Source organism: Mytilus californianus, unplaced genomic scaffold (assembly GCF_021869535.1).
Source record: "Mytilus californianus isolate M0D057914Y unplaced genomic scaffold, xbMytCali1.0.p SCAF_9, whole genome shotgun sequence".
Taxonomy (NCBI): domain Eukaryota; kingdom Metazoa; phylum Mollusca; class Bivalvia; order Mytilida; family Mytilidae; genus Mytilus; species Mytilus californianus.
This window is the reverse complement of record NW_026262745.1, coordinates 43307296-44451622: the sequence shown is the minus strand read 5'-3', so window position 1 is coordinate 44451622 and position 1144327 is coordinate 43307296. Positions and strand designations below refer to the sequence as shown.

The window sequence follows — 1144327 nt, the reverse complement described above, 5'->3', positions numbered from 1 at the left end:
CCCCCGAAAAACGAATATGCAATACAGTAACAAATGAGGACCTATGAATAACAGGCTCCCGAGTTAAGACATACATAATGTAGCGGGTATTAACATGTTCATATTAGCTTTTGCAATGCAAAGTATCGAAAAGGATGTAGATTCATCAGCGTTAATAGCAATGCGTATTCAGTTTTGTTTAAATTTATTGATTAGATAATCTATGTAATAAAATTGAGAATGGAAATGGGGAATATGCCAAAAAGACAACCCGACAAAAGAGCAGAAAACAGCCGAAGGCCACCAATGGGTCTTCAACGCAGCGAGAAAATCTCCCACAAGGAGGCGGGCCTCAGCTGGCCCCTAAATAAAAATGTGTACTAGTTCAGTGAAAATGGACGTCATACTAAACTCCAAAACATATAAATGAACTAAAATTAAAAACACATACAAGACTTACAACGGCCAGAGGCTCCTGACTTGGTAAAAAAGTAAAATAACAAAAATACCGAACTCCGAGGATAATTCAAAACGGAAAGTCCGTAATCAAATGGCAAAATCAAAAGCTCAATAGATATAAGAAGATGTGGTATGAGTGCCAATGAGACAACTCTCCATCCAAGTAAAAATTTATAAAAGTAAACCATTATAGGTCACAGTACGGTCTTCAACACGGATCCTTGGCTCACACCGAACAGTAAGCTATAAAGGGCCCCAAAAAATTACTAGTGTAAAACCATTCAAACGGGAAAACCAACGGTCTAATCTATATAAAAAACGAGAAACACTTATGAACCACATCAACAAACGACAACTACTGAACATCAGATTCCTGACTTAGGACAGGTGCAAACAAATGCAGCGGGTTTAAACGTTTTAATGGTACCAAACCTTCACCCTTCTTCTGAAACAATAGTGTAACATCACAACATAGAAAGACACCCTATAAAATATCAACTGAAATAGCTTAACTCAATCAAAGGACATATTAACACCATTGAACATACACTGAACAAATAAATTTGACCTATGACACAATGTAAATACAAAATAAATACACACTAAACGAATGGATACCAACTGTCATATTCCTCACTTGGTACGGGCATTTTCTTATGTAGAAAATGGTGGATAAAACCTGGTTTTATAGCTAGCTAAACCTCTCACTAATATGACAGTCATATTAAATTCCATTATATTGACAACGATGTGTGAACAAAACAAATGTTTAATTGATAAACTTTCATGATAAGTTTATTCAAACGATGAATCGTATAAGAATTTACGGACCCTAAAACTCCATCACCGTAAACATGGTAAACATTACGATATTTACCTATTTACCTCTTTACCTTGATTTAAATTAACATATACTTACTGTTTATGTCTCTTTTTCTCCAGACGGGTGGTGCATGTATAGCAGGACAAACTTAACTGTAGAGGCGCACGGTATCGTTCAGTTTAGAGTTAATACGATATCTATGTGTTTAGGTTTAAATTGGGATTTTTCGAACTCGTAATAGATTTGCGAGATTTTGACATTAGTAAACTGATGTTGTCGGTAATATTTTTATCCCCCATAGGCATGTTATTAATTTGCATCACTTTTGATATATAAAGTATTGACTCCATTGGATAATGTAGTGCATGTTATATACAGTACAAAAACAACAAAATGTATTATTTATGTCTTTAATTAATTGACTTAAATTTAAACAAAATATGTCGTTAATACGTTTGATGCAATCTTCATAGGACGTTATATTTATAAAACCGTCATAATAGATGTTATTGACAACTTAAGTAAAGTTGTCTTGAAATATAACTTTACAATAAACACAATTACTATGCATGCAGTGGGAGTATATGGAATAGAAGGACGATTCTCATAATTTCGAATCTTAATTCTCACCAAAAGTTTGGGATCAAAATCATTTGACCTTAGATACTTTAGTTGGGACGATTGTGAAAAAATCGCAATGTCTTGTTGACCAGTCTTTAGTTGTTTATATTGTGTTTTGTATACTATGGATTTTCGTTTTTGTCATGGTGCTGTCAACTTCTCATTGACTTGTGAGTTTGAATATCCCTTAGGTATCGTCTGCCTCTCTTTATCAAATAAACGACATTACAGGTAATGCATTCTTTTACTTTTATTGTTCGAAAAAGTTAAAGTAGAATACGCATAGAATGGGTTTAGCAACTGTGGACAATTCCAATTTGGCGAATATTGTGTAACAATATATTCATGATTGTGTGCTTCACATGAAGAATATTTCCATATTCAAGATTGCAAGGTTTTGTTTGAACACTCAGACACATATTTAGCAGCAGACAAACTATGAATTGACCTTCTCCCTATAGTCATGATTAATATACATTTCCTCTCTTCGTAACTTTTTTTAAAGTAAGCAAAGTGTAACGTTTTTCTGTAACTTAATTTGAAAATTCTAATTTTTTCCAATCAAACTTTTTATTCAAATGATACAATAAAAAATAAATACATACAAATACACCTAGAATTAGTCATATCACATACCTGGTGATAAAATGTCTTTAGAGGAACATAACTTAAGGTAACAGGAACAATCTTCATCTGTTGGTACACAATGACATTGCTGTTTTGGCTTAACTGTAAAATCATAACCTCTCGTATAATCGCAGCGACATAACCTATCCTCTTTTATGGTACCATTACTAAAAATCGTTTGACCTTCTCCGCTGCAGAACGATTTTTTAAAAGCACAGCGACTGTTCCCAGAAGACCAGAATTTATTTGGTTGATAAAAATCATTGTCACAATCAGCTCCTTGTATTGACCCGGCAATTGTTAGTTTTTGTCCTACATTTTGAAAAAAAAAAAGATTTTGTATTAACAACACTTTGCATATATAATCAACTTATAAGGGAACAACATGAGAATACTTAGTTTAATCTATATAAAACCAATATACTTAGTATTCCAGTGAATGCTCTTCGAATTCAATTCTAAAATAATACATTAGATCTGTTTTGACAAATAGGGGCTTCACTAGAAGTTTTGAAACATAATAGTATAGTGCCCTCACGAGTTAGTTTGCTTTCAATTTTACAAATGTTTTGATCATTTTCCTATATGTTTAAGTTAAGCTGTTTTGAAAGTTGACATTGACATATTGGAAACAAACCAAAAAATAAAGTTAAGATGAGCTTTCGTATATTAACATAACAAAACAAAAACTGAACGACATTTTATTAAAAAAAACTTCGCTATTATCATTTCTAGTAAGTGAAAACTACATGTAATTTTATAAAATGCACTAAACATGTTGACAGATATAATGTAAAGGTAAAATCACAAAAAAATCTGAATTCAAAACGGAAAGTCCCTAATCAAATGGCAAAAGCAAAAGCTCAAAAACATCAAACGAATGGATAACAACTGTCATATTCCTGACTTGGTACAGGCATTTTCTTATGTAGAAAATGGTGGATTGAACCTGGTTTTATAGGTGTTAAACCTAGTAAAACATTGAGAGATTTTGAAATATATTTGTTTACATTTTTTTACTGTTTTCACAAAGATCCTAAGTCTAAATGAATTGATATAATATCTCCTGCACTTATCTATATACAAATAACTTTGATATATGTATGTTTTGAAGGAAATATCAGACCTTCACCATCGATCGATCAGAAACATCCTGGCAAAGGTAATATAGTCTGTTTTAGCAGTTATTATGAACAGTCCTATGTTGAATTTTTCACTTTGGAATTGCATTTAAATTTAAAATTTTTACTCCTTTCTTTGTAAATATTATCTTTTTGTTATTGTGATACCTTCCAGTTTTGTTACATTATCTGCACCGTAAATCAAAATTTAATGACAACGTTCCAAATATCAGGTACACATAACTCCATGTGATCAATTATGTAAGGATAGATGAATGTGACATAGTGATGTTTACAGTTTAGGAGAATAAAAATGAGTGTATTACCAGGCGCTTCAAATTCTGGATTTTCTCTACAAAATTCGGTAAAACTGTTTTTATTTTGATCATACAAGCAAAAGTAATTGACCCAGGAATCACACAAGGCTTCTGATCTTTGTTTCCAGTGTGCCTTCACAGGACATTGAAAGCTATAAACAGCTTTAGATATCTTGCATAATAACATAATCTGAAAAAAAGAAATATGCGTTAGTTATGTCATTTAACAGATGCTGTTTGCATTATGATGTATGTACTATGTCTACATTTAACAATGTTTAACAGTAATTAAAAAAAAAACAAGAGTGCACACGCTGAAATGTCTCGCCTGCTTTAACGACCAATGCTTTTATGTTGATAGTCCTAAATATAAAGCTTTACTACAACTATCACATACAGTTAACATGATAAAAAAATAAGGTCAAGGTCAGATAAACCAAACGTGAAATACATGTATACCTCACAATCATTCGATACACCAAATATAGTTGACCTATTGCTTATAGTTTCTTAGAAAGGAACTTAAGCCAGGATAACTTATCATTGACCAATGAACCATGAAAATGAAGTCAAGGTAAGATAAACCATGCCAGACTGACATGTACACATAACAATCAGTCAATGCATTATATATAGTTGACATATTGCTTATAGTATCTAAGAAACAAACTTAACAATGAAAACTTAAAATTGACCTTGCAAGGTATGCACATACTAAATATAGTTATCTTCTTACTCATAATAATAGAGAAATTAATATTACAAAAAATCTTAACTTTTTTTCTAGTTGTCACTTAACCATGAAAATTGAGGTCCAGGACAATGGACAAATGACAGACGGAAACTTCATAACATAAGGCATCTACATACAAAGTATGAAGCATCCAAGTCTTCCTCCTTCTAAACTATAAAGCTTTTAAGTAGTTAGTTAACGCTGCTGCCGCCGACTTTCCCTATGTCGAGCTTTCGTCTCGACAAAAATGGCTCACTAGAATAGTAATATCGTGTTTAAGGGAGAGATAAATTATTTTTGGTAAACAAAAACACTCTGATTCAAACATGTCAAAGAAACAATTCTCTAAAACTGACATCAACAAAATAAATGGCTGTTTGGTTGACAAAATATCATTTTTTTTACATTTGGAGAAGGAGTACGTGTTTTTCAACACACAATTGGCATTCATATAAAAGAATAAAAAATGTGCTGCCCTTTTGCCCACTTGTTTTATTAATCATATAAGTCAAACTCCATACAGAAGCTTCTCATGAAGATTGAAAATAAGCTAGCATTATTCTTAAACTACACTTTGCGATATGTAGACGAAGCGCTGAAGTCCACACACTTATTAGTTTGGAGATTGATGACTATCTAAAACGCTGATCTCTATCTATTTTATCATGAATAAAGGACACTACAGATAGTTATGTCCGTCACATTTGCCATTTGAATAGGGACTTTCCGTTTTGAATTTTCCTCGGAGTTCGGTATTTTTGTTATTTTACTTTTCACATAACTTAATTTACATCCAGATATTGACAATATGATGTTAGCTTCCCACCTGTGACTTTTCATATCTAAGTGCAAATTTCGAGTAGTGCCCGCTGATGGAGTATATATTTCCCTGTTGATACGATACTCTATAGGCTGTCAAATGCACGCATAGCAGAAGACTTTAACTCTGTCGACGCATCTGGTCTTGTTTCTTTTTTTAAGTTAATGTGTTGTGATGTTAACTTAGTTGATGTTTGTAACTTTGATTTTTATCTTTCTGTCGATTTAAGAAATTCAAACACCAGTTAAATATGTTGCTTTCATCTATATCATCGACGCGTAAACGGACTTGCGAGCATTATTTGACCATTGTGAACGACTTGCCGTCTATATTTCAAAATGATTGAAATGTTCGAGCAATATTAAATCTTAATACATTTTTCATTTGTGAATATTTATACAATGTCATGTAACCCATAGATGTGTGATCCGTGTTAAGTCACCTGTAACATCCCTAAATACTATTCATATATATATATATTTAACATTGTTGTGCTGATATTTAGAGTAATTATGTGTGTGTACATGTGTATATATATATATATATATATATATGCGTGTAACCAACTTACCAGACAAACACTGTATAATTGCATGTTGAAGCGTAATGAAACCAGTCTGAATGCTTTGAATAAAAGAAAAAGAATGTCACTGAAGGAAAAAATTAAATGCTTCCTTTAAAGTTTACTGGCATTTGTTTTCATTTATCAATAAATTAAATGAATATTCAAAGAGCTATTTGTTAAAACAACAATGTCATAAACCAGAAATTTTATAGCTTACAAGCTAGCTTCCAAATATAACTTGATTTATAACTTGTTAAACCCACTACAAAATGTATGATTAACAAACTTGTCGAGACGTATGTTTATTTTCGACTAATTTTGCTTTCGCTTTGTGTATAGATTATGCTTGTTTTAGCTACATTCGGTGTAAACAGAAAATTCCAAAGCGTATAGAACTTTTTTTTTATATATATTCCTCTTTAAGGGAGGTTAGTAATTTTCTCATTAACACCCGCCAAGCATTGCCTCGTATGTATGAAACAAACACAACTTCAACGGGTCAATTATATTTATTAACGTTTAATTGTTTCCGATTGTGAGCAAAGTGTGGAATACAGTACCAACCAAAACAAACAAACAAAACTTACCTAGTAGACGTAACATAAAATCAGTCTTGTTTAATTATACATGTAGGTGGGTTTACCTGTATACCTGACTATAGTTCATTGATACGACACATATATTATATTTGTGTGCAACTGATAATTAAGGTATGCATACACGTTATAGCTAGTCTAAAAACCTTGTCGTCTTATAGCTGATTACATGGGACATTGTGTTTGCCTTGCAATTTCTGCTATTCAGAAGTCTTTTGCATATAATCTCTAGTAGGATAAGACACCTGGAAAACAGAGTTTAAGGTTTATAATATTCTTTTTAAGGAAATATGTTAACATTCAAAAGGAATTAAGTTCTAAATTATCCTCGTACTTGACCTTTCTCTATTTGTAGGTCATTTTGTTTATTTATATTCATTATTTTTTATCAGCATACATATAATGATTTTACTTTTTGTTTGTATGGGTTGGAAAAGCGTGGTCATTGTATTTTGTGTCTGCTTATTGCATATAGTCAAAATCGAAAATTTGGAAGAATTTGAATATAAAAGCGACTTATGAGTTTGAATGTCCCTTTGGTATCTTTCGCCTCTATTTTTAAGCATTCAAAAAATACATTAAAAAGTAAAAAATAATAAATAAAAGTGTCTCTCTTTCGAGAAAAATGTGTCTTGGGTTGTAGTGACCGTCGTCTTCATTTTACACAAAAAAAACAAAAATAGGAGGATTGTTAAAGTGTTCTTAAATTGGTGATTTTTGTTGACCGATTTTGTTGGTTAATTTGTTTTTATTCTTCTTTAAGGGGTGATTTTAAGTTGAACATAAATAGTTTAAGCACACTATAAGTATGCGAATGTTAAAGCGCAAGGTCAAGAAACTTGTAAGTTGTTTTCGATTGTTATATTATTGCCAGACACATTTTATACGATTCCGTAATGGTGATTGGACGACACATTCTAATAGTTATATGACATATACGTATAAAATGCAATATCTGTGACTGCGTATGCTCTCCGTGGAAATATTATATTGACTCAATCATGCTTTTTCGTTATGATCCGTATGTTGAAATCTACATTTTGTAGATGTTTTATGATTGCCGTCGTTTATATTAGAGAAGTAAACCAAGTATGTACGGGGAAACTGAAATGTTAAAGCAAAATATGACTAACCAATGAGTTGAACATATGATAATATTATCAGATAGACTTAATGCTTATTGTTCGAAAGATACGTGATTATTGTCTATTTCAAGAGACCATGGCCATAAACCCTTTACTTAACTACAAATTCAAGCATTTGTTAGCATTATTTACAACATCAATAAAGGTTAAGATATCTACCAAACGTTGTCAAAAATCCAACTAAGTATTACAGCGAAACCTGTAAAAACCGAACCCTGCTCAAATTTTAGTTTAAACCGAACAATTTCCAAAGTCTATTGACATCACCGTATTGATTAATGTAATTTAAACCTGAACAAACAGTATTTTTAAAGACAGAGTACCGTAGGGGTCCACGACAAAGATTTTGTTATGGAAGAGGAGTTGAAAGAAAAATATACTAAAAGTCAGGAACCTGTAATTCAGTGGTTGTTGTATGTTGCTGTATATCAGATTTGTTTTTCGTTCATTATTTTGTACATAAATTAGGCCGTTAGTTTTCTCGTTTGAATTGTTTTACATTTGTCATTTCATGGCCTTTATAGCTGATTATGTGTATGGGCTTTCTCATTGTTGAAGGTCCTACGGTGACCTATAGTTGTTAATTTCTGTGATATTTGATCTGTTATGGAGAGTTGCCTCATTGGTAATCATATACCACATCTTAATGTTATACAGTATTTCTCCCTTTCTATGTCTGAACATCAAGCGGGACACACGTGTTTAGAAAAAGTTGTTACTCGATTCAGTTTTCATTCATTTAAAGTAGATTGGTGACTATTATCTTTTAAAAGCACGACTTTTGTATAGAGTAAAAGCACGTTTAATGATTGCTGTTTCTCCTAGCATATTCTAGAAGATGTTAGCAGGACAGATTTGTATTTGATCGTTTGCACTTACACTTGATTACAGAACTTTGACTCATATTTACGAGGTATTCTTATGCAAAGTTTCAAATTGTTGCTGTTACCATGTCAACGGCACCCATTTTGAAAATTGCAAAAACAGATGACATTTCAATAACATTTAAGCGGATTTGATTGTACGAAAATGTTACTTTGACGTTGTATCCTATATGGGTCAATATTACACTTTTAGCGTTATCTCCATGGTGACAGCAGCAATCTTAAAATTTCCAATAAATTTTACATTTCATACTCTCATTCAGGGGTCGTATCTGTTACGGTGGATTGACTATAAATAAATTGAGGATCAGTATTCTTTTTTTCACATTTTGACTGTTTCAAAAGTGGCCATTGAATGACGAGTTATATTTCTTGAACATTTAATTTTTCGATTTTTCACTTTTTTGCCGTTTCCATGGTAACGCACATGGAGATGCACATTATGGTGCAGTTTTATCAATGTTCATCAAGTAATCTCCGAGAACTAAAGTGGTCAAAAAAGTGTGGAATGTAAAATCGTAGAAATAACAATATGTTTCCCGTGACATACACATGTGACTATAAAAGAGGTGGAGGATACTGTTGTGACATTCATAAGACGAAGAGAAACTGACAAAACGCCATGGCAAAAAAATTGTCTGACGCTGGAAATAGTCCACTAAACACTACGCATTGTTTAACATGTCAAAAGGTGAAAATAGCAAACAAATACAAACGTTTGTTAAGATTTATTTTCATCAAGTGTATAAATTGTTTTGTGGATAAACTTTATAAACATTATCTTACATGTTGGCCCCTTTAAACAGTAGCTCAACTTAAACAAGAGACAAAAATAAAATACAGTTGAAGGTAAACAACATGTATTGCTACATGTATATGAAGACACAGTGTAAGCGTATCATGTTTTTGTGTGCGCTAGGACTACTTTATATATTTTCCGTGAATACCTTTACATGCGTTTGGTGTCTCAAAATGGATAAAGACGATAAAAGTATACTCTCAATGCAAAAAATAGAAGAAAGAGATGTCGCAATTAGTGATTGTGTCGTTTCAAACTTTGTATTAAAATCAAATGTGTATTCAGATATATTCGATTTCAGTGCGGACAACGAAGATGATATAGTTATAGCAGCTAATAATGACAAGTTATATATATATATATATATTAAAATGTTGTCCTCTCCTATTACTTCCTAATGTCTTCTGTGGTTTTATTTCTTATTAGGTGAATGAGAAAAAAAGAAAAACATGTTCTCGTCGAAGAAAAAGGTTCAACCATATCGAGTGTACAAAAGTGAAAATTAATTTTTTTAAGGCAAAGAAAAATAAACACATGCGTAGCAACAGATAAAAATAAAGATCAGTTTTGAAAGAAAAAAAAAACATCTTCAAACCTACCCCTCCTTCCGTGGATGAAAATAAGCATACATATAGCAACATCTGAAAATAAATGATCAAATTCGGAAAAATATCCCTTTTCCCCCAGAATATCAAATGGTCGTCCCTTATTAGCGGTACTTGACAAGGTTTCAAAAGTCGTTTATATAAAAATGTAAATATCGAACAAGTACAATGCTTGGTCAAACAAAATCACTCTTGGTATTTTTGGATATATATTACTTGCAACCTTAGGCGTTATTATTTAAGCGATCAATCAGCGGTCATCGATCAGTCACCGATCAATCAAGTTCGCGTCAAACTCGCGTCACCAATCCGTCAGACTTATAGTAAAGCTTTTTGACTGATCGGACTTGTCGGACGGATCGCACGGATTGACCTTTCAGACGGATTGACCTCTTATGATGAACTCATACAAATTACGGAATCTTAGTTTCGTTTCATTTAATCAAAATGCCGCCATAGAAAAAATACGAAACGTTCAAGTACACAAGCTCATCATTTTTTTATTAATTATTCAGCAAAGTTTTTTGGGAATTTAATAAGAAGAGAAGACGCAGATAAAACTAAATTTAAATATTATTATAACAGAATGGTGATTTGAATTTTATTTAGGTTATATTTTTTTTAAACCCGAAAAGTAATATAAAATGGTATTTATCGCGATTGTTAATTCTTTATTTTACGAAAATGCTCTGAAAAATGAAATGAAATGATAATTTATTGCTATTTCGGTGTATCATTTTCAATATTTTAAAGTATTCTTATCCTAATTATATCAAAATTCTTATAAAGAATAATATCTTGAGGCCTTAAGTAGTGAATTACAAATAACATTGCTGAATTTTTTATAAAAAGAAGAAATATTGGTAATTTTAAACAATGTGAACAACATTTTAGTATCTATCCTCTGATATTCATTTAATTATGTGAAAAACAACCCATTATGCTGTAAAAAGTAATAAAATCCAATGGCGGGCAATAAGTTTCATTAAAATGAAGAAATGATTGCATTCTCATTGATCAAAAACAAAAGTTTATGCATATTTATCCTTAAATTATTCACATTTTATACAAAATTACTTATCTAAAGGCATTTTTAATGACTGATTGCAATTGATGTTGCATTCTTTCTGATATAAAAGAAGAGTTATTTGCATTTTTAAAAAACATCAACAAAAATTTAGAATCTTTTCCCTGAAATTAAGCATATTTTATGAAAAACAGCCAATCCTGATGTACAAATGTACTAGAATTAAATGGCAGTTCATAATATTTATCTAAATATAGAAATTATTGCACTCTTTCTCAACGCAAACAAAAGATTAAGTATTTTTATCCTTATTAAATTAGAGTTCTTATAAAAAAACTTATCTTGAGGCCTTTCAAATCACTAATTACAAATAACATTGCATTATTTTTATCAAGAGAAGAAAAATTGGTAATTTTAAACAATGCCAACAGCATTTTAGTATATTTTCTCTGCTATTATTTTAATTGTTTGGAAAACAACCAATCCTGAACTACAAAAAGTACAAAAATCCAATGGCGGTCAATAATTTCCATTTAAATAAAGAAATGATTGCATTCTTTTTCAACAAAAACAAAAGTTTATCCATATTCATCCTTTAATTATTTACATCTTAAACAAAATTACTTATCAAAAGACATTTATAATGACTGATTGCAATTGAAGTTGCATTCTTTCTGATATAAAAGAAGAAATATTTGCAATTTTTAAGCAACACAAACAAAAAGTTAGTATATTTCCTTGAAATTCAGCATATTTTATGAAAAAACACATTCCTGATGTACAAAAAGTACTGCAATCAAATGGCGGTTCATAATTTCTACCAAAATAAAGAAATTATTGAATTCTTATACAACACAAACAAAAGTTTAAGTATTTTAATCCTTATTTTATTAAAATTCTATAAAAAAAACTTATCTTGAGGCCTTCATAATAACTAATTACAAATAACAGTGCATTATTTTTTATAAAAAGAAGAAATATTGGTAATTTTAAACAATGCGAATAACATTTTAATATCTTTTATCTGATATTCTTTTAATTTTGTAAAACAAAACAACCCATTATGATGTACAAAAAGTACTAAAATCCAATGGCGGTCAATAAGTTCCATTTAAATGAAGAAATAATTGCATTCTCATTCAACAAAAACAAAAGTCACTGCATATTAATCCTTAAATTATTCACACCTTATACAAAAATACTTATCAAAAGGCATTTATAATGACTGATTGCAATTGACATTGCATTATTTCTGATATCACAGAAGAAATATTTGCATTTTAAAGGAACGCGAACAAAAATTTAGTATCTTTTCCCTAAAATTCAGCCTAATTTTATGAAAAACAACCAATCCTGATGTACAAATGTACTAAGATCAAATGGCAGTTCCTGATTTGTATCTACATATAGAAATCATTTCATTTGTATTCAACACAACCAAATTTTATGCATATTTATTTTTAAATTATTCACATTTTATAAAAGAAATAATTCAAAGGCATCAAAAATAACTGATTGCCAACAACAGTGCATTATTTTTTATAAAAAGAAGAAATATTGGCATATTTAAACAATGTGAACACGAATTTGATAATTTATCACTATTTGTGAAAAAAGACCCGTCCTGATGTACAAAAAGTATTAAATTCCAATGGCGGTTCATGATTTCCATGAAATAAAGAAATGAATGCATTTTTATTAAAATAAAACAAAAGTTAAAGTATCTTTATTCTTATATTATTCACATCTCACACAAAATTACTTATCTAAACACATTTATAATGAATAATTGCAATTGACGTTGCATTATTTCTTATACAAAAGAAGAAATATTTGCATTTTAAGCATTGCGAACAGAAATTTAGCATATCTTATGAAAAACAACCAATCTTGATGTACAAAAAGTACTAAAATCAAACGGCGGTTCCTGATTTCAATTAAAATAAAGAAATAATTGCACTCTTAATCAACCCAAACAAAGCTTTAAGGGCATACGATACAGTTAAGATCCCGTGATGAAAATTTGCATAAAGGCTATTTTTTACCTGATTAAATCAAATATGTAATAAAAAATATACCATCATGTGCTACTTTTTGAGTAAATTGCGGTTGAAATTTCAGATATTTCCTCAAAATTCGGATTTGTGGACGTATTTTTCCTTTCGACAGAAATACATAACTTTTTTGTTTTAAAAGATAAACACAAGCTGTTTTTTGTTAAATTGTTTGTAATTTCTGTTTTATACAAATGTTCTATAAATTTGTACATTTTATTTCTACAAATAACTCATATTTATCAAATGTTCATGAATGTAGAAAAAAACGTAAATTTTTGATGTATATTTATTAAATAAAAAAAAAATGCACTATTGACTTTTTCATGAAAATTGGTACACATAATCGTTATACGTAATCAAACCAAATGTCATTTTGAAAAAGAGGGGTCCATGAACTCGTTTTCAGGTTAAAACAGATTGAATGATAAAAATCAGTCAAAAACTGCATCTTTTCCCGATAAGTCACTGTTTGACGTCGCAAAAATAAATATTTATGTAAGCAACGTCATTACATCCCCTGTAACTGTATCGTATGCCCTTCAGTATCTTTACTGTTAAACTATTTCTTATTTTCATCATAATTGCTAAATAGGGTACTTATTTCAAAGGCACTGGCTACGGATACATGGAAATGTAACAATAATAAAAATATTATTGTTACATTGGAAACTAAATGCCGGAATGCATGGTTGGGTAAGGACCTGATTAATTACGAATGTAACAATAATTATTGAGGCTACGGTTACATTGCGTCATTGTTACATGAAAAACAGCAATGTACGATGGGACTAGTAATATGAACTAAATAATAAAAGTTGAAGACATTTATTTTATATTAACAATACATACAATTATTACATGCAATTTCTTTAATTTTTTATTTACAATGACATTTTCTACATATCCAGTAAGTGGTTTTTGGAGCATGTTTAAGTCCGACACATTTCTGATGAAACTACTATAGAATATTTAGATACAGCACAGACATGAAAAAAAATACTTTAAGCTTGTACTATCATTTAAATGTCAAGTAAGGTCATGGCAAAATATGTTTTTTTTTTGGTCAGTAAAAAATACTACTATGGAATGTTAGATTCAATGTTTCAATTGTTTTGTAGGTAACAACATATGCGTTGGATGTAGCAGGATGATATGCCGGAAGTAAACGTCATATTTGTCAGTCATCAAAAGACTCTCCGTCTTGTGTAGTCAACAAGTATTTCACTCTTTCTGGTGTCAGTACATGTATATACAGTGAAAGAATGAAGCTCGTTAGCATCAGAGATTCAAGCAGTAGAACTGAACAACGTTGTAAAAACATGGCTGCGAAATACTTGAAACTGATACTTTCACTGCATGAAATGATGCATTTAATATGAAATTAGATGCATATTTTATGCATAATAAATTTCAAATTGAAAAAAATTATATGCATTTATTTCAATGGAGAATTTCTAATTTAACATAAATTTAAACTAAATTTAATAATGCAAATAAATTCCCAAATTTCAACCTAGTTTAAAGATATTTTTAAATCTGAATACATTTCAAATTTAAAGAATTTTTAATATAAATTAAATTTGAATAAATATATAATTTAATTTGAATTAAATTTCAAATATAATAAAATAATTAATTCAAATAAATTTCAAGATTATCTAGTATGAAATATTTTTAAAATTTAATTATATGTAAATTCAAATAAATTTCTTATTTACGACTTATTTAAATCAAAACTTCCATCAAATTTAATACAATTTAAAGTCAATATAAATTTTGTATCTCTGAGGTACCTACAAAGCAATCGTGGAAAGAAAAATAAAGAAAAGGCAGAGTTGTTCTCTCTGCTTGTTTTTTTTATTGGGAGAGGGGTGTTGGGGATTATTTTTACTTTAACTCAAATATCTGGTTTGGAAATATCTAATTAAATTAAAAACCAAACTAAAGAAAAAAAGGAAAATTCAATGATTATAACTTTGAAGCTATTGAAATAAATCATGGATCCTCTAACTTTTCTTATCCATATTTACCAAGTATAAGACTTGAAATGCATGGATTGCTCCTCTGTTTAATATCAGTAGAATAATGTTTGTGGTTTCAAATGGCAACGTGCAAATGTATAATTTGTTAGTACCATTGAAGCCTGTAAAGATGAAACTACAACTATAATTTAAAGAATATAAATCATTCATTTGCAAAGTTCAATACCAGTTTGTAAGTATGCCTTGACCTATATGTAAAGAATGCCTATGCCTCTGAATTTATATAAGAACTTGAAGGGTTAGAATTTAAGACATGCAAGAAACACAAACACTAGATACAAACTACAGGACAATGCTATCTCTATGTGTGATTTGGATTTTGACAATTGCAACAATATATAATACAGATGATAACAAAAACTTTTGGACAAACATAACCATACACAACAATTTCCTGCATTTTCTTATTGTCATCCTGTCTTAGGCATAGCTATTTTTATCACTTCTCACCAGGTCAGAAAAATAAAAAACTTTTGATTTATCTCCCATTGTATATACTTCAATAAAAGAAATACAGTCTTTATCAAATTAATTTTATTCAGACACTGACAAAATAGAGTTGTTTTGATTATCAATAAAACAAAAACAACTGTCAAAATGTTTGTTATATCGATGAACTACAATTTTACTTTGCAAACAAATATAAAAATACACTTTTTTTTTTTTAAATAAATTCAGTTCTACATCAAATCCAAACTAATTTTCTCGATGCGTTGAAGACCCATTGGTGGCCTTCGGCTGTTGTCTGCTCTCTGGTCGGGTTGTTGCCTTTTTTACATATTCCCCATTTCCATTCTCAATTTTAATCAATAAAATTACGGTACATGGCAAAGCAACATGCTTACTAGTCTAGTTTGCTTGTTTAAGAATCATAACAATAGGATTATAACAAATAGCAAACATAAGCACTTTTTTTCAAGTTTGGCTTCATAAAAATATTAATGAATAATCTCCCTTGCTAGCACTATTTGTCAATTAAAAAAAAACCTTTACATCAAAAAGCAAAAAAAAACATAACATGATTGCTAATTTCAAAACCAGTCGTGCTGCTCAGACATTAATTAAAATTTTATGGGATCTCATCCCAAATGCTGTATGCAAGTCAAAAATAATTAAACGTAAGGTAAATTTTCAAATATGTACAATTGAATAGAATAGCACACAAATAAACTTTTATCAACAAAATTATGTAATTTCAAGCACAAAATTATCAAATACTATATGTACTAGGACAATTGAACGAAAATAATAAGTTTATTAAGATGAATAAGTTCATTAATTCGTAAATAGAGATAACATTATGAAAACTGTTAAAAAATAAAAAAGTTATCTCCCATTGACCAAGAGATATAAATAATGTGGTGAAATCTTACATGGAAAATCTTGACAGCAAATACCAGAGACACTCAAATGAGCCACACCCAAATTATCATTCAGCATTTAATTAATTAGAAAAGGCAACAGAAATTTAAAGTAAAAAAATGTGTAGGTTAACCAAACACAATAACATAATCTGATGACACAGATATGCTGCACCTGTAAATAATTTTGATAGTAAAATGCAAATGTTGAAATTAAATAGCAATAATTAATCTTGTATACTTTAAAAAATAATCAAAGTCAAATTCAATAAACCTAAATATTCCATTTGACTTATTTTCAGAGGTTCCCCTTAAACTGATCTACCGGTAATCTTTATATAAAACATGTAAACTATAATTCAAAAGTAAATCTTGAAGGTATTTTCTTTCTTTGCAAATCCCAACAGTGTACTTTTGCATTGGTCCTATTCAAAATTTAAAGAAATTCTCATTGACAGATTAATTTTTTGTCATATGCTCTAAAGCAAAAAACAATGCAAGGTCTGGAGATTTGTTGGGACAAGGCCTATCTGATGGCCTACCAACAACTCTCTTAGACCTCAGCTTGTTGCCCTGTGCATTCAGCTGTCTCTGGTATTTACTGTCTAGTTTATCCATGTAAGATTTAAAATCTTTAGACAGCCAAGTCAGAGGTCTTGTGCTCAGACGAGTTTCATCTTCTGAATCGCTGTCCTCACTTGACATGAAATCGATTTTTATGGCCTTCACTAGTTTGTCCTCTTCTGACACTGGTAGTTTCTTGGCTTGAAGGGCCTTAACTTTATTTTGTAGCTTCTGTAATAAAAAAATTGTTTAATGTGTTTTAAATTGACTAGTGATATCTATCAGACAAAAGCATAATTTTCTGCATGCAGTAATTCTAACTTTATGCAGTTGTTATCAAAATCATATGTGAAAAAAATATTTTAATGAGTGACCCAAAAATATCTTGTGGAATAATTAATATTAAAAGAATAGCAAGAAGGTGTGATTATCCCTGTGACGATGCATGAAATTTAGCTGCATTAAAAAACAAGAAATGTGTCCATAATACATTTATACTCTGTTCCCACTATGATTTTCTATTTTCAGTGGACCATGAAATTGGGGTCAAAAGACTCAAAACTCTTAATTTGGCATTGAATTAAGAAAGATCATAACATCGGGCACATGTGTATTAATTTTTAAGTTGATTGGACTTCAACTTCATTAAAAATATCTTGACCAAAAATTTAAACCAAAACTTAAACCTGAAGCGGAACAGATGAAAGGATGATCAAACGGATGCATAGATCGTTAAACATAAAGCCCCTCTACTATCGCAGGCCGGGCATAAAAATCTATTTGAGTATATTACAATTTTATCTCATTATGTAACTAACACATTTTGTGACTTATTCATCAACACCAAAAATTTTTGTATTTTTTTTTTTTGTATCAGTTTAATTTTTCATTGATATTAACTAACTTCTACTATCATTGTTTGGTCTTACGGTGTAGAATATATACAACTTTTATCATTTGTACTTAACCATTATAGAGGGTCGTAAAGGGGGTTTTGTGCATGAAAGAACGCAAAATAAAATGACCATTTCACGGAAAAAAAAAATAAAAACTGCTGTTTCTACCCATTTCACAAATTACGGTGAATAAGATAAGGAGCTTTATGAATGGAAACACTTGAAATAAAAATGGTAAAACATGCTGCACAAAAATAACACTTTACCAACCTCTATATAATTTGAAAAAAATGCAGTAGCATTTCATTTTAAAACAAATGTAACGTTAACATGTTGACTATAAAAAAAACTGTCAAATCTGAAAAAAGAAAGTGAAGACAGAAAAAAAAAAAAGAAATACGATGGTTTGAATAAAATGCAATGTGAAGTCAACACACTAGAAAAGTATAGATAAGCTTGTTTATCATTCTACAGTTTTTCCTCAAGTGTGACAATAATGTTTTGTACTTACCCTGTTCTTTCTCCCATACAAAACCATTTTTCTGTTGTGTGAGGCCTTTTTTCCATCCTCCTCCATTTGTCTCCTCTGTTTTATGGTACTGAAATATGTCAGCGTTTAAACACCAACAATCAATCAATGCAGCTAAATTTATAAACAGGGTATTATTTTTTTTGTAACTAACACTGTGCGGGACAAATTTGCCATTCTAGAATTGGCAAATCTGACTTTGTTGTTTTACAAGATATCAAAAATATTTTTTGGCCAAGTGATAGATAATTAAAAAAATTAAATTTCCCCATATGTGCCAACATGTCACTGTTGTCACTGTTGTCACCACAGCTGATTAAAAGGATATTTCACATAGGAAATTTAAAATTCCCATGGGAATATTAGAAGTTCCCATAGGAAAATTTAAAGTTCCCATCGGAAAAAGTACTTTTCCCATGGGAATTTTAAAGTAAAGTTCCCATGGGAAAAGAAGAATACAAATAGTTCCCATGGAAATTTAACTTTTCCGATGGGAACAGTTAATCTTCCAATGGGAACGATTTTTCTTCCCATGGGAACATTTATTTTTTCCGATGGGAAAATTTTTCTACCTATGGGAACAATTTTTCTTCCCATTGGAACAGATATTTTATGTATGGAACATGTTTTCCTTTTGATTGTTTTTCTCCTAGAAAAAATTAAATTTGTTGAAAATGCAGGATTCATGTTAAATTATTGCAGTATGCAGGTTTTCTACAAAATGTCAATATGGTTTCGTATCTAAAGTTGCACTCAACATGCAACTGCCATAAAACTCTGATTATCAAGTAAAATATAAAGCAATGACAAGTAAGTTTTCAAATTAAGTTGTGCGTATGTGTTGTGATAACAAAATATTCTTTTTTCTATTATTGAACTTTATTGGAAAATTGAAAAAAAATGTTTAAAACAAAAACTTTTCCGGAGCGTAGAAATACCACAAATTTTGATTTTGTTTTACAAAATACAAGACCCATAAAACAAAAACACTCTAACATGTTGAAATAATATATTCATGTACAATCTGTATACACGTGCGTAATGAACGGGTTCTGGTTGAATGAACATGAGTTTCAATCGATTACACACAGATGACGATCAATAGAGTGTGGCACGTGTCGATAAAACATTTAATAACACTGTCATTACTAAAAATATGATTATATAATTTGGAATTATTTATTTATTTATATTAACATAGTCTACTTTTATATTTCATGTCCTTTGTGCCAACTTTATCATCCCATCAAGTCCCTAGTGCGTAATATTGAGGTGGTCATTTGCGGTATTTCTACGGACGTCTTTATTTCAACATTTTGATTCCTTCCGTATTAGATTCTGTATAGGCAGTTTATGTAGATGAATTACAAGAACAGAAAATAGTGAATTGAAGTCATATTATTAGTCTCTGTTGTATTGTTTTAAAAACTTAACATTGACATGGATTAGTGATTTCTGCGACTGTTTTTCTTACATATACACGTACATGTACCAAATGTACAAGTTTTTTACTTTTCACGTGAGTTTTTATTTATTTATTTTTTTTTGTGACTTATTTCCAATTACCTTATTTCTGTTTTGTTTTTGTTTAAACACATTTTATTTCTAAAGTAGCAAATGGGATTGAACACAAGTTATAACACCTCTCCTTATACAAATATAAACACAAAATACATAAGATAATGACGAAAAAAAAGGAATGCATGTAATACAAACTATTAACAAAAACGAAAACGAAAATGCAATATAATATTTTTGAGAATCTGTGTAATTCTAATATGAGATTCAATAGATTCAAAAATTGCTTTACTTTGCTGAAATGTATAAAGGTCACCGTGATAAGCCAATAGAATCTCAATTGGTATAGCATATCTTTTTGAAATCAAAAACAATATTTCTCTTGCTTCATTGTGAAATGGGCACTCGAAAAAATTATGAATACAATCCCCAACAGCAAGGCTACAGCTGCAAGCGGGATTTAGTTTAATATCAACACGGTGCAGATCTGCATTTAAAGAGCTTCGCATATTTCTGAACCATGAATGATATTAAGTTTTCTAACACCACAAATAAAGTAGAAGTGTGGCTGTTTTTATATTTCGGGAAATCCATATGTCGGGGTTAAGACTTCCATTTAATTGTAGTAGATGGGAATAAAAGATGTTCTGGTTATATCTAGTCTATGACGCAGGGTACTACATAGTTGTTACTATTTTGTAAATCATTATTTGAATTTGACCAATAAGTGGGAGCATTAAATCGCAGAGATAATCAAGGGCAGTCTCGTTATGTAAAGAATATAACACATTGAGCTTTCTTGACTTTCTTCTCTCTAGTAGCAATTCCGGACTGACATACACAAGCAACCCAGTTACTATTCCTCCTGCTTCCAACTAAACATGTTCTAAATTATTAGAATCTTGTTGAGTACAACTATCCCGAAACACATATGCATATTCCATAATTGGTATAATAAATGTTAAGTTTATACGAGCAAGATTATTTCTATATAATGCATATTTCAATTTTTCAAGAACATTAAATCTTGCACAATTCATTATGTTCCGTTCTATATGCATAATATGTGTATTTATTTTCCTTGTTAATACATTCTGTACATATTCCGGTTCGGAGTTTTATGTGTTAAAACAATATCGTGTGATGATTTTAACTTATTTTACACTGAATATTGATAAAGATGTGTATTCATATTCAATTCATTCACCAAAAGTGTATCACTATCAACGGCGGAGAATATTTTAGCGAATAGATAGGACATTTAGCAAAAAACAGTCAGACGTTTATGCGCAAAAAAACAGTCCTTTTACCGAAAAGAGAAATTATCAATGCCATTTTAGACAATATTATTAAATATCAATGCTCTAAATTGTCTATTTTTTTTTAATAACTATGATCTGTCATTTTAAAACTTTTTTTAACTAACTTTATGAAACAAGTATATATAAGGGAATTAATTTAGAGCAATTTCTTTTATGGATTCTCTCATAGTTTAAAGCCATTATTAACTAGCGGTGTTCCGTGTAAAATTGTTTCCAATAATCTTATTTGTTCACAACTTTTTTTTATCTGGGACTATTATACAATATAAAATCTTTTTATGCCCAAGCCTTTATATAATACCTTTATTTAATTCCTTAACTTGACCATCAGCATGGCTAAAAGATTTATTGCCAGAGGCACTGTGAGGTGACACTTCGAGGTATTCAAGCGATTTCCTATCGGGCTTAAAAACTTTTTTTATTACACTTAATGCAGGTTCACGCGCCGCTTAACTGCTGATCAGTGTACGCGGACGGTAATTTGGAACTTTATATTTAAAAATTATCTGTTATATATTACTACAACTTGTTTATGAAATACATTTCTGGTAACCGGTAATGAATGATATTTAATTCCAACCAAAGAGATGAGGACGTAACAATTTATTGAGATATTTTCCATCTGTAAAATTTGTAAAACGTTAGTTTGTACTACTTGTCAATAATTATAATAACATACAAATTTTCATTTCACAAAAATGTACGCACTTGTCGATCGTTGGTTTGTTCAGATAGAAAGATACGAAACTAAGGGGACGACCATTTGATATTCTCGGGGGGGGGGGGGGGGGGGGGGGCAGGAGGATTTTGAAAAATGAATGGTTTGTTCTGTGGTAGTGTGAAAATAAATAACCTGACTTACAATGTATTGAAAATAACTTGGCAGGTCTTAAATAAATATTAATGTATTTGAAATGTTTGAAAATGGGTTTCATTTCACTTGAGGTAAATTGTCTTGTGAACATTTACCTCACTTTTAATACAGGGCCGTAACTACATTGAGGCAAATGCCTCATGTTGGAAATTTCAAAACAAAAGCTTGTCTTCATATCAACTTGTTTTCACGGCAAGTGTCTTGCAAGAAGCAAGTTCTGTTCACCCTCTGACGAAGCCCCTGTTTTTTGAGATCCATGTTTCTCGTTTATTTTTATTTTTCAGTGTTGATTATCTATAATGTTTGTCGTTTTGTGTTTTATCTGTTCCCGGGTTTGTCTTTTGTTCATTGATTGCCCTTCTTTATGACTATTCTCTTAGTGTTGCATTCTATTTGTAATTTAGTAACTATGTTTTAAACTTGAGTTTTATTATATTTAAGGACCTTCTGTCTATTACAAACTACTTTAAATTGTATCCCAGTTAGGAACTACATCAAGTTGTAATTGAAATGTGTTATAAAAACTGACTTGACATAGTTATATCAATGATAATCAGCCCCCTCTTAACTTAATTTGAAAAAAAAACATAATTGACAGGTATAAAAGGTTTTTCTGCAAACTGAAACATTTTTTGCTTTTTCTTACATATTGGTCTTTTGATGTTGTCCCTAAAAACAAAAATTCTTACACTGAATCTATATATTTTGCTTTGATTTAAACCAGAATATTGTCAAAAAATTAAAACAGAACTTGCGTTTCAGTTTAAGAAAGGGTCTGGGAAACGCTCATAATGCATGATTTTGCACCATTTTTTCTATAGCTTCTTGGGGCCTTCGGCGAACTCCAGACTCTTCGCTGATTTTTTTTTTCGCGAAAATGTTTGACAACGTTTAAAAGAGTCTTGTTACAGCCCAGCTTTAATACCTTGTACGTATGCAATATACTGTGGATTCATTTATTTTCGTGGCTACCAATTTTCGTGGATTGAGAAAAACTTACTCTTTCGTAGATATTTAATTTCGTGGCTTTACCAAAGTCTGCATACAGGCCAATGGAAAATATGTAAATCGTGGAACATTTAAATTCGTGGTTCACCTGTACCCATGAAATCCACGAAAATTGGTTTCCAACGAAAAATAATGAATCCACAGTATGCAGTTTGCAATTAAGAAGATTAACTTCCAGAGGATGATGATTAATTCTGATTGAATTAATTGACTATGTTATTTATTTAAGAATTTAAAAATTGTATGTTTTCAAATATTATAAATATAATTGTGAAAATAGATAATCTGTCCCTTTTTTTATGAAAATGAAAAATCATGCTTCAACAGTGCAGAAAATAAATAATCTGTCCTTTTGGTCCACAAAAATAAATAACCCATCCAAAACAAATCCTCCTACATGTTCTACGGTAAATTAATACTACGATTGGATATCGTTTTATGCTATCAGTCCATATCTATATCTAACTTGCTTTGCTTCGTCGAAGTTATGAATATAGAAAAATCACAGATTTTTATTTCAACTAGAACGGTCTAGAACAGTTTAAGAAATTCGTCAGCACAATTGTTAGTTATATTGTACATGTATAACTATAATGCGAACCTTGTGAAATAGCACGTGGAATTCCAACTAAGCGTGAATATTTTTGAAGCGACGGTTCTATTAATACCAATTGTCAATTTCAAGTTTTGTTTCGACATAAAAAGTAATATATGTCACTGGACGTTAAAATTCCATCATCAATTTCGTCTTCGTCAAATATTGCTGTTGGTTTTTTTTTTTTTTTCTTTTTTTTACATATACATGTATACATTCCAAGTTATACCTATGTTATCTCATTTAGATATTTAATGCAAAGTGAATTTTAAAGATGAAAGTCCAATAGGCTGATATAGTTCGATAATGCTTCGAACTAAATATGAACTGAGAATAAATATATATATAACTGCCATATTCCGAATCCCTGACATTCATTTGTGTAAAAGAAGAAAAGATAACAATGATCGGTACCTGAGTGAATCTACGTCTCAATCAAGCTTCATATAGTTATTACAGAATATTCAAGATTTACAACTTTTCTTGAATAAAAAGATGTGAGCTATGATTGCCAATGAAATAAACTAATTAAATTTTGTGTGTACTATAACAACTGAAACCGTAATTCCTCTGTAGTGCACGTCGATCGTATCTGTTATAACAGGAAGGTGCATGGTAACCATACTACCTGTAAAGAAGTCTAAGACAATACTAAGTAACTAGAATTTACAAAGATTCCAAAGATAGTTCGATAGTTCAATTTCACTGTGACACTGGCCGAGATCTGACGAATTCTGGTGTAATCGAATTGTCACGCGAAGACGTGATCGTATAGCGGTATAACTGTTCGGTCCTGATTAATTCCAGCCTACCCACGAGGGGGGAGGCCTTGGCGGAATCTCCTGTCGAAATATGCTGTTCTAGTCTAAAGCTGGATCTTATATAGTTCAGAGGTTCATTAATCAGCTTTCAACAATGGCCCATAACTGTTGGCAGTTAAGAGAGTAGTCTAGCTATTAAATAATGCATGTACTATATGTAGCTATAGGTTGGGCAGTTGACAATGCTATTAACATCTGCACAATGCAATTAACGTCGGAAGAATACATGTACGATACATGTCTGTAAGGTACATGTGCTTGTATCAATTATGCTAGATTCGAATACACCTTGTTAAATATTGTTCTTTCACATATTGTGTTACATAATGCCTTCCATCACAATAAGAGCGGAAGTTCGGTAAAACACGATAGTCCTTCTTCATTTATGCTATTATAAATTCTGTAGTTCCTTGTTAAGTTTTCGGTAACCGTCACCACATATATAGTTCATAAAATTCGGCAAGTCCAACATCTGGATACATAGAGTTCATAAAATTCGTAAAGATCAATATCTGGATATATATACATATAGTACATATGATTCATAAAGTTCAATATTTGGGTATATATAGTTTATAATTTTCCGTCACCATCATAGTATACTGTTCATCAATATTTGTTAGAAGCGCAATTTTTTATACAATTGTCGGTCCCTTCTATTTACAAAGTTCATAGGTTCGCTTTAAATTATTTACACGGTTCGTCATCTGCTAGTGAATTTGGTCATCAACGTTGTGAGGTTTACAATCTAGCCCCATTACTAAGTTGTTGACGTAGCTAGCTCTAGATACATCTTTCTCAAGAGACTATTAGCATCGGTCTTCGGTTTAGTTGCGTCCCTGATCAATGGCGCAGAGGAAGACATCTCTCTGGAAGCAGTAACATCTGTCCCAACCAATTGAGTTGACACCATTTTGTACCCATCGTTCATGACATTAGAACCAGAACTCACACCTTTCTTTCTGGCTAACCAAGATATATTCTTAATAATTTAACAGTACAAACTATGGCTATTCCAATGAAGATCGCACTTAAACTCAAGGATAAACGTATTCCACAATTTGGAAATATATCGTTTTCATTTGCCTTAAATTTCTTCAATTTATTAATTAAACTATTACGATGGTTTGTTTAATAGCCCTCAGTTCACTGGGTTATTCAAGCCTAGCAAAATTATGTAAATTAATTTCTATGTATGAATTAATACGTTATCTTAAATATCAAATTATCTGGTTAGAACCAAAAAAAAATGTTGTATACAACATCTACAATTTTGAGAAATTCTGCATAATGAAAACAAGATATGTTTATTTATACACGACTTAAGATATACATGTATATAAAGATTTACAATCAAATAAGTTAATTCAATCATTTTATGAAAACCCTATACCTACATGATACCCATAAAAAAAATTACTAAAAATTATGTTACTTTGTTACCAATTGTAATACTTTTACTTCTTCAACTTTAGTTTCTTATTACTTAATCTTAACACTTTTAACAGAAATTTTATCTAAAACTTCAGATTCCATTAATTGAAATTTAACTTTAATGTCTCTTGCACTTTGTTCCTGACTCTATATTTCTCATTTGACAACAACATCTTGTTGCGAAAAAAAGTCTTTTTCCTTAATCTATTACATTTTTTCCATAAATAGTGTTGTGAACATTCAAAAACGCGGTTTTACCTTTGTGTTAACGTAACGTCGTTCCCGACAAAATTGACAGTTGCCGATTTAGCGTTACGAAATTCCGCCAACATGTGCCATTCGAATAACATCTTTGTTTTCTAGCTTGTTATTAATCCTACATTTCTTTAATTACTTGTATGTATATGCTTTATATTGATAAATCGGTGTCGAGACGTATGAAATCGTGATTGCTTTCTTTATAATCCAATATTTACGTATGTAATGACAATGATTTATATGATTAACCTTGACCGATAGCGACCTATTTTCTTACACGCAAAGATAAGGCGTGCTAAGTATTATAAAAAGGGGATTTCGGACCGGCAAAACGAATTTGAACTGATCTTTACAGAAACTTAATAGGTAAATACTTCACACACGAAAATCACAGAAAACCGTTAAACATATTGTACTTTCATTCTTTGTAGTAATTTAAAGTTATAATAATAATTTCTATTTATTGGAATAGTAGTTTAGTTGTTATTTTAATTAGAAAATCTGGCTAAGGTATTTCTAAAAGCTATTGAATAAAATAATTATATAAAGACTAAAGGTATTGTAAGAAAGATTGAGAACAATCTTTACAAATTGTATATAAACAGTCTCCGGGACAGGTTTGCAATTCCGCTGAGTGCAAAAGTTGTCACCTTAACTTTTGAAGTTAAGTCAAAATGAAGTTGATAACTTGGTTGGTATTGGTTCCTTGATATTTGTCCTAAAAATGTTGGCATTAGCATCGCTGTTAAAAAAGTTATGCCCCTTTTTTCAACAATTTCCTCAGAGGAAAAGTAGTCTTCCTCAAGGGAAATCAAATTTCCCTAATGGAAAAAGATTTTTCCTCAAGGAAAATTGTTTCTTCCTCAAGGGAAAAAGATTTCCCTTAGGAAATTTGCTGCATAAATATTTCCTTTGAGGAAATTCTATTTCCTCTAAGGAAATTTGCGGCTTCAAATTTTCCTTTGAGGAAGTTCTATTTCCTCTGAGGAAATTTGTCACTTCAAGTTTTCCTTTGAGGAAATACTTTTTCCTGTGAGGAAATTTTGTCAACTACATTTTCCTTTGAGGAAATGTTTGACAAACACTTTTCCTTGAGGGAAATTTAAAGACTTCAAATTTCCTCTAAGGAAAACATTGTTCTCATAATTTCCTCTATGGAAATTTCTGTACATCAAATTTCCCCTAAGGATATGTTTTCCACTATTTTTACTCTATGGCAATTTTTTAACTATACAAACAGTATGAACATAATTTTTAAAAGACTGAATAACTGATACAAATGATATTCAAAACTTTATAAATTTTTGACTGAAAAGTATCATGACATACAAAAACAATACAGCCTGACTGTTTAGGTCTAGGTATTGTACATACTTTATATGACTTTAACTTTGATTTATAAAATGTGTTTTGTAGCAAAGTATTTTGTTTTCTTTGTTATTGTTTCAATTCAATACATTAATAAGCAACCAATTTGAATGTCATGCCATGTGTGGTGTTCTTAAGAATGCGTTCATATTTGCAGAATTAATAAAATAAACACTTTTCTTGTTAATTTAAATTTTCTTCTGTTGCAGCTGCTGTGTACAGTTATTCAATCCACTACGTAAGATTTCAGTGCATAAATTATTCCATCAACTAAACATTTTCCTTCAATTCTTAGAGAAAACAATTTTCCAATTTGTTCTTCAAAGATCTTCTTTGAAGTATATTTGATATAAGGGAGCGATGTAAATGAGTGGATAAAGCTGGTGTTCCTTTCAACAACAAAATACTTTTTTCGACGAATATATATAATATGTTGTTGTATTTATACCATTGTGTTTTTGTGCATCTATGATAGAACTCCATTTTGTTTATAGCCATTATCATGTGAGTATGATGAAATTTCCCATTTCTTTTTTGCAGGAAAGCACACATTCCATTTCACATTAATCCAATTAGCGCACCATGAAGATAAATATCAACTTTAAGTTTCCTCTTCAGTATTGACCTATTGATCATTAAAACAAGATGTCTGACCTATAAATACACAAAATAAACAAATAAAATGTTATATATGGGGAGAGAAACAGCAATAACAAGCATTCTGTGAGCATTGCATGGCAATACATTGTCCCCTACCGGTTAAAAATTCATTATATGGAACAAAATTCTAACTTGATCTATAACTTGTTATGGTGTAAACTATATAGCAAATATCAAATCAAGATCTTCAAGCATGACGAAAAAAAGTGCAGAAAACTGATTATTTGAGTGAATTTTCTAAGTCCAAGGACCATAACTCTGCACAAAATCATCAGACCAAAACAAAATTCGAACTTGATCTGTAACTTGTCATGATAAAACCATATACCAAATATCAAATCGATATCTTCAAAATGATGAAAAAAAGTGCGGAAAACTGATTATTTGAGTTATTTTTCTAAGTCCAAGGACCATAATCATGATAACTCTGCACAAAATCATCAGACCAGAACAAAACCCAAACTTGAACTGTAACTTGTCATGATTAAACTTTGTACCAATTATCAAATCAATATCTTCAAGAATGACAACAAAAAGTGCGGAAAACTGATTTTAAGTGACTTTTCGAAGTCAAAGGACCATAACTCGGCACAAAATCATCAGACCGGAACAAAATTTGAACTTGTCATGATAAAACAATAAATCAAATATCAAATCAATATCTTCAAGCATGAAGAAAAACAGTGTGTAAACTGATTTGCCGGAATGACTTCGACTTCGTCGGTAGGGGACTACAAAAGCTTATTTTGTCATGTTTATGAACATTTTAAGAATATTTCCTTTCTTACTTGTGAGTTCTCTTAATTCCGTGCTTTTTGTCTATGGTTTTTATATTAGTTGATTTTGTGCATTTTATCAATCTTTTGAGTTGATGCAATTGCAACGGTTATTAATTTTACAGTTTGTTCTTTATATGTTGAGCTGTTAAATCACTGTCCAAAGTAAGGGTAGGGTTGAGTGCTCACAAACCTGTTTTTTTTTTATTACATGTATTAGTTGTTATTGATTTTTAACACGCTGTTAGTAACTGTGAGTACTAACAGATCTGTGTGTCTTTTCGATTAAGGGGAATGTATAAATTTCCTGCTTAGTCCGGTCTGTGGTTTTTTTTGCAGAAAATCTATGCCATTTGTTGTCTGGTGAAGAGTTGTATTATTGGCAATCATGCCACATCTTCTTATTTTTATATAACCTTGCCATATTCTTATTGTGGTGTTTGTACAAAATTGAATTAAAAGATACCATGTTATGTACTTTATGTAAACTTGGCTTAGAAACTATTGAACACCTGTTTTTTTAATGCACAATAACTTTTCAATTGTGACAGTCTTTTTCAAATGTTGTAAAACTTTTTTTTGTTAATTTGTTCTATAGATAGAGAATGTGTTTCTTGGTTGCAACATGAAACTTTCTTACTGAATCTGTTAGTCATAATTACAAAGAATTATATGTATCTAAATGTAAATTAAATGAAACAAAACCAAATATGGTTGAGTTAAAGAATAGAATAAAGAAATACCGTAATAAGAAGATGTGGTATGGTAAATGAGTGAACTATCCACCAGAGTTCAATGCAGTGGATGCAAGCAATAAAAGGCCAATGACGGCCTTCGATAATGAGAAAACCCATACCTTATAAGTCCGCCAATAAAGACCACAACATGAAAAGATTTAAACAATCCAAATTAGTTCAAAGCCAAAAACAATTAATAAAAAAAATCATGTCTGTGAGTACTCAACCTTACCATAATCTAGGACAGTGGTTCTAATAGCACAACATACGAACAATCTGTAACAAGAGTGCACACGCTGAAATGTCTCGCCTTCTTTACTAATCATTGATATTATATTGATAGTCCTAAATATAAAGCTTTATTACAACTGTCACATACACTTAACATTAACCAAGTAAACTAAACATTGACCAATGAACCATGAAAATGAGGTCAAGGTCAGATGAACCATGCTAGGCAGGCATGTACAGCTAACAATTCTTCCATACAACAAATATAGTTGACCTATTGCTTATAGTTTAAGAAAAACAGACGAAAACACAAAAACTTAACACTGAGCAATGAACCTTGAAAATGAGGTCAAGGTCAAATAAAACCTGCGTGACTGACATATAGATCATAAAATATTTCCATACACCAAATATAGTTGAACTATTGCATATAGTATTAGAAAAAAAGACCAAAACTCAAAAACTTAACTTTGACCACTGAACCATGAAAATGAGGTCAAGGTAAGATGACACCTGCCAGCTAGACATGTACACCTTACAATCATTCCATACACCAAATATAGCTGACCTATTGCATGCAGTATTAGAAAAAAAGACCAAAACTCAAAAACTTAACTTTGACCACTGAACCATGAAAATGAGGTCAAGGTCAGATGACACCTGCCAGCTACATGTAGACATGTACACCTTACAATCATTCCATACACCAAATATAGTAGACCTATTGCATACAGTATAAGAAAAACAGACCAAAACACAAAAACTTAACTATAACCACTGAACCATGAAAATGAGGTCAAGGTCAGATGAAACCTGCCAGTTGGACATGTACACCTTACAGTCCTTCCATACACCGAATATACTAGACCTATTGCTTATAGTATCTGAGATATGGACTTGACCACGAAAACTTAACCTTGTTCACTGATCCAGGAAATGAGGTCGAGGTCAAGTGAAAACTGTCTGACGGGCATGAGGACCTTGCAAGGTACGCACATACCAAATATAGTTATCCTATTACTTATAATAAGAGAGAATTTAACATTACAAAAAATCTGAACTTTTTTTTCAAGTAGTCACTGAACCATGAAAATGAGGTCAAGGACATTGGACATGTGACTGACTGAAACTTCGTAACATGAGGCATCCATATACAAAGTATGAAGCATCCAGGTCTTCCATCTTCTAAAATATAAAGCTTTTAAGAAGTTAGCTAACGCCGCCGCCGCCGCCGCCGCCGCCGGATCGCTATCCCTATGTCGAGCTTTCTGCGACAAAAGTCGCAGGCTCGACAAAAACTGATTCAAGTGGCTCAACTAAAAATATCACTGCAAGGCACTAAAACAATTAATATTAAATCGTGGACACAAAGCACTGAAATAAGAGAACTCATAAGTAAGAATATCAAATAAAAGTTTCTCGAAATATTCATATTAAACATGATAAAATAAGCTTATTTTATATTGCTTTTCCTGGAAAAGGAAATAGGAAATTTCAACAAAATGGCTATAAACAAAATGGAGTACAATCATAGATGCACAAGAACACAATTGTGTAAATGCAACAACCTTCATATTCACTGAAGGATTAGGGAGAAATGTAGAAAAAAATAGTATTTTGTTGTCGAAATAAACACCTGCTTTATCCATTCATGTACATCGCTCCGTCATATCAAATATACAGAGGAAGATGTTTGAAGAACAAATTGCAAAAATGTATTCTCTACCAATTGAAGGAAGATGTCCGGTGGATGTAATTATTTATTCACTGAACTGTTATGTAGGGGATTGAATAGTTCTACGCAGTAGCCTAAACAGAAGAAAAGTTAAATTAACATGAAAAGTATTTATTTTATTTAATCTGCAAATATGAGCACAATATTAATAACATCACAAATGGTATGCTATTTATAACGTTTTCCTCATTACTGTATTGTCTTAAACAGCCAAACTATTGTTTTGTATGTCATGTTACTCATCAGTGAAAATTTTATTAAAGTTTTAATCATCTTTTGTATCAATTATTCTGTCTAGGAAAAATTATATTCATACTGTTTGTATTGTTATGAAATTTCCATAGAGGAAAATTAGGGGAAAACATTTCCTTAGGGGGAATTTGGTGTACAGAAATTTCCATAGAGGAAATTTGGAGATCAATATTTTTCTAAGAGGAAAATTGTTGTCTTGAATTTTCCCTCAAGGAAAAATGTTTGTCAAAAAATTCCTCAAAGGAAATTGTAGTTGACAAAATTTCCTCACAGGAAAAAGTATTTCCTCAAAGGAAATATTTAAGCAGCAAATTTCCTAAGGGAAATATTTTTCCCTTGAGGAAGAAACAATTTCCATTGAGGAAAAATCTTTTTCCATTAGGTGCTAGAGCCATTTTTGTTTAAACCAATATCAGGGAACCAATACCAATCAAGTTATCAACTTCATTTTGACCTAACTCCAAAAATTAAGGTGACAACTTTTGCACTCAGAGGAATTGCAAACTTGTCCCGGAGACTGTTTGTATTTTTCTCATCATAATAATCTTTCCTTTCTTTTTTTTATTATATATATATATATATATTTTTTTTTTTAAACTTGACTTACATCTTAAAAACCAAAACAATTTATTTTTGTTTGTTCTATGCTTATTTATGAACAAAACCCCTTGTTAAGACTCTATTAATTTTTTTACTCCTAAATTAATTATTTTCTTATTCTTATCTAAATTTCTGATAATAATCCTCAGAAGTGTTTATGAAAAAAATTTCAATTTTACTTTAATGCTAGTTTTCCTTTTATATTCATTATCTATTTCACTTACATTTTTGTCATTAGTCATGAAGTTCATATGTCTCTCATTTTTTACAAATATCAATCTACCACAACAATACTGTAAATCCCTTAGGGCAAAACATATCAATGTTTTTCTTTAATGTGCTATTTTCTGAAGATACTTCTCTTTATCTATTAACATTGTGTAATTTATGCGTAATCTAACACCAAAAACAACTAGCACCATTCAATTACTTAACATCACTTATGTTAATCCTCCGAAGAAGGGGTTGGAATATAAAATTATAGACTATTTGTTTTCTATAAACAAACGTGCGTAAACACTACCCAACTGCGTAAACCATAATCGTCAATGGCTATAGCATCGCAAACATATGTACCATCAGTATTCATAATTCTGAAATTGACCTATGCATTACAATAACTAACAAAAACTTTGTGTGAACAAACGGCTGATTTTAAGCCTTAAAAAATATGCAGCCAGACTTTAAAATTTACAACTTTACTTAATATGTGTGCCATCTCTTGAAAAGCCATTTCTACTTTTTGCGCTGACATAGAAATATCTTGATTGTCCATAAAGAAAAAAATGAAAGTAACTTAGTTCTTACGTTTTATATTCCTTTGCGTTGTTTTAGCTTGAATCCAAGTCGATCCTGGTCTAAACGGCATCAAAAAAAGACTTATGTAAAGAAGTCTAAGACAATACTAAGTAACTAGAATTTATTATGTATTTACAAAGTTTCCAAAAATAGTTCGAAAGTTCAATTTCATGAATTCTGGTGTCATCGAATTGTCACATGAACACGTGATCGTAAAGCGGTATAATTGTTCGGTCCTGATTAATTCCAGCCTACCCACGAGGGGGAGACCTTGGCGGAATCTTCTGTCGGAATCTGCTGTTCTAGTCTAAAGCTGGATCTTATATAGTTCAGAGGGGTCATCAATCAGCTTTCAACAATGGCCCATAACGGTTGGCAGTTTATAGAGTAGTCTAGCTATTAAATAATACATGTACTACATGTAGCTATAGGTTGGGCAGTTGACAATGCTATTAACATCTGCACAATGCAATTAACGTCGGCAGAATACATGTACGATAAATGTCTGTAAGGTACATGTGCTTGTATCAATTATGTTAGATTTGAATACACCTTGTTAAATATTGTTCTTTCACACATTGTGTTACATACCTTACTAAGTTCAAAAGTACATAACAACCCTTTCTTTGTGCATTATACGCTCAAGAACATACATCTTATTATTTTGCATGGATTGTTAGCAAATGCTACTTTTCAACTGTAGTCCTAAACCAAAACATTGTTTTTTATTCATCTGACAAGCTAAATTTTGGATTAAGTGATCACACAAGTATATATGCTAGGATTTATAATTCGGGTAGTCTGGCTGACTTCGTGCACTAACCCCGCTTCGTATTCATTAGTTTTTACATAAATCATTCAAATTTTAGATCCTTCAGTTTGCATATAAATATCATATTCAAATTTCGTTTCCAAACTTTCTATACCAGAGACGAATGATAACGTATGGCTTAGTACAACATGAATATATACAACATTTTATTTGATGTCACCAATTGTAAAAATGTAAAATGAAACAATAACTTACTATACCAACAAAGACTTTTGTTGTATGTTTATACAAACCGAAACCACTACTACATGAGGGGGTTGACACGCTCAAATTTACAAAATTGTGTTTCAGAGAACCAATGCACCAAATTAATTTTATAGGTTATAGTTTTACATTTAAACCTGTTCAAGGAATGTATTACTGGACAAGAACAATTTAAATGTAGGACAAAATCGGCTTACAACACGAAATTTGTTCAAAGAATAGTACCAAGCATGTGACATAATGACGGGTATGTAACATAGGTATCGCAATTGCAGATGGGTTGGTGGATAGTTGCATTTTGTTTAACGTTCAGTGGCAATTATTTCATGCATATTCAGGACCAAACAAAGATGGGCAGACAACAAAAGCGAAATGGTGACAAATTCATTGTTCAAAATTTATTTCCAATTGGCCCTAAAAAAATTAACAACAATACAGGTTTTAGTATTTTTAATAAAATTGAGAATGGAAATGAAGCATTCAAATGAAATGACATATAAGATAATTTTTACGAATAAAAAAAAAGCAAGTCTGCCCAAAAATGATTGATATTCCAAAAATAGATTTATAGAGTGTTTATAGTAAACTTAAACCAGAATACGTATAGATGTCTCTGCTTATAACAGTCATAAATCACTTCTAAATATTAAAAATCAACGATGTAACATTAATGCATTACTATTTTATCGAAAGTGATCGAGATGCGCTAATTGCGTAATTCAAATTCTCGGACATTTAATTTTTTTCCAAAACACGTTATAGTCAATATACATGTATTATATGTCTCTGTTAATATGCATCCTTCTTTTAAAGTTTTGTTTTTCCTAAACACTTTAAGAACGTATCTCGGGGACACTGCTGAAAATAATCTTTCAAAAAGCAAATTTAAATTTCCATCTTTAAAACTTGTATACCACTCTGGGGCCGTGTCAATGAAAGTATCCTAAGACATGTCCTAAGATATGTCTTAGGACATTGTTTAGGGTGGTCTTAGGACGTGTCTGAGACATGTCTTAGGATGTAAAACAAAGCTATCTTAGGACAGTCCTAACTACGATGGTCCTAAGACCATCCTAACATATTTATTTAATTAATAAAATATGAAGTGAATGAAATGAAATATTTTTATGCATTTCTGTATATATTTAAAGGTTTTTTGTTGGTGTTTTTTAGGGGAGGGAGGGGTCTCATCTGTAATGAAAAAAAAACACAAAATAAAGGTTTTAACATATAATAATAGAAACATAATATAAACTGTTAAAATGAAAGAATAAAATTCTTTAAACGATTAAATTAATTGTCTCAAAACTTTTTAGAGGCTATTGTCGTGCTGCAATTTAACTATATAAACTAGTTTTGTACTTAGGTCCAATCGATTTCAATTCGTATACTGAATCAACATGAGCAAGAAAAGATCTCCAAATTTTTCCGAAATCGAAATTCAAATTATGCTGGCCGAAGTTGAAAAACATAAAGGAATACTATTCAGCAAGCTGTCAAATGTTGCGACAAATAACATTAAGAAGAATACATGGGATGGTATTTGTACAAAGATGAATTCTTCAAATACCCACCACCAAAGAACAGTTAAAGAAATTCGAAAGAAATGGACAACATATATGAGCAACGCCAAAAAGAAAGTGGCACACAATAGACGAGAGGCAAGAAAGACAGGCGGAGGTCCTCCCCCAGAAGACATTTCCTCCATGGAAGATCAGGTAGTAGGAATTATTGGAGACACGCCTATAGATGGAATAGACGGAGGAGTAGATACAGCCTCTTTTAAAGAAACGTCGACGGATTTGTCGATGCCGTCATGTTCATCTTCAAGAAGGAGCTCCTACTCTTCAGCAGATGAATCAGGTAATTTGTTTATTTTCTTATAGTTCTTGTGTAAAACAGAGCGAAAAAAAGGGGGAGGAGGTGACGACATGATTGGTTCGACATGCCTGTCTTTGAACTTTCTCCGGTCGTGATGGGCTTGTAATGTTTGCCACTGGATGTGATCATCAATTAATCGAATTTTGGCTTGAAATACATTTATTTTTCCCGTTTTGAATGATTGTCCTTTTTAAGATTTGAAATATATTTAATAACCATCTGTTTTTGATTCAACTATTTGATAATACACTGAAAACTAAGAGATGTTGGTGTATATAGACCACAACGTCACACACACACACACACACACACAGTAATCGCCAAAATATGTCAATCAACGTTATTCTTTTCATGCATTTTGTCGATTCAAAAAATTGTCTTTATGAATTAGCTTAATGTTAAACATTCTATTTCAGAACCATCAATCAGCAGTGCTAGTAATAGAACTACGCCAACCAGAAATATTACCACCACTGCTTCGACCATGGACGATAGTGATTCTCAGCAGCTGATTCAAATTGAGAGAGGAAGGTTGAATATTGAAAAGGAAAGACTGCAGGTAGAAAAGGATACACTGAAATTGAAAGAAGAAAAGATGAGGCTGCTGAAGGAGAGACTTACCGTTGAAAAGGAAAGACTTCGCGTAGAAAAAGATAAGCTATATGTTGACCGCCAACGCCTTCAGCTGGAACAGGCCAAAGAACAGTTGCGTTTGGCCCAACTTGGTATCAGTTTGCATATTCCAGAAAACTCAGATCGAGCCAGTGATCACGAGTGATACATTGCTATTTCTATCATATTGATTAAATATACTTTTTGTCATAGTTCAATTTTGAATAATCATATAGTTATCATTTTAGTAAATAATTTACCTTATTTCCTTTGACAACTATAAGCTATACGTATACAATGATAATTTCCGTTGAAAACTATAAGTTTACAATGATAATCGCTATACTGGTTTGTTTTGTATACTCTTATTTGTCTTGGACATTTTCTTTTTCTTTTTTGCCATGTCTTTGTCAGTTTTATATTCGACTTGTGAGTTTGAGTGTCCCTTAAGAATCCTTTTCCTTTCTTTTAAACCTAAAAAATGTGAAATTCCTTTGTACCACCAAATGAAATTTTATTGGTTATATGTCTGTGAGATAGTCATCCAGGTATCAGAATACAAGAATACATGCAATGAACAACCCATTAGTGATTAAAAAAGAAGGATAAGAATATTTTTTTTATTAATTGTTGAATCTGTTATTAATCAATCTAGTACGAATAACTGCACCATCATTTTGGATACCAACATATTGCTGTCCACCAATGTTTCCATGATCTCTTGGATTATCGTTTCCTGGAGGCAATGGAATTCTATTGTCAATACACATGTTGTGTAGAACAACAACAGCTACTATAATGTCACAACATCTAACTGGGCTGTACAACAATGTTCCTGCAGTGGTATCGATACATCGGAACCGAGATTTCAACACTCCAAAACTCCTCTCAAATGCACATCTTGTTCTCATATGGCAACTGTTGTAACGTTGGTCTTGTCTTGTTGTTGGGTTTATGACTGGTGTTAGGAGCCAAGGTCGAAGTGGATATCCACTGTCCCCAAGAAGCCATCCACCGCTTATGTCTCCGTCTTCAAACATTTCACAAAGCCTTGAATTGCGCAATGCAAATGAGTCATGTGTACTACCAGGCCACTTTGCCACAATGTTTAAAAACTTCAAGTTTGAGTCACAAACTCCCATTACATTAAGCGAGTGGTACTTTTTTCTGTTTACGTACAAGTGTTCATCAACAGCTGGGCTTTTGATACGCACACGAGTACCATCAACAGCACCAATAACATTTGGAAAATTTGAAATGTCATAAAAACCTTGCTTTAAAGCTTGAAGAGATGCTTGATCTGTGGGCATCGAAATGTATTGATTGCATACATTTTTCAAACATTGTGTGACGTCACGTGTAATAGTAGAAACACTAGCTCTAGAAATACGATGGACATCAGCATTAACCAGTTGAAAGCTCCCAGTCGCATAAAATCTTAGGGCTGCCATTATTTGTAATGAGACAGGAAATGCATGGGAACTTTTAGTCGGCCTTGCGAGCTCATATTGGAACATTCCACAAAGTTCTAGAATCATTGGTCTTGAAAGTCTATATTTACGTACAATATCAGCATCGTCCAAATAGTCAAATGGATTGTCTCTGTCCCTAAACACTCTGTTTCGGCGAATATTATTCGCTCGCCGTCTTACATGAACATACACAGCGGCCATATTTGTTGTTTTTATTTCAACTTAGGACATCATAACTCTTAGGACTATCCTAAGACCATCCTAAGACACCTATTCATATATCCTAACTTTAGGACCAAATTTAGGACATATCTTAACTTAGGAGACTTTCGTTAACCTGACTTAGGACTAAGACGTGTCCTAAGACCATCCTAAGACACGTCCTAGTCCTAAGACCGCTTCGTTGACACGGCCCAGATAAATTTGACCACATGACAAGAAATACTACAATAAACATTGGTCACGCACGACATATTTCGATGTAAGACACGTGCCGTTACAATGTCATAGCCAGTTTTAACGCATCAGCGCACACAGGTTTGTCGAATAGGCCAGTTGATTGGAGGAACGTTACTGAAAACCACGCCTACCTTAAACTAATACCCAAGCAACCGCATTTGAAAAAAAAATTAAATCAAATATGGATAAGATTACAGAGATTTGGTAGCGTATTCAATATTTGAAAAAGTTTACACTCTTTATTCAAACTTAGAAGTTTAGAATATTCCCGTAAAGCAAGTTTCGCAATTTTACAATAAATTGTATGCATCATTGTCATCTATCTAGTGTGGAAAAAAACAAATTTGATAAAATTTGCAAATTAAAACTATTTCGAATTGTTCTCTATTCTTACAAAAAATCACCAGTAAGTATCTTAAATTAAAAAATCAAATAGTTCTTTGACCTGTATGCAATCGCAAGAATAATTCATTTTAGTCTTTAATCTAGATGCAAAAGACGACAATGATGCTTACATTTAAAACAGTCTACTCCAAATTTCATAGTGTATGCAGAGCTTGGCAGATACCCCATTACTGTGTCTGTAAAGTTGCGAATGATATAATTCTAGAGAAGACTTCTTAATGGAAAAGAAAGTAAAATTTGTGTTGTATTATACAAACTTGTGTTTTTATATTATAATGATAACGGAATAGAAACTAAGTGGATATCATATATAAAAAAAAATATTTTTGATAATTGCGGTATGATTATGTCCAATATATGGAATGCACAGTTTGCTGATAAATGTGTGTCAAAATGTATTGACCAAAAACTCAAAGACTAGTTTCAACAAGAATGCTTTGCTTTTGTTTCAGAATCGCATAAAACTTTATGCTATCGTATTTTTAAAAAGAGTTTACAATTTAAAAAAATACTTTTCATTTAACCTTACAAATTCATTTATACATAATGCAAATATAGATGTGGTAGTCACCACTTGCTGATTGAGTCTGGAAGGTGGCAGGGTTTACAGAGAGAACACAGAATCTGTCGTCTCTGTGACTCAAAGGACATTGGTGACGAGTACCATTACATTATGAATTGTGGAACATTTAAACTAGTAAGAAAAACATTTTTACCGAACTACTGTTGGTCAAACCCTAATATCTATAAATTTGAGCAACTGTTTAACTCATCAAATATTATAATATTAGAAATACTATATAAATTTATCAAAGTTATAAATGTGAAAGTCAGTCCTCCAACTTAATTTTATTGTATCGTTCACACATGCATGTAATAATTGTACCTTATAGTTATGTTTATGTATGTTCTCTATAGCTAGTAATTGAAGTTTTATGAGAAATAAAGTACATTGTATTCGTATTCCTTTAAACTATAAACTACATGAAGACAGCCTTAGGGTAAAATACAAGTGTATATACTACTATAAAGTATTTAATCCTCATCCGTCCTTGCAAATGCCAAACTCTGGATTCTCTTTGATATTTACCTGAGAGATCATAAAAGACAAATCTAACAAGACTTTCAAAAGTGTTTGCGAAAAATGAAACGAAATAAAAGATTGTTTTTGTAGACGAGTAACACATTGAATAGGAAATTTGACCGAGTGAATGAAATAAACTTTTTAAAAAAATCAGTGCACATCTTTCTAGTGGCGAAAAACACGCATATCGAATTACGTATATGAAAAAGAATAAGTATATTAATAATAATTATGATGTCAATTTCATAAATTCAAGGATTATAAATAGAAAACAATCTTAAACACGATTCGTGATTTCCCATGTATATAGATATAAAACAGATTTATAATTTTTATTCTTAAATTAAATTCTGAAATACACAGGCATGGCTCTGATCCTTGGCAATTCAGCGAACAATTTTAAATGAAATGCAGGATGTTTTTGATCGTAAACAAAGGTGAGAGATTCAAATTGTAAAATCACCTGCTGGACGTTAGAGTTTCTATCAATCATTCAATAATAATAAAAGACTTTTAAATGTAAAAGTATGATAGAAATACCTTTAATTTATTGTAATTACATAATTTTTTATTTTTTTTTATCAAATGAAATTTATGTTAAACTGCTCCAGACATGGTTATTAGTAACCGTCAGTCCATTGCGATATTTCATAGCTCTTTTACAAATTCCGAAAAATATAATAAAGGAAAAATTAATGTTCCCATGGGAAAAAATATATCTTCCCATGGGAAGAACTAATGTTCCCATAGGAAAAATAAATGTTCCCAAGGGAAAAAGGTGTTCCCATGGGGAGAAAACATAGTTCCCTTGGGAACAAAAATTCCCTAGGGAAATTTAGAATTTCCCATGGGAAGAAATTATCTACTAATCTTCCCATGGGAAATAGTAGTTCCGATGGGAACTTAAAATTTATATGGGAAAAGTACTTTTTCCGATGGGAACTTTAAATTTTCCCATGGGAACTTCTAATAATACCATGGGAATTTTTAAATTTCCCATTGGAAATGTACTTGTAATCAGCTGTGGTGAAAACAGTGACAATAGTGACATGTTGGGAAATATGGAGAAATTCATTTTTTTTAAATTATCTATCACTTGGCCTAAAAATATTTTTGATATCTTGTAAAACAACAAAGTCAGATTTGCCAATTCTGGAATGGCAAATTTGTCCCGAACAGTGTTAATTTATTTCCTCATACAGTTTTCAACTACATGTAACTTATGATCCTAATTCAAACTTCACTTAAACAACCCAGCCTTTTGAGACTTCTATTAATTTTTTGGACAATAACTTGTGTATACGTGTTTAGAAATCTTAAATAGAAAATGAATAAAAATCTTTTAACCAGTTTCAATGGGGAATAATTTAAACTAAGTTTGATTGAAAAAAAAAAAGATTTTCTTCGATATGCTGAATCTAAACATGCATTTAGATTTTTGATTTTGGTCCCATATTTTAAGTTGGTCCAAATTGGGGTCAACAATTTGGATTAAAAAAAATGAATGTATTTGGCAATTTGATATGCTGAAAATAATTGTGTATTTAGATTTTGGGCCTGTTTAATCGATTGGTTCATATAAAGAATCAAGAGGTTCAATATTAAATTTTGTTTGATTTCATTAAAAATTTTAAATGCTGAATATTAATCCAATAGATATAAGAAGATGTGGTATGAGTGCTAATAAGACAACTCTCCATCCAAGTCAAAATTTATAAAAGTAAACCATTATAGGTCAAAGTACGGCCTTCAACACGGATCATTGGCTCACACCAACCATGTATTTAGATTTTGGATATTGGACCATAACAGGTAAATGTCAAATTTCAAAATTTTACCTTCTTTCATTCATTCTGTGTCATATTTAATCACAATGGATGGCCTTCAGAGCTGTTTCAAGCTTGAATGGTGTGTGCATACTGTCCCGAACTGGATATAACCTCTGCTGTTGTATCTAGCTGACTCTGTGGATCATTTCAATTTATTTTGCAAGTTAATACAGTCATTCTCATTTAGATCGCAAGTCATCAGGCACTTGAATTTTAGTAGGAGAGGGACTTTTTTCTCTGGATTAACATTTTTTTATTTTTTTTTAGTGGAAGCAAACCTTTTTTATACCTGCTAGAAACCAATTGGTTTTTTTTTATTTATTTAAAACCCAAATTTGCAACAACAACAACAACTTGATTTGCCATTGCAAGCAATAGCGGATGTCACCCTTCCCCCATTGCCACTAAGCGGCAGCCATTTCGAAAATTTAAAACAGGGAATGCACATATGTGCATAGCTATACATCTTTCAGTACATTTTCAAAACATTTAGAGCATTTTTGATCATTTAAAATATTTTGACAAATTTTATTTTTTCACCTTTTTCAGTTTCCATGGTGATGGCAGCCATTCCAAAATTGCACTGAAACTCGAAAGTCAGGGTTCATTAATATAGTGAACCATCATTTAGATTGGTTCCTTTGGCTCTGAGAAAACTGGCGGACAAAATTAGGTGGAAGAAAAATAATAATAATAATAATAATAATAATAGGGAAAAAGAAACAGAGGAAAAGCAATATGTCACCCGACATTGTCGATCGGGTGACATAATAACAAATACATTATCAAAGAATACCAACAGAAAAGTAATTATTGACATTTATGTTAAATTCTCCTCAAACAAAAGATGAATATGATGAAAGGTTACTAAATTCCTTGGTTGTAATTAAAGATAAATACAAATTGTAGTTTATTTGCATGGTTAATTATATTGTATTCATTATCAAACAATACCAACAGAAAAGTTATAAATGACATAATTTGTTGACCTTAATTTTATACGAAGGTCTGTTTCAAGACTTAAAAGATGTCAGATGCAACAATTTGTTCGTAATCAATCCATTCAATAAATTCCAACCTTTTTTTTTAATTGCTTCTGAGACTTTTATTTGTTGCCATTATTTTCAATTCATTGACCAGTGCACAGGAGTTAGAAATAAGATGAATATTTGTTGATTTAGGTAACAGACAAATAAAATGCATGTTCATTGGGTCTCATGAATCTTTATTTTGCAGATCAGTAGATGTGTATATGCATAAATGAAAATTAATAAAGCGATATGTATCTATCATGAGTTTTAACTGATTATATTATATAAGTACTTTAAATGAAATCAAAGTTAAATACAGCACTTATGGAGAATACTTCCTTTTTGTTTAAATAGTTTAAAAATTAGCCTCAATAATTTATTCAGTTGTAACTATATATGCATTGACTAATGTTGGTACAATGGTATTGGTCTTGTTCTTAAATATTTTTTTTTTTCTTTTAATTTTAAGTCTTCAATTAAATTTACTCAGGGACACTCAAACTTGATTGGATAAAGTACATGTATACAGAGAGAGAGTCAACACACAAAAATATTCCCTTTTTAGCACACCTGTCCCAAAAGTGCCAAGTGAGCTTTTCTCATCACTTGGCGTCCGCCGTCCGTCGTCGTCCGTTAACTTTTACAAAAATCTTCTCCTCTAAAACTACTTGGCCAAATAAAACCATAATTGGCCTAAATCATCCTTATGGTATCTAGTTTTTAAAATGAATCCAATGACACCCTCTCCCCCCTTCCCCATCAACCAAGATAGCCGCCATGGCTAAAAATAGAATATGGGGTAAAATGCAGTTATTTCTCTAAAACTAAAGCATTTAGAGCAAATCTGACATAATAAAACTATTCATGAGGTCAAGATCTATCTGCCCTGAAATTTTCAGACGCATCTGACATCCCGTTGTTTGGTTGCTGCCCATAAATTGGTAATTTTAAGGAAATTTTGATTGTTTTGGTTATTATCTTGAATAATTTAATTGATAGAGATAAACTGTAAACAGCAAAATTGTTCAGCAAAAAAAGATCTACAAATATGTCAAAGTAACCAAAAATTGTCAATTGACCCCATAAAGAGTTATTGACCTTTAAAGTTAATTTTCCACATTTTTTCGTAAATTTTTGTAATCTATTACAAAAATTTACGTAATCTTTTACAAAAATCTTCTCCGCTGAAACTACCGGGCCAAATTAAACCAAACTTAGCCTAAATCATCCTCAGGGTATCTAGTTTACAAAATGTATCCGATGGCCCCGATCATCAACCAAAATGGCCGCCATGGCTAAAAATAGAACATGGGGGTAAAATGCAGTTTTTGGCTTATATCTCTGAAACTAAACATTTAGTGCAAATATGAGACGGAGTAAAATTGTTCATCAGGTCAATTTCCATTTGCCCTGAAATTTTCAGACGCATTAAAAAAAAATCCCTGGTAGGGTTGTTGCCCCTGAATTCGTAATTTTGCAGTTTTTGATTATTATTTTGAATATTATAATAAATAGAGATAAACTCTAAACATCAAAATTGTTCAGCAAAGTAAGCTCTACAAATAGGTTAACATGACGAAAATTGTCAATTGACCCCTTCTGAAGTAATTGCCCTTTAAAGTCAATTTTCATAATTTTTCGTAATTTTTTTTTAATTTTTACAAAAATCTTTTCCTCTGAAACTACTGGGCCAAGTTCATTATAGATAGAGATAATTGTAAACAGCAAGAATATTCATTAATTGCAATACTCATAGAAAAAGACCCTATATTAATACTGAACGAATAACAATGAGATGAAGAACAACGATAAAGAGTTGTTGACGTATTTTCTAAACTATGAAGTCCTTCCTTTAATCACAAAGTGATTAAAAATTGTTCTAGAGTTGTCTCTCTTTGTCTGTTGTTAATTGTTATTCACAAATACCAAAATTAAAATACTACAGACTTTCCGTATATAATACTCATTTGTGTAGAGGTTCCATCCTCTGTTTTTCATTTATAACTTTTACAACTTATACAAAAACAATCATTCTAATTACACATACATTTTATTACACCAACTTGTATTTACATTTTCATGACTAGAATATACGTTTTTACTTTGTGGCATTACTTTGGCTACAGAGTATTCTATAATACTTTGTTGAGGCGCCAGGGTGACTACCGATTACCTATACACAATGGCTATCAGCTGACCTATGTTGACATAGTGTCATAAAACCCCTGGTAGTTAAACACGGTTACACCAGCACCTACCATGGGGAGTGACCGGGGAAAACACTCGTATTACCAATGCTCCAGTTATTAGTGCCCCACCTGTTGGCAGGTGTAGGCCTCTCCTCTATAAGATGAGGTGGAGGAGGTCCCAGAGTTACCCATCTGTAGACCCCACCGTTACCACTAACCATATTTTCCAAACCTGCAAATTGTAGAACTTGTCAGGCCCAGAGCAAGGGCCGAGTGAAATAATCCCCCAATCACTACCAGTCTCCCTGGACCGCCACATGAGAGCCCAAGTCAGCTACCAAATCTGACTCGGGTTCTCACCTCCACAAAATTTTCATTATTGAAGCATTAGAAAAGTTGAAATGCATAGGAAAGACTCAACCCCCCCCCCCCCCCCCCTGTATATTATTTAAGAAAACCTGATTTCCAGTTTGTGATAATTGAGTTCCATCTGTTCTGTATAAAGACACCTCACTTGCCCTAATGTTCTCATGTAAAATAGCTTTCCCCCCATTTTCTATTACAAATTGTTTGACCACTGAATTCACTCTTTTTCTCTTCTGTTCAATTATTGCACCCGCATTCAAGGGTGCAAAATGCCAGTATCTGCGCCGCTGTAGCATTGAAGACCATATTATAATAACATTTGTAAATAAAGCCTGGTAACGTAGGATAGAACATTTTACATTTTCAATTAAACCCTTCCCTGTCAATTCTAAATCTGTCAAATCAACAGTTCCACAGTGAATAATAATAAAATTAGGAGAAGGTAAACATTTTCTTTTTGCATCCAGTAGGGAGTCCAAATCTTTAATCTGTAAACCTGGTTGCCCAATCCAGTATGTTGTAACACCTTTGGACTCTAGTCCCAGGTTGGTCCTACCATATTTCTTCGCCTCTACATTGGCCCAATGAACAAGGGAACTTCCAACAATCCATAAAATCTTGGGACCTGTGAAAACTTGTACCTTGTTAGCCTTTTGAAACTAGAAAAAATGCAACCTAATATAGCGAGAATAAGCATGCGATTTCCATCTGCCTAATTTCATAATTACCTCCTCTGAGACCCCCTGCCTGGCTAGTTCCGTGGCTCCCCATATTCTAAAACTATGTGACCTAAAATGACCTTTACTAATATGAAGAAAATGTAAAGCCTTTTCCAGTATACTGCTGAATTAGTATCTAGTTAAAGGCATACCATTATAATGAATAAACAAATCTTTATTGTTACAGGTAGGGTGTACCTTTAAGTATTTGTTAATGAGTCGTATCGGATAGTAGTTTTTTCTGTTCTCAGGTATCAATAAAGTAACGGACTTTCCCTTTTGGTCAGTTTTTGACCACCTTACTCTTAGCTCCAGGACTTTTTTCTTAACTAAAATATCAGAAATTGTTAAGTTGGAGCCATTTATAACAGACTTAGTTTTTGAAGTAGTGATTTCCCCAACCCTTAGCAAACCAAAGAAGGAAACTGAAAAAACTGCTGAAATTAAAGCAGCTTCATATTTATTCTTACATACTTTATCTAAACAACCTATCATATCTGCTAACAACTGCACTGTAATTGGTGCTCTAATGTCATTACGTTTCCCTCCTTGAATTCTTTTTATTCCTTCTAATGCCTTGCCAATTATAAAGAATTTTGTAGTATCCTGTATGCCTTGTATTTTATGATGGTATGAAACTCCTGATATATAAGATGATATGGTACCCCCAGAAAGACCTTGTACTGACAAAAAAAGCTATAACATTTAGCAAATCATTGGCTGGCACTGGCCAATGCTGTTTCAATTTGTAAGATGATCTAAAATTACAAAGTTTTGTCAGAGCCAAATTGTATGATTTTTGTGTATTTTTGGATACACCTTGATTGACAATATAATCCGCCACCTGACTTAAATGTTCCAGATCTGTATTGGAATTTTGGTTGACAACTGGTCTGCTTCTGGAGCTAGACTTCTGAACTTCCCCCACTGAGAACGAGAAAGGCAATCAGCAATTTGGTTTTGTTTTGAAGGGATATAAATTGCCTTAACTGACGTATTGTTTTTTAAGTTCATTAAAACCATTTGTCTTACTAAAGTCATAACTCTACTTGATTTGCTACTTTTCATATTAATGATGTGAACAACCGCCTGATTATCAACATGAAAAATAACTTTTTTGTTAACAAAATATGATTCCCAGGACATAAGTGCTGCTACAACTGGAAACAACTCTAACAATGTCATATCTCTGGTGATTCCAGTTTCAACCCAATGTTTAAGCCATATGCCTTGGGCCCACTGACCTGCAAAATAGATCCCATACCCACCTTTGGACCCCCCCCCCCCCCCCCCCCCCCCCCGCACTATGCGTGAACAACTCTATTTTTTTGTTTGAAACCCATACATTGTCGGTTATAACAGTGACACCATTGTATTGTGTTAAAAAGTCTAACCAAACTTTTAAATCTGCTTTCATCTGCTTGTTTACTCGAATTTTGTAATATGATTTTTACCCCGATTGTTGAATTTATGAGTCTGCGACAGAAGGTGCGGCCTGGAGCAACCACCTTACAAGCAAAATTCAGGAACCCAAGAAGAGATTGCATATCTTTTAGAGTTATTTTAGAACTGTCTAAGGTATCTCTGATTTTTTGTGAGAGTTTGACAAGGTTCTAAATAGGAAGCCGCATGATTAAATTGTGTGTATCAAATTCTATACACAAAAAAATGAGTAATGTAGTAGGCAAAGTAGTCTTGTCACTAGCAAGAGGAATACCTATATTGTCGCATACCTCTTGGAATATCTTCAAGGTATTGCCAACTTTTGATGTTTGGCTCGACTCAACAAAAAGAAAATCATCTAAATAATGGAGGATATTATCATTTCCGCTTATTTGCTGTATTATCCAATGCAAAGCTTTTGCAAATTTCTCCCACAGGGCACAACTTATTGAGGCCCCCATTGGCATCATTTTATTAAGATAATATTCACCCTGAAATTTTATCCCTAACAAGTCAAAATCCTGCGGGGCAATTGGCAACAAGCGAAAAGCCGCTTTTACATCACACTGACTAAAACGGGCAAATGTTTTGTGTCTATTAATCAAACATGCTGCTTCGTCCACTGAACTGTACTGCACTTAACAATGATCTTTATCAATAAAATCATTTATTGAATTATTCTCAGGATAGGATAAATGTTGAATAAGTCTAAAATCCCCATCCTTTTTTGGCACTAGTCCCATTGGTAATACCTGAAGTGTGGGAAAAGGCGGGTATCTGAAAGGATCAGCAATGCGACCAAGTTTACCTTCCTTCATTAATTTTTCTTTAAAAATGTTGGGTAGCTGTAATGCACTTTTTAAATTGGAACTCTTCCTTGGTTCCCTAGAGGCAAAATATTTTAATGGAAAACCATATTTGAAACCAGATATCATTTCAGGTGCTACATTGTTATGTGGGTAAAATTCTAAATAATTTTCCAAGACCGATACTTTAACAGGAGTATTTCCTAATGAATAAACATTAATACTTTTTGCTACTTCTTCCTTGGGCCCGGTTATTACATTGGGCCTTTCTGTGTTTGCCACTGCATATTTCACATACATGTTTAAACCTACAACGAGGGAAGTAGGGACAGTCATTACCATTATTATAGTATTTACATGACATATTTACACTTCCACTAGTTACCTGTGATTGTTGATGTGTTCTCGTGTTAGTGTTTGAAAGTGTAGCTGCATTTGAGTTATAATGACCACGATTTTGTGTATTTGTTCTATAACCCTGTGATTGCACTGACACATTGTTTTGTACTGTGGGAGATGTGATGTGTAATAGCCAATATTTACCGTGTATGTTTTCCCAAGATAAATTTGGATTCTTTTTTATTTTTAGCCTAAATTGCTCGTCATAGGTGGCCCAGTTTTCTGACCTCGTTGCCGCTAATCTTATATCGCGCATATATTTTAACAATTCCTGTGCCGTGTCCTGTATTTCTCAATGTAGACACTCATAAAAACCATGAATGCTGAACTCCATTCATTTATGGACAAATAAACACCCGACGATCTTTTTTCAATGCAAATTTCCCCCCTTTTTAATTTCAAATCGCCCTCGTCAACCTCCTCAATTTCTTTTTGCGTTCTCAAAAGATAATGAAGCTCTATAAACTTTCCCTCCCAAATCTTTTCCTTAATTTCAAAAGGCACGTGTTCGTTTTCGTTTAAATAATTTAACTAATTTCTGCAGCACCTGCTTTGTTGTCGACAGCAAATTAACAAGTGCCCTATACGGGAATTCCAAAATTCAGATTCCACCTGAGAGTGCCATCTATGGCCATGCCAAATATGGCAATGAGCTAAAGGCTGCATCACCCACACACCCACACAAATATTTGATTGAATTAAACCAGATTATTAAAAATATAAAATTTTGATAATCTCTAGTATTTAAAAGAAAGATCTACAAACAAGTCACCATCACCAAAACAGAGAATTTTGTCATGAATTCTATTCTTGTCTAAAATGTGTGTCCTTTGTTTAATATGCACACAGACCATGGTGAGCGACACAGGCTCTTTAGAGCCTCTCGTTTTATTTGATGAAAATCTGGTTATCTACATCTTTACTTCAAAATGTCAATTCTAACCAATACTCAATGCTTATAGTGGGCTTTAGAAATTGTAGTTCCTTTGAAGATATACCTATTATTTTAGGAATAGTCAAAAAAGTTTAGGGTCGTATATTTGTTTCACGTAGTGGTCGTCTTTAGTTTAGGTGTATGGAATGAATCTCTATGAAATTTATCCAAACGGTTCAATACCACAAAAGGAAGGTTGGGATTGTAAATGGATGTGATGGTACCAACCGTTTATAAATAAGGGGCCAAAAAGGGACCAAAAAACAAGCATTTTCTAGTTTCACATGTTTCAGGACAATAACTTGTGTATAAGTAATTTGATTGCTCTGAAATTCTACCACAAGGTCCAATACCACAAGTAGAAGGTAGGATTCATTTTGGGGATAATTTCCCAAACCGTTCAGGAATTAGGGGCCAAAAAGGGTATAAAACAAGCATTTTTCTAGTTTTCAGACAATAACTTGTGTTTAAATGTATTGATGTCTCTTAAATTGTGCCACATTTTACAAGAAAGCAAATTTTCTTCAAATGTTTTTTTTTTGTTTTTTTTTTGGAAAGGGAGGGGGTAAAAAAAACAGCACACTGTATTGCACAAAAGCAAGAAATCTTCAATTGAATATAAATTCAAATCATATTATACCAATTTCAAGTTATTTGACCACATTTATTTATAAATCTATAATGTGTCAAATATTAAATTACAATCCAAATTCAGACCTGTATCAAGCTTGAATATTGTGTCCATTTTTGCCCAAACTGTTCAGGGTTGGACCTCTGCGGTCGTATCTAGCTGCGCTCGGTGAAGCAGTTTATTCTCCTTATGTCTATGATAATGAAAAAAGAATAATAATAATGTTGAATTTCAAAAGCTTCCATATACATATGAAAAGGTAGAAATGAATAATTTGTCAAGGGGCATTTGTTATAGATTGAATGGAAATGTTTTATTTAGCTATACACTCTGCTATAGATATATTTTTTATATAGATATATGATGGGAACATTACAGCCATTGTGCATTACACTTACAGCTTTCAAACATGAATAGATTTGTCAAATGTTTTCAAAGCATAAAACAAGAATTTTACTATTTCTTTAAATTTCATATTCTGCCTCAAAAACGTACATGAAAAAAAATCATAAAGACAAATAATGAAATAATTGCAATTTTGTCTTTGTATCAGTCGAAATATAATGTATGCTTTATTAAATTAACTTTTATCAGTTTAGTTCAATTATTGAACCTACAGTTTAATTTTTTAAATATTTTTTTAGGATCAATGCATGTCTAAAAGAGGAGCAGAGCCCACTACTTCAAGTGCGCATATTGCCTTCAAAGAAAAAAAAAAGAAAAAAAAGAATGCCTAGGCTGCAATCAGTGGTTTGGTAATAGGCACTTCGAAAATCATAAACCAAAATATTTTTGGCATGAAAATTGGAGATGTAAAACTACATGTAGTACTCCTCAAGAATGTGAGGTTGAGAAGGATGTAATTTTATCTACGAATTCAAGTACAGAAGACATACATAAATCACCCTTCGTGTCAGTGATTAGAAAAAGAATACATCAAAAGTTAAATTCAAGTTGAATCCTGGAGATGAACAATCTGAAGATGAAGATGAAGAATTTTGGAACAATCTAACATTATCTGACATTGATGCAGACTTCAATGGGCAAGATGAATCAGCTAATGACACTCATTATTTAATTAATTTTTCACACGACGCTATAAATGATGACAATTTGAAAAAAAAACTTTTTATTTATTTGTTTGTCTGTGCATTTTTATCTGTACTTGGCAATCCAAAATTTATTAATGTTTTTATCTGATTTTTTTAATGCTCTATCACCAGAAGTTGTTGCCCTTGCTGGACTTCCGTCAGCTTTTCCAGCTACAATTTATAAGTTGTACAAATAAATTGGATTGCAAAAAAATGTTATAAATCATACTAGTATGAAGATTGTATTATAATAGTAGAGGGTCAACAACAATAAAAAAAAATGTAATAATGTAATTTTTTCAAATCATACACAGGTTGGTAGAAGGCCGTGTGGAGAATCTCTTCTTAAAGTTGTTCAATTACAAGGAACAAAATAGTTGTACCCATTTAAAACTGATTGTTACAAATCAATTGCTTTGACGTTGTCTAGTTTTGTACAAAGACCAGTTTTTGAAAAGAAATGTGAGATTTGGCGATCAAGAAGACAGGAACCTAGATTTTTGGCTGATGTATTCGATGGAAATATATGGAGGGAGTTTCAAAGTGTAGAGAAAAACAATTTCTTGAAAAACAAACACAATTATGGAATAATGTTGAATTTAGACTGATTCCAACCATATGAACATGTCCAGTACTCAGTTGGAGTAATGTATTTATTTTGAACTTACCACGAGAGGAACAAGTTAAAACTAAAAATGTTATACTGCTTGGAATTATACCCGACATGAAGAAAGAGCCAAGCGTGCAAACTTTTATTGGTCCATTGATAGATGAGCTGAAAGTTGGGTGGAAAGAAGGGTTTTTGTTAACATCATACCAGGAAAAGAACAAGGAAACCATATTCAAAATTGCTTTGATGTTTGTAGGCTGTGACATTCCAGCAACAAGAAAACTGTGTGGGTTTTTTTGGCCATGGTGCCACACTTGGGTGTTCCAAATATTACACAACTTTTCCAGGTGATGTAGGGCATACATGTTATAGCGGGTTTGATGTTAATGAATGGCCAAGAAGAAATTTACCAGAGCATAGACATAAAATTAATGTAGTAAAGAGTGCTAGAACCCAAACTGAGAGAGACCGGCTTGAGAGTCAGTTTGGGATAAGGTATTCACCTATCTGCGAATTGGATTATTTTGATCCAATAAGGATGTCAATTGTGGATCCAATGCATAACTTATATCAGGGAACTGCCAAAAAAATTATTAAAATTCGGCTTCAACTTAAAATTTTGTTACCATAACAGTTTGAAGAAATACAGGAAAGGGTTGCCTCAGTTAATGCAGCTAGCAATATTTGATCAATACTAAGAAAAATAGCTTCATCGTTTGGTGGGTTTACAGCTGATCAATGGAAAACTGGACAAACATTTTTTTCAATTTTTGCACTAATTGCATTTTGCCCTCAAATGATCTTGAAGTTTGGAGAGAATTTGTTCTTGCTAGTAATATCATTACATCAAAATTTATTACAGAACCAGATATAAGACAGTTCGAAAAACATATATTGAAATGTTGTAGATCATTTGAGCAACTGTATGGTACTGATAAAGTTACATTTAATACGCACCTTCACTCTCATTTAGCAAGCTGTGTGAGGGATTTTCGACCAGTGTATTCCTTTTGGTTATTTAGTTTTGAAAGGTACAATGGACACCTTGGCTCCCTTTCAAACAACAGCCGTGCAATAGAGTTACAGATAATGCGGCGCTTTACAAGAGATACATATGTAAATTATATTGAATTACCAGAAAATTTTCAAGAATTATTTTGAAAAAACTTCTTGGAACTGAACAGGTGAACGAATTTAATAACCGATCAAGAGATTCGTAATCTTTTATATTTGTCGAGAAGTGCTCAAATACCAAACCAAGACTGGTCACATATTTCAGCCTATAGGTTTTCACAGGTTTCCACTCATTGCCTTACTGCAGAAGAATACAGAGTTCTTAAACACACTTATAAGACTATATATTCTGATTTAGCTCACATGGTATTACCAGAATCCTGTCAAAAATGCAGCTTTGTCACACTTAGAAATGAAGTTTATGGTTCTTTGGAGTCTAGACATAAACGTTCATCATTTGTGGAAGATGTTGGTACGGGGGATCTGCTTCCTGGTAGTGTTCAAACTTATTACCTTCACAACCCCATTGTAGAAAATGAAGGTAAAGTTCACTTGTTTGCAAAGATCAACTGGTTAGCATCACTTCCTGATCGCTATAGATACCATTGTGGAAAGCCAGTAGAAGTTTGGTCAAGAGATATATATGATGCTTTTGGACCTTCAGCTTTCATACCTGTTTAAAAGATATATTGTAAATATGTTCGAGCAGATGGAAAACTGTCTGAAAAACTTGTGTCCTACATACATGTATGTCCTCTAAACAGTGGAATGAATATATGATATATACATTTTGGACTGAACTTGAAAAGTTTGTTATTGATTTAGTATGGTGCAATTAACATTTCTCATATATGAAATATGCACATGTTCTCTGAACAACACTATAATTATCTGTTATTCCAAGATTATATATGGGCGATAAACTTTCACTTCCGTACTCCGAACAACCAAAATAGTATATATAAAACTATCTGTTTATGGCTTGGCTTGCCTACAAATTTTTTATTTAAGGACATTTTGTCCCAGATAAGAGTTGTCTCATTGACATTCATGCTGCATTTTTTTTTATAACTACATGTAACGTCTATGTCATATATAAGCATCTGCGTTTTTATTTTGTATTTATATTGTGTCTCTAATCAAACTTATTCGTTCAGTATATGTTTACTTATTTTTGTTTAAATCATGTCTATTTGATGAGTTAAGCCTTCTTCAATTATTTTTTTATAGTGTGTCTTATCATGTTGTAATGTTACACTACTGTCTACGGTTAGGTTGAATGTTGGCGCGCCTGTTAAAACGTTTAAACCTGCTGCATTTTATATGCAGGTGCCTGTTGTTCAATGGTTGTCATAGTTCTTTCTTCTATTATGACTGTTTAAGTACATGTAAGTAAGGTCTCCATTGCCTGCTTAATTACTCATGATCATATATTTTTTCTTCTTTTCACTATATATGATTTTAAGTGGCTTTTTATTTATTTCATATGGCCGTGATTTATTATTTGATATGCTAAAAAAAGCCAAAAGATGATAATAAATGCTTTGTCTATCCGTCTTGCCTGTGTGTCCCAACTCAAGAGTTTTATGGATAGCTAGTAAATTAAATTGTCCGTGCTCAATTCAAATGAAACTCAACAAATAAGAAAAAGAAGCCTAATAATTATAGGGTCCAAATAATTGTCCAGCAAGCATTGTAGTATTTTTATGCCCCACCTATAATATAAGAGGGGTATATGTTTTCTGATCTGTCTGTCTCTCCGTCCTAGATCAGGTAAAAAAATTTGGTCAAGGAAGGTATTGATGAAGTGGTAGTCACATCAACTTAGTACACATGTCTTGATGATGAGGTTTTTCTAAATTGTATGCTGAAACAAAGATTTTTAACCAGATTGTATGGTTCACTGAACAAAGAAATGTGATTACATTCTTTGGGTAAAATTTTTGGTCAGGTACTGTTATGATGCAGTTGAAGTCACATCAACACATATCCCTTTTAATGTGATTTTTTTTATATTTGGGATGAATATTTCTCTTGTATAAAGTTTATTTCCTTTATTTTATGTATGTCTATTTTATTTGTGTTGCATATATTTTCTACATATGAGAACCATGAAATCACAAATTATGCTGAGCCATTTAGATTTACTATTGAGTAAACATTTCCATTGTAGTAAACAATATTTAAATTGATTATTATTATTACTGTTGCATATTAAAAAAATTAATTATGTATACCTGTGTTTGTTTTATATTATGAACAGACTTATATTCTACAAAGGAAATATAAAGCTAGACGACCTAGTTCCTATAATGATCATGACACTTGCTCTTGTATTGGCTTCACAAAATACTTGACTGAATAATTTACTAGTTATTCTAGGATTTCATTGAAATCGCTAACTTCACTGCAGCAAATAAGTCCATAAGGATAGAGGGGCAACATATATAAGATACTTTTTTAAATCACACTGTTAAGAGGTAGGTCTTTAATAAGTGAAAATCAGTTTATCAACCTTAAAATTAGTCTTCAGGGAAGTAGTTAATGTGGCTATTCAAAGAAGAAAAGTCATTCGTGCAGATATTAAAATTGCCTCCCCCTGAAAATACAACAAAAAACAAATTGATCAGTAATGTGTAAATCCGAATTGCTCACATCCAATTCATTTGAACTTTGGTGGATAGTTTTCTTATTGGCAATCATACCACATCTCCTTATTTGTATATATGTATATATGTATTATGGTTAAGGGTAAGCTAGGATTACAGTTATCAAAGCCTTTTTCAAAATATTTGTCAGGGGACTGGCCGGAAGAAGGGTTTAATGGATGAACTATTCATTCATTTTGCACAACATAAACAACACATACCCCTCCAAAACGATTTTTTATTTATTTTCATTTTGTCGGAATGTGAAATGTTCTATAGTCTTATAAACTTTATTGTCATATAACTTGTTACCTATAAATAAAATAGAGTATAAACAGTAAAAATTGAGATTGATTTCAATAAATATATTTAATATATATACTCAAGCAAAAATAACTCAATATCCTCTGTCCGGAGCTTCAAAGATTGTATTATAAATTAAAGGAAACTGTTTTTTTTACTTGGTTACGATATGATGGATTTAGTAATACCAATTTCAGTATCAGAAAAAAATGAAAATAATGGATTATCTAAGGTAATCTCATTAACATATTGTGAACGTAGATATAATGTCATATTTCAAAAATCAATTCAACATCATTTCAGCTCATCGGGTCAATTTAATTGGCCAGATATCTTTGCCTTTACCAATTATCCCACACTATTTACATTAATTTAACAAAAATTTCATACTGATTCAGAAGCATTGCCAATGTGCACAACGTGTGGTTTCCTTATTATAAAGTTTATAGGTCACTGGGTCACTATCAAACAAACCTACAAGAAATTAAACAATTTACTTGTCTTTGGTAGACAAGTCTATATACTATACTGAGTAGAATAAGTTAAGCAGCGCATATTTTAATTATATATTTCAACAAATAAACAACAGTTACACTTATTGTGTGTGTGACAAGTATGATAGTGATCTAATTATTGCAGAATAGAAAGTGAACCATTATGCGTGAATTTTTTACCTGAAAAGGAAAAACTTGGACAGAAATTAAGTAAATTTTGAATTTTTATAAAAAAAAATTTGACTTAAATATATTTGTTGTTTAACCTTTTTACTCAGTATATTTGTTGTTTAACCTTTTTACTCAGTATATTTGTTGTTTAACCTTTTTACTCAGTATATTTGTTGTTCAACCTTTTTACTCAGTATATTTGTTGTTTATCCTTTTTACTCAGTATATTTGTTGTTTATCCTTTTTACTCAGTATATTTGTTGTTCAACCTTTTTACTCAGTATATTTGTTGTTCAACCTTTTTACTCAGTATATTTGTTGTTCAACCTTTTTACTCAGTATATTTGTTGTTTATCCTTTTTACTCAGTATATTTGTTGTTACCCTTTTTACTCAGTATATTTGTTGTTTAACCTTTTTAATCAGTATATTTGTTGTTTAACCTTTTTAATCAGTATATTTCGAATTTGAATAATGGAGCGTGGGGTATAGATTTTTCATAAAAAATTTCTCCAATTTTAATGAAAACAAACATTGTGGTCAAGCAGATATCTTCCATACCGTATAGTTTTAAATTTTGAGAAAAATAATTTGATTGATAGCGTTGAAAAACTAAAAAAAGTTTGCACTTTGCGCAAAAAATATTTCTGACACGGACAAAAAATCATAACCCCCCTTTTTGAAGTTCAATGGTCAGTCCCTAACCACATTTGTAAATGTACCAACTATATATTTGTCAAATTAATTTTATCTTTCTATTAAATCACCGAGCTATACACTAGCTGCTGGTGCTCTTAAGGTTCATGTGGACCCTTTGGCTAAAATGGCTGCATTTTCACCTCAAAATTTACTCTGAGTACAGACAAACCTGCGCATCTGGAAAAGTTTTAAGGCATAGCATGCCCTAGATAAATAAACTTCTAATGCATTGTATGTTTTAGAAAATTTAAAACTTAACTGGATTTAGCAGTGCACTTTTTTTCGTCCCTGCAGAAGATGATAAAATTAACAAACAGTTGAGTTTCACTTGATATGGTCCACTCAGGTACACAGTTTAAATCACCAATTATTGTCAGGTATCTATTGTCCATCTATTGTCCATGTCAATCAAAACAGTTCACTTCAATTATTACCTGTGGGGAAGTTCTCAAACCTCTTTCCCAACTTAGTTTATTTTGGCACCTTCTGGAGGAATGAAAAAAAGTGCACTGCAAAATCCGGTTAAGTTTTTAATTTTCTAAAACATAAAATATATTTGAATTTTATTTATCTAGGGCATGCTATGCCTTAAAACTTTTCCAGATGCACAGGTTTGTCTGTACTCAGAGTAAATGTTGAGATGAAAATGCAGCCATTTTAGACGAAGGGTCCACATGAACCTTAATATTGGCATTATTTAACATTTGCACCTATTGTAAATAAATTGTAAACTTGAAACAATATTACTTTTCTTAAAAAAGAATTCCGCATAGTCAGCATCGTTTTTAGAGTGAATGGCAATATATTACATTTTTGCGTGAACCCCCTGAGGGGTTCACGCTTATATATTGGCGAGTTTTGGAAGCTTCTATGTGCCATCCGATATCGTCGGAAACAAGATTCTCGGAACGTCTCAGAAAGTTCCGATCATTTATACACTGTCAGGTAGTTGTTTATGTCTTTGATACGGTCCCTCTATGGATAGGCTACCACGTGACATTGTATAGTTCGACAATCGAAGTTCATTTGTAGATCGGAAAAAAAAATAAAGACTCGATTGCAATAAAAAATCATTTATATATTGCCACCTACTTGCCTTTTGGTACAACATATGCGTTTTAATAATGCGGACATAATCGGAATGTTTATTAAATATCAAGTATAATGATAACGCAATTATATAATTCATGCTTTGAGACGGCCCCTATGTGCGTTGTGTGTGTAGTATTTAATACAACGTGCTACTGTGCATTGTGACAATAAATCTGGGATTAGTATACTAATATATTATGTCTCAGAATAAACTCATTATTTCTTAACGTTTACCACGTGACATGTTTTACTTCAATCACAGCCAGGGCAAATGTCGGAAAGCAAGAAGAAAATTAACAAAACGATATATCTGTTATAAATATGTATCTTAGGTATGAAAGCATAATTATAATTAAACAAAACAATATTTCTGTCAAAATATTTGATTTCATTAAAATACACTAACAGATCAAGAAAATATTCATTAACATTATTAAGTTCAAACTGAAACTAAATTTGTCATTAGAATGAATTTCATAACAGCGTGGACATGGACACATAGTAATTAAATGTTATCGTGTATATCACTGGCTGTCGACAACAAAGACTTCACACACTTACAGTATGTCAGGGGCCTCTCAATGGGGATATACATAATTACTATCTTTACACATGTCCATTCATAAAATAAAAGTTTTTGCATGAAAGTTTATAGGAATTTGTTTTGAATATTTTTATATACTCACAACAAAAAGTTTCTTTTGACAGAATAAGTATATTCAGAGGTGATATCACCAAGTAATCGAGAACATGTAAAACAAAAGTTACGGGATCAATATTCTTTTACTACAAATTAAGCAGGTAATTTCAAAGAATTTGGTCTTACTCAACTACTTTTTTTTTGTTATTTGAGGACGCATATTTGAGACAATTCTGCATAAACGTTTATTTGCAATTTTATTCATGCTGATTTCAAAAGCCTCTTTCATAGCCACTCCCTTATTTTAACTGAATCAGGAATGGTCGTTCCCTTACAATTTGAAATTGTACTTACTTCTTTTTCGGTTTCTGTGTTTCAATATATATCCATGAATTTAATGATATGTTCAGTAATAGTTATACACCGAGGGATAGGTGTGTCTGGATAAGAAACCCCGTTCGGCCGGAGGCCGCAGGGGTTTCTTATCCAGACACGCCGTATCCCGAGGTGTATAACTAACTTACACCCCATTCTAAACCCAATTTTTGTTAACATTGATTATTAAATGAAAAAAAAAACCGATAGCATATTTATTGACAATATCAAACCATGATTTATAAGAATTTTTTTTTTATTACATGAAACCCCACTAGTAACCTTTCTTAGGGTATCTTTGTTCAAACTTTGACAAGTGAGTATATTTCACAAATGTCAAAGTTGTTTTGCATATTCCTGTTAAATCCATGTGCTAAAATGGATCAGCGGGTCAAGGTTGACCGTTTCGTGTATTCTTATTACAAACAAAAAATACATCATGCTCCTTGTATGCAGTTGTCAATATGGACGGGTATAAGACGGACGACATTTTGTGGCAAGCGTTGGATTTGGTAGAAGAGACTTAAGATAAAGGCTATATTATAACCCAAAGTACTTACCTGTATCAGTGTAATAAAGGTAATCATAACTGTATTTTATATCTTACGGTTTTATAACCACCCCCCCCCCCCCCCTCTTCTCAAAATAAACAAACATTCATATTCGGACATACTAAGGGATAGATGTGACCCGACTATCAGACACGCTCAACATACAAAGATACAGATTTAATATTTAGGAACTCCCTTTTTGGGGGCAAACAGGGGCTGATCCAGCTTGGGGTTCCCAACTCAAGAGAAAAAAAGGGGGGGTCCAACCATTCAAATGCATTGATCTTTTAAATAAAAGTCGGGTCCAAACCGCGGAACCCCCACCCCCAGATCGGCCAATGGGTAACCGGGGGAGGGGGGGTCCCGGGAGTTAGAATCCCCATTTTTTTTTAAAGACCAATGCTTTAGAATAGAGACATATGACTGGGATAAAAAAGATTACCTTCAAGCAAAGGAGTATTTAAAGGATTATTTTTGTATTTAAAATAGATGATTAATTTTTTTTCGCAATTGGAATTTCCTAAAATGTGTTTTTTTAATATCTTGAAACAATTTGTAGTGAACACTATTAGTAGTTTCTTATGTTCATGCTATTTAAAAAAAAATCAATTTCTATTGTTACGAATAACAATGGACTTTGTTTGCGGGATGTAGAAGCAAGGGTTTCCAGAAACCCCGCTCGTCACACCCTGTGGTCAAAATCCTTTGTTATTCGTAACAATAGATCTATTCAATTTACACTTGTTTCAGAAATAGAAACTATGAAGTATAACAATAGAACTGGGGTGTAACAATACATCTGTTTTGGAATAATAAATCATGTGCACAAGACTAAACTGGTCAACTGTAACACGAAATAATATGGAACGCCGACACTGTCTTATTATGACATTTATCATTATATGATGTTCATTTGCCATTATATGATGTCATTGTACCCTTATATGATGTGCAAATGACATAATATGATGTGCACTTGTCCTTGTATGATGTACACTTGTCATTATGTGATGTGAACTTGTCCTTATATGATGTACACTTGTCATTATATGATGTGAAGTTGTCCTTATATGCTGTCCAAACACGTTTATATGAGGTGCAAACATCTTTATATCATGTCCACAATTCATTATATGATGTGCTTTCTCCATTATGTTATGTGATTGAGTCCTTATATTATGTGATGCTTTCCTTATACGATGTAGAAACGGCATTATGTGATGTGCAATCACCTTTATACGATATGCAATCACCTTTATATGATGACAATTTGACATTATCTGATGTGCAAATTATATTATATGATGTGCAAATTATCTTATATGATGTGCAAATGGTCTTATATGATGTGCAAATTATCTTATATCATGTACAGATGTCTTTATATTATGTGCAAACTTCTTTATATGATGTGAACTTATCCTTATGTTATGTGCTAACATCGTTATATGATGTGGTAAGGTCATTATATTATGACAATGTAACATCATATGGTGTGGTTCGGTTTACATCTTTATATGATGTCAGAACATCATTATGATGATGTCGAAACATCATTATGATGATGTGCATTCATCGTCCTGATGGTCAATGAACATGATTACGATTAAAGCGATTACTCACTACGTCAGAACTGATTCCGATCTGCTTCTACGAAAAAAGCAGTTCTGTATCTATGTCGTATGAAAAATGGATGAGATTTTGAAAGAGTTAAACCTAGGCACGTTGGTATTGCGTTTTAAAGATGAAAAAATAACACCAGATATTGTCGGAAAATTGTCCAAATTTGAATTGCAAAGTTTAGGCTTAATCGATAGCTCTAAAATAATGAATTTACGGTTAAAGTGTTTAAATTATGGATCTTCTACTTTGTGCCGAGCACCTGGAAGTCGAATATTTCAGATACCAGAGGATATTCTACACTTTTTTCTTGAATGCCAATTTACTGTTACTGATATAGCAAAGCTCCTATCAGCTTCTGAGAGTACAGTTTATAGGAGAATGCGGCAATGTAATTTAACTAAAAAGAACGTCTCAAACATTTCGGATGAAGATTTAGATTCCTTAATACAGGAGATAGTTCAGGAATTTCCCCGCTGCGGCGAAAACATGATAAAAGAATTGTTAATGCAAAAAACAGCTATACAGGTATGTTGAATACTCTCTTTTTTATTTTTATATTTGATTTCCTTTCTTATACCAAATAAATCACACAGTCATGTGTTTCATAAAATTAATTGTTACCAGGTGGTGAACATGGGATCTAGTCGTTGTAAAAAAGGGGATGGGGTTGGGTGGTATTGCGGTTGGAATTTTCGATTTGAATCTTTTTGCTAAAACTGTTAATTTTTGTAGCATGGACATTAAAGTTCTTTCTTGTACACAACTACTTTTAGAACTGTTTTGCATTTTGAAAAGCAGAAGAATTTTTATTTTCAATTTGTCTTTTGCAAATCAACTTAATTTTTTTCTCCCGAAATCCTTTAGCCACTAGCCCGCCTCCATACCGAATGGTCATGCCATACATTTACAAGTATTACCTATTAAATATGAGTGAAAATGTAGCGGGACAGTAAACTCAACATAAAATTGTCACCAAACGAGCATCCACAGTTTTCGGGAATGGATAAAAGTGTAATTTCCCATGAATATTGTTTCACTTATAGAGCAAAGATATAAAAGATGATGGCAAAAAGAATAAAAAGTGGAAACGATGAAATCGTCAAAAAGATTACAACCCGACAAAAATTTACAAAACAACCCAAGGCCACCAGTGGGTCTTCAATAAAGCGAGAAATCCCACACCCAGATGCTGGCTTGAGAAGGCTCTAAAACACTTATATAAAAAAGAGATGTGGTGTGATTGGTATGACACAACTCTTCACAAGAGACCAAATGACACAAAAATTAACATCTATATAGGTCACCGTACGGCCTTCAACAATGAGCAAAGCCCATACCGCATAGTCAGCTAAAAAAAGGCCCCGAAATGACAATTGTAAAATAATTCAAACGAGAAAACTAACGGCCTAATTAAGAACCAAAAAATGAACAAAAAACAAATATGTAACATAGCAACAAACGACAACCACTGAATTACAGGCTCCTGACTTGGGACAGGCACATACATACATAATGTGGCGGGATTAAACATGTTAGCGAGATCACAACCCTCCTCTATACTAAATCAGGAAAATAGACGCCACTCTACACTTCGAAACACAGAGATGAACCAAAAGTATAAAACATACAAGAATAACAAATGCTTAAGGTTCTGGACTTAGGACGGTCGCAAAATACTAGTAAGGCGAAGTTAAACATGTTTAGTGAGCGCTCAATCTACCCGCTCACCTTGAGCCAATGTACACATATTTAACTTCAACGTCTACAATTTTGAGTGTCAATGCCAAAGAATAAATTTTGGGATCCCTAAAAAATTTAGCATTTTCACAATTTTATATTTTCCATTAATTCGAAAAGTCCGTCACAGCTGTTTAAGTCATACTTTAGATATTGAACGTAATCAAACTTTTCAGCCGAAGGTTTTATTTTGTTAAAACATGAATCTATGGTGGCATATATCTGCCCCTACTTGTCACTTAGTTAAGTCGTCATAATTAGCTAAATAAGTCTACTTGTCACTTAATTAGATCTACTTGTCACTTAGTTCAGTTCACTTGTCAGATATATAAGTCTGTTTTTACATGTCATGAAATGGGCAAAAACACCTAAAGATGTTTTTATTTTCTATACAAAATAGTGTCATTTTATTATCTGACAAGTAGACTTAATAAACTTTCTCAAAATGTGTTTCGGAACAGATTTTTTCCGAATGTGACCTACCGAATTAGACTTATTACAGGGTTTGTACTAACATGAGCTACAATACGGCTGCCACATGTGGAGCAGGATCTGCTTACCCTTCCGGAGCACCTGAGATCACCCCCAGTTTTTGGTGGGGTTCGTGTTTCTCAATCCTTAGTTTTCTATGTTGTGTTTCGTGTTCTGTTGTTTGTATGTTTCTTTTTTAGCCATGGCTTTGTCAGTTTATTTTTTACTTATGAGTTTGAATGTCCCGTCGGTACATTTCGCCCCTCTTTTACTCCAGTTTAAATCTCCGGAAAACGAAACATTGATATGTACATGTCACTTAAGTTAGAGCACCGTCAAGTATGCTGTTCTTTTTAACCGATGTTTTAATACTCAAGTAATCCGTAATATTAGTTCAAAAGGAGTAATGCATATTGTGTCTTCTACAAAACATCCTTGCCCAAGACATGCTAAAATAAATATGCTTACAAAATTTCATTTGTTTTTGTATTCATATACATGAAATATATACATATATATATATATATATATATATATATACATGTCTAAATTGAAAACGACGTTCAAACCTATGATTGCGTTGGATAAAAACCGCAATTTTTATACGTGTGCATGCAAAACAAATTTCTTGGTAGAGGGGTCTAAATACAGCACAAACAACATTTTCCAAAAGAACAAAAAAGTGAAAAAGTATATTTCAACAAAACGCACTTGACTAACAGGTCGAACAACTGATGTTCTTAAACCCTGCTGACTGCCATTGGCGATTGCCAAATAAACGGATCACAAGATGTAACAAAATGGATCTTTAAAAAATAATATCTAATACCAAACAGAAAACAATAAACTTGCGGAAAAGATGGTATACCGCAAACAAAAGGTGCAAAAATTAGTACACCATATCCGGATTTCGACAATTAATGTCTCTTCAGTAATGTTAGGGATCGAAACAGTATTTGGAAGGCCATAAAATTTACCTCAATTTAGGATAGACTCTTGAATATATATATATATAGATCTAACCACTTCATCCTTTAACAGGTGACTAGAATGCGTTTAAGAGAGAGCTTACATCGGCTGGATAACATTGGAATATAAGATAGAAAGAAGAGAAGGTTGCATAGAGGTATATACAACGTTGATGGTGTAAATCATATGTGGCATATTGACACAAACCACAAGCTTATCCGATGGAATTTTATTGTGTTAGGGGGAATTGATGGCTTTAGTAGATTTATAACCTTTCTCAATTGCAGGGACAACAATAAAGCTGTTACATTACTGGATTCCTTCAAAAATGGTGTAGCAAAATTACGGAATGCCTTTACGTGTTCGATCCGATAAGGGCCTTGAAAACTGCCTAGTTGCTGATTACATGATCAAAGATCGAGGTCCTAACCGTGGTAGCATGATAACAGGGAAAAGCTGTCACAATCAGAGGATAGAAAGGTTGTGGAGGGATGTTTTTGAAGGTGTATTGTGCTTTTATTATGATCTTTTTCATTTCATGGAGGAAGAAGGCTTTCTTGACAATTCACTTAGCGACCACATGTTCGCTCTACATCATGTATATATATGCAAAAAATCACGCGATGAAAAATTGAGCATATGGGCACGGGCGTGGGGAAAACACCGCCTTCGTACTGCAAAATCGTCTCCTCTTTGATTATTTACTGCAGGTATGATTAATAATCCACCCGATTTTGAAATTTTTGACATCGAAAATTACGGTACAGAGGGAAATTATGAAGATACTTTAAATGACTATACTGGCATAGATGATCCCAGGCCTACACTCGATTCACAGGCGTTTGTTGTAAATGAAACATGCCAAGAACAACTAAACTTGTATTGTCCAAAAAAATGGAGCTCTGTATATCATGGAATCGACGTATATCTACAAGCATTACATATTATCGAGAGGAATTCCGGAATTATTGAGTGATTATAAACGAGTTAACCTTTTTCAGTGTAGGACATATGTATATCATCTTCTCATTTTTCTTAAGTGTTTGGCAATACACTTTCAGACAGATTGTGAAATTGAAAGAGTTAGATAAAACCAAACTGGTTAAGCATTATGTTGTTGAGAAATAAGAATATAAAAAAAATGCTGTTACAGTTTACTATTTCAAAGATGATGACTTCCGAGATTGTTTTATTCCTTTTATGTAATTTGTACATGTCATTTTATGCTTTAAATACAAATGTTTATCGAACACTTTGATTGAATCAAGTATATAGTTGTGGTATGTAGTTTAACTCTTGTCCGTTTTTCTGTTTTTCACAACGAACAACTTTCAGGACTTCCGATATTCAGGCGATTTTTGGTATACATGCCAGTCTTTAAGATAACAATACACAGTTAGCAAACAAAGTGATAATTTACCCTCATGAATATTAGCCATCCTCTTTTCCTTGCTTTTAAATAGTAAAAGCTTAATGTGTGTATAAATAAGAAGATGTGGTATGAGTGCCAATGAGACAACTCTCCATCCAAGTCACAATGTATACAAAGTTAACAATTATAGGTCAATGTACGGCCTTCAACACGGAGCATTAGCTCACACCGACCAGTAAGCTATAAAGGGCCCCACATATCCAGTGTAACACAATTCAAACAGGAAAACCAACGGTCTTACTAAGTATCTATTTACAAAACGAGAAACATCTAATATATGTGCATATGTCTATAATCAGAATCTTCGAAAGATTCTATTTCCAATGCTGAAAATGGTGAAATTTTATTTATTTTTGGTGTATCCATGGCAATAATCTGCATGTATTTGCTATAAAATAGTGCTAAAATGGGGGTGAAGGTGTCGTTTCCCAAAAATTTTGTCCCGGCAAACTTGAATTTCAATGGCCTTGAGTGATACCTTTTCTGAATCTATTTACATACATATATCAAAATATGAAAGAAAAATCATATGTCTTTCGCCTAATTTTTTTCGTAAAATTGCGTTGAAAAGTTGGAATAAGATCCCAGTTAAGGTAACCAGTCAAGTACCCACGAATGTAGTACTTAAACTAGACAAAATGATGCCCCCCCCCACACTCCACTCTGAAGTAACTGTATTATAACAAAGTCAATGTAGGACTTTCTTTTGAGATATTATTGTGTATGGGAGACACAGATGATGCCCCCACAGATGCAAAGTGTTATTTCGGAAATGTTATGCACCTGTTATGCATGTATATACTCCAAATTTGACAAAGTTCAACGATCTCCCAAAAGAGCAAATATTGATAAAAATCAAAACCCTGACCACATGCACACCTTCAATATATGAGGGGGTGGACAGCTATTGAGGGAGGTGGGAGAAGGGGACGGGAGGTGGGAGAAGGAGGGGCGGGAGGTGGGAGAGGGGGAGAGGGGGAAGAGGAGGTGGGAGAAAGGGGAGCGGGAGTTGGGAGACAAAAAAAAAAGTGGGAGAGAAATTACTAAAAAAAAAGTGGGAGGTGAGAGATAGGGGGCGGGAGGTGGGAGAAGGATACACCCTGTCCACCCCCTCATATATGTACAAACAGCCAGCAAAGTGAAAACTTCTTAGCATTGAAACTGTAGGAGTTATCCGGAAACGATATGCACCTCTTGCAAGTATATACTCCAACTAGAGGCTCTAAAGAGCCTGTGTCGCTCACCTTGATCTATGTGCATATTAAACAAAGGACACAGATGGATTCATGACAAAATTGTATTTTGGTGATGGTGATGTGTTTGTAGATCTTACTTTACTGAACATTCTTGATGCTTACAATTATCTCTGTCTATAATGAACTTGGCCCAGTAGTTTCAGTGGAAATTATTTTGTAAAAATTTACAAAGTTTATGAAAATTGTTAAAAATTGATTTTAAAGGGCAATAACTCCTTAAGGGGTCAATTGATCATTTTGGTCATGTTGACTTATTTGTAGGTCTTACTTTGCTGTACATTATTGCTGTTTACAGTTTATCTCTATCTATAATAATATTCAAGATAATAACCAAAAGCTGAAAAAATTTCTGAAAATTACCAATTCAGGGGCAGCAACCCAACAACGGGTTGCCTGAATGGTCTGAAAATTTAAAGGCAGATAGATCTTGACCTAATGAACAATTTTGTTTTTGAAAGATTTGCTCGAAATGCTTTGGGTTTAGATATATGAGCCAAAAACTGCATTTTACCCTATGTACTATTATTAGCCATGTCGGCCATCTTGGTTCGCGGTCGGGGTCATCAGACACAATTTTTAAACTACCCTAATGATGATTGTTTACAACTTTGGTTAAATTCATCTTAGTAGTTTCAGAGGAGAAGATTTTTGTAAAAGATAACAAAAATTTACGAAAAATTGTTAAAAATTGACTTTAAAAGGGCAATAACTCCTTAAGGGGTCAACTGACCATTTTGGTCATGTTGATTTATTTGTAGGTCTTACTTTGCTGTACATTATTGTTGTTTACAGTTTATCTCTATCTATAATAATATTCAAGATAATAACCAAATACGGCAAAATTTCCTTAAAATTACTAATTCAGGGGCAGCAACTTAACAACGGGTTGTCCGATTCATCTGAAAATTTCAGGGCAGATAGTTCTTGACCTGATAAACATTTTACCCCAGATTTGCTCTCAATGCTTTGGTTTCAGAGATATAAGCCAAAATCTACATTTTACCCCTATGTTCTATTTTTAGCCATGGCGACCATCTTGGTTGGTTGGCCGGGTCACCGGACACTTTTTTAAACTAGATACCCTAATGATGATTGTGCCCAAGTTTGGTTAAATTTGGCCTAGTAGTTTCAGAGGAGAAGATTTTTGTAAAAGTTTAGGGACGACGGACGACGGACGCCAAGTGATGAGAAAAGCTCACTTGGCCCTGTGGGCCAGGTGAGCTAAAAATGACAAAGTTCAACTATCTCCCAAAAGAGCAAATATGAATAAAAATCAAAACCCTGACCACATGCACACCTTCAATATATGTACAAACAGCCAGCAAAGTGAAAACTTCCTAGCATTGAAACTGTAGGAGGAGTTATCTAGAAACGCTATGCACCTCTTTTGCAAGTATATACTCCAAAAATATCAAAGTTCAACTATCTCCCAAAAGAGCATATATTAAATCAAAAATCAAAACCCTGACCACATGCACACCTTCAATATATTACAAACAGCCAGGAAAATGAAAACTTCCTAGCATTGAAACTGTAGGAGGAGTATCCGGAATAACAATATACTCATAATGGGACAGACGGACGGACAGTGGTAAAACAATATGCCCCCAACTAATAGTTGTGGGGGCATAAAAAAGACAACTTTTACTCCAAATGGTGTAGTGTTATTATTTCTATGTCAATATACCTGGCATTTTGAGAATATAAAAATATTCATATAGAGACACTCGGGCCTACAAAGTATCTATATACGGAGGACGAGCGGACAAACGGACGAACAGGCAGGGTTTATTGATATGCCCCTCGGCATTTTAATATAGGAGCCTAAAAGTTTACATGTCAACAAAGACCCTGCTAGTGTATTTCTCAAATGAACTTGTGATTTCAAAAACATTGTTGTTTTAAACAAGAGTAGACACACTGAAATGTCTCACCTGTTCTAGTGTTGATAATTGAATTATGTTAGTTAAAAAAAGTTTATACCACAAGCATTACATTAAATTAACATTTAAATGATCAATGTACAGCAGTTCAATGTAAAATAAACCCTTACAGACAGACACCAAATTATCGATTACATAAAAATTCTCAGAAAGAAACCTCGGACACCTGCCAGACAGACCTATACACCTAATAACTATTCCAGACACCAAATATAGTTCTACTATTTCTATAAAGTAACTGAAAAACAGACCAATGAACCATGAAAATAAGGTCAAGGTCAGCTGAAACCGACCAGACAGATGTATCTACCTTACAATCATTCCATAAACCAAATATAGTTAACCTATTCCTTTTAGTATCTGCAAAAAACAGACCAAACAAGAAAAAATAACATTGACCAATGAACCATGAAAATGAGGTCACGGTCAGATGATTACTGCCAGACAGACATGATGAACACCTTACAAACATTCCATACACCAAATATAATTTACTGAATGCTTATAGTATCTGAAAAATACTAAGTAGACCTGAACACAAAAACCCAACATTGACCAATTAACCATGAAAATGAGGTTAAGGTCAAATGACACCTGCCAGTTGGACATGTACACCTTACAATCGTTATCTATTATCTATACACAAAACATAGAAGACCTATTGCTTATATATATAGTATCTGAGATATGGACTTGACCACAAAAACTTAACCTTGTTCACTGATCCAAGAAATGAGGTCGAGGTCAAGTGAAAACTAGCTGACAGGTATGACGACCTTGCAAGGTACGCACATACCAAATATAGTTACCACGTTACGCATCATAAGAGAAAAACAAGATTAATCTGACAAAGTCGGAAACTCAGGCTGTTATAGTAATTATAAGACAATAACAATTAAAACCAAGGAGTAAACAAAGACTCATAAAACCAAAAAAACATTTACAACTTACAGTAGAAATAAAAGAGAAACAACACAAACTCCACTGAAAACTGGGAGTGAAATCAGGTGCTCCGGAAGGGTATGCACCGTATATCGCACCCATCGTGTTATTTCTTTTTTCTATCCGGTAATGATAGGTTACTTATATGAATGAGGAAGATATAACTAATGCAGTACTCAAACAATTCACGGTACTTTTAGGAACTTTTTATTTATATTTATATGGACTTTAATGATTTTAAACAAAACATTAACCAAAATGCATTTTGTTGTTTTTTACTGATGAATATCAAAACATGAAGTTCCCGACTTTTTTCCCACTATGTTGGACAATTGTTGGTAATTGACAACATTTTTAAAGGTTCTCTGTATGACTTATCTATTTTGGATGATGATGCTGTTTCAGTATGAGTTCCTGGTTTGCTGACAATGGGGGGATTTCAGGCTAATTATATAAATATTTATAAATTTGGACTCGAGTTGTATGCTTAGCAAGATGTTATCTATTTAAACACGAAAAAGTGTTTTAGCATTGTTTTGTGTCAGTTTGAAAATAATAACAATATTATAGGATCTTGGATTATCCTTTGCAATCCAAACTTAGCACCAGACTCTCCTTGTGCCCAAGTAATTAACATAACAAAAAATAAAAACTTTTAATAAAGTACTTACTGAATACAAATGAGGTCAAGGACAATGACCATATGACAGACGGAAAGTTCGTAACATAAGGCATCTATATACAAAGTATGAAGCATCTAGGTCTTCTACCTTCTAAAATATTTAAACTTTTAAGTCAAGAGCTAACGCCGACGCTGCCGCCTGATCACTATCCTAAGTCTTACTGGCTGGTACAGTCGATACAAAAAATAAAATAAAAAATGTCATTGACATTCTACTTACACCGTTGAAGTCAGTTTTGGGTATATATTACCCCTTTTAGGCTTCGTAGAAATATACACATATTCTTATAATCAAATTCTTTGTCCACACAAGTAGAAATAAATATATCAAAAAGTTCAAACTGCTTAAAAGTCCTTTAATTTATTACATTTCGCCATCACTTTAGAGGAAATAAGTTTTGCTAAGGCACTAAGAAACACGAATTACTCATGATTGCCATTGTTGTTGCTCAATAATGACGAAATGAGGAAACGTTATAAAGGCTTCTTGTCAAGTTTGGTTCCATTTGGTTAATCGATTTCAGACGAAAAGATTTCTAGAAACAAGAATTGCGAAGTCATAAGGCATCGCCTTTACTTATCTAAAAAAAATGAAAAGAAATGATAAAGGATCTGAAAAAAATGCTAATGCTATCTGCCAAGTTTATTTCCTTTAGGCCTAGTGGTTTTAGAGTGTGAAATTTTACAGACGGACGCGTGGATGACAGCCACTAAGTGAAAACAAAACCTCAATAGGCCTTTGGTCAGCCCACCTAAAATTTGATCAACTATTAAAAATAGGTCATTAGTCCAATTCTAGGCTTTTATTTATCAAATCAAAACATTCAAATTTATCCTAATAATTGTATTCTTTCTACATTCATGTAACATGATTTATTCAACATACATGTCGTCAAAGATCTTCATCTTATAACATACGACACGTTGATATACTATCAACTTTGCCTTCCATAAACGTATCTATCAATTCTCCCAAATTAATCTGAGTCAAAACCCGTCTAACAGCGTCTGCTAACGTCGACGCCATTTTAAAATGATAGGTTTTCGTAGAAGCAGATCGGAATCAGTTCTGACGTAGTGAGTAATCGCTTTAATCGTAATCATGTTCATTGACCATCAGGACGATGAATGCACATCATCATAATGATGTTTCGACATCATCATAATGATGTTCTGACATCATATAAAGATGTAAACCAAACCACACCATATGATGTTACATTGTCATAATATAATGACCTTACCACATCATATAACGATGTTAGCACATAACATAAGGATAAGTTCACATCATATAAAGAAGTTTGCACATAATATAAAGACATCTGTACATGATATCAGATAATTTGCACACCATATAAGACCATTTGCACATCATATAAGATAATTTGCACATCATATAATATAATTTGCACATCAGATAATGTCAAATTGTCATCATATAAAGGTGATTGCATATCGTATAAAGGTGATTGCACATCACATAATGCCGTTTCTACATCGTATAAGGAAATCATCACATAATATAAGGACTCAATCACATAACATAATGGAGAAAGCACATCATATAATGAATAGTGGACATGATATAAAGATGTTTGCACCTCATATAAATGTGTTTGGACAGCATATAAGGACAACTTCACATCATATAATGACAAGTGTACATCATATAAGGACAAGTTCACATCACATAATGATAAGTGTATATCATATAAGGACAAGTGCACATCATATAATGTCATTTGCACATCATATAAGGGTAAAATGACATCATATAATGGCAAATGAACATCATATAATGAGAAATGTCATAATAAGACAGTGTCGGCGTTCCATAAAATAATGTACAGGTTATTATGTCAACACAACAGTAACAGTGTAATAATAATCTTTAAACTGGGCGCACTCGTTTAATTATTCTAGTATAAAAGGTTTTGTGAACATATTTAACTCATGGATAGATACTGAAATACAAATAAAAAAAAAAAAAAATTAAGTACAATTAAATCGCTGTGAACCGTCCAATCGTTTTTCAAATCAACAGAACAGCTGCATTTAACAGGTCGGGCACATTTGCTTATACGGACATGTATTATTTAGCATACGTATGTCCCGTCAATGCATGTTTTAGTGTTTGTTTACAAATGCAGCATTTTTTTTTTTTATTTTGGCGATTGGCCAATCCACTGAACGATTTGCAATGCATGATGGACTACTTGTCTATAACTGACACACTACTTAATTTTTCACTTATTGCAAGAAAAGAATTTTTCTTACTTTTTTTCTCTTGATTACTTTGTGATATCACCTCTGAATATACTAATTCTTTCAAAAGAATCTTTTTGCTGTCAGTATATAAATATATTCAAAACAAATTCTTATAAACTTTCATGCAAAAAAAAAATTTTATGAATGGACATGTGTAAAATAGAAATTATGTATATCCCCATTGAGATGCCCCTGACATACTGTAATTGCGTGAAGTCTTTGTTATCGACATCCAGTTACTGACACGATATCATTTAGATATCAGGTCTCCATGTCCACACTGTTATGCAATTCATTCTAATAGAATATAATGTATAATGTTATATTATGTCCGACATGTCTGAACAGTGAATATACATTTATGAAAATTATATGCAACATATTAGCACCAACTATCAGGGATGGGTACACATAAGTTAGTTAAATTTAAACTGTAGTGAATGAAAAAAAAATACTTCACAACGATTTTAAATCCTTGCATCTCACAAAAAGCGTATTTAATATTTTACAATAATCATTTAATTACTACGTTAATTATTTAATATCGTTTTAATATATATGGTTTTATAAGTCTCTGTTTATATTTTGTATAGCAATATATTCATATAATTGAAAGTCAGACTTGAAGAAGAGATTGATTTAATAAATAAATTGTCCATCAGTAAATACTTGATGTTTGTTTTTATTGATATTATATTTTTAAATTTTCGAAAATGATTCATTAACAGGAAAGTATGTTAATTAAATGTCAATTCTTTTGTTTTGAACCCCCCCCCCCCCCCCTTTTAAAAATGGCTGGATCCGCCCCTAGTATTCATTGTGTTGACCAGCTATCATACACCCGTCCTGATTTATTTTCATTATATTACACCCTGTTCACACGACACAACATCGATTTCCGTTTACTCAAATTTCGGATTAAATGGCCATTAATCCGGAGTCAAAACACTTGAGGTACATTGTAAGTAGTTTGACATCCGAATTCAACTAGCATTAGCTTTGAGCCTAGAATGAATATACGTGATGACGCAAATGCGTATTGTAGTCCAGAGTATCAGTGCGTATGCTTTCCACTTAGTATTTATTGCGCTGCGCAAGAAAACCACATGCAAGCATATAGATATTAATACCACTCGCGGACTGTGAATTTTCGCATTTCTTATCTAAATTCAGGACACGGCAGTTAGAGCTGGACATGTGACGTTGAATCATGGTCATCATAAGTTAAGGTATTCTGACCTCTAGCTGTTTTCTTTTCTTTTTCTCTTTGCTTGAGTGACTGTCCTATTATAAACTTTGAAATTTTCAAAGTACTAAGGACTTTCTTCCAAATGAATAAATAGTTTACCTTAGATGTATTTGGCAAAACCTTTGTTTCGAAATTTTGGGACTTCAATGCTCTTCAACTTTGTACTTTATTCGTCCTTTTCAACATTTTTTTTTATTCAAGCATCACTGATGAGTCTTTGTAGACGAAATGCGCGCCTGGCGTACAACATTTTAATCCTGGTATCTCTACATTTTTATATATCTACATAGGATACATATCTTTTTATTATATTAATTGGTTCTTTTGAGATCATATTCAGGTATTTGTAAATCTTCTTCAGAACTAAGTTTTTCCCATAGAATATTTGGATTGATTAAAGTAACTTCCGGAAATCCTTAAAATTTGAGATGTTTTTATAGACCGATATAATTGTCAGTTTATAAGAGGTCCCAATGTAGCTGGTGTTTTACTCTCAAAACTGAAATACGAAACATTGTTATAAGTTGCATGCCACAAAGTTACACTTCACATGGAAATTTGACTTTCAATTTCGCTATACAACATCCACCGTGAGTACAGACGACAGCTTCAATAATGAGTATAAGATTTATTTCAAGCAATCAAGGAAACAAAATATGAAGATATGACAGACGAAATAAATGCATCCAGATTATTTTAGCAAACTGAGTGCTTAAATTTATATTGCGATTGGTCTATGTAATTTGCTTTAGACATTCGGTTTGCAGAAACTAAGAATCCCAATAGGATTGGGACTTTGTATGTATATTAAACATGAAGAAAAACTGATGTACACTTCCAAGTATTAAATAAAATAGTCAAGCCTTAAAAGGTAAATTCATATAGTAGCTGTATACATTTTTTCTTTTTCCAACTAAAGTACAACATCGCTTTTAATTGACTTGTGTAAGAATCTACACACAATTACAAATGTTCAATAAAGGTGTTTTAACATCATCGGTTTATTATTCTATTCAGTCAATTATTATTTTAAATCTAAAGCCAAAAAAAAAAATTCGGGTTCACGTATTGCTTTTCTTTTTTTAAAGAAAGCAACTTATTTGTTAATAAATATATGACAGGGTATATATATATTTTTGGTGTGCACAATGAATGAAAAGGGAAGGGTTCGTGAAGTCTCAGCGACTCAACGGTACAAAAGAAAGAAAGAATTGAAGTGTATAAAATTGTTGATAGACGATTCAGGTATTTCGAATTATAACAGAAGAGTATCAATTTATAGGTTTGTCAATTAGCGAGTTAAAAATGTAGAATATCGAATTAGAAAAGTCAAAAATTGTCGAGCGTCGGGTAAAAAGACAAAAATAAGATATAAAAACGAGAGTAACTCATTTCCCAGTTCTGCTGTAATCTAGAATTTATAACTTATATGTTTTTCAAAAGTTTTTAAACACCGGGAACCAATCCTCTGGATCCTTTCTTTTGAAAAATAAAATGTACTAGTCTTACATGATTATAACTTTCCACTTTGAAATTTAAATTTATACATTGAATGTTAGATTGCAATTGGAAATGGTGTGTTCTCGAGTAACTAAAGCACATTATCAATCAATATTTTTGGCAGAGTTAGGCACACCGACAGCTACCTATCCGTTATCTGAGACGCTAACAGTAGTTGGCTCTTAATTTTATACCAGTGGTTCCATGTTCTTGGGACAAATTTATTTCACCATTAACTTGGATTTGTTTTCGTTAGTTACTCGAGAACACACCATTTCAAATTGCAATCTAACATTCATTGTATAAATTTAAATCAATCTAATGAATCTAATAAAATAATAGTCGTCGCGATATAGCATTTTTGTGCTCATGCGGCGATAAACAACCAACAATCAATCAATCTCCAATAAAAACTGATTGCATACATGCATACTTTAAGTAACTCTGAATTTTGTTACAAAAAGACAATTCGAAAAATAAAATTTAAATCCATGTAGCAATAATATCTAACCCTGGCCTCCGGTATGTAAAAAAGCTTGTCCGGTTTCAGGAAAGTTGGATATGGGAAAAAATATTACATTATAATGAACAATACAAATCCAATCAATACCACGAGTTTATGCAGGTGCTACACAGGAATAAACAGTCCTTTCATCTAATTATACATGTATCATTTGTCGTATTTTTTTGGTTTCTTCCATAAAATTATTACTAGTTTATTATACAGATAGAAAAAAGAAGATGGGATAGGATTGCCATATTTGCTACATGTTTCTGTTATTGTTGCCTAATTGAGACGTACGTAACTATACATGAAAAGCCAAAATCGAAAACTAACTTTTGTGCAAACTTTTTAATATTAGGTATTACTTTTTATGTTTATTATTCAACACTTATTCATATTATTTCATGATTAAACTTGGATCGAATCCTCCAAAAATAATAGATGTTGTTTAATTGCCGATCGGACACATGTACAACTATCCATGCACCCGTCGAATTAAACAAATAGGTCGACGTATAACCTTCGACAATGAGCCAACACATACAATGTGTATATACGTAGTAATTTATAAAATATCCCGATGCGACAAAATGTGAAACAATAGCCTAGAGTATGAAAAAACAAAAACAAAAAACCCAATATGACAGAAAGCAACCATCGGATCCCCGAAAATGACTTTTTATCCAGAGACTCGAATTTATTACGGTCTTAGAATTCGTAATCATAAGAAAATTGAGCACTATGAGGTTTTGATTGACGGAAGTTGATTTTTTTTATCAGTAACTGCAAATTCAAACTTATTTTATGACCCCTCTTTTATCGAGGGGTATATTACTTTGCCCCTCTCCGTTCGTCTGTCCGTTCGTCGGTTCGTCCGGATATAGATTCATGGTTTGTCCGGCTATCTCCTCCTACAGTTTTGGAGCTACAATTTTAACATTTTAAAGGTTGTGTACACATGATCAAGTCCACAGGATTTAGATTTTTGTCAAATATTCTCAAAATGCAAGGTAGTTGGACACATTTTTATTACAAGATGCATAAAGAGATCGTGGTTTGTCCGGCTTTATCCTCTTACATTTGTTGAACTACAGCTTTAATATTTTGTAGGATGTTTGAACACATAATTCAGGTGTGCATGTCTACCACAGTATTTTGATTTTTGTCGAATATTTACAAAATGCCAGGAAGTTGAACTTTGACATTTATGTGTATTGCCTGCATAAAGAGATCATGGTTTGTCCGTCTATCTAGAGCTACTCCTACAGTTTTTTTAGCAACAGACTTGATATTTTGTAGGATATGTATACGCATAATGGTGGTGTGCAAGTCCATATGATTTTGATTTTTTTTTCAAATATGCAGTCATTATAACTAGTAGTTGGACTTTTCAGAATAAAACAAATATGGCTGGAGCATTAAAACGTGCCTTACAGAAACACACAATTTACGTTTTACTTCTGTATTGCTGTTTGCTATATCAAATGTATGCAAACCTATATCCTTTTATGCAGTGGTGCCACAAGGGGGATCTTCTTTATATGTGGTTCCTAAAAAGGTTGTTCACATAATTTTAATCGAAATATATTCATTTAATCTGAATTGCCATGGTCTTTATAATTCATTCGATGAAAATCTTTTCATTTTCGCCAATATATTTTTTTGTTCATTTGCCCAAATTAACAGGTACATGTAATTTATTATTATATTCTAATGAAACTGAAAATTGTATTTTTTTTTAGGATAAACAACAATTTTACCTGGCGTAGCCGTTCATAAATGATTTTCTGCATTTATCTTCGAAAAATGGCGTATTTAATGGAATAGAACGTTAATACAGTAAACTTTCTCTTTTTTCTCCGCAATAGGCTATCAAAAATAATTTATCTAATGTGTATGTGGTAAATTATGTGAAAAGATAAAAAGTGGCAATTGTTACCTTTCATACCTTAAGTTTCGTTCATCTGATTCTGACCAATGCTTATATACTAAATATCTATTTATATGCCGCTATTATTGTTGTTGTTACCAATTATGTAAATCAATTGTATCTGATTTTATGCCCTTTATGGGCCCTGTAATTTGGGAAATCAAAAAAAAATCTATTCATTGATAAAACATAATATGGACTGGTCCAGTGTCCAGTTTGCAGGTCATTTAATTTTCTGTACACATTCATGCACGCTCTGATTTAATCAATATACTCGTACGAAAAGGCATGAACAGTTTGAAGGTAATCTGATAATAACTTAATCCAATCAAATTGCATAAGATTCAATAACAATGTCAAGTCCACATCATAATGAGTAATAGAGGTAAACTGGGTAGGGAGAAAATGACAGATATTTCAAGTTAATATTTATGCAATAACGAATTAAAATTTGTCAACCAAAAGTTTTGCTACAATTTCAAAAACATGTCGTTCTGTATGGGTATAATTTTCGGATCTTTCATTAGCGTATTCTGAGACTACTAAGGCTATAAAAAGTTTGGATTTAAAAGTTCACACAATTATTGACTTTATACAGAAAATTCGTCCTTGTAAAACATTTAATAGTTCACAAATGATACGCGATTTTAAAGTAAAATTATTTCTTAAAACACTGCAAAAAATTTCATTCATATTGATAAAGTGATATCGTCATAAAGTGCGTTGAAATGAACAGTGGTATAGCAAACATCGAATTCCCTCACAAAATGTTATCACACACTACAGTAAAGGGAGTCAGTTAAGTTTGTCTATTTTTAGATACTATACAGGTAATCTTTTGACACTACGTATACAACCTGTGTGACCTGTGTAGTGATTTTGATTTTACGATAAATTCATGAATGAACGATAATTTTATGAATGAACATGAGCACCTGACCTCTTTGTTAAACACCTATTTAACATATAAAACCGTATTTAATAAGGAGATAATTCAGTCAAATTTTCAGTACTAAATCAACAACTGAAATGATTCCATTTTTTGATGAAACATCGTACGAACAGAGAACGGAATCGCAGGTATAAAAATGCACTTTTTTCCCTTGTAATGACCGCGGATCTATAATTTTTATAGATCGGTTGAAATCCCAAAACTAATTTGCATAATGGAAATTTAGGCGATAGCAATACATCGGAATGACCTCAAGGTCATCCTCTGTAAAAAGGAGATGTGGTATGATTGCCGACGAGATAACTATCATCCAGAGTTCAAATGAAGTGGATAAGAAATCGAACAATTTTAATAATAAAACACTTACAATAGACAGCTCTCTCACAAGCAAAAAACCCTTAACTATTAGATAAAAGGGCATACACCACAAGCACGGGGACACATTCTACAGCATCTACACAGCACGAGCAACAAACCCTGCTATCAATTAAGAAAAAAAAGGAGATTGGTCATTTAGTTAACATTAATTCAGTGTCTTTATCATTTTTATCAAATGGGGTAAAATACAATTTTATAATTAAAATTATTTTTTTATTTTTATTTTGCAGTGTAATATGACAAAGGAATTTGAAATGGAAGAGAATAAGTGCCAGCAAAGACTATTTCGAACAGATCTGCCTATAGAATTAATTATCCATATATTGCAATTTTTACCATTATCTTCAAAATACAGAGCATCTATGGTTTGTCATAGTATGTATAATGTATTTTATGATCCAGAACTTTGGCGTCAGTACGAACTGTTCATAGAAGGCGATAAAGATACACCCATGTATAGTGACTATATGATCATGAAAGCAAAAAAGGCAAAGATACTTATATCAAAGTTTGGTAAATATTTTAAGATTTTAATAATAAATCTTCATGGCCATCTTAAAGGCATGCGTAAAGATTGGCATCCAGTATTATTAAAGCTCAGTAATCAATGCTCACTTGAAAAGCTGATTTTGAAAGTTGGCACATTTTCGCCGGGATGTGAAAGTTTGCGTAAAATAATACCAAGACCACCTAAAGAAGATATGATTGCATTATTATCCCTTATTAGAAATGCTGAGAGAATAAAGCAGCTGGATATACAATGTTGGCCATTCCTTCCAGATTATCCTGAGGACCAAGACATTATAAAAGTTATAGTCAGAAACCCAACATTTCATCGATTAGAGCATCTTAGTATCCTCTGGCCCGAATCCAGGCAGATGTTATCAGTTTACCAACCGACTCTGCCAAACAAAAGAATGGTTTTACAATTAGTAAGCCACTTGAAGAACTTAAAAAGCTTAGGACTTAGATCGACAATGTTGTCTAATGATCTTTTGAAAGAGTTTGCACACTGCGAGCGAGTTGACAAGATACAGTTAATGAAAATATACGTTACACATGGCAAAAGTAATCCACAATTCCACATTCCATTTATCGATCCGTCGTCAAGGAAACGCCTAACTGATATCAATCCGAATTTCTCTGTGAATTGCTGGGTAATACCCAGAGTACAAGTAGCTGTCTTAAGTAACATGTTGACATTTGACTGTCCACTTTCAAGAGTTGTCTTTCTTGAATGGTCCAGAGTAAATGATCTAATTCTTGAATCAATCACCACCAAGTACAGTAAAACCTTGAAAAGGTTTGAACTGTAATGCGGATTGAAAAACTATGACAGCTCCTTGATAAGGATGGTAGAAGAATGCAAATCACTGAAACATCTAGTTATAAAATCATGTACATGGTATTGTTTACACTACAGAACAGTCATAGAATTAGCCTTATCACGAGGAAGTGGATGGAAAACATTTCAAATTGACGAGAAAAATATTTCGCTTGTTGACCTGATCGATCATGCGGAAAATGAAGAAATGGTGGCTCATATAGAAAACAATTTAGAAAGAATTGCAATAGATCCAGAAAATGATGATAGGGAGATGAAACGAATGGAACTGAAAGAGTCTTTAGCAGCCATACTAGGTTCAGAGTTTGTTGACAGACGCAAAGCATTAATTATCTACAGAAATAAAGACGGAGTGCAAATATGATATGATACATGTTATTTGTTTGAGAATGAAACCCTTTACATTATTTTTATGTATTAAAATAATGAAAAAGTACATTTTTTAGGTCAGCATTGAGGTTATTTTTTTTTATTATTTAGAAGCATTTAAATGTTTTTGTCTAACATAAAATGTTTTTGACAAGCAGTTTTACTGTATAATGTAACAGGAAAGCCACCTACTGAAAATTTACGCATTTCATATTCATCTGGGAATCATGTAAAATCAAATAATTTTTATTTCCACTTGTATCTGTGACAAGATTGATATATTGATTGTTGGTTGCTTAATGTCCAGTGGCAAATATTTCATGAATGTTCAGGACGAGAGTGACAAGATTGAACAATTTTCTATGTTCAGTCATATAAAATAAGGAGATGTTGAACACAAAATGAAAACAACACATTATAAATGTCATACATCTGTTTTATGGATTTACCTACAATTGTCAATGAGACAACTATCCACCAAATATATCAAATGATGTAGATGCAAACAAATATAGGACACGTTCTGCCTTCAACAAAGAGCAAAACTCATACTGCATGATAATTAAGCTACGATTAAGAATATTTTGCAAATTACAAAAAAACTCCTTCTGACTTAGGTATGATAAGTTGTATCCCTGCCTATACAGAGCAAATGGAAAGGGCATGTTGTATTGAGGCGATACTATTTTCTTTATAAAAACTCCATCCTTTTATGATAAAATTGGGATTGCAAAATAATTGAATAATTATGCATTTATAACAGAACTACTAATTTATAAACTACATCATATTCATAAAAATTATTTACAACAAAACATCCTCCTTCCATAATATAAAAAAGAAGATATGGTATGATTTCCAATGAGACAACTCTCCACAAGAGACCAAATGACACAGAAATTAATAACTATAGGTCACCGTACGGCCTTCAACAATGAGCAAAGCCTATATCGCATAGTCAGCTATAAAAGGCCCCGAAATAACAAATGTAAAACAATTCAAACGAGAAAACTAACGGCCTAATTTCTGTACAAAAAATGAACGAAAAACAAATATGTAACACATCAACAAACGACATCCACTGAATTACAGGCTCCTGACTTGGGACAGGCACATACATACAGAATGTGGCGGGGTTAAACATGTTAGCGGGATCCCAACCCTCCCCATAACCTGGGACAGTGGTGTAACAGTACAACATAAGAACGAACTATAAAAATCAGTTGAAAAAGGCTTAACTCATCAATAGGATACAAATAGAAATACATATAACAAAAACACAGAGCGGACGTGGCCGGGTACTTGAATATCCCAACAACAAAAAAACACTAAGTACTGATCTGAGAGTACTCGCAGTTACTGACAGCTAGTTCAAAGCCACTAACAACTAATAAAAAAAATAATGCTTCTAAGACTAAATAAGGTTTGTATAGGCAGGGATACAGTTTGTTCTACCCAGAAATTGTTTCTCTTTACAAAAAAATCAAATTTGAAAGCATTTTGTTATTTTATCTATTTAGGATTGCTTAAATGCAGATACTACTACTTTGTTTTACTTAATGTGTGGAGGATGTGTCAATCAACTATACATAGTATAAATTCGCCCAATTTTCCAATCTTATGATGAGCTTAATTGGTCATAACTGGGACTAGATAAAAAAAATATGTGGTATGATACAACTCTCCATCCAAGTCACAATTTGTGAAAGTAAACCATTATAGGTCAAAGTACGGCCTTCAACACGGAGCTTTGACTCACACCTAACAGCAAGCTATAAAGGGTCCAAAAAATGACTAGTGTAAAACCATTCAAACAGGAAAACCACCGGTCTAATCTATATTAAAAACGAGAAACGAGAAACATATATGAATCACATCAACAAACGAACAACCACTGAACATCAGGCCTGACTTTGGACAGGTGCAAACAAGTGCACTGGGTTAAACGTTTTTTAGGCCATGTAGTTAACAAGTATGCTAATGTTTGTCCCATGTCATTAGTACTATCTTAATTAGTTTCATTAAAGGACACACCTTCCATTACAATGGAAACATGTTTTGTTAAAGACTAGATTTCAGTAGAAGTTAAAAAATAATGGAAGATTGATAAAAACAAGTAATAAGATGTTGTATAATTGCCAATAAACATAAAAACGAAAATTTATAATACTCGACACAGGTTGACAAATTAGACTTTAAATGCAGGGAATGTGTCAAAACATTGATTATCGATTCAAAAAAAGCTTGGTTCATTTATTTGTTTTTATTTGGAACGTCTCAGTGTGACATCGAACATATCAATCATTTTCTGATATCAATGATTTGATTATGTGAGTGATTGATTGTTGGTTGCTTATCACCCAGTGGCAAATATTTCGTGCATGTTTAGGACAGAAAACAAATTAATGAGCAAAATACTATAGGTAGGTCCTTTAGTTGACCCCGTCCAGAATGAAGTTCGGGAAATTTTGACTGCCCCTGGACAATTAGGATATTTTTGATAGGGACAGAAATTTTACTTTTCATTAGGCCATCGACGGACCTCTCAAAGAGTTATTTCAAGTACTATTAAAGTGCATAGTTTAGTGTGACGTCAATGTTCACTGAACTAGTACACATTTTTGTTTAAAGGCTAGCTGAAGCCCGCCTCAGGGTGTTGGATTTTCTCGCTGTGTTGAAGATCCATTTGTGGGCTGCTTTCTGCTCTTTTGTCGGGTTGTTGTCTCTTTGACACATTCCCCGTTTGCATTCTCCTCAATTTCATAGAGCGTGGCACTTTTTAAATAACACGAGGCATCGACTTTAACGTCCCACTTTTGACTGGACGTGGCTGCCTACTTGTACATCACGCACAGCCAAACGGACTCGCCATTTTTGCAAGGATTTTACTGACGATCGGAAGAAGACCAAAGATACCATATTTTTATTCCCTAATCACATGGGTGTAGGGGGATTATTGGACAGGAAAGGTGTACGTTTGTGCGGGTGAACGGGAGTGGAGATGTGGGATGGATGGTAATACAATTATACACTTCTATATTGATGAAATTTACATAGTAAGTAAGTCTTGATACATTTATCACAGTTCTTGGAAATGTTAAATCTGTCACTACACTAAACCCGCACAAAACTTTTTAGTTGATTTTTCTCTCGGATGTCTCCATTAATGCTTCAAATGACTTTGAAAGTTATTAAGTGCTTAATTAATAGCGTGTTCCACATACACTGGACACTGCAGTAATCGCAAGTTCAGTTTTGGCAGGTTGGGACGAAGTCCAAAACCGGCTTATAGTATGGTGATATTGGTGCTTGCGGGCGGGGAGGGGGGCGTGATATCGGGAAACTGGGGTAACTTATCTGTGTAATCAACGCCTCCTACAGTTTTCAACCAAAATCCCTGCAACTTTACAGGGAGATTGTACTTATATTGAAGTTTAGCACATGCTATTAAGGAATTATTTGAAGAATTTTAACAATTCATATTTTAAACATTTAAATATTCAGAATATTTGATTTTTTTTTTAATTTTCCAGATCTAGGGCTCTTAACAAGCATATCAATCAAGTTACATGTACATACAATGCAATACAATAGATGTGGTATGAATGGCAATGAGGCAACAATCCACCAAAGTTAAAATGAAGTGGATGTAAGCATGCAATTATAGAGCATTCTTTATATAGTTTACGAAACTTTCTGCGCAAACTGGCAATTTGAGTCTTTGATATATTTTTTTTTTTATTTTCTTCTTTCTGCACGTGAATAAGCTCTAAGTTTGAGTTTTTTAAAAGGGAAATTATGATTTTCCTTCGAGCTTTTCTAGAAGTTATGAGCAAATGTAATGACAGAGTATGGTTTCTTTGACTTTTTGAACGCTCCCTTAAACGCACAGAATGGCCTTATCGTGTCAAACGGATCAGTGTAAATGATAGAAAAAGAAGCGTCAAGCATGTGGAAGAGAAAGTGAGAGAAAAAGACAAAATCGGGGACAAAAAACAAACAATAGACAACTTCACGCTGAAACTAGTGACAAACAAGAAACACTTACGGTCTTTTTAAAAACTGGAGCACACATTGTCAAATCTTCTCTGAAACAGCAATGCAACATGTTTCAAGTATCTTGATAAACATATATGTATACGTAGGTCTCGGTTGGATGAAAAATGTTGATCCTAGCAGAGAACCAATAAACACTTCTTTCTTGTTTACCATATCCGTTGTAGTGAAAAGAACAAACATTGCAGATATATATATTCCCTAGTAAGTATTAAAATATGTTAATTATACTTTATACCGTTTGACAGGTCTTATGAGGGTTCGTGTGGCTGTAGAGATGCCAAATTTGGTAATTTGGATATTTTTGTCGAAAAATCACGAAGTTTCTACCTCCTGAAATCTGCAAAACATATCCAAAATAAATCTAAAATAAGAGGTGCACACGTTCAATGTATATGCATATACATTGTGCATACTTGAAAGATCTTAGAGTTAGAGTTAAGCGCCTAAAACACATTTTAAAATTCGCCCTAAAAACTTTAAAAGTTGAAATAAGTTACAGATAATAAATAAAATTATGTTAATTTGAAAATACAAAAAATCAACATTTGCCTTAGAAAAAACAATCGGACTCTGTACCATTGAAGGGAAGGAGTCATCATTAACCCATTAGTTGAAAGCAATTCTTCCAAATGTTAATGTATGTATGTATTTTATATAATATGTAAAGGAGTGTAAAATCATACGAAAAATATTTGAATAAGATTAGTGAAAGGGAAGGTAGAATGAACTGACTTTTCATGTACCAGTTCACATGTATTGAATATGTAATTTCTACTTATAATATCAGTATTTATGATCTGCAATTGAAAATCGTATCCATTCAAATATAAGAAAGGATGAACAACGGTCCAGTGTTCAAAGTTAATCAAAGCGAGCAAACTTTAACTTTAAATATGTGAAAAATGATGCAGGGTGGGTATTGATACCCAATCAACAATAGCGTCATTATGTATTACATTTCAATTGGAAAGTAGCATGCACTTCGCAGTATTAGTATATTACTGAATACATTTTTATTTAAATAATAATGTTTATTTTTAACAAATTGAATGTAGAATACTAATTTGAAAGTATTTTTAAATTGATTATTGAAATTAGATTTCAATAAAAATTGAACTGATAAATGAGTATAGTATAATACATTCTCAATTAGTCATATGATATGAACTGCTTCAGTAACCACCCGTCGTGTTATGAAGAAAATATGTAAATGCTATTTACATCATTTTAATTTATGTAAGGAATAACTGTTTGTTTGTTTATCTCGAAGATATCTAGATAGGACCCGTTTAGAATGAGCGGTACGGATTTTGTTGTGAAATGAAATTTTCTGAGTTCGGATTGTTTATTTTTCATATAGTTATACAGACAGGTGAGTTTTATTGTAATTAAAATCAAAGTGAAGAATCAAAGTAAAACATTTATTATTATTCCAAATTAATGTGTATAAAAAAAAGATGTGACCCGGTATGATTACAAATGATACAACTCTCCACCAGAAACCAAATGATGTATAAGGTAGTGTATGACTGTTTTCATATACCTTATGTATTGAAATGAAGCTTTAACTTAGTCTATATAGTATATGATTGAAAGCTTATTGACTAAGGCATATTTCTTGTTTTTGTAAAATTTAAAGCTATGATCGCTCTTGTCTCTTGTATTTACTAGAGTTTTGTCTCTGTTTGAAAGGTATTTTCTAAAGCTGAATTCGATTCTATTTGTATACAATTATGACTATTCAAACAAAGAAGATAACCTTTCACAATAATGATTCTTTCTCGAATCCATCCATTAAGTTAAACATAAAAAAAACCCAACTCTTTCCACATTATACAAGTCGGTTTCAAACGAGTGCCATATTTATAAAAACACGTGTAACAGTTTTAAATAATAGGAAGACACTAAAAGGGCGATAAAAAATCATAAATCAATGATAAAAAACATGGCCAACAGAAAAGAGGGTGCGGATGGGGATTTACAGAATAGAGAATACTGAGCAAAAAATATAAAGAATAGAGAAAAATGGACAAAAAAATAAATAAGAGGGAAAAATGAAGTGCTAAAATATAGAGAATAGAAAATAATGATGAAAAAGTAAAAAGAATAGAAAATAATGATTAAAAAGTATAAAGAATAGAGAATAATGAATTGTTAAAATATAAAGAATAGGAAAAAATGACAAAAAAATGAAAGAATACAGAAATGGATAACCCCCCATCCAGACCCTCAGAAAACTGACAATCAGACAAAATTAACGACGGTCAACACTACAAAAAAAAAAACGTTTTAGCGACATAAACACCATCTATAAACCATGTAGATGAAACCAATTGCGTTCGTTTACCGCCCCGCAGTTCATACCCACCAACCTTTTTAAATTGAACTCAAAGTTAACCTTGAGATGTTGGCTGTTCTACTTAGACTAAAAGTTTTTGGCTGTTCTGTCAGACCAATTTATATTCTAATGCTCTTAAAGAAGTTTTTCCATTTGTATTTCCGATCTTTTGATATCGACCCGGAGTACCATGGAAAGATTGTTCCATGAAAAAAAACCTGCCGTGCGCACAGAATTTTGTTATCTAGATGATTATATAAGAACTAGAAAAATTAATAGCAACGAAATATATGAACAGTCTGAGAAAAAGTCGTATACATAAATAATTTAAACTAAAGTTTTGAACTAAACGAATTTCCATCAAAACCGGAAGTGATTCAAAGTGCTTCGGAAAAGTAAGCTGGTATTCTACGAATTAAGGTACAACTGGTTAAAGTCCGTAATCAGTCAAACAAGGTAGCAATCAGAAAAGGTAATAAAGAACCTTAAGTTCTAAAACATTAAGTTAGCATTTAGGGAAATATAATGAACTTTATACAAATATATAGTAAATAATAAAAACAAATCAATTATGAATAAAGTCGAGGATTGTGACAAATTTATAAAAAAAAAGTACCGGTAGGCACAGATCTAGATTGTTAACTGGAAATAACTCCTTCTAACATGGATTATTATTTAAGAATTGAATGCCTCTTTTTGTAACTTCATTGGGGTGTAAAAGCGTTGACCGAAGTACATTTTGTATGAAGCGCGCGCACGGTCAACGCTTTTACAACCTATGAAGTTACAAAAAGAAGCATTCAATACTTATAATTACATTTTTTAGCTAGGATCATGAAAACACGATTTTAATCAAGTTTTTATTTAATTTACCTGTGCACTTTATTGTGGGACCTCGTGTCATCATGAATGATAAATTTTATTGTGTAATGAAGTTGATTAAGGAATAACGCGAGATTGTAGTGTAGCCAATCAGAATAACGTATTATAATGAAACATACGTCTAATGTAATTATAAGAAAATAGTAATAAGTGTACCAATGAATTATAAAAAGAGCATGCTGACTATGCGGTATGGGTTCAAGTGGTACTTATTGTTGAAGGTCGTACGGTGACATTTAGTTGTTTATTTCTGTGTTGTTTGGTCTCTTGTGGATAGTTGTCTAATTGGTAATCATACCACATCTTCTTATTTTTATATGATATTTAGGCCACATAAAAGATATAGTTGTCTCATTGGCAATCATACCACATCTTCTTATTTTTATATGATATTTAGGCCACATAAAAGATATATACAAATGTACGAAAATATTTCGCCTTTCATAAATATGTTTAATATATTTATTTTTGTTTGATATCTAGAAAGGTAAAAATCATTTTTTTAAATAGAAATAAAATGAACAGTACTTAATGATGTTTTAAAAAAAAACAACTGTAAAATTCGAGTGGAGAAACATCTGTTGAATCAATGGGCGGACCAAAATCTAAATCAAAGTACTGAAGTACTGAACATCAGAGGACCTCATGTTATGTTGGATTATTGATAAATGACAGGTGTTTATATAATACCTGCCAGACAGATGTTCACCTTACAATATAGTACACATAATATAATTTGCTATCATATCTGAGATACCGTCTTATAGTAAGAAACTTATTTTTGTGAATTATCCATGAAATGTTTACGTGGTCAAATGAGAACTGCTAGATTGGCATTAGGACCGTATAGTTGCACACATGCAAAAATCGTAAGCTTATTACTTATAACAGAGAATCAACATAGCAAATAATTTTTTGAGTAGTCACTGAATTATGAGAAAGAGGTCAAGACAATCATATTAAAACAGATAAATTGTAATATTTGGGTGAAAGATACCACATGAACAGTAAACTCATATATCGATAATAAGCTGACAATGCCATGTCTAAAACTGAAAAAGACAAATAAGAGTACACTAGAAACAACATAGAAAACTAAAGCCTGAGCAACACGAACCCCACCAATAGTTTGGGTGATTTCAAGTGGTCTGGATGGGTAAGCAGATCCTGCTCTACATTTGGCAATTTATAAACAATGTATGTAGTATCCAGGTCTTCTATTTTATGAAACATTTTGTTTTCGAATCAATTGCTAATGTTTACACAGCAAGATTACTATATCTTATTCTTGCTTATTCCAGATTTTGTTGCAGTCGACACAATCTTTTTAAATGTTATAAATAGCTTCACTGAGTTATCTTTGTTTTATTGTAACACTTCATATCATTTATTTATTATGCGAAAAAAAATCAGCAGCTATAGGTTCTGTTTTTTAATTATTAGATGGTTCATTGTAAATATTACAATGTATTATATGAGGTAGATAGCCTTTCACTAATGATGGTATTATTGTTAATTGAATCTAACAACATCTGGATAGTTTTTCAAATGTTCGTTTTTTTTTTACTTTGATCCGATTTAGTACTTTGACACCACTGGTTTTCGCAATGAGATGATTTTGCACCATACATATAGATCACAACTTCAATATGAATGCGTCGGTCCTTAGTAAGAGGCCTGTAAAACAGGGCTTGTAATTCTTTGGTGTATATCTTTTGATTTTCTGTTTGTACATTGATGTGGCCATTAGTTTTCTGATTTATATTGTTTAATATTTGTCATTTCATGGCTATTTCTAACTGATTTTAGTATAGTTTTTTTCTGATTGTAAAGATGTTGTATGGTAAGCTTTATTTCTTTTTCATCATTTTGTTTCTGTGTCTGATTACCAATCATACCTCCCTTTTCGTGTCTCTTTTTTAAATAATGACAACAGTTTGGTTTCAATTTTCATTTATATATGTAACAATATAAAACAATATAAAACAGTATATATATAATCTCATTACATCATTAATATTGGTCATTGTTGGAATATATTCATCTTTAACAATGTACTGTTAAAGTGCTATTTTCTAACAGGTACTTAGTATTATGGTTATTGTGAAATCACTTATTCAAAGGACACGGTTCATTTATAGCCCAGAGCGGTCTAAAATATAAATCTTACAATAAAACTCCAAATAGTTCACAATTTGGTTCGTAAATTGGTCGATTTCAAAATTTATTAACGCTCAATAAATCAGTTCTTTCATAATAGTACATTATATTCTCCAAATTAATAGGCCCATTTTATCCAAATATAATGATTTGGTGCAATTTTCAGACATGAAAGCTTTACGAAAATTTGGGCACCACCTACAATCCAAAATGTTTTGTAACCAAAAGATTCAAAATTTGATAAAGAATTCATCAAAATAAAAACTTTTTGGAATTGTATGGCAGCCATGGTTAATTATGCAAAAAACATATTAATTTCAGACAAAATTGACCAAAAATACAAATAATGTATAATTATGGGGTCATAGCTTGAAGATATTTAATAGTAGGTGCCAAAATAGTATATTTTAGTCTTAATAGAATTATCACTAACATTTCTATTTATTTGAAATTTGTAATTGCTTGACCAATTTAGGGCCATTCTAACCCTTTGTGAACCTCTCTTTTCCTATAATACGTTGTAAATTTCTATTTGATATTCCTTAAAATATCCACATATACCAAAATACGTTTTTTTTAATTTTACATGATCCCATATATTTGATTTAATCCAGTTATATGGTTTTAAAAAATATCGGATGCCTATATAATTCTTTCATTGCCTTTTGTAGTTGAGTGGTTGTTTTATTCAATTAACAACTTTTATTTTTGTATACAGGATATTTTAAAAATGTGTTGGCGGATTATAAAAAATAAATGGATTGTAATTAAATATTTGACACAGCATAGGTTTCTGACACAGAATGAATGTGGTCTAAGAACTTAAAAAATTTTAATTTACCTATTCAAACCATATCATTATTATTTGCTTTTATATATAAATCAGAAATAACCAATTTAAAATGGAAAATTTTAAAGAAAAAAAAGGAAAAAAAATCCCCCCTCCAAATTTTTTGAACCTCCTTATGATTCATCACCCACAAACTCAATCCCAGCCTTCCCTTTGTGGTATGGTACCTTGCAGTACAATTTCAGAGAGATCCATACACTTGAACACAAGTTATTGTCTGGAAACTAGAAAAATGCTTGTTTTCTGGCCCCATTTTCCTAAACGTTTAGGGCAATTACCCCCAAACTCAAACCCAGCTTTCCCTTTGTGATATGGAACCTTGTAGTACAATATCATAAAGATCCATACACTTACACACAAGTTATTGTCCTGAAACTAGAAAAATGCTTGTTTTTGTGCCCCTTTTTGGCCCCTAATTCCTAAAATTTGGAGGCAATTACCTCCAAAATCAATCCCAGCCTTTCCTTTGTGGTATGGTACATTGCAGTACAATTTAAGAGAGATCCATACACTTGAACACAAGTTATTGTCTGGAAACTAGAAAAATGCTTATTTTTGGCCCCTTTTTCCTTAACGTTTTGGGCAATTACCCCCAAACTCAATTCCAGCTTTCCCTTTGTGATATGGAACCTTGTAGTACAATTTCATAAAGATCCATACACTTACACACAAGTTATTGTCATGAAACTAGAAAAATGTTTGTTTTTTTCCCCTTTTTTTGGCCCCTAATTCCTAAAATTTGGAGGATTACCCCCAAAATCAATCCCAGCATTCCCTTTGTGATATGGAACCTTGTGGTACAATGTCAGAGAGATCCATACACTAACACACAAGTTATGTCTGGAAGTTACAAAAATGCTTATTTTTGGCCCCTAATTCCTTAACTGTTGGTACCATAACCCCCAAAATCAATCCCAACCTTCCTTTTGTGGTATTGAACCTTATGGTAAAATTTCATAGAGATTCATTCACTTAAACAAAAGTTAGAGTGCGAAAACCAATGTGTCTTGGGACGACGACGATGCCAACGTCATACCAATATACGACAGCAAAATTTTTTTGCGGTCGTATAAAAATTACTTGAACAATGGCATCATTGATATTTTTTGAAAAAAATGAAAAATTGCTATTGTAAAGGGGCATAATTCTAGAACAGTAAAAGTGATGCCACCATAATTCAAACTTGATCTGTGTATTGTGGTGATAAGCATTGTGTATAAGTTTCATAACATTTGGTTGAGGCAAACTTAAGTCAGAGAACGGAAATGAAAAATTTTGCAATTTTTCCATTTATAAAGGGCATAACTCTAGAAAGGTTAAAGTGACGCCACTAAAATTCAAACTTGATCTGTGTTTTGTGGAAATAAGCATTGTATATAAGTTTGTTTGAGGCAAACTTAAGTTAGAGAACGGAAACCAAATTTGGGACGTACGGACGTATGTACGTACAGACGGACAAGGGTAAAACTAAATGCCCCCTCCGCTTTGGCTGGGGCATAAAAACATGGAAATAGCATCTTCATCTTTGCAGGATGCTGATATGGCTTTATAAAGTTCCATATTGAACACACCATCATTTGGATGCTGGCATCTAACATATATATAGACTTTGATATACCTTTTGTTTGGATGCTGGCATCCCAATTACATGTATATGCATGCAGACTCAACTTTCTCTTTGGATGCTGCCATCCCATTAGAAAAATTGGATGTTCATCCTTAATCTCAGGGATGCTGGAATCCCAGTTGTAAGTAAAAGTTGTCTCAACACATTATAAATTGAATGCTGACAGTCATTTCCTTTGGATGCTGGCATCTGTTTCTGTGAAAGCCGGTGGCCGTTTTGTTTAAAGGCTGACATCTTTGCATTATATGTTTCTTTATATATATGACCAGGTGACTTAAGTTTAATCGCTCAATTGAAAAGTCTTTTATCTTTTAAAAAAAAATTCACATATTTGGTGTTTGTTTATTATTTATGGTACATATAAAAAATATATAGGAAAAGCGCATAAATCTAAAACTGGTGACTTTAATTGTGATGAATTACAAAAATACAAATAAAACGAAACAGTAATATACAATATTATATTGTATTAAAGAGTGTTTGGGGTTACTGAAAGTGAGCTTAACCTCATAGTCTGCTGAAATGATTGTTTATTATTTATGGTACATATAAAAAATATATAGGAAAAGCGCATAAATCTAAAACTGGTGACTTTAATTGTGATGAATTACAAAAATACAAATAAAACGAAACAGTAATTTACAATATTATATTGTATTAAAGAGTGTTTGGGGTTACTGAAAGTGAGCTTAACCTCATAGTCTGCTGAAATGATATCATAGACATACACTCTACTATTCAGATTGGTGACTGCACTTTATTAAGGTGCTTCATATGAAGTCTGTAAGCCTGCGTTATAATTTTGTGTCTATGACAAACCCCCATTTTTAATTAAACTATATATTGGCATTAAATATATAAGATATCATAAGGAGATTTGTCTTCCCGAGTTGCCTGCATACAATAATACAGTACTGGTTTAATAACAATGCAAAATCTTCTAAATTTTTATTTCAATTATCAGTACTGGTCTCTTTCATCTGTACGTACTGGATATTGTCAATATCACTGGACTTGCTATATGCACATCATGTCATGATCTGTTTCCATTTCACAAGGAGATCTGTTTTCCCCAGTTGCCTACATACAATAATACATGTCATGCATGTACCACTTTGATAACAATGCAAAATCTTTTAAATTTAAATTTTAATTATACGTACTGGATATTGCCAATATCACTGGACTTGCTGTATGCGACTTCCCATGGGTAGGCACATCATGTCATGATCTACTTTCATTTCAATCACAAAACTTACATTTTCAGTATTACGATCATTGTTAAGCTTTTTTCTGTATTCAATATTTATCAATCATCTAATAAAATCGGTTACATGAACTAGAGCTTTCTAACTTTCTTTTATCTTTTATTACTTATCTGAAATCAGCTGGAATCGCAAATGATCTTAATGATCTAGTGCTGTTTGGATGTTTTGTCGCCTAAATTCAACCTGTCCAGTAACTATAAAGTGTTACGATACATAATACACAACACATGAATAGTAACCGGAAAGGTACAGCCACTGCTTAAAAAACACTGAAACGAGAAATGAAAAACAGTATAGTTTTTAATACAGATAAATATTCTGACCAATATAAATGTTTAAAGAAATTGCTTAAAATGAGTTTCCTGTTGCTTACGTCTTTCATCCACGACAATTTGGGCTCATATTTGTCTCTAAGGCAATTATACCACATCTCCTTAGTTTTACATTCACAGTAAAATATAAACTGGCCTCAAGCAATCAATGATTCTATATTCTTCATATAAAATCTTGCAAATATATGAAAGATTGTCAACAATAAGTTTTTGTTGTAACATCACAATACTTTTAAAGTAGATATGCATGTAGAATATAGTGTTAAAAATATATTGCTTTCCTCCCAATGTTCAAAATGACTACTCGTGATCATTGAGATGGGAGCCATCTCTGTGGGCCCCGCTGTGAATAATGTGTGGTAAAAAATTTGTATCTTTATCATTGGACATGGGGTTGTCAACTGAAACTGAAGTTTATGACCTTGACCTTTGACCTAGGAAGTTGTACATAAATTATGACACACCCTCTGGTGTTGGTTTATATACATGTCAAGTATATATATATAAACTTTGAAATCATAAGGTTCTCAAGATATAGAGCGGACATGATCTTTACTATAGGACATGGGGTTGTCAACTAAAACCAAAGTTTTTGACCTTGACCTTTGACCTAGGAAGTTGTACATACATTATGACACACCCTCTGGTGTTGGTTAATATACAAGTCAAGTATAAACTTTGAAATCATAACGGTTCTCAAGATATAGAGCGGACACGATCTTTACCATAGGACATGGGGTTGTCAACTAAAACCAAAGTTTTTGACCTTGGCCTTTGACCTAGGAAGTTGTACATACATTATGACACACCCTCTGGTGTTGGTTAAAACACATGCCAAGTATACCTTTGAAATCATAACGGTTCTCAAGATTTTGAGCAGACACGATCTTTACCATAGGACATAGGTTTTCAACTAAAACCATAGTTTTTGACCTTGACCTTTGACCTAGGAAGTTGTACATACATTATGACACACCCTCTGGTGTTGGTTAATACACATGTCAACTATAAACTTTGAAATCATAACGGTTCTCTAGATATAGAGCGGACACAATTTGTTAAGGACGGACGAACAGACTGATCACTATAGGGCGTCCGCCATTCGGCGGGGTCCTAATGAAAAGATGACGCAAAGGCATACATATATATATATATATATAGGACTAGCTTGACCCATAAAAACATGTAGCAAATTAATTTCTTCCAAGTACAAAAATATATGTATTAGAGTAAATTTTATTTTAAGTCGATAAATCTATATGTGCTCCTTTCTTAAACATTATTTACATAGTATTCATAGTGACATTCACCCTTTAATATTCATACATGACAATGCAGTAAGGGTTTTGCTCATTGTTGAAGACCGTACGCGGTACCCTATAGTTGTTAACTTCAATGACATATGGTCTCAGGCTGGTGGAGAGTTGTCTCATTGGCAATCATACCACATCTTCTTATTATTATATATGCTGTAGCTCTGGTTCCTTAACTGATTTGGGTCCTTTTCAACATTTGTATTAGCTGTGGAGTCGCAGTCGCGGATCCAGGGGGGTCGGTGGAACCCCCCCCTTTTTTTTGACGATCAATGCATTTGAATGGGGACATATAGTTGGAACCCCCCTTTATCCTGGGTTGGGAATCCCCCTATTAAAAATGGCTGGATCCACCCCTGAATCATGACCCATATGATTCTTGTGATTTGATTCGACCCTCAGTTTTAATGATATGAACTATTAAATCAACCAACTTGCTAGATGAGCACAGTATTATCAGACTTTAAGGTAAGCCTCTATAGTAACTGGTGAAAATGAATGTTATGTCGGATAAATCCCTCCCCCCCTCCCCCACAAAGAATTTCAAATACTTGTTCCCTTCAGACCCGTGCAATTAAGATGCGAACAACATATTCAACTTTCTGGTAACCTGGATATCCCGTTCGCTATTTGTCTGTCATTTCTGGACATCACAAAGGTTCCTGTAAAATTTTGACTTCACAATACAAAATGTGTGACGCCACAAAGGAAAAGTGATTGTTGTATGACGTCAATACTTCAAGTGTAGCAGATTATCAGGTCAAGTGTTCTGATATTCAATTAGCGATATGGTCTATTGTCTCCTGGTACGAGGAAAATTCTCCCTTACAAACCTGAAAATCAGTAATTCATGGAATTTCTTTTGGTTTATATGGCTTTTTTTGGTGAGGCATTTTTTTCAGGGCGAATTCAGTCTTTGAAAAGCTTCTTGACTTTCTATACCGAAAATCAATCTTAAATCAAATTTCTTATACTTTACATTGCCTGTATTAAAATTGTAACTTGTAAGGCCTCTTACCAGTGATGAAATTTACTGGTGTAGGCTAGGTTATATGGCTAGTGGTGAACAAATTAATTTACCTGACTGATTTTTATATTGGCCATGGCAGTAGGGCTTGTGGTTAATCGTAATTAGAGACATAGTCTTGGTGGGGTGTCATGTGCATCAGATTTTTGTCAAATCTATTTATTTCTCTGCGGAACAGCTTAATCCCGCATTGCATGATACATGTAGGATACATATTTTTAAAATATATGAAAAGGGAAATGGATGTCCCAGATGCTCACCGCTACTACAAAAGGATCGAAGTGCTATATGCACATATCATTGGCCAAATGAACGACATGTCCTAATCAGTGTTTTTAAAACTTCTCAGACGGAAATGAGTAGTGAAAAATAAATGAAAACGGAACGACTCTGATTCTAAAAACGGATGTTAGATATACTGCACATGTATATTTGGGTTAAGATGCATACAATGTTATATTTTTGTCCAGTTTCCCCATGTTAAAAAATTAAAATGAGAAGGCATTTACCTTACAGCTTCATTTTCCAGCGATGCTGGAATGTATAAATGATATAAAACAAGGTAAGCTTCTTGGACCTACTTTATCTCTTTATTCGGATACTTGCGGATATCTTCTCAAAGTTCAACAGGAATATTAGAAAAGAACCCGGATAGAACCAAGAAGTTGGGTTTCTATAACCAAACAACCCGGATGTTGAACCAGTTACCATGTCCTAATTTGGTGTAGATAAAACTTCTAGAAAAATATAGACAGATAGGGATGAGTGGTAAAAAATAAATGAAACAGAGTTTCTTTCCGACTGATTTAAAAAGAAAAGGATGTGCGATATACTGTATACTTTCTTAAAAGTTGTTATGATATCACATGATGTTTGCTTTACAGATTGATTGTCTACAATCTTGTCATGTGCATTACCCAAACTATCAATTTTACACTTCTTCGACCCTATGGCTATGCATGTATTGTTATAAGGTTGCTCCTGATTGACTATTTCATAATCTTTACAAGGAATTTCTTGCAGAACAGTGTTCATGGTGTTGTCTAATGCTTCTGTGTTACTTTCCAACTTTCTCTTCCACCCCTGGTTTTTATACGTTTTATCGATTATTGAATCTTCAAAACTACCTAGACCTGTACATGCTGTACTGTTGTAATCATGATTATCCAATATATAAATTTGTTCTTTTTTTGAAAAAAAATAGTAACGCTCTATTTCAGCTGAGACTACTATAACACAGAGATTGGTCACTATAGATTTGTCGGATTATCTGAGTCTCCGGTAGTTAGCTACGTTATTTTAACGTAGTTTCGTATTCGACCGTAGCAGACGACATATATCACCTATCACTGAGAATACTATAACAGTATCGGATATTATTATTTTTCTTTTAAAAATAATTTAAAAACAAAATTGAATTAATAAAAAAAAAAGAATATAGTTTTATCTTTCAAATGCAGTTATCTCTATTCATATTTAAATTTTTGTTTTTAATCATTAATAATTTGTTAATAGTTTGTTATTATGCGGCCACTCTTGAAAATGTGAATGTGATTAATCTTATCAATCTTACAGTTACATTGTTTTGCTACACGTCCGTTAATTGTATCTAATATACAAATATTTTAACTGTAAAGATAGGTAGTCTCAAAAGCATGGGAGATGAATTTTGTTTCACAGCTGGGTGCCCAAGGTACACGAGGCTCCGTTTATTGCAGTAAACTTTTATTCTATACTTGTAAGGTATTTCACTGCTGAGTGCCCAATAAAAAAGTTTATTGTAGTAAACCTTGTCAAATATCGTCGGTGCACTTGTGGTAGGATTCAGGAGGGTGTGGATGGGGTTTAAAAATAAAATAAAGAATAGAGAACAGAAAATAATAAGTTATTAAGATTTAAAGAATAGAGAAAAATGGCATAGAAATTATAGGAAATAAAGAACCCCCATCCAGACCCTCATTCAGATTATCCAACGTAAATTTTTTTCAAACAAGTTTCAACCCCCCCCCCCCCCCACACTTTTTTTTAAATTTCCGTCTGATAATTAGGTCAAGTTTTTGCAAACAATGTAATAAGCGGCGATCACAGAAGAGAGAAAAAAATTCATTAAAGGTAAATGAGTAATTTCCTTACGTAACAGATCAGCAAAGAGGTTATAACTGCAATGGATACATAAAGCAAACATAAGCCCTACAAATTATATATATGTTCCCAAAATATCGCCGGCATTTTCATTTTTCAATTCACAATGTCCAGTAACATTGATTTTTTATCTTGGGATGATAGTGATCTCAATCTTGATCTTTTACGTGGTGAATATACTGCATCAGATATTGAATCTGAGGATGACTATACGTCCCTGCTGCAAAGACTGCAAAAACTACAAAAACTCCAAAAGAAGCATCAACCGCAAGTACATGTAAATGTAGAACGAAGAAGATTCAAAATTACGTGACTGAATAATCAAATTATCTCTATGTTAACATAAATAGAACCACATTAGTGTAAATTACGATGACATTTTTTCAACACCAGAAATATGTGCCCTCTTTCAAAATCCCAGACAAGAAATTTTGTGCTTCAATACAGAGCCGTAAAGTTTTTGAAAATTTGAATATTGTCTATTGTTAACGTGTCGTATGTTTTAGTTATATCGCTATACTTTTTGTAACCCTAATAATTGAGCAACTCAGATGAAAAGAGTTGTGATTTGCTTTAGTTTTTTTAGCCACAGCAAATATAAATGTGCTTGTTCAATGTTTGGTGACAAACCATGTTAATTGTTGTCGGCATGATGCTTTGTAAATAGGTTCCCTATAACATTTTTTGTTGGGTAACTGCTGACAGATTACCATGTGAAAATTCTGAGAATCCAAAAATAATGCGGAATGTATAAATACGTAGCAATGTCAGATCTAAACAAGAATGTTAAATATGATAGCATATATTGATGTCACCTTTTTGTAAATTCAACTTCGATTCACAACTGCTTGTCAATGGCAAATATTTCATGTACAGTCAGCCTGATTAAACCGAAATGAACTATTTTCAAATTATGTTTAAAGTTTGTTTTTATGTTATGTCGTTACACCAATGTCCCATGCTAGTGGTGGTGATGAGCGCCTAAAAATATTTAACATTGTCACATCCTTTATGTGCCCCTCTCAAGTCAGGAGCCTGTAATTCAGTGGTTGCTGTTGGTTCATGTCCGTCATATTTGAATTTTCGTAAATTGCTTTGTTATTGTAGACACTTCGTTTTCTCTAGTGAATTGTTATATATTTTCCATGTTGGGGACTTTTGAAGCTGACTGCACGGTATAGGTTTTCTCATTGTTGAAGGTAATTACGGTGCATTCCAATAACTTACATCCACTTCATTGAACTTCATTTGGACTAAAGGAGTTGTCTGATGATCATTAGCAAAAATATATAAAAATCTCCTTAAAGTTTGCTTCAGGTGGCTATTCCTTTAATATATAAAGATGTGTGGTTACTTGTTTTTTTTCTTTCATTGAACTGTTATCCAAACTGAGCGTGTTAGTGAATTTCTGCATTTCTGTCTTAGTTTTAATGTATATAATAATAAAAATGTATATTCAAAGACTTAAATATTTATTTCTCCATGTAAGACAAGCATGACAAATTCAATGAAATTAAAAAAAAATACTAAAAAAAGTCATTTTCTCCTGTAGTACTTCTCCCTTCTTCTAATGCGTGATTTCTTTCTGGGGGTATTCCTACAATAAAGAATATATTATAAATAAAAAGAAATAATCTTTGTCAAGTTATAAAATTGCATAGGCAATTCATTAATTTTTAAGACAGAGACTTGAGACTCAGCAGTAATTGACCAATCATGTCAATATGGATCAAAATAGTTAAACTGATAAAGGATGCAGACCAAAGGTGCATGTACTTTTTACATCATGTTTGGGTCAATTATTTAAAAAAAAATACGTCTATTTAGGAACTCATGATGTACTGGTATGTCACATGGTGACACATTTTCATTGCATAATATTATTATACTAGCATGTATAGACTGCATATATATTATCAAGGGAACCAAATATAAATCTAAATTTCTTTCACTAACAATACAAATTCACCTATCAGACCTCATGTTGTGTGTGCAACTTGTCTCGTGTGTTTCTCAGTTCTGCAGCGGGAACTTACTGATACAGAAAAATTGGAATTTCATATAATTACAAATTTTACATCATTACATCGGTTAATTACTAAGGCTTGCACATACATTATCCGGAAAACAGATTGTTCATCTGAATGTAAGTTATGGGTGAGTTGATCATTGACCCTGTCCCACGGACTGGTAATAACTCGAGGTTACTTTCCGGTTTGGTCGGTAAATTCAAGTCTATAACTGCACTTATTTTATTTAAAGTGCTTATAAACCAACATTTATGAACATGTCAAATCTTATATTCACACTTACCGGAACATAACACTCTTTATAAATCCACATTTGTTAATTATTATTTTCTCTTTCGCTGTCAAAAATGGCGGTCGAATCCTTCTTGTCAATCATTGCGAGTCACGTGCCGAGTCACGTGATCGAAGACTTACAATTAATTACTATTTGACTGGTCAATACGGGAAGTGACCAATCTCTGTGTTATAGTAGTCTCAGATTTCAGTCACTGATAAAAACTGACAGTTAAATTCTATTTCTTCAAGATCTGCACATGTAAGGGAACGAATTAAAGACCTTAGAAAACTACATATGCTGTAGACATCTCTATTTAGTTCAACCATTATCGAACTACCATTTTCAATGCACAAACCATAATTGCTTCTGCTATGGGAGTCAAAAACATAAACCCTCTCATCTATTTTTTTCAATGCAATTCCATAATCTAACACCACTAAGATCATATCTACACTAGCTTTGTAACGACTTCTCCCATGACCATAGTGTATAAAAAACAATAGCAGTTGTACACATGTTTCTAATGATAGAAAAGGATAAGAATCAACAAAATTGTCTATGTATCCAGAATATGTCTCTTTTAATGTTAAAGAAAAATATTTTTTCTGATAAAAGAAGTAAGTTGGTAGATCTGTCGGTAGCAAAAGGTTGTGTGCTAAACCTTTGTTTTTAATTGAGTTATAAAGATTATCACCACTAAACAGAACCTTATCTAAAATGTCACTTGACCACTGTTTGACGTCTCCTAATTTTGATAAAGTTAGAAAAACTAGAGAGTTAGCAAGACACTGTTTACCCCGAGAGATTAATATTATAGACAAATATGCTACAAACGGTTTAAAAAAGGTTACTCCAAATCAAATAATTGAAATATAATTACCTTTCTGTGTATAATTGCGTGAATTGATTTTCTCTCGTGTTTCTTCAAGTTCGCTCTTGCCCTCTTGATAAGTGCGCATTCGTGGTATTCATCCGCAACAACAATTTTTCGGTACGTCATTGATATTGAAGATTGTTTGATTAATATACTAATATTTCTAACGACAAAACATTTTCATATTATTACTTTGCATTTAAAAAAAAAAAAATCTGAGTATCCATTGAAAACATGAATTTAAAAGAAGCGATAAGGAATTTTATTTTGCACTATATAATGTCCGCGGGTCTATAATTTTTATAGGTCGGTTATCATTCCAAAACTAATTATATATGCATATATATGCAAATTAGGCGGAAATTTAGGCGATGGCAATACACCCGAGGCCCTCACGGTCCTCTGATGTAAAAACTGCATTTCATGTAGCCTTTATTTCCTCACCTTGAATGGACAGCATTATCAACGGGGTATCTTGTAATGACACTGTTATAACTTCCTAATAATATTCAAGTCATATGAATGTGTAGATATTTACCTATTTTTATGATTTATATATTTGTGTTTTTGTCGATCATATATTTAACTAGTTATTCTAAATAAGGAAACAGAAATTACTCGATTTTTTGTTAAAATAAATATTTGTTTAAACATCTTATGAATATTTCAGATGCACAGTGTACGTTTCCGGCAGACTTGAGAAGTTCTTGGATTAGTGCTGATCGAGGAACATTAACGTTTACAGCCAATACACTTTCTGGCTATTCCATACAGTTGTCTGTCGCAATTAGTTCGGTTGATTTTGAGTGTAAAACCCTGATCAATGATCAGTATTATCTAAGGTAACATGTTAATTATCTACCACCAGCAAATTTTCACGTTTGACTGCATCAAAACGAAAAGGGTCTTGGAGAACAAACAAAGCCAAAGGGACAATAAAAATTATGACTGAGTCGCAAAAACGGACAATATCATGACCCAAAAAGAGGGACAACAAGACAAACTAAATACTACACAGAACTCGAAAAATAAATCAGCACGAATCCCTTCAAAAGCTGTGGGTGAACCCAAGTGCTATAGAAGGGTAAATGCTTTAATAATAACACTTGCCGTGTTCATCATGACTAGAACATAATGTAAGTGGTATATTGTATTTGATAGTGAAGCAAGAACAGACAGTATGATCTAATTGTGTGTGGCAACGACAGATAAACTATATCTATGCCGTTCATTTGTGACATGAGACTCTAACTTCCTACAAGATTTATTCAGTGTTGAAAGACATGATGTCGATAACAAACAAAACCCTTGATCAATACGTTATATCTTGATAACTTCAGTTGACTTGTATATTGTTTTAATAGAAATAAATGATGACGAAATGGGTATACGTTTGTGAAATATCAACCCCATGAACACAATGCTATAAAAAAAACCTAAATGAATTTATAAAACATCTATCGGTCTTCAACATATAGGCACGCGAAGGCAGGTTGTGAAGTGTGAAGACTATCGCAAATCTGCGTTTCATTTTTTAGATATATGAATATATTCTTATTCATTCTCGTCACCAAATATATTACAGGTACAAAGAAGATATGCCAATCACTTGAAATATATCTGCATCAACTATAAAAGATAATTCATATTCAAACATATTCAAAAGGACTAACTCGGTGCTTGTGTATAATCCGTGTAATTTACATAAATTTAGAAGATTGGTCCTACTTTTAACAGACTTTACTTCAGTTTAGTGTAGGAAGTGAACTTGTATATAAATAGGTAAAATAGGTTAAGTTACTGATAACAAACACATGTTTTCTCGTTCCAGAGGTACTACCACTTTTAATGTTTTTGGTGTTACTCGTAGGCCACATATATGTCTTGAGTTTTACAACTTGACTTCTGACAAATATTACTATCATGTAGCAACAGGTGAGTGTATGTGGGGGAAAGGTGGAAAAAGGAGGGGGGTAAACGGAACATGCCTCCAGTTATTCCTGAGGGGGGTTATGTAAGAAGGAGCGTTCACTCTCCTCCTGCAAATATATTTGATGCCAAAACATACATTCATATGAATAGAAACATGTTAAAAATAGTCTATATATAAAGGAGAGTTTCACCAACAAGATATGAACAGTATATGCTTTCAATATATATAATTGTTTCTTGGGCTTAAAATGATGCTTAAAATGATGCTAGACTACTGTTTCGAAAATAATAACATAGAAATACCAATTATAGATATGATGGTGATAAAAAAAAGATAAAAAAAAAAGTGAAAATATATTCTCAGTAAGATTATGCCACGGTGGAGTCTAGTGAAAATGAATCAATGACTGCATGCAATAATCCAAAACGTCACATTTCTGCTTCAATTAAAAATTGTCTCTTTTTTCTTAATTTCAGCTATAGAAGCTACGATCAATGACAGAATTTACGTAGCTGAAGATGTAAACACAGTGACATACAGCGATGTTTGTAACAGACAAACCCCTTTTGAAGTGGGAACCTATGTAATGTTAATAAAGGACGGTATGAATTACAGAAAAAATCTGAAAAAAAAGTTGTGGTATTATTGCCAACAAGACAACTCTCCACAATAGACCAAATGACACAGAAATTAACAACTATAGATCACCGTACGGCCTTCAACAATGAGCAAAATTTGCATATATTATATTTATATAAAAAAAACTGAAAATCTTACTAAACGGCATGTTTTACAGAAAAGATCATTTGCATATAAAAAAAAATATTATATTCATATAAAAAAAACTTAAAATCTTACCAAACGCGCTTCGAATGTTTCTTTTGTGATACGTTCATGTTAAGATTACTTGTTTTGCATAGTTGTTGTCGAGTTCGGTCATTATTTTACGACAACAGTAAAGAACTTAATTACAACCTAAACCGTACCTGTGTTTACAATTTTCTGGCATGCACCTTTTAATTTCTAGCTTAATTTCGTCCAGCGCTGAAATCATTACTGCACAGCTTATCTCAGATGCATATAACCTTTAAAATATCTTAGGTTCGATTGTCGTCGGTTTTAAAACTTATCTAGATAATTTTGATACTTTACGATCTCTAGTGTAATTGAAAAAAAAATAGATACAAATTTTGAATGAATTGTAACAGACCACCAACGATCTGCACTTAAATTCAATGATCAGATATTAAATAAAATGTTTTGTATGTACTTTTTCAGATATTTGCGTAATTTGGACTGCTTAACGAAATGATACCATTTTCGGAATCAAAATTTATATTCAATCTTACGAACCCCAAATTCTTCTGAAAAGAAGAAACTTTTCTTAACTGAGATTACAGTAGTAACGAAGGTGCATTGTGTCACCATTTTGTTTTTGTTTAAACAGGCGCATCGGATGCTAGTTTAGCAGTAAAATGTCCAAGTGATATTTTAAGAAAGTTTGAAAATGTGCAGTTTCATTCGGCTGATGGGACTACTAACTGTTCTGGAAAATTAGACACATGTACTGACAAACTGAAAATGAATTATACATACAACTCATGTGATAACAGTCTGACATTTTCAGGTATATTAGTTTCATATATGGATGAGGGTGCGGGTGGGGGCTCATTTTTGTATTTTCAAATTTTTTATGCCATTTTTCTTTATTTTTTATCTCCCCAATTATTTTCTATAATTCTTTAGATTTTAGCACCCCATTATTCTCTATTCTTTCCCCCCAATATTTCTGTATATTTTGCCCATTATTTTCTATTCTGTAAACCCTAACCGTACCCTCATAGGATATAACAATAAAAAATGACAACGTAGATGTACAAGAAAACGATCGAACAAGGGCTTTACGGAGTCACTTGCATCATTTTAAAATTTGGTTGAAAAAAAACAACAGTAAAGTTATTGAGAAACTTTAAAGCTATTTAAGACACTTTATTATTTAATTCATGATGCTGGAAATTAATATGAATAGCACGAACTAAATGGTTAATGTTTAAAGTGACGTTTTAAAATATTTTATTTTATAAGTAGTAAATGACAGTTATTAACCTAAACATAATATAATTTTTATTTTATTTTAGCTGATGGACTCTGGCGTTGTTTATATTACACAAATTCTGGTAGCACGACCTATCTTGCCGCACTTAATATGGATGCAGCCCTTGTTAATGGTCAGACTTATAGAATGGTTTGCTATGTACGATATTTTATTATGAAAGATGATGTTTAGAAACATTGTCAAACTTTGTTGAACGTCTTTGTTTTTTATTTTCCATTGAAATCCTACCAAAATGTGGTCAACTGGTCTTTTCAAAGAGTGGTGCCGTTTGTCCGTCTGCAGGATGTATAAGCATACAGCTACGTGAGGTCGGAGTGTAGACGTAAAATCCGATACCGCGTGTAGATATACTAGACAATTTTAGTTTCCCGTATATATCCTGTTGCAAGGCAAAACTCCTACCCATTTCCAACATTCCCTTTTCCCACTTCCCACCCTTCACCACGGTAGGCCCTCTTTGCCAAATCTACTAATTGGATTTTTTGTTAATTTGTTGTGAAATTCTTTCCACAAACAAACAACAACCAATGAATTATTATTTGTCATTGATTATAAAAATAAACAGTTTGGTTTGGTTGATTGTGCCCTGTTTTAACAAAGCCATAACTCGGTCTTCTGTTGAATTTTTTTCATATTTTTCATATCAGGTCTGTTCTTTCATCGCTGTTAAAAGGATGCCAAGTATTAAAAATATAAGCATAAGTTGTAGGAATATAACAGTTTGTTAAGGGTACCAAACTGGTTGGAAAACAAGACTCAAAGCGATTAATTCTTTCGACTTTTATTTAATGAAATAAACTTTTAAAAATTTATTTAAATAAAGTTTCACGTTTTAGTTCATTGTAATACGATACGTTAATTTCACAATGCTGTTGATTTACAAAATTGTTTTGTATGTATTTTAACTTCTGTTACCCCAGCCTCCCCTATTAACGTTCATTTTGTTGCGAGTTACCGTTCATTGTTGTAGACAATGTAGTGTGCTTATGTTATGTATTTTATACGAAAAAAATCTATTTATTTTTATGAAAATGTCACAAAAAAATTTCGGTTCCATATCTGTAAATAGTTATCAAAGGTACCAGGCTTATAATTTAATACGCCAGATGTGCGTGTCGTCTACATAAGACTCATCAGTGATGCTCAGATCAAAATAGTTGGAAAGCCAAACAAGTACAAAGTTGAAGAGCATTTATGACCCAAAATTCCAAAAAGTTGTGCCGAATACGGCTTAGGTTATCTATGCCTGGAAAATCTTTAGTATTTCGAATAATTCATACTATTGAAAACAGCAAATTTATAAAAATGACCATATAATTGATATTCATGTCAACACCGAAGTGTAAGTGTTTATATATATTTGAGAACAAAATCGCTAAAAAGTTCACATAAGTATGCAATATCATGGCTAAGAAAAAAACGAATCCTTTCGTGCTCGCTTGCGGTCTTCAGAGTGTGATTTTCATGACATATTACAAAACGTATTAATTTTCACACTAACAGGGCATTTTGTAATTTTGGTCATATACATTGTAGCTTTTCGTGTGTTTCGGTTCCTGATGAAGATAACTCCAGAAAAGCGCTTTGGACGCATAACATTTAAAAAGTGATAATTTGATTTCCTGCTTACAACAGTATCTAGTGAACAAATATTATTAAGATCACGAAGGTTTTTGCCTTTACAACAGTCAAGTCTAAACACGTGAACACGGAAAATACCTTCTATTTGTTATTAAATTTCATTTTATTTTCTCGTATTTTTTTAAATCGATTTCAGACTTTGCGATGGCAAGACGATATATTGAAGGCGACAACATATCATGGATCTTGTTTACCCAATCAAACATCGTCATCGGTTGTTACACCTGGTGTTGTCATGACAATGTCGGATGTTTCAGGTAGGTAAAGAGTTTGTGGTTAAAATATTCAATGATACTCCTAGTATTTGTTCTGGATATCGTTTACGATTTAAAAATTTACACAAGATCTTATATTTCTACATCAGGATGCACTTATCAGATTGTTTTCCCTAAACCCCGTGTGGCACAATCTATGCATAGTGTAACTGTCTGCCAGAGGGGTCCGTAGGTAGCCTGTTGTAGAGCTAAATGTTTGCTCTTTTTTCAATATACCCCGTAGTTTACAGTGGCAGTACACATTTCTCGCCTTTCATTCCGGTCGACCTACCTACGAATTGTTAATTTGTATTCGTCTTTAATGTGCAAGATACAATCCATCCACCAATAAAATTCGCTATGTTAGAATAAAATACTTGTATTATTTCATAAGATATACGTGAACAATGAATTTCAGACTTTTGTTGGCTAAAAATGAGAATGGAAAAATAGTATTCCTGTATACATCCAACTTCTGAAAAAATAATAAGATACCAGTGAGATGACAATCAAATACCAAAAAAAACAATGAACAAAGACGAACAAGGAAATGGCCAAAAGAAAAACTACGGTCTAAAACAGTGCAAAAAGATAAACCAAAGATTGAGCAGTAAGAACGTTACTAAATATTGAGCAGTAAGAACGCTACTAAAGATTGAGCAGTAGGAACGTTACTAAAGATTGAGCAGTAAGAACGTTACTAAAGATTGAGCAGTAAGAACGCTACTAAAGATTGAGCAATAAGAACGCTACTAAAGATTGAGCAGTAAGAACGCTACTAAAGATTGAGCAGTAAGAACGCTACTAAAGATTGAGCAGTAAGAACGCTACTAAAGATTGAGCAGTAAGAACGCTACTAAAGATTGAGCAATAAGAACGCTACTAAAGATTGAGCAATAAGAACGCTACTAAAAATTGGAGCTGGACTGAAGTGATCCAGGAAAGTAAACGGTCCTTGTGCCACTAGTGGTAATCGTCATGTAGTTCATTACAAGTAAAGTTGTATTCGATGATGTCATCAACGGGGAAAGGATGGTTGGACTGTGGAACATGTCTGTGACATCTTTTACACAGATTATTCCTTAATAGTCAGCCAAATTGTGATGGATATGTAAACCTTTTGAAGAAATGACTTCATCTTCAAAATTAAGGTTCTTTGGTTAAGCTCCCTCCTGAACAGCAATCCTCGGTCAATGACATACTAACAGGAACCGAAAGCTTTGAAAGCAATGAAAACAATCTGAAAATGTTGCTGCTGATTAAGAGGGGAATCCCCTTTAAAGCCATTTCATCATTTCTGATTTTTACTCTCCACTTTTACCGTTATATAAAACTACCTCTCCCATTTTTTCAGTCCTTGGTCCACTCCTACAACTTTATGAAACTGTTGTACGTTCAAAATAATGTTTTAAAATGTTTTGTTTTATATATATTCGAATAGTGAACTGTGGTAAGTACATATGCACCTTACAATACTCTACATTTTATGATATATACTTGGCATTTGTTTAAAATTTTTCGTTATACCTTATGTATATTTTACATAATTTACAATATTATCAACTTATCTATTATAGTTTCCAATAATTTATCTAATTCCTCATTTTTCTCCTATGAATGCACAATTAATATTTCTTAGATTTAGTGTCCATTTTAAAACAATTTTCAAAAAAGTCGATTGTGTAATTCTATATGATTTGAATGGAATGTACAGTTTCTGATTTTTCAGGATTTTATCTCATAACCATATAAGTTTCAACTCCTTTCTGATTTCTGATAGTTATCTGCCATTAGTATTTGTATGATGGCACATACTAAGGTTTTAGTAATGCATGTGATTCCGTTTTAAGAAACGGACGTGTATGATAAGGACTCTCAAATCAGTAATTTTCTATTAAAAGGGATACACGTTGCATAAGGCCCTTTTTGCACACTTTATATTAACTCTGATTTTCTCCTTAAGAGTAATGATGACTAAATGTACCATCACATGCCGTTATACGAAATGTTGTAACTGAACTGGCATCCATCATTTCTTTATCTTCAAAACAACAGGCTTTGATCATATTCACTTCAGAGGACCAATAATTCTAGAACCAAAGTGATGAAAATATGGCAATATAGAATTATTACGCGTGACATATCAAGCGAGCAACGAAAATGTAAAATTTTAATATTTCGAGAAAGTAGTTCTTTTAAAATTGTCTTGCTTAAACCAATTATATATACTGCATTTACAGAAAGTGGTAGATTTAGAGAAAAGAAAGCTGTTGAACTTTTGCAAAAAGGTTAAGAAAATGTGACGTAAACGTTGATAGAAACATAAGTAGTACATGCATGGTTGTCTCTTAACATACATATATTAACATTAGTTTGGCATGCATACACAAACTTTTTAAATTTTTTTTTAATCTGGTCCGTAAAACATAGAATATTTAGTGAAACTCAGGCCGAATGAAATGTACAGAAGATTACAGTAATAGCAGTGTCTTTAAAATACTACAATCGTTCGTTGAGATGTCCGAAATTCAGACTTATGAATGGGCTCGATCCATGATTTGTGACTGCGGATAAATCTAGTAAAATATATGATTTTAACAGAAGTAGTGGAGCAATATAAATAAACTTTATCTGTAATGTGAAGGAATTGCATGCGTATATTATAGGAATAGAGCTTATAATATATTATTTCACGCATTCAGATAATATATACCTGCTAAACTATTGCTTTAGTTTTTTCATTGCAGAAATATGTATGCATGTATAATGGATATATTGACTTAGCTAGGTTTATGCAATATATTTTATTATACTTCATGTCAAAATATCAGATTTTGATTGTTTAATATGAGGGAGACAATTCACTCTATCCCATGGCAAATACTCTATTAATTACCCTTCACGGAGACGCTTGATCAAGTTTGCGCTTTATTAAACACGGATGATTGTTATGTACAAGACGCCATATATAGTTTATTACTTTAAATTTGAAATTTAATAGATAGACAGAACATTCAGTATAATAAATTAAATAACACATAGCTGACAGGGTGATAGAGTAGATTGTTACCCCTCGAAAAAACATTGTCAACCTTGGCTTCGCCTCAGTTGACAATTTTTCTCGGGGTAACAATCTGCTCTATCACCCTCTCAGCTATGTGTTATTTATATTGTGTGTAATTTGAGAAACTCTATATGTCTTAGAGGCTATACAAGGATTATGAGCTTTGGTAATGTAAAAAAATATTTTATTCCTTCCTCAAATGCAATAGGGTTGATCAATTCACGTCATGGTTAAAAACTGCCATTTCTGAATATGATATAACAAGAGTAATTTCGAAGTAGGTGTTAACTCGGTTTTGAACAAAAAATATGAATGGTTAGCAGTAAGAACGGGTACCATTATGCGTCAGTACTATTGTAGTAAAAAACAGAAAATTAGAAAAATATGAGTTCAGATCAATCAAAATTAAAAATGTGATCTCAATGTATCATAAGTGAAAGTGTAAATCCATATCCCATGGGTTTTCAATAGAATAACATAATTTCCATTTCAGATCCTGAAGATGGATTTGATTTAGTACCTTTTTATGTTGGAGCCATAGCTCTAGCTCTTCTTATTATTGGTTGTATAGGAGTCTGTGTGAGTTACCGCCACTATAAGAATGCAGACAAGCCAAACAGAGTTCATACTATAAAAGTAAAGGAAATGAATAATATACCCAAACGTGAATCAACTAGTGGAATATTTTCTTATGGTGAGTATATTTTGCATTTTTATTCATATTAAATTTTTATATTTCCCGTAAAAGTTTAAATGTTATCGCATTATTATTAATAAAAATATAAGGACTCCCTCTATTATAAATTGTCCGATGCCTAGTGTACCTGTTATATACTAAACTACATGTATATGCATCCCTAAAATGCGTGGGTAAAAGACGTTGGTTGGAATTTAGTCTCTTCAAAAAACAACATTTAACATTTCAACATTGTTAAAATTGAGGAAAGAGCCAACTATTAATTTGTAGAAAAGCTCTATTTATCTGTGAATGATTTACAAAATACGGAAATTTACATAAGTCAGACTTATAATTTAGAGCACCAGACGCGCGTTTCGTCTACATGAAACTCGAATCAAACTTTGGAGGACCACATCCATAACGAAGCTGAAAGAGGCTTCAAAAACCACAACAAAACTTAAGTTGTTCTAAATCTGACCACAAACGCACTGAGGAAGGAGGAAGTAAACTGTATAAGCTGTGTTGTTGTTGTTTTCTGATTGTTTAAACAAACGCATCACATCTGGTTCTATTTGATTATTCTTCTACATGTTCTAGATATTGAAACTTGACATATATCAAAAACTAGATGATGTACTGTGGGTTATTAACACTGTGTATTAGAGTTGCACAAGCTGTCTCATTTATGTATACCCCCCATTCCTTATATTTTTCACGTCACTGATTTTGCTAACCTCTATTTTTTATTTTGCTATATTTACAGTCTTTACGTAATTTTCCGAAATATGTAATTATAGGTTCAACTTCACTGGATGGAGATGATCATTTTAGAATATCTTCAACTCCTATACAACAGCCAAGGACACGAAAAATAAAACAGAACATTACGTCACATCCTGCAACTCTGTCTCGCGTGTTACAATATTACGGCGTTCCACCAAATAACCACAGAATTCACAACAATGTCAATGTTTATGATGATATACATTATGCATACGTTGATAAAAAACATTTGGATAAAACTCCAAATGTCCAAACGGCGGAAGATTTTTACCGAAACCAGAAAATTTTAGTAGATAAAGGACTACTTCCTAAAAAAGTTCTTCAAAGCAAACCACTAAAACCACAAAAACAAAACGTAGATTTGACAGTGAATCAAAATGTGTCATACGGCAGAAACAACTTTCCTGATGACAGATTGATAAAATTCTCAGAGAGACATAATATTTATGGGGAAGACAGGAAACCAAAAAACACCACAACAGACCCCAGTGTAAATGACGAAGGACCATCTGCCAGAGGAAGAGGAGATATTACAAACACGGTCCATTATTTTAATAGACGAATACCAATGCATTGGAAATAAAAGTATAACAAAACCATAGATTTTCTAATGAAACATATGTGAAATGAAACGCAATACTCGAATGCACTTGAGTGTAGTATATCGAGTTTTTGGCTGTTTTGTCTTTTGTCTTGTTTAGGAACGAAACCCCTTTTAGAGCAAATATCAAAAGCTCGCATTCACCATACTGGTTATATATTTAATTTCAATCAAACTAGCTAACCAATATGGCTACTACAGACTTTAGTCAGTATTTGGCAATAATGTTGAAAGTTTACTGACTGTTGTTTACAGGTGTTTGCGCACCATTGTTGGTTATGCATGTGACCTCTATTTGTCTAGGCTGTATTTCTTTCATTAATATGTGTAGTGAGCATTGAAATCGTCAGCATGCTTTTTTATATTGATAGATATATTTTTCTGGCACATTTTATTTCAATTAGCACAGTGATGCCCAAAACGAGATTATTTATTTTCCCATTGCCTATATTTGGCAAGTTTGTGGAGACCAAGAGTAATCAATAAAGGAATACCGCACTAGAAATTTCCTGTCAAATATGATTTGAACTGATTGCAGCGGCTCTTTTTTGTATATTTACTATAAAAGAGAGGCGAAGATACCAAAGGGACATTCAAACTCACAAGTCGAAAATAAACTGACAACGCCATGGCTAAAAAGAAAGAGACAAGCAACAGTACACAAAACACAACATAGAAAACTAAAGACTGAGCAACACGAACCCCACCAAAAACTGGGGGCGATATCAGGTGCTCCGGAAGGGTGCGCAGATCCTGCTCCACATGTGGCACCCGTCGTGTTGCTCATGTTAGTATAAACCCGGTGATAAGTCTAATTCGGTTGGTCACATTCGGGGAAAAGCTAACGGGATTGTAGTTACGACAATTGGAACATATCCGTTGTCATCTGTGAAACGGATATTCCATAACGGTCAACCAACTCGTGATGGCGTCTGTAAAATTTACGAAGGGACGATTTCAACTTCACCAATTGGAACTCTTGGTTTAATAGCTTGGCAATTTCTGACCTTACTGGTTTGCCAATAAGAACCACTATAAATGATGATGATGAAAATAACTCTGTACACAGTTAGTGCGTTACCACTGTAACAGGAACAAGGAATACCTCGTATTTAAGGACCGGTCAAGTCATATTTGATTATTCTGGTTAGGTAGTATTGAAAAATATGTTTATACGTTTCCTTATAGTCTCCAACAGATCTAAAATGTTTGATATTTTTCTCATTAATTAGCTCTTATTAAAAACCAATTACAGTTTAGCGAGTATATTGTTTGGCCAATCAGAACCAAAGTAACAACACCCTCTAGCTGCAAACTGCAAAACAAGAAATCTTATCATATTTGGTTTCATTTGGTTCAGTTGTGGTAAAGAAAAAAAATCAAGATATTTGTAGACATGAAAATGTAGAAGTACTCCACATGTAATACCCGTATTGTTGCTCATGTAAGTACAAATTCAGTAATAAATCTCATTCGGTGAAGTCACATTCGATATAAAAAGGACAAGGTTGTGGTTACATCAATTGGAACATATATATCCGTCGTCATTTGTGAAATCGATATTACATACAAATCAACCAATTAGTGATGGCGTCAGTAAAATTTTCGAATTGATGACATCAGCAATATCAATCGGAAACGCTGGTTTGATAGCTTTCTTGCAAGCAGCAACCTTCTTTCAAGGATATCATAACAGGAAACATAATTGCTGTTGAATACCGTTTCAACTGGGTGATATCTAATCCGTATGCAGGTGCTACAGAAATGTTGCTACGTAGAAATGGAAAGTTCACCACTGGGAAGCTGAAATCATCTCTTATGTCGTAAAGTTATTATCAATTTCTAGATATAAATTAAAATACGAGGAAGACTTGTCTGTATCTTGTGTATCCTTTATTACAAGTTTGATCGGATAAATACGTTCAACATAGTGTCCAACTTTGAACTATTTAGTGAGAGGACCTCATTTGTATTGCTGAGTGTGAAGTTAAAGGATAATAGTAGCTTATTTTCATTCTTCCCAAGAAACTCCTGTATGAATTCTTCCTCAATTGAATAAAAGAACAAGTTGACAAGAAGAGACATAGTTTGATTTCAGAAGAATGCCGAATGTTTGTTAAAAAAAACACGTGAAGACTGCGAAAGCATGTCGCCAGTGAGTAAAGAAACAGACATAAAGTATTTATCAACCAATTCTTGATGGTGACCGAAGACTTATGTAGTGTCGATTTCAGTCGTATCTTCGTAATAACTCTTTTGGGGCTATGTGTCATTACATCCATGTTAAAGAAGTCCGTATAGTGTGAATATGCACGAGCATAACGAATTAATTGATATATGTTAACGCTATACGATGGGACATACTATATGTTTATATGCTGGAAAATGTTAAGATGGCAATTGGAAAGTGATTTTCATAGATTATATAATATCAAGATTCTGTATGAATTCTTCTTCAAATGGGTACAAGAAATAGTCGGTCGGTAGGGTGCACAATTAGTGTCTATTTGAATATCGACTGTCTGTTGAAATATTAATCCATCAAACTCAACAAATATGGTCTCGATCCAACAGGACCTGCACTTTGATGATATGAGAATCAGTGGATTTGTTGTTGGAATCAGTGTGGTACTTCACAAAGTAAGATAATGCATGACCTGAACAAATAATTTGTATATACGATTCTTATTTTTGAAGTAAAAGCACTGTTTATGAGAAGTTGTCTGTAGTCGATCTTTCAATTGATTATAGAGAACAGTAGTGTAGAACGTAGAAATATCTAATGCTTTAATATCACTGTAAAATTGTCAAGATTGTGATTGAAGATTTCGGAATAGATGTTTGGAATTTGTTTAAATTCACAGCTGATTGACGCCACTTATTGAATATACTTCAATCATAATATTTCTGAAGGCCATCTTTTACTGTAGAAGGAATAGTAGTTAGAATGTTAGACACATATTAACGCATTATAAATCACTACTGATGGAACATATATCATGGAAAATTATGACAGAGCGACATACCTTTTTACTACAGGCACTTGTCCTGAAAAATAATTAAAAAAGAGGGACGAAAGATACCAGAGGGACAGTCAAACTCATAGATCGAAAACAAACTGACAACGCCATGGCCAAAAATAAAAAGACAAACAGACAAATAATAGTACAGATGACACAACATAGAAAACCAAAGACTAAGCAACACGAACCCCACCAAAAACCGGGCGTGATCTCAGGTGCTCCGGAAGGGTAAGCAGAAGCAGATCCTGCTCCACATGTGGCACCCGTCGTGTTGCTTATGTTATTACAAATCCGGTAAATAGTCTAATTCGGTAGGTCACATTCGTGAAAAGGGAAGGGTATTGTAGTTACGACATAAGGAACATATCAGATATCATCTGTGAAACGGTTATTCCATAACGGTCAACCAACTCGTGATGGCGTCCGTAAAATTTACGAAGGGATGATTTCAACTTCACCATTTGGAACTCTTGGTTTTATAGCTTCCTTGTGAGCAGCAATCCTCTATCAAGGAAATCATGATGGAAATACAAGCCCGGGAATATCGTATCAATTGGGAGATATATACTCCGTATGCAGGCGCTGCTTGAATGTTGCTACATAGAAATGGAAAGTTCACAATTGGGAAGCTGAAATCATCTCTTTTGTCGTAAAGTTTTGTTTTCAACCGACCCTCATTGTCAATTTCTAGATGTAAGTCAAGATATGAGGCAGACTTAACTGTATCTGTAGTATCCTTTATCTCTAGTTCGATGGGATAGATTCGTTCAACATAGTCACCAAATTTTGTATTATTTAGTGAGAGAACATCATCTATATAGCGGAACGTAAAGTTAAAGGATATTGCTAACTTCTTATCTTTCTTCCTAAGAAGTTCCTGTATGGACTCAGCCTCATAATAATAAAGAAACAAGTCGGCAAGAAGAGGGGCACAATTGGTTCCCATTGGAATTCCGACAGTTTGTTGAAAAACACGTCCTCCAAACGTAACAAATATGTTGTCAATCAAGAAATCAAGCATCTTTATAATGTCAGTTTCAGAGAATTTTTTTGTTTGAATCAGAGTGATTCTTTACAAAGTAGGATTTATTCCTCCCCAAGACAAGATACTTGTATCTACGTTCGCCATTCTTTTTAATGAAACAAAGTAATACCAACTCTTTCAATTTGTCTTTTAGTTTGGAATGGGGAATACTAGTGTAAAGTGTAGAAAAGTCAAATGTTTTAATACTATTGCAAGATGAGAGAGTCTTAGATTGTATGTACTCTAAAAGATCATTCGAATTTTTTAGTATCCACATCTGATTCACGCCACTTCTAGAATAGGCAGTTTCACAATAACTTTGGAGCCCGGCTTTGACTGCTGATAAAATAGATGTTAATAATTTAGAAAGAGGTTTCGTGGAGCACTTGGAAGACCCAGCAATATACCGTTGTTTGTAAGGACACTTAAGTAGTTTAGGTATCCGATACAGTGTTGGAAGAATCAGTTCTTCATCTTTAATATATACGAAATAATTTACGATTTTCCTTTTTGGAAGGACTGCTACGAATGATTCCAACAACAGAAATGAACGTGTCATACCTCATTTTGTAGATAATTCAATGTAGATTTACGGCATAAAAAGTTTCAGTGGGATAGATAACCGTGGGATTGAAATATAACGAAAATTCGCGACCGAGTGCAATTTCTCAAAAATACAAGTTGGGTACCTTGTGTTATGTTATGATATATATGAAAAAAATTATTCAGAGAGAAGTGCCTGTGCTTTCATCAATCTAATATGATCTTTGAGTAGTTTTAGGTCATACAGCCCACAACGCCTCTACGTATTTATATATCCCTGGCTTTCTAATGTTTCGGTAGTTTTAGGTCATACAGCCCACAACACATCTACGTATTTATACATCCCTGGCTTTCTAATGTTTGGGTAATTTTATGTCATACAGCCCACAACACCTCTAAGTATTTATACATCCCTGGCTTTCTAATGTTTGGGTAATTTTATGTCATACAGCCCACAACACCTCTACGTATTTATACATCCCTGGCTTTCTAATGTTTGGGTAGTTTTAGGTCATACAGCCCACAACACCTCTACGTATTTATACATCCCTGGCTTTCTAATGTTTGGGTAGTTTTAGGTCATACAGCCCACACCTCCTCTACGTATTTACTAGTATACATCCCTGGCTTTCTAATGTTTGGGTAGTTTTAGGTCATACAGCCCACAACACCTCTACGTATTTATACATCCCTGGCTTTCTAATGTTTGGGTAGTTTTAGGTCATACAGCCCACAACACCTCTAAGAATTTATACATCCCTGGCTTTCTAATGTGTGGGTAGTTTTAGGTCATACATCCCACAACACTACGTATTTATACATCCCTGGCTTTCTAATGTTTGAGTAGTTTTAGGTTATACAGCCCACAACACCTCTACGTATTTATACATCCCTGCCTTTCTAATGTTTGGGTAGTTTTAGGTTATACAGCCCACAACACCTCTACGTATTTATACATCCCATTACACCTCAACTTATTTATACATCCCTGGCTTTCTAATGTTTGGGTAGTTTTAGGTCATACAGCCCACAACACCTCAACGTATTTATACATCCCTGGCTTTCTAATGTTTGGGTTTGAGTGTTCCTGATAAAGGTAAAACCAGAAAACGACTTCTGACGCACGAAATTTATGAGGTGTTAATTTCATTTACTAGCACCAGGTTGATACCACTGCAGATGAACTGTTAGTTCACGTGGTTAGCATCAGCTCGGTAGTCAGTACCTTGGTACTGACATGATTTATAACATTTTTTCTCTAAAACTCACCGTTTGTTAAAGATTTACTGAGAAACTAAGGTTCCAACTCCCTCAGGCAAAGTTGATTTGTGATGAATTTGGCTATTCTGCTTATTTTTATATCATTCCATGGCTTTTAACTTTTAGGGTGTGAGCGTTCCAGAAAATCTTTGGATGAACAAAATTTGTAAGGTGGTATTTTTACTATAACATACATTGTATGGGATTAACAATTGATAGTGTTATGTTATGTTAAGATTTAATGTATACGTTTATTTATAACATTAATATCAATGGCATTATATTCATTGTTACATGTAGATGACATAACAAAAATAAGAATAAAATGCTCCGCTGGGCGCAGCTTGATACGACCGCAGAGGTCGAACCCTGAACAATTGGGGCAAGTATGGACAAAACATTCAAGCTTGATACAGCTCTGAATTTGGATTGTGATTAAATATAAAAAATGCTTGTTTTTTGGCCCCAAATTCCTAAACTTTTAGGGCAATTACCCCCAAACTCAAACCCAGCTTTCCCTTTGTGATATGGAACCTTGTAGTACAATTTCAGAAAGATCCATACACTTACACACAAGTTATTGTCCTGAAACAAGAAAAATGCTTGTTTTTTGCCTCTTTTTCCTACAATTTTGAGGCAATTACCCCCATAATCAATCCCAGTCTTCCCTTTGAGGTATGGTACCTTGCAGTACAATTTCAGAGAGATCCATACACTTGAACACAAGTTATTGTCTGGAAACTAGAAAAATGCTTATTTTTTGCCCCTTGTTCCTAAACGTTTTGGGTAATTACCCCCAAACTCAATTCCAGCTTTCCCTTTGTGATATGGAACCTTGTAGTACAATTTCAGAAAGATCCATACACTTACACACAAGTTATTGTCATGAAACTAGAAAAATGTTTGTTTTTTTCCCCTTTTTTGGCCCCTAATTCCTAAAATAAAATTTTGAGGCAATTATCCCCTAAATCAATACCAGCATTCCCTTTGTGATATGGAACCTTGTGGTACAATGTCAGAGAGATCCATACACTAACACACAAGTTATGTCTGGATGTTACAAAAATGCTTATTTTTGGCCCCCAATTCCTTAACTGTTGATACCATAACCCCCAAAATCAATCCCAACCTTCCTTTTGTGGTATTGAACCTTATGGTAAAATATCATAGAGAACCATTCACTTAAACTAAAGTTAGAGTGAGAAAACCAATGTGTTTTCGGACGACGATGACGACGCCAACGTCATACCAATATACGATGCGGTCAAAAAAAAAAATTTGAAACCAATTCAGGAAAGATTTTGCCAAGAAAGCCCTATGCACAGCTGATCTGGAATGAGGGATGATTGAAATAATTGTACCAAAGTTTGATAGTATTTTCCGAAATCTTTTTATTACATCGCCGGCCAAGTTTGATGGTGGTTATTGTCATCAACCAAACTTTTCACAAAGGATTGTTTGAAAGAGACACAAGTTTAGGATATAGCAAAATAACAAAATCGAAGTGACAATCTAATTACTCTGTTCTTGTAGCAGTATGGAGAGCATATGTTTTGTAGAAGCCTGGTTTACATTTGCTGAATGACATTCAAGTGTTAATAGAATTCAAAACTAATGGTTAAAGGATTTGAAAACATGACTAAATTCAAGTCAATCATATGTACCAGATGACTTCATCCTACATATCAAGTTAAGGATCCCTGATTTTGAAAAACTAGAGGCTCTAAAGAGCCTGTGTCGCTCACCTTGGTCTATGCGCATATTAAACAAAGGACACAGATGGATTCATGACAGAATTGTGTTTTGGTGATGGTGATGTGTTTGTAGATCTTACTTTACTGAATATTCTTGATACTTACAATTATCTTCATCTATAATGAACTTGGGCCAGTAGTTTCAGTGGAAATTATTTTGTAAAAATTTACAAAATTTATGAAAATTGTTAAAAATTGATTATAAAGGGCAATAACTCCTTAAGGGGTCAATTGATCATTTTGGTCATGTTGAATTATTTGTAGGTCTTACTTTGCTGTACATTATTGCTGTTTACAGTTTATCTCTATCTATAATAATATTCAAGATAATAACCAAAAGCTGAAAAAATTTCTAAAAATTACCAATTCAGGGGCAGCAATCCAACAACGGGTTGCCTGAATGGTCTGAAAATTAAAGGGAAGATAGATCTTGACCTAATGAACAATTCTGTTTTTGAAACATTTGCTCAAAAATGCTTTGGGTTTAGATATATGAGCCAAAAACTGCATTTTACCCTATGTACTATTATTAGCCATGTCGGCCATCTTGGTTCGCGGGCAGGGTCATCAGACACAATTTTTAAACTACATACCCTAATGATGATTGTTTACAACTTTGGTTAAATTCATCTTAGTAGTTTCAGAGGAGAAGATTTTTGTAAAAGATTACAAAAATTTACGAAAAATTGTTAAAAATTGACTATAAAAGGGCAATAACTCCTTAAGGTCATGTTGACTTATTTGTAGAACTTACTTTGCTGAACATTATTGCTGTTTACAGTTTATTCTATCTATAATAATATTCAAGATAATAACCAAATACGGCAAAATTTCCTTAAAATTACTAATTCAGAGGCAGCAACCTAACACCGGGTTGTCCGATTTATCTGAAAATTTCAGAGCAGATAGATCTTGACCTGATAAACATTTTTAACTCATGTCAGATTTGCTCTCCATGCTTTGGTTTCAGAGATATAAGCCAAAATCTACATTTTACCCCTATGTTCTATTTTTAGCCATGTCGGCCATCTTGGTTGGTTTGCCGGGTCATCGGACACATTTTTTGAACTAGATACCCTAATGATGATTGTGGCCAAGTTTGGTTAAATTTGGCCCAGTAGTTTCAGAGGAGAAGATTTTTGTTAAAGTTTACGGACGACGGACGCGGGTTGACGGACGCCAAGTGATGAGAAAAGCTCACTTGGCCCTTTGGGCCAGGTGAGCTAAAAAGAGAGCTCAACAAGGCAATGTTAACCTTTTTTGTCTGTTTGGGTTGCTCACCCAATTTTGTCAATATAATGGAACCATAAACAACTGTCATACAAGTGGGAGGTTTAGCTAGCTATAAAACCAGGTTTATCCCACCATTTTCATTCGAAAATGCCTGTACCAAGTCAGAACTATGGCAGTTGTTTTTTACTTGTTTCATTGATTGATAGCATCTGATTTTGTCTGTTTTTATGGATTTTCCGTTTATGAATTTGCATTGGAGTTCGCTATTTTTGTTATACCTTTTAAGGAGTAAGACTTGTAAAAGGTTATGCATTTACCATATGTGTAGCTGTCATAAGACACCCTTCCCCTAAATTCGCTCTGATATCAATTAAAATTTTACTTAATTTAAATATAAAACACTGAACATAATAATCAATTTAATAATTACTGTATAATATTCATTTATGGTTTCAAAGAACATCTTAAAACAAAAATAATATTATGTCTCAATTCTGAGGTGAAATGTATGTGATGTTCAATGACTTCAAATTAATGTGTAGATGATGTCCAACCTATCATATTTGAAGGGTTTTCATGGAATATAAATACATTTAATAATAATTGGACCAATTGAATTGGTTGACTTCAGGCCTTCCTAATAATTTTGTTCAGAAACAAATTCAGTTATATATATACCGATCTTTATGATAAAAAAAAGAAATAATACAAATGTATTACAATAACCAAATTTCACCATGAGGGGGTGGATAGGGGGTACCCTTCTTCCCCTCATGCCCCCCCTCCTCCCACCTCCCTCAAAAGCTGTCCACCCCCTCCACCATAGTCTTCTGTAATGTTTTTTCAATTGTATTTGTTGAATTTGTCACCAGTTTTCCTTGGAGAAGATTGTAGTTGATATAAAATTTAAAGACAACTTAGCTGATTTTGGAAGGAATCATTGTGACTAAAAAAGTTCTCTCTCAATTTGATAATATGTCAAGCAAGCAATATAGTAATATAAGGTAGTCTGTTAGTATCTCTAACTACATGTGGAACAAGTTTCCCCTTGTCAAAAAATCTTAAAATGAAAAACAAAGTAATTCTGTGATGTCTACATAAATAATGGAAATGGACCATTACATATATGAAATACATAATATTCATTTAAAACATTAGAAAAACTTATAAACATAAAGTATATATGTATGGCACTAGTATCTAATTGTTCATTCTTTCTTTTTTTGCATGATTCTTACGAAGACAGGTACTTAAAGCAAAAATATGCTGACAACTCAACGTGAGCTAGGTAAATCAAATATATTAATGTGCTGATAATCAAAAACATAAAATCTATAAATAATATATAATATTTATTAGTCAGGGGAATTACTTAAATGAGTGATCATAAATCACTGATTCAAGTAACATTTTGTCCAGAAATGTTGGAAGTAAGAGTTGTCTTTCTTTAATAATCACCTATTTAAGTAGTACAAATAAATCACTAGACTAAGTGATTTAATTTTATTGTAGCTTTAAATATACAATACTAATGATCCAGGGACTAATTATGTTGCTAAAATTATCAGAACCAACATGTGTTTATAGCATGACCGGTCATGTCAGGTGATGACCTTGTACTGAATCTGAGATAATGGCATGAAAATCACTTGTTAAAGTATCATACCTCTATTTTCTTCATGTTCTTCCAAAAAATCACTTCTTTAAGTATTATTATTTCAATTAACCCCACTTATTTCAACACCCCCCCAACAGTGAAATTTTGATCGCGAACAGTAAAATTTTATTACATAATCCTTAAATTTTACAGGAAAAATACTCCAACTGTTGGGAAAAATCTGTTAAGAAAGTACTGTAAATTCAGAAATTATTGCGATGTTTTTATTATTGCGAAAAATGCGACAGGGTTATAATCGCAATAATTTAAACTCGCATTTTGAAATTTTTTATATGAATTAAACAAGATTTTTCTCAATATCGCAAAAATTAAAATCACATTTTAGTCTAAAATGACAAAATCGCAATAATAAATGCACGCAATAATTTCTGAATTTACAGTATTAGTTCATTCCAAAAAGCCTTTATTATAGCATTTTTTCAACAAATATAGAATTTACAGCTGAATGATCGCACCAAAGGCATAAACCTTGCTACTTTAAAGAAGCAAAAGTTCATTTTTTTCAATTTAACTAATGTTAAGATATAATCTAAACCTGTATTTTTAAAATTTTGGTAAAACTACAAATTCACAGAATTTCTAATTTGCTACTTTTTAGTACTTAAATGAGTGATTTATAAATCACTTATTTCAATAATTCCCCTGACTGTTTATGCATATCATTTAATATCAATGAAAATGTAGAGTTACAATACATGTACATTGGTTCTAAAATAAATGATTAAAAGTAAGCTGCCAGTTACTGACAACTAAAAGTGTTATTAACAAAAATTTCTATAAATTGGAAATTGACCTGAATATGTAACATATACACATACAACACATCCTTAGCTTGTTAAATGAAATCATCTATTTTGAAACTTGGTATAATTTTACACAACCCTGTGTTTGTACACTTACAATGTATGCAAAATTACACATATCAAATAACATGATAATACTTATAATTCTAATTAAGTACATGAAGTAAAAGCCTCAAGAGTTTTCAGGTTGTTTAAAACTAAATAACTGTTTAAATCAAAACAACAAAATTTTGTCAAGTTGTAGCTTTCAAATTAATTATCTCCATTTATAACATAATGTACCACAGAAAAAAATTACATCAAATTTCAATTGAAGTTCACAGTCCAGTAAATGTATCATGATAAATCGCTGTGCGTCTTATTATTCATTATCTTAGTGATATACATAGACCTTGTTCGGAATTATTATGTAACAAATGTCATGTTTTTGTATGCCAATTAATCAATATATAGCAGATGCTGATTATTAGCTAGTACCTAATTTACCATTTTTATTTTTCTCTATTGATTGTCATTTAGATATTGAAAGGGGCAGACACCATATATTTCTGAATATTCCAACACAAGATAATTAAAAACTTAAGAAAAAGAAACATTATTTTCTTATGTTATACTCTCTGCTTGACCTTGCACCATATGCTTAAAAATAAAAAAATTGTAATACAATTATTATGACAATATTAATTGGTCACTATTTAAACTTCTTTTGAATAAAACGGTAAAGGACCTGTAATCTTTCCTCCATTTCCCAAATGAAATGCTTTGTTTCTCGAACAATAGTGTGTCCATATTCTTGACAAAACTTTTCCTTTTTCTCTCGCTCACAGTACACTGATATTACATATATCATTCCAACAATAAATATAGCTGTCATGAACAAGGATAACAATACCTTTGTACAAAGTCTGCCATCAGTTGCTGAAAAAGACGATAAAAGAAAAATAAAGTCTATTCATATATTGAACAATTCAGTTAAAATAGTCCTTTCTTTAAATGGTCTCATAATGCTCAGACTTCTCACACAAACAGCCCTTTTCAATTAAATTGTATGATGAGACGAGAATTTTTTTTTCTTCACGAGCGACAGTATACAGACAATTGTAAGCTGTGGCTCTCTTAGGTAGATTTTATATTTTATATTAGCCAGCACATTTTGACCCTGCTTTCCAAATTATGTGCTTTTTTGCCTTCTTCAAGTAAGTGGTTATCCCGTTATTTGCTGGACTATGCAGGTATTTTTATTGTAAGTTTTATGACATATAGTCTGTCTAGATGGATAAAGGGCAACGAATGTGCACTGGTAACCCAGGTTTAACGCCTTCACATTCTGTGCCTATACCATGTCAAGGTAACAGTACTGTGTATTGTTTGTTGTTGTTTGTCTTTGAATATTAAATAATGAGATGTGGTATGATTGCCTATGAGACAACTATCCACCAAAGTTCATATGAAGTGAAACATGTGAAAGTAAGCAAATGTAGGCAACAATGAGAAAAACCCATACTGTATAGTTGGCTAAAAAAGGCCTAATCTATAACAAAACAATTTATGAAAAACAAATATTACAGACATTAACCAACGACAACCACTAACCACTGTACTACAGGCTCCTGACTTGGGACAGGCACATAAAGAATGTGTGTGTGTGTGTTTGGGTGGGTGGGGAGGGGAGGGGGCTAAACATATTTGTGAGTGCTCAACCCTCCCACTAACCTGGGACAGTGGTATTACAGCACAACATTAGAACAAACTGTAATAAAATGCTCTGCTGGACAGCTTGATATGACCGCAGAGGTCGAACCCTGAACAGTTGGGGCAAGTATGGACACAACATTCAAGCTTGATACAGCACTGAATTTGGATTGTGATTAAATATTTGACACAGCACAGGTTTCTGACACAGAATGAATGTGGTCTAAGACCTTAAAAATTTTTAATTTACCTATTCAAACCATATCATTATTATTTGCTTATATATAAATCAGAAATAACCAATTTAAAATGGAAAATTTTAAAGAAAAAAAAATCCTCCCCCCAATTTTTTGAACCCCCTTATGATTCATCACCCCCAAACTCAATCCAAGCCTTCCCTTTGAGGTATGGTACCTGCAGTACAATTTCAGAGAGATCCATACACTTGAACACAAGTTATTGTCTGGAAACTAGAAAAATGCTTGTTTTTTGGCCCCTTTTTGGTCCAAAATTCCAAAACGTTTAAGGCAATTACCCCCAAACTAAAACCCAGCTTTCCCTTTGTGATATGGAACCTTGTAGTACAATTTCATAAAGATCCATACACTTACACACAAGTTATTGTCCTGAAACTAGAAAAATGCTTGTTTTTTGCCCCTTTTTTGCTTTTGGTGTGTATGTGTCTGTAATTATTTTAAGTTAAGAATTGATACACTAATTTTTTTCCATTACTGTGGATTCGTTATTATTTTTGTGATACCAATTTTCATCAATTGTGAGGGCAAAGGTCAATCACAAATCTAAATATTTAATAAAGAACAAATTTTATATATGCTTGTATGCAGAATTTGGAAAACAATGAAATCAAATATCCATGTAGATATAATTTCTCCTCAATTCACGAAATTGGTATTTGAAAAATAAAAGAACTAACAATACATGAAACATGTGAAAACAAAAACAAGTAACTTTAATTTGTTTACCTGTTTTTACTTTTATTGCACTTTTTCTATTTCCACTATCCAGTCTTTCACCTAAAAAAAAATAATTAAAATAACAGTTCATCTTATATCAATTTATTTAAAGAATGACTTACTATTTTTTCTGTCTATGAAGAAATCACATAAACAAGACTGTGTCCATAGTACATGGATGCCCCACTTGCACTATCATTTTCTATGTTCAGTGGACCCTGAAATTGGGGTCAGAACTCTAATTTGGCATTAAAATTAGAAAGATCATATCATAGGGAGCATGTGTACTAAGTTTCAAGTTGATTGGACTTCAACTTCATCAAAAACTACTTTGACCAAAAACTTTAACCTGAAGCGACCAAAAACTTTAACTTGAAGAGGGACAGACAGACGAATGGACGAACAGACACACAGACCGAAAAACAGAATGCCCCTAGGTGAGGAATAAATATGTGGTGCACACTGAATAACCCTCGTAGCGTGTTATTTAAAAGTGTGCACCACATTTTTTAGGTTATTTTAATTAGACAGAAAAAATATTATAGTCATTCCTTATAATCTAATTCTAATATCCATTTTTAAGGAGTAAATATTGAAAACAAACGTTGGTGACGTCACGGTCACATGACAAAATTATGTCTATGAGCTGATAGACAAAACACTTTCAGCCAATCAGAAGACGTGTTACATCCAAAATTAAATTATATACATACAACATCTACAAATAAAGAAAGTGAGGGGCAATATTTCACCACTGGACACAATTTTAAATTTTCTAATTTAAAAAAGTTAGATTAAAAAAAATTGACATTTCAGAATCTACAGGATATTAATCACTATGAGTAATTTGATTGTTTGTAAACCAAAATAAAAATGGTGTTAAACCATTGGTCAATTATACATTGTTATTGACAATCTTAACCAATCAACAACATGTTTGGCATATGCTTTTGAAAATATGATCAAGAATGCATAACTAAATTTGTATTCTTTTCGAAAGGTTTTTTGTAGGTATAAATACACATCCAGGTTCATTTTCTATATAGAGATTGCTTTATCTATTTATAACATTATACATATTTATTATAAGGTTAAATCCAAACTATCCTACTGCCTGTCGATACTTTAATTTTGGCATTGCACTAGTCATGTCTTCTTTGACTGTCCATGGCGTTAAAACACTAAATTCCTGGAATGTGTTTTAGTTGATTTTAGTCTCTGATGAATGATTTTTTATTATTAATTGTATTTGGCTTTTAACTAGCTTTCGGTAACTGCGAGTACTCTCAAATCGTACTTTTGTTTTAATTTGACCTGTTGACACAATTTGTGATGCATTTTTGTTATTCAATGTTTAATTATTTTGTGCTATATCTTGTCTCACTATAAGTATTTAGTATGACAATAAATTTTCACTGCTGTTCTCCTACTATGAACAACAAATTTATTAATTTTGTAAAAAATATCTCCGTACTCCTAACAACAAAATTATAATATTTAAATTTACCTGAGTATGTTATTTTATTTAACACCATTTTGTCCAAGGTTATAGTTGTCTTTTTGACATTGTTTTAAATTCCCCCCTTTTTTATTTAATATTGTATTTATATTGTGTCATAGATCAAATTTATTCGTTCAGTGTATGTTTAATTGTTTTTGTTAATATATTGTCTTTTTGATTGAGTTAAGCCATTTCAACTAATATATTCTATAGTGTGTCTTTCTATGTTGTAATGTTACACTACTATTTCAGGTTAGGGTGAAGGTTGGCACGTGTTAAAACGTTTAAATCCGTTGTATTGGTTTGCACCTGTCCTTAGTCAGGAATCTGTTTCAGTGGTTGTCGTTTGTTGATGTGGTTCTTAAGTGTTTCTCATCTTTTATATAGATTAGACCGTTGGTTTTCCTGTTTGAATTGTTTTACACTAGTCATTTTGGGGCCCTTTATAGCTTGCTTTTCTGTGTCAGCCAAGGCTCCGTGTTGAAGGCCGTAATTTTACCTATAATTGTTTACTTTTTACACATTGTGACTTGAATGGAGAGTTGTCTCATTGGCACTCATACCACATCTTCTTATTTCTATTAGATTTTGAAATAGGAAATTGTGAATTTGAAACCAGAACCAAAAAGTGACTTCAGTTGCAACTATTTTATTTGATAAAAATTAATTGTCGAAATCGTTTCAGTTTATACCAATTTGACTTCAGGTTTGTCTTATAGGTTCAAGAAAGATGAAAATGATATTTCTGAAAGGAGATAAATTGGAACCTATGTGGCATCTTAACTCCCATGTACAAAAATGTATACCACCCTAACAACGCAAGCAAACTTTGTACAGGTCTTCCAATATTCAAAAGATATTTCCTTGCTGGTTCTTATATTAAGAAATTGAGATTCAAACTAATCAGAGTGATGCACTGACATGATTTTACCTGATCTAAACAAATCAGTCATCTAAAAATATGGACATACAAATATCAATATGATTTTTTTTTTCACCAATTTGTGCACACAAATGTATCATAATTACCTTCTTCTGATGACTGTGTGTCCTCATCTTCCTCTTTTTCAGTCTGATACTTTTTTCTGCTTGCTTCCTTTTTCCTTTCTTTTTCAGCTTTTCTTTCATCTCTTATTTGCTGTCTCTCACTTTCTTCCTTTTCTTTCTGTAACGCTTCTAATTCTATATAAACAAACAGATCTTTGTGCAATCAAAATAAACATAGGAGAAAGATGTGCTTAAATGACATACATGTCACTGCATGTACAGACAACAATTCAGTAGCACACGTATCCAAAAAGAATATTAATTCAATGTTTTGTAATGCACTGAGAAAATTTGTTTCATGCATCTACAAAAATAGCATCCCTAAAAATTTAAGAAATCAGACCAATAGAGACAAACATATTTACTGCTACCTGGCTACTGAAAGCATTAAATAACAGTAATGCATTAAAAAAATCTAAAAACATGGCAAATTATTCCAACTTACAGTTTAATGCCATTTTTTTTTAACTAGTTAGTAGTAAGGGTCAAGGTCAGATGAACCCTGCTAAATGGACATGTACACCATACAGTCACATTCCATACACCAAATATAATTGACCTATTGCTTATAGCATCTGAGAAATGGATATAATCACTAAAACTTAACATATAACATGAACCGTGAAAATAACGGTCAAGCCCAAATAAACCCAATCCAACTGTACACCTTACAATCATATCATACAATAATTTAGTTAATCTGAGAAACAAACATTCTCACGAAAACAACTTTGATCACTGGTCCATGAAAAGAGGTCCATGACAAGAGAACCTTGTTTGAAGGATGATGATGGATGGCTGGCTGTTTAACGTACAGCAGCAGATTAAATGCATATAGTAAACCAACTTATTTTCGCTCATACTTTATTTCATGTTAACAATGGTTAAGTTGTTTCTAGCCAACTCCACGGCAATTTATGTTCGTCATATTCTCATTTTCTTGATATATTTATATAATGGAAGATCCTAGTTTGGCATATATGCATTGATTTAAATCAAAATTATTTTTCTACTTGTGTAAATAAATCACTTGCAAAAACTGGTTGGTTTTCAAGACGAGAACATGTAAAAGTAATATGAATGTTAACACTATACTTTGTACATGTCTGACACACTGAGCTGGATAATTTAATGTGCTGGTTCACAAAGTAACAGTTTGCAGGAAGAAATGTCATCCTACCCATAGACATCATTCTGACTCTGAGCTGACTAATTTTTTTATCTTATTCCTTAATGCCACATGCTTAGCTTGAGTGAAGAAGCAGCAATACCATTTATAGTCTTCAGTTAGACTTGATCAGGGTTTGATCACACTCAAGGCGAAACGCAACCAAGAGACTGTCAATCTATTTGACAAATGCCAATACTTGAAATGGTTCTACATACCAAATACAGTTGTCCTACAGCTCATAATCACTGATTTTTTTTTTTTAATCAGTCACTGAACTACAAAAATGAGGTCAAAGACAAAGGAAACTTAAGTTTGAGCAACACGAACCCAACCAAAAACCAGGGGTGATCTTGGGTGCTGGTTAGGGTAAGCAAATACAAACTGAGAAAACAATTATAAATATTTTGAAGATTTACCTCTTTCTTTCTGAAGCCTTCTCTGTTTTACTCTTTCTAGTTCTGAATTGAGATCTTTCATATACCTCAATATCTGGAAAATAAATGCATCAATAGATATATATAAATCCAGTGGTATGTGGGAAACAGAGTTAGGCAAAATACAACATGTATAAGAGGGTATCATGGGTATTGGACATTTGACAAAGTTTTATCATGTTAATGTATTCAAGACCATTACACAATCTTTAGAAAAAGGTGGAGGGTATTTCACAAGTGTACAGTCAGGGATATAACTCTATAGGGTTATTAGAGAAAATAACATACATTTGTTATTGTGGACTAAAAAATCAAAGAACTGTGATAACATATGTCTGTTACATTTTTCAAAGGGCCAATATACATCATTTGTTTTTGTATACAAGTTCTATTAATATTATTATTGTCTTTATGTATACTAAACTATAGAAAGATATCTCAGTTTATATTTTGCCAATCATGCATAGTACACCTATGTTATTACAGAAAAAATATGCCTGTAATAACTAAAGGGTGTTATAAATTACAGCTTCTCTACATCACTTCAAAGCCTTTGCTCAGACATACATCATGCTTAATCACAAAGTATTTTAATTTATTGTAAGAAATGATGATCAGAGCATGTAATGAGGTTCTGCGCAAGCATCCCAGTAATTCCCAAGTGTCTCATATAATACGTTACATGCCCTTAATAACTAAGCCTAGTTATTACAGCTAAGTTTATCATACATAATACAAGATGATAAATTTTTGTAAAATGGAAGATATGACCTGAGTGTTGTGGCGAAATAAACAGTTACATCTTTCATCCTCCTTGTTTAACATTCTGAAATATCATGGATATGTAGATGTACAAACCATGCTGCTGATTGGCCAAAACTTTATTTCGTTTTAACATGTTTAACTTGACACTTGAACACTGATGTACATTTTTAAAGTTATTTCTGAGGGTGGTGTGTATATGGTTATATACCTTATTATTTCTCATTAATAAGAAAATATTTATATTTAAATAATATGTAAGGGAGTCTTAAAAGTGTCAGAGAGTTGAAAAAAAAGTTGGAGATATTTTTCAGTCAGATTGCGTATTAAACAAAATACAGCCGACTCTCGTTATCTCGAAGTCAGCCGGACCAGAGAAATATTTCAAGATACCTGTAGTTCGACTCAAACGAAAACCGGAAGTTTGACAGACCAAGGGACACAACTCTTGCTTACCTTGGTAAAGCTAAAATAAATACGGATGAATATGGGAAGGGGGTCGATATTCTGGTCTCATATCGATGGATTTGTATGTTATGGTCTTTCATTATTATAATAACATTGTTTTCACTTATTTAATTATTTCTTTGAACAGTTACAATTTTTTCCTGTGGCTTTTATCCGAGAGAGTAATTTCCAATCGATCTTATCGTTATTTAAGTCATTTAAATTTGACAAAATTGTTTATTCTCGGATACAAGAGATTTTAGAAATTTAGATTTCTTTTTATTTTCTTTTATCTCAATCTTTCTTTTAAAGAAAAAATACAAAAAGATAAAAGATGTCGATTGAGTAGTTTTTATGTGATCACCAACGGAAGTCTTAATCCCCACTTTATACACATCCAAGCTCATCAGTGTAAATCACGATTAATTTAATTATTTTTTTTTGTAAACATTTTAAATAATTTTTTATAAACTTTAACAATGTATCACTAATTATTTATCATGGTGATAAAAGATAATCTTAGGTAAACACTCGTGGAAATAGAATGTCACAAATCAATACCTTGGTCAGTGATGGGAAATTTAATTACACGTGTATTGTCAGATTAACTCTTCAATCCATTTAAATCCTGGAGGTCATGTTTTGACATATGACATATTACACGTGTATTGTCAGATTAACTCTTCAATCCATTTAAATCCCGGAGGTCATGTTTTGACATATGTGTATTAGTTCGAGATAAATAATGAATTTTGAATGCTTTTGTTAACCTTAGGACTGTATATTTAGTTCGACTCAACCGAAATTTCGACTCATCCAATTTCGACTCATCAGGAGTCGAAATACATATATTAATATGGAACAAAGTTCGGGACCACGAGAAAACTTCGACTCATCCGAAATTTCGAGTCAACCAAGTTCGAGACAACGAGAGTTAACTGTATATATATAATGTGTTTTGAAGTTCTATACAAGGTTACTATTCAAAGTTTTGTTTTATGGTAATTATTTCTGAAGACTTCTTTTACTATAGATTCATTCATTTTTGTTGCATACAAGTCTATTGGAAATTTTTATTTTTAACTCTTAATTTCATGATCCACCGATACCTACTAAATACAATGAATCCACAATATATATTTTAGAATATCTATAAAGGCAGCCTACCTCCAAAATCTAAATTGTGTCCTAAGTTATGAATATAGATTAACAATTTAATTCATATCTTACAAAAATTCTTTTGATTGAAAGCCTTCTAGTAACGGAACAACAAAATAAATTGTGAATTCTTACCCTTTGTGCACATTTTTTGCATTCATTCTCATTCAAGCAGTCTCCAGCATTTCTCTTTAGCTCGTCTTTCAAAGGATTGTCTTTTAAATCCAACCATCGTAATTTTTCCAATCTCCAAAAACTTAATGGCAATACATTTAATTTGTTCCCAAGAAGGTCAAGATGTTGCAAATTGCGTAGATTTCCAAATTTTTCAGGCAATTCTGTTAGTAAATTTTTGCTTAGATCAATCTTGACTAGGTGTACAAGTGTGCAAAATGGATCCTAGAATAAAGATTTAAAATAATAGAATTATATTGTAACAAGACTTTTCAACTGATTATTACAATTTGTTCTTATGTTGTGCTGTAACACCACTGTCAGGTCAGGGGAGGGTTGAGCAACCAAAAACTTGTTTAACCCTGTCACATTCCTTATGCACCTGTCAAAAGTCAGGAGCCTGTAGTTGACAGTAGTTCAGTGGTTCATGTCTGTCATATTTGTTTTTCGTAAATTGTGTTGTTATGAATTAGGTCGTTAGTTTTCTCAATTGAATTGTTTCATATTTTTCATGTCGGGGCCTTTTATAGCAGACTATATAGTATGGGTTTTCCTCATTATTGATGGCAGTACAGTTGCCTATAACTGCTTACATCCACTTTGGTTGATAGTTGTCGCATAAGCTATCATACCACAGCTCCTTATTTTCATATACTCTCAGTACAGTAGGCCATTGAACTAATTAGTAATGCAAGCTATACCATGTATACATTTACCTTTAATCATGTTAATGTTGAACTGACTTTTTGTATATTGACTGTTTTAAATACCAGTATATATAATTACTACTACCAGTAATCATGCTAATAAGTTATGGTAATTTGGAAACAATGGATTCATGCACAGGTTATATTCAGATGACTTTTTTTTATAAAATTACATGCAATGTTCATACAATTTTCATTCTAACAGGGAATTTTAACATTTCTTTGTTTTATGTACTGTAAATTGTTTATATTTTATTTACAAGTTTGCCTTATAAACAAAATGTACTAGTTAATATTGGCATGAAATTGTTATTCTACATACCTATACATGTAATGGTGAGATGACAGTTATGTTAGTTACAGGTAATGTTGAGATGTCATTGTTATTTTACTAAAGTGTAATCTAATGTAAAAATGAATTTGTTATTTTACTAAAGTGTAATGTATGATTGACATTGTTATTTTAATTAAGTGTAATGTATAAATGACATTGTTATTAAATGATTCAAAAGTGTAGTGTATAAATGACATTGTTATTTTACTAAAGATTAATGTATAAATGACATTGTTATTTCACTTACAGGTAATGTTGAGATGCCATAGTTATTTTACATACAGGTAATGTGGAGATCGTTATTTTACTTATCTGCTTACAAGTAATGTGGAGATGACATCATTATTTTACTTACAGGTAATGTGGAGCACATTGTTATTTTACTTACAGGTAATGTGGAGATGACATTGTTATTTTACTTACAGGTAATGTGGAGATGACATTGTTATTTTATTTACAGGTAATGTGGAGATGACTGTTATTTTACTTACAGGTAATGTGGAGATGACATTGTTATTTTACTTACAGGTAATATTGAGATGACATTGTTAGATAAATCCAATACTGTAGCTTTAGGTATGGCTGCCTGTCAAATAAAATAAATATACATACATGTAACTATATATTGTCTCGAAATATAAATTAATTTGCACAAGGCTTAGAAACAGGTAGAATTCAAGGCTTTGCTTAGCATTTATATCTGGTTTCAATTGTATATGGTCTCTTTATACTGCAACACTTACCACTGTCCCAAATCTAACACTTTGGGTAAAAATCAACAATTTTGAATTTTAAGAGGATAACCTAAAATTCCACAAACCTGTATTCTTTATTGATGTCATCATGGTCATAAATAAACTTGTGGAAACACAATATCACCATCACAAACAAGGCATTATATGATCAGTGACCATGGTGACTGTATTTCACAAATATTGATATACATTCAATGCAATTTGACTGTGTACATGGTGTAACAGTTGCAGTATAAATGACAATACCTAAGGTAGAATGGGTGTCTTCCACCATCTTGGATTGTAAAATATAGAACACAATTAATAGGTCTAGATCTTTAAATTTGAGAGAGGAATGTGTTTCATTTGTAAGACTTTTTATCTAAATGAAGAAAACTGTGTTTTATTACAACTGTTTTTTAAAAATATAGAACATTTTTTTTGTTTGATTTTTTTTTTTAAAACTTTGTCATAAAAGGGTAGATAACTCAGATAGGCTTAATTTTATATGTAGGGCATTTACCTGTTTTGTTTCGTAGCAAGAAATCTAGTCATGTGACCCCATTTTTTTTTTTACTTTCTGAAAGCACATTATATGAATTATCTTCTCATATTTTATCTAATAAATAAAATTCAATCGTTTAGTCTTCTTCTTATCACACAATATTGGTATTACCACCTACAAACTATACAAAATCTGACAATTTTGCACAACAGCTCTGTCACCCACACTTTTTTTTTTATCATTTTTGAAAATAAAGCATGATATAAACTAAATTTTTGTATTTTATCATTTTTTTTTAATCAATTTTAATTTAGACCCCTGATCTAAATTTGTACCTAAATTATCCTTAACTGGAAATAAACAAGATTAATGATAAATCAAAACCAATATAAAGTTATATCATAAAATTACTCATTTCTTTGCTACAAATGTATGCTGTCAAGAAGAAGTCTTTCATTTTTAATTGTAATTTATCAAAAATGTATAAATCTACCCTCTTTCAATCTTTTGTAGATTTGGTGATATAGTATGTCATAAGATTTAATCCATGTGTTTCAAGATAGCTATGGAAACTGTGCATGGTTTTCAAGATTTGATTTATTGATTTTTTATCCAATATCTAATTAAAATTACTTAAGTTTGCTGTATAAAATGCAAAGTTCTACATTGTAGCTGAAATCAAATGGATTTTCAAGCTACTTGTACTACTACCTTTTCTCTTCAAATCTAAAAGCAACTCTGGAATCATATTTGTCTTGTTTTCTTTTTAATTTAATTTACAAAATCTGTTCCTTTCATGTACAATTGTAGTCAAATTAAAATTGACAGTTAGCTGGACACAGTTAACATACATATATATGCAATGTCAGGGCTCGACAATAACGCTTGTCCGATTGTCCGGTACCAGAGGAAACAAAGGTCGGACAAGTAAAAGCTATATCAAGCTTGTCCGACGGGACAAGTAAAATCATTCTGCAGAAAATAAATGTAATCCAACTTTGATGAACAAAGTAATTATAAACAAAAAACAAGAAAAGAACATAAAAACAAGTATTAATTTGACATGTTTACTTGCAATCGATAATTTAAAACTGGTTCTTTGTCAGGTACTTTTTAACAGGTTCTCGGAAACCTGTCTTACTGATCCAATATGCTGCGCTTTGTAGATAAGGTAACTTTACAAGACAGTTCATCACCAGCTCCGAAGCGATTCGGCTCCAAGTTTAATAGACAGTTTGGCACCGTAGGAGACATATTCAATAAACATAATTAATAGACAGTTTGGTAACGCAGGAGACATTTCAGGACCAAGACAAATCAGTACCTCGTTTTCCTACCTTATTCTGTTGCTTTATAACAAATACCATACCGGTAATTTTTTTAGCAAAAATATTTTTAAAATAAAAATGACCATAACATTCACAAAATCATATTTGATCATATGTCATGCATGTCATGTATGTAGAAAAAAACAATACTTGCAATACGGTGACCTATAGTTGTTAATTTCTGTGTCATTTGATCTCTTGCAGAGAGTTGTCTCATTGGCAATCATACCTCATCTCCATTTTTTTATTGATTGCATTAAATAAACTTTTTTCAAATTAAAAAACCAGGATACAAATCCAATGAGTGTACATTGGCAATCCTATCAGACGGTGCCTCATGTGCAGAGTCTGATGAGACTTTGGCATTGATGAAAACTAGAACCTAAGTCCTGTGACATGACTAGATTCAGTTGTTCTCGACTCATATTTTTGTAAAGTATTGCAAAAGATATGTTAAAATCAAATTCTGTTCTATTGTTTTAATTCAATCAACTTAAAATGCAAAAAAGGTTATTATTAAGATTTTTTTTGGACAATTACAATTTCATTCGGACAAGTAAGTTTTGGTATGTACTTGTCCTACTGGACAAGTTGAAAAAAAAGTTATTGCAGAGGCCTGAATGTACATGTAAGATCAAGTGTACTATCAATGATAATTCCCTTTTGACATTTTTCAGTGAAACTAGAAAGTAACCATGTAGATATCACAATCACCTTCTACTAATCATACCCTGGGTGAGCAGTCACAAATTGCTGGTGAATATTGTTTTTGTATCAATGCATGGAATGAAATAACTTAAAGCAAGGAACACAAATTTTGATTTTAGCCACTACCCATTCAGGTCTTGGTCAAAGATGGTGATTGCCAAATATTCATGACATTTATAAGGAACTGAAGTGCATAGGTTAAATATTTCATTGTCAAATGAATGCTATATATACTGATAATTATAAATAAGGCATTCTTGGGTAATACTTATACAAGTCGTGTTTATAAATTTACTTGAAGATGTACAGAATATTTAGTTGCAGAAGTAAATTTGTAAGATTTTAATTTTCATTTCAAGATAACAATAATCTCCCCTTTGTCTTCTCAAAAAAATTACTTATAAAAATAAAAAAATTTACGAGACTTAAGATTCTCAAGTTTTGGTTCACAGGTACATAATCAAGATTATGTAAATAATACATGCCTATCATGTCTATAACTATACCATGTATACATTTTTTTTCTGGTTTGCTAATATTTTTTAATTAGACATGTTAGAGTTCAACTTCTTATCTCAAGGACTAAACAACCCAAGTCAAAGAGGACAGCAGTTTATTAACATTCACAGTTCTTACTTGACATCTGTTCTTTAGTAGTTCATTATAATTAGCATTCACAGTTGCCAAATTCAAGGCAATGGTTAATTTGCATATAGGCATTCCAATAGCATTCCATAGCAGTTTCTTAGCAGTTTATTTAGCCTTCACAGTTATTTAGCAGCTATTTTTGATGAAAAATTTAAATGAGATACCCCAAAACTGTTATCTTCTCTGAATATTCATGAGAACTGCTATAATAATAGCTATCAATAATGAATATTCATACAAACTGCTAAGTTGTACACCCTAATATGGTTTTCTAAACTGCTAATAACTGCTATGGAATGCTATCAGATCTGTCAAAAGTTGGAATACAAAGGTACGGTACATGAATATACAGGGTACAAGATATTAATGCAAGAATAAAATTCTAATATTTTTTCTAGCTATTTAGCTAATGAAACCTAGAATCTGGCGTTTGTCCTATAACTGTAAGTCTTGAAATTTCAAAAAGTTGTACTAATTAACTTATATTTGTAATTTTGAGCAGTAACTGCAATCAAATGACTATTTTAATCCAATAACAGACATGTTAAGGGGGTGTAAACATGTTTTGTGTCAGAATACTGTACCTGGCCTTAGGCCCCTTATAATTAATTATGTCAGTGTCAGAACAATAGCTATAGGAACAGTTAAGAATGCAAAAAGCAACTTATTCAATAAGAGTGGTTACTAGAGACTATTAATTACCTTGACTATTAAAGCGATTTTCAGATTAAAAGTTAATTTTCTTTTTTATTTTAATTATTATTTAATTACCAAATGTTCTACTTATTTCTCTCTACATATATATAATTTATGTGGACCAAAAGACAACAGTTATCTCCTCTTTCTCTTTTGGATTTAAACAAAAAAATACTTAATACATGTAATATACATGATATATAGTGTTTCCATTTTCTGAAACAAACTTAAGTAACATATATTAACTTCATTAAATGGATTGTTTGGTCAATATTAACCAATCAGCTATTTGCGAACTAGGTTTCCCTAATATTCCCTCCCCCTTTTTTCAACTCTTGAATATGATTTGTTTTTTTTACAAAATTATATTAAAATATTTATATTTTTATTTTCAAATAACATCTTGCACTGTATCAAAGTATATACTAGTATTTTATAACAATCCTGTAAACATCAGATATTCTATGTGAATAAGCGACTATCCCCCTTTTTTCAGGCTTTCTGTATGATTTCTGTTTTCCCCTACAAAGTTATGCCAGAAAATACACATGTATTAACTGTTACTTCAACTTACTGTACTACAGGTGTGTGAAAGTAATACATTTAGCCTAAATTAAACCTTATAATTGACAAAAATACAGTTTTTCACCAGCAAGTATTTACACACAGCTTTGGAGCCAAAATGCACATTTGAAAATGATCAAATAATCTTCAAATAAAGGTTTACTATCAAGCTGAAAACACAGCCAGATCAAAGCATTTTTATAACAAAGATTAAAACCAAAACTGCTATCAAACTGCTATTGAACTGCTGTTATAACTGTTGTCCAATTGACAAATTGACAGCAGTTTTAGAAGGTATCCAAACTGCTAAGATGAATGCTAATTATAAGAAATGCTGAAATAAGGCAGTTTTTCAAACTTCTATTAGATGGACTGCTAAACATATGAAGAACTGGTAAATAACAGCTAAAAACAGCTAATGATAGCAGTTCAATTTGACTTGGGAAAGAATGGAAAGTAAAATGGGATATTTGGCCTTGTATCCCTGTTGCCAAAAGAAATTTATTTTTCTGGTCATTGTCACAACCACGCCATGCACACGCAAGTAATAGTTGACAAGGAGGGAAACATTTGTTACGGTGAAGGAGAATATTTAGACCATCAAAATGATGCACAACAGTATGTGATGAGACAGTTTAGACGAGATCAACGATAAATTTTTTGAAAGAATGTGATCTGCTAGGATATATAACAGTCAGGGATATAACTCTATAGGGTTATTACAGAATAATAACATACATTTGTTATTGTGGACTAAAATATCAAAGAACTGTGATAACATATGTATGTTATATGTTTCAAAGGGACAATATACATCACTAGTTTAGTTAAAATGCATACAAGTTCTATTGATATTACTTTTGCCTTTATGTATACTTAACTATAGAAAGATATAACAGTTCATAGTTTGCCAATTTTGCATAGTACACCTATATGTTATTACAGAAAAAATATGCCTGTAATAACTAAAGGGTGTTATCACAGCTTCTCTATATCACTCCAAAGCATTTTCTCAGACATACATCATGCTTAATTACAATGTATTTTAATTTATTGTAAGAAATAATGACCAGAGCATGTAATGAGGTTCTGCGCAAGCTTCCAAGTAATTCCCAAGTGTCTCATATAATAGGTTACATTCCTTTAATAACTAAGCTATGTTATTACAGCTAATTTTATCCCTTAAAAGCCTCGTCCTATTTGATTTACCATGGTTAATAAAAAATGTACAAATTTAATTAAAACATTTATTATCAAGGCTATGCATTTAGTTTCTGCGCAAAGTCTCAAGAGTTCCCTAGAGCCCATTATAAATTAAAATATTTTTGATTTATTTTACAAATAACTAACATATGTTATTGCAGATTTTGAAAATTTAAGGAATAAAGAGTAGACAACTCATGAAAGTATCTGTAATAACACACGCAAGTTATTTTCTGTAATAACCCTATAGAGTTATATCTCTGACTGTATAAGATTTCTCCAAATCGGCATACCGTAAACACGCAAAGTCAGCAAAGTCAGCAGACTTTAGTCTGGGAGAACATGATTTATTAATTTGTTGTAATCATGGTACATTCTTTTATGAGTACTTTGTGTCTTTTGTGTTTATTTTAGTTGTTTTTGTGTCTTGTACCGGTCGTTTTGAGTTTAGCCAATTGCAAGTGTTTTTCCAATCTTTATTGAATTAAATAAATCGTTGTGTAAAATCTTGTTTAACAGTTATCTTCAACTTTTACCTTGAAATGCTACTTGTTTAGTACTTTTGTTTATTTTGAGACAATCCCCTTCATTTTACCTGTCAAAGTTGGTGTAAACAGTCGGAACCGAGACTTTCCGCAAATCTCTGATAGTAGTCCCTATGACTCACATTCTTAGACTTGTCGCATAAAATTCAACAGATCCTGATTTCCAGTTAATATAATTCAAACATTCTGGAAATTAGAATTCTCATAAGTGTGGAAAAAAATTTTAAACAGAAATTGTTGAGTAAGTTGGGTAATGTTGAAACACTTTTAACAGTCAGGGGAATTAATGAGTGATTAAGAAATCACTGATTCAAGTAACATTTATTCAGAAATGTTGGAAGTAAGAGTTGTCTTTCTTTAATAATCACCTATTTAGAAGTAGTACAATTAAATCACTAGACTAAGTGATTTAATTTTATTGTAGCTTTAAATATATAATACTAATGATCCAGGGACTAATTATGTTGCTAAAATTATCAGAAACAACATCTGTGTTTATAGGATGACCGGTCTTGTCAGGTGATGACCTTGTACTGAATCTGGGAAAATGATGTGAAAATCACTTGTTTAAGTATCATACCTCTAGCATTGTCTAGTTTCTTAAGAAAAATCACTTCTTTAAGTATTAATATTTTAATTTCCCCACTAATTTCAACACCCCGAACAGTGAAATTTTGGTTATGAACAGTAAAATTTTATTACATAATCTGTAACATGAAACCTTGAATTTTACAGGAAAAAAAAATCCCACTGCTGGAAAAAATCTGTTAAGAAAGTATTAGATAATTATGTAAAACTTTATTATAGCATTTTTTCAACAAATATACATGTAGAATTTACAGATGAATGATTGCATCAAAGGCATAAACCTTGCTACTTGAAAGAAGCAAAAGGTTCATTTTTTTTCAATTTTACTAATAATTAGATATAATCTAAACCTGTATGTTTAAAATTTTGGTAAAACTACAAAATCACAGAATTTCTAATTTGCTACTTAAATGAGTGATTAATAAATCACTTATTTCAGTAATTTCCTCAGACTGTTTGAGAGATTATAAGACAATTTTTAAAACAGAAACCAAGGCAACACTTTTTTTCATCTGCAAAAAAAAAAAATATCGCTATTTGTCTGCCATTACTGGACATCACGAAGGTTCCCTTAAAATTTTGATGTCATAATAGAAAACATCTGACGCCACAATGGAAAAGTAATTGTTGTATGACGTCAATAGTTCATGTAGTTCAAGAGGCACAGATTCTCATGTCAAGCGGCGCAGATTTCCAAATATCGATAAGGTCTATTGACCTGGATGGTAAAAACAGACAAGGCAGGGTTAGTGGAAACAAACAATCATATTTATGGCATGGCCTGAAAAAAGTAAACAAGATGGACCATGTTCATCATGTTCATGATGTTGAACAGTTATATTTCTTTTGCCAAATTCTTTCACCAATAGCCAGGTTGGGCTCAAGTCAGGAAAAGTGGGGTATTCCCTGTTTTCAGGGACCATCCCAGTTTTCTGGTGTTAAAAAACCCTAGTTTACAGGGACTTCCTTTTTCTATTTCAATTCATGGCATGAAATTTACAAAAGCGCATGTTTTAACTGTATCAGTAGTATTTGTAAATACTTTAAGTATCATAGGAACAACAAAACATGAATAAGTGAAGCCTTGTTTTTTCTAGAACTCAAAAACATACAAATCTTTTGTTTAGGAATCAGTTGATCAAGCTGCATGCTCCAGGTGTAACTGATCATAACTGAATTATGTTCACTTCTATTGAAATTTTCTATTCATTGAATTTAAATGCCTAAGTGATTAACTTATCTGTTTGTCTTCTCATAATTGATGATCAAGGTATGAATTGGTGAACAAAGGAATTGTTTTGTTGTGAGTTGAGCATCAAATAAGACTTGAAATTAGCTTGATTTTTGAACTTATAAAAACACTTGCTATCATATAACATTGTTATCACATGTAGAAGGTGCACTTTTGTAGATTTCATACCATAAATTGACAAGGAAAAAAGAAGTCCCTGTTTACTGAGGTTTTTAACACCAGAAAACTGGGGTGTTCCCTGAAAACAGGGAATACCCCAGTTTTCCTGACTTGTGCCCAACCTGATAGCGAGTTTTAATCGCCACAATTTCAATTTTTTCCCAAAAAGCGAAAATGGCGACCCGCCAGAGGAAACCCTGCTGGGGCTTATACATAATGTATTAGTCTCAGCAGTCATTGAAAATTTCATGATAAAATTGGGTCTCATACTCGGAGTTGAGAGGGTAGGTTGATCTCAAAGTCTAGACAAAAAAAAAATAGTTGTGGCGTTATGACCTCGTAGGACGGCGTCACTGCAAAAGATTAATATAGTCTTTCATGACATCATACTTATTTGTGGACTAGACTTGTCTGAGCTGTGATGACACTGATGGCGTGATGCTAACCATTTGAAGAAACACAATCGAAATAACTAACCAGTTCTTTGACAGGAACAGTTGTCAAATTGCTCAAACCAAGATCTAATTCGTTTCCATCTAGTTTGTCTTTCAAATTTTCTTTCGGCATTCTGACAGCTGTGAGAAAGTGAAAACTGAAAGTTGAAATCGTCACCAGATTTCACCGGAAATGAAACCAGACATGTACTGTACATACAGAATACATCTAACCATCTTTTTCCATATGAACTAATCTTAGATATAGCCTATACCCGAAGAAGAATATTAACAACAACGACCATTTAAGACAAAAGAAATATGTCATAACTCAGTTTAAAATCCTGACTGAATGACAAAAAACTATAAAAAACATTGTACTAAATGATTTTATTGTCATTAATAAACTTTTCTCACCAGTTCTATATTATAGCACGTTCCGTTGAGTTGTTGGACAAACTCTCAGGCGGTATTTTGCGATATTATATAAAGATTTAAAGTGGAAAAATTCTAACCGAGCATTACTATTGTATATTTAGGAGATCTTAAAAACGTTTGATTGGAAAGAAGGTTTAGCCGTTAATAAGCTTCCTGTCGATCTTGACATGCGAAATGTGAATTTCGAGAAGACCCACACGCACATTTAGGCCGAATTTCTTATTCAAAAAGCTATTTCTATGGTATTTCAATTTATAATTCAATTTATGCAACTCCAACAAACATATGCCTACCCATTATCACACAATAATTTGAATAACAAAACTAATTAATGATGGTTTTCACTTCACGACCTTGAATACTGTTTCGTAATAAAAAAAATACGTAGCTAAGATCACGCAATCATAAAATTATTGCAGCATACTGTGTTTAATGGCGAATTTTTATATAAGTTACTTGTAAAGTATAACATTTAAATTATGTTGATGGTAAGTGAATTGAAACATGATAAAACAAAAGACACGAAAGTGGTGAAAAAGAAGTTAATACTAATAATAGACTTTTTAATTGATTTTTTCATTTGTGGCTTTTGGGCCTCTGTGGCAGTGTGGTCTAAATAGTTTATCAACTGTATCACTAGCCTGTCCACACTGACTGAGGTTGTGAGTTTGAACCTAGTCCATATAATTATGACGCCTTGAAAGGCTATTTTATTTTTTTTCTGGGACGTCTTCCTACGACAATGTAACGCTGAAGCCATTTTTTCCGTCTGGACTTTGAGAGAGAATTTTCTGTAGAACTTTGAGACCCAATTTTGGCATGAAACCTTTATTGACCGCTAGAAATTTTTGCAAAGATACAAAGTCTTACCTTTATTAAAAGATGAATTTTGGTCTGTTTTGTAGAGTGCTTATAACAAATCAATTTTCAAACAGTTACAGACTTTCCGTAGAGATTTGACAACCTGAATCAGATTAACAGATGTATTTATATTCATTCGCATAAGGTCGATTTTTTTTCCAAGGCAGCTCAGTTGTCTAAAGGTAGATAGTTCTTTATATGTTATAATAATATTGTCTACTGTTTGCTGTTTGTTTCAGGCAAAATACCTTATACAGATAGTTACTGCTGGGGCCCAAGTTGTTGGAAGGGCTTTTGTCAGAGCTGTGCGAGAGGAACATCAAGCTTACAAACATGCTGCCAGTCGACATGGAGGACAATCAGGTTCTTCACAATCTAAACAAGAAGCTAGAAAGGCTGCTATTAATGACACATTTACTGGAATGTCTTTACAGGTACATTATAACAGGGACATGTTTGTCATGAATGAGGGGAGGACTCTATAAATCATATTTAAAAACTCAACTATGATTTTTTTGGCTGAAATTTTTTTTAACCCAAGTGAAAATATTTTCATGAGATCATGAAATAATAGAATGTTGTCTCTTAAATACCATTAAATGCTAGGTATGTAAACTTGTAATGTGTATCATGAACATAAGTGATGTCATAAGTGTACACATGGATATGGATTTTAATACGACCGCAAACAAATTTTTGTGGTCGTATATTGGTATGTCGTTATCGTCGTTGTCGTCGTCCGAAGACACATTAGTTTTCGCACTCTAACTTTAGTTTAAGTGAATGGATCTCTATGAAATTTTACCATAAGGTTTAATACTACAAAAGGAAGATGGGGATTGATTTTGGGGGTTATGGTACCAACAGTTAAGGAATTAGGGGCCAAAAAGGGGCCAAAAATAAGCATTTTTGTAACTTCCAGACATAACTTGTGTGTAAGTGTATGGATCTCTCTGACGGTTACAACACCATTAGATTTTATGGGCGCAGCCATTTTATGAGCATAACATGGTATTCAGAATTAAGAGTATAGCTAATCCTGATTGGTTGATATGTGCGCCCGTTATTTTTTGTTATTAGAGACTTCGTGCATTCTGCATTATACCAAAGGCCAAATAAATTATTTTCCTTAGCCCTAACGGAACTGAGATGTCTTTTAAACGCTAGGATGAGACACGTATTTTTAAGTGCAAAATTGATAGGCATGGGAGATAAGTACAAATTACGCTAAGAAAAGCAACGCGAACCTATATTTTTTGGACCAAAAAATACTGTCCTAATAACTTTTCTTTAATTCTAGCAAGGTTTCGTTAAAAAAAATCAACTTTCTAAAGTCTGTATCTCGAAAAAGGCTATCATTGTCGCCTATGGGGAAATTAATTGTTTATTTCAATCTATACAGCGTCGACATTTCTTTATCATAGTGCTCAAAAAGTGTCAAAAACAGTAATTTTACTTGATATTTGAAGTGAAACCATATTTTTTGGTGACAAATGAATTATTGATTAACAAGTTTTTAAGCTATAGTCTGTTTCATATTTGTATTGCGTTTTACCTTAGAAACAAGGGTGGGTTCGACTTTTGACTTACTGTGGAGAGAATATGTCATTTTCTGAACTTCTGCTGATTTGTTTGAAAAAAGCACGTACACGTCTAGAGTTTCAATATGCAAATCGATTTTTAAACATGACAATCTCGATCCAAGTGCTGTTATCGAAATTACCAAATTCAGTGAAAATGTACAGAAATGATCCCCTTCGAACATTGAAATGTTCACTCGAATGGCAGACTATAAAAATTAGAATAGGCATGACATTTTGTAGTTAACGAATAGTTTTCGATGTTTAAACACAAATATTTACACATTTTTCATATTTTGAAATGCTATAGTCTGTTTCAAAAATGTACTTTTATACGAAAATGGTTTCATTTAAAACTGTTGTTCAAAATTCACCGTAGTAGTTACATATTGGATCGGTTTTGGTATCAATATAATCAGTACTTGATGACATATAAAGAATCATTGGAGAAAGTGGACATTATCTTCAGGCCCTTTTTAGCAGTACCGCATTTACTAAAAAAATCAGATAATTTTTTTTCACATTTTTTGACTCGGGTCACCTCTGATAAAAAATTGTGAAAATTCAGAGAGTAATGCCAGAACGTTTTGAAGATGATTTTTGTGTGGCATATATATTAGTGCATCTAACAAACTATGAATTGCATGATTCTAGAAAGTATTAAATACCGTATAGGTTACAATACACCATTAGATTTTATGGGCGCAGCCATTTTATGAGCCTTACATGGTATTCAGAATTAAGAGTATAGCTAATCCTGATTGGTTGATATGTGCGCCCGTTATTTTTTGTTATTAGAGACTTCGTGCATTCTGCATTATACCAAAGGCCAAATAAATTATTTTCCTTAGCCCTAACGGAACTGAGATGTCTTTTAAACGCTAGGATGAGACACGTATTTTTAAGTGCAAAATTGATAGGCATGGGAGATAAGTACAAATTACGCTAAGAAAAGCAACGCGAACCTATATTTTTTGGACCAAAAAATACTGTCCAAATAACTTTTCTTTAATTCTAGCAAGGTTTCATTAAAAAAATCAATTTTCTAAAGTCTGTATCTCGAAAAAGGCTATCATTGTCGCCTATGGGGAAATTAATTGTTTATTTCAATCTGACGTTGTACCACAAGGTTCCATATTACAAAGGGAATGCTGGGATTGATTTTGGGGGTAATTGCCTCCAAATTTTAGGAATTAGGGGCCAAAAAGGGGCAAAAAACAAGCATTTTTCTAGTTCATGACAATAACTTGTGTGTAAGTGTATGGATCTCTCTGACATTGTATCACAAGGTTCCATATCACAAAGGGAATGCTGGGATTGATTTTGGGGGTAATTGCCTCCAAATTTTAGGAATGAGGGGCCAAAAAGGGGCAAAAAACAAGCATTTTTCTAGTTTCATGACAATAACTCGTGTGTAAGTGTATGAATCTTTATGAAATTGTACTAAAAGGTTCCATATCACAATGGGAAAGCTGGAATTGAGTTTGGGGGTAATTGCCTCCAAGTTTAGGAATAAGGGGCCAAAAATAAGCATTTTTCTAGTTTCCAGACAATAACTTGTGTTCAGGTGTATGGATCTCTCTGAAATTGTACTGCAAGGTACCATACCACAAAGGGAAGGCTGGAATTGATTTTGGGGTAATTCCCTCAAAATTTTAGGAATTAGGGGCCATAAAAGGGCAAAAAAACAAGCATTTTTCTAGTTTCAGGACAAAAACTTGTGTGTAAGTGTATGGATCTTTATGAAATTGTACTGCAAGGTTCCATATCACAAAGGGAAAGCTGGGTTTGAGTTTGGGGGTAATTGCCCTAAACGTGTAGGAATTTGGGGCCAAAAAGGGGCAGAAAAACAAGCATTTTTCTAGTTTCCAGACAATAACTTGTGTTCAAGTGTATGGATCTCTCTGAAATTGAACTGCAAGGTACCATACCACAAAGGGAAGGCTGGGATTGAGTTTGGGGGTGATGAATCATAAGGGGGTTCAAAAAATTTGAGGGGGATTTTTTTTTCCTTTTTTTTTTTTTAAATTTTCCATTTTAAATTGGTTATTTCTGATTTATATATAAAAGCAAATAATAATGATATGGTTTGAATAGGTAAATTAAAATTTTTTAAGTTCTTAGACCACTGTCATTCTGTGTCAGAAACCTATGCTGTGTCAAATATTATTTACAATCCAAATTCAGTGCTTGCCCCAACTTCTCAGGGTTCGACCTCTGCGGTCGTATCAAGCTGCGCCCCAGTGGAGCATTTTATTTTTATTTAACTCATTTAAGCAAAAACTCAAATTTACTAGAGACAAGGTGTCATGTGCATTGATCAACATACATTTTTTTGTTAGGATCTTTATCTTTGACATATGCAACTTTCTATGACAAATATAATTATATCAATCCAAGACAATTATTTTCTGAAATGAAATAGATCTAATAAATGCATTAGAAATTTCTTGTTTCTTAAAATTCAAGATTTTTTTTAAAACATGACAACAATACTCACCATTGTAGGACAATATTTCAGAGAAAATAAGAACTTGAATCAAATAAACTTTCTGAGGAAAATCACAGATCAGAAATATTAATTTTACTGTCACAATTCCATATTTTCTTAATTTGTTTATTCCAGGAAGCCAGACAGATATTAAATGTAAAAGAAGATGTAGATTATGAAAGTCTAGTGAAGAATTATAGTCATTTGTTTGAAGTCAATGATAAAATTAAAGGAGGATCACTATATATACAATCAAAGGTAGGTCTCTATACACAGTGATCAAAACTAGGGAAATTTTCCATTAAAATTAAATTTGTTCATTAAACATATGACAATGTATGAGGACGTAAACCACAACATAGAAATAAAAATAAAGTTGCAATTGGGCAAAGAAATAGCAAAAGTGTTTAAATGAGGCTCAACTCTCTCATGATACTCATAGATCATTTTTTGTAGATGTTCATTCAATATATTTGCATTTTTTAAAACTCTCAGTATTGATATACCGGTAACTGTGCTTTCCAAATATTTGTCCAAACATTTGTCAACAAGACTATGTGAAGTCAAATTATACAAAGACATGTGTACACATTTTATATCAAGTACTACTTCCAGTATTTAAGTATTTGAACTCATTTGGATCTTGCACTATCTGATATTTTTTCAACTAAACTGGTATAGTCTTGATATAGAATAGTGGTAATAATACAAGAGTTATTTCCCTTTGACCAGCAGTTTTAGATATATAGTTAACTGTAAAATGGCTTCAGAAGTTATCACTAATTTTAACTATAAAATGGCTTCAGAAGTTATCACTAATTTTAACTTATTCTAACTACATGTTTTGGAATTACTACAATGACACACTTTTTGTTTTCTTTACTTAAAAAGATAAGTAATATTTAACCAATTATTATGTTAATCGAAGGAAAGTAATTACCCAGACAAATGTCAAACTCACGTGAAAATTCACATGAAATCAGTTCATATTATAGTTTTTAATGTAACATACATACTGTAGTTGAAAAAGTTTTGATTTCTGAAAAAAAATTGTAACAATTTTTCAATTTCAAAAAGTATAATAAACCTTAATGTTTTCAGGTTGTGAGAGCAAAAGAAAGATTAGATATGGAAATGAAAGACAAAGACAAAGATATAAACACTGAAACTAAACGAATAGAAACAGACAATAAAAAAGATAGTCAAGATGGTCCTTCTTGACAAAAATTATTTTAGTGTATAGTGAATCTACAACAATAAAGAAAATGCCTTCCGTTCAGGAAATTCTTAGAAAATACCATCGTTTGTTATCATATAAACAATTGTTGATGAATTTGTTCTTGAGTGAATGGAAGGATACATTGTACAACAAACATTATCATTAAATCTGTATGCATAAGTTTGACAAATAAAAAGGTACACACGTAGTCGACATTTGCTTTATAGAATTTGATTAGAAAGAGGCCTTTATACTGAAAATTTATAATATACAATGATCGGATGTCTGTTTATTATCCTTGACTTTTATGACATTGGGAATGTTTCTTATTCCTCAGTAACAATGGAACTTACATTAAAATAAACTAACCAAAAAATATATTTTCTTCATTAAAAATAAAATAGCTTTAGAAAGAAAGTTTTTGATAAAAAAAATAAAAGGCAGAATATATTCATAATATATTTGATCAGTGCTACACCCCCAAATTTCATTTTCATTATGAAATCCCTATCTGTATTGTCATTTTCATTAGACAATTCATCACCAGGGGCAGGTCCAGGTGAGGGCGTAATGGGCGTACGCCCCCCTTTTAAAAAAAAAACGATCATAATCTAATATTGTATTGAATATGGCAATTAGTGCATTTCACAATTATTTTATGTTTTTTAGCAAAAAAAAAGGGGTCCAAAAATTTTTTATTCTACACCCCCTCTTTCAAATATCCTAGAAACGCCCCTGATCACAACGATTGTTATGGATTATAATTTGAATTATTTTAGGACTGTAAATGAGCAGTGACAGAAAATCCCAGCAGTGAAATAAAAAAATCTCTCTAATTAAGCACCATTAGTAACAATATATGTATATATGTACTGTAAATTCAGAAATTATTGCATGCATTTATTATTGCCATTTTCGAAAATTGGACAAAAATGCCAGATAAAATATTGTGATTTCTGAAAAATCTGCATACTCGAATATGTACCAGATATTAAAATGCGAGTTTGTATTATTGCAGTACTCACCTAGTCGCATTATTCCCAATAATAAAAACCTCACAATAATTCTGAATTTACAGTATATATATATATACTACTTGAAATATACTTTCTTTGGATTCTGTATTTAGTTAGCAATCCAGACATTTATATTTAACCAATTAATTTATAATTGAAAAAGGTAAAATATGAAATAAAAATAGTACTTGTGGATTTTAAGAATTATTAACGAATAAATTAATTTTGAATGGATTCTTTAAGAATACTAAATGGCTTTGCTATCATGTTTTCTTTAGTAGTGTAAGTCGATACATATCACAGTGTGGTTATTTCTGAGGCTTGTCATATGTTCTAATAGTCTCTTTTCTGAATTCCATTTTAATTGCCTGTTTATTTTTAAAAATGTGTATTGATTATTTTAGATTATGTTAATCTGATGGGAAGTGATATGTTGAATCAATGTGTCAGTTACATAAGAAATAAACATGTTTTTTTAAGAAACCAGTTACTGTTAAATGCCTTGATATGTGTTATGATATATGAAGTTGTCAGAATATACATGTCCAGTAGAGAATATTTCAAAACGTCCACAAATATGACATTTATCATAGGTCAACACGGAAATTATGAGGCCAGTAAAACCTTAAACAATTTCTTGACAGGGTCATTTAAAAAAAATAAAGTGATCTTATCTAGAATTCACTATCATAGCTTAATGTGTGTACCCTGTACTTGATGCACTGATAGCAGCATACTGTATTTTGAACATGTAGTCAAAAGATTGCCAAATACTGCAATATGGACAGTTTTTTGCCAATTTTTAGTTTGTATCCAAAAATGAATTAAAAAGGAAACCTAAATACAATACCTCTGCTGGTGGACTGTTAGTCCCTGAGGGTATCACCAGCCCAGTAGCCAGTACTTCAGTACTGGCATGAAAATATGGATATTATGTTATTAAAATTTGCTGTAACAAAAGTTTTGAAATAATTCGAAATTAAGGAATATATATCTCGATCCCTCATGCAAAGCTCTGATTCCTTACCTGGCTTTGGTTATACTTTTTGTCCTTTTTGGTTTTGTTAGCTCTTCAATTTTGGAAGAAGTTTTGGATTTTCACATATTTTGTCCTAGAACTTCACTGAAGAGACATTAACATATCGAAATGAGCATCTGGTGCAAGAAAAATTGGTACCGTTTATGTATTCAGTTTGATTTGATATTAATTGTCTGCTATAAAATGCTAAATTTATTTAAATTGTCTACATCAATTTTTACTTGTGCATAAACACATGTTCCAGGAATAAGCTTCATTAGGTATGCTCAAGATCAAGTTTGAAATCCAAACAGGTCTAAACAGAGCCAAAATCATCTAAAATCAAATGTTAGTTTGCACTATACATGGCTATTATAAACCAAAATCAGTACATTCAATACTAAAAATTTCATGTTATAGAAAAACAAAGGATATGGGGTGTCCATCCATGACACAAAATCAGTACATGCACAGCAAAAAAACCCCACACAAAATGCAAAAGAACAGTGCTTTTATTGCTGTTTCTTCATCTCAAAGTCACTGAGTTTATATGTATATATATATATATGTTGTGTACAAGATGTAAGTTTGTACAAATTATAATTTGTACAGGGTTTTTGTACAAGTTATAAGTTTTTTGACACATACCTTTTTGCACCAGGTGATAAAAGTTTATCTTCTAACACTTATCAGCTTTATGTCTTAAATTCAAATTTATATACTTCAACCTAACATTTAGTGCTATTCTCCTTGTCCTAAAACTGGAAATAAGGACACCTGAATGGTTTAAATTCTATTTTTATTTTTCTCCTCATACCAAAGTCATATCCATAAAAAGTCTTTTTGTGTTCTTATAATGTTTTTTGTAGCAATGCTCAGTATAATCTGTATCATGTAGTCATGGAAATATAACAGAAATATGAGAAACAAAAGGCTGTGTGCTTGTATCATCCATTTTTGTTAAGCGGTTCATAAAAAACTGATAACTTGTACAAAAATTCTGTACAAATTATAATTTGTACAACATTACAATTTGTACACAACATATATACACCACCTAGTATTTTTTTGAGCTATATTTGTTTCATATAGAGGGTTGAAATGATAAACTTAATAAGGGAGCTACCATTTGATGATTTTTATGGGGGGGGGGGCTAGGATGAAATTTGAAAAAATAGGCAGGACAGGAGTTTTGAGGTGTAATACCACCATTGATTTTCCCCTATTAGTCTTTGTTAAATTTGCAGAATTTATCTTTGTTTCAAATAAAGAAATACTTGGCATGAGTAAAGTTTTATCCTGTCCAGTACTATAGAAAAAATTTCACATAACATTTCATTGCATATAAGAAAATAACCATCACTGGAAGTTAACCAATCAAATTTTCCCCCTTTTTTAACCTGTGTACAAGCTTTAGTAACCATGTAACCTCAAGTTTCCAAACTATTCTATAGAAACCCCAAATAAAAAAATAATGGTGCTTTGAAATACACAAGATATATGTTTATGACCCAGAAATGTTTTACTGCAATGAAATGTAGGATCAATTACCTACAACTGTCAAATTCAAGGGAATATTTTTTTCGACCTATTTTCGTATGCAACTGGATGTGACGTACTATGATTTGGTGGTATTACACCTTGAGTAGAAAAAAAAGGCAGGATGAGACACTTTGCCAAAAAAAGGCAGGATGACAATTTATGTAAAAAAAAAAGTCAGGATAAACTAAAAAAAAAAGGCAGGACCGAATAGAGTGAAAAATAAAAAGGCAGGACAGAGATTACAACTAAAATAAAATGCAGGACAAAATTTTTCATCCTAGCCCCCCCCCTTAAAATCAAATGGCAGCTCCCTAATATTCCAACACCTGATCAAACATGCACATATATCTATTCGATACCTATTTAAATGAAGGACAAATCATGATTTTTCTGTTCTTGCCCTTTTAGGGGATGACCATTTTGATAATCTGGGAGGGGAGGAAGGAGGATTTTATTCGGATTGACTATTTATTTGCATCTGTTGCTGCGCATGCTTATTTGTACACGATTGATTCCTGCCCATTTTGTGTTGCATTACATTCATTTACATCGAAAGGATATTTATTTTCAGCGGCTCTCACCAGTCCAGGATATTCCTCCCTTGCTTGGTTATATTGTTAGTAGCTGATTATGGCCTCTCTGATAAAAGTTACAACCTTTACATGGTTGGGACATTATAAATCGTTTTCTTTAGATGGATTTAAAATTAAAGAAACTAAACTGAAGGTGGCACGGTAGTATTTCCTGGCCCATAAGGGATAATGATAGCCTTTTTAGACTTTTCACCACTTTCTAGCACTGCCCAAAATTCTAAGTACACAGTTTACTGAAGTACTTTCATTATAATTTTCAGAAATTAATTTAAATATGTATCATGACCGTTTACTTTTTTTGCTATCTTTAAAAACCTAAGGCCACTAGTGCTTTTAGGTCTTTTATCATGCAGTGAATACAAAATTTAAAAAAAATCTCAAAAATTCATTTTCACCTGTATGTAAAATTATTTCATATTTTTCTACACCTGATTCATCCCTCAGTTTGGGAAAGTATGTTCAGTTGATACTGTATTTTTTGTCCAATCACACTGTTCAGATACATTGACTTAAGTAGGGTACAAAAAAAAGAGCAACCTAAATTCTGGAATGCAAATACTACCGTGCTACCTTAAGCCTGATGATAAGCCCTTTATTCTAACTTCAATTACTCTAAAGGTCTTATCCGCCAGCTAGTATTTTTGTCCTATCAAGTTTTATATTTTTCAGATGAAAAAAAATCTATTAAAATATCTACAATTTGCTACACAGCAAAATCGAAAGTTAAAGTTTAAATGAAAGCGAAAGTAGCATTTACAGGAAATTACATATTACGTAATACAAAGTTCAAAGTTAGGCATACTTATTGCATTATTTGTCTATGATGATGCGCACACACATATTTATTATCGTACCCGACATACAGTTTTAAAAAAGGTAACTTGAGATACGAAAATTTATCAATATTATCATTTTACATCAATTTATACATCAATCATGTTGCGGTCCATCAAGTTAAGACTATGGCCCATGGTATAGAATTTGGTTAATCATTTAAATCGACCTCAGGTTTGCAATATTCGTCCTTGCCAACGCCATATATAATAATTCACGATAATCAATTTTCGACTGTTTACTTGTGACGTCAAATTTATTCTTTGTGATGTCCCTCGAATCATTAAACAGTCATGAAATACGGATCCAGAATGTTAAAAAAATTAAACAAATTTACAAACAACTTTCGATTATAATGGACGACGCCTCGTCCTCTTGGATCTACAAGAATTGACCCATTGCCAGGGGCCGTGTTAATGAAGCTGTCTTAAGACTAGGACTTGTCTTAGGATGACATAAGGACACGTTGTAGTCCTAAGTCAGGTTAATGAAAGTCTCCTAAGATAAGATATGTCCTAAATTTGGTCCTTAAGTTAGGATATATACATAGGTGTCTTAGTATAATCCTAAAAGTTACGATGTCGCAAGTGGAAAAAATACAAAAAAATATTATGCACCACGACAAAATGTCGACTGGCATCTTAATTTACACCTGTCCGTCCGTCCGTCCGTCCGTCCGTCCGTCCGTCCGTCCGTCCGTCCGTCCGTTCGTCCGTCCGTCCGTTCGTCCGTCCGGATATAGATAAATGTCATTATGATATATCCGGCTTTCTCCTACAGTTTTTGAGCTACAGCTTTAATATATTGTAGGATATTTCTTCACATAAATAGAGGTGTGCATATCCATAGGATTTTGATTTTTTGTCAAATATTCTCAAAATGTCAGATATTTGGACTTAATCATTTTTTGGTACTAGCTGTATAAAGAGATCATGGTTTGTCCGGCTATCTCCTCCTACAGTGTTTGAACTTCAGCTTTAATATTTTTTAGTATGTTTCTACACATAATAGAGGTGTGCATGTCCACAGGATTTAGATTTTTTTTCAAATATTCTCAAAATGCCAGGTATTTGGACTTGGGTCATTTCTTATGGTCAGGCGGGCGCACTGTTTGTGTCTTACAGACAGCGCAACAATTTGAAGTTGTACTTCAACATCACTGTTTGTCAAATCTAAATTTAAGTATTTGGAACTATACTCGTGCATATGGCAGAGCAGATGGGGGCATCGTCCATATCTAGTTTTTATACGACCGCAAAAAAATTTGCGGTCGTATACTGGTATCACGTCGTCGTCGTCGTCCGAAGACATTTGGTTTCCGGACAGTAACTTTAGTATTAGTAAATAGAAATCTATGAAATTTAAACACAAGGTTTATAACCACAAAAGGAAGATTGGGATTGATTTTGGGGGTTATGGTCCCAATAGTTTAGGGGCCAAAAAGGGGTCCAAATAAGCATTTTTCTAGTTTCATGATAATAACTTGTGGAACAGTGTATGGATCTCTCTAAAATTATACCACAAGTTTTCATACCACAAATGGATGGTTAGGATTGGCTCTGCATGGGGGTTATGGCTCAAACCGTTTAGGAATTAGGGGCAAAAAAGTGAGAAAAAACAAGGGTGTCCTGGTTAATGGACAATTACTTAAGTACAAATTACAGTGTAAGGGAGGTAATTCAAACACAACTTTGAATTACCTCCCTTACACTGCTTTTAAATTATGTATTAAGAAATGTTGTATTGTCTTGAGGTGATTAGCTGTCAGTTCATTTTTAGGAGTTACTATTTTAATAATTTTAAAAATACTGATTAAGGTAAATTAAATTTAGCTATGATTATGTATGTCATTTTCTATTTTAAGACTTTTATGATGTATTTAAATGGGTTATTATGGTTGCAAACTCCATTGGAAATTTGAATTGAGATTATGACCATGTCTTGAGGGAAAGTTTTTTTTTTAAAAAGGGGGGGGGGGGGTGAAAAAAAATTGGGGGGGGGGAGGTAAAACAAAATTGGTGGGGGGGGGGGGGCAATTTTTTCTCCTCAAGATTTCAGAAATCAAAAAGAAAATTTCTTCAAATATTTTTTTTTTGAAAAAAGGGGGGGGGGGGGGGTCAATTCGCAACAGTATAGTGTATTGCACGAAAGCAAAACAATGAATATAAATTCAAATCATATAACCAATTCTTTGTTCTTTGACTACAGTTATTCTGTGTCAGAAACCTATTATGTGTCAAATGTTGAATTACAATCCAAATTCAGACCTGTATCAAGCGCGATTATTGTGTCCATTTTTGCCCCAACTGTTCAGGGTTGGACCTCTGCGGTCGTATCCAGCTGCGCTCGGCGAAGCAATTTATTTATTACTTTTTGTGGGTATTGCATTGCGACTATTATTGTGTTCTGGTACAAAAAAATGTATTTGGATGACTGTCTCGATAACATATAACAAATAACATAGAGTTTTATTTGTGGATATTAAGGAATTTACCAATTTAGTTTACATCATTGGAAAATCCTATCATTGTAACTGGACTTTACTGTTGTCTCGAACTTTGGTTTATTAATCTTATTATGGAAACTTATAGTTTACACAAGGGAAGTATGGTAAACAAATATGCAGACACCTTATGTTACGAAGTTTCCGTCTGTCATATGTCGAATGTCCTTGACCACATTTTCATGATTCAGCGACTGCTTGAAAAAAATATTATTTTTTTTGTCATGTGAATTTCTCACTTATTATGAGTAATAGGATAACTATATTTGTTATATGGGTTCCTTGCAACATCTACATGTTCGTCAGACAGGGTTCACCTGACCACGACCTCATTCTATATTGTTTCTGTACCTCCTAATCATAAGGAATCAAAAAACGAGAAAAAGAACGGAAAAAAGGATTTTAAATTGTTCAATTTTTTTTATGAAACAAACAGTGTCCTACGAAAAAAAAGTGGCTGCTAGCATCATTGGTATATAAAACGGATTGTCATCTTTTGAGAATCACGACAAGCCGTGAAAATATCGAATTCCGCTGTCAAAGGAGGTGCTTTTATATTTAACTAAGATTTTGAGATTTTTGGAACGTTTGAGTCTTTTACAGTTTTTTGGTTTTTATATCTTTATCATTAAATACGGCTGCTGGAAAAAAGTGGCTGCTATCTTGATTGGCTGCCAAAAGTGGTTGCCAGCTTGAGTCTGGTTTACATACAAGTATATACTGAAATACATTAAAATAATTTTCATTCAATTGTCTACATATTTCTAAGTGCCAATCTGCCTAAGAATCAGGCAGTGGTGAAAACATGACAAATAAAAACCCACTCAAGTGTACATTGATTTAAGCTCAAAGTGTGTAATGGTGCACGAATATAACGTTCGTTCCCTTTTCCAGTTCTGGTAATTCAAGATATAATTTGGTTGAAATGCACTAGAAATTACCAATTGAGGGGAGCTAACACCGTAATTTGCTATCATTTTAACCAAAAGTTATCTAGAGATTTCAAATTACCAGGCACGCAAAAACAAAAGACCTACCATTTCTAACTCAGGGTTATGGTTACGCTATCAATCAAATTATTTTTATTCAAAATTTAACACTATAAGGTATGGGGAAAATCTGGATTCAGAATATTTTTATTTTGTCATCTGCTTGACCACAATATTTTTTTTCCATCAAATTGGGGATCAGAATATTATTTTTAGGAAAAAACCATAATCCCCCCCCCCCCCCCCCCCCCCCCTTTTGAAGGTAAATGGTCGTTCCCTTACTAGGCAAAGAAGGCAGAGCTAGACAGCGAAATAACAACTTCTGAGATGGAAGTTATAGCACTGGTCTAAGCTCCTCCCATTCTTTGCTATTCCTATGACTAGCGACACACGGCGGGACTGGAGAGTGCAATAACTAAAATATCATTCAGTTAACGTACTCCTCTAAAAATAACCGAAGTTAACTCACTCGAAGATCAAAGGAAAAATTACCATTCATGTTATAATACTTTCTATTTCTGTTTGTTGTCTGATATTTATTTTTTACCTATTACCTATTCACTGTTTTTACTATCAATGTTCCGCCCGAGCATTCCAAAGAAAATGAAAATATAAGTATGAAAACGTTAAAAATGGAAACTGAACAGGAGCGGATCAAATTTTGATTTGGTAAGACCGGCTTTTCCTAGATATCTTATAATTTCTGACAGACTAAGTCACTAAACTGCCAATAATTATATAATAAGTCGAGCAGATTATTTTTCAGATTGGCTGTCTGACCGAATGTGTGGCACACTCTTTAAGAATTTCTATATTACGCGCCCTTGTCAATGATTATGACCAATATCTTTGTTGTACATATCGATCTCCGTTCGAATATATCTATCTGAACAGTTATAAAGTTTTAAAAACGGAAAATGCTAACGGGTTAGTATTCTCACTTCTCAAACAGCTCAGACCGTTCCACATATATCCCTTTTGACATTCTGAGTCAGGTTTTCTGATTTGGCCGCCCACAGGGTCCTGTAAAATACGAAGGATTTTCTATTCCAGGAATTATATACTACGTCACCTCGAACCGGTGCATTTTACGCCGACTGGACCATTCCGTACATCTGAAGCAGATAATAACGGAATAGTACACATATTTTCTTTTCAGAATCCGTTAATTATAATCTCACATAGACCTCTAAATTGTTGCAATAAAGAAGCTCATCATTTCTATTGCATTCAAGTGAAATCCTAGCCATTAATTGTTATTGCAGTGTAGGAACAACAATAATTTTTAATGCAAAAATCAGGACCAAAAATGTATTTTCAAAAAATTCCCCAAGTCCTAACTCTATGGAGCCTTCCAAAATTAGTTGGCACTCTACTACTAGATATCATAAATATCTAAATTAATATCGATGAAATGATTTAAATTTTATTGTTTGTCGATTAAAAAAAAATATTTCCAGAAAAATCAACAAATAAAGGGCAATAAATCTAATTGACAGTGTTCGTCATGTAACTACTAGTATACTGCATATGGAGTTTAAAGGGGCATTAGCTAACATATATATGATTTTTTGTTTGTTCAATCATTAATGAAAGTGAAATAGTGAAATAATAATTCGATTTTAGCAGCCAGTTTAGTTTAATTTTGTCAAAATAAATTAAGAAACATCGCTGATGAATTAATCACTTGCAAGTGAAAAATTCGACCTCATTGAATCCGTATCCATATTCATTTGACCTTCAATTTAACCCCTTAGCAAGAGATTTGTTACGCATGTATTATGCGTGTTCAGCCATTAAAAGGAAAAGAATGTCAACATTGAAAATGAAATAAATGTGAACCATTTTGTTGACTGATTCGATTCTAAAAAAATCATTCTTATACAGGTAAAAACGATGTTTAACTTATTTTTTTAACCTATAACATGAAATCAAACAGACCTAGAAAAATCCAATTGCACGTGGTCGCAATCTATTTGTATTTATGTTTATGTTTATATCGGGTTATGTGACCGTCAATAGTCTTCGTAGGTCATCTCGATGGTTAATAAGTTGGCGTCTAGACTAAAATACACACAAAATGCTGATATATATTATCGAGTCTATGCATTGTTAATTGTTTATTTCAGACTTATTGTAATTTGGATAAACGTTTTAGTATGTTATAAAACAAATATGTAAATTTGAGTCAAATCGGTGAACATGAATTTGACAGCTAATGCCCATTTAAATCTCCCAACAAAAAACATAGAAGACTTAAACCTGAGCTACATAAACCCCACCAAACCAGTGATGACCTCAGGTGCTCCAGAAGGGCTAGCACACCCTGCTCAACATGTCGCACCGTCGTGCTGCTCATGTAAGTACACATTTGGTGATGAGCTAAGTTCAGTGATGTCACATTCGCGGAAAAAGGGGCGGGATTGTGGTTAATATGACGATTTGAGCATATCCATCGTCATCTTTGAAACATACCGGTATATTCCATAACGGCCAACCAACTCGCCAAGGCGTCCGTAAATTTTCGAACTGATGACTCCAACTTTACGCTGGGTTTAATAGCTTCCCTGTAAGCAGCAACCCTCTTTCGAGGAAATCATGATAGGAAACATAAGCCCCTGAATAACGTATCAACTGGGAGATGTATACTCCATATGCAGTATAGTCACATGACGAACACTGTCAATTAGAGTAATTGTCCTTTATTGATGATGTTGAATTAACAAACATTAGAACTTAGATCATTTCATCGATATATCTGCTTAGTAGATCGCAAACTGATTTGAGGAGGCCTCATGGAATAAGGAATATTTTGTAAATTTTTGGTCCTGATATTAGCCTTAAGGATGATATGGTTCCTACACTGCAAACACAATTAATAGCATAGATTCCACTTGAATGCCATTAAAAATATGATTCAGGAAAAACTCTTATCGTAATAAAGGTAAAATTCGTTTCAAAATGGTATTATTTTTTGTCATGGTCGATTAGAATCATCGATAATCTTTAATTTTGTAAACAAATAATGTTGACACGTGCAAAGTACACACTCTTGTAATTATATATGTTTATTTTAGACTGCCCTAAGGATAGCAATTATTAACAATCAACAAAATGGCAGTTTGCAGTCCAGGCCAGGATATAACCGTAGATTATCTCCGTCATATGTGTATTTCGAATTTGGAAGATGAGCAAATACTTGAATTTCTTTCTACATCATCAAGAGAGCTACAACGATTCACAAATTCTGCTGAGCTCACGAATGAAGCTACTGAAATTTTAATACATCTTGTTGCGTGTGCATCACGGGTTGAATTACAATCGTCACGTCAAAAAGTTCTAAAGCTTCTTCAAACAATGACAGAATCACCAATCTTGAACAACAGTGGAGCAAAACTACTAATAATGAACAGTAGCAGTTGTAAGAAATACCATTCATACCAATGCCTTCTCGTTGATTTTCTGTCTATACTTCAAAAATTGAACGCAACAATTCCATCGGCAATAGATACGCCACAAAAAATTGGATTGGTCACTCTCCTTCAAAAACAAATAAAAGGATACGACGATTTCAAAAATAATCAACAACTTCTAGAAGATATCGACGAACTTCAAAACTGTCTTATAAGAAAACTCACAGAAAGAGCTGAAACCGCAAGAAATCTTAACAAGAAGGAAACGATTTCAGAGGATAAGTTGAAACCACCAGACGACTTCCGGTATCTCTCGGTAATGCCCAAGGAAGACGACATGCTTTACCAAACACTTTTTCTCCGACGGAACAAAGCTAAAGGGGGATACAATGACCTAGATCACTACTTAGATGTTCAGTTTCGACTGTACAGAGAAGACTGTATTATACCTTTACGTGAGGTCTACGAGGAATTCATAACAAAAGATATAGAAAATCAAAGATTTCGTTTAGAAAGTGGACGCATCTACAGAGATGTTAGAATACAGACGGCAACAAGTACTTCATTAGACCATGGTGAAGTTTTTATTATTCAGCTGGATGACGAACATCGAAAGCGTATCCGCTGGAACAATTCAAAACGACTGATATTCGGATCGGTTTTGCTTTTGTCATTTGACCGTTTCAAATCTTTGTTATTTGCATTAGTTTCAGACTCCAAACCTGACGAAATGAGAGAGACGGGTTCATTTAAAATTAAGATTTTCAAAACAAGGACGAATCAGCAGATACCCAGAGAAACCCCAGGAATACTACTTGAAGCAACCTCTGCATATTTTGAGGCATATCACCATGTTTTAACAGCTCTTCAATCAATCAAAGAAGACACTTTACCATTTCATCAATATATTGTGTATTGCAATAGCTCAGTTGATATGCCAAACTATCTTGCTATTGACCCTGATGTAAGATTTGATTTAAGACCAATACTATCTATAAACCAGGCACAAAATGAGTTAAGTGAAAGTTCGGAAGAAGATTTAGACGATTTACTAGTGGCATTGACAAAGCATGTGCAAAAATCAGCAATAAAAGAAAAAAAGATAGAGAAACCAGATGTCGAAAAACATATGATAAAGGTGACGGATAAAAATCGATGGCCTTCTGCAGAAGAACTTGGTATGGATGAGTCACAGAGGGCAGCATATATATCTGCCCTTACAAAAGAATTTGTCCTGATACAAGGACCACCTGGCACTGGAAAAACTTACATTGGTCTGCAAATTGCCAAAACTTTACTTCACAACAAAGATAAGTGGAAAATAACACGAAGTTATGATCATGATGGGGAAAGGTTGATCCAGAAGAAACAATGTATCTTAATAGTATGCTATACAAATCACGCACTGGATCAGTTTGTTGAAGGAATCATAGGATTCATTCCAGAGAGAGAATTAAATAATGATATCCCTGCTGTTATTAGAATTGGAAACCAAAGCAAAAATCCTGCTGTTGACAAATACTCTATAAAAAATCAACGGTATAAAGTTCCCAAAAGGAGGCATGCGCACGATGTAATGGAAGCAGCTGATCGTACCAAGTATGATGTTTTAACTATTCGGGCAATTTTGAAAATAATTCAAGGCCAAAATAGTGTTCTCTTTTTCCGGCAATTAAAGCCATTCATGTTAGAACATCATGTTCTGAATTTTCAAAAGGATCCCCTTAATGACTGGTTGGACTGGATTCATGTATCTCCAAAATCTTGGTTTCATGAAGTTCAGAGGAAAAAGTCGCAGAAAAAACGTAAACGAAAACCTATCAAAACTAAAACAAGCGCAAATTCACAACAACCTGTCATTAACATAGTGACAGAAGCCGAATATCAATACAGTGAAAGGTCATTAGACGAGAATGTAGAGTTCAATTTTAATGCGAACTGGATAGGTATTGATGTCAAAACCCAGTTAAATCAGATAATGATCGACGTGCAAGACGAAACGTGTCAAGAAATTTTACAGGAAGAGGCTGAAGTTGTTTCAAGCGAGTTAAAATCAATGCTTACGGCAAATAATTTTTTGATTGAGAAAACAAAAAATTTGTGGAACCTTTCGTTGGAGAATCGATGGAAATTATACCGCCATTGGCTACGGAAATATGTGGCATACCTGAAGGAAAGGCTTCAGATAGAAGAGAATAAGTTCAAGGAAATATTTGAAGATTATAAAAAGGCAAGGGCAGAGCTTGATGAAGAAATCTTACGACAGGCATCTGTTATTGCTATGACAACAACCGGTGCTGCAAAATATCACGAGGTACTGATGAAAATTGGTCCTCAGATAACTATCATAGAAGAAGCTGCAGAGGTACCAGAAGCACATATTGTGACTGCAATAAATCCGGAATGTGAACATCTTATTTTGATTGGTGATCACAAACAATTAGAACCGAAACCAGCTGTTCGGGAATTAGCGACAAGATTTAATCTTTCGATTTCGTTGTTTGAGAGAATGCTTAATAATGGTTTAAAATACGACTGCCTGCAAAGACAGCATAGAATGAGGCCAGAAATTTCAGAATTAGTAAGACACATGTATCCTAAGCTTTATGACAATGCAAATGTTTTAGAGTACGAAAATATCAAGGGCATTCGACAAAATCTTTTCTTCATTAATCATGAGCATCAAGAACACTACAATGAAGATGGGAAAAGTTTCTCAAATGAACACGAAGCAGAATATGTGAAAGAACTTTGCACTTATCTTTTGAAGCAAGGTTACAAGCGAAATGAAATTACAATTCTTGCTGCATACACAGGTCAGATGTTTTTGATACGAAGCAAACTGCCAAGAGCTCACTTTGAAGGAATTAATATAAGCGTTTTGGACAACTACCAGGGAGAAGAGAATGAAATTATATTATTGTCCTTGGTGCGAAATAATAAAAATGGGGATATTGGTTTTTTGAGACGTGAGAATAGAATATGTGTTGCGCTATCAAGGGCTAAGAAGGGTCTATACATCATAGGTAATAGTGGAACATTAATAAAAGATTCTAAGGAATGGAGGACGGTGATACAGAAAATAAAGTCAAATAACAGAGAAGATACAAACCATGCATGCCCAAGAGCAGATTGTGGAACGTCTTTTGGCCAAGCTTTACCATTGTACTGTCGCAACCATCCAGAACATGAAGGAATTCGGGCCGAAATACCTGCAGATTTCGCTAGAGCTCCAGAAGGAGGATGCGAACTATTTTGTGGATTAAGGTTGGAATGTGGTCATGTTTGCCGTTTGAGGTGTCACCCGTACGATAAAAACCACGTGGAATATGAATGTATGAAAATGTGCCCCAACGTATGTAAAGAAAATCATAAATGTAACAAACGGTGTCATTTTCCAAAATCTTGTGAATGTGAAGTTATAATGGAAAGGACACTCCAATGTCATCACACAGCAAAGCTCATGTGCCACATTGATCCATCAGAACACCAATGCCTTGTGGAAGTGAAGCGTTCCTTATTGTGTGACCACAACGTCATCTTGAAATGCCATATAAACTATGAAACATATTTGTGCAGAGAAATTGTTACTTGTACACGAGACGAATGTGGTCATGAGTATAAACGGGTATGTCACGACATTGATTTTGAACGGAGATACAAATGTGAAATAACAGTTGACAAAACTCTTCAATGTGGGCATATAGAAATAATCAATTGTTATCAAAATAGAATTGGTTCATACTTTTCTTGCAAAAAGAAATGCCTAAAACAGTGTAACAACAATCATATTTGTAATCGTGTATGTCATTTTTCTTACGAATGTGATTGTAACGTAAAGATAAATAAAATATTACCACGGTGCGATCATAATATTCTTATTGAATGTTCGAAAGAGGTTCACCAATTAACAAGATGCACGGAACAGGTAGACTTTATTCTGGAAATATGCGGACACCATAAGAAATTATCATGCAGTGAGAAGCACAAAATTGAAACAGCTGAACCTATGAAGAGAAAGTTGTATGAAAAGCACACTAAATGTAGTGAGATAATTTCAGTAGACTCACCTCTATGTGGTCACACAATACTTGTCGAATGCTGGAAGTCATTTGAAATTAAAGAGGCCAGCAAAAATATGTTGGAATGTATATTAGACATGTGTGACCTGAAATGTTCAAAGGAAGTAGTTCTTAATTTAGAATGTGGACATCCAATAACAACAATGTGTTACAAGAAATCATCTTACGAGAAGCACTCAGCATTAATGCAAACAATGGGAAAAGCTGGAATTGAATGTGAATCTATGGTTGAACTAATTTTAGAATGTGGTCATACAACCACGGTCAAATGCTTTGAAAGGTTTCGTCACGAGGAAAACAAGAGACGCCAGTTGATCTCATCTATATTTTTTGCCAGACGTTATATTAATATTACATGTACAGCAATGGTAGATATTGAGCTTACATGTGGCCATATGGGACAAATACAGTGTTGGGAAAAGAAAAAACAGATAAGAAACAGTCTTTATAAATTTGATATCGATTGCAAGGCACTTGTTGAAATACGATTAGACCAATGTGGGCACACGAAGATGGTTGAATGTTATCAAAGGCACAACAAAGTCAAATGCTATGAAAAATCTGTCTATACGTACCCGAAATGTGGACATGAAAGGTACTTCGAATGTTTTCAACATCCAGATATGCAAAAATTGCAACTTAAAGCCGAAATTGCATTGAGAAGGCGTGGGATGGGAAGGAGGTATAATTATCGCGATCAAGTCGAATGTAAAATACCCTTATGTGAACATCTGATGGATAAGCAACTGACTTGCGGTCATACGATAACTGTTAAGTGTAGAATGGCCGACACCGCAGTTTGCAATCAAAACTGTGAACAGATTTTGATTTGCGGTCACTCTTGTACAAATACATGTACATTATGTGAAGAAAACATTACTCACAAAGAATGCATTCGCAAATGTGGTAAACGTGTGTTCTGTGGTCATAATTGCAACGGTAAGACATGTACGCAATGTAGACCGTGTGACAAGCTTTGCTCTTTTTCATGTCCTCATGATATTTGCAAGCTAAATTGTAGAGACAATTGCGTTCCTTGCAAAAAGTCATGCCCTTGGAAGTGCCCGCACTTTCAATGTTCGAAATTATGCTCAGAAGAATGTGATCGACCGCTGTGTTTTGAAGTTTGTGAAAATAAACTGACTTGTGGTCATAAATGCCCAGGGTTTTGTAGTGAGCCATGTCCGGTTTCTTGCAAGGACTGCAATGCAACAAACTTTTTTGAAGGTGATGAAGGAAAAAACACCGTCACGATTAAAGAATGCGGACACTCCTTTGGGTATATATATCTCGATAGACACATGGAAAAGACTGCTATCGACTTAACCTCAAAATGTCCAGCTTGTGGGCTAGTGTTTAATTGGCATCCACGGTATAATAAAATACTGAAAAGGAAGAAATCGTTAACAGAAGAACTTAAGGAGAACTTTCAAAAGGTAACAACAAAATATAATTACACATTTCCATTGTGTGATTCAAAATTTGTCCAGCAATTCCACAATTATATTGGGTCATTTAATACCTATGTACAAATCATCAGCTACATATCTCGAGACAGGAACAATTTTCAGATCAAATCCCTTCAAACATCTGCTGAAAACATTTTGAAGGCAATGAGAAAGACAACAAGCAAATGCCTACAGAATTGGATAGATATATCTGATGCGATATTTCGCTTATATGTAAAGTGGATGTTACAACTTGTTACAAGCAATGAAAAACTTCTTGAAAGGAAATTCAATAGTAAAAATATAACCCAAAATCAAGAAGAAAGTGATAGCGAATATTCACATGATATTCCTGATGATAATATAGATTCCTCTTCTGAATTCATAGAATTGAAGACATCACAACCTGTTATAAAACGTATTAAGGGAAACGATGGTGACACTAAATTCGAAGTTATTGATCTATCAGCAATGTTTGAAGAAAAAAACATAGCCAGTCTGAATCGCGAGTCAAATTTAATGAAAAACGGATGTGATGGAGACACTTCCACAAATCAAAACGTTAAAGAGATATCACACACGGAAGTTGAAGAATGTCTAACTGGATTGGATATTGTGAGAAGGATCGAAGACACAATGATAAGTAATCAGAAAAGTGAAGTAAAAAGATTATTTAATATTATGATACCCTTTATGAGAAATGAACCTCATTTTACAGAAGCAATGCAATGTCCACAACTTACCTCTGTTACGGTAATTGGTGTCCACGAGAAAGACTGGAAAATATGCAAGCAAGGTAAAATATAGAGAAAGTAATATAATATATTAAATAATATTACATATTTTGTTCTTACCTGGTTATTAATGAAAACCTAGAGCGGTCAATACTTATATTAGTATTGTTGCATGTTTTTTTGTACAAACAAACCCCCCTAATGCAAAATCTCAGTGACAATCTGAAGACGATGTGAACTAATTGCATATATATGTACTGAAGGCTTATATTGCAATAGGTAATATAACTAGACCATCCGTTCTGTAAATAATTGACACAGGGCCTGCGATTTATGTGTGTCTTATATGTCACTTGGCGTTGATCAAAATTGCAGATGAGTTGTAAACACAACATGCATTTTATTGCTTAAGGCAGATGTTGATGAACACTGAGTAAAGGCTTCTAGAGTTGATCCATTGAAATTAAGTGTGTCGCTGAACCCGTTATGGCACGGTTCAGTGGTAACCGTTATTGTTTTTCAGTTACATGACCAGGTGATAGGATACAGCTTACACCACCTTCTCTTCATTATTCAGTGATCAACTACAAGCTGAAGTTATAGGTTGAGTTTCTAAGTGACCACGAGGAGCAGATGACGCACATCATGTTGTCTTTTGAGTACACCGTCAGTATAATAAGGGTCACGTGAACTTTTGCTCATTTGCATGCTTTTTGAATAACGTTATATAATTTCTTGAAGCATTAATTCACGTTCAGTCTTTTACCAAAAAAAAAAGATGTCAACAAATATTTCTATGATACTCCGTTGAATTAAAAAAGATACACTAGTAATGGATATTTTTTGAACGAGACAGAAACCGACACTTTCAAAGATTTACCAAAAATTTTAAAAAGAAGATGTGGTATGATTGCCAATGAGACAACTCTCTACAAGAGACCAAATGATACAGACGTTAACAACTATAGGTCACCGTACGGCCTTCAACAATGAGCAAAGCCCATACCGCATAGTCAGCTATAAAAAGCCCCGAAATGACAAATGTAAAACAGTTCAAACGAGAAAACTAACGGCCTAATTTATATACAAAATAATGAACGAAAAACAAATATGTAACACAGCAACAAACGAAAACCACTGAATTACAGGCGACTGACTTGGGACAGGCACATACAAAATGTGGCGGGGTTAAACTCGTTTGAAGGCTCCAACCCTCCCCTAACCTGGAACAGTGGTGTAACAGTACAATATAAATGGCTTAACTCATCGGATGGATATAAATAGATATACATCTAACAAAAACACAGAGTGGACGTGGACGGGTACTTGTACATCCCAACAACAAAAACACACTAAGTACAGATTTGAGAGTCCTCGCAGTTACTGACAACTAGTTCAAAGCCAATAACAATTAATAAAAAATCATGCATCTTAGACTAAATTATCAATCATTACAAATCCAACACCCAATGGATTTAGTGTAAAGACGTCATAAACAGTCAGAGAAAAACATGACCTTGTGCAATGACAAGATACAGGTATCGACAGATTGTAGAGACATGAATGTGCATATGTATATAACAATAATGTTTAGTTTGATTTTAATTTAGTGATAACAAAATCAATATTAATACCAATAAAACCAATATTCAAAGATCTAATTACAGTGTTGAATTGGTAAACTTTAAGAATAAGTATATTTAAAGGATCGATAAGTTTACCCGGATCGTTTCTAGATTGCCGGGCTCGGTAAATAACATCTCCGTAAAAATGATGATATGCCATCCCGTTGAAATAAGTTTTCTACAGGTACAACCAAACTTCAAAACCAAATCTTTATATCTATGGAAGAATTTAGTAAAGGTTTTAAGTAATTTGTGGTAACGAAATAACTGACTTCATAATTTACCAGTATTACATAGATTACGTTCATTAAAATTCAAGACGTCACAACAGACACGGGCATAGCGAACGAGTTGTGATATTTAAACACCGTAAGATGGTGCCAAAGGAACATCACCATCCACAAAAGAAAAATTAACAATAGGGAACGAAAAATCGTCCCTTTTGCCGTAAATGTTAGTGCCCACACAGAGGAGTTTCACGTGTAAAACTGAAATATCTAAATCTAGGAAAGGATAGTTATTACCTTTTATATTTGATGTATTTAATGTAAGTTCCTTTGGGTAAATTTTGGCAGTATATTTAAAAATTCTTGATTATTTAACGAAAAAATATCATCAAGATAACGGTAAGTGTTGTTGAATTTATCAATTAAATGCAATTTAGACGGGTCTTTACTGAGTTTGGTCATAAACTGATTCATAATAGTACAAGAACAAGTCTGCTATTAAAGGGGCGCAATTGGTGCCCTTAGGATTACATACAACCTGTCGATAAACTTTATTGCCGAAACATACATAAATATTATTAAGGAAAAAGTAAACAGCTTCAAGACCATATTCTAAAAATAAAAAAAAAGAAAAAGAAAACAGAATAAAAGTATTAGAATTTTTATTTCTTCATGTTAAAAATTACCATAAGAAAAATATTGAAAACCGATAAAATACATGATAATAAAAATAAACAAGACAATATTGTCAGCGTGACTGCCAATGGTTGCCTTCACTTTGTATAACATAACTTGCTGTTTAATTCAATATTCAATTGCATTTTTATTGGCTTTTATTTCCCAAATCAAAACAATGTAAATCTAATTTGTTTTCATTATAGGCCATCTTACATCGACCTTGATACATCAAAATTGTTATACTTGTTATGCTGCTTCGAGCTCAAAAGTGTCTGGAGAGTCAAAAGAAGGAGTTCTTTGGAAAACACATTTCCAGCCTCTAACTGAAAACTCTGAAAGTGATAGATACCATCAAGGCAAAGGAGGAAATAAAATGGGCGCACAGCAGGGCAGAAATAAACGAAACAAATCTAATAAAAATTGGATGTCTGAAACATTAGACAAGGATACAAAACAAACAAACATTCAAGAAGTTCGAACACATGTGCAAGGCAGTAATCATCCATCAGGTAATGGAACACTTCTGGATTACATACATACAAATACAGTTGGTACTAATAGAGGAAACAGTCGCGGACGCGGGCGTGGTAGAGGCAAGAAAAACCAAAAAACATATGAGGTGGCTGGAAGTTCATTTCAAACTCGTCCAGCGGGATATCAAGGATATAATACAGATTTTAACTCTTCCGTTGGACGACCACAAAGAGGTAACAGTGCTTCCAATTTTATGCAATCTAATTTTGGGCGTTCCACAGAAAACAGAGGGACAAGTCATAATGGAATTTGGCAGAGAAATACTGTTCCTCATCATGAGCAAGTTGTTTCTCATCATGATCCAGTAGCAGGTCATAATGGAATCTGGCAGAGAAATATTGTTCCTCATCATGATCAAGTTGCAGGAACATATGGAATACATATGCAACAAAGCACGATATATAATGAACCGAATGAAAACTTCAAACCATTTAAAGGAGGATTTGGCCGTCCGAAATATGTTCCTGGTTCGTCTGATTCACATCCTGGAAGAGGAGGTCGAAGAGGCCGCGGGAGGAGAGGTAGGAGAGGCGGTAGAGGCGAAAGAAACTGACAAATTATATTTATTATTTAATGAAAGTTATATCAAAACTTACTTTAGAGTAATGTATTTCATATTTAATGGATATACTTTTAGCAGGCAAAAGTATGAGAACCCTTTTATTTTGTCCTTTAATTAATACATGTAATAGTGAAGTGATTGTGTGATGTAGCCATCTATATTTGACAGTGATTTGTAATATAGCCATATATATTTTGCATTGATTTTATATATGTAATGTAGCCATCTACATTTTGCAGTCAACTGATACCCGTTTTTTACTTTGTATACTTTAAACAGTGTTGTGTTTTACAAATATGATTTATGAGGTGTTTGTAAGAACTTACTAATTTTCGGATTTTTCGGTCATTAATGGTCTTCAACTTCATATTTGAATTGGCTTTGGGATTCTTTTTTTTTTTGGCACCACTGATACGTCATATGAGGACGAAACGCGCGTCTGGCGTACCATAATATAAGTAACTTTGATGAGTTTTTTGTACATTTTGTACGTACTACAATGTGCCCTGTTTTGCTGCCTAGCTGTTTGTGTCCCATATGAATTAGATAAAACGAAATGTTTTGAATAATATATGAAAAAGAAAACAATCGGGAAAATACTTTTTGTTTCTCTCAGACGCAGTAGTCTAGTATTGGCAAAGATCGCTAGCTTGTGCATATAGATTCGGTACCCAGCAAAAATGTTTATCAAATCTATTTAAGTGTAAATAAACAAACATACACAGTTTATTTGAATTGTTTTTTCTGCTTTTTAAGAGTTTTGACAAACAAATGTATACATATACAAGTTTTATTCTTGTTGCTTGCGTTGGTAGTTTAGGGAGCTACCATTTGATTTTTAGGGGGGGAGGGGGGGCTAGGATAAAAAATTGTGTCCTGCATTTTTTTTTAGTTGTAATCTCGGTCCTGCCTTTATATTTTTCACTTTATTCGGTCCTGCCTTTTTTTTATAAGTTTATCCTGTCTTTTTATACATAATTTGTATGCCAAGTTGCTCATCCTGCCTTTTTTTTTTGACTCAAAACTTTTGTCCTGCCTTTTTTTCAAATTTCATCCTAGCTATTAGATGTTTGTATTTTTACACGTTGATATATAGTATGAAGATGTATAAGTTTTTTGGAAAAAAAAGTGGCGTTGCATTGTAAATAAAATGTGACCGAACGAAAAATTTTAGGTTATGAAAGAGGCAGAACATACCAAGGGGTCAATTAAAAATCTACATTTCATAACCAAAACAGACAACACCGTGACATGACAAATACATTCCCATAATAAACAGCTGCGCCATGAGCGCATGATACGCCCGTCGTCTTCTGTGTGAATTTTTATGCAATAATCATAAATAGTTTCTGACATACGAAAACTCAATATCTCTAAAATGAAATTTTGAATCAAAACCAAAAAGTATACAGATCTTTAGATTAATATAACTAAGAAGTGTGTAAAATTTTAAGCAATAATCATAAATCGTTTTTGAGATACGGCGCGACATGTGAAAACCCCCCTTTTAAAAAAAAATCAATATCTCTATAAAATAAAATTTTGAATCAAAACCAAATTGTATACAGATCTTCAGATTAATATAACTAAGAAGTGTGTGAAATTTTAAGAAATAATCATAAATTGTTTTTGAAATACGGCGCGACATGTGAAAAACCCCTCCCCTTTTTTTACAAAATACTCAATAAATCAAAAATAAAATTTTGAATCATCACCAAAAAGTATACAGATCTTAAGATTGATATACCTAAGAAGTGTGTAAAGTAAAGTTTTAAGCAATAATCATAAATTGTTTTTGAGATACGGCGCGACATGTGAAAAAAAACACACATCTGTGTTAGTTACTAAGTCCCGTAACTCAAAAAGTTTTATTCTTATTTTCACCAAAAAGTATTCAGATCGTTTGACCATCATAAGAAACAACTAGGTTAAGTTTCATGAAATTTGGATAAGTCGTTCTCAAGTTACGGTGCGACATGTTTACGCCGGACAGACAGACGGACGGACGGACGGACAGACGGACTGACGACATTTGTATACCATAATACGTCACGTCAAAATTTTGACGAGCGTATAAAAACTACCCAGAAAATTAAAGACTTCGCACGAGAAAAAAATGAAGATCAATTCTGCTTTGTAAGGATAAGTAGACAATCGCTCCTGCTTAAGGTTAAGCTATAGTGTCTTCCAACAGTGGCAACATCATCAATGTAAACCCTACTGGGTTAGCGTTCGATCTATGCCTCTAAATATACATTCTCCGGAAATGTCAATTAGACAAAATTGATGACAACCTTAGAATACTATGACAGGCTATCAACTCAAACCAGTTGTTTCAAGGTCGTTTTACAAGGTTGCGACATTGTTATAGGAATACTTTTTAGCAAAGACTGTTCTGTATTTATGTATACTAATCATTTAAACGCTTAATATTTGGTATATAAAAATTACATGTCTACACAGAGTTTTAAAGATTACATGTCTACACAGAGTTTAATATACTGAAAAGATGGATGATGTTATATAATTTTGCAGTGTGACGTATTTTTGTGAGATTTACTGGTTTTAGAATATATTTTAAATTTGTGTTTTTGAATTACTCATTTTGATACTTTGGGACCTTACTCATGTTTATACTTGGGGACCTTACTCATGTTGATACTTGGGGACCTTACTCATGTTGATACTTGGGATCTTCAAAAACTGTTGTCATTACTTCCAGTTTTTTCACATGTTTATTTTTTGTGAACAAAACAACGTGGGAACTCCCGTTATACTATCAGTGCAACTCGACAGGCCATACCTAAAATTAATTTACATTTACTCATCGATGTTTTAGTCTGGGAGAACATGATGTGTTTATTAGTTGTAATTGGCTTTGAACTAGCGTTCAGTAACTGATATTATTCCTATACCTTTGCTTTCGGTATATGTACTGTTACATGACTGTCCCAGGTTAGATGGAGGGTTGAGCGTTCACAAACATGTTTAACTCCGCCACATTCTTTATGTGCCTATCCAAAGCCAGGAGTAGTTCAGTGAGTATCGTAGGTTTATGTCGGTTATATTTATTTTTCCTAAATCGTATTGTTAAAGATTAGACCGTTATTTTCTCGTTTGAACTGATTTATTGATTGTCATATCGGAGTCTTTTATAGCTTAATATACGGTATGATAAAATTTTTATTCTAAAAATGCATAATTAAAATTCAATTATCTTTTATTTGTTTTCTATAACTATTAGCATTTACTTTTCTTTAGTGCTGGTTCCACATGCACGATTAGAATGATACATTTTTTCTCATTGGTTCAGTGAATTTCTTATTTTACCTGGCTTGTCCAGTTCAATTGGTACCCAATGGTAATTTCTACTCAGTAAAGTTTTCCTTTCAAATGACTGTATTCGTATGGTCATTATTCTAATCAGTTTTCTCTGAACAGGTCATAATTTCTATTATAAAGTTAACGCGTCGATCGACTTAAATTTATAATTCTTGAAATACCCGCCCACCCAGCCCTATTTAAAAAAAAAAAAAAAAATTCTCCCGTATGTTTAGCGGGTTTTTTGAAAGATAGGTTTTGTACCTTCTGTTTGAGTAAGTTACATGTACTTGTATTGTGACTGTCATTTGTTTTTGTATTGTGTGTATTGTGTATAGTTTATGTTGTGTAGACCTGTAAGTTTTTGAGACGCTGATCCAAGCCTGATAAATGTTTTTACATACTTTTCTTTTGTTGAGAGAGTTAAAAGATTGAAGAGTAATTGGGTTTGCTCATTGTCAAATATTTTTTCGGCAATGGAGTTTACTGTTTATTAAATTTGTTGACTACATGGCACGTCCTCACATCTATCTACATGACGCTGTCATAACGTAATTAAGCACAGATTTTTCTACTTGCAGGAATATATCTGTATCAGATTGTACTATTCCGTGGTTGATATATTATATTCGCGCAAACATTACTGTTGCTCTGCATTAGACAAGAGAGAAATGATTCTTACGTGGAAATAGCAAATCACGAATCGAATGAAACAGACAACACCATGGCTAAAAAAGAAAAGACATAAACAGCAATAAACTACACAGCAACACGAACTTACCAATATGATTTAAATTCAGATCTATCGTACATGTAACTCGCTTATTCTTATGAGATTTTGCGAGATTTACCGTGATACATCTCGTTTATCGTTTTGCGTCTACACTTTGAAGAGTAAGTTTATAACAGTTCTGATTCAAAAAACAGTTTATATCGTAACAATACACATTATCTGCTTCTAAAATGACTAGACATTTTATTTCTTGGTCATCGTAAGAATCCGGCACATATAGTTTTTGTTGTTGTTATTTTGATGGTTGTCTCAGATCAACCGTTTAAAATCGTTCCGTGCAAACTAGGATGGGCTTACAAAAATCATTAAAGTGCCACATTCGGTCGATTTCAACGATGTCTTCCCGAATGTTCAAATTAAGAATAATATAATACTAAATATATTTTAACTTTATAGAAGATTAAGTAGACTCCAATAAGACAAAAACTAAATTGAACAAATATATAAAGGACAAATTTAGAATTATATCAAGGATAAAATTAAAATAAAAGATGTGTTTAGAGAAAAACATAAATGTAAGAATAATTTGACATAATACAAAATTTCAGAGACTTGTTCTTAAATTGACAGGATTAAGACTGCTAATAAATATATTCATATAAAAAATCTGATCATAGAATTGTTCAGTCAAGTTTTCAATTCCAGAGACAAAAATTGGAAAAAGGTTTTTTGGAAAATCATAAACATATATTCAGAATGTGCAGCTATGTGAATTCTATAGATGTCTGGTCTAACATTACCACTATAAAAACAATTATCCCCGGCTGTGTCAAACCAAAGACTTAAAAGTTTGTATTTGCTGCTTCTCCGCTAAGCACGCAGCATTAAGGAGTTATAGCAAAGACGGGTCGGCTCGGAGTCAGAATAATGTGTCTGTTTAGGGTGTCATGACTTCCCTGTGGACTGTTATCTTGTGATCTAGCATATACGAAAATCTGACTCAGTGTGTCAGTCTAGTTAAAAGTATGCTTCATATTCATCGAACATCAATATGTTCTCGTCCTGAATATGCATTTAACCTGCCACTGGACGTTTCACATCCATCCTTTTATCTTTTTTAATAACATGATACATGTTTAGAGCAAACTGGTGACATTGCTTGGCCACATATACATCTTTTCCCTAAGTGAGAATGTAGGTGTGTCGCCTTGCCCTCTAATTATCTAAATTTTGTAAATTATAATTATAAGTTACAAAATAGCTTATGCTTATATAACATTGTGATTGTATATTTTTTTTCTCTTTCATATCAGTTTCCAAACCTCAATCTGAATGCTCATAACTACGTCAAAAAGAAGAAAAAAAATGCTTATTAATATTTTGATAAAAACCTAAAAGAAATAATTCTCCGAAAAGTGGTTGTCTCCTCTCCTCTTCATATTTGTTTTACAAATATACTTTACATTGCAGACATCTTTTATAACTTATATTATTTAAAACAAAATTGTATTTTAACAGATGATTAATTCAACAGTTTATTGGTACATTTATAAAATGTCATCTTCTAGTATCATCATGCAATAATTTTAATTTGATATTGCAAAACAAACAACAATAATAAAATTGTTTATTTTAAGAACATTTAACATGATAAAATAATGTGGGACAATCAAAACTTTTGATGTGGTACAATCAGAACTTTTGATGTGGGACAATCAGAACTGTGAAATTTCTAAAAGTGGCACAATCGGGAATAAACCATTTCAACAGTAAATCGTTATTATTTCATTAAAATATAGTTTGTTTGTTGTTCTTTAAATGGTCATGGTCAAATAAATTACGAAATTCAAAATATATTGGAATATAGTTACTACTTTCAAACAAAAACTAGATGATATGTCAACATACGATTTTACCCCGATTCCACTGTTTATTGAACATGGACGTACGATAGTGCGAGCTGGGCATGGTGTTCCATGGACACGAATTCTTGTTCTCAATTATTTTAGGACATTTCAGTTGAGATATTCGGGGCATACAACAAGTAAGGGAGATTCATGCTTTTGACCACATCTCGATTTCCTATAGAGAAAGTTTATATGTTTACAATATAATATAATTATATAGAACTAAAAAAACAGCAATAATTTTATCGTTGTTGGGTTATCCAGCAAAAAAAATAATATCTACTTTAATCAGAAACAATCTATTTTCAATACCATACGATAAATGAACGTGTTTTGTTAACTATGTTGAATACCCCCTCCCTTTTCGCCCCGAATTTTTATAGATACTAGCTTTCATTTTCCCTTACTGTGTGACATAATTTTGTTTCTTCAAGAAATTTGGAATCAAACATATTATTTTTACTTCCATTCCCTCAATAATGTCAAGTAACTTAAAAATCTTTACTCTTTTTTTATTCAAAATTAAAGTTGAAATGAAGTGAACGCAGGATTTAAATCAAACTGCATAATCACATAACGCCCATAACAACCAGTATTGCATCGATGATCATGACATGACAGTTAAAAGCACAAAAGAAGGTAAGATACAAAAATTGTACAAAAATACATTTTTGATGTTTATAATTAAACGATTTGGTAAGCCACGTTACTCTAGGATGTAATATATTTGGAACAATGAGACGACCACTTATTTTTCTGTGTGAGTGTTTGTTGGGAGAGGGATTTGCAATCAACATTTCTTTTTTTTAGGGGGGGGGGGGACTGTGAGGTCAAAATTATCTCCTGAATGTTGTGTGGAAGATAATTAGTTTTCATCCTCTTTGGGCAGTATTTGTATTTTCATTCTTATCAGTACAGGATATTCATTTCCATATTTCCAAAATCTTCCGAGCCCGGCCTCTCCCATACCTCCGAATATCTAATGATCATCCCCTTATTAAATTAATATTATTGTATTGTATTACACTATAAATAATCGAAGAGGTTTAAATAACATAAAAGTGGTGTAACAATACTCTTTCCCATACATTTCATACGAAATATTTGATAACAAAAGTTATGTGTAAGCATTATTCATTCGGCCGCCAGTTCCACAAAATTAGTTTCTGTTTAAAAATAGGCTGTCAATTCATAATTATCTTAATGTCTTTTTTTTGTCATTTGGATAATCTGCTATTAATGAGAGACATTTGTTAGTTTTCTTTTAAGATATTCACAACCTTTTTAATCTCGGAACTATTTAGAGCTTGACATTGTGTATAGACAGCTGTCTTTATTCAATGTTTTATAGATGTCTTTTCGTTGTGTGTGTCGATGAGTTTGTATCTCGTTGACGTATACGTCATATCTCCTTTTATTCGAATAGGTAAGTGTAAGACCCCGTTCACACTAGTGAAAAAAAAAATCTCATTGAACATTTGAATTTTTACCATTCAGTTGTATTTGATAAAGGAGTGCAACGGAAAATAATGGATGAAATTGTTTTCAAGAGGAGGACTGCGAGGGTATCAGCCGCTATGATATTCAAAGATTGTAGCTCTTTTAGATCATCCCATAGTCATCTCTTGGAAAAAGGAAACGGTCGACTGTTTAAAACATTATTTTACAAACTTATTTTGAATTCAAGACATATTTGCAGTTATAAATCATTTCAAATTTATTAAAAATTACTTGACCTTTGTAAATTTATACAAATCTATAGATTTGTGCAACGTACAAAGTGTATAGAATATTAAGATGAAGTAATAATATTACCTTATTGAAATACAAATATTCGGGTACAACAAATGCACGACCTTCACCAGTGTCGGTTTTATTTATACAAAATGAAAATTAAAATAGCATATGGAAATCCATTGAATTTCCTTATACATGTATTATGTTATTTGTTTAAGTGTTCATATCCGTTTATAAATGCAATACAAGTTTGAGCTTTCTTAAAAGCTGTGGACTGCTGCTCTATCCTTATTTAAGGTAATATGTGTGCATGTGGTTGTTGATTTAGTATTGGAAATGTGGTATTTTTAGATATTGATTGATATAAAATGGATTTCTTAGACTTGGAATATCATTTTTTGTACATATATTTAGATGAACTTTTCTGAAATTTTTTTTTGGCTGTTTAGTGTTTAGTTGTCAATGTGTTTTTGTGGAGTGTGGTTTTCTAGTTCTTTCAGCTGGTCATTGACTTGCGATTTTGATTGCTAGTTCCGTATATAATTTTTTTAGATATATATGAATGTTTAGGTATGTTAATAACATATAATTGTAAACAGCAATACATATTTAGTTTCAGTGAAAATGATGTTGTTCTACTTTAAGACTGTGCGTTACACACCCACGCTTTTAAAATTTTGTTCACTTTACTTGTTGAAAATTTAAACATTTACAAATAGACACGACTCTGGAGGTGTGCCTGTCTGGAGGTGTGCCTAGATTGGCAGAAGTTATAAAACACAGATAATGCATTTTTGTAAACATTGTATAGGAACATTGTTTAGCAAAACAAATCGTGCATATTGCAAATTAACAAAGCTAATAAACACGTATTAATAATTGATATTTCTATATTGAATTTCAGTGTGCAATATATGCATAATAAAACGAACATGAATTAATGACAGTTGATCGGAACTGAAATACACATGGTAAATTTTCCGGCATTTGATGTCTTATCCTGAGACGAGAAATATCTGTAATTCCTTATCTCATTTAAGCCAATAGCTGTTGCTCTATCTCAGCCGCATCATAAAGCAACCAATCAGAATCTATATGTGATAAGTAATTATTTCAAGGTGGCGTGTATATCGACTGAAACTAATAGCTCCGCACCGTGATGCGAAGCAATAAATATATTTATTTGTACTATAATAGGCCTACTTCTGTTTTTTCTGATTTTAAACTATTTATTTATGATTGATAATGAATCTTAATACATCTGAAATGAGTCATAATTGTAAACAAGTATATTTCTATTAAGAACCAACTCCTCATGTGTGCATTACTGAATATGATTATTTCTACAACCTGCCAAGATATAATTTGGTAGAAGACGCCACACGTTTAAATCACCTTTTTCAGAGGGACAACACAAAATGATACTATTAGCTTATAGCGAATCAGGAGTAGTATGGCGTTCATTCTGTGCTTGTGTCTATTTGTACGTAAGTCCGTCTGTTCTCACACTATTTTAAACAACTTCTCTATTCTGTGTATAGATTTAGTAAAATTTCCAGATAATTCAGTCTGGATGTAAGCTCTAAAATATTCTTGTGTTCTCAAATGGTCGTGATATGAGAGTTTTACACTCTAGGAATTGGGATGTATTGCAATTACTTCGTCTGTTCATCAGTCCAATAAATATTTTCGTCACACTTTTCTATGGAACCACGGTATAGCATGACTTCAAATCTCGACAACAGTTTTACAATGATGAGTTGAAAAGTGTGAGTATTTTTGGAGTCGTCAGACAAATATGTCGAGATTCCCGATTCTTAATTTTTTTAGATAGGTTGAACAAAGTATTGAATATTTTCGTCACACTTTTCCCAGGAACGATTGAACTAAATTAATCCATATTGGGTCATTAATTTTGCAGTGATGAAATGTAACGTGGGAACACTGGATTTGTCGGACACCTATTTCCGTTTTCTGATACTTTTGAATTACGAGTGGGATATGCTTATAGTTATAGCACTATAACGTACAACGTGCAACTTCTTTTTAACATTGAGTTTATTTTTTCTCAATTCTAGTATACATTTTCTAAATGAATTTTACATATGGTCTTCAATAATCGACTAGTGTCTGTACAGTATGTGATGCTCTAAATCGCCCCCAAGTCCATAAAAGTTCAATTAATGAAATAAGATCTCCACACGCGCGAAATACGAATATCTTATTTACATCAGATTGAGGAAGACTACTATGATCAGCGAATCTTTTAAACGGCAAAAAGCATAAAACAAAACTAGGAAAATTGAAGATATGGTTTCTGATTTGGGACCTGCATATGAACATTGGGTGGGATTAAATTAGCTTTTTGAGATTTTACATGATAAAATCAGTTAAGAAAAGCATTACAATTCAAACATACTGGTATGTATATAAAAAGACATTTACTCGCATGAACAAGATAAGCAATACGAGAGTATATGCCTGTCAAAAAATGCTTACCTAAAACAAACCTGTGTATTATTGAGATGATTCTTTTGAAGACTCAAATATCGGCATAAACAAGTAAAATATCATTACTATCGCGCCTTGAAATGTCATTTTGGAGAAGGGTTTTGTTTCCTTTCATTAAACAATTCTATTTGTTTTTTCGTACATTTGCATTTCCTCATCTGGTCAGTGTCATCATTTTGTAAGAAATGCCAGTATATGTCAAGTGTGTCTCTCTTTAAAAGAATATGAAATAACCATCAAAGGGGTTAACTGGCATTACTTGATGACAATCTTTAAAGCTAGTATTGGAATTGACATGTTGCCGATGTTCATATTGATAATGATGGGAGTGACACTACATCCGTCCGTCCGTCTGTGCGTCCGTTATTTCCTTCTTTTGCCTTTCGTCCGTCTGTCCGTCTGTCTGATCGTTCGTTTTTTCGTTCGACTGTCCATTCTTTTGTATCCATTAATGGACCGCTTGAAAGAATTTGTGAAACTTTGACCGAATCTTGGAGACTTATAATTTTTTACCTGGGAGGGAGGGGGTGGGTGTCTGCTGGTCATTTTGAAATCAAACATATAAAATTTTCTTGTCCCCCATTATATTTCACTATTTTTATTTTATCCCCCCTTATAAACATTTTTAAAAAATGTGATCCCCCCTCTATTTAACATGCAAAAACACTTACCTTTGACACACATGATATGTAGGATATACTTGAAGATTCAAAAGTTCACAAATGTTTCATAAGACATAAAAATTGATTCCCCCACTTTGAATTTATTAAAGAATTTCAACCCCCTTTTCCACTTACAGAAAAAAACTTGATCCCCCCTACTTTTTGACCAGCCCCCCTCCCAGGTAAAAAAATGATAAGTCCCTTACTTACCTGATGTCCGTTTGCACTTATTATTTCAATTTTTTTTATCTGAATTTTTTTTAGTTAATTTTGACATGACATAGACTAGGCTATCTGGAATGTGTGTTGTTCGTTGTTGTTTGTTCGTTTGTCTTTTTTTCCGAAAGATTTAGATGTGATATGTTTTATTATATTGTCCATCAATTTGGTGATTCCTGTCATCCAATAAATACACATGTCAGTTAACTGCTAGTAGTCTGTTGTTATTTATGTATTATTGTCATTTTGTTTATTTTCTTTGGTTACATCTTCTGACATCAGACTCGGACTTCTCTTGAACTGAATTTTAATGTGCGTATTGTTATGCTTTTACTTTTCTACGTTGGCTAGAGGTATAGGGGGAGGGTTGAGATCTCATAAACATGTTTAACCCCGCCGCATTTTTGCGCCTGTCCCAAGTCAGGAGCCTCTAGCCTTTGTTGGTCTTGTATTATTTTTAATTTTAGTTTCTTGTGTACAATTTGGAGTTTAGTATGGCGTTCATTATCACTGAACTAGTATATATATTTGTTTTGGGGCCAGCTGAAGGACGCCTCCGGGTGCGGGAATTTCTCGCTGCATTGAAGACCTGTTGGTGACCTTCTGCTGTTGTCTGTTCTATGGTCGGGTTGTTGTCTCTTTGACACATTCCCCATTTCCATTCTCAATTTTATTATTTGTCATATCCGGAAACTATGAACTCATTGGTATCCGCCTCTCCTCCTTAACTCATAATAAGAATTTAATAAACTTTTAGCAGAATCTTAACCATATATTGCCATGTTTCATCTCCTCTTTTGTTTCTTGATTCGTATACATTTTTCGAAGTATTTAGCAAACGATGGACTTTGTCATTGCTTTATTTGGGATGTTGAGGGGTACCTCATTTTGTATCTGCAACTCAGCTAAAACCCCTGCTAAAAATGCATTGAAACCTACCCTCAAACCTTCTCGGAATTTAAATGGAACAACTTTTTGATATTCTTGATGGAAGGGAGGACAGGAGGATTTTTTCTGATGAAATATTCATTTTCACCTTTTGCGCAACGCGTTAAAATTTTTAGCGCGGTTTTGCTGAACAAAAATTTAAGTTCACTTGTGTACACATTTATTTCTGTATTAAACTGGCCAAAATATTCATTTTAGTCCTGTCTAGGGCAAGGCCATGTCTTATACATTATACACACACAATCATTTTGGAGAGAAACATTTTAGTGTAATTAATAAACTGCTTTACATACGGTATGTTCATCGTTAGGCTCTAAGGACTATTTCACCCCACAACGCTGTCATATTTGTACTCACAACACTGTGATATTTGTACTCACAGCCACAGGTAGAAGAAGATAGGGCTGATATATAGCTATATAAAAATAAGAAGATGTGGTTTGATTGCCAATGAGACAATTCTCCACAAGAGACCAAATGAAACAGAAATTAACAACATTATAGGTCACTGTAAGGCCTTCAAAAATGAGCAAAATCCGTACGCATAGTCAGCTATAAAAGGCCCCAAAATGACAAATGTAAAACAATTCAAACGAGAAAACTAACGGCCTAATTTATGTACAAAATAATGAACCAGTAAGTCCTTCCACTCTATACAAAAGAGGTACTGTGAGCAAATCGGTTAGTAAAAGTCCCCTAGATTGCCAGCCGAAAAATATTTCCAGTGGATGCATCTTTAGTCTCTGAAAATACCATACATGTCCAGTATTCAGAAGACATGAGGACAATTTAGCATTTTTGAACACTCCTCGATAACGTTTAGATTAGTGTGACGACAACACAAAGGACAGGGCATGACTTGTTGAAAAGTGGTACCAATTCGATAGAGAGAGAAAATGAACTATTATGACGTCTATGACGCAATATAGGATATGACACTGATCTGAGGATAGACACAGATTTGAGGCTGTACATATATTTGGCTCTTACATACATCAGTCTGGTTTTTTGTTTCGTTTGAATTGCTTCATATTTTGTCAGGGTCTTTGTAGCAGACTATAATATGTATGTGTTTTTCTCATTGTTTAAGGTGGTACCAAACACCTTGACTTAATTTAATATGGCTCGTTTAATTTTCATAAAAGTTTGACAAAATAGTTACTTTGACCGTTTGACAAAAATATAAAAAAATTCAAAAAACTTGAACTACACACTTTATCGGAAAAATTTCATTGTATATATATAGCAGTTTGACAAACACTAATTTTGATCATTGAGAAGCTTAATATTTCCTTAACGATAGAACGCGATTAAAACATTCAACTGATTTTGACAGAGTTACATGTATCTCCCTGTAGTGTTATGTACCACTTTTAGGCCGTAATGTGAACTATAGTGGATAACGTCTACGTCATTTGGACTTTGTTGGATAGTTGTCTAATGTGGGTGGTAAAGGGTTATTTTCGTGCAACGTGTTTTGCCATTTTTATTTCACGTGCAGCCGTGAAAACGGTTCGTTATTCACCGTGTTTCGTGAAATCGGTAAAAAGATCAACATGCAAGAAATTTTTAATTGTTTGTTCATCGTGAGATGGCAGTTTTATTTCGCGTTCATCCGTACAGATACCCCCCCCCCCCCCCCTTTTACACCCCTCTCTAATGGCAATCATGTTACATCTCCTTATCTTATACAAAGGGCATACTAGTGCGATTTGCAGTCTACTGAGCTGTTTACACACATTTGCTATAGGCGTTATTTATAAGAAGCCACCCTTGTGCCACTGGCTGGATTTCAATGGATTGTTTTAGTGTTACCACAGTAACCGATGGAGTTGTGCACCTCAAGTTACATGTATTTCCCCTCCGAATGCTGTTAACTAAGGCTAACTAGCGGGAACTATAGCAAAATATGAACCATTGGCTGATTGATGCATAAGGTACCCCGGTATCTAGTATAATGATAAAGATCTTTATATGTTTCTGTCAATCAACCAACTTGGCCGCCATGGTTATAAAACGAACAAAATTTGAGTAATTTTCAAATATTTTGATAAAACATCTGACATGGCAAACATGCTCAGAATGTCGAAATAAAATACCTTGTTTTATGGCGACCGAAATGATCAGACGACGTCTTATAGGTGTAATTTAGCTTAAGGCGAAGTGTACGTAATTAACTAACTACTCCACAGATTTTCTTAAAATTTAACATATGGATTCTGCTTGTAAAAATACACCAGAAAAATAAAATAAATAAAAGGAGTAACCGTTTTCGTTTTTGAGATACGAGCTGTTGAAAAAATAACAGCATGATACGCCAAAAATACAAAGGATACATAGGGATAATTCTAAAAATCGGCAGATATTTTTACATTATCAAAATTTTCTATTTTGTTAGTCCACAGAATTTTTCTTAATAATGATATAGGATTCAAAAATGAACGACGAAAATACCGAACTCCAATGAAAATTCAAATCGGAAACTCCCTTATCAAATGGCAAAATCGAAAGCTCAAACACATCAAACGAATGGAAAACAACTGTCATATTCCTGACTTTGTAAGCGATGCAAAACTTTCGCAGTCAATGAACTATCGTCAAGGGGGCAAGGCCTTATTATCTCTATATGCCAATGCTAATACAAATGCATACCAAATATCCATTGACTTATCTTTAGTGGTCCCCATTTTAAAAAACTAACCTTATCACAAATTAGAAAAAAAAAATGTTGACGCCGCCGACGCCACCGGAAACAGCACGCCTCCTTTACTTCGTAGAGGCGAGACAAAAAAATATCTGTACTAACATTTTTTCTGGAATATCTTTATTTGATGTAATGTTATTGCAATTTTATCGAATTATACATCAAGATTAAAAAGGCCATTCGATAGGTTAAAATGTGTAAGGTAAGAACATATCTTTTTATAAAAATAAGGAGATGTGGTATGATTGCAAATGAGACAACAATCCACCAAAGTTCAAATAAAGTGGATATAAGCAATTAAAGGCAACCGTACGACCTTCAACAATGAACCCATACCGTATAGTCAGCTATAAAATGCCCCGACATGAAAAATATGAAACAGTTCAATTGTGAAAACTAACGACCTAATTTATAACAAAACAATTAACGAAAGACAAATATGACAGACATGAACCAACGACATCCTCTGAACTACAGGCTCCTGACTTGTGACAGGCACATAACGAATGTGGCGGGGCTAAACATGTTTTTAAGAGCGCTCAATCCTCCCCGTAACCTGGGACAGTGGTGGAACAGCACAACATAAGAACAAACTATAAAAATCAGTTGAAAAAGGCTTAACTCATCAGATCGATACAAAGCAGAAAAACATCAAACATAAACACAGACCGGACGTTGCAGGGTATATATCCATCAACATCCGTAACAACAAAAAGGACACTAAGTACAGATCTGAGAGTACTCGCAGTAGTTCGATAGATGTCTCAAAAGTTCATTTTGACAGTAAGCGATGGGGTAAGACTGCTACCTTATAAAATATGAAACGTATAGTAACAATAAAAACATACCACAACTACATTAAAAAATATCGCATCTACAATAAAATAAATAGCATTTAATTACTTATTTACAAAAGAAAAACGTAACAGTATACTTTTTACAAGGATATAAACTTTTGCTTTTATTTTGATATTGAGCATATTTCAAGACTTAATTTTCGTTTATATTTAAATGATAGGATAACAGTTCATATGTTCATAAAGAAATCTTACCTTGTTGCCGTTTAACTGGTCCATTTGACTTTTTTTCCTTTAAAAGGACCTCGAAAGCCTTGTAATAATCGATTCTATAAATTTCGTATGTCCAAAGCGCTTTTCTGGATTCATGCCTTCATCAGGTACGGTGCAGTCCGGTGTATCCGCTCACCTAAGACTTTTACCTACACTTCGGTAATCTCATAAATCCAATCATCGGATAATATTGTCAGAACAAATTCATGAAATAGCTAATTTTGAATTCAGGAAATATTTTATACTACGAAGTATAGTTCAGTTTGAACCAAACAGACTGCCAAGGATTGGGAGCAAAATTTATTAAAGTTTGACTTAAAATGAAACAATTTTATCTGTTGATGTTAATTTTTTAAAGGAAAATGGATAAATATGGTTAATCATGGGATTATAATTATAAATTTAAGCTTGAAATTATCAATTTTAATCGTTTTTGTCCCTTCGGAAGACTAACATAATTACAAGAACGATTCTATTTGTGTTACATTGCGGATATGACGAAATCAAGTAATGGATGAAAATCACACTTCTGCATAATATGACATAGTTTCATTTTTTTTGAAGAAAATTTAGGACAAACGCTTGATAGCTTGATAGATTTGGGTTATGATTGTTGTTCTGACTATTACTATATATATATTTTCACAATATACCATAAGGCAATCAGCAATTAATCAATTAATGAATTAGAAAAAACAGTATCTATTTCAATGTCACATCTGAGATATAATATATTGACAGTATACTATTCCCAGGTCACATTAAAGAAAAAAAAGTACATTTTTTACATTAAGGATGTTCGCTACTCTGTTTTGAAATAACAAGTTTTTTTTAAGACTGTTATAGATTGATAGTATATAAATAAAGAAACTAAAAAAGCAGAAAAAAATGTAGGGTCCGTGTGCTTGTTTTCGAGATATTAGCCATTAAAATTTTGGCGGGAAATAATTCTCTCTAGATTTTTCATACATTTAACATTGGCACCTTTTTTCTCAAAAACGATGAAAAAATAACAAAGATTTTGTAAGATTTTCAAAGATGGCATTTTAAATTATACGTTATCAAATTATGGAAAGAAAAGTAGGGGTAAGTGGGCAAAATCTTTAATGGCACTATATATATATATGGATAACACCAGAGGATTACGAATAGCTGGCAAAAATTCATAAACAAGAGGAGCGAACATCCTTAGGCATGGACCATTTGACTTTCGGGGGGGGGGGGGGGGGGCTGTTTTTTTTTAAATGAAATAATCTGGCCTCTATTTTGACAAAAAAAATAAAATAATCTGGCCTATTCAGTTGCTAAAAAAAATATTCTGGCTTCATCTTCAGCAAGTATGACATGTATTATGTTGAAAAAAAATTTCCTTGCTTTGGATTGACTGAAAAAAAATATTCTTACTCGGTTTGCCTCAGTTTGCATGATAAAAAAAATCTGGCTTTATATAAAAACCCAGGCCCCAAACAATTTGACATTTTAATGCATACATTGTGATAACTTACCAATTTGAAGCTATGCAAGAGTAAACGTTTGCTTAATGACATCAAAGTTATTTCATTGTAACAGTCTTTATAGGTTTTAAATCAATTATTTAAGAACTGTTAATGAGTCATGATGGGAAATTCCAGTAAATTTATAAATATGACTAGTCTAATTAACTGCCAAATAGTCTCTCCAGATATACAGGCAACATAAGTATCAAACTACTACCCTAATTTTAGTGTCTTTTCAATCTAATTGAAATATAGTTCTCTGATTTCGTTATACTCCTATATATACGAGCACGCGAGTTTATATGGATCAGAATTTTAATCAGATTGGTGTCTTTTAATTCAGTTTCCAGTTTTGATCAACTGCAATCAAGTCATTTATATTAACCAATTTTTGAAAATGGTCATATTTGAGGGTTTACAGAATAAAGAATAATGGGCAAAAAATATAAAGAATAGAGAATAATGAGGTGATAAAATATAAAGAATAGAGAATAATAGGAAAAAAGTATAAAGAATAGGATAAAATGGCCTAGAAAATTAAAGAATACAGAAATAAAGGACCCCCATCCAGACCCTCATATATAAATAAAAAGTAATACCTGTGTATATCATAAGAATATTTAATCAATTTCCTTTATAATAATAAAGTTTGAATGCATTTTTTTGTAAACTAAATGGTGGTAAAAATCCTTTTCTCAAATTAACTATGCTGTCACATAGTGGACCACTATTAGAGTGTAAGTCAATGCAGAGTACAGTGTGGTTATTTCTGAGGCTTGTAATATGTTATTATGGTCTTTTCCTGAATTCCATTTTAATTGACTTTATATTTTCATTGTTTACATTAAGATGTGTATTGATTTTTAGATATTCTGTTAATCTTTATGGAAGTGGTATGTTGAATCTTAATGTTGTGAAAATTTGAAGAAAAAGCGTATGTTAAAATGTTTCAGTACAAGAAAATTTTCACAAATTTAGTCATGAGAGATGTCTTTGTGACGTCATCCATTTAGTTTAAACTGAGGCTTTACATAATTGGGCCAAATTTTTGACAGTTTTCTGAAAAATTAACGATGGCGCCACCTCTAATGCACAAATATATTTGCTGAAGTATTTTTTATATACCATATTCTATACTTTGCAACCAAAATGTCAATGGCTGAGGGGTTGTGCCACATTTGAAATAATGAAAAAAGTGTGAAAAAGAAGACAAACTTCTAGAAAAATGGACTAAAACGAAATCTATTTCAATTTCAGGCTATTATATTTACAATATATGAAGAGGATATACATTTTATCTTATTACATGCACACTTTCAAAAGTAATACATTTTACAATACATACACACTTGATTTATTTTAACAATTAAAGTTAGAAAACATCTTTAATTTTTGTGTGCTATATTTGTTTAATTCAGAGGGTCAAAATTATACACTTTATATATAACAACACCTGCACATTGTAACCTGTAAAGGAAACGCATATCATACGACATAATAGAAATACTTTTAAATAAATGATAGTATATGATGTTCTTGTGATTTGTACTTGAACAGCGACATTTTTTTTTCAGACTTGCTTTGTTTGTTTGCATTTTTAGTAGCTGAATCTGGCCTCTCTGATAAAACAGATAAAGAAAAGATGAATTAATGATGTCGTGTTTTAAATAAAAAGACACTCAATTCCTTACTAATGATTCATCTATCAGATTGATGATTGTTGGTTGCTTAGCGTTCAGTGGCAAGTATTTCATGCATGTTCAGGACGAGGAATCATGCATATAGCTTATATGTTCTTATATGTCATTGTTGCAGATTCGAAAAATCAACAATATATCAATATGAATAGCAAATTTCAAATCGAAAGTAAAAATTGAAATGAATGCGAAAGTAAGGTTAACTGGAAATTATAACTGTAGAATAGAATATAATTTAATAAAATATACCTTCTTCCAAATAATGGGCCCACAAGGGGCGACACCATATCGTAACAATAAACAAATACAAAAGCACAATACTGAGGAAAATAATTACTTGATTGATATATATATATGGTTATATAATTATCAATATATTTATATTACGTAACGCCCATAACTACCAGTATTGCATTCTTACTCGGCAATGTGCCATCTGAGTGTGCCATATATATATGTACGATGATCATGACCTGACAACAAAGGTAATATACGAAAATTTATTCTTATTTACATTTTTCAAATTTATACAACGATTTCGTTTGTCATGTTACATTTGGGAACGACCATTAGATTATCTGGGGAGGGGGATCATGATTTTTTTGCAGACAGAATATTCAAATTACACTTGCCTGGTGCACTTGGGTTAATGTCAACATGATATTATTTTTAATATAATACAGTATGTTGTTGTTTTGTTGTTGTTGTAATTTTTTTTAATTACATGTATATGTCTATATTGAATCTATTATTGTTCTGTAAATGTTTAAATGCATTGTTTCACGGTGTTTTATATGGCCTCCTTGGGCACTAAATTGGAGAATTAAAAGATTCTATTCTATTCTATTTTAAATTACGTAACGCCCATTACTACCAGTACTGCATTCGTAGTCGGCAATAGGTCAATGTGCCATATATATATACGATGATCATGATCTGACAACGAAGGTAATACATGCATACGAAAATTTATACTTTTTTACATTTTTCCGTTTATAAAAGGTTTTCGTTCGTCGTGTTATGCGGCAAATTATACAGTTGGAAACGACCTGTTGATTTTCTTTGGAAGGAGAGGGTGAGGAGAATTGTTTGGCAGATGGAATATCTATTTTCATCCTCTTACGCTTGAAAATGTTTTCAGTTCTCACAATCAGACAGTGGAAAAAATCTGGCAGGGAAAAAATACTTCAAAATCTTTAATGGTGTTTGTGATTTGCGAGGATCGACGCTACTGATTATTAGTCCTTGTAAATGTTCTCATAAATAGTAGAGGGTATGGATGGGGGTACTTTATTTCTGTATTTCTTATTTTTTTCGCTCATTATTCTTTATCTTTAATAATAATGGCTATTCTGTAATTACTTGATAACTGTATTCTGGACATTGTTCTTTCTGTAATCAGTATATTTTTACCCAATTCTTTAAATTTTGCAGTTATTCTTTATATTTTAGTACCCCATTATTCTCTATTCTTTTTTTGCCCATTTTCTCTATTCATTATTTTTTTTGCCAATTATTCTCTATTCTGTAAACCCCATCCACACCCTCATAGTAATAATGAATTAAAATTCTTTATTATTAAATGTAGCAAGCGATGGAAGTTTTGTACAATTTTGCTATGGGAAAAGATTCTTCACCATTCAACCTCAATTTATTTTTCTACTTTCTGTATATTTACATGTAATACCTTAGCGGAACACGCCAATTCTCCAAACTGAAAGGATAATATAACATTATAAATGGGAGGGGGCTTTGTCCTAGATCATTTGTCCGACATAATATACTATTTTTAATTTTCAATTTTTTCTCCGTGAAACATAGCCAAAATAAGTTGACAATATGTATTGGAAAAGTGTGAATCCCTATCTATAATCAAATATTACCATGATACTAGGGTCGAGGACAAACGCACTCCAATTTGGCTATGTTTCAGGACGAGAAAATTCTATTCAAAATAGTATAGTGTGTGGGACAAAAGACTGACTATTATCAAATTAGTAACTTAAATGTAAAAGAAACGTACAGTATTAAAACACAAATTTAAAACCTAAAATATAGATCATACAAGATATTTGTGATTGCAACTTGACAAGCTCAACAACCCTTGTTTTTGTCCTGTTTCTACAACTCGTAGAAATAATTTTTACTGTACGTATATGGCACATGTATCTCCTCTTGAATACAATAATGAACATGACTATTTATTTGTTCGTCCGTCCGTCTGTGCATTGTATCAACAACTACACTAAATTCAGTGAATCACTGTCAAACTTACCGATAATCTTTATTAGGCTGGACGTAAGCACTAATATCACCTATTTTTGTTTTTCAAATTATGAGTAATACAACGTAGGACAACCATAGTTGGTATATAGATTTATCACAAAGTATAAATGTCCAAAAAATATTGCAATCTTGCGTTTTCGTAATAATGGGAGTTTGGCATATTTTACGTTTGCATTCGACATGAAGAGGTATCCAGTACATAAATTCTAAAGAAGTTTTAACATTTATTAAGTGTTTGTTTGAAGTGGAAATTATTTGAACCTGCATAAATTGATAGTATTTAATGTGTTTGGAATTCAAAATTATTTATTCTATAGAGATTTTATAGTTCGAGTCATTAAAATTTCATTAAAATCATTGAATCGTATCAACTATATATATGAGATGTCATTTTGTAAACTACTTATGAATTGTTACGCTTCGCATATGCTTTGTGTGGTAGAACTATGAATCAAAGATAATGTTAAGGAAGATTGGGAGGGTGAATCTAAATTAAAATCGATAGAATTTTTCAATAATTAACCAAAATGTAGTTTATATCATGTTTTTTTAATATAATAATAACTATTGGTCACTGGGCTTTTTATGAAGCTACAGTTTGCGCAAAATTGTCAGATTTTGTATGGATTATGCATGTAAAACATTTTTTTTTTTGGTGATAGAAAGACACTAAACGATAGAATTTAAAGATACAATATGAGAAGATAGCTCTTTTAATTTGCTTTCTGAAAATGACAAGAAAAAGTGGAGTCATGGGTCTCTCTTTTTGCTTCAAAACAAAATAAGTAAATTCCTAACACAAATTCCTATATAGAAGTTACATTATCTGATTTATATCCCCTCATATGGAAAAATTGATTTTTTTAATGAATCAAAAATATTCTGTATTTGTAAAACCAGTTATGAATATAAGATGAAACACACAATTTTCTTTATTTAGATGAACACTCTCACATATGTATTACATTCCTATCTCAAAATTTGCACTATCCATAAATATCTAGACTGATTGTTTTCTGTTATTTTACAATCAAATATGTAAATGATCATCATTATATGCAGAGGTGACAGCATTCCATGTGGCACTAACAACAACATTATATGCAATGGTAACAATATTATATACAGTGGCCACCACATTATATGCAGTGGTCACAATATTGTATGCAGTGGTCATGAGATTATATGCAATGGTCATAACATTAGATGCAGTGGGTCAAAACATAATATGCAGCATTCATTACATTATATGTAGTGGTCACAACATTATATGCAGTGGTCACAGCATTATATACAGTGGCCACCACATTATATGCAGTGGTCACAATATTACATGCAGTGGTTACAATATTGTATGCAGTGGTCATGAGATTATATGCAATGGTCATAACATAAGTTGCAGTGGGTCAAAACATAATATGCAGCAGTCATTACATTATATGTAGTGGTCACAACATTATATGCAGTGGTCACAGCATTATATGCAGTGGTCACAACATTATATGCAGTGGTCACAAATTTATATGCAGTGGGCAAAACATTATATGCAATGGTCAAAACGTTAACATTATAAGAAATTGTAACAGCATTATATGCAGTGGTCATAACATTATATACAATGGTCATAACATTATATGCAGTGGTGACAGCATTATATGCAGTGGTATCATCATTGTATGCAGTGGTCATAACATTATACATGTATGCAGCGGTCATGACATTATATATAGTGGTATAACATTATATGCAGTGGTGACAACATTACATGTGGTACTTAAAACATTATATACAATGGTCACAATATTATATGCAGTGGTCACAACACTATAGGCAGTGGTCACAACATTATATGCAGTGGTCACAACATTATATGCAGTGGTCAAAACATTACATGCAGTGGTCATAACATTGTTTGCAGCGGTCATTGCATTACATGCATTGGTCACAACATTATATGCATCGGTCAGAACATATTATATGCAGTGGTCACACCTGTCGCGACAGCATTAAATGCAGCGGTAAAAACATTATATGCAGTGGTCACAACATCATATGTAGTGGTCATTATATTTTATGTAGTGGGTCACAACATTATGCGTAGTGGTCACAACAGTCTTGACAGCATTATATGCAGCGGTCACAAAATTATATGCAGTGTTTACAATTTATATGTGTATATATATATGTTTTTTTTATATGAAGATCTTATTTAATAAAGCTTATGTTTTCAACGAAATCAATTCCCACTTTTGAAATTCGTGAAACATTAGTTGAAACTTTAAATCCAGAATTTAATATAAACTAAAGGTCAAATTTTGACCAATGCTAAATGCATATGGTCATTTAAAAAAAATAAATAAACAAACACACATGGATGAACACGTGACTATGGTAACATAGGAACGTGTTTTGAATACAGTTATAAATACATTTACTGTTTAGACTGTATCAGAATATTTGAAATGGCTATTCTAACCAACCAAATATCCAGTTTTCACAGTTTTGTAATGGTATTAGCTAAATATTAAGCTTATGTAAAAATATGGAAATGTGGTATGATTGCCAGTGATAAAAATATCCACCAATGCTAAATTGAAGAGAATATAAATGTAAGCAATTATAGGCCACCGTATATATTTATTTTTTTTTCTCTCTATTTTTACGGTAGCGTATTAGGACCATCCTTTTTTAATTTATTTTTTCTCAAATTGTCGACTTTAATCTTGGAATTTCCAACTTTAATCTTGGAATTGTCGGAATTATCAACTTTGATCTTGGAATTTCCAACTTTAATCTTGGAATCATCAACTTTAATCTTGGAATTTCCAAATTTTATCTTGGAACTCTCAACTTTAATCTTGGAACTCTCAACTTTAGTCTTGGAAATGACTGATATTTTACTTCTAGCTTATAGTTTATTATGTTTCTCCGTATACTTAATCTATTTATAACTATTTTCGCGGCTACATTTTTTTTAAAGTCTTGTCTTGTATGCTTCAATCACGTAGCCTAATATCTATGAAAAGGGAAGGGGGGGGGGGGGGGGTTACTTTCTATTAAAGGGTATACGTGGATATGCCAAAATATGTGCCATTATTTTGCGAGATTTTATATATACTACACTGTTTTTTAATGACATTCTATATTGAAATGCATTATTCATTCATAACTTTATATTGGTTTGGCATATGTTCAACATATTTTATAGAAATATGTTATTGGAAAACTAATATTAATGGCCTATTGTGGTATTTGAATCAACCAGGGACTTTATATCTACATAAATATAAAGTCCCTAAAACCAAGCATTTAAAATTGAAATATTGCATATAAGTAAAGATCATTCCTTGTATATATATTTATATTTAAATATGGGTACCAAATATTAGTGAATAGTTTTTAGGCAAAAATGGCAGACCCCTTTCAAAAAATCTCGGTGTTAATTTCAAAATTAAATATCCATTTGTAATCATGTATGCAGTACACGCATTTATTATATTATATTGCTGAATAGGCGGATGTGCATCTATGTTTACAGAAGCAATCACCAACAAAAAGTAAAATAAAGCACATCAAACTGAAGTGCACTGTTGGCCGAGGCAAGAGTCCAGTGAGCCAAAAGTCACGATGTTCTCAATTCAGAGATTCACTCGATTAATGAAAGTCGGAAAAATCAGTGTCGGACGAATGAAGGTCGAAAGATTAAAGTTGGAAATTCCAAGATTAAAGTTGATAACACCACGATTTATGTTGATAATTCCAAGATTAAAGTTGGAAACTCCAAGATTTAAGTTTATAATTCAAAGATTAAAGTCGACAATTTGAAAAAATAAAAATAAAAAAGGATGGCACTAATACAATTTCGTACTATTTTGTATTGCATTTATATAATGTTTCATTTATAGGCATTTTGTGTTATTTATATTATCACATTAGCATTATAAGTACCAATATACGGCACAATTTATTGAACTTCAACATATTTTGAATTTTTTTTGTTTCAAAATTTTAATTTTCATTAGTTAATCATAACTCATATCTTTCTGATAAATTGGTTTCGGGATAGGTGTAACTCATTTTTGGAAATTCTTCGTAATGAACTATACGCAAACTATAGGATAAATTTGTCAATTTCCTTTCAACGAAAAACACGGTTTTGTTGGCGTCTTTGTCAAATTTACTCTCTTCTACAACACCGTGGCATTTTTGTTGGGGTCTTTGTTAGTTATAATACTAGAACACACCCGCGACATCACGGATCAGTGACTGAATTATAGCACTTTTTAAGCCTTGATTTTTGGTACATACCGTTGAGAGCGGACGTGGACATTTTTGCAGAGAAATGTCTTCATTATCTTTGAAATTGCTTTTTTTTTATTTATTTCAGGAATGCAAGTATGTCCTTGCCGGTTTTCTGTTCGTTGCCATGGCATTTGTGCGACACCCGGGGGACCTTGTCCCTTATTTTGTATATAATTGCTTTTATATTTGCATTTCTTTATACTTTAAGGATGAGCGAATCGGATGAGTGTGTGTTCATATGTTTTATTGCATTGTACTTATTGTTTTGAGGAAGGATAACTTTGTGGTAGTAAGACCCGTCCAGGCTGAGAAACTGGGTAGGCAAAAGCTCACAGTAAATCTATACCAATACAGTGTGTTAAATGTTATCCTTTACACCATGACCGATGGTAGTGCTCTTTTTAAAGGAAAGACACAGAACATACATACATGTGACCTATACTATTGGTATCGGTATCGGATTTAACCCGGAACTTGTTAATTAGTGGCAATATTAATTATGTTGAAAACAAAAGGGCCTGGAATGGTGTAATTTTAATTTCTAAGAAACAAGAACTATTGATATATAAAGGAAAGGAAATAAAAAAATGATTGAACATTTATCAATTAAAAAAAGTAATAATCTGGTGTTGGAATGATCGTTATTTTGATATAAATTGATTGAATATCATAACCATAAAAATTTTCAACGTTCGAAAAAGTCATTAATCATAGTGTGTCTATTTAGTCTATCCTAAAGCGGGTCATAAATTCTAATTAAAAATGATTTTTTACAATTTGTTCTCATAAAAAGCTATCCCTGTGTTATTTTATTCCGTCTGCTGACATGACCAACAAAGGTTTTTTATTCCTTTTATTAACCATATTTGTACTTTAAAAAGAACTCATATTAGGACTTTGTTTATGACAATTGGAATGGATTAATTTGTCATGTCACCCAAAGGTGTGAATATGTTCTAAGTTGGTTAGAAAATGTCTGGTCCTATTCTATAAACATTGAACATAACATAACATTGGCAATCAATTGATTTCAAAATATGACACCGACACTGTTGCTTACATGTTTGATGCCAGAACAGATTTGTATTGATACTTTATTGTATATTGTATAGTGCTTCTATTGTGGTTTTATGATGACTGTTATTTTGCTAAAATTAATAATTTGGGACTGACACTAAAGAAAGATGATCTAATAACATAGATTTCAATAAAATGAACTTGAAAAGCTGTCATTTCAAAATATTTCAATTCTGGGAAAAATCCAATTTTTATCGGGATAAAGTAGAGGAGGAACGATAGCCCAGGTGCCATGTGCCAAAACTTTTCTGGTCACGTGGTTCGATTTCAGCTTCCGTTTGGCAATTTTAAATATTGTAAAAGATCGATTTGTTCATGTTTTAACTTCAAATATATTTTAATGCAATAATGAAGAATACAGAAATTTTTAACATGGAAAGATTTTTTGATGATCGAAAAATCACTCTTTCATAAACACCTTAGTAACTAAACATGTATATTGTAGACTGCCGGAAGTCGACCAACTAACACCAATCAACAAAATGGAGTCTTCAAGTGCTAACTTGGAGATAAGCGTGAAATATCTACGCCGTATTTTGAATTTTGAAGATGAACAAATACTTGAATGTCTTACTACATTATCAAACGAGCTACACAGATTCATGAATTCTGCTGAACTCACGAATGAAGCCATCGAAATTCTTATTCATCTTGTTGCATGTGCATCACGGAGTGAACAACAGTCGTCACGACAAAAAGTTCTTCAACTTCTCCAATCGATGACTGAATCACCGGTTTTGAACAACAATGGAGCAAAACTACTAATATCAAAAAGTAGCAATTGCAAGAATTTCCATTCATACCAATGCCTTCTTATTGATTTTCTTTTTATACTTCAAAAATTAAACGGGACGATTCCATCAGCACTTAATACGCCACAAAAAATTGGACTGGTTTCTCTTCTCAAGAAAGAAATTGAAGGATTTGATGATTTGAAGAATGATCAACAAGTTTTAGAAAATATCAATGAACTTCAGAAATGTCTGATAAGAAAACTTACAGAAAGGGCTGAAGCAGCAAGAAATTTCAAGAAGAGAGAAAAAGATTCCGAGGATTGGTTAAAACCACCTGACGACTTCCGGTGTCTCTCTGTAATGCCACAGGAAGAGGATCTACGGTACCAAACGTTGTTCCTCCGACGGAACAAAGCTAAAGGTAAATACAATGATCTAGACCACTACTTAGACGTTCAGTTTCGACTGTACAGAGAGGACTGTATTGTACCACTACGAGATGTCTATGAAAAATTCATTAAAAAAGATGCAGAAAATGAGAATTTCCGATTAGAAAACGGACGTATCTACAGAGATGTCAACGTACAAAGGGAAACAAGTACTTCAATAGATCATGGCGAAGTATTTAGTATTCAATTGGATGACGAACATAGACAGCGTATCCGCTGGAACAATTCAAAACGACTGATATTCGGATCAGTTTTGCTATTGTCATTTGATCGTTTCAAATCGACATTATTTGTATTAGTTTCCGAATCTAAACCAGACGAGATGAAAGAGACAGGTACTTTTAGAATTAAGATTTTCAGAACTAGACTGAATCAGCAGATACCCCGAGAAACCCCAGGAATACTACTCGAAGCAACATCCGCATATTTTGAGGCATATCATCATGTTTTGACCGCTATGCAATCAATTAAAGAAGACAACTTACCATTTCAGAAGTATATCGTTTCTTGCAATAGCTCTGTTGGAATGCCATTCTATCTTGCCATTGATCCTGATATAAAATTTGATTTAGGACCAGTGCTATCTGTAAAGCACACCAAACACGAGTCCAGTGACAGTTCTGATGACGAGAAAGTGTTTGACGTAGACATAAGTCCATTGCTGACAGGAAGAGAAAAAAGGACGAAGAAAATGTATTTCAAAGAATATATGATGAAGGTGACAGATAAAGATGAATGGCCATCTGAAGAAGAACTTGGAATGGACGAGTCACAAAGGAAAGCATTTATCTCCTCTTTAACAAAAGAATTTGTCCTGATTCAAGGACCCCCTGGCACTGGAAAAACATACATTGGTCTGCAAATTGCAAAAACATTGCTTCACAACAGAGAAAAATGGAAAATAATACGAGGTTATGATCAAAATGGAGAAAGGATTGAGAGGAAACAATGCCTCTTAATTGTTTGCTATACAAATCACGCTCTTGATCAGTTTGTTGAAGGAATTATTGATTTTATTCCTGAAAAAGAATTAAATAATAAAATACCATCTGTAATAAGAATTGGAAACCAAAGTAAAAATGCGGCTGTTAACAAATATTCTATAAAAAATCAGCGGCATAAAGTTCAAAGAAGACAGCATGCTCAAGAGGTGCTTGAAGCAGCTAATCGTACAAAAAAACTATTTTTTCTATTCGTGCAATATTAAAAATCATTCAAGGCCAGGACGTTGTTCTCCATTTTCGACAGTTGAAGAAATTTATGTCAGAACGCCATGTTCATAATTTTCAGAACGATACCTCAAATGACTGGTTAGACTGGATTCATATTTTTCCAAAATCATGGTTTCTAGAAGTTCAGAGGAAAAGGTCACAGAAAAAACGCAAACGAAAAGCCGTCAAAACTAAAATCAGTGCAAATTTACAGCAGCCTGTTATTAACATAGTGACAGAAGCCGAATACGAATACAGTGAAAGGTCATTAGATGAGAACGTAGAATTCAAGTTTAATGAGAATTCCATCGGCATTAATGTCAACAATCAGTTAAGTGAGATCTTAACCGACTTGCAAGACCGAACATGTATACAAATTTTACACGAAGAGGCCGAAATAGTTTCAATTGAGTTAAAATCAAGTATTACAGCAAATCATAATTTGATTGAGAGAACGGAAAACTTGTGGAATCTTTCTTTTGAGAATCGCTGGAAATTATATCGCCATTGGCTTCGAAAGTATGTCGAAGACCTGAAAGAAATGCTTAAGATGAAAGAGAACGAGTTCAATGAAATATTTGAAGATTACAAAAAGGCCAGATTAGAGCTGGACGAGGAAATCTTAAAACATGCATCTGTTATCGCTATGACTACAACTGGTGCTGCGAAATACCATCAGTTGCTGATGCAAATAGGCCCCCAAATAACAATCATTGAGGAAGCTGCAGAGGTACCAGAAGCTCACATCGTGACTGCAATTAATCCAGCATGCGAACATCTAATTTTGATCGGTGATCACAAACAATTAGAGCCGAAACCAGCGGTTCGTGAATTAGCAACACGGTTCAACCTTTCGCTTTCATTGTTTGAGAGAATGCTCAACAATGGTTTAGAATACGACTGTCTGCAAAGACAGCATAGAATGAGACCAGAAATTTCCGAATTAGTGAGGCACATGTATCCTAAGCTTTATGACAATAACAATGTTCTAGAGTATGACAATATCAAAGGTATTCGACAAAATCTGTTTTTTATTACTCATGAGTACGGCGAACAGTACAATAGAGATGGTAAAAGTTTTTCAAACGAGCATGAAGCAGAATATGTGAAAGAACTTTGCACTTATCTATTGAAGCAAGGCTACAAACGAAGCGAAATTACAATTCTTGCTGCGTACACAGGTCAGATGTTTTTGATACGAAGCAAAATGCCCAGAGTTCACTTTGAAGGAGTTAATACATGTGTATTGGACAATTACCAGGGAGAAGAGAATGAGATAATATTATTGTCTTTGGTGCGCAGTAATGATAACGGTGACATTGGATTTTTGAGACGTGGAAATAGAATTTGTGTTGCTTTATCAAGAGCGAAGAAGGGTCTTTACATTATTGGTAATAGTACAACACTGACAAAAGATTGTAAAGAATGGAAAACAGTGGTAAAGAAAATAAAGTCAAATAACAAAGAAGATACGAACCATGAATTTCCAAGGACAGATTGTGGAACGTCATTTGGTAAAGCTTTACCATTGTACTGTCAAAACCACCCAGAACAAGAAGGTATTCGAGCCGAATTTCCTACAGATTTCACAAGAGCACCAGAAGGTGGATGTGAACTGTTTTGTGGAATGAAATTGAAATGTGGTCATGTTTGTCACTTGAGGTGTCACCCATACGATAAAGACCACGTAGTGTATGAATGTAGAAAAATGTGCTTAAACGAATGTGAAGAAAGTCATAAATGTAACAAACGCTGTCATTTTCCAAAATCATGTGATTGTGAAGTTATAATGGAAAGGACACTCCAATGTCATCACACAGCAAAGCTCATGTGCCACATTGATCCATCAGAACACCAATGCCTTGTGGAAGTGAAGCGTACGTTAAAATGTGACCACAGCATCATCTTGAAATGTCATATAAATTATGATACATATATGTGCAGAAAAATTGATACTTGTACGCGAGACGACTGTGGTCATGAGTATAAACGGGAATGTCACGACATTGCTTTTGAACGGAGACACAAATGTGAAATAAAAGTTGAAAAAACTCTGAAATGTGGACACATAGAAATAATCAAATGTTATCAAAATAGAGATGGATCATACCTTTCTTGCAAAAAGAAATGCCTAAAACAGTGTAACAACAATCATATTTGTGATCGCGTATGCCATTTTTCTTCCGAATGTCATTGTAACGTAAAGATAAATAAAACATTACCACGGTGTGGTCATAATATTCTTATTGAATGTTCGGAAGAGGTTGACCAATTAACAAGTTGCACGGAACAAGTAGATTTTACCCTGGAAATATGCGGACACCATCAAAATATATCTTGCAGTGAGAAGCACAAAATTGAAACAGCTGAACTGAGGAAGAGAAAGTTATATGAAAAGCGTATCATGTGTCTCGTGATTATTCCAGTAGACTTACCTGAATGTGGCCACACAAAACTTGCCGAATGCTGGAAGTCGTTTGAAATCAAAGAGGCCGACAAATATATGTTGAAACATATACAAGATATGTATGACCTGAAATGTTCAAAGGAAGTAGTTTTTGATTTAGAGTGTGGTCATTCAATAACAACAGAGTGTTACAAGAAACTTAATTACGAGAAGAACTGTGCATTAACGCAAACAGAGGGAAAAGCTGGTATTGAATATGAAACTATGGTTGATCTAAATTTAGTATGTGGTCATACAACCGCGGTCAAATGCTTTGAACGGTTTCAATACGAAAACAAGAAAAAACTGATCGCCTTACCTAGAGCATTTGCAAGAACATATACAAATATTAAATGTTCAGCAATTGTGGATATTGAGCTCAATTGTGGCCATATAGGACAAACAACGTGTTGGGAAAAAGAAAACAAGACGACAAGCTGGAATAAACTAGTTAGCGATTGCAAAGCACTTGTTGAAATACGAATGGACCAATGTGGGCACACGAAAATGGTTGAATGTTATCAAAAGCACAACAAATTCGAATGTCATGAACATTCTGTCTATACGTACCCGAAATGTGGACATGAAAGGTACTTTGAATGTTGTCAACATCCAGATATGCAAAAACTGCAACTTAAAGCCTCAACTGCACTGAGAAGGGGTGGTTTGGGAAGGAGGTATGATTATCGCGAGGAAATCGACCGTAAAATACCGTTATGTGAACATCTGATAGACAAGCAACTGCCTTGCGGTCATAAGATAACTGTTCAATGTAGAATTTCCGACCAAGCAGTTTGCAATCAAAAGTGTGAACAAATTTTAATTTGCGGTCACTCTTGTACAAATACATGTACATTATGCGAAGAAAACATCATTCACAAAGAATGCATGCGCAAATGTGGTAGGCGTTTGTTCTGTGGTCATTATTGTGACAGTAAAACATGTATGCAATGTAGACCGTGTGATAAGTTCTGCTCTTTTTCATGTGCTCATGATATTTGCAAGCTAAATTGTAGAGACATTTGCGTTCCTTGCAAAATGTCATGCCCTTGGAAGTGCCCGCACTTTCAATGTTCGAAATTATGTTCAGAAGAATGTGATCGACCACTTTGTTCAGAAGAGTGTGAACATAAACTGACTTGTGGTCATAAATGCCCAGGATTTTGTAGCGAGCCATGTCCAGTTTCTTGCAAGGGCTGCGATGCAGCAAACTTTATGGAAGGTAATGAAGGAATAAAAACCGTCACAATAGAAAAATGCGGACACTCATTTGGGTATATGTTTCTCGATAGACACATGGAAACTACTGCTAACGACTTAACCTCCCAATGTCCAGGTTGTGAGCAAGTTTTTTATTGGCATCCACGGTATGATAAAATACTAAAAAGGAAGAAAATGTTAACAGAAGAACTTAAGGAGAACTTTCAAAAGGTAACAAAAAAGTCTAACTACACATTTCCATTGTGTGATTCAAAAATTGTTCAACAATTCCACAATTATATTGGGTCATTTAATACCTATGTACAAATCATTAGCTACATAGCTCGAGACACGAAAAAATTTGAGATTAAATCCCTTCAAGCATATGCTGAAAAAATGTCGAAGGCAATGAGAAAGACAAAAAGTAAATGCCTACAGAATTGGATAGATATATATGATGCGATATTTCGTTTATATGTAAATTGGATGTTACAACTTGTAACAAGCAATGAAAAACTTCTTGAAAGAAACTTCAATGATAAAAATATAACCCAAAATCAAGATGAAAATGATAACATATATTCACATGATATTACTGAAGATAATATAGATTCCTCTTCTGAATTCATAGAATTAAAGACATCTAAACCTGTCATAAAAGGTATTGAGGGTAACGATGGGGACACTAAACTCGAAGTTATTGATCTATCAGCTTTGTCTGAATTGCGAGTCAAAATCAATGGAAAACGGATGTGACGGAGACACTTCCACAAATCAAAAGGGTGAAGAGATATCACAAACGGAAGTCGAAGAATGTCTAACTGGATTGGACATTGTGAGAAAGATCGAAGACACAATGATAATTAATCAGAAAAGTGAAGTAAAACGATTACTAAATATTATGATTCCCTTTATGAGAAATGAACCTCATTTTACAGAGGCAATGCAATGTCCACAACTCACCTCTGTTACAGCTATTGGTGTCCACGAGAAAGACTGGAAAATATGCAAGCAAGGTAAAATATAGAGAAATTTATTTAATATATATAATAATTCAAGTTTTGTTCTTACCTAGTTGTGATTGAAAACCTAGAGCTGTTAATATTTATATTAGTATTTTTGCACGGTTTTTCTTCAAAACAAACTCCCATGATGTCGCAAATGTGCGTAACAATCTGGAGGGGATATTATCTTATTACAAATGAACTGAAGGCTTATATTTCAATAGATAGTATAGCAATTTATGTATGGCATATATGTCACATGGCGTTGATCAAGACAACCTACATTTTTCTTGCTGAAGGCAGTTAATGATGAACTATGAGTATAGGTCCACTAGAGTTGATCCATAAAGTTCACATGTATGTCGTTGAACCCGTTATGACACGGTTCAGTGGTAACCGTTATTGTTTTTATATGACCGAAAACATTTTACTGTCGAATAATGATATGGCGTTGTCGTCGTCGTCGTCATCGAAAGACATTTTTGTATAAGTTTAAGAATCTCTATGAAATTGTACCACAAGGTTCCATACTTCAAAAGGAAGGTAGGGATTGATTTTTGGGGTAATAACCCAAACCGGTTTGGAATTAGGGATCAACAAGAGGTCCAAAAACTTGTATGTTCTTGTTTCCGGACAATAACTTGAGTATAAGTCTATGGAACTCTATGAAATTGTACCAAAATGTTCGATACCATAAAAGGAAGGTTGGTGTTGAATTTGAGGATTATGGCCTTAACTGTTTCGGGAAAAGGGACCAAACAAATACGTTTCTGATACTTTGTATAAATTGCTTAATTTTTGTACCAATTTCAACGGGGTTAACAAAGACTTGAACTCTTGGGGTTCATTGATATGCTGAATCTAACCATGATGTGTATTTAGATTTTGGATATTGGACCATAATATGTAAATGTCCAATTTAAAATATTTAAGTTCTTAGACCACATTCATTCTGTATCAGAAACCTATGCTATGTCACAATCACAATCCAAATTCAGAGCTGTATTGCACAGTTAATAGAAATTGAAAGTAGATTCATAGTTAAATAAAATTAATGGAAATTATGTATTAATATCATTTGAAAGTTACTGTTCATTATTAGATATTTTGAAAAAAAAATTAAAGGTACGTTTTAAAGATTTTTCATGTTTTTAAAGGGACATTAGCTGTCAAATTCATATTCACCAATTTGACTAAGATTCTCATATTTAATTTAAATTATACTAAAACGTTTATTCAAATTACAATAAGTCTAAAATAAACAACTAACGATGTCTGGAATTGATAATATATATCGGGTGTATTTTAGTCTAGACACCATCTAATTAATTTATCATCGAAATGACCTCCGAGGACTGCCGATGGTCATTCAACCGGATATAAACATAAATATAAATAGATAGCAACTACGTGCAATTGGATTTTCCTAGGTTTGTTAGATTTCATAAAAACGGTAAAAAATAAGTTAACCGTCGTTTTTACCTATACACGAATGATTTTTGTGTATTGAATCAGTCAATGTAATGGTTCAGAATGCTATATATATATTTATGAAGCGGACCCCTTTAAAAACTTAGCTTATATTGTCCATTAATAGATAAATAAGTTAAATTCTTGGTGTACATGGATTTGCTGAAATTAACCGTGTAATTTGATTTTGGATATTGGAATATATTAGGAAAAAGTCCAATTGCAAATTTTTCAGTACTTTGCCTACATTCATTCTGTGTCATAAACCTATGCTGTTCAGGGTTTAACCTCTGCGGTCGTATCAAGCTGCGCCCCGCAGAGCCTTTTATTCATACTTGTGTACGTTTTTCAGTTGCATGGCAAGGTGATAGGATACACCTTACACCAACTTCTGTTCTTTATTCAGTGATCAACTTCAAGCTTTAACTTTTAGTTTCTCAGTGACCACGAGTCACATATCACTTGCAATATGCATGATATGTGGTCTATTGATAGTAAAAGATATTTTGTGGAGCAGACAGAAACCGACACTTTCTAAAATTACAATGAAGACCATATTCTAAAAATTAAAAAAATAAAAAAAAAAAAAAAAAAAATACAGAAAAATAGTTTTAGGATGTTTTTTTTACTTCATGTTAAAAATTACCACATGAAGAATATTGAAAACAGGTATAGCACATGATCAGAAAAATTGACAACCCGATATTGTCAGCGTGAGTCTGACAGCAAATGGCTGCCTTCACTTTGTATAACACAGCTTGCTGTTTAATTCAACATTCAATAGCATTTTTCACGGTTTTTATTTCCAAAAACAGATCAATGTAAAGCTAATTTTATTTTCATTATAGGCCATCTTACATCGACCTTGATTCATCACAATTGTTATACTTGTTCTGCTGCTTCGACCTCAAAAGTGTTTGCAGAGTCGAAAGAAGGAGTTCTTTGGAAATCACATTTCCAGTCTCTAACTGAAAACTCTGAAAGGGATAGATACCATCAAGGCAAAGGAAACGTAATGGGCGCACAGCAGAGAAGAAATAAACGAAACAAATCTAATAAAAATAGAATGTCTGAAACATGAAGGGATACAAAACAAACAAACACCCAAGAAGTTCGTACACATTTTCAAAGCAGTAATCGTTCATCAGATAATTTAACACTTCAGGATTACATACATCCAAATACAGATGGAGGTTATTATAGAGGAAACAGTCGCGGACGCGGGCGTGGTAGAGGCAAGAAAAATCAACAAACAGTTGAGGTGGCTGGACGTTCATTTCAAACTCGTTCAGCGGGATATCAAGGATATAATACAGATTTTAACTCTTCCGTTGGGCGACCACAAAGAGGTTACAGTGCTTCCAATTTTATGGAATCGAATTTTGGGCGTTCCACTGAAGGCAGAGGGACAGGACATAATGGAATTTGGCAGAGAAATACTGTTCCTCATCAGTATCAAGTTGTTCCTCATCATGATCCAGTAGCAGTTCATAATAAAATCTGGCAGAGAAATAGTGTTCTTCGTCATGAGCAAGTTGTTTCTCATCATGATCAAGAAGCAGATCATAATAGAATCTGGCAGAGAAATATTGTTCATCATCAGGAGCAGGTTGCAGGAACATTTGGAATAAATATGCAACAAAACAAGATAAATAATGAACCGAATGAAAACTTCAAACCATTTAAAGGAGAATTTGGCCGTCCGAAATATGTTCCTGGTTCGTCTGATTCACGTCCTAATAGAGGAGGCCCTAGAGGCTGCTGGAGGAGAGGTAGAAGAGGCGGTAGAGGCGACAGAAACTGACAAATTAGATTTATTATTTAATGAAAGTTATATAAAAAGTTACTTTAGAATAATGAAAATATCATATTTAGTGCCTATTTTGTTAGTAGGCAAAAGTATGAGAACTCTTTTGTTTTGTCTTTTAATTGATAGTGATTATGTAATGTAGCCATTTATATTTGACAGTGATTATGCAATGTAGCCATCTATATTAGGCAGTTATTATGTAGTGTAGTCATCTATATTTGACTGTGATATGTAATGTAGTCATATATATATGGGAGTGATTATAAAATGTAGCCATCTATATTCGGCGGTGATTATGTAGTCATGTGCATTTTGAAGTGATTGTGTTAATATAGCCATACATATTTTGCAGTGATTATATAATGTAGCCATTTATATTTGGCAGTGATTATGTAATGTAGTCATGTGCATTTTGCAGTGATTATTGTCGAGCCTGCGACTTTTGTCGCAGAAAGCTCGACAAAGGGATAGTGATCCGGCGGCGGCGGCGTTAGCTAAATTCTTAAAAGCTTAATATTCCAGAGAAATAGAAGACCTGGATGCTTCATACTTTGTATATAGATGCCTTATGATATGAAGTTTCCGTCTGTCATATGTCCATTGACCTTGACCTCATTTTCATGGTTCAGCTACTACTTGAACAAAAAGTTAAGATTTTTTGTAATGTTTATTTCTCTCTTACTATGAGTAATAGGATAATTATATTTGGTATGTGCGTACCTTGCAAGGTCCTCATGCCTGTCAGACCTCATTTCATGGATCAGTGAACAAGGTTAAGTTTTCGTGGTGAAGTCCATATCTCAGATACTATAAGCAATAGGTCTACTGTATTTGGTGTATGTAATGATTGTAAGGTGTACATGTCCAACTGGCAGGTGTCATCTGACCTTGACCTCATTTTCATGGTTCAGTGGTAATAGTTTAGTTTTTGTGTTTTTGGTCTGTTTTTCTAATACTGTATGCAATAGTTTAACTATATTTGGTGTATGGAAATATTTTACTGTACATGTCAGTCTGGCAGGTTTTATTTGACCTTGACCTCATTTTCACGGTTCATTGCTCAATGTTTAGTTTTTGTTTTTTGGTCTGATTTTCTAATACAGTATGCAGTAGGTCAACTATATTTGGTGTATGGAAATATTTTACGATGTACATGTCAGTCTGGCAGGTTTTATTTGACCTTGACCTTGGTTCATTGCTCAATGTTAAGTTTTTGTTTTTTGGTCTGATTTTCTAATACTGTATGCAGTAGGTCAACTATATTTGGTGTATGGAAATATTTTACGATGTACATGTCTGTCTGGCAGGTTTTATTTGACCTTGACCTCTTTTTCACGGTTCATTGCTCAATGTTAAGTTTTTGTGTTTTGGTCTGTTTTCCTAATACTGTATGCAAAAGGTCAACTATATTTGGTGCATGGAAATATTTTACGATGTACATGTCAGTCTGGCAGGTTTTACTTGACCTTGACCTCATTTTCATGGTTCATTGCTTATGTTAAGTTTTTGTGTTTTGGTCTGTTTTTCTCAAACTTTAAGCAATAGATCAACTATATTTGGTGTATGGAATGATTGTAAGGTGTATACTTCTGTCTGGCAGGAATCATCTGACTTTCACCCCATTTTCATGGTTCATTGGTCAATGTTCAGTTTTCCTGGTTAACTTTGTTTCTTAGATACTATTAGCAATAGGTCAACTATATTTGATGCATGGAATGATTTTAAATTGTACATGTCGAGTGGCAGGGTTCATCTGACCTTGACTTCATTTTCATGGTTCTTTGGTCAATATAGAATTTCCATGGTTTGGTCTGTTTCTTTTATACTATAAACAATAGGTCATCTATATTCTGTGCATGAAATGATTGTAATAAAGGTGTACATGTATTTCTGGCTTGATTTATCTGACCTTGACCTCATTTTCTTGGATCATAAATGTTAATGTGACACTTGTAGTAAAACTTTATATGTAGGACTATCAACATAAAATCAATGGTCAGTATAGTAGGCGAGACATTTCAGCGTGTGCACTCTTGTATGATATAGCCATACATATTTTACAGTGATCATATGATATAGCTATACATATTTTGCAGTGATTATATAATGTAGGAATCTATATTTTGCAGTCAAGTGATATGATTTTGTTACTTTGTATACTTCAAACAGTGTTAAGTTTTACAAATATGTTTTTGCTGTGTTTGTAAGAATATACTAGTTTTCGGAATCTTCGGTTAATGATGCTATTGATTTTCGTATTTGAATTTCGTTTGGAATTGTGTTTTTTTATCGCCACTTATAAGTTATATGAAGACGAAACGCACGTCTGTCGTACCAAATTATAAGCCTAATATCTTTATCGAGTTTTTGGTACCTTTTGTACGTACTACAATGTGTGTTTTTGTGCTTCTAGTGGCTCTTTATTTTCTCAAAATCTTTAACGAATCTATTATCTGTTCCTATATCCGCTAGTATTGGTTGGTCCTGTCTATATTTCTGTTTGTCCCCCATATAAACTAGATAAATGTATATGATGAAAGAAAATAATCGGGAAAATACTCTTTTGTATTTCTTTAACTGGCATTATCAGTACAGTACACCATTTTGGAAAATAATGTAAAAGTGATGAAATAGCTGAAGACTTTTTAAACTGTATTCATTAGACGCAGTAGTTTCGAATTGACAAATTACCCTTGCGCATAAACATTCGGTTCGCAGCAAAAAGTTACTCAATCTATTTAAGTGTTAATAAACAAAACAAAAAAGAACGTTTTTTTGAATTGGTTTTCTGGTTTGTTTTAAAAGAAATTTTGGCAAACAAAAGATTATTCTTGTTGATTGCGTTGGAAGTAGTACCTTATTATTTTATTTTTTGTAACAACCATTAACATTATATGATGATTATTGTATTTATTGAACTACATACGATTTTATATATTCTGTGTATCCAATTTCACTAAAATTCATAGATTCTTACAATGCTTTTATTACTTTTAAAATAATATATATATTAGATGTTTGTACTTTAACACGTTGATATATGATATGAAGATGTATAAATTATTGAGAAAGAAAGTGGAGTTGCGTTGTAAATAAAATATGACCGAACAAAAACTTTTAAGTTATAAAAAGGGCAAAACATACCCAGGAACAATAAGAAATCAAGATTTAAAAAAAAAACCCGTGGCCAAAGATGAAAAAAAATTCCCATACAAACTACGTAGAAAATTAAAGACTTTTCCCTCAAAAGAAAAAAAAGCTGAAGATCAATTGTGCTTTGGAAGGGTAAGTCGAATTCGCTCCTGCTTAAGGTTAAGCTTTAGCGTTTTCCAGCAGTGGCAGTATCATCAATGCGAACCATATAGTGCTAGCGTTCAATCAATGCCTCTAAATTTACTTTTTCCGGAAACGCCAATTATACCCAAAATGGATAGCAACACCAGAATGAATATGACAGGCTATTAAATCAAACCAATGGTTTCAGAGATCGTTTTACATGGTAGAGACATTGTTAGAAATGCATTTGAGCAAAGATACTTGACCTTTTGTATGTAGAAATAAGAAGATGTGGTATGAGTGCCAATGAGACAACTCACCATCCAAGTCACAATGTGTAAAAAGTAAACAATTATAGCTCAAAGTATGGCCTTTAACACGGAGCCTTGGCTCACATCGAACAGCAAGCTATAAAGGGCCCGAAAATGACTAGTGTAAAACAATTCAAACAGGAAAACCAACAGTCTAATCTATATAAAAAATCTATATAAACACTTAAGAACCACACCAACAAACGACAACCACTGAAACAGGTTCCTGACTAAGGACAGGTGCAAACAAATGCAGCGGGTTTAAACGTTTTAACAGGCGCAAACCTTCACCCTAACCTGAAATAGTAGTGTAACATTACAACATTGAAAGACACACTATAGAATATCAAATGAAATGGCTTAATTAACTCAAAAAGACATATTAACAAAAACAAGTAAAAATACACTGAACGAATAAATTTGATCTATGACACAATGTCAAAAAGACAACTATAACCTTGATTATGTATACTTAGTAATTAAAAGCTATAAATTGGATTTTTAGAAGTATATATTTTGACAGAGTTAAATTTACTGACAAGATTTATTGAAATTTAACGCAATGTTATATAATTTCAGCGGTTTGATGTACACATGTATTTCTGCGAAATTTAATGGTCTTTTAATAAATTATGAATTTGTGTTTTTGAATTACTTATTTTGATATTTCTTGACTTTTCTCATGTTGATACTTGAGGTATTCAAAAAACTGTTGTCATTACTAATTTGTCACGTGTTTACTTCCATTTTTTAAAATGTTTTATTTTTCAACTCTAACATGTCTAATATAAACTGTAAATGACTTACATTTATTGATTGATATTTTGGTCTGGGGGAACATGATGTGTTTATTTGTGATACTTGGCTTTGAACTAGCGTTCATGATCAGTAACTGCGAGTACCCTTATATCGGTACTTTGAGTCTAATAAGACTATTGTTTCATGTTAGTTATGTTTTGTGCTTCGTTCCGATCTATTGAGTTAAACAAATTGCAACTGAATTGTAAAGTTTGTTCTTATTATGTGCTGTTACACCACTGTCCCAGGTTAGGTATTATTTGGCAATTAAATCGGATTCTGATGAATCTGCTTTACAAAAAGATCTTGACAAATTGGCATCATGGGAAACTACGTGGAAAATGCCATTCCACCCAGAAAAGTGTAATGTTATTTCAGTCACCACAAATAAAAAAAGCCAATCACATTTAATTATACATTACATAAGCACTCTTTAGATCAGCAAAATATCTGGGGGTAACCATCAACTCTAACCTTAAATGGGATGTGCACATTAACAACATATGCAAGAAAGCTAATAGCACTCTAGACTTTCTAAGGAGGAACCTGAATATTAGCTCAACATCCATCAAAGAGCATGCATACAGTCCCGTTGAATACCAGCACTAGAGTATGCTTGCTCTGTTTGGGACCCTTAATTACAACAAGACATAGATAGCGTTGAAAAAGTTCAAAGGAGGGCTGCCCGTTTTGTAAGTAACAAATACAGAAACACATCAAGCGTTGGTAACATGTTGCAACAGCTTGAATGGCGCAGCCTCTCTGACCGAAGAAAAGATTCACGATTGGTTATGCTATATAAAAAAGAACACGAAAAGGTTGCAATACCTACAAACAATAAATCATTTCCACAAACAAGACAAACAAGACATTCAAATTCGAACAGCTGTGCGGTCGCCTAAGTACTAAAGAAAGGTATCGTAGTTAAGGTCACTGCATATGGAACAAGTTGCTTTCTTTTACTTTTTCCTTTTCTTCACATACCGAAAACAAAAGAATTTACTTTGCCATTTATAACTATATGTTTTGGAGAGGGAAGTCGACACACGTGCTCTTTGGTAAACTCACACATTTTCCTAAAAAAATTAACATACGCATCTCTAATTTTATAAAAGAATACACATCTTCCTGTTAGTATAAGTCTTTGGACAATTGCTAATCTATCCGCGCAAATCACATACCGGTAGTAATTTATGATAGTTTTCAATGCCAAACATCGAGGAATATATCAAACCTCAATTTGTTTTATATCATTGACCATTAGTTTTAAATAAATAGTGAGTTATCACCTCAACTTCAAAGAAAATCACTCAGTGTCTGTAAATCTTTTTATACCTTTAGAATTATTTTAAGGACTCAAACGCATATTCATTTATGAACTGTTTTGATGTGACGTGTAATAACTGCATTTAACACACCTAAAATGTGCCTTTAAATTTCGTCGCAATTTCCAGAGTTAACTTGTATTTTTAAATAAGATTAAGTATGGTTTCTTTTAATAAAAAAAGGAAAATGTAGTATGTTTGCCGATGAGACGACTCTCTACTAGAGACCAAGTGACGTAGAAGTTAACAGCTATATGACACCATACAGCCTTCAACAATGAGCAAAACCCATACCGCATAGTAAGCTACAAAAGCCCCGAAATGACAATGTAAAACAACTCATACGAGAAAACTACCTGATTTCATAACGTTGTCATTTATTATAATTATTGCTTTTGTTTCCTTATTTATATTTAAATTTGATACAAATGTAGAGCCTTAACTACTATAAATAGAAATTCATTATCTTATCTCTGACTGTATCAATCATCACTCAGTCTCTATAAAGGACTCTGACTCTGTATTAGTATTTCACCACTGCTTTTACATAATTATGCATAATAATTTTTTCTGTTATACGACATCACAAACATCAAGCCCAAACATTAAATTATTCTTTCAGAATCGTCAAGATACCGCTAAAATATATTAAAAATTTTGTTGTAGCATCTTATATCTGCATTTTACACACCTCAACGATTCTTTAAGATTCAGTTTGTTTTTCTTTAATTTCTTTTTTCTTTGTTTTTCTTTGTATTTTTTTCAAATATTTTACCAGTTAGATAATATGTAATTATAATAATTCCGTTTTTGTTATTTTAATCAAAATAGGAACAATTTTAGAAACACCTTGATTGTTCCTATTTTTTTTGGACGTAGAATTCTAATTGCTGCTTAACCGTTAACGGACTTACTCTTTTTTTAATTTCGCTATATTATATAGTAGGCATTTCCGGTATTCCGAAAGACTACAGCATCAACCAATATATATGCGTGAACCCTCAGGGGTTCACGCAAAAATATCGACGAATTAGCATACGAGAAGACAACAATTTAATAGCAGTACATTTTTGAAGATTTTGTTAATGGATTTTCTTTCACAAGAAAGTTTATGTACACTTGTTTTGTAATACAACTTAGCAATTCAAGTATATAAAAAATGGATTCAACTTTTTGTTTAATTTGAAGTTTCATATAACTTTAAAACAACTCCAAAATTATAGTTTTCTCAAAACAAAAGGTTAAACAAGATTTGCAAATATTTATTATGGTTGTAATGAAAATGCAATTATAGTAGACTGTTATACTTAGGAGTTGATTTTAATTTTTCTGGAAAGTTTTTACTAACATTGCCTAGTCTTTCAGCTAAAGCAAAAAACGTACATTTTGCTCTAAAGTCTAAACTTCTATACAGTTGGAAATAGGCGGCAAAAACATGGCATGAATTTTACAATTCAATAATATTCCTTGTTTGGATAATACGTGTGGATTTCTAACTTGAAGTCAAATTTTGAAGAGCAAAATTCTAACCGGCATGATGTAAATTGGGTTCATTCCTTGTTACCATTTAAAAGTGATGTCTAGTTGTGTTGTATAACTATAATGCGAGTCTCAATGAGACTGTTCAATAGTCTGGCGGAACACTTAACAGTGTTAGTGCTGCATTTGTTTAGGATAACATCCTCATTCATAATATATTCTTTCATTGGTATCAGTGGGTTATCAAATTTATCTAATAGAGATTGGATAAATCCGATTATCCACGAATAACTATGTAAGAATCTGTTTCTTTAATGATTATCTATATAAAAATAAGGAGATGAGGTATGATTGGCAATGAGACAACTATCCACCAAATTTCCAATAAAGTGAATGTAAGCAATTATAGGCAACCGTACGGCCTTTAACAATGAGAAAAACCCATACCGGCTTTAAAAGGCCCCGAAAAAATATGATACAATTCAATTGAGAAAACTAGAACATTTTCATAATTGATCAACCAAAAGCCCCTTCTAGTGTCTCCATATTCCTTCTACGTCACACCCTTACGAAATTGAGGCACACACACTTTATATATGCATCTCTGAAAGATATGGGGGAAAACATAAACAAAAGAACAGTTTGAATGAAATGAAATATATCTATATGTGATAGTAAACAAATTGAACAAAAATTGCGGAAGGTGGAATTAATTTCCTCGTACAATGAAGAAAGAGTTTTGTTTATAATGTTGTCAATTGTTAGCACATCAATTCATAGAGCTGATAAAGGTAATGATCTTTTAACTGAACCAATCATTTTTTTTTCTTTTCCAGAAAGGGTTAAATTGTCAGAGAATTAGAGAAATATAGATACACTGGTACCAGTGGATTATCAGATTTTCCAATCGAGATAGTTAAAACTCGATAATTTAACTATCCAGATTGAATAATTCCGATAATAACAAAATAACATAAAACATAATGACCATCCCCTATGATAGTATACGCATTAAACAAGTAAGGAACCATCATGCTTTTGACCAAATCTCGATTTCTTATAGAGAAAATATATACGTTTACTATACAAACATTTATATAGAACTAAAAAGTAGCAATAAGGCACAGCCATTTCATCTTTGTTGGGTTAGGATGTATCCATAAAACATCTACTTTAATTAGAAACAATCTAATTAACAATAACGTACAGAAAATAAGAATGTTTTTGTAAACTGATTATTGAAATTTTTCTCTTCCTTGTGAAATAAGTTTGTTTCCTCAGGAAATTTAGAATCAAACAAATTTATATTTACCCCCATCCCCTCAATAATGATGAGCTAGTTTATAATTATTCCTTTTTGAAATTCTTAAAAATGAAAAGGAAAGTAGGATTTAAATGAAACTACTTAATCACATAACGCCCATGACAACCAGTATTGCATCGATGAACATGACAGTTAAAATCACGAACGAAGGTAAGATGCAAAAAGTATACAAAATTGTATTTTTCAGGTTTATAATCAAACGATTTCTTTAACCATGTTACTCTAGGATATAACATATTTGGATGACCATGAATTATTTCTGTGTGAGTGTTTAGGGGAGGGGGGTTGTTTGCAGTAAAATAATTTTGTTGGTGTGAGGTCAAAATTATATTCTGTATCTTTTTTGTGAAAGATAATTTGATTTCATCCTCTTCGGGCAATATTTCTATTTTGAGTTCTATCAGTACAACATATTAATTTCCATATTTCCAAAATCCTCCGAGGCCGGCCGCTCCCGTTGTGAACATATATTTGTTCAGCATAATACTTGTTCCCCCTGGAACAAAACTATGGATAATAAAAGTTCTTGGGAACAAACATTACATAATACTATTTCCACCTTCATAAGATATTTTCCTGGAACTAAAACGTCATATGGTTTCATAATATTTTTTCCTTTAAAGAAAGAGTGTCATTTGATTTGTTTACACCTGATTACATCTTAATTAATGTTCACCTCACACCTGTACATGTACTACATAAAAAGAACATGAAGAATGGAGTCTGAGGAATAAAACATTTTGTTTTACATATTTAAACGATGGCTCTTATTCTAAACAAGGTAAAGAATATATATTTTTAATATTTTATTACTGCATGCTCCACTCTGACTAACTTTACTACATGGTCCATTAGTCTGTACCAATGAAGAAAGTTTAGCTTATATTTTGGTCAAGCACAAAATTAGCCACAAATTTCAGATGAAAATGCCTGTTATTTTATTATTGGAAATTACTTCCATACATTTGTAGCTAAAAATAATTATGGGTATTGTAGTATACATTCCTAGAACTTTGATCATATAATAAATATTTCTAGAACTTTAATTATCTAATAACCATGATAACTATTCCTGGAACATTTATAATATAGTCAATATTCCAATATGCCTGGAAATTTTATAATATAACAAATATTCCTAGAACTTTTATAATATAACATATATTCCTGGAACTTTTTATAATATAACAAATTTTCTGAGAACTTTTATAATATAACAAATATTCCTGGAACTTTTATTATATAAAACATTGTCCATAATATTTATTCCAAAGAACTTTTATATAACATTGTGAACTTTCCTTATGTAATATTTTATCCTTTGTGAAGGAAATTTTCTTATAGCATTGGATAAAATATTATATAAGGAAAGTTCCCAATGGAACTTTTGTTATATGCTAAAAGTTCTTTGGAACAAATATTATGGGGAACTTATATTCTGTCACACTGTACCTCCAAATATATAATGTTTATCCCCTTATTAACTTAATATTATTGTATTGTATGGCATATACACAAAAGATAATCGAGAGTTTCAAATAACATAAAAGTGATTTAACAATGCTTTTTCCCATACATTTCATACGAAAAATTCAATAACAAAGGTTATGTGTTAGCATTATCTATGCATACGGCCGCCGGTGTCAACAATTGATAACCGTTTAAAAATAGTGGTTGTCTGTCAATTCATAATTATCTTAATGTGTTTTTGTCATTTGGTGAATCTGCTGTTAATGGCAGACATTTGTTATTTTTCTTTTAAGATATTCACAACCTTTTTAGTCTCGGAACTTGTTTGTCTTGACATTATGCGGAGACAGCTTTATTTTTTCAATATTTAGATGTACGTCTTTACATTTTTTGTGTCGATGAGTTTATATCTCATGACGTGTATGCCATACCTCCTTTTATTCTAATAGGTAAGTAACCGTGAAACAAAATCCAATGAACATTTAAAATTTTTAGTTTTCTATTCAATTGTATTCGACAAGGGAGTGTATTGGCAAATAATGGATGAAACTGTTTTCAAGAAGAGGACTGCTAGGGTATAAGAAGTTATGATTTTCAAAGATTGTAGCTCTTTCAAATCGTCTCGTAGTTATGTCTTGGAAAAACGAAACAGCCGACTGTTTAAAAATTATTTTACAATCTAATTTTGAATTCAAGGCATACTTGCAGTTATAAATCATTTCAGATATAATAAAACTTATTCGACCTTGTACAATTATACAAGTCTAAATATTTGTGCAACGTAAAAAGTGTATAGAATAAGATGAAGTAATAATATAACCTTATTGCAATACAAATATTCGGGTACAACAAATGCAACTTTACTGGTGTTGGTCTTTTTTACAAAATGAAAATTAAATAGCAACTGAAAATCCTTTGAATTTCCTTATATTATGTTATTTGTTCAAGTGTCCATATCCATAATATAAATGCAATATGCAGGCCTCTGCAATAACTTTTTTTTTCAACTTTTCCAGTAGGACAAGTACATACCAAAACTTACTTGTCCGAATGAAATTGTAACTTGTCCAAAAAAAATCTTAATAATAACCTTTTTTGCATTTTAAGTTGATTGAATTAAAACAATAGAACAGAATTTGATTTTAACATATCTTTTGCAATACTTTACAAAAATATGAGTCGAGAACAACTGAATCTAGTCATGTCACAGGACTTAGGTTCTAGTTTTCATCAATGCCAAAGTCTCATCAGACTCTGCACATGAGGCACCGTCTGATAGGATTGCCAATGTACACTCATTGGATTTGTATCCTGGTTTTTTAATTTGAAAAAAGTTTATTTAATGCAATCAATAAAAAAATGGAGATGAGGTATGATTGCCAATGAGACAACTCTCTGCAAGAGATCAAATGACACAGAAATTAACAACTATAGGTCACCGTATTGCAAGTATTGTTTTTTTCTACATACATGACATATGATCAAATATGATTTTGTGAATGTAATGGTCATTTTTATTTTAAAAATATTTTTGCTAAAAAAATTACCGGTATGGTATTTGTTATAAAGCAACAGAATAAGGTAGGAAAACGAGGTACTGATTTGTCTTGGTCCTGAAATGTCTCCTGCGTTACCAAACTGTCTATTAATTATGTTTATTGAATATGTCTCCTACGGTGCCAAACTGTCTATTAAACTTGGAGCCGAATCGCTTCCGAGCTGGTGATGAACTGTCTTGTAAAGTTACCTTATCTACAAAGCGCAGCATATTGGATCAGTAAGACTGGTTTCCGAGAACCTGTTAAAAAGTACCTGACAAAGAACCAGTTTTAAATTATCGATTGCAAGTAAACATGTCAAATTAATACTTGTTTTTATGTTCTTTTCTTGTTTTTTGTTTATAATTACTTTGTTCATCAAAGTTGGATTACATTTATTTTCTGCATAATAATTTTACTTGTCCCGTCGGACAAGCTTGATATAGCTTTTACTTGTCCGACCTTTGTTTCCTCTGGTACCGGACAATCGGACAAGCGTTATTGTCGAGCCCTGCAATATGAATAAATACATATTTGTACTATAGGCCTACTTCTATTTTTCTGATTTTAAACTATTTATTTGTGAAGGATAATGAATCTTATTACATCTGAATTTATTCATAACTGTAAACATGTGTATCTATTGAGGTGTGAATAAATATGTGCATTAGTGAGTATAATTATTTCTAAATCTGCCTAGATATAATTTTACAGAAGACGTCACACGTTTTAATCATCCTTTTTAGACGGACAACACCAAATTATAATATCAGCGTATAACGAAGAAGGCGTCCATTCTGTCATTTTGCCTAGCTGTTCGTCCGTCCGTTTTCACATGGAATTGTATCAGTAACTCCTTTTTTAAAGCCTATGAATATATTTCAGTTAAATGTTTAGATAACATTATTAGTCTGGATGTAAGCTTAATACTTAGGGTATACCTGTGATCTCTAATGGTCGTGATATGAGAGCCTGACACTCTAGAAGTAGGGCTATATTGTAATTATTTCGTCTGTCCGTCCAACAAATATTTTCGTCAACTTTTTTTTCGATGAGTTGTTAAGTGTAGGTGTTTGTTATAGATCTGTCAGATAACCATTTCTGATGAATGTGTCAGACATCTATTTCTGTTTACCGATCCTTTTGAAATACGACAGGATATCTGCGTAGTACGATAACGCGTGCTACTTCATGTTGACATTCTTAATTCTGGTATACGTTTCGAACATTCTAAATGAATTGTAAATAAGGTCTTCAATAATCGACAAATGTTGTGCAGTATTAGTGTTGTACGGTCAGGAGTGAAATAAGCGGGTTTTTCAACTGGGAAATCTCGGTATGTCATTGCAACCAATGTAATAAATTATTTGATTAAGATTATAGGATAGGACACTGATCTGAGGATTGGACACATATGTGTTGCTATACATGTATTACCTATACTCCATGACTAAATATAACTAAAACACAAATGTAAATTTGCCGACAGCCCGTCGAATGTGATTCTTTTAAGAAGATACTCTCTAGCCGCCGTGCAACTGAGTTTCTTATCCTTATTAATCAATTTACATAACTTTCCTGAACTATAGATAGGACGAAATAAAAATTTATTCTCATGACTACTAAAACCAGGCAAACGTGTGTATTTAACTAACATATTATAGGAACATGCGATTGTAGAATCTTTTGATATTATCACTTCATTGCTTTGCCTGTATTGGTCAGTTTTGCTCTTACTTATATGTAAAATCAGAAAAGAATCTTGTATATCAATGTCAAGAAAACGCAAAGAACTAAGCTCATCGTATCTAAGGAAACCTGCAAAACAAAGTAGCATCATAGTCAAATCTCTCAGCACAAGTAGATATGAACAATCTTTGAACGTATCACAAAGTTCTATCAAAACGTCTGTAGTAACTGGATCTTTCTTGTTAGTCTTCTTTGGCGCAACTCTTTTAGACGCTTCTAGTATTGATGTAACAAAAGTGTTCGTGGTAGGATCTTTTAAACCGTTGATTTCGTGTGCCCATGTTATACCATATATGGCATTATACACCGGATGATAAGTGGAACCGTTGTTAACCAAGTCTGTAAGGTATAGTGCGACGTGCACTGGTTGAGCTGGCAAAGCAACATGTCCGTGAAGAGATATAAAACGTTCCCATCTTTTGAAAGCATTAAAATAAGATTTGACTGTGTTGTCACTTCTGCTATTAATTAAAAGTTCGCACATTTTTGGATAAAGCCTGTAAAGATAACTGTCACCATCGATGCCGCTATTTCTAATGGCCTCCGCTACTGTACGATCTAATTTGGTCCCTGTTAAAAAAGAGAAGAATCATAAATATTTTGATCTAAAATTGTAATATTAAACCAATCATTCTAAATTTCAAAAATTGTTGTCCAAATATGCCGCTTTGACCGCGGCCTTCTCTGGTCAAGTTCTCTCCCTGAAAAAAATTTTGTGCAACTATGAAAGCTTTCATGTTCCCGTTCTCATCTGTTATCATAGGCCAGTACGGTGCAGAGGTCCACTCTGGTATGACTAAAGTATCATTGCATTTTTCCTGTTTTAATTTGTTTATCACTTTTGGAATCAAGATTGGTGGTGGTACAAGCCAATTATTTTTACCTTTCCAGTCAACTGTGAAAGCGTCGATACCTGATGTTCCTGGACACCAATATTTTGAATTGAAGTGCTTACACTTGGTGTTGTAGTCATGTGCGAACCTATCAGCGTTATGAGGACCCCACAGGTGATCTAAATATGTAAATATTTCGTCCTGTACCTCCCAGTCATCACAATCTGACTGTCTACTTAACATGTCAGCGTGTGTGTTTTGTTCACGTGGAATCCAAACAGAACTTAATTTAATCGATTGATTCTCACAAATTTCATGTATATGTATCACGTTTTCATGTACACTGCCAAGAATTTATCCACGTTTTTTTGGTACATTTCTACCCTCGTACATATCAGTACTGTTCGGCAAGACTAAAAACTTGTAATGTTATACTTTCTATTAATTCAGTACTGTTTATTATTATACAAAAACTGTACAATTACTAATTCTATAAATTCAGTACTGTTTCAATACTGATTTCGTCAGTACTGTTTCAGTACAGACTTTGTCAGTATTGTTTCAGTACTGATTTTGTCAGTACTTTTTAGTACTGATTTCGTCAGTAATGTTTCAGTACTGATTTCCTCAGTACTGTTTCATTATAATACTGATTAAGTCAGTACTGTATCTGTACGGAATATTTCATTACTGTTTTAAGTATATAGTAACTTTTTTTTCAGTGCATGGATTAATAGATCACTGTGTTCATGTAAAAAAGATGTCATTTTTTTAAGTATGTAGCTGTGCACTTTAGTTTATTTATCTTACAATTGGTTACAATGTTTACATACAGTGATGCCAATTTGAAAATAAAAGGAACTGAAAAAATAGTCAAATAGGTAATTATGTATTGATAGCAAAATTAAGGTATTGGTGGTCTTAGGTTGTTTTGAACTTTTAGGGTTAGGTGAATTGTTCTCTTTGCCACTCACCCTGTTTCAATTCCTTTTCTATATTATGACATGTTGATGATTTCGTTATGTTTTTTTATTTCTCTGATGTTTTGTTCTGATTTGGTTTTGCTTTAGGTCCAGCTCTTCAACAGTTATTTTAGCTTTTTTTTTTAATATTTTGGCATTGTCAAATTTGCATCTCATTCTGGTGCGGTCAATTGATATGGTTTATGTGTTTAGTAAGATCTCATTAATATAGGTTTTATATTTGACAATACCATATTACATGTATCTGTGTCTTGCTTGGGTCAAATCAAAACATATTTAACAAGACTTGAACATTGGAACTGGGTATATTACTTTTGAGAAGATGGATAGATAGATGTTATGTCATCCAGTGGTAAGTTAAGTGCATAATCAGAACGAGGACATGATACTCAGATATAAATAATTACCCTATTTTGAACGAGACCAATACTGCACTGAGTTGAATTTTTAACTTGCTAGTTCACCACAAGGACAGAATCTGCTAGAAGACATGTCATCCTACTTGGACAGGTACCTTCAAACTGAACAGTATGTTTTTTTTCTCCTTGTGCTGTGTGCTGAGGGAATATTTAGATAACAACCACTTTTCCAGTCCTAATTTTCATAAATACATTTCCGTTTATATGCCCATTGTAAGATTTTTAATGGTTAAATAAATTTATTGACAGTCATTGGCAGATATATATTTGTATATATTAATCATGCTGCAATTTCATTCACTTGTCATTTGTGTATTGTGAATAATATCTGCATTGAGGCCGGGTAACTTAGATATGAACAACTCTTGTAATCTATCCCATTAACCTTAGCTGCAGAGTATATTTAATTAAAAAATAAATTAAACTTTGTGTTAGAATATATAGGTATCCTGTTAACGGGAAGTTAAAGGGGTGAAATTAAAACTACATTACTCAATAATTCTTATATGATTTGCAGATAAGAGAATACGTTGATATGATTGGTTGAGAGGACTTCCGGTAGTTGTTCTTGACGTTGTTTATTTTTCGATAGACGACGTAGACCGAACTTCTTTTCGTAACCAATGTAAACAAGATGGCGGCGATAATGACACAATCTGGATCGAAGTTAACAAAATTTATTTTCAATTCGCGTTTTAAAATAGGTCTTAATATTTGAATTAAATAATAAACACAAAACATTCGTTTGAATGATAATAAGAGTTTTTGTAGTTTATTTTTTATCAGATTGCAAATTTCATGGAGTACATATGTTTGCGTTAACCAACAAATATATTCATGCGCCAGGCCTATTAAATGACACAAATATACAATTTACGTCTGATAGAGGTTACGAGTGTGAAAAACTACTTCCTTATATGTATGTATGTAATGTATGTATGTATGTATGTATGTATGTATGTATGTAATGTATGAGAGCTGCGTGGAATCCGTGTACACTCCCTATCGGAATTAATGGAGATGTGTCACTAACGTATATTTGTTGACCATTTAAATACATGGTTTGCTCAGCAACATTGATTTTTTTTCTTAACTGAATAAAACAAGATGAAGATCTCAAATGTTTAATTTTCTCTTTGTATCTACTGTAATAACTTCCATTGCAAGTACAATAATAAGTAATCTTAAGAATGAACAGCATGACAACGTTACAAAATGTTTTTTTTTCTCTCTCTCAATTCGATGTTTTAATCACTGTTTTGTAATTCTGCTTCAATGACAATGTTGTTGTCCACTGTTCTTCCAATGCATGTGATATATATCTTTACCAACTTGTTTCTGGAAAGAAAAAAGTGGATTATAACACTGTCAGATTTCAATGTTATCATTTTTGTTAAAGTCCAATAATATGGTAAAATATAGGTTAACCATAACATAATGTGTATAGTGTATATGCATTGCTAAAAGTGGTATAACGTTAATACAAGGTTTATATTATACATGGAGAAGAATGAAAAAGAATGGAATAATGTATGATTTACCTACTTGAAAGTTACTAATCTAATACGATTTGGAGGAGAAGAATTTTAGCGCCCCAAGTCTGGGTAGGCAAAATTCCATGTTTTCAATATGGGCTGCACTCTGACATTCTTCAATTGTTTTGTTATAAATAAGGCCGTTGTTTTTTCAAAATTGAATTGTTTCATGTCTTGATCTTTTGTAGCCGACTATACGGTATGGGTTTTCTCATTGTTGAAAGCCGCACAGTTGCATATAATTGTTAACATCCACTTCATCTGAAATTTGTATCCTTTTTGTGGAATTTTTCATTATCAGTAACAGTGGCAATTGTTATTATAATATCATTTCAATCTGTAATTCAGTTTCAGAGAAGGAGCTAGATCTTAGTTTGGATTTCCTTAAGGTTCCTATGTTAAACTATGTCCTGCTGTGACACTAATCTTTTGATCGGCACCAAAACACATATATTAACATAAATCTGATTATTCGAGTACAATATCAATGCAATCTGTCAAACAGTTAACTGAGAAGTTGTGTGTACGGATATGTACTTCCCATAGTGTTCTTTGTTAACCATATTGACATATTTTAATTGTTGAAGAATTGTATGATGCTCTCTATTCTTTTGAATATGATCGTTGTTGGTTTGTTGTCTCATGAACGCACTACAACATTTCATGTTATTGAAATAAAATATTACGGACAAACTGAAAATACTTACCTAAATAAATCCTAATTGAGTGTAAAGCTATACCTACCTTTCGAATTATTTCCAAAATGTTCTACTGTCATCTTTCATACCAGTTCTATCTCGATCTCATATATTATCTGTTCATTACAGTTTTTAGTTGTTGATCTAAGACTTTATTTTCCTCATAGACTTATTCTTTGTATTCTGGTGGGATCCATTTTTAAATACCTAAATAACTAGAAACCTAGAACAATAGATAATACATCAAATATTTTGCATGAATTTGTAAAAAGTTGTTTTTCCCAACATGCTTTTTATGGTATTATTTATGGACCTAACACTTTAAAAATTGTCCTTTGAAAAAGTACATCATAAGAGAATTTGAAAGATTGTATCGATGTATTACAAAATTCTGTCAAGTGGTTCAGGAGCAATTGATGACACATACAGTGGAGATCACTTCTAACCTCTCATCAAATCTGTCAGAATCTGTCAGGAGAACTGTTCTAGGACAGTATGTAGAACTGTCATCCTGACAACTTTTAGACAGTTCTAGCTAGAACAGTTCTAACCTACAACTGATTTGGTCAGTTCTACCTAGAACTGATTTAGACAGTTCTACCTAGAACTGATCCTGACAGTTCTACCCTAGAACAGTTTTAGACAATTCTACAACTAGAACAGTTCTACGGCTAGAACAGTTCTACGACTAGAACAGTTCTACGATTAGAACTGATTTAGTCAGTTCTACGGCTAGAATTGATTTAGTCAGTTCTATCCATAGAACAGTTTTAAGAACGCTTTGTCTTAAATATAAATAAGTCAAAAGAATATAATATATATTAAAAAATTCTCATCACAGCACTGTTTTAACATTTCTCGTTAGGGGCGGAAAATGTTCATAACCGTTTCCTCGGTCGCTTTTATAGCGGAAATTTTGTTACGATGGATGTCGATGGAGGAGAGTGCAAAACAAATAATTTTATGAAATATTTGTACTTACAGGTAAATAAAATACCAAACTTCATTATTTAGAGTTTATAATGAACGACTGGCGATATTCTGACCAGACGGGAAAGGGGTGACACGTTTTTTTGTGGATGGAACATGCTTTTTGACAATAAGCTTGTTACCGTTTTGATCGATGTCTCAGTTTGTTTACATTCTTCATAATTATTTTATTTTTTAACCCTTTCTTGTGTAGAGTTGGTTATTTTATCAGGTCTGAGATTACTATAACAATAATATACTATGTGTTATAGTAATCTCAGCCCCATCCCACCAAAACTATCTGTGAGGGGGGTAATGTAGGGAAGAGGGATGTTTCATCAGAGTTTACGAAATGTTAAATTAGCTGATATCACAGTTCACAGGAAATACAACAAAACTGTTCACGAAAAACAATAGTTTAACACCACCTTCATCACTGTTTACGAAAAACGACGATTTAAAAACTTCATCTCGGAAAACGTTGATAAAGTTTAAAGACTTATATCACAACTCCCTCTGTGTCGGATAAAATACTGGAAATCTTCACATACGATTTTCCACTTTGCCTTTGGCGAAGATTAACTATTCGCTGTCTCAAATACATTCAAATTCTGTTAACTTTGACAAGAGGCATTTTGCGTGTGGCTTTATCAACGATAATAATAACACTGAATGGTGACCAGTGAGATGCCCTAACTGCAGTGACGTCATTTAGAACTGTTCTACAATCCTGACAGGTTTGGTTAGTTCTACGGCTAGAACAGTTTTAGACAGTTCTGCTGACAGTTCTACGGTTAGAACTGATTTGGACAGTTCTACCTAGAACAGTTTTAGACAGTTCTACCCTAGCACTGATTCTGACTGTTCTACCTAGAACTGATTTGGTCAGTTCTACCTAGAACTGATTCTGACAGTTCTACTTAGAACAGTTCTAGGGTAGAACTGTTCTAGGGTAGAACTGTTCTAGGTAGAACCGTTCTAGGACAGTTTAGAACAGTTCTATGACAGATTATTCTGACAGTTCTAATGAGAGGTTAGAAGTGATCTCCACTGTACGGGGGACATAAGGACAAAAGGACAGACTCTCTCATCATTATATACATAACATGTACCTACCACTTTAGAATGTGGGTTAATCCTACCACATACACGAACAGGAATAAAAGTGCCTGTCCTAATTCAGGAATATTTGGGAAATAGTGGTCAATTGAAATTCTATAACACATTTCTATAATAAGAGTGTCCACGCTGAAAAACTGAGAGCTATGGAAATGATAATTGATAATACACTCGAAAATTGTCGAGTTTTAATAAGTTTATAACATCGATAGTAAAACTGTGCGGGATGTATAGTTTTCAACAAATGTGAGAGTGGTCACGTTAGATATGATGCCTCATGTAGAGAGAGAGTGTGTCATGCTCTCTGCAGGTTAAGAACCATTGCAACAACTCTTTGAGGGGCCGTCGGTGGCCTTTTATCTGAGCCTGCAACAGGGCAAATTCCTATCCCTATTCAATATGCTTTCATTGACCAGTGGCAGTCCAAGTTTCATTGACCTTATTTCATCCCAGATGACATCTTTTACAGGACCTACCTATTGTATTTATTATTAAATTGTTCTGAACATGCATTTAATATTTGCCACTGGACATTAAGCACATTTTTAATACATGTACTTTATGAATATTTTATTATTATGAGGACTCTCAGTAGGATTATTTTTAACTAATTAATAGGATTATCCTCTTGAAATAAAGATCATGTATACAAAATATTGTTCAATAATAATGTGTCGGATTATAAGGGTGTCGGTCCATTGGGTCGTCAGACCTTGGGGTGTCGGACTAGTGGGGCGTCGGGCTATTGGGGTGTCGCTACAATGTGTTGTCAGACTAATGAGGTGTCGGAATAACGGTGCTGCCCCACATAGCTCTATGTAGCTTTGAACCGACATAAATTCAATCATTGACCAATGAAATAAATATATAGATCTACAAAGTGTGTGTACATGATCTCTTCATATAAATTTCACATGCAGTTTCCCTTGTAGTATGAAAACCAGGACAAGACCGGTTCAAACAGAAAGATTAAGAAAGCAAAGAAAACTGTGCACCTTATAAAAGGGTGTGGATGGGGTTTCTTTATTTCTGTATTCTTTAATATTTTATACCATTTTTCAATATTTATTATAAAAGAGGGGCGAAAGATACCAGATAGACAGTCAAACTCATAGATCGAAAATAAACTGACAACGCCATGGCCAGAAAACAAAAAGACAAACAGACAAATAATAGTACACAAGACACAACATAGAAAACTAAAGACTAAGCAACACGAACCCCACCAAAAACTGGGGGTGATCTCAGGTGCTCCGGAAGGTTATAAATTTTGCCTGTTATTCTCTTTTCTTTATATCACTACAAACCAGTAAAAGTCTGAAATGGCCTATATCTGTACTCGACTGTACTGATTTTTACTCGACCAGTCTGAATTGGTCTGAATTTTACTCGACATTACTCGACCCCAGTCTTAACCATACTCGACCGTACTGATTTGTACTTGACCCTTATCTTTGCCATTGAAAATAGTCTGAACTATTACTCGACCAGTCTGAAACAGTCTTAACCCATTCTCGACCTGTACTCGACCAATTTTTTCAGTCTAAACCATACTCGACCAAAGGTCTGAACAATACTCGACCAGTCTGAACCATACTTGACCAAAAAACCTATACATTTTTTTATTTAGCTGTTAAAATTAATTTCTTTTTTATGAAATAAAGATATATATAAAAACATATTTTTACATCCTTACATGATTCTCAGATTTATCAAATAGAGATAGTTAAATTAAATTATCTTATATAATAATTTAATTATATTAATTTTAAAGTTTTAGAGTTTTGTTAAAAAAAAGATTTTCTTTTAACTAAAAACCACACCTTTACTGGGGGTAATAAAACCTTATCAAGGTGCTTCTTGTTTGGCATGTGTTATTTATTTTTTTTTTTAAACTTAATTTTCCTAAATTCCTAAAGAAAAACTATATAGGTTTCATGGTTACATACAATAGTTATATAATTATCTTTTTAATGAGGTAACAACAGACAAAAAAATCACTGAAATTGTTTAACCTTATATTAGAAATATATCTATTCTTATTATAATTTGGGATATATTTTATATAATATATATCAAAAAGGGATAAAAAAAATAAAGAAATAGATAAAATTTTTCTTCTGATTAGTGGTAAAGTATAAAGTAATACCTCCTGCTTGGGGCAAACTCATTAAAAAGATCACACCTGTCAGAGAGTATTAATTTCTAATTAACATTCATTAAAAATTGAAACATCCTGTGAATCTTAAATCGCAAGGCCTTTTGAATTCACTAGATAAGTAATACACGAGTTTAAGAAAAAAAGGGCTTTCTTTTTACCTGTAAAACACATATGTTCTGAGGTAAATAAACCTTATTAAAGTGCTTCTTGTATGCCATGTCTTTAATTTTGACAAAAGTTATTTAAATTTAATTGAAATAATTTTTTTCTGCAACTTTGGAACACATTTCCTTTTTTAAATGGTTATCAAGGATTGCTATGGAAGTTCTATTATCATGATTATATTAAATTCTTGGTTTTTCAAAACAAAGGTGTGATTTTTAAAATTTATTAAGTTGCTTTATATACTATTTTAGATATATTTTAATAAAAAAAATGTTCACTGCATTATTAACTAAACTCAACTGACACCATAAATCTATACAAGGCTTAAGTAAATGGTGAAAATTGTCCAGTAACCATAAAATATATCTGAAACATTCAAAAAAATTTGAATAACATTGAAAATATTAGTCACAATTCAGTTTTGAGATTATTTGATCAGCTTATTTTATTTTTATTTTAAAGGTGATATATATATGTAAGTGTTGATAAATATGGTGTTGAATTTATATTATGTTTATTGTGAAATTTTGGTTTCAATGCCATATTGAATACATTTTAAATTTCAAATTGTTGTTCAAATTTCTAGCCAGGGGAAATAGCTGTTAAAAACAGTTCCTAAATTGATGAAATACAATAGATAGATACAAAATTAGGTCTAGGTTGGTTAAGACTTAGTCGAGTATGGTTCAGACTGGTCGAGTATGGTTCAGACTAGGTCGAGTATGGTTCAGACTAGGTCGAGCATGGTTCAGACTAGGTCGAGCATGGTTCAGACGAAAATAAAATGGTTAGGTACTGGTCGAGTAAAGGTCGAGTACAAGTTCAGACTGTTAAGTATGGTTCAGACTACAGTCGAGTATTATCAAGTAAATTTCAGACCAATTCAGACCAATTCGAGTCTTTTCTTCATTGCTACTTTTTACGTTATAATGACAGCCTGCCATTCTGAAAAAAGGACATTAGAAAATTGTCTGTTTTCTGTTTCATGGTCTTTTCTCGCTCGGCGTTGGAGGCAAAATTTATGTCTTTCTGCCTCTTTAGTTTTTATCTTATTATAAAGGAATATAGGTGAAAAATATAACACAAATTAGGCGTCTTAAAACAAATATCTTGCACATTATGCGAAAATGTCTGCTATTTCATCTGTTAAAACAGAAGGAAAAAACTTAGATTAAATATAATCTACAGAAGTATAAAACATATTGAACAGTTTAGTCTTAGATGCATGATTTTTTTATTAGTTGTTAGTGGCTTTGAACTAGCTGTCAGTAACTGCAAGTACTCTCAGATCTGTACTTAATTACCTTTTGTTGTTGTGATATACAAGTACCCGGCCACGTCCACTCTGTGTTTTTGTTAGATGTATTTCTAGTTGTGTTCATTTGATGAGTTAAGCCTTTTTCAACTGATATTTATAGTTCGTTGTTATGCTGTACTGTTACACCACTGTCCCAGGTAAGGAGGGTTGGATCTCGCTAACATGTTTAACCCCGCCACATTCTGTATGTATGTGCCTGTCAAAAGTCAGGAGTCTGTAATACAGTGGTTGTCGTTTGTTGGTGTGTTACATATTTATTTTTCGTTCATTTTTTGATAATTTCGGGAAATTTTTCAGATTTTTTTTTTTTTTTTTTTTTTTATTGATTTTTCTACCGTAACAGGGGACATCGTCCCCTTAATAAGATTTTTTTTTTTTTTTTTTTTTTATTGATTTTTCTACCGTAATAGAGGACGGATTCGTCCCCTATTACGGTAGAAAAATCAATAAAAAAAAAAAAAAAAAAAAAAAAATGGGGAAAATTTCATTCTACTAATGAACTCAAAATCGTTAACTTTTTTATTTTCAGACTTTTTTATTTTCCCGCATTTGCGCAGAAATCTACTTCCTTCTTCCGGTCTCGTTTGTCATGATACTTTGAGTAAAATGTATATTTATCAGTCTGGTAAAATATAGGAAGGAACACAATACCAATTTCATTTTTAACAACTATTTGATATGAAAAAAACGTTACCTGATGATAGCGTTTCTTTGTTTACATTGAATCATCGTATCCCTTTCTTTGCTTCATGTGTACTTGCAGAGATGTTCCGAAAAAGTCCGGGAAAATATTACTTCCCTTTAACAAAAGTTCGGGAAAAAGTAACTTCCCCTGAATATTAACATTAAACTTCCGGGCCCGTAAATTTGAATTTAGTGAAAATAGTGAAAATCTTTTTATTATATGCTTGAGATGGACTTAAAATGTTACGAACAGTACCAATTTGATAAATAGAAACGACGTCTGCGATCGGACTGCGAGAAAGGCATGTTTTCCATAAAAATCGATGGGGAATCCAGGTAGGTCAATTTTATTATTTATTTATAGCACGCAAGATGGCGTCGAGTTAGTTGCCTTTTTGTTTCTTAGTGTGGATAGTAAAATGGGAGTTTGTCTCAAAGTTGGTAAAATCACTCGAAACTAGGTGAGACACGCGCGGTAGTGATAGATATGTAGTATAAATATAGAAAATTGAATATTTTAATCAACAACAAAAAAAAAAATTAAAAAAAAATTTCTGTATCATAAACCCAAGCGCCTGTGATTACTACTTCAGTACTTGACCAAACGCTATGAAATATTTACATATGCTTGATACTTGAGAATGATCAACCTGCATATTTCTGAACATATGATTGGGAAAAGGGGGGGGGGGGGGTGGGGGTACACCCATCGGCGGATCCAGGGGGAGGGTCCGAGGGTTGGAAGCCCCCTTTATTGACGATTGAAAAGGGGAAATATATTTGGAAACTCTATCTCCTGATTTGGAACCCCTTTTAAAAATGGCTGGATCCGACCGACACATGCTAATTTCCTCAAATCCTGTGTTTTTGTCACACAGTATTTCCTCCCCACTTCCCACTTCTTTCTCTTCTGCACCAATCCCACTTGTTCTTATTTTGACCGGTTTTTTTTTACCGATGCTTCATTTATTTGTGAAACATTTTGATATTAGTCCACCAAGTCCCAGGTGCCAACAAACTTATTTCATCCCGCCACATTGACTGCTGTCTGTTATTAAGTTGTTGCTCTTTTATATTTTTTTATTAGTGTTCTCGTTTGAAATGTTTTTACAATAACATTTTAGTTACTTTGTTAGTTTTTTTTTAGCTTACTTTGCGATCTGGGCTGTGCCATATACGGGTTTGCTCATTGTGGTAAAAATCATCCCACAGTCTTTTTATACGCCCGTTTACGGGACGTATTATGGTATACCTTTTCCATCCGTCCGTCCGTCTGTCCTTCTGTCTGTCCGCCGTCAACATGTCGGACATTACACCATGTAACTCAAACACGCTTGAACCAATTTGCATGAAACTTTGGTGAATTGTTTATATCTATTGATGTGAGCTCCATTTCGTTTTTTTTTTATAATTTTAGATTTGACGTTTCCGAATTTTTTGGGTTTTATTTATTACAAAAAGGGGGATTTTCAAACTTTGGGGAATTGTTTATATATATTAACATGAGCTCCCTTTCAAATTTTATCAATTTTAAATTTTACTTTTCTGGGATATGGGGTTTTATTTATTACAAAAAGGGGGATTTTCCAGTTTTTGAAAACTAACTCAAAAATGCTTTGAGCACTTTTCCTTGAACTTTGTTGAATTGTTTATATCTATTGGATTAAGCTCCTTTTTGATTTTTATAAATTTCAGATTTTTCGTTTACTAGTTATGGTGTTTTATTCACTAAAAAAGGGGGATTTCCAGTTTTCGGACAATAACTCAAAAATGCTCTCAGAAGTTTTAATGAAACTTTGGTAAATTGTTTATATCTATTGACGTAAGCTCCTTTTCGATTTTTATAAATTTGAGATTTTTCGTTTACTAGTTATGGGGTTTAATATATATTAAGATAACCTCCCTTGAGTTTTTTTTTCAGATATGACATTGAGAAGTTATTGAACTTTATTCTTTGAAAAGACGACGGGCTTATCATGCGCTCATGACGCAGCTGTTTATTATATTTATATTGTAAAGATGGATGTCTGTGGCATATTTTAATTTCTCATTTTGTTTTGGTACTGGCTACGGTTACATTGAAATGAAACAGTCATACTAAGTTATTGTTACATTGAAGCTAAGACTAAGTGCCGGAATGCAGGGTTGGGTAAGGAACAGCATGATTATTTACGAATGTATCAATAATATTTATGTCTACGGTTTGAAACCGTAGACATAAATATTATTGATACATTCGTAAATAATCATGATGGAAATGGCTGTTTAATAACGCCAGTGGCAAATAAATCGCATAATCAGGGCACGAATAGGACACGGTCGGTGAATTTACAGATCAAACGGCTATACTCGTATCGGTCGACCAATTCATGATGATTACCGTAAAACTGATGTAGCTTTAATTTCGATCCTCGTAACTCTTTCTGAGCAGTTTTTTTTTTTGCAAGGAGAACACGGATGTAAACGAAGTCCGTATAGTGTGAACATGCCCGAATGTAACGTATTAAATGTGAGACGATTCAATTTGACTTGTGCTCAATTAAAATATTTCTAATTGTAACATTTTACATATTTGATTTGAATATTTAGTTTGTCGAAGCCCCTGTTCTATCATGTCTATATTTCCTAAGACTAAATGTGGTAGAAATCCACACAATTTTATCAATTTTCATCAAAATCTCTACTTTTAGTCTATTTGAATTGTAAATATCAAGAATTTATAAGAAAAGCTACACGAACAAAGTTCTATTTCACTCTCTTACGTGTTTTTCCATCACCTTAAAACATTTTTTTTTTATATTCAAACAATGGACTTAATATTCGGAGACAAATATCACCCATACTAAAATTACCCCTTTAAATAGTATGATATACACTTCAAATATAATTTTACTTGAATGGATACAATATAATTCAAAAGTTCTTTCGAATACACATCAATCAATCAACAAGACAGGAACCAAAAGACAAAAACAGATAAAAAAAAACACACCTAAAGGTGAACAAACAGTCATCAACAGTCACATGATTGTAGTAGACAGATGTCTTTACGATTAAAAATAAAATTTGAAACCCTTGTAAAAAGAATTTCTGACACAATAATTCGAACCATTGTCTTGATAATTTAGATAAAAGATTGTTGATAAGATTGATTACTATATTGATAATAGCAACAATGTTGCAAGCTGTGAAAGTTGTAGTCGTTAACGTAGAGTGTGTATAGGTTGCAATTCTGAAAATACTGACAATGCAATTTCCCATAGGAACTCCCTTTGCGGCTAAAATTGTGACACTTTTACTATGAAGTTTCGTGAAAAGTAATATCCCAGAACGGACAGTTTATATGCACTACTATTTTATTCAAAGGTCAAAATATAGGGCTGTGCGGCATATTTTCAACATTTATATGCCCTGAACTTCTAAGAGTTTAAACTTATACTAAAATTCTATACTACCCTTACCTCCATTTTTGGACCTCCTAGGAATTAAAATTTAGCCGCTACCATGTTTTTCAATACTGGTTACATTCCCAAGTGATGTCTCTATGAGATGAAACACAGAGATCATCAATGGGAACCAGTACGTTATCAAATTAACATACCTATGAATATTAAATATCTCCCCAAAAGAGGCGTGGTTTGAGAAACAGCTGTATTTACAAAGTGCAACCTATACAAACATTTATTCAAATAGAAAACTCTCTAAAAACATTTTTTCTCACAACAATACTTATTTATCAGAATTATAGCCTTAAAGAAATCACTGCATATACTCTAAGTTTCCTTTTACAGTAAATTTTATATCCCTACCCCTGTTTCAATTTTTTAAAGATTTGAAAACAAGACTCTAATTATTGCCAGCTTACCCTATGTGCATGTTATCTGACATGACCTGTCCAAAACCTGTTTGAAACTATTCTGATAACAAATTGAAAGCATTTTAGAATACTATAAATGTATTGTTTAGTAGTTAAGCATTCCAACATTCAAGATTATACAAAGTATCCAATCCTGCCTGTGTCTGCAGTCCACATCTTACTGTATGCCTATTTGTCAAAGAAAGTTCACAATTTCTGCCTCAAATGGTCAGTTTAGAATTCTTGTCACAACAGTATCATCCCTAACCATATATCTAACATAAGTTAGTTCATATATGAACTAGAAGTGTTTAAACAAAGCCATATTTGCAAAAGTTGTATTTATGAAGATATCAGTCTGGTGCATAAATTCACTAAAAGTTTGATTGAAATGACTGCTTACATCTGATTTTTGCATAACTTCCTAGCACAGTTATTGTTTACTTTACCAAAGACCTTTAAAATAAACAAATCATAGCATTTACAAGTTAAACTATCTGTTTTCTGACTCAGGGGTAGGCATTTTTCTCTGTTTTTTGCCCCTGGGGCCTCACATTTCCTAATTTTTTTCCCTGTTTCTAGCAATGTGGAATATTTACTACATATTTAGGATAGAACACACTATTGTAAGTTTTATTGAGGTCTTTTTGTAATTCTACTTGTACTTTTTTATGCCGCGGTCACAAAAAAGCACATTTAGGCGTTACGGCTTAATTTTGGGTTATCGACAGGACAAAACACCCCACCAAAAATATTTAGGAAGGATCAATGAGTTGCAATTACTGCGAAGAGTAAATATAAGCACTTCTAAACAATTTAAATTACAAATAGGCATATATTATGAATTTATTTTGAATTCAGGGCTTTAAGTAAACCATGCATAGTGTAAACTGTGAATTTATGCTGAGTCATCATAGTTAAGGCCCAGGATTTTCTCAATCTTCATGAAATATTTATAAAACTTCATATTTGAGTTAAATTCTTTAAAATCTCTGAGATAAACCAGATTTTGTGAAATTCTGTATGTTCTATTTTTTGACCCTATATAGGTTGCAATTCTGTAAATACTGACAATGCAATTTCCCATAGGAACTCTCTTTGCGGCTAAAATTGTGACACTTTTACTATGAAGTTTCGTGAAAAGTAATATCCCAGAACGGACAGTTTATATGCACTACTATTTTATTCAAAGGTCAAAATATAGGGCTGTGCGGCATATTTTCAACATTTATATGCCCTGAACTTCTAAGAGTTTAAACTTATACTAAAATTCTATACTACCCTTACCTCCATTTTTGGACCTCCTAAGAATTAAAATTTAGCCGCTACCATGTTTTTCAATACTGGTTACATTCCCAAGTGATGTCTCTATGAGATGAAACACAGAGATCATCAATGGGAACCAGTACGTTATCAAGTTAACATACCTATGAATATTAAATATCTCCCCAAAAGAGGCGTGGTTTGAGAAACAGCTGTATTTACAAAGTGCAACCAATAAGCTGTAAATAAACTCATCATAAATACCAGGATTGAAATTTTGTTTTGACGCCAGACGCGCGTTTCGTCTTCAAAAGACTCATCAATGACGCTCGAACAAAAAAAGTTAAAAAGGCCAAATAAAGTACGAAGTTGAAGAGCATTGAGGACCAAAAATTCCTAAAAGTTTTGCCAAATACAGCTAAGGTAATCTATTCCTTTTGAAAAGCTTTTAATTTAGTACTTCAAAAATGCAAAGTTTTGTAAACAGTTAATTTATAATTATGATAATTCATGTCAACACAGAAGTGCTGACTACTGGGCTGGTGATATCCTCGGGGAATAAAAACTCCACCAGCAGTGGCATCGACCAAAAGGTTTAGATACATCTGATTTAGCATGAGCTGATCCATCAGTAAAATATGATGCATTTGCCCATTTAGTTGTGTTAGTCGAAAACAAACCAGTGAGTGACCTTACACTTTGAAATCTGCTTATGTAGTCTACCATGATTCCCTGTGTTATTGTTGATATTTTAAGTAATGTTGATACTCTAACTCTAGTTGAGGACAGAGTTGATTCTGTATGCTACTGTTGATAGCTTATTGATACTGTTTCTGCTATCGAAGTTGAAATAGAAGTCTAAATTGTTGTAGTTAATTCTCTAGTTGTTGTGTGAGCAACTAGCTGTAGTCGTTTGTGCTTTGAGTTGAGGCTGTCAATAAATTGCTACAAGAGGTGTTTTGTGCAAATACAGATATCGTTGATAACGACGAAACAGATACTGTAACTGGTACAATTGAAAAAAATAAAACCCAAATTATTATAATATAAAACAATGTCTGCAGTTTTATGCACCTAAGTCAGGAGCCTGCTGTTCAGTGGTTGTCGTGTGTTGGTGTGGTTCATAAGTGTTTCTCGTTTCTCGTTTTTTATATAGATAAGACCGTTGGTTTTCCTGTTTGAATTGTTTTACACTTTAGGACCCTTTATAGGTGTGAGCCAAGGCTCCGTGTTGATTACCGTACTTTGACCTATAATTGTTTACTTTTAACACATTGTGACTTGGATGGATAGTTGTCTCATTGGCACTCATACCACATCTTCTTATTTAGATTATGTAATAACAGAGAACCGAAATACAAATTCTTATCCTGATAAAGAGTAGGATGTTCAAGATTTAAACAAAAATATACGTAATACGATGGGTATATATATAAGGCGGTTAATACTTTATTTGTTTTCTATTATATATTTTCATTACTCGTTAACAACCAAACTTTAGGAGAAAGAAGTCTCAAACACCTATAATACATGTAATGTAAAGTTATATATTTCGGGTATTAATGACATGTAACGTGACTGGGTAGGACGACTAGTATGACAAAGACAGACGTGACATAAACTATGGAACGACAGTTTATACAATCCATTTATCAAATAATACGGTATCTATTTATCTATGTTTAGTCACACATTTACTTAAGACTAATTTATTGACAAAGTAAGCTTACAAAGTGGAAACATATAAACTTCAGAATCTTTACTGATTCAAGACTTCAAGGAAAAATCACATCCTGACAATAACACAGCTTTAACACAATCTGCGCGTTTATCTTGACCAACTAACATTATCAGAAAGTTTGATTATTGTCAATCAAGACAAAACAAATAGGCATTACTAAATTTTTATTATTCTATGATCTATAAGATATAACTAAGATATTAGATATGTATAAGTATAACATCAAAACAATTGGATTGCTACTATAAATAACACAAATAAACAATAAAAAAACCAAATATGTAACATTCACAAAATGCTTGACAACATAGCTCTCCTGAAATAACCATAAAATTATTATGTTTAGAACAAAAAGAAGAAATATATATTGGATATATTCAAAAGAAAAAAAAAGGTATCCATATCAAGCAATAACGTAAAACCCACAATCGCAATTGTTCATGATGTTTCTGTAAATATACATCTCACGTATGCCATTAAAGAGGCATTAGCTACGAAGTTGACGAAAAATCAAAATATTTTTTTTCTAGTTTCACACATTCATAAAAGCGAAACTGTGAATTGTTATTTCGCTATTAGCTGTCAACAATTCAACTCATTTGAATCCGTATTCATGTAAGAGAGGGACGAAAGATACCAGAGGGACAGTCAAACTCATAGATCGAAAACAAACTGACAACGCCATGGCCAAAAATAAAAAGACAAACAGACAAATAATAGTACAGATGACACAACATAGAAAACGAAAGACTAAGCAACACGAACCTCATCAAAAACTGGGGGTGATCTCAGGTGCTCCGGAAGGGTAAGCAGATCCTGCTCCACATGTGGCACCCGTCGTGTTGCTTATGTTATTACAAATCCGGTAAATAGTATAATTCGGTACGTCACATTCGGGAAAAGGGAAGGGTATTGTAGTTACGACATAAGGAACATATCCGATATCATCTGTGAAACGGTTATTCCATAACGGTCAACCAACTCGTGATGGCGTCCGTAAAATTTACGAATGGATGATTTCAACTTCACCATTTGGAACTCTTGGCTTAATAGCTTCCTTGTGAGCAGCAATCCTCTATCAAGGAAATCATGATAGGAAACACAAGCCCGGAAATATCGTATCAATTGGGAGATATATACTCCGTATGCAGGCGCTGCTGGAATGTTGCTACATAGAAATGGAAAGTTCACAGTTGGGAAGCTGAAATCATCTCTTTTGTCGTAAAGTTTTGTTTTCAACCGACCCTCATTGTCAATTTCTAGATGTAAGTCAAGATATGAGGCAGACTTAACTGTATCTGTAGTATCCTTTATCTCTAGTTCGATGGGATAGATTCGTTCAACATAGTCACCAAATTTTGTATTATTTAGTGAGAGAACATCATCTATATAGCGGAACGTAGAGTTAAAGGATATTGCTAACTTCTTATCTTTCTTCCTAAGAAGTTCCTGTATGAAGTCAGCCTCATAATAATAAAGAAACAAGTCGGCAAGAAGAGGGGCACAATTGGTTCCCATTGGAATTCCGACAGTCTGTTGAAAAACACGTCCTCCAAACGTAACAAATATGTTGTCAATCAAGAAATCAAGCATCTTGATAATGTCAGTTTCAGAGAATTTTTGGTTTGAATCAGAGTGATTCTGTACAAAGTAGGATTTATCCCTCCCCAAGACAAGATACTTGTATCTACGTTCGCCGTTCTTTTTAATGAAACAAAGTAATATCAACTCTTTCAATTTGTCTTTTAGTTTGGAATGGGGAATACTTGTGTAAAGTGTAGAAAATTCAAATGTTTTAATACTATTGCAAGATGAGAGAGTCTTAGATTGTATGTACTCTAAAAGATCTTTTGAATTTTTTAGTATCCACATCTGATTCATGCCACCTCTAGAATAGGCAGTTTCACAATAACTTTGGAGCCCGGCTTTGTAACCTTCATCAAATTAACCTTTAACTGGCACGGGCTACGCTTGGGCTAATTAGAATGTTTGTTTATTAAAAAGAAAAAAATGTCAATATTTGAATTCAAAGTGAAACAAGGCCCTTTATGAGATACGTAAAAAATTTGCAGAGAATGACATCTCTGTTTACATTGTGAAAAGCTTTTCTAATGTCAATGAAACAGTCAAATATTTTTAGAATATTTCTAAAAGCTTTATCAATTATATTTTTAAGTGTTAAAATGTGTTAGCTAGTTCTACATCTTATTTTTTCAATCTAATGTGTTCATTGCAAATAATCTAATTATCTTCTAAATATTTTTCTAAACGATTATATAAAACTCTGGAGAAAATTTCTACTTCTGTAGTTTGAAGGGTTATTAAAGTCATATGAAACAAGTTTTTGGTTATTATTATGTTTAGGACATTATTGTACAAATACATACATATATATATATATATATTAAACTATGTCCTCAGTCTGTGGACGTGTTTTTTTAAACATTTATTTCGAATCCATACAGTATAATCGACAAAAAAAAATGTCTATCCTGTGATTGTTGATCAAACATTTTACCTGCAAATAAACTTTCTGGTATTGGTGCCGAAGTTTACCGATCGTTACCTATTGATAAACAATCAACCCAGAACCATGATAAAGATTCATAGCAAAAATTGATAGATAGATAGATTGAAAACACACCAAGAAATAGTTATCTCTCTTTAAATGGTAGAGAAGCGATCATTGATAAAACGACCAAATTGCTCATATTTACACAGGCCAGGCATGTATATTAACTACTACATCATCTAAAATATATATAATTATTCCTTTTATACATGTTATATATTACTGGAAAATATCAAATGAAAGTATGTTCTTCTTTCTTAAAAGTCAATACATCCTTTCCTCGTGAAAAAAATAACCACAGAAAAACCCAAAACAAAACAATTATAGAATCATATCAATATAAACCAATAATTTGAACAAAACGTGTCCATAACTTCAATATTAATCTGAACAAAGTTATTTCACCTTCATCATACTATTCTTCTAAAATTTAAGTAAATTTTAATCAATCGAAATTATTATCGCTTTAGTTCATTAGCAAGAGCAGAGGCAATGCCTTATGCTAAGACTGTCATCTGACTTTAACTCAAGTCTCTATCCATATCACACCTGTTTGAGTTCTTGTATTTGATGTTCTTCTCGTGTTAACATTCTTGTATTGGTAATTGTTATTATAACGTGTGTGTCCTTGATACGAGTTTTTATTGTTGTGTGTACATTTGTAAGTACTGTCTCTCTTGATTCATTATTGTCTACGAGGGAGCAAAGTGTTTATTAGATTTCCAACAAGCACCTTAATTCCTTGATATTTGGACAAACGCGTCGCATCGTGGTATAAATGTTCATTAATAACGCCATTTTTAGTTATGAAGTTACTGTTTGGGCAGATATGAATTCCTAATGTTCTTACAAATTTTACGATTATCATTTTATTAAATGCATTAATTTTCCCAGTAAGTTTAGTGAGTTTGGTTGGAATAAAGAAGGGTAGCCAAGACATTGTACTTGTTTTAATTACACCTGACAGTTTAACTTTAACTGCAGATAATAAAACTACCCATTTGTTAAATTACCCTTTCGTCGTTAATTTTCCCGAAACACAATTACACTAACTTACAGTCAAATATATATAGTTCAATTTTTACAAAACATTAAAATAAATACATTATATTCTTCAAGTCTGGTCGAACTCTTTTAAATGTGCCAAGAATTATTTATATAAATTTATTGATAATCACTTAAAATTACACCAAGGTTCCTTCACTTCCAAAAATCGTGGCTGTGAATTAGTCCATCCCACACGGCCAAACGGACACCCAACTTTGTCAAGGGTTTTACTGCTGGTCAAATGAACACCAAGTTGATAATTTCGATACTCTAGACACCTTTGAATAAGATTGTTATTTGACCATTGTACTGCACTTCATCACTTGGATCATTATAATGTGGTAAAGGGAACAACATGACATTAATATAGGTATCATTTCTTTTGCCATTTCATTTTCAGAAACCGATTCCTTTAGAACCTACATCAATTATGTTGTTGTGAATAAGTTTGAATGATTTTTCATTTTTCTAATTGCCTGTCCGGTCGATTACTCTGTTGATTTTGATTCCGTATGACACAGGCGAACATTTTATCAATTACGTGAAATGAACACTCATTGAATTTAACAGTTCAACTTTACTATGTGAAAACCGGTTATCACTACGGCAGATACAATAGGATAATTGTTCCCGATTTGCCATTAAGTCACCCTATTACTATCGGGTACAGCAGATGTGTGTCTGCAGTTCCCATTGCATTTCAATACAATGAATTTTGCAATCGTGTACAAGGCATGTGATTTTGATCTGTGGTACTAATATTGCAGCTACAGTACCAAAAGCCAGTAAATGAGGTGCAATAGATAAAAAGAAATGTGGCATTAAAAACAATCAGATAGCAAAATTGAAAAATGAATTTAAATTCTATTTCAAACGCAGGGTGATTAAAAGCCAATAAAAACGCAACAACTGAGTGTATTTTTTCTTTATCTAATAAACATTCATGACCAATCATTGTATGATTTTGAATACTTCTTGGATATGCATACAAAATTTTTCTAACAAAATTCCGAGCTTGTCGTTTTAGAGAACCTTACCTTCACACATTCATAATTTTATCAAAACAAATATGAAAGTTATATACCGAATGGCAAAATTCAATTATTATGCACATCCCTAGCAAAGATTTTAAAAATAAAACACAGTTAAACTAATATCATTCTATTGACATGACATTGTAAGAACCACATAATAAATACCTTGTTTTTTTTCACGGAAATATGGAAATATAACAAGATATTTTAAATTTCTTGTTTTGCCTTTTGGTTTGAGTTCTGGGTGCTAAATAGTCACTAATTACTCGACCATTTATTTAGAAATAGAGGGGAAGGAAAGCAAATGATGTATCTCGACGATAGTTTAGGTACACACTTTGATAAACAGATTTGTCTTAATATTTCTTAGAAGTAAAGCAATATTTAATTAACAGCGGTTTTGTACCAAAGGTAGACAATATGGCAGCTTGTTAGACAATTGACTGTTTTAGGAAACAAGTATTATTGAATATACCGTTAACAAAAAGCAGTATAAAAGGCCATTTACAAGACATTTCATATGATATTTATCATACTTGTTTGAGATATAACATTTCTGTAGCTGTTGGTAAGGTCAAAAGAACACACACAAAAAAAGATTGTATTAGCCGTATCACTGATTATGATGATTGGAGTGTCAGTGACTATATATTTTAGTATTAAATTAACGATTGGGACTTCATGAAATTAATTGCTTTGCAAGTGATCGTAACTTTAAATAACCACTTTTCTATTTAAGACACCGGAATGTCAATTCTATCGGATTTGGTGCATTCACCCGACTAGTCAGGTATAAACAGTTGGTTTGTACCTCCTGTTGGTGTACTGGTAAAAGTGTTTTTGTACATGAAACAATGCAGATCTCATAGAACTGTTATTTTTGCCATTTCTGTACTCTGATGGTGCCGTGTCGGTTTTGTTAAATTTGTGGCTGGTTTGGTTTATTTACCTTCTTACAAATCTAATTACATTACTAGTTAAGGTAAGACATCGGTGTTTGGACATATTGATTTGCCTTTCAATATGTTTGATCTGCGAATTGACTTTTGGGTTATATGCTTATTTATTAATATATTAATTCCAGTGTATTACATGAAGTAGTGGGCGTGGTGAACGACATTTGTGCAAATGTATTAGTTATTTTTGTTCATTCGATGTATCAGCATTTTTTCAAAGCAGTTTGCGTTATTTTCATATTTTTATTACATGTTTTTGCCGGGTTTTTTACCGTGAAAGCTGATCTACCGGTCACACTGCTCATTAGTTTGAATTTAATTTCTCATTTGCTTATCGAATCTACAGCAGCCAACACAGTTAAAAAGTATTATTGTGGTTTTCGACGTTGGAAATCATGAGCTTTAAGTCGTCAAATTCCAGGATACGACATTTTACGATTAAAGCCTTTTCATGTTGCGTTTTGCTTAGCTTCTTTAGTTTGATCTTGCAATTCTTCGAGTCAGATAAATGAAGTATTTTACAGCATCAAATGGGCTCACCGCTATATTATCTGCAGCCCAAAGCGCAGAGGATGATATCATATATAGCTGCAGCTGTATATCAATCTGACTAGTTAGTGAAAAATGTCCAGAGGAGTGTTTCTTTCAGAAGATTAAATGACAATATTTTGAACAAATGCAGAGCAATATTAATGCAAAATAGTGTCTGTACTAAAAAATAAAACAATTTACGACAAGACTAGCAATCAATAGTCTCGTTCAGTTTGTATAATCTGTTTTGACCATTGAATGATGGATGTCAAATACAAAACTGGTTATATTAATATACAACCTGCTGGAGCACCTGATATCATTTCAGCATCGGCTTGTATTGTTTAAAGTTTGTTCATTGTTTTTACCTGTATTTCCTTGTTTGTCCATGATTTTGAATTGTATCTTTTGTTTTATGCCCTTTTGATTGTCTTTATAAGCATTGTTTACAAGATAAAGTTGCAACTTTCATGTTTATGCACTGAAACATCAATTGTTCATTTTTTAACTTTCCAAACGTTCCGTCTCGAAGGAACCAGATTAAGGTGATTCCAGAATAGACAGCATGACAATATTAACTACTCGTTTCTGTCAGATATATTTTGAGCATTTAGAAAAGCAACCTTCAGAGTCTCTGAGGCCAACGTTCAAATATTTTTTATTTTTGAGCTACGTCGGATAGAAATCGACCTTTTTCAAATTAATATCAATACATTTGTTTACCTATTTCTGGTTGGAAAATTTCTATGAAAAGTCTGTAACTGTTTGAAAATTGAGATGTTATAAGAACCCTACAACAAAAATCAAAATTCATCTTTTATTTCGTATTTCAATGTTCCAAATCAATCAAAGTCTTATACATGTACACGTATACGTGCACTTGCATAAAGTCGATTCCTATCAGACGCAGCTCATGGTACGTATTAAATTATAATGTACGAAACATATTGCTAATAATAATAACCATAATATCACAGAGTTGATAAAATATATTTTAAATAAATACTGAGACTTTAGTGTATGCATTATTCATATATATGGCGAATTTTAAGTTTATTTTAAACAGTGAAAATGGAAAAGCATTTGATGAAATAAATTTGTACACTTAAATGAATAATATTAGGCAGCTGTAGTATCTGAATACAGGTTCTAGGTTTTATTGGAGAAACTATGTTGCAATTATACGTCAATGAAGCACCAATCTAGCAACATAATCTAATACAATAGTTTTGTTCAGCTTACAAATGATAACAGTAAATATGATTATTAAACGATATATGAGAACAAACCCTAATTGAATTAGACTTAATATTTGAGTAATTTTTTTAGCATAAATTAAATTTACAAGAGAAGGAATATATGTCATTAGTTTATTTTGCAAGTTAACATTTATTGAATATTGAATTCGTTTCTCAATTAAAATAATGCATCTCATCATTTCTTTCTTTAATTTGTAAGTTGAAATCACTTTCACATTAAATTAACATTTCCTTAATTGGAAATCCATGAAACTTTAAATTAGAGTGAAAGACAGGTGAATGATACCAAAGGGACATTCAAACTCATAAGTCGAAAATAAACTGATAACGCCATGGCAAAAAAAGAAAAGGACAAAAAGACAAACAACAGTACACTAAGGAAGCGTATTATGGACATTGTAAAAATAAATATGGCATTTTAAGTCGAAATTCTAACTTTTCAAATCTCGAAATTTTGACTTTAACTTGAAATTTTGACTTTTAAAATCTTGCAACTTTTAAAAAGTCAAAATTTTGGCTTTTTTAAAACTCGAAATTTCGACTTTAACTCAAAATTTCAACTTTTAAAATCTTGAAATTTAGACTTTTGAGAACAAACAATTACGACTTTTCATCAGTATTCAAATGTTTGCGATTGTCACATTCAGTCATTTATAGCGGCAAGTGGAGACCCTTATACATCATAAACTTAAGCATTTTTTAATAAAAATAAAAATAAAACCATTTTATTTTAAAGAGGTTACTTTAGATAAACCATGTAAAAAATCTTTTTTTGCGAAAGAATAAATGTAATATGTTTCACGTCCAAATATCTACTTCAAGTCTGGACTTCAGATATATGTCTTTTCAGATTGGACGTCAACTCTGAATTTGTAAATCCCGAAAAGCCAAATATCCACCTCTTAAGCTGTTTGACAAGAACGGTCCAGCTGGCAATGGTACTTTATTAACAAATTTACATGTAAACATTGTGTTTTTTACGCGATCTTGAGATTTTCATTTTATCGATAAAATTAAAATAAAACAAGAAGCCAGTCCTTCAAATTGGGCAAGTACGCTTTCCTAGAAATGCAAGTACATAGTATTTTTAACATAAAAGATTTAAACTATTCAAATGATAACGCCAAAAAGGGTCAATCTGAAAGATTTCAAATGACTCAACCCATCAATTTAATGAAGTTCATATTCAAATAGTTACAGTAGCAAGAAAAGTACGATTTACATATTTTGAATCTTGATGAAAAATCCTACTATTCTCAAAGTGATGCCTTTATTCTCTCGGCTAGACATTTTTTGTGCATTGCATAAGATTGAATATTGCACTAGAATGGGGGTCCTTAAATAATTTGCATAAAGGAAAAAGCAAACCGGAACCATCTTGCTAGTTATGTTTAATTTAGTATCAAACACTTGTGAAGTACAGCAACATCGACATTTTCCATTTCAACTTTGTAATTAGTAGATACTGAAATTGTATTTGTGCACATATCGTGTTTGTCATATGTTATGTCATTATAGCCTTAGTCTTAGTCTTAGATGCATGACTTCTTTTTTAAGTTGTTATTGGCTTTGAACTAGCTGTCAGTAACTGCGAGTACTCTCAGATCTGTTTTTAGTGTCTTATTGTTTTAAGGATGTATAAGTACCCATCCAGGTCCACTCTTTTTTTTTTTTTTTAGATATATTTCTATTTCTATCCATCTGATGAGTTACGCTTTTTTTTAACTGATTTGTATAGTGTATTCTTATGTTGTACTGTTACACCACTGTCCCAGGTTAGAGGGAGGGTTGGCGCCTTCAAACTAGTTTAACCCCGCCACATTCTATATGTGCCTGTCCGAAGTCAGGAGCCTGTAATTGAGTGGTTGTCGTTTTTTTGCTGGTTCTCATATTTGTTTTTTGTTTATTGCTTTGCAAAGTTTGTTCTTATGTTGTGTCGTTACACAACTGTCCTAGGTTAGGGGAGGGTTTGACGCCAACAAACTAGTTTTACCCCGCCACATTCTGTATGTCCCTGTCCCATGTCAGGAGCCTGTAATTTAGTGGTTGTCGTTTGTTCTGTGTAACATATTTGTTTTTCGTTCAATATTTTGTACATAAATTAAGCCGTTAGTTTTCTCGTTCAAATATTTTTTACCTTTTGACATTTCGGGGCCTGTTATAGCCGACTATGCGGTATGAGCTTTGGTCATTGTTGAAGGCCGTTCAATGACCTATAGTTGTTAATTTTTGTGTCATTTTGGTCTTTTGTGGAGAGTTGTCTCATTGGCAATCATACCACATCTTTTTTTTTTATATTTAAATGATTAATACAGGGTTGTATTGACCGCATGAAATTTAAATGGTGATGCTAGGAAATTTTATTTGTTGAAAGTTATTAATAAACATAACAGAAACATAGAGACAATTATTTTATGTCCCCGTTGCCATTGTAACGGGTTCAATTGGATTTGGCACAAAAGTGCATATTTTGACGTAGAAAAACATCTATAAGCAATCATTACCATTTTGATGAGAATTGTAACATCTGCTCAATAAAATCTTTGATCGGTTAAATAGAAGACAAAACATTTTTTTCGAAACAGAAGGAAAAGGTGTCGACACTAATAAAAATCGGTGTTTTTGCACGCAATCGAGAAGGAGTTTAACATGATTTTGAATTATTACATATTTTTGCATCGCACCCATTCATGGTGTAGTTATTTATATAAAATATCTCTGATGCTAGATATAATTTACAAAATATGAAATGCTGAAAGGGAATGAATAGAAGTGAAACATACTGAGCATTCAATGAACTTCTATTTGACAAAAGTCAAAGGTCTTTTACGATACCTGGCAGTCATATAATCATTGGCTTCCCGGAGGAAAAAAATCTTAAATATCGATACATGATATATATATATATATTTTTTATATTGGATTAGAACTTCGAATTCTTTTACATATCATAAAGCATTTGTAAATGTACATACTGGTCGGAGGAAATTATCTGACTTGATTGTACACATATATAATACAGCACGACTAAATGATTTGTATAATTCAATTTTAATGTTTTTGTTTTAATATAAACAATAATGAATGGTTAGAAACCTAACACTGTTTGTGAAATCACTATTACAATATGAAAAATGTAAGGCACAAATACAGATAAACGGAACAGTAAATGATAAGTATTTACCATTGCCTCTTTATGTCCAGGTCTTACTGAAACTGCGGGTGTTGACATGTATCCTGAATATGTCTTCGTTTTTGGTTTGGTCAGAGGAAAATTTGTCAAGTTTTTGATTTCAATACCAACAACAATGCTGTATTGTTTATTTGTCATTAATGCAGACAAGTTTGTTCCATGCAAAGAATGACCACATTCTGTTGCCTCATCCATGGACTTTGTCATTTCTGATTTCAACGTGACTCGGCTCATACTTTCGAGTTTAATAGGGTTGTTTCCTGTAAGAGATGGAGTAAATATTGCTTGCAAATTTGGAAGAAATCGTATATTGCAAAAAGTTTTAGGAAAATCGCAAAAACTGTGAGATGATCCATGCAACAATATTTATGCAGCACTACATTTGTATAACCGGTGATTCGAGAATAACACATTATCCTTATGGCCATTTCAACAAATTGACAAAACACAGTTTGTCTTGGAATCTTTCAGAATAATAATATTGTCTGTATAATCAACGATTGAAATAAAAGGAAGATATATTTACAAAATTAGAATTCGTGACAAGACAAAGACAAATTTAACTATACTCTAAACGATTATTTTTCGATACCGTCTCAATTGTTACAAATAATATGTGTACGGACCTCTCAGTCCACGTTAAATAGGCATTAATGTCTGCTATTATTTTCTTTGAATTTGTTTTAGTGTTTTCAATTTTCGCAGTGACTGTTTTTTTCATTTACCTATGGGACTCAGAGCAGTTTGTATACACCTACCACTGTTTGAAAATATTCTATAATTTTGTGATTCAATCTCTTATGCAATTGAACATTAGTGTACTTAAAGCAAACTGTTATAAAGATAACATATTATAATAAGAGTACAATTTAAGAATTAACTTATTAGTCAAAGGCCAAGAGAAAATCAACAATACAGACAAGCAATTTTTCTTACGTCTGTAGTATTACTCAATAAAACCTACAAATATTTTGGCGGCTTTTATCAAATTATCATTTTCACGATAAATGTTTGTCTGTAATGTATCACGCAATATATAAATCTTAAATACAACTACTAATGCTGTTTCATTATTAAGATACCTCTTCTTTTTTTTTAAATCTCATGAATTCTATTTCGTCATAACATTCCGTCATCACATGAGAAAGTATTAGGCAACTGCAACCTAAATGTGTTGCTAACTTGGCTATCGAGTTGACGTGGTTTGTCTCGATGAATTACCTCTAACGAAGATTTTCATAAAGTCAACGTGATTGAGTTGTACATATATATTATTTAATATAAATAACAGTATACGTCTTTAATAAGAGAGTTTTTACGCAAGTAAAGGTTTGGTTGTACCTGTAGAAAACTAAATTTCAACGAGATAGCACATCCTAATTTTTACGGAGATGTTGTTTACCGAGCCCAGAAATTTAGATACGATCCGGGTAAACTTATCGATCCTTTAAATATACTCTTTCTTAAAGGTTACCAATTCAAAACACTATAATAAGATCTTTGAATATTGTTTTAATTGGTATTAATATTGATTTTGTTATCAGTATATTGAAATCAAACTAAATATCATTTTATATACATATGCACATTTATGGCTCTACAATCTGTCGATAACTGCATCTTGGCATTGGACAAGGTCAAGTTTTTCTCTGAGTGTTAATGACGTCTTTACACTAAATCCATTGGATGTTGGATAAGTACTGATTGATATTTAAGTCTTATATGCATGATTTTTTTATTAGTTGTTATTGACTTTGAACTAGCTGTCAGTAACTGCGAGTACTCTCAGATCTGTACTTAGTGTCTTTTTGTTGTGGGGATGTACAAGTAACCGGCCACGGCAGTGTCTTTTTGTTGTGGGGATGTATGAGTACCCTGCCACGTCCACTCTGTGTTTTTGTGACATGTATTTCTACTTTGTATTCATTTGATGAGTTGAGCCCTTCTCAAAAGATTTTTACAGTTTGTTCTTATGTTGTACTGTTACACAACTGTCCCAGGTTAGGGGAGGGTTGGTGCCTTCAAACTAGTTTAACTCCGCCACATTCTAGATGTGCCTGTCCCAAATCCGGAGCCTGTACCTTAGTTGTGTTTGTTGCTGTTTTGTATAGTGTGTTTTTGTGTTGTGTTGTTGCACCACTGTCCCAGGTTAAGGGGAGGGCTGGCGCCTTCAAACTTGTTTAACCCCGCCACATTCTGTATGTGTCTGTCCCAAGTCAGGAGCCTGTAATTCAGTTGTCGTTTGTTGCTGTGTATCATATTTGTTTTTCGTTCATTATTTGTACATTAATTAGGCCGTTTGTTGTTTTGTTTGAATTGTTTTACATTTGTCACTTCGGGGCCTTTTATAGCTGACTATTTGGTATGGTTTTTGCTCATTGATGAAAGTAATACGGTGACCTATAGTTGTTAATTTCTATGTCATTTGGTATCTTGTGGAGAGTTGTCTCATTGGCAATCATACCACATCTTCTTATTTTTATATATATTGGAGTTTGTAACTTCAGATATGAAAGAAGACCTTAAATGCATGGTTGTTAAAATAAATATCTGAAATCAAAAAAAGAAATTTAGTAGAGCTAGCCCATAGGTAACAATTCAGACAGTTGAATAAAAGTAGTAAGGACCTAAAATGTTAACTATTTCAAACTACAATTTCTAATTAGGATTTATTGACCAATATAACATTGATGTGTATTTTTGTTGAAACTTTACGTACTTGCGTTCAATTCATGACTTCACAATGAGCACTAATTTTGATTTTCCACTAAAAACATAGAGCGTATGCGTCGACTAATAAGATATTTTCATAACATGTTTGTCTGACTTGAATATTTAGTTTATCGACGCCTGCGCTCTATGTTTCCTATGCCATAATTTGGTTGAAATCCGTACAATGTTGTCAAATCTTGCAAAAAAGCTCTATTAGCGGCCTATTTAGGAAGTAAAAATCAACGCTTTAAAATATAAAACTTGGACAAAAATAATCTATCTAATTTTCTTAGAAGTCTCTACACATCAGCTTAAACCATTTTTATCTTGAAACATTGACTTTAATTATCGGGTCCAAATATGGCCTTTATCTAACTTATTTAGGGTGCAGAGCAGTTTTGAATTGGTAGCAGATGAAGCAAACATGAACATGATAATCATATTAATTGTTTACAATTATTAGCTGTTTATTATTGTCTAAAATCATTTAAGAAAATTTACATAATGTTGAAAATGTAATACAACTTACAGCCAATACAAATGCTATAAGCTATATAACCAGTATGGGTGGTATAAAGTCTATTGAGTGCAAACAAATTGTTAGTAAATTTTGAATTTGGTACACTGAAAACTAATTATGGTGAAGAGCTACCCACATACAAGGAAAATTGAACAACAAGCTATCAGACTATCAGTCAAGAAGTTTAAAAGATCAGATAGAATGACAACTGAATATATATATGTAAGCCTCAGATCTGTGTACGGCCTCAAATTTGTGTCCGTTTCTCAAATCTGTGCCCCATCGTGACGTCAATCGCTAATCTATGTCCGTTAAAAAAAATACGGCCTCAAATCTGTGTCCTTTCCGTAAATCTTTTTCCAGTGTGTTTCGCCATGCACAAATTTATGCCCGTCTAATAAGTACGGCCTTATAGGATTTTTGTTTTCAAATTGTTTGCTTTTTTTGATCCCTTGTTTAATTGTTCAGTAGTAATTATCGTTACTTCCCTTTACTCATTACGTCTTGAAATATAAATTAATAAACAACGTGAGACAAAATGACATCTGTATACAAGCAACTAAAGATACATGTACGGCCGTCAACAATGAATCAAACCTATTCTGTATCGTAAGCTATAAACACATACACCTATCCACAAACGTTTTGTTGAATGTTTCAATGTAAAGATACCACATAAAATGTTAAGGGTATAATTTATTGTGTTTAACAACGACATTTTGTGCCACTATCTTAATTATTAAAAAAAAAATTTTTTTCTGGTGAAACTTTTCCAGTTTCAAATCTATGTATTTTTTAAAATCCATTGTGTACCATGACATCAACATTCAACAACCACAGCATAATTCAGTGTACAAATTATTGGCATAAAGAGCATACATGTTACTTTCAAGATTGAAACTACACATTTTTTTTACTTGATTACGTCTTGCTATGTCTTACGTCACCACATTACGATAAAGGACATAGATTTGAGACAATGCAGGACATAGATTTGAGACAATAGAAGACATAGATTTGAGACAATAAAAGACATAGATTTGAGACAATAAAAGACATAGATTTAAGACAACAAAGGACATAAATTTGGAACTTCTATGACGCAATATTAAAAAGGACATAGATTTGCGGAAAGGACATAGATTTGAGGCTGGACATAGATTTGAGAATTACATATATATATATTTAAAAGTATGTTCACTATAGAATAGACCAGACATGAATTTATTTGCTTGACATCTTTATACTCAATTACCAACTTATGTTTATGGAAAGCTGATCGAGAATCAAATTTGTTTATGCTTTTACTCTTGATTGGAGAAAATATTCATACTGTTACATATTTCTTTCTTTCAGCATGATAGAACGCTGTGTAAAGAAAATCTTATATTTATAACAGATAAGGCAGACGTTTTATTGATGGGACCACTTTGTCCAAACTTACCATGGTTTGTTCAAGTAATGAAACTGTTAATTATAAACAATCCATATGTGAAAAAGGCGAACAAAAAGCCATTGACACTACTGTACAATATGTACAAGGACAACTGAACATAACATGGTGTAAATGTTTGTGATGTTTCTATTGTTTTGAGATTATTGAGACACTATCACTAGGTTCTGATGTATCAATAAAAGTCTTAACTATAAAACTTGTAATACTTATTGCATTGAAGAATGCTTCCAGAGCACAAAGTGTTCATTTATTGAAACTCAGCAATCTTCCAAAACAGAAGGATTGTTTTCGTTTTACTATATTTGATTTACTGAATCAAAGCAGACAAGATATACGAATTCAGAATTTTTGTTTTTTATTTTTCCTCCTGACAGGAAATTATCTGTGTATTTAGAGATAAAGGAATATTTGAGACATACTGCTGATATAAGATAAGGAAAGTATTAATTAATATTAAGTTATATTAAACCACGTAAAAAAGTAAGTTATATTAACCCACGTGAAAAAATTAGTAATATTATACCACGCAAAAAAGTTAGTTGCTCAACTACTTCTTGATGAATTAAGTCCATAATGTGTCTTTCAGGAATAGACACAATTATATTTGAAGCACACAGTACACGATTTCCATCTATTTCGAAAGCAAAACAAAATAATGTGCCTGTTAGTGATAGTTTGATAAAGTTCTACAAACCTTTGGGAAAATTTTATGGCAAGACAGTAACTACAAGTGATGTTTTTGTAGAAAAGGTGCTTCAAATTCTACTGTACTGAATGTTTGATTTATGATTAAGTATTCTAATCAGAATGAACTAATGATCTTTGAGTGCTACATAATGCATATCACTGGATCTAGTTGTTGCATAAGTTTCAAAGTGTATCTGTTGATCATCTTTATCACTGGTATTCATTGTTACCGTCAAAGGGAAAAAAACATATTGAAAAGCACACCAAAAAAATGCTGTAGCTATGAAGTCTCATCTAATACCGGAAGTGTTATGACGTAATAGAATGACCAAATTTAACGCTTCTTTAACTTGGTTAAGTTGATGTTAAGTTGTGATTCACCGCAGGTTTAAGATGCCACCTCCCATCCCATCATCCCATCAGCTCTTACTTTAGTGCTTGGTACATCTTTATATTTTGTGATGAGTAGATGAACTGTACAAACAGATTTAGTTTTCACTGTAAACACTGAGGTTGCAGTTGTGCAAAACTATCTCATCTAACACCTCCAGTGATATTCAATGTCTACATAAAATTACACATTAACATCAACTTCACCAAGATTAGTATCGTTAAATTTTGTAATAACAAGCATGTAAATTTAATAGGTTTTTGAATTGGTCTGACCGGAGTCTACACAGGAACATCCTTCAATCATTTGATATTTTGAAGTAAACATTTTCAAACTCTGCATATTAGAGATAGAGAGAGAGAGAGAGAGAGAGAGCAAGAAAGAATTACCGCTATTTGATTCATCACTGTCACTCCTGTTACTGTCTTCTATACTGTTTCGGTTTTGAAATCTATTGTGACGACTATAAACACCAATAGAAGCCATTTCATCACTGACAACCTACAATGTATTTATATACAATTGTATGATTGTTAATTTTTCAATTTATCATTCGAAGCGCTTTATTCTAAATTGGCACATAATTAATGCTTTTTCAACCCTATACAATTAAAAGTTATTCGTTTGTTTTCCTTTGCATTGCTGTCACGTTGTCACGTGCAGGCAATGATACCTTAAATTAAGACAAGAAAAAATTTGATATAACATTTTGAATAAACAGATATGCAAAATGTTGCTAATATTTTATAAACAAATTACTAGATTTTAAAGAAAATGACATACGAATATTATGAGACTGCAATATCAGTGACATTGTTGAGTGCAATGAACAGAATATCTTTTTAGAAAACAAAAACATAAACTGGGCCTTTAAATGACATTTTTCTTTAACACAAATTCATTTATCTGTTATATATGTAGTTCCTGATAAAGCTTTAAACGTTTTGTTTTTTAGCCATAAATTTATACTGAACCTCCAGGAACAAATGCAGAAAACAACCAGTGAATTAAATTTTGAGTCGGAGTCTGGCAAATGCAATAAAATAATGAAACAAAGAAATAAGATACAAAAGGACAATTTAAAATTCATAAGTCGAAAAATTATAGTGTTCTTTTATTCGTAAATTATTACTTTTACTGTTTAGTCTATTTTTGGTAATATCCATTTGACGTGGCTCAGTACTTATACATCCCGTCATTGTGTTATTGTGCTATGGTAAATTTTTGTATTCTTGTCTTTCGTGTTTGCTAATTTGCTTTGTCTATATGCCTTTGTGTTTTTCTTTGTCGACATATTTGTTTGTTTTTATAGTGATTAAGATAATAACACAATGTTGACTACTGTACCCCTTTTTTGACATTTTTACCTATTATGTCTGGTTTTTGTTTCACACATAGTTTTCAATATAATGATATTTTATGCGACTGTCATACAAGTGAGAGGTTGAGCAAGCTATAAAACCAGGTTCAATCCACCATTTTCTACACAAGAACATGCCTGTACCAAGTCAGGAATATAACAGTTGTTATCCATTCGTTTGATGTGTATGAGCTTTTGATTTTGCCAATTCATTAGGGACTTTTCGTTTTGAATTTTCCTCGAAGTTCGGTATTTTTGTTATTTTACTGTTTAATATAAAACTATGGCAAATTAAAAAAGAAAACGTACGAAAAAAGAAACAACAGATAATGTATACATAACGCTACTTAGACAACTTAAGACTGAGCAACTAGATATTGACGGCAAACCTTCTATAAGCCGTAGTACTTAAAATTTAAGGTAACACCTTACCTGTACCAGATGACAAAACTATACTGTTCAGTGTTTATAAATTAATGTATATCTTCCGCATACTAGCACAACTTCTCAAATATTTGCGCATGTCCGTATAAAAAAAATGAACTTTGAAATTGATATCTAAAAAAATATTTGTAGAATTCAAAAATAACTTTATTAAGTTTAAACCTGTACATAACAAAAGTTTTTATTGTATTAAAAACTTCCATTTAGTGTTAATCTAGCTTGATAGAAAAACATAGGATATAGAGTATCCATCCATGACACACAATCAGTACATGCACAACAAACAAAAACACACAAAAAGCAAAGGAATACGACCACAATTGCTGTTCTTCATCTGAAAGTCAAAATAAGACCTTCAACACGGAGCAAAAAAAAATATCATCTTACTGCAGGTTAAGACGGTACCTAGCACCGGTTTCTTTGCAAGATGATTTGGATATACTTTGTATGATGTGACACCACCAAATCGGGCACGGCCAAAAAATAACATACTGGAAAGTGGTACATATTTGATGACCGCTACTGCTGACTGCCTTAATGATAGCCGATGAAATTACCTTGTTCTCAGGCGATAAATCAAATGTAATACATTATGTTTGTGCCTTTCTCAAGTCAGGAGTATGTAATTCTGTGGTTGTCGTTTGTTGCTGTATATCATATTTGTTTTTCGTTTGTTGTTTTGTATATACATCAGGTCTTTAGTTTTCTCGCTTGGATTATTTAACATTTTTAATCGAAGGGTATTTTACAGCTTGCTAAGTGGTAAGGGTTTTGCTCATTGTTAAAAGCCGTGTGGTGACTTATAGTTCAGATCAAGTCATTAAGTTTCTGGTGAAGAGTTGTGTCATGAATACATTTTTGATATTTGTGTGTGGCAACCAACATCTCATTGTTATTTTATGGATTATTTTCTAAAAGCTTGCTTCACTACTTCAACTATTGCCACACACAAATATTGGCCCCTGATGACTACAGGGTTTTTAGTTCCTCTATCTTTTACTCTTACAACCGTCAAAGAACTACAAATAAACCCCTTTCATCTTCTTCGTTAACATAAACCACATATATATCCTATTTTATATAATTATAGAAATCTGATTTATATCAAATCTATATATTTTTGAAAATCGTATGTTCAGTAGAACATCTTTATTACCAAATAGAGAAGCTTTCGTTCGTATTTCAGAAATTAATACTTTAAATTGAAATTGCTACATCATTAATGACTACAAACCGACCACAATTTGCTCTTTTTCCTAAATAACTCCCCCAGGTCAAGTTTACCTGAGATATAAGACTATTCCTATAAGTTTCCTTTTAGAAATATAGCTTCTCATGTATTTATTGTATTTATTCATCCACGGCTTTCATTTTTTGGCTTTGAGTGTTCCTTATGATGGTAAATCCTAAATTGTCTTCATTAGTATCAAATTAATAAACTGTTAATTTTATTATCAGCAAGTTTTTGGCGGATAACCAGTAAAAATCGATTGTGCCTGATTTTCATATGATGAATATATAATCTTTCATTCAGTTTAATTGAGGCCTGAAGCTTGCATGTCAGTGACTGCTTGTAGTCCTTTGTTATATTATGTATCATTGTCATTTTGCTTAGTTTCTGCTGTTACCCTTTCTAAAAATCGGACTCGGAGAGTCTTTTTTAAAGTGAGTTTAACTGTGTGTATTGCTGTGTGTTTGTTTATTCTACATTGACTAGAGGAATAGGGGAGGGTTGAGATCTCACAAAACATGTTTAACCCTGTCGCTATGTTACGCCTGTCCCAAGTTAGGAGCCTCTGGCCTTTGTTAGTTTTGTATATTTTGTGTAATTTTGATTCATTTATATGTTTAGGAGTTTAGTGTGACGTCCATTTTCGCTGACGCATTTTTGTTTTAAAATCAACTGAAGCCCGGCCTTAAGGTGCGGGATTTTCTCGCTGTGTTGATTATCCATTGGTGGCCTTGAGCTGTTTTCTGCTCTATGGTAGGATTGTCTCTTTGGTACATTTCCGTTTCCATTCTCAATTTTATTAAATACTTTATATAGATACATGTGAAATAATATACAATTATGTCCTTGTCCTACGAAAAAGGTAAAATGTCAAAATTACCGAACTCCAAGGAACGTTCAAATTGGAAAGTCCCTTATCAAATGGAACACTCAAAAGCTGAAACACATCAAACGTTTGGAAAACCACTGTCATATTTCTGACATGGAACAGCCATTTCCTTATGTAGAAAATGGTGGATTAAACCTGGTTTCATAGGCAGCTAAACCTCTCACTTGTATGACAGTTGAATGTATATTAATTTTGTGTGCATGAAAAGCACACTACTTTTGAAATCAAAAAAGTAGCATGTAAAATGATACATGTATTGACATGTAATCATAAATAGCATCGACGTTTATTTCCCTGTTATCCAGCTAGAAGTGCAAAACAATGGAAACTATACGTAAATGCTTATTAATATCATGTGATATAATATACAATTATGTCCTTGTCATGACTTTATTTGAAATATTTATTCAACATTCAATGTTTATTTTAATTAAAAATGGATCTCCTTGACTTCTTTCTGTTGGAAATTGTAATACTATTCAAATCAATTTGAAATTTCCTTTTTGTAAGACCAGGAAACTTTAGATGAAAAGTAAAAGAAAATACGTATTATAAGTAACAATTTTTATTAAGGAAAAAGTAATACGGAGCCATCTTAATATTATTGTCAGACTTTATATTTTATTAATCCTATTTTCCTATATCATTAAAGAAAGATTACGCCATACAAATAGTTTGCGAATCTCCTAGCAAATTACTATACGTTTTGGAAATACAGCAACAGTGACATTTTGTCATCAGAAAATCAATGTAAACATTGAATAACGCTTGACGATGTGTATAACAGGTATGGATATTTTCGTTTATTTAATTCAATAACACGACAATATTTGGAAGCTGGTAAAATTCTGAGAAATTTGGAATACTAAAAACACCACGAAAGTATTAAAAACACCCGAAAGATTTATTTGTATTCCTAATATAGACATATACTTTTCCACGTGAAAAGAAAAAAAAAATGTGGGGAAACTGACCTCACACTTACTGTTTGTATGATTGGTACGAAATCCTGCTCACACACCCTCGAGCTCACCACAGTAACTATTTTGAAAAAAGTAATAAAATGAAAGAGTTCAATATCTAACTTCTGAACATAGTCGTTAAGATTACATACTCTTATTTTCTATCATTTTCAGAAGTTTGTTAATATTACTTTTCAGTCTTCTCCTATGGAACTGATTACACAAATACAAAAAATGTATTCATTGACTATTGTGGTTTTGTAATAGATAAGTCATGTGTCATTGTCGGACGCAGTGTTATTTTAACTTCTGGTTTACTGCTGGTTCCCATGGAACCAAATAACTGAAAATCGTTATCTTTAATCATTATTTCATCACTCGTATCGCTAAACGTAGAAAATTTATATTTCAGTTTTTCATCCTGTTGCTTGTTACTTATAACATTGAACCAGGAATCGTCTTGATTTTCATTACCAACCGTCGTTATGCAAATACCAACACTGTTGCTGCTAAAATATGGTGATTTCCACACGATTGCAATGCGCCTTTTTTGGTTTTCTATAAGCCAAGAGACAATTCCACTTGATCCTGTCATGGTATAACCGTGCTTATGTACTATCTAAAAGTGAAATAAAACATCAATATAAATAAGATCTTAATTGAAATTTATGTGGATATTACACGACAGCATTTATCGATAACCATGATTTTGCATTAAAAAACGGAACTGGACGAGAACTTATAATTATAAATTGGTAAAACTTATAATCGTTCGAAATACTAAGGTTGTTGCACCCAGTCATATTTGGCTTGAGCCAGATATGGCACACCGATTCGGATACTCTTAGTTTTCATTGGTCTTTGATTTCCTTATAAAGTTCGCCTTTAAACTGTATAATTGGAGCACCATGTTGAGTTTGAAGACGAAAGGCACGTAAAGTTTGTTAAATTATATTTAATTAAGTACTTGATGGGTTATTATTACTTTTGGCTTTGTCGCCCGCAAATCTAATCTATTATCTTGTACACTTTCCCTGGGACATCTAATTGACGAAATGATCTGAAGATACTGTCTATCCACCAATGTAACAAATAAGGCATAGATTAGAGAGCAATGTCTTTTATATTGAAAACCATTATAGATATAAAAAAGTGACATGGCAACATTGTCTTGATTGTCAAAAATTTACATATTTGTACGTAACTAGCCATTTTGATCAAAACTTTTTTTACAAAATATTTTTTTGCCGGAAACTATTAAAGAACTGCAATGAGCAATGACCAGGAGAATAAACTGTTCATACATGTCAGATGATAGAAACCCCAATCATCTCCTTAAACATGTTAAAGAAGTAACTGCACTTAAACCATGATATTTCCCAGTTGGTATGAATTTGGCAGAGAGAAAGTAGATAAAGAGAAACTGTAAGAGTAAAAATGATCAGTGTTGAACGATCTACAAATAAGACAACTTATGCGGCTAGGCTTAATTTTTAGAAAATTGGTTACCATGCGTGCCACCCCCTAAATAAAATGGGTAGCAGACGACAATCACCGAACCTATAACAACGTTGGGTTAATCTCAGAAGAGCCGATTGAACATGAAAAGCGTTAACAGTTATATTACATGTAACAATGTGACTTTTTTGATGTTATTCCGTTTTAAAAATTATTTTTTTATTAAAGTCAATTATTTTATTTCTTATAAAAAGATAAATATATATATACTATTTCTTACTGACCGAGTCCAGAAAAAAATGGATAGTGTCCAGATGTTGCCGAATGCAAACTGTCAGTGTAGGTTCACTATCTGATCCAAGTCGGAACACTTTTGAAAGACCCGGCTCTCTTTGTTTACTATGCGAGAGATAAAGATATATTCGGACAGGAATCGGATTGAAAACAGGATAAAAATAGGCAACAGTAGTATACCGCTATATATAAGTCATAAATCGATTGAGAGAAAACAAATCCGGGTTACAAACTAAAACCGAGGGAAACACATAAACTATAAGAGGAAGACAACGGAACAACAGAAACACTGAAGTGCAACAAAAACAAACGCCAATTCTAACCAATATGTGATCGTTGTCGTGATGAAATAAATGTGTCTACAAACTTCACTCCAAGAATCATATGATTTTGTGCCGACTGTACCTCGTTTAAGATACAAATCAGACTCGGATACAAAACTGCAAAATCGGGAAGAACTCGGATGTAAACGGCTGAATCGGGACGCTTTATGAACACTTCCTGATATTTGTCGTGACTAAATAAATGGTTTTACAAATCTTAAACAGACAAGTCATGAATCACAGGATTATGGTCAGACTTTAAAAATTTTTCAATCGGTAATTTTCCTATCAGAGACGGCAGTAAAAATCATGAATGTAAGACTGGGGTTTGAGTTTTTAAATATTTTTTTGACGTAAAATAAAGAGAAACATGCATGGCCTGACTTATTATAACATCAGTTGTAGAATGGAAGATGATACGTTTGTACTTGAAATTTAAATTACGATAGAAGATCAACGAAACAGTACATGATAAATATTTACCATTGCCTCTTTATGTCCAGGTCTTACTGAAACAGCGGGCGTTGATATGTATCCTGAATATGTCTTCGTTTTTGGTTCGGTCAGATGATACTTTGTCCAGTTTGTGATTTCAATACCAACGACAATACCATAATTTGTATTTGTCATTAATGTAGACAAGTTTGTTCCATGCAAGGAAGTGCCGAGTCGTGTTGAATCTCTCATGGACTTCATCTTGTGTGAATTCCACGTGACTTGACCCTTACTTGTGTGTTCATTAGAGTTGTTTCCCGTATGGGAGTAACAGAAACAATGCTTGTCAATTTTGAACAAATCATTTGATACAAAACGTTCAAAAACTTTTAATTATATGGGGCGTGTAGAGTGTGTGATTGCTCACTGAAAGTTCTTTGATTTACATATCTTGGCAAAGATCAGCCAGTTGGTATACAAGATTGTAACCTTCTCCTGTGAAGACACATTATCTACAAAACTATTTTACACAAATATATATTTATACCCCCCCCCCCCCCCCCCCCCCCCAAAAAAAAAACCCTGTCTTTTAAAGTGTCCTATCCTGGTTTATTTGTGAACAGAGTAACGTATATTGACCTTAATTTGCTTAATCTACTTTTATACATCAAGAGATGCATGCAGAGAACGTATTAATCATTTAAAGTTTTTATTAGGAGGATAATTACTTTTGTCACCAGTTTTTGCAAAAACGGGAGAGAGAAAAGGAGAGAGATATATATTTACCCATATTTGTTTCATCACAATTACTGCTTTTAATGTCTGCCATACTGTCTTGCTTTTTGAATCTATTCTGACGACTATAAGAACTCATAGATGCTTTTTCACCATTGACAACCTACAAATTTTGTTTATAAAATTGTATAATTATTAATTTCTAAATTTATCATCCAAAGCGCATCATGCTTTTAGTCTTAGATGCATGATTTTATTTTATTAATTGTTATTGGCTTTGAACTGGCTGTCAGTAAGTGCGAATACTCTCTGATCTGTTTTGTTAGATGTATTTCTGCTTTATATCGATCTGATTAGTTAAGCCCTTTTCAACTGATTTTTTAAGTTTGTTCTTATGTTGTACTGTTACGCCACTGTCCCAGGTTAGGGGAGGGTTGGCTCGCCTTCAGACTAGTTTAACCCCGCCACATTCTGTATGTGCCCGTCTCAAATCAGGAGCCTGTAATTTAGTGGTTGTCGTTTGTTGCTGTTTATAATATTTGTTTTTCGTTCATTATTTTGTACATAAATTAGGCCGTTAGTTTTCTCGTTTGAATTGTTTTACATTTGTCATTTCGGGGCCTTTTATAGCTTACTATGCGGTATGGGTTTTACTCATTGTTGAAGGCCTTACGGTGACCTATAGGTGTTTATATCTGTGTCATTTTGTCTCTTGTGGAGAGTTGTCTCATTGGCAATCATACCACATCTTCTTATTTTTATATTAAAATTATGTGTACGATCAACCATTTTTCAACCCTTCAATTCTGATCATTAACTCTGAAATAACAAGATATATCAACCTATTCGTGTATTTTCCTATGCATTCGTTTTACTTTGTTATGAGAAGCACTTGCAGTCAAAAATGTTGTATGTTATTGGAAAACAAAATATAATTTGGGTACGCCTTTCGTTAATGGTCTGCAAATCAAAGTTACTATACAGATTCTTAGAAAAAATACATTTATTGTTATCATTAGAATGTGAGGGCGGATCTAATATAATCGACCATATTTTATCCTGTGACATATATTCATATTTATGACTATATTCGACTATTTCGAATATGTTAAGGATAGTACAAGATAGATAAATTTTTAACCACCTTTGTTCGGATAACACCAGATATTATTTTCATTACAATGATTATAAATTGATTGCTTAGATTCAAGTGGCAATTATTTATGCATACTTAGGATGAGAAACTATTGACAATATATATATATAAAAGGTAAGTCTGTTACAAGGCGGAAAATTTGGACTGCATTTGAAAAACATTAGTATGTTGGATCGGTGACCAAATGGTGAAGAAATATTTCTATGCAACAGGACAAATTGAGAATCCATCAAAGAGTTGCTGCAAGGGTTCTTAAACGTGCATAAAGAGTGAAACTCTCTCTCTATATGAGATTTGGAATGAACGTTGCAATTCTGATCGGACCTATCTGCGAATTAATACATCACACACAGTCAAACAAACGCCCGAATTTGGCAAGAATTTTACTGCTGGTCGGAAGAAGACAAAATTTATAATTCCTACACCAAAGTCATGCTTGGGTTAGATTGGTATATGACCATGATTGTACTATACTTAAAACATTTTGATAACGGACAAGGAGCAACTGGACATAAATATATTTTTTAATTATTTTTTTTTGTCACCAATTTTACAGAAACTGGTTCTTTTAGAATCTTCACCGAGCTCGTTCAGGACAGTGATTTAGATAGAACGATATTCTGTTGTTCCCAAACGGTTGACAGGTCAGTTTTTTGTTGATTTTGATTTCATGTGACTCCGTCATGAATTTTAACAATTACATGAAATTGAAACTCATTCAAATTAACAGTTTAACTTTCCTGTAATCATGAACACACACGCTATCACTACGACAGATACCAAAGAATCTGTATTTAAGATTGCCGTTGTAACAATTATTTTTTGCTATCGTGTACAACAAATTTGTGTCTGCTGTACCAATTGCCTTTTCAATATTGAAGCAATGGATCTAGCAATTGTGTATAGCAAATTTGTGTTAGCTGTACCAATTGCCTTTTCAAAACTTTAGCAATGGATCTAGCAATCATGTACAGCAAATTTGTATCTACTGTACCAATTACTTTTTCAATACTGTAGCACAAGTAGCAATGGATCTAAAAATCCTGTACAGCAAATTTGTTTCTGCTGTACCAACTGGTTTTTCAAAACCATAGCAATGAATCTAGCAATCGAGTTTCTGCTGACTCCCAAGGGTGACTAGGGAATAAAAATAAGGTCACTACAGGTCTTCTTCCGACCGGCATTAAACCCCTTGCCAAAGTGGGGCATCCGTTTTGGCTGCGCGGGATGTACAAGTACGCAGCCATGTCCGGTCAGAATGGGAACGTTAAATCCAATACCTTGTGAAGAAAGAGTGCTGCCACGCTCTTTGCACGTTAAGAACCCTTGTAACAACTCTTTGAGGGGTCCGGTTGCAAGGCAAAATATCTGTTCCTATCAAATGTACCATCATTTTTCAGTGGCAGTCTAAATTTCCCCGACCTTCCTCCCGGACGGCCTCTGTTGCAGGACCTACCATTTGTATCTATTGTTTATTTGATCTTAACATGCATGAAATATTTGCCACTGGACGGTAAGCAACCATCACTCAATCAACAACCAATTACTGCTGATTCAATTAGCTTTTCAATACTGTAGCAATGGATACATGTAATTTTGATCTGTGTTACTATTGCATTTGTAGTACCGATAACCGGAAATAGGATGTGATAATTATAAATACATTAAAAGGAAATTTGTAGTTTAGGTCAATGAGACAGCAACACTTTCATTTCTAATTCAAACGTCGTTGGTACTGAGTGCCGATAGAAAGGCAACAACTGAGTGTATTTTCTATTTAACCAAATTCCAAACTCATTTTTTAAGAGTATTAACATTTATTGGATATTCTACATAACATTTATATAAATTTTCAGAGATTTCCGTTTTTGAAATTCTCACCTTCACAAATTTCACATTTAAAATGATAAAATTGAACATAAGATTGCAAATGTTAACCATAATGAATCTGTCTAGCAAAAGTTATCAAAAATTAATACAGTTTTACAATTATCTTGTGCACCATAGTACAGTGTGGTCAAATTTGGATGAACATTAGTTACTTTTGTCTCTATCCTATCCTCCTTTTGGAGTTCATGCCATTCTGTCAATGATTAACGAGATTTGAACATCAGTAAAATCCTGTCACCTTAATCTATGACACTAATCAGTTGCAATTTCCATCACTGAAAATAGTCGATGTTAGACCAAACTTTTGGTGTATCGTTTTGTCTTACAGTGTATGTTGGAGAAATGGCTTAAAAGAACTATTTTGCATTGTCATTTAAAACGGGACCAAAGGTGGCTTGAAATATGATGCGTTTTGTTTCTGTTTGGACTAGTTGTACTAAATCAAATCAACTAGTCTTATACAATGTATGTCAAATGAAATACATGGTCATTAGCAGAACAACTAGAGGGTAACAAATATGAAAAGAGAATTTTAAATGTTAATTAAATATTCAATTTTGCAATTCGTTTTGTTTCGTGTTAATTCATAGTTGAAAGTCTAGTTGGACGGTGTTTGACAAATGAATCTTTAATTCAGGCAACAAAAGTTTCATATAGAATATACAGAAAATTAGATTTCTGCTTTTGATTTTATACGAAAAAGACGAAAGTTTTAACATATTGTCATAAAATTATCTGCTAACTATTAAACTATATGTGACCCGCCATGACATTTCCAGGCTTATGGAGGTAGAACGTCATTGTTAGAAAAGCGCCGTTAAATATCATATATAAACGTTATGTAAAATTTCGTATGGGACATACACGTTAATTTCTATACTGAATTTATGTTTTGGATGCTTTTTACCATTGCAAGCGAACTAATCATAAACTTCAAAAAATTTTGGGGCCCTTTTTTGTTTACTATGCGGTTTGGATTTTGCTCCATGCTGAAGGTCGTACGGTAACCTATAACTGTTAACTTCTACGTCATTTGGTCTTTGGTGGAGAGTTTTTTCATTGGCAATCATACAGCCATTTAATACCCCCCTTCCATCATATATTATTGTCAACGCTTTTGTCGACATAAATTTGTCACAAACTGTAAAATATTGTAGTTTCCATAAGAATACAAGCTTCTAAATGAATTTAAAGAAATAAAATGTATTTAGCTATACTAGGGACAGTCGGTTGGTATAAAACAATTAACGTGAATACATGCGATGTACAGTTATTCCATAAGTAAGTAAACAGAAAAGACCAGACAAAGTTTTTATCAATAAAAGTACAAAAATCTCGTAAAATAGGTTTACATTGTAGATTTAAAATATGTTAGTAATTAACAATTCAAAGATTTTGAAAAGGGTTAGGACCATGACAACATTAGGAGTGGCATTTACCATATATGTAGCTGCGGCTCATACCTCATACCAAAACTAAAAGAAAAGAAAAAAGAAAAGAAAAGAAAAGAAATAGATATAAAAATCCGCCTCTGACTTCATAAGTTGAAGCCCGGTTAAACATATATATAAGTTGAGGGTAAATCAATCAATTACAAGTTTATAACTGTTTTCAGATGGTTCCTTCAATGTCCTCGAGATTCGATTGAATAAGTATTTGTGAAGAAGAGATTAAGACTTTACCTTGGCTTTTTTTTTGCTGGCACTGAACCATACATCCTATATAAGTTCTGAAGAAGTTTTATGTTTAAACTTATCGTTTGAAGTGAAAAATATTTGAATCTACATATAAAATTGATGAAACAAAATCTAAATTCTCTGCTCTATAGATTTTCATAAATGGAGTTTAAAATATATCTATAATAAATGCACCGTTTCAAATGTATATATGAGAACAACTACTTATAAACTGTTACGCTTCGCATGCTATGTGGTGTAGAGACATGCATCATAAATTCTTAAAGCTTCTAAAAGCTTTCTTTGACAAATTTTATACTAACTTCATTACAACAAGTTTAAAGTCATAAATATATATGTGACCCGCCATGACATTCCAAGGCTTATGGAGGTAGAACGTCATTGTGAGAAAAACGCCGTTAACTATATGTGACTAGTTTATAAAATACAAAATTATTGTATTTCATTGGCGCTTAGTAATCTTCAACAGCGTATTGTATACAAATTTCAAATGAATTAGCTTACTAAATTACAAACAGTTCTAAGCTCTCTTTTAGAAAATGACTTTAAACTTGTTGTAATGAAAGCTTTTAAGAATTCATAACCTGGACTTTTTACGATAGTATGGGGCTGTCAATTTTATGTTTACAGCCCCATTTTAACCTTAATGACCCTTTTCTGAAATACAAAATGTAGTACAATTTTAAAGATTTAGTCCTTGCAAGCGCTCAAAACTTTTCCAAAACACTATAGTTGCACTGGTTCTTCTGTACTCAAAATAAACTATAGCCATTTTTATGAATCTGTAGCAAAACATGCAAAGAAAAATCTGCAGTGAATTAAAATTTGCTCTTGACATGTAAGAGTCGGCCAACATTTACGACAAGATTAGAATGATGAACAAAAAGAGACAGAGGATACCAAAGGGAAAATAAAAAGAAGTCGAAGAGAAATGTCAATACAGTGGCAAAAAGCAAAGAATTGATAAACAACAGTTTATAATGCACTACATAGAAATCTTAAGACTGATCACACAATTGTTAATGCGAACTTTTTATAAATACTTTTAATAAAAACTATGAAAACACCTTACCTGTGCCATGTGACAGAACTATTCGTCAGTGTTTGTAGATAAGTAAACAGGTACAACATATTTTCCGCATACAACTTATTATATTTTTGCGCATGTCTGTTTATAAAGAATGAACTTTGTACTATGATATCTTAAAGTATTTGAAGAATTCGTAAACATTCCGAAGACTTTATATATATATATTAACATATGTTTTAAAGGTGGGCTTTTTCGTTAAAACATATATTTATGAAAAACTATCAGGTTTAAACCATCATTTTCTTCGGAAAATGCCTGTACCAAATCAGGAATATGACAATTGTTTTTCAGTCGTTGCGTTGGTTGATATAATCAAGCGTTTGTTTTTGGAAGTTTTATTGGGACTTCCTTCTTTTTTAATTTACCTTGGAGTTCAGTAATTTTGTTATAACATTTTTAAAATTTAATCTAATTTAATGGCCGCTGGTTTTGTTATCATGCCCGATGAAATAACATATTTCTCATGGGATTAAGTAATGCGAAATTTTGTCATTATTTTGTAATAGGCTGCTTCACTACTTCACCTTTTGCTATAGTAGTATTGAGTTGACGATACAACATATACGTTTTTCCGTTCCATTGTCTTGTGCTTTAAAAACTTTTAAGGTACTGGTCATTAACAAATATTGCAAAGCTTTTGTTAATGGCAGTATTAACTATGTCTTGATCGTAAAAAAAGAAGTCATTTTAGATCTTGAAAACGCTACTTTTCTTTGAAGATTTATTCAGGTTATCTTTCATTGTCAGTTGTGATTTATCTACTCTCAATATTAGAGTAATGACATTAAAAAGAAATTTTTCTACTTATGTATTAGTGGATTTTTTATAAGTTTTGTGTAACCATATATGTTGAAGTCGGTCGATAAATTCCATTTTAAAGTAATAAAACTTCAACATTTGTATTAGGTTTTGAACTTTCAAATAATGGATGAGGATAAACTGTGTCCGTCTTGAGTTGGTAAATAACTTGTCTAAAAAATCAATTCTTTTTAATTTGTTTTTCTTTATAGGTTCCCAGGATATTGGGAATAAGATGCTTTTACTTTTACATTGAAGTGTACCGGATATGCTTATGGATAGGTATAAATGGTTTGTTGAACGGTATGCTGATTGGGTATATGCGTCAATATCATGATAAAATCATGTTTCGTCGTCAAAATAATTGCATCTTGCCCGCACAAATGTACAGTACTGTTAAATCAATATTCGATAAACTAGTATGGCTGTTTAAAAGCTTGTCTGCTTTCAGCTTCTGTGTAAAGTTTTACAGCGATAACAGGTCAAATGACATTTAATGCAAGTATATTACTATGAAACATAGGCTTTGAACTTATAATATTGTGCAACCTGTGTGATTTAATAACTTTTTACTTTAAATTTTTTTATATAGGAGGCACAATGCTCACGGGATACTTTTGTTTTTGAATTCTAACAAATTCAGGATCATGAGTAAAAAGTTAGCCTTGCTCTACACAGTTTTTGTAATCGATTAAAAATTAGAAAGCATGAGATATACCTTCATTTACCTATCTCTGTCTGGATTTGATCTTCTCCAAAAGATGCATCCATCCCACTACTTATACCTACCTAACCATTATCTCTGACATATAACTCAAGTAAAACCATTGAAGCGTGAAATGTAGGTGATAGTGACGATATTTTGTAAAATTGTTAATCTACTCCCCATGCATGTTAATCTACACAAGTTGATCTGTATTGTTTTACTTGAAATTACTGTAATATGGACTCGGGCGTAAGTATCTGTCCAAAGTCGATGGAGCTTGATGATCTTTCTTTGACATGATACTGACCTATTCCGCAGTTTACATCATACCTTAAGTTTAATTAATCATGTTACTTATAGTCCAAGGAATATGAGCTCTGACGTTTAATTGCACAAAAATTAACTTGGACGTTACCCACAACAAGTCTTTATACATTAAATATGAACCATTGTTTGCAACACACATATGGACTTCTTCTTCTTTAAGTTTCTAGCGATCCTTCATCAATTGAAGATTATTCGCCGGGCGTCGACTTTAAAGTTGGATTTATGATTTACAAGGCAACAAGAAAAAGAAACAAAATTAAAATCAAAATAATATATGTACATTTGAAAAATAACATTTAGATAACACTATAAACATTTGATAACGATAACAGTTAAGGGTAGAAAATAGGGATTAGAGCAAATTCTGAGATCATCCTGTTGAAACCCTGTACTGTACTGCATGAAACTACTAGTTGTGACAATTGATTCCAATTTATAACTGTACGCGGATAAAATGCATATTTACAACTGTCTTTAGATGTTTGTATTGGCCAAAATGCGTGGGGATTGTTATATCTGGTTCTATTGTCTAGTGGGATCAAAAGATTAAATGTAGGGACTGCAACAATTTCGTGTATAATTTTGTGAAAGAAACAAGTATGTAACTTAAACGACTAATTTCAAGTGGGTACCAATTTAAGTCTGTCATCATATCAGTAACTTAGCTGGTGTTGTGAAAGCGGTTGCAAGGGAAGCGGGTTGCTCTTTTCTGTACTGTTGTTTTTGATGTGGATCCCAAAAGGTTGAGCAGTTACTCTAATTTTGGTCGGACAAGAGCTTTGAATGCATGATCTTTGGTTTTAGGTGAGGCTGTTTTAAGGTTTCTGCGAATAAATCCAAGAGACTGTGACTCTTTTTACAAAACATCTTACGATTCAAATTGATCGTAAGTTATACTGAAATGTGAATGACTTACGAGAATTTTACTTTTAAGATTTTTTGTGAAAAGAACCCCTGGTTTGCTTTTGATGTCATGTTATCGATATATTTATCCCATTTTAAGTTTGATTGAAGAGTTAGGCCTACATATTTTGTAGAGTCAACTTTTTCGAGTGAGTGATTATGTAAAAGAAATCGACAAATTTATTTTTCTAAATTGCTTGAATGTTAATTCCTCAGGATGCTTTGATCAATTTTGACCGAAGCGATACTGAGATTCCATATGAGAGTTATCTCCCCTTTTGTATTTGTCATAAGAGATATATACAAGTAACTCATGAACCGTTAGTGATAGAGACCTCGGGTATCTTAATTTGAGGTCCTTGGTCCACCAAATAGAAAATGGTGTCAAGGTCATAGGTCAAGGTCATGATTTAAATTTTGCCCTTTGCTTGTGTGTGCATCTTTTCTCATACTATAAAATCTGGAAATGAAATAACTAGTGCTAAATATTTGGGTTGTTGAGACGAAGATATGGTACATTCAGTCTGAAGCGATCTGATTATATCTTAGTGGAGTAATTTCCCCTGAAATGTTAAAAATTAAGGTAAATTGCTTATTTCTTCAATATGGTACATGATAAACCCATGGGGTCTTTCGCAAAACGTTGGGTGACATATAACCTTTAAAGATATTTACCGGAAGTGGCCTTGAGTAGATCGAAAGTAGCAATTTTTGCACTTTGTTCAAAGTAAAGTACCTAAAAACCATATTTTTATTTTAATACCCATATATAAAACTATCATTAGAGACCGGAAGTGACCTTCTATAAAGTGGAAGTAGCTTATGATCTCTCTATTTTAGGCAAATTATATAGAAACCATATATTTGGAATCAGTAATAATAAAGCTATCATTAGAGACAGGAAGTGACATTTTCTTAACCGGAAATAGAAAATTTCTCCCTTATTTCATGCAAAAGTATATAGATACCATATATTTTTGGAATCAGTGCGAATAAAGCTATCACATTAAACTTGAGGGGACATTTTCTAGCAAACTATCTCCCTTATTTTAGACAAAAGTATATACAAGACTTATATTTTTAAATATGAAGAACTCCATGATTGGGCGCCAATAGTAACTTTGAGTAAACCGGAAGTAGCTTCTGGTAATTTATTTTAGAAATTTAGTGTGAAAAGATCTTCAATTGTTCTCTGGACAATTGGTTTTTAATTTGTCATTTAATTCTTAAATGTATCTATATGATTATTTACTCAATATCGTTATTTTTCAGGTGCGATAAATTAGTAAAAATAAGTACATGATATCAAACATGTTGTTTTGTAAAAATGACTTATTCTAAAAATAATATCTAACAGCTGACTGGAACAGTTTACTTTATTGTAATGCTTCTTAATCAATATAGGAGTTCGTTAATTAGAATGTTAATAAAATTATTTTTATTTTAGTTAACTATTTGAAGCATCCTTCGAGTCAGCTATGAGGTAGTTTTGAAATAAATAATTTTGTGCTGTCATTATGTTTGTGTATGTGTTGTTTTGTTTGAATATAATATATTGTACCTTGGTTTATGGAGAAGGCTAATATAGGCTTTGCCCAATCCAATTCAATTTATTTAAATAAAATAAATTTTAAACATTATCATATAATTTGTAAGTGAAATCTAAAGGTTTTCGTGTTTGTGTTACACTGAGAACGTTGCATTTATCAGGGTGAAAATACATGATCCAGTCCCGGTCCCATCTGCCGGCCGCTTCTAAATCAGACTGTATTTTATTTGTGTCATCCGGTTTCTTAATTTCCATAAAAATAATACTGTCATCTACGAATAATCTTAATGTAGTATGTTTGATATATCCTGACAAATCATTAATAAATATTAAAAATACTCCAGATGTTACAGGAATCTTATTTCATGTTTCACCTTCAAGGACTACTGTTTGTGTTCTGTGTGTTAAAAGTCTTGAATCCAATGTAAAGCATTGTAATTTTATACCATAGTAGCCGATTTTATACATGAGGTGAGGATGTGAAACTTTGCCAAATGCTTTAGCAAAATCCATTATGATTTGAATTTGCAAGATCTTGAATAAATGATATCAACTGAGTTTCACAAGAACGGGCTGATCAAAAACCATGTTGTAAGTCATATAGCATTTAATTTTTTTCTAGATGTTTCATGGTATTACTAGCTACAACATGTTCTAAGAGTTTTTTGCAGATGCATGTTAATGATATGGGGCGATAGTTTACACCGTGTAGAACGCCACATGCGGAGTGTTGGCTATGTTTGACACGGGGTGATAGTTTTGAAGCGAAGAAAAAGCGATCAAGATAAAAAAATTATTTTTTGAGAACTGTTAGCACCAAATTATATATTGCACGGAAGGAACCGAACCATAATCTATTTCCATCAAGCAGAAGCAGACGTTTCCGGTGCTCATTTTTCTCAAACACCTCTCCATAGTTTTCCGTGTTGCAGATTTTGAGACTTCATATGCAAGTTTCAGGATAAAAAACTACTTTTGGCAATTTTTTCCCGTATGATTTATACAGAAATTAATTCCATCACCATGATCATAGAATTTAATCAAATGCCAGCTTCTTAGTCAAAATTTATTGTTTTTAAAGCTCATTGTTCATAGAAATGTAAATCCCTCGGGGTGTCAGATTTTGCGTCTCAATGGGGTGAGGCATTTATTAAAACAAGGATAGATTTGCCTATATCTGATAGTTTGTAATTCAAACAGACCCACTCTGTTATGATGACTCATCACAAACTTAAGGTATTGCAGTTTGCCCATATTTTAGTTTTTTGAGTAATGTGCATTTTTAATGTTAGAAATAGAGAAAAAGTCTCAAAGTATTTTGTTTATACCTGAACATGATTTGTTTTTCCTTTTCAATTACTATCATGGTCAGGAATTCGAAGAAGTCACGGCTATGGCTTATTGCACCAAAAACATGCAGCAAAAACACACGCGGAGCAGACCTCCGTAAAAGATTTGCCTGAGACCGAAGCCAGCAACACCTAAACGTCATCAAATTTCTTTACCAGTTTTCCCTACATTAGCATACGTGCACGCCGCAAAAAGGACTTATTCCGAAACATTTGCTTACTCACTCCACAGAAATACTAACTGGCATCTATATTTACATTCTTTTCTTAAAAGAGAGGCGAAAAATACCAAAGGGACATTCAAACTCATAAGTCGAAAATAAACTGACAACGCCATGGCTAAAATAGAAAAAGACCAACAGAAAAACAATGGTACAAAAACACAACATAGAAAACTAAAGACTGAACAGCACGAACCCCATCAAAAACTGGGGTAAAGAAAGTTTAAAAAAGATCATGTTGGCATTCATCTGTTTCTATGGTCATTAAAAATGAAATGCAGCTGCATATTTTAAAACTTGTATTATATATATATCTGTTATAATTATCCATACAAATATTATAGTATTGAGCTATACAAGCCAACAAGGAAAAGAAGAAAGGAAATATTGTCTAATGAAAATTTTTATTCTTTTATAATTAATTTGGATAAATGGAAGAAAATCGGTCGCCAGATTATGTTCTTCTAGATTTTTAATTGCTGTTTTTAGATCGATTAAAATTGATGTGTTATCTTCTTCAGGTCTTTTTATAGCGTTATTGTCATTTGTAAATATAGATGCCGGTAAGTATTTCTGTGGAGTGAGTAAGCCAATTCGTTTCGGAGTAAGTCCATTTTGCGGCGTCCACGTATGCTTTGAAGAGAAAACTGGTGAAGAAATTTGATAAAGTTTAGGTGTTGCTGGCTTCGGCTTCGGGCAAAACTTATACAGAGGTCTGCTCCGGATTTGAATTTGCTCCATGTTTTGGTGCATTAAGCCATAGACGTGACTTCTTCCTGACCATGATGGTAACTGAAAAGGAAAACAAATCATGTTCAGGTATAAAACAAAATACTTCTGAGTCTTTTACTCTATTTCTAACATTAAAAATATACATAATGGTTTACTTTTATAAATTTTGACGTGGATGGAGGGTTGTCTCATTGGCACTCATACCACATCTACTTATATCTAATTACTCAACAACAAAAAAATATGGGCCAAATGAAATACTTTAAGTTTGTGACGAGTCATCACAACAGAGTAGGTGTGTTTGAATTATAAATTATCAGATAAAGACTGAACTATAGGGACATCTATCCTTGTTTTAATGAATGCCTCAACCCCTTGAGATGCAAAACTGACACCCCGAACGACAAATCAACTTTAAAACCAAAATGTTTTGACTAGGAATCTGGTATTTGGTTCAATTTTATGATAGGAATCCATTTCTATATAAATCATACGGGGAAAAATTGCCAAAAGTCGTTTTTTATCCTGAAACTTGAATATGAAGTCTCAAAATCTGCAACACAGAAAACTAGGGAGAGGTGTTTGAGAAAAATGAGCACCGGAAACGTCTGCTTCTGCTTGTTGGAAATAGATTATGGTTCGGTTCCTTCCATGCAATATATTATTTGGTGCTAACAATTCTCAAAAAATAAATTTTGATACTTTTACTTACCTTGATCGCTTTTTCTCCGCTTCAAAATCACCACCCCGTGTCAAAAATACCCAACACCCAGCATGTGTCGTTGTTCACGGTGGTTTATATGATCGTGTTTGTCGCCTTTTTTGAACGCTGGACATACACTTGCACGAAGCCAGTCATTTGGATCTTTCCAGTGATATTTGAAATATGATTGACAAGATGGGAGTGAGAGATGTCTTGCACTCTTTTAATATGTTTCCATGGATGAGATCAGGCCTAGCTGCTTTTAAAATTACTAATATTGATATTGTTTAGAAGTTTTTCTATTCCTTGTTTTTGTATTTAAATATCAGGCATCTGTGGATGTTTACTGACGCTCTTATCTGGTATGGGGTCATCTGTTACAGGCGTAAATGCTTTTTAGAACTGTTCATTTAGTATATTTGCTTTTGTTTTTGGATCAGATGTTAGTGAGCCCTTTTTCCGTAGTGGTGGAATATTAGAGCTTTCAAACTTTTGTGTTTTTATGTAGCTAAAAAGATTTTTGGGAAAACTTTTTGATATAGTAGTAGGGTTGTCATCAATTGGTATACCACATATCATATCTTCAATATATTTCCAATAAGATCTTCTTTGCTGTTTTTGTAATTCATGTTTTAATTTTTTGAGTTGGTCTAGGTTCCCTTGCCCTTTCAACTTATAATTCTGATATTTTTACTTGTATTGTTTCATTTGTCTCCTAAGACTGTCTGTTATTCAAGGTAAATCTTTGCTGTGTCTCATCATTTTCTGTGGTTATTTCTCAGAGATAGTTTTTGCAGAGAATTTTTAAATATTATCCAAAGTGTATTTGTATCTTTATTATCCTTTTAATGCATGATATCTTGATATATTTCATCTATATCCTCTTTTATATTTTGACAGTTTGCGTTTTTATGTTCATAAATTTTAGGTGGCTTAGTTTAGTATCTTTTTAGTGATAGTAAACATTTTATATATACAATATCATGGTCTGCCGCTCTAAATGGTGGCATGGTTTCAGTTTTTTCAATAATGACTGGATAATTGGTTAACACAATAATTTATCATTTCGAGTTGGTATGATCACAGATGTTGCTTTTGGTTTGTTTTTCTAGGGATGACACTAGATGTTTCCCAATTGATGTTTCCTAAATTAAAGTACCCCCACCCCCAACAATTTTGGCTGACTTTGAGCTGACGTTTATTCTACTTAATGATTCATTCTGGTTGAGGTCGATAATAAGCACATATATAACATTTACGTGCATTTTATATCAATAGTTCTACCCATATTATTTCACATCATGGGTCTAGTTGCACCAAAAATTATATGATATAGCTATGAGAACGTCTGCATGACATTGCCCTTTTATTTGGTGGTCTATCTTTTCTAAATACTGTGTATTGATGTTTTGCAAAATATTCATATGATGATGTTTTAGGATCTTACCAGGTTTCAGTACCTATTAATTATACCAGGCTGTGTGGTATTGATCAAAATATTTACTTCTGGTTTTTTGTTCTTGATAGACTGGAAGTTAATATTTACTATTTTCAAAGGTCTAAGTAACTTATTTTTCGGTCTTTTTTTATAATTTGTTTTCTGTTGTCCTTTTGTGAGATTGTTGATGAACATGCATGGGGCTGTCCAGGACTACCAATGTCACTTAATAACGAAAAAGAAATGGTTGTAACAGATGATGATAGTTCAATATGGTTAAATATGAACTGCTAAAGTATGGGAGTCCACATTTAATACAATTCCAGGACAGGTTACTGTTATCAACTATGTTATCCATTACTGCTTGCATACCTCCTTGACAATCTACATGATACCAAGTTTTCCACATGATATCAAGTCACACTCTAAAGCTTTACATTACCAAGTGACATTTTTTCCACATGAAACACAGGGCCAGTGTGGCATTTTAGGGCCTGGGTTGAGTTCAATTTAACCGCTTAATAAGATTTTTAACAACAAGTGGTGGTTTTGTGTATGACTTTATTAGATATTTCTACAAGTTATAAAATCATTTTTCGACAAGTCACCGATATCTGGCTGTGAACGCGGATAAGCACGCAGTTTCAATTGCCGATGATACTCTAATAGTTCTTACTCAACTCGTCTGAGGCGAAATAGAATTAAAGTAAATGAAAGGATTGATTGATTGATTGTTGGTTGCTTAACGTCCAGTGGCAAATATTTCATGCATATTCAGGACGAGAACAAGTTCACAATAAATACAATAGGTAGGTTCTGTAATAGATTAAGGGATTAAGGTCGGAGAAATTTAGACTGCCACGGGAAATGAGGGTATATTGGATAGGGACAGAAATTTAGCCTTGCAACAGGTCGCCTACGGACCCCTCAAAGAGTTGTTGCAAGGGTTCTTAACGTGCAAAGAGCGTGGCACTCTCTTTACACGAGGCATCGAATTTAACGTCCCCATTCTGACCGGACGTGACTACGAACTTGTACATCCCGCACAGCCAAACGGACGCCCCACTTTAGCGAGGGTTTTACCGCCGGTCGGAGGAAGACCAATGGTGACCATATTTCTATTCCCCAGTCACCCTTGGGGGTTAAATGAAAGGAAGTTATAGTAATCTTTTTATAAAGGCTATTGGCAAGAACGAAATCCATCGGTCAATACACTTAAATATTTTCTCAAGACAGGAAAAATAATTAAGGCTGTCGATTTTTTATTTTTGTCATTTTTTATTGACTATTTTCAGGTCACAACAAATATTTATACGTTTTCCGCACACTGCCATTTCAATAAAATGTGCAACAATTTCAAAACTAAAAAGACATTATACCGTCGTAGCCGGGTATGCTCCGAATAGAATCAGTTACATTTTTTTCATCAAGTAGTAAAATTATCATTCTGATTTCCTCTGAACATGACCCAAATGGGTTGATTGGGATATAGAGAATTGGACTTCTGTACACTAGGAAGTCGGCAGTGAAGCATATTTCAAAACAAAATGCACGTTTGGGTATGCGGAATCCATAAAATGCGCAACTACTGGTCGTTAGTGAATCCGATGTATCATGTAAGGGAGTGTCACGCTCTCTGTACGTAAATGAACAAAAAATCTGTTTCTATCCATAATACCCCTTTGCAGAGTCAAGTCAAATTTCCGACCATTCATTCCGTTCGACTTAGTTTGCAGAACCTTCATTGTTTATCATTTGGTGATTTATTTTCGCAAACAAGCCATTGAAAAACTAGTATTTTGTTGAAATGTTTAACTCGTGTTTAAATTTTGTCTATGAAATTTTGCGAAAATAAGTATATCTCGAACATATTTAATCCACAGGTATTCATACAGGCGAGCCTATAACAAAATTGTTCTTCGTTTAACATTTGAATTCGTGGTGTACTTATACCAAAGAAATCTACAAAAAATGATATCCCATGAATAATAATGAATGCACTGTATGACTGACAAGACGGAATTAATCGATAGAAAAATACATTGATTAAATATTGACATTGGCGATATACCGTATAATTCAAATTTATAGATAACCAGTTCAAATTGACTCTATCTTGGTTCGGGCAACTTTTAGATAACCTTCCTTCCTCTAAACTGTCGACGAATTAATGTTTTAGTACTACAAAGCTACTTTGATTCTGAAACACGTTCATATTCCTGTCCCAAGTGAGGAACCTCGTCTGTGTTAAACTCTGCCATTTTCTGATTATGTTTTGTCTTTTAGGGATTTGATGTTATAGCAGATAGTCAATCATGTATGTCAAATTTATTCACTAGATGTGAGGCATTTGAGTCCTTGACGTATTGTTTTTGGATATTTCTTTAATTGTTTAATCAGTATGTTCACCTCTAGATATCGTTTGTTTTATGTGTAGTTTCTCTTTCATCGACGTCTATACCAAACCTCCAGATGACAAAAATTGATCGACACAACTGTTTATATTACTTGTTTCACCGCATTGCAACTCCCACAATCAAATGCTGTGAGTGTTCCTCACAATGATGAAAACGGATGCCCGCTCAATCCTGTCTTTGTAACATGATTATAGCACCGGGCTTTCAATACGACCGATAGCCTGAATCTTACACAAATTAGCAAACCAACTATTGTGGATAGTGGAAGGGGCATTGTTCATCCTTAGTATGATCGGAGTTCATTTGTTGATATTTGGTCAATTGTGTGTTGCTTAATCAATAGCTTTTTTACAAAGTTTTAGTTTTATTAACTTTTGTTTTTATATTTATATTTATATTTGTGGTTGTTGAGTTGTCTGTGCATGACTGTTTAACTTATAAATGTTGACTCATCCTTCTATTTATTCGATATTTTCGGTCTTTTTCAACGATTGACTTTCCTCGTATATTTATAAGAAGTGTCAGAATTACCCGGTATTCTGTATCAAAATGTAATCCTTGCGAAGTTAGCGCTGTAATCAACAACAAAAATTATTTTGTGCCGAGTTTGAACATTATGCTTATAGTTAACAATATCTATGTACTGTATATCTGCCAAATTTGCTTTAATTCAAGGTAGATGGGGATCTTAATTAAAAAGGACAGAACATTTTCGTTTTTTTTTTATCAAAATGTAGTTAAGATTATACAATATTCAAAAATATATATTAAAAAATGATTCATCGAAATTTGTATCAAGCACGGTTTTGCAAAATTGTCAGATTTTGTCAGGATTCTGCATTGAAAAACACTACTGTGGATTCATTCGTTTTCGTTGATACCAATTTTTCTTGGATGGAGGAAAGATTATATTTTCGTGGAATTGATAACGTATGCAAAGTAAACCATAGAAAAAATTGTACTTCGTTGCACATTAAGGTTCAGCGTTTACTAATAACCACAAAATACGCAAAATTGGCACACGACGAATAACTATGAGCCGACAGTGCATAGTAGATTTTAAAACAATGTTTGAGAAGACAAATAAGTGTTTTAAATTCAGAAAATAAAATGAAAAGGTGAGGTCGAGGAACTCGTTCACTTCCTAAAAAACAAAATAAGTAAATTACCTATACATTCTTTTATGCCGCCCCTGATAAACAAATTTTTTGAAGTTTTCAATTGATGAACACAGTTTTTTTCAATGTAAAAATGATGTTACAATAATATAAAATCAAATTTGTTTTCATTGGAAAGAAAATTTCACAAACAAAATCCATTTCTTATCAAATTTGCTAATTTCAGGGAAGAGCTTGGCCAATAAATTAAAATAAGACCAAAGATCTGTAAGATCAATTTTATAATTATCAGATCAATTCCCTTGCGACGTCCCAAAGGCGCTGAACTGGATTTCGAAAAATATTGGACAACATAAATTAAATATAGGAACAGTTCATAATACAAATAAAAATGTATTGGATTATAAGTCATTGTGTTGAACATCCAGTGATTTTCAACTTGACCTGACAACAAACCTATTCACAGTTTCTGTTTATCTACTATAGTTTCTACCAAAAAGGCAAAACACGGGGGAAAATGTCAATGGAGGACAATAAGTCCTATAAGTAGTGTACTAAAGTTTTGGGCCATGGAGAGAATACATGAGGTGTATATATAAAAAAAGAGGCGAAAGATACCAACGGACATTCACACTAATAAGTCGAAAATAAACTGACAACGCCATGGCTAAAAAAGAAAAAGACAAACAGACAAACGCCAGTACACACAACACAACATAGAAAATTAAAGACTGAACAACACGAACCCCAGCAAAAACTGGGAGTAATCTCAGATTCTCCGGAAGGGAAATCAGATCCTGCTCCACATGTAGCACCCGATGTATTGCTTATGAAAGTACAAACTCGGTGATAAGTCTTATTCGGTAGGTCACATTCGGGGAAAAGGGGACGGGATTGTAGTTACGACAATTAGAATATATCCATCGTCACCTGTGAAACATATTCCATAACCGTCAACCAACTCATGATGGCGTCCGTAAAATTTTCCCACTTGGAAGTATTGGTTTAATAGTTTCCTTGTGAGCAGCACCCCTCTATCAAATAATTCATGATAGGAAATGCGAGTCCTAGAATATTGTATCAACTGGGAGATATATATACTCCGTATGCAGGCGTTGCTGGAATGTTGCTCCATAGAAACGGTTCGTTTTATTGAGCTAGTAAAAACCAGGAAGATCTGAGCATACTTTAATTCATGTTTACAGGAATTCATTTTAAAGTGTTTTTTTAAAAGGTGATAAGTTCTAGAATATTTTAATACATATCCCTCAACTCAAATGTAGTGGTGCAGGAGAATTTGGCATCAACGTTGTCATTCGGCGATCGAAGAATTGAAATGGTGCTGAATATTCGTGTTCGGCGATTTAAATTGTAAAGAGGATTTTGAATATCGTATTAGCGCATGGTCCCCTTGTCAGCAGTAATCCCTATCACGAAATCATACCGAAAAAAGAAACTCTGATATATCGAATCAACTAGGCGATATATAGCTACATATATAGTTTTAGTTTAACATATTTTTACTTCATTTGGGAAAAACATATTGCTTAGAGTCAATAACTTTAGTACTTGGAGAAACAATGGGAAAATTTAATTTAGACTCACCTGTTAAAAAAATCCATTCCCTCATTTAGATCGGTAGAACTGCATTATATATGATGTCAAATAGGGCATTTTGATTATATATTTGACTAAATAGAATTAGATAAGAGGTAGACGTCAAATTCTACAAATAATCCAACAGCGCACTTAAAACATAAAACAATAATATAAATTCATTTATATATCGTGTACAGTATGTGATAATTGATAATCATTTGAAAAATAACAATCTTTAAATATCTATTGTTTTTTTATTCTTTTTTAAGCTTAATAGCTCTGTTTTTCAAATGTCTTCTGTATTTCCTAAACACTAAATACATTACGACAGAGGAGCTTATGTTCGTTAACAAAAGAAAGCATATAACATCAACAAGATAAAACGAATACCATGGTATATCTATCCCAAAGTGTCGAAAATGTTTATCACCATGCTTGGCAACTAAATCGATATGATAAGCTGCCCTTTCTGCAGGAGTTTGTGGGCGACTGTGGAATATGTCCGATGCTTGCTTAATATTACGCTTATAATTATCGGTAAAAGCTACTTGTTTAATATTGGCAATTAATTCCTCAGTAGAAAAATCATGTAAATCCATCTTGATACCATAACCTTTGTCTTCCATAACAGCTGCATTGTAAGGTTGGTCAATACTTAAGGGAAATGTAATAACAGGGATTCCGTGGTAGATAGCCTCCATACTTCCACTCCTACCGCAATGAGTTATAAATAAAACGGTACGGGGATGACCGAGTAAATCGTTCTGCGGGATCCATGGAAGTCTCAAAATATTGTCTGTTGTCTCCTCTGTATCTCCTTGTCGAATCACAAAGTTAAGATCAGATATTTGTTTAAAAGCTTCAATCATTTTCCCGAAGGTATTATTCGGAAATGTTTTGAAAATACTGCCAAAAGAAACAACTACCAAGCCTTTGTTTGATGATGCAAATGTGTCAAGTTTTTTTGATACTTTTTTTGACGGATGTGCAGCAAGACCGCCACAAAGTATTACATTTGGAGGAAATGGTTGTGGATAATCAAATAGAATGTCACTGTCATGTATATAAAGCATAGCTTTTTGTTTTGCTTCTTGATTAGAGATGGCTGGTTTTTCTGGGACATACTTGACTGCCAAATTCTCCAACGTTGGAGCTGCAGGTCTAGCAACTAAAAAAATGTATCGGAGTGTATTCCAAACTCTCTCCAAGAATGTCATCTTATCATTGAAATCGGAAAAAAATGTTGGCGTGAAAGCTGGGTTCAATGGAACTCGATTTAAGGTTGGATCTATGAAGGCACCAAAAGAGACAAATGGCAGATCTAGTTTATATGCCATAATAGTGAAACAAAGAACAGGTGCGTAGTCTATAACAGCAATATCAAATTTCTGGTCTTTTAATTCGTCTATCAATTTCTTATCATTCAATAATTCGTGACAAAGAGCGTTAGTTCCTTGTAACCATTTCACCTGCGATTCAATTTTTGAACCTTGTGCCATTTTCTCAAGCGTAACTCGAATAATGTCCTCATAATAATACTTATCAAAACTCTTTGAAATGATAGAAGGTGAAAGTTTAATGCCTTCAGATGCCAACGCCTCTTTCATTCTAGCTGCTACCACAAAAGTAGTTGTATGGTTTAATTTTACCATCTCCTCCGCAACAGGTATTGCCGGAAACATATGACTTTTTGATTGAGCCATCAGGAACAAAATTTTCTTGGCATCAGTTTCGATAATGACGTGACTCAGAAGGATGCTAAGATACAAAATACTGGCAATCATCTTGCTGAAAAATTATTTATAAACACATTATACCTATAAATCATTGTTTAACAGACATCATAATAGACTGAATCGACTTCAAAAGACTTCATTTACTGATACTATGTTACCTGAAAATCAAAGAAACTGATAATTGACTTGTCTTCGACTTATGAGTTTCAATATCTCCTTGGTATCTTCCGACTCTCGGGAAAGTCTCAAGATCTAACTATCTTTAAATAATCGAATTGATAGATACAAAATCCCAACTCACTAGAGATTTCCAATAAAATGACATTACTCGAAATTTATTTCAACCTTGTAACCTCATGTGTCTGGTGTTTACATTAATTTTTTTTATGATTGATTATGTATTGGATTATAAGTCATTGTGTTGAACATCCAGTGATTTTCAACTTGACCTGACAACAAACCTATTCACAGTTTCTGTTTATCTACTATAGTTTCTACCAAAAAGGCAAAACACGGGGGAAAATGTCAATGGAGGACAATAAGTCCTATAAGTAGTGTACTAAAGTTTTGGGCCATGGAGAGAATACATGAGGTGTATATATAAAAAAAGAGGCGAAAGATACCAACGGACATTCACACTAATAAGTCGAAAATAAACTGACAACGCCATGGCTAAAAAAGAAAAAGACAAACAGACAAACGCCAGTACACAAAACACAACATAGAAAATTAAAGACTGAACAACACGAACCCCAGCAAAAACTGGGAGTAATCTCAGATTCTCCGGAAGGGAAATCAGATCCTGCTCCACATGTAGCACCCGATGTATTGCTTATGAAAGTACAAACTCGGTGATAAGTCTTATTCGGTAGGTCACATTCGGGGAAAAGGGGACGGGATTGTACTTACGACAATTAGAATATATCCATCGCCACCTGTGAAACATATTCCATAACCGTCAACCAACTCATGATGGCGTCCGTAAAATATTCCCACTTGGAAGTATTGGTTTAATAGTTTCCTTGTGAACAGCACCCCTCTATCAAATAATTCATGATAGGAAATGCGAGTCCTAGAATATTGTATCAACTGGGAGATATATACTCCGTATGCAGGCGTTGCTGGAATGTTGCTCCATAGAAACGGTTCGTTTTATTGAGCTAGTAAAAACCAGGAAGATCTGAGCATACTTTAATTCATGTTTACAGGAATTCATTTTAAAGTGCTTTTTTAAAAGGTGATAAGTTCTAGAATATTTTAATACATATCCCTCAACTCAAATGTAGTGGTGCAGGAGAATTTGGCATCAACGTTGTCATTCGGCGATCGAAGAATTGAAATTGTGCTGAATATTCGTGTTCGGCGATTTAAATTGTAAAGAGGATTTTGAATATCGTATTAGCGCATGGTCCCCTTGTCAGCAGTAATCCCTATCACGAAATCATACCGAAAAAAGAAACTCTGATATATCGAATCAACTGGGCGATGTTATATAGATACAATGGATAAGCGTGGATTCTTGAAAAAGAAACCATGAGCCCGGAGGGCGAATGGTTTGTTTTTCATGAATCTACGCTTATCCATTGTATCTATAACTTAAACTATTGTGTTAATTTCTTTTCAAAATTAAAGCCTTTCTTAATTAGAAGGTATTGTAAGTGAGTTTAAATAACCATGTTATCGTGTCCAACGATGCATTCATAAATCTCAGATCACAATTAATTGGTTAACAAAATACAAATATAACACTTCTACCTTTAAAGATCTTTATATTACCAGGCATATGAATATTATCTGTTTATACAAAATAAGACATATTTGAGATTATTTCTAATAAAATTGAAAATGGAAATGGGGAACGTGTCAAAGAGACAACAACCCGACCAAAAAGCATATATAAAGTATATATAATAATTATGTTATCGAAATTTTTCTAGCACTCTAGGCACATCACGATTTTCTCGCATAGGAATTTGCAAACAAACCTTTGTAAAATTATGTAGTAAAACAGATGAAATCATACTGTATTTATAAAACAAAAATTGACAAATAGAATGTAATCATTTTTGTTTCAAACATGTGAAATAGCCAATAATAATAAAAAAAACCGGTAAAACTCGCTATTATTACAAAAATATCCACTATAACTTGAAAAATTAGAAAAAAAACCAGGATAACTTAAGAATTGGAACAACAGAGAGAATACAGGGATTCGAACTAAACCGACAAATCCCGATCTTTAACTCATTGAGTTTAACCATGCTAACCTCGCGGCTACCAACTCATACTATACGACTGCCTATTTTGTCTATATAAAGGTACAAGCCCTGTGTGTCCGATGAACCGATGTATATCAGATGTTCATTTAAATATATATAATAAACATCTATAGTGTAACCCATTGGTAGCCGAGAGGTTTCGTCGGTGTGTTGATGTCAGTCACACATAACAGATTTCAAGGAAGGGTTCGATTCCCAGTGAAGGCATATAAAAATTACAAAAATTAAAGGTAAGTTTTTAAATTAATTCCGTTAGTGAACAGAAATCAGTAAATTAGCCAATTCAAACTTAATGAAATTAGGCATACAAAGGAAACAATTGAATATAATTTGGTGAGTCAATTTCAGCGGCAGATTTAGGAAGCGTTGATTCTAGAAAAAGAATCCACGGAAAATGAATAGGCTGACGTCACCACAATGGTTTAAATATAGCTACATATATAGTTTTAGTTTAACATATTTTTACTTCATTTGGGAAAAACATATTGCTTAGAGTCAATAACTTTAGTACTTGGAGAAACAATGGGAAAATTTAATTTAGACTCACCTGTTAAAAAAATCCATTCCCTCATTTAGATCGGTAGAACTGCATTATATATGATGTCAAATAGGGCATTTTGATTATATATTTGACTAAATAGAATTAGATAAGAGGTAGACGTCAAATTCTACAAATAATCCAACAGCGCACTTAAAACATAAAACAATAATATAAATTCATTTATATATCGTGTACAGTATGTGATAATTGATAATCATTTAAAAAATAACAATCTTTAAATATCTATTGTTTTTTTATTCTTTTTTAAGTTTAATAGCTCTGTTTTTCAAATGTCTTCTGCATTTCCTAAACACTAAATACATTACGACAGAGGAGCTTATGTTCATTAACAAAAGAAAGCATATAACATCAACAAGATAAAACGAATACCATGGTATATCTATCCCAAAGTGTCGAAAATGTTTATCACCATGCTTGGCAACTAAATCGATATGATAAGCTGCCCTTTCTGCAGGAGTTTGTGGGCGACTGTGGAATATGTCCGATGCTTGCTTAATATTACGCTTATACTTATCGGTAAAAGCTACTTGTTTAATATTGGCAATTAATTCCTCAGTAGAAAAATCATGTAAATCCATCTTGATACCATAACCTTTGTCTTCCATAACAGCTGCATTGTAAGGTTGGTCAATACTTAAGGGAAATGTAATAACAGGGATTCCGTGGTAGATAGCCTCCATACTTCCACTCCTACCGCAATGAGTTATAAATAAAACGGTACGGGGATGACCGAGTAAATCGTTCTGCGGGATCCATGGAAGTCTCAAAATATTGTCTGTTGTCTCCTCTGTATCTCCTTGTCGAATCACAAAGTTAAGATCAGATATTTGTTTAAAAGCTTCAATCATTTTCCCGAAGGTATTATTCGGAAATGTTTTGAAAATACTGCCAAAAGAAACAACTACCAAGCCTTTGTTTGATGATGCAAATGTGTCGATATTTTTTGATACTTTTTTCGACGGATGTGCAGCAAGACCGCCACAAAGTATTACATTTGGCGGAAACGGTTGTGGATAATCAAATAGAATATCACTGTCATGTATATAAAGCATAGCTTTTTGTTTTGCTTCTTGATTAGAGATAGCTGGTTTTTCTGGGACATACTTGACGGCCAGGTTCTCTAACGTTGGAGCTGCAGGTCTAGCAACTAAACAAATATATCGCAGCGTATTCCAAACTCTCTCAAAGAATGTCATCTTATCATTGAATGCAGAAAAAAATGTTGGCGTGAAAGCTGGGTTCAATGGAACTCGATTTAAGGTTTGATCTATGAAGGCACCAAAAGAGACAAATGGCAGATCTAGTTTATAAGCCATAATAGTGAAACAAAGAACAGGTGCGTAGTCTATAACAGCAATATCAAATTTATGTTCTTTTAATTCGTCTATCAATTTCTTATCATTCATAAATTCGTGACAGAGAGCGTTAGTTCCTTGTAACCATTTCACCTGCGATTCAACTTTTAAATCTTGTGCCATTTTCTCAAGTGTAACCCGAATAATGTCCTCATAATAATACTTATCAAAACTCTTTGAAATGATAGAGTGTGAAAGTGTTATGCCTTCAGATGCCAACGCCTCTTTCATTATAGCTGCTACCACAAAAGTAGTTGTATGGTTTAATTTTACCATCTCCTCCGCAACAGGTATTGCTGGCAACATATGACTTTTTGATTGAGCCATCAGGAATAAAATTTTCTTAGCATCAGTTTTGATAATGACGAGACACAGAAGGATGATAAGATACAAAATACTGGAGCTCATTTTTTTCTGAAAAAAATGGTCAATAAACAAATTATACCTATAATTCATTGTTTTACAGACAAAATAGCAGGCAGAATCAATTTTAAAAGACTTCCTTTACTGATAATACGTTACCTGAAAATCAACGATAGCTGAGAATAATAAAAATATTTGATGAACTATATGAGCACAAAGGACCAACACATAACCTAAGATTTTTCCTAAATAGCCACATAGCATTTCACAAAAAATGAAAACAATACTTTGTGCATTTCAAATGTCCGAAGCATTTTTCTGGATTTACTTCATCCAGGAACACTCAATTCTTAATGCTTGAAAGCCAAGTATGTAAAAAACCGAAATAGTTGAAAATTTTAATTAACAAAATCCCTCATTAAAAGTAGTAGACAACTCATGTTATGATAACGTTTGTCTAAGAGAAGTAAAACCTCAGTTTCTTAACAAATTTCTTAATTTATAAACAGTTTTAGAAAAGGGTTGCAGTAAATCATGTTAGTCCTTAAATGATAAATACTATTCTGATGAGTTAATCGGGGATTGATAGTCGACCAAGAACTGTAAAAAATTAAAACAACCCTATATAAATTGCATGCATCCTTAACACTTTTCTGGATCGCCAACTGTATCAAATGCTAATACTCTAAATGTATGTTTTGATGTTACCTATTCTTACATCAGACTCGGACTTCTTTGAAATTAAGTTTTACTGTGCGTTTTGCTGTGTGTTTGTTTTTTCTACATTGGCTAGAGGTAAAGGGAGAGGGTTGAGATGTTTAACCCCGCCGCATTTTGGAGCCTGTCTCAAGTCAGAAGCCTCTAGCATTTGCTAGTCTTGTATATTTTTTAAAATTGTAGTTCATTTATATGTTTTGGAGTTTAGTACGACGTCCATTTTCACTGAACTAGTACACATTTTTGTTTAGGGGCCAGCTTAAGTCCGCCTCCGGGTACGGGTTTTTCTTACTGTGTTGAAGACTCTTTGGTGGCCTTTGTTTACTTTGTGGTCGGGTTGTTTTCTCTTTGACACATTCCCAATTTCCATTCTTAATTTATTTTTATCTATTTTGTAGTTACAATGTGAGTGATGACATAACAATTTGTATGTTAAATTCACTTCTAGATTAGTCTTAAATCATAAAACTTCGAACATTTCAGTTCTTTAAAAAGCACACTACAAAAAATGAAATATGACATATTGAATTCTTAATGAATGAATAAACAAATTAGAAATTCTGACTTCATGATCAGCATATGGCGCATGTGCCCCTCCGTCAACAATTGGTAAATAAAAAGTATTGGATTCTATAGTAATTTGTCTGACTAAAGCATCTGATAAATGCATAGTCATGGAAAAGGTACATAAAATATTCAACATAAACAAAATGATGAATGGCCTAATTCAACAATATAAAAATAAAACAAAATTTACCAAAAATATTGCACTTCAATGGGACTTATTCAAAATTGAGGTCCAAGGTTACATACTGTAAGAGAAAAGCAAAACAAAACATAAGTGAAATACATGTATTGGAAAATACGATAAAAAAATAAAATGAAATTATTATAGTGAAGATGAGGTAATAGAACATGTTCAAAAAGAATTAATGTATGATGAAAGTAAATTTTAAAAAACAAAATATATGAAATAAAAACAAATGGAGCTCAAATAAGGTTGAGGATAAACTGGGTAAAAGGAAGAGAAAAAAATACAAAATTCTTTTTGTAGTTGGAAAAAAATAGACAAATGAAAAAATATAAGTGCTCTAAAAGGTGATACATACTGAATTATCCAAAATTTTAAAATTGAAAAAGAAATCAATAATGGTATTTAAAAAAGTACAAATCCAGATATGAAGGTTTCTCACTAGTCATTTATGGGGCCTTTTATAGCTTGATGTTCGATGTGAGCCAAGTCTCCGTGTTGAAGGTCGGGCTTTGATCTATAATGGTTTTCTTTTTACAAATTGTGACTTGGATGGAGAGTTGTCTCATTTGCACTCATACCACATCTTCTTATATCTATACAATTGATTAACGATTATATTGATAATACAACTATTGATCATTAATTAACGACACGAGAGGATGATATAATGGAAGGAAGGTTAAGGGTTGAAGAATGTACAGATGTATGTTATTTAAGATGAAATAGGACAAAGCACCTCGATCTAATGCATTAAGCGTAGAATTTAATAGAACTATTTGGAAAGAATTAATGGAGTATATTGTATCCACATTTATATATATTTCATTTGAAAAGAGGAGTAAACTACTTCTCAGAAATTAGGAGTTATCTGTCTTATCAGATATATTGATGATGTCCAATCACTTAAAACCCATATTTCAGTCAGTATTTACATTTCATACATCCAAATGAACTTTAAATTAAGAATACTATTGATACTAAATAAAGGACTGCTTCATACCTTGATCTTTTCCTCAATATTGACACAGATGGACGACTTCACACAAAAATCTATGACAAATAGGATGATTTCAACTTCCTTATTATCAATTTCCCATTTCTCAGCAATAACATACCCTATGCATCAATGTATGGTGTTTACACATATCAGTTGATACGTAATCATGGTTATGCTCGTGCATTTTCACACTATAATGACTTCATATACAGAAATTTGTTCCTTACGCCGAAACTGCTCCAACAGAGTTATGAGGAGGAGAGATTAAAAAAAACACGCCGTAAATGTTATGGACATCATCATGAATTGGTTGATCTATACGATGTGTCTGTGTCTTAACTATCTAACGACATCTTTACCGCGTCTTAGATTGTGGTTTACCATCCACATTGTCTGGTCTGGTAAGAACCGACGTGACCTATTACCGAATATGACTGTTTTGCCGAGTATGATTCACCTTGCAAAGTGTTCCGTTGGAAATTGCTACACTTTCTTCTATATGGTAAAGTTTTATTGAAAGAGTGGAAGATCTGCAATATTTTAAATTGTCATGATTGCAACACCACTGACGATTATGATCACATATTTCTTAAATGTCACTTTCTTGATGATTTCTGGAGTAAATTAAAAAAACTCCTTGACAAACGGAATATTAATTATAATATTCTAACATTTAAAAATTAATAAATAAATGACAAGCAATACTATGAAATTAATTATTTGATAACAATAATAATGTTCTGTTTACACAAGGCAAATCATATGTCTGAACAGAATACAAAATCTTCAGATGTATATTCTGTATTTAAAGTAGAATTCATGTACAGTTACAAAATACAGGCAACTACTTATTGACAACCTACAAAGTATAAATGTCTACTTGATAAAGTTGTCAAATGTTGTAATATTTTTTTTTGTTTCAAAATGTATTATCTAGCAAAATTAAAGATAAAAAGTTTTAAAAATATAAAATCATATATCCAGAACTAATTAGAGAAATTATTTTACGTAAGCGTTGATTAATAACGGTACTCTTTATCCTCATTTTTTTGTGTTAAAAAAAAATATTACATACTATAATTATTATAGAATCAAACTTACTATATTGTATTTCTTATTTAGACTTGAATAGCTCATAATCATATTTTAAATCAACATTAAAACTTGTGTAATTTCCGGATCAGGAAGAGATTGCAAAATCATACTAGTTAATTGATAACGGAAAGTCAACTATTTCCGGAAACAATTTTTACTAAACAAGCTAGATGACACATATCGATTAATGATTATTTTCATAAATATTTGTTTATTTCATGCTTGCTATATGGTTTCATTTAGATGTAATGTAATTTATCGCTATGTTACGAAATTTTCCTTTGATCTTACTGACTGATAATTTCCGTTCTCAGCACAGTAAAATGATATGAAAATTTATCGCTAGAAACTAAAGGCACACGTGCCGTTGTCAATAAATTTAACAACGTCGTCATAGGTAAAATAGCGATAAACAGATTATCATTGGTCATCTCAACTCGATTGCTTTTCTCACTTTCGCCGTACCGACTCAAGCGGGAAAATCAATCTCGTTGAGATGACCAACGATACTCTATAAATAATGCTCATCATTCTTACCAGAGAGTAAACCTGGATTACTGGTAAATAATACAGAGACCTTTCACTAGAATATTGGATAAGTGTGGTTATATGTTCATGAATAAAAAAAATGGATAAGAAAAAAGAGTTCGGTCGACTTGAAGGTGTGAATTTGAAGAGAAAAAGTTATGAATCTGTAATAAGGAGATTGAATATATGATTGATTGGTGTTAAACGCCACTTTTAGCACTATTGAGCTATTTCATAGCGATCAGTTTTCATTGGCGGAGGGAGTTGAAGTGCCCAGAGAGAGCCATCGACCTTCGGTAGGAAAACTGACAATCCCAGTCAATTAAGATTAGGGTCGAGTTTACCTGCCCCGTGCCGCAGTGTTGACAGGGTAGTGATACAATAGTTCGACTACTTAAACCCTTCGGCCAACGATGCCCCTCTCTTTGTGTGAATATAAGGATTTAAACGATATTTCTGGTAAGGAACATATTCAGAAAAAAAGGAAAATATGTATGCAAAAATAAGTATTCGTTAAAAAGCGTTTACTCTTTATACGACTAGACCGTTGATTTGTGTACATAAACGCCAAATCTTCTCGGTATATTAGAGTTAAAAGTTTACATCAGAAAGTTTTTTTAATGTTCCTATGGACTTCAATCATTCGAAATAATTAATCATTGATGCATATTGATAGATTTTGTTGATATTTTTTCTGAATCTCTCTGAACCTGATGCTTATATATACGAAGAATCAGTGGTGTTTTAGTAAAATATAAAGCTAATAGAAAAATAAGGTCGGTATTTAAGGATATGCAAATATCACTTTATAAATTTTATGTTTATGACGAGCTTTTCTGAATTTTCTTTTGTCAAAACAAAATATTTCAAAGCCAAGAATGTATAAATACCGAAACACGTGAAGAGCTATACGACCAAAAACGGATGTAAAATAATATCCAAATGCATCTAAGTCAACTTTTCCTGTGATAGTTAACCTTATTTTATTTATTATGTATAAAGTTATCCACGGACAATTTAAGAAATGTATGTTATAAATCATACTAGGACCGAAAAACTGACTACTTATCTGATGATAACCTCGGGGACAAAATACCGTCATTATTCCTTTTTAAAAAATACAAAACGTATTCTCAAAGACACATTTCTAATCAATTATATACAATACTAATACTCCTATCACATGATGCATTGCCATATTTTTCCACTGTATGCTATCTGAATTAGTATCCGTAGTCAAATAGTTAAAAACTCTTAATCCACATATTAATAAACAAACTCATCATAGATATCAGGCTTAAAATTTTGTAAGCTAAATGGGGGTATTGTCGTCAAAAGACTCTTTGCACCTCGAATCAAAACAGTTTTAAAAGACTAAATAACTACATTTTGTACTTAGTTTCAGAGTATTACATTTAAACAAGCCAAGGCGTATCTACATAACATATAATCACGGCTTACTAACCATTTAAAACGGTTATCTCAGTAGTGCATTATAAAAATTCCTTTCCGGAGTTGGAATTAAGGTCTTGTTCTTGTTATCAGACGTCTTTATTTATATGAATAAATCTAATGATTTAAACGTAAGAAATAGATTTACTTCAGAGATTAAGGTTAATATGTACTATTAGACTCGAAGACAAAATAGGCTAAAACCTATGGTTGATTAAAGATAACTACAATTTCAACATACTGTATGATTTATTCACTACCTGTAGTAAAATGACTTATGAAAGAATTAAAATCAGCCATATATGTTGGTAGTGCCAAGTTGCAAACAAACATATAGTTTAGTTAAAATGGAAAAAAATTAATTTAAACAAAAAACTGAATATGTATGAGCCAAAATGTATCATTTTCATCATAGTCAATAGAAGAATGTTATACGAGGTTTTTTAAAATTTTTATTCCTGGTTAATTAGAAATTGTTTTCTTGATTATTTATGGAAGTTCTCTTAAACAGATAATTCAAATTTCATGTAAAAATTTCATGTACTTTTTAGGTAACGTCACTATCAAGAGATTGTCATTAAATCATTTGAGGTCATTATTTATACGGTTTTATTTACAAACATCTTCGAAAGACACAGATAACACGATGCCAGCGACTAATTTCAAAAAAAATCTTACGAGAAAAAACACTCGTAAGTCATGAACATTTCAATATAACTTAGGATAAGTTTTTGTCGTAAGATTTTTTGTGAAAAGAGCCCCAGGGTTTTATGAAAGGAATAGCAAACGCGCTGTGAGTATGATGCAGTGTGAGATGCTCCATGATGACGCTTGAAGCAGTTAAACGCACACAGGGTGACAATATCTAGACTGGTGAGCCGTTTCAGCAGACAGGGAGTACGACCGATATTCCGCATAGTGATATTTTATGGGAGACGTCACATCGTCTGTACATGCATAAACGATTAATTTGTCTCTATAATCGCCTCGTATCAGCGGTATTGACATTTTGCACACTTACAAACAACTGCAAATATCTGATCATACGCAAGTTAATTTCAACTATGTAGGAGAGTTCAAGAAGCGAGACAACACCCTGGTGTCACGTGATCCGCATATGATTTATGTTTTTACTCAACATAAAATTCGTGTTCTTTCATGGCCAGCATGGTAATCGGCTTTATCACCTTTCGAGCATTGTGGGATGAACTTAAAGACATTACTATTTATTACCCGAAAGCATCGAAACCAGTCTGAACAATTGCACATCGCTACTCTGTAAAAATGTAACAACTGAGTATACTTCATCAAAAGGTTGAATGGTTAGAATGGATCTATGCGTCGACGATAAGAAGTCTTAGATGCGTTATGAGGAGTCATACCGATATAATTACATTGCATGTATGTTTCATTATGATACATTATTTTGATTGGCTAACAGCAATCTCTCGTCTTTCTGAACTTAACATTCATTACACAATGAAACGTAACATTCATGATGACACGAGCTCCCACAATAAAGTGCACAGGTAAATTAAAGAAAAACTTGATAGAATTCGTGTTTTTATGATCCTAGCTAAAAAATGTAATTATAAGTATTGAATGCTTCTTTTAGTAATTTCATAGGGTTGTAAAAGCGTTGACCGTGCGCACATTTTTAGAATGAAGCGCTTCCGCGCTTCATAAAAAATGTATTTGGTCAACGCTTCTACACTCCAATATATTTACAAAAAGAAGCATTCAATTCTTAATTAAACTAGATCGCGTAAAATCACGGGTAGTAACCTCGTCATATCGAGAAGCGTTTAGTACAGTGATTTTGTCATAGTTTGGTTAAGATGAACATGGTTGTGTTAAGTTACTTCCCCGAACGATTGCCTCAGTTCTATTCAAACGAGCAAATAAAAAGCAAATAAGATGTTTTAATTTGCATTGTTAGTCAAACGATCTACATTGGAATTGTAATTTTCAAGAAACTAACGCAGAATAAGCAAACTATCGAAATTGCTATGGTTTGGTTAAGTTATGACATGGTTCGGTTAAGTGTCAAGAAATTCGTCATGGTTTTGATCAAGTTTGTCATGGTTTAGATCCAAATTAATATGTATGTGTTTCAGCTAAATATTGATAGTTTGTTTGAAAACGCTTGTAATTAAACGAAGTTACACAATTTACCAACTGACTAAGAAGAAAAAAGGCCTTTAAAACCAAAATTCGATGCTGTAATTGGCAAAGCGTACATTAAGCAATCTAACTGTTCGTGACTTGTCTGTGTATGCAAATCGTACTACTACGAGTGTCTTGTAAAAGAATTAGGAATAAATGAGCACTCATGTAATCCCACATACAAAAACATCATTTGACAAGGATGAGATTTTGGTGATTCATAAGTCCTTAATAGTTTCAATGAACATTACTTTGAGCAGCAAATCGGAGGACTTACCTTGTTTGTATTGGATACCTAAGTTTCACAAAATTCCATACAAACGGCCGTACATTGCCAGCTCATCTGCATGTTCGACGAAAGAATTGTCCATTAGATTGACAAAGATTCTTTCCTCAATGAAAGAGGGTTTTCAGAAATACCATGAAACTGTTTACTCGCGTAGTGGTATTAACCATATATATATATGGAGTTAAAAAAAACTCTTAAAGAACTTCTGAATAAATGTAAATCTCGATATTTCTCTGAAATTAGTTCTATCAAAATGTTTAATTTTTCAACCCTGTGTACCACCATTCCGTAAGTGTCATTGAAAAATCGTCTAAAAGAAATAATTTAAATCTACAATGCTTTTCAACATAAAAATGGTAGTGCACGCTATACATTTATTACTTTTGGATACCATACGGCATATTTTGTTAATAGTGAATAAAAAAATAAAACATGCTACACAGAGGAACAAGTGACCAGTATGCTGGAGTTTCTTATTGACAACATATTTGTTGAATTTGGAGGTAGACTTTGTCACCAAATTGTAGGCATTTCTATACTGTGCGGCAGCGACCTCTTCTTATCTTCCTATTAGTCGGAGTTCCTTCAGACATTTGTAAATAACAAGAAGATCAAAGAAGCCAGATTATTTAATTTCAAATTCATATATATTGTTCTTTCCATTAACAATCCAGACTTTTCTGATTGAATTCCATTAATATACTAGTATCCCCAAGAACTAGAGATTAAAGGAACAACAGACACGGCTTCCTCTGCCTCATATTTAGACTTATACCTCGAATTTGACATGAGCGGTCATCTTAGTACCAGAATCTATGACAAACGAAACGATTTTAATTTTAAAATTATCAGTTTCTCCAACCTTAGTAGCAATATACCAACTTCTCCTGAATATGGGATATACATTTCCCAACTCATTCGTTATTCAAGAGCTTGCAGATACTACTTTGACTTTGTAAACCGTCACCAGTGTCTGAGCAGAAAGTTGATGAACCAGTGGTACATATATGTCAAAGAACGTCTCGTCCTTTTTCCAAAAAAAGTTCATCGGAAGACCTTGTGGGTAAATATTCCCTTTCAACTTCACAAATAATAAACGATGGTCTTTAAGTAAACATTTTAAGTACTGACATTGTTTGTCACCTTAATGCCGTGTTATGGTACTCTTTTATGTGTCTTTGTAAATTATTACTTTAACTGTTTAGTCTATTTTTGGCCCAATCCATTTGACGTAGCTCGGTACTTATACATCCCGTGATTGTGTTATTGTGCTATGGTAAATTTTTGTATTCTTGTCTTTCGTTATTGCTTATGTGCTTTGTCTATATGCCTTTTTGTTTTTCTTTGTTGAAATATTTGTTTTGTTTTTATAGTGACTAAGATTATAACACCTGCTGTACCCTTATTTTTTGACATTTTTGCCTATTATGTCTGTTTGTTTTGTTCATACATCGTCGTCAATATAATGGAATTTTATGCGACTGTCATACATGTAAGAGGTTAAGCTGGCTATAAAACCAGGTTTAATCCACCATTTTCTACAGAAAAAAATGTATGTACCAAGTCAGGAATATGTCAGTTGTTATCCATTCGTTTGATGTGTTTCAATTTTTGGTTTTGCCATTTGATTAGGGACTTTCCGTTTAGAATTTTCTTCAAAGTCCCGTATTTTTGTTATTTTGCTTTTATAATTCAAATAGTCACTGCTCTTTTAAACTAACTTTTGAGATAATAATTACAAAAACAGAAAGAGCTGCTTCTGTTTCACATAGATTATTTTCTCCGTATGTCCATGATTGACTCTGTCGATGATATCGTGAGCGGCATCACTTGTAAAATTTGTAAAACCTATTAGTAAAATTGAAATAAAAAAAAAAAAATACACACAAGTTCAGAATTTAGATATATGAAAAATCACAATTCCGAATTAGAATGAAGCCGATTTAATGTCAACTTTTATCAATTATTATTAAGAACGAATAAAAATGATTATATTTTTGTAATATTGTATTATAATAATACATTGGTTTTCTCATTTAAATTTTTTTTACATATAATTTTGTCGGAGCCTTTTATGGCTTGCTAAAAGGTATGGATTTTATTCATTGTTGAAGGCCGTACGGCGACATATAGTTGCTTACATCTACGTCATTTTGGTCTCGGGTGGATAGTTATCTCATTGGCAATCAGATTGCATGTACTTAATATATATAATACTACATTGAATGTGCGTATATATGTCCTTTTGTATTCCAAATAAAAGGATTTAAAAAAGAGTATTTCAATATATATAATGTCTGTTTATTTTGATCGTTACTCTTCCTTCATTCACGAATAGAATGACATAACTGAACCATGTTCAACATGAAATAAACCATGACACGAATGAACCAAACCATGACACCGAATATTCTGTAATCTCAAATTGTGTGCACTAGGGGCTGTTTTTCTGGAAAATTGACGGCAGTTTTATATCATAACAAAATATGTGATGTAGCAGACAGTAAGCATACCACTTTTCTTTATGCATTAGAAACGAATCAGAACTTTTAAATTTTGACATACGCAAGCATTATTCTGTGTCAAATTAATAACTATATGATACAAATTTTGATGTACTAACATATTAGCTATAAACAAAGATACTTACCAGCTTGAATTTGTTGTCATTAGTTCCTTTAACAAACTATTCGAATGTTTATATTTTGACACTGTTTGTCATCAAAAACACTTAACACAACCATGTTCATCTTAACCAAACTATGACAAAATCACTGTACTAAACGCTTTTCGATATGACGAGGTTACTACCCGTGAAAATGACATTGCGTATTGGAACTGTCATCCGTCTGGATTTTGTACAGTCTTAGATTTTTGCATGTTTTACCATGTCCGACATATTGCTGGTGATAATTTTTGTTATAGCTAAATATTTATTACGAATTATTTGCAATGTTGAATTAATATTTTATTTCTGAAGTCATGTACAGTTTAATTATTGACTTGTATAGTATCGATGCACTGAAAAGACAGAAAATGCCAAAAAATCAGAGGTACATTTTTATCATCTGTTCTTAATAGTATCGACTGAAGATTTGGGCAAGTTTATTTAAATGTAGATCTTGTCTTGCTGGTAAATTATGCTTTTATAGAAAAATGATATTTTATCGTCATTAAAGGGCATTATCTCGAATAAAGAGCTGACTTGTCATTCTGATATATTCAAGATTCTGTCTTGCTGATATTTTTTTTTAAATGTCCATCAATCTATTATAGTTTTCAAGAGAAAAGCTAAACTGGAAACAGTTGGTAAAATCTCATCCATCAAAGATACCAAGCTTTTAATGTGTTACGCTTTAAGAGCGTCTCGTCGAAATAAGACTCATCACTGGCGCTTGAATAAAATAAAATGAAACTCCAAATCAAATATATAAATGAAGAGCACTATAACAGAAAAGTAAGAGAAATTATGCAAAATACGACAACGGCTATCTATGTCTAGGGGTAGGAACACCATACTATTTCGAGTAATTCAACATTTTACAAACAGAACATTTACAGGAAAAGATCATATCAATAATATCTAATGTCAACACAAAAATGCCGACTGGCTGGTGATACCCTCGAGGTTGTTAAACTCAACAAAGATCCAAACTTTTAATTTGTTACGCCGAACTAGATATAGTCTTGAAGGACAATAACTCATAAAAGATTATGACTAACAATTTTGACCATGTTTAAATATGTAGAGATTGCTAGTCATTTTTTGCTATTTAAATTTCGATCTATCAATGTAATTATTGTTTTTAAGATAATAGACATAAAGATGAAAAAATTGCCATTTTTGGAAAACAACGCCTACATGTATACAGAGTCGACCAACAGTTTCAGCAATTTTCAATACTCATTTGAAGATCTTGTCTTGTATATTAATAGTTTTTAAAATAAAGGCAAATAACAAAACAAAATCGTCATTCAAGAGAAAAAAAGAAAAAGTAAAGTTCTTTAGATAAGAACGTCCATTAAAACGATAAACATTATGTAATCCGGGAGAACATCTTATTTCATATTAAATGTACTATTTGTTAACTATCAATTCGTAAAAATGCCAGATGAGTATTCTGTATTAGCATTGTTCAATCGATCAAATGATCAAACGAAGGACTAAGGCTTTTCAAGCTTCTTTAGGATCTTTTCTTCGTACTAATTCCAGTTGTACTTGTATTATTTTTTTTTGTGGTAATTTTGAACATTAAAATGTCAATCTTGCTGTTTTCATGTTTTGCTATTTGAGGTATGCCTGGTTAATACAAATAATGATGTGCTGTTTGTACATAAATATTATCTGACGTCCCAACGCAACAAAATACGAAAAGAAACAACGATACAAAATATAAACCCCGTCCACGATAAAAAAAGAAAAAAAAAAGAAAAGGCAAACATAAAAACGAACAACGAACAGCACAAATAAATGAGTACTTGAAATTTAAAAAAAAAGAAGTTCAAAATCGAAATAAATTATGCAAATAAGATTCATTATAATATTAAGCAGGATTGTACAGAAAAAACATAAAAAAAATAATAATAAAAGATTCAAATGTTGAATATTAAATAAACATTTGGTCATTTTAAACTCAGATGCACTTTTAGTGTATAACATTATGATAATATTTAGTTCTAACTTATTTTCTCTATTATTGGTGTATGTGAATCAAACGGAATTTTGTTAATGCTATGCCCCTACTTTCAAACACTTATGAAATACAATTCTTTAAAACATGATTTGGCAAGTGAAAGCGGATTGTTGGTTAAGTTGAAAGGTTGGATAATATAATGTTTTGATTGAATCAATGACGATATTTAAGTTTGAAAAGCTATAATAACTATACATTGCGCAAATAAAAGTAACAGCATGGATGTAAGAATACCTAAATACTTTAGGAGCTATATGAAGTTTAGATTAGTAGATTACAATACATACATGTCCTATATAATGTTAGGTCAACTGCCGTAAGGACTGCGAGCAATGCGTTGTCTTGTGGAATAAATGTATTGTGCATCGTAAAACAGTTCATGTATATAATCTCAAAAACCAGGAATAGCAGTCCGAACCAATCAAACTTCGAAGTGAATGTACTCAAACCATGGAACGTTCAATGCAATTATCAACTTGACCAAATTTTAAAATCTTACACCAATGATTATTGATTTTGTATGTAGTAATGTAACGACGCTGAATGTAAAATGGGGGAAAAAGAATTAGTCATAAACGAGAAAAATATAAATGCATGTGATTTATCGATCCCCCTGAAAAAATTAAAAAACATAAAATTCTCCAAAAACAACATACAAACAACGTAACACGATTCAAGATTAAGACTTACTACTATAAATTCAGACAACAGTTCATTATCAGCTTGCATGGAACGCAAATTTTGGAACATAAGGTCAAAATTAGGCGATTGTAAAGGGGAACTTGGAGATAATACATTTAATGACAATTCCTTGACATCTTAAGTTATATTATATAAACATTTGAAAGGCAGACAAAATGGTAAAAAAGGCATCAAGAATTTAAAACTGTGCCTAAACAATCAAAATGAACCACTTATATACCAGTTAAAAATTAGTTAAGTTTTTATTGTTGATGGATATTATAATTGGACTGATCAAGCAAACAAAAGTTATTGTAAACACTTGGGCGAGAAGACTTTCCAGACAAAGCCTTAGCTGACAACTTGCTAAAAAATGCAAGATGTCATCAAGACAGATGTCTTAGTAACCTCGAAGAATTAAATACGATTATCTCTTGTCCGTTCGTACACGGACAAACGTACAAATGTTTTCTCATTAATAACACGTTCGCTTGGATAACAGATTTTGAGTTGTATCTACCTAAATATAGTTCTGAGATATAGATCTCTTCAAAGTTTTGTGCAGAACGTTCTCCGCGATTACGTCTTGCTATTTTTTACGCCAATGAAAATCAGCGTCCATGATAAGTGGCGTCTTATTCTATATAAGACCATTGGAAAACGAAAAGTGCTTCACTATGTACCTACATAACACAAAATCATAGAAACAATCTCCGTCACTGTTTAACAAGCAATACTATTTTGTTTTTATCTAGACATTTGATTTTAAATCTTAATTTCTGAGATAAGGAAATATCGTATCATACTTGATATTGAGGTTCAATATTAATATATCAATATTTTTGTGTTAAGATTTCTAAATCATGTGCTGATTAATGTCAAAGAGAGCTTGAAATCCATGCAACGATCTGCAGAAAAAGTTTTAAAAAACATATTAGAATAGACTAGGAATACATATGATATACAATGACATTTAAATAGACGACAAAAAGGTGATCAGTACGATTATAAAAGCATCCATAAACATGTACCAGTTTAAAGACAGTTCAAATTTGAAGTACAACAGATAAATAGCCTCGGAAGAAATGTTGATAGTAATAATGACTTGTATCTACATGTAACTTAATATGTCGTTATACCACATTTGGTACACATAATGATTGTCCGTTCTACTATGAAGAAACCCGAAAAGATAGAAAAATAACTGAAAGTGGAAATAAACAAAGAATATGCAATAAACTTTGACGAAGTTACATATGAACCTAAAAGTAATATTTTTTAAGACATAGACAATATCTAACAGAAACATGGGCAAACAGTCTTTTCAAAATGTACAGCAAAGTCGAAAATATCGAAATATAGTTGTCCCTTACAGATGTAGAGCCAACACTTGGGGTTCAATTGACTGTTCAGGATGTATACAAACGCAGTCACGTACAGCAGATACACCTGTGTTTGGATATGGTGACATTTTCTTTGCTTCAAGAAGGCACCTAAGCAGGACCAATTAAAAGGGTGAATTGAGGGACACACACATAATGCTAACTCCGCTTTATATAAATATGCATTTGTTTCAAGTCAGGAACTTTGTCGTTTTATTTGTTTATTATAACAAAGTGCAATCGCAAAAAAAGTTTGTATCTGAAAACCCTAGAGAAGATCATTTAATTAATAGTTTTTGTTTACCTTTTGTAATTTTAATGAATTAATACACTATTTTTGTTTATGTTCTTTATAGATCCGAATTTTAAATATTTCTTTTCAATAGAATGAAATAATCTGTTTTACGATGCACAATACAAAAGTATACGACATATGAAATGAATATGCAATTTTGACGTAAGCCTTTACGAGTAGTCATGGCAATGGTATAAAAACAAAACGATGACAAGAAACAACCGGAGCTAAAAACATATACAGTAACTACAACTCAGAAGGTTACAAAAACTGCTGTCTGAGTCTTTACATGGATAACTATTGTAAGTAGTTCTTTAGTTATAATATGTAAATAAACTGCCGCTACATACAACATAGCTGCGTTTTAGAAAAGTCAATATTTTAACTGATAAAATTACATGCTGATTTTGTAAAAAAAATTAGTCAAAATGTAAATAAAACTATTTGAAAGAAGTCGCCGGATTCAAATGAAAAAACACCTTTGATATCCAGTTTTAAATTTAAAACGAATGCATGAGAAATGTTATGTGTAGAGATCAAGTAATTTTCAGACCATCTAAAGAGATAGAGTAATATAATTAAATGTTAGAACTACTGTGCTTTCTAATTGCATTTATTAATTCCGAAAAAAATATTGCTGAAATTTAATGAAATATAATATCCAAGTAAAGTTTATGATTAGGAAACAAAAAAACAAAAACACACTTGGGAGCATGTGACGAATAATGCGGTTGATGACAAAATGTCATAAAATAGTCTTGCAAGAGCTACAAACGATTTTTGAACGAAGAAATAAGTTCTTGGCTTTATTTTGATATTCTGACAGTCTTTCTTTGGATCTTAAACTATAATTTGATTGTTTTTTGTCGTCAAAGGTGAGAGGCAAACTGGGTCATTTAGGAAAGCATTGTTTCAGAAAAGTATTGATCCCAAATGTATCCACAGGACTACAACTGAAAACACGGAATGATTTGAATCAAGCTTGAGTGAAACCCTATCGTTTTTATTATCATAAGGTCTTGATAAATTCTGTTCAACTGACTTTTGGACTATCTTTTTAAGTTTTTATAGCCTTGATTAAAATTCTCCGAAGCTGTAAACAAACTTATATATATATCCGTTTCTATGTATGTTGGCGTTTGTTTTTGTTGCACTTCAGTGTTTCTGTTGTTCCGTTGTTTTCCTCTTATATTTGATGTGTTTCCCTCGGTTTAAGTATGTAAATCAGATTTGTTTTCTCTCAATCGATTTATGACTTTTGAACAGCGGTATACTACTGTTGCCTTTATATATATGGAGGAGAGGGAAATGCATGCAATGAAAGGGTGGAACGCAAGTTTTGAAAATACAAAATTAAGCCTATAGACATACCATGTTCGTTTTCTGCATAAAATTTTCAAACTTCTGAATAAGCGTGACCGGAATAAATTAAAGACATACATAGTGTTCTATATGAAAATCATTGTTTAACGAATACAATGCAAATAGAAAATTTAATTAATTAAAAAGATGATCATTTACTAGTATAAATACATTTAAAAAAACCGTTTTAATAGACATTTACAAATACGGACATATGGTATGATTGGACAAACATGTGAACAATAACAGGTTTTCGTACATTTTTGTACGACCTTCAACAATGAACAAACACGATACCGTATTGTAAGCATGTTATAATTGTAAATGGCGCCAGGATGAAAAAATGTGTAACGATTCGAAAAAGAAAAAAAAAAACGGCATGATTTCTACCACAACAAAGAATCCATTGACAACCACTGCATTACAGGTTTCCGGTTTGTGACAGACACATACGTAATGAAGCGGGATTTAACATATGTGTGGGCGCTGGGTCCTGTCCTTAAACGGGACAGTGATGTGACAACATAAGATAAGAACAAACTGTAAAAGTTGTTGGAGAGGGCGTGATCGATACAAACATAATTTACAAAAAGGTAAAAACACAAAGTAAAGATCTAAGAGTACTCGCAGTTACTGAAAGACTGTATTTCATTAATAAAAACATTGCAATAAACTGAGCGCCCCAATGTTCTTTTGGTAACGTGCTCGATCTATTAACGTACTATATGTCAGGTTGACGCTTAACAAAGTTTTCAAGGGCATCAAACAATAATTTTCATCTATTTTCAGGGTATGTTCAATGAAATCACGGGACCAACTCAAAATTATTTAATTATAAAGACAAATTCAGACTACGAGCTGGTATCCAGAGCTATATTTGGCCAAAGTGTTGGATATTTTATTGGGGCATTCATTGGTGGGCCTCTCATAGACAAATATGAAAAATGGTGTGATGTAACGATAGCTATTTGCCATGAATGGAGATCAGGAATAAAACACAACTGTACTAAAATTATAAATCAAATCGTTCCTTTAATGACTAATGTATTATATGTTGTATTACAAATAAAACAAAAACAAATACTAAGACTGTTATCAAAGGAAATTCTTGTTATAAGAAATGTGTCTATCTATTTATGATATTCCGCTACATCAGCGGAACACATATCTTATGTTTGTCATATTGTTGCAGTCGGACAGTGAGTTCTCATTCAGCTATGGGACAAAAAATCATCAGGACCTTTACACCTTCTACACTTCGGTTTTGGAATGGGATCAGTCTTCGATCCGCAAATAGCAAATCCGTTCTTGGCATTGTTGGCGCCGTCACTTGAAAATGTCACTTCAACTATAATGCCAAATGTATAGCTCGTACAAAGTGAGTTAGATACATCGATACAAAACACATCGCCCTTTCTGCGTACAAATAGTACTAATTAAAATACAACAGTGGAATATCTAAAAGAATCCAAGATAGCTTCTCTATCGATTGTGTACTATTTGTATCAGTTCTGTTCTCGGCATATAATGTTAACTCCAGAAAAACAAGTTGACGCCAAGGAGAGTAATTTTCGCAAAGTTGTGAGACTAGTCGATCCCGCAACATGTACAGATGGTGATAGATGGTTTGGTATTCCAATTTTCATCGTGTTATTTTTTGTGTTTCTTTAATATAGGCGGTGGCGACGCATCCCTTATAAATACCGTATACTGGATAAGTTTTGCGGTCGGACGATTTGTTGGTATATTTACCGGATGGTTCATGCCAATTCGTATCTTAATTCCGGTTGAAGTGTCTGGAACTTTAGTTACAGGAATTATGTTAGAAATTTTTGCGCATGAAAACGATTTAGCGTTATGGATTTTAACTATAATGATAGGATCATGTGTTGGGCCAATATTTCCTTCTGGCTTAGGTTGGGCTAATGCATATTTTGAGGTCACTGGAGTAGCAATAACGTTTATTGTTATGGGTATGGCTTTTGGTGCCATGTCATACCTTTCGGTTATTGGATATCTCTATCAGCATCATGGTTATGACATGTTTTTTTCATCAAATGACATTTTATGGGGCAATTGTTCTTTTCTTTACAATTTTAATGACAATTTTTGTGAAAATGCACAGCGGGAAATTTGAAAAGAAAGAAAAAGAAATACAAATCGAACATGAAAAGTCAGAAACGAAAGTATAAGTGACAACAATTGTTACAAATTTGATACCAGACTTCAAAGGTGATACATCTTATGAACTCAATTGATACTATAATACTATCAATTCTGATATAATAGAAGACACTAGACTGTAATACATTCATATCTTTTATCCAAAGAATAGAAGAATTATACAGATAAAGTTATGCAGTATGTTTATTAAAGCTTCAATGCATATATAAGCCAGATAATTAATTTCTTATTCATATGCATGCAATATACATGTACAGAAAAACTTGCTGTTTTCATGTACCCCCCCCCCCCCCCCTTCCCCCAAAAAAAGTAATATCCCAAAACTGGCCACAAAAACAAACAAACTGACCACATATGACAACCACTTATGGGGTTTATGGTCAAGCCAGGTCACACGATTATCTCGCGTTTTTACAATAAAACTGATTTTACTGTGTCTTTTACCCTCTCCTTTTAATTTCAATAAGTTGACTAACAAAGAGGCAGATAAGGAACATGCAATAAAAAACAGTGCAGGAAAACAATTACTCCTAACCGTTACATGGTGTACATTAACACAAGTACCCACACAACAATTATAAAGATAGTTCCCATCTACTGAAAGCAAGCTAAAAAATGTACCTGCTGACATAAAACATGTGCCTACGATTGTAGAGTAAAGACCCTGCATACTAATAAATATCCGTGAAAAAAAATCTTGTGTGATATATATATTCCAAATGTATAGGGGGAAAATTTTTTCCCCTGCTTCACAGATCCGCGGCCGCCTAAAATTAATGACTAGCAGAAAGACACCATAAATACACAATGTTTAGATCTGGAACCGTTATAAAGTATCGCTATTTCGTGTGTATTCCTGACGTGTCTGAGTCCTGCTGCTGCCTGCCCTTGTTTCTCTTTTCAGCTGACACTCGTTATATTAACTGAGCACATATGCAACACATATCAATCAAAGGTTGAATAATGAGGCTGCGTTATTGACTTGCAAGCAAATGATACATCAGCAATGTTTTTGAGCCCATTTTGACTAAATTGAACAAAACTTAATGAAAAATTATATATTCTGCTTTTATAAAGGTTAGAAACAAAAATCATATGGTTTTGTTGTTGTCTAAAGCATAATTTTCGCAAGATTGAATTTGTGAGCATTTTTAAAGCCGTACTTTTTTTTCAAATCATTGCCAATTATGATTATGTGCTGCTTGATATACTCATTTGGCTTTATGAAAAAGGTATAATTAAAATAATACAAAAAATATTAATTATTTATCAATCAATTTACAATTGGTCGAACAATGAAAAACAGATATACTGGGCATATATATAAGTAAGAAGCTAATATAATTCTATTAAAGCCTACAATCATAATTCACAATCAATTATAAGTTTAAGCTTGGATGATGTTTTGGCCCTCAGAAATGACGACTTTAGTATGCGCACTAGATGTATCCTGTTGAAGTTATTAAATAAAGCTAATACTAACAATGAACACTGTCATTTTCTTGATCTTGATATCTATATCTCTAAGGGAAGATGCATACTGTCAGTTACGATAAAAGAGGTGATTTTACCTTTCCTATTGTTAGTTATACATTTTTAGATGGCGACGTTCCCTTGGCACCATCATATGGTGTTTATATATCTCAACATGTTCGATTCGCTCGTGTATGTAACAACGTATTGATTTTAACGAAAGAGATCTCTCTATTACTGAAAATTACAACATGGGTTTTCGATATCACAAACTTGTCAAAACTTTTACTTAATTTTATCATCGATACAAGGACATCATTCGTAAACTAAATCTTCATGATGGCATTTTACTAAACCCCTAACGGGAGGGACTGTGTTTGATTTTCATATGGCGAAGATATAACCTTTCAATCAATTTAATTCAAGTATGTAGCTGGCATGTCAGTAACTGCTAGTAGTCCTTTGTTAATTTGTGTTTATCATTGTCATTTTGCTTAGTTTCTTCTGTTACCTATTATAACCTCGTGCTTGTTTTTTCCATATTGACTAGAGGTATAGGGGTGTGCGTAGATCTCAAAAACATATCTAACCCCGTCGTCTTTTACGCTTGTCCCAAGTTAGGAGCCTCTAGCCTTTGCTAGTCTTGTAAACATTGTATGTTTTTGACACATACCCCGTTTCCATTCTCTATTCTATTATTTTATCAAGAACATCGCTTATTATAAAATATTTTAAACAATTGAATATCCTTTAAGCATCATATTAAACGTAAGTAATATGATTAATACTCATTTTAAGTTCTTTTAAAGCGTTATGTGTTCATACCAGCCAACAAAGCAGCCAACAAAGGGGTAGTGGTAAGACATATACACTACATGCTTTTTTTTTTAGAATAAATTGTTATCTCGTCTACATTTAAGGCCGTGTGCTTCACAGAGTCTCAAATAGTTAACAATAATTTCACTCGCATCTTAGCTACTAGTAACGTTTTTCGGTGCTTTAATTAGTTCCTTACAACAATTCAAAAACTTTTTATTGACTTTTGTATTAAAGTGTATACAATAATAGAATAAATTATGTTTGGATTGTCAAACACTCTTTGGATGTTTTGAATAAACTACGTGTTATTGGTTGTCTGTTCTATTTGATTGGCAGTTATTAATTTTGGGCTCTGTACACTACACTTCAACACAATCTAATCATACATGTGTTCTTAAATTAAATGGTCCTTTTAAATTTTGTTCTATTGCAAATTTTTTTTCTACCACTCGTTCACAACTAATATAAACGATAAACATGCTAGATATACTTACTGGACGACGAGTAAGATAATAAAGTTGTAAATTTGTCTTTGACAACATCTATGTACGGTTCGGCAATAAAGTTTTCTGACATGTTTAATGTATTCATAAGTGCACAAGTTACTACCCATTTAATAGCAGAGACGTGTTACTGTAATCCAACGAATCTCTGTTTATAGCCAAATTCGATAAAGATTTGTCTAAATTCCATTAAATTGACCCTGACTTTTATGTTGGCTTTGTATTATGTCATTCTTTTCTCAGACTCTTTTCTTTACGCTAAATCCGTCTGATGTTTTTACTGATTGATAATTTTGGAGAACATTTGTTATTTGTAATTGGCTCTGTTCATGTACCAAGCCACTGTTTTTCTAGTTAGATTTATATCACCTTTTTTTTGACGGATCCTTTTAAAGCTGACTATACACTATAAGTTTTGCTCATTGTTGAAGGTCGTATGGTGCTTTCGTGCGATTTGGATTCTGTTGAAAAGTTGTGTCATTAAAAAAAGATTTACTTTTACATATGATAATTATAAAAAAAGGAGATGTGGTATGATTGCCAATGAAACAATTATCCACCAGTGTTTAATTGACAATGTAAAACAATAAAAGGTTAACATACAGCTTTTAACAATGAAAAACAATACCTTATTGTCAGCTTCAAAGGGCTCCAACATAAAAAAAAATGTGACTAAATTCAAACGAGAAAACTATAGGCCTAATTTATAACAAAAAATAGCGTTTTCAGTTTTCATAAAAATACAAAAAAATGAATTTTGTCAATTATCAGATATATTTTGGATCCGCAAAGATAAATCACATGCAAGTATACCAACTAAAAAAAAAATACGCTAATGTTTGCCTATATGAACATCTCTTATGGAAATAATCATGTGTGTGATAACTGTATGTGCTCAGTATTTCCTAACCAATGTGTATATGGTATATATGTTAGCTGTCAGCTGTTACATATGGAAACATATTTTACGATTGACTACTTGTCAAATATTTAGCTGCTCTAAAAAGTCTAACGAGGTGTCAAATATTTAAAGTGTATACTAAAAGTACCGAATACAAGGCAGATTTAGTTGGCACTATTAAATCAGTTAAAGAATATATATTTTTCATTTAAAATTGAAAACAAATACATATTATGTTCAATGCCATAGGTACATTTTTAAAGATATTGACGTCAGAAAAATGCCATCGTTCATCATTCTAGTTATGAAATGATTTTGTATCCGATTTACTAAAATCTACTACAGTGGAATAGTAATTACATACCATTGTAAAATCAAAACTGCTAACATAAGCGAAATTGATCTGTATCACATTACTCTTTTAACGTCATTGTAACCGAAAACTTGTTTATGTATACCTAATTTATTACTGAGGTATGTTATTTCTTATACCCACTTCCTTGTATATTGTGTAGATGAGTAATAAAAGTTGTGTAAAAGACTGCTGCGCCATCTTTAAAAGTTGCTGTCATTTTACAGTATTCGTAACTTACTGTTACACAACAGTTAAGATGGACAAAGACGAAATATACTAACAGAATTTAAGAAGAAAGTAGCTGCATATTGACGACATTCTATTGTTCAAAATTTTTTTAATATTGATAAAAGAAGAAGTGTAAGTGTATTGATTTGTTTAAATTTAATTTGAACATTTTATTTTCACAGAGTATCTGGCAGGTCAATATTACGCGTTTTTAAGGGACTTTTGCTAATGTAAAAAATATGATTTAATGAAATAAAGGGATTTTTCTATTTGATATATATATATATATCTTTTATTTACAGACACAGACCACTTATGGGATATCTTGGCAATGCAGTTGCTATCTTGCTTTACATTGGGCTTGTAGCTGGCAGAAAATGCGAGTTTGAAAACAGATGTCAGTGTTTCTTCAATACTGGGAAACAAGATTATAAAGCAGATTGTTCAAATGCACATCTAACACACATTCCAGATTTTCCCAAAAGTATCAAAGTGATTATATTGGATAACAATTTGATATCAACTATACCAGACAATCATTTTAGAAACAATAGTAAACTGTGTAAGATTAGTTTATTGAATAATAAACTGACAGTTTTGAGGAAAGACACATTTTATGGAGCCTTTAACCTCATAAATTTGACACTTTACAACAACGAAATAAAAGATGTAGATAAGAATGTTTTTATGTCCATACCTGCTCTGAAATATTTAAACATTAAGAGGAATCACATTGATTGGATGAAACTTAATATAACTTTTCCATATTCCTTGCAAACATTGCGAATGGACTTTAAGATACTAGAACAAAACCATATTTTTGACAGTTTTAAAGGACTCATTAATCTGGAAAACTTGGACATTTCTGGATTGTCTGGTGAATGCGAATGTAAAACAATGACTCCGGAAACCTTTCGAACTATTCCAAATTTAATATATCTTGATATGTCCGCTTGTAAAATATCTTATGTTTATAGAGGAACATTAAAATTTATGTCAAACCTGACATTTTTAGACGCCTCTTTCAACTTTTGTCTTAAATTTGCAGGGGCAGAGAATATTACCTATGATCTTCAAACAACTTCTATTAAGATTCTGAAATTAAACAAAATTCATAAAATTTTTGAGCCCGATACAATTGTTTTGAAATCACATATACGTAATTTAAGACATACAAATCTGACTGAGTTGCACGCTGATAGCAACAGAATTCAGCTTTTCGAGAAGGGTGCCTTACGATCTCTTCCACCTACGTTAAGAAATATATATGTTTCGGACAACATGTTCGGTATTGGGAGTTATTTTTATGATTTTGTCGCAGTAAACATAACTTTCATAAATATCTCACTCCAGTTCAGCAGTCATAATTTTCAGGATTTACATGATGAAATATGTGTAAAAAAGGACCAAACAGATCCTTTACCAGTAATATATCAGACATCAAATCAACATGAAGTACAACGTCAAGGACAATGGAAATCCAATACAATTCCGTTTAGAATTCCTTTCACATTACAAAATCTTATTTTCAGAAACAATTTATTTCGATTTAAAATAGAGGCGAATAAAGTGTACGAGAATTCATTAGCATATCTTGATTGTGGATTTAATATCATGTATTCCTGGATTGGACCTCTGCTTACTTACAAGAAACTAGTTCACCTTGATCTTTCGAACAATTTTTGTTCCAACGTGTCAAAGGATTTTTTTAGGAGTTCCCCGAGTTTAAAATCGTTACTTATACAGAACAATTTACTGGGATTTGTTCTCATCGAAGACATGCATGGTGAAATTCTGCAGCATATTCCTAAGCTGGAAGTATTGAATTTAGCAGACAATCGAATACCGTATTTACCATACAACTTTTTCAAATTTCAATCAATGCTCAAAGAAATCAACATTGGTGGTAATTTACTGGAGGATTTGAGTTTTCAAATAAGTCATATGCAAAATCTTTCGCATTTAGATCTCTCAAAGAATAGATTTTCAAGTCTAAATTCTACGGCACGTGGTCAACTTGAAACGATTATAAAGTCAAATCCAAACTTGACATTGAATTTGATTGATAATCCTTTGATATGTTCGTGTGACACCATACAATTTATCAAATGGATGTTACAAACAAAAATAAAATTTACAAAGTTACAAAGTTACAAATGCAAATTGTACAACGGCAATACGGAATTATTGAAAGAACCAAAAAGAGTATATGAAATTCTAGAAAAGAAGTGTTCCTCTTACACAGCCTTACTTGTTGTATTGTCAATCTTCGTTATATTTTTCGTGTTGATCTTGCTATGCGGTTTAGTCTATAGACACAGGTGGAAATTACGATTAATGTATTATATGACAAAGAATAAATATCAGAATTCGTCAAGAAAAAAGTTCGAAGACAAGGAGTACGAATTCGATGCTTTTATCTCATATGAAGAGGAAGATGCAGCTTTTGTACATGATCATCTTCTTTCAAATTTAGAAGAAGATGCAAAACTGAAATTGTGTATCCACAAGAGAGACTTTCAACCAGGTAAGGATATTGCCGCAAACATTACTTATGGAATTCAAAATAGTCGATATGTGGTTGCAGTGATATCGAAGACCTATCTTGAATCATACTGGTGTCTGTTCGAATATAATATGGCACGTATGGAGAGCATATATTCAAGAGATTGTGAAAATATGTTTATCTTAGTTTCTCTTGTGGACTTGTCAGCACTAAATTTGCCTTTATGTGTTATTGAAAAAGTACATAATCAGTCGTACATTGAGTATCCTAATGATCCATTAGGTAACACTCTGTTCTGGGATAAATTAAAGGAAGTGCTGAAATGACAACATAAGTCAATGTTTGTTTTTGCTTTTACCAAAACCAATTTAGTTATAGTCCGTTTTTGTTATATAACTATCCATCCTAATACTATTATAATATATAATACTATATATTATACTATTACATGAGAAAAGATGAAAGTATCTAAAAAATGTGCGTCACTGTCACAGTTGTACTATAAATATATGTCAATCACTCAATTGTCGAGTGTTTGAGCTTTTGATTTTGCCATTTGACAAAGAACTTTCCGTTTTCAATTTTCCTTGGAGTTCGGTATTTTTGCATTTTTACTTTGTATGCCATTGTGGCTACAAATGAATTTATTACACAATGGTGGCTTGTGGAAGTGTTTGTTCCAAATCATTAACAACTTTAAGTAAGTTATTATATGTGACAGTATCTTAAATATGTACTGTCAAAAAATATAATATTCTATACAGTTTTGCAGGATTGTATCCTATTTTATCGATCACATTACAGTGGGATAGTCTTATGTGTTAAAGTTACAAAGGTTTGTCTGTACTAGGAGTACTTTTTTATATTCGTTATTCTTTCTTTTCATAACCACAAGATTACATTGGGCATTACAAATTTAAGCACGATTCTTCACACTTTCATAGAACTCTTTTTCATTCCTCCCACATCTGATAAATGTTAATTACGTTCAACACCATTACACACGCATAACATTGGTTGTGGAAGATTGGTTTAACAAGATGGGTAAATAGAGATAACTCTGTATTTTTTAATTGACACTTTTATCAAGTAATGGATAATTATGAATCGGTAATCAAATTTAATAAAAATTACACTTGATCCTGCAACATTGTGATGAAGTAAACTCTAAATTAATAATAAAGGACAACAATTCTAAAACAGAACATTGAAAAAAAAGTTTAAATGCTATTCTATTTTGTGATTTATAAGATAACTTTTATATACAAATATGAATCATACAATATACAATACCAAGCTTTAACAAAACATAAACAATTTTAGTTTAATTTAATTCAAATGAAATTTAAAATAACTATCAAATAAAATTATTACTTATTATTTAAAGTTTAATAACTGATATGATATCATCTCATTGATACAGCTTGGACTACTTACCCTTAGTGATTTTAAATTAATTGACCAAATTGGTACAATAATTAAGTTTAATTAAAGTGATATTTGTTCACTTATGACATATTGCTGAGTTCTAAGCTAAGAAGTGTATAAAATCAAATGTTTTCTGGAAACCAATCATTCACAAGTCAGTATGGAAAATGCACAGTCAGATATTCAGTTTGTTACCAATAGATAAGGCAACCAGAGTATAATCAACAATGAGTTCCAGTTCAGAGTCAAAACCAGACGAGATGATAGTGTATACTGGATATGTTATACACGTAATTGCCCAGCTACATTAAATACTCGCTACAACATACCTACCAAATTACCAAATAGACACAATCAGGACAACCACAAAGTTAAACTCAAAGTAGATGAGATACTTCAGACAATAATGAAACGGTGCCGAGAGGACACTGCACCAGTTCCAACTATATATGAACAAGAGGTCATTGAATTACGCAACCCAGAATGGAATGACGAAACACAAGAAGTAGTAAAAAATCTGCCAACTTTTGAATCCTGCAGACGTAGCTTTTACAACGAGAGATCAAAACTCATACCAGGACTACCAAAAACACGCAATGAGATCAACCTAGCAGAACCCTGGACAGTCACTACAGTTGGAGAACAGTTCCTAATTGCAGATGATGGTGAACAAGATAGAATTAAGATGTTTACTATACGTCAGAACCTAACCAACCTTACAGCAGCTGACATCATATATGGTGATGGAACATTTTATACATGTCCAGATGTATTTTTTCAAGTCTATACATTGCATGCTTTCGTCGACGGAGCCATCTACCTACTGGTTTATGCATTACTACCCGGTAGAAGTTAAGTCATCTACACACGGTTCTTGACACTACTTAAACAAGCATGCCAACGCTTTGATCTACAACTACAACCAATTACTATATTCTTGGATTATGAAGTTGCAGTACGTAACACAGCTTATCAAGTATTTCCTGGTATTACTGTTAAAGGTTGATTCTTTCACTATACCCAATGTATATGGCGACAGGTACAAGATACTGGTCTTCAGACCCCTTACAAGAACAACAATTACATCACCAGATTGGTTCGACGTGCAGCAGTTCTTCCACTTGTACCAATGCAGCATGTAGAAGATATTTGGTTGAATGCATTAGAAGAAATCGAAAAAGCCAACACAAACATCAAAACTTTAGAATTTACAGACTATGTTACCGAATACTAGGTTAAGACTAACCGCCACATTTGGAACCATTACGAAACAGTAGAACCAAGAACTAACAACCACTTAGAAGGATGGCATCATAAATTAAAGAATCATGTAGAGCACCCACACCCAAACATCTTCAACTTGGTAAAACTACTGAAGAAACAGGGAGCAGCTATTGTGGTTAGAATCATTCAATACTCAGCAGGTGGTAAACGTCGTCAACGTAAAAGAAAATACATCGACATTGACAACAGGCTAGCTGACATAAGACAGAGACTGCAAGATAACAACATGACACCAGTGGATACGCAGATGCAGCATCATATCTTCTACATATTAATTAGTGGGTCATTTGAGAAATCTTAGTGAACTTTATCGAATTCTGTATCTGTGTTAATATTGTTATATGTATTAGTGAACATTCAATAATGATATTTTACTTATGTAAGTATTTATGAAATATGTGTTTCAATAGTGCTACTGTCAATATGTCAATGTATTTGAAGGAATTTATTTAAATTATCATTAAATGTTTTGATCATTGTTGTATTGTATTCATGAGCTTGCCACTGGTGGATATTTGATATGAATAGATGGAAATCCCTTTAATAAAATTATAGAAATCCTTATATAATTATTTGCCATTGTTTTATTATATTTATTCCTAATGAAAAAGAGATCATCAACACATGCAATTACCTACAATTTCACTATCAAATGTAACGAAAATGGTTTTGAGTACACTTAAACGCTAAGTTTAAACTGGTTGTAAATTGATTAGACCCTTATCAATTTACGTTATGATAACACTGAATCTGTTAAAAATTATTCAACCTATGCCAACATTTATTCATACAATTTTATACCAATACAACCAACTTGTTCCTATTGGTGGTTCATTCAACCTATGACAACATTTTGAAATTTAGGTATAAAATTGTATGGAAAAATGTTGGCATAGGTTGAATAATATTTAACAGATTAAGTGTAATAAAACATATATTGATTAGGGTCTAATCAATTTACAACCAGTTTAAACCTAGCGTTTAAGTGTACTCAAAACCATTTTCGTTACATTTAATAGTGAAAATGAAGGGAATTGCATGTGTTGATGATCTCTTTTTCATCAGGAATAAATATAATAAAACAATGACAAATAAGGATTGGTCATTAGTCTGTGATGATAAATTGATTAAAGTTTTCACCATTGGCTATATTGAGGGCACTGCAGAAAAAAAATGCACCTAGTCCTCTAAGCTGACAAAGTCGTTCACATCTGGGTAATAGTTTTATTTTTCCTAAAGAATTATATTTCCTTTAACGTCTTCAAGTTTCTACCCTAAGGCCACACCAATTAGATTTTTAGTTCTTCGGACAAAAGCTCCAAAAAATATGGGGCGAGCGAGCGAAATTTTTTTGATTGTATTTATTTCTTGAAAATGAGTTTTGTTGAGGCGGGTGCTCTACAAGTGGAGCGAGCGGTATAATTTTTTTTTAAATTGTGCGATTTGTACATGTTAAAACTGGGTTACTTCAAAAAAAAAGGAGGATAAACATGCTCTTATGCATATAAGTTGATGTATTTGTGCCTGTAGTACAGTCTGTACCATACCCAACTTTTTGGTTCGCTTTGGTTTAGTATAATTTTGATTATTTTCGTCAAATAAGCTTTGACTGCGTGTATTTTCATTCAAATTCATACCTGTGTATATATTAAGGTAGCATATCAGATGCAGTTTAGCAAGAGGAATTATGTTAGTTAGGTAAATGAAATGTGTTGAATACAATTAAAATATGTGTATATATTCCAAAAAAATGCCCATGAAAAATATTAAATATCTTTTGATATAGTTGTTTTCATTATATGGTAATGATTGTTTATTGGCTGCTTGACATCCAGTTGGAACTACTTATCCATAATAGGATCAACATAATGAGTGAGGTGAATATTTCAACAGCATCCTGAGTAAGATAATTATATTGGTATGCATGCAGATCTCAATGTATTAAAACATTTAATCCCGCTGCAAATGTTTTCACCTGTCATAATTCAGGAATCTGATGTACAGTAGTTGTCGTCTGTTTATGTAGTTCATACGTGTTTCTCGTTTCTCGTTTTTATATAGATTAGACCGCTGGTTTTCCCGTTTGAATGGTTTTACACTAGTAATTTTTGGGGCCCTTTATAGCTTGCTGTTCTGTGTGAGCAAAGGCTCATTGTTGAAGGCCGTACCTTGACCTATATTGGTTTACTTTTATAAATTGTTACTTAGGTAGAGAGTTGTCTCATTGGCACTCATACCACATCTTCCTATATCTATTCCCTTAAAATACATTTAACCACATTCACATGCATTATTCTGACTTAGCAAAATACTTTTTCCTTTTGCCCCTGAAACCTGCAATGTATTTCAAACTGGAAGTGGTTGCACCAATAACACATCCCTTATTATTATTAGCATGCCAATCCCAATACCACCACTTTGGTCCCGAATGTTGGAACTCTTAAATTTTCCCTTACAAAAGAGTTCTGATTACATGTCAATAGACTAACAAGGGGATATGAAGTTTTCATTAAAATAAGATAAATCTGTTATTTTTCAAAAATTCATGTTAATTTAATATTAATTTCATCCAAGACAGATAGCTCTAGATATCTATGTCTGTTGTAGTCCAAGATTACTCTGACGTCCAACGGCTGTTTTGACAGACAAGCTGGGGCCGTGGGACAACAGCCCCCCATCTTGTCTGGCAAACAGCTGTTGGACGTCGGAGTAATCTCGGACTATGTCTGTTGAAACAATGATCGGGGATGACAATGATTCTAACAAGTACTGATGTGATCGTGGTCATCTAACGAAGATTTTTTATTTTTGTCTCCTAGAACAGGTAAAACGAAATGCATTTCAAATAACTGTGTGTTCCTCGGTAATGATCTGACACAACTTCATGTTGGCATCCCGATTTTTGACCTTTTATTTACAAATCGATTTATCACGCGTGCGTTTGAATCGCTCGGAGCAATATATGCACGAGAAAAACGTCTAAGAGAAAAAAAAAATGTCAAGGATTAACTAATTTTGGAGCGGCATGCGGCCCAAAAATTGGCGGAAGCGGTAATTTTTTTTTCATTGAAAAGTCAATTTCTCCAAAACAGGAGCGGGAAAATCCAAAGAACTATTAATCAAATTGGTGTGGCCTAAGGCAATGATTACTAATCTTAAATTTTGATAGCATTGCTAGACTATGTTTGTTTTTTTATATTTAGGAACTGTTTGTACTGAAAAGATGATGATGGTGATGGATGGCTGCTTAACCGCCAGCGTCAAATTGAAATGCATATTCATGCCGAGAACATGTTTATGTAATATGGATACTAACCCTGCTTTGTACTAGACCGACACGCTGAGGCGTATTTTTAACGTGCTAGTTCACAAGGTAACAGCCAATGCACATGAAGACATGTCACCTTACCCGGACACATTATTCTGATTCCGAGCCGACTAGTCTTTGCTCTTACTCCTTAATGCCGCGTGCTTAGCGGAGAAGCAGCAAATACCAATTTTAAAGTCTTTGGTTTGACCCGGCAGTGGTTTGAACCCAGGACCTCCCGCACTCGAGGCGAACACGCTACCACAAGACCATCGAGGTTGTCGAACTTTAAGAAGATTGAAATCTAAAGTTAGACTAAGCGGCTAGTGCGACATGATCATCAGGGGGCGAGTCTCTTTTTTTCCCCAGAATGCAAAAAATTATCTCTGAATTTTTTTTATAGACCACTATATCATGTATATGATGCATGTATGAATAATTGCCCAATGTTAAGGGATGCATACGATATAGTTTCGATCCCACGGTGAATTTTTGACGAAAATTTGCATACAAGCTATTTTTCACCTAAGCAATTCAAATATGTAATAAAAAAATATACCTTCATGTGCTACTTTAAGAGATAAATGGGGTCGAAATTTTATATAGATATTTACTCAAAATTTCGGTTTTTTTTACATTTCTATCCTTTGGATAGACATACCTAACTTTTTTGTTGCAAATGATAAACACAAACGGATTTTTGTAAAAACATTTGGAAAATCTGTTTAACATAAGTAGGCTCTAAATTTATATAACAATTCTTTGTAAATAATTAATTTTTAACAAAGTTTCAGGACTTTAGAACAAAAAAACGGCATTGGTGACTTTTTTAAAAAAAATTGGTACAAATAATCTTCATACGTAATCAAATCTAATGTAATTTTAAAAAAGAGGGTTCCATGAACCAGTTTTCAAGTCAAATCAGTCTAAATGATAAAAATCCGTCAAAAATGCATGTTTTCCCGATATGTCACAGTTTGATGTCGCAAAAAATAACATTTTACGTTAGCAACGTCATTACCTCCCCTGTAACTGTATCGTATGCCCTTAAAGGCCATACAGTGACCTGTAGTTGCTTTCATCTTTGTACCTTGGTCTTTGGTGTGTACAGTAGATATCTTATTGTCAATCATACCACATCTCCTTATATTTATTAATATGTATTGAAATATTATACAATTACTGTCTTTTGATGAGGTAAATGTGTGGTTTTATTGACTTTGGAAAAACTGACATTCACTGAGGCCAGCGGCCGAAGTGAATGTCACTAGGTTTTTCAAAAGTCAATTAAACCACATATTTACCGAAACAAAAGACAGTAATTGTTTTATTCCATGTTCCGAGCGAGAAAAATATGTATAAAATAACAGTTATTTACCAAAACCAACTAAACGTCAAACACTGTATCGTTATTATACACGTAAAAGCACGCGACGTTTTGCGCGGTGAATATACCTTTTCCGCAGGTGAATGTGCTTATTTATTCAAAATCCCATTCATATAGAAAAACCTACTAAAGTTCTATCAATATGGAATAATCATATTTATTGTTTTTCGAATTGGCTCAAGCCAAAAAACAAGAATTTAATTCGTACCAAGTAAAGACCTGGAAAAGTATAATAGAAAATGTATGACCTCTATTAACGATGAATAGATCTACATCTTTCGAACAAGTACGTTTTGCATAAACAATATACAAATTAAATACAAAATACATTTTGCCGACTAGCCCGTCAAGTATGCTGGACGCCAGAATTCTTATACAATATTCAACATACTAGTACTAGTATATAAGAAATGCTCACAACAACAGACATAATCAGAACCATACGAAAAGAACATACATACAGGTTTTTATAATTGATCTTGCATATTAAAATCACATATAATGCAGAAATGCAGCTTATGTGTTCCTCTACTAATTTTGAGTGTTTGCTTTTATCCAAAAGCAAAGTTGTGGAACATACTCTAACAGAATCATTTGGTAATCCATATAACATGTACAACAAGTGTCTTCTCCATGATAATCTTGAACATAAAAACCAAATATTGAATAACCGGCACTACACCTTTTTTAGTATTTGGTACTGGTCTGATATTCAGGGTGGCTGTCACTGTAGAACACAGTTTAACATAGAACGCTATGGAAAAAAATTCCGTAGAAATTTTTTTGTCAGAAAATACTGTCAATCATTCAAACATACTATCCACACTGATATGTGTCCACATTTGTACTAGTATATAATAAATATTTCATACATTACATTTGTAGTAAAATTCCATACAATTCCTTCACTGACCATTTACAAACAACTTAAAAAGTTCCTTCCCGTACCATTAAGTATTCTATGGCCATAAAAGGTCTTGTAACTTGTGTTATCTAGCACCAACTACATTTTCGACTGACCGTCTCATGGGGACAACGCGAGATCTCGCGTTGATTTTGAATATGCTGAGTCCTAAGTAAAATGTGGAATACTAATCTTACACATAGTATTATTAATACTTATGTAAATTGAAATTCAGAAAGAAAAAATACCTACGCCTATATAATAGCTTTGTTAAATTAAATCTGTTATCAAAAATATAATTTGGATGTCTACTATCTATGCTTCAACAGCATAATTTAGCATACTAATGTTGCCGTCGATATATATGTTTGTTTAAGAGCATATGATACAGTTTTGATTCCACTGTGATCTTTTTTAAGAAAATGTTCATAAAATTAAGCTGTTTTTTACCTAGTCAATTCAAATATGTAATGAAAAATATACCTTCATGTGCTACTTTTAGAGATAAATTGGGTCGAAATTTTGACATTTACTTAAAATTTCGGTTTCTTGAACATTTGTATCCTTTGAACAGACATACATTTTGTACCTAACTTTTTTGTTTCAAAAGACAATCACAAGCGGGTTTCTGTAAAAACATTTGAAATATCGTCTTTTCACAAGTGTACTCTAAGTTTGTGTAACAATTCAGTTTATATTTTTTAATGATTTCAGAAAACACTTGTTTTTACTGACATGCAACGCATTTTTTTCAGATTTACACACTATTATATATAGTATTGTTAGTTCTATACCCAGATTAACGAATTGATGTTTCTGTCCTAAGAAAATAGTGTTTGAAATACTCGAACAATACCCATTAATAGTATAAATCGATAAACAAAGATTTTAGACATTCGTTCACGGGACAGCAACCAAACGACACAAAAACTTTGTTGAAAGATATTTTTGTTGTTGTACAGATTTCGTAAACGGGTGGCTCCTGAACTTTTCAGATATCTCATTAAATTGGAGAAGAGAGAGTCAAATATCAGTGTGACGCATTGACAAATATTTCTTTTCTACACAGTATTTATATACATATAGGTTTAATGATATTTAACCTACATTTTGTCATTCTGCTGTCATCGCAAAGTTCAATAATTGGAACGTTGTCCAAAAACGAATGCTGCAAGCTCTTTTACATGATCGAAATATGTGTTCTAGTGTTACCACATGCACTGAATATTGTATCATCGAATATTGTTTTATTGTAAATACATATTGTCTGTGTTACTATGCGTGTAATTAGTTCATGGGATGATATTTGTAAGACTTTGAGATAAAAAAAAACAAAAAAAAAACAAAAAGGCGGCGGAGTTCCATTTATTCTATGTTTTTCTTTTGCACGTAGTGATTTTGTGACATTAAATGATAAACCACTCCCTTTATTTTCCTTTACTTTTGCTTTTACGAGTATACGATGTTATTTAACAGGTTTTAAACTACGACTAGGAATTAAATGAAGTGTGGCGTGAATGTCAACCAAACGACAAAAATAACCAAAAGACAACTATTAAGGTTCAACGTAACGACTTCAACAAAAGACAAGTGTCCCGCCCTATTCTCTGATCTTTATGAAATAACATTGTTTATGGAAAGAATTAAGAATATGTGATACGAATATATTCCAAGAGCATACAGTATCATGTAACCCATTCTTTTAAAATGTTTTAATTAGTTTTAAAGAGCTAAATAAGAGCAGTTTTACTGGCCTGGACAAAAGAGATTTCGATGTTAATTTCACGTGAAATTAATGCACATGTACAGTGCATAACAATAGACGAAACCGGTTTTTTACTACTTTGACAAGACGAAAATAAAACTGGAATGCTGGAACAATATTTTTGAAGTCGGAGCATGCAAATTGAAGATTATGTTATATATACAGTACATTTGATTAGCAAAAATAATAAACAATTAAGAGATTCCGGGGTTCAATACTAGAAAATTATTTTCAACCAAGTTACACGTATTATTAGGTGATAGTAAACTCGCAGCAACCCACAATGCATTGTGTTTCATAGTGTCGATTGGTCAATTTACATTTCATATTTGGAAAATTACCATGCAAATGTATTCTGACGTCAGAATTCTAGTGGGCCCGACCTGTTCAAATGACGACCAGAAAGGAAAATACATGAACCCGTATAAGGGTCATTTTAAAAAAATGTCGAATTTTTAAATTGAAAAATTTATTAAAAGTTTCTTATTCAAACAACCCTCTACATAAGCAAATCAAAACAAACAGTACTTAAAGAACAACATGTTAAAAAATGCAACCTTAATAATGTCATACAAGAATATCTTGAAACATTTTTTGATAGGTGGTACAATATTTTGTCTCTCCTGTTACCATTTTCAAAATAAATTTTGGGTTATTAAGAAAAGGTTTAGATAAAATTTTAAGCTTGTTTTACGTAGCCAATTAGATGGTTTTCAAGAGAATAAACTTCTATATATATTCATTCTGTAAAATAATAGATTATTTGCCAATTTTCCAGGTTGTACTGAAAAATGCCTCTAAAAATTGGTTTTCAAAGGTTGTAAAAATTACCACCAGTAATGCAAGTCTAAGATAGCAATTCATATTGTTCGGCATTTTTTTCCCTCTTTCAAATATACCCAACATCAAGTAAATCCCTCATAAGTTAGTTTACTTTTCTCTTTATTTCATTGGTAACAGGAACGTACGTTTATGATATGTCACTATATAAAAGTCTATCCTGTTACCTTTTTGTCTATCCTGTTACCGATATCAGTATTGCACCTGCAAATGCTTAAATGGGAAGAATAAGACGTTATAACTTTAAGATGAGTTCAAACAACGAAATATTTCATTCGTTTAGCAACTATATGTTAAGATAATTTTTTTAACGACGTTTCTGTCTACAATTGTCTATCCTGTTACTGTAACCATAGCAACCATAGTAACAGGATAGACATAACAGGATAGACAAATTTCTTCATTTTTGAATGCTGTTGTGAAATGACTACTCCCTTTGGTGAAGTGATTATGGTTTTCTGTTGTGAATTTGATTTCCAACACGTTATTGCACTTTTTACAAGTATGCTTTTGGTGTAATTAATCAAAATTGTTGGTAACAGCATAGACATGAAAAAAGTACCCTCTATTTTTTTCACTAAATGTCTTAAAATTTCTTTTCTCTACACTGTCGTACAAGAAACATGGTGTTTTAAATGTAAAGGTAACTTTGAACTTTTGAAATCAACATTGACTGATTCGATATTCATAGGGAGAACAATATCACGGCTGATTTAAGTAGCGGTAACAGGATGGACATGAACCTCCCGTACGCTGATTGAATTTAGTTTGTAGATAATATGTTACATATAATGATTAAGAAGCTACGATTTTTCGTTAGAGTAATTATTAACGTTCTTAAAAAGTCCCTTTTGCATATCAAGGCGATCAGAAAATCGGGAAAAAATCATTTGCAATGTGTTTTTCTGACACTGTACGCACACAAATACCCCTAAAATCGGACTTAGATATATTTTAATCTTATCAAAATAGATGTAAATCATGTTTATTATCAATGTTCTGAATCATAAATCCGACAAGCTTTCATTTAAACCATTACAACTGAAATTTCCATTAGAAATACAAATTTTAGCATGGGTGTACTGAAAATTCGACATTTTTTGAAAATATACCGTTAAGGTTTAATCAATTGATAAAAAAACAGTTTCGATCGGACAATACCTGCTTTACACATCGTTAATACAGACATGTTCGATCCTGATATTACATTTAATAGCCGAAACGCGGGAAAACTAATGTACATATATGTTCATATTTAATAGTGGTTGTGAATATGTGTAGTTGTTAACAGTACATGGGATTTATTGTCCAATAATCTATTAGCGACATCTCCCGCATCAAAATCACAGCTATTGATTCATTCATTAGAAATATTTTCACCGGTTATTGTATCCCATCGGCGATAGACAGGTCTAGCTTGTTTATTGGCCGGACAGTTATTTTGACTTCCGGTTTATGACTGGTTCCCATTGAACCACATATTTGAAAATCGTAATCTTCTATCATTATTTCCTTATCACATTGTCATAAGTAAAACATTTATATTTGAGATTCGCATCTGTTTTCCGTTGTGTAACTTTATTGAACAATGAACTATCATGATCGTCTATTCCTACTGTATATGTAGTCAAACACACTCCCATAATATTGCTGGCTAAAAACGGCGATCTCCACACGACCACAACCCGTTTTTCTGTGTTTTTTATTAACCACGAAACAATTCCGCTTGGTCCTGTTATTTCGTAGCCGTGTTGTGTGCTATCTAAAGAAATGTCATTAAATTAATACAAACCAGGTGAAACGACATTTCGAAAAATATCGAAATACCTGTAAATTCAAAATTTTCTTCTTGATATTTGAATTTAGTGTTGAAAAAATCTAAAGACTTGCATTTTATATGGACATTTGTAAAGTTGAATAAGAAAACGTCGATGGTAAAGACACAGTAAGTCCACATCAGAGTGCCAATCTTTTGATGGTAAACTTCACTTCCAAAACAGGACATGATCTTTTTTTTCAAATAACAACTTAATGGATAAAATCTATTATCATTTCTTTGCATGCAAAATTTCTGTATTCTAATCAATCAGTTTTAAATTATTAAAATAGAAAGAAATTCAACGATTACAAAAAAACATAGTAACACTTAGATTTTTAAAACGATTATTGTGTACAATACGAAATGTTCATTGAATTATATTTTTGTTACTTAACTAGTCAATTGTTCGTTTCTTTCAGCACGTAATTCCACAGGAAGAAGAAAATACATTACCATGTTCGTCGGACTCTTCCAATTTTCCATGCCATAGACCAATAGAAACCAAAATACTTTTCTCAAGTTCAACTCAAAGGTTGACCGGGGTATATATATAATGTCAACGGGACTTCTCCCCGTACGGCACTATAGCCCATGCTAAAGAATGGGAGTGGGTTTTGCGGGATGTATAAATACGCAGTCGTCTCCAGTCAGAATGGAGACGTTTAATACGAAGCCTCATGTGGGAAGAGTGCCACGCTCTATGCATTGCAAGGAGCCATTGATACAACTGTTTAAGGGGTCTGTGAAAGACCTGTTGCAAGGCAAAATTTCTGTCATATTAAGTATACAATATACCCTTATTTTCCAATGACAGTCTAAGTTTGTCGTTCTGTGTCCCGGTCGACCCAGTTTACAGAACCTACCTATCAGACTTATTGCTAAATTCTTCTCGACCTGAACATGCATGGACTATTTGTTATTTGACGTTAAGCAAACAACAATCAATTATTATTATTATTGCGTAAACAAGAACGTGTAACGTGCAGACAGACAGAGTCTATTGTTATATTCACTAACTACAGTGCAAAAATGAAAGGGGTAAGAGGGAAGAATGAATCAAGGGAAATATCAGTCAAGAGGGGAGGGGGCAACAAGAAAAGTTTCATATGAATTTTGTCTGTTCTGCTGCGGTCAGCGTAAATATGATAGTAATTTATTTTGGCTTCTCAAAATCTCATACGTACCATATAAAAGAAGTTTATTCTAGAAACACGCGAAATGCGTACTGAAATATATCTATATAAAACTACTACTTCATCGGTAAAGGAATTTTTTTATTTTTCTTAAAATTAACTGTCTTTCTGTGTTTTGGGGTCATTGGGCTGCTGTCTTATTGGCTTATACCTCACATCTCGTTTTGTACGTAAGGTTTGAATTGTTCAGTGAGCTGTTCTAGTGTAATTCTCTTTGGTTTTGATGCTCGATAATAAACAAATTTAAAACTTGTTAAAGACCATACAGACTCGGGCTGACTTAGGAGTTGATTTTTGCTTCTGATTCTTGTTTTGCTCAAGACGTAATGTAGTTTTTGATTATATTGTTGTGATAGGACTAAGGTTCTTGACTAATTGTCGTATTCCAAACATCTCTTCTTCATATCTAGAGGTTCTTGTAACTGTTTAAATTTTCAAGAAGCTGTCCACACTATAATTACATTTTAAACAGTGGTGATTCGTTTTTAAGTTTAGCTCCAATTCCTCATTAGTATATATACAATTCAAAATTAAGTCTAGGTAAAGTTGTGATCAAGGTATGTATATGCAAATACGTTAACAAGGCTATTGGCGTTTTAAACTTTTAATTTAGACCGTATCTACAAGTAAACGTTAGTTTAAATAACACTTGGTTCATTTATCTGATTCGGTAAAACATGGAACATTAGAAATAATTCAAAGTTTTCTTCAGATTATATTTCTAGATCTTGAAAAAGCTTTTGTTGAAGTTTTTATATCCAAAAAAGCGTGAACCCTAGACTGTATATAATGTTCACCACAAAAACAACTACATTATATGTCCTTGTACCAGTAATGTTCATAAGAAAAAAATAATTATCATTTTTTTTCTCCTGAAACCACTGTCCAAGGATCGTATAAAAAATTATGAAGGTTGACGAAAAAAGAAAAAACGACGAACAACATTATAAACAATACAGCACAGAAAACCAAAGACTGAACAATACGAATTATGACATCTGGTTTATTCACTTGTCTCGAGAGACATTTAGTTTACTCGACCAACGCAATGGACTTTTTTTCGATGGAACTTTATACAAGCAAAAATCAACAGACATCGATAAACCGCAAAAGAAACTCTAAAGTAAAGTCAATAACTAACAGAAATTAGAAGTTTATAAAAAAAAGTTAAATTTAGTATAAATTGTTGTGACTGCTTTAAATAGAACTTTTACTATTTACATTACTAAAATGTGCTCACGTTAATAAAACATGACATATAGTTATAACTTAGACAGGTTTGTTCCATACAGAGAACTGCCGAGCCGTGTTGAATCTCCCATGGAGGTTATCGTGTGTTCATTCCAAGTAGCTCGACTCCTGCTTGATTGGTTTTGCGTGTTATTTCCTGTTTGACAAGAAAATGATTAAAATAAATTCAAACAATACAAATTTGTTTTGCATACGAAGTTATATCAGATTTGAAAGATTTTTAACTACCGCTATACCGATACCAGAGTCTTTGCCCTTGACCTTGATTGGATTGGTTTCCCAAAGATTTCATCAGTTATTTTCCCCGTTACTCTTATGATATGTTTAGCTAATAATAAACTTATAAGTTAACAAATTGTCATTGCTCTGATATTTTTCACCAAGTCAGTCACAAGAGTAGAATTATTACGACTATCAAGGATAGTTTCGTTTAAAAAACAAAACAACAAACGAACATTGAAAACGATGGGCTGCCAGGCGCTTACATTGCTCATCGTACAAAAATGTGCAACATCACAAATCTTAAACAACACCTACATCCCTCTTCACACAGTGAATACAAGTGTGACTAAGTTAGCACCTACAGCTATCTTAAAACACTAAGTATAAGTGTGACAAGATTAAAACCTACAGCTGTATTTACACACTGAGTATGAGTGTGACTAGGTTAACACCTACAGCTATCTTAACGCAATGAGTATAAGTGTTAACAGGTAAAAAACCTTCAGCTATCTTTACACACTGAAAATAAGTGTGACAAGATTAAAACATACAGCTGTATTTACACACTGAGTATACATGTGACTAGCTAAACACCTACAGCTATCTTTACACACCGAGTTTAAATGTGAATAGGTTAATACCTACATCTATCTTTACACACCGAGTTTAACTGTGACTAGGTTAACACCTACAGCTCTTTTTACACACCGATTATCAATGTGACCAGGTTGACATCTACGGCCATCTTTACATACTGAGTATAAGAGTAACTAGGTTAACACCTTCAGCTATCTTTACACACTGAGTATAAGTGTGACAAGATTAAATCATACAGCTGTATTTACACACTGAGTATTAGTGTGACTAGGGTAACACCTACAACCATCTGTACACACTGAGTATAAATGTGACTTGGTTTGATCCTGATCCACTTCGAAAACAATTTTAAAAAGTGCATAGTCATTTTAGGAAAATTACCTTAAAAGGAGTGAATTGACTAATTTTATCTCTTGGTTTCTAGCTGTTACCAGTATATCTTGTCTTTCTGATTAAAAAAATACATTAAAAAATTCCATCAAAGGACAACTGTATCCGAAACGTCTAGTCCATTGTCAGTTGCGGGTTTTCAGTTAATCTGTATCTAATATAGTTTTTACGATAAAAGACAAACATATGGGGTACAAATTATCTTTAAAATGCAAAACTTCTATTAAGAGTGAGTCGATTCACATTTTCAGTTTGTGTTGATCCATTTGCGTATCTTGTCTTGTTGGTAATTTTTGTTGTTTTCAAATTTCTTTGTCTATTATAGTTTTGGCAAAATATGCCAAAAAATGGGTAAAAATCATTATTAATGAGCAATAACTCATATAAGAAGTCCTATAATGCGTCAATGAAACATTTCGGTTATGTTTTACTTATTTCGAGGTCCTATTTTTTCTGATCATGTTTGCTCTTTATAGTTTCTCTCTATTTATTATGTGTTTCAAGATCATAGCAAAAACGCAAATTTGTATTAAAATTGTCATTTAAAGCCAATAAATCCTATAAGAAATTTATAACAAACCCATTAAAGTTTTTGTTTTTGTGTTATATAGATTTATCTGAAGATCGTAGTCTGCTGATAACGTGTGCTTTTTACAGCTCTTTCTATTAAAGTTTTCAAGAAATGCCCCCACCCAAAAATTAATTCCTACAAAAATTGGGTAAATATATTCATTCAAAGCCAATAACTTCTATAAGACATCCATTGACTATTTGTAGATCTTGGTCTGCTGATAATATGTGCTGTTTACAGCTCTTTCTATTAAAGGTTTTCAAGAAATGCCCCCCTCCCACCAAAAAAAATAATAAAATAGATAAAAAGGCCTACAAAAATTGGGTAAATATAATCATACCAACAGGAAGAATGGTAGATCATAAACGTGGTTATCGTTCTTAGGAAATGATTGTTCTATATCTGTAAGACATATCGAGATAATAGCCAAAAACACCACCAATACATTCCAATTTTCTAACCACTGCGCATGAAAAAATATGCTTAATATAGCATGTGAGAGAATTATACCTGTGTTTGCATCATCATTTCTGTCTTTACTTTTAGTGTCGTCCTGAATGCTATTCTAACGTCTTTAGATACACCATCGTTACTGTCATTGTTTTGAGTGACGTCCTTTTGTTTGTTGAATCTGTCCTGACGTCTTGAAACGCTAGCCATTTCAATACTTAACCTCTTCAAAAGTTTAATACTTCAATAGTTCAATTTATTATCCCTCTCCATTCAGTGGAAACATTACTCCTACATACAGACAATAAGTCTGACATGAATGAACAACTTTGTTTGAATGAACAAAGTGGTCTGTACATACTCCTTTTGTCTCTTCAATCCATCTAGTAAATGCAATTACATTATAATAGAAAAATAACAGGAATTAGTCAAATGAGGGTATAATAAAGCTTTTTTAAAATCATTCTCATAGATGAGGGGGGTAGGACCTTTATCGGGACTCCGGGATCGGGGTTTTTAAGCTAGGGATTTCGGGATTGATCCTTTCGGGATCCGGGAATTCTTTTTTCGAATTTCGGGATGTCGGGATTTAAATTTTTTTAAATTCGGGACCTCGGGATTCCATGTTTTTAAGCCCGGGATTTCGGGATCAGGACCTCTCCTACCCCCCCCCCCCCCCTCATAGATGATCTGTGATTTTTTCGAAAACAAATAACGTGAAACGACTGTAGTAGACACATTGGGAAATATGTATTAGATACAATACAAAGGTAACAAAGAAACAGGCCGGTAACAACCGTTGCCGGATAGTTTTTCTGCACGAGTAGTCAGGTCAAGGTCCGAGGCAATAGCCGAGGACCTTGACCTGACTACAAGTGCAGAAGAACTATACGGCAAGTTGTTTCCGGCCTGTTTTTTTGTTACCTTTGTTTTGTATCTGACTTGTACGACGTTTCAAGAAAGAAGTATTACATTTTGCCTTTAAAAGATGTAGCAAAATTAAACAGATTAGAAACTTAAATGGCCATATACCAGTTAATGTAAGTTACAGTCTAAACAAACTTTTTTCTCACTTCCCTTCAGCCGAGAGTTTTTTTTGTTTCTCAAGAAATTCAAGAATCTAATAACTTTATAAAAAAGAACCATGTCAAGTAAAAGATGAATGTCGTTCACATTTGAGACTTTTTAAAATGCAACTTCGCATGTAAGTAATGTATGAAAAAGATTTCAGAGGTAAGCAAGCTAACATTTGATTTTTATTTGGGGAAAAACGGAAAAGGGGGAAAAGGGGGGGGGGGGGTGTAAAATAAATTTAAAATAAACAGGCTTGATCATTTTTTTGTTGAAAAAATGCAGGATGTGCCATTCCATTCCCCCATTCCCCTTAAGAAGTCATAAAAATCGTTCGTTTGCTCCCATATATATGAATTCAATAACTGTTACAATATAAATGGATATAAATAATGAATTTCCTATTTCATTAGTGAATGAAATGTTATGAAAAAAATGGATTTTGTCTTGTTATTTGATATATATAGGCATATATTTTGGATTTTTTTTTCTAATTTTCATGCTAATAGGTTTTTATATGTCTCTTATCGTGTTGATCAGGATTAAACACGTGTCACAATATTATCCAATCGGAGCTTACCGTCCAAAATTGGTGACATAAGTTCAATGATTTTCTTCAAGATTTGCTGCCTGTTTGAACATGTATTACACGGACACTTTTTATTTATAGGATCAATCGTGCATTGGTGAGTTGATAGGGATTTTATCTTTCGATTAGATTTGATTTTTTTATATATATTTCCTGTCTTTTTTATTGAAATATAAACGTCGGTACCAGCATTTCTTTACTTTCAGCAATGTCCAGAATACTATTCATGTCCATATATTGAAAAAAATATATTTACAGACCGACCATTTAGCTTCCAAAGGGGTATGTTTTTTTGGGTAAGAAAATTATTTAGTTTTTCAATGCTATCACCCAAATATTTTTTTTCGAAATAAGCACTTAGTCTATTACATACGATATTTGGAAAATCAGGAATCAGAACATTCTTTTGTCATCTGCTTGACCACAATATATTTTTTCTCATAAAATTGGGGATCAGAATATTTTTTTAGGAAAAAAACCATACCCCCCCCCCCCCCCCCCCCCCCCCCCTTTTCCCCACCCTTTGAAGTTAAATGGTCAACCCCTAAGCGTATTGATATGAATAGTAATTATATACTAGAATTGTTTCAAAAAATTATAGTTATTGATGCCAACGTAAATATTTTAATAAAAAGACAGGAAATATGTCGGTGAAACAAAAAGTTCAAATCTAATTGAAATTTAAAGTGCCCATGAACTCACTGATCGTGCACGAGTGATTCTATTCATAAAAAGTGTCCATGTAACAACTAAAAAGTGTCCGTGTATCATCTAAAAAGTGTCCGTGTAACACCCGTTAATGTACTGTTTTTCTATAGCTCTGCTGGGGGCAAAGTCGTACAAATATAAATATATTATAGTGTTTATGAATTTTGGTTTGAGCTTTGACTGTATTTTTATACAACTGTTACAGTAGTTTTATTCTTGTGTTATTATTTGTATTATATTATTTGTCTCTTTTTATTGTTGTAAACTAAACATTTACTATAGTTTAATGTTATTCAAGATATAAGACATCTAACATGACAAGAACACTTAGTCAATGAAAATTACCTTCAACTGAATGAGAAATAGCACCCGATTTTACTGTAGATATATTTTGTAAATTTCAAACAAACATTCACAACAGAATAGAATAACGGCATATCATTAATCCTCCAAAAACAAATATTTTGGTAAAATTCCTTGGCTAATACATATTAGATCAGATACAAATGTGTACATGTATTACATATTTAAATCACTACAAGTGTTATCAAGCTATTTTGTAAACAAAGCAATTAGTATAAAAAATCATCCAGGTGAAGACATAAATTATATCCGGATTAATGAAAATCTGTCTACTACATTGTAACACAACTAACCATAATATATGCTCTATACTAATGTTAACGAGGCCGGGATAAGGTACCGGTATTTGATGTATCTTTTAACAAAAGTAAATATTGTCTCATTGGCACTCATACCACATCTTCTTATATCTATGTCAATAAAATTAAGTTTAAAAAAAAAAAAAAAAAAAAATATAAATAGTAATAAATTTGCAGAAAATGAACATGTCAATACAAAAGTGCTGACAACTGGGCTGGTGATAACCTCGGAGACGAAATGTAATCCAGCAGTGGCTTCGACTCAGTAATTGTAAAAATTCATCAAAGATACCAGTATTACTTATTCAGCACGCCAGACGCGCGCTTTGTCTACATAAGACTCACCAGTGGCACTCGAATCAAGACATTTGGAAGGCAAAATCAGATATAAAGTTGTAGAGCTTTAAAAACAGGAAAATTACAACCAACACTGATACTGTCAGGTTTCTTAGCGATATTTGGACATATCGTTTCTTTCGAGTTTTTACATTTAATATTCATCAGATTTTTATGATATGTGTACATATTTTCTCGTGCATGGACTATATATTTTGTTTGCTGATTGCACTGATATACAGAATACAGGGTTAATTTATTTCATTTATATCTCTAAGTAGATTTTCTCATAATATATCTACTGTCGAAAGTTTTACTCCGGAGACGGTCTTTTGAACATTTGGTTTTGAGCAAAGGTTTCCACCATTTGTTTCATTACAATTCAAATACTGTAGGACTGTATTTTGAAATTAGTTTGATACGAGTTTATGCTTTTTCTTCTTCTTTTTTTTTACCTGGCCTACGGGATCGTCAAATAAGGAGATTTTTTGATAATTTATTATAAGCTATACTACAGTTATTTATCTTGATGGATATATTACACATAGTATAAAGTTCTTGTTTCTTTGTTCGTAATAATTACAGCCTCCCATAGTTTATGTGAGGCTTTCGGAAAGTTTAATATTTGTTTATTTTATCATTTATAACATTGAGATTCGGGATAAATGTTAATGACAATATATTTGTAAAGTGCGTACTTATCGTTTCTTAAGTAAACTCTTTTTTCATAACCAAAGGATATTCACCAAAAGTCACACGCAAATAAAACGAGTGGTTTTTCTTCAATCAATTTTATGAAAATATATTTGAGACAGTTCAAAGAGGTTGAGGTCGTTGCTAATTTTACCCACTCTCCCTCCCAACCTCAAATTTTGTCTCAAAAAAATCAGGTGAAATTCAAATTAAATATAATGTATATAAGACCAATTCATAAACATACACATATTTCAAAAACAGAGGCAGTTCCCGATGGTTTCGAAAAGAGGGAGTTACGATTTTTGATAATTTAAAGATTGCTGAAACGAGGGATTTCCCCAACCCCGTCAATTTAAAAGAATTGAAACCGTTTGTACATTCCACTTTGTTGACCTCTTCATCATCATGCTGCGCATCAACTGATTCAGCATATTTTGTAAATTGTAATGTACATGCAGTTTTTTTTACCATCTACATGTATGAAAACAAGCTATCATCATTAAGTCTAAGGAATGATTTAATTAATTTAGGGTCCATCAGTATTAGCAATTCATTTATTGATTGGTATGTGTTTAACGCCACTTTCAGCACTGTTGGCTATTTCGTGGCGGCTAGTTTTTATTGGTGGAGGAAGCAGGAGTGCCCGGAGAAAACCACCGACCTACGGTAGGAAAACTGGCAACCCTAGTCAATTAAGGTTGGAGTCGAACCCACCTGCCTGATAGATAACAATGTATTGACGATTAATGGATTGCGTATAGGGACTTTGGTGTCCGAGTGGTCTTAGTAGTTCAACCACTGTATCACTAGCCTGTCAACACTGATGCTGTGAATTCGATCCCCGCACGTGTTATCTATCATGCATTACTAAGATTTTTGGAAAAGAGGCGAAAGATACCATAAGGGACATTCAAACTCATAAGTCGAAAATAAATTGACAACGCCATGGCTAAAAAAGAAAAAGACCACAAGGCAAAGAATAGTACACAAAACAAAACATAGAAAACTAATGACTGAGCAACACGAACCCCACCAAAAACGTGGGCTGATCGCAGGTGCTCCGGAAGGGTAAGCAGATCCTACTTCACATGTGGCACCCCTTTGAACATTTCTATTTTAAGCTGCAACAGGTGTTGTTAACGTTGTTTCTGTCATTATTTTCTCTCTGGTCTGTTTTAAACTATATCCAGACACTCTCAATGTAAGAACACTAGAAACGACACTTTTCTTAACAGGTAACAAAATCAAAAGTTTTTTTACATTGGTAACCACTGATTAAGAAAGTTATTTCGTAGACATTTATAACCTGTTTAACAATGTTATTTTATGCAAATGCATATTGTCTTAACGACAATGATACCAGTACTGAGGATCAGGCAGAAGGCGATATCTCTTGTATATTTGAACCATTAGACAGACCTTTCACCGAAAAGGAACTCGAAGACAGTATAAGAAGATTAAACAAGAATATATCTCCAGTAGTGGACAATATCGTGAACGAATATATTATTGAAAACAAGCCAGTATTATTACCTTTATTGTGTAAACTTTTTAATGTTATTTTATGCACTTGATTCTTCCCAGAGCTCTGGGTGAAAAGTATAATAGTGCCGTTATTTAAAAAAAGATCCCGTTAATGACCCTGGAAATTATCGAGGCATATAATTAGTGTCTCATATAAGAAATCTTTTTACAGCTACTATCAATACTAGACTGCTGAAATGGAGCGAGGAACACTGTATTATCTCAGACGCACAGTTTGGATTTAGACCTGGCCACGGAACTCATGATGCAATTTTTGCTCTTCATTCCATCATATCAAAATATTCGCGAAACGGAAAAAGTTATACTGTTGTTTTATTGATAATGAAAAGGCTTTTGACAGTGTTAAGCATTTTAAATTATGGGCGAAATTAGCTGAATGTGGTATACTAGTAACCGGGAAATTGTTAAATCTAATAAAATCTATGTCTTCTAGCTTGAAATCATATGTTAAACATGAGGGAAATTTTCCTGAGTTTTTTTAATTGTGACATTGGTCTAATGCAAGGAGAATCCTTATCACCTTTTTAATATGATATGTATGTCAATGAAATTGAAATAGAATTGATAAAACTGTGTTGTCAATCATAACATGAGAATGCTCAATCTTTATTTATTAATGTATGCTGACGATACTGTTATTTTCAGCGAAAACGTAAACGATCTTCAAAAAATGATAGATGTTGTCCAAATATGATCTGGAAGGTATAATTTGCATATAAATATGTTAAAAACTAAGATTGTTGTATTTGGAAACAGAGGTGTTATCAAACCAGAAGAAAAATGGTTTATTAATGGTGAAAATATTGAGTTATGTGAATAATTTATATATCTGGGTATGCTGTTAAATTATAATGGTATTTTTACTAATATTCAGAAAATGCTGTCAAATCAAGGTAAAAAACTTTTCAATTTATTCAGTAAAATCAAAGAAGACTATTTAAATAAACAGACACCACTGTGTTTTTGATACATATGTTTCAAGCATTGTTAATTATGGTAGTGAAGTGTGGGGGTATCAGAAAGCAATTGACATTGAAACTCTTCACTTATATATTTTTTAAAGAGGATTTTGAAAGTAAAAAAAAGTACTACAAATTACATGGTGTATTTTGAACTAGGTAGAGTCCCATTGTATGTGCAGAGGTACTGTAAAATGATGAAATATTGGTGTAAATTGTTAAAAACTGACAATTGTATTTTGAAAAATTGTTATGCAAAAATGCTGGAGGCTGGCAATGTAAAAAGTAAAAATAAGTTGAATATGGTCATGTAAAATAAGAGATTTATTATGTAATTATGGGTTAAGTAATGTATGGTTGACACAAAGTGTTTTAAATGAAGATGTTTTTATGGGTGATTTCAAACAGCGTTTTACTGGTAGATCTATTTCTGAAGTAATGTCATTTTTGAGGAGTCTTCTAAATGTCAGTTTTACAAATACATATATGACGGTCATGGATTGCAGTTTTATATTAATAGACCTGTTAATTTTAGATATAAACCATTGATAAGCAAGTACCGTTTACATGCACATAACTTGAACTTTGAAACTGTAAGGTTTTTAAATATGAACAGAAACGCTAGAATACGTAATATGTGCAACTGTAATTCTGTTGAGGATGAATATCATTTTATTTTGGAATGTATTAGATATAAAGATATTCGTACGAAGTATATAAAACCTTATTATTGGAGAAATCCATCAGTATTTAAACTTATACAATTGTTATCTGTGCGTTATATAAAAGAACTTAATAATTTTGGGAAGTATTTATGTATTGCCAAAAAAAAAATCGTAATTGTTGAATGTATATATCATACTTCAAGATTGTTTAATTATATTAATATCATGCTCCTATATTTGATTTAAATTGTATGAATAGTATTAATGAATTACTATATTGTACTATGTGATGTTTACTATATTTAATGATATATTAATACCTATAAGCTGTATTGCTTTCGGAATAAAGAATATATATTTTCGTTATTCGTGCATTTGAAATTATTTACACTGACATTTTTTCAACTGTTAATCATTGCTGAATATTGATAACATGATTGGAAAAAAATAATGTACAAACAAAATTCTAAACTTTTTTCATACACCAATTTTCAGACTGGTCTTCAGAGTACGAGGGGGGTCTTTCAGCGATTTGACAATATGTTATTGAAAAGCATGATAAATGCAGGGTATCCAATTTCATTTAACGACATCTTGGTGTAAAAGGAGATATAAATATATTTGATAAATACCTGATGCATTTACGATTTCAAAGTAGTTTTAATCGTATATGTGAACAAAATCGACATCTTAGTTTCAGATACTTATGATTCAATCATCAACCTTATCTTATTTCATCTTAATTTCTCAACCGTATCGTATAGAAATTTAAAAGGTAAGTCAGTTCTATGATGGCCGAGGTGAACAACAAGATACTATTTATCTTTGGTTACAATGTATTAGTACTGTACACAAAATTCTTACATTTAACTACTAATAAGTATAAAACTGATTGTACAAAAAGTTTGTACATTTTAATACAATTGTGTTTTGACTACATACATAACTGCTGTTTGTGAATAATTCACCATGACTACATACATACATCAATGAGGGTGGTAAAGGGTTATTTTCGTGCAACGTGTTTTGCCATTTTTATTTCACGTGCAGCCGTGAAAAAGGTTCATTATTCACCGTGTTTCGTGAAATCGGTAAAAAGATCAACGTGCAAGAAATTTTTAATTGTTCGTTCATCGTGAAATGGCAATTTTATTTCGCGTTCTTCCGTGCAGATACCCCCCCTTTACGCCCCTCATCAATGCTTCAGTGAAAATTACACTGGGCAACACGACAGCTAGCAGCTTTTAGTAGCAGTGATGTTTTTAATGTTTAAAGTGTATCATAGGCTCAACAGGTCGGTGTTCTAATAATTGTGTGTGTCTACACTGTAGTATACACTATATATTTGTCAAAAACACAGGTCTATATATAATAAATATATATAGGTCATGACTGGATTTTATATATGACACTAGTTCTTGAGCAATGAATGTAGAAAGAAATTCTGTTTATTAAAATTTTACAATAGAGTTAACAAATATTTGATCAATAAATATAAGAATAAGAATGATGACTGTGAGCTTTAAATAAGTAAATTTTACGTCAACGCTCAAAATACCTTACCTGTATTATAAGGGTGACAAATCTACACTTCACTTTTGTTAAAAAAAATACATAAGGTGGCAGGTACCAGTTTTGGTGTGCCAGAACATGTGTCCCACGCGGGGAAATATTGTTATTGTTAAGCAATGAGGTATATAACTGCATCATGTGGACTGAAAAAATAAATGAATGCAAATTCTAGGCTATTATTACATAAGTAAGTATTTGCATACACAGGTTGGGGATTTCCTTCACATATGGGTCCAATCATAAGTCAAAATTGTGGTCTCCTCACTTGACGGCATCCAATCAAAGTGGGGAAAAAAATTCAGTTTTATGTAAACAAAAATATCTTGAGATTTTGATGGTAAGGATAGGTGCGGACAAGGCTCTAATTCATTGAATATCATTTATCTCTTGAATTTTGCCTAAAATTCTTGTCGGCTTTTAGCAGGATTCTGAAGGTGAGGCTTATATTTGTATCAGAGCATCACATTTTTTGCCTTATTTGCAATGTATTTATGAATTTTAAATTCTGCATGCTGGACAGACACACAAATTTAAAGGTTTTCAATATATTCACATAAGCACGCACACATCTTAGTTAATCAAAACCATACATTTTATTTGTATATAAGCTTGAAAGCTTTAAAGGTTTTCTATATATTCACATTAGCACGCACACATCTTAGTTTCTGCCACCTTAAGCCTAAACATGATTTTAACATATGATAAACTGTGCCTTTTTAGGAGTTTTAGAGGTGAGGTGTTATGTTTCTTTTATTCACAGCCAATGTATAGGTCTGTTTGCAAGCATATAATTTTTACATGGATTTTAAGAATGATCAAATATCAAGATATATAACTCTGTATCCTATGACAAACAATGACATTCAATTGATTAGTTTTAAAATGATTATATTCACCATAGAATGATTTTATATCATAAAATATAAAGAAAAAGCAATTACAAAGAGAAAAAAAAGTAAAATAAGTCTCAGCATAATACTAAGAAAAGCTGAATATACTGTATATTACCTGTTATAACATGTATAATGATTTATTTCACATGATATGGACATTTTCGTATTTATTTATTTTTTAACTATGAATATATGAATTCTTCTTTTTTTATAGGTCTAATACATAGTTAGTACAGTGGGACAGGCTACAGAAATAAGTAAACTGGTCTCTCTCATCAGGAATAGTGTGGCAATTCTAAAATTTTAACTTGCGGCCTACACAGCTCTCTTATGTGGAGAAGAGATATGAGAGTGATTGCGAATAAATGTAAACTTAGTTTAGTGCATCATGGATCTACAAAGTGATACATATGTACCAAAAAAAAAAGTTTATTCATAACTAAGCCTTTTTCAGCACTGCAGTCAACAGAACAATGATAGTGACAAGATTGGAGACTATTTAATACCTCGGACAATGGAAAAATACTTCTTGAGATCAGTTGTAAGTGGTTTTATATCATGTTATAAAACAATAAACTAAAGAATTTTTGAGAACTGTTGGATAATTCATACACTGTACCAGAAAACTCACACAATAGAATTTATTAAATATGAACACAATCATTTTTTTCTAATTTTTTGTCGTTCAAAGCAGTTTGACGGCAAAAGACAAAAATATTGCTTTAATAAATTTGGTCTTACAACTATGTATGATTTTTTTTATGCTGTAACCATATGAACTGCATGTTTTTTTAATGGTAAATGACTACAGAACTCAATCAGACTAACAAAATGGAAATATGTTCTTTCCATTAAGTGGTTAAAGGTGGCAGGTACCAGTTTTGGTGTGCAAGAACATGTGTCCCACGCAGAAATATTGTTATAGTAAAGCAATGAGGTATATAACTGGATCATTTGGACTGAAAAAATAAATGAATGTAAATTCTAGGCTATTATACTACATAAGTAAGTAGTTGAATACACAGGTTTGGGATTTCCGTCACACATGGGTCCAATCAGAAGTCAAAATTGTGGTCTCCTAACTTGACGGCATCCAATCAAAGTGGGAAAAAAATCAGTTTTATGTAAACAAAAATATCTTGAGATTTTGATGGTAAGGATAGGTACGGACAAGGCTCTAATTCATTGAATATCATTTATCTCTTGAATTTTGCCTAAAATTCTTGTTGGCTTTTAGCAGGATTCTGAAGGTGAGGATTAGATTTGTATCAGAGCATCAGAGACACCCAAATTTAAAGGTTTTCTATATATTCACATAAGCACGCACACATCTTTGTTACTCAAAACCATACATTTTAATTGTATATAAGCTTGAAAGATTTTTCAGGAAAATTAAATCATAAATCCATGAAATTCTAAAGATTTATTGTAAAATAACTGGTTTCTGCCACCTAACATGCATAATATAGATTCCGGATACAAGTGTTTACTTTTTGCGCATGCCTGTTAAAACAAGAACTTGATACTTCAAAAATGTTAAAAACTTTATAAACATTTACACCTACACATGAACAAGTTTCTTTGGTAAGAAACAACTAAGTATAAAAAATTTACATTGTAATCTGATTGATTAACCTAATTTAATGACCGCAGGATGCCTTGTATCAAGACAATTTTATTCTTTAAAACCATTGTATAAACATTGGTACAAAGAATGAAATAATAATACATAGTATACAAAATTAATTGTGCACATGACAAGATAAGAATGTTACAATTACTATACAATAAAATTGAGAATGGAAATGGGGAATGTGTCAAAGAGACAACAATCCGACCAAAGAGCAGAAAACAGCCGAAGGCCACCAATGGGTCTTCAACACAGCAGAAAATTCCGCACCCGGAGGCGGACTTCAGCTGGCCCATAAACAAAAATGTGTACTTGTTCAGTGAGAATGGACGTCACACTAAACTCCAAAACATATAAATGAACTAAAATTAAAAAACATAGATCATTTAGTTATCATAATAGAAAAACATACAGGCAAAGGCTAACCAAGACGACCTGCTGGTGAAATTTTAACCTTTTTAAATTTAAATATATTTTAACTTATTTCTATGTGTGGTTTGTAATAATTTACAAAATTGAATTGCGTTTACTCTATTACAATAGAATTTGTCCAGAAACTGTTTTCTTGAGTCGCCTAGAGATCAATAATTCAAAAGAAAATTATAGCTATATATAAGAAATAAGGCGAAAAAGTCAGAAAAAGCTCCCAAAAACAAGGAGTATGACTTGCTCTGTCTACTTATATTCATGGTAAAGTCCTATTTTAAGGCAATTTTCTCATAAAATGTGTTTTTGAGACTCAATCCACTCAGAATATTTAATATTTGAAATATTTCACTTAAATAGCATGAAATTTTAACAAATGAGAGAACACAAAAGGTCAAAGGTGCATGTGCAGCTTCCCATTATATGTGTAATACCACCATTGATTTTCCTGTATAAGTCTTTGTTAAATTTGCACTTTTCAAAAATATGTGCAGAATTTATCTTTGTTTCAAATAAAGAAATACTCGGCATGAGTAAAGTTTTATCCTGTCCAGTACTATAGACAAAATTTCACATGACATTTCATTGCATATAAGAAAATAACCATCACTGGAAGTTAACCAATCAAACTTTCTCCCCTATTTTTCCTGTGTACAAGCTTTAGTAACCATGTAACCTGAAGTGTCCAAAATATTCTATAGAAACACCAAATAAAAAATAATGGTGCTTTGAAACACCCAAGATACATATTTCTGAGTAAGAAATTTTTTTACTGCAATGAAATGTAGGATTAATTTCCTACAAATGTCACGTTCAAGGGAATATTTTTTTTCGACCCTTTTTCGTTGATTTGGTGGTATTACACCTATTGGCCCCTCATTAACGTTTGGCAATGTGTATAAAACAATCGATAAATTTCGCTTATTTGTTTTAAACACTGGAAAATGTTATGAAACTGGAAAACCCTGGAGAAACTTGTAAAATAGAAAACACCCAAAACGTCTAAAAAGACTTCCCTGCAGATTCACTTGCATTCCATATATAGAAATACTATACAACCGTATCATGAAGTCAATTTTGATAAAATATTGTCAATTCTGCGTGCTTTCGTACTCTTATAATTTGGATTTAAAGGAACTCTTTTCGACTGACTTGTATAGTTTGTTCTTATGTTGTGCTTTTTCCCAAGTTAGAAGGGGCGAAAACAGGTTTAAACATTTTCTATATATGTCGGTCCTAAGTCAGTAGTCTGTACATGTAATTGGGTGGGTGTCGTTTTGTTGCTGTAAATCATAATATTTGCTTTTCGTTTATTGTTGTGTACAGTTGGTTCTTATGTTGTCCTGTTGCACCACTGTCCCAGTCTAGGAGGAGGGTTGGGCGCCAGCTTACGTGTTTAAACCTGCCATATTTATTTTTTCGTTTATTGCATTGTACATAAACCAGGCTATTAATTTTCTCGTTTTAATTGTTTTACTCGTGTCATTTGGGGATCTGTAATAGCTTACTATGCTGTATGAGCTGTGCCAATTGTTGAAGGCCGTATGGTGAACTATAATGAAATTACTACCTTCTACTAGTATGTCATTTGGTTTCTGGTGTAGAATTGTCAATGGCAATCCAACCACATCTTCTTATTTTCATACCAATAACCAATATGGAGCATCATTTACTTTCGGATGAATTAACGTAAAGGGGTTTCTTATGATCTTACACTAGCCTCTTTATTTTGATGTTGAATGAATACTCAAAATCTGTCAAAACCTCTATGAATAGTTGCATTTATGAATCAAAAAGTCTTATGCAAGTAGTTTAAACTAAATTATGTGGTCTCAGAAGTATTGCATTATGTCATCGAAACTTCAATGTAAGCATACTATGAAGCTGTGATATTGTTAACTTAAAGTAAGTTTGATAGGCATTGCATTTGTTTCAGGTTGTGCAATAATCAAAGTGACCTGGCCCTACTTCTTGTATGATGTGAACGACAACCAGCTTGCACCCCTTTCCCTCCTTCTCCTCAACGTGATTTTTTGGCCAAAAAAAAAACATAGAATATAAAAGATACCAGTGAAAGAGGTCACTAACTAACTCTGCACTTATTCTATAAAACTATGTAAGTTTTTTCTGTCATTTTCAGAAGTTTAACTTTGTTGCCACCCAATTTTCAGTCCATTTCTATGCCAATATGTTTCCGGCTTCTATGGCGGTCCTGTATAAGAGAGGTCATGTGTCATTGTCGGACGCAGTGTTATTTTAACTTCTGGTCTACTACTGGTTCCCATGGAACCAAATATCTGAAAATCGTCATCTTCAATCATCATTTCACTACTCGTATCAGAAAACGTAGAAAATTCATATTTCAATTTCTCATCCTGTTGCTTTTTACTAATAATATTGGACCAGGAATCGTTATGAGTATCATTACCAACCGTCGTTAGGCAAATACCCATACTGTTGCTTGAAAAATATGGTGAGTTCCACACGATGGCAATGCGCCTCTCTTTGTGTTGTATTAGCCATGAGACAATTCCACTTGATCCTGTCGTGGTATAACCGTGCTTATGCATTATCTAAAAAATTAATAAAATATTAATATAATTTAGATATATTAATCAAAAGATATGTAAATTTTACACGACATCGACAACAATACTTTTTTTATATATTAAAGACGAAACTGGACGAAACATTATATATAAAAGAGGGACGAAAGATACCAGAGGGACAGTCAAACTCATAGATCGAAAACAAACTGACAACGCCATGGCCAAAAATAATAAGACAAACAGACAAATAATAGGACAGATGACACAACATAGAAAACCAAAGACTAAGCAACACGAACCCCATCAAAAACTGGGGGTGATCTCAGGTGCTCCGGAAGGGTAAGCATATCCTGCTCCACATGTAGCACCCGTCGTGTTGCTTATGTTATTACAAATCCGGTAAATAGTCTAATTCGGTAAGTCACATTCGTGAGAAGGGAGGGTATTGTAGTTACGACATAAGGAACATATCCGATATCATCTGTGAAACGTTATTCCATAACTGTCAACCAACTCGTGGTGGCGTCCGTAAAATTTACGAAGGGATGACTTCAACTTCACCATTTGGAACTCTTGGTTTAATAGCTTCCTTGTGAGCAGCAATCCTCTATCAAGGAAATCATGATAGGAAACACAAGCCCGGGAATATCGTATCAATTGGGAGATATATACTCAGTATGCAGGCGCTGTTGGAAAGTTCACAATTGGGAATAACGTATTATCGGTTATTAAGCAATATTTTTTGTAGAAATTAGGTATCCAAATTTTTAAACTTACAGCAACACTAATGAATTTATATGTTTTAAATCGAAAAAGGCAATAAGCAGAATGTAATAAACAGTTTGCTTGTCTATTTTGTAAAGACGTTTCGACCTCTGGCCTTCATCAGTTTCTTGAGTATCCTTCTAAACTACATGGTAGACATGTCATTTTCACAATCGTTAGGATTTTATACATTTAGATCCTTGGTAATGGTATATGTGTTCCCCATTGGAATTTCTAAACAAGAGTTTGATTATTTCTGTCATACAAATAAGGCTGTGATCACATTGAGCTGAACTCGGTGTGATGTTAGTGTCATCAACACTTAAACTAAACTATATTACCTTCTCATTCATTAACATCAATGTTTATATGTTGTTTTAATCAAGTTCTGATTACATGTAGTTGATAGTCAATTTAGTCCATGTGCGGGTTAAGTGTACACAAAACTGGATACTTTATAAAGTGTATGTTAGTATGAATATTAAAGAAAGAAACATTGAATAAACAAAATATCATAAAACTATGAATTAAGTTTTTTACCAATGTATATGCCGAGTTATAAATAAAAAAAGTTTGCGTATCCTTAGCGGACGACCATTTGATGTTCGGGGTAGTAGTGGTGCAGGCGGACAGAAGGCTTTTCCGCGGATTGAATATTCACTTTACAACTGTTGAGAAGTCATATAAAAGAAACACTCTTTTCAATATGATATGAACGAAGAAATAATAATTAAGGAGTGAACTAAACATGATCAAGGTCTTATTGTCAAAATAAAAAAAAAAAGAATTGCGATAGAACAGTATGTGATAACTACAGAGGCATAACTATACTATCTGTGCCAAGTAAGGTATTCTCCAAAATCATTATTCAAAGATCCAGGAAGGAATAGAGGATGAGCTCAGATAAGAACAAACTGGTTTCAAAAGGAGAAAAAAGTACTACTGGGCAACTCTTCACTTTACGAAACATCATTGAATAATGGTCTGAATGGAATGCTCTTCTTTACATCAACTTTGTAGACTATGACAAGGTATTTGATTCCATCCACACGGAAAGCTTATGGTCCTTCTTGAAAGCATTTTATATCCCAGACACACTCATGATCATCACATAACTATTTTATAATGCATTCGAATGTGCAGTCATAGACAAAGGCTTACAATCTGAATGGTTCAAAGTATAAACAGGAATAAAGCAAGGTTGTATAATGTCCAGCCTTTTATTTCTGTTAATAGCCATTGACCATGTCATGAAGCAAACAACAATAAAATGATAATCTATCACCAAATTAGAGGAGCTTGATTTCGCAGACGACCTTGCACTACTATCTTACAAATTCCAACTTATACAGCTGAAAAAAAGCAAATTTCAAGAAAATGCCAGCAAGATAGGATTGAAGATAAATACGCCCATGACAAAAGAATTGCAGATGAACACCACTCATGACAACCCATGATTAATTAAGTTAAATCAAAAAGACCTAGAGAGTGTTGATACCTTCACTTTAATACCTAGGAAGAATAATAGCAACAAAAGGTGGCTGTGACAATGAAATAGAAAACAAATTCGAGATAGCAAAAGAACTGAAAAAGACAAAAACAATGAAACACTTTTCTAAATAGATATGAGACAAATTCTGAGAATGAGATTGCCTAACACCATACCAAATGTAAACGTTCACTTCAGAGCTGGACAAAGAACTAAAGTAATGATATTATGGAAAGGCGTTGGAGATGGATCGGCCATGTAAGAATGGAAACCAACAGTATATATGCAGTGGCACTGACATGGAAACCGTAGGGAAAGGGGAAAGTTTGGACGTCCAAAAACCACCTGGAGAGGGACTGTCGAGACATAAAGAACGACACTTGAAAGGAACAGCTGGGCTACAGCAAGTAAAACAGCTAAGGACGTGTAAAATTTAAATAATGTATCCGGGCCTTAAATGCCGATCGTCGTGAAGAGGATAGGTGAGGCGAGGTGAGGTAACTATTGATTACGCGGATTTTTAATTTTGCGTGAAAATCTATTAAAAGTTGGTAGTGTACACAACAATATTTCCTGCATTGTCTTTCAGTTTGTAGGATTGAATAATAATTATCATTCTGCCTAACGCAAATGTTGTTCCCCATATTTGTCACAGGCCAGAATATTTACATCAAGAATCTTTTGCCCCTAGATTCAAGCAGTAACTATAATGAATTTATGGCAGCCGAACTATATGAAGATAATTGAATAGTATGTACAGAACACGCCAATACTTTAATATTAAGTAATTTCATTGTTAAAATAACCTGTACATTTTATTGTTTTAACTCCTCCACAAAACAACAACACATACAAAAGATGGATTGTTCAATCATTATTTGGTCCAACATGCCTTTTTCAACTGTTTCATGTGCAGTTTACTTAGTCTAGTTGAATTATAGAATAATAATGTATATGCAAAATTTACAAGTTTATATGTGTATTAGTTTTGCGTTGGTTTTTATTTCATGGCTGGCCGGTAAGTTTTTGAATATTTTCCTTACACAAAACAAATAGAAAAATGCATGGCCTGACGTACAAGTACTCTAACATAATTCTTAAAATTGCAAATGATACTCGAAATTTCAATTACAAGAGAAGAAATAAAAAAATTAAAATAATAAAAATACCGAACTCCAAGGAAAATTCAAAACGGAAAGTCCCTTTACAAATGGCAAAATCAAAAGCTCAAACACATCAAACGAATGAAAACAACTGTCATATCCCTAACTTTGTACAGGCATTTCTTCATGTAGAAACTGGTCGATTTAATCTGGTTTTATAGCTAGCTAAACCTCTCACTTGTATGACAATTGCATAGAATTCCATTATATTGACAACAACGTGTGAGCAAAAGAAACAGACATAATAGGTTAAAAGTCAAAAATTTGGTTACAGCAGTCAACATTGTGTTATAATCTTAATCACTATAAAAAAACAAACAACTATGTCAACAAAAAAAAAACAAAATGGCGGGTGGACACTCTATAGACAAAGCACATTAAAGACAAGCGAACTATAGGTACTAAAAACGAAACAGTAAATTATAAATATTTACCATTGCCTCTTTATGTCCAGGTCTTACTGAAACAGCGGGAGTTGATATGTATCCTGAATATGTCTTCGATTTTGGTTTGGTCAAACGATACTTGGTCCAGTTTGTGATTTCAATACCAACAACAATACTATAATGTGTATATGCCATCAGTGTAGACAGGCTTGTTCCATGCAAAGAACCGCCGAGTCTCGTTGAATCTCTCATGGACTTCATTTTGTGTGAATTCCATGTGACACGACCCTTACTTGTGTGTTCATTAGAGTTGTTTCCTGTGTAAGAGTGGAGTTAAAATTGCTTATTTATTTGAAAAAAAAAATCATATTGTGCAAAATGTTTTTAGGAAAATGGCACAAACTGTGAGAGGATTAATACAACAATATATATACAGCATAACAATTGAAATACCGGTGAATCAAGATTAACAACTGCTACTCTTTATTGTCGTTCTATTCAGTTTGTTAGTTAATCTGCCCAGTTTAGACATCAATATTAAACCTTATATTTTCTTAACCGAAACATTTGTAACTTTTTAAAATAAATATTTTATTTTAATTGGCATCTATCGTCAAATAGATATAAGAAGATGTGGTATGAGTGCCAATGAGACAACTCTCCATCCAAGTCAAAATTTATAAAAGTAAACCATTATAGGTCACAGTACGGTCTTCAACACGGAGCCTTGGCTCACACCGAACAGTAAGCTATAAAGGGCCCCAAAAAATTACTAGTGTAAAACCATTCAAACGGGAAAACCAACGGTCTAATCTATATAAAAAACGAGAAACGAGAAACACTTATGAACCACATCAACAAACGACAACTACTGAACATCAGATTCCTGACTTAGGACAGGTGCAAACAAATGCAGCGGGTTTAAACGTTTTAATGGTACCAAACCTTCACCCTTTTTCTGAAACAATAGTGTAACATCACAACATAGAAAGACTCACTATAAAATATCAACTGAAATAGCTTAACTCAATCAAAGGACATATTATTACCATTGAACATACACTGAACAAATAAATTTGACCAATGACACAATGTAAATACAAAATAAAAAAACTAAGGGAAGAATAATAAAAGTAACATGTTATATCGGTAAGAAATGTTAAACAATTAAAGAAAAACAATATGCTCGAACAAAAATACCATCCATTTGCAATAACTTTAAACACAGGTAAATGAAAATAATTTTGTTGTTAGGTATACGTGTACAGTACCAATAGAGAAAGGAAATATATTTATACAAAACAAATAATTTTGAATCCAAAATAAATAAACTAAGGGAAGAATAATAAAAGTAACATGTTATATCGAAATGCACAGTTAATATGTCGCAACTAAGAGATGAGCTACAAAATATTGACTGTCTGGAAGCCATTGATGTTCAATTAATGCAAAAAAAAAAAAACGAAAATGTAACAACAACTACCTCAAAAACTCCATTTTAACATGTTTAATGAGATATTATCCGAATATGTAATGGAACAACCTTTAGCTTGAGACTTTTCATTTGTATGACGTCATGGTTTGGCATGACATAAATGCGACAAGATCACTCATAAAATTTCGTGGAATTTAATTTTATTATAAATGTATAAATGTTTCCAAGTTCTAAGCATTATTTGTATCTGTGATGCATTAGAACAGCCCTTAAGTGTTTTTGTTTTACAATTTCAATTTTCGTAGAACCCAATGATTCCATGCATGTGTATCGCGCATGAATAGGTTACGAAAGAAATTTCGGCAACATAGTTTTTCGAGGTAAAAAACCAAGGGAAAACATATAACGGGCCAATCCCATTTTAAAAATATTTGAAGATGTGCAGATCATATTAGAATTATATATTTTTTAATCGTTTTGGTGTGTTTACCAGTCGGCTATTCTAAGGAAATATCTGTTGATGTTGTTTCAATTACTTCAAACAATGTATGTACGATTCCCTTAGTCCATTTTTATGAAATATTTATGTCTGCAAATCGTTTGTTTGAATTGGTTATAGTGTCTTCTATTCAAACATTTTAGCTCTGAATGTTTTTTCATTTACATAAGGGGACTCAAAGCTGTCAGCTGGTATACCACTACCACTATTTGCAAATATTCTATAATTTTGTGATTGAATCTCATATTACACTGTATGAAATTGACCATTAGTGTACAAAAAGCAAACGGTTATAACGATAACAATTTTTATCTTACCTCCTATACACTACTAGGAATATCGTTGGTTAAAAGCAAGCACTTGGAGACTTTACAGAAGAATATACATTTAACCTATCTTGCTTAATCTATAGTAACTGTTTGACATCAAGTTAAGTAATAATGTAGAAATTGTTTACAAAAGTGTCATGTGAGTACTGTGATGAGCAACCAAAACCCATTAGCTTAATATATGAACACTGGACCTCTGACCATGGAATTTTGGCATATAAAAAATTAAAAACAATGTATGGCAATCGATTGAAAAACTGTGGAATTGAATTGAGGAAAAAGTGGAATAAAATATACAACATAATGTATGAATGTGCAATGTCACATATGAATGAAGACCACACAATGTACCATGTGGGAAAAAGTAATGTGTAAAGATGGAAAATCATTCAAACTGACAAAATATCGCTATTAAAGGAAAGTAAAAACAGTTTGGAAAACAAAAATACTGAAAATTCGTAAAGTCAACTACAATTGCAGTCACATGAAAAGTACTGAATTTTGCAACCAATGTCATGCTACAATGATTGATGCATATCGTTTAATTTAAATATTTTGTTCAGATAAGTGATCAAAACAGAATATTAATTAGTTACTATCACATACTTACTTATATTTCGAGACATAGAAAAAATTGTGAACTTTGCAGAGAACATATCAATATTCGATCGATCGATCGAGAGATTTACCCATATTTGTTTCATCGCTGTCACTGCTTTCATTTTCTTCTATACTGTTTCGGTTGTTGAATCTATTGTGACGATTAGTAGCCATGTCACCATTGATAACCTACAATTGATAAGATTGAACGATTTTCTATAGTTTGTAATCGGCTGACATGTCGATTATTATCATATATAATGTCTACTTCCATTTTGTATGACACCATTCAGCATTTTATCAATCTTAACACACCGGCTATCATACTATAGCTACAAAAAGATAAGTGTTTCCGATTTGCCATTAAAACATATTTTTTTCTTCTATCGTGTATAGTAGATTTATGTCTGCTGTTACGATTGCCTTTCGCTATAACGAATTTTTCAATCATGTACATGTGATTTTGATTTGTGTTACTTATATTCCAGGTACAGCATATATAGCTGGTTTTAGCTCCGAAACAATGGTAACATAGTGCTACGCTTCGGGAAGTACGACCCGAACGATAACGCTGTATGGAGTTTTGGTTATAGGGTGTAATAAATAAAATAAAAATTTGCGTCCAAGTTAAGTGATTGAATGCAAATAGAAACGAGCCAATTGAGTGATTTTTTTCATTTTATAAGCATTCATGACCGATTATGGTATTTTGCATATCTTGGATATGCATACAGTCAAAACGTTTTTAGATAAATTCCGAGCTTACTGATTTTGAGAAAAAAGTTGTATATTGGATGGCACATTTCAACTATAATGAACATCTCTTGCAAAGGTAATAAAATATAACAAAGTTTAAAAACTATCACATGTATTTAAGTACAGTGTAGTCAAATATTGCTGAAAATGTGTGAGTTGCTTTTGACCCCTGTGATATTAATCAAAATTGTTGTAGCTGCAAAACTAATTGATTTTAGAACAACTGTAACGTGTTGCATGATGACATGATGATCGGGAAACGTTTCAAAGAACTATTTTGCATTGTCATCGTAGGTTGACATCGAATAAGATGCGTTGTGGTTCTATTTGCACTTAGTATATTAAACATTGTTAAACGCAATACAGGATCGTTAAGAGAACATTCATTTGATATTTGGAAGAAGAAAGTTTCAAATATTTTATTTTTTCGCAATTCATTTTTTAAAATTTTATTCACAGTTGAAAAAAGAGTTGAAAAAAGTAAAATTACAAAAATACCGAACTCTTAGGAAAATTCAAAACGGAAAGTCCCTAAAACATCAAACGAATGGATACCAACTGTCATATTCCTGACTTGGTACAGACATTTTCTTATGTAGAAAATGGTGGATTAAACCTGGTTTAATAGCTAGCTAAACCGGTCACGTGTATGACAGTCTCACAAAATTCCATTATCTTGACAACAACGTGTGAATAATGCAAACAGACTCGAATGTGACCTACCGAATTAGACTTATTACCGGGTTGGTAATAACATGAGACACACGACGGTTGCCACATGTGGAGCAGGATCTGCTTACCCTTCAGGAGCACATGAGATCACCCCCAGTTTTTGGTGGGGTTCGTGTTGCTAAGTCTTTAGTTTTCTATGTTGTGTTTTGTGTACTATTGTTTGTCTATTGGTCTTTTTTCGTTTAGCCATGGCGTTGTCTGTTTGTTTTTGACATATGAGTTTGAATGTTCCTCTGGTGTCTTTCGCCCCTCTTTGAAAAAGTCTACCTCCAAATTCAACAAATATGTTATCAATAAGATACTCCAGCAAACTGATCACTTGTTCCTCTGTGTAACATGTTTTACCTTTTTGTTCACTATTAACAAAAATATGCCTTATGGTATCCCTAAGTGATAAAATAGCGTATGCTACCTTTTTTATGTTGAAAACAATTGTGGAATATTGTTTTAGACGATTTTTCAATTTCACATGGAGAATGGTGGTATACAGGGGTGACAAATCAAGTTTTGATTGAACTAATTTCAGGGAAACATCGAGATGTAAAATTATCCAGAAATTATTTAGAGTTTTTTCTAGAATGCACATATGGTTAATACAACTATGCGAGTAAACAGTTTCACAGTATTTCTGAAGACTATCTTTCATTGAGGACAGATTTTTGTCAATCTAATGTGGACAATTCTTTTGTCGAACATGCAGATGAGCCGGCAATGTACCTTTATTTGTAAGGAATTTTGTGAAGCTTAGGTATCCAATACTAAAAAGGTAAGTCCTCCGAATTGCTGTTGTAATGTTCATTGAAGCAATGAAGGACTTATGATTCGCCAAATCTCATCCTCGTCAAATTATGTTTTTTGTGTGTGGGATTACCTGAGTGCAAATTTAATCCTAATTCTTTTACGAGACACTCGTAGTAGTACGATTTACATACTTGTAAAGACAATGTTATTTGAAGCTTTGATCTTAAATTCAGAACAAAAAGTTGCAAGGTTAAGAATAGAATAATCGGATATGAAACATGTTGCTTCTAGAGTTTTACCTCTGATGTTTTGAGAAAAAATACTTAACTTTAAAGAAAATGTCATCAGAATATATAAAAATTATTCAAAAAAATAATAAAAAGAACAAAAGCAATAAAGTAATTGAGAACCAACAATGTTGAGATCTTATCCATTGATTGCATTCATAAACGATATAGCTTCACTGCATATGTCAACAAAACACTTAATAAGAGATCATTTTTACTAAGCTTCCTCATTATGCAAATGCAATATCAGTGACATTATTGAAGTGCAATTAACAGAAAAAAAAGAATAATTCATAAACTTGACCTTTAAATGAAATTTTTCTTTTACATACAATGACTTTTGCTTTATATATCTAATCCCTGTCAGTGCGTAAATCTATGTAATGTTGCACAAGTGTGTCTGTACTAAACATGCTAAACAAATAACAGAAGTCAAGGTCAAGTCAAGTAATGAATAGTGTAGACAGGCGAATGATATTTTAGCGCATTGATAGGACATTTAAGCAAAATGACATCGGTCATTTTTCAAAAGGCCAAAGTATAGCCCGTTTTAGCGCCAGATTGTTAACATATTTTAGAGGAATTATCAATGCCCATTTTAGCAGCAGAAGTTTATTCATAGTAGAATAATTAAGAAAAAACTACGGCTGCCATGAGTTATTTCGATTCTAATAGGAAAAATACGGTAATTTTGTCAACACACGATGCAGTTTTGGATGTTCCGTTTTACCCTCAATATATCAATACCAATAATATTGTATTATTCAAAAATGAACAAAACACTTACATTTTTCACCTCAAAATGTTTTTTTTTCATCTAATTTCATTACATACTGAGACATACAAGAAGCCTTGTTAAATCGCCCGACGTTTACATTTAACTCCATGACGTCACCTTGTTTAGTTGCAAAAAAAACGATAACATTATTTCGAGATTCAAGGTAGGTATAGTGTCCGACTGGGGTCGTTGTTTTTCTAGTTATGTGATCGGGTTTTTTTTTCGAGTGAGACCACTTTTTTTTCGAGTAAATATGACCAAAAATGTAAACAAACATACTTCCTTTCTGGTAAAACGTGAAAAAAAGCTCGAACCTTATATAGAAAATCACAGAAGGTAAATTAGTATTTTTGATAAAAAGATATTGTCAACCCTGCATTATTTTGTTTTCAAACGTTTAATTTAGCCTGACAATGCTTTATTCCAAAATATAGCAATCTTTATGTAAGCTCAGATATGTTGGACTAAGACATGCGTAAACATAGTGTGTAAAGCGGGTAAATGTGTTTTTTTTTTTAATTTAAATTATATACTTAATGTTACATTTACTATTTTCATTCCCGGGAATAATATTGAAAAAAAAAAATCTTGTGACGAATTTCTACTACAAATTTTTCAACTCCGACGTTGCTGCGCATTGTCAAATATTGTCTATTTAATTTTTTTCTATATGTGGAAAAATTGAAAACTGATTTATTTGGGGAATATTGGAGAATATTTTGTTTCTCCACTTGGATTTTTTTTATTATTATAATTTTTTCCAAAATTTTAATTTTATAATTTTGGCAATTTTTTTTTGATCCCCTGGTGGACACGGGTAATTAACCAATCAGATTGCAATATTCTTGCTTCATAAGAAATAAAGTTTTATCTTTCTAGAAATGGAAATCAAGAACAATGTTCAATTGCTCCTACTGTGAAGAGGAGTCTGGTCAAGCGTATGCTATGCTATGTTACACAGTAATGAAGCACAACATAGCTGCATTTCCATCAGAAATTAAAAAAAATAAAAATCAATAATGTATATTTTTGAAGTGAACGCATAGTATATTCACATTTATCCCTTTTTTATTATCATTTCAAAAGGATCGTATTGAAGATTACCGATCATTTATTTCCTTGTTTATTAAATACATTGGACCGATAATTTATTTCCTTGTTTATTAAATACATTGGACCGATTATTTATTTCCTTGTTTATTAAATACATTGGACAAGTCCCCGGCTTTATCATCAGCTCAGTAGTCAGTACTACGGTATTGACATAATTTATAACAAACTTTCTAAAATTATTTACCCCCAAGGGGGACAGGGGAATAAAAATATGGTTACCTAAGTCCCCTGCCGACCGAAACCTTGCTAAAGTGGGACGTCCGTTTGGCTGTGTGGGATGTTCTAGTACGCAGCCAAGTCCGGTCAGAATGTAGAGAGAGTGTAAAGCTCATTGCACGTAAAGAACCTTTGCACCAGCTTTTTGAAGGTAGGTGACCTGTTGCAAGGCAACAATTATGTCCATATCCAATATATTTCAGTAGCAGTCTAAATTTCCCGAACTTTATCCCGAACGTCCCCTGTTACAGGACCTACTTATTGCATTTATTGTTAATTTGTTCTCGTCCTGAACATGCTTGACACATTTGCCACTGGACATTAAGCAATCAACAATCAATCATTTAGAATTGTCCGTTTATAAATTCAAAGATTATAAAGAGGCTTAGGTTTCAACTCAATCAGACAAAGTTGACCTTAGATGGATTTTGCTATTTTTAGGGGTCCGTTTGGTCATATAGCATAAAATTATAAAGTGTTGTTTTCAATTAATAGATATTCCGTTCAATTCAAATGTTTTTGTAATTATATTTTTTGTAATTTGTTTCTTTAATTTCTTTATTCTTTTTTTTTAGGGGGGGGGGGGGGCTCCTTTAATAGAATATTTGAGTTTATATTGAATTGTTCTGACTGTTTTCTCCTTTCCCTTAGTGTTCTTGCTCCTATGATTTTCATCACTGTAACATATATGTAGGATTCTAAAGTGCGATGGGGACGCTAAAATGCGATGGTCACGCTAAAGTGAGATGGTCTACGCTAAAGTGCGATGGTTTGATGCGCTAAAGTGCAATGGTCTGGGCTGCTCGATGGAATACGCTAAAGTCCGATGCCTCAATACGCTAAAGTGCGTTTTTCCGCGAAAGTGCGTTTGATCTCGAATGTAATAAAAAATGGACGTGCCGGAAAACGAGAATGTTTGTAGAGATGAAGGGTTTATATTAGACAAGAAAAGATGGAAGAGAGAAACAAATGATCCCAATCCGGATCATTTTTGGTCGGCGCTGGGCTGGAAGATGTTAACTTGATTTGTAAAAAGAAATATTATCAAAACAGCTGGAGTTTAGAACTCCTTCTATGTTTGTTATCCCATGTCATGTACTTGCGTAATTCTAATTGAATTATTCTATAAAACATTTTTTTTAACAAGACGGGTATATGTTCGGTGTGAGTCAAGGCTCCGTGTTGAAGGCCGTACTTTGACCTATAATAGTTTACTTTTACAAATTGTGACTTGGAAGGAGAGTTGTCTCATTGGCACTCATACCACATCTTCTTATATCTAGAAAGCAACAAACGACCTTCGCTGAATTACAGTTTCCTTGCTTAAGACAGGTTCATAAATCATATAGGCCTACTAGCTACAGCAATCATGGTAACCATTTATTTACACCTTTTAAATAACTATCGTACTTTAAATAAAAATAAGAGGATGTGGTATTGTCAATGAGACAACTATCCACCACAGACCAAATGTCATTGATGTATGCAACAAATAACCGTACGGCCTTCATCGTGGAGCCATGTCCCCCGCTGCATAGCAAGCTATATAGTGCCACACAATAACCAGTGTAAAACAATTGAAAAGAGAATTACAACGGCTTGTTTTGTAAAGAAAACAATAAAAGAAAAAGTACTAGGAACACAGCAACTAACGAAAACCATTGATTGAACCCCAATCCCGTTACATCATCGCACTTTAGCGTGTTATACCATCGCACTTTGGCGTGCCATACCATTGCACTTTAGCGTGTCATATAATAGTGCTTAACAAATAAATAACCTTCGCACTTTAGCGTACACCATCTCACTTTAGCGTGACCATCATACTTTAGAGTACCATCGCATTTTAGAGTCCTACATGTATATATCAATTATAAAATGTTATTGACTGTAAGAACAAAGGTAGCATGCAATGGAATTAAAAGATTATGAGTCCCTGTACTCGATTCTTAAGACCGTTTTGAAATGGACCCTTTGATTTCTTATATATCAGAAAAATGCAAAGTTGTGGTAAGATGTTTTCAGAACAGAAAGTTATCATTTAATTGAAAATGGTTAAATTTGATCAACATACTAATCTGTTTTTATGACTTATTAAGAATAGATATTATTGTCCTTCGCTAAATTACAGTTAAAAACTAGAAAAAGTCTGTTTTAAGCGAAAGAATGTCTTCTTTCTTATTCACATTTTCTTCAAAAAACCCGGACCATTTGTTGACAAGCTATGACGTTTTGAAAGTTGCTCTCGAAAAAAAAACGGACAATATAAAACACTATATTGTAAGTGAACTACAAGGAAATTCTGCGTCGTTTGTGTTCAAAACATGTATAGCATTCAGAATAAGAAGAAAAAGTCACAAATAAAACCATTATACTCGCAAAATAGCAGTAAATCAATCTGATCGCATATAAATTCACTCGAAAAAAAATTTCCGCCGGACACTAGACCTACCGTGAAATTTTACACAGAAATAATAATTGAAATGGACCGATTTGTTTAATTGCATTAGAATAGAGATAACCGTATTGTATTTCAAGCATGGTCTACGTAAAACGTGTGTTATACTGGCGTAAATTGGTAACGCACAACAGCCAATTTTGTGTATCAATTCCATTCGTCACAACTCGGCCGATTCCGTACCTTCAAAGAAGGAGAGTAGCGGATTCACCCGAGGATTGCCGATTGGTATCAATTCGTGTTTGCTAAACGTTGATAATCTATGATTATACTGGTTGACGATATTTATGTCGTTATATTATAATCAATTTTAAAGAGTTTTGCTACTCTTGTCTTGACCTTTTGTCAGATATTCTGAATCCTCTAGTTTTATCCATCTAGTGTTAATACAAATTTAGCCCGCTTACCAATACTTTTCTTTTCATAATTTTATTACATATAGTTTTAAAAGCCATTTTTGAAAATCATATAAAAATCCTTGTTATTTTTTCATCATTTTTTAAAGAAAATGGTGCCAATGATAAATGTATAAAAAGTCTAGAGAGAATCATTTCCCGCTCAATTTCCAATTAACTATAATTCAAAAACACGGACACGGATTTTCATTTTTGTATGTTTTTTTTAAGTTTCTTTATTTATCAATTATCTTTTAAAAAGCTTGTTATTTTTAAACAGAGTAGCGAACATCCTTTAAAGTACCTAGACAACCACAGTAAACATGAAAAAGTATAAATTCCATAAAAAGGCAGCACTTATAGTTTAAAAAAAAATCATTGCCAATTTATGTACAAGTGAACGTACGTTATGGGAGCTTGATATACCCCTATACAATACTGTTCATTTAATTGTGATGGGAACTGTTCCTTTTCTTTTTCTTATCTAGATTACAGTGCAGATTTATCTTCACTTGTTTTTTTTTTATATATATGTTGTTTGTAATTTGATGCATGAACGTAAATTGTTGGGTGATGTTTGCCCTCACATATAGCACTTTCGTTACTTCTGATTGTTTCACTAGATTATGGAGTGTGTGTCCGAGCGAGAACTTCTCTATGTTCATTACATTAGGAATATTTTTCACAAAGTAGTATTTCAACATTCAGCCCCATTCTTCTTTTTAGTCAGACGTCAGTCGCTACCCTGATATACCCTTTTTTTTGTTTTATTTTTCGGGTAATTTATGACGGATAGCGTTTGACGTCTTTAGCCGAACAGTTTTATCATATTCACATAATTTAATTTATTGTGTGCTGGTTCATATTCTAGACGCCAGTCTTTGCTCCTTTCTAATAAAATCCACATAACAAAAACAAATATGAAGCTTAGAAATGGAAAAAATATTAAATACTAAACTCGTTCAAAGGGTATCTACACGTCTCAATCTTCAAAATCGCTTATCTAAAAATACTACCATCGCTAACATTTTTAACTATAAAAATCGTGGTTACCCTTCTATCGATAAGTGTCATGCCAAAAAATTACTAACATGTCCTCGTCTTTCCACCAACAATACCGTAAGGTCTACGTTTAATGGTCGCACATTTTCTTTAAATTTTGAAACTGATATAACTTGAAAAACAAACAGTATTATTTATTTACTCACATGAAGCAAACCGGGATGCGGTATTCAGTACGTAGGTGAAACTGGACGATATTTATCTAAACGCACGCAAAAACACCTGTATCGTTTTAAAAGACCCAATAAAATCAAAAGTATCATTTATCAACACCTTAAAAAGCACATTGTCAATCATCCTATTAAATATTTAACAGTTCAACCTTTAGAAGTAGTAAATAAGCAGCCTGGTGAATCTCATTCAAAGTTTGTACGATCACGGAAAATAATTGAATTAAATTGGATTAAAAAATTACAGACAGTCTACCCTGTCGGTCTTAATAATAATATCATGGGAATTGGTAATATATCAAGAACCGATTGTGTTAACATTTTGGATATAGTTTCTAAAACTGTTCGTAAAAACCGTTCTCATGGGCGTAGAAAAAATCGCAATCAAAGAAAATTTCGGACCAATCATACAAATATTTCGGACCTTATTTCTATTTCAAAAATTTCAAAAAACAACGGCAGACATTATCTATTAACCAAGCTCTGTTCTTTACCTATAAATAAATTAAATAAAGTTTTAGAGGATTGCAACACAATTTCATATTGCAGTCCTAAGTATGAAATCGTTCAAATTATAATGGCATATTGTTATTCTAAACTGTTTCCCAAAATTGATCGCCATGATGATCATAAAAATATTTTATTAAAATATAGTATGTCAATAAAGGTTTTGATTTTGTAAATATTGCCGGTATTTTTAACGACCATTCTGTCAAAGAACAAATTCCTGGATATTTTGATAATACTGAACTCCCTCTTATTTGTTTTATTTACAAGAAATCTACCCGGAAATTTGTGTTTAATTATAGCCAAGTCTGTAAAGATGTAAATATCAGTGAAAATACACCTACGTCATGTAATTGTAGTAATTCCGAATACACTCATGGCCCCATTTCCCATGTTATAACAGGGGACCTTAACATCGTTCGCGACCGAGAGTTAAAATCATTCCTAAGTAAGGGACCTAAATATCGTCCACCGTCAATTATTAATTGGAATGAGTGTCGTAATATCATCCACGACTCACTTCGTGCTTACTGTTTGAAATGGATAAAACGGGAAAAAGCTGACAAAAAATCTTTGGACTCTTTTTTTAAATTCAGTAATGAAGATAGTTGAATTACGTATACAACATTTTAAAGAACATTTTACCCTTAACAACAACCATAAAAATCCTATTTCTCGTATCAAACATAAACTAAAAGAACTAGCCAAGGAATTTGTTTTTGTCCCGGCTGATAAAGCTGCTAATAATATCATTATAGTTTGACGTAAATTTTACATTGAAGTTCTGCAAAAGGAAATCACCAATTCACCAACATTCCAACTGACTTCATTTTCAGAAAACGATATCTGTAACAAACATACACTATTAGCTACTTCTTTACAGGCAGAACCAAATACAATGAAAGTCCCAACTATGTACTGGCTTCCGAAGCTACACAAATCACCTTACAAATATAGATTTATTTCGTCTTCAAGTCATTGTTCCACTTCTAAATTGTCTATTCTACTTACTAGTACACTTGGTACAATCAAAAACCTGATAATAAATTGTTCAAATAAGGCCTTTGAAAATAGTGGAATTAAATACTTTTGGAGTGTCAAAAACTCGTTGGAAGTACTTGATAAATTGCATGCATATATTGGTGATTTTGAATCTGTTCAAAGTTTTGATTTTTCTACCCTATATACCACTTTGCCTCATATTCTTATTAAGAAAAAATTTACACACCTGATTAAATGGGCATTTAAAAAGTCGGAATGCGAATACATATGTTCAAACTCTTTTATGTCATTTTTTAGTAGCAACAAACAAAAGAACTATGTCAATTAGACATGCTTTGATACTATATCTGCCCTTGAATTTTTACTTGATAAAATTTTTGTTCGCTTTGGAGATTCCGTATATCGTCAAGTTATCGGAATTCCAATGGGGACTAACTGTGCACCACTTATTGCGGACCTATTTTTGTATTGTTATGAGTTACAATTATGACTAAAATCAGCAAAGACCCTTCAAAACAACATCTTATACAAAAATTTAACAATACTTTAAGATATTTGGATGATATATTGGCTCTCAATAATGACGATTTCAGTATGTATACTAAAGAAATTTATCCTGTTGAACTTACTTTAAATAAAGCTAATACTAAAAATGACCACTGTCCTTTCCTCGATCTTGATATCTATATCATTAACGGAAAGCTTGATACAAAAATTTATGATAAAAGAGATGATTTTTCATTTCCTATCGTTAATTATCCATTTTTAGATGGTGATGTTCCCTTGTCACCATCTTATGGTGTTTATATATCTCAACTTGTACGATTCGCTCGTGTATGTAACAACGTATTAGATTTTAGCGAGAGAAATTTATGTATTACTGAAAAATTATTACACCAGGGTTTTCTATATCATAAACTAGTCAAAACATTTACTAAATTTTATCATCGGTATAAGGACATCATTCGTAAATATAACTCAACATGCAGACATCTAATACGTTCTGGTATTTCACATCCATTTTATGGTAATATTCTTTACAAAGCACAAAAATGTGCATTTTTGCGCCTGTCCCAAGTCAGGAGCCTCTGGCCTTTGTTAGTCTTGTATCGTTTTTAATTTTAGTTTCCTGTGTATAATTTGGAGTTTAGTATGACGTCCATTATCACTGAACTAGTATACTTATTTGTTTAGGGGGCAGCTGAAGGACGCCTCCGGGTGCGGGAGTTTCTCGCTGCATTGAAGACCCATTGGTGGCCTTCGGCTGTTGTCTGCTCTATGGTCGGGTTGTTGTCTCTTTGACACATTCCCCATTTCTATTCTCAATTTTATCAATAACATTTATTTTCATGATTGAACAAATTGTAAATGCAAACAACTCAGACATTACACCAGCATAAATTACTGTTCACGTTTTTAATATCCCGAGTCTTTATTCAACCAGATAAGTTTTCACTGAAATGGGCTATCGAAAATACAGATGAACGGATTAAACCGTTGCTAAGCTGGACTGTAATGTCTTCGCTCAAATGTCCTCTCGTGGTTTAATTTTTTTTCTCCAAAAATGTCCTGTGCCCATGTAGACAACTAAAGACTGAACAACTATATTTTGACTGTGAACTTTTTATAAGCATTAGTACTAGAAATTTAAGGTAAACCCTGAAAATCCTTACCTGTACCAGGTGAAAAAATCTACTGTTGAGTGTTTATTAATCAACATACATCTTCCGCATACAACTTTTCATATTTTTGCGCATGTCTGTTTTTACAAAAATAACTTTGTAATTGATTTTTCTAAAATATTCGAAGAATTCACAACTAACTTTATTATGTGTTTACCTCTACCATGTCTACATAACAAAGTTTTATTTTGCTAATACAAAAAGATAAATATGTATTTAAACCCTTCATCTAGTCTACATCTAGTTTGATGACCGCTGCCACTGAAAGCTTAAATGATATCCGATGAAATTAACTTGTTCTCGTGCGATAAATCAAATTTAATGCATTATATATGTGTCTGTCCAAAGACTGGACCCTGTAATTCAGTGATTGTCGTTTGTTATTTTTTATCTTATTTGTTTTTTGTTTATTGTTTCGATCATAAATCAGGCCGTTTGTATTCTCGTTTGAATTGTTTTACATTTGTCATTTTGGTGCCTTTTATATATAGCTTGCTATGGGGTTTGAGTTTTGCTCATTGATGAAGACCGTACGGTGACCAATAGTTGCGAAATTCTACGTCATTTTGTCGCTGGTGTATCATAAGCAATTAAACCACAGCTTCTTCTTTTTACAATGTTAATTATATTTTCTAATTGCTTGCTTCACTACTTCAGATTTTACTGCAACGGTATTGATCCCTGATAAGAGTGTTTCCGTCTTATGTGTTTTGATATTACAACCGTTAAAGTACTAGCTATCAACTTTTATGACAAACCATTTGTTGATAACGATCGAGTGTAAAAAAGCAATTTGATGTCTGGGAAAAGCTACTTTCTTTTGAAGATCATTTATTTTGACTCCTATTGACAGTTGTCATTTCTCTACTCTGTATATTAAAGTATCACATTATCTTATCTAGCACACATTGTCCTATATACGAGGTGCTCTTACTATGGTGGAGTAAAATTGTTACGGTTCACGGAAGAGTGAACATTTCATTACGAATTTTATATTTGTCAGTTACCGATTACCGGTTTGCTTCTTTTAATTTCACCTTTAACACAAAGTGTTTCCATTTGCTAGTTGTAAAGAAACGTCCACTACCGCTAATTGAAAACAACGAGAAATAATAAACCTGTCCAAATTCCTGACCAAAATCTTTCTTGCGTTATGTAGCGTACTAGTAACAAGCCGAAGACAAAACGTCGTTTAGGAAGGCAATGTATACAGTCACTAAGTCATGTTAGTTAATAAGCTACAAATACGGATATCTTTGGTGCAAAATATTGAAGAAATGATACAGGAAACACTCACAAGACTAGTCGTAGCGTGTCATTAGTGTACTAAGGTTCGTAAGAAAAGGATTTTTTCCAAACATTTTTTAATATTTATATGTACAAATAATTAAAGGGCCAATAACGGAATTGGCAAATAGTGTATTTCGATATTTAGGCGTAGTTTAATGCATTTTGTCTACTCAAATATACCAATTGCAGTATTAAATTGGTTACTTGAAAATGTAGTTTATCGACCTCCATTTGAACACCTCTTACCGGTGTATTTTGCTTATTCCGACAATCAGGTGCTCAATTGGAAGTCTTTCTTTCTACTCGTTTATTTAATTTAATTAGTCACGAATTCCAAAAAAAAAATCTAATTCAATATAAGAAAATTCTATTTTTTACAGGTTTTCTTCTCGTTGAGAAATATTTGCTGCTTCGGGGGACAATAAACTTACTTTCTTCCTCTGTATACATGTACTATATAATTTAAATTAGGATTTGTTTTCAGGTAGACAAAAACAGGCTGATATTGCGATTAGGAAATAAAAGGTAAAAAAATATCAATTTTTCAAATCTTCCATCAATGGAGGCAAAATATTTAATAATAGCGGAAATATCGCACGCCGTGTGCTTCTCGTTTGAAACCTGAGCAAACCAGTATCCGGTTTATAGAAAATGTTAATTTCTCGCACTGCGAGAACAACCCTGATGTTTGTCATGTCTATGTAATTGATATATTTATCATTTTTATGTCAAGTAATACATGCCTTTTTCCATTGGCAGGTAACGATTTTCAAGTATCAAAGTATATATTACAAACTTTCTGAAATTGTTCGTTTATAAATTTTGAAATTTTATAGAAACTTAGGTTTCAACTCCCTCAGGCAAAGTTGACCTTAGATGAATTTGGCTATTTTTTAGGTACTTTTGGTCATACATGTATAGCTCTTCAACTGTTTCGGTTCTTATACATACTTGGCTTTCAAATATTCGGCTTTGAGCGTTCCTGATGAAGGTAAATCCAGAAAAGCGCTTCGGACGCATTAAATTAATAACGTGTTGTTTTCTTTTTTTACAAGTACAAATAATATATACCGGGACAATTACTAAAATGATTGAGCAACTGGACAAATCAGAAAGCCGGAAGTGAGACCCAATAGAGGACCAGTCTGGGTTATACGGGGAGATCTTGTTAACGACTTATTGGCCTGCGATTGCTAATATAGCCTGCTTACATCAGGATCTATCACCAATGCAAACTGTAGCTAATATATAAGGGATATGAGCTACTAACATAAAACGACATCTAGACCTATTTGCCCATATAACATTAATAATTGTTAATACTAATTTGTAAACTTAAAGAGACCTGTTTCAGAAATTTTATAGTTATCTTTTTCTTTTTTATGCTTTACAGTTCTGTTTTTCGAATATTTTCTACATTTCCTAAACACTAAATACATAACAATAGATGAGGTAATGCTCATTAACAAAAGAAAGCACATAACATCAAAAAGATAAAACGAATACCAAGGCATATCTAACCCAAAGTGTCGAAAATGTTTGTCACCATGTTTGGCAACTAAATCGATGTAATAAGCTGCTCTTTCTGCAGGGGTCTGTGGGCGACTGTGAAATATGTCCGATGCTTGCTTTATGTTCCGCTTAAACTTATCGGTAAAAGCTACTTGCCTGATATTGGCAATTAATTCCTCAGTAGAAAAATCATGTAAATCCATCTTAATACCATAACCTTTGTCTTCCATAACGCCCGCATTGTAAGGTTGGTCAATACTTAATGGAACTTTAATAACAGGAATTCTGTGGTAGATAGCCTCCATACTTCCACTTCTGCCACAATGTGTTATACATAAAACGGTACGAGGATGACCGAGTAAATCGTTCTGTGGGATCCATGGAAGTCTCAAAATATTGTCTTTTGCCTCCTCTTTATCTCCTTGTCGAATCACAAAGTTAAGATCAGATATTTGTTTAAAAGCTTCGATCATTTTCCCAAAGGTATTATTCGGAAATGTTTTGAAAATACTACCAAAAGAAACAACTACCAAGCCTTTGTTTGCAGATGCAAATGTGTCGAGATTTTTTGATACTTTTTTCGACGGATGTGCAGCAAGACCGCCACAAAGTATTACATTTGGCGGGAACAGTTGCGGATAATCAAATAGAATATCACTGTCGTGTATATAAAGCATAGCTTTTTGTTTTGCTTCTTGGTTAGAAATAGCTGGTTTTTCTGGGACATACTTGACTGCCAGGTTCTCTAACGTTGGAGCTGCAGGTCTAGCAGCGACTAACAAAAGATATCGCAGCGTATTCCAAACACTCTCCAAGAATGTCATCTTATCATTGAATGCAGAAAAAGATGTTGGCGTGAAAGCTGGGTTCAATGGAACTCGATTTAAGGTTGGATCTATGAAGGCACCAAAAGAGACAAATGGCAGATCAAGTTTATACGCCATAATAGTGAAACAAAGAACAGGTGCGTAGTCTACAACAGCAATATCAAATTTCCGGTCTTTTAATTTGTTTATCAATTTCTTATCATTCATAAATTCGTGACAGAGAGCGTTTGTTCCTTGTAACCATTTCACCTGCGATTCAATTTTTGAACCTTGTGCCATTCTCTCAACATGCTCAAGTGTTACCCGAATAATGTCCTCATAATAATAGTTATCAAAACTCTTTGCAATGATAGAAGGTGAAAGTTTAATGCCTTCTGATTCCAACGCCTCTTTCATTCTAGCTGCTACCACAAAAGTAGTTGTATGGTTTAACTTTACCATCTCCTCGGCAACAGGTATTGCCGGCAACATATGACTTTTTGATTGAGCCATTAGGAATAAAATTTTCTTGGCATCAGTTTCGATAATGACGTGACACAGAAGGCTGCTAAGGTACAAAATACTGGCGATCATTTTGCTGCAAAAATTATCAAAAAACAAATTATATCTATAAACTATTGTTTAACAGACAAAATATAAGAATAAATCGGCTTTAAAAAAAACTTCATTTACTGATAATATGTTACCTGAAATCAAAGAAACTGATAATCGACTTGTCTTCGACTTTTCCATATTTCCTTGGTATCTTCCGACTCTTTATTGGACATATGATGTCAAGGAAATCTCGAGATCTAACCAACTTCAAATATTCGAATTGATAGGTACAAAATCCACACTAAATGGAAGCGTTTTCCGGACTTTTCAGAAACGACCAAAAAAAATGAAAGCTGAGAATAGTAAAAAATATCTGATGAGCTATATGAGCATAAGGGACCAACACAGAAAGACAAAACCAACAGACAACCCAAGATTGTTCCTAAATAGCGACATAGCATTTCACAATAAATGAATTTAAAACTTTGTGCATTTCAAATGTCCGAAGCATTTTTCTGGATTTACCTTCATCAGGAGCTCTTAATTCCAAATACTTGAAAGCCAATGATTTTACAGAAAAATCGAAACAGTTGAAAATCTAAAGGACCAAAAATATTTAATAAAAAATAGCCAAAACAATTTATGGTGAATATTGCGGAAGATACTTGAATCCTTAGTTTCTTTATAACTTCTAAATTTATAACGAACAATTTTAGAAAGGTTTGCGATAAATCATATCAGTGTTAAGTACTAAATACTATTCTGATTATATAGTTATGGATTGATAGTCGACCCAGAGCTGTAAAAAATGAAAACAACACTACATAAATTGCATGCGTTCTAAGCACTTCTCTGGATTTAGCTTCATCAGGAACGCTCAATGCCGAATATTGGAAATCAAAGACGTATAAGAAACGAAAGAGTTGAAGGGCTATAGGGTCACAAAAGCTAAACAATAACAGTCAAATCCATCTCAGGTAAAAGTTGCCGTGGGAATTGAAAAGCTAAGTCTTTTAATAATTTATAAATTTAGAAACTTTTTTTATAAATTAACTATACATTTCATCCAAATTCAGTTGTAAAAAATAAAATAAATGTTCACATCAGGAGAAAACTAAAACAGCTAAATGATGACAAAGAACCAAAACATTTTTCAGGCATTGCAGGGTGATATATCCAACAATAAATGCTATAAAAATATTGTGTTAAATATGAAACAAGTGGCAAACAATTGTACATGAAGAATTTCTATTTCAATGCACTGTAGGTTAAGAAAGTAGTTCCGAAGCTTAATCAGGGATAGGAATTCTAACGGGTTAATCACATTTGTATTTGTAGATATGCAAATTATATAACAGTTATAAGTTTATGAAAATGGTTGTGACATATTCAAGGGACAAATTTACTAAAATGAATCAATTTCATTGATATGCAAGAACTGTGTCAAGGCAATCACGTTTAAGCACGTAGTCATCATTGAAGTTGGAACTTCCTGATCGCTAACCGTATTAAATTCAACAACTCTAAATATTTTCTATCTATTTTGTAGTTACAATGTGATAGATGACATAACAATTTGTATGCTAAATTCACTTTTAGATTAGTCTTAAATCACAAAAATATCGAAGATTTCAGTTATTTAAAAGGACACTAAAAATAAATGTATTACGTCATATCTTATTTATTATTGAATGAATAAACACATTAGAAATTATGACTTCATGATCAGCATATGGCGTATGTGCCCCTTCGTCAAATATTGGTAAATTGGAAGTATTTGATTCTATCTGACTAATGCATCTGATAAATGCATGATCATGGAAAAGGAACATGCAATATTCAACATAAAAATATTAATAAATGACCTAATTCAACTATATAAAAATAAAACAAAACTTACCAAGAATATTGGACATCAATGGGACTTATTCAAAATTGCGAGAACATACAATTGCATACTGTAAACGAAAAGCAAAACAAAACATAAGTGAAATACATGTATTGGAAAATACGATTAAAAGATTAAATGAGAATATTAACCGACATTGTAAGGATGAGGTAATAGAAAATTTTCAAAAAGAATTAATTTATAATGAAAGTAAATTAAAAAAAATATATAAATGAAATAAAAACAAAAGGAGCTCAATTAAGGTCGGGGATTAAATGGGTAAAACATATAGAAGGAAGAGAAAAAAATACAAAATTCTTTTTGGGGTTTGAAAAAGCTAGACAAACAAAAAGAACTATAACTGCTCTGAGGGATAAAGAAGGAGTGATACAAACAGAATCATCCAAAATGTTACAAACAGAAAAAAAATTCTAAAAGGTATTTGAAAAAGTAAAAATCCAGATTCAAAATTTATTAATGATTATATTAATGATACATACATTGATTATATTAAATTAACCACACAAGAGAGTGATATTATGGAGGGTAGGTTACCTATTGAAGAATGTACGGATTCAGTTTTTAAGATGAAATTGAACAAAGCAACTAGAATTGATGGATTAAGCGTAAAATTTTATAGACCTTTTTGCATGTTTTGGGAAGAATTAAAGGAGTTAATTGTATGCACATTGAATTTTTTTATATAAAAACTACTTCTCAGAAATTAGGAGTTATCTCTCTTACCAAATATATTGTCACTTATAAATGATGCGTTTCCCTCGGTTTTGGCTTGTGGCCCGAAATTATTTTTTTCTTAATCGATTTATGACTATTGAACAGCGGTATACTACTGTTGCCTTTTTTAGGAGTTATCTCTCTTATCAGATATATTGATGATGTCCTATCACTGAATAACCAATATTTCAGTCAGCACTTAAATCTCATATATCCCAGTGAATTTGAAATTAAGTATACTACATATACTAGAAGGACTGCTTTGATATTGTGATATGTCTTATTTTTTTGAATTCTGCATTTTTGATACATTTTAGATATGTCTTATTTGTCAGTAGAGTCGAGTTACTTGTGGTTCGTCTATAGTGTTTTTGATTAAAGTTGTTTGTTTTCAATTGTGTTTACTGTTTGGTCTTACATGATCTTACCTTATATTACAGTTATGATATTCTTTTTTCTATACGTATGTTAAAGTTAAGATAGTTTATCAGCTATTTCATTTATATGATTTTTAGTTTAAAGCATTTATATGCACGGGATTGTTTTGTTTTAAAAAAACTGACACTGTAAGAAAAAACAAATAATAACATCATTACAAACACAATTCCATTTTAATATTCTTGTCATGGCTAGAAAATACATGAAATAACACCATTACAAACTCAATCCCAAATTTTATATTCTCGTACAGGTCTTCAATAAAACAAATATATTCTATTTTTAGAAATTACCTGTGATAATATTAACGTCTAAAAAATACGTCACTTTTTGTGGCGTTGATACAATCGTGTGACGTACAGTTTGTAATTCGTGCGTGGTGTCCTGGTGTATTGTCGTAAATTCATGGGAAGTGTCCGTTGTTATTCTGTGGTTTGGCTAATCATAAAACCAGGTTCAACCAACTATTTTTTTCTTAAATGTCCTGTACCAAGTCAGGAATTTGGAAGTTGTTATCAAATAGTCCGTTTCTATGTATGTTGGCGTTTGTTTTGTTGCAGTTAAATGTTTCTCTTGTTCCGTTGTTTTCCTTTTATACTTGATGTGTTTCCCTCAGTTTTGACTTGTGACCCGGATTTGTTTCGCTTAATTGATATATGACTTTTGAACAGCGGTATACTACTGTTGCCTTTAATTATCCATACAAAAAAATTATCCACTTTGTTTAGATAATTAAAGACCAATTACTTTATCAAATGTTGACACAAAATTAATAGCATTTTCATTAGCTCAGCTCAGTTGTCAGTTTATTTTCGACTTATGAGTTTGAATGTCCCATTGGTATTTTTTGTCTCTCTTTTTTTGCTTTTAATGTTGAAAAGCAAATAGAAAAATCTGAAACGATTATCAGGAATTGGGAGAAAATGCATTTAACTATGATAGGCAAAATAACAGTTGTCAAATCATTGATTAAACCAAATATTACTATTTTAGCATCTGTTTCACATATTGAAAAAGAATATATTGTTGAATTTAAAAAAAAATATTTACAATAATTGTTTATTGAAAAGCAAAAGAGAAAAAGTTAAATGTACAGTACTAAGCTTTGAAAAACTAGACGGTTGTTTAAAAATGATTATCATAGATAAATACATAGAATCTATCAAAATTGGGTGAATCAAAAGGTTAATTACTGGAGATCTAAATAATTGGTTAATATTTTATTTTAACAAGTTTGGAAAAGATTTGCTTATCTTTCATATGAATATTGATAATATCGATTCTATTCCAGAGCATGGATAACTCATAAAAAAGTACAGCAGCCAAAACACTTTAGATCTATTCGTCAAGAAGTTATTTGGGGAAATCATTTTATTAATATAAAAATAAATGCTTTTTATTTCAAAACTGGATAAATAGCAACATTATCTATCTATGTTAGTGACATTATTGATGAAAATGGTAATATAGAAGAAAATCGTTTTTTTTTTAAAAGCTTAAAATAAAAAAAAAAACAAAATAACTGGATGTCAGAATATTGCCAATTTAAGAAAGATTTTCAAAAGGAATTGTTAAATATTTTACAACAGGAAAATTCAATTAAAATTAAAGTAACAACAAGTTATGTAATATATATTAATAACAATTGTAATAATAAAGAAAATGTAGAAAATGTAGACACCAGGAAAATTTATAACATATAAATTTAGAATGAAATTGAAATACTTGTTGGTTTCTACACATGGAAGACAATGTTTAACCTTGAATTCATTAAGAGTCTTTTGTGTAATATGTTAAAGTTTATTCATCATTACATGTATATAAAAGATAATAAGTACAAAGTTTCCGTTGGAAATTGCTACACTTTATTCTACCTTGTAAAGTTTTACTAAAACAGTGGAAGATCTGGAATATTTCAAATTGTCATCATTGCAACACCACTGAAGATTATGATCACATATTTCTTAAATGCCACTTTCTTGATAATTTATTGAGTAAAGTTAAAAAACTCCTTGAAAAACTGAATATTTATGATAATATTCTAACATTAAAACAAATTAGTATTGTATTATAAATAAATGACAAGCAATACTATGGAATTAATTATTTGATTACAATAATTATGTTTTGTATATACAAGGCAATTATATGTCTGAACAGAAAACAATAATTTCTTTAGATGTATATTCTGTATTTAAAGCAGAATGCATGTACAGTTATAAAATACAGGCAACTAGACAACCTACGAAGTATAAATGTCTACTTGATAACGTAGTCAAATGTTGTAATAAGTTTTACGTTTGAAAATGTATAATCTAGCAAAAAAAAAGATAAAAAGTTAAAAACATTATAAAATCATATGTCCGGAACTGATTTAGAGAAATTATTTTACCTATCATCGACAAGCGTGGATTGATAACGGTACTCTTTATCCTCAGTATGTATTGTTAAATAAGAGAAAAATATATTAAATACTATAATTATTAAAAAATCAAACTTACTATATTGCATTTCTTATTTAGGCATACTTGGTGAATAGCTCATAATCATATTTTAAATCAAAATTAAAACTGGTGTGATTTCCGAATCAGGAAGAGATTTCAAAATGATACTAGTTAATTGATAACGGAAAATTAACTATTTCCGGAAACAACTTTTACTAAACAAGCTAGATGACATATATCGATTAATGAGTATTTTCATAAATATTTTATTATTTCATGATTGAAAATGATATAATATGATTTGATTTAGATGTAATGTAATAAAATGCTCATCATGCTTACCAGAGAGTAACCCTGAATTTCTGGTAAATAATACAGTGACCTTTCACTAGAATGCTAGATTAGTGAGGTAAATTGTTAAAGACCAAACAGTCTATTCAGTTCTATCAGTAATTTGTCCTTAAAATTTGTGTGAAGGTATTTCATGATTTTCGGAACAAAATATGATGAATCCATTTGTGTTTAATTTTCACTAGATATTAGTGCGACGCTTAATTCAACTTTCCTTGCAAAACGTATTTTTACGCGTACACCATATCGGAATCCGTGAAAAACGTGAAATAGGACTTTATAATTTGACGTTTTTTGCATGGCTAGAAACAACGTCATAGAACTTTTATGTCACAACCAAGTTGCATTACTTGATGCGCATTAACAATAGGCTGTTTGGTCATTAACAGCAGCATTGCAATATGTTGTTGAATAAAAAAAAAGTTGGGATAAGAGAAAAGAATTCGCTTGACTTGAAGGTGTGAATTTGCAAGAAAATAAGTTATGAATCTGTAATAACATGAATAAGGAGATTGATTATTTGATTGTTTGAATGGTATTTAATGCCACTTTTAGCACTATTAGCTTTTTCATAGCGGTCAGTTTTCATTGGCACAGGAAGTTGAAGTGCCCGGAGAGAACCATCGATCTTCGGTAGGAAAACTGAAAATCCAAGTCAATTACGATTAGAGTCGAGTTTACCTTCCCCGTGTCGCAGTGTTGACAGACTAATGATAATGTTGTTCGACTACTCAAACCACTCGACCAATCCCTCTCTTTGTGTGAATATAACGATTAAAACGATATTTTCTGGGTATGAACATGTTCAGAAAAAAAAGGAAAATGCGTATGCAAAAAAAGGTATTCGTTAAAAAGCTTTTACTTTTTTTACGACTAGGCCGTTGATTTTTGTACATAAACGTGAAATTTTCTCGGTATATTAGAGTTAAAAGTTAACATCACAACAAGTTCTTTAATGTGCCTATGGACTTCAATAATTCGAAACAATTAATCATTGATGCATATCAATAGATTTTGTTGATATTTTGTTCTGAATCTCTCTGAACATGGTGCTTATATATACGAAGAATCAGTGGCGTTTAAGTAACATATAAAGATAATAGAAAAATAGAATAAGTTTGGTATTTAAGGATATAAACTCGTTATAAATTTTATGTTATGACGAGCTATTCTGGATTTTCTTTTGTCTGGAACGCTCAAAACAAAATATTTCAAGGCCAAGAATGTATAAGTACCGAAACACGTAAAGAGCTATACGACCAAAACGGACCTTAAATAATATCCAAATGCATCTAAGTCAACCATTCCTGTGGTAGTTAACCTTAGTTTACTTGTTATTTCTACGAAAACGAATGTTATAAATCATGTTACTACCGACAAACTAACTACTGATCTGATGATAACCTCGGAGACAAAATACCGTCATTATTCATTTTTGAAAATACAAAACGTGTTCCCATAGGAACATTTCAAATCAATTCTTTACAGTACTAGTCCTCCTATAGCATGATGCATAGCCATATCTTTTCCACTGTATGTTATCTGAATTAATATCCATAGTCATATAATTAAAAACTCGTAATCCACATATTAATATTCAAACTCATCAGAGATATCGGTTTAAAATTGTGTAAGCCAAATGCACGAATTGCCTACAATAGACTATATAGTTTATTGTACCAACACAAAAGCTTTTTTTACAATGGAAAATAACTAATAATAATACGTGTAATTTTTGTAACATAGAAGAAGACTATTCTCATTATTTTTTCAATTGTTCTTATTTGACAATATTTTGGCAACAAATATACGACCTCTTAAAAAGGAGTAATTTAGATTTTGTAATAAAACTACAACACCTGATATTTGGATACAAAATCACAGACAACAAGTATTACTCAATAATTTTTTTTTTATTACAATAATTAGTTTTTCAATATACAAGTCATACTATGTATCTGAGCAGAAAACAAAAACCATAGACGTCTACAGAATTTTTATCAATGAATACACCAAGAGTGTAGATACCAATATTAATGGACATAAGGCAATAAGACCAATGTTACTAACAATCAAAAGAAACATAATCAATGAATAATTTTCTAATATTGTTATTATAATAGTGTTTTGTAAACTAAATGTATGTCAATTAATCTAATCAGCTGATTATTCCCTGGGTAGTCAGTGGATTGTAACAGGGTACGTCAAGAGAAGCTTGGAATCTTGATGGTTTATGTAACAAGCAATATTTGATGAATAAAATTATTATGTTGTTAAAAAAAAAAGAAAAGCCATGTATTTAATCTCATAAACTAGGAATAGTAGTCCGAAACAATCAAATTACAAAGTTAATGTACTCAAACCATTGAACGTCAGTGCAATTTTCAATATCAACTTGACCAAATTTTAATAATATTGTACCAATGATTATTGATTTTGTATGTAGTAATGTTACGATGCTGAATGTAAAATGGGGAAAAAGAATTAGTCAAATATGAGGACAAATCTAAATGCATGTGATTTATCAACTCCCCCTGAAGAAATAAAAAAGAATCAAATTCTACAAAAACAACACACATACAACATAACACTATTCAAGATTCAGACTTACCACTATAAATTCAGACAACTGTTCATGATCAGCTTGCATGGAACGAACATTTAGGAACCTTAGTTCAAAGACTTTATATCCCAAAGATTGTAAAGGTGAACTTGGAGATAATACATTTAATGACCATACCCTGACATCTTAAGTTATAATAATTGAAAGGCAGACACAATGGTAAAAAGGTATCAAGACTTTAAAAATAGACCTATACAATCAAAATGAACCATTAATGTACACGTTAAAAATAAATGAAGTTTTTATTGTTAATATATATTATAATGAGATTACTATCAAGCAAACATAAAGGTCTAAGGTGCAAAAGTTATTCCAAACACTTGGGCGAGAAGACTTCCCAAAAGAGACCTAAATAAGCAGACAAAGCCTCAGCTGACAACAAGAGAGATGTCTAAGTAATTGATGACTTCTTGCACAACATTGAATTAGTTAAAATATCAATTCATGCATTTGTAAATATCGTTTGAATGTTAATATTATAATATTACTTCGAAGCCTTGAAAAAATAAACTACAATTATACACATTTGTCCGTTCATACAAGGACAAGCCTACACATATTTTCTCATCAATAATGCGTTCGCTTGGATAACAGATTTTGATTTGTAAAAAAGTATAATTGTTAAATAAAACATCCACTGAGATAAAGCAATCTTTAAAGGTTTGAACAGAACGTTCTGCGCTAGGACATTTTATTATTAGCAATGCAAATCGGCGTCAATGATTGATGTTTTCTTATTAAGACCATTGAAAAATAAAATATGCTACAATGTGTGCCTTCATATCACAAACATCATAAAAGCAATCTCCGTCACTTTTTAAACTGCAATACTATATATTTTCTATTTCGTCATTTTTGTCTTAAGTCAGGAATCTGATGTTCAATAGTTGTCGTTTGTTGATGTGGTTCATGAGTGTTTCTCGTTTCTAATTTTTTATATAGATTAGACCGTTGGTTTTCCCGTTTGAATGGTTTTACACTAGTATTTTTTTGGGGGACCTTTATAGCTTACTGTTCGGTGTGAGCCAAGGCTCCGTGTTGAAGACCATACTTTGACCTATAATGGTTAACTTTTATAAATTTTGACTTGGGTGGAGAGTTGTCTCTTTGGCACTCATACCACATCTTCTTATATCTTTCTGATTTTAAATTTTAATTTCTTAGATAAAGGAATATCGTATTACACTTGATATAGAGGTTCAATATCTAAATGCTTGTGTTAAGGTTTCTACACTATGTGCTGCCTATGGTCAAAGAAAGCTTGAAAACAATGCAGCGATCTGTTAAAAAAGTTGAGAAAAAAAATACTAAAATCGACTGATACTTAAAATACATATGCAACGACGTTTAAACATACAACAAAAACGTGACCCGTAAGATCATAAAAGCACTCACAAACCTGTAACAGTTTAAAGACAGTTCAAATTTAAAGTACAACAGGTAAATAGATGACAGCCTCAAAAGAAATGTTGATAGTAATAAGGACTTATGTCTACATGTAACTTGATCCGTCGTTTACTTTATAATTGCACCTGTGGTTCACATAAGAAATGACCGCTCTACTCAGAAGAAGTTTGGACCATTTCTCACGTCAACCTTGATATTTCTCATTTCGAACTACGTTGTGTATATTTCGCTTTGCCCGTGCCTCTATGTGCGTTTTGGATTTCAATGAACACAATATATACATGAATATAACGGTTTGTGGACGGTTGAGCGCCCACAAACATGTTTAACTCTGTCATTTTTCTCTATGTGCCTGTATCAAATCAGAATCTAATGTACAGTGGTTGTTGTTGGCCACTTTCTTTGTGTACCTGTGGCAAATCGGAATCTGTTATTCAGTGGATGTTGTTGGTTACTTTCTTTATGTACCTGTGTCAAATCGGAATCGGATATTCAGTGGCTGTTGTTGGTTGCTTTTTTTTAAGCATTTGATATATCTTAATGTTTTCAGGTCTAAATTGTTCGACATTAATTATTGTCGAGGCCTTTAAACCTGACTTTACAGCATAGGTTTTCCACATTGTTAAAGGTCGGACGGCTTACAACAACACCCACGTCATTTGGTAGATAGTTGTCTCTTTGGCAATCATACCACATTTCCTAATCATTGTAAAGTTTTTTTAGGCAATAGAAATTTTAAAAAATAAGGGTTTTTACGTGAAGTCTTTCACAAAGCCTAAAGGTTTCAAAAGTATATGCTGGGATAATACCAGAAATATTATTGCCGTGATTGTTTATTGATAAAAAAAAATGAAATTTTCAACGTCGATGCCACTACTGGTGGACGTTTCGTCCCCGAGGGTATCACCAGCCCAGTAGTCAGCACTTCGGTGTTGACATAAATATCAATTATATGGTCATTTTTATAAATTTCCTGTTACAAAACGTTGAATTTTACGAAAAACTAAGGATTTTCTTATCCCAGGAATAGATTGCCTTAGCCGTATTTGGCACAACATTTTGGATACTCAATGCTCTTCAACTTTGTACTTGTTTGGCTATATAACTATTTTGATCTGAGCGTCACTGATGAGTCTTATGTAGACGAAACACGCGTCTGGCGTATTAAATTATAATCCTTGTACCTTTGATAACTATAATCAAACATAAATACCACTAAAGGATTTATTGGGGGTACGATTGGCAAAAATAATATGGCACCTGGCACTAAAGTAGCGTGCACGTATATACCATTACAATCGGAAATTAGTTGTTAAAATATTTTCCCAGGAAGTATAAAAAAACTAAGCATATAGTTTGGTACGCATTCCTTTTTTTTTCTAATCTCTGGATTTTGTTTAATCAATTGAAATTGTAATCAACATATACTATTCCTCACGTTTTATACTTTCTTAGGAATGATAAATAACATGTTAAGAAACTATACAAATGTAAGATAATCAGAATCCAAAAAGACAATTAAAGATTATGTAAACAATGATAATAGTATCTCCCTAGCTACAAAGCTACGCCAGTCAGTATTTGTTATCAAAGTAATACAGTTACTGACTGGGTTGTTTGAGGTAAAAAAAAAATATACTTACAAAGAAAAAATGCAAATACAAATTTTACACTGGACTAAAAATAATCATCAATAGAAATACAAACCGGAACATCATGTTTAGATAATAAACGGTGTTTTTGTATCATCAAAATTTCTTCTGTATATTATATGGATTTCGACATAAAATTGAGAATGGAAATGGGGAATGTGTCAAAGAGACAACAACCCGACCATAGAACAGACAACAGCAGAAGGTCACCAACAGGTCTTCAATGCAGCGAGAAATTCCCGCACCCGGAGGCGTCCTTCAGCTGGCCCCTAAACAAATATATATACTAGTTCAGTGATAATGAATTGTACACAAGAAACTAAAATTAAAAATAATACAAGACTAACAAAGGCTAGAGGCTCCTGACTTGGGACAGGCGCAAAAATGCGGCGGGGTTAAACATGTTTATGAGATCTCAACCCTCCCCCTATACCTCTAGCTAATGTAGAAAAGTAAACGCATAACAATACGCACATTAAAATTCAGTTCAAGAGAAGGCCGAGTCTGATGTCAGAAGATGTAACCAAAGAAAATAAACAAAATGACAATAATACATAAATAACAACAGACTACTAGCAGTTAACTGACATGCCAGCTCCAGACTTCAATTAAACTGATTGAAAGATTATGTCTTCATCATATGAATATCAGGCACAATCCTTCCCGTTAGGGGTTTAGTATCATACCATCATAACATATATGAGAAGAACATAACCCGTGTCATGCCAACAACTGGTTTTTAAATAATTGTGTTTATTGCCGATGCAAAGACCCTATAAGTGAATCAATATTAACGCCAAAATATGCAATCTTTAATGACCTGACAACAGTATCGTAACTATATCCCTTCTTAATAAGTCTATTTAAAGGTTTTGTTAGCTTCAGAGGTGAATACTGACATTTTTGTGCTTTATAAAGAATATTTCCATACAAAATTGGATGTGAAATAACTGAACGTATAAGAAGTCTGCATGTTGAGCTATATTTACGAATGATGTCCTTATACCGATGATAAAATTTAGTAAATGTTTTGACTAGTTTGTGATATCGAAAACCCTGGTGTAATAATTTTTCAGTAATACATAAATTTCTCTCGTTAAAATCTAAAACATTGTTACATACACGAGCGAATCGTACAAGTTGAGATATATAAACACCGTAAGATGGTGACAAGGGAACGTCACCATCTAAAAATGGATAATTAACGATAGGAAATGAAAAATCATCTCTTTTATCATATATTTTAGTATTAAGCTTTCCATTAATGATATAGATATCAAGATCGAGGAAAGGGCAGTGGTCATTGTTAGTATTAGCTTTATTTAAAGTAAGTTCAACAGGATAAATTTCTTTAGTATACATACTGAAGTCGTCATTATTGAGAGCCAAAATATCATCCAAATATCTAATGAATGCAGTCCATCAATACCATCAAATCAAAATCTAAATATCCTTTCGGTTTTGATGTTTGCTTTATCATATTAATGTTCACATGATCGTTCTGTTTTGTGTAGGGGCAATAATGGGGTCGCTTCAAAGGTCAAATTTATGCTTGTTAACCCAAATAGATTAAAACTCAGAAAGTGACTTTGGTATCGAAATATTGTTTCTCTTACGTATGTAGGGGAAACACTTGGGATTCAATTGGCTGTTCAGGATGTATACAAATGCAGTCACGTACTGGAGATAGTGTACGCCCGTGTTTGGATATGGTTACATTTTCTTTGCTTAAAGAACGCCTGTAAGCAGGGCAAATTAATATGGAAGATTGAGGGACAGACAAATAACTCCGCTTTATATTTATATGTGTTTGTTCAAAGTCAGGAACCTGGTCGGTTTTGTGTTTATTATAACAAAGTGTAATCGAGTTTAAAAAAAGGGTTAAATGGTTTTATGTTTGAAAACCACTGAGAAGACCATTTAATTAGTAGTTTTTTTTTTACTTTTTGTAATTGTAATGAATTAATACAGTCGTTTTAGTTTATACTGTTATAGATCTGAATTTTAAATATTTATATCCGATAGATGGAAAGAATCTATTTTACGATGCACAAAACAATTATAATATACGATATAAATGGATATGCAAATTTGACGGGAGCCTTTATGAGTAATGGAATCTTAAAAGAACGATGACAAGAAAAAAACGGAACATATACTACAACTCAGAAGGTTACAAAAACTGCTGTCTTAGTCTTTACATGGCTAACTAAAGTAAGTAGTTCTGTAAGCTGTCTTAGTCTTTACATGGCTAACTATAGTAAGTAGTTCTGTGAGCTGTCTTAGTCTTTACATGGCTAACTATAGTAAGTAGTTATGTAAGCTGTCTAAGTCTTTACATGGCTAACTATAGTTAGTAGTTCTGTAAGCTGTCTTAACCTTTACATGGCTAACTATAGTAAGTAGTTCTGTAACCTGTCTTAACCTTTACATGGCTAACTATAGTAAGTAGTTCTGTAACCTGTCTTAGTCTTTACATTGCTAACTATAGTAAGTAGTTCTGTAAGCTGTCTCTGTCTTTACATTGCTAACTATTGTAAGTAGTTCTGTAACCTGTCTTAGTCTTTACATTGCTAATTATAGTAAGTAGTTCTGTAAGCTGTCTCTGTCTTTACATTGCTAATTATAGTAAGTAGTTCTGTAACCTGTCTTAGTCTTTACATTGCTAACTATAGTAAGTAGTTCTGTAAGCTGTCTCTGTCTTTACATTGCTAACTATAGTAAGTAGTTCTGTAACCTGTCTTAGTCTTTACATTGCTAACTATTGTAAGTAGTTCTGTAACCTGTCTTAGTCTTTACATGGCTAACTATAGTAAGTAGTTCTGTAAGCTGTCTCGGTCTTTACATTGCTAATTATAGTAAGTAGTTCTGTAAGCTGTCTTAGTCTTGAAATGGCTAACTATTGTAAGTAGTTCTGTAACCTGTCTTAGTCTTTACATTGCTAACTATAGTAAGTAGTTCTGTAAGCTGTCTCTGTCTTTACATTGTTAACTAAAGTAAGTAGTTCTGTAACCTGTCTTAGTCTTTACATTGCTAACTATAGTAAGTAGTTCTGTAACCTGTCTCTGTCTTTACATTGCTAACTATAGTAAGTAGTTCTGTAACCTGTCTTAGTCTTTACATTGCTAACTATAGTAGGTAGTTCTGTAAGCTGTCTCTGTCTTTACATGGCTAACTATAGTAAGTAGTTCTGTAACCTGTCTTAGTCTTTACATTGCTAACTATAGTAAGTAGTTCTGTAACCTGTCTTAGTCTTTACATTGCTAACTATAGTAAGTAGTTCTGTAAGCTGTCTCTGTCTTTACATTGCTAACTATTGTAAGTAGTTCTGTAACCTGTCTTAGTCTTTACATTGCTAACTATAGTAGGTAGTTCTGTAAGCTGTCTCTGTCTTTACATTGCTAATTATAGTAAGTAGTTCTGTAACCTGTCTTAGTCTTTACATTGCTAACTATAGTAAGTAGTTCTGTAAGCTGTCTCTGTCTTTACATTGCTAACTATAGTAAGTAGTTCTGTAACCTGTCTTAGTCTTTACATTGCTAACTATTGTAAGTAGTTCTGTAACCTGTCTTAGTCTTTACATGGCTAACTATAGTAAGTAGTTCTGTAAGCTGTCTCGGTCTTTACATTGCTAATTATAGTAAGTAGTTCTGTAAGCTGTCTTAGTCTTGAAATGGCTAACTATTGTAAGTAGTTCTGTAACCTGTCTTAGTCTTTACATTGCTAACTATAGTAAGTAGTTCTGTAAGCTGTCTCTGTCTTTACATTGTTAACTAAAGTAAGTAGTTCTGTAACCTGTCTTAGTCTTTACATTGCTAACTATAGTAAGTAGTTCTGTAACCTGTCTCTGTCTTTACATGGCTAACTATTGTAAGTAGTTCTGTAAGCTGTCTCTGTTAGTTTACTTGTTATGCTTAGATTGCAAAAGACAATAATTTTTGCGGATCGAATTAATCAACCAAATGTTTATTCTTGTTTCTTTTTGAAGTTGACATTCTTTTCCTTTTAATAGCTGAACACGCCTAGTTTATGCGTAACCCATCTCTTACCCTAATAAATTGAAGGTCACATGAAAACCGATTCAAATATTGTTTCTCTTACGTATGTAGGGGAAACACTTGGGATTCAATTGGCTGTTCAGGATGTATACAAATGCAGTCACGTACTAGAGATAGTGTACGCCCGTGTTTGGATATGGTTACATTTTCTTTGCTTAAAGAACGCCTGTAAGCAGGGCAAATTAATATGGAAGATTGAGGGACAGACAAATAACTCCGCTTTATATTTATATGTGTTTGTTCAAAGTCAGGAACCTGGTCGGTTTTGTGTTTATTATAACAAAGTGTAATCGAGTTTAAAAAAAAGGTTAAATGGTTTTATGTTTGAAAACCACTGAGAAGACCATTTAATTAGTAGTTTTTTTTTTACTTTTTGTAATTGTAATGAATTAATACAGTCGTTTTAGCTTATACTGTTATAGATCTGAATTTTAAATATTTATATCCGATAGATGGAAAGAATCTATTTTACGATGCACAAAACAATTATAATATACGATATAAATGGATATGCAAATTTGACGGGAGCCTTTATGAGTAATGGAATCTTAAAAGAACGATGACAAGAAAAAAACGGAACATATACTACAACTCAGAAGGTTACAAAAACTGCTGTCTTAGTCTTTACATGGCTAACTATAGTAAGTAGTTCTGTAAGCTGTCTTAGTCTTTACATGGCTAACTATAGTAAGTAGTTCTGTGAGCTGTCTTAGTCTTTACATGGTTAACTATAGTAAGTAGTTATGTAAGCTGTCTAAGTCTTTACATGGCTAACTATAGTTAGTAGTTCTGTAAGCTGTCTTAACCTTTACATGGCTAACTATAGTAAGTAGTTCTGTAAGCTGTCTCTGTCTTTACATTGCTAACTATTGTAAGTAGTTCTGTAACCTGTCTTAGTCTTTACATTGCTAACTATAGTAAGTAGTTCTGTAAGCTGTCTCTGTCTTTACATTGCTAATTATAGTAAGTAGTTCTGTAACCTGTCTTAGTCTTTACATTGCTAACTATAGTAAGTAGTTCTGTAAGCTGTCTCTGTCTTTACATTGCTAACTATAGTAAGTAGTTCTGTAACCTGTCTTAGTCTTTACATTGCTAACTATTGTAAGTAGTTCTGTAACCTGTCTTAGTCTTTACATGGCTAACTATAGTAAGTAGTTCTGTAAGCTGTCTCGGTCTTTACATTGCTAATTATAGTAAGTAGTTCTGTAAGCTGTCTTAGTCTTGAAATGGCTAACTATTGTAAGTAGTTCTGTAACCTGTATTAGTCTTTACATTGCTAACTATAGTAAGTAGTTCTGTAAGCTGTCTTAACCTTTACATGGCTAACTATAGTAAGTAGTTCTGTAACCTGTCTTAGTCTTTACATTGCTAACTATAGTAAGTAGTTCTGTAAGCTGTCTCTGTCTTTACATTGCTAACTTTTGTAAGTAGTTCTGTAACCTGTCTTAGTCTTTACATTGCTAACTATAGTAAGTAGTTCTGTAAGCTGTCTCTGTCTTTACATTGCTAATTATAGTAAGTAGTTCTGTAACCTGTCTTAGTCTTTACATTGCTAACTATAGTAAGTAGTTCTGTAAGCTGTCTCTGTCTTTACATTGCTAACTATAGTAAGTAGTTCTGTAACCTGTCTTAGTCTTTACATTGCTAACTATTGTAAGTAGTTCTGTAACCTGTCTTAGTCTTTACATGGCTAACTATAGTAAGTAGTTCTGTAAGCTGTCTCGGTCTTTACATTGCTAATTATAGTAAGTAGTTCTGTAAGCTGTCTTAGTCTTGAAATGGCTAACTATAGTAAGTAGTTCTGTAACCTGTCTTAGTCTTTACATTGCTAACTATTGTAAGTAGTTCTGTAACCTGTCTTAGTCTTTACATTGCTAACTATAGTAAGTAGTTCTGTAAGCTGTCTCGGTCTTTACATTGCTAATTATAGTAAGTAGTTCTGTAAGCTGTCTTAGTCTTGAAATGGCTAACTATTGTAAGTAGTTCTGTAACCTGTCTTAGTCTTTACATTGCTAACTATAGTAAGTAGTTCTGTAAGCTGTCTCTGTCTTTACATTGTTAACTAAAGTAAGTAGTTCTGTAACCTGTCTTAGTCTTTACATTGCTAACTATAGTAAGTAGTTCTGTAACCTGTCTCTGTCTTTACATGGCTAACTATTGTAAGTAGTTCTGTAAGCTGTCTCTGTTAGTTTACTTGTTATGCTCAGATTGCAAAAGACAATAATTTTTGCGGATCGAATTAATCAACCAAATGTTTATTCTTGTTTCTTTTTGAAGTTGACATTCTTTTCCTTTTAATAGCTGAACACGCCTAGTTTATGCGTAACCCATCTCTAACCCTAATAAATTGAAGGTCACATGAAAACCGATTCAAATATTGTTTCTCTTACGTATGTAGGGGAAACACTTGGGATTCAATTGGCTGTTCAGGATGTATACAAATGCAGTCACGTACTGGAGATAGTGTACGCCCGTGTTTGGATATGGTTACATTTTCTTTGCTTAAAGAACGCCTGTAAGCAGGGCAAATTAATATGGAAGATTGAGGGACAGACAAATAACTCCGCTTTATATTTATATGTGTTTGTTCAAAGTCAGGAACCTGGTCGGTTTTGTGTTTATTATAACAAAGTGTAATCGAGTTTAAAAAAAAGGTTAAATGGTTTTATGTTTGAAAACCACTGAGAAGACCATTTAATTAGTAGTTTTTTTTTTACTTTTTGTAATTGTAATGAATTAATACAGTCGTTTTAGCTTATACTGTTATAGATCTGAATTTTAAATATTTATATCCGATAGATGGAAAGAATCTATTTTACGATGCACAAAACAATTATAATATACGATATAAATGGATATGCAAATTTGACGGGAGCCTTTATGAGTAATGGAATCTTAAAAGAACGATGACAAGAAAAAAACGGAACATATACTACAACTCAGAAGGTTACAAAAACTGCTGTCTTAGTCTTTACATGGCTAACTATAGTAAGTAGTTCTGTAAGCTGTCTTAGTCTTTACATGGCTAACTATAGTAAGTAGTTCTGTGAGCTGTCTTAGTCTTTACATGGTTAACTATAGTAAGTAGTTATGTAAGCTGTCTAAGTCTTTACATGGCTAACTATAGTTAGTAGTTCTGTAAGCTGTCTTAACCTTTACATGGCTAACTATAGTAAGTAGTTCTGTAACCTGTCTTAGTCTTTACATTGCTAACTATAGTAAGTAGTTCTGTAAGCTGTCTTAGTCTTTACATTGCTAACTATTGTAAGTAGTTCTGTAACCTGTCTTAGTCTTTACATGGCTAACTATAGTAAGTAGTTCTGTGAGCTGTCTTAGTCTTTACATGGCTAACTATAGTAAGTAGTTCTGTGAGCTGTCTTAGTCTTTACATGGCTAACTATAGTAAGTAGTTCTGTGAGCTGTCTTAGTCTTTACATGGCTAACTATAGTAAGTAGTTCTGTGAGCTGTCTTAGTCTTTACATGGCTAACTATAGTAAGTAGTTCTGTGAGCTGTCTTAGTCTTTACATGGCTAACTATAGTAAGTAGTTATGTAAGCTGTCTTAGTCTTTACATGGCTAACTATAGTAAGTAGTTCTGTGAGCTGTCTTAGTCTTTACATGGCTAACTATAGTAAGTAGTTCTGTGAGCTGTCTTAGTCTTTAAATGGCTAACTATAGTTAGTAGTTCTGTAAGCTGTCTTAACCTTTACATGGCTAACTATAGTAAGTAGTTCTGTAACCTGTCTTAGTCTTTACATTGCTAACTATAGTAAGTAGTTGTGTAAGCTGTCTCTGTCTTTACATTGCTAACTATTGTAAGTAGTTCTGTAACCTGTCTTAGTCTTTACATTGCTAACTATAGTAAGTAGTTCTGTAAGCTGTCTCTGTCTTTACATTGCTAATTATAGTAAGTAGTTCTGTAAGCTGTCTTAGTCTTGAAATGGCTAACTATTGTAAGTAGTTCTGTAACCTGTCTTAGTCTTTACATTGCTAACTATAGTAAGTAGTTCTGTAAGCTGTCTCTGTCTTTACATTGCTAACTAAAGTAAGTAGTTCCGTAACCTGTCTTAGTCTTTACATTGCTAACTATAGTAAGTAGTTCTGTGAGCTGTCTTAGTCTTTACATGGCTAACTATAGTAAGTAGTTCTGTAAGCTGTCTTAGTCTTTATATGGCTAACTATAGTAAGTAGTTCTGTGAGCTGTCTTAGTCTTTACATGGCTAACTATAGTAAGTAGTTATGTAAGCTGTCTAAGTCTTTACATGGCTAACTATAGTTAGTAGTTCTGTAAGCTGTCTTAACCTTTACATGGCTAACTATAGTAAGTAGTTCTGTAACCTGTCTTAGTCTTTACATTGCTAACTATAGTAAGTAGTTCTGTAAGCTGTCTCTGTCTTTACATTGCTAACTAAAGTAAGTAGTTCTGTAACCTGTCTTAGTCTTTACATTGCTAACTATAGTAAGTAGTTCTGTAACCTGTCTCTGTCTTTACATGGCTAACTATTGTAAGTAGTTCTGTAAGCTGTCTCTGTTAGTTTACTTGTTATGCTCAGATTGCAAAAGACAATAATTTTTGCGGATCGAATTAATCAACCAAATGTTTATTCTTGTTTCTTTTTGAAGTTGACATTCTTTTCCTTTTAATAGCTGAACACGCCTAGTTTATGCGTAACCCATCTCTTACCCTAATAAATTGAAGGTCACATGAAAACCGATTCAATTAGTTCGAATTATTCACTTGCAAGTGAATGATTCATCAGCAATGTTTCTTTTTGACAAAATTGAACCAAGCTGGCTGCTAAAAGCGAATTATTATTTCACTATTTCACTTTCATTAACGAATTATTTGATATGACATTTTTTCTTCCATGAATAGAGATCAGGAATAAAACACAAATGTACTAAAATTACAAATCAAATCGTTCCTTACTGAACTGTAATGTATTATATGTTGTATTAAAAAAAAAAAAAAAAAAAAAATAAATACGAAGACTGTTATCAAAGGAAATTCTTGTTATAAAAACTGTGTCAATCTTTTTGTGATATTCTGCTACATCAATGAAACACATATCTTATGTTTGTCATATTTTTGCAGTCGGACAAAGAGTTCTCATGCAGCTATGGGACAAAAAAGCAATTTGACCTTTACACCTTCTGCACTTCGGGTTTGGAATGGGATCAGTCCTCGCTCCGCAAATGGCAAATCCATTCTTGACAGTGTTGGCGCCGTCACTTAAAAATGTCACTTCAACTGTAATGCCAAATGTATCGCTCGTACAAAATATTTTAGTAACATCGATACAAAACACATCGCCCTTTCCCCGAACAAATAGTACTAATAAAAATACTACAGTGGAACATCTAAAAGAATCCAAGATAGAGACAGCATATTTGATTGTTGCAATCGTCATAGCTTCCGTATCGATTGTGTACTTTTTTATCAGTTTTGTTCTCGGCATATAATTTCAACTCCAGAAAAACAAGTTGACGCCAAGGAGAGTAACTTTCGGAAAGTTATAAGATTAGTCGATCCTGCAATATGTACAGATGGTGATAGATGGTATGGTATTCAAATTTTCATTGTGTTATTTTTGTGTTTCTTTAATATAGGCGGTGGTGACGCTTTGTATGGAAAGTTTATAAGAAGTTATTCAATAGACAAACATAATTTTTCAGGCGATGAAGCATCCCTTATAGATACCGTATACTGGATAAGTTTTGCGGTCGGACGATTTATTGGTATATTTACAGGACGGTTCATACCAATTTGTATCTTACTTCCGCATGTTCCGGTTGAAGTATCTGGAGCTTTAGTTACATGCATTCTGTTAGAAATTTTGGCGCATGAAAAAACGATTTATCGTTATGGATTTTAACTGTAATGATTGGATTATGTGTTGGACCAATATTTACATCTGGCTTATGTTGAGCTAATGCTCACCTTGAGGTCACTGGAGTAGCAATTACGTTTATTGTTATGGGTATGATTTTGGGTGCTATGTCATACCTTTGAGTAATTGGATATCTCTATCAGCATCATGGATATGACATGTGTTTTCATCAAATGACATTTTATGGGGCAATTGTTCTTTTCTATACAATTTCAATGTCAATTATAGTGAAAATGCATAGCGGGAAATTTGAAGAGAAAGTAAAAGAAATCAGATCGAACATGAAAAGTCAGAAACGAAAGTATATGTGACAACAAGTGTTACAAATTTGATATCAGACTTCAAAGGTGATACATCTAATAAGTTCAATGGATACTATAATGCTATCGATTCGGATATAATAGAAGACACTCGACTGTAATCCACTCATATCCAAAAAATTGCCTAGAAGAGTTATACAGATAAAGTTATGCAGTATAGTTATTAAAGCTTCAATGCATATATAGGCCAGTTAATTAATTTCTTAATCATATGCATGCAGTATACACGTACACAAACATACTTGCCATATTCATGTACAACAAAATATCGTAACCACAAAAACAAATACATATTATATCGTAAGATGCTCCCCAATGAGACATCAACCCAACAAGACAATCGTTAACGATACATCTAGAGGTAATTATACAGTATTGTGTCTATATATGTCAAGCAAGATACTGTTTCGAGTATAAACAATTGTGAATAAATCTGCCATCTAAATAAAAATCTTCACATAACAAAAACATTTATCATTTGAGATACGACAACCACTTATGTGGTTTATGGTCAAGCCAGGTCACAAGAATATCTGGCGTTTTTACAATAAAACTAGTTTTACGTGATTTCTACCCTCTCCTTTTAATTTCAATAAGTTGACTTACAAAGAGGAAGACAAGGAACATGCAATCAATATCAGTGCAGGAAAACAATTACCTCTAATCGTTACATGTTGCACATTGACACAAGTACACATGGCAATTTTATATACAAAGATAGTTCCCATCTACTGAAAGCAAGCTAATAAAATGTACCTGCTGACATGTAACAATGCATACCATTGTAGAGTAAAGACCCTGCATACTAATGAATATCCGTGAAAAAATCATGTGTGATACATGTATATCTGTAAATTGGGCAGGTATTGGAGGAAAATGTAGTACTACGTCTTAGTCGTTCAATATAAAATTTACATAAGCATGACCAAAAACAAAATTAACAAGTAGATTTCAGAGAACAAGGCAACGAATCTATTCTAAAAAGACAGGAGAGTGCCGTGTCATCACTTTTTTTATTCTGCAAAAATAAAGCAATCACTAAAGCCAAAGAACTGAACATATATGAATACAACACTAAATAGCATGATAGTTTAATTTGTCAGTATGCATGCATCGACGAACGTAAAATTACTATAAACAATCTGCTTTCGATTTGATAGGGCCAACACACTCTACATAAACTGTTCAGCTGTTAACTAACTACACGTAATCACTGCGATTTTCGCCAATAGAAACATCTTCGAGAGAATCATTCAGATATTCGTGAACTGTATCTCATCATGGCGATCTTCTATTTTCAAAATCTTATTACGCTGGTTCAAATTGTCAATTTATGTTTTGATAATCGACTGTATATCAACTGTATTGTGCGACTCAAACTAAAGCAAAAGTTCAACCCTCAAAGCTGAAATACGGTCAGTGTTGAAATTGAACCGAATCTAAGTTTCTTTCTATTTAAAGTCAAAAGATGAAGGCTAGAAGCAACTGAAGAGGCTTGAGCACTGGCGTTAGTGCTTGTATTATAGTTATCAGAGCTTACTTGTGGTTCAGTATTGCCGTTTACTGTCTTTTTGAATTCCCGACAAAAATCTCACCTTTTTGTCGTTGTAGGACCTTATTTATTGAACAAATTAATGAGGAAAGTGCATCAGCTGTCGTAATATCAATATCGTCTTCCGGCTTCAAAAACTGGTTTTCATTCATTGGTTCGACTACAGAGAATCTTCTTCTGATATAGTAAACGTGTCTCTTCTTGAGGCTATAGCGAGAGTAACTCTAATTGTGATTAAAGATTAAAGACTTTTCCTGGTATGTCAGTATAGTAAACGGAAGAAAGGATTGTTTCTGACTAAAATGTTAGATGGAAAATTTACCACTATCAAATGAATCAAATGATTTATTAAACTGTATTAATTTATGCCTTGAAGCACATATTCATTGAAACTTGGTATCGTCGGGGTGATTCTTTAAAAGAAAGAACTATCGTTCTGAAAGAAAATAACTCCATAAAGATATATAATTATATAATTTCAAAGTACATTTCCATATTAAATTTTCTAGTTTATTTTACAGCAATGCATCAATTTTTTATCTTTATAATCATAATTCTTCATAAATAATTAAAAAAGGAGGTTTTTTTACTTGAACTTATGGTGCTATCATTTGATTTTTTTGCTAGGATGTTATTTGAAAAAAAGGCTGGACAGGAGTTTTGAGTAAAAAAATGGCAAGAAGAGCAACTTTTCCAAAAAAAAAATGCAGGATGACAATTTATGTACAAAAAAAGTCAGGATAAACTAATAAAAAATGCAGGAGCAAATAGAGTGAAGAATACAAAGGCAGGACAAAGATCACAACTAAACAAAATGCAGGACAAATATTTTTTTCCTAGACCCCCCCCCCCCTCCCCCCACCTACTTACCATAAAAATCAAATGGTAGCTCCCTAAGTTACCTGTACATCAATTTAATCTAAATTGCTAAAACAACTAATAACCTTATAACAACAGCTAGTATTTTACTTTGTTTGTAGGAATAGAAAGAATATGTATTTTGACCGGTGGCCGCCTATGAAAATTTCTTCCCTATGTATAGGGGAAATTCCCCCCTCCCCTCCCCCCGGCTTCACAGATCCGCGGCCGCCTAAAATTTAGGACTAGCAGGAACACACCATAAATACACAATGTCTGGAATCGTTACAAAGTATCGCTATTTCGTGAGTATTCCTGGCTTGTCTGAGTCCTACTGCTGCCTGCCCTTGTTTCTCTTTTCAGCTGACACCTGGTTTGTTAACTGAGCACATATGCAACACCTATCAAACAAAGGTTGAATAATGAGGTTGCGTTATTGACTTGCAAGCAAATGATACACCAGCAATGTTTTTGAGCCCATTTTGACTAAATTGATCACAACTTACTGCTAATAATGAAAAATTATATATTCTGATTTTATAAAGGTTAGAAACAAAAATCATATGTTTTTGTTCTTGTGTAAAGCATAATTTAAGATAAGATTGAATTTGTGAGCATTATTAAAGCCTTACTTTTTTTTTAAATCATTGCCAATTATGATTATGTGCTGCTTGATATGCTCATTTGGCTTTATGAAAAAGGTATAATTAAAATCATAAAAAATACTAATTATTTATAAATTAATTTACAATTGGTCGAACAATGAAAAACAGATATACTGGGCATATAAGTAAGAAGCTAATATAATTCTTTTAAAGCCTACAATCATAATTTACAATCAATTATTAGATTTAGCTTGGATGATGTTTTGGCCCTCATGAATGACGACTTTAGTATGCGCACTAGATGTATCCTGTTGAAGTTACGTTAAATAAAGCTAATACTAACAATGAACACTGTCATTTCCTTGATCTTGATATCTATATCTCTATGGGAAGATGCATACTGTCAGTTACGATAAAAGAGGTGCTTTTGTCCTTTCCTATTATCAATTATACATTTTTAGATGGCGTCGTTCCCTTGGCGCCATCATATGGTGTTTATATATATCAACTTGTTCGATCCGCTCGTGTATGTAACAAACGTATTGATTTTAACGAAAGAGATCTCTCTATTACTGAAAAATTACAACATGGGTTTTCGATATCACAAACTTGTCAAACCTTTTTACTAAATTTTATCATCGATACAAGGACATCATTCGTAAATTAAATCTAATACGTTCATGAACTTCTCATCCCTTCTTTCATGGTAATACTTCATATAAAGCACAAAAATGTCGTCATTCACATCAAAAACTCATCAAACCTTTAAACATGCTTATGCATCAGGGACTTAGTTACGATACTATTGTCAAGTCATTGAAGATGGCATTTTCTGGAATTAAAATTGTTTCACTAATAGGGTCTTTGCATCGGAAATAAACACATTTACTCTAAAAACTGTTGTTCGTGTTGTTGGCATGATACAGGTTATGGTCTTCTCGTAGAATTCATGATGGCATTTTACTAAACCCCTAACGGGAGGGACTGTGTTTGATTTTCATATGGCGAAGACATAACCTTTCAATCAATTTAATTGAAGTATGTAGCTGGCATGTCAGTAACTGATAGTAGTCCTTTGTTAATTTGTGTTTATTATTGTCAGTTTACTTAGTTTCTTCTGTTACCTATTATAACATCGTGTTTGTTTATTCCATATTGACTAGAGGTAAAGGGGTGTGCGTAGATCTCAAAAACACATCTAACCCCGTCGTCTTTTTACGCTTGTCCCAAGTTAGGACCCTCTAGCCTTTGCTAGTCTTGTAAACATTGTATGTTTTTTAACACATACCCCGTTTCCATTCTCTATTCTATGATTTTATCAAGAACATCGTTTATTATAAAATATTTTAAACAATTGAATATCCATTAAGCATCATATCAAACGTAAGTAATATGATGAAAACTTATTTTAAGTTCTTTAAAAGCGTTATGTGTTCATACCAGCCGACATAGCAGCCAACAAAGGGGTAGTGGTAAAACGTATACACTACATGCAATTTTTTTAGAATAAATTGTTAACTCGTCTACATTTAAGGCCGTGTGCTTCACAGAGTCTCAAATGGTTAACAACCAATTCACTCGCATCTCAGCTACTAATAACTGCTTTTAGTGCTTTTAATTAGTTCCTTACAACAATTCAAAAACTTTTTATTGACTTATGTATTAAAGTGTATAAAATAGTAAAATTAATTATTTTTGGATTGTCAAACACTCTTTGGATGTTTTGAATAGACTACGTGTTATTCGTTGTCTGTTCTATTTGATTGGCAGTTATTAATTTTGGGCTCTGTACACTACACTTCAACACAATCTAATCATACATGTGTTTTTAAATCAAATGGTCCTTTTAAATTTTGTTCTATTGCAAATTTCTTTTCTACCACTCACACACAACTAATATAAACGATAAACATGCTAGATATACTTACTGGAAGACGGGTAAGATGATTAAAGTTGTAAATTTGTCTTTGACTACATCTATGTACGGTTCGGCAATACCGTTTTTAGACATGATTAAGGTATTCATATGTGCACAAGTTGCTTCCCATTTAATAGCAGAGACGTGTTACTGTATTCTAACGAATCGCTGTTTATAGCCAAATTCGATAAAGATTCGTCTAAATCCAATTAAATTGATCCTGAATTTTATGTTGACATTACGTCATGTCATTCTTTTCTCAGACTGTTTTCTTTACGCTAAATCCGTCTGATGTATACTGATTAACAAGTTTGGAAAATATTATTCATTTATTATTTGTAATTAGCTCTGAAATAGCTTCTAGTACTCTAAGATTTATGTTTCGCGCCAATCTGTTTAGTTAAGCCATTTATTATTTTTTTTACAGTTAGTTTTAATGTTTTGCTGTTAAATATCTTCAGGTTAGGAGAGGAGAAATCAGTTTACCTTACAACATTCTGTATGTGCCGGTCCCAAATCAGAAGCCTGTGATTCAGTAGTTGTCGCTTGTTGCTGTCATGTTCGTTCTTTTTTGTCGTGAATATTTTTTTCATGTATCAAGCCATTGGTTTTCTCGTTTGATTTTGTCAATTTTGTTCTGACGTAACCTTTTAAAGCTGACTATACACTATAAGTTTTTCTCATTGTTGAAGGTAGTATGGTGCTTTCATGTGAGCTGGATTCTGTTGAAAAGTTGTGTCATTTACGATCATTCCACATGCCTTTCTTTTACATATGATAATTATAAAAATAAGGAGATGTGGTATGATTGCCAATGAGACAATTATCCACCAGTGTTCAAATGACAAGGTAGAGCAATAAAAGGTCAACATACGGCCTTTAACAATGAAAAACCATACCTTATAGTCAGATTCAAAAGGCCCCGACATGAAAAAAAATGTGACTTAATTCAAACGAGAAAACTAACGGCTTAATCTATAACAATAAAATTTACGAAAAACTTGTATGACGGACATGAACCAACGACAACAACTGAATTACAGGCTCCTCACTCGGGACATCCACATACAGAATGTGGTGAGTATAAACATGTTTGTAAGCGCACAACCCTCGCCTTATCTATGGTCTTACAGCACACATAAGAACAGTCTCTTAAAATCAGTAGATGCAAATAGCGTTTTCATAAAAAACATAAAATGAATTTTGTCAATTATCAGATATATTTTTTATCCGCAAAGATAGAGCACATGCAAGTATGCCAACTAAAAAAAAATACGACAATGTTTGCCTATATGAACATCTCTCATTGAAATGATTATGTTTGTGATAACTGCATGTGCTCAGTATTGCCTAATAACCAATGTATATATGGTATGTATGTTAGCTGTCAGCTGTTACATATGCAAAAATATTTTACGATTGACTTGTCAAATATTTAGCTGCTCTAAAAAGTTTAACGAGGTTTCAAATATTAAAAATGTATAACAAAAATACCGAATACAAGGCAAATTCAGTTGGCACTATAAAACTAGTTGTAGTCTTTTCATCTGAATTTGGGTTTTTAATGTTAAATTAGAATAACAGGTAAAAAAGCTTTTGTGAGACCTCGAAATTGGAAGTATTATCCTTTTTCTATATTTAACTATTGTTAATCAATAAAAAATCACAAAAAAAAATAATTGTGCTTTGGTACTGGCTGTTATCAAAGGGAAACAATTCATTCTCAATCTCAATGTGTTTTAATCACAGGAGAGATAAATCTTGTTACATGAGGAGTTATCTCATCAACTATAGTCTATTTTTTAAAACATCTTCTAGGTATTTAGTTTGCTTATCCATGTTTTATAATTAGTTCCTCACTTTGGAACCGTAAAGAAAACTTTAATAAAAACCCTTAATACTTATTTGCTATGTAATCTTTGTGGATTTAAAAAAAAGAAAGATTCATTATAGGGTAATAAGGGCGCCATCAAATAATTGTTGTGAGAATGACAATTTAAGACATTTAAACATTCAAAATTCAATTGAGTGTTTGAAAGTCTGATTCTTTTTCAATTTATTCTATAGAAAATTTTAAAAGTGACTATGAATTTATTGCAAGAATATTTATTGAAAGAGTACATTTTTATTATTTTGACAACACATTTGTGAAGAGATATTTTGTATTGTTCTTGTATGCGTTGAGGCCATTTATATAGTTGACAGTAAAAAAATACGCATGGGAGTTAAAAACGAGATGTGTTAAAAAAACTGACCATTATTAAAGCAAAAGTCCTGACTCGTAATTTTTGCATATAGGAAACAAATCAGGTAGTATAATATATTTGGTGTCCAAATGATGGGTTGTTAATTGGTGCGAGTCATTGTTACACTGATGAGGGGGTGGACAGAATTATGGGAGCTATGGAATGGGAGGGCTGGAAATGGGAATTTGATAGATGAAAGCTGGAGTCAGGGTGGTGTTAACCGTAAGGAAAGGGTTGTTAAAACAGGGATAATTCATGTTGACGAAAAAATAGGAGTGCAGAGGAACAGAATACGGAGTGAAGTATGATCTTGGGGAGGGAACTGTAAATCAATGCTCCCTGTCCACCCCCTTAATGATAGCCACAAAAGAAAAGGGATTGGGGTCCTGTGTGTAGAAGGAGCAATTCTGCAGGGGATGCGGACCACAGCTTGTTCTAGTTTGTGAACTGATAAATAAGAAGCGCAATTATTACGATCGATTGATGCCTAATGTAATAGCGCTATCTAAATAAAAGAAAAAAAAACTAAAAAAAAAAAACAATGAAACAATATATGATTTATTCAATTTGTATCATGTAGACCAAAAGTAGAGAAATGGAGCATTGAATGACTGCAATAATTATCCGTTTTGAGAAGGCATATGCCAGATGCACTAACCTCATAGGGAGAATTTGGAAGAGGACAGCTTCCCATGGTTGGACTGAACGTCAGTCCACAGACAATTCATCGATGACGATGGAAGTTTAAAACCACCTTGACTGGCTATATAGCCTTCGCCTAGTTACCCCTGTATAGCGCCTTTAAGTGTTTTTAAAGAATTGATCGATATTATTATTCCAAACAACTTATATAAAATGATTAAGTCTTTCAACGAAGGTTATAAATAATTAGCAAAGAAGCAAATACTAAACGTTAGAACCTAAATAAACATCTTTAACAAATGAATTCAAAATAGCAATATCTATTTAATTTAACAAATATGTACTGAATAAGTGTCATGTAAATCGTTAAATATAGAAACACGCAATTTCTATTTTTAAACAAGGGAAATAACAATTACATGATAATCCTATCTGCCAAATGTATTTAGAAACAATTTGTTTTTATAAACAATTACTACATGTACTAATTAGAAAACACACACACACACTGAAGATAACATGTGTTTTAGTTGCCAACTGTACAAGAAACAAACACTGGTTTGGAACAAACTATACACTACGAACGACAACTCGACCTAGTATGTTACTCTTATTTGTTGATAATATAAACAAAAATTGATTTAAAAAAAGCGGTAATATGTAGCAATTAATAAAAATCAGAATGCCGTAGTGAAAATCATCAGGAAATTGATCTGCTTTGCCGCCCGGAGATGCCGATAAGTGAACTTATACAAAATCATGTTTTCAGGGGAAGTGATGAATTGTCCTTGCCAAAATAACAATTAATTCAGGTAATTGAGACAACACCGCTTGCACTGTCCAGCGCTCTAGACCACTCGGCCACCTAGACTGAACTTAAATTGCAACTTTCGGTGGCCTAGTGTTACCTTTCCTCGTCAGTAGAATCTAGAGTTGTAACACAGTACATAATATATTAGGCATGAAGATGGAATTGATTGCAGATTAGCTAAATTATCTATCGCAAAGGATCGCAGGATGCAGTAACAGAAATATTCATACGATAAGTACGTCTAAACAAGTGACAACTCTTCGACAGATACATCCAGATACACGGCTGAAAACACATATTATATTCATAATTACTTTAAATATCTGCACAGCAATGTTAAATCTGCAAATTTGCGGAAGCAAAGTTTTGTTCTTCCCTCGCCGGGATTCGAACTCATGCTATTGGAATATCGAGCCTGCATCCTGCGATCCTTTGTGATAGATAATATAGTAAATGTGCCGAACATGAAAATCGTGCGAAAATCATGCGGATATCATGCGAATTTTCGCACGAAAAACGTCCAAATCGAGCTACATCCGATTATCGGGCGTAAATTTACGCATGATTTTCGAATGATTCACGCATGAAAAATATACGTATAGAGCTACGTGCGAAATACATAAAATAAAGTTACGTATTAAATCATGCGTTGAACAATACACATGATTATCATGCGTAGTCATGGTAAAACTATGTAGTCAATTATTTTTTTTTTTTATTATCTGTCTATGATTAGTTCTTTTTGTTAATGTTTTGACAACTTTTGGCATCTTCTATTTTCATTTACCCGTACACAAATATATAGTGAAATTTTGTATAAATAATACCTGTACAGTTTGATTTTTATGTCACAGTTGTATTGCTGGAACTTTTGATGGAACAGTCAATGACAAAATGCTATACATTTCTGTCATACAGTGAATTGTTGTTTAACAAGGTGAATATTAATGATAACTCTGATTTAAAATCCATTTAAATAATTGTCTTCATGTATATTCCAGAGTAAACAGTGGCGGATCCAGAAATTTTCATAAGGGGACCCACTGACTGCCTAAGGGGGGGGCCACTCCAGTCATGCCTCAGTGATTCCCTATATAATCAACCAATTTTTTTCCCACAAAATCCGCCTCTGGTAAATCAACCATATAAATCCCAAGTATTTCAGTGCTTGTCTTTAGTACATGTCACATTTTGTTTTCATATACTGAATTGTTAAAAATTAGGCTGTTAGCTTTCTCTATGAATTGTTTCACAATTCTTACACCCCAGTTCTATTGTTATACTTCACAGTTTCTATATCTGAAACAAGTGTAAATTGAATAGATCTATTGTTACGAATAACAATGGATTTTGACCACATGGTGTGACGAGCGGGGTTTCTGGAAACCCCTGCTTCTACATCCCGAAAACACAGTCCATTGTTATTCATAACAATATGAATTGGTTTTTTTATAGCATGAACATAAGAGATTACGAATAGTGTTCACTACAAGTTGTTTCAAGACATATTAAAAAAACATATTTCAGGAAATTCCAATAGCGAACAAAATCTTTAGCATCTATTTTGAATAAAAAAATAATCATTTAAATACTCCTTAACTTGAAGCTACAATTTTAATCCCATATGGCAATGTCTTAAAAAACATACATAAAAAGAACTGTTATGTAAATTATACTCTAAAACATATAGTTTACATTTGGACTAAGGCTTAATCATAAAAATAAATTTATTAATGTTTGGATTGTTGAAGATAATGATAACACCCAGGGGCGGATCCAGCCATTTTTAAAAGGGGGTGTCAACCCAGGATAAAGGGGGTGGGGGTGGGGGGGGGGGGGGGGGGTTCCAATGTCCCCATTGAAAAGAATTGATCGTAAAAAAGGGGGATTCCAACGCTCGGACCCCCCCCCCCCCTTTTGAAATGCCCCCAAAACGGGAGTTCATACATACTAGTATGCAATCTGTATGTTTGTATGTTAAGCGTGTCCGGTCGTCCAGTTTCCAATCCAGACACACCTATTCCTCAGAATGTTCGAAATAATGTTTGTTTGTTTAATGTTGAGAAGAGGTTGGGGGGGGGGGGGGGGCTTTTTTTTTATAAAACCGTAAGTTACATGTAAAATAAATTTAAGATAACCTTTATGGGTTATAAATATTGCGTTATCTTTAGAATCTTCTGCCAAATCCAACGCCTGACTCAAAATGCCGTCCGTTTCATACCCGTCCATATTGACAACTGCATACAAGGAGCGTGATGTATTATTTGTTTGTATTACGAAGGCACGATATGGCCAACCTTGACCTGCTGATCCATATAAGCACATGGATTTAACAGGAATATGCAAAACAGCAACTTTGACATTTGTAAAATCTACTCACTTGTCAAAGTTCGAATGAAGACCGTCAAAGTAAGGTTACTAGTGGGGTTTCATTTAAAAAAAATTGTCATCAATCATGGTTTGATATTGTCAAAAAAATGCTATCCCTTCTTTTTCATTTAATATTCAATGTAAACAAATATAGGGTTTAGCATCGGGTGTAAGTTAGTTATACACTTCGGGATACGGTGTGTCTGGATAATTAACTCGGGGTTTCTTATCCAGACACACCTATCCCTCAGTGTATAACTATTACGTCATGTCTGGGCCTTTTTATAGCTCACTATACATGTTTTTTTTTGTCATTGTTGGAGGACATATGGTGACCTATAATTGCTTACTATCACATCATTTGAACCCTGGTGGATAGCTTTCTCATTGGCAATTCAACCAAATTTCCTTACTTTTATAGGATCTTTGAATTATATTTCAAGAGTAATTGATCTCAATAGTTATTGTGAATGGTGTATAGTTTCCTTATTACAGTTTTTGATGTATCAGTTGTCTTCAAACTTTCTAAGTACAAACACAAAATATAATCTTCAATCTTCTAACTTTATTTCCAAGGATTTTTATTCACATTTTTTATTTTCTTGTTTTCCCAGTGCATAAATGTCAAAATAAATGTCTTCTTCGTAAATCAAAATATTATTTTTTGAAATATTTCCCATGTATGTGAGGTAGTCTTCTATATCCTGTATTGGTTATTCTTCACCATGTTCACTGTGAATGCTAACTGAAATTAAATATTTATAAATAATATAAATTTAACTTCAATAAAGTAATGTATAATAATTAAAAGTGAAATACACTTTAGAGGCCCCAAACAGCCTACAACATATATGCCCATGTTAGTTTTAGAATGTCAATAAACTGCCATAATGTCTATGTTTATTGCGCTTTTCTTTGTAAGGTTGCTGTCAAACTGATGTAAGCCTTTCCTTTTACTTTCCCTTTTTTTAAACTTAAAAAAAAGTTGTGTGTATACTCATGTAATAATGTACAGATTTATAAACGAAGAACATTATCGACAATAAATCTATCAAACAATGATGAATTTTGGAGAAATTACTGCCATAGCTGTAACTTGGAAGGACTACTATGAAATGCAAGCTGTAGGTTGAGCCAGTATTTACAAATTAAGCATGTTAAGCCTACAACTCATATGACAGACAAATATTGTAACTTTGAGTCAAAGTTCTTCATTATGTACATAACATGCATAATGAAGAGAACTAATTTTCCCATTCTTTAGATCTGTAAACTAAAGGCCTATCTTGGTGTTGTTATAAACTAATGGCCTATCTTGGTGTTGTTATAAACTAAAGGCCTATCTTGGTGTTGTTATAAACTAATGGCCTATCTTGGTGTTGTTATAAACTAAAGGCCTATCTTGGTGTTGTTATAAACTAATGGCCTATCTTGGTGTTGTTATAAACTAAAGGCCTATCTTGGTGTTGTTATAAACTAATGGCCTATCTTGGTGTTGTTATAAACTAAAGGCCTATCTTGGTGTTGTTATAAACTAATGGCCTATCTTGGTGTTGTTATAAACTAAAGGCCTATCTTGGTGTTGTTATAAACTAATGGCCTATCTTGGTGTTGTTATAAACTAAAGGCCTATCTTGGTGTTGTTATAAACTAATGGCCTATCTTGGTGTTGTTATAAACTAAAGGCCTATCTTGGTGTTGTTATAAACTAATGGCCTATCTTGGTGTTGTTATAAACTAATGGCCTATCTTGGTGTTGTTATAAACTAAAGGCCTATCTTGGTGTTGTTATAAACTAATGGCCTATCTTGGTGTTGTTATAAACTAAAGGCCTATCTTGGTGTTGTTATAAACTAATGGCCTATCTTGGTGTTGTTATAAACTAAAGGCCTATCTTGGTGTTGTTATAAACTAATGGCCTATCTTGGTGTTGTTATAAACTAAAGGCCTATCTTGGTGTTGTTATAAACTAATGGCCTATCTTGGTGTTGTTATAAACTAATGGCCTATCTTGGTGTTGTTATAAACTAAAGGCCTATCTTGGTGTTGTTATAAACTAATGGCCTATCTTGGTGTTGTTATAAACTAAAGGCCTATCTTGGTGTTGTTATAAACTAATGGCCTATCTTGGTGTTGTTATTAGCTATATAAATAAAGGATATAAAGTATAAACAGTACCTCAACAAGAGTGAAATGTCCTGCCTGCTTTACTGACCATTGTTTTTAAGTTAAAAGTCTTTAAGATAAAGGTAAAATTACTAAAAGTATCACAAAAACAAAACAGTTTGAAAGATCTTTGACCCTGAAGTGAAGGTCAGATAAATCCTGTCAGACGGACATATACACCTTAACATTTTTTTATACAGTCCAAATATAGTTGACCTATTACTTGTATTACTTGAAAAACAGACCAAAAACCACAAACTTAACATAGACAAATGAACCATGAAAATGACGTCAAGGTCAGATGAAACCTTCCAGACTGACATGTACCCATTACAATCATTCCATTCATCACATACATGTATAGATGACCTACTGCTTATAGGATTTGAGAAATGGACCTAATCACTGGTCAATGAAGTGAGGTCGAAGTCAGGTGAACCCTGTCTGATGGACATGTAGACGTTGCAAGGAACCCATATACCAAATATAGTTATCCTATTACTCATAAGTGAGAAATTCACATGACAAACGAACTAAAAAAAATTTTCAAGCAGTTGCTGAACCTTGAAAATGAGGTCAAGGACAATGGACATAAGACAGACGTAACATAAGGCATCTGCATACAAGAAATGAAGTCCAGATCTTCTACCTTCTGTAATATAAAGCTTTAAACAAATATAAGTTTACATCGCAGCCACCGGATAGTTATACCTATGGCTATGTTTTGTATACTGTGACGAATTTGTCGCAGGCGACAAAAATTATTCTGATAAAAAAAAAAAAATTAAAAGTGTAAAATAGCATTATATGGCTAAGATTGTAATAAGCGGTTTAAGGCAAATACATAAAGAGTACCCCAAAAATAATTTGGAGAAACTAACAAAATAGAACTTAAAACATGTAAAAGGTGCACAACATGTATATAAACAAGTCTAAATTGAAAACAACGTTCAAACCTATATATATATATATGGTAAAAGATTGTGAGAAAGTTTCAGTAAATTCTAATAAGGGGTTTAGGAGGAGTTGCATATTCTAAATGGGTATCCCCTTCCGCCAAATAAATCAACGACAAAGTCCATGCTTTGGTTAAGAAAACCTTAAAAATAATTTAAAAAAAAAATAACTGGGAATGTGTCCATGATACACAAGTGATGCCCCACCCCTGCATATAACGTTATAAAGGGACATACATTTGTAACTCAAAAACGGTAAAAGTGACGCTACCCAAATTCCTACTTGATCTGAGTTTTGTTGTATTATAAGCATTGTGTATAAGTTTCAAAACATTTGGTTTAGGCAAACTTTAGTTAAAGAACAGAAACGAAAAATTCAGCAATTTTTTTATTTGTAAAGGGGCATAACTCTAGAGTGGTAAAAGTGACGTCACCAAAATCCAAATTCGATTTTTTTTTTAGGTAATAAAATTTGTGTATAAGACTCAAAACATTTGATTGAGGCAAACCTTGAGTAAGAGAACGGAAACGAAAAATTCAGGAATTTTTAAAGGGCATATCTTAAGCTAGCTAAGGAAAGGTAAAAGTAGCTCAACCCAAATTCAAACTTAATCTGTGTTTTGTGTTGTAATAAGCATTTCTTTACAAGTTTCATAAAATTTGATTGAGGCAATTTTACTAAAGTTAGAGAACGCAAACCAATTTCGGGACGTATGTTCGTACAGATGTACAGACAGACAAGGGTTAAACTTAATGCCCCCTCCGTTATGACTAGGGCATAAAAAAAAGATGCAAAATGGGATTATATGCAAAGTTTTAATAAATTATGAACTGGTTTATGCAGAAAAAACAAATACAAATGTGTATTCTAGTCTGCAGATATAACAAAGTCCATGTCATCTAAAAGTAAACTCCAAAAATAATTCAGATAAACAACAGGGGATTCATGACCATTTTCGTATATAAAAGATGGTCAGGTCACTAGGACAAAGGATCAGATCTGATGACAAACTCCCCTATCACTATATACTGTGTGCTCAAGAAATTATGGAGGAGGAATTATTGCATTTAATCTATGCACAACTATTTATGATTATTGACCTTTTTTGTCTTAAAAAAAAGAAAAAAAGAGAGAAATGCATGATGATGACCAAAAATTGAATCCATCAGGTTTAGCTTCATTTGAATTCCCCTAAAGCAATGTCTAAGACAATTTCGAATATCAGTGCAAATCAAATATTATTAAAATACTTTACCCCTTAGACATATTAATTATATCGGAAATTGCATTGCATTTGCTCTCAAGCTTTTATTTCTCTAAGATATTTAGAGAAAGTTTTAAGGAACAATACAAAAAATAAAAGGATTTTTTAGTTATTGCCATAGAACATATAAAACATGTGCAATGCAGGGGACATTGAAACTCTGTTCTTTTATTTAAAAATTCATAAGGGGTTCTGCGGAACCCTGTGTCCCGCCTGCGATTGCTGCTGTCAGTGTTAAAGTGTAATGTTCAGTGGCGGATCCAGAAATTTTCATGAGGGGGACCCACTGATTGCATAAGAGAGGGCCCGCTCCAGTCATGCTTCAGTGATTCCCTATATAGTCAACCAAATTTTTCACCCAAAAGGGGGGCCCGGGCACCCTTGGTCCCCTCTAAATCCGCCTCTGATGTTGAATTAAAAAGGTGAGTCCATTTATCAGTAAAATACAGAAATAAAAATATATTCAACTTTTTCTTAAGATGCTATTTTAGTTTCATAACAATCCATGAAGGTTTACATATTTATCATGTTAATCTTTTTTTTATCCCAGACTGTCTTTAAATGCTTACTGTAACTAGAGACTCTCCAGAGCCTGTGTCGGTCACCTGTATCGACTGTTGTTTTGGAAATCATGTAAAATAAAGTTAAAATCATAATTAATAGTATTAGATACCCTAATAATAATTGAGGCCAAGTTTGGTTTAATTTGGCCCAGTAGTAAAAATTAAAAGCAGGTCATCCCATTGTAGTCTTACAATAGTTACTGAAGACCCTTTATCATTATTTAAATTAGTTTTCAAGTTGTGACCATTTGAAATAGTTTTTTTTACAATTTTCCCTTAGACTTCTATAGTAAACCCCTATGTTCTTTTTTTAGCCAAGGCGGCCATGTTGGTTGGATGACAGTGTCATCAGATACATTTTTCAAACAAGATACCCTATTTCAAAATTGTAGCTAAGTTTAATTTTATTTGGCCCAGTAGATTTAGTGGAGAAGATTTTTGTAAAAGATTACAAAAAATTACGAAAAATTTACTATGAAGGGCAATAACTTCTTAAAGGGTCAACTGACAATTTTGGTCACTTGGCTTATTTGTAGATCGTACTTTGCTGAACATTATTGCTATTTACAGTTTATCTCTATCTATAATAATATGTAAGATAAAAACCAAAAACTGCAAAATTTCCTTAAAATTACCAATTCAGGGGCAGCAACCCAACAGCGAGTTGTCTGATGCGTCTGAAAACTTCATGGCAGATAGATCTTGACCTGATGGTCATTTTTACCAATTGTCTGATTTACATAAGTATCTTGGACAAGGAGTTACACACCTTAATTTATAGTTCATTACCTATAAAGACTTATTATGTAAAAAAAAAAAAAAAATAGACAAAAAAAGAATAATCTAATCAATATAATTTAATGAACACTTATTTAAGAATTATAACAACAATAACCATATAAAACAATAGTATTTGGTAATCGTAAACAAAACACATTTAATGTTTACAAAGGCGCAAGGATTAGAAGTTTCACTATTCACTGAGGGTCACCAGAGTATGCAACGAATTTATTTTATTTGGAAACATTTTCTTGTCAACTATTATTGGGGACAGTCGGTTTGCAATTTTTTAAATTACAATTTTGCAGACGAAAACATTTGCTCTCATGGTACTGATGTGAGGGAATAGCTAAGACATGTTTAGTTTAAAGTGTTATTCTAGGTATAGCCCACGTATTTTCGGAGGCATTTTAAATGACAGTTTAGCACAAGCATTCGAAAAAAATGTTTTTTTATTTACTAGTATGATTAATCAGTGATGCCTATTTAATTTGCCGAAAGAGGTTCTCAAAAAGCTCAGTTTTATATAAAGAAGACAGCAATATTCTGAAAGGAAACCGATTAGTCGAATATCGTTTTAGTATTAGATACTCGGTAATACCGGGCGATACTCGAATACTCGAGTACTCGTTGACACCCCTAATATAGATCATATATATCTTTTATTTACAGACACATACCACTTATGGGATATCTTTGCAATGCAGTTGCTCTCTTGCTTTACTTTGGGTGTGTAGCTGGCAGAAAATGCGAGTTTGAAAACAGTTTCTTCAATACTTGTAAACAAGTTTATAAAGCAGATTGTTCAAATGCACATTCCAGATTTTCCAAAAAGTATCAAAGTGGTTATATTGGATAACAATTTGATAACAACTATACCAGATTATCATTTTAGAAACAACAATAAACTATGTAATATTAGTTTAATGAATAATAAACTGAACAGTTTTGAGGAAAGACGCATTTTATGGAGCCTATAACCTTATAGAATTGACGCTTTACAACAACGAAATAAAAGATGTAGACGAAAATTTTTTTAAGTCCATACCTGCTCTGAAATATTTAAACATTAAGAAGAATAATTATTTTCATTGGCTGAAACTTAATATAACTTTTCCATATTCCTTGCAAACATTGAGAATGGACTTTAAAATACTAGAACAAGACCATATGTTTAACAGTTTTAAAGGACTTATTAATCTGAAAACATTGGACATTTCTGGATTGTCTGGTGAATGCGAATGTAAAACAATGACTCCGGAAACCTTTCAAACTATTCCAAATCTAATACATCTTGATATGTCCGCTTGTAAAATATCTTATATCATTAGAGGAACATTAAAATGTATGTCAAACCTGACATTTTTAGACGCCTCTTTTAACTTTTGCCTTAAATTTGCAGGGGCAGAGAATATTACCTATGATCTTCAAACAACGTCTATCAAGATTCTGAAATTAAACAAAATACATCGAACTTTTGAGCCCGATACAATTGTTTTAAAATCACATATTCGTCATTTAAGGCACACAAATCTAACTGAGTTGCACATGGATAGCAACAGAATTCAGCTTTTCGAGAAGGGTGCCTTATCATATCTTCCACTCACGTTAAGAAGTGTATATTTATCGGACAATATGTTTCATTTTGGAAGTTATTTTTCTGAATTTTACGTAGTACCAATAACTTTCATAAATATCTCACTTCAGTTCAACAGTCATGATCTTCAGGATTTTTATGGTGAAATATGTGTAAAAAAGGACCAAACAGATCCTTTACCAGTTTTATCGAACACACCTAATCAACATGAAGTACAACGTTATGGACAATTGAAACCCAATACACTGCCGTTTAATATTTCTTCCAAATTACAGAAACTTATTTTCAGAAACACTTTGTTTCGATTTAAAATAGAAGCAAATAATGTGTCAGAGAATTCATTAGCATATCTCGATTTTGGATTTAATCTTTTTTATTCCTGGATTGGACCTCTGCTTACTTACAAGAAACTAATTCACCTTGATCTTTCAAACAATTTTTGTTCCAACGTGTCAAAGGATGTTTTCAAGAGTTCCCCGAATTTAAAATCGTTACTTATACATAATAATTTACTGGGATTTGTTCTCATCGATGACATGCATGGTGAAATTCTGCAGCATATTCCTAAGCTGGCAGTATTGAATTTAGCAGACAATCGAATACCGTATTTACCATACAACTTTTTCAAATTTCAGACAATGCTCAATGAAATCAACATTGGTGGTAATTTACTGGAGGATTTGAGTTTTCAAATAAGTCATATGCAAAATCTTTCGCATTTAGATCTCTCAAAGAATAGATTTTCAAGTCTAAATTCGAGGGCACGTGGTCAACTTGAAACGATTATAAAGTCAAATCCAAACTTGACAGTGGATTTGAGTGATAATCCTTTGATATGTTCGTGTGATACCATACAATTTGTCAAATGGATGTCACAAACAAAAATAAAATTTACAAAGTTACAATTTGAAAGTAACAAATGCAAATTGTACAACGGCAACAAGGAATTATTGAAAGAACCAAAAAGGGTATATGAAATTCTAGAAAAGAAGTGTTCCTCTTACACAGACTTAATTGTTGTACTGTCAATCTTCGTTATATTTTTTGTGTTGATCTTGCTATGCGGTTTAGTCTATAGACACAGGTGGACATTACGATTCATGTATTATATGACAAAGAATAAATATCAAAATTCCTCACGAAAAAAGTGCGATGACGAGGAGTACGAATACGATACTTTTATCTCATATGAAGAGGAAGATGCAGTTTTTGTACATAATCATCTTCTTTCAAATTTAGAAGAAGATGCAAAATTGAAATTGTGTATCCACAAGAGAGATTTTCAACCAGGTAAGGATATTGCCGCAAACATTACTTCTGGAATTCACAATAGTCGAAATGTGGTTGCAGTATTATCTCAGACCTATCTTGATTCATACTGGTGTATGTTTGAATATAATATGGCACGAATGGAGAGCATATATTCAAGAAATTGCGAAAATATGTTTATCCTTGTTTCTCTTGTTGACTTGTCAGCAATTAATTTGCCTTTATGTGTTATTGAAAAAGTACATAAGCAGTCGTACATTGAGTATCCTAATGATCCATTAGGTAACATTTTATTCTGGCATAAATTGAAGGAGGTGCTGAAATAAACTTATTGATCTGATTTCAAACATATGATATGTATGAATATATTAATATTTCAATTCATAATAAATTATCTGCTGCATTTTATTACTAATTTAGAAATCTGTAACATTGAAATCGTTTGTCTTTTTTGTCAGTTCGGAAGTCAACTTCAACTAAAATGAAAATACAAAATTATCGTTATTTTTTTCAAAAGGCTGTTAAATCAGAACTTTTATTCATTTACTGCATCTACTCGTATATATATAGTCGAGCACTACTTAATTTTCATTCAAAATTGTTTATTGATTCTATAGTTATTAAACAAATTCAAGCTGTCTTATAGAATATTATGACAGATATGCTATGATATATGTAAAAAGAAGATAATATTTAGCTCACCTTTGTTTCCTGACAGTTCCGTAATCATATGTTGACTGTAACATCTTTTTGTCATATGATTGTTTTGGTTCTTGATGACATGACAACATAAGTCAATATTTTTTTTAATTTTTTTACTGAAAAGATGATGATGATGATGATGATGATGATGACGACGACGACGACAACGACGACGACGACGACGACGACGACGATGATGATGATGATGATGACTGCTTAACGTCAAGCAGCAAATTAATATGCATATTCAAGACGAAAACATGTTAATGCAATACTGCTTTGTACTAGACCGACTAAATCGTTTTTGTTGTTGTTATAGATTATTATATGATACATGTATGAGTTATTGTCCTTTGTTGAATGCCGTACAGTGACCTGTAGTTGTTTTCATCTTTGTACCTTGGTCTTTGGTGTGTACAGTAGACATCGCATTGGCAATCATACCACATCTCCTTATATTTATAAATATGTATTGAAATATTCATATTTATTGTTTTTCAAATTAACTCAAGCCAAAAAACAAGAATTGTAATTAGTATCCAGTTAAGAACTGGAAAAGTATAATAGCAAAATGTATGGCCTCAGTTAACGACGGACAAATCTAAATCCTTCGAACATGAACGCTTTGCATAAACAATATACAAATTAAATACAAAATAAAGTTTGCCGACTAGCCCGTCAAGTACGCTGGACGTCGGAACTTATTATACAACATTCAACATACTAGTAATTGTATATAATAACTATTTCATACATTACATTTGTAGTAAAATTCCATACATTTCCTTCACTGAACATTTACAAACAACTAATAAAGTTCCTTCCCGTACCAATGGCCAAGGCGATCTCAAAAGAAATAGAGATAAAACCATTAAATATTCTCTTAGTGTATACCGTTTACCTTTAATCAATTTGACAACAAAGCAATTTTAATTGAACAATACCCGCTTAACACACGTTAATATAGACATGTTCCCGCAATTACATGTACGAGCCGAAACGCAGGAAAATTAATGTAATATAAATAAGATGTGGTATGAGTGCCAATGAGCCAACTCTCCATCCAAGTCAGAATGTATAAAAAGTTAACAATTATAGGTCAAAGTACGGCATTCAACACGGAGCCTTGGCTCACACCGAACAGAAAGCTATAAAGAGCGCAAACTGACTAGTGTTAGTCAATTCAAACAGGAAAACTAACGGTCTAATCTATATAAAAAAACGAGAAACGAGAAACACTTAAGTTCATATTAGTTGTTGTGGATATTTTGCAGATTATTGTTAGCGACATCTCCCGCATCAAAATCACAGCTGCTGATTTATTGATTAGAAACATTTTTAGCGGCTATTGTATCCCATCGGCGATAGACAGGTCTAACCTGTTTGTTGGCCGGACAGTTATTTTGACTTCCGGTTTATGACTGGTTCCCATCGAACCACATATTTGAAAACCGTCATCTTCTATCATTATTTCCTTAATCACATTGTCATAAGTAAAACATTCATATTTGAGATTCGCATCTGTTTTCCGTTGTGTAATTATATTGAACCAGGAACTATCATGATTGTCTTTTCCTACTGTAGTCAAACAAACTGCCATGGTATTGCTGGCTAAAAATGGCGATCTCCACACGATCACTACCCGTCTTTCTTTGTTTCTTATTAACCATGAAACAATTCCACTTGACCCTGTCATTGTGTAGGCGTGCTTGTGTGCTATCTGAAGAAAAGTCTTTAAATGTAAATCAGATGAAACTACACATCGAAAAATATCGAAATACCTGTATATTCAAAATTTTCTTTTTAATATTTGAATTTAGTATTGAAAAATTTTATAGAGTTGCATGTTATATATCGAAATTTATAAAGTTAAGTTAGAAACCTTCGATGATAAAGACACACTATGTCCACATCGGAGAACCAATCTTATGATAGTAAACTTTATTTCCGAATATACATTTTAAGCAAAATAAATGTTTTCTAATCAATCAGTTTTATTAATATAGAAAGAAATTCAACGAAAACCAAAACATTGGTTACATTTTGACATCTGAAAAGTTCATTGTATACAATACAAAATGTTCATTAGGGTTCTGGTCTGAGTTTCTTCTGGAGAGTTGTCTCATTCGCAATTATACCACATCTTTAGTGCAAGGCGATTTGGTGCTACGAGATCTCAGTGGCATGAGTTCGAATCCCGGCCAGTGAAGAACAAAAAATTGTGTTTTCAGCCTTGTATCAACCATCACGAGTGATTTGATGGATAAAATCTGTCGTAAAGTTGTCACTGGTTCAGACGTACTTATAATATAATTCTTTCTGTGACTGCATCCTACATTAATTTGTAAGATCCTCTACGATAGATAATTCAGCTGATCTGTAATATTCCATCTTCATGCCTTATATATCATGTACTGTGTTATGACGCTAGATAAATACTGACGAGAAAAGGTAACACCCGACCACCGAAAGCTTGATTTTAGTCGAGCCTAGGTGGTCGAGTGGTCTAGCGCGTCGGGCATAGTGCAAGGCGATTTGGTGCCATGATATCTCAGTAGCATGAGTTCGAATCCCGGCCAGGGAAGACCAAAAAATTGCTTCCGCAAATTTACAGAGCTAACATTGTTGGGCTGTTATTTAGACGAATTATGTATTCACACATATATATATTGAATCATATTTTTCTTACTATTCAATTGTTCGTTTTTATCAGAACGTAATCCCACACGAAGCCATGTGCGTCGGACTATTCCTATGTTTTATCCTATAGACCAATAGCAACCAAAATGCGTCTTTTAAGTTCACCCCAAAGATTCATCGAGGTATAGAAATAATGTCACCAGGACGTCTCCCCCTCCGGTATTACAGCCTATGCTCAAGTAGGGGAGTGGGTTTTGCGGGATGTATAATTTATACGCAGAATGGGGACGTTAAGTACGATGCTTCATGTGTGGAAAATGCACGCTCACTGCATGTCATGGTGCCTTTGCAACAACTGTTTAATGGGTTCGGGGAAGACCTGTTGCATGGCAAAATTTCTGTCATTATAAGTGTACAATGTACCCTCATTTTCAAGTGACATCCTAATTTTGTCGTCCTCCATCCCGGTCGACCCAGGTTTCAGAACCTAACAATCAGATTATTTGCTAATTCGCTGTCGTCCTGAATATTTATGTAATATTTGTCACTTTATGTTTAATAAACAAACAATCAATTCACTAAAAATATTGCGTAAACAAGAAAGTGTAACGAACAGACAGACGGGGTCGTTCGAAAAATCGGATTGCAAATATATTTGCTGCAACTCATTTCAGGCCTTCTTCTCTAATGAGAAAAGTAAATATGCAGGTCAGGAACCTCGGGCCTTTGTTAGTCTTGTATGTTTTTGTTGAATTTTGGTTCATTTATATGTTTCAGAGTTAAGTGTGACGTCCGTTTTCGCTGAACTAGTACACATTTTTGTTTATGGGCCAGCTGAAGCACGCCTTCGTCTGCGGGATTTTCTCGCTGTGTTGAAGACCAATTGGTGGCATTGGGCTGTTTTCTACTCTTTGGTCGGTTTGTTGTCTCTTTGACACATTCCCCGTTTCCATTCTCAATTTTAGATATACTTACTGGAGGTATGATGGGAAGATTGAAGCGGTTAGTTTTCTCTTTGATAACATTTAAGTACGTTTGGGCAATACAGTGTATCGACAGGTTGTAGGTATTCCTATGGGCACTTATTGCGCCCCTTTAATAACAGACTTGTTCTTGTGTTGTTATGTATCACAGTTTATTACCAAACTCAGTAAAGACCCGTCTACATTGCATTTAATTGATAATTTCTACAGCGCGTTTGGTTATCTTTATATTTTTTCGTTAAATAATCTAGAATTTTCTAAATATATGACCAAAGGGATAATTTTTCGTTCCCTATTGTTAATTTTCCTTTTTTGGATGATGATGTTCCTTTGGCACCATCTTACGGTGTTTATATGTCGTGTGCAAGTTGCGATTTTGTACATGTTATAACATGTACAGAAATAGTATACATGTTTTAACTTGTGCAATGCAAAACTACAAGTTATAACATGTACAAAAGTTATAACATGTACAAAATATTGCCTAAAAATGGTTTTAACTTGTACAAAATTGAAAATAAATTTAGATAAAGCAGAATATGCATTTGAAATTAATTGAATAATAAAGAACAATAATCAAAAGCTCAAAACTTTTTTTTTCTTTAGAGCGCAGTGATCACAAAGTTGCAGAAATGTTTTTATTGCTTCACGGCTTGTGTTGGCATAATGCTTTTTCAGGTCATTGTATGTTTTATGCAGTCCACCATGGCCTACAGCAGTGTGACGCTGTTAAATAATAGCATACATTTCCTCAATGGCAACAAAGTAAATAACTTATTCATCTGTAATATTAAAAAAAACGACGCCTTAAAATTATGAATAATACCCCTCGACAATAAGCTCCTTGACAACTGGACTAAGCTATAGACTCGGGCTGACTTAAGGGTTGATGTTTGGCAAGATTATTGTCTAACTCAAGACCGTTCTATATTGATCCTTAAATGTTATTTTTGATTTTACTGTTGTGATAGGAGTAAGGTACTTAACTCATTGTGTTATGCCATACATCTCTTATGCATATCTAGATGTTCTTGTAAAGAAGCTGTTCACACTAGTTACATTTGAAATAGAAATGATTCGTGTGTTAATTTGCTACTAATTTCTCATTAGTAGCAATACATTTCCAAGTCAAAATAAAAAAATAATAAAAGAATAAAAATTACGAAAAGTAGATAAAAGTTGCGATCAAGGTTCATGTAGGAAACGGATTAATATAAGTTAGCAGCTTGTTTCCGGGTCCTATTAATTATTCAATTGTATAAATATGTAAATGCCAAATTGTGTACATTACTTAACTTGAATTTAATTAATAAAATATGTTTACACTAAGGTTCATGTATGTAAATTAGACGAATAGATTTGATAAATTAATTTTGTTTTCATTGTTAATGTCGAACTACTAATAACGAAACATATGCAAAAATTATTCAAATATAAAGGAAAGGTGAAAGACTTAGTTTGAAAAAAAAAATGTTTGTGTTACTATATGATTTAAATTAATTTTATTAATTGCAAAAAAAAAAAAACATTCACCCATGCATGAGTAAAATATGGAAAAACGAAAAAAAAAAACGAAAAAAAAAAAACAAAATTTTGATTCAGATTCTGTATCTAAGTCACTAAAAAGACCCTTTTCAATGTTCGTAAACTACCGTGAAAGATTGACAAAGTTGTAGATGTCTTAAAATTAAATCAAGTGCAGACTGAACCTGTTAATGAGAACGCTTGTACGACGCCAAGAACTTTGTCGCATGCTGGACAAACATAAATACGTGACGATGATGAAATCCTTTCAAACAGAGGCGAAAGATACATTGTACCAAAGGGACATTCAAATTCATGAAAGACTGAGCAACACGAGTTATGACATTTGTTTTATTCATTTGTCTCGAGAGACAGCATTTAGTTTACTCGACCAACGCACTATTTTTCGATGGAACCTCATACAATATAAATAAAAAGATGTGGTATGAGTGCTAATGAGACAACTCTCCGTCCAAGTCACAATGTATAAAAAGTTAATAATTATAGGTCAAAGTACGGCCTTCAACACGAAGCCTTGGCTCACACCGAACAGCAAGCTATAAAGGGCTCCAAAATGACTAGTGTTAACAATTCAAACAGGAAAACAAACGGTTTAATCTATATAAGAAACAAGCAACGAGAAACACCTATGAAACACACCAACAAACGACAACTACTGAACAACAGGCTCCTGACTTAGGACAGGTGCATAGATCAACAGAGACCGATAAACCAAGCAAAGTCGATTATTGACAGAAATGTGTAGATTATAGTAAAAATTGTGACTGCTCTAGATAGAACTTTATTTGCACTTACTAGAAATAGCTTTTACGTTAATAAAACATAACTTATAGTACTTCTAGTTGTTAACTTATACGTCATATAGTCTCTGGTGGAGAGTTGTCTCACTGGAAATCATACAGCTCATTTTTATATTGGATAAATACATTTATCAAATAAATGAAATACGAGGATTTAATTTCTTGTTTAAAATTTTTGGTATTAGTAAATGTAATCGATACTAAAATATTTACCATACTCTCTTTGTGTCCAGGTTGAACTGAAACAGGCGGCACTGAAATATAACCTGAATGTATGTTTACTTCAGGACTAGTCAGGTGATATCTTGTCCAGTTTGTGATTTCAATACCAACAACAGTACGATACTGTTTATTTGTCATCATTGTAGACATGTTTGTTCCATGTAGAGAACTGCCAAGTCGTGTTGACTTTCCCATGGAGGTTACCATGTGTCCATTCCAAGTAACTCGACTCATGTTTGATTTGTCTCGGGTGTTGTTTCCTGTTTAATAAGAAAATGATTGAAATAAATTTAAACAATACAAGTTTTGTTTGCATACAAAGTTATATCAAGCAATCAGATTTGAAAGATTCAAGTTCGGTTGGTTTCATCTATTTTACTATCGTTGAACCGATACCAGTCTTTGGCCTTGACCTCGATTGGATTAGTATCCCCAAAAGTTTGCATCAGTTTTTTTCTCGTTACTCTTATAATATGTTGAGCTAATAATAAACTTAGTAATTTAACAATATGTCGTTTCTCTGAAAATTTTTAACCAGTCAGAAACATCGTAGAATCATTCACGACTAAAGAGGAAAGTTTCATTTTAAAAAACAAAACAATAAACGAGCTTTGAAAACGAAAGACGGCCAAGAGCCTGAATCGCTCATCGTGCAGAAAAATGCAACATTACAACCCTTAAACATCAACTCCATGTACAGCTATTTTTACACAATGAGTATAAGTGTGACTAGATTTGATCCAGACCCTCTTTGAAAACATTTTAAAAAGTGTTAAGTCATTAAAGAAAAATTACCCCTACAAGGAGTGAACTGACGATTTCAACCTATTGATTTTCCTGTTACCAATATATCTTGTATTGCGTATTAATTTTGCTGTTACAGTATCTTTCTATCGATGATAGTTTTCAAGGAAACAGTCCAAAAGAGTTTATCCACCACCTCCCCCCGCCAAAAATAAAAAATAAAATAAACATAAAATGAACAAACCCAAAAACCAAATACGTGACATACGCCATTTAAGGACAAATATACCCCAAATGTCTAGTCTATTAACATGCGACTTATTTCAAAATCCTTTTCTTACTGATCCTATTTGCTGTTTTCCAGTTTATCGGTATCTTATATAGTTTCCAGATAAAAGACAACCCCCCCCAAAAAAAAATCGTTTGAACTGTCATTTTACGACAATAGAGAAAATTTTAATCCTTTGACTCATTTTTAGGCCGTGTGTTGCTGGTCAATGCTGCTGCTTATAAAATGTCCTTCTATCTATGTATGGTTTTCAAGATTATAGCCATAAAAGCAAACATAGGTAAGCATTGTCATTTTATAAGGGCATTTTTTCTGTAAGGAGTTTAATGACAATTTCTGTCATGTTGGCACTTTCTTATTTGTAGATCTTGTCTTTTTGTTCATTTGTGCTGTTTTTAATTTCTCTCTATAATTCTTTTTCAAGATAAAAGGAAAAAACCCCAAAAATGGACGAGTTTGCCGTATTGGTAGATCTTGGTTTGTTAGTCATTTATTATGATGATCAGAACAATAGCTAGAATTAAAAAAAATGAGGTAGAGATATATAAAGTTTGTCGCTAACCTTGATTTAAGTGCATTTTCAACAATGGCCACTTTCCAACATTAAAGACTAGAATATTATTCATGACATAAATCTCTTTTTACGGGGTCTTGTTTTACTGATATTGTTTTCTGTTTTCAGTTTCCATCTATTAACTATTAGTTTTGTTTTTACATAATATGAAAACATTAGGTAAAAATTATCTTTAAGGCATTAATGTCTATTAGAGATTTCTAATAAAATGACATACGTACGTAACTCGACGTACGGGCCTTATGGGACTGGTTATTGCCAATCATTGAATTTGATTAAATATGTCGCTCAAGTTTAAATCAAGTATTCCAAGACTTTTAAAATCCCACACTGGAATTTTCGGCCATATAAAATAATTTTATCATGACGAAAAATGATGAAATCTTGAATTTATATTTATCACGTGGTTCTCCAGATTCCCGCCTTTATTTTCACTGACATAAGATCACGTAGAAATACACGTATCCCATACCTATCATACGATTGAGTTGAGTTATCTTTCATGGTTTTTGATAATGACAATTATTTTTCAATATACTTTGCTGATGAACGCTCCATTATGCCTTTTTTTTCGTTATCCGATGTTTTTCTTTCTTTCTTGCTTTTCTTTATCCATCTTTTTATTACATTTGTTGCGGGGAAAAAATTTAGCAGGATATTTTCTGACTATTTCAGAAATATCGAAACCAGTGTTTGTCAGAATCTGTCTCTTTATAAAAGTTGAAAATTGAAATAAAACTATCGCTTCCATTTAATTTCTAACAAAAGTGTTTACTTTTTTTCATTTATTATAAAATGTGTTTGATAAAAAATTCCCTATATAAGTTGTATTGTAGAAGGTGTGCTCGATTAAGGATTGATATTTCATGTATGTGTTGTTTTGTTTAACAAGAATGCTATCGGAGACATTTCCAGGCAATTTTTTTTAATATCCCTTGAAGTAAATCAACTTATAGTATTTTATCCAATTTATTGATAAACAATTAATGGGGGTCACCTAATTCGTTTTACTACATAAATCATTAACTGAAATATTTTAGGTAAGAAACATAGAACAACATAAGATAATAAGATTTCGTTGCAAGATGCGGATCCAGGATTTTGAAAAAAGGGGGATCTAGGCAACGTTAAAAGTGGAACATGCCCCACCCCCTAAATCCTCCTTTTGATGCGCTATGCAGTCAAAACAGCTCTCTTTCGACGTTTAATTCCCAATGCAGTGTAGAATATGACGATTTTCAGCAACGCTGAAATATAAGTATTTTTAGGATACAGGGCCATGCATTTAAGTGTTCGTTGCATATGTATTTTATGTATATTTAGGACGAGAAGATGAATATGAACCAGACTTTGTATTATAACGCAGGAAGACATATCACTCTACCCGGACACATGATTCTGATTCTGGACCGACCAATCTTTGCTCTTAGTTATTATATTCCATGCATTTTGACAAAAGCTAAACGTATAAAGTTAAAAGACATAGTGGAACTTAAACTTTATTATTCCCAAATCTGTACAAAAGCATTTAAGAGGAGGTCATACATAAAATTCTGTCAATTATTTTATTTTTATCAGGACCTATTTTTTAAATGAATACTGAGAATAAAACCTTTAACCAACAGTTTCATTAAAAATAACAATGGACAAGACATACGTTATCAATACACTGATAATAGTTTAAAGTTTATACTCTCCATTTAATGCATGATATATATGTTTAATGGTTGATTGATTGAAGAAAAAAAAATTAAATTATCGCATAGTATACCGTAACATGTGTAATGTTTGTTGTTCTAGAGTTAGAACGAGTTAGTTATATAATGACAGTTTTTGTTTTTCATTATTTTACATTTTAATTTTGTTTATTTCATGTTTTAACTATGGACAAAGAGCGCTGAGTCTGGTATTCATCTACGTAAGAACTTTCGCCGATTGAAGGAAATATGCAATAAAGCGTGATATCAACAACTTACATATACCTTTATATATATCAGTGGTATGCCATAGTTCCAATAATACAAACATACGAATGTTGATGGGTTGCTGTTTCACTGACGTTTATGACAAATACTTAATTTTGAGATTAGAATTTTGATCTGGACGTGCGAGTCGTATCAACAATAATCCTTGACTGACCAAAGTCTACTTTGACTGTTTTATCAATACTAATTTACAAAAGGTGTCTTCGATCAGCATTTGAAAACACAACTGGACCCTAGTTCTAATGAAAGTCTGAAGCACCAGTTGCACGCTCTTATTCCACCACCTCTTTAAAGTTTGATCTGTCGTTAATTGATTTCGACTCTCGGTACTATACAGCACCTAGTTTTAGAAAAAAGACTTCTGCTGCAGCTAATGGATGGAATTCTCGTCTCCGTGATTCAAGGATTGAAGTCGAATGCGTTTATGGAAATTTACAGGATAAAAAGGATTAAGTTAGTAATAGAATTTTATGCTTGAGCTGTTTTGGTCAGTAATGCCTGCCAAAACGTTTATGATCTTTATGTCATACAATTACAATTATCTTGTTTTGGGTCAGCATTGCCTGCCGAAATATTTTATGATCTTTATTTCGTACAATTACAACTATCTTGTTTTGGGACAACATTGCCTGCCAAAACGTTTATGATCTTTATTTCATACAATTACAACTATCTTGTTTCGGGTCAGCATTGCCTGCCAAAACGTTTATATGATCTTTAGTAATAAAATGCTATGCTTCTGTTTTGGGCCAGTATTGCCTGCCAAAACGTTTATGATCTTTATTTCATACAATTACAACTATCATTGAAGACCTGTTGGTAGCCTTCTGCTGTTGTCTGTTCTGTGGTCGGGTTGTTGTCTCTTTGACACATTCCCCATTTCCATTCTCAATTTTATCTTGTTTTGAGTCAGCATTGCCTGCCAAAACTTTTATGATACAATATAAACCTTTTTAAATGTATGGCAGTGACAGTACAGGTATTTTCAGAACAAAATCTGAAGCATGCCAGGAAGAAAATGAATATTTATTTCAATAATTTGTAGCAATGATATTTATTATTATTTTTTTTATTTACGTTTTAATTTTCCTTTTTTTTTTTAGAAAAAACAAATTCCCGATGTAAATATAGTGTATTTTAAGTATAAATTAAAAGTCCTCTAGCTTAGCAGTGCTAAGTAAATTTGGTACATTCCCGTTATAGTTTATAGTGGTATTATCAATATGAAATACTACTATTAATATCGAATGCTGGTATTCACCCATTCATTATATTTTTAAAAAGCTGAATATTCAAAATTGTGATGTAAAGCTTAACTTTTTTATCAAGTCATCAGTTGAGCAAAAACTTTCTAAAGTCTCATATCAATTGGGAACACAACAAAAATTAACTGAGAGTAAAAAAGTTCTAAATTAGATACTTATTTCAATTTAAAAACTTGTTTTCCTTAAGAAATTTATCTATCTTTATACAATTTCGATTGAAAAATGCCAAATGTAAAATGAGAATCAGTGCCCATGATCCCATGATAGAAAGAGTCAGATATAAAACTTCCTATTTAGAAAAAAGTCAGGGCTTTGTAAAAATGTACTTTTATTTTGTTTGAAGATTAAAGATGAACAACATTGTATTATTAGTTGTCCAGTATACAATAATTATGGAGAGATATTTCAGATCTCTCAAATGAGGCAAACATGTTTTCGGCTAATTGCTGTACAAATTTTCTGTACTAAAACAAGCCTAAAATATTTTGGGGATTATGTTATTAGATGTGTAGATGTAAGACGAAATGTGAATACATATACTTAATAACTATGATTATTGTAACTTTATTGCTGTGGTCCTGTCCGGAATAAGATTTACACCTTTAATCATGTTTATCAGCAAAAGATAATTTAAAAGTAATATATGTAGGTTTATGATTATATGAACTTTTAATGTTTCACCTCAATGTGGAAATGTTTTACAAAAATATAGTGTTAATTTTTTGTGTATGTGATTGTTTTGCTTCCAAATTCTAACAAGTTATATATAAATTGTATTCACGTCGCCAGAGTCCTCGGGTAGGGGATCCACTCTTTCAACCTAAGCGTGGATTTGTGGCAGATTTTTTCTCCCCATCTTTGCTATTCTTTGTCATTTATTCAATTGATATGATTTTAGTTGATGTAATTTCGTATTAATTATGTATTTCATTTCATTGAAATATATTGATTAATGCGAATTCGAAATATTATTATTTCATAATAAAATTTCACAAATCTGGATTTATTTTTCATAGACAAGATCGTTGTGCTAGTATGTGACCTATCAAGAGTATGGTCACCTACCATCCACCCCCTTTTTTGGTGTTTCCTTAGCGTTGCGGGATGTACCAGTATGTACTCTATACAAGATTGCATTCAACATTATAACATGCTTAAAAAGGTCGTCCGTTTGGTTGTCCAGGATGCATAAATACACAGCCACGTCGAGTAGCAGTGGGGACGTCTAATCAAATCTAATGTAGGTGCGTACATTAGTTCTACGCGGAACAGAACAAGGGATCCATAGGGGGCTGTTGAAAGACAACATGTCTGCACTTTTGTAACATGCTCTCATTTTCCAGGTACGATAGAAATTTATGCTATTATCATGGTCGACCTAGTATGCATATCTATGGTATTATTTTGTTTTACTTGTCCTGAATATGCATGCAGTTTTCGTCTTTTAATGTCCGACAACAACAATCAATTAATTAATCAATCAAACGCGCTTAAAATAATAATTTTTCTTGCATTTGCAAATGCTGAAAACTATTTTGCAATTCAGATTTTCAATTAACCGTCCACTCTCTACTGGCATTGACGTCTTTTAACCAAGTTGAGGCTTTGACTGCCAAGATACAAATCATCTGCTTCACCAGAAATAAAATGCAAGTTACACTACTGTCGATTGATTGATAGTTGGTTGCATAAATTCTAGTGGCAAATATTTCATTCATATTTAATGTGCACAGAGAGCGTGGCATTCTCTCTACAAGAGGCATCGGATTTAACGTCCCCACTATGAATATGTGGCCTTAAGACACAGTGCCCCTTCACATGCTCATATTTCCATGTTCAGTGCACCACTTAATCCGGTTCAAACTCTAATTTGGTATATAATTTTAAAAATTTTATATTTGAACGGAACGGAAGAAAGGAAGGATGCACAGACCAGTAAATATAACATCCCTCGCTATCATAAATTGGTCATACAACTAAAATGATCATCTTACTTAACAAAACTTTAATGAAATATTCCGTACATGTCCGTTTTTCTTACATATTTGCATAAGTTAAGGTTCATGTGGACCCTTCGTCTAAAATGGCTGCATTTTTACCTCAAAATTTACTCTGAGTACAGACAAACCTGTGCATCTAAAAAAGTTTAAAGGCAAAGCATGCCCTTGATAAATAAAATTCAAATATATTTTATGTTTTATAATATTAAAAACTTAAAGGGATTTTGCAGTGCACTTTTTTTCATTCCTCCAGAAGGTGCCAAAATAAACTAAGTTGGGAAAGAGGTTTGAGAACTTCCCCACAGGTAATAATTGAAGTGAACTGTATTGATTGACATGGACAAGAGATGGACAATAGATACCTGACAATAATTGGTGATTTAAACTGTGTACCTGAGTGGACCATATCAAGTGAAACTCGACTGTTTGTTTATTTTATCATCTTCTGCAGGGACGAAAAAAAGTGCACTGCAAAATCCAGTCAAGTTTTAAATTTTCTAAAACATACAATGCATTAGAAGTTTTTTTTATCTAGGGCATGCTATGCCTTAAAATTTTTCCAGATGCGCAGGTTTGTCTGTACATAGAGTAAATTTTGGGGTGACAATGCAGCCATTTTAGCCAATGGGTCCAAATGAACCTTAGACGCCAAATATTTCAGAAAAACAAAAAGTAAAAACATTAACTGATTCATTAAAGTGTGATCATATTTTGTCTTGAAGATTCGTCCTCATAAATTCCATTTGATAAAATTCTACGGAAAGGTGACAAAGTACTAGCAGAAAGATGCAACAGTGATTTGAATTATCATTAGTATGCTAAAAAATAGAAGAAGCAAGTCGTGTACACCTTTTACATCCCGTCGTGTTTGAAAACTCATGTTTTAATTTTATAACGTATAAATAAAAAATGAGAATATCTTCTCGCTTCAGATTCCATTATTTTTATTTTTTCACTTAATTTTGATTAAGTAGCTTTAAGAATTCACCCTTTGAGAGATACATATATGGGTCAAATAAATGACGAAGTAATGATCGGTGCATTTGATTACCGGTAACCGAATTAATTATTCCCTTTAAAGTTTGTTGTCAATAAAATCATCCCAAATCTAATAACAAAATATGTAAAGAATTAAAATAGCAGATTGTGCTAATTTTTAAATAGCATCTATTCCAACAAAGTATGTGTATTCAACGAGCCAAAAATTCATACAGTCTATGCTCCCCTCCGTCATTCTTCAATGCAATAAGCCGAGATACGGTCAGATAGGTTGGTTATGTCGAGTAATGTCATTTTATTGGAAATCTCTATTAGTAGTAAGTCGATTGACATTTTCAGATGTGTTAATAAATTTGCAGATTTTGTTTTGCTGGTCATTTGTTGCTGTTTTCAATTTTTCCTTGTCTACTATAGTTTATGGAAAACTATGCAAAATATGATAAAAATCATCATTAAAGGGCAATAACTCTCATATGAACGTTCCATTATGCGTCAAATGACCATTTCGGTTAAGTTTTACTTATTCGAGGTGTTATATTTTTGATCATGTATGAAGTTTAGAGTTTCAAGAAAATAGCAAAAACGCAAATTTGTATATAAAATTGCCATTTAAGGATATCAACTCTTATAAGAAATTTATACAAATTCCATTACCGTTTTGGGTGTTATATAGACTTACATGTATTTGTAGATGGTTGTTCTATATATGTTATAAATTTCAAGATAAAAGACAAAACAGCACCCATATGTTCAATTTTTTTAACCATTGATCCTTTTAAATATGTTTAATTTAGCATGAGAGATAATTTTACTTGTGTTTGCATCATCATTTCTGTCTTCGCTTTCAGTGTCGTCCTCTTGATTGCTAGAAACTACTCTACATACATCTTCATTACTGGCATTGTTTAAGGTTTCATCCTTTCTTAAAGTGAATCTGTTTTGGCGTCTTGATGCCATTTAATTACTAAACCCCTACAAAAGTTAAATAAACAATTTGAATTCTTTTTCAATTTATTATCACTATCCGACCAGTGGAAACGCTACTCTTACATGAGTCTAACATGAATACACAACTTTGTTTTAGAGAGAAAAAATGTGGTTTATACAGACTCCCTTTGTTTGTCTACTGTGGTAGAAATAGTGGGAACTACATGGACATGATGGAACAGTAATTAATTGATGCATACGGATATTAGTATTTTTTCGGTTAAATCAATTCCGTGTGCTGTATTTTGTTTAACGATCGATACGACAGACTGCATAAGACTCATAAGTGGCTCTCGAATTTAAAAAGTTGGAAAGTCAAATCAGTTTGAGATACGAGCTTTAAAACATAAAATCAAGAAACTTGTGCCAAATACGTAAGGACAGTGGTTGTAGAAAAACGCAGAGTTTTGAATAATTGAAAATTTTATATACAGTAAAGTAAGTAAGTAAGTACTAAGTAGATTTTTTATTATAGTGACTTGTGTAATTACAATAGTGTGTCAATTAACATAGTTTAACATAATATATACATATACAACCGACCTAATGTGTCTATAAGTCACCTTATATATTAAATATCATATTCGATTTGTGTCACGGATTTGATAAAAAGTCTCAATAATCGGTTTATCTAACCAGAAAATATAATGATTAAATTAGGATATATGTTTATCAACAAAGTTTCAGATAATAAATTAAACTTGTCCAAATACAACGTGACGTCACTTCTTTATGGCGTCCACCAGATATTTAGCAGTTTTTCATGGAAAATTGATTAACACATGGTAAAGTTTTTCGTCATTCCTCAGTTATAAGTTTTGAAATCTTATATAATATCTTCGAAATGTTTACTTCTACGTTCAGTATAAAACGAACAGTCAAGAACAAAGTGTGATTCATCTTCAATGCTGTTTTCCCTACAAAATCTACAAATGCGTTCCTCTCGTTGTTCACCAATGTACCTTCCCGTCTCTATTCTTAGCAGTAGAATCCCACACCGTAATTGTGCTAGGCACGATCGCTGCGATTTGCGGGATTCAGTTTAACGTATGATTCTTGTTCAACCATTTTTTTACAGTCGAAACGTTAATAATGTCCCTATTCCACATAAAAAGGTAGTAGTTATGTAAACGGGAATCAAATAACGAAATATTGATGATTTCCTTACGTTCGAAATGACTACTAAATCTTTTTTATTAAGAATGTCTTTAAAATCAAAACACCAGTTGTTTCGGCATCGCTCATAATCATAGTCGAAAGCTAGTTAACGCCCTATTTGGAATATTCTCCAAAGCTTGGAACTTACGGCATCCCCAAACTCCTGATCCATAGTCTAATATAGGCACTACACAGGCATAAAACAGTTTTTCGTACGATTTAACTCCAAACTATTTAAACTGATGAATATTTGCTAATATTTTCCCCAATGCTCGTCTGTATCCCTTTGATATTTTCCATTATGAGTAAACACGACTCCTAAATATTTGTATTCATTTACAGTTTCATGTTTATTTTGACAAATGCTGAATTCGAAGCCTGTAGGTTTTAAATTTTAGCTCTAGATTTTCTTAAATGAACGCATTTCGATTTATTTGTGTTTATCAAAACTCTCCATCTTTTGCACCAGTCCTGAAGTTTGTCCAACATTTGTTGTAAATCCTTCTCATTTTTTGCCAAAAGTGCTATATCGTCAGCGTAAAGCAGTATGGAGAGATTGCTGTATTTTAATCCAATTCAGATTCATATCGTTTAACTCCATCTCCAGGTCATTAACAATTATCGAAAACAATGTCAGAGATAAATTGTCCCTTGTTTTCCATCCGTTTCGCAACAGAACCAGTCGGTTAGTTTCCCGTTTAATCCCACATATGATTCAGAACTCTGGTAAAAGTTTTGTATAGAGTTATACACTTTTCCATTGTTTTTATATCGCAGTCGTTTGTACAGCATCATCTCTCTGTCGATGAAATCAAAACATTTTTTTAAGTCGATAAAAGCAACAAATAAGTTATTTCGTACTGCACTAATAAGGGTGAAAATATGGTCCTCACATGAACGATTCCGTCTAAATTCGTTTTGTTCGTCGGGTAATAAGTCATTATCTTCTGAATATTTCGTGACTCTTATATTGATTAGAGCACTATAAAGTTTACTTATACAAGGCAACAAGCTTATCCCTCTGTTCATTGGGTCTCTAGAATCAGTGTTACAATCTTTCAGAATTGGACAAATAACAGATTTTTCCATATAGACGGAATAATGCTTGTGTCGAATATAAACTGAAACAGATGATGTGGTGTTTTTATAATCAAAGGGAACTTTAAGACAATGTTAGGAATTTGGTCATATCCACATGCGGAACGATTTCCTGAATGCATTGTAATCTCTGTTATTTTCTCCACTGACCATTAATTTTATGTTGAAAGTCTTACAGATAAAGGTTTTACTAAAAACATTACAGAAACTTAACATTTTTAAAAATCTATGACAATGGGGTCAAGGTCAGATAAATTGTGTCAGACAGACATATACACCTTACATGTTTTTTATACCCAAATATAGTTGACCTATTGCGTATGCTGATTGAAAAACAGACCAAAACATACAAACTTAACATTGACCAATGAACCATGAAAATGAGGTCAAAATCAGATGATATCTGCCAGACAGACTTGTACACCTTACAATCATTCAATACACCAAATATAGTTGACCTATTGCTTATAGTACTTGAAAAACAGACGAAAACACAAACACTTAACATTGGACAATGAACAATGAAAATGAGGTTAAGGTCGGATGCAACCTGCCAGACTGACATGTACCCATAACAATCTTTCCATACACCAAATATAGTTGAACTACTGCTTATAGTATTTGAGAAACGGACCTAATCACGTAACTTTAACCTTGATCACTGATCAATAAAATACGGTCGAGGTCAGGGAAACTCTGTCAGACGGACATGTAGACATTGCAAGGAACCCATATACCAAATATAGTTATCCCATTACTCATAATAAGTGAATAATTCACATGACAAAATAACTTTTTTTTCAAGCAGTCGCTGAACCATGGAAATGAGGTCAAGGATATTAGACAAATGATTGACGGAAACTGCATAACATAAGGTATCTGCATACAACATAACTGTGAATTTATGCTGAGTCATCATCGTTAAGGCCCAGGATTTTCTCAATCTTCATGAAATATTTATAAAACTTTATATTTGAGTTTATTTCATTAAAATTTCTGAAGATAAACAAGATTTGGTGAAGTTCTACATGTTCTCTCTATTCGCCAAATATAGGTTGTACTTCTGTAAATATAGGCAATGCAATTTCCAATAGGAACTCTTTTACGGCTAAAACGGTGTCATTTTTACTAAGAGGTTTCGTAAAACATTATATTCTAGGATGGAAAGTTCATATGCATCCTAGTAGAAAGAGAAATATCGCCCTTTAACTACGGTCTAGTGGTGAATAGCTCTGACGAAAAAATCATAAAAAGTGTCTAGTTACAGAAGAGTAAGTCATTAGAACAATGTCCAATAACCAAAACATGATACCAGAACAGCGAAATGAAAATAACAAGCAAGATGCAGATGGTAAACAATCAGAAATTGACAAGTCTCAGTCCGATGGTAGTGACAATACTTCGGCGCCATCTTTTTCCAATGTTGTCAAACATCATAGTGTAAATTATCAGGCTTACAGCGATCCTGAACCAAAGCTAAAAGGAGTAAAACCTATCTTTATTAAAGAACCAGACTTCTTTGGCAACAAAACTCCGCCTAAAGAACTTTGGATAACACACGTAGAAATATACAAAGCACTTGAACATAAGATAAAACCACAGTTTGTAAGAGGCATTCAAAGAATAAAACAAATGTGAAGAATCTACCTAGACAGTGAAGTAGACAGAATGCTGTTGCTAACAGAAGGCATCACATTAAGAAACAAGTCGGTACCTTTGCATTCCCAGAACCCATATTACCAAAAATGTGAGTACATAACAACAACAGAACGGGTAAAAAACATCCCACTATCAGCAGATGATGGTCAAATTGACAGAGAATTAAGACAAAGAAACATAGAGGTTTTCACTATAAACAGAGAAAGACTCAGGGTTGATAACTTGGTTACCAACTGCTGGACACGAGAAAGAGTAGTCATATGCAAAAAATTTGACAAACCACTCCCAAGGTTTCTTACAATAGGTCAATACACAGCAAGAATATATCACTTTGGTCAAACGAAAGATACAGACATGTTCTTGTGCAACAGATGTCAATTGAAAGGTCATAATATAAAAACTGTCCAAATGAATGGAAATGCAGACTATGCAATGAATATGGTCATAAGATGTTTGACTGCCCTACCTTTTTGGCAAAGAAGATGGGAAAAAATTCTGAAACAGAAAGAGATGAGCAACAAGAAACAACAACAGCTAATGTTGATGAAAATACAAATACTGAAGAAAGACAACAAATTCAAGCTCTTACAGAAAATGACAAAAAAAAATGATACTGATGAACAACCTGAACTAACAGATGGAAATGACGAAGACAACCTAACACATTCTATGTCATTGAACAAAGAAATAACAGCAGCTGATGCAAAAAAAGAAAAAAAGAAGGCAAAAAAGTCTGCCAAAAAGGAAGGAAACAAAACTTCAAGTGATTCTTCTAAACAACAGACATCAAAACAGGCAGAAACAAAAAGAGATTCTTCATCTGCACAATCTGACATTTCAAAATTTTTAACCCCAAACAATAAAACAAATGCAGCTAAGGAAAGAACCCCACCTACTCCCAATCAACCAGATGGGAAAAGACATCTATAAATTATAGAAACATTTTATGTATAACAAAAAAAAAAAAAAAAAAAAAAAATATGTATGTTTATATGTCTTGTCTCTCCTTTGCGTATTTATGTTTGTGTGTATTTAGTATTTATAGAAAGATAATTGAATGGAACAAAGATTCCTAAACAAATTTAACAAGAGTAAATATCAAAAAAAGAAAAGTGAAATTTTGCACATATTGTATTATAACATATATTGTCATGTATATGATACTATCAATAGAAGTATATTTGATAATACCAAAACAAAAATTGACAGAGATAAAAACACTTATATTAGAAAATTTAACCAGTCTTTTTTCTATTTAAATCCCGTTAGGTTTACAACTTTATATATCTATAGTAGACGTACTCAACAAGATCAAATCAAAAGTAAATATTTACTCACCTTAATAACTATTCTTAGTACATCTTCACAGTATAAATCCTATAAAGTAACTGAAAATAAAGAAAATGAAAATAAAGAAAAGGAAAATATTATGCAAAAAGCAAATAGACAATGTAAAAATGTTATGAAAAACAAAATTTCAAAAACAAACAGATCCGTTTCATCAGATTTGAAAATATAACCACATTACTAGCTGAGAAAATTAGAGACAGTATATTAGTTTTTCTCCGTCAAAATCATACATTTGTTTTAGTTTGCAAAGAGCAAAAAAATGTGTCAATTTGTAATTTAATTAATAGTTCTATGTATATATGTTGTGTGATTTGTATTTCAAGTATGCAGTAATTGTTATGAGTATATATTATATGTTTCAAAATAATCATCTCAATATTTGACAAACTCATTCGTGAAACAGACTATAACACTATTGTTACAATCCAATTACACAAAAGAAAATTGATAAACGTAATCATTTTCACAGGTAACTCCCACGCTAAAAAACGACGATTAAATGTGGCTGAAATAAAGTGTACTTTAAAAACGCGACCCAAATATAAAGTACACTCACTTATTAAAAGTGGCATAAAAATCAACTTATTTTTTTAATTAAAACATGTTAAATAACCTGCACATTTGTACAGCAAATGTTAAAGGACTTCGAGATAAACAAAAGAGATCAAGATTTTACAAATGGATGAAAAAATCGGAAATGTAAAATATCTTTTGTTCAAGAAACTCACTTCAATACATCTCTAAAAACGTTCTAACTATTGAATCAGATCAATCTTTTTATTATAGCCATGAGACGACGTCAAGCAAAGGGGTAGCTATATTAATTAATAAAAAATGAGACTATAAATTAATAGATGAACATAACGATTCAGAAGATCGAACAATCATGATAAATATCGAATTTGAAAATATAATCTATTCTCTTACAAACATATATGCCCCAAATATAGAATCTGAACGAAAAAGCTTTTACAAAAATTAAATGACTTTATAAACAAAAACGCATTAGGTACAATAATTTTAGGAGGAGACATGAATGATGCCCTTACAAATGTAGATAGAACAAATTCAAATACTCGTAAAAAAGTTAGTAAACCAGTCAATAGCCTAATAAATTTAATAAAATCAATTGACTTAATAGATATATGGAGACACTTTAACCTCCAAAAGATCCAATATACATGGAGACGTAAAAATCCAGTCCAGTCTAGTCGAATTGACATGTTCCTAGTCAAAAAAGATTTCGTGTTAAACGTTAAGTTGTGTGATATTAGGCCTTTTCTTATTTAAAGCACTGACCACCAAGCAGTTTCCATACAATTACAATCTGTCTCAACTGAAACTAGAGGCCCGGGATACTGAAAAATTAATAACGGTATCTTCGACGAGCAAGAGTATGAATGCAATATAAGTAAAATAATACAAAAACATAGTAATAAGATAGAAAAAAATGAAATAGATCCAAGACTTCTGTGAGACTCCTTAAAATTGGAAATAAAGGAATATAGTATTAAGTATAGTAAAATTAAAGCACAAAATTGGAAAAATGTAACACGTAATTTAGAATCATAACTAAAAATATTATATGAGAAATCAAATAATGAGGAAAATGATTTTATAAAAGACAAAATATCCACATTAGAAAAAGAGCTAGAAAACCAATATGAATGCAAAGCTAAAGGAGCTCAAATAAGATCAAAACAAGAGTGGGTAGAAAAAGGAGTAAAAAAATAACGCGTATTTCTTAGGTCTTGAAAAATCTAAACAAACGAAAAAGACAATACTTAAACTGAGAAACAATAAAGGGGAAATAGTAACAGATCAAGATGAAATATTAAAGCTTGAAAGGGATTTTTATGCTAATTTTTACGACACTAAACAAAAACCGGATATAGATGTTCAAAAATATATTACTGAAACAAAACTTCGTTATAAATTATCAGAAGAAGAAAGTAAATCTTGTGACGGATACGTAACGCTAGAAGAATTAACTATTGCAGTCAATAATCTAAAATTAAACAAAAGTCCAGGAATAGACGGGATAAGCATTAACTTTAAAAAAAATCCTGGACCTCTACTTGTAATTTTTTTTAATTTTAGCTTGGAAATATACAACTGCCATTTACGCATAGACAAAGTTTACTGAATCTAATTTATAAAAAAATGATCCGTTGGAACTTGCAAATTACAGACCAATATCATTATTAAATAGTGATTATAAAATACTCTCCTACACTCTAGCTTTAAGAATAAAAAGAAATCCTAAATCTAATTATAATGCTGATCAAACAGGATACATCAAGAACAGATTCATAGGTTTTAATCAACGCTAAATACAAGATGTAATAAATTACGCAGATAAAATCAATATAGAAGGTACTATTTTATTCATAGATTTTTCGAAAGCTTTCGACACATTAGAATGGAATTTTATGTATCATACTTTAGAATATTTTGGTTTTAATAAACCCTTCATAAATTGGATAAGAACCTTGTATACAAATATAAATAGCTCTATATTTAATAACGGGTGAATATCTGCCCCTTTTGGACCCCTTAGAGGTATCCTGCAGGGATGCACGTGCTCTTCTCTACTTTTTGTAATGTCAGTAGAAGTAATGGCCAACCAACTAAGGCAAAACAAAAATATACGAGGCATAGAATTAAAAATTGATAGTAAAACACATAGCTTGAAAATCACGCAAGTTGCTGATGAGACAACTCTATTCCTCAAATCGAAAGAAGAAATCCGAACAGCATTAAATATAATCGAAATTTTTGGAACTTTTTCCGGACTACAACTAAATAAAAATAAAACAGAAGGAATTTGGATTGGTAAACTCAAACATTGTAGGGATAAAGTAGATGAAATTAATTTCACGGCTAAACGCGTAAAAGTGCTAGGAATATATTTCGGCATCAATAAAAAAGATTGTGAAAAATTTAATTGGGATACTAGATATGAAAAGAGTCGAAATCTAATTACATCGTGGAAAAAAAGAAACTTAACAATCTTAGGTAAAATTCTAATAGTTAAAACCCTCATTATACCACTATTTACTTTTTTAGCAAACGTTACAGTTTTAAGTATCTCAAATATACTTGAACTAGAAAGAGAAATCTTTAGTTTTATATGGGATGGTAAAAAAGATAAAGTTAAAAGATATATATTGGTAGCAGATTACAACCAGGGAGGGCTAAATAGGACAGACATAAAAAACTACTTCTCCTCTCTTAAGATAAGATGGGTCTCTAGATTGCTACAGGCAAAACAAGAAAATTGGACATTAAATAAATTAGGAGAAAATTTCCTTATTTTTAGAATGAATTTAAATAACAAAACCTTAAAGAAACTAGATATAACTAAGGATATTCCAGATTTTGACTTAGATATAATAAAAAGTTGGATTTTAATTCATGAAACGAAAAACACAGAACTGAAAAACTTTGTCGAGATAAGAAAGCAAGTTATCTGGGGTAATACATTTATCAAATTTCAAAACAAGCCGTTTATTATGCATTATTGGATACACAGTGATTTCATTTATCTTAATGATATTATTGACGACAATGGAAAAATTGCCCACGAAAAAATATTTAAAAAACTGCAAAACACTAAAAATTGGATTTCAGAAATTTCGATAGTCAAAAACGCAATACCAACCTCATGGCTAAAAGTATTAGCTACGAAAGAATCCATCAAATCAAATGTAAATTTTAACAGACTATTTATCAATATAAACAAAGAAAACATTGAAATTGAAAATTTAAGCAACAAAAACGTATATCAATACCTCGTTCGACAAAAAAAATCTCCAAACATTGGCATACATAAATGGAAAAAAGAACTAGAAATCAATTACAATTTTACCAAATATATGTTTAAATTTAAAACTGAATAAACTTAAAATTGTTTAGATGGAAATTGATAAGTTGCATTTTACCAAATAGAGAAAATCTGTGCAAATGGAAAATCGAATCTAGCCCATATTGTCAACTTTGTCAACTTAAAGACACGTATCATCACTTTTTTATTGAATGTAAATTTCTAAAAGAATTTTGCAAAATTATGAATAAAATCTTATCTCAAATGAATTTTAATAAAAAAAAATCAACTTAAAACATATAGTAATAGGCTATAAAATAACAGATAGCGAGTATATCGGATTCAATATAATTCTGACAATTATAGGATTTGCAATATACAAATCGTACTATGTATCAAACCAAAGAAATAAATCTACCAATGTAGTCAATCTCTTTAAATCTGAATTTGACGAATACGTAAGATCATACAATCTAGACAACGAATACACTACAGTCCGAGTGTTTTAAATTTAATCTAAAGAACAGAAATTTGTGTTTCTTCAAGAAAACAAAACATGTTTATAATATTTTCAAGCAGACAGATATCTTAACTATATAAATAAATAAATTACTCACCTAATAAGTTTAAAATCCATGGCAAGTATAAAGATAAAAAATCGGCAAATTCCACAATAAATATCCATTAAAAAGCATGCTCTCACCTTTAAACAAGGTAAACCACCCGATTGAAAAAATCGATATATTCCACACACTTAAATCATGCAAATGATAAACGAGATGACAGTAGATAATTAAATTCGGATTAGTGTATTATATTATTATTGAACATTGTATTTAATTGCTCTTGGCAATACGGAAGCAGCTTTTAGTAGCAGTGATGTTTAATGTTTTAAGTGTATTATATTATAGGCCCAAAAGGTCTATTATGTTTTTTTGTCTACACTGTAGTATACACTATTTGTCAAGAACACATGTCAATATATATTAAATATATACATAATTACTCTAAATATCACCATAACAATGTTAAATCTGCAAATTTGCAGAAGCAAATTTTTGTTCTTCCCTCGCCGGGATTCGAACACATGCTATTGGGATATCGTGACAACACCGCCTGCACTTTGTCCAGCGCTCTAGACCACTCGGCCACCTAGACTGATCTAAAAAATTCAGGTTTCGGTGGCCTAGTATTACCTTTCCTCGTCAGTAGAATCTAGAGTTGTAACACAGTACATGATATATTGGGCATGAAGATGGAATTGATTGCAGATTAGCTAAATTATCTGTCGTAAAGGATCGTAAGATGCAGTCACAGACATAATTATTTGATAAGTACGTCTAAACAAGTGACAACTCTACGACAGATCCATCCATTGGATCACCAGTAAATATATATATATATAGGTCATGACTGGATTTTATTTATGACCTTTTTTCTTATGCAATGAATGTAGAAAAAAAGATAAGCATTATAATGATGACTGTGAATGTTTTATATTACTTTTTTAATACGTAAACTCTGAAAATACCTTACCTGTATTTTAAAGGTGACAAAACTTTACTTCACTTTTGTTAAATAAATACATAATATATCTTCCGGATAAAAGTTTTTACTTTTTGCGCATGACTGATAAAAGATGAACTTGATACTTAAAAACTACTTGAACAAACTTTAAAGATATCTAAACCCATTCATGATAAAGTTTTGTTGGTAAGAAAAACTTTGTATTAATAAATTACATTTTAATTTGATTTAAAATTCTAATATGTCGTGCTTCTTTCGCTTTGTAAACAACACCGTGATAAAATTCCCGATATATCTTTACTTAGCGCAGACTCAGAGGTGTACATAATAATAGCTGTTACTACATGTGTATACCTCCCATGTAAATCCACATTACCTACGTGCATACGATATGCCGATTTCGCTGTGTTTAAAATTTCAATTGGAAAACAAACTACATATCCTTTATTCTTTTTTTTATGCATAACAGAAAGAATTAATGTATCAGAGCTCGGAAAATGTACAAAATCCAAATAAAATAAAATTCCGCAAAATACTATTAATGCTATTAACGCATTAACGTCATTTCAAAACGTGACGTCATACGAATGAAAACGTTCAAGGTGAAGGTTTTCCCTTTACATCAACGCTCCAAATTCGGATAATATTGTATTAAAATGGAGTTTTCAGGTTGGTGTTGTTTTATTTTATTTTCTATTGCATTATTCGCACATTAACTGATTTCAGCAAGTCAACATGGCGGCTCCTTAGTAACGAAATATCAGCTGTGGAATTGACGGGAGCTTACGAAAAAAAAATTGTAAATTAAAAATGGCAAATGTTAGGGTTGAGAATCACACATTTTTTCTAGCGGTTATTCAAAAAATAATTAACGCAAGCTATAGTTTTATTGGAAAATTTTCGCTTTATCTAACAGGGGTAAAATAGAACAGCCACATACACGGAATACATGTACTTACCCTCACTTCAGATTTTAAATTACAGTATTTGTCCTTTTAGAATCGAAATAAGGCATGGAAGCCATAGATTTGTTGGAATTTAACACATGGCCTGGGCCGTGATATTTGTTAATTTTATCCCTAGCTAACACTCAGGATAAAATTCAAATATGACGGCCCAGGCCATGTGTAAATTTCCAACAAATCTATGGCTTCCATGAATTATTTCTTAATTAGATTAAACTAGTTTTTAGACCGCTGGATGCTTTTATGTTTATATTGGATGAAACGACTTTTCATTTTCGAGCGATTGGGCACGTGGGCAAAAGTTTGTTACGTTTATTTATGATCTATCACGTTGCGTTCCAGAACTTTTATTAATCTGTCCTCCTCTGAAACTAACATGCCAATTGCAACCAAACTGAGCAATAATCTGTCTGTGCGATTCCCTCGTGTTTTTTTTCTCTCTTTGTTTTTATATACATATATTTTTAATTTAGGTTTACTCACGAGTTCTACTGAATATGACCCAAATGAATGAGTAGTTTATAGAGATTAGGTCTCCGGACGTGTTTGGCAGTAAATCCAATATTAGAGAAAGGTATCCGTTTAACTGGTGGGCGACGTTGAGCACAGAGTTGGTACGGTACACGTACAATATTTAATTTGCTCGGATCATAATTGAAAACAGTGGTTTGACTGGTCTTTCGGACGTGTTTTAAAGGGTCGCTTCGAATACACAATCGGCATATTTCTACCATGCCATGCTCTATATATAAAACATGCTCATATTAACATGGGTAGGTGTAGATATTTGTCAACATTGTATTTCATCTAGGAAGGGATATAACGTTCGGTATAAAGATATTAACAAATATAATTCCTATCCATGATAAAATTAGCATAAGGGTGGCATGAACGAACATTTTCTCAAGTCGATCGTATGATGCTTAAACCTGTCACAAACAACTTTATGCATATCAAGCGCGTCGTTAGACCTACAATTTTTAAAGAGTGGATGGGGTTTACAGAATACAGATTAATTGAGGAAAAATAGAGATCTTGAGGTAATGGCGTGCTAAAATATAAAACAAATAGAGAATAAATGAAGCCCCTTACCTATTCAGAACCTTCTTTAACAACTTCTACAAAACATAATTGATATAAAAGTTAAAGAGAAGACGCACTCAAGTAATGCGTAAGACTTATTGATATATTTTTTTCAGTAAAATTTAAAACTTCGATTTTTAAAACCCGTAACTGAAAGATACTTGACCGGTAGAATAAAACCGGAGTCGGTAGTTAGTCCTAAAACATCAGCCATCGTAGGTTCATATAGTTTGCTTATTGCAGAAACAAACATAATGCTGTAGCAAAATAACATAAAATATAGACAATAATTACAGTAAACAGAGAACAGCACAATAAAGTCATAGCAAGCACGATAAAGTCATAGCAAGCACAGAACTTCAACTGTTATGCAATTATAATTTGTTATCTTAACTTCCATACCGCATTAAAAAAAATACACAATTTTTCGGTTAAATTCCTTGAACTAGGTTACAAAAGAAACATAAGTTTTCTATTATTTGGCCATGAACAATAATATTTAGGTAAAAACTGTAGGCTCAATGATCCAAAGGCACGACATACTAATACAAAATGATACTCATTTTCTATACAATTCATATATCAACATGTACATATACGATTTTCTCTTGCCATATTGTCAAAACGACCAACTTTTATATTCAGTTTTAATAAAGAAGTTTTAAACGAAAATTACGTACATTAATGCAAGTAACTTAGGTTTATAATTATAAGACATAATGTAAATTGTTGTTGTCCCCCTTCGCCGGTTTCAGCAATTTCAAATTTGAAATAAATAGGCAGGACCCGAATTTATGGTGAAACAAATTCTGGATGAGCATTTTCAAAATCAAAAGGCAAAGAAAAATTGGCCGCAAAATAAGATCATAAAAAAAAAAACAAAAAAAAAACATGTTGGCAAGCGAGGTAAAAAAATAGGCTTAATAGAAATTTCGCCATAAAAGTTAAAAATAAAATTAATTTATCCAAGCATCCCCTCCCCTAAAAATCAAAGGGTTGCTTCCTTGGACATTCTTTCAACTGAAAGAAAGTGAAATATGAACAAGAATTAGAAAATAACACATTCATATAAAAAATAATTTACAACAAACGTTTTCGGTACTTGAAAGTCAATATTTTTCATTCATTTTTTATGCTTTTTATCCGTTTTCTCGGGACTGAGGAAATTCAAACATAAACAAAAGAAAATTATTAAAAGTTATAAATACTGAAAAATAATAAGCCAAAAGTAAATTAAAGAGAAAATTAATAATTTTGAAAGTTAAATAAGTTATACATAACCCCCCTCCCCCCCTCCCAAAAAAAAACCGAAAAAAACAAACAAAAAAACAACACTGTATTGTAAAGGAGGACTGCCGTAGCCCGTGCTGGAAATTTGATGTACGGAAAGGATTTAAAAGCAAAAAGTTAAAGCCAAAGTGTGAGTCCTCCGAATTTAGTAAGAAAATATTAAAGCCAAATTGAAGAACGCTGCTACATGTATGTATAATTTAGAGAAACCAAAAAAGTGTATGTAATTTTATAAGCCGAATGCATGTGTTTATTGATGGTGTAACTGTGGTAGTGCGTTTTATTGTTTGATATTTGAAGTGCCGAATGTGTATTCATTTTGGAGCCGAAATAATTATAGCCAAAAGGTGTATGTAAAATTTAGTTGCCTTGTACCAGACCATCGTAGTTGTGGTACTTTTAGGTGCTGGCGCACCGGGTGTTGCACGCAGATTAACAACACCCGCACAGGAATCTACGTCCGTGCACGACAAGTTCTATCGAAACAAACAGGATAATTTTATAAGGAGCTTACTCAACAGGTGGCCCACCACAGATATTATGATTTTGCATATTTACATTGTATCCGTAGTATATTCTCGTATAAATTTCAATTTGAAACTGTTTAAAGACTGGATTAGTGTCCGCCTCAAAGGAGGTAATCTTATATTTGTGCTCTAAGCGCCTTCGATTTATATCAGTTAGGGACCGACCATATAACTTGAAGGGGGCATGTTTTGTGAAGCAAGTATGATTTTTCCGCGAATTTGTTTTTAGTTTTTAACTGCGACATCTTATTTATTTAACATTATTTTATATGGTAAAACTCCGCTCTCAGATTTCTTTTTACACCTCCCTGGTCAAAATATATTTTTCTTAAAAATAGGAATAATTGTTAACTATATATCATTCAAAATTTACCTGTGTCCCCTGCGAACAGAGTTAGCCTTTTCGTATGTTCAAATATAAGTGAAAACTCTCTCTATCGTGGAGTACGCTATTTTAAAATAGATTTGAACTAAATGGAGAAACGGAGACAAACACAATTTTACCATGTCCAAGTTTAGGCGTGTGGGTACACATTTCACAACTCATTCGGTATTCAAGAGCTTGAAGCTGCTACATAGATTTTATAAAACGTCACCAGTGTCTGAGCAGAAAGTTGATGAAACAGGGATATGTCAAAGAACATCTGGTAAAAAAGTTCATCGGAAGATACCAACCCTTGTTGATAAATATTCCGTATCAACTTCACAAATAATACATAATTGTCTTGAAGTATAGATTTTATGTACTGACGTTGTTTATCATCTTAATTACGCACAATAGTGTTGTTTTATTTGTCTTTGTAAATTATTAACCTTTACTGTTTAGTCCATTTTTGGTAATATCCTTCTGGCGTGGCTCGATACTTAAACATCCCGACATTGTGTTATGATATGGTCATTTTTTGTATTCTTGTCTTTCATTTTTGCTTATGTGCTTTGTCTATATGCCATTTTGTTTTTCCTTGTTGACATATTTGTTTCTTTTTGTGGTGATTGAGATTATAACATTTATCATGCTGACTGCTGTACCCCTATTTTTGACCTTTTTTCCTATTATGTCTGTTTGATTTCTTCACACAATGTTGTCAATATAATAATATTTTATGCGACTGTCACACAAGTGAGAGGTTTTAGCTAGCTTGAAAACCAGGTTTAATCCACCATTTTCTACATTAGGAAATGCCTGTACGAAGTCAGGAATATGACAGTTGTTTTCCATTCGTTTGATGTGTATGAGCTTTTGATTTTGCCATTTGACAAGGGACTTTCCGTTTTGAATTCTTTTTTTAAGTTCGGTATTTTTGTTATTTTACCTTTTACGTACGTCAAAATATATGATTTTTGTTTAATTTATGAGTTTAATGGCCAAAGGGAGATACCAATAAAAATTTATTTGAAATGTTATTAAGGTAAAATACATTAAAGTACGTCAAAAACCTAAAATTCTCTAATATTCCACTACGTAATTTAGAAGGTAAATTACTATTAAAGTCATAATTAAAGTAATCCTGTAAAAGATCATTTTTTAATGTTCTATATAAACACAGTTTTTCATAATCGTTCAAAATAGCAAACTAGTTCTGGTAGTATTGATCGTTTATACGACATTTTATTCAAAAGATACATTAATGTTCTCTTGATCAATCCATGCATAGTTTAGACATAAACTAAATAGTAAATCGCGCACGTTTGAAACCCAGTTTCTCGTACCATTTGAAGCATCAATGCGTATGAGGTTATAAATAACATATACAATATTATGATTATTATATATTATATGCAACAAAAATCTTATAATTCTATGTTTCCTGAAAATGAACATAGGTAAATAACCAAGTTCACCACATAAAATGGCGATTGGTACATGTTTGCCAAGCTTTAATACAAAAAGACAGCAATGATTATGAACGAGTTTTGTGTCATTGGCTCGATGAAATCCCCAAATTTCAGGCGCATAGTTAAGTATAGAGGCCACCATACTATTAAATAAAAAAAGATGCTTGACTATGTTTAATTAAAAATCGCTCGAGTGTCGAATAAGGAAGAAAGTGTCCTTGCTCCTTGCTGAGTAATTCTCTTTTGTGAGTGGAAAAACTTTCCATCGAAATGTAGAATGTCACCTTTCTTATAAAGTATCCGAGGGTTACTTTTACATGCAGGTTTCACTGCGAATTTTAAGAAATATACATTTTCCCGAATTGTTATTACAATAATAATAGCGAGATAAAGATCGAATGAAGTAAATCATACATATTTGGTAATCAAAAAACGACATCTTTAAATTGGTGTAAGTGTAAATATAATACATTATTTGGCGTTCTGATTTCCGTTTGCTGTTATGATCGTGTCAATGTTAATTTCAAACTTACATAGCTCTACAATATATGTCAACAGTTCCTATAGCTAAATCCCCAATCGACTCCTCATATGATCATTAGTCTCAAATGGTTATATTTACTATTTTATGCAAATTTGAAAACTGTAATTGATGGAGAATCTATAAAAAATTAAAATGTTCAGCAAACCGAGACCGACAACTATTTCAAATAACCAAAATTGTAAATTGAGTCCTCATAGGAATAATTGCCACAGAATTACAAGCTTAGAAACGATTAAATAGTAGAAAGAGTGCAACTGCTAACAAATGAAATAATCAGCAATCTACAATGTATTAACATCAACCAAATTGTAAATTGGCTGTTATATATGAGTTATTGCTTTTTTAATGACGGTTTTACTCAAAATTTACATTGTTGACAGTTACGTGAGGCTGAATTCACACAAGATGAGCTTGAATGAAAAGAAGATAGCATGATCTTTTAACTTCACTTTCCACTATAAAGATGATGTCCTCATACTAAATAAAAAGTAAAATAACAGAAATTCCGAAATCCAATGAAAATTCAAAATGGAAAGTCCCTTATCAAATGGCAAAATCAAAAGCTCAAACACATCAAAAGGAATGGAAAACAACTGTCATAATCCTGACTTCGTACAGGCTTTTCCTAATGTAGAAAATGGTGGATTAAACCTGGTTTTATTGCTAACTAAACCTCTCACTTGTATGCTAGTCGCATATAATTCCATTATATTGACTAACATTAACAATGTGTGAGCAAAATAAACAGACATAACAGGTAAAAATGTAAAAAATTGGGGAACAGCAGTCAACATTGTTTTATAATCTTAATCACCATAAAACAATTCACAATTTCAACAAAGAAAATCAAAATGGCATATAGAAACCCTATAGACAAAGTACATAAGCAAAAATGAAAGACAAGAATATAAAACTGACAACAGCACAATGACACAATGGCGGGCTGTATAAATACATTGCCACGGCAGAAGTATATACCAAAATAGACTAAACAGTAAAGGTTAAGGATGTATTGAGACAAATAAAAAGAACACTATAACACGTAATTAAGATGATAAACAACGTCAGTACCTAGAATCTACACTTCAAGACCATCATGTTTTATTTGAGAAGTTGATATGGAATATGTATCAACAATGTATTGGTATCTTCCGATAAACTTTAATTCAACGTTTGGTGACTATGTTGAACGAATCTATCCAATCGAACTTGAAATAAAGGATATGGCGGATATGCATGTAGTTAAGTCTACCTTACATCTTGACTTACATCTAGAAATTGAAAACGAGGATTGATTGAGTTCAAAACTTTACTACACAAGAGATAATTTCAGTTTTCTGATTATTAACTTTCCATATATATGAAACAACATTCCAGCAGCATGGAGTATATATGTCCAAGATGATGAAATATATCAGAGCTTGCATTTCTTATCATGCTTTCCTTGATAGAGGGTTCTTCTGAAAGGAAGCTATTAAAACTAGAGTTCCAATTGATGAATTTGAAATCCTCGCTTCGAAAGTTTTATGGACGCCATCACGAGTTGGTTGACTGTTATGAAATAGCTGTTTTACAGACGACGACGGATATGTTTCAATTGTCGAAACCACAATACCGTCCACTTTTCCTCGAATGTGACCTACCGAATAAGACACACCACCGCGTTTTTACTCACACAAGCAACATGACGGATGTCACATGTGAAGCAATATCTGATTACCCTTCCGGTTCACCTGATTTCACTACCTGATTTTGGTGCGGTTTTTGTTGCTCTAACCAAACTAGTGTTCTTTGTGGTGTTTTGTATACATGTACCGTTGTTTGGCGTTTGGTCTTTTTTTTTGTTATTGTTTTTGCAATTGCGTTGTCAGTTTGTTTTCGACTTATAAGTTTGAATGTCCCTTTGATATCTTTCGCCTCTCTCTTAAGACTCGAATGGTAACAACATCAACGGTCGACAACACTCTGTTCTAGTTTCTGTTTGAAAGACCTCTCGGTATCCTATGGATTTGTCATAATGATACACACCTTCAAAATTATTCAGGCAGCGATTTTATTGACTGATGTAATAACTACCAGAACAAAAGGTACATGTAGAACAGAGTATTGTCAGATTTTTGTAAGCGTGGTTACAGGATCTGTATTTTAATTAGATTGTCTTCAGTGATGCTTTATTAAAGCACATTTAAGTAAAATGTTATTTGGGGGATCGTATCAACGTACTGGCGTTTGGGCTTGTGCTAGTCTCGAGGACCAACAGACTACCAGCAGGATATCGATCGAGTGGTATTAATAACATCAACAATACTAGATAGAGAGAAACTGAAATGGACAAAACTGACCAGCAAACTAAGATCTACAAATAAGTCATCATTGCTGCAATTGTTAATCTGACCGCTTATAAGAGCTATTGTTCTTGTATTTGAATTTTTACCAATTTCATGCAGTTTTTGGCTATTTATTTAAAAATATAATAAATACAGATATTGTAAAGAGCAAATATATCAACAATCTACAAATATGTAAAAAACATGTTGAGTGTCTACTTGTAGGAGTTATTGTCGTTAATTGAATAGTTTAACACATTTTTGCGTTTGACAATTTTGTTACAAAATATAACAGCAAACATGCTCTGCAAGATAAGATTTGCAAATAAAAACAATAAAGACAATTGTCTATTCACTCCTAATAGGAGTTATTAAATTACCTGAACCCATTCTTGTGTTGTTTTGGCAACAGAGCAACACAAGAACAGATGGATAATACAAAAAAAACATAACTGATAGCAATTAAGGTGAACATTAATTTCAAAATGGCATAGGAGGTGTCCGGGGTGAGTAAGGCTCTTATGAACCTCTAGTATGGTACCCGGTTTGTAAATGACCTATAAAAATATCAAAACCTTTGTAATTTAATTAAACTATTTCATGGAATAGACAATTTCATATTTATATACATAGATTGTTACAAATTAATGATTCGTTATTGATTCATTATTTGGATCCCAACATGTATAGAAATGATCACTTTACCATGATAACTGGCTAACCAAGTAAACGAGGCTACCACCATCTTTCACATAATTTGTGAAAAAAACAATAATTTATACTGAACCCACAAGAGGTATATAAAAAGAATCAAAATTATCATATTTTTTGGATTGATTTGATTACAATCAAAATGGAAGGTTCTCAGTTTTAACACCCCGACAAACGACAAGAAAGCAGGTTTGTACGCATAAACATTCTACTGATCGATCCGTGTCTTGTTTATAGTGTCGTAACTTACAGGCATGCAATACTTAGAACTGCAAGGACGAATCTTACATATGAGCGATACCTTTCTTATATGCTTATTATATACAGTCAAACCTGCCTAAACGGTCAACTCGTTTCAGCGGTCACCTGCCTCTTACGGTCAATTGTAAACCATTCTAAATGTTTTCTCTATATAATTAAACTAAAATCAGCGTTCCCCTGTCTAACGCAGTCAGCGGTCACCTATTCGTAGCACAAAATCTTCATTTTAACGCTTAACAACCGTTAGCAACGGATATTTTGTGCAATAGGATGTGAATTCGTGAATTCCTCGTTCTACTCCTTTCCGTTACCATATCACCGACTTATTTCTCAACGGATATTAATATATTTTGATTATTTCTTCAAATTTACAGCCGATAACTCTACGGATTGAAAACACTAAGACAATTACACTGATCCCGACCTTTTTATGAGCGATTACTTTTAATACTTCCCAAGAACGACTGCTTAATACAGGTTTGACTTTACATAGTGTGAAACTTAATTAAATTACTATTTAATTGAATGATTAAAATTGAGCATGGAAATGGGGAATATGTCAAAGAGACAACAACCCGACCAATGAAAAGAAAACAGCCGAAAGCCACAATGGGTCTTTAATACAGCGAGAAAATCCCGCACCCGGATGCGGGCTTCAGCTGGCCCCTAAACAAAAATGTGTACTAGTTCAGTGAAAATATCTAAAACATAAATGAACTAAAATTAAAAAAAAACATACAAGACTAACAAAGGTTCCTGACTTGGGACAGGCGCAAAAATGCGACTGCGTTAAACATGTTTTGTGAGATCTCAACCCTCCCCTATACCTCTAGCAATGTAGAATAAACAAACACACAGCAATACGCATAGTAAAACTCAGTTTAAAATAAGTCCGAGTCCGATGTCAGAATAGGTAGCAAAAGAAACTAAGCAATGACAATGATACATAAATTAACAAAGGGCTACTAGCAGTTACTGACAAGCCAGCTCCAGACCTCATTTAAACTGATCGAAAGATTATATCTTCATCATATGAAAAATCAAATCAAACGCAATCCCTCCCGTTAGGGGTTTAGTATTATACCATCATAAAACGTATGAGAAGAACATAACCCGTATCATGCCAACAACTGGTTTTAGAATAAATGTGTTTATTTCCGATGGAAAGACCCTATGAGTGAATTAATATTAATACAAAAATATGCCATCTTTAATTACCTGACAAAAGTATCGTAACTATATCCCTTCTGAATAAGTCTGTTTAAAGGTTTGGTTAGCTTTTGAAATGAATGCCGACATTTTTGTGCTTTGTATAGAATATTACCATAAAAGATTGGATGTGAAATACCCGAACTTATAAGATGACTGCATGTCGATTTATATTTACGAATTATGTCCTTCTATCGATGAAAAAATTTAGTAAATGTTTTGGCTAGTTTGTGATAACTGTTACAGAAATTGCCTGCCCCTTCAATATACAATATTTACATTTGCTTTAGTGTAAAGAGATATTAAGTTATTCGTAGACATATAACGTTCGGTAAACTTGCCATATATTTATCTTATGTCTGCCATCTTCAGTGCAAATGATTCGGCTGTTGATGCGGCCATTTTTGTCCATATAGAGGTCGCCTTATTTGAACGTTATACAAGCTTGAAGGATCACTATTGGTTGAAGACCTGTCTTCATCATACGATTTCCGTATTTCATAGCGCTTTGATCCCTCTTTTCTTTTTTTTGATATTTTTGCCAATGCTATTGCAATCACAGTGATAACTATTACTAAACATACAACTGAAATTGTAACAGAAACTGCAATTGTAAAATTATCAGTATCAGTGGATTCATTTGTATTTGAAGATTTAAGTGTGGATGATAATTTTCTGGTCGTGGATCCATCTATTGCCTGAGATGTTTGCCCATTTTCCAAGACACTATCTTGCGTGGATTTGATCTCAAGGGATAATGTTGATTCCACTGATACAAACTGAGATTGTGGCATATTTGAAGTTGTCTGTAAAGAAGATGATGCTGAAGTTTGAGATATTTCTTGTTGGTTATGAACAGTGGATGTTATTGCTGCAGTTGTTTGTGTAACCGTTCCTGGACTTGTAGTTTCTGATGATGGAGTTGTAGATGATGGAGTTGACGACAGGTTTTGTTGTGAAGATCTTTGTGTCGAATTTTGTCTTCGTGTTCTGATTGAAGTATGTACCCTAGGGCTTGATTGTACGATTTCGTCACCTGTTAGTGTTTTTGTTGATAAAGTCATTGTAACAGTCGCAGTTGACATCCCTGATTTTGAATCGGACGTTGAAGCTAAAGTCTGTGCTGTAAATGTCAATGTAATATCATAATAATTCAAATATATTGCGACGAAAATCTTAACTTAAGAGCAAAACATATGTTCCTTCACGAATGAAAAGAGCATAAAAAAGCATCAACTTAAAATGGTTCTCGTAAATTTATAGATTATATCTTTTAAGCGTTATTAAAATCTAATTCGTCTATTGTACTGATAGTAAAATAGTTTTTACCTTTTTAATGCTTTAATTCTTTTAACGTTCAAAACGCAAGGCCGGTTTTATGTCATTTTCCCAAAGGCTTTTTCTATTACTTGGCGTTGGACGAGGGTAAATTTATTCATCGACCTTCTCTGAAACCACATAACAAAATCAAATAAGAAATTTATTTCTGCTTACTTTATTTCTATCCATCGGTCAACATGACCACAAGGACTGACAACCGAACAGAGGGATCAAATCCAAGTAATTGGTGTATATTTTGAAAACCAGATGAGGAACAGAAAATCTCATGAGGCAAACATGTTAATCTTTGTTGACGTCTTATAGGAGACATTTGCCTTACATGATTGCCAAATGATGAATTTCCGCTGGTTATACAGAGACTATCATAAATAAACAGAAACTGTCACGAGGAGAACTTATTATTACAAGATCAACAGAAAAGAAGGTAAAGATACCCAGGAAAAATTAAAAAAAACATGTGTTGAATAAAAACAGACAAGATCATGGTCAAAACGACAAACAACAAAAATATAGCCATTATTCTACAAAGTACTTCACAGAAAGCTAAACATTATTTTACATGAACCAAACCAAATATCGAAAGTGAACTCATGTACCTCTGAAGGATAAGTATTAGCAGTCCCAGCTTCGCATGAGGCACCTGTCGTGCTTGCATCTCATACTGGTTTATCTTAGAAAACGTGAAGGTCGTCATGTGACCTATATTAGCTTAAATCCAAATCATTTGGGCTCTGTTGGATAGTTGTCTCATTGACAATCATATAAAAAGACATTATTTTATATTAAGAATGCGGATTCTACCTAGATTCTGCTTCATAACTTGATCTTGAAACTGGAATCTATTATGACAAACGTGATTATTACAACTTTCAATTTCTCAGCATACCTATACCTAATCGTATGGTTCTTTCATTTCTTAATTCAAACGCCACGCTCCTTCATGTTCAAAATACACTGACTTTATCAAAAGGGATGTGATCCTTACAAATAAAAAAAAAAAAGAAAAAAAAAAAAAAAAAAAATTCCAACAGAGTATTGAGGAAGAACACATGAAACAGACACTACATACGTTTTACAGTAATCATCGATAATAAGTTTACCGATACGATGTGTCTATGTCTCAACGCACTATCCAAATGTTTTCGCGGGCTCAAATCTCAAGATACCAGACTGAGTATAGTCGTAATCTGTAATTTTACCGATTGTGCCATTTCGACTAAGTGTGAATTTTCATTGCAGATGATGCATGTAAAGCATGAAAAGTTTAACCCTCATCCGTCAACGCTTCTTTTGAAGTTCATGTGATTCCTTTATATTTTTGTTACCTAAATCTGTATCTTTTTAATTGAGGTACGAGATTTAAACATCGGTTTACTACTTAAATTCCTCACTGTAAAATATCCAATATGACTGAAACCATTAACTGAATCATATAATGAGAGAGACGGGAGGTCCCAAAGGGATATTCAAACTGAAAAAAACTTGATCTCAGGTGCTGCTGAAGAATAAGTAGATCCTGTCCCACACATGTGACACACATGAACTGTTAAATGACGATTTTTAACAAATTGTTCGAAAAAAAAGAATAATAAAACTGAACCCATCAGAAATTTGTATGCCTTATAATGGCGTCTATGTTACCATTGTGAGCATTTCCCCTTGCATAGCTTAAAAAACTGTAGCAGATTTTCACAGACTGTAAACAACAAATATATTGAGGAATTCCTGATGATCTGCAAACCTTCTTTTAACATTCAAACTATTAATTGACCTCGTGTAGGAAACATTGTCTTTAAATAATGATTTTTTTTCTAATTTTAGTATTTCCACCTGATATCTTGCAAAGTTTTCTGAATACACAGACACTGTTACAATTAAAGTGATAATTAATACTAGTTCGACAAAATTACAACTTGACTGAACATTAATGAAGTCAATGCCCTTATATTTATAGTTTTCTGAACGAGTGAGAATAAGATATCGTTTGATATCAACTCGAGTTATGTAATTTCAATATAATAATAAACGAGCCTGTGGCGAGTTAATTACTATTTACATTAAATAACGAGAGTTGATATCAAGCGATATGAAATTCTCACTAGTTGTTAAACCTTTTTCTTTTATGGTCAACACTCTCGTTGTGCTGAATTACAAAAAAGTTGATCTGGCCTTTTGCATATGTCCTGTTCTGGTGTCAAACTTTAACAACGCACATTTCAAAACTTTTTGTACGCTTCAGAATGTAATCAAATTTGCCAAAGGAATATTTTCAGGTAAAAAGTGTGAGTGTTTTGCACATTTTTGAAGAAATCACAAATTTCCGTTGCCATGGACGAAATGTACATCGTCTCAACCTTTGAAAGTCATCAATGACCTAACGAAAAACCTGTAGAAATGTCGTAATATAGTCTCATGGCGCTAGATAAGCCAATCAAATTTACGCAGATTTTCGAATCACTTTTTCGTATTACAATCCGTGCAGTGTGATACGAGAAATATCTCCTCATTCAAGAAATGAATAACAACCCACAACCATAAGAGAATGTAATCTATTCATTTAAGCTAAACGTCTTAGTTTCATAGATCTTCACCTCTGAAATTTTCGAAAACAATGTAAACCAAACATGGCATGAAGAATCCTTATTTTTAAATTTTAATTTAGCCACTGGAACCCAATCAAACACCAAGTGTGATGGGAAGGGAGTTTTATTGCAGCATATACAGACAACTAAAAATAGCGAAAAGAAAAGCAACGGGGGCCTATATTTAGAGACGACGAATATGTGCCTTATAATTTTTCTTTTTTTCGAACAATGTTAATGAGAAAAGATTAATTGTATTTCACAAATTAGAGCCAAATTATATGATTAATACAACTAATAACACATTAGGATTTACCTGGCAAACAAAGACCGACAAACTCTGTCCATGTTCCATTATCTGTACAAGAAATTTCAATTTCTTCTCCGTAAACCCCATTTTTACATCTGAGAGTTGCTCGTTTTCCATTTGTTCCTTCGTTTGGCACCCAAAGTCCATTTGCAACTGGCGAAGGTCCTCCACAGTCCGGAACTAAAATGTCATTTTATCTTATAATATATATTAATAACAACACAACAGATTGACGAAAACACATTTATTCAAGAAGTGTGCTTAACAGTATTATCCATTTTTAAACAGCTAAGGCGATGTAATTCCCGCTCGTTGTATTACGGTCACATATTTGGTTATCTGTAAGACTGACACTAGCAATATTGAGTAACCTTCATTGGGAACATAACCTCTTACTTACCGATGATCATTCTTAAACATTTAAATCTTTACAGTATAGATAAGTTTTATTGCACCTGAAAGGCCTCAAGTCAGGTTTTTTTTATGTAAACAGCTTCAAAAGAACATATAAAATCACATTTATTTACCCAGAATTTACTATTATATTGACAATTTTTTCTACAACGGAAACTCATCTTTATTTACCATTGATCAGTTAATCAGTCTAGTACGGCTGGTTTAATCCTACTTTTGTTTACCAATTTACTATAAAATAATAATTATATGATTTTGGACATAATTCAAGCTTCACTGATATTAAAACACAAACACCAAACATGAAAAGTAAGTACAACTTGTTTTACTGTAAAATGTAAATGAAATACACGTTTAAATTTAGATAGACATTACATATTGTTTAACTGGACTTCCATTCTTCTTGTTTAATTAAATTATATTTCCCGGCTCTTTTTAATACTTCTTCTTAAAGAAATAACAAGTATCAATTAACTATAACGGTTTCAACTTAAGTAACATAGAGAAAAATCTATGAATTTTTGGACGACATACATGCAACTGAGAAAAACAAAAGAGTAACCCAATATAACATCCAACTTGTTTATCCCAATCTGTCATAAGCATACCTCAAACCAAAAGGACAGTTTGATTTAAAGTAAAAACTTTTATTTGCGTTAAACAAAGTTACTTGTACCTTTGTCTGTTTGTTGTTTGTTATGTAATGGTAACAACATTAACATATCATTTTCATCGATAGTCATTGACAAAAATGTTCAATGCAAATTGTTTGGTAATGTCAAAAACATATTGCATACCCATATCAAAGCTGTTATGAATTTCATCTTTTGTGAGAATACACTAGATATTTTGTCTATTCAATGAATAAAACCAATGAATTAGCTGATAGATATAGAAAGAAGTGGTATGAGTGCCAATGAGACAACTCTCCATCCAAGTTACAATTATAAAAGTAAACCATTATAGGTCAAGGTACGGCCTTCAACACGGAGCATTGGCTCACACCGAACAGCAAGCTATAAAGGGCCCAAAAAAATGTTCAGCGTTCGGTAGTCGATATATATTACTTCAATATGGTTATCATTTTTAAAATCCTATTTCTCTCAGTACAAACTTATAGTCAAATACTATTAGTAGATCATAGTCAGCGTAACATGTAATCTGATAACCTCTACAATGAAGCAGACCTAACGCTAAAATGTAAACACATCAAACTTGATCATAAATCCAAATAACCATACACTATTTTAATACTCAAACTGTCTTTATTTAAATCTTTCGACACGTACATCAATTAGAAATAAGTTTAAGTGTAGCCTTTCTTATTACTATTACCAATTTCAATGCATAATTTCTCGTGTTGATTAAGTTTTAGACCATAAATTAGCTAATTTAAATCAAAAACACAAATATCTGTTTACACACATTAATCTAAACAGAAGCTCACATGAATATAGAGGCAAATTATCATAATGTTTTTAAAAATGATGAGCTAACTTACACGGAATGCAAGATACTTTGACACTGGACCAGTTTCCAGAGGGTAAACATTTAATGTTGACATCAACTGGGTAATATCCTTTAGTACAATTTAAAAGTGCAATCGAACCCTCTGTGTATCCATTAGCATGCCATTCCGCATTACTAGTATCAGACGGAAATCCACAGGTGACGACTTAAAGATAAACAAAATTTGACAAGACAAAAGTGACATAATTTACTAAATTTGTAGTACAATTTGAACCATTGGGATGAAATTGCAATCTAAGTTTTATTAAATGAGCTTATGTGTACCATTGAAATAAGTCGAAATGTATTATCTGAATTATGCAAATACTACAGCACTGGTTTACGGAATAAGGATATTCGCTTGGACTCAGTTTGCAACCAGAGGTTAATAACAAAAAAGGTACACAGTTAAACAAAAAAAACATGCTTTTTTAATTCGTGTTCCAATGGTTCTTCAATTCATTTGATCATTTAGTCTTTCATATTTTCATGTTTTCATATATACATGCTACATTTGACTCGTTCATAAATTAACACGGAGTACGAAGTGAGAATTGCATGACACAATGCGTTTTGCCAAAAGAAGTGTTACTACATACATTTACTTTTCTATGTCACCATGGGTTATTAGGCTGTATTGGAGGAGATCTTGTTATCAAACACATTCTTCAAGCTATTAGGTGGTTTATTGTGTTTTGTTTTCTACAATGTATATACGTGTTTTGAGAAGGGGAAAAACATGTTTTATATCTATTCGTGTATATAATTTGTTTTGTGTGTTTGTGCTTACCTGGAGCAGTTAGTCCTAAAATATCGTCAAAGATGACTGACGAATTAGCTGACAGTTGACCAAATTGTTCGTTGTTTGTAACTAGATAATCGTAAATACATTCAGAATTAGATCCACATATATCTGTAATTCTTGTGGGAACATTGTCGGGAATTTCAAACATTGGGTTGAAGTTTTCATTTTGATATGAAGCGTAAGTCTTCCCTCCTTCGTATGTAAACAAAGTTCGCTTTCTTTTATTCTCCCTAAACATATAAAGGAAAAGTAAGTTCGTGTTGTTCAGTTTCCATTTTTCTATGTTGTGTTTTGTGTTTTGTGTACTTTTGTTTGTTTGTCTTTTTTCTTTTTTAGTCATGGCTTGTCAGTTTATTTTCGACTTATGAGTTAGAATGTCCCATTGGTATCTTTAGCCTTTCTTTCACACACTTTCAAACCAAGAGAAACTGTGGACAATATGATTATTTTGAAAAGGTATTACTTGCAACAGTAAAAATTGGGAATAGCTATTACAGATTAGTATGATTGATGATCAGTGTGACTAAAATAATATACTTTCTTTCAAATGTACAACAACGAAACAATAACTTAAATAAATACCAGGCCTAACATTCTGTATGCCAGACGCGCGTATCGTCTTCAAAAGACTAATCAGTGATGCTCGAATAAAAAAGTTAAAAAAACCAAATAAAGTACGGAGTTGTGCATTGAGAACCCAAAATTCCGAAAGGTTTTGCTAAATACAGCTATTCCTAATGTAGAAATTAAAATTTGATAAACAATTCATTTATAATTATCATCATATCAATGATAGTTCATGTCAACACAGAGGTTATATATATGTGTGTTCTAAGTCCTCTCATGCATTATACATTCTTCAGAATAAATACAATTATCATGTCGCTTCTTCAGTGGTAAAGGGCACTTACATGATAATCCAAATGTGTGATGAATATCAGATGCAGATGCATTTGCATTTATCAAATCATTATTGTAAGATACAAAGTCATTGTCTTTGACACCGTCATTATCTCCAAAAAGACCAGTAAGATTGCCTAGAAAAACATGCAAATTTCAAAAATACAAAGTAAAAAATGAAAAACTGCATATTAAATTGGATATATATAATAATATACAATTATGGCCTTCGTGAAAAGTTAATATCAAATCACAAAATCCTTCACGGAGAATAACCTCAATTTCTCGAGGATGATTGGTCGTATTATTTGGACGAGCAAATGTTTGCCAAATTTAAAAGAGATAATTTAGCTACGCGGATATTTCCAAATAGTTGGTTTGCCTACGCGCAATCTGCAGCGGGAAAAAAGTCTTTATTCTCCTTGAAGGAATGAAAAAGGTACAGTAACATATTAATCATTTTTATTTATTAGTTATTACATTAGTAAAGTATAATAAAATAGATTGCAATAAGAGTTTCTATCATAATCTTTCTACTGCTAGAGGACTGCTAATTCATGACGTTTCATCTACAGAGTATGCAATGTTTTTTCGGCGTCGATCATGATTTTTCCATATATTTTGCTGATCATGACGCACACTCCTTAATCAAATTTACTTCAGAGGTTCAGACGATTTTGCAATTCTTTTAATTATAAAGCCCACAATGTATGCAAACATCTTTCTTAGGCTTTTTTTCAACTTTTGGCAATGATGTATTCCTAATGCAGGTATGCCGAGAAATGTCTTCATGCACGATCAATTCAGAAATTAAGTTATACTATTATCAACTTAAAATGAGTAATTTGAATAAATGGCAAGGACCTACCGTTTTTTCTATCAGGAGAAATAAGGATCAATAAATTTAAAACATTCAAATTACTGGAAGATTGAATGGAGAGCCCTTCTGTGTAACAATTTGTAACTACTGTAGGAGGATGATCAGAAATCTTTTCAATAGTGGCTCCTGAAATTACAAAACTTAAGATAACATAAATTCATCATAGATACCAGGATTATGAGTTTCGTCTACAAAAAACTCATCATATGATTTATGAATTTCGAATAGCGGTATACTACTGTTGCCTTTATTTATTCATCATTGAAGCTCGAATCAAAAAGTTAAAAGGCCAAATAAAGTACGAAGTTGAAGAGTATTGGGAACCCAAATTTTCGAAAGGTTTTGCCAAATACAGCTACGGTATTTTATTCCTTGAGGAGAAAATCCTAAGTATTTCGAAAAATTCAAAGTTTTATAAACAGTTAATTTATAGTTATGACAATATCAATGATAATTCAGTCAACATAGAAGTGGTGACTTATGGGCTTGTGATAACAATATTTAAATGATATATGATAATTAGAAATCATATTATTATTTATCTTTAATTGATAAAAAAAAACCAAATTGAATAACTGAAACAGTTTTAATATTTTTGGGGAAAATGAACGAGTTCATCTTTACTCTTTTATAAGAAATTATTTGTAATGGAAAAACACCTTTTTATTTGATTTTGCGAAAACTATTATTGATTTGAAAGTCACTGTACAATTTAAACTGACCAATCGTTTTACACATTTACATGTTAAAATTATTACCTTCAACAGAAATGACCTTGCTGATAGCTGAATCAAAATCCACTAATGTTCCGTTCACAAGTACATCTATACCACGAATTTGATTAACCTGAACCTCAATAATCTCTGCTTCTTGATATGGTCGAACGACGAAAGAGGTTACAGAACTAGCTTGAAATTCAATATCAATAAATTATTCAACGCTCTATATCAAAAATACTTTGACACTGTATACTCGCGTAGTGGCCTAAACCATACGTGGATTTTTAAGAACTCAAAAGAACTTCTGGAAAATTCAAAATCTCGGTCAGTCTCTGAAATAAATTCTATCGAAACCTTCGACTTTTCCAACATTTTCACCACCATACCATATAAAAAATTAAAAACCCGTTTTAAGAAATAATCCACAATGCTTTCCTCCATAAAATGGTATCATACGATACATATTTATTGTTTTAGGATATACGTTAGCATATTTTGTTAAAAACTGAGGCCGAAAATAAAACATTTTAGACCGAAGAACAAGTGATCAGTATGCTTAAGGTACTAATTAAACGACAAATCTGTTGAATTTGGAGATAGAATTTGCCTGTAGGTTGTCTGCATACCTATGGGAACCAACTGTGTACCTCTCCTGGCAGACCTTTTCGTATTTTCATATGAGTCAAAATTCCCTCTGACATTTGTAAAAAGAAAAAGATCAAAGAATCTAGGTCATTAAATTTCACATAGAGGTATATTAATAATGTTCTTTCTACCAACAAACCAAACTTTTCTGATTGGGTCCCAATAATATATCCTCCTGAAACAAGAGATAAAAGAAATCACAGCTACAACTTCCTTCAACTCATTTCTTGACATTTACCTCAAATTTGACAGTAACGGTCATCTCTGTACCAAAATCAATGACAAACGATAGTTTAAATTTTAAATTTATCATAAATTTCCATTACCTTAGCAACAATAAACCAACTTCACCCGCATATGGAGTATACATTTCTCAACTCACACTATATTTAAGGTCTTGCATCTGTTACTGAAACCTTGTAAAACATCATCGCTATCTAAGCAAAATAACGAGCCAGGGTTTTGTCAAAGACCGTATTGTCTTTTTTCTAAAATAAATCATCGTAAAATACCAAGACATAATAGATAAATATTCAGTGTCTACTTCACAAAAAATACAAGATGGTCTTGATTTAAAGATTCTTTGTGCCGAAGTTGTGTATCTCTTTATTTGCTACACATATTTCCTGTATTTGTCTTCGTGATAATATGTTTCTTTTGGTCGTATGACTTTTAATGTGACTCGGTATTTATGCATTCCTCTATTCGTGGTTTTGAATTTGGTCGTTCCTTGTGTAGGTGCACTACAAAAGTCCAAAAGTCTGAAAAGACCAATTTTTGTCTTGATTTGCATGAACAATTACTCGACATTCTCCAAATGTATGACTTGTGTCTTCATTTTTCTTGACAAATTCTCATTTATATTAAATTTGTATGATATTTACTCTACAAATTCTCGACATTCTGAATATGGTCTTAAAATTTCTTGACAAATTCCTGACATCTGAATACTGGCTTGAAATTTCTCGACAGATTCTCGACATTTTTATTTTTTCTCAGTATGGCTTGACATATTCTGAACATTTTTAAATTTTAAATTTACTTGACAATTCTGAGTTTTACAAATCAAGACCAATATACATGATATTACTTTATATTTATTTCGCTTTATATAATATACTGTTGTTTCAGGTACACTTGTTACAACAAAAACAAAAGTTGGGCATGTAAAATAATTGAAAATTTTGGGTATATAAATATTTTTATAAATACAAATATGGCTATGAAATTTAAAGTATTAGCAATACAAATGTGGGTATGTTGATAAAAACCAATTCAAATGTGGGTTTGTAAATAATTACAAATGTTGATTCCTAAATCTTATAAATAATTGCTAAATGATTAAAACCAATCATACTGTAGACATTTTTCGGTAAACCGACAGAAAGTCACAGGACAAAAAGTCACAGGACATAAAGTCACAAATGTGATAGGACGAAAAGTCACAGGACAAAAAGTCACAAATAGTTTGTTGACAATTGTTTGAATATATAAGAGAAAGGTCTTGAATTATTTTCTTTTTATTACATATTCATTTTTAAGTTTAGGAAATTCTTCATAAGCCTTGATAAATGAAAATTTATTAAATTTTTATCGTGCAAAGGATATATTTCTTGGCACCATGAAGCCATTTAAGGATCAAGCCTCTTTGACATTTTGTTTTCATAGCAATTATTTGATCATTATTAATATTTATTGCATACATTTTAATTACACAGTTGCTTTATGAATAATAGTTTAAGCAAAATATTTCTTTTAAATTAGGTTTTTCTTGTTCAAAGAAAAATAATCTCAAAACTGAATTGTGACTTTTTGTCCTGTGACTTTTTGTCCGTTACTTTTTGTCCTGTGACTTTCTGTCCTACATTCTTTTCATTCTACATGCATAATATTCAATGTTAATAGGGTAAATAAACAATTATTGTACCAAAATGTGGTTTTTATAAATAGCAAAGTATTATTGTATCCTAATTCTTCCAAGGATTTGTATAGTCTTACTATACAAATCCTTGATTTAACAGAAGAAAATTTGTGTAATGTCATCTGTTGCAATATATATTAAGTATTTCACGTGGACAGGATGTTCCCAATACAATTAAGGTATTCCAAATAGGTTATACACACCCCAGGGTACACACGACTGTCATATGGAAAATTACTGCTTTACCTGTAATCAGCCAGGCAACTTATCAGTTGACTGACCATGCCACTACCATTTTTAAAAGTTTGTTGATAGATGAAAATGAAAATCATCATTTCAATTAAAAAAATTTGAAATAAAATGGATTTACTTCATCAAAAATTATGAAGTGAAATAATTTAACATAAAAACAAATTGGATAATTTCCCAAAGATTAAAAGAAAACTATTATCTACTCCAGGAATAATAGAAAACTGTGTTTATAAAGGGTCCCATCAATGATTTCTCTAGAAATCATTTGTCTTATGAAATGGATCTCAAATAGACACGCATTATTAAGATCTAAACATTTTTTTTGTTTTATGATTTCTTGAGAAAAAAATCAGGAGGGAAGTATAACAAATATTTAGTTTGGATAAAAAATTATGAAATTCAACACTCACTTTTGAATAAAAAATGTTTTTGGTTGTTCTAGAAAATAAATGAATAAGTTTTTGAATCAAGATGGGAACAAATTATTTGTCCCAAACGAAAGTCCCCCTTTTTTTTAGCCACACACACGCACAAGATGAATGGTGGGGTTCAAAAGAGACACATGGTCACATTTTAAAACTGCCTCAAGTCAGCCATTTTAGTAAACCAAATTTGAATGGCAGTTTTTTTACTGGAAAAAATCTCAAATGCTGTCAGTAACTTTGACATATTTTCCAAGTGAAAACAATTTAATTAAACGTTTAATAAAAAATAAATCAAAATTAAACTACATGGGGGAGGGGGGGGGGGGTCATTCGGGGTTTTCCACATAGGTGCACCCAAAGGGTATCTTACTATGCAAATCCTTGATTCTTCTAAGTTTAGTTTAGCGATAATAAAAATGAGTATATAACAGCAAAAGAAAGTATTTAAACAGTGCAGAATGTGTCTATACACAATTCAAGCGAAATTTATACTGTTGAGATAGTGTCATGACATCTTTAAGACCGTCAAGAATGTGTCGAGATATATTCAGACAGCTTTAAGACTGTCAAGAATGTGTCAAGACATATTCAGACATTATTAAGAATGTCAAGAATATGTCTAGACATATCCAGACATTATTAAGAATGTCAAGAATATGTCAAGACTGATCGAGACAAATTTAAGACAGTCAAGAATTGGTCGAGACTAATCAAGACTCTTATCAGATGATACAGAAAGTGTCGAGAAATTTTTAGACAATTTTAATACTGTCAAGACACTTGTCAAGAAAAATCAAGAACCTTATAAGACAAATTCATAATATGTTAAGAATTTTTAAAAATAATTCAGACAAAGAAAGAATGTCGAGTAAAAATTGATACAAATTCAGACAAAAAATGGTCTTTTCAGACTTTCTGACTTTTGTAGTGGTTGGTCCTGAGGTGCAATTTAGACGCAAGAGATTTTCACAGTATTGTTTCCATTTTTTTTATACTTGAATATATACTTCACTTAATACTATACACTATATGTACAATCAACCACAAAAGCTTTTTAATTCGCATCTTTTTCAATTACTTTCAACAACAACTTTTTTGTTGGCGTCTTTGTTAAATTGTTTATCTTTTTGTTAATTTTTTTTTAGTCAGTTGTGTTGTATGTCACATTAACGTAGTACGTCTTTTTGGGTTGCTAATCAAATTTTGTCATTATAATGGAACTATAAACAACTGTCAAAGAAGTGGAAGGTTTAGCTATAAAACCAGGTTTTACCCATCATTTTGTTCGTAAAATGCCTGTACCAAGTTAGTAGTATGACAGTTGTTTTTCACTCACCCGTTGGTTGATAACGTTTGATTTTTTCAGTTTTTATGGACTTCCTCCTTTTATAATTTACCTTGGAGTTCGGTATTTTTGTTATACTTTTTACTATTTATAAGGTTCAAATTTTGTTTTGTATATTGACAACTTTGAAAAATTAAAGCAAATGTAACAGCTTTGTTTAAAAGGAATAAAGAACACAGTTATATATTTTTTTCATTTGTGTATGCACTTGAAATATAATTTTACGATTTTATTCTAAATGATAATATCTTTGAATTAGTAATGGTCAAAGTATGATTACACTTCGCTCGCTGTTTTAACGTTAAAAGTCCTGGGATAAACATATAATACACCTGATCGTTTGGGTTTTGTTCCCAATTAGTGTTAAATATTCAACCCTTCAACAGTATCTGTCATTAACATAAAAGATACCTTGGGAAGTTCCAATCTGTTCCATTCGTAGCTGTAATGACAAGTTACCATTCGAAAGCGCAGAAAATTCTCCAACTGGGTTGAATGTATAAGCCTGACCATCAAATGTCACAAAATGTGGATCACCCGTAACTCGAGCTTTGGAAAATGAATAGATATTTCTAAATATTAATATTTATTGTTCATGTGCATATGCCTTTCTCATGTTTCTGTTTCGTATGGAACATATAGTTAATATAAAATTAATCTAATATTAGATTTTCTTAGTGTAGCTGAATTGTTAAAATGTGTGTAGTTTTCTTGTTGAAAATAAAACACAACACTATTATTTTGAATTAAAGGGAATTTTATTGTGAAATTTAATCCAGCTATTACAAACATTTACTGCATTTTGAAAACAAAACTAAACAACGAAAAGGTCCAAAAACCCGTATTTTATGCAACTTTCGTCTTACAGGGGCGTTTATATTGTATTCAAATCAAAATATTTGTTTTTCAACAAATATATATTTCATAGCCATATTTGTATCTTTTATTCAATTGATTTTCTCTCCTTTGTTCAAACATATCATCAAGACTGTGTATTATTTCCAAATGAAAAATTGTGTACACTCTAACATAAAAGTGTTTGAAATTTTACTAATCAAATCACTTCATTTTGTTTCACTTGTAAATAAACAAATCATAGATTTAAAGGACTAAAATATTGTTACTTATACAAAATATTCATCAGTGGCGCTCGAATCAAAAATGTTAAAAAGCAAAATAGAGTACGAAGTTAAAGAGCATATAGAGGCCAAAATTCCGAAAGGTTATGCCAAATACAGTTAAGGTGATCTATTCCTGGGGAAGATAATCCTTAGTATTTCGAAAAATTCAAAGTTTTGTAAACAGTTATTTATAATTATGACCATATCAATGACAATTCATGTCAAGTGTTGGCTCGCGGGGGGTGATCCTCACCAGCATTTAAGCATTCAAACTAAAGTTCAATTCCTTACAAAAGAACTTTAAGTACAAGTTAATAATTTTTTTGATTTTACCTGGTCTTGGTGGAACATAGTTTAAACATGAGTTTGGTGGCCGTCTTGTATAAAATGAAGCACAGCTGCCAAAATTTGATTTAAGCTCCCCCATGTCTTCAGATGTATAAATACAACAGTGTTTGTATAATATTGTGTCGAAGACAAAGTTGGATAGGAATGGAATATTATCATCTCCGTCACCATGGTAATGGTATCTGTTTACGTAACCACTTCCATAGTATCCATTCGGGTTCATTAACACGCCTACTTCGTTATAGCAACATTGATGGTCATATCCATGCGATCTGTTTAAGTATAGAAATAAATAAATGAACAAACATGCTTCGTCTGATCAAAATTACAATATATCCTTTGTTGATAACAATACAAAAAATGTAGTAACTGAGTGACCTGTTTTTTTTCATGAGTTGTAGCTGAAATTCTTTGAATGTATTTATTTAGGTCTTTCCACTTTTCTGTGGAAAGACCTATTGTATTTGTTCTGATTATTTTTTTTTCCTTCTCCTCCGCCAAACCCTTTTCTTGCGGTATAAAGTTGTTTCGCAAGATGTCGCTTAGATATTTTGTATATTGTATCGAACAGTTATTGCGCTTTTAAAACTCATCTTGTTAAGGCGAAGACTTTTAATTGTAAGAGTTATCTCCCCAAACAATGTTTTTCTTGTTAGTGTATCTCCTCCGTAACCAAAAGAGTTAACGACAAAATTCTTTTTCATATTTGTTCGTTACATCCTAGGAAAGTTTTGGCTGATTTGGATCAAAGCGATGCGGAGGAATTTTATATGAGTTATCTACCTTTATCAAATAAATTTGTCGTAAAGGTTTTGTAACTCATAAACCGTAAGCCGCTTAAACTAAGAGTCTTTTTATTTGAGGTCATTGGGTCCTAACTTAGAAAATGAGGTCAAGGTCAAAGGTCTTCAGATTGGTACATGATAAAGCCATAAGATCTTTTGCAAAATGTTTGGTGACATATGACCTTGAAAAATGTCTACCGGAAGTGACCTTGAAAGAACCGGATGTAGTCTTCTTTGAACTTGTTTCTTGTAAAAGATCATAGAAACCATATATTTTTGAATGGTCATACATTAATCTATCATTTGAGACCGGAAGTGACATTTCATAACCGGAAGTAGCCAATTATCTTCCTTTTTACAGGCAAAAATATATATAAACCATATATTTTTGGAATCAGTGTCAATAAAGCTATCATATGAGACCGGAAGTGACATTTTCTAAACCGGAAGTTGGCAATTATTTCCCTTATTTCAGGCAAACGTCTATAGAAACCATATATTTTTTGAATCAGTATGAAGAACCCTATGATTGGATGCCAATAGTAGCTTTGAGTACACCAGAAGTAGCTTCTTATCAATTATTTAGAATTTTGATGTGAAAAGACCTTCAATTGTTCTTTGAACAATTGGTTTTTAATTGTTTTTGTTTTTTGTTTTAGTTTTATATCTATTTATTCACAATTTGTTTTTAGTAATTCATTTTCTGAACTACGCAAATGATCATCAACTTTTATGGAATATCTCTTTTCTTCAAATAACAGATACTTGTGTTAACTTTAATTGATATAATGCATTTCGACATATTCTTGTTTCATTGAATTGTTAAGAAATACTAAAGCATAATTTACCACAAGTCTACACTTTTTTGTTGTTAGTTTGCTATGTTGTGTTTAGTGTACTGTTGTTTGCCATGGAATTGTCAGTTTGTGTTCGACTTATATATGAGTGTGAATATCCCTGTGAGTGTCTTTCATCTCTCTTTTTCTAATTTATCATTGTTGTTACTTGTGCTTGCAATCGTTATTAGGTTTTTACATGTCAATTAGCACACTTACGATGCTACATTTTGCTTAAAACAAACTTGAGCAAATGGTTGGTTTGTACATTCGTATCGAGATCCTTCTTGTTTAAGGCAGAGGGGGTCTATCCTAAACCGAGTGGTATCTAAACTGGCAACATCTAGTGTACAAGGACATGGTGTTACATCATCCGTGTTTATTGTAGGTAGTTGTGAATCCTCATCTAACATTTTGTTACAAACTGCCTGGCTTTGTTCAATATCCACATTCACCGTAAACATGTCAGACCAATAATATGGGCTGAAACAGATCAATTGAGAATCATTATATAGAACTCAACATGATCGATAAAAAATAAATGTAAAGCTGAAGTATTTTACTAACACTGTTATATTTATACATCTGAAGACATGGGGAAGTAAAGTTCACAAATAATACATGATGGTCTTGAAGTATAGAATCTAGGTGCTGACGTTTTTTATCATCTTAATTACGTGTAATAGTGTTTATTTATTTATCTTTGTATATTATTAGCCTTTATTGTTTAGCCCATTTTTTGTTATATCCTTTTGGCGTGGCTCGGTATTATACATCCCGCTATTGTGTTATTGTGCTATGGTCATTTTTTGTATTCTTGTCTTTCATTTTTGCTTATGTGCTTTGTCTAGATGCCATTTTATTTTTCTTTGTTGACATAGTTGTTTCTTTCTATAGTGATTAAGATTATAACCCAATATTGACTGCTGTATCGCAATTTTTTACATTTTTGTCTATTTAATATGTATTTTTGTTTGTTCACACATTGTTGTCAATATAATAGAATTCTATGCGTCTGTCATTCAAGTGAGAGGTTTAGCTAGCTATAAAATCAAGTTCAATCTACCATTTTCTACATAAGGAAATGACTGTACAAGGTCAAGAATATGACAGTTGTTTTCCATTCGTTTGAAGTGTTTGAGCTTTTGATTTTACCATTTGATAAGAAACTTTCCGTTTTGAATATTTCCTGGAGTTCGGTATTTTACCCTTTGTTTAATAAACGTCTTAAAACTTTGGAAACGTCCAATCAGAGAATAGATCGGCGACCATAATTATCATAGTTTAGCATCATAATGTCAAAGGTTACCAACTCGAAACTATACCGACAGCGTCGGAACAATTATTTTTCAGTTTTGTTGTTTTCATGGCAAATATAGAAAGAAAACATGTAAGAATAAAAACAGAAAGTAAGACATTGACGTTAGATTTACCTGTGCATATCGTTATTTGACAATTTGACTATGCCTGCCTCTTCATTGAAGTTCAGTTTAAAGTTGTACATCCCACTTGCCAAATCCTCAGTGTCCATTAAAGGAATCGATGAATGGTGTCTCAGTTCTATTTTAGTATGGTTCTTCTATCATAGGTAAAGAAGACATAACAAGATTTTCATGGATTGTTGACACTTTTAATATCAAGTACTATATATCATTCATGGTAAGTACCGATTATCTGATTATTGATTTATCGGGTTGTATTTGCGTATTTTGCACAATAGAAACAAGAGGTTTCTTTGTTTCACCAGCAAACCGGAAGATGACTTGATAAGTTTGGGTCAAACTTATCAACGTTGGTTCATTCATTATGACGTCTGCGATATGTTTGGGTGAACGTTGTTAAGGTCGGGTCAACGTATATGTCTAAATGAAAGTTATAAAGGCCATGTCAACGTATTTGACGTCACAAAGCCGTGATATGTAATTATATTAAGAGCTGATCAGAGTCATACAGATAGTGGGACGACCGATTATGAATAATATTGACCTCAGACAACCTAACCTAATAATTTCAAATTTTCTTAAATTATGTGTTTGAATTGTTATGCAGTCTGATGCTTTTTCGTTCAATTGGTTTACGAGAAATTAAATCAACATGAAATATCTACGAACCTGCAGATAGTAAAGATCCAAACTTATGTTTGCATCCACCGGAAACATTATTTCAGATTGCTTCCAAATAATTCTCACCGTCGTTCCGTGCTTCCATGACAACGGACTACGTGATAGTACATTTTTTGTCAATGCATGGTTTACTGTTGAAAATAAATAAATATGCATGGTTAAAATTAGGGACTACAAGTTTTGTTTTTATGGTGACGTGCCCTTAAATTTATTTTTTTTGTAATTTGTTTGACCTCGATTTTTTTCCTGAATACACTTCATGCTCCAAAAACACAAAATGTGAAGAAGATGAGTGATGTCCCTTTATTGCTAAGGCTTAGTGAGATACCGCTCCAGAAAAAAATATAATTTTCATAACGTTAAACTACATGATGGAACCTGAAATTGAAGCATTATGTAAACAAATGTCAAAAGATCGTTTTAAACGTCTTCTAGAAGATATGCAGGGTATGCAAGAAGAATGGTTAGACCCCGAGGTGGACATTTCAAATCAAAACAAAACAAATATGGCGTCATATTCCGAGGTACTGTCAAATACAAACACCAACACAAACCAAAACAAAACAGTTGGGGCTGATAATAATACAGGTGAATCAAGTGATCCCAGTGACTATATAAAACCTATATTTCTGACAGATACCGATGTATTTGGTTCTGTTAAACCACCGAGACCCCTATGGCTTACGAACATAGAAATATACAACGCCATTGATACAAAAATTCCAGCTGAACGGATAAAAGGTATTCAGAGAATCCGTGATATGTGGCGCATTTACATGGATAACGAGGAAGACAAACTGTCTCTGTTAGTGACAGGAATGAACTTGCGTGGCAGGCAAGTTCCCCTGCACTCTCAAAATCCCCGAAATCCAGGCAATTTACAACCAGATACCATCAGAATTACAGTGAAAAATGTGCCGATTTCTGCTGATGATGGGCAAATACATAGAGCCCTTACATTACAGGGCTGTGACATACAGAGTCTCCATAGAAAACGGTTACGGGTTAAAGGCAAACTCACTAACTGCCAAACTGGAGACAGAATGATAATAAGTAAGTTGTTAGACAAACCCATAGCCAGAAGTTTACAAATAGGCAAATACATGGCCATAGTTATGCATAGTGGGCAACCTGAATTTGAAAACAGAAGCTCTAACAATGATGGCACTACAAAACCATGCTATAAATGTTTACAGGTTGGTCATTTTGTGTATGACTGTCCAAATGATTGGGTGTGTAGAAAATGCAAATTACCAGGCCACAAGATGATGGATTGTCCAAATGCATTCCAAGTAGTAGGCAATACTGAAGAACAAATAGTGACCACTGATGAATCTGTAAATGATTCTCAGTCAACTGAACAGTCTGAGAAACTGAAACCAAAGACAAATGTGGCAAATAAACCAAAAGGCAGAAATCCAAAAACAACAGATGCTAATTCAAACAATCCAAATAAGCCAAATTCTACAAAACCAGGAAAGGGAAAGGTTAGTGTGAATGAGACAAATTCAAGCAATTCTGACAAAGGACAATCATATATAGACAAATTTATGAACACACCACAAAGTCAACGCAGGAATCTGTCTCAGCATCATACCCCACCTACACCCCCAGAGAACTTACATGACAGGACTACTGGTAATAATGGCCCCAAGAAGGCCAAAGCTCAACTGTAGTCATATAGACAATGTAAATATTACAGTACAATGATCTTTTATCTATATATAATATAAACAAAACAAAAAAAATGAAAATGAAAAAAAGCTTTCAGCTCTTTAAAAGAGTTTACTTCAAAGTGTTGATGTTGTTGATTGTGAAGTTGACTATTGGTCATAAATGCAACTCATGTGCATGTTTTTATAAATGCAAACTCAAAACCTTCATTTTAAAGGCTTCGATAAGCTATAACAAAAGATATATAAAGTGTGAGATTTGTATGTCAAAAAGAAATATATTGCTAACTATTTTTAGTTTCAATAAAGTATCTCATGAAATGTATGTATGCATGATGTGCATTATAGCTTTAATATTATTTACAATGATTGTGTTTACTATAGGTCAATCGCTGAACAAAATCGAACAGCGAACATTTATTGATATATTTAGCATATTACTATTATGTTGGTTTTTATCTGTGCTATTTTTAGCGCAAGTATACAAATGCTGTGTGCTAATAATAATGAATGAACAATTATGGACATTAAGTAAAACACTGAATACAACCATATACAACTTTTCACTGTTTAAAATGTATAAATACTTACCTTACTGTCAGCTTATTCATCCATACAGACCATACTGTATTTGTAATTTAGCAAAATATATTTTTGAAACATATTTGAATATAGTACGTGTAATAAATCCACGAAATGCACTATTGGATATTCCTTTACACTTCCTACTAGATACATGTAAAATATCTTGCAAACAGTTTGCTTCTTTAGTAAACATAGCCAACAAAATGTTAAAAGCAAACGGTGAAGTTGACATACGTTATTATCTTAAATTTGTTTACATTCTAAATTTCACTTCTCCAAATAAAAGTATATGCACAAATTATGTGAATAAGACATGTATATCAGAAATATATATCCATTCGAATAGTCATTGTAAGACTGTAACAAATCACACGTGGATGTTGATTATTTCAGTGTCAATTTTATTGTCTATTGATTTTAACAAAACAAGGTCAAATCAGGCCAGTAAATTAAATGCCGTATTCACAGGTAGCGTGTTTTATTTGTTACCTGTAATTATATGTAGCCTGATGAAATGTACTTTTTATGTTTGTAGAAATAGATTGATATACATTGTCGATTTCTGTATGATTGTTATAAGCATGTGTTTTAATTGTACTGTTTGTAGGCATGTACAGTTATGTGAAGAAATAATACAAAAATATGAAATTATACTTTGAAATGGCATCTAAATTTTTAATAAACTTAAGTAGTTTAAATGTAAATGGTACTAAAAATAAAGCTAAAAGAGACAGAGTAATTGAATGGATTAAATGTCAAAATAGTTCTATTTGTTTTTTACAAGAAACTCACTTTGATGAAAACATAGAAACAGAAATAAGAAATAATTCAGAATTTAATATATTTTGCAGTCACGGAACGACCTCTAGTAGGGGTGTGGCTATTCTCATTAAAAAGTCACTGAATTATAAATTGATAAATAAACATACCGATGTAGATGGACGATTAGTTCTTCTTAATGTAGAAATTGATGAAAGCGTTTTTACACTAATGTGTATATATGCACCTAATTGTAAAAGTAATAGAAATATATTTTTCAAAAAAGTAAATAATATTTTAAAAGAACAAGGGATAGGAATTACGATAATGGGGGGAGATTTCAATGAAACGATGAAAGCGATAGACAGAAAAAATACTCGTTCAGAGGTAAAAAATATTCAATCAGTAAATAGTTTAAAATCTTTAATAAAAATAAATAACTTAGCAGACATTTGGAGATATTCAAATAAAAATAAACAACAATATACTTGGCGAAGAAAAGATAAATCCCAGGCAAGTAGGATTGATATGATTCTGATAGGTTCAGACTTCATACCACTAGTAGAATGTTGTAAAATTAAACCTGCAGTTATTGATTGTACGGATCATCAAAGTGTTTTTATGAAATTTAGAACTGGTGCATCAGAAAAGGGAAGGGGGTACTGGAAAATAAATAATTCTATATTAGAAGATAATGACTACATACAATTAGTTAATAAAGAAATGAAAAGCTGCTTTATGAGTAATCGTAATTTAAAAAACCTTGGTTTAGCATGGGATATATTTAAAATAAAGGTAAGGGAGGCAACTATAGCTTATTGTAAATCTAAAGCAAAATTTACAAGAGAAAACTTACGAACTCTTGAAAAAAAATTAGAAATAAAATTGAAAATTAGAGATGAGCAAGAATCTGAGAATAATTATTTAGATAAAGATATTGAAGAACTTGAAAATAATATTGCCAAAATTTACGAACAAAAGGCTAAAGGGGCTCAAATAAGATCACGAGAGAAATGGTTTGAATTTGGGGAAAAAAATAACTCGTACTTTTTAGGTTTAGAAAAACAGAGACAGGTAAAAAAGTCAATCAATAAATTAAAAGGGGAAAATGATGAGATTTTAACGGATCAAAGTGATATACTATGTAGTATTAAAGAATACTATAAAAAGTTATACTCGACGCAAAGCCCTGATAAAACATCAAGCGATACATATATATTTGAGACAAAACTCGAGAAAGAAATGGATAAAAATGATAAATCACTCTGCGATGGGGATATTACAGTAGAAGAATGCTCAGATGCTATTTATAAAATGAAACTTAATAAATCCCCTGGATTAGACGGTTTAACAGTTGAATTTTATAGAAAATTTTGGGATAAATTAAAGTTCATAGTAGTAAACATTCTTAATATTGGATATAAAGATCAAACACTTACATACTCACAGCGTACAAGTGTATTAACGCTATTATTTAAAAAAGGTGATCCATTGTCACTAAATAATTACCGTCCTATTTCTCTTTTAAATATTGACATGAAACTTCTATCATACACTCTAGCACAACGATTGAAAAAAATCTTACCAAAACTTATTAAAGAAGACCAGACTGGATATGTAAAGAATAGATTTATTGGTTTTAATCTTCGACAGATACAAGATATTATTGATTTCACTGATTTATACAAAATTGAGGGGGCTATAGTCTTTGTTGATTTTTCTAAAGCGTTTGACTCTCTAGAATGGAATTTTATGTTTTCAGTTTTAAAACATTTTGGATTTAATGAATCTTTTATCAGATGGGTTAAGACTTTATATAGCGATATTCAAACATGTGTTATGAATAATGGTTGGATATCTGATGTCTTTAAAAACACCAGGGGTATACGCCAAGGATGTCCTTTATCTGCGTTATTATTTGTTTTATCTGTGGAAATAATGGCTTCAAGATTAAGAAGCAATACTGATTTTAAAGGTATCAGAATCAAATTAGATTGCAAAAATCATAGTATAAAAATTTCGCAACTAGCAGATGATACTACTTTATTTTGTTGTTCTAAATATGATGTTCAAGTTGCTATGAACGAAATTGAAATTTTTGGTTCTTATTCAGGATTGAAATTAAACAGAAATAAAACAGAGGGGTTATGGGTAGGAAAGCTTAAATCATGTAAAGACAAAATTGAGGGAATCAACTGGAGCAATGGACCAGTTAAAACTCTTGGTATATACTTTGGGCATTGTAGAGAGGAATGTGAAAAACTAAATTGGGAAAATAAAATTGATAAGATGAATAAATTATTTTGTGCTTGGCAAAAAAGAAATCTTACTATTTTTGGTAAAATTTTGATTATCAAAACACTAATTGTGCCCATTTTTACTTTTGTGGGATCTGCCTGCATAGTTCCAGAGAAATATTTAAAAGAAATAGAAAAAAGTTGTTTTAAATTTGTTTGGGATAATAAACCAGATAAAGTAAAAAGAAATTCAATTATTGGTCCCTATAAAAAGGGGGGATTGGATATGATAGATATAAGGAGTTATTTCACTGCTTTAAAAGCTATGTGGGTAAAAAGACTAGTAAATGATTGTGAAGGAGGTTGGAAAATTATACCTCAGCACTATTTTTATAATTTTGGGTCAAACTGGTTAGTGTTTCAAACAAACAGTGGGGATAAGCCAGACGAAAGCATTGAACACATCCCAGATTTTTATAAAGATATCATTAAATGTTGGAAATTAACTGGTGGAGGTCTAACAAAAAAACCAGAAACTTTTACAGATATAAGAAAACAAATATTATGGAACAATAAATTTATTAAATTTGAAAATAAAGCTATATTTTTAAAAAATTGGATTAAAAGCGATCTTATTTATGTAAATGATGTCATAGATGAAAAAGGCTGTATTTCTCAAGACATAATTTTAAATAAACTAAAAAATAAATCAAACTGGATAGCTGAAATTAATTTAGTAAAGAAATCAATACCAAAAGACTGGGCAGCAATTTTAAAATCGGACAATTCTGTAAAAAGTATTGTTAATATAAAAAGAAACCAATTTATATTGGAAGGTTTACCTATAAAATTAGAATCACTAACAAATAAACTTTTATATAAGTCTCTGATAAATAAAAAATTTGAACCAGCTATCGGACCAAAAAAATGGCTGCGTATATTTGATATAGATGATGTGTTATATCAAAACAATTTATATAAATTTTTATTCAGATATTTAAAAGAAAATAAACTTAGAATTTTTAGATGGAAATTACTACAACATATTCTACCTACAAAGAAACTTTTATGCAGGTGGAAAATTGTAAACAATAGTTCTTGTAATTTTTGTACACAAGAAGAGGATTATGATCACTACTTTATACTGTGTCCGTATTTAAAACTTTTTTGGAATAGAATAAATGAAGTTTTAAAGAACAGTAAAATAACTTTTAAGATAAAACTAAGACACTTGGTATTTGGATATAAAACTTTTGACGAAGAATATTTTGACTTTAACTATTTTTTAACGATTGTTGGCTTTTCAATTTACAAAGCCTATTACATATCTGATCAAAAGACAAAAAATGTCAATGTTTACTTAATTTTTCTCAATGAGTTCAATAGAAGAGTATGTTTGAAAATTAAAAGTAATATTTTAGCAACTATTAGAAAACATATGAATAGTCATATTAAGTGATATTATTTAATATATATTTGATGTACAAATGTAATATGTATTTTACAACTAATCACTACCCTGAGTGATTAGTGGATTGTAACAGGGAACATCAGGAGGAGCTTGGACTCCTGAAGGATATTGTAACAAGCCAATATTTGAAATAAATATTTAATTATGTTAAAAAAAAAAAAAAAAAAACACAAAATGTTGCCCCCTTGAAACATTTATGTATTTATTGTTTACGATACAATTAATAATACAGAAAAGTCCAATAAACATTTGTGTGTAAGTAATACACGGATTCATAGAAAAATTTCCAGGAAACATTGTTGAAGGCCGTATTGTGACCTAAAGTCTCTGGTAAAGAGTTGTGTCTTTGGCAATCATACCAAATCTTATTATTTTTATTATTAAGAAACTAAGTTTCAAATTCATTATGGCAAAATAGATTATTTCAAAGTTTCCATAGGGAATTTTTCATTTTTATGTAGGAACAATTCAAACGCCTGCACATGTAGTAGGTATCTCCCATTTAATACGATATTTCAGGGCTTACGTTTCCTTTAATGATTTTTTAAAGATTAGCGGACGTCATCATGCTACTGTTATGGAATCTGTGCGTCATAGATGAGCACGGGTACGTTTTTCGAGCCATAACCTCGTCCTCCTTTCCCTTATTCTCATCATCAGGTGTTGTTCACTAACAGAGCAGGAACTGCAGGTACCCTTCCAGATCACCTAAGTTAATCATTTTTTTTAAGAAGGGGGAGGCGTCGAATTGTGCAGTCTAGAAGTTTTTTTTTAATATTTTATTCGTCTTTTTTTTATTTGGCAATGATAATTTTTTTCATAGACTTTTTACTCCGAATCTTGATATTTTTTCCCCTTTTCTGGGTTCTATTTGACACTTTTTCAGGAAAAATTGTTGTGTGATAATAATAAAGATAAACAGTGTTGTATTAAGTATCTGAAGATATCGTTAACTGTACAAGAGGAAAACATGTTTGCATTCTCAATTCTAAAATTGTGGCACTTACCAATTGTCAAAATTCCATGAAACATCATTGTCTGATTACTGCCCTGTGTAAGATGCAGTGAAACGATTTCTTTTCCAGTCCTGTAAATTTGAGGTGAAATACAAGACACACTAAAGTCATTATACTTTTGACAAGGTACAGTCTCTCCATCTGCCATGACCAGTGTCATTACTTTGGTTAGGTTGAAACAAGGTCCTGAGATTATGAGTTGTGTTCCACCAAACATAGTAGCTTCCCTCGGCGTGATTGTCAATGTACCTTCATAAATATATATAGTTCTTAGATTACAAATTGGTTACATTTGCTTACATCGGAAAGTTCATGCAGGCAGTAGCGTAGCTAGGCCATTTGTAAGTGTACGCCCGTTACTCGGCGAGGTGTCTGAGGGACCAAAGCGGGTCCAGGGCAGAGAACCTCCTAGTAGGGGGTTGATGGGGTGAAGCCCCAGATACTCGCGTTATCGAGAAAGAGATACCATTTCTGTCATTAAGAACTCATCAATAGCTAAATATTCAGAGTCTAGTTTATTTATTTTTTAAGTTTAATTTATTCATTGTGTTGATTTTGAATCCAATGATCATTTGTCTTAGAGAAAAATATCCAAACCAGATACTTAAAATATATTTAAATGGAGATGTGGGATCTACAAATATCCAAATCAAGATAATAAAAAAAGAAAGTCTCCATTTCAATGTTGTTGTTCTATTAATTTTTTCGACTTCATCTAAATGTTCATCCATTTTTATGCGCAAATTCTGTTAATAGACACATGAAATAAATAATTTTCATAGATTTTCAGGCGAAATATAAAACTCGTAAAGAGTTCCGTGGAACCCTGGGTCTCGCCTGGGATTACTTCTGTCAGTGTAAAAGTGTAATGTTGACTATAAAAAGTTGTCTATTGATCAGTGAAATACAGGATTAAGGAAAAAGAAATTATCTTGAAGATCAGCTTATTTCCAAGGTTCATAACAATCTATGAAGTTTTACAAATTTATCATGTAAAAACAGACCGTCTGTTAATTTAAAAAAAAATAAGTCAGTAAAATACTGAAAAATTAAAAAACATAAAAAATAATTTCAAAATTATCTCTTTTAAAATCATTAAAAAGCTTATGCCAAATGTTCATAAAATTCCTTGAAAGTTTGACAAAGTAATTGATGTGTAACCTCAAAAAGTATCTACTTATTTACTACACAACAACAAAGTCCTTTTATTAGTAAAATACGGAAATTTAGAAAAAATGTATATTTTCATTATGCTCTGGATACTGACTTTTGATCATAAAAAGTTTGTGTCCAACTTAGGTAAAATTTCATGAAGGTTTGGCATAGTAATTGATCTTGTACGGCATCTAAATATTAACTTAAACAAAAACTAAGTCCATTTAGTCGACCGTGCAAGATCCCCATTGGTAGTCAAGGTCGTTAAACACCCCCTATTAGTAAAATATCGTTGCCATAACACTAGTGTTTCCCCATAAACACACTTATCACAAACTAATGCATGTAAACCAAGAAAAAGTTTCAGGAGTCAATAGACCATGACTGAGGGGGCGGGCCAAATAATCTCTGTGGAAATAAGATGTGCCAATGCTAATACAACTGCATACCAAATATTATTTGCCTACCACTAGTGGTTCCTCATAAAGTGACCTAATTACAAACTTATACATTGTTGACGCCGCCGCCGACAACAACGAAGGAAACAACATACCTATGTCTCATTTTTTGACTCCGTAAAGGCGAGACAAAAATCAAAAGAAATATTCATAAAATTTTGCTCTGAATACTGTCTTAAATTTGGTCATAAAAAGCTTCTGTCTAACTTCCGTAAAATTCCATGAATGTCTTACAAAGTTATTGATAAAATCAAAAATAACTTTAACAACAGACTGAACCTAAATTTTGACGACGCCGACAGAATCTAGGAACGCTAAGTCACGGTCTCGTTTTCGCGACATAAATGTCAAAGGCTCGTCAAAAATGCAAACCAAATATCGAAAGAATTGCTTTAAACAATAGGAAACTGAGTAGAATTCACAGTAGATTCAGATTTTGACAGAAAATGAACAAATATGTAATATGATACCATTTCATTGAAAAGTAAATTTCGTGACTTTTAAATTTTTTTATTGAAGAAAGAATAACAACGCTCGTGTTGTTGAAGCTTTTTTTTATTTGTTTAGATTAAATTATTTTTTCTCCTAAATTCATGTGTACGCTCGGGCGTTTTCACGTAAACGTAGCTACACGCCTGGCAGGTTGTTAAAATTCTTATGTGAAGATTTAAAGATACGGTTTTAAGAGATAGCAATTATACTAATTGTTATTTTGAGATATAGTTGAAAGATATAGTCGGGGACTGTTTGATTTAATAAAAGTAAAGTAATATGATGGGAACACATTTCAGCCTTTGAATTCGAAAATAGGAAACAATTGTAAAATAAAATCTTGAGGTGTATGCAAGATATCCGTCTGCCAAATAGCTGTATAATTGGTTTTTATGAAATGAACATACTATATTTCCTCTAGGATTAAGATTTCTTGCATTTAATGCAAAACTACATGCATCAATCTCAAAATAAATCTTGTCATTAACATTTAGATATGAGCCCAATTTTGTGTGAAGTCATAGTGACATACAAACTTACATAAAGTTTACAAATGATATCATTTGTTTATTTATTTATATATATCTTTCATTAATTAAAAAAACCTCAAAACGAATTAACTCTCTTGCCCTCCTTGAACAAGTGATGTTTATCTCCATATAAATTTTCAGTTTAAGGTCTTACCTTCTACATTACAGCCACCATTTGTAATTTTTGTAGTGTCTACACGAAAAATAAATTTTCCTGGATGGTCTATGTTTGACATCCTAGTCACATTAATTACACTCGCTTTTCTCGATGCTTCTATAGCATAAAAGTTAAAACCATCACCTGCATCAAATCCAACCTGAAAAATATCATTTTTCACAAAAAATTCAATATATACTACTGAAACCTTTATTCAGACATATTTTAGATACCACTTTTGGTTTGATTTAGCTGCCTTTAGTTTCTTTTATTGCATCAATAAATCAAAACAAGAATTGACTACATGATAGAAATAGATTTTTTTTTCTGATTTTAATAACATCTGTAAACGTGAGGGAATGTATACTTACTTGTGCGGCCGTTCCACCTAATCCACTTGAACTGTGACCACCGCTGGCACGACCTGTTGTCCATTCAATCGTGTTATACAGAAATATAGTGAAAGAATGTCTGCCATTTGTAACCAACACGCATTGAAATGTACATCTCTAAAATTATAAATGATAACATGGAATTTTTTCGTTAGTGTTAACTCTTATTCTTAGTAACTTTAACTAATACGCATGCATTTTTTTAATGTACGCAAAATATAATTTAATTCGTCCCGTTTTTTAGCTCACCGGGCCGTGAGTTTATGCCATCACTTGGGGTCGTCTGTCGTGATCGTCGTCGTCGTAATCTATTTTAAGAATCTTCTTCTCTGAAACTACTGGGCAAAAAACCTTCAAACTTTAACTGAATGTTCCTTAGGGTATTTAGTTTATAAATTGTATCCGAAGGTTTGATCCATCAACAAACATGGCCGCCATGGCTAAAAATAGAACATAGGGGTCAAATGCCATTTTTTGGCTCATATCTCAAAAACTAAAGCATTTAGACCAATCTGACAGGGTAGAAACGTTCAATAGGTCAAGATCTATCACCCATGAAATTTTTAGACGAATCCAACAACCCATTGTTGGGTTGCTGCCACTAAATTGGTTATTTAAGGAAATTTTGCAGTTTTTGGTCATTATTGAAGATAAAAATAAACTGTAAACGACAAAAATGTTCAGCAGAGTAACATCTACAGAAAAGTTAATATGACCAAAAGAGTCAATTGACCTCTTAAGGAGTTATTGACCTTGAAAGACAATTTTACACACTTTTTAAATCATGTTTGCTAACATTTAAAAATCTTCTACTCTGAAACTACTGGGCCTAATACTTCTAAACTTTAACTGAATGTTCCTTAGGGTAACTGGTTTATAAATTGTTTCCGAAGTTTTGATCCATTAACAAACATGGCCGCCATGGCTAAAAATAGAACATAGGGGTCAAATGCAGTTTTTGGCTTTTATCTCAAAAACTATATCAATTAGAGCAAAAGTTACATGGAGTTAAAGTGATGAATAAGTCAAGATATATCTGCTATGACATTTCAGACCAATTGGACCACCCATTGTAGGGTTACCGTCCGAAATAGTTTATTTTTATAAAAATTTACTGTTTTGGTTATTATCTTTAATATTATAATAGATAGAGAGAAAGTGTAAATGGCAAAAATGTTCAGCTAAGTAGGATCTACAAATAAGTCAAATGATCGAAATAGTTAATTGACTCCTAAAGGAGTTATTGCCCTTAAAACGTTTATTTTTTACATTTTTTCATGCAAGTCTATTACTTTTTCAAAAATCTTCTTCTCTGAAACTACTGGGCAAAATACTTCCAATATTTAACTGAATGTTCCTTAGGGTATCTAGTTTATAAATCGTATCCGAAGTTTTGATCCATCAACAAACATGGCCGCAATGACTAGAAATAAAACATAGGGGACACAAGCAGTTTTTGGCTTATATCTCAAAAACTACAGCAGTTAGAGCAAAAGTGAAAGAGAGTTAAAGTGATAAATGGGTCATGATTTATCTATTACGAAATTTTCAGACAAGTTCGACAACCCATTGTTGGGTTACTGTTGGAAATAATTTATTTTTATTAAATTTTACTTTTTTTTCTTTAATAATATAATAGAAAGAGAGAAAGTATAAATGGCAATAAATGTTCAGCTAAGTAAGATCGCAGTAAGAGCAAAACTGACATAGATGAAAGTGTTAAACAGGTTTGGATCTACCTGTCAAGTAATCTTCAGACCAATAGGACAACTTATTGTTGGATTACTGTCCAGAAATAGTTATTTTTTAGGAAATTTTACAGTTTTGGGTTATGTATTATCTTTAATATTATTATACGAAGAGAGAAAGTGTAAATGACAGAATTGTTCAGCAAAGTAAGATCTACAAATAAATGAAATGCCTGAAACTGAAATTACAGGTGAGCGATATCAGGCTCTCATGAGCCTCTTGTTTTTTTATATAGTCGAGCGTTTGATTTCGTATGGTTTTATTTACTCTCCCCTTTTTGAAATTACCTTGAAGTTTGATATTTTTTGTAAACTTTTTTAACAGTAATTAAACAATACTCCAAAAATTGCAAAATTTCCAAAAAATGTATTTAAATGTCTGATTTAAAAAATATATATATATATTTACAACTTAAATTAAATGCTTAAATACTTTTATAGATTAAAGAAGAAAGTTACTCATTTTAAGTAGACATTAAGCCCCTTGGCGGCTGTAATTTCATATTGAGTCGAAAGAACATTTATTTTTACAGCGCTATCTTATGAAAATAGTATCCATCTTGTACCTTTTTCTTGCCAATTTCATCAGCTCCATAAAATGCTACATTATCCCATGTTGAAATAAACATCCACGCTGCGTGAAAATTATAGTGTTCTGCAAAATTTGTTTGTATTTCGTCTGACGCTTTTTTTAACATGGTAAGGTTTGTAGTCTCACGATACCAAACGATGCCACCATTTCTTGTGTCTATGTCAGCCCAGTACGGTGCTATCAATCTGCGTTTGCTTGCTAGTGGAAAAGGACTTGGAGTAAATGTTCTCATAGTTCCCAGAAATGAAATTACGCCATTTGTGTTAACCTGTTTAAACAAAAAATTTATAAGAGTGTTATTGAAATATTTTCCGACACTAGTATGTTATAAAGAATACATTTGAAAAACAAAATGACAATGCTCTTGATATAAACATAAGTCTTGAACTTTTATGCTGAAAATATAAAAGTTGTACATGTCTTATAAAATGCAACATTCACATTTGTTTTGTTTACAAATAGAACAGCTTGGTGTTATAAGCTTGTTTGTTGGTATTGACCTATCATATAAGAGTTAATAGTTCAAAGAAAAGAACGACGCCATTAGTGTTTATTTATTATAAAAACATTATTATAGATGTGTTGATTAAATAATTTTGGTCGGTTTTATTTTAGTCAAAAAGACCTTATAGATAATTTTTAGTCTGTTGAAAAGATTAGTAAGGACGCCGACGGGGGATGGTATCTTTATTCACGAAGCAATGCATATTCTTTGTGTCGCTAACTTATAGGCGAGTGGCATTTTACAAAAATGATTCTTAGTTAAGAACTACGATGCATACAACTAACATACAAAGAGAATGCGAGACCCTAGAATTTTCATCACTCTGTCCGCCCGCCTTTTCTTTCGTCTGTTTATCTGTCCGTCTGTCCGTCAATAAATTTTGTGGGCGACAAAATTCCGAAAATATGGGTAGAACGGTAATTATATTTTGCACAGTTGTTATGCATAATATTCATATGTGCATTTTTTGCTGTTGAGAATTTGCTGATTATTTTGGAAAATAGCTTTAGTTAGTTTTTGTTGTAAAATTACAAACTTTTAAATGACTGCCATATTATATGCAACAATATAGTCAACTCAGGTTTTAACTAAAGCTTGATATTTTTTGGATCATTTAAAGATTTTTTTCGGTTGTGTCAAAATTCATGAAAATTGAAACCAAATCAAATTTGCTTTGTTTGTTTCATAATTGATTATTTGTTCTGTGGATTACACAAAATGTGCAAGCACGGCCCTTCATTATATTGTCCGTTTTTCCTGTTTATATTGTTTTCCAACAATAAAACAGAATGAGATTTAACTGTCTCTTTGTAAGATTAAATAACTACCATAAACTTATGACCCTTATATATGACTTTCCTCCGCAATCAATGGCAATTATTGGAATCTGCTACTTGTGTTTACAACCATCCAGTCGCCTGATATATATAAACAACTCGTCTAAACATCAGCCTAACAATGCTAGATCTGTAAGTTTGCTTTCGCAAATTTTTAGTTTTTCCCTCGCCGGGATTCGAACTCATGCTACTGAGATGTCGTGACACCAAATCGCCTGCACTGTATCCGACGCGCTAGACCACTCGACCACATAGGCTTCACAATAATAAAGCTTTCGGTGGCCGGGTGTTACCTTTCCTCGTCAGTTTTAATCTAGCGTCGTAATACAGTACATGATATATAAGGCATGAAGATGGAATTGTTACAGATCAGCTGAAATATCTATTGTAAAGGATTCTACAATTTAATGCAAGATACAGTAACAGAAATAATGATATTTATAAGTACGTCTGAAACAGTGACAACTCTACAACAGATTTATCCATCGGATCACCAGCAGTGATGGTGATACATGGCTGTGTACATTTTGTATATAAAACTCGTCTAAACATCAGCCCAACAAAGTTAGATCTGTAAATTTGCTTTCACAAATTTTTTGTTCTACCCTCGCCGGGATTCGAACTCATGCTACTGAGATATCGTGACACCAAATCGCCTGCACTGTATCCGACGCGCTAGACCACTCGACCATCTAGGCTTCACAATAATAAAGCTTTCGGTGGCCGGGTGTTACCTTTCCTCAGCAGTTTTAATCTAGCGTCGTAATACAGTACATGATATATAAGGCATGAAGATTGAATTGTTACAGATCAGCTGAAATATCTATTGTAAAGGATCCTACAAATTAATGCGAGATACAGTAACAGAAATAATTATATTTATAAGTACGTCTGAACCAGTGACAACTCTACATATATATAATGCGTTTTGTTAAAATATACTTTTTCACTCATTTGGTCTTTTGGAAAATGTTGTTTGTGCTGTATGTAGACCCCTCTACCAAGAAATTTGTTTTGCATGCACACGTATAAAAATTGCGGTTTTTATTCAACGCAATCATATGTTTGAACGTTGTTTTCAATTTAAACTTGTTTATATTTTTTCGTTTGGGCTTGTATTATATTTGCCTTCGGGTTTATATGATCCGTTCATCCTATTTGACTCTTTCAAAATTCAAGAGTCTATCCTAAATTGAGGTAAATTATATGGCCTTCCAAATACCGTTTCGATTCCTAACATCACTGAAGAGACATTAATTGTCGAAATCCGGATATGGTGTACACATTTTTGCACCTCATGTTTGCGGTATACCATCTTTTTCCGCAAGTTTATTGTTTTCTGTTTGGTGATAAATTAATAATAAGATCTATTTTGTTACATCTTGTGATCCGTTTATTTGGCAATTGCCAATGGCAGTCGGCAGGGTTTAAGAACATCAGTTGTTCGACCAGCTTGTCAAATGCGTTTTGTTAAAATATACTTTTTCACTCATTTGGTCTTTTGGAAAATGTTGTTTGTGCTGTATTTAGACCCCTCTACCAAGAAATTTGTTTTGCATGCACACGTATAAAAATTGCGGTTTTTATCCAACGCAATCAGAGGTTTGAACGTTGTTTTCAATTTCGACTTGTTTATATTTTTTTCGTTTGGGCTTGTATTATATTTGCCTTCGGGTTTATATGATCCGTTCATCCTATTTTGACTCTTTCAAGAGTCTATCCTAAATTGAAGTAAATTATATGGCCTTCCAAATACCGTTTCGATTCCTAACATCACTGAAGAGACATTAATTGTCGAAATCCGGATATGGTGTACAAATTGTTGCACCTCATGTTTGCGGTATACCATCTTTTCCGCAAGTTTATTGTTATCTGTTTGGTATTAGATTAATAATAAAGATCTATTTTGTTACATCTTGTGACCCGTTTATTTGGCAATCGCCAATGACAGTCAGCAGCATTTAAGAACATACGTTGTTCGACCTGTTAGTGAAATGCGTTTTGTTTTAATATACTTTTTCACTTTTTTGGTCTTTTGGAAAATGTTGTTTTTGCTGTATTTAGACCCCTCTACCAAGAAATTTGTTTTGCATGCACACGTATAAAAATTGCGGTTTTTATCCAACGCAATCATAGATTTGAACGTTGTTTTCAATTTAGACTTATTTATATTTTTTCGTTTGGGCTTATATTATATTTGCCTCCGGGTTTATATGATCCGTTGCAAAAATTTGTACACCATATCCGGATTTCGACAATTAATGTCTCTTCAGTTATGTTGGGAATCTTAACAGTATTTGGAAGGCCATAAAGTTTACCTCAATTTAGGATAGACTCTTGAATTTTGAAGAGTCGAAAGAGGATGAACGGATCATATAAACCCGAAGGCAAATATAATACAAGCCCAAACGAAAAAATATAAACAAGTCGAAATTGAAAACAACGTTCAAACCTATGATTGCGTTGGATAAAAAACCGCAATTTTTATACGTGTGCACGCAAAACAAATTTCTTGGTAGAGGGGTTTAAATGCAGCACAAACAATATTTTCCAAAAGACCAAAAAGTCAAAAAAAGTAAAGTTTAACAAAACGCATTTGACTAACAGGTCGAACAACTGATGTTCTTAAACCCTGCCGACTGCCATGGCGATTGCCAAATAAACGTATCACAAGATGTAACAAACTAGATCTTAACTGTTAATTTAATACTAAACAGAAAACAATAAACTTGCGGAAAAAATGGTATAACGCAAAAATGGGGTGCAAAAATTTGTACACCATATCCGGATGTCAACAATCAATGTCTCTTCAGTGATGTTAGGAATCTAAACTGTATTTGGAAGGCCATAAAATTTACCTCAATTTAGGATAGACTCTTGCATTTTGAAGAGTCGAAATAGGATGAACGGATCATATAAACCCGAAGGAAAATATAATACAAGCCCAAACGAAAAAATATAAACAAGTCGAAATTGAAAACAACGTTCAAACCTATGATATATATAACTTTGTTATTCCAAAATAAGAATTTGAAATATAATTTTATCATATATACTACTTTGTTATTCCAAAATCGGAATGTAAAACATAGCTGATATCATAAAAAACAGGAAGCTGTTCGTTCTAGACCTTTGACGATAATTTGACATTGATTGCGCACATAAAAAAAATGACGACCGGACAAAACAATTAGGTACACACGATGAGCATGATGAGCTTTTGATTAGTATACGATTAAGAAGAATGTTCTTTGGGTGCAGTAAAAGTTGAGCTTTTATAGTTTGTTCTTATGTTGTGCTGTAACATCACTGTTCCAGGTAAGGGGGAGGTTGAGCGCTCACAAACATGTTTAACCAAGCCACATTCTTTATGTGCCTGTCCCAAGTCAGGAGCCTGTAGTGCAGTGGTTGTCAATGGTTCATGTCTGTCATATTTGTTTTTCGTTAATTGTTTTGTTATAAATTAGGCCGTTAGTTTTTTCAATTGAATTGTTTCATTTTTTTTTATGTCGGGGCTTTTTAAAGCCGACTATACAGTATGGGTTTTTCTCATTGTTGAAGGCCGTACAGTTGCCTATAACTGCTTACTTCCACGTTATTTGAACTTTGGTGGATAGTTGTCTCATTGGCAATCATATTTTTATATTATACGCTTAATTTCACTATTATTATTATTACGTCTTTTCATAATAAAGTTTTTTTCTTATACATGATCATATTACAGTGTATTATAATTATTGAGCTAAAACAAACAGCTAGTGTATGTAGGAGAATGATAATCCTTCTCTTCATGATAAAGTACGAGCGGAAAGGAATAGTTGGTTTTAATTAATAATTAATGTCAACTCGTGTGCATTTATCTAATTAGTGCATTATTTGGTCATTCAATTACTGACTAGTCCTAATAGTATGATTGGGAAATTGTAATGATATTTTATAATTATTTCAAATTTCAATATTGTTCAATGTTTGTATGGTATTTAATGATGTAGAAGTAAAGGAAAGGAAAATGATAAAATCTTTACTTACAATTAAGGAGTCGTGTTGGTAATTAAATAACGGAAACAGGCTGCTGACCGGTATTGGTTGCGTTGAGCCATCATCGTTTGTTGGAGCCCTTCTATCACTGGTTTCATTTCCAAAAGGATAGAAATCAGACAACGGCACTCCATCTATGTTGCCAATTGCAAAACACAATAAACATAATGTAAAAAACGTTTTCATTTTTAAAATCTGAGCATTCAATATATAACTCTTTCTAGTTAAAAACTCGGTATATATACATAAACAGATATAGCCGTTGGATCATATGTTGACAATATATTGGACAATTTTATTTAAGTTGTGTTCTGATTGGTTTTTCGTGTTTTTTATCTTGACTTTACTGTCTATGTTCATATGGGGGAACCTATATTTACAGTTTAAAATCAGCATACAATGTACCACTACCGGGATCAACAGTCAACTTTAAAAATCCTTAATCATTAGCACTTTCAATGAAATGAAATAAATTCCAATATCTTTAAACAAGTATTTATAATTAATAGTAGTGCAATCGATAACAGGATCGTGTGAATGTTGAATTTTTATGTATGTACATATGTTCATGTATTGCTTCTATGTATGTTTAAAAAAGTTTAATGCCATACGTAACAACGCGATGCAAATAAACTCATCATAGATACATATTGATTCGCCGTCATATTTAGGATTTTTAGAAAGAAACCTTTCGTTCGGTTTGTTATTTCTTGAAATATGAACATACTATACAATAGTTGATGAAATATTGCTTGGGATTTTTTTGAAGGGGACAATGGTGTATTGTTAACTTTTTCAGTATTTAACACACTCACACAAACTATTTTTAATCTATATAGAAAAATGCAATGACAACTAACTAGTTTTACATGAAAAAATAAGAAATACTTAAAAACTCTTCAGTAACTTTCAAACGTCTACTACAACACAAGAAAACATAAGTATACTTTGGTGGATAGTGGTCTGATTGGTGATCATATCCTCCCTTTTTTTTTTATAAAAAATTGAACAAATTGTATAGAATGTTGTTTTTTTTAGATACAGAACAAACCCGATTGCTAACGTTTATATTATCACTTGAAACACAACTGAAACAACAATTACTATCACAACTAGATTTGTAATTGCGAGCATTAACGGATGGCACCCTCGTCTCCCAATTGCCAAGGTAACGACAGCCATTTTGAAAATTCCTCAGTCTAACAGCACATCTACACATGCCAATGAATATTGTTGTAAAGTGTCATTAAGTTTGGAGCATTTTGAAATTTTGAGCATTTTTGCTGTTTCCATGGTAACGGTCATCATTTCCTAAATTCTAAAGACAGATACCACATTGGCCTATGCCATGTTATATATCCATAACGTGTTATTGAGTTTGAAGTAATGGTCTTTAAGAAAATGCAACTTTAATGTATTTTTCCATATGGTCAATGTAAAACATTCCCCCTGTTTCCATGACAACGGCGGCTATTTTGGGATTTCTTAATACTGTCAGCACATTTAAGCATACCAGGTAACATTTCCATAAAGTTTCATTCAGTTGGTCTTAAAATGAAAAAAATAAAAATTTTCGCCCTTTAGCAGTTTCCATGGCATCGGTCGCCATCTTGAAAATGCCATACTCCGATTGCAAATCTGCACATGCTGGTTAACATTATGGTATAGTTCCATAACAATTTGTTCATCCAATTCCGAGATATAAGCTGGACAAAAAAGTGGAAGAATTCAACAGTAATAAAAAGAAAGAAAAGAAAAAAAGAAACGTAGAACTCCGTTGAGTGTGCCATAATAACTTACAAATTATTCCTAAGCATCAGTCACCTTTTGTAATCGGTGTTTTATTCGGGAACAATTTTTAAACAAAGATGATTAATGATGTATTTCTGTTATTATATCAACAAACAGTTCAAACTAACAGCCATCTTAGTTGATTAGTTCTCAAACAAGCAAAGAGGTAATATCAAAGTTTTTACCGAACGTCTATTTAAATTTGACGGTGCAATAGCAGAGATATCTGAATGTTTGCAAAAAAACCTTGGTCTAGGAACTGGGGTGACAAAACAATGTTGCAATATAATATTGTTCAAAAATGAAAAAAAAAGTCTTTTGGTTTTTATGTCCAATTTAAAACATCAACTTCGAAAACAAACAACATTTTTACCCTGTCCTAATTATGTGTTGCCTATTATTTCCTTGTTTGAGTGATGTGCAGACTTTTTCATAAAGTAAATCAATTTTACGTCATGCAGTTTGGAAAAGTAACGGGAAAGGTTTATGCGGACACCTATCTAGTCTATGTTTGCGTGTACCAAGCCAGTCTATCTGGACCTCGCGTTGTTCCTTGCTGCTTTTTTGTTTGTCTGTATGTCTGTTATTAAGAGTCGATGCTGGTGGTTGATGTGAACTGTTTTGTCCAGCTTGTTTTTGGTGATTTCGCTTTTTCTTTGCATCTTATTTTTAAACAACAACAAAAAACCCAAAGATAAACAACAAACAAACACCTTACCTTAAAATACAAAAAGCAAAATGTGTTAAATATAATTTAGCCGTTGCCAATGACAAAATTAATAGTTATGACCAGAAATGATTCATAATATGATTAAAATAACGCATAAGCAAGCTCAAAAGATGTCTCTACTATGGAAGGGGAATGCCGCCATAACTTTATGCATGCTTATTCTATTTCAATTCCCTGATTATACTTATGGACTTGACATTTTCATACAATTTCACACATAATCCTTGTGCTCATCTTAGTGACCTTCTATCGCTGTTGTATCATCGTGTCTCTCCTTTCTGTTTGGTGTATGAATTCGTTTAATATTCAGTGTATGGAATAATCATCATAGATAAGTACGTGAGACTCGTGATTATATCAAAGTACAATCAATAATACTTCAGTTACTAAAGAAGACACGAATTATTTTTTAGAATTACGTAATGATTCAAAATTGTAAACTCTCTAAGGGATACAATCTCTTCTTACACCGGGAAGTATATGCGATTAAATTCAAAATTAACACGTGTAGTATATAAATAATGTAATTTTTAGATAAAGTAAGTATAATGCTTGTCATGATTTATTAAGTTTAGCTTTTTTATTATCCTAGCTTCCTAGTTCCGATATGCATGTGATGAAAAGAACGGTTCATTCAACCTATGCCAACATTGTGAAATGTAGGTATAAAATTGTATAAACAAATGTTGGCATAGGTTGAATAATTTGTAACAGATTAAGGGTTATAAAAACATAAATTGATTAGGGCTAATAAATTAACAACCAGTTTAAACTTAGCGTTTAAGTGTACTCAATACCATTTATGTTACATATAATAGTAAAAATGTAGGTAATTGTATGTATTGAGGGTCTCTATTTCATTAGGAATTAAAATACTAAAACAAGATGAAGATGTTTGTGCGTAGGTGATTCTGTATACATGATTTTTCAGTTTATGACGCCATCCTTCTAAGGGGTTACCTTCAACCCAGTATTCTATGACATAGTCGGTAAAAGTTAACTCTAAAGTGTTGATATTTGTATTAGTTTCTCCTATTTCTTCTAATGCTTTCAACCGAACATCCTCTACATGCTACATTGGTAGGAGCAATGCTGCACATAGAACCAATCTGTTGATGTCATAGTTGTTCTTGTAGTGGGTTTGAATACCAGTATCATGTGCCTTTCTCAATATAAATTGGGTATAATGATAGAAGCAACATTTGTCTGTAATACCACGATATACTTCATATTAAGCTGTGTTACTTACTGCAACTTCATAATCCAGGAAGATAGTAGTTGGTTGCAGCTGTTGATCGATGTGTTTCTGATGCAGATGGAGTTGCCGTTCCTCCGAACTGAGTGCAGCTTTAAGGTTCCTTTGACAGGTTTGCAGTTTTTTGCAATGTTTTCATTTAAAATGATGGAATATCGGCTTATATCCTCTTATGATATATATTTAAAGGCTTCAGAGATATTGCTACTTGATGCCCACGTGTAGAAGTCATCCGCACTCTGTATAGTACATTTTCTTTGTTTAATAGCCAGTTCAGGGCACCGTTTTACCGTTCCATCTATTCCATCACATGGACCTTTCCCGTGCCCGCCTCAAAGTAATCCCATGTGCAATCAACTCTGAAATGATCCTTGTGCTTTTTAATAATAGAGAAGATATGTTTACTTCTGTACTGAGATGTTGGGCTATCTGTCCAATAATGAATGCATTGTAAATCTAAATTAATAGTTTTGAGAATTGGAACTAGCCTTTTGATTACAGAAAAAACGAAAGTTGCATTATGGCTTAAGTCATTGGAAATAAATGTAAAACTTTTCTGATGCAATGTGTCATTAACTTTGTAATAAACTACCACAGGGTGCAAGCTCACATAGCAATTATTAAATTAGGCGACTGCACCTCATCAGCTGTCTTGCAATTGAAGTTTTCGGCAAAATCCATCTGCACAATCAAATTATTCCGACGGAGATTAGCCTTAAGATCTTGTAATGCATGATACTGGTTTTTGACTCTATTGACATGTTCTTTAAACTCAAAAAGTTGTGGTTTAAAAAGTTTTATGAAACTGGCTCTATCACTTGATTTTGAAACAATGTTCATTCTTTGTCCAGCGTCGGTATTTACTCGAGACCATTCATCATATTGAAACAAAAGCATCCGGACTGTCGCAATTAATTATACCGATTTTATGTAGACAGCGTAATTTAAAAGCCATGTTTTGGTGCTTGATACATAAGCATATGTTACGGGTAGCATATGAAACTAATGAGAAATTTATCGGACGATATTTACAAAATCTTAAATAAGAAAGTTTGATAGTTAAATTCTCTGACCTAAACTTGAGAAACAGATTGTTCATGTGATCTGATAATTTTTTTTTTAAGTTTCTGCTGACCGCTAACAGTTTTATAATCTGCTTTCCCTGGCATTACAGACTAGTTGTCTCCTCTGTTTAAAAACGTTAAAACTGCTGTTTTTATTTCTTCTTGTATTTCTGGAAGTCTCTTATGCAAAACTTTTTTCATTTTCTTTGACGTTGACATGAGAGATCTCCTACGGATTCCGAAAACCTAACTTGTAATATATTTCATTTTGTATTTTTTTGTCACCTTCCCATTTACTATGTTTTTGGTAAAGCAAGGATCAACAGCCTTAATTTCTTCCACAAGCACATTGTGAAATTGTAATTTACGTCTTACTGTTTTATATTTTGACGGCTCTAGACCGACATATCTCATTTCGGCCTCCGCGGAAGTCAAAGGTGGGATGTTTTCCTTATTTTGTTGATTTTTGTATGATTTTGATTTTGATTCATTTTTTACTATTTTTAATCTTCTGATTCTCTTTTTAAGTTTCCATACTTGTCTGTTGGAAGTCTGCAATTCTTTTTCCAGTTTGTGTATTTTTCTATTAGGTCTAGAAATAGCTCTACTAATTTTTTTTCTGGACGACGTGCGTTTATTTGAAACATCATTTTTTTTAACTTGCTTTTCTTGTTTTTTTCTGTGTCGATATAGCTTCACATTTTCTCTGTTGATTCTACGTTTTCGTTCTAAATCTCTTTTTGACAACTCGGTACTTTTTACATATGACTCTTTCGCTCATTCTCTTTTTGTAGGTATTCTTCTACATTTTGTAACCTTTTTCTTTCGCGATATTCCTTCTGGTATTCAGCTTTCGTTTTTTTCTTTGTTTCTGAAATATAAAAATTGGAGATGTTGCTGAAGCTGACATAAAGACAAAAAAGAAACTTTTATGAATATTGAATCATATTAAAGTCATTGTACATGTAGTACTAGCTGTTATTATAGATGAACCCATGGCTGTTGATCGTCCAGTGGGAAAGAGTCAAGTATCCACCAAAGTTAAAACAATCAGGTTGGAACTAATAAATGTCAACCGTATGGCCTTAAACAATGAGAAAATCCCATGACGTACATTCAGCTATTAAAACGGACCCCGACTTGAAAAATATGAAATAACTCAATTGCAAGACTTATGGTCTAATTTGTACTGATCGACACGCTGGACCGGATTTTTACGATCTTTTGACTAGGACGAAATGTTAGAACCCGAACCCTTCAACGCTCGAAGCTACCATTATCGAGACCACCGAGGTGGTTCTGTTATTTTAAAATATAGTAACGATTGGTGGATAATTGTTTGCTTAAAGTCGTATGAAACCTCAAATTAAAAAAAAAATGATGCATATGTTTTTTTATAACTAAATGGATAGTTTTCATTATAAAACTTATGTACATATACTTTTTTCTGAAGAAAATTCTTTAATTTGTCCACATTTATAAGAAGGTTACTTTCTTTTTAATTGTTTGCTTCCAGGAAGCAATTCGCCGACATATTTTCTGTATGCAAGTGACCTTAGCGTGACCCTCGTAAAAATCCGGTGATCGCAATACGCATGGATCTGTCATTAAAATAAACTTTTATCTGATTGTACATGTTATACTCATGCAAAATATCCATGCTTCTTTGTTGATTGTTTACTATAAGGTGACAATCGGTAAACTACGGATTCAAAACACGACAATTAAGTAGCTGCCATATTTTCACATCAAAACAGACAGAGAGAAAACAAAATTGACGATTATACGATATGTTTGCGTAAAAAATGATAAAATCGAAGTCTATTAAGTTTATGATATATACATGCATTGGTTGAAGAATTGGATAAACATTATTTTTCACCAGTCACTCGTTTCATGTGATTTTAATGTCTAGTGGCAAATATTTCATGCCCATTAAAAATGAAGAGCACCATTACAGAGAAAGTTTTTCAAATAAATATTTGTTAAAAATAAAAAAAGAGATGTCAAAAATTTCAAAAGAGACAAAAGGTGACAGAAAGACAATCAAGTCAAGTTGGAAATCTATTACATAACAAATTAAAAATCTTTCTAGTTTAACCTGCACCACGCAAATGCACTTGTCAGTCTTCTGATAAATATTTGTATCGTTCGATCGTTTTGCTATTTTTTTTAATCTCGCTTGATAGTCTCCTAGATAATCGGTAGATTCTTGTAAACTATATTTTCTTCAAAATATGCAACGTTAGGTTCAGTAAGGTGCAGCATGGAAATCAACGTACGAAATATGCTTGCTACATTATAAAGAATCTATAACGATCGACATATCAATAAGTTGCCCCTTAAAATATATTTAACTAGCTGCTAGGCATCTGATTTCTTAAGGTGATGGTACAGAAAATGGGAGGACAGGGTTTAAAACGAATGGACATTTTCTAGACTAGAATAGCACCGGAGTCTATAATAATAATATTATGGTTGATATGTTAACTTACACAGAAACACGATGTACGAGATATTTTTTTTAATATTTTGAATTTATGAAGTATTCAGTGTCTGTTGAGAAACATTCCTTTGTATGTAGAAATTTTCACGCTAACTGAAAATAAAATTTTATAATAATAGGATTCTGTGTCGGAACAAACTTATATCAGTGTATGGAATTTATTGCTGCTACTTAAAATAGCATGTCAAAGTGTCATAATTGTTAGACTTGCTATTACTACAAATTACCATTCATTATTTCACAAATTAATTGATTGCTACTGATGGAGTTGTCTCTCTTTACTCATCTGTTTCTATATCTTCACAGGACGCTGTATGTCTTCCATTCCCGGAAACGTCAAAATACCGTGGAAACGCGTGAAAATTCCGGACGTTTTTTAAGTGTCAACGGATATTACATTCCACGGAGATTACATTTCAAGGATTTTGCCATTTATCAAGAAAATAAGCATTTTTGTAGGGAAAATTTGTAATAAATATTAATATGGACACCGATTCATACCTTTTGGATGTGCAATTTATATTCAATATTGCCGTATGTTTATAAAACACCATTCCACGGAGATTACATGCTTAGCAAATCTCTACAGGTTTCAAGTTTGTTCTGTTTTCTAGACTTATATGAATTGAACTTAAAGACCATTGATATATGCACAAATATTTGTATTGTCCTTTAAAACAAATTTAACTCATTTGATGCCATTTATACTGCTGAATATTTTGTCATGAGTGAGTCTTAAAGTTTCACTTGTTAACGGAAATTACACGTTTTCGAGGGAAACATTATTACGGCTGTATGACCACTATCGCTGTTAAATATGTACTAAACTTTATAAAAAAATAAATTTAGATGGAAAACAAATATAAAAGCCTCATCTAGGAGTATAAAAAGGCACAGCTATATAACGTGAAGTCGTTAGTTTCGTCCTGTTACTGTAGGAATCTCCATATTTAGACTTTCAACCATAATTGAGACCTGTACATGCGCATTTATTGACACAAATATAAGAAAGATTTTGATGTAAATATCGAGGGATGGTATACAAAAATAACAAATGCTTATAGCCTTTTAAAATCTCGCGTAGTAAGAGTTCAAAGATCTGAGACATATCAGTTTCTTCATATGGGCGCTTTACCGGAGAAGCAAAAAATACGATGGGTATCTATATAAGGCGGTTAATACTTGATTTGTTTTCTATTATATATTTTCATTACTCGTTAACATCCAAACTTAAGGAGAAAGAAGTCTCAAAACAGTTGTTCGGAAAACCTATAATACCTGTAATGTAAAGTTATATATTTCGGGTATTAATGTACATGTAACGTGACCGGGTAGGACGACTAGTATGACACAGACGTGACATAAACTATGGAACGACAGTTTATAAAATACATTTATGAAATAATACGGTATCTATTTATAAGTTTAGTCACACATTTACTTAAGACTAATTTATTGACAAAGTTAGCTTACAAAGTGTAAACATATAAACTCAAGATTCTTTACTGATTCAAGACTTCAAGGAAAAATCACATCCTTACAATAACACACACTACAAACCAATAAAAGTCTGAAATGGCCTATATCTGTACTCGACTGTACTGATTTTTACTCGACCAGTCTGAATTGGTCTGAAATTTACTTGATAATACTCGACTGTAGTCTGAACCATACTTAACAGTCTGAACTTGTACTCGACCAGTACTTAACCATTTTATACGCGTCTGAACCATGCTCGACCTAGTCTGAACCATACTCGACCTAGTCTGAACATTACTCGACCAAGTCTTAACCAACCTAGACCTATTTTTTGTATCTATCTATTGTATTTCATCAATTTATGAACTGTTTATAACAACAGCTATTTCCCCTGGCTAGAAATTTGAACAACAATTTGAAATTAAAAATGTATTAAATATAGCATTGAAACCAAAATTTCACAATAAACATAATATAACTTCATCACCATATTCATCAACACTTATATACATACATATATATCACCTTTAAAATAAAAATAAAACAAGCTGATCAAATAATCTCAAAACTGAATTGTGAGTAATATTTTCAATGTTATTCAAAATTTTTTGAATGTTTCAGATATATTTTATGGTTACTGGACAATTTTCACCATTAACTTAAGCCTCGTATAGATTTATGGTGTCAGTTGAGTTTAGTTAATAATGCAGTGAACATTTTTTTTATTAAAATATATATAAAATAGCATATAAAGCAACTTAATAAATTTAAAAAATGACACCTTTGTTTTGTTAAACCAAGAATTTAATATAATCATGATAATAGAACTTCCATAGTAATCCTGTGATAAACTTTTAAAAAAGGAAATGTGTTCCAAAGTTACAGTAACAATTTATTTCAATTAAATTTAAATAATTTTTGTCAAAATTAAAGACATGGCATACAAGAAGCACTTTAATAAGGTTTAATTACCTCAGTACATGTGCGTTTTACAGGTAAAAAGAAAGTCCTATTTTTCTTAAACTCGTGTATTACTTATCTAGTGAATTCAAAAGGCCTTGTGATTTAAGTTTCACAGGATGTTGCAATTTTGAAAGAATGTTATTTAGAATTTAATACTCTCTGACCAGGTGTGATCTTTTTCATGAGTTTGCCCCAAGCAGGAGGTATTACTTTATACTTCACCACTAATCAGAAGAACAATTTTATTAATTTCTTTAATTTTTATCCCTTTTTGATATATATTGTATATAATATATCCCAAATTATAATAATAGATATATTTCTAAAATAAGGTTAAACAATTTCAGTGATTTTGTTGGCTGTTGTTACCTCATTAAAAAGATAATTATATAACTATTGTACATTTTTTGTATGTAACCATGAAACCTATGTAGTTTTTATTTAGGAATTTAGGAAAATTAAGTTAAAAAAAAAAACACATGCCAAACAAGAAGCACCTTAATAAGGTTTAATTACCCTCAGTATAGGTGTGGTTTTTAGGTAAAAGAAAATCTTTTTTTAACAAAACTCTAATACTTTAAAATTAATATAATTAAATTATTATATAAGATAATTTGATTTAACTATCTCTATTCGATAAATCTGAGAATCATGTAAGAATGTAAAAATCTGTTTTTATAATATATCTATATTTTATTGTGGCTGTTGTCATGTCAGTTAAAAAGAAATTTATTTTAACAGTTAAAATTTAGAAAAAGTAGAGGTTATTTGGTCAAGTATGGTTCAGACTGGTCGAGTATTGTTCAGACTGGTCGAGTATTGTTCAGACCTTTGGTCGAGTATGGTTTAGACTGAAAAAAATAGGTCGAGAATGGGTTAAGACTGTTTCAGACTGGTCGAGTAATAATTCAGACTATTTTCAATGGCAAAGATAAGGGTCAAGTACAAATCAGTACAGTCGAGTATGGTTAAGACTGGGGTCGAGTAATGTTGAGTAAAATTCAGACCAATTCAGACTGGTCTAGTAAAAATCAGTACAGTCGAGTACAGATATAGGCCATTTCAGACTTTTACTGGTTTGTAGTGACAGCTTTAACACAAAATGCGCGTTTATCCTGACCAACTAACATTATCAGAAACTTTGATTATTGTCAATCAAGACAACACAAATAGGCATTACTAAATTTTTATTATTCTACGATATATAAGATATAACTAAGATATTAGATTTGTATAAGTATAACATCAAAACAATCGGATTGCTACTATAAATAACACAAATAAACAATAAAAAAACCAAATATGTAACTTTCACAAAATGCTAGACAACATAGCTCTCCTGAAATAACCATAAAATTATTATGTTTAGAACAAAAAGAAGAAACGCTGCTTAACTATATTATATATTCATTCATATATTGGATATATTCAAAAGAAAAAAAAAAGGTATCAATATCAAGCAATAACGTAAAATCCACAGTGCACGCGCAATTGTTCATGATGTTTCTGCAAATATACATCTCACGTATGCCATTAAAGAGGCATTAGCTACGAAGTTGACGAAAAATCAAAATATTTTTTTTTTAGTTTCACACATTCATAAAAGCGAAACTGTGAATTGTTATTTCGCTATTAACTGTCAGTTTTGGTTCAATTTTGTAACAATAAGCTGAAACAACTCTATGATGTATTATTGGCTTGCAAGTCAATAATGTAACTCAGTTGAATCCGTATTCATGTAACCTTCAAAGTAACCTTTAACTTGCATGGGATACGCTTTGGCTAATTAGCATGTCTGTTTATTAAAAAGAAAAAAAATGTCAATATTTGAAAGTGAATCAAGGCCCTTTATCTTATACTTAAAAAAATTGCAGAGAATGACCTCTCTGTTTACATTGTGAAAAGCTTTTCTAATGTCGAAGAAACAGGCAAATATTTTTAGAATATTTCTAAACGCTTTATCAATTATATTTTCAAATGTTAAAATGTGTTCGCTAGTTCTACATCCGTTTTTTAATCTTATGTTTTCATGGCAAATAATCTAACTAGATTCTAAATATTTTCTAAACGATTATATAAAACTCTGGAGAAAATTTTCCTTAACAACTGAAAAGGGGTCTACCTCTGTAGTTTGAAGGGTTATTAAAGTCATATGTAATGAGTTTTTGGTTATTATTATGTTTAGGACATTATTGTACCAATACATGTATAGATATATATATATATTAAACTATGTCCTCAGTCTGTGGACGTGTTTTTTTTAAACATTTATTTCGAATCCATACAGTATAATCGACAAAAAAAATGTTTATCCTGTGATTGTTGATCAAAAATTTTACCTGCAAATAAACTTTCTGGTATTGGTGCCGAAGTTTACCCATTGATAAACAATCGACCCAGAACCATGATAAAGATTCATACATGTAGCAAAAATTGATAGATAGATAGATTGAAAACACACTAAGAAATTATTTTAGTTATCTCTCTTTAAATGGTAGAGTAGCAATCATTGATAAACTGACCAAATTGCTCATAATTACACAGGCCAGGCATGTATATTAACTACTTCATCATCTAAAATATATATAATTATTCCTTTTATACATGTTATATGTTACTGGAAAATTTCAAAATTAAAGTATGTTCTTCTTTCTTAAAAGTCAATACATCCATTCCTCGTGAAAAAAATAACCACAAAAAAACCCAAAACAAAACAATTATAGAATCATATCAATATTAATTTGAACAAAACATGTCTATAACTTCAATATTAATCTGAACAAAGTTATTTCACCTTCATCATACTTTTCTTCATAAATTTAAGTAAATTTTAATCAATAGAAATTAGTATCGCTTTAGTTCATTAGCAAGAGCAGAGGCTATGCCTGATGCTGAGACTGTTATCTGACTTTAACTCAAGTCTCTATCCATATCATACCTGTACGAGTTCTTGTATTTGATGTTCTTCTCATGTTAACATTCTTGTATTGGTAATTGTTATTATAACGTGTGTGTCCTCGATACGTGTTTTTGTTGTTGTGTGTACATTTGTAAGTACTGTCCCTCTTGATTCATGATTGTCTACGGGGGAACAAAGTGTTTATTAGATTTCCAACAAGCAACTTAAATCCTTGATATTTGGACAAATGCGTCGCATCGTGGTATAAATGTTCATTAATCACGCCATTTTTAGTTACGAAGTTACTGTTTGGGCAGATATGAATTCCTAATGTTCTTACAAATTTTACGATTATCATTTTATTAAATGCATTAATTTTCCCATTAAGTTTAGTGAATTTGGTTGGAATAAAGAAGGATAGCCAAGACATTGTATTTGTTTTAATTACACCTGACAGTTTAACACTTACTGCAGATAATAAAACTACCCATTTGTTGAATTACCCTTTCGTCGTTAATTTTCTCCATAAACAATTACACTAACTTACAGCCAAATATATATAGTTCAATATTTACAAAATATCAAAATAAATACATTATATTCTTCAAGTCTGGTCGAACTCTTTTAAATGCGCCAAGAATTATTTATATAGATTAATTGATAATCACTTTTTTAGAATTACACCAAGGTTCCTTCACTTGCAAAAATCGTGGCTGCGAATTGATCCATCCCACACAGCCAAACGGACACCCAACTTTGTCAAGAGTTTTACTGCTGGTCAGAAGAACACCACGTTGATAATTTCTATACTCTAGACACCCTTGAATAAGATTGTCATTTGACCATTTTACTTCACTTCATCACTTAGATCAGTATAATGTGGTAAAGGGAACAACATGACATCAATATAGGTATCATTTCTTTTGCCATTTCATTTAACAGAAATCGATTCATTTAGAATCTACATCAATTATGTTCTTGTGGATAATATTGAACGATTTTCCATTGTTTATAATCGCCTGTCCGGTCGATTATTCTGTTGATTTTGATTCCGTATGACTCCGGCGAGCATTTTATCAATTACGTAAAATGGACACCCATTGAAATTAACAGTTAAACTTTGCTACGTACAAACCGGTTATCACTTCTGCAGATATAGTAGGATATATGTTACCGATTTGCCATTAAGTCACCCTTTTACTATCGTGTACAGCAGATGTGTGTCTGTCGTTCCCATTGCATTTCAATACAATGAATTTTGCAATCGTGTACAAGGCATGTGATTTTGATCTGTGGTACTAATATTGCAGCTACAGTACCAAAAGCCAGTAAATGGGGTGTAAAAGATAAAAGGAAATGTGGCGTTTAAGTCAATCAGATAGCAAAATTTAATAATGAATTTGAATTTTATTTTAAACAAAAGGGTCATTGAAAGTCAATAGAAACGCATCAACTGAGTGTACTTTTCATTTAATCATGTCAATAAACAATCACGACCGATCCGCGATCATTTTTGTATGATTTTGCATATTTCTTGGATATGCGTACAGAACGTTTAAAGCAAAATTCCAGCTTGCCGTTTTTTGAAAACCTAGTCTTGACACATTCACATGTTTAATAAAAAAGAAATGAAAGTTGCATACTGGATAGAAAAATTCAATTATAATGCACATCTCTAGCAAAAGTTATCAAAACATAACACAGTTAAACTATTAACATTTGCAATTCAGTACAGTGTGGTCAAATTTTTATGAAAATTTGTGAGTTGATATTGACCACTTTAACATTAAACCTTAAATTTTCAAAACATTATCTAATTATATATTAAAAAGAAAAAAGTTTAATAATTGAATAAAAAAAAGATGTCGATATCTTCTACTTCGATAGAATGCATTAATTAAACAATTTTGAAATAGCTTGACAGAATATGTCAACTAAACATTAAATAAGGCAATATGTTTATGCATGCTTCCGCCATTATTAAGATGCCGTATAGTGACATTGTTGACATGAACTTAACAAAAAAATTAATAAAGACTTATTCATGAACTGCATTTTTTCATCACATTGTTTTCTTAAACACGAAAATAATTAATCTTTTATATATCTAGTCCCCCTCAGTGCTTAAATTTTTGTGATGTTACGTTAGTGTGTATGTAATAAAAATAAACAGAGAACATTTTATAAGTTTTAGTAATTATGATTTAAGGTAAACCACGAAAACTATTTAGAAAAAAAAAATGAATTTCCCCTATGTGTATTCATTATTTGTATGTATGAATAAATGGCGTTTTAGTTTTTCCCGCTTGTGGCATTGTTTCGCGGGAATTTTTCCATAGTTCTTCATTTAGCACAATCACGTCATACCGTTGGCTGGTTAAATATTTTGCTTCTGTTGTCTAAATCAACACAAATAGATAGAGAAGAACAACACGGGGAAACCGGTGATTATGTTTCTCTTTGAGATATCCTTAAGGCAGTAAAAGAACAAGGTATCATTTATTCCAATTTACGCCAAGAATTGTCTGATTTAAGAAATGATTTTCACAGTTCTGCTTTGTCCGTTTCATCCCAAGTTAACAACCTGTTACAAGACTGAAAGTAGAAATGGAAATACGGAAGCAACATAATCCAATTTTCTTTAAATTCTAAAATTTTGGCCTATTTTCAATTCTAAAACTGTCATTGAAACTGTTTACAAGGCAAAAAAGCATAACAAAAGTGGCGAAAGATACCAAAGGGACATTCAAACTCATAAGTCAAAAATAAACTGACAACGCTATGGTTAAAAAAGAAAAAAGAACAACAGACAACAACGAACAACAACAGTACATAAAACTAAAGACTGAGCAGCACAAACCCCACAAAAAACTAAAGACTGAGCAGCACGAACCCCACAAAAAACTGGTGGTGATCTGAGGTGCTCCGGAAGGGTAAGCAGATCCTGCCCCACATGTAGCACCCGTCGTGTTGCTCATGGTAGTACTAACCCGATAATAAGTCGTATTCTTCGGGTCACATTCGGGGAAAGGGGGACGGGACTGTAGTTACGATAATTGGAACATATCCGCTATCATCTGTGAAACTGATATTCCATAACGGTCAACCAACTCGTGATGACTTCAACTCCACCATTTGGAACTCTATGTTTAATAGCTTCCTTGTGAGCAGCAACCCTCTATCAAGGAAATCATGATAGGAAATGGAAAGTTCACAATTGGGAAGCTGAAATCATCCCTTTTGTCGTAAAGTTTTGTTTTCAACTGACCCTCACTGTCAGTTTCTAAATGTAAGTCAAGATATGAATAAATAAAGGCAACAGTAGTATAACGCTGTTCAATAGTCATAATTCGATTAAGCAAAAACAAATCCGGGTAAAAAACTAAAACCGAGGGAAACACATCAACTATAAGAGGAAAACAACGGAACAATAGAAACACTGAACTACAACAAAAGCAAACGCCAACATACATAGAAACGGACTGTTAATAACAACAGCAATATTCCTGACTTGGTACAGGACATTTTAAGAAAAAAATGGTTGGCTGAACCTGGTTTTATGGCAGACTTAACTGTATCTGTTGTATTCTTTATCTCAAGTTCGAAAGGAATGATGCGTTCAACATAGTCACCAACTTTTGAGTTATTTGTTTAGAGAACCTCATCTATATAGCGGAAAGTAAAGTTAAAGGATACTGATTACTTCTTTTCTTTCTTCCTAAGAAGTTCCTGTATGAAGTCAGCCTCATATGAACAAAGGAACAAGTTGGTAAGAAGAGGAACACAGTTGGTTCCCATGGGGATGCCGATTTTTTGTTGAAAAACACGTCCTCCAAACTTAACAAATATTTTGTCAATCAAGAAGCATCCTGATAATGTCAGTTTCAGAGAATTTTTTGCTTGAATCAGAGTGATTTTTTTACAAAGTACGATTTATCCTCCCTAAGACAAGATACTTGTATCTACGTTGGACCAACCCTTTCAATTTGTCTTTAAGTTTGAAATGGGGAATACTTGTGTAAAGTGTAGAAAAGTCAAATGTTTTAATACTTTTGAGAATTAGATTGTATGTACTCTAAAAGATCTTTGGAATTTTTTACTATCCACATATGATTCACGCCACCTCTAGAATATGTAGTTTCACAATAACTTTAAAGCCTGGCTTTGATTGCTGATAAAATTGATGTTAATAATTTAGAAAGAGGTTTAGTGGAGCACTTGGAAGACCCAGCAATATAATGTTGTTTTTAAGGACACTTATGTAGTTAGGGTATCCAATATAGCGATGGAAGATCCAGTTCTTCATATTTGGTTGAAATTCCAAAGGAATATAGAACAGACCTGTTATATTATCCAGTATTTCCTCCTTGGTAAGTGTCGTGGGGGGATATGTTGAGTTTCCAAGTGAATTGTCAATACCTAATTCATTTATCAAGCAGTTTATGTAATGTGATTTACACAGAAAAACGATGTTGTTTGGGGCTTTATCTGCGGAGACAACAACATATTTGTCATGGAGGTAGGACAGGTGTTTTGCAACATTAGGATCTTTAAAGATTGATGTAGCATAGGTATTCATAGACCCATTCAGATTTGTATCAACGACCTCACAGCCTTAATCCATTCGAACAGATTGATGTAGCATAGGTATTCATAGACCCATGCAGATTTGTATCAACGACCTCACAGCCTTAATCCATTCGAAAAAGAGTATTTACGTCTTCTTTCACGAGTTTAACCCATTGCCTGGCAAATCCTTGACTGAATCCATCAGTTTTTTGAAGTTGTGTTTCCAATTGATGGATTTAGGCTCACGATATTTCGGGCCTTTGGATAACACATTTTGCCGAGAAGAGTAATTGACGATGTTAAGGTCATCAGTAATAACGTGGCCAGCTGAATTATATATGCATGGGGAACTAGCACAGGTGCAATCTGGAAGTTTAGACTTGAAGTCGTCAATATTGAGATCCTGCAACACGTGTTTGTAATTAAAATTTTTAGTTGCAATTGGTTTGGTTTAGGTATAAGAAATGATAGGTATAGACTGATCTTTAAAATATGGAGGTATTTTCGAGTGAACTGATTTATGATGAAGGATATTGCCTAAGTTGATGGCATCGAGACCTTTGTTGGCAAAGGAAAGTTTTAAGATGGATATTTTCTGCTTTTCATCTATTCCAATGCGAACTGGTTTGAAAAGTCTTTGACTTGCAATATATAAAGGCAACAGTAGCATACCGCTGTTCGAAATTCATAAATCGATTGAGAAAAAAAAAAATCCGGGTTACAAACTAAAACTGAGGGAAACACATCAAATATAAAAGGAGAACTACGACACAACAGAAACACAACATTAAAATGTAACACACACAGAAACGAACTATAATATAACAATGGCCATTTTCCTGACTTGGTACAGGACATTTTAAGAAAAAAATGGTGGGTTGAACCTGGTTTTGTGGCTAGCCAAACCTCCCGCTTTTATAGCAATGTTAAATATAAAATTAAAATTACAACATTACATGACAGGACTACAATACAAATAAATGGGAGAACATATAGGACAGAGAAACATAGAATAATAGCTAACAAAAGGTAAAAGTTTAAAATTTAATACGCAAGACGCGCGTTTCGTCAACACAAGACTAACCAGTGACGCTCAGATAAAAAAAGTACGAAAGCCAAAACAAGTACAAAGTTGAAGAGCATTGAGGACCAAAAGTTCCAAAAAGTTGTGCCAAATACGGCTAAGGTTATATGTCTGGGATAAGAAAATCCTTAGTATTTAGAATAATTCATACTTTTGCAAACAATAAATTTATAAAAAAAACGACTATATAATAGATATACTTGATACACCGAAGTGGTGACTAACTACAGAATAAAAACGAATACATAAGACAACATAAACCAGCACATAAAAACTCACAGCCGAGTTAGCCAAAGAGATCAACACACAATGTGACGTCACATTTGAATTTCTAAAAATTTCCCCAAAGTAGGATAGAATAAGGCTAGAATTCACGATTTGGTTTGTAATACTCATATAACATTTATTAATAACAATGAACATTACAATACTAATAAATATAAAATTGTGGTAGTAATTAGATAATTAATTGTATCATCTAGCTATGTCGGTGTTTCTTCTAAATCAAACTGTAAACCAAATATATCGTAATAATTTAGTTGACCTAAACTAAAATCTAATAAATGAACTGGATGATTAATTATCTTTACCATAACACACGAATACAACAGAAACGAATAAGATTTACAACTACAAACGATAAGACATTTGACAAAATCCGATGACAATAACATATATAACATCAAAACTAAATACATGAATTTTGGATAGAAAAGTACCGTGACACGTCTTATAGCAATGCGAATTCACACTCAGCAAAACAGTCACAATCGGGAATAAGTCACGTTCGGTAATTAAAAGATCAGACGACGTAATGTCAAACCACAATCTAACACATGGTAAAAATGTCCTTAGTTAGTTTGTACAAAGACACATCGTATTGATCAACCAATTCGTGATGGTGTCCGTAAAATTTACGGAGTGTCATTTTTAATCTGTCCTCCTCATAACTTTGTTGGAGCAGTTTCTGCGTTAGGAGCACACTCCTGTATATGAAGTCCGTATAGTGTGAATATGCACGAGCATAACGTATCAACTGAGATATGTAAACACCATACGAAGGGGCAGAGGATATATTACTGCTGAGAAATGGGAAATTGATAATTGGGAAGTTGAAACCGTCCCGTTTATCATAGATTTTCGTGTGAAGTCGTCCATCTGTGTCAATATTGAGGAAAAGATCAAGGTATGAAGCAGTCCTTCTAGTATCAGTAGTATCTTTAATTTCAAGTTAACTGGGATATATGAGATGTAAGTATTGGCTGAAATATGGGTTATTCAATGATAGGACATCATCAATATATCGGAAAGTAAAATTAAAGAATTTCGCAAGGTGCTTTTTCTTTTTGTCTTTTAGAAGGTTCTGAATGAATTCTGCTTCATACGAGTACAAAAACAAATCGGCCAGTAGGGGTGCACAATTAGTACTCATTCTGTCATGTCTGTTGAAATATAAATCCTCCAAACTCAACAAATATATTGTCGATCAAAAAGTACAGCATTTTGATAATATCATCTTCAGTATATTTTCTGGTAGATTCAGTGTGGTTCTCCACAAAATATGAATTATTGTAACCCAAAACAAGAAATTTGTATCTATGATTCCCATTTTTATAGAAAAAGCTCTGTTTAATGAGATGGTGAAGTCGATCTTTCAACTGAGCATGGGGAATAGTAGTGTAAAGCGTAGAAAAATCAAAAGTCTTTATGTTGCTGCAAAATTGCAAAGATTGTGATCGAAGATTAAGCAGTAGATCTTTCGAATTTTTGAGAATCCACATCTGGTTAACACCACTGGTAGAATATATCTCATCACAATATTTTTGAAGCCCATCTTTAACTGTAGAAAGAATAGTAGTCAGTACTTTAGAAAGATGTTTAGTCGAATATTTTGATGACCAAGCTATGTATCGTTCTTTATATGGAGTTTTGTGAAGTTTTGGTATCCAGTATAATGATGGTGAATTTTCTTCGTTTTCTTTGATGTTGATACCAAAAGAAAAAAAGGACAGATTTGTGATTTTGTAAACTTTCGTCCTTGGTTAATGATGTTAAAGAATATGTAGGATTACCAGTAGTTGTATTTATTCCAAGCTCTGTTGTGAGACATTGCATATAATGGTTTTTACATATGAAGACAATATTATTGGAGGCTTTATCTGCTGGAACAACGACATATTTGTCATTCAAAGAGAATAAAGCATCCACAACATCCGGATTCTTGAAAGGGTTAGTAACTTTTGTGCTCATAGTACATCGTAGTTTTTGAATGCGCTTCTGAATGCATGATCGAATAGCTTTGATCCATTCAGACAAAGTGTCCAGTTCTGGTTCGTCTGGTTTGCGCTTTTGAATGCGCTTCTGAATGCATGATCGAATAGCTTTTATCCATTCAGACAAAGTTTGAATGCGCTTCTGAATGCATGATCGAATAGCTTTGATCCATTCAGACAAAGTTTGAATGCGCTTCTGAATGCATGATCGAATAGCTTTGATCCATTCAGACAAAGTGAATGCGATCTGAGATTCGAGCTGTAAGTTTGTATTGGTTTGAATGGGGGTTTATAACAGTGCTTTCCAAACATAGGTTGTACAGAGAATGAAGTTTTGAAAGGGGTAATGGTTAAAGCTTCATGCGAATGTTATGATGGTAGCAGGTCATTAAAAGAGACATCATGGAGTGTAGGTGATGTATAATGACAATGACCATGACTGCGTCTACGTCGCGGAATAGATTTAAAAATATTCATCACATTCACCGAGCTACAGGGGGGATTAGATAGAATACCTATACAATCAATTATGTCATTGTAACAAGCTGATTAAAATTGCAGATAGTTGTGAAACTGGTTGGGAACCGTTCAAGAATATAAGGCCAACCCCGTGGCCAGTGATTCCAGAGACGACAATCAAATCAACAAGCCTGAAAACTCAGCACTTCGTTATCGCAAGGATGAATCAAACAAAAGAGAGGCAAAGATAACAGCAACTTATACTTCAGGTCCTTTTCATTCCATGCCTAAACTTTTAACTAATTGAAAAATACATCTCTTTTGGGACCCTCTAAACTAGCTTAACGGTGTACCAATTTACTCAGCCATGCCCCGCACAAGCAGCGGGAATACAAATAAATTTCAACAAGGAGCCCCTTATGGGTGTTGTTTAATGCAACATTTGAGAAATAGATGTTCCTTCAATCCAAAAGCAGCAGACACCAAGTCTAAACTAGAATTATTTTTTCAAATATAAGTATTTTTTTAGGTTTCGAAGAACAAATATCCGATTTCAATTTAACTCGTTATTATTTTTAGTGCTAACAATATCAAGCCAATATAATTGTAAAAGACTGATTCAACAAACCCTATGCATTTTGGAAATCTATAGGTTGTTATGACTTTTTAAAATACTATTCATTTAACATACCGCAGTCACTTAGATTACCTAATAATCGATGCGTTACACAGAATTCGTTGTTGAAGCGACCGATAATTTTTCATTCAGAGGTCTTATTTGAGAATTTGTTTGATGAACCTTTGATAGTGAATCCACTTACTGCATCTATTCAAAGAAGAGGTAAAAAGTAAAAAAAAAGCTTATCTAGATCTTTGTTATTTTACTATCATTTATGGAAATTTAAAACTAGAGTTTAATTTAAAGACTTTCGTACTGATATGCATTTTATTACAAGCATTATGTTTCTGTTTCAAGTTTGGCTTCATTCAGCATATCATCCTATTTACATGACCATGATGACATTGTATGAGCCACACACTTAATATATTGGTTTTTTCTTGGAAATCTTGAGATATAACAAGATATTTTAAATTTCTCATTTGCCTTTTAGTTTGCGTTCTGCGTGCGATTTATTCACTAAAATTATTCGACCATTAATTAAAAAGTGGAGGAGGGAAGGAAATCAAATTTTGATGTATCTCGACGATGGTCTACGTACACATTTTAATGAACAAATTTGTCTTGATACTTTTTAACAAGTAAAGCAAGAGCTAATTGACAGCGGTTTTGTACCCAAGGTAGAAAACCCATGTGCTAGTCTGTTAGACATTTGACGTTTTTTACGTTACACAGAAAAGCATTGTTGAGTGTACCGTCTGATAGACTTTCAAAGTTATTTCAAACTATTCAAGATATTGAAACATGTTTTATACATTCCGATTTGCCTTTTAATATGTTTGCTCTTAGATTGGATTTCAGTGTCTTGGTTGTGGTGGTGAGGGTGAAAATTATACATTTATAAACGACATTTATGCAAATGTATTTTAGTTATTTTTGTTTCTTGTTTGTATCAGCATTTTGCAAAGCAGTAAGCTTTATTCTAATATTTGTTTTTATTACATATTTTGTTTTTTTCAGGTTTTCAACCGTGAAATAGCTGATTCCAGATTTGCGTACCCAATCTGTAGCAGGCAACACAGTTTAAAAGTATTATTTTGGTTTTCGACGTTGGAAGTCAAGGGCTTAAAGTTGACAAATTCTAGAGTACGCCATTTTATCATCAAGCCTTTGTTGTGTGTTCAGCTTTGCAATACTTCGAGTCCGATAAATGAAGTATTTTACAGCATCAAATGGGCTCATTCTGTTGTTTGTGCTAAATCGCCATATTCTCTGCAGCGCGATGCCTGGGGATGATATACTATATAGCTTGATCTGTATATCTATCCGACTTTTTGAAATTAATGAAATTAAATACGTTAACACAGAACAAATAATTTCCAAGGCCATCGTTCATATATTTTTAGTATTTGAGCTGCGTCGGATAGAAATCGACCTTGTGCAAATTAATATCAATACATCTGTCAACTTATGTCGGCTTGAGAAATCTCTATGCAAAGTCTGTAAATGTTTGAAAATTGAGTTGATATAAGAACTATACAAAAAAAATATATAAATGCATCTTATATTTCGTATTTGAATGTTCCAAATCAATCAAAGTCTTATTCATGTACATGTATACTAGCACTTGGATAAGGTAGATCTGTATCTGACGCAGCTCATTTGATATGACACTATACGAAACATATTGCTTATTAATAACAATAATATCACAGAGTTAATAAAATCTATTTTAAATAAAACCACGAATTATAAATATAGTTATATGCATTATTCTAATAAATGGCAAATTTTACATTTATATTTCAAAAAATTTGATGAAATAAATGTGTACACTAAAATGAATACGTAGGTCAATCTTAGGCGACTGTAGTATCTGAATCCAGGTTCCATGTTTCATTGGAGAAAATGTATTGAAACTGTAGGTCAATGAGGCAACAACCTAGCAACATAGTTTAATACAATATCATTTTAATTGAATATTCTATGTGTTTCCCAATTAAAATAATGGATCTCATCGACTTCCTTCTTTTGGAAATTGAAACAATATTCACATGAAATACACATTTGCTATTTGGAAACCAATAAAACTTTAAAAAAGAGTGAAAAATACTTCGTAAGTAAACACTACAAAAGAAACAAACATTTTTCGGTACAGATTCGAGTATGACAATGAATGATTTCCACTATAGCTAGTTTTGATCATACAAAATATTATTATGCAATAAAACTAAACTAACAAAATTGATTATCTATCATTTTATGAGGGCACCTCATGTTAAATTCAGTTTTCAAAACTGTCATAAAACATTTAATTAAACTTCAAAACAGTGTATGTACGATAAGAGCAAAACGTTGGCTTTGCATCAACAGACCCTTTGCAGATGTTGCAATAGTTATTTAACGTGTAAAGAGTGTGGCACACTCCCTATTCTTCGAATCGCAATTGATGTCGCTTCCGACTGGACATCAACTCAGAATTCTAAATCCAAAAACGAACGGACCACATATTTAGCTGTTTGACAAGAACGGTTCAGGTGGCAATGATAATTTATTAATAAATTTGCAAGTATGCCTTCTGATATTTGACATGTTTGATGCGACCTTGATTGTCGTTTTATCGATGCAATTGAAATAAAACAAGAAGCGAGTCCTTCAAATTGGGCAAGTATGTTATCAAGTACGCTTTCCCAGAAATGAAAGTACATGTATATATAGTTTTTTTTTAATAAAAGATTTAAACGATTCGCATGTTAACGCCATAAAAGAACCACGCTGAAAGATCTCAAATGACTCAACCCAGCAGGTAAATGAAGGTCATATTCAAATAGTTATATCGTTCGCTATGCCCGTGTCTGTTGTGACGTTTTGGATTTCAATGAACGTAATCTATGTATTACTGGTAAATTTTAAGTCATGGATTTCCTTCCCACAAATACTTAAAGCGTTAACTAAATTCTTCCATAGATATAAAGACTTGGTTTGGAAGTTTGGTTGTGCCTGTAGAAAACTTATTTTTAACTGGATAGTATATCATAATTTTTACGGAGATGTTGTTTTCCGAGCCCGGAAATTTAGATACGATCCGGATAAACTTATCGATCATTTAAGAGGCTGTGCCAATAATGATAGAGCTTCAGGTGGAAAGTGAAAAAAATAAAAAATCATAAAACATTGGTTAAAATGAACATATTAGGCTTATAAGACTATATGACAAGCAATAACGATCAATTGAAAGAAAAAAAAGCTTTTTTGGCAGTCAAATAATGGTTACCATAGAAACAAGTCAATTTGAGACACTATTTTTGTAAAAAAACAGGATATTCCGACATGAAATATAATATCAGAAAAAAGAATAGTGGTCACTGCAAGTAAATATTTTAATTATATAACCTTAAAATGATAAGCTAAAAAAAATTGTATTTATGGTTGCTATGGTAACAGGAAAATCAAATGGTTCAAGTTTATAAATTTTACACAAAATTAAGCAATTTTTGGGTCAAAATTTTAAAAAATCCAGATGTATGAAATATGAAATATGGAACTGACAAAAATAAGTGACTATCATATAATTCAACGAAAAAAAAAAGGGTAGACATTTGTATTTATATCGGTGGCAGCTACCCAACATTATGGTGTTTCGGAATCAATTTTGTACAAAAACTACAAATATTGTCACCTTATAGGGGTCAATATCATAAAAAAAAATACATATATGATTTAATTTGTACTGACAAACAAATGTCACACAAAAGTGTATTCAATTGAGTAGGAAAATATGCATAAAATCACCATGGCAACCATCTGTTTTGCATAGCAACCCACTGAGGCTGAAAATATACAATGTTGATTTTTAACAAAATGCACAAAATAGGCACTTGAAGCCTGCTGGGAAAAAACACAATAGCAGTCCAATTGTGCATTAAGATATGCGAAACTCTCCTTAGCAACACTAATTCATGACATAAATGCCTAGTAACCAACTGATACTTGAAAATACCCACTCTCAATTCATGGATAACAAGCACAATTTAAAAATATAAATACCTGATAAAACACTAAAATAACATAAGAAGATCAATTATGCATCATGTGCATAATGATATTTTATTAAGAAATATATTAAGCAACTCTACTTATTGCATAGCAACCAACATATGTGGTGTTAAAGAGGGGCGAACGATACCAGAGGGACATTCAAACTCATAAATCAAAAATAAACTGACAACGCCATGGCTTACAAAGAAAAAGACAAATATGCAATAGTTTACAAAACACAATACTGAAAAATAAAGATTAAGCAACACCAACCCCACCAAAAACTTGGGGGTGATAATAGGTGCGCCAGAAGGGTAAACAGATCCTGCTCCACATGTGGCATCCGTAATTGAATTATATTGTTTCATGATAATTCAAAAAAGAATCAACTTTGTTCGATGATTTCATTTATTCAATATTTCTTTGAAACAGCAATAAACGAATCATTGCATAGGCTCTTGTGGGAAGTTGTGACTGAACCAAAGTCCAAGTTTAAAACACTACTATTTGATTTTTCAATACTAAAGGAGAGGGTGGCCATAAATATCTTCGGCCCTCTGCATTCGAAAATAAAAAGTTATAATAAAAATAAGATTTAAAAATAAGTCAACATGACCACAATTTACCCCATAAGGAGCTATGGACTTTCAAAGTAAATTTTACAAAATTTTTTGGTAAATTTTTGTTATCTTTTACATAAATCTTCTCCTCTGCAACTACTGGGACAAACACAAATAGCGAACTTGTCCTAAATCATCCTTGGGGTATTTAGTTTTAAAAATGTATCCGATGACCCCACCCATCAACCAAGATGACCACCATGCCAAAAAAAATAACATAGAGGTGAAATTCATTTGTTTGCTTATATCTCTGAAACTAAAGCATTAAGAGCAAATCTGACTGGTGAAAATGTTCATTAGGTCAAGTTCTATCTGTCCTGAAATTGTAAGCATTAAACAACCCGTTGTCGAGTTGCTGCCCCTGAATAGGTAATATTATTATTGATAAAGATAAACTGTAAACAGCAAAATATTTAGCAAAGTAGTATCTACAAATAAGTCAACATGATCAAAATTGCCATTGACCCATAAAGAGTTATTGGCCTTTAAAGTAAATTCTTCAAAATTTTTCGTAAATGTTGTAATTTTTTACAAAAATCTCCTCTAAAACAACTGGGCCAAATAAAACCAAACTTGGTCTAAATCATTCAATGTCTAATAGCCTGTTGATTTATCAATAAAGTTATCATAATTTTGATAGACTTGAATAATTTTACTTTTTGTTTTTTTGCAATTTCAGGGTTCGAATAATGTCTTGTATCGTACCTCCCTCTTTGCAGATAAGATTGTCAACAAAAACACTCACCTGACTTTATTGTAGGGTTGTCATATCAAATAGAAATTAAAGTGAATATTAAAGGTTTGATCTTTTTATCGTTTTAAACTTTTGTGGTTAAATCGTTACAGAGCCCCTTAGGTGACATGTAAATATAAATATTTTTGTTTGCTGTAGATTTAATCAGGTGCGCACCAGTTTGAAAATTCGTGTGCATGACTTTTAAACTGGTGCGCTCGACTTTTAAAAGCATGTGCACGATTTCGAACGTCATGCGCACAACTTTAAACTTGTGCGCATAAGTTTCAAAAACTTGTGTGCATAACTTTCAAAAATAGTTTGCAATACTTTCAAACTTGTGCACTCCTCCGTATTGAATCAGTCAAACTTTGTTTGAAAGTCGTGCCCACTAGTTTTTATAGGACTGCAAACATATTTTATGCGTCATATATTGGTATGATGTCGTCGTCGGCGGCGTCAGCGTCGTCCAAAGACACATTTGGTTTCCGGACAATAACTTTAATTTAAGTGAATGAATCTCTATGAAATTTTACTAGAAGGTTCAATACCAAAAAAGGAAACTTGGGATTGATTTTGGGGTTTTGGTTGGTTCTAACAGTTAAGGAATCAGGGACCAAAAAGGGCCAAAAACAAGTGTTTTGCAGTTTCTGGACAATAACTTGTATTTAAGTGTGTGGATCTCTCTGTAATTGTAGCACAAGGTACCATATCACAAAGGAAAGGCCGGGATTGAGTTTTGGGGTAATGGCCCAAAATGTTTAGGAATTAGGGGCAAAACAAGTAGCTCAAACAAGCATTTTTCTAGTTTCAAGACAATAACACAATAACTTGTGTTTAATTGTATGAATCTGTTTGAAATGTACTGCAATGTTCCATGTCACAAAGGAAAGGCTTGGATTGAGTTTGAGGGTAATTTCCATAAATATTTAGAAATAAGGGGCCAAAAACAAGCATTTTTTCGAGTTTCCAGAAATTAACTTGTGTTTAAGTGTATAAAACTCTCTGAAATTGAACTGCAAGCTTAAGGTACCATACTATAAAGGTAAAGTTTGTGGGTAAATACTCCAAGTAGGGTTCAAAAAATTTATTTTTTGGGGGGAGGGGGTTCATAATTTTTTGGTTTTTTTTCCTTAAAATTTTCCATTTTTCCATTTTTCCATTGATTATTTCTGATTTATATATAAGATAAAAAGTACTGATATGGTAGGAGAAACACACCAAAACAGGATGTGTAAATTATTATATTAAGTATTGTGCAATAGCACAGTATTGAGCAATAGCACAATATTGAGCAATAGCACAATAGCAAGAAATCTTCAATTACACAGTATTGCGCAATAGCAAGAAATCTTCAATTACACAGTATTGCGCAATAGTAAGAAATGAATAGCAAGAATTATCCAATTGCACAAAATTGCGCAATAGCAAGAAATCTTCAATTCTACAGTATTGTGCAATAGCAAGAAATATCCAAATGCACAGTATTGCGCAATATCTCAACATTGCACAATAGCAAGAAATCTTCAATTGCACAGAATTGCCCAATAGTAGAAAATCTTCAATTGCACAGTATTTTCCAATAGCAGCAAATCTTCAACGCCACAGTATTGCGCAATAAGCAAAAAACATCAGATTGCAAAGTATTGCGCAATAGCAAGAAATCTTTAATTGAGAATTAATAAAAATATTTTGACCCATTTTCTTTCACCACATTTATTTTGTGTCAGGCTATATTATGTCAAAAATTTGATCACAATCCAAATTCATACAGTATCAAGCTTCAATATTGTGTCCAAAAATGCACCAACTGTTCAGGGTTTGACCTCAGCTGTCGTATCAGGCTGTGCTCGGCGAAGCATTTTATTAAAAGTTGTGCACGAGTTAAAAAGTTGTGCGCACGATTTTTCAAACTGGTCCGCATCACATTTAATCTCCAGCAAATGAAAATATCTATTATATTTACATGGCACTCAAGGGACTCCATAAATGTTTGACAATCTCTTCATATTTGTAATTTATTTGGTGATCAATCTCTGCATCACCTTGTCCTGCAAAATTGATCAATGTTCTTTCAAGTTGGCGTTGATGAAAAGGAATACAACTGCAATGAAAAGTTTCTATTCTTCGCAAATATATTTTAATCAGAGTTTTTTTTTAAAGCTAATTCATCAGATATTAGGGAGATCACATGTATAGAAAATAATGTATGATATTGGCACAAATTGGACCTAACAATATTTGTATTCAAAACCGTCCCTGATGTGAAAAATAAAAAAAATATTTTATATACTAATACAATAGATAAAACATTAATGCAGTTTAAGTTTAATGTATAATCCTTCCATGGATATATATATCAGTTATAAAATGAGAGTAGATTCAGTAAAATGACGGATTTTTTTGTGTCAGATGAACTCAAATAAGGAGTTGTGGTATAATTGCCAATAAGACAAATTACAAAAAATACCAAAAATGATGTAAATCTTATTTACTATTGGTCTTCTTACAACCTTCACCATTGAGCAAACCCCATACTCTATAGCAATATCTAAACAATGTAAAAGCCAACAGCATGAACAAATGTTTAAAACAAATAAATGAAAAAACCCATGCCTGATTTAGGCTTAAACTATAAACTAAGAAATTATTATGGCAGTCAGCAACCAATAAAAATAGAATTAAGAACGGAAATGGGGTAAATGTCAAAGAGACAACAACCCGACCAAATGACTACCACTAAATCACAGGCTCCCGACTTGAGACAGGCACTTAACGAATGTATGAGGCGAGGGGGTAATTTGTTTACAAGTGTTCAACCCTACTAGTCTTGAACAATAGTGTAAAATTTCGCAACAAAACTGGTTCAAAAAACTTCCAGAAAATGCCATGTAAATTAGCTGATTGAGTCAACAGATTTTGAATTAAAGATGCTTGACCATAGTTGAAATAAAGCAAATAATTAACATTTAGGTTATTTTAATAGGATGTTGTGGGTGCTTTGCTTATAAAAAGGAAGTTATATCAATAATTAGAGTGAATTCTAACTCTGTAAAGTTATCAGCTGTGAAACATAAAAAAATCTCATTTGTTTATGTGGAAAGGTTGGAATGAATGAACTGAATATTTAAAAAAAAATTCAAAATCATTTATAAAATTTAGGACTTAATATCAAATTAGAGGGGCATAACCAGGGTTGATGAAATAAAAGAGGGTTCAAAATTGTGAATTTTAAATGCTCATAATGGTAAAAATTTTAGACATTTTTAACTAATTTTTGAAGAAAAAAAAATTATCCCCCCCCCCCCTTTTTCAAACCCTGAACCCGCCTTTTTTAGTCCCAAATACTAAATAATTGGCATATTCCATCTATACACAATTATATCATGAAACTTAACAGTATAATAATATTAGCAGATAAGCAGTAGGATGACACCAGGTCATTGTAGTCTACAGACCAATTCTGGTAGACTTCAGAAAAACATAGAAAAAGGAAAAAAAAAGGCATTTTTGAAACCGTCAGCAAAAAAAAATTTCTTTAAAGTCTACCCAATTTTATTTTTTTTATTAACAATAAAGATATTCAATATTATGAAAACAATATACATCATATCACTGTTAGTCCAGATTTTTGTATACATATGATACAAATTGGATCTTATTCCTTAATGTTTCCAATTCTTTGCATTTTCCCGTTGCCATAGCAACGTATTACAAAAACATTATCACTGATAACAATGTTTTATATGATTGGCAATGGTTACCTTACTTTGTACTTGTAACAACAAACACATTTCTAGTCACACTTTTGCTCCAGGTGACCTGCAAATGTGTTGAATTTTGTCTAATTTTTGGTACGCTCTTTGGACTCGTAACTAAGGAAACATTTACCTTAGATACTAGATGTAAGGACGTGGTTGACAATATTTTTTTTGTCTTAAACATATTTTTATGATATAACAAATCAATTAAGAGCATTTTAAACTGAATCTAAATTTTTGCACATTCAAGGTTTGTACAGTACGAAGATCCATGCTTATTGGCACAGCCTCTTAAAAAAACTTATTCTAAAATGTTACTTAATCAACACTATAACTAGATCTTTTAATATTATTTTATTGGTATTAATATTGATTTTGTTATCAGTAAATTAAAATCAAACTAAATATTTTTTTTATATACATATGCACATTCATGGCTCTATAATCTGTCGATGGTCATGTTTTTCTCTGACTGTTAATGACGTCTTCACACTAAATCCATTGGATGTTGGATGTGTACTGATTGATATTTTAGTTTTAGATGCATGCATTTTTTATTAGTTGTTATTGGCTTTGAACTAGCTGTCAGTAACTGTGAGTACTCTCAGACCTGTACTTAGTGTCTTTTTGTTGTGGGGATTTATAAGTACCCTGCCACGTCCACTTTGTGTTTTTGTTAGATGTATTTCTGCTATGTATCGATCTGATGAGTTAAGCCCTTTTCAACTGATTTTTAAAGTTTTTTGTTATGTTGTACTTTTACACCACTGCTCCATGGCAATGTAAGGGGGAGGGTTGGCGCACCTTCAAAAAAAGTTAAACTCTGCTAGGATGAAATTTGAACAAAAAAGGCAGGACAGGAGTTTTGAGTAAAAAAAAAGGCAGGATTAGCAACTTTGCAAAAAAAAAGGCAGGATGACAATTTATGTAAAAAAAAAGGTCAGGAAAAACTAAAAAAAAAGACAGGACCGAATAGAGTGAAAATAAAAAGGCAGGACAGAGATTACAACTTAAAAAAAAGGCAGGACACAATTTTTCATCCTAGCCCTCCCCCATAAAAATCAAATGGTAGCTCCCTTAATTACACTAGTGCTTTAGATCCATACATTGATGAAGTGATTAGTACTCATTTTGAACACACGATAACACAATAGCGCTTATTAACGAATAAGATTTAAATAATTTTTCTTTGCAAATCTATAAAATCATATGCTTTTAAATTGTCACTAATTGTAATATTTATATTTATTAGATTGTCGAAGTTTTTCTGTGTATTTGCTTTTCGGTCGACTTGGATATAAAATCATATCTTCTATGTCAATATCAAAGGATGCTTTTATAATTGAAACTTTACGTAAGAACAAATCTGCTCTTTAAATTTCGTTTATATCAAGTTCAATGTCCTGGTCATTGATAACGTATATTGAGTTATAAAAACATCCTCCTCATTATCATCAATATCATTTACTAGATTGACTCAGATGAATTAAACTGGTTCCTTGAAAATCATTTTTATTTTAACCCATTTATTTATGTAAACAATAAACCGGTCTATTATAAACAAAACAACGATATCAAGTTCGACGCTTTCACACTATTTACATCCAATATTCTCTAGTGAAAAACAGTTACCCACAATAAATACTCGGCGGAATTAAAGTACGCTTACATTAGCCCTATTTTCCTTTATAATTTAAAAAAAGATTACGCCAAACAAAAATTCCTCACAATTTAGTATCCGGAGAAAGCGTTAAACGAATGATCATGCATCAAAAAACATATTAGAACATTTTTAGGGCAATGAACCATAAATATTTAAGAGTTATGAATCTCATTGCAAATTACCATACATTTCATTAAGTATCAAACATTTCGGAAGTACAGCAACATCGACATTTTTCTTTTCAACTTTGTTATCAGTAGATACTGAAATTATATTTGTGCACATATCATTTTGTTCATATGTTATACAATTATAGCCTTTAAGATTAGGTTAATATATTGATGTATCGGCCACATGAAGTATATTGGTGATGTTAGAAACTTACACTGTCCTCCTCAGTTTAGATGTGAATGAGACTCAAAATATTTTCCAAATCCCACAGAATAATTGCAGTTATGAGACACTGATTCTTAATTACAAATATATGACATTTTTGAAATTGATTCACGTTTGACGATGAGTATAAGAGGAACGGATAATTTTGGATTATATCTTTAAATCACAGGACAATCGTTGGAAGCTGCTGAAACTTTGGGAAATTCGGATACGTACTAAGTATTGAAAACACCATGAAAGTCTTAAAAACTCATGAAAGATTTACTTGTATTACTAATATAGACATACTATTCAACTTAAAATAATTTAGTCCTACTTTATATCGTCTGTATGATTGGAATAAAAGTCAGCTCGCACTCCTCACCACAGGGACTATTAAGCCAAAAAAAATTAAAATACAATGAAAATGAGCGAGTTCACTGTCATATTTCCAAACCTAGTCGTTTAGATTATATAAGGTTTTTTCGGTCAGTATCAGAAGTTTGTTACCATCACTTTTCAGTCTACTCCTACGCAACTGAAACACAGATACCAAAATTGCATCCATCAACTATTGTGGTCCTGTAAAAGATTGATCCTGTGTTGTTGTCGGGCGCAGTGTTATTTTAACTTCTGGTTTACTGCTAGTTCCCATGGAACAAAATACCTGAAAATCGCCATCATCAATCATTATTTCATCGCTCGTATCGTCAAACGTAGAAAATTTATATTTCAGTTGTTTCTTACACTTTTGATTATTTCTTATAATGTTGAACCAGGAATCGTTATGAGTTTCATTACCAACCGTCGTTAGGCAAATACCCACACTGTTGCTTCTAAAATATGGCGATTTCCAGACGATGACAAGGCGCCTTTCGTAGTTTTGTATTAGCCAAGAGACAATTCCACTTGATCCAGTCATTGTATAACCGTGCTTATGTGCTATCTAAAATTTAAAAATATGAATAAGATATCCAAACTAAAAGTTTTGTGGATTTATCGATACTCATCATTTAAAAAAACAAAGAAACTGGACGAAGATTTAAAAATTACGCATTCAAGATTATTAAAATATATATTCTACATGTTCTAAGAAACAAAAACAACATGTTTAAAACTAAGTTCTATGTTTCAAATCGCTTATGTAAGGAGAAGAATTTAATGACAATGTTGATTATAGTTTTTGTGCAAACAAGACGGTCAAAATACTGCTGATGTCAAATTCTGTCACCATAGGAGCTGATAATTTATTCTCTAGGCCATATAATTTTTGTAACATAACAAAATTCAAGTCAAATATATCTAGAGATCTTCGTATTTAAAATTGGAAAGGAATTAACGCTATCGCAATTGCTACATCGATGAGATTTTGAGGGTAGCTGTTTCATCAATTCTTTCCTCGTTATGCCTCGTAGTAATGTATGATATAGAACAATAATGCAAAAAACATCTAACAAGTTGAAACAGATTTCTTTTAGTATGAGATTATTGGCAGGATCTGAAATTTAGATATTAATGAAAATCGATGTTTTAAAGGGAAAGTTTCACCTTAATTTATGATTAAAATATCAAAAAAAGTAATTGTTTCTAATCAAATTCCACGCTAAATTTTATGGATTGGTGTAGATTATTTTATATATCGCTTTAGTTTTCCTTGAAGAATAACTCGGCTTTAAATAAAATCAATGATGCTATATGGTAAAGCATGTCGTTAAGATATCCTATAACCAGAGTTGCATATATTGGGACAAGTTTTGTGCCTATCGCTGTACCCTTTGATTTGTAGATGACATGTACATTGATCATCAACAATAAAAAAAGTTATAACCAAATCCAATATAATGAATAGCAATTGCAAAATTGCGGCACGCAAAATCTCAAATTTTCTTGAAATTTTATTTATTTGTTGATAGCTATTGATAAACATAACAGAAATATGGAGACAATTATTTTGTGTCCCCGTTGCCATGGTATCGGGGTCCCTTGGATTTGGCCCAAAAGTGCATATTTTAACGTAGAAAAACATTTTAAGGAGTTCTCATACACTCATTACAAATTTGATGAGAATTGTAACAATAAAATCTTTAATTACTTACATAGAAGACGAACAGCTGTTTCAAAAAGAAAGAAAAAGTGTCGATCCATATAAATATCGGTGTTTTTTTCACTGCAATCGAGCAGGCATTTAAATAATTTTGTATGATTACACATTTTTTGCATCGCACCCATTTATGGTGTGGTTATTTATATAAAATGTCACTGTTGCTATGTAATAATTTACAGTAAAATGTCTGACATCTAGTTTGCTAGGAAGAATGCATTTTTTAACCTTGTTGTGAAAGAAAGAAAGTGAATGAATATGACGTGAAACATATTGAGCATTCATTGAACTTCAATTTGACAAAGGTCAAAGTTCATTTATGATACATGGCAATCATGTACTCTACGGTTCCTAGGGAAAAAATCGAAATTTAACTACTTAATATATAGTTTTTTCTTTTGATTAGAATTTCCAATAATTTATAGATCCTATATGTATATACTGGACAGAGGAAATTATCTGACTTGATTATACACATATATAACACAGCACGAGTAAATGCTATAGATATAAGAAGATGTGATATGAGTGCCTATGAGACAACTCTCTATCAAAGTCAAAATTTGTAAAAGTAAACCATTATAGGTCAAAGTACGGCCTTCAACATGGAGCCTTGGATCACACCGAACAGAAAGCTATAAAGGGCCCCCAAAATGACTAGTGTTAAACCATTTAAACAGGAAAACAAACGGTCTAATTTATATAAAAAAACGAGAAACGAGAAACACTTATGACTAATATGATTAATTCAATTTAAGGTTTTTCTTTTAAAAAAAAAGTTTTTTTAAGAAAGGTTCCTTGAATCTGCAAAATGAGACGAAGTAGACAGGAATTTTAAAAAGTACAACCATTACATTTCCGGGGATGGATAAGTGGATTAGGAGGGGGCTTTTGTTGATGGAATTTTCGTTTTTCGTTGTTGCAAGCCAGTTTATCACCAACCCAAGCAAACACGATCAGCAGGACAGAATCGTTTTAAACGTCAGATGACAGAAACCATCAATCGTCCCCTTGTAGAAGTTATTGCCGTGAGTCGTGATATTTTCCCTTTTTCTGTTTTTGGCAGAAACTAAAGTAGACTTTAGGAGTTAAATTGATCATACTGTGCCAATTATGGACACTGTTTGAAATCAGACGGCGCTACAACACGGACAAAAAGTCAGATTACTACCTCCAATGATCTGGAATGTCCTATTATTGTCTAAACGCAGTCGTATGCGTTCGTTACGATCTTCGGATCAGGAATAGTCGGAGAGGTAGACCAAACACTCCTGACAGTGAATATTTTCACTGCCGTCCTAAATAAGACCGATACCATTCTCGATTAAAACTTGTTAAAAGTCTGATCACGATTCTGTGATTTGTGAATGGAAATTTGAAAAAATGTTTATCTAATCAGGGCAACAATCAGATATTTTTTATAGAAACCGTCGCGATTATCCCGTTCTCAATCTGATTTTGTTCCGATTTGTATCTTTCGCATCGTAAAAAATAAATTTTTGACCCGATTTATATCTTTCGCCTGGTAAAAAACAACCGCATCTATCTATACACCGTCACGAATGCGACCCAACAGAGACCAGACAGTAAACCTACGCATGATGTTGTAACGATTTTGATCCAATACAGCAGGATCTGTCTCGACATTGTCACGATTGTAATCTGATTTGATAAATTCAGCTCAGTGTCCCGAATGTTGTGGGACGCATATAACTGTTGGGAGTGCTTGTTCAACCTCCTCTGACCATTGCCGATCCATAGGATTATGTTACGAACGTATACGACTGCGTATGGACAATGATAGGACATTCCAGAAAATTTTCGTGTCATAGCGCTGTCTGATTCTCAACGGGAGCCGTTATTGGCTATGCATGACCGCCGCATTAGGTGCGTTCCATCACATTCAGGTTAAAGAGGGAATTTGGCTTGTCCAATGACAATCTTGACATATTCTGCTATATTGTATCAAAATTACAAGTGTGTTATCTGGAACGAGCATGCTCTGGAGAAAATTTTTAATGCCGTTTTTTTTCGGATTCCGTCAGCGTCGGTTCAGTATCTGGTCATTGTTTTATTTCTGTTTCGGGACACATTCGGGGGAATCCTGATACTTTCGTAACAGAGTTGGTCGTGTTTTACCATGCGAAATTAACAAATTGGATCAGAATTAGATTGAGAATGAGATAATCGGGACGAATTCGTCTGAAAAAGGCTGCATCGCAATGCTTCCTCAACCATATATAATTGTTGTCGTGATTATATATTAGATAAATATTTGTACTAATTTAATAATTTCAGCCACCTACCACATGATCTTGAACAGACTTTTGACAAATTCTAATCTGGAATGGTCCTATCAAGAACTGCTGTAATAATCGTGAATGTGTGACTGAGGCTGAAGGTTTTTTAAGTGGTTTTCTGAACCAAAACAAAAAGAAACATGCATGTCCTGACTTATTTTAACATTATTTGTGAAATAACTATAACAATATAAGAAATGCAAGGCACAAATACAGATAAACGGAACAGTAAATGATAAATATTTACCATTGCTTCTTTGTGTCCAGGTCTTACTGAAACAGCGGGAGTTGATATGTATCCTGAATATGTCTTTGTTTTTGGTTTGGTCAGACGATTATTTGTCAAGTTTGTAATTTCAATACCAACAACAATGCTGTAATGTTTATTTGTCATTAATGTAGACAAGTTTATTCCATGCAAAGAATGACCACAATCTGTTGCGTCGTCCATGGACTTTGTCATTTCTGATTTCAACGTGACTGGGCTCATACTTTTGAGTTCAGTAGAGTTGTTTCCTGTATGAGAGTGGAGTAAATATTGCTTGTTAATTTGAAAGAAATCGTATAATGCAAAATGTTTTAGAAAAACCGCAAAAACTGTGAGATGATCCATGCAACAATATTTATGCAGCACTTCAATTGTGTAACCGGTGAATCGAGAATAACATATTATCCTTGTTGTCATTTCAACAAATTAATGAATTTTTGTTAGCAATGGTGAGAAAACCATATCTTTATCAATGCAATATAAAGGAAACATGAATCATTTAAATATAATTAAGATATATATGTTGTGTACAAGTTATCATTTTGTACAAATTATAATTTGTACAAACAAATTGTACAAATTATAATTGTATACAACCCAATACTGTTGTTTTATATAAATAACAGTATATGTCTTTAAAAAGAGACATTTTACACAAGTTTGTGAACGTAATCATCTATTTGTCGACGATGGCCGACTCCATACTGAACAAAAAGAACGTTGAAAAAAACTACTTAATTGTTTTTAAAGCTGACTAATAACGGTTAAATGAGGAAGAACTAACACTTGATGTGGACGAGGTCCATGGTTCTGATGAACCACCTCGTAACAAGCAGAAAACCCACACAATAAGTACAGAAACAAGATGTTGTGAGTATAGATATAAATGAATTTCAAGCAGGAAGATAGAAATTGTTTGTTAAAGAACACATGATGAATGAAGAAAACTATCATATGATAAATACATTTAATATGCTGTTCAGCATTGTTACATATAGTTTATATACAATATTCTCACATTTGTAAAATGTCAATTAGAAATGTTAAATTCAATATAACGGAGGAGAAAATTGTTAATTAAGAGGTTGAAAAAATATAAAAAATGAATGCATTCCAGACGTTGAATCGTTAATGAATCGACCAAAACAGACAATATGACTGAATACAAAGTGGTACCAAATTTGAAATAACTTAATACACACATTGCATATCAACATTTCAAAATGGATTCTTTTGAAAGCGATTTGAATTTGAATAAAGAAAAGTCATACATGTCAAGTGTAGTTATTAGACATGTTTATTATTATGTGAATATTGCTGAAGAATAGGAAATAATTGAGATTTGTATGGAAAGGAAAATGTCCTCAATATTCTTGGTATAGATATGGCACCAAGGCATTTTACCAAAATTACGAAAGTTGTGTAAAATGGTTTATTTTAATGTTGGGTACTGAACCTGAATGCAAAAATATTGTGACAGAAAATGTTAATTTGATGTCAAGACTTAGATTCATAGTACATGACGATGAGTCAGTATTTACTCACAGCACATTAAGTTTTTATGATTAAACATTGACTCTGAAACAAAAAATAAAAACGAAACACTATTGCTAAGGAAAGCAAACAATTAAAAAACATAAAATAAATGAAAATTAGATAAGTAGCTAGAGTACTTGGGATACTCATGTCTAATTTCCCTGTTGTCGAATTTGATAAGCTCTATTTCAGAAAATAGAGAAAGAGAAACATAAGACATTAAATCTAGCTATTGGAGTTTGTAACTTCAGATATGAAAGAAGACCTTGAATGTATGGTGGTCCAAAAATATTTAAACTAAAAAAAAAGAAATTTAATAGAGCTAGCTCACAGGTAACAATCCAGACTGATGCATAAAAGGAGTAAGGCCCTAAAATAGTCACTATTTCACCCTCCAATTTCAAATTAAGATTTATTAACCAATATTACAATGAATCATAGCTAGTGAAATTACTAGATAGAAAGTATGTCTTTTTGTTGAAATTTTACGTACTTGCGTTCAATTTATGACATCACAAAGAGCACTCATTTTGATTTTCCAAGAAAATTCAATGAACATGGGTTATTTTCCATTAATTATTTACACAAAAAACACGAAGCGTCTGCGTCGACTAATAAGATATTTTCATAACATGTTTAAATTTGTCTGACTTAAATATTTAGTTTGTCGACGCCTGCGCCCTATATGTCCTAGCCCTAATTTGGTTGAAATCCGTACGATGTTGTCAAATCTTGCATAAATCTCTATTTGTAGCCTATTTGGGAAGTAGAATCAACGCTTTAAAATAAATCTTTGACAAAAATGATCTATTTAATTTTCTCACAAGTCTCTACATCAACTTAAACCATTTTTTATTTTGAAACATTGAATTAATAATCGGGTCCAAATATGGCCCTTACCGAACTTATTTAGGGTGGGGAGCAGTTTTGAAAGAACAAAGAATTGGTAGCAGATGGAGCAGATATGAACATGCTAATTATATTAATTGTTTAGGATTATTAGCTGTTTATTATGCTCTGAAATCATTTAAGAAAATTTGCATACTGTTGAAAATGTTAAACAACTTACAGACAATACAAATGCTGTAAGCTATATAACCAGTATGGGTGGTATAAAGTCTTTTGAGTGCAATAAAATTGTTAGTAAAATTTGAATGTGGTGCATTGAACACTAAATATGGTTAATAGCTACCCACATACCAGGAAAATTTAACAAAAAGCTATCAAACTATCAGTTAAGAAGTTTTAAAGATCAGATAGAATGGCAACTGAAGATATATATTTTTTAAAAGTATGTTTACTATAGAATAGACGAGACATACATTTATTTGTTTCACATCTTTATACTCAATTTAATTACCAATTTATGTTCATGGAAAGCTGATCCAGAATCAAATTTGTTTATGCTTTTACTCTTGTTTGGAGTAAATATTCATACAGTTACATATTCCACCCTTTCAGCAGAATAGGACGCTGTGTAAAGAAAACTATATATTTATAACAGACAAGGCAGACGTTTTATTGGTGGGACCACTTTAGCCAACCTAACATTGGTTTGTTCAAGTAATGAAATTGTTAATAAACAATCCTTATGTGAAAAAGGAGAACAAAAAGCCATTGACATTACTGTACAAGGACAACTGAACATACAATGGTGTAAATGTTTGTGATGTTTCTATTGTTTTGAGATATTTGAGACACTCATCACTAGGTTCTGATGTATCAATAAAAAAATAACTTTAAAGCTGGTCATACTAATTGCATTGAAGAATGCTTCCAGAGCACAAAGTGTTCATTTATTGAAACTCGGCAATCTTCAAAAACAGAAAGATTGTTTTCGTTTTACGATATTTGATTTACTGAATCAAAGCAGACAAGATATACGAATTCAGAAATGTTTTTTTTTTAAATTTTCCTCCAGACAGGAAATTATGTGTGTATTTAGCGATAAAGGAATATTAAAGACATACTGCTGATATAAGATAAGGAAAGGATTCAGTAATATAGATACAATGAATAAGCGTTGTATCTATAACTTAAACTATTGTGTTAATGTCTTTTCAAAATTAAAGCCTTTTGAATAACCATGGTTTCATGTTCAACGATGCATTACTAAATATAAGATCACAACTAATTGGTTAGAAAAATACAAATATAACACAACACGTCTGCCTTTAATTTATCAGGCATCTGAATATTATCTGTGTTTACAAAATAAGACATATTCGAACTTATTTCTAATACAATTGAGAATGGAAATGGGGAATGTGTCAAAGAGACAACAACATGAACAAAGAGCATATATAAAGTATATATAATAAGTATGTTACCGAAATTTCTAGCAAGAAGCCTAATTCTAGGCACATCACGATTTACTCGCATAGGAATTTGCGAATAAACATTTGTAAAATTATGTAGTAAAACAGATGAAATCGTACTATATTTTCAAAAACAAAAATGGACAAATTGAATGTAATCATTTTCGTTTCAAATATGTAAAATAGCAAATAATATCCAAAAAATAAACGGTAAAACTCGCTATACCAACTTATACTATACGATTGCCTAGTACGTATATATAAAGGTACAAACCCTGTGTGTCCGTTGTACCGATGTATATCATTTGTTCATTTATATATATAAAATAGACATATAAATTGTAACCAATTGGTAGCCGAGAGGTTTCGTCGATATGTTGATGTCAATCACACATAACAGATTTCAAGGACGGGTTCGATTCCCAGTGAAGGCATATAAAAATTACAAAAATTAAAGGTAAGATTTTAAATTAATTCCATTAGTGAACAGAAATCAGTAAATTAGCTAATTCAAACTTAATGAAATTAGTCACACAAAGGAAACAATTGAATATAATTTGGTGAATCAATTTCAGCGACAGATTTAGAAAGCGTTGATTCTAGAAAAAGAATCCACGGTAAATAAATAGGCTGACGTCACGACAAAGGTTTAATTAATATTAAGTTATAGTTAACCACGTGAAAAAATTAGTAATATTATACCACGTAAACAAGTTAGTTGCTCAACTATTTCTAAATGAATTACGTCCATAATGTGTCTTGCAGGAATAGACACGAGTATATTTGAAGCACACAGTACACGATTTCCATCTACTTCGAAATCAAAGCAAAATAATGTGCCTGTTAGTGATAGTTTGCCTAAAGCGGGTTGGTAAAGTTCTATAACCGCTGGGAGAATTTTATAACAAGACAGTAAATACAAGTGATGTTTTTGCAGAAAAGGTGTTTCAAATTCTACTGTATTGAATGTTTGATTTATTATTTTGTATTTTAATCAGAATGAACTAATGATCTTTGAATGCTACATAATGCATATCACTGAATCTAGTTGTTGCATAATTTTCAAAGTGTATCTGTTGATCATATGCAACACTGGTATTCATTGTTACCGTCAAAGGGAAAACATTGAAAAGCACACAAAAAAAGCCCCCCAAAAATGCTGTAGTTTTGAAGTCTCATCTAATACCGGAAGTGTTATGACGTTATAGAATTATCAAATTCAACGATACTTTTCTTGGTTAAGTTGATTTTAAGTTGTGATTCTATGACGACATAGAATAACACCACAGGTGTTAGATGCCACCTCCCATCATCCCATCAGCTCTTACTTTAGTGCTTGGTACATCTTTATATTTTGTGATGGGTAGATGAACTGTACAAACAGTTTTAGTTTTCACTATAAACACTGAGGTTGAAGTTGTGTAATACTATCTCATCTAACACATTCAGTGTTAATAGTCTTCATAGAATCACACATTTACATCAACTTAACCGAGGTAAGTATCATTAAATTTGGTTTTTACAAGCATGGGCTGTTATAATGCATGTACTATAATAGGTATCGGAATTGGACAGACCGGAGTCTACACAGGAACATCCTTTGATCATTTGATATTTTCAAAGTAAACATTTTAAAAGTATAATGCATATTAGAGATAAAAAGAGAGAGAAAAGAGTAATACCCATTTTTCTTTCATCACTGTCACTGCTGTTACTGTCTTCTATACTGTTTCGGTTTTGAAATCTATTGTGACGACTATAAGCACCAATAGAAGCCATGTCATCACTGACAACCTAAAATGATTTTATATACAATTGTATGATTGTTAATTTTTCAATTCATCATTCGAAGCGCTTCATTCTAAAATGTGCAGACGAGCAATACTTTTACAACCCTATACAATGAAAAGAAGAAGCTTTTTTTGTGCTACAACCATAAAATCTGAAGCTATAGCAAGCTTGCTATTCGTTTGTTATCCTTGGCATTGCTGTCAGAAGAAATCTTCAATTCAGACAAGAACAGTTTCGATATCACGTTTAAAACAAACAAATATGCAAAAATTCAAGATCTTGCATATATTCATTAAAAAAAAATGACTATATTTTTAAGAATATGTCATACGAATATCTAAACATTATTTAATTATACAAATTTTTATGTTGAAAAAATAAAAATTTTATCAGGTAATTGAGTGAAATAAAGATGCCGATATATTATACCTCGAGTGCATTCATAAATTAAATGAGAACAAATTTAAAATAGTTTGACTGAATATTAATAAATGTTTTATTTTTTTTTCCTCCTTTATGAGGATGCAATTTCAGTGACACCGTTGAAGTGCAATGAACAGAATATCTTTTCAGAAAAGTCATAAACTTGAGCTTTTAACAACATTTTTCTTTAACACAAATTCATTTATCTGTTATAATTATAGTCTTTGATAATACTTTAAACGTTTTGTTTCATGTCATTCTAGCCGACAGGTTATAATGAACCTCTAGCAATCAATGCATAAAAAATGTATGTGAATTCAATGTTGAATCTGAGTCTACCATCATTTGGAAATAGGATAAGAATTATGAAACAAAGAAATAAGATACTAATATTCAAGGACAAATTAAAAATTATAGTTCGAAAAAATACAAAACTTTGGCAAATAAAAAAAGAAAACCGACGAAAAGACAAATACAAAACGCTTCTTAGACAACTTAAGACTGAGTAACTAGATGTTGACTGTGAACTTTTTATAAGCCGTAGTACTCGAAATTTAAGGTAATACCTTACCTGTACTAGATGACAAAACTAGACTGTTCAGTGTTTATTAGTTAATATATATCTTCCGCATACTTTTACAAGTTTTCATTTATTTGCGCATGTCCGTTAATAAAAATTAAACTTTGTAATTGATATTCAAAAAGTATTTAAAGAATTCACAAATGACTTGATTATGTTTCAACCTCTACATCACACAAGGTTTTTTTTTGCTGATACATAAAAACAAATATGTATTAAAAACTCCGTTGAGTGTTTATCTAGTTTGATAGAAAAACAAAGGATATATGGGGTTTACACAAAATGAGTTCAAGCACAGCAAAAAAAAAAAGCAAAGGGACTGCTATTTTATTGCTGCTAATCATCTCAAAGTCACTGTGAGGCCTTCAACACGGAACAAAAAAGAAAACCTTTCACCTCACTGTAAGTTTAAGACAGCCCCTAGCACCAGTTTGAGCGGATTTTTTAGTAAAATGATTCGGATAGACTTTGTTAGATATAACAACACCAAATCGGGTCCGGTCAAAAGAGTATATACTGGAAAGTAGTACACATGTGATGACCGCTACCACTGGCTGCCTAAATGATACCCGATGAAATGACCTTGTTCTCAGGCAACAAATAAAATATGATACATTCTGTATGTGCCTGTCTCAAGTCATCAGTATGTAATTCAGAGATTGTCGTTTGTTGCTGTATATCATATCTGTTTTTCGTTTATTGCTTTGTAAATACATCAGATCTTAATTTTTCTCGACTGAAGTATTTTACATTTGTCTTGAGGGTCCTTTGAGAGCTTGCTAAGCGGTAAGGGTTTTGCTCATTGTTGAAAGCCGCAAGTTGTCTTAAAGGTTCAGACTTCGAGTCACGAAATTTCTGGTGAAGAGTTGTGTCATTGGATACCTTTGTGGCGTGCGTTTGTGTGTGGCAATCAACATCTTATAATTATCTTTATATTGTTCATTATTTTCTAAAAGCTTGCCTAACTAACTCAACTGTTGCTACAGAAGTATTGATCCATAATGACAACTGTTACAATGTTTAGGTCTTCTATCTTGTGCTCTTACAACCGTTAATGAAACAAGTTACAAATACACCCTTTTCGTGTTCATTAGTACCATAAACAACATATATGCACCATCCTATTTTATATAGTTCTAGAAAACTGTTTCATATCAAATCTATATATTTTTGAAATTCATATATGCAGTAGAACATCTTTATTAATAAGTAAACAAGTGTTCGTGTGTATTTCTAAAATTATTATTCTATACTGATATGGCTACATCAGTAATGACTACAAGCCGACCAGTCTTACTTCTTAATAATTCCAAAGATGACATGAGATATTAGGCTATTCCTTTAAGGTTCTTTTTACTAATATAGCTTTGCTTCTTAAATATTAATGCAGCCACGGCTTTCAATTTTTGGCCTAGAGTGTTCCATATGATGGTAAATCCACAATTGTCTTTAGGCGTATCAATTTGATAAACTGTCAATTAATTATTAGCAAGTTGTTGGCGGATAACCAGTGAAAATAAATAAAAGTCTGTTGATTCAAAATCCAATGATTCAAAGCCAAATGATTAACACGCGACCACCATCACTCTATGCAAGCACGCCGTCAAGAGACCACTGAGGCAATAAAGGAATGAAAGGTAAACTTTAGATTAACTCTACTAAATAAAGGCAACAGTAGTATACCGCTGTTCAATAGTCATAAATCGATTAAGCGAAAACAAATCCGGGTCACAAACCAAAACCAAGGGAAACACATCAACTATAAAAGGAAAACAGCGGAACAACAGAAAGACTGAACTGCAGCAAAAAAAAATATTTGATAACAACTGCCATATTCCTGAAATGGTACAAGACATTTTAAGTTAAAAATGGTGGTTGAACCTGGTTTTATGGCTAGCCAAACCTCCCGCTTATATAGCAATGTTAAAAATACCGCTAAAATTACAGGAATACAGTACAAATAAACGCAAGAACACTCAGGACAGAGAAATACATAAATAAACAATATAATAGTACATTACAACATGTAAACCACAGAATATCAACGGTCATCTCCCATGAAATTACGACAGTACACCAGAACACCACAATAGAATTAAGAACTATCCGTCACACAAATGTATCAGCGCCACAAAAAGTGACGTATTGTTTGTGGTGTTTATTTTATCACAGGTAAATTTCTAAAAATAGAATATAAAATTCGGATGAGTTTGTAATGGTTTTATTTTATGTATTTTCTAACCATGGCAAGAATATTAAAATGGAATTGTGTTTGAAATGGTGTAATTATTAAGATTTTTAACCTTGTCGATTTTCTTCTAAATCAAAACTGTGTGTAAACAAAAAAAATCCGTGCATATAGTTGCTTTAAACTAAAAATTATATAAATGAAATAGCTGATTAATTATCTTAACTTTACATACATATAGAAAATAAAAATAGAATACAAACCACATACGATAAGACATAACACAATATCCAACCAGACTTACAAAAAAAACATCATAACTAAATACATAAATGTTGCATGTATAAATACCGAGACACGTCGTATAGCAATGCGAACTCACGAAAAAAGCGCCACCTACAGTGAAAAGAGCGGAAGTTTGAAAAAATCATAGAACCAAAATATTGAAAATAGGTTAATTTAAACCTCGATTTTTGCTATAAACTTACTATTTCTACTATTATTCAACATCAAACAACACATTTTGAAGATGTGATGTGACATAAGCCAGTGGAGGATGAGAATTGGTTCATTTTGTCATCAAGTCGGTAGGAACAAAATCAAATATCCCGCCATGATGTTGAACCCTAATCGGATTACAAACTTAAAACTTTTCTTGAGAACAGCTTTGTGCATCAGTGCAATTTTGCTGCTTAGTGGGGATGTTGAACTAAATCCGTGCACTCCCCCAACAACCGATATTCGACCGAATACATGATTAATGTCAATGCCGCAATCAAAACTTTCATGGGTCAAGGGAGATAATGATTCAGTCAGTCGAACTCTTCAGGAAATAACTACCATATCAACAAATGTGCTCGCTTTGAAAACAGAGATGACCGGTGTTAATCAGAACATAGAAACTAAATGATAAGATAGACAGTATAATAAACATTTTACAAACAGAAAACAATAAACTTAAATCACGGGTGATGTCCCTAGAAAACCAGGTTGATAAAATTGAGGCCGGTTCGCGTAGGAACAACTTTTTATTTATGGGTGTCGATGATAAACCCAGTGATATTAACAGATCCAATGATGTAGACAATGTGCTCAAAGATATAGGTCATACATCGTCAACGCAAAAAGAGACATGGGTTTCTTAGATTCGGTACTAGAACTGGGAAAAGAATTTGCAGATAATGAACAAATTGAACATGTACAACGTGTCCCTGGCACAGAAAGTAAGCGCCCGATTATTGTGAAATTCGTAAGCTGTAGGGACAGAAACTTAGCTAAAAACGGCTAAAGATGTTCTAAAACAAAATATAACATATAGAGTAAACGAAGATTTTACACCAAATGTTCGAACAGCAAAGAAAAATTTAAGCCCATTCCTTCTTCGTGCAAGAGAAAATGGTAGCAAAGGTTCGATGCGTCATGATAAAATTTTGATCGATAGTAAGCTGTACACTTTTGATGAGGAAACTAAAGATCTACAAGAAGTCACTAGAAAATAAGGATGTGGTCAAGGCTCATGGTACTGTACATATGACAATTATTTTAAATGTAAACCTGGCTCTTCGGAGAACAAAATTAAAATTGTGTCATGGAACATTGAAAGTTTAAAAACTAAGTTATATCGTGACAGAAAGTCTATTGATGAGATAGTAGAAAATCATGATGTTATTAGTTTCAAGAAACATTTCAAAAAATGGGGGATGAATTTGTAAATACGTTTTGTGATTTTGATTGTTATGAAAGTATTCGTGTAAGCGAGCAATTTGTCTACCTCAAAGCTTCAGGTGGTGTATAAGTGTTGATTAGAAAAAATATTGTAACAAAATGTAAAGTAATACAAATCTTAAAACAATTTAAAGATATGGTTTTACTTAAATTTAATTGTGAAAACAAAACAATCATAATGGTATTTATTTATATACCCGCAAATAACTCTGTTTATAGCAATCAGAATACTTCAAATGGTATTGATATTCTGGATAGTCTTCAGTACATAATAAACAATGATCACGACTCAAAATCATATATTACGCAGTGTAAACGTAGCAATAGAGACAAAATTACAAATAATTTTGGCCGATCATTGATACAGCTGTCTTGTTCAAAGGATTTATATGTATTAAATGGGCGCAAACAAAGTGATAGAGATGGAGAATTTACTTATATGTGTTCAAGTGGTGCTAGTGTTATTGACTATATCATTTCTAGCTATAACATATTCAGATGGATATCACATTTTACTGTACTTCCTGTTGATTTGTCAAAACATTTACCAATTTCATGTTGCTTAAATATTCCAGTTACAGGACCTGTTGAAAATGGTGACGAATATTGTAATGAGAAACAGATACGATTCAAATGGAACAGTAACAAAACTCAATTGTGCAAAGATCTACTAGACAATCCAACTTCCTTAGCTTGTTTAAATGATATTTTAGAATTAATGGACAGCAATACAAATGATGCTGCTAATGCATTAATCTCTCACTTGCAAAATATTTGTACAGAAGCGGGTTTATTATTTTATAATAGACACAGTGTACGTGCTATTAAACAACAGGAATGGCTTGATTCAGAATGTGTGTCTATGAAAAGAAAAAAGTGTAAACTATTAAATGATTTTCGAGCAACTAGTGATACTGACATACTACAAGAATATGTTAAAACAAAACAAAACTTTCACAAGTTGTGTGATACTAAACAAAAACAACACAAAGATAATAAGAAAACTGAATTATGTAATGTTGCTTAAACTGGTGATTCTTGTAAATTTTGGAAATTGATAAAATCAGTTATAAGTAAATGTAATATACCTAGGTCAAATATTTCTAGTGAAGAATGGATAACTTATTTTTCTAATCTTTTGAACCCTGATGTATAAGATAAAGATGTAAATTTTTCTGAATTTGTAGACAATTTTGTACAGACTCATAATACTGAATGTGATTTATGTATTGAAGAATTTTTTCATATTTAGACAGTGAAATTACTTGTGAAGAAATTTTAAGTGAAATAAAAAAGCATAAAAATAATAAATCACCAGGTGAAGATGGTTTATCAGGGGAATTTTATAAATGTTTATCTTCAACATTACTGCCAGCATTATTAAAATTATTTAATAAAATATTTCAAACTGGTGATTTTCCAGAATGTTGGTCTACTGCTACATGTATTATTATAACATTGTTTAACAAAGGTGATAGAAATGAATGTGGTAACTATCGTGGTATATCACTTTCATGTGTTATAAGTAAAATTTGTATGGGTATTATTTGTAACAGATTAAAATTATGGTCAGATTTGAATGAGCATATAATAGAAAAACAAGCAGGTTTTCGCAGTGGTAATTCCACAATAGATAATATTTTCATTCTGTGTAGTATTATTATGAAATATTTATCAAAGAAAAAGGGTGTTCTGTATTGTGCATTCATTGATTTTAGCAAAGCCTTTGATGGCATCAATCGTTAAAAACTTGTTTATATATTGTTAAGTAAAAATTTACATGGTAGAATGATAAAGCTATTACAAAAGATTTATGGCAATGTCAAAGCAAAAGTAAAACTTTTACATGTAATTCTGGAGTGAGACAAGGTTGTTCTTTAAGTCCTTGGTTGTTTGCAATGTATATAAATGAACTTGCAACTGAGCATAGTGGTGGAAATGGCATCTTTATACATGAGAATTTTCATAACGTTATGATACTACACTTCGCAAACGATCTTGTGCTTATAGCTGATACACCAATTGATCTACAGAGGAGACGATTAAACAGTTTAGAAAAGTATTGTGAAAAGTGGAATATGACTATAAACATGGACAAATCAAATATTGTTGTATTTAAAAATGGAGGTCAATTGTCTAAAAACGAGAAGTGGTACTTCAAAAATGAACTTTTGAACGTTGTCAGTTATTAGTATTTAAGAACATATTTTTCCAATAGATTGAAATGGACTTGCTGTTGCAAAACATTACGAATACAGTGTAAAAAAGTTCTGAACATGATAAAACATTGTATGTGTAAACTTGGAACTAGAGATATAAATCTTGGATTTAAATTATTTGACTCTATGGTTGCTCCATTATTTTATTATGGTACAGAATTATGGGGTACAGATAAAGTGAAAGACATTGAAACTGTTCAAAACAAATGTTGTAAACGGTTACTAGGAATGGGTCAAAAGACTACAAATCATATAGCAAGAGGTGAATATAGCCGTCATGAACTATATGTAAATTATGTGTGTAAACCTATAAAATATTTTCTTCATTTACAATGCATGGATGATAGCAGACTACCAAAATTATGCTACCGTATGATATTTAAAATGAATGAACATGGACGTATAAATTGGTGTTCTAAAGGGCTAAGACTATTATTTTCAAATGGATTTTGTGTTGTATGGGAAAATCAAGGTGTGTGAGATACAAAACTGTTTATGAATTTATTCAAACAGAGACTTAAAGATGTAAATTTACAAACTTGGTCAGATTACATTGGTAACTCATCAAAATGTGCAAAGTTAAAGATTATATTTGTATAAATGAAAATATACAGAAACTGTCATATAATCTTAGATATGAATTTTTTTCAATTTCATGTTCAAACCATAAGCTTGCTATAGAACAATATAGACATGAAAATATACCAAGGGAAAATAGTTTGTGTAAAATTTGTAAAACAAATGAAATAGAAGATGTTCTCCATATTGTACTAGTTTGTCCAATTTTGGCTGATATAAGGAGCAATTTTTTACCACTATGGTGTTAAAGTAATTGTAACAAAGACACGTTAATAAGTCTTATTAAAACTAAAAATTTAAATACTTTGAAAAATCTTGCTATATTTTTGAAAAAAAAACTAAATGCTGTAGAGAGGACGTTTTGTCACTGTGACTTTATGAAAATGAATATACTTGGTAAATAAATTAATTTATTACAAATACTGGTCTATTAAAGATCATTAAAACATTTTGCAATTTATAAGATAAATTATATATAGATTCTTACATTGATACCAGTGGATTATCGGATTTATCCAATCGAGATAGTTAAATTATCAATTTTAAAGTCTGAGCCTTGGCGAGGACTTTAAAATTTATAATTTAACTATCGAGATTGGATAAATCCGATAATTCACGAGTAACTATGTAAGAATCTGTTTCTCTAATGATTAAAAAATACATTTTCATTTTTTGTTAAACCAAAACCCCCTCCGAGTGCCTTCCACATTTCACAAAGTTGTCAATTTCATTAACACCTGTAAGCATATTTTGAGCTGATAAAGGCTATGACCCTTAAATTCATCCAATCATCTTCTGAGATCACCGGCAACCACACGTTGATTAAATTTTTTTATACAATGAGTGCAGAAAGGTATAAATTGTCAAAGAATTAGAGAAATATATATATATCATGTATTTGTATAATATGTTTGTGTTGCATTGTTTAATATATGTTATTTTTAAACTGTAGTTGGCATTATAAATTGTGAATTTATAAATGTACCGTGGGCTGGAGGCCTGTTTTTGTACAATAAACTTGATTTGATTGATTGAATGCGAACTCAAACTCGGCAAAACAGTCATACTCGGGAAAAGGCCAAGTTCGGTACTTAGCAGACCAGACGACGTAGATGGTAAACAACAATCTAAGACGTGGTAAAAATGTCGTTAGTTAGTTTAGACACAGACACATCGTATAGATCAACCAATTTGTGATGGTGTCCATAAAATTTTCGGAGTGTCAGTTTTAATCTTTCCTCCTCATAACTCTGTGGGAGCAGTTTCTGCGTAAGGAGCACACTCCTGTATATGACTTCTATTAAACTATTATAAGGCTTATCAATAAAATACTACAATCTATACAAATAGCTGATAGCCAAACAAGACTAGTGGACACAGCATTTGTAATTATCAATACAACATTTAATTGATGTATAAACGAATTTAATAATTAGTGTATAATCATCTGAGTTCAATCGATAATTTTATCTGTCATCAACCACCTCGTTGGCCAGGAAAAAATCAGGCAAAACGAGTTAACTCGGTTAAACTGTATTTAAAATGCAGTCAAAGGACTATATTTTAGGTATACTGGAAAATGTCGGAAATTTGTGTCCAAAACAAAGTGTTCGAAAGGCCGTCTCAAGAGTTATCATAAATTTTGGACAGTATGTACGAATGCATATTAAGTTAGTATTCATGAAAAAAAATACCTTCGATTTACAAATCAATAGTATGTAAAATGATGCATGTACTTACATACTAACATGTAATTATAAATAGGATTTTCTCACTGTGTTGAAGACCCATTGTGGCCTTGGGCTGTTTTCTGCTCTTTGGTCGGGTTGTTGTCTCTTTGACACATTCCCCATTCCATTCTCAATTTTATTGAACTTTATTTCACTGTTGTCCAGTCGTATGTTTGGCTAGAAGTGACCAACAACGGAAAATATTCCCGCTTTATCTAAATATCATGTGAGATACAATTATGTCCTTGACATGACTATATTTTGCAATGTTTATTGAATATTCAATTTGTATCTTGATTTAAAAAACAATGATCTCGTCGACTTCTTTCTTTTGGGAATTGTAGTAATAGTCACATTAAATTGAAATTACCTTTTTGTTAGCCCATGAAACTTTAGATAAAGAGTAAAAAATACGTATATAAGGCAATGCCAAATTAATACCTCGTTCGTCGGAATCCCCGCGTGTTGTGAAAGGTCGACGAGAAAAAAGTACTTTTTTTTTAAAACCTACGTTTAGTACTGAGCCGCGCGCGTCCGTCTCTAAATTTATATAACATACATTTTAATCAGTTGTGCGTTTAAGTACTGCCATACAGACACGGAAATTGACATCTAAAATGATCTAGATCTATCATTCACAACATGTTTACAATACGTTTATGGCCAAATATACATATTAATATGAAATATATTCTAAACGTGAGACATGTCAAAGTTGAGTTTTTGTAGTTACAGTGGTAACGCAGGCAAAGACCTTACTGCCAAACACAGCAGTGTAATGTGATATGGACAATTCTTATACCGATTTTGTTTGAAGTGCTCCGTGCAACATTGCAAGACCACAAAGCACCGACGCCACCGAATTGAAAGATTCAAGTTATAACAATATAACATGCATAAGAATAAAAGAGAATCCCAAAGATGATGGTACATGCGTTGAAATGGAACCGCAATGAAACTATTTTTGTTTTACTTTTCAGAATAAAGATTAAAGGTTTTTTCCTTGAATCTTTTATTGATATTTGCTAGTATTATTACAAAGTTATCAAGCATGGAATTGACAAGAAAGATTTTTGTGGTAATTGAATATAACACTTCAATCTAACTTTACAATTTACAAAATCTTCTAAAAATGAGAATTTGTATGATTATCAACGAGACAAACTTCCACCAGAGACCTAATTTGTTGAGGTTTGCAACCAGTAAAGTTCACGGTATTGCCTTCAACACAGAGCAATATTCCTATATATACAAAAATTTGATTTCTATTAAATACTTACAAAGCAATGACTAAGTAGAATGTATTTTCCTTTTGTTTAATTAGTATATGGCATCTGGTGTGATGCATTTGAATATAAAGGAGTATCAATTGGTTGGAGCGAGACCACTCGCCCCGGAGACAACTCGGACCATCTACAAAAAAGAAAACTCGGAACGTCTATGAAGACAATTCGGACCGTATATAAGTCAACGCGGGTCGTTTATAATGCCAACTCAAATTAATTATAAAATTAGCATATAAATGATGTAATGTAAAAGACTGTGTCTGAAGAAAAGTCATACTGTCTATAATGCAAATAATAGAGGGAGAGTTTTGATGCCCATTTTGACTATACAAATGACGAAGCAGACAACTTGGACTGTCTATGAAGATACTTCTATATAGACATTTCAAGATCACAACTTATAGACTCTGGACAATTTATATTGACATGCATCTGTCTATTGTTGAAGATTGAATGAAGCTCCCTATATTTGTTAAGTAACAAATATGTCATTTACATAATACGGTAATAATAATTTGACGATTTTTTATATAACAAGTATGTCATTTACATAATATAGACGGTCCGATTTGACTTTAAAATAATAAAAAAAGAATTCAACAAATAAAAAAAAAAATCAACATAGACTTTTTTGCTTCAATAAAGTTTTATAATAGATTGATAAAGATAATTAGAAATTTGAATTCACATTAAACAAATTTGAATTTTTTTATTATGTTTTTGAAATTCAGCAACATGTAAATGATACTGTCTTGTAAAATATATCATTTAATGATTTATGAGTTTAAAAACTTATGAGTTTGAATGTCCCTTTGGGATCTTTCACCTCTCTTTTATAATCATTTAAATATATTAAATCTTCTTTTAATGCTATGTATGAGTTGTAATTATAGACGTTCCGAGCTGACTTATTAGTCGGTCCGATTTGACTCGAGCCAAGTTGTCCCGCATTCCAATTGGTGTGGTTTTTGGAGGACAGTCATTTATAAATTTTCAGCTTGTTGTATACACAAATATGTATAGTTGTATATAAAAGCTTTATACAGGCATATATGCTTTGCATTTATACATTTATTTGAAACAACATACCATCCTTTATGTGCCTGTCCCAAGTCAGGAGCCTGTAGTTCACTGGTTGTAGTTGGTTCATGTCTGTCAAATTTGTTTTTCGTAAATTTTTTTGTTATAAATTAGGCCGTTAGTTTACTCAATTGAATTGTTTCATATTTTTCATGTCAGGGCCTTTTATAGCCGACTATACGGTGTGGGTTTTTTCATTGTTGAACATGTTGAAGGCTGTACGGTTGCCTATAATTGAATATACCTTTCCTTTGAACTTTGGTGGATAGTTGTCTCATTGGCAATCATACCACATCTACTTATTTTTATAATGCATCAATTATAATTAACATCAAACATGGATTTCTACCTGTTCAAAGCTGTTGTACTATTTCATGTTCAGCAGGATCTTTATTTGAGCCGACTACACGAAGTTGTAGGTTTTGCTACTAGTTAACCATTTTTGTACTGGAAATGTGAAAACATTCAACAAAATGAACAAATTGAGAAGCAAAGTAGGGTAATATATTAAGAACTAGGATATGAGATATATAAAAACATGAAGCACCAACTCTGTGTAAATTTTTGATCGCTCGCTTGCATAAAATGCTTTTCATAGATTTAAATTTATTTTTTTAATATTTCAAAAATTATATCGCTCGCTAGTAAAACAATCTTTGCCTGCCAAAAATCAAACTTCGAAAAAAAAACTAAATAAACAAATTTCGCTCGCTCGCTACCCTTTTTCAAGGAAAGAGTCCGAAGAACTAAAAATTAATTTGGTGTGGCCTAATGAGTAATATTTGCAAAAAGAAAAATTAAAACGGAGCTATCTTAATACTTCTGTTGACATTTATATTTTGTGAGCCCTATTTTCCTATATTATTTAAAAAAGATTACGCTATACAAAAAGTCCTCAAAATTAGTATTCAGACAAAGCGTTAAATGGATGGTCACTCATCGAAAATATTATAATTGTTTTGAGGCTGTGAAGCTACTTACAAATTACCATACGTTTGGGAATCACAGTAACATCGACATTTTCCATTTAAACTTTGTAATTTGTAGATACTAAAATTATATTTGTGCACATATCATGCCTGTCATATTATACAATTTTAGACTTTTAATGAGGTTAAACATGGTTGTATCGACCGCATGAAAGATTTGGTGATGTGAGGGAATTTAAACTCTTTATTCTAGATGTGTATGAATACTCAAAACCTTTTCAAAATCGCACAGAATAATTTCAGTTATGAGTCTTAATCACAAATGTATGACATTTTGTCATCAGAAAAGGATGTAAACATTGACTAAAGTTTGACAATGTGTATAACAGGTATGGATATTTTCGGTTATTTCATTCAATGACAGGACAATATTAGAAAGCTGATGAAATTTGAGAAATTTCGAATATTGAAAACACCATGACGAAAGTCTTAAAAACACCTGAAAGATTTACTTGTATTTCTAATTTAGACATATACTTTTCCATGTAAGAAAAAAAAATGTGGGGAAACTGATCTAACTCTTATTATGTGTATGATTGGTATGGAATCCTGTTAGGACACCCTCGAACGACCCACAGTGACTATTTTGCGAAAACTAATAAAATAAAAATGAAAGAGTTCAATATCTTTTTTCTACACTTAGTCGTGTAGATTACATAATGTTGTTTTTTTGTCACTTTCAGAAGTTTGTTTTAAGATATCACTTTTCAGTCTACTCCTACACAACTGAACACACAAATACCAAAAATTTAATCATCAACTATTGTGGTTTTGTAATAGATAAGTCATTTGTCATTGTCGGACGCAGTGTTATCTTAATTTATGGTTTACTGCTGGTTCCCATGGAACCAAATAACTGAAAATCGTTATCTTCAATCATTATTTCATCACTCGTATCGCTAAACGTAGAAAATTTATATTTCAGTTTTTCATCCTGTTGCTTGTTACTTATAACAGTGAACCAGGAATCGTCTTGCGTTTCATTACCAACTGTCGTTACACAAATACCCAAACTGTTGCTTCTAAAATATGGTGATTTCCACACAATCGCAATGCGCCTTTGTTTGCTTTTTATAAGCCAAGAGACAATTCCACTTGATCCTGTCATGGTATAACCGTGCTTATGTACTATCTAAAAATGAAATAAAATATTAATATAAATAAGATCAATGTATCTTAATTGAAAGTTTTGTGGATTTTACACGACAGCATTTATCGATAACCATATTTTTTCATAAAAAAAAAATGAAACTGGACGAGAAATTATAAATTACACATTTCATTTATCGGTTACTAAAGAATATATTTTTTAGAAAAAAGTTACTTAAGATTTTAAAACTTACATCAGCACTTGGTTCTATGTGTACATGTCAAATCGCAAAAAGGCAAGCTGCATAACTAATTAACCAGATGAACTGATAATTTTTGCAAACTGAACAAAATTTAAATCATGAATATTTGTAGATCTACATATCTAAAATTAAAAACAGACTAACACAGAAAAAATGTTACACAGTTAGTATAACCGACAGGCATGGGAACAGCTTTTAATCTAGCAATTGCCGCATCGATGGGGTTTTGAGGGTAATCTTGTTTTTTAAGGTGTTCCTTCAATTGTTTTCGCCTTATTCCCAGTAGTGATGTATTGCTTACAATAATGTATTTACGTCTTGCAAGATTTAACAGAATGTTTCTTTAAGTATATGTTGGGTGGCATATTAATGAGTATCGGTTTCTTAAAGGTAAAAATCAGTTGTGATAGTTTCACCCTTTTCTATGATTAAAATATCCCAAACATAATTGTTTTTCATCAAAAACCATGATAAATTTTATGGATTCGTGTGGATTATTAGGAAGCATTTCCAGTTCTACTTAATGTACATTTGTATATGCTTAACTCTGCGTCAATTAAAATCTGAAAGATATCTTCAAGCTATCTCATAACTGTTACATATATTAGAACATTTGTGCCGTGGATCGCCTGGGATTTGGTAACAAACTTCATATTCACTGACTTGATTGTACACAGATGTAATCCAGCAGGAGTGAATGATCTGTCTACTAAGTAATTAAGTTTCAAGATTTTTTTAAACAAAAGAATGATTTGTTAGGAACCTTTCATAGGTTTTTTGAGGAAGCACCCTCGATTCTACAAAAATGAAAATAAAATATTTAAGGTAATGAGACAGAATTTCTAAAAAAGAAAACACTATATTTCTGGGGGAGGAGAAAGTGGAAGGGAAGGGGTGTTTTGGTGGAATTTTCATTTTTGCTTGTTGTAAGCCGGTTTATCACCAGTTCAGTAGTCATTGATGTATGTGTTTTTGTTTATTTAGTGTAGTTAATACTTAGAAATCTTCCAAATACTTAGGTTGTTGCCCCTAGGCATATTTGGCTTGATCCAGATTTGGCATACCGATGGGATACTCTTAGTTTTTATTCGTCTTTAAATTCCTTATAAGGTTTGCCTTCAAACTGTATTGATTGGAGTGCCATGTTGAGTTTGAAGACGAAAGGCAAGTCTGTTAAGTTTGTTAAATTATATTTGATTGGTTATTATCACTTTTGGCCTTGTCGCCCGCAAACCTAATCTACGATATTGCATACATTCCCTGGGACATATAATTGATAAAATGATCTGATGATACTGTCTGTCCGCCAATATGACAAATAAGGCAAAGATTAGAACATAGGAGAAAAGTTAAAGTATTGTTTTTTTTATCTTGAAAACCATTATATTTTTAAAAAATCTGACATGGCAGAATTGTTCAGAGTGTCAAAATTTACATGTAAGTACGTAACTAGCCGTTTTGACCAAAACTCTTATTACAAAGTATTGTTTTTGGGCTATAAACTGTTCATACATGTCAGATGATAGAAACCCCAATCATCTCCTTATAGAAGTGATTGCCCTTGAATCATGATATTTCCCCGTTTGTATGAATTTGGCAGAAAGTAAGTAGATAAAGAGAAACTATAAGAGTAGAAATCATCAATAGTGAAAGATCTACAGATATGTCAAATTATGTGACTAGGCTAAATTTTCAGAAAATTGGTTACCATGCGTGCCAACCCCTTAAATAAAATGGGTAGCGGAAGACAATCACCAAATCTATAACAACGTTGGTTTAATATCAGAAGAGCCGATAGAACGGCAAAAATGCGTTAACAGTTATATATTATAAACAATGTGACTTTTTGGTGATATTCCGTTTTAAAAATATTTTTTTATTAAAGTCCATTATTTTATTTCTTTTAAAAAGATACATAACTATATACTATTTCTTGCTGATCGAGCCCAGATAGTGTCCAGATCTTGCCAAATGCAAATCGTTGGTTTAGGAATATCTGGTCGCTGTCTGATCTAAGTCGGAACACTTTTGAAAGACCCGGCGGTTTTTGTTTTACTATGTGAAAGATCTAGATACAATCGGACCAGAATCGGATTGAAAACAGGATAATCGTGACGCTTTCTGAACAATATGTGATTGTTGTCGTAATTAGATAAATGTGTTTACTTATTTCATGCCAGGAATCATATGATCTTGTGCCGACTGTACCTCGTGAAAGATACAAATTGAATCACAATCGGATATAAAACTGCAAAATCGGGGAGAATTCGGCTGCAAACGGTTGAATCGGGACGCTTTATGAACAATTTCTGATATTTGTCGTGACTGAATAAAGGTTTTATAAATCTTAACAAAACAAGCCACGAAACTTAGGATCATGGTCAGACTTTTATTTTTTTAATCGGGAATGGTCCTATCAGGGACGGCAGCAAAAGTCCTGAATGTAAGACTGGGGCTTGAGTTTTTGAATATTTTTCTGACGTAAAACAATGAGAAGCATGCATGGCCTGACTTATCATAACATCATTTGTGATATGGCAGATAATAGTTTTGTACTTGAAATTGCAATTACGATAATAGATCAGCGAAAAAGTACATGATCAATATTTACCATTGCCTCTTTATGTCCAGGTCTTACTGAACCCGCTGGCGTTGATATGTATCCTGAATATGTCTTCGTTTTTGGTTCGGTCAGATGATACTTTGTCCAGTTTGTGATTTCAATACCAACAACAATACCATAATTTTTATTTGTCATTAATGTAGACAAGTTTTTTCCATGCAAAGAACTGCCGAGTCGTGTTGAATCGCTCATGGACTTCATCTTGTGTGAATTCCACGTGACTCGACCCTTACTTGTGTGTTCATTAGAGTTGTTTCCTGTATGGGAGTGAAAGAAACAATGCTTGTGAATTTTGAACAAATCATTTTATACAAAACGTTTAAAAACTTTAATTATATGGGGCGTGTAGAGTTTGTGATTGCTCACTGAAAGTTCATTGATTTTCATATCAAGGCAAAGATCAGCCAGTTGGTATACAAGATTGCAACCTTCTCTTGTGAAGACACATTAGCTACAAAACTATTTTACACAAATAAACATTTATACCCCCCCCCCCCCCCCCACAAAAAAAAAAACAAAAAAAAACCTGTCTTTTAAAGTGTCCTATCCTGTTTTTTTTTTGGTTTTTTTTGTGAACAGAGGAACGTATATTGACCTCAATATGCTTAATATACTTTTATAAAGTTTTTATTAAGAGGATACTTACTTTTGTCACCAGTTTTTGCAAATACGGGAGACAGAAAGGGAGAGATATGTATATTTACCCATATTTGTTTCATCACAATTACTGCTTTTAATGTCTGCCATACTGTCTTGATTATTGAATCTATTCTGACGACTATAAGAACTCATAGATGCTTTTCCACCATTGACAACCTACAAATTTTGTATATTTATTGATTACCAAATTTATCATCCAAAGCGCATCATGCTTTTAGTCTTAGATGCATGATTTTATTTTATTAGTTGGTATTGGCTTTGAACTGGCTGTCAGTAACTGCAAGTACTCTCTGATCTGTACTTAGTGTCTTTTTGTTGTGGGGATATAGAAGTTCCCTGCCACGTCCACTCTGTGTTCTGTTAGATGTATTTCTGCTTTATTTCGCAGGTTAGGGGAGGGTTGTCTCGCCTTCAGACTAGTTTAACTCCGCCACATTCTGTATGTGCCTGTCCCAAGTCAGGAGCCTATAATTCAGTGGTTGTTGTTTTATGCTGTATATCATATTTGTTTTTCGTTCATTATTTTTTACATTAATTAGGCCGTTAGTTTTCTCGGTGAATTGTTTTACATTTTTCATTTCGGGGCCTTTAATTGCTTACTATGCGTGATGGGTTTTACTCATTGTTGAAGGCCGTACGGTGACCTATAGTTGTTAATATCTGTGTCATTTGGTCTCTTGTGGAGAGTTGTCTCATAGGCAATCATACAACATCTTCTCATTTTTATATTAAATTATGTGTACGACCAACTATTTTTCAACCTTTCAATTCTGATATTTAACCCTGAAATAACAAGTTACATCAACCTAATAATGTATTTTCCTATGCACTCCTTTCACTTTGTTATAAGAAGCACTTGTAGTCAAAAATGTTGTATTCTATTTGAAAATAAAATATAATTCGGGTACGCCTTTCGTTTATTGTCTGCAAATCAAAGTTACAACAGATACAGATTCTTAGGAAAAATACATTTAATGTTATCATTAGAATGTGACGGCGGATCTAAAATAATCGACCATATTTTATCATGTGACATATATTCATTTCTTTATCATATTTATGACTATGTTCGACTATTTCGAATATGCGTAAGATAGTACAAGATAGATAATTTTTTAATCACCTTTGTTCGGATAACACAAGATATTATTTGCAATACAATGATTATAAATTGATTGCTTATATTCAAGAGGCAATTATTTATGCATACTCAGGACGAGAAACTATTAACAATTTATATAAAAGGTAAGTCCGTTACAAGGCGGAAAATTTGGACTGCATTTGAAAAACATTGGTATGTTGGATCGGTGAAGAAATATGTCTGTGCAACAGGTCAAATTGAGAATCCATCAAACAGTTGCTGCAAGGGTTCTTAAACGTGCATAATCTGATGTACAGTAGTTGTCGTCTGTTTATGTAGTTCATACGTGTTTCTCGTTTCTCGTTTTTATATAGATTAGACCGTTGGTTTTCCCGTTTGAACGGTTTTACACTAGTAATATTTGGGGCCCTTTATAGCTTGCTGTTCGGTGTGAGGCAATGCTCCGTGTTGAAGGCCGTACCTTGACCTATAATGGTTTACTTTTATAAATTGTTACTTGGATGGAGAGTTGTCTCATTGGCACTTATACCACATCTTCCTATATCTAAAAAAAGTGACACCCTCTCTATACGAGGCATTGGATTGAACGTTGTAATTCTGATCGGACCTATCTGCGAATTAATACATCATACACAGTCAAACAAACGCCCGAATTTGGCAAGAATTTTACTGCTGGTCGGAAGACGACAAAATTTACAATTCCTACACCCAAGTCATGCTTGGGTTAGATTGGTGTATGACCATGATTGTACTATACTTTAAACATTTTGATAACGGAAAAGGAGCAACTGGGTATAAATATATTATCAAATTATTTTTTTTGCCAATCAATATTCCAGAAACTGGTACTTAAAGAATCTTCACCGAGCTCGTTCAGGACAGTGATTTAGATAGAATGATATGTTGTTGTTCCCAAACGGTTGACAGGTCAGTTTTTTGTTGATTTTGATTTCATGTGACTCCGTCAAGCATTTTAACAATTACGTGAAATTTAAACTCATTCAACTTAACAGTTTGACTTTCCTGTAATCATGAACACACACGCTATCACTACGACAGATACAAAAGAATCTGTGTTTAAGATTGCCGTTGTAACAATTATTTTTTGCTATCGTGTACAACAAATTTGTGTCTACTGTACCAATTGCCTTTTCAATATTGTAGCAATGGGTCTAGCAATCGTGTATAGCAAATTTGTTTCTGCTGTACCAATTGGCCTTTCAATACTGTAGCAATTGATCTAGCAATCGTGTACGGCAAATTTGTTTCTTCTGACTCCCAAGGGTGACTAGGGAATAGAAATAAGTACGAAGACATGTCCTGTCAGAATGGGAACGTTAAATCCGATGCCTTGTGTAGAGAGAGTGCTGCCACGCTCTGCACGTTAAAAACCCTTGTAACAACTCTTTGAGGGGTCCGTAGGTGGCCGGTTGCAAGGCAAAATATCTGTTCCTATCAAATTTACCCTTATTTTCCAGTGGCAGTTTAAATTTCCCCGACCTTCCTCCCGGAAGTCCTCTGTTACAGGACCTACCTATTGTATCTATTATTTATTTGATTTGATCATTTATGAAATATTTGCCACTGGACGTTTAGCAACCAACACTCTATCAACAATCAATTACTGCTGAGTCAATTGTCTTTTCAATACTGTAGCAATGGATTTTGCAATCGTGTACATGTGATTTTGATCTGTGAACCTATTGCATTTGTAGTTCCGATAACCGGAAATAGGATGTGATAATTATAAATAAATTAAAAGGAAATTTGTAGTTTAAGTCAATGAGACAGCAACACTTCCATTTCTAATTCAAACGTCGTTGGTACTGAGTGCCAATAGAAAGGCAACAACCGAGTGTATTTTCTATTTAACCCAATTCTAAACCCATGCAGAGATCCCTAGAAGTTGACCAATCGTTTGAGAGTATTAACATTACTGTGAGTTTTCCGTTTTTAAAATCCTCACCTTCACAAATTGCACATTTTCAATAATAAAATTGCACATTAAATGTCACCCATAATGAATCAGTCTATCAAGAGTTATCAAAAAGTAATACAGTTTTACAATTACCATTTGCATTCATTTCTGCAATTCGTTTCGTTACATGTTCATTCATAGTTGAAAATTTAGTTGAACGGTGTTTGACAAATGAATCTTTAATTCAGGCAAAAAAGTTTAATATCACGTATAGAATATACAGAAAATTTGATTTCTTCTTTCGATTGTATATGAAAAAGACGAAAGTTTTAACAGGTTATCATAAAATTATCTGATAACTATTTAACTTTAATATATATAAAAAATACAATAAAGTATTTAATTAGTGAAAAAAATATGCTCATATTTTTTACCCTCAGTTCATTCATAAAAAAGAACAATTTTGATAAAGCATGATCAGAACCGAACAGATGAACACAACATTAGATAAGACAATACTTATAATATTTATACTTTTTGAGTCATCAAGTGCAAATAAATCGAAAAGATCGTAACTGGACTTTTTACGGTAGTATAGGGCTCTTAATTTTCTGTTTAAAGCCCCATTTTAGCCTTAATCTGTTAATGACAATTTTAAAGATTTAGTCCATGCCAGCGCTTAAAACTTTTCCAAAACACTATTGTTGCACTGGTTCTTCTGTACTCAAAAAAAACTAACGCCCTTTGTATGAATATGTAGCAAAACATGCAGAGAAAAATACTACAGTGAATTACAATTTGCTCTAGACATGTTAGAGTCGGCCAACAAATAGAGATGGAGGATACCAAAGGGAAAATACAAAAATCATAAGTCGCAGAAAAAGGTCAATACAGTGGCAAATATAAAAAAAATAGACAAACAACAGTTTATAATGCACTACAAAGAAATCTATAGACTGATCAGCACGATTTTTAATGCGAACTGTTTTTACACCCCAGTTCTATTGTTATACTTCATAGTTTCTATTTCTGAAACAAGTGTGAATTGAATAGATCTATTGTTACGAAAAACAATGGATTTTGACCACAGGGTGTGACGAGCGGGGTTTCTGGAAACCCCTGCTTCTACATCCCGCAAACAAAGTCCATTGTTATTCGTAACCATAGAAATTGATTATGAACATAAGAAATTACTAATAGTGTTCACTTCAAATTGTTTCATGATGTTAAAAAAAACACATTTTAGGAAATTCCAATAAGCATCTATATGGAATACAAAAATAATCCTTCAAATACTTTTTTGCTTGAAGGTAATTTTTTTTTATCCCAGTCATATGGTCTCTATTCTAAAGCATTGATCTTTAAAAAAAGAATTGGGATTCTAGCTCCCGGACCCCCCTCCCCCGGTTAGTTTAAACATATTTTATTTGCTAAATATCAGCAAAATGGATGAGACACAAGTAAATCATACTTATGAAGTCTTCTCCATATTACAATACACGTATATATACAATAATAACATTATGAGCATGCATGTAAAGCTAACAAATTCATTAAATATTATACGAACTATAAATAAAAAGAAAAAAAGAACAAGAAGAATGGAAAAGGAGGAAAAGAAAAAGAAGCAAATTATATTTTCTGTGATGTTGACTTAGGTTTGATGGTGACGATCATCCGTGCCGGTAGCAATAATATTTTATGAAGGTACTAGAAAGGTTACCCAGTGGCCGATCCGGGGTTGGGGGTTCCGCGGGTTGGACCCGACTTTTATTTAAAAGATCAATGCATTTGAATGGTTGGGCCCCCCTTTCTCTTGAGTTGGGAACCCCCGGCTGGATCAACCCCTGATTGCCCCCCCCAAAAAGGGGAGTTCCTCAATATTAAATATTGTATGTTGAGCGTGTCTGGTAGTCGGGTTTCTAATGCAGACACACCTATTCCTTAGTATGTTCGAATATGAATCGGTTTGTTTATTCTCGAGATGAGGGGGGGGGGGGGAGATTTTGTTTTTGATAAAATCATAAGATATAAAATACAGTTATGATTACCTTTATTAGACTGATACAGGTAAGTACTTTGGGTTATAATATTGCCTTTATCTTTAGTCTCTTTTACCAAATCCAACGCTTGCCACAGAATGTCGTCCGTCTTATACCCGTCCATATTGACAACTGTATACCAGGAGCATGATGTAACTTTTTGTTTGTAATAAGAATACACGAAACAGTCAACCTTGACCTGCTGATCCATATTAGCACATGGATTTAACGGGAATATGCAAAACAACTTTGACATTTGTAAAATATACTCACTTGTCAAAGTTTGAACAAAGATAGCCAAAGAAAGGTTACTAGTGGGGTTTCATGTAATAAAAAAATATTCTTATAAATCATGGTTTGATATTATCAATAAATATGCTATCGTTTTTTTTTTTTTCATTTAATAATCAATGTTAACAAATATAGGGTTTAGAATGGGGTGTAAGTTAGTTATACACCTCGGGATACGGTGTGTCTGGATAAGAAACCCCTCCGGCCTCCAGCCGACGTGGTTTCTTATCCAGACACACCTATCCCTCGGTGTATAACTATTACATAAATACTTTTAACAAAAACTATGAAAACACCTTACCTGTGCCATGTGACGGAACTATCCTTAGTGTTTGTAGATAAAGATACAACATATGTTCCACATACAACTTATCATATTTTTGCGCATGTTTGTTTATAAAAAATGAACTTTGTACTATGATATCTTAAAGTATTTGAAGAATTCATAACATTCTGAAAACTTTATCTTTTAACCTAAATATAAAAGGTGGGCCTTTTGCGCTTAAACAAATATTTATGAAAAAATATCAGTAAGGTTAAGCCAGCTATAAAATCAGGCTGAACCCACCATTTTCATCGGAAAATTACTGTACCTAATCAGGAATATGAGAGCTGTTTACCAATCGTTCCGTTGATTGATATAATCATGCGTTTATTTTTTTCAGTTTTTTTTAGACTTCCTTCTTTTTTAATTCACCTTGGAATTCAGTAATTTTGTTATTACATTTTTTAATTTAATATAGTTTAATGGCTGCTGGTTTCGTAATCATGCCCGATAAAATAACATTGCTCTCATGGTATAAAGCGATGAGAAATTTTGTCTTTATTTTGTAATAGCTTGTTTCACTACTTCACCTTTTGCCACAGTAGTATTGAGTCGACTATAAAACATAAAAGTTAATCTGATCAGTTATTTTGTGCTATACAAACTTTAATGGCACTGGTCATTAACCACTATGACAAAGCTTTTGTTAATAGCGTTATTAACTACATGTATGTCTTGATCGTAAAAAAATCATGTTAGATCTTAGAAATGCTAATTTCCTTTAAAGATTTATCCAAGTTGTGTTCCATTGTCAGTTATGATTTCTCTACTCTGTAAAAGACATTTTCCTACTTTTTTTGGATAATTTTTGATAAGATGCATCCATACACAATAATGACCATTTTAATTGACTTTATATTTTCATTGTTTACATTTAGATGTGTATTGATTTTTAGATATTCTGTTAATCTTTATGGAAGTGGTATGTTGAATCTTAATGTTGTGAAAATTTGAAGAAAAAGCGTATGTTAAAATGTTTCAGTACAAGAAGATTTTCACAAATTTAGTCATGAGAGATGTCTTTGTGACGTTATCCATTTAGTTTTAACTGAGGCTTTACATAATTGGGCCAAATTTTTGACAGTTTTCTGAAAAATTAACGATGGCGCCACCTCTAATGCACAAATATATTTGCTGAAGTATTTTTTATATACCATATTCTATACTTTGCAACCAAAATGTCAATGACTGAGGGGTTGTGCCACATTTGAAATAATGAAAAAAAGTGTGAAAAAGAAGACAAACTTCTAGAAAAATGGACTAAAACGAAATCTATTTCAATTTCAGGCTAATATATTTACAATATATGAAGAGGATATACATTTTATTTATTACATGCACACTTTCAAAAGTAATCCATTTAACAATACATACACACTTGATTTATTTTAACAATTAAAGATAAAAAACATCTTTAATTTTTGTGTGCTATATTTGTTTAATTCAGAGGGTCAAAATGATACACTTTATATATAACAACACCTGCACATTGTAATCTGTAAAGCAAACGCATATCATACGACATAATAGAAATACCTTTAAATAAAGGATAGGATAGGATGTTCTTGTGATTTGTACTTGAACAGCGACATTTCTTTTCAGACTTGCTTTGTTTGTTTGCATTTTTAGTAGCTGAATCTGGCCTCTCTGATAAAACAGATAAAGAAAAGATGAATTAATGATGTCGTGTTTTAAATACAAAGACACTCAATTCCTCACTAATGATTCATCTATCAGATTGATGATTGTTGGTTGCTTAGCGTTCAGTGGCAAATATTTCATGCATGTTCAGGACGAGGAATCATGCATATAGCTTATATGTTCTTATATGTCATTGTTGCAGATTCGAAAAATCAACAATATATCAATATGAATAGCAAATTTCAAATCGAAAGTAAAAGTTGAAATGAATGCGAAAGTAAGATTAACTGGAAATTATAACTGTAGAATAGAATATAATTTAATAAAATATACCTTCTTCCAAATAATGGGCCCACAAGGGGCGACACCATATCGTAACAATAAACAAATACAAAAGCACAATACTGAGGAAAATAATTACTTGATTGATATATATATATGGTTATATAATTATTAATATATTTATATTACGTAACGCCCATAACTACCAGTATTGCATTCTTACTCGGCAATGTGCCATCTGAGTGTGCCATATATATATGTACGATGATCATGACCTGACAACGAAGGTAATATACGAAAATTTATTCTTATTTACATTTTTCAAATTTATACAACGATTTCGTTTGTCATGTTACATTTGGGAACGACCATTAGATTATCTGGGGAGGGGGATCCTGATTTTTTTGCAGACAGAATATTCAAATTACACTTGCCTGGTGCACTTGGGTCAATGTCAACATGATATTATTTTTAATATAATACAGTATGTTGTTGTTTTTTTGTTGTTGTAATTTTTTTAATTACATGTATATGTCTATATTGAATCTATTATTGTTCTGTAAATGTTTAAATGCATTGTTTCACGGTGTTTTATATGGCCTCCTTGGGCACTAAATTGGAGAATTAAAAGATTCTATTCTATTCTATTTTAAATTACGTAACGCCCATTACTACCAGTACTGCATTCGTAGTCGGCAATAGGTCAATGTGCCATATATATGTACGATGATCATGATCTGACAACGAAGGTAATACATGCATACGAAAATTTATACTTATTTACATTTTTCCGTTTATAAAAGGTTTTCGTTCGTCGTGTTATGCGGCAAATTATACAGTTGGAAACGACCTGTTGATTTTCTTTGGAAGGAGAGGGTGAGGAGAATTGTTTGGCAGATGGAATATCTATTTTCATCCTCTTACGGTTGAAAATGTTTTCAGTTCTCACAATCAGACAGTGGAAAAAATCTGGCAGGGAAAAAATACTTCAAAATCTTTAATGGTGTTTGTGATTTGCGAGGATCGACGCTACTGATTATTAGTCCTTGTAAATGTTCTCATAAATAGTAGAGGGTATGGATGGGGGTACTTTATTTCTGTATTTCTTATTTTTGTTCGCTCATTATTCTTTATCTTTAATAATAATGGCTATTCTGTAATTACTTGATAACTGTATTCTGGACATTGTTCTTTCTGTAATCAGTATATTTTTACCCAATTCTTTAAATTTTGCAGTTATTCTTTATATTTTAGTACCCCATTATTCTCTATTCTTTTTTTGCCCATTTTCTCTATTCATTATTTTTTTTGCCAATTATTCTCTATTCTGTAAACCCCATCCACACCCTCATAGTAATAATGAATTAAAATTCTTTATTATTAAATGTAGCACGCGATGGAAGTTTTGTACAATTTTGCTATGGGAAAAGATTCTTCACCATTCAACCTCAATTTATTTTTCTACTTTCTGTATATTTACATGTAATACCGTAGCGGAACACGCCAATTCTACAAACTGAAAGGATAATATAACATTATAAATGGGAGGGGGCTTTGTCCTAGATCATTTGTCCGACATAATATACTATTTTTAATTTTCAATTTTTTCTCCGTGAAACATAGCCAAAATAAGTTGACAATATGTATTGGAAAAGTGTGAATCCCTATCTATAATCAAATATTACCATGATAGGGTCGAGGACAAACGCACTCCAATTTGGCTATGTTTCAGGACGAGAAAATTCTATTCAAAATAGTATAGTGTGAGGGACAAAAGACTGACTATTATCAAATTAGTAACTTAAATGTAAAAGAAACGTACAGTATTAAAACACAAATTTAAAACCTAAAATATAGATCATACAAGATATTTGTGATTGCAACTTGACAAGCTCAACAACCCTTGTTTTTGTCCTGTTTCTACAACTCATAGAAATAATTTTTACTGTACGTATATGGCACATGTATCTCCTCTTGAATACAATAATGAACAGGACTATTTATTTGTCCGTCCGTCCGTCTGTGCATTGTATCAACAACTACACTAAATTCAGTGAATCACTGTCAAACTTACCGATAATCTTTATTAGGCTGGACGTAAGCACTAATATCACCTATTTTTGTTTTTCAAATTATGAGTAATACAACGTAGGACAACCATAGTTGGTATATAGATTTATCACAAAGTATAAATGTCCAAAAAATATTGCAATCTTGCGTTTTCGTAATAATGGGAGTTTGGCATATTTTACGTTTGCATTCGACATGAAGAGGTATCCAGTACATAAATTCTAAAGAAGTTTTAACATTTATTAAGTGTTTGTTTGAAGTGGAAATTATTTGAACCTGCATAAATTGATAGTATTTAATGTGTTTGAAATTCAAAATTATTTATTCTATAGAGATTTTATAGTTCGAGTCATTAAAATTTCATTAAAATCATTGAATCGTATCAACTATATATATGAGATGTCATTTTGTAAACTACTTATGAATTGTTACGCTTCGCATATGCTTTGTGTGGTAGAACTATGAATCAAAGATAATGTTAAGGAAGATTGGGAGGGTGAATCTAAATTAAAATCGATAGAATTTTTCAATAATTAACCAAAATGTAGTTTATATCATGTTTTTTTAATATAATAATAACTATTGGTCACTGGGATTTTTATGAAGCTACAGTTTGCGCAAAATTGTCAGATTTTGTGTGGATTATGCATGTAAAATTTTTTTTTGGTGATAGAAAGACACTAAACGATAGAATTTAAAGATACAATATGAGAAGATAGCTCTTTTAATTTGCTTTCTGAAAATGACAAGAAAAAATGGGGTCATGGGTCTCTCTTTTTGCTTCAAAACAAAATAAGTAAATTCCTAACACAAATTCCTATATAAAAGTTACATTATCTGATTTATATCCCCTCATATGGAAAAATTGATTTTTTTAATGAATCAAAAATATTCTGTATTTGTAAAACCAGTTATGAATATAAGATGAAACACACAATTTTCTTTATTTAGATGAACACTCTCACATATGTATTACATTCCTATCTCAAAATTTGCACTATCCATAAATATCTAGACTGATTGTTTTCTGCTATTTTACAATCCAATATGTAAATGATCATCATTATATGCAGAGGTGACAGCATTCCATGTGGCACTAACAACAACATTATATGCAATGGTAACAATATTATATACAGTGGCCACCACATTATATGCAGTGGTCACAATATTGTATGCAGTGGTCATGAGATTATATGCAATGGTCATAACATTAGATGCAGTGGGTCAAAACATAATATGCAGCATTCATTACATTATATGTAGTGGTCACAACATTATATGCAGTGGTCACAGCATTATATACAGTGGCCACCACATTATATGCAGTGGTCACAATATTACATGCAGTGGTTACAATATTGTATGCAGTGGTCATGAGATTATATGCAATGGTCATAACATAAGTTGCAGTGGGTCAAAACATAATATGCAGCAGTCATTACATTATATGTAGTGGTCACAACATTATATGCAGTGGTCACAGCATTATATGCAGTGGTCACAACATTATATGCAGTGGTCACAAATTTATATGCAGTGGGCAAAACATTATATGCAATGGTCAAAACGTTAACATTATAAGAAATTGTAACAGCATTATATGCAGTGGTCATAACATTATATACAATGGTCATAACATTATATGCAGTGGTCATAACATTATATACAATGGTCATAACATTATATGCAGTGGTGACAGCATTATATGCAGTGGTATCATCATTGTATGCAGTGGTCATAACATTATACATGTATGCAGCGGTCATGACATTATATATAGTGGTATAACATTATATGCAGTGGTGACAACATTACATGTGGTACTTAAAACATTATATACAATGGTCACAATATTATATGCAGTGGTCACAACACTATAGGCAGTGGTCACAACATTATATGCAGTGGTCACAACATTATATGCAGTGGTCAAAACATTACATGCAGTGGTCATAACATTGTTTGCAGCGGTCATTGCATTACATGCATTGGTCACAACATTATATGCATCGGTCAGAACATATTATATGCAGTGGTCACACCTGTCGCGACAGCATTAAATGCAGCGGTAAAAACATTATATGCAGTGGTCACAACATCATATGTAGTGGTCATTATATTTTATGTAGTGGGTCACAACATTATGCGTAGTGGTCACAACAGTCTTGACAGCATTATATGCAGCGGTCACAAAATTATATGCAGTGTTTACAATTTATATGTGTATATATATGTTTTTTTTTATATGAAGATCTTATTTAATAAAGCTTATGTTTTCAACGAAATCAATTCCCACTTTTGAAATTCGTGAAACATTAGTTGAAACTTTAAATCCAGAATTTAATATAAACTAAAGGTCAAATTTTGACCAATGCTAAATGCATATGGTCATTTTAAAAAAATAAATAAACAAACACACATGGATGTACACGTGACTATGGTAACATAGGAACGTGTTTTGAATACAGTTATAAATACATTTACTGTTTAGACTGTATCAGAATATTTGAAATGGCTATTCTAACCAACCAAATATCCAGTTTTCACAGTTTTGTAATGGTATTAGCTAAATATTAAGCTTATGTAAAAATATGGAAATGTGGTATGATTGCCAGTGATAAAAATATCCACCAATGCTAAATTGAAGAGAGTATAAATGTAAGCAATTATAGGCCACCGTATATATTTAGTTTTTTTTCTCTCTCTATTTTTACGGTAGCGTATTAGGACCATCCTTTTTTAATTTATTTTTTCTCAAATTGTCGATTTTAATCTTGGAATTTCCAACTTTAATCTTGGAATTGTCGGAATTATCAACTTTGATCTTGGAATTTCCTACTTTAATCTTGGAATCATCAACTTTAATCTTGGAATTTCCAACTTTTATCTTGGAACTCTCAACTTTAATCTTGGAACTCTCAACTTTAGTCTTGGAAATGACTGATATTTTACTTCTAGCTTATAGTTTATTATGTTCCTCCGTATACTTAATCTATTAATAACTATTTTCGCGGCTACATTTTTTTTAAAGTCTTGTCTTGTATGCTTCAATCACGTAGCCTAATATCTATGAAAAGGGAAGGGGGGGGGTGGTTACTTTCTATTAAAGGGTATACGTGGATATGCCAAAATATGTGCCATTATTTTGCGAGATTTTATATATACTACACTGTTTTTTAATGACATTCTATATTGAAATGCATTATTCATTCATAACTTTATATTGGTTTGGCATATGTTCAACATATTTTATAGAAATATGTTATTGGAAAACTAATATTAATGGCCTATTGTGGTATTTGAATCAACCAGGGACTTTATATCTACATAAATATAAAGTCCCTAAAACCAAGCATTTAAAATTGAAATATTGCATATAAGTAAAGATCATTCCTTGTATATATATTTATATTTAAATATGGGTACCAAATATTAGTGAATAGTTTTTAGGCAAAAATGGCAGACCCCTTTCAAAAAATCTCGGTGTTAATTTCAAAATTAAATATCCATTTGTAATCATGTATGCAGTACACGCATTTATTATTTTATATTGCTGAATAGGCGGATGTGCATCTATGTTTACAAAAGCAATCACCAACAAAAAGTAAAATAAAGCACATCAAACTGAAGTGCACTGTTGGCCGAGGTAAGAGTCCAGTGAGCCAAAAGTCACGATGTTCTCAATTCAGAGATTCACTCGATTAATGAAAGTCGGAAAAATCAGTGTCGGACGAATGAAGGTCGAAAGATTAAAGTTGGAAATTCCAAGATTAAAGTTGATAACACCACGATTGATGTTGATAATTCCAAGATTAAAGTTGGAAACTCCAAGATTTAAGTTTATAATTCAAAGATTAAAGTCGACAATTTGAAAAAATAAAAATAAAAAAGGATGGCACTAATACAATTTCGTACTATTTTGTATTGCATTTATATAATGTTTCATTTATAGGCATTTTGTGTTATTTATATTATCACATTAGCATTATAAGTACCAATATACGGCACAATTTATTGAACTTCAACATATTTTGAATTTTTTATTTGTTTCAAAATTTAAATTTTCATTAGTTAATCATAACTCATATCTTTCTGATAAATTGGTTTCGGGATAGGTGTAACTCATTTTTGGAAATTCTTCGTAATGAACTATACGCAAACTATAGGATAAATTTGACAATTTGTCAATTTACTTTCAACGAAAAACACGGTTTTGTTGGCGTCTTTGTCAAATTTACTCTCTTCTACAACACCGTGGCTTTTTTGTTGGCGTCTTTGTTAGTTTCGGTATCCGTATCGGATTTAACCCGAAACTTGTTAATTAGTGGCAATATTAATTATGTGGAAAACAAAAGGGCCTGGAATGGTGTAATTTTAATTTCTAAGAAACAAGAACTATTGATATATAAAGGAAAGGAAATAAAAAAATAATTGAACATTTATCAATTAAAAAAGTAATAATCTGGTGTTGGAATGATCGTTATATTGATATAAATTGATTGAATATCATAACCATAAAAAATTTCAACGATCGAAAAACTCATTAATCATAGTGTGTCTATTTAGTCTATCCTAAAGCGGGTCATAAATTCTAATTAAAAATGATTTTTTTAAATATGTTCTCATAAAAAGCTATCCCTGTGTTATTTTATTCCGTCTGCTGACATGACCAACACATTTTTTTTATTCCTTTTATTAACCACATTTGTACTTTAAAAAGAACTCATATTAGGACTTGGTTAATGACAATTGGAATGGATTAATTTGTCATGTCACCCAAAGGTGTGAATATGTTCTAAGTTGGTTAGAAAATGTCTGGTCCTAATTTATAAACATTGAACATAACATTGGCAATCAATTGATTACAAAATATGACACCGACACTGTTGCTTACATGTTTGATGCCAGAACAGACTTGTATTTATACTTCAGTGTATAGTGCTTCTATTGTGGTTTTATGATGACTGTTATTTTGCTTAAATTAATAATTTGGGACTGACACTGAAGAAAGATGATATAATAACATAGATTTCAATAAAATGAACTTGAAAAGCTGTCATTTCAAAATATTTTAATTCTGGGAAAAATCCAGTTTTTATCGCGATAAAGTAGAGGAGGAACGATAGCCCAGGTGCCATGTGCAAAAACTTTTCTGGTCATGTGGTTCGATTTCAGCTTCCGTTTGGCAATTTTAAATATTGTAAAAGATCGATTTGTTCATGTTTTAACTTCAAATATATTTCAATGCAATAATGAAGAATATAGAAATTTTTAACATGGAAAGATTTTTTGATGATCGAAAATCACTTTTTCATAAAAAAAATTAACATGTTTTTTACTGCGTTTATGTAAATTAAACTATAAAGATTATGTTCTGTAATGGCGGGAATTTGTATTTGAGGTCTGTAAAAGTACGAGGCACAAATTTGTGTTAATATTTCGTTAGTTCGAAAGTAAAAAAAAAAACATTTATAATAGTTAAAGAAAATAACAGCCTAAAACATAAATGATATCATTAAGTTTCCATCCGTTGCTACATAGTGCGACTCTAAAAACGACGGTTTTCGAATAAAATGTTCAAATATAGTTGATTAAAAACGTAAAACTTAGCCACAAAAACCATTTATTGTGTATTTTAAACATATTTAAATGAAAATGTTCTCTAAAAAACCTGTAAAATTATAGCTTTTTTATTTTTTAATTGTGTTTTGGTCGGCTTCGTTCTCTATTGGGTTTTCTCATGTTTTTTTCCCTGATAATTGAAAAAAGAGTCCAATATTTAGAATTTTGTATCAAATTAAAATTTTAACTTGAATAAAAGCTCAAAATCAGTTATTTGACTTAAATAAACGAGTATTCAATTAATGTCCATGTCGTACGAAAAAGGCTCAGGAAATAACAGTTGAATAAGGAGATACATTTGTATATTACCGGCAAATAATGACAAATATCAAACTCGTTTATTTTGTATACATGTATGTAAATTGTATAATCATTAAACTGTATATTACTACTTATGTTTATAATCTCATTCGACAAATTTCCACTGTCAAGGTGATGTTCATAGCACGAACTGCTTGTAATAAATGACACATTTTTACCGCGACCGATCGATAATATAATTTCAAAATGCGTGCCGTGCGCAGAGTGTAGTCCCTTCTGTGGCAATAAAGATAACAATACATAACCAAAATTGCATATTTTTTGCAATGTTCGATTTTGGACCCCCACGACTCTCTTGTTTTAAACAAATGCTTTTCAAATGCGAATGATACACACTTTAGTAACTAAACATGTATATTGTAGACTGCCGGAAGTAGACCAATTAACATCAATCAACAAAATGGCGTCTTCAAGTGCTGACTTGGAGATAAGCGTGAATTATCTACGCCGTATTTTGAATTTTGAAGATGAACAAATACTTGAATGTCTTACTACATTATCAAACGAGCTACACAGATTCATGAATTCTGCTGAACTCACGAATGAAGCCATCGAAATTCTTACTCATCTTGTTGCATGTGCATCACGGAGTGAACAACAGTCGTCACGACAAAAAGTTCTTCAACTTCTCCAATCAATGACTGAATCACCGGTTTTGAACAACAATGGAGCAAAACTACTAATATTAAAAAGTAGCAATTGCAAGAATTTCCATTCATACCAATGCCTTCTTATTGATTTTCTTTTTATACTTCAAAAATTAAACGGGACGATTCCATCAGCACTTAATACGCCACAAAAAATTGGACTGGTTTCTCTTCTCAAGAAAGAAATTGAAGGATCTGATGATTTGAAGAATGATCAACAAGTTTTAGAAAATATCAATGAACTTCAGAAATGTCTGATAAGAAAACTTACAGAAAGGGCTGAAGCAGCAAGAAATTTCATGAAGAGAGAAAAAGATTCCGAGGATTGGTTAAAACCACCTGACGACTTCCGGTGTCTCTCTGTAATGCCACAGGAAGAGGATCTACTGTACCAAACGTTGTTCCTCCGACGGAACAAAGCTAAAGGTAAATACAATGATCTAGACCACTACTTAGACGTTCAGTTTCGACTGTACAGAGAGGACTGTATTGTACCACTACGAGATGTCTATGAAGAATTCATTAAAAAAGATGCAGAAAATGAGAATTTCCGATTAGAAAATGGACGTATCTACAGAGATGTCAACGTAAAAAAGGGAAACAAGTACTTCGATAGATCATGGCGAAGTATTTAGTATTCAATTGGATGACGAACATAGACAGCGTATCCGCTGGAACAATTCAAAACGACTGATATTCGGATCAGTTTTGCTATTGTCATTTGATCGTTTCAAATCGACCTTATTTGTATTAGTTTCCGAATCTAAACCAGACGAGATGAAAGAGACAGGTACTTTTAGAATTAAGATTTTCAGAACTAGACTGAATCAGCAGATACCCCGAGAAACCCCAGGAATACTACTCGAAGCAACATCCGCATATTTTGAGGCATATCATCATGTTTTGACCGCTATGCAATCAATTAAAGAAGACAACTTACCATTTAAGAAATATATCGTTTCTTGCAATAGCTCTGTTGGAATGCCATTCTATCTTGCCATTGATCCTGATATAAAATTTGATTTAGGACCAGTGCTATCTGTATAGCACACCAAACACGAGTCCAGTGACAGTTCTGATGACGAGAAAGTGTTTGACGTAGAAATAAGTCCATTGCTGACAGGAAGAGAAAAAAGGACGAAAAAAATGTATTTCGAAGAATATATGATGAAGGTGACAGATAAAGATGAATGGCCATCTGAAGAAGAACTTGGAATGGACGAGTCACAAAGGAAAGCATTTATCTCCTCTCTAACAAAAGAATTTGTCCTGATTCAAGGACCCCTGGCACTGGAAAAACATACATTGGTCTGCAAATTGCAAAAACATTGCTTCACAACAGAGAAAAATGGAAAATAATACGAGGTTATGATCAAAATGGAGAAAGGATTGAGAGGAAACAATGCCTCTTAATTGTTTGCTATACAAATCACGCTCTTGATCAGTTTGTTGAAGGAATTATTGATTTTATTCCTGAAAAAGAATTAAATAATGAAATTCCATCTGTAATAAGAATTGGAAACCAAAGTAAAAATGAGGCTGTTAACAAATATTCTATAAAACATCAGCGGCATAAAGTTCAAAGAAGACAGCATGCTCAAGAGGTGCTTGAAGAAGCTAATCGTACAAAAAATACTATTTTATCTATTCGTGCAGTATTAAAAATCATTCAAGGCCAGGACATTGTTCTCCATTTTCGACAGTTGAAGAAATTTATGTCAGAACGCCATGTTCATAATTTTCAGAACGATCCCTCAAATGACTGGTTAGACTGGATTCATATTTCTTCAAAATCATGGTTTCTAGAAGTTCAGAGGAAAAGGTCACATACCTACGCAAACGAAAAGCCGTCAAAACTAAAATCAGTGCAAATTTACAGCAGCCTGTTACTAACATAGTGACAAAAGCCGAATACGAATACAGTGAAAGGTCATTAGATGAGAACGTAGAATTCAAGTTTAATGAGAATTCGATCGGCATTAATGTCAACAATCAGTTAAGTGAGATCTTAACCGACTTGCAAGACCGAACATGTATACAAATTTTACACGAAGAGGCCGAAATAGTTTCAATTGAGTTAAAATCAAGTATTACAGCAAATCACAATTTGATTGAGAGAACGGAAAACTTGTGAAATCTTTCTTTTGAGAATCGCTGGAAATTATATCGCCATTGGCTTCGAAAGTATGTCGAAGACCTCAAAGAAAGGCTTAAGATGAAAGAGAACGAGTTCAATGAAATATTTGAAGATTACAAAAAGGCCAGATTAGAGATGGACGAGGAAATCTTAAAACATGCATCTGTTATCGCTATGACTACAACTGGTGCTGCGAAATACCATCAGTTGCTGATGCAAATAGGCCCCCAAATAACAATCATTGAGGAAGCTGCAGAGGTACCAGAAGCTCACATCGTGACTGCAATTAATCCAACATGCGAACATCTAATTTTGATCGGTGATCACAAACAATTAGAACCGAAACCAGCGGTTCGTGAATTAGCAACACGGTTCAACCTTTCGCTTTCATTGTTTGAGAGAATGCTCAACAATGTATCCTAAGCTTTATGACAATAACAATGTTCTAGAGTATGACAATATCAAAGGTATTTGACAAAATCTGTTTTTTATTACTCATAAGTACGGCGAACAGTACAATAGAGATGGTAAAAGTTTTTCAAACGAGCATGAAGCAGAATATGTGAAAGAACTTTGCACTTATCTGTTGAATCAAGGCTACAAACGAAGTGAAATTACTATTCTTGCTGCGTACACAGGTCAGATGTTTTTAATACGAAGCGAAATGCCCAGAGTTCACTTTGAAGGAGTTAATACATGTGTATTGGACAACTACCAGGGAGAAGAGAATGGGATAATATTATTGTCTTTGGTGCGCAGTAATGATAACGGTGACATTGGATTTTTGAGGCGTGGAAATAGAATTTGTGTTGCTTTATCAAGAGCGAAGAAGGGTCTTTACATTATTGGTAATAGTACAACACTGACAAAAGATTGTAAAGAATGGCAAACAGTGGTACAGAAAATAAAGTCAAATAACAAAGAAGATACGAACCATGAATTTCCAAAGCCAGATTGTGGAACGTCATTTGGTAAAGCTTTACCATTGTACTGTCAAAACCACCCAGAACAAGACGGTATTCGAGCCGAATTTCCAGCAGATTTCACAAGAGCACCAGAAGGTGGATGTGAACTATTTTGTGGAATGAAATTGGAATGTGGTCATGTTTGTCACTTGAGGTGTCACCCATACGATAAAGACCACGTAGTGTATGAATGTAGAAAAATGTGCTTAAATGAATGTGAAGAAAATCATAAATGTAACAAACACTGCCATTTTCCGAAAATCTTGTGATTGTGAAGTTATAATGGAAAGGACACTACTGTGTCATCACAAAGCAAAGCTCAATATTGCTCCTTCAGAACACCAATGCCTCATTGAAGTTTTGCGTACGTTATCATGTGACCATAAAGTCATCTTGAAATGCCATATAGACTATGATAAATATATATGCAGAGAAACTGTTACTTGTATACGAGCCCTGTAGTCATGAATATGAACGAAAATGTTACGACATTGATTTTGAACGTATACACAGGTGTGAAATAAAAGATTATAAAGCTCTTAAATGTGGACATATAGAGATTATAAAATGCTATCAAAATAGAGATGGCTCAGACTTTTCCTGCACAAAGAAATGCCTGAAACAATGTGACAACAATCATATTTGTGATCGTGTATGTCATTTTCCTAACCGTTGTCTTTGTATCGTAAAGATGAATAAAACATTATCACGGTGCGGTCATATTATTCTGATTAGATGTTCGAAAGAGGTTGACAAATTATCAGTTTGCACCGAACAGGTAGAATTTATTCTTGAAAAATGCGGACACCATAAAAAAATAGCTTGCATTAAAAAGCACAAAATTGAAACAGCTGAACCGAGGGAGAGAGAGTTATACGAAAAGCGTACCAAATGTCGTGAGATTATTTCAGTTGACTTACCTGAATGTGGCCACACAAACCTGTGCGAATGCTGGATGTCGTTTAAAATTAGAGAGGTCGGCAAAGGTATGTCGAAATATATACAAGATATGCATAACCTGAAATGTTCGAAGGAAGTTGTTTTTAATTTAGAGTGTGGTCATTCGATAGCAACAGAGTGTTACAAGAAACTAAATTACGAGAAGAACTCTGCATTAACGCAAGCAGAGGGAAAAGCTGGAATTGAATGTGAAACTATGGTTGATCTAAATTTAGTATGTGGTCATACAACCGCGGTCAAATGCTTTGAACGGTTTCGATACGAAAACAACAAAAAACGGATCGCCTTATCTAGAGCGTTTGCAAGAACATATACAAATATTAAATGTTCAGCAATTGTAGATATTGAGCTCAATTGTGGCCATATAGGACAAACAACGTGTTGGGAAAATAAAAACTGGACAACCTTGAATAAACTTGTGAGCGATTGCAAAGCACTTGTTGAAATACAAATGGACCAATGTGGACACACGAAAATGGTTGAATGCTATCAAAAGCACACCAAATTCGAATGTAATGAAAATTCTGTCTATACGTACCCGAAGTGTGGACATGAAAGGTACTTTGAATGTTGTCAACATCCAGATATGCACAAATTGCAACTTAAAGCCTAAACTGCACTGAGAAGGGGTGGTTTGGGAAGGAGGTATGATTATCGCGATGAAATCGACCGTAAAATACCGTTATGTGAACATCTGATAGACAAGCAACTGTCTTGCGGTCATAAGATAACTGTTCAGTGTAGAATTTCCGACAACGCAGTTTGCAATCAAAAGTGTGAACAAATTTTAATTTGCGGTCACTCTTGTACAAATACATGTACATTATGCGTAGAAAACATCATTTACAAAGAATGCGAACGCAAATGTGGTAAGCGTTTGTTCTGTGGTCATAATAGTGACAGTAAAACATGTATGCAATGTAGACCGTGTGATAAGTTCTGCTCTTTTTCGTGTGCTCATGATATTTGCAAGCTAATTTGTAGAGACATTTGTGTTCCTTGCAAAATGTCATGCCCTTGGAAGTGCCCGCTCTATCAATGTTCGAAATTATGTTCAGAAGAATGTGATCGACCACTTTGTTCAGAAGAGTGTGAACATAAACTGACTTGTGGTCATAAATGCCCAGGATTTTGTAGCGAGCCATGTCCAGTTTCTTGCAAGGGCTGCGATGCAGCAAACTTTATGGAAGGTAATGAAGGAATAAAAACCGTCACAATAGAAAAATGCGGACACTCATTTGGGTATATGTTTCTCGATAGACACATGGAAACGACTGCTAACAACTTAACCTCCCAATGTCCAGGTTGTGGGCAAGTTTTTTTATTGGCATCCACGGTATGATAAAATACTAAAAAGGAAGAAAATGTTAACAGAAGAATTTAAGGAGAACTTTCAAAAGGTAACAAAACAGTCTAATTACACATTTCCATTGTGTGATTCAAAAATTGTTCATCAATTCCACAATTATATTGGGTCATTTAATACCTATGTACAAATCATCAGCTACATAGCTCGAGACACGAAAAAAATTGAGATTAAGTCCCTTCAAGCATATGCTGAAAACATTTTGAAGGAAATGAAAAAGACAAAAAGTAAATGCCTACAGAATTTGATAGATATATATGATGCGAATTTTCGTTTATATGTGAATTGGATGTTACAACTTGTAACAAACAATTAAAAACTTCTTGAAAGAAAATTCAAAAATAAAAATATAGTCCAAAATCAAGATGAAAATGATAGCGCATATTCACATGATATTCCTGAAGATAATATAGATTCCTCTTCTGAATTCATAGAATTAAAGACATCTAAACCTGTCATAAAAGGTATAAAGTGTAACGATGGGAACACTAAATTCGAAGTTATTGATCTATCAGCTTTGTTTGAAGAAAAAAACATAGTCTGTCTGAATTGCGAGTCAAAATCAACAGAAAACGGATGTGAGGGAAACACTTCCACAAATCAAAAGGTTGAAGAGATATCACAAACGGAAGTCGAAGAATGTCTAACTGGATTAGACATTGTGAGAAAGATCGAAGACACAATGATTAGTAATCGGAAAAGTGAAGTAAAAAGATTACTAAATATTATGATTCCCTTTATGAGAAATGAACCTCATTTTACAGAGGCAATGCAATGTCCACAACTCACCTCTGTTACGGCAATTGGTGTCCACGAGAAAGACTGGAAAATATGCAAGCAAGGTAAAATATAGAGAAATTTATTCAATATATATAATTATTCAAGTTTTGTTCTTACCTAGTTGTGATTGAAAACCTAGAGCTGTTAATATTTATATTAGTATTTTTGCACGGTTTTTCTTCAAAACAAACTCCCATGATGTCGCAAATGTGCGTAACAATCTGGAGGGGATATTATCTTATTACAAATGAACTGAAGGCTTATATTTCAATAGATAGTATAGCAATTTATGTATGGCATATATGTCACATGGCGTTGATCAAGACAACCTACATTTTTCTTGCTGAAGGCAGTTAATGATGAACTATGAGTATAGGTCCACTAGAGTTGATCCATAAAGTTCACATGTATGTCGTTGAACCCGTTATGACACGGTTCAGTGGTAACCGTTATTGTTTTTATATGACCGAAAACATTTTACTGTCGAATAATGATATGGCGTTGTCGTCGTCGTCGTCATCGAAAGACATTTTTGTATAAGTGTAAGAATCTCTATGAAATTGTACCACAAGGTTCCATACTTCAAAAGGAAGGTAGGGATTGATTTTTGGGGTAATAACCCAAACCGGTTTGGAATTAGGGATCAACAAGAGGTCCAAAAACTTGTATGTTCTTGTTTCCGGACAATAACTTGAGTATAAGTCTATGGAACTCTATGAAATTGTACCAAAATGTTCGATACCATAAAAGGAAGGTTGGTGTTGAATTTGAGGATTATGGCCTTAACTGTTTCGGGAAAAGGGACCAAACAAATACGTTTCTGATACTTTGTATAAATTGCTTAATTTTTGTACCAATTTCAACGGGGTTAACAAAGACTTGAATTCTTGGGGTTCATTGATATGCTGAATCTAACCATGATGTGTATTTAGATTTTGGATATTGGACCATAATATGTAAATGTCCAATTTAAAATATTTAAGTTCTTAGACCACATTCATTCTGTATCAGAAACCTATGCTATGTCACAATCACAATCCAAATTCAGAGCTGTATTGCACAGTTAATAGAAATTGAAAGTAGATTCATAGTTAAATAAAATTAATGGAAATTATGTATTTATATCATTTGAAAGTTACTGTTCATTATTAGATATTTTGAAAAAAAAAATTAAAGGTACGTTTTAAAGATTTTTCATGTTTTTAAAGGGACATTAGCTGTCAAATTCATATTCACCAATTTGACTAAGATTCTCATATTTAATTTAAATTATACTAAAACGTTTATTCAAATTACAATAAGTCTAAAATAAACAACTAACGATGTCTGGAATTGATAATATATATCGGGTGTATTTTAGTCTAGACACCATCTAATTAATTTATCATCGAAATGACCTCCGAGGACTGCCGATGGTCATTCAACCGGATATAAACATAAATATAAATAGATAGCAACTACGTGCAATTGGATTTTCCTAGGTTTGTTAGATTTCATAAAAACGGTAAAAAATAAGTTAACCGTCGTTTTTACCTATACACGAATGATTTTTGTGTATTGAATCAGTCAATGTAATGGTTCAGAATGCTATATATATATTTATGAAGCGGACCCCTTTAAAAACTTAGCTTATATTGTCCATTAATAGATAAATAAGTTAAATTCTTGGTGTACATGGATTTGCTGAAATTAACCGTGTAATTTGATTTTGGATATTGGAATATATTAGGAAAAAGTCCAATTGCAAATTTTTCAGTACTTTGCCTACATTCATTCTGTGTCATAAACCTATGCTGTTCAGGGTTTAACCTCTGCGGTCGTATCAAGCTGCGCCCCGCAGAGCCTTTTATTCATACTTGTGTACGTTTTTCAGTTGCATGGCAAGGTGATAGGATACACCTTACACCAACTTCTGTTCTTTATTCAGTGATCAACTTCAAGCTTTAACTTTTAGTTTCTCAGTGACCACGAGTCACATATCACTTGCAATATGCATGATATGTGGTCTATTGATAGTAAAAGATATTTTGTGGAGCAGACAGAAACCGACACTTTCTAAAATTACAATGAAGACCATATTCTAAAAATTAAAAAAATAAAAAAAAAAAAAAAAAAATACAGAAAAATAGTTTTAGGATGTTTTTTTTACTTCATGTTAAAAATTACCACATGAAGAATATTGAAAACAGGTATAGCACATGATCAGAAAAATTGACAACCCGATATTGTCAGCGTGAGTCTGACAGCAAATGGCTGCCTTCACTTTGTATAACACAGCTTGCTGTTTAATTCAACATTCAATAGCATTTTTCACGGTTTTTATTTCCAAAAACAGATCAATGTAAAGCTAATTTTATTTTCATTATAGGCCATCTTACATCGACCTTGATTCATCACAATTGTTATACTTGTTCTGCTGCTTCGACCTCAAAAGTGTTTGCAGAGTCGAAAGAAGGAGTTCTTTGGAAAACACATTTCCAGTCTCTAACTGAAAACTCTGAAAGGGATAGATACCATCAAGGCAAAGGAAACGTAATGGGCGCACAGCAGAGAAGAAATAAACGAAACAAATCTAATAAAAATAGAATGTCTGAAACATTTGAAAGGGATACAAAACAAACAAACACCCAAGAAGTTCGTACACATTTTCAAAGCAGTAATCGTTCATCAGATAATTTAACACTTCAGGATTACATTCATCCAAATACAGATGGAGGTTATTATAGAGGAAACAGTCGCGGACGCGGGCGTGGTAGAGGCAAGAAAAATCAACAAACAGTTGAGGTGGCTGGACGTTCATTTCAAACTCGTTCAGTGGGATATCAAGGATATAATACAGATTTTAACTCTTCCGTTGGGCGACCACAAAGAGGTTACAGTGCTTCCAATTTTATGGAATCGAATTTTGGGCGTTCCACTGAAGGCAGAGGGACAGGACATAATGGAATTTGGCAGAGAAATACTGTTCCTCATCTGTATCAAGTTGTTCCTCATCATGATCCAGTAGCAGTTCATAATAAAATCTGGCAGAGAAATAGTGTTCTTCGTCATGAGCAAGTTGTTTCTCATCATGATCAAGAAGCAGATCATAATAGAATCTGGCAGAGAAATATTGTTTATCATCAGGAGCAGGTTGCAGGAACATTTGGAATAAATATGCAACAAAACAAGATAAATAATGAACCAAATGAAAACTTCAAACCATTTAAAGGAGAATTTGGCCGTCCGAAATATGTTCCTGGTTCGTCTGATTTACGTCCGAATAGAGGAGGCCGTAGAGGCTGCTGGAGGAGAGGTAGAAGAGGCGGTAGAGGCGACAGAAACTGACAAATTAGATTTATTATTTAATGAAAGTTATATAAAAAGTTACTTTAGAATAATGAAAATATCATATTTAGTGCATATTTTGTTAGTAGGCAAAAGTATGAGAACTCTTTTGTTTTGTCTTTTAATTGATAGTGATTATGTAATGTAGCCATTTATATTTGACAGTGATTATGCAATGTAGCCATCTATATTAGGCAGTTATTATGTAGTGTAGTCATCTATATTTGACTGTGATATGTAATGTAGTCATATATATATGGGAGTGATTATAAAATGTAGCCATCTATATTCGGCGGTGATTATGTAGTCATGTGCATTTTGAAGTGATTGTGTTAATATAGCCATACATATTTTGCAGTGATTATATAATGTAGCCATCCATATTCGGCGGTGATTATGTTATGTAGTCATTTATATTTTGCAGTGATTATATAATGTAGCCATTTATATTTGGCAGTGATTATGTAATGTAGTCATGTGCATTTTGCAGTGATTATTGTCGAGCCTGCGACTTTTGTCGCAGAAAGCTCGACAAAGGGATAGTGATCCGGCGGCGGCGGCGTTAGCTAAATTCTTAAAAGCTTAATATTCCAGAGGATAGAAGACCTGGATGCTTCATACTTTGTATATAGATGCCTTATGATATGAAGTTTCCGTCTGTCATATGTCCATTGACCTTGACCTCATTTTCATGGTTCAGCTACTACTTGAACAAAAAGTTAAGATTTTTTGTAATGTTTATTTCTCTCTTACTATGAGTAATAGGATAATTATATTTGGTATGTGCGTACCTTGCAAGGTCCTCATGCCTGTCAGACCTCATTTCATGGATCAGTGAACAAGGTTAAGTTTTCGTGGTGAAGTCCATATCTCAGATACTATAAGCAATAGGTCTACTGTATTTGGTGTATGTAATGATTGTAAGGTGTACATGTCCAACTGGCAGGTGTCATCTGACCTTGACCTCATTTTCATGGTTCAGTGGTAATAGTTTAGTTTTTGTGTTTTTGGTCTGTTTTTCTAATACTGTATGCAATAGTTTAACTATATTTGGTGTATGGAAATATTTTACTGTACATGTCAGTCTGGCAGGTTTTATTTGACCTTGACCTCATTTTCACGGTTCATTGCTCAATGTTTAGTTTTTGTTTTTTGGTCTGATTTTCTAATACAGTATGCAGTAGGTCAACTATATTTGGTGTATGGAAATATTTTACGATGTACATGTCAGTCTGGCAGGTTTTATTTGACCTTGACCTTGGTTCATTGCTCAATGTTAAGTTTTTGTTTTTTGGTCTGATTTTCTAATACTGTATGCAGTAGGTCAACTATATTTGGTGTATGGAAATATTTTACGATGTACATGTCTGTCTGGCAGGTTTTATTTGACCTTGACCTCATTTTCACGGTTCATTGCTCAATGTTAAGTTTTTGTGTTTTGGTCTGTTTTCCTAATACTGTATGCAAAAGGTCAACTATATTTGGTGCATGGAAATATTTTACGATGTACATGTCAGTCTGGCAGGTTTTACTTGACCTTGACCTCATTTTCATGGTTCATTGCTTATGTTAAGTTTTTGTGTTATGGTCTGTTTTTCTCAAACTTTAAGCAATAGATCAACTATATTTGGTGTATGGAATGATTGTAAGGTGTATACTTCTGTCTGGCAGGAATCATCTGACCTTCACCCCATTTTCATGGTTCATTGGTCAATGTTCAGTTTTCCTGGTTAACTTTGTTTCTTAGATACTATTAGCAATAGGTCAACTATATTTGATGCATGGAATGATTTTAAATTGTACATGTCGAGTGGCAGGGTTCATCTGACCTTGACTTCATTTTCATGGTTCTTTGGTCAATATAGAATTTCCATGGTTTGGTCTGTTTCTTTTATACTATAAACAATAGGTCATCTATATTCTGTGCATGAAATGATTGTAATAAAGGTGTACATGTATTTCTGGCTTAATTTATCTGACCTTGACCTCATTTTCTTGGATCATAAATGTTAATGTGACACTTGTAGTAAAACTTTATATGTAGGACTATCAACATAAAATCAATGGTCAGTATAGTAGGCGAGACATTTCAGCGTGTGCACTCTTGTATGATATAGCCATACATATTTTACAGTGATCATATGATATAGCTATACATATTTTGCAGTGATTATATAATGTAGGAATCTATATTTTGCAGTCAAGTGATATGATTTTGTTACTTTGTATACTTCAAACAGTGTTAAGTTTTACAAATATGTTTTTGCTGTGTTTGTAAGAATATACTAGTTTTCGGAATCTTCGGTTAATGATGCTATTGATTTTCGTATTTGAATTTCGTTTGGGATTGTGTTTTTTTATCGCCACTTATAAGTTATATGAAGACGAAACGCACGTCTGTCGTACCAAATTATAAGCCTAATATCTTTATCGAGTTTTTGGTACCTTTTGTACGTACTACAATGTGTGTTTTTGTGCTTCTAGTGGCTCTTTATTTTCTCAAAATCGTTAACGAATCTATTATCTGTTCCTATATCCGCTAGTATTGGTTGGTCCTGTCTATATTTCTGTTTGTCCCCCATATAAACTAGATAAATGTATATGATGAAAGAAAATAATCGGGAAAATACTCTTTTGTATTTCTTTAACTGGCATTATCAGTACAGTACACCATTTTGGAAAATAATGTAAAAGTGATGAAATAGCTGAAGACTTTTTAAACTGTATTCATTAGACGCAGTAGTTTCGAATTGACAAATTACCCTTGCGCATAAACATTCGGTTCGCAGCAAAAAGTTACTCAATCTATTTAAGTGTTAATAAACAAAACAAAAAAGAACGTTTTTTTGAATTGGTTTTCTGGTTTGTTTTAAAAGAAATTTTGGCAAACAAAAGATTATTCTTGTTGATTGCGTTGGAAGTAGTACCTTATTATTTTATTTTTTGTAACAACCATTAACATTATATGATGATTATTGTATTTATTGAACTACATACGATTTTATATATTCTGTGTATCCAATTTCACTAAAATTCATAGATTCTTACAATGCTTTTATTACTTTTAAAATAATATATATATTAGATGTTTGTACTTTAACACGTTGATATATGATATGAAGATGTATAAATTATTGAGAAAGAAAGTGGAGTTGCGTTGTAAATAAAATATGACCGAACAGAAACTTTTAAGTTATAAAAAGGGCAAAACATACCCAGGAACAATAAGAAATCAAGATTTAAAAAAAAAACCCGTGGCCAAAGATGAAAAAAAATTCCCATACAAACTACGTAGAAAATTAAAGACTTTTCCCTCAAAAGAAAAAAAAGCTGAAGATCAATTGTGCTTTGGAAGGGTAAGTCGAATTCGCTCCTGCTTAAGGTTAAGCTTTAGCGTTTTCCAGCAGTGGCAGTATCATCAATGCGAACCATATAGTGCTAGCGTTCAATCAATGCCTCTAAATTTACTTTTTCCGGAAACGCCAATTATACCCAAAATGGATAGCAACACCAGAATGAATATGACAGGCTATTAAATCAAACCAATGGTTTCAGAGATCGTTTTACATGGTAGAGACATTGTTAGAAATGCATTTGAGCAAAGATACTTGACCTTTTGTATGTAGAAATAAGAAGATGTGGTATGAGTGCCAATGAGACAACTCACCATCCAAGTCACAATGTGTAAAAAGTAAACAATTATAGCTCAAAGTATGGCCTTTAACACGGAGCCTTGGCTCACATCGAACAGCAAGCTATAAAGGGCCCGAAAATGACTTGTGTAAAACAATTCAAACAGGAAAACCAACAGTCTAATCTATATAAAAAATCTATATAAACACTTAAGAACCACACCAACAAACGACAACCACTGAAACAGGTTCCTGACTAAGGACAGGTGCAAACAAATGCAGCGGGTTTAAACGTTTTAACAGGCGCAAACCTTCACCCTAACCTGAAATAGTAGTGTAACATTACAACATTGAAAGACACACTATAGAATATCAAATGAAATGGCTTAATTAACTCAAAAAGACATATTAACAAAAACAAGTAAAAATACACTGAACGAATAAATTTGATCTATGACACAATGTCAAAAAGACAACTATAACCTTGATTATGTATACTTAGTAATTAAAAGCTATAAATTGGATTTTTAGAAGTATATATTTTGACAGAGTTAAATTTACTGACAAGATTTATTGAAATTTAACGCAATGTTATATAATTTCAGCGGTTTGATGTACACATGTATTTCTGCGAAATTTAATGGTCTTTTAATAAATTATGAATTTGTGTTTTTGAATTACTTATTTTGATATTTCTTGACTTTTCTCATGTTGATACTTGAGGTATTCAAAAAACTGTTGTCATTACTAATTTGTCACGTGTTTACTTCCATTTTTTAAAATGTTTTATTTTTCAACTCTAACATGTCTAATATAAACTGTAAATGACTTACATTTATTGATTGATATTTTGGTCTGGGGGAACATGATGTGTTGATTTGTGATACTTGGCTTTGAACTAGCGTTCATGATCAGTAACTGCGAGTACCCTTATATCGGTACTTTGAGTCTAATAAGACTATTGTTTCATGTTAGTTATGTTTTGTGCTTCGTTCCGATCTATTGAGTTAAACAAATTGCAACTGAATTGTAAAGTTTGTTCTTATTATGTGCTGTTACACCACTGTCCCAGGTTAGGTATTATTTGGCAATTAAATCGGATTCTGATGAATCTGCTTTACAAAAAGATCTTGACAAATTGGCATCATGGGAAACTACGTGGAAAATGCCATTCCACCCAGAAAAGTGTAATGTTATTTCAGTCACCACAAATAAAAAAAGCCAATCACATTTAATTATACATTACATAAGCACTCTTTAGATCAGCAAAATATCTGGGGGTAACCATCAACTCTAACCTTAAATGGGATGTGCACATTAACAACATATGCAAGAAAGCTAATAGCACTCTAGACTTTCTAAGGAGGAACCTGAATATTAGCTCAACATCCATCAAAGAGCATGCATACAGTCCCGTTGAATACCAGCACTAGAGTATGCTTGCTCTGTTTGGGACCCTTAATTACAACAAGACATAGATAGCGTTGAAAAAGTTCAAAGGAGGGCTGCCCGTTTTGTAAGTAACAAATACAGAAACACATCAAGCGTTGGTAACATGTTGCAACAGCTTGAATGGCGCAGCCTCTCTGACCGAAGAAAAGATTCACGATTGGTTATGCTATATAAAAAAGAACACGAAAAGGTTGCAATACCTACAAACAATAAATCATTTCCACAAACAAGACAAACAAGACATTCAAATTCGAACAGCTGTGCGGTCGCCTAAGTACTAAAGAAAGGTATCGTAGTTAAGGTCACTGCATATGGAACAAGTTGCTTTCTTTTACTTTTTCCTTTTCTTCACATACCGAAAACAAAAGAATTTACTTTGCCATTTATAACTATATGTTTTGGAGAGGGAAGTCGACACACGTGCTCTTTGGTAAACTCACACATTTTCCTAAAAAAATTAACATACGCATCTCTAATTTTATAAAAGAATACACATATTCCTGTTAGTATAAGTCTTTGGACAATTGCTAATCTATCCGCGCAAATCACATACCGGTAGTAATTTATGATAGTTTTCAATGCCAAACATCGAGGAATATATCAAACCTCAATTTGTTTTATATCATTGACCATTAGTTTTAAATAAATAGTGAGTTATCACCTCAACTTCAAAGAAAATCACTCAGTGTCTGTAAATCTTTTTATACCTTTAGAATTATTTTAAGGACTCAAACGCATATTCATTTATGAACTGTTTTGATGTGACGTGTAATAACTGCATTTAACACACCTAAAATGTGCCTTTAAATTTCGTCGCAATTTCCAGAGTTAACTTGTATTTTTAAATAAGATTAAGTATGGTTTCTTTTAATAAAAAAAGGAAAATGTAGTATGTTTGCCGATGAGACGACTCTCTACTAGAGACCAAGTGACGTAGAAGTTAACAGCTATATGACACCATACAGCCTTCAACAATGAGCAAAACCCATACCGCATAGTAAGCTACAAAAGCCCCGAAATGACAATGTAAAACAACTCATACGAGAAAACTACCTGATTTCATAACGTTGTCATTTATTATAATTATTGCTTTTGTTTCCTTATTTATATTTAAATTTGATACAAATGTAGAGCCTTAACTACTATAAATAGAAATTCATTATCTTATCTCTGACTGTATCAATCATCACTCAGTCTCTATAAAGGACTCTGACTCTGTATTAGTATTTCACCACTGCTTTTACATATAACGCAATCTATTTGAAAAAGAGAATTTCTATTTTATTCTCTTATTTCAATGTTTTCTATTTGTGTGAACAAAATATTCCAACAAACATTTAACTGGCATGATTGTAACAAATATATTTGATGATGGTATCCAATAACACTACACAACAAAACAAGAAATAAACACGTTATGTACAAGAAACGTAGAAATTTTTTGTTAACAAGTATTGGGGAAATTTCCCCATAAAGTTGATAACCAATCAGATATCAATAATTTGGGATATTTCCCCAAAGAGATGATAACACAACAAATCAATAGAATGGGGAAATTTCCCTAAAACGATGTTAACGAAAAAGAAATCAATAGAATGATAAAATCTCCCCAAAATGATGAAAATTAAAAAGAAATCAATAGAATGGTAAAATTTCCCCAAAAAAGACGATAACCAACAAGAAGTCAATAGAATGGGGAAATCTCCCCAAAAAGATGATAACCAACAAGAAGTCAATAGAATGGGGAAATTTCCCCAAAAAGATGATAACGAAAACAAAATCACTAAAATAGGGAAATTTCCCTATAAAGTTGATAACCAAAATGAAATCAAATGTCTGGGGAAATTTCCCCAAAAAATTGATAACGAAAACAAAATCACTAAAATTTCATAACCAAAAATAATTCAATAGACTGGGGAAATTTCCCCAAAAGATGGGAACGATACCGAAATCAATAGAATGAGGAAATTTCCTGACACAGTCGATAACAAAAAAAAATATTTAGACTGTGGAAATTTCTTCACAAAGATTTTAACCAAATAAATATCTATAGACTGGGGAATTATTCCCACAGAGATGATAACCAAAATAAGTTCACAGGCTTGAAGAAAATACTCATGCATTGAACAATGATTGCACATTCCGTTGTATACAACAGCGAGAAATATGTCATCTAACAGATACTTTAAGAATAGAAAAGAGTCACTGTGGTGAAACATTTTCAGCAGCAGATAACACAATTGAAAGGAATCATTTGCTGAGGAAACATTCACACTGATGAATTAAACAAAAACATCAGAGATAGAGATGATACAGTTTACGAAATGGGCTAATTTTAATAGGCGACTAAACAGTATGGTTTTTCTTATGTTGAAGGCCGTAAGGTTGCCGTTAATTGTTAATAAAATGCTCCGCAGGGCGCAGCTTGATACGACCGCAGAGGTCGAACCCTGAACAGTTGGGGCAAGTATGGACACAACATTCAAGCTTGATACAGCTCTGAATTTGGATTGTGATTAAATATTTGACACAGCATAGGTTTCTGACACAGAATGAATGTGGTCTAAGAACTTAAAAATTTTAAATTGGATATTCATCTATTATGGTCCAATATCCAAAATCTAAATACATGGTTAGATTCAGCATATCAAAGAACCCCAAGAATTCAATTTTTGATGAAATCAAACAAAGTTTAATGTTGGACCCTTTTGACCTCAATGTGGACAAAGTTGATAATGGGGCCCAAAAATCAAAAATCTAAATACATGGTTAGATTCAGCATATCAAAGAACCCCATATATTCAATTTTTGTTGAAATCAAACAAAGTTTAATTTTGGACCCCGATTTGGACCAACTTGAAAACTGGGCCCATAATCAAAAATCTAAATACATGTTTAGATTCAGCATATCAAAGAACCCTAAGAATTCAATTTTTGTTAAAATCAAACTAAGTTTAATTTTGGACCCTTTGGACCTTAATGTAGACCAATTTGAAAACAGAACCAAAAATTAAGAATCTAAATACACGGTTAGATTCGGCATATCAAATAACCCCAATTATTCAATTTTTGATGAAATCAAACAAAGTTTAATTTTGGACCCTTTGGACCTCAATGTGGACCAATTTAAAAACGGGGCCCAAAATCCAAAAACTTAATACACGGTTAGAATCAGCATATTAAAGAACCCCAAGAATTCAAGAATAAAACCCCATTGAAATTGGTCAAGAAATAAGCAATTTTTACAAAGTATCTTCTTTTGCACAATACTGTGCAATTGAATATTTCTTGCTATTGCGCAATATTGTGCTATTGGATATTTCTTGCTATTGCACAATACTGTGCAATTGAAGATTTCTTGCTATTGCGCAATACTGTGCAATTGAAGATTTCTTGCTATTGTGCAATACTGTGCAATTGAAAATTTCTTGCTATTGCACAATACTTATAATATAATAATTTACACATCCTGTTTGGTGTGTATCTCCTACCATATCATTATTATTTGCTTTTAAATATAAAACAGAAATAACCAACTTAAAATGGAAAATTTTACAACTTAAAATGGAAAATTTTAAAAGAAAAAAAAAGGAAAAAAAGAAAAAAAAGGAAAAAAAAAAAATCCCCCCCCAAATTTTTTGAACCCCCTTATGATTTATCACCCCCAAACTCAATCCCAGCCTTCCCTTTGTGGTATGGTACCTTGCAGTACAATTTCAGAGAGATCCATACACTTGAACACAAGTTATTGTCTGGAAAGTAGAAAAATGCTTATATTTGGCCCCTTTTTTGCCCCTTATTCCTAAACGTTTTGGGCAATTACCCCCAAACTCAATTCCAGCTTTCCCTTTGTGATATGGAACCTTGTAGTACAATTTCAGAAAGATCCATACACTTGCACACAAGTTATTGTCATGAAACTAGAAAAGTGCTTGTTTTTGCCCCTTTTTTTGCCCCTAATTCCTAATATTTTGAGGCAATTACCCCCAAAATCAATCCCAGCATTCCCTGTGTGATATGGAACCTTGTGGTACAATGTCAGAGAGATCCATACACTAACACACAAGTTATGTCTGGAAGTTACAAAAATGCTTATTTTTGGCCCCTTTTTGGCCCCTAATTCCTTAACTGTTGGTACCATAACCCCCAAAATCAATCCCAACCTTCCTTTTGTGGTATTGAACCTTATGATAAAATTTCATAGAGATCCATTCACTTAAACTAAAGTTAGAGTGCGAAAACCAATGTGTCTTCGGACGACGCCAGACGACGCCGGACGACGACGACAACGACGACGACGACGACGACGACGACGACGACGCCAACGTCATACCAATATACGACCGCATAAATTTTTTGCGGTCGTATAAAAACCACTTAAAATGATCTTTGAGGAATAGTTGTCTCATTGACAATCATACCCGATCCCGTTATTTATGAATAGCTATAAATTAACTCTTATGTTTTAATCTGTCGGGGCCTCGGTGGCCAAGTGCTCCAAGTAGTCCAACTACTGTATCACTAGCCAGTCAACGCTGAGATTATGAATTCGAATTCTGCTCGTGCAAGGTGCGCTCGACTCCAATCTCAATTGACTAGGCCCATGATTGTCAGTTTTCCTTTCGAAGGTTCGTGGTTTTCTTCGGGCAATCCGGCTTCCTCCATCAATAAAAAATGACCGCCACGAAATAGCACAATAGTGTTGAAAGTGGCGTTAAACACCAACAAATCAATCAATCAATTTATTCTGGTGAATTTCCCAGCCCGTTTGAAAAAAATTACACCCTATGGGAGACCATGAAAAAAATTGACACATTTGAGGTGAGTTTATAATCTTGCAGAATGCGGTTTTAATTTCAACTCTTCAACATTTACAGCAAATATTATAATTCAAACCATACAGATTAAATAGAAAATAAGCTCTGTCCTTTATTTAGTGTCTTTATACAGCAGTAATAGATCATGCCTTAAGTTGAAGTCTTCTTTTCCTTTCCTGTAAATATATCATGCCTTGAGTAGAAGTCTTATTTTCCTTTCCTGTAAATATATCATGCCTTGAGTAGAAGTCTTCTTTTCCTTTCCTGTAAATGTATCATGCCTTGAGTAGAAGTCATCTTTTTCTTTCCTGTAAATATAAAATATATAATGCCTTGGGTAGAAGTTCTTTTCCTTTCCTATATAATTTGTTGATACAAAAGATTGCTACATGTACCAGACAGTGTGACGTTACGTTAATATTATAAGGAAGCTTCCATTTCATTTTTAGGGGGGGGAGGGGGCTGGGATGAAATCATAAAAAAACGTCAGGACCGAATAAAGGGAAAAAGAAAAAGAAAAAGGCAGGACAGAGATTACAATTATAAAAAAATGCAGGACAACATTTTTCATCCTCCCCCCTTTTTCCCCCAATTAAAGTCAAATGGTAGCTCCCTTACGTATAAATAAGCCTGCTATATGTATATCGTTGCAGGGTTAACTGCATTGAAAGTATTGATACTTTCCGTTATCGTCATTCTGACGTTGATATCTATAAAATGAGAAGATTGTACCTGCATAGGGCAATTTTGATATCATTTAGAAAGAGTACGAGCACCTTTACAGACATTCTGATATCTGACCATACAACAAATTTTGAGGAGGTTTGTGTTCAGTTTTAGAATATGTATCATGAGAATCATTCTGTCAACACTGTGTTAATAGGGACAATTTCATACTCGATATTTGATTCATAAAAATTAGGACAATACAAACATTTAAAAATAGATGTGAAACCCTGTCTAATCTAGAAAAGATGGAGTTACAGTCTAAACAGTAACTTTCTTTCACATGCAGTATATTTACATATGTGCGTTTTTGTATTGGCAGCAGAAATGTCCTTAAAAACTAGTAAGTCTATTTCCTCATCAATTGATTACGCTTGAGAATTGGCAATAGTTTGGAATAGTTCACGCTCACGATTTTTTACGACACTGTATGGTGTAATAGCGTTATAGAGTATAGAAGTTGTGGTGACGTTACAGTAGAAATTAAATAAGGTTTCCGAATTTGTTTTTTTCCGCTAAAAATCAAACCTTTAAGAAATGAATTCTAAAAAAAACCAACTAAATAAATGGGAATGGACACAGATGCTGCCCCCGCTTGCATATAATGTTATAAAGGGACACAACTCAAGAACTGTAAAAGTGACGCTACCAAAATTTGTACTTGCTCTGAGTTTTGTGGTAATAAGCATTGTGTATACATTGTACGTTTCATAACATTTAGTTGAGGCAAACTTAAGTTAGACAACCGAAACAAAAAATCCAGCAATTTTTCCATTTGTAAAGGGGCATAACTCTAGAATGGTAAAAAATGACGCCACCAAAGTTCAAACTTGATCTGTGTTTTGTAGTAATAAGCATTGTGTATAAATTTCATAACATTTGGTTGAGGAAAACTAAAGTTAGAGAACGGAAACAAAAAAATAAGCATTTTTTCCATTTGTAAAGGAGCATAACTCAAGTACGGCAAAAGTGACGCCACCAATATTCAAACTTGGTCTGTGTTTTGTGGTAATAAACATTGTGTATAAGTTCCATAAAGTTTGGTTGAGGCAAACTAAAGTTAGAGAACGGAAACAAAACAATTAGCAATTTTTCCATTTGTAAAGGGCATAACTCTAGAACGGTTTAAATGACGCCACCAAAATTCAACCTTGGTCTATGTTTTGCGGTAACAAGCATTGTGTATAAGTTTCATAACATTTAAGTGAGGCAAACTAAAGTTAGAGAACGGAAACAAAAAATTCAGCAATTTTTCTATTTGTAAAGGGGCATAACTCAAGAATGGCAAAAGTGACGCCACCATAATTCAAACTTGATCTGTGTTTTGTGGTAATAAGCATTGTGCATAAGTTTCATAACATTTGGTTGAGGGAAACTAATGGTAGAGAATGGAAACCAATTTGGAGACATTCTTTAGGAAGTACAGACAGACAAGGATAAAAAAACTTATTGCCCCCTCCGCTACGGCGGGGGCATACAATTTGAAAATAAATCTTTAGAAGTCTGTTGCCGATGAAAAAAGCAATATCTAGAAGCAATGAATTATATTTAACAAGAATGTATCCATAGAACACGGATGCCCCATTGCACTATCATTTTCTATATACAGTAGACTGTGAAATTGGGGTAAAAAATCTAATTTGGCATTTAAATTAGAAAGATCAAATCATAGGGAACATGTGTACGATGTTTCAAAAATTGAAAACAACACGTTTAATAATTTCATGCGTCCGAAGCGCTTTTCTGCATTTACCTTCATCAGGAACGCTCAAAGCCATACATTTGACATCCGAGGAATGTATAAGTACCGAAACAGTTGAAGAGCTATATGACAAAAAAGTTGATTGGACTTCATTTTCATCAAAAACTACCTTGACCAATAACTTTAACCTGAAGTGGGACAGACGGACGGACGGACGAACGGACGTACGAACGGACGAACAGACGCACATACCAGGAAACATAATGTCCCTCTACTATCGTAGGTGGGGCATAAATATAACAAGAACAATTTTCAGTGTCGTGGTAGCATGTTTGATCTAGTGCAGGATGTCATGGGATCGAAACCCGGTTTGGTCAAAACAAAAACTTTAAAAGTGATATTTGCTGCGACTACGCTGAGCACGCAGCATTAAGGAGTAAGAGAAAAAACTGGTAGGCTCGGAATTAGAATAAGGTCTCCGACTAGGGTGACGTGTGAAGCGGCGGATTTTACCCGAATCCTCCTTATGGAGCTACTTTTATGGTTAATGAAAATGTTTTACATGTTCGACTCCAAACATTGCCTAATAAGGGCCCCGGTCCCCCCTTCAAAATCCTGGATCCGCATCTGATGTCTTTTTGTTGTTATTGGTTTTGGTAGGCGGCTTACTTATGTAGTAATTGCGCCTTAAATTCATATAACATAAATATTATGTATATATACTTTCATTCCTGAATTCATTTTTAGTATTACGTTTTGGCGAGATTTATATAAAACTTTGACAATATGGTTGACTGTGTTACAATAAAGTATTTATATGTAGAGAGAGAAAAAAAAAAAAAACACATAACAGAAGGTACATGTAATAGGAAAATGAGAGAGAAAAAAAAAGCAAATTATACTTCCTAATGAAATGCACATTATTAATTGATAGGTATCATAAAATTGTTTAGAAATTTCATCTAGTTGTTCACCTTTGTGTCGTCTGTGATATGCTTATAAAAAAAAGTATATTTAGAAACATAAAACAAGACATGTGCTAGTTAAATGCTACCAATGTAAGGACGTCTCCCACGATTGATGTAGCAAATAAAGAATCCTTAAGTAAGGATTGATTGTAGTTTTTCCTTTTCCATAACGGCAAGTTGCGTTAATTTTTCCAAATAAATTTCCAAAGACATACTGGTATTTAGTGATTCCTCCTTCACGGACGAGAAAAAAAACACTTCTGTCATTGAATGAGAAATCACTCCTACCTAAACCCTTAATCGCCTATTTAGATATATATATATATATGTAATATATAAATGGAGTAAAAATAGAAAAATATGAAAAAAATAATACCAGTACTAGTATATTATTAAAACAATGCAATTGTTTGAATTTGTTGTAAGTACAGAGAATGTCAGCGAAACAGAAGTGCTGGGATGTGCATATATATATACAATAATCTGTGTGTGGTTGTCTAACTGACATATGCATCCTCTAGTACAAATTTTAGTTTTTTTCATTTTGTTGTCATAGAAAAGGATTTAGCACTTGTTTCTATTCTAAAAAATATATGAGCTTAATGATTGTGTTTGTTTGTTTTTCTTATTTTCTAATAATATGACTATAATTGTCAGTTTGTGAAGATCTGAAAAGACAAATTGTATTTTCCTTTGTTCTTGCTTTTCCTTTAATCTTTTAACATTAAGATAAATGTTAGTGGCACTTTCATAAAAAAAAGAAGCCTGTAGCAAATGTTTCTATTGTTAAATATATGAGCACAGTGTGTTGTGTTTGTTGTTTTTATTTCTTAATTTCTAATTGTCCATTATAGAGAATCCTAAGGTGATGTTGTATTTTCCCTTAATATATAATGTTAACTTTTCTAGTGTACTAATCTTCAATAGATCAGTGTGTTTAAATTGAATGTTGATACTTGTTAAAATTAATTGCGTGCATTTCATGGTCAATTAGTACTGGTGTTTGAAAGGTGATTGATTTACTGATGTATGACACAGGTAGAAAAAAGTCTGTTTGATTACGCTCAATGGACTGACACAAAGGTGAAGTGTGCATTGCACTTGTGACTTACTTATTAGTCTATGGATATTAAAAAAGGAAATGATTTTATATTCGGGTGAGTTTTTCTTTTATTTTTAATCTTGCTGGTTGTATAACTTGATGAAATAATTTAACTTGAGGGACCATCTGAGAAATAGTTCATATACACTGGTTCCAAATACATAATTATTTATTTTATAATATCTAAACTAAAACTAAATGACACTTATAGTTGAGAGTCTTCCTATTTTCTTATAAGTATATTAGTTTCCCGTAGATAGTTATGTACGGGACTAAAAGTCTGTGTGTATCCGGATAGAAGGTGTTTCAATGAGAGATCTATGACTCCATTTTTTTTAAGCGTATCAAACATCTGTTTTCGTTGCACATCATATTTTGAGCAGACTAATAGAAAGTGTACAACATCGTCTGTGACTTTGCAGTTTTCACAAATTTCACTCGGGCTTTTCCCTATTTTGTGAAGATATTTATTGACATTTATAGAGCCAGATCTTAATCTGAATATTATTCGTTCATTTTCTCTATTCATTTGTGGAATAGTAATCTTAAAAGATACATTATTTTGGAAGGAGTGTAGTAATCTTCCCTTTGGGTTGTCTGACCACTGTTTTTGCCAAATTTGTTTTAAAATGTTTTTTGTTAAACATTTGATGTCTTCCTTATATAGGGGAATATGACAATCTATTGTACCTTTATTAAGAGCCACTTTGGCAGTCTGGTCTGCAATTTCATTTCCTAAAATTCCGACGTGGCTTGGGATCCACTCAAATATTATGTTGCTACCTAGTTTGACTAACTGGTTGTATAAAAATATAATATCGTACAATAAATAATTTTTTACCTTAAATAAATTACTCTTTAAGGCTTGTAGAGCTGATAAAGAGTCGACAAACACAATAACATTATTTGGTTTGAATTCTTCTAACCATATAAGAGACAGAAATATTGCTATAAGCTCACAAGTGAAAATTGACATATTCTTAGGCAGTTTGAAACCTTTTTTTATTCCCATTTCAGGTATTGCAAATGCACATGAGGTTTTATTAGAATTTGGATCTTTAGATCCGTCCGTATATATTTTTAAAAACTGGCGATACTGCGTATCAATCATTAAGTTACTTTCACTTCGAATTAAGTGTGGATTGTCCTTTTTCGAGATGAGATTTGTGAGTTGTGTACATACACGGGGTTTAGTCAAATGCCAAGGGGGTGTTGGGAATTGTTTGTATTTATATATTTGGTTAATATCTATATCATGTTGATTAATCATATCTTTTGAAACAATAAAATATGGTTTTTTATTCTGTTTTATTTCCCTGGAGTAGCAAAGAAATGTTGCCTTTTTTGCTAAACTTTCCTTAGTTGGATGGTTATCTTCATGACAAGAAAGATTTTGTAATAAGACACTTCCTACGTTCTTCGTAGGGTGGGTCACCCATTTCTACTTGCAGTCCACTTGTGGCTACATTTTTATATGCACCGGTACAAATTCGAAGTGCTTGACTTTGCACCCGGTCCAGTATTTTCTTTACGGAATGTGAGGCGAAATTATATACTTCACAACCGTAGTCTATTTTAGATCTTATAAGTGTAATATATATGTTTCTAAGAGAATGGCTGTTTGCTCCCCACTTAGTACCTGTTAGAAGTTTCATGCAATTTAAGACTTCCTACGGACTGTTGTCTTGTGAGCGAGCAAGTTGTAAATCCACCCCAGCAAGTCGGTCTAGTACAAAGCAGGGTTTATTATGCATATCACATTAACATATGTTCCCGTCCTAAATAAAAATTAACTTTGCCGCTTGACTTTAAGCAGCAATTCACCGTCACCATCTTATACTAAATTACACTAACGCTCGTGTTCTATAATAGATACCTTATTAGCGTATCTTATAATTTGATCCTTTCTTCGTACTACGTATTTCAATTATTGGTAAAATTTCTCATACATGTGTAAGACGATTTCTGTGAAAACACAGAAAAAATATAAGAATTATAAAGGTATTATATTGCAGTGAAGAATGCAAAGATTTAATACTGATTACGCTCATCTTTACTTTTTTATCTAAGCTTGCACACTTGGTATGTAATACTATTTATTTTACTTCACTTAAAAATGCAATATTTTGATTGGCTTATACGAGGGTGTTAATTTACTTTATTATACTTCATGTCAAATGACAGATCTTGATTGGTTAATACGAGGGAGACAATTTACTCTATTCTATGGTAAATACTCTATTACCCTTCACGGAGACGCTTGATCAAGTGTACGCTTTATTAAATATGACTCTATCCTATGGCAAATACTCTATTACCCTTCACGGAGACGCTTGATCAAGTGTGCGCTTTATTAAATACGGATGGTTGTTATGTACAAGACGTCATAGTTTATTATTTTGAATTTGAAATTTAATCGACAGTAATAACAGACCATTCAGTATAATAAATTAAATAACACATATCTGAGAGGGTAATAGAGCAGATTGTTACCCCGAGAAAAGACATTCATTTGTCAACCTTGGCTTCGCCTCAGTTGACAATGTTTTCTCGGGCTAACCATCTGCTCTATCACCCTCTCAGCTATGTGTTATTTATATAGTAATACCCGCTCGACCAAGATCGTTAAATTCGAATTAAATGTACATATGAACGACCAGCCACTCCGCTAGCAGCCATTTTTCAGATATGTCTATAAATAAAAAACAAATTGCATAAGATTCATTCTAACTTATTATTTTTATTAATATATTAGTACCCCTAAATCGTGTGTTTTATATATAAAATGAAGCAGTCAAAGACACTATTAAATGAATTGTCGTTAAATTAATCAGAGTGTCTTTGACTGCCTAATTGTATTCTTAAAACAGATAATTTAGTAGTCATATATTAATAAAAACAGTTTCAAGTTAATTAAGTTCGAATCTGATATAGCCATATCTGAAAACTGGCTGCAAGCGTAGTGGCTGCTAGTATGATCCTGGTGTGCGAGGCATTAATACCTTAAAAATGAGACTACTAGCTTGTGTATGTTGAAATTGATCTTATTTTGTCATGTTTTCTAAAATCCTACCCATAAAATTCCAACCTATTCATGTTATACTTTTTTCATAATATTTATAGCATGCAAACTCAGATATAATATAAAGTAATGTCTACTAAATCTGCTTATAAACCATCCGTGCAACAGTTACTTGAAAGCATAATCGAGTACACACACTATCGTTTGCTATAAATACGTATTATATCCAAGTGAAAATAATGCCATGATGCAGCTAAAAAATAATTCCAATACTGTTGGTTATGATCATAAAACGTACGTTGATATTAAGTGTATATATCAATTATTTTCGTTCAATCTCGGCTCCCATGTCGTGCTGCGGTTCGTACACCATCAAATCGGGTATCTGCTATTAAAATTTCTCTTGTGCAAATGTAAAAGAACACATGAAGGAGTCTGCAGCTGTGAATATTTGTGTTCAAGATAATTTCAGAATTGATGGTTTTTTGTTATTTCATTTTCACTAAGCGTTGGTCATTTGACTTTCCCACAAGTATTGATTACAGCACGGTGTTGTCTGTTCACTTTTAATTGTATGCATCATAAATATCTAGCAAATAACACATCTTGTTGTGATTAACAAAAGATATCGATTAAAAAGATGGTCCGAATTATTCGGGTTATTTATATATATATTGCGCATAAAACAGTGAAAAATAGTAATTACATGCTTTATTTAAAAATTAACACACTTGCATTTTCACTGATCCATGAAATGAGCTCGAGGTCAATTGAAAACTGTCAGACGGGCATAAGGACCTTGCAAGGTACGCACATATACCAATTAACTAGCTATTTGTTAGCGAAAAATACGTCATAATTGTGTCATTTGGACAGAGGATTCGTTCTGCATATGTCTGAAATATTTGTCACTGGAAGTTGAACAAGCAGTTTTATATTTGTATGATAATATACATTTTCTATTCTGGTAAATGATGCAATCAAACTATTTTTTCAAATTGATATGCTACAATTAAAATGTTTCACTAGACGCAAAAAGGAACTGGTATCGCAGTAAGGTATTCTCGCAGTAACTACCGGTATGCTTCTTTGAGAACATGTCGTGGTATTCATGCTAGAAATAGGGATTTTGATGATCCACATTTCAAAAATGACAACATTGTTTCATAAGAGGAAAAAATCGGCATGGCAGTAACTCCTCGTCTTTGAATATATATCATTATATTGACGAAAGCTATGAATATATGTCAATATACACTTTGTTTTATCAAAAATTACTCTGAACAAAAACACATTATCTATCCAAAATTTTCTAACATTACGAATGATTATTGCTATGAGGATGTTTCACAAGACGCAAAATGGATCGGTATGGTGCTATGCTTAATTTTTATAATCCGTGTTTCAGAAATGACAATATATTAAACTTTCAAATTGCTTTATTAAGTTTTATTCTGGACAAACAAATGATTTATAAATTTTCTTTCATCACGAAATCAGAATGTTAAAAATGAACGTCTGTCTGTCCAACTGTCTTTTGGTTATTTGTGTCGTTGGGCTGTCTGATAAAACGAAAATATACCACTTGTTCTCTATAAATACTTGATGCATAATTGAAATGAAAGTGTACCATCGTGACTATCATATGTATGACTTTTAAATATGTATCTATGAAAAAACTCTCTCATTGTATACCTTATTCTAAAATTTTGAATACAATTATTCAATTATTAATGAATGAACTTCAACCTGAGACTACTATAACACAGTGTGTTATAGTAGTCTCAACTTCAACAAATGATGTCTTTGATCACCGCTTGTAAGATTTATATTTAGAAAACTTGTATAAAAGTTTCTTTTTTTTTCTCTCTTTTCTTTTCTAAATATTTGATAAATATAAAAATAAGAAGATGTGGTACATGTATGATTGCCAATGAGACAACTCTCCACAAGAGACTTAATGACGTAGAAGCTAGCAAGTATAGGTCACCGTACGGCCTTCAACATTGAGCAAAACCCATACCACTTAGTCAGCTATAAAATGACAAATGTAAAACAAATATGCAGATATTTGTTCATGTCAATCGCAATCCAGTTCTCATTATACAATAGTTATTTTATTTGTGAAATTGAAACTTTGACAAATAATTGTGCATTTGCTTTTTTATCCCAGTTAAAGGTCTAGCATTTATTTATATAATTAGGTTCATTTAAGCATCATTTTTAAATATATACATATACAAATGATATTAATCTTCGATAATTGATAATCTGATAAATGCCGTAATGTAAATATGCATACCTACTTTGTAACACGGCTTCGTAAGTTTTTTAACTTACCGATTTAGCACAAAATTCAATAAAAACAAATATTGTTTTCGTCTGAAATGACCTTCCTAACCATTATGAAAACGAATATATATATATATCCTTTGCTCAGAAAATGGGGGGAAAGGAGAGGGGGGGTGGCACTTAATGTAATAATGTAATAAGTGGTAGGGATGAGCCGCTGAAATAGGTCACTATTTCATGCTCCATATGAAAAATTCAGATTACATATATCAATAGGTTGAATTTATCACTTGCTGCTTGATTATGTCATAAGTCACTGTAAGTATCTGAATCAGGTGTCAGTATCTATTTTTGATGCAGTTAAACCACAGTTGTAAATGCTTCAGCCAAGTGTCAAACCAATTAATCTCTATTTATTCCAATGTGGTATTTCCACTGATGCTAGTTAAAGATGCTATAAATCCGACCATTTTGACATTTGCACATAATTAACATTCAACGGTGTGTATACATGAAACATGATAACAATTATTTAAAGAAATAATTCCACTGTGTCAGCGTCTTTTAAGAGGGAACTTTTTATCAGTTTTTCAGTAATATAAATCTATCTCTGGGGTGTCACTACATTTATCTGACCAAACTTGTTTATTGTATATTGAAAGTGAAATGTCTTCATACTGAAAGATATGAAAGGGCAAATAGTGGAAAGTATTTAAGATTTGACGAATTTATTGGAAAAGCAAGGTGTGATTAAAAAAACGGGGGAGGGGTTCCCCACCCAGGATAAAAGGGGCGGGGAGTTCCAACTCAAGGACCCCCCCCCCTCCCCCCCCCCCCCCCCCCCGGATCCGACACTGGATTGCGTTGCTTCTAAACATTAACGTGACGTAGTTAGAAAATGAGATTATTTATTTTTATCCCGATAACGATACTCCTTTCAACCCTACGTAGCCAGCACATACAGTTAATCAGTAAATAATTTAGTCAAACGTTTGTGTATTTGTCTTCACAGCATGAACTTATCTGATGACCAGAATATTATAGATGATTATGACCAGCTGTGAACTATGGATTGTAGATACTATGTAACGCCAAGGAATTGTATACTCAACGCATAAACATAATTTATAATTTTGAACTAATCGGTGGCACACTGTACGTCTACGTATGTAAGGAGATCAAAATAGAATTTTCATAGAATAATATCATAAAAATTGAGACGAGGCTTTGTTATTAAATAGTTTATTCGTTTGTCCATATCATCATAATATTAAATATAAGAAGATGTGGTATGAGTGCCAATGAGACAACCTTTACATCCAAGTCACAATTTGTAAAAGTAAACTATTATAGGTCAAAGTACGGCCTTCAACGCGGAGCCTTGGTTCACACCGAACAGCAAGCTATAAAGGGCCCCGTGGACGTGGCAGGTTACCTATACATCCCCACTACAAAAAGACACTAAGTACAGATCTGAGTGTACTCGCAGTTATTGACAGCTGTTCAAAGCCAATAAAAACTAATAAAACCATGCATCTAAGACTAAAATATCAAATAAGTTCACATCCAACATCTATATAAAGGATTTAGTGTAAAGATTTATTATAAATGAATGTGCCTATTTAAATTAATATTTAGTTTGATTTTAATTTACTGATAACCACTATACCAATGAAAACAGTACAAAAAGATCTAATTATAGCGTTGAATTGGTAACCTTTTTAGAATAAGTTTAATAAAAGGAACGATAAGTTTACCCGGGACGTATCTTAATTTCCAGGCTCGGCAAACTACATGTACATCTCCGTAAAAACTAGGGTGTGCTTTCCGATTAAAAATACAACCAAACTTCCAAACCAAATCTAAATATCTATGGAAGAGTTTAGTAAAGGTTTTAAATAATTTGGTAACGAAATCCCTGACTTAATAATTTACCAGTTATAAATAGATTACGTTCATTAAAATCTGAAACGTCACAATAGACACGTGCATAGCGAACGAGTTGTGATGCAGAAACACCGTAAGATGGTGCAGAAGGAACACCACCGTCCAAAAAAAAAAAAAGGAAAATTAACAATAATATATAATAATAATATTAATATTTTTATAATATATAACCGTTATGCGTGTTAAGCCAACGGCCCTTTCATGAATAAAACAAAACTATTTAAATTGATTGTAACTTATACTGAAATGTTTATGGCTTGTGGGTAATTTAGTTTGTTTTTTTTTTTTTTTTTTTTTATGAAAATAGTTGCGGGGATTTCTTTTCTTCCTATTTATTTATTTTAAGGCAAACATTGCGTAAAAACTGACATATTTGTCATTAATGACATGGTCGGTAAATGTCGTTTCCTTGACAATGAAGTACACATTCGGTTATTTCGGTATGTTCCGTAATTACAATGTCACGAGGTTCCAAAAAATCGATCGAAACCCATGCATCCATATGACATGTCGAGTTAATTAACAGATAGTTAACGCGGCATCGCACTATAAACGATTGAAGTCCACTTGTTGGAGTTCCTGTCAATATAATACTTCCATGAGGATACTAATATTGGGTGCATGCCCCAAGACCTGGTGGGTAATTAGCCGGGGTTTAGGAAACCGCTTTTACAGTTTATTGAAGGGTGTTCCAATAAACACTAAAACAACTGGCATATATAATTTCTTTCCTGAAAGAAGATTTCACCTGTTAAATGATCTTAATGAGGAATTCTTATCAAATGTTCTGACTCCTTCGTTTTTTTTATACGATACAGGGTAAAATATTTTGCCCCATAACACCAATTTTTCTTTTCATTTAAGACTACAATAGCTCATAAAACGTCATTAACCAAACATTAAGCAGATTCCAGATTTCTTTTCTTTCGATTTGAGACCCAAATAATGCCAATACTAAATATAAGGTAAGAGTCAGCCTTTTCCCGCCATTTTTTAAAGATTAGATATCTCGAAAAGGAGCTCTATAACCTATCAATATTTTAAGCTTATTTTGTTCCTTTACTAATTCCCTTCTGACTTATAGTATCAACTTTTTAAACTCTAGATTTTTTTCAATTTCACCTAAGTACATCCTTTATCTGTAATATTGTTTTAAAAACCAATAGAAATATTCGTGCTGTTCAAATTAACATGTAGTTTACATAAAAGCTTTTGCAAAAAGACATTTCAGACAGGTGTCAATATTTACACACCCAACGATAAGCTGTCATAAATAACGCATGTTGAAGCTGCCATAGGCGAATACACAGGCCCTGGATGGCCCGGCCCCCTCTTTCATGGGAAAAATTTTGTTGATTATATAGGGATTCAATGAAGCATGACTGGAGCGCCCCCTTAGGTCAGTCAGCGCCCCCCCCCCCCCCCCCCCCCCTTTTCCCCTTAAGAAAAAGTTCTGGATCCGCGACTGGAGCCTGGGTTTGATTAACGACAAGTTTATAAGTCAAATCAAGCTGTAAATAATATCTTAGATGTGGATAAGTCAATAGCAATACAAAGTTTGCTGGTGACCTTGACCTTGCGATGGGGAGGGGCACATGGCCCCCTATGACTCCAAGTAAATCCGCCACTGCAGTGATCAGTACGTAAACAAGAATATTTCACCCCTTTTCCTCGGAGAAAATATGCATTAAAATTGATTCTTACTGAATGCCTGATTACTAGTATCATAAAAAGAAGAATAATGGTGTATTATTAGGTTGCTGTTACAGTATATTACATGTAACACTATATGTATAAGCTTTGTTAAAATTGAGGGTGGGAATGGGGAATGTATCAACAACAACCCGACCCTTAGACCCGACCAAAGAGCAGTGCAAATAGATCAAGTGTTCACTTAAGACATGCATTTAGTACACTCAACCCATTATTGACTATACATTTTAACTTGTTCTAAATCACAAAAGATAAAATTTCATGTCTTATACTCGTACAGCGTTTAAGGATTTGAATTTTTCTAATTCTTCGATGTCTTTTAAGATCGATGCATGTTTGAACACGATTGAAGATCATTGAATTGATTCTTAGGTTTTTCATCGTTTATTTCAACAAGCGTCAATTCATTGTACAGCCACAGTTATAAATATTTGTTAATCATGTATAAAACATACCTGTCGCCAATTTTGTTTTTTTTTCGCTGCCACTTCTTTTGTCGTAAATGGCATCAACATTCATTAAAATACACAATAACATCTGAACATATGGCAGCAAAATTGTAAATGTGAAATTTTACGCGTACATAAGTTAGAAGTGCAGACGAGATGATGACGTCTATTTCCGAGATCTGTAGTAAAATCATGCTGTGATTGACAAGCATTAGTGTTGTGGGGAATTATCAAGATTATACAGGCACACAGTGAACGATAATTATAAATTGTGTTTGGATATTGTGTAGTAAACTCAAGTAGTTTGAAAAGTAAAGACAACAAACCTACCAGGAGCATAAGAAGTGATACGTTCAGGTACTGTTATTTAAGATTTAAAATGTTTCTTTAACTTAAACTTTTGTAATTTATGTATCATCAGAATAGTTATTACGTTTGTTTGTTTCGGTTTTTGTTTTATATTCAGAGAGATTTGTAGGACTTTATGGTTGTCTTTGTTAATACGAATAAAATTGGTATTCTCGCTTTTTCTATTATTATGATTATACCGGTTTTTTTGGAACTATATAAATATAAGTAGATGTACGTGGTATATGATTGCCAATGAGACAACAATCGACCAAAGCTTAAATGAAGAGGTTGTAAGCAATAATTATTATATGCAACCGTCCGGCCTTCAACAATAAGTAAACCCGCACTTTATAGTCGGCAATATAAAATGTTCCGACCTCAAAATCATGAAACAATTCAATTAGAAAACAAACGACCTACTTCATAACAAAATAGTCGACAAAAAACAAAGACATGTGTCTATATCATCATGCACTGGTATACAGGCCATGCAGAGTCTAGACGCATTGCATAAATCTAATACAACCTTTCCAAGATCTGACATCAAGACCTGCACTCTCCAATGACAAAAAACTGGTAAATTATTAAGTCAGGGATTTCGTTACCAAATTATTTAAAACCTTCACTAAACTCTTCCATAGATATTTAGATTTGGTTTGGAAGTTTGGTTGTATTTTTAATCGGAAAGCACACCCTAGTTTTTACGGAGATGTACATGTAGTTTGCCGAGCCTGGAAATTAAGATACGTCCCGGGTAAACTTATCGTTCCTTTTATTAAACTTATTCTAAAAAGGTTACCAATTCAACGCTATAATTAGATCTGTTTGTACTGTTTTCATTGGTGTAGTGGTTATCAGTAAATTAAAATCAAACTAAATATTAATTTAAATAGGCACATTCATTTATAATAAATCTTTACACTAAATCCTTTATATAGATGTTGGATGTGAACTTATTTGATATTTTAGTCTTAGATGCATGATTTTATTAGTTATTATTGGCTTTGAACAGCTGTCAACAACTGCGAGTAGGAAGTACACCACTAATTCATGGCCCTATTGCTTTCTATGTTAAATTCCTCAATTTCAAGCAGACACAGCTCTTTTGTTTCAAGTTCAAATAAAGTGACAATCATTGCATGTCAAAGCAACACTTTATGGTGTCTTGTACTGGAAAAATCAATATACCTTTAATGGCATATAAGAAAGAACTGGTTCCCGGAACTTCGGATGTACCAAAACAGGTACTTCAGATCTGACATACAGGCAAAAAGTACCCTCTTTATAAAATTTGGTGCAGTTTTTTTAATATTCAAACTTATAAGTCAAAAAGTGTTCTACAATGATCACCAGTCATTCAGCTTTCATTTCATACCAACAATACCTAAATATTCTACATATTTTGAAAGTTACACTCATGCGTAGGAACTATTTTGTGTTAAATATGTACTACTTTCTGGTATGTGCTTTCTGGCCGGGCCGAATTAGTGGTGTTACACCTATAACAGAACCAAACTTGCTATACTGACTTCAGCATCACTTTATTTCATTCTATGATCTATTTCAAGCAATAAAAAACACATAAAGCTTAAGTCTAAATTCTATTTTACTAATTTTAAGCTCAAATTGGACTGGTAGTAACATATAGGTTATTCAAAGAAAACTGCATATGGATATTATAAATGGCCAATATACTTATTTTATTCTCAATATCATTGTTGTATTTAATAATTTCTGTTAGGAAAACAATGTTCTTACCAATACTCATATTTCACCAGAGTTTGTTCATTTAATAAAAATATATTAGACCAAACCTAAGACATAATTGAGAAAATTGTCCCCCCTTTTTTCTTCAAATTGGAAAAGGGACATTTTTGGTATAAACCATACTTCTGTGGTACAACATATATTATAAAGAGCAATTTATGTATTTTTCAGCTGGATAACTTGCTAAACTGGTTCAAAATTGCATGTACAGTGAGATTTTGGAATTCTTATATGAGTATATACCAATTGCCTAGATTGTAAAAGGCTATCATAAGAAAACCAATAAAACTTGAAAAATCATAGGATTATTTGACCAAGAGCTATTTTTTACCACAAACAAGTCATTATATACATGTTTTATTGATTGCAATCCCAAATAATGCAAAAATAAGAATTTGGAGTCAAGTCTTAACTGCATGCATGTTGTGTGACCATAAAAGGCTAAAATACCTGATTATGTCAATTTAAGAGCTGAAATTTCCCATAAACAGAATTGTTCATCCAAAAAAGATGATTAAACATGTTTACTTACATCAAATATGACTTATTTTCATTGGAATAGGTACAACTTCTAAAAATTGAATTTCTGATGATTCTCTGTAATAGGAAGTACACCACTAATTCATGGCCCCATTGCTTTCTATGTTAAATTCCTCAATTTCAAGCAGACACAGCTCTTTTGTTTCAAGTTCAAATAAAGTGACAATCATTGCATGTCAAAGCAACACTTTATGGTGTCTTGTACTGGAAAAATCAATATACCTTTAATGGCATATAAGAAAGAACTGGTTCCCGGAACTTCGGATGTACCAAAACAGGTACTTCAGATCTGACATACAGGCAAAAAGTACCCTCTTTATAAAATTTGGTGCAGTTTTTTTAATATTCAAACTTATAAGTCAAAAAGTGTTCTACAATGATCACCAGTCATTCAGCTTTCATTTCATACCAACAATACCTAAATATTCTACATATTTTGAAAGTTACACTCATGCGTAGGAACTATTTTGTGTTAAATATGTACTACTTTCTGGTATGTGCTTTCTGGCCGGGCCGAATTAGTAGTGTTACACCAGTACACTCAGATCTGTACTTAGTGTACAAGTGTTATTTTATCTCCCACTGTAATTAATTTTGTCATATTTTAAGTTTTGGTTATCGTCTGTTAAAGTCATTAAGTCAAAGGGCTATCCTGCTATAAGATTAACATAGCATGCTCTCAAGGTCATGTAGTAAATACTTTTATATGATTTATATGTTTTATTTTTGTAAACAAAGAGTTGGAGAATATTTGGAGAATATTTGGAGAATATTTAGGTCAGTTGGAGAATATTTGGAGATTATTTAGGTCAGTTGGAGAATATTTAGAGATGATAGGTATATAAGAGCTCTCTGTTATAGTCTTTAGGAGAATTGAAGGCGAGAAAAGACCCATACAATATGAAACGTTAAAAAGGATTTTGTTATTCTGGGCAGATTTTAGCAGATTTTGGGAGGACTTATAGATTCATAGAAAGTTGTGTTACATTACTATTCAACTGTATGTATTTTTGATATTTTTGTCCGCTCAGACTGTTGCATTGTTTTGTCCGCATAGTATTGGACACTATGCATGGTTTTTTTTGTGTGCACAGTATTGGACACTGTTAACAGTCTCCGGGACAAGTTTGCACTTCCGCTGAGTGCAAAAGTTGTCACCTTAATTTTTGGAGTTAAGTCAAAATGAAGTTGATAACTTGGTTGGTATTGGTTCCCTGATATTTGTCCTAAAATTTTTTGGCTCTAGCACCACTGTTGAAAAAGTTATGCCCCTTTTTTCAACAATTTCCTCAGAGGAAAAGTAGTTTTCCTCAAGGGAAATCAAATTTCCCTAAAGGAAAAAGATTTTTCCTTAAGGGAAATTGTATTTTCCTCAAGGGAAAAACATTTCCCTTAGGGAATTTGCTGCATTAATATTTCCTCTGAGGAAATTCTATTTCCTCTGAGGAAATTTGCGGCTTCAAATTTTCCTTTGAGGAAATTCTATTTCCTCTGAGGAAATTTGCAGCTTCATATTTTCCTCTGAGGAAATACTTTTTCCTCTGAGGAAATTTGCAGCTTCAAATTTTCCTTTGAGGAAATACTTTTTCCTGTGAGGAAATTTTGTCAACTGCAATTTCCTTTGAGGAAATTTTTAACAAACACTTTTCCTTGAGGGAAAATTCAATACCACAAATTTCCTCTAAGGAAAACATTATTCTCCAAATTTCCTCAAAGGAAATTTCTGTACATCAACTTTCCCTGAAGGAAATGGTTTCCCCTATTTTTACTCATTGTAAATTTCTTCACTATACAAACAGTATGAACATAATGTTTACAAGACTTAATAAATGATAAAAATGATATTTAAAACTTTAATAAATTTTTGCCTCAAAATTATCATGACATACAAAAACAATACAGTGAGTCTGACTGTTTAGGTCAAGATATTGTACATACTTTATAAGACTTTAACTTTGATTTATTAAATATTTTTTGTAGCAAAGTATTCTGTTTTCTTTGTTATTGTTTCAATTGTATACATTAATAAGCAACCAATTTGGATGTCATACCATTTGTGGTGTTCTTAAGAATGCGTTCATATTTGCAAATTAAATAATAAAATAAACACTTTTCTTGTAAATTTTAATTTTCCTCTGTTTCAGCTGCTGTGTCATGTGTGTACAGTTATTCAATCCACTACGTAAAAGTTCAATGCATAAATTATTCCATTCACTAAACAATTTCCTTCAATTCTTAGAGAAAACATTTTTGCAATTTGTTCTTCGAAGATCTTCTTCAGTATATTTGATATGAGGTAACGATGAAATGAGTGGATAAAGCTGGTGTTCCTTTCAACAACAAAATACTATTTTTTTCTTCATTTCTCCCTTCTTTCGACAAATATATATAATATGTTGTTGCATTTACATGTATACAATTGTGAATTTCTGCATCTATGATAGAACTCCATTTTGTTTATAGCCATTATCATGTGATTATGATGAAATTTCCTATTTCTTTTTTGCAGGCAATCACACATTCCATCTCACATTAATCCAATTAGCGCACCATGTAGATAGATATCAACTTTCAGTGTCCTCTTCAGTATTGACCTATTGATCATGAAAACCAAGATGTCTGATCACCTATAAATACACAAAATAAACAAATAAAATGTTATAAATGGAGAGAGAAACAGCAATAAAAAAGCTTATTTTGTCATGTTAATGAACATTTTAAGAATATTTCCTTTCTTACTTGTGAGTTCTCTCAATTCCGTGCTTTTTGTCTATGGGTTTTTATATTTGTTGATTTTGTGCATTTTATCAATCTTTTGAATTGAGGCAATTGCAACGGTTATTTTACAGTTTGTTCTTTATATGTTGAGCTGTTAAACCACTGTCCAAAGTTAAGGTAGGGTTGAGTGCTCACAAACCTGATTTTTTTTATTACATGTATTAGTTTTTATTGATTTTTAACTAGCTGTCAGTAACTGTGAGTACTAACAGATCTTTGTGTCTTTTCGATAATGGGAAAGGTATAAATTTCCTGATCAGTCCGGACTGTTTATTTTTTTGCAGGAAATCTACCGGTATGTCATTTCTTGTCTGGTGAAGAGTTGTCTTATTGACAATCATGCCACATCTTCTTATTTTTATATAACCTTGCCATATTTTGATTGTGCCTGTCCCAAGTTCGGAGCCTGTAGTTTATTCTGACACTAAAATTTAGTGGTTGTAGTTGTTTCATATCTGTCATATTTATTTTTTTTTAATTTGTTTTGTTATAAACTAGGCAATTAGTTCTACAGTTGGGATTATTTCAATTTTTCATCTGAGGGCCTTTTATTATGACTACTTTGACAATAGGGCATGGATTTTCTCATTATTGAAGGCCGTCCCTGGCCTATAATTGCTTTCTTAGAGCAATGATCAATAGTTTTCATATTTAATATACCACATCTTTTTTATTTTTATAATAATCATGATAATCATCTTTCAAGGGCAATAATTTTTATAAAAGTGGCCTTATGAGTCTTATCGAGCATCACTGATGAGTGTTTTGTAGACGAAACGTGCGTCTGGCGTAAATACAAAATTTAATCCTGGTATCTATGATGAGTTTACTTACCATTTAGGATTTGTTGACTTCTGCAAATTTTAAATTGCCTATCATTTCTGCTGTTTATAATTTCTCTGTATCTTCTATAGTTCTTGTCCTACACATAAAAAGAGTAAAAATTATTATTTAATGACATCTTGCATCAATAATCATTTTGCTGTTTAATGTATATATATCAATGCGTGTTTAATAAAAAGCTGTACCATGAGTGCTTGATAAGCTTGTTGTCCTTTTAGCTTGGGTTTATGCTTTAAATGAATTTTAATGATCAACTACATTAATCATTATAGAAAAACTGTGAGCACTGCGCAACTAAGACACCCCCCCCCCCCCCCCCCCCTAAAAAAAAAACTACAGGCTCTAAAGAGCCTGTGTCGCTCACCTGACTCTATTTGGGTTTTTGAAATCATATAAAAAAGATAAAAATCATAACACATACTTTAATAATGATTGAGGCCATATTTGGTTTAATATTGTCATACTTCGCTGGCGGCCATCTTGGATGATGGATCGGCTACAGAGTAACAACACTTGGTCAACACCTTATAAGGAACATTCATGCTATGTTTGGTTTCATTCCATTCAGTGGTTCTCTAAAAGAAGACATTTGTATGTATTTCCTATAGGGTCCTATCTTAAACTAAGTCCCCCGCTGCCGGCCATCTTGGATCAAGTAACAACTCTTGGTCAGCACCTCATAAGGAACATTCATGCCATGTTTAATTCCATTCCATTCAGTGGTTCTCTAAAAGAAGTTCAAAATATAAAAAGTTAACAACGGCGACGGACGACGACAGACGACAAGTAATGAGAAAAGCTCACTTGGCCTTTCGAGCCAGGTGAGCTAAAAAAGGACATGCACACAGTGGTATACATTGAAACAAAACATGAAAATAATTTGGCTCCATTTAGGGATATTGCAAGTGTATACAAGTTTAAGGCCGTGATTTTTGAACAAATACAATTCTAAAACCTTCCAAAGTGTGAAAATGGACAATTTTAAACAATTTTCCAACAACTAAAATTCCATAACTCTGCATCTTATATAAAAATAAATAGGGGATGATACTCCGGCTTGCATATCATATAAAGTTATAAAGGAAGATTACTAAGAACGGTAAAATTTATTCTACTTAAATTTGAACTTGATCTGATTTTGTGGTAAAAAGTATTGCGTTAAAGTTTAATAAAATTTGGTTGAGGCAAACTTAATTTAGAGGACGGAAATGAAAAATTCATCATTTTTTCCATTTGTAAAGGACATAACTCTAGAACAGTAAAAGTGACACCACCAAAATTCAAACTGTTTTTTGTGGTAATAAGCATTGTGTGCAAATTTCATAACATTTGGTTGAGGCAAACTAAAGTTAAAGTTAGAGAGCGGGAAACCAAAAATTAAGCAATTTTTCCATTTGTAAAGGGGCATAACTCTAGAACGGTAACACTGACACCACCACACTTGATCTGAGTATTGTGGTAATAAGCTTTTGTAAAAGTTTTATAACATTTGGTTGAGGCAAACTTAATTAGAGAACAAAAACCAATGACTTTGGGACAGACGGTCAAGGGTTGACCCACTAAGGGTCATAACAATGAAAAGGGAGTTTATGTCAATATATAAAATCAATTCACCAAAGTTTCATAACAATTGGTGAAAGCATTCTTGAGACTATCCAAAGTCCCAATATACAACAAAAACTTAAATCAGAATTTTTTAAAAATTGAAAGGGAAATTATCATGATTATCAGTCAGGGATATAACTCTATAGGGTTATTACAGAAAATAACTTGCATGTGTTATTACAGATACTTTCATGAGTTGTCTACTCTTAAATCCTTAAATTTTCTAAATCTGTAATAACATATATTTGTTATTTGTAAAATAAATCATAAATATTTTGATTTTTAGTAGGCTCTAGGGAACTCTTGAAACTTTGCGCAGAAACTAAATGCATAGCCTTGATAACTAATTTTTGAATTAAATTAATACATTTTTCATTAACCATGGCAAATCAATGAACGAGGCTTTTAAGGGATAAACTTAGCTGTAATAACAAGGCTTATGTTGTTCTGTTACACCACTGTCCCAGGTTAGGGGGAGGGTTGGAATCCCGTTAACATGTTTAACCCCGCCTCATTCTGTATGTATGTGCCTGTCCCAAGTCAGGAGCCTGTAATTCAGTGGTTGTCGTTTGTTTATGTGTTACATATTTGTTTTTTCGTTCATTTTTTGTACATAAATTATGCCGTTAGTTTTCTCGTTTGAATGGTTTTACATTGTCATTTCGAGGCCTTTTATAGCTGACTGTGCGGTATGGGCTTTGCTCATTGTTGAAGGCCGTACGGTGACCTATAGTTATTAATTTCTGTGTCATTTGGTCTCTTGTGGGGAGTTGTCTCGTTGGTAATCATACCACATCTTCTTTTTTATATTAGTTATTAAAGGCATTTAACTTGTTATATAAGACACTTGGGAATTACTGGGAAGCTTGCGCAGAACCTCATTACATGCTCTGATCATTATTTCTTACAATAAATTAAAATACATTGTAATTAAGCATGATGAATGTCTGAGCAAATGCTTAGGAATGATGTAGAGGAGCTGTAATAACACTCGTTAGTTATTATAGGCATATTTTTTTCAGTAATAACATAGGTGTACTATGCATGATTGGCGAGCTATGAACTGTTATATCTTTCTATAGTTAAGTATACATAAAGACAATAGTAATATCAATAGAACCTGTGTACATTTTAAGAAAACTAATGATGTATATTGTCCCTTTGAAACATGTAACATGCATATGTTATCACAGTTCTTGGATTTTTTAGTCCACAATAACAAATGTATGTTATTTTTCTGTAATAACCCTATACATGCTATAGAGTTATATCCTTGACTGATTATGTTAATTGGCAATATTAGTAAATGCATGCAATAATTTCTGAAATTTACAGTATATAGGCTTTTAACCCCACCATATGTTTGCACCTGTCCCAAGTCAGGAGCCTGTGGCATTTGTCAGTTTTGTATGATTTTTAATTTTAGTTTCTTTTATATATTTCGGAGTTTAGTATGACGTCCATTATCACTGAACTAGTATACATTTTTGTTTAGGAGCCAGCTGAAGCACGCCTCAGGTTGTGGGATTTTCTCGCTGCATTGAAGTCACATTGGTGATCTTCGACTGTTATCTGCTCTTTGGGCGGGTTGTTTTCTCTCTGACACATTCCCCATTTCTATTTTCAATTTTATTTTAAATTCTATTATAAATGTTAGGCTTCTTGTTTTTTTTTTTTTACATTTGTCATTTCGAGGACTTTTATTATATTTACAGCTTTCTATATGCATAGGTGCTTGAGGACAGGATCCTGTTTTGAGCCCCCCCCCCCACCACCACCACCACCACCACCATAGTCCCTCCCCCTTCTTATCATAAATCTTAGATTTTTCAATATATATCACTTATTTGTGCCATATATATACTAATATACCATATTTTTACTCTTGATATGCATGTTTACTATCAACGTGAATCTCGACTCCTGTCCTCAAGCACCTATGTCTATATGGTGTGAATTTTGCTCATTGTTGATGGTCGTACGGTTATCTATAGCTCAGCGAAGCAACATCACAACTGTTTCCAAGTTTGTGAAGTCAGAGGACTATATTCATCTTTCCGACTTTCGGATCATTTGTTGATTTTTCATGAATATGTGCCATTCCAATATGAAATAGCTATATCATATTAAAAAACCTTTCAACTAGGATACTCATTTGGGGAACTAATGATTTGTTGGGTTTTCCCTAGTCCAAATAAATATGACGTCTGGCAAGGCTATTTTAATTTTTTTTCTGGGACGCCTAAATAGCCTTGTAAGACGTCATTTCCCCCACCATCGACATCGTCCTGTGGAAGAAACGAGTTTGGCGCATTAACAAAAAGATCATGTCCGTAGTGACAAGTTAGTGTGCGTGCTTACCAATATTTGAATTTTATGAGCCTTCTTTTTGAATATTTTCTTCATTTTTTGGTACAAATTATACTGATGTGTGATCATGTCGAGTGCTGTTGTTGTGCTGTTTATTTTTTACAAAAGCGATCAAGTAATGCAGGGGAAGGACACTTACTTAAAAGACCAAAATGAGCCGCAACTAATAGGTACATAAATATTTTACTATGCAGTCAGTATCCCGATATACATGTATATACTCTTAGACTCATTTCACAGCGTACAAGTGAAAATACTCGTTAGTCATGAACATTTTAGATCACTTTAAATTTAGATTTTATAACTTAAATTACGAAAGATGATAATTTGTCAAATGAGCCCATGTAACCAGGTGCTGCATTTTTTAGCACGCGTCAAAAACAGTTTAAAAAAAAACCTCCTCCAGCTTATCTGATTAATTCACGATCACTCTGAGTAAAGAAAGTAAGTCACAATTGCTTATATCAGGTATTTTAAATTCTGGTTGATAGTTGTCTCATCACCAATCATACTACATCTCCTTATTTTTTTTTACAATAAAGCTATATTTAGATGCGGTATAGTGATGAATGTGTAAACATGCAGCATTCTTATAAATAATTGTTAAAATACAGCACAAAAGATGCATGATATATCAAACTCGAGTCAACGCCATGTCAAAAACTAAAAACAACAACAACAAAAAACCCCGACCAAATGACAAATAGTCTATAAAAACAAACTATAGCATACCAAAATATATAAGTTGTAAAGACTTGCATGCAACTAGGCCTATATATACAATAGCTCTATGTTCTTATAGATCTCATAACATTACGATTAAAAGTCAGATTATGTGTGTGTAAGTTTATTAGAAAATTCAACGAGACACGTCCTAATCAGGTAAAATCCAAAATAACAATTTACAAATTCAGATCTACTGCCTGTTGTATATTGCTTACATGACTGTATATTGCCGAACGAATAGATATGTTTGGTACGGGATGGCGGCTTCGAAGCGGAGACAAAAAGACCAAGATAGATGAAAGTGTAGAATTTTTTTGTTGAGAATTTTTTTTTTAAAGAACTAGATTCGTATCTCAGAATTTGAATATAGCATCTCGTTTTCTTTAGATAAATTGTTAGCTATTACTGGCTATAATAATTACCCCCTTATAAATATTCGCAAAACATGAAGTTAATGATCAATGAATATGAAAACACTTAATAAAGTATAAATATTGGTAAACGGACAGCAAGTCATAGGACTATTATAGTTCGAATAAATTAGTTTACAATAACTGTTGAAAGGTTATGAGAGAAAAATCTGGATGAATTTATTTTTATTAGAATGATTTATTTTACAGTAAAGGCTTCATATTTTTAATCAGTTATTTGTAAAAGAAAGGTGACATGTTTAACACCATGGATCCAGTTAATTAACAAACTACTATGATGGATTTTTCTTTACAATCATTGATCATTATCAATATTTAAGAATAACTTTTGTTTACAAATTCGTTTTAATAAATAATGGTTCAAGAAAAAACTTTTTGAAAATTAGTCTGTTAGTTTCCAAAGAAAAAAATATCTTAAAAACTGAACTGTGAGTTTTCAATCGTTACGTTTTGTTATATCTTTTTAGTGTTAATCTCAGCAAAGACAAATTTGGTGATAAAAATCGATTTGTTGGTCTTTCGTAAAATTAAAAAAAAAATACGCCATAATGTAATCTTATAAAAAAAGGGGGGGGGGTAGCGATTGGAAGAAATTCAATATTGATCCTTCAAGGGACAAGTGAACGTGGGAGATATTCATTCCCTACTGTAAAATATTGAGTTTTTTGGTTGATTAATGTCGGGTGTGTCTGGCGTACCGAATAATATATGATAGGTACATGTAGGTCTTGTAATTGAGACCGCCCGTGATACGGTCGGAAAATTTCGACTGCCTATGAAAAATGAGGGACAGAAAATTGGCCTAATACCAGGCTACTTACAGTCCACTCGAAGAGTTGTTGCAAGAATTCAACGTCCCCATTCGGACGTGGCTGAGCACAGCCCACTGGTCTTCCACTTTCATTACTGCTAAGGTTTTCACATGATTGCCGGTCAGAAGAAGACCTGAAACGACGCTATTTCTATAGTTACTCTAGTTCGCTAACGAATTCGCTTCTTGTTCCATTGAATATAAAGGAAAGAGTTATCTAATATATATATATATTTTTTTTTCTTGAACTACTATAAATAAAGTAGTTCATTTTAAAATGTATTGTTTAAAGGTTAGGAAAACAATAAGTTAAAGTGGCTGGTACATACATGACTTCATGGCTAATACCAAAAAGGTAAAGCCAATTTCCCGTCAGTTATTTTTTTAATTTTTGGTTCACGTGTTAAAATTTAATAAATTGATGAATTTAATAATTTATTGATATCCTAAATCCTTATTAATATATTTACTTCGGTAGAAAAGTAAGTTAATCTTCTCATCTGGACTTTAATCTGTATATCTATTACCTATTTTGGGATTGAAAAAAATAATCTTTAAAAAATGCGGTTTCGAGCCTATTTCTTCATTTTAATTTGTTTACACGTTCAGCAATAACTGATACAAATATGATATATTACCAATGATAAGGCCATATATTTGAAGCTGTTCAAAATTTTGTACATTATAGGTACGTGTATCAGATCGGACATTTTTTTTAATTGTTCTATATAAATAATCTTACTATAAGTTATCTCAGGTCTAAACAAAATGTTGCTATGAGTGTTCTAATGAGTTTTGTTTGATAATTTTTTGTTTAATTCAGTTAAAAGTTTGATTTTTTTTTACACGAGAAGATCTGCTAAAAAGTTTATGATGATCTCTTTTTTTTCAGCATAACAAACGGATACTCTTTAATGTACACTAGGTGGACTTTCCTCTGTTCCGATGAAGGCAGTGCACGTCTTTCATTTAAAAGATTAAATCGTAGTTTTGCAACAGACGGCGGCACATCGGGCATTGACTTACCATTTTATAATTTGTAACAATTATGAAAATAATAAAATATATATTACAAAAAAAAAGTTTATCTCAGGTCTAGTTATCTAGTATGAAATATATCCACTGGAAATAAGCCCTTTAAAACACAAATATCCGTTTACTCATTGCGAAGTTTATTTGCTATTGTTTTTTTATTGATTTTATTATATTATCTTTTTTGTGAAATTTTTGAGTGGTTGAACATGAAATGGACACCGATGCTACAAAGGAAATTTGTTTAATGTCATCTGTTGCAATATATACTAAGTATTACACGTGGACAGGATGTTCCTCAGAAAATTAAGGTATTCAAAATAAGTTATACACACCCCAAGGGTACACGCCACTGTTATATGGAAATTACTGGGTCGCCAGTAAACTGGTAATCAGTCATGCAACTAATCAGTTGACTGACCATGCCACTACAATTTAAAAAGTTTGTCGTTAGATCAAAATGTAATATTTATTTTAATCTAAAATTGAAGAACTAAAAGGATTTATCGTAATTATGAAGGGAAATAATTCAACAAAATCGGATTATTTCCCAAAAGATTATATTTTTTTTTTTAAATTTCCGGGGAAAATAGAAAACTGTATATATAAAGGGTCCCATCAAGGATTTTATAGAAATCCTTGGTCTCATGAAATGGATCTCACACAGAAATGCATAATTAAAATTTATACATTTATTGATTCTATGATTTCTTTAGAAATCAGGAGCGAAATATAACAAATATTTAGTTTTGATATTAAATTAAATTTACCTTTCCTCGCTATAATTCATTTGACATAATATTGAGGGATTTAAGGGTTTGTCCGTACAACGTGTTTGTCATTAGTATTTCACATGACTTATTGTTTTCACGCTTCGCCTTGGAGCTCATTATTCAGACTGTTTCAGACAAGATGATGAAAATAACGTGCAAGGCACTTTTTTCGATTATCGTGAAGTGCACTCTCCCCCCCTCTTCAAGAAGAATGCAGGACAGAAAGTCACAGGACAAAAAGTCACGGACGAAAAGGCACAGGACAAAAAGTCACAATTCAGTTTTGAGATTATTTTTCTCTGAACAAGAAAACACTAATTTTAAAAATAAATTTTTGATTTTTTCTTGAACTATAATATATGAAGCAACATTGTAATAAAATTTATTCAATAAATATCAATGATGATCAAATAATTGTTATGATAACAAAATGTCAAAGTGGTTTGGCACTTGAATGGCTGCATGGTTCCAAAAAATATATCATTTGCATGATTAAAATTTAATAATTTTTCATTTATGAAGGCTTATGAACAATTTTCGAAACTTAAACATGAATAAATGTAAAAAAAAGAAATTATTTGAAGATCTTTCTCTTATATATTCAAACAATTGTCAACAAATTATTTGTGACTTTTTGTCCTATCCAATTTGTGACTTTATGTCCTGTGACTTTTTGTCCTGTGACTTTCTGTCCGTTTACCTTCAAGAATTGTATATTTATAAATCCTCGTCCTTTTTAAAATTACCACACTCTTTGTGATTACCGTTATGCTATTATGCTAACAGTAACCCGGGACTTGATTTACATGTAATATCAGGGGCGATTCCAGCCAGGATAAAGGGGGTCCAAATATATGTCTCCATTAAATGCATTGATCGTTCACCAAAAGAGGAGTCAAACCCCCGGATCCCATCCTCCTTCGATCCGACACTAATTGTGAATATAAATATAATTGTTACTTATTAGTCATAGACTAGTACTAGCTCCGAGCACCTGTTTTGGGATATATACAGCTAATTAACCGTAAATAACTGCGAGATAATGAATAACAAGTTGATTCGCTGCTAATTAATGTAACCTGCACTTCACCCTGATTCATTTGTGAGACCACCGACACTAATAATATTACCTCAAAGTTAACAGGTTAGAGGCGGTACGTCTAAACACTGCTAAGGAGTCCTTAGTGCACTAAGGACGTATACTATGCCACTAAGGACTAGATGGGGTGCTGTAACATGTATTATTTTTCCATATCAAGTAAGAGATTAATATTTAATGCATAAATTTAAAAAAATTATAGAAAAATAATCACAAATAAACGAGTTATTAAGCATTGTTTCAGCACGTGCCCATTTTTCTTTGATATGCCGAAAATCAGTGAACCGATTGACACGTGCCATATAACATACCAACTGAATAAACAATCATAATCTTTTAATTTTAAGTAATTAATAATTGTATCGAAAAGATTAATGCTTAATAATTTATAATTAAATATGTTGTTCTTATTTGCAATGATTAAAGGACAAATAATTTTATTTATTTTTTATATCTTTCTCGACAAAGTTATTTCCCATTTGTGCACGACTTTGTTGTGCGCCAACTAATAAGTTAAGAGTGTGGTCAGCTTGTTAAATGTTTATGTAAGAGCATGGAAGTAATATTTAGAGATACCAAGACAAAAGGAATAGATATATTTATAAGTTTTTTGTTTTAATTTTAATTCCAACAAGGATGCGTGTTTCATTAAAATTTATGAGTAAATTCCGAAAAAACTATCAAAACCTGGTGTTTGCTTCTCCACTTTCTATTGCTACTTCATACTTAGTACGAATTACGATTGAATTGAGAAAAAAAAATCATGTGACGTCCTTGGGGTTATTCAAAACCACTAGTTTTCAACCAGTTTGATAGCTGTTTACAAAGGCTTCATACCGTATTATTTTTTTGTAATTGTTCGACATTTTTTTCTCTAAAAGTATAAGAAGCTTAAATATCATTATCGAACTTTGAAGTTTCATTTACAAATATATAAAGGAGACAAATGTTTTTTTTTAAATGTTCCACAGTTTTTAGCACATTATTTACGAAAATTACCCCGTATGTGTTAATTTAGAGCTATAGATATAATTCTCACATAAAAAGGTTTTGCTTCGCACGAATGCCTTGAAAATATGCTTTTTCATGATGTGAAAATATGCTTTTTCATGATGTGAAAATAATCATTTTTTGTAATACAAGATAATTTGAATACTTTATACCCAAATCTATCACGTGTAAAAATGACTGAAACGGGTCCCCCCCCCCCCCCCCTGAGGAAGTCAGTGGACCCCCTTATAAAAATTTCTGGATCCGCCACTGTAAACATGCATGAAATATTTGACACACGGAAGTTGCGGTGGCATCACCCTTGTCTAATTTGGCTAGTAGGGTTAGTTGAAGATTTTAATTTCTTTATAAGCTAATTATGCACCCGGTTAGGACGAAATGTAAGTAACCGGACAGGGGAATTGAAAACAAAATAACAAACACCATTCAGATCCCGTTACATATTTTCATACCTCTCCGTAAAAATAACGTAATTTGATATGCAGAAGCCTCATCCCTTTTCTGTCAAATTCTTTGCATATCGGTCAACTTTGACACAATTTATCTAAAAAACAGGGATGGTAACATGTTTGTTTCTATAAAAGCACGGATTCAGAATACAATCATTGATATTCTGTTAGTTTTTAGTCTTTCTCCGTATATAAGAGAGCATAATGATTGAATAAGTGACGTCGCTAGGCGTATTTATGAGGTCGTTTTCATTTAGCCTACTATGCCATTTATTAGCACTTTCTTCAAGCTTTGTATTATCTAATTTAATAAAATAATCAATTTCCGACTCACTTTTATTATTTTTTTATAAACATTTATGTCTCCCTTATCTATCCCCTTTTCTCCTTTCTCCCACCCCTTCTCTCCTTTCTCCCACCCCTTCTCTCCTTTCTCCCGCCCCTCTCTCTCCTTTCTCCCACCCCTTCTCTCCCTGTCTCCCTTTACCCTGTCCGCCCCCTCACAGAAAGCAGGATTCCCGTGTAATCAGTTATGTAATTTGACACGTCTCTAACGGTTCATTGATTTTCGGCATATCAAAGAAAAACAGGCACGTGTCTACACAATGTTGAATAACTCATTTATTCGTGATTATTTTTCTATAAAATTTGAAATTTATGCATTAAATATCAATATCTACCATAATATGAAAAAACATAAAAGGTTATAGCACCCCATCTAGTCCTTAGTGGCATATCATAAGTCCTTAGTGCACTAAGGACTCCTTAGCAGTGTTTAGACGCACCCGGTTACACTGTGTATCATCGCCACCGGAAATTGGGTACTAACGAAGCGGAGAGAAATGGAAAAAAAAGTAAACAAGGTAAGAATTCATTCAATTTAAAGCATTTCTACTGATTTGACGAGGGTACCGCTTAAGAAATGATTTTCTGATATATAATTCTTTAAATTATTAGGCCGATAAGTACAAAATTAAGACAATATTTTGTGTTATACTCCAAAGCTTGCCACTTAGTACCTGAAAATTTCGAGGTCGATTGTCCTCTGACGCCCCATTGGCAAGATATTCAACTGTTTTTCATTATTTTTCCAGACACGTTTTTAGATTATGATAGTGTGACATCATATTGACTGAAATCTGTTGTCATAAAGATGTTTTTAAAGAATATGGACCAAAACATTGTTTGTTTATTGTACGGCGAATTGCAGGACGTTGTACGGCGAATTGCAAAATAACAACTTTTGTCTGTACGGCGTCTTGCAATATATTGTAATTTAAAGATGAAATTAATCACTGTTTAGATAATATCAAGTGACGAAATTTTGGCTGTATCAAAGCTTTACCGGCTTACAAATATACAAAATAAACTACTTATCAAATATTATAAAATATATGCCGTTAATTTCGTTCAGAAGTCGTCGTTGCGTATACCTCTATTTGACTTTGTGTTTTTAAAGACAAAAAGGTTTTTTTCAACCATATTATCCTAAATACATTCATATATCGTTATAATACTAACGACTGTTGTCTTATTTGTTGTCAGGGTGAAATTTTGTAAGTTCAATAAAAAAAACCCGACCATTCATCTTTTGTTGGTGCTGTTTTTTTTTTTTAAATATAAACAGTGGAGATGTTGTATGATTGCAAATAAGATAACTATCCACCAGGGTCAAATAAAGTGTATGTAAGCAATTATATGCTATCGTTTGGCCTTCAACAACGAAAAATCGTACCTTACAGTCGGCTATAAAAAGCCCCGACATGAAAATTGTGGAAGGATTCAACAAGAAAACTAACGGCCTAACTCATAACAAAACAATTTACGAAAAATAACAAATATGATAGAGATGAACCAACGACAACCATCAAACTACAGGCTCGTGGCTTCGGACAGACACATAAAGAATGTGCTGGGTTAGATAGACATAGGAAGATGTGGTATGCGTGCCAATGAGACAACTCTCCATCCAAGTCACAATTTATACAGTAAAAGTAAACCATTATAGGTCAAGGTACAGTCTTCAACATGGTTTATTGTTTATTTTTTAAATTTCTGAAATGAATAATTTGTTAATAGAAAAGTGAAGAAAATACTTTGTTTTCATTGAAAATTAGGAGAAATAAATCATGAATTGTGTTTCGAATTAATTTTCTTGTTTCTTATTGAAAATAAGATTATATTTTTTTTTAGTTTAATTAAATTCAATCAATCTTTTTATTTACAGGAAAAAATAATAAAAGACTGTTGCTAAGGCTGTTTGGCCTAAACTTAAATGAGTAGATGGAGGGGTAGTGAAAAGGAGTGTATTCATCCGAATTTTCATTGTTACAGTAGTACATTTTCATGATTACTATGTATAATATTTCTCAGTAAATTTTAATGTGATATTGTGCCAATTAAAATTATGTAATTAATACAAGTAAGACTTACAAGTCGAAGATGCTAGCTTTTGTGAATTGTATTAATAAGTATATAATATTAAGATGACAACCAAAAAAAACTTCATACAAGGTCATCTTTATTCTCAAGTAGAAAGTTTATATAAATAGTTTATGCCGTAGCCACAGCCGGATTTGTATCCTTTGTATCGGATTCTTCTTTCATTCTTTCCAAAAATGATTAATCTAAGGTTAATTTTTTTTTTAAATTTAAACAGTGTTAGCCACCGAGCTTGTTCATTTCTTACTATATAGAGATGAAGTTTTTTTTTAGAAAATTAATGTTCTTTATTCTAATATATTGGCTGTATCTGCCTTTTACAAATAAGACAATAACATTAATTGAAAAAGGAGACGTGGAATGGTTTTCACTGAGAGGACTTTCAAACAAAGTCCAAATGAAATAGATTTGACCAACTATTGGTTACTATACACTTCACAATGAACAAAACCCATACCGTATCAAAATTGCCGGATTTATGACAAAATCAAACAAATATGTCAGGCAGCAACTTACGACAGCCGCTATATTACATGTTCCTGACCAGGGACAGACACATATATATTGAGGCGGGCTTAAACATGTTTGTGAGCACTCAAACCTCCCTTAACATGGTGCCGTGGTGTAGTAATACAACATTTTTTTTTTTGCAGAGAATGATAATTCATTTATATTTCATTTTATCTGAAAGTTGAAAGAGAATTCATTCACTTAATGGTTCTAAATATTCAATGCGGAAAATTTCTCCTGCCATTACCTCCTTCCTTCCCTCCACCCACAACCCATCCCCGAAATGTTCATCACTTATATGCAAATGCTGACTAATGTTGTATGGTTAAAACATTTGGTTGAGGCAATCTAAAGTTTGAGAACAGAAGCGACAGCTTTAGCTTTTTTTCATTTATAAAAGGGCATAACTCAAGAACGGTAACAGTGACGCTACCCAATTTATAACTTGATCTGTGGTTTGTGGTGATAAGCATTTCGTGTTAGTTTTAAAACATTTGGTTAAGGCATACTAAAGTTAGAGAACGGAAACCAATTATTGGGACTTTCTGAACGGACGGGAGAGACGGGTCGGACGGACATGGGTAACATTTAACGCTACGTCAGGGCAGAACAACAGGTCAGTAAAACAGTGACATGCCTTTCCGAAAGTTACAACATTTGCCAGCTTTTGTATATGCCGTATTCATATTGTATACATCAGGTATGTTTAAGATGTAATAGGACTGTGTTCAAGCCTTATATTGTGTATACATCTTAAATGGTGTCAAGCGAATTGTATTTTTATCAAATGCATAATTAGATATTTGAACCTAATACTTTATTTTCTTTAAAAAGACGGCAAATAAATATTTTGAAATTAGCAAGTTGCCATACAGTTGAAAACAAGTTGCCATACAGTAAATTTGTCAACATGAGCAAGTTGCCGTACCCTAGACTTTATTTTTTATGGTCTATATTCTTTAAAAACGTTCATTTTGACAACAAATTTCAGTAAATATGATGCCACACTATAATAATCTAAAAAAGTGTCTGGAAAAATAATGAAAAACAGTTGAATATCTTGCCAATAGGGCGACAGAGGACGATCGACCTCGAAATTTTCAGGTACTAAGTGGCAAGTTCTTGAGTATAACACAAAATCTTGTCTTAATTTTATACTTATCGGCCTAATAATTTTAAGAATTATATATCAGAAAATCATTTCTTAAGCGGTACCCTCGTCAAATCAGTAGAAATGCTTTAAATTGAATGAATTCTTACCTTGTTTACTTTTTTTTCCATTTCTCTCCGCTTCGTTAGTACCCAATTTCCGGTGGCGATGATACACAGTGGGTTAGAGGTTCTCCGTTACTGGGAACTTCATATCGGATCCGATCAATTTATTGGTTCCTTTCCCCCTGGTATTAATGATCCTTTTGCAGTGACGATGACAATCATAGGTATACTCATTACTGTTGATTTTGCATGATAACATACATGTTATGTCAACTCACTTCTACTTCGTACGGCGTCAGAGAGAGAAAAAAAAGCCTTGCAATGCGTCATTATTATTTGGACTACTTCCATATCACTTTAAAAAAAAAACTAATTATTTTAATCATATACTCCGCGCATGCAGTTCGTAATCTTCAATATAAATGAAGCTGTCACTGTAGGCCTCAGACCACAATTATTCTTCCCCTTTGCTACAATGCATTTTTTGGTAAAAAGTCAAATTGAATTAAAAAATTTGCACCGCTTCAAACCTGAAATAAATTTAACTGCTTATAGACCATTATTATTCTAATAAAATATGCTTGTCCCAGGACAATCCATCAGTGCTTTTTCTTTTGAGAGCCCTATTAACATGCCAATGGTAGGATTTGAATCTTGAATAAATGACTAAGGCTAATTTCTACCCTACTTTCATTTTGGCCAAATCACTACTTTCACTTTCAACAATAAATCTTTTCCACATGTTTTACTTATTTCAATATATATGCAACTGATAGGATCACTTAAATAGTAAACATTTCAAAGAAAACAGTAGACAGAATACTTAGGAAGAAATACCCCATATAATAATTGGGAACTATATTCCTAGACCACGAACAAAGGGAATTAATTGTGGTCTGAAGCCTGTATACCAGAAGAAGAAGAAGAAACAATAATTTATTTCACTGACTGAGATATTGGGCTGACGAGGCATTTCAGCATGTGAAATCTTAACTGTTATTCCAAGTACATAGTTATCATCCATTGATTTTCATTTTTTACAAAAAGATTCCTTAGTGTGGACCATGTATTACTTCAAAATTTATTTATTTATATTTTTTATGCATAAAAAGTAAACCTAATTGTACAATGAAGTAGGGGGATGAAATTATTTTATTTTAGTTTAAGAATCACTCATACTTCTTGTATGATGTCACCTTAGCCTACAAATTACCAAAAAGAAACACATTTTTATTTCCTCTAGCTTATGCATTGTTATGTGTATGCCTTTTCATATACATGTAAAAATGTGTTACTGCCTATATTGACCTTAAATGTTATTCAGTTTTGCATGGCCTAATGGGACCTTGTTCTACTCATGTGGTATGCTATAAGCAGGTAAGTAACTTTCTTTCCTTTTGAAATACAAATATCTTTATAAATATACATGAAGAATTTTTATATTAGCCTCCCCCCCCCCCCCCCCCCTTAATTTGAAATCTTTATTTTCAGGCATAGGCTCATATAAATTCGACTTTTGAAGAATTGAAATAAATCTGAGACAGCAAATGAGTATTCAGCTGCTTTACATTAAAATACATCATGTACATACATGTGACATACACAATTATATATAAATAGTTATAAAGACATTTAAAAAGCAGTTTTTTGCAATATTTAAATTATGTAGGCCCAAATCTTGATAGTTAAAACATTAAACATTAAACGGCAAAAAATTAACACCCAAAGTTCAAATATAAGAATGAACTTATAGTCTTTAATGTATATATGCTATTGCCACGAAACTAGGTAAACTGTCTTATAATTCCCTAATCTGAGTTCATGCCAAGTTTGATTAAAATTAGTATTTCTACTCTGACTACATGCTCTATTAGGTCTATAGTGTGGATAGTGTATAACTTGCAAATTATTTTCATACTCCTTCCAAATTACATTGGAAAAAATGTGGCAATTTTTTTAGGCTAAGGATGTTCGCTCCTCTTGATTTTGAATTTTTACCAGATATTCGGAATCCTCTGGTTTTATCCATGCAGTGCCATTAAAAAATTTTGCCCGCAAATCCCTACTTTTCTCTTCATATTTTTATTACATAGTTTAAAAAGCCATATTTGAAAATCTTATAAAATCCTTGTTATTTTTCCATAGCTTTTGAAAGAAAAAGGTGCCAGTGTTAAGTGTATGAAAAGTCTAGAGAGAATCACTTCCCGCCAAATTTTTAATGGCTTATATCTTAAAAACAAGCACACGGACCCTTCATTTTTCTGTTTTTTTAGTTCCTTTATTCATATACTTTCAATTTATAACAGTCTTAAAAAGCTTGTTATTTTGAAACAGAGTAGCGAACATCCTTAAGTAGTGATTTGGTAATGTATAGTTTGAAAAGGTCAAATATTAGTATGTCTGAAGTTGTCAATCTAAATTATAGACCCTTTAAACATAAAATTGTCAGTTTTTGGCTTATATCTCAAACACTAAAGCATTTAGAGCAAATCTTATGCGAGGTAAAATTGTTCATTATTTCAAGTTCTATCAGTCATTAAATTTTCAGATGAATCTAACAATCCATTGTTGGGTTGCTGCCACTAGATTGGTAATTTTAAGGAAACTTTGCAGTATTTATAGGACCGCAAAAAAACTTTGCGGTCAAAATATTGGTATGACGTTGGCGTCGTCGTCCAAAGACACATTGGTTTTCGCACTCTAACTTTAGTTTAAGTGAATGGATCTCTATGAAATTTTACCTTAAGGTTCAATACCACAAAAGGAAGGTTGGGATTGATTTTGGGAGTTATGGTACCAACAGTTAAGGAATAAGGGGCCAAAAATAAGCATTTTTGTAACTTCCAGAGTGACATAACTTGTGTGTTAGTGTATGGATCACTCTGACATTGTACCACAAGGTTCCATATCACAAAGGGAATGCTGGGATTGATTTTGGGGGTAATTGCCTCAAAATTTTAGGAATTGGGGGCCAAAAAAGGGGCAAAAAACAAGCATTTTTCTAGTTTCATGACAATAACTTGTGTGTAAGTGTATGGATCTTTCTGAAATTGTACTACAAGGTTTTATATCACAAAGGGAAAGCTGGAATTGATTTTGGGGTTAATTGCTCACAATGTTTAGGAATAAGGGCCCAAAAAGGGGCCAAAAATAAGCATTTTTCTAGTTTCCAGACAATAACTTGTGTGCAAGTGTATGGATCTCTCTGAAATTGTACTGCAAGGTACCATACCACAAAGGGAAGGCTGGGATTGATTTTGGGGGTAATTGCCTCAAAATTTTAGGAATTAGGAGCAAAGAGGGACCAAAACAAGCATTTTTCTAGTTTTAGGACAATAACTTGTGTGTAAGTGTATGGATCTTTATGAAATTGTACTACTAGGTTCCATATCACAAAGGGAAAGCTGGGATTGAGTTTGGGGGTAATTGCCCTAAACGTTTAGGAATTTGGGGCCAAAAAACAAGCATTTTTCTAGTTTCCAGACAATAACTTGTGTTCAAGTGTATGGATCTCTCTAAAATTGTACAGCAAGGTACCATACCTCATAGGGAAGGCTGGGATTGAGTTTGGGGGTGATGAATCATAAGGGGGTTCAAAACATTTTGGGGGGGATTTTTTTTCCTTTTTTTCCTTTTGTTTTCTTTAAAATTTGGTTATTTCTGAATGATTTATATATAAAAGCAAATAATAATGATATGCGGTTTGAATAGGTAAATTAGAAATTTTTAAGTTCTTAAATCCCATTCATTTTGTGAGCCTCTTGTTTTAATTGCTTCTGTAAGTAATATATTAATTTGAAATTTTGATGACAGACACATACAGATTATACCGTTAACAATATTTCAGAGTTTAATGTTGTCAAGCACACACATCATAGAAGAATAGTTAATCACGTCATTGTTGTCCATTGAAAAATTAGTATGAACACGATGAAAAAGTACGGGAATGTTTGTTTGTTAAACTATTGACTGTGGTTATGTCTTTGAAACTGTTGACTGGCAAATAGTCTGTGAAATGAAATAGCACAAATATTTCATTCCTTTTTTATATATCATGGTATATAGAAAAACACATACTGATGTACAATAATAGTTATAGTCATTAAATTATAGTTTTTACCTTTTTTAAGTTTAGGGCAAGAAATATAGAAGATAAAGAAAAATATAAACAATTACAACTGTACAGTAGAATTGATCGGCAAAACAACATAAACAGAAGACAACAAGGCCTAAATGGTAAGACCACTTCTATATAATAAAAGTGATTGCCCATGAATGATGACTATTATAAAAATAAGAAGATGTGGTATGTGAGTTATCTATCCACCAGAGTTCAAAGAAGTGGATGCAAGCAATTAAAAACCAATGACGGCCTTCGATAATGAGAAAACCCATACGTTATAAGTCAGCCAATAAAGACCCCAACATGAAAAGATTTAAACAATCCAAATTAGTTCAAAGCCAATAACAATTAATAAAAAAATCATGTCTGTGAGCACTCCACCTAACCATAATCTAGGACAGTGGTTCAAATAGCACATCATATGAACAAACTGTAAAAACTGTTGCAAGTGGCTCAACTCATTATCACTGCAAGGCACTAAAACGACTGATATTAAGTCGTGGACACAAAGCACTGAAATAACAGAACTCATAATCATGATAAGTAAGAATATCAAATTTAAGTTTCTCAAAATGTTCATATTAAACATGATAAAATAAGCTTATTTCATATTGCTGTTTTTTTTCTCAATTTATTTTTTTGTGTATTTATAGGTGAGACTTCTTGGTTTTCATGATCATCAACAGGTCAATACAGAAGAGTACTTTTCTACATTGTGAGCTAATTGGATTAATGTGAAATGAAATGTGTGCTTACCTGGAAAAAGAAAATAGGAAATTTCTACAAAATGGCTGTAAACAAAATGGAGTACCATCATAGATGCACAAGAACACAATTGTGTAATTGCAACAACCTACATATTCACTGAAGGATTATGGAGAAATGTAGAAAAAATAGTATTTTGTTGTCGAAATAAACACCTGCTTTATCCATTCATGTACATAGCTCTATCATATCAAATATACAGAGGAAGACGTTTGAAGAACAAATTGCAAAAATGTATTCTTTACCAATTGAAGGAAGATGTTTGGTGGATGTAATTATTTATTCACTGAACTGTTATGTAGGGGATTGAATAATTGTACGCAGCAGCCTAAACAGAAGAAAAGTTAAATTAACATGAAAAGTGGTTATTTTATTTAATCTGCAAATTATGAGCACAATATTAATAACATCACAAATAGTATGATATTCATAGCGTTTTGCTTGTTATTGTATTGTCTCAAACAGCTAGCCTATTGTTTTTGTATGTCATGTTACTCATCAGTGAACATTTTATTAAAGTTTTAATTATCTTTTGTATCAATTATTCAGTCTCAGAAAAATTATATTCATACTGTTTTTACTGTTTTGAAATTTTCATAGAGGAAAATTGAATAACAGAAATTTCCATAGAGGAAATTTGGAGAACAATGTTTTCCTTAGAGGAAATTTGTGGTCTTGAATTTTCCCTCAGGGAAAAGTGTCTGTCAAAAATTTCCTCACAGGAAATAGCTGTTGACAAAATTTCCTCACAGGAAAAAGTATTTCCTCAAAGGAAAATTTGAAGCCGCAAATTTCCTCTCAGGAAAAAGTATTTCCTCAGAGGAAAATTTGAAGCCTCAAATTTCCTCAGAGGAAATAAAATTTCCTCAAAGGAAAATTTGAAGCGACAAATTTCCTCAAAGGAAATATTAATGCAGCAAATTCCCTAAGGGAAATCTTTTTCCTTTGAGGAAAATACAATTTCCCTTGAGGAAAAATCTTTTTCCTTTAGGGAAATTTGATTTCCCTTGAGGAAAACTACTTTTCCTCTGAGGAAATTGTTGAAAAAAGGGGCATAACTTTTTCAACAGTGGTGCTAGAGCCAAATTTTTTTAGGACAAATATCAGGGAACCAATACCAACCAAGTTATCAACTTCATTTTGACTTAACTCCAAAAATTAAGGTGACAACTTTTGCACTCAGCGGAAGTGCAAACTTGTCCCGGAGACTGTTTGTTGCTTATTTTGATGCGGAATGTAATGAAATCCATTTGTGATGTGTGAAAGTGATGTACCAATGAATCTTTGAATCATACATTTTGTGAACTGAGTATAATGCGAATATTAGCCTGGAATATAATTTTGAATACATCATAGATTAGTCAATTTTCTTCTATATTATATTTAGCAACAAGACTACACATCATTGGATTATTTGTCGTTAATTGACCGTTATTTCAATGTACCCGGCCTGACCTGAAAGTTTTATGATACTCGACCGCCATGACATTTTTGGTGTCAGAAGTGGGATCCAACAAGAACAACTAGTGGATTTAATAATTCAACATATGGAATAGCAGATATAACTTTTGGATGTACGCAAATATATTTCTGAACTGTAAGTGTTTCATCAAATTATTTTTATTTTGATTATTTAAATACGTAATTATGGGCCGTACAAGGAAAACCAGAAATAGAAGTCTTTCACCTGATCCATCTGTGTCCGTAGTCCGAACACCAATTTCATCTACACCTCATGAACGCAGAGATCTGCCTGAAATGAAATCCCAAGTAACACCATCTAAATTTTTTGGAGAAGTCGGGGAAGACTTTGAAAGCTGGATAAAAATATTTGATAGGATAAGCCGAGCCAATCGTTGGAGTGATGGCAGGAAGGGAGAAATGTTGCCTGCGTACCTGAGGGGGAGAGCTGCTGACTATTTCGAGGATTTAGACAGTGAAATTCAAAATGATTTTGATACAGCTGTGCAAAAGTTAAAGCAAAGATTTTGACCAAAAGAACTTGAGCGTATGTACTATAGTGAGTTATTTCAGAGGAAGCAGATTTCTGGTAAAAGTGTTGAGGACTATGGAAATGCAATCTTAAAACTGGCAAGACGGGCACATGAAGGCGTACGTGTCACTTGACGAGCATGACAGGTTAGCTATGGAACACTGTTTGCAAGGACTTCATCCTAGTTTAAGACGATTTGTTATGATGAGCGACCCACAGAGCTTTGAGCAAGCATTCATTGTTTCAGCAACCGGATAGCCTCTTAATATTACTGGAATTATTGAATGTGAAATTAGTGTTAATTCTGAAGTGTCCGTGCACAATATGTATGTAGTCGAGGATTTGCTTTATGATGCTATCATTGGAACTGATATTATGAAACGAATTGGAATAGTGATTGATATGAAAGATGAAGCTGCTTACTGGAATAATATGTATGTAAAATTCATAGGAAGTGATGATCAAAATAGTGTCAAATCAAGTGCTTTGTTCGGGGTGAATTTAATTTATACAGTTGATATTCCAGCTAGATCAGAAATGATTTGTTTTGGAAGAATACACGGAGATGTAAATGGGATGATTGGAATCGTTGAACCAAAGTGTCAATTAACTTCAAAATACAGTGTTATACCGGCAAGAGTTTTAGCAAAAGTATGTGACAAAGATGTTGTGTTTAAAGTGTTAAATCTAACATCAAAACTTAATAGTTAAGTTAATAGTTAAACTATTCAAGGATACAAACTTTGGTACATTTGAGGAAATTGATAAAGCTTTCTGATGAGGAACCATTACCAGAAGACCCTTATTCAACATTTTCTCCAATTTCATATAGACAAGTGATGTTTCGGACAATGAAACTTTCATGGATGAAGAGGAAAATTTGGATAATTCGGACAAAACTTTTTTAAATATCTCTCATGAATTCAAACTAGCTGCGGACGGTGCCAATAAATCAGAAGACAAAGAAGACAACACTAAAGATAACATTTTTTCTATAGCAGATACTTCAATATCTGGTGATATGTGTAGTTCTTCTCATGATATTGTAGATGGAACAACTACAACTATTATCATCGATTAACACAAAGAGACTTTACTTATTCCAATGGGGTGACATAAACAGTACGTGAAAGCCGTATCCAATATTCAAACGGATTGAATTCAGAAGAAATAGACTTTTCCGCCTTGGCTGCAAATATTATTAGTGAAGTCAGTGAACATTCAAAAAATTAAAACAAAAGATTTACAAGTGCAGACAATTTATAAGGGTGTTAATGTTGGATTTTATTTGAACATTTAATTCGTTTTATTTAGTTACTATAGTCATGATAGAAGTAGAGCTCGATGACTGAGGTCAGTCATCATTTAGAGGTGAAGGAATGTACAAGTGTTATTTTATCTCCCACTGTAATTAATTTTGTCATATTTTAAGTTTTGGTTATCATGGTTATCGTCTGTTAAAGTCATTAAGTCAAAGGGCTATCCTGCTATAAGATTAACATAGCATGCTCTCAAGGTCACGTAGTAAATACTTTTATATGATTTATATGTTTTATTTTTGTAACCTAAGAGTTGGAGAATATTTGGAGAATATTTGGAGAATATTTAGGTCAGTTGGAGAATATTTGGAGATTATTTAGGTCAGTTGGAGAATATTTAGAGATGATAGGTATATAAGAGCTCTCTGTTTTAGTCTTTAGGAGAATTGAAGGCGAGAAAAGACCCATACAATATGAAACGTTAAAAAGGAATTTGTTATTCTGGGCAGATTTTAGCAGATTTTGGGAGGACTTATAGATTCATAGAAAGTTGTGTTACATTACTATTCAACTGTATGTATTTTTGATATTTTTGTCCGCTCAGACTGTTGCATGGTTTTGTCCGCATAGTATTGGACACTATGCATGTTTTTTTTTTTGTGTGCACAGTATTGGACACTGTTGCTTATTTTGATGCGGAATGTAATGAAATCCATTTGTGATGTGTGAAAGTGATGTACCAATGAATCTTTGAATCATACATTTTGTGAACTGAGTATAATGTGAATATTAATTAGCCTGGAATATAATTTTGAATAAATCATAGATTAGTCAATTTACTTGTATATTATCTTTAGCAACAAGACTACACATCATTGGATTATTTGGCGTTAATTGACCGTTATTTCAATGTACCCGGCCTGACCTGAAAGTTTTATGATACTCGACCGCCATGACATTAGTGTCTTTTTGTAGTGGGGATGTATAGGTACCTTGCCACGTCCACTCTGCGTTTTTGTTGATGTATTTTTGCTTTGTTTCGATCTATCGAGTTTAGCCATTTTCAACGGATTTTTATAGTTCGTTCTTATGTTGTACTCTCACACCACTATCCCAGGTTAGGGGAGGGTTGGTGCGCCTTCAAACTTGTTTAACCCTGCCACATTCTGTATGTACTTGTCCAAAGTCAGGAGCCCGTAGTTCAGTGGTTGTCGTTTATTGCTGTATATCATATTTGTTTTTCGTTCATTATTTTATTAGGCTGTCAGTTTTCTTTTTTGAATTGTTTTACATTTGTCATTTCAGTGCATTTAACAGCTAACTATGCGGTATAGGTTTTACTCATTGTCGAAGGCCGTACGATGACCTATAGTTGTGTTATTTTGTCTCTTGAGAAGATTTGTCTCATTAGCAATCGTACCACATCTTCTTATTTTTATAATGACATATTATACATATAGATTAGACCGTTAGTTTTCTTGTTTGAATGGTTTAACACTTGTCATTTTTGGGGCCCTTTATAGCTTGCTGTTTGGTGTGAACCAAGACTCCGCGTTGAAGGCCGTACTTTGACCTATAATAGTTTACTTTTACAAATTGTGACTTGGATGGAGAGTTGTCTCATTGGCACTCATACCACATCTTCTTATATCTTATATTATGATGATATGGACAAACGAATAAACTATTTAATAACAAAGCCTCGTCTCAATTTTTATGATATTATTCTATGAAAATTCTATTTTGATCTCCTTACATACGTAGACGTACAGTGTGCCACCGATTAGTTAAAAATTATAAATTATGTTTATGCGTTGAGTATACAATTCCTTGGCGTTACATAGTATCTACAATCCATAGTTCACAGCTGGTCATAATCATCTATAATATTCTGGTCATCAGATAAGTTCATGCTGTGAAGACAAATACACAAACGTTTGACTAAATTATTTACTGATTCACTGTATGTGCTGGCTATGTAGGGTTGAAAGGAGTGTCGATATCGGGATAAAAATATATAATCTCATTTTCCAACTACGTCACGTTAATGTTTAGGAGCAACGCAATCCAGTGTCAGATCCTGGGGTTGGGGGGGGGGGGGGGGGGGGGGGAGGGGGGGGACTGGGGGGTGGGGTCCTTGAGTTGGAACTCCCCGCCCCTTTTATCCTGGGTTAGGAACCCCTCCCCCTTTTTGACATCGCCCCTGCAATCGTCATAATCACACCTTGCTTTTCCGTTTAATTCGTCACATCTTAAATACTTTCCACTGTTTGCCCTTTCATATCTTTCAGTATGAAGAAATTTCACTTTCAATTTACAATAAACAAGTTTGGTCAGATAAATGTAGTGACACCCCAGAGATAGATTTATATTATTGAAAAACTGATAAATAGTTACATTGCCGTTCCCTCTTAAAAGACGCTGACACTGACACATGGTTAGGAAGGTCATTTCATACGAAAACAATATTTGTTTTTATTAAATTTTGCGCTAAATCAGTAAGTTAAAAAAAACTTACGAAGCCGTGTTACAAAGTAGGTATGGATATTTACATTACGGCATTTATCAGATAATCAATTATCGTAGATTAATATCATTTGTATACATATTTATGGCACGCCTGAACCACTTTTATAGATAATCCTAGATTATCTCAGATAAACTAGGATTATCTCAGATAAACTAGGATTATCTCACTATTTTACATTAAGCTCAGATAAACCGGAATTATCTCGATTTTTTTCAGATAATCCCGGTTTATCTCAGAATTTTAAGATAAACCGGGATTTTCTCAGCTTAATGCATATTTGAGATAATTCATTATATTCCTCACAAAATTAGATAAATATTTAACTGGAAAAAATCCGGGATTATCTGAAAATTCTGAGATAATCCGGGATATCTGAGAATTTTGAGAAAATCGATTAGCTGAAAAAAGTAGCCAATAGAAAGCCACGACACATTGGAGGAAAATTTCATGGTCATAAGGGATAAGATATAGATACAATGGTGCATCTATACAGATAGAGAAGAATGAAAGATTACGCTCTTACGGGAAACGTTTTAAAAGTTTTAAATTTCCAAATTTGATAAAAATAACAATTGATTTATTCAGGATGTACATGTATGACAAGTGTATCGATAATATAATGAAGATCAGAGGGATCTACAATTTAGAAGTTTGTCTCGAGAGGTTTTTTTAAGAGAATTTGAATGTTATATCCGTATTTGTCTTTATGAAGATAGTGAAATATGTTACATAAATCTGGCATCCGCACAATTAACTAGGACTAATAACTAAAATGTTGAAATAAGTTAAGCAAAGTTGAAATACACCATTTCGAAGTTCTAATGAGTTTCCTTTTAGAAAGTTATAATCTTTAAAAAACAAAATATCACGCGCCGTTTTTCTTTCCTTAATTTTCCCTATTAAAAGAGTAAAATATGGTGCAGGAATTTATCGTCCATTTATTGCAAAGTGTTACATTTTAGTACTTACTTGGTAAGTTGTATAAAGTGTTTGTTGTCAATTAGATAACCTAATCATGATAATGACAAATGCCCATTACCTGAAATATTTATTACCTTACAACTCTATTATATTGTTAATCAGTTTGTTTTTTAACGACACGGTGTCTTCCTCCTATTCCCACTTTTTAAAAATCACTATTCCTTCTATTCCCACATGCAAATAACAATAGATGTTTTGATAAATAATTTGTTTTTATACAATCAAGGTTAATTAAAAATTCACATAAGATTTACCTGTCTTTTTTAAAAGAAAACATATTTCTTACACTGTTTTAGTATAATATTATTTACAAAAAAATAATAATAATTTAATACACTGTTTATTTGTAATATGTTTTTTTCTTCTTCAAAGAATTACTTAAAAATAAAGAATAAGTCAGATAAATAGAAGTAAGATTAAATAAAATGCTCCGCTGGGCGCAGCTTGATACGACCGCAGATGTCGAACCATGAACAGTTGGGGCAAGTATGGACACAACATTCAAGCTTGATACAGCACTAAATTTGGATTGTGATTAAATATTTGACACAGCATAGGTTTCTGACACAGAATGAATGTGGTCTAAGAACTTTAAAAATTTTAATTTACCTATTCAAACCATATCATTATTATTTGCTTTTATATATAAATCAGGAATAACCAATTTAAAATAGAAAATTTTAAAGAAAAAAAGGAAAAAAATATCCACCCCAAATTTTTTGAACCCCTTATGATTCATCACCCCCAAACTCAATCCCAGCCTTCCCTTTGTGGTATGGTACCTTGCAGTACAATTTCAGAGAGATCCATACACTTGAACACAAGTTATTGTCTGGAAACTAGAAAAATGCTTGTTTTTTTTGCCCCTTTTTGGCCCCAAATTCCTAAACGTTTAGGGCAATCACCCCCAAACTCAAACCCAGCTTTCCCTTAGTGATATGGAACCTTGTAGTACAATTTCATAAAGATCCATACACTTACACACAAGTTATTGTCCTGAAACTAGAAAAATGCTTGTTTTTTGCCCGTTTTTGGCCCTCAATTCCTAAAATTTTGAGGCAATTACCCCCAAAATCAATCCCAGCCTTCCCTTTGTGGTATGGTACCTCGCAGTACAATTTCAGAGAGATCCATACAATGGAACACAAGTTATTGTATGGAAACTAGAAAAATGCTTATTTTTGGCCCCTTTTTGGCCCCTTATTCCTAAATGTTTTAGGCAATTACCCCCAATATCAATCCCAGCATTCCCTTTGTGATATGGAACCTTGTGGTACAATGTCAGAGAGATCCATACACTAACACACAAGTTATGTCTGTAAGTTACAAAAATGCTTATTTTTGGCCCCTTTTTGGCCCCTATTTCCTTAACTGTTGGTATCATAACCCCCAAAATCAATCCCAACCTTCCTTTTGTGGTATTGAACCTTATGGTAAAATTTCATAGAGATCCATTCACTTAAACTAAAGTTAGAGTGCGAAAACCAATGTGTCTTCGGACGACGACGACGACGACGACGCCAACGTCATACCAATATACATGTACGACCGCAAAATTTTTTTGCGGTCGTATAAAAACATTGAACTTGTAAACTTAAAAAATTGTCATCCGAACAAATCAATTGATGATAGATAATATTATAACAAACTTCAACTTGTATTGTTTGTTTCATATTATAATGCTTGCTTGAATCTACTGTTGAATTTGTGTTATAAAAGAAATAAAATAATTTTAATTAGTCAATTGTTTCAGTGTAACATAGTTGCTTTTTTTCTTAGATCTACAAAAAAACACAAAAAAAACCCGAACTGGATGTTTTTATATCAATATTAATGCAAGTAAATAATTTTAACCCGTTTTCAATATTAAAGATCTGAAACTTTTATTATCAATATAAATTTGATACAGAATTTAATACGATTAAACAATTATGCAAGTAGTCATAAAAATTGCTCTGCCTAATGAGTTTAATAAATCATATTGCACAGGGAGAGAAGCTTTTAAATACTTTCTTTCATTAAAAATGAAATTACGACGTCGGCTGAGAGGGCATGGTATATATTGTCCATTAAATTTATTAACAACACCTTGTACAAATATAGAACAAACAAAACTATCCGTCACAATGATATATGAGGGTCTGGATTAGGGGGGAAAAGGGGGTGGGTGGGTTTTACATTTCTGTATTCTGTAATTCTTTTGGCCATTTTTCTCTATTCAGTAAGAAATATGCTTATTCTGTAAATTCTTGTGTTCAGACCGTGCATATGAAAATTTCCTGTTGTATCATGATTTTGACATGATAAGATCATTTTGTCTGTATCAACGACATATAAATATTTGAATCTACATTTTAAATTGATACAAAAAATCAAAATTCTCTGATCTATAGATTTTCATAAATGGAGTCTAAAATATATCCATAATAAATGAACTGTATCAAATGCATATATGATAACAACTACTTATAAACTGCTACGTGTCGCATACTATGTATAGAGACATGCATCAAAAATCTAAATTAAAAGACAAATTATAAGGGAATTCTAAAAGCTTTCTTTGACAAATTGTATACTAACTTCATTTTAACAAGTTTAAATTACATTTTCTAAAATAGAGCTAAGAACTGTTTGTAATGTTGTAAATTTAATTCGTTTGAAATTTTTATTCAAATACGCTGTTGAAGATTACTAAACGCCTATAGAATACAATAATTTTGAATTTTATAAATAAGTGTCTTCGATAATGAAAAATTCGTCATCGAACAGACTCATTATCATGTCACTGAGAGTGGTGATAGATATACAGAGTAGTGATAGATATACAGAGTAGTGATAGATATACAGAGTGGTGATAAATATACAAAGGAGTAATAGTTATAGTAGGAACTTGTTGAATGTCTGATAGTGATGGCAAAACATGTTGAATGTCCTATATCTAAAGCAGGTACTTGTTGAATATCCTATAGGTATAGAAGGTACTTGTTGAATGTTCTATATAGTAGTATATAACAGGTACGTGTTGAATTCCTATTGTTATACTAGGAACTTGTTGAATGTCCTATAGTTATAGCAGTTCCTTGGTGAATGTCCTAAAGCTATAGCAGGTACTTGTTGAATGTCATATAGTCATAGATGGTATTCGATGAATAAGTGGAGATAGATATGTGTGTAATGCAGAGTGGTGGTAGATATACAGAGTGGTGATAGATATACAGAGTAGTGATAGATATACAGAGTGGTGATAAATATACAAAGTGGTGATAGATATATATAAAGTGGTGATAGATATGAAGAGTGGTGGTATATATACAGAGTGGTGATAGATATACAAAATGGTAATAGATATATAAAGTTGTGATAGATATGCAGAGTGGTGGTAGATATACAAAGTGGTGATAGATATACAGAGTATAGATAGATATGCAGAGTGGTGGTAGATATGCAGAGTGGAGACAGATATACAGAGTGGTGATAGATATACAGCGTGGGGATATATATATACAGAATGGTGATAGATATACAGAGTTGTGATATATATATACACAGTGGTGATAGATATACAGAGTGGAGATAAATATGCAGAGTGGTGATAGATATACAGAATGGTGATAGAAATACATAGTGGGGGTAAATATACAGAGTGGTGATAGATATAAAAAATGGCGATAGACATATAAATTGGTGATAGATATGCAGAGTAGTGGTAGATATACAGAGTAGTGGTAGATATACAGAGTGTTGAAAGATATACAGAGTGGTGATATATATACAGAGTAGTGATATATATACAGAGTGGTGATAGATATGCAGAGTAGTATTAGATGTACAGAGTGGTGATAGATATACAGAGTGGTGATAGATATACAGAGTGGTAGTAGATATAAAGAGCGGTGATAGATAAACTAGGTGGTGATAGATATATAAAGTTGTGATAGATATGCAGAGTGGTGGTAATAATACAGAGTGAAGATTTATAACGTGCTGTGAGATATGCAGAGTGGTGGTAGATATACAGAGTAGTGGTAGATATACAGAGTAGTGATAGATATACAAAGTGGTGATAGATAAACAGAATGGTGATATATAAACGAAGTGGTGATAGATATACAGAATGGGGATATATATACAGAGTGGTAGTAGATATGCAGAGTTGTGATAGATATACAAAGTGGTGATAGATATACAGAGTGGAGATAGATATGCAGAGTGGTGGTAGATATACAGAGTGGTGATAGATATACAGAGTAGTGATAGATATACAAAGTGGTGATAGATATACAGAATGGTGAAAGATATACAGAATGGTGATATATAAACGAAGTGGTGATAGATATACAGGATGGTGATAGATATACAGAGTGGTAGTAGATATACAGAGTGTTGATAGATATACAGAGTGGTGGTAGATATACAGAGTTGCGATAGATATACAAAGTGGTGATAGATATACAGAGTGAAGATAGATATGCAGAGTGTTGATAGATATACAGAGTGGTGATAGATATACAGAGTGGAGATATATTACGTGGTGAGAGATATGCAAAGTGGTGGTAGATATACAGAGTGGTGGTAGATATAAAGAGGGATGGTAGATATACAAAGTGGTGGTAGATATACAGAGTGGTGATAGATATACAGAGTGGTGATAGATTTACATAGTGGAGATAGATATGCAGAAAGGTTGTAGATATACAGAGTGGTGATATCTGTACAGAGTGGTGATTACTATACAAAGTGGTGATAGATATACAGAGTGAAGATAGATATGCAGAGTGGTGATAGATATACAGAGTGGTAATAGATATACAGAGTGGTGATAGATATACAAAGTGGTTATAGATATACAGAGTGGTGATAGATATACAGAATGTTGGTAGATATACAGGGTGGTGGTATATATACAAAGTGAGGATAGATATACAAAGTGATGATAGATATACAGAGTGTTGATAGATATACAGAGTGGTGGTAGAGTAACAGAGTGGCGATATACATACAGAGTATTGATAGATATACTTACGAGAGATAGATATAGTGGAAATAGATATACAGAGTGATGATTGATATACAGAGTAGTGATAGATATACAGAGTGGTGTTAGATATACAGAGTAGTAATACTTATAGTTGGAACTTGTTGAATGTCTTATAGTGATGGCAAATACATGTTGAAATTCCTATATATCTAAAGCAGGTACTTGTTGAATATCCTATTGGTATATTAGGTACTTGTTGAATGTTCTATATAGTAGTATATAACAGGTACGTGTTGAATTCCTATTGTTGTACTAGGAACTTGTTGAATGTCCTATACTTATAGCAGTTCCTTGGTGAATGTCCCAAAGCTATAGCAGGTACTTGTTGAATGTCATATAGTCATAGATGGTACTCGATGAATGTTCTATTGATTTCCCGTGTGGGTTATGGTTACCAGAAGTAGAGGTATGCATGGTATCTAAAATTACCCATAGCACTAGACCAGTAAACGTTTTGAAGCATTAAGGTAGAAGGTGTCTGGTTTGTCACAACGACCACCTGAGCTATTACCGGCTGTCGGCCATGATAATAGAGGTAGAGATAGAGTTAGGCATTGACCTCTAAAATGGACCAAATCATTTATACATTATAGGGCCACAAAGGAGTTTATAAGAGCATAAAGGACCTTATAATCAGTTTTGTAAGGAAATAGTATTTTTTTAAATCTGTATTTCAGAAATGTCAATATATGCTTTGCTTTATCAAATTTTATTTTGGTGCAATAAAAAAAAAGGTGCAATAAAAAAAGGACTGCACAGCTGTCTTTTGGGTATATGTTTCGTTGGGCTGTTTGATGAAACAGATAATATACCTGTCTAGATAACCTCGATATGTAATTGTGATAAAAGTATATCATCATTCCGTGAAATATATGGCCGTGAAGAATATATTTATGAAAAACTCTCTGAACTTTATACCTTCTAATAAAAAATTTGACAAAATGGTTTCTATTTCTCCCTTTTTTTACATCAACAAACGATGAACGATGTCTTTGGTCGTCGCTTGTGTAAATGTTTATTAAATAAATATTATTGTATTTGATAAAGTTTATATGTTTTTAAAGACTGTATTTTTTAACACCGAAATTTTGAAAATGTCATGTTTTAAATATTATCATTCAATACACTAAACATAGTTGACCTATTGCTGATAAATTCTAAAAAACAGACTTATTGCATATATTATTAGTAAAATTAAAAAAGAAAACATTATTTTGTGCATTCGTCGACTTTGAAAAAGCGTTTGACACGATTTGGCGAGACGCAATGCTTTTGAATAATATGAATGGATGTATGTATAATGTTATTGTAAATATGTATCAAGGTACTAAGTCATGTATGTATTTCATATAACAATTCCGTGTCTGATTTTTTCCCATGTAATAACGGGGTAAGACAAGGCGAAAAATTATCGCCTTTTCTTTTTTCTCTATTTTTGAATGATCTTGATTCATTTTTCCAAACCTGTAATATAGAGGGCCTAAAATCAGTCTCAACAGAGCTTAAAGAAAAACTTGACATATTTTTAAAACTTTTTATTATTCTGTATGCTGGTGATACTGTGTTGATGGCCGAATCCGCAACTGAACTCCAAAAACTATAAGATTGTTTTCTAGATTACTAATACACAGATGTATGGAGGCTAAAAGTAAATGTTGATAAAACAAATGTGTTGGAAACGCAATCATTTATGAATTGAAAATGGTTAGTTTCATTCACCAAGCTCATACTTAAAGATCAGTTTGTACAAGTCTGGCATTCTTTGCTTGAAAATTCACCAAAAGCACTTATTATAAACTTTTTAAAGATTTTTTTGGAAAAGAAGATTATTTTGAAATTCTTGGGAGCAAACTGTCTATTGATTTTTGTAGATTTAGGACCACAAATCACAAGCTCCCTATTGACATGGGTAGATGGAATAATATAGTTAGAAATAATATATTGTGTCTTCTATGTAATAAAATAACATTGGTGATGAATTTCATTACATATTAGAATGCAAATACTTTGAAGAAAACAGGAAACATTGTATGTCACATTATTATTTTTAAAATGCAAATACTGTTAAATACAAGCAGATTATGTCTTCAAAACACAAATCAGAACTGATTAAACTTTGTAAAGTTATAAAGATTATCAACACAGGTATATGTGCTCCTGGCTAAAATGTACTTCATATATTGTCTGAGCAATAGTTCTGTTTGTTCTGTCTTATTGTAAATATTGTACATAAATGTCTTCTCTATACCTATGTATATAGTTTATTGAGAATAAAGATAAAGTATGAGAAAAAAAGACCAAAACTCAGAAACTTAATTTTGACAACTGAACCATGAAAATGAGGCCAAGGTTAGATGACACCTGCAAGCTAGACATGTACACCTTACAATCATTCCATACACTAAATATAGTAGACATATTGCATACAGTATAAGAAAAACAGACCAAAACACAAAAACTTATCTATAATCACTGAACCATGAAAATGAGGTCAAGGTCACATGACACCTACCAGTTGGATATATACACCTTACAGTACTTTCATATACCGAATATACTTGACCTATTGCTTATAGTATCTGAGATATAGACTTGACCACCAAAACTTAACCTTGTTCACTGATCCATGAAATGAGGTCGAGGTCAAGTGAAAACTGTCTGACGGACGGTGCAAGGTACGCAAATACAAAATATAGTTATCATGTTACTCATAATAAGAGAGAAATTATCATTACAAAAAATCTTAACTTTTTTTCCAAGTAGTCACTGAACCATGAAAATGAGGTAAAGGACAATGGACATGTGACAGACGGAAACTTCGTAACATGATGCATCTATATACAAAGTTTGAAGCATCCAAGTCTTCCACCTTCTAAAATATAAAGCTTTTAAGAAGTTAGCTAACGCCCCCTATGTCGAGCTTTCTGCGACAAAAGTCGCAGGCTCGACAAAAATCCAACTGATTGTCTAAAAAGATAAGTCCTTCCTTAAATATAATCAAAGAGACAGTTTTTTATCACTGGATTGTGCTTTTATGTCTTGTGTTAAAATATGCTAGTTTTCGAGTCAAAAGATATTATTAGAATAAGATATTCGAGAAAAAAATTGAACAGAAACCATAAGAATAAGTAAAACGTTAAACGCCGAATTGTCGTCCAATTAAAACACTCGTTTCATTGTTCTTTTGTATATTTAGAATCCGAGATAAACCTAGATTTTCTCGAGAAATAAGATAATTCATTATCTGAAATTGAGAAAATTAATTATCTGGAGATAAATTAGGATTATCTGAAAATCGATCAGAAAAACCTAGATTTTCTTAATATTTTGAGATAAACCGGGATTTTCTCCAGATAATGAATTTTCTGTATTTTCTGAGATAAACAAGGATTTTCTCGAATTTGAATTAAGCTGAGATAATCTTAGTTTATCTGAGATAATCCTATTTTATCTGAGATAATCTAAGATTAATTAATAAAAGTGGTTCAGGCGTGCCATACATATTTAAAAATTTTGCTTAAATGAACCTAATTATATAAATAAAGGCTAGACCTTTAACTGGGATAAAAAAAGCAAATACAAAATTATTTGTCAAAGTTTCAATTTCACAAATAAAATCATAACTATTGTTTAATGAGAACTGGATTGCGATTGGCGTGAACAAATATCTGCATATTTGTTTGAATTGTTTTACATTTGTCATTTTATAGCTGATTATGTGGTATGGGTTTTGCTCAATGTTGAAGGCCGTACGGTGACCTATACTTGCTAGCTTCTACGTCATTAAGTCTCTTGTGGAGAGTTGGCAATCATACATGTACCACATCTTCTTATTTTTATATTTATCAAATATTTGGGGGAAAAAAGAAAGAGAGAAAAAAAAGAAACTTTTAATAAAATTTTCTAAATATAAATCTTACAAGCGGTGATCAAAGACATCATTTGTTGAAGTAGAAAAAGGAGAAATAGAATAATTGTATTAAAAATTTTAGAATAAGGTATACAATGAGAGAGTTTTTTCATAGATACATATTTCAAAGTCGTGTTATCAGACAGCCCAACGACACAAATAACCTAAAGACAGTTGGACAGACAGACGTCCATTTTTAACATTCTGATTTCGTGATGAAAGAAAATATATAAATCATTTGTTTTTGTCCATAATAAAACTTGATAAAGCAAAGTATAACATATTGTCATTTCTGAAATACGGATTATAAAAATAAAGCATAGCACCATACCGATCCATTTAGCGTCTTGTGAAACATCTTCATAGCAATTATCATTCGTAATGTTAGAAAATTTTGGATAGATAATGTGTTTTTGTTCAGAGTAATTTTTGATAAAACAAAGTGTATATTGACATATATTTATAGCTTTCGTCAATATAATGATATATATTCAAAGACGAGAAATTATTGCCATGCCGATTTTTTTTTCCTCATATGAAACAATGTTGTCATTTTTGAAATATGGATCATCCAAATTCCTATTTCTAGCATGAATACCACGACATGTTCTCAAAGAAATATACCGGTAGTTACTGCTAGAATACCTTCATGCGAACCAGTTCCTATTTGCGTCTAGTGAAACATTTTAATTGTAGCATATCAATTTGAAAAAATAGTTTGATTGCATCATTTACCAGAAATTAAAATTTATATTATCATACAAATATAAAACTGCTTGTTTAACGTCCAGTGACAAATATTTCAGACATATGCAGAACGAATCCTCTGTCCAAATGACACAATTATGACGTATTTTTCGCTAACAAATAGCTAGTTAATTGGTATATGTGCGTACCTTGCAAGGTCCTTATGCCCGTCTGACAGTTTTCAATTGACCTCGAGCTCATTTCATGGATCAGTGAAAATGAAAGTGTGTTAATTATTAAATAAAGCATGTAATTACTATTTTTCACTTTTTTATGCATAATATATATAAATAACCCGAACAATTCAAACCATCTTTTTCATCGATATCTTTTGTTAATCACAACAAGATGTGTTATTTGCTAGATATTTATGATGCATACAATTAAAAGTGAACAGACAACACCGTGCTGTAATCAATACTTGTGGGAAAGTCAAATGACCAACGCTTAGTGAAAATGAAATAACAAACAACCATCAATTCTGAAATTATCTTGAACACAAAAATTCACAGCTGCAGACTCCTTCATCTCTTCTTCTACATTTGCACAAGAGAAATTTTAATAGCAGATACCCGATTTGATGCCGTGCCAACCGTAGCACGACATGGGAGCCGAGATTGAACGAAAATAATTGACATATACACTTAATATCAATGTACGTTTTATGAATCATAATTAACAGTATTGGAAGTATTTTTAGCTGCATCATGGCATTATTTTCACTTGGATATAATACGTATTTATAGCAAACGATAGTGTGTGTACTCGATTATGCTTTCAAGTAACTGTTGCACGGATGGTTTATAAGCAGATTTAGTAGACATTACTTTATATTATATCTGATTTTGCATGCTATAAATATTATGAAAAAAGTATAACATGAATAGGTTGGAATTTTATGGGTAGGATTTTAGAAAACATGACAAAATAAGATCAATTTCAACATACACAAGCTAGTAATCTCATTTTTAAGGTATTAATGCCTCGCACACCAGGATCAAGCTAGCAGCCACTACGCTTGCAGCCAGTTTTCAGATATGACTATAAACCCAAAAGTTGAATCAGATTCAAACTTAGTTAACTTGAAACCGTTTTTATTAATATATGACTACTAAATTATCTGTTTTAAGGATACAATTAAGCAGTCAAAATCACTTGGATTAAATGAATTTCAAAATTTCAGTTCGTGTTTATTAATTTAACGACAATTCATTTAATAGTGTCTTTGACTGCTTCATTTTATATAAAAAAAACACACAATATTTAGGGGTTACTGGTATATTAATAAAAAAAAATTAAGTTAGAATGAATCTTATGCCATTTTTTTTATGGTTTATAGACATATCTGAAAAATGGCTGCTAGCGGAGTGGCTTGTCGTTCATACGTACATTTAATTCGAATTTGAACGATCTTGGTCGAGCGGGTATTACTATATAAATAACACATAGCTGGGAGGGTGATAAAGCAGATTGTTACCCCGAGAAAACATTGTCAACTGAGGCGAAGCCAATGTTGACAATGTCTTTTCTCGGGGTAACAATCAGATCTATCACCCTCTCAGATATGTGTAATTTAATTTATTATACTGAATGTTCTGTTATTACTGTCGATTAAATTTCAAATTCAAAGTAATAAACTACGACGTCTTGTACATAACAACCATCCGTATTTAATAAAGCGCACACTTGATCAAGCGTCTCCGTGAAGGGTAACAGAGTATTTACCATAGAATAGAGTAAATTGTCTCCCTCGTATTAACCAAACAAAATCTGGCATTTTGACATGAAGTATAATAAAGTAAATTAACACCCTCGTATAAGCCAATCAAAATATTGCATTTTTACGTGAAGTATAATAAATAGTATCACATTCCAAGTGTGCAAGCTTAAATAAAGAAGTAAAGATGAGCGCAATCAGTATCAAATCTTTGCATTCTTCACTGCAATTCAATACCTTAACAGTTCTTATATTTTTTCTGTGTTTTCACAGAAATCGTCTTACACATGTATGAGAAATTTTACACATAATTAAAATACGAAGAAAGGATCAAATTATAAGATACGCTAATAAGGTATCTATAATAGAACACGAGTGTTAGTGCAAGTTAGTATAAGCTGGTGACGATGGATTGCTGCTTAAAGTCAAGCGGCAAAGTTGATTTTTATTCAGGACGGGAACATATGTTAATGTGATATGCATAATAAACCCTGCTTTGTACTAGACCGACTTGCCGGGATGGATTTACAACTTGCTCGCTCACAAGGCAACAGTCCGTAGGAAGACATCAGATGCGGATCTAGGAATTATTAGGCAATGTTTGGAGTGGAACATGTAAGACATTTTCATTAACCATAAAAGTAGCTCCATAAGGAGGATTCGGGTAAAATCCGCCGCTTCACATGTCACCCTAGTCGGACACCTTATTCTAATTCCGAGCCGACCAGTCTTTTCTCTTACTCCTTAATGCTGCGTGCTCAGCGTAGTCGCAGCAAATGTCACTTTTAAAGTTTTTGTTTTGACCAAGCTGGGTTTCGATCCCATGACCTCCTGCACTCAATGCAAACATGCTACCACGACACCACTGAAAGTTGTTCTTGTTATTTTTATGCCCCATCTACGATAGTAGAGGGACATTATGTTTCCTGGTCTGTGCGTCTGTTCGTCCGTTCGTCCGTCCGTCTGTCCCGCTTCAGGTTAACGTTGTTGGTCAAGGTAGTTTTTGGTGAAGTTGAAGTCCAATCAAATTAAAACTTCGTACACATGTTGCCTATGATTTGATCTTTCTAATTTAAATGCCAAATTAGATTTTTGACCCCAATTTCACGGTCCAATGTATATAGAAAATGAAATTGCAATGGGGCATCCGTGTACTATGGATACATTCTTGTTAAATATAATTCATTGCTTCTAGATATTGCTTTTTTCATCGGCAACAGACTTATAAAGATTTATTATCAAATTTTATGCCCCCGCCGTAGCGGAGGGGGCAATAAGTTTTTTATCCTTGTCTGTCTGAACTTCCTTAAGAACGTCCCAAAATTGGTTTCCGTTCTCTAACATTAATTTCCCTCAACCAAATGTTATGAAACTTATACACAATGCTTATTACCGCAAAACATAGACCAGGGTTGAATTTGGTGGCGTCATTTTAACCGTTCTAGAGTTATGCCCCTTTACAAATGGAAAAATTGCTAATTGTTTTGTTTCCGTTCTCTAACTTTAGTTTGCCTCAACCTAACTTTATGGAACTTATACACAATGTTTATTACCACAAAACCAAGTTTAAATATTGGTGGCGTCTCTTTTGCCGTTCTAGATTTATGCCCCTTTACAAATGGAAAAAATGCTTAATTTTTTGTTTCCGTTCTCTAACTTTAGTTTTCCACAACCAAATGTTATGAAACTTATACACAATGCTTATTACTACAAAACACAGATCAAGTTTGAACTTTGGTGGCGTCATTTGTTACCGTTCTAGAGTTATGCCCCTTTACAAATGGAAAAAAATTGCTGGATTTTTTGTTTCGGTAGTCTAACTTAAGTTTGCCTCAACTAAATGTTATGAAACGTATACACAATGCTAATTACCACAAAACTCAGAGCAAGTACAAATTTGAGTAGCATCACTTTTACAGTTCTTGAGTTGTGTCCCTTTCTAACATTATATGCAAGCGGGGGCAGCATCTGTGTCCATTCCCATTTATTTAGTTGTTTTTTTTTAGAATGCATTTCTTAAAGGTTTGATTTTTAGCGGAAAAAAACAAATTCGGAAACCTTATTTAATTTCTACTGTAACGTCACCACAACTTCTATACTCTATAACGCTATTACACCATACAGTGTCGTAAAAAATCGTGAGCGTGAACTATTCCAAACTATTGCCAATTCTCAAGCGTAATCAATTGATGAGGAAATAGACTTACTAGTTTTTAAGTACATTTCTGCTGCCAATACAAAAACGCACATATGTAAATATACTGCAAGTGAAGGAAAGTTACTGTTTAGACTGTAACTCCATCTTTTCTAAATTAGACAGGGTTTCACATCTATTTTTAAATGTTTGTATTGTCCTAATTTTTATGAATCAAATATCGAGTATGAAATTGTCCCTATTAACACAGTGTTGACAGAATGATTCTCATGATACATATTCTAAAACTGAACACAAAACTCCTCAAAATTTGTTGTATGGTCAGATATCAAAATGTTTGTAAAGGTGCTCGTACTCTTTCTAAATGATATCAAAATTGCCCTATGCAGGTACAATCTTCTCATTTTATAGATATCAACGTCAGAATGACGATAACGGAAAGGATTGAGACATTCAATGCAGTTAACCCTGTAACGATATACATATAGCAGGCTTATTTATACGTAAGGGAGCTACCATTTGACTTTAATTGGGGGAAAAAGGGGGGAGGATGAAAAATGTTGTCCTGCATTTTTTTATAATTGTAATCTCTGTCCTGCCTTTTTCTTTTTGTTTTTCCCTTTATTCGGTCCTGACGTTTTTTTATGATTTCATCCCAGCCCCCTCCCCCCCTAAAAATGAAATGGAAGCTTCCTTACAATTTTAACGTAACGTCACACTGTCTGGTACATGTAGCAATCTTTTGTATCAACGAATTATCTAGGAAAGGAAAAGAACTTCTACCCAAGGCATAATATATTTTATATTTACAGGAAAGAAAAAGATGACTTCTACTCAAGGCATGATACATTTACAGGAAAGGAAAAGAAGACTTCTACTCAAGGCATGATATATTTACAGGAAAGGAAAAGAAGACTTCTACTCAAGGCATGATATATTTACAGGAAAGGAAAAGAAGACTTCAACTTAAGGCATGATCTATTACTGCTGTATAAAGACACAAAATAAAGGACAGAGCTTATTTTCTATTTAATCTGTATGGTTTGAATTATAACATTTGCTGTAAAGTTGAACAGTTGAAATTAAAACCGCATTCTGCAAGATTATAAACTCACTTCAAATGTTTCAATTTTTTTCATGGTCTCCCATAGGGTGTAATTTTTTTCAAACGGGCTGGGAAATTCACCAGAATAAATTGATTGATTGATTTGTTGGTGTTTAACGCCACTTTCAACACTATTGTGCTATTTCGTGGCGGTCATTTTTTATTGATGGAGGAAGCCGGATTGCCCGAAGAAAACCACGAACCTTCGAAAGGAAAACTGACAATCATGGGCCTAGTCAATTGAGATTGGAGTCGAGCGCACCTTGCACGAGCAGAATTCGAATTCATAAGCTCAGCGTTGACTGGCTAGTGATACAGTAGTTGGACTACTTGGAGCACTTGGCCACCGAGGCCCCGACAGATTAAAACATAAGAGTTAATTTATAGCTATTCATAAATAAGGGTATCGGGTATGATTGTCAATGAGACAACTATTCCTCAAAGATCACTTTAAGTGGTTTTTAACAATTAACGGCAACCTTACGGCCTTCAACATGAGAAAAACAATACTGTTTAGTCGCCTATTAAAATTAGCCCATTTCGTAAACTGTATCATCTCTATCTCTGATGTTTTTTGTTTAATTCATCAGTGTGAATGTTTCCTCAGCCAATGATTCCTTTCAATTGTGTTATCTGCTGCTGAAAATGTTTCACCACAGTGACTCTTTTCTATTCTTAAAGTATCTGTTAGATGACATATTTCTCGCTGTTGTATACAACGGAATGTGCAATCATTGTTCAATGCATGAGTATTTTCTTCAAGCCTGTGAACTTATTTTGGTTATCATCTCTGTGGGAATAATTCCCCAGTCTATAGATAACTATTTGGTTAAAATCTTTGTGAAGAAATTTCCACAGTCTAAATATTTTTTTTTGTTATCAACTGTGTCAGGAAATTTCCTCATTCTATTGAGTTCGGTATCGTTCCCATCTTTTGGGGAAATTTCCCCAGTCTATTGAATTATTTTCGGTTATGAAATTTTAGTGATTTTGTTTTCGTTATCAATTTTTTGGGGAAATTTCCCCAGACATTTGATTTCATTTTGGTTATCAACTTTATAGGGAAATTTCCCCATTTTAGTGATTTCGTTTTCGTTATCATCTTTTTGGGGAAATTTCCCCATTCTATTGACTTCTTGTTAGTTATCATCTTTTTGGGGAGATTTCCCCATTCTATTGACTTCTTGTTGGTTATCGTCTTTTTTGGGGAAAGTTTACCATTCTATTGATTTCTTTTTAATTTTCATCATTTTGGGGAGATTTTATCATTCTATTGATTTCTTTTTCGTTAACATCGTTTTAGGGAAATTTCCCCATTCTATTGATTTGTTGTGTTATCATCTCTTTGGGGAAATTTCCCAAATTATTGATATCTGATTGGTTATCAACTTTATGGGGAAATTTCCCCAATACTTGTTAACAAAAAATTTCTACGTTTCTTGTACATAACGTGTTTATTTCTTGTTTTGTTGTGTAGTGTTATTGGATACCATCATCAAATATATTTGTTACAATCATGCCAGTTAAATGTTTGTTGGAATATTTTGTTCACACAAATAGAAAACATTGAAATAAGAGAATAAAATAGAAATTCTCTTTTTCAAATAGATTGCGTTATATGCATAATAATTTTTTCTGTTATACGACATCACAAAAATCAAGCCCAAACATTAAATTATTCTTTCAGAATCGTCAAGATACCGCTAAAATATATTAAAAATTTTGTTGTAGCATCTTATATCTGCATTTTACACACCTCAACGATTCTTTAAGATTCAGTTTGTTTTTCTTTAATTTCTTTTTTCTTTGTTTTTCTTTGTATTTTTTTCAAATATTTTACCAGTTAGATAATATGTAATTATAATAATTCCGTTTTTGTTATTTTAATCAAAATAGGAACAATTTTAGAAACACCTTGATTGTTCCTATTTTTTTTGGACGTAGAATTCTAATTGCTGCTTAACCGTTAACGGACTTACTCTTTTTTTAATTTCGCTATATTATATAGTAGGCATTTCCGGTATTCCGAAAGACTACAGCATCAACCAATATATATGCGTGAACCCTCAGGGGTTCACGCAAAAATATCGACGAATTAGCATACGAGAAGACAACAATTTAATAGCAGTACATTTTTGAAGATTTTGTTAATGGATTTTCTTTCACAAGAAAGTTTATGTACACTTGTTTTGTAATACAACTTAGCAATTCAAGTATATAAAAAATGGATTCAACTTTTTGTTTAATTTGAAGTTTCATATAACTTTAAAACAACTCCAAAATTATAGTTTTCTCAAAACAAAAGGTTAAACAAGATTTGCAAATATTTATTATGGTTGTAATGAAAATGCAATTATAGTAGACTGTTATACTTAGGAGTTGATTTTAATTTTTCTGGAAAGTTTTTACTAACATTGCCTAGTCTTTCAGCTAAAGCAAAAAACGTACATTTTGCTCTAAAGTCTAAACTTCTATACAGTTGGAAATAGGCGGCAAAAACATGGCATGAATTTTACAATTCAATAATATTCCTTGTTTGGATAATACGTGTGGATTTCTAACTTGAAGTCAAATTTTGAAGAGCAAAATTCTAACCGGCATGATGTAAATTGGGTTCATTCCTTGTTACCATTTAAAAGTGATGTCTAGTTGTGTTGTATAACTATTATGCGAGTCTCAATGAGACTGTTCAATAGTCTGGCGGAACACTTAACAGTGTTAGTGCTGCATTTGTTTAGGATAACATCCTCATTCATAATATATTCTTTCATTGGTATCAGTGGGTTATCAAATTTATCTAATAGAGATTGGATAAATCCGATTATCCACGAATAACTATGTAAGAATCTGTTTCTTTAATGATTATCTATATAAAAATAAGGAGATGAGGTATGATTGGCAATGAGACAACTATCCACCAAATTTCCAATAAAGTGAATGTAAGCAATTATAGGCAACCGTACGGCCTTTAACAATGAGAAAAACCCATACCGGCTTTAAAAGGCCCCGAAAAAATATGATACAATTCAATTGAGAAAACTAGAACATTTTCATAATTGATCAACCAAAAGCCCCTTCTAGTGTCTCCATATTCCTTCTACGTCACACCCTTACGAAATTGAGGCACACACACTTTATATATGCATCTCTGAAAGATATGGGGGAAAACATTAACAAAAGAACAGTTTGAATGAAATGAAATATATCTATATGTGATAGTAAACAAATTGAACAAAAATTGCGGAAGGTGGAATTAATTTCCTCGTACAATGAAGAAAGAGTTTTGTTTATAATGTTGTCAATTGTTAGCACATCAATTCATAGAGCTGATAAAGGTAATGATCTTTTAACTGAACCAATCATTTTTTTTTCTTTTCCAGAAAGGGTTAAATTGTCAGAGAATTAGAGAAATATAGATACACTGGTACCAGTGGATTATCAGATTTTCCAATCGAGATAGTTAAAACTCGATAATTTAACTATCCAGATTGAATAATTCCGATAATAACAAAATAACATAAAACATAATGACCATCCCCTATGATAGTATACGCATTAAACAAGTAAGGAACCATCATGCTTTTGACCAAATCTCGATTTCTTATAGAGAAAATATATACGTTTACTATACAAACATTTATATAGAACTAAAAAGTAGCAATAAGGCACAGCCATTTCATCTTTGTTGGGTTAGGATGTATCCATAAAACATCTACTTTAATTAGAAACAATCTAATTAACAATAACGTACAGAAAATAAGAATGTTTTTGTAAACTGATTATTGAAATTTTTCTCTTCCTTGTGAAATAAGTTTGTTTCCTCAGGAAATTTAGAATCAAACAAATTTATATTTACCCCCATCCCCTCAATAATGATGAGCTAGTTTATAATTATTCCTTTTTGAAATTCTTAAAAATGAAAAGGAAAGTAGGATTTAAATGAAACTACTTAATCACATAACGCCCATGACAACCAGTATTGCATCGATGAACATGACAGTTAAAATCACGAACGAAGGTAAGATGCAAAAAGTATACAAAATTGTATTTTTCAGGTTTATAATCAAACGATTTCTTTAACCATGTTACTCTAGGATATAACATATTTGGATGACCATGAATTATTTCTGTGTGAGTGTTTAGGGGAGGGGGGTTGTTTGCAGTAAAATAATTTTGTTGGTGTGAGGTCAAAATTATATTCTGTATCTTTTTTGTGAAAGATAATTTGATTTCATCCTCTTCGGGCAATATTTCTATTTTGAGTTCTATCAGTACAACATATTAATTTCCATATTTCCAAAATCCTCCGAGGCCGGCCGCTCCCGTTGTGAACATATATTTGTTCAGCATAATACTTGTTCCCCCTGGAACAAAACTATGGATAATAAAAGTTCTTGGGAACAAACATTACATAATACTATTTCCACCTTCATAAGATATTTTCCTGGAACTAAAACGTCATATGGTTTCATAATATTTTTTCCTTTAAAGAAAGAGTGTCATTTGATTTGTTTACACCTGATTACATCTTAATTAATGTTCACCTCACACCTGTACATGTACTACATAAAAAGAACATGAAGAATGGAGTCTGAGGAATAAAACATTTTGTTTTACATATTTAAACGATGGCTCTTATTCTAAACAAGGTAAAGAATATATATATTTAATATTTTATTACTGCATGCTCCACTCTGACTAACTTTACTACATGGTCCATTAGTCTGTACCAATGAAGAAAGTTTAGCTTATATTTTGGTCAAGCACAAAATTAGCCACAAATTTCAGATGAAAATGCCTGTTATTTTATTATTGGAAATTACTTCCATACATTTGTAGCTAAAAATAATTATGGGTATTGTAGTATACATTCCTAGAACTTTGATCATATAATAAATATTTCTAGAACTTTAATTATCTAATAACCATGATAACTATTCCTGGAACATTTATAATATAGTCAATATTCCAATATGCCTGGAAATTTTATAATATAACAAATATTCCTAGAACTTTTATAATATAACATATATTCCTGGAACTTTTTATAATATAACAAATTTTCTGAGAACTTTTATAATATAACAAATATTCCTGGAACTTTTATTATATAAAACATTGTCCATAATATTTATTCCAAAGAACTTTTATATAACATTGTGAACTTTCCTTATGTAATATTTTATCCTTTGTGAAGGAAATTTTCTTATAGCATTGGATAAAATATTATATAAGGAAAGTTCCCAATGGAACTTTTGTTATATGCTAAAAGTTCTTTGGAACAAATATTATGGGGAACTTATATTCTGTCACACTGTACCTCCAAATATATAATGTTTATCCCCTTATTAACTTAATATTATTGTATTGTATGGCATATACACAAAAGATAATCGAGAGTTTCAAATAACATAAAAGTGATTTAACAATGCTTTTTCCCATACATTTCATACGAAAAATTCAATAACAAAGGTTATGTGTTAGCATTATCTATGCATACGGCCGCCGGTGTCAACAATTGATAACCGTTTAAAAATAGTGGTTGTCTGTCAATTCATAATTATCTTAATGTGTTTTTGTCATTTGGTGAATCTGCTGTTAATGGCAGACATTTGTTATTTTTCTTTTAAGATATTCACAACCTTTTTAGTCTCGGAACTTGTTTGTCTTGACATTATGCGGAGACAGCTTTATTTTTTCAATATTTAGATGTACGTCTTTACATTTTTTGTGTCGATGAGTTTATATCTCATGACGTGTATGCCATACCTCCTTTTATTCTAATAGGTAAGTAACCGTGAAAAAAAATCCAATGAACATTTAAAATTTTTAGTTTTCTATTCAATTGTATTCGACAAGGGAGTGTATTGGCAAATAATGGATGAAACTGTTTTCAAGAAGAGGACTGCTAGGGTATAAGAAGTTATGATTTTCAAAGATTGTAGCTCTTTCAAATCGTCTCGTAGTTATGTCTTGGAAAAACGAAACAGCCGACTGTTTAAAAATTATTTTACAATCTAATTTTGAATTCAAGGCATACTTGCAGTTATAAATCATTTCAGATATAATAAAACTTATTCGACCTTGTACAATTATACAAGTCTAAATATTTGTGCAACGTAAAAAGTGTATAGAATAAGATGAAGTAATAATATAACCTTATTGCAATACAAATATTCGGGTACAACAAATGCAACTTTACTGGTGTTGGTCTTTTTTACAAAATGAAAATTAAATAGCAACTGAAAATCCTTTGAATTTCCTTATATTATGTTATTTGTTCAAGTGTCCATATCCATAATATAAATGCAATATGCAGGCCTCTGCAATAACTTTTTTTTTCAACTTTTCCAGTAGGACAAGTACATACCAAAACTTAGTTGTCCGAATGAAATTGTAACTTGTCCAAAAAAAATCTTAATAATAACCTTTTTTGCATTTTAAGTTGATTGAATTAAAACAATAGAACAGAATTTGATTTTAACATATCTTTTGCAATACTTTACAAAAATATGAGTCGAGAACAACTGAATCTAGTCATGTCACAGGACTTAGGTTCTAGTTTTCATCAATGCCAAAGTCTCATCAGACTCTGCACATGAGGCACCGTCTGATAGGATTGCCAATGTACACTCATTGGATTTGTATCCTGGTTTTTTAATTTGAAAAAAGTTTATTTAATGCAATCAATAAAAAAATGGAGATGAGGTATGATTGCCAATGAGACAACTCTCTGCAAGAGATCAAATGACACAGAAATTAACAACTATAGGTCACCGTATTGCAAGTATTGTTTTTTTCTACATACATGACATATGATCAAATATGATTTTGTGAATGTAATGGTCATTTTTATTTTAAAAATATTTTTGCTAAAAAAATTACCGGTATGGTATTTGTTATAAAGCAACAGAATAAGGTAGGAAAACGAGGTACTGATTTGTCTTGGTCCTGAAATGTCTCCTGCGTTACCAAACTGTCTATTAATTATGTTTATTGAATATGTCTCCTACGGTGCCAAACTGTCTATTAAACTTGGAGCCGAATCGCTTCCGAGCTGGTGATGAACTGTCTTGTAAAGTTACCTTATCTACAAAGCGCAGCATATTGGATCAGTAAGACTGGTTTCCGAGAACCTGTTAAAAAGTACCTGACAAAGAACCAGTTTTAAATTATCGATTGCAAGTAAACATGTCAAATTAATACTTGTTTTTATGTTCTTTTCTTGTTTTTTGTTTATAATTACTTTGTTCATCAAAGTTGGATTACATTTATTTTCTGCATAATAATTTTACTTGTCCCGTCGGACAAGCTTGATATAGCTTTTACTTGTCCGACCTTTGTTTCCTCTGGTACCGGACAATCGGACAAGCGTTATTGTCGAGCCCTGCAATATGAATAAATATATATTTGTACTATAGGCCTACTTCTATTTTTCTGATTTTAAACTATTTATTTGTGAAGGATAATGAATCTTATTACATCTGAATTTATTCATAACTGTAAACATGTGTATCTATTGAGGTGTGAATAAATATGTGCATTAGTGAGTATAATTATTTCTAAATCTGCCTAGATATAATTTTACAGAAGACGTCACACGTTTTAATCATCCTTTTTAGACGGACAACACCAAATTATAATATCAGCATATAACGAAGAAGGCGTCCATTCTGTCATTTTGCCTAGCTGTTCGTCCGTCCGTTTTCACATGGAATTGTATCAGTAACTCCTTTTTTAAAGCCTATGAATATATTTCAGTTAAATGTTTAGATAACATTATTAGTCTGGATGTAAGCTTAATACTTAGGGTATACCTGTGATCTCTAATGGTCGTGATATGAGAGCCTGACACTCTAGAAGTAGGGCTATATTGTAATTATTTCGTCTGTCCGTCCAACAAATATTTTCGTCAACTTTTTTTTCGATGAGTTGTTAAGTGTAGGTGTTTGTTATAGATCTGTCAGATAACCATTTCTGATGAATGTGTCAGACATCTATTTCTGTTTACCGATCCTTTTGAAATACGACAGGATATCTGCGTAGTACGATAACGCGTGCTACTTCATGTTGACATTCTTAATTCTGGTATACGTTTCGAACATTCTAAATGAATTGTAAATAAGGTCTTCAATAATCGACAAATGTTGTGCAGTATTAGTGTTGTACGGTCAGGAGTGAAATAAGCGGGTTTTTCAACTGGGAAATCTCGGTATGTCATTGCAACCAATGTAATAAATTATTTGATTAAGATTATAGGATAGGACACTGATCTGAGGATTGGACACATATGTGTTGCTATACATGTATTACCTATACTCCATGACTAAATATAACTAAAACACAAATGTAAATTTGCCGACAGCCCGTCGAATGTGATTCTTTTAAGAAGATACTCTCTAGCCGCCGTGCAACTGAGTTTCTTATCCTTATTAATCAATTTACATAACTTTCCTGAACTATAGATAGGACGAAATAAAAATTTATTCTCATGACTACTAAAACCAGGCAAACGTGTGTATTTAACTAACATATTATAGGAACATGCGATTGTAGAACCTTTTGATATTATCACTTCATTGCTTTGCCTGTATTGGTCAGTTTTGCTCTTACTTATATGTAAAATCAGAAAAGAATCTTGTATATCAATGTCAAGAAAACGCAAAGAACTAAGCTCATCGTATCTAAGGAAACCTGCAAAACAAAGTAGCATCATAGTCAAATCTCTCAGCACAAGTAGATCAGAACAATCTTTGAACGTATCACAAAGTTCTATCAAAACGTCTGTAGTAACTGGATCTTTCTTGTTAGTCTTCTTTGGCGCAACTCTTTTAGACGCTTCTAGTATTGATGTAACAAAAGTGTTCGTGGTAGGATCTTTTAAACCGTTGATTTCGTGTGCCCATGTTATACCATATATGGCATTATACACCGGATGATAAGTGGAACCGTTGTTAACCAAGTCTGTAAGGTATAGTGCGACGTGCACTGGTTGAGCTGGCAAAGCAACATGTCCGTGAAGAGATATAAAACGTTCCCATCTTTTGAAAGCATTAAAATAAGATTTGACTGTGTTGTCACTTCTGCTATTAATTAAAAGTTCGCACATTTTTGGATAAAGCCTGTAAAGATAACTGTCACCATCGATGCCGCTATTTCTAATGGCCTCCGCTACTGTACGATCTAATTTGGTCCCTGTTAAAAAAGAGAAGAATCATAAATATTTTGATCTAAAATTGTAATATTAAACCAATCATTCTAAATTTCAAAAATTGTTGTCCAAATATGCCGCTTTGACCGCGGCCTTCTCTGGTCAAGTTCTCTCCCTGAAAAAAATTTTGTGCAACTATGAAAGCTTTCATGTTCCCGTTCTCATCTGTTATCATAGGCCAGTACGGTGCAGAGGTCCACTCTGGTATGACTAAAGTAGCATTGCATTTTTCCTGTTTTAATTTGTTTATCACTTTTGGAATCAAGATTGGTGGTGGTACAAGCCAATTATTTTTACCTTTCCAGTCAACTGTGAAAGCGTCGATACCTGATGTTCCTGGACACCAATATTTTGAATTGAAGTGCTTACACTTGGTGTTGTAGTCATGTGCGAACCTATCAGCGTTATGAGGACCCCACAGGTGATCTAAATATGTAAATATTTCGTCCTGTACCTCCCAGTCATCACAATCTGACTGTCTACTTAACATGTCACCGTGTGTGTTTTGTTCACGTGGAATCCAAACAGAACTTAATTTAATCGATTGATTCTCACAAATTTCATGTATATGTATCACGTTTTCATGTACACTGCCAAGAATTTATCCACGTTTTTTTGGTACATTTCTACCCTCGTACATATCAGAACTGTTCGGCAAGACTAAAAACTTGTAATGTTATACTTTCTATTAATTCAGTACTGTTTATTATTATACAAAAACTGTACAATTACTAATTCTATAAATTCAGTACTGTTTCAATACTGATTTCGTCAGTACTGTTCCAGTACAGACTTTGTCAGTATTGTTTCAGTACTGATTTTGTCAGTACTTTTTAGTACTGATTTCGTCAGTAATGTTTCAGTACTGATTTCCTCAGTACTGTTTCATTATAATACTGATTAAGTCAGTACTGTATCTGTACGGAATATTTCATTACTGTTTTAAGTATATAGTAACTTTTTTTTCAGTGCATGGATTAATAGATCACTGTGTTCATGTAAAAAAGATGTCATTTTTTTAAGTATGTAGCTGTGCACTTTAGTTTATTTATCTTACAATTGGTTACAATGTTTACATACAGTGATGCCAATTTGAAAATAAAAGGAACTGAAAAAATAGTCAAATAGGTAATTATGTATTGATAGCAAAATTAAGGTATTGGTGGTCTTAGGTTGTTTTGAACTTTTAGGGTTAGGTGAATTGTTCTCTTTGCCACTCACCCTGTTTCAATTCCTTTTCTATATTGTGACATGTTGATGATTTCGTTATGTTTTTTTATTTCTCTGATGTTTTGTTCTGATTTGGTTTTGCTTTAGGTCCAGCTCTTCAACAGTTATTTTAGCTTTTTTTTTTAATATTTTGGCATTGTCAAATTTGCATCTCATTCTGGTGCGGTCAATTGATATGGTTTATGTGTTTAGTAAGATCTCATTAATATAGGTTTTATATTTGACAATACCATATTACATGTATCTGTGTCTTGCTTGGGTCAAATCAAAACATATTTAACAAGACTTGAACATTGGAACTGGGTATATTACTTTTGAGAAGATGGATAGATAGATGTTATGTCATCCAGTGGTAAGTTAAGTGCATAATCAGAACGAGGACATGATACTCAGATATAAATAATTACCCTATTTTGAACGAGACCAATACTGCACTGAGTTGAATTTTTAACTTGCTAGTTCACCACAAGGACAGAATCTGCTAGAAGACATGTCATCCTACTTGGACAGGTACCTTCAAACTGAACAGTATGTTTTTTTTCTCCTTGTGCTGTGTGCTGAGGGAATATTTAGATAACAACCACTTTTCCAGTCCTAATTTTCATAAATACATTTCCGTTTATATGCCCATTGTAAGATTTTTAATGGTTAAATAAATTTATTGACAGTCATTGGCAGATATATATTTGTATATATTAATCATGCTGCAATTTCATTCACTTGTCATTTGTGTATTGTGAATAATATCTGCATTGAGGCCGGGTAACTTAGATATGAACAACTCTTGTAATCTATCCCATTAACCTTAGCTGCAGAGTATATTTAACTAAAAAATAAATTAAACTTTGTGTTAGAATATATAGGTATCCTGTTAACGGGAAGTTGAAGGGGTGAAATTAAAACTACATTACTCAATAATTCTTATATGATTTGCAGATAAGAGAATACGTTGATATGATTGGTTGAGAGGACTTCCGGTAGTTGTTCTTGACGTTGTTTATTTTTCGATAGACGACGTAGACCGAACTTCTTTTCGTAACCAATGTAAACAAGATGGCGGCGATAATGACACAATCTGGATCGAAGTTAACAAAATTTATTTTCAATTCGCGTTTTAAAATAGGTCTTAATATTTGAATTAAATAATAAACACAAAACATTCGTTTGAATGATAATAAGAGTTTTTGTAGTTTATTTTTTATCAGATTGCAAATTTCATGGAGTACATATGTTTGCGTTAACCAACAAATATATTCATGCGCCAGGCCTATTAAATGACACAAATATACAATTTACGTCTGATAGAGGTTACGAGTGTGAAAAACTACTTCCTTATATGTATGTATGTAATGTATGTATGTATGTATGTATGTATGTATGTATGTAATGTATGAGAGCTGCGTGGAATCCGTGTACACTCCCTATCGGAATTAATGGAGATGTGTCACTAACGTATATTTGTTGACCATTTAAATACATGGTTTGCTCAGCAACATTGATTTTTTTTCTTAACTGAATAAAACAAGATGAAGATCTCAAATGTTTAATTTTCTCTTTGTATCTACTGTAATAACTTCCATTGCAAGTACAATAATAAGTAATCTTAAGAATGAACAGCATGACAACGTTACAAAATGTTTTTTTTTCTCTCTCTCAATTCGATGTTTTAATCACTGTTTTGTAATTCTGCTTCAATGACAATGTTGTTGTCCACTGTTCTTCCAATGCATGTGATATATATCTTTACCAACTTGTTTCTGGAAAGAAAAAAGTGGATTATAACACTGTCAGATTTCAATGTTATCATTTTTGTTAAAGTCCAATAATATGGTAAAATATAGGTTAACCATAACATAATGTGTATAGTGTATATGCATTGCTAAAAGTGGTATAACGTTAATACAAGGTTTATACTATACATGGAGAAGAATGAAAAAGAATGGAATAATGTATGATTTACCTACTTGAAAGTTACTAATCTAATACGATTTGGAGGAGAAGAATTTTAGCGCCCCAAGTCTGGGTAGGCAAAATTCCATGTTTTCAATATGGGCTGCACTCTGACATTCTTCAATTGTTTTGTTATAAATAAGGCCGTTGTTTTTTCAAAATTGAATTGTTTCATGTCTTGATCTTTTGTAGCCGACTATACGGTATGGGTTTTCTCATTGTTGAAAGCCGCACAGTTGCATATAATTGTTAACATCCACTTCATCTGAAATTTGTATCCTTTTTGTGGAATTTTTCATTATCAGTAACAGTGGCAATTGTTATTATAATATCATTTCAATCTGTAATTCAGTTTCAGAGAAGGAGCTAGATCTTAGTTTGGATTTCCTTAAGGTTCCTATGTTAAACTATGTCCTGCTGTGACACTAATCTTTTGATCGGCACCAAAACACATATATTAACATAAATCTGATTATTCGAGTACAATATCAATGCAATCTGTCAAACAGTTAACTGAGAAGTTGTGTGTACGGATATGTACTTCCCATAGTGTTCTTTGTTAACCATATTGACATATTTTAATTGTTGAAGAATTGTATGATGCTCTCTATTCTTTTGAATATGATCGTTGTTGGTTTGTTGTCTCATGAACGCACTACAACATTTCATGTTATTGAAATAAAATATTACGGACAAACTGAAAATACTTACCTAAATAAATCCTAATTGAGTGTAAAGCTATACCTACCTTTCGAATTATTTCCAAAATGTTCTACTGTCATCTTTCATACCAGTTCTATCTCGATCTCATATATTATCTGTTCATTACAGTTTTTAGTTGTTGATCTAAGACTTTATTTTCCTCATAGACTTATTCTTTGTATTCTGGTGGGATCCATTTTTAAATACCTAAATAACTAGAAACCTAGAACAATAGATAATACATCAAATATTTTGCATGAATTTGTAAAAAGTTGTTTTTCCCAACATGCTTTTTATGGTATTATTTATGGACCTAACACTTTAAAAATTGTCCTTTGAAAAAGTACATCATAAGAGAATTTGAAAGATTGTATCGATGTATTACAAAATTCTGTCAAGTGGTTCAGGAGCAATTGATGACACATACAGTGGAGATCACTTCTAACCTCTCATCAAATCTGTCAGAATCTGTCAGGAGAACTGTTCTAGGACAGTATGTAGAACTGTCATCCTGACAACTTTTAGACAGTTCTAGCTAGAACAGTTCTAACCTACAACTGATTTGGTCAGTTCTACCTAGAACTGATTTAGACAGTTCTACCTAGAACTGATCCTGACAGTTCTACCCTAGAACAGTTTTAGACAATTCTACAACTAGAACAGTTCTACGGCTAGAACAGTTCTACGACTAGAACAGTTCTACGATTAGAACTGATTTAGTCAGTTCTACGGCTAGAATTGATTTAGTCAGTTCTATCCATAGAACAGTTTTAAGAACGCTTTGTCTTAAATATAAATAAGTCAAAAGAATATAATATATATTAAAAAATTCTCATCACAGCACTGTTTTAACATTTCTCGTTAGGGGCGGAAAATGTTCATAACCGTTTCCTCGGTCGCTTTTATAGCGGAAATTTTGTTACGATGGATGTCGATGGAGGAGAGTGCAAAACAAATAATTTTATGAAATATTTGTACTTACAGGTAAATAAAATACCAAACTTCATTATTTAGAGTTTATAATGAACGACTGGCGATATTCTGACCAGACGGGAAAGGGGTGACACGTTTTTTTGTGGATGGAACATGCTTTTTGACAATAAGCTTGTTACCGTTTTGATCGATGTCTCAGTTTGTTTACATTCTTCATAATTATTTTATTTTTTAACCCTTTCTTGTGTAGAGTTGGTTATTTTATCAGGTCTGAGATTACTATAACAATAATATACTATGTGTTATAGTAATCTCAGCCCCATCCCACCAAAACTATCTGTGAGGGGGGTAATGTAGGGAAGAGGGATGTTTCATCAGAGTTTACGAAACGTTAAATTAGCTGATATCACAGTTCACAGGAAATACAACAAAACTGTTCACGAAAAACAATAGTTTAACACCACCTTCATCACTGTTTACGAAAAACGACGATTTAAAAACTTCATCTCGGAAAACGTTGATAAAGTTTAAAGACTTATATCACAACTCCCTCTGTGTCGGATAAAATACTGGAAATCTTCACATACGATTTTCCACTTTGCCTTTGGCGAAGATTAACTATTCGCTGTCTCAAATACATTCAAATTCTGTTAACTTTGACAAGAGGCATTTTGCGTGTGGCTTTATCAACGATAATAATAACACTGAATGGTGACCAGTGAGATGCCCTAACTGCAGTGACGTCATTTAGAACTGTTCTACAATCCTGACAGGTTTGGTTAGTTCTACGGCTAGAACAGTTTTAGACAGTTCTGCTGACAGTTCTACGGTTAGAACTGATTTGGACAGTTCTACCTAGAACAGTTTTAGACAGTTCTACCCTAGCACTGATTCTGACTGTTCTACCTAGAACTGATTTGGTCAGTTCTACCTAGAACTGATTCTGACAGTTCTACTTAGAACAGTTCTAGGGTAGAACTGTTCTAGGGTAGAACTGTTCTAGGTAGAACCGTTCTAGGACAGTTTAGAACAGTTCTATGACAGATTATTCTGACAGTTCTAATGAGAGGTTAGAAGTGATCTCCACTGTACGGGGGACATAAGGACAAAAGGACAGACTCTCTCATCATTATATACATAACATGTACCTACCACTTTAGAATGTGGGTTAATCCTACCACATACACGAACAGGAATAAAAGTGCCTGTCCTAATTCAGGAATATTTGGGAAATAGTGGTCAATTGAAATTCTATAACACATTTCTATAATAAGAGTGTCCACGCTGAAAAACTGAGAGCTATGGAAATGATAATTGATAATACACTCGAAAATTGTCGAGTTTTAATAAGTTTATAACATCGATAGTAAAACTGTGCGGGATGTATAGTTTTCAACAAATGTGAGAGTGGTCACGTTAGATATGATGCCTCATGTAGAGAGAGAGTGTGTCATGCTCTCTGCAGGTTAAGAACCATTGCAACAACTCTTTGAGGGGCCGTCGGTGGCCTTTTATCTGAGCCTGCAACAGGGCAAATTCCTATCCCTATTCAATATGCTTTCATTGACCAGTGGCAGTCCAAGTTTCATTGACCTTATTTCATCCCAGATGACATCTTTTACAGGACCTACCTATTGTATTTATTATTAAATTGTTCTGAACATGCATTTAATATTTGCCACTGGACATTAAGCACATTTTTAATACATGTACTTTATGAATATTTTATTATTATGAGGACTCTCAGTAGGATTATTTTTAACTAATTAATAGGATTATCCTCTTGAAATAAAGATCATGTATACAAAATATTGTTCAATAATAATGTGTCGGATTATAAGGGTGTCGGTCCATTGGGTCGTCAGACCTTGGGGTGTCGGACTAGTGGGGCGTCGGGCTATTGGTGGTGTCGCACCAATGTGTTGTCAGACTAATGAGGTGTCGGAATAACGGTGCTGCCCCACATAGCTCTATGTAGCTTTGAACCGACATAAATTCAATCATTGACCAATGAAATAAATATATAGATCTACAAAGTGTGTGTACATGATCTCTTCATATAAATTTCACATGCAGTTTCCCTTGTAGTATGAAAACCAGGACAAGACCGGTTCAAACAGAAAGATTAAGGAAGCAAAGAAAACTGTGCACCTTATAAAAGGGTCTGGATGGGGTTTCTTTATTTCTGTATTCTTTAATATTTTATACCATTTTTCAATATTTATTATAAAAGAGGGGCGAAAGATACCAGATAGACAGTCAAACTCATAGATCGAAAATAAACTGACAACGCCATGGCCAGAAAACAAAAAGACAAACAGACAAATAATAGTACACAAGACACAACATAGAAAACTAAAGACTAAGCAACACGAACCCCACCAAAAACTGGGGGTGATCTCAGGTGCTCCGGAAGGTTATAAATTTTGCCTGTTATTCTCTTTTCTTTATATCACTACAAACCAGTAAAAGTCTGAAATGGCCTATATCTGTACTCGACTGTACTGATTTTTACTCGACCAGTCTGAATTGGTCTGAATTTTACTCGACATTACTCGACCCCAGTCTTAACCATACTCGACCGTACTGATTTGTACTTGACCCTTATCTTTGCCATTGAAAATAGTCTGAACTATTACTCGACCAGTCTGAAACAGTCTTAACCCATTCTCGACCTGTACTCGACCAATTTTTTCAGTCTAAACCATACTCGACCAAAGGTCTGAACAATACTCGACCAGTCTGAACCATACTTGACCAAAAAGCCTATACATTTTTTTATTTAGCTGTTAAAATTAATTTCTTTTTTATAAAATAAAGATATATATAAAAACATATTTTTACATCCTTACATGATTCTCAGATTTATCAAATAGAGATAGTTAAATTAAATTATCTTATATAATAATTTAATTATATTAATTTTAAAGTTTTAGAGTTTTGTTAAAAAAAAGATTTTCTTTTAACTAAAAACCACACCTTTACTGGGGGTAATAAAACCTTATCAAGGTGCTTCTTGTTTGGCATGTGTTATTTTTTTTTTTTTTAAAACTTAATTTTCCTAAATTCCTAAAGAAAAACTATATAGGTTTCATGGTTACATACAATAGTTATATAATTATCTTTTTAATGAGGTAACAACAGACAAAAAAATCACTGAAATTGTTTAACCTTATATTAGAAATATATCTATTCTTATTATAATTTGGGATATATTTTATATAATATATATCAAAAAGGGATAAAAAAAATAAAGAAATAGATAAAAATTTTCTTCTGATTAGTGGTAAAGTATAAAGTAATACCTCCTGCTTGGGGCAAACTCATTAAAAAGATCACACCTGTCAGAGAGTATTAATTTCTAATTAACATTCATTAAAAATTGAAACATCCTGTGAATCTTAAATCGCAAGGCCTTTTGAATTCACTAGATAAGTAATACACGAGTTTAAGAAAAAAAGGGCTTTCTTTTTACCTGTAAAACACATATGTTCTGAGGTAAATAAACCTTATTAAAGTGCTTCTTGTATGCCATGTCTTTAATTTTGACAAAAGTTATTTAAATTTAATTGAAATAAATTTTTTCTGCAACTTTGGAACACATTTCCTTTTTTAAATGGTTATCAAGGATTGCTATGGAAGTTCTATTATCATGATTATATTAAATTCTTGGTTTTTCAAAACAAAGGTGTGATTTTTAAAATTTATTAAGTTGCTTAATATACTATTTTAGATATATTTTAATAAAAAAAATGTTCACTGCATTATTAACTAAACTCAACTGACACCATAAATCTATACAAGGCTTAAGTAAATGGTGAAAATTGTCCAGTAACCATAAAATATATCTGAAATATTCAAAAAAATTTGAATAACATTGAAAATATTAGTCACAATTCAGTTTTGAGATTATTTGATCAGCTTATTTTATTTTTATTTTAAAGGTGATATATATATGTAAGTGTTGATAAATATGATGTTGAATTTATATTATGTTTATTGTGAAATTTTGGTTTCAATGCCATATTGAATACATTTTAAATTTCAAATTGTTGTTCAAATTTCTAGCCAGGGGAAATAGCTGTTAAAAACAGTTCCTAAATTGATGAAATACAATAGATAGATACAAAATTAGGTCTAGGTTGGTTAAGACTTAGTCGAGTATGGTTCAGACTGGTCGAATATGGTTCAGACTAGGTCGAGTATGGTTCAGACTAGGTCGAGCATGGTTCAGACTAGGTCGAGCATGGTTCAGACGAAAATAAAATGGTTAGGTACTGGTCGAGTAAAGGTCGAGTACAAGTTCAGACTGTTAAGTATGGTTCAGACTACAGTCGAGTATTATCAAGTAAATTTCAGACCAATTCAGACTGGTCGAGTAAAAATCAGTACAGTCGAGTACAAATATAGGCCATTTCAGACTTTCCTGGTTTGTAGTGTATTTAAGCTACACCTTATTCTCTTTTCTTCATTGCTACTTTTTACGTTATAATGACAGCCTGCCATTCTGAAAAAAGGACATTAGAAAATTGTCTGTTTTCTGTTTCATGGTCTTTTCTCGCTCGGCGTTGGAGGCAAAATTTATGTCTTTCTGCCTCTTTAGTTTTTATCTTATTATAAAGGAATATAGGTGAAAAATATAACACAAATTAGGCGTCTTAAAACAAATATCTTGCACATTATGCGAAAATGTCTGCTATTTCATCTGTTAAAACAGAAGGAAAAAACTTAGATTAAATATAATCTACAGAAGTATAAAACATATTGAACAGTTTAGTCTTAGATGCATGATTTTTTTATTAGTTGTTAGTGGCTTTGAACTAGCTGTCAGTAACTGCAAGTACTCTCAGATCTGTACTTAATTACCTTTTGTTGTTGTGATATACAAGTACCCGGCCACGTCCACTCTGTGTTTTTGTTAGATGTATTTCTAGTTGTGTTCATCTGATGAGTTAAGCCTTTTTCAACTGATATTTATAGTTCGTTGTTATGCTGTACTGTTACACCACTGTCCCAGGTAAGGAGGGTTGGATCTCGCTAACATGTTTAACCCCGCCACATTCTGTATGTATGTGCCTGTCAAAAGTCAGGAGTCTGTAATACAGTGGTTGTCGTTTGTTGGTGTGTTACATATTTATTTTTCGTTCATTTTTTTTTGTTCATAAATTAGGCCGTTAGTTTTCTTGTTTGAATTGTTTTACATCTGTCATTTCGGGGCCTTTTATAGCTGACTATACAGTATGGGCTTTGCTCATTGTTGAAGGCCGTACGGTGACCCATAGTTGCTAATTTCTGAGTCATTTGGTCTCTTGTGGAGAGTTGTCTCATTGGCAGTAATACCACATCTTTTTTATAAAAAAAATATATGCAAGTCTAATGTTCTGTTTCCCCTGATGGAACCCCGTTTGAACTAAATTCAAAGGAAAGACATTTTTTGACATAGTAATTTTTTTGTCTTACACACAAATGTCAACATGCATGGGAACCAAATGTACACACATTTATTGCTTGTTTGAAAAAGCAATTTTGTGAATACAGTTGTGAATTTGACTGCTTTTAGTAAAACGTCTGACGTTTACAGAATCAAAAAGGTAAGGTAAGTGTATACTGTATATGCGCCTAAACCGTTATATAACATCCAGATGACACTGAGGAAAAAATCATTCATTGACATTGTTAATATTTTTTTTTTTGTGATGAAGCCCGAAGGACTAGGGGGCTCCTGTAAAAGATAATACAAATATTCCATGTTCATGGAGAGATAAAAGTATTATCCTTTGGACTTTTAACCCTCTTGTTGCCGAGTTTTTTTCTTGCTTTCTCTATCACTATCAGACTTGCATTTTAATCATTTTTATTGAATGTATTTTTCAATGAAGTGTGTATTTGTGTTTCGAAAAATAATTATTGACTTAGCACTCTAAAAAGTGCATTGAAATAGGCCTAGTTTACTTTCAAAATAGAAGACAAAAATGAATCACTCAATCAGGTTCAGGATGTTTATAAAAAATGATCTTAAACGTGAAACATACATGAACAATAGCAATCCGTTACGGTAGATGATTCGAAAAGGACCCTCCATCTCGGACTTGTCGTGGAAATCGTCTGTTTCTGTAACTTTAAGACTTTCTGCAAGTGGCTGGTAGAACAATAATGTATCTGCTGTTGTCTCAAAATCTTGCCGTTGATGTTAATATGAGGCAGGCGTTACCTGTGAAAGGGGACGAAGTCTGTATGAATTATTATTTTTTAATTCAAACATATTTTAACTTCAAAATCTGTTCAAAAAAGAAACGGAAATACCCTAACGTTTCCGATTTCGGTTCTGTTGTTCGGAATTTTAGTTGTGACGTTATTTATGTTATGACATCATATTCAATGTAAACAAAGAAACGCTATCAGGTAACGTTTTTTCATATCAAGCCATTCAAGGAATTATTAGAAATGGAATTGGTATTGCATTCCTTCCTATATTTTACTAGACTGATAAATATATATTTTACTCAAAGTCTCATGCAAACGAAACCGGAAAAAGGAAGTAGATTTCTGCGCAAATGCGGGAAAATAAAAAAGTCTGAAAATAAAAAAGTTAACGATTTTGAGTTCATTAGTAGAATGATAATTTCGGGAAATTTTTCCGATTTTTTTTTTTTTTTTTTTTTTTATTGATTTTTCTACCGTAATAGGGGACGGATTCGTCCCCTATTACGGTAGAAAAATCATTAAAAAAAAAAAAAAAAAAAAAAAAGAAATGGGGAAAATTTCATTCTACTAATGAACTCAAAATCGTTAACCTTTTTATTTTCAGACTTTTTTATTTTCCCGCATTTGCACAGAAATCTACTTCCTTCTTCCGGTCTCGTTTGTCATGATACTTTGAGTAAAATGTATATTTATCAGTCTGGTAAAATATAGGAAGGAACACAATACCAATTTCATTTTTAACAACTATTTGATATGAAAAAAACGTTACCTGATGATAGCGTTTCTTTGTTTACATTGAATCATCGTATCCCTTTCTTTGCTTCATGTGTACTTGCAGAGATGTTCCGAAAAAGTCCGGGAAAATATTACTTCCCTTTAACAAAAGTTCGGGAAAAAGTAACTTCCCCTGAATATTAACATTAAACTTCCGGGCCCGTAAATTTGAATTTAGTGAAAATAGTGAAAATCTTTTTATTATATGCTTGAGATGGACTAAAAATGTTACGAACAGTACCAATTTGATAAATAGAAACGACGTCTGCGATCGGACTGCGAGAAAGGCATGTTTTCCATAAAAATCGATGGGGAATCCAGGTAGGTCAATTTTATTATTTATTTATAGCACGCAAGATGGCGTCGAGTTAGTTGCCTTTTTGTTTCTTAGTGTGGATAGTAAAATGGGGGTTTGTCTCAAAGTTGGTAAAATCACTCGAAACTAGGTGAGACATGCGCGGTAGTGATAGATATGTAGTATAAATATAGAAAATTGAATATTTTAATCAACAACAAAAAAAAAAATAAAAAAAAATTTCTGTATCATAAACCCAAGCGCCTGTGATTACTACTTCAGTACTTGACCAAACGCTATGAAATATTTACATATGCTTGATACTTGAGAATGATCAACCTGCATATTTCTGAACATATGATTGGGAAAAGGGGGGGGGGGGGTGGGGGTACACCCATCGGCGGGTCCAGGGGGAGGGTCCGAGGGTTGGAAGCCCCCTTTATTGACGATTGAAAAGGGGAAATATATTTGGAAACTCTATCTCCTGATTTGGAACCCCTTTTAAAAATGGCTGGATCCGACCGACACATGTTAATTTCCTCAAATCCTGTGTTTTTGTCACACAGTATTTCCTCCCCACTTCCCACTTCTTTCTCTTCTGCACCAATCCCACTTGTTCTTATTTTGACCAGTTTTTTTTTACCGATGCTTCATTTATTTGTGAAACATTTTGATATTAGTCCACCAAGTCCCAGGTGCCAACAAACTTATTTCATCCCGCCACATTGACTGCTGTCTGTTATTAAGTTGTTGCTCTTTTATATTTTTTTATTAGTGTTCTCGTTTGAAATGTTTTTACAATAACATTTTAGTTACTTTGTTGGTTTTTTTTTTTAGCTTACTTTGCGATCTGGGCTGTGCCATATACGGGTTTGCTCATTGTGGTAAAAATCATCCCACAGTCTTTTTATACGCCCGTTTACGGGACGTATTATGGTATACCTTTTTCATCCGTCCGTCCGTCTGTCCTTCTGTCTGTCCGCCGTCAACATGTCGGACATTACACCATGTAACTCAAACACGCTTGAACCAATTTGCATGAAACTTTGGTGAATTGTTTATATCTATTGATGTGAGCTCCATTTCGTTTTTTTTTTATAATTTTAGATTTGACGTTTCCGAATTTTTTGGGTTTTATTTATTACAAAAAGGGGGATTTTCAAACTTTGGGGAATTGTTTATATATATTAACATGAGCTCCCTTTCAAATTTTATCAATTTTAAATTTTACTTTTCTGGGATATGGGGTTTTATTTATTACAAAAAGGGGGATTTTCCAGTTTTTGAAAATTAACTCTAAAATGCTTTGAGCACTTTTCCTTGAACTTTGTTGAATTGTTTATATCTATTGGATTAAGCTCCTTTTTGATTTTTATAAATTTCAGATTTTTCGTTTACTAGTTATGGTGTTTTATTCACTAAAAAAGGGGGATTTCCAGTTTTCGGACAATAACTCAAAAATGCTCTCAGAAGTTTTAATGAAACTTTGGTAAATTGTTTATATCTATTGACGTAAGCTCCTTTTCGATTTTTATAAATTTGAGATTTTTCGTTTACTAGTTATGGGGTTTGATATTTATTAAGATAACCTCCCTTGAGTTTTTTTTTCAGATATGACATTGAGAAGTTATTGAACTTTATTCTTTGAAAAGACGACGGGCTTATCATGCGCTCATGACGCAGCTGTTTATTATATTTATATTGTAAAGATGGATGTCTGTGGCATATTTTAATTTCTCATTTTGTTTTGGTACTGGCTACGGTTACATTGAAATGAAACAGTCATACTAAGTTATTGTTACATTGAAGCTAAGACTAAGTGCCGGAATGCAGGGTTGGGTAAGGAACAGCATGATTATTTACGAATGTATCAATAATATTTATGTCTACGGTTTCATTGTGTTATGGGTACGTTAATGCACTCCAATGTAGACTGAAAACTTTTATTTGAATTTTACAGTGTTGTATACATTTTTTTTAATTTTAATTTAATTTACAGTTTCCACACATCCAGTATGCATTTTAGGTGAAAACCACTCTAAGTAGCCAACACAAACGAGTGATGCAACAGTGTGCACGTCGGTTTTGCAGACTTTAACTGCAATTAGATGTAAAAAGATGTGGTATAAGTGCCAATGAGAAAGTCTCCAGTCCATCTAAGTCACAGTTTGTAAAAGTAAACCATTATAGTCCAAAGTACGGTCTTTAACACCGAGCATTGGCTCAAAACGAACAGCAAGCTATAAGGGCAAAAAAAAATGACTAGTGTAAAACCATTCAAACGGGAAAACCAACGGTCTAATCTATATAAAAAATGAGAAACGAGAAACACTTATGAACCACATCAACAAACGGAAACTACTGAACATCAGATTCCTGACTTTTATTTTTTTTTTGGTCATTGTTACATTTCAATGTAACCGTAGCCAGTGCTTTTTTCATTTACAAGCAATCCTGGTTTCTTTTTTTCACATCCCCCAAACGTGTCCGATAATTTTTATTTGTCAGAATGTGTCCAGTAAAAAACGCCAGAATATTTCAAAACTCAAACCACCAATAATACTCTGTGAAGTAAAAAAACGTTTACGGCAATTCAATATTAATGGTGTGGGATAGGATAGAACCCGTATTGTTCGGTTGGATTCTAAAAAAAAGTCGAAGCAGCTATCTAAGGAAATCTGGAGGAAAGGTGTAGTAATCCGTATAGACAATTGTCCAAGATATACTACACTGTACACAATGACGTCTGCTTGCAGACACAGACACCTGCATGGTTAAAAAAAAAATTGCACAATATAAAGTTAGGTTTATTTGAAGCGGTTTTATCAATATAATTATCATTGTATTAAAGACCGGTGTTTTAAAGTTCAGATGGAGGTATAATTAATAAAACTACTACATTGTACACTTTATATTGTAATTTTTCCCCGGTGCTTTACTGTTAGAAAAGTGGTCTTTAATAAGCATTAGTTTGTTCAACACCGGTTATTTATAATAAGCATAATTGCAGGCTAAAATTGCAACACATAATTAACTATTGACTGGTGATTGCTTAATGTCCAGGGGCAAATATTTCATGCGTATTTAGGAAAAAAAAAACATGTAATAAGTTTTGTAAAGTTTAAATCATCGTTTATTAAGTAAATTATATTGTTCTAATATTATCTGGTGATGCCTAAATGGTTTTACAGATCATTGACGTCACATGGACACGTTTGGGGTAATCTGACACGTTTCTGGGTGCTACATATGTAATTTAAATTATCAATTTAATTGAATTTCCACTTCAATCTATTAAACATTAATGTACTTTTGTATATAGTAATGAGTATATTTAAATGTCGTTTTGTTGTTGTTTCGCGAACCTTATCATAAAGCGCACATAAAATTGAGAATGGAAATGGGGAATATGTCAAAGAGACAATAACCCGACCACAGAGCAGACAACAGCCGAAGGCCACCAATGGGTCTTCAATGCAGCGAGAAAATCTCGCACCCGGAGGTGGTTCTCAGCTGGCCTCTAAATAAAATTGTGTGCTAGTTCAGTGAAAATGGACGTCACACTAAACTCCAAAACATATAAATGAACTAAAATTAAAAAACATACAAGACTTACAAAGGCCAGAGACTCCTGACCTGGGACAGGCGAAAAAAATGCGACGGGGTTAAACATGTTTTGTGAGATCTCAACTCTCCCCCTATACCTCTAGTCAATGTAGAAAAAAAGAAACACATAGCAATAGGCACAGTAAAACTCAGTTTAAAAGAAGTTATAGTCCGATGTCGGAATAGGTAACAAAAGAAACTAAGCAAAATGACAATGATACATAAATGAACAAAGGACTACTAGCAGTTACTGACATGCCAGCTCCAAACCTCAATTAAACTGATTGAAAGATTAGGTCTTTGAACATCATATGAAAATCAAGTACAATCACTCCCGTTAGGGGTTTAGTATCATACCATCATAAAATATATGAGAAGAACATAACCCGTATCATAAATAGACTGATAGTTAAAGCTACACGTGCATGAAATATTTGCCACTGGCAAACACCAATACTACGGGGATGATGAATTAAATTATCGTATTTTCCTTTTTTTTTTTATTTAGGAATAAATTTCAACTTTGATTGATTATATATATATAGTCAGCAGGGTTTAAGAACTTCAGTTGTTCGACCTGCTAGTCAAATGCGTTTTGTTAAAATATACTTTTTTCACCTTTTTGGTCTTTTGGAAAATGTTGTTTGTGCTGTATTTAGACCCCTCTACCAAGAAATTTGTTTTGCATGCTCACGTATAAAAATTGCGATTTTTATCCAACGCAATCATGGGTTTGAACGTTGTTTTCAATTTAAACTTGTATATAGGGGTCTAAATACAGCACAAACAACATTTTCCAAAAGACCAAAAAGGTGAAAAAGTATATTTTTACAAAACGCATTGACTAACAGGTTGAACAACAAATGTTCTTAAATCCTGCTGACTGCCATTGGCGATTGCCAAATAAACGGATCACCGATGATTATATATATACGAGTTGTATCAGAAGTCCATAGCTATTACTGGACTTCTGGTAGTAGATCTATAGAAAGTAATAAGTAAATTTTTATGACCATTCCCTTTCATAGTTGTGCATTCTTTTTCTTTTTATATAATACAGAAATAAAGAATCATAAGAAAGTTTATAATAGCCTTCATAAAGTCATTTCATTTTCTTTCCTCAGAATAATTAACAGCATAGGAGACAGGAGCTGAAATGGGAACGTTCGATGTGAAAATTAAAGACCTATATACAGAAGGATGTATAGATATGGCACTCATCAGAAAATACAACATTTAATCATTAAACCATGTAATCCTGAGTTTCGTACAAGTACAAAAACATAAAAGATGGATGATTATAATGAGCTCATATTAAAACTAAAGTGTCCTCTGGAATTACCACTCTACATGTAGCAAGACACATCATATGCGAGACTGGATTGAGGAAAAGACACCAGCCAGGAAACTGACATTCTACGATGCATTCCAAAGAAAAGATGGCAAAGGGAGAGAGAGCAATAAAACATGGTACAAGCAAAATTAAGTGTTTCTTTGATTGTTTTATTTATGAACCTTTAAGGGTCATAATATAATCAAGGGGTTTTATAGTACAATTGTATCCTAAGTTTCTGCTGATGGTTATGATAAATAAAAGAAAGTCTAGTTATGATTAAAAAATGTAAATGAGACATTGTTTTATGTTAATTATAATTACATTGCCTAACATATTAACATATGAAAGCATTAATGGCAACATGTTTTAAGCAATAGCAAAATACCAAAAATGAACAGTATTGAAGATTCTAATCTTGTTAGATATTTGTATAAATTGTCCGCTTTCATACACATTGATATTGTAAAATATCCACCTCGAACCACAATGTGAATTTCTCTGGTGTCGAGTGCGTATTTTTTTTATACATAGAAAAACAGTCAGAATCAAAATAAAGGAGTAAACAAAGACCCCTTAAACCAATGGCATTTACAACAACAGTTTAAAAATACGAAAAAAAAAAAATTCCACTAAAAACCAGGAGTGAATTCAGGTGCTCCTAAAGGGTAAACAATTCCCTTGAGAAAATCCGATAAACTGCTTATCTTGCTTCATATGTGTTGTTTTTCCCTTCACTTCAAAAGTTTTCCGATAGACAAAAGTAAGCTTGATACTTTGCCATAGTCATTTTCACGTCGCTAAAAAGTTCTTGCTCAGCAGGGTGATATAGTCGAAGAGAAATACGATCAGTTTTTTTATATGTAACCAGCTAAACAAGGATAATGATGATATTGTCGCAAAATTATCACACCTATATTTGGATACCAATTATACTCAGATGCACATGTGTCAAAATTTCTCTAATGATAGAGGCCAACACTGAATTAGAGATGTCTACACAAGATACAAAATATAAAAAAGATGAATAAAAAAGAGCCATCAACATGTCACAATATGTACCATACTATACTTACCTAGTTTATAAGTTTTCAGTTCCCAAAATTTTTTGAAACAATATGCATTCAAATTAAAAAGATTAACAACATCAAATCTACTGCTACAGCTACACCTAAAGAAACAACTATTTTTGATATCGATTAGGTGCGCACTAAAAAGTAAGTATTTACTAAAACAGTGAATGAAAAAATCAGTACAATAATAGTACTAATAAAATCGGTACACTTACAGTACAAAATAAGTCCTGAAACATTACTGCCAAATTCAATACCGAAACATTACTGACGAAGTCAGTACTGAAACAGTACTGACAAATCAGTACTGAAACAGTTCTGAAAAATCAGTATTGAAATAATACTGACAAAATCAGTACTGACAGTACTGACAAAATCAATACTGAAACAGTACTGACGAAATCAGTATTGAAACCGTACTGAAAAAATCAGTACTGAATTTATAGAATTTGTAGTTGTACCGTTTTTGTATAATGAATTTATAGAAAGTATAACATTACAAGTTTTCAGTCTTGTTGAACAGTACTGATATATACGAGGGTAGAAATGTACCAAAAAAACGTGGGTAAATTCTTGGTAGTGTAGTGTCGCTTTTCGGCTTCCGACTCCGAGTATGTGCGTTACCTTTTTGTTATCTGTGTATACGCGGATAACCTTACCCGTCATTACATTTATAAAATTGTTTAATACTCTCTTTACTGCTACTAGCTCTCGCCAAGTTGAACTTTTGTTTTGTTCATTTACTGACCAACTTCCAAATATTTCCAATGGTTCGTCCTTTGAACCTGCGGTCAAATGACTACCAAAACCCTTGCCAGATGCATCACAGAACAAGTGATAATCTTGAACGTCATTACATGTCAACTGACACAATTGAGATCCTGTCTCGTTTAAGCTACTTATATTATGTAGCCAAAATGTGCACTCTTTAAGTGCTTCTGTACTAACTAGTACTTTAGCATTCCAACTTGCTCTATACAATATAGATTCATATAAATATCTAGTTCTTAATCGTGCCTGATCACCTAATACTACCTGAATATATATAATTTGGCCTACAATACTGGCCACAAATTTTACTCTGAATAGTCTAATACCACTTCTAAACTGGTAAATGAAAATAACCAAAGTACTTTTCAACTTAGTTATGCGTTCTGACATGTCCCATAAAAATCCTAGCCATTCTAACGTTTGAACTGGCCACCAGTTGCATTTCTCATGCGCCAAAACAAATCCGAACCTTTCTAAATCGTATTTGATTGTTTTACTTGATTCTAAAGCGTTATCAAAACCGTTACCTCCACCAAGGCCATCGTCCAAATGCATAACGATTTTTATGCCTCTACCTCTCCAATGTTGAATGATCTCTCTCATTACTTTGCTAAATATATACCCACTAGAGTAGAGATAATCCAAACGGCAAAACATTATACTCATAGTATTCATTTGCCCATTTGAAACCTAAAAAAGTTGTATCTGCTTGACATATTTTTATGTGGTGATATGCACTTTTTAAATCAATGGAAAATACATAGTTTCCTCTCTCAAACAACTGTCTGGCAGTTGTGGCGTCTTCATATTTGTGTTTGAATTTTACAATATGTGGGTTTAAATGTCTCGCATCTAAAACCTATCTTAATTTTGAGCCTTTGGTATTTGCTACAGTCAATGGATTGACAACGTGAGGTTTAATTCTCACTCGACGTATGCAACCTTTTTCTAAAAGTTTTTCTATCTCACAGGCGACAAAATTAGAGTTGTCGCGTGCAGTTTTATTGTTTTCTAATTCTGTTTCTCGGGGTACTGTGCTAAATGGTATCTTATACCCGTTTTCTATTATATCAACCATGAACTTTGTAGCACCTATCTCTTTCCACGAGTTTACCTTTTCTTTTAAATACCCTACACCTGTACCGTTACCTTGACATACATTAGTGTGTGTACTCTTCATTGATTTAAAATCAGCTGATATTTGTTTGCACAACAGAGGTGCGCTCGATTCTATGTGACTAAAATTGTAAGTACTATTTATACTTATCTTATTCTTTTGTTCTGCTGTGGCTTTTGGACACTGTCTTATCCAATGCCGACTCTCGGGACATTAAAAACATCTCCCAGGTCTTCCAAATCCACTGCTGACATTAACTGGTATCGAACTTCCCGAAGAATTCGGTGTCGTTGTTTTGTTGTATGGTGTTGTCCTTTGGTCTGTACATTTTTTCAGTTTTTCTTTTTTCATCTTTGTATCTGCTCGTGACTGTGCCTTGTACATTTTCCTTTCGTCCTCGGAATTCTCGGCCAAATGATAAGCAATGTATTCCGCTACTACCCGCCACCCTGCGTCTGACGAATCGGCTAATTTGATTAACTTTTGTCTGTTTTTGATAATGTCCATACCTTCAGTTATCTTCCGTTTCGCGTTGTTAATATTCGTCTGACTTATGTTATCTGCTTACATATCGGTAGTGGCCTCCCTCATCTTCACGAAAACTTTGTGGTTATGTTTGTACTGCTCCTCGTTACCTCTTTTGCGGAACTTATATGTGTCCGACATATTTTCGTCTATCTTGGCTATCTGTGTGTCCGACAAGGATTTCTGGTTCTCCTGAATTCTTCTTTGGAAACCGTCTAAACGAGACTCTAGTAAAGTTGTCATATTGTCCAATAATTGTTCTTGGGTGTTTTGCACTGCATTATGCACTTCGGCACGTATAGTTTGTTGAATATCGGCGTCCATGCAGCTTACTATGTTGAACGACGGCTAGAAAGTGAAGCTCATGATAAAACACCAATATATAGTAACACAAAATTCGACTTCCTGATTGGTCAATTTTGTCATACCTTATGAATATTTATGAAAATGTAACGACAATACAATATTTTCCCGCTTTACTATACGAACCGCGGGAAAATACAAATATCTGGCTCGTACATACATAGTCTGTGTTTTTTGTTTTTGTTTGAATTGCTATATATTTTGTCATGTCGGGGTATTTTGTAGCCTATTATACGGTAAGGGGTTATCTCGTTGTTTAACACCGGCAAATAGTGGCTAAGTACTATGTCATTTGGACTCTGTTGGATAGTGGTCTCATTTGGCAATAATGCAGCAGGCTCTTTTTATTCTATACATAGGGTTTACTGAGCTGTTTTCACAAATTTTCTATAGTCGTTTTTTAATTAGAAGCGGCCTTTGTGCCACTGACTGGATTTCAATGGATTTTTTTTATGATTACCAAGGTAACCAATGGAGTTGTGAACTTCAAGTTACCCATCCTGCTTCCGAAACCTGTTAACGAAGACTAACTAGCGTGAACTAAAACAACATATGGATCGTTGGTTGATTGATCTTTAATATACCCCGGTTTCTAGCATAACGGTTATTCTTTATAGTATAAGTTTCTCTCAATTGTTCAACATGGCCGCCATTTTTGAAAATGGAACGAAATTAAGAAATTTTCTATTTTATTTTTTTTTTGAAAATAATTATATATATTAAATAGAAAAAATCTGACATGACAAACATGCTCAAAATATCGAGGTATAATACACTGTTTTTGTTGTGCCTAAAATGATAAGACGACGAGATGTAATTTAACTTGGTTGGCCTACTAGGAGCGCTTACCATAGTTTAGCTAAGGTTAAATTAGTGCGCATGACTAGTCATACTTTCTTTGTACCATTAACTTGGTTTTATAAGAAATAAAGAATCTGAATCTGAATCTGGAAAAACGTCACCACCGATCTATAGTAAAATTCAATTAACAATATTTCTGATGTGTATCACATTTCTCAACTTAAATAATATAAGAATAGCCATCAGTAAAATGCAGATGGTGTTATTTTAGGTTATTATTAATATTTTGGGAGATATAGAATAACATTTCTAGTTTAAACAAATGGCCTCCTCACAATTGTCGATAATCTAACAAAATGCAGTGGCAGGGTCGATCAACAGTTCGGTGGTAACGTCATTATGATATAACTAATTTATAAAAGTTATTTTTGATGATCTCTGGACTGACTATATTAACTATAGATATCGCCCAAAGTAGGCCAATGACGATTTTTACTATAATGTCTGCATTTTCCCCTATTATCTCGACAACTATTAAAAATATAAAGGTTAATCAAACAACAGAACATATCAGAATTACAAGATCTTAAATAAAGCTAAGGTGACTGATGATTTCTTCATTGAGTTATTGCCCTTGTAAAATCATTTTCTTGTCAATATTTTGTGTTTTTGCCTATTTTATCTTAACAACAGCAATTCAAGATCTAACGAATGCCTGAATATGACTGAAAACCGTCAATTTACTGTTTAATGTTGATTTTTGACTAATTTTAGGGTTTTGCCTATTATCTTAAAAACTATTATAGATAAAACGAAACTGTCAGAAATGATACAACCAATACAAGATCTTAAAAAAATGCATAAATCGTTTCTCGTTTTTATATAGATTAGACCGTTGGTTTTTCCGTTTGAATGGTTTTACACTAGTAATTTTTTGGGGCCTTTTATAGCTTGCTGTTCGGTGTGAGCCAATGCTCCGTGTTGAAGGCCGTACATTGACCTATAATGGTTTACTTTTATAAATTGTAACTTGGATGGAGAGTTGTCTCATTGACATTCATACCACATCTTCCTATATCTATAAGATACTTCACGATATACGGAATCTCAATAGCGAACAAAAATGCTATCTAAAAATCATTCAACTGCAGTTATCGTATCAAAGCAGGTCCAATTGACATTATTCTTTTGTGTGTTATTACTAAACAATGACCTAAAAGAGTTTGAACATATATGCTCGCATTCTGCCTGAGTGTTTAATTAGATGTGTGATTTTTTTCTTAATGAGATTATGAGGTCAAGCGGTATGTAGGGTAGAAAAATCAAAACTTGGAACGGATTCGAAATCATCAACAGGAGCATGCAATTTATCAAATACTTCCAACGAATTTTTGATACTGTAAAAGTAAGTAATACCACTATTTTCAAATGCATTATTTGAACAATTTGTTACCCAGTTTTTGATTGTACCAAGTGTACTAGTAAGTATAATAGACAGTTTAGTAGTGGAACAATGCCTTGAAGACGGATTAAATCTATATTTGTAAGGTGTTTTGTGCAGCTTCGGAAGCCAGTACATAGTTGGAACCTTCTTGTTGTTCGGTGCTGCTTGCTAAGAGGTGGCTAAAAGTTAATGTTTGTTTCAGATGTCATTTTCCGAAATGGAGTCAGTTGGAATGTTGGTGAAATCGTGATTTCCTTTTGCAGAACCTCAATATAAAATTTACGTCAAAGAATAATGATATTATTGGCAGCCTTATCATCCGGGACAAAAAAAAATTTCTTGACGAGTTCTTTTAACATATGTTTGATTTGATACGAGGAATACAACTATTATGGTTGTTGTTAGGAGTAAAATGTTCTTTAAAAAGGTTTAATACGAATATCAGCTAAGTATGTTCATTACTGAATAAAATAAAGAATTGAAGGATTTTTTGTCAGCTTTTTCTCGTTTTATCCATTTCGTGCAGTAAGTACGGAGTGAGTCGTGAATGATGTTACGACACTCATTCCAATTAATGATTGACGGGGGCGATATTTAGGTCCTTTATTGAGGAATGATTTCAACTTTCGGTCATGGACGATGTTAAGGTCTCCTGTTATAACTTTGGAACTGGGGCCATAAATGTATTTGAAATTACTGCAATTTCATGACGTAGGTGTATTGTCACTGATATTAAAATCTTTACACACTTCGTTATAATTAAACACATATTTCCGGTAGATTTTTTGTAAACATAACAAATTAGAGGGGGCTCAGTATTATCAACATAAATAGGAATTTGATCTTTTACGGAATGATCATTAAGAATACAGGCAATATTGACAAAATGAAAACCTTTATTTACATATTTTATTTTAATGAAATGTTTTTTTTATTATCTTCAGAGCGATCAATTTTGGGAAACAGCTTAGAATAACAATATGCAATGATAATCTGTACGATTTCATACTTTAAAGACTGCAATATAGAAATGTGTTGCAATCTCTAAAATTTGATGTAAATTATTAACAAGTAAAGAACAGAGCTTGGTTAACAGAAAATGTCTGTCGTTGTTTTTTTAAATAATAATTAGGTCCGAAATATTTGTATTATTGGTACGAAATTTTCGCTGATTGCGATTTATTCTACGCCCATTAAAAGTATTAATATATCTAGGAAAAGAGTAAAACTGGATATATATAATTCCTTTACTTTACATCATTTTATAGGAAAAGAAGGGGGTTAATTTTTTAATATTGTCATTTTATATAACAAATATGATCAAATATGCTGGATAGACTTATTGATTGAAATGGCTTTAAAATTATGCAAGACTAAATATGCTTTTTATTATTTAGTCCTTTATCATTTCTATCAAACCATTTGGTTTTCCAAAAGGCAATTAAAATAATTAGAAGTTCTAAATTTGTCATTAAAGAAAGCCCCTTGAAATAATAAAATTGTATATTGCATACTTAATAACATGAAAAGCAATATGTGGATCTTTACTAATATCCTTGCAATCTCGGAAGCCATATACGTTTTTACTTCTCCCTGTTTAATAGATTCCTAAAAGTGTGGTGACCACTAATAGCACCAACTACAAAATGTATGTGAGACTCCCCTTTCCAAATTAGCTAAACAACTTGTAGAGCATAAAATTTGCAACAAATAAGGAATAATTTATGTGCAAGGAACGATTCGGCAACGCAACACACCCTCTCAGATTTTGTTGACCTTTCTCTTCCACCTTTGATTTTCATTCTGTGGTGAACACTTGATACAGTGCAAAACAGTAATTAACACGTTTTATTTCTTACTTTGACAAGTCGAAATAAAAAGTCGAATGCTGAAGCTTGTGAACAATAATTCTAATATTTGAGCATGTAAATTGAAGATTATGGTATATACATTACATGCATTACAGTAGATGACACTACTGTAACAACAGCCCATGAAAGGCCGTGAAATGTCTGTGAAATATCACAGGGCCGTGAAAACCCCGTGAAAATACCCCGTGACTTTTGTAAAAAAAATATTTCTAAAGGCCGTGAAAAATATTTGATGTTATAAAAAGACCGTGAAATTTCAATATCCCGTGAAAAGGCCGTGATAATTTGTCCTTTAATGCTTAATAAAAAAATATCACGGCCTTTTCACTGGTTGTTGAAACCAGTGAAAAGGCCGTGATATTTTTTCATGTCAATTTTTTCTTATCCTAATTCAGATTTAAAACATCCCATGTGATTATTGTAATATGGTCTAATTATTTCCACTCACATTTTTCTAAATATCCTATAAACTTTTCATTATAAATATATGTTTGTTTAAATAGTATTATATGCAATACTACTGTACAGGACTGACTTTTAAATGGAACCATTCATTGTTATAACTAATGACTGTGCCAATAAATATTTTGTATTTAAAGAAAAGTATTTTGCTTCTCGTCTGTACATTATTATAAACAATGTAAACATCAATTTTAATTGGAACCGAAACATGTAAAAACGAGATTTTCCCGGAATATCAGACCGTATCCGGATTCGTGTTTCTTTTAGAGTAATTGTAACATTTCCGCAAGGTTGGAAATTTGAAAGACGCCGAAGGTCGATTAATATTTACTTTATAGATGCAAGACGAGTGACAGCAAGTTTGAGGTAAATTAAGTTATTAATGTTTTATTCTTTTATGCGTCATATCACCCAAATGTTGATGACGTTTGTGAGCATTTCCATTGAACTGATTTTCACTGAATTTGCAGAAACCTCACAAACATGCATGTGATATATTAACTTATATTTGAATCTGTTGCACTTGATTCCTTTAACCATTTCGGTTAATGTTTTCTAAGACTTACCGGATCCTTTAAATACGATTACGGTTTTGTTTTGTTTATGTATTTGGGGGAAAAAAGGGAGGGGGGGGGGGGGGGGTCCTTTTTCCCCACACTGGCCACATAAAAAAAATGACATTGATGTACAGTACACTATGTAGACATAGACATAGATAATTGGAAATGATTATAATAGCAATAAGTATCTCTGAAATGGAGTTCACTCTGATAATCAGAGGCGTAACCCCCTTTGAATGTGTCGGGAGCTATTTAAGTATTTTCTGACTTGGCCGTCGGGACACAGAGTTCAAAAGGGATTAATCAGAGGCGTAGCAGGGAAAGTATTTAATATTTGTACGGCAATATGTCTTTTTTAGAAGGGTTTGTGCCATATCATAAGAATAATTGGTATGGCAATGAGGTGTTTCAAAAATAATTGGTATGGCGAATGTGCCTGCAGTAAAAGTTGCTATGCCCCTGGCCCCCTGTAAAATAAATAGCTGTGACTCATTACAGCCACTTAATCTAGAAAAGTTTGGCTTTAGCCATACATATTATTACTTCAAAGAAACATTTAAATTTAATAGTCTGTCTTAAAAGTGTCTTTAGTCTTTAAAAAATCTAAAAAAAAATTAAATTGACAATACAGAACTTCGTTAACTAATGATGCCATATTGGATAGGGGGCAGATTTTCTGGAAAATGGTATGAAAATATGGGAAAACTTATGCATGTTTCCAAGTGGCTGTTCTGTTTCAATGATGTTTTTTAGTATTTTTCATACCATTTTCACCTCCAGTAGAAAATCTGCCCCCTATTCAATAAGGGGTCATTAACCGTGAAGTCCTGTATTGCATGGAATAATATTGTAGCTGTTTTAAGTACATGTATGTACATAAATGCCGAAAATTAATTTGAATATATAAATAGTTTTTTTATATACATGTATGATATATGTAATGTTTCTTTATTTATTCTAGGAATGAAGAGCAAAAGGATATAGCAGTCTTTATGTAAAATAGTTCTTATCTAGTTGGAAAGAAGAGCTTTTCAGTTAAAAGTATTTCCTGGGAATTTACAGGAACTTCTATAAATGTTTTTCTGGAATAGTTATTCAAAAGGGCAGTGAAGTGAAGGATAATTACATTAGACAAATATTGCTGAAGTGGTAAAATCAGACCCAAGAGATGTACAAAATTTCTATAATACATGTTACAGCTGACTTTAGCTACGTAATCACATTGACATTTGTGTGCTTTTATGTTTTCTTTACATAATTACTACAGTTCTATTAAAATTAATATTTTTATTCTTTGTCACAATTATTATTACAGCATTTTAATATGGTTTTTCATAGTCTCACTTGCATTGTACTTAAATAAGTTGTCTGTAGATGTTTACACTAGGTTTTCTGGCATTTCACCTCACTTGATTGAAACAGCATTTAATTTTTTTGTTAAATTATGGCCTGAAAAATATATTTAACATTTTACAGGAGTTTTAACAATCAGTGAATGGCCGTTTATCACAGTAGTACATGTACTTTTCACGGTCTTTTCACAATGGGCACATAATTTATCACGACTTTTTCACGGTGTACATTTTTGTTTTTCACAGGGTTTCTACGGTCTCTTTACCCAAGATTTCAGTTGGCACCTTTTCACGGCCTTTTAACGACAAATAAAGGCATATACTGTACTATATCTGCATTTCACGGTCTTTATACAATGGGCACATAATGCATTATCACGACTTTTTCACGGTGTAGATTTTTTTTTCACAGGGTTTCTACGGTCTTTTCACCCAAGTTTTCAGGTGGCACCTCTTCACGGCCTTTTCACAGCCTTTTCACGACAGTCATTCCAAGGCATTGTCACGGATAAGTTTCACGGTCCACCGTAAATTAACCGTGACAAACACTGTAAAAATCACCAGCATTTTTACGGACATTTTCACGGCCAATCTACGGGGCATTGTTCCAGTAGTGTGAACACAAAAAATTTTGAGATTTCGAGAAACAATACAAAATTACACTTTTTAAACAAATTCATTGTATTATTAAGTGATATCAAAATCGGTGAAACCCACAATACATTATGGGTCATGCATTGTGGTTCATTGAGTTGATATGCCAATTTCTCCTGGCCATGTTTATTTTTGTTTTTGAGAAATTACTACGCAAAGGTATTCTGACGTCAGAAATCTAGTGGTTCTGACCTATTAAAGGAAAGTTTTAAACTGAGTTAGTTTCCATAACATAATTTATGAAATGTTCGACGGAGTCAAATGAATAATCGACTGTAACCTGTCAGCTGATTACGAAAAACAGAAAATCGTTTAATCATATCAATAAGTTTTTTTGTAGGTTGTCAATGAGGAAATGGCTTCTACTCGTCTAAATAGATTCATAAACCAAAACGGTACTGAAGACAGTAAAAGCAGTGACAGTGATGAAACAAATATGGGTAAATATCTCTCTCTTTCTCTCTCAAATTCAACCACAAATTTATAGAATATTTTCAAACAGTGGTAGATGTATTCAAACTGACTACTCTGAGTCCCCTTATATAAATGAAGAAAACGTTCAGTGCTAAAATTGTTGAATAGAAGAACAATCAAAAGAAACGATTTTAGGACACTTAGAGTGAGAGGCCCATATTCGCCGCATAAATCGTTCATTTCCACTTACATCCGACCTACATTCGAATATTTGGAACTTTTTATGAAGGTTTCAGAAATTTAACTATATGAAAAAAATGTTTGATAAAGAAATTATCTTCAAAACATGGGTTAATTGTTTTAAAAATGAACGCAAACTCAAGAGGAAATCAAGTTGTTCGTGTACCATGGGGGACACATTTTCGCCGCAGTGTATGATATGACCATCCTCATTATCCTGGAATATTATAAAAACGAATGTTTGCAATTACATGTGAATTAGCTTGAGAGATCATTCCTATACGATTTTTCTCACAAATATTTACTTTAGACTGCGCATGATTGCCATATAAATCTTACATAATTGCCAAAATCATTTAAAAACACCTGCGTATTTCTCAATATGAGGGAATAACCTTGGAAATGGGATGAAGAGGAATATCAACAGTTGTAACATTACAAACAGCCTTTACCATCTATTTAGGCAAGTATTGGGTAAAGGCACACACATTTTACAGAAAAAATAGCAAAACGGCGAAAATGTGTCCAAGGCGAATATGCGCCACCCACTCTAAACTTAATTAAAATAGACTGAGAGGATCGTACACACATTATTTGTAGCAATTGAGACAACATCGAAAGATAATTGTTTAGAATATAGTTAAATTTTTCATTGTCTTTTCATGTATTCTAATTTTGTAAATAACTTTACCGTTAATTTCAATGATTATGATTTTTATATCATTCTATATATGATTAATCAGACAAAACTATTATTTTGAAAGTAACAAAGAAAATATGTAGACTGGTGTGCACACCACAACGATACAATTTAAAATTGTTATATGATTTGCATATCTTCAAATTTTTAAATGGGATTGGTCCATTAGAAGTTTTCCCCTTGGTTTTCGCTTCGATAGACGATGTTGCCGAGACTTCTTTCGTAACCTATTCATGCACGATACACATGTATGATATCCTAGCTGTGATTCTACGAAAATTGAAATATTGAAACAAAACATTACAGAACTGTTGTTCCTGTCCTAATGTATCGCAAATAGAAATAATGCATTAGAATAAAAAAAAATTACGGGATATTTCGTGGATCCGAGCCATTCAATATGAACGCTCACTTCTTAGATACGACATGTTAACTGTGGATTTGATGATAGATGTCAATGAAAATAAAATGTTTAATAAAAGTTGCAAATGTTTGGGTAAGAATAATAAAGATAAAACACATTTTTCTAGAGATAACTGATGTGTAAATTGGGGCGATTAACTAACAAACTGAAAAAAAAATGACCATAAAGATTATCAGTTATTCTCGATTCACTGATAATTCAATTGCAATGCTTCATAAATAGTGTTGCATAGCGCCTCTCATAGATTGTGATATTTTCTTAAAACGTTAAATTGCATAATATGATTTCTTCCTAATAAACAAGCAACGTTTACTCCACTCATACAGGAAACAACTCTAATGAAAACAAAAGTACAGGTCGAGTCACGTGGAATTCACAGATGATGAAGTCTATGAGAGATTCAACACGACTCGGTCCTTCTTTGCATGGAACAAACCTGTCTACAATGATGACAAATATATATTACAATATTGTTGTTGGTATTGAAATCACAAATTGGACAAGATATCATCTGAGCACACGAGCAATGATGACATATTCGAGAGGATACATGTCAACTCCCGCTGTTTCAGTTAGACCAGGACATCAAGAAGCACTAGTAAATTCTTAGCACTTACTGTTTCGTGTATCAAATATTATCGCTAATTGGTGTATTTTTCCTTTGCTCTCTTTAGTAATAATTGTTTCATGCTAGATTATCTCTAGAAACTAAGGATGCACGTGCCTTTGTCAATGTAAACATCAACGACGTCAAAGGGAAAATAGCAATAAACAAATTATCATTATTTTTCAAACTCGAGGATGTTTCCCAGCCACATCTCATATCAGGGATGTCGTCCTTCGATGAGATTGTAGCGTAGAAGCACCGCCTCGTTTGAAAAAGCATGCATTGATAATCTATAATGATCTTAAATTATTATTTCGGGCGACAAAGTCAAACGTTATAAAAACCCATAAAGCGAAATTTTATCAAACCAGACGTGGCTTTCGTCTTGCAATTACTCATGTCGCTCAAATCATACTGTTTTAAGACCAAATCTATTAAGAATTTGAAAACAAAAGAAACTTAAAAATTCCGGGGTAGAGCAACCCTTGTATTTCGAAATATTTCAAATTCTATTTAAACCTAAATAAAAAAAAACCGATATATTCATGATATTGCATGTCAGGACAAAAGTGTTTGATGTGTTTTTAGCTTTTAATTTTGCCATTTGATAAGTGACTTTCCGTCTTTTAATAAGCTTGTTATTTTGAAACAAAACAGCCAACACACCTAACAACCTTTCAAATGGTTTTAAGGATGTTCCCCTAATCTCCAAATATCTGCCAAGTAAATAAAATGAAAGGAATGTCTAAAAATTGAACCTTTTTATTTCCGGGGAGGGGGAAGCGGACTGGCAGAGGGATTTTTCGTGATTGGAATTTGCATTTTACTTGTAACAAGCCGATTTTTCACCAGTCCAGTAGTCCTGACATGCAATATCATGAATATGTCGTTTTTTTATTTAGGTTTAAATACAATGAAGTCGATGAATTTCCTCCGTCCAATATATACATACAAGGAATTTAGAATTCAAATCAAAAGAAAAAACTACATTTTTGGTATCAAAATCCTATTCTCCTCACAAGAACCAAAGAATATATCGTTGTTAGGTACTTGTCCAATACTAGTATATAAGAATGGCAACTAAAGACGTTATGACTATTTTAGCCCCTGAACTTTTTGTAAGAGTAAATTTCTAAAAGGTGGTTTCTAAGCACTATTGACCTGACCATGACCTCTGACAATTGACTTTAATACCAAATGATAGCTTTCATCATCCCAATTTGTATGTGTTAATTCGCTTTGATTTTAAATATGTTTTAATATATATGATTTGAATTTTGTTCAGTTGGTTAAATATTATCTGTCCTAGAAAAAAAGTTATCAGTTCCTCTAGTGACAAAATCTGCAGTATGTTGACAATCTGATTTGTACGACAACGATAGTCAAACAGTCATGAACATTCTGATGATTTGCATAGCGATATTACAAAAAGAGCTTAGTGCTGATGTTAGTTTTAAAAGTTATCTGTTTCCAAAAATAAATTATTCGTTAAAAAACTAGAATGTGTAGTATTTGTAGATAAAACGCACGTTTGGTGTATTAAATTATAATCCTGGTACCTTTGATAACTATCACCGTCATGTTTTTTCATGAATAGGCGTATTTACACTTTAGGAATTTAGCTGAATTGTGTCCTATTGATCTATATCTGCCTTCGATTACCACTCCTTCAAATAACATTCTTGCGTCATGCAATAATCACTTTTTATTGATGACGTCATTTTTTGAAGTGGTTTTGAGGGACTTGTGTGAATTTTAGTAATGGCAGACAATTTGGATAACATTCTAAATACGGCTCTGCTGTCGCATACTATCCACAGATTTTTCAATTAATAATCCTTACAATGTATCTACATTTTTTTTTTCAATTTAGATAATACATGAGTACGGTTACCGTACATGTAATACTATGACAGGATCAAGTGGAATTGTCTCTTGGCTAATACAAAACAAAGAAAGGTGCCTTGTCATCTTTTGGAAAGTGCCATATTTTTCTAGTAACAGTATGGGTATTTGCCTAAAGACGGTTGGAAGTGAAACTGATAACGATTGCTGGTTCAGTATTATAAGAAATGAGCAAAAGGATGAGAAACTGAAATATAAATTTTCTACGTTTGACGATACGAGTAATGAAATGATGATCGAAGATGACGATTTTCAGATATTTGGTTCCATTGAAACCAGCAGTAAACCAGAAGTTAAAATAACACTGCGTCCGACAATGACACAGGACCTACATTTTACGGGGCCACAATAGTTGATGAATTCATTTTTGATATCTGTGCGTTCACTGGCGTAAGAGTAGACTGAAAAGTGTGGATAGCAAATTATAACTGAAAGTGACAATAAAAGAATTCAACATTATAGAACATAAAAGACTAAGTGTAAAAGTTTCATTTTCATTTTACATTATATTTGTGTTTGCCGATAAGTTTCATTGGATCACGAATGTGACTTACTGAATTAGACTATTTACCGGATTTGTAATAACATAAGCAACACGACGGGTGCCACATGTGGAGCAGGATCTGCTTACCCTTCCGGAGCACCTGAGATCCACCCCCAGTTTTTGGTGGGGTTCGTGTTGCTTAGTCTTTGGTTTTCTATGTTGTGTCATCTGTACTATTATTTGTCTGTTTGTCTTTTTATTTTTGGACATGGCGTTGTCAGTTTGTTTTCGATCTATGAGTTTGACTGTCCCTCTGGTATCTTTCGTCCCTCTTTTTTAACGTGAAGTATAATAATATATAAATAACACATAGCTGAGAGGATAATAGAGCAGATTGTTACCCCGAGAAAACACTGTTAACTGAGCCGAAGCCAAGGTTGACAAAGTTTATTCGAGGGGTACCAATAAGCTCTATCACCATATCAGCTAGGTGTTATTTAATTTATAATACTGATTGTTCCTGCCATTATTGACTTTTAAATTTTAAATTTAAAGTAACTATTACGTCATGTACATGACAACGTTATAGTTATTAGAAAAAAACAACAAAAGTAAGCAAGATTCATCTGTTATTTTGAAAGTCTACGAAAAAGTTCTGAGGCCAAAACGTAAAACTTTAGCATTGCCTTAACATTTTTTAATGTAAATTCAATTTATTTTCCTGTAAATTATCGATTTTGATTGATCTGCACCAGAGGGTGACATTCCAATAATTGTCTCCCGCTGAGCCATGGGATAGAGTAAATTATCTCCCTCGTATAAGCCAATCAAAATCTGTCATTTCAACGTGAAGCATAATACCAAAATATAATACCATTTAACAATTATTTTTTGCATTTAAGTACAGTGTTGTGATAAAAATGTCTGAGTTGCGTTTGACCCTTATGACATTAATCGCAATTTTCAGAGCTGAAAATATAGTTGATGTGAGATCAAACTGTAACCTGTTGCATAATGTTAAGGAAATGTCTTCAAAACATTTTGCATTGCCATCTTAAACGGAATCAAAGGGGACGTGGAATAAGATGCTTTGTGGTTCTATTTGTACTTAGTTTATTAAATGTACTACATGGTCACTGCTAATAGTCCTTTATTAATTTGTGTTTATCATTGTCATTTTACTTAGTTTCTTCTGTTACCTATTATAACATCGGACTCGGACTTCTTTTAAAGTGAGTATACTGTGCATTTTGCTGTGTGTTTGTTTATTCCATATTGACTAGAGGTAAAGGGGTGGGCGTACATCTCAAAAACATATCTATCCCCGTCGCATTTTTACACTTGTCCCAAGTTAGGAGCCTCTAGCCTTTTGTTAGTCTTGTAAACATTGTATATTTTAAAACTTTTCGTTCATTTGTATGTTTTGGAGTTTAGCGTGGCGTCCATTTTGCTGAACTAGCATACACTATTGTATAAGAGCCAGTTGCAGCCCACCTCCAGGTGTGGTATTTTTCTCGCTGCATTGAAGACCGATTGGTGGCCTTAGGCTGGTTTCTGCTCTTTGGTCGGGTTTTTTGTTTTTAACACATACCCCGTTTCCATTCTCTATTCTATTGTTTTATCAAGAACATCGTTTATCATAAAATATTTTAAACAATTTAATATCCCTTAAGCATCATATTAAAAGTAAGTAATATGATGAAAACTCATTTTAAGTTCTTTCAAACCGTTATGTGTTCATACCAGCCAACAAAAGAGTTAACAAAGGGATAGTGGTAAGATATATATACGACATGAAAGTTCTTTAGAATAAACTATAAACTCGTCTACATTCAAGGCCGTGTGCTTCACAGAGTCTCAAATAGTTAACAATCATTACACTGTTGCATCTCAGCTACTAGTGACGTCTTTCAGTGCTTTCAATTAGTTCCTTACAACAATTCAAATTTTTTTGTATTAAAGTGTATAAAATAATAGAATAAATTATTTTTGGATTGTCAAACACTCTTTGGATGTTTTTAATAGACTACGTATTATTAGTTGTCTGTTCTATTTGATTGGCAGTTTTTAATTTTGGGCTCTATACACTACACTTCAACACAATCTAATCATACATGTGTTCCTAAATCAAATGGTCCTTTTACATTTTGTTTTATTGCAAATTTCTTTTCTACCACTCGTACACAACAAATTTAAACTATAAACATGCAAGATATACTTACTGGAAGACGTACTGACAACATCTATGTACGGTTCGTCAATACCGTTTTTAGACATGTTTAATGTATTCATATGAGCAAAATTTGCTTCCCATTTAATAGCAGAGACGTGTTACTGTATTCTAACGAATCGCTGTTTATAGCCAAATTTGATAAAGATTGTCTAAATTCCATTAAATTGATCCTGACTTTTATGTTGGCATTACGTCTCATGTCATTCTTTTCTTTTCTTTACGCTAAATCCGTCTGATGTATACTGATTAATGAGTTTGGAAAATATTATTCATTTATTATTTGTAATTAGCTCTGAAATAGCTTCTAGTACTCTAAGATTTATGTTTCGCGCCAATCTGTTTAGTTCAGTCATTTAAATTTTTTTTATTACAGTTAGTTTTAATGTTTTGCTGTTAATTATCTTCAGGTTATGAGAGGATTAAGTGCTGAGAAATAAGTTTACCCCACAACATTCTGTATGTGCCGGTCATAAATCAAAAGCCTGTAATTCAGTAGTTTTCGCTGGTTGCTGTCATGTTCGTTCTTTCTTGTCGTGAATATGTTTTTCATGTATCAAGCCGTTGGTTTTCTCGTTTGATTTTGTCACATTTTGTTCTGATCGAACCTTTTAAAGCTGACTATACACTATACGTTTTTCTCAATGTTGAAGGTAGTATTGCTTTCAAGTGATCTGGATTCTGTTGAAAAGTTGTGTCATTTACAATCATTCCACATACCGCACTTTTACATATGATAATTATAAAAATAAGGAGATGTGGCATGATTGCCAATGAGACAATTATCCACCAGTGTTCAAATGAAATAAAAGGTCAACATACGGCCTTTAACAATGAAAAACCATACCATATAGTCAGATTCAAAAGGCCCCGACATGAAACAAAATGTGACTAAACTCTAACGGAAAAACTAATGCCTTAATCTATAACAATCAAATTTACGAAAAACTTGTATGACGGACATGAACCAACGAAAACAACTGAATTACAGGCTCCTCACTCGGGACATGCACATAAAGAATGCGGTGAGTATAAACATGTTTGTAAGCGCACAACCCTCGCCTTATCTATGGTCTTACAGCACACATAAGAATAGTATCTTAAAATCAGTAGTTGCGAATAGCGTTTTCATAAAAATACATAAAATGAATTTTGTCAATTATCAGATATATTTTTTATCCGCAAAGATAGAGCACATGCAAGTATACCAACTAAAATACGACAATGTTTGGCTATATGAACATCTCTCATTGAAATGATTATGTTTGTGATAACTTCATGTGCTCAGTATTTACTAATAACCAATGTATATATGGTATATATGTTAGCTGTCAGCTGTTACATATGCAAAAATATTTGACGATTGACTACTTGTCAAATATTTAGCTGCTCTAAAAAGTTTAACGAGGTTTCAATTATTAAAAATGTATAACAAAAATACCGAATACAAGTCAAATTCAGATGGCACTATTAAACTAGTTGAAGAATATATATTTTTCATTTAAAATGGATGAAAACAAATACATCTTATGTTCAATGCCATAGGTACATTTTTATAGATATTGACGTCATGAAAATGCCATTGGTAATCATTCTAGTTATGAATTGATATGTATCCGATTTACTTAGTACTAAAATACCACTACGGTGGACTAGTTCATACATACCATTATAAAATTAAAATTGCTAACATAAGCGAAATTGATCTTTGTCACATTACTCTTTTATCGTCATTGTAACCGAAGACTTGTTTATGACTTCTGACATGTATACCTAATTTATTACTGAAGTATTTTATTTCTTATACCTACTTCCTTGTATATTGTGTAGATTGGTAATAAATATTGTGTAAAAAACTGCTGCGCCCTCTTTAAAACTTGCTGTCATTTACAGTATTCGTAATGTACTGGTACACAACAGTTAAGATCGACAAAGACGAAATATACTGACAGGATTTTAGAAGACAGGAGCTGCATATTGACGACACTCTAGTGTTCAAAATAAATTTCAAATATTGACAAAAGAAGAAGTGTAAGTGTTTATATATGTTAAAATTTAATGTGAACATTTTCAATATTACGCGTTTTAAAGGGACTATTAATGAGAAAAATATAATTTAATGAAATTAAGGGATTTTTTCTATTTTATATATATATACATAATTCCTCTAAATATCTGCACAACAATGGTAAATCTGCAAATTTGCGGAAGCAAATTTTGTTCTTCCCTCGCCGGGATTCGAACTCATGCTATTGTGATATCGATACAACACCGCCTGCACTGTGTCCAGCGCTCTTGACCACTCGACCACCTAGACTGAACTAAAAATTCAGCTTTCGGTGGCCTAGTGTTACGTTTCCTCGTTTATAGAATCTAGAGTTATAACACAGTACATGATATATTAAGCATGAAGATGAAATTGATTGCAGATTAGCTAATTTATCTATCGCTAAGGATCGCAGGATACAGTCTCGATATCCCAATAGCAGGAGTTCGAATCCCAGCGAGGGAAGAACAAAAATTTACTTCCGCAAATTTACAGATTTTATATTTTTGTGCAGATATTTAGAGTTATTATGAATATAATATGTGTTTTCAGCCGTATATCACCTTTACTGGTGATCCAATGGATGGATCTGTCGAAGAGTTGTCACTTGTTTAGACGTACTTATCATATGATTATTTCTGTTATTGCATCCTGCGATCCTTTGGGATAGATAATTTAGCTAATCTGCAATCAATTTCATCTTCATGCCTAATATAAAAATTTGCAAAAGCAAATTTACAGATCTCACATTGTTGGGTTGATGTTTAGACGAGTTGTATATACAGAATGTACACACCCACGTATCACCATCACGGCTGGTGATCCGATGGATAAATCTGTTGAAGAGTTGTCACTGGTTCAGACGTACTTATATATATATATATATATATACAAGTCTAAATTGAAAACAACGTTCAAACCTATGATTGCGTTGGATAAAAACCGCAATTTTTATACGTGTGCATGCAAAACAAATTTCTTGTTAGAGGGCTCTAAATACAGCACAAACAACATTTTCCAAAAGACCAAAAAAGTGATAAAGTATATTTTAACAAAACGCATTTGACTAACAGGTCGAACAACAAATGTTCTTAAACCCTGCTGACTGCCATTGGCGATTGCCAAATAAACGGATCACCGATGTAATAAATGGATCTTATTTATAAATTTAATACTAAACAGAAAACAATAAACTTGCGGAAAAGATGGTATACCGCAAACAAAAGGTGCAAAGGTTTTTGTACACCATATCCGGATTTCGACAATTAATGTCTCTTCAGTGATGTTAGGAATCGAAACGGTTATTAGAAGGCCACATAATTTACCACAATTTGGGATAGACTCTTGAATTTTGCGGAGTCAAAATAGGATGAACGGATCATATAAACCCGAAGGCAAATATAATACAAGCCCAAACGAAAAAATATAAACAAGTCTAAATTGAAAACAACGTTCAAACCTATGATTGCATTGGATAAAAACCGCAATTTTTATACGTGTGAATGCAAAACAAATTTCTTGTTAGAGGGCTCTAAATACAGCACAAACAACATTTTCCAAAAGACCAAAAAAGTGAAAAAGTATATTTTAACAAAACGCATTTGACTAACAGGTCGAACAACAAATGTTCTTAAACCCTGCTGACTGCCATTGGCGATTGCCAAATAAACGGATCACCGATGTAATAAATGGATCTTATTTATAAATTTAATACTAAACAGAAAACAATAAACTTGCGGAAAAGATGGTATACCGCAAACAAAAGGTGCAAAGGTTTTTGTACACCATATCCGGATTTCGACAATTAATGTCTCTTCAGTGATATTAGGAATCGAAACGGTTATTAGAAGGCCACATAATTTACCTCAATTTGGGATAGACTCAATTTGGAATCGAAACGGTTATTAGAAGGCCACATAATTTACCTCAATTTGGGATAGACTCTTGAATTTTGAGGAGTCAAAATAGGATGAACGGATCATATAAACCCGAAGGCAAATATAATACAAGCCCAAACGAAAAAATATAAACAAGTCTAAATTGAAAACAACGTATATATATATATATATGCCAATTCGGTGAACAATCACTAATCGATCACTCGTTGGTTTTATAAAGCGATACTCGAGTACTCAATCGGGAATATGTATCTTCACCACGGAAACATAAAAATACGTATTTTCTTTCTGTGGTTTGTTGTTAAACGGACGAAAAACCATTTACATAAGTATCTTGGACACACCATAATTAATAGTTCATTACCTACAAATATTTATTACGTAAAAAAAAAAGACAAAAAAAAGAATAATCTAATAAATATAATTTAATAAACACCTATTTAAGAATTATAACAAGAATAACCATATCAAACAATAGTATTTGGTAATCGTTAACAAAAAATAATTAATGTTTACAAAGGCGCAAGGATTAGAAGTTTCACTATTCACTGAGGGTAACCAGAGGATGCAACAAATTTTTTTTATTTGGAAACATTTTCTTGTCAACTATTACTGGGGACAGTCGGTTTGCAATTTTGTAAATTACAGTCTTGCAGACGAAAATATTTTCTCTCACGGTACTGATGTGAGGGAATGGCTAAGACATGTTTAGTTTAAAGTGTTAGCCTAGGTATAGCCCACGTATTTTCGGAGGCATTTTAAATGACAGTTTAGCACAATCATTCGAAAAAAATGTATTTTCATTTACTAGTATGATTAATCAGTGATGCCTATTTAATTTTCCGAAAGAGGTTCTCAAGAAGATCAGTTTTATATAAAGAAGACAGCAATATTCTAACAGGAAACCGATTAGTCGAGTATCGTTTTAGTATTCGATACTTGGTACTACCGAGCGATACTGGAATACTCGAGTACTCGTTGACACCCCTAATATAGATGTGTATCTTTTATTTACAGACACAGACCACTTATGGGATATCTTTGCAATGCAGTTGCTCTCTTGCTTTACTTTGGGTTTGTAGCTGGCAGAAAATGCGAGTTTGAAAACAGATGCCAGTGTTTCTTCAATACTTGGAAACAAGTTTATAAAGCAGATTGTTCAAATGCACATCTAACACACATTCCAGATTTTCCCAAAAGTATCAAAGTGGTTATATTGGATAACAATTTGATATCAACTATACCAGATTATCATTTTAGAAACAACAATAAACTATGTAATATTAGTTTAATGAATAATAAACTGAAAGGTTTGAGAAAAGACGCATTTTATGGAGCCTATAACCTTATAGAATTGACTCTTTACAACAACGAAATAATAGATGTAGACGAAAATTTTTTTAAGTCCATACCTGCTCTGAAATATTTAAACATTAAGAAGAATAATTATTTTGATTGGCTGAAACTTAATATAACTTTTCCATATTCCTTGCAAACATTGCGAATGGACTTTAAAATACTAGAACAAGACCATATGTTTAACAGTTTTAAAGGACTTATTAATCTGAAAACATTGGACATTTCTGGATTGTCTGGTGAATGCGAATGTAAAACAATGACTCCGGAAACCTTTCAAACTATTCCAAATCTAATACATCTTGATATGTCCGCTTGTAAAATATCTTATATCTATAGAGGAACATTAAAATTTATGTCAAACCTGACATTTTTAGACGCCTCTTCTAACTTTTGCCTTAAATTTGCAGGGGCAGAGAATATTACCTATGATCTTCAAACAACTTCTATCAAGATTCTGAAATTAAACAAAATACATCGAACTTTTGAGCCCGATACAATTGTTTTAAAATCACATATTCGTCATTTAAGGCACACAAATCTTACTGAGTTGCACATGGATAGCAACAGAATTCAGCTTTTCGAGAAGGGTGCCTTATCATCTCTTCCAATCACGTTAAGAAGTGTATATTTATCGGACAATATGTTTCATTTTGGAAGTTATTTTTCTGAATTTTACGTAGTACCAATAACTTTCATAAATATCTCACTTCAGTTCAACAGTCATGATCTTCAGGATTTTTATGGGGAAATATGTGTAAAAAAGGACCAAACAGATCCTTTACCAGTTTTATCGAACACACCTAATCAACATGAAGTACAACGTTATGGACAATTGAAACCCAATACACTGCCGTTTAATATTTCTTCCAAATTACAGAAACTTATTTTCAGAAACAGTTTGTTTCGATTTAAAATAGAAGCAAATAATGTGTCAGAGAATTCATTAGCATATCTCGATTTTGGATTTAATCTTTTTTATTCCTGGATTGGACCTCTGCTTACTTACAAGAAACTAATTCACCTCGATCTTTCAAACAATTTTTGTTCCAACGTGTCAAAGGATTTTTTTAAGAGTTCCCCGAATTTAAAATCGTTACTTATACATAATAATTTACTGGGATTTGTTCTCATCGATGACATGCATGGTGAAATTCTGCAGCATATTCCTAAGCTGGCAGTATTGAATTTAGCAGACAATCGAATACCGTATTTACCATACAACTTTTTCAAATTTCAAACAATGCTCACGGAAATCAACATTGGTGGTAATTTACTGGAGGATTTGAGTTTTCAAATAAGTCATATGCAAAATCTTTCGCATTTAGATCTCTCAAAGAATAGATTTTCAAGTCTAAATTCGAGGGCACGTGGTCAACTTGAAACGATTATAAAGTCAAATCCAAACTTGACAGTGGATTTGAGTGATAATCCTTTGATATGTTCGTGTGATACCATACAATTTGTCAAATGGATGTCACAAACAAAAATAAAATTTACAAAGTTACAAAGTAACAAATGCAAATTGTACAACGGCAACAAGGAATTATTGAAAGAACCAAAAAGGGTATATGAAATTCTAGAAAAGAAGTGTTCCTCTTACACAGACTTAATTGTTGTATTGTCAATCTTCGTTATATTTTTTGTGTTGATCTTGCTATGCGGTTTAGTCTATAGACACAGGTGGACACTACGATTCATGTATTATATGACAAAGAATAAATATCAAAGTTCCTCACGAAAAAAGTGCGATGACGAGGAGTACGAATACGATGCTTTTATCTCATATGAAGAGGAAGATGCAGTTTTTGTACATAATCATCTTCTTTTAAATTTAGAAGAAGATGCAAAATTGAAATTGTGTATCCACAAGAGAGACTTTCAACCAGGTAAGGATATTGCCGCAAACATTACTTCTGGAATTCACAATAGTCGAAATGTGGTTGCAGTATTATCTCAGACCTATCTTGATTCATACTGGTGTATGTTTGAATATAATATGGCACGAATGGAGAGCATATATTCAAGAGATTGCGAAAATATGTTTATCCTTGTTTCTCTTGTTGACTTGTCAGCAATTAATTTACCTTTATGTGTTATTGAAAAAGTACATAAGCAGTCGTACATTGAGTATCCTAATGATCCATTGGGTAACACTTTATTCTGGGATAATTTAAAGGAAGTGCTGAAATGACAACATAAGTCAATGTTTGTTTTTGCTTTTACCAAAACCAATTTAGTTATAGTCCGTTTTTGTTATATAACTATCCATCCTAATACTATTATAATATATAATACTATACATTTATTTCCCGTGCCGGAGGGAGATATGAAGATTTGTTCACCCAAGAATATTCATATTTCACGAGGGCTCTGCCCGAGTGAAATATGATTTTTCGAGGGTGAGCAAATCTTCATATCTCCCGAGGCAAAGGAAAATGAATGTTTTATTCCACTGCCTGTGCTTTGCTTACTATCAATACATTAAATATTATTTCGCATACATTTTTTTCTTATCCGCTTGTTTTTGTAAGTCAAACTAAACACGACATACTCATTGATAAACACTAAGGATCAAAATTTAATTATAAGTCTGTTTGTTTTATCGTCATAAATTTGAACATGATAATGATTTTTGCTATCGCTATTTTAAGAAAAAATAAGAAGTTCAAAACGTTATGTACATAAACCGCGCGTAACTTCGCACGAAGTAATCCCGACATTTCAGAGGGGAATATGATCCTCAGAATGGAATATGAAGATTTGTTCAATGACACGTGGGATAGTCTCAACCAATCAAATATTGATTTTACTATCAATATGTTTAAACAGTGGAATAATATATATTATACTATTACACGAGAAAAGATGAAAGTATCTAAAAAATGTGCGCCACTGTCACAGTTGTTCTATAAATATATGTCAATCACTCAATTGTCGAGTGTTTGAGCTTTTGATTTTGCCATTTGACAAAGAACTTTCCGTTTTCAATTTTCCTTGGAGTTCGGTATTTTTGCATTTTTACTTTGTATGCCATTGTGGCTACAAATGAATTTATTACACAATGGTGGCTTGTGGAAGTGTTTGTTCCAAATCATTAACAACTTTAAGTAAGTTATTATATGTGACTGTATCTTAAACATATACTGTCAAAAAATATATAATATTCTATACAGTTTTGCAGGATTGTATCCTATTTTACCGATCACATTACAGTGGGATAGTCGTATGTGTTCAAGTTACAAAGGTTTGTCTGTGCTAGGAGTTCTTTTTTATATTCGTTATTCTTTCTTTCATAACCACAAGATTACATTGGGCATTACAAATTTAAGCACGATTCTTCACACGTTCATAGAACTCTTTTTCATATCGCCCATATCTGATAAATGTTAATTACGTTCAACACCATTACACACGCATAACATTGGTTGTGGAAGAGATAACTCTGTATTTTTTAATTGACACTTTTATCAAGTAATGGATAATTATGAATCGGTAATCTAATTTAACAAAAATTACACTTGATCCTGCAACATTGTGTTGAAGTAAACTCTAAATTAATAATAAAGGACAAAAATTCTAAAACAGAACATTGAAAAAAAAGTTTAAATGCTATTCTATTTGTGGTTTATAAGATAACTTTTATTAATTATTTTGATATACAAATATGTATCATACAATAAACAATACCAAACTTTAACACAACATAAACAATTTTAGTTTAATTTAATTCAAATGAAATTTAAAATAACTATCAAATAAAATTATTACTTATTATTTAAAGTTTAATAACTGCCAACACAAACATCAAAACTTTAGAATTTACAGACTATGTTACCGAATACTGGGTTAAGACTAACCGCCACATTTGGAACCATTACGAAACAGTAGAAACAAGAACTAACAACCACTTAGAAGGATGGCATCATAAATTAAAGAATCATGTAGAGCACCCACACCCAAACATCTTCAACTTAATAACTACTGAAGAAACAGCGAGCTGCTATAGAGGTAAGAATCATTCAATACTCAGCAGGTGGAAAACGTCGTCAACGTAAAAGAAAATACATCGAAATTGACAACAGGCTAGCTGACATAAGACAGAGACTGCAAGATAACAACATGACACCAGTGGATACGCAGATGCAGCATCATATCTTCTACATATTTATTAGTGGGTTATTTGAGAAATCTTACTGAACTTTATCTAAATCTGTATCTGTGTTAATAATGTTATATGTATTAGTGAACATTCAATAATGATATTTTACTTAAGTATTTATGAAATATGTGTTTCAATAGTGCTACTGTCAATATGTCAATGTATTTGAAGGAATTTATTTAATTATCATTAAATGTTTTGATCATTGTTGGATTTTACTAATGAGCTTTCAACTGGTGGATATTTGATATAAATAGATGAAAATCCCTAGAAAGCCTTATATAATTATTTGCCATTGTTTTATTATATTTATTCCTTATGAAAAAGAGATCATCAACACATGCAATTCCCTACATTTTCACTATTAAATGTAACGAAAATGGTTTTGAGTACACTTAAACGCTAAGTCTAAACTGGTTGTAAATTGATTAGACCCTAATCAATTTATGTTATGATAACACTGAATCTGTTAAAAAGTATTCAACCTATGCCAACATTTATTCATACAATTTTATACCAATACAACCAACCTGTTCCTATTGGTGGTTCATTCAACCTATGACAACATTTTGAAATTTAGATATAAAATTGTATGCAAAAATGGTTTAACAGATTAAGTGTTATAAAACATAAATTGATTAGGGTCTAATCAATTTACAACCAGTTTAAACTTAGCGTTTAAGTGTACTCAAAACCATTTTCGTTACATTTAATAGTGAAAATGTAGGGAATTGCATGTGTTGATAATCTCTTTTCCATTAGGAATAAATATAATAAAATAATGACAAATAAGGATTGGTCATTAGTCTGTGATGATAAATTGATTAAAGTTTTCACCATTGGCTATATTGAGGGCACTGGAGAAAAAAAATGCACCTAGTCCTCTAAGCTGACAAAGTCGTTCACATCTGGGTGATAGTTTTATTTTTCCTAAAGAATTATATTTCCTTTTACGTCTTCAAGTTTCTACCCTAAGGCAATGATTACTAATCTTAAATTTTGATAGCATTGCTAGACTATGTTTGTTTTTTTATATTTAGAAACTGTTCGTACTGAAAAGATGACGATGGTGATGAATGGCTGCTTAACCTCCAGCGTCAAATTGATATGCATGTTCATGACGAGAACATGTTTATGTAATATGGATACTAACCCTGCTTTGTACTAGACCGACACGCTGAGGCGTATTTTTAACGTGCTAGTTCACAAGGTAACAGCCAATGCACAGGAAGACATGTCACCTTACCCGGACACATTATTCTGACTCCGAACCGACCAGTCTTTGCTCTTATTCCTTAATGCCGCGTGCTTAGCGGAGAAGCAGCAAATACCAATTTTAAAGTCTTTGGTTTGACCCGGCAGTGGTTCGAACCCAGGACCTCCCGCACTCGAGGCGAACACGCTACCACAAGACCATCGAGGTTGTCGAATTGAAAAGAAGATTGAAATCTAAAGTTAGACTAAGCGGCTAGTTCGACATGATCATCAGGGGGCGAGTCTCTTTTTTCCCCAGAATGCAAAAATTCATCTCTGAATTTTTTTTTATAGACTACTATGTATATGATGCATGTATGAATAGTTGCCCAATGCTAAGGGCATACGATATAGTTTCGATCCCACGGTGAATTTTTGACGAAAATTTGCATACAAGCTATTTTTCACCTAAGCAATTCAAATATGTAATAAAAAAATATACCTTCATGTGCTACTTTAAGAGATAAATGGGGTCGAAATTTTAGACATTTACTCAAAATTTCGTTTTTTTTTTTACATTTCTATCCTTTGGATAGACATACCTAACTTTTTTGTTGCAAATGATAAACACAAACGGATTTTTGTACAAACATTTGGAAAATCTGTTTAACATAAGTATGCTCTAAAATTATATAACAATTCTTTGTAAATAATAAATTTTTATCAAAGTTTCAGGACTTTAGAACAAAAAAACGGCATTATTTGCTGTATATTTATCAAATTTTTTAAAAATTGCATCGGTGACTTTTAAAAAAAAAAATTGGTACAAATAATCTTCATACGTAATCAAACCTAATGTTATTTTAAAAAAGAGGGGTCCATGAACCAGTTTTCAAGTTAAATCAGTCTAAATGATAAAAATCCGTCGAAAATGCATGTTTTCCCGATATGTCACAGTTTGATGTCGCAAAAATAACATTTTACGTTAGCAACGTCATTACCTCCCCTGTAACTGTATCGTATGCCCTTAACGGCCATACAGTGACCTTTAGTTGCTTCCATCTTTGTACCTTGATCTTTGGTGTGTACAGTAGATATCTTATTGTCAATCATACCACATCTCCTTATATTTATTAATATGTATTGAAATATTAAACAATTACTGTCTTTTGATGAGGTAAATGTGTGGTTTTATTGACTTTTGAAAAACTGATATTCACTGAAGCCAGCGACAAAAGTCAATTAAATCACATATTTACCGAAACAAAAGACAGTAATTGTTTTATTTCATGTTCCGAGCGAGAAAAATATGTACAAAATAACAGTTATTTACCAAAACCAACTAAACGTCAAACATTGTATCGTTATTATACACGTAAAAGCACGCGACGTTTTGTGCGGTGAATATGTTTTTTCCGCAAGTGAATATGCTTATTTATTCAAAATCCCATTCATATAGAAAAACCTAATAAAGTTCCATCAATATGGAATAATCATATTTATTGTTTTTCGAATTGACTCAAGCCAAAAAACAAGAATTTAATTCGTACCAAGTTAAGAACTGGAAAAGTATAATAGAAAATGTATGACCTCTATTAACGATGAATAGGTCAAGTACGTTTTGCATAAACAATTATAATATATACAAATTAAATACAAAATACATTTTGCCGACTAGCCCGTCAAGTATGCTGGACGTCGGAATTTTTATACAATATTTAACATACTAGTACTAGTATATAAGAAATGCACACAACAACAGACATAATCAGAACCATACGAAAAGAACATACAAACAGGTTTTTATAATTGATCTTGCATATTAAAATCACATATAATGCATAAATGCAGCTTTTGTGGTTCTCTACTAATGTTGAGTGTTTGCTTTTATCCAAAAGCAAAGTTGTGGAACATACTCTAACAGAATCATTTGGTAATCGATATAACATGTACAACAAGTGTCTTCTCCATGATAATCTTGAACATAAAAACCAAATATTGAATAACCGGCACTACACCTTTTTTAGTATTTGGTACTGGTCTGATATTCAGGATGGCTGTCACTGTGGAACACAGTTTAACATAGAACGCTATGGAAAAAAAAACCGTAGAAATTTTTTTGTCAGAAAATACTGTCAATCATTCGAACATACTATCCACACTGATATGTGTCCACATTTGTACTAGTATATAATAAATATTTCATACATTACATTTGTAGTAAAATGCCATACATTTCCTTCACTGACCATTTACAAACAACTAAAAAAGTTCCTTCCCGTACCATTAAGTACTCTATGGCCATAAAAGGTCTTGTAACTTGTGTTATCTAGCACCAACTACATTTTCGACTGACCGTCTCATGGGGACAACGCGAGATCTCGCGTTGATTTTGAATATGCTGAGTCCTAAGTAAAATGTGGAATACTAATCTTACACATAGTAATATTAATACTTATGTAAATTGAAATTCAGAAAGAAAAAATACCTACGCCTTTATAATAGCTTTGTTAAATTAAATCTGTTATCAAAAATGTAATTTTGATGTCTACTATCTATGCTTCAACAGCATAATTTAGCATATTAATGTTGCCGTCGATATATATGTTTGTTTAAGGGCATATGATACAGTTTTGATTCCACTGTGATTTTTTTTAAGAAAATGTTCATAAAATTAAGCTGTTTTTTACCTAGTCAATTCAAATATGTAATGAAAAATATACCTTCATGTGCTACTTTTAGAGATAAATTGGGTCGAAATTTTAGACATTTACTTAAAATTTCGGTTTCTTGAACATTTGTATCCTTTGAACAGACATACATTTTGTACCTAACTTTTTTGTTTCAAAAGACAATCACAAGCGGGTTTCTGTAAAAACATTTGGAATATCGTCTTTTCATAAGTGTACTCTAAGTTTGTGTAACAATTCATTTTTATTATTTTTTAATGATTTCAGAAAACACGTGTTTTTACTGACATGCAACGCATTTTTTCAGATTTACACACTATTATAATAGTATTATTATTTCTATACCCAGATTAACGAATTGATGTTTCTGTCCTAAGAAAATAGTGTTTGAAATACTCGAACAATACCCATTAATAGTATAAATCGATAAACAACGATCTTAGACATTCGTTCACGGGACAGCAACCAAACGACACAAAAACTTTGTTGAAAGATATTTTTGTTGTTGTACAGATTTCGTAAACAGGTGGCTCCTGAACTTTTCAGATATCTCATAAAATTGGAGAAGAGAGAGTCAAATATCAGTGTGACGCATTGACAAATATTTCTTTTCTACACAGTATTTATATACACATAGGTTTAATGATATTTGACCTACATTTTGTCATTCTGCTGTCATCGCAAAGTTCAATAATTGGAACGTTGTTCAAAAACGAATGCTGCAAACTCTTTTACATGATCGAAATGTGTAATCTAGTGTTACCACATGCACTGAATATTGCATCATCGAATATTGTTTTATTGTAAATACATATTGCCTCTGTTACTATGCGTGTAATTAGTTCATGAGATGACATTTGTAAGACTTTGAGATAAAAAAAAAACAAAAACAAAAAACAAAAAGGCGGCGGAGTTCCTTTTATTCTATGTTTTTTCTTTTGCACGTAGTGATTTTGTGACATTAAATAATAAACCACTCCCTTTATTTTCCTTTACTTTTGCTTTTACGAGTATACGATGTTATTTAACAGGTTTTAAACTACGACTAGGAATTAAATGAGGTGTGGCGTGAATGTCAACCAAACGATAAAAATAACCAAAAGACAACTATTAAGGTTCAACGTAACGACTTCAACAAAAGACAAGTGTCCCGCCCTATTATCTGATCTTTATGAAATAACATTGTTTATGGAAAGAATTAAGAATATGTGATACGAATATATTCCAAGATTGAAGAGCATACAGTATCATGTAACCCATTCTTTTAAAATATTTTAATTAGTTTTAAAGAGCTAAATAAGAGCAGTTTTACTGGCCTGGACAATAGAGATTTCGATATTAATTTCACGTGAAATTAATGCACATGTACAGTGCATAACAATAGACAAAAATAGTTTTTTACTACTTTGACAAAACGAAAATAAAACTGGAATGCTGGAACAATATTTTTGAAGTCGGAGCATGCAAATTGAAGATTATGTTATATATACAGTACATTTGATTAGCAAAAATAATAAACAATTAAGAGATTCCGGGGTTCAATACTAGAAAATTATTTTCAACCAAGTTACACGTATTATTAGGTGATAGTAAACTCGCAGTAACCCACAATGCATTGTGTTTCATTGTGTCGATTGGTCAATTTACATTTCATATTTGGAAAATTACCATGCAAATGTATTCTGACGTCAGAATTCTAGTGGGCCCGACCTGTTCAAATGACGACCAGAAAGGAAAATACATGAACCCGTACAAGGGTATACCGTTAAGGTTTAATCAATTGATAAAAAAACAGTTTCGATCGGACAATACCTGCTTTATACATCGTTAATACAGACATGTTCGATCCTGATATTACATTTAATAGCCGAAACGCGGGAAAACTAATGTACATATATGTTCATATTTAATAGTGGTTGTGAATATGTGTAGTTGTTAACAGTACATGGGATTTATTGTCCAATAATCTATTAGCGACATCTCCCGCATCAAAATCACAGCTATTGATTCATTTATTAGAAATATTTTCACCGGTTATTGTATCCCATCGGCGATAGACAGGTCTAGCTTGTTTATTGGCCGGACAGTTATTTTGACTTCCGGTTTATGACTGGTTCCCATTGAACCACATATTTGAAAATCGTCATCTTCTATCATTATTTCCTTAATCACATTGTCATAAGTAAAACATTTATATTTGAGATTCGCATCTGTTTTCCGTTGTGTAACTTTATTGAACAATGAACTATCATGATCGTCTATTCCTACTGTATATGTAGTCAAACACACTCCCATGGTATTGCTGGCTAAAAACAATTCCGCTTGGTCCTGTTATTGCGTAGCCGTGCTTGTGTGCTATCTAAAGAAATGTCATTAAATTAATACAAACCAGTTGAAACGACATCTCGAAAAATATCGAAATACCTGTAAATTCAAACAAATTTTCTTTTTGATATTTGAATTTAGTGTTGAAAAAATCTAAAGACTTGCATTTTATATGGACATTTGTAAAGTTAAATAAGAAAACGTCGATGGTAAAGACACAGTAAGTCCACATCAGAGTGCCAATCTTTTGATGGTAAACTTCACTTCCAAAACAGGACATGATCTTTTTTTTCAAATAACAACTTAATGGATAAAATCTATTATCATTTCTTTGCATGCAAAATTTCTGTATTCTAATCAATCAGTTTTAAATTATTAAAATAGAAAGAAATTCAACGATTACAAAAAAACATAGTAACACTTAGATTTTTAAAACGATTATTGTGTACAATACGAAATGTTCATTGAATTATATTTTTGTTACTTAACTAGTCAATTGTTCGTTTCTTTCAGCACGTAATTCCACAGGAAGAAGAAAATACATTACCATGTTCGTCGGACTCTTCCAATTTTCCATGCCATAGACCAATAGAAACCAAAATACTTTTCTCAAGTTCACCTCAAAGGTTGACCGGGGTATAGATATAATGTCAACGGGACTTCTCCCCGTACGGCACTATAGCCCATGCTAAAGAATGGGAGTGGGTTTTGCGGGATGTATAAATACGCAGTCGTCTCCAGTCAGAATGGAGACGTTTAATACGAAGCCTCATGTGGGAAGAGTGCCACGCTCTATGCATTGCAAGGAGCCATTGATACAACTGTTTAAGGGGTCTGTGAAAGACCTGTTGCAAGGCAAAATTTCTGTCATATTAAGTATACAATATACCCTTATTTTCCAATGACAGTCTAAGTTTGTCGTTCTGTGTCCCGGTCGACCCAGTTTACATAACCTACCTATCAGACTTATTGCTAAATTCTTCTCGACCTGAACATGCATGGACTATTTGTTATTTGACGTTAAGCAAACAACAATCAATTATTATTATTATTGCGTAAACAAGAACGTGTAACGTGCAGACAGACAGAGTCTATTGTTATATTCACTAACTACAGTGCAAAAATGAAAGGGGTAAGAGGGAAGAATGAATCAAGGGAAATATCAGTCAAGAGGGGAGGGGGCAACAAGAAAAGTTTCATATGAATTTCGTCTGTTCTGCTGCGGTCAGCGTAAATATGATAGTAATTTATTTTGGCTTCTCAAAATCTCATACGTACCATATAAAAGAATTTTATTCTAGAAACACGCGAAATGCGTACTGAAATATATCTATATAAAACTACTACTTCATCGGTAAAGGATTTTTTTTATTTTTCTTAAAATTAACTGTCTTTCTGTGTTTTGGGGTCATTGGGTTGCTGTCTTATTGGCTTATACCTCACATCTCGTTTTGTACGTAAGGTTTGAATTGTTCAGTGAGCTGTTCTAGTGTAATTCTCTTTGGTTTTGATGCTCGATAATAAACAAATTTAAAACTTGTTAAAGACCATACAGACTCGGGCTGACTTAGGAGTTGATTTTTGCTTCTGATTCTTGTTTTGCTCAAGACGTAATGTAGTTTTTGATTATATTTTTGTGATAGGACTAAGGTTCTTGACTAATTGTCGTATTCCAAACATCTCTTCTTCATATCTAGAGGTTCTTGTAACTGTTTAAATTTTCAAGAAGCTGTCCACACTATAATTACATTTTAAACAGTGGTGATTCGTTTTTAAGTTTAGCTCCAATTCCTCATTAGTATATATACAATTCCAAATTAAGTCTAGGTAAAGTTGTGATCAAGGTATGTATATGCAAATACGTTAACAAGGCTATTGGCGTTTTAAACTTTTAATTTAGACCGTATCTACAAGTAAACGTTAGTTTAAATAACACTTGGTTCATTTATCTGATTCGGTAAAACATGGAACATTAGAAATAATTCAAAGTTTTCTTCAGATTATATTTCTAGATCTTGAAAAAGCTTTTGTTTAAGTTTTTATATCCAAAAAGCGTGAACCCTAGACTGTATACAATGTTCACCACAAAAACAACTACATTGTATGTCCTTGTACCAGTAATGTTCATAAGAAAAAAATAATTATCATTTTTTTTCTCCTGAAACCACTGTCCAAGATTCATATAAAAAATTATGAAGGTTGACGAAAAAAGACCAAAAGACGAACAACATTATAAACAATACAGCACAGAAAACGAAAGACTGAACAATACGAATTATGACATCTGGTTTATTCACTTGTCTCGAGAGACATTTAGTTTACTCGACCAACGCAATGGACTATTTTTCGATGGAACTTTATACAAGCAAAAATCAACAGACATCGATAAACCGCAAAAGAAACTCTAAAGTAAAGTCGATAACTAACAGAAATTAGAAGTTTATAAAAAGAGTTAAATTTAGTATAAATTGTTGTGACTGCTTTAAATAGAACTTTTACTATTTACATTACTAAAATGTGCTCTTACGTTAATAAAACATGACATATAGTTATAACTTAGACAGGTTTGTTCCATACAGAGAACTGCCGAGCCGTGTTGAATCTCCCATGGAGGTTATCGTGTGTTCATTCCAAGTAGCTCGACTCCTGCTTGATTGGTTTTGCGTGTTATTTCCTGTTTGACAAGAAAATGATTAAAATAAATTCAAACAATACAAATTTGTTTTGCATACGAAGTTATATCAGATTTAAAAGATTTTTAACTACCGCTATACCGATACCAGAGTCTTTGCCCTTGACCTTGATTGGATTGGTTTCCCAAAGATTTCATCAGTTATTTTCCCCGTTACTCTTATGATATGTTTAGCTAATAATAAACTTATAAGTTAACAAATTGTCATTGCTCTGATATTTTTCACCAAGTCAGTCACAAGAGTAGAATTATTACGACTATCAAGGATAGTTTCGTTTTAAAAACAAAACAACAAACGAACATTGAAAACGATGGGCTGCCAGGCGCTTACATTGCTCATCGAACAAAAATGTGCAACATCACAAATCTTAAACAACACCTACATCCCTCTTCACACAGTGAATACAAGTGTGACTAAGTTATCACCTACAGCTATCTTAACACACTAAGTATAAGTGTGAGAAGATTAAAACCTACAGCTGTATTTACACACTGAGTATGAGTGTGACTAGGTTAACACCTACAGCTATCTTAACGCAATGAGTATAAGTGATAACAGGTAAAAAACCTTCAGCTATCTTTACACACTGAAAATAAGTGTGACAAGATTAAAACATACAGCTGTATTTACACACTGAGTATACATGTGACTAGCTAAACACCTACAGCTATCTTTACACACCGAGTTTAAATGTGACTAGGTTAATACCTACATCTATCTTTACACACCGAGTTTAACTGTGACTAGGTTAACACCTACAGCTCTTTTTACACACCGATTATCAATGTGACCAGGTTGACATCTACGGCCATCTCTACATACTGAGTATAAGAGTAACAGATTAACACCTTCAGCTATCTTTACACACTGAGTATAAGTGTGACAAGATTAAAACATACAGCTGTATTTACACACTGAGTATTAGTGTGACTAGGGTAACACCTACAACCATCTGTACACACTGAGTATAAATGTGACTTGGTTTGATCCTGATCCACTTCGAAAACAATTTTAAAAAGTGCATAGTCATTTTAGGAAAATTACCTTAAAAGGAGTGAATTGACTAATTTTATCTCTTGGTTTCTAGCTGTTACCAGTATATCTTGTCTTTCTGATTAAAAAAATACATTAAAAAATTCCATCAAAGGACAACTGTATCCGAAACGTCTAGTCCATTGTCAGTTGCGGTTTTTCAGTTAATCTGTATCTTATATAGTTTTTACGACAAAAGACAAACATATGGGGTACAAATTATCTTTAAAATGCAAAACTTCTATTAAGAGTGAGTCGATTCACATTTTCAGTTTGTGTTGATCCATTTGCGTATCTTGTCTTGTTGGTAATTTTTGTTGTTTTCAAATTTCTTTGTCTATTATAGTTTTGGCAAAATATGCCAAAAAATGGGTAAAAATCATTATTAATTAGCAATAACTCATATAAGAAGTCCTATAATGCGTCAATGAAACATTTCGGTTATGTTTTACTTATTTCGAGGTCCTATTTTTTCTGATCATGTTTGCTCTTTATAGTTTCTCTCTATTTATTATGTGTTTCAAGATCATAGCAAAAACGCAAATTTGTATTAAAATTGTCATTTAAAGCCAATAACTCCTATACGAAATTTATAACAAACCCATTAAAGTTTTTGTTTTTGTGTTATATAGATTTATCTGAAGATCGTAGTCTGCTGATAACGTGTGCTTTTTACAGCTCTTTCTATTAAAGTTTTCAAGAAATGCCCCCACCCAAAAATTAATTCCTACAAAAATTGGGTAAATATATTCATTCAAAGCCAATAACTTCTATAAGACATCCATTGACTATTTGTAGATCTTGGTCTGCTGATAATATGTGCTGTTTACAGCTCTTTCTATTAAAGGTTTTCCAGAAATGCCCCCCTCCCACCAAAAAAAATAATAAAATAGATAAAAAGGCCTACAAAAATTGGGTAAATATAATCATACCAACAGGAAGAATGGTAGATCATAAACGTGGTTATCGTTCTTAGGAAATGATTGTTCTATATCTGTAAGACATATCGAGATAATAGCCAAAATCACCACCAATACATTCCAATTTTTTAACCACTGCGCATGAAAAAATATGCTTAATATAGCATGTGAGAGAATTATACCTGTGTTTGCATCATCATTTCTGTCTTTACTTTTAGTGTCGTCCTGAATGCTATTCTAACGTCTTTAGATACACCATCGTTACTGTCATTGTTTTGAGTGACGTCCTTTTGTTTGTTGAATCTGTCCTGACGTCTTGAAACGCTAGCCATTTCAATACTTAACCTCTACAAAAGTTTAATACTTCAATAGTTCAATTTATTATCCCTCTCCATTCAGTGGAAACATTACTCCTACATACAGACAATGAGTCTGACATGAATGAACAACTTTGTTTGAATGAACAAAGTGGTCTGTACATACTTCTTTTGTCTCTTCAATCCATCTAGTAAATGCAATTACATTATAATAGAAAAATAACAGGAATTAGTCAAATGAGGGTATAATAAAGCTTTTTTTAAAATCATTCTCATAGATGAGGGGGTAGGACCTTTATCGGGACTCCGGGATCGGGGTTTTTAAGCTATGGATTTCGGGATTGATCCTATCGGGATCCGGGAATTCTTTTTTCGAATTTCGGGATGTCTGGATTTAAATTTTTTTAAATTCGGGACCTCGGGATTCCATGTTATTAAGCCCGGGATTTCGGGATCAGGACCTCTCCTACCCCCCCCCCCCCCCCCTCATAGATGATCTGTGATTTTTTCGAAAACAAATAACGTGAAACGACTGTAGTAGAAACATTGGGAATTACAGAGAATATTAATGAATTGTTGCAAACGGGTTTTTAAGAGCTTTAAAAATTGAATATTCCGAAATTGTATGCCAAAAACGGCTAAAACAATCTATATTCCGCAAGAGTTGGAAACCTGAGGATTTCGAAGAATTAAATAATTAATAATTATAAATAGTACTCAAATATAGAAAGTATTACTGTAATTTTCGACATGCATTGTACAGATATGTCTACCTGTGTATGTATAAATATATATAAATATATTATAGTGTTTATGAATTTTGGTTTGAGCTTTGACTGTATTTTTATACAACTGTTACAGTAGTTTTATTCTTGTGTTATTATTTGTATTATATTATTTGTCTCTTTTTATTGTTGTAAACTAAACATTTACTATAGTTTAATGTTATTCAAGATATAAGACATCTAACATGACAAGAACACTTAGTCAATGAAAATTACCTTCAACTGAATGAGAAATAGCACCCGATTTTACTGTAGATATATTTTGTAAATTTCAAACAAACATTCACAACAGAATAGAATAACAGTATATCATTAATCCTCCAAAAACAAATATTTTGGTAAAATTCCTTGGCTAATACATATTAGATCAGATACAAATGTGTATTACATATTTAAATCACTACAAGTGACAGTGTTATCAAGCTATTTTGTAAACAAAGCAATTAGTATAAAAAATCATCCAGCTGAAGACATAAATTATATCCGGATTAATGAAAATCTGTCTACTAACACAACTAACCATAATATATGCTCTATACTAATGTTAACGAGGCCGGGATAAGGTACCGGTATTTGATGTATCTTTTAACAAAAGTAAATATTGTCTCATTGGCACTCATACCACATCTTCTTATATCTATGTCAATAAAATTAAGTTTAAAAAAAAAATAAAAAAACAAAATATAAATAGTAATAAATTTGCAGAAAATGAACATGTCAATACAAAAGTGCTGACAACTGGGCTGGTGATAACCTCGGAGACGAAATGTAATCCAGCAGTGGCTTCGACTCAGTAATTGTAAAAATTCATCAAAGATACCAGTATTACTTATTCAGCACGCCAGACGCGCGCTTTGTCTACATAAGATTCACCAGTGGCACTCGAATCAAGACATTTGGAAGGCAAAATCAGATATAAAGTTGTAGAGCTTTAAAAACAGGAAAATTACAACCAACACTGATACTGTCAGGTTTCTTAGCGATATTTGGACATATCGTTTCTTTCGAGTTTTTACATTTAATATTCATCAGATTTTTATGATATGTGTACATATTTTCTCGTGCATGGACTATATATTTTATTTGCTGATTGCACTGATATACAGAATACAGGGTTAATTTATTTCATTTATATCTCTAAGTAGATTTTCTCATAATATATCTACTGTCGAAAGTTTTACTCCGGAGACGGTCTTTTGAACATTTGGTTTTGAGCAAAGGTTTCCACCATTTGTTTCATTACAATTCAAATACTGTAGGACTGTATTTTGAAATTAGTTTGATACGAGTTTATGCTTTTTCTTCTTTTTTTTTTTTACCTGGCCTACGGGATCGTCAAATAAGGAGATTTTTTGATAATTTATTATAAGCTATACTACAGTTATTTATCTTGATGGCTATATTACACATAGTATAAAGTTCTTGTTTCTTTGTACGTAATAATTACAGCCTCCCATAGTTTATGTGAGGCTTTCGGAAAGTTTAATATTTGTTTATTTTATCATTTATAACATTGAGATTCGGGATAAATGTTAATGACAATATATTTGTAAAGTGCGTACTTATCGTTTCTTAAGTAAACTCTTTTTTCATAACCAAAGGATATTCACCAAAAGTCACACGCAAATAAAACGAGTGGTTTTTCTTCAATCAATTTTATAAAAATATATTTGAGACAGTTCAAAGAGGTTGAGGTCGTTGCTAATTTTACCCACTCTCCCTCCCAACCTCAAATTTTGTCCCAAAAAAATCAGGTGAAATTCAAATTAAATATAATGTATATAAGACCAATTCATAAACACACACATATTTCAAAAACAGAGGCAGTTCCCGATGGTTTCGAAAAGAGGGAGTTACGATTTTTGATAATTTAAAGATTGCTGAAACGAGGGATTTCCCCAACCCCGTCAATTTAAAAGAATTGAAACCGTTTGTACATTCCACTTTGTTAACCTCTTCATCATCATGCTGCGCATCAACTGATTCAGCATATTTTGTAAATTGTAATGTACATGCAGTTTTTTTTACCATCTACATGTATGAAAACAAGCTATCACCATTAAGGTAGCACAATACAAAGATTTTTTTACTTCCGATCTCCAACCTTTAAAATGCTGTTACTTTCTTTTAAATGCATATAAATTAATAAAAGAGGTATATATAGATAGATAAAAGATTAATCTTTTAAATGAATGCAATATTTTTGTTATGCAATCATTATGTAATCAATTATCATGCAATTAATGGCAAAATCTTGGTCAGTTCACTTGAATGAATTTAGCTCTTTCATCTCTATAACTATACAGGAAATTTTAACGAAATCTTAATCAACACAGCAGGAGCTACAAAAGGGTGTCTCAAATTATCGCTATGGTATTCCATTCTCTCATAAATCTGTAATTAGTGTAAACATCCTTACCACATAAAAGAAGATAATGTTTGATTAGGTGTAAAATTTGATCTATACATTCTATCCAAAATCTGAGACACCCTTTTGTAGATAATGGCTCTAGGAACAACATATAATAAAATCAACCCTCTAGGGGTAACCATGAAGAAGCTAATTTCAATTGAAAGTGTAAATTTCTTGTAAAAGTTTGTAGACACAGTTAACATTATAATTAATTACATAATTGTTGTATAATACTAACATTGCATTAATTTGAAAGAGTAATCTGTTAGCTATCCATAAATACCATTTTTGTAAATTTTCAAGCATTATAAAGAAAGTTACAGCATTTTAAAACTAGGGAATTGGAGGTATAAAATCTTTGTATTGTGCTACCTTAAGTCTAAGGAATGATTTAATTAATTTAGGGTCCATCAGTATTAGCAATTCATTGATTGATTGGTATGTGTTTAACGCCACTTTCAGCACTGTTGGCTATTTCGTGGCGGCCAGTTTTTATTGATGGAGGAAACAGGAGTGCCCGGAGAAAACCACCGACCTACGGTAGGAAAACTGGCAACCCTAGTCAATTAAGATTGGAGTCGAACCCACCTGCCTGATAGATAACAATGTATTGACGATTAATGGATTGCGTATAGGGACTTTGGTGTCCGAGTGGTCTTAGTAGTTCAACCACTGTATCACTAGCCTGTCAACACTGATGCTGTGAATTCGATCCCCGCACGTGTTATCTATCATGCATTACTACGATTTTTGGAAAAGAGGCGAAAGATACCATAAGGGACATTCAAACTCATAAGTCGAAAATAAATTGACAACGCCATGGCTAAAAAAGAAAAAGACCACAAGGCAAAGAATAGTACACAAAACAAAACATAGAAAACTAATGACTGAGCAACACGAACCCCACCAAAAACGTGGGCTGATCGCAGGTGCTCCGGAAGGGTAAGCAGATCCTACTTCACATGTGGCACCCCTTTGAACATTTCTATTTTAAGCTGCAACAGGTGTTGTTAACGTTGTTTCTGTCATTTTTTTCTCTCTGGTCTGTTTTAAACTATATCCAGACACTCTCAATGTAAGAACACTAGAAACGACACTTTTCTTAACAGGTAACAAAATAAAAAGTTTTTTTACATTGTAACCACTGATTAAGAAAGTTATTTCGTAGACATTTATAACCTGTTTAACAATGTTATTTTATGCAAATGCATATTGTCTTAACGACAATGATACCAGTACTGAGGATCAGGCAGAAGGCGATATCTCTTGTATATTTGAACCATTAGACAGACCTTTCACCGAAAAGGAACTCGAAGACAGTATAAGAAGATTAAACAAGAATATATCTCCAGTAGTGGACAATATCGTGAACGAATATATTATTGAAAACAAGCCAGTACTATTACCTTTATTGTGTAAACTTTTTAATGTTATTTTATGCACTGGATTCTTCCCAGAGCTCTGGGTGAAAAGTATAATAGTGCCGTTATTTAAAAAAAGATCCCGTTAATGACCCTGGAAATTATCGAGGCATATCATTAGTGTCTCATATAAGAAATATTTTTACAGCTACTATCAATACTAGACTGCTGAAATGGAGCGAGGAACACTGTATTATCTCAGACGCACAGTTTGGATTTAGACCTGGCCACGGAACTCATGATGCAATATTTGCTCTTCATTCCATCAAAATATTCGCGAAACGGAAAAAGTTATACTGTTGTTTTATTGATCATAAAAAGGCTTTTGACAGTGTTAAGCATTTTAAATTATGGGCGAAATTAGCTGAATGTGGTATACTAGTAACCGGGAAATTGTTAAATCTAATAAAATCTATGTCTTCTAGCTTGAAATCATATGTTAAACATGAGGGAAATTTTCCTGAGTTTTTTTAATTGTGACATTGGTCTAATGCAAGGAGAATCCTTATCACCTTGTTAATATGATATGTATGTCAATGAAATTGAAATAGAATTGATAAAACTGTGTTGTCAATCATAACATGAGAATGCTCAATCTTTATTTATTAATGTATGCTGACGATACTGTTATTTTCAGCGAAAATGTAAACGATCTTCAAAAAATGATAGATGTTGTCCAAATATGATCTGGAAGGTATAATTTGCATATAAATATGTTAAAAACTAAGATTGTTGTATTTGGAAACAGAGGTGTTATCAAACCAGAAGAAAAATGGTTTATTAATGGTGAAAATATTGAGTTATGTGAATAATTTATATATCTGGGTATGCTGTTAAATTATAATGGTATTTTTACTAATATTCAGAAAATGCTGTCAAATCAAGGTAAAAAACTTTTCAATTTATTCAGTAAAATCAAAGAAGACTATTTTAATAAACAGACACCACTGTGTTTTTGATACATATGTTTCAAGCATTGTGAATTATGGTAGTGAAGTGTGGGGGTATCAGAAAGCAATTGACATTGAAACTCTTCACTTATATATTTTTTAAAGAGGATTTTGAAAGTAAAAAAAAGTACTACAAATTACATGGTGTATTTTGAACTAGGTAGAGTCCCATTGTATGTGCAGAGGTACTGTAAAATGATGAAATATTGGTGTAAATTGTTAAAAACTGACAATTGTATTTTGAAAAATTGTTATGCAAAAATGCTGGAGGCTGGCAATGTAAAAAGTAAAAATAAGTTGAATATGGTCATGTAAAATAAGAGATTTATTTTGTAATTATGGGTAAAGTAATGTATGGTTGACACAAAGTGTTTTAAATGAAGATGTTTTTATGGGTGATTTCAAACAGCGTTTTACTGATAGATCTATTTCTGAAGTAATGTCATTTTTGAGGAGTCTTCTAAATGTCAGTTTTACAAATACATATATGACGGTCATGGATTGCAGTTTTATATTAATAGACCTGTTAATTTTAGATATAAACCATTGATAAGCAAGTACCGTTTACATGCACATAACTTGAACTTTGAAACTGTAAGGTTTTTAAATATGAACAGAAACGCTAGAATACGTAATATGTGCAACTGTAATTCTGTTGAGGATGAATATCATTTTATTTTGGAATGTATTAGATATAAAGATATTCGTACGAAGTATATAAAACCTTATTATTGGAGAAATCCATCAGTATTTAAACTTATACAATTGTTATCTGTTCGTTATATAAAAGAACTTAATAATTTTGGGAAGTATTTATGTATTGCCGAAAAAAAAAATCGTAATTGTTGAATGTATATATCATACTTCAAGATTGTTCAATTATATTAATATCATGCTCCTATATTTGATTTAAATTGTATGAATAGTATTAATGAATTACTATATTGTACTATGTGATGTTTACTATATTTAATGATATATTAATACCTATAAGCTGTATTGCTTTCGGAATAAAGAATATATATTTTCGTTATTCGTGCATTTGAAATTATTTACACTGACATTTTTTCAACTGTTAATCATTGCTGAATATTGATAACATGATTGGGAAAAAATAATGTACAAACAAAATTCTAAACTTTTTTCATACACCAATTTTCAGACTGGTCTTCAGAGTACGAGGGGGGTCTTTCAGCGATTTGACAATATGTTATTGAAAAGCATGATAAATGCAGGGTATCCAATTTCATTTAACGACATCTTGGTGTAAAAGGAGATATAAATATATTTGATAAATACCTGATGCATTTACGATTTCAAAGTAGTTTTAATCGTATATGTGAACAAAATCGACATCTTAGTTTCAGATACTTATGATTCAATCATCAACCTTATCTTATTTCATCTTAATTTCTCAACCGTATCGTATAGAAATTTAAAAGGTAAGTCAGTTCTATGATGGCCGAGGTGAACAACAAGATACTATTTATCTTTGGTTACAATGTATTAGTACTGTACACAAAATTCTTACATTTAACTACTAATAAGTATAAAACTGATTGTACAAAAAGTTTGTACATTTTAATACAATTGTGTTTTGACTACATACATAACTGCTGTTTGTGAATAATTCACCATGACTACATACATACATCAATGAGGGTGGTAAAGGGTTATTTTCGTGCAACGTGTTTTGCCATTTTTATTTCACGTGCAGCCGTGAAAAAGGTTCATTATTCACCGTGTTTCGTGAAATCGGTAAAAAGATCAACGTGCAAGACATTTTTAATTGTTCGTTCATCGTGAAATGGCAATTTTATTTCGCGTTCTTCCGTGCAGATACCCCCTTTTACGCCCCTCATCAATGCTTCAGTGAAAATTACACTGGGCAACACGACAGCTAGCAGCTTTTAGTAGCAGTGATGTTTTTAATGTTTAAAGTGTATCATAGGCTCAACAGGTCGGTGTTCTAATAATTGTGTGTGTCTACACTGTAGTATACACTATATATTTGTCAAAAACACAGGTCTATATATAATAAATATATATAGGTCATGACTGGATTTTATATATGACACTAGTTCTTGAGCAATGAATGTAGAAAGAAATTCTGTTTATTAAAATTTTACAATACAGTTAACAAATATTTGATAAACAAATATAAGAATAAGAATGATGACTGTGAGCTTTAAATAAGTAAATTTTACGTCAACGCTCAAAATACCTTACCTGTATTATGAGGTGTGTTCCCATTTCGCCTTAGCTGTGAATTCCAGGTAAAAAAGGTAAAAAAAATACTAAGGCGATATAGGAATTGAACTAAGGCGAAATGTGAATTTAGATAAAAAAAATTAAATAAAGAAATTAAACCTCTGTGTTTTTATAACAATTTAAACAACATGTAATTAAGAAAGTGTTTCTCTTGAATTATTATTTTTATATTCATTTATTAAAAGTGACAATTTTTATGATTTCAAAAGTTGTGAAATCAGAAAAAATCTTCAATAAAAACATTAGTCAGTACGAAAGTTGCTTCTCTTGTGTTTAATTTAATAAAAGTTGCAATTTTATGAATTTTATGCAATTAGAAAACTTTACATTATGCAACACAAAAAGTTAAAAAGAACAACAAAAAAAAAAAAACTGTTTTCCCACAGACTTGTTAGCATATATATTAAACAAAAACTTTAATAAAAAAATTAAATAATAAAAAAATCTTTAAAATTGTGTTAATGTGCATCCAGAAATGCAGTTGCTCGTGTCTTCCCAAACGCAGAACTCAAAGGTTGTTTGTTCCACAACGCAAAAGCCATATGGAAAAAGACACAAGAATATGGGCTTCAAACTCAATACAAAGATGTCCCGGATGTCAACAAACTCGTCCGTCGTGCAGCAGCCTTACCATTACTGCCCTTAGATCGTTTGGTTACACGCCTTGGAAAACGCACCACAGACAGATGCTTGCACCAAATTAACCGACTATGTAATTCTGACATAGATACCCACAACCAACCTGGAACCACCACCAAACAGAAGGACCCAGGATAAATAATCGTTTAGAGGGCTGGCATAACAAGCTGAAAAAGAGGGTCAAAACAGCACATCCAAACAAATTTGAAATTATCAATGTGTTCAAGAAAGAGCAAGCAGCTAACGAGGTAAAGAAAGTACAGTATGCAGCAGGTGGCAAGATGAGGGAAAAATAACAAATATCAACCGTTACTAATTGCAATACAAACAAAAAATAACTTAATTACATTGTTTACACAAGCTCCCATTTCGCCTTAGTTAATTCTTGTGTACCTGAAAATTTGTACTAAGGCGAACTAGGATTAATTTTATATAATGATTTTGACAGCTAAGGCGAAATGAGAATAAGCCTATTATAAGGGTGACAAATCTACACTTCACTTTTCTTAAAAAAAATACTTGTATATCTTGATATTTTAAGAATGATCAAATATCAAGATATATAACTCTGTATCCTATGACAAACAATGACATTCAATTGATTAGTTATAAAATGATTATATTCACCATAGAATGATTTTATATCATAAAATATAAAGAAAAAGCAATTACAAAGAGAAAAAAAGTAAAATAAGTCTCAGCATAATACTACGAAAAGCTGAATATACTGTATATTACCTGTTATAACATGTATAATGATTTATTTCACATGATATGGACATTTTCTTATTTATTTATTTTTTAACTATGAATATATGAATTCTTCTTTTTTTATAGGTCTAATACATAGTTAGTACAGTGGGACAGGCTACAGAAATAAGTAAACTGGTCTCTCTCATCAGGAATAGTGTGGCAATTCTAAAATTTTAACTTGCGGCCTACACAGCTCTCTTATGTGGAGAAGAGATATGAGAGTGATTGCGAATAAATGTAAACTTAGTTTAGTGCATCATGGATCTACAAAGTGATACATATGTACCAAAAAAAAAAAGTTTATTCATAACTAAGCCTTTTTCAGCACTGCAGTCAACAGAACAATGATAGTGACAAGATTTGAGACTATTTAATACCTCGGACAATGGAAAAATACTTCTTGAGATCAGTTGTAAATGGTTTTATATCATGTTATAAAACAATAAACTAAAGAATTTTTGAGAACTGTTGGATAATTCATACACTGTACCAGAAAACTCACACAATAGAATTTATTAAATATGAACACAATCATTTTTTTCTAATTTTTTGTCGTTCAAAGCAGTTTGACGGCAAAAGACAAAATTATTTCTTTAATAAATTTGGTCTTACAACTATGTATGATTTTTTTTATGCTGTAACCATATGAACTGCATGTTTTTTTAATGGTAAATGACTACAGAACTCAATCAGACTAACAAAATGGAAATATGTTCTTTCCATTAAGTGGTTAAAGGTGGCAGGTACCAGTTTTGGTGTGCAAGAACATGTGTCCCACGCAGAAATATTGTTATAGTAAAGCAATGAGGTATATAACTGGATCATTTGGACTGAAAAAATAAATGAATGTAAATTCTAGGCTATTATACTACATAAGTAAGTAGTTGAATACACAGGTTTGGGATTTCCGTCACACATGGGTCCAATCAGAAGTCAAAATTGTGGTCTCCTAACTTGACGGCATCCAATCAAAGTGGGAAAAAAATCAGTTTTATGTAAACAAAAATATCTTGAGATTTTGATGGTAAGGATAGGTACGGACAAGGCTCTAATTCATTGAATATCATTTATCTCTTGAATTTTGCCTAAAATTCTTGTTGGCTTTTAGCAGGATTCTGAAGGTGAGGATTAGATTTGTATCAGAGCATCAGAGACACCCAAATTTAAAGGTTTTCTATATATTCACATAAGCACGCACACATCTTAGTTACTCAAAACCATACATTTTATTTGTATATAAGCTTGAAAGATTTTTCAGGAAAATTAAATCATAAATCCATGAAATTCTAAAGATTTATTGTAAAATAACTGGTTTCTGCCACCTAACATGCATAATATAGATTCCGGATACAAGTGTTTACTTTTTGCGCATGCCTGTTAAAACATGAACTTGATACTTCAAAAATGTTAAAAACTTTATAAACATTTACACCTACACATGAACAAGTTTCTTTGGTAAGAAACAACTAAGTATAAAAAATTTACATTGTAATCTGATTGATTAACCTAATTTAATGACCGCAGGATGCCTTGTATCAAGACAATTTTATTCTTTAAAACCATTGTATAAACATTGGTACAAAGAATGAAATAATAATACATAGTATACAAAATTAATTGTGCACATGACAAGATAAGAATGTTACAATTACTATACAATAAAATTGAGAATGGAAATGGGGAATGTGTCAAAGAGACAACAATCCGACCAAAGAGCAGAAAACAGCCGAAGGCCACCAATGGGTCTTCAACACAGCAGAAAATTCCGCACCCGGAGGCGGACTTCAGCTGGCCCATAAACAAAAATGTGTACTTGTTCAGTGAGAATGGACGTCACACTAAACTCCAAAACATATAAATGAACTAAAATTAAAAAACATAGATCATTTAGTTATCATAATAGAAAAACATGCAGGCAAAGGCTAACCAAGACGACCTGCTGGTGAAATTTTAACCTTTTTAAATTTAAATATATTTTAACTTATTTCTATGTGTGGTTTGTAATAATTTACAAAATTGAATTGCGTTTACTCTATTACAATAGAATTTGTCCAGAAACTGTTTTCTTGAGTCGCCTAGAGATCAATAATTCAAAAGAAAATTATAGCTATATATAAGAAATAAGGCGAAAAAGTCAGAAAAAGCTCCCAAAAACAAGGAGTATGACTTGCTCTGTCTACTTATATTCATGGTAAAGTCCTATTTTAAGGCAATTTTCTCATAAAATGTGTTTTTGAGACTCAATCCACTCAGAATATTTAATTTTTGAAATATTTCACTTAAATAGCATGAAATTTTAACAAATGAGAGTACTCACAAGGTCAAAGGTGCATGTACAGCTTCCCATTATATGTGTAATACCACCATTGATTTTCCTGTATAAGTCTTTGTTAAATTTGCACTTTTCAAAAATATGTGCAGAATTTATCTTTGTTTCAAATAAAGAAATACTGGGCATGAGTAAAGTTTTATCCTGTCCAGTACTATAGACAAAATTTCACATGACATTTCATTGCATATAAGAAAATAACCATCACTGGAAGTTAACCAATCAAACTTTCTCCCCTATTTTTCCTGTGTACAAGCTTTAGTAACCATGTAACCTGAAGTGTCCAAAATATTCTATAGAAACACCAAATAAAAAATAATGGTGCTTTGAAACACCCAAGATACATATTTATGAGTAAGAAATTTTTTTACTGCAATGAAATGTAGGATTAATTTCCTACAAATGTCACGTTCAAGGGAATATTTTTTTTCGACCCTTTTTCGTAAGCAACCGGATGTGACGCACTATGATTTGGTGGTATTACACCTATTGGCCCCTCATTAACGTTTGGCAATGTGTATAAAACAATCGATAAATTTCGCTTATTTGTTTTAAACACTGGAAAATGTTTTGAAACTGGAAAACCCTGGAGAAACTTGTAAAATAGAAAACACCCAAAACGTCTAAAAAGACTTCCCTGCAGATTCACTTGCATTAAATATATAGAAATACTATACAACCGTATCATGAAGTCAATTTTGATAAAATATTGTCAATTCTGCGTGCTTTTGTACTCTTATAATTTGGATTTAAAGGAACTCTTTTCGACTGACTTGTATAGTTTGTTCTTACGTTGTGCTGTTTCCCAAGTTAGAAGGGGCGAAAACAGGTTTAAACATTTTCTATATATGTCGGTCCTAAGTCAGTAGTCTGTACATGTAATTGTGTGGATGTCGTTTTGTTGCTGTAAATCATAATATTTGCTTTTCGTTTATTGTTGTGTACAGTTGGTTCTTATGTTGTCCTGTTGCACCACTGTCCCAGTCTAGGAGGAGGGTTGGGCGCCAGCTTACGTGTTTAAACCTGCCATATCTATTTTTTCGTTTATTGCATTGTACATAAATCAGGCTATTAATTTTCTCGTTTTAATTGTTTTACTCGTGTCATTTGGGGATCTGTAATAGCTTGCTATGCTGTATGAGCTTTGCCAATTATTGAAGGCCGTATGGTGAACTATAATGAAATTACTACCTTCTACTAGTATGTCATTTGGTTTCTGGTGTAGAATTGCCAATGGCAATCCAACCACATCTTTTTATTTTCATACCAATAACCAATATGGAGCATCATTTACTTTCGGATGAATTAACGTAAAGGGGTTTCTAATGATCTTACACTAGCCTCTTTATTTTGATGTTGAATGAATACTCAAAATCTGTCAAAACCTCTATGAATGGTTGCATTTATGAATCAAAAAGTCTTATGTAAGTAGTTTAAACTAAATTATGTGGTCTCAGAAGTATTGCATTATGTCATCGAAACTTCAATGTAAGCATACTATGAAGCTGTGATATTGTTAACTTAAAGTAAGTTTGATAGGCATTGCATTTGCTTCAGGTTGTGCAATAATCAAAGTGACCTGGCCCTACTTCTTGTATGATGTGAACGACAACCAGCTTGCACCCCTTTCCCTCCTTCTCCTCAACGTGATTTTTTGGCAAAAAAAAACATAGAATATAAAAGATACCAGTGAAAGAGGTCACTAACTAACTCTGCACTTATTCTATAAAACTATGTAAGTTTTTTCTGTCATTTTCAGAAGTTTAACTTTGTTGCCACCCACTTTTCAGTCCATTTCTATGCCAATATGTTTCCGGCTTCTATGGCGGTCCTGTATAAGAGAGGTCATGTGTCATTGTCGGACGCAGTGTTATTTTAACTTCTGGTTTACTACTGGTTCCCATGGAACCAAATATCTGAAAATCGTCATCTTCAATCATCATTTCACTACTCGTATCAGAAAACGTAGAAAATTCATATTTCAATTTCTCATCCTGTTGCTTTTTACTAATAATATTGAACCAGGAATCGTTATGAGTATCATTACCAACCGTCGTTAGGCAAATACCCATACTGTTGCTTGAAAAATATGGTGAGTTCCACACGATGGTAATGCGCCTCTCTTTGTGTTGTATTAGCCAAGAGACAATTCCACTTGATCCTGTCGTGGTATAACCGTGCTTATGCATTATCTAAAAATTTAATAAAATATTAATATAATTTAGATATATTAATCAAAAGATATGTTAATTTTACACGACATCGACAACAATACTTTTTTTTATATATTAAAGACGAAACTGGACGAAACATTATATATAAAAGAGGGACGAAAGATACCAGAGGGACAGTCAAACTCATAGATCGAAAACAAACTGACAACGCCATGGCCAAAAATAATAAGAAAAACAGACAAATAATAGGACAGATGACACAACATAGAAAACCAAAGACTAAGCAACACGAACCCCATCAAAAACTGGGGGTAATCTCAGGTGCTCCGGAAGGGTAAGTATATCCTGCTCCACATGTAGCACCCGTCGTGTTGCTTATGTTATTACAAATCCGGTAAATAGTCTAATTCGGTAAGTCACATTCGTGAAAAGGGAGGGTATTGTAGTTACGACATAAGGAACATATCCGATATCATCTGTGAAACGGTTATTCCATAACTGTCAACCAACTCGTGATGGCGTCCGTAAAATTTACGAAGGGATGACTTCAACTTCACCATTTGGAACTCTTGGTTTAATAGCTTCCTTGTGAGCAGCAATCCTCTATCAAGGAAATCATGATAGGAAACACAAGCCCGGGAATATCGTATCAATTGGGAGATATATACTCAGTATGCAGGCGCTGCTGGAATGTTGCTACATAGAAATGGAAAGTTCACAATTGGGAATAACGTATTATCGGTTATTAAGCAATATTTTTTGTAGAAATTAGGTATCCAAATTTTTAAACTTACAGCAACACTAATGAATTTATATGTTTTAAATCGCAAAAGGCAATAAGCAGAATGTAATAAACAGTTTGCTTGTCTATTTTGTAAAGACGTTTCGACCTCTGGCCTCCATCAGTTTCTTGAGTATCCTTCTAAACTACATGGTAGACATGTCATTTTCACAATCGTTAGGATTTTATACATTTAGATCCTTGGTAATGGTATATGTGTTCCCCATTGGAATTTCTAAACAAGAGTTTGATTATTTCTGTCATACAAATAAGGCTGTGATCACATTGAGCTGAACTCGGTGTGATGTTAGTGTCATCAACACTTAAACTAAACTATATTACCTTCTCATTCATTAACATCAATGTTTATATGTTGTTTTAATCAAGTTCTGATTACATGTAGTTGATAGTCAATTTAGTCCATGTGCGGGTTAAGTGTACACAAAACTGGATACTTTATAAAGTGTATGTTAGTATGAATATTAAAGAAAGAAACATTGAATAAACAAAATATCATTAAACTATGAATTAAGTTTTTTACCAATGTATATGCCGAGTTATAAATAAAAAAAGTTTGCGTATCCTTAGCGGACGACCATTTGATGTTCGGGGTAGTAGTGGTGCAGGCGGACAGAAGGCTTTTCCGCGGATTGAATATTCACTTTACAACTGTTGAGAAGTCATATAAAAGAAACACTCTTTTCAATATGATATGAACGAAGAAATAATAATTAAGGAGTGAACTAGACATGATCAAGGTCTTATTGTCAAAATAAAAAAAAAAGAATTGAGATAGAACAGTATGTGATAACTACAGAGGCATAACTATACTATCTGTGCCAAGTAAGGTATTCTCCAAAATCATTATTCAAAGATCCAGGAAGGAATAGAGGATGAGCTCAGATAAGAACAAACTGGTTTCAAAAGGAGAAAAAAGGACTACTGGGCAACTCTTCACTTTACGAAACATCATTGAATAATGGTCTGAATGGAATGCTCCTCTTGACATCAACTTTGTAGACTATGAAAACGTATTTGATTCCATCCACACGGAAAGCTTATGGTCCTTCTTGAAAGCATTTTATATCCCAGACACACTCATGATCATCACATAACTATTTTATAATGCATTCGAATGTGCAGTCATAGACAAAGGCTTACAATCTGAATGGTTCAAAGTATAAACAGGAATAAAGCAAGGTTGTATAATGTCCAGCCTTTTATTTCTGTTAATAGCCATTGACCATGTCATGAAGCAAACAACAATAAAATGATAATCTATCACCAAATTAGAGGAGCTTGATTTCGCAGACGACCTTGCACTACTATCTTCAAAATTCCAACATATACAGCTGAAAAAAAGCAAATTTCAAGAAAATGCCAGCAAGATAGGATTGAAGATAAATACGCCCATGACAAAAGAATTGCAGATGAACACCACTCATGACAACCCATGATTAATTAAGTTAAATCAAAAAGACCTAGAGAGTGTTGATACCTTCACTTTAATACCTAGGAAGAATAATAGCAACAAAAGGTGGCTGTGACAATGAAATAGAAAACAAATTCGAGATAGCAAAAGAACTGAAAAAGACAAAAACAATGAAACACTTTTCTAAATAGATATGATACAAATTCTGAGAATGAGATTGCCTAACACCATACCAAATGTAAACGTTCACTTCAGAGCTGGACAAAGAACTAAAGTGATGATATTATGGAAAGGCGTTGGAGATGGATTGGCCATGTAAGAATGGAAACCAACAGTATATATGCAGTGGCACTGACATGGAAACCGTAGGGAAAGAGGAAAGTTTGACGTCCAAAAACCACCTGGAGAGGGACTGTCGAGACATAAAGAACGACACTTGAAAGGAACAGTTGGGCTACAGCAAGGAAAACAGCTAAGGACGTGTAAAATTTAAATAATGTATCCGGGCCTTAAATGCCGATCGTCGTGAAGAGGATAGGTGAGGCGATGTGAGGTAACTATTGATTACGCGGATTTTTAATTTTGCGTGAAAATCTATTAAAAGTTGGTAGTGTGCACAACAATATTTCCTGCATTGTCTTTCAGTTTGTAGGATTGAATAATAATTATCATTCTGCCTAACGCAAATGTTGTTCCCCATATTTGTCACAGGCCAGAATATTTACATCAAGAATCTTTTGCCCCTAGATTCAAGCAGTAACTATAATGAATTTATGGCAGCCGAACTATATGAAGATAATTGAAGAGTATGTACAGAACACGCCAATACTTTAATATTAAGTAATTTCATTGTTAAAATAACCTGTACATTTTATTGTTTTAACTCCTCCACAAAACAACAACACATACAAAAGCTGGATTGTTCAATCATTATTTGGTCCAACATGCCTTTTTCAACTGTTCCATGTGCAGTTTACTTAGTCTAGTTGAATTATAGAATAATAATGTATATGCAAAATTTACAAGTTTATATGTGTATTAGTTTTGCGTTGGTTTTTATTTCATGGCTGGCCGGTAAGTTTTTGAATATTTTCCTTACACAAAACAAATAGAAAAATGCATGGCTTGACGTACAAGTACTCTAACATAATTCTTAAAATTGCAAATGATACTCGAAATTTCAATTACAAGAGAAGAAATAAAAAAATAAAAATAATAAAAATACCGAACTCCAAGGAAAATTCAAAACGGAAAGTCCCTTTACAAATGGCAAAATCAAAAGCTCAAACACATCAAACGAATGAAAACAACTGTCATATCCCTAACTTTGTACAGGCATTTCTTCATGTAGAAACTGGTCGATTTAATCTGGTTTTATAGCTAGCTAAACCTCTCACTTGTATGACAATTGCATAGAATTCCATTATATTGACAACAACGTGTGAGCAAAAGAAACAGACATAATAGGTTAAAAGTCAAAAATTTGGTTACAGCAGTCAATATTGTGTTATAATCTTAATCACTATAAAAAAACAAACAACTATGTCAACAAAAAAAAAACAAAATGGCGTGTGGACACTCTATAGACAAAGCACATTAAAGACAAGCGAACTATAGGTACTAAAAACGAAACAGTAAATTATAAATATTTACCATTGCCTCTTTATGACCAGGTCGTACTGAAACAGCGGGAGTTGATATGTATCCTGAATATGTCTTCGATTTTGGTTTGGTCAAACGATACTTGGTCCAGTTTGTGATTTCAATACCAACAACAATACTATAATGTGTATATGCCATCAGTGTAGACAGGCTTGTTCCATGCAAAGAACCGCCGAGTCTCGTTGAATCTCTCATGGACTTCATTTTGTGTGAATTCCATGTGACACGACCCTTACTTGTGTGTTCATTAGAGTTGTTTCCTGTGTAAGAGTGGAGTTAAAATTGCTTATTTATTTGAAAAAAAATATCATATTGTGCAAAATGTTTTTAGGAAAATGGCACAAACTGTGAGAGGATTAATGCAACAATATATATACAGCATAACAATTGAAATACCGGTGAATCAAGATTAACAACTGCTACTCTTTATTGTCGTTCTATTCAGTTTGTTAGTTAATCTGCCCAGTTTAGACATCAATATTAAACCTTATATTTTCTTAACCGAAACATTTGTAACTTTTTAAAATAAATATTTTATTTTAATTGGCATCTATCGTCAAATAGATATAAGAAGATGTGGTATGAGTGCCAATGAGACAACTCTCCATCCAAGTCAAAATTTATAAAAGTAAACCATTATAGGTCACAGTACGGTCTTCAACACGGAGCCTTGGCTCACACCGAACAGTAAGCTATAAAGGGCCCCAAAAAATTACTAGTGTAAAACCATTCAAACGGGAAAACCAACGGTCTAATCTATATAAAAAACGAGAAACGAGAAACACTTATGAACCACATCAACAAACGACAACTACTGAACATCAGATTCCTGACTTAGGACAGGTGCAAACAAATGCAGCGGGTTTAAACGTTTTAATGGTACCAAACCTTCACCCTTTTTCTGAAACAATAGTGTAACATCACAACATAGAAAGACACACTATAAAATATCAACTGAAATAGCTTAACTCAATCTAAGGACATATTAACACCATTGAACATACACTGAACAAATAAATTTGACCAATGACACAATGTAAATACAAAATAAATAACCTAAGGGAAGAATAATAAAAGTAACATGTTATATCGGTAAGAAATGTTAAACAATTAAAGAAAAACAATATGCTCGAACAAAAATACCATCCATTTGCTATAACTTTAAACACAGGTAAATGAAAATAATTTTGTTGTTAGGTATACGTGTACAGTACCAATAGAGAAAGGAAATATATTTATACAAAATAAATAATTTTGAATACAAAATAAATAAACTAAGGGAAGAATAATAAAAGTAACATGTTATATCGAAATGCACAGTTAATATGTCGCAACTAAGAGATGAGCTACAAAATATTGACTGTCTGGAAGCCATTAATGTTCAATTAATGCAAAAAAAAAACGAAAATGTAACAACAACTACCTCAAAAACTCCATTTTAACATGTTAAATGAGATATTATCCGAATATGTAATGGAACAACCTTTAGCTTGAGACTTTTCATTTGTATGACGTCATGGTTTGGCATGACATAAATGCGACAAGATCACTCATAAAATTTCGTGGAATTTAATTTTATTATAAATGTATAAATGTTTCCAAGTTCTAAGCATTATTTGTATTTGTGATGCATTAGAACAGCCCTTAAGTGTTTTTGTTTTACAATTTCAATTTTCGTAGAACCCAATGATTCCATGCATGTGTATCGCGCATGAATAGGTTACGAAAGAAATTTCGGCAACATAGTTTTTCGAGGTAAAAAACCAAGGGAAAACATATAACGGGCCAATCCCATTTTAAAAATATTTGAAGATGTGCAGATCATATTAGAATTACATATTTTTTAATCGTTTTGGTGTGTTTACCAGTCGGCTATTCTAAGGAATTATCTGTTGATGTTGTTTCAATTACTTCAAACAATGTATGTACGATTCCCTTAGTCCATTTTTATGAAGTATTTATGTCTGCAAATCGTTTGTTTGAATTGGTTTTAGTGTCTTCTATTCAAACATTTTAGCTATGAATGTTTTTTCATTTACATAAGGGGACTCAAAGCTGTCAGCTGGTATACCACTACCACTATTTGCAAATATTCTATAATTTTGTGATTGAATCTCATATTACACTGTATGAAATTGACCATTAGTGTACAAAAAGCAAACGGTTATAACGATAACAATTTTTATCTTACCTCCTATACACTACTAGGAATATCGTTGGTTAAAAGCAAGCACTTGGAGACTTTACAGAAGAATATACATTTAACCTATCTTGCTTAATCTATAGTAACTGTTTGACATCAAGTTAAGTAATAATTTAGAAATTGTTTACAAAAGTGTCATGTGAGTACTGTGATGAGCAACTAAAACCCATTAGCTTAATATATGAACACTGGACCTCTGACCATGGAATTTTGGCATATAAAAAATTAAAAACAATGTATGGCAATCGATTGAAAAACTGTGGAATTGAATTGAGGAAAAAGTGGAATAAAATATACAACATAATGTATGAATGTGCAATGTCACATATGAATGAAGACCACACAATGTACCATGTGGAAAAAAGTAATGTGTAAAGATGGAAAATCATTCAAACTGACAAAATATCGCTATTAAAGGAAAGTAAAAACAGTTTGGAAAACAAAAATACTCAAAATTCGTAAAGTCAACTACAATTGCAGTCACATGAAAAGTACTGAATTTTGCAACCAATGTCATGCTACAATGATTGATGAATATCGTTTAATTAAAATTTTTTGTTCAGATAAGTGATCAAAACAGAATATTAATTAGTTACTATCACATACTTACTTATATTTCGAGACACAGAAAAAATTGTGAACTTTGCAGAGATTTACCCATATTTGTTTCATCGCTGTCACTGCTTTCATTTTCTTCTATACTGTTTCGGTTGTTGAATCTATTGTGACGATTAGTAGCCATGTCACCATTGATAACCTACAATTGATAAGATTGAACGATTTTCTATAGTTTGTAATCGGCTGACATGGCGATTATTATCATATATAATGTCTACTTCCATTTTGTATGACACCATTCAGCATTTTATCAATCTTTACACACCGGCTATCATACTATAGCTACAAAAAGATAAGTGTTTCCGATTTGCCATTAAAACATATTTTTTTCTTCTATCGTGTATAGTAGATTTATGTCTGCTGTTACGATTGCCTTTCGCTATAACGAATTTTTCAATCATGTACATGTGATTTTGATTTGTGTTACTTATATTCCAGGTACAGCATATATAGCTGGTTTTAGCTCCGAAACAATGGTAACATAGTGCTACGCTTCGGGAAGTACGACCCGAACGATAACGCTGTATGGAGTTTTGGTTATAGGGTGTAATAAATAAAATAAAAATTTGCGTCCACGTTAAGTGATTGAATGCAAATAGAAACGAGCCAATTGAGTGATTTTTTTCATTTTATAAGCATTCATGACCGATTATGGTATTTTGCATATCTTGGATTTGCATACAGTCAAAACGTTTTTAGATAAATTCCGAGCTTACTGATTTTGAGAAAAAAGTTGTATATTGGATGGCACATTTCAACTATAATGAACATCTCTTGCAAAGGTAATAAAATATAACAAAGTTTAAAAACTATCACATGTATTTAAGTACAGTGTAGTCAAATATTGCTGAAAATGTGTGAGTTGCTTTTGACCCCTGTGATATTAATCAAAATTGTTGTAGCTGCAAAACTAATTGATTTTAGAACAACTGTAACGTGTTGCATGATGACATGATGATCGGGAAACGTTTCAAAGAACTATTTTGCATTGTCATCGTGGGTTGACATCGAATAAGATGCGTTGTGGTTCTATTTGCACTTAGTATATTAAACATTGTTAAACGCAATACAGGATCGTTAAGAGAACATTCATTTGATAAATACGGAAGAAGAAAGTTTCAAATATTTTATTTTTTCGCAATTCATTTTTTAAAATTTTATTCACAGTTGAAATTTGAGTTGAAAAAAGTAAAATTACAAAAATACCGAACTCTTAGGAAAATTCAAAACGGAAAGTCCCTAAAACATCAAACGAATGGATACCAACTGTCATATTCCTGACTTGGTACAGACATTTTCTTATGTGGAAAATGGTGGATTAAACCTGGTTTAATAGCTAGCTAAACCGGTCACGTGTATGACAGTCTCATAAAATTCCATTATCTTGACAACAACGTGTGAATAAAGCAAACAGACTCGAATGTGACCTACCGAATTAGACGTATTACCGGGTTTGTAATAACATGAGACACACGACGGTTGCCACATGTGGAGCAGGATCTGCTTACCCTTCAGGAGCACATGAGATCACCCCCAGTTTTTGGTGGGGTTCGTGTTGCTAAGTCTTTAGTTTTCTATGTTGTGTTTTGTGTACTATTGTTTGTCTATTGGTCTTTTTTCGTTTAGCCATGGCGTTGTCTGTTTGTTTTTGACATATGAGTTTGAATGTTCCTCTGGTGTCTTTCGCCCCTCTTTGAAAAAGTCTACCTCCAAATTCAACAAATATGTTATCAATAAGATACTCCAGCAAACTGATCACTTGTTCCTCTGTGTAACATGTTTTACCTTTTTGTTCACTATTAACAAAAATATGCCTTATGGTATCCCTAAGTGATAAAATAGCGTATGCTACCATTTTTATGTTGAAAAGAATTGTAGATTATTTGTTTTAGACGATTTTTCAATTTCACATGGAGAATGGTGGTATACAGGGGTGACAAATCAAGTTTTGATTGAACTAATTTCAGGGAAACATCGAGATGTAAAATTATCCAGAAATTATTTAGAGTTTTTTCTAGAATGCACATATGGTTAATACAACTATGCGAGTAAACAGTTTCACAGTATTTCTGAAGACTATCTTTCATTGAGGACAGATTTTTGTCAATCTAATGTGGACAATTCTTTTGTCGAACATGCAGATGAGCCGGCAATGTACTTTTATTTGTAAGGAATTTTGTGAAGCTTAGGTATCCAATACTAAAAAGGTAAGTCCTCCGAATTGCTGTTGTAATGTTCATTGAAGCAATGAAGGACTTATGATTCGCCAAAATCTCATCCTCGTCAAATGATGTTTTTTGTATTACCTGAGTGCAAATTTAATCCTAATTCTTTTACGAGACACTCGTAGTAGTACGATTTACATACTTGTAAAGACAATATTATTTGAAGCTTTGATCTTAAATTCAGAACAAAAAGTTGCAAGGTTAAGAATAGAATAATCGGATATGAAACATGTTGCTTCTAGAGTTTTACCTCTGATGTTTTAAGAAAAAATACTAAACTTTAAAGAAAATGTCATCAGAATATATAAAAATTATTCAAAAAAAATAATAAAAAGAACAAAAGCAATAAAGTAATTCAGAACCAACAATGTTGAGATCTTATCCATTGATTGCATTCATAAACGATATAGCTTCACTGCATATGTCAACAAAACACTTAATAAGAGATCATTTTTACTAAGCTTCCTCATTATGCAAATGCAATATCAGTGACATTATTGAAGTGCAATTAACAGAAAAAAAAGAATAATTCATAAACTTGACCTTTAAATGAAATTTTTCTTTTACATACAATGACTTTTGCTTTATATATCTAATCCCTGTCAGTGCGTAAAACTATGTAATGTTGCACAAGTGTGTCTGTACTAAACATGCTAAACAAATAACAGAAGTCAAGGTCAAGTCAAGTAATGAATAGTGTAGACAGGCGAATGATATTTTAGCGCATTGATAGGACATTTAAGCAAAATGACATCGGTCATTTTTCAAAAGGCCAAAGTATAGCCCGTTTTAGCGCCAGATTGTTAACATATTTTAGAGGAATTATCAATGCCCATTTTAGCAGCAGAAGTTTATTCATAGTAGAATAATTAAGAAAAAACTACGGCTGCCATGAGTTATTTCGATTCTAATAGGAAAAATACGGTAATTTTGTCAACACACGATACAGTTTTGGATGTTCCGTTTTACCCTCAATATATCAATACCAATAATATTGTATTATTCAAAAATGAACAAAACACTTACATTTTTCACCTCAAAATTTTTTTTTTCATCTAATTTCATTACATACTGAGACATACAAGAAGCCTAGTTAAATCGCCCGACGTTTACATTTAACTCCATGACGTCACCTTGTTTAGTTGCAAAAAAACGATAACATTATTTCGAGATTCAAGGTAGGTATAGTGTCCGACTGGGGTCGTAGTTTTTCTAGTTATGTGATCGGGTTTTTTTTTCGAGTGAGACCACTTTTTTTTCGAGTAAATATGACCAAAAATGTAAACAAACATACTTCCTTTCTGGTAAAACGTGAAAAAAAGCTCGAACCTTATATAGAAAATCACAGAAGGTAAATTAGTATTTTTGATAAAAAGATATTGTCAACCCTGCATTATTTTGTTTTCAAACGTTTAATTTAGCCTGACAATGCTTTATTCCAAAATATAGCAATCTTTATGTAAGCTCAGATATGTTGGACTAAGACATGCGTAAACATAGTGTGTAAAGCGGGTAAATGTGTTTTTTTTTTTAATTTAAATTATATACTTAATGTTACATTTACTATTTTCATTCCCGGGAATAATATTGAAAAAAAAAATCTTGTGACGAATTTCCACTACAAATTTTTCAACTCCGACGTTGCTGCGCATTGTCAAATATTTTCTATTTAATTTTTTTCTATATGTGGAAAAATTGAAAACTGATTTATTTGGGGAATATTGGAGAATATTTTGTTTCTCCACTTGGATTTTTTTTATTATTATAATTTTTTCCAAAATTTTAATTTTATAATTTTGGCAATTTTTTTTTATCCCCTGGTGGACACGGGTAATTAACCAATCAGATTGCAATATTCTTGCTTCATAAGAAATAATGTTTTATCTTTCTAGAAATGGAAATCAAGAACAATGTTCAATTGCTCCTACTGTGAAGAGGAGTCTGGTCAAGCGTATGCTATGCTATGTTACACAGTAATGAAGCACAACATAGCTTCATTTCCATCAGAAATTAAAAAAAATAAAAATCAATAATGTATATTTTTGAAGTGAACGCATAGTATATTCACATTTATCCCTTTTTTATTATCATTTCAAAAGGATCGTATTGAAGATTACCGATCATTTATTTCCTTGTTTATTAAATACATTGGACCGATTATTTATTTCCTTGTTTATTAAATACATTGGACAAGTCCCCGGCTTTATCATCAGCTCAGTAGTCAGTACTACGGTATTGACATAATTTATAACAAACTTTCTAAAATTATTTACCTCCAAGGGGGACCGGGGAATAAAAATATGGTTACCTAAGTCCCCTGCCGACCGAAACCTTGCTAAAGTGGGACGTCCGTTTGGCTGTGTGATGTTCTAGTACGCAGCCAAGTCCGGTTAGAATGTAGAGAGAGTGTTAAGCTTATTGCACGTAAAGAACCTTTGCACCAGCTTTTTGAAGGTAGGTGACCTGTTGCAAGGCAACAATTATGTCCATATCCAATATATTTCAGTAGCAGTCTAAATTTCCCGAACTTTATCCCGAACGTCCACTGTTACAGGACCTACTTATTGCATTTATTGTTAATTTGTTCTCGTCCTGAACATGCTTGACACATTTGCCACTGGACATTAAGCAATCAACAATCAATCATTTAGAATTGTCCGTTTATAAATTTAAAGATTATAAAGAGGCTTAGGTTTCAACTCAATCAGACAAAGTTGACCTTAGATGGATTTTGCTATTTTTAGGGGTCCGTTTGGTCATATAGCATAAAATTATAAAGTGTTGTTTTCAATTAATAGATATTCCATTCAATTCAAATGTTTTTGTAATTATATTTTTTGTAATTTGTTTCTTTAATTTCTTTATTCATTTTTTTTTGGGGGGGAGGGGGAGTGGAGGGGGGCTCCTTTAATAGAATATTTGAGTTTATATTGAATTGTTCTGACTGTTTTCTCCTTTCCCTTAGTGTTCTTGCTCCTATGATTTTCGTCACTGTAACATATATGTAGGATTCTAAAGTGCGATGGGGACGCTAAAATGCGATGGTCACGCTAAAGTGAGATGGCCTACGCTAAAGTGCGATGGTTTGATACGCTAAAGTGCAATGGTCTGGGCTGCTCGATGGAATACGCTAAAGTCCGATGCCTCAATACGCAAAAGTGCGTTTTTCCGCGAAAGTGCGTTTGATCTCGAATGTAATTAAAAATGGACGTGCCGGAAAACGAGAATGTTTGTAGAGATGAAGGGTTTATATTAGACAAGAAAAGATGGAAGAGAGAAACAAATGATCCCAATCCGGATTATTTTTGGTCGGCGCTGGGCTGGAAGATGTTAACTTGATTTGTAAAAAGAAATATTATCAAAACAGCTGGAGTTTAGAAACTCCTTCTATGTTTGTAATCCCATGTCATGTACTTGCGTAATTCTAATTGAATTATTCTATAAAACATTTTTTTTTAACAAGACGGGTATATGTTCGGTGTGAGCCAAGGCTCCGTGTTGAAGGCCGTACTTTGACCTATAATAGTTTACTTTTACAAATTGTGACTTGGAAGGAGAGTTGTCTCATTGGCACTCATACCACATCTTCTTATATCTAGAAAGCAACAAACGACCTTCGCTGAATTACAGTTTCCTTGCTTAAGACAGGTTCATAAATCATATAGGCCTACTAGCTACTGCAATCATGGTAACCATTTATTTACACCTTTTAAATAACTATCGTACTTTAAATAAAAATAAGAGGATGTGGTATTGTCAATGAGACAACTATCCACCACAGACCAAATGTCATTGATGTATGCAACAAATAACCGTACGGCCTTCAACGTGGAGCCATGTCTCCCGCTGCATAGCAAGCTATATAGTGCCACACAATAACCAGTGTAAAACAATTGAAAAGAGAATTACAACGGCTTGTTTTGTAAAGAAAACAATAAAAGAAAAAGTACTAGGAACACAGCAACTAACGAAAACCATTGATTGAACCCCAATCCCGTTACATCATCGCACTTTAGCGTGTTATACCATCGCACTTTAGCGTGTCATATAATAGTGCTTAACAAATAAATAACCTTCGCACTTTAGCGTACACCATCGCACTTTAGCGTGACCATCATACTTTAGAGTACCATCGCATTTTAGAGTCCTACATGTATATATCAATTATAAAATGTTATTGACTGTAAGAACAAAGGTAGCATGCAATGGAATTAAAAGATTATGAGTCCCTGTACTCGATTCTTAAGACCGTTTTGAAATGGACCCTTTGATTTCTTATATATCAGAAAACTGCAAAGTTGTGGTAAGATGTTTTCAGAACAGAAAGTTATCATTAAATTGAAAATGGTTAAATTTGATCAACATACTAATCTGTTTTTATGACTTATTAAGAATAGATATTATTGTCCTTCGCTAAATTACAGTTAAAAACTAGAAAAAGTCTGTTTTAAGCGAAAGAATGTCTTCTTTCTTATTCACATTTTCTTCAAAAAACCCGGACCATTTGTTGACAAGCTATGACGTTTTGAAAGTTGCTCTCAAAAAAAAACGGACAATATAAAACACTATATTGTAAGTGAACTGCAAGGAAATTCTGCGTCGTTTGTGTTCAAAACATGTATAGCATTCAGAATAAGAAGAAAAGTCACAAATAAAACCATTATACTCGCAAAATAGCAGTAAATCAATCTGATCGCATATAAATTCACTCGAAAAAAATTTCCGCCGGACACTAGACCTACCGTGAAATTTTACACCGAAATAATAATTGAAATGGACCGATTTGTTTATTTGCATTAGAATAGAGATAACCGTATTGTATTTCAAGCATGGTCTACGTAAAACGTGTGTTATACTGGCGTAAATTGGTAACGCACAACAGCCAATTTTGTGTATCAATTCCATTCGTCACAACTCGGCCGATTCCGTACCTTCAAAGAAGGAGAGTAGCGGATTCACCCGAGGATTGCCGATTGGTATCAATTCGTGTTTGCTAAACGTTGATAATCTATGATTATACTGGTTGACGATATTTATGTCGTTATATTATAATCAATTTTAAAGAGTTTTGCTACTCTTGTCTTGACCTTTTGTCAGATATTCTGAATCCTCTAGTTTTATCCATCTAGTGTTAATACAAATTTAGCCCGCTTACCAATACTTTTCTTTTCATAATTTTATTACATATAGTTTTAAAAGCCATTTTTGAAAATCATATAAAAATCCTTGTTATTTTTTCATCATTTTTTAAAGAAAATGGTGCCAATGATAAATGTATAAAAAGTCTAGAGAGAATCATTTCCCGCTCAATTTCCAATTAACTATAATTCAAAAACACGGACACTGACCTTTCATTTTTGTATGTTTTTTTTAAGTTTCTTTATTTATCAATTATCTTTTAAAAAGCTTGTTATTTTTAAACAGAGTAGCGAACATCCTTTAAAGTACCTAGACAACCACAGTAAACATGAAAAAGTATAAATTCCATAAAAAGGCAGCACTTAAAGTTTAAAAAAAAATCATTGCCAATTTATGTACAAATGAACGTACGTAATGGGAGCTTGATATACCCCTATACAATACTGTTCATTTAATTGTGATGGGAACTGTTCCTTTTCTTTTTCTTATCTAGATTACAGTGCAGATTTATCTTCACTTGTTTTTTTTTTTATATATATGTTGTTTGTAATTTGATGCATGAACGTAAATTGTTGGGTGATGTTTGCCCTCACATATAGCACTTTCGTTACTTCTGATTGTTTCACTAGATTATGGAGTGTGTGTCCGAGCGAGAACTTCTCTATGTTCATTACATTAGGAATATTTTTCAAAAAGTAGTATTTCAACATTCAGCCCCATTCTTCTATTTAGTCAGACGTCAGTCGCTACCCTGATATACCCTTTGTTTTGTTTTATTTTTCGGGTAATTTATGACGGATAGCGTTTGACGTCTTTAGCCGAACAGTTTTATCATATTCACATAATTTAATTTATTGTGTGCTGGTTCATATTCTGGACGCCAGTCTTTGCTCCTTTCTAATAAAATCCACATAACAATAACAAATATGAAGCTTAGAAATGGAAAAATATTAAATACTAAACTCGTTCAAAGGGTATCTACACGTCTCAATCTTCAAAATCGCTTATCTACAAATACTACCATCGCTAACATTTTTAACAATAAAAATCGTGGTTACCCTTCTATCGATAAGTGTCATGCCAAAAAATGACTAACATGTCCCCGTTTTTCCACCAACAATACCGTAAGGTCTACGTTTAATGGTCGCACATTTTCTTTAAATTTTGAAACTGATATAACTTGAAAAACAAACAGTATTATTTATTTACTCACATGAAGCAAACCGGGATGCGGTATTCAGTACGTAGGTGAAACTGGACGATATTTATCTAAACGCACGCAAGAACACCTGTATCGTTTTAAAAGACCCAATAAATTCAAAAGTATCATTTATCAACACCTTAAAAAGCACAATCATCCTATTAAATATTTAACAGTTCAACCTTTAGAAGTAGTAAATAAGCAGCCTGGTGAATCTCATTCAAAGTTTGTACGATCACGGAAAATAATTGAATTAAATTGGATTAAAAAATTACAGACAGTCTACCCTGTCGGTCTTAATGATAATATCATGGGAATTGGTAATATATCAAGAACCGATTGTGTTAACATTTTGGATATAGTTTCTAAAACTGTTCGTAAAAACCGTTCTCATGGGCGTAGAAAAAATCGCAATCAAAGAAAATTTCGGACCAATCATACAAATATTTCGGACCTTATTTCTATTTAAAAAAACAACGGCAGACATTATCTATTAACCAAGCTCTGTTCTTTACCTATAAATAAATTAAATAAAATTTTAGAGGATTGCAACACAATTTCATATTGCAGTCCTAAGTATGAAATCGTTCAAATTATAATGGCATATTGTTATTCTAAACTGTTTCCCAAAATTGATCGCCATGAAGATCATAAAAATATTTTATTAAAATAAAGTATGTCAATAAAGGTTTTGATTTTGTAAATATTGCCGGTATTTTTAACGACCATTCTGTCAAAGAACAAATTCCTGGATATTTTGATAATACTGAACTCCCTCTTATTTGTTATATTTACAAGAAATCTACCCGGAAATTTGTGTTTAATTATAGCCAAGTCTGTAAAGATGTAAATATCAGTGAAAATACACCTACGTCATGTAATTGTAGTAATTCCGAATACACTTATGGCCCCATTTCCCATGTTATAACAGGGGACCTTAACATCGTTCGCGACCGAGAGTTAAAATCATTCCTCAGTAAAGGACCTAAATATCGTCCACCGTCAATTATTAATTGGAATGAGTGTCGTAATATCATCCACGACTCACTTCGTGCTTACTGTTTGAAATGGATAAAACGGGAAAAAGCTGACAAAAAATCTTTGGACTCTTTTTTTAAATTCAGTAATGAAGATAGTTGATATACGTATACAACATTTTAAAGAACATTTTACCCTTAACAACAACCATAAAAATCCTATTTCTCGTATCAAACATAAACTAAAAGAACTAGCCAAGGAATTTGTTTTTGTCCCGGCTGATAAAGCTGCTAATAATATCATTATAGTTTGACGTAAATTTTACATTGAAGTTCTGCAAAAGGAAATCACCAATTCACCAACATTCCAACTGACTTCATTTTCAGAAAACGATATCTGTAACAAACATACACTATTAGCTACTTCTTTACAGGCAGAACCAAATACAATGAAAGTCCCAACTATGTACTGGCTTCCGAAGCTACACAAATCACCTTACAAATATAGATTTATTTCGTCTTCAAGTCATTGTTCCACTTCTAAATTGTCTATTCTACTTACTAGTACACTTGGTACAATCAAAAACCTGATAATAAATTGTTCAAATAAGGCCTTTGAAAATAGTGGAATTAATTACTTTTGGAGTGTCAAAAACTCGTTGGAAGTACTTGATAAATTGCATGCATATATTGGTGATTTTGAATCTGTTCAAAGTTTTGATTTTTCTACCCTATATACCACTTTGCCTCATATTCTTATTAAGAAAAAATTTACACACCTGATTAAATGGGCATTTAAAAAGTCGGAATGCGAATACATATGTTCAAACTCTTTTAGGTCATTTTTTAGTAGCAACAAACAAAAGAACTATATCAATTGGACATGCTTTGATACTATATCTGCCCTTGAATTTTTACTTGATAACATTTTTGTTCGCTTTGGAGATTCCGTATATCGTCAAGTTATCGGAATTCCAATGGGAACTAACTGTGCACCACTTATTGCGGACCTATTTTTGTATTGTTATGAGTTACAATTTATGACTAAAATCAGCAAAGACCCTTCGAAACAACATCTTATACAAAAATTTAACAATACTTTTAGATATTTGGATGATATATTGGCTCTCAATAATGACGATTTCAGTATGTATACTAAAGAAATTTATCCTGTTGAACTTACTTTAAATAAAGCTAATACTAACAATGACCACTGTCCTTTCCTCGATCTTGATATCTATATCATTAACGGGAAGCTTGATACAAAAATTTATGATAAAAGAGATGATTTTTCATTTCCTATCGTTAATTATCCATTTTTAGATGGTGATGTTCCCTTGTCACCATCTTATGGTGTGTATATATCTCAACTTGTACGATTCGCTCGTGTATGTAACAACGTATTAGATTTTAGCGAGAGAAATGTATGTATTACTGAAAAATTATTACACCAGGGTTTTCTATATCATAAACTAGTCAAAACATTTACGAAATTTTATCATCGGTATAAGGACATCATTCGTAAATATAACTCAACATGCAGACATCTTATACGTTCTGGTATTTCACATCCATTTTATGGTAATATTCTTTACAAAGCACAAAAATGTGCATTTTGCGCCTGTCCAAAGTCAGGAGCCTCTGGCCTTTGTTAGTCTTGTATCGTTTTTAATTTTAGTTTCCTGTGTATAATTTGGAGTTTAGTATGACGTCCATTATCACTGAACTAGTATACTTATTTGTTTAGGGGGCAGCTGAAGGACGCCTCCGGGTGCGGGAGTTTCTCGCTGCATTGAAGACCCATTGGTGGCCTTCGGCTGTTGTCTGCTCTATGGTCGGGTTGTTGTCTCTTTGACACATTCCCCATTTCCATTTTCAATTTTATCAATAACATTTATTTTCATGATTGAACAAATTGTAAATGCAAACAACTCAGACATTACACCAGCATAAATTACTGTTCACGTTTTTAATATCCCGAGTCTTTATTCAACCAGATAAGTTTTCACTGAAATGGGCTATCGAAAATACAGATGAACGGATTAAACCGTTGCTAAGCTGGACTGTAATGTCTTCGCTCAAATGTCCTCTCGTGGTTTAATTTTTTTTCTCCAAAAATGTCGTGTGCCCATGTAGACAACTAAAGACTGAACAACTATATTTTGACTGTGAACTTTTTATAAGCATTAGTACTAGAAATTTAAGGTAAACCCTGAAAATCCTTACCTGTACCAGGTGAAAAATCTACCGTTGATTGTTTATTAATCAACATACATCTTCCGCATACAACTTTTCATATTTTTGCGCATGTCTGTTTTTACAAAAATAACTTTGTAATTGATTTTTCTAAAATATTCGAAGAATTCACAACTAACTTTATTATGTGTTTACCTGTACCATGTCTACACAACAAAGTTTTATTTTGCTAATACAAAAAGATAAATATGTATTTAAACCCTTCATCTAGTTTGATGACCGCTGCCACTGAAAGCTTAAATGATATCCGATGAAATTAACTTGTTCTCGTGCGATAAATCAAATTTAATGCATTATATATGTGTCTGTCCAAAGACTGGACCCTGTAATTCAGTGATTGTCGTTTGTTATTGTTTATCTTATTTGTTTTTTTGTTTATTGTTTCGATCATAAATCAGGCCGTTTGTATTCTCGTTTGAATTGTTTTACATTTGTCATTTTGGTGCCTTTTATATATAGCTTGCTGTGGGGTTTGAGTTTTGCTCATTGATGAAGACCGTACGGTGACCAATAGTTGCGAACTTCTACGTCATTTTGTCGCTGGTGTATCATAAGCAATTAAACCACAGCTTCTTCTTTTTACAATGTTAATTATATTTTCTAATTGCTTGCTTCACTACTTCAGATTTTACTGCAACGGTATTGATCCCTGATAAGAGTGTTTCCGTCTTATGTGTTTTGATATTACAACCGTTAAAGTACTAGCTATCAACTTTTATGACAAACCATTTGTTGATAACGATCGAGTGTAAAAAAGCAATTTGATGTCTGGGAAAAGCTACTTTCTTTTGAAGATCATTTATTTTGACTCCTATTGACAGTTGTCATTTCTCTACTCTGTATATTAAAGTATCACATTATCTGATCTAGCACACATTGTCCTATATACGAGGTGCTCTTACTATGGTGGAGTAAAATTGTTACGGTTCACGGAAGAGTGAACATTTCATTACGAATTTTATATTTGTCAGTTACCGATTACTGGTTTGCTTCTTTTAATTTCACCTTTAACACAAAGTGTTTCCATTTGCTAGTTGTAAAGAAACGTCAACTACCGCTAATTGAAAACAACGAGAAATAATAAACCTGTCCAAATTCCTGACCAAAATCTTTCTTGCGTTATGTAGCGTACTAGTAACAAGCCGAAGACAAAACGTCGTTTAGGAAGGCAATGTATACAGTCACTAAGTCATGTTAGTTAATAAGCTACAAATACGGATATCTTTGGTGCAAAATATTGAAGAAATGATACAGGAAACACTCACAAGACTAGTCGTAGCGTGTCATTAGTGTACTAAGGTTCGTAAGAAAAGGATTTTTTCCAAATATTTTTTAATATTTATATGTACAAATAATTAAAGGGCCAATAACGGAATTGGCAAATAGTGTATTTCGATATTTAGGCGTAGTATAATGCATTTTGTCTACTCAAATATACCAATTGCAGTATTAAATTGGTTACTTGAAAATGTAGTTTATCGACCTCCATTTGAACACCTCTTACCGGTGTATTTTGCTTATTCCGACAACCAGGTGCTCAATTGGAAGTCTTTCTTTCTACTCGTTTATTTAATTTATTTAGTCACGAATTCCAAAAAAAAAAATCTAATTCAATATAAGAAAATTCTATTTTTTACAGGTTTTCTTCTCGTTGAGAAATATTTGTTGCTTCGGGGGACAATAAACTTACTTTCTTCCTCTGTATACATGTACTATATAATTTAAATTAGGATTTGTTTTCAGGTAGACAAAAAACAGGCTGATATTGCGATTAGGAAATAAAAGGTAAAAAAATATCATTTTTCAAATCTTCCATCAATGGAGGCAAAATATTTAATAATAGCGGAAATATCGCACGCCGTGTGCTTCTCGTTTGAAACCTGAGCAAACCAGTATCCGGTTTATAGAAAATGTTAATTTCTCGCACTGCGAGAACAACCCTGATGTTTGTCATGTCTATGTAATTGATATATTTATCATTTTTATGTCAAGTAATACATGCCTTTTTCCATTGGCAGGTAACGATTTTCAAGTATCAAAGTATATATTACAATCTTTCTGAAATTGTTCGTTTATAAATTTTGAAATTTTATAGAAACTTTGGTTTCAACTCCCTCAGGCAAAGTTGACCTTAGATGAATTTTGCTATTTTTTAGGTACTTTTGGTCATACATGTATAGCTCTTCAACTGTTTCGGTTCTTATACATACTTGGCTTTCAAATATTCGGCTTTGAGCGTTCCTGGTGAAGGTAAATCCAGAAAAGCGCGTCGGACGCATTAAATTAATAACGTGTTGTTTTCTTTTTTTACAAGTACAAATAATATATACCGGGACAATTACTAAAATGATTGAGCAACTGGACAAATCAGAAAGCCGGAAGTGAGACCCAATAGAGGACCAGTCTTGGTTATACGGGGAGATCTTGTTAACGACTTATTGGCCTGCGATTGCTAATATAGCCTGCTTACATCAGGATCTATCACCAATGCAAACTGTAGCTAATATATAAGGGATATGAGCTACTAACATAAAACGACATCTAGACCTATTTGCCCATATAACATTAATAATTGTTAATACTAATTTGTAAACTTAAAGAGACCTGTTTCTGAAATTTTATAGTTATCTTATTCTTTTTTATGCTTTACAGTTCTGTTTTTCGAATATTTTCTACATTTCCTAAACACTAAATACATAACAATAGATGAGATAATGCTCATTAACAAAAGAAAGCACATAACTTCAAAAAGATAAAACGAATACCAAGGCATATCTAACCCAAAGTGTCGAAAATGTTTGTCACCATGTTTGGCAACTAAATCGATGTAATAAGCTGCTCTTTCTGCAGGGGTCTGTGGGCGACTGTGAAATATGTCCGATGCTTGCTTTATGTTCCGCTTAAACTTATCGGTAAAAGCTACTTGCCTGATATTGGCAATTAATTCCTCAGTAGAAAAATCATGTAAATCCATCTTAATACCATAACCTTTGTCTTCCATAACGCCCGCATTGTAAGGTTGGTCAATACTTAATGGAACTTTAATAACAGGAATTCTGTGGTAGATAGCCTCCATACTTCCACTTCTGCCACAATGTGTTATAAATAAAACGGTACGAGGATGACCGAGTAAATCGTTCTGTGGGATCCATGGAAGTCTCAAAATATTGTCTGTTGTCTCCTCTGTATCTCCTTGTCGAATCACAAAGTTAAGATCAGATATTTGTTTAAAAGCTTCAATCATTTTCCCGAAGGTATTATTCGGAAATGTTTTGAAAATACTGCCAAAAGAAACAACTACCAAGCCTTTGTTTGATGATGCAAATGTGTCGAGATTTTTTGATACTTTTTTCGACGGATGTGCAGCAAGACCGCCACAAAGTATTACATTTGGCGGGAACAGTTGCGGATAATCAAATAGAATATCACTGTCGTGTATATAAAGCATAGCTTTTTGTTTTGCTTCTTGGTTAGAAATAGCTGGTTTTTCTGGGACATACTTGACTGCCAGGTTCTCTAACGTTGGAGCTGCAGGTCTAGCAGCGACTAACAAAAGATATCGCAGCGTATTCCAAACACTCTCCAAGAATGTCATCTTATCATTGAATGCAGAAAAAGATGTTGGCGTGAAAGCTGGGTTCAATGGAACTCGATTTAAGGTTGGATCTATGAAGGCACCAAAAGAGACAAATGGCAGATCAAGTTTATACGCCATAATAGTGAAACAAAGAACAGGTGCGTAGTCTACAACAGCAATATCAAATTTCCGGTCTTTTAATTTGTTTATCAATTTCTTATCATTCATAAATTCGTGACAGAGAGCGTTTGTTCCTTGTAACCATTTCACCTGCGATTCAATTTTTGAACCTTGTGCCATTCTCACAAGTGTTACCCGAATAATGTCCTCATAATAATAGTTATCAAAACTCTTTGCAATGATAGAAGGTGAAAGTTTAATGCCTTCTGATTCCAACGCCTCTTTCATTCTAGCTGCTACCACAAAAGTAGTTGTATGGTTTAACTTTACCATCTCCTCGGCAACAGGTATTGCCGGCAACATATGACTTTTTGATTGAGCCATTAGGAATAAAATTTTCTTGGCATCAGTTTCGATAATGACGTGACACAGAAGGCTGCTAAGGTACAAAATACTGGCGATCATTTTGCTGCAAAAATTATCAAAAAACAAATTATATCTATAAACTATTGTTTAACAGACAAAATATAAGAATAAATCGGCTTTAAAAAAAACTTCATTTACTGATAATATGTTACCTGAAATCAAAGAAACTGATAATCGACTTGTCTTCGACTTTTCCATATTTCCTTGGTATCTTCCGACTCTTTATTGGACATATGATGTCAAGGAAATCTCGAGATCTAACCAACTTCAAATATTCGAATTGATAGGTACAAAATCCACACTAAATGGAAGCGTTTTCCGGACTTTTCAGAAACGACCAAAAAAAATGAAAGCTGAGAATAGTAAAAAATATCTGATGAGCTATATGAGCATAAGGGACCAACACAGAAAGACAAAACCAACAGACAACCCAAGATTGTTCCTAAATAGCGACATAGCATTTCACAATAAATGAATTTAAAACTTTGTGCATTTCAAATGTCCGAAGCATTTTTCTGGATTTACCTTCATCAGGAACTCTTAATTCCAAATACTTGAAAGCCAATGATTTTACAGAAAAATCGAAACAGTTGAAAATCTAAAGGACCAAAAATATTTAATAAAAAATAGCCAAAACAATTTATGGTGAATATTGCGGAAGATACTTGAATCCTTAGTTTCTTTATAACTTCTAAATTTATAACGAACAATTTTAGAAAGGTTTGCGATAAATCATATCAGTGTTAAGTACTAAAAACTATTCTGATTATATAATTGTGGATTGATAGTCGACCCAGAGCTGTAAAAAATGAAAACAACACTACATAAATTGCATGCGTTCTAAGCACTTCTCTGGATTTAGCTTCATCAGGAACGCTCAATGCCGAATATTGGAAATCAAAGACGTATAAGAAACGAAAGAGTTGAAGGGCTATAGGGTCACAAAAGCTAAACAATAACAGTCAAATCCATCTCAGGTAAAAGTTGCCGTGGGAATTGAAAAGCTAAGTCTTTTAATAATTTATAAATTTAGAAACTTTTTTTATAAATTAACTATACATTTCATCCAAATTCAGTTGTAAAAAATAAAATAAATGTTCACATCAGGAGAAAACTAAAACAGCTAAATGATGACAAAGAACCAAAACATTTTTCAGGCATTGCAGGGTGATATATCCAACAATAAATGCTATAAAAATATTGTGTTAAATATGAAACAAGTGGCAAACAATTGTACATGAAGAATTTCTATTTCAATGCACTGTAGGTTAAGAAAGTAGTTCCGAAGCTTAATCAGGGATAGGAATTCTAACGGGTTAATCACATTTGTATTTGTAGATATGCAAATTATATAACAATTATAAGTTTATGAAAATGGTTGTGACATATTCAAGGGACAAATTTACTAAAATGAATCAATTTCATTGATATGCAAGAACTGTGTCAAGGCAATCACGTTTAAGCACGTAGTCATCATTGAAGTTGGAACTTCCTGATCGCTAACCGTATTAAATTCAACAACTCTAAATATTTTCTATCTATTTTGTAGTTACAATGTGATAGATGACATAACAATTTGTATGCTAAATTCACTTTTAGATTAGTCTTAAATCACAAAAATATCGAAGATTTCAGTTATTTAAAAGGACACTAAAAATAAATGTATTACGTCATATCTTATTTATTATTGAATGAATAAATACATTAGAAATTATGACTTCATGATCAGCATATGGCGTATGTGCCCCTTCGTCAAATATTGGTAAATTGGAAGTATTTGATTCTATCTGACTAATGCATCTGATAAATGCATGATCATGGAAAAGGAACATGCAATATTCAACATAAAAATAATAATAAATGACCTAATTCAACTATATAAAAATAAAACAAAACTTACCAAGAATATTGGACATCAATGGGACTTATTCAAAAATTGCGAGAACATACAATTGCATACTGTAAACGAAAAGCAAAACAAAACATAAGTGAAATACATGTATTGGAAAATACGATTAAAAGATTAAATGAGAATATTAACCGACATTGTAAGGATGAGGTAATAGAAAATTTTCAAAAAGAATTAATTTATAATGAAAGTAAATTAAAAAAAATATATAAATGAAATAAAAACAAAAGGAGCTCAATTAAGGTCGGGGATTAAATGGGTAAAACATATAGAAGGAAGAGAAAAAAATACAAAATTCTTTTTGGGGTTTGAAAAAACTAGACAAACAAAAAGAACTATAACTGCTCTGAGGGATAAAGAAGGAGTGATACAAACAGAATCATCCAAAAAATTCTAAAAAGGTATTTGAAAAAGTAAAAATCCAGATTCAAAATTTATTAATGATTATATTAATGATACATACATTGATTATATTAAATTAACGACACAAGAGAGTGATATTATGGAGGGTAGGTTACCTATTGAAGAATGTACGGATTCAGTTTTTAAGATGAAATTGAACAAAGCAACTAGAATTGATGGATTAAGCGTAAAATTTTATAGACCTTTTTGCATGTTTTGGGAAGAATTAAAGGAGTTAATTGTATGCACATTGAATTTTTTTATATAAAAACTACTTCTCAGAAATTAGGAGTTATCTCTCTTACCAAATATATTGTCACTTATAAATGATGCGTTTCCCTCGGTTTTGGCTTGTGGCCCGAAATTATTTTTTTCTTAATCGATTTATGACTATTGAACAGCGGTATACTACTGTTGCCTTTTTTAGGAGTTATCTCTCTTATCAGATATATTGATGATGTCCTATCACTGAATAACCAATATTTCAGTCAGCACTTAAATCTCATATATCCCAGTGAATTTGAAATTAAGTATACTACATATACTAGAAGGACTGCTTTGATATTGTGATATGTCTTATTTTTTTGAATTCTGCATTTTTGATACATTTTAGATATGTCTTATTTGTCAGTAGAGTCGAGTTACTTGTGGTTCGTCTATAGTGTTTTTGATTAAAGTTGTTTGTTTTCAATTGTGTTTACTGTTTGGTCTTACATGATCTTACCTTATATTACAGTTATGATATTCTTTTTTCTATACGTATGTTAAAGTTAAGATAGTTTCTCACAAGTGTTACCCGAATAATGTCCTCATAATAATAGTTATCAAAACTCTTTGCAATGATAGAAGGTGAAAGTTTAATGCCTTCTGATTCCAACGCCTCTTTCATTCTAGCTGCTACCACAAAAGTAGTTGTATGGTTTAACTTTACCATCTCCTCGGCAACAGGTATTGCCGGCAACATATGACTTTTTGATTGAGCCATTAGGAATAAAATTTTCTTGGCATCAGTTTCGATAATGACGTGACACAGAAGGCTGCTAAGGTACAAAATACTGGCGATCATTTTGCTGCAAAAATTATCAAAAAACAAATTATATCTATAAACTATTGTTTAACAGACAAAATATAAGAATAAATCGGCTTTAAAAAAAACTTCATTTACTGATAATATGTTACCTGAAATCAAAGAAACTGATAATCGACTTGTCTTCGACTTTTCCATATTTCCTTGGTATCTTCCGACTCTTTATTGGACATATGATGTCAAGGAAATCTCGAGATCTAACCAACTTCAAATATTCGAATTGATAGGTACAAAATCCACACTAAATGGAAGCGTTTTCCGGACTTTTCAGAAACGACCAAAAAAAATGAAAGCTGAGAATAGTAAAAAATATCTGATGAGCTATATGAGCATAAGGGACCAACACAGAAAGACAAAACCAACAGACAACCCAAGATTGTTCCTAAATAGCGACATAGCATTTCACAATAAATGAATTTAAAACTTTGTGCATTTCAAATGTCCGAAGCATTTTTCTGGATTTACCTTCATCAGGAACTCTTAATTCCAAATACTTGAAAGCCAATGATTTTACAGAAAAATCGAAACAGTTGAAAATCTAAAGGACCAAAAATATTTAATAAAAAATAGCCAAAACAATTTATGGTGAATATTGCGGAAGATACTTGAATCCTTAGTTTCTTTATAACTTCTAAATTTATAACGAACAATTTTAGAAAGGTTTGCGATAAATCATATCAGTGTTAAGTACTAAAAACTATTCTGATTATATAATTGTGGATTGATAGTCGACCCAGAGCTGTAAAAAATGAAAACAACACTACATAAATTGCATGCGTTCTAAGCACTTCTCTGGATTTAGCTTCATCAGGAACGCTCAATGCCGAATATTGGAAATCAAAGACGTATAAGAAACGAAAGAGTTGAAGGGCTATAGGGTCACAAAAGCTAAACAATAACAGTCAAATCCATCTCAGGTAAAAGTTGCCGTGGGAATTGAAAAGCTAAGTCTTTTAATAATTTATAAATTTAGAAACTTTTTTTATAAATTAACTATACATTTCATCCAAATTCAGTTGTAAAAAATAAAATAAATGTTCACATCAGGAGAAAACTAAAACAGCTAAATGATGACAAAGAACCAAAACATTTTTCAGGCATTGCAGGGTGATATATCCAACAATAAATGCTATAAAAATATTGTGTTAAATATGAAACAAGTGGCAAACAATTGTACATGAAGAATTTCTATTTCAATGCACTGTAGGTTAAGAAAGTAGTTCCGAAGCTTAATCAGGGATAGGAATTCTAACGGGTTAATCACATTTGTATTTGTAGATATGCAAATTATATAACAATTATAAGTTTATGAAAATGGTTGTGACATATTCAAGGGACAAATTTACTAAAATGAATCAATTTCATTGATATGCAAGAACTGTGTCAAGGCAATCACGTTTAAGCACGTAGTCATCATTGAAGTTGGAACTTCCTGATCGCTAACCGTATTAAATTCAACAACTCTAAATATTTTCTATCTATTTTGTAGTTACAATGTGATAGATGACATAACAATTTGTATGCTAAATTCACTTTTAGATTAGTCTTAAATCACAAAAATATCGAAGATTTCAGTTATTTAAAAGGACACTAAAAATAAATGTATTACGTCATATCTTATTTATTATTGAATGAATAAACACATTAGAAATTATGACTTCATGATCAGCATATGGCGTATGTGCCCCTTCGTCAAATATTGGTAAATTGGAAGTATTTGATTCTATCTGACTAATGCATCTGATAAATGCATGATCATGGAAAAGGAACATGCAATATTCAACATAAAAATAATAATAAATGACCTAATTCAACTATATAAAAATAAAACAAAACTTACCAAGAATATTGGACATCAATGGGACTTATTCAAAATTGCGAGAACATACAATTGCATACTGTAAACGAAAAGCAAAACAAAACATAAGTGAAATACATGTATTGGAAAATACGATTAAAAGATTAAATGAGAATATTAACCGACATTGTAAGGATGAGGTAATAGAAAATTTTCAAAAAGAATTAATTTATAATGAAAGTAAATTAAAAAAAATATATAAATGAAATAAAAACAAAAGGAGCTCAATTAAGGTCGGGGATTAAATGGGTAAAACATATAGAAGGAAGAGAAAAAAATACAAAATTCTTTTTGGGGTTTGAAAAAACTAGACAAACAAAAAGAACTATAACTGCTCTGAGGGATAAAGAAGGAGTGATACAAACAGAATCATCCAAAAAATTCTAAAAGGTATTTGAAAAAGTAAAAATCCAGATTCAAAATTTATTAATGATTATATTAATGATACATACATTGATTATATTAAATTAACGACACAAGAGAGTGATATTATGGAGGGTAGGTTACCTATTGAAGAATGTACGGATTCAGTTTTTAAGATGAAATTGAACAAAGCAACTAGAATTGATGGATTAAGCGTAAAATTTTATAGACCTTTTTGCATGTTTTGGGAAGAATTAAAGGAGTTAATTGTATGCACATTGAATTTTTTTATATAAAAACTACTTCTCAGAAATTAGGAGTTATCTCTCTTACCAAATATATTGTCACTTATAAATGATGCGTTTCCCTCGGTTTTGGCTTGTGGCCCGAAATTATTTTTTTCTTAATCGATTTATGACTATTGAACAGCGGTATACTACTGTTGCCTTTTTTAGGAGTTATCTCTCTTATCAGATATATTGATGATGTCCTATCACTGAATAACCAATATTTCAGTCAGCACTTAAATCTCATATATCCCAGTGAATTTGAAATTAAGTATACTACATATACTAGAAGGACTGCTTTGATATTGTGATATGTCTTATTTTTTTGAATTCTGCATTTTTGATACATTTTAGATATGTCTTATTTGTCAGTAGAGTCGAGTTACTTGTGGTTCGTCTATAGTGTTTTTGATTAAAGTTGTTTGTTTTCAATTGTGTTTACTGTTTGGTCTTACATGATCTTACCTTATATTACAGTTATGATATTCTTTTTTCTATACGTATGTTAAAGTTAAGATAGTTTATCAGCTATTTCATTTATATGATTTTTAGTTTAAAGCATTTATATGCACGGGATTGTTTTGTTTTAAAAAAACTGACACTGTAAGAAAAAACAAATAATAACATCATTACAAACACAATTCCATTTTAATATTCTTGTCATGGCTAGAAAATACATGAAATAACACCATTACAAACTCAATCCCAAATTTTATATTCTCGTACAGGTCTTCAATAAAACAAATATATTCTATTTTTAGAAATTACCTGTGATAATATTAACGTCTAAAAATACGTCACTTTTTGTGGCGTTGATACAATCGTGTGACGTACAGTTTGTAATTCGTGCGTGGTGTCCTGGTGTATTGTCGTAAATTCATGGGAAGTGTCCGTTGTTATTCTGTGGTTTGGCTAATCATAAAACCAGGTTCAACCAACCATTTTTTTCTTAAATGTCCTGTACCAAGTCAGGAATTTGGAAGTTGTTATCAAATAGTCCGTTTCTATGTATGTTGGCGTTTGTTTTGTTGCAGTTAAATGTTTCTGTTGTTCCGTTGTTTTCCTTTTATACTTGATGTGTTTCCCTCAGTTTTGACTTGTGACCCGGATTTGTTTCGCTTAATTGATATATGACTTTTGAACAGCGGTATACTACTGTTGCCTTTAATTATCCATACAAAAAAATTATCCACTTTGTTTAGATAATTAAAGACCAATTACTTTATCAAATGTTGATACAAAATTAATAGCATTTTCATTAGCTCAGCTCAGTTATCAGTTTATTTTCGACTTATGAGTTTGAATGTCCCATTGGTATTTTTTGTCTCTCTTTTTTTGCTTTTAATGTTGAAAAGCAAATAGAAAAATCTGAAACGATTATCAGGAATTGGGAGAAAATGCATTTAACTATGATAGGCAAAATAACAGTTGTCAAATCATTGATTAAACCAAATATTACTATTTTAGCATCTGTTTCACATATTGAAAAAGAATATATTGTTGAATTTAAAAAAAAATATTTACAATAATTGTTTATTGAAAAGCAAAAGAGAAAAAGTTAAATGTACAGTACTAAGCTTTGAAAAACTAGACGGTTGTTTAAAAATGATTATCATAGATAAATACATAGAATCTATCAAAATTGGGTGAATCAAAAGGTTAATTACTGGAGATCTAAATAATTGGTTAATATTTTATTTTAACAAGTTTGGAAAAGATTTCCTTATCTTTCATATGAATATTGATAATATCGATTCTATTCCAGAGCATGGATAACTCATAAAAAAGTACAGCAGCCAAAACACTTTAGATCTATTCGTCAAGAAGTTATTTGGGGAAATCATTTTATTAATATAAAAATAAATGCTTTTTATTTCAAAACTGGATAAATAGCAACATTATCTATCTATGTTAGTGACATTATTGATGAAAATGGTAATATAGAAGAAAATCGTTTTTTTTTTAAAAGCTTAAAATAAAAAAAAAAACAAAATAACAATGTCAGAATATTGCCAATTTAAGAAAGATTTTCAAAAGGAATTGTTAAATATTTTACAACAGGAAAATTCAATTAAAATTAAAGTAACAACAAGTTATGTAATATATATTAATAACAATTGTAATAATAAAGAAAATGTAGAAAATGTAGACACCAGGAAAATTTATAACATATAAATTTAGAATGAAATTGAAATACTTGTTGGTTTCTACACATGGAAGACAATGTTTAACCTTGAATTCATTAAGAGTCTTTTGTGTAATATGTTAAAGTTTATTCATCATTACATGTATATAAAAGATAATAAGTACAAAGTTTCCGTTGGAAATTGCTACACTTTATTCTACCTTGTAAAGTTTTACTAAAACAGTGGAAGATCTGGAATATTTCAAATTGTCATCATTGCAACACCACTGAAGATTATGATCACATATTTCTTAAATGCCACTTTCTTGATAATTTATTGAGTAAAGTTAAAAAACTCCTTGAAAAACTGAATATTTATGATAATATTCTAACATTAAAACAAATTAGTATTGTATTATAAATAAATGACAAGCAATACTATGGAATTAATTATTTGATTACAATAATTATGTTTTGTATATACAAGGCAATTATATGTCTGAACAGAAAACAATAATTTCTTTAGATGTATATTCTGTATTTAAAGCAGAATGCATGTACAGTTATAAAATACAGGCAACTAGACAACCTACGAAGTATAAATGTCTACTTGATAACGTTGTCAAATGTTGTAATAAGTTTTACGTTTGAAAATGTATAATCTAGCAAAAAAAAAGATAAAAAGTTAAAAACATTATAAAATCATATGTCCGGAACTGATTTAGAGAAATTATTTTACCTATCATCGACAAGCGTGGATTGATAACGGTACTCTTTATCCTCAGTATGTATTGTTAAATAAGAGAAAAATATATTAAATACTATAATTATTAAAAAATCAAACTTACTATATTGCATTTCTTATTTAGGCATACTTGGTGAATAGCTCATAATCATATTTTAAATCAACATTAAAACTGGTGTGATTTCCGAATCAGGAAGAGATTTCAAAATGATACTAGTTAATTGATAACGGAAAATTAACTATTTCCGGAAACAACTTTTACTAAACAAGCTAGATGACATATATCGATTAATGAGTATTTTCATAAATATTTTATTATTTCATGATTGAAAATGATATAATATGATTTGATTTAGATGTAATGTAATAAAATGCTCATCATGCTTACCAGAGAGTAACCCTGAATTTCTGGTAAATAATACAGTGACCTTTCACTAGAATGCTAGATTAGTGAGGTAAATTGTTAAAGACCAAACAGTCTATTCAGTTCTATCAGTAATTTGTCCTTAAAATTTGTGTGAAGGTATTTCATGATTTTCGGAACAAAATATGATGAATCCATTTGTGTTTAATTTTCACTAGATATTAGTGCGACGCTTAATTCAACTTTCCTTGCAAAACGTATTTTTACGCGTACACCATATCGGAATCCGTGAAAAACGTGAAATAGGACTTTATAATTTGACGTTTTTTGCATGGCTAGAAACAACGTCATAGAACTTTTATGTCACAACCAAGTTGCATTACTTGATGCGCATTAACAATAGGCTGTTTGGTCATTAACAGCAGCATTGCAATATGTTGTTGAATAAAAAAAAAGTTGGGATAAGAGAAAAGAATTCGCTTGACTTGAAGGTGTGAATTTGCAAGAAAATAAGTTATGAATCTGTAATAACATGAATAAGGAGATTGATTATTTGATTGTTTGAATGGTGTTTAATGCCACTTTTAGCACTATTAGCTTTTTCATAGCGGTCAGTTTTCATTGGCACAGGAAGTTGAAGTGGCCGGAGAGAACCATCGATCTTCGGTAGGAAAACTGAAAATCCAAGTCAATTACGATTAGAGTCGAGTTTACCTTCCCCGTGTCGCAGTGTTGACAGACTAATGATAATGTTGTTCGACTACTCAAACCACTCGACCAATCCCTCTCTTTGTGTGAATATAACGATTAAAACGATATTTTCTGGGTATGAACATGTTCAGAAAAAAAAGGAAAATGCGTATGCAAAAAAAAGTATTCGTTAAAAAGCTTTTACTTTTTTTACGACTAGGCCGTTGATTTTTGTACATAAACGTGAAATTTTCTCGGTATATTAGAGTTAAAAGTTAACATCACAACAAGTTCTTTAATGTGCCTATGGACTTCAATAATTCGAAACAATTAATCATTGATGCATATCAATAGATTTTGTTGATATTTTGTTCTGAATCTCTCTGAACATGGTGCTTATATATACGAAGAATCAGTGGCGTTTAAGTAACATATAAAGATAATAGAAAAATAGAATAAGTTTGGTATTTAAGGATATAAACTCGTTATAAATTTTATGTTATGACGAGCTATTCTGGATTTTCTTTTGTCTGGAACGCTCAAAACAAAATATTTCAAGGCCAAGAATGTATAAGTACCGAAACACGTAAAGAGCTATACGACCAAAACGGACCTTAAATAATATCCAAATGCATCTAAGTCAACCATTCCTGTGGTAGTTAACCTTAGTTTACTTGTTATTTCTACGAAAACGAATGTTATAAATCATGTTACTACCGACAAACTAACTACTGATCTGATGATAACCTCGGAGACAAAATACCGTCATTATTCATTTTTAAAAATACAAAACGTGTTCCCATAAGAACATTTCAAATCAATTCTTTACAGTACTAGTCCTCCTATAGCATGATGCATAGCCATATCTTTTCCACTGTATGTTATCTGAATTAATATCCATAGTCATATAATTAAAAACTCGTAATCCACATATTAATATTCAAACTCATCAGAGATATCGGCTTACAATTGTGTAAGCCAAATGCACGAATTGCCTACAATAGACTATATAGTTTATTGTACCAACACAAAAGCTTTTTTTACAATGGAAAATAACTAATAATAATACGTGTAATTTTTGTAACATAGAAGAAGACTATTCTCATTATTTTTTCAATTGTTCTTATTTGACAATATTTTGGCAACAAATATACGACCTCTTAAAAAGGAGTAATTTAGATTTTGTAATAAAACTACAACACCTGATATTTGGATACAAAATCACAGACAACAAGTATTACTCAATAAATTTTTTTTTTTATTACAATAATTAGTTTTTCAATATACAAGTCATACTATGTATCTGAGCAGAAAACAAAAACCATAGACGTCTACAGAATTTTTATCAATGAATACACCAAGAGTGTAGATACCAATATTAATGGACATAAGGCAATAAGACCAATGTTACTAACAATCAAAAGAAACATAATCAATGAATAATTTTCTAATATTGTTATTATAATAGTGTTTTGTAAACTAAATGTATGTCAATTAATCTAATCAGCTGATTATTCCCTGGGTAGTCAGTGGATTGTAACAGGGTACGTCAAGAGAAGCTTGGAATCTTGATGGTTTATGTAACAAGCAATATTTGATGAATAAAATTATTATGTTGTTAAAAAAAAAAGAAAAGCCATGTATTTAATCTCATAAACTAGGAATAGTAGTCCGAAACAATCAAATTACAAAGTTAATGTACTCAAACCATTGAACGTCAGTGCAATTTTCAATATCAACTTGACCAAATTTTAATAATATTGTACCAATGATTATTGATTTTGTATGTAGTAATGTTACGATGCTGAATGTAAAATGGGGAAAAAGAATTAGTCAAATATGAGGACAAATCTAAATGCATGTGATTTATCAACTCCCCCTGAAGAAATAAAAAAGAATCAAATTCTACAAAAACAACACACATACAACATAACACTATTCAAGATTCAGACTTACCACTATAAATTCAGACAACTGTTCATGATCAGCTTGCATGGAACGAACATTTAGGAACCTTAGTTCAAAGACTTTATATCCCAAAGATTGTAAAGGTGAACTTGGAGATAATACATTTAATGACCATTCCCTGACATCTTAAGTTATAATAATTGAAAGGCAGACACAATGGCAAAAAGGTATCAAGACTTTAAAAATAGACCTATACAATCAAAATGAACCATTAATGTACACGTTAAAAATAAATGAAGTTTTTATTGTTAATATATATTATAATGAGACTACTATCAAGCAAACATAAAGGTCTAAGGTGCAAAAGTTATTCCAAACACTTGGGCGAGAAGACTTCCCAAAAGAGACCTAAATAAGCAGACAAAGCCTCAGCTGACAACAAGAGAGATGTCTAAGTTATTGATGACTTCTTGCACAACATTGAATTAGTTAAAATATCAATTCATGCATTTGTAAATATCGTTTGAATGTTAATATTATAATATTACTTCGAAGCCTTGAAAAAATAAACTACAATTATACACATTTGTCCGTTCATACAAGGACAAGCCTACACATGTTTTCTCATCAATAATGCGTTCGCTTGGATAACAGATTTTGATTTGTAAAAAAGTATAATTGTTAAATAAAACATCCACTGAGATAAAGCAATCTTTAAAGGTTTGAACAGAACGTTCTGCGCTAGGACATTTTATTATTAGCAATGCAAATCGGCGTCAATGATTGATGTTTTCTTATTAAGACCATTGGAAAATAAAATATGCTACAATGTGTGCCTTCATATCACAAACATCATAAAAGCAATCTCCGTCACTTTTTAAACTGCAATACTATATATTTTCTATTTCGTCATTTTTGTCTTAAGTCAGGAATCTGATGTTCAATAGTTGTCGTTTGTTGATGTGGTTCATGAGTGTTTCTCGTTTCTAATTTTTTATATAGATTAGACCGTTGGTTTTCCCGTTTGAATGGTTTTACACTAGTATTTTTTTGGGGGACCTTTATAGCTTACTGTTCGGTGTGAGCCAAGGCTCCGTGTTGAAGACCATACTTTGACCTATAATGGTTTACTTTTATAAATTTTGACTTGGGTGGAGAGTTGTCTCTTTGGCACTCATACCACATCTTCTTATATCTTTCTGATTTTAAATTTTAATTTCTTAGATAAAGGAATATCGTATTACACTTGATATAGAGGTTCAATATCTAAATGCTTGTGTTAAGGTTTCTACACTATGTGCTGCCTATGGTCAAAGAAAGCTTGAAAACAATGCAGCGATCTGTTAAAAAAGTTGAGAAAAAAAAAATACTAAAATCGACTGATACTTAAAATACATATGCAACGACGTTTAAACATACAACAAAAACGTGACCCGTAAGATCATAAAAGCACTCACAAACCTGTAACGCCAGTCAGTATTTGTTATCAAAGTAATACAGTTACTGACTGGGTTGTTTGAGGTAAAAAAAAAATATACTTACAAAGAAAAAATGCAAATACAAATTTTACACTGGACTAAAAATAATCATCAATAGAAATACAAACCGGAACATCATGTTTAGATAATAAACGGTGTTTTTGTATCATAAAAATTTCTTCTGTATATTATATGGATTTCGACATAAAATTGAGAATGGAAATGGGGAATGTGTCAAAGAGACAACAACCCGACCATAGAACAGACAACAGCAGAAGGTCACCAACAGGTCTTCAATGCAGCGAGAAATTCCCGCACCCGGAGGCGTCCTTCAGCTGGCCCCTAAACAAATATATATACTAGTTCAGTGATAATGAATTGTACACAAGAAACTAAAATTAAAAATAATACAAGACTAACAAAGGCTAGAGGCTCCTTCTCGCCCAAGTGTTTGGAATAACTTTTGCACCTTAGACCTTTATGTTTGCTTGATAGTAGTCTCATTATAATATATATTAACAATAAAAACTTCATTTATTTTTAACGTGTACATTAATGGTTCATTTTGATTGTATAGGTCTATTTTTAAAGTCTTGATACCTTTTTGCCATTGTGTCTGCCTTTCAATTATTATAACTTAAGATGTCAGGGAATGGTCATTAAATGTATTATCTCCAAGTTCACCTTTACAATCTTTGGGATATAAAGTCTTTGAACTAAGGTTCCTAAATGTTCGTTCCATGCAAGCTGATCATGAACAGTTGTCTGAATTTATAGTGGTAAGTCTGAATCTTGAATAGTGTTATGTTGTATGTGTGTTGTTTTTGTAGAATTTGATTCTTTTTTATTTCTTCAGGGGGAGTTGATAAATCACATGCATTTAGATTTGTCCTCATATTTGACTAATTCTTTTTCCCCATTTTACATTCAGCATCGTAACATTACTACATACAAAATCAATAATCATTGGTACAATATTATTAAAATTTGGTCAAGTTGATATTGAAAATTGCACTGACGTTCAATGGTTTGAGTACATTAACTTTGTAATTTGATTGTTTCGGACTACTATTCCTAGTTTATGAGATTAAATACATGGCTTTTCTTTTTTTTTTTTTAACAACATAATAATTTTATTCATCAAATATTGCTTGTTACATAAACCATCAAGATTCCAAGCTTCTCTTGACGTACCCTGTTACAATCCACTGACTACCCAGGGAATAATCAGCTGATTAGATTAATTGACATACATTTAGTTTACAAAACACTATTATAATAACAATATTAGAAAATTATTCATTGATTATGTTTCTTTTGATTGTTAGTAACATTGGTCTTATTGCCTTATGTCCATTAATATTGGTATCTACACTCTTGGTGTATTCATTGATAAAAATTCTGTAGACGTCTATGGTTTTTGTTTTCTGCTCAGATACATAGTATGACTTGTATATTGAAAAACTAATTATTGTAATAAAAAAAAAAATTTATTGAGTAATACTTGTTGTCTGTGATTTTGTATCCAAATATCAGGTGTTGTAGTTTTATTACAAAATCTAAATTACTCCTTTTTAAGAGGTCGTATATTTGTTGCCAAAATATTGTCAAATAAGAACAATTGAAAAAATAATGAGAATAGTCTTCTTCTATGTTACAAAAATTACACGTATTATTATTAGTTATTTTCCATTGTAAAAAAAGCTTTTGTGTTGGTACAATAAACTATATAGTCTATTGTAGGCAATTCGTGCATTTGGCTTACACAATTGTAAGCCGATATCTCTGATGAGTTTGAATATTAATATGTGGATTACGAGTTTTTAATTATATGACTATGGATATTAATTCAGATAACATACAGTGGAAAAGATATGGCTATGCATCATGCTATAGGAGGACTAGTACTGTAAAGAATTGATTTGAAATGTTCCTATGGGAACACGTTTTGTATTTTTAAAAATGAATAATGACGGTATTTTGTCTCCGAGGTTATCATCAGATCAGTAGTTAGTTTGTCGGTAGTAACATGATTTATAACATTCGTTTTCGTAGAAATAACAAGTAAACTAAGGTTAACTACCACAGGAATGGTTGACTTAGATGCATTTGGATATTATTTAAGGTCCGTTTTGGTCGTATAGCTCTTTACGTGTTTCGGTACTTATACATTCTTGGCCTTGAAATATTTTGTTTTGAGCGTTCCAGACAAAAGAAAATCCAGAATAGCTCGTCATAACATAAAATTTATAACGAGTTTATATCCTTAAATACCAAACTTATTCTATTTTTCTATTATCTTTATATGTTACTTAAACGCCACTGATTCTTCGTATATATAAGCACCATGTTCAGAGAGATTCAGAACAAAATATCAACAAAATCTATTGATATGCATCAATGATTAATTGTTTCGAATTATTGAAGTCCATAGGCACATTAAAGAACTTGTTGTGATGTTAACTTTTAACTCTAATATACCGAGAAAATTTCACGTTTATGTACAAAAATCAACGGCCTAGTCGTAAAAAAAGTAAAAGCTTTTTAACGAATACTTTTTTTTGCATACGCATTTTCCTTTTTTTTCTGAACATGTTCATACCCAGAAAATATCGTTTTAATCGTTATATTCACACAAAGAGAGGGATTGGTCGAGTGGTTTGAGTAGTCGAACAACATTATCATTAGTCTGTCAACACTGCGACACGGGGAAGGTAAACTCGACTCTAATCGTAATTGACTTGGATTTTCAGTTTTCCTACCGAAGATCGATGGTTCTCTCCGGCCACTTCAACTTCCTGTGCCAATGAAAACTGACCGCTATGAAAAAGCTAATAGTGCTAAAAGTGGCATTAAACACCATTCAAACAATCAAATAATCAATCTCCTTATTCATGTTATTACAGATTCATAACTTATTTTCTTGCAAATTCACACCTTCAAGTCAAGCGAATTCTTTTCTCTTATCCCAACTTTTTTTTATTCAACAACATATTGCAATGCTGCTGTTAATGACCAAACAGCCTATTGTTAATGCGCATCAAGTAATGCAACTTGGTTGTGACATAAAAGTTCTATGACGTTGTTTCTAGCCATGCAAAAAACGTCAAATTATAAAGTCCTATTTCACGTTTTTCACGGATTCCGATATGGTGTACGCGTAAAAATACGTTTTGCAAGGAAAGTTGAATTAAGCGTCGCACTAATATCTAGTGAAAATTAAACACAAATGGATTCATCATATTTTGTTCCGAAAATCATGAAATACCTTCACACAAATTTTAAGGACAAATTACTGATAGAACTGAATAGACTGTTTGGTCTTTAACAATTTACCTCACTAATCTAGCATTCTAGTGAAAGGTCACTGTATTATTTACCAGAAATTCAGGGTTACTCTCTGGTAAGCATGATGAGCATTTTATTACATTACATCTAAATCAAATCATATTATATCATTTTCAATCATGAAATAATAAAATATTTATGAAAATACTCATTAATCGATATATGTCATCTAGCTTGTTTAGTACAAGTTGTTTCCGGAAATAGTTAATTTTCCGTTATCAATTAACTAGTATCATTTTGAAATCTCTTCCTGATTCGGAAATCACACCAGTTTTAATGTTGATTTAAAATATGATTATGAGCTATTCACCAAGTATGCCTAAATAAGAAATGCAATATAGTAAGTTTGATTTTTTAATAATTATAGTATTTAATATATTTTTCTCTTATTTAACAATACATACTGAGGATAAAGAGTACCGTTATCAATCCACGCTTGTCGATGATAGGTAAAATAATTTCTCTAAATCAGTTCCGGACATATGATTTTATAATGTTTTTAACTTTTTATCTTTTTTTTTGCTAGATTATACATTTTCAAACGTAAAACTTATTACAACATTTGACAACGTTATCAAGTAGACATTTATACTTCGTAGGTTGTCTAGTTGCCTGTATTTTATAACTGTACATGCATTCTGCTTTAAATACAGAATATACATCTAAAGAAATTATTGTTTTCTGTTCAGACATATAATTGCCTTGTATATACAAAACATAATTATTGTAATCAAATAATTAATTCCATAGTATTGCTTGTCATTTATTTATAATACAATACTAATTTGTTTTAATGTTAGAATATTATCATAAATATTCAGTTTTTCAAGGAGTTTTTTAACTTTACTCAATAAATTATCAAGAAAGTGGCATTTAAGAAATATGTGATCATAATCTTCAGTGGTGTTGCAATGATGACAATTTGAAATATTCCAGATCTTCCACTGTTTTAGTAAAACTTTACAAGGTAGAATAAAGTGTAGCAATTTCCAACGGAAACTTTGTACTTATTATCTTTTATATACATGTAATGATGAATAAACTTTAACATATTACACAAAAGACTCTTAATGAATTCAAGGTTAAACATTGTCTTCCATGTGTAGAAACCAACAAGTATTTCAATTTCATTCTAAATTTATATGTTATAAATTTTCCTGGTGTCTACATTTTCTACATTTTCTTTATTATTACAATTGTTATTAATATATATTACATAACTTGTTGTTACTTTAATTTTAATTGAATTTTCCTGTTGTAAAATATTTAACAATTCCTTTTGAAAATCTTTCTTAAATTGGCAATATTCTGACATTGTTATTTTGTTTTTTTTTTTATTTTAAGCTTTAAAAAAAAAAACGATTTTCTTCTATATTACCATTTTCATCAATAATGTCACTAACATAGATAGATAATGTTGCTATTTATCCAGTTTTGAAATAAAAAGCATTTATTTTTATATTAATAAAATGATTTCCCCAAATAACTTCTTGACGAATAGATCTAAAGTGTTTTGGCTGCTGTACTTTTTTATGAGTTATCCATGCTCTGGAATAGAATCGATATTATCAATATTCATATGAAAAACGTGAAGTTTTGCGTACGTTATCATGTGACCATAAAGTCATCTTGAAATGCCATATAGACTATGATAAATATATATGCAGAGAAACTGTTACTTGTATACGAGCCCTGTAGTCAGGAATATGAACGAAAATGTTACGACATTGATTTTGAACGTATACACAGGTGTGAAATAAAAGATTATAAAGCTCTTAAATGTGGACATATAGAGATTATAAAATGCTATCAAAATAGAGATGGCTCAGACTTTTCCTGCACAAAGAAATGCCTGAAACAATGTGACAACAATCATATTTGTGATCGTGTATGTCATTTTCCTAACCGTTGTCTTTGTATCGTAAAGATGAATAAAACATTACCACGGTGCGGTCATATTATTCTGATTAGATGTTCGAAAGAGGTTGACAAATTATCAGTTTGCACCGAACAGGTAGAATTTATTCTTGAAAAATGCGGACACCATAAAAAAATAGCTTGCATTAAAAAGCACAAAATTGAAACAGCTGAACCGAGGGAGAGAGAGTTATACGAAAAGCGTACCAAATGTCGTGAGATTATTTCAGTTGACTTACCTGAATGTGGCCACACAAACCTGTGCGAATGCTGGATGTCGTTTAAAATTAGAGAGGTCGGCAAAGGTATGTCGAAATATATACAAGATATGCATAACCAAAAATGTTCGAAGGAAGTTGTTTTTAATTTAGAGTGTGGTCATTCGATAGCAACAGAGTGTTACAAGAAACTAAATTACGAGAAGAACTCTGCATTAACACAAACAGAGGGAAAAGCTGGAATTGAATGTGAAACTATGGTTGATCTAAATTTAGTATGTGGTCATACAACCGCGGTCAAATGCTTTGAACGGTTTCGATACGAAAACAACAAAAAACTGATCGCCTTATCTAGAGCGTTTGCAAGAACATATACAAATATTAAATGCTCAGCAATTGTAGATATTGAGCTCAATTGTGGCCATATAGGACAAACAACGTGTTGGGAAAATAAAAACTGGACAACCTTGAATAAACTTGTGAGCGATTGCAAAGCACTTGTTGAAATACAAATGGACCAATGTGGACACACGAAAATGGTTGAATGCTATCAAAAGCACAACAAATTCGAATGTCATGAAAATTCTGTCTATACGTACCCGAAGTGTGGACATGAAAGGTACTTTGAATGTTGTCAACATCCAGATATGCAAAAATTGCAACTTAAAGCCTAAACTGCACTGAGAAGGGGTGGTTTGGGAAGGAGGTATGATTATCGCGATGAAATCGACCGTAAAATACCGTTATGTGAACATCTGATAGACAAGCAACTGTCTTGCGGTCATAAGATAACTGTTCAGTGTAGAATTCCCGACAACGCAGTTTGCAATCAAAAGTGTGAACAGATTTTAATTTGCGGTCACTCTTGTACAAATACATGTACATTATGCGAAGAAAACATCATTCACAAAGAATGCGAACGCAAATGTGGTAAGCGTTTGTTCTGTGGTCATACTAGTGACAGTAAAACATGTATGCAATGTAGACCGTGTGATAAGTTCTGCTCTTTTTCGTGTGCTCATGATATTTGCAAGCTAATTTGTAGAGACATTTGTGTTCCTTGCAAAATGTCATGCCCTTGGAAGTGCCCGCTCTATCAATGATCGAAATCTGTTCAGAAGAATGTGATCGACCACTTTGTTCAGAAGAGTGTGAACATAAACTGACTTGTGGTCATAAATGCCCAGGATTTTGTAGCGAGCCATGTCCAGTTTCTTGCAAGGGCTGCGATGCAGCAAACTTTATGGAAGGTAATGAAGGAATAAAAACCGTCGCAATAGAAAAATGCGGACACTCATTTGGGTATATGTTTCTCGATAGACACATGGAAACGACTGCTAACAACTTAACCTCCCAATGTCCAGGTTGTGGGCAAGTTTTTTTATTGGCTTCCACGGTATGATAAAATACTAAAAAGGAAGAAAATGTTAACAGAAGAACTTAAGGAGAACGTTCAAAAGGTAACAAAACAGTCTAATTACACATTTCCATTGTGTGATTCAAAAATTGTTCAACAATTCCACAATTATATTGGGTCATTTAATACCTATGTACAAATCATCAGCTACATAGCTCGAGACACGAAAAAAATTGAGATTAAGTCCCTTCAAGCATATGCTGAAAACATTTTGAAGGAAATGAAAAAGACAAAAAGTAAATGCCTACAGAATTTGATAGATATATATGATGCGATATTTCGTTTATATGTGAATTGGATGTTACAACTTGTAACAAACAATGAAAAACTTCTTGAAAGAAAATTCAAAAATAAAAATATAGTCCAAAATCAAGATGAAAATGATAGCGCATATTCACATGATATTCCTGAAGATAATATAGATTCCTCTTCTGAATTCATAGAATTAAAGACATCTAAACCTGTCATAAAAGGTATAAAGGGTAACGATGGGGACACTAAATTCGAAGTTATTGATCTATCAGCTTTGTTTGAAGTTGAAGAGATATCACAAACGGAAGTCGAAGAATGTCTAACTGGATTAGACATTGTGAGAAAGATCGAAGACACAATGATTAGTAATCGGAAAAGTGAAGTAAAAAGATTACTAAATATTATGATTCCCTTTATGAGAAATGAACCTCATTTTACAGAGGCAATGCAATGTCCACAACTCACCTCTGTTACGGCAATTGGTGTCCACGAGAAAGACTGGAAAATATGCAAGCAAGGTAAAATATAGAGAAATTTATTCAATATATATAATTATTCAAGTTTTGTTCTTACCTAGTTGTGATTGAAAACCTAGAGCTGTTAATATTTATATTAGTATTTTTGCACGGTTTTTCTTCAAAACAAACTCCCATGATGTCGCAAATGTGCGTAACAATCTGGAGGGGATATTATCTTATTACAAATGAACTGAAGGCTTATATTTCAATAGATAGTATAGCAATTTATGTATGGCATATATGTCACATGGCGTTGATCAAGACAACCTACATTTTTCTTGCTGAAGGCAGTTAATGATGAACTATGAGTATAGGTCCACTAGAGTTGATCCATAAAGTTCACATGTATGTCGTTGAACCCGTTATGACACGGTTCAGTGGTAACCGTTATTGTTTTTATATGACCGAAAACATTTTACTGTCGAATAATGATATGGCGTTGTCGTCGTCGTCGTCATCGAAAGACATTTTTGTATAAGTGTAAGAATCTCTATGAAATTGTACCACAAGGTTCCATACTTCAAAAGGAAGGTAGGGATTGATTTTTGGGGTAATAACCCAAACCGGTTTGGAATTAGGGATCAACAAGAGGTCCAAAAACTTGTATGTTCTTGTTTCCGGACAATAACTTGAGTATAAGTCTATGGAACTCTATGAAATTGTACCAAAATGTTCGATACCATAAAAGGAAGGTTGGTGTTGAATTTGAGGATTATGGCCTTAACTGTTTCGGGAAAAGGGACCAAACAAATACGTTTCTGATACTTTGTATAAATTGCTTAATTTTTGTACCAATTTCAACGGGGTTAAAAAAGACTTGAATTCTTGGGGTTCATTGATATGCTGAATCTAACCATGATGTGTATTTAGATTTTGGATATTGGACCATAATATGTAAATGTCCAATTTAAAATATTTAAGTTCTTAGACCACATTCATTCTGTATCAGAAACCTATGCTATGTCACAATCACAATCCAAATTCAGAGCTGTATTGCACAGTTAATAGAAATTGAAAGTAGATTCATAGTTAAATAAAATTAATGGAAATAATATATTAATATCATTTGAAAGTTACTGTTCATTATTAGATATTTTGAAAAAAAAATTAAAGGTACGTTTTAAAGATTTTTCATGTTTTTAAAGGGACATTAGCTGTCAAATTCATATTCACCAATTTGACTAAGATTCTCATATTTAATTTAAATTATACTAAAACGTTTATTCAAATTACAATAAGTCTAAAATAAACAACTAACGATGTCTGGAATTGATAATATATATCGGGTGTATTTTAGTCTAGACACCATCTAATTAATTTATCATCGAAATGACCTCCGAGGACTGCCGATGGTCATTCAACCGGATATAAACATAAATATAAATAGATAGCAACTACGTGCAATTGGATTTTCCTAGGTTTGTTAGATTTCATAAAAACGGTAAAAAATAAGTTAACCGTCGTTTTTACCTATACACGAATGATTTTTGTGTATTGAATCAGTCAATGTAATGGTTCAGAATGCTATATATATATTTATGAAGCGGACCCCTTTAAAAACTTAGCTTATATTGTCCATTAATAGATAAATAAGTTAAATTCTTGGTGTACATGGATTTGCTGAAATTAACCGTGTAATTTGATTTTGGATATTGGAATATATTAGGAAAAAGTCCAATTGCAAATTTTTCAGTACTTTGCCTACATTCATTCTGTGTCATAAACCTATGCTGTTCAGGGTTTAACCTCTGCGGTCGTATCAAGCTGCGCCCCGCAGAGCCTTTTATTCATACTTGTGTACGTTTTTCAGTTGCATGGCAAGGTGATAGGATACACCTTACACCAACTTCTGTTCTTTATTCAGTGATCAACTTCAAGCTTTAACTTTTAGTTTCTCAGTGACCACGAGTCACATATCACTTGCAATATGCATGATATGTGGTCTATTGATAGTAAAAGATATTTTGTGGAGCAGACAGAAACCGACACTTTCTAAAATTACAATGAAGACCATATTCTAAAAATTAAAAAAATTAAAAAAAAAAAAAAAAAAAAAATACAGAAAAATAGTTTTAGGATGTTTTTTTTACTTCATGTTAAAAATTACCACATGAAGAATATTGAAAACAGGTATAGCACATGATCAGAAAAATTGACAACCCGATATTGTCAGCGTGAGTCTGACAGCAAATGGCTGCCTTCACTTTGTATAACACAGCTTGCTGTTTAATTCAACATTCAATAGCATTTTTTACGGTTTTTATTTCCAAAAACAGATCAATGTAAAGCTAATTTTATTTTCATTATAGGCCATCTTACATCGACCTTGATTCATCACAATTGTTATACTTGTTCTGCTGCTTCGACCTCAAAAGTGTTTGCAGAGTCGAAAGAAGGAGTTCTTTGGAAAACACATTTCCAGTCTCTAACTGAAAACTCTGAAAGGGATAGATACCATCAAGGCAAAGGAAACGTAATGGGCGCACAGCAGAGAAGAAATAAACGAAACAAATCTAATACAAATAGAATGTCTGAAACATTTGAAAGGGATACAAAACAAACAAACACCCAAGAAGTTCGTACACATTTTCAAAGCAGTAATCGTTCATCAGATAATTTAACACTTCAGGATTACATTCATCCAAATACAGATGGAGGTTATTATAGAGGAAACAGTCGCGGACGCGGGCGTGGTAGAGGCAAGAAAAATCAACAAACAGTTGAGGTGGCTGGACGTTCATTTCAAACTCGTTCAGCGGGATATCAAGGATATAATACAGATTTTAACTCTTCCGTTGGGCGACCATAAAGAGGTTTCAGTGCTTCCAATTTTATGGAATCGAATTTTGGGCGTTCCACTGAAGGCAGAGGGACAGGACATAATGGAATTTGGCAGAGAAATACTGTTCCTCATCTGTATCAAGTTGTTCCTCATCATGATCCAGTAGCAGTTCATAATAAAATCTGGCAGAGAAATAGTGTTCTTCGTCATGAGCAAGTTGTTTCTCATCATGATCAAGAAGCAGATCATAATAGAATCTGGCAGAGAAATATTGTTTATCATCAGGAGCAGGTTGCAGGAACATTTGGAATAAATATGCAACAAAACAAGATAAATAATGAACCGAATGAAAACTTCAAACCATTTAAAGGAGAATTTGGCCGTCCGAAATATGTTCCTGGTTCGTCTGATTCACGTCCTAATAGAGGAGGCCGTAGAGGCTGCTGGAGGAGAGGTAGAAGAGGCGGTAGAGGCGACAGAAACTGACAAATTAGATTTATTATTTAATGAAAGTTATATAAAAAGTTACTTTAGAATAATGAAAATATCATATTTAGTGCATATTTTGTTAGTAGGCAAAAGTATGAGAACTCTTTTGTTTTGTCTTTTAATTGATAGTGATTATGTAATGTAGCCATTTATATTTGACAGTGATTATGCAATGTAGCCATCTATATTAGGCAGTTATTATGTAGTGTAGTCATCTATATTTGACTGTGATATGTAATGTAGTCATATATATATGGGAGTGATTATAAAATGTAGCCATCTATATTCGGCGGTGATTATGTAGTCATGTGCATTTTGAAGTGATTGTGTTAATATAGCCATACATATTTTGCAGTGATTATATAATGTAGCCATCCATATTCGGCGGTGATTATGTTATGTAGTCATATATATTTTGCAGTGATTATATAATGTAGCCATTTATATTTGGCAGTGATTATGTAATGTAGTCATGTGCATTTTGCAGTGATTATTGTCGAGCCTGCGACTTTTGTCGCAGAAAGCTCGACAAAGGGATAGTGATCCGGCGGCGGCGGCGGCGGCGGCGTTAGCTAAATTCTTAAAAGCTTAATATTCCAGAGGATAGAAGACCTGGATGCTTCATACTTTGTATATAGATGCCTTATGATATGAAGTTTCCGTCTGTCATATGTCCATTGACCTTGACCTCATTTTCATGGTTCAGCTACTACTTGAACAAAAAGTTAAGATTTTTTGTAATGTTTATTTCTCTCTTACTATGAGTAATAGGATAATTATATTTGGTATGTGCGTACCTTGCAAGGTCCTCATGCCTGTCAGACCTCATTTCATGGATCAGTGAACAAGGTTAAGTTTTCGTGGTGAAGTCCATATCTCAGATACTATAAGCAATAGGTCTACTGTATTTGGTGTATGTAATGATTGTAAGGTGTACATGTCCAACTGGCAGGTGTCATCTGACCTTGACCTCATTTTCATGGTTCAGTGGTAATAGTTTAGTTTTTGTGTTTTTGGTCTGTTTTTCTAATACTGTATGAATAGTTTAACTATATTTGGTGTATGGAAATATTTTACTGTACATGTCAGTCTGGCAGGTTTTATTTGACCTTGACCTCATTTTCACGGTTCATTGCTCAATGTTTAGTTTTTGTTTTTTGGTCTGATTTTCTAATACAGTATGCAGTAGGTCAACTATATTTGGTGTATGGAAATATTTTACGATGTACATGTCAGTCTGGCAGGTTTTATTTGACCTTGACCTTGGTTCATTGCTCAATGTTAAGTTTTTGTTTTTTGGTCTGATTTTCTAATACTGTATGCAGTAGGTCAACTATATTTGGTGTATGGAAATATTTTACGATGTACATGTCTGTCTGGCAGGTTTTATTTGACCTTGACCTCATTTTCACGGTTCATTGCTCAATGTTAAGTTTTTGTGTTTTGGTCTGTTTTCCTAATACTGTATGCAAAAGGTCAACTATATTTGGTGCATGGAAATATTTTACGATGTACATGTCAGTCTGGCAGGTTTTACTTGACCTTGACCTCATTTTCATGGTTCATTGCTTATGTTAAGTTTTTGTGTTATGGTCTGTTTTTCTCAAACTTTAAGCAATAGATCAACTATATTTGGTGTATGGAATGATTGTAAGGTGTATACTTCTGTCTGGCAGGAATCATCTGACCTTCACCCCATTTTCATGGTTCATTGGTCAATGTTCAGTTTTCCTGGTTAACTTTGTTTCTTAGATACTATTAGCAATAGGTCAACTATATTTGATGCATGGAATGATTTTAAATTGTACATGTCGAGTGGCAGGGTTCATCTGACCTTGACTTCATTTTCATGGTTCTTTGGTCAATATAGAATTTCCATGGTTTGGTCTGTTTCTTTTATACTATAAACAATAGGTCATCTATATTCTGTGCATGAAATGATTGTAATAAAGGTGTACATGTATTTCTGGCTTGATTTATCTGACCTTGACCTCATTTTCTTGGATCATAAATGTTAATGTGACACTTGTAGTAAAACTTTATATGTAGGACTATCAACATAAAATCAATGGTCAGTATAGTAGGCGAGACATTTCAGCGTGTGCACTCTTGTATGATATAGCCATACATATTTTACAGTGATCATATGATATAGCTATACATATTTTGCAGTGATTATATAATGTAGGAATCTATATTTTGCAGTCAAATGATATGATTTTGTTACTTTGTATACTTCAAACAGTGTTAAGTTTTACAAATATGTTTTTGCTGTGTTTGTAAGAATATACTAGTTTTCGGAATCTTCGGTTAATGATGCTATTGATTTTCGTATTTGAATTTCGTTTGGAATTGTGTTTTTTTATCGCCACTTATAAGTTATATGAAGACGAAACGCACGTCTGTCGTACCAAATTATAAGCCTAATATCTTTATCGAGTTTTTGGTACCTTTTGTACGTACTACAATGTGTGTTTTTGTGCTTCTAGTGGCTCTTTATTTTCTCAAAATCTTTAACGAATCTATTATCTGTTCCTATATCCGCTAGTATTGGTTGGTCCTGTCTATATTTCTGTTTGTCCCCCATATAAACTAGATAAATGTATATGATGAAAGAAAATAATCGGGAAAATACTCTTTTGTATTTCTTTAACTGGCATTATCAGTACAGTACACCATTTTGGAAAATAATGTAAAAGTGATGAAATAGCTGAAGACTTTTTAAACTGTATTCATTAGACGCAGTAGTTTCGAATTGACAAATTACCCTTGCGCATAAACATTCGGTTCGCAGCAAAAAGTTACTCAATCTATTTAAGTGTTAATAAACAAAACAAAAAAGAACGTTTTTTTGAATTGGTTTTCTGGTTTGTTTTAAAAGAAATTTTGGCAAACAAAAGATTATTCTTGTTGATTGCGTTGGAAGTAGTACCTTATTATTTTATTTTTTGTAACAACCATTAACATTATATGATGATTATTGTATTTATTGAACTACATACGATTTTATATATTCTGTGTATCCAATTTCACTAAAATTCATAGATTCTTACAATGCTTTTATTACTTTTAAAATAATATATATATTAGATGTTTGTACTTTAACACGTTGATATATGATATGAAGATGTATAAATTATTGAGAAAGAAAGTGGAGTTGCGTTGTAAATAAAATATGACCGAACAGAAACTTTTAAGTTATAAAAAGGGCAAAACATACCCAGGAACAATAAGAAATCAAGATTTAAAAAAAAAAACCCGTGGCCAAAGATGAAAAAAAATTCCCATACAAACTACGTAGAAAATTAAAGACTTTTCCCTCAAAAGAAAAAAAAGCTGAAGATCAATTGTGCTTTGGAAGGGTAAGTCGAATTCGCTCCTGCTTAAGGTTAAGCTTTAGCGTTTTCCAGCAGTGGCAGTATCATCAATGCGAACCATATAGTGCTAGCGTTCAATCAATGCCTCTAAATTTACTTTTTCCGGAAACGCCAATTATACCAAAAATGGATAGCAACACCAGAATGAATATGACAGGCTATTAAATCAAACCAATGGTTTCAGAGATCGTTTTACATGGTAGAGACATTGTTAGAAATGCATTTGAGCAAAGATACTTGACCTTTTGTATGTAGAAATAAGAAGATGTGGTATGAGTGCCAATGAGACAACTCACCATCCAAGTCACAATGTGTAAAAAGTAAACAATTATAGCTCAAATTATGGCCTTTAACACGGAGCCTTGGCTCACATCGAACAGCAAGCTATAAAGGGCCCGAAAATGACTAGTGTAAAATAATTCAAACAGGAAAACCAACAGTCTAATCTATATAAAAAATCTATATAAACACTTAAGAACCACACCAACAAACGACAACCACTGAAACAGGTTCCTGACTAAGGACAGGTGCAAACAAATGCAGCGGGTTTAAACGTTTTAACAGGCGCAAACCTTCACCCTAACCTGAAATAGTAGTGTAACATTACAACATTGAAAGACACACTATAGAATATCAAATGAAATGGCTTAATTAACTCAAAAAGACATATTAACAAAAACAAGTAAAAATACACTGAACGAATAAATTTGATCTATGACACAATGTCAAAAAGACAACTATAACCTTGATTATGTATACTTAGTAATTAAAAGCTATAAATTGGATTTTTAGAAGTATATATTTTGACAGAGTTAAATTTACTGACAAGATTTATTGAAATTTAACGCAATGTTATATAATTTCAGCGGTTTGATGTACACATGTATTTCTGCGAAATTTAATGGTCTTTTAATAAATTATGAATTTGTGTTTTTGAATTACTTATTTTGATATTTCTTGACTTTTCTCATGTTGATACTTGAGGTATTCAAAAAACTGTTGTCATTACTAATTTGTCACGTGTTTACTTCCATTTTTTAAAATGTTTTATTTTTCAACTCTAACATGTCTAATATAAACTGTAAATGACTTACATTTATTGATTGATATTTTGGTCTGGGGGAACATGATGTGTTTATTTGTGATACTTGGCTTTGAACTAGCGTTCATGATCAGTAACTGCGAGTACCCTTATATCGGTACTTTGAGTCTAATAAGACTATTGTTTCATGTTAGTTATGTTTTGTGCTTCGTTCCGATCTATTGAGTTAAACAAATTGCAACTGAATTGTAAAGTTTGTTCTTATTATGTGCTGTTACACCACTGTCCCAGGTTAGGTATTATTTGGCAATTAAATCGGATTCTGATGAATCTGCTTTACAAAAAGATCTCGACAAATTGGCATCATGGGAAACTACGTGGAAAATGCCATTCCACCCAGAAAAGTGTAATGTTATTTCAGTCACCACAAATAAAAAAAGCCAATCACATTTAATTATACATTACATAAGCACTCTTTAAATCAGCAAAATATCTGGGGGTAACCATCAACTCTAACCTTAAATGGGATGTGCACATTAACAACATATGCAAGAAAGCTAATAGCACTCTAGACTTTCTAAGGAGGAACCTGAATATTAGCTCAACATCCATCAAAGAGCATGCATACAGTCCCGTTGAATACCAGCACTAGAGTATGCTTGCTCTGTTTGGGACCCTTAATTACAACAAGACATAGATAGCGTTGAAAAAGTTCAAAGGAGGGCTGCCCGTTTTGTAAGTAACAAATACAGAAACACATCAAGCGTTGGTAACATGTTGCAACAGCTTGAATGGCGCAGCCTCTCTGACCGAAGAAAAGATTCACGATTGGTTATGCTATATAAAAAAGAACACGAAAAGGTTGCAATACCTACAAACAATAAATCATTTCCACAAACAAGACAAACAAGACATTCAAATTCGAACAGCTGTGCGGTCGCCTAAGTACTAAAGAAAGGTATCGTAGTTAAGGTCACTGCATATGGAACAAGTTGCTTTCTTTTACTTTTTCCTTTTCTTCACATACCGAAAACAAAAGAATTTACTTTGCCATTTATAACTATATGTTTTGGAGAGGGAAGTCGACACACGTGCTCTTTGGTAAACTCACACATTTTCCTAAAAAAATTAACATACGCATCTCTAATTTTATAAAAGAATACACATCTTCCTGTTAGTATAAGTCTTTGGACAATTGCTAATCTATCCGCGCAAATCACATACCGGTAGTAATTTATGATAGTTTTCAATGCCAAACATCGAGGAATATATCAAACCTCAATTTGTTTTATATCATTGACCATTAGTTTTAAATAAATAGTGAGTTATCACCTCAACTTCAAAGAAAATCACTCAGTGTCTGTAAATCTTTTTATACCTTTAGAATTATTTTAAGGACTCAAACGCATATTCATTTATGAACTGTTTTGATGTGACGTGTAATAACTGCATTTAACACACCTAAAATGTGCCTTTAAATTTCGTCGCAATTTCCAGAGTTAACTTGTTTTTTTAAATAAGATTAAGTATGGTTTCTTTTAATAAAAAAAGGAAAATGTAGTATGTTTGCCGATGAGACAACTCTCTACTAGAGACCAAGTGACGTAGAAGTTAACAGCTATATGACACCATACAGCCTTCAACAATGAGCAAAACCCATACCGCATAGTAAGCTACAAAAGCCCCGAAATGACAATGTAAAACAACTCATACGAGAAAACTACCTGATTTCATAACGTTGTCATTTATTATAATTATTGCTTTTGTTTCCTTATTTATATTTAAATTTGATACAAATGTAGAGCCTTAACTACTATAAATAGAAATTCATTATCTTATCTCTGACTGTATCAATCATCACTCAGTCTCTATAAAGGACTCTGACTCTGTATTAGTATTTCACCACTGCTTTTACATATAACGCAATCTATTTGAAAAAGAGAATTTCTATTTTATTCTCTTATTTCAATGTTTTCTATTTGTGTGAACAAAATATTCCAACAAACATTTAACTGGCATGATTGTAACAAATATATTTGATGATGGTATCCAATAACACTACACAACAAAACAAGAAATAAACACGTTATGTACAAGAAACGTAGAAATTTTTTGTTAACAAGTATTGGGGAAATTTCCCCATAAAGTTGATAACCAATCAGATATCAATAATTTGGGAAATTTCCCCAAAGAGATGATAACACAACAAATCAATAGAATGGGGAAATTTCCCTAAAACGATGTTAACGAAAAAGAAATCAATAGAATGATAAAATCTCCCCAAAATGATGAAAATTAAAAAGAAATCAATAGAATGGTAAAATTTCCCCAAAAAAGACGATAACCAACAAGAAGTCAATAGAATGGGGAAATCTCCCCAAAAAGATGATAACCAACAAGAAGTCAATAGAATGGGGAAATTTCCCCAAAAAGATGATAACGAAAACAAAATCACTAAAATAGGGAAATTTCCCTATAAAGTTGATAACCAAAATGAAATCAAATGTCTGGGGAAATTTCCCCAAAAAATTGATAACGAAAACAAAATCACTAAAATTTCATAACCAAAAATAATTCAATAGACTGGGGAAATTTCCCCAAAAGATGGGAACGATACCGAAATCAATAGAATGAGGAAATTTCCTGACACAGTCGATAACAAAAAAAAATATTTAGACTGTGGAAATTTCTTCACAAAGATTTTAACCAAATAAATATCTATAGACTGGGGAATTATTCCCACAGAGATGATAACCAAAATAAGTTCACAGGCTTGAAGAAAATACTCATGCATTGAACAATGATTGCACATTCCGTTGTATACAACAGCGAGAAATATGTCATCTAACAGATACTTTAAGAATAGAAAAGAGTCACTGTGGTGAAACATTTTCAGCAGCAGATAACACAATTGAAAGGAATCATTGGCTGAGGAAACATTCACACTGATGAATTAAACAAAAACATCAGAGATAGAGATGATACAGTTTACGAAATGGGCTAATTTTAATAGGCGACTAAACAGTATGGTTTTTCTTATGTTGAAGGCCGTAAGGTTGCCGTTAATTGTTAATAAAATGCTCCGCAGGGCGCAGCTTGATACGACCGCAGAGGTCGAACCCTGAACAGTTGGGGCAAGTATGGACACAACATTCAAGCTTGATACAGCTCTGAATTTGGATTGTGATTAAATATTTGACACAGCATAGGTTTCTGACACAGAATGAATGTGGTCTAAGAACTTAAAAATTTTAAATTGGACATTCATCTATTATGGTCCAATATCCAAAATCTAAATACATGGTTAGATTCAGCATATCAAAGAACCCCAAGAATTCAATTTTTGATGAAATCAAACAAAGTTTAATGTTGGACCCTTTTGACCTCAATGTGGACAAAGTTGATAATGGGGCCCAAAAATCAAAAATCTAAATACATGGTTAGATTCAGCATATCAAAGAACCCCATATATTCAATTTTTGTTGAAATCAAACAAAGTTTAATTTTGGACCCCGATTTGGACCAACTTGAAAACTGGGCCCATAATCAAAAATCTAAATACATGTTTAGATTCAGCATATCAAAGAACCCTAAGAATTCAATTTTTGTTAAAATCAAACTAAGTTTAATTTTGGACCCTTTGGACCTTAATGTAGACCAATTTGAAAACAGAACCAAAAATTAAGAATCTAAATACACGGTTAGATTCGGCATATCAAATAACCCCAATTATTCAATTTTTGATGAAATCAAACAAAGTTTAATTTTGGACCCTTTGGACCTCAATGTGGACCAATTTAAAAACGGGGCCCAAAATCCAAAAACTTAATACACGGTTAGAATCAGCATATTAAAGAACCCCAAGAATTCAAGAATAAAACCCCATTGAAATTGGTCAAGAAATAAGCAATTTATACAAAGTATCTTCTTTTGCACAATACTGTGCAATTGAATATTTCTTGCTATTGCGCAATACTGTACAATTGACAATTTCTTGCTATTGCGCAATATTGTGCTATTGGATATTTCTTGCTATTGCACAATACTGTGCAATTGAAGATTTCTTGCTATTGCGCAATACTGTGCAATTGAAGATTTCTTGCTATTGTGCAATACTGTGCAATTGAAAATTTCTTGCTATTGCACAATACTTATAATATAATAATTTACACATCCTGTTTGGTGTGTATCTCCTACCATATCATTATTATTTGCTTTTAAATATAAAACAGAAATAACCAACTTAAAATGGAAAATTTTAAAAGAAAAAAAAAGGAAAAAAAGAAAAAAAAGGAAAAAAAAAAAATCCCCCCCCAAATTTTTTGAACCCCCTTATGATTTATCACCCCCAAACTCAATCCCAGCCTTCCCTTTGTGGTATGGTACCTTGCAGTACAATTTCAGAGAGATCCATACACTTGAACACAAGTTATTGTCTGGAAAGTAGAAAAATGCTTATATTTGGCCCCTTTTTTGCCCCTTATTCCTAAACGTTTTGGGCAATTACCCCCAAACTCAATTCCAGCTTTCCCTTTGTGATATGGAACCTTGTAGTACAATTTCAGAAAGATCCATACACTTGCATACAAGTTATTGTCATGAAACTAGAAAAGTGCTTGTTTTTTGCCCCTTTTTTTGCCCCTAATTCCTAATATTTTGAGGCAATTACCCCCAAAATCAATCCCAGCATTCCCTGTGTGATATGGAACCTTGTGGTACAATGTCAGAGAGATCCATACACTAACACACAAGTTATGTCTGGAAGTTACAAAAATGCTTATTTTTGGCCCCTTTTTGGCCCCTAATTCCTTAACTGTTGGTACCATAACCCCCAAAATCAATCCCAACCTTCCTTTTGTGGTATTGAACCTTATGGTAAAATTTCATAGAGATCCATTCACTTAAACTAAAGTTAGAGTGCGAAAACCAATGTGTCTTCGGACGACGCCAGACGACGCCGGACGACGACGACAACGACGACGACGACGACGACGCCAACGTCATACCAATATACGACCGCATAAATTTTTTGCGGTCGTATAAAAACCACTTAAAATGATCTTTGAGGAATAGTTGTCTCATTGACAATCATACCCGATCCCGTTATTTATGAATAGCTATAAATTAACTCTTATGTTTTAATCTGTCGGGGCCTCGGTGGCCAAGTGCTCCAAGTAGTCCAACTACTGTATCACTAGCCAGTCAACGCTGAGATTATGAATTCGAATTCTGCTCGTGCAAGGTGCGCTCGACTCCAATCTCAATTGACTAGGCCCATGATTGTCAGTTTTCCTTTCGAAGGTTCGTGGTTTTCTTCGGGCAATCCGGCTTCCTCCATCAATAAAAAATGACCGCCACGAAATAGCACAATAGTGTTGAAAGTGGCGTTAAACACCAACAAATCAATCAATCAATTTATTCTGGTGAATTTCCCAGCCCGTTTGAAAAAAATTACACCCTATGGGAGACCATGAAAAAAATTGACACATTTGAGGTGAGTTTATAATCTTGCAGAATGCGGTTTTAATTTCAACTGTTCAACATTTACAGCAAATATTATAATTCAAACCATACAGATTAAATAGAAAATAAGCTCTGTCCTTTATTTGGTGTCTTTATACAGCAGTAATAGATCATGCCTTAAGTTGAAGTCTTCTTTTCCTTTCCTGTAAATATATCATGCCTTGAGTAGAAGTCTTCTTTTCCTTTCCTGTAAATATATCATGCCTTGAGTAGAAGTCTTCTTTTCCTTTCCTGTAAATGTATCATGCCTTGAGTAGAAGTCATCTTTTTCTTTCCTGTAAATATAAAATATATAATGCCTTGGGTAGAAGTTCTTTTCCTTTCCTATATAATTTGTTGATACAAAAGATTGCTACATGTACCAGACAGTGTGACGTTACGTTAATATTATAAGGAAGCTTCCATTTCATTTTTAGGGGGGAGGGGGCTGGGATGAAATCATAAAAAAACGTCAGGACCGAATAAAGGGAAAAAGAAAAAGAAAAAGGCAGGACAGAGATTACAATTATAAAAAAATGCAGGACAACATTTTTCATCCTCCCCCCTTTTTCCCCCAATTAAAGTCAAATGGTAGCTCCCTTACGTATAAATAAGCCTGCTATATGTATATCGTTACAGGGTTAACTGCATTGAATGTCTCAATACTTTCCGTTATCGTCATTCTGACGTTGATATCTATAAAATGAGAAGATTGTACCTGCATAGGGCAATTTTGATATCATTTAGAAAGAGTACGAGCTCCTTTACAGACATTCTGATATCTGACCATACAACAAATTTTGAGGAGGTTTGTGTTCAGTTTTAGAATATGTATCATGAGAATCATTCTGTCAACACTGTGTTAATAGGGACAATTTCATACTCGATATTTGATTCATAAAAATTAGGACAATACAAACATTTAAAAATAGATGTGAAACCCTGTCTAATCTAGAAAAGATGGAGTTACAGTCTAAACAGTAACTTTCTTTCACTTGCAGTATATTTACATATGTGCGTTTTTGTATTGGCAGCAGAAATGTCCTTAAAAACTAGTAAGTCTATTTCCTCATCAATTGATTACGCTTGAGAATTGGCAATAGTTTGGAATAGTTCACGCTCACGATTTTTTACGACACTGTATGGTGTAATAGCGTTATAGAGTATAGAAGTTGTGGTGACGTTACAGTAGAAATTAAATAAGGTTTCCGAATTTGTTTTTTTCCGCTAAAAATCAAACCTTTAAGAAATGAATTCTAAAAAAAAACCAACTAAATAAATGGGAATGGACACAGATGCTGCCCCCGCTTGGATATAATGTTATAAAGGGACACAACTCAAGAACTGTAAAAGTGACGCTACCAAAATTTGTACTTGCTCTGAGTTTTGTGGTAATAAGCATTGTGTATACATTGTACGTTTCATAACATTTAGTTGAGGCAAACTTAAGTTAGACAACCGAAACAAAAAATCCAGCAATTTTTCCATTTGTAAAGGGGCATAACTCTAGAATGGTAAAAAATGACGCCACCAAAGTTCAAACTTGATCTGTGTTTTGTAGTAATAAGCATTGTGTATAAATTTCATAACATTTGGTTGAGGAAAACTAAAGTTAGAGAACGGAAACAAAAAAATAAGCATTTTTTCCATTTGTAAAGGAGCATAACTCAAGTACGGCAAAAGTGACGCCACCAATATTCAAACTTGGTCTGTGTTTTGTGGTAATAAACATTGTGTATAAGTTCCATAAAGTTTGGTTGAGGCAAACTAAAGTTAGAGAACGGAAACAAAACAATTAGCAATTTTTCCATTTGTAAAGGGCATAACTCTAGAACGGTTTAAATGACGCCACCAAAATTCAACCTTGGTCTATGTTTTGCGGTAATAAGCATTGTGTATAAGTTTCATAACATTTAAGTGAGGCAAACTAAAGTTAGAGAACGGAAACAAAAAATTCAGCAATTTTTCTATTTGTAAAGGGGCATAACTCAAGAATGGCTAAAGTGACGCCACCATAATTCAAACTTGATCTGTGTTTTGTGGTAATAAGCATTGTGCATAAGTTTCATAACATTTGGTTGAGGGAAACTAATGGTAGAGAATGGAAACCAATTTGGAGACATTCTTTAGGAAGTACAGACAGACAAGGATAAAAAACTTATTGCCCCCTCCGCTACGGCGGGGGCATACAATTTGAAAATAAATCTTTAGAAGTCTGTTGCCGATGAAAAAAGCAATATCTAGAAGCAATGAATTATATTTAACAAGAATGTATCCATAGAACACGGATGCCCCATTGCACTATCATTTTCTATATACAGTAGACTGTGAAATTGGGGTAAAAAATCTAATTTGGCATTTAAATTAGAAAGATCAAATCATAGGGAACATGTGTACGATGTTTCAAAAATTGAAAACAACACGTTTAATAATTTCATGCGTCCGAAGCGCTTTTCTGCATTTACCTTCATCAGGAACGCTCAAAGCCATACATTTGACATCCGAGGAATGTATAAGTACCGAAACAGTTGAAGAGCTATATGACAAAAAAGTTGATTGGACTTCATTTTCATCAAAAACTACCTTGACCAATAACTTTAACCTGAAGTGGGACAGACGGACGGACGGACGAACGGACGTACGAACGGACGAACAGACGCACATACCAGGAAACATAATGTCCCTCTACTATCGTAGGTGGGGCATAAATATAACAAGAACAATTTTCAGTGTCGTGGTAGCATGTTTGATCGAGTGCAGGAGGTCATGGGATCGAAACCCGGTTTGGTCAAAACAAAAACTTTAAAAGTGATATTTGCTGCGACTACGCTGAGCACGCAGCATTAAGGAGTAAGAGAAAAAACTGGTAGGCTCGGAATTAGAATAAGGTCTCCGACTAGGGTGACGTGTGAAGCGGCGGATTTTACCCGAATCCTCCTTATGGAGCTACTTTTATGGTTAATGAAAATGTTTTACATGTTCGACTCCAAACATTGCCTAATAAGGGCCCCGGTCCCCCCTTCAAAATCCTGGATCCGCATCTGATGTCTTTTTGTTGTTATTGGTTTTGGTAGGCGGCTTACTTATGTAGTAATTGCGCCTTAAATTCATGTAACATAAATATTATGTATATATACTTTCATTCCTGAATTCATTTTTAGTATTACGTTTTGGCGAGATTTATATAAAACTTTGACAATATGGTTGACTGTGTTACAATAAAGTATTTATATGTAGAGAGAGAAAAAAAAAAAACACATAACAGAAGGTACATGTAATAGGAAAATGAGAGAGAAAAAAAAAGCAAATTATACTTCCTAATGAAATGCACATTATTAATTGATAGGTATCATAAAATTGTTTAGAAATTTCATCTAGTTGTTCACCTTTGTGTCGTCTGTGATATGCTTATAAAAAAAAGTATATTTAGAAACATAAAACAAGACATGTGCTAGTTAAATGCTACCAATGTAAGGACGTCTCCCACGATTGATGTAGCAAATAAAGAATCCTTAAGTAAGGATTGATTGTAGTTTTTCCTTTTCCATAACGGCAAGTTGCGTTAATTTTTCCAAATAAATTTCCAAAGACATACTGGTATTTAGTGATTCCTCCTTCACTGACGAGAAAAAAAATACTTCTGTCATTGAATGAGAAATCACCCCTACCTACACCCTTAATCGCCTATTTAGATATATATATATATATGTAATATATAAATGGAGTAAAAATAGAAAAATATGAAAAAAATAATACCAGTATATTATTAAAACAATGCAATTGTTTGAATTTGTTGTAAGTACAGAGAATGTCAGCGAAACAGAAGTGCTGGGATGTGCATATTTATATATATACAATAATCTGTGTGTGTTTGTCTAACTGACATATGCATCCTCTAGTACAAATTTTAGTTTTTTTCATTTTGTTGTCATAGAAAAGGATTTAGCACTTGTTTCTATTCTAAAAAATATATGAGCTTAATGATTGTGTTTGTTTGTTTTTCTTATTTTCTAATAATATGACTATAATTGTCAGTTTGTGAAGATCTGAAAAGACAAATTGTATTTTCCTTTGTTCTTGCTTTTCCTTTAATCTTTTAACATTAAGATAAATGTTAGTGGCACTTTCATAAAAAAAAGAAGCCTGTAGCAAATGTTTCTATTGTTAAATATATGAGCACAGTGTGTTGTGTTTGTTGTTTTTATTTCTTAATTTCTAATTGTCCATTATAGAGAATCTTAAGGTGATAGAAAAAAGTCTGTTTGATTACGCTCAATGGACTGACACAAAGGTGAAGTGTGCATTGCACTTGTGACTTACTTATTATTCTATGGATATTAAAAAAGGAAATGATTTTATATTCGGGTGAGTTTTTCTTTTATTTTTAATCTTGCTGGTTGTATAACTTGATGAAATAATTTAACTTGAGGGACCATCTGAGAAATAGTTCATATACACTGGTTCCAAATACATAATTATTTATTTTATAATATCTAAACTAAAACTAAATGACACTTATAGTTGAGAGTCTTCCTATTTTCTTATAAGTATATTAGTTTCCCGTAGATAGTTATGTACGGGACTAAAAGTGTGTGTGTATCCGGATAGAAGGTGTTTCAATGAGAGATCTATGACTCCATTTTTTTTAAGCGTATCAAACATCTGTTTTCGTTGCACATCATATTTTGAGCAGACTAATAGAAAGTGTACAACATCGTCTGTGACTTTGCAGTTTTCACAAATTTCACTCGGGCTTTTCCCTATTTTGTGAAGATATTTATTGACATTTATAGAGCCAGATCTTAATCTGAATATTATTCGTTCATTTTCTCTATTCATTTGTGGAATAGTAATCTTAAAAGATACATTATTTTGGAAGGAGTGTAGTAATCTTCCCTTTGGGTTGTCTGACCACTGTTTTTGCCAAATTTGTTTTAAAATGTTTTTTTTTAAACATTTGATGTCTTCCTTATATAGGGGAATATGACAATCTATTGTACCTTTATTAAGAGCCACTTTGGCAGTCTGGTCTGCAATTTCATTTCCTAAAATTCCGACGTGGCTTGGGATCCACTCAAATATTATGTTGCTACCTAGTTTGACTAACTGGTTGTATAAAAATATAATATCGTACAATAAATAATTTTTTACCTTAAATAAATTACTCTTTAAGGCTTGTAGAGCTGATAAAGAGTCGACAAACACAATAACATTATTTGGTTTGAATTCTTCTAACCATATAAGAGACAGAAATATTGCTATAAGCTCACAAGTGAAAATTGACATATTCTTAGGCAGTTTGAAACCTTTTTTTATTCCCATTTCAGGTATTGCAAATGCACATGAGGTTTTATTAGAATTTGGATCTTTAGATCCGTCCGTATATATTTTTAAAAACTGGCGATACTGCGTATCAATCATTAAGTTACTTTCACTTCGAATTAAGTGTGGATTGTCCTTTTTCGAGATGAGATTTGTGAGTTGTGTACATACACGGGGTTTAGTCAAATGCCAAGGGGGTGTTGGGAATTGTTTGTATATATATATTTGGTTAATATCTATATCATGTTGATTAATCATATCTTTTGAAACAATAAAATATGGTTTTTTATTCTGTTTTATTTCCCTGGAGTAGCAAAGAAATGTTGCCTTTTTTGCTAAACTTTCCTTAGTTGGATGGTTATCTTCATGACTAGATATGTTCAAGAAAGATTTTGTAATAAGACACTTCCTACGTTCTTCGTAGGGTGGGTCACCCATTTCTACTTGCAGTCCACTTGTGGCTACATTTTTATATGCACCGGTACAAATTCGAAGTGCTTGACTTTGCACCCGGTCCAGTATTTTCTTTACGGAATGTGAGGCGAAATTATATACTTCACAACCGTAGTCTATTTTAGATCTTATAAGTGCAATATATATGTTTCTAAGAGAATGGCTGTTTGCTCCCCACTTAGTACCTGTTAGAAGTTTCATGCAATTTAAGACTTCCTACGGACTGTTGTCTTGTGAGCGAGCAAGTTGTAAATCCACCCCAGCAAGTCGGTCTAGTACAAAGCAGGGTTTATTATGCATATCACATTAACATATGTTCCCGTCCTAAATAAAAATTAACTTTGCCGCTTGACTTTAAGCAGCAATTCACCGTCACCATCTTATACTAAATTACACTAACGCTCGTGTTCTATAATAGATACCTTATTAGCGTATCTTATAATTTGATCCTTTCTTCGTACTTCGTATTTCAATTATTGGTAAAATTTCTCATACATGTGTAAGACGATTTCTGTGAAAACACAGAAAAAATATAAGAATTATAAAGGTATTATATTGCAGTGAAGAATGCAAAGATTTAATACTGATTACGCTCATCTTTACTTTTTTATCTAAGCTTGCACACTTGGTATGTAATACTATTTATTTTACTTCACTTAAAAATGCAATATTTTGATTGGCTTATACGAGGGTGTTAATTTACTTTATTATACTTCATGTCAAATGACAGATTTTGATTGGTTAATACGAGGGAGACAATTTACTCTATTCTATGGTAAATACTCTATTAGTCTCGATCATCCAGCCGCTTTATTTTTCAAAGTATAGCGTCTGGATGACAAATGATATAAAAATGGTAATTTATGACAATCGGAATAGTATCGGCTTTTTTAGCTTGTTTTTAAGGATAATGTCCAAGACGAATAACCAAGAAGTTGGTTATTGACTTCGGAAGAAATGACATTACGATAATATTATTGAAAAGCCCGAGTGTATCGATTGTTGTTTAAAGCTATTTATAATTTTTTTGTGACGAAATACAAGTCATGGAAAACACCAGACAGCATGGCTTTCATGGCCGCGAAGAAAAATAACAGCACATCCAACCTTGGTAAGATGATATAACAACACAAACTGTAACATAAATATCAATACAACCTGATACAACGAGTAGTTATATTATTTCATGCATGTCCGTGCTATGCAAACGAGTTAATAATTATACAATAAATGGAAATTTTTGTATTGACTGGGACCACTCGAACAGTCGTACACGCTATAAATACATTTTGGGGTTGATATGTAGTATCTTTAACGTTATAAATACTTGATGGAAAAGTGCTATGACGCCGAAATATGACCTTCAAGATTAGTTTGTTGTATCTATCTGTATAAGGGAGTTTGCATCTTGATATGTGTAAAAAAGGGGAGGAGAGATACACAATGATGTACACATTCAAAGGAGGGAACGCAATCCAAAACCATAAGTAGAAGAAAAACAAACAAAGTGTATTTAGAAGATGCCATATTGTACATACACCAAACGGTCAAAATGCTTTATACTCGATTTTTTTTTAAACAAATGCATTTAGCTTATACAATACAGATAAGAAGTGGGACACGTTGTTATGAAAAGTAATTTCGTTTAACTTATATTTCACTATCTAAAAATTTAAATATACTGTTTGTAAACAAAGTCTGGACCGGTCAACTTAAAATAGAAAAATACATTTTTTGCACTTTTATTGCACTATTAAAAGGCATTTTTTTCACACACAAAAAAGTTCATAAATGAATAAAAATGTTGTCAGGGAAGATATCAAGTGGCTATCTAAACCTGTATTTTTTTAATGCTGAACAAAACCATGGCACGAGAAAAACAATGAAAATTCGATTTTCTGCTAAAAAAAATAGACAATAAAACAATAGATTCAGTATCAATGAAATGAGGTGTCAATGAAGCAGCAACCGGTGAACCCAATGACATAAATTACAAAAAGTAGACATCAACATGATTAAGAGGTCATCACGTAGACTAAAACAAAAAGTGAAGATAAAAGTACCAAAATGTCAACATTATTCAAATAAGGTGATGCGGTATGAATTCCAATGAGACAACTATCCACCCAACTTCAAATGAAGTGGATGTGAGCAATTATAGGCAACTGTATGGCCTTCCAACAATGTGAAAAACACATGCATGGTTTGGATAGAGAATAGAAACAGGGAATGTGTCAAAGAGAGACCAACCCGACCAAAGAGCACGAAACAGCCCAATGTCACCAATGGGTCTTCAACGCAGCGAGAAAATCTCGCACTCCGAGGCAGGATTCAGCTTGCCCCAGGACAATAATTTATACAATATATTTCTATGATGTTTTTTTTTCAAACAATTTGTTTTTCATATATGCTATGCAGGTGATCAAAAATTATAACGATTTTAATATTTACTTTCTTTTGTAGACAAACCAATGATGATTTATGGACACAGATTTTATGTGAAAAATGTGAAGAATTAAAAAAATATATAATGTTCAGGATTTTCATTGTATCATGCTTAAACAGCTTCAATTTTATAAGAACAAGATTCAAAGATTTTTTTTTAAATACTGAAGCATCAATCAGTATAAATAAATCACAGAACCAAAAATGTTGGATAAACATTATTTTGATAGCAACCACAAAGGGAAAAAAGGTACACAGACGTATATTAAGTAAACAAAACAAAAATCAAGAAACACATTGTTGTCAGAGAATTAAGATTTGTATTAACAAATTAAAAATCATATAAACAATAAAACAGTTAGTTTTCAGGTTTGAATTATATCTCATTTTCATGTCGGGCCCTTTTATCGTTGACTATATGGTATGGACTTTTTTTAATATTGAAGGCCGTGCAGTGACTATATTTGCTTATATCCACGTCATTTGAACTCTGCTGGGTTGTTGCCTCGTTAGCAATAATAACAATCTCCTTATCTTTATATGAAGGTTCACAGGAGAAGTTATTGGTCTTGTGAAGCTGTACTTTATTGCATGCTAATACATGATGGATATTATAATAGTTGGAGAAGTAGAATACACTTTTGAGTTATTGTTTTTTTTACAAGTAACCATGCAGTATGGGATAAATCCCATTCATCTTCTCCGTGTGCATGATACAAACATGCATTTAAAGAGTATTGGGTTTCATGAAAGACTGGTTAAGTTCTGTATTTCCTTCATAGACACGGGGTAACGCTGGCAAAGTGGTATTGTGTGAAGGTTTGTTCCTAACTAATTTAAAAAAGAATTAGGTGATATAGATTATTGGTGTAACAGCTAAGAAACATTCAGACTATTCTGTCGTTTGCAGTTAAGATCAGTTAATTTTGTGAATGAAAATTGAGTTGGCTCATTGTGTGATCTCACTGACCTGCCGGTAATAGTTGTTGAGGAAGTTTTTCTACATTGCAATCTTAGTATTTGTATGAGTTGTTTTTCTTTACATAGTCGTAACTTGATGTGTGCTTTTTTTGTAAGGTAGGTGTATCAGATATCTGAAGGAATATATAAAAAGGACAGCATAAATTATAACAGAAATTTACAGAATGAGAATAATGAGACAAAATAAGAAAAATGGATAAAAAAAAAGAATAGAGACTAATGGTGTTATACAATATAAAGAACAGAGAATAGTGGTGTGCTATAATATGAAAAATAGAGAATAATGGTATTTTATAGTACGAAGATGAGAGAATAACGTGGTGTGCTATAATATAAGAATAGATTGATTGTGGGTTGCTGGCATGGTTATCGTCTTGTGGTAAATACTGGTAATGTTCAGGACGAAAAGAAATTAACAATAAATATAAAAAAGAGGTCCTGAATTATAGGCCGTTCGGGATACAGGTCGGAGAAGTTATGACTCACTAGTAAATTAGGGTTTTTTGTATTGGGACACACATTTAGCTTTAAGTACAACTGTCCACCTACGGACCCCTCTCTTAGCGTGCAGAGAGCGTGGTATCCTCTATACACGAGCAGTGGCGGATCCAGAACTTGTTATAAGGGGGAGGGGGCCGCTACAGTCATGCTTCAGTGATTCCCTATATCATCAACCAAATTTTTCCCACGAAAAAGGGGGGGGGGCTGGATCCGCCTATGACGAGAGCTATAACATTTAGACAGGGCCGTAACTAGGCCTCAGAATCAGACGAGGCAGGTGTTTGGGTGCCGCCGACTGAGGCACCCAGGTAAAGGAGAACCAGGGGGCACACCCCAGCCTCCCGGCCGAAAATTGCAATATTAGGGGTCGAAATATACCTTGTTACATCCGTTTTTGTATCATATTTACCATTTCTGTTTCATATTTACCGTAGCGAAGAACTGCATAAGGCTATCACAGCAGATTGACACATACTTGCCTCGAATCTTGTTCCATCAAACATGTATCCTTTTACAGAAGAGGTTCATGTTTGATAGTAGAAAAAGCGGGACAAGTGTGTGTGGTCAACGCTTCATTAAAATTAACACAAGTTTTCAATAACACTTTATAAAGCCCAAAGAGTGGAACCTAGTCACTGTCTGTGAATGCTAGTTCGACCTTTCTTTACCAATTCATTTTTTTCTTTTAAAAAAAATGTACATGTACAAAATTCAGGTAAAAAAGAACACCGTTAATTACAGTTTTTAATCGTTTTTTTTTTTAGAAATTTAAGCTAGAAAAGTAGTTTATGATAAAGTCTTAGATAAAAATCATGACAAAAAAACTTATAAGTACTTTTAATCAACGAAAAAAATGTCCGAAATCTGAATAAGTACGGCCAAAAGCTTTATTTTGACTATAGATCTTTATTACATGTTTATAAATCACTGAGTCAAGAATACGTGTGAAATGGTATTTGAAGCCGTTTTATTTATTTGACATCACGTCTCTATTAAAATTGCCCATCATCAAGTTGGGCAACATAGGGTGAGCTACAAGAATGTCAGTTTTAATAATCACATATACATATACTAGTACACTGCTTACTGTTTTTTTTTAATTATTTTGGGGATAACGGAAGTGCTATTTATAGATGAGTTCTATATTTAATTATTTGTTACGCCCCCTATAAATATCTGACCAGTCCGGTTAATCACCCCAGACGCTATATTTATATATGCGTCTGGGTAATCGAGACTAATACTCTATTACCCTTCACGGAGACGCTTGATCATGTGTACGCTTTATTAAATATGACTCTATCCTATGGCAAATACTCTATTACCCTTCACGGAGACGCTTGATCAAGTGTGCGCTTTATTAAATACGGATGGTTGTTATGTACAAGACGTCATAGTTTATTATTTTGAATTTGAAATTTAATCGACAGTAATAACAGACCATTCAGTATAATAAATTAAATAACACATATCTGAGAGGGTAATAGAGCAGATTGTTACCCCGAGAAAAGACATTCATTTGTCAACCTTGGCTTCGCCTCAGTTGACAATGTTTTCTCGGGCTAACCATCTGCTCTATCACCCTCTCAGCTATGTGTTATTTATATAGTAATACCCGCTCGACCAAGATCGTTAAATTCGAATTAAATGTACATATGAACGACCAGCCACTCCGCTAGCAGCCATTTTTCAGATATGTCTATAAATCAAAAAAAAATTGCATAAGATTCATTCTAACTTATTTTTTTTATTAATATATTAGTACCCCTAAATCGTGTGTTTTATATATAAAATGAAGCAGTCAAAGACACTATTAAATGAATTGTCGTTAAATTAATCAGAGTGTCTTTGACTGCCTAATTGTATTCTTAAAACAGATAATTTAGTAGTCATATATTAATAAAAACAGTTTCAAGTTAATTAAGTTCGAATCTGATATAGCCATATCTGAAAACTGGCTGCAAGCGTAGTGGCTGCTAGTATGATCCTGGTGTGCGAGGCATTAATACCTTAAAAATGAGATTACTAGCTTGTGTATGTTGAAATTGATCTTATTTTGTCATGTTTTCTAAAATCCTACCCATAAAATTCCAACCTATTCATGTTATACTTTTTTCATAATATTTATAGCATGCAAAATCAGATATAATATAAAGTAATGTGTACTAAATCTGCTTATAAACCATCCGTGCAACAGTTACTTGAAAGCATAATCGAGTACACACACTATCGTTTGCTATAAATACGTATTATATCCAAGTGAAAATAATGCCATGATGCAGCTAAAAAATAATTCCAATACTGTTGGTTATGATCATAAAACGTACGTTGATATTAAGTGTATATATCAATTATTTTCGTTCCCATGTCGTGCTGCGGTTCGTACACCATCAAATCGGGTATCTGCTATTAAAATTTCTCTTGTGCAAATGTAGAAGAACACATGAAGGAGTCTGCAGCTGTGAATTTTTGTGTTCAAGATAATTTCAGAATTGATGGTTTTTTGTTATTTCATTTTCACTAAGCGTTGGTCATTTGACTTTCCCACAAGTATTGATTACAGCACGGTGTTGTCTGTTCACTTTTAATTGTATGCATCATAAATATCTAGCAAATAACACATCTTGTTGTGATTAACAAAAGATATCGATTAAAAAGGTGGTCCGAATTATTCGGGTTATTTATATATATATTGCGCATAAAACAGTGAAAAATAGTAATTACATGCTTTATTTAAAAATTAACACACTTGCATTTTCACTGATCCATGAAATGAGCTCGAGGTCAATTGAAAACTGTCAGACGGGCATAAGGACCTTGCAAGGTACGCACATATACCAATTAACTAGCTATTTGTTAGCGAAAAATACGTCATAATTGTGTCATTTGGACAGAGGATTCGTTCTGCATATGTCTGAAATATTTGTCACTGGAAGTTGAACAAGCAGTTTTATATTTGTATGATAATATACATTTTCTATTCTGGTAAATGATGCAATCAAACTATTTTTTCAAATTGATATGCTACAATTAAAATGTTTCACTAGACGCAAAAAGGAACTGGTATCGCAGTAAGGTATTCTCGCAGTAACTACCGGTATGCTTCTTTGAGAACATGTCGTGGTATTCATGCTAGAAATAGGGATTTTGATGATCCACATTTCAAAAATGACAACATTGTTTCATAAGAGGAAAAAATCGGCATGGCAGTAACTCCTCGTCTTTGAATATATATCATTATATTGACGAAAGCTATGAATATATGTCAATATACACTTTGTTTTATCAAAAATTACTCTGAACAAAAACACATTATCTATCCAAAATTTTCTAACATTACGAATGATTATTGCTATGAGGATGTTTCACAAGACGCAAAATGGATCGGTATGGTGCTATGCTTAATTTTTATAATCCGTGTTTCAGAAATGACAATATATTAAACTTTCAAATTGCTTTATTAAGTTTTATTCTGGACAAACAAATGATTTATAAATTTTCTTTCATCACGAAATCAGAATGTTGAAAATGAACGTCTGTCTGTCCAACTGTCTTTTGGTTATTTGTGTCGTTGGGCTGTCTGATAAAACGAAAATATACCACTTGTTCTCTATAAATACTTGATGCATAATTGAAATGAAAGTGTACCATCGTGACTATCATATGTATGACTTTTAAATATGAAAAAACTCTCTCATTGTATACCTTATTCTAAAATTTTGAATACAATTATTCAATTATTAATGAATGACCTTCAACCTGAGACTACTATAACACAGTGTGTTATAGTAGTCTCAGCTTCAACAAATGATGTCTTTGATCACCGCTTGTAAGATTTATATTTAGAAAACTTGTATAAAAGTTTCTTTTTTTTTCTCTCTTTTCTTTTCTAAATATTTGATAAATATAAAAATAAGAAGATGTGGTACATGTATGATTGCCAATGAGACAACTCTCCACAAGAGACTTAATGACGTAGAAGCTAGCAAGTATAGGTCACCGTACGGCCTTCAACATTGAGCAAAACCCATACCACTTAGTCAGCTATAAAATGACAAATGTAAAACAAATATGCAGCTATTTGTTCATGTCAATCGCAATCCAGTTCTCATTATACAATAGTTATTTTATTTGTGAAATTGAAACTTTGACAAATAATTGTGCATTTGCTTTTTTATCCCAGTTAAAGGTCTAGCGTTTATTTATATAATTAGGTTCATTTAAGCATCATTTTTAAATATATACATATACAAATGATATTAATCTTCGATAATTGATAATCTGATAAATGCCGTAATGTAAATATGCATACCTACTTTGTAACACGGCTTCGTAAGTTTTTTAACTTACCGATTTAGCACAAAATTCAATAAAAACAAATATTGTTTTCGTCTGAAATGACCTTCCTAACCATTATGAAAACGAATATATATATATATCCTTTGCTCAGAAAATGGGGGGAAAGGAGAGGGGGGGGGGGGGGTGGCACTTAATGTAATAATGTAATAAGTGGTAGGGATGAGCCGCTGAAATAGGTCACTATTTCATGCTCCATATGAAAAATTCAGATTACATATATCAATAGGTTGAATTTATCACTTGCTGCTTGATTATGTCATAAGTCACTGTAAGTATCTGAATCAGGTGTCAGTATCTATTTTTGATGCAGTTAAACCACAGTTGTAAATGCTTCAGCTAAGTGTCAAACCAATTAATCTCTATTTATTCCAATGTGGTATTTCCACTGATGCTAGTTAAAGATGCTATAAATCCGACCATTTTGACATTTGCACATAATTAACATTCAACGGTGTGTATACATGAAACATGATAACAATTATTTAAAGAAATAATTCCACTGTGTCAGCGTCTTTTAAGAGGGAACTTTTTATCAGTTTTTCAGTAATATAAATCTATCTCTGGGGTGTCACTATATTTATCTGACCAAACTTGTTTATTGTATATTGAAAGTGAAATGTCTTCATACTGAAAGATATGAAAGGGCAAATAGTGGAAAGTATTTAAGATTTGACAAATTTATTGGAAAAGCAAGGTGTGATTAAAAAAACGGGGGAGGGGTTCCCCACCCAGGATAAAAAACGGGGGAGGGGTTCCCCACCCAGGATAAAAGGGGCGGGGAGTTCCAACTCAAGGACCCCCCCCCCCCCCGGATCCGACACTGGATTGCGTTGCTTCTAAACATTAACGTGACGTAGTTAGAAAATGAGATTATTTATTTTTATCCCGATAACGATACTCCTTTCAACCCTACGTAGCCAGCACATACAGTTAATCAGTAAATAATTTAGTCAAACGTTTGTGTATTTGTCTTCACAGCATGAACTTATCTGATGACCAGAATATTATAGATGATTATGACCAGCTGTGAACTATGGATTGTAGATACTATGTAACGCCAAGGAATTGTATACTCAACGCATAAACATAATTTATAATTTTGAACTAATCGGTGGCACACTGTACGTCTACGTATGTAAGGAGATCAAAATAGAATTTTCATAGAATAATATCATAAAAATTGAGACGAGGCTTTGTTATTAAATAGTTTATTCGTTTGTCCATATCATCATAATATTAAATATAAGAAGATGTGGTATGAGTGCCAATGAGACAACCTTTACATCCAAGTCACAATTTGTAAAAGTAAACTATTATAGGTCAAAGTACGGCCTTCAACGCGGAGCCTTGGTTCACACCGAACAGCAAGCTATAAAGGGCCCCGTGGACGTGGCAGGTTACCTATACATCCCCACTACAAAAAGACACTAAGTACAGATCTGAGTGTACTCGCAGTTGTTGACAGCTGTTCAAAGCCAATAAAAACTAATAAAACCATGCATCTAAGACTAAAATATCAAATAAGTTCACATCCAACATCTATATAAAGGATTTAGTGTAAAGATTTATTATAAATGAATGTGCCTATTTAAATTAATATTTAGTTTGATTTTAATTTACTGATAATCACTATACCAATGAAAACAGTACAAAAAGATCTAATTATAGCGTTGAATTGGTAACCTTTTTAGAATAAGTTTAATGAAAGGAACGATAAGTTTACCCGGGACGTATCTTAATTTCCAGGCTCGGCAAACTACATGTACATCTCCGTAAAAACTAGGGTGTGCTTTCCGATTAAAAATACAACCAAACTTCCAAACCAAATCTAAATATCTATGGAAGAGTTTAGTAAAGGTTTTAAATAATTTGGTAACGAAATCCCTGACTTAATAATTTACCAGTTATAAATAGATTACGTTCATTAAAATCTGAAACGTCACAATAGACACGTGCATAGCGAACGAGTTGTGATGCAGAAACACCGTAAGATGGTGCAGAAGGAACACCACCGTCCAAAAAAAAAAAGGAAAATTAACAATAATATATAATAATAATATTAATACTTTTATAATATATAACCGTTATGCGTGTTAAGCCAACGGCCCTTTCATGAATAAAACAAAACTATTTAAATTGATTGTAACTTATACTGAAATGTTTATGGCTTGTGGGTAATTTAGTTTGTTTTTTTTTTTTTTTTTTTATGAAAATAGTTGCGGGGATTTCTTTTCTTCCTATTTATTTATTTTAAGGCAAACATTGCGTAAAAACTGACATATTTGTCATTAATGACATGGTCGGTAAATGTCGTTTCCTTGACAATGAAGTACACATTCGGTTATTTCGGTATGTTCCGTAATTACAATGTCACGAGGTTCCAAAAAATCGATCGAAACCCATGCATCCATATGACATGTCGAGTTAATTAACAGATAGTTAACGCGGCATCGCACTATAAACGATTGAAGTCCACTTGTTGGAGTTCCTGTCAATATAATACTTCCATGAGGATACTAATATTGGGTGCATGCCCCAAGACCTGGTGGGTAATTAGCCGGGGTTTAGGAAACCGCTTTTACAGTTTATTGAAGGGTGTTCCAATAAACACTAAAACAACTGGCATATATAATTTCTTTCCTGAAAGAAGATTTCACCTGTTAAATGATCTTAATGAGGAATTCTTATCAAATGTTCTGACTCCTTCGTTTTTTTTATACGATACAGGGTAAAATATTTTGCCCCATAACACCAATTTTTCTTTTCATTTAAGACTACAATAGCTCATAAAACGTCATTAACCAAACATTAAGCAGATTCCAGATTTCTTTTCTTTCGATTTGAGACCCAAATAATGCCAATACTAAATATAAGGTAAGAGTCAGCCTTTTCCCGCCATTTTTTAAAGATTAGATATCTCGAAAAGGAGCTCAGTTAGACACGTTAGAAGCTATATGACCAAAAGGGACCTAAACAAAATACCCAAATTCGTCTATTTTAAAAGTCAACTTTGCCATAGGAATTTGGAACTTTAATGTCAAAGTGATTTCTGAATTAACCAACGAAGATTATATTTTAAAGTTTGTTACAAAAAAACATTTGATGATAATCTTTATTATTGAACTTTCGCCAAAGATTTAACTTTCGTCACTTAACTAGTTCATTGACTTGTTATATTATTTTTGCACTTTGTTTTAACTGTAGTTCAATACAATCGGTTAATCAATTAACAAAGACAGTAAATATACCGGTTATTGTGTTCGTTAATAAGCGTGAAAATTAAAAATATTATGAAGTGCGAAGTGGGTGAGACGTATTATGATTTTATGATTTAACTTCGAACGATGAAAGTCTATTTGATTTTCATCACGTTTGGAAAATTGCTACATCTGTTCGAGTGTGCAAAGAAAGGTAATATTTATATCTAAAAATGTAGTTGATTTCAATTTGAAATTTGTGCTTAAAAAAATAGAAGCGAAGTTATTATTTGTATAATGAAAGACGATTTGGATATTGGAACATTTAGTAGTTAGGAGAAGACACACAATGTACAAATATGTACATGTAGGACCAATTTCCCCTGCATGGATTTATTTCACACACAAAGACATTGTTGAAAAATCCTTCGATCTATACTTAAATTCACAAGTTCATAACTTAAAGATTCATAAATTATGTATTTGTATGAATTTAATATAAAAATAAGGAGATGTGGTATGGTTGCCAATGAGACAACTATCCACAATAGTTCAAATAAAGTGGATGTAAGCAATTATAGACAATTTTTGCGAGTTTCTGAATATTTGAATAAATTGAAAATGCCTTAAGATGGTTAAAAATTGTAATTTTGATAGATTCTGACAAAATTTGAGTCGTATCTAAAATGTACCAAAATCCTATTCTGGGCATTTCTACATATTATTGCCTTTTTAAACAAATTTATTCATTTTAGTTAGAGATGTCCTTCGATGCAAATATTTCATAAAACACAGTGTATGTACATGTACATGTAGAACTTAATAACATTTTGATTTTATGAAAATGTGTGAGATTGTTGATAATTCTTTAAAGTTTATTGCATAGACCTTATTTTCAAATTTTTGTAGGTTTTAACAACTTTTTTTAATTTTTGTAACTGTATGCAAAACAAATTCATGGGGAAAAGGCTCTACATGAACCTCGTTTATTCAATTTTAAGAATGTGATGGATGAACATAAATAATTCAATCATTTTCAAAATAGACACTACAAGTATCCTAATCTCAGATTTTCAATCTTCAAGGTGTGTCGGACAGAACTTTCTCATCTATTCAAGAAGTTTCAAGTTCAAGTTCGACCAGCATTCTGTTAACATCGTATAATTATAATGTTAAATGGCCAACATTACAGCAGACATTAAATTGTTGATAAAACATTAGTTTTGACCAATGAAAAAGACCAAACAACTAATACACGTAACACGTCTTCGTCTTCACAGGGCATTCTCGCTTCAAAGAACCTTAGATAAAGCAGATACCGATTACAAAAGGTCTTCCAAAACCGTAAATTAATCTGATAGTCTCTGTTAATATATGGCCGATACGGTTATAGGTTGAAAACAGGATGTTGAATTTGAGATGTCGTTTGGGTTTTGTTTCCCAACATCTTCTTTTAATTCATACCTGTATGTAATAAAAGTTATCAACGATACCAGGCTGATTTGTACGCCGGACGCGCATGTCGTTTACAAAAGACTCATCAGTGTCGCTCGGACCAAAACAGTTGAAAGACAAAATCAAATAATGCATGGCTTGCATTAACAGTTTTTGATACCAACATATATCGGTTGATAAAGTATTATACCCACACAATACAGATAATGAATTAAGTAAGAGCACATTTCTCACTTTCAGTGCACTTATCTACATCCGTAAATCTTCTTGACACTTTATTAAAATAAATATTTGTGCAAATAAGCTGAATAAATACACGGAAATATTTCTGGAAAAGATTCAGATAAGATTTTATGCTTTTAGGTAGGTAACCACGTTTTGAGAAATTCAGCATCTTTGAATTTAGTGTTGTTTTAAGTAATTGTGAAAAGAAGATAAAAAATATCCGTGTTTTTAATTTGTAAAAATAACCCGATACAAAGTTAACCTTTCAAATATTTTGTTATCCATGTATTTAGTATTACCTAATGTGCACGTAGGTACATGTCGTGGGATGTTTAAAACAAAGGTGCAACCCAATTATATACTTTTTTTAAATGTTAAAGGTCAGACCCTGTTGTTTTTGAAGTAAAAATTTGTAAACTTCAGAAAAAGATTGAAAATTAGAACTATTCGGGAGTAAGGTAGACTTATATAGTAATCACAGCGTGCGCATGATTAAGCTAATTTCCATTATACACAAAAGTTAATTCACTAAGTTAGAAGATATGTGTATTGCGTTAGGCAAATACACATATCTCCTAATGAATTAACTTTTGCGTTAGGCAAATATATAATTGTTCAAAAGAAAATACAGAACAGAATTGCTACAAATTGAAAATAAAAAATTTATTTGATATTCATATGTTAAACAACCTTGAATTATTTTTTTCGAAGGTTTTTGCTTGTTGTTTTAAAATATAAAATAAAATATACATTATACACTATATCATATAGAGTAACTAATTTATGCTTAATTTTTTAATGTTCAATTATATGAGTTAATGTGCCTGTTCCAAATCAGAAACTAATTTTATTTTTTGACTGCTTATATCTAGTTTTTTATTTGTCGTTTTTTTTTTCTCAAACGACACAATGGCAGAAGATCCTATTATTATAAGTTTTATCTTTTTAATCATTCAAAACATCACAAAAGAGTTCCTGTCTTGATTTATACCCCATTTCTCCTTTTATCCACATTGACTCGGAAAGGGGGAGGGGCCCGGGGGAGGAGGTAGGTTGATTGGTCTTATTGTAACTTTCAGTTTTATTTTTCTGAATGGGATGTTTGTTGGCTGTCTGGTTGCCTTGGAAACCGGCTGATAAGGTAGCTTGTGTTTGTTTGATTTTTCAGTATGCTGGATGAATTTTACAAAAGAATTTCAGCTAAATAAAGCTAATGATACATGTAGCCGCCGTCAATCTCGTCCATTTATAGATATGTAGGCATAACTGGTACAAACATGAAAAATAATAAATAAGAAACATTTCAACTTTTCATTCAAATATTTCCTTTTAGACCGACAATGTTCCTTTTGCCGCACGTATGGTGTGTATATTTTACGTTTCGAGCGGAAGGTATCAATTCCAACAGCTATAGCTTCCATTAATAGCTTCTTAATCATGAGAGCGACATTTTTTGACGTTTTCTTAATTATTTGCTTTTTGTATACGTATTTCCTTGTTCAATTTAGAGGTAATCTTGTTATTAGCTGCACTATGCACGATTTTATGTTATGGTTTAGTCATACATCAATAGGGAAAGTTAATGCGCGCGTAAACTGGATTGTAATAATCGCAGAACACCAGTTAGGCTGTCTAGACTATGTCAGTAAAGAACCGTCTAAATTCCATTTAATTGATATATTCGTCATATAATCAAAAATGCTCTTAATATACTGCTGCAATTTAACCAAAGGAACTTACTTTAAATAAATCAAATATGAACAGCAATAACTGTCCTTTCCTAGATTTAGATATTTCAATATAACACCAGAAACTCTATACAAAAATTTACGACAAAAGGGATGATTTTTCTTTCCCTATTGCTAATTTTTCTTTTTTGGACGGTAATGTTCCTTTGGCACCGTCTTACGGTGTTTATATATCCCAACTCGTTCGCTATGCTCGTGTCTGTAGTGACGTTTTGAATTTCAATGGGCGTAATCTATGTATTACTAGAAAATTATTAAGTCAGGGATTTCGTTACCACAAAGTACTTAAAACCTGTACTAAATTCTTCCATATATACAAAGATTTGGTTTGCAAGTTTGGCTGTACCTGTAGAAAACTTATTTCAAACGGAATAGCACATCCTAAATTTTACGGTGATGTTGTAAACTGAGCCCGGAAATTTAGATACGATCCGGGTAAACTTATTAATCCTTTAAATAAACTTATTCTAAAAGGTTACCTATTCAACACTGTAATAAAATCTTTGAATATTGTTTATATTGGTATAAATATTGATTTTGTTATCAGTAAATTAAAACCATACTAAATATTACACATAATTACAAAATGTATGTACTTTCACGGTACAGCAATCTGTCGATATCTATATTTTGACATTGCACAAGGTCATGTTTTTCTCTGTCTGTGAATGACGTCTTTACACTAAACCCATTAGATGTTGGATGTGTACTGATTGATTTTTTAGTTTTAGATACATGATCTTTTTTTATTAGTTTTTTATAAGCTTTGAACTAGCTGTCCGTTACTGCGAGTAATCTTAGATCTGTACTTAGTGTCTTTTTTCTTTCTTTTTTTTTTATGTTTTTCTTCGTATCGATCTGATGAGTTAAGCTTTTTTCAACTGATGTTTATAGTTTGTTCTTATGTTGTGCTGGTACACCACTGTCCAAGGTTAGGGGAGTGTTGAGTGCTTACAGACATGTTTTACCTTGCTACATTCTTTATATATATGTGCCTGTCCAAAGTCAGGAGCCTGTAGTTTAGTGGTTGTCGTTGGTTCATATCTGTCATATTTGTTTTTCGTAAATAGTTTTGTTATAAATAAGGCCGTTAGATTTCTCAATTGAATTGTTTCATATTTTTCATTTCAAGGCCTTTTATAGCCGACTATACGGTATGGGTTTTTCTCGTTGTTGAAGGCAACTTACGGTTGCCTATAATGCTTACATCCATTTCATTTGAACTTTGGTGGATAGTTGTCTCATTGGCAATCATACCACATCGCAATATATTTATGTATGTATATGTGTGTTATTCATTATTGTAAGTCTTTTTTTTGTGTCATTTTTTTAATCGGGTATCGGAGGTGAGTGTGATCCGTTGTACTGTGTGGTATTTGTGGCGAGTCTTGTTATCCTTTTTTTTTTTATAAATAACATATCATTTAATTCATACTACGTGTATTATATATTGTAATTGAAGATCAATTTATGCTTATTCTATATTTTATTTAGTAACAACTTGTTGGTTTTTTCTTCAGATATAGTATTTGTTGTAGACAGATCTGGAAGTTTAACATCAGACGATATAAATGGAACGATAGACTTCATTTATAATGTGACGTCATATCTCGACATTGGTTCCGATAATGTAAAGATTTCGATCGTCACTTTCAATGACGAAGTGCAAACTGAAATAAAATTTAACGATTACTCTACAAAAGAAGAATTATTGTCTGCAATTGCCAACTTAAAAGGGATGTCAACAAATGGCGGGACTTATACTTATGATGCATTGAATCACGTGCGCAATAGCACATTAACGTCTGATGGGGCACGTGACGAAGCTGAAAAATTGGTTGTTGTAATGACCGATGGGGCGTCAATTGATCTCGTAGCAACTATTGCTATGGCAGATAAGCTGCGTAACGATTTGTCTGCTGAATTATTTTCGATTGCAGTTGGAAGTAAGCCTGACCAAATCGAAATTGACGGAATTGCTAACGACCCAGACAGTTACTACGTGCATTCTGTTTCCGATTTTGTATATCTTTGTAACATGATTCCGTCTTTAGTTCCAAAGCTTGGTAAGTATCTGAATTTGAAAATAATCATTCATCATAAATATCTAAAAAAATATGTTCATTGAATTATACATTGAAATACTAAAAGTCTTTTGTGTAAAGGCAAAGTAAATTTAGGTATGTTTTCATTATCTTAGTAAAACCTTTTTTTATAACGCATGCAAAATATGCCAGTCAGCATAAAATGGCAACATGGACAAACTGTCAGTTCTTCTCTCCAAAATCATTCAATTTATTTCAAGTTGAACTAATTTTATTTTATAATCTCTCTCTCTCTCTCTTTACAGGAGTGTCGCATTTTCGTGAATTTTTTTTTTCTATAATCCAAATGAATGGAATGAAATGTTTTTACAGATGCAGGTGCTGTAGCCAGCGTTGCTAGTGATTGTCCATTAGAACCTGGCGTTACAACAGAAGCCGCTGCAGTTCTAGAAGAGACCGATAGCTCATCGAGTACGTAAAGAAATTTTTTTTTCTTTTATCATATAATAATTCTAAACATTAATGCCCATTATCAAAATAAGATGAGTCCATTTTAAAAAATCTTTTTATGATATGTAGGTCATGCAAGGTGCCATTAATTGTAACATTTAAGATTCTGAAAAAACCAACGAGGAACAAACAATTCATTGGTATTCTAAAGAAAGAATTACAAAATTTCGAAACGAAAGAGTGCAACTATTACAAGTAAATTTTATTTAAATATCAACGAAAAATGAAATGAAAAACCTGGGGAAGGGTTGTATAATAACTTGTTAGTAAGTATTACAAGATGAACTCTAGCAATACAAGCGTTGTGCCTTTGTTGTGGATTTCTGTGCTTAAGATGTATTATCAGTTCACAACTGTTTAATATACACCTATAAAATTTGTGTATCAAACCAGTGCTATGAGCCGTTTTGGAAGGGACCGTCTTGACTTTGTAATGAGGCATGGGCGTGGCGTTTGGATAACGAATTTCAAGCAATTAAAGTTCCATTCTGTTGCTTTTGGGTTTAAAAAAAAAAATTTTAACCCGAACGTCTTCGATCGTTTTTATACAATTGAAGTCCGTTCTATTATGTGTATTGCCCTATTTTTTTGCAATTGAAAATTATAGTTGTCATTAATTTGTTTTGCAGGTAATTGGGTATGGATTATTGCAGCAATCCTTTCTGCTATTCTAATCATTCTATTATTGATATGTTGTATTTTGTTTCTGAAAAAGAAAAAGAGGTATGCCTTTATTTAAATCTTTAAGGATGATATGAAAAGGTACTACACAACTTTTTAGAATCTAAATAGGGGCCTCGGTGGCCGAGTGGTCTAAGAAGTGAAACTACTGTATCACTTGGCTTCATTCAACAATAAAAACTGACCACCACAAAATAGCACAATAGTGCTGAAGGTGGCGTTTAACAGTAAAATCTAAATATATTTGGTGTATATAAGTTTATAGAAAAATATATAGCATACCACACAATGGATGTGTATAAATGAACATGAAATGCTTATGAGAATTACTTACTATAGACAAAAGCAGTTTTCTAAGATTTAAATTTATAGGAACACGAGTGAATTATAACCAAAAGCAGCTGATTTTGATTAGCTTTAAGCTTAGAGAGAAACTTGGTCAAAGGAAAGGCTACCTAAGACGAAATCTGTTAATATACATGTACACCAGCAAATTGTAATATCACATAAAATAAACAGATAACAGAAAGTCTACAGTGCAATAAATATCATATAATAAGTATATCTATAATGCTGGACTTTCAAAAATATAACAACTTAAAAGCAATAACCGGAAATAAAATAAAAACAGATACAAACTATAACACTTTAACGGTACCAATCTGACAACACCATGTGCGTATTTTATAACAGGGGTTTTGGACGACCCTGCTATAACAACTGTTCTGGGGAGTAGCTCACAGTATAAGTAAATAAAACATTAATTCGGATACCAAAAGTTATATTAATTCAAGTTCAAATACAACTACAAGTATTGTTAAACACAGTATAAAACATACATGTAAATACACGGCAAAGTCCAGTATACATGTTTTGTTCACTACGGGTTTCCGTATGCATATCAATTCAACGTCCGTGCCTTAGTCTGTCGGGTTCCCAACTAAAAGTCACACTAAATCTTAATTGAATCAGAGACATATAATACAAGAGATTCGCAACTCTAGTAGAGTCTATATAACAGCCAATGAAATGACGTGGCCACCGGAAAGCCAATAAATCCGATGGATTTATGGGTAAAAACGTATTGAGGACATTTCAATGGTGACTGCAAAAGATATATATATATATATATATATTTGATAATAAAAGATTTTATTTACACCAAGGATTTGTATATGTATACACATAAACAATCTTACTTTTAAACTGCCATCTCTTTGCCCCAGAATAAAAAGACAAAACCACTACAAATGATTAATAGACAAAAACCACTACAAATGATTGTCTCGTGGAAATAAGGTTATAAAATACTTTTTACTTTTTGCTTTGATGTATGACCTCGGCTCCCACTTCAATGTTGTGTTTTTTATAGATTTTTTGTTGCTTCGAGGACACACATATCCATCTACAGCTGATCTATGTATGCAGTATTGTCAATTGTTTTTGTTGGTGGGTCTCTCGCTTATGTTTTCGTCCTTTTCACTATCAACAAAGAGTTCGTTATCAGTTTATTCAACTAGGAGTATATCTAAGTCGTAACTATTAAGATTGTCATCCCACGAAATAAAATCGGAATTTTCCATATTGCGTGCACATGAATGAAGCTTTATTTTCGTGAGAAATTAATTGTAATTTTCTTAAAATATTAATTCTCAATACACACTTCGAACATGACGAAACCATAAATTTACCGACAATCATTTAAAAAACAACTCAATGCAAGTGTCACCGGGGAAACTGGGTGACTTGTAGGGTTTGTAACAAGAGCCTAACTGAATGGCCTCTTGTTACTGAAACTGTGTGTGTGTGATGCACCTGATCACACAACGAACGATTGCTGTGAATAGCAATGAGAACTTTGGCACTGAAACTCTGGTGAAAACTAACTGTTGAGACTCTGGAACTAGCGATGAATAAACCAATAATTCAGCATGGAATACTAATACTTTTATTACAGATGGACTGTGTTCAGTGTAAAGTCCTGAGTCCAAATCTTGCTTATAAAAATTATAAACAAGTATTTATACACAATTGAATTGACAAGTATAGACATAACAAATAACAATTAATTTGAGTAATATTGTTCACTGACAAGGATTAAACTATTTTTAGAACTTGAAGAATAAAGTTAATTTACTAATCTGATTATGATATTTAAAAATATATAATAATGAAAAAGGTATAATGTCACTAATTAGCCAATAGAATAAAACATGTCACTCAATGTCCAAACTGAGAATTAAATTGCATTTCAAAGCATGTTGATTTTAAGTCCTGGATATTAAATGTAAATAGAAACGAAAACATAATTAAAAAGAATTATGAAACACAGAGAATTAAAGTCCAAAATATCAAAATTGAGAATTTTATATCAAAGTCCAAAATAATAAACGAAGCTGCATTTTCCTCTGTCACATATTTTTTTTTTTTTTTTTTTTTTTTTTTTTTTTTTTTTTTTTTTTTTTTTTTTAAAATAGATGTTTATTGTTTGCTGGTCACGAATGCAAGTGTATAATAATAATACATTGAACAATGAACATACGTAATGAAAACATACATATAGAAACATGAATATAATTAAATATATCAGTAACCCTGGTATTTGAATAATGCGAATAAGAATAATTAACCCACCCAAAAGTATAGTTCACTTTAAATGAATAGGGGGAAAGACTAGCTCACTTGAAATAAATATGAACTTGAACTGGGGGAATGAAATAAATATGAACTTGAATAGGGGGAATGAAATAAATATGAATTTGAATAGGGGGAATGAAATTAAAATGAAGGGAGATAATTTGAATAGTATATTTTTCAGTTTCTATGGAAACAATGCCAAAGTAAGTTTATCTCATTTAAACCTGTTTCTGAATAAACAATTAATGTAATTCTAAATCAAATAAAACAGCCAACCAAAAGCTATGTACAATGTGCCAGGTAAATATAACTGACAAACACAAAATAAACATAAATGCAAGAGCACCCCCCTTTTCTATGCACTGGCCGTTTGAATGAATAATTGCCATGAGAAAATGTTTATGACGTATGTGCGTGAGGAATTGAATGTTACGCATAATAATATGAATAATTGAACACTATAAAACACCTTGAATAGTCGAATAAATGAAGAACACATCATTTTCTGTTTTGTCAAAATAAACGCTACTTCAATAAGGGGAGTAACTCTGCAGTGATATGAACAATGACCCAAAAATAAAAGAACTTAAAGTACTAAAAGAAAACCGTAACTAACTATATACAAAATTGCTTCTAAATGCTTAAACGAACTAAAATAGTAAAATGCATGAAAATGTCTCATCGTTTAATTATCTAAAGGAATATAGATTGAACGAAATTGAATAAAGCATATCGAAACACGCACATTAAATAAAACATATTGAGACACGAATATTAAAAATAATAAAACTATTTACAAAAACTAATTGAATACTTATTCTGAACTCTTGAAACTATAGAAAATACTTGAATTAAAAGAATCTACTCTTGTAACTATTATTGAATATATTTTGTATAAAGAATTCTCTTTCGAGTGCGCAAACTAACTTAATTTAAATAAACTGTTAAGACTTCAACTATATCTATAAAAATAATGTAATTTATGAACTGGAAAGTATAAACGCAAAATACATGAATATGAACAAAAATGCTACTTTACCAATCTGTCACCGGGGAAACTGGGTGACTTGTAGGGTTTGTAACAAGAGCCTAACTGAATGGCCTCTTGTTACTGAAACTGTGTGTGTGTGATGCACCTGATCACACAACGAACGATTGCTGTGAATAGCAATGAGAACTTTGGCACTGAAACTCTGGTGAAAACTAACTGTTGAGACTCTGGAACTAGCGATGAATAAACCAATAATTCAGCATGGAATACTAATACTTTTATTACAGATGGACTGTGTTCAGTGTAAAGTCCTGAGTCCAAATCTTGCTTATAAAAATTATAAACAAGTATTTATACACAATTGAATTGACAAGTATAGACATAACAAATAACAATTAATTTGAGTAATATTGTTCACTGACAAGGATTAAACTATTTTTAGAACTTGAAGAATAAAGTTAATTTACTAATCTGATTATGATATTTAAAAATATATAATAATGAAAAAGGTATAATGTCACTAATTAGCCAATAGAATAAAACATGTCACTCAATGTCCAAACTGAGAATTAAATTGCATTTCAAAGCATGTTGATTTTAAGTCCTGGATATTAAATGTAAATAGAAACGAAAACATAATTAAAAAGAATTATGAAACACAGAGAATTAAAGTCCAAAATATCAAAATTGAGAATTTTATATCAAAGTCCAAAATAATAAACGAAGCTGCATTTTCCTCTGTCACACAAGCCTATGATGAAACTGTCAAACAACACTTAGAAATAAAACATTTACCGATAATCCTACAGAAAAAACTCAATGCAAGCCCAATAAATGATGAATATAAAAATAAATAAAATTTTAATAATTTATAAATATCAAGAATAAAAAACAAAGCCTATCATGATTAACAACTAATTAACAAATAAATTAAGTTTTTTTCCACATTAATTAATTTTACATTTTGTGAATTGTATTTTTGGAAAGAGTGTGGACACCTGTGGTGTAACAACTTCTTGTTTACAAGGTGTCAATTAAAACTCATTATTTATAACATGTTCGTGATTTACCTGGTCATCGAATAATTCAAACCTAATATACATGTCACACTGTGAAATTATGTCTCCGAGACAAGTGTATATTCAATAGAAATTTAAACCGATTATGTAACTATCAAATAAAATGAACTCTAACACAATTTATCAATTAAGTGTTAATTATTTAATACATTATCAAATTATGTCTCTTTTTCAATAATACAAATCTAAAATCAAAATTACATTAAAATAAATAATTATATATGTACTCAAATTATTTAAGTAATTATGATAAATTTGATAACACTGAAACAGTTTATGTTATGCGTAAACATTCGTCCTTACTTCGAGTACTTTAAATACTTTTATTAATGACTTTATTCCCTAAGGAGATCTCGCGAGGTTGAACTAGTGGCCGCGTGTTATTACGGGATTTCGCCGAGTTGCGAATCTCTTGTATTATATGTCTCTGATTGAATTATCTACTACACGTAATATTACATCATTAGCTATAAACCAACAAAATACAAAAGCATCTTAATTGTTAAGATAATAAACTTATCGTGAAAGTATTTAGACAATGGACAATGACAAACGGATTATAAGGTGCGTAATGTAAAAAGCGTTGTAATTAGCACATACATTTGTACATGTAGTTAAAAGTCTTTTAAAATTAACATGACTGACATGAAAGAAAACAGAAGAATTGTCTGAAAGATAAATTAAATGAAATAAATAATTCTTAAAGTTTCTATATGTTCACACTAGATGTAAATGAAAAATATCACTGTCACAAATTCCCTCCCGGATCGAATAAGACTCTGTCCCCAGAGTCTGCGCATTACTGTTCCCAATTCGGCTTCACGTTTCCTTTTAGAAACTCTTCCCGTAAGTCATGTCCTATGTTAGTGAAAAGCATAAAATGGGGAGGTCCTCCAATTCTTATTATTTTGTCTTTATTGAAGTCAGGATAATATTTTCCTTCGTTCCATAGTCTGAGAGATCCGTCCTTTTTGCCGAGGAAACTAACATCATTGTCCACGATACATTTTTGGAGTTCTTTGATATAAGTTTCACGGTCCCGCACAATAGTTGCGAAACGATATTCCTCGCGTAGAGTCTTTTCTAGCTCTGATTTGAAGCATTGAATTAAATCTGTGAGTCTTTCCGTTTCTGATTTTAAACGCATAATTTCTTTTTCGGAGGAGCATATTATCTTTCGGTCTTCTGCCAATTTTATCTTAAATTTCTCAAGTAGTTCCTTTTGTTGATTAGACTGTTTTTGTAAACTTTTCTCCCTTTGAATTAATCCTTTGATAACGGTTTCTTTTTCTGTGTTCAAAACTCTTTCTTTCTCCAATTCAGTTTCGACAGTGTTAATTGAAGAAATGTTTTGTCCAGAATTATACGAATATGAATTGTTAAGAGCCCCGTAGAACTTTGCATTGTCTATTTCGGCAAAAGGAAAGTCAGAACAAGTTCGTTTTTGAATAAACTGCAGCAGCCTTTGACGGTCCCTCTCTATCTTTTTCGAAGACTTAATCTTCCTGTCGCGCGTACAATTCTTAGCAAAATGACCTATTTCTCTACAGCGATAACATTTGATTTGATTAAGGAAATTCCTTTGACTATAATTTGGAGATAGATTGTCCGAAAAATCACTGTTCTCACCGGTAATATTTCCAGTTGAATTTGTTAAATTTCGTTGACACTGTTTCCTAAGTTCCGGCGGACACCACCAGTTAAATCTCGTACTCATCTTATAGTTCGTCATTATTGGTAGAGCGTAGGTACGAATCTTCTCAACAGTTTGTCTGACAAGTGTAAAACTAAGCAAACTGTCCCGGGTATCTCCAACAATTTATAACAGGGGTTTTGGACGACCCTGCTATAACAACTGTTCTGGGGAGTAGCTCACAGTATAAGTAAATAAAACATTAATTCGGATACCAAAAGTTATATTAATTCAAGTTCAAATACAACTACAAGTATTGTTAAACACAGTATAAAACATACATGTAAATACACGGCAAAGTCCAGTATACATGTTTTGTTCACTACGGGTTTCCGTATGCATATCAATTCAACGTCCGTGCCTTAGTCTGTCGGGTTCCCAACTAAAAGTCACACTAAATCTTAATTGAATTATCTACTACACGTAATATTACATCATTAGCTATAAACCAACAAAATACAAAAGCATCTTAATTGTTAAGATAATAAACTTATCGTGAAAGTATTTAGACAATGGACAATGACAAACGGATTATAAGGTGCGTAATGTAAAAAGCGTTGTAATTAGCACATACATTTGTACATGTAGTTAAAAGTCTTTTAAAATTAACATGACTGACATGAAAGAAAACAGAAGAATTGTCTGAAAGATAAATTAAATGAAATAAATAATTCTTAAAGTTTCTATATGTTCACACTAGATGTAAATGAAAAATATCACTGTCACAATTTCACGAATAATGTTGTATTCAGTTATGCTCGTGACCAAAATATTTGGAAGTCCAAACCTAATACAAAGTTGAAAGGTCAATAAAACTAACAACAATAAAAATAAAGATACCCCTCTGGTAATTAGCTGTAGCTTTAAATTAGCATAAACGTGATTGTAATACTCTAGTAAAACAATTCAGTAGTACCTCATTATAGATGATATATACCTGTTCGCAGAAACAGCAACCTTAGAGTTCTTACAAGTTCTACATAGTTTAGTTGGTTGAAAATTCCCCAAATATCAATATATCGAAGTAAAAGCATGCATTTACTAGTACAAAGACATTGCCTATTATAATACCCTAATTACTTCAGGTCTACAACCCGTGGCATAATATTCGACCAAGAAGTAGTAAAACAAAATAGATACCTTTTTTGTTTGCATTGTTAAATGATTTATTAAAGGAACTCCCTTTTGCAGGAAACCAAAGGAGAAAAATGAAGCATACCAAAACATCGAATTTTCTTCCGACACTCCAGCAGTACAAGGAAAACCTATATTTAGAGAATCTTCAATACTGTCAAACAACGGGTGGACTTCAGGAATGAACAAAGAGTTGGCAGAATCGTCTATGTTTACATTGAATCGAGAATCAACAACATCTCTGAGTTCTATTATGTACAGAGATATGTTTCAGTTTACACCAGAATCTAAATCAAATCAATGAGTTAAATAAACTACACAGTGCCCATGTAAGGTGTCTTATATATGTACAGTCTGATTCAGTATTACTTTATTAACTTTACCTGCTCCAGTTTTGATTAAACTAAAATTTAAGGGAAGTTAAATGTAATGGTTCAGGTTTTTGTTCATCTAATTTATATCGCAAAAAAATGTTTTCCCTGTACGATACGTTATCATGGACATTTACTATAGATTTCTATAACATTTACGACAAAACTCTGTTCATGTTAATATTCTTGCCTGGTTTGATAGTTAAAATGTATCTTATGTGAATTTTTGTTAGAAAATGATAATACTTAATTGTATTTCATGAATTTGTTTTCAATGTTTAGTACCTTGAAAGACATTTATTTATCCATGAAATAAAAACAGTGACTTGGTCGATCTACAAATTAAACTCGCAGAAAACTGCTTAGCATACTATTCATCAGTATATGCATAACCAAAGAAGCTAATGTCCATTGATAGATACGTAGACTAGGATAATATTAAAGTCTATATAAAAAAAATAGATCAATATGATTAACAAACAGATCTGGTGTCTAAGCAAAGCTTGGACACACAAGATCTGTATTTTAATCAGATTGAAAATAGACAATAATAGAGATTTGATACTATTATCCTACTGTTCTGCTTCTAGAAACAATTGAGAAACTAGTAGAAGAAAATATGAAGCTAAACAAAATAAAACACAAAACTACACAAAACAACACAAAACAAGCAAACACATAGAAGTCAACATGCAGCAATAAGCACATTCAAATGTGGTACAGTTTACACAAAATGTATCCATCCATTTATCGCACTCTGTATAGAATAACGAAGAATATGGACAGAGAAAAAACAAAATCAGTCCACAAAGTAAATAAATCAATAAGAACGATATAAAAAAAACATGACTTCAGGTATATGAACAACAATGAAAACAACATATAATTTTGCTTGGAGTAAAGGAAAGCTAAATAATATACATTGTAACTTAATTCGCAGATATGAACACCATGCCACATCACACTATTGTAGATTCCGCTAAACACAGAAATAGATTTCAAACAACAACATAGTGAACAATATAGAAAACACACTGAGCTTGTGAAAAATAGTTAGTTCTCTCTAACGCAACGGTTATATTAATTTATAATATAAAAACAAAGAGATGTTGTATTATTGCCAATGAGACAACTATTCACTAGAGTTCAAATGAAGTAGATGTAAGCAAATATAGCCAACCGTATGGCCTTCAACAATGAGAAAAACCCTTACCGTATAGTCGGCTATAAAAGGCCCCGACATGAAAAATGTGAAACAATTCAATCGAGAAAACTAACAGCCTATAATTTATTACAAAACCATTTACGAAAAGAAAATATGACATGAATTAACGACAACTGATCTACATGCTCCGGACTTGGGACAGGCACATACAGAATATGGCGGGGTTAAACATGTTTGTGAGCGCTCAACCCACCCTTAACCTTGAATAGTGGCGCAACAGCACATGAGAAACATCTGTAAAATCAGTTGTAATTGGTCCAACTCTAAAGATCGGTACGAGGCACAAAAACAAAATACACAAAAAGAATAGACACAAAGCATCGAAATAAGAGTACTCGGAGTTACTGAAAGCTAGTTCAAAGTCAATTACAACTAATAAATGAATCATGTTCTCCAAAACTAAACGACTAAGCAAACAAAAAGAATGTTCAGATGAACCTTTCTTTAAGCTCAATATACATGCACTCACTGGTAACGGTAATCTTGATGATTAGATAGTTACTTGTATTTTTATTTCTAAAAACAATTCGTCGTACGCTTATTAAAGTTAAATGTTTCGTTTCTTTTTCTGCACTGAGATTATCAACATTGCTTAAGATCCTTTCTTCGTTTATTATTTATCATTTTCTATGTTTAATCTTTTCCGAAGTACAATCGCAATATAAGAGCGCATGAAGCATAATCGCTTTGTTTATTTGTTTCCTTGTTCATTCAAAACTGCAAGTAAATTGGAACAAACAAAACAAATTATGACATTAACGATCAGATGACATATCACCCTATAACTAATTGACTGGTTATGAGGTGAATAGCAAGTTTGTTGTTCCTAAGAAACTATTTTTTGCTCGAGGCGAAGCCGATGGCAAAATTTGGTTTAACAAAATTGCTATGCTTCACATAATCAGTCAATACAAGTAATTAAAGAAATACTACATTGCAAAATAAAATGGACATATATATTTGTATATAATTTTTATGCATATGGTGTGTGAGACTGCATTGTTTGTCCTTGTGTAATTTGTAAATATTTGCTGGTAACTAAAAATATATTACCATTCACAAAAGTATTCACAGTTGAGGAAAATGGCGACATACCCATACCATATGTTTCGTTATTTTTCATTTAGAAATTAACATAATGTATCAAACATTCGTATTTAAAAAGCGTTTTAAGGGCGTCATATTTGAATTGTTTTTATTATCTTAAAATTCAGAAGAAAATATTGCATGTATATTCCGGACGTGAACAATTTATAGAACCAGCAACATGATCTTCCGGATCGATGAAGGGGGGATGTTTGGACTGGAAAAAGAAAATATGTTGGACATGGAAAGAAAATTGCAACAGGTCACTTTTGCAATTCCTTAACGAGCTATTTAACGTACAGGGCGTGGCACTCCCAACATTATGTATTGGATTAAAAGTTCTTTGTTCTTACTTGGTCCCTCCACCCTGCCCTGAGATGAACTTTTTTGTCCAGTGCTAGTCTTTGTTTCTCTGACCTGTATTGACGTTTATAGCCTTTTCATTAAATTATATTTTGCAGTCTTTTTGCAAATAAAACTTTTCTTTTAATCTGTTTTAAACAAGCATATGCATAGTGAAAACGTTGACATGGAATGCAGTCTTGGATTTTGCGTTTATTGGAAATAAACATTACTTTAAAATACATCATATTATTATTATCTACTTATCAAAATAATGGATGAAACATTTATAAATGTAAATATGTATTGATATTGTTTTAACCATAATGCCTCACTAGTTCACTACAATGTACGTACATGCAGTAGTAGTATTTTGAAGAGAAACATAAAACTCTTTAAAACGGCCGTTACCGTTAGTGTAAAGATTAAGATATCCATGCACAAATGAATGTATAAATATTTTGAAATGAAACAGAAGGGAAATTTTGTTCAAATTTTGTTTGAAGTGTTAATGTCTTTAGAAATATCATATAATTTTCTTGTGTATTGTTGTCATTTAATTATCAATTGATTTGACACAGTTAACCAAACCGCAATGGTATTAATTTCAATTTACAAATGAACCATACAAGCAAAAAATAATCAACAATGAATTACAAATAATATACAGAGAATAATCAAAACTAAATGTTTAAATGTTTACTTTTCAATTTAAAATGGACATTTAATTTTTGACATGCATAGGATATTTGTAGGAATGATCTTAATTTATATAGCTTCTTGTCAAGGTCCAAAAGGTAAATAATTATGATTTCTTATATGTTCATTATTATTGTGATCTTTTAACAATTTATAAAACACGAGAATAAAAAAAATAATGTAAAAGCGAGAAAAAGAAATGCATGCTAAATGAACAAAATATAGTGTGAGGTATATGTCAATGTGATAACAACCGAACAAAACAAATAACAAAAAAAAAAGATAATTAAATACAATATATTTATATAAATTAATGGAACTTTCAGAATTTAAATCAACCAATATTGAGGATAATCACACTATGCAATACTATTGTATATGTATTAATCATAAGTCTTTTGTTTTACTTGAATGAAAATAAAGAAGATTTATTATTATTATTATTATTATTATTATTATTATTATTATTATTATTATTATTATTATTATATTGATTATGATTAGATGAAGGGGATATACTTTAATGATCTTATGTTAAAACATTGTCTCACTTGTGTTGTATTCTTTGTAGATGTGGGAGTTTTTATTAGTCAGTATAATGACCATATCTTTATATTGTATTTATTATTGTGAATCTTGTCGTTTGATTTAGAATAGGGGAAGGCATACCGTGTAATGATCATATGCTTTATTTTCTTACATATGTTGTTTATGTTTTTGATAGAGTTCATGGGAGTTTGTATGGGTATAAGTGGCATACAGTATAATGATTGTATCTTTTTGTACATATCTGGTTTTGCTCTTTGTGTGAGAATAAGGGGCGTACAGTTTCATGACCATATCTTTATTGTTCTTACACATGTTACAGATGTTAGCGTTTGACTTGGTATAAGCGTTAAACAGTTTATATGATTTATTTTTCACATCACCCCGGTGTATGGTGGTGTCCGTGTTGCTAAGCATTTTTTATGTCTTGTTTTGTAGTCTGTTATTAACGTGTTTGCTATGGCGTTGTCAGTTAAGTCTTCGACTTATGAGTTTGAACATCACTTCGATACCATCCACATCTCTTTTACAGATGTTGTATTTTTTCTTGATAGATGTGGGAGTTTCTATAGGTATGAGGGCATAAAGTTTGATGATTACATGTGTTGTTTTATAAGTGTTGTGTTGTCGGGTATAAGGGTGTTATACAATTTAATGATCATAATATTTATGTTTAATGTCCTTGCATATATTGTATTTTTCTTGATATATCTGGGCGTTTGTATGGGTATAAGGGTCATGCAGTTTAATAATAATATCTTTAATTTTCTTACAGATGTTGTATTTGTTCTTGATAGATCTGGTAGTTTGGATGCATCTGACGTTACCGATGCTATTGAATTCATCTATAACGTTACTGTGTGGTTGACAATTGGAGACAACAACACATTGATATCATTAGTGACATTCAGTGATAATGTCACAGAAGAGTTCAACCTTGGAAATTTTCCAAACAAAACCGATTTACTATCTGCAATAGAAAGTCTTAGTAACATGACATCTTATGGTGGTACTTTCACATTTGACGCGTTGGAATTCGTTCTTACAACATCATTTAACGAAAGTAGCGGAGGAAGGTCTGGAGCTGAAAGGGCTGTTGTTGTTTTAACAGATGGTGCTTCCTTGAACTATATCCAGACTGTAACTATGGCAGATCGTACACGGTCAGAACTTGGTGCCGAAATATTTTCTATAGGCATAGGGTCGACACAAGATTCTGATGAACTTAATGATATAGCCAATGACCCCGATAGCTACTACGCCTTATCTGTACAGGATTATGTCTATTTATGTAACCTGGTCCCTACTCTGGTAATTAGACTTGGTAAGTGAAGTATATGCAATGTTAAACACGGATTCCTATCGGAACAAACATTAGGAATGTGCGAAGTATATCTAGATCTTAATACGCTGAATGTGTAACATATAAGTTTGATTCTTATAATGTCAATGATTAAAAAATATATATATGAATTGTATATAAACAATATAACGTTTATAAAGAAACATGCTCTTTTTATTGGTGTCATTCACAATGTATACATTTAATATTTAAGATAAAAATAACATTCAACTAATTACATGGCAGTGCATGTTAACTGGTTTTTTTGTTGTTTTGTTTTTTTTTTTTTTGTTTTTTTTTTTTTTTGCTACTGTGACATGCATATCAGCACATTTTAACAAAATAAAAGTAAACATGGTAAATAAGTCTGTTCTACATGTAAGTCAGTTTAGGCTACTGATAACGTGTTTGAAAAACAACAAAATGAAAAATCACAAACCTAGAAAGTAATTCTTTTCCATAAATTAGATTAGAGCTTATATATTAATTTGATTATGATATATTGGTCTCGTCTCGCATGTTATGAAAATATATATATATGTGCTCATATGATTCAGATAAGCGCAATAAAAACAATTGAAATACAATTTACACATGTGACGAATATAAACACTTATGGGTGCATTTGCCATTTGTCAAAACGTTTGACTGTGTTCATTCATGTTCTGTTGTTTTGTCCTTTTTGTCGTTTTTCGCTTTTTCCCATGGCGTTGTCAGTCTTTTTTCGACTAATGAGTTTGAATATCCCTTTTAATTGGTATCCTCCGCATCTCTTCTTTAAATAAGTACAGTTTTAGTTTAATTATATGTTTATTCAAAAATGATTGCCAAAATCCAACGGCTATATATGGGTTTCCTCATGGTTCTATTAATATTTTAAACAGATATGACAGTGAATGCTACATTATCAGAAGGGTGTCCTTTATTTATACCAACAACATTTCAGACAAAAGCACCACAGAAAACTACTACATCACCATCAGCTACAACGACAAATAAAGAAGAACCATCGACAACCGAAACATCAACTGTAATGAGAACAACCATGGTTGAACCATCTACTGAACAACATATTACTACTTTGGATGAAACAACTACCACTGAAAAACAAACAACAACATACGAGTCAACAACTACAGAGAAAATAGCAACTTCTTACTTAGAAACTACCAAGACAACAGAACAAATAAAAACAGCTACTGTCACCACCCCTACAATGCAAATATCAACTTCCTTGGAAACAACCAGTACTGCTGGGCAAACAACAGAAATCTCTGACTCTACCGCTCCTGTGCAAATATCATCAACTATATTAGACACTACAAGTATTGCTGTGCAAACTACAACAGCCCCATATACTACCACTTCGGAGAAAACATTGAACACATCAGAAACCACTATACACACAGACACAACCGCATTAGGGCAAGACACAACTATGAATCAGGCCGCGCAAGTAACAACTTTATCAACAGTAGTTGTAACTTCATTTCCAGCTCGATCAACATCATCTACAGATTTATCAACATTTCATATTATCACAGGTTCAGGTACAATATAATATGTAATCTTTTTAAAGACAAAACTAATAAGTTTTTTTAATTAAATCTCACATCAGATATAATCAAATGCGAATGAAATTACACAATACTACAATCTTCTGCAGTTTTCCTGATTGAGCATTTTTGACTGGCTATTCTACATTTACATTTTCCTACTCATGCGTTGCCTTCGGTATAGCCTAATCTCAACTAAAAATGTCCGATTTTCTGTTTTTCAGAAGTGACAAAAGATATAATATCCTTTATTATATTTTCACCTACTTAACCCTTGTGTTGAGTTGATTTAACTAGTTATAGATCAACATTGTTCTGTTGGATAAAATATGCAAAATATTCAGAAAAACTAATTCTTAGATTAATTTCATCCTTTTGACATCCTTATATTTTATTGTTACGCAACGTAAGGTAGATAGACTAAATCCAATGTTCCTGTATGTATGTATGTATGTATGTATGTATGCTTGAAGAATAATAACTTCATCGTACTGAATATCAGAGTTGACTATACAATATGGGTTTTTCTCATTGTTGAAGGCCGTTCGGTAGTCTATAACTGATTATTGACACTCAGCTTTTACTTTGGTGGATAGTTGTCTGATTGGCAATAAAACCACATCTCCTCATTTCGTATTACTAGTAGTTGACTAATAAACATATTATCGTATTTCTTTTATTTCAGAAAAGCCAGAAAATATCGTTGCAAGTACTAGTAGTTCATTCAGCACAGGAACAGCAATAGGGATAATCATAGCATTTTTATTTCTTATTCTCCTGCTGATACTTTTATTTTGTGTGCGTAAAAAATTACGGTAAGTTCACTCCTCGAAAAGAGTGAATTTTGTGGCATCAAAATGGACGTTCTTTGCTCTTTATAATTCATTTAAGAAAATTCATCAGACATACTCTGTATATTTGATACAGCTTAAGAAAATTTATCAGACATACTCTGTATATTTGATACAGTTTAAGAAATTTCATCAGACATACTCTGTTTATTTGATACAGCTTAAGAAAATTCAAATTCACCAAGTTAATATCTTTTATTAATGTACTTCCGATTATCGGGTATGGAAATAGGAAATAATTAGACACGAGTGCATTTCTGCTATCATGAATGTTAGTTACACAGCTATAAAATAAAAACAATGTATTTCAGATCAAGGAAGAAAGCTTCACCAATGAGCAAAGAAGACTGTATGGTAATACAATACACCCAAAGAAGCCTAGGAACTCCAAAACCGTTATCTTATAGGGAGGCAACATTTACTGGTAAAACTGATATGAATGGCCAACTTACACAGTCTAGAAATTCATCTATATTTGATGTTTATGTATAATTTCTTATGTTGAATAAAAAAAAATCATTAAATTTTATATTTGTATGAAAATATTAAGAATTATTAAAGCCTAAGTCAGTAGAAATGAAAATGTTATGATGTTGTTAATAATTTATGTCATATGTTGTATGTGTGTTATGTTTATTGTTTCCCTGTTGCCTTGAGAGTGCTAACATATTAGGCAGAGAAATATTGTTCATCATCAGGAGCAGGTTGCAGGAACATTTGGAATAAATATGCAACAAAACAAGATAAATAATGAACCGAATGAAAACTTCAAACCATTTAAAGGAGAATTTGGCCGTCCGAAATATGTTCCTGGTTCGTCTGATTCACGTCCTAATAGAGGAGGCCCTAGAGGCTGCTGGAGGAGAGGTAGAAGAGGCGGTAGAGGCGACAGAAACTGACAAATTAGATTTATTATTTAATGAAAGTTATATAAAAAGTTACTTTAGAATAATGAAAATATCATATTTAGTGCCTATTTTGTTAGTAGGCAAAAGTATGAGAACTCTTTTGTTTTGTCTTTTAATTGATAGTGATTATGTAATGTAGCCATTTATATTTGACAGTGATTATGCAATGTAGCCATCTATATTAGGCAGTTATTATGTAGTGTAGTCATCTATATTTGACTGTGATATGTAATGTAGTCATATATATATGGGAGTGATTATAAAATGTAGCCATCTATATTCGGCGGTGATTATGTAGTCATGTGCATTTTGAAGTGATTGTGTTAATATAGCCATACATATTTTGCAGTGATTATATAATGTAGCCATTTATATTTGGCAGTGATTATGTAATGTAGTCATGTGCATTTTGCAGTGATTATTGTCGAGCCTGCGACTTTTGTCGCAGAAAGCTCGACAAAGGGATAGTGATCCGGCGGCGGCGGCGTTAGCTAAATTCTTAAAAGCTTAATATTCCAGAGAAATAGAAGACCTGGATGCTTCATACTTTGTATATAGATGCCTTATGATATGAAGTTTCCGTCTGTCATATGTCCATTGACCTTGACCTCATTTTCATGGTTCAGCTACTACTTGAACAAAAAGTTAAGATTTTTTGTAATGTTTATTTCTCTCTTACTATGAGTAATAGGATAATTATATTTGGTATGTGCGTACCTTGCAAGGTCCTCATGCCTGTCAGACCTCATTTCATGGATCAGTGAACAAGGTTAAGTTTTCGTGGTGAAGTCCATATCTCAGATACTATAAGCAATAGGTCTACAGTATTTGGTGTATGTAATGATTGTAAGGTGTACATGTCCAACTGGCAGGTGTCATCTGACCTTGACCTCATTTTCATGGTTCAGTGGTAATAGTTTAGTTTTTGTGTTTTTGGTCTGTTTTTCTAATACTGTATGCAATAGTTTAACTATATTTGGTGTATGGAAATATTTTACTGTACATGTCAGTCTGGCAGGTTTTATTTGACCTTGACCTCATTTTCACGGTTCATTGCTCAATGTTTAGTTTTTGTTTTTTGGTCTGATTTTCTAATACAGTATGCAGTAGGTCAACTATATTTGGTGTATGGAAATATTTTACGATGTACATGTCAGTCTGGCAGGTTTTATTTGACCTTGACCTTGGTTCATTGCTCAATGTTAAGTTTTTGTTTTTTGGTCTGATTTTCTAATACTGTATGCAGTAGGTCAACTATATTTGGTGTATGGAAATATTTTACGATGTACATGTCTGTCTGGCAGGTTTTATTTGACCTTGACCTCATTTTCACGGTTCATTGCTCAATGTTTAGTTTTTGTTTTTTGGTCTGATTTTCTAATACAGTATGCAGTAGGTCAACTATATTTGGTGTATGGAAATATTTTACGATGTACATGTCAGTCTGGCAGGTTTTATTTGACCTTGACCTTGGTTCATTGCTCAATGTTAAGTTTTTGTTTTTTGGTCTGATTTTCTAATACTGTATGCAGTAGGTCAACTATATTTGGTGTATGGAAATATTTTACGATGTACATGTCTGTCTGGCAGGTTTTATTTGACCTTGACCTCTTTTTCACGGTTCATTGCTCAATGTTAAGTTTTTGTGTTTTGGTCTGTTTTCCTAATACTGTATGCAAAAGGTCAACTATATTTGGTGCATGGAAATATTTTACGATGTACATGTCAGTCTGGCAGGTTTTACTTGACCTTGACCTCATTTTCATGGTTCATTGCTTATGTTCAAACTTTAAGCAATAGATCAACTATATTTGGTGTATGGAATGATTGTAAGGTGTATACTTCTGTCTGGCAGGAATCATCTGACTTTCACCCCATTTTCATGGTTCATTGGTCAATGTTCAGTTTTCCTGGTTAACTTTGTTTCTTAGATACTATAAGCAATAGGTCAACTATATTTGATGCATGGAATGATTTTAAATTGTACATGTCGAGTGGCAGGGTTCATCTGACCTTGACTTCATTTTCATGGTTCTTTGGTCAATATAGAATTTCCATGGTTTGGTCTGTTTCTTTTATACTATAAACAATAGGTCATCTATATTCTGTGCATGAAATGATTGTAATAAAGGTGTACATGTATTTCTGGCTTGATTTATCTGACCTTGACCTCATTTTCTTGGATCATAAATGTTAATGTGACACTTGTAGTAAAACTTTATATGTAGGACTATCAACATAAAATCAATGGTCAGTATAGTAGGCGAGACATTTCAGCGTGTGCACTCTTGTATGATATAGCCATACATATTTTACAGTGATCATATGATATAGCTATACATATTTTGCAGTGATTATATAATGTAGGAATCTATATTTTGCAGTCAAGTGATATGATTTTGTTACTTTGTATACTTCAAACAGTGTTAAGTTTTACAAATATGTTTTTGCTGTGTTTGTAAGAATATACTAGTTTTCGGAATCTTCGGTTAATGATGCTATTGATTTTCGTATTTGAATTTCGTTTGGAATTGTGTTTTTTTATCGCCACTTATAAGTTATATGAAGACGAAACGCACGTCTGTCGTACCAAATTATAAGCCTAATATCTTTATCGAGTTTTTGGTACCTTTTGTACGTACTACAATGTGTGTTTTTGTGCTTCTAGTGGCTCTTTATTTTCTCAAAATCGTTAACGAATCTATTATCTGTTCCTATATCCGCTAGTATTGGTTGGTCCTGTCTATATTTCTGTTTGTCCCCCATATAAACTAGATAAATGTATATGATGAAAGAAAATAATCGGGAAAATACTCTTTTGTATTTCTTTAACTGGCATTATCAGTACAGTACACCATTTTGGAAAATAATGTAAAAGTGATGAAATAGCTGAAGACTTTTTAAACTGTATTCATTAGACGCAGTAGTTTCGAAATGACAAATTACCCTTGCGCATAAACATTCGGTTCGCAGCAAAAAGTTACTCAATCTATTTAAGTGTTAATAAACAAAACAAAAAAGAACGTTTTTTTGAATTGGTTTTCTGGTTTGTTTTAAAAGAAATTTTGGCAAACAAAAGATTATTCTTGTTGATTGCGTTGGAAGTAGTACCTTATTATTTTATTTTTTGTAACAACCATTAACATTATATGATGATTATTGTATTTATTGAACTACATACGATTTTATATATTCTGTGTATCCAATTTCACTAAAATTCATAGATTCTTACAATGCTTTTATTACTTTTAAAATAATATATATATTAGATGTTTGTACTTTAACACGTTGATATATGATATGAAGATGTATAAATTATTGAGAAAGAAAGTGGAGTTGCGTTGTAAATAAAATATGACCGAACAGAAACTTTTAAGTTATAAAAAGGGCAAAACATACCCAGGAACAATAAGAAATCAAGATTTAAAAAAAAAAACCCGTGGCCAAAGATGAAAAAAAATTCCCATACAAACTACGTAGAAAATTAAAGACTTTTCCCTCAAAAGAAAAAAAAGCTGAAGATCAATTGTGCTTTGGAAGGGTAAGTCGAATTCGCTCCTGCTTAAGGTTAAGCTTTAGCGTTTTCCAGCAGTGGCAGTATCATCAATGCGAACCATATAGTGCTAGCGTTCAATCAATGCCTCTAAATTTACTTTTTCCGGAAACGCCAATTATACCCAAAATGGATAGCAACACCAGAATGAATATGACAGGCTATTAAATCAAACCAATGGTTTCAGAGATCGTTTTACATGGTAGAGACATTGTTAGAAATGCATTTGAGCAAAGATACTTGACCTTTTGTATGTAGAAATAAGAAGATGTGGTATGAGTGCCAATGAGACAACTCACCATCCAAGTCACAATGTGTAAAAAGTAAACAATTATAGCTCAAAGTATGGCCTTTAACACGGAGCCTTGGCTCACATCGAACAGCAAGCTATAAAGGGCCCGAAAATGACTAGTGTAAAACAATTCAAACAGGAAAACCAACAGTCTAATCTATATAAAAAATCTATATAAACACTTAAGAACCACACCAACAAACGACAACCACTGAAACAGGTTCCTGACTAAGGACAGGTGCAAACAAATGCAGCGGGTTTAAACGTTTTAACAGGCGCAAACCTTCACCCTAACCTGAAATAGTAGTGTAACATTACAACATTGAAAGACACACTATAGAATATCAAATGAAATGGCTTAATTAACTCAAAAAGACATATTAACAAAAACAAGTAAAAATACACTGAACGAATAAATTTGATCTATGACACAATGTCAAAAAGACAACTATAACCTTGATTATGTATACTTAGTAATTAAAAGCTATAAATTGGATTTTTAGAAGTATATATTTTGACAGAGTTAAATTTACTGACAAGATTTATTGAAATTTAACGCAATGTTATATAATTTCAGCGGTTTGATGTACACATGTATTTCTGCGAAATTTAATGGTCTTTTAATAAATTATGAATTTGTGTTTTTGAATTACTTATTTTGATATTTCTTGACTTTTCTCATGTTGATACTTGAGGTATTCAAAAAACTGTTGTCATTACTAATTTGTCACGTGTTTACTTCCATTTTTTAAAATGTTTTATTTTTCAACTCTAACATGTCTAATATAAACTGTAAATGACTTACATTTATTGATTGATATTTTGGTCTGGGGGAACATGATGTGTTTATTTGTGATACTTGGCTTTGAACTAGCGTTCATGATCAGTAACTGCGAGTACCCTTATATCGGTACTTTGAGTCTAATAAGACTATTGTTTCATGTTAGTTATGTTTTGTGCTTCGTTCCGATCTATTGAGTTAAACAAATTGCAACTGAATTGTAAAGTTTGTTCTTATTATGTGCTGTTACACCACTGTCCCAGGTTAGGTATTATTTGGCAATTAAATCGGATTCTGATGAATCTGCTTTACAAAAAGATCTTGACAAATTGGCATCATGGGAAACTACGTGGAAAATGCCATTCCACCCAGAAAAGTGTAATGTTATTTCAGTCACCACAAATAAAAAAAGCCAATCACATTTAATTATACATTACATAAGCACTCTTTAGATCAGCAAAATATCTGGGGGTAACCATCAACTCTAACCTTAAATGGGATGTGCACATTAACAACATATGCAAGAAAGCTAATAGCACTCTAGACTTTCTAAGGAGGAACCTGAATATTAGCTCAACATCCATCAAAGAGCATGCATACAGTCCCGTTGAATACCAGCACTAGAGTATGCTTGCTCTGTTTGGGACCCTTAATTACAACAAGACATAGATAGCGTTGAAAAAGTTCAAAGGAGGGCTGCCCGTTTTGTAAGTAACAAATACAGAAACACATCAAGCGTTGGTAACATGTTGCAACAGCTTGAATGGCGCAGCCTCTCTGACCGAAGAAAAGATTCACGATTGGTTATGCTATATAAAAAAGAACACGAAAAGGTTGCAATACCTACAAACAATAAATCATTTCCACAAACAAGACAAACAAGACATTCAAATTCGAACAGCTGTGCGGTCGCCTAAGTACTAAAGAAAGGTATCGTAGTTAAGGTCACTGCATATGGAACAAGTTGCTTTCTTTTACTTTTTCCTTTTCTTCACATACCGAAAACAAAAGAATTTACTTTGCCATTTATAACTATATGTTTTGGAGAGGGAAGTCGACACACGTGCTCTTTGGTAAACTCACACATTTTCCTAAAAAAATAAACATACGCATCTCTAATTTTATAAAAGAATACACATCTTCCTGTTAGTATAAGTCTTTGGACAATTGCTAATCTATCCGCGCAAATCACATACCGGTAGTAATTTATGATAGTTTTCAATGCCAAACATCGAGGAATATATCAAACCTCAATTTGTTTTATATCATTGACCATTAGTTTTAAATAAATAGTGAGTTATCACCTCAACTTCAAAGAAAATCACTCAGTGTCTGTAAATCTTTTTATACCTTTAGAATTATTTTAAGGACTCAAACGCATATTCATTTATGAACTGTTTTGATGTGACGTGTAATAACTGCATTTAACACACCTAAAATGTGCCTTTAAATTTCGTCGCAATTTCCAGAGTTAACTTGTATTTTTAAATAAGATTAAGTATGGTTTCTTTTAATAAAAAAAGGAAAATGTAGTATGTTTGCCGATGAGACAACTCTCTACTAGAGACCAAGTGACGTAGAAGTTAACAGCTATATGACACCATACAGCCTTCAACAATGAGCAAAACCCATACCGCATAGTAAGCTACAAAAGCCCCGAAATGACAATGTAAAACAACTCATACGAGAAAACTACCTGATTTCATAACGTTGTCATTTATTATAATTATTGCTTTTGTTTCCCTATTTATATTTAAATTTGATACAAATGTAGAGCCTTAACTACTATAAATAGAAATTCATTATCTTATCTCTGACTGTATCAATCATCACTCAGTCTCTATAAAGGACTCTGACTCTGTATTAGTATTTCACCACTGCTTTTACATATAACGCAATCTATTTGAAAAAGAGAATTTCTATTTTATTCTCTTATTTCAATGTTTTCTATTTGTGTGAACAAAATATTCCAACAAACATTTAACTGGCATGATTGTAACAAATATATTTGATGATGGTATCCAATAACACTACACAACAAAACAAGAAATAAACACGTTATGTACAAGAAACGTAGAAATTTTTTGTTAACAAGTATTGGGGAAATTTCCCCATAAAGTTGATAACCAATCAGATATCAATAATTTGGGAAATTTCCCCAAAGAGATGATAACACAACAAATCAATAGAATGGGGAAATTTCCCTAAAACGATGTTAACGAAAAAGAAATCAATAGAATGATAAAATCTCCCCAAAATGATGAAAATTAAAAAGAAATCAATAGAATGGTAAAATTTCCCCAAAAAAGACGATAACCAACAAGAAGTCAATAGAATGGGGAAATCTCCCCAAAAAGATGATAACCAACAAGAAGTCAATAGAATGGGGAAATTTCCCCAAAAAGATGATAACGAAAACAAAATCACTAAAATAGGGAAATTTCCCTATAAAGTTGATAACCAAAATGAAATCAAATGTCTGGGGAAATTTCCCCAAAAAAATTGATAACGAAAACAAAATCACTAAAATTTCATAACCAAAAATAATTCAATAGACTGGGGAAATTTCCCCAAAAGATGGGAACGATACCGAAATCAATAGAATGAGGAAATTTCCTGACACAGTCGATAACAAAAAAAAATATTTAGACTGTGGAAATTTCTTCACAAAGATTTTAACCAAATAAATATCTATAGACTGGGGAATTATTCCCACAGAGATGATAACCAAAATAAGTTCACAGGCTTGAAGAAAATACTCATGCATTGAACAATGATTGCACATTCCGTTGTATACAACAGCGAGAAATATGTCATCTAACAGATACTTTAAGAATAGAAAAGAGTCACTGTGGTGAAACATTTTCAGCAGCAGATAACACATTTGAAAGGAATCATTGGCTGAGGAAACATTCACACTGATGAATTAAACAAAAACATCAGAGATAGAGATGATACAGTTTACGAAATGGGCTAATTTTAATAGGCGACTAAACAGTATGGTTTTTCTTATGTTGAAGGCCGTAAGGTTGCCGTTAATTGTTAATAAAATGCTCCGCAGGGCGCAGCTTGATACGACCGCAGAGGTCGAACCCTGAACAGTTGGGGCAAGTATGGACACAACATTCAAGCTTGATACAGCTCTGAATTTGGATTGTGATTAAATATTTGACACAGCATAGGTTTCTGACACAGAATGAATGTGGTCTAAGAACTTAAAAATTTTAAATTGGACATTCATCTATTATGGTCCAATATCCAAAATCTAAATACATGGTTAGATTCAGCATATCAAAGAACCCCAAGAATTCAATTTTTGATGAAATCAAACAAAGTTTAATGTTGGACCCTTTTGACCTCAATGTGGACAAAGTTGATAATGGGGCCCAAAAATCAAAAATCTAAATACATGGTTAGATTCAGCATATCAAAGAACCCCATATATTCAATTTTTGTTGAAATCAAACAAAGTTTAATTTTGGACCCCGATTTGGACCAACTTGAAAACTGGGCCCATAATCAAAAATCTAAATACATGTTTAGATTCAGCATATCAAAGAACCCTAAGAATTCAATTTTTGTTAAAATCAAACTAAGTTTAATTTTGGACCCTTTGGACCTTAATGTAGACCAATTTGAAAACAGAACCAAAAATTAAGAATCTAAATACACGGTTAGATTCGGCATATCAAATAACCCCAATTATTCAATTTTTGATGAAATCAAACAAAGTTTAATTTTGGACCCTTTGGACCTCAATGTGGACCAATTTAAAAACGGGGCCCAAAATCCAAAAACTTAATACACGGTTAGAATCAGCATATTAAAGAACCCCAAGAATTCAAGAATAAAACCCCATTTAAATTGGTCAAGAAATAAGCAATTTATACAAAGTATCTTCTTTTGCACAATACTGTGCAATTGAATATTTCTTGCTATTGCGCAATACTGTACAATTGACAATTTCTTGCTATTGCGCAATATTGTGCTATTGGATATTTCTTGCTATTGCACAATACTGTGCAATTGAAGATTTCTTGCTATTGCGCAATACTGTGCAATTGAAGATTTCTTGCTATTGTGCAATACTGTGCAATTGAAAATTTCTTGCTATTGCACAATACTTATAATATAATAATTTACACATCCTGTTTGGTGTGTATCTCCTACCATATCATTATTATTTGCTTTTAAATATAAAACAGAAATAACCAACTTAAAATGGAAAATTTTAAAAGAAAAAAAAAGGAAAAAAAGAAAAAAAAGGAAAAAAAAAAAATCCCCCCCCAAATTTTTTGAACCCCCTTATGATTTATCACCCCCAAACTCAATCCCAGCCTTCCCTTTGTGGTATGGTACCTTGCAGTACAATTTCAGAGAGATCCATACACTTGAACACAAGTTATTGTCTGGAAAGTAGAAAAATGCTTATATTTGGCCCCTTTTTTGCCCCTTATTCCTAAACGTTTTGGGCAATTACCCCCAAACTCAATTCCAGCTTTCCCTTTGTGATATGGAACCTTGTAGTACAATTTCAGAAAGATCCATACACTTGCACACAAGTTATTGTCATGAAACTAGAAAAGTGCTTGTTTTTTGCCCCTTTTTTTGCCCCTAATTCCTAATATTTTGAGGCAATTACCCCCAAAATCAATCCCAGCATTCCCTGTGTGATATGGAACCTTGTGGTACAATGTCAGAGAGATCCATACACTAACACACAAGTTATGTCTAGAAGTTACAAAAATGCTTATTTTTGGCCCCTTTTTGGCCCCTAATTCCTTAACTGTTGGTACCATAACCCCCAAAATCAATCCCAACCTTCCTTTTGTGGTATTGAACCTTATGGTAAAATTTCATAGAGATCCATTCACTTAAACTAAAGTTAGAGTGCGAAAACCAATGTGTCTTCGGACGACGCTAGACGACGCCGGACGACGACGACAACGACGACGACGACGACGACGACGACGCCAACGTCATACCAATATACGACCGCATAAATTTTTTGCGGTCGTATAAAAACCACTTAAAATGATCTTTGAGGAATAGTTGTCTCATTGACAATCATACCCGATCCCGTTATTTATGAATAGCTATAAATTAACTCTTATGTTTTAATCTGTCGGGGCCTCGGTGGCCAAGTGCTCCAAGTAGTCCAACTACTGTATCACTAGCCAGTCAATGCTGAGATTATGAATTCGAATTCTGCTCGTGCAAGGTGCGCTCGACTCCAATCTCAATTGACTAGGCCCATGATTGTCAGTTTTCCTTTCGAAGGTTCGTGGTTTTCTTCGGGCAATCCGGCTTCCTCCATCAATAAAAAATGACCGCCACGAAATAGCACAATAGTGTTGAAAGTGGCGTTAAACACCAACAAATCAATCAATCAATTTATTCTGGTGAATTTCCCAGCCCGTTTGAAAAAATTTACACCCTATGGGAGACCATGAAAAAAATTGACACATTTGAGGTGAGTTTATAATCTTGCAGAATGCGGTTTTAATTTCAACTGTTCAACATTTACAGCAAATATTATAATTCAAACCATACAGATTAAATAGAAAATAAGCTCTGTCCTTTATTTGGTGTCTTTATACAGCAGTAATAGATCATGCCTTAAGTTGAAGTCTTCTTTTCCTTTCCTGTAAATATATCATGCCTTGAGTAGAAGTCTTCTTTTCCTTTCCTGTAAATATATCATGCCTTGAGTAGAAGTCTTCTTTTCCTTTCCTGTAAATGTATCATGCCTTGAGTAGAAGTCATCTTTTTCTTTCCTGTAAATATAAAATATATAATGCCTTGGGTAGAAGTTCTTTTCCTTTCCTATATAATTTGTTGATACAAAAGATTGCTACATGTACCAGACAGTGTGACGTTACGTTAATATTATAAGGAAGCTTCCATTTCATTTTTAGGGGGGGAGGGGGCTGGGATGAAATCATAAAAAAACGTCAGGACCGAACAAAGGGAAAAAGAAAAAGAAAAAGGCAGGACAGAGATTACAATTATAAAAAAATGCAGGACAACATTTTTCATCCTCCCCCCTTTTTCCCCCAATTAAAGTCAAATGGTAGCTCCCTTACGTATAAATAAGCCTGCTATATGTATATCGTTACAGGGTTAACTGCATTGAATGTCTCAATACTTTCCGTTATCGTCATTCTGACGTTGATATCTATAAAATGAGAAGATTGTACCTGCATAGGGCAATTTTGATATCATTTAGAAAGAGTACGAGCACCTTTACAGACATTCTGATATCTGACCATACAACAAATTTTGAGGAGGTTTGTGTTCAGTTTTAGAATATGTATCATGAGAAGCATTCTGTCAACACTGTGTTAATAGGGACAATTTCATACTCGATATTTGATTCATAAAAATTAGGACAATACAAACATTTAAAAATAGATGTGAAACCCTGTCTAATCTAGAAAAGATGGAGTTACAGTCTAAACAGTAACTTTCTTTCACTTGCAGTATATTTACATATGTGCGTTTTTGTATTGGCAGCAGAAATGTCCTTAAAAACTAGTAAGTCTATTTCCTCATCAATTGATTACGCTTGAGAATTGGCAATAGTTTGGAATAGTTCACGCTCACGATTTTTTACGACACTGTATGGTGTAATAGCGTTATAGAGTATAGAAGTTGTGGTGACGTTACAGTAGAAATTAAATAAGGTTTCCGAATTTGTTTTTTTCCGCTAAAAATCAAACCTTTAAGAAATGAATTCTAAAAAAAACCAACTAAATAAATGGGAATGGACACAGATGCTGCCCCCGCTTGCATATAATGTTATAAAGGGACACAACTCAAGAACTGTAAAAGTGACGCTACCAAAATTTGTACTTGCTCTGAGTTTTGTGGTAATAAGCATTGTGTATACATTGTACGTTTCATAACATTTAGTTGAGGCAAACTTAAGTTAGACAACCGAAACAAAAAATCCAGCAATTTTTCCATTTGGAAAGGGGCATAACTCTAGAATGGTAAAAAATGACGCCACCAAAGTTCAAACTTGATCTGTGTTTTGTAGTAATAAGCATTGTGTATAAATTTCATAACATTTGGTTGAGGAAAACTAAAGTTAGAGAACGGAAACAAAAAAATAAGCATTTTTTCCATTTGTAAAGGAGCATAACTCAAGTACGGCAAAAGTGACGCCACCAATATTCAAACTTGGTCTGTGTTTTGTGGTAATAAACATTGTGTATAAGTTCCATAAAGTTTGGTTGAGGCAAACTAAAGTTAGAGAACGGAAACAAAACAATTAGCAATTTTTCCATTTGTAAAGGGCATAACTCTAGAACGGTTTAAATGACGCCACCAAAATTCAACCTTGGTCTATGTTTTGCGGTAATAAGCATTGTGTATAAGTTTCATAACATTTAAGTGAGGCAAACTAAAGTTAGAGAACGGAAACAAAAAATTCAGCAATTTTTCTATTTGTAAAGGGGCATAACTCAAGAATGGCAAAAGTGACGCCACCATAATTCAAACTTGATCTGTGTTTTGTGGTAATAAGCATTGTGCATAAGTTTCATAACATTTGGTTGAGGGGAACTAATGGTAGAGAATGGAAACCAATTTGGAGACATTCTTTAGGAAGTACAGACAGACAAGGATAAAAAACTTATTGCCCCCTCCGCTACGGCGGGGGCATACAATTTGAAAATAAATCTTTAGAAGTCTGTTGCCGATGAAAAAAGCAATATCTAGAAGCAATGAATTATATTTAACAAGAATGTATCCATAGAACACGGATGCCCCATTGCACTATCATTTTCTATATACAGTAGACTGTGAAATTGGGGTAAAAAATCTAATTTGGCATTTAAATTAGAAAGATCAAATCATAGGGAACATGTGTACGATGTTTCAAAAATTGAAAACAACACGTTTAATAATTTCATGCGTCCGAAGCGCTTTTCTGCATTTACCTTCATCAGGAACGCTCAAAGCCATACATTTGACATCCGAGGAATGTATAAGTACCGAAACAGTTGAAGAGCTATATGACAAAAAAGTTGATTGGACTTCATTTTCATCAAAAACTACCTTGACCAATAACTTTAACCTGAAGTGGGACAGACGGACGGACGGACGAACGGACGTACGAACGGACGAACAGACGCACATACCAGGAAACATAATGTCCCTCTACTATCGTAGGTGGGGCATAAATATAACAAGAACAATTTTCAGTGTCGTGGTAGCATGTTTGATCGAGTGCAGGAGGTCATGGGATCGAAACCCGGTTTGGTCAAAACAAAAACTTTAAAAGTGATATTTGCTGCGACTACGCTGAGCACGCAGCATTAAGGACTTAGAGAAAAAACTGGTAGGCTCGGAATTAGAATAAGGTCTCCGACTAGGGTGACGTGTGAAGCGGCGGATTTTACCCGAATCCTCCTTATGGAGCTACTTTTATGGTTAATGAAAATGTTTTACATGTTCGACTCCAAACATTGCCTAATAAGGGCCCCGGTCCCCCCTTCAAAATCCTGGATCCGCATCTGATGTCTTTTTGTTGTTATTGGTTTTGGTAGGCGGCTTACTTATGTAGTAATTGCGCCTTAAATTCATATAACATAAATATTATGTATATATACTTTCATTCCTGAATTCATTTTTAGTATTACGTTTTGGCGAGATTTATATAAAACTTTGACAATATGGTTGACTGTGTTACAATAAAGTATTTATATGTAGAGAGAGAAAAAAAAAAACACATAACAGAAGGTACATGTAATAGGAAAATGAGAGAGAAAAAAAAAGCAAATTATACTTCCTAATGAAATGCACATTATTAATTGATAGGTATCATAAAATTGTTTAGAAATTTCATCTAGTTGTTCACCTTTGTGTCTTCTGTGATATGCTTATAAAAAAAAGTATATTTAGAAACATAAAACAAGACATGTGCTAGTTAAATGCTACCAATGTAAGGACGTCTCCCACGATTGATGTAGCAAATAAAGAATCCTTAAGTAAGGATTGATTGTAGTTTTTCCTTTTCCATAACGGCAAGTTGCGTTAATTTTTCCAAATAAATTTCCAAAGACATACTGGTATTTAGTGATTCCTCCTTCACTGACGAGAAAAAAAAACACTTCTGTCATTGAATGAGAAATCACCCCTACCTACACCCTTAATCGCCTATTTAGATATATATATATATATGTAATATATAAATGGAGTAAAAATAGATAAATATGAAAAAAATAATACCAGTATATTATTAAAACAATGCAATTGTTTGAATTTGTTGTAAGTACAGAGAATGTCAGCGAAACAGAAGTGCTGGGATGTGCATATATATATACAATAATCTGTGTGTGTTTGTCTAACTGACATATGCATCCTCTAGTACAAATTTTAGTTTTTTTCATTTTGTTGTCATAGAAAAGGATTTAGCACTTGTTTCTATTCTAAAAAATATATGAGCTTAATGATTGTGTTTGTTTGTTTTTCTTATTTTCTAATAATATGACTATAATTGTCAGTTTGTGAAGATCTGAAAAGACAAATTGTATTTTCCTTTGTTCTTGCTTTTCCTTTAATCTTTTAACATTAAGATAAATGTTAGTGGCACTTTCATAAAAAAAAGAAGCCTGTAGCAAATGTTTCTATTGTTAAATATATGAGCACAGTGTGTTGTGTTTGTTGTTTTTATTTCTTAATTTCTAATTGTCCATTATAGAGAATCTTAAGGTGATGTTGTATTTTCCCTTAATATATAATGTTAACTTTTCTAGTGTACTAATCTTCAATAGATCAGTGTGTTTAAATTGAATGTTGATACTTGTTAAAATTAATTGCGTGCATTTCATGGTCAATTAGTACTGGTGTTTGAAAGGTGATTGATTTACTGATGTATGACACAGGTAGAAAAAAGTCTGTTTGATTACGCTCAATGGACTGACACAAAGGTGAAGTGTGCATTGCACTTGTGACTTACTTATTATTCTATGGATATTAAAAAAGGAAATGATTTTATATTCGGGTGAGTTTTTCTTTTATTTTTAATCTTGCTGGTTGTATAACTTGATGAAATAATTTAACTTGAGGGACCATCTGAGAAATAGTTCATATACACTGGTTCCAAATACATAATTATTTATTTTATAATATCTAAACTAAAACTAAATGACACTTATAGTTGAGAGTCTTCCTATTTTCTTATAAGTATATTAGTTTCCCGTAGATAGTTATGTACGGGACTAAAAGTGTGTGTGTATCCGGATAGAAGGTGTTTCAATGAGAGATCTATGACTCCATTTTTTTTAAGCGTATCAAACATCTGTTTTCGTTGCACATCATATTTTGAGCAGACTAATAGAAAGTGTACAACATCGTCTGTGACTTTGCAGTTTTCACAAATTTCACTCGGGCTTTTCCCTATTTTGTGAAGATATTTATTGACATTTATAGAGCCAGATCTTAATCTGAATATTATTCGTTCATTTTCTCTATTCATTTGTGGAATAGTAATCTTAAAAGATACATTATTTTGGAAGGAGTGTAGTAATCTTCCCTTTGGGTTGTCTGACCACTGTTTTTGCCAAATTTGTTTTAAAATGTTTTTTGTTAAACATTTGATGTCTTCCTTATATAGGGGAATATGACAATCTATTGTACCTTTATTAAGAGCCACTTTGGCAGTCTGGTCTGCAATTTCATTTCCTAAAATTCCGACGTGGCTTGGGATCCACTCAAATATTATGTTGCTACCTAGTTTGACTAACTGGTTGTATAAAAATATAATATCGTACAATAAATAATTTTTTACCTTAAATAAATTACTCTTTAAGGCTTGTAGAGCTGATAAAGAGTCGACAAACACAATAACATTATTTGGTTTGAATTCTTCTAACCATATAAGAGACAGAAATATTGCTATAAGCTCACAAGTGAAAATTGACATATTCTTAGGCAGTTTGAAACCTTTTTTTATTCCCATTTCAGGTATTGCAAATGCACATGAGGTTTTATTAGAATTTGGATCTTTAGATCCGTCCGTATATATTTTTAAAAACTGGCGATACTGCGTATCAATCATTAAGTTACTTTCACTTCGAATTAAGTGTGGATTGTCCTTTTTCGAGATGAGATTTGTGAGTTGTGTACATACACGGGGTTTAGTCAAATGCCAAGGGGGTGTTGGGAATTGTTTGTATTTATATATTTGGTTAATATCTATATCATGTTGATTAATCATATCTTTTGAAACAATAAAATATGGTTTTTTATTCTGTTTTATTTCCCTGGAGTAGCAAAGAAATGTTGCCTTTTTTGCTAAACTTTCCTTAGTTGGATGGTTATCTTCATGACTAGATATGTTCAAGAAAGATTTTGTAATAAGACACTTCCTACGTTCTTCGTAGGGTGGGTCACCCATTTCTACTTGCAGTCCACTTGTGGCTACATTTTTATATGCACCGGTACAAATTCGAAGTGCTTGACTTTGCACCCGGTCCAGTATTTTCTTTACGGAATGTGAGGCGAAATTATATACTTCACAACCGTAGTCTATTTTAGATCTTATAAGTGCAATATATATGTTTCTAAGAGAATGGCTGTTTGCTCCCCACTTAGTACCTGTTAGAAGTTTCATGCAATTTAAGACTTCATACGGACTGTTGTCTTGTGAGCGAGCAAGTTGTAAATCCACCCCAGCAAGTCGGTCTAGTACAAAGCAGGGTTTATTATGCATATCACATTAACATATGTTCCCGTCCTAAATAAAAATTAACTTTGCCGCTTGACTTTAAGCAGCAATTCACCGTCACCATCTTATACTAAATTACACTAACGCTCGTGTTCTATAATAGATACCTTATTAGCGTATCTTATAATTTGATCCTTTCTTCGTACTTCGTATTTCAATTATTGGTAAAATTTCTCATACATGTGTAAGACGATTTCTGTGAAAACACAGAAAAAATATAAGAATTATAAAGGTATTATATTGCAGTGAAGAATGCAAAGATTTAATACTGATTACGCTCATCTTTACTTTTTTATCTAAGCTTGCACACTTGGTATGTAATACTATTTATTTTACTTCACTTAAAAATGCAATATTTTGATTGGCTTATACGAGGGTGTTAATTTACTTTATTATACTTCATGTCAAATGACAGATTTTGATTGGTTAATACGAGGGAGACAATTTACTCTATTCTATGGTAAATACTCTATTACCCTTCACGGAGACGCTTGATCAAGTGTACGCTTTATTAAATATGACTCTATCCTATGGCAAATACTCTATTACCCTTCACGGAGACGCTTGATCAAGTGTGCGCTTTATTAAATACGGATGGTTGTTATGTACAAGACGTCATAGTTTATTATTTTGAATTTGAAATTTAATCGACAGTAATAACAGACCATTCAGTATAATAAATTAAATAACACATATCTGAGAGGGTAATAGAGCAGATTGTTACCCCGAGAAAAGACATTCATTTGTCAACCTTGGCTTCGCCTCAGTTGACAATGTTTTCTCGGGCTAACCATCTGCTCTATCACCCTCTCAGCTATGTGTTATTTATATAGTAATACCCGCTCGACCAAGATCGTTAAATTCGAATTAAATGTACATATGAACGACCAGCCACTCCGCTAGCAGCCATTTTTCAGATATGTCTATAAATCAAAAAAAAATTGCATAAGATTCATTCTAACTTATTTTTTTATTAATATATTAGTACCCCTAAATCGTGTGTTTTATATATAAAATGAAGCAGTCAAAGACACTATTAAATGAATTGTCGTTAAATTAATCAGAGTGTCTTTGACTGCCTAATTGTATTCTTAAAACAGATAATTTAGTAGTCATATATTAATAAAAACAGTTTCAAGTTAATTAAGTTCGAATCTGATATAGCCATATCTGAAAACTGGCTGCAAGCGTAGTGGCTGCTAGTATGATCCTTGTGTGCGAGGCATTAATACCTTAAAAATGAGATTACTAGCTTGTGTATGTTGAAATTGATCTTATTTTGTCATGTTTTCTAAAATCCTACCCATAAAATTCCAACCTATTCATGTTATACTTTTTTCATAATATTTATAGTATGCAAAATCAGATATAATATAAAGTAATGTCTACTAAATCTGCTTATAAACCATCCGTGCAACAGTTACTTGAAAGCATAATCGAGTACACACACTATCGTTTGCTATAAATACGTATTATATCCAAGTGAAAATAATGCCATGATGCAGCTAAAAAATAATTCCAATACTGTTGGTTATGATCATAAAACGTACGTTGATATTAAGTGTATATATCAATTATTTTCGTTCAATCTCGGCTCCCATGTCGTGCTGCGGTTCGTACACCATCAAATCGGGTATCTGCTATTAAAATTTCTCTTGTGCAAATGTAGAAGAACACATGAAGGAGTCTGCAGCTGTGAATTTTTGTGTTCAAGATAATTTCAGAATTGATGGTTTTTTGTTATTTCATTTTCACTAAGCGTTGGTCATTTGACTTTCCCACAAGTATTGATTACAGCACGGTGTTGTCTGTTCACTTTTAATTGTATGCATCATAAATATCTAGCAAATAACACATCTTGTTGTGATTAACAAAAGATATCGATTAAAAAGATGGTCCGAATTATTCGGGTTATTTATATATATATTGCGCATAAAACAGTGAAAAATAGTAATTACATGCTTTATTTAAAAATTAACACACTTGCATTTTCACTGATCCATGAAATGAGCTCGAGGTCAATTGAAAACTGTCAGACGGGCATAAGGACCTTGCAAGGTACGCACATATACCAATTAACTAGCTATTTGTTAGCGAAAAATACGTCATAATTGTGTCATTTGGACAGAGGATTCGTTCTGCATATGTCTGAAATATTTGTCACTGGAAGTTGAACAAGCAGTTTTATATTTGTATGATAATATACATTTTCTATTCTGGTAAATGATGCAATCAAACTATTTTTTCAAATTGATATGCTACAATTAAAATGTTTCACTAGACGCAAAAAGGAACTGGTATCGCAGTAAGGTATTCTCGCAGTAACTACCGGTATGCTTCTTTGAGAACATGTCGTGGTATTCATGCTAGAAATAGGGATTTTGATGATCCACATTTCAAAAATGACAACATTGTTTCATAAGAGGAAAAAATCGGCATGGCAGTAACTCCTCGTCTTTGAATATATATCATTATATTGACGAAAGCTATGAATATATGTCAATATACACTTTGTTTTATCAAAAATTACTCTGAACAAAAACACATTATCTATCCAAAATTTTCTAACATTACGAATGATTATTGCAATGAGGATGTTTCACAAGACGCAAAATGGATCGGTATGGTGCTATGCTTAATTTTTATAATCCGTGTTTCAGAAATGACAATATATTAAACTTTCAAATTGCTTTATTAAGTTTTATTCTGGACAAACAAATGATTTATAAATTTTCTTTCATCACGAAATCAGAATGTTAAAAATGAACGTCTGTCTGTCCAACTGTCTTTTGGTTATTTGTGTCGTTGGGCTGTCTGATAAAACGAAAATATACCACTTGTTCTCTATAAATACTTGATGCATAATTGAAATGAAAGTGTACCAACGTGACTATCATATGTATGACTTTTAAATATGTATCTATGAAAAAACTCTCTCATTGTATACCTTATTCTAAAATTTTGAATACAATTATTCAATTATTAATGAATGAACTTCAACCTGAGACTACTATAACACAGTGTGTTATAGTAGTCTCAGCTTCAACAAATGATGTCTTTGATCACCGCTTGTAAGATTTATATTTAGAAAACTTGTATAAAAGTTTCTTTTTTTTTCTCTCTTTTCTTTTCTAAATATTTGATAAATATAAAAATAAGAAGATGTGGTACATGTATGATTGCCAATGAGACAACTCTCCACAAGAGACTTAATGACGTAGAAGCTAGCAAGTATAGGTCACCGTACGGCCTTCAACATTGAGCAAAAACCATACCACTTAGTCAGCTATAAAATGACAAATGTAAAACAAATATGCAGATATTTGTTCATGTCAATCGCAATCCAGTTCTCATTATACAATAGTTATTTTATTTGTGAAATTGAAACTTTGACAAATAATTGTGCATTTGCTTTTTTATCCCAGTTAAAGGTCTAGCGTTTATTTATATAATTAGGTTCATTTAAGCATCATTTTAAAATATATACATATACAAATGATATTAATCTTCGATAATTGATAATCTGATAAATGCCGTAATGCAAATATGCATACCTACTTTGTAACACGGCTTCGTAAGTTTTTTAACTTACCGATTTAGCACAAAATTCAATAAAAACAAATATTGTTTTCGTCTGAAATGACCTTCCTAACCATTATGAAAACGAATATATATATATATCCTTTGCTCAGAAAATGGGGGGAAAGGAGAGGGGGGGGGGGGTGGCACTTAATGTAATAATGTAATAAGTGGTAGGGATGAGCCGCTGAAATAGGTCACTATTTCATGCTCCATATGAAAAATTCAGATTACATATATCAATAGGTTGAATTTATCACTTGCTGCTTGATTATGTCATAAGTCACTGTAAGTATCTGAATCAGGTGTCAGTATCTATTTTTGATGCAGTTAAACCACAGTTGTAAATGCTTCAGCTAAGTGTCAAACCAATTAATCTCTATTTATTCCAATGTGGTATTTCCACTGATGCTAGTTAAAGATGCTATAAATCCGACCATTTTGACATTTGCACATAATTAACATTCAACGGTGTGTATACATGAAACATGATAACAATTATTTAAAGAAATAATTCCACTGTGTCAGCGTCTTTTAAGAGGGAACTTTTTATCAGTTTTTCAGTAATATAAATCTATCTCTGGGGTGTCACTACATTTATCTGACCAAACTTGTTTATTGTATATTGAAAGTGAAATGTCTTCATACTGAAAGATATGAAAGGGCAAATAGTGGAAAGTATTTAAGATTTGACGAATTTATTGGAAAAGCAAGGTGTGATTAAAAAAACGGGGGAGGGGTTCCCCACCCAGGATAAAAGGGGCGGGGAGTTCCAACTCAAGGACCCCCCCCCTCCCCCCCCCCCCCCCCCCCCCCCGGATCCGACACTGGATTGCGTTGCTTCTAAACATTAACATGACGTAGTTAGAAAATGAGATTATTTATTTTTATCCCGATAACGATACTCCTTTCAACCCTACGTAGCCAGCACATACAGTTAATCAGTAAATAATTTAGTCAAACGTTTGTGTATTTGTCTTCACAGCATGAACTTATCTGATGACCAGAATATTATAGATGATTATGACCAGCTGTGAACTATGGATTGTAGATACTATGTAACGCCAAGGAATTGTATACTCAACGCATAAACATAATTTATAATTTTGAACTAATCGGTGGCACACTGTACGTCTACGTATGTAAGGAGATCAAAATAGAATTTTCATAGAATAATATCATAAAAATTGAGACGAGGCTTTGTTATTAAATAGTTTATTCGTTTGTCCATATCATCATAATATTAAATATAAGAAGATGTGGTATGAGTGCCAATGAGACAACCTTTACATCCAAGTCACAATTTGTAAAAGTAAACTATTATAGGTCAAAGTACGGCCTTCAACGCGGAGCCCTGGTTCACACCGAACAGCAAGCTATAAAGGGCCCCGTGGACGTGGCAGGTTACCTATACATCCCCACTACAAAAAGACACTAAGTACAGATCTGAGTGTACTCGCAGTTATTGACAGCTGTTCAAAGCCAATAAAAACTATTAAAACCATGCATCTAAGACTAAAATATCAAATAAGTTCACATCCAACATCTATATAAAGGATTTAGTGTAAAGATTTATTATAAATGAATGTGCCTATTTAAATTAATATTTAGTTTGATTTTAATTTACTGATAACCACTATACCAATGAAAACAGTACAAAAAGATCTAATTATAGCGTTGAATTGGTAACCTTTTTAGAATAAGTTTAATAAAAGGAACGATAAGTTTACCCGGGACGTATCTTAATTTCCAGGCTCGGCAAACTACATGTACATCTCCGTAAAAACTAGGGTGTGCTTTCCGATTAAAAATACAACCAAACTTCCAAACCAAATCTAAATATCTATGGAAGAGTTTAGTAAAGGTTTTAAATAATTTGGTAACGAAATCCCTGACTTAATAATTTACCAGTTATAAATAGATTACGTTCATTAAAATCTGAAACGTCACAATAGACACGTGCATAGCGAACGAGTTGTGATGCAGAAACACCGTAAGATGGTGCAGAAGGAACACCACCGTCCAAAAAAAAAAAGGAAAATTAACAATAATATATAATAATAATATTAATATTTTTATAATATATAACCGTTATGCGTGTTAAGCCAACGGCCCTTTCATGAATAAAACAAAACTATTTAAATTGATTGTAACTTATACTGAAATGTTTATGGCTTGTGGGTAATTTAGTTTGTTTTTTTTTTTTTTTTTTTATGAAAATAGTTGCGGGGATTTCTTTTCTTCCTATTTATTTATTTTAAGGCAAACATTGCGTAAAAACTGACATATTTGTCATTAATGACATGGTCGGTAAATGTCGTTTCCTTGACAATGAAGTACACATTCGGTTATTTCGGTATGTTCCGTAATTACAATGTCACGAGGTTCCAAAAAATCGATCGAAACCCATGCATCCATATGACATGTCGAGTTAATTAACAGATAGTTAACGCGGCATCGCACTATAAACGATTGAAGTCCACTTGTTGGAGTTCCTGTCAATATAATACTTCCATGAGGATACTAATATTGGGTGCATGCCCCAAGACCTGGTGGGTAATTAGCCGGGGTTTAGGAAACCGCTTTTACAGTTTATTGAAGGGTGTTCCAATAAACACTAAAACAACTGGCATATATAATTTCTTTCCTGAAAGAAGATTTCACCTGTTAAATGATCTTAATGAGGAATTCTTATCAAATGTTCTGACTCCTTCGTTTTTTTTATACGATACAGGGTAAAATATTTTGCCCCATAACACCAATTTTTCTTTTCATTTAAGACTACAATAGCTCATAAAACGTCATTAACCAAACATTAAGCAGATTCCAGATTTCTTTTCTTTCGATTTGAGACCCAAATAATGCCAATACTAAATATAAGGTAAGAGTCAGCCTTTTCCCGCCATTTTTTAAAGATTAGATATCTCGAAAAGGAGCTCTATAACCTATCAATATTTTAAGCTTATTTTGTTCCTTTACTAATTCCCTTCTGACTTATAGTATCAACTTTTTAAACTCTAGATTTTTTTCAATTTCACCTAAGTACATCCTTTATCTGTAATATTGTTTTAAAAACCAATAGAAATATTCGTGCTGTTCAAATTAACATGTAGTTTACATAAAAGCTTTTGCAAAAAGACATTTCAGACAGGTGTCAATATTTACACACCCAACGATAAGCTGTCATAAATAACGCTTGTTGAAGCTGCCATAGGCGAATACACGGGCCCTGGATGGCCCGGCCCCCTCTTTCATGGGAAAAATTTTGTTGATTATATAGGGATTCAATGAAGCATGACTGGAGCGCCCCCTTAGGTCAGTCAGCGCCCCCCCCCCCCCCCTTTTCCCCTTAAGAAAAAGTTCTGGATCCGCGACTGGAGCCTGGGTTTGATTAACGACAAGTTTATAAGTCAAATCAAGCTGTAAATAATATCTTAGATGTGGATAAGTCAATAGCAATACAAAGTTTTCTGGTGACCTTGACCTTGCGATGGGGAGGGGCACATGGCCCCCTATGACTCCAAGTAAATCCGCCACTGCAGTGATCAGTACGTAAACAAGAATATTTCACCCCTTTTCCTCGGAGAAAATATGCATTAAAATTGATTCTTACTGAATGCCTGATTACTAGTATCATAAAAAGAAGAATAATGGTGTATTATTAGGTTGCTGTTACAGTATATTACATGTAACACTATATGTATAAGCTTTGTTAAAATTGAGGGTGGGAATGGGGAATGTATCAACAACAACCCGACCTTTAGACCCGACCAAAGAGCAGTGCAAATAGATCACGTGTTCACTTAAAACATGCATTTAGTACACTCAACCCATTATTGACTATACATTTTAACTTGTTCTAAATCACAAAAGATAAAATTTCATGTCTTATACTCGTACAGCGTTTAAGGATTTGAATTTTTCTAATTCTTCGATGTCTTTTAAGATCGATGCATGTTTGAACACGATTGAAGATCATTGAATTGATTCTTAGGTTTTTCATCGTTTATTTCAACAAGCGTCAATTCATTGTACAGCCACAGTTATAAATATTTGTTAATCATGTATAAAACATACCTGTCGCCAATTTTGTTTTTTTTTCGCTGCCACTTCTTTTGTCGTAAATGGCATCAACATTCATTAAAATACACAATAACATCTGAACATATGGCAGCAAAATTGTAAATGTGAAATTTTACGCGTACATAAGTTAGAAGTGCAGACGAGATGATGACGTCTATTTCCGAGATCTGTAGTAAAATCATGCTGTGATTGACAAGCATTAGTGTTGTGGGGAATTATCAAGATTATACAGGCACACAGTGAACGATAATTATAAATTGTGTTTGGATATTGTGTAGTAAACTCAAGTAGTTTGAAAGTTAAAGACAACAAACCTACCAGGAGCATAAGAAGTGATACGTTCAGGTACTGTTATTTAAGATTTAAAATGTTTCTTTAACTTAAACTTTTGTAATTTATGTATCATCAGAATAGTTATTACGTTTGTTTGTTTCGGTTTTTGTTTTATATTCAGAGAGATTTGTAGGACTTTATGGTTGTCTTTGTTAATACGAATAAAATTGGTATTCTCGCTTTTTCTATTATTATGATTATACCGGTTTTTTTGGAACTATATAAATATAAGTAGATGTACGTGGTATATGATTGCCAATGAGACAACAATCGACCAAAGCTTAAATGAAGAGGTTGTAAGCAATAATTATTATATGCAACCGTCCGGCCTTCAACAATAAGTAAACCCGCACTTTATAGTCGGCAATATAGTCGGCAATATAAAATCATGAAACAATTCCATTAGAAAACAAACGACCTACTTCATAACAAAATAGTCGACAAAAAACAAAGACATGTGTCTATATCATCATGCACTGGTATACAGGCCATGCAGAGTCTAGACGCATTGCATAAATCTAATACAACCTTTCCAAGATCTGACATCAAGACCTGCACTCTCCAATGACAAAAAACTGGTAAATTATTAAGTCAGGGATTTCGTTACCAAATTATTTAAAACCTTTACTAAACTCTTCCATAGATATTTAGATTTGGTTTGGAAGTTTGGTTGTATTTTTAATCGGAAAGCACACCCTAGTTTTTACGGAGATGTACATGTAGTTTGCCGAGCCTGGAAATTAAGATACGTCCCGGGTAAACTTATCGTTCCTTTTATTAAACTTATTCTAAAAAGGTTACCAATTCAACGCTATAATTAGATCTTTTTGTACTGTTTTCATTGGTGTAGTGGTTATCAGTAAATTAAAATCAAACTAAATATTAATTTAAATAGGCACATTCATTTATAATAAATCTTTACACTAAATCCTTTATATAGATGTTGGATGTGAACTTATTTGATATTTTAGTCTTAGATGCATGATTTTATTAGTTATTATTGGCTTTGAACAGCTGTCAACAACTGCGAGTACACTCAGATCTGTACTTAGTGTACAAGTGTTATTTTATCTCCCACTGTAATTAATTTTGTTATATTTTAAGGTTTGGTTATCGTCTGTTAAAGTCATTAAGTCAAAGGGCTATCCTGCTATAAGATTAACATAGCATGCTCTCAAGGTCACGTAGTAAATACTTTTATATGATTTATATGTTTTATTTTTGTAAACAAAGAGTTGGAGAATATTTGGAGAATATTTAGGTCAGTTGGAGAATATTTGGAGATTATTTCGGTCAGTTGGAGAATATTTAGAGATGATAGGTATATAAGAGCTCTCTGTTATAGTCTTTAGGAGAATTGAAGGCGAGAAAAGACCCATACAATATGAAACGTTAAAAAGGATTTTGTTATTCTGGGCAGATTTTAGCAGATTTTGGGAGGACTTATAGATTCATAGAAAGTTGTGTTACATTACTATTCAACTGTATGTATTTTTGATATTTTTGTCCGCTCAGACTGTTGCATGGTTTTGTCCGCATAGTATTGGACACTATGCATGGTTTTTTTTGTGTGCACAGTTGCTTATTTTGATGCGGAATGTAATGAAATCCATTTGTGATGTGTGAAAGTGATGTACCAATGAATCTTTGAATCATACATTTTGTGAACTGAGTATAATGCGAATATTAGCCTGGAATATAATTTTGAATAAATCATAGATTAGTCAATTTTCTTCTATATTATATTTAGCAACAAGACTACACATCATTGGATTATTTGTCGTTAATTGACCGTTATTTCAATGTACCCGGCCTGACCTGAAAGTTTTATGATACTCGACCGCCATGACATTTTTGGTGTCAGAAGTGGGATCCAACAAGAACAACTAGTGGATTTAATAATTCAACATATGGAATAGCAGATATAACTTTTGGATGTACGCAAATATATTTCTGAACTGTAAGTGTTTCATCAAATTATATTTATTTTGATTATTTAAATACGTAATTATGGGCCGTACAAGGAAAACCAGAAATAGAAGTCTTTCACCTGATCCATCTGTGTCCGTAGTCCGAACACCAATTTCATCTACACCTCATGAACGCAGAGATCTGCCTGAAATGAAATCCCAAGTAACACCATCTAAATTTTTTGGAGAAGTCGGGGAAGACTTTGAAAGCTGGATAAAAATATTTGATAGGATAAGCCGAGCCAATCGTTGGAGTGATGGCAGGAAGGGAGAAATGTTGCCTGCGTACCTGAGGGGGAGAGCTGCTGACTATTTCGAGGATTTAGACAGTGAAATTCAAAATGATTTTGATACAGCTGTGCAAAAGTTAAAGCAAAGATTTTGACCAAAAGAACTTGAGCGTATGTACTATAGTGAGTTATTTCAGAGGAAGCAGATTTCTGGTAAAAGTGTTGAGGACTATGGAAATGCAATCTTAAAACTGGCAAGACGGGCACATGAAGGCGTACGTGTCACTTGACGAGCATGACAGGTTAGCTATGGAACACTGTTTGCAAGGACTTCATCCTAGTTTAAGACGATTTGTTATGATGAGCGACCCACAGAGCTTTGAGCAAGCATTCATTGTTTCAGCAACCGGATAGCCTCTTAATATTACTGGAATTATTGAATGTGAAATTAGTGTTAATTCTGAAGTTTCCGTGCACAATATGTATGTAGTCGAGGATTTGCTTTATGATGCTATCATTGGAACTGATATTATGAAACGAATTGGAATAGTGATTGATATGAAAGATGAAGCTGCTTACTGGAATAATATGTATGTAAAATTCATAGGAAGTGATGATCAAAATAGTGTCAAATCAAGTGCTTTGTTCGGGGTGAATTTAATTTATACAGTTGATATTCCAGCTAGATCAGAAATGATTTGTTTTGGAAGAATACACGGAGATGTAAATGGGATGATTGGAATCGTTGAACCAAAGTGTCAATTAACTTCAAAATACAGTGTTATACCGGCAAGAGTTTTAGCAAAAGTATGTGACAAAGATGTTGTGTTTAAAGTGTTAAATCTAACATCAAAACTTAATAGTTAAGTTAATAGTTAAACTATTCAAGGATACAAACTTTGGTACATTTGAGGAAATTGATAAAGCTTTCTGATGAGGAACCATTACCAGAAGACCCTTATTCAACATTTTCTCCAATTTCATATAGACAAGTGATGTTTCGGACAATGAAACTTTCATGGATGAAGAGGAAAATTTGGATAATTCGGACAAAACTTTTTTAAATATCTCTCATGAATTCAAACTAGCTGCGGACGGTGCCAATAAATCAGAAGACAAAGAAGACAACACTAAAGATAACATTTTTTCTATAGCAGATACTTCAATATCTGGTGATATGTGTAGTTCTTCTCATGATATTGTAGATGGAACAACTACAACTATTATCATCGATTAACACAAAGAGACTTTACTTATTCCAATGGGGTGACATAAACAGTACGTGAAAGCCGTATCCAATATTCAAACGGATTGAATTCAGAAGAAATAGACTTTTCCGCCTTGGCTGCAAATATTATTAGTGAAGTCAGTGAACATTCAAAAAATTAAAACAAAAGATTTACAAGTGCAGACAATTTATAAGGGTGTTAATGTTGGATTTTATTTGAACATTTAATTCGTTTTATTTAGTTACTATAGTCATGATAGAAGTAGAGCTCGATGACTGAGGTCAGTCATCATTTAGAGGTGAAGGAATGTACAAGTGTTATTTTATCTCCCACTGTAATTAATTTTGTTATATTTTAAGTTTTGGTTATCGTCTGTTAAAGTCATTAAGTCAAAGGGCTATCCTGCTATAAGATTAACATAGCATGCTCTCAAGGTCACGTAGTAAATACTTTTATATGATTTATATGTTTTATTTTTGTAACCTAAGAGTTGGAGAATATTTGGAGAATATTTGGAGAATATTTAGGTCAGTTGGAGAATATTTGGAGATTATTTAGGTCAGTTGGAGAATATTTAGAGATGATAGGTATATAAGAGCTCTCTGTTTTAGTCTTTAGGAGAATTGAAGGCGAGAAAAGACCCATACAATATGAAACGTTAAAAAGGATTTTGTTATTCTGGGCAGATTTTAGCAGATTTTGGGAGGACTTATAGATTCATAGAAAGTTGTGTTACATTACTATTCAACTGTATGTATTTTTGATATTTTTGTCCGCTCAGACTGTTGCATTGTTTTGTCCGCATAGTATTGGACACTATGCATGGTTTTTTTTGTGTGCACAGTATTGGACACTGTTGCTTATTTTGATGCGGAATGTAATGAAATCCATTTGTGATGTGTGAAAGTGATGTACCAATGAATCTTTGAATCATACATTTTGTGAACTGAGTATAATGCGAATATTAGCCTGGAATATAATTTTGAATAAATCATAGATTAGTCAATTTTCTTCTATATTATATTTAGCAACAAGACTACACATCATTGGATTATTTGTCGTTAATTGACCGTTATTTCAATGTACCCGGCCTGACCTGAAAGTTTTATGATACTCGACCGCCATGACATTTTTGGTGTCAGAAGTGGGATCCAACAAGAACAACTAGTGGATTTAATAATTCAACATATGGAATAGCAGATATAACTTTTGGATGTACGCAAATATATTTCTGAACTGTAAGTGTTTCATCAAATTATTTTTATTTTGATTATTTAAATACGTAATTATGGGCCGTACAAGGAAAACCAGAAATAGAAGTCTTTCACCTGATCCATCTGTGTCCGTAGTCCGAACACCAATTTCATCTACACCTCATGAACGCAGAGATCTGCCTGAAATGAAATCCCAAGTAACACCATCTAAATTTTTTGGAGAAGTCGGGGAAGACTTTGAAAGCTGGATAAAAATATTTGATAGGATAAGCCGAGCCAATCGTTGGAGTGATGGCAGGAAGGGAGAAATGTTGCCTGCGTACCTGAGGGGGAGAGCTGCTGACTATTTCGAGGATTTAGACAGTGAAATTCAAAATGATTTTGATACAGCTGTGCAAAAGTTAAAGCAAAGATTTTGACCAAAAGAACTTGAGCGTATGTACTATAGTGAGTTATTTCAGAGGAAGCAGATTTCTGGTAAAAGTGTTGAGGACTATGGAAATGCAATCTTAAAACTGGCAAGACGGGCACATGAAGGCGTACGTGTCACTTGACGAGCATGACAGGTTAGCTATGGAACACTGTTTGCAAGGACTTCATCCTAGTTTAAGACGATTTGTTATGCTGAGCGACCCACAGAGCTTTGAGCAAGCATTCATTGTTTCAGCAACCGGATAGCCTCTTAATATTACTGGAATTATTGAATGTGAAATTAGTGTTAATTCTGAAGTGTCCGTGCACAATATGTATGTAGTCGAGGATTTGCTTTATGATGCTATCATTGGAACTGATATTATGAAACGAATTGGAATAGTGATTGATATGAAAGATGAAGCTGCTTACTGGAATAATATGTATGTAAAATTCATAGGAAGTGATGATCAAAATAGTGTCAAATCAAGTGCTTTGTTCGGGGTGAATTTAATTTATACAGTTGATATTCCAGCTAGATCAGAAATGATTTGTTTTGGAAGAATACACGGAGATGTAAATGGGATGATTGGAATCGTTGAACCAAAGTGTCAATTAACTTCAAAATACAGTGTTATACCGGCAAGAGTTTTAGCAAAAGTATGTGACAAAGATGTTGTGTTTAAAGTGTTAAATCTAACATCAAAACTTAATAGTTAAGTTAATAGTTAAACTATTCAAGGATACAAACTTTGGTACATTTGAGGAAATTGATAAAGCTTTCTGATGAGGAACCATTACCAGAAGACCCTTATTCAACATTTTCTCCAATTTCATATAGACAAGTGATGTTTCGGACAATGAAACTTTCATGGATGAAGAGGAAAATTTGGATAATTCGGACAAAACTTTTTTAAATATCTCTCATGAATTCAAACTAGCTGCGGACGGTGCCAATAAATCAGAAGACAAAGAAGACAACACTAAAGATAACATTTTTTCTATAGCAGATACTTCAATATCTGGTGATATGTGTAGTTCTTCTCATGATATTGTAGATGGAACAACTACAACTATTATCATCGATTAACACAAAGAGACTTTACTTATTCCAATGGGGTGACATAAACAGTACGTGAAAGCCGTATCCAATATTCAAACGGATTGAATTCAGAAGAAATAGACTTTTCCGTCTTGGCTGCAAATATTATTAGTGAAGTCAGTGAACATTCAAAAAATTAAAACAAAAGATTAACAAGTGCAGACAATTTGTAAGGGTGTTAATGTTGGATTTTATTTGAACATTTAATTCGTTTTATTTAGTTACTATAGTCATGATAGAAGTAGAGCTCGATGACTGAGGTCAGTCATCATTTAGAGGTGAAGGAATGTACAAGTGTTATTTTATCTCCCACTGTAATTAATTTTGTCATATTTTAAGTTTTGGTTATCATGGTTATCGTCTGTTAAAGTCATTAAGTCAAAGGGCTATCCTGCTATAAGATTAACATAGCATGCTCTCAAGGTCACGTAGTAAATACTTTTATATGATTTATATGTTTTATTTTTGTAACCTAAGAGTTGGAGAATATTTGGAGAATATTTGGAGAATATTTAGGTCAGTTGGAGAATATTTGGAGATTATTTAGGTCAGTTGGAGAATATTTAGAGATGATAGGTATATAAGAGCTCTCTGTTTTAGTCTTTAGGAGAATTGAAGGCGAGAAAAGACCCATACAATATGAAACGTTAAAAAGGATTTTGTTATTCTGGGCAGATTTTAGCAGATTTTGGGAGGACTTATAGATTCATAGAAAGTTGTGTTACATTACTATTCAACTGTATGTATTTTTGATATTTTTGTCCGCTCAGACTGTTGCATGGTTTTGTCCGCATAGTATTGGACACTATGCATGGTTTTTTTTTTGTGTGCACAGTATTGGACACTGTTGCTTATTTTGATGCGGAATGTAATGAAATCCATTTGTGATGTGTGAAAGTGATGTACCAATGAATCTTTGAATCATACATTTTGTGAACTGAGTATAATGTGAATATTAGCCTGGAATATAATTTTGAATAAATCATAGATTAGTCAATTTACTTGTATATTATCTTTAGCAACAAGACTACACATCATTGGATTATTTGTCGTTAATTGACCGTTATTTCAATGTACCCGGCCTGACCTGAAAGTTTTATGATACTCGACCGCCATGACATTAGTGTCTTTTTGTAGTGGGGATGTATAGGTACCTTGCCACGTCCACTCTGCGTTTTTGTTGATGTATTTTTGCTTTGTTTCGATCTATCGAGTTTAGCCATTTTCAACGGATTTTTATAGTTCGTTCTTATGTTGTACTCTCACACCACTATCCCAGGTTTAACCCTGCCACATTCTGTATGTACTTGTCCAAAGTCAGGAGCCCGTAGTTCAGTGGTTGTCGTTTATTGCTGTATATCATATTTGTTTTTCGTTCATTATTTTATTAGGCTGTCAGTTTTCTTTTTTGAATTGTTTTACATTTGTCATTTCAGTGCATTTAACAGCTAACTATGCGGTATAGGTTTTACTCATTGTCGAAGGCCGTACGATGACCTATAGTTGTGTTATTTTGTCTCTTGAGAAGATTTGTCTCATTAGCAATCGTACCACATCTTCTTATTTTTATAATGACATATTATACATATAGATTAGACCGTTAGTTTTCTTGTTTGAATGGTTTAACACTTGTCATTTTTGGGGCCCTTTATAGCTTGCTGTTTGGTGTGAACCAAGACTCCGCGTTGAAGGCCGTACTTTGACCTATAATAGTTTACTTTTACAAATTGTGACTTGGATGGAGAGTTGTCTCATTGGCACTCATACCACATCTTCTTATATCTTATATTATGATGATATGGACAAACGAATAAACTATTTAATAACAAAGCCTCGTCTCAATTTTTATGATATTATTCTATGAAAATTCTATTTTGATCTCCTTACATACGTAGACGTACAGTGTGCCACCGATTAGTTAAAAATTATAAATTATGTTTATGCGTTGAGTATACAATTCCTTGGCGTTACATAGTATCTACAATCCATAGTTCACAGCTGGTCATAATCATCTATAATATTCTGGTCATCAGATAAGTTCATGCTGTGAAGACAAATACACAAACGTTTGACTAAATTATTTACTGATTCACTGTATGTGCTGGCTATGTAGGGTTGAAAGGAGTGTCGATATCGGGATAAAAATATATAATCTCATTTTCCAACTACGTCACGTTAATGTTTAGGAGCAACGCAATCCAGTGTCAGATCATGGGGTTGGGGGGGGGGGGGGGGGGGGGAGGGGGGGGACTGGGGGGTGGGGTCCTTGAGTTGGAACTCCCCGCCCCTTTTATCCTGGGTTAGGAACCCCTCCCCCTTTTTGACATCGCCCCTGCAATCGTCATAATCACACCTTGCTTTTCCGTTTAATTCGTCACATCTTAAATACTTTCCACTGTTTGCCCTTTCATATCTTTCAGTATGAAGAAATTTCACTTTCAATTTACAATAAACAAGTTTGGTCAGATAAATGTAGTGACACCCCAGAGATAGATTTATATTATTGAAAAACTGATAAATAGTTACATTGCCGTTCCCTCTTAAAAGACGCTGACACTGACACATGGTTAGGAAGGTCATTTCATACGAAAACAATATTTGTTTTTATTAAATTTTGCGCTAAATCAGTAAGTTAAAAAAAACTTACGAAGCCGTGTTACAAAGTAGGTATGGATATTTACATTACGGCATTTATCAGATAATCAATTATCGTAGATTAATATCATTTGTATACATATTTATGGCACGCCTGAACCACTTTTATAGATAATCCTAGATTATCTCAGATAAACTAGGATTATCTCAGATAAACTAGGATTATCTCACTATTTTACATTAAGCTCAGATAAACCGGAATTATCTCGATTTTTTTCAGATAATCCCGGTTTATCTCAGAATTTTAAGATAAACCGGGATTTTCTCAGCTTAATGCATATTTGAGATAATTCATTATAATCCTCACAAAATTAGATAAATATTTAACTGGAAAAAAAACGGGATTATCTGAAAATTCTGAGATAATCCGGGATATCTGAGAATTTTGAGAAAATCGATTAACTGAAAAAAGTAGCCAATAGAAAGCCACGACACATTGGAGGAAAATTTCATGGTCATAAGGGATAAGATATAGATACAATGGTGCATCTATACAGATAGAGAAGAATGAAAGATTACGCTCTTACGGGAAACGTTTTAAAAGTTTTAAATTTCCAAATTTGATAAAAATAACAATTGATTTATTCAGGATGTACATGTATGACAAGTGTATCGATAATATAATGAAGATCAGAGGGATCTACAATTTAGAAGTTTGTCTCGAGAGGTTTTTTTAAGAGAATTTGAATGTTATATCCGTATTTGTCTTTATGAAGATAGTGAAATATGTTACATAAATCTGGCATCCGCACAATTAACTAGGACTAATAACTAAAATGTTGAAATAAGTTAAGCAAAGTTGAAATACACCATTTCGAAGTTCTAATGAGTTTCCTTTTAGAAAGTTATAATCTTTAAAAAACAAAATATCACGCGCCGTTTTTCTTTCCTTAATTTTCCCTATTAAAAGAGTAAAATATGGTGCAGGAATTTATCGTCCATTTATTGCAAAGTGTTACATTTTAGTACTTACTTGGTAAGTTGTATAAAGTGTTTGTTGTCAATTAGATAACCTAATCATGATAATGACAAATGCCCATTACCTGAAATATTTATTACCTTACAACTCTATTATATTGTTAATCAGTTTGTTTTTTAACGACACGGTGTCTTCCTCCTATTCCCACTTTTTAAAAATCACTATTCCTTCTATTCCCACATGCAAATAACAATAGAAGTTTTGATAAATAATTTGTTTTTATACAATCAAGGTTAATTAAAAATTCACATAAGATTTACCTGTCTTTTTTAAAAGAAAACATATTTCTTACACTGTTTTAGTATAATATTATTTACAAAAAAATAATAATAATTTAATACACTGTTTATTTGTAATATGTTTTTTTCTTCTTCAAAGAATTACTTAAAAATAAAGAATAAGTCAGATAAATAGAAGTAAGATTAAATAAAATGCTCCGCTGGGCGCAGCTTGATACGACCGCAGATGTCGAACCATGAACAGTTGGGGCAAGTATGGACACAACATTCAAGCTTGATACAGCACTAAATTTGGATTGTGATTAAATATTTGACACAGCATAGGTTTCTGACACAGAATGAATGTGGTCTAAGAACTTTAAAAATTTTAATTTACCTATTCAAACCATATCATTATTATTTGCTTTTATATATAAATCAGGAATAACCAATTTAAAATAGAAAATTTTAAAGAAAAAAAGGAAAAAAATATCCACCCCAAATTTTTTGAACCCCTTATGATTCATCACCCCCAAACTCAATCCCAGCCTTCCCTTTGTGGTATGGTACCTTGCAGTACAATTTCAGAGAGATCCATACACTTGAACACAAGTTATTGTCTGGAAACTAGAAAAATGCTTGTTTTTTTTGCCCCTTTTTGGCCCCAAATTCCTAAACGTTTAGGGCAATCACCCCCAAACTCAAACCCAGCTTTCCCTTAGTGATATGGAACCTTGTAGTACAATTTCATAAAGATCCATACACTTACACACAAGTTATTGTCCTGAAACTAGAAAAATGCTTGTTTTTTGCCCGTTTTTGGCCCTCAATTCCTAAAATTTTGAGGCAATTACCCCCAAAATCAATCCCAGCCTTCCCTTTGTGGTATGGTACCTCGCAGTACAATTTCAGAGAGATCCATACAATGGAACACAAGTTATTGTATGGAAACTAGAAAAATGCTTATTTTTGGCCCCTTTTTGGCCCCTTATTCCTAAATGTTTTAGGCAATTACCCCCAATATCAATCCCAGCATTCACTTTGTGATATGGAACCTTGTGGTACAATGTCGGAGAGATCCATACACTAACACACAAGTTATGTCTGTAAGTTACAAAAATGCTTATTTTTGGCCCCTTTTTGGCCCCTATTTCCTTAACTGTTGGTATCATAACCCCCAAAATCAATCCCAACCTTCCTTTTGTGGTATTGAACCTTATGGTAAAATTTCATAGAGATCCATTCACTTAAACTAAAGTTAGAGTGCGAAAACCAATGTGTCTTCGGACGACGACGACGACGACGACGCCAACGTCATACCAATATACATGTACGACCGCAAAATTTTTTTGCGGTCGTATAAAAACATTGAACTTGTAAACTTAAAAAATTGTCATCCGAACAAATCAATTGATGATAGATAATATTATAACAAACTTCAACTTGTATTGTTTGTTTCATATTATAATGCTTGCTTGAATCTACTGTTGAATTTGTGTTATAAAAGAAATAAAATAATTTTAATTAGTCAATTGTTTTAGTGTAACATAGTTGCTTTTTTTCTTAGATCTACAAAAAAACACAAAAAAAAAACCCGAACTGGATGTTTTTATATCAATATTAATGCAAGTAAATAATTTTAACCCGTTTTCAATATTAAAGATCTGAAACTTTTATTATCAATATAAATTTGATACAGAATTTAATACGATTAAACAATTATGCAAGTAGTCATAAAAATTGCTCTGCCTAATGAGTTTAATAAATCATATTGCACAGGGAGAGAAGCTTTTAAATACTTTCTTTCATTAAAAATGAAATTACGACGTCGGCTGAGAGGGCATGGTATATATTGTCCATTAAATTTATTAACAACACCTTGTACAAATATAGAACAAACAAAACTATCCGTCACAATGATATATGAGGGTCTGGATTAGGGGGGAAAAGGGGGGTGGGTGGGTTTTACATTTCTGTATTCTGTAATTCTTTTGGCCATTTTTCTCTATTCAGTAAGAAATATGCTTATTCTGTAAATTCTTGTGTTCAGATCGTGCATATGAAAATTTCCTGTTGTATCATGATTTTGACATGATAAGATCATTTTGTCTGTATCAACGACATATAAATATTTGAATCTACATTTTAAATTGATACAAAAAATCAAAATTCTCTGATCTATAGATTTTCATAAATGGAGTCTAAAATATATCCATAATAAATGAACTGTATCAAATGCATATATGATAACAACTACTTATAAACTGCTACGTGTCGCATACTATGTATAGAGACATGCATCAAAAATCTAAATTAAAAGACAAATTATAAGGGAATTCTAAAAGCTTTCTTTGACAAATTGTATACTAACTTCATTTTAACAAGTTTAAATTACATTTTCTAAAATAGAGCTAAGAACTGTTTGTAATGTTGTAAATTTAATTCGTTTGAAATTTTTATTCAAATACGCTGTTGAAGATTACTAAACGCCTATAGAATACAATAATTTTGAATTTTATAAATAAGTGTCTTCGATAATGAAAAATTCGTCATCGAACAGACTCATTATCATGTCACTGAGAGTGGTGATAGATATACAGAGTAGTGATAGATATACAGAGTAGTGATAGATATACAGAGTGGTGATAAATATACAAAGGAGTAATAGTTATAGTAGGAACTTGTTGAATGTCTGATAGTGATGGCAAAACATGTTGAATGTCCTATATCTAAAGCAGGTACTTGTTGAATATCCTATAGGTATAGAAGGTACTTGTTGAATGTTCTATATAGTAGTATATAACAGGTACGTGTTGAATTCCTATTGTTATACTAGGAACTTGTTGAATGTCCTATAGTTATAGCAGTTCCTTGGTGAATGTCCTAAAGCTATAGCAGGTACTTGTTGAATGTCATATAGTCATAGATGGTATTCGATGAATAAGTGGAGATAGATATGTGTGTAATGCAGAGTGGTGGTAGATATACAGAGTGGTGATAGATATACAGAGTAGTGATAGATATACAGAGTGGTGATAAATATACAAAGTGGTGATAGATATATATAAAGTGGTGATAGATATGAAGAGTGGTGGTATATATACAGAGTGGTGATAGATATACAAAATGGTAATAGATATATAAAGTTGTGATAGATATGCAGAGTGGTGGTAGATATACAAAGTGGTGATAGATATACAGAGTATAGATAGATATGCAGAGTGGTGGTAGATATGCAGAGTGGAGACAGATATACAGAGTGGTGATAGATATACAGCGTGGGGATATATATATACAGAATGGTGATAGATATACAGAGTTGTGATATATATATACACAGTGGTGATAGATATACAGAGTGGAGATAAATATGCAGAGTGGTGATAGATATACAGAATGGTGATAGAAATACATAGTGGGGGTAAATATACAGAGTGGTGATAGATATAAAAAATGGCGATAGACATATAAATTGGTGATAGATATGCAGAGTAGTGGTAGATATACAGAGTAGTGGTAGATATACAGAGTGTTGAAAGATATACAGAGTGGTGATATATATACAGAGTAGTGATAGATATACAGAGTGGTGATAGATATGCAGAGTAGTGGTAGATGTACAGAGTGGTGATAGATATACAGAGTGGTGATAGATATACAGAGTGGTAGTAGATATAAAGAGCGGTGATAGATAAACTAGGTGGTGATAGATATATAAAGTTGTGATAGATATGCAGAGTGGTGGTAATAATACAGAGTGAAGATTTATAACGTGCTGAGAGATATGCAGAGTGGTGGTAGATATACAGAGTAGTGGTAGATATACAGAGTAGTGATAGATATACAAAGTGGTGATAGATAAACAGAATGGTGATATATAAACGAAGTGGTGATAGATATACAGAATAGGGATATATATACAGAGTGGTAGTAGATATGCAGAGTTGTGATAGATATACAAAGTGGTGATAGATATACAGAGTGGAGATAGATATGCAGAGTGGTGGTAGATATACAGAGTGGTGATAGATATACAGAGTAGTGATAGATATACAAAGTGGTGATAGATATACAGAATGGTGATAGATATACAGAATGGTGATATATAAACGAAGTGGTGATAGATATACAGGATGGTGATAGATATACAGAGTGGTAGTAGATATACAGAGTGTTGATAGATATACAGAGTGGTGGTAGATATACAGAGTTGCGATAGATATACAAAGTGGTGATAGATATACAGAGTGAAGATAGATATGCAGAGTGTTGATAGATATACAGAGTGGTGATAGATATACAGAGTGGAGATATATTACGTGGTGAGAGATATGCAAAGTGGTGGTAGATATACAGAGTGGTGGTAGATATAAAGAGGGATGGTAGATATACAAAGTGGTGGTAGATATACAGAGTGGTGATAGATATACAGAGTGGTGATAGATTTACATAGTGGAGATAGATATGCAGAAAGGTTGTAGATATACAGAGTGGTGATATCTGTACAGAGTGGTGATTACTATACAAAGTGGTGATAGATATACAGAGTGAAGATAGATATGCAGAGTGGTGATAGATATACAGAGTGGTAATAGATATACAGAGTGGTGATAGATATACAAAGTGGTTATAGATATACAGAGTGGTGATAGATATACAGAATGTTGGTAGATATACAGGGTGGTGGTATATATACAAAGTGAGGATAGATATACAAAGTAATGATAGATATACAGAGTGGTGATAGATATACAGAGTGGTGGTAGATTAACAGAGTGGCGATATACATACAGAGTATTGATAGATATACTTACGAGAGATAGATATAGTGGAAATAGATATACAGAGTGATGATTGATATACAGAGTAGTGATAGATATACAGAGTGGTGTTAGATATACAGAGTAGTAATACTTATAGTTGGAACTTGTTGAATGTCTTATAGTGATGGCAAATACATGTTGAAATTCCTATATATCTAAAGCAGGTACTTGTTGAATATCCTATTGGTATATTAGGTACTTGTTGAATGTTCTATATAGTAGTATATAACAGGTACGTGTTGAATTCCTATTGTTGTACTAGGAACTTGTTGAATGTCCTATACTTATAGCAGTTCCTTGGTGAATGTCCCAAAGCTATAGCAGGTACTTGTTGAATGTCATATAGTCATAGATGGTACTCGATGAATGTTCTATTGATTTCCCGTGTGGGTTATGGTTACCAGAAGTAGAGGTATGCATGGTATCTAAAATTACCCATAGCACTAGACCAGTAAACGTTTTGAAGCATTAAGGTAGAAGGTGTCTGGTTTGTCACAACGACCACCTGAGCTATTACCGGCTGTCGGCCATGATAATAGAGGTAGAGATAGAGTTAGGCATTGACCTCTAAAATGGACCAAATCATTTATACATTATAGGGCCACAAAGGAGTTTATAAGAGCATAAAGGACCTTATAATCAGTTTTGTAAGGAAATAGTATTTTTTTAAATCTGTATTTCAGAAATGTCAATATATGCTTTGCTTTATCAAATTTTATTTTGGTGCAATAAAAAAAAAGGTGCAATAAAAAAAGGACTGCACAGCTGTCTTTTGGGTATATGTTTCGTTGGGCTGTTTGATGAAACAGATAATATACCTGTCTAGATAACCTCGATATGTAATTGTGATAAAAGTATATCATCATTCCGTGAAATATATGGCCGTGAAGAATATATTTATGAAAAACTCTCTGAACTTTATACCTTCTAATAAAAAATTTGACAAAATGGTTTCTATTTCTCCCTTTTTTTACATCAACAAACGATGAACGATGTCTTTGGTCGTCGCTTGTGTAAATGTTTATTAAATAAATATTATTGTATTTGATAAAGTTTATATGTTTTTAAAGACTGTATTTTTTAACACCGAAATTTTGAAAATGTCATGTTTTAAATATTATCATTCAATACACTAAACATAGTTGACCTATTGCTGATAAATTCTAAAAAACAGACTTATTGCATATAGTATTAGTAAAATTAAAAAAGAAAACATTATTTTGTGCATTCGTCGACTTTGAAAAAGCGTTTGACACGATTTGGCGAGACGCAATGCTTTTGAATAATATGAATGGATGTATGTATAATGTTATTGTAAATATGTATCAAGGTACTAAGTCATGTATGTATTTCATATAACAATTCCGTGTCTGATTTTTTCCCATGTAATAACGGGGTAAGACAAGGCGAAAATTTATCGCCTTTTCTTTTTTCTCTATTTTTGAATGATCTTGATTCATTTTTCCAAACCTGTAATATAGAGGGCCTAAAATCAGTCTCAACAGAGCTTAAAGAAAAACTTGACATATTTTTAAAACTTTTTATTATTCTGTATGCTGGTGATACTGTGTTGATGGCCGAATCCGCAACTGAACTCCAAAAACTATAAGATTGTTTTCTAGATTACTAATACACAGATGTATGGAGGCTAAAAGTAAATGTTGATAAAACAAATGTGTTGGAAACGCAATCATTTATGAATTGAAAATGGTTAGTTTCATTCACCAAGCTCATACTTAAAGATCAGTTTGTACAAGTCTGGCATTCTTTGCTTGAAAATTCACCAAAAGCACTTATTATAAACTTTTTAAAGATTTTTTTGGAAAAGAAGATTATTTTGAAATTCTTGGGAGCAAACTGTCTATTGATTTTTGTAGATTTAGGACCACAAATCACAAGCTCCCTATTGACATGGGTAGATGGAATAATATAGTTAGAAATAATATATTGTGTCTTCTATGTAATAAAATAACATTGGTGATGAATTTCATTACATATTAGAATGCAAATACTTTGAAGAAAACAGGAAACATTGTATGTCACATTATTATTTTTAAAATGCAAATACTGTTAAATACAAGCAGATTATGTCTTCAAAACACAAATCAGAACTGATTAAACTTTGTAAAGTTATAAAGATTATCAACACAGGTATATGTGCTCCTGGCTAAAATGTACTTCATATATTGTCTGAGCAATAGTTCTGTTTGTTCTGTCTTATTGTAAATATTGTACATAAATGTCTTCTCTATACCTATGTATATAGTTTATTGAGAATAAAGATAAAGTATGAGAAAAAAAGACCAAAACTCAGAAACTTAATTTTGACAACTGAACCATGAAAATGAGGCCAAGGTTAGATGACACCTGCAAGCTAGACATGTACACCTTACAATCATTCCATACACTAAATATAGTAGACATATTGCATACAGTATAAGAAAAACAGACCAAAACACAAAAACTTATCTATAATCACTGAACCATGAAAATGAGGTCAAGGTCACATGACACCTACCAGTTGGATATATACACCTTACAGTACTTTCATATACCGAATATACTTGACCTATTGCTTATAGTATCTGAGATATAGACTTGACCACCAAAACTTAACCTTGTTCACTGATCCATGAAATGAGGTCGAGGTCAAGTGAAAACTGTCTGACGGACGGTGCAAGGTACGCAAATACAAAATATAGTTATCATGTTACTCATAATAAGAGAGAAATTATCATTACAAAAAATCTTAACTTTTTTTCCAAGTAGTCACTGAACCATGAAAATGAGGTAAAGGACAATGGACATGTGACAGACGGAAACTTCGTAACATGATGCATCTATATACAAAGTTTGAAGCATCCAAGTCTTCCACCTTCTAAAATATAAAGCTTTTAAGAAGTTAGCTAACGCCCCCTATGTCGAGCTTTCTGCGACAAAAGTCGCAGGCTCGACAAAAATCCAACTGATTGTCTAAAAAGATAAGTCCTTCCTTAAATATAATCAAAGAGACAGTTTTTTATCACTGGATTGTGCTTTTATGTCTTGTGTTAAAATATGCTAGTTTTCGAGTCAAAAGATATTATTAGAATAAGATATTCGAGAAAAAAATTGAACAGAAACCATAAGAATAAGTAAAACGTTAAACGCCGAATTGTCGTCCAATTAAAACACTCGTTTCATTGTTCTTTTGTATATTTAGAATCCGAGATAAACCTAGATTTTCTCGAGAAATAAGATAATTCATTATCTGAAATTGAGAAAATTAATTATCTGGAGATAAATTAGGATTATCTGAAAATCGATCAGAAAAACCTAGATTTTCTTAATATTTTGAGATAAACCGGGATTTTCTCCAGATAATGAATTTTCTGTATTTTCTGAGATAAACAAGGATTTTCTCGAATTTGAATTAAGCTGAGATAATCTTAGTTTATCTGAAATAATCCTATTTTATCTGAGATAATCTAAGATTAATTAATAAAAGTGGTTCAGGCGTGCCATACATATTTAAAAATTTTGCTTAAATGAACCTAATTATATAAATAAAGGCTAGACCTTTAACTGGGATAAAAAAAAGCAAATACAAAATTATTTGTCAAAGTTTCAATTTCACAAATAAAATCATAACTATTGTTTAATGAGAACTGGATTGCGATTGGCGTGAACAAATATCTGCATATTTGTTTGAATTGTTTTACATTTGTCATTTTATAGCTGATTATGTGGTATGGGTTTTGCTCAATGTTGAAGGCCGTACGGTGACCTATACTTGCTAGCTTCTACGTCATTAAGTCTCTTGTGGAGAGTTGTCTCATTGGCAATCATACATGTACCACATCTTCTTATTTTTATATTTATCAAATATTTGGGGGAAAAAAGAAAGAGAGAAAAAAAAGAAACTTTTAATAAAATTTTCTAAATATAAATCTTACAAGCGGTGATCAAAGACATCATTTGTTGAAGTAGAAAAAGGAGAAATAGAATAATTGTATTAAAAATTTTAGAATAAGGTATACAATGAGAGAGTTTTTTCATAGATACATATTTCAAAGTCGTGTTATCAGACAGCCCAACGACACAAATAACCTAAAGACAGTTGGACAGACAGACGTCCATTTTTAACATTCTGATTTCGTGATGAAAGAAAATATATAAATCATTTGTTTTTGTCCATAATAAAACTTGATAAAGCAAAGTATAACATATTGTCATTTCTGAAATACGGATTATAAAAATAAAGCATAGCACCATACCGATCCATTTAGCGTCTTGTGAAACATCTTCATAGCAATTATCATTCGTAATGTTAGAAAATTTTGGATAGATAATGTGTTTTTGTTCAGAGTAACTTTTGATAAAACAAAGTGTATATTGACATATATTTATAGCTTTCGTCAATATAATGATATATATTCAAAGACGAGAAATTATTGCCATGCCGATTTTTTTTTTCCTCATATGAAACAATGTTGTCATTTTTGAAATATGGATCATCCAAATTCCTATTTCTAGCATGAATACCACGACATGTTCTCAAAGAAATATACCGGTAGTTACTGCTAGAATACCTTACTGCGAACCAGTTCCTTTTTGCGTCTAGTGAAACATTTTAATTGTAGCATATCAATTTGAAAAAATAGTTTGATTGCATCATTTACCAGAAATTAAAATTTATATTATCATACAAATATAAAACTGCTTGTTTAACGTCCAGTGACAAATATTTCAGACATATGCAGAACGAATCCTCTGTCCAAATGACACAATTATGACGTATTTTTCGCTAACAAATAGCTAGTTAATTGGTATATGTGCGTACCTTGCAAGGTCCTTATGCCCGTCTGACAGTTTTCAATTGACCTCGAGCTCATTTCATGGATCAGTGAAAATGAAAGTGTGTTAATTATTAAATAAAGCATGTAATTACTATTTTTCACTTTTTTATGCATAATATATATAAATAACCCGAACAATTCAAACCATCTTTTTCATCGATATCTTTTGTTAATCACAACAAGATGTGTTATTTGCTAGATATTTATGATGCATACAATTAAAAGTGAACAGACAACACCGTGCTGTAATCAATACTTGTGGGAAAGTCAAATGACCAACGCTTAGTGAAAATGAAATAACAAACAACCATCAATTCTGAAATTATCTTGAACACAAAAATTCACAGCTGCAGACTCCTTCATCTCTTCTTCTACATTTGCACAAGAGAAATTTTAATAGCAGATACCCGATTTGATGCCGTGCCAACCGTAGCACGACATGGGAGCCGAGATTGAACGAAAATAATTGACATATACACTTAATATCAATGTACGTTTTATGAATCATAATTAACAGTATTGGAAGTATTTTTAGCTGCATCATGGCATTATTTTCACTTGGATATAATACGTATTTATAGCAAACGATAGTGTGTGTACTCGATTATGCTTTCAAGTAACTGTTGCACGGATGGTTTATAAGCAGATTTAGTAGACATTACTTTATATTATATCTGATTTTGCATGCTATAAATATTATGAAAAAAGTATAACATGAATAGGTTGGAATTTTATGGGTAGGATTTTAGAAAACATGACAAAATAAGATCAATTTCAACATACACAAGCTAGTAATCTCATTTTTAAGGTATTAATGCCTCGCACACCAGGATCAAGCTAGCAGCCACTACGCTTGCAGCCAGTTTTCAGATATGACTATAAACCCAAAAGTTGAATCAGATTCAAACTTAGTTAACTTGAAACCGTTTTTATTAATATATGACTACTAAATTATCTGTTTTAAGGATACAATTAAGCAGTCAAAAACACTTGGATTAAATGAATTTCAAAATTTCAGTTCGTGTTTATTAATTTAACGACAATTCATTTAATAGTGTCTTTGACTGCTTCATTTTATATAAAAAAAACACACAATATTTAGGGGTTACTGGTATATTAATAAAAAAAAATTAAGTTAGAATGAATCTTATGCCATTTTTTTTTATGGTTTATAGACATATCTGAAAAATGGCTGCTAGCGGAGTGGCTTGTCGTTCATACGTACATTTAATTCGAATTTGAACGATCTTGGTCGAGCGGGTATTACTATATAAATAACACATAGCTGGGAGGGTGATAAAGCAGATTGTTACCCCGAGAAAACATTGTCAACTGAGGCGAAGCCAATGTTGACAATGTCTTTTCTCGGGGTAACAATCAGATCTATCACCCTCTCAGATATGTGTAATTTAATTTATTATACTGAATGTTCTGTTATTACTGTCGATTAAATTTCAAATTTAAAGTAATAAACTACGACGTCTTGTACATAACAACCATCCGTATTTAATAAAGCGCACACTTGATCAAGCGTCTCCGTGAAGGGTAACAGAGTATTTACCATAGAATAGAGTAAATTGTCTCCCTCGTATTAACCAAACAAAATCTGGCATTTTGACATGAAGTAAAATAAAGTAAATTAACACCCTCGTATAAGCCAATCAAAATATTGCATTTTTACGTGAAGTATAATAAATAGTATCACATTCCAAGTGTGCAAGCTTAAATAAAGAAGTAAAGATGAGCGCAATCAGTATCAAATCTTTGCATTCTTCACTGCAATTCAATACCTTAACAGTTCTTATATTTTTTCTGTGTTTTCACAGAAATCGTCTTACACATGTATGAGAAATTTTACACATAATTAAAATACGAAGAAAGGATCAAATTATAAGATACGCTAATAAGGTATCTATTATAGAACACGAGTGTTAGTGCAAGTTAGTATAAGCTGGTGACGATGGATTGCTGCTTAAAGTCAAGCGGCAAAGTTGATTTTTATTCAGGACGGGAACATATGTTAATGTGATATGCATAATAAACCCTGCTTTGTACTAGACCGACTTGCCTGGATGGATTTACAACTTGCTCGCTCACAAGGCAACAGTCCGTAGGAAGACATCAGATGCGGATCTAGGAATTATTAGGCAATGTTTGGAGTGGAACATGTAAGACATTTTCATTAACCATAAAAGTAGCTCCATAAGGAGGATTCGGGTAAAATCCGCCGCTTCACATGTCACCCTAGTCGGACACCTTATTCTAATTCCGAGCCGACCAGTCTTTTCTCTTACTCCTTAATGCTGCGTGCTCAGCGTAGTCGCAGCAAATGTCACTTTTAAAGTTTTTGTTTTGACCAAGCTGGGTTTCGATCCCATGACCTCCTGCACTCAATGCAAACATGCTACCACGACACCACTGAAAGTTGTTCTTGTTATTTTTATGCCCCATCTACGATAGTAGAGGGACATTATGTTTCCTGGTCTGTGCGTCTGTTCGTCCGTTCGTCCGTCCGTCTGTCCCGCTTCAGGTTAACGTTGTTGGTCAAGGTAGTTTTTGGTGAAGTTGAAGTCCAATCAAATTAAAACTTCGTACACATGTTGCCTATGATTTGATCTTTCTAATTTAAATGCCAAATTAGATTTTTGACCCCAATTTCACGGTCCAATGTATATAGAAAATGAAATTGCAATGGGGCATCCGTGTACTATGGATACATTCTTGTTAAATATAATTCATTGCTTCTAGATATTGCTTTTTTCATCGGCAACAGACTTATAAAGATTTATTATCAAATTTTATGCCCCCGCCGTAGCGGAGGGGGCAATAAGTTTTTTATCCTTGTCTGTCTGAACTTCCTTAAGAACGTCCCAAAATTGGTTTCCGTTCTCTAACATTAATTTCCCTCAACCAAATGTTATGAAACTTATACACAATGCTTATTACCGCAAAACATAGACCAGGGTTGAATTTGGTGGCGTCATTTTAACCGTTCTAGAGTTATGCCCCTTTACAAATGGAAAAATTGCTAATTGTTTTGTTTCCGTTCTCTAACTTTAGTTTGCCTCAACCTAACTTTATGGAACTTATACACAATGTTTATTACCACAAAACCAAGTTTAAATATTGGTGGCGTCTCTTTTGCCGTTCTAGATTTATGCCCCTTTACAAATGGAAAAAATGCTTAATTTTTTGTTTCCGTTCTCTAACTTTAGTTTTCCACAACCAAATGTTATGAAACTTATACACAATGCTTATTACTACAAAACACAGATCAAGTTTGAACTTTGGTGGCGTCATTTGTTACCGTTCTAGAGTTATGCCCCTTTACAAATGGAAAAAAATTGCTGGATTTTTTGTTTCGGTAGTCTAACTTAAGTTTGCCTCAACTAAATGTTATGAAACGTATACACAATGCTAATTACCACAAAACTCAGAGCAAGTACAAATTTGAGTAGCATCACTTTTACAGTTCTTGAGTTGTGTCCCTTTCTAACATTATATGCAAGCGGGGGCAGCATCTGTGTCCATTCCCATTTATTTAGTTGTTTTTTTTTAGAATGCATTTCTTAAAGGTTTGATTTTTAGCGGAAAAAAACAAATTCGGAAACCTTATTTAATTTCTACTGTAACGTCACCACAACTTCTATACTCTATAACGCTATTACACCATACAGTGTCGTAAAAAATCGTGAGCGTGAACTATTCCAAACTATTGCCAATTCTCAAGCGTAATCAATTGATGAGGAAATAGACTTACTAGTTTTTAAGTACATTTCTGCTGCCAATACAAAAACGCACATATGTAAATATACTGCAAGTGAAGGAAAGTTACTGTTTAGACTGTAACTCCATCTTTTCTAAATTAGACAGGGTTTCACATCTATTTTTAAATGTTTGTATTGTCCTAATTTTTATGAATCAAATATCGAGTATGAAATTGTCCCTATTAACACAGTGTTGACAGAATGATTCTCATGATACATATTCTAAAACTGAACACAAAACTCCTCAAAATTTGTTGTATGGTCAGATATCAAAATGTTTGTAAAGGTGCTCGTACTCTTTCTTAATGATATCAAAATTGCCCTATGCAGGTACAATCTTCTCATTTTATAGATATCAACGTCAGAATGACGATAACGGAAAGTATTGAGACATTCAATGCAGTTAACCCTGTAACGATATACATATAGCAGGCTTATTTATACGTAAGGGAGCTACCATTTGACTTTAATTGGGGGAAAAAGGGGGGAGGATGAAAAATGTTGTCCTGCATTTTTTTATAATTGTAATCTCTGTCCTGCCTTTTTCTTTTTGTTTTTCCCTTTATTCGGTCCTGACGTTTTTTTATGATTTCATCCCAGCCCCCTCCCCCCCTAAAAATGAAATGGAAGCTTCCTTACAATTTTAACGTAACGTCACACTGTCTGGTACATGTAGCAATCTTTTGTATCAACGAATTATCTAGGAAAGGAAAAGAACTTCTACCCAAGGCATAATATATTTTATATTTACAGGAAAGAAAAAGATGACTTCTACTCAAGGCATGATACATTTACAGGAAAGGAAAAGAAGACTTCTACTCAAGGCATGATATATTTACAGGAAAGGAAAAGAAGACTTCTACTCAAGGCATGATATATTTACAGGAAAGGAAAAGAAGACTTCAACTTAAGGCATGATCTATTACTGCTGTATAAAGACACAAAATAAAGGACAGAGCTTATTTTCTATTTAATCTGTATGGTTTGAATTATAAAATTTGCTGTAAATGTTGAACAGTTGAAATTAAAACCGCATTCTGCAAGATTATAAACTCACTTCAAATGTTTCAATTTTTTTCATGGTCTCCCATAGGGTGTAATTTTTTTCAAACGGGCTGGGAAATTCACCAGAATAAATTGATTGATTGATTTGTTGGTGTTTAACGCCACTTTCAACACTATTGTGCTATTTCGTGGCGGTCATTTTTTATTGATGGAGGAAGCCGGATTGCCCGAAGAAAACCACGAACCTTCGAAAGGAAAACTGACAATCATGGGCCTAGTCAATTGAGATTGGAGTCGAGCGCACCTTGCACGAGCAGAATTCGAATTCATAAGCTCAGCGTTGACTGGCTAGTGATACAGTAGTTGGACTACTTGGAGCACTTGGCCACCGAGGCCCCGACAGATTAAAACATAAGAGTTAATTTATAGCTATTCATAAATAAGGGTATCGGGTATGATTGTCAATGAGACAACTATTCCTCAAAGATCACTTTAAGTGGTTTTTAACAATTAACGGCAACCTTACGGCCTTCAACATGAGAAAAACAATACTGTTTAGTCGCCTATTAAAATTAGCCCATTTCGTAAACTGTATCATCTCTATCTCTGATGTTTTTTGTTTAATTCATCAGTGTGAATGTTTCCTCAGCCAATGATTCCATCATCAAATATATTTGTTACAATCATGCCAGTTAAATGTTTGTTGGAATATTTTGTTCACACAAATAGAAAATATTGAAATAAGAGAATAAAATAGAAATTCTCTTTTTCAAATAGATTGCGTTATATGCATAATAATTTTTTCTGTTATACGACATCACAAACATCAAGCCCAAACATTAAATTATTCTTTCAGAATCGTCAAGATACCGCTAAAATATATTAAAAATTTTGTTGTAGCATCTTATATCTGCATTTTACACACCTCAACGATTCTTTAAGATTCAGTTTGTTTTTCTTTAATTTCTTTTTTCTTTGTTTTTCTTTGTATTTTTTTCAAATATTTTACCAGTTAGATAATATGTAATTATAATAATTCCGTTTTTGTTATTTTAATCAAAATAGGAACAATTTTAGAAACACCTTGATTGTTCCTATTTTTTTTGGACGTAGAATTCTAATTGCTGCTTAACCGTTAACGGACTTACTCTTTTTTTAATTTCGCTATATTATATAGTAGGCATTTCCGGTATTCCGAAAGACTACAGCATCAACCAATATATATGCGTGAACCCTCAGGGGTTCACGCAAAAATATCGACGAATTAGCATACGAGAAGACAACAATTTAATAGCAGTACATTTTTGAAGATTTTGTTAATGGATTTTCTTTCACAAGAAAGTTTATGTACACTTGTTTTGTAATACAACTTAGCAATTCAAGTATATAAAAAATGGATTCAACTTTTTGTTTAATTTGAAGTTTCATATAACTTTAAAACAACTCCAAAATTATAGTTTTCTCAAAACAAAAGGTTAAACAAGATTTGCAAATATTTATTATGGTTGTAATGAAAATGCAATTATAGTAGACTGTTATACTTAGGAGTTGATTTTAATTTTTCTGGAAAGTTTTTACTAACATTGCCTAGTCTTTCAGCTAAAGCAAAAAACGTACATTTTGCTCTAAAGTCTAAACTTCTATACAGTTGGAAATAGGCAGCAAAAACATGGCATGAATTTTACAATTCAATAATATTCCTTGTTTGGATAATACGTGTGGATTTCTAACTTGAAGTCAAATTTTGAAGAGCAAAATTCTAACCGGCATGATGTAAATTGGGTTCATTCCTTGTTACCATTTAAAAGTGATGTCTAGTTGTGTTGTATAACTATTATGCGAGTCTCAATGAGACTGTTCAATAGTCTGGCGGAACACTTAACAGTGTTAGTGCTGCATTTGTTTAGGATAACATCCTCATTCATAATATATTCTTTCATTGGTATCAGTGGGTTATCAAATTTATCTAATAGAGATTGGATAAATCCGATTATCCACGAATAACTATGTAAGAATCTGTTTCTTTAATGATTATCTATATAAAAATAAGGAGATGAGGTATGATTGGCAATGAGACAACTATCCACCAAATTTCCAATAAAGTGAATGTATGCAATTATAGGCAACCGTACGGCCTTTAACAATGAGAAAAACCCATACCGGCTTTAAAAGGCCCCGAAAAAATATGATACAATTCAATTGAGAAAACTAGAACATTTTCATAATTGATCAACCAAAAGCCCCTTCTAGTGTCTCCATATTCCTTCTACGTCACACCCTTACGAAATTGAGGCACACACACTTTATATATGCATCTCTGAAAGATATGGGGGAAAACATTAACAAAAGAACAGTTTGAATGAAATGAAATATACCTATATGTGATAGTAAACAAATTGAACAAAAATTGCGGAAGGTGGAATTAATTTCCTCGTACAATGAAGAAAGAGTTTTGTTTATAATGTTGTCAATTGTTAGCACATCAATTCATAGAGCTGATAAAGGTAATGATCTTTTAACTGAACCAATCATTTTTTTTTCTTTTCCAGAAAGGGTTAAATTGTCAGAGAATTAGAGAAATATAGATACACTGGTACCAGTGGATTATCAGATTTTCCAATCGAGATAGTTAAAACTCGATAATTTAACTATCCAGATTGAATAATTCCGATAATAACAAAATAACATAAAACATAATGACCATCCCCTATGATAGTATACGCATTAAACAAGTAAGGAACCATCATGCTTTTGACCAAATCTCGATTTCTTATAGAGAAAATATATACGTTTACTATACAAACATTTATATAGAACTAAAAAGTAGCAATAAGGCACAGCCATTTCATCTTTGTTGGGTTAGGATGTATCCATAAAACATCTACTTTAATTAGAAACAATCTAATTAACAATAACGTACAGAAAATAAGAATGTTTTTGTAAACTGATTATTGAAATTTTTCTCTTCCTTGTGAAATAAGTTTGTTTCCTCAGGAAATTTAGAATCAAACAAATTTATATTTACCCCCATCCCCTCAATAATGATGAGCTAGTTTATAATTATTCCTTTTTGAAATTCTTAAAAATGAAAAGGAAAGTAGGATTTAAATGAAACTACTTAATCACATAACGCCCATGACAACCAGTATTGCATCGATGAACATGACAGTTAAAATCACGAACGAAGGTAAGATGCAAAAAGTATACAAAATTGTATTTTTCAGGTTTATAATCAAACGATTTCTTTAACCATGTTACTCTAGGATATAACATATTTGGATGACCATGAATTATTTCTGTGTGAGTGTTTAGGGGAGGGGGGTTGTTTGCAGTAAAATAATTTTGTTGGTGTGAGGTCAAAATTATATTCTGTATCTTTTTTGTGAAAGATAATTTGATTTCATCCTCTTCGGGCAATATTTCTATTTTGAGTTCTATCAGTACAACATATTAATTTCCATATTTCCAAAATCCTCCGAGGCCGGCCGCTCCCGTTGTGAACATATATTTGTTCAGCATAATACTTGTTCCCCCTGGAACAAAACTATGGATAATAAAAGTTCTTGGGAACAAACATTACATAATACTATTTCCACCTTCATAAGATATTTTCCTGGAACTAAAACGTCATATGGTTTCATAATATTTTTTCCTCCAAAGAAAGAGTGTCATTTGATTTGTTTACACCTGATTACATCTTAATTAATGTTCACCTCACACCTGTACATGTACTACATAAAAAGAACATGAAGAATGGAGTCTGAGGAATAAAACATTTTGTTTTACATATTTAAACGATGGCTCTTATTCTAAACAAGGTAAAGAATATATATTTTTAATATTTTATTACTGCATGCTCCACTCTGACTAACTTTACTACATGGTCCATTAGTCTGTACCAATGAAGAAAGTTTAGCTTATATTTTGGTCAAGCACAAAATTAGCCACAAATTTCAGATGAAAATGCCTGTTATTTTATTATTGGAAATTACTTCCATACATTTGTAGCTAAAAATAATTATGGGTATTGTAGTATACATTCCTAGAACTTTGATCATATAATAAATATTTCTAGAACTTTAATTATCTAATAACCATGATAACTATTCCTGGAACATTTATAATATAGTCAATATTCCAATATGCCTGGAAATTTTATAATATAACAAATATTCCTAGAACTTTTATAATATAACATATATTCCTGGAACTTTTTATAATATAACAAATTTTCTGAGAACTTTTATAATATAACAAATATTCCTGGAACTTTTATTATATAAAACATTGTCAATAATATTTATTCCAAAGAACTTTTATATAACATTGTGAACTTTCCTTATGTAATATTTTATCCTTTGTGAAGGAAATTTTCTTATAGCATTGGATAAAATATTATATAAGATAAGTTCCCAATGGAACTTTTGTTATATGCTAAAAGTTCTTTGGAACAAATATTATGGGGAACTTATATTCTGTCACACTGTACCTCCAAATATATAATGTTTATCCCCTTATTAACTTAATATTATTGTATTGTATGGCATATACACAAAAGATAATCGAGAGTTTCAAATAACATAAAAGTGATTTAACAATGCTTTTTCCCATACATTTCATACGAAAAATTCAATAACAAAGGTTATGTGTTAGCATTATCTATGCATACGGCCGCCGGTGTCAACAATTGATAACCGTTTAAAAATAGTGGTTGTCTGTCAATTCATAATTATCTTAATGTGTTTTTGTCATTTGGTGAATCTGCTGTTAATGGCAGACATTTGTTATTTTTCTTTTAAGATATTCACAACCTTTTTAGTCTCGGAACTTGTTTGTCTTGACATTATGCGGAGACAGCTTTATTTTTTCAATATTTAGATGTACGTCTTTACATTTTTTGTGTCGATGAGTTTATATCTCATGACGTGTATGCCATACCTCCTTTTATTCTAATAGGTAAGTAACCGTGAAAAAAAATCCAATGAACATTTAAAATTTTTAGTTTTCTATTCAATTGTATTCGACAAGGGAGTGTATTGGCAAATAATGGATGAAACTGTTTTCAAGAAGAGGACTGCTAGGGTATAAGAAGTTATGATTTTCAAAGATTGTAGCTCTTTCAAATCGTCTCGTAGTTATGTCTTGGAAAAACGAAACAGCCGACTGTTTAAAAATTATTTTACAATCTAATTTTGAATTCAAGGCATACTTGCAGTTATAAATCATTTCAGATATAATAAAACTTATTCGACCTTGTACAATTATACAAGTCTAAATATTTGTGCAACGTAAAAAGTGTATAGAATAAGATGAAGTAATAATATAACCTTATTGCAATACAAATATTCGGGTACAACAAATGCAACTTTACTGGTGTTGGTCTTTTTTACAAAATGAAAATTAAATAGCAACTGAAAATCCTTTGAATTTCCTTATATTATGTTATTTGTTCAAGTGTCCATATCCATAATATAAATGCAATATGCAGGCCTCTGCAATAACTTTTTTTTTCAACTTTTCCAGTAGGACAAGTACATACCAAAACTTACTTGTCCGAATGAAATTGTAACTTGTCCAAAAAAAATCTTAATAATAACCTTTTTTGCATTTTAAGTTGATTGAATTAAAACAATAGAACAGAATTTGATTTTAACATATCTTTTGCAATACTTTACAAAAATATGAGTCGAGAACAACTGAATCTAGTCATGTCACAGGACTTAGGTTCTAGTTTTCATCAATGCCAAAGTCTCATCAGACTCTGCACATGAGGCACCGTCTGATAGGATTGCCAATGTACACTCATTGGATTTGTATCCTGGTTTTTTAATTTGAAAAAAGTTTATTTAATGCAATCAATAAAAAAATGGAGATGAGGTATGATTGCCAATGAGACAACTCTCTGCAAGAGATCAAATGACACAGAAATTAACAACTATAGGTCACCGTATTGCAAGTATTGTTTTTTTCTACATACATGACATATGATCAAATATGATTTTGTGAATGTAATGGTCATTTTTATTTTAAAAATATTTTTGCTAAAAAAATTACCGGTATGGTATTTGTTATAAAGCAACAGAATAAGGTAGGAAAACGAGGTACTGATTTGTCTTGGTCCTGAAATGTCTCCTGCGTTACCAAACTGTCTATTAATTATGTTTATTGAATATGTCTCCTACGGTGCCAAACTGTCTATTAAACTTGGAGCCGAATCGCTTCCGAGCTGGTGATGAACTGTCTTGTAAAGTTACCTTATCTACAAAGCGCAGCATATTGGATCAGTAAGACTGGTTTCCGAGAACCTGTTAAAAAGTACCTGACAAAGAACCAGTTTTAAATTATCGATTGCAAGTAAACATGTCAAATTAATACTTGTTTTTATGTTCTTTTCTTGTTTTTTGTTTATAATTACTTTGTTCATCAAAGTTGGATTACATTTATTTTCTGCATAATAATTTTACTTGTCCCGTCGGACAAGCTTGATATAGCTTTTACTTGTCCGACCTTTGTTTCCTCTGGTACCGGACAATCGGACAAGCGTTATTGTCGAGCCCTGCAATATGAATAAATATATATTTGTACTATAGGCCTACTTCTATTTTTCTGATTTTAAACTATTTATTTGTGAAGGATAATGAATCTTATTACATCTGAATTTATTCATAACTGTAAACATGTGTATCTATTGAGGTGTGAATAAATATGTGCATTAGTGAGTATAATTATTTCTAAATCTGCCTAGATATAATTTTACAGAAGACGTCACACGTTTTAATCATCCTTTTTAGACGGACAACACCAAATTATAATATCAGCGTATAACGAAGAAGGCGTCCATTCTGTCATTTTGCCTAGCTGTTCGTCCGTCCGTTTTCACATGGAATTGTATCAGTAACTCCTTTTTTAAAGCCTATGAATATATTTCAGTTAAATGTTTAGATAACATTATTAGTCTGGATGTAAGCTTAATACTTAGGGTATACCTGTGATCTCTAATGGTCGTGATATGAGAGCCTGACACTCTAGAAGTAGGGCTATATTGTAATTATTTCGTCTGTCCGTCCAACAAATATTTTCGTCAACTTTTTTTTCGATGAGTTGTTAAGTGTAGGTGTTTGTTATAGATCTGTCAGATAACCATTTCTGATGAATGTGTCAGACATCTATTTCTGTTTACCGATCCTTTTGAAATACGACAGGATATCTGCGTAGTACGATAACGCGTGCTACTTCATGTTGACATTCTTAATTCTGGTATACGTTTCGAACATTCTAAATGAATTGTAAATAAGGTCTTCAATAATCGACAAATGTTGTGCAGTATTAGTGTTGTACGGTCAGGAGTGAAATAAGCGGGTTTTTCAACTGGGAAATCTCGGTATGTCATTGCAACCAATGTAATAAATTATTTGATTAAGATTATAGGATAGGACACTGATCTGAGGATTGGACACATATGTGTTGCTATACATGTATTACCTATACTCCATGACTAAATATAACTAAAACACAAATGTAAATTTGCCGACAGCCCGTCGAATGTGATTCTTTTAAGAAGATACTCTCTAGCCGCCGTGCAACTGAGTTTCTTATCCTTATTAATCAATTTACATAACTTTCCTGAACTATAGATAGGACGAAATAAAAATTTATTCTCATGACTACTAAAACCAGGCAAACGTGTGTATTTAACTAACATATTATAGGAACATGCGATTGTAGAATCTTTTGATATTATCACTTCATTGCTTTGCCTGTATTGGTCAGTTTTGCTCTTACTTATATGTAAAATCAGAAAAGAATCTTGTATATCAATGTCAAGAAAACGCAAAGAACTAAGCTCATCGTATCTAAGGAAACCTGCAAAACAAAGTAGCATCATAGTCAAATCTCTCAGCACAAGTAGATCAGAACAATCTTTGAACGTATCACAAAGTTCTATCAAAACGTCTGTAGTAACTGGATCTTTCTTGTTAGTCTTCTTTGGCGCAACTCTTTTAGACGCTTCTAGTATTGATGTAACAAAAGTGTTCGTGGTAGGATCTTTTAAACCGTTGATTTCGTGTGCCCATGTTATACCATATATGGCATTATACACCGGATGATAAGTGGAACCGTTGTTAACCAAGTCTGTAAGGTATAGTGCGACGTGCACTGGTTGAGCTGGCAAAGCAACATGTCCGTGAAGAGATATAAAACGTTCCCATCTTTTGAAAGCATTAAAATAAGATTTGACTGTGTTGTCACTTCTGCTATTAATTAAAAGTTCGCACATTTTTGGATAAAGCCTGTAAAGATAACTGTCACCATCGATGCCGCTATTTCTAATGGCCTCCGCTACTGTACGATCTAATTTGGTCCCTGTTAAAAAAGAGAAGAATCATAAATATTTTGATCTAAAATTGTAATATTAAACCAATCATTCTAAATTTCAAAAATTGTTGTCCAAATATGCCGCTTTGACCGCGGCCTTCTCTGGTCAAGTTCTCTCCCTGAAAAAAATTTTGTGCAACTATGAAAGCTTTCATGTTCCCGTTCTCATCTGTTATCATAGGCCAGTACGGTGCAGAGGTCCACTCTGGTATGACTAAAGTAGCATTGCATTTTTCCTGTTTTAATTTGTTTATCACTTTTGGAATCAAGATTGGTGGTGGTACAAGCCAATTATTTTTACCTTTCCAGTCAACTGTGAAAGCGTCGATACCTGATGTTCCTGGACACCAATATTTTGAATTGAAGTGCTTACACTTGGTGTTGTAGTCATGTGCGAACCTATCAGCGTTATGAGGACCCCACAGGTGATCTAAATATGTAAATATTTCGTCCTGTACCTCCCAGTCATCACAATCTGACTGTCTACTTAACATGTCAGCGTGTGTGTTTTGTTCACGTGGAATCCAAACAGAACTTAATTTAATCGATTGATTCTCACAAATTTCATGTATATGTATCACGTTTTCATGTACACTGCCAAGAATTTATCCACGTTTTTTTGGTACATTTCTACCCTCGTACATATCAGTACTGTTCGGCAAGACTAAAAACTTGTAATGTTATACTTTCTATTAATTCAGTACTGTTTATTATTATACAAAAACTGTACAATTACTAATTCTATAAATTCAGTACTGTTTCAATACTGATTTCGTCAGTACTGTTTCAGTACAGACTTTGTCAGTATTGTTTCAGTACTGATTTTGTCAGTACTTTTTAGTACTGATTTCGTCAGTAATGTTTCAGTACTGATTTCCTCAGTACTGTTTCATTATAATACTGATTAAGTCAGTACTGTATCTGTACGGAATATTTCATTACTGTTTTAAGTATATAGTAACTTTTTTTTCAGTGCATGGATTAATAGATCACTGTGTTCATGTAAAAAAGATGTCATTTTTTTAAGTATGTAGCTGTGCACTTTAGTTTATTTATCTTACAATTGGTTACAATGTTTACATACAGTGATGCCAATTTGAAAATAAAAGGAACTGAAAAAATAGTCAAATAGGTAATTATGTATTGATAGCAAAATTAAGGTATTGGTGGTCTTAGGTTGTTTTGAACTTTTAGGGTTAGGTGAATTGTTCTCTTTGCCACTCACCCTGTTTCAATTCCTTTTCTATATTGTGACATGTTGATGATTTCGTTATGTTTTTTTATTTCTCTGATGTTTTGTTCTGATTTGGTTTTGCTTTAGGTCCAGCTCTTCAACAGTTATTTTAGCTTTTTTTTTTAATATTTTGGCATTGTCAAATTTGCATCTCATTCTGGTGCGGTCAATTGATATGGTTTATGTGTTTAGTAAGATCTCATTAATATAGGTTTTATATTTGACAATACCATATTACATGTATCTGTGTCTTGCTTGGGTCAAATCAAAACATATTTAACAAGACTTGAACATTGGAACTGGGTATATTACTTTTGAGAAGATGGATAGATAGATGTTATGTCATCCAGTGGTAAGTTAAGTGCATAATCAGAACGAGGACATGATACTCAGATATAAATAATTACCCTATTTTGAACGAGACCAATACTGCACTGAGTTGAATTTTTAACTTGCTAGTTCACCACAAGGACAGAATCTGCTAGAAGACATGTCATCCTACTTGGACAGGTACCTTCAAACTGAACAGTATGTTTTTTCTCTCCTTGTGCTGTGTGCTGAGGGAATATTTAGATAACAACCACTTTTCCAGTCCTAATTTTCATAAATACATTTCCGTTTATATGCCCATTGTAAGATTTTTAATGGTTAAATAAATTTATTGACAGTCATTGGCAGATATATATTTGTATATATTAATCATGCTGCAATTTCATTCACTTGTCATTTGTGTATTGTGAATAATATCTGCATTGAGGCCGGGTAACTTAGATATGAACAACTCTTGTAATCTATCCCATTAACCTTAGCTGCAGAGTATATTTAACTAAAAAATAAATTAAACTTTGTGTTAGAATATATAGGTATCCTGTTAACGGGAAGTTGAAGGGGTGAAATTAAAACTACATTACTCAATAATTCTTATATGATTTGCAGATAAGAGAATACGTTGATATGATTGGTTGAGAGGACTTCCGGTAGTTGTTCTTGACGTTGTTTATTTTTCGATAGACGACGTAGACCGAACTTCTTTTCGTAACCAATGTAAACAAGATGGCGGCGATAATGACACAATCTGGATCGAAGTTAACAAAATTTATTTTCAATTCGCGTTTTAAAATAGGTCTTAATATTTGAATTAAATAATAAACACAAAACATTCGTTTGAATGATAATAAGAGTTTTTGTAGTTTATTTTTTATCAGATTGCAAATTTCATGGAGTACATATGTTTGCGTTAACCAACAAATATATTCATGCGCCAGGCCTATTAAATGACACAAATATACAATTTACGTCTGATAGAGGTTACGAGTGTGAAAAACTACTTCCTTATATGTATGTATGTAATGTATGTATGTATGTATGTATGTATGTATGTATGTAATGTATGAGAGCTGCGTGGAATCCGTGTACACTCCCTATCGGAATTAATGGAGATGTGTCACTAACGTATATTTGTTGACCATTTAAATACATGGTTTGCTCAGCAACATTGATTTTTTTTCTTAACTGAATAAAACAAGATGAAGATCTCAAATGTTTAATTTTCTCTTTGTATCTACTGTAATAACTTCCATTGCAAGTACAATAATAAGTAATCTTAAGAATGAACAGCATGACAACGTTACAAAATGTTTTTTTTTCTCTCTCTCAATTCGATGTTTTAATCACTGTTTTGTAATTCTGCTTCAATGACAATGTTGTTGTCCACTGTTCTTCCAATGCATGTGATATATATCTTTACCAACTTGTTTCTGGAAAGAAAAAAGTGGATTATAACACTGTCAGATTTCAATGTTATCATTTTTGTTAAAGTCCAATAATATGGTAAAATATAGGTTAACCATAACATAATGTGTATAGTGTATATGCATTGCTAAAAGTGGTATAACGTTAATACAAGGTTTATATTATACATGGAGAAGAATGGAATAATGTATGATTTACCTACTTGAAAGTTACTAATCTAATACGATTTGGAGGAGAAGAATTTTAGCGCCCCAAGTCTGGGTAGGCAAAATTCCATGTTTTCAATATGGGCTGCACTCTGACATTCTTCAATTGTTTTGTTATAAATAAGGCCGTTGTTTTTTCAAAATTGAATTGTTTCATGTCTTGATCTTTTGTAGCCGACTATACGGTATGGGTTTTCTCATTGTTGAAAGCCGCACAGTTGCATATAATTGTTAACATCCACTTCATCTGAAATTTGTATCCTTTTTGTGGAATATTTCATTATCAGTAACAGTGGCAATTGTTATTATAATATCATTTCAATCTGTAATTCAGTTTCAGAGAAGGAGCTAGATCTTAGTTTGGATTTCCTTAAGGTTCCTATGTTAAACTATGTCCTGCTGTGACACTAATCTTTTGATCGGCACCAAAACACATATATTAACATAAATCTGATTATTCGAGTACAATATCAATGCAATCTGTCAAACAGTTAACTGAGAAGTTGTGTGTACGGATATGTACTTCCCATAGTGTTCTTTGTTAACCATATTGACATATTTTAATTGTTGAAGAATTGTATGATGCTCTCTATTCTTTTGAATATGATCGTTGTTGGTTTGTTGTCTCATGAACGCACTACAACATTTCATGTTATTGAAATAAAATATTACGGACAAACTGAAAATACTTACCTAAATAAATCCTAATTGAGTGTAAAGCTATACCTACCTTTCGAATTATTTCCAAAATGTTCTACTGTCATCTTTCATACCAGTTCTATCTCGATCTCATATATTATCTGTTCGTTACAGTTTTTAGTTGTTGATCTAAGACTTTATTTTCCTCATAGACTTATTCTTTGTATTCTGGTGGGATCCATTTTTAAATACCTAAATAACTAGAAACCTAGAACAATAGATAATACATTTAATATTTTGCATGAATTTGTAAAAAGTTGTTTTTCCCAACATGCTTTTTATGGTATTATTTATGGACCTAACACTTTAAAAATTGTCCTTTGAAAAAGTACATCATAAGAGAATTTGAAAGATTGTATCGATGTATTACAAAATTCTGTCAAGTGGTTCAGGAGCAATTGATGACACATACAGTGGAGATCACTTCTAACCTCTCATCAAATCTGTCAGAATCTGTCAGGAGAACTGTTCTAGGACAGTATGTAGAACTGTCATCCTGACAACTTTTAGACAGTTCTAGCTAGAACAGTTCTAACCTACAACTGATTTGGTCAGTTCTACCTAGAACTGATTTAGACAGTTCTACCTAGAACTGATCCTGACAGTTCTACCCTAGAACAGTTTTAGACAATTCTACAACTAGAACAGTTCTACGGCTAGAACAGTTCTACGACTAGAACAGTTCTACGATTAGAACTGATTTAGTCAGTTCTACGGCTAGAATTGATTTAGTCAGTTCTATCCATAGAACAGTTTTAAGAACGCTTTGTCTTAAATATAAATAAGTCAAAAGAATATAATATATATTAAAAAATTCTCATCACAGCACTGTTTTAACATTTCTCGTTAGGGGCGGAAAATGTTCATAACCGTTTCCTCGGTCGCTTTTATAGCGGAAATTTTGTTACGATGGATGTCCATGGAGGAGAGTGCAAAACAAATAATTTTATGAAATATTTGTACTTACAGGTAAATAAAATACCAAACTTCATTATTTAGAGTTTATAATGAACGACTGGCGATATTCTGACCAGACGGGAAAGGGGTGACACGTTTTTTTTGTGGATGGAACATGCTTTTTGACAATAAGCTTGTTACCGTTTTGATCGATGTCTCAGTTTGTTTACATTCTTCATAATTATTTTATTTTTTAACCCTTTCTTGTGTAGAGTTGGTTATTTTATCAGGTCTGAGATTACTATAACAATAATATACTATGTGTTATAGTAATCTCAGCCCCATCCCACCAAAACTATCTGTGAGGGGGGTAATGTAGGGAAGAGGGATGTTTCATCAGAGTTTACGAAATGTTAAATTAGCTGATATCACAGTTCACAGGAAATACAACAAAACTGTTCACGAAAAACAATAGTTTAACACCACCTTCATCACTGTTTACGAAAAACGACGATTTAAAAACTTCATCTCGGAAAACGTTGATAAAGTTTAAAGACTTATATCACAACTCCCTCTGTGTCGGATAAAATACTGGAAATCTTCACATACGATTTTCCACTTTGCCTTTGGCGAAGATTAACTATTCGCTGTCTCAAATACATTCAAATTCTGTTAACTTTGACAAGAGGCATTTTGCGTGTGGCTTTATCAACGATAATAATAACACTGAATGGTGACCAGTGAGATGCCCTAACTGCAGTGACGTCATTTAGAACTGTTCTACAATCCTGACAGGTTTGGTTAGTTCTACGGCTAGAACAGTTTTAGACAGTTCTGCTGACAGTTCTACGGTTAGAACTGATTTGGACAGTTCTACCTAGAACAGTTTTAGACAGTTCTACCCTAGCACTGATTCTGACTGTTCTACCTAGAACTGATTTGGTCAGTTCTACCTAGAACTGATTCTGACAGTTCTACTTAGAACAGTTCTAGGGTAGAACTGTTCTAGGGTAGAACTGTTCTAGGTAGAACCGTTCTAGGACAGTTTAGAACAGTTCTATGACAGATTATTCTGACAGTTCTAATGAGAGGTTAGAAGTGATCTCCACTGTACGGGGGACATAAGGACAAAAGGACAGACTCTCTCATCATTATATACATAACATGTACCTACCACTTTAGAATGTGGGTTAATCCTACCACATACACGAACAGGAATAAAAGTGCCTGTCCTAATTCAGGAATATTTGGGAAATAGTGGTCAATTGAAATTCTATAACACATTTCTATAATAAGAGTGTCCACGCTGAAAAACTGAGAGCTATGGAAATGATAATTGATAATACACTCGAAAATTGTCGAGTTTTAATAAGTTTATAACATCGATAGTAAAACTGTGCGGGATGTATAGTTTTCAACAAATGTGAGAGTGGTCACGTTAGATATGATGCCTCATGTAGAGAGAGAGTGTGTCATGCTCTCTGCAGGTTAAGAACCATTGCAACAACTCTTTGAGGGGCCGTCGGTGGCCTTTTATCTGAGCCTGCAACAGGGCAAATTCCTATCCCTATTCAATATGCTTTCATTGACCAGTGGCAGTCCAAGTTTCATTGACCTTATTTCATCCCAGATGACATCTTTTACAGGACCTACCTATTGTATTTATTATTAAATTGTTCTGAACATGCATTTAATATTTGCCACTGGACATTAAGCACATTTTTAATACATGTACTTTATGAATATTTTATTATTATGAGGACTCTCAGTAGGATTATTTTTAACTAATTAATAGGATTATCCTCTTGAAATAAAGATCATGTATACAAAATATTGTTCAATAATAATGTGTCGGATTATAAGGGTGTCGGTCCATTGGGTCGTCAGACCTTGGGGTGTCGGACTAGTGGGGCGTCGGGCTATTGGGGTGTCGCACCAATGTGTTGTCAGACTAATGAGGTGTCGGAATAACGGTGCTGCCCCACATAGCTCTATGTAGCTTTGAACCGACATAAATTCAATCATTGACCAATGAAATAAATATATAGATCTACAAAGTGTGTGTACATGATCTCTTCATATAAATTTCACATGCAGTTTCCCTTGTAGTATGAAAACCAGGACAAGACCGGTTCAAACAGAAAGATTAAGAAAGCAAAGAAAACTGTGCACCTTATAAAAGGGTGTGGATGGGGTTTCTTTATTTCTGTATTCTTTAATATTTTATACCATTTTTCAATATTTATTATAAAAGAGGGGCGAAAGATACCAGATAGACAGTCAAACTCATAGATCGAAAATAAACTGACAACGCCATGGCCAGAAAACAAAAAGACAAACAGACAAATAATAGTACACAAGACACAACATAGAAAACTAAAGACTAAGCAACACGAACCCCACCAAAAACTGGGGGTGATCTCAGGTGCTCCGGAAGGTTATAAATTTTGCCTGTTATTCTCTTTTCTTTATATCACTACAAACCAGTAAAAGTCTGAAATGGCCTATATCTGTACTCGACTGTACTGATTTTTACTCGACCAGTCTGAATTGGTCTGAATTTTACTCGACATTACTCGACCCCAGTCTTAACCATACTCGACCGTACTGATTTGTACTTTACCCTTATCTTTGCCATTGAAAATAGTCTGAACTATTACTCGACCAGTCTGAAACAGTCTTAACCCATTCTCGACCTGTACTCGACCAATTTTTTCAGTCTAAACCATACTCGACCAAAGGTCTGAACAATACTCGACCAGTCTGAACCATACTTGACCAAAAAACCTATACATTTTTTTATTTAGCTGTTAAAATTAATTTCTTTTTTATGAAATAAAGATATATATAAAAACATATTTTTACATCCTTACATGATTCTCAGATTTATCAAATAGAGATAGTTAAATTAAATTATCTTATATAATAATTTAATTATATTAATTTTAAAGTTTTAGAGTTTTGTTAAAAAAAAGATTTTCTTTTAACTAAAAACCACACCTTTACTGGGGGTAATAAAACCTTATCAAGGTGCTTCTTGTTTGGCATGTGTTATTTATTTTTTTTTTTAAACTTAATTTTCCTAAATTCCTAAAGAAAAACTATATAGGTTTCATGGTTACATACAATAGTTATATAATTATCTTTTTAATGAGGTAACAACAGACAAAAAAATCACTGAAATTGTTTAACCTTATATTAGAAATATATCTATTCTTATTATAATTTGGGATATATTTTATATAATATATATCAAAAAGGGATAAAAAAAATAAAGAAATAGATAAAATTTTTCTTCTGATTAGTGGTAAAGTATAAAGTAATACCTCCTGCTTGGGGCAAACTCATTAAAAAGATCACACCTGTCAGAGAGTATTAATTTCTAATTAACATTCATTAAAAATTGAAACATCCTGTGAATCTTAAATCGCAAGGCCTTTTGAATTCACTAGATAAGTAATACACGAGTTTAAGAAAAAAAGGGCTTTCTTTTTACCTGTAAAACACATATGTTCTGAGGTAAATAAACCTTATTAAAGTGCTTCTTGTATGCCATGTCTTTAATTTTGACAAAAGATATTTAAATTTAATTGAAATAATTTTTTTCTGCAACTTTGGAACACATTTCCTTTTTTAAATGGTTATCAAGGATTGCTATGGAAGTTCTATTATCATGATTATATTAAATTCTTGGTTTTTCAAAACAAAGGTGTGATTTTTAAAATTTATTAAGTTGCTTTATATACTATTTTAGATATATTTTAATAAAAAAAATGTTCACTGCATTATTAACTAAACTCAACTGACACCATAAATCTATACAAGGCTTAAGTAAATGGTGAAAATTGTCCAGTAACCATAAAATATATCTGAAACATTCAAAAAAATTTGAATAACATTGAAAATATTAGTCACAATTCAGTTTTGAGATTATTTGATCAGCTTATTTTATTTTTATTTTAAAGGTGATATATATATGTAAGTGTTGATAAATATGGTGTTGAATTTATATTATGTTTATTGTGAAATTTTGGTTTCAATGCCATATTGAATACATTTTAAATTTCAAATTGTTGTTCAAATTTCTAGCCAGGGGAAATAGCTGTTAAAAACAGTTCCTAAATTGATGAAATACAATAGATAGATACAAAATTAGGTCTAGGTTGGTTAAGACTTAGTCGAGTATGGTTCAGACTGGTCGAGTATGGTTCAGACTAGGTCGAGCATGGTTCAGACTAGGTCGAGCATGGTTCAGACGAAAATAAAATGGTTAGGTACTGGTCGAGTAAAGGTCGAGTACAAGTTCAGACTGTTAAGTATGGTTCAGACTACAGTCGAGTATTATCAAGTAAATTTCAGACCAATTCAGACCAATTCGAGTCTTTTCTTCATTGCTACTTTTTACGTTATAATGACAGCCTGCCATTCTGAAAAAAGGACATTAGAAAATTGTCTGTTTTCTGTTTCATGGTCTTTTCTCGCTCGGCGTTGGAGGCAAAATTTATGTCTTTCTGCCTCTTTAGTTTTTATCTTATTATAAAGGAATATAGGTGAAAAATATAACACAAATTAGGCGTCTTAAAACAAATATCTTGCACATTATGCGAAAATGTCTGCTATTTCATCTGTTAAAACAGAAGGAAAAAACTTAGATTAAATATAATCTACAGAAGTATAAAACATATTGAACAGTTTAGTCTTAGATGCATGATTTTTTTATTAGTTGTTAGTGGCTTTGAACTAGCTGTCAGTAACTGCAAGTACTCTCAGATCTGTACTTAATTACCTTTTGTTGTTGTGATATACAAGTACCCGGCCACGTCCACTCTGTGTTTTTGTTAGATGTATTTCTAGTTGTGTTCATTTGATGAGTTAAGCCTTTTTCAACTGATATTTATAGTTCGTTGTTATGCTGTACTGTTACACCACTGTCCCAGGTAAGGAGGGTTGGATCTCGCTAACATGTTTAACCCCGCCACATTCTGTATGTATGTGCCTGTCAAAAGTCAGGAGTCTGTAATACAGTGGTTGTCGTTTGTTGGTGTGTTACATATTTATTTTTCGTTCATTTTTTGATAATTTCGGGAAATTTTTCCGATTTTTTTTTGATTTTTTTTTTTTATTGATTTTTCTACCGTAACAGGGGACATCGTCCCCTTAATAAGATTTTTTTTTTTTTTTTTTTTTTTATTGATTTTTCTACCGTAATAGGGGACGGATTCGTCCCCTATTACGGTAGAAAAATCAATAAAAAAAAAAAAAAAAAAAAAAAAATGGGGAAAATTTCATTCTACTAATGAACTCAAAATCGTTAACTTTTTTTATTTTCAGACTTTTTTATTTTCCCGCATTTGCGCAGAAATCTACTTCCTTCTTCCGGTCTCGTTTGTCATGATACTTTGAGTAAAATGTATATTTATCAGTCTGGTAAAATATAGGAAGGAACACAATACCAATTTCATTTTTAACAACTATTTGATATGAAAAAAACGTTACCTGATGATAGCGTTTCTTTGTTTACATTGAATCATCGTATCCCTTTCTTTGCTTCATGTGTACTTGCAGAGATGTTCCGAAAAAGTCCGGGAAAATATTACTTCCCTTTAACAAAAGTTCGGGAAAAAGTAACTTCCCCTGAATATTAACATTAAACTTCCGGGCCCGTAAATTTGAATTTAGTGAAAATAGTGAAAATCTTTTTATTATATGCTTGAGATGGACTAAAAATGTTACGAACAGTACCAATTTGATAAATAGAAACGACGTCTGCGATCGGACTGCGAGAAAGGCATGTTTTCCATAAAAATCGATGGGGAATCCAGGTAGGTCAATTTTATTATTTATTTATAGCACGCAAGATGGCGTCGAGTTAGTTGCCTTTTTGTTTCTTAGTGTGGATAGTAAAATGGGAGTTTGTCTCAAAGTTGGTAAAATCACTCGAAACTAGGTGAGACATGCGCGGTAGTGATAGATATGTAGTATAAATATAGAAAATTGAATATTTTAATCAACAACAAAAAAAAAAATTAAAAAAAAATTTCTGTATCATAAACCCAAGCGCCTGTGATTACTACTTCAGTACTTGACCAAACGCTATGAAATATTTACATATGCTTGATACTTGAGAATGATCAACCTGCATATTTCTGAACATATGATTGGGAAAAGGGGGGGGGTGGGGGTACACCCATCGGCGGATCCAGGGGGAGGGTCCGAGGGTTGGAAGCCCCCTTTATTGACGATTGAAAAGGGGAAATATATTTGGAAACTCTATCTCCTGATTTGGAACCCCTTTTAAAAATGGCTGGATCCGACCGACACATGCTAATTTCCTCAAATCCTGTGTTTTTGTCACACAGTATTTCCTCCCCACTTCCCACTTCTTTCTCTTCTGCACCAATCCCACTTGTTCTTATTTTGACCGTTTTTTTTTTTACCGATGCTTCATTTATTTGTGAAACATTTTGATATTAGTCCACCAAGTCCCAGGTGCCAACAAACTTATTTCATCCCGCCACATTGACTGCTGTCTGTTATTAAGTTGTTGCTCTTTTATATTTTTTTATTAGTGTTCTCGTTTGAAATGTTTTTACAATAACATTTTAGTTACTTTGTTAGTTTTTTTTTAGCTTACTTTGCGATCTGGGCTGTGCCATATACGGGTTTGCTCATTGTGGTAAAAATCATCCCACAGTCTTTTTATACGCCCGTTTACGGGACGTATTATGGTATACCTTTTCCATCCGTCCGTCCGTCTGTCCTTCTGTCTGTCCGCCGTCAACATGTCGGACATTACACCATGTAACTCAAACACGCTTGAACCAATTTGCATGAAACTTTGGTGAATTGTTTATATCTATTGATGTGAGCTCCATTTCGTTTTTTTTTTATAATTTTAGATTTGACGTTTCCGAATTTTTTGGGTTTTATTTATTACAAAAAGGGGGATTTTCAAACTTTGGGGAATTGTTTATATATATTAACATGAGCTCCCTTTCAAATTTTATCAATTTTAAATTTTACTTTTCTGGGATATGGGGTTTTATTTATTACAAAAAGGGGGATTTTCCAGTTTTTGAAAACTAACTCAAAAATGCTTTGAGCACTTTTCCTTGAACTTTGTTGAATTGTTTATATCTATTGGATTAAGCTCCTTTTTGATTTTTATAAATTTCAGATTTTTCGTTTACTAGTTATGGTGTTTTATTCACTAAAAAAGGGGGATTTCCAGTTTTCGGACAATAACTCAAAAATGCTCTCAGAAGTTTTAATGAAACTTTGGTAAATTGTTTATATCTATTGACGTAAGCTCCTTTTCGATTTTTATAAATTTGAGATTTTTCGTTTACTAGTTATGGGGTTTAATATATATTAAGATAACCTCCCTTGAGTTTTTTTTTCAGATATGACATTGAGAAGTTATTGAACTTTATTCTTTGAAAAGACGACGGGCTTATCATGCGCTCATGACGCAGCTGTTTATTATATTTATATTGTAAAGATGGATGTCTGTGGCATATTTTAATTTCTCATTTTGTTTTGGTACTGGCTACGGTTACATTGAAATGAAACAGTCATACTAAGTTATTGTTACATTGAAGCTAAGACTAAGTGCCGGAATGCAGGGTTGGGTAAGGAACAGCATGATTATTTACGAATGTATCAATAATATTTATGTCTACGGTTTGAAACCGTAGACATAAATATTATTGATACATTCGTAAATAATCATGATGGAAATGGCTGTTTAATAACGCCAGTGGCAAATAAATCGCATAATCAGGGCACGAATAGGACACGGTTGGTGAATTTACAGATCAAACGGCTATACTCGTATCGGTCGACCAATTCATGATGATTACCGTAAAACTGATGTAGCTTTAATTTCGATCCTCGTAACTCTTTCTGAGCAGTTTTTTTTTTGCAAGGAGAACACGGATGTAAACGAAGTCCGTATAGTGTGAACATGCCCGAATGTAACGTATTAAATGTGAGACGATTCAATTTGACTTGTGCTCAATTAAAATATTTCTATTTGTAACATTTTACATATTTGATTTGAATATTTAGTTTGTCGAAGCCCCTGTTCTATCATGTCTATATTTCCTAAGACTAAATGTGGTAGAAATCCACACAATTTTATCAATTTTCATCAAAATCTCTACTTTTAGTCTATTTGAATTGTAAATATCAAGAATTTATAAGAAAAGCTACACGAACAAAGTTCTATTTCACTCTCTTACGTGTTTTTCCATCACCTTAAAACATTTTTTTTTATATTCAAACAATGGACTTAATATTCGGAGACAAATATCACCCATACTAAAATTACCCCTTTAAATAGTATGATATACACTTCAAATATAATTTTACTTGAATGGATACAATATAATTCAAAAGTTCTTTCGAATACACATCAATCAATCAACAAGACAGGAACCAAAAGACAAAAACAGATAAAAAAAAACACACCTAAAGGTGAACAAACAGTCATCAACAGTCACATGATTGTAGTAGACAGATGTCTTTACGATTAAAAATAAAATTTGAAACCCTTGTAAAAAGAATTTCTGACACAATAATTCGAACCATTGTCTTGATAATTTAGATAAAAGATTGTTGATAAGATTGATTACTATATTGATAATAGCAACAATGTTGCAAGCTGTGAAAGTTGTAGTCGTTAACGTAGAGTGTGTATAGGTTGCAATTCTGAAAATACTGACAATGCAATTTCCCATAGGAACTCCCTTTGCGGCTAAAATTGTGACACTTTTACTATGAAGTTTCGTGAAAAGTAATATCCCAGAACGGACAGTTTATATGCACTACTATTTTATTCAAAGGTCAAAATATAGGGCTGTGCGGCATATTTTCAACATTTATATGCCCTGAACTTCTAAGAGTTTAAACTTATACTAAAATTCTATACTACCCTTACCTCCATTTTTGGACCTCCTAGGAATTAAAATTTAGCCGCTACCATGTTTTTCAATACTGGTTACATTCCCAAGTGATGTCTCTATGAGATGAAACAAAGAGATCATCAATGGGAACCAGTACGTTATCAAATTAACATACCTATGAATATTAAATATCTCCCCAAAAGAGGCGTGGTTTGAGAAACAGCTGTATTTACAAAGTGCAACCTATACAAACATTTATTCAAATAGAAAACTCTCTAAAAACATTTTTTCTCAAAACAATATTTATTTATCAGAATTATAGCCTTAAAGAAATCACTGCATATACTCTAAGTTTCCTTTTACAGTAAATTTTATATCCCTACCCCTGTTTCAATTTTTTAAAGATTTGAAAACAAGACTCTAATTATTGCCAGCTTACCCTATGTGCATGTTATCTGACATGACCTGTCCAAAACCTGTTTGAAACTATTCTGATAACAAATTGAAAGCATTTTAGAATACTATAAATGTATTGTTTAGTAGTTAAGCATTCCAACATTCAAGATTATACAAAGTATCCAATCCTGCCTGTGTCTGCAGTCCACATCTTACTGTATGCCTATTTGTCAAAGAAAGTTCACAATTTCTGCCTCAAATGGTCAGTTTAGAATTCTTGTCACAACAGTATCATCCCTAACCATATATCTAACATAATTTAGTTCATATATGAACTAGAAGTGTTTAAACAAAGCCATATTTGCAAAAGTTGTATTTATGAAGATATCAGTCTGGTGCATAAATTCACTAAAAGTTTGATTGAAATGACTGCTTACATCTGATTTTTGCATAACTTCCTAGCACAGTTATTGTTTACTTTACCAAAGACCTTTAAAATAAACAAATCATAGCATTTACAAGTTAAACTATCTGTTTTCTGACTCAGGGGTAGGCATTTTTCTCTGTTTTTTGCCCCTGGGGCCTCACATTTCCTAATTTTTTTCCCTGTTTCTAGCAATGTGGAATATTTACTACATATTTAGGATAGAACACACTATTGTAAGTTTTATTGAGGTCTTTTTGTAATTCTACTTGTACTTTTTTATGCCGCGGTCACAAAAAAGCACATTTAGGCGTTACGGCTTAATTTTGGGTTATCGACAGGACAAAACACCCCACCAAAAATATTTAGGAAGGATCAATGAGTTGCAATTACTGCGAAGAGTAAATATAAGCACTTCTAAACAATTTAAATTACAAATAGGCATATATTATGAATTTATTTTGAATTCAGGGCTTTAAGTAAACCATGCATAGTGTAAACTGTGAATTTATGCTGAGTCATCATAGTTAAGGCCCAGGATTTTCTCAATCTTCATGAAATATTTATAAAACTTCATATTTGAGTTAAATTCTTTAAAATCTCTGAGATAAACCAGATTTTGTGAAATTCTGTATGTTCTATTTTTTGACCCTATATAGGTTGCAATTCTGTAAATACTGACAATGCAATTTCCCATAGGAACTCTCTTTGCGGCTAAAATTGTGACACTTTTACTATGAAGTTTCGTGAAAAGTAATATCCCAGAACGGACAGTTTATATGCACTACTATTTTATTCAAAGGTCAAAATATAGGGCTGTGCGGCATATTTTCAACATTTATATGCCCTGAACTTCTAAGAGTTTAAACTTATACTAAAATTCTATACTACCCTTACCTCCATTTTTGGACCTCCTAAGAATTAAAATTTAGCCGCTACCATGTTTTTCAATACTGGTTACATTCCCAAGTGATGTCTCTATGAGATGAAACACAGAGATCATCAATGGGAACCAGTACGTTATCAAGTTAACATACCTATGAATATTAAATATCTCCCCAAAAGAGGCGTGGTTTGAGAAACAGCTGTATTTACGAAGTGCAACCAATAAGCTGTAAATAAACTCATCATAAATACCAGGATTGAAATTTTGTTTTGACGCCAGACGCGCGTTTCGTCTTCAAAAGACTCATCAATGACGCTCGAACAAAAAAAGTTAAAAAGGCCAAATAAAGTACGAAGTTGAAGAGCATTGAGGACCAAAAATTCCTAAAAGTTTTGCCAAATACAGCTAAGGTAATCTATTCCTTTTGAAAAGCTTTTAATTTAGTACTTCAAAAATGCAAAGTTTTGTAAACAGTTAATTTATAATTATGATAATTCATGTCAACACAGAAGTGCTGACTACTGGGCTGGTGATATCCTCGGGGAATAAAAACTCCACCAGCAGTGGCATCGACCAAAAGGTTTAGATACATCTGATTTAGCATGAGCTGATCCATCAGTAAAATATGATGCATTTGCCCATTTAGTTGTGTTAGTCGAAAACAAACCAGTGAGTGACCTTACACTTTGAAATCTGCTTATGTAGTCTACCATGATTCCCTGTGTTATTGTTGATATTTTAAGTAATGTTGATACTCTAACTCTAGTTGAGGACAGAGTTGATTCTGTATGCTACTGTTGATAGCTTATTGATACTGTTTCTGCTATCGAAGTTGAAATAGAAGTCTAAATTGTTGTAGTTAATTCTCTAGTTGTTGTGTGAGCAACTAGCTGTAGTCGTTTGTGCTTTGAGTTGAGGCTGTCAATAAATTGCTACAAGAGGTGTTTTGTGCAAATACAGATATCGTTGATAACGACGAAACAGATACTGTAACTGGTACAATTGAAAAAAATAAAACCCAAATTATTATAATATAAAACAATGTCTGCAGTTTTATGTACCTAAGTCAGGAGCCTGCTGTTCAGTGGTTGTCGTGTGTTGGTGTGGTTCATAAGTGTTTCTCGTGTCTCGTTTTTTATATAGATAAGACCGTTGGTTTTCCTGTTTGAATTGTTGTACACTTTAGGACCCTTTATAGGTGTGAGCCAAGGCTCCGTGTTGATTACCGTACTTTGACCTATAATTGTTTACTTTTAACACATTGTGACTTGGATGGATAGTTGTCTCATTGGCACTCATACCACATCTTCTTATTTAGATTATGTAATAACAGAGAACCGAAATACAAATTCTTATCCTGATAAAGAGTAGAATGTTCAAGATTTAAACAAAAATATACGTAATACGATGGGTATATATATAAGGCGGTTAATACTTTATTTGTTTTCTATTATATATTTTCATTACTCGTTAACAACCAAACTTTAGGAGAAAGAAGTCTCAAACACCTATAATACATGTAATGTAAAGTTATATATTTCGGGTATTAATGACATGTAACGTGACTGGGTAGGACGACTAGTATGACAAAGACAGACGTGACATAAACTATGGAACGACAGTTTATACAATCCATTTATCAAATAATACGGTATCTATTTATCTATGTTTAGTCACACATTTACTTAAGACTAATTTATTGACAAAGTAAGCTTACAAAGTGGAAACATATAAACTTCAGAATCTTTACTGATTCAAGACTTCAAGGAAAAATCACATCCTGACAATAACACAGCTTTAACACAATCTGCGCGTTTATCTTGACCAACTAACATTATCAGAAAGTTTGATTATTGTCAATCAAGACAAAACAAATAGGCATTACTAAATTTTTATTATTCTATGATCTATAAGATATAACTAAGATATTAGATATGTATAAGTATAACATCAAAACAATTGGATTGCTACTATAAATAACACAAATAAACAATAAAAAAACCAAATATGTAACATTCACAAAATGCTTGACAACATAGCTCTCCTGAAATAACCATAAAATTATTATGTTTAGAACAAAAAGAAGAAATATATATTGGATATATTCAAAAGAAAAAAAAAAGGTATCCATATCAAGCAATAACGTAAAACCCACAATCGCAATTGTTCATGATGTTTCTGTAAATATACATCTCACGTATGCCATTAAAGAGGCATTAGCTACGAAGTTGACGAAAAATCAAAATATTTTTTTTCTAGTTTCACACATTCATAAAAGCGAAACTGTGAATTGTTATTTCGCTATTAGCTGTCAACAATTCAACTCATTTGAATCCGTATTCATGTAAGAGAGGGACGAAAGATACCAGAGGGACAGTCAAACTCATAGATCGAAAACAAACTGACAACGCCATGGCCAAAAATAAAAAGACAAACAGACAAATAATAGTACAGATGACACAACATAGAAAACGAAAGACTAAGCAACACGAACCTCATCAAAAACTGGGGGTGATCTCAGGTGCTCCGGAAGGGTAAGCAGATCCTGCTCCACATGTGGCACCTGTCGTGTTGCTTATGTTATTACAAATCCGGTAAATAGTATAATTCGGTACGTCACATTCGGGAAAAGGGAAGGGTATTGTAGTTACGACATAAGGAACATATCCGATATCATCTGTGAAACGGTTATTCCATAACGGTCAACCAACTCGTGATGGCGTCCGTAAAATTTACGAATGGATGATTTCAACTTCACCATTTGGAACTCTTGGCTTAATAGCTTCCTTGTGAGCAGCAATCCTCTATCAAGGAAATCATGATAGGAAACACAAGCCCGGAAATATCGTATCAATTGGGAGATATATACTCCGTATGCAGGCGCTGCTGGAATGTTGCTACATAGAAATGGAAAGTTCACAGTTGGGAAGCTGAAATCATCTCTTTTGTCGTAAAGTTTTGTTTTCAACCGACCCTCATTGTCAATTTCTAGATGTAAGTCAAGATATGAGGCAGACTTAACTGTATCTGTAGTATCCTTTATCTCTAGTTCGATGGGATAGATTCGTTCAACATAGTCACCAAATTTTGTATTATTTAGTGAGAGAACATCATCTATATAGCGGAACGTAGAGTTAAAGGACATTGCTAACTTCTTATCTTTCTTCCTAAGAAGTTCCTGTATGAAGTCAGCCTCATAATAATAAAGAAACAAGTCGGCAAGAAGAGGGGCACAATTGGTTCCCATTGGAATTCCGACAGTCTGTTGAAAAACACGTCCTCCAAACGTAACAAATATGTTGTCAATCAAGAAATCAAGCATCTTGATAATGTCAGTTTCAGGGAATTTTTGGTTTGAATCAGAGTGATTCTGTACAAAGTAGGATTTATCCCTCCCCAAGACAAGATACTTGTATCTACGTTCGCCATTCTTTTTAATGAAACAAAGTAATATCAACTCTTTCAATTTGTCTTTTAGTTTGGAATGGGGAATACTTGTGTAAAGTGTAGAAAATTCAAATGTTTTAATACTATTGCAAGATGAGAGAGTCTTAGATTGTATGTACTCTAAAAGATCTTTTGAATTTTTTAGTATCCACATCTGATTCATGCCACCTCTAGAATAGGCAGTTTCACAATAACTTTGGAGCCCGGCTTTGTAACCTTCATCAAATTAACCTTTAACTGGCACGGGCTACGCTTGGGCTAATTAGAATGTTTGTTTATTAAAAAGAAAAAAATGTCAATATTTGAATTCAAAGTGAAACAAGGCCCTTTATGAGATACGTAAAAAATTTGCAGAGAATGACATCTCTGTTTACATTGTGAAAAGCTTTTCTAATGTCAATGAAACAGTCAAATATTTTTAGAATATTTCTAAAAGCTTTATCAATTATATTTTTAAGTGTTAAAATGTGTTAGCTAGTTCTACATCTTATTTTTTCAATCTAATGTGTTCATTGCAAATAATCTAATTATATTCTAAATATTTTTCTAAACGATTATATAAAACTCTGGAGAAAATTTCTACTTCTGTAGTTTGAAGGGTTATTAAAGTCATATGAAACAAGTTTTTGGTTATTATTATGTTTAGGACATTATTGTACAAATACATACATATATATATATATATATTAAACTATGTCCTCAGTCTGTGGACGTGTTTTTTTAAATATTTATTTCGAATCCATACAGTATAATCGACAAAAAAAAATGTCTATCCTGTGATTGTTGATCAAACATTTTACCTGCAAATAAACTTTCTGGTATTGGTGCCGAAGTTTACCGATCGTTACCTATTGATAAACAATCAACCCAGAACCATGATAAAGATTCATAGCAAAAATTGATAGATAGATAGATTGAAAACACACCAAGAAATAGTTATCTCTCTTTAAATGGTAGAGAAGCGATCATTGATAAAACGACCAAATTGCTCATATTTACACAGGCCATGCATGTATATTAACTACTACATCATCTAAAATATATATAATTATTCCTTTTATACATGTTATATATTACTGGAAAATATCAAATGAAAGTATGTTCTTCTTTCTTAAAAGTCAATACATCCTTTCCTTGTGAAAAAAATAACCACAGAAAAACCTAAAACAAAACAATTATAGAATCATATCAATATAAACCAATAATTTGAACAAAACGTGTCCATAACTTCAATATTAATCTGAACAAAGTTATTTCACCTTCATCATACTATTCTTCTAAAATTTAAGTAAATTTTAATCAATCGAAATTATTATCGCTTTAGTTCATTAGCAAGAGCAGAGGCAATGCCTTATGCTAAGACTGTCATCTGACTTTAACTCAAGTCTCTATCCATATCACACCTGTTTGAGTTCTTGTATTTGATGTTCTTCTCGTGTTAACATTCTTGTATTGGTAATTGTTATTATAACGTGTGTGTCCTTGATACGAGTTTTTATTGTTGTGTGTACATTTGTAAGTACTGTCTCTCTTGATTCATTATTGTCTACGAGGGAACAAAGTGTTTATTAGATTTCCAACAAGCACCTTAATTCCTTGATATTTGGACAAACGCGTCGCATCGTGGTATAAATGTTCATTAATAACGCCATGTTTAGTTATGAAGTTACTGTTTGGGCAGATATGAATTCCTAATGTTCTTACAAATTTTACGATTATCATTTTATTAAATGCATTAATTTTCCCAGTAAGTTTAGTGAGTTTGGTTGGAATAAAGAAGGGTAGCCAAGACATTGTACTTGTTTTAATTACACCTGACAGTTTAACTTTAACTGCAGATAATAAAACTACCCATTTGTTAAATTACCCTTTCGTCGTTAATTTTCCCGAAACACAATTACACTAACTTACAGTCAAATATATATAGTTCAATTTTTACAAAACATTAAAATAAATACATTATATTCTTCAAGTCTGGTCGAACTCTTTTAAATGTGCCAAGAATTATTTATATAAATTTATTGATAATCACTTAAAATTACACCAAGGTTCCTTCACTTCCAAAAATCGTGGCTGTGAATTAGTCCATCCCACACGGCCAAACGGACACCCAACTTTGTCAAGGGTTTTACTGCTGGTCAAATGAACACCAAGTTGATAATTTCGATACTCTAGACACCTTTGAATAAGATTGTTATTTGACCATTGTACTGCACTTCATCACTTGGATCATTATAATGTGGTAAAGGGAACAACATGACATTAATATAGGTATCATTTCTTTTGCCATTTCATTTTCAGAAACCGATTCCTTTAGAACCTACATCAATTATGTTGTTGTGAATAAGTTTGAATGATTTTTCATTTTTCTAATTGCCTGTCCGGTCGATTACTCTGTTGATTTTGATTCCGTATGACACAGGCGAACATTTTATCAATTACGTGAAATGAACACTCATTGAATTTAACAGTTCAACTTTACTATGTGAAAACCGGTTATCACTACGGCAGATACAATAGGATAATTGTTCCCGATTTGCCATTAAGTCACCCTATTACTATCGGGTACAGCAGATGTGTATCTGCAGTTCCCATTGCATTTCAATACAATGAATTTTGCAATCGTGTACAAGGCATGTGATTTTGATCTGTGGTACTAATATTGCAGCTACAGTACCAAAAGCCAGTAAATGAGGTGCAATAGATAAAAAGAAATGTGGCATTAAAAACAATCAGATAGCAAAATTGAAAAATGAATTTAAATTCTATTTCAAACGCAGGGTGATTAAAAGCCAATAAAAACGCAACAACTGAGTGTATTTTTTCTTTATCTAATAAACATTCATGACCAATCATTGTATGATTTTGAATACTTCTTGGATATGCATACAAAATTTTTCTAACAAAATTCCGAGCTTGTCGTTTTAGAGAACCTTCCTTCACACATTCATAATTTTATCAAAACAAATATGAAAGTTATATACCGAATGGCAAAATTCAATTATTATGCACATCCCTAGCAAAGATTTTAAAAATAAAACACAGTTAAACTAATATCATTCTATTGACATGACATTGTAAGAACCACATAATAAATACCTTGTTTTTTTTTCACGGAAATATGGAAATATAACAAGATATTTTAAATTTCTTGTTTTGCCTTTTGGTTTGAGTTCTGGGTGCTAAATAGTCACTAATTACTCGACCATTTATTTAGAAATAGAGGGGAAGGAAAGCAAATGATGTATCTCGACGATAGTTTAGGTACACACTTTGATAAACAGATTTGTCTTAATATTTCTTAGAAGTAAAGCAATATTTAATTAACAGCGGTTTTGTACCAAAGGTAGACAATATGGCAGCTTGTTAGACAATTGACTGTTTTAGGAAACAAGTATTATTGAATATACCGTTAACAAAAAGCAGTATAAAAGGCCATTTACAAGACATTTCATATGATATTTATCATACTTGTTTGAGATATAACATTTCTGTAGCTGTTGGTAAGGTCAAAAGAACACACACAAAAAAAGATTGTATTAGCCGTATCACTGATTATGATGATTGGAGTGTCAGTGACTATATATTTTAGTATTAAATTAACGATTGGGACTTCATGAAATTAATTGCTTTGCAAGTGATCGTAACTTTAAATAACCACTTTTCTATTTAAGACACCGGAATGTCAATTCTATCGGATTTGGTGCATTCACCCGACTAGTCAGGTATAAACAGTTGGTTTGTACCTCCTGTTGGTGTACTGGTAAAAGTGTTTTTGTACATGAAACAATGCAGATCTCATAGAACTGTTATTTTTGCCATTTCTGTACTCTGATGGTGCCGTGTCGGTTTTGTTAAATTTGTGGCTGGTTTGGTTTATTTACCTTCTTACAAATCTAATTACATTACTAGTTAAGGTAAGACATCGGTGTTTGGACATATTGATTTGCCTTTCAATATGTTTGATCTGCGAATTGACTTTTGGGTTATATGCTTATTTATTAATATATTAATTCCAGTGTATTACATGAAGTAGTGGGCGTGGTGAACGACATTTGTGCAAATGTATTAGTTATTTTTGTTCATTCGATGTATCAGCATTTTTTCAAAGCAGTTTGCGTTATTTTCATATTTTTATTACATGTTTTTGCCGGGTTTTTTACCGTGAAAGCTGATCTACCGGTCACACTGCTCATTAGTTTGAATTTAATTTCTCATTTGCTTACCGAATCTACAGCAGCCAACACAGTTAAAAAGTATTATTGTGGTTTTCGACGTTGGAAATCATGAGCTTTAAGTCGTCAAATTCCAGGATACGACATTTTACGATTAAAGCCTTTTCATGTTGCGTTTTGCTTAGCTTCTTTAGTTTGATCTTGCAATTCTTCGAGTCAGATAAATGAAGTATTTTACAGCATCAAATGGGCTCACCGCTATATTATCTGCAGCCCAAAGCGCAGAGGATGATATCATATATAGCTGCAGCTGTATATCAATCTGACTAGTTAGTGAAAAATGTCCAGAGGAGTGTTTCTTTCAGAAGATTAAATGACAATATTTTGAACAAATGCAGAGCAATATTAATGCAAAATAGTGTCTGTACTAAAAAATAAAACAATTTACGACAAGACTAGCAATCAATAGTCTCGTTCAGTTTGTATAATCTGTTTTGACCATTGAATGATGGATGTCAAATACAAAACTGGTTATATTAATATACAACCTGCTGGAGCACCTGATATTATTTCAGCATCGGCTTGTATTGTTTAAAGTTTGTTCATTGTTTTTACCAGTATTTCCTTGTTTGTCCATGATTTTGAATTGTATCTTTTGTTTTATGCCCTTTTGATTGTCTTTATAAGCATTGTTTACAAGATAAAGTTGCAACTTTCATGTTTATGCACTGAAACATCAATTGTTCATTTTTTAACTTTCCAAACGTTCCGTCTCGAAGGAACCAGATTAAGGTGATTCCAGAATAGACAGCATGACAATATTAACTACTCGTTTCTGTCAGATATATTTTGAGCATTTAGAAAAGCAACCTTCAGAGTCTCTGAGGCCAACGTTCAAATATTTTTTATTTTTGAGCTACGTCGGATAGAAATCGACCTTTTTCAAATTAATATCAATACATTTGTTTACCTATTTCTGGTTGGAAAATTTCTATGAAAAGTCTGTAACTGTTTGAAAATTGAGATGTTATAAGAACCCTACAACAAAAATCAAAATTCATCTTTTATTTCGTATTTCAATGTTCCAAATCAATCAAAGTCTTATACATGTACACGTATACGTGCACTTGCATAAAGTCGATTCCTATCAGACGCAGCTCATGGTACGTATTAAATTATAATGTACGAAACATATTGCTAATAATAATAACCATAATATCACAGAGTTGATAAAATATATTTTAAATAAATACTGAGACTTTAGTGTATGCATTATTCATATATATGGCGAATTTTAAGTTTATTTTAAACAGTGAAAATGGAAAAGCATTTGATGAAATAAATTTGTACACTTAAATGAATAATATTAGGCAGCTGTAGTATCTGAATACAGGTTCTAGGTTTTATTGGAGAAACTATGTTGCAATTATACGTCAATGAAGCACCAATCTAGCAACATAATCTAATACAATAGTTTTGTTCAGCTTACAAATGATAACAGTAAATATGATTATTAAACGATATATGAGAACAAACCCTAATTGAATTAGACTTAATATTTGAGTAATTTTTTTAGCATAAATTAAATTTACAAGCGAAGGAAGATATGTCATTAGTTTATTTTGCAAGTTAACATTTATTGAATATTGAATTCGTTTCTCAATTAAAATAATGCATCTCATCATTTCTTTCTTTAATTTGTAAGTTGAAATCACTTTCACATTAAATTAACATTTCCTTAATTGGAAATCCATGAAACTTTAAATTAGAGTGAAAGACAGGTGAATGATACCAAAGGGACATTCAAACTCATAAGTCGAAAATAAACTGATAACGCCATGGCAAAAAAAGAAAAGGACAAAAAGACAGTACACTAAGGAAGCGTATTATGGACATTGTAAAAATAAATATGGCATTTTAAGTCGAAATTCTAACTTTTCAAATCTCGAAATTTTGACTTTAACTTGAAATTTTGACTTTTAAAATCTTGCAACTTTTAAAAAGTCAAAATTTTGGCTTTTTTAAAACTCGAAATTTCGACTTTAACTCAAAATTTCAACTTTTAAAATCTTGAAATTTAGACTTTTGAGAACAAACAATTACGACTTTTCATCAGTATTCAAATGTTTGCGATTGTCACATTCAGTCATTTATAGCAGCAAGTGGAGACCCTTATACATCATAAACTTAAGCATTTTTTAATAAAAATAAAAATAAAACCATTTTATTTTAAAGAGGTTACTTTAGATAAACCATGTAAAAAATCTTTTTTTGCGAAAGAATAAATGTAATATGTTTCACGTCCAAATATCTACTTCAAGTCTGGACTTCAGATATATGTCTTTTCAGATTGGACGTCAACTCTGAATTTGTAAATCCCGAAAAGCCAAATATCCACCTCTTAAGCTGTTTGACAAGAACGGTCCAGCTGGCAATGGTACTTTATTAACAAATTTACATGTAAACATTGTGTTTTTTACGCGATCTTGAGATTTTCATTTTATCGATAAAATTGAAATAAAACAAGAAGCCAGTCCTTCAAATTGGGCAAGTACGCTTTCCTAGAAATGCAAGTACATAGTATTTTTAACATAAAAGATTTAAACTATTCAAATGATAACGCCAAAAAGGGTCAATCTGAAAGATTTCAAATGACTCAACCCATCAATTTAATGAAGTTCATATTCAAATAGTTACAGTAGCAAGAAAAGTACGATTTACATATTTTGAATCTTGATGAAAAATCCTACTATTCTCAAAGTGATGCCTTTATTCTCTCGGCTAGACATTTTTTGTGCATTGCATAAGATTGAATATTGCACTAGAATGGGGGTCCTTAAATAATTTGCATAAAGGAAAAAGCAAACCGGAACCATCTTGCTAGTTATGTTTAATTTAGTATCAAACACTTGTGAAGTACAGCAACATCGACATTTTCCATTTCAACTTTGTAATTAGGAGATACTGAAATTGTATTTGTGCACATATCGTGTTTGTCATATGTTATGTCATTATAGCCTTAGTCTTAGTCTTAGATGCATGACTTCTTTTTTAAGTTGTTATTGGCTTTGAACTAGCTGTCAGTAACTGCGAGTACTCTCAGATCTGTTTTTAGTGTCTTATTGTTTTAAGGATGTATAAGTACCCATCCAGGTCCACTCTTTTTTTTTTTTTTTAGATATATTTCTATTTCTATCCATCTGATGAGTTACGCTTTTTTTTAACTGATTTGTATAGTTTATTCTTATGTTGTACTGTTACACCACTGTCCCAGGTTAGAGGGAGGGTTGGCGCCTTCAAACTAGTTTAACCCCGCCACATTCTATATGTGCCTGTCCGAAGTCAGGAGCCTGTAATTGAGTGGTTGTCGTTTTTTTGCTGGTTCTCATATTTGTTTTTTGTTTATTGCTTTGCAAAGTTTGTTCTTATGTTGTGTCGTTACACAACTGTCCTAGGTTAGGGGAGGGTTTGACGCCAACAAACTAGTTTTACCCCGCCACATTCTGTATGTCCCTGTCCCATGTCAGGAGCCTGTAATTTAGTGGTTGTCGTTTGTTCTGTGTAACATATTTGTTTTTCGTTCAATATTTTGTACATAAATTAAGCCGTTAGTTTTCTCGTTCAAATATTTTTTACCTTTTGACATTTCGGGGCCTGTTATAGCCGACTATGCGGTATGAGCTTTGGTCATTGTTGAAGGCCGTTCAATGACCTATAGTTGTTAATTTTTGTGTCATTTTGGTCTTTTGTGGAGAGTTGTCTCATTGGCAATCATACCACATCTTTTTTTTTTATATTTAAATGATTAATACAGGGTTGTATTGACCGCATGAAATTTAAATGGTGATGCTAGGAAATTTTATTTGTTGAAAGTTATTAATAAACATAACAGAAACATAGAGACAATTATTTTATGTCCCCGTTGCCATTGTAACGGGTTCAATTGGATTTGGCACAAAAGTGCATATTTTGACGTAGAAAAACATCTATAAGCAATCATTACCATTTTGATGAGAATTGTAACATTTGCTCAATAAAATCTTTGATCGGTTAAATAGAAGACAAAACATTTTTTTCGAAACAGAAGGAAAAGGTGTCGACACTAATAAAAATCGGTGTTTTTGCACGCAATCGAGAAGGAGTTTTACATGATTTTGAATTATTACATATTTTTGCATCGCACCCATTCATGGTGTAGTTATTTATATAAAATATCTCTGATGCTAGATATAATTTACAAAATATGAAATGCTGAAAGGGAATGAATAGGAAGTGAAACATACTGAGCATTCAATGAACTTCTATTTGACAAAAGTCAAAGGTCTTTTATGATACCTGGCAGTCATATAATCATTGGCTTCCCGGAGGAAAAAAATCTTAAATATCGATACATGATATATATATATATATTTTTTATATTGGATTAGAACTTCGAATTCTTTTACATATCATAAAGCATTTGTAAATGTACATACTGGTCGGAGGAAATTATCTGACTTGATTGTACACATATATAATACAGCACGACTAAATGATTTGTATAATTCAATTTTAATGTTTTTGTTTTAATATAAACAATAATGAATGGTTAGAAACCTAACACTGTTTGTGAAATCACTATTACAATATGAAAAATGTAAGGCACAAATACAGATAAACGGAACAGTAAATGATAAGTATTTACCATTGCCTCTTTATGTCCAGGTCTTACTGAAACTGCGGGTGTTGACATGTATCCTGAATATGTCTTCGTTTTTGGTTTGGTCAGAGGAAAATTTGTCAAGTTTTTGATTTCAATACCAACAACAATGCTGTATTGTTTATTTGTCATTAATGCAGACAAGTTTGTTCCATGCAAAGAATGACCACATTCTGTTGCCTCATCCATGGACTTTGTCATTTCTGATTTCAACGTGACTCGGCTCATACTTTCGAGTTTAATAGGGTTGTTTCCTGTAAGAGATGGAGTAAATATTGCTTGCAAATTTGGAAGAAATCGTATATTGCAAAAAGTTTTAGGAAAATCGCAAAAACTGTGAGATGATCCATGCAACAATATTTATGCAGCACTACATTTGTATAACCGGTGATTCGAGAATAACACATTATCCTTATGGCCATTTCAACAAATTGACAAAACACAGTTTGTCTTGGAATCTTTCAGAATAATAATATTGTCTGTATAATCAACGATTGAAATAAAAGGAAGATATATTTACAAAATTAGAATTCGTGACAAGACAAAGACAAATTTAACTATACTCTAAACGATTATTTTTCGATACCGTCTCAATTGTTACAAATAATATGTGTACGGACCTCTCAGTCCACGTTAAATAGGCATTAATGTCTGCTATTATTTTCTTTGAATTTGTTTTAGTGTTTTCAATTTTCGCAGTGACTGTTTTTTTCATTTACCTATGGGACTCAGAGCAGTTTGTATACACCTACCACTGTTTGAAAATATTCTATAATTTTGTGATTCAATCTCTTATGCAATTGAACATTAGTGTACTTAAAGCAAACTGTTATAAAGATAACATGTTATAATAAGAGTACAATTTAAGAATTAACTTATTAGTCAAAGGCCAAGAGAAAATCAACAATACAGACAAGCAATTTTTCTTACGTCTGTAGTATTTCTCAATAAAACCTACAAATATTTTGGCGGCTTTTATCAAATTATCATTTTCACGATAAATGTTTGTCTGTAATGTATCACGCAATATATAAATCTTAAATACAACTACTAATGCTGTTTCATTATTAAGATACCTCTTCTTTTTTTTTTTAAATCTCATGAATTCTATTTCGTCATAACATTCCGTCATCACATGAGAAAGTATTAGGCAACTGCAACCTAAATGTGTTGCTAACTTGGCTATCGAGTTGACGTGGTTTGTCTCGATGAATTACCTCTAACGAAGATTTTCATAAAGTCAACGTGATTGAGTTGTACATATATATTATTTAATATAAATAACAGTATACGTCTTTAATAAGAGAGTTTTTACGCAAGTAAAGGTTTGGTTGTACCTGTAGAAAACTAAATTTCAACGAGATAGCACATCCTAATTTTTACGGAGATGTTGTTTACCGAGCCCAGAAATTTAGATACGATCCGGGTAAACTTATCGATCCTTTAAATATACTCTTTCTTAAAGGTTACCAATTCAAAACACTATAATAAGATCTTTGAATATTGTTTTAATTGGTATTAATATTGCTTTTGTTATCAGTATATTGAAATCAAACTAAATATCATTTTATATACATATGCACATTTATGGCTCTACAATCTGTCGATAACTGCATCTTGGCATTGGACAAGGTCAAGTTTTTCTCTGAGTGTTAATGACGTCTTTACACTAAATCCATTGGATGTTGGATAAGTACTGATTGATATTTAAGTCTTATATGCATGATTTTTTTATTAGTTGTTATTGACTTTGAACTAGCTGTCAGTAACTGCGAGTACTCTCAGATCTGTACTTAGTGTCTTTTTGTTGTGGGGATGTACAAGTAACCGGCCACGGCAGTGTCTTTTTGTTGTGGGGATGTATGAGTACCCTGCCACGTCCACTCTGTGTTTTTGCTACATGTATTTCTGCTTTGTATTCATTTGATGAGTTGAGCCCTTCTCAAAAGATTTTTACAGTTTGTTCTTATGTTGTACTGTTACACAACTGTCCCAGGTTAGGGGAGGGTTGGTGCCTTCAAACTAGTTTAACTCCGCCACATTCTAGATGTGCCTGTCCCAAATCCGGAGCCTGTACCTTAGTTGTGTTTGTTGCTGTTTTTTATAGTGTGTTTTTGTGTTGTGTTGTTGCACCACTGTCCCAGGTTAAGGGGAGGGCTGGCGCCTTCAAACTTGTTTAACCCCGCCACATTCTGTATGTGTCTGTCCCAAGTCAGGAGCCTGTAATTCAGTTGTCGTTTGTTGCTGTGTATCATATTTGTTTTTCGTTCATTATTTGTACATTAATTAGGCCGTTTGTTGTTTCGTTTGAATTGTTTTACATTTGTCACTTCGGGGCCTTTTATAGCTGACTATTTGGTATGGTTTTTGCTCATTGATGAAAGCCATACGGTGACCTATAGTTGTTAATTTCTATGTCATTTGGTATCTTGTGGAGAGTTGTCTCATTGGCAATCATACCAAATCTTCTTATTTTTATATATATTGGAGTTTGTAACTTCAGATATGAAAGAAGACCTTAAATGCATGGTTGTTAAAATAAATATCTGAAATCAAAAAAAGAAATTTAGTAGAGCTAGCCCATAGGTAACAATTCAGACAGTTGAATAAAAGTAGTAAGGACCTAAAATGTTAACTATTTCAAACTACAATTTCTAATTAGGATTTATTGACCAATATAACATTGATGTGTATTTTTGTTGAAACTTTACGTACTTGCGTTTAATTCATGACTTCACAATGAGCACTAATTTTGATTTTCCACGAAAATTCAATGAAAACGGATTAATTTCTATTTTTTTAAACTAAAAACATAGAGCGTATGCGTCGACTAATAAGATATTTTCATAACATGTTTGTCTGACTTGAATATTTAGTTTATCGACGCCTGCGCTCTATGTTTCCTATGCCATAATTTGGTTGAAATCCGTACAATGTTGTCAAATCTTGCAAAAAAGCTCTATTAGCGGCCTATTTAGGAAGTAAAAATCAACGCTTTAAAATATAAAACTTGGACAAAAATAATCTATCTAATTTTCTTAGAAGTCTTTACACATCAGCTTAAACCATTTTTATCTTGAAACATTGACTTTAATTATCGGGTCCAAATATGGCCTTTATCTAACTTATTTAGGGTGCAGAGCAGTTTTGAATTGGTAGCAGATGAAGCAAACATGAACATGATAATCATATTAATTGTTTACAATTATTAGCTGTTTATTATTGTCTAAAATCATTTAAGAAAATTTACATAATGTTGAAAATGTAATACAACTTACAGCCAATACAAATGCTATAAGCTATATAACCAGTATGGGTGGTATAAAGTCTATTGAGTGCAAACAAATTGTTAGTAAATTTTGAATTTGGTACACTGAAAACTAATTATGGTGAAGAGCTACCCACATACAAGGAAAATTGAACAACAAGCTATCAGACTATCAGTCAAGAAGTTTAAAAGATCAGATAGAATGACAACTGAATATATATATGTAAGCCTCAGATCTGTGTACGGCCTCAAATTTGTGTCCGTTTCTCAAATCTGTGCCCCATCGTGACGTCAATCGCTAATCTATGTCCGTTAAAAAAAATACGGCCTCAAATCTGTGTCCTTTCCGTAAATCTTTTTCCAGTGTGTTTCGCCATGCACAAATTTATGCCCGTCTAATAAGTACGGCCTTATAGGATTTTTGTTTTCAAATTGTTTGCTTTTTTTGATCCCTTGTTTAATTGTTCAGTAGTAATTATCGTTACTTCCCTTTACTCATTACGTCTTGAAATATAAATTAATAAACAACGTGAGACAAAATGACATCTGTATACAAGCAACTAAAGATACATGTACGGCCGTCAACAATGAATCAAACCTATTCTGTATCGTAAGCTATAAACACATACACCTATTCACAAACGTTTTGTTGAATGTTTCAATGTAAAGATACCACATAAAATGTTAAGGGTATAATTTATTGTGTTTAACAACGACATTTTGTGCCACTATCTTAATTATTAAAAAAAAAAATTTTTTCTGGTGAAACTTTTCCAGTTTCAAATCTATGTATTTTTTAAAATCCATTGTGTACCATGACATCAACATTCAACAACCACAGCATAATTCAGTGTACAAATTATTGGCATAAAGAGCATACATGTTACTTTCAAGATTGAAACTACACATTTTTTTTACTTGATTACGTCTTGCTATGTCTTACGTCACCACATTACGATAAAGGACATAGATTTGAGACAATGCAGGACATAGATTTGAGACAATAAAAGACATAGATTTGAGACAATAAAAGACATAGATTTGAGACAATAAAAGACATAGATTTAAGACAACAAAGGACATAAATTTGGAACTTCTATGACGCAATATTAAAAAGGACATAGATTTGCGGAAAGGACATAGATTTGAGGCTGGACATAGATTTGAGAATTACATATATATATATTTAAAAGTATGTTCACTATAGAATAGACCAGACATGAATTTATTTGCTTGACATCTTTATACTCAATTACCAACTTATGTTTATGGAAAGCTGATCGAGAATCAAATTTGTTTATGCTTTTACTCTTGATTGGAGAAAATATTCATACTGTTACATATTTCTTTCTTTCAGCATGATAGAACGCTGTGTAAAGAAAATCTTATATTTATAACAGATAAGGCAGACGTTTTATTGATGGGACCACTTTGTCCAAACTTACCATGGTTTGTTCAAGTAATGAAACTGTTAATTATAAACAATCCATATGTGAAAAAGGCGAACAAAAAGCCATTGACACTACTGTACAATATGTACAAGGACAACTGAACATAACATGGTGTAAATTTTTGTGATGTTTCTATTGTTTTGAGATTATTGAGACACTATCACTAGGTTCTGATGTATCAATAAAAGTCTTAACTATAAAACTTGTAATACTTATTGCATTGAAGAATGCTTCCAGAGCACAAAGTGTTCATTTATTGAAACTCAGCAATCTTCCAAAACAGAAGGATTGTTTTCGTTTTACTATATTTGATTTACTGAATCAAAGCAGACAAGATATACGAATTCAGAATTTTTGTTTTTTATTTTTCCTCCTGACAGGAAATTATCTGTGTATTTAGAGATAAAGGAATATTTGAGACATACTGCTGATATAAGATAAGGAAAGTATTTATTAATATTAAGTTATATTAAACCACGTAAAAAAGTAAGTTATATTAACCCACGTGAAAAAATTAGTAATATTATACCACGCAAAAAAGTTAGTTGCTCAACTACTTCTTGATGAATTAAGTCCATAATGTGTCTTTCAGGAATAGACACAATTATATTTGAAGCACACAGTACACGATTTCCATCTATTTCGAAAGCAAAACAAAATAATGTGCCTGTTAGTGATAGTTTGATAAAGTTCTACAAACCTTTGGGAAAATTTTATGGCAAGACAGTAACTACAAGTGATGTTTTTGCAGAAAAGGTGCTTCAAATTCTACTGTACTGAATGTTTGATTTATGATTAAGTATTCTAATCAGAATGAACTAATGATCTTTGAGTGCTACATAATGCATATCACTGGATCTAGTTGTTGCATAAGTTTCAAAGTGTATCTGTTGATCATCTTTATCACTGGTATTCATTGTTACCGTCAAAGGGAAAAAAACATATTGAAAAGCACACCAAAAAAATGCTGTAGCTATGAAGTCTCATCTAATACCGGAAGTGTTATGACGTAATAGAATGACCAAATTTAACGCTACTTTTCTTGGTTAAGTTGATGTTAAGTTGTGATTCACCGCAGGTTTAAGATGCCACCTCCCATCCCATCATCCCATCAGCTCTTACTTTAGTGCTTGGTACATCTTTATATTTTGTGATGAGTAGATGAACTGTACAAACAGATTTAGTTTTCACTGTAAACACTGAGGTTGCAGTTGTGCAAAACTATCTCATCTAACACCTCCAGTGATATTCAATGTCTACATAAAATTACACATTAACATCAACTTCACCAAGATTAGTATCGTTAAATTTTGTAATAACAAGCATGTAAATTTAATAGGTTTTTGAATTGGTCTGACCGGAGTCTACACAGGAACATCCTTCAATCATTTGATATTTTGAAGTAAACATTTTCAAACTCTGCATATTAGAGATAGAGAGAGAGAGAGAGAGAGAGAGAGAGAGAGAGAGAGAGAGAGAGAGCAAGAAAGAATTACCGCTATTTGATTCATCACTGTCACTCCTGTTACTGTCTTCTATACTGTTTCGGTTTTGAAATCTATTGTGACGACTATAAACACCAATAGAAGCCATTTCATCACTGACAACCTACAATGTATTTATATACAATTGTATGATTGTTAATTTTTCAATTTATCATTCGAAGCGCTTTATTCTAAATTGGCACATAATTAATGCTTTTTCAACCCTATACAATTAAAAGTTATTCGTTTGTTTTCCTTTGCATTGCTGTCACGTTGTCACGTGCAGGCAATGATATCTTAAATTAAGACAAGAAAAAATTTGATATAACATTTTGAATAAACAGATATGCAAAATGTTGCTAATATTTTATAAACAAATTACTAGATTTTAAAGAAAATGACATACGAATATTATGAGACTGCAATATCAGTGACATTGTTAAGTGCAATGAACAGAATATCTTTTTAGAAAACAAAAACATAAACTGGGCCTTTAAATGACATTTTTCTTTAACACAAATTCATTTATCTGTTATATATGTAGTTCCTGATAAAGCTTTAAACGTTTTGTTTTTTAGCCATAAATTTATACTGAACCTCCAGGAACAAATGCAGAAAACAACCAGTGAATTAAATTTTGAGTCGGAGTCTGGCAAATGCAATAAAATAATGAAACAAAGAAATAAGATACAAAAGGACAATTTAAAATTCATAAGTCGAAAAATTATAGTGTTCTTTTATTCGTAAATTATTACTTTTACTGTTTAGTCTATTTTTGGTAATATCCATTTGACGTGGCTCAGTACTTATACATCCCGTCATTGTGTTATTGTGCTATGGTAAATTTTTGTATTCTTGTCTTTCGTTTTTGCTAATTTGCTTTGTCTATATGTCTTTGTGTTTTTCTTTGTCGACATATTTGTTTGTTTTTATAGTGATTAAGATAATAACACAATGTTGACTACTGTACCCCTTTTTTGACATTTTTACCTATTATGTCTGGTTTTTGTTTCACACATAGTTTTCAATATAATGATATTTTATGCGACTGTCATACAAGTGAGAGGTTGAGCAAGCTATAAAACCAGGTTCAATCCACCATTTTCTACACAAGAACATGCCTGTACCAAGTCAGGAATATAACAGTTGTTATCCATTCGTTTGATGTGTATGAGCTTTTGATTTTGCCATTTCATTAGGGACTTTTCGTTTTGAATTTTCCTCGAAGTTCGGTATTTTTGTTATTTTACTGTTTAATATAAAACTATGGCAAATTAAAAAAGAAAACGTACGAAAAAAGAAACAACAGATAATGTATACATAACGCTACTTAGACAACTGCATCTTGGCATTGGACAAGGTCAAGTTTTTCTCTGAGTGTTAATGACGTCTTTACACTAAATCCATTGGATGTTGGATAAGTACTGATTGATATTTAAGTCTTATATGCATGATTTTTTTATTAGTTGTTATTGACTTTGAACTAGCTGTCAGTAACTGCGAGTACTCTCAGATCTGTACTTAGTGTCTTTTTGTTGTGGGGATGTACAAGTAACCGGCCACGGCAGTGTCTTTTTGTTGTGGGGATGTATGAGTACCCTGCCACGTCCACTCTGTGTTTTTGCTACATGTATTTCTGCTTTGTATTCATTTGATGAGTTGAGCCCTTCTCAAAAGATTTTTACAGTTTGTTCTTATGTTGTACTGTTACACAACTGTCCCAGGTTAGGGGAGGGTTGGTGCCTTCAAACTAGTTTAACTCCGCCACATTCTAGATGTGCCTGTCCCAAATCCGGAGCCTGTACCTTAGTTGTGTTTGTTGCTGTTTTTTATAGTGTGTTTTTGTGTTGTGTTGTTGCACCACTGTCCCAGGTTAAGGGGAGGGCTGGCGCCTTCAAACTTGTTTAACCCCGCCACATTCTGTATGTGTCTGTCCCAAGTCAGGAGCCTGTAATTCAGTTGTCGTTTGTTGCTGTGTATCATATTTGTTTTTCGTTCATTATTTGTACATTAATTAGGCCGTTTGTTGTTTCGTTTGAATTGTTTTACATTTGTCACTTCGGGGCCTTTTATAGCTGACTATTTGGTATGGTTTTTGCTCATTGATGAAAGCCATACGGTGACCTATAGTTGTTAATTTCTATGTCATTTGGTAGCTTGTGGAGAGTTGTCTCATTGGCAATCATACCACATCTTCTTATTTTTATATATATTGGAGTTTGTAACTTCAGATATGAAAGAAGACCTTAAATGCATGGTTGTTAAAATAAATATCTGAAATCAAAAAAAGAAATTTAGTAGAGCTAGCCCATAGGTAACAATTCAGACAGTTGAATAAAAGTAGTAAGGACCTAAAATGTTAACTATTTCAAACTACAATTTCTAATTAGGATTTATTGACCAATATAACATTGATGTGTATTTTTGTTGAAACTTTACGTACTTGCGTTCAATTCATGACTTCACAATGAGCACTAATTTTGATTTTCCACGAAAATTCAATGAAAACGGATTAATTTCTATTTTTTTTAAACTAAAAACATAGAGCGTATGCGTCGACTAATAAGATATTTTCATAACATGTTTGTCTGACTTGAATATTTAGTTTATCGACGCCTGCGCTCTATGTTTCCTATGCCATAATTTGGTTGAAATCCGTACAATGTTGTCAAATCTTGCAAAAAAGCTCTATTAGCGGCCTATTTAGGAAGTAAAAATCAACGCTTTAAAATATAAAACTTGGACAAAAATAATCTATCTAATTTTCTTAGAAGTCTTTACACATCAGCTTAAACCATTTTTATCTTGAAACATTGACTTTAATTATCGGGTCCAAATATGGCCTTTATCTAACTTATTTAGGGTGCAGAGCAGTTTTGAATTGGTAGCAGATGAAGCAAACATGAACATGATAATCATATTAATTGTTTACAATTATTAGCTGTTTATTATTGTCTAAAATCATTTAAGAAAATTTACATAATGTTGAAAATGTAATACAACTTACAGCCAATACAAATGCTATAAGCTATATAACCAGTATGGGTGGTATAAAGTCTATTGAGTGCAAACAAATTGTTAGTAAATTTTGAATTTGGTACACTGAAAACTAATTATGGTGAAGAGCTACCCACATACAAGGAAAATTGAACAACAAGCTATCAGACTATCAGTCAAGAAGTTTAAAAGATCAGATAGAATGACAACTGAATATATATATGTAAGCCTCAGATCTGTGTACGGCCTCAAATTTGTGTCCGTTTCTCAAATCTGTGCCCCATCGTGACGTCAATCGCTAATCTATGTCCGTTAAAAAAAATACGGCCTCAAATCTGTGTCCTTTCCGTAAATCTTTTTCCAGTGTGTTTCGCCATGCACAAATTTATGCCCGTCTAATAAGTACGGCCTTATAGGATTTTTGTTTTCAAATTGTTTGCTTTTTTTGATCCCTTGTTTAATTGTTCAGTAGTAATTATCGTTACTTCCCTTTACTCATTACGTCTTGAAATATAAATTAATAAACAACGTGAGACAAAATGACATCTGTATACAAGCAACTAAAGATACATGTACGGCCGTCAACAATGAATCAAACCTATTCTGTATCGTAAGCTATAAACACATACACCTATTCACAAACGTTTTGTTGAATGTTTCAATGTAAAGATACCACATAAAATGTTAAGGGTATAATTTATTGTGTTTAACAACGACATTTTGTGCCACTATCTTAATTATTAAAAAAAAAAAATTTTTCTGGTGAAACTTTTCCAGTTTCAAATCTATGTATTTTTTAAAATCCATTGTGTACCATGACATCAACATTCAACAACCACAGCATAATTCAGTGTACAAATTATTGGCATAAAGAGCATACATGTTACTTTCAAGATTGAAACTACACATTTTTTTTACTTGATTACGTCTTGCTATGTCTTACGTCACCACATTACGATAAAGGACATAGATTTGAGACAATGCAGGACATAGATTTGAGACAATAAAAGACATAGATTTGAGACAATAAAAGACATAGATTTGAGACAATAAAAGACATAGATTTAAGACAACAAAGGACATAAATTTGGAACTTCTATGACGCAATATTAAAAAGGACATAGATTTGCGGAAAGGACATAGATTTGAGGCTGGACATAGATTTGAGAATTACATATATATATATTTAAAAGTATGTTCACTATAGAATAGACCAGACATGAATTTATTTGCTTGACATCTTTATACTCAATTACCAACTTATGTTTATGGAAAGCTGATCGAGAATCAAATTTGTTTATGCTTTTACTCTTGATTGGAGAAAATATTCATACTGTTACATATTTCTTTCTTTCAGCATGATAGAACGCTGTGTAAAGAAAATCTTATATTTATAACAGATAAGGCAGACGTTTTATTGATGGGACCACTTTGTCCAAACTTACCATGGTTTGTTCAAGTAATGAAACTGTTAATTATAAACAATCCATATGTGAAAAAGGCGAACAAAAAGCCATTGACACTACTGTACAATATGTACAAGGACAACTGAACATAACATGGTGTAAATGTTTGTGATGTTTCTATTGTTTTGAGATTATTGAGACACTATCACTAGGTTCTGATGTATCAATAAAAGTCTTAACTATAAAACTTGTAATACTTATTGCATTGAAGAATGCTTCCAGAGCATAAAGTGTTCATTTATTGAAACTCAGCAATCTTCCAAAACAGAAGGATTGTTTTCGTTTTACTATATTTGATTTACTGAATCAAAGCAGACAAGATATACGAATTCAGAATTTTTGTTTTTTATTTTTCCTCCTGACAGGAAATTATCTGTGTATTTAGAGATAAAGGAATATTTGAGACATACTGCTGATATAAGATAAGGAAAGTATTTATTAATATTAAGTTATATTAAACCACGTAAAAAAGTAAGTTATATTAACCCACGTGAAAAAATTAGTAATATTATACCACGCAAAAAAGTTAGTTGCTCAACTACTTCTTGATGAATTAAGTCCATAATGTGTCTTTCAGGAATAGACACAATTATATTTGAAGCACACAGTACACGATTGCCATCTATTTCGAAAGCAAAACAAAATAATGTGCCTGTTAGTGATAGTTTGATAAAGTTCTACAAACCTTTGGGAAAATTTTATGGCAAGACAGTAACTACAAGTGATGTTTTTGCAGAAAAGGTGCTTCAAATTCTACTGTACTGAATGTTTGATTTATGATTAAGTATTCTAATCAGAATGAACTAATGATCTTTGAGTGCTACATAATGCATATCACTGGATCTAGTTGTTGCATAAGTTTCAAAGTGTATCTGTTGATCATCTTTATCACTGGTATTCATTGTTACCGTCAAAGGGAAAAAAACATATTGAAAAGCACACCAAAAAAATGCTGTAGCTATGAAGTCTCATCTAATACCGGAAGTGTTATGACGTAATAGAATGACCAAATTTAACGCTACTTTTCTTGGTTAAGTTGATGTTAAGTTGTGATTCACCGCAGGTTTAAGATGCCACCTCCCATCCCATCATCCCATCAGCTCTTACTTTAGTGCTTGGTACATCTTTATATTTTGTGATGAGTAGATGAACTGTACAAACAGATTTAGTTTTCACTGTAAACACTGAGGTTGCAGTTGTGCAAAACTATCTCATCTAACACCTCCAGTGATATTCAATGTCTACATAAAATTACACATTAACATCAACTTCACCAAGATTAGTATCGTTAAATTTTGTAATAACAAGCATGTAAATTTAATAGGTTTTTGAATTGGTCTGACCGGAGTCTACACAGGAACATCCTTCAATCATTTGATATTTTGAAGTAAACATTTTCAAACTCTGCATATTAGAGATAGAGAGAGAGAGAGAGAGAGAGAGAGCAAGAAAGAATTACCGCTATTTGATTCATCACTGTCACTCCTGTTACTGTCTTCTATACTGTTTCGGTTTTGAAATCTATTGTGACGACTATAAACACCAATAGAAGCCATTTCATCACTGACAACCTACAATGTATTTATATACAATTGTATGATTGTTAATTTTTCAATTTATCATTCGAAGCGCTTTATTCTAAATTGGCACATAATTAATGCTTTTTCAACCCTATACAATTAAAAGTTATTCGTTTGTTTTCCTTTGCATTGCTGTCACGTTGTCACATGCAGGCAATGATATCTTAAATTAAGACAAGAAAAAATTTGATATAACATTTTGAATAAACAGATATGCAAAATGTTGCTAATATTTTATAAACAAATTACTAGATTTTAAAGAAAATGACATACGAATATTATGAGACTGCAATATCAGTGACATTGTTAAGTGCAATGAACAGAATATCTTTTTAGAAAACAAAAACATAAACTGGGCCTTTAAATGACATTTTTCTTTAACACAAATTCATTTATCTGTTATATATGTAGTTCCTGATAAAGCTTTAAACGTTTTGTTTTTTAGCCATAAATTTATACTGAACCTCCAGGAACAAATGCAGAAAACAACCAGTGAATTAAATTTTGAGTCGGAGTCTGGCAAATGCAATAAAATAATGAAACAAAGAAATAAGATACAAAAGGACAATTTAAAATTCATAAGTCGAAAAATTATAGTGTTCTTTTATTCGTAAATTATTACTTTTACTGTTTAGTCTATTTTTGGTAATATCCATTTGACGTGGCTCAGTACTTATACATCCCGTCATTGTGTTATTGTGCTATGGTAAATTTTTGTATTCTTGTCTTTCGTTTTTGCTAATTTGCTTTGTCTATATGTCTTTGTGTTTTTCTTTGTCGACATATTTGTTTGTTTTTATAGTGATTAAGATAATAACACAATGTTGACTACTGTACCCCTTTTTTGACATTTTTACCTATTATGTCTGGTTTTTGTTTCACACATAGTTTTCAATATAATGATATTTTATGCGACTGTCATACAAGTGAGAGGTTGAGCAAGCTATAAAACCAGGTTCAATCCACCATTTTCTACACAAGAACATGCCTGTACCAAGTCAGGAATATAACAGTTGTTATCCATTCGTTTGATGTGTATGAGCTTTTGATTTTGCCATTTCATTAGGGACTTTTCGTTTTGAATTTTCCTCGAAGTTCGGTATTTTTGTTATTTTACTGTTTAATATAAAACTATGGCAAATTAAAAAAGAAAACGTACGAAAAAAGAAACAACAGATAATGTATACATAACGCTACTTAGACAACTTAAGACTGAGCAACTAGATATTGACGGCAAACCTTCTATAAGCCGTAGTACTTAAAATTTAATGTAACACCTTACCTGTACCAGATGACAAAACTATACTGTTCAGTGTTTATAAATTAATGTATATCTTCCGCATACTAGCACAACTTCTCAAATATTTGCGCATGTCCGTATAAAAAAAATGAACTTTGAAATTGATATCTAAAAAAATATTTGTAGAATTCAAAAATAACTTTATTAAGTTTAAACCTGTACATAACAAAAGTTTTTATTGTATTAAAAACTTCCATTTAGTGTTAATCTAGCTTGATAGAAAAACATAGGATATAGAGTATCCATCCATGACACACAATCAGTACATGCACAACAAACAAAAACACACAAAAAGCAAAGGAATACGACCACAATTGCTGTTCTTCATCTGAAAGTCAAAATAAGACCTTCAACACGGAGCAAAAAAAATATCATCTTACTGCAGGTTAAGACGGTACCTAGCACCGGTTTCTTTGCAAGATGATTTGGATATACTTTGTATGATGTGACACCGCCAAATCGGGCACTGCCAAAAAATAACATACTGGAAAGTGGTACATATTTGATGACCGCTACTGCTGACTGCCTTAATGATAGCCGATGAAATTACCTTGTTCTCAGGCGATAAATCAAATGTAATACATTATGTTTGTGCCTTTCTCAAGTCAGGAGTATGTAATTCTGTGGTTGTCGTTTGTTGCTGTATATCATATTTGTTTTTCGTTTGTTGTTTTGTATATACATCAGGTCTTTAGTTTTCTCGCTTGGATTATTTAACATTTTTAATCGAAGGGTATTTTACAGCTTGCTAAGTGGTAAGGGTTTTGCTCATTGTTAAAAGCCGTGTGGTGACTTATAGTTCAGATCAAGTCATTAAGTTTCTGGTGAAGAGTTGTGTCATGAATACATTTTTGATATTTGTGTGTGGCAACCAACATCTCATTGTTATTTTATGGATTATTTTCTAAAAGCTTGCTTCACTACTTCAACTATTGCCACACACAAATATTGGCCCCTGATGACTACAGGGTTTTTTAGTTCCTCTATCTTTTACTCTTACAACCGTCAAAGAACTACAAATAAACCCCTTTCATCTTCTCCGTTAACATAAACCACATATATATCCTATTTTATATAATTATAGAAATCTGATTTATATCAAATCTATATATTTTTGAAAATCGTATGTTCAGTAGAACATCTTTATTACCAAATAGAGAAGCTTTCGTTCGTATTTCAGAAATTAATACTTTAAATTGAAATTGCTACATCATTAATGACTACAAACCGACCACAATTTGCTCTTTTTCATAAATAACTCCCCCAGGTCAAGTTTACCTGAGATATAAGACTATTCCTATAAGTTTCCTTTTAGAAATATAGCTTCTCATGTATTTATTGTATTTATTCATCCACGGCTTTCATTTTTTGGCTTTGAGTGTTCCTTATGATGGTAAATCCTAAATTGTCTTCATTAGTATCAAATTAATAAACTGTTAATTTTATTATCAGCAAGTTTTTGGCGGATAACCAGTAAAAATCGATTGTGCCTGATTTTCATATGATGAATATATAATCTTTCATTCAGTTTAATTGAGGCCTGAAGCTTGCATGTCAGTGACTGCTTGTAGTCCTTTGTTATATTATGTATCATTGTCATTTTGCTTAGTTTCTGCTGTTACCCTTTCTAAAAATCGGACTCGGAGAGTCTTTTTTAAAGTGAGTTTAACTGTGTGTATTGCTGTGTGTTTGTTTATTCTACATTGACTAGAGGAATAGGGGAGGGTTGAGATCTCACAAAACATGTTTAACCCTGTCGCTATGTTACGCCTGTCCCAAGTTAGGAGCCTCTGGCCTTTGTTAGTTTTGTATATTTTGTGTAATTTTGATTCATTTATATGTTTAGGAGTTTAGTGTGACGTCCATTTTCGCTGACGCATTTTTGTTTTAAAATCAACTGAAGCCCGGCCTTAAGGTGCGGGATTTTCTCGCTGTGTTGATTATCCATTGGTGGCCTTGAGCTGTTTTCTGCTCTATGGTAGGATTGTCTCTTTGGTACATTTCCGTTTCCATTCTCAATTTTATTAAATACTTTATATAGATACATGTGAAATAATATACAATTATGTCCTTGTCCTACGAAAAAGGTAAAATGTCAAAATTACCGAACTCCAAGGAACGTTCAAATTGGAAAGTCCCTTATCAAATGGAACACTCAAAAGCTGAAACACATCAAACGTTTGGAAAACCACTGTCATATTTCTGACATGGAACAGCCATTTCCTTATGTAGAAAATGGTGGATTAAACCTGGTTTCATAGGCAGCTAAACCTCTCACTTGTATGACAGTTGAATGTATATTAATTTTGTGTGCATGAAAAGCACACTACTTTTGAAATCAAAAAAGTAGCATGTAAAATGATACATGTATTGACATGTAATCATAAATAGCATCGACGTTTATTTCCCTGTTATCCAGCTAGAAGTGCAAAACAATGGAAACTATACGTAAATGCTTATTAATATCATGTGATATAATATACAATTATGTCCTTATCATGACTTTATTTGAAATATTTATTCAACATTCAATGTTTATTTTAATTAAAAATGGATCTCCTTGACTTCTTTCTGTTGGAAATTGTAATACTATTCAAATCAATTTGAAATTTCCTTTTTGTAAGACCAGGAAACAATAGATGAAAAGTAAAAGAAAATACGTATTATAAGTAACAATTTTTATTAAGGAAAAAGTAATACGGAGCCATCTTAATATTATTGTCAGACTTTATATTTTATTAATCCTATTTTCCTATATCATTAAAGAAAGATTACGCCATACAAATAGTTTGCGAATCTCCTAGCAAATAACTATACGTTTTGGAAATACAGCAACAGTGACATTTTGTCATCAGAAAATCAATGTAAACATTGAATAACGCTTGACGATGTGTATAACAGGTATGGATATTTTCGTTTATTTAATTCAATAACACGACAATATTTGGAAGCTGGTAAAATTCTGAGAAATTTGGAATACTAAAAACACCACGAAAGTATTAAAAACACCCGAAAGATTTATTTGTATTCCTAATATAGACATATACTTTTCCACGTGAAAAGAAAAAAAATGTGGGGAAACTGACCTCACACTTACTGTTTGTATGATCGGTACGAAATCCTGCTCACACACCCTCGAGCTCACCACAGTAACTATTTTGAAAAAAGTAATAAAATGAAAGAGTTCAATATCTAACTTCTGAACATAGTCGTTAAGATTACATACTCTTATTTTCTATCATTTTCAGAAGTTTGTTAATATTACTTTTCAGTCTTCTCCTATGGAACTGATTACACAAATACAAAAAATGTATTCATTGACTATTGTGGTTTTGTAATGGATAAGTCATGTGTCATTGTCGGACGCAGTGTTATTTTAACTTCTGGTTTACTGCTGGTTCCCATGGAACCAAATAACTGAAAATCGTTATCTTTAATCATTATTTCATCACTCGTATCGCTAAACGTAGAAAATTTATATTTCAGTTTTTCATCCTGTTGCTTGTTACTTATAACATTGAACCAGGAATCGTCTTGATTTTCATTACCAACCGTCGTTATGCAAATACCAACACTGTTGCTGCTAAAATATGGTGATTTCCACACGATTGCAATGCGCCTTTTTTGGTTTTCTATAAGCCAAGAGACAATTCCACTTGATCCTGTCATGGTATAACCGTGCTTATGTACTATCTAAAAGTGAAATAAAACATCAATATAAATAAGATCTTAATTGAAATTTATGTGGATATTACACGACAGCATTTATCGATAACCATGATTTTGCATTAAAAAACGGAACTGGACGAGAACTTATAATTATAAATTGGTAAAACTTATAATCTTTCGAAATACTAAGGTTGTTGCACCCAGTCATATTTGGCTTGAGCCAGATATGGCACACCGATTCGGATACTCTTAGTTTTCATTGGTCTTTGATTTCCTTATAAAGTTCGCCTTTAAACTGTATAATTGGAGCACCATGTTGAGTTTGAAGACGAAAGGCACGTAAAGTTTGTTAAATTATATTTAATTAAGTACTTGATGGGTTATTATTACTTTTGGCTTTGTCGCCCGCAAATCTAATCTATTATCTTGTACACTTTCCCTGGGACATCTAATTGACGAAATGATCTGAAGATACTGTCTGTCCACCAATGTAACAAATAAGGCATAGATTAGAGAGCAATGTCTTTTATATTGAAAACCATTATAGATATAAAAAAGTGACATGGCAACATTGTCTTGATTGTCAAAAATTTACATATTTGTACGTAACTAGCCATTTTGATCAAAACTTTTTTTACAAAATATTTTTTTGCCGGAAACTATTAAAGAACTGCAATGAGCAATGACCAGGAGAATAAACTGTTCATACATGTCAGATGATAGAAACCCCAATCATCTCCTTAAACATGTTAAAGAAGTAACTGCACTTAAACCATGATATTTCCCAGTTGGTATGAATTTGGCAGAGAGAAAGTAGATAAAGAGAAACTGTAAGAGTAAAAATGATCAGTGTTGAAAGATCTACAAATAAGACAACTTATGCGGCTAGGCTTAATTTTTAGAAAATTGGTTACCATGCGTGCCACCCCCTAAATAAAATGGGTAGCAGACGACAATCACCGAACCTATAACAACGTTGGGTTAATCTCAGAAGAGCCGATTGAACATGAAAAGCGTTAACAGTTATATTACATGTAACAATGTGACTTTTTTGATGTTATTCCGTTTTAAAAATTATTTTTTTATTAAAGTCAATTATTTTATTTCTTATAAAAAGATAAATATATATATACTACTTCTTACTGACCGAGTCCAGAAAAAAATGGATAGTGTCCAGATGTTGCCGAATGCAAACTGTCAGTGTAGGTTCACTATCTGATCCAAGTCGGAACACTTTTGAAAGACCCGGCTCTCTTTGTTTACTATGCGAGAGATAAAGATATATTCGGACAGGAATCGGATTGAAAACAGGATAAAAATAGGCAACAGTAGTATACCGCTATATATAAGTCATAAATCGATTGAGAGAAAACAAATCCGGGTTACAAACTAAAACCGAGGGAAACACATAAACTATAAGAGGAAGACAACGGAACAACAGAAACACTGAAGTGCAACAAAAACAAACGCCAATTCTAACCAATATGTGATCGTTGTCGTGATGAAATAAATGTGTTTACAAACTTCACTCCAAGAATCATATGATTTTGTGCCGACTGTACCTCGTTTAAGATACAAATCAGACTCGGATACAAAACTGCAAAATCGGGAAGAACTCGGATGTAAACGGCTGAATGGGGACGCTTTATGAACACTTCCTGATATTTGTCGTGACTAAATAAATGGTTTTACAAATCTTAAACAGACAAGTCATGAATCACAGGATTATGGTCAGACTTTAAAAATTTTTCAATCGGTAATTTTCCTATCAGAGACGGCAGTAAAAATCATGAATGTAAGACTGGGGTTTGAGTTTTTAAATATTTTTTTGACGTAAAACAAAGAGAAACATGCATGGCCTGACTTATTATAACATCAGTTGTAGAATGGAAGATGATACGTTTGTACTTGAAATTTAAATTACGATAGAAGATCAACGAAACAGTACATGATAAATATTTACCATTGCCTCTTTATGTCCAGGTCTTACTGAAACAGCGGGCGTTGATATGTATCCTGAATATGTCTTCGTTTTTGGTTCGGTCAGATGATACTTTGTCCAGTTTGTGATTTCAATACCAAAGACAATACCATAATTTGTATTTGTCATTAATGTAGACAAGTTTGTTCCATGCAAGGAAGTGCCGAGTCGTGTTGAATCTCTCATGGACTTCATCTTGTGTGAATTCCACGTGACTTGACCCTTACTTGTGTGTTCATTAGAGTTGTTTCCTGTATGGGAGTAACAGAAACAATGCTTTTCAATTTTGAACAAATCATTTGATACAAAACGTTCAAAAACTTTTAATTATATGGGGCGTGTAGAGTGTGTGATTGCTCACTGAAAGTTCTTTGATTTACATATCTTGGCAAAGATCAGCCAGTTGGTATACAAGATTGTAACCTTCTCCTGTGAAGACACATTTTCTACAAAACTATTTTACACAAATATATATTTATACCCCCCCCCCCCCCCCCAAAAAAAACCCTGTCTTTTAAAGTGTCCTATCCTGGTTTATTTGTGAACAGAGGAACGTATATTGACCTTAATTTGCTTAATCTACTTTTATACATCAAGAGATGCATGCAGAGAACGTATTAATCATTTAAAGTTTTTATTAGGAGGATAATTACTTTTGTCACCAGTTTTTGCAAAAACGGGAGAGAGAAAAGGAGAGAGATATATATTTACCCATATTTGTTTCATCACAATTACTGCTTTTAATGTCTGCCATACTGTCTTGCTTTTTGAATCTATTCTGACGACTATAAGAACTCATAGATGCTTTTTCACCATTGACAACCTACAAATTTTGTTTATAAAATTGTATAATTATTAATTTCTAAATTTATCATCCAAAGCGCATCATGCTTTTAGTCTTAGATGCATGATTTTATTTTATTAATTGTTATTGACTTTGAACTGGCTGTCAGTAAGTGCGAATACTCTCTGATCTGATTTGTTAGATGTATTTCTGCTTTATATCGATCTGATTAGTTAAGACCTTTTCAACTGATTTTTTAAGTTTGTTCTTATGTTGTACTGTTACGCCACTGTCCCAGGTTAGGGGAGGGTTGGCTCGCCTTCAGACTAGTTTAACCCCGCCACATTCTGTATGTGCCCGTCTCAAATCAGGAGCCTGTAATTTAGTGGTTGTCGTTTGTTGCTGTTTATAATATTTGTTTTTCGTTCATTATTTTGTACATAAATTAGGCCGTTAGTTTTCTCGTTTGAATTGTTTTACATTTGTCATTTCGGGGCCTTTTATAGCTTACTATGCGGTATGGGTTTTACTCATTGTTGAAGGCCTTACGGTGACCTATAGGTGTTTATATCTGTGTCATTTTGTCTCTTGTGGAGAGTTGTCTCATTGGCAATCATACCACATCTTCTTATTTTTATATTAAAATTATGTGTACGATCAACCATTTTTCAACCCTTCAATTCTGATCATTAACTCTGAAATAACAAGATATATCAACCTATTCGTGTATTTTCCTATGCATTCGTTTTACTTTGTTATGAGAAGCACTTGCAGTCAAAAATGTTGTATGTTATTGGAAAACAAAATATAATTTGGGTACGCCTTTCGTTAATGGTCTGCAAATCAAAGTTACTATACAGATTCTTAGAAAAAATACATTTATTGTTATCATTAGAATGTGAGGGCGGATCTAATATAATCGACCATATTTTATCCTGTGACATATATTCATATTTATGACTATATTCGACTATTTCGAATATGTTAAGGATAGTACAAGATAGATAAATTTTTAACCACCTTTGTTCGGATAACACCAGATATTATTTTCATTACAATGATTATAAATTGATTGCTTAGATTCAAGTGGCAATTATTTATGCATACTTAGGATGAGAAACTATTGACAATATATATATATAAAAGGTAAGTCTGTTACAAGGCGGAAAATTTGGACTGCATTTGAAAAACATTAGTATGTTGGATCGGTGACCAAATGGTGAAGAAATATTTCTATGCAACAGGACAAATTGAGAATCCATCAAAGAGTTGCTGCAAGGGTTCTTAAACGTGCATAAAGAGTGAAACTCTCTCTCTATATGAGATTTGGAATGAACGTTGCAATTCTGATCGGACCTATCTGCGAATTAATACATCACACACAGTCAAACAAACGCCCGAATTTGGCAAGAATTTTACTGCTGGTCGGAAGAAGACAAAATTTATAATTCCTACACCAAAGTCATGCTTGGGTTAGATTGGTATATGACCATGATTGTACTATACTTAAAACATTTTGATAACGGACAAGGAGCAACTGGACATAAATATATTTTTTAATTATTTTTTTTTGTCACCAATTTTACAGAAACTGGTTCTTTTAGAATCTTCACCGAGCTCGTTCAGGACAGTGATTTAGATAGAACGATATTCTGTTGTTCCCAAACGGTTGACAGGTCAGTTTTTTGTTGATTTTGATTTCATGTGACTCCGTCATGAATTTTAACAATTACGTGAAATTGAAACTCATTCAAATTAACAGTTTAACTTTCCTGTAATCATGAACACACACGCTATCACTACGACAGATACCAAAGAATCTGTATTTAAGATTGCCGTTGTAACAATTATTTTTTGCTATCGTGTACAACAAATTTGTGTCTGCTGTACCAATTGCCTTTTCAATATTGAAGCAATGGATCTAGCAATTGTGTATAGCAAATTTGTGTCAGCTGTACCAATTGCCTTTTCAAAACTTTAGCAATGGATCTAGCAATCATGTACAGCAAATTTGTATCTGCTGTACCAATTACTTTTTCAATACTGTAGCACAAGTAGCAATGGATCTAAAAATCCTGTACAGCAAATTTGTTTCTGCTGTACCAACTGGTTTTTCAAAACCATAGCAATGAATCTAGCAATCGAGTTTCTGCTGACTCCCAAGGGTGACTAGGGAATAAAAATAAGGTCACTACAGGTCTTCTTCCGACCGGCATTAAACCCCTTGCCTAAGTGGGGCATCCGTTTTGGCTGCGCGGGATGTACAAGTACGCAGCCATGTCCGGTCAGAATGGGAACGTTAAATCCGATACCTTGTGTAGAAAGAGTGCTGCCACGCTCTTTGCACGTTAAGAACCCTTGTAACAACTCTTTGAGGGGTCCGGTTGCAAGGCAAAATATCTGTTCCTATCAAATGTACCATCATTTTTCAGTGGCAGTCTAAATTTCCCCGACCTTCCTCCCGGACGGCCTCTGTTGCAGGACCTACCATTTGTATCTATTGTTTATTTGATCTTAACATGCATGAAATATTTGCCACTGGACGGTAAGCAACCATCACTCAATCAACAACCAATTACTGCTGATTCAATTAGCTTTTCAATACTGTAGCAATGGATACATGTAATTTTGATCTGTGTTACTATTGCATTTGTAGTACCGATAACCGGAAATAGGATGTGATAATTATAAATACATTAAAAGGAAATTTGTAGTTAAGGTCAATGAGACAGCAACACTTTCATTTCTAATTCAAACGTCGTTGGTACTGAGTGCCAATAGAAAGGCAACAACTGAGTGTATTTTCTATTTAACCAAATTCCAAACTCATGCACAGATCCCTGGAAGTTGATCAATTTTTTAAGAGTATTAACATTTATTGGATATTCTACATAACATTTATATAAATTTTCAGAGATTTCCGTTTTTGAAATTTTCACCTTCACAAATTTCACATTTAAAATGATAAAATTGAACATAAGATTGCAAATGTTAACCATAATGAATCTGTCTAGCAAAAGTTATCAAAAATTCATACAGTTTTACAATTATCTTGTGCACCATAGTACAGTGTGGTCAAATTTGGATGAACATTAGTTACTTTTGTCTCTATCCTATCCTCCTTTTGGAGTTCATGCCATTCTGTCAATGATTAACGAGATTTGAACATCAGTAAAATCCTGTCACCTTAATCTATGACACTAATCAGTTGCAATTTCCATCACTGAAAATAGTCGATGTTAGACCAAACTTTTGGTGTATCGTTTTGTCTTACAGTGTATGTTGGAGAAATGGCTTAAAAGAACTATTTTGCATTGTCATTTAAAACGGGACCAAAGGTGGCTTGAAATATGATGCGTTTTGTTTCTGTTTGGACTAGTTGTACTAAATCAAATCAACTAGTCTTATACAATGTATGTCAAATGAAATACATGGTCATTAGCAGAACAACTAGAGGGTAACAAATATGAAAAGAGAATTTTAAATGTTAATTAAATATTCAATTTTGCAATTCGTTTTGTTTCGTGTTAATTCATAGTTGAAAGTCTAGTTGGACGGTGTTTGACAAATGAATCTTTAATTCAGGCAACAAAAGTTTCATATAGAATATACAGAAAATTAGATTTCTGCTTTTGATTTTATACGGAAAAGACGAAAGTTTTAACATATTGTCATAAAATTATCTGCTAACTATTAAACTATATGTGACCCGCCATGACATTTCCAGGCTTATTGAGGTAGAACGTCATTGTTAGAAAAACGCCGTTAAATATCATATATAAACGTTATGTAAAATTTCGTATGGGACATACACGTTAATTTCTATACTGAATTTATGTTTTGGATGCTTTTTACCATTGCAAGCGAACTAATCATAAACTTCAAAAAATTTTGGGGCCCTTTTTTGTTTACTATGCGGTTTGGATTTTGCTCCATGTTGAAGGTCGTACGGTAACCTATAACTGTTAACTTCTACGTCATTTGGTCTTTGGTGGAGAGTTTTTTCATTGGCAATCATACCAAAATCTTCCTTTTTTATAAAGTCATAGCCATTTAATACCCCCCTTCGATCATATATTATTGTCAACGCTTTTGTCGACATAAATTTGTCACAAACTGTAAAATATTGTAGTTTCCATAAGAATACAAGCTTCTAAATGAATTTAAAGAAATAAAATGTATTTAGCTATACTAGGGACAGTCGGTTGGTATAAAACAATTAACGTGAATACATGCGATGTACAGTTATTCCATAAGTAAGTAAACAGAAAAGACCAGACAAAGTATTTATCAATAAAAGTACAAAAATCTCGTAAAATAGGTTTACATCGTAGATTTAAAATATGTTAGTAATTAACAATTCAAAGATTTTGAAAAGGGTGGGGACCATGACAACATAAGGAGTGGCATTTACCATATATGTAGCTGCGGCTCATACCTCATACCAAAACTAAAAGAAAAGAAAAAAGAAAAGAAAAGAAAAGAAATAGATATAAAAATCCGCCTCTGACTTCATAAGTTGAAGCCCGGTTAAACATATATATAAGTTGAGGGTAAATCAATCAATTACAAGTTTATAACTGTTTTCAGATGGTTCCTTCAATGTCCTCGAGATTCGATTGAATAAGTATTTGTGAAGAAGAGATTAAGACTTTACCTTGGCTTTTTTTTTGCTGGCACTGAACCATACATCCTATATAAGTTCTGAAGAAGTTTTATGTTTAAACTTATCGTTTGAAGTGAAAAATATTTGAATCTACATATGAAATTGATGAAACAAAATCTAAATTCTCTGCTCTATAGATTTTCATAAATGGAGTTTAAAATATATCTATAATAAATGCACCGTTTCAAATGTATATATGAGAACAACTACTTATAAACTGTTACGCTTCGCATGCTATGTGGTGTAGAGACATGCATCATAAATTCTTAAAGCTTCTAAAAGCTTTCTTTGACAAATTTTATACTAACTTCATTACAACAAGTTTAAAGTCATAAATATATATGTGACCCGCCATGACATTCCAAGGCTTATGGAGGTAGAACGTCATTGTGAGAAAAACGCCGTTAACTATATGTGACTAGTTTATAAAATACAAAATTATTGTATTTCATTGGCGCTTAGTAATCTTCAACAGCGTATTGTATACAAATTTCAAATGAATTAGCTTACTAAATTACAAACAGTTCTAAGCTCTCTTTTAGAAAATGACTTTAAACTTGTTGTAATGAAAGCTTTTAAGAATTCATAACCTGGACTTTTTACGATAGTATGGGGCTGTCAATTTTATGTTTACAGCCCCATTTTAACCTTAGTGACCCTTTTCTGAAATACAAAATGTAGTACAATTTTAAAGATTTAGTCCTTGCAAGCGCTCAAAACTTTTCCAAAACACTATAGTTGCACTGGTTCTTCTGTACTCAAAATAAACTATAGCCATTTTTATGAATCTGTAGCAAAACATGCAAAGAAAAATCTGCAGTGAATTAAAATTTGCTCTTGACATGTAAGAGTCGGCCAACATTTACGACAAGATTAGAATGATGAACAAAAAGAGACAGAGGATACCAAAGGGAAAATAAAAAGAAGTCGAAGAGAAATGTCAATACAGTGGCAAAAAGCAAAGAATTGATAAACAACAGTTTATAATGCACTACATAGAAATCTTAAGACTGATCACACAATTGTTAATGCGAACTTTTTATAAATACTTTTAATAAAAACTATGAAAACACCTTACCTGTGCCATGTGACAGAACTATTCGTCAGTGTTTGTAGATAAGTAAACAGGTACAACATATTTTCCGCATACAACTTATTATATTTTTGCGCATGTCTGTTTATAAAGAATGAACTTTGTATTATGATATCTTAAAGTATTTGAAGAATTCGTAAACATTCCGAAGACTTTATATATATTAACATATGTTTTAAAGGTGGGCTTTTTCGTTAAAACATATATTTATGAAAAACTATCAGGTTTAAACCATCATTTTCTTCGGAAAATGCCTGTACCAAATCAGGAATATGACAATTGTTTTTCAGTCGTTGCGTTGGTTGATATAATCAAGCGTTTGTTTTTGGAAGTTTTATTGGGACTTCCTTCTTTTTTAATTTACCTTGGAGTTCAGTAATTTTGTTATAACATTTTTAAAATTTAATCTAATTTAATGGCCGCTGGTTTTGTTATCATGCCCGATGAAATAACATATTTCTCATGGGATTAAGTAATGCGAAATTTTGTCATTATTTTGTAATAGGCTGCTTCACTACTTCACCTTTTGCTATAGTAGTATTGAGTTGACGATACAACATATACGTTTTTCCGTTCCATTGTCTTGTGCTTTAAAAACTTTTAAGGTACTGGTCATTAACAAATATTGCAAAGCTTTTGTTAATGGCAGTATTAACTATGTCTTGATCGTAAAAAAAGAAGTCATTTTAGATCTTGAAAACGCTACTTTTCTTTGAAGATTTATTCAGGTTATCTTTCATTGTCAGTTGTGATTTATCTACTCTCAATATTAGAGTAATGACATTAAAAAGAAATTTTTCTACTTATGTATTAGTGGATTTTTTATAATTTTTGTGTAACCATATATGTTGAAGTCGGTCGATAAATTCCATTTTAAAGTAATAAAACTTCAACATTTGTATTAGGTTTTGAACTTTCAAATAATGGATGAGGATAAACTGTGTCCGTCTTGAGTTGGTAAATAACTTGTCTAAAAAATCAATTCTTTTTAATTTGTTTTTCTTTATAGGTTCCCAGGATATTGGGAATAAGATGCTTTTACTTTTACATTGAAGTGTACCGGATATGCTTATGGATAGGTATAAATGGTTTGTTGAACGGTATGCTGATTGGGTATATGCGTCAATATCATGATAAAATCATGTTTCGTCGTCAAAATAATTGCATCTTGCCCGCACAAATGTACAGTACTGTTAAATCAATATTCGATAAACTAGTATGGCTGTTTAAAAGCTTGTCTGCTTTCAGCTTCTGTGTAAAGTTTTACAGCGATAACAGGTAAAATGACATTTAATGCAAGTATATTACTATGAAACATAGGCTTTGAACTTATAATATTGTGCAACCTGTGTGATTTAATAACTTTTTACTTTAAATTTTTTTATATAGGAGGCACAATGCTCACGGGATACTTTTGTTTTTAAATTCTAACAAATTCAGGATCATGAGTAAAAAGTTAGCCTTGCTCTACCCAGTTTTTGTAATCGATTAAAAATTAGAAAGCATGAGATATACCTTCATTTACCTATCTCTGTCTGGATTTGATCTTCTCCAAAAGATGCATCCATCCCACTACTTATACCTACCTAACCATTATCTCTGACATATAACTCAAGTAAAACCATTGAAGCGTGAAATGTAGGTGATAGTGACGATATTTTGTAAAATTGTTAATCTACTCCCCATGCATGTTAATCTACACAAGTTGATCTGTATTGTTTTACTTGAAATTACTGTAATATGGACTCGGGCGTAAGTATCTGTCCAAAGTCGATGGAGCTTGATGATCTTTCTTTGACATGATACTGACCTATTCTGCAGTTTATATCATACCTTAAGTTTAATTAATCATGTTACTTATAGTCCAAGGAATATGAGCTCTGACGTTTAATTGCACAAAAATTAACTTGGACGTTACCCACAACAAGTCTTTATACATTAAATATGAACCATTGTTTGCAACACACATATGGACTTCTTCTTCTTTAAGTTTCTAGCGATCCTTCATCAATTGAAGATTATTCGCCGGGCGTCGACTTTAAAGTTGGATTTATGATTTACAAGGCAACAAGAAAAAGAAACAAAATTAAAATCAAAATAATATATGTACATTTGAAAAATAACATTTAGATAACACTATAAACATTTCATAACGATAACAGTTAAGGGTAGAAAATAGGGATTAGAGCAAATTCTGAGATCATCCTGTTGAAACCCTGTACTGTACTGCATGAAACTACTAGTTGTGACAATTGATTCCAATTTATAACTGTACGCGGATAAAATGCATATTTACAACTGTCTTTAGATGTTTGTATTGGCCAAAATGCGTGGGGATTGTTATATCTGGTTCTATTGTCTAGTGGGATCAAAAGATTAAATGTAGGGACTGCAACAATTTCGTGTATAATTTTGTGAAAGAAACAAGTATATAACTTAAACGACTAATTTCAAGTGGGTACCAATTTAAGTCTGTCATCATATCAGTAACTTAGCTGGTGTTGTGAAAGCGGTTGCAAGGGAAGCGGGTTGCTCTTTTCTGTACTGTTGTTTTTGATGTGGATCCCAAAAGGTTGAGCAGTTACTCTAATTTTGGTCGGACAAGAGCTTTGAATGCATGATCTTTGGTTTTAGGTGAGGCTGTTTTAAGGTTTCTGCGAATAAATCCAAGAGACTGTGACTCTTTTTACAAAACATCTTACGATTCAAATTGATCGTAAGTTATACTGAAATGTGAATGACTTACGAGAATTTTACTTTTAAGATTTTTTGTGAAAAGAACCCCTGGTTTGCTTTTGTTGTCATGTTATCGATATATTTATCCCATTTTAAGTTTGATTGAAGAGTTAGGCCTACATATTTTGTAGAGTCAACTTTTTCGAGTGAGTGATTATGTAAAAGAAATCGACAAATTTATTTTTCTAAATTGCTTGAATGTTAATTCCTCAGGATGCTTTGATCAATTTTTACCGAAGCGATACTGAGATTCCATATGAGAGTTATCTCCCCTTTTGTATTTGTCATAAGAGATATATACAAGTAACTCGTGAACCGTTAGTGATAGAGACCTCGGGTATCTTAATTTGAGGTCCTTGGTCCACCAAATAGAAAATGGTGTCAAGTTCATAGGTCAAGGTCATGATTTAAATTTTGCCCTTTGCTTGTGTGTGCATCTTTTCTCATACTATAAAATCTGGAAATGAAATAACTAGTGCTAAATATTTGGGTTGTTGAGACGAAGATATGGTACATTCAGTCTGAAGCGATCTGATTATATCTTAGTGGAGTAATTTCCCCTGAAATGTTAAAAATTAAGGTAAATTGCTTATTTCTTCAATATGGTACATGATAAACCCATGGGGTCTTTCGCAAAACGTTGGGTGACATATAACCTTTAAAGATATTTACCGGAAGTGGCCTTGAGTAGATCGAAAGTAGCAATTTTTGCACTTTGTTCAAAGTAAAGTACCTAAAAACCATATTTTTATTTTAATACCCATATATAAAACTATCATTAGAGACCGGAAGTGACCTTCTATAAAGTGGAAGTAGCTTATGATCTCTCTATTTTAGGCAAATTATATAGAAACCATATATATTTGGAATCAGTAATAATAAAGCTATCATTAGAGACAGGAAGTAACATTTTCTTAACCGGAAATAGAAAATTTCTCCCTTATTTCATGCAAAAGTATATAGATACCATATATTTTTGGAATCAGTGCGAATAAAGCTATCACATTAAACTTGAGGGGACATTTTCTAGCAAACTATCTCCCTTATTTTAGACAAAAGTATATACAAGACTTATATTTTTAAATATGAAGAACTCCATGATTGGGCGCCAATAGTAACTTTGAGTAAACCGGAAGTAGCTTCTGGTAATTTATTTTAGAAATTTAGTGTGAAAAGACCTTCAATTGTTCTCTGGACAATTGGTTTTTAATTTGTCATTTAATTCTTAAATGTATCTATATGATTATTTACTCAATATCGTTATTTTTCAGGTGCGATAAATTAGTAAAAATAAGTACATGATATCAAACATGTTGTTTTGTAAAAATGACTTATTCTAAAAATAATATCTAACAGCTGACTGGAACAGTTTACTTTATTGTAATGCTTCTTAATCAATATAGGAGTTCGTTAATTAGAATGTTAATAAAATTATTTTTATTTTAGTTAACTATTTGAAGCATCCTTCGAGTCAGCTATGAGGTAGTTTTGAAATAAATAATTTTGTGCTGTCATTATGTTTGTGTATGTGTTGTTTTGTTTGAATATAATATATTGTACCTTGGTTTATGGAGAGGGCTAATATAGGCTTTGCCCAATCCAATTCAATTTATTTAAATAAAATAAATTTTAAACATTATCATATAATTTGTAAGTGAAATCTAAAGGTTTTCGTGTTTGTGTTACACTGAGAACGTTGCATTTATCAGGGTGAAAATACATGATCCAGTCCCGGTCCCATCTGCCGGCCGCTTCTAAATCAGACTGTATTTTATTTGTGTCATCCGGTTTCTTAATTTCCATAAAAATAATACTGTCATCTACGAATAATCTTAATGTAGTATGTTTGATATATCCTGACAAATCATTAATAAATATTAAAAATACTCCAGATGTTACAGGAATCTTATTTCATGTTTCACCTTCAAGGACTACTGTTTGTGTTCTGTGTGTTAAAAGTCTTGAATCCAATGTAAAGCATTGTAATTTTATACCATAGTAGCCGATTTTATACATGAGGTGAGGATGTGAAACTTTGCCAAATGCTTTAGCAAAATCCATTATTATTTGAATTTGCAAGATCTTGAATAAATGATATCAACTGAGTTTCACAAGAACGGGCTGATCAAAAACCATGTTGTAAGTCATATAGCATTTAATTTTTTTCTAGATGTTTCATGGTATTACTAGCTACAACATGTTCTAAGAGTTTTTTGCAGATGCAGGGCGATAGTTTACACCGTGTAGAACGCCACATGCGGAGTGTTGGCTATGTTTGACACGGGGTGATAGTTTTGAAGCGAAGAAAAAGCGATCAAGATAAAAAAATTATTTTTTGAGAACTGTTAGCACCAAATTATATATTGCACGGAAGGAACCGAACCATAATCTATTTCCATCAAGCAGAAGCAGACGTTTCCGGTGCTCATTTTTCTCAAACACCTCTCCATAGTTTTCCGTGTTGCAGATTTTGAGACTTCATATGCAAGTTTCAGGATAAAAAACTACTTTTGGCAATTTTTTCCCGTATGATTTATACAGAAATTAATTCCATCACCATGATCATAGAATTTAATCAAATGCCAGCTTCTTAGTCAAAATTTATTGTTTTTAAAGCTAATTGTTCATAGAAATGTAAATCCCTCGGGGTGTCAGATTTTGCGTCTCAATGGGGTGAGGCATTTATTAAAACAAGGATAGATTTGCCTATATCTGATAGTTTGTAATTCAAACAGACCCACTCTGTTATGATGACTCATCACAAACTTAAGGTATTCCAGTTTGCCCATATTTTAGTTTTTTGAGTAATGTGCATTTTTAATGTTAGAAATAGAGAAAAAGTCTCAAAGTATTTTGTTTATACCTGAACATGATTTGTTTTTCCTTTTCAGTTACTATCATGGTCAGGAATTCGAAGAAGTCACGGCTATGGCTTATTGCACCAAAAACATGCAGCAAAAACACACGCGGAGCAGACCTCCGTAAAAGATTTGCCTGAGACCGAAGCCAGCAACACCTAAACGTCATCAAATTTCTTTACCAGTTTTCTCTACATTAGCATACGTGCACGCCGCAAAAAGGACTTATTCCGAAACATTTGCTTACTCACTCCACAGAAATACTAACTGGCATCTATATTTACATTCTTTTCTTAAAAGAGAGGCGAAAAATACCAAAGGGACATTCAAACTCATAAGTCGAAAATAAACTGACAACGCCATGGCTAAAATAGAAAAAGACCAACAGAAAAACAATAGTACAAAAACACAACATAGAAAACTAAAGACTGAACAGCACGAACCCCATCAAAAACTGGGGTAAAGAAAGTTTAAAAAAGATCATGTTGGCATTCATCTGTTTCTATGGTCATTTAAAATGAAATGCAGCTGCATATTTTAAAACTTGTATTATATATATATCTGTTATAATTATCCATACAAATATTATAGTATTGAGCTATACAAGCCAACAAGGAAAAGAAGAAAGGAAATATTGTCTAATGAAAATTTGTATTCTTTTATAATTAATTTGGATAAATGGAAGAAAATCGGTCGCCAGATTATGTTCTTCTAGATTTTTAATTGCTGTTTTAGATCGATTAAAATTGATGTGTTATCTTCTTCAGGTCTTTTTATAGCGTTATTGTCATTTGTAAATATAGATGCCGGTAAGTATTTCTGTGGAGTGAGTAAGCCAATTCGTTTCGGAGTAAGTCCATTTTGCGGCGTCCACGTATGCTTTGAAGAGAAAACTGGTGAAGAAATTTGATAAAGTTTAGGTGTTGCTGGCTTCGGCTTCGGGCAAAACTTATACAGAGGTCTGCTCCGGATTTGAATTTGCTCCATGTTTTGGTGCATTAAGCCATAGACGTGACTTCTTCCTGACCATGATGGTAACTGAAAAGGAAAACAAATCATGTTCAGGTATAAAACAAAATACTTCTGAGTCTTTTACTCTATTTCTAACATTAAAAATATACATAATGGTTTACTTTTATAAATTTTGACGTGGATGGAGGGTTGTCTCATTGGCACTCATACCACATCTTCTTATATCTAATTACTCAACAACAAAAAAATATGGGCCAAATGAAATACTTTAAGTTTGTGACGAGTCATCACAACAGAGTAGGTGTGTTTGAATTATAAATTATCAGATAAAGACTGAATTATAGGGACATCTATCCTTGTTTTAATGAATGCCTCAACCCCTTGAGATGCAAAATCTGACACCCCGAACGACAAATCAACTTTAAAACCAAAATGTTTTGACTAGGAATCTGGTATTTGGTTCAATTTTATGATAGGAATCCATTTCTATATAAATCATACGGGGAAAAATTGCCAAAAGTCGTTTTTTATCCTGAAACTTGAATATGAAGTCTCAAAATCTGCAACACAGAAAACTAGGGAGAGGTGTTTGAGAAAAATGAGCACCGGAAACGTCTGCTTCTGCTTGTTGGAAATAGATTATGGTTCGGTTCCTTCCATGCAATATATTATTTGGTGCTAACAATTCTCAAAAAATAAATTTTGATACTTTTACTTACCTTGATCGCTTTTTCTCCGCTTCAAAATCACCACCCCGTGTCAAAAATACCCAACACCCAGCATGTGTCGTTGTTCACGGTGGTTTATATGATCGTGTTTGTCGCCTTTTTTGAACGCTGGACATACACTTGCACGAAGCCAGTCATTTGGATCTTTCCAGTGATATTTGAAATATGATTGACAAGATGGGAGTGAGAGATGTCTTGCACTCTTTTAATATGTTTCCATGGATGAGATCAGGCCTAGCTGCTTTTAAAATTACTAATATTGATATTGTTTAGAAGCTTTTCTATTCCTTGTTTTTGTATTTAAATATCAGGCATCTGTGGATGTTTACTGACGCTCTTATCTGGTATGGGGTCATCTGTTACAGGCGTAAATGCTTTTTAGAACTGTTCATTTAGTATATTTGCTTTTGTTTTTGGATGAGATGTTAGTGAGCCCTTTTTCCGTAGTGGTGGAATATTAGAGCTTTCAAACTTTTGTGTTTTTATGTAGCTAAAAAGATTTTTGGGAAAACTTTTTGATATAGTAGTAGGGTTGTCATCAATTGGTATACCACATATCATATCTTCAATATATTTCCAATAAGATCTTCTTTGCTGTTTTTGTAATTCATGTTTTAATTTTTTGAGTTGGTCTAGGTTCCCTTGCCCTTTCAACTTATAATTCTGATATTTTTACTTGTATTGTTTCATTTGTCTCCTAAGACTGTCTGTTATTCAAGGTAAATCTTTGCTGTGTCTCATCATTTTCTGTGGTTAGTTCTCAGAGATAGTTTTTGCAGAGAATTTTTAAATATTATCCAAAGTGTATTTGTATCTTTATTATCCTTTTAATGCATGATATCTTGATATATTTCATCTATATCCTCTTTTATATTTTGACAGTTTGCGTTTTTATGTTCATAAATTTTAGGTGGCTTAGTTTAGTATCTTTTTAGTGATAGTAAACATTTTATATATACAATATCATGGTCTGCCGCTCTAAATGGTGGCATGGTTTCAGTTTTTTCAATAATGACTGGATAATTGGTTAACACAATAATTTATCATTTCGAGTTGGTATGATCACAGATGTTGCTTTTGGTTTGTTTTTCTAGGGATGACACTAGATGTTTCCCAATTGATGTTTCCTAAATTAAAGTACCCCCACCCCCAACAATTTTGGCTGACTTTGAGCTGACGTTTATTCTACTTAATGATTCATTCTGGTTGAGGTCGATAATAAGCACATATATAACATTTACGTGCATTTTATATCAATAGTTCTATCCATATTATTTCACATCATGGGTCTAGTTGCACCAAAAATTATATGATATAGCTATGAGAACGTCTGCATGACATTGCCCTTTTATTTGGTGGTCTATCTTTTCTAAATACTGTGTATTGATGTTTTGCAAAATATTCATATGATGATGTTTTAGGATCTTACCAGGTTTCAGTACCTATTAATTATACCAGGCTGTGTGGTATTGATCAAAATATTTACTTCTGGTTTTTTGTTCTTGATAGACTGGAAGTTAATATTTACTATTTTCAAAGGTCTAAGTAACTTGTTTTTCGGTCTTATTACCTTTTTTTATAATTTGTTTTCTGTTGTCCTTTTGTGAGATTGTTGATGAACATGCATGGGGCTGTCCAGGACTACCAATGTCACTTAATAACGAAAAAGAAATGGTTGTAACAGATGATGATAGTTCAATATGGTTAAATATGAACTGCTAAAGTATGGGAGTCCACATTTAATACAATTCCAGGACAGGTTACTGTTATCAACTATGTTATACATTACTGCTTGCATACCTCCTTGACAATCTACATGATACCAAGTTTTCCACATGATATCAAGTCACACTCTAAAGCTTTACATTACCAAGTGACATTTTTTCCACATGAAACACAGGGCCAGTGTGGCATTTTAGGGCCTGGGTTGAGTTCAATTTAACCGCTTAATAAGATTTTTAACAACAAGTGGTGGTTTTGTGTATGACTTTATTAGATATTTCTACAAGTTATAAAATCATTTTTCGACAAGTCACCGATATCTGGCTGTGAACGCGGATAAGCACGCAGTTTCAATTGCCGATGATACTCTAATAGTTCTTACTCAACTCGTCTGAGGCGAAATAGAATTAAAGTAAATGAAAGGAAGTTATAGTAATCTTTTTATAAAGGCTATTGGCAAGAACGAAATCCATCGGTCAATACACTTAAATATTTTCTCAAGACAGGAAAAATAATTAAGGCTGTCGATTTTTTATTTTTGTCATTTTTTATTGACTATTTTCAGGTCACAACAAATATTTATACGTTTTCCGCACACTGCCATTTCAATAAAATGTGCAACAATTTCAAAACTAAAAAGACATTATACCGTCGTAGCCGGGTATGCTCCGAATAGAATCAGTTACATTTTTTCATCAAGTAGTAAAATTATCATTCTGATTTCCTCTGAACATGACCCAAATGGGTTGATTGGGATATAGAGAATTGGACTTCTGTACACTAGGAAGTCGGCAGTGAAGCATATTTCAAAACAAAATGCACGTTTGGGTATGCGGAATCCATAAAATGCGCAACTACTGGTCGTTAGTGAATCCGATGTATCATGTAAGGGAGTGTCACGCTCTCTGTACGTAAATGAACAAAAAATCTGTTTCTATCCATAATACCCCTTTGCAGAGTCAAGTCAAATTTCCGACCATTCATTCCGTTCGACTTAGTTTGCAGAACCTTCATTGTTTATCATTTGGTGATTTATTTTCGCAAACAAGCCATTGAAAAACTAGTATTTTGTTGAAATGTTTAACTCGTGTTTAAATTTTGTCTATGAAATTTTGCGAAAATAAGTATATCTCGAACATATTTAATCCACAGGTATTCATACAGGCGAGCCTATAACAAAATTGTTCTTCGTTTAACATTTGAATTCGTGGTGTACTTATACCAAAGAAATCTACAAAAAATGATATCCCATGAATAATAATGAATGCACTGTATGACTGACAAGACGGAATTAATCGATAGAAAAATACATTGATTAAATATTGACATTGGCGATATACCGTATAATTCAAATTTATAGATAACCAGTTCAAATTGACTCTATCTTGGTTCGGGCAACTTTTAGATAACCTTCCTTCCTCTAAACTGTCGACGAATTAATGTTTTAGTACTACAAAGCTACTTTGATTCTGAAACACGTTCATATTCCTGTCCCAAGTGAGGAACCTCGTCTGTGTTAAACTCTGCCATTTTCTGATTATGTTTTGTCTTTTAGGGATTTGATGTTATAGCAGATAGTCAATCATGTATGTCAAATTTATTCACTAGATGTGAGGCATTTGAGTCCTTGACGTATTGTTTTTGGATATTTCTTTAATTGTTTAATCAGTATGTTCACCTCTAGATATCGTTTGTTTTATGTGTAGTTTCTCTTTCATCGACGTCTATACCAAACCTCCAGATGACAAAAATTGATCGACACAACTGTTTATATTACTTGTTTCACCGCATTGCAACTCCCACAATCAAATGCTGTGAGTGTTCCTCACAATGATGAAAACGGATGCCCGCTCAATCCTGTCTTTGTAACATGATTATAGCACCGGGCTTTCAATACGACCGATAGCCTGAATCTTACACAAATTAGCAAACCAACTATTGTGGATAGTGGAAGGGGCATTGTTCATCCTTAGTATGATCGGAGTTCATTTGTTGATATTTGGTCAATTGTGTGTTGCTTAATCAATAGCTTTTTTACAAAGTTTTAGTTTTATTAACTTTTGTTTTTATATTTATATTTATATTTGTGGTTGTTGAGTTGTCTGTGCATGACTGTTTAACTTATAAATGTTGACTCATCCTTCTATTTATTCGATATTTTCGGTCTTTTTCAACGATTGACTTTCCTCGTATATTTATAAGAAGTGTCAGAATTACCCGGTATTCTGTATCAAAATGTAATCCTTGCGAAGTTAGCGCTGTAATCAACAACAAAAATTATTTTGTGCCGAGTTTGAACATTATGCTTATAGTTAACAATATCTATGTACTGTATATCTGCCAAATTTGCTTTAATTCAAGGTAGATGGGGATCTTAATTAAAAAGGACAGAACATTTTCGTTTTTTTTTTTATCAAAATGTAGTTAAGATTATACAATATTCAAAAATATATATTAAAAAATGATTCATCGAAATTTGTATCAAGCACGGTTTTGCAAAATTGTCAGATTTTGTCAGGATTCTGCATTGAAAAACACTACTGTGGATTCATTCGTTTTCGTTGATACCAATTTTTCTTGGATGGAGGAAAGATCATATTTTCGTGGAATTGATAACGTATGCAAAGTAAACCATAGAAAAAATTGTACTTCGTTGCACATTAAGGTTCAGCGTTTACTAATAACCACAAAATACGCAAAATTGGCACACGACGAATAACTATGAGCCGACAGTGCATAGTAGATTTTAAAACAATGTTTGAGAAGACAAATAAGTGTTTTAAATTCAGAAAATAAAATGAAAAGGTGAGGTCGAGGAACTCGTTCACTTCCTAAAAAACAAAATAAGTAAATTACCTATACATTCTTTTATGCCGCCCCTGATAAACAAATTTTTTGAAGTTTTCAATTGATGAACACAGTTTTTTTCAATGTAAAAATGATGTTACAATAATATAAAATCAAATTTGTTTTCATTGGAAAGAAAATTTCACAAACAAAATCCATTTCTTATCAAATTTGCTAATTTCAGGGAAGAGCTTGGCCAATAAATTAAAATAAGACCAAAGATCTGTAAGATCAATTTTATAATTATCAGATCAATTCCCTTGCGACGTCCCAAAGGCGCTGAACTGGATTTCGAAAAATATTGGACAACATAAATTAAATATAGGAACAGTTCATAATACAAATAAAAATGTATTGGATTATAAGTCATTGTGTTGAACATCCAGTGATTTTCAACTTGACCTGACAACAAACCTATTCACAGTTTCTGTTTATCTACTATAGTTTCTACCAAAAAGGCAAAACACGGGGGAAAATGTCAATGGAGGACAATAAGTCCTATAAGTAGTGTACTAAAGTTTTGGGCCATGGAGAGAATACATGAGGTGTATATATAAAAAAAGAGGCGAAAGATACCAACGGACATTCACACTAATAAGTCGAAAATAAACTGACAACGCCATGGCTAAAAAAGAAAAAGACAAACAGACAAACGCCAGTACACAAAACACAACATAGAAAATTAAAGACTGAACAACACGAACCCCAGCAAAAACTGGGAGTAATCTCAGATTCTCCGGAAGGGAAATCAGATCCTGCTCCACATGTAGCACCCGATGTATTGCTTATGAAAGTACAAACTCGGTGATAAGTCTTATTCGGTAGGTCACATTCGGGGAAAAGGGGACGGGATTGTAGTTACGACAATTAGAATATATCCATCGTCACCTGTGAAACATATTCCATAACCGTCAACCAACTCATGATGGCGTCCGTAAAATTTTCCCACTTGGAAGTATTGGTTTAATAGTTTCCTTGTGAGCAGCACCCCTCTATCAAATAATTCATGATAGGAAATGCGAGTCCTAGAATATTGTATCAACTGGGAGATATATATACTCCGTATGCAGGCGTTGCTGGAATGTTGCTCCATAGAAACGGTTCGTTTTATTGAGCTAGTAAAAACCAGGAAGATCTGAGCATACTTTAATTCATGTTTACAGGAATTCATTTTAAAGTGTTTTTTTAAAAGGTGATAAGTTCTAGAATATTTTAATACATATCCCTCAACTCAAATGTAGTGGTGCAGGAGAATTTGGCATCAACGTTGTCATTCGGCGATCGAAGAATTGAAATGGTGCTGAATATTCGTGTTCGGCGATTTAAATTGTAAAGAGGATTTTGAATATCGTATTAGCGCATGGTCCCCTTGTCAGCAGTAATCCCTATCACGAAATCATACCGAAAAAAGAAACTCTGATATATCGAATCAACTGGGCGATATATAGCTACATATATAGTTTTAGTTTAACATATTTTTACTTCATTTGGGAAAAACATATTGCTTAGAGTCAATAACTTTAGTACTTGGAGAAACAATGGGAAAATTTAATTTAGACTCACCTGTTAAAAAAATCCATTCCCTCATTTAGATCGGTAGAACTGCATTATATATGATGTCAAATAGGGCATTTTGATTATATATTTGACTAAATAGAATTAGATAAGAGGTAGACGTCAAATTCTACAAATAATCCAACAGCGCACTTAAAACATAAAACAATAATATAAATTCATTTATATATCGTGTACAGTATGTGATAATTGATAATCATTTGAAAAATAACAATCTTTAAATATCTATTGTTTTTTTATTCTTTTTTAAGCTTAATAGCTCTGTTTTTCAAATGTCTTCTGCATTTCCTAAACACTAAATACATTACGACAGAGGAGCTTATGTTCGTTAACAAAAGAAAGCATATAACATCAACAAGATAAAACGAATACCATGGTATATCTATCCCAAAGTGTCGAAAATGTTTATCACCATGCTTGGCAACTAAATCGATATAATAAGCTGCCCTTTCTGCAGGAGTTTGTGGGCGACTGTGGAATATGTCCGATGCTTGCTTAATATTACGCTTATAATTATCGGTAAAAGCTACTTGTTTAATATTGGCAATTAATTCCTCAGTAGAAAAATCATGTAAATCCATCTTGATACCATAACCTTTGTCTTCCATAACAGCTGCATTGTAAGGTTGGTCAATACTTAAGGGAAATGTAATAACAGGGATTCCGTGGTAGATAGCCTCCATACTTCCACTCCTACCGCAATGAGTTATAAATAAAACGGTACGGGGATGACCGAGTAAATCGTTCTGCGGGATCCATGGAAGTCTCAAAATATTGTCTGTTGTCTCCTCTGTATCTCCTTGTCGAATCACAAAGTTAAGATCAGATATTTGTTTAAAAGCTTCAATCATTTTCCCGAAGGTATTATTCGGAAATGTTTTGAAAATACTGCCAAAAGAAACAACTACCAAGCCTTTTTTTGATGATGCAAATGTGTCAAGTTTTTTTGATACTTTTTTTTACGGATGTGCAGCAAGACCGCCACAAAGTATTACATTTGGAGGAAATGGTTGTGGATAATCAAATAGAATGTCACTGTCATGTATATAAAGCATAGCTTTTTGTTTTGCTTCTTGATTAGAGATGGCTGGTTTTTCTGGGACATACTTGACTGCCAAATTCTCCAACGTTGGAGCTGCAGGTCTAGCAACTAAAAAAATGTATCGGAGTGTATTCCAAACTCTCTCCAAGAATGTCATCTTATCATTGAAATCGGAAAAAATGTTGGCGTGAAAGCTGGGTTCAATGGAACTCGATTTAAGGTTGGATCTATGAAGGCACCAAAAGAGACAAATGGCAGATCTAGTTTATATGCCATAATAGTGAAACAAAGAACAGGTGCGTAGTCTATAACAGCAATATCAAATTTCTGGTCTTTTAATTCGTCTATCAATTTCTTATCATTCATAAATTCGTGACAAAGAGCGTTAGTTCCTTGTAACCATTTCACCTGCGATTCAATTTTTGAACCTTGTGCCATTTTCTCAAGCGTAACTCGAATAATGTTCTCATAATAATACTTATCAAAACTCTTTGAAATGATAGAAGGTGAAAGTTTAATGCCTTCAGATGCCAACGCCTCTTTCATTCTAGCTGCTACCACAAAAGTAGTTGTATGGTTTAATTTTACCATCTCCTCCGCAACAGGTATTGCCGGAAACATATGACTTTTTGATTGAGCCATCAGGAACAAAATTTTCTTGGCATCAGTTTCGATAATGACGTGACTCAGAAGGATGCTAAGATACAAAATACTGGCAATCATCTTGCTGAAAAATTATTTATAAACACATTATACCTATAAATCATTGTTTAACAGACATCATAATAGACTGAATCGACTTCAAAAGACTTCATTTACTGATACTATGTTACCTGAAAATCAAAGAAACTGATAATTGACTTGTCTTCGACTTATGAGTTTCAATATCTCCTTGGTATCTTCCGACTCTCGGGAAAGTCTCAAGATCTAACTATCTTTAAATAATCGAATTGATAGATACAAAATCCCAACTCACTAGAGATTTCCAATAAAATGTCATTACTCGAAATTTATTTCAACCTTGTAACCTCATGTGTCTGGTGTTTACATTAACTTTTTTTATGATTGATTATGTATTGGATTATAAGTCATTGTGTTGAACATCCAGTGATTTTCAACTTGACCTGACAACAAACCTATTCACAGTTTCTGTTTATCTACTATAGTTTCTACCAAAAAGGCAAAACACGGGGGAAAATGTCAATGGAGGACAATAAGTCCTATAAGTAGTGTACTAAAGTTTTGGGCCATGGAGAGAATACATGAGGTGTATATATAAAAAAAGAGGCGAAAGATACCAACGGACATTCACACTAATAAGTCGAAAATAAACTGACAACGCCATGGCTAAAAAAGAAAAAGACAAACAGACAAACGCCAGTACACAAAACACAACATAGAAAATTAAAGACTGAACAACACGAACCCCAGCAAAAACTGGGAGTAATCTCAGATTCTCCGGAAGGGAAATCAGATCCTGCTCCACATGTAGCACCCGATGTATTGCTTATGAAAGTACAAACTCGGTGATAAGTCTTATTCGGTAGGTCACATTCGGGGAAAAGGGGACGGGATTGTACTTACGACAATTAGAATATATCCATCGCCACCTGTGAAACATATTCCATAACCGTCAACCAACTCATGATGGCGTCCGTAAAATATTCCCACTTGGAAGTATTGGTTTAATAGTTTCCTTGTGAACAGCACCCCTCTATCAAATAATTCATGATAGGAAATGCGAGTCCTAGAATATTGTATCAACTGGGAGATATATACTCCGTATGCAGGCGTTGCTGGAATGTTGCTCCATAGAAACGGTTCGTTTTATTGAGCTAGTAAAAACCAGGAAGATCTGAGCATACTTTAATTCATGTTTACAGGAATTCATTTTAAAGTGCTTTTTTAAAAGGTGATAAGTTCTAGAATATTTTAATACATATCCCTCAACTCAAATGTAGTGGTGCAGGAGAATTTGGCATCAACGTTGTCATTCGGCGATCGAAGAATTGAAATTGTGCTGAATATTCGTGTTCGGCGATTTAAATTGTAAAGAGGATTTTGAATATCGTATTAGCGCATGGTCCCCTTGTCAGCAGTAATCCCTATCACGAAATCATACCGAAAAAAGAAACTCTGATATATCGAATCAACTGGGCGATGTTATATAGATACAATGGATAAGCGTGGATTCTTGAAAAAGAAACCATGAGCCCGGAGGGCGAATGGTTTGTTTTTCATGAATCTACGCTTATCCATTGTATCTATAACTTAAACTATTGTGTTAATTTCTTTTCAAAATTAAAGCCTTTCTTAATTAGAAGGTATTGTAAGTGAGTTTAAATAACCATGTTATCGTGTCCAACGATGCATTGATAAATCTCAGATCACAATTAATTGGTTAACAAAATACAAATATAACACTTCTACCTTTAAAGATCTTTATATTACCAGGCATATGAATATTATCTGTTTATACAAAATAAGACATATTTGAGATTATTTCTAATAAAATTGAAAATGGAAATGGGGAACGTGTCAAAGAGACAACAACCCGACCAAAAAGCATATATAAAGTATATATAATAATTATGTTATCGAAATTTTTCTAGCACTCTAGGCACATCACGATTTTCTCGCATAGGAATTTGCAAACAAACCTTTGTAAAATTATGTAGTAAAACAGATGAAATCATACTGTATTTATAAAACAAAAATTGACAAATAGAATGTAATCATTTGTGTTTCAAACATGTGAAATAGCCAATAATAATAAAAAAAACCGGTAAAACTCGCTATTATTACAAAAATATCCACTATAACTTGAAAAATTAGAAAAAAAACCAGGATAACTTAAGAATTGGAACAACAGAGAGAATACAGGGATTCGAACTAAACCGACAAATCCCGATCTTTAACTCATTGAGTTTAACCATGCTAACCTCGCGGCTACCAACTCATACTATACGACTGCCTATTTTGTCTATATAAAGGTACAAGCCCTGTGTGTCCGATGAACCGATGTATATCAGATGTTCATTTAAATATATATAATAAACATCTATAGTGTAACCCATTGGTAGCCGAGAGGTTTCGTCGGTGTGTTGATGTCAGTCACACATAACAGATTTCAAGGAAGGGTTCGATTCCCAGTGAAGGCATATAAAAATTACAAAAATTAAAGGTAAGTTTTTAAATTAATTCCGTTAGTGAACAGAAATCAGTAAATTAGCCAATTCAAACTTAATGAAATTAGGCATACAAAGGAAACAATTGAATATAATTTGGTGAGTCAATTTCAGCGGCAGATTTAGGAAGCGTTGATTCTAGAAAAAGAATCCACGGAAAATGAATAGGCTGACGTCACCACAATGGTTTAAATATAGCTACATATATAGTTTTAGTTTAACATATTTTTACTTCATTTGGGAAAAACATATTGCTTAGAGTCAATAACTTTAGTACTTGGAGAAACAATGGGAAAATTTAATTTAGACTCACCTGTTAAAAAAATCCATTCCCTCATTTAGATCGGTAGAACTGCATTATATATGATGTCAAATAGGGCATTTTGATTATATATTTGACTAAATAGAATTAGATAAGAGGTAGACGTCAAATTCTACAAATAATCCAACAGCGCACTTAAAACATAAAACAATAATATAAATTCATTTATATATCGTGTACAGTATGTGATAATTGATAATCATTTAAAAAATAACAATCTTTAAATATCTATTGTTTTTTTATTCTTTTTTAAGTTTAATAGCTCTGTTTTTCAAATGTCTTCTGCATTTCCTAAACACTAAATACATTACGACAGAGGAGCTTATGTTCATTAACAAAAGAAAGCATATAACATCAACAAGATAAAACGAATACCATGGTATATCTATCCCAAAGTGTCGAAAATGTTTATCACCATGCTTGGCAACTAAATCGATATGATAAGCTGCCCTTTCTGCAGGAGTTTGTGGGCGACTGTGGAATATGTCCGATGCTTGCTTAATATTACGCTTATACTTATCGGTAAAAGCTACTTGTTTAATATTGGCAATTAATTCCTCAGTAGAAAAATCATGTAAATCCATCTTGATACCATAACCTTTGTCTTCCATAACAGCTGCATTGTAAGGTTGGTCAATACTTAAGGGAAATGTAATAACAGGGATTCCGTGGTAGATAGCCTCCATACTTCCACTCCTACCGCAATGAGTTATAAATAAAACGGTACGGGGATGACCGAGTAAATCGTTCTGCGGGATCCATGGAAGTCTCAAAATATTGTCTGTTGTCTCCTCTGTATCTCCTTGTCGAATCACAAAGTTAAGATCAGATATTTGTTTAAAAGCTTCAATCATTTTCCCGAAGGTATTATTCGGAAATGTTTTGAAAATACTACCAAAAGAAACAACTACCAAGCCTTTGTTTGATGATGCAAATGTGTCAAGTTTTTTTGATACTTTTTTTGACGGATGTGCAGCAAGACCGCCACAAAGTATTACATTTGGAGGAAATGGTTGTGGATAATCAAATAGAATGTCACTGTCATGTATATAAAGCATAGCTTTTTGTTTTGCTTCTTGATTAGAGATGGCTGGTTTTTCTGGGACATACTTGACTGCCAAATTCTCCAACGTTGGAGCTGCAGGTCTAGCAACTAAAAAAATGTATCGGAGTGTATTCCAAACTCTCTCCAAGAATGTCATCTTATCATTGAAATCGGAAAAAAATGTTGGCGTGAAAGCTGGGTTCAATGGAACTCTATTTAAGGTTGGATCTATGAAGGCACCAAAAGAGACAAATGGCAGATCTAGTTTATATGCCATAATAGTGAAACAAAGAACAGGTGCGTAGTCTATAACAGCAATATCAAATCTCTGGTCTTTTAATTCGTCTATCAATTTCTTATCATTCATAAATTCGTGACAAAGAGCGTTAGTTCCTTGTAACCATTTCACCTGCGATTCAATTTTTGAACCTTGTGCCATTTTCTCAAGCGTAACTCGAATAATGTCCTCATAATAATACTTATCAAAACTCTTTGAAATGATAGAAGGTGAAAGTTTAATGCCTTCAGATGCCAACGCCTCTTTCATTCTAGCTGCTACCACAAAAGTAGTTGTATGGTTTAATTTTACCATCTCCTCCGCAACAGGTATTGCCGGAAACATATGACTTTTTGATTGAGCCATCAGGAACAAAATTTTCTTGGCATCAGTTTCGATAATGACGTGACTCAGAAGGATGCTAACATACAAAATACTGGCAATCATCTTGCTGAAAAATTATTTATAAACACATTATACCTATAAATCATTGTTTAACAGACATCATAATAGACTGAATCGACTTCAAAAGACTTCATTTACTGATACTATGTTACCTGAAAATCAAAGAAACTGATAATTGACTTGTCTTCGACTTATGAGTTTCAATATCTCCTTGGTATCTTCCGACTCTCGGGAAAGTCTCAAGATCTAACTATCTTTAAATAATCGAATTGATAGATACAAAATCCCAACTCACTAGAGATTTCCAATAAAATGACATTACTCGACATTACCAACCTATCTGACCGTATCTCGCCCTATTGAATTGAAGGATGGCGGAGGGGAGCATAAACTGCATGAATCTTTGGCTCGTTGAATACACTAACTTTGTTGGAATAGATACTATTTCAAAATAAGCACATATTCATATGATGAAAACATAATCTTTTAATCAGTTTAATTAAGGTCTGAAGCTGGCATGTCAGTAACTGCTAGTAGTCTGTTGTTATTTATGTATTTTTGTCATTTTGTTTATTTTCTTTTGTTTCCTATTCTGACAATCGGACTCGGACTTCTCTTATACTGAATTTTACTGTACGTATTGTTGTGCGTTTGTTTTTTCTACATTGGCTAGAGGTATAGGGGGAGGATTGAGATCTTAAAAAACATGTTTAACCCCGCAGCATTTTTGCGCCTGTCCCAAGTCAGGAGTCTCTGGCCTTTGTTAGTCTTGTATCATTTTTAATTTTAGTTTCCTGTGTATAATTTGGAGTTTAGTATGACGTCCATTATCACTGAACTAGTATACATAAAATTGAGAATGGAAATGGGGAATGTGTCAAAGAGTCAACAACCCGACCATAGAGCCGAAGGCCACCAATGGGTCTTCAATGCAGCGAGAAACTCCCGCACCCGAAGGCGTCCTTCAGCTGGCCCTTAAACAAATATGTATACTAGTTCAGTGATAATGGACGTCATACTAAACTCCACATTATACACAGGAAACTAAATTTAAAAATGATAGAAGACTAGCAAAGGCCAGAGGCTCCTGACTTGGGACAGGCGCAAAAATGCGGTGGGGTTAAACATGTTTTTTGAGATCTCAACCCTCCCCCTATACCTCTAGCCAATGTAGAAAAAACAAACGCACAACAGTACGTACAGTAAAACTCAGTATAAGAGAAGTCCGAGTCCGATATCAGAATAGGAAACAAAAGAAAATAAACAAAATGACAATAATAAATAAATAAATAACAACAGACTACTAGCAGTTACTGACATGCCAGCTCCAGACCTCAATTAAACTGATTAAAAGATTATGTCTTCATCATATGAATATCAGGCACAATCCCTCCTGTTAGGGGTTCAGTATTATACCGCCATAAAATATATGAGAAGAACATAACCCGTGTCATGCCAACAACTTGTTTTAGAATAAATGTGTTTAATTCCGATGCAAAGACCCTATAAGTGAATTAATATTAAAGCCAAAATATGCAATCTTTAATGACCTGACAACAGTATCGTAACTATATCCCTTCTTAATAAGTCTGTTTAAAGGTTTTGTTAGCTTTTGAGGTGAATACTGACATTTTTGTGCTTTGTAAAGAATATTACCATAAAAGATTGGATGTGAAATACCCGAACGTATAAGATATCTGCATGTTGAGTTATATTTACGAGTGATGTCCTTATACCGATGATAAAATTTAGTAAATGTTTTGACTAGTTTATGATATAGAAAACCCTGGTGTAATAATTTTTCAGTAATACATAAATTTCTCGCGCTAAAATCTAATACGTTGTTACATACACGAGCGAATCGTACAAGTTGAGATATATAAACACCATAAGATGGTGACAAGGGAACGTCACCATCTAAAAATGGATAATTAACGATAGGAAATGAAAAATAATCTCTTTTATCATAAATTTTTGTATTAAGCTTCCCGTTAATGATATAGATATCAAGATCGAGGAAAGGACAGTGGTCATTGTTAGTATTAGCTTTATTTAAAGTAAGTTCAACAGGATAAATTTCTTTAGTAAACATACTGAAGTCGTCATTATTGAGAGCCAATATATCATCCAAATATCTAAAAGTATTGTTAATTTTTTGTATCAGATGTTGTTTCGATGGGTCTTTGCTGATTTTAGTCATAAATTGTAACTCATAACAATACAAAAACAGGTCCGCAATAAGTGGTGTACAGTTAGTCCTCATTGGAATTCCGATAACTTGACGATATACGGAATCTCCAAAGCGAACAAAAATGTTATCAAGTAAAAATTCAAGGGCGGATATACTATTAGTATAAAAGCATGTCCAATTGACATAGTTCATTTGTTTGTTGCTACTAAAAAATGAAAAATACATATTTGTTTAAGAGCCAGCTGAAGGACGCCTTCGGGTGCGGGAGTTTCTCGCTACATTGAAGACCCATTGGTAGCCTCCGGCTGTTGTCTGCTCTATGGTCGGGTTGTTGTCTCTTAGACACATTCCCCATTTCCATTCTCAATTTTACAATCTGCTTTTTTAATTCTTTACATATTTTATTTATTAAATTCGGGATTATTTTATTGACAACCATCTTTTAAGGAAATAATTAATTCAGTTACCGGTAGTCAAATGAACCAATCATTACTTCATCATTTCACTTGACCCATATATTTATTCCTCAAAGGGTGAATTTTTTAAATCAAAATTAAGTTTGAAAAAATAGAATTAATGAAATCTGAAGCGAGAGAGTTTCAAACACGACGAAATGTAACATGTGTACACGACTTACCTCTTGCCTTGGTTTTTTATAGCATACGTCTATCATTTATTTGAAGATACTTTTGTTAACGGTAGAAAATCAGATCTCTGATAGTACTTTTTCACCTTTCCGTAAAATTTTATCAAATGGAATTGATGAGGATGCATCTTCAAGGAAAAATATGATTACACTTTACTTTAATCAGTTATTTTTTTACTTCTTGTCTTTAATTATAATAACGTATGGATTCTAGGATGAGTTTGTGCAAATGTATGAGTGATTTAACGGCATTCATCACAATTTTATTATGAAATGTTTGGCGTTCTAACTTATGCAAATACGTACGGAATATTTGATTGCAGTTTAGTTATGTAGGATGATCATTTTAGTTTAATGACCAACTTATGATAGCAAGGGAATATTATATTTACTGATCTGTGCGTCCGTTCGTTCTTTCTTTCCGTTCAAAATAAAATTATATACCAAATTATAGTTTTACCCGGATTATGTGGTGCACTGAACATTGAAATGTGATAATGTGAAGGGCCACTCGACAGTAGTGCCCCAATGTTTACTGGGGAATAGAAATATGGTCACTCCTGGTCACTTTCAAACCGACAGTAAAACAATTACCTGAAAGTGGGGCATCCATTTGGCCGTGCGAGATGTACAAGTACGCAGTCACGTCAGGTCATAATGAAGACGTTAAATCCGATGCCTATTGTAGAGATAATGCCACGCTCTCTGCACGTTAAGAACCTTTAAACAAATCTTTCAGGGGTTTGTAGGAGACATGTTGCAAGTCCAAATTTCTATCTCTATCCAATATACTCTCATTTTCCAGTGGCAGTCCGAATTTCCCTGATCTTCAACTCGGACGGCCTCTTATCAGAGGACCTACCTATTATATTTATTGATGATTTGTTCTCGTCCTGAATATGCTTTAAATATTTACCACTGGACGTTAAACAACCAACTATCTACCTATTGACGGAACCGTAACTTGAATTTTATTTCTAGTGAAGCAAAAAATTTGAATCTTGGCAGTTAAAGCCTCAACTTGGTTAAAAGACATCAATGCCAATGAGGAGTGGAGGTTAATGGTAAATTAGTATCGCAAAATATTTTTCAATATATACTATAAAATACACGGTATATTTTCTCTTTATCTCTATTTGTTTAATGGTCAAAAAGTTGGTAAGGCGGTTGCCTCATAGCGTCAACGGAAGCTACGCTTCTGTTAGAGTGCAGGAGGTCTTGGGCTCGATCGTCATCCGGTTCAAATCAAAGATTGAATGCCTCTCTGTCAAGCACGCAATATTTAGGAGTAAGAGCTAAGATTTGTCGTTCCGGAGTCAGAATCATGTGTCCGGTAGAGTGACATATCTTCCTGAGGTGTAATACAAAATCGGGTTCTCGTCATAGATATGCATATACAAACAACATATGCAACGAACAAGTATATATATGGCCCTGTATCATGTTTATACTTATATTTTAGCGTTGCGCAAACTCGTGATCTTCTACACTGCATTGGGAATTAAACATCGAAAAGGAAAAAATAGCGTGCCTTTTTGACTGCATAGCGCATCCAAAGGCGGATTTAGGGGTAGGGGGTCTATGTAGAGCTTAATGTATGGCTAATGCATATAATTTTACATTTTCTACTCCTAACATTGCCTAGCCCCAACCTCTTTTAAAATCCTGGATCAGCGTCTGTCATCGAAATCTTATTATCTTATGTTGTTCTATGTTTCTTTCCTAACACATTCATTTCAATGATTTATGCAGTAAAACAAATTCGGTGACCCCTATAAATTGTTTATCAGTAAAATAGATAAAATACTATCAGTTAATGTTATTCAATGGATATAAGATATTTTGCCCGAAATGTCTTTTGTATTTGGACTCCGAAACATTCCCGTTAAATAAAACAACACGGAACAATCCTTAATCGAGCACACCTTCTAAAATAATACCTAGTATATAGTATAAATTTAAGTATAATAAATGAAAAATACTTTTGTAGGTATGCAAATTATATAACAATTATTAGTTTATGGTTGTGACATCTTTATCAAGGGAGAAATTTACTAAAATAAATTTATGTCATTGATATGCACGAACTGTGTCAAGGCAATCAAGTTTAAGCACGTAGGCACCATTGGTGTTGGAACTTCCTGATCACCAACCGTATTAAGTTTAACAACTCTGAATATATGTGTTTATCTATTTTGTAGTTATAATGTGAGTGATGACATAACAATAAGTATGTTAAATTCACTTTTAGATTAGTCTTAAATCATAAAACTTTAAACATTTCATTTATTTCAAAAATACACTAAAGATAAATTAAATATGACATATTTCATTAATTAATGAATAAATAAATAAACACATTTGAAATTCTGACTTCATGATCAGCATGGCGCATGTGTCCCCCAGTCAAATATTGGTAAATTGAAAGTATTAGATTCTATACAAATTTGTCTGACTAAGGCATCTGATAAATGCATTGTCATAGAAAAGGTACATGCGATATTTAATATAAATACGGGATAAGGGAAAAGAATTCGTTTGAATTGATACTGACTTAAAGGTGTGAATTTGAAAGAAAGTTAAAGTTATGAATCTGTAATAAGGAGATTGATTATTTGATTGATTGATTGGTGTTTAACGCCATTTTCAGCACTATGGTGCTATTTCGTGGCGGTCAGTTTTCATTGGCGGAGGAAGCCAGAGTGCCCGGAGAGAACCACCGAACTTTGGTAGGAAAACTGACAATCCTAGTCAATTTAGATTGGAGTCGATCACACCTGCCACGTGCGGGATTCGAACTGACAACTTCATGTTTAACTGTCTAGTGATTCAGTAGTTTGACTTCTAAGACCACTCAACCATAGATGCCACGTGTAAAAAGGAGAAGCATAATAATTAGAATTAGGGATTATTTTGTTATAAAAAAAAGAAACTCAGGTCGATTAAATACTTAATTAACTATATATCGACTGGAATAAAATAAAATCAAACTCCAGAAGACAATGCACGAACGAGAACGTGACAGGTCAGAAGAACTGAACAGAAGAACGTATGTTGTTTTTATATGTCTTTTTTTATTTGATAGTGTTGCCTAAATTGCTGTCCTATTGAAGCATACAGCATTTCGATTAAAAAGGACATAACAACCTTTGGGGCACAATCCATATAACAATACAATGCGACAAAGGTAGCAATAAAAATAATTAACAATGTTTCTCTTTAAATATATTACCTACGAGGTTACAAAAGTTTCCACTGTATCAATCATATCTGGGAGTTCTAAGTACATTTTTTTTTAACATGATTTGTTAAGATTACAGCATAATTTAGTTATGTGATTCTGACTGAAAAATAATAGCAAATGTAAAAAAAATCAACATTAAAGTGTGAAAAGATGCAAGCACTTACTGAATTGTGTTATTAAGTGACAGAGCATCGTAAATATATCTGAGAGCGAAATTAAAGAACATTGCAAGATTTCTTCTTTTTCTTTTTCTTTTTGAGAAAATTCTGTTTGAATTCTGCTTCATATTCGTACAAAGACAACTCGGCCAGTAGGGTTAGAAATAGGAACCCATTAGAGCACCGACTATCTATTGAAATATAAAGTAATTAATCTCAACTAATATGCTGCCGTTCACAACGTGCAGTGTGTCATGTGTGTTGATGATGTCATCCTCGGTGTATTAGCTTTTGGAATCAGTGTGGTTCTTCAAAAAGTAAGATTTTAATGACTTTGAACATTTGTATATACAATTCCAATTTTGTAAAGAAAAAGCTCTGTTAAATAAAACGTTGTATTCGATCTTTCAATAAAGCATGGGGAATAGTAACGTAAAATGTAGAAAAATCAATAGTTTTCATATTACTGCAAAATTGTAAAAATTGTCGATTTTGCAGTTGATCTTTAGAATTTTTAAGACTCCATATCTTATTGATACCGAAGGTTGAAAATACCCCATCACAGAATTTCTAAAGATCATCTTTTACTATAGAAATAAAGGAACCTACGAAAGGTGTTAAGTCGAACATATTGACGACCTGTCTATAAATCATTCTTTGTAAGGAAAAGACATCTTAAAATTCCAATGCTTTGTAAAATGGTAGTTGCCTCCCATTGTCCACAATTGCAAATTTCGTAACTGTAATGTTAATAAATAACGTTCACTTTTTTTCTCAAATCATATTCGTTAACAGCAAAAATCAAAATATTCACTGCCTACAAAATGTATAATTTCAGTGTTTATATTCCAAGTTGTTTTTGTTCTTATCGAACTGAGTGGTTATTGTAGCTTTGCGATTTTGAATATGATTTACAATGTTAAAAATCTTTCTTTGCTTGAATCTATAACTTCATGTGGATACATGAAATAATAACAAGGCGATGTTTACCTTCATACTTTAATGTTGAAAACAATCTTAATTTGTTCATTTGCTATTATTTTTCAGTCAGAATCACGTTACTTAATCATGCCGTTATCCAACGAATCACGAACAAAAAGTACGTAAGAGTTACCAGATATGATAATATTACTAAATGTCAGCAGTTTCTATCTCAAATATATTTTTGCAGAGAACACATTTTAAAATGCTGTCAAAATCTAAGCGATTTTGGTGGATGACAGGGGTTCATGCTTTCCTAACGAAGCATACATGTATGTGCAGAATATACTACTTTAAGTTCCGAAATTATCAAATATACTAGTAATAAATTAAACAGGTCTGAAATTGTACAAAAAAACCCAAACTGGCAAGAACACCCAATTACTATCAATTGAACTGAATGTTTTAACAAACTTTTAATAATGTTAAAAAATGACATTGCATTATTTTATGCCTTTAAGTATATTTTATTAAAAGTGGGTATCGTCTAGGTTGTTTCTTCAGTAGAGAGACCATTTTTAGTTAGGAAATAACTCACTATAGATAAATAACATTCTGTTAAACTATGTATATATGTCTATTTCCTTTCCTTTCCTTTTCATTGTTGATAATTGCATTATAAGCTTGTTACTCTCATATCAAAGCAAATGTAAATCTTTGCCGTATATTAATTAAAAAAGAAAGAAAAACATCATGTACAAACAAAAGCTAAAATGTTTTCAAACAACAATTCTATAGAGTGTCCACATAATCCTTAGCATGGTAATTTTGTTCAAAGTTTGGTTTAACTTCAACATCAAGTTATCGAAAAATGTGGTCTGTGCATTTGTACAGGTACTTTCAATACACAAATATTGTCTTTGTGTAAATATAGCGATTTAAACGAAAATTCTGTTTAGGAAAACAAAAATAATTATTCGTTAAAAAGTTTTTACTTTTTATCAGAGTAGGCCGTTGATTTTTGTACATAAATTTGTAATCTTCTCGGTGTATAAGCGTTAAAAAAGAGGGACGAAAGATACCAGAGGGAAATTCAAACTCATATAGATCGAAAACAAACCGACAACGCCATGGCCAAAATAAAAAGACAAACAGACAAATAATAGTACAGATGACACAACATAGAAAACTAAAGTCTAAGCAACACGAACCCCACCAAAAACTGGGGGTGATCTCAGGTGCTCCGAAAGGGTAAGCAGATCTTGCTCCACATGTGGCACCCGTTAAATGTTTTCTTCAGAACAAGTTTTTTGTTAATGGGCCTACAGCCTATCTAGGGGCTTTCATTCGAAAGAATTAATCTTTGGTGCATATCAATAGATTTTGTTGATATTTGTTCTGAATCTCTCTGGACTTTTGCGTTTTAGTAACATATAAAGCCAAAAGAAAAATACATTAAGGTTGATATTAAGGAAATGAAAATAACACTTCATGAATTTTATGTTTACGACTGACTGTAAAGATATAAGAAGATGGTATGTGGTATGAGTGCCAATGAGACAATTCACCATCCAAGTTACAATTTGTAAAAGTAAACCATTATAGGTGAAAGTACGGCCTTCTATTTGGCTAGTCTGGATTTACTTTTCAGGAATGCTTAAAACAACATATTTCAGAGCCAAGGATGTACAAGTACCGAAACATGTGAAGAGCTTTACGACCAAAACGGACCTTAGATAATAACCAAATCCATCTAAGTCAACTTTTCCTGTGCTAGTTAACCTTAAGTTAGTTTATCTATAATTTCTAAAGTTATCAACGGAAAATTTATAAAGAATGTCAGTGCCTACGAACTAACTATTGAACTGATGATAACCTCGGTGACAAAATACCGTCATTATTCATTTTTAATAATACAAATGTATTCCCATAGCAACATTTCAAAGCAATTTTATACAATATTTCCATAGCCTGATGCATTGCCATAATAAGTAGGAAATTATACCATGACATGGTACATGTAATTCTGATTTTGTTTAATATTTAATTCATCATTACTATTTATCAAAGGTTTCGTTTTCTTGTGAACTTATTTTAATTAGCGACCTCGCAGAGAATGTATTAAACATTGCACATTTGTATTTCTCAGTATTTGAAAGAGGAGGGTAATTTTTTTTAGACTTGATTTCCCACTGTATGGTATCTGAATTTTTTTATCCATAGTCATGTAGTTAAAAACTTTTAATCCGCGTATTAATAAACTGATCATAGATATCATTAACATTTATTAAGTCAAATGCGCGTTTCGACTACAAAACATGCAAAAGGCTCATTGCCGCTCGAATCAAAAAAGTTAAAAAAAGCTAAATGACACCATTTTGTACTAAATTTCTGAGTATTACATTTAGACAAGCCAAGGTGTATCTACATAACATATCATCACGACCTACTAAACATTTTTAAAATACGGTTATCTTTGTAGTGCAGTAGTGGTATCAATACATTATAAAAATTCCTTTCCGGAATTAGAATCAAGGTCTTTTTCTTGTTATCAGACGTCTGTATTTATATCATGCATATGATTAAAAGTAATGATTTCAACGTAAAAAATATATTATCTTCAGAGGTTTGGGGTGAAACTAGAAGACTAGAAAGTCGCTTCTAGCAAATGCTAAAACCAATGGTTGATTTAGAGATAACAACAATTTCAACATCTTGCGTGATTTATTCAGCTCGTAAAATAACTTGTATGAAGGACCAAAATCAGGCATATATTTTGGTAGCGGAAAGACCTGTAATATATACTTTAGTAAAAATGAAAAAAATAAATTAAACAAAAAACTGAAAATTATTAATATGAGCCAAATATATCATTTTCATGATAGTCTACAAAAGAACGATGCACGATTATATTTTTTTTGATATTTTTTTCCTGTTTAATCAGAAATTGTTTTATCGTTTATTTATGGAAATTCTCTTAAACCAATAATTCAAATTTCATATACTTTTTACCTAACGTCGCGATCATGGAATTGTCAATAACACCGGATCATCGAATGCACCCTATAACAAACAGTTGTTTAAACCATATTAGGTTATTTTGTATACGGTGTCATGTAAAAACATTTTGCTATTTCTAAAACCTTCGAAAGACATTGATAATACGACACCACAGTTATATGGAAGGGATAGCGAATGCGCTACATGTATGAGTATGAAGCAGTGTGAGATGCTCCATGACGACGCTGTGAATCAATTAAACGCATACCGGGAGGACAATAACTAGATTGGGGAGTCGTTTCAGCAGACAGGAAGTACGACCGATATTCCGCATAGTGGTATTCCATGGGAGACGTCACAGCGTCTGTACATGCATGATATACGATTAATTTGTCTCCGTAATCGACTCCTATCAGCGGTAAGGACACCTTGCACATTAACTAACAACTGCAAATATCTGATCAAACCGCAAGTTAATTACAACTATGAAGTAGACGTTTAAGCAGCAAGACAACACCCTGGTGTAACGTGATCCACATATAATTTATGTTTTTACTCATTAGATTCGTGTTCTTCCATGGCCAGCATTGTAATCGGCTTTATCGCCTTTCGAGCATTGTGGGATGAACTTAAAGACATTAGTATTTATTTCCCTAATGCATCGAAAACAGTCTGAACAATTGCAAATCGCTACTCTGTAATAATGTATCATCATCATTCACTTTATCAAGAGACTGAATGGATCTATGCGTCGACGATAGGAAGTCTTAGTTGCGTCATGAAAGAGTCATACCGATTTAAACTACATGTAAATCCCGTAAATGACATTGCGTACTGGAACTGTTATCCGTCTGAATTTTGTTACATTTTCAGATTTTGCGCGTTTTATCGTGTCCGACAAATTGTTGGTGATAATTTTTGTTATAACTAAATATTTGTTATGATTTATTTGTAATGTTGAATTAATGTTTTCTTTCTGAAGTCGTTTATAGTTTTTTTTTATTGACTTGTATAGTATCGAAGCATTGAAAAGAAATACCCAAAAAATCAGAGGTACATTTATCATCTGTTCTAAAAGGTGTCGACTGAAGATTTGGGCAAGTTTATTTAAACGTAGATCTTGTCTTGCTGATCAATTTTGCTTTTATACAAAAATGGTATATTATCACCATTAAAGGGCAATAACTCCAATTTAGAGCTGACTGGCCATCCTGGTATATTGAAGATTCTGTCTTGCTGATCTTTTTTGCTTTTTTAATATTTCTATCTATCTATTATAGTTTTCAAGAGAATAAGCAAAAACGCAAACAGTTGGTAATCTCATCAAAGATACCAAGCTGTTAATGTGTTACGCTAGACGAACGTTTCGTCGACATAAGACTTACCAGTGACGCCCGAATAGAATTAAATGGAACGCCAAATCAAATATATAGCTTAAGAGCATTAAAACAAAAAAGTCAGAGAAGTTGTGCTAAATATAGCTAAGCAATCTATGTCTAGGGGTAGAAACACCTTACTATTTCGAGTAATTCAACTTTTTACAAACAGTAAACTTACAGGAAAAGATCATATCAATGATAACTAATGTCAACACAAAAATGCCGACTGGCTGGTGATACCTTCGGGTTGTAAAAATCATCAAAGATCACCAGCTTTTGATTTGTTATGCCAAACTAAAAATAGTCTTGAAGGACCATTACTTATAAAAGATTATGATTAACAATGTTGGCCATGTTTACTTATGTAGAGATTGCTGGTCATTCTTTGCTATTTAAATTTCGATCTTTCCATGTTTATATATTGTTTTTCAGATAATAGACAAGAAAGCAAAATTGAAAAAACTGTCATTTATAGAAACAACATCTATACAGAATCGACCAACAGTTTCAGCAATTTCAAAACTCGTTTGAAGATCTTGTCTTGTGGATTTATAGTTTTCAAAAAAATAGGCAAAAAAAATCGTCATTCAAGTGCAATAACAAAAAAGTAAAGTTCTATGGATGAGAACGTTCATTAAAACGATAAACATTAGGTTTATACAAACAATGATGTGCTGATTGTACATAAATATTATCTGACGTCTCAAAGCAACAAAATACAAAAAGAAACAACCATACAAAATATAAACCCCGTCCGCCGACAAAAAGAAATCAAAGCAAAAATAAAAACGAACAAACAACAACACAAATAAATGAATTCTTAAAATAAGAAAAATAAAAAAAAAAACAGTTCAAAATCGAAATAAAGCATGATAGAAATAAGATTAAAATATTTTTCATTGGAATATTAAGCAGTAGTGTACGAAAAACATAAATAAAAATAAGATTCAAATATTGAATATTAAATAGACTGCACATTTTTTTAAATATTTGGTCATTTCAAACTGGGAAGCCCTTTTTGGGTATGACATTATAATAATATTTAGTTCTAAGTTATTTTCTTTATTGGTGTATTTGAATCAAATGAAATTGTGTTAATGTTATGCCCCTACTCTCAAACACTTATGAAATACAATTCTATAAAGCATTATTTGGCGAGTGAAAGCGGATTTTTGGTTAGGTTGAAAAGTTGGATAATGAAATGTTGTGATAAAATAAATGACGATATTTAAGTTTGAAAAGCTTTCATACATTGTGCAAATGAAAGTAACAGCATGGATGTATGAATACTTAAATACTTTACTTTTTTCTGAATACTATGACACATTTTAAAAAAGTATACTAACGACATTAAAACAACCGACAGCAATATTTGGATTAGTAAGTTACAATACGTACATTTTCCATACAATGTTAGGTCGAATGCCATAAGGACTGCGAGCAATGTGTTGTCTTGAGGATTATATAAGAAAACTCATGTATTTAATGTCATAAACCAGGAATAGCAGTCCGAACCAATCAAATTACAAAGTGAATGTACTCCAACCATGGAACGTTCAGTGCAATTATCAATATCAACTTGACCAAATTTTAACAATATTAAACCAATGATTATTGATTTTGTATGTAGTAATGTTACGACGCTGAATATAAAATGGGGAAAAAGAATTAGTCAAATATGAGGACAAATCTAAATGCATATGATCTATCAACTCCCCCTGAAGAAATAAAAATAGAATCGAATTCTCTAAAAACAACACACAAACAACATAACACTATTCAAGATTTAGACTTACCACTATAAATTCAGACAACAGTTCATGATCAGCTTGCATGGAACGAACATTTTGGAACCTAAGTTCAAAGACTTTATATCCCAAAGATTGTAAAGGTGAACTTGGAGATAATACATTTAATGACCATTCCCTGACATCTTAAGTTATAGTTATTGAAAGGCAAACACAATGGTAAAAAGGCATCAAGACTTTAAAAATAGACCCATACAATCAAAATGAACCACTAATGTACCAGTTAAAAATTAATGAAGTTTTTATTGTTGATAGATATTATAATGGGATTACTATCAAGCAAACATAAAGGTCTAAGGAACAAAAGTTATTGCAAACACTTGGGCGAGAAGATTTTCCAAAAGGGACCCAAATTAGCAGACAAAGCTTCAGCTGAAAAGTTGCTAACAGTTGCAAGAGGTCATCAAGAGAGATGTCTAAGTAATTGATGACTTCTTGCACAACATTGAATTAGTTAAAATATCAATTCATACATTTGTAAGTATCGTTTGAATGTAAATATTATAACATTACTTCGAAGCCTTGAAAAAATAAACTACAATTATACACATTTGTCCGTTCATACAAGGACAAGCCTACACATGTTTTCTCGTTAATAATGCGTTCGTTTGGATAACAGATTTTGATTTGTAAAAAAGTATAGTTCTTAAATAAAACCTCCACCGCCGAGATAAAGCAATCTTCAAAGTTTTGAATAGAACGTTTTGTGCTAGGACGTTTTATTATTTTGACGCCAATGCAAATCGGCACCAATGATTGGTGTCTTCTTATTAAGATCATTGGAAAATAAAAAAAAATGCTTCAATGTGTGCCTACATATCACAAACATCATAAAAGCAATCTCTTTTACTGTTTAATTAACCTGTAATGCTATATGTTCTCTATCTCGACATTTGATTTTAAATTTTAATTTCTGAGATAAAGGAATATCGTATTACACTTGATATAGAGGTTCAATATCTAAATTATTGTGTTAAGGTTTCTACACTGTGTGCTGCTTATTGTCAAAGAGCAAAAAGAGCTTGAAAACAATGCAGCGATCTGTTAAAAATTTTTTTTTAAATCGACTGATATTTAAAATACATATGCAACGACGTTTAAACATACCACAAAAACGTGATTCGTAAGATCATAAAAGCATTCACAAACCTGTAACCGTTTAAAGACAGTTCAAATTTAAAGTACAACAGATAAATAGCTGACAGCCTCAAAAGAAATGTTGATAGTAATAATGACTTATATCTACATGTAACTGATCTGCCGTTTACTTTAAAATTGCATCTGTGGTTCACAGAAGGAATGACCGCTCTACTCTGAAGAAGGCCCGAAAAGATAGGAAAATAACTGGAAAAGTGGAAATTAATAATTAAGGAGTATGCAGAAAACTTTGACAATTTACATTTTAACCTGTAATGACAATTTTTAAAACAGAAAATATCCAACAGACAACAGAAATATGGGCAAATGGTCTTCAAAATTGACAACATAGGCAGTGTTTGAAACAAATATAAGTATATAAAACAAACAAAAAAACAGATTGCACGAAAGACTGATAGGGACACTTTTTCTATTTCTCAAAGCTATTTTTACATATCTTAATTCCAACCTGATATTTCAAAGTTCAAACTTGACATGTTGCGGTTTCAAATTAATATCTTTTAGTTCCAGTTTGAAATTGGACCATTTCTCACGTCAAACTTGATATTTCTGACATTATTCATTTCCGACTACGGTGTGTATATTTCCCAACTCGTTCGCTTTGCCCGTGCCTCTAGGTACGTTTTAGATTTCAATGAACACAATATATACATGAATATATGAATATGACGGTTTGTGGACGGTTGAGCGCCCACAAACATGTTTAACTCTGCCACTTTCTTTATGTGCCTGTGTCAAATCGGAATCTGATATTCAGTGGTTGTTGGTGGTTACTTTCTTTATGTGCCTGTGTCAAATCGGAATCTGATATTCAGTGGGTGTTGTTGGTTGCTTTCTTTTAAGCTTTGTATATATTTTATTGTTACAGAAAAAAAATGGCCGGTTGTTTTCAGGTCTAAATTGTTCGACATTAATTTTTGTCGAGGATTTTAAAGTTGACTATACGGCATAGGTTTTCCACATTGTTAAAGGTCGGACGGTCACCTACTGTGGCTTACAACGACACCCACGTCATTTGGTAGATAGTTGTCTCTTTGACAATCAAACCACATTTCATAATCATTATAAAGTTTTTTTAGGCAATAGAAAATTTAAAAAATGAGAGTTTTCACGTGTTGTCTTTCACAAAGCCTAAAAGTTTCAAAAGTATATGCTGGGATAATACCAGAAATATTATTGCCGTGATTTTTTATTGATAAAAAAATGGGATTTACAACGAAAATTCCAAACATAAATACCACTAAAAGATCTACTGACACTGAATTAAGCAGCGTGCACGTATATACCATTACAATCGAAAATTAATTGTTAAAATATTTTTCCAGGAAGTATCAAAGAACTAAGCATATAGTTTGGTATGCATTCCTTTTTTTCACATCTCTGGATTTTGTTTTATCTATTGAAATTGTAATCCACACATACTATTCCTCACGTTTAAGACTTTCATAGGAATGATAAATAACATGTTAAGAAGATATACAAAAGTAAGATAATCAGAATCCAAAAAAAGACGTTTAAAGATTATGTAAACATTGATAAGCGTATCTCCCTAGCTACAAAGGTACGCCAGGTATTTGTTATCAAAGTAATACAGTTACTGACTGGGTTGAGGTAAGAAAAAAATTATACTTACAAAGAAAAAATGCAAATAAAAATTTTACACTGGACTAAAAAATAATTATCAATAGAAATACAAACCGGAACCACGTGTTTAGATAATAATCGGTGTTTTTTATCAACAAAATTTGTTCTGTATACTATCTGGATTTCGACATAAATGCAATCCATCAATACCATCAAATCAAAATCTAAATATCCTTTCGGTTTTTGATGTTGGCTTTATCATATTAATGTTCACATGAACGTTCTTTTTTGTCTAAGGGTAATAATGGGGTCGCTCCAAAAGTCAAATGTATGTGTGTTAACCCAAATAGATTAAAACTCAAAAAGTGACTTTGGTATCGAAATATTGTTTCTCTTACGGATGTAGGGCCAACACTTGGGGTTCAATTGGCTGTTCGGGATGTATACAAAAAATTAATGCAGTCACGTACAGGAGATAGTGTACTCCCGTGTTTGGATATGGTTACATTTTCTTTGCTTAAAAAACGCCTGTAAGCAGGGCAAATTAATATGAATGATTGAGGGACACAAAAAACTCCGCTTTATATTTATATGCGTTTGTTCCAAGTCAGGAACCTTGTCGGTTTTTTTGTTTTTTAAAACAAACTGTAATCGTGTTTAAAAAAAAGGGTTAAAAGGTTTTATGTCTGAAAACCATCGAGAAGATCATTTAATTAGTAGTTGTTTTTTTTTTACTTTTTGTAATTGTAACGAATTAATACAGTATTTTTTGTTTATGCTGTTTATAGATCCGAATTTCAAATATTGATATTCGATACAACAACAGAATCTATTTTACGGCGCACAATACAATAGTATACGACATAAATGGATATGCAAATTTGAAGTAAACCTTTACGAGTAATGGAATCTAAAAAGAACGATGACAAGAAACAAACGAAGTTGGAAACATATACTACAACTCAGAAGGTTACAAAAACTGCTGTCTTAGTCTTCACATGGCTAACTATAGTAAGTAGTTCTGCTGTCTCAGTCTTTACATGGCTTACTATAGTAAGTAGTTCTGTAAGCTGTCTAAGTCTTTCAATGGCTAACTATAGTAAGTAGTTCTGTAAGCTTTCTAAGTCTTTACATGGCTAACTTTAGTAAGTAGTTCTGTAAGCTGTCTATTATAAGTCTTTACATGGCTAACTATTGTAAGTAGTTCTGTAAGCTGTCTTAGTCTTTACATGGCAAACTATAGTAAGTAGTTCTGTAGTTATAAGTTGTAAATCATCTGCCGCTCTAGCTAAGTTTTTGAAAAGTCAATATTTTAATTGATACAAATACATGCTGATTTTGTGGGGAAAAATCAGTCAAAATGTAAATAAGACTATTTGTAAGAAGTTTGATTAAAATTAAAAACCACTTTTGATATCAAGTTTTAAGTTTAGAACGTATGCATAAGAAGTATTATGTGTAGAGATCAAGTAATTTTCAGACCATCTTAAGATATAGATTTATATAATCAAATGTTAGAACCATTGTGCTTTCTAATTGCATTTATTGGTGCCGAAGAATTTATTGCTGCAATTTGTGCGAACAATATTCCAGTAATATTTAAGAAACAAACAAAAATCACAAAAAAAACTTTTGGGATCATGGGAGGAGTAATGTGAAAAAAAAATGCCACAAAAAAGTCTTGCATGCAGCTACAAACGATTCTTGAACGAAGAAAAACATTCCGGGTTTTATGTTGATTTGCCGACGGTATTTTATTTTTTTTTTATATTTAACTATAATTTCATTGTTAATTGTCGAAAAAGACGAGGAATTATTATAGATATATATAAATACGGATATAAGGTATGATTGGATAATGATGTGAAGAATTACAGGTCATCGTATATTTTTGTACGACCTTCAACAATGAACAAACACAATATCGTATTATAAGCAAGCTACATGTATAATTGTGAATGGCGACAGGATAACAAAATATGAAACGATTCGAAAGAGAAAAAACGACCTGATTTATACTCCAGCAAAGAACAAAAAACAAATATGGCAGGCAACAACCATTGACAGCCACTGCATTACAGGTTTCTGGTTTGTGACAGATACATACAGAATGTGGCGGGGTTTAACATGTTTGTGGTCGCTGAATCATACCTTTAAATGTGACAGTGATGTGACAACACAAGATAAGAACAAACTGTTAAAATCGTTGGAAAGGGCGTGATCGGTACAAACATAATTTACTGAAAGGCAAAAATACAAAGTACGGATCTAAGAGTACTCGCAGTTACTGAAAGACTTTATTTCATTAATAAAATCATTGCAATATACTAACTGCCCAAGTGTTCTTCTGGTAACGTGCTCGATCCAATAATATATTACACCATATGTCAGGTTGACCCTTAACAAAGTTTTTAAGGGTATCAAACAATAATTTTCATTTATTTTCAGGGTTTGTTCAATGAAATCACGGGACCAACTCAAAAAGATTTAATTATAAAAACAAATTCAGACTACGAGCTGGTATCCAGAGCTATATCTGGCCAAAGTGTTGGGTATTTTATTGGGGCAATCATTGGTGGGCCTCTCATAGACAAATATGAAAAATGGTGTGATGTAACGATAGCCATTTGCCTAGATTGTGCGGCAGTCGCCATATTTGCTGTACCATACGCTACAAACATTAACATCTTATGGGTTTTACTCGCTGTTGCAGCTTCGTTTGAAGGCGTTGTAAACATAGGTAAGATTAAAGTATATGTCATGTTTTGTTGTATTGCAACCGGGTCATAATATAACATAGTTTGACATAGTTGTTTGTTTTTATAGTGATTAAGTTTATAACACATTGTTGACTGCTGTACCCCAATTTTTGACTTTTTTACCTATAATTACTGTTTGTTTTGCTCACACATTGTTGTCAATGTAATGGAATTTTATGCGACTGTCATACAAATGAGAGGTTTAGCTAGCTATTAAACCAGGTTTAATCCACCATTTTCTACATAAAGAAATGCCTGTACCCTGTCAGTAATATGACAGTTGTTTTTCATTCATTTGATGTGTTTGAACTTTGATTTTGCCATTTGTTAAGGAACTTTCCGTTTTGAATTTTCCTTGGAGTTTGGTATTTTTGTTATTTTACTTTTTATGTCCCAGATTACAAAAGACACTATAAGAAACAACAAATAAAATAAAATATAATAAATATCGCGGTTAAGATATAATTGAAAATTTAGTATTTGAGCAAAATTGATCCACTCGAATTACTGTGATTTTGTGCACTGTTAAACTTATAATGTACTTTGTCAGCATGCATGTTAAAGGGACATTAACTGTCAAATTCATGTTCACCGATTTGACTCAAATTCTCATATTTGATTTATAACATACTATAACGTATATTCAAATTATAAAAAGTCTTAAATAAACAATTTACGATGCATGAACTCGAAAATATGATCAGCATTTCGTGTTCATTTTAGTCTACACGCCATATAATTAACCATCCGGGTGACATCCGAAGATTGCCGATGATCATATAACCCGATATAAACATAAATATAGTTATAAATAGATAGCGAACACGTGCTATTGGATTTTCTAGGTCTGTTTGAATTCATATTATAGGTTAAAAAACTATGTTAATCATCGTTTTTACCTGTATAAGAATTTGTTTTTGCGGATCGTATCAATTAACCAAATGGTTTATCCTTGTTTCACTTTAAATATTGACATTCTTTTCCTTTTAATAGCTGAACACGCCTAGTTTATGCGTAACCCATCTCTAGCTAAGTGTTTAAATTGAAGGTCACATGAATACGGATTCAATTAGATCTAATTATTCACTTGCAAGTGAATAATTCATCAGCGATGTTTCTTAGCTTATTTTTACAAAATTGAACCAAACTGGCTGCTAAAAGCGAATTATTATTTCACTATTTCACTTTCATTAATGATTGAACAAAACAAATCATACTTCAATTGTTTTTATATCTCGTAGCTAATGCCCCTTTAAGTAATCGAATAGGATTCGTATTTATATCTCATTTCTGGTTGTCATACTGATTATTTTTCCAATAATTGATTGGGGGACGTGAACTTCAATCGATCTTATAAAATAAAGTAGATGTGGAGTACATGGTAGTGGGACAAAAACTTGAAAAATGACCGATATAGCCAACAAGATTATATAAGGATTTATTTACCTCTGCCACAATATTATAAAGGTTGTCTCGAGCGCATACCTAAAACTTTAAACTGTGGTGTATTTAATATGACATAATTTTTCTTCAATGAATTGAGATCAGGAATAAAACACAAATGTACTAAAATTATAAATCAAATCGTTCCTTACTGACTAATGTATTATATGTTGTATTACAAAAAAAAAACAAAAACAAATACTAAGACTGTTATCAAAGGAAATTCTTGTTATAAGATGACTATGATATTCCGCTACATCAATGAAACACATATCTTATGTTTGTCATATTTTTGCAGTCGGACAGAGAGTTCTCATACAGCTATGGGACAAAAAAGCAACTGGACCTTTACACCTTCTGCACTTCGGGTTTGGAATGGGATCAGTCCTCGCTCCGCAAATAGCAAATCCATTCCTGGCAGTGTTGGCGCCGTCACTTGAAAATGTCACTTCAACTGTAATGCCAAATATATCTCTCGTACAAAATATTTTGGTAACATCGATACAAAACACATCACCCTTTCCGCGTACAAATAGTACTAATAAAAATACTACAATGGAATATCTAAAAGAATCCAAGATAGAGACAGCATATTTGATTGTTGCAATCGTCATAGCTTCCGTATCGATTGTGTATTATTTTTATCAGTTCTGTTCTCGGCATATAATTTTAACTCCAGAAAAACAAGTTGACGCCAAGGAGAGTAACTTTCGGAAAGTTGTAAGATTAGTCGATCCCGCAACATGTACAGATGGTGATAGATGGTTTGGTATTCAAATTTTCATTGTGTTATTTTTGTGTTTCTTTAATATAGGCGGTGGTGACGCTTTGTATGGAAAGTTTATAAGAAGTTATTCCATAGACAAACATAAATTTTCAGGCGATGACGCATCCCTCATAAATACCGTATACTGGATAAGTTTTGCGGTCGGTCGATTTATTGGTATATTTACCGGACGGTTCATACCAATTCGTATCTTACTTCCGGTTGAAGTGTGTGGAACTTTAGTTACAGGAATTCTGTTAGAAATTTTTGCGCATGAAAACGACTTGGCATTATGGATTTTAACTATAATGATGGGATTATGTGTTGGGCCAATATTTCCTTCTGGCTTAGGTTGGGCTAATGCTCACCTTGAGGTCACTGGAGTAGCCATAACGTTTATTGTTATGGGTATGGCTTTGGGTGCCATGTCATACCTTTGGGTAATTGGATATCTCTATCAGCATCATGGTTATGACATGTTTTTTCATCAAATGACATTTTATGGGGCAATTGTTCTTTTCTTTACAATTTTAATGACAATTATAGTGAAAATGCATAGAGGGAAATTTGAAAAGAGAGAAAAAGATATGCAAATCGAACATGAAAAGTCAGAAACGAAAGTATATGTGACAACAAGTGTTACAAATTTGATACCAGACTTCAAAGGCGTAACATCTAATGAACTCAATGGATACTATAATGGTCTCGATTCTGATATAATAGAAGACACAAGACTTTAATCCACTCATATCTTTAAATTTATCCAAAGAATTGCATAGAAGAGTTATACATATAAAGTCATGCAGAATGATTATTATGGAACGCCATAGCTGTCTTATGTGTCTTTTTTATTGCTTTTCTATTATACGAAGGTGCTTTTCTATTATACGATGGTGGTTTTCTATTATACGAAGGTGCTTTTCTATTATACGAAGGTGCTTTTCTATTATACGATGGTGGTTTTCTATTATACGAAGGTGCTTTTCTATTATACGAAGGTAGTTTTCTATTATACGAAGGTGCTTTTCTATTATACGATGGTGGTTTTCTATTATACGAAGGTGGTTTTCTATTATACGAAGGTGCTTTTCTTTTATACGATGGTGGTTTTCTATTATACGAAGGTGGTTTTCTATTATACGAAGATGCTTTTCTATTATACGATGGTGCTTTTCTATTATACGATGGTGCTTTTCTATTATACGATGGTGCTTTTTTATTATAATAAGGTGCTTTTTTATTATGTGATGGTGGTTTCCGTGATTAACCGGAAGCGTGGCGTGTATTTGAATGTCATAGCTGTCTTATGTGTCTTTTTTATTGCTTTTCTATTATACGAAGGTGCTTTTCTATTATACGATGGTGGTTTTCTATTATACGAATGTGCTTTTCTATTATACGAAGGTGCTTTTCTATTATACGATTGTGGTTTTCTATTATACGAAGGTGCTTTTCTATTATACGAAGGTAGTTTTCTATTATACGAAGGTGCTTTTCTATTATACGATGGTGGTTTTCTATTATACGAAGGTGGTTTTCTATTATACGAAGGTGCTTTTCTTTTATACGATGGTGGTTTTCTATTATACGAAGGTGGTTTTCTATTATACGATGGTGCTTTTCTATTATACGATGGTGCTTTTCTATTATACGATGGTGCTTTTTTATTATAATAAGGTGCTTTTTTATTATGTGATGGTGGTTTCCGTGATTAACCGGAAGCGTGGCGTGTATTTGAATGTCACCGAACCAACATGGCGGCCATGGCTGTGAATACTAAAATGTTAAACGTTTTACAGAAATTAAACTTGCAGCAAGCATTTCTAAACTTTGAGAGAGAGAAAATCACTCCAGACGTTGTATGTAGGCTTTCGACACATGAAATTGAAATATTAGGTGTATCTAGTAGGGCAGATATGATGAAGTTAAGAACTGAATGTGTAAAATATGGAACGTCTGCCCCTAATAAAATAAACTCTGAATGCGGCCCTCCGAAATTTGATATTCCAAAGTCTGTTCTTGAAAATGGATTTAAAATATCCGACATTTCTAAATTGTTGTCCGTGTCTGAAAGCACCATTTACCGAAGAATGTCACAGTTTGGATTAAGCAAAATGAATTTTACACAAATTGATGACAGTGATTTAGACTTGACACTTGGACAAATAATGAAAGAGTTTCCATTGTGTGGCGAAACACTATTGCAACAGATGCTTCTATTAAAAGGCATAAGAGTACAGAGATGGAGACTAGGGAGTGTATGCATCGATTAGATACCGCCGGTGTACAGGCGAGACGTACTGGTAGGCTTAATAGGCGTGTTTACAATCTAATTGGTCCAAATCACCTCTGGCACATAGATACAAATCATAAACTTGTCCGGTGGAGATTTGTTATTGTAGGTGGCATTGACGGGTTTAGTCGATTGATAACATTTTTAAAATGTACCGACAACAACACATCAAGAACAGTTTTGGATCGTTTCTTCTCCGGTGATGCAAAGTATGGGATACCCAATAAAGTTAGGTCTGACAAAGGATTGGAAAATGTTTCTGTGGCAAACTACATGTTGATTCAAAAAGGCCCAACAGTATGGTAACGGGAAAAAGCACTCATAATCAACGGATTGAGAGACTATGGAGAGATGTGTATGAAGGTGTGCTTAGTTACTTTTACAACTTATTTTATTTCATGGAAGATGAAGGTTATCTAGACCCACTAAAACTGACAAACTTAGCTGCTCTCCACTTTGTTTTCATGGACGAACTAAACAGGAAGCTTCAATTTTTGGCAGAGGCATGGGCTGGTCATAGACTACGCACTGTTAATTCATCTCCATTGAGCTTGTGGACTTCAGGACAACTTCAAAATGCCGTAGGAATTACCGAAGGAGAAGCAAATTTGCAAGATTATGGAATTGAAGGCTATGTGGATCAAAATGATGTAGAAGAGGGCGAGAGACTAATATTTGGACCCCTTGCACGCATGATAAGTGATCAATGCAGGCTGGATTCAACTCGACAATTGATAAGAAGCAATACTAACTTTGGAATAGATTATTATCTTGAATGTTTGGAAGTCATTGAAAGAAATAACTAAACTGGTTATTAAAACTTATTTGTAATTTACTAAATTTCCTTCATATCTTGAACGTAAATGAATAACTGCATAACTTCTTTATATACTTAATCTTATAAAACCCCATGACTTTTCAACAACTTCAAGCTTTACAGTGGTATATTGGTTATATGTAACTGTATTATTTTGTGTAGAGGTAGTACATGTACAATGTACAGATCTGTATATCCTCTTACTATTTTAGTATTTATTATAAACAAATTTTCTAACTTATATGGACGCTGAGTTGGCAATTGTATTGTGCAAGTCTTTTTGCTGCGCGTCTTTCGAATCTTGATAGGAAGTCGAGTAGATTGGGGGGGAAAGGTTAGTGTACCCATAAACATGGTTCAACCCCACCACTCTGCCAAGTTTTGACAGAGTGCCTGTACCAAGTCGGGACTTCTCTCTACCTTCTGTACATTTTCCTTTTTGTGTTGTCGCTGTATGTCTCTATTTTTGATGTTTTATATCGAATTATTGCCATTCCTTGTTTTATCTTTATTTTTTATATATAAAGGTTGGCTACATGGTTCAGCTAAATGAAATTCTTCGATAATGCTTTAAATGAAAACTTATGTAACTGTGACTTTTACGTGCATTTAAAGAATTTGGCCGATAATGAACAAATATTTAAATGTTTGTGTTTGAACTGAAAATCATTAATTGTGTCCTGAATATTAAGTCATTGGTCTTACAATTTGCCAAATTAAAAAGTACTTGAACCAGAGACATATAATACTAGAGATAAGCAACTTTGTGAAATCTCGAGAAATATCGCAGCCACATGCTTTGATAAGAATATAACATGTATAAGAGTCATATATAGAGAAAGAAAGTAGTTAAGTTTTAAGAAATATTCCTTAATTTTTCAAAAACTTAACAAGATATCTAAATATACCGATCACAGAAGTTGTAAAAGAAGTATCAAAAATCAACACATGCCCTCAATACTTTGTTATTTAGTAAGTTTCAAAATATTGTCATGATAATATGAAAACTTCATTTTGTCATAAAATGTTCCAGACCGAAATCTCTTCAATTTTCTATTGTATAATATTCAGAGTTTCCAATCTCTTGTTTTATATGTCTCCACTTCAACTAACTATAATCGGTTCGGTTTAGACAGGTTTTACTGTGTCACAAGTATTGCGGGAGTACACAAGTCCATTGATTTTAAAAAAAAATGTGTCGGCAAGCTTTAGCGAACAGGTACTTTTCGAAACTGTCCGAGGTACTAGTATGTAGCTGAATGTACTTATTTTTACTATTAGACTTGGGTTAAAACCATTTTTGATGTAATGAAATCAATGCTAATATTTGCGAAAATGCTTTCCAGTGATTAAATTTGGCTATATAGGAGTATCACCTATCTTGAACTTGAGCTAAATTTCATTTCAAGGCATCTTCTACCGTTCACCCACTAAGAACAGTCTCCAACTTGTGTGGTGATGCTCATCTACAGATAACGCAGAGGTGTTTATCTAATTTAAAAGTTTTTTTTAGTAGTATCACTGTTGAGGGCCAAATGCGAGAAATTTTCTAAGAGGGTCTGAGGGGCATGTCCCCCCCCCCCCCCAGATACCTTTTTAAAACTTAGAGTCATGGTATGAAGATATCAAACACAGAAAATTCAAATTAAATAGATTTTTTTCTACTGAAATTCCTCCAGTCAGGTTTACTAAAATAAATAAACTGTTATCATAGAGATATGTCTCCCTTATTGGTAATTTTTATAATGCATATGTTGAAATTAAAATAGCAACACTTTAACATGCAAGTTTTGCAAATATTCAAAGTCAATGAACCATGGCTGAAGGTACATGGCTAAACAATCTCCATGGAAATGAGATGTGCCAATGCTAATACCAAATACCATTGACTTATCATAATTCCCTTTAAACAAAATTAAACACAAACTAATACATGTAAACTAAGCAAAATTTCAAAGTCAATAAACCATAACTGAGGGAGCAAGGTCAAATAATCTTTGTGGTAATGAGGTGAACAAATGTTATGACAACTGCATACCAAATATCATTGACCTACCACTAGTGGTTCCCGATAAACCAACCTAATCACAAACTAATGCATGAAAACTAAGCAAAAGTTTAAGTCAATAGACCATGACTGAGGGGCGGGGCCAAATAATCTCCATGGAAATGACATATGCCAATGCTTATACAACTGCATATCAATTGTCATTAACTTACCACTAGTGGTTCCCCATAAACTGACCTAATCACAAACAAATACATTGAAATTAAGCAAAAAATTCAAAGTCAATAGACCATGAATGAGGGGCGGGGCCAAATAATCTCCATGGAAATGGCATATGCCAATGCGTATACAACTGTATACCTATTATCATTAACTTACCATTAGTGGTTCCCCATAAACTGACCTAATCACAAACTAATACATGAGAAGAGTGCACACACTGAAATGTCTCGCCTTCTTTACTAAACATTGATAATATGTTGATAGTCCTAAATAGAAAGCCTAACTATCACATAAACATGAGTATAAAAATCAGGTCAAGGTAATATAAACCAAACAAGAAATACATGTACACCTTACAATTATTCCATACACTAAATATAGTTGACCTATTGCTTATAGTATAAGAAAAAATAACCAAAACACAAAAGCTTAACTATAACCACTGAACCATGAAAATGAGGTCAAGGTCAGATGACACCTGCCAGATGGACATGTACACCTTACAATCATTCCATACGCCAAAAATACTGGACCTACTGCTTAAAGTATCTGTGATAAAGACTTCACCACCAAAACTTAACCTTGTTCACTGATCCGTGAAATGAGGTTGAGGTCAAGTGAAAACTGTCTGACTGGCATGAGGACCTTACAAGGTACGCACATACCAAATAAAGTTATCCTATTACTCATAATAAGAGAGAAATTAACATTACAAAAAATCATAACTTTTTTTTCAAGCAGTCACTGAACCATGAAAATTGGGTTAAGAACATAGGCCATGTGACAGACGGAAACTAAGTATCATTGAGCATCTATATACAAAGTATGAACAATCCATGCAGGTCTTCCACCTAAAATATAAAGCTTTTAATAAGTTAGCTAACGCCGCCCGATCACTATCCATATGTCGAGCTTTCTGTGAAAAGTCGCAGGCTCCATAAAAACTAAACAAAAAATTCAGTCAATAGACAATGACTGAGGGGACGGGCCAAATAATCTCCATGGAAATAAGATATGCCAATGCATATACAACTCCTTACCAAGTATCATTAACTTACCACTATTGGTTCCCCAATAATTGACCTAATCACAAACTAATACATGATTCTTAGGAATAATTTCAGAGTCAATAGACCATAACTGAGGGGGCATGGCCAATAATCTCCATGGTAATGAGATATGTCAATACTAATACAACTGCATACCAAATATCTTTAACGTATCACTAGGGCTTCACCATAAACTAGACCTAATCACAAACTAATACATTGTTGACGCCGCCGGAAACAGCATACCTATGTCTCGCTTTTTGACTCCATTAAGCGGTACAAAATCTACTTAAAAAATGTTGAACTAACTATTTCATTTTAAAGACTTAATTGATTTTCTTGATTTTTTTTTTTTCGTATTTCATTAGCAATTGGTCCGTCCCTTTTTCAAATAAACTCCACACTTCCGGTTAATCACGGGAACCACCATCACATAATAATTAAGCACCTTATTATAATAAAAAAGCACCATCGTATAATAGAAAAGCACCTTCGTATAATACAAAAGCACCATCGTATAATAGAAAAGCACCATCGTATAATAGAAAAGCACCTTCGTATAATAGAAAACCACCATCGTATAATAGAAAAGCACCTTCGTATAATAGAAAACCACCTTAGTATAATAGAAAAGCACCTTCGTATAATAGAAAACCACCATCGTATAATAGAAAAGCACCTTCGTATAATATAAAACCACCCTCGTATAATAGAAAAGCACCTTCGTATAATAGAAAACCTCCTTCGTATAATAGAAAACCACCATCGTATAATAGAAAAGCATCTTCGTATAATAGAAAAGCAATAAAAAAGACACATAAGACAGCTATGGCGTTCCATAGATTATTAAGGCTTCAATGCATATATAAGCCAGATAATTAATTTCTTAGTCATATGCGTGAAGTATACACGTACAAAAAAAACTTGCCGTATTCATTTACCCCCCCCCCCCCCCCCCCCAAACGTAACCTCAAAAACAAATACATATTGTATGAATAAAAGTAGAAGTAGGATTCTCGCCAATGAGACATCAACCCAACGACTCAATCGTTAACGATCCATCTAGTGGTAATTATACAGTATTGATGTCTATATACATGTATGTCAAGCAAGATACTAGTCTAAGCAATTGTGAATAAATCTGCCATCTACATCGAAGTCTTCAAATAACAAAAACATTTATCATTTGGCATACGACAACCACTTATTGTGTTTATGGTCAAGCCAGGTCACAAGAACATCTGGCGTTATTACTATAAAACTAGTTTTATGTAATTTTTAACATCTCCTTTAAATTTCAATAAGTTGACTTACAAAGAGGCAGGCAAGGAACATGCAATCAATATCAGTGCAGGAAAACAATTACTCCTAACCGTTACATGGTGTACATTAACACAAGTACACACACAACAATTATTGGTAATTCTATATATAAAGATAGTTCCCATCTACTAAAAGCAAGCTAAAAAAGTACCTGCTGACATGAAACATGCATACAATTATAGAGTAAAGACCCTTTAAGTTCGTACTAATAAATATCCGTGAAAAAAATCCTGTGTGATACATATATCTGTAAATTGGGTAGGTATTGGTGGAAAATGTAGTACTACGTCTTAGCCGTTCAATATACAATCTACATAAGCATGACCAAAAACAAAATTAACAATTAGATTTCAGAGAACAAGGCAACGAATCTATTCTAAAAAGACGGAAAACTACCGTGTCATCACTTTCTTTATTCTGCAAAAATAAAGCAATCACTAAAACCAAAAAACTGAACATAATTATATGAATACAACACTAAATAGCATGAACGTTTACTTTGTCAGTATGCATTAAGTGACGAACGTAAAATTACAATAAACAGTCTGCTTTCGATTAGATAGGACCAACCCGCTCTACATAAACTGTTCAGTTGTTAACAATCTACACGTAATTACTGCGTCTTTCACCAATAGAAACATTTTCGAGAGAATCATCCAGATATTCGTGAACTGTATTTCACCACGGCGATCTGCGATTTTAAAAATCTTATTACGCTGGTTCAAATTGTCAATTTAAGTTTTGATAATTGACTGTGTATCAACTGTATTGTTCGACTCGAACTTAATCAAAAGTCCAACCCTTCTCAAAGCTGAAATACGGCCAGTGTTGAACCGAATCTTAGTTTCTATCTATTTAAAGTCAAGAGACGAAGGCTAGAATCAACTGCAGATGGTTGAGCACTGGCGTTATTGCTTGTATTATAGTTATCAGATATTTATGACCGGACTATTTGGACTGTGCAGTGTGAAAATAGTTTTAAACAACATTTTATTTATTCAATTGTTTTAATGTATATTTAGGTTTTGCATTTATTTTATTATTCTGAACTTTGTCGTAAATTTAGGCATAAGTGTTTTACACGGATTATATGTCATAATCTTGGACAAAGGACTTAAATTCATTTACTCTATTCATTTGATTATTTATTCTCTGTAACAGTTTAGACAATAATTTACCTATACGTGTCGGACATTAATTACTCTTCTAATCTATTGTTATTTCTATTTGGCATATGTTAATCTTCTTAATCCTTTAATTGCTTGTGCTTATATATATTGTTATTGTTTGTATGTGACATTACATTTGGTTTGGAGTTTGTTGTTCGGTCTTGCCGGACTGCTAAAATAAAGTTTAAGGAGCGGAATATTCCTTCTTGATTTCCATTTAGCCGGAACGCCATTTTACCCGGCTATATCTGGTGTAAGAACATCCGGGCAACGCATCTTTCGGATACCTTACTCTACCTGTGAAGCTGACCCCCCAGCAAACAGAAAAATGGATACGCGGAGAACCAGAAATTTTGGCCGAGACTGCAGATACCAGATGTCTGATCATGGAACTACCTTTCAGACAAGAAATTTTCAACATATGGACAACTACCTATGTAAGTTTTGTGGAAAGACTGTGAACAATCAATTTCATTTTAGACAATGTATAGCAAAAACGTCATTTTGCTATAAGTGCAGAAGTTTTGGACATTACGCCAGAATGTGTTATTTTCACAGACAACCGGACGTGAAAGTTGTTAAGGTTAAATCGAAATCCAAGTTACGTCGTGACGCAGAAAGAATGAGAAAATTCAAAGAACAGAAAGCTATGTCAATTTTTCCTTGTGCGGAACTCAATACTATTGAACTGATGGACTTCTTTCCAACCTTAGATTATAATAGGGAATTTATAGATAACGTTAGACTCAGGCACGACCGAGTGAATTCAGAGAGAGTAAAATTTAAAATCAAAAGTGTACACTATGAGAAGAAGTTTAAAGAGTTAAATCAAAAGCATACCAGTGTTGTTAGCAATCTAGAAAAACTTCAAAAACAAGGTGCAGATGATAAAAAAGATATGGAAAAATTACGGGAACGCATTACTGATCTTGAAGAAGCTAATTTTCGGATTTACGATCAAAGATGTGAAGCAATCGACCAGCAATACCAATTACAACGCGACAAAGAGCATATGCGGGATCGAATCACCAAACTAGAAGACGAATTAGATAATTTTCGAAATAATACAAGAGAAGATAATCATCCAAACCAAAACTATCGTTACAGAGGACGCCACAACCATAGAAGAAACTTTCGGAACCATAATTTTAGATGAACATTAAGACCCGGGTCGTGTCTTCAAGGGCCGCGGGAATATATGACCGGACTATTTGGACTGTGCAGTGTGAAAATAGTTTTAAACAACATTTTATTTATTCAATTGTTTTAATGTATATTTAGGTTTTGCATTTATTTTATTATTCTGAACTTTGTCGTAAATTTAGGCATAAGTGTTTTACACGGATTATATGTCATAATCTTGGACAAAGGACTTAAATTCATTTACTCTATTCATTTGATTATTTATTCTCTGTAACAGTTTAGACAATAATTTACCTATACGTGTCGGACATTAATTACTCTTCTAATCTATTGTTATTTCTATTTGGCATATGTTAATCTTCTTAATCCTTTAATTGCTTGTGCTTATATATATTGTTATTGTTTGTATGTGACATTACATTTAGTTTTGAGTTTGTTGTTCGGTCTTGCCGGACTGCTAAAATAAAGTTGAAGGAGCGAAATATTCCTTCTTGATTTCCATTTAGCCGGAACGCCATTTTACCCGGCTATATCTTACTTGTGGTGCAGTTTTGCCGTTTACTGTTTTTTTTCGTCGTAGGGCCTTATTTAATGAACAGATTAATAAGGAAAGTGCATCAGCTGTCGTAGTATCAATATCGTCTTCCGACTTCAAAAACTGGTTTTCATTCATTGGTTTCGACTACAGAGAATCTTCTTCTGGCATAATAAACGTGTCTCTTCTTGAGGCTAGAGAGAAACTCTGATTGTGATTAAAGATTAAATAGATATAAGAAGATGTGGTATGAGTGCCAATGAGACAACTCTCCATCCAAGTCACAATTTGTAAAAGTAGACCAGACTTTTTCTGATATGTCAGTATAGTAAACGGATGAAAGGAATGATTCTGCCTAAAATGTTAAATGGAAAATTTACCACTATCAAATGAATTAAATGATTTATTAAACTAATGTATGCCTTGAAGCACATATTCATTGAAACTTGGTATCGCCCGGGTTGATGATTCTTTAAAAGAAAGAACTATCGTTCTGAAAGAAAATAACTCCATAGAGGTATATAATTTTATATAAATTCAAAGTACATTTCCATATTTAATTTTCTATTTTATTCTCAGCAATGCATTCATTTTTTATCAATTATTAATATAATCATAAGTCTTCATAAATAAGTAAAAAGGAGTTTTTTTTTTTCTTTAACTTAGTTACCTGTACATCAATTAAATCTAAATTGCTAAAACAACTAACTAAAGGACCTTATAACAACAGCTAGTATTTTACTTTGTTTGTAGGAATAGAACAAATATTTATTTTGACCGGTGGCCGTCTATGAAAATTTCTTCCCGATGTATAGGGGGGAAATGTTTTCCCCTGCTTCATAGATCCCCGGCCGCCTACAATTTAGGACTAGCACCATAAATACACAATGTCTGGAATCGTTATAAAGTATCGCCATTTCGTGTGTATTCCTGGCTTGTCTGAGTCCTGCTGCTGCCTGTCCTTGTTTCACTTTTCAGCTGACACTCGTTTCGTGAACTGAGCAAATATGCAACACATCTCAAACAAAGGTTAAATAATGATGTTGCGTTATTGACTTGCAAGCAAATGATACATCAGCAATGTTTTTGAGCCTATTTTGACTGAATTAAACAAAACTTACTGCTAATAATGAAAAATTATATATTCTGCTTTTATACAGGTTTGAAACAAAAAATCATACTTTCGTACTTTTTTTTTCAAATCATTGCCAATTATGATTATGTGCTGCTTGATATACTCATTTGGCTTTATGAAAAGGTAAAATTAAAATCATAAAAAAAGATTAATTATTTATAAATTAATTCACAATTGGTCGAACAACGAAAAACATATAGACTGGGCATATAAGTAAGAAGCTAATAAAATTCAATTTAAGCCTACACTCATAATTCACAAATAATCATTAGCTATACACAATAATGACGACTTCAGTATGTACACTAAAGAAATTTATCCTGATGAACTTACTTTAAATAAAGCTAATACTAACAATAAACACTACACTTTCCTAAATCTTGATATCTATATCTCTAACGGGACGCTTGTAAAATACTAAAATTAACGATAAAAGATGATTTTTCATTTGCTATAATTGTTAATTATCAACTTTCAGATGATTACGTTCCCTTGGCATCATCGTATGGTGTTTATATATATTTATCCTGTAATTGGGTGTCTTACTATACAGATACAGCCCTACAGATATCGCTATGCTGTATCTGTATACTATACAGATATCGCTTTAAAGCTCCGCCCACTGCCGGACTACATTTGTGTATTGCTGTTGACGAGTGTTGTATGAACCTGCGTGACCCCAGAATGTGTATTGCAGTCGCATTCCAATGACGTATGCGAACTAACGATCACTTTTATACGTTCTGTTTGTTTTCAAACATATCTTTAAAGCAATAAGAATCAAACGAATTTTCTAATAACAGACAAACATGAACAGTAGTATTTTCTACGATGCCAATCATCGATTTCAAAACTTGAATGTGTACATGTGTAACAAAATCAACCATGTCAATTTCAGCATGCATGTTAAGTGAATGTCAAGTTCAGTTCAAAATTCTGAAGCGTAGGACAACTCGTACACTTCTGTTTCAAATTGTACAATGTTTTGTTATTTGTTTTTACTGTTGAAATTAGTTTTTATGTTAAAATAGATAATTATTCACTTTGAGCGATGTATTATTGTTGACCATTCGAGATTCTTTTTTTGCGAACCCGTCTCCAGCTGAATGTGTGATTTTAATATTACTACACGGGCCTCAAGGGATTTTAAATCGAAAATAAATGCAAAAAATGTGAGTTTTTGTGTCTTTCAAAGCACAAACAATATACAGAATTAATTGCAGGATAAAGACAATTACTGTTTAGTGTCTTTAAATATCAGCTGTATTTGTACTCGGCTCGAAACAGGAGTAATAGCTCGCTAAAGCTCGCATTACACCTGTTTCTTAGCCTCGTACAAATACAGCTGATATTTAAAGACACTAAACAGTTATTGTCTATATCTCAACTTGTTCGATTTGCTCGTGTATGTGACAACGTATCTGATTTTAACGAAAGAAATCTCTGTATTACTGTAAAATCATTACATCAAGTTTTTTGATATCACAAACTTGTCAAAACTTTTACTAAATTTTGTCATCGCTACAAGGTCATCATTCATAAATATAAATCTTGTACGTTCAGGTATTTAAAAAATGCATCACTCTGTTCTAATTTTAAATGTGCCTTGCACGTGGAACCAGATTATTTCTGCAATAATTGACTAGTGATGAGAATATGGACCAGGTTCCGCGTGCAAAGCATATTTAGATCCTCTCATATACACGAGAGTGGCATGCGGAACCAGAGGTGTAATACAAATGATAACATTTTCGTTCAATTGGAGGAGGCCTCTGTGGCCGAGTGGTCTAAGTAAAAAGTAAAACAAAAACAGTAGTCGAACTACGGTATCATTAAATTTAGCCTTTCAACACTGAGGTTGTGAGTTCCAATTGCGCACGTGGCAGGTGCGTTCGACTCCATTTCTAATTGACTAGGATTGTTAGTTTTCCTACCGAAGGTCGGCGTTTCTCTCCGGGCACTCCGGCTTCCTCCACCAATAAAAACAAAGGATGTCACTCTTCAAGTTAATACTTAGGAAGTTATTCTTACATCTACGGCATTTGGTCTCCGCTTGATATTTGTCTCATTGGCAATTATGCTACATCTTCTTATTTTTTACTTTAATTGAAAAAATTATTTTGATCATATATCTTGGCCGCTGCTGAACTCCGGTATCGAAACTCTTCTTTTGAATATTTTTAGCGATCAGTGCACGCAAATGTTCTATTGTTATTAGATTAAACTTTTATATACCAAAACAAACTAGGGAACGATGTTTATTCCTAACTTTAGGTTAAAAGAATATAGGGTTAAAGATGTAAGGTATATTAAATGTTGGCTTTATTGGTGGTGATGACACAGGTACAGGTATAGTACTTTGACAGTGCCGATTTCTGCATTTACCTTAAACAGCAACGCTCAAACCTAATTATTTGAAAGGGATGTATAAATACGTTGAAACGTAAGAATACTCTTCAACTCCGTAACACACAAATTCAGTAACAAGGTCTAAAATAGAGTTTTAAGACTAAAATTGGATAGCCGTTGGTTCGTAAACAAATACCATTCAACCTCCAGGCTCATCATGCTCATGGTGGATGGTTTTAAAAATATTATTCCCTAAATAAAATAATATTTTTTTGCGGTATGAAAGAAGACCTAGAATATTAATGAATAAAGCAATGAACTACGACATCCAAGTTAGTTTGATGCGGTGGCTGGTTGTTAAAATAACCCAAACATGAACATCATGCTAATTTTTCCTACCTGGTTTTTGATAGTACTATAGAGAAGGATAACGTCTACAAATAGTTTCAGATGACGTTCATGTTTCTGGTATGTCATTTATGTAGGTTAGAAACAATAGAGGTCCAAGAACTGTGCCTTGGGGGAAAGACAGATAGTAAGGAGACAGCTCTTTCTAATACTAGTATTACGCTCTGCATTCTATTTTCGAGGAAAGAAAGAATCCATTTGTTAGTTTTAGGGTTAACTCCATAGTTTTCTAGTTTGTGTAAACTTTCATTTATTCACCATGTTAACACTTAATTGTAAAAAGTTAATTCTTTGACAATTATTTTTTTAATGATTTGGTCACAAAAACATTTCTCCGTCAGATTTCGTAGTGGCCCAATATAATTTGACATCATTTTGTTCATAAAAAGAAAAAGATTCGTACAATTTTAACTCCCGTATTAACCCCATATGTCTGCTGCAGGAAACACCAACACATTATCTTTTTTCAAAGAAAACTATACATGTAAAAAAATAAATAAAAATAAAACTATCAATATTAATAATTAAAATAAAATCTATTCTAATAAAAAAAAAGCAAACACACCAAATATTATTACATTACAAAAATCAAGCGGATTTTAATATTGTTCACAATGTTTTGATGTTTTCATTTACTTTGTTTAAAGGTACATGTACATGTAACACATGATAACTAAACTCCGCAAGAACAATCTGTTAATACACGGCATCATCTTTATAGTAGCTCTGTGAGTCTTTGTCTTTTTACAAATCGTTCGATATCTCGTATGTTTCAATTTTCCCTGGGCAAAGAGGGACAATTCTGAACACAATTGCAAACTAAACAACTTTCATACACAATTTTAAACGTATTTGCATCTGTCTAAGATACCAATTTGATATTTGTGAAGTCAAGCATTCCAGATTTAAATTGGAAAAAGTACATACAAATTGCTTTTCCAAATCAAAAAGAAGAAAATGTTAGCTTTCAAGAGCGTTATGTGTGCTATAAACCTACACAAATATACATATTATATCTCTTTCGTTTTAGGCCATGCGTTTTCCTGAAAATAAGACAAATTCGTACGTTTAGTATTGAAGAAAAATCCTTTTCCAATCATATTTAAATCTAGCAATAAACTTGACGCATGACTTTTATATCTATGATTGAGCATAAATAAACAGTGCTCCCTTTATTAGCCCAGAAAAACTTGTCTGTCACGTGTATGTTTAAAAGGAAGAGGATGTGTACAATTGATGAATTTTTATGTTTCACTTTTTTAGAAACCTAATTTCGGTAACATATCAAAATTAATGTTAAATTTTCTGTCCAAATCGTGGAGCACATTTATTTCATCGGTAATTTTACACACATACTTATGATACTAAAAGGATTTTAAATCGCTATACTTCAATAGTTCAAATAGAAATTGTCAATGAATTATCTACCATATCTTTAGTGCACTTAACCATGTAAGTGACGTATTTGGTCATGTGACAATATCATATTTAAACACGGAAGAAATTTATCTATTCATAAAAGAGTAAGTATTGTTATGATTTCCGGCAATAAATACAATTGTTTTATGGTAATGAATGGCACATCACCATGTTGCGGTTAGTACCTTCATATTTTCATACTTAAATACGTCGATCTACATGCAATCTTAATAAATATAAATAAAAATTCAAATTATACTTTCACTCTTGTTTGTTTCAAACACAGTTTAACTTTAATCAAGGAAATTCCTAATTAACTAGATTATGCAATAGCTATTGAAGTATGCCTTTGGCATTCAAACGAAGGTGTGTACATAGGGAAAGAAAAAAAGAGGGGGAGTCTTGTTTCTCATATATTGTGATATGGATGAGTAGTAAGTGAAGCTTTTCGTCATTGATGAAACCCTCAGAATTAAACAGCAATAAAAGTGTTGTTCCTTTGCTGTGAGTTTTGTTAGGTGCTCGGTTGGATTTTATGTTATGGACACACCATGTCCCTTGAAAGCACCCGACCAACAAAAATAAACAAAAGACATTAAGAGGGCAACATATTATTAAGTATTTTCAAAGTATTCCTTATCATATAATTTTTGACAGAAATTCTATATCAATTACCTTGATACATGTACATGTAATTGGGCGAGCTAAGTAGATAACACAATTCGACAAGTATCAGACCACTAAATGATATTTAACTTGTGTCATTCGATTAAAGTTCTGATAAGTGGTGGATATTTATAGCTGCATTAGTAATGCAAATAATATTATTTACCTTGCAATGTATATTTTGTTAGTTTTGCATCCTTATCAAGTATTATCGAGCATGGCAAAAAGACTTATGTCACTGACTCACCCTTTCTCCTTTCAATATATATATATAGTACCCCGTCACTCCCATAGCCTTTAGCGTTGCAATAAAAGATTTCATAGTGAAAGGGAAGAGTTCAAAAGTAATCGATGACCTACTCAGTTTAGTAAGCACAGTGTTCTAAGAAAGCATTTGTCAGTTGCAATATTTGGTATGGAACGCCACAGCTGCCTTATGATAACAATAATCATATCATTAAGGGTTGAGATATAACATGAAACAAATGTTATATAGTATTACGACATTTGACTATACTACTCTGTCAATATGCTATATCACTAAGATAAATTTATATACTATAAAGACATTTTGATATAACACGGAGTTACCTTTTCATACTATTCTGTCATTTTACTTTGTCATGAAGATATTCTTTTATACTATAAAGACATCTTGATATAACATGGAGCTACCTTTTCATGCTGATTTGTCATTTTACAATACTATTATTATGATATTGATATATCATAAATATACATTTTATCCTATAAAGACATTTTAATATAACATTGAGCAACTTTCCAATACTATTTTGTCACCTCACTATACTATTATGTCATGTTACTATCTTATTACGATAAATTTGTATACTATACAATCATCTCGATATAACATGGAGTTACCTTTTCATACTATTCTGTCATTTTACTTTGTCATGAAGATATTCTTTTATACTATGAAGACATCTTGATTATAACATAAAGCTATCTTTTCATACTATTCTGTCATTTTACTATACTGTTATGCGATATTGCTATATCATTAAGATACATTTTATACTATAAAGACATCTTAATATAACATTGAGCAAGATTTTCATACTATTTTGTCAACTCACTATACTATTATGTCATGTTACTATCTTATTACGATAAATTTGTATACTATACTATCATCTCGATATAACATGGAACAACTTTTTCATACTATTCTGTCATATTACTATCTTACGACGATAAAGTCGTATACTACAAAGACATCTTGATGTAATATTGAGCCACCTTTTCATACTATCTTATTACCTCACTATGCTATTCTGACAGATTACTATACCATGATAATACATCTTTGTACTATAAAGACGTATTGATATAACAGTAATGCTGAATATAAAAAAGGCGCAAGTTTTTTTTTTGTTTACGTAGAATTTAATAAATTCGAGGTGAATATGGCATGTGAAAAATTGCCTCCCCACTTTTTATATGAAAAAAGTCCATTCCTCTGGAAGGAAAATCAAAATTTCACAAAAATGTATACTGATAATAAAACTATCATTAAAAACGACAGTGTAAAGTTTGATGTTTATCAAGGAAGGCATTCTCGAGATACAGAGCGACGTGAAACCCCCCTTTTTTAATGAATAAAGTCCATAAAACTAAAACGAAATGTTAAAATTTCACCAAAAAGTATACAGACCTGGAGACCATCACCCAAAGAACGGACTGCAGTTTAAAGTTTGTTTTGGTAATCGGGCAAGGCATTCTCAAGATACAGTGTGACATGTGAAAAATTGCCTCCCTCCTTTTTGAATGAATAAGTCCATAACTCTGGAAGGAAAAATCAAAATTTCACCACAAAATATACAAACCGTAAGACTATCATAACAAACATCTGTGTAAATTCTCAAGATACGGTGGTACGACGAACAGATGGATGGACGGACATTTGTATACCATATTAATTATAAACGTCCCGTCAAAATTTGACGTGCGTATAAAAAAGGAATAAATGTTGTTATAAAGAAAAAAATGGATAGCATTTGTCTATCTTGAGAAAACATTCATACCAATTAACCATTTCGTCCTTGATAATCTTGGGATGTGAAAGTAGCTTGAGGTATATAAACAAACTTGACCCATTTGGCAGTTCATAACAAAATATCTAAAGATGAAAGCGTAAAAAACAAGATCTTGAACTAGCAAGAAAATCAACACTGAATGCAATGCATTAAAGACTCATTAAACACAAGCCAACAATTTAAACAGGTTTATGACGTCTTTACACTAAATCTATTGGATGTTGGATGTGTAACGTGAGGGTACACAAATTGCACGTATTTTGACAGTTTTTTCACCAACGTTTATTTATGATCCAGACAAAAGTTTCCATTCTGTGTTTATTTTGTAGATGTATCCTTAATTTCTATTATTATATAGTTTTACCAATTTAATTTTGAATCCATATTGAATCCTAGAAAAATAGGGTTGAACCGGCCTCCAAACGATCCATGATTCTGTAATGAGTAATACCCAAATTGCATCCATGCTTAAATTCACATCCTTAAAAATCGAATAACAGATGTTTTGTTTGATTTCTTCAAATATTTAGAACAATTTGACATAAGTCCATGCTTACTATTCATTTTTTAAGAAATGGATGCTCGTAACATATTTTATTTGCTCATTTTTTAAAGATGACTTTTTGTGGACGTCGCATGGCGACGTTTCCGTAGATTTTACTTTTTCCAGTGAATACTTCATCTGTTGATATATACTGTGAACGTTTTGTGAATATTTAAATATATTTACCTATTTGAAAGACGTGCATAATGTCAAATAATAAAAAAATACAGATTGTTTAGTCCCTAAGAAAACTTGTAAGATTTTCGCTGCTATTTTTGCTAAATAGGTGCAATTTGGGTACTAGGTGCTATTTGGGTACTGTGACTTTACTGATTTATATTTTAGTCTTAGACTTCTTTTATTGGTTGTTATTGGCTTTGAACTAACTGTCAGTAACTGCGAATACTCTCAGATCTGTACTTAGTGTCTTTTTGTTGTGGGGATGTATAAGTACCCATCCACGTCCACTCTGTGTTTTTGTTAGATGTATTTCTATTTGTATCCATCTGATTAGTTAAGCCTTTTTCAACTGATTTCTATAGTTTGTTCTTATGTTGTACTGTTACACCACTGTCCGAGGTTAGGGGGAGGGTTGGCGCCTTCAAACTAGTTTAGCTCCGCCACATTTTGTATGTGCCTGTCCCAAGTCAGGAGCCTGTAATTCAGTGATTGTCGTTTGTTGCTGTGTAACATATTTGTTTTTCGTTCATTATTTTGTACATAAATTAGGCCGTTAGTTTTCTCGTTTGAATTGTTTTACATTTGTCATTTCGGGTTCTTGTATAGCTGACTATGCGGTATGGGCTTTGCTCATTGTTGGAGGCCGTACGGTGACCTATAGTAGTTAATTTCTGTGTCTTTTGGTCTCTTGTGGAGAGTTGTCTCATTGGCAATCATACCACATTTTCTTTTTATATATATAGAAGCTGAAAAAACGGGACCTTGTTGTTTTCTGAGTTGCACAAATTTGGGGAGAAATATCAATTCAGTAACGAAATTGTTGGTTTTGAAGATTTTTGGTAAAGTAACACAGAGTCTTGCTCGCACTTCTTTATGAAATTATTGAGAATACATATTTCTAAATTCCTTCTGGAAAAATCAATAGCCTTCAATAACTTAAAAAGAAATAAAGTAAATTTTATTCACTTTGAACTTTGTCAATTATCTTTTAAATTGATGAACAACCATCGCAGTTAATGAATGTTAATACGACGAAATCCCTGGTATTCATACTAAGAGCCTCACAACTAGTTATACAAACAATTTCCTGAAATAGTATTGGGTAAAAAAAAAATTCTTACGAGGAGCCTGGCGAATAATCGTACGAATTGTTCGTTTGCGGAGCCACTGTCATATTTTTACAGTGATAACATTCTAATGTTTTTATTGCCGACTTTATACTCAAAAGGGTAACAGTTAATATCAATAGCAATATCTTTTGCAAAAGAAGGGCATCAAAATTTTGAGAAAGTTGTAGGTCCATAAAAAGTGCAGATTACATGGGCTTACAACTTTTAGCACATGGAAAATTATATAAGTATCATTTCTTATCAAAAGTTATTGCATATTACATCTACCTGAATAAGTGCGCTTTATAACAAAAAACTATTCAACCCAAAATTAAGAATTTTATCACTATGAAAATAAACTTTAAACTTTACACTGTTGTTTTTATTGATAGTCTAATGGTCTGTATAATGTTTGGTGAAATTTTGATTTTTCCTTCCAGTGTTATGGACTTTTTCATATATATCTCAACCCTTAATGATATGATTATCGTTATCATAAGGCAGCTTAGGCGTTCCATATATTGGGCTTTGGGCTATATTGCAGCAATTGCGAGGATTCTTAGATCGGTACTTTTTAGTGGTTTTGTGGTTAGTGCAAATCTAGTCAGATTTTTTAACCGTTTTTTTTCAAATGATGCGTTGTTACACTAGCAATGACCAGTGTCCCAAAATAAGGAAAAGGGTGAGCGCTCAAAAACATACTTAAACCTGCAACATTCTCTATGTGCTTGTCCCTTAACCAGAATCTGTAGTCCCATGTGTGTCGTCTGTCATAACTACTAGTATTTTTTGTGTGATGTTTTCGCTTAAGTCATTTCGTTAATTTTCTATATTAAATTTGTCCACATTTGATTATCTCAGAACCTTTTATACTTTACTATGTTGGTTTTGCTCATTGATGAAGACCGGAAAGATAGAGAAAAAACATAAAATATTACTAGAACATTTAAAGTATGAAACATGATTTTGATATTATTGAATAATTTTTTATACGACCTACTCAATTATTTGTGTTAATACAATGTATATCCTTCCGCAGTACTTGGGGAAAAAAATTAAACAACTTGTATAATACGATGTTTTTTGAAATCATGGTTTCCAATAGATCTTTTATAAGCTCTTTGTTCGTATTGTTTTTCTCGTGTCTATATACAACGACTAAACGGAGATGTAGTATACACGTAAATGAGACAGAAATCCAACGACACAAATGATCAATAATATTAGATATCTAGGATTTTTAATTTATTTCACTAGTGTTGTATGGTCCTTGATTTCTGGTTCCATTTTTTGGAGCTGCTGTAATTAGTGCAATCTCCTTCAAATCAGCAATATGCTATATTGATTAATCGAATGATTGATTATTGTTTGCCTACAGACCCCTCGAAGAGTTGTTGCAAGGGTTCCTAACGTGCTGAGAGCGCGACTCTCTCTCAACACGATGCATCGGAATTAACGTCCATTTTCTACCCGGACGTGGCTGCGAATTTATACATCCCACAAAGCCAAAACGGACGTCCCAATTTAGCAAGGGTTTTACTGGCGGTCGGAAGAAGATCAAGATTTGACCGTATTTCTATATATACCACTCAATATTCCAGAGAATCCTTCCTTAAACATTATACTTTGAACGAATTGTCATGGTACATTTGTAGATTGTTTTGAAGTTTGGACGTTGTTTATCTTTTTGTTAATCAACATTTTATTGCATCCAATACACGGATTGGCAACATTAGGACTCTCAGTTATGAGGAAAACATTTAAATGAGAAACACATCTTATTTCCTTATTTTTTACTTCAACAGTCATTTTCTAAGAAGAAAATGTTATCCTAGCAAGGGATCAGTTTAAAACAAAATGTGAACATTTAAAATATATTTGTCTGTTAAACAGGTTTTTCTTCAAAGAATTATACAACTAATAGTCTTGTTGGACACAGAGTATATACATGGTGATTTATTAATTTCATTGTATAATTTCTGTTTTCTGTCACTTTAGTACGGTTATGGAATACATGGAGCTTAGCAGGGAATTGAAAAGGTTAATACAAGATAACACTGCGGATCCAAACCAGGAATTGTTTGAATGGGTATCGACAGCTGATAAACAATTAATCGTATTAAAGGTAACTTGAGACTTTTGTCAAATTTAATATGGTTCCACTAGCGAATCAAGAAAAAGCTGCTTACCCATTTGGAAGAACTGTTTATGCATATACATGTAATACTGTATTTTGATCTTGACCATTGACGTTATGTTAATATTCTTTCAGTCATTGTCTTGTCTGTCTTCTGGACATTTATTTCAGTCCATGAGATACATTATAGCTCTTTTAGTGCTTATTAGACCCCTTAGTATAGACAATGCGGAGATATTTTGGTGTCATTATTATCAAAGCTCAAAAATCATTAGTACATGAGATGCAAAATAATCGAAATATGTCAGTAAATGATGGTTGTGTTTTGTAGAATCATATGTTGTTTTTCTTTTGGTATTTATTATTATTTTTTAGATTATTTAAATTTTTGGGCAATTTTTCTCTATCCGTGATTGTTTTTGCCAATACTTCTCTTTAATTTTTTTTTTGCCAATTTTCAACGACTAGTATTTATAAATAAGAAGATGTGGTATGAGTGCCAATGAGACAACTATCCATTCAAGTCACAATGTGTAAAAAGTAGTTTATTTTTCGGGTCAATTATTATCTATTCATAAACCCCATCCACACCTTCATAAGATTTCTTCAATTAAATATTTTTTTCAACTGGGAAGTTTATGAATACATGTAGTTCCTAAAACTATTGTTTTGAAAGAAATGAATATTAAATCATCATAAAAACGTAGTTGAGTTGTATGTTTTTTAAATTTCATTTATGGTTGTATTAATTATAAAAATAAGAAGATGTGGCATGATTGCCAATGAGACAGCTATCCACCAGAGACCAAATGACATACATGTAGAAGTTAACAACTATCATGACAGTCAATATAAGTCATCATACGGCCTTCAACAATGAGCAAAACCCATACCGCATAGTCAGTTATAAAAGGCCATGAAACGACAAATGTAAAACAATTTGAACGATAAAATAACGGCCTGATTTAGGTACAAAACAATGAACGAAAAACAAATATGATATACAGCAACAAAAGACCACCACTTAATTTCAGGCTCCTGACTTGGTACAGGCACATACAGAATGTGGCGGTGTTAAACATGTTTGAAGGCGCCAATCCTCCCCTTAACCTGGGATAATGGTGCAACGGCACAACATAAGAACAAACTATACAAAACAATAAACGAAAAACAAATAGGAGAAACAGCAATAAACGACAACCACTTAATTGCAGGCTCCTGACTATTGACAGGCACATATAGAATGTGGTGGGGTTAAACATGTTTGCTGGCGCCAAACCCTCCCCATGACTGGAACAGTAGTGTGACAGTAAACATAATAACAAACGATAAAAATCAGTTGAAAAGGGCTTAACTCATCAGACAGACACAAAGTAGAAACACAACTAACAAAAACACATACCGGACGTGGCAGGGAATTTATACATCTCCACAACACATGTTTTGCATGGAAAATTGGCCTGTTGCATTGCCAACCTGGGTAAAAAAGGACCAAATAAAAAAAAAAGGTAAAAGTATATAGTAACGAACATTCCAAAATACCATGACGATAATTATATTAGAATAAACTTAAAGCATCACCAACAAATAACATATTTCCATTACAGGCAAAATTAGAAAAGAAAAATGTTGACAGAATATCTATGTGCAGTAGCGATGACGATGAGGTAAGAATTACTTTTCTGATATTTTTATAGCGATTATGAAGTATGACAGTATATTATGAAAACAGATATTCATATTGATTTTTTATTACATATGAATAATTTGATCTTCTAAATGAAGTGTTTTAGATATAAAACTGTCACCTATGTAAACAATGTACTTTATGAGTATAAACATTTAAAATATATTTTGTATATTTTAAATCTAAATAAGAATTCAATCAAGAGTATACATTAACATTGCCATTTGAAATAGATAACAACATTATCGATCCAACAGGTTTAAGTGTCTAAGTTATTTTTTTTGTCGCATTATGATCCATTATTTATACAACATTGAACCAGCAAAAACACTGACATATGATCTACTCATCACATTCAAGACCCTGAGTAAATGGAGGTCCACGATTCTGAATTATATAATATGTAGCAACTAGAGTTTATGGCCATGCCCCGTTCGCACTATCACATTTTATTGATCATTGAAACGCAAATATGGATTGTAACCCTAATTAAAAAACCGGAAAATATAATACCTCCTAACACCGAATTTTGGCTATGGAAATATGATTCAGAAATTCAACAATTTACTATTTACCATAGGATAAGCAATGCAATATCTTTATTCAATCGAACTATCCCCATTTATGAGGAATGATTCATTTCGTTAAGAAAACCATGGAGGTTTAAACATGCAAATGGAATTGACATTTATTTGCGATTTCATATGTTGGAAATAAATCGAATTGACCTTGATTTACGGTTCATATGTTGTAAATAAATCGAATTGACCTTGATTTACGGTTTCAGAATTTGTAAAAAAAAAAATGCCATTCACTCCGATTTATTATTTCAGAGCCCTAACTCTGTGGAGAATATCAAACGACTCAAAGAACTGCAGTATGAAAAGAAGCGACTACTAAATGAGTACGTATACAAAAACGAGGAAATATGGTATGCTGGCCAATGAGAAACTTTTTACCAGAGGTCAAAAGACGTTGATGTAAACATCTATAGGTCATCGTTCGACCTTTAACAATGAGCAAAACATATACTGTATAGTAAAATTACACGTAGTAATCTTTACAATGCCCCATTATGACAAGATTTATTTCAGTTGTATACAAGCATGAACAAAATAAAGCACAAATGTCATAAGGTCAAATATTGCTTGATATACAAATTGCTCTAATTTTCAACGCAAAAGGAACGCGATAAATGTCTTTGTTTTGTTTTAAAGATTTTAAATTACCAAAACGTGTTCTAACCCACATCCTGATATATGTTCAATACTAATACGTGTGCATTGTTCACATTTTAATTGATATCTTGTATTCAGATTCTAGACTGATCAAAGTTCCAACACATTAGGTGTACACATGAAACATTTTCCCGTTTGACTGATATCAAACAATCATAGGGTCGCCTACTTCGTTTATGATATACTACCAATATATGGATGTGTACTTCACAAACTTGTTATGCTTATTTCGAAGTTTTATGGTATTTTGTAATCACCAAAAACACCTTTTTGACTGATGTTTATGCAAACACCAAAAGCGGTGAGCCTTTGGTTACTTAACATCATCATCTTTTTATCTAGCAATAACAGTCATGTTGTTTTAAGAAAAATCAATGGACTTGGTGTTAAAAAACTTGTTTTGGGGGTAGTTTTGAGAAAGTTTTTCTTTCTACACAAATGTTTACCTATTTGTAAACAATTCAAATCAATAATATTCTTGCAAAAGGAACAGTTCATTGATTTTTTCCCATTTGCAGTCCGAGCTCAACATTTCAAAGTGGTGTGCAAAATCTTACATCTGTCTGTTACAAAGCTCAAATTCTATTTCCTGACCTTAAATTCATTTCTTCAAATTGCAAAATCGAATGATGATTATGATATGTTCTCAAATTGACTTTTTTATCATTTTTATTAGTACTTCTTATTCACGGGTTAATAAATTCACAAAATCAATGAAATAACATTTATTTCGGTAAATTTGCACAATTAATGAACATCAATTGCAGTAAGTTCTTGAAAATAGCACCCATCTAAGTGTGTCAAAATCTCTCAAACTCTCTGTGACGTCATTTTATTTTTTTGCCTAAAGTTTAATTAAATATTATAATTCATACAAAGCTTATCAGAACAAGCAGGTATGCGGCTGACAAACAACAACCCTGGCATTGCAAACTTGGGAGACGATAACAGACCCAGTAAGATAAGTGAACGATTCTCAGAACTATACGACAACCACTGGACAGACGCCATGGAAGCATTAGATGGACACAAATTCCAAGAGAAAGAAAGCATAGAAGTGTTATTAGATGTGTTAAAGGCAAGTGCTTTAATTGCGAATCAATTGATATAGACAAAGAAAATCTCTTTCGTTAGTCTCTTTCTTTTGGATGTAATAGTTATTGTTTGTCGCATACAAGTCAAAACATAAAAATCATAAATCCTGTAAAAGCAGGAACAGGCAATCAGTAGCTAAAATTGTATCTACAGAAACTATAGGCTCAAAAAGCTTTTTTACTTCGTGCATCATCGCCATGTAAGTAACGACAGGTTTATTTTCTGTATTACTTTTAGTTTTTTTACATTGAATAATTAAGAAGTATTTTCTCTTCGTGAAATCTAGTAATAAAAAAAAGAAGTGTGTCTGTTTTTATATATATCTTTATCATATACATGTACTGAACAAAATATAAATTTGTTCAGGATTTAAATTTTCTGTTTTTAAAGTTTTTTTTAGTCCATTGTAACCCGAGTTAAACTTATAACACCTATTTCTTGTAACGGATATCTTCAAAATACATTTTCTTTTTACAGCAGAAAAGTTAATCGAAAAACGATAGGCATTCCCCATTTAAATTTATTCAATGAAGCGTAAATTCACATTAGACTTCATAGAATCGACATGTTTTTTGGTTTGGATTAATCAAGGATTTGTATAGTAAGAAGGCTTCTTACTGAATAATGATTCAGTGTAAAACTATATATTTCAGGCTATATATGAAGACTGTAAACTGCAACGAGAAAAAAGATTAAAATCATTTGCATCATTGGTACTGGGTATCAAGCTGGAAAAACAAGTCTCTGAAGAAAACATAGACATATACCAAGTAAGTGGAATACAATTATAGTAGGAGATTAAAAAAACATAACCTTATATATATGCAAAAACATAACAAGCTATTTTATTGTGAACCATAAAACCATTCATATAATTTATTAACACACATTGAACTATATCGAAAGCAAAGTCGCCTTCGTTTGGTGGAAAATAACTTAATTTCCAAGTTAAAGAAAATTTAAGGTTGCCAATACCACTGCTTGGCTTGGTACACTCTGCATTTATATGCTTCATAATTTTACGAGAGGATGTGCATAGCGTTGTACATATGTATTTATTACTCACAATACGGAAAGAAATTATTGACAAGTAAATAGTATGTTTAAATATTTTTGTCTTTTACTGTTTAAATAAAGTCTTTTTGGATAAGTTAATTATTCAAGATCTATGCGTTACTTCCCTGATGATATAATAACTACGTTAAATACACTACAACTGTCAAATATATTTCTGAACGAAAAAAAACAAATGTCCTTCTCTGTACACCTGATATTTTCTAAACAACTGATTTGATCACAGTTCAAATTTATTTTAACATGTTTAAGGTGTTCAATACCCTTTTTGTTTGTTTACAGAATGTGGAAATGGGCAAAAATGGGGAATCAAAAACGGCAAAGAAAGATGACATCAGATTGCAATGTTCGAGATTTTTGTCTGCAAAAGATATAAATTACACACAAGATAAACATGTCAAGGTATACTATCCTAGACGTGCTTTTCTCATCTCAAGAACCTACTTCCAATTTTATTAAGGTATCAAACCTTAATAATGGCATTTGTAGTAGGTGGTTGTAAATTTGTAATATTCGAGTTGTCTGCCTTTTAGCAGAAACTGTAAGGTAAAAACAAAATATCAAAATGCCCAAAATGGCGTAAGTCCGGGCCGACAGCGAGAGATCCTCGTGGGTAGTCAAGGTAGTTACCCCCCCCCCCCCCCCCCCCCAACACACACACACACACATACCTAGTAGTAGTAGTCAAATAAATTACACAAAACATCTTTGATCATGATTCATATCTTTGACGTACTAGTATACTTACGATTTTCCTGGAAAAAGTACTTTCCAATGATTAAAACTCTGAACTGATAATAGGTTTGGGAAATTGATATTAATTTTTCAGCATACTGATATCGTTTAAGTTCAGCAGCCTGCCACAAAGTGGAATTTGTTTGGAAGGCAGGGAAGGAAAAAAAACCACATACAATGTATACAATCGACTATCACTCTGGTACCTATTTAGTCAGATAACCTGACTTGATTCATCTATTAATTTAGATCTACAAACAGCATGGGAAGGTTTACAAAGCGCATGACGTATAAAGTAGTTTTGGATCAATTTAAATTTGTCGAATATATCGTTTTAGTGCACTCCAACAAGGCTATGATATAAATATTTCTACTACTTGACTATGTTCCCATCTGTTGTCTTTTTATTTTATATAATCAACTCGCGCCACAAACTAAGGCAGATAATCGAAAATACCTGTCTATTGATCCCTTGTTTTTTTAGTATCAACCAGTTTTATTTCAACTGGCGTCGAAGCTATTTCCTTTCTACAATTATTTCATTATGAAGAGATTTGTATGTATTTATGAAAAGCCATTAGCAGTTACACAGAAGATATTTATATATAACAATCTCATCCTTTTTGTAGAAGAAATTAAAGGTCAGGAATAATATTTTTATTCTTACTGCATTTTGATAAGCATGTGCATAAATGACATCTAAAATGGTTACTGAAATTTATTCTTATTCTTATTACTGTTGAGAACCGAGAGAAATACACATAAGTAAACTCAAGTCAATTCCCTCCTTCTTTCCTTTTGAAAAAACCATGAGATAAATAGTTCTCTTACTTGACAGTTTTCCTATATGTTTTCTGTTTATATTAAATAAACAACGTATGAATCCCTTGTTTTGAATTATCAACCAGTTGCATTTCAATTGGCGTCGAAGCTATTTCCTTTCGACGATTGTTTCATTATGAAGTATTTATGAAATGCCATCAGTAGTTACGCTGAAGATATTTTTTATGTATACAATCTCATAATTCTTGTAGAAGAAATTAAAGGTCAGGAACAATATTTTTATTCTTATTGCATTTTGATAAGCATGTGAATGACGTTTAAAATTATTACCGAAATTTATTCTAATTACTATCGACTAAAAAACTCTGGACAATTCTCTCCCTCTATCCCTTTGGAAAACCAAACCTTATAACCTGCAGTAAAATGCTCTCCCTGTGTATACTCTATACTCGTACGAAGTCTTGTACCTTATTCGCCTTTACATAGTCTAAATGTTCTGTCTCTGCGTTAAAACCACCATTTTTCAATCGTGTAAATTACACACCTCTTGAATGTATATGAAAACTTTGTTTTATTTATATAGAGTTGTAAGAAGTTAAAATGATGATGTGTTGACAAAATAATAGCAGCAAGTTTTTTTGAAAATTACAATTACTTCAAAAACAATAATGTACATTCTAACTATGTATAAAATAGATGATACATTGTATATGTACACACCAAGACAGGAAACATGTGTTGACAATCTCTTGTCCTCGTTTATGACTTCCCCGAATGCGACTCAGTTTCGGGTTTTACCGGTTAATTAGTAATATGATGGCTGCCAATAATGAAGAATGAAATACAATCCTTCCGGAACACCTGATTTCTTCCCCGTTTTAGTGGGGTTCGTTATGGTTTCAGTTCTCTGTGCTGTGGACTTTTGTGTATCTGTTCTTCTTTCTTTTCATGCTTCTTTCTTTTGGACATTGTAAAGATAAGAAGATATGACATGATTGAAAATTTGACAACTATCCACCGGAGACAAAATGATGTAGAAGTGAGCAATATAGGTCACCAAACGGTCTTCAACAATGAGTATTAATGACTTTTTTCCACCCCATTTATCATGTAGAGTTATATCTATCGGTAGACGTTGTTCCTAGCTGTTTCAATCTATAGTTGTTTGAGTTGTGTTTTATGGCCTTTTTTGTTTTTATTTAGTTTTACTTGTTGGCCATGGTATTGTCTGTTTTTCGTCGTCTTTTGATTGCTTTTTTGCATCCTGTCCCTCTTTTTAATTTGCAGTCGCTTGGGAAGTGGACACCACCACCCTTTTTTTTTTTGTCATTTTCTAGTAGCAGATATTTAAAATAAAAATAAATGTTATATTTCAACCTTATTTCTTTATATACCATGTTTTTCCTACCAAAAACTGGCAGTTATAACATGCATGTCCCCCATGCAATCGATTTATTTTTGTAAATTGCTATCAACCTCTAAATTGCATGGTCACTCAAAATCAGGTATATTTTGTAATAACATTTTGTTGCAATTGGAATCAGATCATTTTCATAATGCCAGAATTACTACATGATTACATATTGTACCGTAGCAAGTTAAAGTAAATAACTCTTTAGAACGGCGACTCTCGTATATATATTCCGAAACAACGTGGAGATACATGTACAAGACACAATATTACAGATTATATTCAGTATCGATAATAAATGAAATTTTAGCGGGAGGATTAAGATTGGTAAAGGATATTACATAATTTAAACGGAATCTTAATTTCTCGAGAGTTACTATAAATTTAGCTTTTGCAAAGGAAAAATATACTTAGGTTAAGTAGATGAAGTAAAAATATACTTAGGTTAAGTAGATGAAGTAAGTGAGATCGATCATAGTTCGTGTCCCAATCATGTTTTTGACATGCAGTGTAAAGTTTCGAATCAGTACTAACATAATTACAATTCTTATCGAACTAAATTATGTTTGAAATTTAGTTACATATAGTTTTGAAATTTTTCCTTTTGTTCAGAGATTGTCTTTCTTAAAGTTTCTAAGAAATAGATGGTTTTTATTTATTATTTTTTTTTTTATTTAAGAGTATTTACATTCAATCTTGCCTGCATGTTCATGTAATTATCCTCGTCCTGTACATGCATGAAATATTTGCCACTGGGCGTTAAGCAACCAACAATCAAGCAGTCAATCATATAACAATTGATAAATATATGACACACGAATGGATTTCGTTTTGATATTACAATTTTTATTGAATGAACAAAGTTTTTTTCCAAAAAAGTATAGACGGGTTTTCATTTTTGCTTTAATTATAAATGTAATTTGTTGCAGGAGGCAATGTACAGTCTGCTGAATAAGAAATTTGTTGACAAGAAGAGACAAGATATTTTAACCCACAAATCATTAAGACAATATATTGATCAGTGTTTTGAAGTTTGTTGGTCGATATGTTTACAAATACCACCTGTTGTTATAGTTACAGACGTTGAAAGAGCTGATCTGTTTCGATCGTACACAAAATCCGGTGACGTCATTGATCATATCGTTTGGCCTGCCCTGTTATTACACGAAAATGGACCTGTACTGTACAAAGGCGTTGCGCAAATGACATCAGAAACAAGATCGGGTCCTACGTATGAGAATATGTAAAAACATACAGAAATATGTTTTTGATGTCTGTAACAACCAGTTGAAAGACGAACTGCAGGATGTGTTGTTGGTAGTTACACAATGTAGGGTTTAAAAGGATTTGTCAGTCCATGGAACTTCTTATACAACAAAATTATAAAACATTAACCAGAGTGTTTATTTATAAAACATAAATAGGTAAAAAAAATGTTAGAAACATTTCAAGTGTAAAAGACTTAATATACTACTAAAGATAGCTGTTTTTATCTCATTCGATAACCAGATCTATCATTTATAGAAACCGATTATTAAATTAGTAAACTCTATTCTCTTTTTCATGTATACCTGATATTGCAAATTCTGTTTTTGAAAGTCAAAAAGCCTAAGTTTTACATATGAAATTTTCCGAAAAGTTTTGCAACAGTTGCAATTGTCGACGTATTATTTTCAAGGCAAATCATTCTATAACCCTAAAGTTTATATAAAAAATAGAAACTCTGTGTCAACAAGAACGTTGTAAAATTATTTCGATATTTTATAATTTCATATAAATATACATCATATTCGTTGGTTTGCAATGGACTATAATTGATATAAATTTTTTTATAAAAACTGTGCTCTTTCATTGTATAAAAATAAGTACAATGTATGGAACCACACAACTGCCATATTTTCTGTATATTGTTATATTATATTAAGAATGTTAGCGACTTAAATGTACATATGGAATTTATTTTATTTAGTACTAATGAACTGGTATCATAATGAGCGTGTCTGTCTATAGCCAAAATTATTTATATATATTTTTGTTTCTTTACATATTATATAATTTTTATTGGTCGTATTATATTTATGTCTAGTCTTATTATGTGAAATAAAGTATATTTTAAAGGTTTTAAAAATGTACTAATACTTATGTTTCCTGTCGCCGTAAAACAAAATATTTTTAAAATTTAAATAAGTGTCAATAAGACATCAACCCAAAATAACAATATACAGAAGAAAAGATAAATGTTTTAATTGTTTGTTTTTTTTTACCTCAAAGCTGCAAATAAGAAGACACAGAAATGCTTTTGAAGTCGACCATAGATAGGAGGATCGTATTGTTTTTTTTTCCGTTTTTTTTTTTAAGATACATATAATTAATAAATAAAAAGTATCCCTACGGCAATCCATTTGTCCACAAAAGCCAGATGAAAGTGAAAGGCACTGGCCTTTAATTTGATGGTTCAAAAGACCAAGGTTGGTAATTCACGGAAGCCTAAACGTATGCTCAAAGTAGAGGCATGACTATCCCCTCCTTATATTAACTCGTAAAAATAGACTACCATACGTGTGTCCACACATGGCTCAAATAATAGATACTGGTTATCTGGACCAAAAGACCCATATATAGACTTAAGGCAGGACTAAAACATAAGAGTCCAAAGTTGGGGTACTACATGACCACCGCATTCTTACTTCTTCGTTAAAAATATAATAGGCCTATAAATAAGTTAAGTTTTGTCGCACCAACAGTTCAAGTGTGATCAACAAAATAGACCCAAAGTTAGTCGCTAACATGACTTCCCCTTCTAACTTAACTCATAATAATTTTGTCCACACTTGTTGCAAGTGAAGGCAGAGGCATATAGTTTTGCTTTGCTATGGTGGTTGAACTCACGTATGCATACATTAAAAGTCCAAAGTAAGGGCCTGGCATGACTGTCTACATTTATTCTTTAAAAAATCCCTTTAGTTTAATATACTAGATGCAAATGGACGGCATCTATATAAAACTGCGAAGATGGCGAAGATGTGGTATGATTGCCAATGACATAACCTTCGACAAGAGACCAAATGACGTAAAAATCAAAACTGTAGGTCACCATACGACCTTCAACGATGAGCAAAGCCCATAACATATATCAATCTATAAAAGGCCCCGACATGAAAAATGTAAAACAATTAAAACGGGAAAACTAACGTCCTGATTTATGTACAAAGCAATCTACGAAAAAACATATATGACATGCAGCAACATACGACAACCATTGAATTACAGGTTCCCGATTTGGCACATACAGCAGGGTTGCACATAGGTAAAATTGATGCTCGACACTTTAAATTTGCGAAATCTAAAATATCGAACTACTAACACTGGACACTTTTAATTTGCAAAACACTCATTTGCAAATCCGCCGCCGCCTCTCCTTAGAGCTACAGTGTCGTGTATATAACCAAAATGTGCGGAATTACATGGGATTCAATAATTTCATTGCTTTTCTGCTGTTATTATTATATATATTTTGTAATTTGATTTATAAAAACATGGGATTTTCAATATCCCATGGGATACGGCAAATCCCATGGGATTGACCATTATCCCATGGGATTTTGGTTAAATCCCATAGGATTTTTTTGGGTCCCATGGGATAATTGTAGTCCCATGGGATATTTGTTGTCCCATGGGACAAAATAAATCCCATGGGACTATAATTATCCCATGGGATTTTTAATATCCCATGGGACAAAATTAAAGTCCTATGGGATTCAAATTATAAATATACAGTAATGTGTATGTTACAATGAATTCTGTTTGGTAGTAAATTGTTTTAAGATGAATCTTTTTAGTTGAATATCTTTTTTCCTTTGAAATGTTAATGCAATTATATTGTTCTATAACTGTTCAAAACTAAACTTTTAAACAACAAAGCAGATAATGTAAGTATCAATATATGTTTATTTATGAATTCTAGAATATTTTTTTGAAACACAATTATTTCCCATTTGAAATCAATGAAAACTCTATTATTAGGCTTAACATACTAGTAGCTTTTTACATAAATCTATTTTTTTTCAGGATATCCCTCCACCCAAAAAATTAATAGTTTCTTATCATCCAGCATTGTGTGATCATACTGTATAGTCCACTTTTTGGCCATTCAACACAGAACATTGTCATTATTGTGGTTTTAATATCTTGAGGTATTTAATAGAACTTCAATAGACCACTTTCGAGTTATGTCCTTCACCGGAAAAGTTCGTCAATTTTGTGCGCCTTTGTGACCAGGTATTTATTTATTTACCAGGTAGAGGGGATTGCCTGTATTCCTGCTCCATTAAAGTTCATCAAGCGTCTTTGTGGACGTCATTATGCAGGTTAAACTAGAAATAATATTGGTTCCGTAGGTACTTAATCACAATTCCCTAATGACAGCAGTGCTGAATATCAATTATAGGAATTTAATTTTCCGAATGATTCGTGCAATTTAGCATTATATTTTTCCAACCACTCGCTCAACATAGGAACTGAAGTGACGACGCCCCTAAACGCACGAATGATGTTCACTAAAACCAAAGTTTTTGACGGAAATGCAACGAACTCGAAAGTTGTCTATTCATTGACTGAGTGATGAAAATATTAACTGATCTGACTTTTGTCTTTGAATTTATTCTGGTCTTGTTTCTGTGTTTTATCCTTTTATTCTAAGTGATGAATTTCAATCCTTCTGAAAAAGAACCAATAAAATCCAAAGTTATGGAAAATAAAAAATTGTTTGCATACATGTAGCAATAACATATGATTTTTAATAAAAATAGCTATGCGGTATGGATTTTACTGATTGTTGAAGGTTGTCCAGTGTCATCAGTTGCTAACCTCCTACATCCTTTGGTCTCTGATGGAGAATTGTCAAATTAGCAATATACCACATCTTCCTATTCTAATATTATATAACAATCAATTTATGTATTCTTCTTTATAACATTTGGGTATTTTCCCCAGTTATATATATATATAGATCAATGTTAAAACTTTAGGCAATTACAATAACATTCCATTTTTCACAAGAATTTGCAATATATTATACAAAACGCCAACAATGGAAACAGCACTTCTTTAAGCTTCTGAAGTTCTAAAAGAGTTCAACTTGTGTTTTATTTCAATGAGAAAATACCTTGAACTCTTTGGACATGTATGAATTATAACATTGATATAAAAAATTATATTGTTTTTTTTTTTATTTTTGTGTTGTTCGGTTGCTGTCTCATTTTTATATATGGTTATGCATATATCCTAAATCTTCTTTTTTTTAATACTTAATTATTAATTAATAGTAAAAATGGGATATTTTTTATTTTAATAATCTCAAAACATTATTCTATCAAATAACTTATTTCCAAGTTCACAAAACACCAATGTGTCAGATATTAATTTTAAGACATGTATAAACATGATCAACAAGCAGTTGACAGGATGTCATGCAAAAATCCCACTAATATTAAACTTTCACAAAAAATCCATACTCAGCGAGTACTATTAAAGTTCTTAGTACAGAACAAATTCCTAGTACAGGACACCATGCCTGGCAAACACTAGCATGTGTCAATGTCTAGTCAATCATGTAATCAGGCTCAAAATCTTAGTTTGGCACTGAATATAAAAGTTCACCACATAATGAACATGTGTATGAAATGTCAACTTCATGATAAGCTATATGTACCTTAACCTATAACTTTAACCTAAGAATGTACTATAATTTCACATTATGACATCTCTATGTTCAGTGATCCATAAAATCAGGGTAAAAACAGTTAATGTGGTGTATAATGTATAAACAAGAGTGCACAAGCTGAAATGTCGCGCCTTCTTTACTAATCATTGATATCATGTTGATAGTCCTAAATATAAAGCTTTACTACAACTATCACATAAACTCAACATGATCCAAGAAAATGAATTCAAGGTCATATAAACCCGACAAGAAATACATGCACACCTTACAATCATTCAATATACTACATACAGTTGACCTATTGCTTATAGTTTCTAAGAAGCAGACTTAACCAAGAAAACTAAACATTGACCAATGAACCATGAAAATGAGGTCAAGGACAATGGACATGTGACAGACAGAGTTTGTATCATGACGCATCTATATACAATGTATGAAGCATCCAGGTCTTCCACCTTCTAAAATATAAAGCTTAAAGGAACTTAGCTAACGCCACTGCCGTAGCCGGATCACTATCCCTATGTCGAGCTTTCTGCAACAAAAGTCGCTGGCTCGACAAAAATACATGAACATTTTAAATTACTAAATTTTGAGTATATACATGTAAAGCCACAAGTTACTAACTGAAGTTCACAGTGAACTGTAACCAAAAACTTTAAGCGAATACAATTTAGAGAAAGACAGATGGATGCACAAACACTATCAAAACAGAGCATAAAACTTACCAAACAAGATGTTTTACATTTATCCTTCAGAAGCAGGAAAATTGAAGTGTTTCTTTTCTTTCTCATCCCTCCATGATATAAACTTCAAATTCATTCATGCAAAATATGAAAAACTGCAAAAGTAGGACCTTGTACCTCAGCTTATCCACATTTTGACTTTTGAACTGCATTGTTCTTTTCATCTTGCTGGCAACCTAAACATAAAAAAAATGATAAACACGTAATTCTGGATTAACTTTAATTGAAAACATCATCACAAATAAATGTGGATAGTGGACACATGAAGACACAGATGATGCCCCCGCTTTCATATCATATAGTTATAAAGGGACATAACTGAAGAACGGTAAAAGTGACGCTACCCAAATTTGAACTTGATCTGAGCTTTGTGGTAATAAGCATTGTGTGTAAGTCTCATAACATTTGGTTGAGGCTAACTTAAGTAGAGAACAGAAACTTAAAATTTAGCAATTTTTCTATTTGTAAACACACATAACTCTAGAACGGTTGTGTATAAGTTTTATAACATTTGGTTGTACAAACTAAAGTTAGAGAACAGAAACAAAAAATTCAGCAATTTTTCCATTTATAAAGGGGCATAACTCTAGAACGGTTAAAGTGACACCACCAAAATTCAAAATTGATCTGTGTTTTGTGGAAATAAGCATTGTGTATAAGTTTCATAACATTTGGTTGAGGCAAACTTAAGTTAGAGAACGGAAACTAAAGATTTTACAATTTTTCCATTTATAAAGGGGCATAACTCTAGAACAGTTAAAGTGACGCCACCAAAATTTTAAACTTGATCTGTGTTTTGTGGTAATAAGCATTGTGTAAAAGTTTCATAACATTTGGTTGAGGCAAACTTAAGTTAGAGAACAGAAACTAAAAATTTTGCAATTTTTTCATTTATAAAGGGGCATAACTCTAGAACGGTTAAAGTGACGCCACCAAAATTCAAAATTGATCTGTGTTTTGTGGTAATAAGCATTGTGTATAAGTTTCATAACATTTGGTTGAGGCAAACTTAAGTTAGAGAACAGAAACTAAAAATTTTGCAATTTTATCATTTATAAAGGGACATAACTCTAGAACGGTTAAAATGACGCCACCAAAATTCAAACTTGATCTGTGTTTTGTGGTAATAAGCATTGTGTATAAGTTTCATAACATTTGGTTGAGACAAACTTAAGTTAGAGAACAGAAACTAAAAATTTTGCAATTTTATCATTTATAAAGGGGCATAACTCTAGAACGGTTAAAGTGACGCCACCAAAATTCAAACTTGAATTGTGTTTTGTGGTAATAAGCATTGTGTATAAGTTTCATAACATTTGGTTGAGGCAAACTTAAGTTAGAGAACGGAAACTAAAGATTTTACAATTTTTCCATTTATAAAGGGGCATAACTCTAGAACAGTTAAAGTGACGCCACCAAAATTTTAAACTTGATCTGTGTTTTGTGGTAATAAGCATTGTGTAAAAGTTTCATAACATTTGGTTGAGGCAAACTTAAGTTAGAGAACAGAAACTAAAAATTTTGCAATTTTTTCATTTATAAAGGGGCATAACTCTAGAACGGTTAAAGTGACGCCACCAAAATTCAAAATTGATCTGTGTTTTGTGGTAATAAGCATTGTGTATAAGTTTCATAACATTTGGTTGAGGCAAACTTAAGTTAGAGAACAGAAACTAAAAATTTTGCAATTTTATCATTTATAAAGGGACATAACTCTAGAACGGTTAAAGTGACGCCACCAAAATTCAAACTTGATCTGTGTTTTGTGGTAATAAGCATTGTGTATAAGTTTCATAACATTTGGTTGAGACAAACTTAAGTTAGAGAACAGAAACTAAAAATTTTGCAATTTTATCATTTATAAAGGGGCATAACTCTAGAACGGTTAAAGTGACGCCACCAAAATTCAAACTTGAATTGTGTTTTGTGGTAATAAGCATTGTGTATAAGTTTCATAACATTTGGTTGAGGCAAACTCAAACTAGAGAACGGAAACCAATTTTGGGACGTACAGAGGGACGTACGTACATGTGTACGTACAGACGGACAAGGGTAAAACTTAATGCCCCCACCGCTACGGCGGGGGCATAATAAAAAGGACGTCATAATAACCTACGAAATATTTAAACAAACCAAAATTTAAACTTGATTAAGATCTTGTCATAAATGTATAGTATGGATACCTCTTATTTTTGAAGACCATATCATATGTCTATTGCATACTTACATGACTTATATTCCTTTGTACAAGAGTATGCATATTAATATTAAGGATTGATTCTGAGGACTTTAAAATCAAAGAGGTAGTGCCATTATCCCCTGAATTCATTACACTATACAATGCCATAAGGCTACTCCATGTTGTATGCCAATCTTTAACATGTTTAATTCGAATGATTAATTTAAGTTTCATATTATTAAACTCCATGTGTACACTTTGAGAATCTTACAATACTGTTTATTCTGATTTTCAGAACTTATTGTGAGGTTTTTATTAATGCGACTGAGAGCTGTATTGCATTCTTATATCTGATACATATTTATGAGCTGAAGACCACCTCTGGGTGCGGGATTTTCTCGCTGCGTTGTTGAAGACCCATTGGTGACCTTTGGCTGTTGTCTCTTTGAGATATTCCCCATTTCCATTTTCAATTTTATGTATGCAGATTTTTCTTAAATCACAATAATCAATCTCACATTTTTGTCCATTATTCAAAATTAGCAAAAATAAATGCACACAAAAATTAACATTGTTAAAGCTTTTTTTAAATTCAAAAGTTGCCCAAAACCATTAAATTCCTTGTTTGATTTATTTTATATTATTCAAAGCCTTTTATAGCTAGCTAGATGGCAGAGGCGGATCCAGAAACTTACATAAGTGGGGGCCCACTGACTGCCTAAGAGGGGGCCCACTCCAGTCATGCTTCAGTGATTCCCTATATAATCAACCAAATTTTTCCCACAAATGGGGGGGCCCGGGCCCCCAGGGCCCCCCCCCCCCCTAAATCCGCCTCTGAATGGTATGGCTTTTGCTCATTGTTGCATTCATATCATTACCTATATCTAACTTGTGCATCATTTGGTCTCTGGTGGGATAGGCCTACTGAAGAAGGTTCAACTTGGAATTTGCCGGATTATGAGTATTTATCCAAAAATGTAGAAGAAAGATATTCATAACCAAAACCAAAATTATGTTGAAATTAAAGATGTAAATTGTCTGTTACCTGTTTTTTCATTTTGATTAGTGAGGTACTGGTGACCTGAAAAATTTATAAACATGACCTTTTGACCTATAGGAGTTACCCTACTGGAGTTTGGATCCAGGTCTGTTCGCCCTGATTCACATTCAACCTTAATTACTTGTTAGCCTCAATAAGTTAATATCTGTTTGCCCTGAGTCCATTCGCCCTGATTTTAAATTTGATTTTGTTATCTTGATGTATAATGTTTATTTTTTTAATAGAGTATGGTAAAGTTTGTAGAAATTTTGCTCAATATTTATATTGTATTGCTACTTCCAGATAATTTACATTATTTTCCTTTGATTTGCACTATAGAATACAGGTATAAAGTTTTTAATATAATACAACTGAAGACCATTTAACAGTGGCGGATCCAGAAATTTTCATAAGTGGGGGCCCACTGAATGCCTAAGAGGGGCCCTGCTCCTGTCATGCTTCAGTGATTCCTATATAATCAACCATTTTTTCCAGAAAAGGGGGCCCCGAACTCTGCCCCCCCCCCCCCCCACTAAATCTGCCTCTGCTTTAAAAAACAACTGAAAACCATTATTAACTGCATGTATTTATCTTAATTGGAAACAATGTCTTGAGTTCTTCTCATTTGTATCACCCTGTTATATGTAAATTTTATTTTTGTCACTTTTTAAAAATAGGAATGGTTTAAATTCCTCAATAATTCTAGTCAGTCAATTAAAAATGTATGAATAAATTATTTAACCTATATGCTATTAATATCAATATATTTCATTTTTAATAAAAATAGGGCAAACGGATTCTATAACGAGCAGACATTATACCCTGGAGGTGGTTTTCAAAAAATCTTAGGACTTAAATCGATGTACCATAAGCATGGAAAAACAATTCAGGAGTCAGTTTCACAAAAAAACTTACAAATAATATTGATAGTAATTAAGTCATGTACAATACAGTATACTTACGATTACTTGTAAGTTTTTTTTTTGTAAAACCAACTCAAGTTTACATATAATCAATCTAAGTCGTAAGTATTTTTGTGAAATGGACTCCTGGAGTCCTTAAAGACTATTTATTCATGAGGGGCCTGATGGGTTATTTTCGTTCTTCGTGATCGGCGCATTTTCGCTATCGTGATCCGTTTTTCTACAGATTTATTTTTTTTTTATATTTTCGTGATCCGTGATCATGGAAATTTATTTTCTGTGAATCGTGATTGACAAAACAATCAACTCGTGAATCGTGATGAGACCCCCCCATCAGGCCCCTCATTCATCTTTTGGATAATTTGTTGGGTTTTTTTTATGAATATACAGTGGCGGATCCAGAACTTTTCAAAAGGGAGGGCCCACTCCAGTCATGCTTCAGTGATTCCCTATATAATCAACCAATTTTTTCCCAAGAAAGGGGGGCCTGGGCCCCCAAGCCCTCCCCCCCCCCCCCCCCCCCCCCCTTCCTTGGATCAGCCATTTCAAATGAAATGTGTATTAAATAAAACTTAAAGAAAAGTAATGGATAGTTACTCATTTGGGAAACTTTCAAATTCACAGCATGCCGGTCCCTGTGTTCAAAGTGGTGGGTTTTTATCACCCTCGTTGTATAATAATGTATTGCGGAATAACGATTTAGGCAAATTGATAAAAACATCATGTCTGTGGTTGATAGTGTGTGTGCATTAATTTTCTATACCTTATTTAATATTTTTCCAATTTTGAGTACTGACGGCAAGTGTTGTAACGTATAGTGTACCAATGTCTTGACCAATGTGCTATTTACAAGTGCGATCGAGGAATCCAGGGGAAAGAAACTTATCAATTATGTTTATTCTTAAGACAAAAATGAGCCGCCGTAAAATGAACCGTGTCGAGGAGGTTACTGACACGTAACAGGGTCATCCCTCGAGAACATTAACTAGTACATTGATAATTTACTATGCAGTCAGTATCCCGAAAAACACCGTATGGATGCAAAATGCTTAGTGGTTTTGGCTGACTACTAATACATGCACTTTAATTGTCTCAAAATATCCCGGCAGCGCTAAAGTTGAAGTCAGGATCTTGGGGGGGGGGGGGGGTGGGGGGGGGGGGGGTCTTCTTTTTCTGTGTTCTTTATTTTTTTAGCTATATTTCTACAAACTTACACTTTTTGCTCATTACTCTCTTTCCTCATATTTTAGCATTTTATTATTCTTTAATCTTTATTGTTTGCCCGTTATTCTCTATTCTGTTAACCCCATCCATACCCTCTTATGTGGACTTAAGCTTTCGGTAGTTTATTTCATCCTATTTCTGTCTATGTGAAGTAAATACATTATTCATCACAAAACAAAAACTTACTAAATATTTTTTTATGAAGTCCTCACCAGTTACGGATTCAAAAAATGTCATAAGGAGGCACTAACTGTCATGCATAAAGAGGGGGCCCGCTTCAGTGATTCTCTAAATAATCAACCAATATTTTTTCCAAAAAAGGGGCGGGCCTCCGTGCCCTAACCTTAATCCACCTCTACCCCCTTCCCACCTCTTATCCTTGAATTCAGATGCAAAGATCTCTCTGACTAAAGTAAGTAAGTAAGTCACATTTGCTTGTATCAGGTTTTTGAATTAAACTGGCGGAAAGTTGTTTCAGAGTCATTACCAATCATACCACATCTCCTTATTTTTATATATACGAAAGCTTTATTCATATTTTTTGGTGTATTGATGAATGTGTAAAGATGCAGCAATTGTGTAGATACATTTTAAAATACAGCACAAGAGATGCAGATTATATAAAACTTATAAGTCAAAGACATACTGACAACGCCATGGCAAAAACTTAAAAACGACCAAATGACGTACAATAGTCTATAAAACTTAACTACCGGTAAAGCATACAAATCGCAAACATTTAAAACACATAAGAAGCACACAGACAGTCTAATAGAAATTAAAAGAATAAATAATTTGTAAAGATTTTCAACTAGGCCTACAGTTATATTTTCTTATCATTTAACAGTAAACATAGGTTCTGGTATTATGTGATAAGTCATTTTTTCATGCAGACCCAGTCTCATTGATACCTTGAACTTAAAGTGGTTTTATGCATATCAGCCCAGATTATGTGTGTAATTTTATTAAACAATTCAACAATACACGTTCTTAACAGGTTAAATTCAGTTTACAAATTTACAAATTCAGATCTACTGGCATTCAACACCCAATTACTTACTTGCTGTATATTGTTAACTTTGATTGTATATTGTCAATCCCTCAACATCGTGAATACGCCATGCGAGGTGTTGGCTATGTTTGATACAGGGTGGCGGCTTCGAGGCGTAGAAAAAAATCCAGGTAAATGAAAGTGTAAAATTTTGTTGTTGAAAATTTTAAGTACTAAATTCCTAAATTTGTACTTAACTCCGCTCTACGGGTAACATGGTTGTTTGATATGAAAATAGGATAAAAAGCATTCGGAAAAATTGTGACTAGTAGTTATCACATTATAAGTATTCGAATATATAAAGAGCAACGGATATGAAAAACTTAACAAGCAGTAAGTATTGGTAAATGGACAGAAAGTCGCAGTACAAAAGTTTAAATTAATTATTTTACTATTGTTTAAATATATGAGAGAAAGTTCTTGAAAAATTTACTTTATTTATAGATAAATGTATTTAGTTGAGGAAATGATTAATTCGCCTTCAAATAGATTTTTTTATCAATAACTTATAAAAAGGAGACATTTTTGACAGCATGAAGCCAGTTAATTACCAAACCACTTTGGCAGATTGTTTTCTTAACAATTATTGTTCAATATTAATATTCAAAAAATTAATTTTGTTTACAAGTCCGTTTCCTTTTAAAAATGTTTTAGAAAAATACTGAAACGTTTATAAAATTAAGTTTATATGAAGAAAAAAATATTCCAAAACTGAATCGTGACTTTTTACTTGTTACGTTTTGTTGTACGTTCTAAGTGTCAATCCTAGCAAACACAAATTTGGAAATAAAATCGATTACAATGTAATTTTATAGAAGGAAAAAGGGGGGTTAATGAACAAATTATTACTGTACACTCGCATACTTCTAAAAAGATTTGCATTTGTAAGCTGTCTAGATAATGTTAAATTATTTCAGGAGTTTCAATTAATTTAGGAGAAAAAAAAAGTTATAAACAGTTTAGTTGTCGACGCCTACTACTACAAAAAATAGTGATTCTTTTTGTAGATTTGGTACTTCAGTTTCGACTCAAAATTTCCTATTGAAATTGTTAGATGCCAAATATTTAGAGTACTTTACGTAATTGTGGTGATATTGGTGACGCGATTAATTATATTATATTCGGCAATAGACGAAAGTAGACAAACCCTATTTAAACGGGTTTTTTCTACAAGGACGCCACATTTTACATCGAATAAGATCTATATTTTTTAACGTTTTCAAATGAAATAACTTGAATTGAAAATTTCCCGACTTAAAGATTTCTTATATTTCTAAATGGCTTCAATTATTACATACAAAACGAAAAATTTATTTAACATTTTTTGTAAAAACAATATTCATGTATGTATATAATTTTTCCAAGGAAACGTTGTTTTTTTTTTGTTGCAAAGTTTACTTGTATGTGTTTATAATCAGTCCTAATTATTAAAGAATCAAACGACCTAATCAAAATGATGATTGGTATTGAATATGATCATCGGTCATGCATGACGTATCCCAAATAACGGCGCGTGTCGATACAAATTTAACTTAAATAACTTCTTTAATGTTGGTTTGATTTTATCAAAACCAAAATTATAAGATCAAAAATTAAATTATCTATCGAATGTATACCCTCAACGCTCACTAAAACATATATACATGTCCTGAGTTACTTTTTATGTCCTGTCTGCACTCAGGAGGTCCTGAGCGGTTTTTAGACGTACCGTTAATTTATAGGCATATATTTGAAGCTGTTCTTAATTATGTACGTTAACTATAGGTATACATGTATCAGACAAAAATACTTTCCAATGAACTTAGTTCTAGTTATCTTAGGTCCTAGTCACAGGCACTTGTCTCAAAACAAAAAAAAAAATATTCCTATATACTTTTAATGTTATATTAGGTATGTAGGAAAAAAAATTCTGACACAAGTGCCTGTGGTCCTAGTGTGAAATAAATCAACTGGGAATTGGCCTTTTTAAACACATCTATATATACGTTTTCTGAAGGGTTTGTACATGTAAAGTGAAATTATGTTTACTCAATGCGTAGTTACATAAGTTTATTTGCTACTTTTTTTCTTCTTTATTTTATATAAATGATTTTTTTAAATTTTTTAATTTTTTTCTTCGAAAAATTTGTAGTGTTGCAATAGGGAATGGACACAGATACTTAACTACATTTAACGAAAGAGATTTTGTGTAATGTCATCAATCTGTATTACACAAAGACAGGATGTTCTCTAGAAAACTATGGTATCTCTAATACGTTATACACACCCCAGGGTACACGCACTGTCGTAATGGAAAATTACTGCATGCTTTAATTACCTGTAATCAGTTCAATATTTTTTATTAAAGTCTCATCTCTCAATAATATATAATACAACATTACATTTAGTGTAAAAATATATAGATATAAAAAGAGAGCCATTCTGTACAGAATTATAAAAGACTATAACATCAAAAACATTATAGAAAATTCGTCTATTATAAAACATATTTATAAGAACATTATTTACAGTATAAAACATTTCTACGTCTATCTAAAATAAGATAACAGGCTTTGTCACAGCTACGAATCGTATTAATATCTATATATCTTTATTCTCAATAAACCATATACATAGGTATAGAGAAGACATTTTATGTACAATATTTACATTAAGACGGAATAAACAAGACAATTGATAAGACAATATATGAAATACATTTTAGCCAGGAGCACATATACCTGTGTTGATAATCTTTATAATTTACAAAGTTTAATCAGTTTTGATTTGTGTTTTGAAGACATAATCTGCTTGTATTTAACAATATTTGCATTTTTAAAATAATAATGTGACATACAATGTTTCCTGTTTTCTTCAAAGTATTTACATTCTAATATGTAATGAAATTCATCACCAATATCATTTTTATTACATAGAAGAAACAGTCTATTATTTCTAACTATATTGGTCCATCTACCCTGTTCAATACGAATCGTATTAATATCTGTAAATCAGCCATGCAACAAATCAGTTGACTGACCATGTCATTACAGTTTAAAAAGTTTTTCTTCAGATCAAAATGGAATATTCATTTTAACTTTAAAATTTAAAACTTTAAAAAGTATACTTTGACATAATTATGAAGTAAAAGAAAAAAAAACAATGCCCCCTTTTTAGCCACACCGACACACGCCGATGAATAGAGAATTCCAAGTAAGGTCACAAGGTCACATTTTGAAACTTTTTCAGTCGCCCAGTCTCAAAAAGCAATTTTGACTGGCATTGTTTTTAGTCGAATTATATTTTTGCAGGTCAGGTTGCAAAGTGGCAGGTCGGATTTGACAATGTTGACAACGGCCCTAAAAAAATATCAGAAAAAACGATGAATCAAACGATATGAACCAACGCAGTTTTATATTAAAGACTGACACACACCAGTGTGCTAACTGTGCTGGGTGTGGTGCTGGGACTTGACATGCCAAGAAATCCTCGCTAAAAATTCCGGTCGACCTCCTACGGCATCCATTAGTAGTTAAAGATTTGATTTCATTCAATCATGGAAGTATTATATTGACCAATATAATACTTCCATGATTCAATAAATTAATTTATGACCCGCGTGTACGTCTCACTTAAAACACAGCCATATACCAAATGGTCAAAATTAATCATCCATGTAATTTGCTCTATGGGATGTTTGCAAAATTTCAACGGAGGCAATTTCTTGACATGATATACATGTATCATTAAGTTACAGTACTGTTAGGATTTGCCTGCCTTTTTACAGGGACTTTCTATACTAACTGTTAGTATAGACTGTCTTTGGCTTGAAAGTATGGTTCTCTGTTTAGCAACGGGTGCGTGATTAGCAAATCAAATATCTTGTAGCAGTAAAATACACAAATGTATAATACCTTAATTCAGGAGCACAGTCTGTCTTTACCGTAAATAACTTCGAGATTAATATGTAAGTTTACTTTGCTAATCGATGTTCCTGTAATTCAGATTTATATTTATTTGTGAGACCCCCGTCACTATTTATATTCACGTAAAGAAAGGGGTTCTCCGTTACTGGGAAATGTTATCTGATTCAGGATCAATTTATCGGTTACACTCCCCTATCACCAGTGATTCTTTTTTGTAAGCTGACATTCTGAAAAAGGTAAACTGACTAATAATACTGTTGACTATCAATTTGCATGATTAGTTACAGATGTCGACTCGGACTACTGCAAAAGACAATAATTCAGTTCACTGATTTAGATTGAATAGTGGTTCGGTTAATCCCCTCTCCCCCAAACAAGTAAGAATTAGGTTACATCTTTTGGTAGTCCAAATAAATATGACGTTTTGCAAGGCTATTTCAATTTTTTTTCCTATGACGGCGTCCCAGAAAAAGTTAGAATAGCCTTGAAGACGTCCTAATTATTTGGACTAATCTTTTGGCAAATATGGTCGTACCACAGGGGTTTGTTACAATTTGCCGGGTTTTCTATCCTTACGAACCCTGAAAAACTAACCAGGCCAGGTGATAAAAAATCTGTCTCCCCTTTTTATCCCACCAGAAAATCAAAAAGTTGTCTCCTTACACCTACATGACAAAAACATATACAAATATGGTATCATTTCCAATGTGACGGCTCTTCAACAGAAACTAAAGACGTAGAAGTTAACAGCTATATAGGTCACCGTACAGATTTCAACAATGGGCTAAAAAGTCAAACTGCGTAAAAAGCTACAAAAGGCCAAAATAGATAGACAATATCTGACAAGGGAAGAAATGTTCAGAATGTTGAAAAAAAATCTACTGTCCATTTGCATCACAGCTGGCAGCCGATTCATAGGAGTTGTTGCCTTAAATACAGATTTTAACCAATTTTTTTTTCTTTATATTTCTTGATTTTGCCTTTTTATCTCGAAAACTGTAATATTTAAAGAGAAACTTAAATCTTATTAAAAGTTATTGCTTTTCAATGATAATTTTGATCCAGTTTTTGCAAAAACTTGGAAACTTTAAATCTTGGGTAAACTCCTTATATTATACTGCCTGGTCTCGTGGTAGCGTGTTCACCTCAAGTGCAGAAGGTTGTTTATTTTGAACACAACCGGGTAAAACCAAAGACTTTAAAGTTGGTATTTGCTGCTTCTCCCTTAAGCACACAGTATTATTAAGGAGTAAGAGCAAATACTGGTTTGTTCAGAGTCAGAATAATGTGTCAAGGTAAGGTGACATGTCTCTCTGAGAACTAGTGTAAGAGATAAATTAGTATGGGTAAAAAATTGTCTGGTCAGACAAATATAACTAGTATAATAAGTCCATGGATACAGAATTTACTAGTATATTTAGTCCCATTAGTAATTTATGTCCCCAGACTAATTTTCCTAGTCCATGACATCACTATTCCTAGGTGAAAATGTCCATGTCCTTTATTTTACTATAGGACAATGTATATTAAAAGAAATCATTTACATATTACAAACAATGGAATTTTTAATTATCATTTTTTAATGTTGGTTAACAGTTGTGCATTAACATGATTTTAAAAGTGTTAACTTACTTCTTTAAAGCTTAATATTTAGAAGGTAGAAGACCAGGTGGACCATTCATACTTTGTATATATAGATGCCTTATGTTATGAAGTTTCCGTCTGTCATCTGTTAATTGTCTTTGACCTCATTCATGGTTCAGTGACTACTTGGAAAAAAAGTTAAGATTTTTAGTATGCTTAGTTTCTCTTTTATGATGAGTAATAGGATAATTATATTTGGTATGTGCGTAACTTTCAAAGTCCTCATGTTCGTCAGACAGTTTTCACTAGGTTTATTTGAACAAGGTTAAGTGTTGTGGTCATCTCCATTTCTCAGATACTATAAGCAATAGGTCTACTATATTTACTTTAGTGTATGAAATGATTATAAGGTGTGCATGTCCAACTGGCAAGTGTCATGTGACCTGGACCTCATTTTTATGGTTCAGTGGTTATTGTTAAGTTTTTGTGTTTTGGTCTGTTTTTCTAATACTGTATGCAACATGTCAAGTATATTTGGTGTATGAAAATTTTTAAGGATGTACATGTTAGTCTGGCATGTTTTATTCGACCTTGACCTCATTTTTATGGTTCATTGCTCAATGTTATTTTTTTGTTTTTTTGGTCAGTTTTTCTATTTTCTTATTTTTAAATTAGCAATAGGTCAACTATATTTGGTGTATGGAATAATTGTAAGGTGCATATGTCTGACTGAGAAGTTTCATCTTACCTTGACTTTATTTTCATAGTACATTGGACAATGTTTAGTTTTTGTGGTTTGGTCTATTTTTTGGATACTGTAAGCAATAAGGCCCCTATATTTGGTGAATGGAATGATTGTAAGATGCACATGTCTGTCTGACATGTTTTATATGACCTTGACCTCATTTTCATGGTTCATTGGTCAATGAAAAGTTTGCATTGTTTTGTCAGTTTATCATATATAGATATAGGAAGATGTGGTATGAGTGCCAATGAGACAACTCTCATATGCTTTAAGCAACAGGTAAATTATATTTGGCAGATGTAACGATTGTAAGGTTTGCATGTCTGTCTGGCAGATTCATATAACCATGACCGCATTTTATGGTTCTTTGGTCAATGCTAAGTTTTCTTGGTTTTTAGCTCACCTGGCCCGAAGGGCCAAGTGAGCTTTTCTCATCACTTGGCGTCCGTCGTCCGTCATCGTCGTCGTCCGTCGTCGTTAGCTTTTTACAAAAATCTTCTCCTCTGAAACCACTGGGCCAAATTTAACCAAACTTGGCCACAATCATCATTAGGGTATCTAGTTTAAAAAATGTGTCCGATGACCCTGCCAACAAACCAAGATGGCCGCTGTGGCTAAAAATAGAACATAGGGGTAAAATGTAGATTTTGGCTTATATCTCTGAAACCAAAGCATTTAGAGTAAATCTGACAAGGATAAAACTGATTATCAGGTCAAGATCTATCTGCCCTGAAATTTTCAGACAAATCTGACAACCTGTTGTTGGGTTGCTGCCCCTGAATTGGTAATTTTAAGGAAATTTTGCAGTTTTTGGTTATTATCTTGAATATTATTATAGATAGAGATAAACTGTAAACAGCAATAATGTTCAGCAAAGTCAGATCTACAAATAAGTTGTCATGACCAAAATTGTCAGTCGACCCCTTTAGGAGTTATTGCCAATAATAGTCAATTTTTAACAAATTTTTGTAAATTTTTGTAATCTTTTACAAAAATCTTTTTCTCTGAAACTACTAAGACAAATTTAACCATACCTGGCTATAATCATTATTAGGGTTTCTAGTTTAAAAAATTTGTCCGATGACCCCGCATTCCAACCATCATGGCCGACTTGGTTAAAAATAGAACATAGGGGTAAAATGCAGTTTTTGGTTTATATCTCTGAAACTAAAGCATTTAGAGCAAATCTGACAGGTGGCAAAAATGTTCATCAGATTTAGATTTATCTGCCCTGAAATTTTCAGACAAATCCAACAACCCGTTGTTGGGTTGCTGCCCCTGAGTTAGTAATTTTACAAAAATTTTGCAGTTTTTTGTAATTATCTTAGATATCATTATAATATCTAATATCCAATACTATTAATTATGATTTGAACCTTATTTTACATGATTTCCAAAGCATCAGTAAATACAGGTGAGCGACACAGGCTCTTGAGAGCCTCTAGTTTCATTTTATCAGATATTGTAAGCATATGTCTACTTGTTGTATGGAATGACTGCAAGGTGTCATATAAAAATAAGAAGATGTCTGCCAAGGATAATATTACCATGATTACTGTGAATTTATTTTCATAGAATATTGATAATATTAAACAGCAAAAATGATGAGCAAGACAAGATATACAAATGATCCAAAATTGTCAGTTGCCTACTAATTATGTAATAGTAGTTTTTGTCATTAAATGATGTTTACCCATTTATGTGTAGAGCAAGAACATTAAAGATAAAGGGAAACTATAAACAAAAGAAATTATCAACAAAAATAGATTTACAGACGTCAACAAAGCCTAAAGGGTAAGTCCACTTCTATAAAAGTTATTGCCCTTGAATAATGATTATTATGAAAATAAGATGTGGTATGATAAATGAGAAAACTATCCACCAGAGTTCAATTAAGTGGATGTAAGCAATGCAATTACTTATTAAAGGCCAATGATGACCTGTAAATAATGAGAAAACCCATATCCTATACATGATATAGTTATCTATAAAAGACACCACAAAAAAAATTTGGAACAACACATCAATTCAAACTTCAAATATACCAGACTAATCTATGAAAAAAAAACAAGTTATGAAAAAACAAATATGACGGACGTGAACCAACATCAACTACTGAACTATGTACAGGCTCCTAGCTGATTTTGGACAGGCAAAATTAAGGCAGGGTTGATATAAAAATGAGAAGCGTTATGATTGCCAATGAGACTTTTCTCCAATAGAGGTCAAATGACATTAAATTTAACAAAAATAGTTCACTGTACAGCCTTCGACAATGAGCAAACTCTATACCGCATAGTAATCTATAAAAGGCCATGAAATAACAAATGTAAAACAGTTCAAAAAGGGCAAGGCATCTATCCATGCTTAACATGCTTGGGGGAAACACCACAAAGGCAAAAGCTAAGTGCCTGATTTTTGCACAAAACAATAAACAAAAAACAAATATGATATAAAGCAACAATTGACAACCACTGAATAACAGGCCCCTGACTTGGGACAGACACTTACAAAATGTGGCATGGTTTAACATGTTTGCTGGCGACAAATCCTTTTCTAATTTAAGGACAGTGATGTATTAGTGTCAGTTCAATATAAAAACTATAAAATCAGTTGAAAAGGGTTTTTTTCTGCTCTTGGGTCAGGTTATTTTGAAACATTCCCGTATTCATTCTCAATTTTATTAAATCATTAGAATGCAACAAAGCAGAAAAACAGTTACCAAAAACACAGACCGGATGTGGCTGGAAATTTATTCTTTCCCTTTAACAAAAAAGACTCAACATACAGATCTATTAGTACTCACAGTTACTGACAGCTAAGTCAGTAATTCAAAGCAAATATCAACTAATAAAATAAACATTTTGTGAGCACCCAACCCAACCCTAACCTGGGACAGTGGTCTTAATAACAGCACAACATTTGACATGTTTGAACAAACTGTAAACATTTGTTGCAATTGGCTTACCGGTAACTCAAAAGACTGCAACAAGGCACAAAAACAACTAATATGAAAACCATAGACACAAAGCACTGAAATAAGAGTACTTACAATTTTAAATATTAAAATGAAAGTTTATCAAAATGTACATAAACATGATGAAATAGCCATTTTATTGCTGTATTTCTCTTCATTTATAATTTTTGAGTTTTGTATATTTGTAGGTCAGACATCTTGGTTTTCATGATCATCATTCAACAGGTCAATACTGAACAGAAAACTTAAAGTTGATATTTTTCTACATAGTGTGACTTTTTTATTAATTTGAAATGGAATGTGTTTTTTTCCTACATTAGAAAGAGGAAATTTCAACATAATGACTATAAACAAAAAGGAGTCATATCATCATGATCATAGATGCATAAGAACTTAATCATGTAAATTTATGCAACAACGTAATTATCAATTGAAAGAAGGGAGGAATGAAAAAATATGTTAGTATTTTGTTCTCCAAATGAACTTGCTTTGTCCACTCTTTTAAATCGCACCATCCAATAAAGATGTACGGAGGAAGATCTTTGAAGAACAGATTGCAAAAATGTTTTGTCTAAGAATTGTAGGAATATTCTAGTGGATGAAATAATTTATTTACCGTACTTCACTCTTATATAGTGGACTGAATAATTGTGCATAGCAAGCTGAAACAAGAAAACTAAAACTTAACAGGAAAAGTGTTTATTTTATAAATTTGCAAATATAAACGTAATATTATGAACACCACAAAGGTATAAGATTCAAATCGTTTGCATATTCATGTATTGCAATGGAACTATAACAAAGAAAACTTTACCTCATGAAAAGAGTGAACTATTAACTGTACTTTGTCAATTTATTCAGTCAGAATATGAAATATTTTTTTTCAGTTCTATTTTTCATAATAAAACAAACAAGACAAAAATTTCAAATCAATATTTTTTTTCTTTTATTAAGACATGTCATCATTTTATTTGAATTAAGGGATTTTCTTTTTTGACTTTAAATATTATTATACTTTCCAAAATAATAATAATCTTTATTGTCATATAAACAAATTAAAAACATGTTTATGACAAAATGAAAAAAAACAAAATACACTCATATATATATTATAAACTTTTTACTACCAAACAGAATTCATTGTAACATACACATTACTGTATATTTATAATTTGAATCGCATAGGGTTTTACTTTGTCCCATGGGATATTAAAAATCCCATGGGATAATTATAGTCCCATGGGATTTTTTTTGTCCCATGGGACAACAAATATCCCATGGGACTACAATTATCCCATGGGACCCAAAAAAATCCTATGGGATTTAACCAAAATCCCATGGGATAATGGTCAATCCCATGGGATTTGCCTTATCCCATGGGATATTGAAAATCCCATGTTTTTCTAAATCAGATTACAAAATATATGTAATAATAACAGCAGAAAAGCAATGAAATTATTGAATCCCATGTAATTCCGCACATTTTGGTTATATACACAACACTGTAGCTCTAAGGAGAGGCGGCGGCGGATTTGCAAATGAGTGTTTTGCAAATTAAAAGTGTCCTGTGTTTACTGACAGAATAAAAACGGAACAGAAGAAATTTGCAAGATTCGTTTTATATTACTTAGTTCACACAATTTTATGAAATTTCGTAATTTTCATGCACATTAAAGTAAGTATGGTTAATCATGTCTGACAAAATGTGTTGATTCTTCGAATTTCAACTCGAATAGCCTTCACCGAAAAATATTTTAAGGAGTTTGAAAATGACTTGAAACTTTCAAATCATACACTATATATATACATACTATTAGTTAAAACGCTAACAACATTCACTTGTTGTTTTAACTTAGTTTCTATTCCAATATTAAGCAGATTGTCTTGATAGTTGGGTTAAGAAAATGATTCAATATCACAACCAAAAACAAATGAAACTTGTCGTTGTTAAAATTATTTGTCTTAATATATCAAAATTACCAAACGGATTTTTGTATGAATAACGTTCATTGGCAAATATTTCATGCGTGTTTAGGACAGTCACTATATATGTATCGATCATCATATATAATATAGATTCAACCAAAAAATACATTAATTTTAAGTGGATCGACCGGGATAAAGGACGATAAATTTTGAATACCATTGCAAATTAGTTGGTTAGGGGTAAAATTTGCCTAAAAGACTTGTTGCAAGGGTAATTTTACGTGCACAGAGCGTGAACCATTCTCAATTTTGCACATCGTATTTGACCTTCCCTTTTTAAATAAACGCATCTACGTATTTATACATCCCACACTGTCAAACGGGGATGAATCCTAGCATTGATCATACTGCCGGGCATAAGACGTCCAAGTAAATTTAATCCTACATTTTATGTTTATCCCAGTGAAATGTTTGATATCATAAAATTTTCGAAGATGTGGTATGATTGCCAATGATATAAACTTCTACAAGAGACCAAATGACGTAAAAATCAAAACTGTAGGTCACCATACGGCCTTCAACGAAAGCCCATAACATATATCAAGCTATAAAAGGCCCCGACATGAAAAATGTAAAACAAATCAAACGGGAAAACTAACGTCCTGATTTATGTACAAAGCAATCTACGAAAAAACAAATATGACATGCAACAGCATACGACAACCATTGAATTACAGGTTCCCGATTTGGGTCAGGCACACACAGAATGTGACAGGGTTGCACATAGGTACAATTGATGTTCGACACTAAAATTTGCAAAATCTAAAATATTGAACTATTGAGAGCATAAAAACGGAACAGAAAAAATTTGCAAGATTTGTTTTATATTACTTAGTTTACCCAATTTGATGAAATTTCATAATTTTCATGCACATTAAAGTAAGTATTGTTAATCATATATGACGAAATTTGTTGGTTCTTCGAATTTCAATTCTAATATCATCCACCGAAAAAATTTAAGGAGTTTGAAAATGCCTGGAAACGATTATTTTAAATTCATACATTGTATATATACATAGTACGTTCATTATTTTGTACATAAATCAGGCCGTTAGTTTTCTTGTTTGAATTGTTTTACATTTATCATTTCGGGGCCTTTTATAGCTGACTATACGGTATGGGTTTTAATCATTGTCGAAGGCCGTAAGGTGACCCATAGTTGTTAATTTCTGTGTCATTTGGTCTCTTGTGGAGGGTTGTCTCATTTAAACGCTAACGACAATCCCTTTTTGTTTTACTTTAGTTCCTAATCCAAGATTAAGCAGATTGGTTTGATAGATAGGTTAAAAAATGATTTTAAAATATCACAACCGAATACAAATGAAACATGTTGTTGTTAAAATTACTTGTCCTAATATATTAAAATTACAAAATTGATTTTTGCTTGAATAACGTTCATTGGTAAACATTTCATGCGTGTTTAGGACAGTCACTTTAAATGTATCGATCACCATATATAATAAGGATTAAACCAAAGAATACAACAATGTTAAGTGGATCGACCGGGATAATTGGCGATAAATTTTGAATACCATCGCAAATTAGGGACAGTTGGTTAGGGGTAAAATATACCTCAAAGACTTGTTGCAAGGGTAATTTTACGTGCAGAGAGCGTGCACCATTCTGAATATAGCACATATCGTATTTGACCTCCCCATTTTATATATACGTATCTACGTATTTATACATCCCACACTGTACAAACGGGGATAGATCCTAAGCATTGATCATACTGTCGTGCGTAAGACTAAGTAAATTTAATTCTATATCCCAGTGAAATGTTTGATATAATATTTTCTTGGTCTATAAATAAAGTGTATCATTAGATAAAAAAGAGTCCTTAAAATATTTTAACAAGTACAAATCTGAAGTGATCGGGTAAACACAAAGATGATATAAATCAGAAAATAAAAAAAGTTATATGGCTCTATAAGGTCAGATCGGTGTGATATTATATTGTACTTGGCTCTATTGATTCGGTATCAACTGCAATATATATACATATTTTCATATACTATTTTTTACCATATGTATTATTAGTTTAACCAAATATCTTTTAGTCTTTAAAATTAGTTTCATAAGCAGCAGGAACTGCGAACAGCTATTATAGGCTGGTCTTTCATTTGTTTGCCTTTAAATATGTTTTATTTATACACCTACTGATAAAATTTAAATATGACGTATTACATCTTATGATAAAAATAGAATATTTGTCAAGTACAAAACAAGTACCAGTGACCCATATTGATAAGGGGGCATGAGTATTCACGTTCGATATGCAACACGGAAGTAAAATAACTACGCCTATAGTTTAAGAAAATACATACTGCTACTTAAGAATTGTACTTCAAGTGTCATTCTCAGTAAGGTAAAATGACAAAATATGGAAATATTTGAAACGAAATTAAAAAAGGACGGTTAAAGAATCAGGTAAATATATTAGTTTATTTTATTTTGTTCGATAGAAACTGGGAATTGTTTACTCATATTATGTCCCAGATATAAACCGTTACATTAAAAGACACAAATTGTATTTATTGTCTGAATGGCTAATGTATCCTGGAGTATGCCATTGGTTATGAGGGTCTGGGTGAGGTCGACAGATAAGAGAATAATGGGTCAATACTTAAATAGATAAAGAATAGTAAGATAATAATGGGGTGCTAAACTATAAACAATGGAGAATAATGGGCATATAATTTATAAAGAATAGAGAAAAATGACTTGAAAAAATAAAGAATACAGAATTGACTGTTACTATAGTACGAACAGTTAAGAGGATACAGCCAGAATGGTCCTCTGTTGAATTAAATACAAATGTGGTCTGTAAAAATTGTATAATGAACGGTGCTCTTCTTCTAAATGTAAACACGATTCACTTAACCCTGCCCATCCCATCGACAACACTTAAACGATGACATTACTTATTTGCTACCACGAAACGAAAGTGTCACGTTTTGATTTGGACAGCTATGTATAGCTTAGCTTATATCACAACCAATACCAAGTGTAGTACTCGATTGTGTATGGTTAAAAGAGCAAGGAAATGAGATAAAATCGTCGTATGCTTAAAGTAAAACATCAGTATGAAGTGTAACCAGTTTGGTTGGCTGTGACAATACTAATATACATTACTGTTTACGGGCCAGCTGAAGCCCGCTTCTGGGTGCGGAATTTTCTCACCATTGGTGTCTTGGGCTGTTTTCTGCTTTAAGTCGGGTTGTTGTCTCTTTGACACATTAATTTCCCCGTTATCATTCTCAATTTTATCTTACTGGACAAGTGAAAATTGAAAATTTTGAAGTATTTGTTAAATGAATCATGTATTTACAATACGTTCACGTTAGTTTACGGAAATCCTATACTTTTTTCTCCCTATTGGATTGCACAGTACATTCGCAGAACCTACCCATCGTCAGTATAGTCCGGAAGATAAGTACAATGTTTCAAAGGTAGAATGTTCTGTAAGGCCATCTCATTAAAACGTCTAGACATTCAGCAAGCGATTATCAATGTCATCGGATATAATGTAAACGAGACCAATACCGGGTCTGAACCTGGGTCACTGCATGCAATGGATTAAGGTTATATGTATACTGGAGCATAACTGATCATTCCCCAAAATCATTGAAACCAAGAAAACTTCGACAAAAGTTTTCCTTGTATAATGAGTGTTGTAAAGTTTCAAACTATCAGCAAACAGGAAGTGGCTACACGGCAGATGTAAAAATTACTTACTCCCTACAACTGAACATCATCAAGCTGCAGACCAAATATTAAAATTGTTCCGAATGTGACTTACCGAATTAGACTATTTACCGGATTTGTAATAACATTAGCAACACGACGGGTGCCACATGTGGAGCAGGATCTGCTTACCCTTCCGGAGCACTTGAGATCACCCCCAGTTTTTGGTGGGGTTCGTGTTGCTCAGTCTTTGGTTTTCTATGTTGTGTCATCTGTACTATTATTTGTCTGTTTGTCTTTTTATTTTTGGCCATGGCGTTGTCAGTTTGTTTTCGATCTATGAGTTTGACTGTCCCTCTGGTATCTTTCGTCTCTCTTTTTCAATAGGAGCCAAGAAAGATTGAATAAAAACAATAATCGATCGGTATAATAACTGGAAAAAAAAGAGGCATGGTCAATATCTACTGCACTCGTTTCATTCGAAGGGTCAGAATGGTACAGAAAATGAACCCTAGTAATATTTCACTCCAAAATAACCTATTTCATGTATTTACTGTAATACTTATTAATTTTAAACATAGTTTTCTATGGATAAATCCATGGTAATCAAGTTATGAATTTTTAAAAGGACAATTTGATATTGACAAAAGGACAGTTTGAAATATGTTGTATCAGAAAGTTCTTTTTTTATTTATAATTTAGCTTTTCGCGATCGAACGTTTGATTAATTTGGAACACCTTTTAATATATTTTTGGGGAAAATACTAAAAGTTTACAAACTAAATTTCCAACTTTGATATAAGTAAAAGGAAATGTGGGATTCTAGTACACATAAATAAGGCAGAACCCAACGACAGGTTCCCTTAGTTGGTGATAGTGTAAGTTTATTTTACTTCGGCTAATTATTTTTTATTTGTCACCTTGGTATTCTCAACCCCTATTTTAAATTTGTTTTGAGATCTCAACCCATCTCTTTAAATCTCGATCATTGGTCTATCAATTATTGTCGTGTTTCATGTCTGAAATAGGAAGAAATGTAGTAGGAACCTCAAAGTAGATACTTGAAGCCGTCACTAAGGTTTTTTTAGTCAGTTGTGTTCTATGTTTGTGATGTATGATGTTTACAAACTTTTGGCTGCTGAATCCCAATTATTGTCACATTAATATATTATGTCTGTTTAGATTGCTCACCGAATTTTGTCAATATAACGGAACTATAAACAAGTGTCATACAAGTGGGAAGTTTAGCTAGCTATAACACTAGGTTTAACCCACCATTTTCTTCGGAAAATACCTGTACCAAGTCAGGAATATGACGGTTGTTTTCTTTTAGTCCCGTTGGTTGAAAAAGTCTAACGTTTGATTTTGTTAGTTTTTATGGACTTCCCCTTTTTGAATTTACCTTGGAGTTCGGTATTTTTAGTCCCCTACCGACGAAGTCGAAGGGGACTTTAGGTTTGCACTCAGTCTGTCTGTCTGTCTGTCTGTCTGTCTGTCTGTCTGTCAGTTCGTCAAATCAGTTTTCCACATTTTTTTTCTTCGTGCTTGAAGATACTGATTTGATATTTGATATATTGTTTCATCATGACAAGTTACAGATCAAGTTCGAATTTTGTACCATTCCGATGATTTTGTGCAGAGTTCTGGTCCTTGGACTTAGAAAATTCACTCAAATAATCAGTTTTCCACACCTTTTTTCGTCATGCTTGAAGATATTGATTTGATAATTGGTATATAGTTTTATCATGACAAGTTACAGATCAAGTTTGAATTTTGTTCCGGTCTGATGTTTTTGTGCAGAGCTATGGTCCTTGGACTTAGAAAATTCAATTTAATAATCAGTTTTCCACCCTTTTTTCGTCATGCTTGAAAATATTGACTTGATATTTGTTATATAGTTTAGTACACCATGACAAGTTATAAGATCAAGTTAGCATTTTGTTCCTGTACAATGATTTTTTAACTGGAAGGGGACTATGTATTGCCATGTAATATTTTCAGAATGCTTGTTGTTATTCTTTTTTAGTGAATTTTAGTAAAAATCGACAGACGTTTTATCATGTTTAAATAGACTTTGTGTATAATATATTAAGGAAAAATCGGCCCTACTTTTTTCGTGATACATTTAAACATTTGAACTATCAAGATTAAAGAAGAATACATTTTGTCAATTTAATCAATATAAGTAAAAGACACCAAATAACCAGTGGATTTTAGCATGCTTTTCTTACTGCAAACTTCATAAGGAAGCACCTTTCAGTTTATTATAGAATTATTCTAATAGTATCTTTAAGTTTATTTCCTGTACTGATTTTATTGTCTACATATTTGTGAACATCTTGGTAACCCGCTATTTAATAATAATAGTGAAGAGTTGAGATCTAGTACTACAAAAAAAAAAAATTTTACCGCACCATGTTTTATTTTACTATATATATATATGTCCAAAGTCAATGAATCTCGTCCGTGGTTGTTCTATGTCATTTAGTTTTATTAATCGGAAAATTTGGATTAGGAGTCAGATCTTTGATACATTGTAGTTTCTGTTAACTCCTTTTCCCGTATTTATAGATCTAGACTCGGAATGATTCAGATATTGCAATATTGTATTAACATCTATCTATAATGTTGAAGACTGCATACTGCCTCGATCCTGTGTGTCATTTTGGTTATGTTGTCGTTGAGTGTTATTTTTGACGTATTTTCTTAATCTACTTATGGCTTAAAAAAATTCTCACGAAAAAAAACAGATTGGAGTTTTGGCATCAGGAACTTTAAAGTAAATCATTGCCCCTGTTTTAAGTTTATTTTTTTACGATTATTACTATAAGTTGCATGCTTATTTAAGTTTTTCCCCCACTTGTCTTGCTAATACCAAAGTAATCTTATAGTAACAGGAACTATATATGTCTCCTCCTTTTTTACTGGGACAGACAATATAGTTACAAGCCGGATCCGTGCCCACCTACCCTTGAAAGGCACGAAGTATTTACAGTAATTTCTTCTTTAAAATACATTGCACAAGTTTTGTCCGGAGTTTGTCCGGAGTTTATACTCACGTCTGTATTTTTATTGCCCGGCTCCATCTGCTCTGCGTACATTCATCTAAGGTTTTATGTAATTCACGTTCGATAACTTCACCACTTTCAGCTTTATCCAATAAGCATGATACGTAGCCTAACAGATGGTTGATCGTCAAATAAATAACAAACCGTATATCGGGTTATTTTTCGTCGGGCTTTGTTTGAAATTGGACTTTTGAAGGAACAGTTTAATTTTTACCGAGTTCCTTGTTCACATTTCACGGTTTAAATAGGATGTAAAAAGCTTGTGGAGGGCAAATCTCGAAGTAAAATACATTCCACAAACAAAGAGAAAAGTAGACACACGCGAAAATTCCCCGATAAAGCCTCTTATATTTCCACTAAAACATAAACTATTTCTACAATGTACATGTAGTTATATAAGTTTCAAATTTTACTAACTTATAAAACGGATCTTTTCATTAAGTCGTGCAGTGAACGTAAAGGTAGGCTGTCCTTTTTTTTTAAAAGTTTGACCGTGTATGCTTAATGACTTTTAGTGTGTGACTGTCACTTAGTTTAGTTAAATTAAACATTGTCTGTTATCGTGTTAGCTTTAAACGGAAGGTCCTACTAACGTTTTAATTGTTATATGTGTGTGAAGTGTGCAGAGACACAAGCTCAGCTGATGCAGATCGATTGATAAATCAGGGGTACATGTAGTTAGGACGTAAGAGAATAAGGTCCAGAAGGTGTTACTAATTTTTACTGCTGCTTGACAAATACATCTTGATTCTTTGTATCAGAAGTCAGTGTGTAAAGGAGAAACCCTTTTATATCATTTTCGCAGATCTTTATAATTAAAAAATCATTTATCACGTTTTTGTTTCATCTAAAGATATAAAATAATGATATTTGGTATGATTGCCAATGAGACATTTATCTATCAAAGTTCAAATGAAGTGGATGTAAGCAATTATAGGCAAACAAGCGGCTTTCAACAATTAGAAAAAAAAACCAATACCGTATTGTCGGCTATAAAAGGCCACGACATAAAATAAATATATAAAAAAGATCCCTCGCTAAACTATTGGCCTTATTTATATTTTTTTTTTTTATTTTACGAAAAACAAATATGACAGATATGAACCAACGACAACCACTGAACAACAGGCTCCAGACTTTGGATAGTGTCTTTTTTGTTTAGGGATGTATAGGTACGCTGCCACGTTCGGTCTGTGTTTTCGTTAGATGTTTTCTGCTTTGTGTCGATCTGGTGAGTGAAGCCTTTCAAACTGTTTTTTATAGTTTGTTCTTATGCTGTACTGTTACACCACTGTCCAAGGTTAGGTGAAGGTTTAGCGCCAGCAAACATGTTTAACCCCGACACATTCTGTATGTGCCTGTCCCAAGTCAGGAGCCTGTAGTTCAGTGGTTGACGTTAGTTCATAGATATAAGAAGATGTGGTATGAGTGCCAATGAGACAACTCTCCATCCAAGTCAAAATTTATAAAAGTAAACCATTATAGGTCAAAGTACGGTCATCAACACGGAGCCTTGGCTCACACCGAACAGCAAGCTATAAAGGGCACCAAAAATTACTAGTGTAAAACCATTCAAACGAGAAAACCAACGGTCTAATCTATATAAAAAACGAGAAACGCGAAACACTTATGAACCACATCAACAAACGACAACTACTGAACATCAGATTCCTGACTTAGGACAGGTGCAAACAATTGCAGCGGGTTTAAATGGTTTAATGGTACCAAACCTTCACCCTTATCTGAAACAATAGTGTAACATTACAATATAGAAAGACACACTATAAAATATCAATTGAATTGGCTTAACTCAATCAAAAGACATATTAACACCAGTGAACATACACTGAACAAATAAATTTGATCCATGATACAATGCAAATTCAAAATAAATAAACTAAGGGAAGAATAACTAAAGTAACATGTTATACCGCTGTGAAATGTTAAACAATTTAAGAAAAACAATATGCTTGAACAAAAATATCAGCCATTTGCAATTACTTTAAACACAGGTAAATGAAAATAATTTTGTTGTTAGGTATACGTGTACAGTTCAAATGGAGAAAGGGAATATTTTTACAAAATAAATAATTTTGATGTTCATAGTATGAAGAAGTGAAAATTTATAGTAATACCAAACACTTAACTAAGCTGGTATATAGACCAGATATAACCCTGAATAAGTAAACATTAAATAACAGAAAAACATTACAAATAGTATCAACAGGTCAAATAAACAAGAAAGTACGATTTGAGAGTACTCGCAGTTACTGACAGCTAGTAAAAAGCCAAAAACAATTAATACTAAAAAATCATGCATCAGAGACTAAAATCAACTAAAACACATCCCAGGAATTTAGTATTTTAACGTCATGGACAGTCAAAGAAGACATGACTTGTACAATGCCAAAAATAAATGTATCGACAAGCAGTAGGATAGTTAGGAGTTAACCTCTTTATAGATCAAAATGAACGTGGGTGTGTCTTTATACATCCCGTTTGAAAAGAATACAAATTTAGTTACGTTTTAATTTGCTGATGACAAAATCGATATCAGTGCCAATGTAAACTATATTCAAAGATCTAATTACAACATTGGTAAGATAACCTTTACTAATAAGTTTTTTTAAAGGTTCATGTCTGTCATATTTGTTTTTCGAAAATAGTTTTGTTATACATTAGGCCATTAGATTTCTCAATTGGATTGTTTCATATTTTTCATGATGGGGCCTTTTATAGGTATATACGATATGGGTTTTCCTCATTGTTGAAGGCCGTCCGGTTGCGTTTAATTGCTTACATCCACTTCATTTGATCTTTGGTGGATAGTTGTCGCATTGTCAATGAAACGACATCTCCTTATTTTTATATATATCATGTTTCCAAACCATTTATGTATAATAGAAGACAAAATCCAGATGAATGAAGACAAAGTGACAATACCAAACAAAAAACCTTAGACGGAAAACTTAATTTTGAGCAACGTGAAGCAAAAAAAAAACCAATGGTAAAATTACTAGGACACCCGACTACTTAAATTATGTCGTAGGATCTTACCTTTTGACGGGTGCCCTAATTATTCATGGGTAGGGAATTCTGTTTTCCCCTCCCATTTATCATATTGAATCTCAAATTTACATATTACGTACATCGTAAAAAACTACTTAATAGTGTTGTCAGACTGTTCAAGTACCCACATAAAGCTGTGTTATCGTCAAATTTTATTGAAGCAAAATAAACCTTGAAAATGCATTTTTATGATATGAATTCATATGAAAGTACATGTAGCCCCTAATACCTCTTTTGACAGCAACATCACAAGAAAAATTTTATCGAGGGGGAGGACAGGGTGAAGGGAGACAATGAGAAAGTGGTGGGAGTAAAGAGAGGAGAGGAGGGATGGTAGAAGACTACCTACCCCTGTCCTTCCCCTCTTTATTAGCACGATACAGAGCAACTACTTATAAGTATACCTTCTTGTAAAAAATTCACAAAGTCGACTATGTGTAGTGAGAAAATAATTAAGTAAGATTTAGGTCTGGGTAAAAAAAACGATCGAACCAATTCAAGTTTTTAGGGATGTATAAAACACATAGTTGTAGCAAGGTAATTGTTAGTTTCAATGTCCTGGATACACATTATAAGTATTGTATAGTTAAACGATTATATCATGAGGAAGTAAAAGGGCTGTGTATTGTCAATTGATTGAATAGATTTGTTATTATTTAAATTCGAAATTATAAAAAAAGACGATGGATAATGCTAAATCTAGTCCTTGTAAATTAGTTTACAGTAGCACCATGTGAGTATCATTTGTCTTGTTTTGTGTATTTTTTAATGGAACTTGTACAACGTAATTGAATGTTGTGTAATTTTTAGGACAACTATGTGTGTTTTAACAACATCATATGCATTGTTAAGTTACAAATTAACAATTTGAATAGATGTTCTATATATTTGAATATCTTTATTATAGCTGATTGTTTGAATACATCTTTGGGAATTTAAATTCTAGTTATAATAACCCGTCTTTAAACTAAATCTATCACCTTAAGTATAATACTGTAATATTATCTTGTACATTGTCTCTATAATAAATTGCATATATTTTGTTTATTTTTTTTATTTTCATAATAGTTAGTAGACGTTTTAACCAACAAAAATCAATGACAGTTCTGATTATTAAAATAAAATAGAGATGAATTAAGTTTCGGGCTTCATATACTGAAGAACAGTATACTTACATGATAAAACGATGACAGAAATTCCGCAAATTCCCCTTCTTACACCAATGAGTTCTTTACAAAAAATGTGGATTTTTATTTTTTTCTCCAAAATAGAAAAATCCCATTAATGAATTCAATAAGGACATTTAAAACTTTGTAATACCAATACTAAAAAAAAAAGGAAACAAACATTTATTTAATTGAGTAGAACATGTATTGATATTAAATTGGAAGTATTTAATGAGCCACTACAGAATTACCGAACGAAACTGGATTGACGAGGACTTGAACAAGGAAAAGATGGTGGATATAAAGTACAAATAATTTACATTTCAACTGTTATATCAATGTGTTATATTATGATCAATGTGTTATAATAATACTTTCAGTACAGAAATGGAAATGAAAGATATACGTTCCTCCAGACACGGAGAGTTAAATGGTGACATTTCTTCAGCAAAACATGACTATGCCAGAAGATCGTTTGACAAATACTTGGCAAGTGTTGATACGGAAAATGCGAATGAGCAAGTTTTAAATCAAGTTACAGATCTTCAGAAGCTTATCAAGGAAATTAAGGTATTTTTGTTCCCACATTTTCATTGTTTTACATGTATAAGTAAATTTAGGACTGTGTTATGATCATGTAAGAATAGAGGAAGTATAATGTATGACAAAGTGTTCTGGCCTGAATGAACGATTCTTTATACTTGAGAATCTCATCTTTGAAGAATGACCAGTTTTATCATCCACAATTATATCAAGTCGACATTGTATAATGGAGAATCTCCACTCCAAGTTTGTTCAGAATATTATCAGTTATGTCTAATCGATGTTTTAAAATGTAGGCATTTCCTTCAGTAGTAATGCTAATGATAACATCCTGATAAACAGAAAACAGGACAATGGTTGACCCCATAAGACCTAAAAAAAAAACCTTTTAAATTTGGATCGAAAAAAGTTTATTGCACCCAGTTCCCACGAAATTTTGTCATTTCTTTAAAGTTTCATGTGAAAATATCACATTCAATAACTATTTTCCTATTTCTTAACAATAATAACAAAATCGAGTCATTTATGTGACCAAACATTACAGATGTGGTACATGTATGATTGCCAATGCAATACTTTCCATCCGAATCAAAATGACGTGAAAAAAAGCAACTAAAGGGCTTACGGTCATAAAACTTTCGAGTAATTTTTTCGTACTCAGACTCAGAAATCAACCAATCAAAATCCTGGGCCCTCGGTCATTAAACCTTACTCAGTACTTGGAGTACAAAATGTTTGCTCGAAACACCAAATCCAGTATTTTGATTGGTTGATTTCTGAGTCTGAGAACGATAATCATTCTTGAAAGTTTTATGACCGCAAGGCCTGAATTTGGCGTTCCGAGTACAATTATTGTACTCCAAGTACTGAGTCAAGTTTTATGACCGAAAGGCCAGGTCACCGTACGGCCTTCAACAATAATACCGTATAGTAACCTATAAAAGGCCCCGACATGACAAATGTGAAACAATGCATACGAGAAAACCAACGTTCTGATTTATAAGAAAATATTTAACGAAAACCAAATATGACAGACATGAACCAACGACAGCCACTGCATTACAGGCTCTTGACTTGGCACAGGTAAATAAATAATTTGGACGGTTAAACATATTTGAAAGGCTCAACTATGCCCCTAACATGTGGCAATAGTGAACAGCACAGAATAAAAGAACACACACTGTAAAAATTCACTTGGGTTAACTAAAAAGATTGATAGAAAACAGATAATTTAAAAACAAAAGACACAAAGTACAGATCTCCAGAGTACTTACAGTACTCGTTATTTTAACAAAGACGCCGTTGATAAATTTTTGTCTGTGTATTAATCAAGATTTAATGGTACCGTAACTATGCTGTGTATGATTTCAATTATTTAGGAAGAGAACACAAAAACTAACATAAACTTGAGCAACAGCTATAACCAACATAACAGATTATTCCAAATAGACATTGTATATTGAATTCTCTCTGATTGAAAATGCTTCTTTAATAATTATTATATCAAACTGAAAGTGTTTCAGTATGCACACTTTTATCAAATAAAAAATAATAATTCTTAACCAAAAAGGTGAGACTCAGCACGATATGTGTATTCATTTTTCTAAAAGGTGTAGTTAATATGTTAATAAACGATTAATTTTGAAACGAATTTCTAAGGAAGTTGATAGACCAAAAAGAATGTAAACGCCACACCCTCTTTGACACTATTACTAGTACATCAAATAAATCAACAACTATTTGTTTTTCTCAAAGACACCATTATATAACATTAGTTTCCTTGATTTTTTGACAGAACAAATAAAAAACTTCACATTCTGTTGTTGTTCTATTGATAACACGTTGTTTCCTCAACAACGAAATCCTGAAGTACGACACTTACTGATTCCCGTTCTATCTTTTTTTGATAATATGAAAACAAAACACCTTTTTTTGAACTGAATATTTATTTTTGTTTTTCTGTTCTATAGATGAAACGTTAAACTTTATAAATTTCGTGTGCCCGAAGCGCATTACTGGATTTAAATTCATCAGGAACGCTAAAACCTAAACATTTAAATCCAGTGATGCGCAAATACTTCGCGAGAAACGTTAGTAGCCACAGTAGTGGCGCGATCCTCACTTTGCAAAAAAAATCTACTCAAACATGTGCTAGGTGCCGTCTCAAGGCAGAGAGGTGAGAGTTTTTGTTTAATATTGAAGGCCTCACTGTGATTTTTAGATGAAAAACAGCAGTAAAAAATTTGTTACTTTGCTTTTTGTGTTTTTTGCTGTGCATGTATTGATTGTGTGTCATGGAAGGATGCCCCATGTCCTTTCTTATCTATTATATGACAAAAAATGGATTTAAAATTAATAGTCAAATTCACATAATGTTAACTTTGTATGATGGAGTTGGGACCTTAGCTGCCATTAATTTCTTAATTTATCAACGAGGAATTTAGAAAAAAAGAATGAAAAATATATAATGTCAGTACAGAAGATCTCACTGCTGAGCTGATGATACCCACAGGGACTGACATTCCACTGGCAGTATTTCGACCCAGTGTTAGTAAATGGAAATAGCACATTACATGTATAAATTTCGTGCGTCCGAAGTGCTTTTTCTGGATTTACCATCACCAGAAACGCTCAAATCAAATCATTTGAAAGCCAGGGATGTATAAATACGTAGAAACGTTAAGATCTATATATGAACTGAAGGGACATATAGGTTATATACGTTTTCCTCTTGATTATTTCAGAATTTATGATGTATGCCCTAGGCCTGCTATCAGTAGGCTGCATGAACATTTGGAGACGTTGATTTTACATTTTTGACATTTTCTTGTTATGATTACCACAAAAAAAAATTATTTTAGAGTTCATTCTTTTCTTTTATTTTTCATAAGACAAAAGAGACCACAAAAATGGATAACATTGAGAAGCAGATTACTGAAGAATCCATGGAAATTGAAACAATACGACAGAGGTATATATAATTTAAGTAGTTTTTGAATACTGTAAATTAAAAGATTAGATTTTGTAGGTTAGTTATCAAACATTTGGAAAATAAACATTTTGAACACTAAATTCACAACAAATCTATTAAAGTTAATTTGATAAACACCGTAAATGACAATGGTAAACCCCCATGGTATTATAAGACATTTCAATGGCTTAGAACCACGTGGAATATAAATGTAGTATCCGAGTATTATACGGGGGTATGTCTTCCTTTTAATATATTTATTGTCTTTCTTTTTTGTCTCGAAAAGTCAACTACATGTATTCCAGAGATAATAAAAGTCATCTAAATATTGAAATAAAGAAAACGCGTAAAAAAAAAAGAAAATGAGTGAAGCAAAAAAATATCTTCGGTGGTTGTAATTGAAAGATGAGGTCGTATTATTAAATATAAAGTTAGTTTAAATTTTGACAGACTGAAGCTTATATTCATAGATCTCGAGATTATTTTGCGTTTAAATCTGACTTTTGTATGCAAGTCAACATGTTTAACCGCTAATATTGTTCATGTATATTAGCCTGCGTTCATCCACTGTGACGTCACCTGAACTCTGGTGAACAGTTGTCTCATTTGCATTCATACCACATCTCGTTATTTTTTTTTCTATCTTTCATCCATATAAATGAAGATGCTTAGGCCATTTTGCACACTTTTCTTGTACAGTTACTGTAATAACTCTGTTTTGTATTAATTTTCCTTCTTATGTTACTTTAGACTTCAGTCTGTGACGAAATCAAAAGAGCAACCAAAAGCAGACGACAGAATAAAGTTCCGAGAAAAATACATCATGTTCTGTGCGACCGAGAGAAAGCATATGTGCGAGTTACTTGGTAGTGCAGAGAAAACATGTGAAATATTGAAGGTATATTTATGTGCATTGAAGCAGCAAACAATTTAAACAGTTAGTGGTTTAAATGAATTCGTTCTTCTACTTAATTCAGTGATATTCAGGTTGCATGTGGTACAAAGGCAGTGGCAATACTTCCGTTCAGTGCATTGAAAAGCATAGTCACAATAGTTATGATAAATAACACTTTATAAATTGTATGCGGCAGCAGCGGTTTTCTGAATTTACCTTGATCAGGAACATCAAAAAGCCAAATACTGGAAAGCCAATGATGTTTAAGTACCGAAATAATGATCCAAGTATTTATATGTTGAAGATGAATGTAAAGATGTAATATATATCTTTTAATAATATTAATGTTCGATATCCATTTTTAGTTCATATGGCACGTGACTCCGGAGAATAAATCTCGTCAGAAATACTCAAAATCAAAATTCAGAGGGAAAAGCATATTAAACCGTTTTGGGTCATCAAAATAAAAAGGACGCGGTCATAAATTGAAAATTAGATTAAGAATGAAAAACGAAAAGGAATACGGCTTTATGACAGCCAGCTAACGACACAAAATAACACAAATTGACGTATATTCATAGGTCCCCATAGGATCTTCAGCAATAGTCAAGTGTCTTGATTTGTCACCAACACATATTAACATTTGTTAATGTTATGAGCGACACGGCGAATGCTACAATAAGGAAAATTAATGCTTATAATATACTTTAATAATTATTCTTCGCAAGTATTTGCAGTCACCTATTCTTGTCTGCTCAAGGTATAATGATGAGGCAGCATTATGGGGGGGGGGGGGGGGGGGGGGGCTATGGTTTTTTTCTGAGACAAACTTTTTTTACAATGAGCCAAAATAACTTTAATTTTTTCGCCATCTATTGAAATCTCATCTCACTATCTTTTGTTATCAAAAATAAATGTTTGATTGATAGTTTGCCATGTACATGTTTATTTTGTACACCCCTAGTCAGGTATGGCTTTTCAATTCAGTTTCATTTTATAAACTTGAAAGGACATGTAAATATTCGGTGAACCAGTATATAATTCTGTTTAAAGAATATGGACCATCTTCAGCTTACCCTTTGGTATGAAGGTGCCATGGCCGTTGATGTAAGAACCATGGATACCCTTTGGATATATTTTATCCTCATTGGGTTGTTGTCTCTTTGACTTAATATTCACCATTTATTATTATTTCATCGGTCATTTATAATTTGGCTTTGTGTCGCTGAATACTGAATAGTTTTAGTTGAACTTCAAACTATCTACATGCATGCAACTTCATATTGAGTATGGTCGAACTCCTAGGTAGATGATTATTGGGTTGCTGATATTATAAGTCATAGAAAGTTTATACTGATAGTGATACTAGATACATTTGATGCAACTATATATGCTATTAAATGATTTAATAATAGAAACAAACCTTATACTACCCTGTCACTTTTCAGTCAGAGTTCTTTCTTCTCTTTCAGTTGGTAAAAATACACGACGTCCAACTTTTTTTTCATGTTTTGAATTAGGCAACAATTAATTTATTTTGTCATTTTTTTAAAACAAACTTTTTTTCTCTTCAGTGATCAGTCAAATTATTTTTTATATTGTCTATTGTGTGATTACCCCTTTGGTACAGATATTATAACAACCTCTGCTTATTTCACGATATGCATCATTTAGTAAATGGTATTTATATCCGTATTTTCATTTTTTTCTTTTTGTATTGTTGTAGACACCAGCAATCATAGTTTATCATGCACCTAATATATTTCAGGAATGTTACAATCATTGTGAGAAATTACATAAATGCAATCGAGATAGTATGGTCAAAGATAATCTTATATCACAAAAACCAGTGAGTTTTACCTTTTTTAGTTTATTGTTGAAATGTTCATATCTTTATGTTTTGATTTTAAAGTAAATCAGACTGCGATTCGTGAACTTTGAAGATAAGAAACGGCAGATGAATACTGTTGCATTTACGCAAAATAAAGTTGTTGGCGAAATTATTTTAGAGTGTACAGCTTTGGAACATGTATAATTTTAGAAATTAGAATTCATTATTTAGAAAATATTACCGATCATTCGTTTTATACTCAGCTCCTTTCTTCAGATTACGTGTAATAAGTTCAGATATATATATGTTGTGTACAAATTGTAATGTTGTACAAATTATAATTTGTACAGAATTTTTGTACAAGTTATCAGTGTTTTATGAACCGCTTAACACAAATGGATGATACAAGCACACAGTCTTTTGTTTCGCTTATTTCTGTTATATTTTTATGACTACATGATACAGTCTAATACTGAGCATTCATACAAAAAACATTATAAGAACACAAATAGACTTTTTATGGATATGATTTTGGTATAAGGAGAAAAATAAAAATTGAATTTAAACGATTCAGGTGTCCTTATTTCCAGTTTAAAGACAGGGAGAATAGCACTAAATGTTAGGTTGAAGTATATGAACTTGAATTTAAGACATTAAGCTGATTAATTTAAGAAGATAAAACTATTATCATCTGATGCAAAAAGGTATGTGCAAAAAAACTTATAACTTGTACAAAAACCCTGTACAAATTACAATTTGTACAAACTTACATCTTGTACACAACATATATATAAATATACATTTTTTATGGATAAATAATACATGTATATAAATCACATTCCTTTCATATCCCTGTTGATAGTCATACATGACTATCTAATGAGTCAAGCATTTTCCAACAGATTTTATAGTTTTTTCTTATGTTGTTAGACCACGTACTGCCCCGCGTTAATATAAGAGACGTTTCAACGCTCACAAAGTTTACATGTTTAACTATGCCACATTTGTCATGTGCCTGTCCCAAGTCGGCGGGTTATAGAGTGTTGCAGTTTTTATGCCCCGTAACTTTTATTTGGGGGGCATATTGTTTTACTCTTTTCCGTCCGTCCGTCCGTCCGTCCGTCCTTCCGTCCGTCCCATTATGGGTATATAGCTTTTCCTCCTACAGTTTGAATGCTAGAAAGTTTTCACTTTGCTGGCTGTTTGTACATATATTGAAAATGTGCAAGTGGTCAGGGTTTTAATTTTTATTGATATTTGCTCTTTTGGGAGATAGTTGAACTTTGTCATTTTTTAGTATTTACTTGCATAAGATGTGCATAGCGTTTCCGGATAACTCCTCCTACAGTGAACCATAGACCTATGTGCTCCCATGCTCAACTTTGTGTATTTTAAAATAACACTTTGCATCTGCGGGGGCATCATTTGTGTCTCCTAGACACAATAATATCTCAAAGAAAGTCCTACATTTAATTTGTTATAACACAGTTACTTCAGAGTGAAGGGCGGGGCATCACTTTGTCTAGTTATTATTTGGTCCAATTGACTTTGTTTTTTTATCATAAATCAGGCCGTTTTTTTATATAATTGCTAAACATTCTGTCATATTGAGGATTTTAACATCATTACATAGTATAGTTTTTGCTAATTGTTTAAGACCGTAAAGTGCCTTACAGTTGTTAAAATCCTCGTCATTTGGTCTCTAATGGATAGTTGTCTTGTTTGTAATCAAACCTCATTTCCTTATTTTTATATCATTCCTTTTTTATCAATTATAATATTTTAGAATCCAAGGGAATCCGAGGATATATCACAATTACAGAAACAGTTCTCAGAAGAGACGTCAAAATCTTTGCTACAAGTAAGTATGGACATAGATATAGGAAGATGTGGTATGAGTGCCAATGAGACAACTCTCCAACATGCATATTTTAGTTAAGGAGATGTTTATCAACGTCAATCAGAAAAAAATAATAAAAAAACACAAGGACAAAATATACATCTAACATGCATATTGCATAGATAGTATGCTATAGTTCCGAATTTTACTAATTACCTCAAAGCAAGAGTTTTAATGCAAAATTCTTTTAAAAAACACCTTCAGGAAAACACTCAAATAAAAAGTGAATAGTATACTTTGCAATCAATCAGTTTGCCATAAAAACATTAGTTTTTTCTGATTCTATTAATATAACATAGTTCAAAAAACAAGAATTTTCTTACTTTGAACACTTTCCATATAATTCCAGAATCTTCGAGACAACAGTTCATCCACAAATACCCTGTCAACAACATATTATGATTTAAAGAAACAATTTGCAGAAACTGACAAGGAAAGGACTGACATTTTTTTTGAAAAATCCTTAGACATTTGCTGGACAATGGTAGCATACTGTCCGCCATTAAAATTTTGCTTTGACAAACATATTAAAATTGACTGTGAGCAAAAAATAGACCTAACTGAAAAGGTGAGTCCAGAATCTACAAAGAAGTCATCTCAAAAGTCAAAGAAATCCAAACAAGACACAGTGCAGCTTGAATTGAAATATCCGGCTGTAGTACAGGCTCAGTACCTTATTGCAAAAGGACTAAAACAGAAGAAAGTTTTCGGGAAATGAATAGACTTCCTCAGTAAAGGTGCAAAATTGTACAAATTAGACTTAAAAGGTAGATTTAATATTTATATCGGAATCGCACTGTTCCGAATGTAATGGATAATAAGAAAGAGAGAGAGAGAGATGAACAAACACATATTGTATTTGTTTATTGATGGTGTACAGTTTCCCTTGTGACATTTAGTACAATTCTGTTGCTGTGAAGGAGACATAATTAACTTAGATATTTCATAGATATTTTGACCTGATCAACTTTTAAGTTCTATACCCAGAGTGTAAGTTTTCGACAAACTGCCATCTTTGTCATTCACTTTACTTTGTTAGAGTAATATGTTGTATATTTGCTCAAACATATGAAATAACATCCTTCCTTTTAGAAAATAATTCTTCAAAAAACTTATTATATAACAGAATACGTTTTACATGTAAAAGAAGGAGACACCGTCTTTTTTTTTTAATCTTACAATAAATATGATTAATAATAAATATCGCTCATGACCTTGTATGGTTTTCGTTGTTCTGTTTATAGGACCGTATAAGAGATATATTCCAGAATTAAGTCGTTGTGTGCACCAGGATTGGTGCTTATGTAAATAAATAATTAAAAGACTTTTAAAAAAGTGTGTACCCTAAGGAATTGAAGAAAGTCAAATAATCAATTTAATATATTATGTCAGAATTTCGATTTTAATGTGTGTAGCATGTGCAATAATAAAAGATATATTTACGATGATTTAGAGTGCTCAGGGTGATTCTGTTTTCATGTAAAAACAAGCATAAGGATGTGGTTAAAATGTTAACCACTTAAAATAAATTTGGTAAAGTAAACTCTCCTGAAATCTCAATTCCAACTGAATACAATAACATTTTTGTTAGTTAGGGATGTTTAACGTCCTCAAAAGCAACTTAATGCTCTTAGTCGGACGGAAATAAAATTTATATAATTTTGTCTTAAAAATTCATGAATCGGTATTAATGATTGCGGTTATAGTGCAGGCGGTTTGAGAAGTTGTTTCCTATTGTTTTGTTTGTCTTTTCCTTGGTGCAATTTATGTATGTTGTTCCTTACTGTATAATCAGATTGTAGAAACATTTATTTTATAATATTACACGGATAAAAAAAGTACTGTAGATACAACTCATATTCAATGTAGACTGGTGACACATCTAATGTAATACAGTTAAGCGTACCAAATGATGAAACAAAGCGCCATTCACATACATTTTACTTGTTACTACCACATATATATAAAACTGGGGTTTTTCATCGTTAATTTCCACCTTATATCAAATCGAAATCAAATCTGATTTGTTTTTTATCATTGATTGTTACGAACATACTAGTATTGTGTGAATAAACTCATCATAGATAAAATGATGTAGTCATTATTGTTTGAATGTCAAGTAAAATCATTATTGAAAATAGTATGGTTTGAGCATGATGGATCCCATTTAAAAAAAGTAATGAAATTCAAAGTAGACAGGAGACAAGTTTATAGTATTTAGTACTTTGACCGTTTTAATCGAAAACAACTGTACACATTTTAAACGAAAAAGGTCCTTATAATGTTTTTTTTCGAAATGATGCGTAACTATAATATTATTCTTACTTTAGAGTGGCAAACTTAATCAGAATGAAAACACCGAAGACGTTAAAAGAGAAAAACCTGTTTATTTCGACACAAGTACGGAACCGCCCGGATTGCTTGAAATATTGCATCGCACTTGCCTGCAACTGTTTAAGTGCTGTAGGTTTGTTCTTTGATCTACTCCCATCCGGAGCTTGTACATTTGAACCTAACTAACCTCAAATCACGTGATTCCTTATATCGCAATATAAGTGCTAAACGATTTTTTCTATATATATTATATTTACCAAGAAATGTGTTTTGCATGCACACGTATAAAAATTGCGGGTTTTATCCAACGCAATCATAGGTTTGAACGTTGTTTTCAATTTAGACTTGTTTTTATATATTTATATATATAAAACCTAATTGTTGAATTAACATTGATAATTCTTTATTTATTAATTCAGTTGACAGTTATTACAATAAATGTATCATTCTGAATAAAAACGTTTTAAAAACTATCAAGGATACCTTGTTTATAACTTGTTACCAAAGACGATGTTTCGTCGACATATGACGCATCAGTGGCGTTTGAAGGGAACATTTCAAACAGTTTTTAAATGAAAAAGGAGCGGAATATACAAAGGGGACATTCAAACTAATAAATCAAAGACATACTGACAACGACATGGCAAAACTAAACCCTCGAAAAGACAAACGCCCAGATATATCAAGAAAAACACCATACAGAAGACTGAGCAAAACGAATCTCATCAAAACCCCGGAATGATCTCAGTTACGCTGAAAGGGTAAGCAGCTCCTGCGTCACACGTAAAATATGATTATGGTCATCTGTGACACAAATATTCCATAACGGTCAATAAACTAGTGATGGCGTCAATAAAACTTTCAAAGGGATGACATAAACTTTAACACTTAGACCCTTAGTTCAATAACTTGCTTGTAAGCGGAAAACATGTCTTCTAATGCATTATTCTGGATAATATTCCATTTTATTCAACACAAGTTGAACTTGATTTGGCAACAGGTTAAGCCTAATATGTTGCACTCTCAAGGCAACAGGTTAAGCCCATTATATGTTAGCACTCTCAAGGCAACAGGTTAAGCCTAATATGTTAGCACTCTCAAGGCAACAGGGAAACAATAAACATAACACACATACAACATATGACATAAATTATTAACACATCATAACATTTTCACTTCTACTGACTTAGGCTTCAATAATTCTTAATATTTTCATACAAATATAAAATTTAATGATTTTTTTTTTTATTCAACATAAGAAATTATACATAAACGTCAAACATAGATGAATTTCTAGACTGTGTAAGTTGGCCATTCATATCAGTTTTACCAGTAAATGTTGCCTCCCTATAAGATAACGGTTTTGGAGTTCCTAGGCTTCTTTGGGTGTATTGTCTTACCATACAGTCTTCTTTGCTCATTGGTGAAGCTTTCTTCCTTGATCTGAAATACATTGTTTTTATTTTATAGCTGTGTAACTAACATTCATGATAGCAGAAATGCACTCGTGTCTAATTATTTCCTATTTCCATACCCGATAATCGGAAGTACATTAATGAAAGATATTAACTTGGTGAATTTGAATTTTCTTAAGCTGTATCAAATAAACAGAGTATGTCTGATGAAATTTCTTAAACTGTATCAAATATACAGAGTATGTCTGATAAATTTTCTTAAGCTGTATCAAATATACAGAGTATGTCTGATGAATTTTCTTAAACTTGTTAGTTTTCAATATTCATTTAATTATGATGTACAATAAATGAATTATAAAGAGCAAAGAACGTCCATTTTGATGCCACAAAATTCACTCTTTTCGAGGAGTGAACTTACCGTAATTTTTTACGCACACAAAATAAAAGTATCAGCAGGAGAATAAGAAATAAAAATGCTATGATTATCCCTATTGCTGTTCCTGTGCTGAATGAACTACTAGTACTTGCAACAATATTTTCTGGCTTTTCTGAAATAAAAGAAATACGATAATATGTTTATTAGTCAACTACTAATAATACGAAATGAGGAGATGTGGTTTTATTGCCGATCAGACAACTATCCACCAAAGTAAAAGCTGAGTGTCAATAATCAGTTATAGACTACCGAACGGCCTTCAACAATGAGAAAAACCAATATTGTATAGTCAACTCTGGTATTCAGTACGATGAAGTTATTATTCTTCAAGCATACATACATACATACATACATACATACATACAGGAACATTGGATTTAGTCTATCTACCTTACGTTGCGTAACAATAAAATATAAGGATGTCAAAAGGATGAAATTAATCTAAGCATTAAACAGGCTATTATTTAAACTTGGAATTATTTTTAATTATGGAATTTGCATAATTTCTTGTGTTTGAAATTTTTAATAAATTCCATGTTTATTTGGACTTTAATGTTCTGTGCTGCGCACAACACTTTCTATTACAAAGAAGATAGTACATTTTCAATAGAATGTACTGTGCCGCGCACAACACTATCTATACAAAATACATTGTATGAGAAGTGTTATGAACCGCTCAAAACATTATAATACCAAATAAACATGGAATTTATTAAAAATTTCAATCACAAGAAATTATGCAAATTCCATAATTGAAAATAATTCCAAGTTCAAATAATAGCCTGTTATTAGTTTTTCTGAATATTTTCCATATTTTATCCAACAGAACAATGTTGATCTATAACTAGTTAAATCAACTCAACACAAGGGTTAAGTAGATGAAAATATAATAAAGGATATTATATCTTTTGTCACTTCTGAAAAACAGAAGATCGGACATTTTTAGTTGAGATTAGGCTATACCGAAGGCAACGCATGAGTAGGAAAATGTAAATGTAGAATAGCCAGTCAAAAATGCTCAATCAGGAAAACTGCAGAAGATTGTAGTATTGTGTAATTTCAGTCGCATTTGATTATATCTGATGTGAGATTTAATTAAAAAAAACTTATTAGTTTTGTCTTTAAAAAGATTACATATTATATTGTACCTGAACCTGTGATAATATGAAATGTTGATAAATCTGTAGATGATGTTGATCGAGCTGGAAATGAAGTTACAACTACTGTTGATAAAGTTGTTACTTGCGCGGCCTGATTCATAGTTGTGTCTTGCCCTGAAGCGGTTGTGTCTGTGTGTATAGTGGTTTCTGATGTGGTCAATGTTTTCTCCGAAGTGGTAGTATACGGGGCTGTTGTAGTTTGCACAGCAATACTTGTAGTGTCTAATATAGTTGATGATATTTGCACAGGAGCGGTAGAGTCAGAGATTTCTGTTGTTTGCCCAGCAGTACTGGTTGTTTCCAAGGAAGTTGTTATTTGCATTGTAGGGGTGGTGACAGTAGTTGTTTTTATTTGTTCTGTTGTCTTGGTAGTTTCTAAGTAAGAAGTTGCTATTTTCTCTGTAGTTGTTGACTCGTATGTTGTTGTTTGTTTTTCAGTGGTAGTTGTTTCATCCAAAGTAGTAATATGTTGTTCAGTAGATGGTTCAACCATGGTTGTTCTCATTACAGTTGATGTTTCGGTTGTCGATGGTTCTTCTTTACTTGTCGTTGTAGCTGATGGTGATGTAGTAGTTTTCTGTGGTGCTTTTGTCTGAAATGTTGTTGGTATAAATAAAGGACACCCTTCTGATAATGTAGCATTCACTGTCATATCTGTTAAAAAATATTAATAGAACCATGAGGAAACCCATATATAGCCGTTGGATTTTGGCAATCATCTTTGAATAAACATATAATTAAACTAAAACTGTACTTATTTAAAGAAGAGATGCGAAAGATACCAATTAAAAGGGATATTCAAACTCATTAGTCGAAAAAAGACTGACAACGCCATGGGAAAAAGCGAAAAACGACAAAAAGGACAAAACAACAGAACATGAATGAACACAGTCAAACGTTTTGACAAATGGCAAATGCACCCATAAGTGTTTATATTCGTCACATGTGTAAACTGTATTTCAATTGTTTTTATTGCGCTTATCTGAATCATATGAGCACATATATATATTTTTTCATAACATGCGAGACGAGACCAATATATCATAATCAAATTAATATATAAGCTCTAATCTAATTTATGTAAAAGAATTACTTTCTATGTTTGTGATTTTTCATTTTGTTGTTTTTCAAACACGTTATCAGTAGCCTAAACTGACTTACATGTAGAACAGACTTATTTACCATGCTTACTTTTATTTTGTTAAAATGTGCTGATATGCATGTCACAGTAGCAAAAAAAAAAAACAACAAAAAAAAAAACAAAAAAAAAACAGTTAACATGCACTGCCATGTAATTAGTTGAATGTTATTTTTAACTTAAATATCAAACGTATACATTGTGAATGACACCAATAAAAAGAGCATGTTTCTTTATAAACGTTATATTGTTTATATACAATTCATATATATTGTTAATCATTGACATTATAAGAATCAAACTTATATGTTACACATTCAGCGTATTAAGATCTAGATATACTTCGCACATTCCTAATGTTTGTTCCGATAGGAATCCGTGTTTAACATTGCATATACTTCACTTACCAAGTCTAATGACCAGAGTAGGGACCAGGTTACATAAATAGACATAATCCTGTACAGATAAGGCGTAGTAGCTATCGGGGTCATTGGCTATATCATTAAGTTCATCAGAATCTTGTGTCGACCCTATGCCTATAGAAAATATTTCGGCACCAAGTTCTGACCGTGTACGATCTGCCATAGTTACAGTCTGGATATAGTTCAAGGAAGCACCATCTGTTAAAACAACAACAGCCCTTTCAGCACCAGACCTTCCTCCGCTACTTTCGTTAAATGATGTTGTAAGAACAAATTCCAACGCGTCAAATGTAAAAGTACCACCATAAGATGTCATGTTACTAAGACTTTCTATTGCAGATAGTAAATCGGTTTTGTTTGGAAAATTTCCAAGGTTGAACTCTTCTGTGACATTATCACTGAATGTCACTAATGATATCAATGCATTGTTGTCTCCTATCGTCAACCATACAGTAACGTTATAGATGAATTCAATAGCATCGGTAACGTCAGATGCATCCAAACTACCAGATCTATCAAGAACAAATACAACATCTGTAAGAAAATTAAAGATATTATTATTAAACTGCATGACCCTTATACCCATACAAACGCCCAAATATATCAAGAAAAATACAATATATGCAAGGACATTAAACATAAATATTATGATCATTAAATTGTATATCACCCTTATACCCGTACAGACAACTATCAAGAACAAAAACAACACATGTAATCATCAAACTTTATGCCCTTATACCTATAGAAACTCCCACATCTATCAAGAAAAAATACAACATCTGTAAAAGAGATGTGGATGGTATCGAAGTGATGTTCAAACTCATAAGTCGAAGACTTAACTGACAACGCCATAGCAAACACGTTAATAACAGACTACAAAACAAGACATAGAAAATGCTTAGCAACACGGACACCACCATACACCAGGGTGATGTGAAAAATAAATCATATGAACTGTTTAACGCTTATACCAAGTCAAACGCTAACATCTGTAAGAACAATAAAGATATGGTCATGAAACTGTACGCCCCTTATTCCCACACAAAGAGCAAAACCAGATATGTACAAAAAGATACAATCATTATACTGTATGTCACTTATACCAATACAAACTTTCAGGAACTCTATCAAAAACATAAACAACATACATTGTATGTAAGAAAATAAAGCATATGATCATTACACGGTATGCCTTCCCCTGTTCCAAATCAAACGACAAGATTCACAATAATAAAAACACCATTATACTGACTAATAAAAACTCCCATATCTACCAAGAATACAACATAAGAGAGACAATGTTTTAACATAAAATCATTAAAGTGTATCGCCTTCATTCAATCATAATCAGTATAATAATAATAATAATAATAATAATAATTAAAAACTTTGAAGGTCTTTCCACTTCTTACGATTCATTTTGATATGAAAATATTAAAATACGGTTTAAAGTGTCATATACAGTGTCAAATGATACCTTTATGTACACTGATTCCAAAAATATACGGTTTCTTAACAATTCTAATGAAATAAGGGAGATAATTTCTTATTTCCGGTCTGAAAAATGTCACTTCCGGTATTATCTGATAGTTTACTTGACACTGATTCCAAAATTATATGGTTCTATATACTTTAACATCAAATAAGTACAAAACAAAGCTACTTCCAGTTTACACAAAGTCATTTCCGGTTGGATTTTCATGCTCAAGTAAATTGCAACCTAATGAAAAAAGTCCCATGGCTTTATCGTGTCTTAATATGAAGTTAATGCAAAGGTCAAAATCTAGAACGTCAATTTCAACTTTGACCATTAGCTCAATTTTAAGGTCATAAACCAAGGACCTTTAATCAAATTAACCTAGGTCTTTATTATACTTGGAAAATGAGTTATACCACCATACATGTAATTTTAAATATAAAAAGGGAGAAAACTCTCCTTTACGGTCAACGTACCTGTGCAATCAAAGTTTACGTGTTATGACATGTCGCAACTAACAATTTAGTTAATATAATTTGTCGATATCTTATACGGTTTTTGAAAATAAGTGAAAATAAGCCAAAATCAAAAGTTAGAATATGACCTTGACCTTTGACCTTGAGCTAATTTTCATTTTTTTGGACCAAGGACCTCAAATCAAGAGACCCTAGGTCTCTTTCGCTTATGGTTTACCAGTTAGAAATGCATGCCACGCCAATCAAATGAATAAGGGGGAATAACTCTCATATGGAGTCTCCGGAGTGCTTCGGTCAAAACCTAACTCAACATCCTGAAGACATAGCGAACAATTTGGTACAATAAATTTGTCATAATCTTTTACGGTTGCGAAGGAGTAATGGCCACAAGAAAAACAGTGTTTGGGGAGATAACTCTTACAAAAAAAAGTGTTCGGTTAAACAGGGCGTAAGGGTCAGTTTCAAAAGCGTATAAACTATTCGATATCATATACCAAATATCTAAGCGACATCTTGTGAAACATTAATACTACGCAAGAAAAAAAATTAGGCGGAAGAAAAAAAAATGATAATCAGAACAATAGCAATAGGTCTTTCCACGGAAAGGTGGAAAGACCTAATAACAATTCTTTACTTTCATACAAGTAAAACAAAAGACTTGTGACTAATACATATATATTAGTACTGCATAGTGTGATTATCCCCAATATTGGCTGATTTAAAATTTGAAAGTTCCATAATAAAAATGTATTTTATTTAATTATCTTTTTTTTTGTTATTTGTTTTGTTCGGTTGTTATCACATTGACATATACCTCACATTATGTTTTGCTAATTTACCATACATTTTTTTTTTTTTTTTGCTTTTACATTATTGTTTTTTTTATTCTCGTGTTTTATAAGTTGTTAAAAGATTACTAAATAATGAACAAATAACAATGTATAAGAAATCATAATTATTTACCTTTTGGACCTTGACAAGAAGCTATATAAATTAGGATCATTCCTACAAATATTCTATGCATGTCAAAAATTAAATGTCCATTTTAAAATGAAAAGTAAACATTTAAACATTTAGTTTTGATTATTCTCTGTATATTATTTGTAATTCATTGGTGATTATTTTTTGCTTGTATGGTTCATTTGTAAATTGAAATTAATACCATTGCGGTTTGGTTAACTGTGTCAAATCAACTGATAATTAATTGACAACAATACACAAGAAAATTTTATGATATTTCTAAAGACATTAACACTTCAAACAAAATTTGAACAAAATTTCCCTTCTGTTTTATTTCAAAATATTTATACATTCATTTGTGCATGCATATCTTAATCTTTACACTAACGGTAACGGCTTATGTTTCTCTTCAAAATGCTACTACTGCATGTACGTACATATTGCAGTGAACTAGTGAGGCATAATGGTTAAAACAATATAAGTACATATTTACATTTATAAATGTTTTATCCATTATTTTGAATAGTAGATAATAATCATATGATGTTTTTTAAAATAATGTTTATTTCCAATAAACGCAAAATCCAAGATTGCATTCCATGTCAACGTTTTCACTATGCAAATGCTTGTTTAAAGCAGATTAAAAGAAAAGTTTTATTTACATAAAGACTGCAAAAAAAAAAATGTAATGAAAAGGATATAAACGTCAATACAGGTCAAAGAAACAAAGACTAGCACTGGACAAGAAAGTCCATCTCAGGCAGGGTGGAGGGACCCAGTAAGAACGAAGAACGTTTAATCCAATACCTAATGTTGGGAGTGCCACGCCCTGTACGTTAAATAGCTCGTTGAGGAATTGCAAAAGTGACCTATTGCAATTTTCTGTCCATGTCCAACATATTTTCTTTTTCATGTCCAAACTTCCCACCCTTCATTGATCCGGAAGATCATGTTGCTGGTTCTATTAATTGCTCATAGTGTTGATTTGTCCACGTCCGGAATATAGATGCAATAATTTCTTCTGAATTTTAAGTTAATAAAAACAATTCAAATATGACGCCCTTAAAACGCTTTTAAAATACGAATGTTTGATACATTATGTTAATTTCTAAATGAAAAATAATGAAACATATGGTATGGGTATGTCGCCATTTTCCTCAACTGTGAATACTTTTGTGGATGGTAATATATTTTTTAGTAACCAGCGAATATTTACAAGTTACACAAGGACAAACGTGCAGTCTCACACACCATATGCATAAAAATTATATTCTGTATAAATATATATGTCCATTTTATTTTTGCAATGTGGTATTTCCTTTATTACTTGTATTGTTCGGTATAATAAAATACTTAATGGCTGATTATGTGAAGAATAGCAATTTTGTTAAACCAAATATTTTGTCATCGGCTTCGCCTCGAGCAAAAAATAGTTTCTTAAGAACAACAAATTTACTATTCACCTCATAACCAGTCAATAAGATATAGGGTTATATGTCATCTGATCGTTAATTTTATAATTTGTTTTGTTTGTTCCAATTTACTTGCAGTTTTGAATGAACAAGGAAACAAATAATCAAAGCGATCATGCTTCATACGCTCTTATATTGCGATTGTACTTCGGAAAGGATTAAACATAGAAAATGATTAACAATAAACGAAGAAAGGATCTTTAGCAATAATGATAATCTCAGTGCAGAAAAAGAAACGAAACATTTAACTTTAATAAGCGTACGAGCGAATTGTTTTTAGAAATAAAAATACAATTAACTATCTAATCGTTAAGTTACCTTTACCAGCGAGTGCATGTATATTGAGCCTAAAGAAAGGTTCATCTGAACATTTTTTGTTTGTTTGCTTAGTCGTTTAGTTTTGGAGAACATGATTCATTTATTAGTTGTAATTGACTTTGAACTAGCTTTCAGTAACTCCGAGTACTCTTATTTCTGTGCTTTGTGTCTATTCTATTTGTGTATTTTGTTTTTGTGCCTCGTACCGATCTTTAGAGTTGAGCCAATTACAACTGATTTTTACAAATGTTTCTCATGTTGTGCTGTTGCGCCACTATTCAAAGTTAAGGGTGGGTTGAGCGCTCACAAACATGTTTAACCCCCCCATATTCTGTATGTGCCTATCCAAAGTCCGGAGCATGTAGTTCAGTGGTTGTCGTTAATTCATGTCATATCTTCTTTTCGTAAATTGTTTTGTAATGAATTAGGCCGTTAGTTTTCTCGATTGAATTGATTCACATTTTTCATGTCGGGGCCTTTTATAGCCGACTATACGGTAAGGGTTTTTCTCATTGTTGAAGGCCATAAGGTTGGCTATATTTGCTTACACCCTCTTCATTTGAACTCTGGTGGATAGTTGTCTCACTGGCAATAATACAACATCTCTTAAGCTTTGTTTTTATATTTTAAATTAATATAACCGTTTCGTTAGAGAGAACTAACTATTTTTCACAAGCTCAGTGTGTTTTCTATATTGTTCACTATGTTGTTGTTTGAAATCTATTTCTGTGTTTAGCGGAATCTACAATAGTGTGATGTGGCATGGTGTTTATATCTGCGAATTAAGTTACAATGTATATTATTTAGCTTTCCTTTACTCCAAGCAAAATCATATGTTGTTTTCATTGTTGTTCATATACCTGAAGTCATGTTTTTTATATCGTTCTTATTGATTTATATATTTTATGGACTGATTTTGCTTTTCTCTGTCCATATTCTTTGTTATTCTATACAGAGTGCGATAAATGGATGGATACATTTTGTGTAAACTGTACCACATTTGAATGTGTTTATTGCTGCATGTTGACTTCTATGTGCTTGCTTGTTTTTTATATAGACTTTAATATTATCGTAGTCTACGTATCTATCAATGGACCTTAGCTTCTTTGGTAATGCATATACTGATAAATAGTATGCTAAGCAGTTTTCTGCGAGTTTAATTTGTAGATCGACCAAGTCACTGTTTTTATTTCATAGATAAATACATGTCTTTCAAGGTACTAAACATTGAAAACAAATTCATGAAATACAATTAAGTATTATCATTTTCTAACAAAAATTCACATAAGATACATTTTAACTATCAAACCAGGCAAGAATATTAACATGAACAGAGTTTTGTCGTAAATGTTATAGAAATCTATAGTAAATGTCCATGATAACGTATTGTACAGGGAAAACTTTTGTTTTGCGATATAAATTAGATTAAAAAATAACCTGAACCATTACATTTAACTTCCCTTAAATTTTAGTTTAATCAAAACTGGAGCAGGTAAAGTTAATAAAGTAATACTGAATCAGACTGTACATATATAAGACACCTTACATCGGCACTGTGTAGTTTATTTAACTCATTGATTTGGTTTAGATTCTGGTGTAAACTGAAACATATCTCTGTACATAATAGAACTCAGAGATGTTGTTGATTCACGATTCAATGTAAACATAGACGATTCTGTCAACTCTTTGTTCATTCCTGAAGTCCACCCGTTGTTTGACAGTATTGAAGGTTCTCTAAATATAGGTTTCCCTTGTACTGCTGGAGTGTCGGAAGAAAATTCGATGTTTTGGTATGCTTCATTTTTCTCCTTTGGTTTCCTGCAAAAGGGAGTTCCTTTAATAAATCATTTAACAATGCAAACAAAAAAGGTATCTAATTTGTTTTACTACTTCTTGGTCGAATATTATGCCACGGGTTGTAGACCTGAAGTAATTAGGGTATTATAATAGGCAATGTCTTTGTACTAGTAAATGCATGCTATTACTTCGATATATTGATATTTGGGGAATTTTCAACCAACTAAACTATGTAGAACTTGTAAGAACTCTAAGGTTGCTGTTTTTGCGAACAGGTATATATAATAGTTATATAGTATATATATAATCAATGATAAGGTACTACTGAATTGTTTTACTAGAGAATACAATCACGCTTCAACTAATAACCAGAGGGGTATCTTTATTTTTCTTGTTGTTAGTTTTATTGACCTTTCAACGTTTGTATTCGGTTTGGACTTCCAAATATTTTGGTCACGAGCATAACTGAATACAACATTATTCGTGAAATACGCACATGGTGTTGTCAGATTGGTACCGTTAAAGTGTTATAGTTTGTATCTGTTTTTATTTTATTCCCGGTTATTGCTGTTAAGTTGTTATATTTTTGAAAGTCCAGCATTATAGATATACTTATTATATGATATTTATTGCACTGTGGACTTTCTGTTATCTGTTTATTTTATGCGAGGTTACAATTTGCTGGTGTACATGTATATTAACAGATTTCGTCTTAGGTAGCCTTTCCTTTGACCAAGTTTCTCTCTAAGCTTAAAGTTAATCAAAATCAGCTGCTTTTGGTCATAATTCACTCGTGTTCCTATAAATTTAAATCCTAGAAAACTGTTTTTGTCTATAGTTAGTAATTCTCGTAAGCATTTCATGTTCATTTATACACATCCATTGTGTGGTATGCTATATATTTTTCTATTAACTTATAAAAACCAAATATATTTAGATTTTATTGTTAAACGCCACCTTCAGCGCTATTGTGCTATTTTGTGGTGGTCGGTTTTATTGTTGGAGGAAGCCAAGTGATACAGTAGTTCTACTACTTAGACCACTCGGCCACCGAGGCCCCTATTTAGATTCTAAAAAGTTGTGTAGTATCCTTAAAGATTTAAATAAAGGCATACCTCTTTTTCTTTTTCAGAAACAAAATACAACATATCAATAATAGGATGATTAGAATAGCAGAAAGGATTGCTGCAATAATCCATACCCAATTACCTGCAAAACAAATTAATGCATATGACAACTATGATTTTCAATTGCCAAAAAATAGGGCAATACACACAGTAGAACGGACTTCAATTGTTTAAAAAAACGATCGAAGAGGTTCGGGTTAAAAAATTTTGGCTGTGTATAATAGTATAATAAACTCAGCTAAAACAATAGATTCAATGCCCCATAGCTACTTATTTTAAATCAAGCAGACCTTTCATTGTAAAAAAAAGATGAATAGTATTGATGAACATTTGCATCATATGCATCCAGAAGTTATATAAAAACCAGCAATATAGTCCTGAAACTTGCATGGCGGGTGATGCATGCCTAACAGGAAACGCTTACTCTGTCAGCGCACTCGGCCTAGCTACTTTTGAAGTTCCTGCGATTCCATCAGTTTTGTTTTTAACCTTGATTTGTCGATTTATGAAAATTGAACATCGGTAAATAGTTGTAGCCTTGGTTCGTGTTATTTAGAGTGTTCGGTTTGTATTATGACGGCGTACAATTGCACCTGAGATATTATAATCCACACAATGTTTTCTGTCAGCTTATGTATATTATCTTATCTTGACCGTTTAGGTGAACTAAATCAACAGTTAGAGATTCAAATGTAACTTACAGTTATTAGTAATAATTTCTACTACAGTACTTTCTTATTGATAACGGAAAAGGGGTAAAAGATTATTGATTCATTACAAAAAAATACTTCTTCAACTTTAAACCCAAAAGCAACAGAATGGAACTTTAATTGCTTGAAATTCGTTATCCAAACGCCACGCCCATGTCTCATTACAAAGTCAAGACGGTCCCTTCCAAAGCGGCTCGTAGCACATGTTTGATACACAAATTTTATGGATGTATATTAAACAGTTGTGAACTGATAATACATCTTAAGCACAGAAATCCACAACAAAGGCACAACGCTTGTATTGCTAGAGTTCATCTTGTAATACTTACTAACAAGTTATTATACAACCCTTCCCCAGGTTTTTCATTTCATTTTTCGTTGATATTTAAATAAAATTAACTTGTAATAGTTGCACTCTTTCGTTTCGAAATATTTTGTAATTCTTTCTTTAGAATACCAATGAATTGTTTGTTCCTCGTTGGTTTTTTCAGAATCTTAAATGTTACAATTAATGGCACCTTGCATGATCTACATATCATAAAAAGATTTTTTAAAATGGACTCATCTTATTTTGATAATGAGCATGAATGTTTAGAATTATTATATGACAAAAGAAAAAAATATTTCTTTACGTACTCGATGAGCTATCGGTCTCTTCTAGAACTGCAGCAGCTTCTGTTGTAACGCCAGGTTCTAATGGACAATCACTAGCAACGCTGGCTACAGCACCTGCATCTGTAAAAACATTTCATTCCATTCATTTGGATTATAGAAAAAAAAATTAACGAAAATGCGACACTCCTGTAAAGAGAGAGAGAGAGAGATTATAAAAAAAAAATAGTTCAACTTGAAATAAATTGACTGATTTTGGAGAGAAGAACTGACAGTTTGTCCATGTTGCCATTTTATGCTGACTGGCATATTTTGCATGCGTTATAAAAAAAGGTTTTACTAAGATAATGAAAACATACCTTAATTTACTTTGCCTTTACGCCAAAGACTTTTACTATTTCAGTGTATAATTCTATGAACATATTTTTTAGATATTTATGATGAATGATTATTTTCAAATTCAGATACTTACCAAGCTTTGGAACTAAAGACGGAATCATGTTACAAAGATATACAAAATCGGAAACAGAATGCACGTAGTAACTGTCTGGGTCGTTAGCAATTCCGTCTATTTCGATTTGGTCAGGCTTACTTCCAACTGCAATCGAAAATAATTCAGCAGACAAATCGTTACGCAGCTTATCTGCCATAGCGATAGTTGCTACGAGATCAATTGACGCCCCATCGGTCATTACAACAACCAATTTTTCAGCTTCGTCACGTGCCCCATCAGACGTTAATGTGCTATTGCGCACGTGATTCAATGCATTATAAGTATAAGTCCCGCCGTTTGTTGACATCCCTTTTAAGTTGGCAATTGCAGACAATAATTCTTCTTTTGTAGAGTAATCGTTAAATTTTATTTCAGTTTGCACTTCGTCATTGAAAGTGACGATCGAAATCTTTACATTATCGGAGCCAATGTCGAGATATGACGTCACATTATAAATGAAGTCTATCGTTCCATTTATATCGTCTGATGTTAAACTTCCAGATCTGTCTACAACAAATACTATATCTGAAGAAAAAAACAAACAACTTGTTACTAAATAAAATATAGAATAAGCATAAATTGATCTTCAATTACAATATATAATACATGTAGTATGAATTAAATGATATGTTATTTATAAAAAAAAGGATAACAAGATTCGCCACAAATACCACACAGTACAACGGATCACACTCACCTCCGATACCCGATTAAAAAAATGACACAAAAAAAGACTAACAATAATGAATAACACATATATACATATATAAATATATTGAGATGTGGTATGATTGCCAATGAGACAACTATCCACCAAAGTTCAAATGAAATGGATGTAAGCATTATAGGCAACCGTACTGCCTTCAACAACGAGAAAAACCCATACCGTATAGTCGGCTATAAAAGGCCTTGAAATGAAAAATATGAAACAATTCAATTGAGAAATCTAACGGCCTTATTTATAACAAAACTATTTACGAAAAACAAATATGACAGATATGAACCAACGACAACCACTAAACTACAGGCTCCTGACTTGGGACAGGCACATATATATAAAGAATGTGGCGAGGTAAAACATGTCTGTGAGCACTCAACACTCCCCTTACCTTGGACAGTGGTGTAACAGCACAACATAAGAACAAACTATAAAAATCAGTTGAAAAAAGCTTAACTCATCAGATCGATACGAAGAAAAACATAAAAAAGAAAAAGAAAAAAAAAGACACTAAGTACAGATCTAAGATTACTCGCAGTAACGGACAGCTAGTTCAAAGCTAATAAAAACTAATAAAAAAAATCATGTATCTAAACATAAAAATCAATCAGTACACATCCAACATCTAATGGGTTTAGTGTAAAGACGTCATTAACAGCCAGAGAAAAACATGACCTTGTGCAATGTCAAAATATAGATATCGACAGATTGCTGTACCGTGAAAGTACATAATTATGTGTAATATTTAGTATGGTTTTAATTTACTGATAACAAAATCAATATTTATACCAATAAAAACAATATTCAAAGATTTTATTACAGTGTTGAATAGGTAACCTTTTAGAATAAGTTTATTTAAAGGATTGATAAGTTTACCCGGATCGTATCTAAATTTCCGGGCTCAGTTTACAACATCTACGTAAAATTTAGGATGTGCTATTCCGTTTGAAATAAGTTTTCTACAGGTACAGCCAAACTTGCAAACCAAATCTTTGTATATATGGAAGAATTTAGTACAGGTTTTAAGTACTTTGTGGTAACGAAATCCCTGACTCAATAATTTTCTAATAATACATAGATTACGCCCATTGAAATTCAAAACGTCACTACAGACACGAGCATAGCGAACGAGTTGGGATATATATAAACACCGTAAGACGGTGCCAAAGGAACATTACCGTCCAAAAAAGAAAAACTAGCAATAGGGAAAGAAAAATCATCCCTTTTGTCGTAAATTTTTGTATAGAGTTTCTGGTGTTATATTGAAATATCTAAATCTAGGAAAGGACAGTTATTGCTGTTCATATTTGATTTATTTAAAGTAAGTTCCTTTGGTTAAATTTCAGAAGTATATTAAGAGCATTTTTGATTATATAACGAAAAAATATCACCAAGATAACGGTAAGTGTTGTTGAATTTATCAATTAAATGGAATTTAGACGGTTCTTTACTGACATAGTCTAGACAGCCTAACTGGTGTTCTGCGATTATTACAATCCAGTTTACGCGCGCATTAACCTTCCATATTGATGTATGACTAAACCATAACATAAAATCGTGCATAGTGCAGCTAATAACAAGATTACCTCTAAATTGAACAAGGAAATACGTATACAAAAAGCAAATAATTTAGAAAACGTCAAAAAAAAAATGTCGCTCTCATGATTAAGAAGCTATTAATGGAAGCTATAGCTGTTGGAATTGATACCTTCCGCTCGAAACGTGAAATATACACACCATACGTGCGGCAAAAGGAACATCGTCGGTCTAAAAGGAAATATTTGAATGAAAAGTTGAAATGTTTCTTATTTATTATTTTTCATGTTTGTACCAGTTATGCCTACATATCTATAAATGGACGAGATTGACGGCGGCTACATGTATCATTAGCTTTATTTAGCTGAAATTCTTTTGTAAAATTCATCCAGCATACTGAAAAATCAAACAAACACAAGCTACCTTATCAGCCGGTTTCCAAGGCAACCAGACAGCCAACAAACATCCCATTCAGTAAAATAAAACAGAAAGTTACAATAAGACCAATCAACCTACCTCCTTCCCCGGGCCCCTCCCCCTTTCCGAGTCAATGTGGATAAAAGGAGAAATGGGGTATAAATCAAGACAGGAACTCTTTTGTGATGTTTTGAATGATTAAAAAGATAAAACTTATAATAATAGGATCTTCTGCCATTGTGTCGAAAAAAAAACGACAAATAAAAAACTAGACATAAGCAGTCAAAAAATAAAATAAGTTTCTGATTTGGAACAGGCACATTAACTCATATAATTGAACATTAAAATATTAAGCATAAATTAGTTACTCTATATGATATAGTGTATAATGTATATTTTATTTTATATTTTAAAACAACAAGCAAAAACCTTCGAAAAAAATAATTCAAGGTTGTTTAACATATGAATATCAAATAAATTATTTATTTTCAATTTGTAGCAATTCTGTTCTGTATATTCTTTTGAACAATATATTTGCCTAACGCAAAAGTTAATTCATTAGAAGATATGTGTATTTGCCTAACGCAATACACATATCTTCTAATGAATTAACTTTTGTGTATAATGGAAATTAGCTTAATCATGCGCACGCTGTGATTACTATATAAGTCTACCTTACTCCCGAATAGTTCTAATTTTCAATCTTTTTCTGAAGTTTACAAATTTTTACTTCAAAAACAACAGGGTCTGACCTTTAACATTTAAAAAAAGTATATAATTGGGTTGCACCTTTGTTTTAAACATCCCACGACATGTACCTACGTGCACATTAGGTAATACTAAATACATGGATATCAAAATATTTGAAAGGTTAACTTTGTATCGGGTTATTTTTACAAATTAAAAACACGGATATTTTTTATCTTCTTTTCACAATTACTTAAAACAACACTAGATTCAAAGATGCTGAATTTCTCAAAACGTGGTTACCTACCTAAAAGCTTAAAATCTTATCTGAATCTTTTCCAGAAATATTTCCGTGTATTTATTCAGCTTATTTGCACAAATATTTATTTTAATAAAGTGTCAAGAAGATTTACGGATGTAGATAAGTGCACTGAAAGTGAGAAATGTGCTCTTACTTAATTCATTATCTGTATTGTGTGGGTATAATACTTTATCAACCGATATATGTTGGTATCAAAAACTGTTAATGCAAGCCATGCATTATTTGATTTTGTCTTTCAACTGTTTTGGTCCGAGCGACACTGATGAGTCTTTTGTAAACGACATGCGCGTCCGGCGTACAAAACTATCAGCCTGGTATCGTTGATGACTTTTATTACATACATGTATGAATTAAAAGAAGATGTTGGGAAACAAAACCGAAACGACATCTCAAATTCAACATCCTGTTTTCAACCTATAACCGTATCGGCCATATATTAACAGAGACTATCAGATTAATTTACGGTTTCGGAAGACCCTTTTTAATCACTATCTGCTTTATCTAAGGTTCTTTGAAGCGAGAATGCCCTGTGAAGACGAAGACGTGTTACGTGTATTAGTTGTTTGGTCTTTTTCATTGGTCAAAACTAATGTTTTATCACCAATTTAATGTCTGCTGTATTGTTGGCCATTTAACATTATAATTATACGATGTTAACAGAATGCTGGTCGAACTTGAACTTGAACCTTCTTGAATAGATGAGAAAGTTCTGTCCGACACACCTTGAAGATTGAAAATCTGAGATTAGGATAGTGTCTATTTTGAAAATGAATGAATTATTTATGTTCATCCATCACATTCTTAAAATTGAATAAACGAGGTTCATGTAGAGCCTTTTCCCCATGAATTTGTTTTGCATACAGTTACAAAAATTAAAAAAAGTTGTTAAAACCTACAAAAATTTGAAAATAAGGTCTATGCAATAAACTTTAAAGAATTATCAACAATCTCACACATTTTCATAAAATCAAAATGTTATTAAGTTCTACATGTACATGTACATACACTGTCTGTGGAAATTAATTGTACAAGTTTTATGAAATATTTGCATCGAAGGACATCTCTAACTAAAATGAATAAATTTGTTTAAAAAGGCAATAATATGTAGAAATGCCCAGAATAGGATTTTGGTACATTTTAGATACGACTCAAATTTTGTAAGAATCTATCAAAATTACAATTTTTAACCATCTTAAGGCATTTTCAATTTATTCAAATGTTCAGAAACTCGCAAAAATTGTCTATAATTGCTTACATCCACTTTATTTGAACTATTGTGGATAGTTGTCTCATTGGAAACCATACCACATCTCCTAATTTTTATATTAAATTCATACAAATACATAATTTATGAATCTTTAAGTTATGAACTTGTGAATTTAAGTATAGATCGAAGGATTTGTCAACAATGGCTTTGTTTGTGAAATAAATCCATGCAGGGGAAATTGGTCCTACATGTACATATTTGTACATTGTGTGTCTTCTCCTAACTACTAAATGTTCCAATATCCAAATCGTCTTTCATTATACAAAATAATAACTTCGCTTCTATTTTTTTAAGCACAATACACAAATTGAAATCAACTACATTTTTAGATATAAATATTACCTTTCTTTGCACACTCGAACAGATGTAGCAATTTTCCAAACGTGATGAAAATCAAATAGACTTTCATCGTTCGAAGTTAAATCATAAAATCATAATACGTCTCACCCACTTCGCACTTCATAATATTTTTAATTTTCACGCTTATTAACGAACACAATAACAGGTATATTTACTGTCTTTGTTAATTGATTAACCGATTGTATTGAACTACAGTTAAAACAAAGTGCAAAAATAATATAACAACAAGTCAATGAACTAGTTAAGTGACGAAAGTTAAATCTTTGGCGAAAGTTCAATAATAAAGATTATCATCAAATGGTTTTTTGTAACAAACTTTCAAATATAATCTTCGTTGGTTAATTCAGAAATCACTTTGACATTAAAGTTCCAAATTCCTATGGCAAAGTTGACTTTTAAAATAGACGAATTTGGGTATTTTGTTTAGGTCCCTTTTGGTCATATAGCTTCTAACGTGTCTACGTATTCTTTGCTTTCAACTGTTTTAAGATTTAGTGTCCCTGATGAAAGTAAATCCAGAAACTCTCTTTCTCTTCGGACACACGAAAATGATTTAGCGTTAATTTTTCTATTAGTTTTCTCATCACTTGGCGTCCGTCGTCGTCGTCCGTCGTCGTCTGTTAATTTTACAAAATTTTTCTTCTCTGAAACTACGGGGCCAAATTTAACCAAACTTGGTCACAATCGTCATTGGGGTATCTAGTTTCACAAATGTATCCGATAACCCCACCTGCCAACCAGGATGGCCGACATGGCTAAAAATAGAACAAAGGGGCAAGATGCAAATTTTGCCTATTATTTTGTTAACCGCTATAAATAGAGAAAATCTGAGGGGCAAAAATGTTCAGAATGTTGAGATCTACCTATAATATATAATTGGTTATTTACGTCAAAACTGTCAGACGACTTCTTATTGGAGTTATTGCCCTTAAATGATAAATTTTACCATAATTAAATTTCTTTGTCTATTATCTTGAAAATTATAATAGATAGACAGAAACTTTAAAGGCAAAAATGATCAGCAAGACAAGATCTACAAATAAATCAGCATAGCTGAAATCTTAAGTCGACTCCTTATTAGAGTTATTGCCCTATAATGACGATTTTTACCAATTCTTTTAAAATGTTTGCCTCATATCTTCAAAACTATATTAGATAGATAGAAATTTTGAATAGCAAAAATGATCAACAAGACAAGATTACAAATAAGTCAACACAACCGATATTGTTAGTCAACAGTTACTCCTTATCAAAGTTATTGCCCTTTAATGAAGAGTTGTATTTACCATTTTTGCCTATTATCTTGAAAACTGTATTTTTTTAGATAGATAGAAACTTTAAAAAGCACTTATGACCAGCAAGACAAGATCCGCAACTTAGCCATAATCAGTAGACTCGTTATTGGAGTTATTGCCCTTTAATGGGTAATTTTTAACATTTTTGCATTTTACCTATTATCTTGAAACCTATAATACATAAATAGAAACTTTTATATGGAATAATTATCAGCAGGATATAAGATCTTCAAATATGTCAACATGACTGAAATTATCAGTTAACTCTAGAGTTATTCCCCTTTAATGATGATTTTTACTTAAAAAGTGGTTATTGTTGAAGATGCAGGTGAGCGACACAGGCTCTTTAGAGCCTCTAGTTTTGTTTGTTATCCAACGTTCTATTTGCAAATACACATGTATACCCGAAGACCATTATACGTATGGTCGATATTCTGGAAATTCCTACAGCCATAACATACGACACTTAATGTTATCATCTTTTTATAAAATAAATACGCAATGTGTATTGTTTGCTTACAGCACAACGCACTTGTTACATGTGCGCTCTATCGTTTTGCTCTGAGATGATTAAAATGGTGATGATGATGATAGGGGTTTAATGATCAGTGGCAAAATAAACATGATGCACATCAGGACGAGAACATTTGAAATTTTATATGATTATATAATTTGAAATATGAACCATGCGCTTTAATTAAAAAGAATTTATGGCATCCAAGTCTTTAAAAATCTGTTACATGCAATTATACACGTACATGTATAACTAAAACGCAATTCATCGAAGGGAAAGACTATCACATTTTCAAGACCTAAAAATGCCAATAAAAAACACTAAATCAAAAAGTTAAACATGCGTACATAACAAGTTCTCCGGAATAGTTACAATGATCCTTAAGTTTAATTTTTATTTTACATGAGTAATTTGTATATCCGAATATATTAAGTAAAAACTGACGCGAGAAAGAAAGCACTAGGCTCTGGAAGTCTTTTTGTTATTGTGTTGTTGAGTTGTTGTTTCACCATCATATTGTTTATATCTTATCAGAAAACATGAAATATATTTTGAAACTAGGATTTATTATGAATACTTTTAAATCTAAAGAAAAAGTTAGCTTTTTCCTACGGGTAGAATTCAGTATTTATATTATAAAATAAATAAAGGCATAGGAAATATTTCTTGTTTTTTTGTTGTTTTTTTTTATTTGGTGGGGCGGGGGGATTGAACTTGTGTTAAATTACCTGTTGCTTTTTTGTCTTGAAATTGACACATTGAACTATAAATTCTATTAAACATACATAATATAAAGTATCTTATAATATAAAAGAATTCATTTATATACAGTATCTATAAACAACATTTAAACAAGACCGTTTTTATATAATACAATATCTTAGATATACACGTACACGAACTTTTCAATATACGATATCTTAGAAGTAAATAAACAAGAATTTTTGTGGTATGACTGTCAATGAGACATTTGCATGTACACGTCTCAACCAACAGTTGTTTTAGTAAACTATTTGTAAATTAAATAATGGATCCATTTTCTAATTTAAAAACCTCTTTCATTATTCTTGAATCAAACTTATTAAAAATATTTTCTCCTTTTTGTGGCGTCGTTAGGTTGCTGTCTCTTTTGCGCAAACCTAACAATTGTTTATATTCAAACTTATGAAAACTATATAGCATTATCAAGTTATTCATAAGAAACCGTGAACATGTGCGAGTATGTTGTACAGTAAGATTCTCACATAGTCATTATCGGAACACGCCTGGTAATGAGATGATGAGAGATTAAAGTAGATGTTTGTTTCTATCAAGCTACGATTATCTCGTTAGTGAAAGGTAGTGTTATCTGTCAATTATCCAGACAGGTAAATAAACAGGTACAGGGATGAAGAATACCCAGTGAAACAAGAATTAATAACAACAAAATGACGGTCCTCGCGGAAGTTTGTCAGAAAGATAACGCACTCTCGAAAAAGCAGTCCACCAACCTATTAATCGAATTTCTTGTCATTTCATAATAATTATGACTTAATAAGTTAAAGATGTGATTTTTGTTTTTGTAATTACAGTTTTATATTTGTGTGACATTAAGTGAAGGATTCAACATCAGTTTTCGTAAGTATCTTAAAAGCTGTACAATTGAATTACATAGTAAAACATTCAGATAATTGTTTTTGAGTCCTTAAAAAATAGTCTTAAAGAATAAAGAACGAAGTATTGTTCTTACGTGTATATGGTTTGCAGCCTCAAATAGTTTTTGGAAATAGTTTCAGATATTTTTGGTTTATTCAAATAATAGGGTTCCTGGATATTTTCTGCTGACAAAATCTCAATATTGATGTGCTGGAGTAAAGTTATATATATATATATTTAATTTAACATTAATTAGTCTCACGATTTTATTACGAATAGATATTTTGCATATATATATTTGTATAATATTTTACACGTAAACTCACATAAAAAGAAAGATAAGATAAATGCAGATTGTCATAATATACCCGCAAGTATTAATGATACTATTGACGCACTAAAAAGGTAGTTCGCTACATATATCCGGTTTTTAAAGATCAATAGTAGCCAATAAAAACGTGTTTCAAGCCTAGTCCTAAAACATGTTGATAATGAGAAAGTAACACTGCCATCTACAGAAGTTAAATAAGCAAACTGAAGATTGTACAAATAGTAATTAGTGTTAAAATTATGAATGTTTATCACTTGAGCGTTTACCTCGCCATTCTGAACACTCAGGTCTTATTTCTATGTGCAATTTTAAAAACACTTTATAACATTTATCTTATTTGTTGCACGTTTTTCTTTTATTTTACTATTAACTATTAAGAATAAAAAATCCTTCGTATCTCCATATCGTAACTACAGTTCTCAGTGGCGAAACCAGGATTTTGGAAAAAAAAAGGACGTAATTCCCGATCACCGTGTATAGCCGAGCGGATTAGGTGAAACATTTGGACGACTTTATGCTAAAAATGTATATATATCGTGAAAAACATGAGATTTTTTATATATTTTGGCGAACAAAGGGGAGCTTACGCCCTCTACGCCCCTGGAGCCGCCATTGGTTCTCTCTGGATATATTAAGTCTAACTTGAAATAAGAAACGCGAAAATATTATTCTAACCACGAGATTTGTTAACTCGTTGCAAGAATTGAAATTTATGTCAAAATTTGTTTAAGTTAAAGGGAAATGTTCGCTTTTAAGTAAGTAACTTAGTAAAAAGTAGCTTTATACGGAATAACCTTTCAAGCGAATAGCGCAAACATTCCTCTTTAGTTCTGTTTATTATATAGTCTTCATTATAAAAAAAAAATCAGACATTATATAGAAGTTTCATATTTTCTGTTATTTTGATTGAGCGAGGCATTCCAAAAGATATATTTCATTTCCGTATAATTACATCACACAGAAGTTGCATTGACACAGTAGTTTTTTAGGCCCAGGCGTTCAAACAGCTATATTTTATTTCTGTATAAAATGCAACATCTATGACTGCACGTGCTTTCCGTGACGACGTTAAAAAATATTGTTGAAAAAAAACCAACAAAAGGCTTGATTCAACTAATAATAAAAACATTATTCAAAGAACAGAATGTTTATAAGTATGTTAAAGCGTTGAAAGTGTTCACAGTTTTAAAATGGAGCGCTTCCGTGCTTTTCGGTAAAAAAGTTTATACTGCAATGAAATTGCAAAAAAAATCCATTCTTAAATAAAATGCATCGTCTATGACTGCACGTGCTCTCTATGCCAGCGTTAAAATTTAAAATGCATAGTAAAACAAACGAAAGTCTTGATTTAACTCATATATTTTTGGTTCTTTTTGTAATTTTAAAGGGTTGTCAAAGAGTTGAACGTGTGCACATTTTTTAAAAATGTACATCGATTAACGTTTTTACACCACAAAATAACAACTAGAAGTTCTTTGAGCAGAGCTCACAAAATGATAGACCCGTCCCTTCAGGCTCGCAAAGTCTATGCTATGGTAAGGGAAACCAAAAACATAATTATTGTGATTAAAAACAAAATCGAAGGTGCAAAATAGTATTATTTGGTTATAATTAAATTACACGAATGTTTCATAAGAATTCGTACTTTTGATTCGCTGACTTCACTCGTTAGGCAATCCACAATTATATTTTGTGTTTCAATGAAATTCGACATTCATGACTGCACTTGCCTTCCGTGAAAACGTCACAAAAATACATAGGGAAACAAACAGAAAGCTTGATATAACTCGTAAAATCATAGCTTTAGCATAGTTAATTTAATAACAGATTCAAATGCTTCTTATTGTAATTTTATATGGTTGTAAAAGCGTTGATCGTGCACACATTTATAGAATGAAGCGTGGAAATGTGCTTCGGTCAACGCTTTTACACCCCAATAACATTACATGTACAAAAAGAAGTATTCAATTCTTAAATGATTGTGAGAATGGTTCAATAAATTGTAATCAGTGGTTAAAGAGTTTTTGGAAACAAAATGAGCAACCCCGCAAAAAAACAAAGGCAAAGTCCATGCTTTGGTAAAGGAAAGCCTAAATATAGTTCGGATAAAAAAATATGCACACTAAATCATCATATGGTTAAGATTGTGAGAAAGTTTCAATAAATTACCCCAATAAAATTACAAAAAAATAGAAGAGTTTAATTCTTTATTAACTTTAGGTTTACGTATTTGTTCTAGAAGGGGATCCTTCGGCTGCGATACTAATATTGAATGATTCAAGAACAACGAAAGAAAAACATTCAAACATCAGAAATATCTTCGTTGCTCATTTCAATCAGTGATTGACATATGAGCGGACATAATTTTGTCTTCTAAATGATGATCCTTTTTATCTTAGGATGATACCTCAGACAAAACATTTTAACTAATGATATTGTTTATGGTGTGTCGTAACCACAAACACATTACGGGGCGCATTAATGTCGGATTGTGTCAATCTGCACAGACAGAATTGAATACTCCACCGACACAAACAAGTCCATCATGAACTCGTCATACACTTTTATCTAATTCAGTTTGTGAAGATGTCTTGTTTTGCATTTGATTCTTTCATTTGATTATTCATTTAAACAGAAGAGCATTGAGGATAATCAATTGCTTTGCACTCGTTGTTGAATATTAAAAGATCACTGTGTTGAAGTTGTTGCAGTTTTGAGATTTTGAGTTTTAACACACATCTTGTAGATTGCTAACGAGTGACGTGTAAATCTACATGCATTAAAAACGCACTTGAATATTTCGGAGAGGATGTCGCATGATCGATATTAGTCTGTTTTCGCTTAAACATCTTTTGTTTTTTTATAATAAAGATAGCAACTTTTCCCTTTTTTGTTTGAAATAATACTAGTTTTAAACGAAAGACACAATAAAAACTGATAAATCAAATAAATTAACAAAAAAAAAAAAAAAAAAAAAAAATACATAAACTATATGAATAGATAATAAGCTTGATTGAAAGCATTGATTATACATGTTCACATTTGAAATTGTCAAAATATTTGGAAATTTTAAAGCGATGAATAATAAAATAAATTAAGTTTGACAAAACATACAATTAACTTAATATTCTTTTGTTTTAATCTTTTTATAAAACACACTCAGACACACGACAAATATGAAATATATCTGCAATAAAATAAAACCATCAAAATGATAAGTTTGAAATATTACTATGAAATTTTTAACCTTTTTCGAAAAAAAGGTCCATTATTTTACAATGTAACCCCAAATGATTGGCGGGAGTAAAGAAGGATTGTCACTTCTTGGTTTTAGTCATCTGGCAATAAAACTTGTGTTTTGAGGGGCGTACGTTTATAAGCATGAGTATCTTTTGATGATTTTGTTTTTCGGCTGTTTAGGTGTTGAAATACGCAACCACGTCCGGTCGGTTAAGTTGAATGCAATGTCTGTTTCTGCACGTACACGGTCTACTTCCGTTTGTGTTTCATGTGACTCAAGGTTGTTTCTTTGGCTTGTGTGTTAAAAACCAATATATGTTTAGATGTATTTCTATTTGTATCCATCTGATGAGTTAAGCCTTTTTCAACTGATTTTTATAATTTGTTCTTATGTTGTACTGTTACACTACTGTCCCAGGTTAGGGGGATGGTTGGCGCCTTCAAACGAGTTTAACCCCGCCACATTCTGTATGTGCCTGTCCCAAGTCAGGAGCCTGTAATTCAGTGGTTGTCGCTTGTTTTTAAAAATATACTTTGACGTTTCTCTTTAAAATAATACCTTTTTAAAAGGGTGAATACAGATGATATGCAAAGTATCATTTTTTGGATAGAATGCGCTATTTCAATATTCTAATTACTCTCTGTACTACGGAAATCTTATAGAAAAGCAAGAACTGACATCTCGAACATTTCATATATGGTTTTTTCATAACATAAACTCGTCCAATTGTCCAGTTTGAAGGTCAAGAGAATATTCATTTTAGAAATTAAGATGTTGGCGTTTTTCATAAATACCTTTTATTAAAAGCTTATTACAGCGTGCAATTAAAAGTTATTTATACTTTTTATGTACAGTAACTATTTTACACCAAGTCTTTATTTGATGGTAGATCGGGTGTCTTTTTCTGTTGGGCTAATATTTTACCGATTATCATTCAATATACAATAAAAACACATAAAACTTGAAATTTTAAGATTAAACTATAAAAAAAAAATTAATATTGTTAAGTTTATTTAAAATTTTAGAAAACATTCGTTTAAAATCAAAGGCAGATAATTACACTGAACAGGACAATTTGTGTGTATTTTTTTTTATTTAAATTTTTTTTCTTCAAGAAAATAAGGTCCATGACCCACTATTGTTATTTGTTTTTTCGGTAGTATTTATGAAAAGCAATTTCTTTCATAAATTTTAACCTATTTCATCGTTTAATGTTTCCCCAATAAGGAAAAATTAAGTTTCCCCTATATGTCAACCCATATAAAATAACCGTTATTTCGTAAATTTCAATATATTCTAACTAAAAAACAAGGTCCGTGACCCCCAGTTTTTATTTTTGGAATTTGAAAATAAATTGATCCAGAAGTCTTTTACAGAAGTGTAAGAAAAATCTGTCATCGAACATTTAGACACCCCAACTACCTGAACTGCACATTTTTGCTTTTTTCTATGTAAACTACTCCATCTACATGTTTTTGTATAGTTCGGCTTTGGTGTATTGTTTTACACCAAGTCCAATACTACATTAAACTGCATGTTCTCTGTGTATGTATATATATATATAGATAAACAAGTCTAAATTGAAAACAACGTTCAAACCTATGATTGCGTTGGATAAAAACCGCAATTTTTATACGTGTGCATGCAAAACAAATTTCTTGGTAAAGAAGTCTAAATACAGCACAAACAACATTTTCCAAATGACCAAAAAAATGACAAAGTATATTTTAACAAAACGCATTTGACTAGCAGGTCGAACAACGGATGTTCTTAAACCCTGTTGACTGCCATTGGCGATTGCCAAATAAAATGATCACCAGAAGTAACAAAATGGATCTTAAATATTAATTTAATATCAAACAGAAAACAATAAACTTGCGGAAAAGACGGTATACCGCAAACAAAAGGTGCAAAATTAGTACACCATATCCGGATTCGACAATTAATGTCTCTTCAGTGATGTTAGGAATCGAAACGGTATTGTGAAGGCCATATAATTTACCTCAATTTAGGATAGACTCTTGAATTTTGAAGAGTCGATATAGGATGAACGGATCATATAAACCCGAAGGCAAATATGATATATAGATGAATATATTCACATCTGTAGACACCTGTCTATATGCAGTTAAAGTCTATAGTTGACCACTTTATATCTTATGGATTAGTTATCTGCCTTGGTTTAATGTCTTAGTAACGTATATCCTACATCTCTTCCTTTTATTCATTGTTTTTCTCTTTCGTATGTTCATTTACATATGAGCTAAATTTGTCATACCATGTCACAATTTTACTAAAGTTTGAATATCCGTAATCGCCCAGTGCGATACGAAAAGATATACAATTAGAAGTTAGAAATTTACGAAAAAGACAGAAGATAAAGTCAACGTTATTGCAAAAGAAAATGTAACTAGATTTGCCATTGCACCAATGGGTCTTCAACACAGCGAGAAAATCCCGTACCCAGAGGCGGGCTTCAGCTGGTTCCTAAACAAAAATGTGTACTAGTTCAGTAAAAATGGACGTCACACTAAACTTCGAAACATATAAATGAACTAAATTAAAAAAAACATACAAGACTAACAAAGGTCAGAGGCTCCTGACTTAGGACAGGCGCAAAAATGCAGCGGAGTTAAACATGTTTTGTGAGATCTCAATACTCTAACCAATGTAGAATTAACAAACACACAGCAATACGCACAGTAAAACTCAATTTAAAGGAAGTACGAGTCCAATGTCAGAATAGGTAACAGAAGAAACTTAGCAAAATGGCAATAATACATAAATTAATAAAGGACTACTAGCAGTTACTGACATGCCAGGTACAGACCTCAATTAAAATGATTGAAAGATTATGTCTTCAGCATATGAAAATCAAGCACAATCCCTCCCGTTAGGGGTTTAGTATCATACCATCATAAAAAATATGAGAAGAACATAACCCGTATCATGCCAACAACTGGTTTTAGAATAAATGTGCTCATTTCCGATGCAAAGACCCTATGAGTGAATCAATATTAATACCAAAATATATTAAATGTATCAATTATATTTCAGAATTAGGCCTACTCAGACTAGAATCAAAATAGATATACCAGTATTGTGACATTGAGATGAGGGTAGCTGTACTTGGGTACTTAGGAGTATTTCTGTGTAAGTTATTATTTCATTTAATTGAAGTCTATATTCAATTTTTAATGATCATTGAATTGTTTACACGGAAATCATGTCGTTTTTTCACAGTATTTGAGTAATAATTATTATTTAATATTTCTAGTATGAATATAAAAAAGAAGATGTGGTATGATTGCCAATGAGACAACTCTCCACAAGAGACCAAATGACACAGAAATTAACAACTATAGGTCACCGTACGGACTTCAACAATGAGCAAAGCCCATACCGCATAGTCAGCTATAAAAGGCCCCGAAATGACAATGTAAAACAATTCAAACGAGAAAACTAACGGCCTAATTTATGTACAAAAAATGAACGAAAAACAAATATGTAACACATAAACAAACGACAACCACTGAATTACAGGCTCCTGACTTGGGACAGGCACATACATACAGAATGTGGCGGGGTTAAACATGTTAGCGGGATCCCAACCCTCCCCTAACCTGGGACAGTGGTGTAACAGTACAACATAAGAACGAACCATAAAAATCAGTTGAAAGAGGCTTAACTCATCAGATGGATAAAAATACAAATACTACAAATACAAGTGGACGTGGCCGGGTACTTGTACATACAAACAACAAAAAGACACTAAGTACAGATCTGAGAGTACTCGCAGTTACTGACAGCTAGTTCAAAGCCACTAATAACTAATAAAAAAATCATGCATCTAAGACTAAATAACCCGTATCATGCCAACTGAGACTAAGACTCGGTTTTTTTCAAATTTAATTTAGGTAACAATTTTCTTTTTTCCTTCATTTGGAATGTGTATGTTTTTAGAAATAATTATGTTCTCTGATACAATTATGTAAATTATCCAATAACATATATTAAATGAACAATTTATAGAAAGAAAATATTATATGTGATATAATACACAGTTTCTGACTTAAAAAACCATGGCAGACCATTTACGAAAATACCAGGGAATATGATGGAAGATTTCTATAAATTGATACGCTACAATCATGTAATCAGTTTTGCTAATAAAACTCCTTGTAAATAATCGCTAAAATGAAATTTCAAATCTGAGCAATTATACTTGTAGTCATAATGGAGTCTTTTCTTCGAATGGCCGAAACTGTTAATTATTATAATATGAAAACTGAATAGATTGACAAAAAAATTATTCATAATTAAAATTACAATTACATAAACATGATTAATGATGAAATTACTAAAAGTTTTAATTTTTATCTGACAAATCAATTATGACTATTGATAATATTATACGAATGCTGCATCGTTTTATATGTATATATAGCCAACCAAATCACACAACAACCGATTGTTTGAATTGTCCTTGTTGATCCCATTAATTTTATGTCGCCTAGTGCATCAAGCCTGTCAGGAATGCGGTGAACTTATCAAAGAAAGTGGTAAGCTCAAAGATGACAGCGTTAAACTAGAGATTATAAACACAGATAATCATAAAATAACCAGATGAAACCACCAGCTTCTTAAGTAACTAAAACAAGAGAAGTTTAATTTTGCATGCAGGCAATGAATGCCCTGCTCTAGTCTTATTTTTGATATTTTCAGCAAAAGATCAAATTATATATTTAGATTATACATTACCCTCATATTTATTCGGGTTTGTATTTATTACATCATGAAAATAGAAAAATTGAGTAACCTATTACTATACAAAAAACAAAACCAAAACGACACCCTCTTAAAAACAAAACAACCAACCCCCTCCCCCTTCCCAAAAAAAAAGAACTCCTGAACTTGAATAATCAAAATTTCAATTGATAAAGATTTTATAAACCACAAACTTATTATAAAAGGCCACACCGACATGACTAATGAAAAAACAATTAAAACGAGAAAACTGACGTCATGATTTATGTACATAACGATAAACAACTTTAAGTCAAATAAAGTCAGCTTTATAAGAAAAAAACCCTAGCAAAGTGTCCAAGTTGTTTAATGGACACGCCAATACATGTGACTAGATGAACATCGCCGTCAAAAAGGACAAAATAATGTTTGTGATGGCAAAGTTGAAATTGTGTCTTTGGCGTATAATTTAGTCTCAATTTGTCAATTTTTATATATAATAAAGTAAATAATGAATACTTGAAACATGAAGTGTACTGTAGTTAATTGTTTAGGCTTTTCAGTGCTATTTTTATCTGCTATGTTTAAATGCCTCTTTGTCGACCGATAAATATGGTAAAAAAAAATAATACCCAAATACGCGGATATTGTTAATAATTAAGACTGTAGACTCATCATTCCGTCCCGGAATAAATGGTCAAGGACAACTGATCTTTACCGACGACCAGTCGCCATGGTAAATTAGTTTGAATTTGATTAAATGTATAATTTTGTTTACTTTAGTTCTTAGTGACTGCCAATGAGTAATTGATTGATTGGTTGATTGCTTCAATTGTTTATTAACCTAGTGATTCATTTTTTTTTTTTTATCTTTTTGTATTTACATCAAAAGATACCTCTGAAACAATGCAAATATATGTCTTTACTCAGGTCAAACCAAATTTGTAAATCGATCTTTAATTTTCATGGTGGGAAAAAGCCTAAACTTCCATGAATTTCGTGATTTTATATCAAATTGCCTGGTTATATCAAATTCAAATGTATATGATAATATTGTAATTTATGGCAAAGATTTAACAAAAGAACACATGTTGTAAATGAATCAATTTGTTTTTTTCAAATGAAGCTGATGTTCGTTATTTTTTTTTATTTATCTTTAGGTTTTATACAAAAGATAAACTGCATCGAGGAAGAAATCAGAATAGCGACCACAATACCACAAACAATTGGACTTCATTTGAAAAAGAGTACTAAAGATCATTTTATCGGTACCAAAGATCCAAATAGTACAATAAAAATAACTGTCAAACGAGTATTCATTGGAAATGGATTTTTAGGAGCTGTTCCACACTGCCAAACAACCTACATATTGGTAAGTTAGGTATATTAAAAGATTCTGTAGCACACCCAAATCTGAACTTGTTTTATAAATAACTATTCCAAAAAAATAAATAAATAAACAAGTTGAAAACAAAATATTTAAGTGGAACTTTTGGAATATAAGGTAAAGTAACATGAAACTAGCTGTTTTAACCTGTCAAATTATAATGTCAATACCTATGGTATTAAGACCTACATTGTATCACAGAAATTGAAACAGTGGGTTTTGAACCCGACTGACTACAAGGTGTCACTTTGAGAACATGGACTGCTTACCCTTCCAAAACTGAATTACCTCTTTTTAGAGGAGTCGTATTTCTCAAACATAAGATTTCTGGATCGTATACTGTATCACCGTTTTTTTTTGTTTTAGTTTTTGCTTAACAAGCGTCAAAGTATGAGTATTAATCAATAGAAGTCATATGAAGTGTCGTTGGAATAAACGAAGTAGTAAATGTATGCTTTCGAAAGACTTCACTTTCATCCAGGACTATGACAAATACGGAAACAATTGTTAAATTCGCATTAATTTTTCTAGCCTTCAATGCTGCCAACTCTAAAATTATAAAGGTGCAAAGTGTACAGTACCCTCAAAATATAAAAAATAACTTTAACCTCTTTAGAAATAATACATTTTTTTTTACATATGACATACATTTGGTACTTTGCGTAAAACCGAAGAATTATAATTGCAGATAAACGATACTAGCAAACATAAAAGTAATGATGGGTTGAAAGTATGTGGACAAATGGTACAAGAAAAATGGAAAGGATGGAAATCTCAAACAAATAATGTGTCAGTCATTTATCATCAGCTACTAAATAATCCTTTCGACTACACAATCAATATTGAGTATATAGGTAAGTTACTGTCAACGGTTACAATTGTACTATAAGGCTTCTGATATGGATTTCATATTAAGTACACATGTTTACACATAAACAACTTGTACATAAAGAGTAAAGACTTATATAACAGTGACTTGTTCAAGATTTGAAGTATAAGGTAAATCATAATTTGGACTTGAAAAGCAAATATACATTAACTTATTGTTTCAAAATTGCAAAAAAAAAAGCAGAAGCACAAATATGTAATACATTTACGTCATTTGGTCTCTGGTGAATAGTTGTTTCATTGGTAATCATAACTTATCTCCTCCTTAAACCTGTGACATTTTGGATTTGTTATGTAATTCATGTACATTATTTTATATTTAAGTAACGAGGTCCAATTTGAATAAGTCGGCATGACGTATACGATGAATCAAAGAATTCAACTTTATATATAACTAATATGACTATCAGATGACAATACGAATACTAAAAATCCAGGCTTAAAATAAGGCGTAGGTACTATCCAATCTGTTAGCCGGCATGACGTAAAAAAACCCACGATGGTATTGATTAAAGATCATTAAAAATTACACCATTCCCGGACCTTTGGTTTTCCACATAATTAAAATTACCAATAATTAACAAGTTCCAGGTCGACGGGTTCAAACAGGAAGGTTTTGAAAGCAGAGAAAACTTTGCACCTCATAATCAGCACGAATTTATCAGATGACAATGCGAATACTAAAAATCCAGTATAAAAATAAGGCGCATGGTACTTTAATTCAGCCATGGACCCGTGTGGTCTAGGGGACCGGTCAATATTTATTGGGGGGTTGGGACCGGTGCAATTCATATTTCTCCCTTAAAAAAATCCATGTCCTACCCTCTGAATATACCAAAAAAAGTCTCTGTCCTATATGAAATATCTACTAAATAAGTATATGTCCTATCTAATCTATGAATAAATCAATCAGACTTTAACTTCATTTTTATCAGATTAACATAGATCACATATAATAGTCTTTAAATTTGTCTGGAATTTCAACTGATCTCCTCTTTGAAGAAGGCAAATAAGTTTCCTTTTCAATTTCACTTTCACTGCCACTACTACTACTATTACTACTGTATTCAATCATTTAATATTATATTCATCATTGTCATTATCACTGTCAGAACTGTCATAAGCTCTTATTACAAGGTCTTCTTCCTCATCACTTTGGATTTGTTCATTATCTACACTACAAACTGCTCAGAGTCTGAAAAGACCAGATTTTGTGCTCACATTTTACTCGACTAGTCTCGACATGTTGATATATATTATATGAATATATCAAAAAGGGATCAAACATTAAAGAAATTATTAAAATTGTTCTTCTGAGTAGTGGTGAAGTACGTATAAAGCAATACCAGAGAGTATTAAATTCTAAATAACATTCATTCAAAATTGCAACAATTCCTGTTAAACTTAAATCGCAAGGCCTTTTGAATTCACTAGATAAGTAGGTAAACGGACAGAAAGTCACAGGACAAAAAGTCACAAATTTGATAGGACAAAAATTCACAAATAATATGTATACACTTGATTGAATATTTTAGAGAAAGATCTTTAAATATTTACTTTTTATTACATACATTTATTTTACAGTTGAGGAAATTGTTCATTAGACTTGATAAATAAAGATTTATTAAATTTTAATCATGCAAAAGATATATTTATTGGCACCACGAAGCCGTTTAAGTACCAACCCACTTTGACATTTTGTTTTCATAACAATTATTTGATCATCATAAATACTTTTTTTATATAAATTTTGTTTACAAAGTTGCTTTATATACTAAAGTTCAAGAAAAGTACAAAAATGTTTTTTTTTTAAAAAAGTGTTTTCTTGTTAAAGAAAATTAATCTCAAAACTGAATTGTGACTTTTTGTCCTGTGACTTTTTGTCTGGGACTTTTTGTCCTGAGACTTTCTGTCATACATTCGATAAGTAATACACGAGTCAATGAAAAGTAGGGCTTTCTTTTTACCCGTAAAACACACATGTACTGATGTAATTAAACCTTATTTAAGTGCTTCTTGTATGCCATGTCTTTAAATTTGACAAAAATTATTTAAATTTGATTAAAATAAATTTTTACTGTAACTTTGGAACACATTTCCTTTTTTAAAAGGTTATCAAGGATTGTTATGAAAGTTTTATTACCATGATTATATTAAATTCTTTTTTTATCAAAACAAAGGTGTCATTTTTAAAAATCTTCAAATCAGCTTGGATTTTCATCAAACTTTTCAGCTATCTTTATTATATATTTATCTTACAAAATTTTGTGTTTAGGTGTATTGTGTCAAATTTAAGGACTTAGTTAATACGTAAAAAAAGGCTAAAATTTTCAGTTCTGACAAAATTCAGATAAATAATACCTATAATTAAAATATTCAAATTTGACAGCAATAAACCAAATTACCAAATAACCTGTTTTTTTTGGTAAGATAAATATATAATGAAGATAGCTGTAGATTTGGATGAAAATTCAAGTTGCTTTGAACATGTTGAAATAGTTATAGAATAATTTAAAGTTTACTATCTGAATTTAGTCTGAACTGAAAATTCTAGCTTTTTTGAAATAGATTAATTTAATGCTTAAATTTGACAGCAATACACCAAACTACACAACGACCTGGGATTCAGTAAGATCAATTTATAACTGAAATAGCTGTATAGTTTAATGAAAATCCAAGTTGATTTGAAAAAGTTATCAAAAAATTAAAGTGTACTATCTGAATTTAGTCCAAACTGCAAATTCTAGCTTTTTTTAACCTAGATTAATTTAATGCTTAAATTTGACAGCAATACACCAAACTACATAACGACCTGGGATTTAGTAAGATCAGTATATAACTGAGATAGCTGTATAGTTTGATGAAAATCCAAGTTGATTTGAAAATTTATAAAAAAACATTTTAAAAAGTGTACTATCTGAATTTAGTCCGAAATGCAAATTCTATCTTTTTTTACCTAGATTAATTTAATCCTTAAATTTGACAGCAATACACCAAACTACATAACGACCTGGGATTCAGTAAGATCAATATATAACTAAGATAGCTGTAAAGTTTGATGAAAATCCAAGTTGATTTGAAAAAGTTATAAAAATAATTAAAGATGTCTATCTGAATTTAATCAAAATTTTTTTACCTATTAATTTAATTCTTTAATTTAACAGCAATGTACCAAACTACCATAAAAACTGGAATTTTGTTAGATCTATATGTAATTTAGTTAGATGGGCTGATTTAATCCATATGTTACTTGTTTGTTCCTCAATTAATCCGGTTTATTTCGTTGTAATTAAATTTGTATAGCCTATTTTCTACATTCATACATATGCCATAAAAATATTGCTGTCCTATCAGTGCTGAAAACTAAAAAAAGTAGAAGTCCTATCAAAAATTAAGTTAACAAAAATGTGTGTCCTACTGTGTTTTGCACCGGTCCCAACCCCCCAATAAATATTGACCGGTCCCTAGTGTTTTAATATAGAAATGAAAAATGACAACAACAACAAAAAAAAACACGATCTGACCGCGTTTAAGGTAAAATGTGAATTATAATCCAAAATACCGTACCAGTTTTGACATGTCTAAAACAAGCTAAGTTTGAATATTGTATGTAAATTAAATAAAAGCTCGCCGTTATAAATATTCTGTTACTGATGTCAATGACAGATTAGACAAAACTTATCATAGAAGCTGTCTAGTGTCGCTGTTAGAACTAACATGCATACCCTACCTCATTATAACAAAGAAATACAGACATCATAGAGAAAGACACACATATTTGTAAGAAATGTAAACAAAATCCACAAGGATCCAAAGTAATAGAAAGGATAGTCCCGTTTGCTTACAATATATCACGTGCAATTGACTACTAGTATAACTACTAGTATAAGAGAGTACTCATCATATCACAATGAAATACCTGTTGGTAGTAATCAAATTGTATATTAGTGATGTTTCGGTACATGTAGACCTTTTTACAAATGGGCTGTAATATCATATCTAATGTATAATATTAAATACAAACTTTACAAACTTTACAATAAGAATGAAACAGCTAAGCTCTAGCGGAATTCCTACCAATAGTAGTACATACATTATATGGTATTATTGTATCAAAACACATTTCTTTAAATCAATGAACAAATATTTGCAACAATAACTTTGTAGACTGGGAATTGTTTTTGAAATTCAAACTCTGGCTTCTTATTTAAGTATTTTAAGTGCAGCGATTCATTAAAAAGATCTTACGAGAAAAACTACTCGCAAGTCATGAATAATTAAGAATAACTTACAATAAATTTTTGATGTAAGATTTTGTGTAAAAAGAGCCCCAGCAACTGGTCGTTTCTTTGACTCAATCCACCAAGCAAATCTTTTATTGTGAAGCAGTTATATAAAGAAAGTAGAAACAAACAAACAAATTCATATGAAAATAATAACGAACTATCAAAAAGCATATTTTTCCCTCCAGTAAATATGAATGAGTATATCAACTGTAATATTTTTTGTACATATAAATGGAAAAAATTCTTACTTCCAAAACCTAACTCCCTTTTTCTGATTGTCTAATGCAATGTTTTTAATATTGACAAAAACACATTCCGTATAATGTAAGGACTAACTTACAAACTACCACCTGATTTTTAATGAAAATTGTTAACCAATTTATAGCAAGCATTTTAACTGTAGTCTAGCAATTATCTTAAATTTGGAAACGATATACAATATGCGTTTTACGCGTATAAACAACTGTACGTCTTTCCTTCAATTTGTAAAGTAAAACATTTCTAACAATACCCTTTTTTTACTCATTTAGAAATTATGTCATTATTTATTTTTCTATGTTCTTTCTGCGTCATTGTTGAAAACTCAAAATTTTTGATTTGTACATTTTAAATAAACAACATTACCTGGATATTCACATATTTCTATTAGAACCAATTATTCTTTCCAATACTAATACCCAGTATGTATTTTGTACTTATGTTGTCAATCATCAGAGTTATTTTAATTGTGTACCTCAGTATGTACAATGACATTCTACATATAACAGGCCAAAGGCCATGACCCCAGATGACTACAGAAACTATAATGCCAGTATATTACCTATTGCCTTATTTTACAGAAATTCCTCATTCATGTCGGAGAAACCAAACATTATGTCATCATGGTCAATGTAATGAGACAGACGACTATGGTGGATATGAATGTATTTGTCAACCTGGATATACAGGGAAGAACTGTAGTGAAACAGGTAAGAAAAAGGAGGATTTCTGATGGAACCGAATGTTTAAAGAACTGATTCTTCTCTGAATCTTTTCCCTGAAAAGACAGATATGAATGACTTCAAACTATGATTTTTGACAAACATGACGACTTTAGTTTTCCCATTTCAAATTTCCAATTACTTAGTAGTATAATTTACCTTCTGTCTCGTCTAATTGTGTTTTCATGTCTCAATTGATATGTTACGAAGGTTCATTTTTACATTATACGGGCTTCATTACCAAGGGAATACTTCAAACACAAACATCATTCCAAAGGGGTCGTTAGCAAAAAAGATTCAATTCGACACTACTCAAGTTTTAAGGTCACCATAAACAGATTTATTGACTGTTACAGTGTTCCTGTGTTTCAGCTCATGAATTCGGTCTTATATCTTAAGACAAATCTTAGTCGTATGAAATTATCAATTCAGTGAAATTCTTTATCATTTTATGTAGTGACAGAGTCTTAATTCGCATAGCAGATGGTACACGCAAAGTAGGAGACTATTACCATTTTAACATGGCAAGTTGCACTTAGTATGAAGTTCATGCTATTCCCCCGACTTTATTCTTTTGGTTGCTTATTGTAAACAGATTAACAACATTTGAACATTGTAAACTGATGTTGCCTTCAATGTTTCATTCGTTTACCTATTGTCATTTGCAATTTATTATGGAACTTGCCATTATTAAATCTATTGGTTTAACGTTACGGTAACATATATTAAAATGACGTTTAAAAAAATATGAATAAATATACAACATGTACAATGGTATGCAATACCATAACAATGGTCAATTATTTTATAGCAACAGTTACCAGGACAGTTGAGGCAAAGGATGAAATAACCATACTTCCCATGAACAAAAGTATTCCAATCACCAGACATGTGTGGGTTATTACAGCAGAGCCAAACAATGTCATCGTTATAAATATGTCAATGCAAGACAAACAGTTTCGAGTTAAACACAGTTTGATGACTCATACCTATAACATTACGGTAAATAAGTCTTTAAGCCATAACATGTCTCTTCTTTTGTAAAGATAAATTTATAACATAATCTGTTGTAATGAAGAATTTATAATTTGTAAAAAATATTATCATCGAAAAAGATATACGCAAGAATTTGGTACCAAATGAATTTAACTTAAATAGAGAACTACGATAATAATTGTGTATCATTAAAGAGAAGTCGCGATTGTTAAAACTAATAAGCTAAATGGCGATGGGACAGTATTGCTCCAAGTGTAATTATCTATTTTTCTTTTTTAACATTCGATACAAGAATTGACGATGACGCGTAATCTATGGAAAATAAATGCAAATAACTCAGCATATGATATTTGTTTGGTTTATCTTTGTCTCATATTTCAAATTTCATTTAGATATATGATTCATCAAATACACATTATGTGAGAAATATTACCTTGCAAGATTTGAAGACTGTTGAGAAATGGCCTTGGATTTCCAGAAGTAATAACATAACAATTGTATATGAACATCCTATTAAAGACAACAGTCTCATAGTGACATATTCAAGTAAGCATTAATTATCTTAAAAATATTTTTGAATGATCAGGATAAATGAAGAAATATTTTGGAATATTCACATAGTTACGCAGTTTATTGAATCGAAGAGACAATGCATAATAGGAATGCCAGGAATTACAACACATACTGAATAGTACAACAGACCACATCAAACCGAATCTTCTACAAAAAAACAAGGGCGGAATATCACTTTATTATAGAAAGCCAAATTAAATCTCAGTCATTATTATCTTGTCGCATTAAAATACAAGGGTCAATTAAGGAAACGAAATACAAAACATGAAGTGTTAAATATGTTCTTCATCGATGATGTGTTTCTTTCTACCATTGTTGAAATAACAGTTTTAAATTTATTTTTATTTTAGAAGAACCAAAGGTACAATACCACCAAATTACAGCAACAAGTGAAATTCGGACACTGTCCTTTACAAAAACAATATCTCAATTTAAAGACAAAACCTATGTATGGTCAATCATAGGCAAACCAGACCGTATTATTCATATAACTGTATTTGTGAAAAACACAAAAAGTATGCAGGATAACTTTCCTTACATAAAGGTATGATATTTGTATATCACTATATGTTTTTAAAGAACATACATACACGACTAGAATAAAGAACCAATCATAAAATAAGGAAAAGAACAGGTTGATTATGATGAAAACAAAATGTAAGAATGTTTAAAAACTTTATTTTCTAAATTTTATTTGTAATACAAACATTAATATCACATCATAAGAACTTACATACATGCCTAGAACAATGAAACAATCATAATATAAAAATTAAAAGCTGAACATGACGAAAAAGTCTTCAGATTCAATCAAAGCTTTATTAATAAAATTATTTTTTTACTCAAAACTTTGCAGTATCAACAGATAAATCGATTTGACCCTTGAATAAGTTCAATTTCTTACTTCAGATTTATAACTTTGGGGAAAGTCATATGACACATTCATTAACAATAGATGACCTATCAGATGGATCGTATCAAGCTGCCTTTGCTTGTCAAAACTTAACAATCACGTGCAAGCCATATCAATGGAGCAAGAATATACAATTTTTCGTCCACGGTATGTACTAATATAGATCAGTCTTTTAGAGATAGAAAATCCTAAATTCCATGTTTAGTGAATTCAACACCTTTTTTTGGCAAATAGTGTGCATGTGTACGAATTCAAATTTTCTATGATAACACATTCAAGGTTAAATTCCCCAAAAATGTTTATCAGATACATCGATATTACATTTCGCATTTCTGTGTTAAGTGAACATCAACCTCTGTTCTCAGATGAAAACCATAATTTGGCATACATTTAAAACACGTCTGTTTCAAGTTAGAACCCCAATTCATAGTAAGCTTCCTTAATTGAAAAAAAAACTTAATATGGGACGGACATATTATTCCTATTATATGCTATTGGATATATTCCGTATCTGTTATTGTATTCTGCAAAAGAAATCGAATAATTTGAAACACTATGCATCGTTGTGAAGTGGACGAAAAAGTCTCTCTTTGCATGTACATGTACATGTAACATATATCACCATCGATAATCGCCATATGTCAGATAAGGGACCAAATGCGGACATACAGTTAATTATGATACACTGAACACATGTAACAAACAAACAAAAAACAAACTAGTAGTTATTTTATGATACAGTTCAAAATTCCTGTACCAATATGGAAAATGTGTGAACCAAGTCAGGGATATGACAGTTGTTTTCCACTCGTTCCGTTAATTGATAAAGTTTGATTTTATCAGTTGTTTTGGTCTTCCCCTTTGTGAATTTACCTTGGAGGTTGGTTTATTTTTTGTTAATCGTTTTTCCCAGAAGATTTATTTTTCACTTTGGTATTTCAGAAGAAGAAAAAATACAGTATCAACAACTAGCTGCATCAAGCAAATTAACGACCTTGTCTTTGAAACGGAATAAGTCTACGTTTGAAAATACAACATATGTTTGGTCTATTTCTACCGAATTAGATACTCTCATATACATCAAAATATCCCTGAATGAAATGCTGACGGATTATCTTCCAAACATTGAGGTACCTTAATATCTATTTTATCTTTTCTTGTGTGTAGAAATCATATTATTCTCGAGACAAAATGGATTTACTGTCAATTATACATTCCGTAAAGGCAACTGTTCTTTGATATTAGGTAAACACAAAACTTGAAGATGGCGCACTTTTCGTGAACAGTTTTGAATTTGTTCAAGGTATAATTTGACCCACAAAAAATGAAAATGTACAAATTTAACTAACGACGGAAGATTAGAATCTTTTTGAAAAAGATAATATTAAATGGTTTTATACATTCATTATACATAATAATTCTGATTTACGACTGTACTAATAGTTTTCTACACGACAAAATATAACTAATAAGTATAAATTAAGACAACAGTAGTTTACAGATATTTAAATTACTTTAATCAATCAAGAAGACAAACAAAGTTGTAAAGAAAAACTGAGGCAATCGATTGATTTCAAAAAGGAGCGAAACCGGGTGCTTCAAAAGGATAAGCGCCTTCTCCGATGCATGTATCGCACGCCATGCAAATCAACATTCAGGCATGTATATTCCGAGAAAATGGATGTTGACAAATGGAAAGATAGTGTCATAGAATTTATATCTTTAATCACTTTTGAAGTGTTGTACATAATATTATGTGGGTTATAAATAAAACTCTACATGTATTGGGAAGAAACCGAAAAAAAAAGAAAAAAGAAATTAAAATTTTGCATAAAAAATAGGATATTGCAAGGAAACTATATAAACATTTCTCATTCGAACTTTGTAAAGCAAAAAATGCTGACCCTAAATGAATTTTGTTCATCTACCAAAGAAAGATTTTTTAAAAATTTCAGATTAATAACTTTGACGACACAGCCTCTTCTACTTTATTATCATCGGATGAGATAATTGATGGGGAATACGAACAGGAATTTGCCAGTAAAAACTTAACAATTAGTTGTAAGCCCTATCAGTGGTGCAAGAATATAACAATAGAAGTCCAGAGTAATTATATAAGTTTTAAATTTCTATCCAATTCACTGCATCATACATTTATCATTGATTCAGAAATACACGATTAACCTGAACAAAGTAACGATTCACTTAACCTAAACAGCAGAAAGTCAACAGGACTGTGTTACTTTTGATAATTTGAACGCTAAAAATTATCAAAACAGATTTTACCGGACAAGAAGTCTACTATATTAATGAAACTGTCTTCTGACTTCACGATGCAAACCTAAAAAGATCACGTTTCATTCACTTATTTTGTTTTTAATGTAAAAAAGATAATGGCAATTAATGATGTTCGGAATTAATTATCTAATTAGTTTTAATATAAATTGCCGAGGAACTTACATTTTTAATTCCGCTTTACTCTGCAGCTTGACATTTAATGTGTAAAGAGTACTCTAAGCTTGTGATAATTTATAAGAACAAACACTTAATCCCTTTTAAAACAATCATGCAATCGAATAGTTGGCATATTTGAATTTCAGAAAGAGAAAAGGAAGTCATAGAACATATAAATGCAACTACAGATATATCAGTGTTATCTGTTGGAAATAGTACAGCTGTATACGAGAATAAGACTCATAATTGGACTATATACGCTCATCAAGATCACATTATATATGTAGCTGTAACTCTATTGAACTATGAACAAATGTATGGAAAAAGCTTTCCGGACATTGAGGTATGTGTTAAGGATTTTACACTACACGAAATCCTGGATTTGAAGAGGTATGCAAATGTTGTGTAAATGTATTCAGAGACCGACATTTACATATATTTACAAACCGCTGCAGTTAGTTTATCTTGTCTTTACATGTAGTAAATATCAACATTTCTTGTGCTATACCCTCCTATGGGCGGTTATGAGAGACCGCGGTTTATTAAATGTATTAACACCTAATCAAACCATTTTAAAGTTTAGAATTTGCATATATTTATGACCATCTCAAAACTTTCGCAAACTTATGTATTTGTATACCTCTGCAAATGGAAATCTTTGTCATGTATTTTTCTATGATGTAAATTTATCCGCAAATGTCTTTCTTTGTCTAGGTAGCAAAGCATCATCATTCAAATAACTTTATAAGGGTTATAAAGTGTAAGGTGCATCTTCATTTGCCTGGTATGTAAACCAATTCAAAACGAGAACTTTATAGAGGGATGTAAAGCATCATTTCCTTTAATCTGCAGAGACCTGTCAAATGTATTGTAAAGGAATATTTTTGTTAGTCTTTATAGTCGGCTGAAATGTATGTCAAATCAGAACATATCAAAAGCCTTTGAACATATTCCTAAATGTATGGTAAATACATAGATTTGCAGACAATTTGTTTAATTAAGAAATGTGGTCAAATGATAATATCAATGACATGTGTAAATATATTGGGCATATGTAACTTTGAATACATATGCAAAGAAATGATAAAGAAAGATATTTCAGACAGCTAGAAATGTATGTGTAAATATATTGGGCATATGTAACTTTGAATATGTATGCAAAGATATTATAAAGAAAGACAGCAAGAAATGTATGGTAAATATTTATATTTGCTTTTAATTTCCTGATATATTTGAAAGGTGCAGATTATATGGACAAATATTGCCATAGCTTTTAAAAATTACTGGTCCAGCTATGATATGACAAATATAGTTGCTTTGGGATTGGTTTTGGCATATTGGTAATATCATTTATTATACATGTATTTTAATAATTTCGTTTTAATAAAAAAAATCGGGTCTACAAAATCGGTTCTTGATCTCTTCTCTGTTTGATGTACTGCGGGAATTTCTTTATCCATCAAAATCTTCTATTCTCGGGAAGTTATGACGGTTCATTCGCATAGCATAAAACGATTGTTTCCTTTGAGTATCTCTTTGAAACTTCTGGAATTGCACGAGTCATAATTCACTCTGTTTATAAAACATAGAATTTGTTTTTTTTTAAAGAGACATATACTACAATATGTATTATATGTTACTACAGAGACATATATACTATATATATATATGTGTCTGGTTACTGGTAGAAATAATTAATACACATATACAAATTAAGCCTAAACAATACTAGATATGCGACCTCAGTATCAAATTTAAAATCGGTAGCATTCGGATGGTTATCGAGCGATTTATCAAGTTTTTATTAAAAGTCCATGTTTCTGAAATAGTCTAGAAATATTCCTTCATCGGTAGATTAGTTGCCACATAATATTTGACACAAAAAACATGTTGAGAGAAGGTTTTTTTTTAAAGAATCGGCTAGTTTGCACACATATATAAACGTTAAATCTATTGACGAATATTTGTAATATTTGTTTTCCTTATCCGTTAAGTCCAGTCACGAGATGTTGAACTCCGTGTGCTTCATGAAGCGTCCTCTGCAAAAACTTTCTTGTGTGTGAGAAAGAAAGTTAAAAATTACAAACAAAGAACCAGTGAGTCACGTGTCATAATTAACACACAATTTACCAATGAAATCAAACAAAATCGATAGATAATATCATTCCATCGACGAGATGTCGCCCTTCCTCCGATCAGCGGGGTTTATCAGCAGTTAAGTGTGACAATTATCACCTTTTACAGAAAGATCTGGTCCGAAAAGATCAATAGAAGACCACCGCTAGTATCAATATCCATCAATATAATAAGGCACACATAATTATCATTTTTTTATGATTTATAAATTGTCTTAAAACAATGCTCCCGTTGTCATTTGATTGTGTTGTTTTTAAATACGCAAAACTAAAATAAGTTATCGAACTATCAGTCATTCGATATCTCATTTACCGCCTATTTTATCCGAAAATTTTACAGCTTTCAAAATTTCTTAATGTACTTTGACAGGAATCGTTTTTTTTTTCCATCATGATCAAATAAGTTTTTTTTTTGATTTTTTTTTTGCAATAATTGCATTTGACATATACTTTGTACACATTTCAATTGAAATAACATTGAAACAAGATTGAAGGTTATATAAGTCACAGAATTAATGTGACGAAGTAAATTTGTTTTAACATAATTCAACAAGATTTGTAAACGACAAATACATATTACACTAATGTTGATAGGGGCTCGTATCATGGAAAATCTATCTTTAAAAAGTATAAGGCAATTGTACCCTTACAAAAAGACGAAGTCTAGACTTATAGTTTCAGCGGAAATTTATATGATTCGTATTTGAATAATGGAATATCTTGCACTTCTTTCTTATACATATTTTACGCAAAGTCTTAAAATAACTACAAGCATCATTTGTCCTTTTACAGCCGAGTCTTAAACATGTATCATTGTACTTGCTTTCCACACAGGCGGAAAATAAGGAAAGAGGGACATACATAAACTACCGTTATTGTTAAATCGCATTGATAAGGTTTTAAAACTCTAAATATGTTGAAATACTAAAGAATAATTTCCAATAAAAAAATAAAACAAAAAAGGTGACAAGCCCTGTGTCTATATATATAGCTAGGCATATTTCTGATTTTACAATCTTTAACTCGCATCATGCTTATCGTTGAAGCTGTTAATATCAATTCTCTATTCTTAAATTTTTGGCCTATCCTTTTCTTTACTATTCTTTATTTTTTTAGCCCATTATTCTCTATTCTGTAAACTCCATCCAAACCCTCATAGAAGATGTCATTCTAGTTATCCAAAACTGTGTACTTATATATCAAGATAACACGATACCGAATGGCATATCTCCCGATTTCTAAAATTTTTGGCACACTTGTACTTTGAATCGAGTTACATCGGCATATGTAATAATTTTTTTTTGTTTTTTCGTAAATTTGATTAGAAAACGTCAATTTTGACGACAAATTTACATAGGGAAAATGCCTTGTTTTAACTTTTTTTTTTCTTTTTGTAAAGATATGTTACAAATATCAATATTTATCAAAGTAACAATAATACTGGAAAGTATTAGTAAATAAAATACATTTCTTTACATGCATGAACGAAATCGAGAAACGTTTGCAAATATAACAGAAACATTTGACAGCATTTACGTTGGTTGTAAATGTTTTATAAACCGCGGTCTCTCAACACTGCCCACACCGCTGTAAAACAGTTATGCAAATTTTAAACTTTGCATACATCTCCTATCCTGGAAAGTGCATGCAAATCTAAGGCCTATCTTTACATATCTTTGGAATATGAATAAAGCTATGGAAATAAAATAATTATCTTTAGCATATCTTTGAGGACGTCCTAAATAATGCCAAAGGAATAATACATTTACATATACATTAGTAGGTCCGCAAACATATCTGGCAGAAAAGTAGTTACATTTGTCAAACATTTACACGATTGGCCAAATTGTTGTAAATCTGCCTTTTCGTGTAGTGTTATTTTGATTAAAATGTATGTTCATTTACGTACAATGTGTTCGTGGACTCATCGAGGTAAAATGTGTTAGGTTGAGATCTTAAAAATCGTTGAAAAGAAACTCGTTCCACCCTACCACATACTCATTTGTCTGTCCTGAGTCAGAAACATCGCCAGGCGTCAATTATCTTTATGTTTCTATGTTGTGTTTTGTCTACTGTTTTTTGTCTTTTGTGTTTTTGCATGGTGTTGTCATTTTGTTATCGACTTATAAGTTTAAATATCGCTTTGGTATCTTCCGCCGCATTGTATTATCATATATTAAATAAATGTTAATTGCTCAGTTTAGGTATTTGATTTTGATTGAATATATCTGATAGCCCCTCTTAAATTATTCACCACTTATGTTTACTCTAGATGATTTACACTTTGACATATTGTAAAGACAACGTCTATTGTTGAAGGCCGTATGGTTCTCTGATACGTCTTTTCGTTTTTTTGTTGTTGAAATGCTGTTTCATTGACGTGTATTCTCATCTCATTTTATTCATATTTATGTTTTAGTTTTTCAAGACACAATAAACTTACAACATAGATAAAAACTCATTGAAGATACTATAATTTACTGCACCAGACTCTTACGTCATCTACATAATTTTCACCATTGGCGCTCGAATCAAGACAGTTTAAATGCCAAATAAATAACAAAAATTAAAGCATTGAAACTAAAAAATTTCATGAAAGTTTTAAAAAGTGCTTTTATTAGCTATGGACTTCTTTGTTGGTTTTAGGCAATAAAAAGTAATTATATATTCAGGGTAAAATAACGAGATGATTGCTTGTCAGAAAAAATAGTATGTGGTATATATTCTACACACGTGTATTAAATAAAACACAATTGAAAAAACAGGATAACGTATGTAGATTTGTATTTTCTGAATACCCGTTTAAAAAAATCAAAATGGAACTGGTATCAGCAGTATATGTAATTGTGTTCATTGTATTATCTTTACAACGTTGTGTTTATGACTATTTTAGTTGAGGGAGATACCAAATTCTGAACCACGAAAATTGGATCTGGATGATTTTTCTGATGGATTATATCTTGATGAATTTCTAACCCCAAAATTGACAATTTCTTGCAGACCACATCGAGCATGCACAAATATAGAAATCAAGGAACATGGTGCGTTTAAATACAATTTGATATGTATTATATATTTCACCAACACCAATAAAAGTTTGTGATCTGAAAAAATTAAAAAAAATTGATTTATAAAAATGAATACATTGTAACTGTTTTGATATTTTATGTTTCTAATCGCTAGGATAAGGTCATTGAAGCGATTTTATAATGTTTTGTAATATAAGTTTTTAGAATGTTTTACATGTTTTGTTTTATTAATCTACTTTGTTTTATTTGTGCCTTTTACTGTGACTTGACAGTTAGTGTTGCTCTCCACCTATTGCAACTTATTCAAAATTCTGACCAAGTTGCAATTTGTTTTATAAAACCAAACTGTTCAACTGGTCAGAAATTTGAACTTACTGCTGTAGAAAACCACAGTCAAGTCGTGAAAGTGTATTTATACCAGAACGATGTTGTTAGGTTACAATTATCAGCAATACATAGAACGATTAAAATGAAGAAACATGTTTTTTTTTTAAGATAATTATTATGTGGTTTTTTATTCAACAGTATGCATAATCTAAAAATTGGTTAATCCTTAAGTTTAATCTGGTAAACCGAGTAAATCATGTTTTTTATTCAATTACGTATTAATGTTTATCTTGTTATCATACAAAGAGTATTTTCTTTTAATTTTAACCATTTCGAATCCACAGTTCACACTTTGAAACGATAATCTTTGCAAACCTTGAAAAATATGTTATGGTCTGCTGAACTTAAATTCTGCAATGTCGTGTGTTTACATTTTACTTATACATAACACTGAGCATATCAAACTACAGACCGAAGTGGTACGATGATGATAAATACACACACATGTTTTTATGTACCTCTGTTTGAGCCCCATTCAGGATAATGAAATCATTTCACCTTAGTTTGTTGCATTACGTATTTACATTATAAATAATTGCCCAGATTATCATCCGTTAGGAAGATCTCTTGTGAGTTACAAAAAAAAAAGAAAACAAAACAAAATTTTATAAATGTCGTGCGTCCAAAGCGCTTTTCTAGATTTATTTTCTTCAGGAACGCTTAAAACCGAATATTTAAAACCCGAGGTTGTATAGGAACCAAAACAGATAAGGAGCTAATTCACCAAAAAAATACCTAAAAATAACAGCCAAATCCATCTAAGGTCTACATTGCCTGATGGAGTTTAAACATTAGTTTTATTAAGTTATTGCTGAGGGAAAGTAAATATATGTACTTGAACCTGTTTTTAGCGGTAATCATTTGAAATTTTGGTGGTAAACAAGAGGTCTCGTCTTTCATATCTTCTTCAATTGGGTATTTTCACAATCAAATCCTGTAGAGAATACTCAGACTAACTAGGAACTAACTAGGATATATTTAATAAAAACTGATGAGAAGTGCGTTAATCATATCAATCTTTGAAACAGATAACAGCACATAAGCTCAAAATGATAAAACCAAGAAAACAAACAAGACATACGAACACCCGTAAATGGACAGATGGGTTATCTTATCCTTTAAGAATCACGTGTTAGAATCAATAGCATTGACATATCTTGTAACTTAGCAAATGCATTACTTAAAATAATAAAAATTGTTTTCTTTTTTCTTTTTAGAGGAATATCATCTTTGTTACTACGGTAAACGTGAAAAACATGACAATACATATACATGTATATGCGAAGAAGGATGGAAAGGCGAACATTGTGACAAAATAAGTACGACACACTCAAATCATTCTAATGTTCATTGTGATAATACTTTTCATTCAATTAATATAGGTCTTCAGAAAGGTTTCCGAAATTAGGCGATGACCAAAATCAATATCGGTTATTTAATGGCAATAATGTTCATTCTTGTGACATTGCACAATATGTATCATAAAGTATATGCATACCACAATTGCTATAATATCATTACCTCATATTTTGATTGACCTTTTTTCTATACTAATGTTTTCCCGTTCTAAGTAAAAAGACATTACAACTTAATTAAGTTGTTATCATATCAAAATACCGAAATGATAATTAACTGGTGTGCTTTAATTTTGGTCCATGTGTGGTTATTGAAACATGATACTAATTTTAGTTTTTGATTTACGCAATTTCATTTGTCTTATGTGTCTATATTCGCAGACCAGGAACACTGTGAAAGAGAAATTAAACTGGTTTCGTTTTCCAAGGATTCCTTTTTGTGGCAAGATACACTTGTGTCATCATATGCGACAGTTTCCTGCCCCCCTGAATACACAGGTATGGAAAATGTTGATCATGAAATATCGTGAAATATATTTGATATGAAGATAAGGAGATGTGGTATGACTGACAATGTGACAAATATCCACTAAAGTTCAAATGAAGTGGATTTAAGCAATTATAGGCAACCGTCCGTCCGTCAACATTGAGAAAAACCCAAACCGTATAGTCGGCTATAAAAGGCCCCGACATGAAAAATATGAAACATTTCAATAGAGAAAACTAACGGCCTAATCTATAACAAAACAGTTTACGAAAAACAAATATGACAGACATGAACCAACGACAACCACTGAACTATAGTACAGGCTCCTGACTTAGGACAGGCACTTAAAGAGTGGCGGGGTTAAACATGATTATGAGCGCTCAACCCTTCCCCTTACCTGTGACAGTGGTGCAACAGCATAACATAAGAACAAACTATAAAAATCAGTTGAAAAAGGCTTAACTCATCAGATCGATACAAAGAAAAACATCAAACAAAACCACAGACTGGACGTGGCAGGGTATATCCATTCCTCATCCATAACAAAAAAAAAATACACTAAATACAGATCTGAGAGTACTCGCAGTTACTGACTGCTAGTTCAAAGCCAATAACAACTAATGAAAAAAATCATGTGTTTAAGACTTAAATATCAAGCAGTACACATACAACATCCAATTGATTTAGTGTAGAGACGTCATTAACAGTCAAAGAAATACATGGCTTTGTGCAATGCCAAAATATAGGTATCGACAGATTGCAGTACCGTGAAAGTACCTATATGTAATATTTAGTATGGTTTTAATTCACTGATAACAAAATCAATTTTGTTAATTTGAAATCTCAAGTATAAAAAAAACCTCTCAAATCGCTGGGTATAAGTCATTGAAATACCAAACTAACGTTATAATCAAATATTTGTAGTATGTATCTAGAAAACAACAATCATTATTCAACATTTGACAGATTTCTATAAAATATGTCACGCTTTAAATCGCATTGAATGAATTACTTGTACATACATTAATGATTGTAGATATCTAATTGAACTGAAGCTTTAGTAAAGTTCGGACTTCATCACTAGGCCCTAAACGTTAAAACATGACATAATCACCGATATTGCAAACTGATAGAACTGTTCAAAACAATGATGCCTTAAAAGTCAAATTACCACAAGTTCCGATATTTTGTAGGACACGCTACAAGATATTGCAGAAGTTCAAACATAACGAAGTATGGTGGGCAATGGGAAAAACCAGATTTAACAAACTGTGTCAGTCGTGAAATAAAATTAATAGCTGATAAGGTAAAATGAATTAAAACAACGATAATTGCATAACTGAATATAAATGTGAACATCAGCAGTTACATGGACAAATTGTAAAACAACTGGTTAAATTCCTCGATAACAATAAATTTTATACAACTATCGAGATGGATACATACATGTATGTGCAAACAATTGTAAATACATTATTCAACGTTGATGCGTCTTACAATGCTACACTTGCTACATGTATATTGGCGTTTTCAACAATACAACTTTATTTTGATGTGAAGAACTGACTGTTTCGAAAATATGTTAATCCCCCACAAAACTTTTTTAATTTCAAAATAGTTTATTTAACTCACGATTTACATTTACGTTTCGTCCTTTTTCTAAAAAAGTTCATCGGAAGATACCAAGACCTTGTTGATAAATATTCCGTATCAACTTCACAAATAATACATGATGGTCTTGATGTATAGATTCTAGGTACTAACGTTGCTTATCATCTTAATTAATCGTTATAGTGTTCTTTTATTTGTCTTTGTAAATTATTAACGTTTACTGTTTGGTCCATTTTTTGGTTTTATCCTTTAGACGTGGCTCGGTACTTGTACATCCCGCCATTGTGGTGTGCTGTTGTCATTTTTTTGTATTCTTGTGTTTCAATGTTGCGTAGTGCTTTGATATGTCATTTTGTTTTTCTTTGTTGACATATTTATTTGTTTTTATAGTGATTGAGATTATAACACAATGTTGACTGCTGTACCCCTATTTTTGACATTTCTACCTATTATGTCTTTTTGTTTTGTTCACACATTGTTGTCAATATAATGGAATTTTATGCGACTGTCATACAAGTGAGAGGTTTAGCTAGCTTTAAAACCAGGTTTAATCCACCATTTTCTACATAAGAAAATACCTGTACCAAGTCAGGAACATGACAGTTGTTTTCCATTCGTTTGATGTGTTTGAGCTTTTGATTTTGCAAATTGTTAAGGGACTTTCCGTTTTGAATTTTCCTTGGAGTTCGGTAATTTTGTTGCTTTACTTTTTTGCGCATGGAACATTTTGTTAAAAAGATAGTACTATTGGATACTAGCATTATATGGTTGTTGTTTGATACATGCGATTAAAATTTCTATAATAAAACATGTTCCGAGTATAAATATGTAAAAGAAGAGTGACAACGATGCAAACGTTTTAGAAACAGAATACCATACACGTATATTAATAAAAAAAAGTTACAGAAACTAATCAACGTGCAGTCGAAATAATGAAGCAAAGGCAAATTAGGAATTTCGGATACCAATACAAATAGAACAGATAAAAGCAGCAAAATACATTTAGGTTTCCTATAGAAGATAATATCCTTCACATATGTTGTAGACGAAAGGTATTTATAATCAAGAGATCATTGACCACAAGATTTTGACGAACTTAACACAAAGGCTTACAGCAGCCACGTCATCTTCATCAAAACTATATCCAGGTGATCTTTCCACTGTAACAACGACGGTCAAAGACCTAGCTGATATGGTCAGAAATACAACTGCATCATCATCAATTCTTTCATCCATAGCGCAGGTATCAATAATAATGTTTAGACTCTCTATGTTGCTAAGTAGTAATACTTTGTTTTTTTAACAATTATGTATGCCAGATTGAAATAATTATTGAAAGAATGAAGAACGACAAATACAAATTGAGAAAAAAAAAATCTATAACAAATTTCTTCAATGGGTAGAATGAGTTGCTGGATTTTAAGAGATATGTCATCGAGAGAAATTACAGTTTATGCGATATTTAGGTGGCGTTTTACACCACAAAGTTCGTAATAATACTTAGTTTTGTTTTTTTTTCTGATTTAGCAGTCATACATTTTTTCTATTTGATAATATGCTTGCCAATAAACCAACAATTAACCAAATTCAAACAAAAGTGGACGTAAGCAACTATAGATCACCGTACGGCTTTCAACAACGAGTAAAACAAATACATATAGCCAGCTAACAATATTGAACAATGCAAATGAACTATATAAAACCAATGGCCTTAGTTATTACAAATCAATAAATGAAATACAAACAGTAAACAGACAGATCATGGGGTTCGTGATGCTGAGTCTTTAGTTTTCTATGTTGTGCTCACTTTGATTTACTTCTTACATTGCTATATAACCCATCATTGAATCTAAAAATGTTTTTTTTATCTATCCAGAGTATAAAAACTTTAAAATGTTAAAAAGACAACTACAGGTTAACATTCAGCTTTCAAAAGTTTCTATTCAGGTAAGGGTAAAGGGACATATTTAAAGAAAGCATTACTCTTTGTGCATCTTAATTAAGGTTTAGACTCAATTGTATCTTACAAAAACCATAAACTGGACTTGATTAGCTCCACCCAAAAAAGTCACCTTTGATTTGACTAAAAAGAAGGTAATTTTAATACTATAACTAAGCTTGTTTAATATATACTTGATAGGGATATGGAGATGCTGTGGGCAACATTGTAGATCCCTCATTGCTTCCTGTATGGACTTATACCTCAACGGTACGTATTATGACGATTGCTGTACGTTGAAAAACAAAAGATAAATCAGAATATGGACAAGTTCAATTATAGTGATTTTGGCTCTTTAAACATATCTCATTTGTGAGGAGATGACTTGATTTTGCACATGTTTTTGTCTTTAGGATGCTTTCCAGTTTTCGTATGTTTAACTTTTGGTATCAAGGGTATTGATGAAATTTATTTGCAAAGGTTATATCATTCGTTTTGTTTAAAAACTTTTAGTTAAAATTGATGAATATGTCTGGAATAACATTTGTGATCATTATAATCATCATTACTATTTATAAACTGTATGACAAAATTATTCATAATTTAAGATAATCAATAATGTCGCAAGGTAGACGGAAAGATATAATGAAGAACCGTTCCGGGAAAGTGTAACATCCGTAACATAGCAAACGCGGGGTGTTATTGTGATCGTTTTATTCTATTTTATTTCAATAGTTTTGTTTCTGGTTTCACAGGACTTTGTTCAGACAAATATGCTGTCAATTCTGTCAAGTGTTGAACTATTATCTGCAAACCTTGCAGAGAAAACATCAAGATATATGAACAGACACCGACGGGAGATCAGTAAATATACAGCAAAAGAAACAATGAATGTGAAATCAAAAAATCTAGGTTGGTACACAAACATGTTTTCTGCTCTTTGGTCGGGTTGTTGTCTCTTTGACACATTCCTCATTTCCATTCTAAATTTTATGTAGAATTAACACAGAATTTAACTTGAATAATACAAATATCCACACTATTTTAACAAAATGGCACAAATTCGATTATTTATCATGAACTTAATTAACTTAGTTCAAGTGGTTGTCATTGGTTCATGTCTGTCATATTTGTTTTTCGTAAATTGTTTTGTTATAATTTAGGCCGTTAGTTTTCCCAATTGAATGTTTCATATTTTTCATGTCGGGGACTTTTATAGCAGACTAAACGGTATGGGTTTTTCTCATTGTTGAAGGCCGTACGGATGCCCATAATTGCTTATTTTTACATCCACTTCATTTAAACTTTGGTGGATAGTTGTCTCATGTGCAATCATAGCACATCTCCTTATTTTTATTTTAAAAGTAACTCTCCACTCAAGAATAACCGTTTATATGCGACGAAGTCTACATTTGGATATCAAAACTCTTTGTGAGGTTTTAACAGATTCTTATTAATGTTTTTAAATTATTCATAAAAACGATTGTTTTACATTGCCGATATGTGTAGCTAATTTATTTAATATTTTTTAATAGACTCTATTTGATTTGTATGTTTTAATCTGTTTACAAAGTTTTTCTAGTTATCAAACTGTTATTCCAAAAGTTACGATATAAAAATGCCATAATCCTAAAGCAAAATTATCTTATAGCGACGTGTCAGATTTTACATACACATTTTACCGTAAGGATGACCCAATCTTTACAGACTTGTATGCGTCTAATATAGAAACGAAATGGTATTTTACTGCTGCATTTTAATGCAAATTATGTTTACTCTCTTTAATAGCACAAGTAAATTCGTGTTACTTTTATCGTGAATTTTCTTATGTCTTAAATACTTCTAATTTACATAAAATTATTGAACGTTCACTTACATGTCTACAAGTATTAAACTGAACAACCGGGAAAACGTTCTTATTATAAAAAAGCCAAATATGGGGAATCAAAGTCTAAGGCCACTGGCTTCTAACTCTATATGCAAACTAGAGTAAAAAGGTAGATAAAATATGACACAAGGAAGTTGTAAGTAAAACAATACAAATTTAAAACCTCTCTCTTGCAGATGTCTTTTAAATCTTATTTGAAATTGCTTAAATGTTAGTTTGCGTAGTTGTAGGACAGAAAAAAGATGGAGACATTCAATATTGAAAATAATCAAACATTGATTCAAAATTATAACAGTCTATAGCTACGCTATATTGTAAAGCATATTAATGTAGTTAAAGCTTAATATCTTATAACCATGATAATGATGACCGACAAGATATATGTGCTTAATAAGATCCCTCTTTTGCAGAATTTCATGTTTCGTTCCACGAACGCGTAGCAATCTGTGAGGATTACACTGTCATTCATTTAGGAGACAATGCATCTAATGCTGTTACATTAACATCATCAGTATTTGAAGCAGCTGTTAAAAATTCACCAGGTACGTACGATTTTGTCAACAATGTTTTTTGAAAGAAGTAGTTGTTTTTTGGAAGAAATACTTGTTATTTCCCCAAGTATGATTTCCATTCATTTAAAAGAGAAATTACAGAAGCACCATACGATTTTTTCGAATCACTATAACTTTTTAGTTTCACAGTTTTGTATTGAATCAAAACTTAGGTTTTATAACTTGTTTGTACATTAGCTTTAAATACAAAATCATGACACTAACTGAAAATTGACATGAGTTTTAAAACCTGGTACATTAACAAAGCACCAGTATTTATATCTAATTGGGTGCAGGGTTCGCTAGAACCTCTTGCATTGACGAATTCGAAGCGCCAGTGTTTATATCTGGTTAGTAGTTGTTCGTTAGAACATCTAACAAAAACGAAGCTGCAGTTTTTTTTTATATCATTTCTTTAATTTATCTTGGATTAAATTGTATATTTTTTTCTTTTGACAATGATGCTTTTTGTGCCCTTCTTTATCCTGCGCTCTTTTTGCCCTCTTGGTGTCCTCTTTTATATTCATTCCACTAAATTACGACAGTAACAAACTCACATCATTTAATAATAAAGAGAGTGGAAAAAGACATATGATCACCAGTTTGTCTGCGTTTGATTATCTTTCTTTAGAATTTTGGAAATTAGAAACATAGCAATAAGAAACATAAAAAATCCGTGGAAAGTTAAACAGAATAAAAATTATACAAAGTTTTAAGAAGAAGAAAATGGTTGATAGATAGGTATACCATAATCTATAGGATTTTTAACAGAAAATAACCACCTTTCTTGAATTTATCGCACATTTTTCTGATTTATGAAAATAAACATATTGAGCAACGACGTCAGCGCTAGCCGTTGCATGCAAAGCGTTTACAACCTCGTGATGTCCATCTTTGTTGGCTTGTAATGATCCTGTTAAGATTTGTTTTGCGTTTTCCAACATTTGCGGCCTATGTTTAATTAATATGAGTTAAAAGGATTTTGACGGTATCTAAAATAGAGGCTAAAGATATCAATAGGGACAACAAAACTCACAAGTCAAAAACAAACTGACAATGCCATGTCAAAAAAAAAAAACAAACGAAAAATGAAGAAAAAACAAACAACAGAACATAAAACACAATATAGAAGACTAAAAACTGAGTAACACGAACCCCACCAAAACCCGGGAAGATCCCAGGTGCTCCGAAAGGGTAAGCGCATCATGCTCCACTAGTGCCACCCGTCGTAAGATATAAATATAATTTTAAAGAATATTCCGCCGCTACTTAATTCAATGTAGTGAATTATTTTTAATCTGTGAATATTGCCTGGTCATTATCCTAAATTGCTATTTTAAACTTCGTAATTGTTGTAGTTTATTATGATTTTATCTTTTTTATATATGTTTTTTTTCTTTTTAAAGATCACTACATACAAGTATTTACGGCAAAATATTCTTCAATTGCTGGTGTGTTAGATGCAAAAGAGTTGAAATCAAATGATGATTCTACAAGGTAACACTTAATAATTGTTAATACTTTTAAGAGAGATTACATTAACTGTTAATCAAATTATATAAATAAACTAATATCAATAAACATAATTTGATTAATAATAATAGTAATAAGTATGATTACAAGAATACTAATGATTACAATATCTGAAAGGGAAATATGGCTTATTTGAATATTCAATAGATTGCATTACATAACATGTATATTCAAATAATATGAAAGTTGCTCGAATTTTTTATAAGGTACAAGTGCAAAGTTACTTTGATACAAGTATATTTTTTTTGGTTAAAAAATCACCCTGCTTCAAAACAAATTCTCTGAAACTGTCATTATCAAAATGCTTGATTTCTTGACTGACAACATATTTGTTACGTTTTGAAGACTTGTTTTTCAACAAACAATCGGCCTTTCCATAGTAACCAACTGTGCTCCTCTTCTTACCGACTTGTTCCTTAATTAATATGAGGCTGACTTCATACAGGAGCTTCTTAGGAAGGATGTTAAGAAGCTAGCATTATCCTCTAACTTCACGTTTCGCTATATAGATAATGTGTTCTCATCACATAATTCAACGTTAGGTGACTATGTTTAACGCATCTATCCCATCGAATTTGAAATAAAGGATACAACAGATACAGCAAAGTATGCCTTATATCTTTACTTACATCTAGAAATTGACAACGAGGGTCGGTTGAGAAAAAAACTGTACGACAGAAGAGATAATTTCAGCTTCCCAATTGTGAACTTTTCATTTCTATGTAGCAACATTCCTGCAGAACCTCCATATGGAATGGAATATTTATCACAATTTGATACGATATTCTAGAGCTTGCATTTCCTATCATGATTTCCTTGATATAGGGTTGCTGCTTACAAGGAAGCTATTAAACCAAGAGTACCAAGTGGCGAAGTTGAAATCATCTTTGAAATATTTTAGGGACGCCATCACGAGTTGATTGACCGTTATGGAATATTTGTTTCACAGATGACGACGGATATGTTCCTATTGTTCTAACCACAATCCCGTCTTCTTTTACTCGAACATGATCTACCGAATTAGACTTATCATCGGGTTTGTACATGAGCAACACGATAGGTGCCACATGTGGTGCAGGATCTGCTTACCCATAATTCCGGAGAACACGAGGTCAACCCCGGTTTTTGGTGGGGTTAGTGTTTCTCAGTGTTTAGTTTCTATGTTGTGTAATGTTTTTTGTCTTTTTGTCGTGTTTCATTTTTTTTTGCCATGGCATTGTCAGTTTGTTTTCGACTTATGAAATTGAATATCCTTTTGGTATCTTTCGCCTCTCTTTTGAAAAAATGACAATTATCATAAAGTCGTGATCAAAAGTTAGATATACAATAACCAACCGCAAAGCAATTTTATTTATTTTTTAATTCAGCGTAGAATGAAGTAAAAATTTAGTTAATCAATATCTAAATCTTATAAATCGAATGAGAATACAAATCAAGGTAACACACTCAAACTGGAGAATCGCAGGAACTCCACAATGAGCGAGACTGGGTTTCGTCCATAAGGTGAGAATTTAATCGGTAAATTATAAATTAGACAATTATACTAATATATAAAGATCCGAGACTTCGAAAACATGTCGCTATTGAGTTTAGGCGGATAAATATCGTATCGGTCAATCAGTATTTGTTGGTGACCGTAAAACTTATGAATCGTCGATTTCAGTCTTTCTTCCTCATAACTCTGCGGGAGTACTTTTTTGTGAAAGAAGCATACCTCTGCCAATGATGTCTGTATAGTTAGGACATGAACGTATACGTAGAGATATGCAATCGCCATACGATAGAGCAGAGGGTATGTTACTGCTGAGAATTGGAACGTTGAAATCATAATGTTTGTCATAGATTTTAGTTTGAAGTCGTCCATCTGAGTCAATATCGAGAAGATCAAGATATGAAGCAGCTGTTCAGACAAAACACCGGTAATTTCTTCTATTTAATTCAAACGAATGATTAAATCAACTCCTATAACTTATCATTACAGAAACAGTCCATATATTATCTCTGACATCATATCCAGTAGTGTTCTGAATGTTAACCAAGATGTATTCCAACATTTGGCAAAACCTGTCACTATTATGGTGGAAATAAAGGTTAATATAAACATAACTACTTAAACAAGAAATATTAGGGAAAATGAAGTTCAAATTAACAAGTAAACATACATGATCTGAATTTGCAAACATCACCTAATGTGTTTAGAAAATGAAAGAAAAATGCATTTGACGAGTTAACATTACTACGTCCCTTGACGAAATGTGTATGATTCATAAATGTTCTTTTGTTTTTTTATCAATTACTACAACTTTAGACAGTTGTTTTATTGGAAAAGTATGTGCACAAGTACGAAACAACTTTATATTTGCAAACATTATATATAATGTGTCTAGCAGCTAAACGAAAGCAATCATAAAATCATTGTGTTGTTTCTTGCATGTGTACGATATTTTCATACAAGAAATATGGATGGAGAATGCATAAAACCAGCATTTGCCTTTTTTTCGTGAACTATGCGCAACATTGAACATCTTGTGTAATTAATAGATATCTTTCTTTATTTGACGTGTTTCTTTTGATCATTGAGACAGTTCTCGAAAATATCGTTTTCTTAGACCACAAAACGCAATCGAATGACTTCTTTTCTTGTTTCTTTAGAAATACGTTATAAAAAGGGACAGCTACATGTACGGCAATATTAAAGCAGCCATAGACACACTTATTATATCCAATTCGATCGTAAGATGAAGATAACATCTATCGTCTAATGCTTACCGCTTTAATTGTGAAGAAAACATGGCAAACATTGAACAATTTATTAGATACAATGAAAGTATTTACAAGATATATATATGCACATTTTGTCTTTGTTCATGAGTCTATGCAGAAACTTGTTTTAAAAGAATATAAAAAATTCAATAGAACATCCGCTGAATTTATATAGATGTTATTGTGATACTAGATATTTATATAGTCATTGATTTATCTGAATGGTATTTGTTTTCCTTTATTTGTTCCTTTTTGTAAAGAATAGAAAACACTGTTCCCTTTATTTCATCTTACACTACCGATAAATTGAGTCATTTTAAATTACATTAGCTTCTATCTGTGCGTAGAATTTTTTTTCAAACAAATTAGGTTAATAATGTTATGTTTATATAATTTATTCAATTTTGTTGGGTATATATTTGTTAGTTTTAACTTCTGTATCAAATAGTCTAGATTTTATACATTGTACGTCTAGCGTCATTTGAATATATCCAATGCTTTAATCTATGTCATATTGAAGTAAATTTATTTCAAATCTGTGTCTTAATGTTCAAAAAATATGGATATGGGTATTGACATAAATTTTTCTCTACTCTTTAGAAAAATACAACGATATTTGATTTAAAGGAAAAATGTGTATTTCTGAACATGTCCTCAAGGTAAGTGAAAGTTCTTACAAATGTCTGTTGCTGTCAACATTACAGAGATCTTGAAAAAAACAGGTTTTTAAAAAAAAAAAAAAGACTCAAGCACATATATTATTAAACTAACTTGTAACCGGAACTTTGGATACACCAAACCAGGCACTTTATATATGAGAAACAGGCAATATATGCCCTCAATTTATAATTCATTCATACCTTTTTGTATTATTCAAAATTATCAGTTAATATGTGTTCTACAACGATCACCAGTCCGTCACCTTTCATTTGATACTTCAATGACTAAAATATCTTCTACATAGTTTTATTTTTAAACCTACGCTAGGAACTATTTTGTTTTGAATATTTACTATTTTCCAGTATGTTATTTTTTACCGCGCCCGATTTGGTGGTGATATATCTTGCAAAGTATATCCGAATCATTAATACAAAGAATTCCGCTCAAACCGGTGCTAGGGGCCGTCTTAAACTTGCAGTGAGGTGAGAGTTTCTTTTGCTCTGTGTTGAAGATCTCACTGTGACTTTGAGATGAAAAACAGCAATTGAGGAGCTGTTTCTTTGCTTTTTGTGTGTTTTTTGCTGTGAATGTACTGATTTTGTGTCATGGATGGATAACCCATATCTTTTGAATTTATTAGATTCTGTTTGTTACAACATTTTTTAGCATTGGTTAATATTATGAATATAATTAATTCTTAAATTATAAGCAGCAAATAAAGTATATAAAATAGTAATTATCATAATTATATCCCAGCAACTCACTGTCCTAGCTGAGCAAATGAAAAAAATAAAAATAAACAGCTATTTATTTATTGTGTTGGTATTCTCTGTTAGATAAATCTGTGAGTGTAAATGGTTAATATGTTGAGTTGTAAAGTGTGTGAAGATATTATAGTATATTATGTGTATATTAAGTAAACCACATATTTATATCAATAGTGGCGGTAATATTTGGACAAGTGACGGATGTAAACTGGACACAGCATTATCCAACGACACTCATATTGCTTGTAAATGCACACACTTGACTAATTTTGCTGTCCTTATGGATGTTTTCGAAATACAGGTAATAATTTGTTTTACCAAAACCAACAACAAAAAAGATTATAATAAGATTTAAGAATTTACAAAAAAATGTTTTATTTTAGATTAAGGGATTATAATAACGATGATGATAATTAAAAATCTCATTATTACAAGCAACAGTTGATTTTTATAGCATTTTAAAACAAAAAGACCAGTGTATGAATTTTTATCGCTAAATTCATATGAACCCCCTAACAAAACTATATTCAACATTTTAGTGATTTTATTTGTAGGATCAAATTGACTATACAGATTATACAATACTGACTTACATATCATACATTGGTGGTGTGATGTCTGTATTAGCCTGTGTCATTACAGTCATAGTCTTCCAGTTTTTCAGGTACGAATATATATTAGCAAATGGGACAGTATTTATTGTCTTTTTGAAGTCTTTACACTCCTCCTTTTATACATTTGTTTGTAAATAACAAAATATGACCAGAAGCCATATAACAGTAGTACAACTAATATAACTCAAACCTTGTTTTCTTAAAGAAAATATCTACATGTATATGTAATACTTCAAATTACTATTGAAATGTTCATGTTAAAGAACATTCCAGTTTATGTGGTCTGGTGGTAACGTGCTTTAGTAAGGGAGGTCGTCACGTGGGTTACATCCCTGACCGGTTCAAACAAATGACTTGAAATATAGTATATGCTGCTTCTCTGTTAACCACGCGGCATATAGGAGTCAGATAAATGGTTGGTCGGCTCGGAGTCTGAAAAATGTGTCTAAGCAGAGTGCTATATGTTCATGTGGACTGTCACATTGTGAACGCGCACTTTAGCAATCCGACTAAGCGTGGCGGGTTTTGTAGAAACAGGGGTCTTGTTCATATCTCATTTAAATGTTCTCATCCTGAAATGCATGTATTATTTACCACTGTACGTTAAACAGATATTCTTCATCATTATATTTCAATAAACTTTCTTTATCTCTTTAGACCTTATGTTATCTTTGATATTCATTTATCAGTTTCAATAAACAACTACATACAATTTTAGTTTGCACAAAGAGAGAGTACGGGTACATAAACAGCTTGCAATTTCAATCATTCTGGTTCAGGTTTTCTTCCTGGTTGGAATCGATCGAACGGAAAACAAGGTTTGTATGGTATTACAATCAACATTTTTTGCATTTATTAAGAACGGATGATAGCTTTTGATATATATATATATATATATATATATATATATATATTGTTATTTAAAAATGTACTAACTATATATCACTAGTAAATGAATTTTAGTCTTAAACGGTCATTTTAATCTAAACATTATCTGAAAAGTCTGATCAATAATTTTTTAAGTCATATTCAATTTTCAAATTTATCCACCAGTCATTATCTTTTTAGACAATTCAGTATGATGTTGATGTGTACAGGTAGATAACAATTATTGAAAACCGAAACACTGAATAGATCTTAATTGACTGCAAGCGACTTGTCTTAAAATTACGGAATGTTCATCAGTAGAGTAGCCTAAAAATTTACCGAAAGATTGAAATTGACTAAATAATTTATGGTTCAGTCTTTTAAGAGCTATTCAGATAAAATTACCGTTTCAGATCAAAACTAGTTCACTTATTCAACTAATCATAAGTATTAGAATAAGAATAAGTTCAAGATAGAATTTATAGAATGACAGTACAATATCATGATTTGTAATTAATTATAAGGTACCATTTATTAAGAACAATTCTATGTCACAATCTGTTGATATGACCTTCACATATGTTGCTATAACATGTATAAGCAATGTTTTGTCAAACTAGTTAAAACACTCATCAAATGTATTTGGTTTAAAACCCAGTTTTTAAGACGCGCATTGTGTGTACATAGGACTTATAAGTGGCGTTCAAATCAAAAAGGCCAAATCAAATACGACATTTAAGAGCATTGAAAATAAGTATTCCAAAAGGTTGTGTCACATCAGTATTCCATTTGGAAGAAAAAACTTTCGAAGAGTCCTACGAAAACATTAAAGATCTTTTTTCATACAATTTTATTTACTAAAGATTCCTACCAGTTTAACAAAAAAAAAAAAACAAAAAACAAAAAAAAAAATAAACGAATACCAATAATTTACAATAATTTTACAAAAATTGTATTATTTTTTTTGTTTAAATTGTACAAAATAATGGGGCAATATTATGCATTGCTACGTTTAATCAATTTCAAAAGATTTTGCATGTACAACATATCAAATATTTTTGTTTTTCAGTATGTTTGTACAGCCATGGCTTCACTGCTGCATTATTCCCTAAATTCAATGTTTTGTTGGATGCTAATAGAAGGATTTCATTTGTATGTGATGCTTGTTAAAGTCTTCAGCAGGAGAGCTAACTTCAAGAAATATATGTTGTTTGGATGGGGTACGTATAATTATTAATGCTATAGATATATCAGAATATCAAAATTTTTTATGAATATATAATTGCTATGTGTTAAATATTGTGTTAAAAGCTGTTATATATATAAAATTTTAAGATTCATATGCAACGTATTTGTCTGCATTTTACATTATTTGAATTTGTTCAACGTGATTGCTTAAAAGAAATAATGGGCAAGATGAACAGGAGACCACATTTAAACTACATAAAACCAAAGTATGCATTCATAAGACTTTAATTTCTATATGTTACATGATATTGTGATATTGAATCTGGAAAAGACGCTTTAAAAAGTTGTGTGTCTGAAGCTTTTTTTTCTGAATTTAACTTTATTAGAAACGCCAAAACCCAGACTTTGAAAAGCAAAGATTTAAAAATACTTGTAAATGAATACTGCAGGTGCTTGGACTGCTTTTTCTTTTTAAGTTAAAAGTTACATTAGCAATTAACATTCATATTTATAATTACAGGGCTCCCCCTTCTAGTGGTAGGAATATCCGTTGGCACATTACACGACCAATACGGAGGAAAAAACAGGTAAATGTTAAATACAATGCACGTTTAGAATACTAAAACAATGTTATAAGAATACAATAGATACACTTAAAACTGACTCATATCTTGACGTACATCTAGATATTGACAATGAGGGTCGGTTGAAAACAAAACTTTACAAAAAAAGAGATGATTTTAGCTTCCAAACTTCCATTTATATGAAGCAACCTTTTAGCAGCGCCTGCATGCGAAGTATATATCTTCCTGTTGATACGATACTCCAGGGCTTGTATTTCTTATCATGATCTCGTTCATAGAGGGTTGCTGCTCACAAGGAAGCTATTAAACCAAGAGTTTCAAGCGGTGAAGTTAAAATCATGCATACCTTCGTTGATTTTACGGACGCCTTCACGAGTTGGTTGACATTTATGAAATGTCTGTTTCACAGACGACGACGGATATGTTCCAATTGAAGTAACTACAATTCTGCTGCCTTTTCCCCGAATATGACCTACCGAATTAGGCTTATCAACGGGTGTGTACTTACATGAGCAACACAACGGGTGCCACATGTAGAACAGGAACTGCTTACCCTTCCGGAGCACCTGAGATCACTCCAACTTCTGGTGGTGTTCGTGTTGCTCAGTCTTTAGTTGTTGTGTTTTGTGTACTGTTGTTTGTCTGTTTGTATATTTCTTTTTTAGCCATGGCGTTGTCAGTTTATTTTCGACTTATGAGTTTGAATGTCCCTTTGGGATCTTTCAACTCTCTTTTGTAATCAGCATATGTGTTAATACATTAGTATCTTAACATCGTTAGAAAAAAGTATCGCGAAGTAATAGAATATTTCAGGACGCTAATATTTGAACTTATTCCCTTTCCTGAGCACTTGCGTTCACTCCTAGTTTTGTTTAAAGGGGCTCGTGCTGCCCTTGAGTTGATTTACAGTTTTGTATTCGTTACTGTTCTATTTCTGCAATAAAACAGTTTTTGTTGTTTTGTCTGGTATCACTTTAGTCCCATGTTTCCTGTGATCAAGATTATTGATTTTGTAGATGTGTTTCAAATTTAATACACGTTGCTGCTTAGATTGATTGGTTGATTGTTGATTATGTAACGTCCAGTGCTCTCATTTATATGTTTTATATGACAGCAACTATATCTCAGTGTTTTATCTATAGAATATTCCGACTGTTCACTGACTCTTGTAAATTTTATAAAAACAAAATTTATTATTATGACAAAACAATTTTTTTGAAATTTCAGGTGTTGGATATCCCATAACGTTCTATTATGGACATTTGTACCTGTAGTAGGAATAGTTATATTGGTAAATATTTAAACTGAATGTTTTGGTAGAAAACAATAAAAAGAACGATGTTGAATCAATAATTAGTGTTAGTTTTCATAAAATAACTTCACGTATCTCATATTTTACATCTATAATATACTTTAATCAGAGATAGGTAAACGGAAAAATAAAAGTTATCCGTGAAGATTGAAACCTCAAAACACACAAATCCAAAAACAGTTGTAAATTAACATTTTCTATTTTATTCTCATTATCAAAATTAGCAGTTCATTCGTACAAGTATACGGAAAAAATACGCCAGGAAAATTTATACGATCTACGAATATGGACAAGCGATTTTCATTATATAAAGGGAAGCCATTTTTGTGTAGTTTATTTAAATCGAAAGAGATGACTTAACTTCCAATGTTAGCTTAAAATTCATTAAAAAACCCAACAAATATTGAGCGATAACAACAACGAGAATGATACACCTTTCAACAAGACATATTTTGTGGCTTTATTGTTGTATGATTGCCACTTTAGTATCTACTCCTTTTTTCAACCTTTGATTTCTATCTTATAAAATATACTTTCAAAGGGCAAGCACGTAGGAACACTAAATGCAGAACTGTTTACCATTTAATCCCTGAATTATGACTGACTGAGTTAACAAATTAGGTACTTATCTTCTACTGAAAATGACTTAACAATTTATATACATGTATAACGATAAATGTTTGTACAATAGAAAAGTGTCAGTGAATTTGTTTTACAAATAGCTGCTCATATGTTTTTATGAAATTGGGTCATATTACACAATATTTTTTTTTTTTTAATAAACAGAATTGTTTTTGTAGGTGAATTCTATCATCTTGATAATTGTTCTCCGTATTATGATGAAATCAATGTTGAGCAGAGCTAACTCAGAGGAGAGATCAGCTGTTAAGTAAGTAATGGGCGGAGTTAAGAAAACATTCATTTGAAAACATCCATTGTCTGTACTATTACAGCTGCTGCAGTATTACTTGAAATGTTTCTTCAATGAAATTTTAAAAAGGAGAATAATCGCAAGAAATTGGTTCGAGTTCTAGATTATACAAATTACACTTAATGTATTGTGTGCATCCAAAACCGTTTTCAGGAATTACACTCATCACTCATCATGCAGAAACGTTCCAACTCCATGGCAATTTGAATCATGTATAAAAAATGTTTACAGTAGGTGTTCAATTCATACAGAAATTGATCTTGTTGGCGCCTGTTAAAACGTTTAAACCCGCTGCATTTTTATGAACCTATCCTAAGTCAGGAGCCTGTTGTTCAGTGGTTGTCGTTTGTTGATGTCGTTCATAAGTGTTTCTCGTTTCTCGTTTTTTATATAGATTAGACCGTTGGTTTTCCTATTTGAATTGTTTTACACAAGTCATTTTGGGGCCCTTATAGTTTGTTGTTCGGTGAAAGCCGTACTTTGGCCTATAATTGTTAACTTTTTATACATTGTGACTTGGAATGATAGTTGTCTCATTGGCACTCATACCACATCTTATTTATATAGTATTTCATTCTGCATGAAATCAACCCATGCCGTATGAAATCAACCAATGCCGTCTTAAAACAACCCAACAGTAAAGAATTAATACCTCCGCCCATCTGATTGATTTATATGCTTTCGAATTGTTCGTGTATAAATATGTAGGACTCGGAGGTGGGATGGTGACGATAAAGTGCGATTGTCACGCTGAAGTGCGATGGTCCGTTCGCTGATGTGCGATGGTCTATTTGACGCGTGATGGATAGTTTAGTATCTACAGATGTGCGTTATTATGAGAAGCAGATTTTTTTAATAGTTAGTATATAAATATACATTTATTATTGTCTATGTCTGTCCTTAATTTCAGTTGCATACAAAATGAGAGATCGTCCTCTTTGATTTTCAACATGTGGACAAAACTCTGCGTTAAAATTTTATCTTTCCTTTGTTTCTCTCACGAGTTTCTCGTTTACCGTAATATTATAATACGGAGAGTCTGTCTGCGGACACGTGTGTATTTAGAGAAAGCCAGGCTCCATCGTACGTAAAAGGAACCTTTTGTAGATTTAAAAAAAAACGCTACAGAAGGTAAACTTTCCCCTATCCACCTATCCTCCCTGTTTCTCGTAGTATTAAAAGTTTATAAGCCCCTTATTAACTTAAAAACCTGGAAAACTGCTTCTAACATACAAATTGACTTCTACATCGACATGAAAAGCATTGAAAAGGTAGTTTGTGTAGACCATCGTTCTTCGGCGAAACTATCAACAAGATAGCGTCACAATGCCTACATCGCACTTCAGCGTGATCAAAAACGCACTTCAGCGTCAAACCATCGAACATCAGCGTGACCATCGCGGTTCGGAGTACCATCGCGGTTTAGAGTCCTACAAATATACTTCGTGCGAAACAGTTATGCTTTTGAAAAAATCGCAAATAAATGGTTGATAATATATTGTGTCATATAGATAATCGAACCCAGAGCAAGAAATGAAAATAACACTTTATAAATTGGGTGCGTCCGAAGCACCTTTCTGGATTTACCTTCATCAAAAACGCTGAAACCCGAAAATATGAAAGCCAAGGTTGTATAAATACTCGAATACGCGATACGCTGTATGACCACAAAGTAAATAAAATAAAAAAAAACAAAACAAATCCAACTTAGGTCAATTGTGTCCGAGGGAGTAAAATTACTGTTATTCCTTCGATTGTCATATTTTCGACATAAGATATCGATTGCCAAAAAGAAATTTTCGATTACTTTCTTTTAACTGCGAGGAACTTAGTCTGATTAACCCAAATTTATAGACAAAGATAAACATGTGAAAATGCAAAATGTCGAATGAAATATAGCACGAACAGGATAAGCAAATGGCAGAAATAATGTTACATTAGAAATTATAGTTCCATGGAAAATACATACCATGTTTTATGAGTTCTCTTGAAACGTTTACAGTTTTACGCCTGTAGATTATTACATCATTGAAATTATATCTTAGATGACAAATGTAAAAACATATATAATTAACAAAAATAAATGTAATTTAGGAAATTGCATTCGGTATTTTTCAATTTGTTTTCTATCTTTTTTTGTAATTCCTTGATCTTCTTCCGACCAGTAGCAAACCGCTTGCCAAACTATGGGTTTTCGTTTGGCTATAAGGGATGTACAAATTCGCAGCCACATCCCGTCAGAATGGGAATGCCTGGTGTTGAGAGAGTGTTATGCTGTCTGCACGTTAAGAACTCTTGCAACAACTCTTTGAGAGGTCCGTAGGTGTACTGCTACAAGGCTAAATTTCTGCTCCTTTCAATATACCATCAATTTACAGTGGTATTCCAAATCCCCTCCCCCACCCCACCCCTCATTATCCCGGTCGACCCCCTATTTCATGACCTTCCTATTGTATTACTAGTAAATGTTAATTTGTTCTCGTCCCAAACATCCATGAAATATTTGCCACTTGACATTAAGCAAACAACACTGAATCAATCGTTTTTTCGTCTAACTTGCTTGTTTCAATTCTTAATAATTGACTTTCTGTTTTAGGGCAGGACTAAAGGCAGCTGCCATACTTTTACCATTACTTGGAGTCACCTGGACGTTAGGATTTTTTAGTGTCAATAATCGAGAGACAGTGATTTTTACCTATCTTTTCACAACGTTCAATTCATTGCAGGTAAGATTTCAACAATATCTTCATTTTCCAAATGTTCTATAACCATTACTTTTGAAGTTGTGTAAGTTCATTTTACAGTACAAATTTGAATTCAGTAGGATCCAGAATCCACCTAGTGCAAATCAGAATTGTAATATCTACTAGTAAATAGTGCAAATCTGAATTGTAATATCTACTGGTAGAAATTGGGATGTCCAGATTGGAACTAAGGGGATCCTGGATTGTACTAGATGAATACTAAAAGACACAATAAAAGAATTATTATGTTTTTTTTTATAATGAAATAAACTAATATAATCAAACTTGTCGAATCAAAAAGAAAAGTGATAGGGCCAATGTCCTATGAACTTATTTTACAGCAGAGCCATTTTAAAGTCCTTTAATCTTTACTAAAGTTCATATGAAGTACTGTAATCTTTTAACAGCACTTTAGTGTATATGTATTTCTGCACATTTGGTCAAATTTTTAATACCTATACTTCATGGATACACACTTCAAATTTAGTACATTTTGAGTTAGTACAAGGACCATCTTAACTTAATTTCCACAAATAAATTATTTTTGGAAGTATTCTGAATATTGTCTATCAGATAAAGATTAATTCATGCACACATGTATGCTAATGATGTCTTTTGATACAAAATTTAGCAAACACAGTTTAAATTTTCAATTATGTTTCCAAATAATTATTCCAAAGATAATCTAGCGCGCATGGCTAACACTCTTAAGTTTGGATAGTTTTCATCATCCATTTCTTATGAATTTTCCGTATTTAAAAATTGTTCCAAATTTAAACTAGTCGGCCTTGTTATTCTTGTTAATTTACACAAATGTGTTTCCCTAAACCATGTTCACGTTGTAAGTCAAAAGTGTTTGCTATTCAAAATGTCATTTAAAAAATACCAGGAAATGCTATTTTATAAGACAAAAAAATCCACGAAAATTGATGTGTTTTACCATACAACCGAAAGACATGCATTATAAATTCATGTTTTTTTTCAGTAAAGAATCACAGATCTCCGTAATCCTTATTCCTTAGAGGAAATTAGTATGCAGCTTTTTAATCCCTGACAAATTCACGTTTCGTTGGACACATTTAAAGTGAATTTAAATGATTACATTCAAGCTCCTTTGTTCTACCAGGGGTGATCTGAGCCGGATCAACCTGGCTTGAGTTTCTTTGTTCTGCATGCTTTCCTTTGTTCTGTAACATTTTGGCGGGAATGTCAAATCCACAATATATAAATCTTACAGATTTGTGTTGAAAAAATCCAGTGTCTATGCTGGGTATTGAACTCAAGACCTTTAGCTTATAGACCAACGAGTCAAACCCCTACACCAGGACGATTGGATAAAAACTCTCTGTTAATTTAACATATTTAAACATTGTGTTCGGGGCTCATAAAGGGAATATACTATTTAGTATTAATTAAGCGTTAATGGTTATTTTATCTAATCTAGAACAGCTGGGATGTAAAATAGTTATCCCATTCTGACTTGGTGTGTCAGAGTAAGATCACCCTCTGGCCTCCGGCCATCGGGGTGATCTTACACTGACACACCGCGTCCTCATGGGATAACTATTACGGAAATCATTTATATTTTACATTAGATTAACATGTTAATGATTTTAAACAAAATGCGATCATAGCATTTTAACATCTTATTTTCCGGTTTTAATCCGCAAGGGAAATAAATATCTTTTATTGTTCCACAAATATAAATTTAGGCATGTTAATCAGAAAATAAAGTATATGACCATGAAACTACACTCTGAGATGTAATTAACAGAAATGATAAACATATTCAGTCTTCTAAAATTTATCAGTGTCTTATCCATTGCATAAGCTGTAAGCTCCAAAGTGTCTATAAACAAAACATTCGGCATCGTAAAGTATTGATGTGAAAAAGCATGTACTTCCTATATATAGACAATATTGATGACAAATGAAAGATACGAACAATGACACACGATATAGTTTCAGATGTTTTTTTGTAATCTAAGAATCTCAGATAAAGAAGTGACCAAAAAACTTACAATGTTGCTGATGTTAATAGTATAGTAAAGGAAAAAAAAAAGACTTAAGTCATAACTCAAAACTTATTCCAGCAAGCGCGAAAGAAGAACCTATGAAATTTTAACATAAGTTCTATGTTTGAATCACTTAATCATTTAAATTTGATAGTTAAATTGTGCACGTTTCTTAACACCCAGTCTTTGATAGAACCATGCAAAAGGCTTATAAGTGGGTCCACATGACATGTCACCCAAATGTAATGAAATTTTGGATATATGTTATGATAGTCAAGAGAAAAAAAATACTAGCTTTAAAATTTGATTTAAGGCTTATTATAGATTTTGCAGCGCCAAATATTGGAAAAGGCTTAATTTCCCAAAATTTCCACAAAAATGTCACAATTTTGTTACTCTGAATATGCCAGATTTGGTTATGTTTAGCTGATATTTGAATTGATTTTTATAACAAGCATCATTCGTCCTTGACAAAATGTTTTTGCTTGAGTATATATATAGCTATATTTTGGGGCTGACAAGTCTAAAAAGGGCATTTTGAACATTTTTTTGATACTTCCTAAAAAGGTCAACAAAAAGACAGGAAATCTTGTAAAGTACAATGCATTTTTTAATGTTTTAAATATTTCTATAAAGGTTTACATGTGTGCTACAAGTTTTATGAATTTTGAGCTGGGGTCTCTTACATCGTTACCATGGCAACGGAATAACAATGAGTAATTTTCACATATTTTTCACAATAATCCGTGTATTTAATCATGAAAACTTATTTATCTTTTGACACTGGCTTATGATATTTGGCATGAAGGTATATTACAATAAGACAGTGTATCTCATAAAAATTAAAACCGTCAAATGACCTTGACCTTTGACCTCAAGGTCAAAATACTTGATTTTTTTACATTTTCTTATCTGGAGCACACCTTTTCCTCTCCCTTAACAAAGTCTTTTCATACTTTACACAGAAGTACAGCACCTCAATATCATGTGTCACGTACCATGGATGATGACCTTGATCTTTGACCTTCAAGGTCAAATCAAAAGTCAAGCCAAATATTTAATTTCATATGTCACCCTAAAACCAAACATATTCTTTCTTGCCATGTCAATATGAAAATGAATAGATGTGGACTGATTGCTTATGTGACAACTATCCACGTCAGTTAAAATGAAGTGGTAGTAAGCAATTGATAGGCCACAGAACGTGCAAGACCTTTTTTAGTGCAGCTAAGGGTTTGTCCCTGGGGGCATGCCTCGTCCCTCATAAAATAATGATGTTATTTAGATTTATCTAAAAAAAGGATTCAGAACTCCATCCTTAACCCATATTTAATCTTAATTGCCTTTCTAGTTCATCATGAGGGACATACCCTGCCCCCTACATACCATTGAGGGTAAAATAGCTTGAAATATGTTCATATCCCTACCTCTAAATCATATATATGTTCTCAATCAGCAAGACAACACCTTTGAGTACACCATATATGTTTTTGCTGTGGTTCGTGCCCCTTATATATCTGTTCAGATACCCACCCATAAACCATGTACTCAAATAAATATATCATGACTAGACCAATTAAGTGTAACATATATTGTGTCCCTCATGCCCTACCCCCTCGTTTCATAAATTGGTAAATATATGGAAAACAGTACATATTTCCATGCATTAACCATATATTCTTCCTGGCAATGACAATCTCTTTTTCACCAGAATGATTTCTACAGGGGAGACATTAGTTTTAATTCACTAAAACGGTTCTACCTAGTTGTAATTAAATTCAAAGACAATTTGGTAGAATTCTGACTTTATGCAGAAAAATTTGAAATACTGTGAATATTATTGCATATTCATGGTGACTGTCAAAAATGTGAGATTAATTAAAGCAAATTTAAATTATATTGAATATTGTACAAAACATGAAATGTAACTTAGGTCATGTCACAGTCTGGCCTTATATGGGTAACTATGTGTTGTAGATCGTGTGGCGACCTCTGGGTGTACATTTTTGGTTAGTTAACTTCTGAGATGAAATATTGTCTCTTTGACATATACCCCATATCTGTTCTTGTTGTCCCCCTCAGCATCACATTGCGGCCGGGAATATATGAATGCTGTTCGTTCGTCTGTCCGTCCGAGTATCGGTCCGGATTGTAAACTTTCTAGCATAATTAATCGTTATCTAATTTGGATAAAATTTATGCAGTAGCTTTCTACAGACAACAGGTCAAGTTTGAAAATGAGCCTTGTACAAAAATTTAGTAGACGGGTAACATTGAAAATCTGTTGTGTTATTCAAGTTGCAATAATTTTAAAATTTACAGAAATATATTTTGAAAGTTTCGATCAGAAAGTTTCGACATACATTGTACATGTAAACGTTAGCTTTCTACAGACAACAGGTCAAGTTTGAAAATGAGCCTTGTACAAAAATTTAGTAGCAGGTAACATTGAAAATCTGTTGTGTTATTCAAATTGCAATAATTTTTAAATTTACAGAAATATATTTTGAAAGTTTCGATCAGAAAGTTTCGACATACATTGTACATGTAAACGTCAGCTTGTTAGATTTCCCAAATAAACTAAGAAAACAATGAAGATTTGATAAATAAAGGCTGGGTTTTGAAAAGGTCCAAGAAAGTTGTAAAATTTCCCCAAATTTTAGAGACGTTATTATAATACCACATCTTTTTATATTTATATTGTATGCTTTTTTGAGCAAGGAGAAAAACAACTTGAAAAAGACCTCGTTATGAAGGCATTTGCGATCGCCCTAAAAACAACTCCATATAAAAAGTTTCCATCAAAAGAATGGTTATCATTAAATTAGATCAGAAGCTTATTTGGAAACTTTACTTTAAAGAAAACAAATGAATTGGTGGACAATTCCAATAAAGTGGAAACAACTGATGAAGCAGATGTCGAACATGATTCAGACTTCATTGAAGTACTACTGTCAAATATTGAATATATTGAACTCAGGATCAGTTGAGGACATAAGAACGAGAAATTATTGCTTCGTCTTCTGTCTAATATATGTGTTTATATATCAGAAATATTGGTGAATGTATCAACCAAACTCAAGCAAGCGAACAATAAGCCAGCGAACAATAAGATGCATCAAGCTAGCGAATATTAAGCCAGCGAACAATAAGATGCATCAAGCTAGCGAACAATAAGCCAGCGAACAATAAGAAAACATGTCAACCTGATCATGCCCAAAAACCCAAGACATGCAATAACACGAAACGTCCTTTGAAATATGATGAAAATCTTTTCCAGTAGAAAGACGAAATGCAATTCCATTTTAACACAGACAAAGTTAATTAGTTATTCGTGTATTTAATACAACTTTTTTTTAAGCCGGGAATCTAAAATTCCTTTTAGCTAATCCTTTCTCTTTTCTAGTGTTCTCTGATTAGAGATGGGTTTGTTGTCTTTATAATAATGGACAAAATTAATAAAAATAGTTTAAAGATACAATTATATCTTCTAGCTCAGATATGCGTTTGAAAAGAAAAGAAAAAAAAACCGACTGAGTGTGGACAAAAGCTATGCCGTATGAACTTTTTACGAATTAAGAAAGGGAGGAGTTGGGTCACCGTACCCCACTTTTGGACCTCAATTAAAAAAGTTCCGTCACTTTACCCAAATGGGTCTTTGGGTCCAGGCAAGCTTAGGCAGTTGCCTATCATTTGCACCTAGTGTGGACAAAAGCTTTGCCGTTGGGACTTTTTTTATGATTTATAGAAGGGAGGGTGTTGGGTCCAGATTTTAAATAATCTTGGATTCAAAAACATTTGTCGTTTAGATTAACCAAAATCTTTATGTCAATTGGTTTCTCAATCTATTTGTTAGTCACTCTTACACTAATAACTCTTCCTATCGAAATATAATAAATAAATTACCAATGTGACGACATACTTTTGAATAATTAGAAAAATGTACAAGTTCTTTGACAAACGAAGAAAACTGCATATAATAGTTATCAGCTTTTCTTTCTACAGAAAATCTAACAAAAAATACTTGACGTTCCAAAATCAGTCGGGTTTTTTTTTCTTTTCTTTTCAAACGCATATATATATACGAGCTAAAATATTTAATTGTATATTTAAACTAGTTTAGTTTGAACTATTTTTACTAATTTTGTCATTATTATAAAAACAACAAACCAATCTGTAATCAGAGAACACTAAAAAGAGAAAGTATTTGCTAAAAGGAATTTTAGATGCCCGGCTTAAACAAAAGTTGTATTTTAAAAATACACGAATAACTAATTAACTTTGTCTGTGTTAAAATGGAATTGCATTTCGTCTTCCTACTGAAGATGATTGTCATCAGATTTCAAAGGGCGTTTCGTGTAATTGCCAGTCTTCGGTTTTCAGGCATGATCAAGTTGGCGCGTTTTCTTATTGTTCTCTGGCTTATTGTTCGCTAGTTTGATGCATCTTATTGTTCGCTGGCTAATTGTTCGCTAGCTTGAGTCTGGTAATGTATCATGACATGCATCTGTTGCATCAAAATTTGGTAGTAAAATGATTTTCTTGAGTGTTTAGTCCTTGGATTCAGCATGAACTGTACTTTCAAGTCTGGCAGTTGAATTCTTAAGTTGGACTACATTTTGACAGTCTAAGAATCATGTCTATATAAAATAAGGAGATGTGGTAAAATATGAAATAATTTTAATTGAAAAAACTTACGGCCTAACTTATAACAAAACAGTTTACGAAAAACAAATATGACAGACATGAACCAACGACAACCCCTGAACTACAGGTTACTGCCTTGGGACAGGCACATAAAGAATGTGGCGGCGTTAAACATGTTTGTGAGCGCCCAACCCTCCCCCTAACCTTGGGCAGTGGTGTAACAGTACAACATAAGATCAAACTATAAAAATCAGTTGAAAAAGGCTTAACTCATAAAATGGATAATATAGAAATACATCTAACAAAAACACAAAGTAGACGTGGACAGGTACTTATACATCCCAAAAACAAAACGACAGTACTCGCAGTTACTGACAGCTAGTTCAAAGCCAATAACAACTAATGAAAAAAATCATGTATCTAAGACTAAAATAGCGCTCAGTACACATCCAACATCCAATGGATTTAGTGTAAAGACGTCATAAACAGTCAGAGAAAAACATGACCTTGTGAAATGCCAAACTATAAGTATCGACAGATTGCATTGTAGTACCGTGAAAGTACATATGTGTAATATTTAGTATGGTTTTAATTTACTGATAACAAAATCAATATTTACACCAATAAAAACAATATTCAAAGTTTTAATTACAGTGTTGAATAGGTAACCTTTTTGAATAAGTTTATTTAAAGGATTGTTAAGTTTACCCTAGTTATTTTTGTAAACCTCAGCTTTTTACCTAAAGGAACAGATTGCCCGGCTATTTAAATACAGTCTCTGAAATAATTTTTAAAGTACAATTTAAGAACAAAGGGCTAGTGCGAGCTTTTCCCATCAATTGGCGTCAGTCGTCCGTTGTGGTCGTCTGTTGAATTTTACAAAAATCTTCTCCTCTGAAACTATTGGGCTAAATTTAATCAGTCTTAGCCACAATCACCATTGAGTATAGAGTTTTAGAAATTGTGTACAATGACCACCCCCTTTTTTCTAACCAACATGGCCGACAAGGCTAAAAATAGGACTTACTGGGTCAAATGCAAATATTTTCTATTATCTTGAAAACTGCTAAAGATAGAGAAAATCTGACAGGGGCAGGAATTTTCAAAATGTTGAGATTTCCCTACCATCTGTTTACGTCAATACTGTCAGACGAGCTTGTGTTAGAGTTTTTTCCCTTAAATGACATAACGTAAAAATATGACAGCACAAATTATTTTAGAAGCCTGCTTCTATAATTAGATTTCTTTGTAATATCCCCTTGGTTATATAAAAATCAATGTTATGGTGACTGTAATTTGTTAGCTATCTACACCTTGTTAGATTATTGCTCTTTAAAAAAAACCACGTTAAAACATTATGGATATACAGATTGATTTTTAAATTTTTTTCAGAAATTGCAAATTTTGACATGTTAAACAGAATCATAGAAAAAAATCACAATCAGTTTTTTGGTCTAAACATTCACTTTTTACACCTTGGTATGCTTTGTTTTATATTTTACTTTATGAAAAGAAAAGAAATATCGAAACACTTATAATGTATCAAGAGCAGAATGCTTAATTTGAAGAAAAAATAGATACTTTTTTAAAGATTTTAGAAAATGCATTTTTTACTGAATTATTTCCCTTTGTACAATAGAAAATCAATATTTATGGCTGTAACTTCCCAATAATGGGTAAACGTGGATATGCCTAAAATATTGGCCATAATTTTGCGAGATTTTATATTTATGACGATACTTTTTAATGACATTCTATATTGATATGCATATGGTTCTTTCATAATTTTATATTGATTTGGGGTATGTTCTACATATCTTTTATAAATATGTTATTGGAAATCTTATATTAATGGCCAATTGTGGTATTTGAATCAATCAGGGACTTTATATTTACATTAAAATATTGTACACAAGTAAAGGTCATTCTTTGTATATATTTACATATGTGACTAGCCATGACATATCCAGGCTTATGGAGGTAGAACGTCATTGTGAGAAAAACGCCGTTAACTATATGTGACTAGCCACTTCTAGGCTAAAGAGGGTACATTGTCTAAAATTTGCTTTTTGTATATTTATCTAGAATATTCGAAACAAAACTCTCTGTCATGTTATTATGACATATTTGTTGTAATAGCAATGAAACGAGTCATTTCGAATACCGGTATGAAAATGAGACTGTTCTATGACGACTTTTATTTATTGAAGGCACTAATTTATAAAATACAAAATCATTGTATTTATTGGCGCTTAGTAATGTTCAATAGCGTATTTGAATAAAATTGAAAGAATTAAATTTACTACAATACAAACAATTCTTAGCTCTGTTTTAGAACATGTAATTTAAACTTGTTGAAATGAAGTTAGTTTAAAATTTGTCAAAGTAAGCTTTAAGAATTCCTTTCTTTAAATTTGTCTTTTAATTTAGATTTATCATGCATGTCTCTATACATAGTATGCGACGCGTAACAGTTTATAAGTAGGTGTTCTCTTATATGCATTTGATACGCTGCATTTATTATGGATAAATTTCAGACTCCATTTAAGAAAGAAAATCTATAGAGAAGAGAATATTTTTGTTTGTATCTATTTAAAATGTAGATTCAAATATTTTTCACTTCAAACGATAAAGTAAAACTTCTTCAAAACTTATATATGATGTATAGTTCGGCGTCCGCAAAAAAGAAGCCAAGGAAAGTGTTTATCTCTTCTTCACAAATACCTTTTTGTACGTATTCCATTGAATCTCGATATTTATCATGTTTATAATTTCTAACAATGACATTCTACCTCCATAAGCCTGGAAATGTCATGGCGGGTCACAATTTTTATACATAAATAAAGGTACCAAATATTAGTTAATATTATATAAAAATGGGTACATTGTTTTAGACAAACATAGCACACCACTACCAAAAAAAATCAACTTTAATCTTGGAATTATCAACTTTAATCTTGGAATTATCAGCATTAAAGTTGGAATTTCCAAGTTTAATGTTGATAATTCCAAGATTAAAGTTGATAATTCCAAGATTAAAGTTGGAAATTCCAAGATTAAAATAGATAATTCCAAGGTCAAAGTTGATAATTCCAAGATTAAAACTGGAAATTCCAAGATTAAAGTTGATAATTCCAAGATTAAAGTCGACAATTTGAAAAAACTAAATAAAAAAGGATGGCCCTAATACGCTTCCGTAGGTTTTTAAAAAGTAAAATTTAGGTGTATTTCCAAAATTATCCACAGATTGATATTTAAAATTCATTGATTCTGTAAGAGAAATTGTAAATTTGGACATTATTAAAGGAAAATTCTAAAAAGTACTAAAACAAGAATCAACCAATCGTATATGCTAAAATGCGTTCTTAACTATGTCACTTAAAATAACCAAATAGAGATTAGTTTATATTTTAATGGACAGAGAGCTAGTAAATTTAAAAAAATGTGATTTTAAGATTTTTTAAACTGCACTTTTACTGGATTATCTCCATTTGTAGCATAGAAATTCAATATTTATGGCATCATGAATTGTAATTGAACTATGGTCATCGTTACTTTGACTTATTTTGTTAAAAGCTGTAGTGCTTTTGAAATAGAAACACTTACATTTCCAAAATTATCTACAGAATACCTTTCTTAAATTCGTTGATTTATTGAGAGAAAATATAAATTTAGGCATTTTTTAGAGTTGAATTTTAGAATGTACTTCAATGAGACCCCTGCAAGTTTACTAGCTAAAATGCATAATTAAGTATTCCAATTGATAAAACATAGGGAGTTGCTTTTGTATTTCTAATGGACCAAAGGCTAGATAATTTTAAAAATACGTACTTTTTATGATTTTCTGAAAATAATTTTTTACTGGATTATCTCCCTGGGAATAATTCACAAACTGTTTCTAGTAACTTCAAGTGCTGATGAGTTATTAAAGCTTCAATACTTTATTATTCAATAAATCATCGTTCTTTATCTCGTTGTTTTCTGCATTCATAAGTTTCAGGGTGTTGAAATTGGTCATTTTCATAGAAAAAATACTGCCTCCAACATGGGGAAACTGGTTCCCGGTACATTACAGCATCTCCTAAATGAAAGGCATGGGAACCAGCTGAAATATTTGTTTTATGGACTTCTTTCATAATGTTGTTTAAGCACACAAAGTTTCAATCAAATCTGATGACCCCCTTGTGGACTGTTTTGCATGGTTTTATGGTAGACTGGGTGTTAAGTTATTTTTAATTTCTCACTATGGTCCATATGACACTATAATCAGTGTTTTGAATATTAATTTTGTCACTTTAAATTTCTTCATTGCGACACAAGACAGGGGATTCGAGAATAGTATGAGATGTTATCGGCAGCTCCTTGTTTTATTTCGGTTTTATTTTCTAAACTAAAAATTCAATTTGAAATCTGTTTGTAACTGCTCTATGTTTTCTATGATTTCTCATATAGACGTCATGTCTCGGCGCCACGACATATAACCAATAGTGCTGGAAGTTGCGATAAACACCAACAGTCAAGCAATAAATAAATATATTTATTTGTTATTTCAGGGTGTTTTCTTCTTTATTTTCCACTGTTTGTTAAACACAGATGTAAGTATCAGTTCCTTTTTCCTTTTTTTTCTATTTTATAAAACACGCTTTTTAACAACAAATGTTCCATGCTGCACTCGTATTTTCGTGCTAGGCACAAGAGCTGTCACGTTTGTTTTAAAATTTCAAATCCGACAATGTCAACAAAACATGTGATATCTATATGCAACCCAAGCAGTTTTGATAGAGATGCAAAAAATGGTCGGTTAATAGTAAAAATAATGTATCCAACGCATTGTGTTTGTCGATTCAAAGCTTTGGTAGAGTAGAAGGCAGGTTATATTTATAAACCATTAACATTTTATCGTCTGTAGTAATATTTGTTGCTGTAAGCGAAACACTCATCAAACAACCAAATAAACACAACTGTTTTACTGTTGATTCATCATTATTCGCGGGATACCAATTTTCGTGGATTTCGTGGGTTAAGGCGGACCACGAATTTAAATGTTCAACGAAGTACAAATTTTCTATAGGCTTGAATGCAGATTTTGGCAGAATCACGAAATCAAATTTTGCCTCAATGAACGAAAATAAACGAGTCCACAGTAAAAGGCAATCAAAATATAAATGGGCACACTCCTTTCGGACTTTTCCGTGTTCATACTCTTCTATCATATTGCTTTTCTAACTAATATGTAAATGAAACGTGCTTCTAGCGTACTTTTATCTTTTACGGGTGTTTATTTTCAGATATACATTCCGATTTTCATTGTTAAGAACAGATTTGTCAACAAATATTAATACGTTTTTAATAAAAGCAGTTCGAATATATTGGGGAAACGCCAAATTTTCACACTGTATATCGCTGAATTCATTTGATATTTTATTGCTTTCTATAGGTGAAAAATGCATTTGAGCGAAGATCCCAAAGAAGAAGCATGACAAAAATATTAAACGAGTCACTTAGCCAGGAAAGTAAACAAAGGAAATCATCAACACTAAAAACTATCGTAACGAGTAAATCCTCGGTAGGTCTTTAAACAGTGTAACATGATTAAAGTGGGTCTGGATTTAAGTCCTTTATTTCTGTGTTGTTTAAATTTTTAGACCATTTTTCTCTATTCTTTATATTAAGTACCAAATTATTCTCTATTACGTATTTAATTTTTTTTTTATCTATTTTTCTTCTTTTATTTATGTCTTTTATTTTGTACTCTTTGTCCATTTTTCTCTATTCTGAAAACCCCATCCAGACTTTCGTTAATAGAACATTGTATCGCCAATTATCATATACGTGACATGTATGACTTCAAAATATTAAACACATACAGTAAAAGAAGTTAGGTACATGTATGTTAATGTTAATTATACACTTCTTCAACGTTTGTATTAGTTTTTGGATTTTCCAATATTTGGACCTCAATTATCACTGAAGATATATTAATTGTCGAAATGCTCATCTAGTGCATTAACATTGGTACCGTTTATATTATTCGTAGTAAATTCAAGTATATTTTGTATGTAATACAATCAACGGCAATCGTTCTGATGCAGCCATTCGTGATTATATATTAAGATCCATTTCGTTAGATCTGGTGATCAATTTATTTGGCAATCGCCAATGGCAGTCAGCAGGGTTTAAGAACATCAGTTGTTCGACCTGTTAGTCAAATGCGTTTTGTTACAATAGACTTTTTCACTTTTTTTGGTCTTTTGGAAATTGTTGTTTGTGCTGTATTTAGACCCCTCTACCAAGAAATTTGTTTTACATGCACACGTATAAAAATTGCGGTTTTTATCCAACGCAATCATAGGTTTGAACGTTGTTTTCAATTTAGACTTTTATATATATAGTCATGGATGCACAGGCTTTTTCAAATCCCAAAATATATATTAATTCATGTCACGTAAACTATCTGTTTACAGTATACAATAAATTATATTATATGATATTACTTTATCAATATCAGACACCGTATCATTCCCCAAGTCAAATCGGGTTGATATAAAGTTCACATTTTAAAAGACATGGTATGCTATTCTCTATTATTCAACGAACGATCTTATTTTTCCAACGACGAAGACAAATGTTCGAATTCATTTGGGATAAAAAAAAAAAAACAAACATAATACACCAATGAGACAATATAGCTATATGTATGACACAAAGAAATTGTTTTATTTACAAAAAGATTTCTTTAAGGATGTTCGCTCCTCTTGTTTTTGAATTTTTGCCAGATATTCTGAATCCTCTGGTTTTATCCATGTAGTGCCATTAAACAATTTTGCCCGCTTATCCCTACTTTTCTGTTTACAATTTTATTACATATACCTTGAAATATTTGAAAACCTATAAAATCTTTGTTATTTTTTCATAGGTTTTAAAAGAAAAAGGATGACAAAGTTAAATGTATGAAAAGTCTAGAGAGAAGCATTTCCCGCCAAATTTTCAATGGCATACATCTCGAAAATGAGCACACAGACCCTACATTTTTTTCTGCTTTTTTAGTTTCTTTATTTATATACTATCAATTTATAACAGTCTTTTAAAAAGCTTGTTATTTTGAAACAGAGGAGCGAACATCCTTAACTCAACATAGAGTCTTCAATGTAGGTACCTATACAATATGCCAAAGCTCTAACACTATCAGGACCTAATAAATAGTCTGCGTGAAATTAACAACTGCAATCAAAGATCAACCAGCAATACCAAAATCTCAAAATAACAAGAACATTTATATATGAGGGTCTGAATGGGATTTACATAATAGAGAACAATAGGCAAAATATGCAGAATAAAGGACAAACAATATATAGAATAGAGACGAAAAGGCAAAACAGAAATTAAGAATAGAGAATAATGGAGCGCTAAAATATAAAAATATAGAGAATAATGGGCAAAATAGATAAAGAAAGTTAAAAAGTTAAAAAAAAATGGCAAGAATAAGTCGACACGGTTATGTCAAACTTGAATCTTCATTTGATTATTTTTTCAAAGTTAGAAAATAGAGATAATGAAATCTGCTAGAAAGGACTTGAAGGGGATGAAATAACAAGGGAAATAAGTTGGTTTACGGTATCTCTCGAAGAAACACTCCATGTTTGGTAAATCATATTCTTTGATAATACACTCAGTTAAAAAAAAGTGATCCGTAGTTGTTCTGCACATTTTATGAAAGATTTATGAATTATTTATTGTATACGTTTATTTTAAAGATTAATAGTATTTTGACCGAAGAATCATACTTAGACAGAAAGAAATACCAAAAGATGAACAACAACGAAAACGAACGAATCCACAGAGACAATAATATCACAACTCTGTTTGATAAGAACTATCATTTCTGTTTACAAAGATCAATCAGTGACGGCGTACCACGGTGGCAAAATATCAACAAAGATTTCACATTTTATACAGGGAAGGAAAATATAAATATGTTAAACGGTACATTATCCAATGAAAAAAGCTCCGATAATGGACATCAATATGCGTTGAAGCAGGATGAACAATTTTCGACCGACTTTCGTATAGAGGATTTATACAGCAAACCACTTAGAAAACGAACGGTATCAGAAGAAAATAAGGAGAATAGCCGTGTAAGATTTGACGATAGCGACGAAAGTAACAACCAGAATAAGGAAAGGACAGACAATTTGAAAGACGCGTTAGTCAATGAATTAAAAGAAAGATTGCAGTAAAATGGATTGTTAACATGGCTGAATATTGTACATGTATAAACAACAGTTTCATATCATATAAAATATTACATATCATATTATAATTTATACAAATTCTTGGTTAATCGGTTTATTTTATTGATCAATGAAGATAAGAAATCTTATAAAACATTTTTTTAGCTCCGCCTCTATTGTCATTACGAGTGAGGGAGCTTTTCGGCGGTTTGAATTTAATTGCAAAGCTAGCTAAGAGAAATTCGTAGCATTTTCAACATTATAAATGAAGCATTATTAAAGATCTGATTGATTGATTGTCAGTGTTGAACGTCACTTTCAGCAATATGGCTATAACATGGTGGCCATTTTTATTGGTGAAGGATCCAGAGTACTTGGCGATATCAACCAACCTTTGGCAAGAAAACTAAAAAAACGATTTCTTTACACGTGGTAATCTAAATCTTCGGCTTTTAGGTATGATCACTTTGGCGCGTTTGTCTTACTGTTCGCTAGCTTGAGTCTGGTCTTGCACACTCGACAAAAATATGTTTAGTGTGTTTTCTCTATGCCATATAAATATATTATTAACATTTTCAATATCCTTTTACATTTCATTATATCCATCGCCTCAAATCTATATATATAAGAGGTGAAAATTTCCGCGCAACTGTTCCAAACCGTTTTTTCCATCGTTTGGAGATGCATATCAATGTTTTCAAAATAAAAAATGAGGAGATACGATTCCAAATGAAACAACTATCCACCAGATCTAGAGGCAAAATAAAGTGCATGGATATAAGCATTTATACTTTTATAGGCTACCGTACGACATTCAACAATGAGAAAACCCTACAAGTATATCGTATTATCGGCTATAAAAGGGCCTAACAAGAAAAAAAGTGAAACAAATCAAATGAGAAAGTTAACGGCCTAATTTAAAACAAAATAATTTATAAAATACAAATATTACAAACCTGAACAAACTGCAACCACTGTACTACAAGTTCTGACTTGGAACAAGCACATAAAGAATGTTGCGGGGTTAAACATGTTTTTGGGCGTTCAACGCTTCACTAATCTTGGACAGTCGTGTAATAGCACAACGTATGAACAAACTGTGAAAATCAGTTGCAATTGGCTTAACTCAAAAGATCGATACGAGCCACAACATCCACTAACATTAAAACAATAGACATAAAGCACTGAAATAAGAGTACTCGCAGTTACTGAAAAGTAGTTCAAAGCCAATCACAATCAATGAATAAATCATGTTCTCCCAGACTATCTATTAGTACACATCTATTATATTTAGTGTAAAGACGTAATGAAAAGTCTGAAAATGCACGACCTAGTACATTGGTATGGTGTATATGGGGACCAACATGAAAATTCAGAAATTCTCTTTGACAATTCTGTATGCGTAAGGACTACGTTGTACTACATAAAAGGACTTGCCATTACTGGAAGTATTCAACAATACGTTGATTTTTAAGTGTCCCAAAGCTACTGTGTGGGTCTTATATACCTGTTACTTTCGATCTACAGTTTATTAAGTAATCTATTAATCCAAAATATTGACACCATTTTTCATACAGTGTATATTTCTGACAGGTGTCGCTGTTAATAACCACCACGAAGAAATGCGCAAAGTTTGTTGTGTGTTTCAGAGTTATTCGTCTTCAATTGCCACACCATCAAGAAATTCTCCACAAATTTTTATAAGTTTCCGTTTTCCTAAAGTATACAATGAAATAAAATTTTCAAATTGTGATAACCATGGTGTGTGTATGCGTCAATGATACAGCAATCATCGAACATAAAAAAACTCCTAGACATCTAGAAGTCAGCAAAAGATTTCAACAAGACAGACGTCTATACAAATATGCCAAGTTCTACATGTATAACGTTAGAAGAGTTTCGGAGCACAAAATCCGAAACTATTTTTCTATTAAGATTAGATACGTTTTTACTCTTATTGCGCATAAGATACCAGGAAATTAAAGTTTACATGAATCTGCAAGGCCCCCTCCCCTCCTATTCAAAATAGATTTTAGCATCCTCTATAGAGTTCGAGTAAGGTTCAATCCAAATATATTTCAATTGTAGTTAATCTAACTCTCTAGCGGACCATAAATAACATGTGCGTTATTTTAAGATTTATTGGTTTTTAATGTGTCCTAAAAATGACTTTTGTGAACTTTAATTTTGTTAAAAGCACCCATCTAGATATGGTTAAATGTTTTTTATCAACGAAGCGTAGTGCGTGAAATGTCTTTAAAATAATCGTAAATGGATTTACAAATTAATGTGTATCGGATGCAAGTTTGTACAAATTATAATTTGTACATGGTTTTTGTACAAGTTATAATTTTTTTTGACACATCCCTTTTTGCACCAAGTGATAAAAGTTTATCTTCTAAAATGTATCAGCTTAATGTCTTTTATTCAAATTTATATATTTCAACGTAACATTTAGTGCTATTCTCCTTGTCCTAAAACTTGAAATAAGGATATCTGAATGGTTTAAACTCTACTTTCATTTCTCTCCTTACACCAAAATCATATCCATAAAAAGTCTTTTTGTGTTCTTTTGATGTTCCTTGTATCAATGCTAAGTATTATAATGTATCATGTAGTCATGGAAAAATGACAGTAATATGCGACACAAAAGACTCTGTGATTGCATCATGCATTTGTGTTAAGCGGTTAATACGACACTGATAATTTGTACAAAAATTCTCTACAAATTATAATTTGTACAACATTAAATTTCGACAAATTATAATTTGTACAACATTAAATTTCTACACAACATAATATTTTGGTACAAAACAATAAATTTTGTTTAAAGCCAATTGTTTATTCTTGTTTTCGATATACGAACTGATAAAAAGTATTTTTTTGGTATTAAGACTGAACAGTAGAACATACGATACGATATGTTTTCTCCGTTTTTTAGAACATACTCACCCATTCTCGTCCAATGGAAAATCAGTATTTTCCCTTCTAATTTTTATAGTACATGGCTTTCCATGCACTATTATACACCTATTGACTGGGTATGAGGGTAATAGCAAGTTTGTTGTCCCTGAGATACCAACTATTGCTCGAGGCAAAGCCGAGGGCAATAGTTAGTATCAAAGGGACAACAAACTTGCTATTACACTCATAACCAGTCATTAAGTGTTTTATTATACCGAACAGAACAATTTTCTAAAAAGACTACATACACCACTTGGAAAAAAAAAACAAATAGTCACATAAACATGCACAAGATGAACTATCAGGTTTGTTTTTTTATTGTCCGTGTGATATTTGTCAATAATTATTTACTGTATTCAAGACCAGGAATCCTTGTGTAAAAATTTCCGTGCATATGATAAACGCTAGCTAAATATTTTACCGTATATCAAAGCAACCCAAGATTATGAAGAGGACGACAGACCCATACCATACATTTGTTATGTTTTAGTCCTTAAAATCCTTATAATAAGTCTCGTAGATTTTCTTTTTTTAATAGCTTCTGGTAAGTATTCTATGAATTTGAAATTATGACATATACATACAGATTATACCGTTTATGATATTACAGAGTTTAACGTTTCCAAATGCACAAATCCAAGCAGAATAGTTAATGACGTCATTGTTGTCCAATGAAAAATTAGTATGAAAAAGTACGGGAAATATGTTTATAAAACTATTGACCGGGGTAATAGTCTTTGAAACTATTGACTGGCAAATAGTCTGTGGAATGAAATAGCACAAATATTTCATTCTTTTTTTATATAGAAAAAACATACTGAGGTATAATAAAAAATGCTATACATGAATGACTTTTCATTGTAGAATAATTATGAAAGTGAACTCTTAAAAACTGCACTAACGAAGTGTACAATCCCCTGAAGCAATTCCAAAGGAAAAAGAGCAAAAAAAAAAAAAAAACGAGTATTGTCATGATTGTTGTTTGTCTAATTATTGTAAATGAAATAGGGAGAATAGAACTATAAAAGCATTTTAAGTTGAGATTTTAACATTGTAAATGTAATTTAATGGTAAAAAGACCCCCCTAAAAAAATAGAAAAGGGGGCAAAGGTGAGGGTAAAATTCATGTAGTATTTAATCTAATTTTTTTACGAGACCTTAAAATCAATGTTTTAAGAAACGATGTTGTTTTAGGAAATGACTGTTGATAAAAAATCAATGAAAGTTTTTGAAATAAAAAACAATACATTAATCAATAAAAAAGCTAGCATCTGATGTTGAAACGATTGTATATTAAAATTCATTGATGAAGTTTTTTCATTATTAAAAATTATACAATTTTAGAAAAGCTGATTTATATAACATCGTGCTGCTTTTTAAAATGAAGTTATTCTATATATATAAGATTAAACTGTACCTGAAGCAGAAGAAATCTCTATTTTCTAATAATTTATCCTTTTTTGTTATCACAAAACTAACCCATTGCTCTTTCATTCCATTAATTGAAATGACCAAATGATTTACATCTCTTTTACTAACCATGTTAACCGTTAACATTTAAAGTAAGGCTTATTTTGTTATATCACTCGAAGATGTGAATATGTTCTAAAAAAACTGCACTAACGAAGTGTACATTCCCTGAGGCAATTCCAAAGGAAAAGAGCAAAAGAAAAAAAAAACACGAGTACTGTTGTTTGTTTAATTATTATAAATGAAATAAGGAGAATAGAACTATAAAAGCATTTATAGTTGAGATTTTAACATTGTAAATGTTATTTAACGATAAAAAGACCCCCCTCCCCCACCCCCCCCTCCCAAAAAAAAAAAAAAAAAAAAAAAAAAAAAAAAAAAAAATATCTATTAGTACACATCCATTATATTTTGTGTGAAGACGTAATGAAAAGTCTGAAAATTGCACGACCTAGTACATTGGTATGGTAATATGGCGACCAACATGAAAATTCAGAAATTCTCTTTGACAATTCCGTATGCGTAAGGACTACATTGTACTACATAAAAGGATTTGACATTACTGGAAGTATTCAACAATGCGTTGATTGTTTTGTGTCCCATAGCTACTGTATGGGTCTTATATACCTGTTACTTTCGATCTACAGTTTATTAAGTAATCAATTAATCCAAAGTATTGACACATTTTTTCATACGGTGTATATTTCTGACAGGTGGCGCTGTTAATAACCATCACGAAGAAATGCGTAAAGTTTAAGGGTGTTTCAGAGTTATTCGTCTTCAATTGCCACACCATCAAGGAATTCTTGACAATTTTTTGTAAGTGTCCGTTTTCCTAAAGTAAACATTGAAATAAAATTTTCAAATTGTGATAACCATGGTTTGTGTATGCGTCAATGATACAGTAATCATCGAACACAAAAAAACGACCAGACATCTAGAAGTCAGCAAAAGATTTCAACAAGACAGACGTCTATACAAATATGTCAAGTTCTACATGTATAACGTTAGAAGAGTTTCGGAGCACAAAATCCGAAACTATTTTTCTATTAAGATTAGATACGTTTTTACTCTTATTGCGCATAAGATACCAGGAAAGTTTACATGAATCTACAAAGCCCCCCCCCCCCCCCCCCCTATTCAAAATAGATTTTATCATCCTCTTTATAGAGTTCGAGTAAGGTTCAATCCAAATATATTTCAATTGTAGTTAATTTAACTCTGTAGTGGACCATAAATAACATGTCCGTTTTCTTTAGATTTATTGGTTTTTAATATGTCATAAACATGACTTTTGTGAACTTTTATTTTGTTAAAAGCACCCATCTATATATGGTTAAAAGTTTTTTTTTTCAACGAAGCGTAGTGCGTGAAATGTCTTTAAAATAATCGTATTCAAATTTATATATTTCAACCTAACATTTAGTGCTATTCTCCTTGTCCTAAAACTTGAAATAAGGACATCTGAATGGTTTAAATCTACTTTTATTTTTCTCCTTATACCAAAATCATATCCATAAGAAGTCTTTTTGTGTTCTTTTGATGTTCTTTGTATCAATGCTAAGTATTAGACTGTATCATGTAGTTATGGAAAAATGACAGAAATAAGTGAAACAAAAGACTGTGTGTTTGCATCATGCATTTGTGTTAAGCGGTTCATAAAACACTGATTATTTATACAAAAACTGTAGGCTCTAAAGAGCCTCTGTTGCTCATCTTGACATACATTTGTGTATTTGTGTATCTTCAATTAGCCTACATGTGTATGACCACCATATAGTAATATATAAATTCCATCTCTTTGTTCTGCTGATAATTTTTGATAGTTCAAGTTTTAATTCATTCACCAAAGTTTTCTCCAAAATAGCAAAAATGTGTAAAAAATCTACATGTATTTATCTATTATAGTTGTCAAGATAAATAGGCAAGCAAACAAATAATAAGGACAATAACTCCAAATGTTGGTTGCTTAGCGTCCAGTAGCAAATATTTCATGCATATTCAGGACGAGAACTAAAAGAAATAGGTAGGTTCTGTAATAGAGGCGTCCGGGATTTAGGTCAGAGAAATTCAGACAACCACGGGAAATGAGGGTATATTAGATAGGAATAGAAATTTAGTCTTGCAACAGGTCACCTGCGGACTCATAAAAGAGTTGCTGCAAGGGTTCTTAACGTTTAAAGAGCCTGGCACTCTCTTTACACGAGGCATCGGATTTAATGTTCCCACTCTGACCGGACGTGGCTGCAAATTTAATACTTTGCGAGAAGTGTGATAATTTTGCTGCATTCTAACCTTTTTTCAAAATAAAACCTTAAAAATCCTCTATAATTATGACTGATGAATCTCTCTGAACTGTAGACACGAGCCAGCACTACCACATGCAAACTAAATATGAATTTGTGCGTAAAATATATTCATATTTAGCGCACAAAATATTAATTGATACCACAATATTTTATATCGAGCAATCAAAATATTTATTTGTGCGCACTATAAATTTATATTAAACGCACAAAATATATAATTAGCGCACAAAATATTGTGTATTGTCGAAAGATTTATATATTGTGTCTGCATAGATCCCTACCGAGCTTCGTAAAAATCAGTCTACCTGTATAACAGATCTGTACTTTCAACTTTCATTAATATCAATGAGAAATTAAAACCAACAGCAAATAGCCTGTCGGTTTCGTTTGATACACACAAATATTTACAAATCTTTCTAAAATTGTTCTATTAGTTGCAGTTAAAGGAGCCTATGCCACTGAAAAGTATAACAAAAAGGACTCCAAAGTTTTTTTTTCAAAAAGGAGGGGCAAGGGGTTGGGGAAGGGATGGGGGTGGGGTCCATATAAAATTACAAAATCAAACATTATCAATAAACGGAACGAGTAAAAACAACCGTCATATCTCTATTTTGGTAAAAGCATTTTCGGAGGAAAATAGTGAGGTAAACCTGATTTTATAGCTAGCTAAACCTCAAACTTGTATGACAGTTGTTTATAGAGCAATCCAAACTGACATATTCAAAGTCGATGTCCCAACGGTCAATGTAATAAAATACTTCTGTTGACTGATACTCATTATAGATTACTTTTTGTTTTAATTTGATTGGAAAATATAAAAAAAATACTAGGTACGATAATTGGCGGCAATTTTTTAACCGGAAATCTGTGGCATACTTATGTTTGAAATAATGAATAACTTAAAGATAGTTTCTGCATTTCGACATAAAAAAAACATGGAAAATATAGGGTGATGGATTTATAATATATACTAGTAATGGCCGGAGCATCAGATGAAGTTAAAGATTTTTTTCGTCTGGACAATCCTTTACTAATTATAAAGTCTAACCATGAAATCTCAAACTACTCAGTCAAAGATTTACAATATATGGCATATTCTTGACCTTGAAATACATTTAATAGAAACAAATGCTATTAATCTGAATCGAAATAGCTGTCTATCACAGCATGTATTCCAATGATGTATTAAAGATGAAGCGGTCGATACAGAAACAATAAGTGACCATAACAAATTAATACAAATCTAACAAATTTTAGAGAGAGGTTATGATAACGTCAAAAACGACGAAACTAGTATAATAACATATGCTCTATTTATTGATTCTACTGAAATATTGCAGCACGAAAACTTAGATAAAAAAGAATATATTCATTATTTTTTATAACAAAATATAACCCATGTATTCGTAAAAGAAGTATCATAAAATATTAGCATTTATTGCAGTCTGACGAAGAATGTGGGCAAGTGTTTAATGTTGAACCAACAGTTATGTAGAGCAATCACAAAAGTCTAGGGGACATGCTTACTAGATCAAGACTTAAAAACAAACAATTGACAGTTGGTCCCCTGATGATGGCAGATCTGTCATGATATGTATTGATGAATCATTTAAATATTTATAATTTAACATGTACTAGTATATGAATAATTTTTATATTTGATCGTATTCAAGTCTAAGAGGACCAACCCAAGCTTTATAACTGCCGAAATACTAAAACAGTGTTGAGTCCTATCAGACGACATTGGATGCATGGTTGCATCGTTTTATGATTATAAAAAATGTACACAAAAATCTTTTCATTTTACAATCGGTGGAAATACTCGAATAGCCAATTAAATCATCGAGCCTGACTCTCACGAACATATACAGTTATTTTGATGTTGTTGCTTAAGCTAGGTTCACACTGCCGATCAGATCAACTCGATGATCCCGATTGTCCAAATTTGCAAGACCAAGCGTAACCAAATTCTCGATCGGGCCTGTTTACGACTTCTACCTGACCGCTACTGTACACGACTTTAACTCGACAATTCACAACTCCTTTTAAATGACTCCATCACGACTCCAACCCGACCATTAATTGTATACATATTCGATTATTCCGACCAGTTCACGATCGCTATACACGATCTTTACTCGACTAGCTAGACCAAATCAATTATACTCGATCTCAGCCCGATCTCGATCAGACCAGATAGACCTGAGTGTTACCCTTGTCTGTCCGTACATACGTACGTCCCAACAAATAGTTTCCGTTCTCTAACTTAATTGTATATACAATATGCTTATTACTATAAAAAAAAAAAACAGATCAAGTGCGAATTTGGGTGGCGTCACTTTTACCGTTCTGGAGTAATGACCTTTTATAACGTTATATGCAAGCCGGGGCATTATATATGTCCCACGAACACATTCTCCATTTAGTTGGCTAGATTCAGTAGTTCACAGAATGTAAAGTAACACAATTAATATATCTACATGGAAATAAAGCAGTTGGGTTTGTGGGCAAGGTAGTAAGAGCTCAAGAGAGACAGGTTAATAGCTGTTACGGAGCTTGAAGAGATCGTAGAAGACGAACAAGAAGGCATAGACAGCAATCGGTGCCGAGAAATCTAGGTGAGGTAGAAGCTGACACGGCGAAAACACCGTGCATGTATTTGATAAAAAACACTGGACACTTTTAATTTGCAAAACACTCATT

The 1144327-nt window shown here is 32.4% G+C and overlaps 34 protein-coding genes and 9 long non-coding RNA genes across 60 annotated transcripts; 19 read left to right on the top strand and 24 right to left on the bottom strand.

Annotated features, from left to right (window-relative positions):
* Nucleotides 1-36190: 36190 nt before the first annotated feature.
* On the top strand, nucleotides 36191-37252 carry LOC127715906 (myb/SANT-like DNA-binding domain-containing protein 4). Its single transcript, XM_052222022.1, has 2 exons — nucleotides 36191-36456; nucleotides 36891-37252. Exons 1-2 carry the CDS (start codon nucleotides 36213-36215, stop codon nucleotides 37250-37252), a joined length of 606 nt encoding a protein of 201 aa, XP_052077982.1. The 5' UTR covers nucleotides 36191-36212.
* Nucleotides 37253-37581: 329 nt separating this feature from the next.
* LOC127716107 (putative nuclease HARBI1) lies at nucleotides 37582-38235 on the bottom strand. Its single transcript, XM_052222197.1, has one exon. The coding sequence runs from the start codon at nucleotides 38226-38228 to the stop codon at nucleotides 37710-37712; it is 519 nt and encodes a 172-aa protein (XP_052078157.1). The 5' UTR covers nucleotides 38229-38235; the 3' UTR covers nucleotides 37582-37709.
* A 24076-nt stretch (nucleotides 38236-62311) lies between these two features.
* On the top strand, nucleotides 62312-66590 carry LOC127716117 (uncharacterized). Its single transcript, XR_007988765.1, has 2 exons — nucleotides 62312-62688; nucleotides 65413-66590. It is a non-coding gene; the product is annotated as an uncharacterized LOC127716117 (long non-coding RNA).
* A 14044-nt stretch (nucleotides 66591-80634) lies between these two features.
* Nucleotides 80635-82081, top strand: LOC127715905 (F-box/LRR-repeat protein 21-like). The gene has a single exon (XM_052222021.1). It carries the CDS (start codon nucleotides 80635-80637, stop codon nucleotides 81694-81696), a length of 1062 nt encoding a protein of 353 aa, XP_052077981.1. The 3' UTR covers nucleotides 81697-82081.
* Nucleotides 82082-87195: 5114 nt separating this feature from the next.
* LOC127716089 (uncharacterized) lies at nucleotides 87196-114344 on the top strand. Its single transcript, XM_052222174.1, has 10 exons — nucleotides 87196-87525; nucleotides 103944-104115; nucleotides 105105-105208; nucleotides 105683-105808; nucleotides 106654-106833; nucleotides 107345-107460; nucleotides 109100-109220; nucleotides 111458-111505; nucleotides 112775-112975; nucleotides 113758-114344. Exons 1-10 carry the CDS (start codon nucleotides 87474-87476, stop codon nucleotides 114324-114326), a joined length of 1689 nt encoding a protein of 562 aa, XP_052078134.1. The 5' UTR covers nucleotides 87196-87473; the 3' UTR covers nucleotides 114327-114344.
* On the bottom strand, nucleotides 101548-102596 carry LOC127716109 (uncharacterized). The gene is made up of 2 exons (XR_007988758.1): nucleotides 102406-102596; nucleotides 101548-101689 (listed from the first exon to the last, which is right to left on the bottom strand). It is a non-coding gene; the product is annotated as an uncharacterized LOC127716109 (long non-coding RNA).
* A 9239-nt stretch (nucleotides 114345-123583) lies between the features above and the next one.
* Nucleotides 123584-145639, bottom strand: LOC127716101 (leucine-rich repeat-containing protein 59-like). Its single transcript, XM_052222192.1, has 7 exons — nucleotides 145471-145639; nucleotides 136590-136649; nucleotides 134984-135247; nucleotides 132464-132536; nucleotides 130859-131011; nucleotides 128338-128388; nucleotides 123584-126580 (listed from the first exon to the last, which is right to left on the bottom strand). Exons 1-7 carry the CDS (start codon nucleotides 145558-145560, stop codon nucleotides 126354-126356), a joined length of 918 nt encoding a protein of 305 aa, XP_052078152.1. The 5' UTR covers nucleotides 145561-145639; the 3' UTR covers nucleotides 123584-126353.
* A 348-nt stretch (nucleotides 145640-145987) lies between these two features.
* On the top strand, nucleotides 145988-152229 carry LOC127714448 (mitochondrial import inner membrane translocase subunit tim16-B-like). 2 transcript variants are annotated; one of them, XM_052220509.1, is made up of 4 exons: nucleotides 145988-146107; nucleotides 146966-147160; nucleotides 150933-151055; nucleotides 151899-152229. In XM_052220509.1, exons 1-4 carry the CDS (start codon nucleotides 146105-146107, stop codon nucleotides 152016-152018), a joined length of 441 nt encoding a protein of 146 aa, XP_052076469.1. In that variant the 5' UTR covers nucleotides 145988-146104; the 3' UTR covers nucleotides 152019-152229. The 2 variants fall into 2 exon arrangements, with proteins under 2 accessions (XP_052076469.1, XP_052076468.1); XM_052220508.1 differs by lacking the exon at nucleotides 145988-146107 and adding an exon at nucleotides 146248-146353.
* A 4691-nt stretch (nucleotides 152230-156920) lies between these two features.
* On the top strand, nucleotides 156921-174543 carry LOC127714264 (NFX1-type zinc finger-containing protein 1-like). The gene is made up of 3 exons (XM_052220324.1): nucleotides 156921-157061; nucleotides 163589-170250; nucleotides 172922-174543. Exons 2-3 carry the CDS (start codon nucleotides 163626-163628, stop codon nucleotides 173803-173805), a joined length of 7509 nt encoding a protein of 2502 aa, XP_052076284.1. The 5' UTR covers nucleotides 156921-157061; nucleotides 163589-163625; the 3' UTR covers nucleotides 173806-174543.
* An 18707-nt stretch (nucleotides 174544-193250) lies between these two features.
* On the top strand, nucleotides 193251-207241 carry LOC127714265 (NFX1-type zinc finger-containing protein 1-like; the record flags this gene model as incomplete). Its single annotated transcript, XM_052220325.1, has 2 exons — nucleotides 193251-193304; nucleotides 200930-207241. A coding segment is annotated over exon 2 (4314 nt), but the record flags the coding sequence as incomplete, so codon positions are not given.
* A 12149-nt stretch (nucleotides 207242-219390) lies between these two features.
* On the top strand, nucleotides 219391-689794 carry LOC127714274 (tereporin-Ca1-like). Of its 3 annotated transcripts, none has more exons than XM_052220336.1 (4): nucleotides 219391-219471; nucleotides 683432-683531; nucleotides 685196-685467; nucleotides 687350-689794. In XM_052220336.1, the coding sequence occupies exons 2-4, from the start codon at nucleotides 683447-683449 to the stop codon at nucleotides 687731-687733; spliced, it is 741 nt and encodes a 246-aa protein (XP_052076296.1). In that variant the 5' UTR covers nucleotides 219391-219471; nucleotides 683432-683446; the 3' UTR covers nucleotides 687734-689794. The 3 variants fall into 3 exon arrangements, with proteins under 3 accessions (XP_052076296.1, XP_052076295.1, XP_052076294.1); XM_052220335.1 differs by lacking the exon at nucleotides 219391-219471 and adding an exon at nucleotides 649798-649878; XM_052220334.1 differs by lacking the exon at nucleotides 219391-219471 and adding an exon at nucleotides 655353-655492.
* On the bottom strand, nucleotides 248540-260027 carry LOC127714285 (uncharacterized). 2 transcript variants are annotated; one of them, XR_007987676.1, is made up of 4 exons: nucleotides 259973-260027; nucleotides 258570-258681; nucleotides 252406-252674; nucleotides 248540-248753 (listed from the first exon to the last, which is right to left on the bottom strand). It is a non-coding gene; the product is annotated as an uncharacterized LOC127714285 (long non-coding RNA). The 2 variants fall into 2 exon arrangements; XR_007987675.1 differs by lacking the exon at nucleotides 248540-248753 and having other exon boundaries at nucleotides 252254-252674.
* Nucleotides 262654-272193, bottom strand: LOC127714282 (tereporin-Ca1-like). Its single transcript, XM_052220347.1, has 4 exons — nucleotides 272127-272193; nucleotides 266369-266474; nucleotides 265625-265899; nucleotides 262654-263685 (listed from the first exon to the last, which is right to left on the bottom strand). Exons 1-4 carry the CDS (start codon nucleotides 272133-272135, stop codon nucleotides 263314-263316), a joined length of 762 nt encoding a protein of 253 aa, XP_052076307.1. The 5' UTR covers nucleotides 272136-272193; the 3' UTR covers nucleotides 262654-263313.
* On the bottom strand, nucleotides 286259-287503 carry LOC127715904 (UDP-glucuronosyltransferase 2C1-like). Its single transcript, XM_052222020.1, has one exon. It carries the CDS (start codon nucleotides 287501-287503, stop codon nucleotides 286259-286261), a length of 1245 nt encoding a protein of 414 aa, XP_052077980.1.
* LOC127715903 (UDP-glucuronosyltransferase 2B4-like) lies at nucleotides 287895-295937 on the bottom strand. Its single transcript, XM_052222019.1, has 3 exons — nucleotides 295869-295937; nucleotides 290951-292350; nucleotides 287895-287898 (listed from the first exon to the last, which is right to left on the bottom strand). Exons 1-3 carry the CDS (start codon nucleotides 295908-295910, stop codon nucleotides 287895-287897), a joined length of 1446 nt encoding a protein of 481 aa, XP_052077979.1. The 5' UTR covers nucleotides 295911-295937.
* LOC127714267 (toll-like receptor 4) lies at nucleotides 315108-320869 on the top strand. Its single transcript, XM_052220327.1, has 2 exons — nucleotides 315108-315306; nucleotides 315477-320869. Exon 2 carries the CDS (start codon nucleotides 315490-315492, stop codon nucleotides 318004-318006), a length of 2517 nt encoding a protein of 838 aa, XP_052076287.1. The 5' UTR covers nucleotides 315108-315306; nucleotides 315477-315489; the 3' UTR covers nucleotides 318007-320869.
* Nucleotides 332791-346110, bottom strand: LOC127714286 (uncharacterized). The gene is made up of 3 exons (XR_007987677.1): nucleotides 343883-346110; nucleotides 335149-335313; nucleotides 332791-332994 (listed from the first exon to the last, which is right to left on the bottom strand). It is a non-coding gene; the product is annotated as an uncharacterized LOC127714286 (long non-coding RNA).
* LOC127714280 (tereporin-Ca1-like) lies at nucleotides 346150-356240 on the bottom strand. Its single transcript, XM_052220345.1, has 3 exons — nucleotides 356145-356240; nucleotides 353241-353509; nucleotides 346150-349413 (listed from the first exon to the last, which is right to left on the bottom strand). Exons 1-3 carry the CDS (start codon nucleotides 356227-356229, stop codon nucleotides 349042-349044), a joined length of 726 nt encoding a protein of 241 aa, XP_052076305.1. The 5' UTR covers nucleotides 356230-356240; the 3' UTR covers nucleotides 346150-349041.
* Nucleotides 369809-371864, bottom strand: LOC127714269 (UDP-glucuronosyltransferase 2C1-like). The gene has a single exon (XM_052220330.1). The coding sequence runs from the start codon at nucleotides 371860-371862 to the stop codon at nucleotides 370567-370569; it is 1296 nt and encodes a 431-aa protein (XP_052076290.1). The 5' UTR covers nucleotides 371863-371864; the 3' UTR covers nucleotides 369809-370566.
* On the bottom strand, nucleotides 371882-377740 carry LOC127714287 (uncharacterized). The gene is made up of 3 exons (XR_007987678.1): nucleotides 377680-377740; nucleotides 374018-374075; nucleotides 371882-372160 (listed from the first exon to the last, which is right to left on the bottom strand). It is a non-coding gene; the product is annotated as an uncharacterized LOC127714287 (long non-coding RNA).
* Nucleotides 413124-413849, top strand: LOC127715901 (toll-like receptor 4). The gene has a single exon (XM_052222018.1). It carries the CDS (start codon nucleotides 413124-413126, stop codon nucleotides 413847-413849), a length of 726 nt encoding a protein of 241 aa, XP_052077978.1.
* On the bottom strand, nucleotides 414489-439987 carry LOC127714276 (tereporin-Ca1-like). Its single transcript, XM_052220337.1, has 5 exons — nucleotides 439886-439987; nucleotides 434512-434561; nucleotides 429084-429243; nucleotides 420407-420675; nucleotides 414489-415945 (listed from the first exon to the last, which is right to left on the bottom strand). The coding sequence occupies exons 3-5, from the start codon at nucleotides 429226-429228 to the stop codon at nucleotides 415571-415573; spliced, it is 789 nt and encodes a 262-aa protein (XP_052076297.1). The 5' UTR covers nucleotides 429229-429243; nucleotides 434512-434561; nucleotides 439886-439987; the 3' UTR covers nucleotides 414489-415570.
* LOC127714270 (uncharacterized) lies at nucleotides 449468-457814 on the bottom strand. The gene is made up of 4 exons (XM_052220331.1): nucleotides 457576-457814; nucleotides 456778-456951; nucleotides 454869-455042; nucleotides 449468-451752 (listed from the first exon to the last, which is right to left on the bottom strand). The coding sequence occupies exons 1-4, from the start codon at nucleotides 457736-457738 to the stop codon at nucleotides 450998-451000; spliced, it is 1266 nt and encodes a 421-aa protein (XP_052076291.1). The 5' UTR covers nucleotides 457739-457814; the 3' UTR covers nucleotides 449468-450997.
* Nucleotides 457960-488720, bottom strand: LOC127715900 (uncharacterized). Its single transcript, XM_052222017.1, has 13 exons — nucleotides 488526-488720; nucleotides 483130-483423; nucleotides 480795-480932; nucleotides 480421-480583; nucleotides 477623-477880; nucleotides 472155-472188; nucleotides 467987-468250; nucleotides 466132-466418; nucleotides 465089-465226; nucleotides 460129-460278; nucleotides 459359-459496; nucleotides 458502-458627; nucleotides 457960-458018 (listed from the first exon to the last, which is right to left on the bottom strand). Exons 1-13 carry the CDS (start codon nucleotides 488718-488720, stop codon nucleotides 457960-457962), a joined length of 2244 nt encoding a protein of 747 aa, XP_052077977.1.
* LOC127714279 (tereporin-Ca1-like) lies at nucleotides 521673-920025 on the bottom strand. Of its 4 annotated transcripts, XM_052220344.1 has the most exons (5): nucleotides 919966-920025; nucleotides 912653-912764; nucleotides 906423-906691; nucleotides 902709-902776; nucleotides 882639-882815 (listed from the first exon to the last, which is right to left on the bottom strand). In XM_052220344.1, the coding sequence occupies exons 2-5, from the start codon at nucleotides 912747-912749 to the stop codon at nucleotides 882800-882802; spliced, it is 450 nt and encodes a 149-aa protein (XP_052076304.1). In that variant the 5' UTR covers nucleotides 912750-912764; nucleotides 919966-920025; the 3' UTR covers nucleotides 882639-882799. The 4 variants fall into 4 exon arrangements, with proteins under 4 accessions (XP_052076303.1, XP_052076302.1, XP_052076301.1 ...); XM_052220343.1 differs by lacking the exons at nucleotides 882639-882815; nucleotides 902709-902776; nucleotides 912653-912764 and adding exons at nucleotides 521673-522361; nucleotides 918563-918674; XM_052220342.1 differs by lacking the exons at nucleotides 882639-882815; nucleotides 902709-902776 and adding an exon at nucleotides 521673-522361.
* On the bottom strand, nucleotides 543555-554890 carry LOC127714281 (tereporin-Ca1-like). The gene is made up of 4 exons (XM_052220346.1): nucleotides 554818-554890; nucleotides 549208-549319; nucleotides 548492-548760; nucleotides 543555-545660 (listed from the first exon to the last, which is right to left on the bottom strand). The coding sequence occupies exons 1-4, from the start codon at nucleotides 554824-554826 to the stop codon at nucleotides 545349-545351; spliced, it is 702 nt and encodes a 233-aa protein (XP_052076306.1). The 5' UTR covers nucleotides 554827-554890; the 3' UTR covers nucleotides 543555-545348.
* LOC127714271 (uncharacterized) lies at nucleotides 556998-770787 on the top strand. The gene is made up of 4 exons (XM_052220332.1): nucleotides 556998-557051; nucleotides 565144-570889; nucleotides 767241-767967; nucleotides 770277-770787. The coding sequence occupies exons 2-4, from the start codon at nucleotides 570854-570856 to the stop codon at nucleotides 770774-770776; spliced, it is 1263 nt and encodes a 420-aa protein (XP_052076292.1). The 5' UTR covers nucleotides 556998-557051; nucleotides 565144-570853; the 3' UTR covers nucleotides 770777-770787.
* LOC127714284 (uncharacterized) lies at nucleotides 603282-609093 on the bottom strand. Of its 2 annotated transcripts, XR_007987674.1 has the most exons (3): nucleotides 609030-609093; nucleotides 605055-605142; nucleotides 603282-604069 (listed from the first exon to the last, which is right to left on the bottom strand). It is a non-coding gene; the product is annotated as an uncharacterized LOC127714284 (long non-coding RNA). The 2 variants fall into 2 exon arrangements; XR_007987673.1 differs by lacking the exon at nucleotides 609030-609093 and having other exon boundaries at nucleotides 605055-605370.
* Nucleotides 691926-698391, top strand: LOC127714266 (toll-like receptor 4). The gene is made up of 2 exons (XM_052220326.1): nucleotides 691926-692126; nucleotides 695058-698391. Exon 2 carries the CDS (start codon nucleotides 695071-695073, stop codon nucleotides 697588-697590), a length of 2520 nt encoding a protein of 839 aa, XP_052076286.1. The 5' UTR covers nucleotides 691926-692126; nucleotides 695058-695070; the 3' UTR covers nucleotides 697591-698391.
* Nucleotides 721243-932241, bottom strand: LOC127714277 (tereporin-Ca1-like). 3 transcript variants are annotated; one of them, XM_052220339.1, is made up of 4 exons: nucleotides 932162-932241; nucleotides 926345-926456; nucleotides 728331-728599; nucleotides 721243-724482 (listed from the first exon to the last, which is right to left on the bottom strand). In XM_052220339.1, the coding sequence occupies exons 1-4, from the start codon at nucleotides 932168-932170 to the stop codon at nucleotides 724111-724113; spliced, it is 762 nt and encodes a 253-aa protein (XP_052076299.1). In that variant the 5' UTR covers nucleotides 932171-932241; the 3' UTR covers nucleotides 721243-724110. The 3 variants fall into 3 exon arrangements, with proteins under 3 accessions (XP_052076299.1, XP_052076300.1, XP_052076298.1); XM_052220340.1 differs by lacking the exons at nucleotides 926345-926456; nucleotides 932162-932241 and adding exons at nucleotides 731200-731299; nucleotides 742929-742997; XM_052220338.1 differs by lacking the exons at nucleotides 721243-724482; nucleotides 728331-728599 and adding exons at nucleotides 922647-923676; nucleotides 925616-925884.
* On the bottom strand, nucleotides 745562-756070 carry LOC127714268 (UDP-glucuronosyltransferase 2A3-like). 4 transcript variants are annotated; one of them, XM_052220328.1, is made up of 3 exons: nucleotides 755961-756070; nucleotides 752320-752377; nucleotides 745562-747124 (listed from the first exon to the last, which is right to left on the bottom strand). In XM_052220328.1, exon 3 carries the CDS (start codon nucleotides 747118-747120, stop codon nucleotides 745588-745590), a length of 1533 nt encoding a protein of 510 aa, XP_052076288.1. In that variant the 5' UTR covers nucleotides 747121-747124; nucleotides 752320-752377; nucleotides 755961-756070; the 3' UTR covers nucleotides 745562-745587. The 4 variants fall into 4 exon arrangements, 2 of the variants coding, with proteins under 2 accessions (XP_052076288.1, XP_052076289.1); XR_007987669.1 differs by lacking the exon at nucleotides 745562-747124 and adding an exon at nucleotides 750185-750462; XM_052220329.1 differs by lacking the exon at nucleotides 752320-752377.
* LOC127714273 (collagen alpha-3(VI) chain-like) lies at nucleotides 798507-813320 on the top strand. Its single transcript, XM_052220333.1, has 5 exons — nucleotides 798507-798631; nucleotides 803366-803911; nucleotides 804263-804361; nucleotides 805030-805123; nucleotides 812673-813320. The coding sequence occupies exons 1-5, from the start codon at nucleotides 798565-798567 to the stop codon at nucleotides 812917-812919; spliced, it is 1053 nt and encodes a 350-aa protein (XP_052076293.1). The 5' UTR covers nucleotides 798507-798564; the 3' UTR covers nucleotides 812920-813320.
* Nucleotides 932242-939770: 7529 nt separating the features above from the next.
* Nucleotides 939771-947022, bottom strand: LOC127715899 (UDP-glucuronosyltransferase 2B7-like). Its single transcript, XM_052222016.1, has 3 exons — nucleotides 946944-947022; nucleotides 946120-946518; nucleotides 939771-939826 (listed from the first exon to the last, which is right to left on the bottom strand). The coding sequence occupies exons 1-3, from the start codon at nucleotides 947020-947022 to the stop codon at nucleotides 939771-939773; spliced, it is 534 nt and encodes a 177-aa protein (XP_052077976.1).
* A 353-nt stretch (nucleotides 947023-947375) lies between these two features.
* On the bottom strand, nucleotides 947376-951488 carry LOC127715898 (UDP-glucuronosyltransferase 2A1-like). Its single transcript, XM_052222015.1, has 2 exons — nucleotides 950582-951488; nucleotides 947376-947383 (listed from the first exon to the last, which is right to left on the bottom strand). The coding sequence occupies exons 1-2, from the start codon at nucleotides 951486-951488 to the stop codon at nucleotides 947376-947378; spliced, it is 915 nt and encodes a 304-aa protein (XP_052077975.1).
* A 21002-nt stretch (nucleotides 951489-972490) lies between these two features.
* On the top strand, nucleotides 972491-973690 carry LOC127715897 (sodium-dependent glucose transporter 1A-like). Its single transcript, XM_052222014.1, has one exon. It carries the CDS (start codon nucleotides 972560-972562, stop codon nucleotides 973688-973690), a length of 1131 nt encoding a protein of 376 aa, XP_052077974.1. The 5' UTR covers nucleotides 972491-972559.
* Nucleotides 973691-988637: 14947 nt separating this feature from the next.
* LOC127714252 (uncharacterized) lies at nucleotides 988638-1005667 on the top strand. 4 transcript variants are annotated; one of them, XM_052220313.1, is made up of 8 exons: nucleotides 988638-988924; nucleotides 995378-995504; nucleotides 997124-997183; nucleotides 998037-998107; nucleotides 999321-999519; nucleotides 1000190-1000306; nucleotides 1000893-1001012; nucleotides 1004469-1005667. In XM_052220313.1, exons 2-8 carry the CDS (start codon nucleotides 995385-995387, stop codon nucleotides 1004784-1004786), a joined length of 1005 nt encoding a protein of 334 aa, XP_052076273.1. In that variant the 5' UTR covers nucleotides 988638-988924; nucleotides 995378-995384; the 3' UTR covers nucleotides 1004787-1005667. The 4 variants fall into 4 exon arrangements, with proteins under 4 accessions (XP_052076273.1, XP_052076272.1, XP_052076274.1 ...); XM_052220312.1 differs by having other exon boundaries at nucleotides 988918-988997; XM_052220314.1 differs by lacking the exon at nucleotides 1004469-1005667 and adding an exon at nucleotides 1002380-1004436 and having other exon boundaries at nucleotides 988918-988997.
* A 1800-nt stretch (nucleotides 1005668-1007467) lies between these two features.
* Nucleotides 1007468-1010217, bottom strand: LOC127716286 (uncharacterized). The gene is made up of 2 exons (XR_007988845.1): nucleotides 1009987-1010217; nucleotides 1007468-1008256 (listed from the first exon to the last, which is right to left on the bottom strand). It is a non-coding gene; the product is annotated as an uncharacterized LOC127716286 (long non-coding RNA).
* Nucleotides 1010218-1029867: 19650 nt separating this feature from the next.
* LOC127716284 (uncharacterized) lies at nucleotides 1029868-1049554 on the top strand. 2 transcript variants are annotated; one of them, XM_052222446.1, is made up of 7 exons: nucleotides 1029868-1030047; nucleotides 1038988-1039177; nucleotides 1042042-1042121; nucleotides 1042872-1043019; nucleotides 1044785-1044865; nucleotides 1046634-1046708; nucleotides 1047097-1049554. In XM_052222446.1, exons 2-7 carry the CDS (start codon nucleotides 1038995-1038997, stop codon nucleotides 1047463-1047465), a joined length of 936 nt encoding a protein of 311 aa, XP_052078406.1. In that variant the 5' UTR covers nucleotides 1029868-1030047; nucleotides 1038988-1038994; the 3' UTR covers nucleotides 1047466-1049554. The 2 variants fall into 2 exon arrangements, with proteins under 2 accessions (XP_052078406.1, XP_052078405.1); XM_052222445.1 differs by lacking the exon at nucleotides 1029868-1030047 and adding an exon at nucleotides 1038038-1038174.
* A 661-nt stretch (nucleotides 1049555-1050215) lies between these two features.
* Nucleotides 1050216-1056664, bottom strand: LOC127716282 (collagen alpha-1(XII) chain-like). The gene is made up of 5 exons (XM_052222443.1): nucleotides 1056572-1056664; nucleotides 1053638-1054186; nucleotides 1052081-1052746; nucleotides 1050915-1051044; nucleotides 1050216-1050524 (listed from the first exon to the last, which is right to left on the bottom strand). The coding sequence occupies exons 1-5, from the start codon at nucleotides 1056630-1056632 to the stop codon at nucleotides 1050344-1050346; spliced, it is 1587 nt and encodes a 528-aa protein (XP_052078403.1). The 5' UTR covers nucleotides 1056633-1056664; the 3' UTR covers nucleotides 1050216-1050343.
* Nucleotides 1056665-1059499: 2835 nt separating this feature from the next.
* Nucleotides 1059500-1068510, bottom strand: LOC127716283 (collagen alpha-3(VI) chain-like). The gene is made up of 5 exons (XM_052222444.1): nucleotides 1068387-1068510; nucleotides 1063077-1063622; nucleotides 1062629-1062727; nucleotides 1061271-1061364; nucleotides 1059500-1060176 (listed from the first exon to the last, which is right to left on the bottom strand). Exons 1-5 carry the CDS (start codon nucleotides 1068451-1068453, stop codon nucleotides 1059930-1059932), a joined length of 1053 nt encoding a protein of 350 aa, XP_052078404.1. The 5' UTR covers nucleotides 1068454-1068510; the 3' UTR covers nucleotides 1059500-1059929.
* Nucleotides 1068511-1089073: 20563 nt separating this feature from the next.
* On the top strand, nucleotides 1089074-1092980 carry LOC127716285 (uncharacterized). The gene is made up of 6 exons (XR_007988844.1): nucleotides 1089074-1089249; nucleotides 1089627-1089820; nucleotides 1090186-1090336; nucleotides 1091132-1091319; nucleotides 1092145-1092295; nucleotides 1092790-1092980. It is a non-coding gene; the product is annotated as an uncharacterized LOC127716285 (long non-coding RNA).
* A 4702-nt stretch (nucleotides 1092981-1097682) lies between these two features.
* On the top strand, nucleotides 1097683-1101348 carry LOC127716287 (uncharacterized). Its single transcript, XR_007988846.1, has 4 exons — nucleotides 1097683-1097819; nucleotides 1099412-1099513; nucleotides 1099931-1100047; nucleotides 1101230-1101348. It is a non-coding gene; the product is annotated as an uncharacterized LOC127716287 (long non-coding RNA).
* Nucleotides 1101349-1101470: 122 nt separating this feature from the next.
* On the top strand, nucleotides 1101471-1135160 carry LOC127715896 (adhesion G-protein coupled receptor D1-like). The gene is made up of 19 exons (XM_052222013.1): nucleotides 1101471-1101500; nucleotides 1102693-1102890; nucleotides 1103788-1103856; nucleotides 1104342-1104498; nucleotides 1105885-1106016; nucleotides 1107432-1107522; nucleotides 1109540-1109648; nucleotides 1110922-1110980; nucleotides 1111923-1112049; nucleotides 1112303-1112412; nucleotides 1113081-1113180; nucleotides 1114299-1114449; nucleotides 1114938-1115004; nucleotides 1116229-1116292; nucleotides 1117114-1117202; nucleotides 1119841-1119970; nucleotides 1131204-1131245; nucleotides 1132088-1132216; nucleotides 1134405-1135160. Exons 1-19 carry the CDS (start codon nucleotides 1101471-1101473, stop codon nucleotides 1134885-1134887), a joined length of 2337 nt encoding a protein of 778 aa, XP_052077973.1. The 3' UTR covers nucleotides 1134888-1135160.
* Nucleotides 1135161-1144327: the final 9167 nt, after the last annotated feature.

Excerpts from the sequence above, each read along its gene's own strand:
- LOC127715906 (XM_052222022.1), top strand. The coding sequence starts at position 36,213 with ATGAGCAACGCCAAAAAGAAAGTGGCACACAATAGACGAGAGGCAAGA. Across the intron at positions 36,457-36,890 it reads CTCTTCAGCAGATGAATCAG|AACCATCAATCAGCAGTGCT; the intron begins GTAATTTGTTTA and ends ATTCTATTTCAG.
- LOC127716107 (XM_052222197.1), bottom strand. The coding sequence starts at position 38,228 with ATGGGAGTTTGTGACTCAAACTTGAAGTTTTTAAACATTGTGGCAAAG.
- LOC127715905 (XM_052222021.1), top strand. The coding sequence starts at position 80,635 with ATGGAAGAGAATAAGTGCCAGCAAAGACTATTTCGAACAGATCTGCCT.
- LOC127716089 (XM_052222174.1), top strand. The coding sequence starts at position 87,474 with ATGAAATTTTCTGAGTTCGGATTGTTTATTTTTCATATAGTTATACAG. Across the intron at positions 109,221-111,457 it reads GACAATGTCGGATGTTTCAG|AAAGTGGTAGATTTAGAGAA; the intron begins GTAGGTAAAGAG and ends CTGCATTTACAG. Across the intron at positions 111,506-112,774 it reads TGTTGAACTTTTGCAAAAAG|ATCCTGAAGATGGATTTGAT; the intron begins GTTAAGAAAATG and ends TTTCCATTTCAG.
- LOC127716101 (XM_052222192.1), bottom strand. The coding sequence starts at position 145,560 with ATGCCGAAAGAAAATTTGAAAGACAAACTAGATGGAAACGAATTAGAT. Across the intron at positions 135,248-136,589 it reads ATGTCATCTCAATATTACCT|GATCCATTTTGCACACTTGT; the intron begins GTAAGTAAAATA and ends TCTTTATTCTAG. Across the intron at positions 132,537-134,983 it reads GCAAAAAATGTGCACAAAGG|ATATTGAGGTATATGAAAGA; the intron begins GTAAGAATTCAC and ends TTTATTTTCCAG.
- LOC127714448 (XM_052220508.1), top strand. Across the intron at positions 147,161-150,932 it reads TTACTGGAATGTCTTTACAG|GAAGCCAGACAGATATTAAA; the intron begins GTACATTATAAC and ends TGTTTATTCCAG. Across the intron at positions 151,056-151,898 it reads CACTATATATACAATCAAAG|GTTGTGAGAGCAAAAGAAAG; the intron begins GTAGGTCTCTAT and ends TAATGTTTTCAG.
- LOC127714264 (XM_052220324.1), top strand. The coding sequence starts at position 163,626 with ATGGCAGTTTGCAGTCCAGGCCAGGATATAACCGTAGATTATCTCCGT. Across the intron at positions 170,251-172,921 it reads CTGGAAAATATGCAAGCAAG|GCCATCTTACATCGACCTTG; the intron begins GTAAAATATAGA and ends TTTTCATTATAG.
- LOC127714282 (XM_052220347.1), bottom strand. Across the intron at positions 265,900-266,368 it reads CAGTAATTGTGATGAAACAA|ATACGGGAAACAACTCTAAT; the intron begins ATATGGGTAAAT and ends TCTGTTACTCCC. Across the intron at positions 263,686-265,624 it reads CTGGACATAAAGAGGCAATG|ATAGTACATAAGCACGGTTA; the intron begins GTAAATATTTAT and ends TTTCACTTTTAG.
- LOC127715904 (XM_052222020.1), bottom strand. The coding sequence starts at position 287,503 with ATGGCACAAGGTTCAAAAATTGAATCGCAGGTGAAATGGTTACAAGGA.
- LOC127715903 (XM_052222019.1), bottom strand. The coding sequence starts at position 295,910 with ATGATTATGAGCTATTCAAGTCTAAATAAGAAATACAATATA. Across the intron at positions 292,351-295,868 it reads TAAATAAGAAATACAATATA|AAAAAAATGAGCTCCAGTAT; the intron begins GTAAGTTTGATT and ends CATTTTTTTCAG.
- LOC127714267 (XM_052220327.1), top strand. The coding sequence starts at position 315,490 with ATGGGATATCTTGGCAATGCAGTTGCTATCTTGCTTTACATTGGGCTT.
- LOC127714280 (XM_052220345.1), bottom strand. The coding sequence starts at position 356,229 with ATGGCTACTAATCGTCACAATAGATTCAACAACCGAAACAGTATAGAA. Across the intron at positions 353,510-356,144 it reads CAGCGATGAAACAAATATGG|GAAACAACTCTAATGAACAC; the intron begins GTAAATCTCTCG and ends ACTCTTACACAG. Across the intron at positions 349,414-353,240 it reads CTGGACATAAAGAGGCAATG|ATAATGCATAAGCACGGTTA; the intron begins GTAAATATTTAT and ends TTAATTTTTTAG.
- LOC127714269 (XM_052220330.1), bottom strand. The coding sequence starts at position 371,862 with ATGGCACAAGGTTCAAAAATTGAATCGCAGGTGAAATGGTTACAAGGA.
- LOC127715901 (XM_052222018.1), top strand. The coding sequence starts at position 413,124 with ATGTCACAAACAAAAATAAAATTTACAAAGTTACAATTTGAAAGTAAC.
- LOC127714276 (XM_052220337.1), bottom strand. The coding sequence starts at position 429,228 with ATGGCATCAAGACGCCAAAACAGATTCACTTTAAGAAAGGATGAAACC. Across the intron at positions 420,676-429,083 it reads AAATGATGATGCAAACACAA|GAAACAACACCCGAGACAAA; the intron begins GTAAAATTATCT and ends CTTATTAAACAG. Across the intron at positions 415,946-420,406 it reads CTGGACACAAAGAGAGTATG|ATAGCACACAAGCACGCCTA; the intron begins GTAAATATTTTA and ends ACTTTTCTTCAG.
- LOC127714270 (XM_052220331.1), bottom strand. The coding sequence starts at position 457,738 with ATGTTTGAAATTCCCGACAATGTTCCCACAAGAATTACAGATATATGT. Across the intron at positions 455,043-456,777 it reads CAAAGTATCTTGCATTCCGT|TTCCGGACTGTGGAGGACCT; the intron begins GTAAGTTAGCTC and ends ATGACATTTTAG. Across the intron at positions 451,753-454,868 it reads TGTCGGTCTTTGTTTGCCAG|CACAGACTTTAGCTTCAACG; the intron begins GTAAATCCTAAT and ends TGACATTTACAG.
- LOC127715900 (XM_052222017.1), bottom strand. The coding sequence starts at position 488,720 with ATGAAAACGTTTTTTACATTATGTTTATTGTGTTTTGCAATTGGCAAC. Across the intron at positions 465,227-466,131 it reads CTATGTTCCACCAAGACCAG|CTCGAGTTACGGGTGATCCA; the intron begins GTAAAATCAAAA and ends CATTTTCCAAAG. Across the intron at positions 458,019-458,501 it reads TCACACATTTGGATTATCAT|TTTCTCTTGGTTTGAAAGTG; the intron begins GTAAGTGCCCTT and ends TATTGTCCACAG.
- LOC127714281 (XM_052220346.1), bottom strand. Across the intron at positions 548,761-549,207 it reads TTGTGATGAAACAAATATGG|GAAACAACTCTAATGAACAC; the intron begins GTAAATATACAT and ends ACTCCCATACAG. Across the intron at positions 545,661-548,491 it reads CTGGACATAAAGAGGCAATG|ATAGTACATAAGCACGGTTA; the intron begins GTAAATATTGAT and ends TTTCATTTTTAG.
- LOC127714271 (XM_052220332.1), top strand. The coding sequence starts at position 570,854 with ATGTTAACAGAAGAATTTAAGGAGAACTTTCAAAAG. Across the intron at positions 570,890-767,240 it reads TTAAGGAGAACTTTCAAAAG|GTAACAAAACAGTCTAATTA; the intron begins GTAACAAAACAG and ends AACGTTCAAAAG. Across the intron at positions 767,968-770,276 it reads CTGGAAAATATGCAAGCAAG|GCCATCTTACATCGACCTTG; the intron begins GTAAAATATAGA and ends TTTTCATTATAG.
- LOC127714274 (XM_052220334.1), top strand. The coding sequence starts at position 655,457 with ATGTGCGAACCTATCAGCGTTATGAGGACCCCACAG. Across the intron at positions 683,532-685,195 it reads CAGTGATGAAACAAATATGG|GAAACAACTCTAATGAAAAC; the intron begins GTAAATATCTCT and ends CCACTCATACAG. Across the intron at positions 685,468-687,349 it reads CAGGACATCAAGAAGCACTA|ATAATACATGAGTACGGTTA; the intron begins GTAAATTCTTAG and ends TTTTCAATTTAG.
- LOC127714266 (XM_052220326.1), top strand. The coding sequence starts at position 695,071 with ATGGGATATCTTTGCAATGCAGTTGCTCTCTTGCTTTACTTTGGGTTT.
- LOC127714268 (XM_052220328.1), bottom strand. The coding sequence starts at position 747,120 with ATGATCGCCAGTATTTTGTACCTTAGCAGCCTTCTGTGTCACGTCATT.
- LOC127714273 (XM_052220333.1), top strand. The coding sequence starts at position 798,565 with ATGAAAGTCTATTTGATTTTCATCACGTTTGGAAAATTGCTACATCTG. Across the intron at positions 804,362-805,029 it reads AGAGACCGATAGCTCATCGA|GTAATTGGGTATGGATTATT; the intron begins GTACGTAAAGAA and ends TTTGTTTTGCAG. Across the intron at positions 805,124-812,672 it reads TTTCTGAAAAAGAAAAAGAG|GAAACCAAAGGAGAAAAATG; the intron begins GTATGCCTTTAT and ends TCCCTTTTGCAG.
- LOC127714279 (XM_052220343.1), bottom strand. The coding sequence starts at position 918,659 with ATGGCTTCTATTGGTGTTTATAGTCGTCACAATAGATTTCAAAACCGA. Across the intron at positions 906,692-918,562 it reads CAGTGATGAATCAAATAGCG|GAAACAACCCTATTAAACTC; the intron begins GTAATTCTTTCT and ends CATCTCTTACAG. Across the intron at positions 522,362-906,422 it reads CTGGACATAAAGAGGCAATG|ATAGCACATAAGCACGGTTA; the intron begins GTAAATACTTAT and ends TTTAAATTTTAG.
- LOC127714277 (XM_052220339.1), bottom strand. Across the intron at positions 728,600-926,344 it reads TTGTGATGAAACAAATATGG|GAAACAACTCTAATGAACAC; the intron begins GTAAATATATAT and ends ACTCTTACACAG. Across the intron at positions 724,483-728,330 it reads CTGGTCATAAAGAGGCAATG|ATAATGCATAAGCACGGTTA; the intron begins GTAAATATTTAT and ends TTAAATTTTTAG.
- LOC127715899 (XM_052222016.1), bottom strand. The coding sequence starts at position 947,022 with ATGAATGATAAGAAATTGATAGACGAATTAAAAGACCAGAAATTTGAT. Across the intron at positions 946,519-946,943 it reads AGACTACGCACCTGTTCTTT|TTGTTTCTTTTGGCAGTATT; the intron begins GTTTCACTATTA and ends AAGGCTTGGTAG. Across the intron at positions 939,827-946,119 it reads TTTTACCGATAATTATAAGC|ATGACCCCATACCAGATAAG; the intron begins GTAATATTAAGC and ends CGCCTGTAACAG.
- LOC127715898 (XM_052222015.1), bottom strand. The coding sequence starts at position 951,488 with ATGGCATATAAACTAGATCTGCCATTTGTCTCTTTTGGTGCCTTCATA.
- LOC127715897 (XM_052222014.1), top strand. The coding sequence starts at position 972,560 with ATGGGATCAGTCCTCGCTCCGCAAATAGCAAATCCATTCCTGGCAGTG.
- LOC127714252 (XM_052220312.1), top strand. Across the intron at positions 995,505-997,123 it reads AACAATTAATCGTATTAAAG|GCAAAATTAGAAAAGAAAAA; the intron begins GTAACTTGAGAC and ends TTTCCATTACAG. Across the intron at positions 1,001,013-1,004,468 it reads CACAAGATAAACATGTCAAG|GAGGCAATGTACAGTCTGCT; the intron begins GTATACTATCCT and ends AATTTGTTGCAG.
- LOC127716284 (XM_052222445.1), top strand. The coding sequence starts at position 1,038,125 with ATGGATAATGCTAAATCTAGTCCTTGTAAATTAGTTTACAGTAGCACC. Across the intron at positions 1,042,122-1,042,871 it reads ATTGAAACAATACGACAGAG|ACTTCAGTCTGTGACGAAAT; the intron begins GTATATATAATT and ends ATGTTACTTTAG. Across the intron at positions 1,043,020-1,044,784 it reads AAACATGTGAAATATTGAAG|GAATGTTACAATCATTGTGA; the intron begins GTATATTTATGT and ends AATATATTTCAG.
- LOC127716282 (XM_052222443.1), bottom strand. The coding sequence starts at position 1,056,632 with ATGCATAGAATATTTGTAGGAATGATCCTAATTTATATAGCTTCTTGT. Across the intron at positions 1,052,747-1,053,637 it reads TACTCTGGTCATTAGACTTG|ATATGACAGTGAATGCTACA; the intron begins GTAAGTGAAGTA and ends ATTTTTTAACAG. Across the intron at positions 1,050,525-1,050,914 it reads TGTGTGCGTAAAAAATTACG|ATCAAGGAAGAAAGCTTCAC; the intron begins GTAAGTTCACTC and ends AATGTATTTCAG.
- LOC127716283 (XM_052222444.1), bottom strand. The coding sequence starts at position 1,068,453 with ATGAAAGTCTATTTGATTTTCATCACGTTTGGAAAATTGCTACATCTG. Across the intron at positions 1,061,365-1,062,628 it reads AGAGACCGATAGCTCATCGA|GTAATTGGGTATGGATTATT; the intron begins GTACGTAAAGAA and ends TTTGTTTTGCAG. Across the intron at positions 1,060,177-1,061,270 it reads TTTCTGAAAAAGAAAAAGAG|GAAACCAAAGGAGAAAAATG; the intron begins GTATGCCTTTAT and ends TCCCTTTTGCAG.
- LOC127715896 (XM_052222013.1), top strand. The coding sequence starts at position 1,101,471 with ATGGATACATACATGTATGTGCAAACAATT. Across the intron at positions 1,104,499-1,105,884 it reads TGTGAAATCAAAAAATCTAG|AATTTCATGTTTCGTTCCAC; the intron begins GTTGGTACACAA and ends CCTCTTTTGCAG. Across the intron at positions 1,112,050-1,112,302 it reads TGGATGTTTTCGAAATACAG|GATCAAATTGACTATACAGA; the intron begins GTAATAATTTGT and ends TTTTATTTGTAG.